The following is a 1,131,464-nucleotide window of genomic DNA, read 5'->3' on the forward strand; positions in this document are numbered from 1 at the left end:
TCGGACAGTTCCAAAGGGAGAAATTTAAATGAACTTTGTAGTATCACAATGGAATTGGAAATATCAGTATAAACTGTTTTTCAACCTTTAGATACTGCAATAAACAGATGTACATGTGTCTATTATGCACATCTCCTGGGTATAACGATATCCCAAAAGGAGCACAAACCACCAACTGCCTTGGTCTTGTAGGACATTCTTCACCAAAAATATAAAGTCTAGGGCACCTTGGAGAAAGCTGATTCTACAATTGGAGATCAGATAAGCCTGGAACAGTTTGTTGTCAAAAGTAAGGAAATGCTTAAAAAAAAACCAAATTGATGGGGACGTGTCAGTAAAAGGGCAATCACTGACTGCGTCTGGGAAAATTTGAATTAAAAAATATAGGACCAACATTGGAAAAATGAGAACCAAGATGGGCCAATACTGCTATAGCTAAATGAATACATTGGAAGATTGATGAAGAATGATGTCTCCACATGGTCTCAAAAAAATGTCCCTAAAAATGAACACTTATTTCCAAGGCAGGAGGCAGGGAGGCAACTACAGGAGAGATGCTCGGCCGACACCTTCATCAGAAACAGGAGAGCCTCATGGAAAGAGGACAACTCAGCAGTGAACAGGAAGTTCAAGAAGAAACTGTAGATGCTTCTGTGACCTTCCTGCACAGGCTATTCACAAGGAAGTAGCAGAAAAACCCCACACTGAGACACATTGAGCAAATATCTGACCTGTGACTCACAGGAGGATCATGGCGTGGAAGTTTGGGAGAGACTAAGGGAAAGGACACGAAACAGACAGAACGCAGCCTGCGACCCTGGGTCTTTATGCAGAAAACACATCGTTGAGATGATCCACGGAAGTGCAATGCTGAGGATTAGATGGTGGGGAGACCGCCAGGCGGGCTCCTTGACTTTGTTGGGTGTGTTGTACCACAGAAGAGTGTCCTTGTGCGCAGGAAATGTTCTCAAAAACAGGGACCCAGGGCTGATCAGGTATTCGTGGCAGCCGTTTATTTTCAGGCCAAAAAAGTGTACCTGCTAAACTTTTTGTAAGTTTGAGGTTGGTTTACAAGTATTAAAAATCACTGGCATAGAATGGAGGGACTGCCCGGCGAGGTTGTCGGTGTAGAAGGGGAGGCCATTCCTTCCCCACTGCAAGACATATGGCAAAGTCAACATTTCCTTAGCACGTACCCCAAAACATCTCCTACTGCAGATGGACAGGGGTGATCAGTGCCTCAAAGTTTCAGCATAACTATAATAATTTTTCTCTTATGGTGGTTTTGCAGCAAGAAAAACTATCTCATCCATAAAAATCTACCACTGGAAGACTTATGGAATGCAATATTGAGGGTCTATATTGCATCAGTTAGTTGCCAAAATTGATGCCAGGAGGACTGAATGAGGTGAGTTGCTGAAGTGGTTTATTAGCTAGAAAAAAATCATTAATGAATTTTGACACTGGCAGTCATGACACAGCAGGGCCAATTGTTCCAGAGATTAATTAGATGAGATCATCTGAATTGATTAACGTAGGTAAGTACAGAATGCAGCAAGCAGTCCAGAGCAAACACCGCTGTCATCATCCTCACGCTCATTAGCATTAACATCGTTGTTCTGAGTGTTGTAACAGCAAACTCTCTCCCTGGCCCATTTTTCTACTGTTCATTGCAGGTGGGTCCACCCCAGGAGCAGGCACGTGTGGCAGGGAATCACCGTGGGACAAGTTAGAAAGATGTGGGTGCCCGAAATTGTTTCCTCCATGCTGGAAACTGGCAGCTGATCAGCCCAGTGACCATTTGTGCTGAAACAGTGAGTTACTCAGGGGTATCTCAGTGCAAGCCTCAACAACCAGGGCCTGCATTAGGTTCACACATGTTGGCCTATAATTGGTTCCAGCCAGAGTCAAAGGCGAAGTAAAGGTCTGTGAAAATAGCAATTCCAAAGTGCTTCTGGCTTATTTCTCCATCTTCAGCTCCTGTAAAACACCAACCTAAGAAATTGAAGCTAGCTTTGTACTGAGGACAAAACAGGTAGAATTTCAAATGGCAGACCCAATAAACTAATTGGTTTGTAACCAGGAAAAGGAAAAAAGGTAACTCAATATCCATTGCCAGCAAAATAACAAACGGGGTACTTTGACCAATTTTCCTGCTGAAAATAACTAAAAATGCTAGCAAGACATTGTTAACACTCTCTAAAGTGCATTGATGAGCTGGCAAGAAAATAGGGAACATTAAGGTAAAAAAAAAAAAAAAAGATATGAACCCAAGTCGGAGGCAGAAAATTGAACAGCTTTCCCCTTGAGGACATTTGCAGAACCAGGTACATTGAACTTAGACTTCCACAGCCTCACAAAGCATCAGAGATAAAGTGCAAGGTCTGCCTGGGAGGAGGGAGCCAAATAAAGACTTTAAGCATCAAGACTGGGACCCCATGAGCAGGTTTTCAATGTAGGGCAAATGAGGAATAATTCCCCTACCTCCTTACAACCAGTAGGACTACTGGAAGCGTTTCCAGCCTTGCATCTTGGAACAGAGGAAGAGCGGAAGCAGCCTGAGAATCAATGCCCATAGGCTGGCCCTTGCCCAAGTTGGCAGCCAGAACTCCTATGACCTGGGAGTCTGAAAATCCTCCAACAACAATTTAAGTGGTCCTAGACTGGCAGTGATCCCGGTCATCCAGCAAATGCTAAATTAAATCTTCTCTGGAGAAACCCATGTTCATCCCACAAATAATTCCCCAGCTCTTGCTGAGCACACAAGGAAAAAAGGGCCCATATGCAAGAAAGGGCAAAAATCAAAAATCAATAACTGACTTCAAATCCTGAAATTATCATAGAAAAAACACAAAATGATTTCTTATAGGAATAAAAGAAAAAATGAATATAAGCAAATATAAGTATTAAAAATGACTAAGAAGACATAGCTGAAATGAGAAATAGTGAAGAAATGATCCAAGAGACAGTCCAGAGATCAGCAAGCTTGGGCGCACAGGAACGGAACATCAAGAAGCAGGGAAGGTAGATGCAAAGCTTTTACACAGCTCTCAGTCATGGCTTCCGGCCAGGGGCAGTCACGTTCCCCAGAGACAGCTGACAATGTCTGGAGGTGTTCTCAATGTTTCAGCTGGTGGGTGCTGGCTATGAGCTGATGGTATCCAGGGGACAGAGCCCAGGGATGCCACGCAACACCCTGCAGGGCACAGGACAGCCCTGCACCATCAAGAATTACGTCACTACGCCAAGGTGGAGACACCCTGGTCTAGCTGGAGCTCCAGAATTACAGTGGGAACGGAACAAAGTAACACCTGAAGCAATGAAAGAGCCAATCCCAATAAATCTCCCCAAAACAGATACAAAAATAAATGCACAACATGAAACTTTAATATACCAAATTAAGGAGTAAATATTTTAAAAGTCAGAGTATTCAGAGATTCATTACACTATGCTGTGTTCCTTGGAATTTTCCATATTAAGAAGTTAAAAAAAAAAAAAAAAGACCAGCAAGAGAAAAAGGACCACGTTCAAAAAGCTAATCATTAAATTCTCAGCAGAAACATGGGAACGAATGGGCAAAGAATGGTCTCCTCAATGTACAGAGAGAAATGTTACTGTCAGCCTAGAATTTTATATCCAGTGGAGATATATTTCAAGAACAGGAAGGTGGTATGTTATGACAAACAAAAATTGAGTTGTTCAACTATAGATTCTCAGTAAAGAGTTTACTTAAGGCAGAAGGAAAGGGGTTCTACATGGAAGTTGTGGGTGAAGAAGGAAAAAAGAAAAACATGTTTAAATTTAACCATTTATTGCCCAAAATGATAGTAGTACCCTGAAAGTTACTTGAATAAAGTTGGTGTATCCAACACTGCCACAGCCATATACGTATTATTTTCAAACACATAAAATGTTTAAAAATTTGATCACATAACTCAACCATAAACAGGTAGCAGGCATTCTGGTTTCTAGGACAGCTCCAGTTCATACTTCTTGCCTTAACAATCCAGTTTAGTATTTATTACAGATAAAATAATCCTGCTTGCACAAATTGTGTGATCATTATAGCCATAAGGCAGGTTTCAACAAATTTCAAATAACTGTCATAGTAAAAAGTATGTTCTCTTCATAAGATGATTAGCTTAGAACTCAACAGCTAGGGCAGCCAGGGTCGGGGGCACCCTCCATCTACCCAGCCCCAAATCCAGGGATGGGGTTCTATTTGGTCAAGGTGCCACTAACAACACTGAAGCCTTGATCATCCCTGTTCTTAAGCCAAGAAAACCTAAGTCTACCCCCTACCCCTACCAAGTGTTCAGCTCCTACAAGTGAGATTGCTACTCAGAGAATCTAACCCTTGTCCCCATCCCAGCTCCATAGATGTATTCAGAGAAATCACCTGAGAGGTATCATGGCCTCAAACCTTCTAATCTTTTTATGAAAACTGACCTCATTTGCAAGAGTGTGGAGAAGTTCAAGCATAAAGGAGCTCTCCAGAATAGTAGAGGTTGTAGTGAAGAATAGATAGATTCATTGGGGAATACTCCTATCAGCCAAGTTGCTGAGAGAACCAGAAGAGACAGCTGGGAAAGTGCCCCCTACGGTCAGAACAAATAAAACAGACTTCAGAATCTACCCCTTGGAAGGAGGGTGTGTGTGTGTGTGTGTGTGTGTGTGTGTTTAAAGATTTATTTGAAAGAGTTACAGAGAGAGAGAGGAGAAGACAGAGAGAGATGGAGACACACATACACACAGAGAGATGTTCCATTCACTGGTTCACTTCCTAGATGGCTACAATAGCCAGGGCTGGGCCAGGCTCAAGCCAGGAGCTTTATCAGGATCTCCTATGTGGGTGATAGGGGCCCAAACACTTGAGCCATCTTCCACTGCTTTTCCCAGGCCATTATAGCAGGGAACTGGATTGGGAGTGGAGCTTCTGAGACATGAAGTGGCACCCATATATGATACTGACATTGCAGGCAACATCTTTGCTTGCTGCACTGAGACACTGGCCCCAGTAGGGTAGGTTTTTTTTTTTTTTTAAGATTTACTTGAAAATCAAAGTTACAGAGAAAGATGGAGTGACAGAGATAGCAAGATCTTTCATCTGCTGGTTCACTCCCCAGGGCTGGGCCAGGCTGAAGCCAGGAGCTTCATTGGTCACACATGTGTGGCAGGGGCCCAAACAATTAGCCCATCTTCCATTGCTTTTCCCAAGCTATTAGTAAGGAACCAGATGCAAAGTGGAGCACCCAGGACAATGTACCCACGCCCACATGGATCCTGGCATTACAGGCAGCAACTTTATAAACTCTATGCCCAGATCCTAATACCAGGAGGGTAGATTTGATTGGAGTAGTCTGTGCATAAATTTATGCCCCTGGGACAAGGTTGACAACAAGGGAGGTATTGATGGCAAGTGGTAGAGTTTAATAGCTAGGAATGGTGGCAGAACAATTAGAAATAACCCTGACAAAGCCACTATCAAACCAAGTGATTGTGGGCATGCCCAAACTGCCCCTCACAAATAACATCAGCAGCTTCACACTGGAGGGAGGAAAAGAAGGAATAGAATTATGAAAATAATCCATCTCATCACTAAACAGATACAGCAGACATAGTAGGCCCCCCTTATCCATGAGAAATACATTTCCAGGCCCCTAGTGAATGCCTGAAAACTCAGATGGTACCAAGTCCTATGTGAACTACGTCTTCTATATATATATATATATACCTGTGATAAAGGTTAATTTATAAACTTGGCACACTCAGATTAACAAGAAAAATAATAAGATAGAAAATTACGATCATATACTGTAATCAGTTGTGTGAATGTGCCTCCTTTGTCTCTCTCCTTCAAGAGACCTTATTGTACTGTAGCAACCTCAGCACATGAATTTTCTTCTTTGCTTATTGAGAACACTTTTACTTAAAGGAAGCACTTTACAGTTCTCTCTGGCATATATGAATGGCCAGCCTCACTCCTCTTTTGGGCTTTGGGGCCGTTATTAAGTAAAATAAGGGTTACTCAAACACAGACACTTCATCGCTATGGCAGTCAGTTTGATGACTAAGATCAATAGAGTTGTGCAATCTGCAGGACAGAGAGAGGAAAGACGAATAAAGTGAACACAGCCTCAGAGAAATATGGGCTCACAGTAAGTTCACCAGCAGCCATGTAATGAGAGGATCAGAAGCAGCTATAGAAATAAGTAAAAAAAAAAAATAAGAATCAGTGTAGAAAATTTCCCAATTTGATGAAAAACATTAATTCATACAAGCAAGAAGCGTATTTACTTCAAGTATGATAAATACTGAGAAATATCATAGATTTATGGTAAAATGCAAATGCATTCTTGAAAACAGAGGGAAAGAAAACAGTTCATTATGTACAAAGGAGCCCCAATAAGATTAACAGCTGATTTCTCAATAGAAGCAATAGAGGTCAGAAGTCTGTGGTACGCCCTATTCAAAGGGCTAAAATTTAACAAAACATGTCAATGCAGGATTTTATGTCTAGCAGAATTATCTTCCAAAAATGCAGGCAAAAATGATGTTACCAGATGGGGAAAACCAACCTGGGGCACCGAATTATAATCTGAATTCATATCAGAAAAATAAAAGAGTGCCATTAAAGGTAATTATGGACATACTTATAAAATACAATATGACTGCATATTTTTTCCTTTCTCCTTTTGACCAATGTAAAATACAATTGTATAGAGCAACATGTAGAATTACATTATTGGGCCTCACTATGTAAGAATATGAAATATTGGACAACATCTTAAAGCAGGTTGGTAGAAACAAAGCTGTTTTGAAATAAGTGACACCAGTCAGTCAAATCCACAGAATAGCCTCTTGAGTGAATGATGCGTGATTTTCAGATAATGTATGCGTAAGTGTAGTAGTAAAGAGTGACATCTAAAGAAATCAAGAGTGATCACTAATGGGAATAGCATTTCTTTGGGAGTGATAAAAATGTTCTACAAGTGATTGTAGTGATAGTTGCACAAGTTCATGAACATACTAAGAAAATCATTGAATTGGGGCCGGCTCTGTGGGATAGTGAATAAAGCCACCCCCTACAATGCCAGCATCCTACATGGGTGCTGGTTCGAGACCTGGCTGCTCAACTTCCAATCCAGTTCTCTGCTATGGCCTGAGAAAGCATAGAAGATGGCCCAAGTCCTTGGGCCCCTGCACCCACGTCAGAGACCCGGAAGAAGCTCCTGGCTTCAGATCGGCACAGCTCCTGCTGTTGCAGCCATTTGGGGAGTGAACCAGTGGACAGAAGACCTCTCCCTCTCTTTCACTCTGCCTCTCTATACCTCTTACTTTCAAATAAGTAAATCAATCTTTAAAGAGAATCATTGAATTTTACACTAGAACTGGGTGAATTTTATGGTATGTGAGTTGCATGTCCAATAAAATTGCTAAAAAATAAGTTTGAAATAACAGAATAAAAAAACAGTGACAGAATGGAGAATGTCCACATCTGATATAACTGACAGGAACAGTATACAGAATCTAGAAAATTCTACAAATAGTTAATGAAAAGAGAATCTGCTAGAAAAATATGGAAAAAAAATTAATAATCAGTGAAATGCTGTTACAACCCATAAGACATGTAAATTCTTATATGTGAAACTCTGATCATATAAAGTCTGGAGAAGAATTTGGTCCACTGGGAATATACACATTAGTGGAGGGAAGGTAGTTATTTTGGACAACAGTTTGGTATTGGTATTTTCTAGTAAAACCAAACATGCCTATACCCTATGACACAGCACTTCTACTTCTATGTATATACTGCAAGTGCTGTTTAATCTGCTAGCCACTGGCAGGACAACTGAGCCACTGAAATACAGCCAGTCTGAAATGAAATGTGCTGTAAGCGTAAGTGACTCATCAGGTTTCAGAGACGTAGTATGTATGGGGCAAAGACAGTGTAAAATTTCTCAGTAAAGTTTTTTATATCGGCTACAGGTTGAAATGATAATATTGTGGATATATTGGGTTCAATGGAATGTCATTAAAATTAACTTCATTTTTATACTCTTTAACGTACCAGAAAATTTAAAATTACACACATTGCTTTCATTTGTGACTCGCTGTGTATTTCTACAGGACGATGCCACCCTAGAGAAACTCACACAGGTATACCAAGGGACACATAAAAGGGTATTCATAGCAGCATTGTTCACAACAGGAAAGCAAAACCAAGCCATAAAAGCTGGGAATGACCCAAATGTCCTTCAACAGAACGAATAAACAAATTGTAGTATCTTTAGGCTACACAGTGGTGAAAATGAATGAGCTACAGCTAAATGCATCACCACAGTGAATATCAAAAACCATTCCAACTGAAAGAAGTGAGTGCTAGAATAAAATGTATACGCTGATTTCATTGAGCCCATGGTTATAAAATTCAAAATAGACATAGGTGATCAAAGTGAAGAGAATGGTTAATGTGAACATCAAGATAGTGGTTTACCTGGAGGTGGGGAGGGAGCGACACACACTGAGACCCAGGTGAGCTTCTGAACTGTAAGGACAGTCTCTAAACTGCCTACACATTCGCATCCTCTCCCAAAAGTACACAATATTTCACAGTAAGCGATAAATGAAAAATGGCCTTTTGTTAACGAAACGGGCCAGTCAGGTGGGAGAACACCCGCGATGCTCACCACAGCTCCTGGGAAGCACCCGAGGCCACGGTTCTCAGTGACCTCTAGGGCCTGGAAACTTTACGTGGGCATTTCCAGAGCTTTTGCTTTTTGACCAGTTACAGGCTAACTGCCAACATTGCTTGGCTCTCACAAACTCTATAGACGTAACTGGACTTTGGATTGAAAGCTTGACCAAGTTTCCCAGGTCTCATTCAGGATCTAGGTCAATCCAAACTTGACAGGGTCACATCAGTTAACAGGCCCCAGAGAGTATTCTCAAGAGCAGATCCAGCAGGTGCCGCAGCTCACTTGGCTAATCCTCCGCCTGGGGCGCCAGCAACCCGGGTTCTAGTCCCGGTCAGGGTGCCGGATTCTGTCCTGCTTGCTCCTCTTCCAATCCAGCTCTCTGCTGTGGCCCAGGAGTGCAGTGGAGGATGGCCCAAGTGCTTGGGCCCTGCACCCGCATGGGAGACCAGGGGGAAGCACCTGGCTCCTGGCTTCGGAGCGGCACAGCGCCGGCCATAGCAGCCATTTGGGGGATGAACCAACGGAAGGAAGACCTTTCTCTGTCTCTCTCACTGTTTAACTGCCTGTTTAAAAATAATAAAATAAAGAGCAGATCCGACCGCCACACTTGGCCTTTCCACGGGGGTTCGTTTCACCCGAGATCTGAGGGAACGAGAGAGATTCTGTAAGCACGTTTGCTTTCATAAAGATTCTTGGGCCCCTGCACCCACTATGAGGAAACAATAAATATTTTGAAATGAGAGAAAGAATAGTTGAGCTCATAATATTTCATGGCAACATAAAATACTGATGACCATAACTTAAAATGATGGTGCTGAGAACCTCCCCACTCCTACTCCCGCCACCTTTGGGTCACTTTGAATTATAAATGCTTTATAAAAAAAATTATCTGAGGGGCGGGTGTTGGCATGGCAGTTTGCCGCCAATTGGGAAGCCTGCATCCCATATCAGAGTAACAGAGTAACAGGCTGACTTCCAGTACTCCGTGATTCCAGTCCAACTTCTTGCTAACAGGTCTGGGAGCCAGCGAATGACGGTCTAGGTAGTTGAGTTCCTGCCACCCAGGGGGGAGACTCAGGTACAGTTCCTGGCTCCTGGTCCAACCCCGACTGTTGCAGGCATTTAGGGAATGAACCAGCATATAGAAGATCAATCTCTCTCTCTCCCCCTCCCTCCCTCCTTCCTCCTCCTCCTCCTTCTTTCTGGATCACTCTTCCTTTCAAATAAACAAATCCTGTTGAAAGTTCTATTTGAAAGGCCGGAAGACAGAGCTCCCATTCACTGGTTCATGCCTCAAATGCCTGCAATGACCCTCAAACTGGAGCTGGGAACTTAATCCAGGTCTCCCACATGGGGTAGGAACCGAATACTTGAGCCATCACTTGCCACCTCCCAGGGTCTGCACTGACAAGCTGGGGTCAGTAGGCAGAGCTGGGAATCACACCCAGGCGCTCTAGTGTGGAACACAGGTATCTTAACCACCAGGACCCATGCCCACCCTAGTTAGCTTTGAATTTTGATGAGATTCTAGTGGCCAGTTCTGATTTTTACTTCCCTTGTTATGACAGATACTTGGCACATTTGTCGCTGTTTTTGTTGTAAATAATCAAGTCCATTTGAAAGTCTCTGTAGAACCAGGTACACGATGATGGGATACAATTTTTCTGGGAAACATGAGAGAGAATCGATCTTAGGTCATCCCTAAGCTGTTAGTAGGTGAGGGCAGGGGCACTTTTCAAATGCTGGAGCTAGCTAAGGAACAGTGCAACAACCCAGGTGAAGCTGCTGAGTTGCTCCTTGTTGGTCTCCTAACCTCCTGACGGGCCCTGGCCCAGCTACAGCTAAGATTAAAATGAGACAGAAGAAGCAGTTCCAACCCATGCTTTAGATTTCTAAGACGGCAGCCAGCAAAGGGAGAATGGTCCCAACAGTTGTCTCCTGTATTTCACAGAAATTTTTCTCACAGGAGGCCCAGCCACAGTAATAATGCAAAGTTCCCCGTCCGCTTGTGCTTCAGATACCCTAAGACAAAATGAGCTGAACCTCCTACCCGTCTCCTGTTGTCCAGGAGAAATGTATGTGGGAGCTCTGGGGAAAGTTTTTTCTTTTCCACGTGGAATTCCTTATAATAAATGCCTGGCAGGTAAGTGGCAAGAAGCTGTGATTATTTTTTATTTTATGTCAGGGCACATTTTAGAAATAAGGGGACAATACATTATGTTCTGTAGAACAAGCATAGCAACTTTGAAGCCAAATAAACTCCTAAGGACAGGTTAGTTATTAGAGAGTAACACTGGTCACAGTAGTACAATCAGAATAAGAAAACTCCATCCCTTCATTCTGTGCCTGATTCCAAAAGCAAGAGCCTATCACTTGTCCTTCCAAAAACCACTCTGGCTTGCCCATCATTCATCCATCTGCCCACCTGTCTGTCCATTGGTCTGTCCATGCATTCATACATCTGCCTGTAAGTCCACCCTGCCACCCAGCCACCCACCCACCGACTCATTCATCCATCTATCCACTCACCCACAAGATATTTATAGAGCTCCTCCTATGCTCATCAAGTTCCAAGCACTGGGAATATAGTGAACAAGATGAACAAGACAAGGTCTTATCGTCTTGGAAACTGATATTCCAGTGGGAGGAAATGGGTAGGGACACAATGGAATAGACATACGGATAAACAAACCAGGAGAAATATGACTGAATGCATGCTATATAGAGTATTAAAATAGGAGGCAGTAATAGATAAAGTAGGGAGTTACTTTCCTTTTTGCCCAATGAGGTGACATCTAAGCCAAGACCTTAGTGGCAATATTTGAAAGAAGAGTGACCTAGTCAGGGAGAACTCGTGCCAGTGCTCAGAGATGGCCCTTGGTGTGTGCAAGGAAGAGAAAGATGAGCAATGCAGCTGGGGCAGGGTGGGTAAAGCTAAGGGTGGGCTACATAAAGCCCTAATTTCCAATCCTTGGCATAGGATTAGCACCAGTTTCAGGGACTGAAGGAAACGACTTGTTTAACCTCCACCTGAGACCCATGTGTGCTTGGCCTGTGGCACATGAGGGAGGTGGTGGCCAGGCCAGAGCAGCACCTGACAGTCTGCAGCCAATGACCAGTCCAAGAGTCATTAGGCTCCTTCTCCTGGCTTCACCTTCACAGGGCGGCATGGAGGGGCTGGCTATATGAGGTACACTTCCAGAGGCCTGTGCCCTTCCTCTAAGAGGAGATCCCATTAGGTTTGTGCCTTGTTCAGTGCATCCATTATTGCGGGTAGTTGGAATAATTGGCAAATGAATTTGAGGATTCCTGGGGAATCCAGCCCTTCTCTAACAACTGCCTAGTGCCTCAACCACAGCTTCCATGGGAGTGCGATGTACCCCAAACTATCCTTAGTGATGTAGAACTACTAACTCATGCAATCCTCAGAGCCACCCTAGGAGCTTGAGCCCAACCTTACCCCATCAACGCCCAAGGAACTCAGGGCCCGAGAGGCGAAACCAATTGCCCACAGCTGAGGAGTGGGAAACACAAGATTTAAAGCCAGAAACTGACTTGAGAGCCCCTGCCTTTATTTCTACACTCTGCCTGAACTATCGCTGCTAGAGAGTGTGCATTTATTGACTAGTGTTCCTTAAAAACCTAGAGACGTTCCTGAAGGGTCACATAGTAAACCGGTACCCATCCAGGTTTTCTTGTTTTCAGTCGAGGACCATGTCACTAGAGGACCAGGCTGACTGTGGACAAGGGAGCCCTGGCATAATAAACGGTGTACTGAGGTGGATAGCTGGAGCGTAAGTATAAAATTCCATCTTTGGGGCCAGGCAGAGATCAGAAGTGCTGTACAGTTCTGAGCAGTGCAGGCCCAGCAAAGGAAGGGGATTTGGAGGGGTAGATTAAGGACTAAAATGCCCCATAGTTTCCACGCCTCCCTGCATGTGTGTCCTGTATAAAGTGACTTTAAAGCTCCTCCATTCAGCAATGGCATTGACTTCCTCCACTGTGACTCAGGGCTGGTCAGTAGAGCACAGTGGGCTCCAAGTTCAGAGCGTAGGGTCCAAGAGGCCTCAGGCACTTCCACACCCTCCTGAGACCTTGCCAACTACCACGTGCATGAGCTCCGCTAGCTCATGGGGGGATACAATGGCACCCAGTTTGTCCCAGTCAAGGTCATCCTCAGCCAGCCAGGTCCAGCTGGTCCATCAGCTGACTGTGTGAGCAAACCCAGCCAAGAGCAGAGAAGCATCTAGAGTGGACCATTCCAAATTTCCAACACCTGTAATAGTGACTCAGAGATGGTAGTAGTTATCAACACGGGGTGTGAAACTGTGTTTGGACTGGTTGGGAGAGGAGCAAGGTGGGAGTGAGGGCCAGACTGAGGCCAAGCAGCACAGGTGGAGGCCCTAGGGGATGCTGGGCACCAGCTGCTGCTGGTGGGGGTGCTGCTGAGGTGTGGAGGAGCATGGGGGGAAAACCAGAGTCTGGAGGGCACCTCTCTGAGTGGATGGACTTCAAGGACCTGACAGCATCTCCGAGGAACACATATTAGCTTTTGTGCAGGCCTGGAACCTTCAGGAAAGAGTAGGCAAGGGAGTGAAGGGGGTGAATTATGAACAAGACACTCAGAGGGAGGTAGAACAGCAAAATCTGAAGCAACTCCTGCTTTCCAGACTCACCAGGGGCAGCCAGCTCAGCCTCGACCCCCCGACTGCAGACTCCTATCAAATAAAACCTGGGTGGAGGGTCTGCTGCGTGTGCCAAGTGGAGGCTGCAGAGGGCCAGGGATGCCACCAGTTACACATTAAGGGCACCTTGTCTCAATTAGTGGAATGGAATTGCGTGCCTCACAATCAGCAGGTCAAAGAGGGAAGTTTGTGTGTTGCAGGTGTTCCTCTGACATGCCATCTGGTGCACTGGCTGTGCTTATCAGGGGTGTAGCATGCCAATGAAGAGGCCTAGAAAGGAATTGGAGTAGAATTGAACTTGCAACAGGTTTGTGATCTAATGCAGGCAAGGGCTGGGTTTGTCAGAGGTGATGGGAAGCCGTGGTGAACAGGTACAGCCCTATGAGCAGACAGAAACACCAGCCAGGTCCTCATTTGTCTCCAGGCAATGGCTGCAGGGATCAGGGGTGGCAGGGTGGGCAGTATCAGCCTTCACTGGTTAACAGCTTTGACTCCCAGCTCGTCCCAGTCCCCCATGGACAGTGGCTACGTGGAGCTTCACTTTTCACTCTTCACTCCAGGTGCCAAGAAAACCCAATCAACCAAATTAACTCATTATCCACCCCTCCTCTACAGTCAGACTGGAATGTGGCTCCCCCAGATACCAGCAGCAGCACCAGACAACTCACATACCTGTTGTCCTTATCAGTCAAATGGATGTGAAGGCGCCAGTCTCCCCGCCCCCCACCCCCCGGGGGGCTGTGATGCGAAGTGAGTGGGTTAATGGAAGCGACACACCTCTCACAGGACCCAGTACAGAGTAAAATCTACTGTCCGTGAGTGCCACTGTCACTGTCATCATTTGAACTCTCAGTGGGCATGGGCTGAGGGCCAAGGGCTGGGGACATGGGGTGGGAGTCGCCTTTCTAGGCCAAAGGCGAAGCTGATCTCCCAGAATTCCTGCTTGCTTTGAGAAGTCAGGCTTTTGCCATCCAGACCTTCAGTGGACTGAATGGATCTCAGCGTCATCATGGTGGGTGAACTTCGTTACTCAAAGTCCACCCCTGTAAATGTTAATCACATCCAAAACCACCTCCGCTGAAATATCTAGAATAATGCTCAAAGTATCTGGATACTCTGGCCCCATCAAGTTGATACATAAAATTAACCCACACAGGGGTGGCCTTGTGGTGCAGTAGTTGGAACTGCCATTGGTGGTGCTGGCATCCCACATAGGCGCTGGTTCCAGTCCTTGCTGCCCCACTTCCAATCCAGCTCCCTGCTAATGGTCTGAGAAAAGCAGCAGAAGATGGCTCCAATGGTGGGGCCCAAATGAAGATTCCGATTCTGGCCTGGCCCAGCATGGGCAGGTGTGGCCATCTAGGGAGTGAACCAGTGGATTGAAGACTATCTCTCGCACTCTACCTCTAATACTTTAAAAAAATAAGTCTTTTAAAAAAATTAACCACCACAGGTCTACCACTTCTTGGACAGCAAAGACAACTCATTATCTACTATGAATTATCCTAGGCATTGGGGAAACCAAAATCAAGACATGGCCCCCACCCTCAGGAAGGTCAGGGCATAAAATCAGGACACTCCCAGTGCCTACTGGGAGATGCTAAGGAATAACTAGGGGAAAAGGCTCATTTGGCAACCAATGCCATGCCGGGTGTCAGCAGGTGCCCAGAGACGCACCTACACATTACAACCCAAGGAACATCAGCACCCCGGGGAATATTTTCCTAGGTGACAAGAACAGTCTTATTTTGAGAGCGATTTCATCCACTAAGCCACTGCCCCAGCCATCCTCTGGTACGGTGTGAGAAACCTTCACCCAAGAGAGATTTACTACCATAAAAAATATGGCCCTGTTGGCCAGGATCGCCGCAGTGCCTGCTGTACCCGTCGGCGGCCAGCGGCCCGCAGCCACACACACCAATCTGAGCAGGATTATTAAAGCATAAATCCCCATCGCCTGTCTCCCTCTCATTGGGCTGAAGCATCACCATGTTCATTAGTGGGAAATGTGAGGTTATATAATCTAATTTTTATAACTCTCCAAGGAGACTGTGGGTCATACATTAGGCTGAGATTTCAACCTTTAAAGATAAGGGGAATGTCATTTTTATTAAAAAGGACCACAAAGCATAATGAGAATTATTACCCCAAATAGGCAAAATAACCACAATCCACAAAAGGAGGGCTTATAATTCTCTCCACCACCGTGCTCTCCGAAGCCAGAGTGCAAATCAAGCAGCTCAAGGGCGTTTGCCAGGACTTCCGGCGGCGCACAGACCAAGGGAGGCGCCGCTAAACCCACGCATGGCTGCACGAGGCTCCCTGTGCAGTCACTGCGTGGGCGGGGACGGCAGAGCCAGGGCGGACCGGCCCCCTGCACCCTGGCCTTTCCACCTGGGCGGGCGTGAAGAGAGGAGCCAGGCCTCTGGGATGGCTTCAGCACTCCCGGAGCTGCCGCAGCAGGAGCGAGCTCCCAGTTCACCGGAGAGCAGACTCCGAGGCACCCACGCAGTCACCGGCACGTGGTCAGTCCGTCTGCAGGGCTAAGGATCCCACAACGGGTTTAAAGGCACATTAGCTGTGTGCAGGACTGGCCATGGGTGCGCAGGACCTACGTAGTTCTAAGAGATTGGAAAAATTACTTTAAAATCCGCTTCCACTTAGTAAGGCAAATAGCTTTCCTGGAAATCCCGGCCTCGCTGGGCCGGTGAGCTGACGGCAGGCCGGTGGAGCTCGGGACCCAAGCATTGCTACCCAGCCTGCTTCCCTCTGGACCCCAGCCCTGCAAACATGGGTGGAGCAACTCCTGAGCTGGTTCTGACAATTCAGCCACCAATGCCACTGTCCTGCCTCTCACAGGCCCCCTGTCTACCTACCATTGGGGTGGCCTCCTCTGTGGATAGAATCTTCTAGAAGCTTCCTGAGCTTCCCTGAAACTCTGCCTGTGGGATGAGTTTGCTGGGCTGCTTCCCTAGAGGATAAGGGTGGGCACTCAATTCCCAGAACTGTGACTTGATTCTATCAGAGAATCCAGCACAGTTGCACAAACAGGAAATAAGGAAATGAACCAAGCTCCTTAAAATTCATCAAGTGATAATGGAGACAGGGACAGCTCATCTACCCTGCAGCTCAGGGAGAAGTTCAAGGCCAAGGAAGGGGTGGGAGCCTGAAGATGCCCAGGCCCAGTGCCCAGGGCAGCCCCAGCCCCTGTGCAGGAAGTTCTGCCCCAGCTCATCTAAATCTTTCTTGTTGCAGTTTAAACCAATTTCCTGGGCAGTGCGATGTACTTTCATCAAGGACACATGGGTGGCAGTTATCTTTGAGAGCGGCTATTATGGGCAGGCTTAGTGGATGACAGCCTTTTACGTTTTCAGAAGTGTGCGTGTCTTTATTCCATGCCATATGGACTTCCTGCTTTGTAGTTCTGCATATTTAAAAACCCATTCTAGCTTATCTATCTGAAATACATTCAACCCATTGAAAAAGGACAGCAGCTCCCGATCGATACTGTGTCCAGGGAGCGCCTGAGCAAAGACCAGATAGACTTCAGCCTCAGTGCAAACCCAAGCAGGCCTCAAGAACATTCTAGACCTTCCCTTCTCTCATTCCCCTGAGATGCTGAACTCCAGACTTCCAATGCAACCCAGAAATAAGTGTTTATAACCAGGTTTTTTTTTTTAACTTTGAAAGCATGGCTTTTAAGACATTTTATCTCAGTTGACAGATGTCCGTAACCGGGTTATCCTCACTGGAGTGGTCTTGCATTGCCCTAGATCACTGTGGGCACTGTTAAATTACATACTGGTAACATGCAATATAAAAATCATCCTAAGAGTGATTCTATCTGGGATTCTGGTGGCACCTTTCCCACAAAGAACTCGAGGTCCTGAACTTAGACTCTGTGGAAATGAATATTAACAGAGATGCTGGTGTTAAGCAAAACCTCACATTATCTCCACAATGAAACTGCACATTAAAAAAGAGAAAAAAGCTGTACTTCAACACGGGTCTGGAAGGAGCACTGACAGTTCATTAGAAAGTATCTGTCACCCCTTTGACACAGGAGATGTGGTTTCTATTCTGGTGGTCTGATTTAGGATGACACCAATTTTTCATTTTGTTTGCCTGTGGGAGTGGCTTCTCTTCCTAATAGTCTTTCATTTCTCATTGATGCTAGGTCTAAATAAAATGCTCAAGGTTTTTTTTTTTTTTTTTTTTTTTTTTTTAGATTTATTTATTTGAAAGAGTTACACAGAGAGAGGAGAGGCAGAGAGAGAGAGATCCTCCATCCGGTGGTTCGCTCCCCAGTTGGCCACAATGGCCGGAGCTGCGCCGATCCGAAGCCAGGAGCTTCTTCCAGGTCTCCCACGTGGGTGCAGGGCCCAGGGACCTGGGCCACCCCCACCGCTCTCCCTGGCCACAGCAGAGAAAATGCTCAAGTTTTAAAACCACCCTGGTGAGCAGGAGGGATAGCTCTTTGCTCATGAGTAACAAACCCATGCATATGGCTCAAAACAGGGAAAGTGTTAAATTTCCAAACAAGTTTTGGGGCTTCGCCAGGGCGGATTTCCGATTTCTAGATGTTGGTCCTCCAAGCTCTCAGGACAAGGTGCTCTCCTGCTAACGGGGGAGCCCCTGCAGGCACGATGGCACTGGTGTCCACCTAGCATTGGGTCAGGTCTTCTTGGGGTCATGGAAGAACGACATGAGTCATCCCAGTGAGGGGAGAGGGTGAGGCATGGCGTCTGAGCCTCAGCTCTGGGACTGTGGGTCACAGAATGTTCCCTGAACAAAGAGCTGGAAACACACTTAACTGGGACTCTGACTGACCTATTCCCCTAATGGTTCTCTGGGGACAAAATACCCACGGAACAGTGGCAGAAAGAAAAGCAGTCCTGGCAGGAAACCATTGAGATGCTCAAAAGGGATGGGAGAAAGAACGGGAATCGGTTATTTTCCTGATGGGGCAAGAAAGAATTTTTTGTGCAGTTCTGATGGAACAAACAGAAATCTTAATTGTTCTAAAAAAAATAAAATCAAAGAATTCACTGGTCTCTTGAGACGCCGTGGCCAAATTTCAGATCTGAACAAACAGGCTTGGTCTCTGTCAGTTCAATGGATACATGCTCAATTTTAGTGACTTTTTTTTAAATACGTAGACTGTCTGGGTTTTCCTTTGACTTTTCACTGCTCTTCCTCCCTTCTGGATGAGTAGCAGATAACAGCTATTAAAGCCAAAATTCACTTGAAATCCCCTCAAAAAACCAAATGCATTTTGTGCCAAGTCTCTAATAACTGAATCTGTTAATACAGATAGAAAAATACTAAAATCAAAATCACTTTATAGTACAATATTCTATTACTTCCTCTCGGCCTCAACCTCCTTGCATTCTGCTTTATTGTCTTTGTTATAATGAAGCACAAGAAGATGTAAGATGTGAAAGCAAGAAATCCCAGCTCCAGAGGCAATTGCATTTCCGAGCAAAAGAATTGATCATCTATTCTGCCTATTCACGCTGTTCAAACCCATATTGGTCTTTCTAATTTTATCAGCAAAAGCCAGCTCAGAAAGAATGATTTTGCGCGTATTTTCACAATATGTTAACAATCCCAACTGTGAGGAGTCAACAGTTGCAGCATGCATCATACTCATTGAGACTGCATTAATAGGAGATAATTATGAATGGAAAACTTATATAGTCTTTGTGTCGAATAGCAGCTGTAGATGAGAGGAGGGCCTTGCTCATGAGAACACATGTTTGATAATGGAGCCCTCATTTTGAAGATTAATTGTTCCATGACAGCTGTCTGAGGCAGTTTCCCGTCACTGATGGAAAACCGGCCCTCTGCGTCTGTCCTTCTGGACATCTTCTGTCCTGGGCCGACAGCAGAGCCAAACCCAGGATCCCAGAGCTGTGGTTTTCTAGGGGTCTTTGGCCATGGTTCTGCTTTGACTAGAACCTCCCTTCCTTAGAAACTCACTCTCCTACCTGACTTAGGACTGTGGCCCTCGCAAAGGGTGCTTTGGGTTCCAACAGTGGCAGGCAAGATCACTTTAGGGGAGACAGATGTGGATTTTAATTACTGTGTAGTTATTTCCTTGTGCATTAATAAAAACACAATTAGCCATCCAGATGTAACGTCAGAGGCAGGATTACTTAGAATGGAGCGAAGTCACAAAAGGCAGTCTGTTCAAGAACATGTGAAGAATGACAACACGTGCAGGTTACAGCACCGGTATTGCTCAGTCATGGAAGCAAACTCAAAGGTGGTTTGATAATGTCGCAGTTTGAAAACCATGTCGAGACCTGTTCACAGACCCTGACGGAGAACGGAAGCCCTGACTCCTTTCACTGGGAGAGGGGGCTGGGCTGTGGGAGGGGCTTCATTTGCATGTGCCCCACACTTGAATTCAGAGATGCCAATTGATGCCAGTGGCCTCCAGTGGGCTTTTGAACAACCCTAGTTAGTGTTCCCAGGCATGTCCGCATGTGGTCCTCAAAATTCCGATCCAGACGCTGGCATTTTGGCACAGAAATGGCCCACAGGAGAGGGCGAGGCAGGGGCTCGACGGTGTGTGTATCTTTGAATTTTAGGTCTTAAAATTCTCCGAAGCTCTGCTTCCAAGAATCCTACTTTCTCAGATCCAGAGACTGGAATCAAGGAAACCAATGGGATCTGCAAAAGTGATGACATCCGAGTTGTTGAGGGCCAGGCCCTTGCCCAGGTTTGAGCCTCCAGCACTCCTGGAGTGGATCCATTTGAGAGATGAAGAAACAGAGATGCAGAGAGCCAACAGCTGGCGTCAGAAGAGGCCGCCCTCTCCACTTCTGTTAACAGTGGCTACAGTGACTCAGTTTCTCTGGTGCTTCCCGTTATCGGGTGCTCTCAGCTGCAGACGCTCCCAATGAGGCCCACGTGCAGTCAGCCTGAGGCAGGAACTCGGAAATTGTTGAGGCTTCCATTTGTCAATCAACTGCTTGCCCCCTCTCCCGACACTAGGACCCTAGAGGATTGGCCTTATTCAAAAAAAGGAAAGAAAAATGAAAGTGCTTCCAATAAAAAGTGAGATGCTTACAAGAGACTGATAGGCGACTGGTTTTCTTTGTATTTACATTTCTGGTAAGAAAGGAATTTACTGCGGGGGGGTAGGGTGGTAGGAAAGCTCCAACCCTCCTGTCTTACTGGGATCAGGGAAATGAAACACCTTCAGCCTTTTTTCCTTCCACAAACTCGAGCTCTCCCGCAGGCTCCGTCCTGTCGAGAGTGGATATGCCTTCTGAGAGAACATGATTGAAGAGCGCCTACACATCATTTCTCAGCTTTCCTTGGGCTTTTCCCAAAGAGAGCGCCTCTTAGGATGCACGGAGGTGATTTTTCAAATCTACTGTCAAATTGCCTGTGAGGACGACTCCTCTTCTCAAGGTCAAATTAGTCTTTGAAGAATATTTGGTATCACTGAAGGAAAATTACTCGTAGGCATCCTAATGATAGGCAGTTGTGAAATCACTGTGGTCCCTTTTCAGTGTTATTATAAGAATTAATCAAAGGCTAAACTCAGATGATGAGAAAAATATGCACTGTGTAGAGAGACACACTTTGTGGAGGGCAGGTGCACAGGCTTTGAGTTGGTTGTGTTTAGGCACTGATACCGGTGAATGCCAAGCTTCTGCTGTGTGGCAGGAAGGCTGCTAGGCCAAAGCCCTGCGTGTGTGTGCTTTCAAGTTATGTTAAACCTTGTGAAGTTGGGTTGCAGGAAACTGGCCTGTGCTTATCACGGGACACAACAGAAAATTGGCCCAGGGAAACACTGGCAGTGTCTGTTTAGACTAGGGGGAGACAAAGGCATGAAAAGAATACCAGACGCTGTTTTGGACGCTTGAGTAGTAATTCTAGCAGTGAACTAAGGAGGCAGGTCTCATCAAGCCAAGGGGCTCATCTCTAGTGAGGGGTGAAAGTCCAACACACAAGTCTCGTGTTAGTGGTTTCTGCTAGAAGAGAATGCTGTTGTGCCATTGGTTAAGCCACCCTGTGGGAGGCTCACATCTCGTATCAGAGTGCCTGGGAATCCTGTCCTGCCTCTGCTTCCAATCTGGCTTCCTGCTAATGCAACTTGGGAGGGATTCGATGATGCCTGAAGTACTTGGGCCTCTGCCACCCACAGGAGAGACTCCGATGAAGCTCCAGGCTCCTGGCTTTGGCCTGGCCTAGTCCTGGCTGTTGTGGCCATTTGGGGAGTGAACCAGCAGATGGAAATGTGTAGGTCTGTCTGTCTCTTTCTGCACCTTTCAAACACACGAATGAGTAAAACTGAAAATACAGAAGGAAGTAGAATTAGAGAGAAGGAGAGGCATCTGAAGAGCTCGGGGAAGTTCTCTGATGCGGGCACTCTGAGTCCTGAAGGCAGTAGGGAAAGGTCATGCGGAGGGCCCAGAGCTGAGTGACCCAGACAGTGGGGACAGTGAGGATGACGCCCCAGTGAGGAGGAGCAGCAGGAGCTCGGAGGAACCTTGGGGAAGGGAGTGTGGGGGCAGAAGAGATGGGACAGAGGGGTTCTGATGACAACTTAACTCCCTCTTACATGGCTGGGCACTTACCCTGAGCTGCGGGCCCCCGAGGAAACACAAAGAAGCAATTCCAGTCTTCAGAAAGGCTCTTCTCAAGATAGAGAAACCTGGGAGAATTCCTTGGAGAACAAGAGGGAATGAGGCAAAAATGAGATGTAAGGAGAACGTGGAGGAGTCAGGAGACTCTCTCAGAGCTCGGAGTGTCTGACAAGGTAGATGAAGTACAAACAGTCCTTGACGTTCAAGGGTGGCAGGATCCAAATAGGTAGAGAGAAGGGGGAAGGTATAGCATACAGCACAGTGCCTGGTGCACACGAGATACTCATGGCCTGTTCTCATAGTTAGTAATCAACGAACTGGGAAGTGGTGGCAGCAAAACTAGAATCTGATTGAAGTCAGACCTTCAAGTTCTAAATACCTGCCCCCCAACACACACATCCTCACACCTTTTCAACTCAACCTTCAGAAGAATTACTGGTATCCTGTATAAATTGCAATCTTAGTTTTTATAATCAGCTACTTTGGAATCCATTGTGCTGATTGCTAAGAGATAAAAAGACATCCAGCACATGAGTTCAAGTGTTTTCTTTCTGACTTTGGCTCAACTGTTATTAATAAGACTGGTCTACCAATGCTTGTGATCTAGTTGTGTTTTTCACAAAGAAATGAGAAGCCAGGTGTGGGGAGCAACTCGGACTAGACTAAGTTACTGGAATTAAGACTTATTCTATGCATCTGCTCTCCCACAATATGGCACTGGGAGAGGAGGAAACAGCTTCCACACAGCTGCCTCTCACCAACTTGACAAGCTGCAGGACCTGCTCCTGATTGGAGGAGAGCAGCGTACTCGGCGTGTGGGTAGCAGAGTTGGGATTGGTGGAAGAGGACTATAAAGGAGGAGAGAGACAACATGCACCAGGAACATCTATCTGAAGGAACACCTGTGCAGCCCCCGAGAGAGCCGGCCGGCGGTGTGCCGCTCCCCTGCGGAAGTGGGGAAAGTGGCCAGGGGGAACCGCCCTTCCACGGAGGTGGAAGGGACGGCAGCCAACCCGGGAAGAACCAGCAGCAAACCCGGGGAGGGCCGAGCAGACGAAAGAACAGCGCAGGGTCCTGTGTCGTTCCTCCACGAAGAGGGGGAGCGACAGCCAGGTAGGGCCCCGGTCTTGGGAAGGATAAACTCAAAAATTCATAGTGAATTGCTCCAGTGACCCTGAATTCCAGCCAACGTGAGGACTGCTGCCAGTGCAGACAAAGTGCTGGTGGGCCTGTGAGGGAGAAATATCTGTCATAATTTAACTCAATCTTATTGTACCAAAGGCCTGGGAGGAAACCAACAAGTGCATCACATTGCTGGAAACATTTTTGTTGTTTGGGAAAAAGTCTCAAGGTAGGTGAGCTATTCCATTGTACCCCTCAAGAACTAGGGTAGCTTGTGAACTTCAGAAATAGACTATCTATATCCCACTGTCGGGAGAATTGATTTTGATGCGAAATTACAATTTGGACTGAAGACCAATATCTTGCATGCCATATTAAATAAAACATCACATAAAGCTTCGACACAGTAGGATAGAAGGAAAGAGGGTTTGTGAAAATTTAGCAGAGTCACAGAGGCCAGCTAAACCCGAGACAGAAGCTAACTTCCCAAGACTCTCTATTATGGCCTACTGCTTCTGAAACTGAATGCATAAAGAACACCCAGAATTAAGCCACCGTAGAGCTAGGAACTATTATAGGAAAAAGTGATTTGTTTATTTGATCAACAGAACTCTCTAACAGCAGCATCTGCACTGCAAGAGGTAATTCACAATCAACATCACTTGGCACTGTTGCTGAGTTTATTAAAATTTAAACATCAACTTTCCCTTTGTCAACTTCTTCTGAGAAAGCAAGGCCAGGGTTCATGATTTCAAGCTTGTAAGCTGGATAGGGCGATAATGAGAGCTCAGAAAAGGGCAAGAGGGGCAGAACAGTAGCTTTCATCTCCCACCGTACTTTGCCTCAGAGTGCATTGACCTCTCTTGCCCCAGAGTTTGCCCTAACCCAAGCCTGTCCTGACAGCTATGTGTACCCCACTCCAAAGGACTCCGAGGTGAGATGGAAGTGAAGCGAGATGTTTTCCAGTCTCTTGATTTCTACCTGCACTTTGACAAGCAGCCAGCCAAGGTGTGGGCACGTCCCAGACCCTGTTCTGTTCCACTCCACTGTGACCATCAGTGGCAAGAGGCTGGCAGGAAGTAAGGCTATACAGCTGACAGCAACTTGGCTTGCCTGGCAAAGATTGAGCAGCTCCTGTGGTTCCAATCACATAAAAGGCTCATCAATGGGTGCCTCCCTGTACCCCTCAGGGCAATGACTCAAGCCCCAAGCCCAGGAGAGACAAGTCTGATGGATTTTTGAGAGATAAGAGCAGAAACTGCTGTGATCGATCCTCCAGAACCACGTGTCATTTGGGATGGGAAGGGGCGTATTTCCTGTGCTCTGATGAGGACTTTATCGTCTCAGGTCCAGGAGGGGGAAGAAAAGCTTGACTGATCTTTCTGATTGACTGCATTATTAAAACTTTCTATCTCCCACCATTCCATTTCTTTCTCATAGTCTAGTGACCTTTTTATTGGATGGTGAAGAGAGCGCCTCGTTGCCTTAAACTTATGATCCATTGCCTCGATTTAGGATTCTATTTACTTAAAAACATATCTATTGCCCAGAACCTCTGGCAATATGTTGGAAATACAGATGGGAAAAATATGACTCTTATCAGGGTAAATGCTTGGTTTAAAAAATAGCCCAAAGCATTATCTAGCAGAAACTATCAGACACCATATACCATGTGTTGTGACCCAGGCAAAGCGGTCAAGAAAGTGGGCAGGTGGCCAGGTTTGGGGCTGCTGTGCTTACCAAGGGCACAGGTAAAGTCCAAGCGCTGAAGACACCAAGTTGAAGGCAAGATCCAGCCATATGCGTAGACCTTCATTTTCTAATTCTTCCCTCCTTGGTGCAGTTGTCCTGTTTACGTACTGGCTTTGATGTATCTGAATGCTACAGAACTGTTTGCAATGTATATTTATAGAAGGCTAATTTATCCATCATACAGTCCCTAGGGAAGGGGACTTGACTGATGGTGTGTGAATCTGAACGTGTGAACAAGAAGCTATTTTTTTTCCGTCTCATAGAAAACAAGAATGCATTTCCAGAACTGACCTGGGGAGTCAGAAGTCTGATAAAGAAACACAACTAGAGAAGTCCAGCTCTACCTAGGAATGCTGTGGGATCTAAAACCTGGGACTGTTTGCTGGTCTGAGCTGTTCCGCTGAACTTCTAGTGACCTCACAGGCAAAGCCCGGGCGCGGTAGGGACCATCCTAACATCCAGGTCTAAGAGAAGGGTGGTTTCCAGGGGCAGCCGTGAGGAAATGAAACCCAAGTATCAGAACTCCTGGAGCTTGTCAAGCCCCTGTGTACCATAAGCCCTGACAAGTGGGTCTCAAGTTCTTAAGGGCCTGTGGTGGGAGGCGCTGTGAAAACAGACCTTTGTGGCTTTTCTCTTTGCCCTCTTGGCGATTACAGCTGTGGAGGAAAACTCGCCGAGGTTTCCACTGGGGTTTTATTTTTCCCTGAAACTAAATCTTGGCAAGTGCTAGAGAAGGGCTTTTTCCAAGACCCCTTTGATCCTAGAAGACAACTTTTGCTTTGCTGACCAATATCCAAATCATGTTTGGATTGAAGAAGCCAACATGAGTCAAAATAAAGGGAACTTGTAGGCAAAAATATAAGAACTTTTCTAGATTCCAGGCAAGTTCATCAGCCCAAGTACAGCTCTATGAGGAATGATCCACATACCAGAAGTTCTAAAAGTGATGGTGGGGAGCTGGATGGGTGCTAGGGCTTATAGCAAACCAGTACTCCACTGAGACTATGGGGACATCAGCACCAGTTTGCAGTGTTGAGCCAGAGACCTCTGTGCACAGCTCTGAAACCTTCCTATAGACACTCCTCCAGCGAGGGTGAGGCCTGGACCAGAGGCCCTTCTGGTCTTCACACTGAGCTGGTCCTCACAAACAGGCAGACAAGTCCTTCCGAGGGAAAGTGCATTTGCTACCAAGCCCACCAAGTCCAGAGCAGGTGCGTGTCTAGTGCTGCACTGAGAAGCAGAGCTCAGTATCCCTCCCCCGAGTGGTCCTGTGACTTAACCTAAAGAAGGCATGAGATGTCCCTGAGCCATTTCTGGGCCTAGCCTGTAAGAGGACTGGCAGCCTTAGATTTCTTCTTCCTAGGAGGTGTGTGGTTTGAGGGGGGCCAAGCCATTAGGTTCATGGTCTAACTCCCCTGCCAGAAGAGCACATGGAGAGGCTGTACAGATAAAAGAGCCCCGGCATTCCACAGAGAGGAGACTGGTCCACACACCCCAGCATCCCAGTTGGCCTGACAACGTCAGCTCCATTGTACTGAGAGACCTACACTAGATCAGCAAAAGAACTTCTTGGTTGAACCCAGCGAAACCACAGCAGTGTGAGATGAAATAAAATGGTTATTGTTTTAAGCTGCTGTATTTTGGGGTCATTTGTTACTCAGTAGTGGGTAACAAAAACACCTGTGCCTTCTGCATGTTCATTATTTTCTTTCATTGAGTCATTCATTTGTCTTTACTGAGCACTTCCGATAAGCCAGGCACTCTACCAGTTCTCCTGGGATCAGCAAGAACTGACATACGGGGTTTCTTCTCCTGTGGAGTCCACAGCTCAGTATTTTAAGTAGCTACGGCCTTCCAGCAGGCAATTGTAACCATGATGGGTGCCACTAAGAGTTAGGGCAGGGAAGCTGTCAAAGAAGAAGATGCCAGTACCAGACAATATATAATGCACAATGGCTAGCATCCAATCACAAATTACCAAGCAGGTAAAGAACCAGAATGAGACAGCTCATAATGAAAAGAGATTAACCATAAAAGCAGAGTAGAATTGACAGAGGATAGAATTAAAAGGCAAAGGCATCAAAAGAGTTACATTCCATGACAGAGAGAGAAGCAGGATATAAATAAAAGGCTCAAACCTAGTTTCTAGAGTTAAAAACTTCAAGATGGAAAACATTATGGGTAGTATGAACAACGTATTAGAGAATGCAGAAGAAAAGATTACTAAACTTGGAGGAAGCAGAATAAAATACCCAAAATGAAGCACTCAGAAGGAAAAAATAAAGACTAAACAGAACAAAACAAGTGATCTGTGGGGATAACATCTGGGAAGGGGAAAGAGATAGATAAAATACTTGAAAAATTACAGCCAATTTCCCCTCAAATGTGAGGCAAAGTGTAGATTCAAACACAAGAGGCTCAAGGCACCTCCAGCCCAGGGAGCCATGGGGGTTAAAAATATACACATAATAACAGGCTTAACACAAGATATAATAAAGGAAAATCTTAAAAGCAGCCAAAGTAAGAATAGATTATGTAGAGAGGAATAAGGATAAGAAATTTGCTGTCGTTTCTATCAGAAGGTCAGTGCATTGCCCGCCACGGACAGTGGGCTGCCATCTTTAGTCTTACTGAGGACTTGGCTCTCGTCCTAAAGCTCTACAGCCAGCAAAATCAGTCAAAAATGAAGATATATCTCATTCTGGCTTCATAATTGTTTTGTTGTCCAGAACTGACAAGCTACTTCTAAGAGTTACATGGAAATGCAAAGAGCCTACAACAGCTAAGACGACTTTGAACAAAAGCAAACTTTGGAGGACCGGGTGGGTGTTGAGCCTCGCTTTTAGGACACCCTTGTCCCACATTGAAGGACCCAGGTTCAATACCCAGCTGTGGCTCCTACCTCCAGCTTCTTGCTACTGAAGACCCTGGGAGGAAGCAGTGATGGCTCAAATAATTGGGCCCCTGCTGCCCCTGTGTGAGACCTGGATTGAGTTCCCAGATTCTGGCTTTGGCCTGACCCATTCCCAGCCATTGTGAACATTTGGATGATGAACCAGCAGTGGGAGCCATCTTTCTCTCTCTACCTATTAAATATTTTAAAGGTTGCAGGACCCATACTAAATTGTTTCAAAACCTGTTATAAAGTTATAATAACAATATGCTTAAAGTGCAAGACAGACACATGAATACTGATCATTTTAATAGGTTGCAGTCCAGTATTAAATCTACTTGGGTTTATCTGATTCTGACAAAGTTGCCAAGACAATTCAATGGAGAAAGTATAATCTTTTAAACAAATGGTGTTGGCATAACTGGAGAGTTAAGTGAAAAAAATAAAAGACCCCCCCTCCCTGAAGCATTGAGATTCACATCTTCTGTTTTATATAATATTTATTTATAAGGCAGAGTTACAGAGAGAAAGAGGGAAGGTGAGGGAGTGACAAAGACAGATTTTCTATCCTCTGGGGCACTCCCCAAACAGCTGCAATGCCTGGGGCTGGGCCAGATTGAAGTAGGGAACTTCTGGGTCTCCCACATGCATGAAGGGGCCCAACCACTTGGGCCATCCTCCGTTGTTTCCCCAGGCACAGCAGCAGGGAACTGGATTGGAAGTACAGCAGCCAGGACCCGAACCAGCACCCATATGGGATGCTGGCAATGCAGGGGAGTGGCTCAACCTGCTATGCCACAACACTGGCCACAAGAAAAAGGTTTTAACACTCCTAATATACACAAAAATCATTTGAATTGGATCAGAGTTGTAAGTGTAGATACTAAAGCTATAAAATTTTTGGAAGAAAAGATGAGAATATAAGTGACCTTGGGTTTTGCAAATTTAAGAGCATATAATGAGTGCAAACTGAAACAGAAATGAAATCAATAAATTAGGTTTTGGCTAACCTTAAATGTTTTTAAGTGATGCTATCATAAAAATAAATATTCAAGCCACAGCATGGAATAAAATAATTGAAAAACATGTATATTAAAAGGGACTTGTATTTGTATATTAATCATGCAAAGAACTCTAACTCGATAAAATGGCAAACAAACCACTTCATTAGAGAAGATACACGGCTGGTAAATACACTCAGGCCAAGGTGCTCGATACCATCAGTCCTTAGGGAAAGGAAAACAAAGCCCTACTGATGGCCACCACCCACCAACTAGAGTCATTGCAGCTACAAACCTAACCATAGCCAGCGGTAGCCAGGACAAGAAGCAACCAGAACGCTCAGATGCTATTGCTAGGCATGGAAAATAATACAACCGCTTTGGAGAACAACTGGGTAATTCATTTAAAATCTAATCATTCGGTGCAGACATTCTACTCCTAAAAATGGAATTGTGTTTATATAAAGATAAATATTTATGAAAGCCTTATTTGTAAAAGCCAAACCTGAAAATAAATCAAATATCTGTCAAATCATGGTATATCTGTACAATGAAATAATATTAGAAATAAAAAAGGAAGTGACTATTGATATACAACATGGATGAATCTCAAAACATTTATGCCCAGCAAAAAGACAAGCAAGAATGCATCCCTTAGGAGTCGACATATGTGAAATTCTAGAGAATACACACTTTGATACAACCTATACAGACCTTTGGAGGGCCGCTTGGCAATATGCATAAAATATTCAAATACACCTATCCACTAACCTCACAGCTCTACAGATAGCAATTTATATGTTTGGGTAAAAACATTAGCACACAATCTAATTAGAAACTTGAGCAAAAAGATTAAATGGTTATCCATAGATGGAGAGATATCCAAATCAACATATGAGAAGATGCTAAACATCACCAATCATCAGTCAGAACCACAAAAAGATAAGATTTCAATCCAATGAGAGGGCAAGGGTTATTGTAAAAAACAAAGTAATAGAAAATGACACGTACTGTTAGTGAAAACATAAGATGATGTACTAACTGTAGAAAACAGTATGACATTTCCCCAAAAAGTTACATATGGAATTAGCTAAAACCTTTACAAGGGGCCAGCGCTGTGGCACAATGGGTTAACACCCTGGCCTGAAGCACTGGCATTCCATATGCGCGCCGGTTCTAGACCCACCCGGCTGCTCCACTTCTGATCCAGCTGCTACGGCCTGGGAAATCAGTAGAAGATGGCCCAAGTGCTTGGGCCCCTGCACCCACATGGGAGACCAGGAAAAAGCTCCTGGCTCCTGGCTCCAGATTGGGGCAGGTCTGGCCACTGCGGGCAATTGGGCAGAGAACCAGCAGATGGAGGACCCCTCTCTCTCTCTGCCTCTCTCTGTGTAACTCTGACTTTCAAATAATAAAATAAATCTTTAAAAAAAACCAAACACCTTTACACAAAGAGCAGAAAGGGGAGGAGTGAGTGCAGACACGCCGAGTTGCACATGCAGGGGTGTTTCTGGAAGAATGCACAAAGGACCGGTGGGGGCTGAGAAATACACTTCTTTATTCAATTTTCCCTATGAGCATGCATTGTTTTTTAATTTAAAAAATTAAAAATTAAAATACCTGGTCAACCCGCACACTAGAAGATTCCATTCTTTCTAAACTTCCAGGGAACGCTGCTCCCCTCCCTCACCTCTCCCCTTTAGTCGTCCCTGAGCTTGCTCCTCCCAGGAGAGTCCCTCCACCCCTGCCACAGCCTCCACACAGGTCTTCAGCCCTGTCTGGGGACCCCCTTTCCCTTCTGCCAGGATTCTGGAAGCAGAGGCAATCCCCGACGCCCTGATGCCCTCCACCCTTCCCCCCTGCCCAGCCGCCCCTCCGCCCCTCCCCCATGCCCATTCCCCCCTGCAGCCTGCCTGCTACCTTCTTGCTCTCCCCTAGTCACTATCGCTGCAGGCCCAGGCCACTGCTGCCTTCTTGCCCAGCCCCTGGCTGTGCTCAGTGGGCTTTTCCTCTGTCGGAACTTTGTTACATTCAGTGTCACGCTGGCCACCCCCTCCTCCCGTATACGGTGTCCCCTCGCGCGGCCGCAGGACAGGGGTTCAAGAGCTGTCTGGTTTGGCTCCTCACCATTCAGCCCTGGGTCTCACCACACCTGAGGCACAGCGGGTGCTCAGCACACACCTGTGTCCTGTTCTCTGCAGGGTCTCCACCTCACCTCTGCGGGGGGTCTTCCTCGCTGACCACACTTTGCCTTTCTGCCCCTTCTAGGGCAGCACTCCTGTGAGCCGTTCCCGCACACGGCCATTGATGTGCTCACCCCAAGTCGCTCCCGCTCCGACTCCCACTTCCAATGCTCTGCAGAAACCATACCTGGATGGCTCGCCGCCAAAACAGCGCCAAAAGCTTGTCTGGACATCTGTTCCCCCAAGCCACTCACTTCTCCACTTTCCAGGAATTTCCGACTACAAATTCTAACCTGCTCCTCTGTGCAGTTCAGAAACCTGATGGCTCTTTCTGGAAACGTTGCTGACCCTTCCTCACCCCCTCACTGCCTCCCTGTAAAAATGCTGCCTCTCCTACATCCTGCAGCCCAGCAGGTGCTGGTCCCAGTAGCCTTCAACTGGCCCTCCTGTCACCCGTCTCTTGTTCCACCTGTGAATCCTTCACACAGCCATCAGGTTAATTTTAAATATGCTTTTTAGCCACAACTAAAGATTAAGCTACTTACTTTAAGATGGCTAATTTCATGTGACATGAATTTCACTTCAATTTAAAAAATCATTTAGTGAGACAGTTGCAACATCTACTGATTTCCTCATTAATTACATACAAATTTAAATGTGTGTTCATAAAAAAAAGTTACCCTCAGGTATCTTGCTTAAATACCATAAATGCTTCCCCAATACTCTCATAAAAAAAAGCTCGTACTCCTGAATTTGGCCTTTAGCCTCCTAATATGTGCATTTAGGACTTTATACCATGACAAATATTCTGTAACTGCCTTGTCCAATAAGGTAGGCATTAGACACGTAGACTATGGAGTATTTGCACAGTGAACAGTATAACCAGGCAACTCAATTATTTAATTCATTAGTCTTAAATGTAAATAACCACATGTGACCACCGACTGCAATATCAGACAGCATTCTTAGAAAATCTAATGAACACCAGGCTCTCTTAGCCATTTCTCTGGCTTGTCTTCAGCATGAACTTTTTTCTCTTTTGAATAGTGTATGTGGCTCAGACTTTAATTCTTAGCTTATTCCATTCCTCCCACTAGCCTCCCTGCTGTCCTCCACCTATCACAGCCTACCCATCACTCCACAGCCAATCCCTAGCCCATCTTCTCCCAGAAGCCTCACTGGAAGTCCCCAGTACTTGCCTTGCCCCTTGCTAGTTCCCAAAGGCCACACTGATGCACAATTAGACTCTGCTCTGGAAGAAGTGGTGTAATCCGAGTTTGTCTTCAACACACTCTCTAGTTTACGAGATCTTGACCAGAGCTCTTTGAATCATCTGGTTCCTTCCATCTCCAGCTTATCCCGTGTTGGATCCATAATCATGCGTGGTTGCAGTGTGGCAGCAAAGTGAAGAGAGGACAACAGGGAGACCATACGCTCCCCTCTCCATTCATGCTGACCACAGCGATGTACAAGGGAGCACACATGTTAATATGAGACTGCCTTGAACCTCTGTATCTAGGAGTGAAACTGTTAGTAGTGTCACACCACCAGGTCTTCATATTTTGTCCACTGCGATATGTTCATTGTAAATCCCAAAAGTTATTTAATGCATCTCATTATCATGGCCTTGGGCAGTAGAAATTAATCAGACCCTCACTCAATACTACTAGTAGTGATATCAAGGGGGAAATGGAGAAAGCCAGTGAGAAGAGGGTGAAGAGGAGGGAGAAGGCGGGAGCAGGATAAGGAAAAGGCTCACGAACAGTAGGTGCAGTGAACAGCACAATTGACTATGTGAAAATGCACACAGTCTGCACTCCACACTGTGGTTTTCGTTGTTCCCAACTAATTTGTTGGCTGTCTTTGTAACGCCTCCAGAGAAAGGACATTCCCACTTGCTGTTACAGATAAGTATCTGAACTGAGCAGGCCCTGCCCGACTTCGCTCTCAAAATTATAGTGCCCCGAGCAGATAAACACAAGGAAGCAGTCAATTCCCCTACAGAATTGTGTCTTAACAAAGCTTAGTTCTCTCTGGGTAAATGTAACTCAAAGGCTTAGAAGTGAGTGGTCCCAGAAGACAATGAACCTCCCGTAGTCAGGGACCGGTGTAATGGACATAACAATACCCACCCTGAGCAATTAGAGAAAATACACGTAACTGCTTGGCTCATGGTAAAAGCTTAATAAATGGTGGCAATGATCATGAAGACAACAGGACTTGACAAAGGAGTGGCCTGGACCATGCAGAAATGGTCCAGCTTTCTTGGCTTTGGAGAGCCACGCCAGGCCGGCCTCAAGCCCTGTGGGAGGGACCACGTTATGGAAAACAGCAGGGGGAGGGAGCGTCTTCTCCGATCCCCCTCCCACCCAGAGGCTGTCTGGAGAAGCTGTCACAGACGGAAACTTGGAAGGAGTCCTTGTGATGCCCTCGCAAGTGAGCAGAAGCTAAGTCAGAGAAATCCAGAAGTGTTAGCAAAGGTGTACGCCCTGGGGCTGGGCTTAGAGACATGAGCGTGCATGCACGCACACGATTATAGCAGGAGGATGTTTGCCAACATCCCTTTCTCTTCCGTAAAGGGACACAGAGAGGACATTTCTCTACTTGGGCATTGATTTTTTGAAGAGGGCAGTGTGACAAAGAGAGGGCCTGATCAGAACTGAGGTGATGAGACATGGGCTCAAGGTGTAAAGCTCTGCGTATGGAAGACTCCTGCCTCAGCTGAACGCACCAGGCAGGGTGTTCCAGGAAGCTGCAGAGCCACCAATGACCTGGCCGCTGCCTCTTCTCACATCATTCAGGACCTGAAGCCCTCTGACCATGAGCAGGAGCAAGCACGTCGTACCTTCTAACGCTGCCCATTAACAGAAAGCAGCCCTGGGCTCCTTTACACAGTTCCCAACAAGACGGAAGAATCGTCTCACATTGGGCGCGGGGCCAGGAGCCAAGGAGATCGGTTCTACTGCTGACCTTGTCTTCTAGACGACTCAAAGCCGCTCAGCTCAAACCATTTGCTCCAAGTCCACGACCCCTAGGTGGCAAAGCCAGGATTCAAACCCAGGATGGCTACAGTTGAAGTCCTGTCTGCCAGCCTAGGACGTCCTGTGAGCAGAGAACGTCACCCAGGGTCATTGTCACACCGGCCAAGTCCTTACCTCACCCTGCATGGAGAGGCTGTCCCAGACCACGTCCTGCACCTGAGGCCTTCTCCAAGCTGCTGGGACACTGGTGTGAGACTTGGGGGACGCACGTATACGGCAGGCAGTGCCTCCTCGGGTCTCTGCCATTGTGGACTCTCAGGCTTCCAGCCCAGCCTATAAATTCCTGTTTTCAGCTACCTCGGGGCATCCCCTATGTCGTGCTTCCTCTGGGAACTCCTCTCGGCAGCTCCAGCCTCCAACCCTGTCCGTGACCCTGTTCATTTCTCCCTAGTCATTCCACATGGGGGCGTGCCAACTCGGCACAAACCTCCTTAAACCAGCTCAGGGCTGTTCCTGAGGGTGGGGCTTGCCACCTTGGACCTGCACTGCCCAATATGGTGGCCAGTCTCTTGTGACTATTGACTGCTTGCAATGTGGCTAGGCTGAGCCAAGATGTGCTGTAAGTACCACTCAATTTTGCAGTCTTAGTATTAAGGAAATAAGGAAAATATTTCATTAAAAATTTATTTTTACTTATTCCACCTTGAAATAATATTGGATATATTGCCTTTTGTGAAATCTATTAATTTTACTTATTTTTATTCATAAAGCTATGAAAAATGACACCATATATGGCTCCTACTAATTTTCAACCGGACAGTTCTGACCTTGGCATCAGTCTTGGCTTCTGGTGTCTGCCAGGTGAGGGTTTGAAGATGTGCCACTGCCAGCCCCTTCGAGAGAGCTCCAGGGCACTGACTGCCCAGGGTGATAGGTGCCCGGGCAGGGGGCTCACCCAGTACACCCTTGAGGGGAAGCCTCCAGCCACACAAAGCCTAGGGTGCGCTGGAAGCTAACTTCTCAGCACACAGAGCCACAGGGGAGCCTGGGGCAGGGCAGCATTGGGTTAAAAACCAGAAGCCTCCACAGGTGCTCTTGGAACTTTGCCTCCAGAGGAGTTCTGAATAATGAACAAGGGAAATAAAAACTCAATTTGCAAAAATCAAAAAAGAGAGAGACAAATTAAACTAAATGGAAAAAAATAACTTCTCGAGGCCTCCAACGCCAGAGGAGAATTTGCGAAAACATATTATTCTGGTTTCAGGGGTTTACCAGATAGATTGATTTGGTGATCAGGGGCTGCGAAAGCTATTCGCTCAGCTCCAGCGGAAGTTAACCACCTCAGAATGCCTGGGTATTTAGCTCTGCAGCTGACAGCAAGCATGTCGGGAAAAGCAAGATAAATGAACGAGCAGACTGGATCAGAGCCCCCAGCAATCTGTCCAGCTCCGTCCCACGTGGCCCTGATTAACACCGAGGCCAGCGAGGAAGTCGCGCATTGTTATTCCGGGAGCAGGACAGCGGCCACAGTTCAGTGACACGGAACCTGTTGGCGGCGGCTCCGCAAGTGGGCAGGAAAGTTTTAATTGGGTTTTTAGCGAGCAGATGAAAGGAGCAGGGGGGATTTTTTTGTTTTTAATTTCCTGTGAGCTCCTGGCAGTCCCCAGGCCCCAGCCCCCAAAACACACACACTCCCGCTTCCGCGCCTTTTTGCTCCAAGAGGAAAAACCAAGTCGGATCGTGTGTTTATGTCCCTTACCATGAGACCTAGCTAACGACACGCGCACAAACACTTGTTCTCGCAGGGACAAAGAATTCTAATTTCTTGGGTGACACTTCTCCAACCCCACTGTTTGGGTATTTCTGAGACGGGCAATAAAAGCTGTCTTCAAAGAATGGGTTGCTCTCGCCGTTCCTGGAAATCGAAGTATCACAGATTCCAGGTGGCAATTTCACTCCTGCTCTGCTCCCCCTGCCTGGCCTCCCTGGATGAGTTACTAATTTCCTGTCCGATCCCAAGCCGCAGATATCTAATAGTGCCCTGGCAGCCACCGGGGAGAGCGGGCAATGGCTTTTATGAAAGGCTGATGAATCGGAGTGACGGGCTGAAAGGTCTTCATGGGACCCGCATCCCTGGCCCTGGTAGTTGGGTCTGCCCAGGATGGCTATTACTGTGACCCCAGTCTGACCTCCACAATGTATCACAGCAAAATGCTCTCTGCTCGCTCCTCCATCACCCAGCACGCTTGTAGGGAGTATCCACTACACGCCCTGCTCTTAGCAGTCGCTGGGCAGGCCGGCCTAGCTCCTGCGGTAGAGGAGAATGCGCAGGCTTCCAGCCTTGGCTGCTCCAAAGCACCAGGAGACCTTTGTGACCTATGATGGCAGTGTGCCAAACATACGCACACCCGTCCCCCATCCGCCCAAGGGTGGGCTCTAATCTCCTATTTAGAAACAAAGCACACTTAGTGAGCCATAAATTTGTGAGACAGAAAAACATGGTGGTCATGTGTAGTGTCTGGAGGGAGACTGATCTGGGGTCAAATGCTTGTTACTGACCATGTACATGACCTTGAGTCATTTCTTCACCTCTTCGAGTTCAATTGTCATCCCGTGTGAAATGAAAATAACAGTACCCATGATTGTCTCTTTTATGCAGTGTTGTCCAAGAGAAATATATAGAAAGCTACAAATGCAAAATCCAAGTATATAATTTTAAGTTTTCTAGTGACATTTTGAAAAGTTTAAAAAAAAGGTGAAATTATATTTTATCCAGCCCAACAGAACCAGAGGAGTAATCTTTCAAATCTGAAACCGAGTGTCCATTTTTAGACTTAGAATATATGTCAACTCATGCCTGCTGTGTGTTCAGTAGCCACATGTAGTTGCTGACTACCATAGTGGATAGCAGGGTGCGGGGGGTTGAATGAGTTAAGTCAATACAAACCCAGACACACAGAGAGTGCTCAATCAATACTGATCACTATGATAGTTATTAACAGACCTGCTTAGAAAAATGTGGCCAAGGGAGTCAAGATTTTCTTCTGCGATTCTGGTTGCATGGAGGCCAATTAAAACCCATTCAGCCACAAGTCACTTAGCCAGGACTCGTGTGGCACTCCTACCATGCCTTGCACCCAGCTAGGTCTAACAGGGTGAGATCTATGCATCCCAAGCAATTCTGTCATTCTTGCCTCCAAAAAACTTGCAGGTCAGCTGATGACAGGAGGTAGAGTCTCCTCGCAAAGTTCTATTGAAGATGAAAAAAGCAAAGCTGGAGAGGGGAAGAAACTCAGGAAGAGAGCAGAGAGAGACCAGTGATGCTTATGTGTGGGACAATCAGCTACCTAAGTGCTCGGCCAAAGGCTCAGGACCATAAGCAGGAAAGCGCAGGGGCACTTAGGGCTAAAACTCCCCCACCCACATCCATGAGAAGGGGGCAGGAGTGTGCCAGGAGAAGCTGCTTGTGAGAGGATCCCTTCTCACCATCTCCCATTTCACCAGAACTCACCTGGCTCCATCCCATGTCCTAGGTAAGTCAGGGTAAAGGGCCAATGCCTTCAGCCACTATCCCAGACATGAAAACATAGCACCACCCTCAGCAGGGTGAGGCCTCTCCACAAACCTAACAGCCCAGTCATTAACTGCAGAGGTCTCCATGTCCTTGTGAGTCTCGGCCCTGGATCAGGTCTGTGGGTGTGTTATGTGGGGAAGGCCCTCCAACCTTGAGCCAGGGTCTGTGATTCGGAGCAGTCCTCACCAGTCACCGGGCAGCATCATGCTCCAAACTTGGCAGCCTGGGCATCCCCTTCCTTCTCTGTGGGGTCCCCAGACCCTTGAAGTTAGACTAATTCTGAGCAGTGCCTGTCCAGCAACCAACTTCAAGAACCAGGCAAACGCCAAGTGCCGAAATCAAGCAAAGGAACCGAGTAAAGCTCCACTCATCAAATAGCAGGGAATGTACGATGCTGCTTGCAATGCCACGATCTGCCAGTCAGTAAATCCTCACACATGCCCCCCCTGCCCCGCCCAGCACGCTGTCATTTGCAAAGGGTTTCATTTGAGCCTCACAAACAACCTGATAATGGAGGAGGTATGATGGATCCCATGCCTTCTGGTTCTCGCTTCCTAACCATAGCTCATAGTTTTTTGTTGTTGAACAACCCATCTTACAAAGGACACTTGTATGTGAATTTTTATGCAAACCCCCATAAAGCATGAAAATGTAATTACATTGAATTCCTCATACACTAAAGTTTATTGAAGAGAGCAAGAAGGGCCTGAACCCAGGACTCTCCTACAATATCCAGGCTGTATGGACACAGCAGTGATGCCACGGAACACGGAATGACCATTTGCCAAGACTCACCTGGCCAGCCAGCTACACCGACTTGGAGTCAGGTAATACCACACCTGGGAATAGGTATTCCCCTAAGCCCAGGTCAAGGAAACCACTGGTAGGGTCTTGAGAGAACCCAGATCTAGGAGAAGGGTCTTCAGAAAACCACCAAAACCACTGCCCCTTTGACCACCTTCTTCTCCTTTCCCTTCTCCATTTTAGAGTCACAGGAAGAGACCAAGTCAGGGGCAGGGCACTCAGGAGAACGAGGCCTCGCTTTGACAAGGTCAACAGCGTAAATAGAACCCAGTCTGTCTGACTAGCTCTGAGCTTAAGGACTGGCCTCCACCACCTCACTTCAGCTCACTCAGCAGCACGGAGGTCGACTTGACCATGGATGATGACCCAGGGTTCCCGAGAGTTCCTTGCCTCTAGTCCAGACAACCTTTGGAGGAGATTTTGTGCTCTGGGTAAAGGCAGGTCCCCATGTGACTGGACATATGGCCTGGGTTAGTTGACTTGAATTTCCTGGCCTGTTTTCCTTACCTTGGGGTGTCTCAGCTTCCAAACAACCATGAATCACTGGTCCTCTAACCATCCCTGACTCCTCCCTTGAACTGATTGTTCAACCGATGAATATTCATTGAACATCAGCTACAAGGGCTCAGGAGCGTGTTCCCCCAGCTTCTGATCTCTGCCTGTCTTTTTCCAGATCAGCATAACGCCATCAAACGGATTTCCTAACACATTTTTTTTGTTTTCCATTCTGAAGCTCAAAAATCCCCCTAAGTTCTACCATAAGAGTTCTTTCAAATTTCAGTATTCTGATTTATTTTTTCTTATATAAACTTATTTATTGAATAGCTATCTGTTGACTACAAAGATCTATTAAGCATTATACTAAAAGCCTGGACAATCAAAATGAAAAGATAATCACTGACCTCAAAAATTATTTTTCTAGAAACAACTAATCACAATTCTACCCAAATGTTTTCAATATAAACAGAACAGTTACCATATCATTGTAGTGCAGGGATTAAATTGGAGAACAAAATCCATTCAAGGCATTTTAACAAAGATAATGACAAGTCAATTTTTCTCATGCCATGTTGATGCAAAAATCATAAGCAAAATAACAGTGTAAACAACGTTAGACCAAGCTTAATGTATCACGACTCTGTAAAGTTGATAACAGAAATATAACGCTTCAAACCAACAAAATCCATCAGAAACAAATGCTGAACAGCAAAGTTTGCTCTCCTCCCTCTTCCTCATAACAACGTCCTTGCTTGCGCTTGAACTCCAACAGAGAGCATCTTCCAAGTCCAGATTTCTCCTAACGGAGTGCTCAAGGTTGTTTATGCCTTCTCAGTCATTGTCCTGAACATTCTATCAGCCTCAGGCCTCTGAATGGTTCAAATCACTCCCATATATTAGGTATCTGCTACAGTAACAACCTCACTTCCTGGTGTGTCTGTATTAGTGTTCCGTTACTGCTTCTGTTAGTCGCTTTTCTCTACTTTAACTGAAAGACCCAACAGACACTTCTTGGGGAAGAAGGGGTTTATTTTAACCTACAGTTTTGAGGTTTGCAGTTCAGGGTCAGGCTGCTCCATTAGTGTGGTGTCTGACGGGCCAGAGGGGAGCAGGCACGGGCAAGAGATCGCATGGTGAGCCAAACAGCTTAAATAACCAGTCCTCTCGCGAGAACTCCCTTCTGAAGGCAAGCACTCAATTACCTAAAGGCCTCCCACCTGTCCCACCACTCAGATGCCCATAATGAAATCAAGTATCCATCCTTAATCCTTACCATAAGACTTCAGCGTTTAAACATCGGCATGAGTTTGGGGAGCCAAATTCTGTTCCATCCATAATACCCCTTGGCAAATTATTGTGTGTATAATGGTTTAAAACAACATATACTTTTGATTTCACTGATTTTGAGAGGCAGGTATCCACACCCAGGCTAGGTGAGCCACCTACTTTGCAAGTGTCAATTGGGTTGTGTTTTGAATTGAAAGTTTTAACTGGCTAAGAGCCCACTTTCCAACTCAATTTCTTCGTGGAATTTATTCCCTTGTTGTCTTTCTTTAAAAAAAATTATGAGCCAAGAACTTCATCTGGGTCTCCTACATGTTTGGCAGGGGCCCAAGTACTTGGGCCATCTCCCATTGCTTTCCCTGGGCACATTAACAGGGAGCTGAATCAGAAGTGGAACAGCCAGGACTCGAACCTGCACTCTGATCACACGCAATGCCAGCATTTCTGGTAGCAAACCTGCTGCACTACAGTGCCTGCCCCTCCATTGTTGATTTCATAACTGGGACTTAGATGTCTCTCTATTCCTGGGGGCCGTGTGGATTTCTGAAGTGGGATCTCTGACTGTCAGACTGGCAGCGAGATTTCTAGTTAGAGTTCACTAGCAAAATAAAGACCTCATGAGGTAACATCACCATGGAAGCGACTTTTCATAATCATTACCGTATTTTGTTGTTGTTGTTAGAAGCCAGTCATAGGTTCTACCATACTCGAGAGGAGAGAACCTCGTGAAAACAGGATACAGGAATCACTGGGGAACTGCTTGTGCTAAGATTGGCACACCTGAATCTAGTTTTCTGAGAATTTTTAATTGGATTGAGTGTGGTGAATTTTGTTAAAGCCTTTTGATATACCTATTTACGGTATTGATCTTTCTTATTTTTTCTTATGATTTTTCTTATTATTAATGTGATGAATTATGTTGATAATTTCTAGATTTTTCTTTTATCTGTAAGGTTATTTTCTCCACTAAAACACATGTAGGAAGTTCTTCATGTTTTCAAGTGTTCCTTCTACCCTATCGTTTTAAAAAACATTTTACTGAACAGAATTCCTTTTGCAAACCACTTTGTGTGGAACCCCAATCTGCAATCCACCAGGCCTTGACTCCCCAGTGCTGTGCTGAGTCCCTGGGAATTTCGCTCAGGAGCTGCTCCTCTCCCATGACTCCTCCACCACCTACAGAGGTAGCCCTGGCCCAATGTCACGTGTCCTGGGGCTGCAGTACCGAGGGCCACAAACTGAGTGGCTGAGTAACAGAAATGCGTTCTCACTCAGTTCTGAGTGTAGAGAGTAGAAATCCAGCTGGCAGTATTCCTGGTCCTGTGTCGTCCCTCTCTAAGGCTCTAGGGAAGTATCTGTCCCAGACCTCCTCCTGACTTCTGCCAACTCCTGGGCTCTTGGCCCCGTGATTCTCATCTCCATAAGAATTCTCCCTCTGGGCTTGTTGGTTCAGGGCCATATTTTCTCTTTTCATCAGGATGCCAGCTACCCTGGATTAGGGTCCAGCCTAACAACCATATCCTAACTCAGTTCCCCCTTTAAGAGCTTATCTCCAAGTTAGGTTTCATTCAGTGGTGATGGAAGTTGGGAATCCAATGTACCTTTGGGGGGAGGAGTTTCAATCCATAACATACACCGGAACATCATTTCTGCAGCCCCCAGCCCCAGCTGTCTCCCACCCCATTATCAAAGCAGGTTTGAACTTCTCAAGCATCGCTAGTTCAGAAAAGGGTTTGTCTTCATATTCTCATAATTATGACCTTTGGGTGTTTTCTCCAAGACAAACACTGAGCCCAAAGGAGTTTTACATCATCTCTTTAAAAAAGTTAGCTTCGGCTTTTTAAAGGCACGTTGAGTTTTCTTGGTTGCTTGTTAAGCTCCAGCTCCAAAAGATTTGAAAATTGTTAAGGTCTGTGTTTCTGCTTAAGTACTCTTCATGTAAATTTATTTCATAAGTTCAAATGATTAAACATTTGTGAATAAAATGAAGTCAGTCAATGAGAATAATGAGGCTGTTTTGATGAACATAAAATTTCAAAATATAGGCTTATGGCAGAAAATGGCAATGTTATATCAGCTTCAGTATGTAATTTATTTCTGCATTTAAGTTGAACAAAATGGAGAAAATCTTGATTCACACCACTAAAGCTGATACTGTTTATAGCTTTATAGCTCACGTTGGGAGCTCAGAATAGTCCTCCATTCAACATCTATGGCCACAGTTTTATCCAGAGAATTGATCTGGTAGCACAAGTTAACCCACTGGAGGTCCACAATGTATTAAAATGTAGTGTAAACTAAATTTTTGTGTGCGTTTGTAATTGTGTTACTGTTCAAAATATGTAATTTGGGAAATTAAATTTAAATTATTTACAGACTCCTATAGCGCCTCTGCTGTATCCTGGGGTTCTCTGGAAGAACATAATTAGAAAATCCCTGAGTTACTCTGCCAGGTCCAAGTTCATCTGCATTTTCACTTCCCCTTCAACTTCAGTGGCCTTGCTGCCCACACAAGCATGTCCAGCTTCGGCGGGCCAACTCCTCAAAGCGCCTGGTTTGAGCTCCCTGTTGAGGCATTTTCCGGAGTCCTATGTCCTGTTCCCCAGCCTGGACTCCCAGCTCTTGGCTTCTGCCCATTTTTCAGCCTCAAGTCACCTACCCATCCGCTCACCCCTGTGCTATCCCTGGCTGGGTACCAAACATCTGCTGGCAGCAGTGCCACCTGGACAGAGGCTGTAACAATAAGCAGACCACAGACCTGTCCTGTGACGTTCCCAGGGGCAGGGGAGACCCCAGTGGGAACAGGACCTTAGAATTTAACGAGCTCACCAACAGAATGGGAAGAGATTTGGCCATGTGCAAGATCACAAAGGAGCAAAGACCTCATTGTGAGGCCTCGGCACACCTGATTTCTGTGATCTCTGGTTGAAAGCCTTTGGTTTCACTTCTCCCCACCCCGCAGGTCCCTCAGTGCCAGGCACAGAAACAGACATGTACGTCTTCAGGAAGGGCTTGTTGGTCAGTGTCGCTGATCAACACGATAAATGAAAGCGTGCGCGTCTGTGGAGTCAGAGAGGGGATCACTGTAGGCAGAAGATGTCGAAAGGGCGTCCGGCAGGCTCTGCAGTGGAGCTCTGAGGTTGGTAGCCTTGCCAGCACGATGTCCCATAGGATACAGTTAGGCTTCCAGTCCCGGCCCCAGTGACGATGGGACCCCATTCTGGCTGCTTTCCTTCTCCATACTCCTCTGAACTCCAAAGTAAGATTCTGCACCTAACACATCATTGCAAAGCCACTGGGATTCTGGTAGGTGATTAACCAAAGCCCTAATCTGTAGCACTTGCCAATTTCTGTGGTGTAAATGCTCCCATCACCTGGTTCATTTCAAGCTACCAAGGTGGCCCTGGTGACCTGGAAGCTTGGAGGGGAGGCACACAGCTAAGCAGTGCGAGCTGGCCCCAGAACTCCAACTGCTTGCAGTTAGCATTTCATGCAAGGGCTTTCATTCAAGGAAGACTCCCATAATCAATTAGGACATTCTGGTTTTGATTAATCTCAATTGCACTGTCAAAAATAGAAGATACAAGAGCTTATTCATAGTACATGACAGAGAGACAGCCTAATGCCTCCCTTCCTTCTAACTGTCTGTTTTGATGAGTAAACAGTGACTGATTGGCTTACAGAAAAGACGGATCAAAACCAAGAACAAGTTGTTATGCTTTGCACGACTCTGAAGGCCCCAGATCCGCAGTGTCTCATTATATTTGTATTTCAGAAACAAAGCCTGTCTTAAGGCCTATGCAAAGCCTGTCTTAAGAGCCTATGCAGTGTTTCTAGAAGGGAGGTCTGCAGACGAGCCTGCGGAGCCGGGAAGATGCCGCCGGCAGCCCCTGTCCAGCTCCGCCTCACACCGCCACCCGGGAAGTCTGTGAGACGCCCCGTTAACAGGCACTGAGGCTTCAGAGCTACTTCTCTGCACGTAGACTGCGGAGACAAAGAAGTAAGACTGCGTAGGCAACAACCCACTGTGGAGGCCAGTCTGTTCTGAGTGCTTGGGGACTGTGACAAACCAGAGCCAGGCCTGTACAGCTGGGTGGGGAGAGGTACATCTAAACCCAGCTGCTTTCTCTGCCTCTCCCCTGCCCCTTCCTCTTCCCAGCAAGCTTCCTGCCCTTATTGAGGGACCCTTCCTCCATGATGACAGCTGGGGCTGCCCCCTAGCACCCAGAGGCCTGGGGTCGCCCAGGGTGCAGCCTGTGGGAGCTGAGACCCCATGCAGGGACCCGAGCAGAGAAAATGCTCAGCCCGCTGCCTGTCCCTCATCCTGCTGGGGGTGCTGGAGAGGACAGGAACTCGAGACGCCTCTTGTCTAGGAATTTTCAGAAATGCAGGCCTTGGAGAGGAGCAGGGCTTTGTCCATGCAATGCACGTCCACTTATCAGGGAGGAGACTTGTCTTGGAAAGACTCCGCCACCCAGGCCCCAATGTCCTCCCTTTTATGAGGTCAGTGACGCCCTTTTATTAGCCTCATCACTTTGCCTCCTCAAGGTCACCGGTTCCCACCCGCTGGGAGCAGTTTAGCGGGCAGAGGGAGTTCATACGGGCTCGGAGGCATGGCGGTCTCTTGGCTACGCTTTAGCACCACGTTTATGAATGCGGCATGTTGGCGACAGTTGTTGCCTTGACTGATGAGCCAGCCTCCAAGAGCAATGAGTTAAAGTGACTTCCAGGAGCTATTTATTCAAACTTGTCTTTCAATCCCCCAGCCATGTTTGGAGCGACTTTGAAATGCAGATGGCAGACGTAATTGTCTCGCATCCAGAAAGTCTCCTTAGAAAGCCTGGTGGATTTGCCTCTCCTGCGGTGGAGGAGGAAGCAATCCTCTGAAGTACGTGCACTCAGAGCCCATCTGTTGGAGCCCTCTGACAGGCATCACGGAGTGGGCCCTCCTCATTTGTCTCTGTCTTCGCCACTGCATGGTCCCACATTCATGAATGGGATTCCTCGCTGGCTTCCTGTAATTAATCTCTGTCTCCTTGGGAGAAAACCCAGCCAACAACAATGCGGTTTGTGTATCTGCAGGCAGCAGACACCACACCTATTAGAGGTGCATGCACCATGTCCATTTTTCCCGTCATTAACTCCCTCGGGTTTCTAAAACCGGACAGCTGGCGATGCAAACAAATGAGCTTGCGGACTGCGAAGGGGTCCCTTGGTGCAGCCCACGGGAGGACACGGGGTCAGTGAGCTTTGGACACGCGGCATCAGGCTGAGGACCGTCTTGTATGCTTGGTCCAGGGAGCGCTTCCTCCCGGACATGGGTCTGCAGCTGAGCGGAGCGGGACAGCGAGCAGCCTTCATTTAGTGGGCGATCATGGCTCCCTTCTGCATGTTAACGGCCTCTCTGTTTTCCTCTGGAGCGACAATTAGCATGCACGCCATCCTGGTTTAAGAGCTGCCATTTTCCTTAAATGGGCTCCATCTGTGAACTTCGCTGAGTTTGGGCACTCTCTGTGGGGGGGCGGGAACAACATCAAGTTTGGCCGTGGGTTTTCTGGTTGGTGATTTCTGCTCTCTCCTATTCTGCAGAACCTCATGTGTTCCAGAAGTTGGTCCTCAGTGGCTTGGACATTTGCTGTCCTAGGCAGTGGGTGCTAATCTCCTAGATGAGGCACTGAACGGAACCTCCTGCTTTGTGGCATCTGTTAAAAGTCGAACAGGTGGGGCACAGGCGGGGTCGAGAAAGGGCTCTTCAAAACATGCCTGTCATGATAGGAGGCCCACGCTTCAGCAAACGTGTTCACCTCTGTAAAATGGCTCTGATCCCAACATGCTCCACGCCATAGGTGCCTATTCCCCTCTCTCTTTCTCTCTCCCACCTTTATCTGACGAGTCTTTTATTACCACCTCTGTAGTATAGCTTGCCTGCTGTGGGTTCCCTCCTAAACACAGGTGAACACTGACTCCCTTTTGTGGTGGTGTAAAAGGCGGGGCCTTTGGGCGGTGATTAGTTTGTGAGGGCTTCCGTCTCACAAATGGGATTAGTGCTCTTACAAAGGGGGTTGAAGGGACCATCCCTGTCCCCTCCCAATGTATGTGGATACAATGAGAAGGCACCACCTTTGAAGCAGAGAGCAAGCGGTAACCAGACACTGGATCTGCTGATCTGCTGGCAGGTGCATCTTGGACTTCCCCACTTTCAGAACTGTGAGCAATAAACGTCTGAGATATTTTGTTATGACGGCCCACACGGACGGAGACACAGCCTCAAACTTCGTGTACAAAAATTGCCCAGTGTTTAAACCAGGGTGGAAGACTGACTTTGCTCCTGGTGCCCCATGTGCCCCGTGAAAACATACAAGGGAATTTCAAAACGTTCATGGAAAATGCATATTATATGCATATTTTTAAAAATGCCTGGAATTCATTTTCTTTTCATACAAAGAAAAATCTTAATTTTCCAAGAACTTTTGAAGTATCTTCTTATAGGCTGAGTCAATCAGTTGTTGTCCATTTATTTTGCCGCCTCCACATGGCTGATCCAAGACGGTCACTCCCAGTCATTCCTCTTGCTACAGACCAGCTCAAGAAGAGGTGTGTGGCCCCATCAGAGTCAACCAAACGATAGGAGAGAAACTTAAAAAAATGCAGTCTCCTCCCTCACTCATCAGAAGCTTCCAAGTCCCCACCCTGGTAAGGCGAGATAGAAACCCTCCTCCCCACCCCTACATCATTGGTCTCCATCTCTCTCCCGGTTCCAGCTCCCTGTATCCGGCTGCCAGGGAAAAGCCCTGGCCTGGCGTTCAGGAGAACAGTTGTCCCCAATCCCTGGGAAGCTGTTGCACATGACTCTTGTGAGATAGGATTCAATTCTTACCACCACGCTGGATTCTCACCTTCTGAGCGCTCAGACCCTGGTCAATGCCGTCACTGTTCTTCCTGTTACCCAGGCTGGAAACCTCATACCCTCAATTCTGCCTTTCCCTTATTCTGTCCTATCAAGCCAGCGATCCCTGCCCTGGCCTGTGGCATCTGCCTCCTTGAATATAATTAAATTATAAGAGCTCCAGATTCCGCGTGTTTAAATAACCTCCTCTCTCAAGTTGGTCTATAATGTGGGTGTCACAGGGTCTCTGAGAGCACCGACGTGACCCCCTTTGTCCTCTGTTCAGAAGCATGAATGGACAGCCCAGTGCCTTCCGAATAGTTTCAAAAACTCTAGAATTAATGGATTTAAATGTTACAGCACTAAATTATATTTCAAGCTGCATCACTTGCTATACTCCCCCCCCCCTTTTTTTTTTTTTTTGGATGCATCCTTTACAGAGCCTGGACTGGGTTAATTAGTGCACAAAAGAGTCGTGTCTACCCAAAACCTCAGAATGTGACCTAATTAGACAGCAGAATCTTTGGAAATATACTTAGTTAAATTAAGAGGAGATCCTCTGGATTACAGTAGGCCCTCAGTGACCAGTGTCCTTAGGAGAAAGTCACATGGGGACACAGACACAGAGGGAAACAGCCACGTGAACCTGGAGGCACAGATCCACTGTGTGCCCACAGGCTGACTGTTGGAAACCACCAGAGCTGGAATAGACCAGAGAGAATTGTTCCCAGTGGACTTCAAGGGGTTCATGACCCTGGCAACATTTTCATTTTGGACTCTGAGTGTCCAAAGCTGTGAGGCTCGCGTTCTAGGTGAAAGTTCAGTTGTTTTGAGCCGGTCAGTCGGGGTGCTCTGTCATGTTGGCAGTAGAAACCGATACAGTCTTCGCACAAATTGCTCGGTGTTGTCCCACCTCCAGGCTTGGGTCTATGGCTCTGAAATGCCCTTCCCACCCCATCAACATTTGGCACCCACGTATTTCGAAGGGAAGAGCCCCACAGTCTACCCAGCCTGCAGGGGTTCTCTACCCCTTCCTCACATGTGCCTTGCATAGTGGTTTCCCCGGTGGTCTCCCCTAGACTGGGAAGCAGAAAACCCTAGGCTGGTGCCCTTTGGGGCTTTGGAGGGCTGCCTAATGGGATGGATGCATGGCCTGTGGCAGGGCCTCGAATAGTAAGGGAAAGACAGGGGAAGGGAGTAACTCTGTCCTGGTTCCTTTTTGTGGGGAAGGGAAAGGCACACAGACAAGGAGGACAACGGTGTGAGAAGGGCTTTGCCCACTGTCGAGCCTGATTCTTCCAGGTGTAATTTAAGATAACTTTTTCAGGGCTGGCACTGTGGCCTAGTGAGCCAAGCCTCAGCCTGTGGTGCCGGCATCCCATTTGGGCCCAGATTCATGTCCTGGCTGCTCCTCTTCTGATCCAGTTCCCTGTTTATGGCCTGGGAAAGCAGTGGAGGACGGTCCAAGTGCTGGGGCTCCTGCCGCCCATGTGGGAGACCTGGAAGACGCTCCTGCTCCTGGCTTTGGATCAGCCCAGCTCCGTCAGTTGCAGCCATTTGGGGAGTGAACCAGTGGATAGAAGCCCTTTCTCTCTTGTCTCTCCCTCTCTCTGTAACTCTGCCTCTAAAAAAAACATTTAAAAAATATAAATTTTTCAAATTCATAAAAATACATATATGGACTTGATACAGATCTTTTTCTTTATATTATTTTTCTTTTTACTGAATGCTCCAAACAGCTTTACTGTTATAACTGGCATGTAATAAACCATACATGCTTAACAATACGAATTGACAATTGATATTTGGCACTTGTATATTCTCAAGAATCAGTAATTGGCTGGCGGCTCACTAGGCTAATCCTCTGCCTGCGGTGCTGGCACACGGGGTTCTAGTCCCGGTTGGGGCGCCGGATTCTGTCCCGGTTGCTCCTCTTCCAGGCCAGCTGTTATGGCCCGGGAGTGCAGTGAAGGATGGCCCAAGTGCTTGGGCCCTGCACCCACATGGGAGACCAGGAGGAAGCACTGGCTCCTGGCTTTGGATCAATGCGGTGCACTGGCCGCAGCGGCCATTGGAAGGTGAACCAACGGCAAAGGAAGACCTTTCTCTCTGTCTCTCTCTCTCACTGTCCACTCTGCCTGTCAAAAAAAAAAGGGGGGGGGATCAGTAACCATAATCAAGATGATAAATGGACTCACTGCTCCCCAAATTTCCTTGTATCTTTTAAAAAAATGTGATAAGGTTTCTATAACGTAAAACTTACTGTTTTAGCCATTTTAAAGGGTGTATTTTGGAAGCATTAAGGACAGTCACATTGCTGTGCAGCTCTCACCACTGTCCACCCGCGGAGTCCGTTTATCTTGCACAGGGGAAGCTTTGGCTCTCCCTGCCTCTTTCTCCCAGGCCTTGGAAACCACCGTTCTTTCTGTTCCATGAGTCTGACGTCTCCGGGTACATACATAAGTGCGGTCACGCAGCAGCTGTCCTTTTGTGACTGGCGTATTTCTCTAAGCGTGATGTCCTCGAGGTTCCTCTACGTTGTAGGCTGTGTCAGGATCTCCTTCCTTTAGTATCTCATTTTCTAATGTTTATCATCACATTTTGTTTATCCACCCCGGTGGTCAGGGGCTCTTGAGTGGCTTCCAGCTTTTGGCTATTGTGAGCAATGCTGCAATGAACAGAGGGGTGCAAATGTGTTGGAGTCACTGTGTCCTAGAAGTGGCCTTGCTGGATCATATGGAAATTCTATGTTCAATGTGTTCAGGGACTGGTTCTTGTGTCCTTTGCAAACCATGCCCTTGGCCATTCACTTCTCATTCCCAGGAAAACACTGATCTATTTTTCCATCAAAATAGGTTACTGTGCATTTTTTTTAAATTTAAATATTTGGAATCAAAGACTATGTTATGTACGTGTTTCGCCTCTCTCTCTCAGCATACTCGGTGGGAGGTGCTGTCGGCTTCATCACTTCCTTTATATGCTGGGTCATTTATGCCATGAGCCTTTGTAGCTCCACCTTTTGAAAGCCGTTTGTGCAGTTTTTAGTTTTTGTGATCACAAATGAAGCCGCTATGAACGTTCATGCACAAGTCTGTACAGACATATGCTTTCAGTTCTCTTGGGCACATAGCGATGATAGCTGTATGTTTGTTTGTTTTTGTTTTGTTTTGTTTTTTTGACAGGCAGAGTGGACAGTGAGAGATAGAGACAGAGAGAAAGGTCTTCCTTTGCCGTTGGTTCACCCTCCAATGATCGCCGCAGCCAGCATGCTGCGGCCGGCGCACCGCGCTGATCCGATGGCAGGATCCAGGTACTTATCCTGGTCTCCCATGCGGGTGCAGGGCCCAAGCACTTGGGCCATCCTCCACTGCACTCCCTGGCCACAGCAGAGAGCTGGCCTGGAAGAGGAGCAACCAGGACAGAATCCAGCACCCCGACCAGGACTAGAACCCGGTGTGCCGGCGCTGCAGGCGGAGGATTAGCCTAGTGAGCCACGGTGCTGGCGATAGCTGCATATTTAACATTTGAAGAAACAGGCTACTTTTAAAGTGACCGTATCAGTTCACATTTTCACATTCAGTGTGTGAGAGGATAAACTGTTCCACATTCTTACCAACACATCAATGGGCAGTCTTTTATTTCAGTCGTTACAATAGGAGCACAGTTAAATCTCACTGGGGTCTAGTTTGCAATTTCCTGAATTCAAATATTGAACAATCTTTATCTGCCCTCTGGATGCCATCTTTGGAGAAGAGTCCCTTAAATATTTTGACCTTCTGATTGAATCATTTGTCTTTTATATTGAGTTTTGACATTTCTTTATATATATATTCCAGATGTAAGGCCTTTATGATACATATAATTGCAAATCTTTCCTACCACTGGGACGCACCTTATCAGCAGCAACTTTTAATTTTTGTGAAGCCCAATTTTCAATTTTTGCTGTTACAACGCATCTTTTCAGTGAGCCACGGAACTCTTTGCCTATCCAAGGTCACAAACATTGGTTTCTATGTTTTATTTCAGAAACTGTGCAGTGTTAGGTTTCATGTTTATTTAAGTCTGAGATTGCACTTGAGCTCATTTTTGTGTATAGTGTGAGGAGGGGATCAAAGCTAATTTTTTTTTTTTGCAGGTGGTTATCAAATTGTTTCCACAGCATTTGGTAGAAAGACTACCCTTTTGCCACGGAATCACCTTTGTATGTTTGTCAGAAAACAACTGACCACTTACGTGTAGGTGTTTCTCTAGACTCTTGTATTTCATTGGTTTGTTTCCCCACTTTGACACCAATACCACATCATCTTGATTGAGTCTTGACGACAGACCAGCCTATGTCTTCTTTGTTCTTTTTCAAGGTTATTTTCTTTTTCTTTTTTTCCTAGCCTAGGTCCTTTGCATTTCCATATGTACTTTAGAATAAGCTTGTTGATTGTATTAGTTTTCTGTTACTGCCATTCAAATTACCACAAACTCAGCAGCTTGCAACAGCATAAGTGTATTATGTCACAGTTCTGTAGAAGTTTGACATGCTCCTTACTCTGCTAAACCTGAAGTGTCAGCAAAGCTCTGTTGCCTACTGCAGGCTCTGGGGAATGATCTGCTTCTAAGATCACTCAGGATTTTGCTTGCAATACCACTGAGGTCCTCATTGCCTTGCTCGCTGCCAGCTAGGGGCTGCCTTTAGCTTCTCCAAGGCTCTCTGCAGTCCTTACACATGTACACCTGTACAGCTGAGACGGAAATGGTGCAGTGAGTCATTCTCACGTTTGGATCTATCTGGCTTCCTCTTTTGCCACACCTCTCTTCTGCTGCTACCACTTTTTTTTTTTTTTGGACAGGCAACGTGGACAGTGAGAGAGACAGAGAGAAAGGTCTTCCTTTTCCAATGGTTCACCCTCCAATGGCCACTGCGCCCGGTGCACCATGCTGATCTGAAGCCAGGAGCCAGGTGCTTCTCCTGGTCTCCCATGTGGGTGCAGGGCCCAAGGACTTGGGCCATCCTCCACTGCACTCCTGGGCCACAGCAGAGAGCTGGACAGGAAGAGGGGCAACCGGGACAGAATCCAGCACCCCGACCAGGACTAGAACCCGGTGTGCCAGTGCCGCAGGTGGAGGATTAGCCTATTGAGCCGCGGCGCCGGCCAATTACTGATTCTTTTAGTCCAAAGTAGTTTTTTGCTTTTAAGAGCACACATAATTAGATTAGTTGGGTCTATCTGGACAATTTGGGGACAATTTCCCTGTTTTAATATCCATTCCCTTGGTTATATGTGCAAACTGCCTATTGTCCTATATATGACATATTCATACAAGGATTGAGCCATGAACATTCCTGGGGAGTTATGTTGCCCACTCAATGTCTTAAAAAAGCCTCTTAAGAATTTTTAAACATTGTATTTATTTACTTGAGAGGTAGAGTTACAGATAGTGAGAGGGAGAGATAGAGAGAAAGGTCTTCTTCTTTCCAGGACTGCAGGCAGTGGCTTTACCCACTATGCCACAGCGCTGGCCCCGGGAATTTGTGAATTCTTTCACAGCATGTGGGTATTAAATATTTCTCGATAATTAGCAAACGTAAGAAATTGACTATGAGTGGGCGAAATGACTGACCCTGACTCAGCAGCAGGACTGCAGAGAGAACCCCGCGCGAAGAAGCTCACTTCCTCTGGTGTCCGCCTTTCCACATGGGATGCCAGCGCCACAGGCAGAGGGTTAACCTACTGCGCCACAGCGCTGGCCCACTCTCAAGATCTTGATTAGGATTGCATTGAATCTATACTTCAATTTGGGAATAAATGACATTTTAACAATATTGATTCTTCTGCTCCCTTAACAGAATACCTTTATCCTTTCATTTAGACTTATTTTTTCTCAATGTTTGAGTTTTCAGTGTCCAGATCTTCCTCATCTTTTTCTCAGATTTGCCCCTATTTCATATTTTGATGCTAATCTAAATGGTTTCTTATGTTATTTTTTATAACCTAAAGATTTATTTATTTATTTGAGAGGCAACGTTTGGAGAGAGAGAGAGAGAGATGGAGAGAGAGAGAGAGTGAGAATGAGCGCACTTCCACTTGCTGGTTCACTCCCCAAATGGCTGCAATGAGGCACTGGGCGAGGCTAGAATCAGGAGCTAGGAGTTTCTTCTAGGTCTCTGGTGTGGGTACAGGGACCCAAGCACTTGAGTCATCCTCCATTGCTTTCTCAGACACATGAGCAGGGAGTTGGATTGGAAGTGGAGCAGGTAGACTTGAACCAGCATTCACAAGGGATGCTAACATCACAGTCAGCAGCTTAGCCTACTTTCCCACAACACCAGCCCCAAGATTTTATTTTTCAGAGCAGCAAAGCAGTCTTAGGTACATTACACAATTGAGAGGAAGGCACAGAAATTAAACACACACATGGTGGGGGGGGATCTTTCATTTACTGGTTCAATCCCCAAATGGCCACAACAGTCAGAGCTGGGCTGGTCCAAAGTCAGGAGTCAGGAGCGTCTTCCAGGTCTCCCACATGATTGCAGGGACCCAGGGACTTGGCTCCGCTGCTTTCCCAGGCTCCTTAGCAGGAAGTTGAATTAGAAGTAGAGCATCAGGACTTGAACTGGCACACATATGGGATGCTAGTGCTGCAATCCACAACTTTAACCCACTCAGCCACAGCACTGGCCCTGTATTTTATGAGAGAGCGAGAGCAAGAGCGAGAGAGAAACAGAGAGAGAAACAGAGACAGAAAGATCTTCCATCCACTGGTTCACTCCCCAAATGGCCACAATAGCCAGAGCTGGGCCATGCTGAAGCTAGCAGCCAGGAACTCCATCTTGGTTTCCTGCATGGGTATGAGGGGTCCAAGTGCTTGGGCCATTATCCACTGCTTTCCCAGGCACATTAGCGGGGAGCTGGATGGGACATGGAGTAGCTAGGACTCAAACTGGCACTCCAACAAAGAATAGCAGCACCACAAGCGGCAGCTTACCCCACTGTACCACTATGCTGGCCTCAGTTTGTTTCTAATATGTAAAAACTAGCTAATTTTTAGGGTGGGCATTGGTGCAGTGGGTAACATACTGCTCAAGGACATCTGCATCCTCTATCAGTGTCTGGTTCAAATCCAGCTCCTCTGCTTCCGGTCCAGCTTCCCTCTAAAGCACACCCAGGAAGGTAGCAGGTGTTGGCTCAAGTACTTGGGTCCCTACCATCCGTATGGGAGACGTGGATTGAGTTCCGGGCTCCTAGTTAGGGCGTGGACCAGCTCTCACCGCTGCAGGCAGTTGGGAAGTGAATCAGCATATGGAAGATCTCTCTGTCTCTCTGATTTTCATATACGGAGTCAAAATAAAATTTTTAAAATCCAGGTAACTTTTATACTGCGTTTGCCTCCAGCAAATTTGCTATACTCACTTTTAGTTCTGGCATATTTTTTGTTTGCTTTTGGTTTTGGCAGATTTCTTATGGAGATAATCACATTGTCTGCTAGTAAAGACAGTTTCACTTCTTCATTTCCAGTATGTATACCTTTTATACTTTGCATGCATTATTGCACTGGCCAGAACTTCCAGTACCATGAGTAATGAGAGCAGACATCTACATGGATCAGATGTTAGGGCAAAGCAAATAGCTTGCTACCATTTAGCATGATATTACCTGTAGCATTTCCATAGATGCCTTCTTAGTTTGCTAACATCATTTATTAGGAATAAATATTGGACTTTGTCTAATGCTTTTTTTGTATCTATTGAGAGGATTATGTAGCTTTATTTTTAGTTTATAAATGTGGCAAATTAAACTGACTGATTTGATTAAAATTTTAATTGAGCAAAGAAATGCTATTCATTTCTTCTGCTTATTCAGTTTAATTTGCTTTTCTTTTCCTAGTTTCTTAAGGTAAGAACTGAGACCATTTACTTTAGATTTTTCTTCTTTTTTATATTAGTGCTTTATGCTATAAATGTCCCTTCAAATATGGCTTTAGCTGCATTCCACAAATTTTGTGTTTTCACTATCACTCAGTTCAAAGTATTTTCTGATTTCATTTTTTATTTCTTCTTTGATGTATATGATATTTAGAAGGATGTTTTTTAATTTCAATATTTGGGGGGATTTTCTAAACATCTTTCTTTAATTGATTTCTAATTTGATGCCATTGTTATCAGAGAAACACTTCGTGTGACATGAATTCTTTTTTATTTACTAGGATTTCTTTTGTTAGCCAGAATATGGTCTATCTTGGCAAACGTTCCATGAATATTTGCAAACAATGTATCTTTTCCTGTTTTGGGTTGAATGTTCTGTAAAAGTCAACCAGGTCACATTGGGGTGACACTGTTGAAATATTGTATAACCTCACTGATTTTCTGTTTCTTCTTCCTCTTCTCTCTCCTCCTGTTTCAATTATTGAGAGGGGAATGAAATCTCTTGACTATAGTTCTGTGTATCTGTTTCTCTTTGCAGTTTTTTTTAAGATTTATTTTATTTGAGAGGCAGAGTAAGAGAGAGAGAGAGGAAAGAGATATCTTCTATCCTCTGGTTCACTTCCCAAATGGCTTCAATGACCAGGGCTGGGCCAGGCCGAAGCAAGGAGCCAGGAGCTTCTTCTGGGTTTCCCATGTGGGTGCAGGGGCTCTGCTGCTTTCCCAGGCACATTAGCAGGGAGCTGGATAGGAAGTGGAGCAGCTGGGACTCAAACTGGTGCCCATATGGGATGTCAGCACTGCAGGCCAGGGCTTTAACTGGCTGAGCCACAGCGCTGGCCTCCTGTTTCCAGTTCTTTGGGGTAGGGGGAATGAGGAAGTTGGGGGCTGAGTGCTGCCCCACCCAGGAGCTGAGAACAAAGCACTGGGGTTCTGCACGGCAGCAGCCAAGGTGTGAGGAGAGCCCGTCGAAGTGGGAGGGTGGAGAGAGAGGATGTCTCTTCTGGGTGGAAAGATGCTCATTGAGGCCACAAGCTTTCCAGTGGTTCTCACATGAAGATGTACAACAGGACCACCCGAGGACTTACTGAAAGGGCCCCACCCTTACAGCTGATGGCCTAGCAGGTCTTCAGTAGGGTCCAAAAGTTGGCAAATTCTCAAGGATCGCTTGAGATGCGGGTCTGGGGTCACCTGGGCAGAAGCAGTGCTCCAATGCTGTGAGACCCCTCCACGTGGGGTCTTGTACCTGCTCTCCCAGTGCCTGGAAACGTCCTCTATCCCTCCAGCCTCCAGCCCTGGTTAACAATCGCTACCCCGAGTCCCCACATCTGGCTTTGTTGCCCCCTCTAAGTGCTCCTGCAGGCCCCGCGCATCTCCTCGGCGCTGTAGGTGATGATAACCTGTTGTCCATCCTCCTGTCCCCCTGCCCTGACCATCAGATCCCTGGCACAGAGCGTCTGTTTGGCCTGTTCACCGTGTGCTCCCAGAGCATAGCCCACACTCAAACATCCCTTGCACGAACACTGTGTAATTCTTGACAGCGTGAATGGTCACACAATGCCTCGAACGAGCTTTCCACGAATTCTGCCAACTGTTTGTTAATTACAGTGCTGACATCGAAAAGATCCGCAAACAGGCCCAGAGTTCCTTGCTACCATTGCTTTACTCTTGGGTGCTGGGCTTTAGCAAGAGATACCCAGAACAGGCCTGGGGGTTTCTGGGGATCTGATGTACACCTGTGTCTTTGGGGTGTCTTCCCTGGACTCCTCCTCCCCAGTCATGGGATGCAAGGCTCCCTCCCAGAGGAGGGGTCATGGGATGCAAGGCTCCCTCCCAGAGGAGCGGCTGCTGTCGCGTCTCAGCCCTCAGGGCAGCATCTGCTTTGTGTCTTCAGCAGCTGCCAGGTCTGAAGATGAACGGCCCGGGTTCCGCCTTGATGGACAGTTGCCCCCAACAAATTGGCACATGATCTGCAGAGCTCTCCTTCAGGAAATGTGACAAACAATGACAGATGAGACAGGTGAGCTGCCCTTCCACAGCCAGATACAGATGCTTCCTGGAACAGACGGAAAGTCGTGGACCACACAAGATCCTGCACGAGATCCAAAGGAGCGAAACAGCCAGTCTAGGAGGGGGATTCCCAACACTGCACAGCTAGGTGATCTTCCGCTTCTCGGGGTGCTTTTGTTTAGCTTTGACGATGACTCCGGGGGCTACGCGGGAGAGCTGACATTGTTCCCATTTGTCTCATTTGCAAACTGAGGCTGGAAGAAGTTCCGTGGAAACTCCAGGGTCACAAAGTGCACCCTGGGCAGACCCAGGGCCGTAGTCCATCCTGATTCCCCATTTAGTGTCCTTTTGGTACCTTAACAGGGCAGCGGGGTGAGAGGGACAGCAGTGTCATTTATTTTACCACTAAGGAGATAAGCAAAAGCTGACTGTGAGAGATGATAGCGTTCGTGTGCTTTTGTCTCACGGCTGCTGCATGGGAGAAAACGGTCATGCAGAGCATTTGCTTGGGGCTGAGGACTGGGAAGAACGGCGGCTCTGCCATCGCAGGGCTCCGACATGCCCCCTGGCCCAGCCAGCCGAGCTGTGGCAGGCGGGGGTCTCTGCTGTGTGCCTTTGATGGGACGAACATCAGGCTTCGCTAACGGAGATGAGGCTCACGGAAGCAGCTCGTCTGCTCTGGGGCTCAGATGCCGCATGCACTGCTTTAGGGGACAAGCTGGGGACTGTGTACCAGCCTCAGGCCAATTAAGCTTAAAACAGATCCTCCGGCTGCTGAAGCAACATTGGCGCTTCAAGTGCCGTGGGCCGCGACCCACTGCCGCAGGACGAGCCCCGGTAATTGGGCTCAGCGTCCCTGGCTTCCCTCGTGACCGGTGGCACTAGCTATTTGTTGAGAAGCATTTAAGAAAGGAACGTGCTAGAAACCCCAGTGAGAGAGCCCCCGAGCCCGCTCCCCGCTACTGAAAGTCCTGTGCGGGACACACACCTGGATTCCTCTGCCGGGGACGAGATGAGAGGTCAGAGGAGCCAGCGTCACAGAAGCAAGGGCTGGAGGAGCCGCCCAGTGTGCAGAGCAGCCTCCAACCAGGTGGGAAAAAGTCATGGATTTTTCATCAAGGAAACACAGAGGGAAACAGTCAGTAACCAAATCCAGGCGCTGGAGATGCACGCCCCCTCATCCCCTTAGGGAGAGTCTCCAAATGGCTAATAGCTTCAGGGTGGGTCCCTTGGGCTGGATTAGCCTTGCGTTATAAGTGGGCTAAGTTCACACAGTACGGACGGAGGTCCTAACATTGTTCGTTCCCCTGCCCCTCCCCCCACTCCCAGTATATTTTCATAAGCAGCAGAAATAAGAAAACAAGACTTAGGAAGGAGCTCACTTTCGCTGTTGGATTCCACACGTGTTTCCTGCGTGCTCACCTCTTGTTGAGGAGGAACTTGTCGAAGCTTCTAGGAGTTTGCCTCTTGGGTAGGAAACACAGACACAGTGTCTGGATGACCCGGCGGGACCCTAACAGATGGTGCTGTCACCACCAGGTCTCTACTAAGGATGCCCATGGAAGTGCTCAGAGTGCCTTCCTCTGAGCTCCCCGAGTCTGGAGCTGGGACCGGGCATGGGTGTTGTAATAAAGCTCCCAGGTGATTCTGCCAGACGCCAGTGTAGTCTGAGTCTCCCACTGTACAGATGAGACAACCGAGGCCCAGACTGCGCTGGGGCCATGACTACAGAGAACCGCTGCAGCCCTGCAGGGAAGTGGCTTTCATGGCTCCCAGCACCCCCACCCACATTTCCTCCTGCATCTTCTAGCATCAGGCAGATGACCCTGTGGAGGTGGGCCCTGGTGTTGCATGGGGCTAACTCCTTCTAGGCAGATCTGGGAGCACTTCGTGGCAGAGGGAGGAGCTGAGCTGGGCCTTGACTCTTGGGCACTGACAATAACAAGGGGATCATTATTGTTATCGCTAACAACACCTGCCCAGGCAGCCCCCAGCCACCACCTGAGTGCCCCCATCAGAGCCCTGCCCTCACCTCTGTTGACGGCAGCCCTCTGCCTCCCTCCTGCTCTGACTGCAGATGGACAAGCTTCGTACCATATAAATACCTTCTGGAAATCAAGAACAAGAGCCAGGGCTCAACTGGAAAATGGGCAAAAGGCATGGCGATCACAGAGGAACTACAGATTGCCTGTACCTCTGGAAGATGCGCAGCCTCATCCCAAGAGAAAGGCTGACGCCATGCCGGGGACACCACTTCTCGCCGGTCAGGCCAGCAGAACTCCCAGACCTTGAGCACCTCTGGGGACCTGCAGCAAAGCGAGCACCCACTGGCAGTTTTTATGCGAGTGCAAATGGGGCGATGTGGCAACATCGATCGCCATTACCAACGTGTTTAGTTTATGATTTGGCGATCCCACTTCTGGGTCTATATCTTTCGGATACCCCTACACAAATGTAAGAATCACAGAAATACAGTGAAGGTTGGTCAACAGAGTGCTGTTTGTAGTCATAAAAGACTGGAGACAGAATAAGATCCATCAATTGAGAATAAGTAAATCACAGTACATCCTACGGAGAATCTACCACATTGCTGACAGAGAATCAACCGTTGCTACCGACAGGGAGAGATCTTCAGGGCGTACGTTAAGGAGAAAAAATAAATCATTCAAGGTGTGAAAGAGTGCATAAGGTATGCTTCATTTTGCATAAAATGGAGGAAAATGAGGCATATTTGTATTTGCTTGTATTTGCATGAGGAAACATTGCAAGAAATCTTAATGAATTCATAAAAGTGAGCATGGGTGTGGCCAGCAAGGTGTGATAGACAAGAATGGATGTGAGCGGAATTTGTCTGTGTTGATTTCCAAACCTTGTGAATACATTGCCTTTCTAATACGTTTCATCTAATTTTGAAAGGTTCTTTTCCATAGTCAATCCCAGTGGACACCTGTGTGCTAGGGTTTATGGCCCTGCTGCAGCTCTGGGGCTAAGCAGAGCACATGTGGACTGATGGAACCCGGGGACAGCTAAAGGCGAGGGAGGCCCTTCCAGCCCACTGGGTGTACCCAGGGGATCAGCACTGTCTATCCTCATTCAACTGCATAATTCTCAGGCTGGCTTGGGCCTGAACACTCATCAGAGCCCCCCCCCCCCCCCCGCACCCTCCCCCCAGGGTTAACACTGATGGAGCCTTCGCTGAGTGTCTGAAGCCACTGAATGCACTCAGACGACCCCCCCATCTCACCTCTGTGCTGTCCTGGGAGATCAGCATGATGTGGATCCCCACTTGGCAGGAGAGGAAGTTGAGGCCAGGAGAGATGAATCACTTGTCCGAGGATCTGCTAGCCATCCCAGGCCTGAGCTGAGCTCCTAAGTGCCCTGCACCGAAATGAATGCCGTATGCAAGACACACACAGGTGTTACCTCCCGTCAGCTTTAGGGAAAACCTGAGCAGCAGGCACTGTCTCCCTGTCCAAAGGTAGAAACTGAGGCTCCCAGAGGACGGAAAGAATCCTGTGGCCACGGGCTGGTGAGAACGGAGCTGGAATTTGAACTTGAGTCTCATTCTACAGCCGCCTGGGCTCTTAACCAGTATAACCCAGAGCCTTCCATCGCAGCGTTCCTGGTTTCTGTTGGTGTCCCAGGCTCACCATGAAGACAATGGGATGGTAGGTCTCTCTCCGTGTCGTACCATGCCACTCGGGGGGCGCCCCACAGCCGCCTGTGGGAATGTCGTGGTCTCTGCCCTCTTAATCATCCCTTTCTTTACTGCCTCCCTGGCAGTCACCTCCAATGCTAGGAGGCAGGAGAGGGAGGGAGAGAAGGAAGAAACAGTCACCCAGCTGCTGGCCATGAACTAGGACGGAGGGAGGGCTGGGCTTAAGAGGCCACGCCCCCTGTGACCCTGGTCTTCCCCGTATGTGTGTCACAGTGATAGGGAGCGGTCTTCATCTTGGGGGACCCTGGGATGGAGTTGGGGCTCTGGATGGCCCACAGCTCTTGACTGCAGTAGAAACTGCTGCTGTTTCATTGCTCCTGACCTGAGAAAGCCTCACAGAGCTCAGGGCTGGGCGGCCCCAGGGCAGGAAGGGCTCTGTTTTTTCTTTCTTTTTTCCTTTATGGTCATTGTTCTAAGTGGTTTAGGACCCTTTAGGATGACCAGGACTGGAAACCAGTAGGGTTGTCCCTTGTCTGCAGGATTGCTACCATTGCTACCTGGGCCTCGTAGCCGACTCCGGGCCCCTGAGAGCAGAAAGACCTGGAGGCAGTGAGCCTCAAGAGGCCACATTCAGGGAAAAGCCTGGAGTCACGTGAGAACTGCATTTGTTAGGTGGACGCATGGGGAAGGGGAAAAAAAAAGACTCCACAGAAATACACTTTTTTTTTATATTAAAACTCGAAATTTGCCAAGTGTGCGGAGCTCAGTGTCTGATTATGGTCCACAGGGAATTCGAAAATCGGGGAAAATAATGCACGGAGGAAAAAACGCTGCATCAGGGAAACTCAGCAGAGATGCAGCCGAGGAGCCGGGCGCTGTCATCACCGATGCAGACGCAGGAAGGCGTCCGGGATCGGAGTATCACCTGGGAAGCTCCAGGGAGGAAGTCAGAGGCGGAGAGAGAGGCTGTGGGAGGAAGTCAGAGGCAGAGAGAGAGGCTGTGGGATCCCACGCGCCTCCTTCCCGCAGCACGGCGGGGGTGCAGCTCAGCTGGCTGAGGGTGTCTGCATTCAGGGAGTGCGCGAAGCTGAGCTCTGTGGTGAAGGCCCTGGCTCTACCCAAGTCACGAGAGCCTGACCTGGGGCGGGCTCCAGGCAGCCTTGCCCCGGGTCTCCCTGAGAGCCCCTCACGACACGAGCTCCTGCTTCCCCCCATCGGTTAGGACTTCCTCTCCAGGCGTCTGCCAGGCAGCTGAAATCCTGGAAGACTTTGGCCCAGCACCTGTGCATTCCTGGAATTCAGGGATCCTCCATTCATTCATTCATCCACCCATCCATTCATTCATTCCTTGGCAATAACACAACCATCTTTACTTCTTCTGGAGCACCCAGGAGCGTGTCTTCCACACAAGTTACAGAGCAGTTTAATTGAATAGCAAACTAACCAGACGGAAATAAACCAAACCCATCCCAAACTCCCAAAACGCAACCAGAAGTCTTAGGCAATAGGTGCCATTGCTTCTAACAACAGGACTCTGCCCAGTTCCATTCTGACTTCAACCTGCTTTTTCATGTGTCTGCAATAAATATCCGTGGGTGATCAGAATAACAAAAGCTTCAGTTTGTAGGGAGCTGGCTGAGCTATGGACCCCCAGGCACTGTAAGTGCTCTCCAGTTACCTGTGGGGAGACAGCATGGCAAGATTTGCTGCCTGCCTCAATTGCTAGGAAGCCCACAGCCCCAGTACAGCTGGTTCATGGATGTTCCACAAACCCACAGGTCTCCTCTGGCTCCTTGCTGTGCTCACATCACACATCCTTAGCAATAGCTGGCTTTCCGACAGATAGTGAAATTGACCACGCCACCGAAGGATCAGAGCCCAGTAAAGTAGCATCTTCAAATCTTCACTCACAGATCATTAAATACTTATTATAGAGCAACTTGGAAGTGATCTAAATGGCTGCTGATCCAGCAGCAATCAGACATTTTTCAGAAAATAAATCCGACATCCTATGACCAAAGACACAAACAAACCTCTCAATCATAAAGATGCAAGACAACAGAAGTTATATTGAGTTGTTTGATTGCAATGTTTGATTGCTAAGATAGGAAGCACAGCCCATGTGGACTGGCTCTGCAGCCCCCCAGCTTTCCTGGGGTGCAAACCCCACAGAGGACAAGGTTGAGCCCCCAGCCTGCCCAGGCTTAAGGAGTCTGCTGCTTTGCTATGAACACCCATTTCCTGAAAGCCAACTTCCAGAAGGGCCTTTTGTAGTCCCCTGAGCTATGATGTGCTCAGAGCCACTTCAGACTTAAGGTTTCTGAATCCCATTTCCCAGCCAGAGGAGTATTTCCAGAACTGGCACCTTTGGGGGCAGCGTGGTGTTCAGCCTGACACGCCTCCCTTTTCATTGAGCAGTCCCCCAAAGCAGGGAAGGGTCTGGCAAACTCCAAAAGGTCTCCTAAGACCCTCTCCTCCACAGCCCCGGCTCCACAGGGGCCTTAGAAAGAACTGGAAGGCCTTCCCATCACACCCCATGGGCTGCCCCAAAGCGTGGAGCCTCTCCTGGTGGGAGTGGAGGGAGCTCCACTCAGAGGGGGCAGAGAACAGCTGGCAGTGACTGTCACCTGCAGAGAAGACGCAGCTGGGAACACAGCACAGGCTGGGACCTCAGGGACCTGTCAGATCCCAGGCCTCCAACTGCCCAGGCAACTGCCCAGGCTAAAAGGAGTGAGAAAGAACCGGAGGCACAAGCCCTGCTGGCAGGCTGGAGACACACAGGGACATGGAGACCCGGACTCCTAAAAGGAAGAAGTGAACGCACAGACTTGGAAAATAAATGGAGCCCACCCACTCGAGAATGAGCGGAGGCAATTTTTGCAGAACTTGGCTGTAGCAAAGGCGTCAGCCACTGCCGTTTGTATTGGCAGAGACTTGAATGCAGGCCGGGGAGTAGACACTTTGTAACTGAGGAAGGCAAAGTTTCAGGTGCACCCTGAGTGGCAGCCATGGGCTCGGGGAAGCTGGAGGAACTGGCAAGGGGGCATCGGCGTGATCCATGAAGGCAGTGTGGTTTCGGCTTCTCTGGTTGGTCCTGAGCTGGAAGCTGTCACTCACAGATCAAGTCTGGACTAAACTGTGTGGCTGATGCAGGGACTTTGGGTCAGAGTTTCTTTGTCAATTCAGTCTCTTGTGGATCCATAGGTAATGATGGGACCATTATGAATTAGAGTGGCTCGTGTACACATAAACCCCAGAAAAACAGTGTCAAGTGCTGGAGAGGACGTCGACCTGCCACAACGCTCATCTATTGCTGGTGGAAAGCAGTTTGCCAGAACCTAGTCATCCACCCCCAGTTGTTTGACCAAGAGAAATGAGAATTGTGGGCAACACACCGCGGTCATGGCTGTGGTGACCTCGGACTGCCCCTCCACCCGGTATCCTCTCCGTGCCCCAGCAGAAAGGGCTCGGCCGTAGTCCCCACTCCTTTCCTGAAGTCGCCCTGCCTTACGCTTTAACGTAGTTTTTAAGTTATTGCTTTCTCAGGAGAGCAGCTTAGGAGTTGGTCCTATGGGCACAGAAGAACACAGCCAAAAACCACAAGCCATGCAACCTGGGCATGTACAGAGGGGAAAAATAATCTACAGAGCCAAAGAGGCCAGAGCAGGATGGGAGCCTGAACACAGGAGCCCTTTCAGAAGTGAGGGTCTGATGACCGGGTAGACCGGGCTGGAGCCCATCTTACTAACCTTTATCTTAAATGGCTTCATTCCAAGTCCCTCCAGTCGGCCCATGCCTCGCCGGTGCTGCCACACACCAGCTTGTCCCACCTAACCCATAACACTTGCCCCAGGCCCTCCACTGGGAGGCAGATTTAAGCCAAACTTCCTGTTTGTTTTGCAGGCCCTCCATGCAAATAAAGCCTATTTCGGCCTGCCTCCACCTCAGCTCAAAGATCCACATCACATACAGATCTCTGTCTGCATCAGGTAGCAAACCCACCCCATTTCATAACAATAGCAGCTTTATTTATATTCACCCCAAACTAGAAACCATTTAAAACTATGGCATATTTGCATAATGAAATACTATGCAACTACAAAGAGGAATGAACTGTTGATACTGAAAGTCAAGTGCATTATTCCTAGTGAAAGACGACAGCCTCAGAACCCCACATACCATATCATTCCATTCATATGACCTTCAGGAAGGCAGAGCTATACGGCCAGAAATGGGATCAGTGTGTGTTCAAGATGGGACAAGCAGGGGCTGATTCAAATGTGCACAAGTGACATTTGTGGGGGTGGGGGTGTGAGGTGCTCACTGTTCACCATTCTGATTGTGGTGGGGGGTGCAGGGTTGTATGTCTTTGTCAGCATTCAGGAACTACACATAAAGGACTGTAGATTTTATGTGGGTTATATAAAAAAATGGGGAAAACACAATGATGGGACACTACAATTGCTGTGAAGACAATTAAAGCGGGAGATGGGGAGAGAAAGAGAAAGATGCAGAGGGTGCATTTGATGTGGTGGTCCAGGCAGAGGTGGGAGCCTGAGGGGGAGGGGGAGGGGGAGGGGGAGGGGGCGGGACCGAGCTGTGAGCTGCAGGAAGGGGTCAGGAACAGCTGGAGCCGCAGGAGGGAGGGTGAGAGGGGACACTGCACTGCAGCAGGTCACGGGGGCGCACGCCCCAGCATGCACTTTTGGTTTTACGGCGGTTGGCGAACTCCAGAGAACTTCCAGTAGGACAGGGCCATGGGGCAACTTACAGCTGCAGAGGCTGGCCCTGGATGAAGTGTGGGGAATGTATGCAGTAGGCAGGAGTGGAGGCAGGGAGGCCATGGCCAGTGTCCTCCAGGGGACAGGGGGTGCTGGCTCCCCCAGGAAGGTGACTATGGAGGGCACCTTGGGAGGTGGAAACAAAATTTGCTGATCGATTCTCTGTGGGGCGTGAGAACATAGGAGACAGAGGGCCAGGTACAGCAAGTAGTGGCACAGTGGAGTGGGAGGGCAGCAGACACAACCATGCAGGTGAGGTGGAGAGCCTGGTATCCCTGCACCCCTGGGTCCCAGCTCCCGGCTGCGCCAGCCTCGCTTCTTTTACAGCCCAGAGGAAGCTGGCTCCCCCCCTCCCCAGCTCTCCCCTTCTGCACAACCCTGCTCTCCCAGGGCACAGCAGGCCATGCTCGGCTCCCAGCCCAGCCCTGTGCCCCCAGCCCCGGCCCCTGCTGCTGCCCTTATGCCCGTCACACCTCTCTGGCCACTTTCTCTCTGGCCTGGCCTCTGCTCTGCTCTGCTCGCCTGCCAGCATTCCACGCCTTCCTTCCACGGCAAATGCCCACCTCTCTGCTGGCTACGAGTGCTGTCCCTTTCTCACAGGCTGCCCTCCATTTCCTTCTGACGATAGGAGGCTCCCTGGCTGCTCAAGTTCAAGGATTTGGAAAGCAGGCTGGCATCCTTCCTGTGTGCCCCTGTCTGAGAAGAGAGCCCCCTCCCACCCTGGATTCTCACCCCGCCCTGCACTCTTCCACTCAACTCCAGGCTGGGTCAGTTGGCTCCTGGGCCTCTCTGGTCTGTCTGAAGTGTGTCTCCGTCCCCTGTCATTCTCACAGCCAGTGCCTGTACCAAGTCCCTATCCCGGACCCTGACCTTGACCTTTTCCTGCATCCCTCTGCCCCATGCTATAGAACTCTCTTCTCCAAAACGTGCACTTGCTCTCAGAGCCTCCCTTGTGAGCTCCACCACTGGCAGCATGAAAGCCCTGCTCTTTATTAAGAAGGACCCCCCCCCCCCCAGGATAAACACAGTCTTTCTGGCCCAGGGTGACCCTGTTGTCTATCATGCACAAGCACAGAGGACACTATCAGGAGTCATTCTGCAAACAAAGGCATCCACTGGGCTGTGGGAGCGCCTTGCTCTCACCTCACCTGCAGCCCGTCTCCCACTTCTAGTCCGGACACGATCTCTACGGGGTCAGGGCCTCAGGAAGACAAATCCCAGACAAGCACTCATGCCTGTGGGCGTGTGTGTCTTCTGTATGAAATGCTTGTCCTTGTCCCCAGCTTAACATGACCCTGCCTCTCCTCCAGACCTGGATCTACCCCACTTATTTGAGAAAGTCTGGAAAAACTGTCAGAGGGTCTCCAAAACCCCTCCTGCTGGCTTTGGCTCCTCACTGGTGAGAGCTCTGGCCCTGGGCTCCTGCAGACAAAGACGAGGCCTTAAGTGATTCCCGAAGATTCTACACCTCAATTTCTACACCTATAAAATGGGTACAGCAGTAGTTACCTTCCTCATCCAGGCTGCCACGGACACTGAAGAAACAATGCATGTGAAATACTCGGTGCTGGGGCTGGTGGGGGGAAGGAGCCCAGTGTTCACAAAGGTCATTTCCTCACGGTACTTCATCACACCGTCCTGTAAACAGCAGTTTCCTCCATTAAATAATAAAAAAGCACAGAGCCCTGGTTTCCTCTTCTGAGTACTGTCTGATTCCTTGGCGGTGCCCCCAAAACATCCAAATAATGGACAACACTAGGAGAGGGGGACCGCGAAGGCGGGCTGCCTGGTTGGTCAGTCTGGAAGCCCCTGAGGGTCAAGCAGGATAATTGGCTGCTCCTTTGCAAGAAGGAACCAGAATCCCAGGGAGGTCTGGGAAGAAGGTGTGGTTTATGAGGGGTGAGCACCGATCCCCCGCTGCCTCCCTTCCAGCCACTGCGGAGGGTGTGCTCTGGGCTCATCAGCAGGATGCTTGTGCGATGGCTTGAACAGTTGAGTACTTCCCCATCTTTTGGCTCTCACACATGTTTAAATCCCACTGGACGCCAGACTTCACTGATTTCAACAACAATTTCCTCAAGCCCATTCTCAACAGAACTCAGGAGCATTTCCTACCCACTTCTGCCACCCACGCCCATGGTACCCTAACAGGTTCCAAGGTGCACAGCGGATTAGGCCAGGTCAGAGGTCAGTTTCTTCACTGTTGCATCACCAGGGACCACACAAATCCCTCAATCCAAAAAAAAAAAAAAAAAAAAAAAAAGGGAAGAAAAGAAAAAGAAAACATGGAGCTTTCAACAGAAGCGAAAGTGACTTATTTCACTAAAGCTGGAACGGGGGGCCTTCTTTCATGATGGATAAAAAGCTAAAAATCAATGACAAGGTTGTATGAAGACTCGAGTTTCGTCTTATTTCATGGGGAAAACAACAGCAACAGCAATCGGCTATTCCAGCCTTTCTCTCGCAGATTCAGTTCAAAGATGGCCCTTGCGCTGGCAGTCAATCGGTACAGGCTGTTTATTTGAAGGATGCTTGATAATCCATTTGTTTATTGATGTAGTTAAGTAGGTATATGCAACCCTGTTTGCTTGGAAGAAAAAGAGGTCTCGTACTCAGTGGAAGAGAAGCGCTGTATGGGTTACAAAGAGTTCTGGGCACACAACAAAGAAAGTTGTAGGAGTGGAGCAACAGCATCCAGTGCTACCTAAACTCCCAGGGCTCTCAGGGGAGCCCGGCGAGTTACGCTGAAATGATGGTCTACAGAGGGGGGACGCCTTCTCCCGAAGTTCACAGGGACGTGAACCAAGCACCTGCGAGTGGAAGAGAGAATGGTCCACGTGTTCCACACGTCTGCCACCTGCAGACAGCGATTCCCAGCTGCAGTGCAGAGAGGGAGCGAGGCTGGGGTGGACTCAACCGTGAGGATGGCTTTCCATCCCCAGGCAAAGCGCAGGAGAGAAGCAGCCTGCTCCGAGAAAATCACGGAGCCCTGGGAAGAGCCAGCCCTTTTAGAAAGCTGTGAATTTTTCCTTGTTATTGCTTAAAAAGCTTTAGGACAACAAGCCGCACGTGGACCGAGGTGTAAACCAATTCCTTTCGCACGAGCGGAGAACCTCAGCGCCGAGCTCCGGCACTGGAGAGCAGCAGCGCCGCAGCGAGGAGCAGGCTCTCTCAAAGAAACCCACTTAAAAGTTTCTCCTCAGCCTCGCTTTATCTTCCTCCACGAGCCAGCAGATCCTTACTGGGGAGCTGTTCTTTGGCCCAAGAGTGGGCCTCGGACATGGAAAGCCCAGAGCCCCCCAAGGCAATGCTGAGAAGGCTTTTCTCTGCGCTGATGAGACACTCCCCCGCTCCTTCATCCCTGGAGGTGCCTGTCCTGCACCCAGGAGCCAGGTGCTGAGCCAACAACGGTCAGAATGACCAAGAGCACTCACCAGGGACCTCTGAAATACACCCAGAACCAAACGCCCTTCACCACCCATGCTGCGTCCATCCTCCACCCAAGTTTGTTCCCTAAGCTTCTCACCCACATCCCTGGGTCCACTCTTGTCCCTGGCCACCTTTGAGTCTGTATGCCACCCCCAAGCAAGAGAAGCTCTCTCAAGACACATGAGAGAACCAGAGCTGTGCCACAGACCCGGTGGAGCTGCTCTGAAAGGTACACACGCACGCCAGCAGCCCCACAGGAGGACACTGGTCGCAGCCCTGTAGAGCTCTCACAGCAGAACGGGGAAACGCACTCTGGTCCTCCACACAGTGACACAGCAGGGAGAGGCAGCCATCCACAACGTCTCTCCCTGGCACAGACAACTCTTACAGACATGATGTGGAGCCAAGAAGTCAGACAGGAGAGAGACTAGATCGTCATCCCTTTGCGTAAAGTTTCCAAGCAGGCCAGAGCAATCCGTGGAGGGGGAAGTCAAGAAGGCATTTACCCTTGGGCGGGGACAGAGCAGTGACAGGAAGCAGTGACAGGAGATGCCCAGAATTTGCTGGAATGCTGTGGCTCCGGATCTTGTTGAAGAGTAAAAGAGTCTCGCTTGCTTGGGAAATCTCATGCTTGCTCCGAAATCTCATTGAGCTGCACCTTATGATTTGCAGGATTTTCTGTATATACAATAAAGTATGCATCCTTTCCGATACTTGCATTAACTAAGATTAAAAATAGACAGCAATAAAAGTCATGAGAACTTCTGTTGTATATGCTATGGGCATAGAATACATTTGGTACAAGTTTAGAGTACTTTGTATCTGCGATATGGAATAAGTATTTTTAAATTAGAGCAGTTCAGGGTTGTAAAAGAAAATTGGTACTGATATTCTAATCTCTATACAATTCCTTTCACTGAATGTTTTTGGTATTAGCGCTCTCCCTAATATTTTTAATGAAACTTTTTGAGGCTGTTTTATTAAGACTGATTCCTTGATATGTTTATCTCAAACATCACAGATACACTGGGGAGCGAGTCAGGTGGTATCACCGCTATGTTTAGCACCATTCAATGGCCACATCTTGCTCAGAAGCACAAAACATCTTCGGAGTTCACCCACAGCTCTGCCTTACCCGGACTTTCCAACTCTCTCCTTATTTACTGGGCTTCCAAGGGACCTGCTGCAAGCCAGGTTAATCCTGCCTCAGGGCCCTTGCATGGGTTGCCACTCCTTCTGGGACATTCTTCCTCTGCATTAAGACAAGCCATGCTTCCTCATCTCCTTTGTTTTTGCTTCACTGTCACCCTTCCTGACCACCAGCCCCTCCCACTATCCTCTGCTTCTCCCTCCACGGCATTTGTCACCTATTGTATAATTCAGTTACTTTTACTAACTATTTCCTTTCATTGGAATGTAAACGACATGAATGCAGGCATTCTTGACTGATTTGTACACTGCTGTCTCCTTAGTGCCTAGAAAAGGACTTAGCACATAGAAAATTAAAGGCATTCAGTGTATGAGTAGATTAATAAATGAATGAAGTGGCTTTGAATTCAATATGGTATGAATCAAAGTAGCCATGTGGCTAACATCCTGGTCCAACAAATAGTAGGAATTCCTCAAGCCCAGCTTCGAGTCAGCCCAGGACCAAGGAAAGGGGAAGGTGCCCTGCTCTCCGTCTCCCAGGGTACTTATTCTGGTTGCTCTAGTTTACTCTTGCATTCACACAAAACAGCATCAGAGTGGTCACTGGGAGCCAGGCTGTGCAGGGCACTGGGTGCCAGGCTGGGTGGGAGGCTGATAGATGAGAACGTCATCCAGGCTCATGCATTACTGGCACAATCTCCTAACCGCATCTCAGAGGAGCCCACCATCTCCTAACTCTGCATCCTCATGTTACAAGGGGGTTCTGTGGGATTAAGGGGCTCTCCCAGTATCTCAGGGCCAGAAAGTCCAGGAACAAGGGCTTGACCCAGTCTGCCCGGTCCCAGGTTTCTTCAGTGAGGCCGAGACTTCAGACAGCTCATCAGGACATGAGAGCAGTAGCACGTTTCAACTCAGTCATGGACACAGACCAAAGCACTGGGATGGCATCAGGAAATGCATGCGGGGCCTTTCGGGGACCTTGAAAGGACAGCAGGGTCTCAGCAGCCAGGGCAGGAGTGGAGTGGAGCCAGAGGGAAAAGGAGCTGAGCGCAGGGACAGCCCCAGGTCGAAGCAACTGGAGCAGCGCGGCTGGACACCTGCCCCGTGGTGCAGCTCCGACATCAGGCTCTTGTCCCAGACTCTGATCCCAGACGTGAAAAGGGTCTGGCGCGTGTTAGGATTTCAGTAAATGTCAGTTATCCCCCTTAGGGCGCCTGGGATGGGGGGAGTCGGTAGAAAGGGCACAGATGTGGAACATGCTACAAGTCTTCCTCCCAAGTAGGCCTGGCCCTGATTCATGCTTTTGCTCACCGATGACATCACAACCTTCTCCTTGCGGGGCCACCCCTTAGCCATAACTAGAGAATCACAGTGTGTTAGAACTAAGGGTGGCCCCAGTTCTCATCTCGTGGAAGGGAACTGGAGATAACTGATCCCTAATCACAGTTACTTGCTCAGAAGTAACTGATCCATGATCACCCAGGAGCTGGGGTACTCCAAGGACCATTCTGGGGCCAGCCCGGGTGTGATGGCCACCAGAGTTTGGTGCAGGTCAGTTGAGGAGACAATAAAAGGCCCTGCTGGAGAGGAAGAGAGAAAAGATGAGGACCTGGCCAGCACCAGGGGCTCAAATAGCACTCAACGGAACTGAGCGCCTGTCCTGAGCACTCACAGAGGGGCGAGGGCTGGCATTCAACCAGGCAATGAAGGGTAGAGGAGTGCGGTGCAGTGTCCCTGGGACAGAGAAACAACAAAGCCCAGTGTGGAGGGGGGAACCAGGCAGCCCTGGATGCGAATCCAGCTCTGCTTTCTAGTGCCTGGCCTTTGGAAGAAACTGAACTCCTTCGGCGTCTCCATTTCCCAGTTCATACAAAGGCCAATGACCCCACAAGTAGAACTGTGCCTGGCACGCAGTGGGAGCTCTGCGGTGTGGACTGCCCATTCCTGCCTGCCTTGTCACGTGGATGAGGCCATCGCCCGCCTCGATTTTAGTCTGGATGTTGGCTACTGTTGCCCAGAAAACAAACTTGGTTCTCTGAAGCCTCTTGAATGTTTATCTCGGGGATCTGTAAGAGCAAATGCGCTCTGGCCGTGCCCCATTTCCAGCGATGTAAAACAAGGACGCATGAGAGGTCCCATTTTATCTGAGACCTTTGTGATGACCGGGCATCCCGCAATCATAAGGAAACTTGGTTGTAAGTTGGACTCTGCACTGGATCCTTAGGGGATATCTCCAGCTGGTGATTATGGTCAGCAGATCCCAGGACCAGCTGGTAACAGCTATAGCCGATATCTTCACAGCACTAGCCACGCGCCTGGCCCGTCCTAAATGCCTCACACACATGCCTCACTTGCTCATCTCCACCATGCCTTCAAGGAGATACGGCTTTCTGTGCCTTGCAGATGCAGAAACTCAGGACAGGGAATGTAAATGACCTTCGCAGGGTCATTTCTCAATCAGAACCCAGGGCACCACTATACCACACTGCCCCCTCCAGTTCCACAAAAGGCACAGGTTAAGTGACCCAGATTGGGCATACTGGCAGGATCTGTACAATGCTCCCAGACTCTTTGGTATCTGGGGACAACCAACAACGCTGGCAAAGTCAGGGGGTGAGCAACCTGGACCCAGTTCTCTGTACTAGAGAGAGCAGTGGCTCAAGGACCGACCTTGTAATCCCTGACCCTCTAGCAGCATCCGCACGCCTGTCCATCACAACTCTTCACTCTGGCTAAAGCAGTTTTAAGGCTGTGCTTTCAGATGGGGGGACAGGCCAAGGGTAAGTGGTGGTCTGAAGTGACATTTGTTCAAAGCTGCCAGTTCTCATTTCCTAAGCTCTCCTAAGGACCTTGCACTCCACTTCCTCATTGTTTGTTTGACAAGACAGTTCAGGGCAAGGTGTACATCCTTGGCTAGGCCACCGAATCTATTTCCTTCTCTGTCAGTAGAGGAGAGCAGTAGTCATGTCTCAGGTGACAGGTGGAGACGGAATGGAAGGACTCACAGCGTAGTCCTGGGACAATGGCACCACAGCAAGCACTTCATAAATGTTTGACGCCTTTGGGTGTCTGTCTATTGGTATCGTGAGGATGTTAGCCACCCATGAACCATATTCAATGAGTCTGCAGGGTGAACGAGACCACTGATAGGAAGCCATTATCCATTCAGATCAGCTCGACGGGGAAGGACAGGGCAGAGAGTAAAAGTGGACGAAATGTCCAATCAAGACTTCTAGCTGAGCTGAACCCCAGAGCGGAAGCTTTCCTGTTCATGGCTGGCTGAATAAAACTGGCACATGGCTGTCACATCGCTCCAGGCAAAGACCCAGGTGTGAAACGCTGCTTGAACCTCTTTGTCATTAAGCTTCATTCCAACTGCAGCAGAATTTCAGCGAGCAGGGCAACACAGCCACTTGGAGGTATCTCTTGGGGTTTTAGTTCTCGCAGGCCCTCTCTTGCATTCTTGGGGGGCAGGGTGATGGGAGAGAGGGCGGCTGTGCCTCCCTGTCAGTGGAAAGACGCCCTGATCCTCGCTAACTTCCGTCCACAGTGGCGTCCCTGGTTCCGGCCACCACCCTGATCATTTTGCTCTGATAAATATCAGCATCTACGGAGACAGCTGGGTCCTTTACTGGCTTTCATAGTTGCTTCCAATAGCCAAGACCCGAAAACCCCCCAGCATGCATGGGTATGCAAACACACACACACACACACACACACACACAAGCATCCCATCAATGTCCCGCCCCTACACTTCCTTAGCAACAGTTTGATGACAAGGCTCAGGGGAGCAGACACTAAAACATCACCCGTCTCTTCCCAAAGGCGCTGAGGACCAGGGCTCTGTGTCGCAGCCCTGGAGGTGGCAAGGACGGCTGTGGAGCGTCGCAGTCACCGGGCCGTCGCCGCCACTTAGAGCAGGGCGACGCCTGGGAGCCGCTCAGGTCTGGAGCGCATTTCTGAGAAGCAGCTGCGCTTGCGAGATTGTGACAGCTTCCCAGCAGTGAAAACAATTATTCTTCACATTAGTCTCCCGCGCTTCAGCCCCTCATCCATCTCCATCCAGGCGGCCCGAGCGGAACACCGGCCAAAGAGCTTCTCTAAAAGCCTGCGTCAGCACAAAGGCGCCCGCGCCGGAGCGGCTCCGGCCCCTCGCGAGGGGACAGGCCATCCCCTTGCCGCACGCGCAGAGCCGCGGCTTCCCCAGCCAGCCCGGGCCACGCGGGCCACAGCCACGGCTTTGCGGGACACCTTCCGCCCCTCAGGGCCAGGGTCACCTGAGTGCCTTCGCCGCTCGAATGGCTACCATTTATTCGTTCCCGTGGCAGGTGCAGTCTCCCCAGAGCCTTGGCTTTGACCTCTCTCCGTGTGTATCGTAGAGGGTTTGGCGTAGAGGGTCCGATTTCCAGGGCTCGCTGGAGATGGGGTCGGGGGGCAGAGTGGGGCCGTTTTCTGACTGTGCTCCTTTTTGCTACCCTGTGAGCACCTGGAGTCCAGGCGAGCTGTGGGAGGGGGCAGGGGCTGGTGGCCTCGAGTCACCACCCTCCCTCTGGTGCTGGGCAACAGGACCCTTGGCCTCTGGACGCTTCCCAGGGGCTAACTCTCCTAACCCAACCCGACTGTATGTTGACAGTGTTTGCGTGCACTTAGGCAGATGCCACCTATAATTCCGTCTGTAAAATACATTGAATAATTAAAGGGCGCCATGGCTGTGTTTAAGGCTGTGGCACGGGGAATTTCAGGGGCTGCAAGATGGGCGTATGAACTCCCTGTGACTGCTGTCAAACTTAGCAGCTTTAAAAACTATTTATTTGAAAGTCAGAGCTACAGTGAGAGAGGGAGAGACAGAGATAGAGAGAGGTTTTCCATCCATTCGTTTACTTCCCAAGTGGCTGCAATGGCCAGGGCTGAGCCAGGCTGAAGTCGGGAGTCAGGAGCTGGATCTGGGTCTCCCATGTGGGTAGCAGGGACCCAAACACTTGGGCTATCTTTGGCTTCTTTTCCCAGGCCATCACCAGGGAGCTGGATTGGAAGTTGAGCAGCTGGGCTGTGAACCAGCACCCATATGGGATGCTGGCGTCACAGGTGGTGGCTTTACCTGCTGTGCCATATCAGCCCCAAACATAGTGACTTAAAACAATAAAAACATGTTCTTTTATGGCTCTGGAGGCCGAAAATCCAAAATGAGTCGCAGGGGGCTAAAATCCAGTTGCTGCCAGTCCCAGCTCCTTCTTGAGACCCTCAACATGGTCCCTGGCCTCTCCCAGCTTCTAGTGGCTGATAGCATGGCGTGGCTTGTGGCGGCATCATTTGCAGGCTTTGCTTTGTTGACGCATTGCTTCCTCCTCGTCTGCAGTCAAATCTCCCTCTGCTCCACTCACAGGGACACTGGGGATTGTTCACCAAATGTCCATAGTAAGGAGCAACTTTAAATTGTGTTTTAAACCCCACCATATGGCTCCTTATCATTGTCTCTATACTGGGTTCCTAGCAGGGGTGGGACCATTTTTTTTTCTACCAAGGGCCATTTGAATCTTTGTAACATCACTCATAGGCCATACAAAATTCTCAAGTTAAAAAATGAGCCTGCTGTAGAATTATTGAAGTTCAAGTCCTGTGTACAATTGCCTTGGCAGGGTCAGACCAAATGATTTTGCAGGCTTTGAACAGCCAGTGATCTGGATATTCCACTTCTAGCTCTCATCTCCGAGTCTGTTACACAGTCTCGAGAATCCTTCAGTCAGGCACAAACTCAAAATCCCCTTCTAGCCTGATGATCCTTGAATTGAGTACATCGCATGTGCAGTAATCGGGATTCTGATGTTCCGCGCTGAACTGAACTGCTCACCCAGGTCTGTCTCACTTCCCCCGCCCCTGCTTTCGAGACGCTCACACGGGCCCTGTTAGTGTGCTCATTTCTGGTTGCTTGCACCATGTATCCTTCATGCACTTTGCAAACCGGAGGGAAGCACCCTCAGCTCTGTGCATCCCGACAACCAGCAGCACAGTCAGTCCTGAAGGTAAGTTAGGCTGCTTTGAGGAAAATCCCAGGCAACAAGACATAAAGTATCTATTTTTCTTGCTGCATTGTTTGTTTGAATTCCCTGCTCGATATCAGATTTAATTATGCAATGTCTTGGAAAAACACAAACATCTGCAATTTTATTTCTGAGCATATTTGAAAGACAGAGATCTCAAGGCCCCGTGTGCTTTCAGGACATGGTGGAGCCTGCTGAGGATGAGAAGGGAAAAAAGAAAGGGGGAAGGGAGAAGAGAACGAGCTCCTTCACTCGGCGGATGCGGCTCTCCGCACATGCCAGGTAACCCATGGGGGAAGACGTTGGTTCATCTCCTAACACAGAGCTTAATTTATGTACTGATTTTTCACTTAAGAACTACATTTTACAGAAGTCAGCCCCTTCTTTGGGACATGGTTGCAGGAGGCCTATAGCACTGATTAGCTACATAACTTTTAATCTCGAAGGTTACTAATTTGTCTGACAACTCCCCTAGCATCGCTTTTCTGAGTCAGCAAACTCACTCTTGGAGAAGTCCGCATCTTGCAGAGCTGTCACTTCTATCAAACACAAGCCTCCCCCCACCCCCGGGCTCATGCTCATCATTAAAGAAAAGAAAAAAAAAAAAAAAAAACTTGTTAGAGTATTAGCCAGGCCCTGCGCAGCCCCATTAGATTAACTTTAGAGATGTATCTAGGTCAACAGCCATCTGCATGTGGCATGCAAACATGTCAGCTAGTTCCCTGGGATCCACATGTTTCAAGACTCTGAGGGCCAGGCATGATGGAGCACTACCGCTCGTTTTGGCCCCAGGTAGAAAAATGGCTGTTTGTCTTCCACGTAACCACGAGGCAATTGTGGTGCTGCTTCTGCAGGTTGGCCACCACAGCGAGATTTGATCATTTTAGAAGACTGTTCTGAGAGGGCATTAACATTCCTGTCTGCTCCCGGGCGGTTCTTTATACAGATTCACTTGGTGCCCAAATAATTTATGAATTCTGTACATCTCATTTTATCTTCTGAGTAGAGAGAATGCATTCCAGAAAGTCCCTTTGGAGGTAGTGATGTTTCCATGATGGCGTCACAACCGGCTGTCCTTTGGGTGGAAGGTGAGCCTCACTGAGAAATGACCTAAGAATCTGGTATTTCAGTGGTGGGGGCACAGGACGCCAACGCTATCTGTTAGAAATGATACAGACTCCGTGGGGAATCCGCAACACGCACCACGTGTGCGAGACCAATCCAGGCTTGACCCCAGCAGTCCAAATTTACAGGATGAACCTTCGGATCCTGTAAATACCACTGCTGGGAAGATCTGGGAGCCACGTTAGGAAGATGCATTAATGTGACGCAGAATTAACCCAACAGCTTCTAGTGCGACCTTCTCAGAGCGGATCTCAAAAGTCTAAGGTACAGCAATACAAGTCGGACGAGGGTACGGTCACCAGGCAAGAATGGGGAGAGGACCCGTCCTGGAAGGGCCTTCACCTGACAGAGGAGAAAACAGGGCTAACAAGTTGAGGTACAAGACAGAGGCAGCTGCCCAGGGAAGCCCTGCAGAGGAGAGCAGGGCGGGGTGCATCCCACGTCCCCGCCGCAAGTAACAACGCACCAGGGAGTCTCTGGAATGAGCCTGGCCACCGGGAACAGGGCGCTTTGTACTGGGCTGAAACCAGACCTCGCGACTACAGTCTAGAGATGCGTGAATCCCAGCCGGGTGCAATGCTGACATTATGATCGCATCAAGATGTAACTTGTAATTGCAAAAGTCACTTTCGATTAGCTCATTAGCACTTTCGTGACCCAGTGATGTGACATGATTAGGTCTGAAGCCAGCCTGTGAGCACACGCGGCGACGCCGGTGTGATTAGCACGGTGGGTCAGGGGCATCTCTAAGTCCTAGACTGCCTGGGGCTGGGGAGAATTAGCGCTCATTTCCTTTACATGGGAGAATCAGGACAATCCCCAAAGATAAGATTGCTCATTAGAAAATGGAAAATATCCCTCCAATTAAAAATGCTTCTGCCATTACGAATTATGATAAGGCAATAATGGTTGGCATAGCCGCCATCGTTTTTCCTGTCATCGTATGAAGGCTGTATGTTAATTAACCACAGCGGGTTTGGAGGAGGCAGCTCTTCATGGTTCATTCTCTTCCCAAACTGCTGCCCGAGAGCTCAGGCAGGCCGGTTCTCTGTCTCCGTAATCTGGGAGTCCAATATTCTTTTTCAGGTTGCAGGAGGATTATGTAGCACAGCGCCTGGCTCACAATAGGTGCCATTAGATATTTGAACTTCAGGGGCCACCGCCTGCAGCTGGCGTCCCATGTGGGCACCTGTTTGGGTCCTGGATGCCCTGCTTCCGATCCAGCTCCCTGCTGGTGTACCTGGGAGGGCAGCGGAGGACGGCCTGAGTGCTTGGGCATCTACACCCATGTAGGAGACCCAGGTGGGGCTCTGGGCTCCTGCTTTCAGCTTGGCCACGCCCTCATTGTTGTAGCCATTTGGGGAGTGAGCCAGCAGATGGAGTTTCTCTCTCCCCTCTCTCTCACTGTAACTCTTTTAAATAAATAAATAAATAAATCTTTTTAAAAAAATATTTGAACTTTCAAGAGATACATTTCACAACAGGGTCATCTTTTGATGCGATTGCCTATCCACTAATTCGTTCCATGTCCATTAATTAACTTCAGGGGCAAATTCAACAATCACTCAGATCTATAGACCAGGACTCCATTCTCCCCTTCTGCCTCATGATAGATGAGTCAGGAGAAGAATCACAGCAAGAATAAAAGCCAGTGAGTCACCGCTGTGTTCACCACACTGACCGTGATGCTCATACAGCCGAGACACGCGGAGCCGACTCATGTCCACTGCGGCAAGTGCACTGCGTGTCCGAGGAGGCCTGGACACAGAGGCTGCACTGGGCCGTGAGCGGGGCACATGCCCCAGACAGAGGCTTTCTGCTGGGCTTCCCTCTGAAGCTTGGGGAAGGCAGTGTTAGCGCCTCTGTGAAGAAAGGTCCCAAGGAAAGAGAACGGGGTCCTTGAGTTCCCCAAACTTGTCAAGAATTAATCAGGGCCCTGATTAAAACCACAGATGCCCCACAGATGCATCCATAGCTTATTAGCAGCAGGGCTGGGGAACGCCAGCCTGGGGTCGTCCTTCAGCAGCTAGGCTGGCTCCTAGGGTTGCCCCTGGGCACAGGTGTACCTGGTCCTCATGTCCATGTCAAAGTTCATTTTCAAATGACTCTGATTCCAGAAAAGCCCTCCAAGGGGATCTCTGTGAATTAACACACAGACACTGCTGCCGTCTACCAGGTATCCCCTGCCCAGCCAGGGCCAGTTCACCCTGCAGGCCGCTGCAGACACACACGCGGTGGGCCTGCTTTCAGGCAGAGAACCAGTGAAAAATAGACTGCAAATGTGTGAGGGAGGCCGCGCCCAGAGCACAGTCGCCTACTGCTTGCTTTGTCCACAACAGGGGTTCGCACACTGGGATCCCGAAGCCCCCGCATACCTGAGAACGTGTCAGGAAGGAACATGCTCGCAGGCCGGCCGCCCAGGCCCAGGGTGGGCCCCGCCCGGGCCCCGCCCCCGGGTTTCAGAACCTCTTCCGCTGATTCTGCTGCGCCTGCAGCTTGGGGAGCCTTTAGCAAACAACAAAGCGCCCTTGGTTTCCTGCTTTTCCGTAGTGCGAGCCAAGGCGGTGTTTTCTCTAGCTAGGCATCTGAAGGGCTTGGAGACTTTTCTATATTCAGTTAGAAGAAGGGGGGAAAGAGCCCACCACTTCCACGTGACTGACATTCCGTAAAGCAGCTTGGATCTGAAAACATCAGATGGAGCCTACACCCGATCATTATGAAGAACAGCAGCCGTGCTGATTTCTCTACCCTGGCCATTTACTTTCACAAGGCAAAATCACCTGTGAGGTCCTTTTTTAATACAAATGGGGGTCTAATCACGCTGTAACGCCTCCCTCAGGTGCAAGTGCTCCACGGCTTAGCAATGTTCCCGTGTCCATAATGCAATTTGATTTTAGCTGCTCAAATTAGGAGCAGTCAGTGACAGCTGTCCAAGGGGTGGGAAGAATGCGTTAAATGCAATGCCCATGTATAATGTATCTCCCACTCTTCTTTTGCTATGTAGATGTACATATCCTCATCTATACATCGCTCGCTTGCACTAGTATACAGAATAAGGGTATCAGATGCATCAATATGTCCTCTATATGGACAGAAAGGATAGAAGTGAGGGTCGCACATAAGGAAGCTTCAGTGAGAGCAACTAGTGGGGTTGTACAAACACCAGGACAGATGCCCAAGGAAGGGAAATGTATACTGTGTAACATGAGATGCTCTGTGTATCCGTCCTCACGTCGGCTTATGAAACTCAACGCAGTTAAACGAACAGGAATTGAAAGCACATAATGGATGTGTCCCTCTAGCATTGAAATCTCTTCCACTTGATTAAAAATTCCTAGTTCCTCTTCACTGAATTGTTTGGAGTTTCTGTGCAGCCTCTGCCCTGATTAAAACAAATTAGCATCAAAGATCCCCTGTTGAATGAGAAATCATTAATTGAGAAACATGCAATGCTCCTTAATTACCTTTAGAACAGTGAGAGAACAAATAATCGCAGGTTCCAGAGGGGGCTGCCTGCTCTGTACTGTGGACTCATTCCGTGCAGCGGCTGGGATCAAACTCAAGTTGCAAACACTACTGGGGAATATCAATGCAGGCTTCAGTAAACACACTGTAGATTGTTTATCTAAAAGAAAAAATATCTGTGTAATGACTAACAAGAATAAAGAAAATGTTTTCGTTTATTATTTTGTGGAGCGCTTGAAAAGCATTTTACATATGCCAATATCGATCAAGAAATGATGGGAACTGTTCTTCCTGATACAAATTTTAATGCTTTGTGTAAAAGACTTCATTTATGTAATTAGCTGGTAAGATTTCAGAAGCTTGTGTACAGAGGAATATTTTTGTTCATTTAACAGTGGCATCTAAAGCACCAAACTGTTAAACGTCATAAAATCCAGCCACAAATGGAAATTCAAATTGTAATCAGGCCATTACTCAGTCGATCCTCCATATACCAATACCATAGTGGGACAGCTTCCCGCAGCCCAGTGAGATATGATGCATCTGTCTAGCATCGGAGTCTGAGAAAAAAATCTACTCAGAACCCATGGGAATGTCATTAGAAAACCAAATGGTCATAGGTGTTTTGCCAATAGAGAGAATGTCGCCCAGTGCCATACACACGGCCAGCTGGAGAGGCACGGACGGCAGCAGGGATGCGGCCTTGGATCCAAGGTTCTGAAGGCTCTAGGACACATCCCACAAGCACCCTTCGAGGAAGCACTGTTCTCATTTTTACTGCAGGGGAGTAAAGTGGGGCGAACCCTGCCTGAGGACAGAGTCTTGGTTTTATTCCAATTTTTCCAGGTCTCTGTTTCAACACCTAGATCACGCTTCCTCAACAGTCTTTGAAAAACTTGGCCAAATTGAGGGGACAGCCTCTATTTCTTCATCCACTTTTGGTTTACTGTATTGTTTATCGTCTGCATCAGATCAAACAAAGCTCAGACCTCCCCAACAATGCTGCTATTTCAGATCTAAATGAGTGTGATTAAGATCTGATTTAGGGAATGTTACATTTAATTGTTGGTGGCCAAAGTGACATGTTTTACAAACTGAAATAAACTACTTGAAAAGTCTGAGTAGACTTCTTTTTTAAAGAAAAGATTTATTTATTTGAAAGTTAGAGTTATTGAGAAATAATGAAAGAGAGAGATCTTTCATCCACTGGTTCACTTTTTATTTATTTATTTATTTTTTTGACAGGCAGAGTGGACAGTGAGAGAGAGAGAGAGAGAGAAAGGTCTTCCTTTGCCGTTGGTTCACCCTCCAATGGCCGCCGCGGCCGGCGCGCTGCGGCCGGCACACCGCGCTGGTCCGATGGCAGGAGCCAGGAGCCAGGTGCTTCTCCTGGTCTCCCATGGGGTGCAGGGCCCAAGCACCTGGGCCATCCTCCACTGCACTCCTGGGCCACAGCAGAGGGCTGGCCTGGAAGAGGGGCAACCGGGACAGAATCCGGCGCCCCGACCGGGACTAGAACCCGGTGTGCCGGCTCCGCAAGGCGGAGGATTAGCCCAGTGAGCCGCGGCGCCGGCCCACTGGTTCACTTTCTAAATGGCCACAATGGTCAGGGCTGGGCCAAACTGAAGCCAGGAGCCAGGAGCTTCATCTGGGTTTCCCACAAGGGTGCAGGGGCCCAAACATTTGCCTATCTTCCATTGCTTTTCCCAGGACATTAGTAGGGAGCTGAATTAGAAGTGGAACAGCCAGGACACAAATTTGCACCCACATGGGATGCTGGCATTGCAGGACTTGCAATATCACAACATTGGCCCCAGAGAGGTTTAGTAGACTTCAAATGTTATTAATTCTTATCCTTGGTCTCACATCCCATGAAGATGATAAACTTGACACTACACAATCTTTGTAAATGTTGCAAATCGACCCTTCTAGCCTCCATTATAAGGGCAATTATCAAAACTCCATTAAGAATATCTACAGAAAATAATTTGCGATATGGGACAGGTGTTGTGATGGAGTGCATTAAGCCCACTTGCAATGCATATCAGCTTGCCAGTTTGAGTCCCGGCTCCTCCGCTTCCAATGCACCATTCCCATTAATGTGCTTAGGAAAACAGCACATGATTGCCACCCACGGGCTTCTGGCTTCGGTCAGGTCTGGTCCAGATGGTTGCAGGCATTTGAAGAGCGAAGCAGCAGATAGAAGCTTCTCTGTCTCTCTGTCTCTCCCCTTTCCCTCCCTCCCTCTCCCCCTCCCCTCCCCTTTTCCTTCTGTTACTTTCAAATAAATAAGTAAATATTTTAAAAATTGCAATAAAAGAGGACTGTTACCTGTATTAATGCAGTATGGAGGATGCTAAACATGGCTGCAATATTTATTTTTATCCTCAATGGGTTTCCATGAAGATGTATCCTTATTTTTTTTTACATACTCCACTTCAGGGAGAAATCTTTTTCAATTCACTCATGCGCAAAACCGAAGTGGTTCATATATATTATCACTTAGGAAAAAGCTAACAAAAAGGCTGCCACATAACGATCTGCTAGACATTGTTTGGAAAAGGAAAATCATGTCACCGAATAGTGCACATGACACAAATACACAAGCGAGACACCCTTGTGTACGTTTTTACAAGCGCTGCAAAGCTCCTCCAAGAAACAATCTGATGCTATTTGTCAGCGGTCCCCTCCAGAAAGGTCGCTTCCTGTAAGGGCCACGCGATTGATTTTTGGCACTGGAGGTAAAATTGAAGCTGTCACTTCAGAAATCACGAAGGAGCGGCCCTTGCACACGCAGAGTGCCTTCCTTCCCCCACTAGCTCGGGGGCACGTGATGTTTGGGGAGACCGCGCCCTGCCATCCTTCCAGGGCAATGCGCCTGCCTCCGATGAACCCCGAAGTCCGACTCTCAGCAGGGAATCGTCTTGATAAGGAGCATATCCTACTTGCCGTTATCTGTTTGTGTTGCAAGGTAATTCATTTCAGGTTGAAATCAAATTGTTTTAAGCTGAGCTAGTGTTTTTATTGGTGTCCCTCCAGCTGGCCTTTCCTTTTAAGTGCCGTCGTATTTCAAACGAGCTGATCTAAAGGAAAAGATTACTGCTGCCAGCGTGCATTGTCACAAGGGAACGAAGATGTGCGAGACCTATTTTATGTTATTTAGGTTTTTGTAAAGCATTGATAGGGGGATGAGTGGGCTAGGCTGCTGCCAGGGAAATGAGCTGTCTCGTTGAAGAGGGGTCAGGGTAGACGTGTGGTGGTAGGAGGGAAAATCTAACACAATCTGGTAGCAGTTGTTGTAAAATTGCCATTTAAAGTTGAGGAAGGCAATATTTGTAATATGTAACAGACATTGTAAAAAAACACAACTCTGAATCACCAGGCAACATTCACCATTGGTTTCCATCGCAATTAAATGTATGCATTTAGTGTTACCCACTGCCCCCCAAAAACATTCAAGGAAAAAATTCAATGCCCATGAATGACCAAGTTTAACCTTGGGCCTTGCATAGTGAAAGAAAACATTCAACTTTAATCTACCTTCCAGTTTAACAACAACAAAACATCGCAAAGTCTGGATGTAGTCGGTGGGCCTGTTTATGCTAGTTTACTTAGAAAGGGCTTAGACAGCTGGCCCAAGGCATTTTTACAAAGTTGGCATTTGAGTTGACATTAAAATTCCAGTGTGTCCCTACACAGGGCCTGTTCTTAGATAACTTGTACATCACTGGAAAGTGCAACATTGTAAATATTTTTGGGCAACAGAGACTACAGAGGCACAAAGAAATGTTATAAGAATTTGCTCGCTAATGCTCTCTGCACGGCGGATTTTCTAGTGCTGAATCTCCTATCTGACCATACACACAGCCGGTTTAAAGAAGCTTATGCTTAAATGACTATCTTGCCTGAGTGAAAATACCGTGCTTGCCAAAAATAGCATTGGCTACGCCGTTTGAAGCTGAGTGGAATACAGTGTGCCTTGAGCGGTGTTGGAGGGGTTTGGGTTCTTGTTCAATTGCTCCACAGCCAGTCCTTGAGCGGGGGAGAATTATTTCCTCAACTGAGTGTGGAAGGGCTGCAAAACAGGTCAGAATGTGTTGTTTATGGAAAAACATTGAAAATCACAGCTAAGGTGCTGCTCGGGCCGCCTGCATCCTATTTGGGAGAGTCTGGGTTTGAGTCCTGGTGCCACTCCCGATTCCAGCTTTCAGCTCATGAGCACACAGGGAGGTACTGGTGATAGCCGATACAGCCGGGTTCCTACTACCATGGTGGGAGAGGCCTGGATGGAATTCTAGCTCCTAGCTGCAGCCTGGGCCAGGTGTTGGGGTTTGAAGAATGAACTAGTGGATCAAAGATCTCTGACTCTTTCTGCCTTTCAACCAAATATTTAAAAAAAAAATTAAAAAGAATTATAACAGTCTCATATTGGGAAAGCAACATAACACTTGCTGTTTTCATTGCAGGGCCGGAGAAAATAAAGGTCAACAGTTGCTTGGCTGCACTGGCTGTGCCAGATACTCTGATTCTGAACACCAGAGGAAGTGCAGCAGAACTGGAAGCGAGGATTGCCTGTTTATCAAAGGGTTGGCGCTCAAGGAATGCTCACCACGCACATCAGCTACCCTCAGGTGATGTCCATGAGAAAATCCCTTTCGGCCAGGGAGAAACCCATGTCGAGCGAAGTCTCGGGATCTCCTAGCCACTGATTAACCACGAACACGTGCAAAGAGGGCGTGTGTGCAACTCGGTGTTGGCAGAGCAGGTGTCGCTCTGGTTGCATGAAAAGGGGCCCCAGTCATCGCTCTGCCCTCTTGGGGCGGCCACCATAAACAGGCCACCCCAAAGGCTTCTCTCTCTTTTGATTGTTTTTTAAAGATTCATTTATTTGAAAGGTAGAGTTACAGAGAGAGAGAGAGAGAATCTTCAATCCACCGTTTCACTCCCCAATGGCCATAACTCTGGCTGAAGTCAGGAGTCTGGAACTCTCTCCGGGTCTCCCCTGAGGGTGGCAGGAGCCCAGGCACTTGGGTCATCTTCCACTGCCTTCCTAGGCGCGTTAGCAGGGAGCTGGACTGGAGGTGGAGCAGCCAGGACTCCAACCAGTGCCTCTATGGGATGGCTGCACCACAAGGCTGGCCCCCTCTCTCTTTCCTGAAGCTCCTGAGAGATGCCAGTGAGGCTGGGAATGTGTCTCAGAGTCCACTGGGCCTTTCAACCACAGCCCAGGCTCTGGTCTGACCTCCACCTGCAGGGGTGTCTGAGGACTTCCTTGGAAGGGGGAGACCCCCACTGTTTCCCCGAGAGCAGAGGCAGGGCCGACCTCGGGGCAGCATCCCGGCTGAGGCCCAGGAGTCGCAGCGCTCGGTCCTTTGTGAGCGGCTGGAGAAGAGAGGGCTCTGGATCCTTCCTGCTGTGGCTCCTTCCCAGTAGCGCCCTCCCCAGGCCTGACACAGCAGTGCCACTGACAAGGGCAGGGCTGGGAAGCAGATGACAGCACAGGTACTAAGCCCCAGACTTGCCAAACAGCATACAGGCTGTGCTCACCAGACTCAGCTCTGCCACGGTGGCACCAGACTGGGGAAGCTGATTTCATGTAAACAAGGACAATTTCTGTAAACACAGACCACATGGCCGGGGACACGGATCCTCAGCTGCAGCCAGCCTCCTGGCTGCTGGGGCTTTCCCGAGTTACAGCTTGCATGCTCAGGACCGTTCACGGTGCCCAGGACGCCATTCCAACAGCACACATGGAAGAGTTCAGTGAGAATGTGCAGTGGAGAAAAAGGTATTTTGAATGTGGAAATTTGAAAACACAAATTTTATAACCAAGTCTTAGATGGGGAGGGTCCTTTTCAGGTTCTCAGGGTATTTTTTTTTCCTGAATGATCTTGGAAGAGTGAACAAACACAACAAAACTGCATTTGGCAGTGGGAGTTGGAAGAGCCAATGTTTTTATTTCAGTAAAGTCCCAATTAGTAGCACATTATCATAAAATGTTGGCTTTTGAAAGCGGATTTGAACTTTTATACAATCTGTTTTTAACACTGGCATGCACACCTGTGTACATATATATTGATAGTGTCTCTGGTTCTATTTCTTGATTTAAAAACTTGATAGAACGAAAATGTTCAATGTACACTATAATGAAAACACTGCTGTTACACTAACCAGATGGCTTGTACTCCTTGGAAAATGATTTAACGCATTTTGAATTAGAGTGATAACTTTGTTATTTAAAGAACTCCCTCCAACTGTAGACAAAGGTCGGTGCGTGTCCCGGATGTGCCTCCTGGGAAGAGTCGCTGGGTCTGAGGCACTCACTGCTCTCCAGTTCCCATCCTGGTGTGTCTGAGCCTGTGGCTGGGAATCTGCTCCCACCCTGGGAATCCCCAGCACCAAGCAGGTGCCAAGCTCACCCTGGTGAAGAGCACATGGGTTTGGAAGTTGAGTTTTAAAAAAAGTGGAGGTGGGTAGAATTGCTTCACTTGATCTGTTCCCCTTTTTAAATATATTTTCCAAATCACAGTCTCCTATTCCCTGAAGAGTGATGTACTGCATGTGACAACATGTTAGCGCTGGCCTCCATCTTGCCTAATCTGTGAGTGAAAGGGGACGACTGATGTGCCTGTTTAAATGTCATCAGCAGTAATTCTGAAAAATACTCTACTGACATGGTACAGGTTTAGTCAAAGTTCCAGTTGACCCAAATGTCAAAGTAGGTTTTCTTTTTCTTTTTTTTTTTTTTCTTACAGGAATTCCCTATATGCTAGAAATACAGGAACTTAAGATCTTCAGGAAGTCTTTTTGTAAATATCTACCTTTTACCTCTGGTGAAAAGATGGATGGAAATCAATAGTTGTTTCCATCTATTAATTAGGAGAGGGGTGGCCTGGTGGCATCCTGATGAGCCCCGGAGGCTGCACCGAGCTCCACCGTGGGAGCCGTGTGGCACCTTCTGGCATCACCACCACTCCACAAGCCGGGCTCCATTACTTCCGTTTCCCGGCAGATGGCTAGGGCTTCAACATGTCCAACACCACCCAGCGCAAAGCTGGTCCCCACATCCTGGCCCCAGCTGTCCATGAGTCTGCACTCCACATGACTCCAGGGTATAGACAACAGCCGTCCGTTCCCTCCACCATAGACTTGAAAGGAAGAAACCGGGAAGTACAGCACTTGTCAGTCACACACAGGAACAGGTCTCAGGCAGGCCTCTGCCCTTGTGGTGAAGACCCTCACACACCCCATCCTGAAGTGCCTGCCTTTGGGGCCCAGCCCTAACCCCCGACTCCAGTCTCCTGCTGGTGAAGACGCTGCAGGACAGAGTGATGGCACCAGTGACTTCGGTTCTGCAACTCACATGGGAGGCCTGAGCTTTGGTCCTGGCCACTGTCGACGTTCCTATTTGAAGCTTTCCTATGGACCACAGCACTACAGTACACAGCACTTGTCTTCCTTCCCTATGTCTCACTAAAATAAATTTCCATTTAAAGCAATTATGAGAATCCCAATTTGCTTTAAATTGATTAAATCAATCTGTAAGCCTGTGCAGATTCTTTATCACAATAATTTTCTAGTTGTCCAAATTGTGTCCCCATGTTAACTTTTAAAACTCCATTCTACTTAACCAAAATTTATTCACACTTGGCTGAAGGAGAAATCCTAAAATCTAGAGAATTTTTCAAAGTCATTCCAAGCTGAAATGTTCAGAAGTTCATTAAAGTCGGTTTTCAAGAGAATCGTTCATTTATCACCTGATCTCTTGGAAAGTATCTGCATAGATGTGTGGTTTGATTTTCCTAAAATGAAAGCATCCAAATTTAATGTGTTTGGGATGCAGGGGAAAAGAAACCAAGACACAGACTCAGAGTGATTATCCTTGATCCTCGATGTCTTTTCAACCCACCTCACCTGAGGGTGAAGAATTTTCTTGCTAGTAAAAACCTTTGATAAGTTATTGCATAATTAGCCATGGAGTTAGAACTATTTGCCCCCAAAAGTTACAGTATGACTTTAACTTAACATTGCATTGTGTCCCATGGTTCTCTAAAATTTGAATTTTCAGGTTTTAAGGACCCGATGGGATTCAAAGTGGAAAAACGTTGATGATTCTTTCACAGTAATACTATTTGCTTAGCCTCTCTAAAAATAGAGATGAAACAGATTTACCATCCATGGCTGTATGTTTTTATACACAAGCTTTCTCTCCTGACAACTGCTGGAGAATTAAACAAATTGGCGATCATTTTATTTTTAAATGATTATATCTTTATAATCACTACTTTAGTCAATTTATTTTCCCACGAGAAAAGTTAACATTTAAAGGGTCCAAAATAAGCTGAAAAGATTACTTGATTGTTTCTAGGAGATATTACAGGCTTAGGTCACTGTTTTTTTTTTTTGTTTTTGTTTTTTTTTTTTTTTTGAGTGAGAAAATACCATAAGAAAATAAAAACAAGTGGTACCCCCTTGACCCACACCCTTCAAATAGAACTCACGGCTATAGATAAAATTAGTAAAATTACTCTAGGAATTCATCTTCTTTTAATGCATGGAAAATAGCAAAATTACCATGCCAACATAAGGAATATATGCTATAATTCATAAATGCTTAATTATTAAAATAATGACACAAACATGGTTAGATGCAACCTAGAAATATCTTATAAGATGCAACTACATAGTGTGTGGTCATTCCTGTTATATATTACATTGAATCTTCATCAAATTAAGCCAACCGTGTATAAATGACATTATGAAATAAACATTTAATATCACAATAGGGTCGTGTTCTGCTACTGTACATCCATGGCATGCAAGTAACTACGCATTAGCTGTAAACAGTAAAGTGTAATTACCTTCCAGAAATCCAAAGAACATGAAAGGTACATATATAGTTCTAAACAACTATATTTAAGTGACTTTCATATTGAACAAAACTATATCATATACAGCAGCTTTGGATATCTTTGTCACTGTTCTTACATATATTCTGTAGTCACACTGAAGGTAGGAAATGCAATACAAACTAGATCTGTTAGTGCTACTGAGTTTCAGTGAACTGTTGTCAACGTTCTTAGGAATCAAATGATTTTATGGCCTAATGTGAAAACTGTTTCGTTTTTCTTTTCTGCCGTCATTCAGAGCTTTGAGTTGTGAAGAATATGCTGAATGTGGGCACCAATGAAGTTATTTTGCAAACTGTAGGCTTTCTCTCATGGCACCAATATGTTCATATTAGAAATAAGAATAATATTGGTGCTTGCCAGCCCACACTTTCCTCTTCTTTTATTCTAAGTGAAAGAGCTGGCAGGAAGGAACTTGGGCCATGTTGTAACTTGGGAGGCGTCACCTCTAAAATACGCTTCATTCCCTTTGGGAAAGGCAAGTAAAATCTAGCAGCTAGGAGAGGAAGGCCAAAAGGAAACGACATGTTCTTGCAAACATGCAAAGAGATCATTCAGGTCTGATCCAATGATTCGTAGGCAATTAAAAAATTATCCTGTTGGAGCAAAAGCTGTACAACAACTATTTCAGCTCTCTTCAGGTTGTGGTATTGGAGGCTGTTTTTGGAAGGAGGGGAAACTGATCGCTGGACAGGCTTTTCCATGCTCCATCAGCTCTGCTAACGAGTGAGGTGGCTGGCATGGCCGACAGGAATGTCCTCTACACTCAGAATTCTAACACACAGCCTGGAAAGTGGCATGGGCTCTCCAACCAGACGACTCCTTCCACTCTGCGTTCTTGCTGGGTAGATGTGGTCACCTTCTCAGACTGAATTCGGAGAGAGCATGGTCATGTGAGACATTTAAACACATCTACGTCCTACTATTGAGTCAAAAATCTTACTTTCACATTGATAATGAGATAAAACAACATTTAAAGCCATTGCAACTTATTCATTTCCTGTTCATAGACAGGAAATAAATTTGCTTATGAGGCAAAAACTGTACAATTCTCATCATTCAGGCATTATAAAATGTCTTTCTTTAAAGTCTTGGGATATAAACAATTGATTTATATGAATTACCTATTTTTCATCAGCACTAAGAAACAGTATACATCTTCTTCCAGATTACTTTAATGCTAACTGTGAGAAGCCTAAGACAGCCGTAAAAACGGACTTCATCACCTGTGACCATCAATGCTATCATTTTTATAAAACTCACAAACATTCTTTGGCCACCTGGGTCACTGCCCACTTGGAGGGAACTGCATTCAGGCCTTGGGTCATACAGAGATCTGCCTCCATAAAACCTGAGGCCATAAAACAGCTTTAACGGAAGCCATTTAGGAAGTAAAACAGTACAGAATATACAGGGGCGACTTCCATTTCTCAGACACAGGTTCCTTGACGTGTGGAGAGATGCTTTCGATTCCGGACTCCCGAAGTCTTGTCTTTACTCTCTGAAGGCTTCTGCTGGGAAATGTCTACTAGAGCACTGGCAATTGCAAGGCCTGCAGGAAAAGGAGAAAGGGATTTACGTGCTGTGGCAACATTTCTGGGATGGTGACAGTGTGGCTCATGGTTCTGCTTTCCACCGTTTTCCATTTAGTGATCAAACATACAGCTGTAACTTCCAATAATTCAGACCTGTTAGCATCACACGTGAACAAGAACAAGGACCCAACAAAGTTAATTTACTCTTACTTTGGACAATCAAATTCAATGTTAGGTTAAAAAAAATCACATTCAGTTGTGGATATGATCCCATGCTGTAGTTCCCACGTCTGAACACATGTTTGTTCCATATATACCAAGAATTTTCAAAATCACTGTTCTGTTTTGTTTTTTAGGAGCAAAGCTCATCAAGATTTTTAAAAATTTAGAGAAGTTTTAACTTTAGAGAAATGTAACTGCTACTGATACATGTTTATCAGCTAAAGTCCATAGTGCACATGGGGTTAAATCGCAGTGTTGTACAGGTCTTTGGGTTTTGACAAATGCATAATGGACAAATGACATTGTTCACAATTATTCTATATTATTTCATTCTTGATAGTGAAGCCATACAGAATAGTTAGTTTCACTGCCCTAAAAAATCCCCTGTGCTTCACCAATTTGTTCCTCTGGGAACCAGGGATCTTCGTAAAATGTCCCTGATTTTGCCTCTTGCAGGACGTCACACAGTCGGAGTCCTGCAGCGTGTGACCTATAAGACTCTTCTCTCACCTGGAAATGTAAACTTCAGCTGCCTCCGTGTCTCCTTTTGGCCTGATAGCTCATTTCGTTTTATTGCTGAATGTGATTCCCCTGTGTGGGTCTACCATGGGCTCCTGCTGCAGGACATCTCGATGGCTCTCGCTTCCAATTTTTAGAAATTATGGTTAAAGCTGTCATAAACAATTGTGTGGAACTTTTTGTGTGGCTTGCAGTTTCCAGTCCTCAGACTCCTAAGAGCACGGTTCCTGGATAACATTATAAGTCGATACTTTGACTTTTTAAGGAATTGCCAAACTGTTTTTCAAAGTGTCTGTAGCTTTTCTTTCCTACCAGCGACAAATGAGCGCTCCTGTTGCTCCACATCGTCACCAACATTTGCTGTGGTCGGTGTTTGGATTTTAACCATTCTAATAGGTAGGGAGCAGTAGCTTACGGTTGTTTTTACGTGCATTTCTCTAATGATGCACAATGCCGTTCATGTGTTGATATATTTATTCGCCATCTGCATACCTTCTCTGGTGAGATGCTGCTCAAATCTTTGGCTCATTTTCTTACTGTTGAGGCTTAAGAGTTCTTTGTAAATTTCGGGTACCAGTTTAACAAATACACATTTGGCAAATATTTATTCATGGTACATGGCTTCTCTCAACCTGTCTTGAAGGACATGTGAGAAAGTCTCCTGGGGGGTCGAGTTGTGCTATTCATAAATGGACATGGAAAAAGACAATTTGTTAAAAAAAATTACTGGTAAGATGTTTTAGGTATATAAAAAGGACCTTGAGTCTTATTGGGAGAACGTGATCCCATATATGAACCTCTAACTACCATAGGTAACCAAATAGGTTATTGTGTTGTTACACTGATTTTTTTTTTTCATTGTTTGTCCCTTTATTGGAAGGAACATGTGAGAAGATGCTCAGGACAGTGCAGACTTTACAAATTTATGCAAATGCTGCTGAACCTAATGCCCTTGGTCTTCATAACTATACATGAGTCATTTTTGTTTCTGTTGGGTCCCATGAAATTCTCAAGTAAAACAAAACGCATCAAATCATAACACTAAACCAAGAGGCCAGACAGCTTGGTTTAGCTCATGTTCCTTTCTCCAAGGTCATGAAGACTTGACTCCGAATTGAGCTGATCTAATGCCCGGATCCTCACGGACATCTTCTCTACACGATGCTCTTGGAGGAAAGCCTCATTTTTGGATCTTGTCCTAGGAAGAGGCTGTTGAATTATTTGATTTCTAAGGCTCAGTTTATTCTAGAAGCTTCCTGGAACAGGGATTGTCAACAGCATGCAATGCCCATGGACAGACGTGAAGGCCATCAGAGGAAGGTAAAGCAGCCCCGTGCAGCATTGCAGAAGCCAAGGGAGGGCAGACCAATGGCATCTCTCACCATGGGACCAGCAGGATAGGGTCTGCTGACGGACGGGCCAGCATCTGGTGATCTTGGAGTCATTCTGCACTCACGAGAATGGACGCCTAGAATGGGGGTGCGAGGAAGTGGGGCCAGCAGACCCAAGTCCTATGTTTAAGATGTTCAGCAATGGAAAGAGAAAAGTAGGCTTATCCACTTGGAGCAGGCAACAGGGTCAGATGAAACATGCGTACATGTGTGTGGCTACATGAGTCTGTGGAGCCTCAAGTACATTTGACAACAGAAAAGAGGGTATTTGTGGAAAAGGATAAATTATGGTGTTAGAAAGGGAAGGGATCACTAAATTACAATAATTACTGGCTAGGCTAATAGTCTTGTACAAATAGATTTACTCATTCTCTCAGGATATCCAATATGACCCCGATACCCTAGAGATAACACAGTATTCAGAGTTTAAATAGAAATTGCTCTCTCGACCCAAAAGTCTTCAAAAAGAGCACATGTTAAGTTCTGAAGTGCACAACAGAGATGCTTTAGCCAATTATTCTTCTGTAGTAAAAAAATTATCTTCTTTTTTCTTTAATCATTGGAGCCCAGAACATTATAATTTTTCTTGAATCACAGACTTAGGCTGTGATAACTAAAGGTCAGGCAGACCTTAAGTTTCCACAGATCTCCTGGCAGGCTTCTGTCAAAATTTACAACTTCCTGCCATCTCATCCTTGGCATCATTGTGTCCAGAGATGGCCAAACATGACAAATAATGTACATCTCCTTTAATGTGCACTGAGACCACTTACACTAATTCCAATGAGCGTAACATCCAACTATGAAATCATGTTCTTCATTAAACCACGGCATGACCAAGTCCAAAGAAACTTAGGAAAATAATACTTTCCCAAGTGTGGCTGCAAATGGTGTTTTCCTTACAGTGCCAGGAGAGAGAGAAGTAAACAGTGTGAACTGCCTACACAAGAAATCCTAGGCTAATTCAAAACTGTCGCTGCATCTTTGACTTTCACGGTAAATGAAGTCCAAAACCTAATTAAAGTAGTATCTCTCACAACATATCCTGCGTTTACTAATGATTCTGAAGCTTAGGAATATGCTCAGTTGAGAAATCATAACCTATAGTTCAGCTCTTAATTGACAACTAAAATGGCAAATTATGCTTACTGTTAATTTGACAGCTCTCTGTCCTTTCCTGTGAAAATATAACAGTCAACCACACTTCCAGATTCTGTGTCCATGCAATCGTGGGTAGGAAACCTCGCAGTCCTCTGGTCATGACCTTTGAGTGTCCACCACGTGCACTCCCACTGGACACTCAGGGTTGCTTGCCCTAGGTCTCCTCTTCTTGCTGGGCGAAATGTTACATTCTTCCAGATTTAAACTTGGGTCCTTCACTGGACCACGCAGTGTGTATTCTATCATGAGCTGTTCTTTATCAACCTTGTAATTTAATTAAGACAAGCACAATAACTATAAGAACTGCATTTGTGTGTGGCATATCTTAAACGTAATGTTAAACAAGCTTTTTATTACTAATTTTACAATTCTTTATGTCTAGTATATGGTAAAGTTTTAACAAAAAACAACCCGGAAATTGCTAGGTCCTCTTTCAACCTACAAGAGGACCCGGATACTAGAGCGAACGGGAGACACATCCCTGTCGCCTGGATCCCGCAGGGTGCAGAGGACTCATTATAGAAAGAGATGAAGTAGTCGCGTTGCTGCCCTTCAGCATGCCTGGTGATGGCAGAGGATCTAATTTTCTTAATTGATAAAAAGAAAAGTCAAGTCAGTAGCACTTTACAAAAGACAATCTTATCTTACCCATCCCCTAAGTGTAACATTTACGTGCTATGGGAGACTGGAAGATAAGAGCCAGATAATGGCCAGGCCATATATAAAATACCACAGAACTCTGATCTGTTCTGCTCAGAAAACAAATCCATTACCTCTGACTGCCAGCCCAGCAAGGCAGCCTGCTGTGTGTCGGACCTACATGTAGGAAGTGGGTCCACTAGCTCTAGTAACAATCTGCTGTACGAGTGCCTCTGATCCCCAGGCCTTGATTCACAGCCCGTGTCTTCCCTAATGTCTGTCTTTTCTTCCAACTCACCACAACCAGAGAAAGCCAAACATGGAGGCTGGCCCAGGCGGAGGATGCCCGCTCGCTTGTCGTTAGCGGCTCCAGCTCCCCAGGACAGCAGCCTCCAGCCCAGGCAGCACTGGGGCTTCCCCTCTTCCCACCAGGAAGCTCTCCTGTTCCTCCACCTGCTTTTGGGTCGATGCCGTGAAGCACACGGTGGTGGCTGACCCCCTTGCTACAGCAGCTTCAGAGTCAACAGCTTCAGCTCGTTTTCATTTGGTTGGTCTTGGTTTATTTCCACACAGGCAATGAAGAGATAAGGATAGCTTGAGATAACTCCAGATTTTTAAAAAGAGATAAATAAAGTAAGTGATGTACAGGCAGGTTCCTTGTGTTGGCCGTTGTGGCACACGTTCTCCTGCCGTAGAGTTCCCCAGACTTCTTTCCCCTGGCTGGTTTTCTGGGAATGACCCTGAACCCTGCACGCCACAGGAGGAAGTGCTTCCTCTTAGTCGGAAGCTGTGCAGTGGCGCGTGCTGCGTGGCCACGAGTTCCATTAAAATCAGGTCACTCCAGAAGATCATTTTTCAAAACGTCACACAAATCATCCTATGAAATCCACTTATTGTGTTCGCTAGGCCTAGCATAGTTCCTTGTTATCAAAGCAATACAATTAACCGGGGGGACAATTCATTATTCTAGACTGGCGGTCTACAGGAATTTCATTTACCATGTCAAGATGATGCACAGACGCTTCGGGCCAGCAGAATTTACATCAAAATATATGGGGGCTTCACTAAGAATGCTGGGGCTCAAGTATTTATTATGCACTTTACCTTTTTGCACTTCTAATTCTTAAACACCAGACACTATGACATTTAGATTATTTAAATATGAAGTATAAACCTCATAAGAAAGAACCATCTTCTGTTTGCCACGCCATTTTCCACGGCCTCTTGGTGCTTCCAGATGGAGCCTGCTGGCCTGGAGCACTCCTAGGAGCTGCTCTGGGTCGCTCAGGGCAGGACAGGTGCAAAAAGGCACAATTCCTCTGGGACCATGGGAGCTTCCTCCCATGAAAATGGACACAATTCAGTGGTTTCTGGGGTAGACACCAAGAATTACCACAGCTCTTCTGTAAATAAGTAGAATGTATGTGAAAAATCAAACCCTTCTTTATCCATAACCTTAGAAAAGACAAACTTTCTTCCTAAAATTTAAGAACTTCGTTTCTCTACCCTAAAGAGGAAACAGTGTAAATGACAAACAGCTAAATATTTAAATGGTAAATATATCTTTTTAGACCACTAAATCTGCAATGAAATCCACCAAGGAGAAACATCAGGAATTTAGTTATTGTTAGTGAAACTCTAGTTTTCCCTAATGAAAGTGAAATGTACTAGTAGACTCGAGCAGTAACAATCCAATCATAAAATTACTGATGTGTGTTTTTTTACAATTATGCAGAACAATTAATAAGTACAGTAATAAAACACTGCACATCAAGTGAAATTGCCCTGGAAAGAACATTCCCAGCTTATATACAAACATAGCACTTCTATTTTACGTTTGTGCAAAAGCCACAGAAAAGTCATTCATTTTGAAATGCTCTCCTCCCAAGTCTGTGTAAAAGAAGGCACTACTATATATTTTAATTTTCCAGGAAAACAGCTTCATTAGGCGTGAAAGGTTAATTGCAGGTTTAAGTGGAGTTCAGGGCACGGTGCGGGGTCTGTAGTGAGCTGCGCAGTCTGCTTCAGGAAGACTGAATGAGTGCAATAAACTGTTTGCCCTGCTGAAATGTTTTACTACCTCATTTACTATCTGTCTTCTTTTACTGCTTGTATTTGTAGTTCTTCTAAACCTTTAATGGCTACAGTTTTATTTCACTGTAATCAGATTTAAATGGAAATACCATGCTGGGATGTTTAAATGTTTTCCTTCTGATTGTATATAGCTACATACTACTGAGCAGAGTCTTGGCTATCCTTCTCATGATTAAGAAAGTGACTTTGGGAAACTTTGTTGCTACATAGACTCAGCTATTGTGCAGACAATTTAACATTCAGGGTGGCCACCCTTGCCAATATGCAAGTAGGGCTGGATGCATAATTAGAAAATATGCATTTCCATTTTAATTTATCTCTTGGAAGGCCAGCACAACTGAAGTCATTATTAGGCAAAATTCCAAAGGTTACATTGTTGAACAAAAATTGAAATACTTCAAATCTTGAAGACACTAGAATGACAAATGGACTAGTCAAAGCTGTCTGAGAGTTTAAAACAATGTTTCCCTTCACCTCCTAAGAGCCAATGACAACTACAAATGCTAATGTTTAAATACAAATGATAATTGCATTCTAGTTATAAATTTTTGTTTGGCCTTTAACATACTGTACTATTTTAAATTTCATTTAAAGATGAGTTACAGAAAATGTAATTTTACTCTAGCACCCCAGATGCCTTATCCAACACTTTCTGCAACATTGCTGAGAACTCCCTAAATTGTACGTGAACTGTCCTCTTACTCGTTAGGATGTGCTGAGCAAACCATGGCCACCTTGTCTCAAATTACTGTTCAGTGCAAATCCGTGTGGTTCTTAGCAAGTGAGGTCTCATCAGTTCTGATTTCAATTACATATGAGGGAGTTTTACTTGGTTCATCTGATATATTCTGACACTTGTTTTTAGAGCACGAACATGTATAAGAATCAGCCTTGCCACATTGGAAGCCATGTGGAACTCACTTGAGAATTCTCCCTTTAATCAACTGGGGAAATATATTCTTCCTTCAATCCAAACAAAAACAAAACACAAAAATATCCCAATTTCAATATATGATACACATTATTTTAAGCACTAGTCATTCTTAATTTTAGTGTTTACTGCTCACTGAAGAAATTGAACTATGACAGAATTATAATAAGGAACATACTTTCATTTTCATTGATGGGCATATTGTATGAATTTACATAAATTTTTAAAATATTTGTTTATTATTTAAGAAGGGAGAGAGTGAGAGTGAGAGTGAGAGTGAGAGTGAGAGAGAGAGAGAGAGAGCGCGCGAGCCATCTTCTAGTTCACTCCCCAAATGCCAACAATGGATTGGCCCAGGCTGAAGCTAGGATCCAGCTCTCTCACACAGTGCCAGCTGCCTAATTACTGGAGCCATCATCATTGCCTCACTGCATGCTCACTGGCAGGAAGCTAGGACTGGGAGGAGAGCAGGGACTTAAACCCAGGCACTCTGATAGGGAACATGGATGTCCCAACTGCTGTGCTAAATGCTTGCCCACACTGTAGTTACTTCAGTTTATCTAGCAGTAAAATGTCACCAGCTGCTTTAAATAAGTTATACATGTGAAAGTATTTTATAAGCCACCAAGTTCATGCAAACTGTTATTAATTTCCATATTAAAACAATCAGTTACTACTAATGATAAGAAATCACAAAGAAAGGACAAATGCTCCCAAAACTCCAAAGTCCTAAAAATTAAAAAAACTTTTTGAAGAGCAAATTATTTCATTCAACAATTATTTCTTGAGTACCCTCTGTGTGCTGGACACTTCCCTAGACACTAAGGAGTTATCAGTAAATAAGAAAGGCAAAAAATAAAAGATTCTGCACCTCATTGAACTTTTGTTATGGTGTGTGGGGAGCAACTGAGACTAAACTAAATTACTGGAACTAGGACTAATTCTATGCATCTGATCTCCCACAATATGGCGCTGAGAGTGAGCAAACAACTTCTACGCAGCTGCCTCACCAATTTGACTAACAAGTGGCAGCAGCTGATCCTGCTCCTGATTGGAGGAGAGCAGCGTACTCAGCGTGTGGGTAGCAGAGTTGGGATTGGTGGAAGAGGACTATAAGGGAGGAGAGAGACAACATGCACCAGGAACACCTGAGGAACCCCTGAGGAACCCCTGAGCAACCCCTGAGAAAGCTGGCCGGCGGTGTGCCGCTCCTCCACGGAAGCAGGGAAAGCGGCGGGGGTGCCACCCCTCCGCAGAGGCGGTGGTAGGGGGGGCGGCAGCTAACCCGGGAACGGCCAGGCAAAAAGAACAGCGCAGGGTCCAGTGTCGTTCCTCCGCGAATGGGGGAGCAACAATGGTGGATCAACCTCATGTATTCTTTTGACCAAATTATTGTAAGGATTAAATGTAAAGGATTTAGAACACCAGGCACATAAATGCTCAGAAATTTCAGCCAAAAACATCCTCCCCCTCATCATCATCCTCATCGTCATCATCATGTGAAAAGCCTGAAGCTAAATAATAAACAATAAACAAAACATGGCACATCCAAAGATTTTGCTTCTATCCATTGGTTGCATTCACGCATTCAAAAACCAGTATAGGGCTGGCATTGTGGCACAGCAGGTTAAGCCACTACCTGCTATGTTGGTATTTGATATCAGAGTTCTGGTTTGAGTCCTGGATGCTCTGCTTATAATCCAGCTTCCTGCTAATGTGCCTAGGAAAGCAGCTGAAGATGGCCCCAGTACTTGGGTCTCTGCCACTGTGGGAGACCCAGATGGAGTTATAGGCTCCTGGCTTTCACTTGGTCCTTTGGGGGGTAAACCTGTGGAAGGAAGAACTTTCTTTCTCTCTGTCTCTGTTTCTCTCTCTCCCTCCCTTTCTCTCTCTCACTCTGCCCTTCAAATAAATAATGAAATAAATCTTTAAAACAAAAAAGTGAGTAAAGCTACTGTGGGTTGCAATGCCAAAGCAAGAAGAAGTCTGCTGGAAAGATGGACTTGAAAGACTTGCAGCATCGATACAGGCATCATCATCATCAATGGGGTGACAATGTTCAGTCCTCAAGGCAGAATCAGTCTGATGCCTAGGATCACAAAACTGAGAATTTGCTCTTGAAGACATATATGATGCATATGTGTTACCTACTCATTGGAGAATCGGAAAATAACTGAAACTTATGCTGAAAAAATAGGGGGATAACAATATTCAACAGAGAAAGCATTGTTTATATTAATATTTGGGCTACTTCTAATACTCAATTACTTTTTATCCATTTTTTTCGGAGTTCAAAATGCTTTTGTTTTTTCTTTTCGAGGTTCCTGAAAACTACTGTGTTGCAGTGATCAGGATGCTATTTCTATATCATTGTTCACAGGCAGCCAAATGGGGCACAGAGTGATTAAGTGGCTGGGTCAGGCTCAGACAGCTGGGTGCGGTGGTGACAGCTGAAGCCCTGACTCCACTCGCCTCACTTTGCAGCCACAAGAAGGAAGCTGCCGCTTCAGGGCAGACGCCTACCGCAGCATTTTAAGCCAAATAGAAAAGAAACACAGAAATTGAGAGAAATACAGAGTCAGTTTTGGTCAAAGGCATTAATTACTGCTGATGGCGATAAAAGCAACAATAACACTATAAAGCCAGTGATTCTGCTACCATTGATTGAATGCTTGCTATAAGCCAGACATTGCCCTTGGAACTTTATATGCATTATTTTATTGATGTATGAGTGGATGACACTCCAGAGCAAACTGGCACACATGTATTGAGGACATACTGCAGGTGGTGGCACTGCAGTGATTCTTCTCAATAAGCATCAATTAGGAAGAGATGCCGGGCTCCTGGCTTTGGCAACAACTGCACAGAGGCAGTTTCTGAAGTGGGCCCAAGCCATGAGGGCAAAGAGAGATAGGAATGAGATCTCTGAAGTGGCTGTGGAGGGCAAAGATTCTTGAGAGAGATGCTCTGTGAGTGAGGTTTGAATGATGGAGAACTCACTGGCGTGAGGGGCAGGCTGAGGACCCACACGCTCAACAGCAGGGAGAGCAGGGGTGTCTGGGAAACCTCAGGGCATTCTCTCTAGATGGCCAATGGGAGAATCATGAGAAAGGAGACAGAGAGACAGGCAGAAAAGGGTCCATAAAACAGCCATAAGTGCCAAACTAGGACACTGCTTTATAATCTGCAACCTGAAAGAGCTGTGGAATGATTTCAAGGACTGGAGAGACATAATCAGGGTTTTATTTCAAAGAGGAACCTCTAGAGGTAGCATGAGACATGAACAGGGGATGAGGCTACTATTATTAAAATCAGATAAAGAAGCAGCAATAAGGAGATAAAAGGGATGAATAGGACAGATATTCTGGAGATTACTATGGGAGATGAAAGTAGGGCAGGGTCTAGAATGACTGTCTTTTTGGGCTTGGCTGACTGGTGCCTGCAAACACTATCTACCAGCACATGGTGGAACAGAAACAGCCAGTGCGTGGGGAGGCAGTGGCTCACTTATTTGGTTCCAGACATCCCAGGCCTGATGACCTGAAAGACATCTTACTGGGGCTCTCTAGTTGGATGTACAGGTAGGGAGCTCAGAGTCAAGTCTATCCCAGAAATGTAGAATCGGGAGTGATACAGGCAGGTAATGCCAGCCATTGCAGTGGTTAAACCTGGAAATCTCAGTGACTTAATGGAGTTGAAAGCTTATTTCTCACGATATTAGGTGTTCCTGGTTGGTGGCAGGGTATGCGGGGAGCAAGGAGGGAACAGTTCTGGTCCACGCAGGTATTCAGGGACTTACACTGATGCCAATTCTGCCATCTTCAATCTGGGGTTTACACGGTTGTCTTGCACACTGGCATCTAGGTGCCAGGTGGGAGATGAGAAAGTGGAAGAGGCAATCCCCTTCTAAACCATTCTGAGCCAGAAAAACTCACAACACTTTTTTTCCAAAGCCAGTGACAAGCAGTGTTTCCTGACAGCTCTCTTTTTTTTTTTTTATTTTTATTTTTTGACGGGCAGAGTGGACAGTGAGAGAGAGACACAGAGAGAGGTCTTCCTTTGCCGTTGGTTCACCCTCCAATGGCCTCCGTGGCCAGCATGCTACGGCCGGAGTACCGCGCTGATCCGATGGCAGGAGCCAGGTACTTATCCGGGTCTCCCATGGGGTGCAGGGCCCAAGGACTTGGGCCATCCTCCACTGCACTCCCTGGCCACAGCAGAGAGCTGGCCTGGAAGAGAGGCAACCGGGACAGAATCCGGTGCCCCGACTGGGACTAGAACCCGGTGTGCTGGCGCTGCAAGGCGGAGGATTAGCCTAGTGAGCCGTGGCGCCGGCCCTGACAGCTCTTTAGTACCGCGCTGAACCAGGGGCCAGGGTGTAATGTTGAGTGGAAAGCCTGCCTCCTTGTCCTTGGAGTGGCTGTGGCTTCCCTGGTAGAAAGAACAGAGGAAGAGGAGGGCTGAGAGTGAAGACAGGCTCACACAGACACGCAGGAGCACCTAGCACTGAGCCCGCCAGACTCCAGGAAGAGTGGACAGCGGCTGCTACCACCTGTGGCTCCTGTTCCTGCCTGCAGCAAGTAGTACCCAATGCCATAGCCACTGCACGTCCTGCACAGCTCAGTGCGTGGCTTCCAATTCAGAATTCAGGATTCAGAAAGTCCCTTGACAGATTTCTCTGGAAGGGAGTTAAGAGCAGGCGGCTGGCAGGGCCCAGACGTCGCTGCTGGCCTCTGCTCATGCATGTGCCCTCGTGTAGCAGAAAGCGGGGCCACTGCATCCCAGTGAAGTTGGGTCTGGCTCAGTTCAAGGGCTTCCTTGCAGGGAATGTGCACTGGGTCTTGCTACGTAAGGGCATGGGAAGGACTGGACGGACTTCTGTGGGAATGACAACCACACTGGTTATGTCAGGTGTGGTTTTTGCACTTACTGTTACATGCGGTTTCTCTGAGGCCAACACTGGGCAAGAAAATTGGATGTTAAGTCTCCGGGGAGGGAACAGACCAGGCTGGGACCTGATGTTGGGTCTGGCAATCTCTGAACAACCTGATGATTTTCTGATGCTTTATATTATACCAAACTTTGTCTTTGTAACTCTGTCTACTTCTCTCAACTAGGAGCACCTGGAAAGCAAAACAATGTTTTTATTCAGCTTTACATCCCAATTGTTACTTTAATGTAAGTGTAAAATAAATATGACCTGAATGCAGATGAAACAGTGTAGCTATGTGCTAAGGAAGAGGCTTCTGATTAGAAGGCTCTGTTTCCCGCCACTCTAAAGGCGCGCTGAAATACAAAGCTGCTTCCTTTGGTTTCTCTAATCCTCATTCTCAGTTGCTGAGGGCAGGGCGGGCGTGATGCAGGTCAGGGGAGGGACCTTGGTGGCATCAACGTGGCCACAGTTAGTCTATTGTTCAGGAGGAGGCCCGGGGGACATGACCTGCCTGGTGCTTCTGTGCTCGCACAGCGCTGAAGCCGGTTCCTAGGGGCTGTGCGTACTAAGCTCACACAGAGAGAGCTACACTAGCCTGCATCTGGCTCAGTCCCTTGGTCACCATTGTCTCTAAACAGGTTTTAATGTCTCTGGCTGTGTGTACAAGATTGACAAAAAATTGAAACAGCTGCCACACTGGCATGGCGTCAAGGCGCTGGCACTCAACTCTCCCCAAATGCCTTTGGAGCGGCCTTCCGTGTTTTAAATCAACTTTGGAAGTCCTTCTAGAAGCTTCCCTCAGTTCTGAAGGAATCACTTCAAAGGGAAAAATCAGTTCACCTTTCATATTCTGATCGCTCTCCTGAGACTGGTGCAGTGTTAGAGGCAACACAATTTTTTGTTGTTGGTAAATTTTTTTTAAGTTCAGATACCTACTTATAAGAAATTAGATTACAATTTTGAATCAAAGTTAAATAGTATGGGTGATGCTGTGTGTTCTTGTTTTCCATAGCATCTGTGTGAAATTAGGCAAATATAGGAGATAGATAAAGGCATAGAATATCACATCACACAGATACACGGCAATAAATATTAAAAGACAGCTATCAACTAAAAATACGGATTTTAGCATTTTTCAAGATGATGGTTCTGCTCCCTTAAGCTCATAGCAGTTAATATTTTTAAAAGATCAACACTAAAATAAATAGAAAATGCACAACTATTTCTGCAAAGTCAAAATATTATTTTCACAAATTTCATTCGAGAATTATTTTTTTTGACAGGCAGAGTGGACAGTGAGAGAGAGAGACAGAGAGAGAGAGAGGTCTTCCTTTGCCATTGGTTCACCCTCCAATGGCCTCTGCAGCCAGTGTGCTGCAGCCGGCGCACCGCGCTGATCCGAAGCCAGGAGCCAGGTGCTTCTCTTGGTCTCCCATGCAGGTGCAGGGCCCAAGCACATGGGCCATCCTCCACTGCACTCCCGGGCCACAGCAGAGAGCTGGCCTGGAAGAGGGGCAACCGGGACAGAATCCGGCGCCCTGACTGGGATTAGAACCCGGTGTGCCGGCGCTGCAGGCGGAGGATTAGCCTAGTGAGCCGCGGCGCCGGCCTCATTGGAGAATTTTTAACCTCTACATAAACTCAGATCATGACAAAAATGGGATGGAAAGAATTGTAGGTAAAATTATGTAAATCCTCAATTCTAACCATTTAGATACAATGCAAGGGAAAATGCTATAGAGGATGGTGATTTTTTTCCATTAATGTTATTATAAATTGCTGAGTCCTCACTGAAAGTTATTATAGATGACTTAAATGCCAAAGACATTTAAAAAAAAAACACAGAGGTGTCTTTAGCCAAATCGATCCTAGATAAATCTCCTTTACTGAAGAAAAAGGCAGGATAGTTGGACAGTATATTTCTCAAAATGGATTTGAAACTGCTCTGTGATATTTGCTAAGTGATCCAGGAGCCTGATAGTACACATTCTCCCCAGTAATTCAAAACAGGGGCTTTTGGGAAGTAGTTTGTTTAAATGACCTCCTTTAATCTATCAGAGGATGGTATGAAAGTAACCTTCGTTCTCTGAAACGATTTGGAGATGCTGTCTGAGGATGTCCCATAAATGCTGACCCTTCGGAGCGAAAAAAGTATCATTTTGCCCCACTTTGCCTTTGGGAGCAATCAAAGTGGCCTCTGAGCTACTATAAATTGAGAAGTGTCACAGAGTCAGCACCAGTGGGAACCTTTCAGACTCCACAGGCAGGTAGGTAAATCACAGAGGGACCCGACTTCAGAGTGATCTGGAGGCTGCTCATGTTGTGGCCGGGGGGATAAACACTGTCCTGCATCCCCTCCTTGGTATCTCAGGACACGAAGAGAATTCTCCTGCACTGGTCCCACAATGCCACGCGACGGTTTCCTGAGTGCTACCTGGAGAAGGGGCACCTAGTTAACCTGAGTTCCTCCTAGGAGGGCAATGAAATGGGTTAAGAGATGAATGGAGAGGTAAATTCTGTTTAGCATGTGTCATTACCGAATGCCCACAAGAAAGAACCGAAATGTTCATTTGTGGAAAGAGATGGAAGGTGTTGACTTCTTTATTTGGCATATTCACTTTGAATGTCATCCACCTACTTTTAGTGAGTGCCTGCGTTGGCATAAAGATGAAAAAATGTACTTCCTGATCAACGGCTGATTAGAGCAAGATCTTCTAAGCAGTGGGCTCCGGTCCACGATCTGTAACGGGTTTTCTAATTAGTCTTGTTCTGCTGTCTCTCCTTTTAGCCCTGTGGTCAATGAGTTGTAATGGGAGGAAAGGTATTTTATTAAATAAAGAAAATAAATTTATAATAGCATTATATTTTAGAGTCATTCATCAAGAAAGTATAGTATTGCAGAATTATGGAACTATCAGATTTTAAAAAGTGTCTGCCTCAGATTGGCTTTCATATTCTCTCGACCCAAATATTCACTTACTAAAGGTGGAAAAAGGCAGATCATAGTTTTTATTTGCAAAGGTATTTATGACTTTCTCTGGCACAAGGTAAAAGGGGATCTTGAAAGGCCAAATAAATGGCTTATTCATCACTGACTGGCTCTTTGAGTACTCCCCCCTGGATTGTTCTTAAAGCACTTTGACAATTTGAGATTGTAATAATCAGAACAAAAGCCAAGTCCCCTATGAATAAAATGAACATTTAATTAATTATACTTTATTCCTCTTTCAATGTCTAGAGATGAAAATAGTAAACCAGTTGTTTTTCTTTGTTCAAGGACTAATTGAGAGAAGAGGATGAAGAAGGAAAAATGCCGATTCCGAGCCAATGGGCCACCACACCTAAGGGCTATCCATTCTTTCTACAGAGCAAGAATTATCTGCAAAGATGGAAAATCCATGCACAAAGAAGCCAGTCCTGATGATCCAGATGCCTAGGTCGGCACTATTCTCAGTTGCATGTCTAAGGGAGTCACAAACAGTGCTACTTATAAAAAATCCTGAGAGCCGTCTGACATGAAATGCGGCCATGTTGCACAGACCTACTTGTGTGAGCATAACTGACTCAGCAGAATATTTTAGCTAAAACAATTATATCCAAAATTGCATTTTAATCCAAGTGAAACCAACAGTTGAACTGTAGGTGACGGAACTGCCTGAGTGCTTGACTGAACTGTTCTTTTTGGCATCCAGTTACTGTGCCCCTTGTAGTATATACGGCTGGATCATGTACTGAGGTTTATGATCCGGCCTGAAGAGTTGTTACACTCTAATTCTGAGCGTGGCCTTTATTTAGATGTGCAATTAAACATTGCAGAGGCAATTTCTGGGGAAGGGAAAAATCCAATAAATCTCTAAAATTACTGTGGGACGAAACAGGTTGTTCAGTAATTTTAACTAATTTTGGAAAAGACCTACTTAGAAGCAGGAAACAAGGAACACAATGTCACATGGAAATAGTTTTTCAACACGTTACAGTGGCATTAAAGTGTGAATTGGACATAGCTAATCGACCATAGCCACTTCCACATCAGGTTCAGGGGAGAGGTTTTCTGAGCTTCTTAAAATGACCCATATTTTAATATGCAGGAATCTCTATCACTTTCTATAGAAGGGCTTCAGGAACTATAGCATTAAACTTAAATACTGCTTCTTTCACAGATTATTCCACCTTTCTTAAACATTTCTATTGGATTGGTATTTGAAAAGTAAGGTAAACTAAAAAATGAAAAAATGTATTTTTCTACATAGAAGCAATCTGTTCGACTTTCCGTCTTTAACATATTGACATACGTTTTGTTTTAGAATTACTCAAAATTAGCTTTGAGATAAAAGTTCATATTAATTATCCCATAATGTAGCCTAATCACTGCTGACATTTTGAAAGAAGATGTTTAGACAGCCAAGATAAAATCTAAAAAGTGGGTATGAAAATATCTTATGTGTTCATCACAGAAAGCCTGTAATACTCTTCCAATAGTTCATTTTCTCTTAAAGCAAAACCTAGCAGTGACCGTGACTGGGGCCAGGATAAACTAATTGGACCCACTGACCTGCTCAAGCCATGAGCTCCTTCTCACGTGACACCTCTCTGGTTTGCAGCAAAATAAGCCAAAAGGATTTTGGATACATTTCAGTTTTAATTTCACTGTTTTTTTTTTTTATTTTTATGACTTTTAGCATGACAGAAAAATGGGACAGAAGCTGTCAGTAGGAGTATCCTTTAGATTTCTTTCTCTCTCAATTTAAAGAGAATTAAGTGGGCACTGAATTCAATCAAAAATTACTTTTTGAATTTAGTGAACACTGAAAATTTTAGTATTTAAAAGGAAGCTTTATTATTATATAAAATTCCTAAATCCAAATAAGAAATAAGTATAAATAAAGGTATCTACATTTTTTTCCTTTTTAAAATTGAGCATAAATTAGTCACTACGGTTTGTTTATTCAGTCAATATAATTAGTTTAAATTCCTTCTTGTTGCAATGAGTGAAAACTAAGCACAAATAAAATTACGATACAAAAAACAAAAGAAGGGACAGGAAGCCCACATCTCACATCAGACTGCTGGAGCTCAAATCCTGGCTCTGCTCTGCTTCTAGCTGCCTGCTAACGTGTAGCCTGGCAGGTAGCAGCCAACAGTTGGAACAGCTGAGTCTCTGCCCCTCACATCGGGGAGCTGGATTGAGTTCCCTGCTCCCTGGCACTTGGGGAGTGAAACCACCGATAGGAGCCCTGTCTGTAACAGACATAACACTCCTTCACACTTTCTAATGAATAAATAAATAAAAAACTTTTAAGGAGATAAAGAACATTCTGGTTTTGATTCTCTCATGTTCTTCAGGATAATATTCAAAATGGGACTTGTGGATAGTTGTATCAAGGAAGAGCATAATTATTCAGTTGGGTTTAGAAATGCCCCTTTTCTTACAATTCCATTGCAATGAATTTAAATAATCTTAAAAGTCAAGTTCATGGGACCTGTTTCTAAAATCATTCCTAAAAAATCCTGTTCTATTAGTAAAGATGGCTTCCAAACACATACATACACATAGAGTATTAGATTAAGGCCTATGAACTAAAAAATTGCAAAGTATCCTGTTAAGCCTATACTGGTACTCTTTATATTATCAATATGAACAGAAGAAAAATACTTCCCTATAAGAAATTTGATTTACTTCTTGATCAGAATATTCAAACAAGGAAATGATAAGATAGTGATGATCAAAAACTAAACGAGGTCTTCAATTTGAGATAATTAATTAATAGACAATTCTCTTTTCCAGGGATACATGGAACCAGACATTTATTAAGGAACTTCTTAGACTTTCATACAAAGTAATTAATATGGCTTCACTATAGAAAATTATATTCTGATGACTTCCTGTTCAGGTTACATGAATTGTATGTAAGGAAAAGTGTATGAAGTCTAAGATTTTCATTCCATCCAAGTATTAAAATTTGTGTTTGAATATAGTTCCTTTCATTAACATTAAATCTGTTAGCCTTAATTTATGAAAAAAGACTGCTAAGCTTTACCACAATAGTTTGCACAGCTTTAATTTGCATTCATGAAAAAACACAATAAATTAATTTGCTACTTGGAAAGAACTTGACAAATGCATTAATCATGCAGAAACTGAATTCAGTTTTCTTTACTCTTTCTCACAAAGATTGATGTAGATAAGGCTACTGATTTAACATTCTGTAAGCAAAATGAGATGTAATGATATAACAGGGATATTCATAGAACCAGAGAATTGTAGCACTGGAAGGAGCTTTAGAAATTCCCTGGATTTTAACAAATAGGGAAACACACAGTCAGTCTCCCAGTTTCAAGGAGAGGAATAGTGCAGAGGGATTGTTTTCATTTTCTTTGTTGGAAACTACCGTAAAAGCTAGAATTAGTCAAGTACTGACTAAGATGGCATTTACATTATATCAGTTACCCTTGAACTTCTCTCCAAGGTTTTGAAAGTAGAGCTCAGAAATGATGCTGAATCATAATATTAAAAATGTACTGCAGAATTTAATTTTTTTTATTTGACAGATGGAGTTAGACAGTGAGAAAGAGAGACAGAGAGAAAGGTCTTCCTTCTGTTGGTTCACCCCCCAAATGGCCATTACAGCAGGAGCTATGCCGATCTGAAGCCAGGAACCAGGTGCTTTTCCTGGTCTCCCACGTGGGTGCAGGGGCCCAAGGACTTGGGCCACAGGAGAGAGCTGGACTGGAAGAGGAGCAACCGGGATCAGAACCCGGCGCCCATATGGGATGAGGCGCTGCAGGTGGAGGATTAACCAAGTAAGCCACGGCACCGGCCCAACAGAATTTAATTTTTAAAAAATAGAATGCAAATAGCACTAAAACTGTTGCCAACACCTACACTGTGCACTGATTCTTTTGACAAGTCAATGAAATATTGTCAAATACATTTACAAGTTTGTATCACTGTGAAAAGGTTTGGATAAGAAATATGCAACAGAAAAATATTGTATTGGAAATATTTATCTTACTTTGCTATTTGTCTTTTTACTTTTTTCTCTGGAACCAAACTTTTGATTTTATAAATAGTTCAAGTCACAGATCATCTTTATGATTCCTGTGTTCATATGCTGCTCAGAAAGGTCTTTCCTATTTTTAGATCACAACAAAGATTTCCCTATGTTATTGTCTATTGCTTTTTAAAATATTTAATTTTCTGGTATTACAAAAAAATGAAAATGAAATTACTGAAACTAACAATAATCACAGTATTCTTAGCAAATGTTCAAACTTTATTAATGATATTCGAATAAAATAGAATTTTTATTTTTAAGCTGGTAACATACCTGTACACATATTATACATGTGTATCTACACGGAATGCACATAGGTACATATATACTCATTATGAGGTTGCTTGAAGATGTTGATATAATAATATAAACCAACAGAACCACCTCACTAGTGCCACTTTGCTATCATTAAAAAACATTTTCATCCTTGAGTAAGGCTTGGACAAAATTAATACTGTGACTGACTACAGAATGATCTTAAAACATTGAGAAGATTTTTGCAATTCACACATGATGATGAATTCCCTTAAGTGGTTCACATTCTCCCTTCATGGTGAAGCAAAGAAACACTAAAATGTTCAGACTAGGAAGAAAATAACTCACTCACTGTGTGGCCATGCCCGGGTATTTCTCCTGTGCTAAACATTCTATGTTCTTACTTCATTGTGTTTTTGTGTCTGTGGAGATAATTTTAATTTTTTTACCTATTAACCAAAATTGACATTATGATCAAAGGCTTATTGGCTCCACTAAATAAAGAGTTCCACAAATAAGAAATGAAAAGGCTGAAAAGACCCTAGTCCAGCAGAAACATAAGCATGGGCTATCCATAAGAATCAAAGGACAAAAATGTTTAACTTCCCTTAGAGAAAGCAAATTTTAAAATGGCCACAAAATTATTAAAACCATAGTAGAATTTAAAAGCAGTTCTCATACTAGCATACATATCAGCTTGAAAAAAATCAGCATCGGGGCTGGCGCTGTGGCTCACTTGGTTAATCCTCCACCTGTGGCGCCTGCATCCCACATGGGTGCCGGGTTCTGGTCCCGGTTGCTCCTCTTCCAGTCCAGCTCTCTGCTGTAGCCCGGGAAGGCAGTGGAGGATGGCCCAGGTGCTTGGGCCCTTGTACCCGCATCAGAGACTGGGAGGAGGCACCTGGTTCCTGGCTTCAGATCAGCGCAGCGCGCTGACCGTGGCGGCCATTTGGGGGGTGAACCAGCAAAGGGAGGACCTTTCTCTCTCTCTGTCTAACTCTCCTGTCAAATAAAAAAAATGTTTAAAAAAATCAACATTGTTGGAGTATTTTTGCTAACGATAATCGTTATTGAAACCTTACTGACTTTTGAGAAAGAAAACTATCCTGTTTTCTTATTTATATATGTAAAAATTTTGCATTATTTTAAAGTATATTTAATTTTGAAGAGCTGTTTATCTTCAGAAAACCCTAATAGTATTAAATTTAGCTAAAATATTAGATACAAGACACTCTTCATCTGTTTTCTTATTAAAACATACAAATCCAAGCTGAGAAATCATTGGTGTTACTATGAGATAAAGATCACAATTAAAATATTTGGCCACTCTCTCTCTCTCACTGTCCACTCTGCCTGTCCAAAAAAAAAAAAAAAAAAAGAAAAGAAAAAAATATTTGGCCAAACTTAGATGATGTCAACCTGTCTATGCATATCTATAGAAGTTCAAACTCCAGCAGATGTTGGTGCTGGAACCCCGTGGTGAGCACGCAGACCGGGTTCAGAAGAGTACCACATCCTGGTCCATCGCCCTCTCAACCGCAGCTTGCGCTAACGAGGCTGGCCGAATCCTCAGCCCGCAGAGCCAGTATCCACCTGAGCACCCGAGGGAAGCCGACGCCCCCTAAGGCGGGGAAGCACATGAATGTGTGGGATGCATTTTTGCTTTCAGGTTTGAAATACAGGAACTTCTGACTGACCCTGAATACCCACAATATTCAGTTAATCTGTTTTTATTGTGTAACAGTTGAAAGTGAAGATTATGAAGGTTATTAAACTTGCAATTATTCTATTAAAAGATGAGGAGATTCACCATTTTACTCTGACCCTTTTTTTAGAAAATCAACTACAGCATGGAGCAGTTTCCTAGCATCTTGTTTCTTCTGAGATTGACGCCAGGTTTACTTGGATGGCACCTGCTACTTGTTCTCGACATCTTTGCTATTTACTTAAGGATCAAACCCCAGTAACAAACAATTGCTGCATCTAGAAGGTAAATGAATGCATTATCGTACTTCAGTAAGTGAAAACTGCAGACACGAAGGTGGGAGGTGTAAAGGAATGTAAGAACTGTAACATTAAAACTCATAATTTAAGGCTCTCCCTTCATTCTTTGAAAATATAAATTTCTAAAATTTTCTTTTTAAAAGCAACAACCTGTTTTATTGAGGCATGATTGACACATAAAAGCTGTACATATTTCTTTTTTTATCCTTTAATACATTTAGTTGCTATATATAAACTTTTAAGGCAAAAAGTGTTACATAACTACAACCTATACCAGTCTCCTTTAAATGATCTAAAATTATGTTTCTCTTCTTTTTGTCTCTTATTCTTCCTCTCTCTCTTTTTGTACCACCTCGTTTACTTCATAGCTTCCTTTATTTTAAGAATCAGGGGGTGTGATGCTGATATTTGACATCTTTGATTAAATAATGGCATTATCCAAACCTCCTTCTATTCTAATGGGACCTCCTTTTGTGAAACTACAAAAATGTCTACTACAATGTCTCTAATTCTATCTCACTCGGTGAGCAACTTAGACTGTCATATCGTTATTTGATATTGTGGAACTTTAAAATTTCAGATGGCTTCAATAACCATTTCTGTTATTATGCTACTCCTAACTTTTCATTTTAATTCACAGATAATTTACATTTGAATGTCTTCTACTTATACAAGAGTTACAGAAATAACTACTGATATTTTAATGCTTCTTAACATTTTCATGTTTCTCTTAAAATTGTTTTCTGCAATTTTAGTACTAATATCTAAACAATATTGAGTTTATATGACTTCTTTTAATGTGTATTGACTAGACTAGTTCCCTTCTTTTATTAATATTTACATCTAATGCTATAAAAGTGATTATTTTAAAAAGCACAGTAGCAATAACCAGATTTTGGTTAAACATGCAAGTTCACACTAAGGGACAGCTCCAATCCATTCTGTGCACTGTAACACTGTAAGGTGCTCTTCCCTTTCTAAGAGTTACCCTCGGGAATCTCTAGCAAATAAGTCTTGTGCCAGATCTGTCTAGGTGTGTTCCTGTGCCCTTCACAGATTCTGGATGTCTGTAATCCAGGTACATTTATGAATATCCCCCAGCAGGGGACAGGCAGTTGAGCGTCTCAGAATTAGAGTCAACGGTATCCCTCTTGCCCACAACTAGCCTTCCGCCATTTCTCTGCAGGGGCTTGTGCAAGCCTTTTTTTTGCCTGAGTTCCATGAGAAGCAACAATGATGGCTGAGGCGAGGCAGAACAGGTTAGCACAACCAAGGGTCTGTGGACAGATTTCAATATCTTCATGGTCAACAAATCCAGGACAGGCTGTCCTTGTTTTGAATAAGAAAGACCTAGAGAATTAATAGAACTTTCACAAAACTAAAAATACCATGAACATGCAGTGGTGGAAAATCGTGTGTGAAGGGTGGTCGTCGCTGAGTCTGTTTTGAGGTGAGTTACAGAGGATGGGGCTGGAGCACAGAGAAGAGAGTACTGGTGGATACAGATGAGCAGACTCCTGAGCCATTTTATATATGGTATAGACTGAACGTGGTCCCCTAATGCATGTGTTGAAGTCCTCACCTCCAATGTGATGACGTCAGTAGGGGGTGCTTTCGGAGATGGTGAGGTCTTCTTGAATGTCTCAGTGCCCTTGTAGAGGGGACCCCAGGGAGCTGCCCTGCCCCTTCACCATGGGACAACGCAGTGAGAAGATGGCAGCTACCAACCAGAAAGCAGTCTCACAGCACAGTAACTGTCAGACCTGCATGTCAGACGCCTCAGAAATAAACATCTGTCACTTAAGCCCGTAATCCAAATGGGCAATGGATAACACACACACACACACACACCCCGTATACATGGTGTGTGTACATAGTGCATATGTATTTACATGTGTGTATATATTTAATATTGGTGTGTATGTACACTTTCAGTATGGTATCTATAGCACAGAATGCCAGAACATTCACGATCATTTTATCTGAAGAAAAACAGACAAAACTCACTATGACTTAAACGTTTGCACGGTTTGATGAAAGACTTAGCAGGAAATAATTAGACATGTGGGAAATTTCCAATATGCCGTCTGCACCTTTCACTGGAGAACTCTGGGCGGAGATCGTAATGAGGAGAGCTGTATCAGAAAGCATTCTCCATTCTGTTGCACTTCCTCCAGGCTGAGTGAACCCACCATTTCTTACTAAGTGTGTTCTGTTTAGCATTTCAGCCAGCTTTCCAATTTAGCTAACATTCAGGTTCTCTTGTTCGCTTGTTTACTTGTGCTCCCAAGTAGGATGTGAACTCCCCATTTTCTGCAGCACAGTCTGTTGGCCCTCATCTTTTGAGGCTCTGCCTGTGCAAACTCAGGCTCTGTCAGCAGCAACTGGAAGGGCGGACACCAGAGGAAGTGAGCTTCTTCACGCGGGGTTCTCTCTGCAGTCCTGCTGCTGAGTCAGGGTCAATCATTTCGCCCACTCATAGTCAATTTCTTACGTTTGCTAATTATCCAGAAATATTTTATACCCACATGCTGTGAAAGAATACATAGATTCCCGGGGCCAGCGCTGTAGCATAGTGGGTAAAGCCACCGCCTGCAGTGCTGGCAACCCATATGGGCACTGATTCGAGTCCTGACTTCTCCACTTCTGATCCAGCTCTCTGCTGTGGCCTGGGAAAGCAGTAGAAGATGGCCCAAGTCCTTGGGCCCCTGCACCTGTGCAGGAGACATGGAGGAAGCTCCTGGCTCCTGGCTTCGGCCTGGCCCAGTCCTCGCTATTGAGGCCATTTGGGAAATGAACCAACAGATGAAAGATCTCTCTCTCTCTCTCTCTCTGTAACTCTGCCTTTCAAATAAAATAAATAAATCTTTTAACAAAAATAAAAAAGAATTCAGATTCCCAGTACAGATCAGAGGTATAAAACACTCCAGAACATGTCTCTTCTGCCTCTCCAAACTCTGTTCCTCTCTCCAGACCCAGATCAGGACCTAATTCTTCAGTAAGCTTCCCTGATTACCAGGGACTTCACTAAGATTTCTCTCCTGAGCTTCTTCAGCACCTGGAGCCTGTAACACACAATTCGACCTCTGGTGGTTTTATTGTTGACTGTTGTTTTATCAGCTATGACTGAAGAGCTAAGACTGTGTGTACTAACTCCCCATATCCCCTTCCACCCTGAAATCCCTAATCACACTACACCTCTGCTACACAAACTCTCATTAGTTAAGTTTAACAATCTAATTATTTCCTAAAAGTTACTGACACAACTGCCTTGAAATTACTTAACCTTTTCCTGAGAATTTCTTAACTTTGTATTCCACAAGGAATGTAGCTACTGCTACTTGTTGATGTTTACAACTACTTGGAGGGCTAAGAAAAGACAGTAGAAAACAGATCGCTGTAAGCTGTGATACATATTACTCATCTCAGATTCTTTACTTTATAAGCAAGGAAAGAAACATTTTGAAAAGGAGTTTAAATATGATATTAACCACTATTTCTGGGACCTATTTACTATTTTAACAATGATTAGAAATAGAATACTACATAAGAAAAGTCAATCAGCCAAAGAATCTTGTTAACAATTATAACGGCAATGATTTTTGTTGCTCTCTTACTTTGCTTCTTGTCTACATGGAGACAGCCGACTGGTAAGCTCTGTGCTAACTGAAACACTAAGACTTAAGCCCAGCCGACACTTTTGCTCATCATCGTAACTATCTGGTGAGCTATTTCACAGGGTCTTTGTTCCACATGAAATGATATTTGATAAAAGAGATTTCTCTTTAAATGTTTACTTATTTTCATTTTATTTGAAAGGCAGAGAGACAGAGAGAGATCTTCCATCCAATGGCCTACTCCCTAAATGCACACAACAGCTGGAGCTGAGCCAGGCCAAAGCCAGGAGCCTGAAACTCAGTTCAGGTCTCCCACATGAGTGGCAGGGATGCAAGTACTTGAGTTTTCACCTGCTGACTCCCAGGGTATGCATTAGCAGGACTACAAGCAGAGGAGCTGGGGCTCAAACCAGGTACCCTGTTATGGGATACACGCCTCCCAGGCAGGGACTTCACCACTGTGCCAAATGCCCATCCTGAGATTTCCATTAAAATATTAACCACATAGGAGGTCTTACTCCATAGGAAGTCTGTAGTGCATTTAAACACTTCCTTACCCCCACTGAAATGACATTTGAGAAAACATAAGGGATAAAAACAAAACAAAAACAACATATTGAGCAGACATTTTTGTATTCATTGTTCTATCTAGTCCACATAATCACTACATAAGGTGGATATTATGGCCCCATTTTACAAATGAAGAAACTCAGAATCCCAGATATTACCTAAGATCCTGTAGCTACTAAACCTGGAGTCCGAATTAGAATCCATCTCAATGTTCTGAGTATCTTACCAACCTGCAAGGTTACAGCATTTGCAATGTCGCCACCTACAGGACGGATTGCACAATTTGTATGGTTTGCACCTGCCAGGAGGCTCCTCTTCATTTGTGGGGAAAACAAGAAAACTTGGAACTCAACTCTTGTGCCACCCCTACACACATTTACAGATGGAGGCCAATCCTGAACCTGGTTCTGTGACGTCCTCTAAATGCCCAAACAGAAGGAGAACGAGGGGTGTTGGCAGCTTGAAGTCAGAGTATCAGGACGTCCTCTGGGTCAGAGACGGAGCTTCCAGAAAAGGGAAGATCCTGACCTCCCAGGGCTGCAGCTAGTACCAACACCCAGAAGTCTATGGCAGACCCACAGTATCTGAGGAGCTGGGGTGTCTGGCAGCCCACATCATCGGGATGTCTTCCCCAAAGAAGTTTTCAAATAAGGCTTTCATGAATTCTAATGAATGTGGGATTACAAAATGGGAGTCAGTACAGAAACCAGGATTTGTTTTACAGAAATGTACCATGCCAGCAAGCACTATATATAGCACAAAGTCCACAAGGGTGAGGGGAGCTGAAACCACAGCACCATCCTCACTGCAAGTTCACCTGCTTTAAATGTTACAACCGTTTCCCCCCTTCCTCTGCATTGGCGCAGGACCAATGGACTGAGACTATTTCAAATAAAAGGTCTTTGAGGGCTGAGGCTCTGTTGACTTGCCCTGCCTGAGGAACAGCAGCCAGAGCCAAACAGGTACAGCAGGAATTTAGAATGTTATTTGGGGCTGGTGATCGTGAGGAGGCACAGACTTAAATCTGAAGCAATTGCAGCCAAGTTGAGGCTAAATTGTGGGTCACTGCCCCTCAGCTGTCACCATCGAGTGACTGGTGAGTATGACACTGAGAATTTAGGGAAGGAGACTGCCCTTCAAAATGGTTCATTTGAACTGGAAAGCCTTCTGAGCACACCAGGAGAAGGCGCTGACTCACTAATGTGCCTGCAAACACTTTAAGACTCTACTTTAAGTGATGCGCTGCTTTGAACAGATAATTGGCCCAATTCTTCCCTTTCTCAGTGTCTGAAACTCCCATTGAAATCAATGAGAATGCATATTCAAAAGGGACGAGAGAACAAAGTTGCAGGTTGAATTAATGGGATAAAGGACTGCAGATCTCTTAAAGCTTGTGCAATTAAATTGTGGCCTCATACAATTCTCTGGGGTCACCAGCGATTTGCTAGCCGAGGAAAGCCAGCTGACTGCACTTTCAGAGGTGTCACAATTTATAGAACGCATTTTGTTAGACATCAACACGTGATCTTTCTCAGCTCAAAATCTACCTCCTCACTAATCTCTTTAGAACCTCATACATTGGAGTCTGGGATTTCACTCACGTACTCATCACCAGCTAAGATCAGCAATCAATCAAGAGGCAAAATCTCCTCTTACAAGTCATGCACAACTAGGCACATATGAATACCTTGTGTTTTATAGAATATTTAATTTATGTGTCATATATATCATACACACTAGTCATCTGTTACCTTTTCTAACTGGACTGGAAGTTCGAACAGGCAATAATTTTGTCTCATCATCACATCCTCAGTATGTTCATCAGTTAAACACCTCGGTGAAGGGTTACACTGATGTGTGACAAAATGGGGATTTGAACCAGATTTCCTGATGCCAATGCTGGTTCTCTTAACCACAGACCTATACTGAGAACTATATCTGGGATCTGGTATGAGTGTGGTCATCAGAAAGTCTCAGGATCCTGGTAGCCGGCAGGCAACTGGAATTATGTTTGAGACACTGATGACAGCTGGGGAGTTGAAGTTCTGTATGGAATGAAAATAGGCATCAGTTAAAATATTATCTTACATGTAGACTACAATTTAGCTTACCAAGTGCCTTTACAGTTTATTATCCATTCCACTAATAACTTCCTTTCTTTCTCTAGTGCCTACGTTCTCCAGTCACATGGCAGCTATCTCAGCTGCTTCTCCACATCACAGTTTAACACACATTGTCTCACATTTCCTTGTTTGGGTAAGGATAGGGGTCCCTGGGGTGGGGGTGTGTAGGGAGCTCTGCGTAGTCCAGTGGCTCTGCCATGGCTATGTGGTGGTAAGTGGCAGCAGCCAGGGCACCTAGTTCTTAGCTCTGTGGTCCTTCTTTGCCTCACATTCCCTGTCAGGTGTGGAGAAGTTCCCTGCTACTCCATCACTGTCAACATGTGAAGAATGATTGCATTCTCTCACGATATTAATGAGTGGTGGTTTGACATTTCCCCATACTCTTAAATATGCTTTGCCTTATTTGCTATGCCACATAGTTATGTGATAACTCTCATAAATGTTTCTTACTGTTGCTTATCTCAGCCTCCAATCTCCATTATTATAAATCATGTTGGCTGGATCATCTCTGCTACTGAGTATTTGGCCAAAGTTCTTATTAGTTCCTTAAGGTAGGTTCCTAAAAATGTAATAACTGATGGGCTGGCATTGTGGTACAATGGGTTAATCCACCACTTGTGATGCTGGAATCCATATCAGAGTGCTGGCTGGGGGCCTGGATACCCTGTTTACAATCCAGCTTCCTGCTAATGTGCTTGGAAATGCAGCAGAAGAGGGCCAATGTACCTGCGCCCCTGCCACCCACATGGGAGACCAGCATGGAGTTCCTGTTTCCTGGCTTTAGCCTGGCACAGATCTGGCTCTTGTGGGCATTTGGGGGAGTAAACCAGTAAGTGGAAGATCTCTGTCTGTTCCACTCTCTCTGCCATTCAAATAAATAAATAGATCTATAATAAAATTAGTGATCTCAAAAGTTTGAACTATTTTGAAATTTGTTTTATTTATATTTTTATCCAGGGTATTTCTCACTCCTTTTAATCCATATCACATGATGATTTTTAAAGATTTGTTTATTTGAGAGGTAGAGTTACAAACAGAGAGAGGGAGAGACAGAGAGAAGTCTTCCATCTGCTGGTTCACTCTGCAAATGGCCACAACAGCCAGAGCTGGGCCAATCTGAAGTCAGGAGGCAGGAGCTTTTTCTGGGTCTCCCACATGGGTGCAGGGGCTCAAGTATTTGGGCCATCTTCTATTGCTTTCCCAGGCCACTAACAGAGAGCTGGATTGGAAGAGGAGCAGTTGGGACCGGAACTGGTGCCCATATGGGATGCAGGCACTGCAGGAGGAGGCTTAGCCTACTACACCACAGTGCCGGCCCCTATTTCGAAATTCTTGATACCCATTCCCAGTTTATATTACAGAAAGGCTTTTTACATTGTGCTTCAACCAGCAGTGCTTAAGACATACCTGCTTCACCACATGTACCTTCCCATATATATATAATACATACATTTTTGCTAATTTCACAGGTGAGGATTATGATTTTGGTATATATTTTGACCACCAAACTATAGGCTTTTAGTAATTTTGTCATTAGTTTATCAATTGGTTTTTTTGACAGGCAGAGTTAGACAGTGAGAGAGAGAGACAGAAAGGTTTTCTTTCTGTTGGTTCACCCCGCAAATGGCTGCTATGGCCAGCGCGTTGCACCGATCCGAAGCCAGGAGCCAGGTGCTTCCTCCTGGTCTCCCATGCGGGTGCAGGGCCCAAGCACTTGGGCCATCCTCCACTGCCTTCCCGGGCTACAGCAGAGAGCTGGACTGGAAGAGGAGCAACCGGGACTAGAACCCGGTGCCCCAACCAGCACTAGAACCCAGGGTGCCGGCGCCACAGGTGGAGGATTAGCCAAGTGAGCCGCGGTGCCAGCGTATCAATTGCTTTTTTTGTGTACTATATTCTATCCTCTATCCCTTCTTGTACTGATATATTAGGTTTCCTAATCGATTTGTGTGAGCTCTCCCTGTGATGAAATCATCAACATGTTATCATGCTTGTTTGTCACGTTGCCCCCTTGCTTTCGCTGCCTGTCGACATCTTCATCATCTAGGACCAGCCTGTGCTGCCTCCTGGAGTTCTTCCAGCCAAATGCTTCCTGTCACCTCAACTGGGGGGAAGCCGTTTAAATCAGAAACGCGAGAAGGAATCAGTTAATAGTCTCGTGTTAGCACATGGTGTGATGGTGAGAAACAGCGCATAAAGGAAGCGCACCATACGGGGCTCTATTAAGGTATGCAGACGCAGGAAATGAATCAGAAACCATGCCTTTCCAGACTTCAGACTTCCCAAGTGAGCATGGAGCGAGTTACTGAAATAACAGGCAGCTCAAATAGGAAGGGAGGGGAGGAACACGGGCTGTGCCTGGGGAAAGCGAGGTGGTCCAGGGTGGACACCGGGCTGTCCCGGTGTCTCGCTCCCACGGTGATCTGTGCCTGCTGAGGGCCTGGCAGCGGCAGAGTGGATGGACAGTCACACTCTCTCCTCCAGTCCCGTGCTGTGTGGCTCCATAAGTCAAGAGCAGGCAGTCGCCTCCGTTGGTAAAGCTGGGCCCCAGTTTCATATCTGGTAACAGGGGCAGGGCTTGGGTTATTGCCAAGATCCAGTGAGAGAATGAATGTGGAAACAACTTGTGTAAGACAACACGGACATGTAAGTCAGGCATTTTAGTAGAGGTTTTGCTGTGTTTGCTGAGGATCTTAAAAGGAAACACTGATGGGCAGGCAGGATGAGAAATTGTGCTTTTTCTCAGATGATTGTTCTGGTCCTTTCTCAATCCCCCCCACCCCCGCCCCTGCACCATGGCATACATTCAGATGCCCCTAAGAGGCGGGCACTGTGGTCACTTTCCTTCATTTCTATGGCGACCAGGGTAACCCACTGAGCAAAATGTTTTGATGAGAAATCTGCAGGGACTTCTGATCGATAGAAACATATACATCCTGTATAGTACATTAAAGGTTACAATACAGTATTAATTAATGACCTTTCCAGGCCGTGTGTCCGGGGTGTGATGGTCATTGGGAAGAGCTTCACAGGCATGCTGCTGAGTACTGACGATGGGCAGGACTTGCCTGATGTGCAAGTGGAAAGGGCAGGATGTGGTTCAGTGACTGGAACAGCACGGACAGAGGGCTGGAGCTGTGATGGGCGTGGCCTGGGTCCTTGAAGTGTCTCTGACAGGGGGAGACAGATGCTGGCAAAACCATCTGCCAAACATTCAGCTACCCGGGACAATTACTAAACGAAAAATTTACAGTTTACTTGAACAACAACAAAGAGGTTCTAGAACTAGGTGGCATTCCAGATAAAGCGAGTTCAGAATACCCTACCCACCATATGTACAGTGTGTATTTACAGCCAGAGAAGAGGAAGTGACACATGGAAACTACCTGATTGTACCTGGCATTTGCCTTATTGGATCACGTTCTGGTTCTGGTTTGCTGGAGATTTAGCTGCTGTGATTTTCTGAGACTCAGTTGCTTGGTTACAAAGTGTATTCTCAGGTTATCGCTTGTTTATCCATCAAGTGAGTGTACAGTTTAATGAGTACAGAGGCTTGGATTAGTCAGTTTTTTATTACAATGAAAAACTGAGGGAGGTTAACTTTCTAAAAAAAAGAGGTTTATTTTAGCCCCCAGTTCTGGAGGTGCAAGATCTAGGGTTTTCATTTGGTGAAGGTCTGCTCCATGACAGAGTCCTGAAGTGATGCACGGCGTCCTATGGCAAGTGACAGGTAGTCCAGGTGGAGGTGTACCTGTGTGTCTTTAGTCACTCTCCCTCAACTTCCAAAGGCATCAGGATTCAATCATGGGGCTCCACCCTAATGACCTCACCTGCTTCTAAGCATTTCCTAAAGGCTCTGTCTCTAACCACTGCAGTGACAATGACTTGCCAACCTCCAGCACCTCTAAATGGGGATACATTTCAACACATTGAAGCCTTGGGGGTCACGCAAGCCATACTGGAACCATAGCAAGCCTGCTTTGGGCCAAGCTCACCATTCAAGTACAGATGCTGGGTGGGCCAAGTTTGTTTCTATTCAACACAATACAGCTTATCTGAATTTAAAGGCATCACGTTCACTTGCTCTCCTTTCCCAACGCAAGATAATTTTCTTTGGATTTCTATAAAAATCCCTCTAGCACTGGTTAACACTGGTTCCCCCTCACCTTCTTTTACTCCACTGCTGCCTTTGATACCATTAACTGACAGGAACATGGTGGGGGTGGGGACTGGGGTGGGATCCAGCACAGGGTGAGAGGGAAAACAAATTGACTATTAGATGTGTATATTACTAATTCACATAAAGTCCCTAAAGCAGTGTAAAATGTGGTTAAAACCCAGAGGTAAAGATGAGAAAGAAAATATCAGTGTGGGTATAGATGTCTCGCTCTCTCTCTCTCTGTTTCACACACACACACATGTAAACCCACATGCACACACACACACAAACCTTACATAAACTGCCCCCACCCACCCTGCCAAGTGTCTATTTTGCAGGGCATTATTATCTAGAGAATTAAAGGAAGATAGTGAATCCTACAACATCCTTATCATTCGGTTTAAGAAAAACTAATAAATAGGAAGCAAGGCACTGGTAACTCTGGAGGCCGATGTAAGATGAATTAGGGAAGCCACAGCAGGCCAACCGCCATGCTTCTGAGAATCACTCAGAGTAGAGCACTTGGCGGTTGCTCAGGTGTCTAAGGAATCTATTCACCCAGTGTTTGCTAAGTGCCTCTGTGAGAAGCAGAATAATGCCCCCCTCTCCCCAAGCACGCCCAAGGACTAATCCCTGGAATGTATCTTAGGTGGCAAAAGGAACCTTACAGATGTGGTTGAAGGAAGGACCTTGAGAGGAAGAGAGAATCTTGGATTATCTGGGTAGGCCCATTACAGTCACAAATATCTTTAAGAGTGGAAGAGGGAGGCTTAGGAGTAGATGGGAGTGATCTGATGGGAGGAATCCCCTGGCAGGCATTCTGGGAGTGCTGGGAAGATGAAGGAAAGGGACTTGGGATCAAGGCAGGCTGGTGGCCTCTAGAAACCCAGGGAGGCTGATTCTTCCCTAGAGCCCCCCAGGGAATGAGACTTTTTTAGAGCTGTTCGAACTTCTGATCTCCTCAACGGGGAGATAAATGTGTGTACTGTCCCAAGCTGCTAGGTGCGGGAGTTTGTTCCAGCAGCTCTGGGACACTTAACACAGCCTCTGTAGACACAGGACCAGTCCAGATGCTGAGAAGGCAACACTGGCTATTCAAAAGAAAGCAAATGAGCTCAGGGCTCTGGGCATAGGTATTCACAGAATCCAGGCTTTCTGCTTCCTGCTGCTGCTTGCAGGAAGTATTTCTCAGAATTGCCAAGTCAGAAATGGAAAGAAGGAACCATTCAGGTATTTACATGGTAATGCATAGGAAAATAGCTATTAGTTTTTTAAAAATTGGTCACTTAAGAAACTCATAAATCAGACAGTGTATGCTTTCTCCTCTGCCTCATTTGGCACGATCACTTGTGTATGGAGAAGTTGGCAGCTTGCTGGGGAGTTTACTGAGGACTGAAATGAAGTAGATCCTAACAAGGCCACTTTTAGAACTTCAGAGGCCCTTTTACATGTTGTATCATGCACAGTAAAATGTACTCATGTTACATATGATTTTGATTATAAACATTTAGAAAGCTTTTTACTCTTCATTTTTAAAATACTTCCTAAAAGTATCCCACACAGTGTGTGGTTGGTTCTGATTACTCAGCGATGATCCTACTTATTGGAGAATTCTAAAAAGTGAGAAAATTAAACCTACAAATTGTTTGCAAGTATACTGAAATGCTTACAAACACATTTAACAATACAGTTAGTATTATATAACTCTTTTTAGATATTTCCTTGTTTAAAGAATTTTATTATTCAAATTTTTTTACTCTTTTAACTAAACATTCATCTAATGAATGAGGTTTATAACCTACCTACAGAAATGAAATTTGTATATGTATTTCTTAATTTCCATTTGGTAGTTTTCTTGTTTTGGAATAAAAACTGCTTCTATGTCAAACATTGTCATGAATTGAGGCCCTTTGCTCATACTGTCTGATGGACAAACGATCAAGAACACCTACTTGTAACCAAGCTAAGCCATGTGAATGCCTTCATAATGTACATAGATCAAGAGGGAAAGTTACAGTTACTATGAAACCATAATCCAAAACCCTAGTGCTGAGTCACTACTAATCCAATCAGCCTGCAACTACACCTCCCTGTTCCATGAAGACAATCCTTTTCACTAATGGAGGCAGTCTAGTGTAAGGGTCAGAAGAATGGACACTGAAGCCAGGCAACTCCAGCACCACAGCTGGCTCTTTCATATGCGCTGTGTTGACTTTGGCCAGGTAACTTAAACTCTCCATGCTACCACTCCTCATCTGTAGAACGGGGATAGAAACTGTCCTTACCTCACAAGGCACTTAAAACATAGACTAACACATTTTAAGTTTTATATATGAGGGTACTTCAAAAAGCTCATGGAAAATGAAATTAAAAGATACATTTATTTTGGTGCAAAATATTTTGAAATCTATGCACAGTTTTTTCACAATGCAAATTTCCATAAACTTTTTGAAGACCTCTCAAACAAAACAGTACTCATTCAGAAATTACTGAGTTCAACTATACGGCCCTCATTGTGAAAATGATGTCTAGAATATAATCCCTGTCCTCAAGGCACTGAAATTCCAGTGGGAGACATGTGCTAGAACCAAAGTATAAATAAAGTAATATGAGAACTCAGAAGAAAGTAGTTAATTCTAATAATGAAAACTGTTTAACCAATTAGAGATAAAATTGCTTAAAATAATCAAAATCTCTCCAAACACTGAAAAAAATAAAATTAATCAAAAGATTTTATTAAGTGCCTATTTTGTTTGCAGGCCTGTGTTACGCACTGTGATTGCTTTATATAAAGGTATTTATTAAGAGGTAGAACACTATAGGGAGAAGCTGCTCTCTGCCAAGGGCTTTTAAGATTTTCTTAGCTACTCGCTTAATCTCACTATAAACTTTGAGGTATGCATAATAACTTCCATTTTACAAGAGTTAATTCAGTCTCCAATATGTTAAGGCAAAGAGAATCTGAATCCATATAAAGTTCTCAGGCTCAAAGCTAATTTTGTTATTGCTGAAAAAGTGGTTTTCAAACTTATCAGCAGACACATAGCTTTACAATGAAATTTTACATTAGCAAATGCATTATTTTATTAGCATCAACATTATTTATGTTTATCACTTTCTAAAACAGTTACAGTTATAACAGTAAAATTTTATTTTTCATAAAGTCAGTCAATAAGAATGTGGCAGGCATGCTGAACATAAAAATTTGAAATGAGGGCACGTATTTGGCCTAGTAGTTGGGAGGCACACTTCTCATTTCAGAGTGCCTAGATTCAAGTCCCTACTCTGCTTTTGATTCCGGTTTCCTACTAATGTGCACCCTAGGAAGCAGCAGGTGACGGCTTAAATATTTGGTCACTGCCACAAATGTGGGAGAGCTGGATTGAATTCCTGGCTATATAACTATAACTATATATATATATAGTTATATATATATATATATATACACACACAGATATACGTGTCACACACACACATCTTCCTTTCAACTAAATAAAACAAATGGAATGTTTTAAAAAGTGAAGTCAAAGGATATGGATGATAGTCACAGCCGTATTGGTCTCAGGGGCTGATTATTTCTATTTTTGTTCTTGTTCCACAGTATTAAAAAAAATCTTGCATCACACAGTTGCAAATAGAAATAGATTTTAAACAGGTTACATTATAAATCATGCTAGTCTTCAACTAATATGATGCAGAAACTTGAAGACATGAGTAAAAACTGAATTTTATTAAATTCTATTTTATTACAATTATTTATTCAGTCCCTTCTAAATGCTAGATGCAGTACTGCATGCCAGGGATTCCATGATGCACATCGCATACGGGGCTCTTGGTGTTAAGCGGAGTGCTTTGTAAGGGGAAACATTATGTCAAGAATATTTAGGGGGCCAGTGTTGTGGTGTAGTGGCTTAAGCTGCTGCCTGAGATGCTGACATCCCACATGGGCACTGTTTCATGTCCCAGCTGTCCCACTTCCCATCTAACTCCCTGCTTACACATCTAGGAAAGCAATGGAAGATGGCTCGAGTGCTTGGGTCCCTGCTGCCCACAAAGGAGACTGGAAGAAGTTCCTGGCTCCTGGCTTTGGCCTGGTCCAGCCCTAGCTGTTGCAGCCATTTGGGAAGTGAACCAGCAGATGGAAAAGTGCTCTCTCTCTCTCTCTCTCTTTCTCTCTCTCATTCTCTTCCTCTCTATCTTTGATTCTGTTTTTCAAATATACAAAAAATTCTTTTAAAAAAAGAATGGAGTTGAAAATATGCATGGATATTCCCCATAGTTAAAAACATTAACTTGTTATGGAGAACTTGTTGTTAGGTGCATGTTGGCTCACAACTTGTATTAGCATTTTTTTTAAACTACAGTGAAATACCTAAGATAAGCTACTTATGAAGGACAGTGCTTTATTTTGGAGCACAGTTTTGGAGGCTCACAGTTCAAGATGGGACAAGCCCATTGGTTCAGCCATCTAATGAGACCAGAGAATGGCAATGAGGGAGCATGTTTAGGGGAAGGTTATGTGGCCACCCAGGAAGCAGAAAGAGCAGGTATCTGGGCCTGACTCATGCTTTTATAGCCAACCCTCTCCCAAGAGCTACCTCCTGAGGGCATGGCCTGAATGCCCTAAAGACCTCACCCTAGGTCCACCTCCTAAACACCACAGTTGAATTACATTTCCACTTTCTTAATACTTATAACTTAATACTTACAACTTAATAATACTTATAACTGCATGAATTTGGAGGCCCAATCTTTTTCAAGTCACAGCATTTTGTCTCTGGCTCCCTGAAACTAATGCCCTTCTTAAACACAACGTACACTCATTATATCCCCAATATTTCTAGATTTCATACAGACCAACATTAATTCCCAAGTCCCAAGTCCAAGTCCAAACTCAAGGCAAACTCCCTTATCTAAGAGCCCCTATAAAATAATAATAATAGTAATAATAATAATAAGTTATATACTTCCAAGAAACCATGGCAGGACAGGCACAGAGTAAATATTTCCGTTCCACAGAGGGCTAATAGACAAATTCAAAAGATTGATTGAGCCAAGGCAAGAGTGAAATCCAGCAGGACAAACATGAAGTTTTGTGTCTCCATGTCCAGCATCTGGTGCACACTGTGGTGGACCAAGTACTCTTGGTGGCTAGGGCAATCCTGCTCCTACTGCTTTGTCAGTCACAGCAACAGGTGTGGGTCTCATAGGTGGGGTGTCATCTTTGCAGTTCCAATAGGCATTGCTCTAGTGGGAATCTATTGAAACTCCAAACCCGCAATTCTGCTTAGCATTGCACCACCTGGCCCCTCTTTAGTGGCTTCACTCCTGTAATAAGTCTCAGTCTGGGCCCCCATAACTCTGCTGGTCTGTACTTACATGGCTACTATCTGAACCTATCCACTGATGTCTGTGACTTTCCCAGGCTTACTTGGCACAATGTCACAGCTCTCCCCATGGGGCATTTCATGTTGCTGGCACCTCTTCCTGTTTGGGGTCTCCATTACAACTTCTCCATAGCACCAACACACATCGCTCTATAGGAGCTCCACGCAAGAGCTCCAACTCTGTAGAACAACTCTGCCTAGACTGCTAGGCTTTCCTTTGAAATCTCAACGAAAGCCACAATAATCCGACAACTCTTGCATTCTACACGCCTGCAAAATCACATGGACTATGCCAGGGTCAGTTGCCAGCATGATCCGAGCCTGGAACCACTTCGGCCACAGCTGCAGCAGCCTAAGAGCACTTTGCTAGTCAGCCAGAATCCAGACTTGGCCCTGGGTGAGCAGGGTGCCCCAGGGCTCTTTCCTGAAAGGATTCTGCCCTGGAAGATCCTTGAAACAAACTTTCACTTCCGATCCTCTGAGCCTACAATGGGAGGAACGGCCCGAAGGATCTTGGAGGCACATTCGTACCTGGAGGTCTCTGATGGGCTTGTGACGGCAGGGGCTGCCTCCGAGCCCTCGGAAATGCTGTCTGTTTCCTCCACTGTCTTCCTGTTAGCGCCCGGACCCTCTTCCCTGTGCTCATCTCTTCAGCCAGAGGCTCCTCCACAGAGCATCGCACTGTTTCCTGACTCCCGTGAATTTTTCAGATCTTTCTGCTGCTCCCTGTTGCTGCTGATTCTCACTGAAAGCTGCGGCCTGAACACCCTGCTGACTGGAATCGCTGCCCAGCTCTCCGGGCCATCACCTCTAAGCGCAGCCTCCCACAAAGTCAGGGACACAGTACCGTCAGGCTCTTGGCTGTGGTGGAAAGTGGTGGCTTTTAGTCTAATTCCCAATGGAATGCTCATTCCCATGGGAAACCTCTTCAGCGTGGCCTTCAGCTTGCACAGGTTCGTCAGCATTCTGTCTTTGCACTCGCCACAGCTTGCTGTAATGTTCTCCTGACACACGGTGTGCTAGGCTGTCTCCAGTCACTCCAAACCTCTCAGCTGTTTCCAGTAACCCGATTCCACACTCTTCAGAAGCAGGAATGGCCCGCTCCCAGTCCCAGTGTTCTGTATTAGTCAGCTTTTGATACTTTAATGAAACACCTAAGACGAGCTACTTAGGAAGATTAAGGTTTATTTTGGATCACAAGTTTGGGGGTTCACAGTCCCAAGCTGGACAGGCCCTGTGGTTAAGCTGTCTGGTGTGGCTAGAGAATGACAATGGCAGAGGGTGTGTAGAGGCAGGGTCACATGGAGAGGCAGGGAGGAGAGAGGGAGAGGGAGAGGGAGAGGGAGAGGGAGAGAGAGAGAGAGAGAGAGAACAGAGTGTGTACAGAGTCCTGACTCAGGCTTATATAACCCACCCTCTGGGGACAGCTCTTTTCAAGCCAAGACCTAAGGACTCCCCAGTGGACTCACCTTCTAGACGCTATAATAGGATTAATTTTTCACCTTTTCAGTACCATTAACTTACAGCTTTGGGATTTAACTAACTTTACATGTTCCGGAACCATATCCCATTCCAATCACAGCCCAGGTCATGGATTCTGGGCATCTAACTGGCTGGAGTCCTTAGAAGACTAAAACCAAGATTTTCTGCACCTGCCCTCCTTGGCTAACTACTGAATTTCTGCTATGGTTTCAGTCACCTTCGGGTGCTGAGATAATTACGTTAGGGGCTACGGGCTAGTTGAAGTAAGTACAAGGCCAGGATTATAATCATTTTGAGGTTCTTACTGAGTTTTTGGAATCTTTCAAAATTTATGAGGCATTGAAGGAACTATATCCATTCTAGTGACAGACACTCCAGGCTGAAGCTACTAAAGAAATCCTAACTCCCTCAAGGTATCAAGAACCCAACTAGCTAGCACCAAGCAATATAAAAAATTGGAGAGAATGAACTTTGGATTTTTCATTTTTAAATTTAGCTCACTGGGACAAGAAAACCTGATTGCAGATTTTATTTTCTTTGGATTTCAATTTGCAAAGTGATTAAATATTTAGACTTAAATTTCTCTCAGGAACTTGAACACAGTAGAGGGTTTATATTCAAAGTTAGAACATCTTCATGCTAGCAGTCTATTATTAAAGTATCTTAATGGCGCTTGATCTCTACAACCTGTGATGTGCCCTTCTGGAAATATGGCTGCATAATTCAAAATGGGGAATGGGAAACAGACTTTTAGCTTTTATGCAGCATAGTCTTGGATCTACTTAAAGTGATATACAGTTCTCACCAATTTCTGAGTGATTTTTGGGGTGTGTGTGTGTGTGTGTGTGTAGCTGGACCTACACTGCCCATCCTGCAATGATTCCCAAAGCAGCAGTAGTTAGCATGTAGTTAGTAGAATGACCAGCAGGATCAAGTCCACCCTGTCCAAATAGGCTGGGGATCCCTTCCAACCATTCCCTCAGTGCAGCTCAGAGGACTTGAACTAACATTGAGGAATTAGAAGAATTTGAAAATGTGCAGTTAAAATAAAATGTGTAAGGCATCCCTCCTTTCCACCACCATCCCTTCTCTTTCCATCCCAAACCTCAGGTTCCTTTGGCTTTGTTTTGTACACCACTTCCTAATATCAACTCTGGGGAAAATGTGGGTTTGCTGTGAGAAGAAAAACAAAGATGATTTGTTAGGGAATTCTGACAAGAGCAGATCAAGGTTGAATTGGATCCTAACACAAAAGAGAGGATAGTAAAGGTGATAAATAGAAGATAGGGACACAGCCACATTTCAAACTAAGAAAAGGAACTCAGGCTAAAGGATTTGAATATCTTTTGGCTACAAAAAGAATCTTGCAGGTAATGCTGTGAAGAGGAGAATATGTCATCATTAAGAAAGAAAGCAATTAAAGCAAGAAAATATCTCTGAAGAATTTTCCAGGTCAGTAAGAATAGCAACAACATTCCAGAGATAGTGCCAACCAGCCACAGGAAGGGAGAGATTGGGGGCACAAAACAATGCTACTCAGCCTGGTTTCTGCAGCTCAGTGAGATGTCCAGGCCAAGGAAGTGGAACACAGACAGAAGGATGCCAGGGAGGGGGTGTTACTCAGAGGACTGCTTGTGTCTTTGAACTACATTTCAAAGGTTAAAATCCAACTTGAACTCAGCTTCTACCACATGCAAAATAAATGTGTCAATATTAAATTTTTAAAAGATTATGATAGCGGCCGGTGCCGCGGCTCAATAGGCTAATCCTCCGCCTGCGGCACCGACACACCGGGTTCTAGTCCTGGTCGGGGCACCAGTTTCTGTCCCGGTTGCCCCTCTTCCAGGCCAGCTCTCTGCTGTGGCCAGGGAGTGCAGTGGAGGATGGCCCAAGTGCTTGGGCCCTGCACCCCATGGGAGACCAGGAGAAGCACCCAGCTCCTGGCTCCTGCCTTCGGATAGGTGCGGTGCGCCAGCTGCAATGCACTGGCTGCGGCAGCCATTGGAGGGTGAACCAACAGCAAAAGGAAGACCTTTCTCTCTGTCTCTCTCTCTCTCTCACTGCCCACTCTGCCTGTAAAAAAAAAAAAAGAAAAAGAAAAAAGAAAAAGAAAAAAAAAGATTATGATAGCATGGTGAGCTAGTCATATTTCCAATAATTCATTCCCAAGTAATTAACTCAGGAATGCCATGATAAAAGAGAAACTACTCTAATTTGTGCTCAATTATGTTAGTCTAAAAATGAAAACTTTCATAGAGTACACAAGAGGGTCAGGGGGCGCACAGATCAGAGGCTACACTGCAAAGTCAGCGGCAGCTTCCAGATTTTGATAGATTTCACGGAAGATGTGTCAAAAGATAAGCTTGACACTGTCAGCGGTCTCCCTTGAAAAGTAAGCTTGTGTGCACAGATTCTTCAGGTAACCAATTTCTACTCTCACCTCTGCCTCCAAGAAGCAGGTCTCACTGGACCCCACTTCAGCACAGACCTGTCAAATCCCCTGGCTGCCTTTCATTTCTGAATTCCTTCTGCACATTGTGTCATTCGTGCTAACACAACAAATGCACATCCAATTGAGTCTGGAGACAGGAACTGCCTCTAAATTATTCACTGATTTTTATTTAATACACAAACAAACAAAGTGTAGGAGGAAAACACACTGGTGAATCGAATTGTTTGCTTTCTGTGTGGCTTCTTGTGAAAAAGGTGACGGTGATTGTTCCAGAATCTGCTGTTTTCACTCTCTGGTGTGTTGGCTCCACTCATCCCAGACAAGTGTTTCCCTCTGTTAATGTTAATGGGAGTCACTCTGGTGTATCAAAAGGAGAATAGACCCCTTTGTCTTTTTAATTGGTCCTATAAAACAATAAATGAATGCACTATGTGAGTTCTATCTAGAAATAAATTGTGGCTGTCTATACTATGGTGCATTTAAAAAAACACAGTTTTTTAAAAAAGATAATATGTAGCTTCCTGGTTGGACACCAGCTAGAAACCAAACCATAAAAAAGTACATCAAGATTAAAGGGATAATAGGTAATTTTGTTCTTTAGGAAGATGATGTTACTAAGTGTGTCTGCAGTGCATGGGGCAGAATACAAAGCACAAAGAGCCTGTTAAGATGAAGCAATTGCAACTGCGATTTAATGGAGGACAAGAAAGCAATTAACAGTGTAAAGTCATTGATGCGAAGGGTAGACCTCGAGATTAGAATCTTATTAAAACAAAGGCTGGCACAACTTGATTATAATGAGTTAAGTTGAAAGACCTCCAAAACAATCTCCGCGTGCAGATGTGGGAAAGAAAACATAATTTACTCTATTATTACACTTTGGGTTCCATAAGGTGCTGGTAGCATTGGGATCCTTCATAGATCAATCTGAAACAAACTTGACAGCAGCCATTTCCAGGACGTCATTCTGCAGGACTGCACTGAGGGGATGACTGGGGCTCTTCTACCACTCCTGCCCAGTGAAAAACGATAGTTCAGGGTTGGGAACTGTGGCACAGCCCGTAAGCCACCACTTGGGATGCCCACGTCCCATATTAGCGTGCCTGACATCAAGTCCCACCTTTGCTCCTTATCCTGCTTCCTGCTAATCATCTGGGAGGCAGCAGATAATGGCCCAAGAGCCCGAGATCCTGCCACCCATTTGAAGGCCTGAATGGAGTTCCTGCCTCCTGATTCCCACCCCTGGCTGTTACAGGCATTTGGGGAGTGAACCAGTGGATAAAAGATCTCTCTCTCTCACTCTCTCTCTGGCTCTACCCCTCTCTTTGTCACCTGTCATTCAAATATATGAAGGAATGAATGAATAAATAAATATAAGAAAAATGATAGTTCAAAGCATGATGGGTTTTTAGTATTGATATTAGGAATCTTTCTAGAACAGCAAGGGATTTACCCCACTAGTTCATTTCCTTTCTCACTAAGCCTCTGCTGGCTAATGTAATGATACAATGTGCTTTGCAATAAAGTGGCTACACACACACACACACACACACACACCCCAAAGTCTAAAAGCCTTCCATCAATTCATAGTTACCATTTTCATATGTCAATCCATCAAAGTCATTATCAAAATTCTTCCTGGGGCAGAAGTTACTGTACAGCAGGTTACGCTGCTGCTTGCAATGCCTGCATCTCATATTGGAATGCCAGGCTGAGTCCCAGCTACTCTGAGTGATTCAACTTCCATTTAATGCATCCTGGGAGATGGCAGATGACAGTTCAAATGCTTGAGCCCTTGCCACCTACATGTGAGACGGGGATGGACATCCAGGCTCCTGGCTTCTGCCAGATCAGCTCTGGCTGTTCTGGGCATTTGGAAAGTGATTCAGTGGATGAAAGATCTCTGTCTGTCTCTTTCTTTCTCTCTCTCACTCTGACTTTCAAGTTGATGAAAAAAATAACTTCTAAAATATCCTTCCTAAATATGCTCTTAAGAAGTTAAATAATTTTTTCACTCAAATATACACTATCTTTTTCATCAAAATAGATTTGAATAAGGCTTAAATTTTCCTTCAATTTTTAAAGACTAATTTTATACTTTACAAGTCATTTAATAAACTCCATGTGCATATTTTATGAATTGAGATATTTTTTTTCTATTTTTAATAGAACCATTTCATGTGTCCATGTGAATAAAAATGTTGTGTTAGATAAAAAGATGTGGCCTAAAGATATGGAATTTTTTTACAAAGAAATTTTAGATAGTAGGACCAGTCTGCCATTTATATTTAACTCTTATGAGAATGATGTTAATGCATATATCAATCTACATTCCTGCCAGAAGTGTAGAGGAGTTCATATCCTTGCCATTGTTTTACAGTTTCAAACTTCCTTGTCATTACAGGTCAAGTGGATACTCAACTGTAGCTCACTGTGGCTCCCATCTGTATTCCCTTAATGACTAGTGAAATTGACTACTCTTCCTATGTTGTACTGACCACTGATAGGCCTTCTTCTGTAAGTGACTGAAATCTTTTGCCCTTTTTTCACTACATTGCATTTCATTGCCTGTTTATTATTGATTCATAGGGATTCTCTATGCATTTTGGATTATCATCATTTGTTTAGTATAGCTGGGGCAATACAGAAGCGATTAGAAAGAAAAGACTTCGGAGCCAGTGTGCCTTGGTTCAAATCAAAGATCTGCTACTGAGTAACTTGAGCAAGTTTCCTAACTGCTCTGTTCCCAGTACTGTCTCTTCCATTTCTTAAAAAGAGATTTATTTATTTATTTAAAAGGCATAGTTACAGAGAAGGAGAGACAGGGAGAGATTTTCCATCTGCTGGTTCACTCCCAAAATGACTGAAACAGCCAGGGTTGGGGCAGGCTGAAGCCGGGAATCTGAAACTCCATCTAGGTCTCCCACATGGGTGGCAGGAGCCCAAGTATTTGGGCCATCCTCGGCTGCTTTCCCGCACCTTAGCAGGGAGCTGGACTGAAAGTGGAGCAGCCTGGACTCCAAGAGGCACACATGTGTGAGGCAGTATCACAGGTGGAGGCTTAATCTGTTGTGCCACAATGCCGGGTACTATTTCTAAAATGGGTATTGCAATGGTACTTGTCTAACAGGACTTTTGGGAAATCAAATGCATTAATAGATGTGAAGTGCTCAGTGTAGGATCCAGCACACAGAGGGAACTCAAAATTCACTAAATCATATTTTCCAGTTACAGGCTTTAAAAATATCATCTCCTGTTTTATAGTTTATCTTTTCATTTTTTAAATGAAGTCTTTTGATGAACAGAAGTTCTCAACTTTAATGTAGTTGAATTAATCAATTTTTCCCATGGTTTGAGATTTATATTAAAGAAACCCTTGCCTTCCTCCAAAGTCATTAAGATCTTTCAGAGACTGTCTTCTAAATGTTTTATGATATTGCCTTTTCATATTTAAAAATTTGAGCCATGCAACATTAATTCTGAGCGATGATGTAAGGTAGGGGCCCGATTTCCATTTTTTTTCTCCATATGGACAACCTGTTTCCCAGGGGCATTTATTGCCAAGTCCATTTCTTTCCCAATTGTGTGCAATGTTGATTTTGTCATGAATCATTTCTTTGTATGTGCAGATTTTCCTTTTTTCTTTTTAGTTATTTCTTTTGTGGATCATATCATATACTTTTATTGTGGAAATACCACATTGTCTCAATTAATATAGCTTTATAAAAATTCTTAAATTTTAAAAGTGTATTTGAAAGGCAGAAAGAGAGAAAAGGAGACATCGCCCATTTTCTAGTTCACTCCCTAAATGACCACAACAATTTGGGGTTAGACCAGACAGAAGCAAGAAGCTGAGAACTCCCAGGTGAGTGGCAGGGACCCAGCTATGTGAGCTATCACTTGCTGCCTCCCAAAGGACGCATTAGCAGGAAGATGTTTCAGAAGCAGAACTGAGACTTGAACACAGACACTTGGAAATGGGATGCCTGGAATCCTGATAAGCAAATCTCTACACTTTGAGCCTTCCCTTCAGGAGTGCCATGGGGAGTCCACAGTCGAGTAGACTACAATCTACTTAGCTCTACAATCAAGTTTTTATGAGAAGATAGATATTTATTTTTTGAGGGGGGAAATCTCTCCTAATGGCATTCATTTATAATATGCCATGTGGCTCTTCAGATTCTTTCAAAATCAATCATGAAAAAATATTATTTTCTTTTTACAAAGATAACTTGTTACAGGAAATCAAGAATACAAGAAAATAGAAAAACAAGGGTAAAAATTACTCCAGATCCCACATCTCAAGATAATCACCATCAAGAATTTTTGCATATTTTTCAGATTTTATTTAGAACATATGACTGTATGGGAGTTCATTAGTATGCAAAATTTCATGTAAAGAGTTTAGCATTATGCATCCTATTTTGTTATTTACTGTTTTTCTCTAAATAATGTATTGCAGACATCTTTTCATGTCAATTAAAATTGACTTTTTTTTCTTTTTCAGGCAGAGTTAGACAATGAGAGAGAGAGAGAGAGAGAGAGAGAGAGAGAGAAAGGTCTTCCTTTTCCATTGGTTCACCCCCCAAATGGCCGCTACAACTGGTGTGCTGCGCCAATCCGAAGCCAGGAGCCAGGTGCTTTCTCCTGGTCTCCTATGTGGGTGCAGGGCCCAAGGACCTGGGCCATCCTCCACTGCACTCCCGGGCCACAGCAGAGAGCTGGACTGGAAGAGGAGCAACCGGGATAGAATCCGGCGCCCCAACTGGGACTAGAACCCAGAGTGCCGGCGCCGCAGGTGGAGGATTAGCCAAGTGAGCTGCGGCGCTGGCCAGAATTGCCATATTTTTAACAGATCTTTTTTAATGAGTCAATTTTGCTGCAGTAACAAACCCAACAGTTCAGTTTCTTATAACCACAAATATTTATTTCTTGTTTAGATTGACATGTCAGGGGTTGAGGTGGGAGGGCACCTTCTCATTCGAGGATTCAGGCAGCTCTTGTTTAGGACAGAAGCAGAGTAGAGTGGAGTGGAGACATGTAATGCCCTTAAAGCTTCTTGGACACACCTCGCGTCACTGTGTTCCACATCTGTTTGGTTAAAAGAAGACACATGGCTGAGCCTGAGATTAATGGGGCGGGGCCATCACTGCTCCATAACAGCACTGCTAGGTAAGCAGTGGAGCACGGGATAGGGAGCCCTCTTTTGGGGACAGGAAGGCAAATCTGGGCAAAGCGAACACTCTACCACAGTGATAGCTAGGAAACCTTCCATTGTGTATGTCAGATGGTGCAAACGTGTTTCATAACTCCAGTTTGGCACATTTATATGCCAGACTGTATTCTCAAGTTCCCATTTCCAGCTTCTCTTCCAGAAAAATTAGAATCCGGCAGCCTAGCTCAGAATTCCCGCCTGGCAACTGGGAGCTGGAGCTGGAACTGACCGTGCCCTTGTGAAGATGCTCTCCAGTTCCCCTAGAGTCCCCATCGCTCCCTACGGTCTCACACCTGACCCATTTCCCTGATTTAACTGGTTCCATGATCCAGTTGTGCATCTAAACTTTCTACATCCACATAGATAAATTGTATCTCAGAATGAACACATGGTATTTGTAATCTTCCATTTTATAAAATCTGTAACTAACAGTCTTGCATAGTTCTTCAATTACCCTTAATTTCTGAGAGACTGCTAGATAAAATGCTTTCCAATTTTGATTTTAAAAAATCGCTGAACTGTCCCTCCAACAATGAATGGGCATGCCCATTTCTTCAAACACTGCATATTATGAGTTTGCCTCTTATCTGCTTATCTAGTAGGTCATAAATGATCATTCATTAGAGTTATAATTTACATTTCTTTAATTATTGTCAATATTACATGTATTTTTATGTTTATGTAGGACATTATTCTTTCTTGCTTTAGTATGTATACATACATATGATTTTGGTGTGTATGTATACTTGTGAATTGTCTATTCATTTCCTTTGCCTTCCTATGGGCACATCTTTTTTAGAGTTAAATAATTAACAGTCATTGTGAAGTAGTTTTATTGTTACAATATTTAAGTAATTACCAGTTTGGTTTAACTTTTCATTGAGGCTTTGGTAACAGCATTAATGTGTCAGTGTTGTTGCTACCCAAGACTTTCTTTGTGAGTTGAACTTATTGAAAGTTTATTAACTTATTGTAAACATATTTACTTATATTTTGATTAAGTTATTTATGTGTGTCATTTTATAATACATTGTTCCATTTGGAACTTAAGTGAATGTCAGTATTAGTGTTTGAATTCATATTTTTTGAATACCATTTAGTCAACTGTCTCCATATTGAAAAGTCATCTTCCCACCATTTATTTTATGTTCTTTGTTTATTATTGCACAAAATTATCATATACACTTGAATCTATTTCTATATTCTTAATTTTACAGACTTGTGAATTTGGTCCAAGCTTTACTTTGTCTTAATCTGTATAATTTTATGGTTTAGTATCTACAATAACTATTATCTTTCCATTAATGTTTTTTCAGGCTTTCATTAGATGTTTTTATAACTTTGTTTTAAATAAACTGTATAGCCATTTTTTCAAAGTATTCTTTTACTGTTCTACCTTTGTCCAATTTTGCATTTTGGTTAAACTTGCTTTGAAAAAAGTGACTTCTTCCTGGAGGCTCTTAACAATATAATTAGTATAGGAATTGTTTATTTCTTGAAGGTTTAAAAGAATTCACCTGTAAAATCATGATGATCTAGCACTTTTTAGGTAGTATCCTTAAAAGAGCTTTCTAAAGTTATTTTGTGGTTATTGGCTATCTTAGGATTTCTACCTCATAAGTCATGAGAATCTTTTTCATTTAAAACTAAAGAATGGGCAGAACCATAAGCAATGAGGACATACATACAACTGTGTTATTACACACCACTAGGGCCATATACAATACGTATATACAATATACAATAGGATTTTTTTTAAATCAAACTGGTGAACATATTGGAGGAATTTTACAAACACAGCTTGAAGATGACGATGACAATGGCAGTTACAATACAGAGAAGCTAACCAGACTCCCTAGGAGCAATCTCTTTTCTCCTTTGACATTTCTTGGATTACGATATCCTCATCCAGTGGCAGACGAAGCTGGCAAACACAAGGCCTTCATGCATGCTCCTTCCTCTGTCTGGCGATATTTCCACTGCCCACTGGACCCCCTGACCAACTCCTCCCATCTTTCCAGACCCAGTTCAAGTTCATTTCCCCTGAGAAGGCTTCTGTGATTCTTTTTCTGCACCTGACTCTTGGATAAAATTAGGTATTTCCTCTTAAACGAAGAATTCTTATAGTTTACTGTCTAAGCTTCTGTCTCCTTCACAGGACAAGGCCTTCAGCTTTATCTCCCTGAAATATAGCAGTGCCTGGTACAGAGTCAAGGCTCAGTATGGATTTGGCTTTCCTGGGAGGAGTGGAAGAGAGGCGACCAGAAAATGTTTCAGATTTTTCAGGTGGATGAATCAGAGGCAAGAGGAAGAAAACTCTTGCTGGTGTGTCTGTGGATCTGGGAATAACGTATTCACATTGCAACAGCAGGATGGGCTCAAATCTGGGTACACACTGCTGCCCGGCTAACCTGGCCACTGCAGAACCCTGAATTATGACAAAGGGCTCCAGGTTACTCAGACATGTCCCCTGTGGGTCACAGGAGAGTTGTTCCTTCAATACATACAACCACTTTGGACTGTGTGCTTCTTGTCTAACTTCAGATCATCCAAAAATCTCTGATCATTTATGCTAAAATTATGAAGGTAAAATCGCTCCTTTCAATTTAATTTCTTTTTCTTTTTTCTTTTTTTTTTTTTTTTTAGAAATCGTCTTTGGCAGAACCAAGATAACATTAACAATATAACAGCATTTTAAAACAACAAGCTTTTGATGACTTTGTTTTAATTATACAGCCCACTTTGGCATACTTTGGCTTGGATCTTGATTCTGTACCTCATGCACATGGCAATTTGAGTTTTACTTAAGAAAACAAATAAACTGGAATTACCACACACAGCTTGTGAATGAAACCATGGTTGCTACTGAGCGATTAGGAGCCATCTAATTGACCTGGAGGTACAGTAATTAACTACTGGGGGATTCACTAAAAGCTCATTTTGTAGACTCCAAGAGTTTCTACACGGATCTCACATGTTATTTCAGTCTGCCAGAAGCAAAAACCATTATGGTCACCTTTGTGTAAGCAAAAGGAGATAGGTATCTGCAGCGGATTTTAAAAGAACTAATGCTGTCACTGTTTCGTCCAGGTGTGTTATTGTTGTAGCATCACAGATACTACATGATTTTCCTGCTAGGTTAAACAAACAGGATAAAGATTTCCTTTATAAGAACACAGTCTGTACCATTAACACAATGTAGCAGTGGTCAATATCTTGGTACCTATTTCAAAAAAAACTAATTTTTCTTGGGCTATTTTACAGATTAACAGCACAAGTATTCTTCAGAACTTATATTACAGCACCAGTATTCTTCAGAACTCTGATAAATGTCTTTCTAATTCTAGAAAAGGAATACAAATTCTCCTGGGTGCTACTCACTTAACACACACTGCACCTGGCTATAGCCAATTTCAAAGCTCTTGGATTTGTGTGGAGGTGAGTCTACAGCATCACTTACTGGATAAATAGTGACAAGGCCAGCAAGTTTCTGAACAAGGCTCAGCGTGCCTTACCAAAAAACAGCAAAATTAGGAAAAGCAATACAACGCCAAAATCCTGCTCTAGTCACTAACTGCATGTCCTACAAAACAACAAAACTAACCAGCATCTCAGTTCGATTCTTCCAACCACTTTGCACAGGGACCACCTTATTTAATTGGCATGACTGACTCAATTTCAATTATGTCCAAAGCCCTAGGATTTATATGTAGCTCAGGCATCAGCTCAGGGCTTCTTTGCACCTGAGGTCTTGTTGAAATTACTCTATACACCCCTTTGCGCCTTCCCTTATCCTACAAAAGTTCAAGGTACTCTGAAAGATTTTTTCCACTTTAGATTTTTGCAATTTTCTTAAATTCTGGCTTCTTCCAGATAACTTCCTTTGTCTTATTGACCCTGGCTTGAAACAAAGGTCCTTACTTGGTTCACATTGAAAGTTCAATTGACATTAGTGACAGAAATTATTTTGGGAGGGGTCCTATGGAAAGAGTCAGATTTCATATCTCGCCCAGCATCTGCCTCGTTTCCTGGCTCTCCACCCCCCACTGCTCTCTGCTGTCCAGCCCTGCCTCCTGAACTGCCTCTGAGAGCAGCCGGATCTCTGCTCTCAGTGCAGAGTAACTCCGCTTTCGCTAGGCCTGCTCCCAAACTGTTCATGCTAATCCATCAGTGTGCACAGCAGAACACGAAGAACCATCCTTAGAAAAAGGGTCAGATACAAAGAGGAAAGAAACATTTTGCAATATAATCATTTATTTTATCCACCCAATAATCTTTTGAGTCATGTATCACTGGCTCAGTTTTACAGAAGGAGGAACAAGTAGGTGCTCATGAGCTTAAACGTGCTGCTCAGAGGCGCGTATCTTACACATTCAAGGTGTTGCTCTTTTCTATGCATCATATTCTTTAAAAGTCTCTTACTATTTTAAAGCCTTTGCCAGCTACAGACTATTAACTCCTCTGTAACTTCTCTCCAGTTCACCTGGCTGTGGAATGATCCACAAAATCACTGTCTCATATCCTCTACCCATCTCCCTTCATCTTGGGCTTATCACCTTGAACTCCAGCTTTTGCTTTCATCCGTATAATGAAGCTCCAAACTGCATGGTCAGCAGGGGCTTCTGCGATGCCAAGTTCATGATCTTTTCATGTTCTTTATCCTCCTCCTGTTCTTGGGGCATTGACGCACATAGCACAGTCTCTTTCTCGATGCCCTCTCTTCCCTAAGTTCTCACAAGATACATGTCCACATAGAATTCAACAGCAATTTTTTAAAAAAACAACTTGTCTAGATTAGGTGTTTCTGAAGTATTAATGTAATGTTAGTGGAAGCAGATTTTGAAGTAAAAATTTTAGTTTATGGAGTATGTAATTCAACCTGTTCATTATACAACAGAACAAAAATAGTTTCTTACAGACATGGGGCATAAACAGGCTTGTGGAACAACTCAATCCCAGTTGTCTGAAATTTTCCATACTAGGGTGAATAGTCCCTGATCATGAATGACGTCAACTACAACTGAAATCTATTGTGTAGCAAGCAGTGTTGTGACCTAATCAGTGAGGGGCTTGCCTTATGTCCTCTTCTCAAGCAGACATGGAGTATAGTTTAAGTGATGTGTTCACTATGCTTGCTCTCAAAGAGCTGACAATCTGATGGTAAGTGCTGTCAGCATGAGACTGCTAGCCTACAACCCACTATTCTTATTATTCAGCTACAAGAAAGGTAGTGTCATGGAAGAGGCTGTAAGAATTATTAGGCACATTGAAGTTACTAGTAGCTAACCAGCACAGCAAGTATATTACTGGTATGTCAACTGAAAAGGGAGATGAACACATATTTTTTACATCACATTTTGGAAACTCTAGAGTCTCTTACCTAAGTTTACCAAACTTCTTTAGCAGGAAGTAGTAACCAACTGCATTTGTACTGTCTAGCAGGCCTCTTAAAACCCACCAAATTTTGCTTTAATGAAAATCATTTTTGCAATGTCAGGAAATTTCAGAAATATCCTTTTAAGAGCAAAATATAAAAGACTTGCAAACTTGGTTTTAGAATACACAGGGTAAACATGGAAGAAAAATGCAAAATCTGTTTGCTAGGACTTCAGCAGATTCAGTAGACTCACGCTGACAGGAATCTTGATTCACTAATACCATGGAGTTGGTTTTGCTTTTCTAACTCTGCATCATTCAGTAAGTAAACATGCGAGCAGATGCACCACACGTTTGTAACAAATTGACAGAATCCTTTTTAATGATAGAATATGCAAGGTTATCTTATTGATGCACCAAAACAGTTTCAGTCTTATTAAGGAAAAACAAACCTTTGCTAGCTTACTTAAGTTAAATGAGGCTCAGCCAGACGATCTCATTGCCAAAACAAAAGCAAACTGAAGTTACTGTTTCTTGTATTACTTTAAAGCTCCTGTACATTTTGGAGAGAAAATTATGTTAAGATATTAAGTATCCCCCTTTTTATTTGCCAAACTCCACATTTGCAGAGAAAGACAAATCCAGCAAAACCAGTCCCAAGTCTGCTCTCAGATGCAGTCCAGAAGCTTCAGTGGTGCAGAGATAACAGGTGGACTTTCCACTTTTCCCGAATACCGTCCTCACATTCTCTGCCTCTGACCTGACATTCTCCTTGCCCTCACTTTCCATCTTCTTCCGGGGATGCGCATGTTTTGAATACAATGATGGATGCTCCTTCACAGATTGCAAGTTATCATTTACCAGCAGAAGAATATGTTTACAATAAGGGAGGTATATGACTTGTTTTTAATTTTTACCTCAGGAAAATGGAACATTTTCCAAAAGAAAATGCTCATTAAGGCTGTAGGTAGGAGATGCCCACACTTGTCCACACACCTGGATTTGTACTTTTAAAGCCAAACAAATGTGTCTTGGGCATTTCATGAATCCCTATCTGGCATCGGCAGTAAAAGACCCCATTTGAGGAAAACCAGACTGACTGCCTCCAAGTTGATGACCATCACCAAGATCTCCAAACTGAATGTTCTTCTCATCAAAAACCTCCCTCAGCACTAATTTGTCACAGAGGCAAACAGGCCTTTGAACGAACCTGTAAACCAAAGGTGTCAGACACTAAAAGGTACCATTAAGCTGATAAAATATCTCTGCATACGAGTAGGCATTATTATGGGGCTATATTTCTTAGTATCTAGAGTTTACTGGCTCATTCTCCAAACCTGACTGTGTCCTTCATGAACTATCAAACATATCATAACAAAAGCTACTAAAGAAAATAGAAAGTGTGTGTTTCTCTAAATAATCTTTTCCTACAGCAAGTAAACTTTGTGCACTAGGAAAAAATAATGTGAAATATCAAGCAGCAGCAATTTTTGAAAGGGAAGAAAAAAATCTTATTTTATAGGCACTGTGAGTCACATAAAGACCATTTATATAGTACCATTACTACAAATTTTAACAAAGATGACAATGAATATAGGTGATGAATGAGAGTGGAAGAGAAAGATTCTTACCAAGTGCTCAATCAAATGTCTTTGTGTTCAATAAATAACTTTAAAAAATTAACCATATTAGAGCTGGTGAAAAATAGGATCCTTCATTTTCTCATTCTGTACTTAATAGATTCAAACTCTTAACATAACCCAGATTGTCACTCTTCCCCATGGGCTTGGAGGGTCTACCTCCCACAGTGGTCTGGCCTCAAAGACAAAAGTAAAAGGGCTTATAAGAACTTCTCTGGCTTTCCTGTGATGAACACCTTCACAATTCAATGTTTTGATTACACATAAAGCTAACTATAAAGCCAAATGCTCAACTTACTTGTGTAAACACAGATGGATATATATATATATATATATATATATATATATATATATATATATATGGAAAGAAGAAAAGACAAAGGATTTTATGGCTACTGTCTCACCTGGAAACAATCCTGGCCCCCAACACACACACATACACACACACACACACACACACAAGAAACACATTATCTGAGGTAGCATTGACCAATTGTGAGATTATCACCTTAGCTTTGGGATATGTAAATTAAATATACATGCATTCTTTGGAATTTAGCTATAGTCTTGGCAAAATTCTGTAAATGTTTCCTTGAAATTTGTTTTCCAAGGCCATGGGGACTACAAAGGGTAGACTACATGTACTTCTCATATGTACTCATTCTCAGAATTGATAAATATCCAAGTATTCAATAAACTATCATGTGGTGATACAGGCAAGTGCACAGGCTCTTAGGATAGACAGATTTGATGCAGACAGTCAGAAGCTGTGTGGCTCAGATGAAAACATACAAGTGCCAAGATAAGAATGCCTATACTGCAGAACTGCTGAAAGGATTACCACATAGCAGTATACGTAAAACACCTTGCATAGCTGTCTGGCATGTGGACATTCTTCTGAAATTATTCAACATCATCACACATAGCAAGCCACCATATTACAAGAAAAACTGACTTGGGTCAAGGGAGGAAGGACCTGTTGATCAGCTTAGTTATCCCCACCTGAAAATGTGTCAGCAGTTGAAATAAACAGCAATGGGTTATAAAGAAATGGTGTCTGTGAGTGCTTCCTGTATCTGACTTATTTTCTCTCTGGTTTTATCTCCCTTTTTGTCTGTGCCTTTTTTTTTTGGACAGGCAGAGTGGACAGTGAGAGAGAGAGAGAGACAGAGAGAAAGGTCTTCCTTTTGCCGTTGGGTCACTCTCCAATGGCCACCGCGGCCGGCGCCCTGCGGCCGGCGCACCGCGCTGATCCAATGGCAGGAGCCAGGAGCCAGGTGCTTTTTCCTGGTCTCCCATGGGGTGCAGGGCCCAAGCACCTGGGCCATCCTCCACTGCACTCCCGGGCCACAGCAGAGAGCTGGCCTGGAAGAGGGGCAACCGGGACAGAATCCGGCGCCCCGACTGGGACTAGAACCTGGTGTGCCGGCGCCGCTAGGCGGAGGATTAGCCTAGTGAGCCGTGGCGCCGGCCTGTCTGTGCCTTCTGAAATCTTCAACCATTCAATGAACCAGTTCTTTGTATTAATTAGCAAACACGAAATGTTGAACAGATCAGTTTTAAAGGTGACCAAGATTTAAATCTTGTCTTTTTTCAAAGGTTTATAACATGGTAGAGATGACTAGGTTTCACTTGTGTCTAGTTCTATGTACTTTCCTGGGTGTACAGGAAGACTATATAGTCCACTGTCTTATTCATTTAGGAGGGGTCAGAGTACTAGTCTCAGCCAGTGAAATGTCAGCACAAGAGACATGCCATTTCTAGGCCAGGACACTTAAGAGCCCTTAATGCATCTCCATGCTCTGTGTCACCTTGCAGGCCACATCCTAGGAAAATAGCTTGACAAGACAAAGGCAGCATAAATCCCCAGGTCACTGGTGCAGGAGTCTTCAGGTAGCTCATGCTGAACTGATTGTGAGTCAAAAGTTTTATCTTTTGTGTTGTGGGAACTAAAGGTTACTTAGACTGATTAAGACACAGAGGAAAAAATGTATAGTATTAATTATTATAGAAGGTGATAATTACCATGTAAGAGAATCTGAAGTGGACTTCAGATGGGAAGACCATATGAAAGAGGTATCATTTTAGTGCCATCTTGAAAGATTGTTCAGTTATGTGACGAGTGAGAAGGGAATGAATTTCACATGGGAGAACCGCACATGAACAGAAATAGAGAAGAAATCTTACGGTACCACCTACCATCTACCAGGTCCTGAACTATTTATCTGTTAGGGGTTATACTGGAAAAAATATGTTGTCCCTTCACTAATTGAGCTTGCAGTCTTATGAGATAGTCAGATATTAATCAAGAAAATCATACACACGAAGTGAATGTTGAGTTACAACTCTGACAACTGCAGGAGAACAAGTGGTATCACATGAGATCACAGACTAAGGGGAATGGATCTAATCAGGATGTGAGGAAAGGTTCCCTACAGAAGAAATGATTGAGCTAGTATTTGAGGAAGACCAGGAGTTAACTAGGCAATTGCTGTGCTCATGAGAGAAGAAAGTGAGATAGGAGAACTCCCTTAGAGAATAACAACAACAAAACCCACAGGTATATCTAGAGAGGCCAGTGGGGCTGGGGGCAGATCTCCCATGACCACATTCCAAATTTTCATCTCTATCCTCAGTACAGTGGAAGGCCATTGGGGTGTTTTTCACAAGATGGTGACAAGATCCAGTATGTGAACTCAAAAGATTACTCTTTCCACAATTTACTCTGGAAATTTGGAGGGGTAAGAAGGAAAGCAGGAGGGTAGTTACTGAAAAATGTCCAGGTATGAAAGATAATGAGAGGTAGACAAGGATGGAGGGGATGGAGAGGGAGGGGAAGAATGTCACAGGGATGTGAGAGTGAACACAGTGATAAATTAGACACTGGGATAAAAGAGAGGAAGGTTCTTGATTTGCATGAGAGTGGATGGCTATGCCACTCATTGAGATATGGAAAAATAACTAGATATGGTAAACAAACAAGCAAATAACCATGTCTATCTTGAATCTTGCTTATGGTCTGAATCTCTGTATCCACCCTCTCTCCCCCCAATTTATATGTTAAAAGCAAATCACCAGTGTGATGGAGTTGGGCCTTTTAAGGTGTGATTAGGTCAGGAAGGCAGAGCCCTTACGGATGGGATGATCGCCTCTATGAAGGGATCCAGACAGCTGCCTTGCTGCACCTACCAGGTGAGATTACAGGGAGCAGAGAGGTCTATGGAGAGCTTCCCCAGCCCCCAGAACGGTGAGATAAATGTTTGTTGTTGACACACCAGTTTGTGTGTGTGTGTGTGTGTATTTTTTTTTTTTTTTTGTAGCAGCCCTGAATGAACAGACTAAAACAAATATGAGATAGCAGTGCCTTTAGATGGGTAAGAGGAAGCACCATGTAGGCAGTCTACCCCTGGATCTGATTCTTTTTTTTTTTTTTTTTTTTTTTTTTTTTGACAGGCAGAGTGGACAGTGAGAGAGACAGAGAGAAAGATCTTCCTTTGCCCTTGGTTCACCCTCCAATGGCCACTGTGGCTGGTGCGCTGCAGCCAGTGCGCCATGCTTGACTGGACCTGATTCTTAAGTGAGTTCATTTCAAATTCAAATAACCTGTATTCAATTAGCCAGAATCTTGTGCAAATGCAGATTCTGATTCTTAGGTCTGGGGTGGGGTCAGCTATACCATATTTTTAAAATTTTCACAGGTGAAGCTAACCCGTAATGCCTACATATAGTGAGCATTCATGAAATGTTTGGCAAACTAAAATGAACAGAAGGCTGTGTAGATATTAAACATGAAGGCTAAACTAAACAGAGAAAAAGTAACTTGAAGAATCTGTACTGAAATTTGACAGAAACATCAAAAGCCACAGACTGTTTATAACATTTGATGGTGATTTTATGTTTAAGAAATTTCCCAAAGGAAATAATTTATTCTAAAGAGGTGCCTAACGATGTAGCTATGAGAACAGTGTAACCTAGATTGAGAAAAATCTACGGATCTATTTTAAAAGGAAAACTTCTCCCAGGCCCCCAGTGTTGACTTAAATTACTTTTACTGTTACTTGGATGTGTGAAAGTATGAAATTACATAGTAACTTAATAATTATGGCTCTTATATAAATATACAAGCCAAACAAATGTAAAACATCTACAAATTAAATATAATATTTACCAAACAAAATTCAAGTCAACAACATTAATTTAGGGTGACTGATGATATTTATGGGAGACGTGATTGCTGCTTGTGTTCTGAATATATTAACCTCTTAGATTTTTGGGGTTGAGTTTGATGTCACTCCGCTACCAAGACGTGATGATTTAATCCCACCACTACTTCTCTTTATTTGAGCTTCCATTTCTCCCATGCACTAAAAAGTCTTTATTTCTCCCATGGACTACAAGGTCTTTTAGGATCACTTGGTGGAATCTTGGTGGAATCAAGTGTGTGATCATCTACTTATTAAGCTGTCTTTTGCCTTTTCTTATGAGTTTACAACTCTAAAAGTGACGGAAGGAAACTCAGGCACTGAAATAGCCATGGAGTAATTCATCAGAATGGATAATATTTACTATGCTTTCATGAAGACACAATCTTTAAAAAAATTTGTACAGAATCCTTACATAGTGAATAGTAAAATAATAATGCTTAATTATGAAATACTGGAAATAAATAACCTAAATTGGGGGGCCGGCGCTGTGGTGCAGTGGGTTAATGCCCTGGCCTGAAGCGCCAGCATTCCATATGGGTGCTGGTTTGAGACCTGGCTGCTCCACTTCCTGTCCAGCTCTCTGCTATGGCCTGGGAAAGCAGTAGAAGATGGCCCAGGTTCTTGGGCCCCTGAACCCTCATGGGCAACCTGGAGGAAGCTTCTGGCTCCTGGCTTTGGATTGGCACAGCTCCGGCTGTTGTGGCAATCTGGGGAGAGAACCATAGGATGGAAGACCTCTCTCTCTTTCTCTGCCTCTCCTCTCTCTTTGTAACTCTGACTTTCAAATAAATAAATAAATCTTTTAAAAAATAACCTAAATGGCTATTAAAAATGGTTAAATAGATGGCAGCACATTCATGGTGCTGTCATCCCATATCAGAGGGCTGGTTTAAAGCCAGCTGTTGCCTGCTAATGTGCCCAGGAAGGCAGCAGATGGCTCAAGGGCTTAGGTTGAACTGCCACCTGCACACGGGAGATGCAGATGGAGTTCCCGGCTCTTGGCGTAAGCCTGGCTGTGGCAGCCATTTGGGGAGTGAACCAGCAGATGGAAGAAACCCTTTATGTCTCCTGGTCACTCTTTCAAATAAATAAATAAATATTTAAAGGAAAACTTAAATGATTTAGGGACTATCAATTTTAAAGAATATAATGGGATCATACTAAATATGATGAAAAATAATAATACTTTATTATAATATTTATAATATACTGATTTTAAAAACAGGTTGATATACAAGGTCATGAAGGGGTCTTCATAAACGTCATGGAAAATGTGTATTATTTTTCATTCTATTTTCCATGAACTTTTTGAAGTACCCATTTGTGTAGCTTCTCTCTCTCTCCCTCTCTCTTGTGTGTGTGTGTGTAGAGATTATCTGGAAGAGAAATGGAAGCATACAAAACAGAAAGTTAACACTCATATAGTATAAGTGATTTCTACTTTGTTTGTTTTCAATATTCCATAAACTTTCCATAATGTACTTATATGATCAGATGAAAATATTATTTTTAGAAAGAATTCTTACCCAAAGCATCTGACATAAAATTACTGAACTTAATAGCTTAGAGGCAGGTCATAGGTAGAAGGTCGGCTTCCAGGTACTTGCTGTTCGATGTATACCGAGAACAAACAGTGAGAACTGGTTGGCACAATGCATCCCTGGCAGTGAGATGAATCACCATGGACCTCTTCCTGACAAGGGGGCACCACTCCAGTCTCCCCACCTCCTGGGAGCTAACAGTGTCATCATCAGTCCTTCACATGCTAGACACCCTCCTTGAGAACAAAGGAATTCCAAATGAGATGTGATTCTTTGAATCTGTTTATTTATTTATTAATTTTGGATCACACACAAATTTTGCATAAGTGCTCTCTACTTATACAGTCACTGTTCATCATTTAATTATATAGCTAATGCCATGGATTACAATAGAGAGTGCACAAAGATGTAATTATGGGATAAGTACCTGGTAATTTCTATTCTCTAAAGTGAAGACTGAATGTTAATTAGCTTTAAGCATATTATGGTAGGTGCAATTATCAGGTAATCTTTGGGAATGTGTACTTTTTGGATCAGCATTTATTAAGGAAATCCCATGTAGTTACTGAGGAATATGATAAAAAGCTAAAGACCTTTGTCAACGGATAAAAAGAAAGAATAATTAGAGAAGTCAATTCCACTGTCACCTTATTGATATTACTATATTCCCATTGTTCCCTTATAATTCTGTTCCCCTGAATGCTCAATTATTTAATATTCTCAGCTACCTGGGAAATCTGGAAATCCTGTACATGTGATGCATATCTAAGTACAAATGCCTGAAAAAGCCAAGTCCATCAAACAGAATCTCTCTTCAGCAGTTTTTGCATTTAAAAATGAAATCATAATGAAGTGTCCAGGTGGCAAAATTTTTTGCTCCAGCAGCTGTAGCACCAACTCAGTAGTTCAAAAGCAGAAGCCCAACAGATTAACGACTCCCCATAATATTATCTCTGTACCATGCAATTTGTTCTCAATGATAATTAGATATTTAGAGAGAGACATAATTAGGAAGAAGCAGCTTAGTGCTTTTTGCTGTTGTTGTTGCTGTTTGTTGAGAATCTCCTGACAGCCAGGTAATGAACTGTGGAAGTGACGGGGTTGTGGTGCGCAGATTTGCAGTAGTCAACTGTGCTGAGACACAGCTCGACAGTCTGTGTGGTGAAACAGAATCACCCCAACTTCAAACCCTTCTGGAGCTAACTGGTTGTTATATCTCCCATCCTTGAAACAGGCCAGGGTTTTGTTTACAAGTGCTTCCTAAGCATGGGTCACTAAGAGGAACCATGAGCCAGATATAAAGATAATGGGATGAAAACACCATTTCACATTCATGTTGGAGCAATGACAGCTGAGACAGCCACGGAAAGGTAAGGTCCAGACGGACACTGCTGCTTGCTTGCTCCTGTCTACGAGCTGGCTGCCTGTTTCGCTGGCCCGTATCTCAGTGCACACTGTTTTCATGGAATTTTATTCCAGGAGTCAGTCACTGCAGAGCGAACACCAAGGTGCTGAAAACGTCCTCTCCACCGTCACCTCAGATGCCCACCGAAGGCTCTGAGTGCACAGTTCAGAAGGAAGGTCTTGCCTCTGAGCCCCACGAGGCCATTTGTGAAAAGCTCAGAGATCCTCAGGCTCACAGGAGGCCCGAGCCTTGGTGCCAACGAACATTCACACCCAGAGGCCCCAGGTCTTTGCACACCAAAACGCTAGATCTCTTCTGCTCTCTCCTCTCTAAATGTAACTACTAAACTGACTCCTAGTACTATTAATTAAAAAGCCATGTTTTTTTTTTTGAAAAAAAAAAGATTTATTTATTTATTGGAAAGGCAGAATTAGAGGCAGAGAGAGAGAGAGACAGAGAGAGAGAATCTTCCATCTCCTGATTCACTCCTCAGATGGCCACAACAGCCGGAGCTGCACTGATCCAAAGCCAGGAGCCAGGAGCTTCCTCCGGGTTGCCCATAAGGGTGCAGGGGCCCAAGAACCTGGGCCATCTTCTACTGCTTTCCCAGGCCATAGCAGAGAGCTGGATTGGAAGCAAAGCATCCAGGACTTGAATGAGCACCCATATGGGGTGCTGGCACTGCAAGAGGCAGCTTCACCCTCTACATCATAGCGCCGACCCCAAGTCATGCTTTTAAAAAAATCTTGATAGAAATGGAACCATCCATTTATATCTTCCATGGCTGCCTTCTTTAGTTCAGCCTTACATATGCAAGAGTCACTTGTACTGTATGTAGCAATAGTTTATATTCCAGTGCTGTATGAATGTAACCACTTTATCTCATTCTATTTTAGATGGCTATTTGGATTGGTCCCAATTTGTATGACAAATTATGCTTCCATGAACATTCTCATACAAGTCCCCTGTATGCACACATACCCATTTGGGGGTGAATACCTGATGACAGAATTGCCCTGCTCACTCCTAACATCTTTAACCCGCTCATGCATATTCATGAGAGTTTCATTTTTCTAATAGAAGAAAAGAAGGTTTCTGAAGGATGGGTCTGAGATGGAGCGAGAAGCAGGCAGGGAAAGAAATGGCATCTATTCTCCACAGGGATTAGGGACCAGATGTCAGTTTCCTGCACAGGTGGGGTAGAAAGGTTCTTGGACAGGTAGGAGGAGAGGCGGCCAGGATCCAGTCCTGCACTGCTGCCATCTGCACAAAGCCCAGCACAGCTCCGGTGCCTTGGACAATAGGAATCTGGGATTGTGGAGGCTGTAGCCTTGGACAGTTGCTGGCATCTGTTACCCTGTTAGGCCACTGCAGCATCTGTAAACACTTGATGGGAACGAGGCAGGGATGAAGGACCGCTGGAACCAGAGTGTTCAAAAAGAGCAGAAGTGATGTGGTAACCATGATTCAAACCTTTGAGACACCTTGAAATACCCACCAGGTCTCTGGGATGTGGAGACTGGTTTGCTATCTGGCAAAGCTGGAGGTACCTATAGACATGAGACTACTTATAACATTAGCCATCATACAACACGGTTAACGCAATAGCGGCAGAAGGGGCAAACACCAAGGAGCCCTGCAGGGAACGATGCCTCTAATTCCCTACCCTGCTTCTCACGTTCCAGCTCAGACCCCTTCCCTGTCTGTCACAAAACCAGAGAACTGCATATGCCTAGAAGGAGTCTGGAAGGCTTCACAGAGGAAGGTGACAAAGATGGGTGACCTGGAGAGTGGTAGGATATTTCTAGGTGACAAAAAGCCTTAGAGGCTGAGGAAATCACATGGGCAAAGGAAGAGAAGTATGAGAATACAGGGCATGGGAAGAAAAGCATGGCTCCTGGGGTGGGGGTGGTGGGGAGCTCTTAAGGCCACTCCTTTGAAGTTGAGTGAAAACCACCCAAGCAGTCCCAGGCAGGCACACCTAGCTCCCTTGTGCTCCCTGAAGATATTGAGAAGCATTGCTTATTTTCAAATAAATAAATACAGCTCTCCATATTTTTCCAAGGCTCTGTGGCTTTCCTCATCCTCCAGGGCCCTTCCCCAGAGACAACACCTGCTTGTGAAAACTGGGTGCTGATCTTCCAACATCTCCCAGTTCCCTCCGGTGCCTGGGTGTATTGGTGTCAGTCTGCAGGTACTGAAGATGGCCCAGAGTGCTAGAGAACATGGCTGGGAAAAGAAGTAAGGGCAACATCCACTATTGTGCCAAAGAGTTTGAGCCTCACCTTGCCAGAAATGGCTAGCCCCCAAAGCCGTTCAAGTGAGAAAAGACTGCAGGCATTCCAGAAGCTCCCGCTAGCACCAGTGTGGAGGGCAGGCCAGTGAGGGGTAAGTGTGAGGCTAGGAAAGCCCTTCAGAGGTGGGACCTGGATCAGATGAGGAGTACAGGGCAGGTGGAAGAAAGGGCGTGGGAAAGCACATCAGACTCAGGTGGATAGCCTGTATTTATCAGCCTTAGGCCAAGAAACCTGAAGTCTCCAAGCCTCAGTTTCCATATTCATAAAATAGATATAATAGATGATGAAGATAACCTCAAATGAGTAAAAGAGCACTGAAGTACCTGGCATACAGCAGGGCTCTCTCTGTCATCTGTCAATGTCAGTGCATTTTTTAAAGCAATATTTATTTATTTTATTTTCATTTATTTGAAAGGCAAAGGGAGATTCCAAGATGATGCAATAGGGAACAAGGTACTGTGCTAGGCTAGGGAAATAAGCCAGTGCCAAAAAGACAAATACCATGTTTTCCCCGATTTGAGGTAACTAACAGAGTACCTAAAATATAATGTATTGGAGTGAAATGAATGTTTTGAGATTCGGTAATTGTTTACAGCTCTTGTCTCTTCTCTTGAGGAACAGTGGTTTTTCCTTCTTACTATTTGTTGAACTCTTATACTTAGTGTAGGGTTAACTCTATGATTATTAAGTAAATTGAAAGCAGATCTTTGTAAAATTTAAGAGTGGGGATGGGAGAGGGAGGAGGAAGAAAGATTAGAGCATGGGTAGGAGGAAGGGTTGGGTGGGAAGTATCACTATTTTCCTAAATCTGTATATATGAAACACATGACACTTGTATAACATAAATAAAATTGAAAAAACAAAACTAGAAAGGCAAGGAGACAGGGACAGACATACAAGGAGAGATCTTCCATCTCCTTGTTCACTCTCCAAATGCTCGGCTACAGCCTGGGCTAGGCCAGGCTGAAGCTGGGAACCCAGAACTCAGTGTGGGTCTCCTACGTGACAGGGACCCAAGGACTTCAGCCTGCTGCCTTCCATGGTGCACAGCAACAGGAAGCCAGAATCAGAAGTGGAGGCAGGACTCAAATCACAAGTCGGCTGCAGGGGTCCTAAGCGCCATCTTTACTGCTGTGCCAAAGCCCGCCCCTCACTTGTTTTTTTGAATTACAGAAATAGTCTTGGCAAGCAAGAAGTGGGAACAACACTAGTGTGCGACTGAATATAAGGCTGCAGGAGGAGTCCGAGATGATACGATTACCCTGGTCAGATAAACCAGAGAGAAAGCAGGAGTCAGCTGGAGGCGGAGACAGCTTTGCAGCAGATGTGTCCCAGTGCCTGCACACTGCCTTCTCCAAGGGAGCGATGTGCAGGGCTGCCGCAGATGCTGTGACAGCTCATCACTGTGCCCGGATGCCTGGCTAAGAGGAAGGTGTCTCTAAGCACAGCTCACACTCTGTGCTGAGCCATGAACGCTGGAGCAGGCCTGCACTTGCTCAAATGCAATGATGCCTAGTGATGGCCCTGTAATACATATTCCCAATTATATTGCCAACTGCAGCTGAGGCGGGAGAAGGGTCAGCCCATCTCCAGAGGCAGTCCTCAGAGATAAGACAGCCCAAGTCTCACATTAACCAGTGTTCAGCATTTCCCTAAGCACAGAACTGAGAGACCTTGGCAGTAGGAGCAAGAAGTCCCTGAAAAAACAGGACAGGAGTTGAGGGCAGAGCAGCTGCACAAAGACATGGGTGGGTGGCCCCTGCTTCTTCACTAATTTTTCTGCTCCAGGGGAATTGGGAACTTCAGAGAATGGAGAATATCAAAGCAGGAAGTGGCCTCACAACCTCGCATATGAAATCACTTCTTTTTGGTTTTCCAAGGAGAAACCACGCGTATCTTGTGATTCACTGTTCCCTGGCTTGCTTTTGGAGGCAGACCTTTCACCCTCATGCACGCCTGTCCATTGCAGCAAGGCAGATCCTTCCGAGCATATAGGGCTTAACTGCACTCACGTGCACACAAGCCTCAGGCTGGAAATGCAGCTCCGATGAGGCAAATGATGGCAGAATAGGCCCTAGGTCTTTTATAGCACCCATCAGTTGCTCTGGGCCCCTCCACAACCCCTCCATTCTATTCATCACTGGTCTCTCTAGCCAGAGCCTGGGATGGCCTCCTTGCTTTTCTCTCATGCATCTGTCAGAGTGACTCCACTGTGGCAAACCCCTGGGTCCGTTCCTGCCTGAACTATAGATCTACTCCTTGGCTGACAGCACCTGCCAATCTAGGCAAAGTGCTCTACTGGATGGCTTAAGCAAGATGACTGGATTCTCTTTCTGGTCCTGTAAGATGCTTCCTGTCTGAGGCAGGCTTTACCTCATTTCCAGAGACTTTTGGCATAAGACCTGCTGTGCTGGCTTTGACCATCTGGGCAATTTTGATTTCCAGCTTCTGAAAGTTTTCCTGGCTCCTAAGCTCAGTGTTTATGGTCTCATCTTGACGCAGGCTTCTACACACTGTTCTTTCAACTTCTTCCCATCCATCATCCACAGCCTCCTCTTGGCTCCTCAGGCTTCCTGGTGCCCGTGAGGGAGTGTAACCTCCATTTCAGAATGAAAATGCTTTCCTTGCAGTCAGTTAGACTATAATTTGGACAGATCTATACTATCTATTCCTTAAAAAACTATGGTGGTTATTATTTTACAATTTATAACATCTATTTCTAAAAGAAAAGAAAGCACTGAATGACTATTATTTTTAGCTTTAATCATCCTAGTCAGGATCTTTCCCAGTTAACCTTTTCCCCTATTCCTTTCAAGGTTCTTAATTACAAACCCCTTTATCCTATTATAATAGCAGATGCTCTGGTCTACACCCACCTCCTGGTTTAAAAGGAATCTGCCCTTATACACAGGCCTGTCTTAGAGTGGTGGCTGCAAAGCCAATAGGGTAAGAGCACTGACTTGACCCCAGCCCTGTCCCTTATTAACTCTGTGTTCTTGGGCAAGGTACTTTACCATTCCCATCTATAAAATTTCAGTAATAAGTTTATTTATTCCATGGGGCTATATAATATTTAAATGAGGATGTGAATATATCCTGTTAATAATACCTGTTAAAGGTATACCTGTTAAAGGTACTTAGAATAAACTATGTTAACAAATTGTGATAGCATTACAATTCTCTTCTTATATTATTTTTGTGCCTAAACTGCTGTCATCTTTTATCATTCATACCATGGGAGTCTTTCAATTCTCCAAAAAAGCAATTAATATTTGAGGGGTTAGGTGGTTAATTATATCTACAAGTACAGGTCATGTTGCCGCTGGTCTAAGACACAGCTTGTAAGCTTCTTTCACTGGGATTAGATGGCACTAATGGCATAAACAAAATACTAAATTATATAGCAGAGAGTCTTGAAGCTACAGGACTTGGATACAATGTCCTGTGAGTTTTTTTTTTTTTTTTACTACAGACCAGGTTGACAAAATGCATAGACTTCTTGGATAAGGAAAAGACAAAAGAAAACTAGTGATAACAACAGAAAATAGAGAAAATATACCCCTACCCCAGATTAACCTACCCAGACTACTGACAGACTCAGCTCGTATTCTCTAAGACTCTGGGTGCTTAGAACCCTTTTCCAGGTCCAGAGTACTCGGCAGGCAAACAAGAATGTGTGTGTGTGTGTGCTGTGTGTGTGTGTACACGTGTGTGTAGTAGGTATTTTGAAGTTTCTTACATATCTGCATTTCTTTCTTTCAGCTGCAGTTTCTCACAGCTTTCCTTTTTCCTGGGGAAAAAGTCTTCCTGTGGCATCCCCTTCTTCCTAAACCATGGTGGCAAGTAAATCCCATCTTTCATTGTAATGTGCAAATTGTGTGGCATTAGGTTGGTTGGAATGAAGGTCAGTGTCTTGATGTGTGACTGCTGTGCCAGGCAGGCCAGCCAGATCTGGAATAGATTTAACCAGGATGGCACCTTGCAAAGCAAAGGTTCTGCCATTGTTCTGCACTTCAGAATCCCATGTGAACTGGTCTTCAGCCTAAACCTGCAGAGCCCGATGGAGTGCTGGTAGGTAGTGGGAAGGCAAGCGCAACTCTCCTAGCCCTGGGTTCCTGCCATCAGAGCTGCTCCACTTGGATTCCTGACAGGGGAGGATGTGGCAGAACCATCTGATTCCTGTCTATCTCCCCACAAGGCTATAAGTGTCCACTTAGTGCAGTAAACCTTGTGCCTATCACCGTGGTTAGGAATTTGCTTATACTCAGAAAATATTTTTTCAGTAAATGAATAAGATGGGTAGGAGAGGTACCCAGCAAGAGGAAAACACTGCCAAATCCCTGGAGAGGTTAAACCAAAATAACATTTATATAGGTACATAGTTGGTTGAAATGTGTGAAGCTAACTGTGTACATTTTTCTTAATGTTCGTATTTACTAGGATTTAAATATCCCAAACACTGCTCCCCCCCCCCCAAAGTCAAAATAATCTTATCCAAATATTATCATGGGAAAATATCTGAAAGCCAGTGTGCTTTAGAAACTTTCACTAACCTAGTCCTGATCCACCTGGTTATGCAGATGTCTGTCTAGGTATTTATAGAGACTCCCTGAATTGGGCCTACCCACTCTCCCATGTTCTGCTGGAAGAGCTGAGGGGAGGTTACGGTAACTCTCACAGACATTCCTCATCTGAGAAAACCTCTATTTTTCCCACTGTGATTTTCAAAACAGGCTCCCAGGATCTGGGCAGACTCTGGGATAGCTAAGACCATTATAGGCGCTAGCCGTGTGTATTGGTTACAGACTTTTTTTTGCAGGCTACATTCTAAAAAGGAGTGATGTCTCTATCCACATTAATAGCTAATAAAATGAATGCCATTCTATCTAAAGTGAAGCACAATGCAAGCAGCATCCTAGCTTTAATCAGATGGATGCCTTCTACTCAATTTTGTTCTCATGCTTCTAAGAAAGCCGGAAACATATTCTATGGTAATAGCAGCTCAAAGCAGAGTCTATTACAATATACCAGTTACTCATTTTAGTTTGCAATTGCTTATAAAGCACAAAAGTTGTATGGTTCTTGGCTTGGATCCATAAGGCAAAAATTTTACTGTACTTTGCTTCTAATTGTGTACTATTCCTTTTAAAGGGAAAATCATTCTAGATAAATTGTTTAGCTGAAATGCAAGAAACATTATAAAGAGCAAAAAATGTTTCCTTTCCTGGAACTGTCAGGACAGTTTTCTAATTAAAACATGGTAGACTTACAGCTAAGAGAACAGTCAGAGAGCAAAAGGGTAAAATTCAGTTTACTAACCACTTAAAAACACAAATTACCAAAAATGCTTTAAAATTATTTTAATGTGCACTATCTCAGTAATTAATTAACTGTAGTTATTGCTGTCAAATCTCTGTAATTGTGCAATAATCATTCATTCATCTCAATTGAGCACACTCTGAAATCTATGTCTAAATGACTAAATTTACATACTGATTCCTCAGCCTCCCCAATCCGGAGAGTTCACTTCAGGGAGCCTCAAATCATGAAACACAATTACATATTGAGCAATAAGTATAAAAGACTCAAGTATTTGAACAGCAAAGAAAATGCCACTTATTAGGCTCATATGTTTTACTAAAAGTTTGTAGATATCTTTATGGTTTTTAGCCGAATAAATATGAACCAAATGGAACAGCAGAAGAATCAGTGTCATGTGAAACAAGAGCATATATTATCTGTTAGGCCCTGGATTAAGTATATCATTGACGTTATCTCAATTGAGCCTTTCAAAATTCTAATAGATAGGTGGTGGTATCCCCATTTCATAGACTGAAAAACTAAAGCTGAGAAAGGCTCTGTCTTCCCTGATAAGACACTCAGGAATGTGTGGTCCACATTCATCCAACGGCAATTCTGACCTTCTGACCATCAAACACACTGCCTTTGCCATTCACCTTATGCCTATAGGTTTTGGGCTGGGTAACATAAGGACAGTTTATACTTCTGCTCCAGTTTCACCCATCCCAGAGCTTAAGCCAAATCCCTAAGACCTACTCCAAGATTTCCAATGTTTGGTTTCCTATTTCACTTTTCCACTGTTCTTATCAGTGAAGCTTGCCCTCTTCAAGCCTCAGTCTTTAATGGTCAGTTTGTACCAGCTCCGGACTGAGGGATGCAGCTCACTACCAGTGAATTCAGATCTCTTGACTACATCCCAGCCCACACTGCCACACCACTGGAATGCCAACAGCTGGCTCACTGGTCCCTGCAAATCCCTGGCCTTGTCTCTGCCCTGAATCTCTTTTGCTCAGTCTTCTCCTGGGTAATACCTGGTGTACTGCAAAGTTTGTGTTGAAATGTCATTTACTCAGGGTGGCCATCTCGGACTGACAAATCTAAGCAGGCAGCCTTGTGACATTCTCTCATACCACTCTGTATTTTCCTTTGCTACAATGATCATGATTTGTAATTAGGCATGCATTTGTGTGATGCCTGTCTCCCACATCGCATGAAAAGCTCCATAAGGGCAGGAACCATGCCTGCTTGGTTCACCCCTTAGCTAACCCCTGCTTAATGCTCAACACACATAAATGAAACAGATGATCTATGCGAAGCCCTCAGCACACAGTGTTCAATATACATTAAAATATTATTATTTCACGAATGAATGAACTCTACTTAGACCCCTGGATCTTTGCCCTCACTTGAAGTTCCATTTTGTCTCTGGAGCTGACACCTTCCTTTCCTGACTGTTCCTAGAAAAAATTGATCCAGAGCTGCTTCTTACGTTTGCTCTTCAAGACAGCCTAACCCCAAAGTGTGATCTGAACCGGCCTGTATCTCTGCCTTTTCAAACTGGGTGTTGACATCAAGTTTCAATAGTCTGAATATTCTATTTAGACAGATTACCCAATTTTTAATGATGCCAGTTCAGCCTTGTTTACTGAGACCTCTAAGATAATTCCAATAGTTCAGCAACTATACTCAATAGGAAAAGAATTCTCAAACCAACTTATATTAAGAACTATTTTATTAGCAGAAAATCACTTTAATGAGTTAACTGTAGAGATGAGTTCACTGGCTGAGAGTCACAAAATAAATGATTTATTGGTTAATTTAATTCAATTTTGTCACCAAGTCCTATCAATTCCTACTTTGCTGTAACTTTCAAATTTATCAGAAGCTATCCTTTTGCTCTGCTGTCAGGATTGTTATCAGTTTGGATTATTGTAATTTTTTTTCTCTAACTGATCTTTAGCTTTTGGTCTTACTCTTTCACAGCTGAGCTTGTGGACTGCAACCAGTTAATTTTTTTTTAAAAACCCTGCATTTTAAGCTCAAATCTCGGCATAAAACCCACAATGGCTTCCCAGTTCCCATCAAATCAAAGTCTAAATGGTTTTGGTGAGAGGACGTTCTTGCCATCCTCTCTCTGCCTTCCCAACCTCTCACTTCCAAAGAGCTCTCACTTCTCAATCTTCTTTGCTCATGGTCATCTTTCTCCACCTATGCTGCCTGCTCAAGTCCCCTTGAAATGTCCAAGTCCTACTGACTTTATTTAACTTTCAGAAAGCATATTTTTAACCTCTCACCCATATTTTTATCTTTTGTAGACACAGACTTTTTCACACATTTATTATCTGCTTGAGGAGATCACAGTTTCTCTCAAAGAAGTTATTATCTAGACTTTCTTCTGTGTTCCTGAAGTTTGTATGTAATTAACATTAGTTTATCAATCTCTGAGTGCCTGGTACTTGAGAAATGGACTCTCAAGAGACATCATTATAGTTAGACAACATCTTCACCATTTTACAAGTCACAGCTGTTGGCAACCTAAAAAAGGCAGGGACCTGACCAGTAGGTGATACTCTCTCGCAATTAGTACTGGCCAGTACTGTAACTGAGGAAGAGGGAAGCATAGAGCTGGAAGTACTCAGCCCAGCAACCACAAGGCTCCTCTGGCTTTGAACTCTGCTTTCTAAAGAAGCCACAGAGGAATATCAAAATGCCAGAGGACGCCACTGGCCGAAAAGGCCATGGCCCTTCTCTCTAGCAGGCTGGTAGACAGTAACTGTATTTGCTATCAAGATATATTTGAAAACTTCCTTAGAGAATTCTCAATTTTTTTTACCTGAACACTAAAATTAGCAGTGATTAAAAATTATTAGGAAATGGTCCATAGGTGTTTGATAATTAGCCTTTGCATAAATGACTGAAAAACTACAAATACATTTTCCCCTGGTATTTTGATGGGAGGTAACAGGTTCACAGAACAGTCAGTGAAGGGGTAGAGCACAAATCAAAGCTCTAGCAAAGCAACATGTCTTCTTATGATGCCAAGGGCCCTCATTCCTCCCTCTCCACAACCAGGAAGTCACTTAGGACAGAGGTCTTACAAGAGGTGAATGTTGAAAAGTTGACAACGCTCCAGTCAAATGAATTGAATGTTAATCATAAAACGTCCACCTTGAACAAGTCAGAGACCGTGTTTCACCAGCTGACTAGGGTGGTGAAGAAAGGCCACATATCTGAAAATCATAAAGTATAGGGCTTCTCCCTCTGAACAGAGTGTGGGTATTTTTCAGTCTTACTCAAATTCAACTTTTGGATGAGTTTAATAGGATATGAAGTACTCCCAACAGGCTCTTCCACCCCACGTTTGCTAGTTCTTGGTCAATGTTGCCTTGGCAATAGCTTTCTCTCCTTGTTGCATCACCAATTACTTACAAAAATGGTATCTGTGCTGACAGTGCAGACAAAAGCTGTATGAAGGTCACAGGCAAGCAAACAGGTAGACAGACAAAAGAATCTTTTTGAAACCAGCCGTCTCCTGTATGTAGATCTCAATTGATTATGCTTAGCCATTGCATGCTTGTTGTCTCCCATTTCAGGGTACTTATCTTACAATGAGGAAAACAAGGAAAGGACACTGTGAAATATGATCGGAAGGAGCTTCTTAAATGGCCAATAAATAGTGTGTATGGCTAGAATTTAAGGAAGAGCAGTAATGCGGTAAGCCTTGAAGATTCCCAGAAAATCTAGGCTTCCCAGAATTCTGGCCTGATTTACATAAACAAATCAAGGAAATGTTTTACTCAGGGGTTCTTCTTTATTTCTCTGACAAATGCTAGAAAAATTGGCAAACTGAAGCATCTGCTTGATTTACAGCTGCTCTTCCTGTGAGGCTCCTGCCGTCAGGATATAACAGTATCTCCAGGAAACTGCAAATATTCACTTTATTTCAATTAGTTTTCTCCACACAGTCCACTGCCTCTTCAGCCAGCTCAGAAAACATGACTTTTAGCATTGCTTAAGCTGCTTGACTCATGAGATAAGCACTGAACTCCTACCTAGTCATTCCCTAGCAAGATTGGATCCTTTGTGTCTTATCGGTTTACCTGCTGGTATTTATTTAACACCATTTGTGATGAGCTCTCATTTTTTTTTTGTCCGTTTGAGTTTTGACTTGATATTAATTTATCTTTATCTTCAGATTAACACAATTCTACCTTTGTGACCTAGAGTCAAATTTTTCTTTGAATAGCTTCGAATAAATACAAACCTTGGAAATGAACAGTACCCACTTTCGAATAAGACTTTTAAGCTGGCACAGTCCCTATTAGGCTTTTGAACTTTTAACAAGAGAAAGCACTGACATCTTTCTGTCAACATTTTCCTGAACCACAAATTGCTCATGCATTAGAAATTCTCTGAGAATGACATAAAAAGGCTATGAAGCAAATGTATTCTTGTAGTGCAGGTCTGCAAGTCAGGGTAATTTCAGAATATACCACATAAGCTGAAAAGATGGCAGATGCAAGAATTGGATTTAACCATAGATGATAACCCAATTTTCTCCATAGCACTGTAACTCAATAAGTCTTTAATGGCTTCTTAGATAAACAGATGGATGTCATCAAAAGGCACAGGATGATAAATCTGATTGGTGTCTGAATAATTTGTACTGCTTTATCCCCAAAACAAGTAGCAAGAGAAAAATGGGAGAACCCACACTTAAGCCCCAGCATGGCAGTTTAAATGATTTGATTAGAAACAACTGTAGCTTGCCAGTGGCATAATAGTGAAAACAATTAGAATGGCAAGGTCCAGTAAGTGCAATATATCTTTTTAATTGGGGTTCTTTTTTGAAGATTTATACCATTGAATTTAGTAATGTTTACTCTAATTTAGTTGACTCAGTTTATTTTCATACAGCTATCCAAATAGTCAATTAAAGCCCCTTGAAAGATGATGACATTCAATTATCCATGATTGCCCAGAGTTTACAGACTCACAAGTCCATGGACCAATTTCTGCTGGTCAAGCAGTTCTTGATTCTTTGAACAGTTCCTTCACTTGGATGCTTGGATGCTATTCATTCAGTTTATTTGTTCATCAGAATTATCATCCAGTGGAATTAGATTCAAATGATTCACTGTCACAAGTCATGCATGTGTGTGAGTATGTGTGTGTGTGTGTGTGTGTGTGTAGGGAGAGAGCAATAATGAGAGTGAGAGAGAATGAATATCTGACCAAGCCTTTCCAGGGCTGGTAGGATCAAATGCTAGACACATACTGACAACTTGAACCTGTCAATGAGATCTGCCCAGATAAATCCAGGAGAAAGGCTATGGTTAAAAGCAAGTTCTGAAAGGATACAAGCCTTTTATTGTCATTGCCACTATTAACTATTATAAATTGGTTGTGAGTTTATGGGGAAATTCTATGGTATTTTAGAGTCAATTTAGAGAATTCCTTACCTTAGACAGAATAAAGGGATATAGTTTTTAAACATCTAATGAAAAAGTATATGACTTTCTTGGAGTGCAGAGGAAGACTGTCAGATGGGATAGTAATAATAATGGTCATTGTCTCCAGTAAAGATACTGCTCTCAAATAGTTCTGAGAATTCAAAAGTTTACTAAGTAGAGTTGTCATAAAAACTTCTCAATGATAGAATCAAAATATTCATAGGAGCCTAATAGAAAAAGTTTTCTTTTTATTCCCAAAGCTCAAGCAATTGCTTTAAAATGTCTTTATTGTCTAATGTTACTTCCTCTGTTGAAGTTAATTTTTAGTGACTTGCGATAATAACAAGATTCTTGTATAGTACTTATTTTGGACTTACTATGGCCTGATACTGTTCCTAGAACTTTACTGAGTTAACTCATTCATTCTTCATGACAACTCCAAAGGAAAGGATTCTTATTAACCTCAATTGATAAGTAAGAAAATAAAGGCACAGACAGACTGAATAACCTGCCTAAGATCACACAGCTATTACAGGGTAGAGAGAGGAATGTAACCTCAGGCAGTCTGGCTCCAGAGTCTGGCTCAGAACCATCTTAATATTTTACTAGTTTTTAAAAAAGCTTGACTGATATACACAGATATCCATGATATTATGGATAATTGGGTCTCCATGGATTAGTTAGGCCACACTGAACTTGACTGAATAATCTCTACTTTGGAATCTAGTTATTAGGTTATATAGGCTGGGGAGCTCAGAGACCAGTCCATAGGGAGCAGCTGAGTCCTAAGTAACCAGCACTCAACTTCAGATGCTTATAGGATACAGGTGTGTGTGTAGGGGTACACAAGAAATAAGCAAACTGCATATTACAAGGGCACTAGATATTTTGGTAAACTTTGCTACTAGCTCTTTCATAGTCTAAATGGTGTCCTTTTCTTAAATTTAAGATGATTTCTATATCCTTCCTCTATTGGTCTCTGTCAGGCTTCCTATACTGCTGAACGCAGAGGCCTGCAGCTGGCCAGATTGTAATCAATTCCCAATAGTGATATCTGACTATCTTCCCCTGTCCCCTGGGCATCTTCAATAAGGAGGAGAAGTGATCACAACTTACCATAGTGGTTTTCATGACATTAAAATTATGTCACTTGGCTGAATAAATAGGTAAAATTTCTCTGAAGAGCAATTTAGCAATCTATATTGAAAACCTAAAGGATGATTTATACCTACCAGTTTCAGAACTAATAATGAATCTGAAAGAAATAATCAGAGATGTGGACTCAAGTTTTAGAGAGACTCCTTATCATAGCATTATTTATAATACAAAAAAGCCTGGGAGCAACATAAATAGCAAGAAGATGGGAATAATTAAGAAGTTTATGATACATTCATAAAATGCAATATTATGCAGTCATTAAAATTATGTTTCTGAAGAATTTTTAATGACATGGAGAAATCCTCATTATATAACATTCTATGAAAAAGCAGAATACAGGACTTCATTAAAAACGATGCCACTTATGTAAAAAATATCTAAATATGTCTACACTATGAAGTCTGGATATAACTTCTGTTGGTTATCTCTGGGTGGTAAGACTTTTATTTCTTTTTGCCAAAGTTATTCAGTGAAAACATATTAATTTTGTAACCAGAAAGCCAACCAATAAAACAAACACCCACGCTCTACAGGGGAAAGAACTGGCAGATGTTTGAGTGTGGAGGGGCTGGTGAGTAGAAGAGGCTGCAGGGGAGACATGACGCCTCCTTTCTGCAAAGAAACACCTCAGCTCCCCTGCATACTCCTGCCCCTCTCCAGCTCTCGCCACCTGTGCACGCAGGTGTGTGCTCCCATGTACACACACAAGTTTACAAACACATGGCCGTCAACGTCACCTCACTCTTTCCTATGGAAATCAGTAATTCTTGGCTACTACAGATGGATACAGGGTCAAATGATCTCACTGCATATTTTCATGTAAATTATTCTGGCTGACGATCCCTTTATGGGGCTTTAAATCTTTTAGGCGAAAGCCAGACTGGACCTTCACAGACTTTGTAGTGCATTATAAGTTATGACATTCATTGTTTCTTCCTCTTATTATTGAATAAAGTTACTACGCACCTTCTAGCTTCCTCTTGGGGGGATAAAATGATACAGGCAAGTGTGAAAGCAGTAGCGCAATCAGTGTTCAGTTCCTTCTTCTTTTGTCTTTACAGGTCAGGTTCTTGATTTAGAAAGAAGATGCACTGAAGTGGGGAGGGCTGGGCATTTGGAGAAGAGGAAGGTCCTTCCTGCAGAGGGGACGTCACAAGCAAAGGCCTAGAGCTGGAAGAGTCTGGCCCAGTCTGAGCAATACCAGATGTGCTGCTCCTGTGGAGTTCCAGCTGTGCGGCTGGTAGTGAAGGTGGCATGAGGCACACCCCAGAGGCTCCTGGCAGCTTTGGGGTAAGTGTAAGTAGCAATGCCACCAATCCAAATTAGTATTCGCTACCATGCATATTCAAGGGACCATAGGCTTTTTAAGCAATTCAGAAGAAGCTAAAACTTCTGAGCCAATCAGTATAGTAGGAAACCAACTGGCCTGGGGGTTAGGAAGCCTGGGTCACAGGTTGCGTCCGCCGACAATCAGCTGTATGACCTTGGACAAATGTCCTGTTTTCTTCAGGGATCCTATTTCTGCAAATGTACAACTTGGGTGCTGGGGAGACAGAGTATATGAATGACCAATTCTTTCATTTTTCTAGGTATTGAGGGTCTGTTGTGGGTGGAGAGGACCCTGTGATGAAGAATGGCGCCTCTCCCCTCCGTGTGACTCACAGCGTAGTTCGGGAGGCAAACATAAATGACTGTAAATGCAATGAGTGGGTTAGAGAAAACAAGAGATCACCAACTGTCTCCATTAAAAGAGATGGGGTCACTGGTAACCTCAGCAGGAGAATTTTAATAGGGAAGTGAGGGAATGGCATAGTGGTTAAGAAGCTGTTTGGGATGCCCTTATCCCATAACTTAGGTGCCTGTGTCTGAGTCCTGGCTCTGTTCCCAGTCCCTGCTGCCTGCTAATGCACAGCATGGGAGGCACCCACTTGAGTTCAAGCTCCTGGCTTTGGCCTAGCCCAATTCCTTCTGTTGCAAGCATTTGAGGAATAAACCCGCAGATGGAAGATTTCTGTCTGTCTCTCTGGTCTCCCTTTCAAATGAAAAAAAGAATTTAACATATAGGAAGGTGGATGCGGAAGCCACATGACAGTGGGATGGGGAGTAAGTGAAGATGATGATAACAGACACTAATCTAAGAAGTCTGGTGGGAAGAGGTTGAAAGGGAAAGACAGGAGCTGGAATGAGCTGCAAGTCCCAGAGATCTGCACATCTCTAGAAAATACTAAGATTCACATCTAACCTTCCAGAGTAATCGCCTTGAAGAGCAACAGCCAATTCAATGTATAAGCTCTAGTATGTTTGTATAAAAATCAATCACACCATGGCCATATTCCAAACACTAAAAGGAAATTAAGGTCTGGAAATTATTACTATGAGAGCCTGTATAGTCTCAGTCTGCAGAGATGTTAAAAATGGGAGATGAAAGCTGGGCAGGACAGAGCCTGAACAAGAGGAACTTTAGTTGTCTGATCCTGTTATGCTAATGACACTGAGACTGAAGGAAGCAAAGGGGACCAGCTCAGTGAGCAAGAAGTATCCCAGGAACCCTAAGCAGCCTAATAGACAGCTGCTTCCAGTAAGGGAGCTTTGACCTTGCCTCTGCCGTTGTCTGGCTGCTACAGGTGGTGACAGTACATGGAAGTTTCCCCTGATCACATGACATGTGGCCTACAGTGGCTGAGCAGTGGGTTTTTTATATTTCCAGATGTGTGATGAAGAGGACATTAAGGCCAACAAGTGACAATACAATTTTTTTACCATTAGGATTTCAGCTAATTCTTACATTATTAGTTTAACTGTAATAATTTTTTTGAAAGAACAAAATTCATTTCAGAAATGAAGAATAAATTGCAAGGTATCCCAAGGAATATAATGATCCAAGTTGCAAATAAGTTCTAAAAATGAAAAGAACCAAGAAAATTAACTCTAATTAAAGCAGAGATAAAATGAAATCAGAGTCAAAGTTATATAGAACCAGGCAAATGATATCCAATGTATGCATTATTTTAAAATGAGGCTATTCAATAAAACTATTGTTTTAAACTTTTTCAGTGTCTTTTTTTTAAACTTTTATTTAATGAATATAAATTTCCAAAGTACAGCTTATGGATTACAATGGCTTCCCCCCCATAATGTCCCTACCACCCACAACCCTCCCCTTTCCCACTCCCTCTCCCCTTCCATTCACATCAAGATTCATTTTCGATTCTCTTTATATACAGAAGATCAGCTTAGCATACATTAAGTAAAGATTTCAACAGTTTGCTCCCACACAGAAACATAAAGTGAAAAATACTGTTTGAGTACTAGTTATAGCATTAGCTCTCAATGTACAGCACACTAAGGACAAAGATCCTACATGAGGAGTAAGTGCACAGTGACTCCTGTTGCTGACTTAACAAATTGACACTCTTGTTTATGGCATCAGTAATCAACCTAGGCTCTTGTCATGAGCTGCGAAGGCTATAGAAGCCCCCTAAGTTCACTGACTCTGATAATTTTTAGACAAGGCCGTGGTCAAAGTGGAAGTTCTCTCCTCCCTTCAGAGAAAGGTACCTCCTTCTTTGATGACCGTTCTTTCCACTGGGATCTCACTCTCACTCGCGGAGATCTTTCATTTAGTCCCCCCCCCACCCCAGAGTGTCTTGGCTTTCCATGCCTGAAATACTCTCATGGGCTTTTCAGCCAGATCCGCATGCCTTAAGGGCTGATTCTGAGGCTAGAGTGCTGTTTAGGACATCTGCCATTCTATGGGTCTGCTGTGCATCTCACCTCCCATGTTGGATCATTCTCTCCCTGTTTTATTCTATCAGCTAGTATTTGCAGACACTAGTCTTGTTTATGTGATCCCTTTGGTTCTTAGTCCTATCATTATGATCAATTGTGAACAGAAATTGATCACTGGGACTAGTGAGATGGCATTGGTACATGCCACCTTGATGGGATTGAATTGGAATCCTCTGGTATGTTTCTAACTCTACCGTTTGAGGTAAGTCAGCATGAGCATGTCCCGAATTGCACATCTCTTCCCTCTTTTATTCCCACTCTTATATTTAACAGTGATCACTTTTCAGTTAAGTTTCAGCACTTAAGAAGAATTGTGTATTGATTACAGTATTCAACCAAAAGTATTAAGTAGAACAAACAAAAAAAATACTAAGAGGAGCCGGCGCCGTGGCTCAATAGGCTAATCCTCCACCTTGCGGCGCCGGCACACCGGGTTCTAGTCCCGGTCGGGGCGCCGGATTCTGTCCCGGTTGCCCCTCTTCCAGGCCAGCTCTCTGCTATGGCCAGGGAGTGCAGTGGAGGATGGCCCAGGTGCTTGGGCCCTGCACCCCATGGGAGACCAGGAAAAGCACCTGGCTCCTGGCTCCTGCCAGGTTCAGCGCGGTGCGCCGGCTGCAGCGGCGGCCATTGGAGGGTGAACCAGCGGCAAAGGAAGACCTTTCTCTCTCTGTCTCTCTCACTGTCCACTCTGCCTGTCAAAAAAAAAAAAAAAAAAAAAAAAAAAAAAAAAAATACTAAGAGGGATAACATATCAAGTTGCTCATCAACAGTCAGGGTAATAATTTTTTAAAAGACAAATAAATTTATTTTCTTAACAGAAAAAAGTTGTTATTCTATGAAATTATAGTGATCTCAGAAAGGCAATTATATTAATCTTTGTGGTTCAGTTTCAGAATTATTAAAGACATGGATTTATTTTCTCATTAGCATTTGATTGACTGGCCCAGTGAGTGTGGATGAGCCTGAATTCTCAGGATTTTCTAAGACTGACATATGTGCCTTTCTTGAGCTGTTGGTGACACACATGCTACAAGTTTATCAAATACAAGACTCCGTGGTGGACACATGGCAGCAGTGAAGCCTTGCGTTAGAATCTGAAGTGCTGGGGACAAAAGACAAAGCCATGTTTGATCTCTGAACCACTCTTAAAAACATTCCTTATAACTTTCCTTTTGGTATTTTTTTTTCTTAAATCATAAAATAAAGCAGATTAAATGAAAGCCTAACAGATCTGATGTAATAGTCTTTTTCCTTCTTGGGCTCCATGCTGTATTGAATATTTCCCTGTCAGGAACACATTAGAATTTAGGGATTAGAGTCAGAAACTCCACAGAAAGTGAAAAGCTGGGTCCCAGTCCTGATTTGGGCCATGAGGAATGCTGTGACTATTGCTAAGTTTCTGAACCTCGATTTTCCTAACTTGTAAAATAGGAGTAGTAGGATCTATCTTAAAGGCTATTACTCGATTCAATAAGAAAATGACTCAGCAAATGACTGATAAATTCTGGAGTTATTGTTATGGTTGCTTTTTTTATTTGCTTTTTGGTTTTATTCTGTGTGGCATCTTTTTCATTTGGAGACTTACATAGATTGCAGGAACATATTTCCTAAACTAAGAAAAAGTCACAATAGAAGTGACATTTGTTGAGGTTCCACCCCTTATAATAGCTTAATATATCATGTCTGTGCCAACATAACTGATGGATGTTTTTAACAGGAATGAGCTTCTTATCTCATATCCTAGTCTTGAAACAATTTTTAAAAATTTCCAAATATTTTAACAAGATATGATAACACACTATAATTCAGCAAATACATATCACCTCGTTTAAGCTTTGAATACCTTTGTTCCTAATGTTGCATTAGGAGTGCTCCATTTTCTGATTTATCTGTCAAATACAATTTTGCAATGTAAGACAAAATAAGAGAAAAAATTTACAAACCATTTAAAAGGCAATATTTTAAGAATAAGGCATTCTCATGAACAAATTAAAGATGAACATTAGTTCAAGTTCAAGGGAAGGATTCAAAAGAATAGCACAAAGACAGTCACAGGATTTGCTCATTTTCAGTGTCTCTAATACATGAACCAGAGTGGCCTGGCAGATGAGGCCTCAGGTACTGAAGCAATAGGCAGGCTTAGCTTACAGGGTGACACAGACCTGGCTCTGAAGTTAGCTCTGCAACTTGCTGGTTCTAAAATCTTAAAATGAAAAATTTGGGGGCCAAATTAAGAAATGTCTCTGCAACTTCATTTCTTCAGCTGTAAAGTAGGGATAGTATCTGCCCTTGGGGACACAGCCACAGTACATTGTTTATGTTCTGGAATACAATGAGACTACTTAATAAATACAGACACATATACACACAAAAATTCTACGTTCAATAAGCTTCTGAGGGCTGGCCCAGGAATTATATCCAAATAAGATTGCTACGAGAAAATACAGCTGTAATCTATAGATTAACCATTGGAATATCACCTACTTGCAAAAGAGGCCTGAGAAAACATTTCTTACTTTTTACTTTTTTTTTTAAAGATTCATTTTATTTATTTGAAATACAGAGTTACAGAGAGAGGTAGAGACAGAGAGAGAGAGATAGAGAGGTCTTCCATTGCTGGTTCACTCCCCAAATGGCTGCAATGGCAAGAGCTGAGCCAATCTGAAGCCAGGAGCCAGGATCTTCTTCAGGTCTCCCACATGGGTGCAGGGGCCCAAAGACTTGGGTCGTCCTCCGCTGCTTTCCCAGGCACATTAGCGGGGAGCTGGATCAGAAGTGGAGCAGCCAGTACTTGAACTGGCTCCCATACAAGATGCTGGTTTTGCAGGCCAGGGCTTTAACCCACTGAGCCACTTTTTATTTTGAAATAATTTTAGACTTTTAGAAAATTTAGGGAAAAGATAGTACATTTTACATAATCCAAGAATAAGGAACAAAACCAAGAAATTAACAGTGATACAGCCATCCCTTGCTATGCCCAGGAAACTGGTTGTAAGATCCTCTTAGAGCCGGCGCCGCGGCTCACTAGGCTAATCCTCCGCCTTGCGGCGCCGGCACACCGGGTTCTAGTCCCAGTCAGGGCGCCGGATTCTGTCCCTGTTGCCCCTCTTCCAGGCCAGCTCTCTGCTGTGGCCAGGGAGTGCAGTGGAGGATGGCCCAAGTGCTTGGGCCCTGTACCCCATGGGAGACCAGGAGAAGCACCTGGCTCCTGCCTTCGGATCAGCGCAGTGTGCAGGCCACAGCGCGCTGGCCGCGGCGGCCATTGGAGGGTGAACCAACGGCAAAGGAAGACCTTTCTCTCTGTCTCTCTCTCTCTCACTGTCCACTCTGCTGTCAAAAAAAAAAAAAAAATAATAAAAAAAAAATAAAAAAAGACCCTCTTAGATACCAAAGTCTATGGGTGTTCAAGTGCCTTATATACGACAGCACAGCATGCATTTGGAGAGTGAAGTAGCAGTTCGGAGCTTGGAGTGTTCTCTGTTACTCTCAAATAGCTAATTAGAATTAAACATAAACTTAAAAAAATAGCATAGTATTTGCATACAACCTATGCATATTTTCCTGTATATTTTAAGTTCTCTCTAGATTACTTATATTACCCCATACAATGTAAATGTAATGGAAATGGTTGTCATACTATATTGTTCAGGGAATAATGACAAGGAAAAGAAGTGTGCAAATGCTCAGTGCAGACACATATTTTTAAAATTTCGACACGAAATCCAAGGATATAGAAGGCTGATTGTAGAACTGTACAATATTATTGAATGATCTACAGACCTTATTTGAATTTCACCAGTTCTCACTAATGTTTTATTTCTGTTTAGGATTTAATTTAGTGTCCCACTACATGTACAAATCATTAGTTTCTAATCTGTGTTGGTTCCTCAGTCTGTTTTTCATGACTTTGGCACTTTTGAAGATTTCTGGTTACTTTGTTTTATAATCTGCCTATAACTTGTATTTGTCTTATCTTTTCTCATGATGACACATTTAAAGAATGCCAAAGATTAACCCCACACGAAGTACAGAGTTCCCCAAATCGTGCAAATAAAACAAACAAAAATTGTTCCTCAACAGTCAAGACAGGGCTGTTATAAAATCAACTGAAAATAGATCTTTGTAAAAAATAAGAATGGGAATGGGAGAGAGAGGGGGAAGAAGGGTGGGAATATGGGCAGAAGAGAGCTAGGGTGGGAAGAATCACCATGTTCCCAAACCTGTATATATAAAAATGCATGAAGTTTGCATTCCTTAAATAAAAATAAATTAAGAAGGAATACCAAAGAGATGATGTTTTGTTCTTAGTGTGAACTGTTAGCCAATATATGATTTCTATATATTTTATCACTAGTTTATATTAACTTTGATCATTTGAATAAGGTCATGTCTGCTAGGTTTCTTGACTATAAATTCACAATATTCCCCTTTGTAATCAATAAATGTCTTATGGGGAGAGGCTTTAATAGTATGCGCATATGTTACCTACATCACATTCTGTCATATTAATTTCAGATTACATCAATGGTTCTTGCCTTTAATAATTACTACTCTGGTATTTGCCTAATGCTGATTTTCTATTTCCTTTGTTTTTTAAATATGCATTACTTGGAAGTCTGCTGTAAGGAAGTGCTGCCCATCTCTCCTATTTCTTTATTTACTCAATTATGTGTCTGCTAGTATGGACTTATGGGTATTTAATTTGTTCTTTGAGTTATAATCCAATACTATACTTATTTATTTTTGGCCATTAGCTTCTCCTTGAAGTTGGTTTCTTTGTCCTTTCAACACGTCCATACAATTTTTTGAGAACTTATTTTCTGGAACCATAAGATATCTCAGGCTCAGTTCGGATTTTCCCTTCTTGGTTCTGCAATCAAAAGCCCTGGCTCCTTTTTTGGAGATCAGTTTTAAGAAACCAAACTCTAGGCACTCAGTATGTTAACTGCTATTGAAGTAGCATTGCTTCTAGCTCTCTTAGTGGGCAGACCTAATAAACATATCCTTGTATACTAACACATATCCACATCTGTATTTCTAGATATATCTCTTGTATGTGAATGAATTCCTACCCAGACCTCCAATTCCAGTTCAATAACAGGGTCCATTCTAACCTTCTATCTTTTTCTCCAACAGTGGGAAATCTAGCTCTCATTATCTACAATATAATTACTTTTTTGTTCAATCTGGCATCAATTTAAAATAGAGTCAGAACTGGTAACCCAGTAGATGATACAAGGTACTAACTATGATACATGTTTTTTTAGATTTTTATTTATTTATTTGACAGGCAGAATTACAGACAGTGAGAGAGAGAGACAGAGAGAAAGGTCCTCTCTCTGGCGGCTCACTCCCCAAATGTCTGCAACGGCCGGAGCTGCGCTGATCTGAAGTCAGGAGCCAGGTGCTTCTTCCTGGTCTCCCATGTGGGTGCAGGAGCCCAAGCACTTGGGCCATCCTCCACTGCCCTCCTGGGCCACAGCAGAGAGCTGGACTGGAAGAGGAGCATCCAGAACTAGAACCTGGCGCTCATATGGGATCCTGGTGCCGCAGGCAGAGGATTAACCAAGTGAGCCACGGCGCCGGCCCCCTATGATACATTTATACTCAGGTTTTATTGGTTGCCTTTATTTGGCCTTACACTGTACAAGTTATTTAGGCTGTTCTTTTTTTCCTTATCTCTTCAGTGTAGTACTTATTCACTTGTAATACATTTAAGTTCATTTAAGTTCATTTTCTTACAGTTTGAATTCCACTTTGAGTTCATGCACATCCTGATTTTATTTATTATGTGAAAAATAACAATGTTTTTAAGAGTCAGAGTTGTACACAAAAGTATTATCATAGAAGTGTCACTCCCTCCTCATCTCTCCCACTCTCTCTTTCACTGCCCCATGTTTATACCCATTTCCACCCTTTTTCCTGTGGGCAACCAGGCTTGTTAGCTTCTGATTTCTTTCTTGTGCATTTTTTGCAAAAAATGAGTAGATACATATAAATTGTCTTATACAAGAGTACCTCAAAAATTAATGTAAATGAAATTAAAGATAAGGTTTTTTTGATGCAAAATACTTTTGAAATGAAAGTGTCTTCAAAAAGTTCACAGAAAATTCATATTATGAAAACCTATGCGGCCGGCGCCACGGCTCACTAGGCTAATCCTCTACCTTGCGGCGCCAGCACACCGGGTTCTAGTCCCAGTCGGGGCGCCGGATTCTGTCCCGGTTGCCCCTCTTCCAGGCCAGCTCTCTGCTGTGGCCAGGGAGTGCAGTGGAGGATGGCCCAAGTGCTTGGGCCCTGTACCCCATGGGAGACCAGGAGAAGCACCTGGCTCCTGCCATTGGATCAGCGCGGTGCTCCAGCCACAGCGCGCTGGCCGCGGCAGCCATTGGAGGGTGAACCAACGGCAAAGGAAGACCTTTCTCTCTGTCTCTCTCACTGTCCACTCTGCCTGTCAAAAAAAAAAAAAAAAAAAAAAAAAAAAAAAAAAAAAAGAGAGCGAGAGAAAACCTATGCATGGATTTCAAATTTTTTGTACCATATAAACTTATTTTTTAATCTCCATTTTTCTATGGATCTTTTGAAGTTCCTTCCTTCCTTCCTTCCTTCCTTTCTTCCTTCCTTCTCTCTCTCTCTCTCTCTCTCTCTCTCTCTCTCTTTCTTTTAGAGATTGATTTATTTATTTGAAAGTCAGAGTTACACAGAGAGAAGGAGAGGCAGAGAGAGAGAGGCAGAGAGAGGGAGAGGTCTTCCATCCACTGGTTCACTCCCCATTTGGCCGCAACGGCCAGAGCTGTGCTGATCCGAAGCCAGGAGCCTCTTCTGGTCTCCCACTTGGGTGCAGGGGCCCAAGGACTTGGACCATCTTATTCTGCTTTCCCAGGCCATAGCAGAGAGGTGGATTGGAAGTAGAGCAGCCGGGACTCAAACTGGCACCCATATAGGATGCTGGCACTGCAGGCAGTGGCTTTACTGGCTACACCACAGTGCTGACCCCTCCCCTCTTTCTTTTATTAAGGACAAAATACTCGAGATATTCATGTACTTTACCCTTATCACTTAATATATTCTGGAAATAATTTCATATCAGTTCATAGATACTTTCCTCATTCTTCCTTACAGGTACATTGTAATCCACACGTGTACGTAGCATAATTCATTTTACTACTTTCCTATATATGATCATTACAGACTTTTCCCCTAACATTTTGTGACTTCAAAAAGTGCTGACAGAAATAAGCAATGTATATGTATTTTCCTATTGCTGAGGCATATTTTAGGGTAGATTCCTAGAAGTGAGAGTACTGGATAAAAAATACCATGTGCAGTTGTGTTAGGTTTTGCCAAATTTCCCTCCAGCAAGGCTCCACCAGTTTGCATTTTATTCAGCAATATGCTGTCATATTGTCTAATTTTCATCAACATGATAGGTTAGAAATGGTGTCTCAGTCAAGTTTTAATTTGCATTTCTGGGGAAGACTGTTAAGGCAGATGGGAAAAGTAGGTTGAGGGGAAGCTCAGATGGGTGTGTACAAACTGCACAAACAGCTAGAACGGGACTTAGGAGTGCCCTAACAAGGCTACAAGTCACTGAAGAAACCCAGCGAGAGACGGTAATTCTGAAGCAGTGGGGAAAGTGAAAAGCAGTAATAGAGGACTAAAGTGATCCACTGGAGGTATAAAGGGAGATGCAACACAACTTGTAATGCAGTAGGCATAGACAGGCTTAAAAAGATTGAATTGTTAAGGGAAAAGCCTGAGAAAATAATGCTTAAAATAGAGAGATTCAGTGTTTGAAAAATCTCAGTGTTAAAGAACAGATGTAATCTAAAAATCTGCAACCAAGGATATGAGAGAGGACTTCAAAAAGTGTGAGGAAAAATGATTTAAAAGATTACTTTGGTGTAAGCACATCTGAAATCCATGCATAGGTTTTTCATATATCCATTTTCCATGAAGTTATTGAGGATCCCCACATAGAAGCCAGGTGGTCAAGCAAGAATCAGAAGAAGCTGTAAATGAGTGGTTCTAGCAGCAGAAGCAAAGCTTGGCGACTCACATCCTGGCCACCAACAAAAGGGGCAGGATTGTGATTCTATTGAAAACACAGAGAATGAGAGAATGAAGAAGAGATCACAGAACATTTGCTTCTAAGAAAAGGAAAAAGGATGGCATTAGAAATGGTCAACAATGGTCTTACCAAAGACCAAACCATAAAAGTGCTATTTTTATATATGGAAAAAATAACAAAAGACCCAAAGAAACCTGTTAAACATAGAAGAAAATTATATTGCAAAAACTAATAAGACTTGTGACAAACAGATCTGTAGATTGGGCTGAGACAAGAGCTCTAATTAGTACTGAGGAATTAAGAGGTTAACCTCAATAAAGATTTTGGTCTATTTTGTAAACCAAATTTTAGGGAAGAAATTAAGGAGGTTTATCACTTTTAAAAGCTGAGAAGTAGATAGAAATAATTTATAACAAAGTACATACATCAAGTACATGACAAAATACAGTAAAACATATGAATTCTCAACATACGGCTTATAAGCCGGATGTTGGGAAGTTAGTGCAAACAGGTGGTAAAAGACAGGAGGAAAGTAATTAAGCAATATGAATATGTTGACCTTCTATGAATTATAATATTTAACAGGAATTGAAATGTGAATTTACTTTAGTGTAAAAAAAAACCCTGAAATCTATTCATAATTTTTTTCATAATATGCATTTCCAGGAACTTTTTAAATAGCCCTCAATGTTACATTATCAGCTCCGCTTAGCCCTATGGATATAATGATAAAGGGAAAATTCCTGTCCTTACTTTGTCGGCAGAAATGAAGACAGTGTAATGAAAAATTTTATAGTAGTAAATGAAATAACAAGCTAGTGGATGATGGATGAGTAGGGATGGCCCCTGAGTTCTAAATTCTCTTGGTAGGAGATGGAAGCTGCATGTGAATGGGGACCAGTGGGACAGACAGTCCAGGCACAGGGATGGATACAATGCAAAGGGATAGAGGGCATGGTGCATATATAACAAATAGTGCTTTAAAATTCACTTTGGAATCCAGTACTGTCAGGCATTTAACATTTCCCTAAAAATCATATTTGCAGACAACATTAAATGGGTCACAGGGTATGAGAGCAGCATTTAGAAGAATAGGACTGAACAATGACCTTGAAACATTAGAGAAACTAACTGATCCCTTTTACTGTGCAAGAAACCTTGGGCATCAATACAGAATGCAGAATGGCAGAAAAGGTCAGGAAGGGACAGAGGAGTCTTATTGAGCAGTAAGTGGGAAAGCAGCCAGCAGGGAAGGGCAGTGAGTTTAAAAAGAGGTTACCCAAGGGAAAGGAACCAGTGCAGTGGCACCAACAGAGTCCTCCAGGCTGGCTCTCAGACAGAGAAGCATGGTAGATGTTGAACTCTGAGGGATCCCCAGTTTCCTCATCAGTAAAGCAAAGAGGGGCAGGCCTTGTGGCATAGCAGGTAAAGCCACGCCTGCGATGCTGGCATCCCATATGGGTGCCGGTTTGAGTCTTAGAAGCTCCACTTTCGATCCAGCTCCCTGTGAATGCTCCTGGGAAAGCAATGGAAGATGGCCCAAGTGCTTGGGCTCCTGCACCGGGAAGAAGTTTCTGCCCTGGCTTTGGACAGGCCCAGCTCTGCCCAAAAGATTGTCCATTGGGGAGTGAACCAGCAGACTGAAAATCTCTCTTCTCGCTCTCTCTCTGTCTCTGTAAATTCTGCCTTCCATATAAATAAATCCTAAAAACAGAGGAAAAGTAAAGGGACAGACTTACCTCTAAAATCCCTTTATATTCTATGCTTCTTGAGCCAACAATACTTGAGAAGGTTAAAGAGCATTCTAAGGGTCACGAGGTGACCTGCACTGTACAAGGCACAGATGGAAGGCCTGGGAGTCCTGTACTGAACCTTAGCTGAAGGCTAGAAGGTGATTTCAAACCTCCTTCTAGCACGTGATGGCTTATTTAGGGAGCACAATCAGCTGTTCTCTATTTCTGGAGAGAGAATAAGATGAGAGAGGACAAAAGAGAATGGGATCAAATTGCACTGAAGTCTGCTAAATAACAGGATGGATTAGTCCGGGAGTTATAAGCATGTCTTTTGAGGACGTCTTTAGAAACAGTCTGTCTGTCCGAGATGATTCCGGACAGGGTCAGCAGCTGTGGCTGCGGGCAGCTGGAGGAGCCAGATGTGCTTCAGTGCCCGTCTCTAGCTCTGGGTTCCTGCAGTTGTATAATGTTATGCATAAATACAGCAATACCAAATTGCCCCATTTATACATTTTATGTATCTATTCATATGGACAACAGCTTCCTTTCCATTTTACCAGTAAAGTTTTGAATACAAATGTAACCCGGCCTTTCCCCATTACAGCTCTGCCTTCAGAGCTAATTGTGTCGCAGAACACTTAAGGAGTCATTTTTCATTATGATGGTGAGCAAGGGGAAGGCAGATGGCACAGTCGTGTTATTGATTTGATGGTCCTTGCCTGGATAAATGGAAATCCTTGTTGGATAAATGGAACTGAATGTATGGTCACTGCATCCAGACTTTCAGGGGCTGCAAGGTTCAAGTCAAACAATATCAGACAGTAAGTTTAGGGGGGCAATAATTCATTTATTCCCCAAAGGCCTGTAAATGATGATCCCAGAGATGGAGAAGGACTCCTCAAATCACCTCTGCAGAGCTCTGAGGGCAGAAGAGTATGAGCTATGCCTTCAGTTATGCCAGTGCCTTCTGGGCATGGCAGCCATGGCCATGGCCATGCTGCCCATCAGTTGGGGGAAGTCTGTTCAATCTGCATGGGCTATGCTCATTTGCAAGTTATAAGGTGGACAAATGGAGATAAATTACTCACTTTTCAGAGGGCCATTTACTTTTCCCATAAAAAGCTCTTAGAGAAAGATAATTGTGACTTGAAAGAGTTAATGTAATTATAGTCAATGTTTACCTTTTGTAGAATTATAATTCTGCTGGCACTTGCTTCTCCATGGGATTTTCATTAAGAATAAAGGAACATTCACACTCAAGAATAGCTTTGGTAGATACTCCCATTATGGCACCATTTTAGAGGTTATGGCTAGACCTGAGATTATACCAGCTGTCAGGATAACAGAATTTTATCAAAACTTGAAGAACTCCCTCTGGTTGTGCTAATGGGACTGCTGGTTCTATGAGGTGGTCTCCAGGAAAGAAGACATGCTTATGTGGGAAGAGGGGATTCACAGCCCTGAATGTTTTCTTAGCATGTTACAGGTTAACAAGAAAGGAGACATACTTTCTCAAGCTACTTGGTTTCTCTTTTCAGACCAAGGCAGCTCCCTGTGTCTGACATTTCTGGATTCTGTGTAGCAAACGTTGGATATGTACTGCCTGCTGGTAAGTGGTGAATTCTCAATTTATTTTGGTAAGATTTTGCAACATAGTATAATAAACAAGAGGAAAGGATAAAGTCTACAGTTGGTTCTTGAACCTGCTCATCTACAAAATCATTGAGTCTAGACAAGTCACTCTCCATCTCAAGTTCTATAGATTGCTGTTTTGCAAAATATGGGGTAGAATGATACCTAAGGCCACTTTCCAACATCCAAAACTTCCAAAATTCTCTGACGTCTTTGTTAAATGTAGAAGGCATCTCCTCTGGACTGAATATCTCTGCCCCCTCTCTGCCCCCACCAAACTCATATTTGGAAGCCCTGATCCCTGATATAATGATATTTAGAGGTGGGGCCTTTGGGGAGGAGTACTTAGATTTATATGAGGTCATGAGGGTGGAGCCCCATGACGGGAATAGTGCCCTTATGACAAGATGCCAGAACCCTTCTCAGGTGAGGCTACAAGGAGAAAGCAACTGCTTGTAAACTAGGGAGAAGGGCCTCATCAGATGCCGATCATGCCAGGCATTCTTGATTTGGAAATCCCAGCTCATAGAACTGTGAGAAATGCGTGCTTATTGTATAAGCCACCCTAAATACAGTATTTTATTATAGAACTCTGAACTAAGATAGCAGTATTCTATTAAATTGCTCCAAATGTAAATAATCCAGGACTGTTTAATTCATGGCCAAATAGAAGTAAATATTCATATTAATTGGCAGTTTTATATATATCATGGTATCAGCTATCTTTAGAAATAATGGGGGGGCCGGTGCCGCGGCTCAATAGACTAATCCTTCGCCTGCAGCGCCGGCACACTGGGTCAGGGCGCCGGATTCTGTCCTGCTTGCTCCTCTTCCACTCCAGCTCTCTGCTGTGGCCCGGGAGTGCAATGGAGGATGGCCCAAGTCCTTGGGCTCTGCACCTGCATGGGAGACCAGGAGAAGCACCTGGCTCCAGGCTTCGGATCAGTGCGGTATGCCAGCCACAGCACGCTGGCCGCAGTGGCCATTGGGGGGTGAACCAATGGGAAAAGGAAGACCTTCCTCTCTGTCTCTCTCTCTCACTGTCCACTCTGCCTGTCAAAAAATTTAAAAAAAAAAAAGAAATAATGGGGACCTGATTTACCTGTTACATTTGATTCATACCTGTGAAAGACTTATTTTGTTGTTTTCTTGTTTTGAAGGCAGTTTGCATACTACAGACAAATCTTGATTTTTTTTCCCTTTTTGGCTTTGTAATATTTCTTTTTGTTGTTGTTGAATTTCACTTTTTCTATTTTTTTCTCTTTGACCATAGTAATTATTTACCAGTCAATTATAGAAATACCAAGAAGGGGTGGCAGGTGAGAAAGAAGAGACAGAAAAGAAAAATGTGTGGGCTATGTTGCCATGCTGTTGGTCTCATTTTTCATGTCATTTATTCTGGCTCTTTATGAGAGTTTCTAAGTGCTCTATCTTGAAAACATTTGAGTTAACTTACAGGGTTAATTCACTTCTGGAACACGTCTAATTAGCTGTGTTCACTATTCTTCAAGTTTTTCATCCTTATATTTTTCTGTTTCCTGTACACATTAATCAAGTTTTCTCAATTACCAGAGGCACAAAAATAAATTTAAAAATCTCAACTAGGAGGATTATGGCCATGTCACTTCACAATAGTCAGTAAAAGAAAAAGCTTGTGCTATTCTCCAAAGAAAATGGCTAATAGTCTTCACTCATAACTGAAAGCAGATTACAATATCAACTACAAAAAGAATTATATAAAAAAAGCAAAACAAAGAGATCTAAAAAGAATCTTTTTTTTTCTTTTTTTTTTGGAGTTTCAAAGAACATTTATTTCACCATTCTTTAAGTGGTTATATACAAGTACAACGGGGCGAATCTTTTGATGTGAGATGTTTCTTGTTTTTAAATTCTGGCTCCATAATTATTTACTGCATGGCTGAAGGCAAGTTACTCAACCTCTAGGAATTCATTTTCCTTATCTGTGAAATGATGGTAATGATATATCCTTATAGAATTACAATAATTCAAAGAAAAGGATGGAGCACAGAATAGACTCATAACAAATGAATATATGTTAATGACAACGTTTACCACAACAATTGATACTTTTCATTTGGCAGATATATTTTATGAGGTTATCTGTCTTGAGTGGAATTTCTATGTGGACATTTATTCCATAAGATTCCAACTAATTTATTTTTCTGGTCATAAAAGTTAGAACCAAGTTGTACACTTTCACACTTAAATAAAATGTTTAAAAGTTGTTATCCAAGGAAGAAATCAAAGTTCAAATCATGAACACCAAATAACCTTGTAATAGGTATAGTTGTACCACACTGGAAATATAAATTACTTTATTGTTTGTGTCATCTTTCACCAATATTCTGATTTTCATTGACCATTAAATCTAACCAACCAAGTTTTTTTTTAATTTTTATTTTTTTGACAGGCAGAGTTAGACAGCGTGCTGCACCAATCTGAAGCCAGGAGCCAGGTGCGTCCTCCTGGTCTCCCATGGGGGTGCAGGGCCCAAGGACCTGGGCCATCCTCTACTGCATTCTGGGGCCACAGCAGAGAGGTGGACTGGAAGAGGAGCAACAGGGACAGAATCCGGCGCCCCAGCCAGGACTAGAACCTGGGGTGCCAGCGCCACAGGCGGAGGATTAGCCTGGTGAGCCAAGGCGCTGGCCTTCCAACCAAGTTTTAATAAACATACTCCATCAGATTCATAGTTTGGGGCTTGATTTCAGTCCCCAAGATATATATTTTGAATCCTTTATGAATCAGAAGCTCATAAAAATCTAATCTGTCAAGATTATGGTCTTCAAGTGAAATTTTACTTGGCAAAGTTTACATTTGTATAGTAAATTATCTTTTGGGAGAAAGGAATTCTATAATATATAAACGTTTATTTCTATTTATTAAATAGTTATTAAAGAACTATTAACTACCACAAATTTGTTAGCAATCAGGTATTCAAAGATAAATAAAATGCAGCCACTGCCCTCAGAGAACTTATTACCTGGGAAGAAAGTCAAGACTCTGATATGTTAGAAAGCAGTAAAGAAGTAAACTAGCAAATCTCAAAGGATTTAGGGTGTGTAAGGTTGTGTGTGTGTGTGTGTGTGTTGGGGGTAGGGGGCTAAAAATTTTCCTGGAAGAGGAAGTAGCATTATATGTAGCTGAGAGGGAGAGGGACAACAGTCCATGGAAAACACACACACACACACACGAACACACGTGTGGGAAGAAAACATATGGCATCATAGGCCTAGCAGCAAACATTAGCAATCCCATCCAGCCATCTCCTTAGCTTACAGTTGAGGAAACAGACGGTCTGACAGGTTAAAACAATTCCCCAAGGGCCTCCACTGAGCCAGTGATGCTGTGCAGGGAGGGATTGGCAAGAGCTGTGTGGGTGCTAAACCTGGGAGATGGAAGAGAGGCCAAGGAGGGCCTTGCATCCCAAAGTAAATGTCTGGACTTCCTATGACAGGCAACGGAAAGTCTGCAAAGGCTTATGAGGCAGGGGGTGATCTGACTAGAGCTGTGCTTTCCTTTGGCAGCAATCCAGGTGAGAGACAACCAGTGCATGAACAGCAGGGAGGGAGTGAGAATGGAAAAAGACTTCTGTTCCAGGGGTAAAGTCTACGGAGCCTGGGGATTGCTTGGATGTAAAAAGGGAGAAACAGAGAAGAAAAACAGACAGAAAGGTTCCAGACTTACTCACTCTGCAACAGGCTTCTCAAGGGGAGGAGAGTGGGTGTGGGTGGCTGGGGAAGGCAGAGTGGCTTTGATCTCACAGGAGGCTGCCCAGGTCAAGATGCTACAGCTCGGCAGGTGTGAGGTGTTGGTTGGAGGTGCACAGAATTGTGAGTTAGCTGCTGAGAAGTTTCCCCAGGGCAGTGGAGAAGGCGTGAGAAGCTGGCTAAGGGTCAAGCCCAGGGAACAGTTCCGGTGCTAAAAGGCAGAGGAAATGCACAATGCACGGAGGGAGGTGCCCTGCAACCACCGCCTCTAAGTAAATTCTCAGTTCATGCCTGATCCTGATCAAGGCACAAACACCAGAGGAGGGGAAAGATTCTAAAGGTTGGGGGGTGATGTGGGGAGTATTTGACAGCCACACACTATAAAGACACAATGGAAAATGTGAAGTGATGAGGGGCTGCTCTAATGACCACACCTGTCTATTCCTAGGGCAGAAAAATGTTCAGCTTAGCAATTGTGCATCTGTTTTATTTTACCTCTCTTATCTTTGTTCATAGCATTTAATACAATTTGTAATTATGGATTTATTCACATGAGTATTTGTTTCATGTTTATCTACACACAAGCTGTAACTTCTTGAGGGGAGGATTTCAAGTTCATTGCTGTATATCCAGTGCTGGCAGGTAGCAGACACACACTTTATTCTTGAAGGAATAAAGGTTTCAAATGAGGATTTATGGCAACCATAGTTTGAGTAGAAGACAAAACGATTTCCTACTGTTGATTTTAAGGTCTTTTTAATACCATGTAGTTTGGCAGAGTGTCCTGTTTATTACTAATATAAGACCTTTGTTCTTATTTCTGTCATTTCCTGGGCTCTCTGCCTAATTTTGTAGTTTATTTTACCACAGAGTACCTACTTTTTCTTTCTTCTTTATGAAGACATGTATATAGGCTGTAAACAATATTTGGACTTGAGGTTAAAAGGTAACTAATACACTAGATTTTTATAATCAAGGTTTGATACAGCTCAGTAGTTCTGCTTCTTGGTCCAGCTGCCTGTCACAGAGAGAATGCTAAGGTTGGATCGACAGCTGTGTTTCCACACATGTGAAGATGTAGGTGCAGAGTAAGAAAATGAGGGATGGCAACTGAAGGGTGGAAACCGCAGAGACTTCAAGAAAATGGAAAGTTGTTTTTTTAAAAAAAACCTCGCTTCCTAGGGAAGAGTGCTACACTGAGGACCAGCAGATCTGTGCTCTGTTTCCAATCCATCTCTCAGATTCTGGAAAACATTCTACCTCTCACGGGTGGCCATGGAATTCCTGGTACTCAATTCTCACATAGGGCCACTATGAACCATCTTCACTTTTCAAACATGCCAAGAAGACCGGGAGGTAGACTTTATTAATACAATTCTTAATTTAGAAAAGGTATTGATTTATTTTCATCTACTTGAAATTCAGGGAGAGACAGAAAGAATCCCAAAATGTTCCACTGGAACTCTGTCCAGGTCTCCCATGTGGGTGGTAGCAATGGAAAATCCCTTTCTCTCTCTCTATCTCTCATTTTGCCTTTAAAGTAAATAAGTCTTTAAAAAAACTCAAAACTTTCAAGCAGAAAATTTCAAAGCCTTAGACTTCCTAGTGGTATTTCTTTTGTTAATGTTGAATCAATCATACATGAGGCAGAATCACAGGAAAAATTCTACTTTTAGTTGAAGCACATAGCTTCTTTTTCTGGTTGTAAATGTTTGGGCCCCTGGGATTTTTAATCCAGTGAGAAATGTTAATCTACTTCTCGTTAGGAAGAATCCATAAACTGTGAAATTCATAGTCCTCCACCACAAAGTGACAGCAATCATTATCATTTTCAATTTATGTTTGTGAAGAGGTCTATTTACTTTGTCCACACTTCATTTTAATGGGATTCTAAAAGGCTTGGGGACACCGTTGACCAGGGTGACAGGAGACACGCTGGTTGTTTAGTGTCATGCAGCAGTTACTTAATGTGTCATGCTTTCCTAGAGATGTCCATCTTCCAGCCACTCTGAGGGCACGAGAAAAGGCAGCCACGCAGTGAGCATTTGCCATCAGCATGCACCCCATGGTCACCCAACAGAGTCTGGCATCGTTGGCCATGGTTGCTCACGGAAAATTTAGAAATTAATCAGCAGGTTGACTCTGTGTGTGTGTGTGTGTGTGTGTGTGTGTGTGTGTGTGATGGGGGTCAGGGAACCTAATTAGTCCAGCTCACAAATCTATTTAATATCTTTTGCTTTACTATTTATGCTAAGACACCTGGAGAGGGTGTTGTTCACAAGCACCTAAATTCATTATATTGCAAAAAGATGAAACAGAAGGTTAGAGTATGAGTAACCAAAAGATGAATGTGAACAGCTTCTCCTTTGACCTTTGATAAAATGAGAGCCAAGGAGAAGGGAGTTCACATACTCCAGATAGATGTGCAAAGGCCATGTCCAATCACTACTTGCTAAATGTGACTGAAACAGTCGTCAGGAGAAAAGAAAGTCATTGCTTTAAAAACCAAAAATTCGGCTGCTAATGAAAAGAGATGGACAAACTAGCACCTGTAGCTCTTGCATATTTCTCAGTTGTTCATTGTTTAATGGTAAAATTCTGTTTCCGAGAAAAAAAAAAAACATTGTGATGGGTGATTTTAGGTGTCAACCTGATGGGATTAAGGACTACCGAAAAACTTGGTAGAACAGTATATTAGGGTCTGTGTGTGAAGGCTTTGGTGTCTGAGTGGACTAGGTAGGAAAGACTCCCTTAATGCTGGCAGACATCACCCAATCTATTGGAGGCATGGAGAGAACAAAAGCAGGGAAAAGGTGAAAGTGTCTATGTCCTAGAAATAGGGTGCACTTTTCTTCTCTCCTTGGACATCACACCTCTAAGCTCTCTGGAGTTTGGATCCCAGGAATTACACTGGCAGCTCCCTGGGTTCTCCAGTCTTTGGTCCCACGCTGAGTTACACCACTGGCATGTCTTGGATTCACCACCGACATCCAAGATGCTCTCATCTGCAGAAGTCCATCATGGGACTCCTCAGGCTCCATAACTTCATGAGCCAACTCCCTTAATAAATCCCCTCTTATATATCTCTGCTTCTATCTCTATCTCCATCTCCATTATCTCCTGTTAGTTCTCTCTGGAGAATCCTTCTTAATATCCCCATACTCATTCTTGGTTAAATGCTTTCATTTGTGCCAATGAAAAGTGCATATGATATTTAGGGAGCAACATTTCAAAAAAGAGCACTGGTTACACCATTTGAGATCGTGTGAAGTGTAAGAGGACATTTAGTTGAATAACATATAATAATTAAATCACTAAATACATTTACTAATATTTGGAGACATAAGGAACCCAAGAACCAAGAGGAGATTCCTAGCACCCTGTCCTTCACACAATGCAGGTTGGGGACAGGAACCTGTCCCTGAAGTTTGACCTCTACTTCCTTCTCAATGCCCCAATCCTCCTACCCTGCACCAATACTTCAGGAGGCTCTCCAGAACACAGGACACCCAGGGGTGGAATCTGGAAAATAATGAATGATTCTAGCCTGATGTTAACTGAGGCTGATAGATGGCAGTGTTCAGTCAAGGTCACATTTCCCAGGTCTCCTATTACCATTCATGAACTGCCTTCTATGCACAGGGAATTTTGATATGGATAGGGATAAATATGGACTCTCTATACAGGTATAAGATAAGCCAGACTTTAGCAATGAGATAATCAATGTCACCATTTCTCTCCCAGGAGCCAGAATGGTTCATAAATAATCTTTGGAATGCGTATATTCTCAAATATTGGATGATACTATGTAAAGTCTTAATTGGCTACACACACAGCAAATATTTCGATGAAGAGTGAAAATTATTCATTTGGCTTATAAATTGGTATGTTTCCTTTATTTATGAAAAAACTTGGATGAAAAGATTTGAAAAATTTTTTCTGCAGATACTACCTTTTTATTTGGTAGCAAAGTTCAAGAGATTTTTATTTTGTTATCATGAACATTTTTACTTAACTTGTTTTATAACATATCTATCTGTCCAGAGTTACCTACTCTTCTTGCTATCCATCCATCAGTACATAACATGTTTTTGAGCATTTCAAAGTAGATGCAGACAGCAGATAACACTGTATTTTGAAGGAGTAGAATCAAAGAATCTTCTTACTTCTATAGAATAACTGGAAAATTTATTACATGTTTTTTAAAACAAGGAACAAACTCATCTTGAATGATCCACACAGAAGATAATCATCATAGTTCAATCTTCAGGTTCTCTAAAAAGTATGGTAAACTATTTCAATGTTTTGTCTACTTATATCAACTCTGTTGATGAATTCTTGGCTTTGCAAAGACATGGGCCATCAATTACAGAGAAATAAGGTCCCTGCTACAGACCATCAGGAAAAGTCACCCAGAATGCTGGCAATCAGTACATCTTGCTCTTAATGCTATTTTGTCTGTTGTCTTCCCCCACCCCAATTATTCACTGCACATAGAAACGCAATGCTTTCTGGCCTTACTCCTCTCATTTATAAAGTCAGTTTTATATTTTCTATCTCCCAGTCTTGTCATGAAGTTCAAATGTGAAAAATAGAGGGACTGTTTACAAAGAGTAAAGCACTGTGCACATTGAAGATAGCGTTGCCATTAGTAGTCATAATGTATCTATAAGAAAACACATCCTAGGTAATGGTCCATGCTGTTACTTGGCTATTTTAAATCAGTCAAAAAGGATTTCAAAGGTTAAAGGGACAGAATATTGGCAGTTGCCTTCAATCTGCTCATCAGCAAATCATCTTGTCAAGGATCTAGAAGAACCTTGGAGTATATCACATAGACTTGTTTTCATTAGTGAAGTGTTTGTTTTGGAAATCATCCCAGCTTTAAAAGAATACTTCCATTAGCTCGGCACAGTACCTATAATTATCCATCTTATCTGACCAGTGCCACGCTCTTGTGCTTCCTGCATCCCATTTACGTTGATGGTGGTGAAAGAAGTTTGAGGCATTCAGTCAATGTATAAGAGAGTGTCCAAAATGTTTATTCCTATGAGTTAACACCTACAAATGAATTTGGATAGAAATTCCTGCAGCAGGGTAGCATTATGTACCATAAATAATGAGTCCATGGTGAGAGAAATCCTCTGCTTCCGTATATGGGAAAAGTTCAGTTACATGAATATCTAAAGTAGTATACTTCCTACTAGTATGCACATATGTGTAGTTGAAAACAAATCAAAAAAGTGAGGAGCAAGATCAAAGCCAACTAGAGGAGCAAGAAAAGATTAAGTAGGAAGGCAATTCAACATCAGTGACTGTTATGGAGAACCTGGAAGATCTCTGATGCTTTATTTTATTCTTAAGGGGAATTGAAAAGATATTTGAAATCACCCTTGCTCTCAAAAAGCATCTATTCCACGGAGTTGGATAGATAAAATAATCATGAGGTAGAAAAATTAGAAATTCTAAATAGATGGAATAGAATATATAAAAGGAGAGAAAAAAATCTGTGATTTGTGATTTAATACAAGGTATACTCAACAGTGAGCATTTTATAGTGTGGATAACACAGCAATGGGGAATTTTCCAAGAGAATGCATATAATTACTCTCAAATTCAAAACATGCTTTTCATGTCAGAAAAGGAGAATCAGAACCATGCTGGCTGGGCTCCTGTCAGGAGATCATTCCCCTGGCCCGTGAACCCCCCTGTCTGGTGCTGGGAAATTATCTCACCCATTGCTGAGGTACATTCCACCATCATTCTCTGATGCCACCATAAACATCCCAGACACACAAATAAGTCCTCTGGTTTGGTCCCATATTCATGAGGCAAACTCTTAAAAATATTTATAATTTGACCTCCTATTGACAGGCATATTGGGAGAAATGAAACTGACTGCTAGGTTCAAGGACTTGTTTGTCCTGTTAGTGAGATTTCTCACTGTATACAACAATCACATGTGTGTGAACATGTATCAGGTGTGCATCACATGCAAATACACATATACAGCATGTGTTTATAAGAAGCATTTGTAAATCTGAATTTATAGTAATGCAGACACCTGTATATTTGGGCAAAAGCTTGTCTTCCAATAACATTTTACCATACTATAAATTAGAACCTTCTAAAGATCCTTTCTGTGCAAGCTGGCAGTACTGTTGAGTTCATCTTTTTAGTCCACAAGCATTGCTTAACTGCTGTTATTCCTTATGCATCCTACCTGACTGCCCAGGGGGAGGGGCACCTGACGATCCTCGTGGCAGACAAAGGAACACGGTTAGAACTGCAGCTCTGTTCCCAGCACACGGTTCCATGGCTATGGGTTTGGGCGCTCCCTGAAAAAGAAAACCCATTTCAAATTTGCATAATTGACACAACATTGTTATTTTACTTCTCATCTTATCTATTCTTCACCCAGCTAGACTGTGTATTCCAGTTGTTGGGGAAATACCATGTGGCATTTTAACACTAACTCCACAGTATAGATGCTCAGTCATCCTATATTTGAATAACCGAATGCATTTCACTGCATTTGATGTGCAGTTTGTAAGTCACAAACTTAATGCAACTTTGCTGCTTTTCCCCAGTTGATTCCTCTCACCTAGGATGTACTACATAGCCCAGTTAATTTAAGTAATCAATTCAAAATATTCTGTTACCATATACATTCTTATTGTTTTGTTTTTCACTTTTGTCTATATTTTAAATATATAACACCTTGTTTTGATATACATTTATACAGTGAAATGGTTGCTATATTCAAGAGAGTTAACATATCTATTGCCTTGTTTTTATGGTAAGAGCACTTAAAATCTACTCTTGGTAAGTTTTCAGTATATAGTACAATATTATTATTTATAGTCTTAATGATCTCTACTCATCCTTAATGACTCTGAGTTCATTTATCCTGACCTACATCTCCCCATTTAAACCTCTCTCTATCCCTGGTGACCATCATTCTACTCTGATTCTACGTATTTGACTTCAGTGAAATCTGTATTTTTTAATCACTCTACAAATATATTTATACAAATAAATAACTTTAGAAATAAAATATAGCAACCGAATATACTGTAATAATAATAGTAATAGCTAGTATTTTATTAAGTACTTATTATGGATTAGGTATTCAAAGTGCTTTGCATATATTAACTTATTTCTTATTACAACCCTATAATATGTGTACACTGAAGTAAGAGTTTAGAAAAGCGTTCTGAAAGTCATATAGCTAGAAAAACTGCAAGGCTAGCATTTAAGTTTGGACTGGCTACTTCCTGAACCCATGTTCCTAACTACACAATGCAGCTTTCTTTATGTGTGCATGTGCAAACAAACATGTACCCACACATGCACACATAAACATATATACAAGTACACACACAATCTACACATACACATACATGTGCACACATACACACAGAATTTGGGTGTAAGTACAATGTGGACTCTGAGAGACTCAGGGTATTATTTTAGCATAGAAATGGTGGTTTTGGCTGTCTTATTCAAAGAACAGTAGGTGAGACATGGTTGATACATCAAAGTCACATCTCTGCATAAAGGCAGAATAAAGCAGAAGAAAATTGTTTAATTATTAGAAAAAATGATTTGTTCAGTTGTTTCACTGATATTTGAACTTTTCAGAAGAAATATAGACATATGTGGTCATTCACCTAGAATATTCTAGAATATGGCTGTTTCCAGAAAGTTTAATGAGGCATTAAAGATAAAATATGTCCCTTTTCATGTAAAACTTGGGCTGAAATTTCTGGTGACAATGGTTTTATGTGGTTATAAAGGATATCTGCTTTACAGCAACATAAATCTCATGTCTTAAATTATCCTCATATAGATACATTTTGGGAGCTTTCAATATAAAGGTGAAAGTGGCTGTGATGGTAGAAGCAAAGGGAATGAAAATGTTCCAGGACAATGCTGTAAGCCATGTTGCAATACCTATATCAAGTTACGTGACCTATGGTTTTATACTTTAAAGCTTACACTTAATGTAACAGACTTATTTTTGATAATGTTAAGTCAAAATCAGCATAAGTACATAGATAATTTCCAACGATGTAAATATTTATAGAATAGGCTTGTCATATTCCAAGGCTGAAAGAAAAATCCTATGAATGTTTCAAACCATATTTCTAGGCTACTAAAATTTATTTTAATTTAAAAAATGCAAAGTATGTGTAAAGGTCAATTGGTTAAAATACACTAAAAGATCATAAAATGAATAAGAGGATTAAATGATAGTGATATATTAGATATACCAAAATCCCTTTCACTGTTCTAAGAAATAATTGATTATTTATACTAATGTGCAAAGTTTTCCTTTGTTGTTTTGTTTTTAAGTTCTCAATGCAATAAAGGGCACTATTCAGAATATCCAAAATCATATTTTTAAAACTTGTTTACCAAAATTAGAACAGGATTTTATGATTACAAAAAAATGAGAAACAGTGGTTACTGCTTTAGAGGATTTAGAAAAATCAATAAATGATTTGGTAATATATCAGTTGACTGTGTTGCCAGGTTACCTGGCTGCTATTTTTAACAGCAGCAGAAAAGCTTTTAAGCATTAAGAGTATCAATTGAGAGAAAAATTAGTTTAAAAAAATAAAAACAATATAATAGCTATACAATTCAGATGGCATATGGTCTAATTATTTAACAGGCTAAACTTCAGAGACAGACAAAGACAGTACAGTAGAATACAGTGACCATGGACTAAGGATCATACCTGTATAAAAATGACTTCTGTAAAACCTTCCTCAAAATAATTCTCACATTCATAATTCTACTGGTGTAGTATACAACACAAAATCTCTTCATATTGATAAACTAAGTAAAAGGAAATTACAATTCTATTTTTAAACCCAACTGGTTTATGGTTTGGTCTATTTTTAGCTCTAGGAATATTCATTAAAAGATATTAGTAAAATATGAATTATTTATTATGTTTTGCAGCTCTTTGACACTTCTGGAAGGAATTAATGTAATTAAAAATTATTTCCAAAGAGTTTGTGGCAAATACCATTTTCAATGCAGAATTTTAAATATGAAAAGAAAAAAAACATTTTATAACACTTGAATTTTACAATAGAAAAGAAGGAAACATTACAAATGATAACATGTCTGATACCCTGAGGTTTGTCAGTTGTTTTATGATAAATACATAACCATGAATCAAAATCATTTCACAATGACATAATCTGTTCACTGAACTGTGCGATTGATCATGCATTTTCCATGGCTGTCTTTGAAAGAGATAAGGCATGGGTTTGTTTGCCCACAACACTCAGCAACTGTGATTTACTTCCAGGCATTTTCATATTTGCTGTACTGCAAGAAACTGGTGTTAGATTTGCCAGAAAACATCACTGACAGTTATGTAATTAGCATCCCTTGTTTATTTAGCATATAGCACTTTTAGAAAAGACTAGTTTTGTTCCCTCTAGTGATTTTGAAACTATTGTACTCTTACTTTCAAGTAGTTTTTTGGGGCAAAAAAATGTGTTAAATTCTTTCCATCTCTCAGCTTTATAGGCAAACAAATTACCAGAGAAGCTTCTGAAATCATAAGGATATTCAAGATTTTAGTTCTTAAAGCCAATAATAATGTGTTCACAAAGTGAGGTGACCATTTGAGCCTAGGATCTATCCTGGGAAGTTGCTGCCAATGAATTTCTGAACATTCAGAACACAACAATGGGCACAGCGAGCTACATGTGGTTTATCCTCTACTGATCCTCTCCAGTGACGAGTGAACAAATGATTTACTTCTAAAAATCCCATTGCCACACATTACTAATGGGAAACCCCATCCCCACAAGTTCAGTATTTAACAAAATTATTCAGTATCTTGGGATTACTCATTACAATGAACTTCAGTGGGGTTTTGTTTAATATTCTAGGAATCAAAAGATTAAAAAAGGTGTTATGTCTTTCCTCAAAAACTTCTAGTAGTTGCAAGGTAGGACTTGCAAACTCAAATATCCTCAAGTCTCAAATGGGTAATGTCATAATAAAAGCTAATATTTGTTAAGTGCTTACAATATACTTGACACTACATTAAATGCTTACATGGGTGAAATCCTATACCACAGAATAGGAACTCTTTCCATTACAGACAATGAAACTGAAGTTGAGAGGGCCAGCACTGTGGAGTAGTGGGTAAAGCCGCCGCCTGCAGTGCCAGCATCTCATATGGATGCCGGTTCGAGTCCCAGATGTTCTACTTCTGATCCAGCACTCTGCTATGGCCTGGGAAAGCAGTAAAAGATGGCCCAAGTCCTTGGGCCCCTGCGCCCACATGGGAGACCTGGAAGAAGCTTCTGGCTCTTTTGGCTTCGGATTGGTGCAGCCATTGCGGCCATCTGGGGAATGAACCATCGGATGGAAGACCAACCTCTCTCTCTCTCTCTCTCTGCCTCTCCTCTCTCTGTGTAACTCTTACTTTCAAATAAATAAATAAATCTTTAAAAAAAAGAAAAGAAACTGAAGTTGAAAGAGTTTAAGAAACATAATTAAGATCGCAGACCTAGTGGGTGACAGGAGAACCAGGATCTGGACCAGTGCAAACTATCTTCTGAGCTTGTAAGAGTAATCCTATGCTATAGTGCTTGCTATAAGGCATGGGGACTGGCTGACTTTCTAGAGTCCAGAAAATAAAAAGTGGAACTAGAAAGCGCATGATTTCTTTAAAGACATTAAATTTTAAATTGATTCTGACCAAAGTAACAGTTCCATGCATCAAAATGGGCTTGAGGGCTGCCACTGTGTAATCTCTGTAATTAGAGCCCAAAATGGCATTCCAGTTTCTCCAGACTCTTGCATTTACTCACTCATCAAATCGCTTTTACTCTGCACCAGCTAAGTGTTTCAGTCCATGTCAGTGCCCACTGTTCAACAACTGTTCCCTAGGGTTCCAGAATGTGCCTTCTTCACTCATAATCTGCCTACTGACAGGAGCTGCTCCCCCTGAGGTCTCTCTTTCCTGGCCATTTGCGTCCCTTAAAGCCAACTCAAAAGTCACCTTATACAAGAAGCCTCTCTTGGTCTGTGGTATTTGGTCTCTTCTTTAGTTCTTGATTTTTACCTGTTATGGCCTCCTTAATGTCTACCTTCAATGACAGTTGGGTAAAGATCCTATCTCCCCCGTAGATCATGAACTCCTTGAGAGAAGGTTCATGTTTTTATTCCACCCTCTAGACCCTGTCCTCACTTTCCGTTTTCAAATGCCCACGCGCAGTGCTACCTTTCCGGGCCTGCCGTCTGCCAATCTCTTTCTACAAGTACTGAGGAACGTACTGTACGTCCCTGCTTCCTCCAGGGCAGGCATCACCGATTCTTCTTTGCCTTTCCCGCTCGCATCTCCAAGTGTGCACTCATTGCACATGCTAAGTGAAACTGCGAACAAATGCATAAATCAAATTGTCATGCAGGTCATCTGGTGAGATAACTAAAAGGTATGGCTCATTTTCTACCTAAATTATGGATATTAAAGGAATAATTAAAACACTGAAAAATAGCCTTAACATTTATTGAGTCTATATTAAGTGCCAAGTGCCATGCTAAGGATTTTACATGCATTACTGTGTGTATTGTGTAATGTACACAACAATTGGGAAGATATTGCTATTTTCCCTTTTATACAAATACAGGAATTGAAATTCAGAGAGGTCATGTGGTATTCCAGGATAATACATACAGCTAGTGAAGGATGAATTCAGGGTTTGCCTCCAGGTAGCTTGAGTCTAGAATCTAGGTTGTTAGCCACGATTTAACATTACTAAAAAATATAGTTTAGAAGGCAATGACTCACTAATCTCCTCATCTTAGCTATAAATAGTAGAAACCAACTTACAATTTCAGTTATAAAAATTATATTCATATTCCTGCCTGATTTTTGGCCTGCGTTTAGACACATGAGTTCTAGTGTTCGTCTGCCCATCACTTTGTCGTGTTATAACTGATAATGGAGGGGAGAATTCCTGGCCAACACACCCAGAGGTTACACTAAGACTAGCTCTATCACTCTCTAATCCTGGGTTTATTACCAAGTCAGTCTCTTCAACTATCAAATGAACTGGTAGGATGGATGACTTTTAAGGTGTCTTTCCCCCTTAACAATCCTTGACTATGATTTATGGATAACCTCCAGAATCTGTGACACACCAACATCTAATACCTTGTCTAAGCATAGTGAAATCTAAACATTCCAATCTGTAGTGGCTTTATTTTCTGCTCAAATACTTTAAGTGGTACATCTAATTTTTAAAGAACATTATTATGCCATATGATGAATATATCACATGAGAGTAAATGGCCACCATTGCATGCCAAAAAAGCAATTAGAAAATTGAATCAAGAAATTAAGGATTAATGTGGAATGTTATACCTGTCAGTAGTAATAAGTGTTTTGACAAGAACAGAATAAAGTCTGACAGTGTGCACAAATACTAATCTGATATATGAGTGAAATATTAAAAATGCAAACAACTGCACATTAATCACTTTAACATTTCCCTACTAAAACACACTTAATGCTATTCTTATCAGAACCATCTATAAATAAAAATGAATTTTTTTCCAACAGCTAGTATTACTGGGTATTTGTTGTTTAATGAGTTTTTATATTAATATGAAATTTAGGTTTTAGTCACATTAGTAAAATGTAATTAATTTACTGAGCATTGAATTAAGTCAGTCTGATGGTTTGGTTCACAGCTAATCAAGTGTGTTGATTCTATGAGATCAACAAACACCAAAACACCTTATCTGAAAAACACTTTCTGATTTCATTGTTTAGACTTGGGAAAAAATGAATGTGAAAAGTAATATTCTTTCCTTATTTACTTTTTGCTTTGTATGAAATGATAAAGAGAAAAATGCATTATCTGGCTTTATACAGTTGGAGAAGAATTCATATTAATAAAAGAAATTAAGTTGATGGACACTCTCAAAAATGGTTCAACTGCACGAGAAGACAATTGAAAGAGAATGAAGGATTATATGTGGGAGCAGGAAAAGGAATAAAACATAATTTTCACAGAATCGCCACACTGCTCCTGTGCTTCCAAAGCACTGGCCCAATGCTCTGCAATTGTAAACCTAATTTCTCTATCAGACCAAATATTATTCCTGTGTTTTGGAATGCCTCTGTGTTCAGGCTCTGTTCAGAATTTCTCACTACCCACAAGCACATGCACACATAGGCATGTGCACACACACATGAATATGCATGTATGTAAGCCTTATAACTGTAGTTTGATATCTAGTTTACTTGAATTTTATGTTATTTTAACTGTGTGGCAGTGGCCAGCTGGTGAGGGAAGAAGCTGATGGTGATAACAATAGTTTTAGCACCTGTCTTTTTCCACATATGTAGGTCCCAGAAAGCAAAATGGGGACATCGCTATCTCTGTTGAAGATATTATATAATCATGGTCTGTCTTGAGTTGGCTAATAAATACGAATATTAACCAGAAGTAGCTCTGAATAGGTTATCTTTAAAATTCAATGCTGGATAGTATTTTTCAAAAAGTTAAAATAGTTTATCTATTAAAATTGCCAAAATTAGACTTTCAACAACCTGTACTTTTTCCACAGCTCAGTGTAAAAAGCAACCTAATCACTCTACTTTGGGTATGAATGTCAAAACTGATAGAACTGCTAAGTGTGGGAGTCAAATGTGCTAGCCAAGTCAAGCTTCTGTCCGGGCTGTTCCATCCACCTCTACTATGTGCCAACATCTGCCAGTCTTTCAAGAGCCTGCCCAAGCCTCTTGACCTGCAAGAAATCATCTCAGGTCATCCTAAGCCACTCCATCACCTCCTAATTCTACTCTTAACGACCAGGAATAAAACATTTTTTCTTTCTGTATCAATCAAGAGGAAGAATAAATGTCGTGGTTAACAGAATAGCTTGGCCTTGATCTCTCAAGACCAAGTGTGAGCTTGGTCCAATAACTTTATCTCTTTGCCCTTCAAATTTCTCATCTGTAAAACTGAGCTAAAAATACCTTACCATACGGTTGTTATGATGGTTAAAGGAATTTACCTATAAAAACTCTGTGCATGTCTGCATATACAGACAGAAGTAGAGCAGCATATACAAGTCTGAGAAGTCAACTGCTAGGATATTCTGCCCAGATCTCACCTCCTTCAGAATGGCTTTCCATTCCAACTGAAGAATACACTCAACTCAAAAGTAACATATTTCAGGGAAGAGACCATATTTTTAAATTATCTATTAATGGTTTGGAATGAATTAGTTAAGCAAGTCAGGCTCCAGGAGAGAATTTTGTTGATGATTTTTAGTAAGGAAAAGCTGATCCCAATGGGAAATTTCCCACACACAACACACTAAAGTTGCTACTAATTGTTTCTTTTCATTTTTATTCCCAGCTGTATCCATGGAAAGTCAGATCTGACAGTGACCTCAAGTGTTGCATAGGGTAGACTTCCCATGAAACCCAAGATGGTGGTGTTCAGTAAACCTTTCATTAATAAATAGGTATCTGGTTTTCTTTTTTTAAGAAAAGATTGATTTATTTATTTGAAAGGTAAAGTGACAAAGGGAGGAGGGAAGAGGGAGAGCAAGTGAGAGAGGTCGTCTTCCACATGGAGGTTCATCCCCAAATGGCATCAATAGGCCAAAGCCAGGAGCCTCAAACTTCATCCAGGTATCCTACATGGGTGGCAGGGGCCCAGGTAATTAATCCATCTTCTTCTGTTTTTGCAGACATATTAGCAGGGAGCTAGATTGGAAGCAGAGCAGCTAGAACTTGAGCCAGTACTCTGAAATGGGATGCTAGCCTTGCAAGCTGTGGCTTAATCCACTGTGCCACAATGCTGGCCTGTTTTATTTTATTTTTTTTTCTTTTCTGAACTGTGTACAAGGTAAATCTCTAAATTTTGTGGCAAAAAGTCATATGCATGATCTCAATGTAGAACAGTGAGCTGTAAACCAGCAGGAAGATCTTGGTTTTACTCCTTAGCCTGGTCCATTCCAAAACGTATTATGCCATTAATGTAAAATGTCACCTTGGGAACATAGCCATAGGTCAGTTCTACCAAAACAAAACAAAACAAAACAAAACAAAACAAAACAAAACAAGTGCTCCTTCCTAGGAGTAGAGTGTTACACCTGGCACAGTCCCACCCTGGCTGACACTGCCTCCACTTGGATCATGGAGCTACACACAGTGTTAGGAGTGAGAGTAGTGGGGAATAGGAGAAGGTGTGGGAAGATCCATAAAAGGACCTTGCCTTGCAGAGGATGAGTGGGAGTTCCCCTATAGAAGGAGGAAGGCGGGAGATTTCTGGAAGAAGGAAGAACAATACAGAGGGAGAAAAGGCAAAAGACCTGTTTGGGAAATTGCTAGATCACAGGTAATAAAGCCTCGGAAGTGCTCATCAGAGAAACATGAGGAAAGACCAGATCAAGGAAGACTGATCCCTCTAAGAAATCCAGGTCCCTTATGAGCCCCTTCACGATCTTCCTGGCCAGAACTGGATTATCACTGCCTGCTTAAATATCATGCCGAGACGCTCAATAAAGGCCGGCAAGCACAGCACATAGTAGGTCTCTGTCTGACCTCTATCAAGACATGGTGCAAATGATCCCACACAAACACTGGTTCCTGATGCTATCAAGAACTCATAGTGCTCTTTTATTAAACTCTTGGCCAAATCTGTTATACTGAGTGAACATTAAATTAAAACATTTATTTCTAAAACTTCAATCATAAAAATAAATCAAGAAACACTATGAAAGCTAACTGTCAGCAGAAAGAACAAAAGTGCAGATTTGGCAATATTCTTAATGAGGATCCAAATGTTAACAGACCCCGCATAATAAATGACTTTCTACTAGGATTATTATACCAGTCACAGCTAAGTGCCAAGAGCATGGACAAAACTGTGAGTGAATCAGCTGATTTCCCTTGTTACAAAGGCACATATGCAATAAGCTCTACTTTAAAGCCCACCTGGATCTCAGGAAATGAGTGGTACTAAAGAACAGAGCTCATGGGAAGAGCTGAACATTAATCCCACAAGGACTAAAACTTTGTTATTTTTAAAAAATTAGTATGAAAATGCTTAAAATAAATATTCATTTCTCTGCTTCTCATAAGGCTATAATTAATTAAACATAATTTGATATTGTCTTGCTATTCCATGGTCAACACTATGAATACTGTTTTCACAGTCGGCTGAAGATACATGGAATTGCAAACATATGCATGCTATGTGTGTGACAGCCATACATCCAGGGGTTGTTTTTCTTCCCTCGCTTTCCTACCGGCCCAGAAACCATCAAAGCCAGCTTGGCTGTTGCCTGTTTGGTTCTTCATGTAAGGGCAAACTAAAGATCTTGTGCCCACGGGCAACGTGGATGCCTTTCTGCAAAATCCTTTGATGATGGGAAGATTGAAACGACCTTCTCAAGGGATCTTCTTCCTTCCCACAATATCTTCTTCCTTGTAGTGACAGATGGGCTGTGAGTTCTCAGCATCACTTAAAGCGCTGCCTAACTTCAGCATCAGCAATCCCACGGACCACAGACTTCCTGGCAGTCTGACACAATCCTCCCAGGTTCCTTGAAGTTTGTGGGCAGAGTAGCCCTTTCAATTTTAAGAATTTTGACAACAGAAATTGGAAATAACCTTTGCAGAAAGAAGAGAAATATGTCATCAAACCCCAACAACTTTACAATATATGAGTAGAGTTGGGTTCAGTCTTATGGGATCTTGGGAAAATTATTTAATTTTTCTGTGCCCCAGCTTCTTTGTGTGGGAAATAGAGATTATAGAGATTACAATATTGATTTTGCAAGCTTACACTGAGGATTATAAAGGATAATATGTGAATAAGACACTTAACATAGTACCTGACAAAAGTAGGTGTTTACATTTTTATATTAGCCAGAATAATTTGCAAATGCAATTTATGTCAGTTAAAAACCAATTGAATATCAAGAATTTAAGTAGTTCAATTCTATCGGTTTGCTTTCCCTCCCTTAACTTTGATTTGGTGATCAATGGTAGGGTGATTTCATTCTCTCAGACTTGGTTCCAAAGTAAGGGACCAGTACTCAAGCAAGTGCACATTAAACTTGGTGCACCAACTTCCAAGTTCAGACATTAGTCTACTGTAGAGAAGATTATAATTGATCAATGCAAGTATTAGAAAATTCAGAGGCAAAAGCCATTTAAGAAGATACATTTTCTACTGAAGTATTTCTGCCTTCACAGCAAAAAGGAAAATACTTTACGGATGGACATGCTTAGAAATGGCTCACAGGGGTGTTCTTGTGTCTCTGTGTGACCTGGGAAGCCTTTCTGCCCACTAGTTCTACTGTCATTATTTACTAAACTAAAATGTCCTTAATTTTACAGTCAAAATAAGAGGAAGTATGTAGTAGCCATGGGTGCTTTCAGCAGGTCTGTGGGGTCCTCTGCAGGCTGCCCAGTCACTCCCAGGCTGTCTAGAATCACAAAACAAGACTTGCTGCCCCTGCCTATGATCTGAGCTATGTCAGCCCTGAATTGGCTTCCAGAAATGACTTGAGTGTGTAATTCAACTATCTCATCAGAGCTTGCTTTAGAAAACAAAGTATCTGAGAGTGAATAAAACATCTCTCTCTAGGACCGTTTCTTCCCAAAGCTCCTTTCTCAGTACGACTAAAAATTAATGGTCAGAGTCTGCGTAATGATCCTTCTCCTGGTTTTACTCAGGCTGCTTTAGCAACTCCCTCTTGGTCCTGCTAATTATCTGATTGATTAAGCCTTGAGGAGCCTTCTGTCACAGGGTGTGGCCCACTGCACACATATGGCTCACAGTGTTGTCCTTAGGAAGGATGGCAGATGAATTACAAGACCCACAGGACAACTGCAGCTATCAAAAAGGCAGCAGATCTTGGTTGTTTCCTTACTTGGTCTCCATAGCATCTCCCAAAAGTTTGTGTCCAACCAGAACCTCGGAATGGGACGTTATTTGGAAATGGGCTCCTTGCAGATGTAATGAGTTAAGATTAGCTAAGATCTCTTGTTGGATTAGGGTAGACCTGATGATGTCCTTTTACAAAGAAGAGAGGCCACAAGGGGTGATACACAGAAGAGAACACAACTTGAAGATGGAGACAGAGACTGGAGTGATGGATCATCAAAGGTTTGCTGGCAACCACCAGGAGCTGGGAGAGAGGTGAAGAATGAATTCTCCTACTGGGTCTCAGAAGGAATCAATCCCGCCAACTTCTGGCCTCCAGAACTGTTGCTGTAAGCTGTCCAGTCTGTCGTAATTTGTTATGGCAGCCCTCAGGAACCAATAGAGTTTCCTCAACCACAAACCAACCTGTAATAGCGTGGCTAGGGAATGCTGATTGCCTGCCATCTTTCCTATTGCCTTGAAAACGATCACGAAGTAGAATACTGAGACTCTGAGCAATCCCAAACCCCCAGAATAGTTCCCCTGTTTTGCAGTAATTCAAGACACTTTCATCTGAGAAATAAGCTGCACATAACACGGCATGGCAAAGCGAGTCCACAGAAATGTCCCAAGGAAATTCACTTAGTTATGGGAATGCTGTGATTTTGCAACTGATGGCATTGATAGAAAATTCCAAGTAGTTATAGTTGCTTCTTAGAATGTAGACATAGCACATGTTGTATTGCCAGGGTCCCTAGAAACAGAGTCTGCGACTCCGAGACACGTGCAGGGGAGATATTGGGAAGGAGAGGAACAGCTGATTCCCCTGTGACACAGAGGCCTTTGCCTGGGTAGGGTGCTCCTTCAGAGCTGTATCAAGTTGAAACAAGGGGCCAGGCCATTGAGCTTCCCCATGGCTGGATGTTGGCCCCAGGCAGCAGACAAAATGGTGGGAGAGTCATCTACTTTCAGCAGACAGTGGTTCCCGGAGGACTCAACTCTGAACAGTGAAAATGAAGATCCAGTGCTGGGGGAAAAGGATGGGGAATGGGAAAGGCATGAAGGAAGCATACCTCAACCCCACTACAGTATCCCTAATTTCAAATAAAAAATCCCTTATTAGCCAAGAAAGTGGCTTTGGCCACACCTAGTACAGTGTGTTGTCCTACAGATATTCACACCTGAGTTTCCCATACGCACTTCCACAGGTTTTGTGAAGCTGCTCTATTGTCACCATCTCTAATCCTCCGGTAAGGGGGCTTGCTCTTCAGGGCTGTAACCTTCCTCTTTAATTCTCCTGCCTTGGCTAGCAACTCTGATGTTGAGTTTTCTCTTCAAAATAGGGCAAAAATTATGATCTCAGTGCTAACTTCATGGAGAGGTCAATAGTCTAAAGAACTGAGTAAGCATTGCTGAATATTTTATCTTTCACACTTGGTATTCAAATGATTCAATGTTGTTAAGTCATGAAGCTTCCAAAGAAAGAGGTCATCTCCATTTTGCATGCAGGTACAGTAGGAAGGGAGATAATTAATCTCACGAAGTTCTGCAAGGTATCAAAAGGAATGGCAGAGGAGATACCAATTTTTCGGTTTGACTACTAAGTGATATTCTCTTTCTGGAAACTGTAACTATCTATTTTTCTCTAATAATTACAGTAATGTCAAATATTATTTACTAGGCATTGATCACTTGTTGAGTACTTACATGGGCAGGTTTTTGAAAACCATACACAGTTTTTTTCAAAATAATCTTTTTCCAAAAACTTTTTGATTTACTAGTATTCATTATAGTGTTCAGTGAATGCTTTTTAGTCTCTATTTTGTACTTTAGAAAGTGAGGATAAGTTTACTTTGCTAAAAAAATGTTGAAAGCCATGCATACAAAGGGTCTTCAAAAGGTTCATGGAAAATCCATATTACGAAAAATCTACCCATGGATTTCAAAATAATCTTATCTTTTTAATCTTATTTTCCATAAACTTTTTGAATTACCTTCACATGTTAATTAAAACAGAACAAAAAGAATACAGAAGGACCACTGTGGCTGCAGAAAGTAGTTTCCAATGGGATGGCACTGGGCAAAGCATGAGCGTACAACCTCAGACTCAGCAGGCCTCCTGGTGGGAGCAGGTCCATGGAGTGGACCAGGGATGTGCAGAACGTAAGGATGTGACAGACGGTTGGGCCTTTCGAGCACAGTGACAGTGACTGAACCGCAGACAGGAAGACAGGCAGTAACAGGTGGCCCATTACGGTATGGGGTGAGGTGCTCTGGTGGTTATTACGCAGACAACTGACATAGGACAGAGATTAAAAACACGGGCTCTGGCATAACAGTCCCTAGATTCAGTGCCGAACTCCATCCTTGCTGTGAGAACACAGGTGTGTTTCCTAACTCCTTGTGTGCAATTCCCTCATCTGTAAACTGACAATAACTATAACACTTTCTTCATTGAGTTGCTGTGAGTATAAAATAAGTGAATACTTACAAAGCATTTAGGATACTGCCTGGAATAGCCAACTAGCTATTATTATTATTATCATTAATATTATTATTTTATTTTGTCATTTTAAATGGTCTGTTTCACCTACCATACTTTTTACTATAAGAATAAACATTCTTTCGACTTAGCCTAAATCTTCTGATTTATGATGGCATAGGCCAGGGGCTTGTACGTGGCTCTGATGCACCATGAGCCTTGAGGAAGCTCTTGTAGAAGGTTCTGGATTCAGCACACCATAGTACTAGCAAAAGCAAAACTGAGAAATTGAGTGTGACCCAAGGCAACTCAACTAGCCTTTAGAGCCTCTGGTCTCTTCAGCTTCAGAAAGAGTACTGATAGTGCCAACAATTACTCAGGACTTTTTTTTTTTTTCAATGAATAAACTGGATCATGCCCCTGAAGCACCTCATATACTGTGTAGTGCAGAGTCATCATTCAGTAAATGCTAGTTATATTATTGTATATATCAGCCCTTTTTCTCCTTAATTAGTGATACCTTTCACATTCCCACCTCTTATAACTGAACAATATAAATTATTAGTTTGCCATTTCAATTTCCTTCTTCCCCTTTTCTTACCTATCTTGAAGGAATGATTTTTTTTTATAAAAACTCACCAACTAAAATGAAATACTGGGGCATGAAAATACCTGTGATGGTCATATTCCATTTAGGAGAAAATTACCTTGCTGCTGAACTGCCTCTCTCTACCACAGATATCTGCTCACTGAACTCTAACTCAAGCTATTGTCAGAGCTGAGGTAGGGCCATCAGCGGTCAGTGCCAGGGTCACTTGCAGAAGCAGAGACACAGCACTCAGAAGGGGTGGCTTTGAAGAAAGCAAGGAGAACAAAATTAAAGAGGGTTAGCAGCCACGTTTAGGTTGGCAGGTCCAATAGGTGAGCATCTAAGCTCCAACTCCTGGGCTCTTCACTACACAGGGTTCGCTTTCACAGCTCACTCCAGCCTTACGCCAAAGTCCCTTCCTTTGGAGGAATTTTCCTCTGAGCTCATATGGACTTTGGACTGTGTCATGTCATGCTCACCCATTTGCAGTCATCTAATGGATCAAGTCAGTTGTGGATTTAGAAGTGATATATGTAATAAGAATGGCCATTTTTTTAAAAAAAGATTCATTCTATTTATTTTAAAGACAGAGTTATACAGAGAGGTAGAGACAGACAGACAGACAGACAGGTCTTCCATCCATTGGTTCACTCCTCAAAGGGTTACAACAGCCAGGGTTGGGCCTATGTGAAGCCAGGAGCTAGAAGGTTCTTCTGAGTCTCTCATGTGGGTATCAGGGGCCCAAGCACTTGGGTCATCCTCCATGCTTTGCTAGGAGCATTAGCAGGGAGCTGGATTGGAAGTGGAGCAACCAGAACTCAAACCAGCACCCATATGGGATGCCGGTGCTGCAGGCTAGGGATTTAACCCACTGTGCCACAGTGCTGGCCCCAAGAATGGCCATTTTTGAGGACTGAATGTTTCCTTTGTCTGAGCAAGGAAAGTGGAAGAATCAGGACTTGAATCCAAGCCTATCGTGGTCCCAACACCCGATTTATCCCCTGCTTTCCATACTGGCATTCAGAAGCAATGTGATGCCATGGGAGACAGACACACAGGTGGCAGTTCAAAGTCTGAGGTTCAGAATCCAGAGGTCTAAGGAATGAAGCAAGAGCAACAAGGAAGAAATGTGGAACCTTGAACAGACAGGGTTTCTGGCCCTCCTTCAGCACTGTCCTCTGGCTCTTGGTGACAGGGGCCAACCTCCCCCTGGGTCAGTGAAGGCTGTGCAGGAGGGAGGAGGTGCCTGGCAGTTCCTGACCACGCAAAGACCCACAGAACATGAGTCACCAGCACCAGCCAGTGGTGAGGGGATCCTGTGTTCTTCCCTGCTTGCCCCTGGATTTCCTATACTTCTCCAACCCAGATCACATTTTTCATTTGAGAAGGACCAGGTCCCTCCACCACAGAACCTAAACAGACTTCAAAGCAAAACTCATTTCTGCAGTTGGAGGAATTACACACCCTCACATTTTCCATGACCTTAGCTTTTTTTCTCTGTTTTTCCCATAAAAGGGAAGCTAGAACCTATTAATCTCTGTAAACAGCTCCATAGTTTCTGAGATCACCTCAGAAGAAGAATATTTGAATGAGATGAAATTACTGTTTGTCAGAGAATTTATTTATATTATTTTCATGGTGTTGATATAAAGTTTCTTAATGCCTTTAGTTAACAGCAGGTAGCTGTGGCAGTTTTAAAGTGTCTCTTTCAGTGAGAACAATCTCAACTGACTTCTAAAAAAATTTTAGCACCTAATACTTGAGAAAGCTCTTTAAAAATCTCACTTGAAAAAAAAATTCCCCTTGATCTTTATAACTAACATGTGAGGTGGTTTGAGCATTATTTGCTGCCCAGACTTGACAAGTGACAACATTGCAGTTCTGAGAGGTAAGAGACTCATCTGAGGACACAAAGCAGCCATGTTAGGTTGGCAGGTGCAATAGGTGAGCATCTAAGCTCCAACTCCTGGGCTCTTCACTACACAGGGTTCGCTTTCACAGCTCACTCCACCCTTACACCAAAGTCCCTTCCTTTGGAGGAATTTTCCTCTGAGCTCATATGGACTCTGGGCTGTGTCATGCCATGCTCACCCACGTGCAGTCATCTAAGAGATGCACATTTCCACTTATTAAAAAATAAAGACAATGATAACCTGTTGGAAAGTTCTTGATCTCCAGTCCTCTCTCCTCTCAGTCATGTGCACTGTTTTAAAAATTAAAGATGTAAGATTGAGGGTTGCAGGAAGCCACATGCAAGGAACAAGGAAGAGAGGTATTTGGAAGGGACGGGGCAGGGTGCAGCATCCTTGTCTTTCACACTCTTCCTCGCCCAGGAGCTGCGGGCTAGTGACATACTGAGGGAACCTCCCAGAAGCTACTGAACCGCAGCAGGGAAAGGGAAGCAAACACGTTAACACCAACAACAAATCAGTCTGGGTGGTTTCTTGATGAAAAGCAGTCAGGTTGCGATATTTGTTCCAGGAAACTTCTTGTTTTTTAACTACGAGATAAGCACAGGGGGAGTCTGTGGAGAACGTGGGAGGAAGAGGGCACAGAGGACAGCACGGCGTGTGCAGCTGGATGTGAGGTGACTCGAAGCCACGGAACAAGGCGGCAGCTCCTGAAGTGTTTTCCAGCTTTCCATCTGCATACTTCCTTTTTTTTATTTTTTATTTTTTTGACAGGCAGAGTGGACAGTGAGAGAGAGAGACAGAGAGAAAGGTCTTCCTTTGCTGTTGGTTCACCCTCCAATGGCTGCCGCACTGCGCTGATCCGATGGCAGGAGCCAGATGCTTCTCCTGGTCTCCCATGGGGTGCAGGGCCCAAGCACTTGGGCCATCCTCCACTGCACTCCCTGGCCACAGCAGAGAGCTGGCCTGGAAGAGGAGCAACCGGGACAGAATCCGGCGCCCCACCCGGGACTAGAACCCGGTGAGCTGGCGCTGCTAGGCGGAGGATTAGTCTGTTGAGCCGCGGCGCCAGCCTCATCTGCATACTTCCTTATGAATTAGAGAAAAGTCACTCAGGCAGAGGGACTGATGGACAGACCTCAGAGGGGCTGTAAGAAGCTATCTTGGCACTACTGGCCCAAAGTTGCCCAGTTTTCCACGGGACACGGCCAGCATGCTTTGGTCAAGGTTTCCCAAGGGGATAAGCCCCCTTGTGGCAGCTTCTTCCATGCAGTTCCAGGTGATCCTGGTTCCATCTGAAGCCATCAGTGCAAAAATCGTCGCAGCCCTGCATCTTTCATGTGAGAAGCAATACACTTCCCGATGCAGCTGCATTTCCTGACAGAGGGTCTGTGGCAATCTCACTTGAATTTTAGGAATTGGGGACACTGGCTCAGTGTGAACTATCATTGTCACAACTCATCCCATTCAAGCAGATGGTCAGATTAAAACCCCTAAAGCTTATTGCTGCAAAGTCTTGGTAACAAGACAGTCATTCAATAAATGTTTATTGAGCATGGCCTATGTGCAAGATGCTGTGGCCACGCCAGATTTCTTATTACTCAGTGTGCTGCTCCACATAATGAGAAGGCTGGGCTTGCTGAATTCCTAATGAAGAGATGCCGCCAATCTTACCTCAATGGCTGCCAACAATGTTCTGTAAAGCAAATGTGGCTTTATTCTGGCTATAATTCTGTCTCTGCATATTCTTAGGTTATGTGGCTAGATGAATTGGTCTTTACTAAAAAGTCCTTTGTTCATTTGTATACCCACACCAAGTTGGCACTGAAATCCTACAATGCACCAGGTACTACACATATACATCTAGATCTGCTCACTTTAGGCAATATTATGGCAGGAGAATTTTGCAGTAACGAAGGATCATCATATCACAGGTCTGTTGATTAAAGTAATAGCAGCTAGGACTGCACTTAGGGTAGAACAGGGTCAGCCCTTCATCGTGTTTTATATTGCAGAGACTAAGATGGAGGCCACGATCATGTAAATAAAATTAGGGCGCACTGGTCATGTAAAACAAGGAAGCGTAAAGGTAGGATCACTGTTTTGGGAAATGCCTAGGGAAGCATTCTAAGGGCGATGTGACGAGAGGCTGAAGTAGTAGGAGTACATCTTCTAGAGCCGTCCAGTGTTGACTTTTTTCTGCTTTAAATTTTAGGGAACTCAAAAATCAAAAAGGAAAAGAAAATGTCCTGGCCCAGCAAGCACTGGAGTGAAATTCCTTGGTGGCATAAGACAGTACTGGAAAAGAATATCGCTATTCCTGGCTTAAAAGAGTATTTCCGCTCAGGAAGAAAAAGGAGTTATACATATATACCAGAGAGCATTGTGCTGCTCAGTTGTTGATGCAAGCAAGAAATATGTGGCTTTCTAAGTATTTTTTGAGAAATAATTTTAAGAAGAAAGTTGACTGAATCTCCTGCAGAAGCACAAAGTGGAAATCAACATAAACTTGACCACAGATGTACAATGCAGCATTGGCCTTCCTGATGGACTCTTTCTCCACCCAGCTCTCCCATCTGCTAAAATCTCTCTTTGCTCTCTTCCCTATTAAAGCCCAGCTGGACCGATGGCTTCCATTCTGCTCCACTAATCCTCTCCTGAAATCTCTGATGACCTCAGCTCATATCGGCCACAACCGTTCCTTTTCCACCCTCAAGTAGGGAAGCTTTTCAGGGATAAAGGACCATCTCGCTATAGATATGGTACTTATTTGCATTTTCTTTTACTCTCCAATGCTATGTAGTGCATCACTCTTTTGCTCAAATATTTTATAAATCATCACTCATAGCTCGTGGCCCCCATATAGTATTTCTACAAGGAAATTCTGAAGCTAGAAAAAAAAAAAAAAAGAAAAGGACAATTATGAAATAATGCCCATTTGTGGAAGTTAGGATTCTTTATCTTTAATCCAAGGCCATGTCCCCTAAAAATCTGTAAAGATATATGATCCTTGAGGTTTTTAATGTTAGAAATTAACAGAGGGTTAATAATGTGAACCCCAAACTGCAGAAATAGTAATAAAATTTAGGGAGGCAAATAGAATAAGATAATGGCTATAATTTGAGTTTGTCTAAAGAATACAGAAATGCAAAACATTTTAATAAAATACTGAGAAATTCAAAAACAACAGCAACAGCATAGAGAACTGGCACCAGAGCGAGAAGCAGACACTGTAAATGCTGCTACTCATCTACTGAAACCCTTCACTGCGATTGAAATGTCCTTAGAGCAAAGTCATTGACAAGCCACGCTGAATCTCAGCTTTCTCTCCATTTTCCACAGCGTCTTTCCACGCAGCCTTAACTGCTGCATGCAGTCTGCTGTTCCAAGCCTGTGCCAGGCTTGATGTTTCTTTATTTCTTTTTTTTTTCTTTTAAAGATTGATTTATTTTTTTGAAAGGCAGAGCTACAGAGAGGCAAAGAGAGAGAGAGAGAGAGGTCTTCCATCTGTTGGTTCACTTCCCAAATGGCCACAGTGGTTGGAGCTGGGCTGATCTGAAGCCAGGAGCCAAGAACTTCCTCCAAGTGCCCTACATGAGTGTAGGAGCCCAAGGACTTGGGCCATCTTCTACTGCTTTCCCAGGCCATAGCAGAGAGCTGGATGGAAGTGTAGCAGCTGGGACTAAAACTGGTGCCCATATGGGACACCGGCACTGCAAGTGGCAGCTTTACCTGCTACACCACAATGCTGGCCCCTTGGTACACTGTGCTAACGTTTCTGCTCTCCACTCTAGTTGGGCTGTTGTGGTTCTCTGTGGTCCACTTGGATGCCAAGCAAGAAACAGCTCTGGAGGACTCCAGAGGCCATGATTTCATTGTAACCACTGCTGAAGGCTAGTCTGATTTTGTGTCTGATCACCTGCATATTCACTGTGTCAGTATTTGACGCCAGTCCTTGTTCTCACGTCATGCCTTACCCATGCCAACACGCAGCACATGGAAGCCCTTCTGTTGACAAGCAGTTCTCACCCCTTTTCCAATTTAACATCTATCCCAGGCAGCAGTCTGGTACAGCTGTTTGGAGGTTGTTAGAATTCTTTTGTCCGTAAGAAGAGAGAAACCCACACCACATTGTGCAATTTGTTCATGATGTGGTCATCCCCTTGGATACTCGTCAACATTAATATGGACCATTACGCTGCCCCTGACCTCAAAGGGCTTCAGACTGATGCAAAAAACATGGGAAATGTAGTCGCTGAGAGGGCCTGAGGCCTGCCAGAATTCTCTGCTAAACTGGTGTGTGTATCCTTGGATAACACATTAATTGTAAGCACCAATTATGCATATCTTAAACTATGAAATTTCAGAGCACAGGCCAATGGTATCACTTTTCTCTTCAGAAACAGCCTGCAGGGGGTGGCCTGTACAAGTGGAAGCCCAAGCTCTGCACTCTGGATCCTGCCTTATGGATTTACTTGTTTAGACTCTTCATAAAACAATGAGTTGGAATCATGCTATCATATTTCCAGACTTTGGGAATCTCTCTATGGTAGGAGCATTGTCTTCAAGAGTTTTGTCTTTGGAGGTGTTAATATTGTAACACAGATGGGGCAAGCATGCTTCTTACTCCTACCCAGTACTGTGAAGGAATCTTTTTTAAGATGTATAAGAATAAGTCAACAAAATGCAAATCAATAGAAGTTAATATCTCATTTCTATATGTACTAATTTCATGCTTATGAATTTCATGCTTATGAATATATATGTACTAATTTCTGCTTATAACACTTATTCAGCAACATCATTTGTGTGTTAGACACCATGTTAGGCACTGAGTTAATCAGGTGGAGTAGTTCCGGTGGGGAAGAGCCCTAAGGAAGTCCAGGGTCATGACGCAACAGATATGGGCTATGCACAAAGTTGCCCAATGGCTACAGCAAGGATCTTCTCAGGGAAGATAGAACTTGGCCCAAGAGTTTGGTTTTAAAGGATCAGCTTTTACTAATGTATGAGAAATCCAGAGAGAGCTTTGGCGTACTGCTCGATACGGATGAAACACACAAGCGATAAACCGAGGAGGGTGAGAGAAAGGTGGAAAGGCAGAGTGTGGCCACATCTCAAAGCGACTTCTATGCCAATACTAGGCTAAGGATTTACAGCTTTCAGTATTTTTCAGGTAATGGGAAGTCACAGTGCAGTGGGGAAAGGAGGGGAGAGTAAGGGTGATTTTAGGGGTACTGTGTTAATCATGTCTACCACACCTGGAAAACTTACAATACACTGAGTACTTTTCTAAGCACACTACATGAATAAACATGTTTAATCTTTACATCTATATATGGGTGATATGCTTTTATCTCTCCATTGTGAATGAGAAAATTCAGGCAGAGAGGTGAGACAGAGGTGACAAAGCTAGGACAGTCTGGCTGCTCTGCCACTCCTCTCAGGTCAGGACCGGGAGGGGAGCTCTAGAGGCCACAGCAATGGACTGAGGCTGAATAGAGAAAGCCCTGCAACCAAAGCCCTTTGCCTCTGTCAGGCAGCAGCAACTGGCCTACCTCCCTTTGTTGAAAAACACACTCAGAGGTCATTGTTAATGTATGAGAATACGAAGTCCTGAAATGTAGTGATCTCCCTCCAAATGGCTTCCATTTCCTTTTTGGGTCCAGATGAAGGAACCACTGGACGCCTTACAGCTCCAGGGCATGCAGGAAATGGAGTTCTCACAGTAAAGCCTGGAGAGCTGGAAACACACACACACCTGCAGGAGCCAGCCAATATATTCTTTTAACTTATGTTTTCTTTTTTCTTTTTTTTTTTTTTTGACAGGCAGAGTGGACAGTGAGAGAGAGACAGACAGAGAGAAAGGTCTTCCTTTGCCATTGGTTCACCCTCCAATGGCCGCCGCGGCCAGCATGCTATGGCCGGCACACCGCGCTGATCCGATGGCAGGATCCAGGTACTTCTCCTGGTCTCCCGTGGGGTGCAGGGCCCAAGCACTTGGGCCATCCTCCACTGCCTTCCTGGGCCACAGCAGAGAGCTGGCCTGGAAGAGGGGCAACCGGACCAGGACTAGAACCCAGTGTGCCAGCGCTGCAGGTGGAGGATTAGCCTATATTGAGCCGTGGCGCTGGCCTTAACTTATGTTTTCTACTTAACTGACACACAGTGATGGCACATATTAATGGGGCACAGTGTGATCATGGAATACACATACATCATGAGTAATGATCAAATCAGGGTGATTCGCATTTTTATCTCATTATTTCTTTGTGTCCAGAGCCTCTGAACTCCTGTCTTCTAGTTCTTAACAGAAGGTTTTATAAACTGTACTCACGCTATTGGCTGTAGAACACTAGAACTTATTCCTCCTATATACCTGTATTTTGGTATCTATTATTCAGTATATACACACACACACACACACACACACACACATTGGGATTTTCAGCCATAAAAAGGAATGAAAACATGTCATTTGCAGCAAAGTGGATAAAACTGAAAGACACTATGTTAAGTGAAATAGCCAGGTATAGGAAGACAAACACCAAACATTCTCACTCACATTTGGGAGCTAAATGTATTGGCCACAATTTAATTTATTGTAACAAAAACTTACTTATCAGAAATAGACTGAATGTGACAGCCGTGAAGATAATATTTACTTACGTGTGACAATGAAATGAGAAAGAGGAAAATGGACATCATGTTCTGATAATTTACGGAATTTTTGTCAGTGTTCATATGACAGTGGTTCTCAGAGTGATGCTCAGAGAAAGATGCTCACTCGTGCTTCAAAAGGAAGTTTATATAAATGATAAGAAAAGGGCAGCCTCACACCAGGTGGTGTTCTGGAGGCTTTACCAGTGCAGGGTTGGCGCTGGGGTAACAGAGCAATGCCAGGGCATTTTCTGGTGTCAACTCCTAACACACAGCCTCACTGCCCCTTTCCCCACCTGGTCCCATTCCTCCTCTTCAACCAGATGTTGCGATTTATAAAAACCTATTTCTGGACATAGAATCCCAGATTACCAATGAAAGTCAGGATAAGAAAAATAAGAGATGCTCATAAGGTAGGGTAATGATTTGTATTCAGTTTGGTATTGAGAGGCCAGGGACAGTGGCTTGGAGTGCAAGAATAACAGACAATCTGCATGGATCAAGCACTTGCATCTGTAGGTAGTTGATAAAACAAAGCATAATTTGGGCACATAAAGTACATAGATGTTGCGTGCTGCTGAGACATAGAGGGGGACCCCAATAGTTGATCAAAAATGATGTTTAAAGGTGTAAAAGAAAGGGCTTGAAGTAGGAGGAATGCTGTAGAGATACTGTGAGAAGAAGGAATTCTGGAGAGATTTCAGTGATACAATATGCAGGGCTAGGGGGTCACTTGAAGCAAGAATATTAGTGGTGAGGGAGACAGAAGACGCAACAAAACTTCTTAATGTACTCAACAGGTTTTTTGAATCCCTACATTTAATAGGAACTAGAGGTACAGACCTGGTTAGAAAAATTCTCTGTCCTCATAGACCTCACTAGTGACAACACTGGAGGGAGCAACTGATGCCTTTAACCAAGATACAGCTTGTAACTAGAGGGCAGGACAGGTCTGAGGACAGATACTGAAGCTTCGGAGTTCGATTTTGAACGTAATGAGTAGGCCGGCACCGCGGCTCACTAGGCTAATCCTCCACCTTGCGGCGCCTGCACACGGGACACGGGTTCTAGTCCCAGTCGGGGCGCCGGATTCTGTCCCGGTTGCCCCTCTTCCAGGCCAGCTCTCTGCTGTGGCCAGGGAGTGCAGTGGAGGATGGCCCAGGTGCTTGGGCCCTGCACTCCATGGGAGACCAGGAAAAGCACCTGGCTCCTGCCATTGGATCAGCGTGGTGCGCTGGCCACAGCGCGCTGGCCACAGCGGCCATTGGAGGGTGAACCAACGGCAAAGGAAGACCTTTCTCTCTGTCTCTCTCTCTCACTGTCCACTCTGCCTGTCAAAAAAAAAAAAAAATAAAAAAGAACGTAATGAGTTTGAGGTGTTTAAGGAACTCTGGGTTGCAGGTGTCCAGCAGGCTGCTGGCTAATGGGTCTGCAGGTCCGGAGAACTGTAGCATAAGCAGGTGCTGAAGGGCAGCGCAGCGGACACCTCTACAGGGAGCTGCCGGTGAGAAACGGGGCCAGGGAAGGAGGGGAGGCAGCCTGAGCAGCAGTAATATTTAACACAGAGCAAGAGCAGGCAGCAAGAGACGTGATGAGAAGTCCAAGAAGGGAGATGAAACGTGGATGGGGTGAAACCATGCCGTGGAAGGGCAAAGGCAGTTTTATTTTCTATAACTCCCTGTTTCCTCTGAATTTGCCACTGGACAGTCAACCATGTGAGGGCAGTGGCCATGGCTTTCCCGTTTGCCTCGTCATCCTGATGACTGAGCATGGCATCTGGAGCAAGGGTACTAAATACAGACTTCTGAGTGACTCAGTGAAGGAGTGAGTGGCAGTACAAGATGCCACAGCCACGTCAAGTGAGATAAGACCCGGAAAGCATCTGCTGGATTTGCCAATTAGGGGATTCCTGGTAGTGTGAGAAAAGAGCAACTTAAGTGACTGGAAGGAAAGAATCGTAATAAATATCACTGGCTTTTAAAATGTTAGAGATGTAAAGAACTGTTAGGGAGGGCATAGCAAATGTAATTTCTAGAAAATAATCTTTCTTCCTGGTAACAGCTTCTTTAAGTAAAAGGGAGCTGCATTATATTAAGGATTTTTTTTTTATTTTTGACAGGCAGAGTGGACAGTGAGAGAGAGAGAGAGACAGAGAGAAAGGTTTTCCTTTAACGTTGGTTCACCCTTCAATGGTCACTGCGGCCAGCCCTGCGCACTGCGCTGATCAGATGGCAGGAGCCAGGTACTTATCCTGGTCTCCCATGGGGTGCAGGGCACAAGCTCTTGGGCCATCCTCCATTGCACTCCCTGGCCACAGCAGAGAGCTGGCCTGGAAGAGGAGCAACCGGGACAGAATCCGGCGCCCCGACCGGGACTAGAACCCGGTGTGCCGGCGCCGCAAGGCGGAGGATTAGCCTAGTGAGCCGCAGTGCCGGCCATATATTAATAAGAATTTTGCTGATTGTTAGACTGATAGGAAAATACTAGAATATAGAACAAAATAGTTATAACATAATAGAAGTATTAACACTTATAAAACTGTGTTCATCCGTTAATATAATGCCAAGTTGTTTTTAAATCCTGAATACAATTAAGAAAATGAGCTCCAGCTGTTATAACCTGAATGTCGTTTAGGATGTAATGGCAAGACTTGCAGTCGGCTTCATGGACCAAAGAGAATTCTGTTCCACAAGCTTCAGCAGCTCTGTTCCTTGTTCTTGTTCACAGACACAAACTAGTGTGTAAAGGACTGGCTGATTTTCAAAGGAAAAAATAAATGAATGAAATCAACCCTGGACAGCAACTTGGACTTAAACAAAAATGTTTCTAAATAAGCACTTAGAAGCCATGGAAAGCAATAAAATGGAAGGCAATTTTCACGGACTAATGGAGCAGCTTAAAGAGAAAAGAGAGGAGAAAGGCACTGTGTGAGGGAGGAAAAGTTCTGCTTCGGAAATTTGCTGCAAAATAAGAGTCTCATAATAAAACCCCGGCTAATAACATCTAAAGCATAAAGCCATGAGAGCTTCACGTTCGTGTGACTGTACACAAAAACAAGAATTCCTTTTTATACTAATAGTTCAGCAAACTTATTGTTCCCCAACCAAGGAGTCAAAGAAAAGCCTTATATTTTTAGTTATTTAAATTAGAGTAGGAGGTGGAGCTTAAATTCTTGGTTTTAAAGATATCTGTATACCCCTAGGGTCCATTATCTGTGGGGCCACATTTGTACAATGAAGCAAGAAGACGGAGGCCTGGGATTCTGAAGGGACCCAAGCTGACACATAGCAAAAATGGACTATGAACTCTTCATTTCCAACCTGGCATATTATTTGTGTTTAGAGAACCTAGTTCCTTGCAAATTATTGGCAATGAAATAGAAAAGGAAAACATAGGTAAAATAGAAGGATTTCTTTTTAAAGACATTTTATTTGAGAGGCAGAGAAACAAAGAGAAGCAAAGGGGCCAACATAGATCTCCCATCTAATGGTTCATACCCCAAAGTTTGCAACAGCAAAGCTTGGGCCAGGAGCATGGAATTCAATCAGGGCCTCCTACATGGGTGGCAGGGATCTAAATGTGCCATCAACTGCTCTGAGTATCTCTGAGTGTGCACATCCATAAGAAGCTGGCAGAAGAGGAGCCATAACATGAATTCAATCACTCCAATATGGGATACCAGTGCATTTACCATGGTGCCAAATCCCTACACCTTAAAGGAGAAGAATTTCCATTTGACTTAATGGGAAAACACGATTTGAAAAATACCTGCTCCTACCTACATGCAACTCTAGACATGATTCTATCCTAATTATTGACAAAACAGTTGAGAGTCATATCATGGATCAGCGTTACTTGCTGTCTTTTGATAGGAAACAGATATAATAGTAAGAAAGACAAGGATATGAAATATTTGCTATTTCAGTAACCCTGGGAAAATTCTACAAGGGAGTTATGCTAATTAAACAGGGAAATATTTAAAATGTCAAAAATAGGAAGAACATGAACACCAAGACCATTCCTTCCTTCCTCACTGTGTGGGTATGTATAATAAATACATATTTATATATTAGTTATAATGTTAAATGCATACAAATTCTTACAATGTTAGAACCAGTGTTCGGCACATGTAGTGCTAAGTATTTGCTCAGTTATGAATGAACAGCTTACAATACATCTATATCTTAAATCAATGCAACGTTTGATTCCATTTGCCATTGGTTAGCACTACCCAAGAACAGCAACAGCCAAAAGAGGTTTTATAATGCAGCCAGGCTTCTCTGGCAGAACAAAGTGGCAGATTATGAGAAAGTGCGGTTGGCAGATCATTCTGGGTGACCACAGACACAAAGAATTCCAGCCACTTGGCAGGTAAAGCTGGATATGAAGTGATTAAAGTCTGTGCTCACTGAATTTTAGTGATAACATGGGTGTTTCTTGCTTTCTACTGTCACATTGGTTGTAGAATTTCCATTATACAGTAATTCTCTGAAGTAGATATTGCTATCCTCTTGTTAAAAAATGAAGAACTGTGGCTCAGAGAGGCTTGATACTCTGCTTCAGATCTTATATGAAGTAGGTAAAACAGCTGGGATTCAAACTCGGGTTCCATGACAAATTTCTGGGCCTTTTCTGACTTAGCTGGATAGTAAGACAGGCAGTATGAAAACGAGAGTGTTTTTGCCAACAACCATACCAATGCTGCTGCCTCCTTGTCTCATCTGAAACCCCTCCTGAATCTTAAGAGTTAGGTTGTGTAGTAACTTCAAGCACATGTTAAATATCACTGCCCACAATCACAGGAAGGAAGAAGACGGTTAAGTCCAGTTAGTAAATATGCTTTTTAGTATGAGGATCTCAATGTGATTGATATCTCATTATCACTATGCCCACATAACTGAGATACTTGCTGTACTTGCAAAAATATTTTTTAAAAAAATAACCTCTATAGTTTGGCTTTTTAAAAAAAGTTATCTTCATTTAATTTGAAATGCAGAGTGTCAGAGAGACACAAATGGACAGAGAGCAAGCTTCCATCTGCTGGTTCACTCTACAAATGTTCACAACAATCAAGGCTGAGCCAGGCCAAAGCCAAAATTCCAAAATTCAATTCAGGCTTCCCATATGGGTGACAGGGATCCAAGTACTTGAACCATAACCTGCTGCCTCCCAGGTTGCATATGACAGGAAGCCAGAAATGCGAATGGAACCAGGACTTGAACCAAGTCACTCCCGCATGGGCTTACCAAATGGTATTATTTTGCTATGCCAAATGCTTACCCTATAATTTGATTCTTAAAAAAGATCTACTGGATAGATTAAAATGATTAAAACAAGCAATAACATTCTTATTTTTAAATGAACCACTGCAACATTCTGGTCATCGGCCAGTGACAATTTCCATTAGAGTAGTTTGGAAATAATTTTTGTAATTTAAAAAATGTATTTGGAGGAGGTAAGTTAGCATTGATGACCATATCAACATGATGATATTTTCACAGCTTTTTTGATGACTCAAGTAGATTTTAAAAAATATTAACTGATTCACTAATTTTATTCTTAGGATGTTTGTTTCTAAATTGAAGTTTATAAGTAATTAGAAGGCTGAACATTAGATCATTCAATTACTTGATGTTACATTTGTGTGATTTCAAAGAGTGGGCTTATTTTTTATTTAATTTATTCATTTTTAACATGATATAATTTGCCCTCTTCCCATAAAACAAAATAAAATGGTAGCTTCCTAGCATTACTATAATTAAAATAAGATGGGTCAATTAAAAAAAATCCTTATACTTATAAGGTTTTCCTTTTTAGAATGTACTTGGTTGTCAAAGAATGTATTTTTGTAGGTACAAGATGTTCTATGAATGTCTGAATAAAGTTAATTGAGGGAAAAATATTATACTTTAAAATGTCTGCTATAATTATGTTTTTATAAAGAGAAAAACTACATTTTTCATCAACATCTGTTATTTTAGTCTGCCTTTAAGGATTTTTAAAAACTACCTATTATTCCTTAGACATCTATCATTTAGTATCATGTTACAATTGCTACTAACTTGATGTATTAAATGTCATAAATTTTGTTGTAGAAATTGAAAAAAATCAATTCAGGAACATTTATTGAAATATTTTGTGATAATCTAACACAAAAAGAATGTTGTTTCACAAGGGTACCACGCACAAGCAGCTATCCTATTACAATAGCATAAAATTAGTTTTTGGTACTCTGCCAGTGATACAATTCAGCCCACTGTTAGTGAAAAACAGCAGCACAGAATTTTCATTAATTAAACTTCAGTTTTCTAAACCTACAGACGTATTTTTTAGTTTGATAAATACAAAAATTAACTGAAAGAGAACCTTCCTTTGAGCCTCACTATCTAAAGGGAAAACAGGAAACAAAAAATGCAACTTTGTAGTTGAACAGACTGTATGTCAAAACCAAAGCCATCTCTGCAGGGGTGTCAGGGGACCCTCTCCTAGGTTTAAATGAGATGACCTCCGCTAGGATGGATAAAAGAACATCACAGAGCCACTTTAAAAGGAGATGCCAATGATGACAGAATGTCACATTGTCATGGAAGCTGGCTGGGGGTTTCTCCTTTTGAAGAACAGGAGATCACTCATTTATTCTCCAGCATACTCCTAAATTAGGGCACAAGAAAAAAAAAATTGGAAAATTTATAGTATGAAAAACCTCCCTATGTATTCCAATTATTTTCACCAAAATAAACTTACTTAAAAAATACTTTCCACAAACTTTTGGAAGAGCCCTCCTAAACAACTTACACTAAGCAACACTAATACAACCAACTCTAGGGTAGGTGAAGCTAACATGTGGAAAGGTATCTATCCTAGACTTGAAATACAAGAAAAGCTTCTCAGAGAAACAGCATCTTTACTGGGATCTGAAAGATGGTCAAGAATTAGATAAGTATGTTTCAGAAGCAGAATACCAGGAAGTTTAAGCTGAGAGAATAGATTGTGGAAATATCAGGAAACTATGAAAATGTGGCCTAATGGAAGAATTAAACTTATTACAGATACACATAGAGTGTATGAGAAAAGAAATGTTGTGAAATATATCTGGGAATGCAAAGGTAGGGCAAAACTCAAGATTTTGTAAATAAATAATAATGGGTTTTAACCCAACCATATAGAAAATACATTAAATATAAATGATCTAAATATATGAACTAAAATACTTTTCAGTAGAGATTTAGTAGATACTGTCATATTAGATAAAAACACAAAAGGAAATTATAACTGTCTATAAGAAATCCATTTTGAAATTAAATACATTAAAAAGGGATGAAACAAATTTCACGCTAACACTGATTTTAAAAACCTAGGTGATCTATAGGAGTGAAATTGACATTGTGAGATTCAACGATTGTCTTGACTGTAGAGGAGCAGTGTTTTTTTTTCTTCATACTATTTTTTGAACCCTTTACTTAGTGTAGGGTTAATCTTATGAGTATAAAGTAAACTGAAAATAGATCTTTGTAAAAATTAAGAACGGTAATGGGAGAGGGAAGAGGAGAAAGGGTGGGTGCATGGGTGGAAGGGAGGGTAGGATGGGAAGTATCACTATGTTCCTGAATCTGTATATAGGAGATTTATGAAATTTGTATACCTTAAACAAAATTAAAAAAAAAAAAACCTGAAGCATTGGATGCACAATAGTATGAATCTATTTAATTACTTTGAATTTAAAGACAGCAAGGTGGCTCATGATGTATGTATTTTATCACAATAAAATAAATAATACAGTTAAATACATATGCACCAAGATGTTACCAGCTATTATTTTTTGGTAGTAAGTTTATGGCTGATCCAATCTTCCAATTTTTGATAATTTGTATTGTCTTATTTTTAAACATATTTTAAATAATTTTGGGTTTATAATAGGCTAAGGAATTTTAAAATAAAACTAATTTAAAAAAAATCATGAGAGGGACACTACACAATAATAAAGTCAATTAGTCAAGAAAAATCAGCAATCTTAAATGTGTATTGGCTTAATAACAGCTTAAAATACATGAAACAAGAGCTGATAGGATTTAAAGAAGAAATAAAGATCACAATTAATTGCAGTTGTAGATTTTAACACCTCTTTGAGGAAAGACTCATTAAGAATATAGAACTTGGAGCCAGTGCTGTGGCATAGTAGGCTAAGCCTCCACCTGTGGTGCTGGCATCTCATAAGGGCACCAGTTGGTGTCCTGGCTGCTCCTCTTCTGATCCAGCTCTCTGCTTATGACCTGGGGAAGCAGTGGAAGATGGCCCAGATGTTTAGGCCCCTGCAACCATTTGGGAGACCAGGAAGAAGCTACTGGTTTCTGGCTTCAGATCAGCTCAGCTATGATCATTGTGGCTATTTGGGGAGTGAACCAGAGGATTGGAAGACCTTTCTCTCTCTCTCTCTCTCTCTCTCTCTGTAACTCTGACTCTCAAATAAACAAATAAAATATTTTAAAAATATATAGAATTAAGGATACAGAACAGGATCAAAGAAATTGATCTATTTTATAATTCTAGAATCACATACAGAAGTAGAATATCCAAGGGAGCTCCAAAAAGTTCATGGAAATATATAATATGAAAAAATGCATGTATTTCAACTTTTTGTACCAAAATAAATTTATCTTTTAATTCAATTTTTCCAAGAAACTTCTGAATTTCCCTTGTATATTCAATTCAATATACTTGGATCATTTACCAATACAGACCACATTCTGAGTTGTAATCAAACTTTAACAAGTTTAAAAAGATGAAACTTTTCAGGAATATTTTTTCCCAGAAAACTTTTACTTAAGGAATACAAACTTCATGCATTTCATAAGTCAACTTTAAGAACAGTGATTTAAGAACAGTGATTCCTCCTACCATCCCCACCCTCCTACCTCCCACCTCTCTTCCTTCTCCCTTTCCTATTCCCATTCTTATTTTTCACTAAGATCTATTTTCAAATAACTTTATACACATATGATTAACTCTATACTAACTTATTTTTTCACTAAAATCTATTTTCAATTAAGTTTATACACACATGACTAACTCTATACAAATAGCATGAAAAAAAAACCTGTTCGACAATTGAGAAAACAGTAATAAACTAAAATAAATAACAGAAAGATACCTGGTGAATTGCCAAATTTTTGGAAATTTAACAATATACTTAGGCCAGCGCCGCGGCTCACTAGGCTAATCCTCTGCCTTGCAGCGCCAGCACACCGGGTTCTAGTCCCAGTCGGGGCGCCGGATTCTGTCCTGGTTGCCCCTCTTCCAGGCCAGCTCTCTGCTGTGGTCCGGGAGTGCAGTGGAGGATGGCCCAAGTGCTTGGGCCCTGCACCCCATGGGAGACCAGGAGAAGCACCTGGCTCCTGCCATTGGATCAGTGCGGTGTGCCGGCTGCAGCGCGCTGGCCGCGGCGGCCATTGGAGGGTGAACAAACGGCAAAGGAAGACCTTTCTCTCTGTCTCTCTCTCTCACTGTCCACTCTGCCAGTCCAAAAAAAAACAAAAACAAAAACAAAAACAAAAAAAAACCACAATATACTTGCAAAAACCAAAGGATCAAAGAAGTTACAAGGAAAGTTGGAAATGTTTTGAACTGAACAAAAATGAAAATACAGCAAATAAAAATATGTACAAACAGCTAGTGGGTGTTCAGAAGGAAATATACAGCAGCAAATTGTTGTACTAGATATGTCTCCAATCAATGATGACCCAAACTTTCTTTTTAAGATGATAAAAAATAAATAGTAAATTTAACTCAAATAGAGAGCAGGGAATATTAACAAAAAATATTGACATATAAAATACAAAAATCTAAAAAAAAAAGCTGTTTCTTAGAAAGTATCAATGAATTTGATCAATAAATTTGATAAATAATCAGAAAAGCAAAAGAATACATATAAAGAATGAAAGGGAAGAAATCACTACAGATTTTATAAACAGTAAAAAAGAAAAAAAGAAAGTATCAGAAAGGAGTGAGAATGGTAATAAATTTGACAATTCAGATAAAATGATAAATTCCTTGGAAAAACACAAAGTACCAAGACCCTTTTAAGAAGAACTAAATAACCTGAATGTCCATTCAATTATAAAAGAAATGTAATTTATTAAATATATAATAAAATATGTTTTTATCACCAATAACTAGCAAGTACTCATTTTTAATTGGAGATCTTTAATAAAAGTTATATCTGTAATTACCATTTTAATATTTTACCGACATTGCTAAATTTACCCTGGCATAAGGTCAGTATGTCATATAAAAGCATCCAAGTTCTCTCCCAGAAACATATATTCTGTAGTGAAAACTGCCTCATAAAAAACTCCAAGGCCTAGATGGCTTTGTTGGATAATTTATGGTATTTGAGGATGATATAACCCTAATTCCATATAAACTCTCCAGAAAATAGATGCAGAGAGATTATGCCCCTTCTCTCAGTGAAAAGTGATGAAAATTACAGACTAAAATAATTTATGAACATACTGAAAAAAATCCTCTGAACAATTGACAAAGTGAGTTTAGCCACATTTAACAAAGATACTTTGTCGTGAAGTTAATTCGAAAACAGTGATGTCAACTTGACATCCGAAAGTCAACTTCATTTACCATGTCAACAACCTAAAAAAAAGTGAAACCATAACAAGATTATCCCAAAAAATACAGAAAATCATTGTAAAAAATCAACATCCATTCTTAACAAAAATTCTCAGCAAACTAAAATATAGAGAATTTCCTAAGCTTTTTAGAGTATTTTTTTAAATATTTATTTGAAGGGCAGAGTGATCGCAAGAGGGAGAAAGAGAGAGAGATGGAAAGATAGAGAAGAGATTGATCTTCCATCAGCTGGCTCACTCCCCGAACGACCACTAATGCTAGGGCTAGTCTAGGGTCAAATCAGGAGTCCAGGAGTCTAGGAGTCCAGAGCTTTATCTGGGTCTCTGCTATGGGAGGCAGAAGCCTAAGTACTGGCATTCCATTCAATATGGAATGCCAACATTGCAGGCAGCAGCTTAGCTTGCTGTGTCAAAATGCCAGCCCCAATAAAGAGTATCTTAGGAAAACCTAAAGTTAACATTATACTTACTGGTGAAAGACTGAATGTGCCCCTGTAAGATCTCAAACAAGGCAAGGATATTGGCTGGAATCATTTCTTTTTTTTTTTTATAAATAAATCTTCTTTTTAATTTTTTAAATTTATTTGACAGGTAGAGTTATAGACAGTGAGAGAGAGAGACAGAGAAAGGTTTCCTTCTGTTGGTTCACTCCCCAAATGGCCACTACAGCCGGCGCTGCGCCGATCTGAAGCCAGGAGCCAGGTGTTTCTTCCTGCTCTCCCATGTGGGTGCAGGGGCCCAAGCACTTGGGCCATCTTCCACTGCCCTCCTGGGCCACAGCAGAGAGCTGGCCTGGAAGAGGAGCGACCAGGACTAGAACCTGGCGCCCATATGGGAATGCCGGTGCCGCAGGCTGAGGATTAACCAAGTGAGCCACGGCACCAGACCTGGCTGGAATCATTTTAATTAAACAGTATACTAGACATCCTAGCAGTGCAATAAGGCAAGTACAGTAAAAGAGATAGTAGGCATATATATGGGAAAGGATGTAGAAAACTGTTATTTGTAGACAAGATGATTGTGCACACAGAAAATCCTAAGAAATCTATTAAAAATTAAGATGAATAGGGCCGGCGCCGTGGCTCACTAGGCTAATCCTCCACCTTGCGGCGCCGGCACACCGGGTTCTAGTCCCGGTCGGGGTGCCGGATTCTGTCCCGGTTGCCCCTCTTCCAGGCCAGCTCTCTGCTGTGGCCAGGGAGTGCAGTGGAGGATGGCCCAGGTGCTTGGGCCCTGCACCCCATGGGAGACCAGGAAAAGCACCTGGATCCTGGCTCCTGCCATCGGATCAGCGCGGTGCGCCGGCTGCAGCGGCGGCCATTGGAGGGTGAACCAACGGCAAAGGAAGACCTTTCTCTCTGTCTCTCTCTCTCACTGTCCACTCTGCCTGTCAAAAATTTAAAAAAAAAAAAAATTAAGATGAATAACTTGAGTTTAGCAAGGTCCCAAGATAAAAGGTTTATAAAAATTAACTGCATTTTAATATTCAATGGCAACATAAAATTGGAAATTGAAATGAAAAAGTGCCATTTATAATAGCATCAAAAGTAAAATAGATTCAAAATTTAACAAAACTATTTCACTGCAAAGCATTAATGAGAGATTAAAACCTAAATAAATTGAGTGGTATCATCACATTTGTGCCAGTTCTCCCCATAGAGATCTCCAGATTACATCTAATTCCAATCATAACCTCAGCAGTTTGCAGGTTTTTTTTTTTTTTTTTGAGAAGCCAAAGAATTGATTCTAAAACTTGCATGGAAATGCAAAATATCTAGAATAAGAAAACAAATTTGACAAACAAGCACAAAATGAAGATATCACACTACTTTAAGACTTACTTCAAAGCTACAATAATGTAACTGTCATGGGACTGGCATTAGGATAGACCTATATAATGATGGACCAGAATGGAGAGGCAAGGTACGTTCTGGAACAATTAGGTATTCACACACACAAACACACAAAACCCCTCAGGCTGTATCTCAGGCTGTATTAACAAAACCTCAAAATACCACACAGACATAAAAACCAGAACAAAGGCAGTTAAATTTGTAAATGGAAACATGAAAATTTCCTGTTACCATGTGTTGGGCAAAAATTTCTCAAATTTGACATCAAAGTATGATTTAGAAAAGGAAAAAAATCAATAAATTGAACATTATGAAATTAAGAAACTTTAATATTGTATCGATGACCAATAAATAAACAAATGAAAAGATGTTCAACATTAGCAGTCACCAGGGAAATATTAAACCACAGGAAGACGTTCAAGATAATGGCTAAAAGTTAAAGTGACAATTCCAAGTGCTGCTGGGACAACTGAAACCTTCTGTTATTTTGGTGGGAATGGATGGTGGTACAGTCTCTGAGAACAGGTGGGTAGTCGCTCATAAAGGTAGACACATACTTATCATACAACCTAACAGTAAAAGAGAAGTAAACCCATACGTCCATACAAAGATGTATATACAAATATTTGTAGATGTCTTATTTATAATAACTCCAAACTGGAAATAAGGCAAAAGCCCAGATGAATGGATAAATTCTCGAATGTCCATACTAAGGACATTGTACTTACTCACAAGAAAAGGAAATTTACTTCACATAGAACATAATTTTCATTCCTATCACTGGTCTAATTGTTCTACAATGAAAAGATATTTGGAAAATGCTGCCGATGTCATTTTCTACACAAAACGAGATCAAATAGGCAATGTTTTCCAAATAATGTCCTTCTCTGTTTCGTCCACTCAGACCATTGCTAGGAAGGGGAAAGTAGATTAATTTGGCAGTGAATGTATTTTAGTAATTGTACTAATATTTGTTTCAGTTACTCATTATTCTTAATGAAATGTAGAGTTGAATAATTCATGCAGCAAGAATAAATCATATAAGATGGGATGATAAAAGGTTCTACTCCTTCAATGCCATCTCTCCACTTTCAGAAAAAAAAATCTCAAAACTAGGGAGCTTGTAAATGGAAATGAAACCTTTAATTAACTTTGAAAATGAAAAGTGACTTTATAAGGCAATCCTAGGAACAAGACATGCTCAGATGAGCACATAAGCACATACAATAAAGAACAAGAAGTGGTTTCAGGGATATCATTGACGAGGCAGCATTTACATGCAGCTAAAACAAAGGCAGAACTAAAATTTGTTAATGCTATTAAGTGAACGATACAGTCAAAGCATAAGAGGCCTTAATTCTACATTGTATTATGTCTTTAATTTGAATTGCAGTATATTTTGATAGCAGAATAAGCATAATAAGAACTCGGAAAAGCCTGCCACCCTTACCAATTCAGGGGATTTATGGATCTAATGTCAGTAATCACCATGTTGTAAAATCTGTCAATTGCTAATATTCTTCCAAATATTTTCTCAAGAACTTATAGGAATTGCAGCAAGGGGAATTCCTTTACTCGGGTGAGGAACTCAGCAGGTGCTTCAAATTTGGTACCCATGATCTGTCTTAAAAGTATGTGATCACAACTGTCTGCACCCTTTGAGTGCCAAGGAAATCTCAGAAAGAGCAGGCAAATTCATGCTGAGTGACTCGGAGAAAGTGGAATTTGCAAATATTTTAAAAACTTAAAAAATTCTCAACCAAAGACTTGGCTTCAGTGGCTGCAGAAAGAAATAGCTGAAACAGATGATTTTTCTAAACTTTTAACAGAGGTAACCACACATATTCGAGACAGTCACTATCTGTAAAGTGCTTTGTCCGTCCTGTACATAGGAAAAACGCCAAGAGCAACCCACTGGAGCCTCGGAGCAGCCCACGAGATCGCTGCTGCTACGAGGTGAGGCATAAGGAGGGACAGAAGGCTAAGCATGACCAGAGCCCCCTGGTCCACAGCACTAGCATCTATTGGTAAGCCATAAACTAGAACAAGTTTAAGTCTTAATTAATTAATGAACTAAGTATTATGTTAAAGTTGATAGTTGACCACTTTTGGATGGCCTTGTTTCTTTGTCAAAATTGCCTAAGGAGTTGAGAAACTTCATAGAATTGAAAGAAAAAAAAAAAGAGCTGTGCAGCTTAATTTATTTTGATGAATTTTAGTGACTTGCAACTCTAGCATGTATTTATTCTTGCTGGCCACCCCACCCCCTTCATTTTATTAATTTCCTACAGGAAATTGCAAGTTAATAGAAAAAGCAGCACTGGAACTGCCTCACATCCTATAGTTATTAATTAAAGCAAAGTCTGGTTCACTAACTTTGGATACTAAAAATATAGAGTTAAACAAAGCTGACTGCCTCCTGAAATGAAATTTCAACTTCAATAGTCTGTCTAAAAATTTATGCATTAAAATCCACATCCTCCTTTAAAGAAATTCTCTACAAAATATTTAGCGAATAAAACGACTCAGTATCTGACTGTTCCTCACTAAGACTTCACAAGTGAGAGGAATCCAAGAAACACCAAAATAAATTACTGAAGTTTAAATAAGTTTCGTTAAAAGGCAGTTAGTCACATCATTCTACTATATTCCCATCTACAGGTTATTACTCACAATCAATAAAGCAAGAAACTGTATAAACTATCTTATTAATTTTATATAATGGTTAGTAAACTTTAAAATACTGTACTATAAAACTTTTAAATGTTCCTGATGGCTTTAGATCACACTGGATAATTTATCGTTTTATGTGGCATAAAGTGTTAGGTAAGTGGAAACCATGCTGGGAAAATGCACATAATTTCTGAATGTGAAAATTCATTCCATTGTACAGTTTTCTTGCATGATATAAGGTTATTGTTGGGATGAATTTTCAAATGTAGCTCGGTAAAAATTCCTAACTGACAAACGGGCCAGGTGTGTCTCCAAGCCCCACAGGCTGCCTGTGAGTTCTTGCATCAGTCACCCTTCCCCCACCCACTCTCCTTCAAGTTACAGTTGCTTTTTAGATGTCATATTATTTAGAGTTAAATTCCCTGATACTCTCTCAATGAACTCTTAGCATAACAGAGCCAAGCAGGCGATGTTGTAATGGGGTGAAACTGGTGGAAAGAAATAGGGAGTTGCAAATGTTTGATCTAATAGAAGTACAAGATAAGTAGTAGGAAGTCCTAATGTTAACCATTGTCTTGCATAGTTGTGAAAACTTACCTTGCAGAGTTACAAATGCTGAATAGGAAGAAAGAATGAACCTGCAGAAATTAATAACTACAGGAAGTAAGGAGAGGAAAAACACAAGGCATTGCTTAGAAAGTGCAGTCTCTTCAAGTGACCCTTCCTGCTTTCCCAAGTGAGTGAAGCATCTGAAACCTCAGAATGTCCTCCTCTAGGATTAGCAAAGCCTCCTTTGATTAAGAGAATAGGCTGGACTGACAGGACTATAGAGGATGTCATGTTGGCTTGTTGGGCTAAATAACAAAAGAATAGCTTTTTCTTCCATTAGTAAGGACATGGGGGAAATCTGGGTGCAAAATGTATACCCCTTGAAAAACACCTTCAAGAATTTTACATATTTTCTAAGAGGCAAATGGTGATGAAACATACATGTAACACATGCATGCAGTTTGGAAATTATTATGGAAACTTAACCTGTACTCTGTTAGACTAACCTATGAACTAATATATAATTAGACTGGCCTTCTTTAAAAAAATTAAGACGTGTTCCAAAGAATTTATAGAGAATAACTTTGTTGAATATTGAAGAATATTTTCATGTTCACTTGGCAGCTCTGTGCATCTTCTAACCAGGATGCTAACTCATTCATGAGGGCCCCACCCTTGTGACCTAATCATCTTTGAGAGTCCCCCAACTCCTAATACCATCATATTGAGGGTTAGGATTTCAATATACCAATTTAAAAAGATGTAATATTTAGGTCATGACAGCATGGATTCAAGTATTTTTAAATCCCAAAATGGTGTTAATCAGATGAATAATAGTCAAATAAGCTTGGAAGACAGTGTCTCAGAACAGGAAACAGCCCTAGTTAGGAAGTGGAAGACATTCTTGGATATCTTTTACTTGCTTTGTGTTTTGGAGCAGCTATTTAACCTCCCTAACCTTAGTTATTGCTCCTTTCTAAACAAATGGTAGCAATGATTTCCTGTTCTTAATTAAAGAGATAACTGTATGACATGCTTACAGTAGTACCTGCACACAGTAGAAGCTGATCAGACATCAGCTGTAGGAGTCTGACACATTAATTTAAAATGCACAACAGGAGTCGATGTGTGGCATAGCAGGGTAAGCTGCTGTTTGGGCTGTTTGTATCCCATCAGGATGCTTGGGTTCTTGTCACCTATGAGGGAGACCTGGCCTGGTTGTTAGAGACTTCTGGGGAGTGAACCATGGGATGGAAGATCGATCTCTCTCTCTCTCTCTCTCTCTCTCTCTTTCTGTCTCTTAATCACTCTCTGTCACTTTGCTTTCCAAATAATAAACTTAAAAAAGTCATAGATAAAATGCACATCAATTGTTAATTATCCAAGAAGTATTTCCTAGTTTATAGACATCTCATGATCTTTAACCTTATTGGCAAGGGCCATAATCCTAAATACAAAAGAGATATCAAGAACTGCAGAAAAATACAAGACTGAAAACTATAATAAGTGAATAGGTATATAACACAGGACACCCATTCTGACACTGCAGTTAGCAGAATCTATTCATGCCTATTATGGATAATATTCACATGAAGGAAAAAAAAGTAGAAAAATCACCTATACTGAGAATTCCACAATCTGTAGTAAATATTTGCTTAATAAGAAAAAAATATATATATACATAATGTTCATTTGTTTAAAATGTAAAAGAAATGGTCCGGCGCCATGGCTCACTTGGCTAATCCTCCGCCTGAGGCACTGGCATCCCATATGGGTGCTGGGTTCTAGTCCCGGCTGCTCCTCTTCCAGTCCAGCTCTCTGCTGTGGCCCGGGAAGGCAGTGGGGGATGGCCCAAGTGATTTGGCGCCTGCACCCGTGTGGGAGACCAGGAGGAGGCACTTGGCTCCTGGCTTTGGATTGGCATAGTTCCGTCTGTAGCGGCCATTGTGGGGTGAACCAACAGAGGGAAGACCTTTCTCTCTGTCTCTCTCTGTCTCTCTCTCACTGTCTAACTCTATCTGTCAAATAAAAAAAAAAATGTAAAAGAAACTAGAACAAAAAATTATACCAGAACAAAATCTCCCACCATATTTGTAGTGAAAACTATATAGCAGGAGAAACCAAGAACAGAATATGATATTTGTTCTCATTAACAGTTTATATAGTGATGTTTCACCTGCAAGGTCACATTAAATCATAAATGTAGTCTATGTAAAAATACAGTTCTTATGCATATCTCAGCGATGAGTTAATTCACCTTCTTCTTTAATGACTGTTGGTAGATTTGTGTCATTGCAATAGATTACATATTTCGGGAGAAAGGATGATGTCCTATCTAAAAATATTAACATATAAATTTTATTGTATGAGGATTAGAACCAGAGTAATCTTGCCAAATTAATTTAGGTGAGTATACTAGATAAATAAATCAGCACCCTTTTAGTTCTGGAAAGCACTCTGAGCAATTTCAAGTCATTAAAAATACTTTCAGCTACAACAGTTCGCCTTTTAGTGTGGTCTTAATGGTTACATGACAGCATTTCTACTGAGTGCTGATAGCAGAAGCATTTTATAAAAACTACAAAGAAAACAAAAATCAGGAGTAATTTTTGGACAAGCCTTCTAAAACTGTTAAATCAAAAACGACATAAGTACTGTGAACTATTATAAATTCAAATTTTATATATTCTTTTCACCATATGTTTAATGGGAGATGAACCCTTTCTAAAAGGACATATAACACAGGTAAAAAAAAAATTGCAGTTGTAAGGAGTCCCTTGACAGTGTTCTGGAAAAGTTTTACCAAGTTATCTGATGTACTGATTTATGAACTAGCCTTATAGGCTTGTGACTTAATTTCTCTTAAGTCTACAAACGTCTCATATAGATGAATGTCATTATGTTTCATATCTATTTAGATTAAAAGCCAAGTCCCACAAGGCAAGAGGCAGTCAATTATTTTCATTTTATACTGTTATTATGAAATATTGCTGTTTTTGAAATGTGCTTCTGGAGAATGAGAATTGTTCACCAACATATTTTAAAGTGAATTTCAGGTGTCTGACTGCCAGAGGGAAAATAATGTAATCTCAAAATATAACTTCAAATGAATTGCATTTATAATGATTTTGTAATTTTTTTCCATTAGGTTTTCTCTGACAAAAATGACTAATCTTTTTTTCCATTTCTGTGCTTACTATGGTAAGTGTTTGACAGTTAGCATACGTTTTGATGAAAAAGACGATGAACATATATGCTGTTAGATATTGCAGAGAATCAGACTTTTATTTTTCATTTTATAAGCTGAAAAGGAAATGTTTCAATCACTTCCATGTTAAATGGTGGCTCCCTTCCCTGCTGCCAATCAACAAAATCTGCTTTTCATGGCCTATTGATAAGACAAAGCCAAGTTATTGCTTATCACCACAAGGGAGAACTTCCTAGACACAGGTTAGTAGTCTCTGAAGATGGAGGGCAGAAATGAGATAGTTAAGAAGACTAGGCATAGGGGCAGGGGAGTAGCACTTCTGGTTTAAAGAAGGTCTTTCAATAGGGGAGGACTTGAAGGGAATTAGTTAAGCTACAACATACGTAATAATTTAAGATTGGTGGACCCGATTTTAGGTGAGGGTTTCAAAGTGAATTCTGGAGAGTAAACAGTCACCTAATGCTATTTATTGCAAAGTTGAATTATATGACATTCCTTTAAGTGGATTTTCAAAAAGTTCCTCAAAGGAGCTATAAAGTTATGTGCAATTTTTATCTTTCTGGGCAAGAGTTTCTTAGAACAGTAAAACCATGTTGATGAAGACAGCAGAATAGTAAAGTCATATTAATGAAGACAGCTAAAAAGTAAAGGCATGTTAATGTAGACACTAAGTTGTGTGGGTGTGGATCATTTGTTTCTTAACCAATATAGTCCAAGAACAATGTCCCTCATCCACAAATTAAATAAAGAGTCTAGAAAGTGAACAATGGTTAACTACATAATTTGCATTTCAAAGATGATAATAACATTCCAATATCTTTATTGCTAATAAAGGGCAGTGTGGTTTATTAAACACAATTGAAAGCAGAGCAATTCATTGAAATTTCAGAATCTCCTGCACTAAAGTTTTATTTTTCTCTTGATTTTCATTCCCTTTTTCTCCTTATTTGTTTTCTCTCTGACAAGTTACCCTACTCTATCTTAATGTTGTAGAGATTGGGAGCCGTGGCTGGGCTTGGAGAGAACTCCAGCTAGACTTATCCAGGTTCTTGTCTTCCTGCCTGTAAAACCACAACTGGAAGACATGGTTAGAGGCAGGCAGAGAAGCAGGACTTACTGACACATCCAGACACAAGTGTGCACAATCTCAGGAGGAGGAATTGCCTCCTCCCAGGCTGTGGTCATCCTTTTCATAGGATGAGGTGTGTTGGTTGGGAAAGGGCCTGCCTGGTTGAACGTTTAAAGGAGGCAGGGTCTGGGGTTGGATGCAGCACACGTGGTGGTCTGCAGGGAGGTGTCATGGCATCTTGCGCATTATGGAAAGAGGTTTTGTTGCATGATGAGGAGTGGGTGTGCCACGTATTCAGTCATGTTGAATCAGCACAGGTGGGGATGGGATTTGGGCAGCGTACATGGCTTTGTTGGTGGTCCTCAACTCCATGTCCCTCACTGACAATCTGCCTACCCATATCATGAAGGTTTTTTCCAAGTTGCCATAAAAAAATTATAGTTCCAGGAGGACTTATAGTTCCTCAAGGTCAAAGCAAGCAATCATCTCAAGTTAGACAAGACAGGGGGTTAACTAGCCTACCATTATCAGAGGTCTGAGCCACTAACTAATGGAAAATACGAAGTCTGTTAAAAGGAAGGGGGGTGGGTGCCCTTAACAGGAATAAGGCTCAGACAGAGGCTACAGATGGTCAGTCCTTGAGTTGAGGTGCAGACAATGACCACAAGGACAAAACCTTCATTGGAAAACAATTATATGAACCTGTCAGTGAAGGCCTTTCATTTGCTTATTTATAGAAAATAAAAAGTCATTGACTTGAGCTGCTATAGCAAAATGCCATAAACTTGATGGCTTAAACAACAGATATATTTTTTTTCCCCTTAGATATTGTAGATTCTAGATAGTGTGAATCTAAAATCAGGTTGCTAGTGTGGTTGGGTTCTAGTGAGGGCCCTCTTCTTGGCTGTAAGATGTCTGCCTTCTTGCTGTATCCTCACATGGGATACAGTGTGCACTTTCATGCCCTCATCTAAACCTCATTACTTCCCAAAGACCTCGCCTCTTAATTCTATTGCTTTGGGAATTAGGACTTCAGTAAGTGAATTTTGAGACACAAACATTCAGTTCATAATGGTCACCCTGGAGATTTCTAGTTTGGAAATAGTTAGGGAAGGGTCAAAGACAACAAACAAAGCTAGAGTCATAGTTCCTGGGCAGAATCAGACTTCTGGAGCTGAGAAAACATAGAAAGCATACTTCATTTACTTTTCTCCTCTTTTTCAACACATCTTTCTCCTTTTCTCTATTTCTTCCCTCCCACTCTTTGTCTCTGCTCTCTTCACTTCCTTTACTTGATCATTAAATTAGAAGTAGAGTAGAACTATGAAAACAGTATGGACATTAAATTCACACTGAATTCATTTCTTAGGTCTGTCACTTACATAGCTGTACAACCTTGGGCAAAGGATTTCTCCTCCCTTAGAATCAGATTCCTTAACAACAGATGAAAAACATCAGTGCCTATTGCCTTACAGTTTACTATGAGCATTAAAATATAGGAACCAAATGGTACACTGGCACAAAAACTCTTTTTTTAAATGAATTTTTATTTATGTATTTTTTTAATTTTTTGACAGGAAGAGTTTAGACAGTGAGAGAGAGAAACAGAGAATTATAGACAGTGTGAGAGAGAGACAGAGAGAAAGGTTTTCCTTCCATTGGTTCACTACCCTAATGGCTGCTACGGCTGGCACTGTGACAATCCGAAGCCAGGAGCCAGGTGCTTCCTCCAGGTCTCCCATGTGGGTGCAGGGCCCAAGCACTTGGGCCATCCTCCACTGCCCTCCTGGGCCACAGTAGAGAGCTGGACTGGAAGAGGAGCAACCGGGACTAGCAGCCAGCGCCCCAAGCAGGACTAGAACCTGGGGTGCCGGCGCCGCAGGCGGAGGATTATCCTAGTGAGCCATGGCACTGGCCTGCAAAAACTCTAAATACAATCAATGGCACTCAAAAAAGTCAGGTGTGTAAAATGCAGGTTGTGTCATTACACGATGAACTAAATGACCAAAGTGAACCTGTATAACTGGCCATCTGGGAATTCTCAGTGGCCATTTAATCCAAATTTCATCTACCCTGGGCTGACATTTAGCGCCACCTAGTGGTATCTTCTCTGGCTTAAAAACTGGATGGAGTTAATTCTGGGACCTGCAATGGGCTAGACTTCCAGGACAGCAGCTGTGGTTCCAAAATTCTCCTGACGAATTCATGCACATTTGTTGGTCTGATACAGAGAAAATGGGCTGGGAGAATTCTGGGGACCCACCTCACCTCCCTGCTTCCTGCTATACGATTGCTTGATTTTCCCCTGTCAGCATCACCCAGCCTCCACGCCCTCCCCTCCTTCCTGAGGAACACCGAGAGAAGGGATCATGTAGTGGGCAGGAGCCATTTGCCAATCTATGATCTTTCTTTGTCTCTCAAATAAATAAAGAAAATTTTAGAAATTATAGTTTGAAAAAATAAACAAATGTCCCAGAAGGATGCGAAAAATTAAAGGTTATTCTTGCAAATAAGAGGAATTAAAAATCATGGCCCTGTAATAAAAAAAAATACCTACATTTTCACCATTCCAACAAGGAATGCTCCATTCCAAACAGCATTTATTTAAATTCTTGTTCAAATTATTATTGATTATTTGATTGGCTATAAGATTACGTTTATAAAGAAGCCAATCCTTAGATTTGTATTATAAAAATAGAGGAGATAAGGCATAATTCTTTCTGATCACTTACCATTTTTGATATTAAGAATAAGAGCCACGAATCTAACACTGCTATTCTTAAATTTATGATTTCAAAATAAATCAAAATATTTGGTCCCCACTGTCAGCAAGTTGTGTAAAGGCTCAGACTATGAAAAATCAGTTAATTTTGCTGTATTCTTTCAGAAATATGTCCTCCTTGCAGGATGACTGGCCAGCTTCTTCTGATTCACTTTCTTCTCCATATTAATGCTTGAAAGATTTTACTGAAATAACTGATAAGAGTTAAAGCCCAGAATTACGTAAATTCTCAGCTTCGACCTACATGAGGTTAATTTTACAAGGATTCATTGAGTTCCTTCCTCTGTGTGTCAGATACTTTGTTAAAAGCCGAGAATAAAATGATGGACTTCAGTGGGTGAGAAAGACAATTTAAGTTGAAATACAATGTGCACTTTCCCCCTTCTTCTCCTTGCCTTTTGCTTCCCTTCATTCTCCCATCTGAGCTATTTCACCAGAGCAAGGTAGGCGTCTAGACCAGGGAGAAAAGAAGTCACAGTGTGGCAGAACAGGGCACCAGATCCCGAGGCGGCATGGGGACGAGCAGTGTTCAGGAACTAGGGCAGACGTGGCTTCCGGACCTTAGTGCCGTCAGCAGGGCACCTGCCTATGGAGTGCTCTGCTGTCCCAGAGGCTGAAGGATGGATGCCTGATGCAGAGTCTCTGAGCCCCAGCAGGGTGGGGAAAGCCTGGCCTACATGGGGATTCAGAGCCTGAGTCCCGTAAGAAGTGTGCTAGCAGCCCGGCAGCCTCACACAGGGATTTGGGGACCAGTACCCTGGCAGAGTGAGGGGGCGCCCATATGTGGCAGGAGTCAGCCTAGCTTGGGTGTCGGATTCTGAGTAGGGTGAGAATGGAATCTGCACTACTGGGAGGAGACAGCTGAGATGGGAGGCTGGTCACATAAAAGCAGACTTTTTATTAAAACAAAAAACACAAATGCATTAAGAATAATGGGAACCAGTCTAATCACTGAGTTTGAAAAAGGGGTTACAAATGTGGAAAGAAAGAGCTGAGTCATGGGTACTGGATTAGAGTCACAACTACAAGTGTAAACCCATGGTTTTTGGTATACAGAGGGAGAAATAAACTTGTTTCTGGTTCCCATCCTCCATGGAGGATGCTCACTGCTCCTGAGGTATTGCTGCTCCCAGCTCTTTGGCTGCACAGCAGCTAGATAACATATGTACACAATAAGCATGCCTAATTCCAATTTTTGCTTCTGAAGACCATCCTCCATTAAATGGAACCAGAACTTCTTGGAAAAATGACTGGGGCAAATAAAGCACAAGATGAGACTGGAAAATCTTGTGCTAGAAAGTAAACAAGTGTTTAAAGATATAAAGATGTGTGCAAAGGACCTAGAAGTCATTTAACTGGACCCCCAATGTTTGGATCTTAATTTGAGAATCAAAATAATAATGGTAGCAGATTATTATTCAGGGAATAAAACAGGAAGTCATATCATATAAATAAATGATGAAGCAAAAGTTTAACAGGAAATGGGGAGTTTACATTGTATCAATGTACCTTTCATAAAATACTTAAGCATGAACAGAAAAAGCGTAAGTTAATAATGAAGAAGCTTTGCATACACAACCTTGCTCAAACGATTTAAGTGAACGTCATTGGTAGTGGACAAATTGCCATTGTGTGCGTCTTGGTAAGATGAGAACCACTCCTGCCAGTGGAAATACTGCTACAAAAGATCGCATTACCTGCATGTAATCATGAGGAAACATCAACCAATACAAGATGTGGGACAATCTAATGTCCCTTTTAAAATAATTCTTTGAAAGTGTCTAACTTGTAAGAAATTGTTCCAGACTGAGGCAAACCAAATGCACTGTACAGCTTAAACTTGATTATGTTGCTGTAACTTTTCTGTAAATGATTAGGACAATTGGTGAGACTTGAACGGGGTCTAAGGATTAGGTTGCAGCAATATATTAGTGTCAATTCCCCCATTTTGATGGCTATATTGTGGTCACACAGTAAAATGTTCTTGTTTTTAGTAAATATAAATAAAAGTATTGGGAGATAAGGGGTGTCTGGTGACAAATTACTTTCAAACTGAGGAAAAAAGTTCTGTGTACTTATAAATTTTATGTACATGTATGATTGTTTTAAAAAAATCACAATGCATCACCTCAAGGCTTGAACCTTTCTGTTCATCTAGAGATGATACTAGTCCCAAATCCAATGGTCCAACTGATTCAGAACTGCCTCCAACTGATGCACACTTACTTATTTTTGTCAACAATGTCTCAAAATCAGCAATATTATAATCAATAGGATTATGATACTGTTGCCTTCCATCAATTAAGCTTTGCTATTCTAGATAGCTTTACTGAGATATGATTCAGAGCCAATGAAAGCTAACTACATAAAGTGCATGTGCAGAATTCATTATTTTTAGTACATTCACAGAATAGTGCAACCATCATTACAATCTAATTATAGAACATTTTTATCACCCCTCGTAAAAATATCACACATCCATTAGAAGCCACTCCTCAGTTCTACTCTCACTATTTTGTTTCTAAAATGTACTTCATTTTCTACTGATTCTGAATGTGGTGGCATCTAAATATAGTGAGTAGTCAATAAATAATTGACGAATGAATGAATTGACAACTGGCTGGTACCACAGCTGTTTGCCTAGCATCTTTATGGTGTTTCCCATCTGCTACTTTCTATGTTTTCATTAACAATAAAGTGGTCCTCAAGCATCTTGCTGCTAAACTAAATGAAGCTTTCAGCTTCTTGAAAATTATTTTATAAAATTCATGGCAATAGTACTACCTTTATTGTGGATTAACAGAAAATGGATGATGAATTTCTATTATATCAATATATTTTTAAAAGTATGGAGGTCACTTGAACAGATAATAATATTCAGCAACATTCTCTCTCTCTCTCTCTCTCTCTCTCTCTCTCTCTCTCTCTCTCTCCTTCCCTCCCTGTCTTTCTCTCTCTCCTTCTCTCTCTCTGGAACTCTACCTTTCAAATAAATAAATATTTTTTGAAGTATGTCCTTACATTTTTTACAGGGATACAATTATTCATATGATTGTAATCTTCCATATACTACTTATTCTAAATGTTTGCCAGTAACAAGTCTCTCAAATAATTGGATTAAATCCTATTGAAAATAGGTACTATCTCTGGAAAGAACTATTTTTTTCTTAAACCGAAAATAGGTACTTTAATTATATTTTTTGAAGTAGAGCGTTTTGCATTTTAGCCTATTTGATTTTAAACTCATTAAGCAAGGGTATAATAATCTCAGCTATCATTTAAAAATACATTCTTTGAACAAAGACTGAAATGCAAAATACTAAAGCTAATAAACAAGAAAACTAAACTTCACAATTACATTTCTTATAAAACTTTCTATATTTTTCACTGATTAAAAAAGCTCCTAGACTACGTAGAGATAATCTATTGCTCCACAACTTTTGTTTCTAGTAAAATGCAGCCAGTGTAGGGAGAAGGCAGAACACTGATAAAATGCTACGAGGGAAGTTAATTTAGATATACGCTGTGACACTGCATACTGCTTTAAATGGGTAAAAATGGCCAATATTCTCAACAGCGACTGAGATGCTACATCTCCTATGTGTTGATAGTGTGGTGATTACTGAATCTAAGAATTCATTTCAGGGGCCAGTGACACAGTGATTGCAGCTATTGTAGAACTCAGATTATAGTTGAATGATACATCTAATTCTAACAACATAAAAAGAAAATGAGTGTGCTTCTCTGGACTTTATGGTGTACAAAAGAAAGGTGGACATTGTTCTGCTAAAAACTCCAAAGAAGAAAATAATAGCTAACTTCAACTAGATGAGGATGAAGGACACTTGCAAATCGGCAGAGGTCCCAACGATGACAAAGTTCCATTTGCATAGCCCCTGATTACTCATTTTGATTGTATATGAAATGATTGAGTACATTATCAAAACAAAATGAGATCATCTGTGAAGCAGTACGATTGCTGGAATCTTTGGAATAAATCTAAATGGAAATTGTGGCTTGCACATGTGATAACCCCGAGCAAAGCAAAGTCACTCTGAGGACTGCTCTGAGAACAAAGAGTGCCACTGTCAGGACTCACCTGAGCTTTCCTGCTACTACCATGGGTAGGACTCTCAGGAAGTCTAGCGCTACTCAAGGTTGGTTCAGGAAGGAAAGAAATTACCAGCTATTTGCTCAATAGTTACTTTGGAAAATGAGGGGTGGATTATTTTCAGCAAAACTGGATTACCTACGGTCAGTTGATTCCTAACCAAGTTGAAAGTGAAGACTGTCCTGTTAAAGGAATGGAGGAAGAATCCGATAATATAGTTAAGGATAAATTCCAGAGGCTGAAATAAATAGCAAGCTAAGGAAGAAAATTTGAGAGGAAGTAGGTTGGGCATGAGATAGAGCTCAGATAGCTGCTGAAGGAAGAGGAAAGTCGGGTAGGCCAGAACAAGATTGAAGGTGCTCAGGAAGGGGTCTAGCTTTTCATTTGTCCAAAGAATGCCAGGTATTTGGCCTGTTGCTTTAACTATAGTAAAGGAATATATTATATATTATTAGCATAGATAAACATAAATTCCTAACAATACGTATATGTAAGATAATGATAAAAAATAGGGGCTACCTGTTTGAAGAACACATGGGGGCTTCTTTTTTCTTAACCTGGGTGATGGTTACCCACGTGCTTGCTCTAAACAGGACAAACATATTTTGTACACTCTCTTATATGCATGATACAAGTCTACTTCACAAATAAGAATGAGAAACACCACAGGGAAGATGATAATAGGTGTTTATGGGGAAAAGTAAGCTGTCAAAGTTGGTGGATAGGAGTGTTAAGCGTGAGGAAGAAGTGAGTAATATTTTAAACAGTCTGACTCAGCCAGGCCCCACTGCAAAGGTGACAACTGAGCAAAGGTTTGAAGCAGTTAAGGAACTCAGCTGTGCGGTTTCTGTGAAAATATTTCCAAACTAAGGAAAGAGGATGTTAAAGGGCTCCTAGAGAGAACCATGTCGTAATATAGTCATTTTAACATTACCATTGTCACTAGTTGTCACCTAACAACATCTCAGTATTTTTTTTCTGCATTCATTTGAGAGATGTTGGAGTAAGAGAAAATGTGTTCAGTTCAAAAACTCCCTAACATTCCTTTCTTTAAGATTAATGAAGCAGGGGCTGGCACTGTGGCATACCGGGTTAAAGCCCTGGCTTGAAGTGCCAGCATCCCATATGGGCTCTGGTTCAAGTCCCGGCTGTTCCACTTCTGATCCAGCTCTCGGGTATGGCATGGGAAAGCAGTAAAAGATGGCCCAAGGACTTGGGCCCCTGCACTCGTGTGGGAGACCCAGAAGAAGCTCCTGGCTCCTGGCTTCAGATCGGTGCAACTTCGGCTATTGCAGCCATCTGGGGAGTAAACCAGTGGATGGAAGACCTCTCTCTCTGTCTCTATCTCTCTCTGTAATTCTTTCAAATAAGTAAAATAAAAAGATTAATGAAGCATTTATACATGTGGAAGGTTGAGAAACTGTGAGTAAAGAAATGAATGTATTAAAATTTTTCTACTTCAAGAAGTATTAAAATAAAGTGGCAGAAGATAGATGACAGAATAAAGCTCGAAAAGCAAATGAAACATTACCTAAGCATGGGATGTCTAAAAACATATTTGGGTCAGATGTTTTGGACACGAATATGGTTAGTTAATGGCGTGGGTATTAATGGGGTGGGTATTGTGATGTAGCAGGTAAGCTCCACCAAGTAGGACACCCACGTTCTATATCTGAGTGCCTGGGATTGAGTTTTGCCCCTACTTCTGATCCAGTTCCTGCTAATGCATCCCGGGAAGCAGCAAACGATGGTTCAAGTACTTAGGTCCCTGCCACCCATGTGGGAGACCCAGAGGAAGTTTTAGGCTCCTGGATTTAGCCTGGCCCACTGCTGGCTGCTGCGGGCATTTCGGGAGTGAACCAGTGGAAGGAAGATTCTCTCTCTCTCTTCTTTCATCCTCTCTTTCTCAGAAAAGAATTTTAAGAAGTCTTTACAAGTTTTATGGCAAGTATTTCATTTTCCCTTCAGCTAAAATTCAATGTTAGATGAAGGTGAGAGAATCTTGGGATTTGTAAGAAAGATTTAGCACAAGAGTCTTTTAGTACATGAGAGGCAGTCATTGCTTCCAGGTCAGAACCTTCCTGTGGTAGCTTTGGAAAATAGAAACAGGGGTGGAAGTTACAATAAGCAAGTCAATTTCAAGTAAGAGGGCTCTTTCAGACAGAAAGAGGTTTTTGTTGTTATTTGCTTTTTTGTTTTCTCTAACAAGACTGCTTTGGAGGCCATTGATTCACCATTGGTTCAGGACTAGATGGCCACTTGTCAGATTGTCCTGCTCTCAGGAGACACAGGTAGATGATGTCTCAGATACTGTTATATGGTCTGCAAAGTGATGTGAGAAATACATAAATACAAACACACACTGAAATTTGGTTTGAAAAAGACGAAAGCATAGGGAAAACGTTCAATGGAATAAAAATATCTCTATTTGTGTGGTTTAACAAGACCCTTCTGCCACATTTTAAGCATGGTTCGCTTATTCTTTATCTGCTGTGTAATTAATGTCTTTTAATCCATATTCTTTACTATCCTTCAATCATCGTTAATTTTGAAAAATAACCGCTTGGCTGTTATTTACGTTTGGTACCCTCTCCCAGATTTTAATCCTCAATTGCGCTGCAGCATTTAAACCGCTCAGCTATAATAGGAGACTTACATTTGTTTTGATCTTTACTTCAAGCCACTTTCCCCTGGCTGATGAAGCAGGAGGTCTTGATTAGAGAAACAACTAAGACTGAGGAGGAGGAATAATGGGAGAATACGGGGAAGGACAAAGATGTGAAAAGAGGAGAAGAACGACAGGCATTTTCCCCAGTTAAACCATGCATTCTTCTGCCATACTCGCTCTATTTTTGGAAACTTTGACCTTATACTCCTAGCTCTTCCAGGAAACCATCAGTGCACAATCTGTGCAGTTGAACCCTTTTAGCTGTAGTGCTTGGTGCTCTGGGAGGAGTGCTAGGTGCTATTTCCACCTGCAGCATCAAGTACACTATAATTTGTGCTGTGTATATTCATTTTGAAATGTGTCAGGAGATACAGTGATTCAGGCTTTTTCATTTTTCTTGACAGCAGATTTAATATTTTCAGGTTTTTAGAGTACCAACTTTCTGAACAAGTTATATTTTATTTTCCTGTTACTTGAGAGCTAAATTGTTAGACTTGCTGACAGATAAAACAAATTTTCCTTTCTATCCATTCTTATTTACAAGGAATAACTAGTTGGCTAGCAAAGAACAAAGAGCACAATCAGAAGCTTAATCAGGCATAAAACCTACAAAGATTTCAACAACAAAATCTGCTTAACACAAGAAGCTTTCTGCTAACGGTGGATTTCCTGAAACTTTAACTGCAATTCTGATAGTTGAAAAGGTGGTCAGGTGTAGCTGAAAAGCAACCCAAAACAAGCTATGTTCTCCGTAGAACCGTCTATTTCACAACTTGAGAAATGGAGTCTGGTAACACAACATCCCAAAATCACCTCTCTAGCATGCATTTCATACTGCATTATTTCCAGGAACTTGAAGGACACTGAAGATCACAGTTCCCCTGCCATGGCTGTAAGTTCCTGTGCAAGTCTTTCGGCAGGGCATTATTGGTGACAGGGAAATTGGCCCAATTACACCTTTTGCCGTAGTTAAAAGGGCTTATGACTGCCCGCTCTTAGAAGGTTGCTTATAGATCCATGTAAGTCTAGTCCTGATTTGTTTTACTACCTGTCATGCTAATATTGCCAGATACATTAAGTCTCCTGGCACTTTCCAGACGCTGGTTTTCTGCCCAGTTCACACTGGTACTATTTTTTAGGTAAAGTTTTCATTCTTGTAATTAGTTGTGGGCACTACTAATTGCTTTTCCAATTACCTGCTTGAGAATGCCAATTATCTCTTTGCCTCCTCAAAAGTATATACAATTGGCTAATTAGATCCGCAAGTAGGCAACTGGAAATATAATTAGCCATTTGAGAGAACAGTTAGTTGTACCATCAATTTTGTACCCATAAAGGATGGAAGCTTTGATTTTTGATCTATAATTTATAATGTAAAATGAAAACTGAGCAGAACTTGAGGCTTTATAAAGTAATAAAAATGTTTACAGAAGGAGGAAAAGGATGTGCCTCTTTAAAAGATAACACTAAAATAACCGAAATAATCTTCCAATTAAAAATCAGTTCTATAAAGAAGTTCTAGAAGGAAGCTAATTTTGCTAGGTTAGGTATTACACCTAAGGTCAAAGGGGAGGGATACTACTCAAAACTCAGTCTTAGCTCAAAGGAGTGCTCACTACACTGAGAAACATAAAAGTTGCATATGAGTCCAGAAAGTTATATTCTTGTGAAGAGTTGAAGTATCTCATATCTTCCAAGTGAAAATGTTACATATTTGTATTAGTTTCCCAAGGCTGCTGTAACAAATCACCCAAACATTGTGATTTAACAAACAGAAACTTATCTTCTTACAGTTATGAAAGCCAGAGCTTTGAAACCAGTTTTATTGTGCTGAAATCAAGGTATCTGTGGGGCTGGCCTCCTCCTAGACTCCAGCGGAGGGTCTGTCCTTGCCCCTTCCAGCATCAGTTATTCCTTGGCTGTTGTCTGCACTGCTCCAGTCCCGGCCTCCATGGTCATATTTCTTTTTCCAATTCTGTCGATTGTCAAATCTTCCCTTACCTGTTTCTCATCTGGATACTGAGACTTTAATTCAGGGTTTATTCAAATAACCCAGGTTAATGCCCTATCGCAGAATCTTTAACATAATCAAGTATATAAAAGCTAACCCCCCTTTTGTGAACAAAAAGAGTTAGGTTTTAGGGGTTAGGATGGGATAGCCTTTTTGGGTATGGAGACTGGGCAGGATTTTTTTAACAAACAAGAACACCCAAATGAAATAGAAGCATCTTTTCATCAAGAACCTCAAGAAATCACACTCCAAAATAGCTTATGGCTAGTATGCAGTGTAATTTCTAAATATGATGTCCTCTGTACAAGCACTGTTGTGGAGGTGAGCCATGTAAACTCTTAGTATATCAGTGAGACAAAGGGGAGGTGCTGCTTTAAAGCAACAACAAAAAAGACTGTTGTTCCACAGGTTTCAAGTGGAAGAATAGACATATTTTCTAAGCGCCATGGGAGTAAAGAACAATGGCGCTAGAATCAGCTGCATCAAGTAAAAATAATTAAAGCTATGAGCATCAGCCTTGGTAGCCTGAATGGGTAAAACCCAGTTATATATTGATGTTGCAAATCTCTATTCTCAAGAGCTTAGGAAGTACAATGAATTCACAATCTCAGATGTCATTCTTTTCTTAAAGAATGACCTTCAGTTACAAACAAGGTCCAATACTATTGAATACAAAGACACTTCCAAAATCACTAGCCGCTTACACATTGACTTTGCCATTGATTGATATGTTAAAGTAACAAATCCCAGACTGGGTAACCATGCAGACCAACTATTAAATATCAATTCAGAGAATCAGCCAAAGAACCCTTGATATTTTCAACTTCAGCAAGTAATTAACTATGAATAAAACAAAGATTATTATTTAACCACAGTTGGTAGCAGGCAGACACATTAATCTGATGAAGTAAAAACAATGTTTTACTGTTTCTGACCTCATCTTGGCAAAATTCCTATCTCCAAATAAACATGATGCTCAGATTTCTCAAGATGTTGCCATCAGTCTGTCAGTTTAAAGTTTAAAATCTGAGAAACACATTTTGAAAAGAAACAGCAGACTAGAATGCAGAGTAGGTCAAATGAATAATTATTACCATAGCAACTTAATATTGGTATTGTCAACCAAAAAAGAGAATGAGAGATAAGCAGAGGCTTGTAAAGTTATGCTGAGTTGAATATGGTCCCTCAAAAATTCATGTCCACTTAGAACCTCAGAATATGACCTTACTTGGAAATAGGGTCTTGGTAGATATGATGATATTATATTGGATTAGAAAGGGCCTCAAGTCCAGTGACTTATGACACACAGAAAGAAAGGCATGCGCTGATGAAGGCAGAGGCAGGAATGATGCATCTTAGCCAAGGAAGGCTGAGATTTGCCAGGAACCACCATAAAGTAGCAGCAGGCAAGGATTCTTCCATAAAGACTTCAGAGAGAGCACAGCCAACACCTTTATTTCAGACTTCTGCCTTTGAATGGGTGAGGACAAAAATTTCTGTTGTTTTAAGCCATTTGTCTGTAGTAATTTGCTACAATATTTCTAGAAAATGGATACACACTTTGGTACCAAGAAAGCAGTACTGCTGCAACCTACAAAGGTGCCAATGGCTTTGGAACTGGAGAGTGGGTGAGGCTGGAAGAATTCTGAGGCACATGATAGAAAAATCCTAGCTGCCATCAATACACTGTTGAAAGAAATGTGGATGTTATTCGTGATTCCACTGAGGACTCAGAAAGCAGTGAGGAGAGCCACAGAGAAAGCTTCTATCATTGTAGAGAGTACATGCTGTCACAAAAAAACATCACTGGAAATATGAACATTAAATGTGCCTCTGATGAGGTTTTAGACGAAAATGAGGAATGCATTATTGGAAACTGGAGGAAAGGCAGTGCTTTGACATTAAGTGGTAGGAGTTTAACTAAATTGTGTTCAACTCAATTTTGTTGGGTGGAAGATAGGAAATGTACAGAATGAACCTGGATAATTAGCTGAGATTTCCAAAGCATGTATGGAACATGAGGACTGTTTTCTTTTCATTGTGTAAAGTAACATGCAAGGAGAAAAAGATAAGTTGAGATACAAACTGCTAAGAAAAAGGACTCAACATCTGACGATTTGGAAATTGTCAGTCTGTTGGGACAGTAAAAGAAGAGAAATCTTGCTCTTCAGAAAACACAGTTGTAGCTAGACAATGTTCTGTTGAAGAGATTAGGCATGCTACTCATGGATTCAAGTGATCAATATCAACAGAAGCCAGCAGCAGACATGAGGCTATCTGGGGAAGATCTGTGGAGGACTCACTTGTATGATGGCACAGATCATTAGGAATTGTACAGAAGGTCAAGGTCTTTCCACCTCAAACTGTCACAAATACTGTCAGTGTGTGCTGAAAGAGACAGAAATGAGAGGAAATGAAGAAGAACGACTCCAAGGGTGGAGCCATGGATACGGAGGCCAGAGAGGGTGGGGATTCCCCTCCAAGGGCCCACAGGATAGAACAGGAAGCCATACAGGATTACTCCGAGGCCTTGAAACCTAATGGAACTTGCTCTACTGATTTTCAGGCTGCTTTGAACCAGTAATCCGATTATCCCTATAATTTTCTCTCTATTGGAATGGGACTATGTATCCTATGATGTCCCACTACTGCATTTTGGAAGCAACTGACTTGCTTTCTAGTTTCACTGATCCACAGATGGAGAGGAATTTTTCTCCAGTATGTATCATACTGAGTTTCACTTACACCTGATTTAGACAACGAGACTTGGGGATTTTTGAGTTTTTGAATGTGATTTTAGATTTAGAGTTAATGCTGGAATAGGTTAAGATTTGGGGAGATGTGGCAATGGTGTAAATACATTTGCATGTAGGATAGACAAGAATTTTGGGGGACAAGAGGCAACTGTTCTGAATTGAATAGTAGCCTCCAAAATGCCTGTCCACCCACAACCCTCAGAATGTGACTTGACATTATTTGGAAAGAGGTCATTAGCAGATACAACGAGTTAATGACATCAGACTGGATCAGGATAGGTCTTATTCAAGACCTATACAAGAAAGCCACACAAAACACACAGGGAGAAAAACTATGTGATCAATGAAAAGACTGAAGTGCATGATTACGTGACAATATGATTACGTTAAGGAATGCCAAGGATTGCCAGCAACCACCAGCAGCTAGGAGAAAGGCATGAACTGATTTCCTCTTCGTGGCCTCCAGAAAGAACGAATCCTGTTGATATCTCTTAATTTGAATTTCTATCTTCCAGAAATTAGAACACATTTCTTTTGTTTTTTACCAACTTTTTGGTAATTTGTAACAGCAGCCATAGGAAACCAATACTGAACTAATCTTGAAGTTGAAACATATTTCACTCGTTGGTCAACTCTCAGTTTAGGACTGTCTCCTCTAAGAAGCCTTTGGATTCTACCACTTTGTGAACCTTGGGCATACCTTCATTATGGGATCTATTATTCTATGTTGACACTATTGCTTGTTTCCCCCACAACTAATCTATAATTTTGAAGGCAGAGTCCAAGCTTTTCTATTTGTATCCATAGCATCTAGAACTACCCCTGGCACAAATGAAAATCTTAATCCTAGCCACCAGTAGGTGCTGTGTGTAGTGATACATCTTCTCCTTTAGTTGTTACAACACTGGGTAAGGTGCTATTATTTCCAGTCTACAGAAAGTGAAATTATCCTTCAGAGAAGTTAATCTCCTGTTTTAGCTAACACAAAATCTAAATGACAAGCGAGGTCATCACACAGTTCTGACTCCAAACTCCTTACTATCTCTTTCTCACTCTTTTTTGAGCTAAGAAATTCCTAGGTACTACGTATACTTAACTGACAAAAATCCGGTAAAGAGTGACTGCTTTATAAGCCTAAACTGAATTGTATTTGAATGTTAAAACCAAAAGGTTATCTTAATAATATATTAAAATTTGTAGTTATTTTGCTATTTGTCCATATTTGAACATTTATTATCATAGCCAATAGTCACAACAAAGTTAGACATTATTGTTCTATTTTTCAAAACGATTCTGCTGAGGCAAATGCAGGTTAAACAATATTTCAGTTATTTAGCTGGTAATTCTAAAGAACTTGAACCTGTATCTCTGTTTCCAAATTATATCACAACTGAATTCTATAATTTTATGGATCATTGTTGCTCTAATTTAGAAGCTCAGAATTGTTTATTTTTATCTTTATTATGTGCCTATCACACACACACACACACCTAAACATGTGTGTGTGTGTGTCTGTTTGCTAGCATACAAGCAGTAGGAACCCATAGCTTCTAATTTTTTGTCCTGTTCATAAACCATTGAGAAGAGTTAGCAGTTTACCATTACCTCTACAGGGCCATTAGATATACATAGTTAAACCATTGTCTGCTTTTCAGAGAAAATAAGTCCATGTTGAATATCAAACTGCTCACCATGCAGGATGATATTCTTATCCTTAAATGGGGTATCCAAAATTTGGATACTTTGGTTATAATAGTGCTTATAACATGTACTGATTAATAAAAATTCCTCTAACAAACATATTTTATCAGTTAATGTGTCAGTACACTCCAGAATCTTACATAACTACCCTATTTTAAATATAACATGTGGCAAAAAGAGTTGCTCAAAGAGTAATATAACTGCTGCTATGTTAAAAGTCACCATTCAAACATTTTATTCATTCTTATGAACCTACAGATTGAAAATCTGAAAGTCCAAGATGTAAAATGATTTTCCTAACAGTCCTGATAGGGTGAGCAATAGAATCAAGAACATGACAGACTCTCAGTTGCAGCTTCTCAGCCCTTTTTTCCCCATGGACTGAGGACATGTGCTGTAGGATCAGCACAATCATTTTTCAGTTGACCCATGATAGCCAGATGAATGGAATCAGTTCCCAAGTGAACGGGCCCAGATGATGTGAGGAGGAGACCCCAACAACCATCAAAATAGGGAATTGTGATTACATCAGAATTTCTTCTTTCCACCATAATTATTTTAACTGGAGCAACAGTGAACACCAGGAATAAAATAATGTTAATTTAATCAAAAGAGTGATCATTTTCCAGTATTTATTTCTTTGATCCCAACCTTAATATGGATACTTCTAAAACATCCTTTGATGTGCCTGCTGTAAGTCTCTGAGGAACTTGATTAAATGAACCATGAAGTGAGGTGGTTAAGACTGGAAGCAGGTGAGATCTACTAAAGATCTCATTGATGAATGCTTACTGACTCAAAAACATCTAAGCTCTGTGGAACATGGCCTTCTTAGCACTTTTGATGTTTGAAACTAGTATGAAAACACGTAGACTCAGAAATCTGAAGCCCTTCCATTTCTAAAAGCAAAGTGATATTAACTCTTTCCTTAACCATTTCTTGGGTTCATGGGTCACTGTTTGGCACAAATATCATAAATTATCTAAACATATGCATGGAAATATAGGAATCACAGAGTAGGATAGAAAATGAAAAGTACTGTGGATAAGAATTGATGGTAGCTAATCATAACGACCCAACCTAGATTTGAGCCAGCAGGGAAAGATTATTACTTCTCTTTTTGGGGGAAGTATGTTTAGAGGGGAGAGCTACTGAAATACAGCTTGCCCATAGAAAACCGTGAAAAATAATTATAAACATACTTCTTGGGGCCAGCACTGTGGTGTAGTGGGTAAAGCTACCGCTGGTTCGAGTCCCAGCTGCTTCACTTCTTATCCAGCTCTCTGCTATGGCCTAGGAAAGCATTAGAAGATGATCCAAGTCCTTGGGCCCCTGTACCCGCATGGAAGACCTGGAAGAAGCTCCTGGATCCTGGCTTTGAATCAACACAGCTCCAGATGCTGTGGTCAACGGGGGAGTGAACCAGTGGATGGAAGACCTCTCTCTCTCTCTCTCTCTCTGCCTCTCCTTCTCTCTGTGTAACTCTTTCAAATAAATAAATAAATCTTTAACAAATGTACATCTTGATAAATTTTAATGAAGTGCACAGATCTATGTAACTATCACGCATATTAAAGGAGAAAAATACAACAAAACATTTCCACCTATTCCCTCATCCATTTTCCTTACTGCCTCAAGGATAAACATCATGTGACTATATTATTATAGATTATTTTGCCTATTATTGAACTTTATATAAACAAGCTACACTTTTAGTGCCTGGTTTCTTTTTCTCAACATCACAGTTTTGAGATTCATCCATGTGATTGCACGTGGTTGTGATGTATTCACTCTGGTATACAATGATGCGAATGCACTACAGTTGTTTTGATTGAATTTTAGCTCTCACACATAGTGCTGCCGGGAACAATCTTGTACATGCTTTTCGTAAGCACTTATGCTCATTTCAGTTGGGCTTATATTGAGGAGAGGAGTTGTTTGGTTACTCTCTCTATATATGTATTTAACATTTAACTTTAGGACATACTTGGATGGCCAAAATAATTCTTACAATGGTTGCAATAACTTATACTCCCAAAATCAATTTAGGAGAGTTTCAGTTGTTTTATATCCTTTCCAAGATTTGGTGATGCCTATCTTTAATTATACTTATATTTGATTCCTGTAGATATGTAATAATGTTGCATTATAATTTTAATTTGATTTTCCCCGATGACTACTGAAATAGAGCCCCTTTATGTGGGCTTACTAGCTGTCTGGATATTCTCTTGTGAAGTGACTCCTCAAGTGTTTTCTCTGTCTATGTATAGATATATTGATGAGGCATGAATCTTTTGTTAGATATTTACATGGTAAATACCTCCTCTCCTTTTTTGTATTTGGATAAAAAATTTATTTAATATGTCAAATTTTCCATTATTGTTACTACCCATTTTTGCATAATTTTTAAGAAATCATGAGCTATTTTCACATCATAATGGTATTCTCCTACATTTTCCTTTAAAATTATTATCAAAAAACAAAGGAAAATACCATTTTATTGCTTTACTGCTTAAACTTTAGTTCTTTAATTCATTTTGATTTTATTTTTGTGTAGTGTGTCAGATGAGGTCACAATAATTTTTTTTTTCCTTTATGGATATTTGATTCACCCATCACCATTCTTTCTCTATTGTAGTGTGATGTCACTTTTGGCATATTTCAGATCACACTATCCACTGTCTATTCAGTTATTCTTGCACACATTCCAGAATTCTTAATTACCACAACTTAACAATAGGTCTTGATATTAGGTAGTATGCTGTATTGTTCTTTTATATTAAAAAATATTTTAGGATCAGTTTCCCCAAAAACTACCTTTAGGATTTGATTTGGACTAGGATTACATTAGACCTATTTTTAGTTATGAAAGAATTGAAATCATTATTATAATTACTAAGTCTTTTGATTTTTGAAAATGGTATTTCACTCTATTTCTTAGCACATTTTTGGTTGTCTTAATAATGTTTTTAGTTGGCAGTATACAGACCTTACAAATTTTTATATTTATTCCTAGATACTTGATGGTTTTTATATTATTATAAATGGTAAAACTTTAAAAGAGTATTGTGTTAGTCCTCTGCCTTCTGCTTCACTTTAACAATCATGGAAAATTGGACTTGATAGGCAGATTGGAAAGGACACCTAGCAAGTAGTAGAAATATACTTTGGATCCATGTTCTAAGGATAGAAACTTAGATGGGCAGATGAAAACATATGCTCTGGGTGTTAGTGAAATCTTTGCTCAGTTTCAAGATTTTGCCACCAGAATGTGTCAGCTCTCAAAACCTTAATTTTCTTCCCTATAATATGGCAATATTGTGGTTACTATTTATAATTATGTAAAGTCCTTAGTACCATTCATGTGTAATAAATGGCAAATGTTGTCATTACTATTATTTAAATTTTGTGGATTACACTTTTAAAAATATACTTGCTTATAAATATAATTCTTCATTTTTGGTTATCATACAATTTAAAGAATACTCTAGCATCACATTTCAACTATTTATTGCTATGTATAATTTATAGCCTGAGGTATTCCTTAAACGTGAACTTGTTTGACATAGTCAACAATAAAATCCAACTACCCCAGAACAATTGAAAATAAAGGCTGAGGGGCTTGCATTGTGGTACAACAGGTTACCTGGCTGTCTACAGCACTGGCATCCTATATCCAGTGCTAGTTCCAGTTTTGACTCCACTTCTGACCCAGCATCCTAATAATATGTGCCTGGGAAGACAGTGGAAGATGGGTCCACTACCTGCACTTCTGCCACTCATGTGGGTGAATAGGATGGAGTTCATGGTCTTGGTTTCGGAAGCCCAGTCCTGGCTCTGTGGCCATTTGGGGGATGAACTAGCAGATTGAAGATCTCTTTCTCTTGCACTTTCTCTCTCTTTCTCTGCCTTTCAAATAAATACATAAATCTTTAAAAAAAAAAAAAGCCCATGAAAGAAGTCTATATCCATATAAAAATGAAGTGGGGTAATCATTAATCATTTCACCAAGATTTTAAGGTTAACAGAGTTAACGTGCTTCATTATTAAATATAGTTAGGAAATTCCTAGCAGCCAAGGTCAGAAGGGATCTTCATTGCTAGACAAAAAGAAGCACAACATTGCTTCAGAAAAGATAACCCTTTTCTAGGATATAACATGTGTGTATAACAATGTGTTTAATTCTAGTTTTACAGGCCATGTTGATACTTTCTATATATTTTGTACTGACTTTGCTGGAATTCTAAGGTAGCACATTACCCTGTAAATCACTAAGAGTGTTTCATTAGGAAGTTAAGTTCCAATATAGTCAATATAAAGTATTTTCTGATATTTAAAATTTCTTCAGGTATGAATAAGTAGTTAAGAGATCATGATAGAATTTAGAAAAAAAAAAAAAAAGAACCAATCATTTTAACTATTCTTTTGGCCTGAGCTGAAGGGAAGCCAATTCAAAACGGGGAATTCTGGCAGGTGCCCCTGGTTGTACATGGGAGTACTGTTGGGTTTAAGACCCTTATGCTGCACAGACCAGATATGTGGGTGGTACTGTAAGACATTCAACTACAAGTAGTGACTCCCTTAAAGCTGGAGCCGTTCCACTAGCTGTGGTTGCCACCTCCAGCAGATGAGACTGCTGCCCTAACATCTCAGCTGAGGTACACTCACCATCACATAGCCAGTGCTTGGTTAGCTTTTGACCAGCTCCTCAGTAACCCTCATCTACGGGAGACTGGGAGGAAGCACCTGGCTCCTGGCTTCAGATCGGCGCAGTACGGCAGCCGTAGCAGCCATTTGGGGGGTGAACCAATGGAAGGAAGACCTTTCTCTCTGTCTCTCTCTCACTGTCTATAACTCTCTCTGTCTCTCTCTCTCTCTCTCTCTCACTAACTCTTCCTGTCAAAACAAAAAACAAAAAACAACAAAAAAAAACACTGAACACATTCTGAAAGTTTTCTCCTTTATATCCCTGACTTTTATTTACATTAAAAGCACCCTCTAGCCCCTGGGCGCTAAGCTTGGATTTGGGAGACTTCGTTCACTGCTTTACTTCTCCGCAGTGGGCACGAGGCAAGGGACAGAGGGAACAATCTGTGCTGCTGTACAGGCACCAAAGGGGGCACTGTTTGTAGGAATTTAAGAATAATAACACAATGGACTAAATTAGCTCTTCTTTCTATTCTCACCAGGTGTTGGCCACCCCACACCATATCAGTCTCCTACTGTACTCCACTTCGGTACACTCTGCTGTACTTTTTTCTTGACATTGAATCAGTCACAAGGTTACCTCCTTTCATCCTCTGAAACATCTCTGTGGATGTCCCTGGTTCAGGCCTGCACTGCCTTGTAAACATCTCGCCTCCACACTTTTCTTCCTTCAATTCATCCTACACAAACTACAGGTGAAAAACAAACAACAAAAAAGTACTGGACATTTCATTCCTTAGCTCATAATCATCTCAATGACATCCTGGTGCCAACAGAATAAAGTTTAAGATACTTATTTGGTATTCAGGACCTCAGTAGTCTGGACCAATCGCCCTTTCAGTCATCCTTATCTCCATATGATCTGCATTACAGCTCAGAAGCAGCACACTCTCTGCTCCATGCATGCGCTTTCCTTGGGTGCTCTGGTTCATTCTGACTCTGGTGACTACTCTTCCACTGCTTCTCTGCACACATTCTACTGCAGACCAAATCAAGGTCCCTCCTGCACTAAAACCTTGCTTTCTATGTCAAACTGCCATACTGTAATTCACCCAGCATTTCATCTGGTCTTCTTTTTAAATGTCATTTGCCATGCTGTATTTTGTATATTATTGATTTTTTTTCTTGCCTCTTCTAATAGACTATAAGCTTCAACTTCCAATCATGCACACAGGTGACATCTAACTTGTATTTCTTGCTACTGTTAGTAGCATTCCTTGAAGTAATTCCTCTGAACCAGCTTCCTAATAATGTGTCTTGGAGGGCACTGAAATATGGCTCAATCAATGAGATTTAGCCCTTAGCACTTCCCAATGTTTTGTATGAACCTGAAACTAGACGAATACTTCCTGTAGTGACGGAAGGCTGCACCAGTCAGCTACAATTCCTAGCTGATTGTTTGTTGCCAAATACTCTGCTCTTATTCTTTCCTCTTGTCCATAATTCTAAAAAAAAAAAAAAAAAAAAAAAAGGCTCTGTCCTGGAACATTACTCTCTGTTCAATTTTGTTTTGCTTTCCACCCAAACCACACATTCTTTCATGTTCCAAGGGGTAAATAGGCATAGAAACCTCATAAATTTTCATCTCAAAATTACAAAGATCTTTTTCCTCTCTGAACTCTCAGCACATATTATCTTTGTGATTCATTTGACTCCTAATCATTTACTACTTTGTTATAGGCTTTATATTTTTAAATCATACATTGTTCTTTTCCCCCAAGGGCTGGATGTTTCTTTCTAACCACACAGAAAGTCTTTTGTGAGTAAGAGCCTTGTGCTAAGTTCCTTTTTCTTCCCCATAGCATCTAGCACAGCGCTATCTTTTGTTGAATTACTGTTTTATAGAAAATAGCATGTTCAGCTGGAATTTTGTACAGGGTATCTATTTTATTGTGATAAATTGGAGTTAAATTTAAATTTGGGAAAGCTAATCTTATATTACAGCAAATGCCATAGAACTTATGTCAATTAATTTTCCTTAGTGCTTTAGAATTGTTACTGAATTTGGAGATCTGTTACCGTAAATACACTTTGCTTAAAAAGAAGAGCCTTACATTTCTTGATATATCAATTAAAGAAATAATTCCTACACTGAAATTAATAGTTACTTTAGAAGAATTTTTATTTACTTATTTTTGTTTTGTTTCTGTTTTTAAAGCTTTTTTAATTTTTGAGATAATGTATTTTAATTTACATTGTAGTCAATGCTTAATGCTCTGTTACATAAACAGTTTAGCAAGTGAAAAGTTAAAAAGTCCATAGTTCAAAGCGTGATATAGACAAGGGCTATAAACAACTGCTAAATAATTTATTAATTTATCGGTAAATATAAAAACTAGTAACAATTTAAAAATAACTTGTACTTACTTTTTGAAAGTTTACTATGTGTCAATCAACTCATATCATTTAATTTTTACCCCTACATTATATGATAGTTATTATTATGGCCCTTTGTAGAAGAAAACATGAGAGTTCAGTGATTTAAATGAACTTGCCCAGCATTGTGCAGATGGTGTGTGGAAGAACAGGGATCCAGTTTTGGTCTATCCAACTGCAATTATTGTGTTAAAGTCTGTGAGTAGACTATCATCTCATCCAGAAAAAGCACAGCCCCCTCTTTCTGCTGATAGATGTTTTCTTAATTAAATGTTTTTATTATGAAAATATTCAAGCATGTTGGAAAGTTGACCACTATACATCTGTCATTTCAAGTCTACAATTCTTAACATTTTGCAATATTTGCTGAATCACAACATGTCACAGATTTGTACATGTGTCCATTATCAATCCCTCTATTTTTGAGACATTTCGAAGAAAGTTACATACATCATCACATTTCATTCTAAAACCTTTGTATACATTATTAATCAATGTTCATGCTTATTTGTTCTGACAGGAATTTTAACTTGATCAGGTGACATTTTTGTTGAGTATATAGACTTTGAAAAGTTCTTTAGAAAAAAAAATCCTGTAGAAACATTTTTTTAAGTATGGCAATTCAGATATTCAAGTGTTCTCTACCATATCTTTCAAAAATGTATTCATGCAATATGGAATACAATATGAAAGAGCTGATACTTCTTTAAATGAGGCAAGATTTCTACAACCCAGGTCAATTTTAAGCTGATAGTCTCTAGTCTGAAAATTACTGTTACTTTGTTATTTTTGTCCAGTTTCTTTGACACACATATATAGGCAAAGAAAGAAAGAAAGAAAAGAAAACAGAAGAAAAGAAAGAAAATAAACCACTGATGTCTTGTCTCCTGTGACAGTTATATACAAGAACCCCCCAAAACAATTCAAACGTCCTAAAGTTTTCCAGTGCCCCTGACAATGATACATATATACAATTACCACTTGGACCCACTCCACACTACCATAGAAACTTATTTGCTTGTTTATATTGCCAGTGATGTCATATTGAAGCTGTGATTGGCCTCCAGAGAGTTGTTTTGGGATTCCTGATAAAATTGAGACAAAAAAATAATCAACATATTCATAAGCCCCCTGCTCAGTGCCAATCATATGGGGAACTGAGTTCTCAGGAGGACCTAACACAATCTTAAACTCCATAACGATTGTGGAGGTAGCTGTGAGAAGCATGTCTTCTGAAATAATGGTGTTGGTTTCATTTATCAGGATTCCCAGATAGCTGACCTGCCTTGGTGTTCCTGCTCCAACAGTAGCTTGCTGGTGTGGGGTATTTCCTAGGTGTTATGCTCACTCAAGGGTTGCAGTTGGCCAACCCTTAAATTACTTTTTCTGTACAATGTGCCACAGAAGGCAGTAGTCACTGAGAGCACAGATTAAAACATATAGAGTCTCATCCATTCTCCATAGCAAAGCTTTCTTTTCCATACTCTTGCTATTTCAATACAAATTGTAAGAAGAAAGTCCGTTACAGGATTAATTCTCAGTGGTTGGGGCCCCATCCATTCGCCCCAACAATGATGCTTGCTGAAATGAAGAAGTCAGGGCCCCACTGAGGATCAGCTAAGTCCAAGTTGCAGAGGGGGCTGGGCCCAAGACTACTCACTTTAGCAAGCATCTCCCTGGTGATTCTGATATGCTAAAATGCCTGACAGCCATGGATTTAAAACAGCAACAGGCTGTCTTCTGCAGGGAATAGACACACATAAAGTTCAGTTACAATGTAATAAAAACCCAACTAACCAAGACTTCCAGTCAAGTCTTACTTGAATAGAATCCAGATGATAGTTATGCTTTTCGAAAATGTTTGAATTTTGCTCTTAACAAATTTCCCAGTTTATAGGAAGTGACCTTAACACTATGACACTATGGAGTACACTCATTGGAGAAATATATATTTTTCAAAACTATTTAATTTCTATAAAATTACTGGATAATAATTTGTATTGAATTGTTTAACATTTTTAGCTTGTTAATTTTTTGGTAGGTGGCTGAGGCATTTCAGCGAACCTTTCTGATCCAAATGATCATGAAATAAAAAGGACTAGAGTCCAGTGAACACCAGTGTCCGCTTGATAGTAAAAGAAAAGGGGTAATGCAATTCGTTTTCATTAGTAATATACATAGAACCTACACTAGTACCTTCACTAAGAGTGGACATTCAATCAGTGAACAAGTTATTAATCATTTGTTTTGTTCAACATACTGCTACCTCCCATGGACAATAAAAGAAAAATGTATTATGGTGTATTTAGAGAGGTGAGACGTAGATGGAAAAGAATATAAAATAAGGAAGTCTATGTGTTCAATGAGTGGTGCAGAGAAGTATGGAAGATGATGAAAGTAATACCAGTTGCAATGAGTAGGAATAGCTCTACAAAAATTTGAATTAAACCTTTAATATTAAGTAGAATTTATAGGCGATTAAGAAAACATTTAAGCTTGAGAGATTAACGGACCATGGCACAAAGGAATGTCCAGGTGTACTATGGTTAAGAACAGAGGTTTAGCCTGGTGTTGCAGATGGAGGGGAGGTTATGTAATGAAAAAGACTGAATGGTGCTTGATTTCAAAGGCCTTTAAAGCCAAGCTAACGAATGTGAACTTTACTAGGTTCTGGTGAGCCCTCTGGGAGGATTAAGGAAAGGATTGAACAGCATCACAAAAATGGCACTTTATATCTTTAGGGAAATGTAATTGCAAGAAAGCAATCTCATTTAAAGAAATTACTCTACCTAGAACAACACAGCAATATTCTAATTACCCTAACTACCCACTGGTTCGCTAGCTCCAATTCAGCAAGTGTTTATTACCTAGCCGTGATGGGCTCAGCACTGCCCTTGCTGTGGGACAAGGCCTGTTTGTAACACTTGGTGAATATGTAAGCACCCACTTGTCATCACCACGGCAAGAGCCAAGGATGGAACATTTCTCCTGTCTTTGCAAAAAAGAATATTATCTTGTGTTCCATAAAAAAGAGTTATTGGGGAAATTTTTAAGCAAAAGAGAAGTCCAGAGATGTAATCTGTCTTCTCAAATTCTCTATTCTCTCATATCTTGACTTCCTACTTCCCATTCGTTCTAATGAGGCACTGCTGCAAATGGCAGCACACAATCCGGATTATCTTAATACAAATCAGTAATTTGAATGGAGCTTCGGAGGAGTGGCTGGCACCTCTGAGGATACAACCAAGACGATGCACTCACACACCTTGCAAGGTGGTGCTGTCTGTCAGCTGTCAGCTGTCAGCTCAAAAAAGACCATCAGCGGAGGTCTTGGATCCTTCCCACATAGGTCTCTTCATACACAGGGACGCATGAGTTTCCTTGCAGCACAGCAGGTATGTTTTAAGAGTGAATGTTCCAGTATACAGGCAAGGAATCTCCCAGGTCTCTTAACACCCGGATTCCCAACCGGGCCTGCTTCTTCACTTCCACTATATACTCAGTCACAGATCCTACCCAGATCCAACAGGAGGAAACCTAGACCTCTCCTCTTCATAGAAGGACTGACAAAGAATTTAAAACCCTATCAGTCTACCAAGAGGTAGATTATTGATATCAGTTACACATTATTATGAAAGCTCCTTTACTTTTCACATCACATTCTTACAGGAAGGCCAAATGGTACTTGTGTAGTGGCATATAATGTTTAGTTCCAGATACTCTGTATGTCAGGATTAACATGTCCTTTCTAAAACAGGAGGGAAAGTTCTTCTTTGGAGTAAAATTTTAGCAACCGATTCTGGTGCTGAATTACTTGCTAGAGAATATACTACAAATCCTTGAACTATATCATTTATTTTAAAGATGTGTATTACATTCATGATTAAGCTTGGTAATTGCCTGACCAGAAATTAATTGGCTATGCTGTCAAGAAAGCGGAGAGCCTGTAACAGTGCTTAAATATTACCTCTAGAATATTCCTTCAGTAAAATAGACTTGACTTTTGTATAGATTCATTTTCTTCCTCTTAAACACTTTGTCTTAAGTTATTATACTGATTTCTTATATATTTTGAAATCCATACAGTACACTAGTCTTTTCAAATTCCAACATAACTTTTAATATCTTGTTGGAGGGTTTTGGTCTCATGTTTACTTTGTTATATCGGATTGTAATTGAAAGGCTATAAAATCTTAAGATGATACAATTCAGAAGAATAATCTAACATCATAAAAAGATAGTTTCTGGGTAAACAATCTCTGATTGTAAAGAAAATACTATTTCCTAAAGTAAAAGTAATCTGTTGAGAATGGAAGACTTTGTAAACAAAAATTGAATTAAAGTTCATTTTACTAGATGTTTTCTTTGAAAATGAATTTAAAAAGTACTATTCTGAAAAATTCAGCCAAACATTGCAAAGTTAATTCAATGCTTTTTAGATGTTTAAACTATTCAACTGACAAGCCAGTAAGCTGACAAGTTAAGGCTGTATTTTGTAGAGTAAACATTTGGAGGTAAACATTTCAAAAGTATGCACTTAAGGGCGGCGCTGTGCGTAACCGGTAAAGCTGCCGCCTGCAGTCCCAGCATCCCATATGGGCATCAGTTCAAGTCCTGGCTGCTCTTCTTCCTATCTGGCTCTCTGCAGTGGCCTGGGAAAGCAGCAGAAGATGGCCCAAGTCCTTGGGTCCCTGCACCCGCGTCGGAAACCAGAAAAAGGACCGAGATCGGCACAGTTCCATTCGTTGGGACCATCTGGGGAGTAAACCAGCAGATGGAAGACCTCCCTCTCTCTCTCTCTCTCTGCCTCTGCTTCTCTGTAACTCTGCCTTTCAAATAAGTAAATAAATCTTTAAAGAAAAGAAGTATGCACTTAGAACTGTACTAGACATAATGTAGCTGGTCAGTATTAACTTCTAGAAATGGATTTTTTAAAGGTCAACTTTGATGAAAAGAAGAATTTATTTTATATGGTAAAATAATATTAAAATTAACAGTCATTCAAAATCTCATTGTTATTCACTTCTTAGCTAATGTCTTATGACTATTAGTCAACAGCATAAAGATACCATTCTTTTTTTTTTTTTAACTTCTGCTGGTACCTGTGGGATAAAGTTGGGAGGAAGAAAAGACAATCTTACAGAAAGAGAATGACCTCATTTACACCAAACATAGTTGAGTAAAAGATCAGATGCAAATGAGGAAAAGATTAGAAAAAAACAGTAGTAAGTGATACCTGATCTTCAAGGAAAGTGAGAAAAAATCTCAGGGCACTCTGTCAGTGGTGGGACTACTGCTATACTAATTATAGCTATGTGTCAACCAAAGATGAAGAGGGAAAAATTAAATTGTATAACTAGACTCCTACTGTTGGACTGCACTGAAGTTGAAATAAATGCTAAACAGGAAATGAATATGTTTGTGTGGCCACCTACTCAAATTTAGAATGGAATGAGAGGCTTCTATCCAGAGATACTGCTCATAGCTTGGGTGATCAAGACTCTTGCACGTTTAATTCCCTACTGTTTGGCCTCTTAGAGCCCCTTGTCCTAAGCCACCTCTAGCTTTTGGATCTACTTCCAGGAGTTTGCTTAGTCATGTATCATTCACATACGTTGGGCTGGTAGTCTGCAGATGAGTAGTGGCTTGGTGAAGTTATATACTAATTATATACTAATTATCTTAGGGGTATGCAACTGGAAGGCTCGCTAGTTAAGGATCCTAACTGAGGAGTTGCTTTTGGACTTCAGGTTTAATGGTGAGGACACTGGAGTTCAAACCTGAAATGATAAGGTGGGAACGCATGAATTCTAAGCATTCCCACACAGAGTGCCAGGCAATTAGGGAAGATAGAAAAAAAAAGTGATTTCTGAAGTCTCAAATTATCCTAAAAGAATTTGAGTTTGAATTTTTTGGTATTTGTGTTGAAAATGCACAAGTCAGTATACTCATATAATCTTCAATGAAATACTTTCATTAATAAATTTAGAATTTACCCTTTTCACTAGTGGAATGAATAAACTAAAAACTGATTTGACGGGCATGTGACTTGTGCTGTTAAACAAACAGAGCCCTGGTATTAGAAGGGTCCTAAGCTTGGCTAAATGCTCTGCTAAAAATTTTAATAAATGTTTAACATGGAGTCTTTTATTTCTATTTTCTGCCATGGATTATATAGTCAGTCCTGAACAAAATCCATGATGACTGGGCTACCCCCTATGTATCAATAGTGACAGGGAAGGAAGAAAACATTAAACAAAAATGGGGTGGTGTGTGGGGTAAGTCATGTAGTAAACACCTTACTTTCATGATACCCAATCATCCTAAAGCAGTCTTGCTGCATTCCCTGTGTATTAAGTCTAGATAGGAAAGTACCTGATGTAGGAAGATTTTACCTCCTGGAACTTTCAATTTGAAAGGTAACTGATCAATAAATCTGATGAAGAAATCTGAAAGGAATGAACAGCTAGTCGTGGTGATTTAAGGAAGATTTTTTTGCTACCAGATTCTCTCCCATCTTTCCTTTCACACACAATATACAGTTGGCTTATTTTTAATGCTTGAGCTGAGGAATATCAAAAAGAGCCATTCATGCTGCAAAGTCCCTCCTTTCCAGCTTCCCCACAATAGTTTTATTAACTATTTCTTAACCATATTCTTTGCCAGCTCTCTATAAAGTAGGTGACAAGAGAACCTGTCTCCACACCAAATACAAATTGAAACTGTCTATTGTCGTGCTGATATTTGCCTCAGTCACCAGCCACAATTTCCAAGACAATTTCCTTTTATGTTCTTTTACACCACCCCCAAATCTCTCCTCTCATAGCATTATGAATCTCAATGCAGCTGAATCATGCAGGTCTGATTTAGCCTGCAAAAATGTCAGTCAAAGCTAGCAAGATGTACTCTTTGGCCTTGAGTGCTCTAAGCTGTTATGAATCACAGGCTTGGTTTTTGCCAAATGGAAAGCAATTTCACTTGCAAAAAAAATCTGTGGGGATACTTAGTTTTCACTCAGAGGGATAATGTTCTGAGATTGGCCAGGGAAAATCATGTTTTATATGTGTATGAACTTCAAAAAGTTCATGGAAAATGAATATTATGAAAATATACATTGATTTCATTTTTTGCAACAAATTAAACTTTTAATTCTGTTTTCCATGAATTTTTGAAGGACTCTCATATTTAATCTTTTATGAAACCATAAAACAGCCAGCACTTACTGCCACTTGCTTTTAGTTCAAATATTTTCATTTCTGAGCTTCAAATAACAGGTGTTAACCGTTAGACTAATAAATTGCTTCTTCAAATGAACCATGTCAATGAATTAAGATACTTAATACAGTTCAAATTTTTGTAAGGGAGCAATTCAGTGAGATTCAGTTAGGGAGAATTTTGTAATTACTTGCCAAAATACTGAACATTATGATATTTTCTATAACTCCCTCTTGTAAGCCCCAGGCACAGCATACAAAAAAAAAAAAACCCTATAAATATTGTAATCAATAACTTTGGAATTTCTGTTGTTAGGAAAGAAGAATTTTACAAAAATTATTAACCTTCTTTTTCACCTTGGTATCCAATCTACAAATTGCAAGCTTTGTTCTGTTAGTACAGCACTTCATCTCTAACCACAGAGCACCTGTAATAGTCAAAGAAGTTTTCATTTCTTATGAGGACTGTCTAACCTGACTTTTAAAGTGCAGCTTAAGACATTCTTCAATATGTTCAGTGTACACTAGCCTTCAGCTAATCCAAGACCGCTCTAAACAACGGTTATCTAGTACAGTGGCAGCCCCATTAGGCTGTCTGAAACATCTCATCTTGTTTTTTTCGAGACTGTTCTTGTTATGAACAATTTTTGTGGTATAGAAAAGAACTGTGAAGGAGTAAGCATTTCAGATAACATTTCAGATTAGGCTATTATAGTAAAATTGAGCATCTCAATCAAGCCACCGAGTTTCTAAACTGATTTACTACATCTATGATCTTTTACGTTTTTAACTATTTGGAAGAGACAGAAAACTGCAACTGATATCTCCCCCAAAAGTATTCTGAAGGAAGGAAAGCATGGAAGAAAATAAAGCTTATATATCAGATACATTGTCTGCTGAAAACATAATAAAAAAGGCATTTTCTAAAAATGCTGAGAGATGATGAGACCTAACAAGACTAAGAGGCAGACAGGAAACAAAACTCCTGTGAATGCTATTTGGCTGCAACAATAACCTTAGAAGAGTTATTTTATCCTGGCTGCTGATATTTGTCTGTAAAATGGGAATGATCATGATTATCACAATGCCAGGGTAACATAACTGAGACTTGACAGTAAACCTTTCCTGTTATTCACTCTGTACTTCCATTTCTTTCAGGTGTGGCTTCTTAAAAATTTAATATCTTCTATATTAGAAGACTGAATTTTTATATGAAACATTTTTCACGTATTTATTTTATATATATATATTTTTTTATTTTTTTTTTTATTTTTTTTTTTTGACAGGCAGAGTGGACAGTGAGAGAGAGAGACAGAGAGAAAGGTCTTCCTTTTGCCGTTGGTTCACCCTCCAATGGCCGCCGCGGCCGGCGCACCGCGCTGATCCGATGGCAGGAGCCAGGAGCCAGGTGCTTTTCCTGGTCTCCCATGGGGTGCAGGGCCCAAGCACCTGGGCCATCCTCCACTGCACTCCCTGGCCACAGCAGAGGGCTGGCCTGGAAGAGGGGCAACCGGGACAGAATCCGGCACCCCGACCGGGACTAGAACCCGGTGTGCCGGCGCCGCTAGGCGGAGGATTAGCCTAGTGAGCCGCGGCGCCGGCCCACGTATTTATTTTAAAGTAGTCCTATACCTAAAAGGGGAGGGCACATATTTTAAAACTTAAGAATATTTATCTGGGGGCCAGCACTGTGGCGTAGCGGATAGAGCTGCTGCCTGCGGTGCTGGCATCTCATATGGGCGCCAGTTCGAGTCCCAGCAGCTCCACTTCTGATCCAGCTCTCTGCTGTGGCCTGGGAAAGCAGTGGTAGATGCCCCAAGTCCTTGGGCCCCTGAACCCATGTGGGAGACCCAGAAGATCCTGGCTCCTGGTTTCGAATCAGTTCAGCTCCAGCCATTGCGGCCATCAGGAAGTGAGCCATCAGATGGAAGACCTCTCTCTCTCTCTCTCTCTGCCTCTGCTTCTCTGTAACTTCTCTGCCTTTCAAATAAATAAATAAATCTTTAAAAACAAAAGAATATTTGTCTGAATATCTTTGCATAATATTTTCATATTTTATATATACCGAACATGCAGGTACAACAAAAATATCTCTCAATACATTTTTTTAACTTTTATTTAATGAATATAAATTTCCAAAGTACAGCTTATGGATTACAATGGCTTTCACCCCGCCATAACTTCCCTCTTTCCCGCTCCCTCTCCCCTTCCGTTCACATCAAGATTAATTTTCAATTCTCTTTATATACAGAAGATCAGTTTAGTATATATTAAGTAAAGATTTCAACAGTTTGCACCCACATAGAAACACAAAGTGAAGTACACTGTTTGAGTACTAGTTACAGCATTAAATCACAATGTACAGCACATTAAGGACAGAGATCCTACATGAGGAGTAAGTGCACAGTGACTCCTGTTGTTGACTTAGCAAATTGACACTCTTGTTTATGGCATCAGTAATCACCCTAGGCTCTTGTCATGAGCTGCCAAGGCTATGGAAGCCTTTTGAGTTCACCAACTCTGATCATATTTAGACAAGGTCATAGTCAAAGTGGAAGTTCTCTCCTCCCTTCAGAGAAAGGTACCTCCTTCTTGATGACCTGTTCTTTCCACTGGGATCTCACTCGCGGAGATCTTTCAGATCTTTCATTTAGGTTTTGTTTTTGTTTTGTTTTGTTTTGTTTTGTTTTGTTTTGTTTTGTTTCCCCCAGAGTGTCTTGGCTTTCCATGCCTGAAATACTCTCATGGGCTTTTCAGCCGGATCAGAATGCCTTAAGGGCTGATTCTGAGGCCAAAGTGCTATTTAGGACATCCACCATTCTATGAGTCTGCTGTGTATCCCGCTTCCCATGTTGGATCATTCTCTCCATAAATTATAAGGTATTTTTAGTGACTTTATTAAGATGTGATTCAAAATAACCAATTGATGTCACCAGAATGACCTCAAAATATTTTTTCTGAAAGTTCTGAAGCTAAGCACTTTAATATGAATATTTTCTATGAACTATAGCTTGTTTCTATAACATTTAGTTTTTAAAATTGATTTCAAGTAGGTAATTTTCTCAGTTTCAATTACTGCATGTGTAATAGACATTTAATTTATAACTTATTGGAAGATCTATGCCTCAGTGTGATTTGAAGAGGACTGACACTTTGAATCAGTTTAATCTGTTAACTTTCTCATTGATCTATTAAAGCTACTTTCCTTTTATTGAAAATCAGAAAATACCAAGTAGAAAATATTAGGTCATTCTGTCTACTGATGACATTTCTTTTGGGTTTTACTTCCATATTCAAGTTACCTCTAATTTTCATTGCCTAAAATGCCATTTTTACTTGGAGCATCAATTTGAAGTTAAATGTAAAACACAGACTTTATGGAACTTGGATCTAAAACAGCAATTTATGTTGTCAATATGCTTACTAGTTGGTATAAATATTTATGTTTCCTTTTAATGAATTTCCCTCGAAATTTTCAGTAAAAAAATAAACCTTCAGAGTAGTACAACTTAGATCCAGATTTTTGTAGAGCCTGAAACTTTTGGAGGACCTCTTTAAAAAAAAGAATATAAAATTAGGGGCTGGCATTGTGGTGCAGTGTGGGGAGCCACTTGCACAGCCATATCCCATACTGGGAGAGCCAGTTTGAGTCCCAGCTTCTCTGCTTCCAATCCAGCTTCCTGCTATTGCACCTGGGAAAGCATCAAGGATGGCCCAAGTACTTGGCCCAAGTACTCCTGGCACTCACATGGGTGACCCAGATGTGTCATAGGCTTTGCAGAAAATGGATAAGAAACATTTTAATATTCAAGTTATCAGTCAACCAGTTATTGAAAATATGTCTTTAATATTTTTATCTGCATGAAACTTATAAATACTTGGATAGGAAGTGAAAAATAAGGTCCTTAAAATATCCATGAGGATAATTAAATCATCTAGTGGCAAAAGTCTAGTGACCAAGCTCCATCCAGAATTAGAATCTCCAATAGTGATTCTGAGATTATATTAAGATAAACAAACAAACAAACAAACAAACTCTTCTCAGGTGATCTGATTTGAACCCAGAGTTGAGATCCACTACGACACATGAAGGGTCACTGGCCAAAAACAATCAAAGATGAGTGATAAATAGATCAGGGGAAGCTGCACTATCAAAAGGAGATCTGAAATACTGGGGATGATTATAGACATTAGGAGATGGGACTGGGTGAAGGTAAGGGAGCATATGAATAAAATTCTAGAGGAGAGAATATCAAGAACAAAAGCATAGATGCAAGGATAAGCCTGGTGCAAAAAAAAAGACATGGAATTAGAATGAATTTGGGAAGGTAATCAGGAGCTCCAGTTTCAGTAACTTGGATCTGACTGGCAGCCAACGGGGTTCTTTTTGCAAATGATCAGAGGGAGGAAGTGGGAAAAGGGTGGAAAGCTAACAAATCTGGTTATGAACACAAGCATGGCAGATAGCTGCATAGCCTACCTTAACCGGAATGATGATGACATTGACAAAAATAGGGCTGCTAGAAGGGAAGGAGAGTTTGGGAGAAGATAATGGTGCTTATTTAACGCACATCAAACTGATGAGTGAATGACAAGGCTATATGGAATTTGCTGTTATGAGAAGAATTGCATTGGAGTGATTGAAGGTCATGGAGTTGAAAAAATGGGAAGGGACCAAAATGCCCGGGTTTAATAAATAAATGAGTGAGAACAGTTGGAGGTGCCTGCAGAAGCACAGAGAAGAGAGAGACCCACGGGACACTAAGAGTCATGAGATAAGCAGTGGGTCATAAAACCTTCATAATAATTATCATAAGCTCCGGCAATTGTGAAAGGCTTTGCAGTCTCAAAAATAATTCTTACAATAACTCAGTGATGTAGAGAGAACAAATGTTATTACCCACGATTTTCAAATGAGTAAATGGTAGCTCAGAGTTTATATGACTTCCCCAAGGTAACACAGCTAGTAATTAAGAGAGCCTGCTTTCAAATCCAAGTATTTTGACTCCCTTTTGTTCATTAATCAAGGCCAATTTGTATAATTCCAGAGAATATTCAGGCCATGAATGCATAATACTCTGAAGATGAGAAAGGACTTATAAAACTTAGATATTTTAACAAAGAAAAATGATAGCAAAGAGCATTTTTCCCAGTTGATTGTGGATTTCATATCTTCACTTTCTTCCTTTCCCCTCTACACTGAAAAACCAAATTTATCTTCAACATTACAACTTGCTGGAGATTTTTTTATAGCAAAGTTCCTACAAAATGAGAATTCATATGCAAATTAAAACTCTAAGATACTACTTTTCACTATCAGATTTCAAAGAAAAAACTTCTAAAACATGATATTGTCAAGGCTATGAGGAAATAGTTATTGTTACATTGCTTGTAGAAGCCTAAGGTAGTATAACATCTATAGCAGTACTTTTAAAAAGTACTTAGCAATATCTGGAGACAATTTTGGTTGTACCAATTTGGAGATATTAGTTGTGTTTGGTGGTTGGAGGCTAGGATGCTGCCAAAGAGCCTGTGATACACATTCATCTACAACAAAGAACATCACACCCACAATGTCTCAGTGTAAAAGCTGATATATTCTTCTCTATAAAGATCAGTCGGGCATTCTGTCAAAATTACAAATGCATACTCCTCTGAACTAGCAAATATATGTGAATGATATTTATCCATACATACACATTTATATATAGGTGTACCTTAGTCCAAAATTAATTCATTCAAAAATATTCATTGAACATTTATATTCTAGGTGGGGTATAAAACAAACAAAAAGCTCTACAGGTAGGAGAGGGTATTGACAATGAAACAAATACGGCAGGGACCAGCACTAGGATACAGCAGGTTAAGCTGCGCCTGCAGTGCCAGCATCCCATATGGGTGCCGGACCATGTCCTGGCTGCTCCACTTCCGATCCACATCCCTGCTAATGCATGTGGGAAGGCAGTGGAAGACGACCCAAGTGCTTGAGGCCTGGCACCCACGTGGGAGACCTGGAACAAGTTCCTGGCTACAGCCTAGCCTCGCCCTGGCCATTGCAACCATTTGGGGAGTGAACCGATGGACGGAAGATCTCTATCCTTCTTTCTGTCCGTAACTTTTCCTTTAAAATAAATAAATAAAATCTCAAAAAAGTAACACAAATACATAGTATATGAAATAATGATAAGACCTTTAGAGAGAAGGGGCAGTGGGCAGTTAATAAGTAGAGTTGGACAATACTACTACTGTGAAACACAGTTCACAAACGCTAAAGATTAGGAAAGGTCTAATTGTGTATCAGTGGGGACTAGTTCAACATAGTATCATAAGCACTATGCAGCCATTAAAAATTAACTCAAAATGTAAGCACAATACTCTAAAAGCCCCAGAAGATAACACTGGAGAAATCCCAGATAATTTTGATTACAGTTGCTGATTTTTAGATACAACATAAAAGGCATGATACATCAAAGAAGCAATTGATAAATTTGACTTCATTAAAGTAAACATTTTCAGCTCTGCAAAGACAATGTTTAGAGAATCAGAAGACAAGTCACAGATTGAGAGAGAATACTTAATTTTTTTTACTGACTATAACTGCACATATTCATGGGCTACAACATAGTATTTCAATGTTTGCAAAAGACATCTGACAAAGGACTACTGTCCAACACATTTGAAAACTCTTGAATAACTCTTACGTCTCAATAAGATAATTGGCCAATGTCCTTAAGAAACACTTCACCCAGAAAACATACAAATGGCAAAGAATCATACAAAAAGATGCTCCATGGAGAGCATCAGGGAAATGCAGATTGAAACCACAGTGAGATGCAACTGCACCTACTAATACAGTCAAAATCCCTGACACTGCCGACACCAAACGATGATGATGATGTGAAGTAACAGGAACTCTCAAGTATTGCTGCTGAGAATGCAAAACAGCACAGCCACTTTGCACGTCAGTTTGGCTGTTTCTTAAAAAGCTAAACTACTTCATGCAGCAATCACACGCAAAGAAGTTGGAAGCTCATGCCAACACACACACATACACAAACTGCACCTGGATGTTTATAGCATCATAATTCATAACTGTTCAACCTTGGAAACAACCAAGATGCCCTTCAGTAGGCCTGGGGATCAATAAAGTGTGATACATTCAGACAACGCATCATTATTTACCACTAAAGTTAAATGAGCTATCAAGTCACAAGAAGACATGGAGGAAAGTTAAAAGTCTATGACCATGTGAAAGAAGTCAGTCAGAAAAAGCTATATACTGTCATAGTAATTGACTAATGTAGGATTCCAACTATACAACATTCTGGAAAGGACAAAACTATGGAGACTGGGGGTGGCACTGTGGCGTAGCAGGTTAAGCTGTGGCCTACAGCACTGGCATCTCAATGGGCACCCGTTGGAGTTCCAGCTGTTACACTTCTAATCCAGCTCCCTGATGATGCACCTGGAAAAGCAGTGGAAGATGGTCCAAGTCCCTGGCCCTGGGGGAGACCAGGAAGAAGCTCCTGGCTTTGGCCTGGCACAGCCTTGGCATTGCTGCCATGTAGGGAGTGAAACAACAGGCAGAAGATCTGTCTGTCCTTCTCTCGCTCTGTAATTCTACCCTTCAAATAAATAAGTAAATCTTTAAGAAACAAAAACAAAAACAAAACCGATGGAGACAGGAAAAGGATTATGGTTGCCAGAGGCTGGTTGGGTGCGGGGGAGTGGGAAAAATAGAGCCTAGAGGATATTTAGAGAAGTGAGAATACTTTGCCTGATATTAGAATGGTAGATATACAATTCCTATGTCCAGAGTCACACACTACACAACACCAGGCTGACCTCCAGGGTAAACTATGGACTTCTGGTGATTAGGATGAGTCAATGTAGGATTTTTGATTGTAGCAAATGAACTATTCTGGTAGGAGATGAGGGTGATTGGTGAGGCTCTGCCTGTGGAGAGACAGGGGTAACAGGAAATTTCTGTGCCTTCATCTCAGTTGTGTAGTGTACTTAATACTGCTCTAAAAAATAAAATCTCGGGGCTGACGTTGTGGCCTAGACAGTTTAAAATGCTGCCTGCAATGCCAGCATCCCTTGTGCATGCTGGTTCACATCCTGGTTGCTTCACTTCCAATCCAGCTTCCTGCTAGTGTGTCTGGGAAAGTAGTGGAGGATGACTCAAGTGCTTGGGTACCCCTGTACCCACATGGGGGACCTGGAAGAAGCTCCTGGCTCCTGGCTTTGGCCTGGCCCAGTTGTGGCCACTGCAGCCATTTGAAAAGTGAACCAGAGAATGGAAGATCTCTCTCTCTCTCCCTCTTTTTCCCTCATTCTGCCTTTCAAATATGTAAATAAACCTAAAAATAACATAAAATCTTTAATTTAAAACAAAATTGATTTAGTTCCATAAGTGCTTACATGGTTTAAGTAAAGAATCTATAAACTAGAGAAAACAAATACTAATATCCGAATAAAAGATCTCTGTAAAGAAAGGCAAAATTCCTGAAAACAGTGGTTATTTCTAGAACGGAAACTAAGGGTATTAAGGTAGAAGATTGGCTTAATTTTCATTTTTGTTGAATCTTCTTCTGTATCTTTTAAACTTTGGACATGAATGCTATGGAACAGGCATCTAGCATCTATTAATTCAGTATTTTTCCATAAGTGCTCATGTTATGAAAGTTTTAAAAATATATATTATTCTTATGTAAATGTGTATATATGAAATGTATATACACACATATATTACCCACCTACATATTAACATATACAACATGCATATACATATTTTCTTAACAATGAAAATATAGCATGACACTACAGTTTAGCTAGAAATTACTCTTGCACTGGATAAACTACTCAGGTAGGGATTGAAAAAGAGTCCCTAAAGTCTTTCTTTCATGCATAGGGGACAGATATCCAGAAGCATAAGAACTGGATCTGTATTTTCAATGCTGACTCTCTAATGCCCAGGATGGTGCCTGACACACAGCTGGAAATCAAATGTGTATTGAATCAAAAAATATTTGAATTAACAATCTGTTTACCACTTTTTTTCATACAACTAATATGTTTCTTTTTCTAACTTCAGTCTTCTAATTTATTCCCTATAATATTTCTAGAAGGTTTTATCCAAAATACAAATTAATTGTTCTTAAAAATCTCCAGTTCCTCACTGCCTACAGGAATTGGGATCTTTGTGACCATCCACAACCCCCTTCCTCATCTCCCATCATTTTTCTCTGGCTCCATGCCATGGTGAGGTCAACCACGCCATGTTCTCTCTTAAATGGAATGGCCTCTGTTCTCTAGAGGAACTTAATCATTTTTTAAAGAGCCTGCTCAAATATCACCCTCCAATTTGATTTAAATAACCACTCTACTTCTACGCATAATCAGTTCTTCTTTCCTTTCTGTTCATGGAAATTACATACATTTCTGTATTATTATGTCATATGGTCAAGTGTCTATGTCTCTTTCTAAATCCAATGTCTCAGAGTCAAGGCATGAATTGTATTTGTCTTTACATATCCAGAATTAGCTAGCGCTGAGCCTAAGAGTCATTCAATAAATATTTTTGAATGATGAGCAAATGAATGAATAAATAGATTAATTCATGGATGAATTCCAACCTCTGATACAAACCACTTATACTAGTAACATTAAAATGTATAAGCAAAGGAAAAAAATGAAACTCTTCAATAAGAATTTAAGTACAATATGTTTCTTGCACAATAATTTTTATAACATGTATACATTTTAAGCTTTTACAATCTATCTGCAATTTTGTCCAATATAATACAAATGTCATAAAAAGAAGTGAAGAGCATATTTTAATATAAAACCTTTGTGTCTTAACTATTAGTGCTTCTAAAGACCTAATTTTCCTTTGAGAGAACATTTCTGTAATTTAAACAAAAGTGGGTAAAGACATTTCAACAGAATTAGAAAAACTACAAGCTTTAATTTCCTAAGTCATTAAAGAAATTCAAAAGTAAAGATTTTAGAGAATGATTATTTTAATACTTGATTACATTTAAAACTTTTCTGTAGTTAGAATCTGTTGATATAAATCATTGCTAGTTACTTCTTCAAGAATTGAGAGGATGGGTGTTTGGTTTAGCAATTAAGACACTGTTTGGGACCCCACATCCCACAGTGAACTACCTGGATTGGAGTCCCAGTTCACTCCCACTTCCACCTTCCTGCTAATGCACACCTTGGGAAGCAGCAAATGATGGATCAAGTAGTTGTGTCCCTGTCACCTACTTGGGATATCCAGATTTAATTCTGGGTTCCTGGCTCCCACCTGGCCTGGGTCCAGATGTTGCATTTGGAGACTAAATCAATGGATGCTCTCTCGTGCGTGCTCTCTCTCTCTCATGTGTGTGTTCTCTCTGCTAAATAAATCAAAATTTAAATAAAGCATTGAGTAAATTATTATGTCTTTAAATATAGTATTTTTTGAGTCTTGCTTTTAGGTAAGATGTAGAAACATCCTCTCTCCTCCCCTCTGTTACAATCAAGCAAGGTAAATGGTAACTTTGAGTTCCCCCAATTTCATCTGTAAGGTAAAAATTTCTAAGTCCTGATTTACTTTATAGATATTGAGTTCTCTCTATATCACTGAGTTGCTCCTTCTCATATTAAGTAACTATCTTATCAGCAAACCCTTAATTTTGAACTTTTCATTGCTGTCCAGGCAGTACTGGACTTTCTGCATTCAATTACTCTGTCTGTCCTGTCTATACTCCATCTACCATGGATGACGTCATATAAATCTCAGCAAGCCTGTCAAACTGATGAGGCGGGTTTTTTTGAAGTCTTCCCTGCAGTCTAAGTCAGGAGAAATAAAATTTCCATGTTTAATGATATTTCAATTAGAAGTTTTCAAAACAGGATGAAGGAATGAAAATCTTCTTAAATTTAAAATTGTATAAATTCCTTTTTCCAAATAGCAAAGGTCCTTCTGTTGGGGCACTTCTCATTCTTCCCACAGTTCACCTGTGAGACATCAAAATCAAAATCAAAATCAAAAGCTTTGGTGAATAAATGAATGTTGTCAATGGCCACTGTCCTCCACACGCAGTCTGGACACTCTTTCATTACTGTGATTTTAGACACCTAACAATGATTCCATTCAAGAAGGTAAAGAGGGCACCCCCCCACCCCAGGCAAGTGTCCTTGAAACCTTCATCTTCTTAGGGGCAGAAAAGCGGAAGAAAGAAATGTTCATTGTTGAGCTCATAACTCTTGTTCCCTGTATCATGCTAAGTATTTTACCTATTTTAGCTCATGGAATCCTGTTTCAGTCCTGAAGGAGCCATGATTGTGCCTGAATTTATTCAAGGAAACATTCAAAGAACTGAATTAACCTACACCTTGAAGAGAAAAAGCTAAGATTTTTATTCAAGGTTATTTGATTCCAGTTTATTCTAACACACTATTTTTTACTTAAACAAATCAAACACCACCAATCCTAGCTTCACAAAAGGTATGTTTTCATGGGCTGGCACTGTGGTGCAGCAGGTTAAAGCCCTGACCTGAAGCACCGGCATCCCATATGGGTGCCGGTTCCAGTCCCAGCTGCTCCTCTTCTGATCCAGCTCTGTTATGGCCTGGGAAAGCAGTGGAAGATGGCCCAAGTCCTTGGGCTCCTGCACCCGTGTGGGAGACCCTGAGGAAGCTCCTGGCTCCTGGCTTCAGATTGGTGCAGCTCCAACTGTTGCAGCCAACTGGGGAGTGAACCAGCAGATGGAAGACCACTCTCTCTGTCTCCACCTCTCTCTGTAACTCTGTCTTTCAAATAAATAAAATAAATATTTTTTTTTAAAAAGGGTATGTTTTCATTTTGTCTGTCCCTTTTATTGTAAGTCATTTCCATTCCTTTTTGGGATTAGACGATTTAATAATAATGAAAAATAACTTCTGATACTGTTAGTAAAAGCACGGTCCTTCAATCTTCCGCTCAAAAGCAGAATTTAATTGTCAGTAATCTTTAACATGGGAAAATTATTTATAGTCTTTGTATATTCTCAACACACATTGATCAATCATGGGAAGTGCAATCAGGTCACACAATACTAATGAATGTTCTAACTTTGTGCTTGTATCACCCAATTCTATGTGTCTTCCCCACCTCTCAGATTGTCCCACTAGGAAACGACAAAGGGTATCTACCAACAGGCAAATGTGCACATGTAATTATCAACTTCTTTAATATGTGTATAACATTACTAGAGGCCAATTCCATTCTCTTCACATAATGTGTTATTATAGTAGAAGAAACGGTTTTCTAATAAAACCAGCCTTTTGCTATCATTTTCAGCTTTCTTTTGATAATGTGAATTGATTTTTTAAAAAAAGCTCCGACAGCCTGCTCTTTGAAACTCTACCTCAAATAGGTCAAAGTCTTACTTCCCTAGCTGTGTTGTACGGCATGAAAGGCAGCCTGTGTTTTCTCATGACTCCACTCCTCGGGGGACCTCCCATGGATCATTTCTCTTAGTAAAAAAGAATCCATTGACTGAGCCTATCCTAAAGCTAACAGACTGAGCTTTCCATGGGGAAACAACGGCAAATTGAGTGCAGTATTGACCAGTCTTCTGTAGTTAAAAATATAACAAACTCCACCTTGTCCAATTTACTCTTGAATTACTAGTCATTTTCACGCTCGGCTGCTAGTACTTACCACTTGATAACCTTTCAGACAGATAGAACAAAAATATTGCCCACTATCTTGCATTGTTTTTGTTGTTATCTAGTGTGGATGCAAGTACACGTATATGTATTCTTTACTCATAGTTAATAAGAAACTGTTCTATATCTAAATACATATAAAATACATGTTTTGTTTAGAAACAAAGGTGTTCCAATTGCTTAATTATACTAATTATAACAACATACTTATCTTTATTTTAATCCGGAAAAGAAGTGCCCTAATAAGTGATGTAATGAAACTACAGACTATTCTGAAGTCTATTTTGAGATGCTAGTGTGAATTACAAAATATTTTCATTTAAAATTTAGTACCAATGAAAAATAAGGAAAATATTTTTCATTCAATATACTTTTTTTGAAGGAAAAAAACATGTCATCAGGTAACACTGAGGTACTATTGGCATGTACTAGAGCAAATATAAAAATGAACTTCTGCCTTCCTAAAATGTAATCAGTATTTATAAAAAAAATTAAAATTGAAAATACAATTTATTAGCACAAGTTTAGTCATTTTTGGAAGGGATCAGGAGAATAATGAGTAGTGTTTTGCGGGAAGCATTAATTGAATGCATCACTATAATAACTTATATGGAAAATATATACACATATAATTTATTTTGACTAAAATTCATTTTTATTTCTGTAAACTTAACCAAATTGCATATGGTACCAATTAGAAAATCAGATTGATTCAAATATTTAGTAACTATGTCACTACAAAGCATCATTTTTTTATTAAAAAGCATATGAAACCGATCCCACCTAATTAAAACATTTCTGTTACAATTTAAAAAACTGGTTTCTACTTTTTCTCACTTTTTTGCTATTCATTTGTTCTCACAAATGTCCCTTGGTTACCTCTAGGGGACGTGTGGCAAGGCTGAAGGAGTCATTTGTGGCCGTCACCACTGAAGCAGGGGTGTTACTGACATCTAGTGGGTAGGGCTAGGGATGGTGCTAAACGTAATTCACAGAATGACTCCCCAGAGCAACCCCCTCAATGTCCATAGTACCAAGCTGAGAAACGGGTTTAAAAATAAAGGTAAATCAAAACATAAAATCATTTTAAAATGTGACACGAGGGAACACATTCAGTGTAACTACTCAGATCTCTTGCATCTGCATAAACGATACAATGTAATGAGTGCAAATTTTCAGAATAGTGTGCTTGAGCTCATTTTGCTCATGAGATGAGGGTGGTATAAATGGCTATATTACAGGGCCGCCAAGATCGAAAGGAACATTTTGAAACTGAAATACAAACTTTTTGTTATTAATACTATAAAATAAGAGATTCTTATAAAATATAATTTATTCTGTTATATGCAATCTAATTAAAGTATGAAAATGAGCAAATAGTGTAACATCTATGGAAAATAATGAGGACTTAAACATAAAAGGGTACAATGAAGGTTAAGAAAATTTACATTTATGTTGTGTCATGATTAATAACAACAGCCAGCACCCGTGCCTCTCACTTCATGTTCATGACATCACTGAGAGCAGGTGTTGTTATCCCTATCTTCTATATGGAGAAACTGAGCTGGATGTGAACGTTGAGTGGTAGAAGGCAGACTCCAGATTCCCCCTTAGTCCTTGACCAACTTGCAGAATGGTCCTGATAAAGGACAAGATAGCTCAATCTATCAGAGTATTTGAAATATTTTGTTTTTATATGATATTTTATTGGCAAAACAAATCAAATGAAAAGGATGACCACACTAAGTGTTATTAAAAAGATAACTTTATTCCCTGAGAAGTCTCCTTATTAGGGTGGCGGTTCTAGAGCTATAAGGAGGAGTCTAGAATCCTACTACACCTCAAGCATTAACTGTAGATTAAATAAATAATATAGCTTACTTATATATGTATTTTCAAATGCATGTACTTACATGAAGCTTCTACAAAAATGTTCATGGGAAATGGAATAAAAAAAGATGTTCATTTTGGTGCAAAGATTCTTTTTAAAGGCTTATTTTTACTTATTTGAAGGACAAAGTTAAGAGAGAGGGAGATACCGAGAGATCTTCCACACTCACTCCTCAGATGGCCTCAACAGCCAGAGCTGGGCCAGGCTAAATCCAGGAGCCAGGAACTTCATTCGGGTCTCCCAAGTGAGTGCAATGGTCCATGCACTTGGGCCATCTTCCATTGGTTTCCCAGGTACACTAGCAGGGAGCTGGATTGGAAGTGGAGGAATCAGGACATGAACTGGCATCCATATGGGATGCAGGAGGCAGCTTAACCCGCTGTACCACAGCACCAGCCCTGAAGGAAATATCTTTGAAGTCTACACAAATTTGGGGGAGGGTGGAGTCTTCAAAAAGATCATAGAAAATGAATATTATTTAAAAAACTATACATAGGTTTAAAAAATAAATTGCACCCAAATCAATTTGTCTTTTCATTCTTTTTTTTTATTAGCTTTTTGAAATACCCTCATTTGGATAAGTAAAGGACAAATTCTTTCTTAAAGGGATTGCTAATGTTATTCTAGTTTTGAGCAACTACATTTCAGCCTTATATCTTCATTTCTCTCTTCTGTTATTCTTGATAAATTAACACTACTAATGTAGTTAGAGTATCTGGAGGAAGAAAAAAATTAATTTTTTCCTTAACAGTAAAAATCTTGAGTTTTAAGACTGAATGGGCCGGCGCCGCGGCTCACTAGGCTAATCCTCCGCCTAGCGGCGCCGACACACCGGGTTCTAGTCCCGGTTGGGGCGCCGGATTCTGTCCCGGTTGCCCCTCTTCCAGGCCAGCTCTCTGCTGTGGCCAGGGAGTGCAGTGGAGGATGGCCCAGGTGCTTGGGCCCTGCACCCCATGGGAGACCAGGAAAAGCACCTGGCTCCTGGCTCCTGTCATCAGATCAGCGCGGTGCGCCAGCCGCAGCGCACTGGCTGCGGTGGCCATTGGAGGGTGAACCAATGGAAAAGGAAGACCTTTCTCTCTGTCTCTCTCTCTCACTGTCCACTCTGCCTGTCAAAAAATAAAAAAAAATAAAAATAAAAAAAGACTGAATGGTACACATGACTAGATAATTATTCATGCATATCACTAACATAATTGCCATTAACACATTTAAAATTTATGACAAATTGTTAAGGTTATAAGATCTATGGTTATAGAGCTAAAGTTATAAGATCTATGATTGAAGTTATTTTTCAGATTACAAGATATAGATGTGTTCTTTGATAACTAGACAAATTGGAATTTATGTAAATGTTTCCTTATCTACAGATAAGCCAAACACAACTTGTTTGTCTCTAACAAAATGCTATCTATTTATAATAACACCAGACATAAACATTTCATAGGCTGGACAGTTCAACTAAGTACAAAATAATTGCTAGCATTTATTTGCATAACTAGATCATTTTCTTATCTATATAGGGAAAATAAACATTCATTGAATACTCCCTGTCTATTTACTGCATAATATAATGCAAGCTTCATAAGGGCTTCTTTAAAAAATATTTATTTATTTGAAAGGCATAGTTAGAGAGAGGCAGAGGCAGGGAGAGAAAGAGGTCTTCCATTCCCTTGCTCACTCCCCAGATGGCCACAATGGCTAAGCTGCACCAATCCAAAGCCAGGAGCCAGGAGTCAGGAGCCTCTTCTGGGTCTCCCATGAGGGTTCAGGTGCCAAAGGACTTGGGCCATCTTCTACTGCTTTGCCAGGCCATAGCAGAGAGCTGGATCATAAGTGGAATAGCGAGGACTTGAACTGGCGCCCATATGGGGTGCCGGCACTGCAGGCAGCAGCTTTACCAGCTACACCACAGGGCCAGCCCCTATAATGGCTTTTTAAGGAGTAGATAGTATCACACCATAGCACTTGGTCATACACAGATCTTTATCCATCTGTGGGAGACCATGAGTGTCCTGGCAATAGAAATGTGCTTGGTGATCATGGTCAACCATGACCTCTACAATACCAAATATAAGGTTCGGTTCTCAGTTTTCACCTTTTTCTATTGTCTGTCACTCTCATTCCCACCAGAAAGCATGTTTTACAAGAGCAGGAGATTGAAACTATTTTAAAAATTGCTGAGCACATAGGGCAGGTTTTGTGGTAATACAAGTTGAAACACCACCTGGGACACCCACATCCATACGGGAGAGCCTTTTGTGTCCAGCTACTCTGTTTCAGATCCAGCTTCTTGTTAATGAGCATGCTGGGAGGTAGCAGGGATAGTGCTTGGGTTCCTGCCACCCCTGTGGAAGACCCAGTGGAGTTCCTGGATCTTGGCTTTGATCTGGCCCAGCCCTGGCTGTTTGAACATTTAGGGAGTGAAACAGTGATGGAAAATATCTCTCTGTCTTTATCAATCTGCATTTCAAATAAATGAAAATAACTAAACAAACATTAAAAAATAACTGGTGAACCCTAGTGCCTACTACAGAGCCTGGTCCATAATGACTGCTCAGTATATATTTGTTGAATATACAAAAAACTGAATGAGAGAGAGATCTAGATCTTCCCTCTTAAGGTTCTATCCCCAAATGCTTCCAACAACCAGGGCTCAGCCAGGCCAAAGCCAGGAACTTAGAGTCCTATCTTCATCTCCTAAATGGATGGCAGGGTCCAAGCATTTGAGCCATCATTTGCTGCCTCCAAGAAGACATTAGTGTTGGAGCCAGGACTCAAACCAGCACCGCAATATAGGATGAGGGTGCTGCAAGTAGCAGCTTAATCTGCAGTGCCACGGCATCTGCCCTCGGCCATGTTCTTTTACATCCACTGAGTCTCCTCTTGAGTGTGAGGCCCGAGTGGGCTTTGAGTGATAAAGGACTGCATTTTTTATGAATTCTGAGAACAGCATTCTATAATTAAAAAACTCTCATAAGAGTCATTCGTTCATGATATGTTAATTTACATAGTGATTTTAACTTTTGCTTATTAGCGTATTGTTGGTCAGATCTACAAAAGAAAGCATAGAGATGTTATCTTCCTTCCCTGTTCCCTTCAGGTCATCATTCTCTGTTCAGCCCTATGGATAACCGCTTTAAAAAAAAAAAAAAAAAAAGGAAAACAAACTTCCTAGTTTATCCTTTATTGTTTTTAAAGTAAACTATGCATGTGATCTGTATTCTTGTTTTTATTCCCTCCCTTCATCAAACAGCTAGTTATTATCCACACTTTTTTCCACATTGCTTTCATGTAACAATTCCACAGCAATACATAAAAGCATTTACTTTTTTTGTAGCTACATAGTATGACATAATACCATACTTCATCCACCCAATATATACTGAAAGAAATTTGGGTTGTAATCACTCTTATTTTTTTTTTTTTCTGTTACAATGTGTTCTAAGAGCCTCGTGCCTACCTTTATGTATTTTTGACAGTGGCAGACATGGGCTCGTGGAATCTACCTAATAATAATTCTCCCCCAAACAGACCATATACTTTTCTCAATAATATTTGAAAAGTCTCTTTTCCTACAACCTTAGAGTACTGTATTAATCATCTTTTGATTTGGTAACAAATTACTACAAAATTAGATTAAAACAACACAAATGTATGATGCTACAGTTGTGAAAGTCAGAACCCCAAAATGAGTTTCCCTGAGTTAAAATCAAGATTTACTGGCAGCTCCGCAGTCCTTCCAGAGGCTCGGAGAGGCCCTCTTTCCCCTGCCTCTTGCAGCTGTGAGAGGCTGCACACATTCCTCAGCACTGGCCCCCTCTGTCTTCAGTGCCACAATCACATCACTCTGCCCTCTGCTTAAATCATCCATCTCCTCTGCCTGACTCTTCTGGGACCCATCCAGGTACCCGGATCTCATAATCCTCGTGTTCCTTTATTTAATCACATCTACAAAGTCTCTTTTGCCAGGTGAGGTTATGCAGACCAGGATATGGACATCACTGGGCACCAGTGTTCTACCTACCACAGTATATTGTTAGTCTTTTTGGAGTTCTGCAGTTCTTACTGACAAACAATCGCAATTTCAATTAACTTTTTTAAAAGATTGATTTATTTATTTGATAGGCAGAGTCACAGAGGGACAGAGGTAGGGAGGGAGGGAGGGAGAGGAAGAGAGAGGGTGAGGGAGAGAGAGAGAGAGAGGTCTTCCATCTGCTTGCTCACTCCCAAAATGGCTGCAACAGCTGGATCTGTGCCTATCAGGAGCCGGGAGCTTCCTCTGGGTCTCCCATATGGCTGCAGGGACGCAAGGACTTGGGCCATCTTCTACTGCTTTCCCAGGACATAGCAGAGAGCTGGATCAGAAGTGGAGCATCCAGGAGGCAAAATGGTGCCCAGATGGGATACTGGCACTGCAGGTGGCAGCTTTACCTGCTACACCACAGTGCTGGCCCCTCAATTAATTTTAATCAGAGTTTTTATTATGAGTAATTTGAACATGTTTTCCTATGGGCCATCTAAAGGTGGCAAATCTTATTTGATCCAACAGGAATTCTGCTTAGAAGTTTTTTTGTAATTGCATTTATATTTAAAAAAAACATTTATTTGAGTGTCAGAGAGAGAGAGAGAGAGAGAAATAGACTCCTCAAATTCCTAGAATGGCCAGCACCAGGTCGGGCCAAGGCCAGGAGCCAGAAACTCAATCCAGGTTTTGCCTTGTGGGTGGCATGAGCTCCATTACTGGAGGCATCAGTGCTGCCTCCCAGGGCCTGTGTTAGCAGCAAGCTGAAGTCAGGAGCTGGAGCCAGGTACTGAACCCAGGGACTCTGACACGTGACTCAGGCATTGTAACTGCTAGGCCAAACGCATACCCAGGAGGTATTTCTTACCTCTACTTTTTAAATGAGAGACTTCCAGCTCAGACATGCTTGCTCAAAATTGTACAAATAAAAAGTAGAACTGGAACTATAGTTAGATCTTCTGACTTAAAACTTAATGTTCTTTATGTTAGAGGTAAGATGACTATATTTCTGACCTTGATTTCATCTTCTTTAAGTATCTCTCTCTCAATTCTAAGAAAACTTGCACCCTAGAAATGTATACTTTTTTGGGGTCTCAACCTGAGTGGTAAGGAGATGAGTCAATTATTCTTTTTTTTTTATTTTTTTATTTTTTTATTTTTATTTTTGACAGGCAGAGTGGACAGTGAGAGAGAGAGAGAGAGAGAGAGAAAGGTCTTCCTTCGCCGTTGGTTCACCCTCCAATGGCCGCCGCTGCAGCCGGCGCACCGCGCTGATCCGATGGCAGGAGCCAGGAGCCAGGTGCTTTTCCTGGTCTCCCATGGGGTGCAGGGCCCAAGCACCTGGGCCATCCTCCACTGCACTCCCTGGCCATAGCAGAGAGCTGGCCTGGAAGAGGGGCAACCGGGACAGAATCCGGCGCCCCGACCGGGACTAGAACCCGGTGTGCCGGCGCCGCAAGGTGGAGGATTAGCCTATTGAGCCACGGCGCCGGCCTCAATTATTCTCTTATAAAAGGAATTCATGAGAGCTGAAATGACATTTATAAAAGATCAGTTTTAAACTATTCTGAAGGTAATATTAATTTCATGTCTTAATGTGAGTTAAGATAATCAAAAACACATGTTGAGGTGTTTGACTAACATCTTGACTGTATATATGTCTTTTACCCATTTCTCCATTTTTTAAAAAGATTAATTTATTTGATAGAGAGTTAGAGAGAGGCAGATGCGGAGAGAGAGAGAAAGGTCTTCTATCCATTGGTTCACTCCCCAAATAGGCAAGGGCCAGGAGCTTCTTCTGGGTCTCCCCTGCTGGTGAAGGGGCCCAAGGACTTGGGTCATCTTCTGCTGCTTTCTCAGGCCATAGCAGAGAGCTGGATCAGAAGTAGAGCAGCTGGGACTCAAACTGGTGCCCATAAAGGATGCTGGCACTGTAGGCAGTAGCTTTACCCACTATGCCACAACAGCGGCCCCGAAATCCACTAAGTTCTTACATTTAGATTTGACAATCACTTGTGACACTGGAATTCCAAATGAGTGCCAGTTCTTGTCCAGACTGCTCCACTTCCAATCCAGCTCTCTGCTAATGGCCTGGAAAAGCAGCAGAGGATGGCTCAAGTGTTTGGACCGTGCCACCCATGCGGGCAGACCTGAATGGAGCTGCTGGTTCCTAGTTTCAGCTGGGCCCAGCCCTGGCCATTGAAGCCATGTGGGTAGTGAACTGGTGGATGGAGGATTTATCTTTCCGTATCTCCTCTCTCTCCCTCTCTTCACAGCTGTGCCTTTCAAATAAATAAATAAACTTTTTAAAAAAGCTGACAACCTAGTTAACAAAGTTGCTCTGATAATACTGTCTTACATTTTAGTTAGCTATACATATATATATTAATTGATTCATGTAAAAATGTTTTGCATTTGAGCTTTGTGGTTCATCCTGAAACATTTACTGTGAGAGTCGTAATTTAAATTAATTTCATTGTGACTGTGTTTAAATTAACAGTAATATCTAATGTAATACCTCATACATTTTAGTGCTACCCTATGGATGCATCATTTAAATAAATATTATATACGTTAAAATACACTGGCATGTAATAAATGAACACTCTGAATCTGGATGAAGTGTATTTCCAGAATTAAAGTTCCTAGGGGAAAAAAGAAAATTGCTGCTTGTGGAAGCTAAACATAATGCTGTATAATCGATTGGTTCACTTAAAGGCATCAGCCATGCTCCCTTTGATGACAGATTAAGTAAACATGAGAGTAGACAGCACAAACACTATGAGTATTATACAGCATACTTAGGGAAGACTATAAAAATTGGTCATGCTCTAGAGCAAGCAAAATGGGTGAAATTGCTTTATGAGATAAGTATTTATAAATAAATTGAGGGATACTGTTTATATTAATTATAAGCAGTGAATAAATGGTGATATATAGGTGAATTAAAATCAAAATGGTTTTCAGGACTTCCTAGGGTAGCAAAGAGTTCCAGATTTTAAAGAGAACCAAAATGATCACATAGGTTTATTTATGAAAAAAAGATCCCTATTTACATGTTCAATGGAAACATCCAAAATACAGAAGAAACTACAATCTCTAGTAATTTACAACACGGAGGCAAAAAAGAAACAGTTGATCTCTAACAGTCATCAAATGAATTATAGATCAGATGAATAAGATGGCCTCTTAGCCTTCCTTGACTGTACAAAACATCCTTGAAGCTTCAGGACAGGTAGAAGTGGCTGCCCTGGGAGTGGTTTTCTTTATAAAATTACCAGGAAAGCAAGGATAACAGTGCTTTTTATGTGACACACAGGCTTCACTATCAAGGCCAACGGGTACAGCTACATAGGAGTGGCTCTACTCTTAAAGGACTACAAATACAGATGCTCTTGGAATGGTCTGAATGTTTGTGCCCCCAAATTCATATGTTGCAACCTAATGCCCAAAGAGTTTGTATTAAGAGGTAGGCGGGCCTTCAGGAGGTGATTAATTAAGAGAGCAGAACCCTCAAGAGTGAAGACTGCCCTCAAAAAGTGGCCAGAGGGAGCTGCTTGGCCCCTTCCATCCCGTGAGGACACAGCGGGGAGGCTCCATTTGTGACCCAAAAGCCGTGCTGTCACGAGACACTAAATGTGCCAGCACCATGACCTCAGACTTCCTGGCTCCAGAACTATTAGAAATACATCTCTACTGTTTATAAGTTACTCAGTTTATAGTATTTTTGTAATAGCAGCCTGGACAGACTAAAGCAGCTCTCAATGGCAGTCTTTTGTTTCTACCTATCTCTATCAGTAATCTTCTCTAGTTCCCCTTCTCCCTGCCACTCGAAATTAAAAAAAATGACATCTTACATGACATGTGTTTGTCATGTTTGTTGCATATTCCTCAGTTAAAATTAGTCCCCTGCCTAAGCACTTGGTGATCTTTCAGGTATTCTGAATCTATTCCTGGTGTTACCACTGAGTTATTGATCCTGTTTTCTTACCTACAAGATGGAGACAACATTTTGATTCTGCTTCTTTCTAAACAAACATGTATTGAAAACAAATAAGAAAGTGTGCTTTCAGCTATTTGGAAGAACGAAGAAACTGAAAATGTTCTCCTTGCAAATGCGGTAACAGGATCATCATCCCAGTCCCAGTCTGGGAGAATGAATAGAAATGGATTTGAACCCAAAGCTGTTATCAGTAGAGGGTGACATGACACAACAGGAAAAGGCTGCAGGCTGTATTCTGTTTTCTTTCTATGATGATTGTGTTCCTTATCAAAGTGAATACCAACTCCTGCTTCTCATTAAGGCTGTCATGTTTTTCAGTTTCCTCTGCCTTATAATTGAAATTCTTATTTTAACAGCATTATCTTAATGTTATTGCTAGCTATGGAATGTCTTGTGAAGAGTGCAGCATTAAAGATAATTTGGCCTTGCATCTTTGGTAATGGATACTGTCTGGGATATAATAAACTATACACTCATACTTGGACTGAAATGTGTCAAGGTTACCTCCCCAATTATTGTAGTTTCTTATAGGCAACCACTAACATGGTTGGTTATCATTTCTCACATCTGAGTAATCTCATAATTCTCATGGTCTTTTTTGTTACAGTGGCAAAAATCAAATTCCTAATGATAAGAGGTTTCTTTTTTTTTTATTCTTAATTAAAACTGGATATGCACTTCAGTTGATCTTCCCAGTGAGAAAAATTAGATCAGCATTGTAATAAGAATTAAGAAAGTACTCCTAGGATTATAGTCAATTGTAATTTAAAAAATATAATAAAGTAAATAAAAAATAGATCAAATGGCCTATATTGTTAACTTAAATGGCAACTTCCATTAAGCAAAACCTCTAGTTCTTATAATTTAATGTCTACACAGTGCTATTAAAGAAACTATATACACAGTATGCTAATAAAGTAAAACAATCTCCCTTAATGAGCTTTGATTCCCATTCAGGTGTGATGATTTCCCACTGCTTATTGAATAAATGCTTGGAATAATACACCTAGCAAATACTTCACATGTAAATAGGTCAAACCAGGAGACTACTAAAACCCAGTGAATACCAGAAATTAATTTTTAAAATTTAAACACTTTAAAGTAATTCTTTTCAATACTAATAAGATAAATCAAGAACTCTGAGAGTCAATTAAAATTTAATCATTTGATGCCTGGGCTTTGCTTCAAAATAATCACTGGTAGGGTTAGGGGGAAGAGAGAATAAAGATGAAACAGGATTATCCAAGAGTCAACATTTGTGGAAGCTGAATGATGTCAAGCATTTCTCTGTTTCTATGTATATTTAACATTTTTATCATAAAATTTAAAAATTAATCTTTGTTATTAATATTTTATTTCTTATACATTTCACTAATGAGTGTCTCATGGGAAGTCAGAAAAGTACAACCATTTATTTTATCAAGATTTTTTTTCCAAAGTTACATTTTTGGATTCTTGTTTTCTAAGTACACATAAGATGCCTTTTCTCTCCCCCACCATTTATTTTAGAGTATTTCTCAGTTAACTTATAAATTGGCAGCCAGGTCCCATACATGTTGGAAAGTGGTGGAGGTCTCCTCAAACCAAATGCAACAATGATGTGGTACTAAACATCCATTAAAATGACCACACAGAATATAAAACTACTTACTGTTTGTTTGGATGTGAAGCATTTGGCACTCTTTACGTTCCTTATAGAAATACAAAATGGTATACCCATTTAAAAATTGTTAAATATATGTTTATCATATGGCCCAGAAATTCTACTGATAGATTTTAACCCAAGAAAAATAGAAACATATTTCCTTAGAAAGACATGAAAGCAAAAGTTAATGACTGCTTTATTTACAATAGCTCCAGAATAAAAACAATACAATCAGATAAATAAATCATGCTGCATCCATACAATGGATAAACTCGGCAACAGAATAAACTACTGATCCATGCAGCAACATGGATCAATTTCACTGAAAACATTATGCTAAAGGAAAGATGCTAGACACCAAAGGCTACAGAATGTATGGTTAAATCTAAATAATTTTCCAAAAAAGGTAAAGCTATAAAGGCATAAGCAGACCATAGGTTGTCAGAGGCAGAGGGACTGGTCTGACTGCAGAGAGACATTAGGGAATTTTATGGTGATAGGAACATTTTACATGCAAACTGTGCAGGTAGTGCTATAAGACTATGCACTTTCTGTAGAACTCATGAAGTATGGATGAGACTTTTTGTTTTCATGACATAATTTTATTTTTTAAAGTTTTTATAATATCAGTTTCTAATTAAAGAAACCAATAAAATTTATAATTAGTAACATGCTATGACCACTACATTGCTTTGACAATTAGTAATATAGGAAAATAATTAGTGTGCCAATTACATTTTCCCTAAGTTCTTCAAAAGGTGTATATGCATTCATGTATGAGTTTGTATCTCAGTAGAAGTATTCAGTTAATCAAAAACAATGGTGGAAGAGTGCTCATATGTAAATCTATCTGTAATAAATACATTACTAACTATACCAAAATTAAACTTTCTTTGATGAATCAAACATATTCTGATTATCTATGGTATCTTCAATTATTATCTCTTGCATCAGGTATGCAAGAGAAAATGTGAAGTAACAGAACAAGGCTGAAGGAAGAAGAAGAAGCTGTAGCAGGAAAGGAATATAATTCAAGAGGTGAAGCAATTAATGGCACACTTAACAGCAAATTCTAAAAAAATTCTAGATACCTGCTGTGTAGTAAGCATCATTGTTCTGTCTGGAATGTCTATTATAGTGCATTGTATATTTTTGTTAGTTTTTTGCCAAATGAATGGAGTCATCAAATTCAATGCAGCTTTAATAAAATGTTATCAGCTTGAAATTAAATTTTTAATGCAAAATTATTTAATTTGCAAGGTTCTTTCTAAAAATTCCCCCAATTCCCCAAAACACAGATGTCATATAAACATACCATTTTAAAGAAAGAGCCCCATGGTGCCAGCGCTGTGGCGCAGTGGGCTAAGCCTCCTCCTGCAGCACCAGTGTCCCATATGGTTGCTGGTTTGAGTCCCAGCTGCTCCTCTTCTGATCCAGCTCTCTGCTATGGCCTGGGAAAGTAGCAGAAGATGGCCCAAGTCCCTGGGCCCCTGCACCCGTGTGGGAGACCTAGAAGAAACTCCTGGCTCCTGACTTCGGATAAGCCCATCTCCATTCATTATGGCCATTTGGAGAGTTAACCAGCTGATGAAAGGCATTTCTCTCTGCCCCCCCCCCTTTGTAACTCTACCTCTCAAATAAATTTAAAAAAAACTTAAAAAATAAAGAAAGCAGCCACATTTAGGAGTACAATATATACTCAAAAATTTTGAGACTGATTCTTCTCATAAGAAGTTATAAGAAAAAATTCAGTTTTAGTGATAGTTAATATTTCCTCAGATTTATTCATGTGGAGTGCCTATTCACTTACACTTACTTTTCCCCTAGAACAAATATGAATGTGTGCATGTGTTCAACTTACCAGCTGAACATTTTTCAATGTGGTTACCTATAATAGATTTTGTATGTTCTTTTAAAATGCCCCTCTTTTCTAAACAAGTTGTTTTTTTCCTGTCCTTTTCTTATTGTAGGACATTTGTGTGCATTTTAATGAATTGAATTTTTAAAAGGTACAAACTTTAATGATTATAATACAGAGCTACTTATTTGAGAATCAATTAACAAGCCAAATTCAGCAAGTCCCAAATATGTTATAAGTGACATCTATTTAAGATATAAACACTGAATTTTCCATTCATTACTAATTGAATTGTTATTTTGAAGGATAGGGATTATGCTCCTAAATTTATTCCTATATTTTCAATGACTGACAAATAGGATGTATACAGTAAATGTTGAATTAGACAGCAAATAATGAAGTAAGTGATTAATCTCAACTATCTATCCCCTGACCTATTCACACTGTCATTTGAAAGTTACATGACAAAGTTATTGTCCCAATATCATATGTTCTCCCTGATCGGTGACAACTGACGGAAAACCAAAAAGGAAACCTGTTGAAGTGAAATGGACACTATGAGAAACAGTGACTTGATCAGCATAGCCCTGACTGTTAATGAACAACTTAATACATTATCCCTCTTAGTATTTTTTTTGTCTGTTCTACTTAATATGACTGGTTTCATTCTGTAATTAATACACAGTTATTCTTAAGTGTTGAAATTTAACTGAAATGTGATCCCTGTTAAACATAAGAGTGGGAATAAGAGAGGGAAGAGATGTACAATTTGAGACATGCTCAAGCTGACTTGCCCCAAATGGTAGAGTTAGAAATATACCAGGGGATTCCAATTCAATCCCATCAAGGTGGCATGTACCAATGCCATCTCACTAGTCCAAGTGATCAATTTCAGTTCACAATTGATCATAATGAAAGAACTAAGAGTCAAAGGGATCACATAAACAAGTCTAGTACCTGCTAATACTAACCAATAGAATAAATAAAGGGGAGAGTGATCCAACATGGGAAGCGAGACACACAGCAGACTCATAGAATGGCAAATGTCCTAAACAGTACTCTGGCCTCAGAATCAGCCCTAAAGGCATACCGATCTGGCTGAAAATATTTCAGGCATGGAAAGCCAAGACACTCTGGCAAAAAAAAAAAAAAAACCAACCAACCAACCAACCAACCTAAATGAAAGATCTCTGTGAGTGAGATCCCAGTGGAAAGAACAGGTCTTCAAAGAAGGAGGTACCTTTCTCTGAAGGGAGGAGAGAACCTCCACTTTGACTATGACCTTGTCTAAACAAGATAAGAGTCAGAGAACTCAAAAGGCTTCCATAGCCTTGGAAACTCATGACTGGAGCCTAGGGAGATTACTGATGCCATAAACAGGCGTGTCAATTTGTAAAGTCAACAACAGGAGTCACTGTGCACTTACTCCTCATGTAGGATCTCTGTCCTTAATGTGCTGTACATTGAGATTTAATGCTATAACGAGTACTCAAACAGTATACTTCACTTTGTGTTTCTATGGGGGTGCAAACTGTTGAAATCTTTACTTAATGTATACTAAACTGATCTTCTGTATATATAGAAAATTGAAAATGAATCTTGATATGAATGGAAGGGGAGAGGGAGTGGATAAGGGGAGGGTTGTGGGTGGGAGGGATGTCATCGGGGGCGGGGGGAGGGGGAAGCCAACGTAGTCCATAAGCTGTACTTTGGAAATCTATATTCATTAAATAAAAGTTAAAAAAAGTAAAAAGAAAAAAAACAAAAAAACAAAGTAATTGTCCCTACTAAAGTTCCTGTTCTCTGAACTCCTTTGGGTTTTTGTTGCTTCTCAGCTTTTTGTTTTTTACCTTAATATAATGTTTCTCATTCATTTTTTCCTCTCCTCATTCATGCTTTAATTTTTTTTTCTTTCAGTCTTGAAGAATTAGTTGTATCCTGCCACATAGGTAAAGTTCTTCTAGGACAAAAATCATAGAAACAAAGAAACAAGTGCAGAGATACTGGTAGGAAGTATGTGTGTGGAGGCTGAAATGGCAATAAATGAATAGAAAAGGAGGTATCTGATCCCTGTAAGGTATGGCACATTATGCAGAGGAATTAGATTTTTTACAATAAGAGAGAGGGATCCACCAGGAAATTTTGAGTAGGGTGATAGGAATATAATTCCATGCTAGAAAGCAATTTGGAAGGGAGATTGTAAGCAATAAGTAGGTGAAGGCAGAGGGAGCAATATAACATACAGGGAAAATACCGTGGGAGCTGGAAATAGAGGAATAGTAGTGGAGATGACATGATGGAGTTGAGATATAGTTAGATTATAGAACAGTCAGGGCTCAATATCTGACAGGAAATGGAGAATAGAGCAGAAGGAGCAATCTTGGATAAGTCCCAGTTTTTGTCTTTACAACAAGTATCTTACACCTTTTCTGTTATTTTTAAGCCTAAATATTACACACTCAACCTACTCTTTGAAGGTGAACTTCTTGTAATACTGCTAATACTTCTAATACTACTAATACTTATAAAAATTATAAGATAATCAAAGGTAAACTCTGGACACACAGAATTACTCAAAATTTTCTTTAATCTTGACCCATTCAAGTCCTGGCTGTTCCTCTTCCAATCCAGCTCTCTGCTATGGACTGGGAAAGCTGTAGAAGATGGCCCAAGTCCTTGGGCCCCTACACCCATGTGGAAGACCTGGAAGAAGCTCCTGGCTCCTGGCTTCAGATCGGCACAGCTCCAGCCATTGCGGCCAGTTGGGGAGTGAACCAGCAGATGGCAGATCTTTTTCTCTCTCTCTGCCTCTCCTTCTCTCTCTGTGTAACCCTTTCAAATAAATAAATAAATCTAAAAAGAAAAAAGAAAAAAACCAAACCCTCTTCAATCTATGCTTTTTCTCTGTGCCTTCTCAGCTGTCATTTTCAAAATCTTTCATTCTTTAGGTATGCCTCTAATATTGTAAAAAATTTCCTACATTCTCTATGATTTTCTTTTTTCCATTCAAGTAGATACGGCTTCAAGTATCGATGAAGAGCTCCCATGATTCTAACCCCATCTCCCTCTTTTCCCCAGATTCTCTCTATATTCCATCAGTATTTAAGTTCTGTAAATTCTACATCTTCACAGTTTTCATTAATATTTGTTCCTTTACATTTTAATAACCATTCGTTCAGATCATAATTTCCCAACATGTTTCTTCACTTCAAATATTCTCCAATCTACTTGATGCTACTATAAAATAATGACAGTGTATTATTTTAAAAATGAATACTAAAACTCTTCTGCTCAAAGCATACTGTGTGGTCTTTGACGTCTTGTTAAAACTGCCTTCCATGGCACGTTCCTACGTTTTCTCCCTTAGCACTCACACCTGTGTCTTCATGTCTTTTCGCTTCTTCACACACACATGACAGTTTTTGGTTCCGATCTTTGCTTATGCTGTTCCGTCAATTTTGCATGATTTCTTATTCACCATAAGCTTCTGGATCTTAGAGACAAAACGTTTTCTGTCGCCACCTCTTGTACTGCTGTGCACAGAGAAAGCTCAACAAATGTTTCTTCAACCAATTCCTTATAGTATGTAGTTTCTTTCTAGGAATTTGCAGTATGAAATATGGAGAAATGCAATTGGGTTATTTTGATTTTTGTTTTCTAAGATGTGTTGGGTATGAGAGAGAAATTAAGAAATAATTATTCCTTCATGAAAAATTACACTTCAGTTTACAAAAGTGTTATTTAGTCTGTGCCTGTTTCATATGCCGTTAATGATTAATCACAGCCTTTCTTCATGAATCAAATTAAAAGAGGTATATACTAAACATGGAAAAATTGGAAGACATAAATATGAACAATGGCCTTTGGTATGAAAAGTATAAGAACTATGAGCTTTGATTTAAAAACAAAATCTTTAAAAATCTTTAAAATCTTTAAAAAAAATCTGTTGAGATTTTTGGCAAATTTTCATGCCCTAAATTTTTATCCCATTGTTATTTTATTTTCTAAGAATGTAAAGTATGAGGATACATGAAAATGTTTACTTAGTTAACGTATAACATTATTGGTTTTTAGATACTAAATATAAAAATTTAGCACTACATTTTTTTTTTTTTTGACAGGCAGAGTGGACAGTGAGAGAGACAGAGAGAAAGGTCTTCCTTTTGCCATTGGTTCACCCTCCAGTGGCCGCCGCGGCCGGCGCGCTGTGGCTGGCGAACCGCGCTGATCCGATGGCAGGAGCCAGGTGCTTCTCCTGGTCTCCCATGGGGTGCAGGGCCCAAGCACTTGGGCCATCCTCCACTGCACTCCCAGGACACAGCAGAGAGCTGGCCTGGAAGAGGAGCAACCGGGACAGAATCCGGTGCCCTGACCGGGACTAGAACCCGGTGTGCCGGCGTTGCAAGGCAGAGGATTAGCCTAGTGAGCCGCGACACTGGCCTGGCCACTACATTTCTAATATCTGCCATTTCACTTCATAAGCTTTATATTTGATTTAGCAGCATTTTATAGCATTCTACAGTCAGTTGTTCCACTGAGAATATAAACCCACTGAAATTATCTACTAATGCATATATAGAAAGAAGGAAATAGAAGTTAAATTAGTAACTGATTTTATAGAAAACATAAGCAAATATATTAAACAAAAACATAAATTTAGTGTAAAAGCACTTGTCATAGGGAATACTAGCATAATGAAATATTTAAACAAAAATCAGAAAATAAGTACTGAAGCACAACAAATGATTGAAGACGATCTTAAAACTTACACAAAAGAACCAAAAATATTATGATTAGCTTGCTTATTGTTGTTACTGGGACATCCAAATTAAGAAATTAGTAGTACTAGTTTTATGTTCATATATAAAATACTAGTAGTTCTTCACATACCTAAGAATGAGTATTAAAAAGATTTGACAGTATCCCAAATTACCCTGCTACATTTCAGATTGTGAAATGTTCTTGGTTGCAACAGATACAACCTACCCATTATATTGAGCACAATTCATTGGGGGGTCCATACCTTTTTTTTTATTATTATTTTATCTATGATGAGGTGGAGGATGGAGGACAGTATTGGCAATCCAATCTTGTTTACCCACAGCTGGACTACTGCCCTTAAGAACTGCTAAAAGATATTTACCACTTTCCAATAAATGATATTAGATCCTGACTTTATATATTCACCTCTTGTTGCAAGGCTGCTGTATAGTGACAGTTTATGCCAGATTGCTCCGTTATTATATGACCATGACATTAAGTAGTGCATTATTCTGCTGAATGGCAGCCAATATGAATGAGGGTGGTGAGGGCTATAAGCCTTCTCTAAGTATCTGCAAGTGCTTACGTTTACCATGCCAGGTACTCTGAGAAGGTGGTTTTTATCTCTTTCTTGATATTGTTCATTGTCATCTTTATTCTTTCCCTTGCCATAATTTATATTCATTTTTTTCTTTTTTTGACAGGCAGAGTGGACAGTGAGAGAGAGAGACAGAGAGAAAGGTCTTCCTTTTGCCGTTGGTTCACCCTCCAATGGCCGCCGCGGCCGGCGTGCTGCAGCCGGCGCACCGCACTGATCTGATGGCAGGAGCCAGGTGCTTCTCCTGGTCTCCCATGCGGGTGCAGGGCCCAAGCACTTGGGCCATCCTCCACTGCACTCCCAGGACACAGCAGAGAGCTGGCCTGGAAGAGGGGCAACCGGGACAGAATCCGGCGCCCCGACTGGGACTAGAACCTGGTGTGCCGGCACCACAAGGTGGAGGATTAGCCTAGTGAGCCGCGGCGCCGGCCCCATAATTTATATTCATTTTAATGATTTAAGACAACCAGAGTTTAAATACCTCAGTGAAAATTCCATTTTAAAAGTATAATTTTGAAAGTACGCAAGAAATATATATTCTTAGCTTTGAAGTCAGTAAATTATGAATGAAAGATATGTGTAGTATTTCACTATAAGTACAGTTAAACCAAGGAATTAATGAAGTTGTTTCTTAAAAATTGTGATTGACTTTTCTAACTGTGAAACTTATTTTCTTAAAAAGTTTTAAATGATACATAAATTGTTCAAGTTTTGATTATATAAATTTAGAAATGCAGTTTCCAATAATTTGAGTAATGTGCTGCATAATACGTTGTCAACAGATTATATTCACAATGTTTTAATTCTGAAGAAGTGATCTAATCTTACTCTACTAATGCATGGAATTCATCAATCTGTTAACATTGCAAATGCTATATTTCCAAAAAGATATTTTGGAAGTATTGTCTGTGAAATGGTCTTTGTGAAGAAATGCCTTTTTTTAGTTTGATAGGAAAGGCAATGAAATTTCAAAATGTAACTCGGAATCCAGATCCTTCCTTATTTCAAGAACAAAAGATTTATCTATAAAATATTCTGTTTATCCTAAATAATTTCCTTAAAGTAAGAAAACCTTATCTTCTAATGCATTTATTATAAAAAATGTGGACAGTGTTACTAACACAGCTTCCTTCTCTTACCTCTCTGCGGCAGAGGGTTCCTGGGACCTGACGGGTCCCAGCTTGGGCTGGGTAGAAGCTCTGGCTCAGGGAATTTGTCTGTAACATTGCCCCCTTTAGACTGAACAAGTTACAGAAACAAAAACCAAGGCCCAGGAGAAGGGTGTCACAAAAGCTAGGCCTAGGGACATCTGTAATTACCAAGAGGAAAGTCAATTAATCCGGAATGTTCTGTTCCCCAAAGGCTAGGAAAAGTAGAATTACTGGCATGATTCTTCTCTGTCTCTTAGCCTCAGTGAACAAGAGGTCCCTGTCAATAACCCATGAAAAGCAATGAAGACCTCCCTCCCTAATCCAGTTGCTTACTACCTTCAAGAGATGGTCAAAACTGAGTCTTAAAAAAGTGACAATGGGGGCCAGCCCTGTGGCACAGCAGGTAAAACCACTACTTGCAGCACTGGCATCCCATATGGACACTGGTTAGAGTCCCTGCTGCTCTACTTCCAATCCATCTCCCTGCTGATGCACCTGGGAAACTGGTGGAAGATGGCCCAAGTAGTTGGCCCCCTGCACTCATGTGGAGGACTCCGAAGCAGCTCCTGGCTCCTGACTTCGGATCAGCTCAGCTCTGGCCATTGTAGCCATTTGGAGAGTGAACCAGAAGATGAAGGCCCTCCTTGCCCCCAGTCTCTCTCTCTCTCTGTAACAATGTCTTTCAAATAAATAAAATACATCTTATAAAAAAAAAACAAAAAGGTGACGATGAACATAACAGGTCAATGCCAGGGAAAGCAGCATTATCCAAACACTGAGAGCCTGTGCCTAGTAAAACAGTGTTGCTAGAGAAGACAAACTTTAGATGGTTTAAGTAGGACTATTTTATGTCAAAATAAACTGAACTGATGCATTGCTAAGATTTACAGTGAGGGGATGCTCCAAGGCAAGCAGGCAAAACTGGAGAAGGGAGCAGCAAGCAAACACAGGAGCCACAGGAGCAGCTGTATTGAGGACAAAAGCTAACTAAGGCAACACACGAGGTAAAAAGGTGGAGCTTGAGACTCCTGCACTATTACAGGGACCTTGAAGAAGTACTTAAAGAAAATGGCAGGCCCTTGGATTCGGTGAGAAGCAGTTCTCTTCGGAGGAAGCAGTTCCCTTTGGAGCAAAGCATTCTTTATTTAGGTCACTAGAAAACCACAGATTCAGATTAAATAGGAGTTCACAAAGATCACCTAACACAAAAGGAAATGGGGCATAATGACTGACAGCCAAGAGGAAAAACAACTAGATTTAGATCAGAGATAAAATTATTGTTTGATTGAATTATGAAGTAATAAACCAGCACAACAGAAGAGATTTTTTTATAAACTGCTAGTAGATTTTTAAAAAAGCAATAGATAAAACTTTCAAAAATGAAAAAAAAAAGTGTTGAAGATACTACTGAACAAAGAATTAGTGAATTGGAACAAGGCTGCGAATAAAAAAAGCCAGAAGAAACACACAAAGTGAAGAAAATAGAAAACACAACAGAGAGTTTGAAGATATGTTGAGATTAGAAGATGCAATATGTATACAATCAGTCTTAGAAGAAAACTGCAGAAAATTCAAAGGGAAAAGTGACTGAAGTTTTAGAAGACATGAATTCCCAAAGATAGGAAGAAAAATATATATGCAAAGCTGATTAAACACAAAAAAATGTTCTGCTTAGGGTGGTCACGATAAGATTGCAGAACACCAAAGACAAAGAGATTTTTGAAAGCCATTGGAGAGAAAAACTAGATTAGCTACAAAGGAATGAAAATTATACTGATTAAAGATTTCTCAGTAGCAATGAGGGGACCCAGAACCAGAAGTCAGAACAATTTTCAAAATAAGTGATTATGGTCTTATAACAGTAAAATAATTAGATACTTGATAAAGTGTATTTTAAATGCATTATTTAGGTTGTAAGCAACAAGGAGATGTTCAAAGGAATTGAGCTGAAATTGGAGAAGGGAACAGTAAAACTAAGAGAGTTTATTATCAAGAGATCAGTGCTAAAGGAATTTCTTAAAGGAACATGGAAACTTATTTCACAAGGAAGGTTTAAATGCAAGGTCGAATTGTGAGCAAGGGAAATAATAAATATGTGAGCAAGGGAAATAAATAAATAATAAAAAATATAAAGACACATTTATGGCATAAAACAAGAGAAACAATGATAATGTTTAATTCAAGGGAAGATAAAACTCACAGAATTTTTAAAAGTTAATGAAAATGTGTAGATGAGACATTAAAATTGCTATTTATTGTTTGAAATACTCATTAGTTTCAGACTTAAATTATGAATGACTTTTGGTTGAATACTGTAATCAATACACAATTCCTCTTAAGTGCTGAAACTTAATTGAAAAGTGATCGCTGTTAAATATAAGAGTTGGAATAAGAGAGGGAAGAGATGTGCAATTCGGGACATACTCAAGCTGACTTACCTCAAACAGTAGAGTTAGAAACATACCAGGGGATTCCAATTCAATCCCATCGAGGTGGCATGTACCAATGCCATCTCACTAGTCCCAGTGATCAATTTCTGTTCACAATTGATCGTAATGATAGGACTAAGAACCAAAGGGATCACATAAACAAGACTAGTGTCTGCCAATACTAGCTGATAGAATAAAAAAGGGAGAGAATGATCCAACATGGGAAGTGAGATACACAGCAGACCCATAGAATGGCAAATGTCCTAACAGCACTCTGGCCTCATAATCAGCCCTTAAGGCATGCAGGTCTGGCTGAAAAGCCCATGAGAGTATTTCAGGCATGGAAAGCCAAGACACTCTGGGGGAAAAAAAAAAAAAAAAAAAAAAAAAAAACAACCTAAATGAAAGATCTCCACGAGTGAGATCCCAGTGGAAAGAATGGGTCATCAAAGAAGGAGGTACCTTTCTCTGAAGGGAGGAGAGAACTTCCACTTTGACCATGGCCTTGTCTAAATATGATCAGAGTCAGTGAACTCAGGGGGCTTCCATAGCCTTGGCAGCTCATGACAAGAGCCTAGGGTGATTACTGATGCCATAAACAAGAGTGTCAATTTGTTAAGTCAACAACAGGAGTCACTGTGCACTTACTCCTCATGTAGGATCTTTGTCCTTAGTGTGCTGTACATTGAGATTTAATGCTATAACGAGTACTCAAACAGTATTTTTCACTTTATGTTTCTGTGTGGGAGCAAACTGTTGAAATCTTTACTTAATGTATGCTAAACTGATCTTCTGTATATAAAGAGAATCGAAAATGAATCTTGATATGAATGGAAGGGGAGAGGGAGTGGATAAGGGGAGGGTTGCGGGTTGGAGGGACGTTATGGGGGGGAAGCCATTGTAATCAATATTCTGTACTTTGGAAATTTATATTCTTTAAATAAAAGTTAAAAAAATGTTAAACATTGAGATTAATCACAAAAAGAAAAGAAATAGAGTGTATAATATGTAAATTATTTGAGGACAAAAGAGAAGATTGATTTATACAAAAGAGAAAACAATAGAAAATTCAGGAGAAATAGAAAGTTGGGGCAGGATCTGAAAAATATTAGCAAAATAGGTAAATAACTTATTTAATTAAAAATAGAGAAGATAGTAACATTTAAAAAGTAACATCCAGAGAAGAAGAGACTTATAGCAGGTAACATATATTTTTAATATACTTGAGTTATAAACTGGAACACAAGGAATGTTCCAATAGAAACATGAAGAAAGATATTGAATAAGCTACTGCATAAATTGCACATTTTCTATATTTAATGTAGTATTTCTCGCTTAGCTGATTTAACACATGGTTAAAGGCAATACAAAAATAATCTATTTCACTAACACTAAGAAACATGGTGAGGCCGGCGCCGCGGCTCACTAGGCTAATCCTCCACCTAGCGGCGCCGGCACACCGGGTTCTAGTCCCGGTCGGGGCGCCGGATTCTGTCCCGGTTGCCCCTCTTCCAGGCCAGCCCTCTGCTGTGGCCAGGGAGTGCAGTGGAGGATGGCCCAGGTGCTTGGGCCCTGCACCCCATGGGAGACCAGGAAAAGCACCTGGCTCCTGGCTCCTGCCATCGGATCAGCGCGGTGCGCTGGCTGCAGCGCGCCGGCCACGGCGGCCATTGGAGGGTGAACCAACGGCAAAGGAAGACCTTTCTCTCTGTCTCTCTCTCTCACTGTCCACTCTGCCTGTCAAAAAAAAAAAAAAAAATTAAAAAAAAAAAGAAACATGGTGAAATAGAAATATTATTTCAAGTATCAAATTAACAAAATTGTTTTAAAAACTTAACAATCATACAGGAAAAGAAGAATTCTCATACTTGGCTAAAGACAGTATGAAAAGAGTAACTTCTAAAAAGCAAATAAACAACATATGTCAAGATCTGTAAAAGGTCATCTTTTTGGAGGTAGCAATTTTTCTTTCTCAAGTTAGAATCAGTATTATATGCAAAATTAATTATAGCTATATTGATAATCATGTGGAATTAGTATGAAGCTATTTGAAAAAATAGGCAAATAAATGAAGTATACTACAAAAAAATTAAAATGACATTTGTAATCAAACACAGAGCTGCAAAGTATTTGTAATACTGAGAAAACTAGAATGTAAAACCACATATACAACAAGCTCAAAAAAAGGGGGGGGGGGCGCCATGGCTCACTTAGTTAATCATCTGCCTACTGTGCCACCATCCCATATGGGCGCTGGGTTCTAGTCCCAGCTGCTCCTCTTCCAGTCCAGCTCCCTGCTGTGGCCCAGGAAGGCAGTGGAGGATGGTCCAGGTGGTAGGGTCCTGCACCTGCATGGGAGACCAGGAGAAAGCACCTGGCTCCTGGCTTCAGATTGGCGCAGCACAGCCTTGGTGGCCATTTGGGGGGTGAACCAACAGAAGGAAGACCTTTCTCTCTGTCTCTCTCTCACTGTATAACTCTGTCAAATAAACAAACAAACAAAAATAACAACATGCTCTCAATTTTGTAAAAAATATAAATATGCAAAAGGAAAACATTATTGGAAAAATAAAAATTTCTGGTAGTGGATATTTTTGGATGGTATGATTATCAAAGGTTTTAATTTTCATTATTTCTGTATTAGTTTTTCTATAACAAAGATGTGTTATTTATCTAATCGAAAAATTAATACATGGCAATGAAATAATCTCTTTAAAATTGAATATGACAAGACAGCTATCCCTCTGAAAAACAGTAAACCTGGGGCAAAGCGAACAAGCTGCCTAAGCTGGTCACCGGAACTACCATGTGTGAAGGTGCTGGCTGTGAGTGCAGAGCCAGTGGCTACGCCTGAGACCAGACCACTGGCTGGTGCTGTTCTGGGAAGGAGGCCAGCAATGCTTTTACCATGAGAGCTGCTTCATGACGTCTGGCTCAGAGTCGAGCAATGTTATCTGTCACATTAGGAAAGAGGATTCTTACATAATGCACTAGGCTGAACTGCACCAATATGCACAGAACTGATTTCAATGCAAATGTGGAAAGTAGCACTGTTAGGACCACAAAACAGAAAGGGGACTTGGATTAGGTTATTTTTTCTAGTCTAATGGGTACTGAATTCAGCTATATTTCTCATATATCCAATGTCTTCAGAAAACACTTCAAAGCTATAGTTTTCTTTTATGTGGTGAAATCAAGACATTGCAAATATGTAAAATGAAAACTCCAGTATAAAGTGGTTACGTATATACATAAAACCTAAGAAAATTACTAGTTTGGTCAAAACTAATCATGCCATACTCATATATATTGCCTTCAAAAATATTAATTAGCCTCTCTACTATAATGACCAAGAAACTCCTCTTTAAATACTTTGTTTCTAAAGCAAGCTACAGAGCTCTAGCATCTCATTAACATCACTAGGCTAATCCTCCACCTAGCGGCGCTGGCACACCGGGTTCTAGTCCCGGTCAGGGCGCCGGATTCTGTCCCAGTTGCTCCTCTTCCAGGCCAGCTCTCTGCTGTGGCCCGGGAGTGCAGTGGAGGATGGCCCAAGTGCTTGGGCCCTGCAACCCATGGGAGACCAGGAAAAGCACCTGGCTCCTGGCTCCTGCCATCGGATCAGCGCGGTGCGCCGGCCGCAGCGCGCCGGCCGCGGCGGCCATTGGAGGGTGAACCAACGGCAAAGGAAGACCTTTCTCTCTGTCTCTCTCTCTCACTGTCCACTCTGCCTTTCAAAAAAAAAAAATAAACCCATATAAACAATAAAGGTTATTTTTATGAAAAATTTTTCTATAAAAACAAGAGAGCTTGGTGTGCCGAGTTCATTGCTGCCGTTTAGTAAAGCACCTGATTTTTTATAGCAGTTTAGATAACAATTAACAACTACTGGAATTCTTTGATATACTAAGACAGCCTTGGCCGGCACCACGGCTCACTAGGCTAATCCTCCACCTGAGGTGCCAGTACCTGGGTTCTAGTCCCGGTCGGGGCGCCGGATTCTGTCCCGGTTGCTCCTCGTACAGTCCAGCTCTCTGCTATGGCCCGGGAGTGCAGTGGAGGATGGCCCAAGTCCCTGGGCCCCGCATCCGCATGGGAGACCAGGAGGAAACACCTGGCTCCTGGCTTCGGATCGGCGCAGCATCCCGCCAGCATGGTATCGGCCGTGGTGGTCATTTGGGAGGTGAACCAACGAAAAAGGAAGACCTTTCTCTCTCTCTCTCTCTCTCTCTCTCTCTCACTGTCTAACTCTGCCTGTCAAAAAACAAAATAAAAAAAAAATAAATAAAAGACAAGCCTGTAACTTTCCAACTGAAAGTTCTTACTTAAGGTTCATAATTATCCATTATTATGGGAGCACCTGGAATCAAAAAATACTATAAGCACTTTAAATAGCCATGTTTGTCAATAGCTTTAGAAGAAAAAATATTCTACAGATTCAGAAGGGTGAAAGATGTGTTCTCAGTTTGCACTAAAATCAATACGTATAAAGAACAATGTGGGAAAGAAACCCTTCAGCTAATCTGAGATTCAAACCCCGGTTCTTGCTCTACCGGTGGCTGAATGTATAACCTCGATTAAAGGTCTTAAGCACTCAGAGCCTCAGTTTCCTCACTAGTAAATAGAAAAAACAAAATTTGCTTTGCTTATTTTACAATATTTACCTAAAGGTCAAACAATATTGAGATAGGGTACATAAACAAATTTTGAAAACCAGTGTCTTAAACTCAATTTAAACATTTCAATTGTTTTCATGACCTAGAACGATGAAATTCAAGCTCCTCACCCTTGACATATGCACCCTCATTTCTAGTGCCTAGAATGCTCTGTCTAATGCATCCCTGATGAATGCCCAAATATTAATCTTCTAGAATACACCCAAAGGTCATCTGTATCTTCAATAATTGTAACATGATAAATTAATCATAGTGGATTAAAACACAACAGAGTTCCCAGATTATGTGCAACACAAATAGAAGATTTTGTCTCTAGTATCAGGAACCTCAGGCTGATTTCCACACCCTCTCAGAGTTAGTAGGTCAGTTTACCTGATCACTTCCAAATGCCAAATCTGGAATTTATTTACTGAGACTTTCTGTGGTTTCCTAGGGAGTACTCCTCAACTAGTGACTGTGTGGGGGTAAAAATACCCAATTCCCCATCCCTGCCGTCAGATGGTCTGGTATGTATTTTACTGTAGTGCTCAGAGTTCCCTCAATGGAATTAAGCTTTCACTGTCCTTAGTGGTGTTGGCAGTCTTCCATTTCCTGTTTCTTGCTCTACTTCCTCTAGGAGTATTTCATCAATCCCAATGAACAAAACATTCTTGTCTTGGTGAATGATTCTCAGGGTAATCTCCCTCAACCCAAAAGGCAGGGTGACCCTTTTAAAATCAAAGTCAGATTCCCTCAATCCTCTTTCAAAACCCTGAAACCGGCTCCCTTCTTCACTCAGAATTGAAAGTTAAAATCTTTCCATTGCTTTACACTGCCCTACATCAGACCACACTCCCATGCTCCAGCCTTTCCCTTAGCCTAGTACTCTCTTCCTGGAAATCTGCTTACCTGATTAACTTTCAGTTTTTCATTTCAAGATTTACTCAAATCTCACCCTCTCAAAGAAGCCATCCTAACTGCCACCCTGTTTGAACAGGATCTAGTTTGACACTAAGAAAGATAACAGTTTGAAACAAGCCCCTATTAGAGACACATGTATTCTGTTAAAATTGACACAATAACAAGCAGTAAATTTATGATACAGCTTGGGTGAGAAGTGTTACAGTAACTTCAAGGGGACAATGCCCCAATAAGTCAGCGATTTATAAATGGGCAACTCATTTTAAAACAGAGGGTAGACCACTCATATCAATTTACAAGGGAAAAATTAATCTTGTTGATGTCCTAATTGAAGAGGATTGACAATGAACAACAAGATATAGCTAACACCATAAATATCTCAATTAGTGCATGTCACTCAATTCTGACTGAAAAACAAAAGTTGAACAAACTTGCCTCTTAATGAATGCCAAAACTATGTCAGCTGCAAACAAGAGCAGGGTTTTGAATGGAAATTTGAAACAAGCAGCGTCAAGATCCTGAAAAATAACGTTATGTAGTTGAAACAGGTGATAAAATATGGATTTACCAGTAGGATCCTGAAGCACAATCCAAGCAATGGCTACTAAGAAGGTAGAAGTTGTCCAGGCAAAAACAAAAGCAGTCAAGAACAACGGTCAATAGTTTCCTGGGAATTTCAAAGCTTTTTGTTTGTTTATTTGTTTGGATGGCCAAAGAATGATAATATTTGCTATTAGTAGAGTAAGCCCAAGAGAAAGTTAGGCAAAGCTTTAGCAGAAAAATCAGGGAAAGCTTCACCAGTGAGTCTTTCTGCATTAGAACAATGCTCCTGCTCATTCCACCCATCCCACAAAGGAAACTGTGTACGAGTTTACGTGGGAAATCCACCTTACAGTCCTGATTTGGCCCTTTCTGACTTCTTTTTGTTCTCTAATTATTGGGTTTGAGCAGGATGAGGCTTCTCAAACTCATGTAAAATGTTTGAACTCTAAGTCATATGTTAAGAATTAATGGATCAAGAGGGGAGACTGAATCTAATTATGCCATCTGAGGGGTGGGCCTGTTGGGAGGTCTTTGGTCATTGGTTGCCCACCTTCAGAAGGTGATTTTCACGGAGGGCTGGGTAACTTTTTAAAATTGTATTTATTTATTATTTGAAAGGCAGAATTACAGAGATAGAAGGAGAGACAGAGTAAGAGATCTTCCATCTGCAAATTCATTCCCCAAATGGCTGGGGATGGGCCAGGCCAAAGCCAGGAGCTTCATCCAGCTTTCCCATGCAGATGCAAGGCCCCAGCACTTGGGCCATCCTTCACTGCTTTCCCAGGTGCCCCAGCAGGGAGCTGGATCAGAAGTGGAGGAGCTGAGACTCAAACCAGTGCCTATATGGGATGCCAGTGTTGCAGGTGGCGGCCCAACCAGCTACACCACAATGCTGAACCCAAGAGGGCTGGTTAATTAAGCTAAGTTCAGCTCTGTCATTGCCAGCCTCCACCAGATGGCAGACTAATGGACATGTCTGATCCTTAATTGTGAACCTCCAAACTGCAAGCTGAAGTAAGTCTTTTCCTTCCAAAGAGGTTCCTCTTGGGTAGCTAACTAATAACACTAATCTTAAAAAAAAAAAACTTTAAATCACTAATTATTCTTCAATTAGTGATATAAAAAGCACATAGACATGTTTAATTCTGATGACCCTCAATTCTTTAGGGATGGATTAAATGGCTGTTACCATTCAGTTAAATATTTTATCTAATTTCATTTTCCATGAACTTTTTGAAGATAAGCTCATATATATTAACTTGGTAGCTTCCAATTAGTAGAAATTATTATAGGAGCCAGCACTGTGGCATAGTGGGCTAAGCCTCTGCCTGCAATGCCAGCATCCCATATGGGCTCTGGTTTGTATCCCAGCTGCTCCTCTTCTGATCCAGCTCTCTGCTATGGCCTGGGAAAGCAGTAGAAGATGGCCCAAGTCCTTGAGCCCCTGCACCCACTTGGAAGGACTGGAAGAAACTCCTGGCTCCTGGCTTAGAATCAGCCCAGCTCTGGTCATTGCAGCCATTGGGGGAGTGAACCAGCAAATGGAAGACCTCTTTCTCTCTCTCTCTCTCTCTCTCTTCTCTCTCTCTGCCTCTGCCTCTCTGTAACTCTGCCTTTCAAATAAAGAAATAAATCTTTAAAAAGATAAGAAAAAAGAAACTATTACAAATTGGATAGCAATGGAAAAATAAAATATATTTTTTAAAGATTTTTACCTCTACTTTCTATATTTTCTAAAGGATGTCAAAGGAAGGAAGGAATTAGTAATTAACTGCTGAGATTTACTTAAATGTTTAATTTTAACAAGAAAAAGGAAATAACTAATTTAAGCTCTACAAAATCTGTGAACAGTTTTTAATCCGAAACATAAAAAATATTCTAAGTTGTTGATTAACTTGAGATCATCAGACACACATGGTCAATGGCAATTTTAAATATCAGAAATCAGGGTCATGTGTTTGTCAAATACTTAAGATGCTAGTTAAGATGTTTACATCCCATATTGGATTGCCCAGGTTCAAGTCCTGGCTTATCTCCCAATTCTAGTTACCTGCTAATGTGTACCCTGAAAGATGTTGGCTTAAATAGTTGGGACACTGCCACCCACGTATGTTCCAGGCCCCTGGCTCTGGCCTAGTCCACCTCCAGCCATTGCAGGCATTTTGGGAGATAACTGGTGGGTAGGAGTTCTCTGTCTCTCAAATAAATAAATATTAATCACAAGATATCAGAATTATTTATGAAGATGAAGAAAATATGGTATTGCATTTAGATTTTAAGCACAGAGAATAAATGTAATTAGCAAAAATCAATTAACCATCTTAATAAAGTGAATATTAACACTATTTTGTGGTTGAACACAATCCAATCAAACTATTAGCAGGTTTCTTTGCTGAAACTGTCAATCTGATCCTAAACTGCAAGGAAATCAAGTAACCCAGAAAGGCCAAAATAATTTCTAAAAAGAACAGAATTAGGGGCCAGCGCTGTGGCTCACTTGGTTAATCCTCCGCCTGCGGCCCTGGCATCCCATATAGGTGCTGGGTTCTAGTCCCAGTTGCTCCTCTTCCAGTCCAGCTCTCTGCTGTTGCCCCAGAGGGCAGCGGAAGATGGTCCAAGTGCTTGGGCCCTGCACCCGTGTGGGAGACCAGGGGGAAGCACCTGGCTCCTGGATTTGGGTCGGCGCAGCGCGCCAACCATGGCAGCCATTTGGGGTGTGAATCAACAGGCCTTTCTCTCTGTCTCTCTGTCTATAACTCTACCTGTCAAATAATAATAAAAAAAAAGTTTAAAAAACCAGAATTAGATGACTCACATATTCCAATTCCAAAACTTACTACAGAGCTATAAGAAGTAATAGAGTGTGGTACTGTCATAAAAACATACATACAGATCAATTAAACAGCCAGATACAAATCCTCACAGGTATGGTCAATTGAGGTTAAACAGGGTCCCTAGAGTATTCGATAAAGAAGGCAACTGTGATTCAATCAAAGACGACTGACTAGGGAGAAGACACACTGATTTTAACTGGGAAGTTACCAGAAAGCAAAGAAAGCTCCATGTTCCCGGGGGACAGTTGGAGAGAAACTTGCAGGAGCAAACCTAAAGAAGAGAGCAGAATCTCCATGGACAACATGCAGCAGCTGGCAGACGCCATCAGCAACTGCTGCAGCCAGCAGTTAGAGGGGAGAGAGACACCACTTCAAAAGAGTGAACTTCATAGAGGTGGCTGCAGCGGCCCACCCGGCATGGCTGACCACGTCGGCAAGAGAACTGCATGGTCCCCACTGACTTTAGTCAGTCCTGGAGATCTGGCTGGGGCCAGGTACCCACTTGGCTCTTTGAAAGGAAGTCATATTGCTTTCGTCCCCTTCCTCCACCAAAGAGCCCAGCTGCCTTGGGGAACGCCGTTTCCCAGAGAGAGGCGGGAGAAGGCTGCAGGGTCTCTGCACCTCTGGTGATTTTGTCTCAGGGAGGACTCCGTGGTGCCCACTGAGTTTGAAACTGTCCTAGAGAGCAGGCGGTGGGCAGGGGGTCCACTTAGTTCCATGAAGGAGGGGATCTTTCTTTTGCCCCCTCTGCCCACCAAAGCACCAGCCTCAGCTTGCTGACCAGAGCTCCAACTGATCTGCTGGTGACTGACCCTGGGAGCCGGGGCAGCCCAAAGGGCAGAGAATGGCTCCCCTGCACCTGTGACCATGAGAGCACTGCACCCTGTGACCGTGGGAACCCTGTGACGGTGTGAGTTCTGCATGAGCCAAAAGCTGAGAAGGGCATGGGCTATGGCTGGATTTTAGGGCACTTGCAGGGTCTGACTCTGGAAACTCAAAACTCCCCAAGTGCTGGGGAGTAATCTCCTAGAGAGCTCGCACTCATACTACAGAGCACAGAGGGGCTATGTGCAGTTCATGCGCCTGAGTGGGTGGGGTGCAGGCACGGTGAGCTTACTCTGAGCAGTGAATCAGCTGATTCTCTTTGGCGCAGAGAAGGGCTGAGGCCAGCCTGATCATCCCCGGCTGCTGCTGTGGGTAATCAGTGGAGGTCTACCACTCCCAACATGGGTGTCACTCTGGACTCTAGTCCCACCCAAAAATGCTGGCCAGAGCTCCCTGCTCCCACCCAGCACACACCTCTGGAAATCTACTTTAAACCCCAAGCAACAGAGGCACATTTCCAAGAACAAAGCTTTCAGAGATCAACAGATTATACAGATACATAAAAATAAATGTAGAAAGACAAGAAACATGAGCGAGGAAGACAATATGACTCTCCAAAAGGAATACAATAATTCATCAATATTAGACTGTGAAGATGAGATTGATAAAATGCCTGAAAAGGAATTCAAAAGAATGATTGTATGATTACTCAAAAGCACACAGAAGGAATTACATGAAATAAAAAAATCCATATGTGACATGGCTGAGAAATTCTTCAGGTAGGCAGAGATATTAAGGAAAAATCAAACTGACATATTAGAAATGAAGAATTCAATATGTCAAATTAAAAATATCGTAGAGGAGCCAATGTTGTGGCATAGCTGATAAAGCCACAGTCTTAAGCATTGGGATCCCATATGGATGCCTGTTTGAATACCAGTTGCTCTACTTCTGATCCCACTCCCCACTAACGCTCCTAGTAAAGCAGTGGAAGATGGTCTAAGTCCTTGGGCCCCTGCACCCACATGGGAGACCCAAAATAAGCTCCTGGCTCCTGGCTTCAGGTTGGCCCAGCTCTGGCCTTTTTTGGTCATTTGGGGAGTAGGCCAGCAGATGGGAGATTCTCTCTCTCTCTCCCACTCCCTCTCTCTTCTCCCCACCTCTGCCTCTCTCTCTTTCTCTGCCTCTCCGTAACTCTGCCTTTCAAATAAGTAAAATAAATCTTAAAAGCAGTATGGTAGAAAGCCTTAACAACATACTTGGTAAGACAGAAGAAAGAGTATTTGAGCTAGAAGACCGACTTCTAAGATATTTCAGTCAGACAACAAAAAAAAAGAAGAAAGAAAAATTTGAAAAATTTAGAAAAACTGAAACAGTGTTTGGGATCTCTGGGATACCATCAAGTGACCACATATATGTGTCTTAGGAGCTCCTGAAAGAATGGAAAAGCAGAATAGCTTATAAAAATTATTTAGTGAATAACAGCAGAAAAATTTCCCAAATAGAGACAGATATTGATATCTAAGTCTAGGAAGCACACAAAATCCTAAATAAGCATGATCAGAAAAGATTTTTACACAACACATTATAGTCAAAGGTTTAAAAATAAAACACAAAGAAAATATCTGAAAATGTGCAAGAGAGAAACACCGGATTATCTATACAGACGCAGAGTGGCTAGTGCGGTGGCATAGCTGGTAAAGCCACTGCCAACAGTGCTGGCATCCCATATGGGCGCCGGTTCGAGTCCCAGCTGCTCCACTTCCAATCCAGCTCTCTGCTATGGACTGGGAAAGCAGTGGAAGATGGCCAAAGTCCTTGGACTCTGCACCCACACAGGAGACCTGGAAGAAGCTCTTGGCTCCTGGCTTTGGATCGGCCCAGCTCCAGTCATTGCGGCCATTTGGGGAGTGAACCAGTGGATGGAAGACCTTTCTCTCTCTCTCTCTCTCTCTCTCTCTCTCTTTCTCTCTGCCTCTCTGTAACTTTCTCTCTCTCTCTCTGCCTCTCTGTAACTCTTTCAAATAAATAAATAGATCTTTAAAAAAACAAATAAATAGATGCAGAGAAAACATTTGATGAAAACCAATATTTTTCATGATAAAACTTCAAAATATTGAGTATAGAAGAAATACAACTCAAGACAATCAATCTAATACATGACAAACTCCTAACAGCATCATATTGAATGGAGAAAAGCTAGAAGCATTGCCACTAAGATCTGGAATCAGGCAAGGATGTCTACTTCTCTACAATACTATTCAAATACTACTCAGCCATAAAAAAAGAATGAAATCCTGTCTTTTGCCCTTTTGCCATATGCTACTGAAATAAGCATACCTCAAAAGACAAATATCACATGTTTTCTTTGATTTGTGGTAACTGATACATAAAGTACAAAAACAATCAAACAAAAACTTAGCATATAAGTGGGGAACTGACATCTTGTGACTTGATTCTTATTTATAGCCGTTGTCCATGTGCCTGTTGAACAGTGGTCTTTTTTTTTTTTTTTAAGACTATTTATTTGAAAGTCAGAGTTACAGAGGCAGAGGGACACACACGCATACAAACATACACATACACACACACAGAATGAATCTTTCATCTGTTGGTTCACTCCTCAGATGTCCCCAATGGACCAAAGCCAGATGCCAGAAGCTTTGTTGAGGTTTCCCATATGGGTGGCAAGGCCCAACCACTTTTGCCATCCTCTGCTGCTTTCCCAGACCATTAGGAGGGAGCTGGATTGGGAGTGGAGAAGCTGGGACAAAAAAAAAAAAAAAAAAAAAAAAAAAAGGTGCCCATATGGTTGGCTGGCATTGCAGGTGGCAGCTTAATCCACTATGCCACAGCACCAGCTCCAAACAATAGCATTTCTACTTTTAACTTGTTGATATCTTTATTTAATGAAATGTAAGCCTATTATTATTAAGTAAATTAAAAATATGCTATTTCAAAAATTAAAAAAGAAAGGAAAGAGGAGGGAGGGAAGTAACACTATAAGAACTATATCTATGAGGTACTTGTAATCTGTTTATTTATATTAATAAAATTTTTTTAAAGAAAACAATGGTTTTCAACAAGTGGTGTGAAGTTATCATGTGTTCCAGTAATTGTACTCTTAGGTTATACCCAAAAGAAATATAAGCCTATAGGGGCCGGCGCTGTGGTACAGCAGGTTAAAACCTTGGCATGTAGCACCAGCATCCCATATGGGTGCCGGTTCGAGTCCCAGCTGCTCCAATTCTGATCCAGCTCTCTGCTAATGGCCTGGGAAAGCAGTAAAAGATGGACCAAGTGCTTGGGCCCCTGTACCCATGTGGAAGGCAGGGAGGAAGCTCCTGGCTCCTGGCTTTGGATTGTCCCAGCTCTGGCCACTGTGGCCATTTGGGGACTGACCAGCAGTTGGAAAGTGTCTCTCTCCTCTCTCTCTCTGCCTCTCTGTAACTCTACCTTCCAAATAAAATAAACAGATACTTAAAAAAAGGGTCTAGACTTTCTCTGAGGAATGATGATACCCTCTTTCATAGATTTTGGTGATGTTTACACAACTCTGTGTACATCCTAAAACACACTGACGTGAATGTTTTCATGGTAAAATATATGGTATAAGAATTATACTTCAGTAAATTATTTCCAAGAAAAAATAATAACATTATATATTAATAACTGGAACTTATTTCCAGACAAAAAGGACTTTCTAAATCAGAGTTTATGGGTGATTATATTTTCTCTTTAACATACTAAATTTTGTTTCTGAAAATAATTGGTACAAAAGAAATAGAGGCATGCTCATTATCCAAAAAACTGAGTAGTATTAAAAGTGAGAAAGATAACAAGAATTCTGCCATTATAATATACAAAGCGTATGTGAACATGGTCCTGCAGCCATCAAAATATCAAACCAGAATGGGTTGCTTGTGTCTGCTCCCCTCTGACTTTAAATAGGACAAATAAGAGATGGGAAGGCTGATGGATCTCCGAGATATACTATGATGAGACATATGAGGGTCATACAAAATGTTATTATGAAAAAATATGGATTTCAAAAAGCTTTGCAACAAAATAAACTCATCTTTAAATTCTATTTTTCCTTGAACTTTTTGAGGTAAACTTGTATGCATGTCACTTTCATTGTTTCTTAAATTTATGGGTTATCCAGTTCTCTGATTATTCCTTATCTTCCTTGACCTAGGTATGAATTAATTATGTTCATTTTTTTCTTAGCAGTATTTGAGAATATTTCAAATATATGGGGAGAAAAATAATTTGGATTCAAATAATCCAGGATTTGTGTTTGTTAAACAGCTTGTACTAAAGTTATCTGAAACGAAGGGCCAAAATGAAATTACAGCTTTCTGTAACTTTCATGCAAGCAATGTAAGACAGACACATACATTCCCTAGTGTTCTCTGCCGCCATGGCAACCTGTAACCTAGAATAGCGAAAAAACATCAAATATACAAAAGCTAAACAACAACAAAAACAAAAACACCCTTTGTATGGCATCCGTGGGTGTGATTTAGTTTTTTTTTTCATAATTACCAAAAATTTTACTGACACAATCTATTATATTTATGCGTAAGTTTTAGAGGTAACTATTTTTATATTTCTTGTTTTCATTGAAGAAAAGCAAAATCTGAAAATGACAACATGGTATTAGTAAAAAGGAAATACTTCAATCCTTCAATTTCTTAATTTTCCTAAATATTATACCATACATAAGACACAAATATAAATATAGAGTAAGTATACAATTATATTTATATGCCTCAAAATGCTTGGATTAGTTGTTAATCACAAGTTGTGCATTTTTCCTCTTTGGGGGTTATTATTTTCAGAAATTAATTCATGTATTATTTCAAGATCCTGATACTATATGTGTTTACACATAATAGCCTTGGTTTCTCCATATTGTATTTCAGCAATTGCAGTAAAGGAATGTAATAATACAGTCAGTAGCCACAAATAAAAATATTCACTGTGTTTTACACTTTCTAACATTCAAAAACAACTATGTAATTAAATTACAACTCATCTCTACCCGCCTTTTATGGCAAACTTTGTGATAGATGTGAATTCTTAACTAGGGGCCACTCGGTACTCCAAGCACCAAATATAGTCACTTTGTTTCTTCCATCAAAACTATATCTTAAATCCCTTCAGCTCCTGTCTGTCAGGGAAAGGCTGCCAGGTGAGCAGTCTGTCACTCTTCCTAGACTAATAGATTCTCCAGTGGCCTTTGTTACAGCTCATGTCATACGATTAAAACTATGTGCCTTGAAAATGGCATAACATATGTAGCTGAATCTTGTCAACTCAGGATAATCAGACTCTATGTGGCTTCACAAGCAGATGCAGATTAGAGAAACAATATAAATATGCAAATCACGGTGGTCCGCTTTCAGCACCACTGTTCCTACCTCTAATGGCCCTCGCAGGAAGTCTGCTTGTTCTGCGCCCACTTCCAGTGCTACATCAACAGAAGCAAAGGGGCGGCTGGCCATCTGCTGTCGTTCTCGAAGCAGTTGCTGGAGGGGAAAAAAATAAAAAAATTAAAAAAAAAACAGTTTGTTTTAAAATAGGTAGAAAAGCAGATTAAATTCAACAATATCTGGTTCCATTTTTGAACAAATGGCACTTAAATTTAGGAATCATTTCATACCCATATCCATGTCTAGAGTACTAAAGACAAAACTCACTTTCTCCCCATGGTCTGGGTCATATTTCCATAGAGGCTTTAAATGTATAGTGGCTATAAATAACTTTTCCCCTGACCTCCATCTCACAGGCCTAATAAAATGTACTCAAAAGTACTTTGAAAACCTCATGTGAGAGGTGCTACTTAAGTAAAAAGTGCTATTATAATGATGGCTATGCCAAGTTTTCCACTGAAAATAACTCAGGCTTTTGTCTTAGTGGAAAGAAAGCAACAGTAAAAATGTTTAAGAAAAGATAATGAAAAGCTGTCAAAATGCACTAATCGAGATTAAAAGAACTTACACCTGCCAAGACTGTTTTGTAACGCATCAGGATTCCCTGTCAGTTGTTACGGAACCAACAGGAATTGTCATTGGCAATGTTTATAACTTCATTCAAAGCCTTGGTGTTCATTATTTAAAATAAGGAAAGATTAGTAAGTTACAGAAATGTTGTGCCAAGACTTCTAAAGAATCCCAGATATCACTTTCTTACTAGGCCTATTCTGGGCTTTACCCAGTTAAAACCAATAAACCAGCAAGCCCCAGCCAACTACCAACCTAATTTATATTTCTGCCTTTCCCTGTAATTACAGTAGTCATTAAGTTATGATAAGAAAAAACTGATGACCTGTACTAGATATTGAAAATCTAATCCATTTAATTCTATATAGCTAATAAAATTATTATTAAATATTTAAAAGGATGATGAATGCAATTAAATACTCCTTCAAAGGAGAAGAAAATCATATCATTGAATAAAGGCAAAATCCTTAAACATAATAAATGGCTTCATTATTTCTAGAAATTTTTGAAGATTCATTGGCATTAATTTAAAATGTGAACTACTGGTCTTTTAATGTAAATGGGTGTAGAAGTCGCACTACGATGCATCTGGATGATGAAGGACTATAAGCCAGCACTTGATGGTTATTATTTAATATTTTTGTTTGACACCTGTTTACACAGTGATGACACTATTTATGAAATGAATGTCAAAAATACAACTTTAGGCTTTGTCTTTTTTATTATTAAAAAGGGAGCACATACATGACAATGTGGAATAGCAATAATACAACTGTTAATGTCTAGTAGTTCAAGTCCTTAAATGATATATTTTTAGAAGTAATGAATTCATACTAAATATATATTCAAGTAAAAAGTTAATGTGATCTAAATTACAAATGATTCACTTTAATAAAAATTCAAAATACTATTATTAAAAATACAGCTGTTGGCAAAGAGAATCTGGGTTGTGCCTCTCTAAGAGTGGCTAATTGCTCTGAATTATGTATCTATGCAAAATGAAGACAATGTTATCTCAAATGGAAGGGAAACCAAGGATAGAAAACATCATGCTCTCTGTGTTTGGTGAAAACATATACACACACCCACATGCATACCCACACACACAATATACAACCTACCATTCCTACAGCAGTGTACACTTAGCTTTCATATTAATAATTTTCTCCATTTGCATTAGTTCTCTTCAGCTTACAAATGGCAAATCATATGACAAGGTGATTTTTTTAAAAAAAGAAAATAGTTTGTTTCCTCATTCTTACACATAAAATCAAAAGGTCTACAAAATACAATGAACACTCAATACCACAGGTTGTAATGTAAATCAATAAATACTACAAATTCAATCTCTTTGATGAATTTTAGAGATCCCTGAGATATATTGTATTATTGTGACACTCAACCTGCCCCTGCCGCCCACTCATAGTAAAGAAAAATCAGTGATGTGTTCTTTTGTTCAATTCTTAAAATCTATTTATAGGATGTGAAAGTATTTTTTAAAGATTCCAGATTGCCTTCTTAGCTATGAATGTCTATTACAGTCCTTTCCATCAAAAGGGAAAAAGATACTGCTCACGCCCAGGTCCTTAACCTATAGTTTATAAAATAAGTTATAATAAAATATAAGTAAACAGGGTACAACATAGTGTATCAGTAAAGCACACAAACAAGGAATTAGACAAATACATTTATTCCAGGTGCATTAGTGAGGGACTAGTTAACAGACTCTTGCCAACACTGCTGCATTTCCGACTTTGGGGAACTAATCTAATGTCCTTATTGTGAGACTTGGGAAGAGTAACCACTTTCTCCTGAAATTTGCTTTCTTTGGTGTGATGGTCCTACAACAATAAAGTGGAATAAAGTGCAATTATCTTTGTTATTAATGTCTGGCTCTCAACCTTATCCTTAACAATTGTCTTCCTTCTTGCCAATTAACACCAGGATGCATTTCTTCCTGAATCATGCCCTTTCCATATAAGAACAAAGGAAATGTAAACAAATGCTTATGACTTAAAATTTTCTTAAAATTTAGTATAAATAATGACCTGTAATATAGTTAGACTCTAGAGTCAGAAGGACATGTGTTTGAACACCAGTTTCTCCACTTCTTTGCTGTTTGAGCTTAACCAAATGTTTTAGCGCTCTCTAAGCCTTAATTCTTCTGATCTGAAAAGTGGGGATAATGATAGTGCCTACACCCTACAGGAGCTGTTCTGAATTCCAACCCCTCTACTCACTAGCTCTGACCACAATCAAATGATGTGGACCCTTCAAACATTTACTGTTTCTCTCTAAAAAATAAGGATAAGAATAACATCAAAAAGTTTGGACTGCAGAGATAATGTACTTGGACTGTTCAAAATGTAGAAGGCTGGCATGTTGTGAGCACTCAGTAACTACTCTGGTACAATTGTTATGTGAAATATCAAGCACTAATTTTATCTTTGAAGATGGCACAGTAATTAGCACAGGCCACAGGCCCATTTTCCTCAGCACTAGTGACACATTTTGCTCTACCAGTCTCCCTTTTAACAAATGTTGCACATTTATGAGACAGTTGGAAAATGTCATTATTGTGGTGAAACTAATTTAGATTTGGAACTGCTTTCTGCAATTTATGACTAAGAATGATGAAAACTCAACCTGAAAATTAGGAGAAAATATATAATACTTTCTCAACAAATTTTGAAGGTTTATTTTCTATGATTGTGTTTTCTATATAAAATGAAATCTAACATTCTGTACATATATATGAAGCCCTATAACAAATGTATCTGTTTTAAATAGTAATCTGATATTGCCAATTATTCAGCAGGACAATAAAACCAAGAGAACAAACTGATCATAATAGAAAAGATAATAATCATGCTGTTATAAACATTGTGAAGAAAAATTTAAAATTAAAGAAATGATGTTGGTATAATATTTGTGACTCACAATAACTGATTTACTATTCAAAATATCTTATAAAACAAATTATAACATTAAAAATAACAGGAAAATTCATTTTTAAATTTGGCAACTAGGTGTATCATTGATTATATTAATTGTCTATATGAATACAGATGTTTTACCTCAATATTATACAATAAAAGACCCAATATTCATACTAGCCACCATCCCAATAACTGCAAGGCATAGGATGATAACTTTCACTACACACATACTCACAAAACAGAATGGTAAGTGTGTCCTCAGTTGTCCTCACATCATCTACCCCATGTCCATTATGTTTAGGTTTCCCATTTATCGTTCTCTACCTCCAAATGTTCTACTACACAACAAGTTTGAAATGATCACCTCTCCTATGAACTATTTATTAAATTAGCCTGGAAATCTTTATATTTCAACGCTTTTCCAAATCTTCTTTATGGCATAAAAAATTTAGTAATTTTTAAAAAATTCTCTATAGCACTTAGTAGTCAACATTATTTGATGAATGAATACATGAATAAAACATTGCATAAAACATTTCATATGAATGTAGGTAAAGGAAAGTTTTGATAAAACTGATTGTAATTATGAATAAACTTTTAAAACTATTATATATCCTTTGAAATTACAGAATGTATATCTTATCTTCCAAAGCACGTAGAATTTTTTTTTTTTAGAATGAGGCAGTTTTGTGGGCCTATATTTCAAATCAATATCAGATTTCATTTTGCCCCTCACCCAATCTATTGCAACACTGCAAAGATTATGGAAAAATATGCTATGAAGTCATCATAATGTAGAAATATTTTAATAGATACTATATTTCTAAGATTTTGGAAAGGTAAGGAGCAAACAAAATAATTTTTGTGACTCCTGATTTTACATAGTAAAGTGAGAAAACATGTGAATTAGGGATTAAGCAACAATTCACTAAATACGGTATTTTTGTTATTAAGACAAACACATTTAACAGAATAATATAAATTAAAAATTTTGTTATTTTGGAGTTATGACTATGTGAAGAAATAGAGAATTGGCAATATCTTAGGAAAGAATGACATTCTGTCACTTCAAATAATTAAATGTGCAAGGTACAATGTTCAAATTCTTATTCAGAATATCAGGAATCTTTTGCTTCCAGTCTTCCAGTTTGAACTTTGCTTGTATGTCAAGGGAGTGACTTGACTGAACATCTTTATTCAGGTTAACCTCAGTTAGTTTTCTCTAATCCTGTACAGTTTGATCTACTGGTGATATGTTTTGCTGGAAATACTGGTTTTTACTTAATAAGAAAGGAAAACCTTCCTGACAGGTATTTACTGAGTTATTGAAAATGTTGACCTCCAATGAGCTTTTTAAAAATTATTTACTTATTTAGACTGCAGAGAGAGAACCAGACACACAAAGAAAGCTCTCATCCATTGGTTCACTACCCAAATGCCTGCAGTGGCCATCAGTTTGGAAGTCAATCCAAGGCTTCCACACACAGTTGGCAGAAAGCTGATCGCTAGAGCCATCACCACTGTCTCCCAGAGTCTACATTAGCAGGAAGCTAGCATCAAAGCTGGAGCTGGGAATTGAACCCACGTCTTACCCAGGTCTTACCCAAATGCCTGCCCTGATGATTTCTTAAAAATTTTTTAAGATTTTATTTATTTATTTGAGAGGTAGAGTTACACAGTGAGAGGGAGAGGAAGAGAGGGAGAGAGGTCTTCCATCCACTGGTTCACTCCCCAAATGGCCACAATAGCTGGAGCTGAGAAGATCTGAAGCCAGGAGCCTGGAGCTTCCTCCAGGTCTCCCATGCAGGTGTAGGGGCCCAAGCGCTTGGGCCATCTTCTACTGCTTTCCCAGGCCATAGCAGAGAGCTGGATAGGAAGTAGAGCAGCCGGGAATAGAACCGGTGCCCGTATGGGATGCCAGTGCCACAGGCGGAGGATTAACCTACTGTGCCACAGCCCCAGCCCCTAAATTTCTATGCCAATTGGTATTTTTGCAGTATTTGTACTAACTTCCAAAATAAACTTCAATGACCACTCAAAAGGGCTTTAATCTTTCAGAAGATTTTACTAAATGCTAAGGTTACAAAATCTTTTTACATTATTTGAAAACAAAATGTCCTCAGTTTTCAAATGGCCTTAGTAGATTTTCCAGATAGGTTGTTAAAAACAAAATCTTTTACTAAAATCAAATTTGTCACCAGACAGAAAAAGGAGAAAGGAAGAATGGAAAATGTTTACAGATCTCCCATTAAAATATAAATTTTATTATATATTCAAAAATGAAAATAGCTTATATCAGCTTATATAATGTAAATATTACACAGACTTGCCAATGTATGTATGAAAGTATAAGAACGCATATGCAAGCAGAATCGTATATATGTATGTATATATTATAATTCAAAGTAAATATACTATAACCCAAATTCAAATTCAAAATAAAACTCATACATAAAAGGTTAAAATCAGAACTAAGTAATGTTACATATGAATCTGTGTTGTCACTTGGACAATACTGATCACACACGCATGTGACCAATGCATAGCCTTCATAGATTTTTAGACCAAGAGGGGACTTCACAGATCACCTAGGCCAGTGATTCCTCAATTGAGATCACAGAACTCTAAAGACAGATGAGCATTAGAAAGTCTATGAATCTGCCAATAATATATGATGCTTTTTTAAAAAAGGTTTATTTATTTATGTGAAATATAGAGTTACAGAGAGGCAGAGACAGGTAGACAGAGAGACACAGAGAGAACAATCTTCCATTCGCTAAAGCCGAGTCTAGGCCAGACCAGAACCAGGAGGCAGGAGCTCCATCCTGATCTTCCACACACGAAGCAGGATCCAAGTACTTGGGCCATCTTCTGCTGCTTTCCCAGGAGTGTTAGGAGGAATCTGAGCTGGAAGCTTAGCAACCAGGACTAGAAAATAACCTACCATGCCACAATGCTAGTTCCCAAAAGCTGTATCTTGAAGCTTCTCACAAGGTTACTTATCAGATCAGCTGAAATTCATATCATTGGATAGTCTTTCATGAGATCCTTTTGTTTGGAAAGATCAAGCTGGTATGTGGTGTAGAGCAAGCAAAGTAAAGTAAAATGTTATCCCTATCAAATTATCTCATTCTCTTCAGGCGTTGCTAGTATCTGCCAACATTTCTTTTCACATTTTAAAGCTAATTAGGAAAGAATAGAAAACTTCATCATTTTTCTTTAGTATAAATGAAATACTAACATGTCCCAGCATGGTCAATGCCTGTTTTTTTTTCAACTATGTGCTTGTTGACATCACTAACAAAGAATTTGAATGTTTTTTCAAAAAACCATCATTTGTATCTTTGTGATAGCTAAGAGTTAATATTCCACTCAAAATTTGACTATGCACTTACATGTGGCAACATAACCTATTTTGTTCACTAATGAGAAAAGAAACTCTATGCATTAGCAATGAGAAAATAATCCTCAGAAAATCTTGACAAATTCTTTGTCAAGAAATTTTATTAACATCTGGAAGTAGATTGCAAAGTTTTTTACTTGGCATTGCAGTGGATGATCTTTCTATTTATTTATTTATTTATTTGACAGGCAGAGTGGACAGTGAGAGAGAGACAGAGAGAAAGGTCTTCCTTTGCCGTTGGTTCACCCTCCAATGGCCGCCGTGGCTGGTGCACCGCGCTGATCTGAAGCCAGGAGCCAGGTGCTTATCCTGGTCTCCCATGGGGTGCAGGGCCCAAGCACTTGGGCCATCTCCACTGCACTCCCGGGCCACAGCAGAGAGCTGGCCTGGAAGAGGGTCAACCAGGACAGAATCCAGCGCCCCGACCGGGACTAGAACCCCATGTGCTGGCACTGCAAGGTGGAGGATTAGCCTATTGAGCCATGGTGCTGGCCACCCAGTGGATGATCTTAAAGAGTTTCAACTCAAATTCTCGGTAAAATTTTCTTCTTTGCATTTTTTTGAAAATAAAAGTATATTATTAGAATAATTTGATAGCTTATTCATATCTGATTTACATGGTGAATAAATTCAGATATCATTGAACAAATTTATAGTGAGATCCTACTGTGTGCCAGATACTTTCTAGGAACTGATATATGAAGTGACTCTTCATTTTATTCAGCAAACACTTCTATGCTATCAGGGAAATATCAGGAACTCTTCTGGGACAACTACTAGGAGACCAGAAGTAAACAGAATAGACAATAATGGAGATAACAGAGGAGATATTTATGAAGCCTGGAAATGAGAGCAACACGGACTTACCTACTATTTTTAAGGGCAAAAAATCTGAATGTATATAAAAATAATGCAGAATTTTTTAAAGGTTACTTCTAGACCATTTTAAAATTAAAATGTGGGTTCTTAATCCTTTCTTTGTTGACACAGATGGCATCATTGATATAGACTTTGCCAAAGATGATCTCACTTCAGGGTAAAAGAAATCATGCAAAATACATTCAGCTCTTCTATCGCTTGATCTGAGTCTATCCTTTCTGGTGAGCAGCAAGGAAGTCAACAGACCTTTGCAAGACAGTACTCTCTCTTGCTCTTTGCACTCATTGACGTTAAAACAAAATGTGCAAAAATGAAGTGCTTATTTCCATTTTTAAAGATTACTCTGGGCATATAAAATCATACTTAACAGCATATAGAAGTCTTGTTTCTTCAACATTAACTTTTATAAATAAATAAGGTGTTATAGAAAACAGTTGAGTTTTATGCAAAATATAAAATGGTAATGGAAAGAGATAGTGGAGAGGGGAAGTGCTTTAGATAGTCCAGTTACAGAGCTTTAATAAGAAATGGCATTGTTCAGAAATCTTGAGTAGTTTGTCAGAACAGGCATGCATCCCCAGAAGCTCAGTAGTTCAACACAGAAAGGTTTATATCTTGCACACACAAAATCTTCTGCAAATCTAGGCAACTCCCCATCTAGTAATTTAGCAATAAACCTGATTCAATCTTGTGCCTCTACATTCCAAATCATGACATTCTGGAGTGTCATGCAGAAAAGAGACTAGCAAATTGTGTAAAAACTGGATAGAAATGACATATTACATTATAGACACAGTCCTAATTACACAGAGGCCAGAAAATGTAGGGGAGCACATAAAATGGTAGGTGAATGAATCAAAGAAATGAATATTTCAGACAGAGAGAACAGCAAATGCCAATTCCCTGACACAAGCCTGGACTTAATGTACTTGAGAAACAGAAAGCAGACAGGATAGTAAAAGCACAATGGAGAGGAGTAGGCCACCAAGGGATGATACTAGCTCCATCAAGGTCAACAGAAATAAAAATGATATCTGTAAATCATCAGATACATGGATTCTACATAAATCAGATTCATTATTTTAAAAAACATAATTTTTCTTTATTTTTTAACTTTTACTTAATAAATATAAATTTCCAATACAGTTTATGGATTACAATGGCTTCCCCCCACCATAACTTCCCTCCCACCCGCAACCCTCCCATCTCCTGCTCCCTCTCCCATTGCATTTGCATCAAGATTCATTTTCAATTCTCTTTATATACAGAAGATCAATTTAGTATATATTAAGTAAAGATTTCAACAGTTTGATTGCTCATGGAGTCCATGCCTATGGTGCTGGACAGAAGTAGTTTGGAACAAAAAAGCACAAGAACTGTGCTTTACCATCCTAAAATACAGTTATTTAATACATAACCCAGGAAAGAGCAGCAGCAGTAAATTTCAAATACAATGAACCTAGCTCTCCAATAAGTATCAAAAGGTCAATTTTGTATGTAACCTTCTTTTATACAAAAGGCCAGGTGGTTGTAATTTATATGAGCAAATCAAAATGAACAAAAGGATGAGTACTGAAAAGGTCATTTAAAAGCTAGATGCCCAGAAAGGATGTTCAATACACATTATTCCTCAAAGAACAAAAATGGGAACTTGAATAATTTCAAATCTTGAAACATGAACTTGAAAAAAAATTATACGTAGCATAGCCACATGTCACAGCACACCATACACTTGCGGTATTTCCGCCAACTTAGAAGTCTGAATTGTAAGTAAAATATTTGTCCTGCTCTCAAGAAAAAGAACAAATCAGGGCCACATCTTTGACGTCCAGCAGGTGCACAATAAGATAAAGGCAACCTTGATGAATGGAAATATAAAAGCTGCTGATTATAACAGAACTGACACACTGACTCCTGCTCATGTGACAATAATTTATAACTACAGGCTCTTGTTACAATAAAGCTCAGATCAATCCTTCAGGCCCCTTTAAGAATTAATTTACTAAAGAAATATTGTTCCCCCTGATTTTTGGAATCAATACAAAGCTCAAAATTCAATTCTGAACCTACAACATGATGGCTTCTATGTTAAGAAATTCTAAATGCAACACAATACAGTTAGCTTTTTCATTTAGTGTATCAGGAGTTTGTATTGAACATTCAAGTCACTTGTAACTATGATTTTGAAATTCTTCAAGAGGTACTTAAATTTTTATGAATACATAAATGATCCAAACCCTGACATTTTACTCTTACTCAATACTCTACAAATATTCTTTCCTCTGAGGAAAATACAATTATTGGTTATTAGCTAATGAAGTCATTTTCAGTTCAATATTGAGAAACTCTAAAAATGTTCTTTTGTAAAATGTGCCCTTGTTAAGTAAGACATTTACTAATTACAGTTTTTAAAGATTATATCGGAAGATACACACACACACACATATGTATTATATTCATTGGCTAATCTGTGTGATGGATGAATATGGATGAATAGTCTTACTTGTTTTCAATGTTCCACAAAAGGAAGCATAATATAAATATTTGTAAAGACTTAATTTCTACTGCAGCATAGACTCTTGACTACTATAGAGTGGCTTTCTTATGTACTTGGAACAGTATATTAAGTCACAAAAATCAGACTGTAAGAAAGTCAGTGATCATAATACACTCATTGGATTGACTCACTCTCCACTGTTGAAGGAATACTAGGGGTCACCTGGTCCAATGTCCCCATTAAAGCAGGGTAAAGCACACCATGACCTTTCTGACAGATACCCATAAAACACTCTCAATTACATCTAGCCAAAAAACGTTTTTTAGCAAGTAGTACAATATTTTTACAAAGTTCATCTCACTGAACAAAAACTTTAAATTCTTAAGTTCTTTTTGGATGACTATGTAGCATGCTCCTAAATGCCTTCAAATACATATTAAATATTTAACATTTTTCTCATCTCTTCAAATTAAACAATTCTTATATCTTAAAGTTTTCGTTTATTATGGAACAAACATTTACAGAACACTCCAGTGTTCTGGGGAGAGGCCCAGGTACTGGCGTTAAGAGATTTTAGACACAGCTACTCTCAAGGAGCTTACATCTACTCTCATGAATATATCAGAACTGTTCTTACTGTAATGTGGTTTTCAACATTTAATTTTTTAATGTCACTCTTGAAATATAAAATGAACACAGTATTCCAAATGTGATCTAAGTTATGTAGAATATAGGAGAACTATTTTATTAATGTATTCTAAGTGAACTTGCATTTCTCTTTTTGTTTTATTTTTAGAACCATTCTATGTTGTTGGACTTAATCAACAATTCCAGGTCTTTCTGACACAGACTTTGATAAAGCCAAGTCTCTCCTACTTAGCATTTCTATCAGTGAATTTTTGAAGCCACATTTAGAACTTTACATTGGTATTTATTAATTTTCATGTTTTATTGTTATGATTATTAATTTATCTCTTCTTTAGCATAGAATGCTCTTTGAACCTCTGACCTTCCAAAGCATCAGTTATCTTTCCCAGTATTTTCGTTCATGCTGACCCCTATTTCACTCCCTTGACCAGGTCAACATCCTTTGTTGGCAAAGAGAACAATCAAGACTGTGAGTTGGTATACTTCCTAGTATTCCAAGGCAAATCGTAAAAGCTACCAACAGAATGAGATTTGCCTTTGTTCGTATTCCAAGGGTCCCTCCATAAGAAGATAGAATAGATATGTTTTCGTCTGTGTTTTTGGAACATTCAGCTTATTCCACAGACTATGTCCACACTGGGAAATAAGAGGTTTATGGTACCTAAGAAGTTCCCTAACTAGCACACTAGGCACATTTGTCTTGTCTTTATTTTCAAAGTTTTTAAATCATCCGCTGTCCGCTACAAAGACTTGTCCTCCTTAGACAACTGTTTGGGTCATTTATTGCTGAGCTCTAATTTTTTTCTTATCGTACACGTAAGGAACAGGTTCCAAACATGAGGGAATTAGGAAATGTGCCTGTATGCTTATCTCAGCCAGTCCCTCAGCAACTGATAACAGATAACAAGAAATCGCATGATCCAATATATAACCGATAAACTCTGCAGTCTCTTCCTCTGTATGTTGTCTGCTTCAACCTCACAATTGATACCTATTCCTATGGGGTTTTCTCGTTGCTGTTGTTAAAGATTTACACACACACACACACACACACACACAGAGAGAGAGAGAGAGAGAGAGAGAGAGAGAGAGACTGAGATTTCATCTGCTGATTCACATCCCAGATGGCCACAACAGTTGGCACAGTGCCAGATGAAGCCAGGATCCAGGAGTTTCTTCCTGGTCTCCCCTGGGGGTGGCAGGGGCCCAAACACTTGGGACATGCTCTGCTGCTTTTCTCAGGCCATTAGCAAGGAGCTAGATGGGAAGTGAATCAGCACTCCAGGCAGCTGCTTTCCCTGCTACACCACAATGTGGACCCTAGTACATGTGTTTTTTTTTTTTCCTGAATTTATTAATTTAGTCATAGCCTTACTAACAAGAACTCATATAACCATATTGTTATATTCCCTTTACCAAATGTATTTTAACTTCTAACCAAATATATTCTATATACTATGCAATTAACTTACAAATTCTCTTTATTCTAATATCGTTCCCTCTTCCTATTTGTCCATAAATCCCCTAAATTTTATAATCTAGCCATTTATTTCTTGGTTAGTGAAAATTTTAAATAGACTAAATAGACTAAGGGAAAGAAATGAGCCCTTTATTATGTCATTAGAGCTCTTTCTCTAGCAATGGACACTTATCTACCAATCAACAGTGAGACTATTGAGCTGTCCAGGTCTCTTGCTTGAGATGCTGAACAAGTTGATAACTAAAATGTGAAGTTAAAGGACATAAAATCATCTTTATTACCAATGCTCTTGATTACACCTAGATTTATAAATCAGGTAAGTCACTCTACTTCTTTGAGGGCAGAACAAGTGATAGGCAAAATAAAAAAAAATAGCAAGATCACTGGGCTTTAGCAAAGGCCAAGGCCTACAGGTGCAATGTGTTATGCAGGTGTAAGCATTCCTAAGCAAGTATAGCTGAAGCAACGATTTAATTATATGGAAAGAAAAGTATTTAGAAATTGTTGAGTGGAACAATATTTTCTGCTAATAAACTGCTACAATGCCAAATTTCACACATATATTACAGAACCTAAATAAGCTTTTAAATGCTCAGTGTTAGCCCTTGTAACCAGGACCAGTTCCTTTGCCTACAATTGCAATTTGTACTTCCTTCCTGACCACCCCATTAAAAATGTCAGTGACTGCCACAGACACACACACATATGCAAACACTGTCACTACCTCCTCTCCTGGTTTCTTTCTCTTTAGTATTCTCTAACATCTGGTGTGCTATATGTTTTGCTTGTTATTTGTTTAAATTCTGTCTCTTTCTTGATGGTACATGAATTTTTATCTACGTCACCTTCTCAGCATCTAGAAAGCATCTGGTACACAGTAGATGCTTGATGATTATGTGTTAAGTCAAATAATCGATTTAGGACCAAGGAGTAATCTACGTCTGAACCTTAGAATCACATAATTTGAATACAGGCTCAAAGTCACTCCCCACCATGTGGTCTTGGGTTGTCTTTAAGCTGACTAATATCACAAGAGAGCGAATTTTTCCAAGGAAATAAAGTCATAAAGACACATAGTGAAACAGCCACTGTAACTTAAAACTGATATGGCTGCAAGTTAGTCATAAGTCAACATTGGTGCTATTTGCCAGATACGGTCACTCTCAATTTAGGGTTCGAATGTAGTGTCTTGGGGGAAAGTGCATCTGGGTAAGTGTTCTTGGACTGATTCCACTACAAATGACTAAATTTTGCATCATGGCAGCCCTTTCTCTCTAAAGATAAGTATATATAAGACTAGAATTAACCATGTGCTTAGGATTTCTCCCACATGGATTTAAATACACAGGTAACAAATTTGGGAAACCTGTAGAGATTGCTGCCATGCCCCTTACCCAGCAAACCGAAAATCAAGGTCTCTCAATCTAGCCTTCTCCCTCTGATAGTATAAGTCTCTGGGATGGTGTTAGGCTGCACTAAGAGCTATGTTTAGGCACATAATTTTGCTTCAGATAACTCCTTTAGAGGCTAGGCACTGGTCTGGTTTCTAAGTTTGGTTGTTTTATTATTGATTTGTAGTTCTTAAAAAGAAGGTCCAGGGAAGGCTTAGAACTGAACTAATATTAAAATACTTCAAAAAGCTTGTGAAAATTTTAATTAAGTGATAAATTTGTTTTGGTGGTACAAAATAATTTTGAAACACATGTATAGTTTTAATAATATGGATTTTCATGGACTTTTTAAGACCCCAGTAGGCATGAATTTTAATTTTTTTTTTGCTATGAAGTAAACTTATCTTTTAATTCCATTTTCCATAAATTTTTTAAAGGCTCTCCTATAAGTGCTGACCTTGAAGGAACTTCATCCATTTTGGTGGAAAATAGATTACCCCAACGCTTCTACAAATGGAGAAAATTTGTGGGTGAGGCTGTATGGAATAAGACATATTAAGGAACGGTTTTTGGAATTTATTTAAAGAATTTAAAACTCACATAGGCAAAATGATTTTACTTGGGACTTATCACTTTAACTTGCAAACTGTTATAATTCTTCAGTAGTTAATAAGTATTCCTTAGGAATTTGATAAAATGAGGGGACTATTTAATTTGGGACATTTCTTTTTTGTTGGATGTATCTACTATTGACACACTAATGTATCTTTATGGTTTATAGTTAGATATAATTGAAGACAGGAAATAGATTTAGTGTACACTTCCAACTTCAGGTACAGACTATTATTGAAGTTCATTTTATATATGTCCTGTTCCAACCTATTTCAGAGCCTTCTGGGTGTAAAATCCAACCTAACCACCATGGGTCCCAGAAGAACTCAAATAATCAAGAACCAGAATTGGCCCTCTGCCTCTTAAAAGGGAGGAACAGTGTGGTTTTGAAACACTCCCCTGGAGTTTGCAACCACTCTCATGGTTGACCACAGGCTTTGCGGTGAAGATCAGTGGGCAAAGATTACATACAGTAGGGCAAAGTTAAAGGGAAAAGCCCTTTATTCTAATTTTCATGAGAATGTATTTTCCATAAACACTCTCCTAGCTTCTTTCCTGTGCTTTAAGCCTTGTGCTTCTAGGAGGTGGAGTAAAAAGTTTTATTGATGAATTGGGGTGTGTTCAACCCAGATCTGCCTCTTCCTCTTAGAAGCTATCAATAACGTGAATTCTACTCTGATTCATCACTTCATAACTTCTCATTCTGGGAAGGCCATCAACAGGGACACCACGCTCCAGCATTATTCATGGCAGGTGACTAGATATGTCTAATTCTAGACTTCAGAATTTGCAAGTTCATTTGGTTCATGGACCCAAAGCCAAGTTCTTATGTGGGACCTTTATCAGTAAAAAAGATGACATATTGACTGGTATTTAATTGTTTAGTTAAGATTTGTATAGCACTGAGAGTAGAGAATGCTAACTATTGCCCCCACGCCCAAGGAAACCACCAACAATTACTGTTAATTATGCATCTACTTCCAGTGAACATATTCTAAATGCCTTGCTGAGGTCTAGATGCCTTGCTGAATGCTAGATGCATCAGATCTGTAGCATATCCCTGCAGCGTTAGTCATGTTATTCTCACAAAGAGAGTTCACTTCGAGCTTTAACGTAGCTTTAGACTTTCTAACACCATTGCTTTTACTGAATAAATTAGTAAGTGACTAATTAGGATATTTAACCTCATTTTACCACCTCTTGCCATGGAATCAGAAATAGTTTTTCTGTAAAAATTCTGAAATCAGTCTTGCTAAAATCTGAGGTATGTTACTTCCCACCTCCAATCTACTACTATCTGCTACTACTATGTATAGTAGTACTATCTACTACTACTGTTACATAATCTCAAATTATATGATCATTTTTCCCAGTCCCATAGCTTCCACATTCCTAACCTGGTTGGCCATCTCTCCGTTTTACTCTGTCCTTAGAAAACTTTGCAAAGCAAATCAAGAATGCAATGGATCACACCATCAGCTTTCAATAGACTGTCCAGACAATTTCTGTGTTCCTACGATTAATCTATCTTGGCTGAATGCCAAATTTGAACCTATCTGTGGTACAAAGTTTATCACAAGTCATGTAATTGTGACTATACATACTTTCAGCTCAAGGGAGATCTCTTAGAATTAACTTAAGTGCAGTACTCATCAGAACTGCCACCTCTAGGACATAAATAAAATGGTATAGGGACAATTTTCCATTCAGTATTTCCTACTATCCACACTACCATGGCTCTCAACATGAATGATCCATGTTAGGACTATCATGTGACCAAAATCTTACTGATGAAATACTTGTTTCAAAGCTTCTATATTTCACCTATGTTTCTGTATGCTTTTGATGTTACCTTATCTTTTTTCTTTAAATATAGTGTGAGTGATTTTAGTGAAAAATGCTATATTTTCTATGCCACCATTAAACAAATGAGATCCCTCTAACAAGATGTTTTGCTAAGGCTGTAGAGACTAATAAGAAATAGGACAGAGTGTTTCTCTTCCAGATTTATATATTCTACCTAGAAAACTGAGATTTAAAGCATGAATTTTTAACTTACAATAGAAGATTCTAATGACAGAAAAAAGATATCCCCATGGATTGAACTGGTACTAAAGGGGTTCCAAAGTTTGTGAGACAAAGCTGACACTTGAAATATATGTGGGACTTGAACAGCCACATTACGACAATTAAATGGTAATTTGGTTCAGAATAACTATTTTATTGCACTATCTTTTAAGTTTTATGAGAACGAATGGAGCTATTTATCCTTCTTCAGGCTACAAATATCTGAACATTGTTCCTTCTCATTTGTCAAACTCTTTGCTTTTTCTTTGCTGTCTTCTTTCTCTTCAGTTCTCTCAAATTTTCACTTCTCTGAATTCTCACAAATCTTTTCCATCCTGTTCTTTTCACTTTTTAGTTACAGTAACCTGACAATAAATGTTCATCATTTGCGCACACTGGAATATGTGTATGATACAAGAGTTTGTAAATATAACTCATCTGCACCAATCATTGATTCGACTTAGCTCATCAAACACTGCAATCTACAGTAGGTGGACATGGAAAGTATCTCAATGTGTGGCATGCCAACAGGCACCATGAACGGTTCCACTGAAAGGGATGATTTAGGCTTTCTAATTACAAACCCACTTTCGACAAATACTCACTGACAATTTTAGCCAGGTTGTTCAAAATTCAAATAATCAAATAAATTATTGGAATGTGAATGAATTTTTATAAATGCTATTAAAGCAGACCTAAAAATTTAACTGGCTTATGCTACCTTTCAACTAGTTCTGTTCTCCATTATAACAACATAACTGAATGTAGTATAGATTACTATTCAAACACTGAATTTCATAGTTGGCAAGAAAGCACACATGTATGTATTTCCTTTTCAGAACTCTAAGTAATCAATTATAAATTATTTTTCCAATTCATTACCTACTTACTTCAAAAAGAGGTGCCTAGCCAAGAAAATTTTATTCTAATTTAAATGTTGTCTGGACCTCAAAACAATTGACCAAAACCATATTTTAATTCAAATTAGAAACCACTGTAAACTCATCAGTCTAAGTGATATCTACCACAGACATTAGCAAGAACATAGACCAGTAAGAATTTAAATGCTACCCTTTAACAATTCAATTCTCCTGCTAGCATTTCAGTTTGAACTTAACTACGACATTCATGATAATTTACTGTATCCTGCTGATTTAAAACATTTAATTGGAAATGATGCAAACATACCTTGATTAGAAAGACCAAGTGTGGTGTCACTGGAAATAATGTACCTTTCCTATAAAATGATCTCTTAGCCCTTCTAAATGAACACCATTAAAAGGGGAGAAAGAGTTTATGAATTCATGTAATATACAACTTATATACTTTTTGTTAAAATAATAATTCCCTTTAGAAAGATTTATCTTTTGAAAGAGATTTCTTGTCACAAAAACCCTGTGAGCTCAGGCTCCAATTTTCCTAGGGAAAAGTGAGTCATAGAACAAATACAGAAGTTGCCAAGAGTGAAAGGGCACAAAACACTCCAGTTAGTACTGCCATTTACTCACTTTGCCTTTTGATCACAGCACTGACAACTCTGTTCTGCTCAGAATAAGAAGGGAGAGAGCCCTAGGCTAATCAGTAAAGCAAACTGTCAGGTCCCTCCTGTAATCCCTGCCACCTTCAGAAGGCACATTTATCCTTTGAATAATTAGATTTCTTCCTCAATATTAGTGCAGTGGGTTGGATGATGATACTTTATATTAACTGTATTATGTGTATAATAATATACACAACTTAAAGAGGATTAAGAGACTGCTACTGGCATTGCCCTTCTAGAAAGCTATTTGGTAACAGATATCAAAAACATGAAATTCTCACACATCCTTTGACCCTCGTAACTTCACTGCCAGGACTTTGTGTTAATGAAATAATGAAAGACACAAGCAAAATTTATAAATCCTATAAAAGAGTTTATAATAATGAAAACTGGAGATAATTTGGTCCACTTTATACATATATGATAATATAGTTATTCCATATATTTTAGTTTTCATAGGATGATATGTATTATATAAATATTTATATGATAGTATGTATTTATATGATAAAAATGTGGTTTGTAGTGATGCATACTTTGAGGTGGGTGCTACAGAGGATGTACTAATATAAAGAAAAAAATCGATATAAAGAATTTCAATTATATATTTATATCTACAATTATACTTATATATTTTCATATCTAGAAAATAGAAGAAAGTTTTATTTTCAGTCTATAGTTGTATCTTTCCCAGCTTTTTTATAAGAGGTAAAGAAGAATATTACTCATTATTTTGATGCTTCTGAATTGTCCACACTTTTACCATAAGAATGGATGATTTATGTTTCAACTTTGTGGTACAGCAGGTTAAACTGCTGCTTGCAAATCAGTATTCCATATGAAGGCCCAGGTGCTCTGCTTGTGATCCAGCTCACTGTTACAGCACCTGGGAAAGCAGCAGAGGGGTCTTGGATGGGTTTGGCCTGTCCAAGCCCCAGCCATTGTGGCCTTTTGGGGAATGAACCAGTAGATGGAAGATCTCTCTCTCTCTCTGCCCTTCAAGTAAATAAATAAATCTTATAAAGGAATTATTTTGGAAAAAAAAACCAATAGAATAATAAGTTAATAACTTTTGTTATCTTAGAAAGATGGACTATTTGTGTCTTTTATTTATATCTTATAATACATGATGCTATAGGATGTAATGGAAAAGATTAGGACTTGCCTGAGATAAAAGTGTTAGTGAAACAACTTCTAGGAGAAATTCTGTATAATTATACCTGAAGTAAATAATTGACTATACACAATGAAATTTAAGAAACATTAGAAGTAACTGGGAAAATAGAGAATATAGAATTGGAAGAAAATTCTGTGAAACAGAAACATACTTAATTGTTGATGTTAGAGCTAGATGTTAGAGTTATCAGTTTCAGAGGCTATTAAGTAAGCTCAAAAGATAATTCTTAAAATCTGTGTGTGGTTGTTCTTATCAGATATGATCTACTATAATAAGAGTTCAGTTGATTCAAAACTGCACAGAACTATAACTGACTTTAAATGGGCATATTTAACTACTTGAACTGTTCAAATTAATTTAGATTACGACTAAGAATACAATGACAAAGTTTGCCATGTGGTGATTGGTGTGACACAAATTGGGTATCTTCGCTTAAACGTTCTCTAAATCAGAGTTTTGATCTAGGTCTAAAAATGTGAAGGAAATATAGGTACCAGACAAATTCATGTGTAAAACGAAAGCCATCGCAACAGAAAGCATATTAAGGGGTTTGGTCAAATAGTAGCTGCTGTAGTAAGCTGAATAACACCCCAAAGGTACCCTAAATGTTGGCACTGAGGAAGACTCCTCATACAGCAAAGTAGCTTGCAGCTGTGATTAAATCACAGAGATGGGGAGATTTTCCTGGAAGATCTGAACAGGCCCTAATTACAGTCACAGCGTCTTTCGAAGATGGAGGCGGGGAGGGTTGACTGCAGAAGGCCGACAAAGGCAATGTGCCCGCTGAATCGAGATGCAACACACCACTCGCTTTGAAGATGTGGAAAAGGACTAGGAAACAAGGAATGCAGCTTCAGGAGCTGGAGAAGGCAAATAAGTGGATTACTTGCTACAGACTCTGGTGAAGCAAAACTAATTTCAGAAATCTGACCTCCAAAACTGTAGGGGGATAAATTGTTTTAAGGCAGTGAGTTTATAGTAATTGTGTTACAGGAGAATACAACAGCTAAGCCTAAGAGGCCCCGAGGGTGGAATGATATAAGAAAACTTAAGAAGAGGTATAAAAAACTAACTCTGTACACTGAGTAGTCCTGAATATCACTTTATCTGTGGATGAACCATGCATTAGTCATCAAATGAATTTGGTTTTGAAGCCTGGAAAAAAGTCATCACAGTTGTTAGGAGGGAACCAGACAGAATACAAACAAACTTCTGCATAAACTCTGTGTTCTGATCAGTTCATGAAATGAAATAGTAAAATTACTTTGTAAACATTTTGGTGCTTTTCCTTAAACAATCATCGTATAGCACATGCATGTTTCACTAATCATTGTAATGTAATATATTTTAAGATGTTAAGTATTAACCAAACCAAGGAGTCAGCCCATGGGGTTGGACAGATGTAGAGTAAGATGAGGCTTGAGACAGAATTCAGTAAGTGTGACAAAGTGAAGAAATGCCCCTGATCGGAGAAGGAATAGCAGATTATTCCTTCTCTTCATTCCTTGTACCAATACCTACACGATTTTAACCAAACATGCTTTCTGGGATGTGAAGAAGAAAATTCCTACATTTAATGCTAAAAAATGTCTATTAATATTTGAATCACTATAGTGGATACTTATGCTTAAAAGACAGAAGCAGGGCCAGTGCTGTAGCACAGAGGGTTAAAGCTGTGGCCCACAGTGCCGGCATCCTAAAAGGGTGTGGATTCAAGTCTTGGTATCTGCTCCACTTCAGATCCAGCTCCCTGCTGGTGCCCCTGGGCCTCTACATCCATGCTGGAGACCCATAAGAAGCTCCAGGCTCCTGGCTTTGATCTGGTCCGTCCCTGACCATTGCAGTCATTTGCGGAGGGAACCAACAGATGGAAGATCTCTCTCTCTCTCTTTCTCTGTCCTGCACCCAATTCTACCTTTCAAATAAATAAATTTTAAAAGTACAGTAAAATACAATAAAAACAAAAGCATACAGTTTAAAAAAATTCTCAGGATCCAGAGGAAATAGGGAATCTGAAAGTCAATATTTTAGATATAAGAGAAACATAAATTACAGATATTTAAGATAACTGGTTAAGTTCAATGAAAATTTACTGAGTACAGACCAGATTCTGGAACTGTGCTAGACACAGAGACTGCCTTCAAATCACAGGAATTAAATGCACAGTGAGAAGATGTCCACGGGCAGCCCGAGCAACAACAGAGAGCCATCGAACCAAGGTCAATGGAAGGCGTCTGGGAAGGCATCTGTGAAACTTAAAGGAAAAGAGGGAACTAAATGGGAGAAGAAGAAAATGAAAGAGAAGAGGGTTAGGGAAGAAGGAAAGAGGAGGAAGACACACAAAGATAGATAAAGATATTACAGGTAGAAAGACTACATAGGAAATGGAAAGACACAGAATTCTAAACCAGCATGAAGTCAGTACTTTGCTTTCCTTGGAAGATAAGGGATGTAGTGGAGATGAAGCCAGACAGGTAGGCAAAACCCCACACCCCTTAACACAAGAAGCATTCTATAGGAAAAGGAGAACCCAGATAGGTTACTTTTTACATTTAAAGTTAAAAAAATCTTTAATTTAAGACACAAAATATTTATTGTTCATAAGCTGTATTTGGCTAAAATTTTATCCTGGCAAATATTTTCCCTAAAAAAAAAATTATGAAATGTATCTTGGAAATGGAACATACAATACATTTACACAATTTGAAGAAAAAATATTGTTATGGGTTGCGTTGTGTCACCCCCAAAACATATGATGAAGTACTAACCCCAGGAATCTCAGAATGTGACCTCCTTGCAAATATATCTGGTTAAGATGCTGCATATTTACCAAGAGAACACAATGTTGAGAGACAGAGACATAAAAGAGAAGCTAAAATAAGGCAGAAGTTGCTGCATTCTTAAGTCAAGAAACGCCAAAGGTTGCAAGCAACACACTGGAGTTTGGGGAGAGGCATATGCAGCCCCCAGGAGCAAACAATTTTGCTATCTTCACCCCAAATCTAGAGCTTCTACTAGTACTATAAGAGAATAATTTTCTTTCTTTTTGTTTTCTTTTTCTCTCTCTCTCTCCCTCCCTCCCTTCCTCTATCTCTCCCTCCCTCCCTTCCTCCCTCCCTTCCTTCATTTCTTTTTAAAACAAAACAAAACAAAACAAAGAAAAAAAACCACCTGGTTTGTAGAACTCTGTTGTGGTAGCCCTGTTAATCTTATGCAATTTTATAGAGATTATCCATGTACTCAAGTATTGGATAAGAAGCAATATCACCAGTATTTTTGAAACTCATTATGTTCCCTTTCCAGACTGTATCTCTCTCCTTCCAGATGAAACATATTTCCTGGGTATTGGGTTAATTGTTATCCTTTCATAGTTTTATTGTATACATATGCATTGCTAAGCATGGTTTAGCTATGGTTGGTTTTATTCTTTGCATTTTAAATAGATACTGACATTTGCTTTTCCTGAACACGATTTTTTTTAAGATTTATTTTTTTTATTTGAAACAGTTACACAGAGAGAGAAGGAGAGGCAGAGGCAGAGGCAGAGGCAAAGGCAGAGAGAGAGAGAGGTTTTCAATCCACTGGTTCACTCCCCACGTGGCCACAACGGCTAGAGCTGCACTGATCCAAAGCCAGGAGGAGCCAGTAGTAACTCCGGATCTCCCACAGCAGAGAGCTGGATTGGACGTGGAGCAGCTCAGACTCGAACCAGTACCCATATGAGATGCCAGCACTGCAGGCAGTGGCTTTTACCCGCTAAGTCACAGCACTGGTGCCATGATTATCTTTTTGAAATTTATTCATGTTGATCCCCATTATGTAGTTAATTCATTTTTAACTCTGATAATGTCCCATATATGAGTACAGCACAATTCATTTAGAAATAGACATGTTACTTTGAGGTTTCTGCTAGCACAAACAGTATTTAACACTATTGAACATTTTTGTACATATTCCTCAGGGTGAACTCAGGAGGATGTTACATATAAATTTGGTGGATAGAACCAGTTTATTTTCCCAGGTAACACCAAGCTGCTTTCCTGCTGCTCTGTGTGGACACTAATATTTGATACTGTTCTGTTTAAAACCTTTTTTTGAATATGGTGTGTATAAAATGATTTCTCAGTGTGGTTTTGACTACATTCTAATGATGATGAATATCTTTTTATTGCTTGTTGGTCTAATATTTTGAGTACTTGTGTTTATACTTCTGTTACTTATGCTTGTTGATGTACTTTGTCTACATTTGCTATTGAATTGTCCTCTACTTGATAAATAATATTTACATATTTTAGATCCTTTGTTGATAATATATCTTACATATTCTCCCAAAATATGGCTAATTTTTCATATTTCTTTCTTCATTAGCAGCTTGTAGTTTTAATGTATTTAAATCTTTCCATCATTTTACATTATTTGATTTTGAATTAGAATTATTCTCTGTCAAAATGCACTCAGACATTATTCTAAATTTTTCAGATATAAAAATTTCGAGGCACTATATAATGATTAAGGGATCAATTCAACAGGAAGATATAACGATTATCAATGTATATGCACCTAATTACAGGGCACCGGTTTATTTAATAGATTTGTTAAGGGACATAAAGGGAGACTTGGACCCCAATACAATAGTACTGGGGGACTTCAATACTCCACTCTCAGAAAGAGACAGATCACCAGGACAGAAGATCAACAAGGAGACAGTAGATTTAAACGACACTATAGCCCAAATGGATCTAACAGATATCTACAGAACTTTTCATCCTACACAGAAAGCATTTACATTCTTCTCAGCAGTACATGGAACCTTCTCTAGGATTGACCACATACAAGGCCATAAAGCAAATCTAGCAAATTCAAAAGAATTAGAATCATACGATGCAGCTTCTCAGACCATAAAGGAATGAAGTTGGAAATTAGAAACTCGGGAATCCCTAGAGCATATGCAAAAACACGGAGATTGAACAACATGCTCCTGAATGAACAATGGGTCATAGAAGAAATCAAATGAGAAACCAAAAATTTTCTGGAAGTAAATGAGGTAACAGCACAACATACCAAAACTTATGGGATACAGCAAAAGCAGTGTTAAAAGGAAAGTTTATATCAATAGGTGCCTACATCAAGAAATTGGAAAGGCACCAAATAGATGAGCTTTCAATGCATCTCAAGGATCTAGAAAATCTGCAGCAAACCAGTAGGAGAAGAGAAATAATTAAAATCAGAGAAGAAATCAACAGGATTGAATCAAGAAAAACATTACAAAAAATCAGCCAAACGAGGAGCTGGTTTTTTGAAAAAATAAACAGAATTGACACCCCATTGGCCCAACTAACTAAAAAAAAAAAAGACCCAAATCAATAAAATCAGAGACAAAAAAGGAAACGTAACAACAGACACCACAGAAATAGAAAGAATCATCAGAAATTACTACAAGGACTTGTATGCCAGGAAACAGGGAAATCTATCAGAAATGGATAGATTCCTGGACACATGCAAGCTACCTGAATCGAACCAGGAAGACATAGAAAACCTAAACAGACCCATAACTGAGACAGAAATTGAAACAGTAATAAAGGCCCTCCCAAAAAAGAAAAGCCCAGGTCCAGTTGGATCCACTGCTGAATTCTACCAGACACTTAAAGAAGAACTACTCCAATTCTTCTCAAACTTTTCAGAACATTCGAAAAAGAGGGAATCCTCCCAAAGTCTTTCTATGAAGCCAGCATCACCTTAATTCCTAAGCCAGAAAAAGATGCAGCATTGAAAGAGGATTACAGACCAATATCCCCGATGAACACAGATGCAAAAATCCTCAATAAAATTCTGGCCAATAGAATGCAACAACACATCAGAAAGATCATCCACCCAGACCAAGTGGGATTGATCCATGGCATGCATGGATGGTTCAATGTGCGCAAAACAATCAACGTGATACAGCACATTAACAGACTGCAGAAGAAAAACCATATGATTATCTCAATGGATGTAGAGAAAGCATTTGATAAAATACAACATGCTTTCATGATGAAAACTGTAAGCAAACTGGGTATGGAAGCAACATTCCTCAATACAATCAAAGCAATTTATGAAAAACCCACGACCAGCATCCTATTGAATGGTGAAAAGTTGGAAGCATTTCCACTGAGATCTGGTACCAGACAGGGATGCCCATTCTCACCACTGCTATTCAATATAGATCTGGATGTTTTAGCCTGAGCTATTAGGCAAGAAAAAGAAATTAAAGGGATACAAATTGGGAAGGAAGAGAGTGAGACAGAATGAAAGGTCTTCCTTTTGCCATTGGTTCACCCTCCAATGGCCGCCACTGCCAGCAAATTACGCTGATCAGAAGGCAGGAGCTAGGTGCTTCTCCTGGTCTCCCATGCGGGTGCAGGGCCTAAGGACTTGGGCCATCCTCCACTGCACTCCCTGGCCATAGCAGAGAGCTGGCCTGGAAGAGGGGCAACCGGGACAGAATCCGGTGCCCCGACCAGGACTAGAACCCGGTGTGTCGGCACCGCAAGGTGGAGGATTAGCCTATTGAGCCACGGCGCCGGCCCCACATTAATGTTTATTGCAGCTCAATTCACATTAGCTAAGACCTGGAACCAACCCAAATTCCCATCAACAGTAGACTGGATAAAGAAGTTATGGGAAATATACTCTATGGAATACTATACAGCAGTCAAAAACAATGAAACCCAGTCATTTGCAACAAGATGGAGGAATCTGGAATACATCATGCTGAGTGAATTAAGCCAGTCCCAAAGGGACAAATATCATATGTTCTCCCTGATCGGCGACAACTAACCGAGCACCAAAGGTGAAATCTGTTGAAGTGAAATGGACACTATGAGAAATGGTGACTTGATCAGCCATTGTCCTGACTGTTGAAATACAATGTAATATTTTATCCCTTTTAGTATTTTGTTTGTTCTAGTAATATTGGTTGAACTCTGTAATTAACACACAATTATTCTTAGGTGTTTAAATTTTAACTGAAAAGTGATCCCTGTTAAATATAAGAGTGGGTATAAGAGAGGGAGGACATGTACAATTTGGGACATGCTCAATCGGACTTGCCCCAAATGGTGGAGTTAGAAACATGCCAGGGGATTCCAATACAATCCCATCAAGGTGCATGTACCAATGACATCTCACTAGTCCATCTCACTGATAGGTCTAAGAGTCAAAGGGATAACACAAACAAGATAGTGTCTACTAATACTAACTTATAGAATAAAAAAGGGAGAGAACGATCCATCATGGGAAGCAGGATACACAGCAGACTCATAGAATGGCAGATGTCCTAAATAGCACTCTGGCCTCAGAATCAGCCCTTAAGGCATTCGGATCTGGCTGAAGAGCCCATGAGAGTATTTTAGGCATGGAAAGCCAAGACACTCTGGAAAAAAAAAAAAAGACCTAAATGAAAGATCTCTACAAGTGAGATCCCAGTGGAAAGAATGGGCCATCAAAGAAGGAGGTACCTTTGTCTGAAGGGAAGAGAGAACTTCCACTTTGACTATGACCCTGTCGGAATAAGATCGAAGTCGGCAAACCCAAAAGGCTTCCATAGCCTTGGCAACTCATGACGAGAGCCTAGGGAGATTACTGACGCCATAAACAAGAGTGTCAAATTGTTAAGTCAACAAGAGGAGTCACTGTGTACTTACTTCTCATGTGGGATCTGTCCTTAATGTGTTGTCCAATGTGAAGTAATGCTATAACTAGTACTGAAACAGTATTTTTACACTTTGTGTTTCTGTGTGGGTGCAAACTGATGAAATCTTTACTTAATATATACTGAATTGATCTTCTGTATATAAAGATAATTGAAAATGAATCTTGATGTGAATGGAATGGAAGAGGGAGTGGGAGATGGGAGGGGTGTGAGTTGGAGGGAAATTATGGGGGGGTGAAGCCGATGTAATCCATAAACTGTACTTTGGAAATTTATATTTACTAAATAAAAAAAGGAAAAAAATTTGATTTTTACTCTAAGTGAAAATTAATTTTTTTTTTTTTTTTTTTTTTTTGCCAGGCAGAGTTAGACAGTGAGAGAGAGACAGAGAGAAAGGTCTTCCTTCCTTTGGTTTAACCCCCAAATGGCCCCTACGGCTGGAGCTACGCCGATCCAAAACCAGGAGCTAGTTGCTTCCTTCTGGTCTTCCATGCAGGTGCAGGAGCCCAAGCACCTGGGCCATCCTCCACTGCCTTCCTGGGCCACAGCAGAGAGCTGGACTGGAAGAGGGGCAACCGGGACTAGAACCCGGCGCTCATATGGGATGCTGGCTCAGCAGTCAGAATATTTATTTTAAAAGAAGTTTTGGGGGTAGGTGTGGAAGTGCAGTGGGTTAATCTGCTTCTTGGCATGCCTATATCCCACACTGTAGTGTCTCTTCCAACCTAGCTTCCTGCTGATGTGCCTGGGAGGGAGCATGTGATGGCCCAAGTACTTGCGTTCCTGCCACCTATATGTGGGAGACCTGGATGGAGTCTGAATCTGGGCTTCAACCTGGCCCACCTTTGGCTGTTGAAGGCATTTGAGAAAGTCAACCAGCAAATGGAAGAAATCTCTCTCTCTTACCCTTTTGAATAAATAAATAAAACTCTATAACTGTTTAGACATATACAAAATACCATGTATGTGTGTGTATGTGTTTATAAACACACAAATATATTATATATAAGTTGATACATATGTTATATATACCCATTATTTTAAAAGCATAAAACAATGAATACCCACAACCCAACCCAAAACTAGAAAGGTACTAAATCTTCTCTCAATTCATGTGTTTCTTCATTATTTTACCTCCCCTCTTCTTCACTCTAGAGTGAAGTACTATTATAAATAGTATTGGTTCCTTTTGATATTTATAAAAATGTTCACTGGCTGTGAATAAAATAATTATATTATCAATATAATAATTATTTATACATTTATATTATAAATATATTTATATTATTATAAATAATTTACTTACATTATTCCATTACTCATAATTTTCTAACATCCATTCATGTTGTTGTGTGGTGCTATAGTGTCTTCATTTTATTTCCAATGACTTGTAGTGAGGTAGTAGTATATTGTTTCCAGTTCTGTCTGTGTTTGCTGTTGGCCACTTTATTCTATCTTCTTAGTCTAATTGTTTATCTATCAAACAATATGTCAATTTCTTCATTACTCTAGTTTTATAATAAACCTTGTGGTCTTGAAAGGCAAGTCACCTAATCTTATACTTCTTTGTCAAGAGTGTCTTGGTATTTTGCTGTTCCAGATACATTTTACAATTTTCTTTCATGTTCTAAAAAAACCTGTCGTAATAGAACTCCATTAAATCTATGAATCAATATGAGTAGAACTGATAACTTTATTATACCTCATCTTCCTATCCATGATGATGTTATATTTCTCTATTTAATTGCATCATTCTTAATGCAAATCAGAAAAGCTTTATAAAACTTTATCTTTTTGTACCTATCATTTTCTACATAAAAATCTCAAACATAAGTTTTATCTTTTATTGTTATGAGAAATTACATTTTCTATTTTCTAATATTGTTTTTTAAATCTCAAATGATGTTGAATTTTCTCAATATACTGAGATGATCATATGATTTTCTATAAATATAATAAATACCAAGATTAAGAAGTGGGGCAGTATATAAATAATAAAACGGATTAATTATAAATGTAGTTGAAGAACCTAAACAGTGGCAGGTATTGGCAGAGTGATTAAGACACTGCTTCAGATGCCAACTGTGGGGAGCAGGGTCTGTCTTCCGCCACGAGTGGGGGAGCGACACCAACATCCCCTATCTTTTAATACTTGGGTTCAAGTCCCAGCTCTGCTCTAAAATCCAGTTTCAAAGTGGTAGGTCAAACAGTTAGGTCCCTTGCTACCCACGTGGGAGAGCTGGGCTGAACTGTCAGCTCCTGGCTTCAGCATGGCCCAGCCATAGCCATTGTAGGCATTTAGAGTGAGTGAACCCATCTCTCTCTCTCTCTTTCTCTCTGTGTGTGTGTGTGTGTGTGTGTTTTGTGTTTCTCTCTTTCTCTCTATCCTCTCCCTCTCCCCTACTCACTCTCTCTTTCAAATAAATAATAAATAATAAAGAACCCAAACACCATGAGGTTAGAGCAGCAAAAAAGAAAGCAAGAGCTTCAAATTCTGAGTTTTCAAATGTGGCATACATACTTTCCTGATTTTCGTCTTTGACCTTTGACAGCCTGTTTGACTCAATCATAGTGCTAGTTCTGCCTTGATATCATCCTTATCTGTGAAGGACAACACTTTTCTTTAAAAAAAAAAAAATTGCACCTGCTTTAATGAGATCATGCACCAGCATTTTTCAACTTTAGTTAGCAACAGGTGTTCATATCTTAAAGCTACATTTACTCAATAATTTCCTTTAACTTTTGTGGCCCCCAACCGCCTTCGACCTCCTGAAAACATAGAAATTTATAAGGAGGTGTGGACTTTTTTCCCAATAATTTTTCACAGATAGGAAACTAAAATTTCAGTAGTTTGTAGGTTACTACTTATCACAGGTGCACTTCCCAGCCTATCAACAGCAGGCACATATTCTGATTCTACGGCATTGATCTTCACCCAAACACAGAAAAGTCAATGACATAAGCCCACTATACTGTGTGGATCGTTTGAACTCAATTGTTTCCCTTTTAGAATTATTTTCATATCTTTTAACTAATTGCATTAGCATTAAATTGGCAGGCTAGTCCTCTCTCAAACATAATATTTCTTATTCTTTTTTAGGTTCCTATTCTGATAGTACATTTAATTCAGGTCTATTTCTCTGATTATTGTACAGCCAAATACACTGAAATTATGAAAGTATCCATAGAGTTAATTTGCTTCTCTGTCACCACAATGGACTTTTCAATATCCATGTGAGACAAAGCATAAGTCAAAATACTCCTTCTGGTATTTTAAGTTTTACTCGGTGTGCTTCAAAAGGGAAAAGTGGCACAATTTAGAGTTCATCAATTATATTACATTAAGTTAGACTCAATCATTGACTTAGCTAGACAGCCTTCATCTATTTTAATTTACAACTCAAAGGACAGCCAAGTACAGGATAGTAGCAATGACACGGTCAAAAGAAGCTCAGTATTCTTATTAAAAAAAGCTTTATGATAAAACTAAGATAAAGAGCTCTAATACAAAGAAACATTCAATATAGAATATAGTACAACATATCTTAGAATATTTACTTTCCTGAAAGTTGATTACAGTAGGATTCTATGTCTAACATTCCAACATTGTTCATACGCAATTTGCTTGCATAATGAATTCCAACTATGATATGGTACTCAGTTAACATGACAGAGCATATCCAGTTCTATTTTCTACTTTCGTCGCAGTTCCTTACATTATTCACCAAGCTATTTCTTCACAGATATATATTTCTAATGTATCAGAAATAATAATTTATCAACATTGTTGGATGGAGGCGGTATATCAGCCAACTCATAACACGAACTAAGAAGACTAAAACCTTTCTAATTTAGTTCACAGGAAGTAAGGCAAATGTAAACGACAACCAAGATATTTTGTGCTGATTTGTCATGCAGGTCTTGCTTTGAAATTGAATCATAAAGGCAGAAACATTAACTGACAATTCCAGAGGCAAAGTAATAGAATGTTTTGTACAGTAAGACATACTCTTATACTTTAGTTAGTAGAAAAGAAGAATAATCAAGGTGAAGATAGGTCCAATCCTAGACAGACTGTAAGAAGATAAGCCTTAGGGCTGGCATTGTAGCATAGCGGATTAGGCCACCACCTGTGACACAGGCATCCATAGGGACACCAGTTCGCATCTTGCTGCCCCACCTCTGATCCAGCACTGGATTAATGGCCTGGAAAAGCAGAGGAGCATGTTCCAAATGTTTGGGCCCCTGCTACTCACATGATAGACCTGGATAAAGCTCGTGGCTCCTGGTTTTGGTGTGGCCCAGTGCTGGCCATTGCAGTCAACTGGGGAGTGACCCAGTGAATGGAAGATTTTTTCTCTCTCTCTAACTCTTTCAAAATAAATAAATCTTTTTTAAAAAATAATAAAGAAGATAAACCTGTGTACATTTAAAAACAGTTTATTTATTTAACAAACAGTTGAACATCCTGTTACATCCCTGATACTGTGATAAATGGTACAATTATAAAACACAGCCCTGTCTTTTAGGAAACTGATAAGCTAGGCAGGAAACCACATAATTAGGAGTAATATGATAAATATAATAGGGTAATATCCCAATCTAGAGTTCCTTACTATACCACTACATTAAGATGTTTAGCAACCAAAATTGGTTATTTTTATGAGAGCCCACTGATTGAAAATATTTAGTAAATATTGCTTTACATGTTAATGTTGGATATCATACAAAATTTCATACATTCCTTTTAAATCCTTCTGATTATTTTATTTTTGAAGCATTTCTTTTCTAAATTTTTGTGTTTCAGAATTTTCACCAATTGACTCAAATCTATACAAAACTGATATAGAATTAATTACATTTTTTAATAGTTGAGTTCTCTTCTCTACAGTAGTTTTTCTCAGAAAGAAAACTACTATAGTAGTCTCCCTTTGTTCATAAGGATACATTCTAAGGCACTCAGGGGAGCCTGAAACTGCAGATGGTAACCAAAAACTGAATCCTACATACACAACGACTTTTCTTATATGTCCTGCAGAGTCGCCACACTGCTCTGGTGCCTCCTTTGACTCATTACTCTGGCACTTTGGGGATATTATTAATTAAAATAAGAATCACTTTAACACAAATACTGTGATACCATGATAGTGGATCTGAGAACTGAAGCAGCTGCTAAATGGATTACAGGGAGGTAGCAAATACAGTATGGATGCACTGGACAGTACAGTGTGGGTACACTGGACAATACAGTATGGATACACTGGACAATACAGTATGGATGTACTGGACAATACAGTGTGGACACACTGGACAATACAGTATGGATACACTGGACAATACAGTATGGATACACTGGACAGGGATATTTCACATCCAGGGCTGCACAGAGCAGGAGGGTGTGCAATGTCATCATGATTCTCACAGTGGCACACAATTTAAAATTTATAAATAGTTTTTTCTGGAATTTTCCACTTAACACTTGTAACCACAGTTGACTTCCAGTGACTGAAAAAACAGAAAGCAAACCATAGCTAAGAGAAATTACTGTATATTAAAATATTCATCCAATTTCTGTTTCTCTAAACCTAAAGACTAATTACCCATCCCTCAACAAACTTAAATATGTAATATTGTGGCCATCCTCTTAATATCATTCTTTTTCCACGGACCTTTATTTTCTTTGTGTGCATCTGATTCTCCTCTTAGTGTAGTCAGCACTCCCATTCTCCATGAATACCTTCCAGGTAACCCATCTTAACTCTGTTCATAACAATCAATACAGAAATGCTAATCCTAAATTTCAAGTTATTTCTTTAGGATGATAAAGACAGCTGGTGTGTACCAGCCCCCTTGGCATCTGCAAAACAAAATGTGGGTGCAAAAGATTTAAACCACTTACAGGTTTCTAACTGAACTCTTCTCTTTGGTGCTTAGCCAGTAGGAAGATAAGACCAAGTAGAAGCCTCAGAAGTCCATGGGGGTCTTAAGTACTGGGTGGAAGAGTCTTGCATCCCTACATCCCTACATTGCTATGTGTTTATTTGTATAATTGACACACCTTGGACTTCGTCTTGTGATAACAGAATTAATTTTGTAAAGCAGATCTAATTACTTAGTCTTATACATTTATTTGGCATTATGATTATTCAGGTGGTAGAGAGTAATTTATTTAGGAAGTAAACATCACAAACTGAACTGGACTTTGAAGTTTAAATACAAATTATAAAACATGAAGATTTTAAAAATATGTTGTGACATTCATTCTTCAATACTATGGTGTTACTATTAGATGGCTAGGAATAATTATACAATTTCTTGTTTTATAATCTTTTTCATTCTTAAGCATTAAGATACAATTTTTATTAATTTTTATTCTATTATATATCAATATAATCATTTATATTGTAGAAAATGATGATTTACTCCTTACATATGGGGTTATCAACATTAAGAATACTCCACTTTAAATGTAGATTAAAATATAATCACATTTATTCATATGTTTTATAATAACATTGTTATATTTAAAATATTGAAAGCTTGGGTTAAATACTAAAAGATTCAAATAATCAATTAAATATTACCAACTTAAACTATCATCCTTTTAAAAAGGAATGCTGAAATATTATTTATAAATACTTCATATTTTTCAAAATAGGACTGTTATAGAAATAATCTATTTTACAACAGTATTGTTTTCTGGGTAGAGTTTACATTCTTGACTTTGATAATGGTCCCTTGGGTTCACATCTGAGTAATGGGCATAGAAAATTATCTTTCCGAGTCTTATTGCTAAAGTCAAATCTCACATATGTCAAGCTGCTGACAACTGTCCCTTCCTAACCTAAGAAAGCAGTGGAAATTTTTCCCTTTTTTATTGTCAGTCGGTTGATTTTTCTTTTTCTTTTTTTTAAGATTTATTTATTTGAAAAGCAGTGTTAAAGATAGAGAGGGAGAGACAGAGAGAGAGGTCTTTCATCTGCTGGTTCACTCCCCAAATGACTGCAAAGACCATAGCAGGACAGATTTGAAGCCCAAGCACTTGGGCCTATGCACTTGGGCCATCCTCTGCTGCTTTGCCTGGCCATCAGTAGGGAACTGGATTGAAGTGGAGCAGCCAAGACACAAATGGGTGGCCATATCAGATGCTGATGCCACAGGTGAATGCTTAACTGACTGCACTACCGCGCCAGCTCTAGTTGATCTTTCTTAATGTATAGTTTTGAAAGCATCTATTTTAATTCCATCAAAACCAGTATGCCTTTGATACCCAGGAAATATAAATTAAATCCAAACTATGTTTCACAAGTTCTTTTATCTCTCAGAAGTCATATAAATGGATGAAGATTTATGATTTTGTATGTGTATGGCATTGTATAACATTTATAATGAACTGAAAAAAACAGAATGCATTCAATCACTTGAAACTGCATTTATCCCAGCTTCCACCATCCTAAAATAAAGCCAGGAAAGCAAATCTATTATTTAGACTAGTCATAACAAATGGCTTGTTCCCATCTGGGGAAATTATTTTTCTAACGCAGGCTCTTTTATATAGTACTTTGTGTTCTCTTTACAACATTGTTAGTTGTGTTGAAAATCAAGTCATATTTAAATAAGCTTTAGTATTACCCCAAAATATCATTTATTTATTATCAAGAATTTAAAAGAAAGAAATGGTATTCCATGTGTAAAAATGGATGTAAGAGTTTCTATTTCTATGGAAATGCTTTTTATATATAATGTATTATATATTATATAAATTTTACAAATATATATAATATATATAAATCCAAAGTTCTTGATTCTGCATGGCTGCTTACATTGGGAAAAGTATCCTTTATTAATAGTGTGACCTTAAGCTTACTTTAAACAAGAACTATATAGTATTTGACTCCTAAAATGTTATTTACATTAGTTCCATAATGCTAAAACTAAATTATTAAATAACTGTATTGATTCAGAACATATTTATATATTAAGTATTAAGTATAAAAGTATTTTTAATCAGTCCTATTGGAGTTAAACAGAACTTAATTCTTGGAATTATGCAACAAAGTATTATTTAAGAATGTAAATATTACGAGGGAATGGCACCTAGATTAATTCATTATACACTACTATCATATCTATCTTTTTAAAGGATGCATTTTTTTCTTTTTTTTATTTAGTAAATATAAATTTCCAAAGTACACTTTATGGATTACATTGGCTTCACCCCCCCATAATTTCCCTCCAACTCACACCCCTCCCATCTCCCACTCCCTCTCCCATTCCATTCACATCAAGATTCATTTTCAATTATCTTTATGTACAGAAGATTGATTCAGTATGTATTAAGTAAAGATTTCATCAGTTTGCACCCACACAGAAACACAAAGTGTAAAAATACTGTTTCAGTACTAGTTATAGCATTACTTCACATTGGACAACACATTAAGGACAGATCCCACATGAGAAGTAAGTACACAGTGACTCCTCTTGTTGACTTAACAATTTGACACTCTTGTTTATGGCGTCAGTAATCTCCCTAGGCTCTCGTCATGAGTTGCCAAGGCTATGGAAGCCTTTTGGGTTTGCCGACTTCGATCTTATTCCGACAGGGTCATAGTCAAAGTGGAAGTTCTCTCCTCCCTTCAGAGAAAGGTACCTCCTTCTTTGATGACCCGTTCTTTCCTCTGGGATTTCACTCACAGAGATCTTAAAGGATGCATTTTAAAAATCAGATCTTTTGAGAAAAAGAGGCCAGCCTGGTGTAGGGTGGATTGACTTCAACAGAAAGCAAAGAGTTGAGAAAGTTGAGTGTACAGGTGTTATCCAGAAAAGAAGCAATGGTTGCATCCACTCAGGGAGAGACCACCAACAGAGGAAAGGGCAGTAATGGATTGAGCATCTTCTTACCCTACTTTAAAATTTATTATTTACTTTCATCTGAACTTTGCCCTCATGGGCCAAAGAAGTTGGCAGTGATCATAAGCAGGATGTGTATGTGTCTCAATGGCTATGGGAGTGGAGGTGGCAGCAGATGAGGAAGTGAGGGATATGAACGTTATATCCAGAAAAGGAATATGACAGATGAAGGCATGCATCAGATATCAGAACTATGACTGGTTTAAATATGATATTGAGGTTAACATATGGATAGTCATTTGGTACTATGACCACATACCTTGTGGATACTCATTCGATTTTCGTATTATATTTTCCATTCAAAGACCATTTCTTAAAAACTGAGGCTTTCTGGTAGAAACATGGAGATGGAAAGATAGGAAGATAAAAGCTGGCATGGCTCTGGCCTCTTATACCCACTCCATCCCTTCCACTATAGCATTTTTTTCTTGTATTTGTTTTACATTTAAGCTTGTGAATAATTTAGTTTGGACAAAGGTTAGTGAAATTAACAAAAAAGTGTGAAAAAAATCAATGGTCAGCCAAAAAAAATGTAAAACAGCCATTGGATAAATAGTTTTATCCAGTTCAATAGCTTTCCTAATTCTCAGCCAGTGTTTACTTCCATGAAATAGTGACACATTTAGAGCTATTAAAGTACTGGTAACTACCTGAATTTAAGTCCAATTTTACTTCTACTCATAACAGGATATTTAAAAATAAATATGTGTAAGAACATTTTTATTGTAAAAACATTTTTAAAAGTAGTTATCCCTCAGCCATTTAAATAGTCACAAAGTATTACTATACATCATTTAAAAAGTTGGAAAAATGCTCTTATTTGAATAAAATTTTCTATTTTTACTCTAATACATACAAATATTCAGTTAATTTAGAGAAGAATTTTGCACAGAAATTGCTCCTCAGTATAAAAATCTATCAAATTTCAATGGTTTTGCTAAGTGCCTTTTTAAGAACATGGCAACTGAGAAGCAATAATAACGACATATGAAGAGGGACTTTGTATTTAAAAGAGGCTGCGAAAAACAGGGACTCTGCTTTACTCACAGATTATATCTGTGGCCAATGATAATGGCCTAATGATAATGTCCTAAGCACCAAGCATACACTTAGCAATAAGCTCAAAGCACTCTGCTATAAAACACCAATCTTTTCTGCAACCACTATTTGATTTTATGACTATTTTCCACATATTATTTATAGTGGATCTCAGTGAATTATAAAATAAATTCTAAATAGATGAATAAAATAGTTTTAAAAATATATTCCACTAAATTCCTATGAAGCTATATGAAGAGTGCTTTAACAAGCTAACAAATGTTGTCAAGCTAAACTTTCTTGACCATCAGAGTGACCTTTGCTGGTAAAATATCTAGAACAACATGTGCGTAGGGCTCATGGTTCTATACTGAACCTCTGTTCAGTGCCAGTATCATGTGCCAGTTTATTCTGCAAGTTCCTGCACTGTCTTTTTTGCTGACAATCATTCCGAACTCCTGTTCACACTGTACAATGCAAGAACAGTTCTTGTTGTAATGGGATCCTTAAATCTATAAATTCCCATAAGGCACCTATCTACTTCACACATTAGTAAGAGTTAAGCTATTTGTTAATAGCCAAAACTTTGCTCTACTATAGTTGAGGGAAACGGTACTTTCTTTAATTGTTCAGGGATTAGGAATTTATATTCCACTGTCATATTATATACTCTCTAGGGAAGATACTCAGAACAAGAAGTAAAAAAAATGCATCACTGCTGAAGATCAAAGTGTTATATTTTTGGCATTGGCAATGATGTCTTATATACAACCCTGAAATCAGAGGCAACAAAAATAAAAATAGACAAGTAGGATTGGAGAGAACTAAAATGATTCTACAAAAAAAAAAAAAAAGAAACAATAAAATGTAAAAGTAACCCACAGAGTTGGAGAGAATATTTGCAAACTACACATCTGAAAAAGAATTAAAACCAGGGGCTGGCGTTGTGGCGCAGTGAGTTAATGCCCTGGCCTGAAGAGCTGGCATCCCCTATGGGTGCAGTTTCGAGTCCCGGCTGCTCCACTTCCAATCCAGCTCTCTGCTATGGCCTGGAAAAGCAGTAGAAGATGACCCAAGTCCTGGGCCCCTGCCCCCACATGGGAGACCTGGAGGAAGCTCCTGGCTCCTGGCTCCTGGCTTCGGATCAGCACAGCTCTGGCCACTGCAGCCAGTTGGGGAGTGAACCAGTGGATGAAAGACCTTTACCTCTCTCCCTCTCCCTCTCCCTCTCCCTCTCCCTTCTCTCTCCCTCTCCCTCTCCCTCCCCCTCCCCCTCTCCCTCTCCCCCTCTCTCTCTGTGTGTAAAACACTGACTTTCAAATAAATAAATAAATCTTTAAAAAAAAAGAGTTAAAATCAAAAATACATGAAATGCTTTACAACTCAAAAGCAAACATAAAAAAATAAATTAATAAGCCAGTTAACAAATGAGCAATGGAACTTAAATAGACATTTCTTAAAAGAAAAGGCACAGATGAGCAATAGGGGCATATAAAAAGGTCCTCAACATCAGCAATCATCAGTTGGTAGCAAATCAATACCACAATGAGATATCATCTAACAGCTGTTAGGATGGCCATTAGAAATAAAAATAAGTGTTGTCAAGGATGTAGAGAAAAAGGAAGTCTTTTACCTGCTTGGGAAAGTAAACTGGAACAGGCTCTAAAAAACAAAAAAAATTAAACAGAGAACTGTCATCTGATTGATCTGTCGATTGATCTATCTATCTCTCTGTCTCCAAAGAATTAAAATCAGTACTTCGAAGAGATATCCACATTCCTGAATTAATTTAACAATAACCAAATCAAGGGAAGTAACCTATATGTCCATCTTTGAATGGGTGGATAAAGAAAATATTGTATCTACATACAATGTTTTGTTACTCAGTCTTAACAAAAGAAATAAACCTTCTATTTGTAAAAACACGAATATACTTAGAGGACATTAGGCTAAGTAAAATGGGTCAGACACAAAAGGACAAGTACAGAATGATAACAATAATATGAGGAACCAAAATGGTCAAATTCATAGAAACAGAGAATAGAATAGTGATTGCTAAGGGTTAGGAGAGGAAGGAAATCAGAAAATATTACTCAAAGGGGACAAAGTTTCATTATGCAATATAAATAAGTCCCAATGATCTACTGGACAACACAATGCCTATAGTTAACAATAACATTGTGTACTGATATTCGCTAAGAGGGTAGAGTTTATATTAAGTGTTATTATCATGGACATAAATATATAGGGTAGACAGCATAAAGAATGGGGAAATATTTGCAAGCTACTTATCCAGCATAGGATTGATACTCAGAATATATCAGCAACTCAGAAAACTCAACAATAAAAAAGAAATTCAGTTAAGAAGGGTAAAATAACTCAGTAGACAGCTCTCAAAAGAACTACAAATGACTAACAAATATATGGAATACTGGTCATTATCACTAGCCATCAGGGAAATGCAAATCAAAACCACAATGAAATACCTCATTCTTGTCAGAATGCCAAAAGCCAATGAGTAACAAATGCTGGAGAGGATGTGGAGAATGGGGAACTTTGGTGGGAATATAAATTAGTGTAGTCACTGTGAAAAACAGTATGGAGATTTCTTAAAAAAAGCTACAAACAGCCCTGCTACATGATACAGGAATTCTACTACTGCCTATATACCCAAAACATGAACACCATGTATCAAAGAGATACTCGCAATACCATGTTTATAGCAGTATTGTTCACAATAGCCAAAATAAGGAATGAACTAAGATATTCATCTTCAGATGAATGGATAAAGAAAATATTGTATATACATACAACAGGATATTGTTCAGCTATGAAAAATAAATTATATCATTTGTGTCATGCATCAAAATGGTTGCAACTATGTATAACAATGAAATGACATCTTATCATTTGATTATTTTTTTAGCCCTTGTCTATAGTCCTGTCGAACAGTCTACTTTTTATTTGTTGAATATTACAGCTAGTGCTGAGTTAAGCCTGTGATTTTAAAACAAATTTAAATTATGTTGTTGCAAAAGCTAAGGAAAAAAAGGAAGGGAGGAAGGATTAAGGGAAGAAGGGAAGAATGACTACCTTCTTAGAACTGTATCTATGAAATACATAAAATCTGTTCACTTTATATTATTTAAAATTTTAAAAATTAAAATGGTTGCAACTGGAATACATCATGTTGAGTGAAATAAGCTAGACACAAAGAGACAAATACCACACGTTCTCCCTTATATATGGTAACTAAAATTTTCCAAAAAAGAAGAAAGAAATGCCTGTTTGAATCAGTTTTCAAGTAAATATAGAGTTTAGTCAAACATTTTTTTTAATTTATGAAACAAATTGTTAAGAATGATATACTAGGCCGGCGCTGTGGCTCACTAGGCTAATCCTCTGCCTGTGGCACCAGCACCCCGGGTTCTAGTCCTGGTTGGGGCGCAGGATTCTGTCCCAGTTGCTCCTCTTCTAGTCCAGCTCTCTGCTGTGGCCCAGGAGTGCAGTGGAGGATGGCCCAAGTGCTTGGGCCCTGCACCTGCATGGCAGACCAGGAGGAAGCACCTGGCTCCTGGCTTTGGATCAGCGCAGTCCACCAGCCACAGCAGCCATTTTGGGGGGTGAACCAATGAAAGGAAGACCTTTCTCTCTGTCTCTCTCTCTCACTGTCTAACTCTGCCTGGAAAAAAAAAAGAATGATATACTACTCTAATCTTTAAAGATCTGTGATTATTTTAAAATACATATAACTAAATAAACAAGGTGGAGAAAACTTACAGAAGTGATAAATAGGTTTATGGCATAGATTGTGATAATGGCTTCATGAGTATATTCTTATCTTCAAACTCATCAAGTGTATACATTAAGTATCCACAGATTTTTTAATATCAATCACACCTTAACACAATGGTTTAACAAAACTTTATAGTCATTGTCCATTAAGATGCTTGGCTAGTGTGTGAACTAAATGCAATAGCCAGGGTTTCTATGAATTCTGTAATTTGGATATCAAGCCTATGAATGTGAAATTTTAAAGTGATTATTTCCAATTAATCACATATTTTGCATGTGCTAGTTTGGTCAGTTGACTGGAAATCTATTCATTTTACAAAAGTTGAATACCTACTACTGTGCCAAGCATCACACTAGATACTAAGGATGAAAAGATAAGTAAGACAGAGTACTTAACTGTCTTAGTCTATTTTGTGCTGTTGTGACAAAGAGTATCAAAGATGGATAGTTATACAGAACAGAGAATTAATTTTTATAGTTCTGCAAATTGGGCAGTCCAAGGTCAGGGAATCTGCATCTGACAAAGGCCTTCTTACTACGTCATGGCAGAAAGCAGAAGGGCAAGACAACAGGACTCTGAGACTCAAATCATTCAAAATTGGCATTAATCCATTCATGAAAGCAGAGTCCTCCTGGCCTAAACATCTCCTATTAGTCCTCACCTCCCTAGTACTGTTATAAATTAACATTGTCATATTAAATTAATCATATAATATATATTTATATAGTTATAATAATATAAATTTAATTATAAACAGTTTAATTCTACTACAGTTCTCAAAACACACTACGGATGGTAAGTCAGTGTGGAAAAAATGTGAAAAACTATACCTCATATTTAGCAATTATTTATTTTTATTTGCAGTAACACCATATAGACCTTTATCATTGTGCCTTTGACATACAGTTGCTTTAAGACATACTGAAAACATATGTGAGGGAAATTTTGATAATTAAATTTAAGTGCTAAACATAATATAAGAATCAATTGTATTTTGGGGCTTAATAAAAATATCAAAAACAAGGCTGAATTTAAAAATATAACAGGCCTTTAAAAATCTCAAAATAAAATATAGATGATGTCCAATATAATATTCAGTCTATTGCAGCAAATATATATATTTTGTATAATACTTTTGCCTTCAATAACAACCTCATATGTCTACAAACACTTTATATTTTTTAGGTATTATATCATCTGTGGCATGAGGATATGCTTTGCTCACTTTAAAAGTGATTTTGGCATAAGATGATTATCTAAGTGGATGATTTCTGCATTTTGAATGTCACAGATGAGAGATGATTATTGTAATTTTAGCTCTTTATGAAATGCTTATTGTTTTCAAGAACTGCTCTATGAGTCTTAGATGTATTTTTAATTTTATCTTAATAACAATTCATGAGGTAGTTACAGTTGGTATTCCTGTTGGACAGATGAGAAAATAATACCATAATGAAGTTAAATAACTTATCCTAAATCACACAGATAATAAATGGCAGAGTTGGCATTTTAAATAAATTTAAGAATAAACTTGGATTAAATAACAGAAAACTTCTAAAGGGATATTTTTAAAAATCACGATGTTTACTATAATTTTATGGAAGACATTTGAATCACAGCACAATTAAAAAGAACAAAATAATTATCTTCAATTAATTTAGCTTTATGAAAAACTTTGTTGGTTATCCTTATTTTTCTCATTGTAGGGTGAAAATGTAGTCACAGACCAGGATGCACCCATGAATTCACAACGGGAAATGGCTGATGTACTCCAAGTAGCTGGTTCTAACTGATGATAGCTACACACTTTCATGTGTTGAGAATTACTGTTAGAAGAAAATTATCTTAGGATATATTCTGTTATGATAGCTAATAATCAATTAAATTAATAGGAAAAATGAGGAATACGAATATTTGTTAACTACTATTACATACTAGTCACTTACCTATGCAATGTCTTATTTGATTTCCTTAACGAGTCTGTAATGAACATAACGTCCTTAGAGTTTTATATAAGAGAAAACTAATACTCAGAGAGGTTAGGTAATTAAGTTTATTGATATGGTACATAGTAGAATTTATCTTGGGAAATTTTACTCAAAAGCCTGTATTTTACCTTAAATTATATTCTACTATGAGCAACTATTTCTATTTGAATAATGGATCAGTAATATTATTTCTTAATTAAAATATCCTAGGCCAAAGATTTTTAAAAAATCTTTAGATATAGAAAACTGGGGGAAAAAGCAAACCAAACTTGTAATTTTTAAAAGTACTTGCCATAACAGCATACATACACAGAAACAACAGCTGTCATTAAAACAAAAAAATCAGAAAAATATTACCTGCTAGGCTTCAGATTCAAGTTGTAGCATACCCTTAAAATGCAATTTAAATTTTCTTAAAAATACTTAATTAAGTTCATAAATTTTATACATAAAATATAATAAGGATACATCATTTTTACAAGAAGCAGGAGGCTTAAAATCTTTATTCAATGGAAATGTATAAATTTTACAGAAATTATCAAGTTTATTAACTTTCAGTTAAACTATGTAATAAAATAATAATAATATTTGGATATGGAAATAGTTATGAGCAGTATACTAGCATTATTCCTAAAAGATCAGGAAAAGAGTAAGCACCACTCACAGACTTAACCCCCTCTTGTAGGGAAGAGATTAGTGCAGTTTATGACATTGTGGTGCAGTGTGTTAAGCCATCACTTACAATGCTGGCATCACATACTGGAGTGTGAGTTCAAGTTCTGGCTGCTCTGCTTCTAACCCACTTTCTAGCTAATGATCCTGGGAAACCAGCAGAGGATGGACCAAGTAGCTAGGCTCTGCTACCCACATGGGAGGCCCAGATGGGTTTCCTGGTTCCTGGCTCTGGCCTGGCCTAAATCCAGCCATTGCAGTCATCTGGGGAGTGAACTAGCAAATGGAAGATCATTTTTTCTCTCTCTTTCCCTCTCTCTGTGCCACTCTCCCTTTCAAATAAATAAAATAAATATATATTTTTAAAGATATAACATTATTACATAAAAATTATAAACCAAATATCTACATTATACTATCAAAATCTAACTTAGCATAGACCTTAGTGGTTAATGGAAAACTTCTTATCCCATCTTTAAACGGGATTGCTTTTTGTTGTTGTTGAGTTTTCTGAGTTCCTTATAGAAAACAGTATGGAAATTTCTTTAAAATTTAGAAATATAATTTCTACATGTTCCAACAACCGCAGTACTGAAGATACATACAAAAGACATGAAAATATTAAAAGAAATACTTGTTAAACTGTTTATATAGCTGCACTAGTCACAATAGCCAAGAAATGGCATCAACTAAGGTTGTCCACCATGAGATGAATGAATAAAGAAAATATCACACACACACACACACACACACACACACAGAGAAATATTTTTCAGCCTTAAAAAGAAAGAAATGCTGTCATGTGCAGCAAAGTGATTGAAACTGGAGGACACCGTGTTAAGTAAATTAAGACAGACACAGAAAGACAAATATCATGTTCTTCAAGTATGGAGCTAAAAGAACTCAATCTGAATAAGAATAATAATTACTCGTGGCTGGGTAGAGTAGGGGAAGATAGAGGGAGTTTGGCTAATGGGTACCAAATCAGAAATAAGGAGTCAGTTCCTCATATTATGCAGTGTAGTAAGATGACTGTAGTTCACAATAGCCTATTAAATATTTCAAGATCAAATAGAAGAATGAAGCTTCACTCATAAACTAAGTTTAAACAAAGGGAAATGTTGGCTATGCTGATTCCAGTAGAAGATGGCCCAAGTGCGTGGGCCCCTGCCCCCTGCCCCCTGGCTCCTGGCTCTGGATCAGCCCAGCGCCGGCTTCTGCAACCTTCTGGGGAGTGAACCAGCAGATGGAAGAGCTTTCTGTCTCTATCTCTCTCTCTCTGTAACTCTGCCTCTCGAATACATAAGTAAATCTTTTTTTTAAAAAAAAAAAATACAAGTTGTACATATTAAATATATACAAAATTTCTTGTGAATTCTATCTCAATAAAGTTGAGAAAAAATTTTTCTTAGGCAAAACCCATTTATATACTACATGCTTATATGTTTTATTAATATTTATGCAACTTGTAGTAAATCTTTTAAAAATACAGATCCTTATACAAATTTCAGCTTAGGAATTTGGCTACAATTCTGCAGTTCTCCATGAGTCATCTGAATTTCAATTATTTTCCCTCTCTGGGTTTCAGATGTAAATTTGGGTTGAGATTTTTCAGTACTACAATGTATTTGTTACATAATCTTAGCTAAGTATTTTTATTGGGAAATTTTCTCCTCAGTAGGGTTGTTGGGAGGTTAAATGAATGAACACATTGGATCTATTTAATATTTAGGCATGCAAAGAAAATGCCCCTGCTGTTTTTCCCACACACACCTTGCTTCCTTGTATGGTCCCTGTAAACACAGAGCACATGTCCATATTAATTGTCTAAGAGGATCTTCACCAAAACTCTGTAGGTACAGATGGTAGAAATGAAAATTTCTTTAAGGATGATGAAATTAACTTTAGAAAAATAAAATAACAATAAATTCAATACTAAAAGAACAGCCATTCTGCCTTGCTGGCTTCTATGACATGTGACACCTTTAATGACAGTTATGACATAGACAATATGGGTCTAGTGCATTCATGGCCTTTAAGATGCAAGTTCCTTTAGGAAGGAGACATGATATGAGATAAACTTTGGTATTTCATGTTAATATTTGTTATTTAAATATTATACTTGTGGGGAGCAATCCGGACTAGACTGAGTTACTGGAATTAAGACTTATTCTATGCATCTGCTCTCCCACAATATGGCGCTGGGAGAGAAGTAAACAGCTTCTGCACAGCTGCCTCCAGTTCAACCAATAAACTGTAGGACTTGCTCCTGATTAGAGGAGAGCAGCGTACTCGGCGTGTGGGCAGCCGAGTTGGGATTGGCGGAGGAGGACTATAAAGGAGGAGAGAGACGGCATGCACCAGGGAACATCTAAGGGGAACATCTGAGGGAACACCTGTGCAGCCCCCGAGAGAGCAGGCCGGCGGTGTGCCGCTCCCCTGCGGAAGTGGGGAATGTGGCCAGGGGGAACTGCCCTTCCACGGAGGTGGAAGGGATAGTAGCCAACCCGGGAAGAACCAGCAGCAAACCCGGGGAGGGCCGAGCAGACGAAAGAACAGCGCAGGGTCCTGTGTTGCTCCTCCACGAAGAGGGGGAGCGACAATACTGTATACATAAGAATGATTATAGGTACTCAAATGATATAAAACACAATTACGACTGTTTTCTAAAAGAGAAGACAGAACTGAGTTTTCCTAATGAGTAGAATGATAATGAAGGAGACGGTAATTATGATTTATTTTTATTCAGAGAATTAACTTATTTTAACATGTTCACGTAATATTCCTTAATTGATAGTAACAAATGTAGGAGAGTTTACTTAATAATTAACTTTATAAAAGACTCACAGTTCATTTCTTAATCTATAGAGATTAATATTTATTGCTCAATGGTGTTTTTATGAAACTCAAATCATGGAAAGGATCCTTAATCTGTGTAAGTGTACAGTAGTGAAACCTATCTGAATATGAAATAGTTTTAGCTTGATGTGCCTGAAAAATTAATGGTATAAAATAATGCTTGGTAAAAGTCAATAAGCTCATTTCCTCTCTTTCTTGAATTATTGTCTTTCATACTCTATCTATTGTTACTTAAATAAGCCAAAGTTGGCTCTTGCGTATTGGTTCCCAGGTTGTTCATTTCTTCAAAGCAGGCTGAGATCTAGTAGTTGAGAAGCTTACCAGCACCAAACCCAATATTTTACACATCCAACTTTAAAACACAGCCTAAAGAAGCACAGTTTTAGCTAATTAAAGCCCATCTGCTTTGCAGACCCCAGGAAATTGGGCCCGATACCTGCTGCCTCGGTATATAATATCCCAACATGCTGAGGCCCTTCAGATTTCTCTGCTCCAGAGACTGTGTACTGCTAAGGGACATCATCCAGATGGAAGCCCCTTTCTTTTGCACTTATTCTCTGGAAGTTTCCTTGCCCTCACCCACTCCTGAATGGGGGTCTCACAAGGTAGTTTCTGGATAGCTTCATGCTATAAAGGAGTTTACTTGCATCTTAGCCTATTAAAGTGTTACCCAGATAAAGCTTATGTGTGCTGCTGCCACCTGGTGGCCATAGCTTTTTCATTGCCCAACCTGGAAAATCTGGATTCCCTTACTCTTTAATTCACACAATTTATCACAGGAGACGAGATATGTATATCAATGCCGTTTATCAATTTTTCCTTTTATTCACTCATGCATTTATTCAACAAGAAGTAACTAAATACCTGCTATAGATAAAATACCAAGCTGGGTACTGAGAAAATGAAGAAGAGCAGAGTAGCAGACAGACAATGAATTCCCATGGAGGCTTATACAGTAGTCTTCCCTAATCTACAGGTTCTTTTTTTTTTTTTTTAAACCTGCAGTTACCTGTGTCAAACACAGTCTGAAAGCATTAAATAGGAAATTCCAGAAATAAAACTCATAAGTTTCAAGTTGCATGCTGTTCTGAGTAGCATGACATCTTTTTTTTTTTTTTTTTTTTTGGACAGGCAGAGTGGACAGTGAGAGAGAGAGACAGAGAGAAAGGTCTTCCTTTTGCCATTAGTTCACCCTCCAATGGCCGCTGCGGCCAGCGCACCGTGCTGATCTGAAGCCAGGAGCCAGGTGCATCTCCTGGTCTCCCATGCGGATGCAGGGCCCAAGGACTTGGGCCATCCTCCACTGCACTCCTGGGCCATAGCAGAGAGCTGAACTGGAAGAGGGACAACTGGGACAGAATCCGGCGCCCCGACCAGGACTAGAACCCGGTGTGCCGGCGCCGCAGGCGGAGGATTACCCTATTGAGCCACGGCGCTGGCCACATAATGCCATCTTACAATGTCCCCTCTGCCCCACTTCATCCCACCTAGGATGTGAATCATCTTTTGTCCAGTGTATTCACACTGTATATACCACCCACCCCTTAGTCACTCAGTAACCACCTTTATTGCTATTGTTGTATCAATGACTCTCAAATACAAGAATAGTGATGTTTGAATTTAATACAGCACAGTTGCAAATGTTCTGTTTTTGCTGATTTTTGTTAATCTTACTATGACTAATTTATAAGTTTAACATAGGTGTGTTATAGATAGGAACAACTGCAATACATAGAGTGTTCAGTATTACTCAGTTTCTGGTATTCAGTGGGGGTCCTGGAACTGATCTCCTTGTTCATGCAGAGAACACTGTGTAGATTAGTAAAGCATCCAGATATATAAACAAGTAATCAGAGGAATAAGTACTGTAAAAAAAAAAAAAAGGTACAGTGGGACATAACAGTTCATTTATCTTTTGTCTCTTACCTTCTTTAACTTAGACACTGTGTTGCAACAGAAAAAAAGACCCAGAAATGAATGCAATATTTACACAAACCTGCTATTGAGATTCCCTGTGAGTACCCCTGTTTGGCACTCGCCATAGTTTGACATCCTCCTCTGCTTTTAACTCTTTTCTTTTTTTCTCTCTCCACTATCTTTTATTCTTTGCCCCTCCTCTACATGACTTCACCCATCCACCCACCATGTTTCCTTCTCTACAGCTTTCTTTGAAAAGTATATATTTGGGGCCAGTGTTGTGGCACAGTGGGTTAACTCCCTGGCCTGAAGCGCTGGCATCCCATATGGGCGTGGGTTCTAGTTCGGGCTGCTCCTCTTCCGATCCAGCTCTCTGCTATGACCTGGGATAGCAGTAGAATATGGCGCAAGTCCTTGGGCCCCTGCACCTATGTGGGATACCGGAAGAATCTCCTGGCTCCTGGCTTCAGATCGGCATGGCTCTGGCCATTGCATTCATGTGGGGAGTGAATCAGCGGATGGAAGACCTACCTCTCTCTCTGTCTCTATCTCTCTCTGTAACTCTGTCTTTTAAATAAATAAAATAAAATCTTAAAAAAATAAAAAAAGAAAAGTATATATTTGACATGGTACACATTAATATATATTTGAAGTCAGGAACTCCAGAGTTTTGTTCTTAACTTCATGTTTACTGATCTGTATGTGTATAGATGCAGATACTGATACAGTTACAAGAACAGATGACACAGATAGATAAAGGACACCCACTCTAAATTCCATGCAATTAACCTGTCATTCATTTCCCATCCACAAAGTAAAGTTACATGAGAATTGAGATTATTTAAGTAACTAAAAATTCTACTTAACTTTAAATATAAGAAATATCACAATTTACTAAATCTAGATATGCCGAAGACTATTTTCTTTAATGGGTTAAACTAGATTCTTTCCCTAACACAATATATATGTTTGTTCCTTATCCATGATTACTTAGAAAAACTGCTTTCCTTAGTTTTATAACTTAAAGTTTTGCACATAATAATATCCATTCCTATGTGTGTGGTGTCACATATAAAGTAAATTTCATCTAAAATTAAGAATTATCCTTAGGAAACTAAAATTAAGTGCACTTTGTTTTTAACTCTTTTATTGGTTAATAGTTACTGAAATGGCTATTAAATTTTTTCCCGAAAGACTGAATTACATTTTTTTTCCTCAAGTGCTTTAGGAACAAGTACTTAGGAGTTAAAACTTGTGCTTTGCTTAGAGTATTGCCAAGGATGCTGGCTGTGCAGACAGACACACTGAATTTGAGTCATTAGCTTACTAGCTTTCTGCTCTTGGGCAAGTTATTTTACATTGCTATGCCAAATGTTCTTCATCTGTAAGTTGAGGATAACAATAACCTATATCACAAGGTTGTTACAAGAATTAAATGGAATAATATATGCAAAGCATACCCACAACTATCTGGTATACAGCAAGGACTCATAATATTACAGTATTATTAATAACATCTAGCCAGCTATGTAACCACATGGGCACAAGACTAGAAGTCCTATGGACTTTTGCATTTTCCCGTTCTTACTTGCTGTTACAAAAATAGCTGTGGTGAATAAAATGAACAATGAGCATTGGAAGTTAATATCTCTAGAGGAACATCTGTTAAAGGGACCTTTATTGCTATGTATTTCCAGGGAAACAAGAACATAAGGTAAGACAGAAGCTCCTTTAAAGTCTGTTTGGCTTAAGCAAATAAATATTATGGTCCAGGACAGAAAATGAGATTTCTTAATTTGAAAGTTATGAACTTTCTATTATATTTGGTTTATACAAAATGTTAATTTCCAAGTTGTATTGGCTTCGGAGCCAGAATAGATCATCTTTGTAGCTAAGTTCAACTTTCTCTATGCTCTACAAAAATCTGTACCCTGAGACAGAATTTGTTGATTTAAAACCATTAACATTAAATCAATAAATATATAATCAAATTTATGCAGCCAGTTTAGACTGATTAACACTATATATTATAGTCTTGTTACATTATTAAAGCATGCTCATATTTCAGGCTTTTTCCATCTTCATTTTGATGGCAGCTTTGATACAGTAGTCTTCCTTTTAAATAATGTCAAGGTACACTAATGGGAAATCCATTTTTAAATATTCATGCTATATCAAATTTTCCTCCTCTACTTTTGAAGTCCTTGATGCTTTCATGAACAAATGATGGAGGTGAAGTTCAACATACCAAGTTCAATTAGGTTGAATTCAATAAATACCACAGAAATGTAAAGGATCATAGGAAACTACTAAGAAAACGTATATGCTAACAAAATGGAAAACCTCAAAGAAATAAATAACTCCTTGGACACACACAACTTACAAAGATTAAATCAAGATGGTAAACAAAATCAAAACAGACTAATAAAAACCAATGAGACTTAAGCAGTAATTAAAGTCTCCCATCAAAGAAAAGTCCAGGACCTGACAGTTTAACAACTTAATTGTACAAAATATTTAAAGACCTAACTTCAATACTTCTCAAACCATTTCAAAAAACTGAAAAGGGTGGAACTCTGACAATTTATTTTCTTTGAGTCCAACATTACTGTGACAACAAAAACCTAACAAAGAAACACAAAAAAGAAAACTGAAGACCCATATCCTTGATGAACACAGACGCAAAAACTCTTGACAAAATATTAGCAAACCCAATTAAACAACATACCAAACAGATCATACAACCATGATCAAGTGAGATTTATCTCAGGGATGGAAGCATGATTCAACATTTTCAAATGAATAAACATGATAAATCAAACCAACTGAATGAACAAATAAAACCATATGATCATCTCAAAAGAGGTTAAAAAAAGGCATCTGGGGGTGGGCACTATGATGTAATGAGCTAAGCTGTCCCTGGTGATCCTGGAATCTCACATCAGAGTGCTAGTTCGAGTCCTGGCTGCTCTGCTTCTGATCTACCTCCCTGCTAATATGCCTAAGAAGGCAGTGAATGATGACTTAAGTACATGGATCCCTGCCATCCTTGAGGGAGACCCAGATAGAGCTGTGGGCTCCTGGCTTCAGCCTGGACCAGCCCTGCCATTGCAGCCATTTGTGGAGTGAACCAACAGATCTTTCTGTCTCTCTCCGTCTCTCTCTCTCTCTCTCTCTCTCTCTCTCTCTCTCTCTCTCTCACATCCTCTCTGCCTCCCTACCTTCCAACATCTCTTCCTCCATCCCTCTCTCAGTCTACATTTCAAATAAATCTTTTAACAAAGATCAAATATTTCTTCATAGAAACAATTTGCAACAAATTAGGTATAGAAAGAACATACTAAAAATAATAAAGGCTATGAACAACAAATCCACAGCCAATGTTACACTGAATGGGGAAAAGCTGAAAGCATTTCCCATAAGATCAAGACAAGGGTGTCCATTTTCACCAACATTATTCAATAGTGTTTTGGCAGTATTAGTAAGAGCAATTATGGAACTGAAGAAATACAGAGAACTTGCAAAGGGGTAAGTCAAAATATAGATTGTACAGATGGCATGGTTTTATACATGAAAAAACCTAAACACTCTACCAAAATTTTGCTGTTTGAATTTAAAAACAAATTCAAGGATACAAAATCAACATACAGAGACTACTAGCATTTTCATACACCGATAACAATTTTGCTGAAAAGGAATTCAAGAAAGCAATCCCATTCACAGTAACTACCAAAAAATATTTAGGAACAAATTTAATCAAATGACTGAAAGATACCTACAATGAAAATTACAAAACACTATCTAGGGACTGGTATTGTGTGGCTTAGTAGGCTGAGCATCTGCCTGCAGTGCTGACAACCCATAAGGGACTGGTTTGAGCCTCAGCTGCTCCACTTCTGATATGGCTCCCTACTGATGGCTTGGGAAACCAGTAGAAGATGGCCCCAGAGCTTTGCCCTCTGTACCCACATGGGAGACCAGAAAGAAGCTCCTAGTTTTGGCTTTGGGTTGGTTAAGCTCTAGCTGTTGTGGCCATTTGGGGAGTGAACTGATGATAGAAGACCTCTCTAAAGTAAATAAATATTTAAAAAACTTTTGAAAGAAATCATAGAGGACACACAAAAAATATAAATAATGGAACATTACTGAATCATATAAAAGAATGAAATTCTGTCATTTATAGCAAATTGCATAGAAATGGAGAACTCTGTGTGATCTTATATGAAATAAGCCAGATAGATTAAAGACTTCATATTCTCCCTCATATTTGGAAGTCTAAAAAGATCAATCTGAACATAAAATAGTAATTATTAGAGTCGAGGAAGGATGGGAGGATAAACATAGGTTGGATAATGAGTACAAAATCAGGATTAAAAGTAATAAGTTCTAGGTGTTACACAGCATAATGTGGCATGTATTACCTGTTTTATGAGCACATTAAAAAAAGGAGCCCCAAGATTCTAATCCTAAAGTAATGTCAAAGACAGTAAAATGCTGATTACCTATATTTGATCAGTACACATTGCATATATGTACTGAAATGTTGAACCATATCCTATAAATAGGTACCTTTGTGGTCAATAAAATTTAAAATAAATGAATACATGTGTGGAAGATTTATTCTAGATGGGATATAGAATACGCATATATATATATATATATATATATATAAAATGCACACACTCCTTCACAAGGAACTTCATATATATATATATATATATATACACACATATATATATAAACACTCCTTCACAAGGAACTCATGGCTGGTTGTGAGGGTATACAAACAGACATACACTGCTTCTCAGGTTTTAGAAGAGGACTGTATCATATTTAGTGAGACAAATGTGGAATATTTCATGAGGGGATGATATCTAAATGGGGTTGGTAAGGGCGAATTGATGAGCAGAAATAATGGTGATCATTTTCGGCCAGGTTACCAGTGTATGAAAATTGCAACAATCTAGAAACACAGGCCATTTTTAAAGAAAAGATTTCTGGTGCTGTTGGACTGAGTTTAAGGACTGCAAGTATTATTAGTGGGATCACATTAGAAAAGCTTTGCATTCTAGGCTGAATCGCTTGGATTTTCAAAAAAGATCTCTTGGAGAAAGTGCTGTGGCATAGTGGGCTAAGCCCCTGCCTGCAGCGCTTGCATCCCATATGGGTGTGGGTTTGTGTCCCGGCTGCTCCTCTTCTGATTCAGCTCTCTGCTAATGGCCTGGGAGCATAGTGGATGACGGCCCAAGTCTTTGGGCCCTGCATCCATGTGGAAGACCAGAAAGATGCTCCTTTATCCTGGCTTTGGATCATCCCAGCTCCAGTCATTGCGGGCATTTGGGAAGTGAGCCAGTGGATGGGAGACCTTTCTCTCTCTCTCTCTCTCTCCCTCTCTCTGTCTGTAACTGTGCCTCTCAAGTAAATACATAAAATCTTTAAAAAGGTTTTTTTTTTTAATTTAAAAAAGATTTCTTCCTGGGGCTGGCAGTGTGGCACAGGTTAAACTGCCAGCAAAGCTGGCATCCCACATCAGAGTGCCAAGTTCAAGTTCCCATTGCTCCACTTTGGATCCGGCTTCCTGGATGGGTCTGGGAAGGCAGGGGGTGATGGCCCAAGAACTTGGGCCCCTGCCACGCATACAAGAGACCAGGATGCAGTTTCTGACTCCTGGCTTCAACTGGCTCAGGTCTGGCTGTTGAGGCCATTTGAGGAGTGAATCAGCAGATAAAGACTTTGTGTCTCTCATTCTCTTTTTCTGTTACTCTTTCAAATGACTAAATCTTTAAAAATATCATCTGGAAAAAGTTTTCAAATGGAACAAATAAACAATTATTTCAAAAAAGTCACCGCAGGGCTGGCATTGTGGCATAATGGGTGAAGCTGCCACCTGCAATGCCAGCACTCCATATGGGTACTGGTTTGTGTCACGCTGCTCTGCTTCCTATACAGCAACCTAATGGCCTAGGAAAGGCAGTGGGATATGGCCCACGTGCTTGAACCAGCAGATGGAAGATACTCTCTCTCTCTCTATGTGTAACTCTTTTAAATAAATAACAAATCTTTACTTAAAATAAAAAGGGAAGAAAAAGTCACCACAAGACTATGACCACTTAAGAACTGAGACCATATCTTATTCATCTTTTTATTCCCTCGATGTAGTTGCCACATTGTAGGAGCTCAGGAAGTGTAATGAGTTAATAATTAAGACAAATGAAGTAAGTAAGAAAGTATATTACTCAGGAATATGCTAGGTAGCTTGCATCACTATATTTATTTCTCATTTACACTACATGTCTAAAACAAGTTAGCAGGGCTATCTACTCCAAATAGTGATTTAAAGATCCAGGCTATCTAAAACTCCATCTGAAATGTCACTGTTTATTCATATCTGACCTTCTCTGCTATGTTCAAGAAGTGACATTTATCATGCTGCTCACAGCCTACTTTTCAGGATTCATTACTTGGCCTCAATTAACTGAAAGAGGTCTAAGAAATGTGGGAGAACAAACAGAATTATGAGCACTGTTATCTCTGCCTCACTACATCATTTCAGTTACTGAAGATCTCTTTCTGTTCTTTGCACATGAAGAATTTCACTCATAGGCCTGAGACCTAGTTTCGGATGACTTGAAGGATGGGCCCATTTGAATATGTCAACTGGAATGCCTGCCTGTGGCCGGAACTTCTGATGTGATTTGGTGATGGCCAATGTGCATGAGGAAGGAACAAAAATGAATCCTTAGTCCCTTAAAGACTTTCAGTTCCTCTGAGAGCCATGAATAAACAAGGGCCTTGGAAAGAGAGGTGAAGGTGGAGCTAGACTCAGAAATGGCAGGTGAAGTAGAGGAAAAGAAAGTTAAGGAAGAACTGGAGAGGAGGAGACTAATAATGTGAAAATGTAGTAACAAATAAGGATATGAGATCCGTTCAAAAATAGCTTATTCTACAAACATATGAGTATCCATCAAGAAAAATTTGCTATTCCTAAAACCAAAAGTTGAGTTGGAAAGAAACAAAAAGAAAAGCATGAGATATGCTAGTACTTCAAAAAGCTCATGGATAAATTGAATGAAAGATAGAAATAAGAATTCAAGCTTTATTTATGAACATAGGCTCCACCAAGTTCAATAGCCACTTACTCCATCCCTAAAGAAATGACTTAGTCATGTCAATGCAAATCTATTTATTATTAACTGAAGAATAATGGATTCCCTTTAAAGATTTTTGAAGATTAGGAAGCAATGGGGCTGGTGCTGTGGCATAGCAAGTAAAGCCAATGCCTGCAGTGCCAGCATCCCATATGGGTGCCAGTTTGAGTCCCGGCTGCTCCACTTCTGATCCAGCTCTCTGCTATGGCCTGGGAAAGCAGCAGAAGATGGCCCAAGTACTTGGGCCCCTGAACCTATGTGGGAGATCTGGAAGAAGACCTTGGCTCTTGGCTTTGGATCAGCATAGCTCTGGCTGTTGCGGCAAACTGGGGAGTGAACCAGCAGATGGAAGACCTTTCTCTTTCTCTGCATCTCCTTCTCTCTAATTCTTTCAAGTAAATAAATGAACAAATCTTTTTTTAAAAAAAAAAGATTAAGAAACAAAAAGTAGTCCTAGTGAACAAAATCAGGATTGTAAGGTGAATGCCTAAAGATTTCCCATTGGAACTCTCGAATGAGAGGTTGGGGCTCCCATATGTGAGGAAGAACAGGCAGTTTGTCTTTCTCTGTCTGTATTATTTCACTTAATATAATGTCCTCCAGTTACATGAATTTTACTGCAGGATTTTATTTTTTATGGATAAATAGTATTCCATTATGGATATATGTGACATTTTCCTTATCAGTTCATCTGACAATAGACATTTTGGATGATTCCGTATCTTGGCTATTGTGAACAGTGTTGCAATAAACATGTAAAGCAGGCATCTCTTTGATACAATGAGTTCATGCCCTCTGAAATGACTTGCTTTACCAAGAATACAAGATTTCAGTATGTATGGCCATTTAAAAAGCTTTATATTTTCTCTTTTTTTCCCTCAAAATGAGATAGGAACATCAGATAAAAAAATAATCTAGGGGGGGCCAATGCTATAGTGTAGCAGGTAAAGCCACCTCCTACAGTGCCTACATCCCATATGGGCGCTAGTTCGAGTCTCAGCTGCTCCTCTTCTCATCTGGCTTTCTGCTGTGGTCTGGGAAAGCAGCAGAGGATGGCCCAGGTCCTTTGGCTGCTGCTCTCCTGGCGCCTGGCTTTGGATCAGCTCAGCTCTGGCCATTGTGGCCATCTGAGGAGTGAGCTAGCAGATGGAAGACCTTTCTCTCTGTCTTGCTCTCCCTCTGCCTCTCTGTAATTATTTCAAATAAAATAAATAAATTTTTAAAAAACTATAATCTAGGAAATATAAAAATTGCCCAATGTAACTTATTCAGTAAGTTGGAGACATTAAAAACAGATGACTAATCTCCCCTACCCTTTTTATCTTACATAATATGAACATTTTCTGCAATAGGAAAGGTTATTACTTTGAAAATCTAAGAAGCTTATATTCTTAACTGCTTAACGTTCAGCTTAAATTTGCCTAAATTAATACTATTGCCTTGGGTAATTTTTATCCTCTTAATCATTTTTCTTTGCACCACTCCAAATATGTTTCACTTTTTATAAACTATATTATAAAATGCTATAATTTGATTCAACTTATGATACTATAAATATAGAATTAATAGGAGATGCTTCTGAGTATCTCCTAAAATAAGTTGTGTTTCTTCCAAAAGAACATAATAAATTGGAAAGAAAACAAAGTTTCGAGTCAACCTCAACTGCAAGTCTTAACTCCGCAACTCTCCAGGCTATGCTATCTGGGGCACATCCATACTCAAGGAGCTCCCCTCCACGCCTTCTCCCATCTTTAAAATGAGGGCTTCACCACTTAATCAGGCTTCAAGTTACTGTTAGGATCAGATGACATAAAATCACACTGAATGATTATAGGCTAGATCCTCATAAATAACATGAATAAATGTTTTTATCATCAACAGCCCAACAGAGAGTATACAATTATGTTTTATTTTACATCTTTCAATTACTGACATATATAGAGGTTGTAACCAATAATATTTACAATTTTATTTAAAATAAATGTTATATAAAAATCTAATGATTATGACCCCATATTTGGTTCATTTCTTTATACATCTATATATGAAATAAATTAGGCTATCTTTTTCTCTCACCTTATAGCCAGTCTCTCATAATATCCTATCCAAAAATAACTCTAAATACTCATAAATCCAACTGAAATACACTGATGCCAAAAATGAAGGTTCCATGATGGTTTCTTTGGGATAGGAAGGAGGAATTACATTACCTACAAACACACTTCGTACACAGTCTTCTTTAAGTCTCTTACCCCAGAGTCCTACTTCCTTTGGAACCTGCCCCATTGTTCCCTCACTCCCTGTTCAGTCAGTGGTCTGTCTTTCCTCTTCTGCAAATTCAATTTCCCATGCTCCCATCTTCATCCTTACCTAGCATCCTGATTAGGAAAACCATGGGCCTCTTTCAGGTAGCATGGGAATGAGGGATATAGATACTTTTATGATATCTGTCTTTCCTCGCATCACTGATAGTCCCAAAATGTGAAGGACAGCACAAATTTATTAAAGTAACAGAAATATTTTCCCTTCTTCATTTTATTTGTAAAGCAGAGAGAACAGAGACAGAAAGATAAAGTGAGATCTTCCATCTGCTCCTTCACTCCCCAAATGCCTGCAGCAGCCAGGGCTGGACGAGTCAGTCCAAAACCAGGAACCTGGAACTCACAGCCAAGCACTTAAACCATAGTCCCTTGCCTTCCATGGTGCACAGGAGCAGAAAGCTGAATTGAAAGCAGAGTAGCCAGGACTTGAACTGGGCACGCCCATATGGCATGTGAGTTTCCCAAGAAGCAACTCAACAGCTGCACCAAACACCCACCCAGATTTCCCTTTTCCTTTTTTTTTTCTAAATTTTATTTGTTATACAAGATTCATATGTTTCACATATAAAGATTTAGGAACATAGTGGCACTTCCTGCCCACACTCCAACCCTTCCTCCTCCTCCCTCTCAAATTCCCACTCCTAATTTTTACAATAATCTATTTTCAGTATACTTAATGATCATATAGTTAACTCTATTCTAAGTAAAATAATTCAACAGATAGTAAAAAGAGAAAACCAAACAAGCAAAAAAACAGCAAAAAAAAAAAAAAAAAAAAAAAGCAAAAAAAAAAAAAAAAATCTCTGCTCCTCAATGGAAAAGACAGGAGCATTAAAAAATCTTTGATTCTCAGGCCGGTGCCGCGGCTCACTAGGCTAATCCTCCGCCTAGCGGCGCCGGCACACCGGGTTCTAGTCCCGGTCGGGGCGCCGGATTCTGTCCTGGTTGCCCCTCTTCCAGGCCAGCCCTCTGCTGTGGCCAGGGAGTGCAGTGGAGGATGGCCCAGGTGCTTGGGCCCTGCACCCCATGGGAGACCAGGAAAAGCACCTGGCTCCTGGCTCCTGCCATCGGATCAGCGCAGTGCGCCGGCCGCGGCGGCCATTGGAGGGTGAACCAACGGCAAAGGAAGACCTTTCTCTCTGTCTCTCTCTCTCACTGTCCACTCTGCCTGTCAAAAACAAAAAAAAAACAAAAAAAAAAAAAACAAAAAACAAAAAAATCTTTGATTCTCAAAATGTCTATTTCACTCCAATACATTACATTTCAGGTACTCTATTAGTTACCTAAGATCAGGGAAAACATGATATCTGTCTTTTGGGGACTGGCTTATTTCACTAACTATAATGTTTCCATTTATGACATTCTTGTTCCAAAACACAGGATTTCATTTTTTTTTTACAGCTGAGTAGTACTCCATACTGTATATGTACCATAATTTCTTTATCCAGTCAAAAGTTGATGGACATGTGGGTTGATTCCGTATCTTAGCTATTGTGAATTGTGCTGCAATGAACATGGAGGTACAGATAATGCTTTCATATGCTAATTTCTTTTGGTTTGGGTAAATTTTCAGGAGTGGGATGGCTGGATCATATGGTAAGTCTATATTCATATTTCTGAGGTATTTCCCTTTTTTATATAGTGCTCAGATAATTTTTAAAAAATTTCATCTACTGTATCCATATTTTTTCTTTCCTTCAGGCTATATTCTGAAGCCATCAGAACCATTAACATCTCCACCATGGAGAATATGGATGAAAAAGAGTTACAACAGAAAGCTATACATTTTATAATTTATTAATAATTCTTTCAAACATATTTGGACAGAATAGGATACTTCTAAATTATCTTTTGGATATCTGACCTCTAGGTTGGATCACTTCTATATTCGCCACTATGCTTTCCACCACACAGTCCAAGTTGCTGTCCCATCATAAGAATTAGCTGGATAGGGGCCAGCGCTGTGGCTTAGTGGGTAAAGCACCCCATATGGGTGCCAGATCCAGATCGGCTGCTGTACTTTCCATCCAGCTCTCTGCTGGTGGTCTGGGAAAGCAGTGGAAGATGGCTCAAGAACTCGGCCTCCTGCACCCACATGGGAGACCTGGAAGAAGCCCCCAGCTCCTCGTTACTGGCTTCAGATCAGCCCAGCTCATGCCACTGCAGCCATCTGGGGAGTGAACCAACAGATGAAAGATTCTCTTTCTCTCTCTCTCTCTCTCTCTCTCTCTCTCTCTCTCTCATTGCCTCTACCTCTCTGTAACAATGCCTTTCAAATAAATAAATAAATCTAAAAAACCCAGAGAATTAGCTGAATATCATCACTGTCCCTTCCCCTAAATATGGACATAAGCATTTTTGGCAGTACCCCCAAAGCCACATCTTCACAATACATATTAAAACCAGTTTTGGGGCCAGCGCTGTGGTGCAGTGGGTTAAAGCCCTTGCATGCCGCACTGGCATCCCATATGGGCACCGTTTCAAATCTCAGTTGCTCCACTTCCAATCCAGCGCTCTGCTATGGCCTGGGAAAGCAGCAGAAGATGGTCCAAGTCCTTGGGCCCCTGCACCCACATGGGAGACCCGGAAGAAGCTCTTGGCTCCTGGCTTCAGATCAGCTTAGCTCCGGTTTTTGTGGCCATTTGGGGAGTGAACAAGTGGATGGAAGACCTCTCTCTATCTCTCTCTCTCTCGTTCACTCTACCTCTCTACATAACTTTCAAATAAATAAAATAAATCTTAAAAATAAAAAATAAAAAACCAGTTTCACCCTAAACCTCTTGTGCAAAGTTAGAGAATATTCCAATAAGAAACTAATAAGAATGATACTTTTCATTTCTATGAAGTTTTCAGTATCTAACATGCTTTTGTATTAATTTTCATATTTGATTTTTACAATAATCACAGAGTTAGCTGATGGAGAAATTGTGAGTCACAAAGATAAGAGAACACAGCCAGGACCAGCGCTCAGGCGCTTCGCCTTTAACGCCGTTGCTCATTAGTATATCTCACTGAAGCACAAGGGCATTCTCACCCTCTGCTTCTTAAAGAAATACATCTTTTACAGCTACAACAAAGTTTTTGTCTCTAGTAAAGGTGAGAAACAGAAAAGTGTCAACTATCACATTCTTAAACATTAACATCTACATGGCTTCCAAAAAATGGTCTGATTTTAGGGAGACTGCTACCCTGGTTAACACAGTGATTTGTTCTGCATGGTTAGACAGGTAAGTCTCTTAGAATACAGACATTACACACATTGGTATTTAATTTCCAGTAAACATTCTATTGTTAAACATTATGAGACACTTGTCATATAAACATAAAATAACTAAATATATATATAAGAATGGCAAAGAGGTCATTTTTCATTTTTCACTCCATTTCCTTTTTAACTACATATAGACCACTTCCTTTTTCTCTGCAGGAAAATAAAAATGAAATCCACTAATAACAAGGGGAACACTTAAATGAGCAAATGTGGTATCATTTTCTTTCAATAGTGATAATGACAAAAAAAATTACTATAGGAATTTCGCTATTTTAAGCACTTTACACATGCTAGATGCTTATCCTCACAACAAATCCATGAGGTATTATGATTTTCATATGTATGGAGTGATTTTTATTTCACATACAAAGAAACTGAGGCATTGTGGGAGTAAGTAACTTGCACACAGTTATGAGATTTAAAACCCACGCTGTCTGGCTCCAGAGTTAGAACTCTTGACCACAATGCTAGTATAATCCTTCTCATAGTATTCTATTTTTTGCATATACCAAATGTGAAAACCTCTAGGAGTATAACACTTTTCTAAATCAAAGGAAAGGAAAATGAGAAGTTATGAAATTGGAGAGCTGTTAAAACATCTCTAAGTAATAACACCTCTTCTTGTTCTCAGTTTTAATGTTCAGCTGGGAATTTAGGTGAAAATATAATAATATAAATATGCAGTTCAGAAACATCATTATATTTGGGAATTACATACCTGAAATTCTACCAAAGTTGTACAAGAAAGGCAACTAATCAGAACCTCCACATCACCCTACCAACTTTACCTGATGAGTCACTGAAATACTTTTGTGCTTTGGTGAACATATAGATGACTTATTGCCTGCCATAATGTCCCTGGCCTATTATTACAAAGTATTGTTTTGCTAGAAAGCTTATGCACTTGCATTATGCCAATAAAAAAGACACTGTAGTCCACAAGGAAGAGATTCTCTCATGAAAAGAAATGACGGGAATATGTCAGGAACACAATGAACCTGAACACAGAAATGCCTGTTACAAAAAGTGAAACATGCAAAGTTAGCATTTACCTTTTGGTTATAATTTTATTACAGCTGCAATGAAATATCAGAGGGATGTGATCTCAACTTGAGAGATCTAGTATCAAGGTACTTTTTGATTCTAGGGTTTAGCATATTAATATGCTTCATCTGCTACCTCCCCTTTTATAATATTATACATCATTCAGAGACGATAAAATTCTACCAGAAACATGTGTTTAAAAAATTCAGATTTCAATAACATGCCATAAATGTGTTCAATTTTTTAGGACCTGAATCCCCTTAAGTCTCAGGGTAATAGTCCACTTTAAGTTTGAGAAGGGTTTGTTTCTCTCTGTTAACTGGAATGAAAAATAAAATTTAAGGGGCCTATGTTGTGGCACCACTGATTAAGCCACTGTAAGTTAAGCCACAGACTGTGAAATGGCATTCCATGTAGGAGCACTGGATGGAGTTCTAGATGATTCACTTCCAATCCAACTCCTTGCTTGTGTGCCTCAGAAAGCATCAGAAAATGGCCCAAGTACCTACATGGGTGCCATGGATGAAGCTCCTGGCTCCTGGCTTCAGCTTGCTCCAGCCCCAGCCATTGTGGACATTTGGGGAATGAACCTGCCATTGGAAGATTCTCTCTCTTTCTTTGTCTAACTCTCCCTATCTGTGTACCTGCCTTTCATATAAATAAATCTTTTAAAAATTTTTTAAAAATACAATGTCACCACTTATTTATCAACAAAGTATTCATTTTAAAATCCATATTTTACATGAATCAAAAGTGGAAAGCTGTCCTCATTTTTTAATAGGAAGTTTTGTTTCTTTTTCTGGGTCTTGTTGTTTTGAACCCTAAAAAAAATTAACACCAAGAAATTAGTATGTCTAGGAGGTAACAACGAAATTTATTTTTGAAAATGCCAAATCCTTAAAAGACTGAGTGACCATATGACAATCTGGTTTAACTTCAATTGTTCAAACAGAAATCAATCAATGAGAATAGGAAAAGGGCATACTGTTGAGGACAGTGAAGGCAGTGAATTCCAATGGACATGAACGATATAAAAATGTAAAGATGAAATTCTTGGTGAAATACTTAAGACACAAAAGCAAAAGACATGTAATCATAGAACTAAGTGGACATTTTAATGTATGGCTGTTGAAACTGAACATAAACTGAGTGATGCAGTTACAAATCATCAATGATTGTTTATAGATGTTATTAAAATGAGAATTTAAAATCTAAAAAATGGTTTATTGATATTAAACTTAATATTCATTCCTAGATAATATTATGCATTGATATATAAAAACATAAAAGTCAAATGCAAAGCATATTAAGAAGAAATTCTTGTACATCATGATTGCTCAAAAGCAAACTAATATAAATAAATTGATGTGAAAGTTGGTAGCATAAAGAAGTATAAATAATTCTTAGTGAATATACTAAAACAGAGTCAAGGAAAAAAAAGGAGCTTTCCCTCTGGATTATTTGAAACTTATTCAAAGGACTATTGATCAAGGGATTTACAGGTATAAAAAAGTCACAAAGGGTCATTCATTGGTTGGTATTGGTAAGAACTGTAGAGTCACGCCACCCCTGGGCTTGGAAGGTTAAAAAGAACCAGTGGTTACCAGGAAATCTGAAGCACAGATAAGCCGCAAAACGTGGGGATGGTTTATTATACAACAGATAACTGATACACCTTGTGTTGTGCATCATAGTTCCCCGAGGAAAGAGAACTGAGGCATAAATATACTGATCTGCTACCCGACACCAAACCTCTCAGAAGAGAGAGAGAGCATGAGAGTCTACTGGCATGGCGCCTTTAGGTCTGCTCCTAGGGAGGGAGCAGTATGGACCAGGAGCAACACACAGAAAAATCCAGCACACTTACCAAAATGCACATGTTCAAATAAAAGTTGTACTGCTCATCTAAACTCACCTATTACTCCTCAATTACATCTATGAGGGACTTCATAAAGTTCTTGGAAAAATTGGAATTTACAAATAAGTTCATTTTGATGCAAATATTTTTGATATTCATGCATTTTCTTCATAATACGGGTTTTCCGTGAATGTTTGCAGGGAGGAGGAACCTAATCGAATAGATTTCAAACAATTTTTGAAGCAAAAGAAGCCAATATTTTAATTCCATTTCTATGAACATTTTATAGTACCCTCTATATCAGATATTTCTCAAAATACTTTAGAACATTGAGTTTTCCTTGAGCCCATGGCAAAAATATTTGACATATTTAGTTTGGTAAGCTCTTTGAATCTTTGAAAGTGGGTGTGAAAATTCCAGAGATAAGTCTTATGAATAAGGTAGATAGTTAATCTAGATGGTGGAAATGCTCTGTATTGACGCTGCTCAATACAGTAACTACAAAATGCTTGTGGCTGCTGAGTTGTTGGTTTGAGCCGAATGTACTGAGTAAATTAACATGACCAGTGGCTACTACATTGGACTACTCATAAACAGATATCTTTTTCGTGACAAAGATGATACACAGCTATAAGGCAGTGAGGTTTTTTTTAATTTTTAGGAAAGCTTATTATCAACTCTGCATCTAATATGCTTTCTACTAAATTTCTTTTCTTTATCTTCCCTTTTTTACATAAAGGGAACAAATCCCATGTATTCCATATAAGCAACTTTAAAGTCTTAATGTTGCTTCACACCTGCTCATCTTCCCTTCCTCTCCTCCTTATTTTCTAATTTTTTTTAATTTTTTTTTTTTTTCTTGACAAGCAGAGTGGACAGTGAGAGAGAGAGAGAGAGAGAAAGGTCTTCCTTTGCCGTTGGTTCACCCTCCAATGGCCACCGCGGAGGCGTGCTGTGGCCGGCGCACCACGCTGATCTGGTGGCAGGAGCCAGGAGCCAGGTGCTTTTCCTGGTCTCCCATGGGGTGCAGGGCCCAAGCACTTGGGCCATCCTCCACTGCACTCCCGGGCCACAGCAGAGAGCTGGCCTGGAAGAGGGGCAACCGGGACAGAATCCGGCGCCGCGACTGGGACTAGAACCCGGTGTGCCGGCGCCGCTAGGCAGAGGATTAGCCTAGTGAGCCGCAGCGCCAGCATCTTTCTTTTAATTTTTATAATGACATACTTTCAATTTATTTTATAATCACAAGCTTAATCCTCCACTAAATAAAGGATTCAACAAGTAGTAAGTAGAAAAGCCACTGTTTCTCAAGAGTATAGTAAGGGTCTATACACAAAAGACAAATATTATATTTTCCTTGATTTGTGGTAACATGTATACAAGCAAAGTTGACATTTTAAAATTTTGAGTTCTAACAAATTATCTCTGAAGGAAGTTCCAAATAATAAGTTCACTATATTTTAATTATAGAATGATAGTCATTGAATTGCAGAAATATTGTTTTCCAAAGCAAGCACTCCAACTCTCATTAAATAAGCCTAATAGGAGTTAAGGAACTCTGTAATTAACACACAATTATTCTTAGGTGTTGAAATTTAACTGAAAAGTGATCCCTGTTAGCAATTTGGAAAACATTATGTGAGTGAAATAAGCCAATCCCAAAGAGACAAATACCACTTGTTCTCCCTGATAGGTGACAACTAACTGAGCACCAAAAAGGAAACCTGTTAAAGTGCAATGAACACTAGGAGAAACGGTGACTTGATCAGCCCTCTCCCTGACTGTTGATGAACAACTTAATATGTTATCCCTCTTAGTATTTTTTTTTGTTTGTTCTACTTAATACTTTTGGTTGAATACTGTAATCAATACACAATTCTTCTTAAGTGCTGAAACTTAACTGAAAAGTGACCGCTGTTAAATATAAGAGTGGGAATAAGAGAGGGAAGAGATGTGCAATTCGGGACATGCTCAAGCTGACTTACCTCAAACGGTAGAGTTAGAAACATACCAGGGGATTCCAATTCAATCCCATCAAGGTGGCATGTACCAATGCCATCTCACTAGTCCCAGTGATCAGTTTCTGTTCACAATTGATCATAATGATAGGACTAAGAACCAAAGGGATCACATAAACAAGACTAGTGTCTGCAAATACTAGCTGATAGAATAAAAAAGGGAGAGAATGATCCAACATGGGAAGTGAGATACACAGCAGACCCATAGAATAGCAGATGTCCTAAACAGCACTCTGGCCTCAGAATCAGCCCTTAAGGCATGCGGATCTGGCTGAAAAGCCCATGAGAGTATTTCAGGCATGGAAAGCCAAGACACTCTGGGGGGAAAAAAAAAACCTAAATGAAAGATCTCCATGAGTGAGATCCCAGTGGAAAGAACGGGTCATCAAAGAAGGAGGTACCTTTCTCTGAAGGGAGGAGAGAACTTCCACTTTGACCATGGCCTTGTCTGAATATGATCAGAGTCAGTGAACTCAGGGGGCTTCCATAGCCTTGGCAGCTCATGACAAGAGCCTAGGGTGATTACTGATGCCATAAACAAGAGTAAGTATCAATTTGTTAAGTCAATAACAGGAGTCACTGTGCACTTACTCCTCATGTACGATCTTTGTCCTTAGTGTGCTGTGCATTGAGATTTAATGCTATAACTAGTACTCAAACAGTATTTTTCACTTTACGTTTCTGTGTGGGAGCAAACTGTTGAAATCTTTACTTAATGTATGCTAAACTGATCTTCTGTATATAAAGAGAATCGAAAATGAATCTTGATGTGAATGGAAGGGGAGAGAGAGTGGGAAAGGGGAGGGTTGCGGGTTGGGGGACGTTATGGGCGGGAAGCCATTGTAATCCATAAGCTGTACTTTGGAAATTTATATTCATTAAATAAAAGTTAAAAAAATAAACACTAAAATAAAAAACCTAAAAGCAACAACAAGTAAAAATATTGTATAAAAATGAACTGAATATAAGCTTTTAAACCTATTCATAACATCCAATATTTAGATAGTACAGATCAGTGCTTTCTAAACTTAGGATATGCAACAGGAATGTTGCTTTAAAACTGTAAATTCCTAGGTCAGAATTCATGAAAATGAGACTTAAGAATGTCTACTCCTGTGAGTCTTTTTACAGCTATCTTTCTACTTTCTCAGTATCCCCTCATTTTCACTGTGACTTAGAACATCAAATCTGGGTTTATATTTACCACAATTAAAGAGATATATCAATATCATTTCATCAATGTTTTCACAATGAAATTCAAGTAAATAAAGCCAAAACATAGACTTAATTTAAGAATCTTTTTCAAAAACTTACTTAATTATTTGAAAGGCAACTGGCAGGTAAGGGAAGTTGGGTGAGGGAAGGAGATTTTTCATTCACTCCACAAATGGCTGCAACATCAAGGTGTGGGCAAGGTCAAAGCCATGACCCAGAAACCCAATTTTCCTGTGCCTACCCGAAGGCAGGAGCCAGGACCTTCTGCCTGGTCTCCCACACGGGTGCAGGGGCCCAGGGACCTGGGCCATCCTCCACTGCTATCCCAGGCCACAGCAGAGAGCTGGACGGGAAGAGGAGCAGCCAGGACTAGAACTGGCGCATATATGGAATGATGGCACAGCAGGAGGAGGATCAACCTGCTGCACCACCACACTGGCCCCAACAGTCATCTTTCAATAATAGGGCTAGAATATTAAGACATATATAATGAACTTAAAACTACATCTGTATCTTACACAAAAATTAATTCAAATGGATTAGAGATCTAAAGATAAAAGATTGAAAATATAAAAACTCTAGCTTCTAGTAAGCCACAGTCAAACATTTCCTGATTCTATCTAACCACTGCAAAATAAGGTAGTTTGATTTTTAAAGATTTTAAATTCTTAAAGCCTCAATCATGGAATTACTGACAGTACCGAATTTGCAGTAGGTTGGGCGCAATATCTTATGTATTACCAGATGTTTGTGAGTATCTTTGTAATCTACTTATTGGGTACCAGTAGCACTAAGCCATCTCAACATAAAGACACTCCAAAACATCTCTTATGTGGGGAGCAACTCGGACTAGACTAAGTTACTGGAATTAAGACTTATTCTATGCATCTGCTCTCCCACAATATGGCGCTGGGAGAGGAGTAAACAACTTCTACACAGCTGCCTCTCACCAATTTGACTGAGCTGCAGGAGCTGATCCTGCTCCTGATTGGAGGAGAGCAGCGTGCTCGGCGTGTGGGTAGCAGAGTTGGGATTGGTGGAAGAGGACTATAAAGGAGGAGAGAGACAACATGCACCAGGAACATCCGGATAACATCTGAGCAGCCCCCGAGAGAGCCGGCCGGCGGTGTGCCGTTCCCCCGCGGAAGTGGGGAAAGTGGCAGGGGGAGCCGCCCTTCCACGGAGGTGGAAGGATCGGCAGCCAACCAGGGAAGGACCAGCAGCAAACCCGGGGAGGGCCGAGCAGACAAAAGAACAGCGCAGGGTCCAGTGTCGTTCCTCCGCGAATGGGGGAGCGACACTCTTAAAAGTCGAATTTACAGTAATGCCCTCACTGAGAACTATATTGATTTAACCAGGCATGATATCATACATAGGTCAAATATTATACACAAAGCAAAGACAAATGTTTTCACAAAGTCCTGATGATCTCACAGTGGTAATGTTCCATGCGGTAAATTACTACCATATAGAGAATAGTTTCCTAGGATTGTCTGAAAAATTATGTTACATACAGAGGATAGCCAACTAGGGGAACAGACTTTGATTCATATTCCCAAATCAAATGTTAAAGTGAGCAATAAAAATGTTGATTCTAAAAATCTTAGTTATTTGTAGTAAGGGTTTATTTATTAATATAAAATTATAAATATATTTTTTATATATTTGAAGTTTAAAAATATAGAATTGACTTGTTTTTTCTCCTCCAAAAATAACAATCTTAAGTTTCTTGCATATATTTTCCCAATTTCATTGCAAATGAAACTATGTGTGTTTCTATTCTTTTAAAGGTCCAGTTAAATTGACCATATGCTAGGCCATAAAGTGAATCTCAGAAAATTCAAAAAAATTGAAACCAAACCATGCATCTTTTCAGAACACAATGTAATGAAGCTGGAAATCAACAACTCTAGAATCTCTACATAATATATAAACACATGGAGAATGAACAACATGTTTCTGAATGAACAGTGGGTCATAGAACAAATCCAAAGAGAAATCAAGAAATTTCTGGAAACAAATGAAGACAACAAAACAACACAACAAAATCTTTGGGATACAGCAAAGCAGATTTCATAGAATATACAAAAAAATGGAAATATCTTGCACGTTCATGGGTTGGAAGAATCAATATCAGCAACATGTCCATTCTTCTGAAAGCAATTTATAGATTCAATGCTATATCAATCAAAATGCCAAAGACATTTTTCTCAGAACTAGAAAAAAATGATGCTGAAATTCATATGGAGGCACAGGAGACCTCAAACAGCTAAAGCAATCTTATACGACAAAAACAAAGCTGGATGCATCACAATACCATATTTCAAGATATACTACAAAGCAATTACACTCAAAACAGCCTGGTACTGATACAAAAATAGATGGATGGATCAATAGGACAGAATAGAAACACCAGAAATCAATCCAAACATCTACAACCAACTTATATTTGACCAAGGAGCTAAAACCAATCCCTGGAGCAAGGACAGTCTCCAACAAATGGTGCTGGGAAAGCTGGATTTCCACATGTAGAAGTAAGTAGCGAGACCCCTACGTTACACCTTACACAAAAGTCCACTCATCATGGATTAAAAATCTAAAAATACGACCCAACACCATTAAAGCAATTGAGAACATTGGGCAATCCCTGTAGGACACTGGCACAGGCAAAGGCTTATTGCAAAAGATTCCAGAAGCACAGGCAGTAAAAGCCAAAATTAAAAAATGAGATTACTTCAAATTGAGAAGCTTCTGTATGGCAAAAGAAAGAGGAAAGTGAAGAGGCAACTAACAGAATGGGAGAAATTATTTGAAAGCTATGCAATTGATAAAGGATTAGTAAACAGAATCTAAAAAGAAATCAAGAAACTCCACAACAACAAAATAAACAACCCAGTTAGTAGATGGGCCAAGGACTTAAAAGATGTTTTTCAAAAGAGGAAATCCAAATGGTCAACAGACACATGAAAAAATGTTCAGGATCACTAGCTGCCAGGGAAATGTAAATCAAAACCACAATGAGGTTTCACCTCATCCCAGTTAGAATGGCTCTCATACAAAAATCAACAAACAAATGCTGGAGAGGATGTGGGGAAAAAGATACCCTAATCCACTCTTGGTGGGAATGTAAACTGGTAAAGCCACTATGGAAGAAAGTATGGAGATACCTCAAAAATCTAAATATATTGGGCCAGCACTGTGACACAGTGGGTTAATCCTCCGCCTGTGGTGCTGGCATCCCATATGGCCGCTGGTTCAAGTCCCGGCTGCTCCTCTTCCAATCCAGCTCTCTACTATGGCCTGGGAAAGCAACAGAAGATGGTCCAAGTCCTTGAGCCTCTGCACTCATGTGGGAGATGTGGAAGAAGCTCCTGGCTCCTGGCTTTGGAACAGCAAAGCTCTGGCTGTTGCAGCCATTTGGGGAGTGAACCAGTGGACAGAAGACCTTTCTGTCTCTCCCTCTCACTGTCTACAAATAAATAAAAAAATCATTTTAAAAAATCTAAATATAGACCTATCATATGGCCCAGCTATCCTACTCCTGAGAATTTACCCAAGGAAATGAAATCAGTCAACAAAAGAGCTATTTGCATCTCCATGATTTTTGCAGTTCAATTCACAATAGCTAAGACATGGAATCAACCTAAATGCCCATCAACTGAAGACTGGATAAAGAAATTATGGGATATGTACACTACGGAATATTACCAGCAGTGAAAAAAACGAAATCCAGTCATTTGCAACAAAATGGAGCAATTTGGAAAACTTCATATTTAGTGAAATAAGCCAGTCCGAAAGGAACAAATACTATATGTTCTCCCTGATCTGTGAGGACTAATAGCACACCTAAAACAAAAGCTGTAGAACTGAAATTGACACTTTGAGAAACAATGACTTGAACAGCCATTACCTTGACTGTTAAAGAACAGTTTTTTATTTTGGATTTTTTTTCTCTTCTTCATACTATATGCTGAACTCTTAACATAGAGTTTATCATATGTATATAAAGTCAATTGAAAATAGATATAAGTAAAAAATAATAGGGGGAATAAGAGAGGGAGGAGGAAGTTTGTAACTGTAAAGCTACATTGTACTGATATATTCCTATGGACTTACTTCTAAGGGTACAGTTTAAAAACTTGTCATGGGAATCCAAATCCCATTTAAATCACTGGTAAAAATGCCATCTTAATTGTTAAAGTGATAATATTAAGTGTTAAAGTGAACATATAGATAGGATTAAGTGTTAAAGAGAGAATACAAATAGCATCAAGTGCCTGGTAATAATAGTAGAATTAAAAAGGAGGGAATGTCCAACATGGGAAGAAGTCCACACAGCAGACTCATAGAATGACAATCGCTTTAAGTAACACTCTGATCTCAGAATCAGCCCTTAAGTCTTTTGGATTGGGCTGAAAAGCCCATGAGAGCAGTTCAGCCATGGAAAGCCAAGACTATGTGGCAGGAAACATCCTACATGAAGGAGTTTTGTGAGACCCTAGTGAGAAAAAGGTGGCATCAAAGAAGGATGTACTTTTCTCTGAAGGGAGGAGAGAACTTCTACTCTGTTTACGGCCTTGTCTAAATACTGATGGAGTTTGTGGTCACAAAAGGCTTCCATAGCCTTGGCAGCTCATGGCAATATCCTAGAGTGATCCCTGAAGTCATAATTAAGAGCGTTAATTTTTAAATTAACAACAAAAGTCACTCTGCACTTAGTGACCATGTAGGACCTCTCTTCCTTAATGAGTTGTACTATAAGAATTAACTGCAAAACTTGTTCTCAAATAGTGCTTTATACATTGTTTGTGTGTGGGGGGGTGCAAACTGTTGAAATCTTTACATAGTATAGAGTTGGTCTTCTGTATATAAAGTTAATTAAAACTGAATCTTAAGAGGAGAAGGAGTAGGAGGTGGGTCAAGAGTACATGGGAGGGTGGGTATAGGGGGAATAACCTCTATATTCCTAAAGTTGTACTTATAAAATTTGCATTTATTAAATAAAATCTTAAAAAAGATCCAGTTAATACTAGCTGAAACACATGAAATAGATTCTTAGTGTTGATTTATTATTAACATCCTGTCTTATATTGGATAGGTCATTTACTTTCTTTGTACATCAGTATCCTTTAGGAAAATGAGTTTGTACTAGAGATCTTTGAATACCATTAGAGTTATAATAACTGATGACTCTGCAATATATTTTTATAAAAAACAGTGCCTCAATCTCTCTTCCCAGCTCCTCCCTCCGACTCCACAGTAGCAATCTTTAGTTTCTTGATAACTTTTATTTTAATGCTGGCCATGGCAACAAACATATTGCCTCTTGTATAGCTGCATTCTCTGGATTAATGAGAAAACATTAGATGTTTTCCCATCTGGTCTTTGGTTTCAGTAGCCAAATGACCAAGTAGTAACAACATTTATGGGATAATATTCCTACAGAGAACCAATTTATCTGTAGCTTTATAATTAAATAAGCAAAAACTCAGAATTTCATATCTAATGACATAGATTTTTTAAATATAGAAACACTTAAGAATTGGAATAGCCTGACATGGGTCAAGGTGACCTTGAGCTGGCAGAATTCACCACTGGATAAAATTACAGTTAGGTAAATTAAAAACTAAGCATTACAAGAAAATATCTATGTTTATATTCTAACCCAAGAAATGAAAAGAAAAATGAAAAAGATTTCTGATTTTTCCCACACTTAAAAAATAAACCTTGAAATGTGAAAAAAACAGTTTTCTATTTTATTATGTAATTTTCATACACTGGAAGGTGATTAGACCTTAATGATATAAATGAACTAACTTGAAAATGTACAACTATTTTATGTCTGAATTTTATCTTATTGTAAAACATTAAATTGTTTCAAAGTGGTATGTTTACTTATATACATTGATGACATGAAATTAATATGCATAAAATGACTCACTGCTTTCAACAAAAATATTTTCCTTCCTTGTACGCATTACTCAAAGCAAATTAGAAATACAAATTATTGAGAACTCACATATATTATCATAAACTATAATCATCCATATCCAACAGCACCCAGCAAGGAGTGGGTGTCGTGGCACAAGGTTATACTACTGCTTGGGATGTCTGCATTGCATTTCGGAGTGTCATCTGGAGTCCCAGCTACAGTTTCTTATGCAGTTCTCAGCTAACATGCCTGTGGAAGCAACAGATTTTTGGCTCAAGTATGTGAGCCCCTGTCACCCATGTGGGAGACCCTAAAGTAGATCCTGGTCCCTGGCTTTGGCCTGGCCAGGCTTGGGTGTCACTGCCATTTGGGTACTGAACCAATGGATGGAAGATCTTTTTTTCTCTGTTTCTCTGCCTTTCAAGTAACTAAACACACATTTGAAAAAGAAATAAAGCATGTGGAACAAAATAACATTTGAGAGTTATAACAGTATCATGATTCATTGACTTTCTTTGCTATCGTTTTGCCACCGCTATTCTTGCAATTAAAATTCAAGAGTTCAGATTACCTGACTCTGCCACGGAGAACACAGCATAACACTGACTATAAGGTTCCCCATAAATTATTTCAGGGAGTCAGCAAGTGCTGGGCAGCTAGCACAAGAGCTGCAATGGATTAAGTTATCTCTTCAATGGAGAGCATTGGTAAAAAGATCAGGAAGGTAGGCTCAATGAGAACAGGGAAGCAGAAATGGATGATAATGGAAGAAGCTTAAGTTTAGGCAAGAATATGAATCAATGAGCCAAGAAGTGTAAACATTCTAAACAAAATTCCTTGGCTACAGTCACAAAGCATACAGATTCACGGAGTCACTGTGTTAAAAGTACCTTCAGAACCAGAAAACCCATGGCCCTATGAGGTTAAGAGAGATCTTATCCTGAAGCTATGGATCTCAGCAGGTCCATTTTGTGATTCCAAATCAATTCAAATATTGCGCTTCCATCTATTCTTGGTCCTCATCCCCTCCAAGAAGCTCTCCTTGATGACATATACCTATCCTCATCTCTTCTTTTTAAACTGTTATACAATACCACTGTCTCAAACATATTTTTTGCATATAATAACATTATGTAAAATATATAGCATACAATTTGGACTTTACTATTCACTAATTATTTTACTCATGTATATCATTCCTTTCTACTAGACTGAATATTCTTTGACAATAGAAAGTGTGTAATACCTTTGTGTAATCCTAATGTCTAGTGTGTTTCTAGGCATAATGGTGAGAAGACATATTCTTAAATATATTTAAAAGATACAATTAAATATAGCTTATTTCACATGCTTGCATAAATAGTACACCTAAAGTGTAAGTCAAAACATTACAAATTATCAAGATTATAACATATAAAATAAGGGTCAATAGCATAGGCTTCCCAGTCAGAAATTACAAGTTTGAATCATTCTTTTGCCTAGTTACTATCTTGTGATCATGTCAGGTTACCTATAATGTCCAAAACCTCTTAACTCATTGTTGAAACGGAAACAATAAAAACTCATAATGGTTATTTTTTTTTGACAGGCAGAGTTAGACAGTGAGAGAGAGAGACAGAGAGAAAGGTCTTCCCTTTCCATTGGTTCACCCCCGAAATGGCCGCTACTGCTGGCACTGCGCCAATCCAAAGCCAGGAGCCAGGTGCTTCCTCCTGGTCTCTCATGCAGGTGCGGGGGCCAAGCACTTGGGCCATCCTCCACTGCACTCCCGGGCCACAGCAGAGAGCTGGACTGGAAGAGGAGCAACCGGGACAGAATCCGGCACCCCAACCTGGACTAGAACCTGGGTTGCCAGTTCCACAGGCGGAGGATTAGCCAAATGAGCCACGGCGCTGGCCCATAATGGTTATTTTGGATACAAAGCACTTAACACAGCCCCTGGAATATTCTACAGGTGTTACAGGAATACAACCAGCTTTAAAACTACATTAAATTTTGATTTATATTATAATAAAAAATTGAATCACTCTTCAGAAGAGATAACGGTATTTATTCACTTCACGTGTTTAAAATTATTTACTTGAAATGTTATCAGTAGATGTCAAGGATGTGTCCTTTGTTTCTTTTTCCCTTAAGTACTCTGAATATATGAATCTTAAGTTAGTATACGATCAGTCACAAAATTAACATGATTTTAAGTGTTATTTTTCTTATCAGAGCATCATTTTTATGACATATAAAAATCAATTTCTCTCCAGTTAATTCTGCCATTAGTATGATCAGGTAGTTGAAATAAGTTTTCCTATTATTTAAAATGAAATATCTTTATGTATTTTGAAGTTTTGGTATGAGGGTTAGTATTTAAATTGTAAATCAAATGCTATCCCAAGTAAGTATTTTACCCAAAATTCTCAAAAGGTAAAATCATTTTAAGAAAATGTGATTATTTGATATGCTTCAGAAAGTATGACAGATATGTTTCATGCAATTGCTCAGAGTATACCTCCCATTCCACCAACATAATTACATGAAATTTCATTTTAATTGATTCATCATAACCAAGCTTCACAGCATATATCATGACTTTTTATTATGAAATCTAGATTACTTATATCATTCATTAAATTTGAAACTTTTATATGCGAGGAAACCATGTGGCTAGTATACAGTTTAATCTAATACAAAGACTTGATTCTCTTGAAATAGGATCAAACAATAAAATAACAACAGGTGAGACACAGGATCATGAAAACAAAAGCTATCTGTACATAATCATCTTGCTCTTACCATTGGAGCCTATATATTGAGGAAGACTTTGTAACATATGTTGATATTACCATAGAAATAATCTAAGGTCTTCAGCTTGTATTTTATTAAATTTAACCATATTAATCAAACTCATTTTTCATGTATCACTCTTTTTGCATTTAGTGCAGAACAAAAAAGCACTGAAATTATACTTAGTTATAATTCAAAATTATTAGTCATTATTTAATGTACAAAACGGATAACTTAAAAACACTTCTATAGATAAAATCCACAAAGGACATATGATTGAGGGTTTTTGAAGCTGAGAAACAATGCAAATATTGGCCAAGAATCTTGAAAGAGTTGTGAGATAAATTAACTCTTAACAGCCTTCTGGTCCTTTTTCCTTCTACTAAAATATAGGATATTCTAGTGTTCCCTAGGTAACATCTTAGGTGCTGAGGATACGAAGGAATGTAAAGCCTCTCCCGTTTTAGAGCTCATGACAGTAGAAAAAAACAATATAAATGGATAATAATGATATTGCTCCTCTCCTATCTCCTCTTGAATCTTGATTGTTTTCCTTTTTCTGAACCTTTAACCCACTCCCTATTGCCTATCAGCATTTAAATCCCCATCATATAATCACATTAACATACATAGATGCACTTGCTTAATTTACATGATGCATAAATGTACTCACACATGTAAATACATGCATAAAATACAATCCATGTCCATGAGCCACCATTATACCTTCACAAATTTTGACCCAATGTTTCTTTCAAAGAAAACTACTTGAGTTATATGTACTCTCTCTACTTTCCTACTCATTCCTTTTCTTTAAAACAAAAAAAGATTAAATTATTTATTTGAAAGGCAGAGTTAGAGAGAGTCAGAGAGAGAGAGAGAGAGAGAGAGAGAGAGAGAGAGGTCTTCTATCCGCTGGTCCACTCCCCAGATGGCCACAATAGCTGGAGTTGCACCAATCCAAAGCCAAGAGCCATGAACAGGGGCCCAAGCATCTGAGACATCTTCTACTTCCTTCCCAGGCCACAGCAGAGAGCCAGTTCAGAAGCAGAGCAGCCAGGACTCGAACCAGCACCCACATGGGATGCCAGCACTGCAGGCAGCAGCTCTACCCCGCTACACCCAGTGCCGCCCCTCCCCCCATTCCTTTTCTAATCTAGGCTTCCATTTCTACCTCTCCACAGGGACTCTTTTAGTGAAGGTTTCTTTGTGAACTTGTTCATTTCTTTATCTGAACCTTTCTTGAACATTATTTTTTGTCATCCCAGAACATTCTTAAAATGTTCTTTTCTTAGCCGAGGGTACAAGCATATTCTTTTTCCTTACCTCTGTAGTTGCCCCATCTTAATTTCCTTTGCTTCCATGGTCACCTTATGTTGAGATGTGCATCTACATACACTCTCTATAATGATATTGTTCTTCTCCTACCCTGTCATTAATCTAAATCTATTGCTTATTTTCCTTTCCCTGAATCTTTAATCCACTTGCTATTGACTATTTCTATCAGCATTTAAACCTCCTAAAACTAATTTTTATATGTGTTCAATATAGTTAGCCAGTTTCACTTTAAGTCACCACATCCAGTGCCATATACATTATTTTTCCTCCAAAATCATTTGAATAACACTGTCAGCCAACTGGTTGGCCATAAACTTGGAGGTTTATCATTATGGTCTCCCATTATCTGTCGGTTTTGAGATCCATATTCCCCAAATTCCAGGAAATCACGTGTTGTACACATTGTCTAAAACTTCTCTGAAATCTGATCACTGTTCTTCTACACTGCACAATATAAGCTGGTTCAGTTCAGCAGCACAGCCATGGAATCCAGTCTCCTTCTCTCCATTCTCTAACATTTAATCAGGTTGATATCTCCAAAGTTAAAACCCATTTATTTTATTCTTGTAGCATCATTGGATCTTCATTAGAGTAAAGGCAGACTTAGCACAACTTTAATGACTTTCACAATCTGCTGTATAGTTATTCTGCAGACTCATCTGTTGACACATCAGTGTTTACCCTAAATGCTCTAGTATGTTGTGATTTCATTTTCAGGTTTTGCGTGTTTCTCTGAGCCTAGAACAATCTCATCTCATATCCAGCACCCTCTGTGGGACCAATTCCTAATCATCTTTCTAGTTTTAGCTTCAATTTTCACATTCTTTGAGAAAATTTCTCCAATGTGTGTAAGTAAGGTAGGAGTCTTTCTTGAGAGCTTCTACAACACTATGAATATCTCTATGAACAGAGCTCATTAAATTAAATAAAAACTGCCCATCTCATAGCATATAACTGCCAGCTAATGCTAGCATAACTTAAGTGGATGTACATGCTATGCAGACCCAGGAGAATTCCTGGCATTTACTGGATACATAATAAACATATATTTAATTGGATAATAAATAATCAAATAGAAAAACTATATGCACAATGTCTTGGGAACACCAAGAAGAGAATTCACTGTGTTTAGAGGGTACATCAATCAGTCTCCTAAGAGGAAACAGATGACACACTCAAATTAGGATAATTTGAGTAAGCTTACAAAAGATTTTTTTACAAATGTGAGAGCAGAATGTGACAAAAGCACACAAGGTTGTGTAGTAAGCTGCAAAGCCCACAGAGAGGGGAGGATGTGGTTATTAGAAATCAAGTGAGTAAGATGTGTAGAGAGCAACCCTGAGAGAAACTCTGCTTTCATGACAAAAGATGGGCCAGTCTGAGGCAACCTTCCAGGGAAGAGGCTGAGGGAATAACTACTCTTAACCTACTAGTGAGTGTGCTTTTTACTCCAAGCTGGTGCCCTGAACGGATGTCCTCCCATCCAGGTGGAGAGAACATTGCCTCAGGGAGGTTTTCAACACTGTAACTAAAATACTTGATACAAGCCAGCTAGAGATACAACTCAGTTACAGTTTGGAGGTTCACAGTCCAAAATTGGTGGCATCTGGTGGAGGCCGGCAATGGCAGAGTGTGCAGAGAAATGATCACATGGTGATCCAGGATGCAGGGATGGAAGCTAGACTGGACTCTACTTAAATAACCATCTGCCTATTAGAACTGTCTTCAGAAGGCACACTCCAATTGACTAGAGATCTCCTATTAGGCCTACCTCCCAGAGGCAATAATCAGATCAAATCTCTACCCTTAATACATTAATGTTAGTCCACTGACCATTAACATAAGACTACAGTGTTGAAACACATGACTTTAAAGTCATGGAAAACCAAATCCTGTTCAGACCGTAACAGGCATTATTCCCACTGGCACTTTCTCATAAGGGAGCAATGAAGCCTATTTGAAACAAACTGTTTTAAAATGATTCAAATTATTCCTATGTAATAAATGGAAACATCCAAGAGTCACAATTACCCATGGAAGAAGAAGGCTAAGAAAAGTCCATTTTTCATGTATCCATTCAGTAAATCTTACAAATACTACATGTATGTGAGGGATCTTCATAAAGTTCTTGCAAAACATCTATTATGAAAAAACTATTACTTTATGAGATTTATGCTCTTGTGTTTATAAAGCTTCATATTACAAATAATTACACATATATAGAAAAACCATAAGAATACAAATTAGAAAGTATACAATATGATAACTAATATTAGCTAAATGGTATAGCATAATATTTACATGTGAAACTTTATGTTTATAGAATATATTAAGATATTTAATAAAGAAGGGATGGAGTGTTTGGCACAGAAGTGAAGTCCCAACTTTAGATGCCAGCATCCCATATCAAGAGTACTAGGTTGGGGCCAGTGTCATGGCATAGGGCATAAAGCCACCACCTGCAATGCTGGCTTCCCATATTGGTGCCAGTTTGTGTCCTGGATGCTCCACATCTGACCCAGCTTCCTGCTAATGTCCTGAGAAAAGCAATAGAAGGTGTCTCAGGTGTTTGGGCTCCTGACACCTATGGGGGACACCTGGATGAAGCTTCTAGCTTCTGTCTTCTGCCTGACCCAGCACTGGCCATCGCAGCCATCTGGGAGGTGAACAAAAAGATGGAAAATCAATCAATCTCTCTCTCTCTCTCTCTCTTTCCTCTCCCTTTCTCTCATTGTAACTTTTTCAAGCAAATAAATTAAATAAAAAAAAAACCAGTACTAAGTTTGAGTCTCAATTCTACTTCCTATCCAGCTGTCTAGTAATGCAAACCCTGGGAGGCAACAGGTGTCGTCTCAAGTATTTGGGTCCCTGCAACCCACAAGGGAGATCCAGTTTGAGTTCCAGCTATTGTGGGCTACTGGGGAATAAACTAGAGGATGGATGGACAATCAATCAATCTCTCTCTCTCTCTCTCTTTCTCTCTCTCTGCTTTACAAAAAGCATTAAAGGATATTTATAATTATGTCATTGCATAACTTGGGTAGTATTTTGCACTATATTTAGCAGCAGAAATTAAATGTGCTAATCCAGGGAATTCAGAGGAAAAAAATGTACTACAAGCAAGATCTGAGATAGAGGGGGGTGGAGCCAAGATGGTGGAATAGTGAGGGCGGGCGCACACCGATAGTCCAGGAAAAGATAGTTTAATAAAAGTGGAGTTACTGTAGCCTCAGGAAAAGGCTCAGGAAAAAATTGCAGAGGAAACTCTTTCGGATCTAGTGGATGTGGCACAGAGGACCTATGGGGTGAGCAAGGTCGCCCACTGCGTGGAAGCCGAGCCACGGGAGCCAAGCCGCAGAGTCTGCGCACCAGCGCTGGAAGGGGAGGTGAGAGAAAAACCCCAGTAACCCCAGACACTGGCGGGGAAAGGCAGAAAGAGCCTACAAAGAACGAGGCCTGAAGCCCCACTGGGGAAAGTTCACCAGGCTGACTGGAGGAGAGAAAAAATCGAATAAATAAGGGGAACTGGCATGGACATTAGCCTCTCTCTCCACTCACCTTACAAAGCCGAGCAAGACAAAGAGCAGACGCCATTTTACGTATGTAAAGCAACGCCTGTCATTAGCCAAGCAGAAAAACCTGACTCTGGAGGGGAGAAATAACAGGAGGTTAACACCTAGTGAAAGTGTGGAGCTAACGAACTGAGACTGGGAAAATCTGGGGGTGGGGGGTGGGGGGGGAGAACTCACCGAGTACATAAACTTGATAACCTGGGCAACCCGGTGAGAGACTGCGGAGACATTGAGACCACACTGAGGGCTGCATAAACTCTTTGTGTGGTCCTAGCAGTAAGCAGACGAATACCCACAGGGGCCAGATTTCATACATCAACAACTCTAAATTCCACTCAGCTGTGTGGAATTACTTCCCAACTGAGTCAAAAAAAAAAAGAGAGAGAGAGAGAGAGAGAGAGAGAGAGAGAGAGCAACAGAACAATCTGGGTGAATCACCTTTGGCACACTCTTCGCCCTGAAGAACCAAACAGAGCTCTCTGGCCACACCCTTCACAGCCTCTAAGGATCCATCAAAAACAGACAGTCCACTTAATCCAGAGTCACAGTATAATGAGAAAAAACACCAAACTGAAGAAATTTCCAATATGCCAAACAACAAACGCTGAAACCGAGGTAACAAGAACAAGGAAGACACTATGATGCCCCCAAATGAAAAAGACACCCCAATTCAAGATTATGAAGATGATGAGATAGAAGAAATGCAAGAAGCAGATCTCAAAAAATTGATAAGAACATTAAGAAGTTCTCAAAAACAAATTCTTGAACTACAGAAATCCTTAATGGACAAGATAGAAAATCTCTCTCGCGAAAATGAAATATTAAGGAGGAATCAAAATGAAGTGAAACAACTAGTAGAACATGAAACTGTGATAGTGACGAGAAATCATAATGAAATGAAGAATTCAATAGATCAAATGACAAACACATTAGAGAGCCTTAAAAACAGAATGGGTGAAGCAGAAGAGAGAATATCGGACTTAGAAGACAGAGAACAGGAAAATATACAATCAAACCAAAGAAAAGAAGAGGAAATTAAAAATCTAAAAAATATTGTCAGGAATCTTCAGGATTCTATTAAAAACCCCAACATTTGGGTTCTAGGAGTTCCTGAAGGCATGGAGAGGAAGAAAGGATTAGAAGGCCTTTTTAGTGAGATATTAGCAGAAAATTTCCCAGGTTTCGAGAAGGACAGAGACATCCTAGTACAGGAAGCTCATAGAACCCCTAATAAAAATGACGAAAAGAGATCCTCAACAGGACACATTGTAATTAAACTTGCCACAGTGAAACATAAATAAAAGATCCTAAAATGTGCAAGAGAGAAATGTCAGATTACTCTCAGAGGATCTCCAATCAGACTCACAGCAGACTTCTCATCAGAAACTCTACAAGCTAGGAGGAAATGGCGAGATATAGCCCAGGGACTAAGAGAGAAAAACTGCCAGCCCAGAATATTATATCCTGCAAAGCTCTCATTTGTGAATGAAGGTGAAATAAAGACCTCTCATAGCAACAGAAATTGAAAGAATTTGTCACCACTCGTCCAGCCCTGCAAAAGATGCTTAAAGATGTGTTACACACAGAAACACAGAAACATAGTCATCAATATGAAAGAAGGTAAATGAATGAAACCTCACACCAAAAGATCACAAGAAGTTCAAAACATATATTAGAAAATATCTTTGGCAAATGGCAGAGCAAAGTTACTACTTATCAATAGTCACATTGAACATTAATAGCCTGAACTGTCCAGTTAAAAGACACCGATTGGCTGATTGGGTTAAGGAACAAAACCCATCTATTTGCTGCTTACAAGAAACACATTTTTCCAACAAAGATGCATACAGACTGAAAGTGAAAGGCTGGAAAAAGATATACCATGCCAACAGAAATGAAAAAAGAGCAGGCGTAGCCATCTCAATATCAGACAACATAAACTTTACCACAAAAACTGTAAGGAGAGACAAAGAGAGACACTATATAATGATTAAGGGATCATTTCAATAGGAAGATATAACGATTATCAATGTTTATGCACCTAATTACAGGGCACCGGTTTATTTAAAAGATTTGTTAAGGGACTTAAAGGGAGACTTAAAGCCCAATACAATAGTACTGGGGGACTTCAATACCACACTCTCAGAAATAGACAGATCAACAGGACAGAAGATCAACAAGGAGACAGTAGATTTAAACGACATTATAGCCCATATGGATCTAACAGATATCTACAGAACTTTTCATCCTACACAGAAAGCATTTACATTCTTCTCAGCAGTACATGGAACCTTCTCTAGGATTGACCACATACTAGGCCATAAAGCAAGTCTCAGCAAATTAAAAAGAATTAGAATCATACAATGCAGCTGCTCAGACCATAAAGGAATGAAGTTGGAAATTAGAAACTCAGGAATCCCTAGAGCATATGCAAACACATGATTAAACAACATGCTCCTGAATGAACAATGGGTCATAGAAGAAATCAAAAGAGAAATCAAAAATTTCCTGGATGTAAATGAGGATAACAGCACAACATACCAAAACTTATGGGATACAGCAAAAGCAGTGTTAAGAGGAAAGTTTATATCAATAGGTGCCTACATCAAGAAATTGGAAAGGTACCAAATAGATGAGCTTTCAATGCATCTCAAGGATCTAGAAAATCTGCAGCAAACCAGACACAAATCTAGTAGGAGAAGAGAAATAATTAAAATTAGAGAAGAAATCCACAGGATTGAATCCAAAAAAAATTACAAAAAATCAGCCAAACGAGGAGCTGGTTTTTTGAAAAAATAAACAAAATTGACACCCCATTGGACCAACTAACTAAAAAAAGAAGAGAAAAGATCCAAATCAATAAAATCAGAGATGAAAAAGGAAACGTAACAACAGACACCACAGAAATAAAAAGGATCATCAGAAATTACTACAAGGACTTGTATGCCAGCAAACAGGGAAATCTATCAGAAATGGATAGATTCCTGGACACATGCAACCTACCTGAATCGAACCAGGAAGACATAGAAAACCTAAACAGACCCATAACTGAGACAGAAATTGAAACAGTAATAAAGGCCCTCCCAACAAAGAAAAGCCCAGGACCAGATGGATTCACTGCTGAATTCTACCAGACATTTAAAGAAGAACTGACTCCAATTCTTCTCAAACTATTCAGAACAATCGAAGAAGAGGGAATCCTCCCAAAGTCTTTCTATGAAGCCAGCATCACCTTAATTCCTAAGCCAGAAAAAGATGCAGCATTGAAAGAGAATTACAGACCAATATCCCTGATGAACACAGATGCAAAAATCCTTAATAAAATTCTGGCCAATAGAATGCAACAACACATCATAAAGATCATCCACCCAGAAAAAGTGGGATTTATCCCTGGCTTGCAGGGATGGTTCAATGTGCGCAAAACAATCAACGTGATACACCACATTAACAGACTGAAGAAGAAAAACCATATGATTACCTCAATAGATGCCGAGAAAGCATTCAATAAAATACAACACCCTTTCATGATGAAAACTCTAAGCAAACTGGGTATGGAAGGAACATTCCTCAATATAATCAAAGCAATTGATGAAAAACCCACGGCCAACATCCTATCGAATGGGGAAAAGTTGGAAGCATTTCCACTGAGATCTGGTACCAGACAGGGATGCCCACTCTCACCACTGCTATTCAATATAGTTCTGGAAGTTTTAGCCAGAGCTATTAGGCAAGAAAAAGAAATTAAAGGGATACAAATTGGGAACTATCCCTCTTTGCAGATGATATGATTCTTTACTTAGGGGACCCAAAGAACTCTACTAAGAGACTATTGGAACTCATAGAAGAGTTTGGCAAAGTAGCAGGATATAAAGTCAGTGCACAAAAATCAACAGCCTTTGTATACACAGGCAATGCCATGGCTGAGAAAGAACTGCTAAGATCAATCCCATTCACAATAGCTACAAAAACAATCAAATACCTTGGAATAAACTTAACCAAGGATGTTAACGATCTCTACGATGAAAATTACCAAACCTTAAAGAAAGAAATAGAAGAGGATACCAAAAAATGGAAAAATCTTCCATGCTCATGGATTGGAAGAATCAATATCATCAAAATGTCCATTCTCCCAAAAGCAATTTATACATTCAATGCAATACCAATCAAGATACCGAAGACCTTCTTCTCAGATCTGGAAAAAAATGATGCTGAAATTCATATGGAGACACAGGAGACCTCGAATAGCTAAAGCAATCTTGTACAACAAAAACAAAGCTGGAGGCATCACAATACCAGATTTCAGGACATACTACAGGGCAGTTTTTATGAAAACAGCATGGTACTGGTACAGAAACAGATGGATAGACCAATGGAACAGAATAGAAACACCAGAAATCAATCCAAACATCTACAGCCAGCTTATATTTGATCAAGGATCCAAAACCAATCCCTGCAGCAAGGACAGTCAATTCAAAAAATGGTGCTGGGAAAATTGGATTTCCACGTGCAGAATCATGAAGCAAGACCCCTACCTTTCACCTTACACAAAAATTCACTCAACGCGGATTAAAGACTTAAATCTATGATCAGACATCATGAAATTATTAGAGAGCATTGGAAAAACCCTGCAAGATATAGGTACCGGCAAAGACTTCTTGGAAAAGACCCCAGAAGCACAGGCAGTCAAAGCCAAAATTAACGTATTGGATTGCATCAGATTGAGAAGTGTCTGTACTTCAAAAGAAGCAGTCAGGAAAGTGAAGAGGCAACCAACAGAATGGGAAAAAATATTTGCAAACTATGCAACAGATAAAGGGTTGATAACCAGAATCTACAAAGAAATCAAGAAACTCCACAACATCAAAACAAACAACCCACTTAAGAGATGGGCCAAGGACCTCCACAGACATTTTTCAAAAGAGGAAATCCAAATGGCCAACAGACACATGAAAAAATGTTCAAGATCACTAGCAATCAGGGAAATGCAAATCAAAACCACAATGAGGTTTCACCTCACCCCAGTTAGAATGGCTCACATACAGAAATCTACCAACAACAGATGCTGGCGAGGATGTGGGGAAAAAGGGACACTAACCCACTGTTAGTGGGAATGCAAACTAGTTAAGCCACTATGGAAGTCAGTCTGGAGATTCCTCAGAAACCTGAATATAACCCTACTATTCAACCCAGCCATACCACTCCTTGGAATTTAACCAAAGGAAATTTAATTGGCAAACAAACAAGCTGTCTGCACATTAATGTTTACTGCAGCTCAATTCACAATAGCTAAGACCTGGAACCAACCCAAATGCCCATCAACAGTAGACTGGATAAAGAAATTATGGGACATGTACTCTATAGAATACTATACAGCAGTCAAAAACAATGAAACCTGGTCATTTGCAACAAGATATAGGAATCTGGAAATCATCATGCTGAGTGAATTAAGCCAGTCCCAAATGGGACAAATATATCATATGTTCTCCCTGATCAGTGACAACTAACTGAGCACCAAAGGGGAAACTTGTTGAAGTGAAGTGTACACTATGAGAAACAGTGACTTGATCAGCTCTTGTCCTGACTGTTGATGTACAATGTAATATTTTATCCATTTTAGTATTTTTTTGTTCTAGTACTATTGGTTGAACTCTGTAATTAACACACAATTATTTTTAGGTGTTGAAATTTTAACTGAAAAGTGATCCCTGTTAGGAATTTGGAAAACATTATGCTGAGTGAAATAAGCCAGTCCCAAAGGGAGAAATATCATATGTTCTCCTTGATTGGTGACAACTAACTGAGCACCAAAAAGGAAAGCTGTTAAAGTGAAATGAACACTATGAGAAACGGTGACTTGATCAGCCCTTGCCCTGACTGTTGATGATCAACTTAACACGTTATCCCTCTTAATATATTTTTGTTTGTTCTACTTAATACTTTTGGTTGAATACTGTAATCAATACACAATTCCTCTTAAGTGCTGAAACTTAATTGAAAAGTGATCACTGTTAAATATAAGAGTGGGAATAAGAGAGAGAACAGATGTGCAATTTGGGACATGCTCAAGCTGACTTGCCCCAAACGGTTGAGTTAGAAACATACCAGGGGATTCCAATTCAATCCCATCAAGGTAGCATCTCACTAGTCCCAGTGATCAATTTCTGTTCACAATTGATCATAATGATAGGACTAAGAACCAAAGGGATCACATAAACAAGACTAGTGTCTGCAAATACTAACTGATAGAATAAAAAAGGGAGAGAACGATCCAACATGGGAAGCGAGATACACAGCAGACCCATAGAATGGCAGATGTCCTAAACAGCACTCTGGCCTCAGAATCAGCCCTTAAGGCATGCGGATCTGGCTGAAAAGCCCATGAGAGTATTTCAGGCATGGAAAGCCAAGACATTCTGGCAAAAAAAAAAAAAAAATGACCTAAATGAAAGATCTCCGCGAGTGAGATACCAGTGGAAAGAACCGGTCATCAGAGAAGGAGGTACCTTTCTCTGAAGGGAGGAGAGAACTTCCACTTTGACTACAACCTTGTCTAAATATGATCAGAGTTGGCAAACTCAAAAGGCTTCCATATCCTTGCCAACTCATGACAAGAGCCTAGGGAGATTACTGATGCCATAAACAAGAGTGTCAATTTGCTAAGTCAACAAGAGTCACTGTGCACTTACTCCTCATGTAGGATCTCTGTCCTTAATGTGCTGTACATTGTGATTTAATGCTATAACAAGTACTCAAACAGTATTTTTCACTTTGTATTTCTATGTGGGTGCAAACTGTTGAAATCTTTACTTAATATATACTAAACTGATCTTCTGTATATAAAGAGAATTGAAAATGAATCTTGATGTGAATGGAATGGGAGAGAGAGCAGGAAAGGGGAGGGTTGCGGGGGTAGGGAAGTTATGGGGGGAGAAGCCATTGTAATCCATAAGCTATACTTTGGAAATTTATATTCATTAAATAAAAGTTAAAAAATAAAGATCTGAGATAGAAACACAAAAGATGCAAAAGAAAAGGGAGAGTGTTTCAAGCAGAGGTTGTTAACTGGAGGACATGCTAGCCTCCCCATGGTGATGTTATGCAAACTTGTCAAGTGTGTGTCAGCAGGTGTGAGGATTGTCACAATGATTGGGGAAATGGCTGGGATGACATTTAATGGGCAGAAGCTAGGAAATTCTAAAGGTTTTGCAATGCCCCAGGCACTTCCCATACCATGTACTGTCCTGATTCCTGCATGACATTCAAATGTCATTCTAGTCACCTGTTTATAAGAATCAAAATCCAAGATCTTACTACACTTCATTCACACTGCCTCATCATTTTAAGTTTATATAAACACCAAGTATGGTTTGCACAGTGGTTAACACTGAAATTTTCAGGATTCCAAGTTCCATGCATTTTAAGAAAAGACCGTCCTTTGCTTTGACCCTAACGTTATTATGAGTCATTCACCCTTTCAGAAAATCACCTCACTGAACTGCAGTGTTGCTCCTGGTGGATAAGTCACCAATACAGCAAACCTGTATCTGTCAGCACCTGTGGCTACTATATTTGCTGATTCTGTGAACAGATGCAAGCATCTGACTACATCATTATGTCTATAGTATAATCATGTAAGCTTTTGGCTATATTTACATACTACATGTATACTTATATTGTATTTATATATTACAAACTGATAAAGTATTATAAATTATTTTCATTGTATATTTCCTTTATATTGAGTAATTTTATTCTTTTTTAAAAATCATATACAGTATAAGTTATATTGGTGATAAATTTCATTCCGTGCTAACTATGAAATATTTATAACGGCGCAGATTTGAGAATTGTGGGTTTAAGTTTGTGAAAGCACAAAATGGATATGGCCAAGAATACTGTTGGAGATCAATTAAGTACAGCGGAATGACACTGAATTCTATCCTCTACTGTTAAAGACCAGTTTGACCATAAAATTCTCAGTGTCATGATCCCTGAGTTATGCTAAAACATCACAAGAAAGAAGATTTGTGCAAACCAAGAGTACTTAGGGGCAGCAGTACAGATGGTCAGGCATGTTGTCCCACTTAGTGTGTGGGGTAAGGAGAAACTTGGGAAGCAATTTTTGCAGTAAACAAAGAATAAAATTACAAAGCAAAGGACCTAGTTATAAATAAAAGAAAATGGATTGAGCCTAACAACTGAAAGTGTTTCTTGGTTCTACCACTGATGTGATCACTGTCAGGGTAAATAAACTGAGTTTTCATTCATATGCCTCATCATCTTAACTTTTAATCATTAATAATATATGGTAATTGCCGGCTCCGTGGCTCACTAGGCTAATCCTCCACCTACAGTGCCAGCAATCCGGGTTCTAGTCCCTGTCGGGGTGCCAGATTCTGTCCCTGTTGCTCCTCTTCCAGGCCAGCTCTCTGCTGTGGCCTGGGAGTGCAGTGGAGGATGGCCCAGGTGCTTGGGCCCTGCACCTGCAAGGGAGACCAGGAGAAACACCTGGCTCCTGGCTATGGATCAGCGCGGTGTGCCTGCCGCAGCACGCCAGCCACAGCGGCCATTGGGGAGTGAACCAACAGAAAAAGGAAGATCTTTCTCTCTGTCTCTCTCTCTCTCTCACTGTCCACTCTGGCTGTCAAAAAAAAAAAAAAAAAAAAAAAAAAAAACAAACTAATATATGGTAACATTCTCAGATTGACTGGCGTTAAAAGCAATTTGCATCAGGCTGTTGCCTTCTTTGTGTTCCCTATTCTTGCCTTCCTAAGTGGGCTGGGCTGGCCCAAAAAGTGTAAAAGTAATTCTAATAAATAACATGCAAACCAAAGAAAGTGTTTACAAAATTCAGAAGAGATGATTATCATAGAAAAAGATGATCATTTTGGATTCCACTTTAGCCACTAAAATTTATTCCTTAGGAGTTGCAAACTTTTTTCTTCATATGAATCTATCGAAAAAAAGAAAGAACTTTGAAGAAATGACCAATTAATAAAAACATGAAAAAGAAGCCTTCATTTCTTTGTTTCTCTTTGTTGGCAACATATGCTCCAAAATATACTAAAGATATAATTCAGGAGCTACTCTAGGCTATATCATGAAAACACTATCGTCATCTTTTTTTTTTTTTTTTTTTTTTTTTTTTTTTTGGATAGGCAGAGTTAGACAGTGAGAGAGAGAAACAGAAAGAAAGGTCTTCCTTCCGTTGGGTTAACCCCTAAATGGCTGTTACAGCCGGCGTGCTGCGCCGATCCAAAGCCAAGAGCCAGGTGCTTCCTCCTGATCTCCCATGCAGGTACTGGGCCCAAGCACTTGGGCCATCTTCCACTGCACTCCCGGGCCACAGCAGAGAGCTGGACTGGAAGAGGAGCAACCGGGACAGAATCCGCCGCCCTGACCGGGACTAGAACTCGGGGTGCCAGCGTCACAGGTGGAGGATTAACCTAGTGAGCCACGGTGCTGGCCTCATCATCTCTTAAAAGTTGTTTAAAAAATACAATAGACTTGAAAATAACATATTTTATACTTAATATTCATGAATTGTTGATTAAACTATGTTAAACTTCTACTATGTATTTGTTCTATCAAAGCATGCTTTGTTCTATTTGGCTGTCTACTGTCGCATCACAAAGTATATTAGTACACAATTCACAACTCTGATTCAGGAATTTTGGAAGAACATGTATAGGTAGTTCATCCTTGATTCATCTTGTGTCAGCTGGGGGATTGGGAATGGAAAATTCAGTTTCAATATGGATTCACATTCTTCATTTATATATCTGGTATCTTGATGTCTGTTGATATCTCTCTCTCCCTGCTTCTTCCTAAATGCCTTGAGCTTCTCACAGTCAGGTGATATCAGGGAAAACAGACTGCAAAACAAGAGAGCTGACTTACCCAGAGCAAATATTCTAAGAGCCAAGAGGTAGATGTTTTCAGTCTCTTAAGGGAACTGGCACAGCCAACTATTGGATAAAACCATCACAGAACCTGCCCCGATTCAAAGGAATGGGACATAAGCATCATCTTTCTTCTGAGTGAACAATGTGAAAGAATTTGTGGTCACCTTAAACTTATTTCTTGTACAGCAATAATGAAAATAACTCTAGTTCCTATCATTATTTAACTAAGCACAAATGTCAACTAAATGTAAAACCAAGAGATTTCTAAAATGTAGGCCCTTCTCTCAAGGAATGTACATTTTCACTCAAAAAATGAAAAATTCAATTATAGGTGGTTAAACAACTCATTTTCCAGAAAAATATTTTAATCAATGATTAAAGGAGAATGATGGGATGAGAAACAGACTTATTAGAAATCTACAGATTTTTTAGTCTATCTACAACAGCAATGCCAAAGTCTGCCATTTGTAAATAACTGGAAAATACTCCTCACATTGACAAAATATGGATAACTAATGTTTCAGGTTGTATATGTTATACTCAGTTCCAAGGATAAAATAGATTTCCTAAACAATTATGCTGGATTATCCACACATCACAGATAACCACAATGATTATTAGTATCCATGACATAGTATCTAAATCCCAAAATCATGCAATGAATAGATGCTGTCATAGACACATTTAAGGTTGCATTTGCTAATTCAAAGAGGCCGTGCTGTGGCAAAGCTGGCTAAGCCTCCTCCTGCAGAGCTGGCATCCAATATGGGCACCATCTGCTCCACTTCCAGTCCAACTAATGGCCTGGGAAAGGAGCGGAGGATGGCCCAAGTGCTTGGGCCCCTGCAGCCATGTGGGAGACTTAGAAGAAGCTTCTGGCTCCTGGCTTTGGCTGGCTGTTGTGACCATTTGGGGAGTGAACTAGTGGATGTAAGATCTTTCTCTTTGTCTCTCCTTCTCAAACTTTGCCTTTCAAATAAAATAAGTATATCTTTAAAAAAATAAAATATTGCCATTTGTAGGTGGACTTTTGTGAATGATGTTGTTAAGGAAATAAACATTTATTGTTTGTTATGTATCAGGTATTGTGCTGCATTGTTTCCCAGATATAAAGTAAGAAAGACAACAACAAAGGAGCTTAGAGTTTGGGAGCTGAAGATGAGTAAAAAGGAAATTCTGTAACAGTATGAGCAGTACTTCCACAAATGTAAACTCAGGTTGCTGGGAAGACACAGGGGACAAACTTAGCCCCAAAGGGCTGATATTCCTGGATAGGCCTGGAGAGTATATTGATAAACTGAAAGATAAGTGTCTACTAGGAGGATACAGTTACTGTTGTTTGAAAATGAAGTTAGTTTTGCTAATAGAAGAATTAGTAAATATTCCACAGAGGGACAAAGATGATGAACAGATTTAGAAGAGACAACTTAGGGTAGGTTTATGGAGAAGCAGTTTGGGGTGAAGGGAACTTCTGAACTCAGAGCCACACTGAGAAATAAGCCTGGGGAAGGTAACTGCGATCACATCACTTGGTGCCTTACAGCTGAAGTGAATGAGTATGGATTTCACACTGAAAGCCAGGAGACAGCACCTCTGAACAAAATAAATGTAAAGGATGATTTTAAATGAATACTTACACATGCACAGCTTCATTTATAAAAACATATTTATAAACAGCAATATAATACTTGAAATGTCACATATCAGAGTTCAAAATTAAAGCACATGGAGGCTTTTGAATTTAATGTCATAAATCTGAGGGGTTTTATTTATGACTCAAATGTGCTTTTATCACTTCCTCACATTTATTAGATTACCTACTTTTATTTACAGTTTTAGTGTTATAATTATTTTATCCATTGACAAGTAAAACTATTTTTTTAAAGTGACTAAATCAAAACCTCCCATTGTAGCTTTCTATAGAACTACAATATTTTAACTGGTAATAGACTTTATCTTCTACTAGATTGAAGAAAAGTCCACATGCACAACAATCTTCTAATCATCTATCTATAATAAATGACAAGTGGTTTAGAAAAATAAAACATAAATAAATAGCAAACATTTCTTGTCTAATAGTGTTCAGCCTTAATAATATTGCCTCTTAAAAACAAAACGTGGCCAGCGCCTCGGCTTACTAGGTAATCCTCCACCTGCGGTGCCGGCACACCGGGTTCTAGTCCCGGTCAGGGCGCCAGATTCTATCCCGGTTGCTCCTCTTCCAGTCTAGCTCTCTGCTGTGGCCCGGGAGTGCAGTGGAGGATGGCCCAAGTGCTTGGGCCCTGCACCCCATGGGAGACCAGAAGAAGCACCTGGCTCCTGCCTTCGGATCAGCGTGGTGCGCCGGCTGCAGCGCACCGGCCTAGGCAGCCATTGGAGGGTGAACCAATGGAAAAGGAAGACCTTTCTCCCTGTCTCTCTCACTGTCCACTCTGCCTGTCAAAACAAAAAACAAAAACAAAACAAAACAAAAATGTCTGCAGGCAGTGTACTCTTGTTCTGACACTGTCAGAAGGAGACATTGAACACACTCTTTCCAAAGTGAAACCTTGAGCATATTCTACTTCTTGACAATCTTTCCCACTAAAACTTAGATTTATTGTCAATTAACAAAAATGGTTACATACATGTTTTTCACTTTAGGCTAGCCCTCCTAAGTATGTTTTTCATTCTGCAATTCATCTGTCCATGTTCACTTGTCAAGGACAGGTATATCTCACAAATAACTAATGGGAAACAGGTATGCTATGGCTAGAGTAGGGACAAATTGTGCACCAGGACCTATTAATATTAGTCAGTAGAGGAAATGTTTTAGTATCTGGCTTTTAGCTTAGGTTGTACTCAGTGAACTACTTTCCAGCAATGAAAAATGATAAATGATTTCATCACTTCAAATATATAATGAGAAAAATTTAAAGTAGAAAAAACTCAACTTTCCTTAGACTATATCTGTCCAAGGGTAAAAAAGAAATAATTTCTGATGGTTTCATTTGGGTAGAGAAATGTTAACAATCATCTTTTTTTTAAAGACTTATTTATTTTAAAGTCAGAGTTACACAGAGGAGAGTCAAGAGAGAAAGACAAAGAGGTCTTCACTCCCCTGTTGGCCACAATGGCCAGAGCGAGCTGCGCCAATCCAAAGCCAGGAACCAGGAGCTCCCCCAGGGTCTTCCACATTGGTGCAGGGGCCCAAGGAATTGGGACATTTCTACTGCTTTCCCAGGCCATAGCAGAGAGCTGGATCAGAAGAGGAGCAGCCAGGACTCGAACAGGCGCCCATATGAGATGCCAGCATTGCAGGCGAAGGCTTAACCCACTACGCCACAGTGCTGGCCCCAACGATCATCTTTATATCAATGAATATATCCAAAATTGTATAAAAGCAAAAACAATAAAGTTAATACTTACTAACAATGGTTTATGATTCTCATTGCAACATCAATTAACTCATCAACTAACTAAAAATCCATAACAGGGGCTGGTGTTGTGGCATAGTGGTAAAGCCACTTGTGATAGCAGCATCCCATACGGGCGCTGGTTCAAATCCCAGATGCTCCATTTCTGATCCAACTCCCTGTAAATTCACCTAGGAAAGCAGTGAAAGATGACCCAGGTGCTTAGCCCCTGCACCCACAAAGGAGACCCAGAAGAAGCTCCTGGCTCCTGGCATTGGACCTGCCTAGCTCCAGTTATCACAGCCATTTAAGGAGTAAACTAGTGGATGGACTCTCTCTCTCTCTCTCTCTAACTCTGTTTTTCAAATAAATAAATCTTTTTAAAAATCCATAACAAACATATGGACACAACGGTCCCTTGGTATATAGAATGAAGGATTCTTTTTTTTGACAGGCAGAGTGGACAGTGAGAGAGAGAGACAGAGAGAGAGAGGTCTTCCTTTGCTGTTGGTTCACCCTCAAGTAGCTGCTGTGGCCGGCGCGCTGCAGCCGGCGCACCGTGCTGATCTGATGGCAGGGGCCAGGTACTTATCCTGGTCTCCCATGGGGTGCAGGGCCCAAGCACTTGGGCCATCCTCCACTGCACTCCCTGGCTACAGCAGAGAGCTGGCCTGAAAGAGGGGCAACCGGGACAGAATCCGGCGCCTCGACCGGGACTAGAACTCAGCGTGCCGGCACCACAAGGCAGAGGATTAGCCTAGTGAGCCTCGGCGCCAGCCCAATGATTCTTACAATCCAGTTTATAAATCCTTTAAATGAGAAAACCACAGTTGCCATAATGACCAAATGGAAGTTAATTAAATAGTTCAAACTAGCCCCTATTTTCTATAGTATTTTTTGGTTGGCAAATTTGCAAACCTTATATGTACTTTTTATATATCTTGGCAATACAGAAGGCTGATACATTCAGTACTAATCGAATGGTAGATAAATGAGAATAGAACTAGAAAACTCTACTTCAAAACATTTAAAGAAAATTGGTCAAAGAGACCTTACCTAATAGAAAAACATTTAATAATTTCCAGCAAGAAAACTCTTCCTGATTTTTCAGCATCTGTATGAACTTAATGAATGTTTTTGTTCATCTATTCAGCACATCCTTTTGTTTATATCATGTCTTCCCTCGGGATACTGACTTCCCTCTTCTAAGCTAGGTGGTGGCCAATAGCTGCAGTAGTGCTGGTGGAGCAAGTCCAGGAGACATTCAAGCTGACTCTCATCCTGCCTGTAGATACTCTTACAGCACATGTGGATACTCTTAAACTGCACGTGTTCCACATGGGTCAGATTAAAATTTGTTCAGGGTATACATTAGGAAACTTATTTCAGTGATTGCAGAGAGCCACTGCCAGGTGAAATTATTCAAGTGGGAATAATCAACTATCCCAAAGGTAGAAATGAGGATAAGTAAAAAAGGGATAGACCAAGTATTATGTTAAGCTATTTCTTGCGAAGCAGCATTCAGTGTTTATCAGATAGTTAACTTAAGCATGTCATTTGATTTGTGCTGATGAAAGAAAGCAAAATGATAGAATAAAAAGGAGATAAAACAATAAATCCAACTTCTTTCCTCTCTAGTTTTAAAGATGTTTAAAAATATGTATGGTCAATTTCCCTATTCAACTAACTATAACATGTGTGTATATTTACCATTCCATTGGGAGTTATTTGCTTTGTTTACCCATTTCAATGAGTAGCAAATTATCATACAGATTTTATGCTTCTGTAATCATTAATAATAAATTCTAAAATATGTTAAATTCAACCAGTAACTGGATTTCAGAAAAAGTATTCTAACATATAAAAATTTTACTTATATATAAATCATGCTAAACAGAGACAAGACAAACAAAGCCCCCATGACTTGAACAAACAGCATACAGACTGAATTACCAGGGTGTTTACAATTACGTTCGATTGCATCAGCTCTACACGTACTAGGGTTTCAAAGTCTTTGAACATATTGGAAAGAAGGTCATTGAACTGATTTATCCTGCATGTGCACAGCTTAAGTACTATAATAATAAAATCATGTTCGCTTGGAAGAAAATTGTCCTGTTAAGTTGCCATTGGCCATATTAAAAAGGCTTTCCACCTAACTTGGCTGAAAGAAACTTCAAAGATCAAATACTATTAATTTGTTTAGTAATTCTAAAACTCACAAGTAAAGAAAGGAGGAGAGATGCTTTCTACAGAAGCATAGATAATTCAGGAGATCTATTGTTGTTCTTCATAACAATAGAGCTTTTAGTTCCATTCTCTAATTTACTGTCACTTTATCACTTTTATCTTCCACTTTAAGTCTGTTTCTTTTATTGGACTATCTATTCAGCTGATAATTCATTTAGACTTTTGAAGTTCCATGACATAAAAATTCCATTTAACTGCTTCCTTAATGGTTGTTAATCTGTACAAATTTTTAAATTTGACCTTAATGGAACAGCTTATTCCTAAAGTTATGAGGACACTGGGAAACAGATCACGTCCTTAAAATGTACAGATTATAAAGGCTTTCTTTTTTATTCACTAAATGAATTTTGCACAGAGATATTTGCAAAGTGCTTCTTCTTACAATAAAATGCAGAGTCATTTTCTCATCTGAATTCCATATACACAGTTCAGAATTTCACTCAAGTGTCCGATGAAGTGTCAAAGTGCTTTGTTAACAAACGTATTTCCCAGATGTGGACAGAACAGGGACAGAAGGCTCAACTGCTCGAACATACCTAACAATTCAATTACAGTTATCTTACAGTGCCATCACATATTTTTCTTCAACAAACAACCTCGGCTGGAAACCTCTAGCAATAACATAAATAAAGGACCATCTGGCTAGAATAATTAAGGAAGGCTAGAAATAAAACATTAATTAGTGCAGTATTTCAAATGACCTTCAAAGGCCTTATTATGAAATTATATCCAAACAGGTAATCGTTTATTTCATGTCGCTATTATATTTAACTAGACATGAATAAAAACAAATACCAAATTTTTACTCTTTCAATGGGGACTATGATTCAAACCAATAACAACATATTTCTTAAGCATAAATAAAGGAAAGTAACAAATGCTTAGGTGAAATAAAAATGTCATTGCAAAATTTTTTAAATTTGCATCACTCAAATACCACACATTTTTAACTTATAAAGCCTTTGGAGATCAACACCTTATATAACCTTCATTTAAGGAGAGGAAACACAGGCTCAGAGACAATGATGATTTTCCCAAGGTCACACATCTAAGCAGTGGTGGAGATTAGAGGTAAACATGGGTCTGATGCTCATTCTAGAAATACTGTTTGTATTAGTGATGAATATTTACACATAAATGTTCTATCACAAAATAGCAAGTAAACAGCACACTACAAAGTATGATGGTTATTTTCTCACTTTATTGAAATAAAAAAGTCCACAAAATCTGCTAATATACTGCATTTCAGAGCCATATGATAAGACAATTCCCAAAGTCATAAACTGCCTTGAAGGGAGTTTGTGCAAGAGATGAGGAGCTGTCCACACGTGAGTCCCTCTGCTTGGGAGGAGTGGGTGTTAGGGAGAAGCTGCCCAGAAAAGATCTGCATATATGAGGCCTTTCGTCACCAGGTGTGACCACGAAATTGCTGTCTCTTGCTAATGAAATGCAGCCAGTGTGGTTATCTATTACTTCAAGGTCACTGTTTTCAAGAAGAAGATTAACTTTCTCACTGTCTGTTTACCATTCCGCTGTCTATAAGGCAGAGAGAATGAGGAAGCCACAGAGCATGGAAAAGGATTCTTTGAGTCTTCATATGGAGAAAAATGGCTTACGTGGCAGGAATCTCCCATAATAATACAGATCAAGAGAAAAATATATTCCTCTAGTTATTAGTTATTATTACTACATTATCTAATAAGTAGTAAAAATCAGACTTGGCAGACATTATAGCAACCAGTATTATAACAGTATCTCAATGGAGAGTTTTAAAGGAATAATAAAAAAAAGCCATATAGAAAACAGTATGAGGACCAGTGCTGTGGCGCTGGGGTTAACGCCCTGGCCTGAAGTGCCGGCATCCCACATGGGCACCGGTTCAAGACCTGGCTGCTCCACTTCAAATCCAGCTCTGTGCTATAACCTGGGAAAGCAATAGAAGATGGCCCAAGTCCTTGGGCTCCTGGTCCTGCGTGGGAGACCCGGAAGAAGCTCCTGGCTCCTGGCTTCAGATTGGTGCAGCTCCAGCTGTCACAGCCAATTGGGGAGTGAACCATCGGATGGAAGACCTCTCTCACTTCTCACTCTCTCTGCCTCTCCTCCCTCTGTGTAACTCTGACTTTCAAATAAGTAAATAAATCTTAAAAAAAATAAAAAGAAAACAGTATGAAGGTTTCTCAAAAACTAAAACCAGAACTATCATATGATTTAGCAATCCTACTACTGATTACATATCTAAGGGAAATTCATTATTAATGTCAAAGAGACATTTGTATCACCATGTTTAATGCAGCACTTTTCACAATGGCCAAGAAATGGAAACAAAATCTAAATGTCCATCCACTGAAATTGATAAAGCAAATGTGGTATATATACACAATGGAATACTACTCAGGAGTAAAAAGGATGAAATTTTATTGTTTGCAACAACATGGATGGAACTGGACGCCATTATGATCAATGAAAAAAGTCAAGCACAGAAAGAAAATTAGCACTTGATGTAATTTATATGTTGAATCATAAAATAAAAAAGTGATCCCATAGAAATTAAAAGCATAATTGTGGTATTACCAGAGGCTGGACAAGGGAATTCAGGAGAGAAAGTTGAAAAGATAGACTAATGGGTAATAAATTACAGTTAGATGTAAGAAGTTCTGGAGTTCTGTTATGCAGTAGCATAAGTACAGATAAAGTTAATGTACTTTATATTTCTATATAAAAGAGAAAAACTAGAAGATAAGATTTTGGATTTTTATGCCATGAAGGAATGATAAATGATGGAGGAGACAGATGTGTTTGCCCTGATTAAACATTACACAATATATACATATATTGAAACATATGGCCGGCGCCGCGGCTCACTAGGCTAATCCTCCGCCTAGCGGCGCCGGCACACCAGGTTCTAGTCCCGGTAGGGGCGCCGGATTCTGTCCCGGTTGCCCCTCTTCCAGGCCAGCCCTCTGCTGTGGCCAGGGAGTGCAGTGGAGGATGGCCCAAGTGCTTGGGCCCTGCACCCCATGGGAGACCAGGAGAAGCACCTGGCTCCTGGCTCCTGCCATCGGATCAGCGCGGTGCGCCGGCCGCAGCGCGCCGGCCACGGCGGCCATTGGAGGGTGAACCAACGGCAAAAGGAAGACCTTTCTCTCTGTCTCTCTCTCTCTCTCTGTCCACTCTGCCTGTCAAAAAAAAAAAAAAAAAAAAAAGAAACATATGGTACCCCATAAATATATTTACTTTTATATATCCTTTAAATTTTTATTACAATTTTTTAAATTGCTATAGAAGATTTTAAAATAAACAAGTACTATAATAAAGTCATGTCTCATTTAAAAATTCAACATAACCTTAATTAAGGCTCTTTCAATAAGGATCATTGGTAACTTCTAATATTCCCTTGGTTTAAACACATGTATAATGCAAGTTTTAAACAAAAAAACATGCAAAAGAGAATGGAATGAGCATGGTAAAAGAATATAGCATCTGAAGGCAGAGATCCAGTTTCAGTATCAATTTGCCTTCAGATTGCAAGGACTAAGCCATGTCTGTTTTCATCTTCACCATTCCCTCTTCAACTTTCTAATTCAAACACAATTGCTTTGTGGTGGCAGGAAATGAATGGGATTTCAAGAACAATTCAATAAAAACTCCAGACTAACTCTACCCTAAATCACAGCCAGAGACAAACAGAAGAAATAAAATCACTAGATAAACATTCAGAATATGTTTCTAATGTCTGCTGTTGTCAAGTCTCCCAGTAGGTATACCAGGAATCCATAGGATTTAACACCGAATCTTTTATCTTGATGTTTGTGCCAAGAACTCAGTTTGGTTAACTGCCAAAATTCTGAGCAAATCATATAGCACTTGGGCATACATTTAAATAGGAGAAATCTCTGGAAGACTACATAGAAAACTAACAATAGTGGGAATCCACTGGGAATGCGATGGGAACTCTGTAGATGAGGAAAGGCGGCAGATTTTCACCATATTCTTTTTATTTTTCTGATAACTTTTTCAAGAGGGATTTTGTATTTATATTAAGAGACTAGATTTAAAAGACAGTAGGTGAATTATATAGGTGTAACTAGGAAAGTGTTCTATAAAGTTTCTCATTTACGTTATAAAATCTCATGTGTGAATGGGTTGTGCATATTGTTGACGTGGAAATGCACAGAAAACAATGGAAATCTTATTAAGTGTATTTCAAAGCCTCTTAGGAGAAAAAAGTATTTTAGCTTGCTCATTAAGCTTGAATGATGAAGCCAAATCTTGATATCTCAGCTATCACTGACTACATATTATCTAAATGTAACTCAGAAATGTCAGCATGATATTTGATTCTGTTGCAAGAAACTGCTTTAGAATTGTGACTGTTATATTTTAGAAAGATATGCAGAATATAAAAATGTGTCTTCTAGAACAAAGGTTTCCTCAAATAATCATGTACAGAAATGCAAGAATATTAATCATAGTTACCATTTGTTTGCTAACAACATTCCAGATATGTTGTTTCTAATTATTCTTACATAGTTTTCTAATGACCACAAACCCCCCAGTAGGTACAAATGAGGAGAGACATAGACCCCATAATAGTTAACATTTATTTAGTGTTAACTTTGGACCAAACTTTATATTGCTCATTTCATTAAACCTCACAGCACTGTGAAATTGGTACTATCCAAATTTCCATTGAACGGCAATCAAATCTTAACAGAACTGAGAGGCTAAACAAGGATATGAATCCAGGTCAGTCTGACTCACCAGCCTGTATAACATAGGAAAAAGTAGACAGGATTTGGAATAAGAACTGAATATGAAACTCTTTTGCTTAGTAACTTTGGGAAGTTTACTTCAACTTTTTGATACATATTATCTTCATCTATAAGAATGACTTAAAACTCTTACACACAATATTGTGGGAATTTTGTAATGTTTGATGTAGTGGGTGGCTTAAAATTGATGTATTAACGTTAGTTGTTGCAAAAAAGGATTTTTTTTCTATATTGCAAAATGATCTTAATTTGAGTGGTTAAGGCTACCAGCCCTGCAATTTATGACCATTCAGAACTCTAGTTTCCCTCCAAGTTATTGTTCTTTCATGTCTTTGAACAATAATTCTGCCTCATTTTGGTCTTCAGACCCTCTTCTAAATACACTGAGTTTCCAGAGAGATTTTATTTAAATGTGAGTTATATCTATAGATTGATACAATCATTCCACAATGTGTACTAAACACGTTCCCTCATTTACAACTTTGCAGCCATGACAGTGCAATATCATACCCATATAACCATTCTGTTATTCCCTTTCAGTATAGTATTCAACCAGCTATATGAGATATTCTTCATTATATAATAGTTTTATATTAGATGACTGTCCCACTGCAGACTAACATCAGTGTTCCAAGCAAATTCAAGGTAGGCTAGTCTAAGCTTTGATTTTTGGCAGGTTAATTGTACTAAATGCATTTTCAATGATAATTTCAATCTATATGGGTTTATCTAGACATAACAGCATTGAAAATCAAGGAACAACTGTACATTATAGCATCATATTATAATTCATAAAGATGTAAAATTATTGTCGATTAAAAAGTCCAAAAGAACTAAAAAATTGAGCCCTTAAAATATTTATTCATTTAAATAACACCAATATATTTTTATGGAGATAATGGTATCTAACACAACAAAAATTTGTGAGAATGGCATTCTTTTACGTTTGGAAATCTCTTTACTGGATAGTTCAAGAAAGAGGACCGCAGTCTCTAATCTGCTTCTATTTTCAATGTATTGTGACTCACTGTTTGGACTGAAGTATGTGGAGAAAATCAAGATGCATACAAATATGCAGTTGGAAAGAAGCTTAAGCACTTTGTTTATGTATCTCATTTCTACTTTCATTAAATGAAAAAATTGGTCAGGTTTCATATTTATTACTTTTAATAATGTGTGCATTTTTTGAATTGTTAACTTACTGAAAACAGTTTTATGAATTTTGAAAATATACAATTTTGTAAACAGTAACACAATTAAAAAACAGAATAGTTGCATCACATTAAAATATTGTCTCCCTTTTCGTCCTTTCTCAAATAATTCTTGCCCCTGCAATGAGCCCCCTTGAATCACAGTCTGTTTCTGTTGCTATAATTTTGACTTTCCCAAAATTTCATATAAATGGATTCAGATGGAATCTTCTGAGTTTTGGAGTGCTGCTTCTTCGACTTAACATAATGCATCTGAGATTCAACCACACCGTTGTATCAGCATTTTTGCTTACTTTTTGTGCCAAGTAGCATTCCTTTATGTGGGCGTACCACATTTTTCATGCATTTACCAGGTGATAGGTATCTGGATTGTCTCATGATTTATGAATAAAGCCTTATAAATGTTGACAACTTTTTTGTGCACATTGGTTCTTACATTTTTGGGATAATACACACACACACACAGACACACACACACACAATTTGCTTAACAATCTTTAAAAAAAACTACCTGTGTTTCCAAAGTGATAGTATCATTGTGCATTCACAATAGCAATTTATAGGAGTTCTAGTCTGCATTCCCATCTGATATTTTAAGGGTTTTCTATGTAGGTTTTAGTATGTGTGTAGCAGTAGTGGTATACTAAAATGGCTTCCATTTGCATTTTTCTGAGACTAATGTGATATTTTGAATATCATAAAATACTTAATGATCATCCACAGATCTTCTTTGTTGAACTGTCTCTTCAAATTTTTGGTCCACTTTAAAAACTGCATCAAATGGCCCAAGTCCTTGGGCCCCTGTACCTGAGTGGGAGACCCAGAAGAAGCTCCTGGCTCCTGGCTTCAGATCGGCACAGCTCTGGCAGTTGCAGCCAAATGGAGAGTGAACTACCGGATGGAAGACCTCTCTCTGTCTGCCTCTCCTCTCTCTGTGTAACTCTTTCAAATAAATAAATCTTTAAAAAAATTAAAAATGCATCATTTGAGTTTTGAGAATTCTAGGAAAATTTTAGATTCAAGTTCTTTGTCAGATACGTGCTCTGAAAATATTTTTTCCAACTTAAGGTTTGTTTAGCTATTTTAAATAAGTCTACTTATTATTTTTTCTTCCACAGATCATGACTTTAATATCATATCAAAAAATTTCCTAGCACAGAAAATTTCCTAGCTCACAAAGTTTTGCTCATATGTTTTACTTAGGAAATTTGTCATTTTAGATTTTTGGAATTTAGGCTTATAATAAATTTTGAGTTAATTTTTACATAAGAATGTAAAGTACAGTTCAGTGTTGTTTTGGGTTATTTCTTTGTTTATGTATGTCCAGTTGTCCCAGTACCATACGTTGAGAAGTCTATCCATTATTCACTGAAATACTTTCACATCTACTTTGAAACCAATTGAACATATATATGTATATAGGCATATTTATCCATTGTTCTATGGATCTAACCTTTAATCAATGCTGCATTGGTTACTGTAAGTTAGGGTAGGGTTTCTCAACCTCATTTTGGGCTAAATAACTCTTTGTTCAGAGTATATAATGTGCATCTGGTTTATCAGCATCCTAGGACTCTATTCACTAAATGTCAGTAGCAGCTTCATTTATAAGTAACAACATGGTCTTAGACATTGCCAAATGTTCTCTGTGTGGGCAAAAGAGCTGAAAAACACTACTTTAGGGTAAGACTTGGAATCAAGCATTCTGTATTTTCCAAGTTTGCTATTTTTCATCAATTTTTATTCTATGTTAGTTCCTCTGCATTGTATATAACTTTTATTATCTCATTAATTTATAAGAAAGTATTCTAGGTTAGTTATATTTTGAATCTATAGATCAACTTGAGAAGGACTAATATTTTAACTGTACTAATACTTCCAATCCATAAAAAACATATTTCTTTTTTAGTTCTCCTTTTTTTGACTTCATCAATATTTATAGTTTTTATCACATTTTGTAAAATTTATATTTAAGTATTTTACATTTTTAGAAGTAGTACAAATTTCCATTTTTTATTGTTAACTGAGATTACGTACAAATACTCTTAAATATATTATCTTTATATCCTCTAATCTTGTTTGAAATCTTTTAGCACTATAGTGTATAATATATTGATAATAAAATTTCAAAGTTCAAATAAAACATAAATATATACTGCTTCATGAAATTATTTTGTAATAGTGTCAGTAAGCCTTTTTACTTAAGTAATCAATCTCATATTTTCCAAAAGGTCCAAATTAACTGTTACATTAAAGTATTAAACAAGCATGTTCTTAGTTGAATTTTGAGTAAAGTTGGATAGCTTACTAAAGAAAGGACATTGTTATTACATTTCATATGCCATTTAATAGAGAAGTAGTAACACATAGGTGTTTGCAATTATGGAGTCAACTGTTGTTCTATCTAGGTAGATCTGCCTCTCAAACAAGCAGGTTTACTTTCTCAAATATCAAATTAAGAACCATATCTACAAAGGTGATTCATTTGGGCACTGAAACAATTATTCATAAACTTAATTATAAAAAACTTGGGACAGGTATGACTTCTCTTTAAGAGCCTTTCCTGTGAAAGTTAATAGAATTAGAGATTCTTACATAAGTAACATGGTAGCTCTATTATATTCCAGCCTGGCCAGCTACAAAGAGAACATACAATAATGAAATGATCAAGATGAGATCAGATTTAGAAAGGATGCTATGATTATTATCCAAGCAAAGAATGACATAGTTTTGTATTAATTTTGTAACTATCTACAGTATGAATTAGTTTATTGTTTCTGCTGACTTTCTTATAGCCAAGTTACACTGGCTCATCTTGCAGAACAGTATACAATAACAACAGTGGATACAAGGATCTCCATTTTGTTTCCACGTTTTAATACTCTCTAATCACTAAGCATAATATTCAACAAGTTAAAAGTAGGAAGACCACAGTTACACAGGCATATAAACAAGGACTAAAAACAACAATCATATCACAATATGTCTGCCTCATTCCTATACATTTTTTGTATTCTATGTTAACTTTCACATATCACAGAAAACAAATGATATTTGCATTTTTGAGACTAGCTTATTTCACTAAGCATAATCATTTCCAGTTTCATCTATTTTGTTGCAAAAGATAAGATTTCATTCTTTTATGGCTGAGTAGTATTCCATAGTGTATATATACCACATTTTCTTTATTCAGTCATCAGCAAATGGACATCTGAGTTTATTCCTTATCTTAGCTATTGTGAATTGAACTGAATAGACATGGAGGTACAGATAACTCTTTAATATGCTGATTTCATTTCATTTGTGTAAATTCCCAAGAGTGGGATATCTGGGTCATATGGTAGATCTATTTTCAGATTTCTGAGGAATCTCCATATTATACTGCATTATGGTTGTACTAGTTTACACTCCCATCAACAGTGTATCTTTTTCTCCACATCCTCTCCAGCATTTATTGTTTTTTTGATTATTGGATGATAACCATTCTAACTGAGGTGAGGTAAAACCTCACTGTGGTTTTTATTTGCATGTTCCCACTTTTCCAAAGTGTAAATTTATCATTTCATTCCTCTCTCTCTCTCCTCTTGTCTCCCTCTGGGAAACATGAACATATTTTAGTAATCTATTTGATTTACTGATATTATTTTGAGTTATAGTTTTGAGTGTTTGTAGTTTTCAAGAAATTCTTCTAGATACGGTTATTTATACTTGTGTTTTAAAACAGAACACTGAAATCAATATGTTATCACCTAAGAGTAGAGGGTGTAAACTCACTTCCAACTTTACCTTCCTCTTTTTCAATTGGGATTCTAGCTGGTATCAAATTGTATTATACTTTTACCTTCAATCATTAAAGTTTGTAAATCTTATGAGGAAAAGAATAGTCTAATGTATGTATGGTATGCTCTAAACTTTCTTTGTTATTTCCTTTCCATTTGAAGAACGTATTACATAATTTTTTTTAATTTTTATTTTTTATTTTTTGACAGGCAGAGTGGACAGTGAGAGAGACAGAGAGAAAGGTCTTCCTTTTGCCGTTGGTTCACCCTCCAATGGCCGCCGCTCTGCGGCCGGCGCACCCTGCTGATCCGATGGCAGGAGCCAGGAGCCAGGTGCTTCTCCTGGTCGCCCATGGGGTGCAGGGCCCAAGCACCTGGGCCATCCTCCACTGCACTCCCTGGCCACAGCAGAGAGCTGGCCTGGAAGAGGGGCAACCAGGACAGAATCCGGCGCCCCGACCGGGACTAGAACCCTTTTGCCCAATTTGAGAAGTTTTCAGCTATCATTTGTTCGTATTCTCATTTAGCTCTACTCTTTTTCTCCACTCCTGAGACTCAAATGATGTGAGTGCTGCCTTTTTGGTTTTTACTGCACAAGTACCCAAGGCTCTAATTAATGATTCATGTCTTAAGAAATCTTTGTCTGATCCAAGTTCATGAGAGGATATCTTAATAAATATTTTCCTTTCACATTTATAATCTCTTTAAAACTGGTCAAATGGGCTTATTTGTTAATCTCTTGAATATAATGTACACTTTTTTTTTTGATAGGCAGATTGGACAGTGAGAGAGAGAGAGACAGAGAGAAAGGTCTTTCTTTCCATTGGTTCACCCCCCAAGTGGCCACTAATGCTGGTGCACTGTGCCAATCCTAAACCAAGATCCAGGTGCTTCCTCCTGGTCTCCCATGCGGGTACAGGGCCCAAGCACTTGGGCCATCCTCCACTGCCTTCCTGGGCCACAGCAGAGAGCTGGACTAGAAGAGGAGCAACCGGGACAGAATTAGCGCCCCAACTGGGACTAGAACCCGGGGTGCCGGCGCTGCAGGCGGAGGATAAGCCTAAAGTAAAAATTTAAATAGTTTAAAATAATTTACACTAGCCTCTTCTCTAAATTTTATTACAATAGTATATTGGATAATATTTACTATCCAATATAAAATTTCACTCAAATTCTTTGGTTTATGTATAATATAACTCCATTAGTCTTAAGGGACTATAAATTATATGAATTTTGACATCTTATTTGCTTACTTTCTGATGGTCAATTAAACTCATTGTTCTAGTTTAGTTTTACTATCCATAAAATATGCTAGTTTTTACCAGAATGTAAGCTATCAGTGTCCAAAAATATGTTTTACTATTCTTAACCATCCTGGAAGTGCTTAATATGGTTGATTGAATTCAACTGCTATTATAGACACTAATGAATTGCTACTGTGTAGCACAAAATGGAAAACCTATTTCATTAGAGTGACTTAGCAAATGGTAAGGACAATTTGTCAAAGATAATAAAACTATATAATAATAATGCTAAACTGCATATATCAAAAGTTGGTTTCAGGCAGCTAGTAGGATGCCACCAATAGTAATTCTCACAGCCAGAGGAGACACCATCTTCTCAGACCAATGAAAGAAGAAACTGCAGCAACCCATGCACTACTGATGATCTCATCTAAGGGAGAACCTTAAGGTCCCCACTGAGTGGCCTGCAGAGCTGCCAGCAGGGCAGGATTCCCACCTGACCCCGAGAAGGGAAGGGACATCAATTTCCTTCCTTCCCCGTAACAAGGCAATGAGAGATCAGTGGGGAGGAAGCACTATCTCCTCAAAATAAAGCAAGGGAATGCTGCTGTGGCCAGCAGCCACTGTTGGATTTTGTCTAATGGAGAAATCTACAGTCCCCACGGATTTTGGGTCTAGCCTGGAAGGCCAGGTGCACACTTGTTTTCTTGAAGAGTGGGCATGTTGTTCACATCCTGTTCCTTCACCTAACCAACCTTTGTATGGCAGGCAGCTGGCTCCAGAACAGGGTGGTTTTCTCTGTGGATGGAGAGGCTTACAGGGCAGAGAATGAATCCCCTGCACCCAATGACTTTGGGATTCCTGTAATTGCACGATAGATCAGGAAATTGAGATGTGGATGGGGTGTGGCTAGGTCTCTGGGAAATTGTTCGGTCTAACTGTAAAAGCTACCTGAGTGACAGGGAGAGTCACTGCAGAGGGCTCTGTGCTCAAACTATGGAGAACACAGATCCTTTGTTTGGTTCATGTGCCTGAGTGGGTGGAGTTTGCCGGCACTGAGGGCATTAACTGGGTAGTAGGCTTACCATGGCAGAGAGGTACTGAGGTTATGAACAAGCCAACCAGTATGATCACACCATTCCCCTGCTGACAATACAGATCTACCATGCCCAGCTCGGGTGTCACTCTGCACTCTGGCACCATCCTTGAGCTCTGGCCCGAGCTCCCTACGCCCACCAAGCACGTATCTCTGGATATTTTCTGAAGAAGCAGGCATTCCACTAAGCCACAGAGACATATTTCAAAGAACAAACCCTTCAGTGGAGAATTCAGCAAGTGTTTACCCAGATGGGTAAAAACAAATGTAAAAACACAAGAAACATGAACAAGGAAGATAATATGATGTCATAAAACAAACACAAACATACTTCAGTATTAGACTCTGAAGATGAGGTTGACAAAATGCCTGAAAAGGAATTCAAAAGAATGATGGTAAGATTACTCAACAATACATAGAAATAAATACAAGTAAGAAAATCCATATGTGAAATGGATGAGAAATTCAGCCAGGAGATATATTAAAGGAAAATCAAACTGAAATATTAGAAATGAATTCAATATGTCAAATAAAGAAAACAGTGGAAAGGCTTAACAACAGACTTGATGAAGCAGAAGAAGGAATATCTAATGAAAAATTTTTGGAAAATCTCAGACAAAGAAAAGAAAAATAGAAAAACCAAAAAGAATGTTCAAGCTATGAGACACCATCAAACAACCAAGCGTACATGTCTGATCAGTTCCTGAAGGTACAGAAAACCAAAATGGCTTATAAGACATATTCAGTGAAATAACAGCAGAAAATTTCCCTAATTTGAAGAAAAAAATATAAAAGTACAGAAAGTTCACAGAACCCTGAGTGGAAATGAACAGAAAATATAATCCACAATATGCATTACAGTCAAGCTCAAAAATAAAGTATAGAAAAAATTCTAAAATATAAAGGAGAGAAATTCCAGATTACCTTTAAATGAACTCAAATTAGATTGACTGCAGAGTTCTCATCAGAAACCCTACAGGCTAGGAAAGAATGGATAGGTATAGACCAAGTCCTAAAAGAAAATAACTGTCAACTTGGAACACCTGTATCAAGCAAAGCTCTCATCCATAAATGAGGGTGAAATGAAGATCTTCCAAAACAAACAGAAATTCAACAAATTTGTCACCTTCCTTGCAGTATTAATTGATACCTAATGGTGTGTTCAACTTGTCAAGGTGGAACAGCAACCAACATCTATGGGTTAGGCAGCTGTTTTCGTTTTTGAGAGGGAGGCTTGTGTGGCTGAGCCTGGGTCTCTGTTCCTTGTAATGGTGAGAGACCTGCACCCTGTGACTGTGGTTCTGCGATAGGGCATGCAGTAGAGTGTGGTTGGGTCTTAGGGCAATGACTGTATATGGCCCCAGAGGTTCAGGGCTCTGTGCTCACACTGACGAGCACACAGAGACTTTGTGAACTTCATGCACCTGTGTACTATGGGCTCACCCTGGGTGACTGGTTCACCTTGGCAGAGAAGGTCTGGTGCTGTGTTCGTGTCAGCTGATGTGATCATATCCTCCTCACTACAGACAATAGAGGAGATCTGCCATGCTCAACTTGGGTGTCACTCTGGACTCTTGCCTCACCCTCAAGCATTGGCCTGGGGCTACCTGGCCCCAACCAGTATATGCCTCCGTGGAAGGATCAGATACTCCACTAAGCCACAGACATACATTTCAAAGATAAAGCCATCAGAGGAGAAAATCAACAAGTATTTCCACAAGTGCCTAAAAATAAAAGAAATACAAGAAACATGAACAAAGAAGATAACATGACTCCCCAAAGGAACACAACACTTCAATATTAGAATGTGAACATGAAGAGATTGGTGAAATGCCTGAAAAGGAATTCAAAAGAATGATCATAAGATTACTAAAACACACAGAGAAGCAAATACATGACATGGATGAAAAATTCTGATGAGATAGATATTGAAGAGAAAACAAATGAAATATTAGAAATGAAGAATTCACTATGTTAAATAAAAATACAGTAGAAAGCCTTAAGGACAGATTTGTTGTGGCAGAAAAAAGAATTTCCAAGCTATTAGACAAATCTTTGGAAATATCTGTCAGACAAGAAAAAAGAAAGAAGGGAAGGGGAAAGGAAGGGGAGAGAGAAGAAAAAATTTAGAAACACCAAAAATAGCATTTGAGATTTATGGGATATTATCAAATGATGAAACATACGTGCCTTAGAGTTCCTGAAGGTGTGAAAAGAGAAAAATGAGACAGAAGATCTATTCAGTGAAATAAAAGCAGAAAAATTCCATAATTTGGAGAATGACAGGGATATCCATGTGCTATAACTGCATAGAACTCCTAACATGTAGAAAAGATCTTCACCATGACGCATTAAACTTTCAAAAGTAAAACATAAATAAAAGATTCAAAAATGTACAGAATAGAAGGATCAGATTACTTTTAAAGAGGATCCACAATAGACACCTGATTCCTCAACAGAAATCCTCCATGATTGAAGAGAAGGGAGAGACATAATCCAAATCCTTACAGAAAATGACTGTCAACAGACAATACTATAACCAGCAAAGCTCCCACTTATAAATGAAGGTGAAATGAAGGCATTCCAAAACAAGCAAACTGAAATAATTTGTCACTACTCGTTCCACCCTTACAAAAGATGCTTAAGGATGTGCTACACAGAGAAACAGAGAAAGATAGAATCTTTAAAGTATGTAAAGTTAGAAAATCCCCTGGTAAAAGTACAAAGGAGATCCAAAAAAACAATAGTAATATCTATGGACCAAGTCATTACTTATCAATAATAACCTTGAATGTAAATGGCCTAAATTCTCCCAAAAAAGACTGGCTGAACACATTAAAAAATAAGGCTTATCTCTTTGCTGCCTACAATAAACACATCTCACCAACAAAAATGCACACAGTCTGAAAGTAAAATTATGGAAAAAGACATTCCACACTAATAGAAAGCAAAAATGAACAGGAGAAGCCTTTTCAATATGAGTCAAAATAGACTTTAATGCAAAAACTGTTAAAAGAGACAAAGACTGGGGGCCGGCACTATGGCGCAGCAGGTTAAAGCCCTGGTCTGAAGCACCAGCATCCCACATGGGCGCCGGTTCAAGACCCAGTTGCTCCACTTCTGATCCAGCTCTCTGTATGGCCTGGGAAAGCAGTAGAAGATGGCCCAAGTCTTTGGGCCCCTGCACCCAAATGCAGACCCGGAGGAAGCTCCTGTCTCCTGGCTTCACATCAGTGCAGCTCTGGCTGTTGCAGCTTTCTGGGGTGTGGACCAGTGGATGGAAGGCCTCTCTGTCTCTGCCTCTCTCTGTAATTCTGTCTTTCCAATAAATAAAAAATAAATATTTAAAAAAGAGAGAGAGAAAGATTGGCATTATGTAATGACTAAAAGATCGATTCAACAGGAATATGTGACTATAGTAAATGTATATTCACCCAATGCCAGGGGGACTGCTATTTAAAACTAATGCTAACAGATCTAAACAAAGACATGGCTCCAGCACCCATATGACCCAGCCATCTCCTGGGATTTTACCCAAATAAAATGAAATGAGCTTATGGTGGACTTCTGTACCCTCATGTTTTTGCAGCTCAATTAACAATAGCTAAGATATGGAATCAACTCAGATGTCCATCTTAATCCATTTATATAGAAAATATATGTACGCTATAGAATATTACTCAGCCATTAAAAAAGATTGCAACCCTGTCTTTTGCAAAAAAATGGATACAACTGGAAATGATTATGCTTAATGGAATAAGCCAGTCCCCAAAAGGAAATCTCATATGTTTTGTCTGATATATGACAGCTAATATAGAATACAAAAATTGTATAGGAATGAAATGGAAAGCTTGTGATTTGATTGTTGGTTTTAGCCCTTGTTTATACCTCTGTGAAACTGTTGTCTATAAGACAGCATCACCTTAATTAAAAACCAGAAAAATTTACAAAAATGAAACAGAACTACAGACCAATACCCATGATGAAATACATGCAAAATCCCCAGGCAAATACTGTCTAACTGAATCCACAACTCATCAAAAAGATCAACTACCCTGAAAAATGTGATTTACCCCTGTGATGCACTGATGATTCAACATATGCAAATCAATAAAGGTGATGCATCATATTAACAAGTGAAAACTACATGATTATCTCAATAGATATGGGGAAAAATGATAAACTATAATATCTTTTCATGATCAAAACCTCAAACAGGGACCAGCACTGTGGCACAGTAGGTTAAGCCCCTAGCTGCAGTTTTGGCATCTCTTTGGGTGCTGGTCGTGTCCTTGCTGCTCCTCTTCTGATCTAGCTTGTTGCTAATGGCCTGGGAAAGCAGTAGAAGATGACCCAAGTGCTTGGGTCCCACCACCTGTGTGAGAGACCTGAAAGAAGGTCCTGGCTTCAGATCAGCCCAGCTCCAGCCATCAAGGCTATATGGGGGAGTGAACTAGCAGATGGAAGACCTCTCTCTCCCTCTCTCTCTCTGTCTCTTCCTCTCTCTGTCTGTAACTCTGCCTCTAAAATAAACAAATAAATTTAAAAAAACTTAAGTAAATGGGGTATAAAAAGAATATACCTAAAAACAATCAAGGCAATATATGGCAAGCCCCCAGCCAGTATGATATTAAATGGAGAAATGTCCAGAGCATTTCCAATAAATCTGGAACCAGAGTAGGATGCCCACTCTCACCATCACTAATCCATATAGTTCTGGAAGCTTTAACCAGAGCCATTAGGCAAGAAAAAGAAATACAACGGATATCAATGGGAAAGGAGGATGTTAAAATACCCTTGTTTGTAGATGATAAGCTCCTGTACATAGGGGAACGATGACTCCTCTAAGAGATTACTGGAACTCTTAAGAAACCTTGGCAAAGTTTCAGAGTATAAAATCAACACACAAAAATGAACAACACTTTTATACACAAAAATACATGGTTGAGAAAGAACTTGTAAAGTCAGTTCAAATCACTATAGTTTAAAAAAATTCTAAATACTTTGGGATAAATTAACTAAGGATGTGAAACGTTTCTATAATGCAAATGATAAAACATTAAGAAAAAAATATAAGATAAAATATTTAGGAAAGAATCAGAAGAAGAAATAAAAAATTTCAAAAAATCTTCCATGTCCATGTATTGAAAGAATTAATATCATCAAAATGTCTGCATTATCCAAAACAATTACAGATCAATGTGATCCCAATCAAAATACTAAGGATATTATTCTCAGATCTAGCACAAAAAAAGCAATGCTAAAATTCATATGGAAATACAAATAGCTAAAGCAACCCTAAACAAAAAAAAACAAAGCAGAGGTATCACTATACCAGATTTCAAGACATATTGCTGGTAAGATATCATCTAATAGCATGGTACTGGCACAAAAATATAGACATATGGGCTAATGGAACAGATTAGAAATCCCAGAAATTAACCTTTACATCTACAACCAACTAATATTTGACAAACAACTAAAATAACTCCCTGTAGAAAAGATAGTCTCAAGAAATTGTGTTGTGAAAATCAGATCTCTGCATTTATAACCATGAAGCAAGACCACTATCTTACACCCCACACCAAAGTCAGCTCACAATGGATCAAGGATCTCATCCTAGGATCTGAAACCATCAAACTACTAGGGTAAAGCAGGGAGAATATTGCAAGACATTAGTCTAAGAAAGACTTCTTGGGTAAGATCCTAGGACACAGGCAATAAAAGCAAAAGCAGACAAACGAGGTTACAGCAAGCTATGAACATTCTGCACAGCAAAAGAAAGACTCAACACAGTGTATATGGACCCAACAGAAAATATTTACAAGCTATACCTCTGATAAAGGATTTATAACCAGAATATAGGAGCTCAAGAAACTCAACAACAACAAAACAAATAATCCAGTTAATAAATGTGCTAAGGATGTGAAGACATTTTTCAAAAATGTTATAGAAATGGCAAACAGACTCATGAAAAGATGTTCAAGGTCACTACACATTAGGCAAATGTAGATAAAAAAACCAAGACATATCATCTAATCCCAGTAAGAATGGGTATCATCCAAAATCAAAAAATAACAAATGCTGGCGAAGATATGGGGAGAAGGTTGCCTTAATACAATTGTGATCTGAATGTAAACTAATACAAATATTATGGAAGACAGTATGGAGATCCCTCAGAAAGCTGAAAATAGGTCTACCATGTGACACAGCCATCCCACTCCTGGATATACCCAAACTAAATGAAACCAACCTAGGAAAGAGTTATCTGTACCCCCATGTTTATAGATGCTCAATTCACAATAGCCAAGATATGGAATAAACTCAGATGCCCATCAACTGATGAATGGAAAATGTAGTATATAGAGATGAATAAAAGGTAGACTACTACTCAGCCAAAAAATAATTAAATCCTATCTTCTGCAACAAAATGGATGCAATTGAAGACCACTATGCTTAGTGAAATCAGTCTCTGATTTGTAGTAACAAATATATGTAGTACAAAAATATTTAATGTATATAAGTGAAATTGGCATCTTGATATTTGTTTTTTATAGCCTTCATATGTACTCCTGAGAAACAGTGGTGTTTGTACTTACTACTTGTTGAATTCTCTATTTAGTAGAGGATGAACTTTGTGATTACAAAGTAATTTGAAAATATATCATTGCAAAAATTAAAAGAAAATAAGGAAGGAAGGAATAGAAAGTGTGGAAGCAAGAGAGGGAGAGTGGAAGAACCATTAGTTTCATAAAACTGTACATATGAGGTACATATAATCAGTTCCCTATATATAAATAATAAAATGCAAATAAAAGAAAAATTGACTTCGGATGTTTTATAGGATAATGTTGTTTTAGCAGACTTTTTGCATGGATAAGAATTTTAATTTAGAAATCTTGCTATCATTAATATTTCATTATCAAAACATTACATATATTATTGCTGTTTGCCTCTTACAAGGATTTTAATGCTTAAATTGTGAGACTCAAGAATTCTCCTTTTCCTATTATAGTACTGAAAACAAATTTGAAACTAATATAAATAAAGGTAAATTTATTTTATAATAAAAAATTTTAGCCACAGATATTATAAAATATGGTACCCTTCCTATGTCTACGGTGGGAAATATGAAATGTCTCACTCTCTACAGAACTATTGGTTTTAAAGCTCTCTAGGTGTTCTATTGATGTAATTTGTGACATTCATTGATTTTCAAATGTTCCACCCTGGTATCTCTGGAATAAATTACACTTGATTGTGATATATGATCTTTATGATGTAGAGTTTAATTCAGTTAGTTAATATTTTATTGAGAAGTTTTGCACCTGTATTCGTCAAGAATGTTTAGCTAGATTGTGCTCTGTATTGTATCTTTGGTTTTCATATCAAAGTGGCACAGCCCTTGTAAGAAGAGTTTGACATCATTTTCAATATTTTGGAATAGCTTGAAAGATACTTGAGTTAGTGCCTCTTTAAATGTGTTGTAGCATACAGTAGCAAAGTCATAAGGCCTTGGATTTTTCTTTGATGGGAGACTTTTAATTACTGCTTTAATCTCATTGCTTGCTATGGGTCTATTTTGATTTTCTATATCTTCTTGATTTGATCATGATAGATTATATGTATTCAGGAATTTATTCAATTCTTTGAGGTTTTCCAATTTGTTAGTTGCTTATATAGGTTTCTTTTTAAAACAAAAAACGATATGTTTATTTATCTATTTATTGGAAAAGCAGAGTTATATATAGAAAGAGAAAGACAGAGAGCAAACAAGAGAGAGAGATTTTCCATCTGCTGATTCACTCCACAAATGGCCACAATGGCCAGGGCTGGTGCCAGGCCACAGTCAGAGCCTAGAACACCATCTGGCTCTCACATGAGGTGAGAGGTCCAGGTGCTTAAGCCATATTCTGTTGCTTTCCCAGGTGCAGAAGGGAGCTGGATGAGAAATGGAGCAGCTGGGACTGAAATTGGCCTTTCTATGAGATAGGGGCTCTTATGGGATACTAGTATTGCAGGGAGTACCTTAACCTGCGTCACCACAACATCAGCACCCATAGTAGATTTTTATGACTCTTTGTATTTATGTGGTATCAGCTGGAATTTCTCCTTTGTCTTCTCTAATTTTATTTATTTTTTCTTTTTTATTACTCTCAATAAATGTTTATTTTATCCTCTCAAAAACAGATTTTCATTTAATGGACCTTTTGTATTGTTATTTAGTTTCATTGATTTTTCTCTGATCTCTATTATTTATCACCTGCTAATTTGAGTTTGGTTTGTGCTTGTTTTTCTAAGTCACTAAGATGCATCATTAGACTGCTTACTTAAGATCATACACTGCTTCATTTCTAGCTACATTTATTGGATCTTTCAACTGCACTATAATTAACCTTATAAGTCTGACAGTATTACCCAGAAAACTGGATTATTTGCCTCCATGGTCTCCTTGCCTCCATCTAATCCCTAAAGTAAATCATTTAACACTGTGAGATTATATAATTACATTATGCACTGTTACCCAGAATTAATTACTATGTTCCTTTTACTAATAAGATGCATTGAATTTAAACATGTACAGGGATGTATAGCTGAAACCCATATTTCTCAGAATTCATTTCATCTAGTATTTAAATTTTAGTCAGTGGAATGCTAACAGACTGATTAATGCACTGAGAGCCAACTTCAGCCATGTAAATAAGAACAATGACCTATGAATGGCAGAGAAAGAAGAAAATGAACTCAGCCTTTGGGTGAGTGGTGAAACAGAATTGCCCGCTACTGCTGAACACTTACCAGGGCAGGGAAATATTGTAGACAAGTATATTTCTATCATGTTGGTTTTAGGACATCTCCACTGTAGCACTAAGTTTATACCCTAAAATATGTTATGTGTATGCTACAACAAGTTAAGCTGTGAAATATTTACTACAACTTTGTTAACGGCTTCCTGACACACCATGCTCATGTTAGTGAGAGCAGTCAACACAGCTCTGGAGAACACTAATGCTTATGTAATAAATATGCACATTTCTGAAGTACTATGTTTTCCAAAAGATCTTTTGTGGGGAGCAACTCGGACTAGACTAAGTTACTGGAATTAAGACTTATTCTATGCATCTGCTCTCCCACGATATGGCGCTGAGAAGGGAGAAACAGCTTCTACACAGCTGCCTCCAGTTCAACCAATAAACTGTAGGACCTGCTCCTGATTGGAGGAGAGCAGCGTACTCGGCGTGTGGGTAGCAGAGTTGGGATTGGTGGAAGAGGACTATAAAGGAGGAGAGAGACAACATGCACCAGGAACATCTATCTGAAGGAACACCTGTGCAGCCCCCGAGAGAGCCGGCCGGCGGTGTGCTGCTCCCCCGCGGAAGTGGGGAAGGTGGCAGGGGGAACTGCCCTTCCACGGAGGTGGAGGGACGGTAGCCAACCCGGGAAGAACCAGCAGCAAACCCGGGGAGGGCCGAGCAGACAAAAGAACAGCGCAGGGTCCTGTGTCGTTCCTCCACGAAGACGGGGAGCGACATCTTTCTGCATAATTTCACAGCAGAATTTGCTCTAGAATGAGAGGTATCCAATAAAGCATGGGGTACAATTTTGAGGAAATATAATGTTTTTAACCACCAGAATCTCTATGGGGAATGTTGAGCTTTACTTGTTTATAAAAATACTACAGCCCAGAGGAGAATTAAAGCAAACAGGACTACAAAATTTTATTTTTTATTATGCAATGATATAATCAAAGGACTATGGAGTAAGACTCCAGGTCTAAAAGCTACTTGCTCTGTGACATTGGGAAAATCACATTCACTCTGAGTCCTCTTCATCGACCAGATGAATAAATCATTTCCTTTGTCATGGTTCAATGGAGGTAAGAGAGTTACATAACCCAAGGACATGGGTTAGTTGCTGAAGCAGATCTTTTTGCAGGTTAACCTCAGCTGTACCAATATAACCGAATCTGGAGTTCAATTGTATAGATCCAGAAAAGCCTTTTTTAAATCCATGTGTCAGGAAGGATCAGGCTCCAGATTAACTAAATACTAATAAAATAGTTATTAGAATACCATTTATTGACTGCTAACAGGACCTAAATCTATGACACAATATCATCAAATTACTAGAGAAAATTGTGGAAACTCTGTAAGACAATGGCATAGGCAAAAGCTTCTTGGAAAAGATCCCAGATGCACAGGCAATCAAAGCCAAAATTGACAGCTGGGATTACATCAAACTGAGAAGCTTCTACACTACAAAAGAAACACCCAGCAAAGTGAAGAGGCAACCAACAGAATGAGAGAAAATATTTGCAAGCTATGAAACTGAAAAAGATTACTATCAGAATATATGGAGAATTCAAGAAATTCAACAACAGCAAAACAAACAATCCAGTTAATAAATGGGCAAAGGACCTGAACAGGCATTTTTTAAGTTAGAAAATTCAAATGGCCAACAGCCATATGAAAAATTGCTTAGGATCACTAATCATCAGGGAAATACAAATCAAAACCAAATATTGTGATTAGGATCTAAAAAAAATGAAATGGATTTCTCTGCTCTAATTATAATAATAAATTGTCAGGAAATTATGAGCTCACATAAAAGGAAGACCAAAGGTATATCAAGATTCAGAGTTGATTAAATCAGTGGATCAATGATACCCTTAGGACCCAGTTTATTTTTTATTTATTTATTTATTTATTTTTATTTTTTTTGACAGGCAGAGTGGACAATGAGAGAGAGAGACAGAGAGAAAGGTCTTCCTTTGCCGTTGGTTCACCCTCCAATGGCCACCGCGGCCAGCGCGCTGCGGCTGGCACACCACGCTGCGGCCAGCGCACTACGCTGATCCGATGGCAGGAGCCAGGTGCTTTTCCTGGTCTCCCATAGGGTGCAGGGCCCAAGCACTTGGGCCATCCTCCACTACACTCCCTGGCCACAGCAGAGAGCTGGCCTGGAAGTGGGGCAACCGGGACAGAATCCGGTGCCCCGACCGGGTCTAGAACCCGGTGTGCCGGCGCCACAAGGCGGCGGATTAGCCTAGTGAGCTACAGTCTCAAGCTGGCTCCATGAATAAAGTACCATCTGGGAAACTTTTCCACATTTAATTATTTAAACATTTCCAATTTTTATTTTTATAGAAATATTTTAGAAAGATAAACATACAGTACTAAACTATCTTCTGTATATATAGAAAATTGAAAATGAATCTTGATATGAATGGAAGGGGAGAGAGAGCGGGAAAGGGGAGGGTTGCGGGTGGGAGAGAAGTCATGGGTTGGGGGAGCCAATGTAGTCCATAAGCTGTACTTTGGAAATCTATATTCATTAAATAAAAGTTAAAAAAAAAAGATAAACATACAGACCAATCATATAGAAATGTGAATGCTGAGATAGACTCATACATCCAAAGCCAATTGATTTTAGACAAGGGAGCCAAAATGAGTCAGCTGAGAAAGACTAGTGCAGGGACAACTGAATAAGCTTATGCTAAAAGAAAAAAAAGAAAAAGAATAGCTGAACCCACCTCAAAATATATAAAAGATTAACACAAAGTGGATCAATGACTTATACAAGAGTTGATGGGGCCAGCGCTGTGGCATACAGGTAAAGCCGGCACCTATGTTGCTAGCATCCCATATAGGTGCCAGTTCGAGTCCCGGCTGCTCTACTTCTGATCCAGCTCTCTGCTATGGCCTGAGACAGAAAAGATGGCCCAAGTCCTTGGGCCCCTGCACCCACGTGGGAAGACCTGAAGGAAGCTCATGGCTCCTGGCTTCCGATAGGCACAGTTCTGGCTGTTGCAGTCAATTGGGAAGTTAACCATCTTTTAAAAGAAGAGTGAGCTCTTTTTTTAAAAAATGAAAAAGAGTTGAGACAAAACTCAGAAAAGAAAATATATAGGTAAATCTTCATCACTCTGGATTTGACAATTAAGTCATAGATATAACAAAAGTTCATAATAAATGAAAAACATAAAATAAACTTTTTGCATATTAAATGCAAAATACAGCATGCAAGAAAATATATATCATATATGCGAATACTTCAAAAATTTTACAGAAAATGGTTTTGAAAGATAATTTTATTTTGGTATAATTTTAAAAATCCATGCATAAACCGTTGAAATCTTTACTTAATATATTCTAAATTGATCTTCTGTATATAAAGATAATAAAAATGAATCTTGATGTGAATGGAATGGGAGAGCGAGCGGGAGATGGGAGGGTTGTGGGAGGAGGGAAGTTATAGGGGGGAAAAAGCCACTGTAATCCAAAAGCTGTACTTTGGAAATTTATATCTATTAAATAAAAGTTAAAAAAAATCCATGCATAAATTTATTACAAAATGCAGTTTTCCATGAACTTTATGAAGTATCCCCTCATATCTGATAAAGTTCTAGTATCCAGAGTGTATAAAGACTTCTGGGGTTGCCACTGTTGTGTAGAAGTTTAAACCTCCACCTGCAGTCCTGTCATCCCATATGGGTGCCGGTAGGAGTCCTGGTTGCTCCACTTCTGATCCAGCTCCCTGCTATTGCACCTAGGAAAGCAGTGGAGGATGGCCCAAGTACTTGGGTCCTTGCATCCATGTGGGAGATCTGGAAAAAGCTCCTGGCTCCTGGCTCCTGGCTCCTGGCTCCTGGCTTCAGCCTGGCCCAGCCCCGGCCTTTGCAGCCATTTGGGGAGTGAATCAGCAGATGGAAGATTCTTTCGCCCTCTCTCTCTATCTCTCCATCTCACTATGTATTTCTGCCTTTCAAATAAGTAAATAAATCTCTTTTTAAAAAAGGCTTCTTATAATACAACAACAAAAAGATATTCCTACTAAGTACTAAGTAATGGTCAAAGGATTTGGATATATGTTTCTCCTAAAAAGCTAAACAAAGGGTCAATAAGCATGTGAAAAGAGGCTTAATGTTATTAGCAATTAGTAAATCAACAATGAGATATCACTCCATACACTAGCATGGTTATTAATTTAAAAATGGTAAATAAGCATTGGAAATAATGCAGAGAAGTCGAAACTCCCATGCATTACTGTTAGAAATATAAAATGGTTCATTTTGGTCTGCGGAAAACATTTTGGTGTTATGTCAAAAATTTAAATATAGAATGACCTTAAAAACCAGTAAACTCACTCTTAAGAACAAAGTAAAAAAGTGAAAACTGGTACTAAAATAAATACATTCATATTCACAGGACTGTTAATGATAGCCAAAAGATAGATAGAGCCCAGATAATCAATGGAGGTGTTGATATGCAAATTAAGGTATATACATATAATGATAGGCTAATACATTTTATAACAAGAATGAATCCTGAAAACCTTATGCTAGGTGGCAGAAACCAAACACAAAAGGTAACACACTGTGTGTTTCTATTTATATGAAAATTTCAGAATATGAACATCCAAAGATACAATTTAGATTGGTGGTTGCCAGAATCTGGTAGAGAGTAAAATGGGGAACAACTATGTAGGGGCCATTTTGTTTCATTGCTTTATTTTGTGGTGATGAAAAAGTTCTGGAACTAGAGAGAAGTAGTAGTTGCCATCACTGTGAATGCAGTGACCCTGAACTGTTTCCTTTAAGTTGGTTAATTTTAGGTTTGTGAATTTTACTTCCTTAAAAAAATTATCTAAAAACTGTCTCATTTATCTACCCAATTATATTTCTATCATCACAGCAAGAAAAATGGAAGCAAAAAACATGTTAAACATCACAGCATGGAAACATACATGTGCTGAGTGGCTAATTAAGAGCATAATATTTACTAGTGATTTCTTAAATACATGCAGATGCTAGATCCCCTCATATTCATATGTAAGCTCAAAAATGTCACAAATTGAGTTATGGCAGATTTATTTTTATATTATAGCCAAATAAATATATCAGTAAAATTTCTTCTTTTTCTGTGATAATTCACCTATTTTTGTTTCAACTTGTACCTAATTTAATTTGTGCAGTCTGAGTAACTGATTTACAAGTTCATTGCTAATATCAAATCAGAATAAGATGAAAAACAGATTTATTAAGAACAACTTAAAATAATTTGCTGCCTATCTGAGGAAACATATTAAATATTATCCAAGGACTACTTAGAAAATCTAAGGTTTTTATTTCATTATTGTAACAGAACCAAATATGCCAAACATGAACCAGAACATATTGAAACATTACAAAAGCTAATTCATGGACAGATGCTTATGTAATATAGGCCAAAAACAAATTATTGAGCCAAATTACTGTTAACTCTAAGTATGATAATTACCAGGACAGCTGATGTTTCAGATGAACCTGTGCAGCTTTGGCGACCCAGCAATTTACAAAGCATAATTATTCCTTACTTCCCCTTTCACCTTCTGAAACAACAGTTGACTCATGAATAAGAAAACAAATAACTCTTCTCACAACAGACAGATTATGTATGCCATCATTTTAATATTTTCACTAATTAAAACCAATATGTTCTTAAGAAAACTAGTTTGTGTGGGGTGGAGCGGAGTATGAAGATGATGAGTGGGCAACTATTTCAGGTGAGTACTCAGTGTGGCTGAGGTTTCAGGTGGCTGGCAGTACTGATACGGAGTACATGTAGATACACCCTCTAGTAGGAGTTACCATTGATAAAATGCTGCAGTGTAAGGCAACATCGAACAAACTTAAGAGGTGAAGGAGAACGCGAAGATGCGTTAAGGGCGCACAGGCAAACACCATCTTTATATTAACAGAGGGGTAAGCTGGAGCTGCCTGGGAGACGTTGATTATGAGGCTTTCAAGTTTCCACTGAAGGGAAGAGGCTGCTAACTGAACTACAAAATGTCAGCATATAGGGTCATTCCTATGCTGGTCAGCATAGTAGCATCCTAATTCTAGGTTCTCCTGTATTAAATGACTCTCAGGCGAAAATGGAGACTTGAAAACTCAGGAACCTAGGTATTTTCCTCCCAGCACAAATACTGGCGCCAGAACTTTAGAAAATATCGTGAGTAATAAGGTAGATGGTGATTACTGCAGTATTGTACAACTCTTATTGAACACTAAATGTATATAATGATATCTGTTATAGAAAGACTAGAAAAATGATTGCTTAAGTAGATCCAATTAGAACAATATATACGCTACATTCTTTCTAAGGTTGTCATGCCGGTTGCCTAAGGCACTTGGCTTGAAAACAAAATATACTATTTCAAATATATTCATATTTTCCTCATTGAATGCAGCATCCCAAAAACTTTAACACAGCAGAGAGGACAACATTTTTAATCCCATGATTTTATAGCATTCCTGTCCAGCATTTGGATAGGTTATATAATTTCTCTTTCTGCCTGGCTACATAGCTGGTTTTCCAATCTCCCTCTGAACAAGTGTTTGGGACTCTGCAACCCATGTGGGAGACCTGGAAAAAGGTCCTGGCTCCTGGTTTCAGCCAGGCCCAGCCCCGGCCACTGTGGGAGTGAACCAGTCGGAGAAGAGCTCTCTATCTCTCCCTTTCTCTCTATAACTCTGACGTTGAAACAAACAAATAAATATTTACCAAAAAAAAAAAAAAAAGGGGGCACTGAGGTTATTGCTATTAAAAGGTTACAGATTCAGATATCACAGCTTTCCAGTTAGGGAAAATAAACTAGCAGTGAAGGTTTTCTATCTTCATCACTTGAAACGCTTTCTGTTGTAAACTGCATTTTACATGATTCTAACACAACCATATTATTTTTTTAATTAGAATTTGCTTAGCATTTTAGTCAGTGTTTCACCAAACAAGATGCACACTGAACCAGGTAATTGCGGTTATTTTATTAAATGTATTTGTTTATTATTATTAAATGTGTTTAACAAAGGATGGGCAAGATGAAGGTAACCCTAACTTTCAGTGATAAATCTAATGGCTAGCAATTTAAGATACAAGGGAAAGAGAAGATATAAGAACCCAGGGATATAGCTATTGAAGGACCTCCTGTAAGATCTCTGGTGGGCTGGCGCCGCGGCTCACTGGGCTAATTCTCTGCCTTGCGGCGCCGGCACACCGGGTTCTAGTCCCAGTTGGGGCACCGGATTCTGTCCCGGTTGCCCCTCTTCCAGGCCAGCTCTCTGCTGTGGCCAGGGAGTGCAGTGGAGGATGGCCCAAGTGCTTGGGCCCTGCACCCCATGGGAGACCAGGAGAAGCACCTGGCTCCTGCCATCAGATCAGCGCGGTGTGCTGGCTGCAGCGCGCTGGCCACGGCAGCCATTGGAGGGTGAACCAACGGCAAAGGAAGACCTTTCTCTCTCTCTCTCTCTCTCTCTCTCTCTCACTGTCCACTCTGCCTGTCAAAAAAAAAAAAAAAAAATCTGTGGTGGCTTGTGGTAGGGGAACACAGCTACTTCCAAGATGTGACCATTCAAGAATGGAGCTGAAAAATAACATCTGGCCTCTCTCTAATCATACAAATTCCTGTAGTTGTTTCCCATGGCTTGAGCCCTTCAAAAGCCAGGGGGCAAGTGTTTGATTGATGTAGTATGTATGGTAGATCAGTCACCAACCATAGCTGACAGCTGAACAAGTGGTGGCTGCAGGAAAGAGAAAGGTTCAAATAATTCTAGAGAGCCAAACTGATCCACCATATCTGGCATAGTGTTTTCCATACTTTCATTTTCATCAGTATCATTTATGTTCTAGTGATGTCCTGGTGAACCAGAGACAAATACACATTTATTACCTAGTCTCCTAATCCATGTATTACCTTGCAAATATTTAAGCTATTTTCACTTATCATGTTTACTGTTACACTTGGATTTACTTTTATTTTCTGTTCCTATCGTTCTACTTTTTTTATTGTTTGAATGTATAGATTCTTCTCTCTTGCCCTTTGCCAATGGTTCTACCTCCCCCTTCCAATGGTTTATCTTCCCTCTAATGGTTTGTTGGAAGAAAATAATACTTTTATTGGTTAAACTAGATACGTTTTATTCATACTTCATGTCAATGGGTATCTTCTGAACTTTGTAAGGACAGAGGAATTCTTTAACAGGATAAATTTCCCTCTTGCCTTCTAGATGATATTCTACAATATTTTAGGTACAACTTTTCTTCCCCTACCATAACTGCTATCTTATTCTTTATCTTTGTATTTGACTTTTTTTTTTTTTTGAGATTCCATATCCATTCATTTGTTGACAAAGTTTTTTTTTTGATGCTTCCATTTTTGGAGATAATGAATAGAGCTGCTGTAAATATCCCTATATAGGTTTTGTATGAATATATGTGTTCTTTGCTCTGGTACATATATGACTGGATCATATGATACACATATGTTGTATATAATTAGTCATTTTTCAGATATATACACATATTACATTTTCCACACATATCAAACCTTTTACCTTCTATCAATTTTCTTTTCCTTAAAGCATATAATCTTTAGAATTTCAATTAGTTGATTATTTAATTTGTTGGTGTCATACTCACGTTAAATTATTGTATTTTTCATCCCTAAAAGTTTTATCTGGTTATATATCAAACTTGATGGGAAGTTTTTTTTTTTTTAGTTTTCTATTACTTCTATATTTTTCTAAACTTTCTTTTATCTCTTTCAACACAGTAAGCATGGTGCTTAGTAATATATAATCTTCCGATATTTTATATCTTCAAGTCTTGTTTTTCTCAGCTGTCATTGCTTCTGGCACTTTATTTCCTATATGCTTGCTAATTGTTGAATTGTGCTGCTTATTTTTCTCAAAAATATATTAGGAGATTTTTTGAAGCTTGGATGAAACAATATTCCTACATAGAGGATTTCCTTTTTCTTCTATAATTAACCACTATAAACTAAACTCATGGGTTAAGATCTTGTTGCATCCTATAGTAAGAAGGTAGAGTCTGTGGCAGGATGGTGGCATTGCAGGCTGACCTCCAACTCACCCTTCCCCTGAGTCTGTGTCCTGGAGACTGCACCTTACTGTGGTGAACATTGTCTATCAGATTCCCAGTGTGAATCAGGGCTTGTGCTTTTACCTGCTCCCTGTTACACTCTTAGGGAAATAAACTAAATGGCAAGTTTGATTTATGGACAAATGTCATCAAGGCCAAGTAACGTCAGTGTTCTTTTCACTTCTTAACTTTCCTTTCCCTGTAGTTTTTTTTTTTTTTTTAAACAATGTTTTATTTAAATAAGGTGAAAATTTTCATGTATTTCACATACAGATTTAGGAGCATCGTGATACTTCCCACCATATCTACCTTGTTGACTTAGCCTGTAGATGCTATTAAGAAATTTTTTAAAATTATAACCAGTATTTTGGGCCGGCGCCGCGGCTCACTAGGCTAATCCTCCGCCTAGCGGCGCCGGCACACCGGGTTCTAGTCCCGGTCGGGGCGCCGGATTCTGTCCCGGTTGCCCCTCTTCCAGGCCAGCCCTCTGCTGTGGCCAGGGAGTGCAGTGGAGGATGGCCCAGGTGCTTGGGCCCTGCACCCCATGGGAGACCAGGAAAAGCACCTGGCTCCTGGCTCCTGCCATCGGATCAGCGCGGTGCGCCGGCCGCAGCGCGCCGGCCGCGGCGGCCATTGGAGGGTGAACCAACGGCAAAGGAAGACCTTTCTCTCTGTCTCTCTCTCTCACTGTCCACTCTGCCTGTCAAAAAAAATAAAAAAAAAAAAATTATAACCAGTATTTTAAAATCTAGTGGAGGGTCTGGTGCCATGGCACTGTAGGTTAATCCTCCGCCTGCAGCGCTGGCATCCCATATGGGCACAGGTTCTAGTCCCAGCTGCTCCTCTTCCAGTCCAGCTCTCTGCTGTGGCCCGGGATGGCAGTGGAGGATGGCCCAGGAGAAGCACCTGGCTCCTGGCTTCTGATCGGTGCAGCTCCCGGCATTGCGGCCATTTGGGGAGTGAACCAACAGATGGAAGACCTTTCTCTCTGTCTCTCTCTCTCTCTCACTGTCTGTAACTCTACCTGTCAAATAAATAAATAAAAATCTTTAAAAAAAAAATCTAGTGGAAAAGTTGATGTGACTAACTCACCCCATGAACAATGTCACTGCACTCCTGGCCCTGATTTTTTTTTTTTTGATAAAAAACATCCTAAATGACAAATGATACATGAAAGAATTTTACCAAATTTACTATTTATGTCTATATGCATTAGATGATAACTGGTTGCTTTTAATGGAATATATCATACCATTTAGCTACTTAAAATTGGCCTTTGACATCAATAAAAATGGATATTACAAAGCCTTCATGAGTTTACTGAACTTAAGATATGTCAAGCTTATTGAATTATATAATCCCAAAAGGATATGCAATAGCCATTTTTATCAATTTTCACTTTCTAATATGTCATCGTTTTTAACATTTTTTAAAAGATTTGTTTTTATTTATTTAAAAGTCAGAGTTACAAAGAGGCAGGAAGGGGAAGTGAGAGTTAAAGAGAGAGTAAAAATGAGAGTGAGAGAGAGAGAAAGAGAGGGAGAGAGAGAGATATCTTCCCTCTGTTAGTTCACTCCCCAGATGACCATAATGGCTTGGGCTGGGCCAGGCCAAAGTCAGGTGTCAGGAAGTTCTTCCAGGTCTCCCGCATGGGTGGCTGAGGCCCAAGTATGTGGGCCATCTTCTGCTTTTCCCAGGCCATTAGCAGGCAGCTGTATTTTTTAGAGGAGCAGCCAGGATTTGAACTGATGCCCACAAGGGATGCAGGAATAATAGCTGGCAGCTTTATCCACTATGCCACAAGCTGGACCCCATTATTTAACTTTAAAGGTTATACTCTGACAAGGTACAATAAATGACATGTGAAATAGAATCTAAACACCTCAGCTAAGTAAAATAAAAATTATCCATCTCTATATATTATACATGTAGCAAGTCTCCAAATACTACTTTTAAAGAATTGCGCATTTTAAATAGAATTATTTTTGAATGTTCTTATTATTTCTGTTCTTTATCTTACTTACATTAATCTGCTTATTTAACAGCTCAATCTCATGGACAATTAAACAATACCCACAGAGATATACAAATGTCCAATCCAATCAGTTCCACTTTATTAAGCTCTTCTTTCACTATTTCACTGTATCAAGATATACAATGTAAAAGAAAAGTCATTTGAAAATTATTATGTTTGATGGGGAGAATCTATATTTTGAAACCCTAAATTTGTGTAATACATCATCTACATATTTCAAGTTATAAAACAAAATGTTACTGTTCATATTTTTTTCTTTTCATGGTAATCTTCAGTAACCCAAAGTGTTACCACAAAAGTAGTGCTCATTCTGTCAGCTTGAATGACACTTAAGTATGTAACTCAAATTGGTAATAATTAGTTGAACTTGATTAAAAATAGAATTAACCTTGGTTACCATAAGTTTATATGCAATACTTTTTAACAATTGCTAAACATTAATTGCATGCCTAGACAACATAAGCACTGTTCTAAGACTGTTACATATAGCAAATTATTTACTGCTCACATAAATTTATAATTTAGGTATTATTATACACCCTAATTCACACATGAGAGAACTAGGCCTAAATACATTCAGGGCTCAATGCCTGAGCTCTGAAATCAGACAATCTGGCTCTAAGCTACCATGCTATTCTAATTCTCTCTATTAAAAATTAACTGTAACCAGCATTAATTCACTTATAAAAACCAAATTATAAATAGCTACAATTAACATTTTGGAGAGTCCCTAGAAATAAGATGAAAAATCTTCATGAATGTTTGGTTCATTACTAAAATTGACAGCCTTCGCCCTTTACCTGTATTCAATCTAGTCAAATGGTTGACTGACATCTACCCCTCTGCCTTGTATTGCTGGTATGAGACAGGGGCTCAAGCCCTTGAGCCTCAGCTGCTGTATCTCGAGATGCATTAGCAGGAAGCTGGATAGGAAGCAGAGGAGCTAGGACTTGGAGTGGCACTGCAATATCGGATATGCCCATCCCAAGCAGTAGCTTAACTTCTGTACCACAATGCCTGTCGCAGGATTGAAACAATTTTGACAGCTGTTATAAAATGGTAATTCACAAAATATTCCATCACTCATTCTTTAAAACTCTAAATAAATAAAATACTCTTCCATTCAGCACACACTATCTCATCTCAGAAATTAAAGAGTCCTAGAGATGCAGTCTCTGGCAGGTGTGAGAAGAGCACCCTTCTTCAGATTTCACTGTGGTTCCCCGCAGAGCTGTCTGCACACATCCTGACTATCTCATCACTAGCTTTCAGTGCGCTTCACATCCTGTCAGCAGGGTGCAGTGAAACAGCAAGCAGTGATATTTGTGGACAAAGCCAGATAAGGTCTAGAGTGAAGATTCTATAGTCCTATTAAAATACATACCTTTTTAAAAAATTCAGAATCTTCACCAATCATTTGAACTTAACATCATATTTTATTTAAAAAACGTACTGAGTCTGAAGTATTTTATATTAGCAATTCACTTATAAGTATATATATATATATACACACACACACACACACAAAATCAATACATTCATGCTATCACAACAATTGAAAAGTCAAAAATAATCCCCAATAAATATTACCATCATAAAAGTAAATCACACAAAACTGGAAGCAATTTTCTTCCAATTTTGTCTAATGGGATTTAAGCTACCAAGGACTTCATTACTTCCAAACAAAAGTTCAAATAATACTCTTTTGGAAGTGAAAGCTGAGGGGAAAAAAAAAAAGCCAAGCTGTGTAGCTTTAGCCTATGGGCATTCTTGCAGAAGCTAATCCTTTTAGGAATTTAAGTTTTAACATCAGCAAAAGATCTTAAAAGTTCTTGCAAAGGAAAATTTTCTATTTAGTTAGAGGAATAATTTTCTTCATATGTTATGCATTTTTACTTTACTTATCTTTAATCAGTAATAAAAATCCCATACTGGAGTGCTAGTTTGAATCTCAGTCATTTCACTTCCTATCCAACTCACGGTTAATGCATCTGGGAAAGCAGTGGAAGGCGGCCCAAGTATCTGAGCCCTTTTAACCCATGCAGAAGACCCAGATGGAGTTCCCGGCTCCTAGCTTCAGCCCAGCCCTGGCCATGTAGGCATCTGGAGAGCAAACAAGTGGATGGAAGATCTCTCTCTCTCTCTCTTCTCTCTCTCTTCTCTCTCTCCCCCTCCCCCTCCCTCCCTCTCTCTCTCCCTCTCTCCCTCCCTCTCTCTCTCTCCCCCTCCCTCACTCCTTTCCTCCCTCTCTCCCTCTCTCTCTCTATTGTCCATGAATCATAACTGAAATGACTGAAAGTATAAAAGCACATTTTGAGTAACAACTGTGAATCCACTGTGATATATTTGGGATACTACAATCCACGGTTATAATGAACTTTTGTTCAAAAGTATCTGAGCATCTATATGGTGTTCCTAATTCTTGATTTTCCATCTACATAGATCTTTAAAATCCAACATTCTGATACAGAACTTCATGATTCAGATATGTGTTTCAAATTACCTCTTAGTACCACTTCCACTGACATAATAATGTTTGAACGTCAGAGTTTAGTTTTCTGAATTGTAAAATTCATTCTTTGGGCCTCTTTGCAGAATGATAGCTCAATGTAATGAAAGTTAATTGATGCATATTATTGCTAATAACTCAGAATTTAAAAGTTCTTCTAACTTTGCTTGAAAGAAGCCATTTGTTATTGTGACTTTCAAAGCAAATTATCAAGCTGTTAAAAAGTCTAAAAATACTACAAGGGGAGATTAAAGATCATTTATGACTTAAAGTTGGTTTTAATTGGAAAGATAGTTGCTATTAAAGCAATAGCATATATTGGTTCCTAATAAACCACTAAAATGAAATTATCCCACACCAACATTTATGAGCAAAATATGCTCTAGTCAGTGAAACTGGATTAACTCTATCTAGTTAATGAAAATCTATGAACAAAGTCTTCTCTTATCTGAGTAAATATTTTTAATGGAAAAAGGTTGTGATTTGCATATATGAAGTAGGAGTAGATTGGCAATAAACCATGAAGTTTTGTGAACAATGAAATTACATCACTAGAGTGGTGATTTAGAAAGACTAATCTAGAAGCTGTGAATATTCAGTTCTACTATTGGTAACGTTACTATTACATTGTAATATTTATAACAGTGATGTGCATTTGTCAGATTGTCAACAAATGTGAAAAAAATAAGAATAGAAGACAAGACAATAGAATTAGAATGAAAAAGTCTAGATATAAGCTTAAGCTGTGTTATCTTAAGATTATAACATCACTGAGTTCAATTTTCTCATCTGCACAATATGAGGATAATAGTTTCTCCCACATAGAATTGTTACCAGTATGAAAACAAATATTGCTTGTGGCAAACTTTAAACTATTATATTAGTAAGAGATTACTATTCAATAAATAACATGAGCAAGTATCATATAATGATTATTTTAACAATAATTTTCATCTCAGAACATAAACAGAATAATTCAAATGGATCAGAGAAATCTAAAGTTATACCTTAAGTTAAATTTACATATATCACAATATAAAGAACTAATAACTAAAAACTGTTTTATTTATTTTAAAAGATGAACTGAAAAAATCATAGCTGATTATTTAAAATACAATTAGGGAAAAATAGGATTTCTTTAAGTGTCAAGATATTTTGCCTCAAAATTTGGAAAGTATCTAATAAACTTAAGGAGCGAGTCTAAGGTGAAAAATACATTGATTAATAAACAAATTGTTGAAAAATACAGATGAAGCTTGTTATTTTGACCTTGAATAAGAAGTCACTGGGAAATATCATCGCTGTATTAATACATTTAGCAGTTGAAGGAAGACAATGTCCCTCACACTTTATCACGCATCACTGAACTGTAACAAACGCTGACAGTTAGAGAGCATACCTCTAAACATTAGGACACTATCTTAGTGACAGCTAAAGAAAAAATTGAGTACAATCATTGTTTCATATTACTAGAACAGGCATGGCTAGAAAATATAAAGTACAAATTTATTTAAAGCATTTAGATAAACATCTTTAATTCTGGCATGGTATAAACAAAAATGGTAATGTATTTGATTAGTTTTTTACCATCAGTAATTTATCTTTAGGTCTTATGAATAATACTGTCAAAGAGAGACTATTTAAAAAGTAATATTCAATAACCTTGCTCCATTACACAGCAATTCATGACAAAGGTCTTTTGCAATAGCAATAATATTTGCATAGTAATTGCAAGCACAAAACAAAAGCTTGAAATGCTGCAGCCATATTCCAAGAGTGTTCTTTTTCACAAATTAAATTTTCCAAAAGAGCACTTAAAAACTGCAGTATTTTTTTTCTGAAATTTCTTACTACATGATTCACTCCTAACAGAATATAACATTTTTTGTACCTTGAAAATGAAAAGCAGATGAAGAACAATCTTCATGGACATTTTTGATCGCATTTATTGAACAGAAAGGGAGATGTTTTCAGCATAGCAACAGCGTAAGCATGCAGCTCCAATAAACAGTTTGGTGGCAGCTGTTTATTTTATCCTGTGAGTACCATGCTGAACATATACATTGCCGGAATCGAACATGCAAAGCCTAATCTGTACAACTCTTATACATTTGCGTCTCCACAGGGCCTACATGAAAAACATTTGTAAAAAAACACGATTGTGCATTTACAAAATGACAACTTAAACCATCTGTTATAAATTCCAATTTTTTCCTTCAGTCAATGACAGGGAATGAATCTTGAATTTTTAACATATAGAGATACAATCAACTCAGAATTTTAAAAAATCCTTAGCTTTTTCCTCTTTTTCCTTCCTCCCACATTTTTATGTTCCTTGAGTATGCAACTTTCTTGTTCATGTTATAAAACTCATGACATTTACATTTTTATTTATTAAAACTAAATAATAAGTCTGTAGGAATTAAGATTAAAATTAAATCAAAATTACAAGGCATAGAAAAAAATTTCATATTTGATAAATGAGATCCAATGATATTTTGCACATGGGCTTCTGTATTTAATTATTCACTGTGCTACAGTAAAAATGTGTTTGAAAGATAAAGATGAGAATAAATTTTGTAATCTATGTGGAGGTATAGCATTTAAATATAATAAATATATGTTAACTGCAGCTACAGAACATTACTATTATTAGTTGCCATGGATGTAGATTCTTCAAGAAGTAAGTCTAATCCACCTTTTTTTTTTTTTTTTTTTTTTTTGGACAGGCAGAGTGGACAGTGAGAGAGAGAGACAGAGAGAAAGGTCTTCCTTTGTCATTGGTTCACCCTCCAATGGCCACCGTGGCCTGCGCACCGCACTGATCCGAGGCCAGGAGCCAGGTGCTTCTCCTGGTCTCCCATGGGGTGCAGAGCCCAAGCACCTGGGCCATCCTCCACTGCACTCCCTGGCCACAGCAGAGAGCTGGCCTGGAAGAGGGGCAACTGGGACAGAATCCGGCGCCCCGACCGGCCCTAGAACCTGGTGTGCCGGCGCCACAAGGCGGAGGATTAGCCTAGTGAGCCACGGCGCCGGCTTAGTCTAATCCATCATTAAGATTTAATATATTATTTGTAAGCAAGGGAAGTTCCTACTACCAAATGGAGAGGAAAATCAACAATCCTTCTCAATTTCTAGGGATAAAGATGATTGATCCTAATGAACAAAACACAGCAGCAATATTGAATCTATGAAACCTTCAGTAAATACTTAACATTGATCTATAGTTATAAAATTATGCAAAACCACACTAAATAAATGAGTAAATAATATCATATTTGGTAAACTGCTAGTTTATACATTTAGCCATTTCCTAAAATTCCTTAATGTTTTTCTTATAAAAATGTTGACACATTAACAAAATGTTGCAATCCAATTAATATTAATATTAACAAATATATATATGTATACAGTGACTATATTTGACTATAATTAAGAACAAATAAAGCAGTGAAAAGCAAGACCCAGAAAATACACCTCAAGCAGGACAAATCACGTGCAGAAAAACAAAGACAAATGACAGATACTCCTTCCCATCAGAAATCAGGCAAAGAAGATAAGGGTAAGATATTTTAAAGGACAGACAGAGGTCAATCTATAATTCTATACACAATGAAAATATTTTTGAAAACTTAGGCAAAATAAAGTTTTTCCAGATGAGGCAAAACAAATTTGTTGTTGGCAAATATGCATTAAAGGAAATGTTAAAGTTGTGCAAGAGTAAGGAAAATGATGTTACTTGTACCCTTGGCTCTAGACAAAGTATTGAGAAACACCAGATACAATTAATATTTGGATAAACACAAAGGGTTTTTCCCCTCAAGGTGACTTATTCCTGTGTATTATGATGTTTATAAAATATATATAATGAAAATGAATGGCACAATCAAATAAGGGATGGGTGAGGAAAAATGGAAATATATTGCTGTTAAGTTACCTACATTGTATGTGAAGTTACATAATTTGAGGGCACGTGAGTGTGACATAAGAATACATTTGGTCTCTGCCCCACTAAGGCCTTTGTGATTTCCTAAGTGACAGGGTTCTAGGAGCATCTTTTGTGTTAAAATTTGGTCTTTTAACTGAAAAGTGATCGCTGTTAGGAATTAGGAAAACATTATGTTGAGTGAAATAAGCCAATCCCAAAGAGACAAATACCACTTGTTCTCCCTGATAGGTGACAACTAACTGAGCACCAAAAAGGAAACCTGTTCAAGTGAAATGAACACTATGAAAAACGGTGACTTGATCAGCCCTCACCTGACTGTTGATGAGCAACTTAATATGTTATCCCTCTTAGTATTTTTTTTGTTTGTTCTACTTAATAATTTTGGTTGAATACTGTAATCAATACACAGTTATTCTTTTTTTTTAAACTTTTATTTAATGCATATAAATTTCCAAAGTACGACTTATGGATTACAATGGTTTCCCCCCCATACCGTCCCTCCCACCCACAACCCTCCCCTTTCCCACTCCCTCTCCCCTTCCATTCACATCAAGATTCATTTTCGATTATCTTAATATACAGAAGATCAGCTTAGTATACATTAAGTATGGATTTCAACAGTTTGCTCCCACACAGAAACATAAAGTGAAAAATAATAGATGATTTTTTTAAATGATGATGAAATCAGAGCAGACCTATTGTCATGTTTAATCCCAGTGAGAGTCAAGTTGGGAATTGATAATTTCTTTTTTTTTTTCTTTTTTTTACAGAGGATCAGTTTAGTATGCATTAAGTAAGGATTTCAACACACAGTTATTCTTAAGTGCTGAAACTTAACTGAAAAGTGATCGATGTTAAATATAAGAGTGGGAATAAGAGAGGGAAGAGATGTGCAATTCGGGACATGCTCAAGCTGACTTACCTCAAACGGTAGAGTTAGAAACATACCAGGGGATTCCAATTCAATCCCATCAAGATGGCATGTACCAATGCCATCTCACTAGTCCCAGTGATCAACTTCTGTTCACAATTGATCATAATGATAGGACTAAGAACCAAAGGGATCACAGAAACAAGACTAGTGTCTGCAAATACTAGCTGATAGAATAAAAAAGGGAGAGAACGATCCAACATGGGAAGTGAGATACACAGCAGACCCATAGAATAGCAGATGTCCTAAACAGCACTCTGGCCTCAGAATCAGCCCTTAAGGCATGTGGATCCAGCTGAAAAGCCCATGAGAGTATTTCAGGCATGGAAAGCCAAGACACTCTGGGGGGAAAAAAAAAACCTAAATGAAAGATCTCCGTGAGTGAGATCCCAGTGGAAAGAACGGGTCATCAAAGAAGGAGGTACCTTTCTCTGAAGGGAGGAGAGAACTTCCACTTTGACCATGGCCTTGTCTAAAAATGATCAGAATCAGTGAACTCAGGGGGCTTCCATAGCCTTGGCAGCTCATGACAAGAGCCTAGCGTGATTACTGAGGCCATAAACAAGAGTGTCAATTTGTTAAGTCAACAACAGGAGTCACTGTGCACTTACTCCTCATGTAGGATCTTTGTCCTTAGTGTGCTGTACATTGAGATCTAATGCTATAACTAGTACTCAAACAGTATTTTTCACTTTACGTTTCTGTGTGGGAGCAAACTGTTGAAATCTTTGCTTAATGTATGCTAAACTGATCTTCTGTATACAAAGAGAATCGAAAATGAATCTTGATGTGAATGGAAAGGGAGAGGGAGTGGGAAAGGGGAGGGTTGCGGGTGGGAGGGACGTTATTGGGGGGAAGCCATTGTAATCCATAAGCTGTACTTTGGAAATTTACATTCATTAAATAAAAGTTAAAAAAAAATTGGTCTTTGAACCAAGCTCATAAAACACAGCTAGTAAAACCCTTGGAGTTTCCTAGAGTTCAGAATACCTTTTTTCATAGTGAAGTGATTCTTGGTAGGCTCTTGAGTGACTTCAGGTTGGGAGCTGGTCACCAAAAGATGAAGACAGGATTAAGAGTATGGGATTTTCAGCATTCCCTATCCCTGCTTTCCACCATCCTCCAGGGAGAGGAGACAGGTTGGAGACTGAATTAAGGAACAGTTATGCCTATGTGATGGAGTCTCTATTCTAATCCCTTAGTACAGAGTTTGGAAAATTTTCAGATTGGTGATGTACAGCCTTAGGAAGTGTTTAGACAAGAAGTGAAATAGAATATTGTGCAGCCCGGGGCGAGTGCTGTGGCTCAGCGGGTTAACACCCTGGCCTGAAGCACCAGCATCCCATATGGACGCCAGTTCGAGTCCTGGCTACTCCTCTTCCAATCCAGCTCTCTGCTATGGTCTGGGATAGCAGTGGAAGATGGCCCAAGTCCTTGGGCACCTGCACCCACGTGGGAGACCCAGAAGAAGCACCCAGCTCCTGGCTTCGGATTGGCACAGCTCTGGCCATTGCAGCCACCTAGGGAGTGAATCAGTGGATGGAAGACCTCTCTCTCTGTCTCTACTTCTCTCTGTAACTTGACCTGTCAAATAAATAAAATAGATATTTAAAAAAAAAAGAATATTGTGCAGCCCATTTAAGTAGAGTGGGCACTATTCACCTCTTGCTAATCTGTTGTTTTAGACTAGGTCTATTGTTCTTATGTTTTACAAGTTTTTCATAGAAGCTAGATATTTGGGTTTTTATGTTGCGTTTATTAAAAATATTGGTTAGGCCGACAAAAGAACTAGAAGACTTAATATAATCAATATACCACTAGTTTGCAAGTTCAGGTATATGAATATACCTCACGCTGCTGCAGAAAATGAATGCCAATTTTTTGAAAATATCTTTGTTTAAAGAACCCACAAAATGACAAGTTTCAAGTCATGGTTTCAAAGTATTTTCTAATATTTTATAACAAATTTTTCAATATAATTAAAGCATTTTTGTATTCAATTGCCATTTTAAAATAATTTTTCAAATTTCATAATACTTTAATTTTCTTTATATATTTTTAAGGTGAACGAATTTCATGCATATCATATATACAGATTTCGCAGCATGATACTTACCACCCTATCTTCTCACCTGCCCACACCCCTACCTTCTCTCCTCCTTCCTTATTTTTCTTTTAATTTTTACAATGACATACTTTTAGTTTATTGTATAATCACAAGCTTAAATTCGCAAAAAAAGAAGTATGAAGTAGTACAGAGTTGCTTATATACTGCACACCCATCTTCCCCTATTATTAACATTTTAAATTAGCATGATGCCAGGCCATCGCTGTGGCACAGTAGGTTGATCCTCTGCCTGCGGAGCCTGCATCCCATATAGGCGCCGGTTCTGGTCCCAGCTGCTCCTCTTCCAATCTAGCTCTCTGCTATGGCCTGAGAAAGCAGTAGAAGATGCCCCAAATGCTTGGTGCCTGCACACACATGGGAGACCAGGAAGAAGCACCTAGCTCCTGGCTTCGGATTGGCACAGCTCTGGCCATTGCAGCCATTTGGAGAGTGAACCAACAGAAGGAAGACCTTTCTCTCTGTCTCTCCATCTCACTGTCTATAACTCTACCTCTCAAATAAATAAATAAAATCTTAAAAAAAATTAGCATGATGCATTTTTCACAAAACAGAAATTCAGTAAATCTAAGAATATAAATCATATATATAGACACATAGACATTATTATATTTGCTTCATATTATTTCTTAAACTTTAAAAAAAACTAAGAATTCTGTAGAGTATTACTATGCTACTATATTAATATTTATCAGTTTTAAAACTTACATATGACCAGTACTTTGTGTTATTTCTTCCATGATTCACTAGAGCTTCAAATCATTTAGGTAACAATGAAACTAAAATCTGATTTCACCTTTCATACTAAGGAAAAATTTTTAAGCAGTAGCTTATATTTAAAATAATTTAATTATTTATTCTCTGGGGTAAATAGAATAAAATGCTTTATCAGATTACTTAAAGTAAGATAAATTAATTTACGGCCAAAGTATTTTGTTAAAAAAGAGTTATAAATATCAAAAGTAGTTACACAGTGAAGAATATAATTTCTTTGTTTTGTTGTTTTTGGTCATATTTGTCAACCAACAATAAAAAATTATAATCAGCACAGAAGAGAAGTATAGTGTTGAAAATCAATTACTAAAAAATAAAAATTAAATTAAAATCAGTTATTGTGTTGAATAATGTAATTTGATTTAGTATATCAATAATGTACTCCTATTTGACATAGAAAGACTGATATCTTTTAGATCTCTAACATTCAAATCAATGGATTAATAATAATTGCATATTATGTTAAAGCTTGACAAAGTGTTTTTTTTCATCTACAATCTTCCCATTGCTCATCATGATGAATTTCCACTCATCTGAAATTCACATGTCTCCAGTAATGTCATAGGTCTACCGTTTACTGAATTCCAACCAAACTGGACTGTAAAAATTGGTCATTTTTAAAAAAAAATTGTAAAAGAATCTGAAAATGCTATCCTATCCTAATAATTCTCTTTTTAATTTTATATAAAGATCTAAAAATTGAAACAAGTCTTCAATTTACTATTTAAGATTTATTTATTTGGGGCCGGCGCTGTGGCATAGTGGGTGAAGCTGCCACCGGCAGTGCTGGCATACCATACGGGCGCTGGTTCGAAGCCTGGCTGCTCCACTTCTGATTCAGCTCTCTGCTGTGGCCTGGGAAAGCAGTAGAAGACAGCCCAAGTCCTTGGGCCCCTGCACCAGCGTGGGAGACCCAGAAGAAGCTCCTTGGCTCCTGGCTTCAGATCAGTGCAGCACCAGCCGTGGCGGCTAGCTGGGGAGTGAACCAACGGATGGAAGACCTCTCTCTCTCTCTCTCTCTCTCTCTCTGTCTCTGTCTCTGTCTCTGTCTCTCCTGTCTGTGTAACTCTTTCAAATAAATAAATAAAAATTTTTAAGAAAAAGATTTACTTATTTGGTTTTTTTTTAAAGTTTTATTTTATCTGAAAAGTAGAGTGACAGAGAGGAAGTGACAGAGATAGACAGAGGTTGGAGGGAAGAGATCTTCCATCTGCTAGTTCACCCCCACAAGGGGCAACAGCAAGAAATGGGCCAGGCCCAAGACAGGACTCTTAAGTTCCATGCAGGTCTCTCACATTGGTGGCAGGGACCCAAATACTTGGGCCATTTTCAATGGCTTCCCAGGTGCATTAGCAGGAAGCTGGATCAATGCAGAGTAGTCAGGACACTACCCTGTACCCCTGTATAGGATGTAGGTGTCCTGGGAGGCAGTTTAACCCAATGAACCACAATGCCAGACCCAAGGTCTTCAATTCAAGTCTAGTAAATCTGCCAATTAATTGAGCATGACTTCTCCTCTAATCCTTTATATTATCCAATTTTACCTACTATAGAATTTTAAATGAGCTTACTAAAACAGGAAAAGTACAAAGAATTTCTTTTCCAATTGTCACTCTTTGTACTTATTCATGAAAATCCAAGAATATCATTGTGTTCAGCATGAGTTGACAATAATTTGGAGTGTAGAGGGGCAGGCATTTAACCCAGCAGTTAAGAAACTAACTAGGATAACCATGTCTCAAATTGGAGTACCTAGGATTGATATCCAGTTTCAGTACTAACTCCAGCTACCTGTTAAAACAGACCACGGGAGACAGTGGTGATGACCCAAGTAATTGGGTTCCTGCCACTTCTGTAGGGGACTTGGATTGAATTCCTGGCTCCTAGCTTTGCCTCTGGAATGGTTCCAGCTTCTGTGGACATTAGGTGAGTGAACCAGTGAAAGGAAATATACTCATTCTCTCTCTCCATATCTCAGTGTCTGTGTGTGTGTATGTGTGTGTGTGTTATTTAAAAAACAGTAGGTGGACAGATATTTAAAGAATAACTTATGCTAAATGACACAAATGAGAATAATGACATAAAGTACAATATTTCCAAATACAAACTATTATCACTGTTACTATTATACCTATTATAATTCATACCTATTTTCTAGTTTATAGACTACAAAAATGAAAAATGAAGCATAACTTAAAGATAGTGTTGTCTTTAGACACTGGCTGAAGTAGTTATGATTGGTGATTGATGTATTAGTTAAATTCTTAGCCTATTCACACAGCTTCACAATAAATATATTGACATTTTGATTTCAAGCCTATTTATCAATCATTAGTGCTACGTTATAATTAATTCTAACCTTTCAAACTGAGAACAAATTGTAATATTTCAAGCAAAGAATCAATGGCTGAGTCATAAATATAAAAATCTGAACTACTGCCATATTGCTATTTCACATTTACAAAGATTCAAAAGAACCAAATGTTATTCTGATAGTCAAATCTTTTTTTTTTTCAAAAAGACTTATTTTATTTACTTGAAAAGCAGAGATACAGAGAAAGCAAGTGAGAGAGAGAATCTTCCATCTACTGGTTCACTCCCCAAGTGGCCACACAACCACCAGGCCTGGGCCAAGCTGAAGCCATGAGTCAGGAGCTTCATCTGGGTCTCCCAAGTGGGTGCAGGTTCCTAAGCACTTGGGCACCTTCCATTGCTTTCCCAGGAGTATTAGCAGGGAGCTGCAACCGAAGTGGTGCAGCCGACTTTAACCAGTGCTCAGATTGAACGTTGGTGTCACAGGCAGTGGCCTAACCTGCTGGGCAACTATGTCAACTCTGATGGTCAAATCTTAAAGGGGAGAAATAATAGTTAGCTCTAGCTACTCAATAAAATAACTGGAAGTACAATATATGGGCATTAAGGAAATCAAAACCTCCTATTTATCTTTTATTTTGCATAAAAATTGAACTCTTAAATATTGACTTAGAAAATGTCCTAAATGTTAACAAAATACTGCTTTGAAATGAATAAATTACTTAACAAAAGGAGCACAGCTTATTTTAACAACTATTATTTAACAACTATTTTTACTGAATAAAACATATTACAAATATAACAGAGGTCTGTATTCAAAGTGGGAATATTATTAATTTATGCTTGATAAAGGTTAAAATTTAAAAATGACAGGAGGAAAGGAGGGAAGACAGAGGGAAGATTTTCTGTTACTCAAAATATCAATAGATGACTTAAAATCTAAGAACAGTAATCATTTCTGAGAGGACTATGCTTGGGAGGAGTCAAGAGGACAGTCTTGTTGTAGTAGGTTCTTTTCCTTCATATTGATGTTTGTGGATTATGATTAACAATAATGTTCACTCTGTGAAAAGGTGTCACGCTATATGCTTCTGATTTGTTTACTGTCCTGTAATGAAATTATAGCTCACTAGAAAGTTTATATAATGAAGGGATTAAAATAAAACAAAAATAAATCAAAGAATTGCTAAGCATCCCTAACTAGAGACTTGAAAATGGAAGCTGGCTCCAGCAGGATGATGTGTACTTTCCAGTGCTCTGCTTTGACTTGGAGCCAAAAAGTCATCTGGTAATCTTATCAGGGATCATGAAAATAGGATTGCTGAAGAATTATTTTCATATTCTAGTTTCTCATGAAGATGTACACATACAGACCCATCAATGTTCTTACTACCTATGATTGCTTAACTCAAATTTGGGGGTTCCTTGAAGTTTACTGAAGCAATGCTCAAATTCTTCCAGAGTAAAAACATATATATATAATAAAATATATATATAATATATATATAAATTAATATAAATATATATAATAAAATCAGCTAAAATTTAGCTTAAAATGAATATATTATATGCTCAATAAGTTAGAAATAATACTTTATAGTACAAAATTCATATGTGATATCATGTACTTGTATTCTTTATAGTACTTAAAATCTTGAGGCATTATTTATCTCAGATACCAAGGAATAGCTAAATGTTTGTTCTTCTAGGAAGAAATACAAATTAGCTATAAACACAAGAAAGTATAGTTTTAGTCCTTCTGAACCAATAAAAGACAAATATTGTCATAGCTGATAAATATAGATCAAATTTATGGAATATCTTACTAACCAAATAGTATCTCTTGGAGTTTATTTCAGAGGAAGGTATGAAAATCCATCTCTTTCAATTCATTGAAATAGATTAAACAAAGAATAAATACGGGAAGGGGAGATGGTAGGTGTTTTTGCCTAGCAGTTAAGATACCTCCATCTCACAAGGGAGTGTTTGGGTCCAATTCCCTGCTGTGGCTCATGATTCCAGCTTCTAGATAGTGTGGACCAGGAAGTCAATGGTGATGGCTCAAGTAATTGTGTTCCTGTGACACACGTGGGCCATGAGAGTATTCATTCCACCCTACTAATTTGGAGCTTGATCACATGATTTGCTTGGTCAATGAAACGGGTGGAGACATGACATATGCCATGTCATGACAATATTTAAATGTAATTGCATGAAATGTCTTGATACCTCTGTTACCACTGCCATCTGCCTTAAAACAGCATATGCTCCCAGATAAATGTTGTTCCTACAATAAAAGTCTTAAGCTAAGAAGACATATACAACCTGCTGAAACAATCTGTCTCCTGGAATAGGGCCACAACTAACTACCCCAGTTATTATATAACAGGACTGGGCTTTTGTTATCTACTGCGATTTGGAGGTTATTATGCAACAAAATTTAGTTAATAAAATAAAGGATGAATACCGCTACAATGAATTAAAATATGAAGTACTGGATTCAGAGCTATTTGGTAGATAAGAGGTCAGGGTTATTAGAGACTGGAAAAAGGTAACACTGTTACACAGTTGGAAAACAGGTGATAAAACCATAATCTGTTCATAATGAGAAAAACATACTGTTTGATGTATAATGAATATGGAGATATGGACAAAAAGGTCACAGGATACAGTATTACTACTGTGACATAGTTATTATTGTTAAAGATGATAAGCTAATATAATAAGAGGTGTGAGCTCAGAACAAAAAAAGGTCTTGTCTTTGGGGACAAATTAAAGAGAAAATAAGTCAGCTATTCAACGACTTAGCCTCATTTTATTAATGCCTGTGGTTGGATTGACTTGCTCCCCCTCCCCACCCATTCAGTTAAACAAAATGTCTTATGGAAGACAGATCAAGGGTATGATACTAAAGAAACCTATTGAGTTCAAAGTACCTGTAATTAGACAGAGAGATAGAATAATTGGTTAAATTGTTCCTCACAAATATAACTTTCCTCTCTCCATGCTTCATGGGAATAATGCATTTTCTTCTTGTATTCACTAACTTATTGGACTTATAACACAAACAATGATATGTACAAGTATAAATGTTATTAAATATCTACCAAAGGAAACCCAAATAGTAAGCAAAAGTTAATACACAAAAAGAAATGAAAATTCTAATGCAAAGAACTTTTAAGATTATGATAAAAAATGGCAACACTGAAGTGCAAGTCTGTTCAACACGGAGAACAAAAGTACAATCCACATGCTTGAATAATTCTACTAATCTTGTTAGAATATGTATTCATGCAAAATTAAAGTCTGCATTTCTGTCTGAAAGAAGCACACAGATCTTTTGAATTTTGTGGCCTATGGCAGTAAATGATTGTAATCAATTAATAATGAGACTCTACTATTCAGATTTATTCTTAAGGTTGATAGTTGATACTTTAACTAGCACAACACTGTGTTCATTTATTTTGGCATGGTATATTCTATACCATGGATTTCATAATACTAGAGTAAGCTGCAATATTAAAACTGACTTAAATAGTCAACACAAAGCCATGTCAAATATAATTTAATTTTATATAGAAAATGACAAACAGCAACAATGAAGACGGCTTGTTTCCAATGGTGGGCTGATAAGACTGCTACTGACTACTGATTTTTTTCCATTGGAAGACTCACAGTCTCTTCTTTCATCAACAGCCAATTTAACATTTTGATCCAAAAGACTTCAAGAAAAATGTGGATAATAGTAACTGTAATTTAAAACAATGACATTTAACATTAAAATCAAAATTAATGAAAGTTGCCTCATCTTCCACTCAAATAATGAAAGAGGGAGAGAAAGTTCATTTGACTTTTTGAAGGCATTCCAAAATCGTGTTTATATAATGAGAATTTAAGACCAGTTGTGTGAGGTCTAGAGCTCTCACACAATTACTGTCAAAGGACCAGATATTAAAATACTGCCCCATGACAATTCAATGTGTTTTCCTCATTACGCAAATGAGAATGCAATGACAAAGCAAGGATATAAATTTTAAACTGTGCATAAATATTATATTACTATACTAATATAAGAAACCCTATTAAAGGTAAGGGCATTTTAACCAAAATTATTGCTCAAAGAGTGAATAATTTTAAACTGATCATTTAAACAGTTCTCTAGTTTCTCATAATAAGCATTACACACAATTCCTCGATATTATTGGCAGAATTTAATTTGTGTTATAGATCACAAGTATGCTAATAATCTTCAAAAATAAAAAATATCTTAATATGCTTTCATCATAGTCTAATTTTATTCTGAATTATTCATCTTGTCTAGAATTCACCATCACAACTAGAAAGACACACTTTTCCTTTTATTTTTTATCTTGCTTGCCATCCACAAGCAAACACTGATCAACCAGCACAGATCAATTTACCATCAGCTATAATAATAGTAATAACATTTTGGTACTCAACATTAATGTTCTAATTATCTTCAAAAAGTGATCTGAATAGATAATGCTACAAATGCAACTAAATCACTTACATTTGTTTAAATCTACCTGAATGTTGCATCAGGAATGGCTGCGGTGGTGATGTCTGCAGGAGGACTGAACATGAGGCCCCGGACTGACCCTCCTCACACGGATATACCGAATAAACACCTAGATTTCAATCAATTACTTTTTAGAAAAAGCCAGAACGTATTTGAGGGATTTCTACATATTAGGAAAATGAGAAAAACATCTATAACAAAAAAGAAGTAAAAGCTAAGACAAACTCACACACACAAACTCCACTAGGGGATAGCAGTTAAAAATTGAGAGAAACAAACAAACAAAAAACTCCTCCCACGTATCCACAAGGAGGTAAGGGTTTAGACTACCACATACAGAACCCAACTTTTATGATTTCTCCAGGAAGGCGTGGCTATTATACGCCCTGGAAGTGACTCTGTGTTCATAGGTCTACCTATATCACAGAGCACAAAGAAGTGGTTTGAAGCGGTACACTTCCAGAAGCTCTCCCCCCTCCGAAGCAGTCATTTCCCACAGAACCCCGACTAGGCTAGTACAGAGCAAGTAGGAAGTAAAGTCCAACTCTTGGCTTATCTCTGAGAATAGAAGAGAAGAGAACACATTTAACATGTTACTTTTCCAGGAGCATATTTAAGGACTGACTTCTATCTTGCCTGTGCTGTCACAATGACAGGACTTAATACCTTGATATCCTGCGGACCATTAAGAAAGTCAGAAGTTTGGACAAGCACAGGTGTTTGAGAGGGATCTACAGTCTATCTGGACTGCCCGACCAGAAGTCAATATGAAAATACAAGCGATAATTGTCTTGTTAATGTACAAAACACAATACAGATACTCAGTGAAAGTGAAGAAATAGGGAACTATGTTCCAAATAAATGGAAAAGATAAATCTCAGGAACCGAGTTTGATAAAAGAGATATGTTATTTACCCAATAAATATGCAAAAGAACAGGAATTAAAGATTCTCATAGGTGGAGAAGGCTCTGAGGCATAGTGGGTAAAGCTTCCACCTGCAGTGCCAGCATCCAATATGGGTGCTGGTTTGAGTCCTGGCTGCTCCACTTCCAATTCAGCTCTAGGTTGTAGCCTGGGAAAGCAGTGCAAGACAGCCAAAAATGCCTGGGCCCTGTACCCACGTGGGAGACCCAGAGGAAGCTCCTAGCTCCTGGCTTTGGAATGGGTGCAGCTCCAGCCGTTGCAGCCATCTGGGGAGTGAACTAGTAGATGGAGGAACTCACCCTCTCTCTCTCTCTCTCTCTCTCTGCCTCTGCTTCTCTATAGCTCTGCCTATAATATAAATAAATAAATATCTTTATAAAAAAAGATATTCATAGGAGGGGGATTCAAGACTTCTTGTAAAGAAGTCAAGTACTTGCCTCCTCCTGCACCAAGATACTCAAGAGTAGCTATGTGTAAAAGACAGTGTCTGAGGAAGAGCACAAGAGACAATAGGGGAGAAGAAGGAAACAGTGGGGCATCTAGTAGAGGCATAGCAGCTTAAAAAGAGGAGGAAGAGGAGCAGTGTGGCGCCAGAGGATTCCCTGTTGTGGCAGAAAACCGTGAACAGGAGAGCATAAGCAGAGTCCATCTGTACAGCCCTTTCACCTGGGCCGTCCTTCCTGGAGAGGAGGAGACAAAAGCATCACCTACAAGCAGCTCAGTGATGAGAGTTCCCTAGGAAACTCAGTGCTCCTGGACTTCAGAGCAGACCTACATGAGCAGAACTGTGTGGGGAGGTGCCATCTTGGGAAAAGAACTACCCCTGGAAGTTGTTGCCTATCTTCTTTCAGGAGCCCTGGAGACATTATTACATTCTAGCAGGGCAAAATGAACCCCATGGGGGTACAACTGGGCCTAACAGGGCAGCATCAGCCCAAGGGTCCAGGCCTCCACAGTACTCTGCACTGTGACAGACATTAGGGGCAGGGCATCTGGGCAGCCCCTGGACTCTGGAGGTAAAAAGCAAACCTCAACAGAATTGACATCTGTCATCTGTTCCACCGTCTCCCCTCCCTGACCACTTAAAAATTTGCAGGTTGTTCTGGGTTTGAAAGCACCCACCAAGTCTGAATTAAAAGATTCAGAGCTCCCACTGTGGATGGATCTCACAGTGAGGCTGGGGGACACAGGTTGGAGTAAGTCAATGTTCTAGGACACTAGGAAGGTGAAGTGTACAGACAGCACGAGCTCACTCTGAGCTCTGAATCTGCTAGTTCACTCTGGCACACAGAGAAGCTGGGACTTCAAATACACTAGTCAGCTCCAACATCTCATTTTTCTGACTAGCCAGAGGTGCTCCACCTCTCCCATCTTGATTGTCAATCCAAATTTTTGCTCCATCCACAAATGGTGACCTGAGCCTCCCAAGTTCATGCAAGGAACACTGTTGGAGCTCTGGTAAAAGACTAATGTGCCCCACTAAACCTCAAAGGCACATTTCCAAACTAAACCCTTCGATCAAAAAGCAAATCCTCCAGAAACGATACAAACAAGAGATCCCCCAGATGCACAAAAATCAAGTTAAAAACACAAGAAACATGAACAAGGCAAGCAATAAGACTCCCCAAAAGGAATACAATAATATTGAACTGTGAAGAAAGGGACACTGACAAAGTGCCTGAAAAATAATTCAAAATAATGATTGTAAGGTTACTGAAAAATAGAGTAACAAGTCAACAAAATTGGGAAATCAATACATTAAATTGATGCAAAATTCAGTAAAGAGATAGAAATACTGAAAAATAACAAAATATAAATATTAGAAATGAAGCATTCAATAAGCCAAATAAAAAACACAGTACAAATCCAAAAAAGACTTGGTAAGGCAGGAGAAAAAATATTCTACCTAGAAGACAGTTCTTTAGAAATCTCTCAGACACAAAACAAAAAAAGGAAGAATAAAAATGTGTGTTAATGATCTATGGGATACCATCAAGTGATCAAATATACAAGTCTTAGAAGTTCTTGAAGGAATGGAAAAAAAAAGAATGGCTTAGAAAATCTATTAAAAGAAATAATAACTGAAAGTTTTCCCAATTTGGAGAAATATATAGACATCCAAACACAAGGAAGCACATAAAACCCCAAATAAGTATGATCACCAAAGAGGCTCACCATAATACACAATAGTCAAACTTTAAAAAGTAAAATGTAAGGAGAATATCCTAAAATTTGTAAGAGAAATGACAAGTCATTTTTATAAGCACTCCCATCACATTGATTGAAGATTTCTCATCAGAAACTCTACAGGCCATGAGAAAATGGAAAAATACCATAGTCAAAGACATAATGGAAATAAAAACTGCCAACCCAGAATATATTACCCAGAGAAGCTCTCAATCATAAATAAAAGTGAAATAAAGACCTTCCAGACAAGCAAAAAGTGAATTTGTCACTACCTAGTCAGGATTATAAATGATACTTAAAGATGAATTACATCCAAAACAGAGAAAGATAATCAGCATCATGAAAGAATGTGAAGGCAGAAAGACTTCTAGTAAAAGAACAAGGAAGGGGCTGGCGCCGCGGCTCACTAGGCTAATCCTCTGCCTTGTGGCGCCAGCACACCGGGTTCTAGTCCCGGTCGGGGCGCCGGATTCTGACCCGGTTGCCACTCTTCCAGGCAAGCTCTCTGCTGTGGCCAGGGAGTGCAGTGGAGGATGGCCCAAGTGCTAGGGCCCTGCACCCCATGGGAGACCAAGAGAAGCACCTGGCTCCTGCCATCGGATCAGCGTGGTACGCCGGCCGCAGCGTGCCAGCCGCGGCGGCCACTGGAGGGTGAACCAACGGCAAAGGAAACACATTTTTTTTTAAATATTTATTTATTTTTTGAAACACAGAGTTACAGAGAGAGATATATAGCCAGAGATCACCCATTCATTGGTTCAGTGTCCAAATGGCTGGGCCAGACTGAATGGGTGCTGGGTCAGAAGCACTAATGCCATCTTCTGCTGCTTTCCCAGGTATATCAGCAGGGAGCTGAACCAGAAGTGAAGCACCCACAATTTGAACCAGCACCCATATACGATGCTGGCATTGCAAGCAGTGGTTTTATCCACTATACTACAACACCAGCACCTGGGACATGATTTTACAAAATAAATGTTAATGGATCTAAAAAGGAACATAAATTTCAATATAGTAATAACAGGGGACTGCAACACCCCACTTTAGTCAATGGCCAGATCAACCAATGAAATAGCAGAACTAGTTAATACTACATATCAAATGGACCTAATAGATATCTACAGAACATACACCTCTCTTTAGAAAATATTTTAATTAAAACATTAATATACATAAAACTTTACATATATTACAGTAAGTATGTGAAGTTTCATTTGTATACAATGTGCAATGTCCAATCAGAGTAAAGTATTTATTCATACTGCATACTTACTTCATTTTCTTTATCGAGTCATGAGCTGATCGACACTTAAGTCATTTCCATTTCCTGAGAACAGTGCTGAAATAAACATGGGAGTGCAGATGCCTCTTCAACAGATTTATTTCATTTCTCTTGGATATACACCCAGAAGTGACAGTGCTGGATTACATGGGAGTTCTATTTTTAGTTTTTGAGAAACCTCCATATTGTTTTTCACAACAGCAGCAGCAATGTACATTCCAAGACATCTTGTGCAGCAGTTCCCTCTTCTCCACACGCTTGCCAACTCTTGTTATCGGTTGCCAGTTTTACACTATCAGTCTTACTGAGTGAAGTGATTATCTCACTGTGGTTTTGATTTGCATTTTCCTGATGATTAGTGATGTTGAGCATTTTTCCATGTACCTGTTGGCTGTTTATATGTATTCCTTTAGGAAATACGCATTTAGATATATTGCTGATTTTAAAATTGGATCTTTTATTTTTGTGATTGAGTTACTGGGTTCTTTATATACTCCAGATATTGGCAGGTATATAGTTTGCAAATATATTTTCCCATCCTGTAAGTTGTCCCTTTGCTCTGGTGATTGTTTCCTATGCTGTTAAAAACCTTTTTTGTTCGATGAAATTTCATTTATCTATTTTTGTTTTTGATTCCTCTGCTTATGGGATATGATCCAGAAAATTCTTGCCCATTCCAATGTCCTAAAGTGTTTTTCCTATATTTTTTTCTAATAGTCTCAAAGTTAAACATTTTTGACCTGATTTTTGTAATAATGAGACATAGAGGGTTCTAATTTGACAATAAAAAAGACATATCACAAAGTTACAGTAATTAAAGCAGCATGGTACTGGTATAAAGACAGATACACAGAACAAAGGATGAGAACAGAGACCCTAAAAATAAACCCACACATCTACAACCAACTGATTTTTAACAAAGGTGCTAAGAACATACATTCGAATTAGTATAGACTTTTAATTAAATGATGCTGGGAAATGTGGACCTCCATACACATTCTTTTCACCAGTGAATGGAACATTCTTTGGATAGACCACATACTTGGCCATAAAATAAATTTCCACAAATTAAAAAAAAATGAAATCATCTCATGTATTTTTTCTGCCAACAATGGTATAAAGCTGGAAATCAACATCAAAAGAAACTCCAGAAAATATATAAGCACATAAAGACTGAACAATATGCTCCTGAATGAACACCGGGGCATAGAACAAATAAAACAATTCTTTGAAATGTATGAAAATGAAAACACAACATATAAAAACTAGTGAGATACAGCAAAAGCAGCATTAAGAAGAAATTTTAAAGGAATAAGTGCCTATATAAAAAATTAGAAAGGTATCAAATAAATAATTCAATAATGCATCTCAAGGACTTAGAAAAGCAACAAAAAACAAATCAAAAATTATTAGAACAGAAATAATAAAATTAGTGAGTGAATGGACAAAATAGAAAAAAAGTATTCAAATGATCAGTGAAATTAAGAGTTTTTTTTTTTTAATTAAACAAAGTTGGTACACCATTGGCCCAGCAAACGAAAAAGGGGAGGAGAGAGAAGACCAAAATAAATAAAATCAGGTTAGAAAAATGAAATATACATTGATGAAACAGAAATACAAACAATGATTAGGAATTATTACATACCATTACATGCCAACAAATTGTAAAATACAGAAGAAATGTATAAAATATACCATAATTTACCAAAAATGAGGTACAGAATCATAGAAAACCCAACTAGAACAATGACCAAGCTTGACACTCAGTAGTAATAAAAAGTCTCCCAAAAAAGCCCAGGAGAGGATGACTTCCCTACTAGTTTTATCAACCTTATAAGGAAGAAAAAATATCAATTCTTCTTAAATTATTCAAAAACAGTTGAATGGAAAGGAACCCTCCCAAACTCATTCTATGAAGCCAGCAACACCTTAAGTCCAAAAACAAAGATACAACAATAAAAAGATAACTATAGACTAATATTCCTGGTAAATACACAAGCAAAAATCCTCAACCAAATACTAGTAAATCAAATCCAACAATAAATCAAAAAGATTATATACTCGATCAAGAAGGATACAAGGATGGTTCAATATATGTTATCGATAAATGTGATAAATCACATCAACAGAATGAATGAAGGATAAAATCTGTATGATTATCTCATTAAATACAAAAAAAGCATTTGATAAAATAAAACATCATTTCATGATAAAAACTTAAAAAAAAAAATTAGAAGGGGCCGGTGCTGTGGCTCAATAGGCTAATCCTCCGCCTTGAGGCACCGGCACACCAGGTTCTAGTCCCGGTCGGGGCGCCAGATTCTGTCCCAGTTGCCCCTCTTCCAGGCCAGCTCTCTGCTATGCCCCGGGAGTGCAGTGGAGGATGGCCCAGGTGCTTGGGCCCTGCACCCACATGGGAGACAAGGAAAAGCACCTGGCTCGTGGCTTCAGATCAGCGCCATGCGCCAGATCAATGAACCAGCTGCAGCAGCCATTGGAGGGTGAACCAACAGCAAAAGGAAGACCTTTCTCTCTCTCTCTCTCTCTCTCTCTCTCACTGTCCACTCTGCCTGTCAAAAAAAAAAATAGAAAAAATAGAAGGAACATACCTCAACAAATTATAGGCGATATATGACAATCCCATAGCCAGCATCATATTGAACAAGGAAAAGTTGGGAGAATTTCCACTAAGATCAGGAACCCAACAAGGATGCACACTCCCACCACTATTATTCCGTATAGTTCTGGAAGTTCTACCCAGAGTTATTAGGCAATAAAAAGAAATCAAAGCAAAATAAATTGGAAAAGAGAAAGTGAAATTATCCTTGCTTGTAGATGACATGATCTTTTATATAAGGGAACCAAAAGACTCCAATTAAGACTATTAGAACTCAGAGAATTTGGCAAAGTTGCGGGATATAAAATCAACACATGAAAATCAATAGCATTCTTACCAACAATGTTCTGGCTAAGAAATAAAAATATAGGACCAGTCTCATCCACAATGGTTACTAAAAATTTAAATACTTTGGGTAAACTTAACCAAGGATGTGTAAGATCTCCAAAATGGAACTCCTAAGACATTAATGAAAAAAAATAAAAAATATAAAAAAGGAAAAATTTTCCATGTTCATGGTTTCAAATAATTAACATCGTCAAAATGCCCATATACCCAAAACAATTTACAGATTCAATATAATTTCAACCAAAATTCCAAGAAAATTCTTCACAGAACTAGAAAAGTCAATCCTAAAATGCATATAAACACACACACACACACACACACACAAAGCAAAACACAAAAGACCCAGACTAGCCAAAGAAATCTTAGACAATACAAACTCAAAGGCAATTCAATACCAGATTTCATGATGCAGTTTAGGTCTGTTAGAATCAAAACAGCCTGGTACTGGCACCAAAATTGACGTGTAGACCAACAGAACAGAATAGAAACTCCAGAAATTAATCCACACATCTAACCTTTGTCAAATGAACTCAAAGCATAACCTGGAAAAAGGACAGTCTCTTCAACAAATGGTTTTGGAAAACTGGATTTCCATATGCAAAATTTTGAAACAAGAACCCTACCTTACACTATACAAAAATCAACTCATAGTAGATCAAGAAACTAAACATAATACTTGAAGCCATAAAATTACTACAGGAAAACAGAAAAAATGCTGCAAGACATTGCCCTAAACAAAGACTTCTTGTATAAGATTTCAAGTACAGGCAATACAAGCAAAAAGTAAACAAATGGGATTACATCAAGCCAAGGAGCTTCTGCACAGCAAAGAAAGAGGGAAACTGCATAATGAGGGAAACAATTGCAAACTATGCATCCAACAAAGGATTCATATTCGTAACACATAAGGAGCTCAGGAAACTCAACAATAAAACAATCTGGTTAAGAAATGGGCAAAGACTATGAACCGGCATTTAGCATGAAATACAGATGGCCAACAAAAACATGAAAACATGTTCAGGGTCACTATCCATCAGAGAAATGCAAATAAAAGCCACAATAGGGTATCCTCCCACTCTAGTTATTACCTCAAAATAAATAACAAACATTGGAATTTTAGAGAAAAAGAACCTAATACACTGTTGGCAGGAATAGAAGTTGGTACAATCGTTAAGGAAGACAGTATGGAGATTCTCAGAAAACAAAATAGATCTACTATATGATACAGCAATCTCACTGCTGGGAATATATTCAAAAGAAATGAAATCAACATTTGAAAGAGATACTTACATCTCCATGTTACAGTAGTTCAATTCACAATAACAAATACATGCAATCAACCTAGATGTCTATCAACTGCTGAGTAGGTTTTAAATATGTAGTGTAAATCCATGATGAAACATTAATCAGACAAATAAAAGAATGAAATCCTGACATTTGCAACCAAATAGATAGAATTAGAGGTCATTATGCAAAGTGAAATAAGCAAGACCCAGAAAGATAAATACTATATTTTCTCTTATTTTAGAAGTTAATATCATTTCATATCATTTCATATTTAGTTATAAAAATCGTTGCACTGAATAATATCATATAAATTACAGCACATTCTTCTTTCCCCACATTATGGTCCTTGTCATGAATTGTATCCTCTGTTGTTTATTACCAGTTTTCAAGAAAAAGTAATAGATATGTGTGTGTCTGTGTATAAATATATATAAAAATATATATACAGTGTCTACATTAGATGTAAATGCAGAAAAAAGTTTTAAAAATTGTAAAAGAAAAAACAAACTCATCAATTAAAAAAATCATTAAGAGAAAATTTCAATAGATATAAAACATAAAAATTACAACAACTGAAGTAAAAAATTCAACAGAGGAGTTCAAGTAGATAAAGTTGAAGGAAAGTAATACAGAAGATATTTTGTCAAATTTTTGCCCTGAAATAAACATCTGTGAATTTTCTGAAGTATACTTATGTGTATATATATGTGGATATTGATAGATGGAGAGAAAAGGAGAGAGGGAAGGAGGAAAGGGGCAGGAGAGACAGAGAGGGAGAGAAATATTTAGTCTTAAGAAAGGAATTACTGTCATTTGTGGTCACATGGATGAACAAGCTGGACATTATGCTACATGAAATAAACCAAACACAGAAAGAAATTTACTACATGATCTCACTTACACATAAATCTACAAAAAGTCAAATACATAAAAGTAGAATGGTAGTGACTAAAGAAAGGAGGGGGTAGAAATTAAAAGATGTAGATCAAAGGGTACAAATTCACAGTTAAGAGACACAAGTCTAAAGATCTCTACAGCAGGAGGCTACACTTAATAATACTGAACTGCATATATAAAATATGCATTATAAGTGTTCTTATAACAAAAAAGGAAACAACTGTGGAAGAAAATGAATGGATATGTCAATGTACTTACCTGTAATAATTCAATTTATAAATACAAGGAATATATATTATAATAAAATATTACACAAGATATATGTATATAAAACATATTACATGCCTTAAATATATACGATAAAAAATTTTAAATCACACACACATGTGAATTTAAACATATATTTGCAAAATGTAGTTGTGGCAAGTTGGTGTCATTAGCATGCAAAACAAGAAAGGTTTCTAACACTTGAAAAACATTAACCAGAATGGCAAATGGCTATGTGATAAACAATGAAAAGAGAGTAAAACACATTATAAAACAAATTGGAAAATATTCCAGATGTTAACAACACTAAAACTTCAGAAATTCAGATAATAATAAATGAAACAACGTACAAAGAGTTTGTTTTTCAACTCAATCCTAGTTAGGACGGAATTCTGACACTATTTGCTGCTTCATTGCAAATGAACATGAACATTCTTTAATTCAATGCATTCTGTTTTAAAGGTTTTACTACCCACATAATTGCTCAGATCTGTTTCAGCTTAGTAAACAAAATGTCATGAAAGAGAATAGTTCATTAACTGTATATATTTTCTAAAACTCAAGATTAAGTGGAAAAAAGATAAATATTTATTATATGCTGTACCTAACTCACTTTTCAAAACCATATATTTTAAAATAGAATATTTTATAAATTTTTGAGATAAAGAGAATTTAAACAATTAAGTAAAGCAATGAGATTAATACATTCATGAAAAAAACCAGCATATTTACCTAAATTCTACTTTTAAATTATATCAGTGAGTTATGTTGTATTATTTTCATCAAGCCAGGCCTAAAATCCTACATACTACTTTGAAATATCATCTCAACAAATTTCCACAAGTCACAGCCCTTTCATAATTACTTACATCTGTTTACTATCGATTTTATTTAATTAAATATTGCTTCTAGTTATTGACAAAAAAAATAGGTTATGTATAATATGAACAAGCAAAGAGGTAAAGAAATGGAAAGTCATGTCCCAGAATCTCATTTTTAGAAAAACTGGCTGTCAAGAGCAGGTTTGAACAAGTTTTATCTGCCTTTATTCCAACAATAGACACAGAATTTCCAAGAACACTGAAATCTACATGCAGAAATCAACTTGGAGCATCTGGTGACTAAGCAACATAGGATTTAAATATGATTGATACTGAAGAAAATGGTGATGCATTCAGCAATGAATTTCCGCTAAATATTTAGCATAGGTTGCAGAAATACATAAAAGTTGGAGATTAGAGGTTTGATATTAAATATCCTTGATAGCTAATGATATACCAGTCACTATTTTGATTTAAGTTCATAAAAACAGGGTACATTTGAATAAACTTATTTCTGTGGATGTAGTAGCAACAATAATTTATTTATCCGTGCTCCTCATTTCTACAAGTTTTTGTACTAACGGACACAGAAGTATTTTTCTCAGCTTCATCTTTCAACTCCTTCTTAACCACATATCTACATTTATTTTTCAGTATTTTGAAAACAATGGGTACTGTCACATCTGCCAGTGTTTTCCAGTGGCATTCTCTGTCTCCATACTGACATTTACTAGTATCCTGACCAGTTTCTCCATCAAGTATTACTTCTTGATTGTGCTTTTTTCCAAATCTTCCTATTTGGTGAGTTCTAGTCTAAACACCAGCCTCCACCTGTTTGTAGAATTCAGCACAGTTTGTATGTAACCACTTTTGCTCACTAATTTGGGAGCTCCCCAAAGACACTATAACCTCTGCTTTGATGAGAAAACAAAAGCAAAAAACAAAAACAGGCAAATAACATTTACATTCACCCAGTCTTAGGCCTTAAATGTTTTTATGTAATCAATATTCAAATGAAGATATTCATCCCAGAGTACTCTCTGGGAATCCAGACTGTAAGTCCAACTGATTTTAATTCCAACAGCCTTTATGAATCTTCTCTACTTAAATATCTTTGAGGAATTTCAACTCAAGACCAAATAGTCTCTAACTCTTCTCACATTTCTTTTTTCTCTTCCAGTTTTCATCATTTCAGGTTATGGTACTACCACATACCCAGTTGTTTTAAGCAAAACCATAGGTCTCAGGATGAAAATCAGTCTTTCTTCCTCACCTATTACATCCATTACAATGACTATATATTCTACTTCTAAAACAAAATTTAAATTTGCCTCTATCGCTCCAACTCCGCTAGTCTACCACCTAGTCCAAACCACTATCATTTCTTTTTTTTTTTTTTAAGATTTTATTTATTTATTTGACAGAGTTTATTTATTTGGTGGAGTTACAGACAGTGAGAGAGAGAAAGACAGAAAGGTCTTCTGTCTGTTGGTTCACTCCACAAATGGCCACAAAGGCCAGAGCTGCGCCGATCCAAAACCAGGAGCCAGGTGTTTCTTCCTGGTCTCCCACGCGGGTACAGCGGTCCAAGCACTTGGGCCATCTTCTACTGCTTTCCCAGGCCACAGCAGTGAGCTGGATTGGAATAGGAGCAGCTGAGACTAGAACCGGAGCCCATATGGGATGCCGGTGCTGCAGGCAGAGGATTAACCAAGTGAGCCACAGCCCTGGCCCCCACTATCATTTCTTTTATGGATTGATAGTCTCACCTCCAGATTGGTCCCCCTACTTCTTCTCTGATTCCCCTAAGATCTCTTTCCCACATTCTGGCTAGAAATACCTGATTTTCTTTCATAATAATACTTCTACTGTAATGTAATATACACACACATACACACACACTATAAAATTCACCATTCTATCTAATACAATGAATTTTTATAGACCTGTGCAACCATCATCAAACTAATTTTATAATATTTCCATCACTCCAGAAAGCAATGTCTTGTCCATGTATTGCCATTTTTCAATCTAACATCCACCCCATTTTATATACAGTATTTACCTTTTCATATCTATATATAGGTCTTGTGTGTGGCTTCATTTACTAACCCTATCGTGTTTATTTCTTATCTAGTAGATGGATATCTGGATTGATTCCAAGTTTTTGGCCACTGTGAAGAATGCTGCTATAAATATTTACAGACACATCTTTGTGTGGAGAAGTGTTTTCATTTCCCTTGGGTGGATAAACAGGAATGGAATTGCTGGATCACATGGTAACTCTATATTTACCGTATCAAAAACTGACAAACTATTTTTCAAATGGCTGCACCATTTTATATTTCATTAACAATGTATGAGTCTCCAATTTGTTCTCAACCCATTATTGTCTTCCTTTTTAACTGCAGCCTTCCTACTGGGTAGAAAGTGATATTTCATTTTATGTGTTTAAAAATTTTATTGTTCTAAAATATATATAATTTTCAATTTTAGTTATTTTAAACATATAATTCAGAAGCAATAATTACATTCATAATGTTAGATAACCATCATTGCTATTTCCAATATTTTTATCACCCTGAACAGAAAGTCTATACTTAGTTTGCAATTGGTTCCTGTGCCCCAGTCTCCTTGTGATTTGAATATGCATTTCCTTAATCTTACTGGTATGGTACATCTTTCCATAGGCTTATTGGACGTTCATATACATTCTCTGGAGAAATGTCAGTCAAATCATTTGCTTTATTATTGAGTTGTTAAAGTTCTTGACATATTCTAGACACTAACTTCTTTTTCCTTGTTACAACACATTTCATGTTTTTTGTTTGTTTGTTTGTTTGTTTTTTTGTGACAGGCAGAGTGGACAGTGAGAGAGAGACAGAGAAGAGAGAAAGGTCTTCCTTTGCCGTTGGTTCACCCTCCAATGGCCGCCGCACTGCGGCCGGTGCACCGCGCTGATCCGATGGCAGGAGCCAGGTACTTATCCTGGTCTCCCATGGGGTGCAAGGCCCAAGTACTTGGGCCATCCTCCACTGCACTCCCTGGCCACAGCAGAGAGCTGGCCTGGAAGAGGAGCAACTGGGACAGAATCCGGTGTCCCGACCAGGACTAGAACCCGGTGTGCCGGCACCGCAAGGCGGAGGATTAGCCTAGTGAGCCACAGCACCGGCCCATGTATTTCATATATACAGATTTAGGAGCAAAGTGATACTTCCCACCCTACTGATTACTTATTTTCATTTTTGAAAGACACACACACATACACACAGAGAAAGGGAGGGAGGAATAGAAAGAGAGTGGAGAGAGGAAGAGAGGGATAAAGACATAGAGGGAGAGAGGAAATGAAAGGGGGGGGGGGAGATATCCCTTTCACCCAGTGTTTCACTCACTAAATGCCTGTATCAGCCAGAGCTAGACTAGATTGATGCCAGGAGTGTGGAACTCAATTCAGTTTTCCCACATGGATGTCAGCAGTCCAAGAACTTGAGCCACGATCTACAGCAACCCAAGGTATGCATTAGCAAGAATGTGGATTGGAAGCAAAGAAGTTGGGGCTCAAACCAAGTACAGTGACTTACCAGGTACTTAAATACTCACACTTGCATATTAATTTCTTATCAGACATATGATTTGCAAGTATTTTCTCCCACTCTATATGTTGCCTTTCATTTTATTAATAATGTATCCTGAAGAGCAAAACTTAACTTTATTAATGTCCAAATTATCGTTTTATTCTTGAATCACCTCTTTTTTTTGTGATAAGAAAGCATTACCTTACCAAAGATAATGAAGATTTATGCCCATGCTATTTTCAATAATTTTTATACTTGTAGTCTTAGATTTATAGCCTTGATCCATTGCAAATGAAACTTTATTTATAATGTCAGGTATGGATCCAAATTCATCATTTTGCATCTGGATATCCAGCTTTTCCAAAACAATTGGTTGAAGACTTTTTAATTTTTTATTTTAATTTTAATTAACTGATTTAATATGATTTGTAGATACAAGTCCAAGAATATAATGATATTTTCTTCTTCTTTCCCATCTTCCTTATTTTTTTAGTTTTTGAGATAATATATTTTAAATATCACAGTAAAGCACTTTAATATTTCACTGAATAAGAAGTTTAACAAATAAAAAACAAAAAGACCCTAGTTTAGTAGGAATATGGACAATGGCTACAAACAATGAAAATTCATTTATCCCATAAAATTCTGTTGATATTTTTGTCAGAAATCAATTACCCTTAAATGGAGGGGTTTACTAGTCAATTCTTTTTTTAAAATATTTTTCATTTATTTATTTGACAGGTAGAGTTACAGACAGTGAGAGAGAGACAAAGAGAAAGACCTGTCTTCTGTTGGTTCACCCCCCCAAATGGCCACCAGGGCCGGCGCTGTGCTGATCTGAAGCCAGGAGCCAGGAGCTTCCTCCTGGTTTCCCATGCAGGTGCAGGGCCCAAGCACTGGGGCCATCCTCCACTGTCTTCCCGGGCCACAGCAGAGAGCTGGACTGGAAGAGGAGCAACCGGGACTAGAACCCAGTGCCCATATAGGATGCTGGCGCTACAGGTGGAGGATTAGCCAAGTGACCCAGGGTGCCAGGCCCCCTACTAGTCAATTCTAAAAACTAGTCCATTGACTATGTCTATCATTATGCTTGTACCACACTATTTTTTTTTTTTGAATCAAAAATATATGTTCTTCATTTTTTCTAGATAGTTTTGGCTTTTCTGGATCCTTCTATCTCCACATGATTTAGTATCAACTTTCCATTTCTTCACAAAGTCAGCTTCTGATATGGATTGCTCTGACTCTGTACATCAATGTGTGGAGTACAGAACTGGCTTTAAAATGGAATGTTTATGAATGCAATTGACATCTTGTAATTTGATTATTATTTATAGCCCTTGTCTGTAATCCTGCTGAACGGTGGTCTTTCTACTTTTTCTTGTTGAATTCTTTATTTAGTGGAGAATTAAATCTATGATTATAAAGTAAATTGAAAATGTTCTTAAAAAATTAAAAAAGAAAAAATAAAGGAAGGAAGGAAGGAAGGAAGGAAGGAAGGAAGGAAGGAAGGAAGGAAGGAAGGGGGATGGTAGGAGTAAAATGTCATTACAATCAGAATTTTATCTATGAAATACATTTGTTCTCTTTAATAAAAATAAAAAGCATAAATAATATCATGTAATGTTCTTGCAAAAGCCTACTATCTCCCTACTTTACTTTAAATGATTTACAAGTTTAATGAATAAATGAATTCAAACGGGGCGGGGTGGGGGGGGGATTCATGTGGCAAAGTGTCTTAAGTCTTTATTAAAGTAGGGACATTGGAATGGGGACTGAATGATAAATAGGCTATTTACAGATGAAAGGAGAAGAAATGCAACTAACATTAGCTCTCCAAGAGAACAGCAGGTATGAAGACCTTAAGCCCTGCCTGAAAGTCATCCTTGGGGTTCATAGTTTCATCATAGAACTTTGGGTTCACCTTTTATTGTCACTTACTTTCTATTTAATTAATTAGTGCCCCTTTGTTCATTAGTTTATTTCTATCCATTTTATTCGACTTTAATTTTGTTCTTTCCCTGACTTTTGACATGGATACTAATTCCACTGATTTAAAGTCTTTTTTTGATGTAAATATTTGAAACTATAAATTTCTTGCTAAATAGTGTTTTATCTACTTGCCACAGAATTTTAATGTGCTGTATTCTATTTGTCATTCCATAAACACTGTCCTTACAATCATTTTGTGATATAATCTTGAACTCAGGGATTATTTAGAATAGAGTTTTAACCTACAAATACATAGAAATTTCTATTTAAACTCCTGTTTTTTAGCACTAACTTAACTTTGACTAATAAATTATTGTTTTATGAGTTTGTATCTATTTAACATACTATGCAAATAATTAAAATTATTCGAATAGTTCTCACAAAAAGAGTCTAACAATTTCCACAGAAGAAAAAAAATATATCAAAACTGACTGCCAAAAGCAACAGTTCAAACATTTTGACAGAGTAATTCTACTAAATCTTTAAATAACAGCAATTGCAATGATATGTAGACTATTCCAGAGTGGAAAATGAGAAGGAATGTTTCCAAATGTCATTTGTGAAATGAGTGTTAATATTAAAACTAAAGGCTGAAAAAAGAATACACAGAATGTGAAAATCCCAGACCAATCATAAACTTTGATGCAAAATTTAAATTTAAAAGGCAAGAGGAAACAAGTAACACAGTTAAAAAATAATTTACCAGGACTTTAAGGATTTATCACAAGGGAGGTTAGATATTAGAAAATATATTATTATCATGTAACATATTATTTGATGTAAAAAAAATGACATGTTTCCACAGATACTGAAAAGATATTTGATCAAATACAATATAAATTATCAGTAAAATCACTTAATAAAAATTAGCAATAGAATATAATACTATTTTGAAGAAAAATACATTATTCAATCAACTCAAAAAGCTCAAAACATCTAACTTAATGTGGAAGGATTGGAGACATTTCCATGAAAATCAGGAACAAAGCATGGATATCTATAATCACCACTATTATTTCAATTATACTAGATATTATCCCAGTACAATTAGACAAAGAAAGAAATCTGAGGTATAAGCATTAGCAAGGAATAGGTAATCCTATTTTAATTAGTATGATTGTATGCTTAGAAAACCCATAGGATGAGCTAAAAAACCCATTACAAACAATAAAAATTTCACAAAAAACTATAAAGTTAACATTTGACATATTAAATAAATATAAATAATAACCTTTCTATTTATGTTTGTATTTGTAAACTTGAAAGAGAATGTGCAAAATCTATTTCAGGGAAACTTAAAACAATTCCTTAACAACACAAAAATAGAACAGATGTTAACACAAAGAACGGTGCCTCATAAGGGACAGTGTTGTGGCATAGTGGGTAAAGCTGCTGCTTACAATATCGACACACTCTATGGGCACCAGCTTGTGTCCCAACTGCTCCATTTTTGGTCTGGCTCCCTGCTCATGGCCTGAGAAAAGCAGCAAAAGATGGCTCAAGTGTTTGGGCCCCTAGTGAAGTAGGCAGGCATACAGGCTAAAATTGATTAGGCTTGTGAGCTGGAAGACCACGCCTTCGCCACGCCCCTGTGTGACCTTACACCCTACCTGATACCCCCACCATGCCCCCATGTGACATCAGGTTCTACCTGAGCATACCTGAGCGCCTACCTGCCCACAAGCCACTCCCTTGTGGAAAATATATAAAAAGGCAAGGAGGGTCCCAAAATTCTCTCTGCCTCTGCTTTGCTGACCATGATAAGTGGTGGATAGCAGCTCAAGGCGCTTGCTGCACTTTGGCCTGCTCTTTGAGTGGTATGGACGCTACCCTAGTTTCCAGACTTTCCCCTTTCCCCTACCTGAACTAAAGCCTCACTTTCCTAGATACCTCTTGCACTAAATAAAAGCCTAAAATGTACCATGCTGCCTCATTTATCTGTGCCAGTATTTAAAATTATACTCTAAATATTAGGCAAGAACCCTTTGGGCTTATTAATATTGGGGATTTATTAGTAAGCATATGGTGAAATCGTATGGCACCCCAAATCTGGTAGCATATGTGGCACCCCAGATAGCACTTCTGGGGAACTTTAAAGGGCCACACTTTTGTATATATTTTCGGGGGCCATGTCTGATTTCACTAGCATCCACGTGGGAGTCCAGGATGAAGCTCCTGGCTTTAGCCTAGCCAAGTGCTGGCAGTTGTAACCATTTGGGAGTAAACCAGGGGATGGAAGCTCTCTCTCTCTCTCTAATTCTTTCTGTCTTTCAAGTAAATACATAAATCTTAAAAAAAACTGTCATATAAAATAGAATTTTATAATTTTATAAATAATATAATTTTATAACAATAAGCATATATTTTATAATTAAGATTATATATAGGAAATATATGAATAGAACACTCAAAATCATAAAGATAACAGTTCCACAAAAATTATTTATAATCTTAATTGTATGAATAAATATATCAATAATCTATTTTTTCCATAAACTGAATATAAAATCAATTCAGAAAAATAATTATATCATAATGAGTAATACTATAAACACAGGAGAATGAGAAGTAATTAGCTTACTAGACAGAAAATATATTGTGAAGTCTCAATATTTCCAACAAGATGATAGTGGCATATGGCCAAATGGAGCAGTAGAGCCTATTAGAAAGCCCAGGGAGATACAGGAATTCAGAATGTGCTGGTAAGAGCATCTCAAAATATTAGGTGCCAAGAATTTGTTAATGAATTGTTTTAAAGGGAGTAACAAATGCTGGTGAGGATGCGGACAAAGGGAAACATTTATACATTGTTGGTGGGAATGTAAATTAGTGTAGCCACTGTGAAAAACAGTTTTTCTTAAAAAACTAGAAATAGACTTGCCATATGTTCTGGCAATTCCACTATGGGTATATACCCAAAAAACTTGAACACAACGCATCCAGGAGATACCTGTACCACCATGTTCACAGCAGCACTGTTCATAATAGCCAAAATTTAGAATCAACCAAAGTGTCCTTCATAAGATACATGCATAAAGAAAATGTGGTGTACATATATACAAAAGAATATTATTCAACTACGAAAAATGAAATTCAACCATCTGCAAAAAATGGATGCAACTGTAGTACATCACGTTGAGTGAAATAAGGCAGACCCAGAAAGACAAATACTGCATGTTGTCCCTTATGTAAGGGAGCTAAAATTAAAAAAAAAAAGAGAGAGAGAGAAAAAATAAAGAAATGTTGTATATATCAGTATTGCTGCAAATATAGTTTTTTGTTTTATACGTTTGTGAAACCAATGGTTAAGAATGTTATACTATTATAGTTTTAATGATCTGTGATTGCTTTGAAATTCATGGTATATGGGTGAAATGGTCATTTCTCCATTCAACTACTGTTTATTGCCACTGTATATATCCCCAGTAAACTAGGGTCTTTTTTTTTTGTTTTTTTTTTTTGTTTTTGTTTTTGTTTTTTTTTTTTTGACAGGCAGAGTGGACAGTGAGAGAGAGAGAGAGAGAGAAAGGTCTTCCTTTGCCGTTGGTTCACCCTCCAATGGCCGCCGCGGCCGGCGCGCTGCGGCCGGCACACCGCACCGATCCGATGGCAGGAGCCAGGAGCCAGGTGCTTTTCCTGGTCTCCCATGGGGTGCAGGGCCCAAGCACCTGGGCCATCCTCCACTGCACTCCCGGGCCACAGCAGAGGGCTGGCCTGGAAGAGGGGCAACCGGGACAGAATCCGGCGCCCCGACCGGGACTAGAACCCGGTGTGCCGGCGCCGCTAGGCGGAGGATTAGCCTAGTGAGCCGCGGCGCGGCCCTAGGGTCTTTTTGTTTACTTGTTAAACTTCTTACTTGGTGAAGTCTTAAGCCTTTGTACTGTAATGTACACTTAAAATGTTATCTCAAAAACTAAAAAAAAAAAAAAAAAAAGGACAAGGAAAAAGCGTGGGAGATAGGGAAAAAGGAAATACCACTATATTCTTAGAACTGTATAAACTAAGCACACTGAATCTTTAAAAACTAATTAGAAATTAAAATCGAATAAATTAATTGTGTTAAAAACAAACTGATAGCCACCTGGAAAAAAGCTGAATCTAACATTTAAGCATTAAAGAGTAAACAACTATGCAACCCTGTTTCCATGAAGAGGTAGCACAACTGGATTTGCTACACCTTTGAATTTGAGCTGGTCCAATACTACTTTTTCCTATACAATACAGTGCGGATGATTGTATGACAATCACAGGCTCAGCTTTGAGAGGATTAGCATCTATCACTTCTCTCATCTTAAAACTCAGCTGTCGTGCTGTAAGAAAAATTAGCAGTCATGTGTCTAGGCTGGTGAGGAGGAAAACTGAAGCCAACAGCCCCACCTAACCCCTTAGCCATAACCAGTCCACAGGTGAGGCTTCCTTGTAAAAGACTGTCCAGCCCCAGTGAAGCTGTGTCAGCCTATGCCATTTGAGACAGAGATGAGGTATCTCTGCTAAAGGTTGCCCCAAATTAACAGCAAATAAATGATTTTTTATATAGTTTAAGTTACTGTGTGAAATAACTTAGTGGCTTAAAGTAGCATGGAATTCCCTCCAAAAATTCATTATGTTAACTAGGAAGTTCTGCCTCCCTTGGTGTCGGCTTGGGTGCTGGGTTGGCTCTAACCAGCTAGAAGCTCAAGTAAGAACTCCCTGGGACTGGAAGGCCCCACACACCTCATACCCTGTGTCATCAGGAGGCCCAACTATATCAGAGAGAATCATTGTCTAGCAGTGTTGTTTCTCCCTGATTCAGGTCTCTTCCCTGAGACGACCAAACTGTAAGGTGGCTGGGTGCCAAGAAGGGACAATTAGGAAGCTCCCAATAAGGAATAAAAAGCATTCCAAAGAAATTTAAGGAAACATCCAATTCCTTTATATATGAATGTATATGCTTTATGATTAATATTAACTGAAAATATTGCCACCAAACTGATGGTGCTGGTATTTAAAATCTTTAATAAACAAAATACTAGAACATAGCTTTCATAATTGGACATCTTATCTTGAAATGAAACATTTTTAGCACTCCTTTATTCAGATTATTAAGTTTACTTTCAATATTAAATTTTTGTTATAAAAAGATGAAGTCAATTACAATTTATTCTGTTTCTTGTGAACTTCAATATTGAGAAAGGTCTTACAATATCCTCTTTTTCCTCTAGCTGAAAAAACACATATTACTACAATTTAATAGCCTGCACAAAGTATGCTGGCCAATTACTATGTATGACAATAACCTCTGCCAGACATGATTCTATGTACTCACATTTATAAGAAGTTATGCCACTGTTATCATCAACCGCCAGCTTTCGATATCAAAGTCACCTTCATTTGAAATCCAACAAACATTTATCTTAAGAAAAATAAAAAGTAATTCTATGCACAGTAATGAGGCATATTAAGTAGAGTAACAACTAGATAAAGGATGATAATACTCAAGCTGCCACCAACCATTTCACTCATCAGGTAGCAAGACTATAAAGGTTAAACAAAAAGAGATCACAGACATTCTGATTGTAACTTATAATGCATTATTCTCCTTGCTAGCATTTTCTGGAGAATTTAATTGGTTTTCACTATCTTAATTAAACCAAGTGTTATTATAATTACCTCCAAGTTGTTCTGTAATGAGCAGGCAATTTGCTAATTAGGACACAGAAAAAATGAGTAAATGCTAATAAAATAAAGAAAAAAATATATTTCTCAATTGGTCAAAAAGTATACCTCTATATCGAATTTGAATCAGTATGTGATGAAAGTTTTAGTTTAAAAATAGTGAAAACTATTAACAAATACAGAAACAGTGAAACGAATCTTAATAATTCTTGTCTTTTAATAGTTTGTTGACATGCATGACATCCATGACAACATTATTTGATATATATTTTTAATTAATATAAGTTTTTCTTGATTTAATAGAATCAGAAAATTAAATGGAAAACAAATTTCACTAGGCAAACTCTAATTTTGAGTTAAATTCCAGGAACAAATGAAATATGTTTTCATCTGGAAAAAAATTATCCCAATATACCTCAAGTAATAACTGAAACACAGCAGTTCATTTTATCACACATATTAAAGAAAAAAAAGTAGTCTAAAAAGCATTAGCCTTAATTTATTAAATATAAAGACTACTAAACTGTGACCTGAGATATTAATATTCTGGATAATAACACCTAGCAAATAAGTTTCCAATCACCACAAGATTCTACAATTTTATATTCCTAAAAAAAAAAAACTCTGAAATTGTCAGTTTTAAAACTAAAAGCAATAAAGTTGTTTACCCAATATTGAATAGCTGCTAAAAAATATAGTTTTTTTTTTTTTTTTTTTTTTTTTTTTTTTTTTTTTTGACAGGCAGAGTGGACAGTGAGAGAGAGAGAGAGCAAGAAAGGTCTTCCTTTTTGCCGTTGGTTCACCCTCCAATGGCTGCCACGGCCGGCACGCCACGGCCGGCACGCTACGGCCGGCGCACCGCGCTGATCCAATGGCAGGAGCCAGGTACTTATCCTGGTCTCCCATGGGGTGCAGGGCCCAAGCACTTGGGCCATCCTCCACTGCACTCCCGGGCCACAGCAGAGAGCTGGCCTGGAAGAGGGGCAACTGGGACAGAATCCGGCGCCCCGACCAGGACTAGAACCCAGTGTGCCGGCACCGCAAGGCGGAGGATTAGCCTAGTGAGCCGGGGCGCCTGCCAAATAGAAGGTTTTTGACAAATACTTTTTGTATTACCTGGCTGGGCATTTACCATATCTTCTATCAAACAGGATTTCAGTTGCTGGGAACCAGTGTATGATTAACCAATGAAAGTACCATTAATTGGACATAAATGTGTTGAAGCCCAGAATTCTTGGGCAGCCTTGTGGGGTCTGTGTTGGGCAGAATACCTACAGACACAATCATCCACACTTACTAACCTTAGTGTATCTTACGAACTTATTGGACTAATGCATACATTAACTTAAAGTAGTTAAATGACATAATATAATAACAATAGCCTTGTTCCTAAATATAGTAAATATAAGAAAAAAAAACCACTCTAAGTACTTTGACAGTTTCCTTTGTTTCTACTGATTGATATAATAACCCAGAATATTCCAGAGATTTTTATTTAGCTTCCTTACATACTCCATTCAAACTCCCCAACTGTTCAATAGCATTAGTAGTAATCATTAAGCACTACTTTCCTAAAATAATAGTTCATTTTCATCAGATTTCACATTTCAAAACACTTTTTATATAGGAAACAATTTTCTGTAACATATCAATACTAAGATAAAATTACCAAAATTATATATAAATCATTAATTATCTAAAGGAAGCAATATTGATTTACAGCTTAATTTATGTTAGCTCATCTGCTAGTCAAATAACTACTCTGAAAGCAGTAACAAGTTCTATACATCTATTTGACAAATGCTTCATATGAAACATTAATGTTGGGTCGGCGCTGTAGTACAGCAGGTTAAAGCCCTGGCCTGAAGCACCACATCTCATATAGTCACCGGTTCTAGTCCTGGCTGCTCCTCTTCCAATCCAGCTCTCTGCTATGGCCTGGGAAAGCAGCAGAAGATGGCCCAGGTCCTTGGGCCCCTGCACCCGTGTGGGAGACTCAGAAGAACCTCCTGGTTCCTGGCTTTGGATGGGCGCAGCTCCGGCCGTCGCGGGCACCTGGGGACTGAACCAGCGGATGGAAGACCTCTCTGTCTCTACCTCTTCTGTAACTCTTTCAAATAAATAAATAAATCTTTAAAATAATGTAATTTGTAATACAAAGCCAGCTTATAAGAATAATATATTTTTCTAACTTTGATTAGAAAACCATAGGCTTATATGAAATTTTTTAAACAATTATGTATGGGTTTTGAAAGTCAAAGATAATGTTTCAGTTACAGTCTTCACTGGAGTCCACAATATCAGTACTTTAAGATGAACTTAGAGAGAAACAAGCTAAAACTTTCACTAAAGTACTTTGAAAGAATCAGACCAAGCAGGATCTTGCTAACTTGTATGCCTACGGAAGTTAATGCTAGCTTATAGTGATGACTTGAAAAATAGTTATACCAGTAGAAAATTTGACAGCTATAATTAAAATTAATATAATCAAAATAGAAATTCTTAAAACATATGATTTTGTTTTAGGCCTTTAATAACAATTTTACATATTTTGCTTGATAATATCATCCATATGCAAATGAGCTATGACTATTTCAAAAGTATGTATTTTAAATTTATCATAATCAATTTCCAAAGCATGAAATCAGGGTCAAAGTTGTAAATACTATGTATTCTTAAGGATCAGGTGGAAGACCAGTACTTGAGTGCCATAAGTAGCATCATTTTTAACAGAATAATATGGTAAAAGCTATAATTGGATAATACAATCACCATACAATAATATATACTTTCTACACTAACATAAAAGTAGTTGTTAACATACACACATGTACTTCAAAACACCTGTGGAAAAGTGGATTAAATAAAAAGTTTATTTTGATACAAAGAGTATTGGGAATTCATGTATATGGGGGGGTATCTTCAAAAAGTTTGTGACAAATACATATTATACAGGGTCTTCACTGTGACACAGCAGGTCCAGTGCTCTCTGCAACATGGAAATCCAATATCAGAGCACCGGTTCCAGTCCTAGCTGCTCAGCTTCCAATTCAGCTTCCTTCTACTTCACCTGGGAAAGCAATGGAAGATAGTCCAAGTACCTGAGCCCCTGCCAGGCACATCAGAGACCCAGATGGAGTTCTGGCTCCTGGTTTAGGCCTCTTGCAGATCCTGCCATTGCAGCCATGGGTAGTGAACCAGTGGAAGGAACGTCTCTTTCAGCCTCTCCCTTTTTCTCTTTCACTCTTTCAAATACATAAATAAATATTTTTAAAATATGTGTTATGCAGAAATAAAAAGAATCATCAGAAATTACTACAAGGACCTGTACGCCAGCAAACAGGAAAACCTATCAGAAATGGATAGATTCCTGGACACATGCAACCTACCTAAATTGAACCATGAAGACATCGAAAACCTAAATAGACCCATAACTGAAACAGAAATTGAAACAGTAATAAAGGCCCTCCCAACAAAGAAAAGCCCAGGACCAGATGGATTCACCGCTGAATTCTACCAGACATTTAAAGAAGAACTAATCCCATTTCTTCTCAAACTATTCAGAACAATCGAAAAAGAGGGAATCCTCCCAAATTCTTTCTATGAAGCCAGCATCACCTTAATCCCTAAGCCAGAGAAAGATGCAGCACTGAAAGAAAATTACAGACCAATATCCCTGATGAACATAGACGCAAAAATCCTCAATAAAATTCTGGCCAATAGAATACAACAACCCATCAGGAAAATCATCCACCCAGACCAAGTGGGATTCATCCCTGGTATGCAGGGATGGTTCAACATTCGCAAATCAATCAATGTGATTCACCACATTAACAGACTGCAGAAGAAAAACCATATGATTATCTCAATTGATGCAGAGAAAGCATTTGATAAAATTCAACACCCTTTCATGATGAAAACTCTAAGCAAATTGGGTATAGAAGGAACATTCCTCAATATAATCAAAGCAATTTATAAAAAACCCACAGCCAGCATCCTATTGAATGGGGAAAAGTTGGAAGCATTTCCACTGAAATCTGGCACCAGGCAGGGATGCCCACTCTCACCACTGCTATTTAACATAGTTCTGGAAGTTTTAGCCAGAGCCATCAGACAAGAAAAAGAAATCAAAGGAATACAAATCAAGAAGGAAGAAGTCAAACTATCCCTCTTTGCAGACGATATGATTCTGTACTTAGAGGATCCAAAGAACTCTACTAAGAGACTATTGGAACTCATAGAGGAGTTTGGCAAAGTGGCAGGATATAAAATCAATGCACAAAAATCAACAGCCTTTGTATACACAAGCAATGCCATGACTGAGAAAGAGCTGCTAAGGTCAATCCCATTCACAATAGCTACAAAAACAATCAAATACCTTGGAATAAACTTAACCAAGGACGTTAAAGATCTCTACGATGAAAATTACAAAACCTTAAAGAAAGAAATAGAAGAGGATACCAAAAAATGGAAAAATCTTCCATGCTCATGGATTGGAAGAATCAACATCATCAAAATGTCCATTCTCCCAAAAGCAATTTATAGATTCAATGCAATCCCAATCAAGATACCAAAGACATTCTTCGCAGATCTAGAAAAAATGATGCTGAAATTCATATGGAGGCACAAGAGACCTCGAATAGCTAAAGCAATCTTGTACAACAAAAACAAAGCCGGAGGCATCACAATACCAGACTTCAGGACATACTACAGGGCAGTTGTAATCAAAACAGCATGGTACTGGTACAGAAACAGATGGATAGACCAATGGAACAGAATTGAAACACCAGAAATCAACCCAAACATCTACAGCCAACTTATATTTGATCAAGGATCTAAAACTAATTCCTGGAGCAAGGACAGTCTATTCAATAAATGGTGCTGGGAAAACTGGATTTCCACGTGCAGAATCATGAAGCAAGACCCCTACCTTACACCTTACACAAAAATCCACTCAACGTGGATTAAAGACCTAAATCTTCGTCCTGACACCATTAAGTTATTAGAGAACATTGGAGAAACCCTTCAAGATATTGGCACAGGCAAAGAATTTCTGGAAAAGACCCGGGAGGCACAGACAGTCAAAGCCAAAATCAACTATTGGGATTGCATCAAATTGAGAAGTTTCTGTACTGCAAAAGAAACAGTCAGGAGAGTGAAGAGACAACCGACAGAATGGGAAAAAATATTTGCAAACTATGCAACAGATAAAGGGTTAATAACCAGAATCTACAAAGAGATCAAGAAACTCCACAAAAACAAAACCAACAACCCACTTAAGAGATGGGCCAAGGACTTCAATAGACATTTTTCAAAAGAGGAAATCCAAATGGCCAACAGGCACATGAAAAAATGTTCAAGGTCACTAGCAATCAGGGAAATGCAAATCAAAACCACAATGAGGTTTCACCTCACCCCGGTTAGAATGGCTCACATACAGAAATCTACCAACAACAGATGCTGGCGAGGATGTGGGGAAAAAGGGACACTAACCCACTGTTGGTGGGAATGCAAACTGGTCAAGCCACTATGGAAATCAGTCTGGAGATTCCTCAGAAACCTGAATATAACCCTACCATTCGACCCAGCCATCCCACTCCTTGGAATTTACCCAAAGGAGTTTAAATTGATAAACAAAAAAGCGGTCTGCACCCTAATGTTTATTGCAGCACAATTCACAATAGCCAAGACCTGGAACCAACCTAAATGCCCATCAACGGTAGACTGGATAAAGAAATTATGGGATATGTATTCTTTAGAGTACTATACCGCAGTAAGAAACAACGAAATCCAGTCATTTGCAACAAAATGGAGGAATCTGGAACACATCATGCTGAGTGAAGTAAGCCAGTCCCAAAGGGACAAATACCATATGTTCTCCCTGATCGGTGACAACTGACTCAACACCAAAAAAGGAAACCTCCTGAAGTGAAATGGACACTATGAGAAATGGTGACTTGATCAGCATAGCTCTGACTGCTAATGGACAACTTAATACATTATCCCTCATAGTATTTTTTTTTTGTCTGTTCTACTTAATATGACTGGTTTAATTCTGTAATTATCACACAGTTATTCTTAAGTGTTGAAAATTAACTGAAATGTGATCCCTGTTAAACATAAGAGTGGGAATAAGAGAGGGAAGAGATGTATAATTTGGGACATGCTCGGGCTGACTTGCCCCAATTGGTAGAGTTGGAAACATACCAGGGGATTCCAATTCAATCCCATCAAGGTGGCATGTGCCAATGCCATCTCACTAGTCCAAGTGATCAATTTCAGTTCACAATTGATCATAATGAAAGGACTAAGAGTCAAAGGGAGCACATAAACAAGTCTAGTATCTGCTAACACCAACCGATAGAATAAATAAAGGGGAGAGTGATCCAACATGGGAAGTGAGATACTCAGCAGACTCATAGAATGGCGGATGTCCTAAATAGCACTCTGGCCTCAGAATCAGCCCTAAAGGCACTCGGATCTGGCTGAAAAGCCCATGAGAGTATTTCAGGCATGGAAAGCCAAGACACTCTGGCAAAAAGATCTCTGTGAGTGAGATCCCAGTGGAAAGAACAGGTCTTCAAAGAGGGAGGTGCCTTTCTCTGAAGGGAGGAGAGAACCTCCACTTTGACTATGACCGTGTCTAAACAAGATAAGAGTCGGAGAACTCAAGGGGCTTCCATAGCCTTGGAAACTCATAACTGGTGCATAGGGAGATTACTGATGCCATAAACAGGAGTGTCAATTGGTAAAGTCAACAACAGGAGTCACTGTGCACTTACTCCTCATGTAGGATCTCGGTCCTTAACGTGCTGTACACTGAGGCTTAATGCTATAACAAGTACTCAAACAGTATATTTCACTTTGTGTTTCTATGGGGGTGCAAACGACTGAAATCTTTACTTAATGTACACTAAACTGATCTTCTGTAAAAAAAAAAAAAAAAAAAAAAAAAAGAAAGAAAGAAAGAAATTTTCAATTCCCAACTTGACTCTCACTGGGATTAAACATGACAATAGGTCTGATCTGATTTCATCATCATTTAAAAAAAATCATCTATTATTTTTCACTTTATGTTTCTGTGTGGGAGCAAACTGTTGAAATACTTAAGGTATACTAAGCTGATCTTCTGTATATTAAGATAATCGAAAATGAATCTTGATGTGAATGGAAGGGGAGAGGGAGTGGGAAAGGGGAGGGTTGTTGGTGGGAGGGACGGTATGGGAGGGGAAGCCATTGTAACCCATGAGTCGTACTTTGGAAATTTATATTCATTAAATAAAAGATTAAAAAAAATATGTGTTATGAAAACTGCATGAATTTTATTTTTTCTATTACTTCTTTTATTTTTTATGACTTATTTATTTATTTATTGTAAAGTCAGAATTACAGAGAGAAAGAGACCTTTAATACTCTGGACCAGGCTGAAGCCAGGAGCCAGGAGGTCCTTCCTGGTCTCCCATATGGATGGCAGGGGCCCAAGCACTTGAGCCACCCTTCATTGCTTTTCCGAGACCATTAACAGGGAGCTGGATAGGAAGAGAAGCAGCCAAGATGAACCGGTACTCCAAATGGGATGCCAGCGTCACAGGAGCAGCTTCACCCACTATGCCACAACACAGGCCCTATGAATTTCTTTTTGTACCAAAATAAACTGAACTTTTACTATTTTTCCACAACTGCTGAAGTCCCATCTAGTGTGTACAAATGTGCATTTCATTTAAATGAAAGGAAAAGTAACCGAAGCCAATTTTTATTATTGTCCTCCCTTTATTTTCATATTTCAAAGAATTCACAGTAAAATCTTAGCAGTTTGCCACCTTTTAATTTAACCCTCTGAGACCACAATTTAGCTTTCTGCATGCTGCATTTCTTATTGAAATACCCAGGTATTTTCTTTTTATTACTAATATAAACTTGATTAACAGCCATGAGAGGTACTCCACTGATGTACTATTTTAAAAACCATTTCTCAGAATTACATAGCTGGATGGGGAGTTGGAATTCTGCAAAGTTCTCTCTAAAAGAATATCCCAAGTGCATTATTCCAATGAATACAAAATGGTAAGGACAAATAAGGATATAAAATGGTCAAAATGTGATGTATCATGGTATTGGTTCATACATTTTTGACTTCTGAACAATGGTTGTGAAATAATTTAAGATGGTTAAAATGTCCATCTTTAAAATACTGTTAAGATATTAGAGTTCTAAACAATATAGAATGATCAATTATCAGAATTTTAGTAAAATGCAAAAATCTGTAAATAGGTTATAATAATTTAGAAAAGGAATATATGTTAATATTGATTATGTATGCACAAAGAAAAACATGGCTAAAAAAAAGAAATGTAAGAAAAAAATCATCTTCATCTCTCGCTACTCAAGGAACAAGAACTAATTGTCCATACAAAATGAGTTCGCATGGGTTGTGGGAATAAAGAATTGAGCTTTAATTGACTGCCCTTCTTCAAAATACACAAATACTTGATATTGGTTACAACAACAATGGATTTTATATTCCAATAGTTAGTGTACTATAGTAGTAAATATTTTCAATATCAGATTAGTAAGTGAATCTAATTCTATGCTCATTCAATATACTATAATAATGGTTTGCCTAAATATCACAATTAAAATGTACAAATCAGGCACAGCCATTTGTCCTAGCAGTTAAGATCTCTGTTAGAATGCCAAAGTCCCATATTAGAGTACCTTGATTCAACTCCTGGTTCCAGTTCCTAACTCTAAATTCCTGTTGATTGCAGAACCTGGAATCAGTGGTAATGGTTCCAGTAATTGGGTGCTTCCCACCCATGTAGGAGATCTAGACTGAGTTCTCAGCTCCTGGATTTCAGCCCAGTCCAGATCATTGTAGGCAGTGGAGGAGTGAACCAAAGGATGGGAGTTCCTCTTTCTCAATAGCCCCATATCTATCTCTATTTCTCTGTCTCTAAAATGAATAAACATTTTAATGCACAATTATTCCAATGAATGACAATAAAATTATACCATGATTATACCAGCATCAAAAGAATTTAAAAATAAATATACAACACAGCAGAAATACAGGCACCTTCTAGATAAGAACAGTACATGCCAAATACCAGTTTAGCATGATTTCCAATAGTGTTCTGATTCTTGGAGCTGAGAAGCAAAGTAGAACTGCATTTCTAAAGAGGATAACCAAATCAAACAGAGTAAACCTTTTTCCTAATTATACTATTTGAAATACCCTCTTTGGTTGAATGTTACTGTTAAATGGAACTATCATGAATTATGGAATGTACACACATCTGCAATTCTGGCTCCCAGCTTCAACTTCAGCCCAGCCTTGACCACTGCAGGCATTTGGTGAGTGAATCAGCAGATGGGAGTTTTACCTGTAAGTTTCTTTGTCTCTCTCCTTTTTAACGGCTTTCTTGACTTAAAGTTTACATACTATATAATTAATGCTTTTGGAGTATTCAGTTTGGTATTTAGTTTATTCATAAAGCTGTACAACTATCATCATAGTATTAAGTTTTTAACATCATCTGCTGCCTTCCAGGATGTGCACCAGAAGGAAGTTAGATGGAAGTGGAAAAGCCAGGATTCAAACTAGGAACTTAGGCATGATATGTTGGTGTCGCAGGCTGTGGTTACCACGCTGCACAACAATCCTCACCCAAATTTACTTATTTTTAAAAAACTTCATTTCATATTATATTGTTTGCTTAAAATTTACATTATATTCAGCCCACATTTAAAGAATGGAAAGTATTGCCCCACTTTATTGAGAGTGAGGTAGTTATATAAATTAGCTGGAATTCTTCTACATGAAATAATGTCATTGTATTATACTTATTTATTTCATTTAGTCACTTGTTTATGTTAGTATGAACTCATGGATATTATTTTATACTCTGGCTTATAATATAATATCACATTATTTTATTGCTCAAATTCCCCAGTTTTGTTCATTGAGAGCTCTTTCCAATAGCTCCTTTGTCTCTTCAACATACTCCCCTTGTTATTGCTGTTGGTATGTGTGTCTACATGCTTATATTTTGGTTCAAGAAACTCCAGACTTGGGGCTGGCTCTGTGGCATAGTGGGTAAAGCCATGGCCTGCAGTGCCAGTATCCTATATGGGCACCAGTTCAAGTTCCAGCTGCTCCACATCTGATCCAGCTCCCTGCTAATGTACCTGAGAAAGCAGTGTAAGATAGTTCAAGTTCTTGGACCCCTGCACCCACGTGGGAGACCAGGAAGAAGCTCCAGGCTTCAGATCAGCCCAGTTCCTGCCATTGTGGCCATTTGGGGAGTGAACCAGTGGATGGAAGACTGGGGTGTGTGTGTGTGTGTGTGTGTGTGTGTGTGTGTCTATCTCTCTCTCTCTGCCTCTGCCTCTCTGTAACTCTGCCTTTCGAACAAATAAACCTTTAAAAAAATAGAAACTCCAGATTCATCTTGTATATTTCCTTCCTCAGTCCTAGAATTAACTGTTTCTCTGAGCAGTCTTGTTTCCTTTTTTTAGAGAATGATAGTAGAAAGTAAGACCAGTCACTAGACATGCCTACTGTAAAATGAGATACTGATGTACACAGTGGAAACGCAAAAATCATATATGCAATCTTTTTGCTTGTCATTGGTCAAGTTTTACATCTCTTCTTGAGTAAAGTTTGGAAGTTGGTACCAACTCCAGAGATGACGGTAGAGACACCAGCAGCCTTGAGATGACTGATAACTCCATCCATTTTCATGCAGTGTCCTTCTTCAGTTTCCAGGAGCTCACAATCACTTAGTTTTTCTCGATTTCAATGACAGCCACCTTCCACTATTCATGGCTAATTTCTTTCTTTTTTTTTCTTTCTTGCATGAAGACAAGGACCCTTTGCTTCTCTGGTAACATTTATATATATAATTTTTTGAAAAACAAATAAATATATATAAATGCTCTGGGCTGAGCCTCACGTACATAAAGTCTGATTCCATAGGCCCTTGGGTGACTGGAAGGCAGGGTGACAGGAAAGGATATGTGCACATGAGTGAGTGTAACTTGTTTAAACATCCATAGATGACTCTAAGGGCTCTCTAGATTGAGGACCACTTAGAGTAGATATCGATGAGAAGAGTACTCCAAGGACTTGCTATTAGTAATATTAATGTAGGACACAATGCTAATCATCAACGAAATCAACAACCATAGCATCTACATTTATTGAAGCCTCATAAGTAATAGGCAGTGGGTGAACAGTTAACATTCAGTAACTCTATGCTAAGAACCTTATAAAGTAGACCCTACCATATTTTACTGATTCTATGCGAGACACTGGCATAGGCAATAACTTCTTTTTTTTTATTTTTTATTTTTTGACAGGCAGAGTTAGACACAGAGAGAGAGACAGAGAGAGAAAGAGAGAGACAGAGAGAAGGGTCTTCCTTTTTCTGTTGGTTCACCCCCCAAGTGGCCGTTACAGCTGGAGCATTGCGGCCGGCACACTGTGCCAATCCAAAGACAGGAGTCAGATGCTTCTTCCTGGTCTCCTATGCAGTTGCAGGGCCCAAGGACCTGGGCCATCCTCTACTGCACTCCTGGGCCACAGCAGAAAGCTGGACTGGAAGAGGAGCAACCGGGAGAGAACTGGTGCCCCAACCGGGACTAGAACCCAGGATGCCACTGCCGCAGGTGGAGGATTAGCCTAGTGAGCCATGGCGCCGGCCCGGGGAATAACTTCTTGAAAAGGACCCCAGAAGCACAGGCAATCACAGCAGAAATAGATAAATGGGATTTCATGAATCTAAGAAGCTTCTGATACTGCAAAGCAAACACTCAACAAAATGCAACTGACAGAATGGGATAAAATATTTTTCAAACTATGCAATTGATAAAGGATTAATATGCAGGATCTATAAAGAGCTCAGAAAACTCAACAATAACAAAATAAATAATCCAGTAAAGAAATGGGCAGCTGGCGCTGTGGCTCACTAGGCTAATCCTCCGCCTTGCAGCGCTGGCACACCGGGTTCTAGTCCCGGTCGGGGCACCGGATTCTGTCCCGGTTGCCCCTCTTCCAGGCCAGCTCTCTGCTGTGGCCAGGGAGTGCAGTGGAGGATGGCCCAAGTGCTTGGGCCCTGCACCCCATGGGAGACCAGGATAAGTACCTGGCTCCTGCCATCGGATCAGCGCGGTGCGCCGGCCGCAGTGGGCCGGCCACGGCTGCCATTGGAGGGTGAACCAACGGCAAAAGGAAGACCTTTCTCTCTGTCTCTCTTTCTCTCTCACTGTCCCCTCTGCCTGTCAAAAAAAAATTAATTAATTAAAAAAAAAAAAAAGAAATGGGCAAAGGACATGAAAAGACATTTTTTCCAAGGGATGAAATTTCAAATGGCCAACAATTACATAAAAAATGCTCAGGAACACTAGCAATGAGGGAAACAAGTCAAAACCACAATGAGGTTTACCTCACCATAGTTAGAATGGCTATCATTCAAAAATCAAAAAAACAATAAATGCTGGAGAGGATGTGGAGAAGAGATACCCTAATACACTGGTGGTGGGAATCTACTAAAACCATCAGGGAAGACAGAATGGATATTCCTCAGGAATCTGAAAATTGATGTATCATAAGACCCAGCCATCCCACTCCTAGGAATTTAACCAAACAAAATGAAATTGGCATATGAAAGAGTTATCTGTATCCCCCAAGTTTATTGTGGCTCAGTTCACAATAGCTAAGATATGGAATCATCCCAGATATCCATCAACTGATGACTAGATAAAGAAAATACGGTATATATACACCATGGAATACTACTCAGACATAAAATGAATGAAATCTTGTCTTTTGCAACAAATTGGATGCAAATGGAAATCAATATGCTTAGTGAAATAAGCCAACGAAAAATATCATGTTTTCTCTGATATATGTCAGTTAATATAGAATACAAAAAAATGTATAGGAATTAAGCAGATATCCTGTGATATGATTATTGTCTTTAGCCCTTGCTTATATTCCTGTGGAACTGTGGTCTTCCTTCTTTTAACTTGTTGAATATTATGGTGTTGAATTAAGCCAGTGATTATAGAGTGGATTGAAAGCATGTCTTTGCCAAAATGAAAAGACAAAAAAGAAAGCTGGGAAGCAGGAAGATTGAGGGAAGAAGTGGGAAAGAGGTAAGCCTGGTTATCTTCTTAGCATGGTGCCTATGATATAAATTAATCTCTTCTGTTTATGTTAACAAAATTTTTCAAAAGACATTTGAGTTTAATCTATAGTAATGATTTTTTATAATCATGAATATGAAACAGATTTAGTAGTACTAAGAAATTCTACAAAAAGCCACATGTAGTATATATTCAATTAGTTTTCATTTCTCAAGCCCAAATAACATTTTTCATTACTATCTTCACCCTGCACCCACTCCTTCTCAATAAATAAGTTGAGTGTCTAAACGAGATTGAGTAGCTCAATTTGTAAAACACGGCTGCACTGCATTAATAACATTTAGATGAGAACCCACTTGCCAGAAATTTAGCACCTCTGAGAATATTATATCATAAATTATTTACTCATGAAATAGTATTAATACAGTATAATTTAATGATATTATTATTTCTTGTCTACCTTTAAGGCCATAAAATAATTATGTATATAAAGAAAGAACTAACTAATGTATTTGCCTCTAGAAAGCAATTTGTTACTCAAAGCTACTATAATGCTCCTTAAGGAGTAATAGCTTTAATATTTTAAATTCAAACTGTATGTTGAAATCATAAGTTCAAAACTAGGTTTTATACTTTTTGATTATGAAATGTTTAGGGAAGTAGCATATCAAGAACACAACTTTAATCATTTTATGCTAGGTAATTTTATACTGATTTTTAAGCATAAGGATAATATACTAAAAGAGATTAAAATATGATAATGTTCTATGTTAATACATTTTGAAAATTTTAAAGAACTGTAAGTTTAAAAGAAGAATTGAAGAAAGAAAAATGGCAGGCATAAATAATGTAGTGATTATTCAAATACACATACTCACTAGTAATACAAGGTTGATGTAAAAATAATCCTACCTTTTCCAATAGCCCTATTTGTCTATGGACTTTTCAGTCAGATTTTAATTGAGACAAATTACAGTTAAATAACTCAAAAAGTGTGGGAAAAACATAACTTCTTTTAGTTATTAACATTTCATGATATTTTCACTCTTCTAATCAAAATATGATTAACATTCATTTCTAGGCATAATATAATACCTTGATAAACATTAAAATTCCAGTTTAATAAAAAATTAAGCATGAAATATTTCAAGAGATTCCTTTAACATATTTGCTCCCATTAAACATTTTGGTGCCATGAAAACTAACTAAAATTGAATGTGCCATTGAAGGTAAATGTTTTCAATACCTCTGTGAAAAGAATAAGCTATATAAATGAATTCATCCCTCTAGTGTACCATAATATTTTCACTGATCAATATCCACTTATCGTTTCCATTCATTAGCACATCTCAAAGCAAAACTTTCATCTTCTTAACAGATTTACCATAGAAATAAATTTGGGGTTCCTATATAAAGCTGTAATGGCAAAATTGAAATTCATTGTGGTTTCATTCTTTTTGTTCTGCTTTTAAGAGACTCTGCATTCTCAGTTGTATTATTTAAAAAGCATAACATCAATAATAAGCCTTTGATATTAATATTATACCACACCAATATATGTGTTTGTGAGAAACCAAGGTTTCAAATATTTAAAAAGCAATATACCTGGCTAAATTAATGCCATATATTTTTAAGTGTTCAAAGATTATTTTAATTTTAAACAGTTCTTATATATCAAAAACATGTAGTATGATTGTAACAAAATTAAAGAGATTGTAAGGAAGAAGCCTTTAAATAATTTTCATTAACTATACAGATAAATTGTCATTCTACATATCTGCCTTCTGAGGTTCATGGTAGCTGATATCTTAATGTTTTGGAGAGAGAAAACATGTTCCACATACCATCTTTACTTTGAACATCAAATATAGGAATGGTTTCTAAAACATTTAGGATTTTGCATTTAAAGGAAATTAGTAAAATTAAATTTGAAGAAAGCACTCAAAATATTTTTAATATATTTATATAACATGAACTCTCAATAAGATTTGTTTTTATTCTAGTAGTGGTAGCAAGTTAATATTAACTTTATTAACTCCTTTAAGGAATGAACCAGCACTTAAATGAGCTTTAGAAAGAGCATCCTAAGATGAATAGTATATTCAGGGAATATTCTGAGAACATAGTACTATTTACAAACACAGATTACAATTGGCCAGTGGCCCCTACCCTAATTCTCCTTGGTTAGTTCTTCCTTTTCTACAACAGATATTTTGAAAATTTTTGACTTCCACTTAAAAGATAAGTTCATACTCAATATATTTAAATTACAATCACCTTTCAGAGCATCTGAATATGTAACAAATAGCATTACTATTACTACAATATTAATAAATATCAATTTGTCATTTTGGGGAAAGTGAACATATTATAAGTAAATAAACAGTCTTATTAGGTTTTCATACAGTGAATACCTGCATTATTTGTTCACTGTAGCTAGCATATGTAAACATTTTCAGGGCTCTCAAGACCACCATTGGGATATTATGAACTTTCTTTTTAGAGGTAAGAAAATTCAACTAGGCCATTTAATTGTATTCAGATGCTAGTTGAAGGCAGATTTATATATTGATTTTTTCACTATATTTATTAAAGTTAGATTCATAAATTTTGTAGATACTATACTTTTTTTTATAGTGCATACTATAATGCATTTGGAAAATTCATTCCTTGTTAGATTCTGATTTCTTCAATGGTTTGCTACATAGTCACGTGCCCCATTGTGTTATTGCAGACCTACATAAAGCTTGTCATAATTTTGGGTTTTCTTCCTTCCTCAATCTTGAATTTTGCTCTAATAGATCGCCTAACACATTTAGAAGTTTGTTTACCTTCATACAAAATTCACTTTTTGCCAAATATTTACATATTTATATTTAATAAGCATTTTTTCAATGAGTTTCCCCCGTCATGGGGAAATTTTCATTGATGTTGCACTGATCAATATAGAAAATGAGAGAGGTAAAGAAGATTTTGATGAGTGATTTATTGGAGGGGCTCAAGTTTACAAAAATAGTTACTCAGCTTTGATAGATGTTTAAAGACAGTATAAATAAGAAAAGCATGCCATTCACTGATTCTGCAGCCTTGAATACACTGAATTATTTTTAGATATTTTAAGTATGATCTTTATCATATGAAAAATTATACAAGCAGAAATATACTGGTCAATGCAACAGAAAAATAAAATACTTACAATAATAATACTAATAGAATATTAATAAAAACAGAAACTTGTTTTTTCCTTACTTGAGGTATAGAATAATAAATCTACTGGATGTTTTGCTATTAAGATGATTGTGTTTCTTTATTCCTTTTAGTTACTAATACATACAAAATTAAGAAACTGCTTACTAATATAATGCTGTCATCAGTTGGTGTTTTATAAGAATAATACTGTTTATCAATTTTAGGATTATAAGGTACTTACATGATTAATTCTGTTATGGAAATGTATCAAATTGATGTGTTCTTTAAACATATTTATCAATCAAATAATCATCAGATATCAATAAATGGAAATGGTCTGATTACCAAAAAAGAATATTACAGTAAATTTCTAGGGGTTAAACTTTTTCTAAAAATAAAAATTATTAATGTTTACTACTTTGAATTTTCTTTTAAACTGCAACATATAAATTTACAAAAAAGTTTCAGAACATAACTAAATACTGAAAATAAAGATTATTACATCAAATTTAACTGAGAATATTTGAATTCACTATACATTCTAAAACTACTAAAATAAAAACTTTGCAACTAATCAAAGCTCCTATAGGTACTGAATTAAAATGACAATAGTAAAGGTTGCTCTAAAACATTAAAGAAAAAAAACTAGATAGATGTGTTCAATATTACTATGTAAAGTTTATTATAAAATATGCATTTAAAAAAAGCTTGTTAATTAACCAAAGAAAGACCCAAGTTTGCTTAAAGATTAAATAATATCACCAATACCTCTCGGCGTCGAGAAGCCCAACAAGTTTGTTTAATCTTCCATACCACAGCAGCCACAAGTAACAAGGATAAAAAACAACTGGAAAATAAATACAAATAAATTTTATACAACATATTTGAAATATGTACTGAGATTTTAAAAGCACATGGAAGACTAAAAACTATACAGATGTAATCATTCTGTCTCAGTAACTAATTTGAACAAATAGAACACATTTATAGTTTTTATGATATTTTCTCAACTAAAATCAAAGTTTACAGTTACAAAAAATTATATTTCTTGATACACAGTATGGTTTATTTCCAAGATTTCCTGTCAGAAAGAATATAAATTTATAATTTCATTAGTCTTGTGAAGCAACTAAAATCTATTTAAAATGCTATTATGAGTCCTAAAACATGACAATTTTATAAACTGTTCCTTCATTTGTTATTATTAAATATTTGTTTTGAGCATATTCCAATGGTTCTCAACCAAAACTGATTTTTGCCTTCTGTTCCTAGGGGTCATTTGTCAACATCTACAGACAATTTTGATTGTTGTGACTGGGAGTGGAGTGTAACTCACCCCACGTGGGCAAGGCCAGGGATGCTGCTGAACATCCTACAATGGACAGAACACCGCCAAACACAAAGACTTACCACTCCAAAAAGTCAATATTACTGAGGTCGAGAACCCAATATATACTAGTGTTTCAAAAAAAAAAAAAAAAAAAAGGAAACAATTCAGTTAAAATATGGCCTAATATTTTAAGTATCATAGGCAATATGTTATGGTAATACATACTATTTTGTTAGCACCAATTTGAGACTGACAAATCTCACAATAACAGACTTAAGTAAATCTGATTAATCAGTCCCAACCTTATATCACTGTTTATTTTATCTCCTATTGTGCTACAGTCACAGATTGTGCTATGAGGAGACCTGAAGATGAGTAGACCCCACACTATACAAATTTACTGGTCATTAGCCATTACAAAGAAAATCCCTGGTTTTCATCCTTAATCGATAACACAATATATGTCAATTGATTCACTACTATGCAGTGGCAATTTCTGATACTTTCCATTCTTTTTAAAAGTAAGTCCTCAAAAGTTTTTTCCATTACCCCTGCCTCACTTGAATCAGAAGACCTTAAACTTCAGTGATAATTATTCTAATATTTATGCATTGAGTGTTGAGCACATTTCAGATGCTGTACTAGAACTTTCACACTGATGATTTAATTTGTTTTATAAAAATACTTCCAGATAGAATATATACACTCATTTTCAAAAAAAAAAAAAAAAAAAAAAGAGGGGCTGGCGCTGGGGCGTAGCAGGTAAAACCATGGCCTGCAGTGCCAGTATCCCATATGGGTGCTGGTTCTAGTTCTGGCTGCTCCACTTCTGATCCAGCTCTCTGCTATGCCATAGGAAAGCAGTAGAAGATGGCCCAAGTCCTTGGGCCCCTGCACCTGCGTGGGAGACCTGGAGGAAGTGGCACAGCTCCAGCTATTGCAGCCATCTGTGGCGTGAACCAGCAGACGGAAGACCTCTCTCTCTTTCTCTCTCTCTCTCTCTCTCTCTCTCTCTGCCTCTCTCTAACTCTGCCTTTCCAATAAATAAATAAATCTTAAAAAAAAATATGGATTTGGGGAATTGGTTTGTTCTCTGGCAGGCCACTATCAATGTTGGTAGGCAGAGTAGAGACAGTTCCTGACAAGAGGCTTAAAGTGCTAAAGATTTCACCAGTGGTGACCAGAGAAAATGTCCTTAAGGAGCAGACACTTTAGTGGGTACAGTGATTTAAGCATTCAAATGACGGGAGAAAATACTTTCAGAATAGTGGAGTTGGCTGATTACTGATACCTGCACAGGAATAGTGAGAGACTGATGGCCATCAAGAAGCAGCACTGGCTAAGTACAAGACCCCGAGGTCTATTTTCTAGCTTTCCGGGAAGCCCTGAAATATAGGACAGGAATATGTAGATGGGTGTTTCTAATGATGTTGCTTCCACAGCTCCCTTCGCTTGTAATAACTACACTCCTGCCATGCAAAAACACACTGAATAATTGTCTTCCCTCTGAGGCAACAGGTGTAAATATCAAACCTACCACTACTTCATCTGCTAGTGGCCAGACTGATAAGTAGGGTTAAATCCCAGGCTAACCCATGTGGGTTTTATAAGAGAATAGACTGCAAACTTGACACAGCAGCGAGAATTAGCCATAATATACTGAGTGGGTAGGACACATGGGATTATGAATATATTTGGATTTTGGTGATATTTGATCAAGGGAGATGAAACATAAGACTGGATAAATAAAACTTAATATTTTGATGTATAATTTCAATACCTTAAGAGATGTAATATCCTTTTTTTTATTTTTTTTCTTTTATTTACTAAATATAAATTTCCAAAATACAGCTTATGGATTATAATGGCTCCCCGCCCCCCATAACTTCCCTCCCACCCGCAACCCTCCCCTCTCCTACCGCCTCTCCCATTCCATTCACATCAAGATTATCAAGATTCTTTTTTTTTTTTTTTTTTTTTTTTTGGACAGGCAGAGTTAGACAGAGAGAGAGACAGAGAGAAAGGTCTTCTTTTTTCCATTGGTTCACCCCGCAAATGGCCGCCACAGCTGGTGCGCTGTGCTGATCCAAAGCCAGGAGCCAAGTGCTTCCTCCTGGTCTCCCATGCAGGTGCAGGGTCCAAGCACTTGGGCCATCCTCCACTGCCTTCCTGGGCCACAGCAGAGAGCTAGACTGGAAGAGGAGCAATCGGGACAGAACCGGTGCCCAACCGGGACCAGAATCTGGGGTGCCAGCACCGCAGGCAGAGGATTAGCCAAGTTAGCCGCAGTGCCGGCCAAGATTCATTTTCAATTATCTTCATATACAGAAGATCAATTTAGCATATATTAACTAAAGATTTCAACAGTTTGCACCCACACAGAAACACAAAATGTAAAATACTGTTTGAGTACTAGTTATAGCATTAATTCACAATGTACAACACATTAAGGACAGAGATCCTACATGAGGAGTAAGTGCGCAGTGACTCCTGTTGTTGACTTAACAAATTGACACTCTTGTTTATGGCATCAGTAATCACCCTAGGCTCTTGTCATGAGTTGCCATAGCTATGGAAGCCTTTTGAGTTTGCTGACTCTGATCTTATTTAGACAAGGTCATAGTCAAAGTGCAAGTTCTCTCCTCCCTTCAGAGAAAGGTACCTGCTTCTTAGGTTTTCAATACAATTCTAAATAAATTGGTAAAATATTTATTGCATGGGCCAGTCTTGTGGCGTAGTAGGTTAAACAGAAGAGATGTAATATCCTTTTGAGGACTCCAGGAGATTGGGCAAACTTGCTGGAATGACTCTCAGAAGCCAGGAAAAAGCACTAGTCAAAACAAAATGAATGGGGCCAGCACCATGGCTCACTTGGTTAATCCTCCACTTATGGTGCCAGCATCCCATATCGGCTCTGGGTTCTAGCCCCGGTTGCTCCTCTTCCAGTTCAGCTCTCTGCTGTGGCCTGGGAAGACAGTGGAGGATAGCCCAAGTGCTTGGGCACCTACACCCACTTGGGAGACCAGGAGTAAGCATCTGGCTCCTGGCTTTGGATCGGCACAGCGCACCAGCTGTAGCAGCCATTTGGGGGGTAAACCAATGAAAGGAAGACCTTTCTCTGTCTCTCTCTCTCTCTCACTGTCTAACTCTATCTGTCAAATAAATTAAAAAAAAAATGAACTAGTAACACTTGAAATGCCCTCAGAGAGGAAAGGAACACAAAGCTGAAGAGGGGAATATGCTGGAATGGATATATTGTATAAGGCCAGAAGAACTACCAGATGCTTATATTCCATGGGAGGGTCCAAGGTACACACCATTTGACAATCCCATTAAGAATACAGAATCATAAAGACACTTAGTGTTGGCTCTCTTCTGGTACCAGAGCTGAAAAATAGGAGGGGAAAGGCAGTCAGAGAACTGCCATGAAATGATGGGGGCCCCAAGTAATAGAGACCAGGTGTCAGTGCTTCCCTGCCAAAACCAGGAGCCACAATTACCATTACCTTGGTAAAAAAGGCTAGAGAAGTTGCCAGGGGCGTTGGACCAAAAAGAGTTACTGAGGGGCCGGCGCCGCGGCTCACTAGGCTAATCCTCTGCATTGCGGCGCTGGCACACCGGGTTCTAGTCCTGGTCGGGGCACCAGATTCTGTCCTGGTTGCCCCTCTTCCAGGCCAGCTCTCTGCTGTGGCCCGGGAGTGCAGTGGAGGATGGCCCAAGTGCTTGGGCCCTGCACCCCATGGGAGACCAGGAGAAGCACCTGGCTCCTGCCATCGGATCAGCGCAGTGCGCCGGCCGCGGCGGCCATTGGAGGGTGAACCAACGGCAAAAGGAAGACCTTTCTCTCTGTCTCTCTCTCTCTCACTGTCTACTCTGCCTGTCAAAAAAAAAAAAAAAGTTACTGAGGATGATTAATAAGGCACTGTGTCCTATTTAACATTTGGTTTTATTTTAAGTATGCACAGAGGAATAAGAGGCTAAGGTTGTTGCCTCAGTAGAAAGTTCTGCTCAGTTCCCAGACTTGAGCTATTTTCAAATCCAGCTCCCATTGCCTAAATAAGTGGCCATGTCTACAGAAGAAAGGACTCGACATATCTTCAAAAGTGTATAAAATGATCAATAAAGTGATTTATACCATATACTTCAAGATATTCAGTTAGGGGCTGGTGGTGTGGCGTAACAGGTAAAGCCGCCACCTGCCTGCAGTGCCAGCATCCCATATGGTCGCTGGTTTGTGTCCCGGCTGCTCCACTTCCGATCCAGCTCTCTGCTATGGCCTGGGAAAACATTAGAAGATGTCCCAAGTCCTTGGGCCGCTGCACCTACGTGGGAGACCTGGAAGAAGCTCCTGGCTCCTGGCTTCATATTGGCACAGCTCCAGCCATTGTGGCCATCTGGGGAGTGAAGCCGCAGATGGAAGACCTCTCTCTCTCTTTCTCTCTCTCTCTCTCTGCCTCTCCTTCTCTCTGTGTGTAACTCTAATTTCAAGTAAATAAATAAATTACAAAAAAAATACAGTTATAATGGGGATACTCACTGAGCAAGGTCAATGAAAAGACATTGTGAGTACTATTGAAAACAAGGATAGAAGGGACAAAAAGAGGTGACACAGATTTCCCAACAGTTCAAATGTTGTTGTGGCTCCTTATTAGAATTGGGACACTGTGGGTAGGGGACACAGAAAACAAATTCTGGCTAATTTCTGGTTTATAGTGTGCTAACTGTTTTTATGGACCCATCCACTAGTGATTTCCCTTGGCTTTGATATTAAACTTTAAATGACATCTAACGAAGCTAAAGTAACCCCCACACTGTATCCTTGGCCTATAGTGTAAGATCAATTATAGTGGAAAAAAACAAGTGGCAATGTCTGAAACTGCACCCACTAGTCAAGATAGTAAATATGCTCAGTGCTTTAGTGACCATTAATGCCACCATGGAAAATCTAAAAGATGAAAGGTGGTTGTCCCTACCATACTTCCATACCATTATTCCTGTTAAACAAATAATTCAGAAATTTCAGAGTTAGCCATATTTACTTATCCATTTTACACAACAGAAAAGTATTTGTTGAAAAAAAAATTCCTTTCAGTTCTCTAATCATTTACTATGTTATAATGTTGTAATACTGTTACAATACACACAGATACTGCCACCAAAACTCTTTAATTTTATATATGAAAGAACTGAAATTTAGAGAAGCTAGATTATCTACTTAGGCAGACTAGATGTATAGTGATTTCTGAATATTGGATCAATTATATTTAACACCAGAACTATGTACAATATAGAGGTTTAAAAAAAAAAAAAACAAACCTGCCAGAGGTTGAGAATGGTCCCCTTAGAACTATGGCCAAAATAAAAACTCATACATTCACTTCTGCTACTCAAGTAACTGGTTGGAAATGGGGATGACAGCAATAATTGCCTGACTGGTGTGTCTCTAAATGCTAACCTGTTTAAAACTCTTTAAAATTTAGAACTGGCCTTATAAAATAATTAGTAAACTTCAAAATATTCTGTCCATTTTTTTTCTTAACAATGAGGTGATTTTAAAATGATCTAATTTACATTTCAGTACTGGGAGGAATTTAAATGACAAAAAAACCATCAAATATATTTTATCTCACCTACTGACTACAATATTTTATTTCACTTTGTCCATGATGACAACCTAATAAATAAGATCATCTCCAAGACATGGTACATATTAACACTAATTTTATCTTACATAATACAAGAACTATTGAATTTAAATATGCACACAAATTCAAAAAGTTAAAACCCCATTTAATTATTTACATATATATGCAGCTTTGTGAATTTCTACACATAACCAAAATTATAGTACATTTTCATCCACACTATTGTGCATCAAAATATTTTAATGCATTAAGTAGTGCTCAATTATAATTTCTAGTCCTTTATAAAAACATATTGTGACCTTGTTAATAGCCTAAAAATTCATTTATATTAAGAAGCATAGTCATAAAAGATTAAATATATTTAAGATGCCTCTTCAAATTTAATTTTGTAAAGGACACATTTAAAGTATGAGTTCTCTTTCTATACCTATTTGTGATAAATATGCTTATAGAACTAAATTCTAGAAAGCATAATTTTTAAGGGACATAGACAAACATGATTGTTTTCAAAGCTAAGTGACCAACATGGCAAGGTCCTGACAAGAGAAATGAATAAATGAACAGGGAATATGCAAATTGGAGAAAGAAGTTTAAAAATGTAAAGGGCTATAAATGCAGATGAGAGTTTAAATTTGTTATATATGGGTCCATATGGATGAATTAGAGGAGATATTAAAGAGAGACAGATTTCAGATCAATTATAAAGAACAATTAGTTATCTGATGATAGAAAATGCTATCTCAGGAGATGGCGAATTTCCTGTCATTAAAGGCATTCAGGCATAAGCCTGATCGGGGTTCGGCAAATTATGTCCACAGGCTGAATTCGGCCCACCAGATGTTTTTATAATAAAGTTTTATTGGAATATAGCCACTCTAATTTGTTTCCATATTGGCAATGGATGCTTTAACACTACAGCAGCAGAGTTGCATAGATGCACCAGGGACTCTATGGCCCACAAATTTAGAAATAATTACTACCTAGTCCTAAAAGAAGACTTTTTCAGATCCCTGTGGAGAAAGTATTAGACTTAGGTATACTGTGGGTATCTGCACAAGACAACCAATAAGTTAATGATTACTTGTTGCCTAGGAGAGTGCCTGACAAACCATGTGTGTCACAGGTTGAATTCTGCAGGTTCTTTACTGGATAAGTTAGCCTCACCAAGTTGGTAAGTGGTGGTCAAAATCTGCAGTGCACTGTTTTCAAAGTTGCATGCCATGATGTAGGGCTATGTCTGCCAGGAGAAGGAGTCCCATCTATGTCATTTGCACAAAAGCAGCCAAGGAACCAGCACAAATCCATAATAACATTAACAACAATAACAAGAAGTTCAGAGGTTCTAAGATGCTGCAAAAGATATTCTTTTACTGAAACTCAAATTCTTCTCCTGTCCTAGAATTTATTTACATCCCATGGAAATAAAAATAAGTTGTTCCCTGAAGGAGAGTTTTTATGTTTTGACAAATTATTTAAACTCTACCCTCTCTTTCAGAAAAACATATTAGAAATTAGCATATTAAAAACTCGGAAGAGTTATGTAAGTTACAATAAAAGAGCCCTATTTAACTTCAGTATACCCAGCATTTTCCAAAGTTGTTTAATTATGGAACCTTTGCTTTGTGAACCTACAATTAATGTCTCACATAAGTAGTGTTCTAGGGATTGATGCCCTCTATTCAAAGCTGTAATAGTACTTCCAGATTACAAGCTTCACGAGAGAAAATACATACTTTTTCTCATTTATTACAGACTTTGGCATGCTGCTAAGCACATATGATAATTAGCTAAGAAATAATTGAACTGATTTAATTCTAGTAGAAGTAGATATTACTAATCCATGTGGTGCATGTACTGTTAATTAACAAAAATAGGCTTTAATTATTTAGGTGAGAGAGGGAGAGTTACCTCTTTCCACAGAATCTATTAGCTATTAATTTATAGAACAATAAAATAATCACACATTGGGCTAGTGTTGTGGCAGAGCAAATACAGGTGCCTCCTGGGATGCCAGCATCCCATGAGGGCACGGATTTGTATCCTCGCTGCTCCACTCGTGATCCATCTCCCTGCTAATGCTTGGGTATTTGGGCCCCTGACACCAACATGGGAGACCTAGAAGAAGCTCCAGGCTCTTGGCGCCACCCTTCCTCAACCCTGACTGTTGTTACCATCTGTTGATGAACCAGCAGATGGAAGCTCTCTCTATGACTCTGCCTCTCTCTCTGTTACTCTGATTTTTAAATAAATCAATCTAAAAAAATACAAAAGCAATAAAAATTAAAAAAAACTCATACAAGTATATTTCAAATATGTTCCTGGCGCTCTTAGTATATATTAAAGCATATAAAACTATTCAAGACATGTTATATAGTTTAAGGTTAAGTGATTAATAAATTTCATTGATTGACAAAACATATATCAGAATATAGGTTTAACATGGTCAAAATCAGTAAAAGGAAATTACCTGAAGAAGGTGACAAAAAACTGCACCAGATCCATGATTGTATTGTGTTGTGAGAACGCAATCTGAAAAATCAAAATGAAAGTTTGAAACTCAGTAAGTTCTTCTCCAAAAACTGTGATATTTCATAGCATTTGTAAGAACACTATTTCTAAATCATCAAGACATTTGGGATCATCCTATTATAAATCAAATCTATGTTAGCATTAAAACTTCATATAGAATATATACTGCATTCAACTAATGATGATCTTCACATATGCTAACATAAAATAATTTTAAAAAAACATTATGAAATTACTTCAAGAATAGAGGCAAAAAGTTTCACATGAAATGTTATGACAGATTAAATGTTCCTACCTATCAAATGCAAGTTAGTTTCTTCATTTAGTAATGATCTCATTTCCAATTAATACAACTGATAATAACTTGTCAAATAAAAAATAAATTTGAATTATATTACAAAAACTGGGGGTGGGGTGGGGTTTGTTTTTCCTATACATCCATGTCTAAGCAAGCTGTACACACACACAGAAATATTGTGTTAGAAACCATCTGAAGAATAAAAGATGTCAAATCTTTTAAAATATCACATTCATGAAAAATAAATTTTACTAATAAGCTAAAATTGTTTTCCATTTACATTAACATTTATACATACCATACTATGACATTTACTTGAGGTAGTATTATATAATATCATATTAGGCAATGTAACGTTTCCTCTGAATAGAAAATAAATGATTTTGAAATACAACTTTGCACTCATTAACAGTGTGTCTTTTGGAAAAGTACATGGTCTACTTGAAGCTAAGTTTTCCCATACATAAATGGTAATATTAAAATTATCCACTTCATAATATTAGAGAGAAAATTAATTGAATTCATAGGAATTTAATGTTTACAATAATATCTGAAGTAATAGCTATTATATAATAGACATTATTAAACCTTTCATCATTTAAATGAGACGGTCAATAAATGTGAATTTCTCTACTAGCTGAAACTAAACCATTAGGTTTGGAAATCCTATGTATAATATTTTATAAATAGCTTTCAAAAACATATCATAGGATTTCCACTTCTATTCAAAATGTTTCAACAAAGATGAATTTTCTGTGTTAAAGAACTATAGAAGGGGACAAAATATTTAAAACAAACATTTTTGACACTGTACAAATGGCAGAGGAGGACTATTATTCTTGAGTGAAGAAAAACAAAGGAGAAAAGATCTACAACTGTCCCAGATTTCAATGCAAAGAGGAACACTAAGGAATCTAAATGTACTGCAAAAAAAAAATTTATCTTACAGAATATAAAAAATATAGTCTGTTGAGAAGATAGTTAATTCTTTGGTATACACATACAGTTTAAATATAGTAACATTCATTTCCAACAAGCTTCTCAGCATTTGAAGATTTATAAAGCATTTATATGAAGACTAAAGAAAGATAATTGCTACACAAGATTGGATATAATCAAAATTATCTTACAAGTTTAAAGAAAATGTATCTCTTAAAGTGAAAAAAGGGAGATTGTCCATAAGAATGTTGTAGAAATAGAAGTTATCAAAGAAAATTGTTAACAATAACTTAAATCCATGATAGAATTCTGTATACAGCAGCTAACTAACTGATTTTGTTTAAAAGGATAATTATTTGGAGGCCAAAACTGTGGTACAGTGGGTTAACACACTGATTGCAAAGCTAGCATTCCATATGAGCACCAATTTCAATCCCAGCTGCTCTACTTCTCATCCAATTCCTTGCTAACACATCTGGGAAGGCAGCAATGGTTGGTCCACATGCTCGGGCCACTGCACCTACGTGGGAGATCCAGATAGAGTTCATGACATCTGGCTTTGTTGTGGTCATTTGTGAAGTGAACCAGTAGACAAAAGATTATCTATCTATCTATCTATCTAATCTATCTATCTAATCTATCTTTGTATCTGTATCACCTTCTTTCCTCCTGTAACTCTTTTAAATGAGTACATCTTTTTTTAAAAAAAAAAAGGGATAATTATTTTGAAATAATAAAGAAAATTGGTTTTATTAAGGTAAATTGGGATATGAAGTTAACTTTAGACACTGCTGAGAAATATACAAATGAAAGGGAGGGGAAAAGAATTTGGACAAAGACTTAAATAAATTGCCAAAACATTGAAAAGCGAACAAGGGAAATAACAAATAAAGTGCAAATAGAGCATAAAACTCAAATAATAAGATACAGTATATAAGATATTTTACTACATGTGAACAGACTGAATCCCCATTGAAAGAGATTTTCAGAGTAGATTAAAAGGCATAATTCAGCTTTATGTTTATAATGGAAAACATATTTAGGACAGTGACACATTTTTGCCAAAACAAAGTATTATAAAATGTCATAAGGGACTTTAAAAATAACTACAATAAAAATATAGAGGCTAATATTAATAACAAAGTAGAATTTAAAGTCAAAATCTGGTCAAAAAAACAGAGGCACAAAATGATGTAACAATAATAAACTTTATGCACTAAAAGCACAGGCCGAAAAAGTAAAAACACAATGCCTGGACACACAAGAAGAATCTGAGGATAAAAAAATTATGGGAAATAATCACTAAACTGCTTATTTTTCAGAACTTATCAGATAACAAATTAATTTATTCAGTAATTTAAATAATGAAAGAATATGCAAAGAAATACTGGGTAAGCAAGCCCTGTTCTAGATGACACCATCATAAATATAATAAAGTCCCTATTCTTTTGCAACTTTCTTTCTAATATCAGGGGACAGAAAATAACCAAGTAAGCTCAATGAATATCATAATTTTCAACAGTGGTAAGTGTTCCAAAAAAAAAGATACGTGATACGATGAAGAAGAAGGATGTGTATTTAATTAGATTAGGGAGTTGGAGGAACTGGTCTCACTACAAGGTAATTTATGAGCTGACACTTAAATAACTAGCTTAAAATGATATAAATACCTGTTGAAGAAATTTCCCAAGTTAAACAGGACACTTGCATGAGAAGTTTGAATAACTAATGGGAAGTTACAAGAACTGGAGAGCATAAGACAAGATAGTTGAAAATAAATCTAGATGAGCAAACAGGAATTAAGTCTACCAGGTCCTTATCAATGACAAAAATTCTAGAATATTTGATAAAGGTAATGGAAGGTTTTGAACTATGAATGATATGATTTGTTAAGAAAAATCCATTCTAGCTGCTGGGTGAAGGAAGGATATATGGTAAGGAAAAGCAAGAAAATAAGAGAGGAGGACATTAGATTTTTCTAGGCATGAAGTGATGGTAGCCTGCACACGAGTAGTAGCCAGGAAAGCAATGTAAGAAGATGGAAACATAATTCAGAATTAGAGAGGGAAGATATGCTAAAAGGTTGGGTATAACAGGTAAATAAAAGAATAATCAAGGTTGCCTGTGTGAGTTTGCTGTGGAAAACATGGTAGATGATATTTCTATGAGGGTACTTTAAAAAGTTAATGGAATAATGTAACTAAAATGGAAGTTTATTTAGGCACAAAAGAATTGGAATCCATGCATGGTTTTAATAAAATTTTAACTTTGTCAATTTCTAAGAATTTCTTTCATATTGTGAATTAGATCAGACTATAATATTTTAGTCTAAATTTGTAGGCATTGCTTGAAACATTACTTTTTTTTTTTTTTTTGAAGATTTTATTTTTATTGGAGAGGTAGAGTTACAGAGAGAGGGAGAGACAAGAGCAAGGTTTTCCATCGACTGGTTCACGTTCCAAATGGCACCAACAGCTATAATTGGGCTGATCTGAAGTCAGGAGCCAGGAGTTTCCTCCAGATCTCCCACACAGGTGCAGGGGCCCAAGCACTCTGGTCACCTACTACTTTCCCAGGCCATAGCAGAGAATTGGATCAAAAGAGAAGCACCTGGCTCACATATGGGATGCCTGAGCTGCAAGCAGATGCTTAGCCTACTATGCCACAGTGCCAGCCCTGAAATATTACTTTTTAACATGTGAAAAAAAATTGAGATTTCTATAAATGAATGATTATTTGATACTTAACATTTTTAAAATACTAACATAAATAAAAAAATCAATAAAAGCATGCTAAATTTATAGTTCCCCTTAGATATTATCTCTCCAGGAGAGCAATATTTCTTTTTTTAAGTTTTATTTTTATTGATTTATTGATTTGAAAGGCAGATTGGGAGATGGAGTGGGGAGACAGAGAAGCTCCACTCCTTGGTTCACTCCCCCAAAAGGCCACAACAGCCAGGTCTGGTCCAGGCCAAAGCCAAGTACCGGAAACTCCATCCTGGTTTCCCACATGAGTGACAAGGACCCAAGTACTTGAGCCAATACCTGCTGCCTTCCAGGGTGTGCATGACAGGAAACTAGATAAGAAGTGGGAGACAGCACTCAAAGCAGATACTCTCAATGGGATATGGGCATCCCAAGCAGCAGCTTAACTGTTGCGTCAAATGCCACAATTGATGGAATGTTTCTACTGTAACATTATAATTAACAAGTTAGAAAGATTTTTACTAGCTGATATAGTGGCTAGTCTATGACCTTTTACATTTGGATTCTTTGCTCTTTCCCATGAAAATTTTGACATGTTTAAACATATCACTCTGAAAATTGTTTTCAAAACTTCAGCCAGTATAAACACAACTTTGAAATTCCCTCTTCTGTAATGACTTCAATCAGATTATCCAGTGAGTATCCAAAGAAAGATAATCAAACCCAAAAAACCAAAAAACAGAATTGCATGATATATTAATTTCCTCTATCTGTTGAAACAGCCACTCAAGTAATTGATAAGGCTATGAGTTATAAACTAGCTAAAGATATAAGTGGTAATATATTTGGTTCACAGTTAAATGCAAATTAATACTACAAACATATCCAAAATTTAAAACTTAAATTTAATATATGCTAAATTTTCATGAATGAATAACAATGTCCAATATTTTGAAATTTCTGACTCTATGAAAAAACTTAGATTAAATGCATTTGGATGAAGTACATTGATAGTTTGATATTTAAGACCAAATGTCAGAATTTGTAAAGAGAAAAAAGTTCTTATTTTATGAAGCCCAAAGTGATAGATTTATGTAAAATGTCAACTTCCCATACACAATAAACTCAGATAATATTTGAGATGCTTAAAAATGAAAATATAACATAAGGAGATTTCCTAAATTACCAAGTTAATCTAACAAACTGAAAGTATTAAAGAATTTCTTTCAAACCAATAGAAGTTAGTCAACTAATCATACCTGAAACTTAATTAGGCTCTATTTCAAGAAAACAACTTGAAATCTCAATGTTATATTTTTATTTATTGTTTCTAAAAAAGAAACAAAAGCAAAGGAACTAAATTAGCTACTACTAGCTAAGATCAAGTATGATCATTTATTCTAGATAAATAAAATTTCTATGGTTATTAACACACTATTTATTGATATAAATATGTGTAAAATCCATGATAAAATAATACTTCAAAAATCTAAGTTTTGGTGCCGGCGCCGTGGCTCACTTGGTTAATCCTCTACCTGCAGCGCTGGCATCCTATATGGGCGCCAGGTTCTAGTCCCAGTTGCTCCTCTTCCAGTAAAGCTCTCTGCTGTGGCCCAGGAGGGCAGTGGAGGATGGCCCAAGTGCTTGGGCGCCTGCACCCGCATGGGAGACCAGGAAGAAGCACCTGGCTCCCAGCTTCGGATTGGCACAGCATGGGCCATGGCGCCCATTTGGGGAGTGAACCAATGGAAGGAAGACCTTTCTGTCTGTCTCTCTCTCTCACTAACTCTATCTGTCAAATAAATAAATTTAAAAAATCAAAGCTTTAACTGAAAATTGATGGTTTTTCAAAGACAGAATAAAACATTTTTCTGGATTAAAACATGAGGAATAAACATTCCAATAATTCTCCACCATCTATTCTTATTATAAATCCCTTAATATTTGTATGTACAGATTTAATTGTTTAAATTCTTTCTAGAAGAAATAAAAGCCTTAATGATGGCACCCTAACCACCCTAACTGCCCTCCTGGTCTAATTCATAAACAGAACCAGTCGCCCTGCATTCAGTCTCAGAACACTCCAGCTGTTGTTCACCAGCTAACACAATACTCTAACCCTGAAGGACTTCTGTAACCCCTCTCCTAGCACTCTTTTGTTCCTTGGCTTAAATTTCCTCAGTGTTTCTTCATCACTTTTAGTTTGGAGTCCATCCCCCTTAACCCAGCATATAACAATCTTCAAAAACTGGATCTTGCCTCTTTCTCTACATTGACACTACAACTGATCAGATAATCCTACGGCAGTTTCCAAATATTTGACATAAATTGTCAAACCTCTGTATCTCCTTTGATATCAATTATTCTCTCCTGCCTTTACATGCTCATCTCCTAGATACCTTTTTTTTCTTGGTATGGCAATGAGTATTTTTCTTATCAATTCTCATATTAATGTGATATAAATACAAAGAGAACAGATTGGATGTAGTTCATAGAGACAATTCTGAGGATATAATAATGCTTTCTCCCTCCTACTTCCACCATTCTCTCTCTTTCTTTTGGATGGCATAATTTATTTTATTTTTTTTTAACTTTTATTTAATAAATTTAAATTTCCAAAGTACAAGTTTTGAATTATAGCAGCTTTTTCCCCCATAACCTCCCGCCCACCTGCAACCATCCCATCTCCCACACCCTCTCCCACCCCATTCACAACAAGATTCATTTTCAATTATATTTATACACAGAAAAAGATCAATTTAGTATATATTAAGTAAAGATTTCAACAGTTTGCACCCACACAGAAACACAAAGGATAAAGTACTATTTGAGTACTAGTTATACCATTAATTCATATAGTACAACACATTAAGGACAGAGATCCTACATGGGGAGTAAGTGCACAGTGACTCCTGCTGTTGATTTCACAATTGACACTCCTATTTATGATGTCAGTAATCACCCGAGGCTCTTGTCATGAGCTGCCAAGGCTATAGAAGCCTCTTGAGTTGGCCAACTCCGATCATATTTAGACAAGGCTATAGTCAAAGTGGAAGTTCTTTCCTCCCTTCAGAGAAAAAGAAAGGGACCTCCTTCTTTGATGGCCCGTTCTTTCTGCCGGGATCTTTCATTTTGGTGTGTTTTTTTTTTTTTTCACAGTGTCTTGGCTTTCCATGCCTAAAATACTCTCATGGGTTTTTTTAGCCAGATCTGAATGTCTTAAGGGCTGATTCTGAGGCCAGAGTGCTGTTTAGGACATCTGCCATTCTATGAGTCTGCTGTGTATCCCACTTCCCATGTTGGATTGTTCTCTCCTTTTTAATTTTATCAGTTAGTATTAGCAGACACTAGTCTTGTTTATGGGATCCCTTTGACTTTTTTTTTTTTTTTTTTTTTTTGACAGGCAGAGTGGACAGTGAGAGAGAGAGACAGAGAGAAAGGTCTTCCTTTGCCATTGGTTCACCCTCCAATGGCCGCCACTGCTGGTGCGCTGCGGCCGGCACATTGTGCTGATCGGAAGGCAGGAGCCAGGTGCTTCTCCTGGTCTCCCATGGGGTGCAGGGCCCAAGCACTTGGGCCATCCTCCACTGCACTCCCAGGCCATGGCAGAGAGCTGGCCTGGAAGAGGGGCAACCAGGACAGAATCCGGCACCTCAACCAGGACTAGAACCCGGTGTGCCAGCGCCGCAATGCAGAGGATTAGCCTATTGAGCCGAGGCACCGGCCCCCTTTGACTCTTAATCCTATCATTATGATCAATTATGAATTGAAACTGATCACCTGGACTAGTGAGATGGCATTGGTACATGCCACCTTGATGGGATTGAATTGGAATCCCCTGGCACATTTCTAACTCTCCCATTAGGGGTAGTCCGATTGAGCATGTGCTGAACTGTATATCTCTTCCCTCTCTTTCTGTGTATTGTTTAACTAAGATTCACATCCCATCAGTTATGGATCCTGTCCAATTGGTAGTCTTCATCTTACTCCTGTTTTCTCTACTACATACTTATAACAGAAGAGTTGACACATATAAAGTGTTTACTCTTGCTCAGGTATAATTGTGCCAAGTGCTTTACACACATTATTTCATTGACATTCAGAATAATCTCATAAAGTAATATCAAAGCTGTTTTATAAATGGAGAAACAAAGTCTTAGAAGGTTACATAGGCAATAAGCAATGGAGCTAAAATGGAAACAAGTACATTCTGACTAGCCCTTAACTTCTACACTTTCCCAACTCCAATTAATCATAATATATTGTTATTATTACCTTCCTGTATTTTTCTCCACTTGACCTGAAAATATTTGAAATTAATTATTATGATGTTTAGCCGTATAGGCCTACAAACTACTAAAAAACCTAGTATTTTTACTTACATGAGTTTACTGAATGGATTGCAATAACTGATAGAATTGAACATCACAGTGTTCTAAATAGGAATTCTAAACACAGATTCATTTTAGCTAAAGGTCAAGCTGTATAAGAAGACAAAAATTACTTTTATATCAAGATGACACCAGTTAAAATACATAGAACTTTATATCTACATTGCAATCACACCTAATATCTTGAGTTAAATACTTGAAAAGTACAATTTCTTGTAGAGTTTTCTTTTCAAAAAAGTATTTTTTAAAGATTTACTTTATTTATTTTGAAAGGCAGAGTTAGAGAGGCAGAGGCAGAGGCAGAGGCAGAGGCAGAGGCAGAGGCGAGGAGAGGAGAGAGGAGAGGAGAGGAGAGGAAGATCTTTAGTGCTCTGGTTCACTCTCCAAATGACTGCAAAAGCCAGGGCTGGAGTGGACTGAAGACAGGAGCTTCTTTCAGGTCTCCCACATGGATGCAGGGACCCCAGCACTTGGGCCATCTTCCACTGCTTTCTCAGGCACATTAGCAGGGAGTTGGATAGGAAGTGGAGTAGCCAGGAATTGAACTGGCACCCATATCGGTTGCTGGTGCCGCAGGTGGCAGCTTCACCTACTATGCCAGTGTCAGTCCCGGGTATTTTTATTTTTAAAAAAGAAACAGAACTCTAAAGTGACAAGAAGAGGAGGATAGGAAGATGGCAGTATAGCAGCGGGAGGTTCCAAGTCGTGCAGGGAAAAATGATAATTAGTTAGCAGAGGAGATACAAGCCAGTGGCAGAATCAGGAGTTTGTGCAGAGTGGCCCAGGAGACCACCAGAAACTGCTCAGGTCCATGCTGGGGAGCAAAGAGGAGGGAGAGGTGGTGAATGTGCATCAAAGGAGCAACACAGGGACAGAGCGAGGAGATGGGCGCCACTCCCAGTGACCCAGTGAGAGGAAGCAAGTCTGCTGAGCTTCAAACTGTGGCGGGCGGAGAAACTTGGCGAACTGCACTACGTTTTAAACTCCAAGCAGGAAGAAGGAGAAATTGTAAGGGAATGGGCAGAGAGGTTGGGCATGTTACAGTCCTTCTGTGTCTCACCCGTCGCCCCAACCAGACCTACAGCCATTGGGGAGAAGTCATATTGATTGTTTACATTTTCAAGTGTAAGAAGAGTATCACTGTCTCTACCTCCCGCTCACACACCCATCAAGTGTGGGGGCCACCTCTCAACACGCCCAACCAGGGAACACAAACAGAACATTTCAGAGATTTCCTTCCACCACACAAGCTGTACAACAAGGAGTAGTCTTAAAAAGTGAAAACCTGAACTTGTCTCACCCACCAGCGAGAAGTGTACCCAGCCCCAGTAGGCAGGGCTTCTTGCACCAAAGCCCTGGTACCAGCCTCCATCACCATCCAGAAGTAAAAAGAGCTCCAGGGGGCAGGGCTGCATGATTCCACTTGCATCACACAGACACATACCAGCTCATAGCAGAGGGAAATCAATTTAAAAATAAAATCAACCAGAAATGATGAAAAAAGGAAAAACCTGAATAAGAATAAGGACTTTATTAATTCGTCAGAGGACCAGTACAATTCCTCAATAATGGAGGCTGAAGAAGGGATAGAGGACATGTCAAAAAAGGAATTCGGAGAATTAATAGATTACTTAGAAGCAATCATAAAGAAATTCACCATCTAAATGAAAAGCACTCCCAAGAAATTGAGATTTTAAAGGGTATCCAGAATGAAATACTGGAAATGAAGAATTCCATATACTAAATAAAAAATACAGTAGAATCTCTTACCAATAGAATGTATTAAACAGAAGAAAGAATATCAGAACTAGAAGACAAACTTCTGGCCAGCGCCATGGCTCAATAGGCTAATCCTCCGCCTTGCGGCACCGGCACATTGGGTTCTAGTCCGGGTCGGGGTGCCGGATTCTGTCCCGGTTGCCCCTCTTCCAGGCCAGCTCTCTGCTGTGGCCAGGGAGTGCAGTGGAGGATGGCCCAAGTGCTTGGGCCCTGCACCCCATGGGAGACCAGGAGAAGCACCTGGCTCCTGCCTTTGGATTAGCGCGGTGTGCCGGCCGCAGTGCGCTGGCCACAGCAGCCGTTGGAGGGTGAACCAACGGCATAAGGAAGACCTTTCTCTCTCTCTCTCTCTCACTGTCCGCTCTGCCTTTCAAAAAAAAAAAAAGAACTAGAAGACAAACTTCTAGAAATAATATAGTCAGACCAAATACAAGAAGAAATTAGAAAATTAAAAATCATGGTTGGAGAATTACAAGATTCTATCAAATGACCAAACTTATGAATCCTAGGAATTCCAGAAGGTGAGGAAAGAGAGAAAGGATTATAAGACCTTCTTAACAAAATAATAAAGGAGAATTTCCACAGTTTGGAGAATGAGAAATCCAATTACAAGAAATACACAGAACTCCCAACAGACAGGACCAGAAAAGAACTTCACCATGACACATTATAGCAAAATTCAGCTCAGTGAAACACAAAAAACAGTTCTTAAAATGTGCACCAGAGCAACAACAAATCACATTCAGAGGAAGCCCAATCAGACTCTCCCTGGACTTCTCATTGCAAACCCTACAGGCAAGGAAACAATGGCGAGACATATTCCAAATCCTAAGAGAAAAAAATCCTCAACCCAGAATACTGTACCCTGCAAAAAACTCAAATCCTAAGAGAAAAAAATCCTCAACCCAGAATACTGTACCCTGCAAAAAACTCTCATTTATGAACAAAGGAGAAATAAATATCTTCCACAACAAGGAACAATTGAAAGAATTTGTAACCGCTTGCCGAGCCCTACATAAAATGCTCAAGGATGTGCTACACACAGAAACAGGAACATCACTATAATAGAAGAGGAATGCAGAAAAGAACCCAGCAAAAGTACAAATGAAATCCAAAATACGTAAACATTTAAGGAAACATGGCAGGGCAAAGAGGGTATTTAACAATACTCACACTGAATGTAAATGGTCTCAACTCCCCAGTAAAAAGACACCTTAAAAAAGTAAACCCATCTATTCTATTTGCTGCCTCCAAGAAACACACCTTAACAACAAAGACGTAAACAGACTGAAAGTGAAACTATGGAAAAAATAACCTATGCTAACAGAAACCAAAAAAGAGCTGGTGTGGCCATCCTAATATAAAACAAAACAGACTTTAACAGAAAAACTATTTCTTTTTGACAGGCAGAGTTAGACAGTGAGAGAGACAGAGAGAAAAGTCTTCCTTTCGTTGGTTCACCCCCTAAATGGCCACTACAGCTGGTGCGCTGTCCTGATCCAAAGCCAGGAGCCAGGTGCTTCCTCATGGTCTCCCACGCTGGTGCAGGGCCCAAGCTTTTGGGACATCCTCCACTGCCTTCCTGGGCCACAGCAGAGAGCAGGACTGGAAGAGGAGCAACCGGGACAGAATCCAGCGCCCCAACCAGGACTAGAACCCAGGGTACCAGTGCCACAGGTGGAGGATTAGCCACGTGAGCCACAGCACTGGCTAACAGAAAAACTATTAAGAGAGACAACGAATGACACTATATAATGATAAAAGAATCAATTCAACAGGAAGATGTGACTATTATAAATGCATATGCACCTAATAACAGGGCACCTAGCTATTTAAAAGAATTGCTAAGGTATTTAAAGGGAGATATAGACTCAAATACAACAGTAATTGGGGACTTCAATACCACACTTTCAGAAATGCACAGATCAACCAGACAGAAAATCAACAAGGAAACAACAGAGCTAGTTGACACTGTAGACCAAATAGACCTAGCAGATATCTACCGAGCCTTCACCCTCCAGCCACAGAGTACACATTTTTTCTCCAGTGCATGGATCTTTCTCTAGGACTGACCATATGCTAGGCCATAACGTGAGTCTCAAAAAATTCAAAAAAATTGAAATCATACCATTGCATCTTCTCAGACCACAATGCATTGAAGAAGGAAGTTAATAACGCAAGAATCTCTTCATCATATGCAAACACATGGAGAATGAACGAAATGTTTCTGAATGAACAATGGATCATAGATGAAATCAAAAGAGAAAACAAAAAATTTCTGTAAACAAATGAAGATGGCAATAAAACATAGCAAAATTTGTGGGATGAGGCCGGCACTGTGGCTCACTTGGTTAATCCTCTGCCTACGGCACCAGCATCCCATAAGGGCTCTGGGTTCTAGTCTCGGTTGCCCCTCTTCCAGTCCAGCTCTCTGCTGTGGCCTGGGAAGGTAGTGCAGGATGGCCCAAGTGCTTGGGCCCTGCACCAGCGTGGGAGACCAGTAGGAAGCACCTGGCTCCTGGCTTTGGATCAGTGCATTGCACCGGCCATAGCAGCCATTTGGGGGGTAAACCAATGAAAGGAAGACCTTTCTGTCTCTCTCTCACACTGTCTAAATATGCATGTCTAATATAAAAATGTGGGATACAGCAGAAGTAGTGTTAAGAGGATAGTTTATAGCAACTGGTGCCTACATCAAGAAACTAGAAAGGCACCAAATAAATTAACTATCTATGTACCTCAAGGATCTAAAAAACAACAGCAAACCAAACCCTAAAGTAGTAGAAGAAAAAAATAATTAAAATTAGAGAAGAAATCAAAATAGAAACAAAAATATTCAAAAGATCAGCAATACAAAGAGATGGTTTTTAAAAAAAAAATAAACAAAATTGACAAGCCAGTGGCCCAACTAACCAAAGATAGGAGAGAGAAGATCCAAATCAATAAAATGAGAGGTAAAAAAGGAAATATAACAACAAACACCACATAAAAAATAAAATCATGAGAAACCACTGCAAAAAGCTGTAGGTCCAACAAACTGGGAAACCTTGAAGAAATGGATAGATTCCTGGATACTACCTAAGTTCAGCTGTGAAGATACAGAAAACCTAAAAAGCCCCATAACCAAGATAGGAATAGAATCAGTATTAAAGACCCTCCCAACAAAGAAAAGCCCAGAAAAAATGGCTTCACTGGTGAATTCTACCAGACATTTAAAAAAAACTAACTCCAATTCCTCTCAAATTATTCAAAACAATTGAAAGAGAGGGAATCCTCCGAAATTCTTTCTATGATGCTAGCATTTCCTTCCTAAACCCGGAAAAGATGCAACAGAGAAAGAAAACTACAGACCTATTTCCCTGATTAACATAGACGTAAAAATTCTCAACAAAATTCTGGCCAATAAAATCCAACAACACATCAGAAAACTCATTCACTGGGACCAAGTTGGATTTATCCCTAGTATGCAGGGATGGTTCAACATTCCCAAATAAATCAATGGGATACTTCATATTAACAAACTAAACAAAAACTATATGATTACCTCAATAGATGCAGACATAAAATAGTCATCAGAAATTACTACAAAGAGTTGTATGCCAACAACAGGGAAAACTATCAGAAATGGATAGATTCCTAGATACATACAACCTATATAAGTTGAACCATGAAGACATAGAAAACCTAAACAGACTCATAACCAAGATAGAAATTGAATCAGCAATAAAGGCTCTCCCAACAAAGAAAAGCCCAGGCAGGACCAGATAGATTCACTGCTGAATTCTATCAGACATTTAAAGAACTAAATCCAATTCTTCTCAAGATATTCAAAACAAATGAAAGATCTCTGTGAGTGAGTTCTTGGTAGAAAGAAGAGACCATCAAAGAAGGAGGTGCCTTTCTCTGAAGGGAGAAGAGAATTTTCACTTTGATTATGGCCTTGTCTAAATAATGTCAGAGTTCATGAACTCAAGAGGCTTCCATAGCCTTGGCAGCTCATGACAAGAGCCTCAGGTGATCATAGATGTCATAAATAAGAGTGTCAACTGGGGCTGACACTGTGGCGTAGCTGGTAAAGATGCTGTCTTCAGTGCCAGCATCTTAAATGGGTGCCTGTTTGAGTCCCAGCTGCTTCACTTTTAATCCAGCTCTCTGCTATCACCCGACAAAGTAGTAGAAGATGGCCCAAGTCCTTGGTCCCCTACACCCATGTGAGAAGACCTGGAGGAAGCTCCTGGCTCCTGGCTTTGGATTGGCTCAGCTCCGGTTGTTGCAGCCAACTGGAAAGCAAAGCAGCAGATTTAAGACCAACCTCCCATCTTCCCTCCCTCCCTCGTTCTCTCTCTGTGTAACTCTTTCAAATAAATAAACAAATCCTTAAAAAAATAAGAGAGTCAATTGTTAAATCAACGACAGGAGTCACTGTGCACTTGCTCCCCATGTTAGACCTCTGTCTTTAATGCGTTGTACTACAAGAATTAATAGTAAAACTAGTATTCAAACAGTACGGTATACTTTGTGTGTCTGTGTGGGTGCAAACTGTTGAAATATTTACTTAGTATAGAGTTGATAGTCTGTATATAATTAAAAATGGATCTTAATGAAGAGTAGAATGGGAGAAAGAGTAGGAGATGCAATGGTTTGGGGGTGGGAGGGTAGGTATGGGAATAACTGCTATAATCCAAAAGTTGTACTTACAAAATTTATATTTATTAAATATAAGCTTTCTATTAAAAATAGACAAAATTAAAAATGGAGTGTCCAACATGGGAAGCAGTCCACACAGCAGACTCATAGAATGACAACCTCTTTAAATAACACTCTGACCTCAGAATCAGCCCTTAAGGCATTTGGATGAGGCTAAAAAGCCCATGAGTGTCTCAAAGACATGGAAAGCCAGGACACTGTGGTAAGAATATCCTGCATGAATTATCTCTGTGAATGAGAGCCCAGAGGAAAGAAGGGGCCATCAAAGAAGGATATACTTTTCTCTGAAGGGAGGAGAGAACTTCCACTTTGCTTATGGCCTTGTCTAAACACTGATGGAGTTTGTGGTCACAAAAGGCTTCCACAGCCTTGGCAGCTTATGGCAAAATCCTAGGGTGATCCCTGAAGTCATAATTAAGAGTGTTATTTTTTAAATTAACAACAAAAGTCACTGTGCACTTAGTGCCCATGTAGGACCTCCGTTCCTTAATGAGTTATACTATGAGAATTAACTGCAAAACTTGTTCTTAAATAGTACTTTATACATTGGGGGGGGGTGCAAACTGTTTAAATCTTTACTTAGTATAGAGTTAATCTTCTATATATAAAGTTCAATTAAAAATGAATCTTAATGAAGAATGAGATGGGAGAGGGAGTAGGAAGTGGGATAGGAGTGGCGGTGGGAGGGTGGGTATGGGGGAAGAACCTCTATATTCCTAAAGTTGTACCTATGAAAATTGTAATCATTAAATAAAAGCTTTAAGAAAAATATAGTGACAAGAAGACAAAATTTATATTTGTAATGTTACCTCTTCTTAATTATAATATTTACATATTTATGAAGATACTTGAAGACCCTAAGGTTTTAATTCACAAATCAAATATTTATAATAGCAAGGATAATGGCTAATATTTAACTGTATGGGAAATTTATGCTTTTAATACCATTCTGTAGATATCACAATTTTTTTATAACCTGTCCTTTCCTCTATAAATTGTTAAGTGGTCAAAATGAAGCTTCTTTTTATAGAGTTAAAGGCACTAATTCAACTTCAGCTTTCATTTCTATCTCTAAAACTTTAGAAATCAGGCTTATGTCAAAATGATTAAATGCGCAAGTATAACCAACAGTCTTAGGGTAACATATGTTCTACTATATAAACAGCAAGTTATTTTGCATATAAGTATTTCTATTAAACAAAACAATTTATAAAGTATGTTCTACCATATAAACAGTAAGTTTTTTTGCATATAAGTATTCCTATTAAAGAAAACTATTTGATATATAATACAGTAATACTAAATTTTTAAAAATTTGAATGCTCATATATATGTGTATATAAATGTTTTTATTTATATATTATTAACTTTAACATAATGAAATAATAAAACATTTAAAAGTATTATAATCAGTATATATACAAAGTATATATTTATATATAATATTTAGCTTTTTAAAGTTAATTCCCTATTACTCTCTGTTTGTTAGACTAATGAATAATGCAGTGAGTGATGTGCTTTCAAGAAGAAAGAGCTTACAAAGATGATTTTGTAGTTTCCCACAATTCTCCTGATGTTTTTGTCCCTATACAGATAGATTTCCATTTCTAAGTTACAAGTAAAACAATGGCATCCTAGAGTTTAGATTTCATTATAATCAGTAATGATAAATTTTTAAAGCCTAAGTTGAGAGACTATAACTTGTCAATAAAACCCACCTAATGTTATCCAATGCAGCTGAAACTTACATGATGCTATAAATTATTTATGAAACATAAGTTTTGCAATGTTTTTATTTTTAAAGATTTATTTATTTAAAAGATAAAATAAGAGGGGTGGCTGGGAGACAGACAGATTGATCTTCCACCCATTGGTTAACTCCCCAACTGGCTGCAACAACCAGAGCTGGGCCAGGCAAAGCTAGGAGCCTAGAACTCTACTCAGGGATTTCCATGGGGATGGCAGAAGCCCAACTACTTGGGTCATTCTTTGCTGCTTTCCTAGACTCATTAGCATGGAGCTTGATTGAAAATGGAGCACCTAGGAGTCAAACCAATGCTCACATGGGCTACTAGCATTGCAGGCAGCAGCTTAAACCACCACACCATAGCACCAACCCTTATATTTTTATATTTTAATTAATTCATAAAATTGATTTTAAAATTCTAATAATTTTGATCGATTTATTAACAAAAGAACTACAGAAGCTCAAAAGAAATATATGCTAAAATATATTTGATAAATTCCTCAAGCTTCTAAAAATTTAAGAAGATAACCAATTTCCAATGGGTTATTTAAGAAAAATTCTATTAAGGCTTTGTTATTTATTTATTGTTTTAGATTTTTATTTTATTTATTTGAAAGACAGAGTTGCAGAGAGACGCACAGAGAGAGAGAGAGAGAGGTCTTCCATCTGCTGGTTCACCCCCAGATGGCCACGATGGCCAGTGCTGTGCCGATCTGAAGCCAGGAGCCAGGAGCCTCTTCCAGATCTCCCACGTGGGTGCAGGGGCCTAAGGAGTTGGGCCATCTTCTACTGCTATCCCAGGCCATAGCAGAGAGCTGGATTGGAAGAGGAGCAGCCGGGACTAGAACTGGCGCCCATATGGGATGCCAGCATCTCAGGCCAGGGCTTTAACCCGCTGCACCACAGCACCGGCCCCTTAGGCTTTGTTATTATAAGTACATTGTATTTTAACCTTTACTTTTCACATCATAGGCATAAAATAAAAATGTCTCATTGCTTCAATACCTACTTAAGCCATAATTTTTAAGTTTATTTTGTTTAAAAGTTTAAATTTGTTTAATTTGCTTAAATTTTCAGTTTATTTGAATTAAATTAAATGACCCATCCTCTATATTCAAAATGTTAATATATTTGTAATAAAAACATATAGACATCTACATTAGGATTCAGTTATTTTTCTCGCAAGGAGATATCACCTAGTCTAGAATGAAAATTAGAATTGCAAATTGAAAAATGACTCTTAGCATCATTCACATAAGTAAAATCAAATCTAATTTATTACATGAGTTTAGAGATTGACTTAATAGTGAATTACCAGATTCCATTTACTCAGAAACAGGTAATTTAGATTCAAACTAATTTAATTTAATTTAATTTTACCTGTGGTATATAAATGTTGATGAGCAGCACTACTGTCAAAGACTACAAAATTCTTAAGCTCAATATACTGTCAACTCTTGATTTCTAGCATTGCAGCTATAGTGGTAACATTTTTTTCTCTTTTCTTATTATCAAGATTCAAATGCATGGCAATATAAGTCACAAAGAGTATTACCAAAAGTGGCCAGCATTGTGGTTTAGCAGGTGAAGCCGCCTCCTGAGATGCCAGCATCCCATATGGGCACTGATTCCAGTCCCAGCTGCTCTACTTCCCATTGAGCTCTGCTAAAGTGTCTGCGAAAGAAACAGGATGGCCCAAGTGTTTGGGCCAACGCTCCAACATGGCAGACCTGGAAGAAGCTCCTGGCTCCTGTCTTTTGCCTGGCCCAGCCCTGGCTGTTGCAGCAAACTAGGGAGTGAAGCAGCAGATGGAAGGTCTCTCTCTCTCTCCATCTCTCTCTCTGTAATTGATTTTCATATAAATAAATAAATCTTTTTAAAAATTAAAAAATAAAAAAATTCATGCTAATCAACTCAGTAATATGATTGGTAGCATTCCAAAAGAATAATTTTCCTATTTAACTACCAGGTTATTGACATATTTTTCATGTAACACTTCTATGTGTTATACAGTCTCAATGAGAACTCTTTGATGATATTAGAATCCTAAATGAATTGGCAACCTAAAACAAAGTATTCTGTAGAGAAAAATGAATAAAACTATCTTAAAATTAGAATGATTTACATTAAATTGAAACAGCTTTCCAAAATATACAAATTGGCCAAATAATATAATAAAATGACAAAGGCACTCAATGGCTAAATTAAAGATAGATTCAATATGTACAAACAGCCACCTACCTAAAATTGCCTACTCTGGTAGGTATATTATATATTTGACACAAAAGTACATCATTATTATTTTATTTCCAGACTTTCATTAATAACTATAAAACTTATAGTGCTAAAAGAATGAAACTTTTATACCACATAAAACTAAAGAACAAGGAAATAAAAGAAAATTCTTAGTATAAAAATTTGGTATAGTATTACAAAAAAGTAAAATAGTACCTGACCCAAGTTGTTTTTTATTCAAACATCTTAAAAACACTGAAAAAAAAAGAGTGAAGGATTTTGTCAACAACAATGGCAGAAAAATGAGAAGGAAAATTTGCCTCTAATTTATCAGTTACTATCACAACCTTTACCCACCTGAGTTCTTTAAACCATAATAACTACTTTTTTGAGAGGTAATCTACACTAAAATGTTTTACAGAATAATTAAAATTTATTAATTAAAAAGATTTTTGAGAGAAGGAACAAAAGGTAGATAAGAAATTAACAATGTAATAATATAAAGTGATAAAACCTTTTATTGGAAAAATAAATTATTTTAATTAAGTTGTAATAGAATATTTCAGTCAAGATCATTACTGTATGATCAAACTAATTTAAAAAAATTTCCATTTATTTTTATATTTACTCTCATTCTAAAGATGAAGATACATACATTTATATCAGTATTATATATGTAACATCAAATATTCATTGGTATACATATATACTTATAATATATAGTACTCTAGTTTCCAAAAAAATTTGAAATAATTTTCTTTTACTATGAAGAACATTTAAAATATATTTCATTAGCCATGACTTTCCTAGAAAATTTCTGCATACCTAAAACAAAGTAAGAAAGTGACAGAAGTTCTAAAGTCTCTAATGAAAAGCTTTATAACTCAAACACATGTTCAATTACTACAAGAATTTAATAATTAGCATATATACTTTTGAATATAATAAAGCCTTTACTCACTATTACACAGTGGAAAGCTCACTATTAAAACTGACAAGCTGGGGGGCGGTGCTGTGGCATTGTGGGTAAAGCTGCTGCTTGCAGTGTAGGGATCCCATATGGGCACAGGTTCGAGACCCGGCTGCTCCACTTCCGATCCAGCTCTCTGCTATGACCTGGGAAAGCAGTGGAAGATGGCCCAAGTCCTTGGGCCCCTACACCCACATGCAAAAAAGCTCTTGGCTTCGGAATGGTGCAACTCCAGCTGTCGCGGCCAATTGGGGAGTGAACCAATAGGTGGAAGACCTCTCGCTGCCTCTCCTTCTCTGTGTAACTGTGACTTTCAAAATAAATATATTTATATAAATATAAAAAAAATAAAAATATAAAAAAACTGACAAGCCATTCTTTTGGACAACTCCACTCACTAGAAATTTTGCCTTAAGTTGCAGTATGAGTCTATCTCCTTATAGCATCTATTGACTGATTTAAAGTCCAGTATCTACAGATACACAGAAATAGTAATACTCTATCATAAATAAAAGTTCCAATCTATTCAACCTTCAAACTACAGATGCAGTTTAATTTTTCTGGATGCAATTTAGTTTGTCGATGTCCCTGTGAATATGTGGGAACTCATGCTGAACAGCTTCTATGTGCTTACAATGCAAAAGAATAAAGCAGGTTTTTGAGAAAAGATAATGGACTAGATTTGGGAACATTTTTGTAATGGCTATTACACATTCAGGGGAACAAGAAGGTAGCTCAGTATATAAGTCTACTCTTTCAAAAAAGGCTCTGGTTAAACTATAGTATGTAATTACAAATGTCATAGAACTTTCTATCTGAGAAATGTTCAGTATCCCTCCTAACTCCTGAATTACTAGGTCTTAAACAGTTGGGGCCTGGTTCTCCTTTTAATGCAATACTTTTCAGAGTAGCTAGTATCCCTGAGATTTCAAATTTATCTCTCAGAATTTCAAATTATCCCTAAGTTTATTAAGTGACACAATGGAAAATATATGGGGGATTGGAATTAAAGAATAATTAAAAATGAAGAAGACAATGAGTAGAATAAACCTATATGTGAATAAAACAAAACATAATTGAAGACCAGATTGAAAAGGAAAAAGAAGAAAAAAATATAACAGAAGAGCTAAGAAATATGGAGGATATAAACAGAAGTGTGGGGGCCAGTGCTGTAGCATAGTAGGTTAAGTCTCCGCTTGCAGCACCAGCATCGCATATGAGTGCCGGTTTGAGCCCGCTAATGGTGTGGGAGAGCAGTGAAAGATGGCCCAAGTGCTTAGGTTCTAGAAGAAGCTTAGGATCCTGGCTTAGGATCAGCCCTGCTCTGGCCGCTGTGGCCATTTGGGCAATGAACCAGCAGATGGCAGACTTCTCTGTCTCTCCCTCTGTAACTGCCTCTCAAATAAACAAGTAAATCTTAAAAAAAGAAATAGGAGTGTGATAAGAGACATAATAACAGAAAGTCAAATAAAAATATATTGGGGCCGGTGCCGCGGCTCAATAGGTTAATCCTCTACCTAGCGGCGCCAGCACACCGGGTTCTAGTCCTGGTCGGGGCACCGGATTCTGTCCCGGTCGCCCCTCTTCCAGGCCAGCTCTCTGCTGTGGCCAGGGAGTGCAGTGGAGGATGGCCCAAGTGCTTGGGCCCTGCACCCACATGGGAGACCAGGAGAAGCACCTGGCTCCTGCCATCGGATCAGCGCAGTGCGCTGGCCGCAGCGTGCCAGCCGCGGCGGCCATTGGAGGGTGAACCAACGGCAAAAGGAAGACCTTTCTCTCTCTCTCTCTCACTGTACACTCTGCCTGTAAATATTTATATATATATACATATATATATTGGAAGATGTATTTGAAGTCATACTGAAGACATTTTGTAGAAATTAAAAAAAAAAACAATGATGAATGATTGAAAAACCCACAGCTAGACACTTTGGAGTAATATTAAAGAATATCAACATATTTTTAGTTCTCAGGGAAAATAAAGTTTCAGAAAAAGTGTATCTCACAATAAGCAAAAGAATGTCATGTTAATTTCAATATTTAAATATGAATTGACATCTTATTAATAGAACACATTTCAGTCTATAATCTAGCTAGATATTACTTTATAATTTGTCCACATTTGAAGATTTCAGTTTCAGAATGATATACTACTATAGTTTTAATTACCAATATTTTAAAATTTATTGTATATGATTGACATAGATGACAACTTTATAAAGTAAAAATTTCTGCATTCACAAAATAATCATAGGGCCTGGCAATGTAGCACAGCAGGTTAAGTCATAACCTGTGACATCAACATCCCATATGGACACCTCCACTTCCAATCCAGTTTCCTGCTAATGTGCCTGGGAAAGCAATGGAAGATGGCCAAGTGCTTGGACCCCTGCACCCATACTGGAGACCTGGTTGAAGGTCCTGGCTCCCAGCTTTGGCTTGGCCCATACCTTACTTTCAGCCATTTGGGGAGTGAAGCAACAGATAGAAGATATCTTGCTCTATTTATCTCTCTCTCTCTGCACTGTGCCTTTCAAATAAATAAATACATCTTTAAGAATAAATAATTGTAGGTAAAGTTAACCATTCAGTATGCATTCTGTTTATATGTATTATCTTCTCAACCTGCAAAACTACTCCAAGGTAGGTGGAATTACTAGAGGGCCTCCTCGTGTATACAACCCGTATAATTCCTATCTCCTTAGTGTGGGTGGGATTTGTGGAAATGGTGGCAGTCATTCCCTTTATTAGGCTAGATTACCCATATGCAGCAAGTGTGAAAGAATAGTTACCCACATAATTTTATAGTGTATCAGATTCCACTTTAACAGACCAGAGAGAGATTTAAAGCAAAATAGATCCCACACTGGCCTTGAAGACACACAATGCCATAAAATGGAGACAGGATTGGTGGCCCTAGCTGACAGCAAGAAAGCAAGGGCCTCATTCCTACAACCTTAAAGAACCAAACTCTACCAACAGTCCGTGAGCTTGGAAGAAATCCTCCTGCCTCAGCAAAGTCTGCTGGCCCACCGACACCATAACTTCAGCCCCATGAAATCCTGAATAAAGAACCTATACAACCTGTGCCCAGATTCCTGACCCACAGAAACCATGAAATAATAAATGGGTGTTATGTGTTATTTTAAGCTGTTAAATCCATTTCATTACTCAGAGAACTAATGGTAGGCACTATTATCATTTCAAATTTTACAATGGAAAAAAAATTGAAGTACTGAAACTTCAAAAAAGTTCCTGGCAATCAGATAACTAGTAAACTTGTAGGCTGATTTAGGACCCATCTTCTTATTACCTACTCTTTACTGACACTGAGTCACCTGGAGATCAAGGTAAGAATATCCACAATAGGCTTGCATTGATGACAATATTACATATAATTTACCTTGGAACAGATTAAATATGCATTTTAAAAATGTTAAATAAAGCTTCATTCTCACATTAATGGAAATTACATTATTTCCCAACTAGATCTACAATATTTTCCAAAATAAGTAAATAATAATTACAGAAAGATATTTTTAAATAGTTTTGGAAAAAATTTTAATATATACTTATGTATTTATTTGAAAGAGAGACATAAACAGATCATTTATCTGCTGGTTCACTACCCTAATGCCCACAACAGCCAAGGCTGAGCCAGGCCAAAGCCAGGATCCATGAACTCAAGCTGGGTTTCTCAAGTGAGTGCCAGCGACAAGTGACTGAGACAGCAACTTTTGCCTCCCAGGATATGCATTAGCAGAAAGTTGGAATTGGAACTCAAGCACTCTGACATGAGAGGCAGGCCTCTTAAGCAAAGACTTAACCAATGTTCAAAACATCCACCCCTAGAAAACTGGTCTTTTATCAAGCCTGATCTAACAAGGAATTACTTTCTTTTTTTAATACTATTAATATTGGCGTAGTGAATCCAAGTCCCGTATCTCTTAGTACAGGAACAAACAAATTCCTTTCTAGGAGACCTCTTTTCCTTCTCACTATTCTGATGCAGCCAGGTGTCCTAAATTTGCCTGTTTTACTCATTCACCTCAGATTATGGATCATGATTCAGTAACTACATGCTTGTTGAAGAACCCATGAGACTTCATTCACTACAGTAGTCATTTCCAGTTAAGAATGTTAAACAACTCATATAACTGAAAACTGCTAGAACTAACAGTCTTCTGCATATTGCAAACATGGTGATTTATTCTGCCCTTTCATGTTGTTAAAAGTATCTTATTCTAATAATTTTTTATTCTGTGTGTTAGTTATACATGGTTGCTGTTCCTTACAAAGACTCAAGTAATAAAACAATTTACTATAAAATTTCATTTTGGGAGAAGAAAGAACCTGGGTTTTTGTTTTACAGAATCCCGTGTGATTATTTATAATATATTTAAAATTTTTATAAATATGAGGAATAAATCCTTGACTGCACTAACAAGCTGTCTATCTTATGTACTAAAACTTTTAATAGACTATGAGAAAGCAAATATTGGGGCAGGTCTTGTGGCATAATAAATTAAGCCATAGCCTTCAATGCCAACATCTCAAATGGGTGCCAGTTCAAGTTCCTGCTGCTCCACTTCCAATCCAGCTTCCCTGCTAACCTGCCTGGGAAAAGCAGCAGTAGATGGTCCAAGTACTTGGACCCCAACTACTGACATGGGAGACCCAGATGGAGTTCTGGGCTCCTGGCTTTGGCCTGGCTCAGCCCAGGTATTGAAGCCCTTTGGGGACCGAACCAATGGATGGAAAATCTCTCTCTTTCTGGCTCTCCCTCTCTCTCTCTGTGTAACTCTGCCTTTCAAATAAATAATCTTTAAAAAAATTTAAAAATAAAGTATATATTATCCATATATTTCTCCATCAAGAGAAAGGCATTACTCATCTCTTAACAACTATTCACTAAGTTACTTAAAGCACTAAGGATTTAGAAATTAAATATTTTCTACTGTAAACAAGTTTAAGAGCTAAAGATGGGATGAATAATCAAATCAATAATTAAATTGTGATAAACCACAGTGTAACAGTTACGAGAGTAACTTGAAGTAATTATATATACGAGTTTTTTTTTTTCTTTTAAGATTTATTTATTTGAAAGGCAGAGTTACAGAAAGGCAGAGGCAGAAAGACAGAGGTCTTCCATCCACTAGTTCACTCCTCAGTGGCCACAATGGCTAGAGCTGGGCTAATCTGAAGCCAGGAGCCAGAAGCCAGAAGCCAGGAGCTTCTTCCAGGTCTCCCATGCAAGTGCAGGAGCCCAAGGACTTGGGCCATCTTCTACTGCTTTCCCAGGCCTTAGCAGAGAGCTGGATCCAAATGGAGCAGCAGGGACTTGAACCTGCACCTATAAGGGATGCAGGCACTACAGGTGGCAGCTTCACTCGCTATGCCACAGCACTGGCCCCAAGAGGAGGTTATTATTATTCCAATAATGCAGGGAAATATGAGTCAACATAAATGTATATATGCAACTAGTACAACTCCAAAAAAAAGAGAGAGAAAATATAGCATAAAAGCAATGAAGAACACATTAAGTATAGTTGAAAATTTCCAGAATATTCTCAGTAATGGACAGCAAAAGCAGATATGAAACAATGAACAACACATTAACTGAATATCCAACTGAGATCTGAAGAATAACAAGCAAGAGCAGAATACACTTGTGTTTTCAAGTACATGAATTTTCAGTAAAATAAACTATACAGTAGGCTAAAAAGAGGCCTCAACAAATTTAAAGTATATAGTTTTTCTGTGACCACAGAGAAAAAAAATAGAAATTAACAGAAAGACAAAATGTGGAAATTTTACAAGTATTTGAGAATTGAAAAATGCCTTTCTAATGATGCATGTATCAAAAAAAGTCACTCTGGGAAGTGAACCAGCAGATGAAGTATATCTTCCCTCTCTAAGAACTCTGACTTTCAAGTAAATAAAATAAATTTTAGAATCATTTTTTCACTTATTGAACTTTGTGTTTATTGGAGCATTAGCCTTTGACTATAATGTAATTAAAAATGTTCTCAAAAGTTAAAAAAGTGGGGGGAGAAGGAAGGAAGAGAGGAAGGGAGGAAGAGAGGAAGGGAAGAAGGGGAGGGGAAGGAAGGGAGAGGGAGAGGGAGAGAGGGGAATATCATTATATCCTTTGAACTGTATCTATGAACTACATGGAATCTGTTCTCTTTGTATTAATATTACATTGACATGACAATTGATGAGAACTGTGTTGAAGTAATTATCTATTTTCTGTGAACCTGAGAATCTAATATATTAATAAATTCCTATAAAATTTTTAGAAGGGGGCTGGCATTGTGGTGCAGCAGGTAAAACCACCCATGCCATATGAGTGCTAATTTGTGTCCAGTTGCTCCAGTTCCAATCTAGCTCCATGCTCAAGCCTGAGAAAAGCAGCGGAAGATGGCCCAAGTGTTTGGGCCTCGGCTACCCTTGTGGGAGACTGGGAAAAAGCTCCTGGCTTTGGACTGGCCCAGTGTTTCTCCCTCTCTCTCTGTAATTGACTTTCAAAATGAATGAATCAATATTAAAAAAAAAAGAAAAAAAAAACACTAAAAAAGAGAAAAGGTTAGCATTGTGGTGTAGCCAGTTAAGTCACCACCTGTAATGTCAGTATCCTGTATGGGTACCATTTGAGTCCTAGTTGCTTCATTTCCAATCCAGCTGCCTGCTAATTTACCTTGGAAAGCAGCAGAAGATGGTCCAAGTGCTTGGATCCCTACATGAGAGACCCAGATGGAATTCTGGGCTCCTGGCTTCAGTCCAGCCCAGCTCTGGCTGTTGCAGTCATTTTGGGAATGAACCAGTGGATGGAAGATCTCTCTTTTTGCCTCTCCCTGTCTCTATAACTCTGATAAGTCAATCAATCTTTTTAAAAAATTAAAGAGCAAAATAAATATTTTAAGATATATAAAAATTGTACATATTTATTGGGATACCAAGTGATCTTTCAATACATATATACATTACATAGTGTCTGTACACAATATATGACATCCAATAAGGATAAATAAATCTCCTCAACATTTAAAATTTCTTCATGGTGAAAACATTCAAATTCCTATCTGTAGTTCATCAGCTCCTTTTTAAAGAAGAAATACAGAGTACAATACCATTATAGTCACTCTGCTGTGCAACAGAATCCCAGAACCTCTTACTCCTGTATCTATAAATTGCTGGCTGTTAATCAATCTTCCCTCATCATTCCAATACCATTCCTTCCTCAGTCTCTGGTAAGCACAATTACACTTCTTCCTTCCAGGAGACCATCTTTTTTTCATATCCCACATACAAGTTAGATCACGTAAAATTTGTCTTTCTGGCTTGTCTTATTTCATTAAATGTATACTAATATCATCCATGTTTTTCTGAATTACAAGATTTCATATTTTTATTATTTATATGATCCAATTTCCTTTTTCCATTTATCATTGGATAGACAGATTGTTTTGATTACTAGGCTACTGTAAATAATGTCCAGAAATAGGATTACACAAAAATCTTCAACAGCCCAATTTCCCTTTACTTATACCCAGTAGTGGGATTACAAAATCATAAGGTAGTCTTGTTTTTAGTTCTTTGAGGAACCTCCATACCTCCATAATGGATGTACTAATTTACATTCCCAGCAACAGAGTACAAAGAAGGGTTCTCTTTTCTCACATCTAAGGCAGTTTTTGCTATCTTTTGCCTTTTTGGTAATAGTGAATGTACTAGAAAGAGTTGATATCTCCTTCTGTTTTGTTTACATTTTTGTGAAGATTAGTGATGTTGAGTATTTTTAAATATACCTACAGGCTTTTTGTACGTCCTCCTCTGAGAAATGTCTGTTCAAATCTACTGCCCTTTTTTATCTGCAGTATTGGTGGTGTTTTGATATTGAGTTCCTTATATATTCTGGTTATGAACCCCTTGCAAATATTTTCTCATTCTGTAGTTGTCTCTGCACCCTGCTGATTGTTTCCTTAGTTGTGCAGAAGCTCTTTAGTTTGATGAAATTCCATTTTCTACTTTAGTGCTTTTTAATTTCAAAAAATATATATATATTTTAATTTGAGATGCAGACAGAAAGAGAAGAGTGAGAGACAAAGAGCTCATTTGCTGGTTCACTCCCCAAAAGCACACAAACCAGGGTCTAGGCTGGGCTGAAGCCAGGAACTGGGAACTCAATTTAGATCTCCCATGTGGGTGGCAGGGACTCAATCATTTGAGCATCACCAGTGCCTTGCAGGGTCTGCACTAGCATGAAATTTGAGTCAAGATGTACAGCTGGGTATCAAACCCAGGTATTCTCATATGGGAAAAATCAGCATCTTAACTAAACCAAGCCAAATGCTCACCTTAGTTTGCTTTTGTCTCCAGTGCTTTTAGGGTCTGATCCCAAAAATCCTTGCCTATTTGAACATCTGAATCATTTCCTCTGTTTTCTTCTGGTTGTTTCAGTTTCAGGTCTTCTTACATTTAGGGCTTTAATTCATTTTGGGTTGATTTTTTGTACATGGTGAGAGATAGTGGTCTACTTAGAATCTTCTGTATTTGGATATCCAGTTTTCCCAACACCATTTACTTCCAATGCACATTCTTAGCACTTGTGTCAAATCAGTTGACTACTAAGGTTTCTATGCTATTTCAATTAATGTAGCTTTGCAATATATTCTAAAGTCAGGTAATGTAATGCCTCCTACCTTTATATTTATACTCAATTTTTCTTTGACTACTCAAGGTCTTTTGGGATTCCAAGATTTTAGTATTTTTTCGAGTTCTGTGAAAAATATCATTGGTATTTTGATAGTCATTCCCTTGAATGTGTAAACCACTTAATGTTGTATGCCATCTTAATAATACTGGTTCTTCTAACCCATGAACATGGGATATCTTTCCATTACTTTGTGTCTCCTTGAATTTCTATCAATGATTTATAGTTTTCAATGTGGAGACTGTTCACCTCTTAGATTAAATTCCTAGGTAGTTTGTTTTTTTATAGCTACTGGAAATAGAATTGCTCTCTTTTTCAGATAATTTTCTGTTGGTGTAACAGTGCTACTGAGTTTTGCATTTTGATTTTAATCCTGCAACTTTGTTGAACTTATTACAGTCTAATGGCCTTGTGATGTAGTTTTTTGGTTTTCTATATACAAGATCATGTAATCTGCAGTGACAATTTGTCTTCCTCATTTCCAATTTGATAGTACTTTATTTCCTTCTCTTGCCTGACTGTTCTGGATAGGCCTCTCAGTATTATTTAAACAAAAATGGTGAAACTTGGCATCTTGTCTTATTCCAGATCTCAGAAAGACTTCAGCTTTTCATCATTTGATCTGACAGCTGTTAGCTTGTTATATATAGCCTTTACTATGTTGAGATACATACTTTATATCAAACTTGTTACAAGTTTTCATCACAAATTTTGTCAAAGGCCTTCCCTGTATCCAGTGAGATCATATGAATTTGTATAAACATTTTTAAAAGATTTATTTATGGAAGGCAGAGTTACAGAGGGGGAGGGGGAGAGAGAGGGGGAGGGGGAGAGAGAGGAGGAGGGGGAGGGAGAGGGAGAGGGAGAGGAACTATATCAAGGTCTCCTACATCAGTGCAAGGGCCCAAGGACTTGGGTCATCTTTCTCTGGTTTCTCAGGTATGTTAATGGGGAGCTGGATAGGAAGCAAATGAGGCAGGACTACAACGCACCCGTAAGAGTTGCCAGCAATGCAGGCCGCAGTTTATCCTGCTGTGCAGCACCATAGCCCCAGATCACATGACTTTTATCCTCCATCCTGCTGATTTGTTATATCATGTCTATTGATTTGTGCATGCTGAGCTATCCTTGCATTGCTGGGATGAATCCAACTTTCTTAGTGAATAATCTTTTTAATGTTCTGTTGGATTTAATTTTCTGGTATTTTGTTGAGGCTTTTTGCATCTTTGTTAATAACAGATATTGTCCTATAGCTTTCTTTTTTATTGTGTCTTTATCTAACTAATGTTGACCTAATAGGAGTTTGGAAGAATTACCTCCTTTTTCACTTTTTTGAAATAGTCTAAGACAGATTGGTGATAATTTTTTAAATGATGGGTATCCAGCAGTGAAGCCTTCTTCCTGCTTTGATGGCTGATTACTGTTTCAATTTGGGTTCCCATTATTGTTTCATTTAGGTATTCTATTTCTTCAAGATTCAGTCTTAGTAAAGTCTGCACTCTAGAAATTTGTACATTTTTTCACAGTGATCAAATTTGTTGCTACACAATTGCTCACTGTAATCTCCAAAAATCCCTTGAATTCCTGTGATATCTATGTCATATGTCCCTTTCCATCTCTGCTTTTATATATTTGAATCTTTTTACTTAGTCTATAAATTATTTTGTTTGTCTTTCATAGAACCACTCTTTATTTCATAGATTTTTATATTCTTTTCTAGTTTCTATGTCATTTATTTGTGCTCTGAATTTCCTTTAAGTCATGTATCAAGATTCTGGCTATAAGGAATAGAGCTGCCATGAACACTCTTCGGCAAACCTGTGGGCACCCAAGTGTGTATGTGTGTGTGTGTGTGTGTATCTTTTGAAAAGAACATGTCCCTAAGATAGTATAGTCATAATATATATTTTTATTCACCTTTCTTAGACACTGCTAAACATTTTTATTCATTTGGAATTTGAAAAGCAGTGAGTGTTTCAGAATTCCAGTCACTTATCATAAGCATCTGGAATTTTCAGCACTTCTAACTTAAGCCATTATGATGAGAATATACAGTGAAGTATCATTTTGGACTTAACTCAGTGCTCCTATTCAATGAGATGTTGACTATTTAAAGATACTCTTTCATGAAATGTTGAAAGCATTTTATCAGATCTTAATTTACGAGAATCATTTACATGCCCTATGTATGAGCTTTTTGTTAAACAAACACATAGCAAATATTACCTCCCATCTGTGGCTTGTTTTTCACTTCAACCAGTATCTTCTGATAAATATATTAAAATGTTAATGTAATTTAATTTATACAACTTTTTCTTTATGAGTAGCTATCTTTCTATTCTGTAAAACACAAATTGCCATTCTAAAGTCATGAGGATATTATCCTATATTTTCTCCTAGAATTTTTTTGTTTAGTATTTACATCTATAATTTATGTGAATTTTACTATTGTCCCTTTTATGATACATAAGGTGCTGTACTAATGTCATATGTCTTCACTTTCTATTCAAGTGGTCAGTAGTTCTATCCTTGCACCATTTATACAGTTTTTTTGTTTTTTTTTTTTTTTTTTTTTTAGACAGGCAGAGTGGACAGTGGTGAGAGAGAGAGACAGAGAGAAAGGTCTTCCTTTACTGTTGGTTCACCCTCCAATGGCTGCTGCGGCCAGCGTACCACGCTGATCCATAGCCAGGAGCCAGGTGTTTCTCCTGGTCTCCCTTGCAGGTGCAGGGCCCAAGCACTTGGGCCATCCTCCACTGCACTCCCAGGCCATAGCAGAGAGCTGGACTGGAGGAGGAGCAACCAGACAGAATCCAGCGCCCCGACCGGGACTTGAACCTGGGGTGCTGGCACCGCAGGTGGAGGATTAGCCTATTGAGCAGTGGTGCCGGCCATTTATACAGTTTTAATATCCTTAATTGAGAATGTTTTCATTCTCTCCATTTCTAATGGATTCTTTAGATAAATGCAGAAGTCTCAATTTATGTTATTTTATTTAAGCAATTTTAAAACATTATACTATTTCCTTCTAGTCTCCAAGGTTTCTGATTTAAAATACACAGTAATTCCTCTACAGGTAATGTGTTGCTTTTCTTTGACTACTTCAACGTGTTGTGCTTTTTTTTTTGTTTTGTTTTCTGTTTGTTTGGTTTTGGTTTTTTTACTGCTTTTGCTTTAGCATTTAATAGTAATATGTGTCTGAGCATGGATATCTATGGGTTTATGTTATTTGAAACTCAATGTGTTTCTTGGCTATGTAGGTTTATGCCTACCTCCAAACATTATTTCTTAAAATAGTTTTCCATTTAACACCTCTCCCTCCGTCATTCTGAGACTCCAATGACCTGAATTTAAGCCTTTCATTCTTGATTCAGATTCATACACCTTTGTTTATTTTTTTCAATATGTGTTCTGTTGCTCAGAGGGGATAATTTCTATTGATGTGAAGGTTCTTCAATTAGCTCATAGAAAATTAATATAATAAAAATGCATGAACTTCAAAATATTTTTGCACCAAAATAAACTTACCTTTAAATTCCATTTTCCACAAGCTCTTTGAGTAACCCTTATATCTTTTTTTTTTTTTTTTTGGACAGGCAGAGTGGACAGTGAGAGAGAGAGAGAGACAGAGAAAGGTCTTCCTTTTGCTGTTGGTTCACCCTCCAATGGCCGCCACGGCCAGCACGCTGCGGCCGGTGCATCACGCTGATCTGATGGCAGGAGCCAGGTGCTTCTCCTGGTTTCCCATGGGGTGCAGGGCCCAAGCACTTGGGCCATCCTCCACTGCACTCCCTGGCCACAGCAGAGAGCTGGCCTGGAAGAGGGGCAACCAGGACAGAATCCTGCTTCCTGGCTCCAGGTTTTAGAGATTAAGTTGTAGAAACTTTCATGGGGTCATATGTTGCCAAACAAAATGAATACATTATAAAATAGTCTTGATAAATTTAAAATTATTCAATTCATTCACGATATGTTCTATGATCACATTAGGCTTAAATTAGAAACACATGACAGAAAGATCACTAGAATTGCTCAAAAACATAGAAATGAAATATCCCACTATTTGAATAATCCATTCTAAATAACCTATTTATCAAACAGGAAATTAGAAAAAAATCAGAAATCATTTTGAACCAAATGAAACATAACCTATCAAAATGATATTCAAAGGAGTAATACAAGACAGTATTCAAAATTAAATAAATGGCGCTAAAGTTCCTGAATTAAAAAAGATTTCAAATCAATGACCTTACATCTTATAATAAGAAGTAGAAAAGAGTGCAAATTAACATTGAAGTAAGCAAAAGAAAATAAAGAAGATATTAATGAAATAAAGTTACTGAAAAAACAGAGAATATCATGTTTCTTTAAAAAAATCAATGAAACATAAACCTCTAGCCACACTGATGAAGAAAACAAAACAGAAGAGAAACAAATTATCAATACCAAGAATAAGAGATGATATTATTATGGATAATATATAGATATTTCAATTTTGCCAATAAAGTCTACATATTAGATTAAATGAGGATACACTGAAAGACACTGGTAGAACTCAATCAAGAAGAAGCAGGTAACCAGAAAATCTCTAAATCCATGTAAAATTTAAATTTTTAGTTAAAACTTTCCCAGAAAGAAAATCCTCACATCCAAATATATTCAGTATTGCATTCTACTACAAACAGAAAATAATATTTATAATAAAAATATTCAGAATATTAAAAAGAATACTTCCTCTTCATTTTAGAAGGAAGGCAGTACCATGATACAAAGATGAAAAAGATTACAAGAATAAAAAATACAGAATATTATTCCTCATAAACATTGGTACAAAAAGTCTTAATAGGGTTTTAATCATTCCTATCCAATAACACATAAATGAAAAAATACATCATTAAACTCCAAATATGAGTTAAACATTCAAATATTAATCAGTTTTATTATACCTTGTCGCTCCCCCTCTTCGTGGAGGAACGACACAGGACCCTGCGCTGTTCTTTTGTCTGCTCGGCCCTCCCCGGGTTTGCTGCTGGTTCTTCCCAGGTTGGCTACCGACCCTTCCACCTCCGTGGAAGGGCAGTTCCCCCTGTCACTTTCCCCACTTCCGTGGGGGAGCGGCACACCGCCGGTCGGCTCTCTCGGGGGCTGCTCAGATGTTCCTCAGGTGATCCCCTTAGATGTTCCTGGTGCATGTTGTCTCTCTCCTCCTTTATAGTCCTCTTCCACCAGTCCCAACTCTGCTACCCACACGCCGAGTATGCTGCTCTCCTCCAATCAGGAGTAGGTCCTGCTGTTTATTGGTTGAACTGGAGGCAGCTGTGTAGAAGCTGTTTCTCCCTTCTCAGCGCCATATTGTGGGAGAGCAGATGCATAGAATAAGTCTTAATTCCAGTAACTTAGTCTAATCCGAGTTGCTCCCCACAGATCCCCCTTTCTTTTTATTTTTGGCGTTGATACGCGCCTGTCTTCGGTGCCCCGCGGCACACACTCTGCTCTGCTTCCTAGAGTTGCCCACAGGTGCTTACAAGTCCTATCAATCAGGCAAACCGAATCCGGGTCCTCTCTTCGCCATGTTGTGAGGAGGTTTTTAGGCGCTGATGCGTGCCTTGTTCGGTGCCCCGCAGCGCATGCTCTGCTCTGCTAGAACTGCCTGCAGGTGCTTATCGCCTAATCAGGCAGACCGAATCCAAGCCTTCTCATTGCGGTATTGTGGGGAGACTTATTGATGTTAATTCGTGCCTGTCTTCGGTGACCTGCGGCGCATAAGCTGCTAGCCGCCCGCAGGTGCTCACCACCTCCCTAATCAGGCAGACCGAATCCAAGCTCTCTCATTGCCGTGCGTGTTGTGGGGAGGCCTTATTTTTCTCTATTTCTCTATCTCCGGGCATTCCTATTTCTCCTATTTTACTTCTATCTACCAGCATTCCTATTTCTCTCATTTTACTTCTAAACTTCTGTTTCTCTTATCCCTGTGGCTTCCCGGCGCCCGCCCCGAGGCTGCTTCTAGGCGGCTTCCCGGCTCTGAGCCGCTTCAGCCAGCGCTTCTCTCATCTGCGCGGCTTCCCGCACGCACTCCGCGGTCTCCGTGCCCCTTCGCGCCCACACCACGGCCTCACGCTAGCCCCACGTTCCCTATCTATTCACGCCCCGTGCTCTCTCTGCACGCGGCGGCTTCCGCGAGTCACACAGCGTAGCTTACGTTTCCGCCACCACCGGTATTCAATCTAAGTTCCCCGGGCTAACCTGGCGAATTCAACCTAGCTTACGCGTCTCCGCCTTATGGTTTGGCTTCTCGTCTTTTGCTCCCCGGGCTAATCTGACGGATTCCAACCAGGCTTACGCGTCTAGCTTCTCGCCTTTTGTTCCCCGGGCTGACTTGAAGAATCCCAAGCTGGCTTACGTTTCCGCCTCGGCCTGCCCCCGCAGCTTCAATTTCCCTAACATTTTTCTCTACCCGGTATGTTTCCCTAACTTTTCTTCCAACAATATTCCTCCCTCATTTCTCCTGGCTTCTCCTCACAGTCCGTATCCGAGTCTGTTTGTTCTAGCTTTCACTTTCGCTTTCAACCTTAGAGATTTCTCCCAGCTTCCCCCCGTAGTCCATATCCGAGTCTATGCCTAGGCTTTCAATAGCTTCTTCCGGCACCTTTTCGTCCGGCTTTTCCCTAGGCTCTTTGCTAGTCTCTCTCTCCGGTATTTTCCCACTTCTTCCCGTTTCTTCCCTCCTAAGTTTCCTATCCGAGTCACGGCACTATTATGTCGCTCCCCGTCTTCATGGAGGAACGACTCAGGACCCTGCGCTGTTCTTTCGTCTGCTCGGCCCTCCCCGGGTTTGCTGCTGGTTCTTCCCGGGTTGGCTACCGACCCTTCCACCTCCGTGGAAGGGCAGTTCCCCCTGTCACATTCCCCACTTCCGTGGGGGAGCGGCACACCGCCGGTCGGCTCTCTCGGGGGCTGCTCAGATGTTCCTCAGGTGTTCCCCTTAGATGTTCCTGGTGCATGTTGTCTCTCTCCTCCTTTATAGTCCTCTTCCACCAATCCCAACTCTGCTACCCACACGCCGAGCGTGCCGCTCTCCTCCAATCAGGAGCGGCTCTTGCAGCTTGTCAAGTTGGTGAGAGGCAGCTGGGTAGAAGCTGTACGCTCCTCTCCCAGCACCACATTGTGGGAGAGCAGATGCATAGAATAAGTCTTAATTCCAGTAACAGTATAGTCTAGTCCAAGTTGCTCCCCACAATACCTCATCACATTGTACCACACAAATACACAAACTTATGTCAATTTAAAAATACATTAAAAAGATAAATTTTAATAGAAAAATAATCAATTTAATTCAATTTTGTTAACAAACTTAGAAGTCAAAAGTTTTATGACCACATCACAAAACGCAAAAAAAGGTCACATTCATCATCATCATGAAAAAACACCTCTCAACAAAACTTGAATAAAACATTCTCAACCTATTAAATGTATTTATAAAAATCCTATAGCTAGCATGATACTTATATGTATATGAAAACACCACACTGTTCACCTTAAATGTATATAGTTCTTAAAATTTTTCTGTTATATCTCCAAAAAGCTGATAAAAATCTAAAATAAATCAACTGAAATACACCCTAACTCACTGGCATCAGAGAAGGGATGGCACAGCTAAACATTTTTGAAGGAAATTTAGGAGAATTATAACATTTTATTTCATCAGTAATAGTATCAAATTAGACTAAAGAAAATAAAATGAAAACAAAATTAGAACACAATATGATGTATGCAATAAACTATAGCTAGCTGTTTATATTCTAAAAATGTAAAATACTAACACTCTATAAAAAATAACTAGAAAGGATACAAACAATAAATTCACAGAAAGAATAATAATTCTTTTACAATTAAAAACCAGTTGGTAATCCTAGAAATAATAATGAAACTTCAAATACTATTTATAAAATAAAATATTGATACATTGACTTCATTGAAATACCGAACTTATGGGGCTAGCGCTGTGGCACAGCAGGTTAACGCCCTGGCCTGAGGCACTGCCATCCCATGTGGGCACAGGTTTGAGACCAGCTACTCCACTTCCAGTCTGGCTCTCCGCTATGGCCTGAGAAAGCAGTGGAAGATGGCCCAAGTCCTTGGGCCTCTCCGCCACATGTGAGATCCAGAAGAAGCTCCTGGCTCCTGGCTTTGGATCAGCACAGCTCCGGCTTTTGCAGCCAGTTGGGGAGTGAACCATCAGATGGAAGATCTCTCTCTCTTTCTCTCCTCTCTATGTGTAACCCTGACTTTCATATAAATAAATAAATCTTAAAAAAATATTGAACTTATTTTATACTCATACATGAGTGAAAAAGCACACCACATATCACAAGATATTTACAACACATATCTGACAAAAGATTGATAGCTACAATATAAGTAGAATTTAATAAGAAAAAGGCAATCCTCTAAGAATCAAAAGTCTTGAACAATAATTCATTAAAATTGATCCAAATTGTGGCCATCTGGGAATGAACCAGCAGGTTGAAAATCTCTTTCAACTAAATAATTTTTTTTCAAAAAATTGATTAAAATAGCCAAAGAGTAATAATTCATCACAGCAATGAAAATTAAAACTTCAGAATATATTATACCATACCTCTAACAAATGAGTAAAATGAACAACATAGATAATACTAAATGTTGAGTGAAAATGTTTGAAACAAATATAATTGTCAACAATTGGGTTATTTTAAATTGGAAAAGCCACTGTTGCAAAATTCGGCAATTTCTACTTGTTGCTGTGGATTCGTTCTGAGAGGAGAAGCACGGTGGGGGCAAGAGGTGCTAAGTCACAACACAGACACCAGAAGTTGGGTGAAAGTGGGCTGGAAATGAGCAGCTCACAGACTCGTTTATTTCAGTTGGTGCAACAGCTTATATAGCTAAGGCAGCCAATCTGGCCAAGGGGTGGTTTATGCCATAACCAATCACTGTCTGTTGCTAGGCAGGCAGGCTCCTTTGCCAGGTGGGTTCCAAAGCCACTTCCTGAGTAACTGATGCTAGCTCACCAGAGCCATCTTGGCACAGCCTTCTCATTTCACCACATCTACTCGATTTAAATATATGCTTACTCCACAGTTATACTCCTCATTTGTCAAAGAGAAATGGGTGCATTTTTCCACTAAAATATATGTACAGTGTAAGAATTTTTATATCAACTTTATCCAATACAAGGCAAAAACTGAAAACAATGCAAATATTCAAAATTGATCACAAAACTACATGCATATGTTATAGTTTATTGTATAGAATTTTTAAGTATAGAAATTCCATTACACAAATAAAATAAGTGAAATGTGATCAATATTTCTGGGTGATTCTTATAAAATAAAATTATACCACACAGTATTAAAATTTTTACATTGTATGGAAATATTTCTAATATTTTTAAAAGATTTATTTATTTATTTGAAAGGCAGAGTTACAGAAAGGCTGAGACAAAGAGAAAGAGAGAGAGAGGTCTTCCATTCACTGATTCACTCCCCAAATGGCAACAACGGCCGGAACTGGGCCAATTCAAAGCAAAAAGCCAGGAGCTTTTTCTGGGTCTCCCATACAGGTGCAGGGGTCCAAGGATTTGAACCATTTTCCATTGCTTTCCCAGCCTATAGCAGAGAGCTGAATTGGAAGAAGAGTAGCCAGGACTCAAACTGGTGCCCATATGGGATGCAGGCATTGTAGGTGGTTTTAACCACTAAGCCACAGTGCTATTTCTTATCGTATTAGCATCTAAATTAATTTTTATACAATGGAAAAACAGTTTTCTCAAATTAATTTCCAAACTAAGTTTACTCTGAGTAATTTGTACTAATTTTTCTTGATCAATTGAGTAATTATATTAAATTAGGTGTCAAATAAACCTTACAAACAAGACAAAATATTTTCCCAGTAAACATAGATGATTTTAAAAATTACTTACTCCTTCCACCAGTGATTATATAGAAATTAAAGTAAGCACAATTTGCAAATATTTCTAGTCACACAGCATATGCTATCATTTATTAATATAAAAAGGGAATGAATGATACAAATCTTTAAAAGATTATAAAACATAGCATACTAGAACAGGAGTTGGCATATATAAGCTATGCATACTCTAATGTGAATTCAATATAATCAATCACTTATAAGGGAATGAATAAGGATTCCAACAGTATAACACAGACTTTTCTTTTCATGACAGCCTAAATTAAAAACACAAACCTTGACTACTGCAAATCAGAAAGAACATACCAAATATTTCCTAGAAATAAATCTGAAGCCTTCAGCAGATTACCACTACTGACAACAGAAATGAGACATTCAATACAGATCTGCACAGATTAAGAAATCAGGGATGAAAGGTACTGAATCTGCAAGGAAGTAACTGTTAATCATCACTAATCCTAAATCATTAACAAAAGATTAAATTATGTTCACCACATATTAAACATGAGATTACACAGCAAATAATTCAAGTGCTATTTGTAATGAAAGGTAATCTGCCCTCAGTTAGAACACAAAAATTAATCAGAAAACCCAAGTATCCTAGTTACTTCAAATTTCTGCATTTTTAAAGATAAATTCAGTACATTCTTTGATTGGTTCAAAATTAGTTGTATGAGGGATTTTACAGAGGCACTCACTTTCATACACATCCATAAACCATTTTGTAATCAAGGGAAAGTACATGATTCAGTATTATTCAAGTCAAGGAATGTAAATATGTACCACTGTTTTGAACAAAAACAGCATTCCTTTTGAAATGAAAATACTCAATGGTGATTAGAAGCAAATATCCTTAACACTTACCTGTATCTTAATAGGCCAGGAAAAGTTGCTGACGTACACATAGAATGTGATGTTAGGATTGCTTCTAAAGTTAAATTTCTCATAGGAAAAACTGTCTCTGTATTCCTTTATATTAGCCTTGGAAACTATTGGAGTTTCCTCCCCAGATATTGTTCCAGCTAAAATGTAAATAATAGAAACAAATTTAAATAATCCATATTAGCAAAGAGGGATGTTTATGAACTTAAAAACGTGCATTAGGGGCCGATGTTCTGGCTTAGCATGTTAAGCCTCCAGCTTACAAGACAGTATCCCATATTAGGGCACCTCTTTTGAGCTCTGGATGCTCCACTTTGAATCCAGCTCCCTACTAATGCAGTTAGGAAAACCGCAGATGATGGCCCAAATACTGGGGCCGCTCCTACCCAGGTGGAGACGAGAACAGAGCTCCTGGCTCCTGGTTTCCGCTTGGAACAGCCCTGCATGTTGCAGCCATTGAGGAGTGAACTGCCAGATACAGGATATCGATCTCTCTGACACTCTTTCAAATAAATAAATATTTTTTAAAATCATATGTTTTCTTTTTTTGTTTGTTTGTTTTTGTTCTTCATATTTTTTTTCTTTCAAACTTTTATTTAATGAATATAAATTTCCAAGGTACAGCTTATGGATTACAATGGCTTTCCTCCCAAACCGTCCCTCCCACCTGCAACCCTACCCTTTCCCACTCCCTCTCCCCTTCCATTCACATCAAGATTCATTTTCAATTCTCTTTATATACAGAAGATCAGTTTAGCATACATTAAGCAAAGAGTTCAACAGTTTGCTCCCACACAGAAACACAAAGTGAAAAATACTGTTTGAGTACTAGTTACAGCATTAAATCACAAAGTACAGCACACTAAGGACAAAGATCCTACATGAGGAGTAAGTGCACAGTGACTCCTGTTGTTGACTTAACAAATTGACACTCTTGTTTATGGCCTCAGTAATCACGCTAGGCTCTTGTCATGAACTGCCAAGGCTATGGAAGCCCCCTGAGTTCACTGACTCTGATCATATTTAGACAAGGCCATGGTCAAAGTGGAAGTTCTCTCCTCCCTTCAGAGAAAGGTACCTCCTTCTTTGATGACCCATTCTTTCCACTGGGATCTCACTCGTGGAGATCTTTCATTTAGGTGTTTTTTTTTTTTTTTTTTCCCCAGAGTGTCTTGGCTTTCTATGCCTGAAATACTCTCATGGGCTTTTCAGCCAGATCCGCATGCTGCATGCCTTAAGGGCTGATTCTGAGGCCAGAGTGCTGTTTAGGACATCTGCTATTCTATGGGTCTGCTGTGTATCTCACTTCCCATGTTGGATCGTTCTCTCCCTTTTTTATTCTATCAGCTAGTATTTGCAGACACTAGTCTTGTTTCTGTGATCCCTTTGGTTCTTAGTCCTATCATTACGATCAATTGTGAACAGAAATTGATCAGTGGGACTAGTGAGATGGCATTGGTACATGCCACCTTGATGGGATTGAATTGGAATCCCCTGGTATGTTTCTAACTCTACCGTTTGAGGTAAGTCAGCTTGAGCATGTCCCGAATTGCACATCTCTTCCCTCTCTTATTCCCACTCTTACATTTAACAGCAATCACTTTTCAGTTAAGTTTCAGCACTTAATAAGAATTGTGTATTGATTACAGTATTCAACCAAAAGTATTAAGTAGAACAAACAAAAAAAATACTAAGAGGGATAACATATCAAGCTGCTCATCAACAGTCAGGGTGAGGGCTGATCAAGTCACCGTTTCTCCTAGTGTTCATTGCACTTTAACAGGTTTCCTTTTTGGTGCTCAGTTAGTTGTCACCTATGAAGGAGAACAAGTGGTATTTGTCCCTTTGAGATTGGCTTATTACACTCAGCATAATTTTTTTATTAATACAAAGAGAACAGTTTTCATGTAGTTCAAAAATAATTTTCTCCTTCTCCCCTTTCTTTTTTAATTTTTGCAATAAGATATTTTTAATTTACTTCATAACCACAGCCTTAATGCTGCATTAAATAGAGAGTTCCACAAGTAGAAAGCAGAAAGAGCACTGTTCCACAGGAATACAGACAAGGGCTAAAAACAATAATCAAATCCCAAGATGTCAATTTCACTCCTATATATTAAAGCTTTTTTTTTCTGTACTCTATACATTGGCTACCACAAATCAGGGAAAACATAATATTTATCTTTTCTTTAAAAATTACATTTAATTTTTATAATTGCTCTTATAAAAACAATTATCATAATAGACTCATTCTTGTTATTTTGAATGACAAGGGAGAAAATAAGTTTGACAAAACTATATTAGATACAGTATTTTTTTTTTTTGACAGACAGAGTGGACAGTGAGAGAGAGAGACAGAGAGAAAGGTCTTCCTTTGCCGTTGGTTCACCCTCCAATGGCCGCCGCGGCCGGCGCACCGCGCTGATCCGATGGCAGGAGCCAGGTGCTTCTCCTGGTCTCCCATGGGGTGCAGGGCCCAAGCACTTGGGCCATCCTCCACTGCACTCCCTGGCCACAGCAGAGAGCTGGCCTGGAAGAGGGGCAACCGGGACAGAATCCAGCACCCCGACCAGGACTAGAACCCGGTGTGCCAGCGCCGCAAGGCGGAGGATTAGCCTATTGAGCTGCGGCGCCAGCCTTAGATACAGTATTAAAAATGTTTAAATACTACCAATGATAAAGTGAAGTGTACTATGCACTGGTACATCATTTTTTCTAACAATTCTATCCCAGATGCATTGTCATGTTCATTGTTGAAATAGAAACTTATGTATCAGGATGACTACAACATTTGTCCCAAGTTTATAGCTACTACTAGTAAACTCTCCTTTTGAACACAGATATGCACAGCTCGATAAATTCTACTTACTTCTCCACAGACCTTTTCAAAACAAGTAAGCCAGGCCAGGTTTTCACATGTCTCAATCCAATTATAAAACAGAAAAGAAATCAATTTATTTGTCTTACCACAAATTGAATCATTACGAGTTTAAATAAGTAGGGAGGAGACCATAATTTAAAACATGAGCTAAACACTCAATTAGTTAAACACATATTGGGCACTCAATAAATATTTACAGAAGTTAACCAAATGAAACAAGCATTTCCAACAACCTAACAAGATCTCTACCTTAATGAGCAGTAAAAATACTGAGAATTAGTATTCTGGGTAATTGAATTAACTTCCAACTGAACTCCTATTGCAAAATTACCTTGTTTGCTCTTTTAAAAAGAAGATTCCATAACCTCATCTCCCAATTTGATATATTAAAATTTCTGACATTTGATTCTGCAAATCTGAAAGTTCAAATGATTTCTTGCATGCTAAAATGACTGTCTGAAAGTAATTAGTGGTGTTTTATAAATTATTATAAAAACATTTTTAAACATATTCTTTTTATGGTCACAAATAAATTTCAAATTAACATGAAAATCTGTTATGAATTTTAGTAGACATAGTGCCTAGATTTTACAATATGTTTTGGACTACTATAGAACTTTTAATTTTTCATATGTAATAAAGTTTCTAGATTTGCAAAAAATCCCTTCACTTCTGAATGCTGTGTATTTATAATTCTACATATTAAAAGAGTATACTAAAATAATTTTTATAAATCAAAAATGGGTTTCTAAGAATCCACAAATTTTCCATACAAAAAATAGACAATTATCAGTATATCAAGGCAACAGGATGCCTCTGAAAGCAATAGAATTTCCTAAGATAGAAATATAAAAGAGTAAGCATACATTTTCATAATTCAAATTATAGATTTAAACTTCATAGTCACATTTTAAAAAACTCAGTAATTAAAATTTATAAACTTTATTGCATATGTCATTTTTTGTGTAGCTTCTTTTTTTTTTTTTTTTTTTTTTTTTTTTGACAGGCAGAGTGGACAGTGAGAGAGAGAGACAGAGAGAAAGGTCTTCCTTTTGCCGTTGGATCACCCTCCAATGGCCGCCGCGGCCGGCGCACCGCGCTGATCCGATGGCAGGAGCCAGGAGCCAGGTGCTTCTCCTGGTCTCCCATAGGGTGCAGGGCCCAAGCACCTGGGCATCCTCCACTGCACCCCCTGGCCACAGCAGAGAGCTGGCCTGGAAGAGGGGCAACCGGGACAGAATCCGGCGCCCTGACCGGGACTAGAACCCGGTGTGCCGGCGCCGCTAGGCGGAGGATTAGCCTAGTGAGCCGCGGCGCCGGCCCTTGTGTAGCTTCTTTAAACTCCTTAACATTTAAAGTTACAGGAAGGTGTATATTTCTAAGTTTCAAAATAATAGATAAGTTGTTACTTGATATAAGCATGCCAGAACAATGTCATTGTTTTATATAAATATTAAAGTTAATAATTTGTGTGTAGCTTCAACAATGACTCAAATAATTAAAATCTCAGTCTCTTTAGTAATTTAGAAATTAATCTATCTTAATTAAAATCATTTCATAACACTGCAATCAAAACAATTTAGTGTATAATATTGTATCATATAATTTTAATTGAATACAGAAGAAAGTTATAACAGTTTGTTCATACTGGTGCCCATTTTTTAAAAAAATGTCTATTTGAATGGCTAAAAGAAATAGAGATAAGAGAGAGACAAAGACAGAGAACTCCCATCTGCTAGTTCACTCCCCAAATGCCTGCATTTCTCAGGGCTAGGCAGAGATTGAAGCTAGGAGCTGCGAATTCAACCCTTGTCTCCTATCGGGTGGCAAGAACCTGGACTACCTGAGTCATCCCCACCACCTCCCAGGACCCGCATTAACAGGAAGCTGGAGCCAGAAGCAGGAGCAAAGATTCAACCAGAAGTACTCCAATGAGGGACACTGACATCCTAACAAGTGACTTAACTGCTAAGTCAAACACCTACCCTCTACTCATTATTTTTTTTTAATCAGTAGTAGTACAATCACAGTATTTTTTAAATTGCATTTACTTAAAATAACAGTACAGGTTATAAGAGATGTGACATCAAAATTCTTTTACCTGTTGAACCAACTGACCATGTGATGTTCAGATTAAAGTTGTTTGATGCATTTATCGAAATATCCAAATTTTTGTTTGACTACCAAAAAAAGAAAATATTAAGGTTAACAAATTCAAATTATACTAAATAGGCATGATTAAGTTTACTGATTTAAAGATGTCCATGTTAACATTTCTCAGACTCTACACATTCTGTAAACATTCAACTGAAGAAGTATAGATGCCATTTATACTTTTTAATGAAAACACATAATACAATCAAAGGTAGATTTAAAGTCTCTCATTTATCTCTCCTATTAAAATTTGATCTTTTGTATGTAAGCCAGAGGCTGCTAGAATTTAGTATTTGTATTTGATTCTCTTTTCTTATATGTATTTTATATTTAAATGATACAGTTTTAGATTAGTTCAAAGTAATTTTACAGCAATATAAGATTGTTTTGTTGATAGACTTCTTGTTAGGTACATAATTTGCTATTATTATTACACATTCAGAAAAATGTATAGAAAAACACTTAAAGTACATAAACTAAAAATTTCAGGTAAAAATGATGAGCTTACTCTGGAAAAATAGCAGATCACATCATTTAAATAGCATAGAGGAGAACATTGAAGAATTTATCAGCTAACCTGCTTCTCATTTATTAGCAAATTACAGGCTCTTGCCATTTAGTTTTAAGGAAAACAAAGTCTAAAAGATTGCTTTAAATGTTATTTATGATTTCAATTCAAGAAGTAGGGACCTACTTAGTCCTGGGGAAAGACATAGAATGGCAGTCATTTTGAATAGGTTGTGTTTCAGATACTGAGTGAATTTTACTTTTTACTTTTTTTTTAAATACACAAAGATGTGTAGAAAAACCCATATCACTATGTTAGACCTGGCAAGTGAAGACACAGAGATTGACAGAATAATAATTTCTTAATATTACTTTTTTTCAAAATATAATAAAGCAAGTAAACCAACAGCAAAGAAATCTGCCAGTTTTTGAGTGGCACTTAAGAGAAAAATGTATCTAAAGCAACTATGTCCCGCATTTCCCATAGAGCAGTCTTGGAGGGAAACCGACTGAAGGAAAGGACCACCCACTCCAGGATAGGATAGAAGGAAGGAGCCTGTAAAAGGTCAGGCTGCTGCGTGGCCGTCTCATTTAGATGACACCTTCAGTCACAATCTTTTTTTTACCATTTTTAGAACTCTTTTTTTTTTTTATTTGACAGGTAGAGTTATAGACAGTGAGAGAGAGAGAGAGAAAGGTCTTCCTTCCATTGGTTCACTCCCCAAATGGACGCTACAGCTGGCGCTGCGCTGATCCGAAGCCAGGAGCCAGGTGCTTCTTCCTGGTCTCCCATGCGGGTGCAGGGGCCCAGGCACTTGGGTCATCTTCTACTGCCTTCCCAGGCCACAGCAGAGAGCTGGAGTGGAAAAGGAGCAGCTGGGACTAGAACCTGGCACCCACATGGGATGCCGGTGCCGAAGGCGGAGGATTAACCAAGTGAGCCACGGCACTGGCCCTTCAGTCAAAATCTTATACCTTCAAATCACCACTCTTAATGATTGTCCTACATATAGGAACAACCTCTACAGTGCAATATGAATCATGTTCCAAATCCATCAAATTATCATTATTTTTAGTCTCCATACACTTTGGAGAAATATCATTCCCTCTCAAATTCTTAACTCATTTACATGAAATTTCTTAGATTCTCAAAAAGCTCCACAGGTTTGGAAGTACAATTAAGCAATAAAGAAGTCAATGGATTCAACAACAGGGATAGAAATATATATATATTTATATACACACACACAAATGCATGTTTAATATGGCATTTTCATTTTAAATAAGTAAATTTTAGTTTCAAAAACACTAAAATTCTACCCCAATAAAATACATGATTGATTTTTCATTTCTTAGATAAGTTTATTTTTATTTATATTTAATTTGTATGTATCTCATAAATACATTATGTACATAGTAATTCTTCCCACCATACCCACCCTCCCTGCTCCCTCTCCTGTTTTATTCTAGAAAGAAAAAGAAAACAAAAAGAACAAATGAAGTAAAGGAAACTAAGAAAAGTGTCCTCAACCATCTATACAAGGGCTGATCTGTTTGTGCTTCTCGAAGGTGATTTCACTTTTCCCCCCTTCCTCTTTTCCCTTCCTTCCTCCTTCATCTTTCCTTTTAGCAACTTAATTGTCTTCGAATAAGAATCCAAGGATGATAAATCTTTTTTGAGCTCTTGGACATAACTATTACTTATGAGACATACTACTACCCTCCTTTGAATATACTAAGGCAAGTGATTCTTGAGAAGAAGTTTTACTATTAAGTTTCATAGTACAACTCTTTGAGGACAAAACTCCTGCGTGGGAAGTTAGTGCACAGTGACTTTTGTTTATTTAACAAATTTCACTCTTATATATGACATCAGTAATCATCCAAGGCTCTTGACATGATCTGCCTCAGCTATGGAAGCCTTTTGTATCCACTAGGTTGACAGGGCCATAAGCAAAGTGGAAATTCTCTCCTCCCTTCAGAGAAAAGTAGATGTTTTAATTTTATAAAGTCTAAGGTGGAAAACAGTAAATTCTCTTCCTGAATTGATGTGTTGATATTAAAATTCAGTTAATTTTTTTTAAATTTTAAACTTCATAAACTTGTAAAGTCATATCATTACTACAATAAAGAAGCCATCATTCATATAACCCAGAGAAGCCAGTATATTTAGAAACTAAACAATGAAAACTGACTACTATGGAATGGTATAAAAGAAAATATGTTTAATATACCATGTTTGGAATTCATTGGTTTTATTTTCAAATAATACTACTCAGAATGTGAAGGCATAATTAATGATAAGCATAAAATCTACTGGAAGAATACAGAGCTCATAGTTTACATGACATAACTATTGGTAAAATCGAAAACAAATTCTCTGAATTACAAGGATCACTGTCTTATGAAAAGAAAAAAATTAACAAGATTCTTTTTCACAAAAGCCATTAGGTGTGATAATTCTGAGGTAAAATCAAAATGAAAGATCACAAAATGAAATTCATATGACAAAATTAGAAAAGATAATGATCTTTCCTTACCTGCTCTGGGTTTGCTATGAAGTTTATGGCAGTATGATGGCGATCATCCTCCTGTAGTAAGCTGAAGGTAAACTGATAGTCAATCAAAAGGCTATCTGTGGGGAGAAAAAAGTAGAATTCAGATAAGCAATTTTAAAAATTGTACCAAAAACAAGTTATGTGAAAATATATATATATTTCATACTAGTGGCCCACGTAAGACTAACAAAAACTAAATTTTTGTCATCAAAAGCAACAAAAAGCAAAACACAGACCTGGAAGAAGTCCAAATTCCTTAAACATTATATCTATTATTTTCGTTGTTAGTATAAAAGTACTACATAAACACTATAATCATTCTGGAAACTAAACAAATGTAATAAAATAAAATTCATCCATAATGTTACAAATGTAAAGAAATAGTTAACATTTGGTGCATTTTATTCCAGTTAAAAATATGTACAGAAAATACAGCCATTTCAAAATCTTTGAAAGCATGACCATTGGCCGGTGTCGCAGCTCACTAGGCTAATCCTCTGCCTTGCGGCGCCGACACACCAGGCTCTAGTCCCGGTCGGGGCACCGGATTCTGTCCCGGTTGCCCCTCTTCCAGGCCAGCTCTCTGCTGTGGCCAGGGAATGCAGTGGAGGATGGCCCAAGTACTTGGGCCCTGCACCCCATGGGAGACCAGGAGAAGCACCTGGTTCCTGCCTTCGGGTCAGCGTGGTGCACGGGCCGCAGCGCGCCAGCCGCGGCAGCCATTGGAGGGTGAACTAACGGTAAAAGGAAGACCTTTCTCTCTGTCTCTCTTTCACTGTCCACTCTGCCTGCCAAAAAAAAAAAAAGTATGACCATTAATGATAAATAACATTTACTATAATGTCTTTATATGTTTGTCTCCTACTAAGGGTCAGAGAGAGACAGAGAACTCCCATCAGCTGGTCAATTCCCCAGACTCCCATAATTGGTGCTGTGGCTGGGCCAGTCCAAAGCCAGGAAAATAATTAAAATAATGCCTCTCCCATGTGTGTGGCAGAGACCCAACTACTTCAGTCATTACAAGCTTTCTCCCAGATTGTCCATTAGCAGTAAGCGGGGATTTAGAGCTAGAGCCAGGACTTAAAGCCAGGTACTCCCAAATGAGATGCAGGTATTCCAAACAGCAATTTAAACACAAACATTCACCATAATATCCACTCTGTATTTCTAAGACTTTTTCAGTATCATTTAATCTTTATATCTGATGATGAATACTATGCAAAAGATCATATTTCCAATTTTAATCTCCCAAAAATGCAGAAAAATTCAATAAACCCATGTTACTCTAGACACTGGAGTATAAGCATTTAAAATAGTATATCAGACGGCCTCGTATTTTAAAGGATAATAAACTATTGAAGAAGAACTTTGCTATCAAGGTAGGAGCAAACTTGCAATTTTGAGAAAGAATATTTAAAAATCAAAGATAGTATGAGAATAAACCATGGCGTTCACTAGAAAAAAATGTATTCCAGGCAGAAGGAAATGGTACAAAAGTCCTAAAGCAAGCAAAGCTATAATTGTGATTCTTATAGAGACCACTCCACTAAAGCAGGTACGAGGTGATGGTGCAAGAGTAATAGCATCGGAGTTCATGAGAAGGAGACACAGGAAAAGTGTTTGCAAGGCACAGCTAACAATTAGCTGAATATGAATGTAGCCTTGGAAAGAAATAAAGAAAGTTATTTATGATTTCTTTGCATTTTCTGAGGTGGGTAAGAATAATAATTTCTAATGTAGTGGTAGTCAGGGAAATAGGAGCTTAGTTTTAAAGGTACTACTTATTCAGTGAAATACTTATCGAATATCTAGATAGTATGTTGAGTCAAGCTCAGGAGCTCATTTTTTAGAAAACAATTTATCAATCATCGCATTTAAATGAGACTTAAGGACGTGCAGGCAGTAAGTCACCTAGTAGATACAGAGGTCCAGGGATGAGTTCTGAAGAACTGTGTTGAATGAGATCCTAAGGAGAAATCAGCAACAGAGACCAAGTAGGGAGGACAAGGGAGATAGGAAGACACTCAGAAGTTATGTTATGAAAGCCAAATAAATACGGTGCTTCAGAAAGAGAGTAATGATAACCTTGGTCAAACACGGGTCACAGGAGTCCAAAACTAGGGCTGCAAACTTGCAGTAGATACTACCTAATCATAACTTTTTAAAAAGGAAGCACTTCAAAAACTATTTTCATGAATTTCAAAAATTATACTTATTTTGTTGCATGATTAGAGCTAAGCACTAAGCAGTAATTATTGGATGATCACCAGAGGATGCAGTGGGGAGACGGGGCATTTGAGCAGCCCTGGGCAGACAGGCTGCAGGGTCCCAGGCCTAGGGGCATTTTTTGCTTTTGTGTTGTACACTCCAGCCTCTGCCACAAATACGCCCCCCACCCAATTCTTGGACAGCCACTTAAGCTTGATGTTTTTCTTCTTATTTATTCAGATTTTTTTAGAATTCAAAGAACCAGATTAGTACAACATACGGTAATGATCAATGCTGATGTTAGGCTTGAAAAAAAATTCTAGAACAAAATTAATAGGAATATTGCTCAATTGTTAACTTGTTGAATTCTTTATTTGGTGGAGGGTTAAACTTGTGATTATAAAGTCAAGTGAGAGATGTGCTGACTTAGAACAGCCCTTGCCTTGACTGTGGAGGAAGAATATTTGTTTGCTTGTTTGTTTTTTCTTCACTACAATCAGTGAACTCTCTGCTTGGTGTAGGGTTATTTTTATGAGTATAAAAATTAACTGAATGTGGCCAGTGCTGTGGAGTAGCAGGTAGAGCCACCACCACCTGTAGTGCTGGCATCCCATATGGGCACCCGTTCGGGTCCCAGCTGCTCCACTTCCGATCCAGCTCTCTGCTGTGGCCTGGGAAGGCAGTGGAGGATAGCACAAGTCCTTGGGCGTCTGCACCCGTGAGGGAGACCTGGAGGAGACTCCTGGCTCCTGGCTTCAGATTGGCTCAGCTCTGGCTGTTGTGGCCAATTGAGGAGTAGACCAGCGGATGGAAGAGCTCTCTCTCTCTCTCTGCCTCTCCTTCTCTCTCTGTGTAACTCTCAAATAAATAAATAAATATCAGAAAAAACTAACTGAAAAATTGATAAATTGATCTCTGTAGAGGATGGGAATGGGAGGGGAAGAGGGGGAAGGGTGGGAGCGTTGGTGGGAGGGAAGTAGGGGGGAAGAATCATCATGTTCCCAAATATGTATGTATTAAATGCATGAATTTGCATTCCTTAAACAAAATAAAATAATAATAATGAAGTAAACTGAAAGTATGTCATTGTAAAAATTAAAAGAAAAATAAGAAGGAAAAGGATGATCGGGTGGGAGGGAGCAGCAGGTGGGTAGTATCATTATGCTCTTAAAACTGTATATATGATGGCCGGCGCCGCAGCTCACTAGGCTAATCCTCCGCCTGCGGCACCGGCACACCGGGTTCTAGATCCGGTCAGGGTGCCAGATTCTGTCCCGGTTGCCCCTCTTCCAGTCTGGCTCTCTGCTATGGCCCAGGAGTGCAGTGGAGGATGGCCCAAGTCCTTGGGCCCTGCACCCGCATGGGAGACCAGGAGAGGCACCTGGCTCATGGCTTCGGATCAGCACGGTGTGCCGGCCGCAGCACACCAACCACAGCGGCCACTGGAGGGTAAACCAACAGTAAAGGAAGACCTTTCTCTCTGTCTCTCTCTCTCTCTCACTGTCTACTCTGTCAAAACAAACAAACAAACAAACAAAAAAAACTGTATATATGAAATACATGAAATGTGTTTTCTTTATATAAATAAAAAAGTTAAAAAAGTGACTAATATTTGGTCAATATGAACTGTGACAAATTAAGTATAGACTTAGCTGCTTAGAGGGAGCTGACATTTGGTGCAGAATAATACTGCTTTGGAAGCCTGCATTCCATATGGGAGTAGCTGGGTTTACTAAGTCCTGGCTGGGCTTTCAATTCCAGCTTCCTATTCATGTGCACCTGGGAAGACAGCAGGTGATGGCTCAGGTAGTTGAGAACATATCATCCATGTAAGAGACCTCAGATAGAGTTTCAGGCTGTCAGCCTTGGCCTGACCCAGCCCTGACTGTTACAGGCATTTAGAGTAAACCCGCAGGAGGAAGATCCTGCATGTATGCTCGCTCACTCGCTCTTTCTCTCTTTCCTTTCAAATAATAGCAAAATAAATTAAATATTTTAAAAGCTGCTTAGAATGAAACTCTCCCAGAAGCCAACTGCACAACTGTCTAAATAAGGAAATTACATATTTTCTCCTCATTCGTGTTGGTGTATTTAAGTACCTGGCACGTAAAACATGAAATATGCTCTGAACTTAAGTAAGGTAAATGACATAAAACATTACAATTTAAAATAGGACTTGAGTTTATGCAAATGTACATAATTTAAAATAAGTCATTTTTAAATGTATTTATTTGAGAGTCAGAGACACCAACAGAGAAAAGAGTAGGAGACAGACCAGAGAGTTCCTTTCAGTGGTTCCTCCCCAAATGCCCACAACAGCTGGGGTCACAGCTGGGAGCCAGAACTAAATCCATGTCTCCCAAGTAGGAGGCAGGAACCCAATTAGGTAAGCCATATCAGCTCCCTCCAAGTGTCTACATTAGCAGGAAACTGAAGTCAGCAAAGTTGGGAACTGAACCCAGATACTGCAATAAGTGATGCAGGTTTCTTAAGTACTAGGCTAAATCCACACTTCCAAAATACTCTTTTATGCATCATTAATAAACTGCTCTATTATTGTATTTAAAAAGAAGTAATGATAGACAGCAAATAAATTCAAATAATCTATGTATGATTGAAAAACACACAGAAATTACAAAGTAGCAGGATAAAATCTGTATGGCCAAAGCAGGTGAGAGGTGTCATTTTTAACTTGGGAGAAACATCATGTGTTTATGATAATTGGGGGAAAATGTGATAGGAATAGAAAACTTATGAGATAGGAGAGAGGTGCCAAATTTCAAGGTAATAGTCTCATGTAGGTAAAAGGTGATGAGATCTATTGCAAAAAATATAAAGACTAGGAATGCTAAGATAGCAGAGAGTAAATCGTATTGTACATGTAGGAGAACATATAAAAGTTATCTTTTCATGCTTCTATTTTCTCATTAAAATCTGGAAGGCCATCAGCTACGAATTAGAATGGGGTGAAATGTTGGGGGATGGGAGGAGGAAAGATATAAAATAATCATAAAAAACAGAATGAAACAGACTAGGGTAATATAACAGGATAGGTAGGTTATATTTCAAACATGCTTGAAATTAGTGAACGTGAACCAGAAGTGAGACTGGTTAACATAATTCTGTTTTTAAAACTGAATGTTTAGAACAAGCTGAGAATACAACTTATCTTGTATGAGAGTTTTATTAAATACAGATAATTAGGTAAAAGAAGGGTAATGGAGTTGAGGACAAAAGCAAAAAAAAAAAGTACTATCTATAAAAATAGTCCAAAATTGATTCTTTTTATATATTATTACATATTTTGTGAGGTACAGCATGATACTTCAATACATGTATATAATGTATCATGATTAAATGAGGATAGTTAGCATTTTCATTCTCTTGAATTTTTTAATTTATAATACCTAATAATTATAACTCATTAACAGATCTTACACACTTCCAAATCAAGAGCTCTATAATTCACATTCACCTATATTTTAAACATACTGTTGTATAAATTTAATAATACCATATTCATTTGTTTATTAAATAAACATTGACTGTGTTCCAACTACCAGAAAGTAGGTACTGGGAAGGCAAAAATAATAAAATGTACCTTCTTAGATTTTTAAAAAAATAAGTGATTAAAAAAACAGAACAAGTGATTTTTAAAAGTCAATAACACTATATGTTACATTAATTAGCACAGCAATACAAGGAGATGAAAAGAATGTGAGAGAGTACAAGTTAGCTAAGGACATGGAAGTCTCACCAAAGGAAAAGCCCTTTTAAAAGGTGAGTTTGAAACTTGAGGAATTATGCAAACAAAGATAAGGAAGACAAGTAAAGTTGGAAGAGAAAACAAGTCCAAAGGAATAAACTAAATTAAGAACGTGATGTGGTGGAAGTATTCTACTTGACCCCATTTTTGGTACACAGGATACAAAGACTTCCAGTTCTAGATAAGATGGAGTAAGTCCATTCCACTCTGATTCCTACTCATTGTAATTAAAACATCAGGATAAAACATAAAAATCTAGCAGAAGACTCTAATGGTAGAAAAAATAAGGTTGGCCTGGGGGGTGGTGAATATCAGGAGTCAAAGGGCTATCCAATGGTGAGGTCCCTGGGGAAGAAGCTTGTTTCAATTCTTTGCCTTTGCTTCCTGTAAATCCCCACTTGAATGTTAGAGAACCTGTGACCCACAAACACCAACAAATTCAGACAGACACACAGAAAGCCTGAAAGAAAGAAAGCAAGAAAGCAAGCAAGCAAGAAAGAAAAATCTTACAAAATCTAGCTGCTGGGCCAGCGCTGTGGTATAGCAGGTAAAGCTGCCACCTGTACCACCAGCATCCCATGTGAGCACCAGTTCAAGATCCAGTTGTTCCACTTCCAACCCAGCTCCCCACTAATGATCTGGGAAAGCAGCAGCAGATGGCCCAAGTGCTTGAGCCCCTGCACCCATGTGGGAGACCAGGATGAAGCTCCTGGCTCCTGGCTCCTGGCTCCTGGCTCCTGGCTCTTGGCTCTGAACTGTTCTAGCCCAGGCCGTTGCAGCCATTTGGGGAGTGAACCAGCAGACAGAAGATTCTTTCTCCCTCTCTCCCCTTCTCCCTCTCCCCTCTCCCCGTAACTCTGTTTTTCAAATTAATAAAATAAATCTTAAAAAAAAAAAAAAAAGGTAATGCTGGAGCTCCCATATTGCTGCAGGAGGGTGAGGGTAAAAGTGATCTCAGTTCTTGTCTCACATGTAAGAAAATTTCCTTGAGGACAGGGACAGTGAGAAAAGCAAGATTTATTAAAAGCAATAAACCTCTGCCACAGCAATCAGGAGAGGGGCTCCAAGGGAAGAGCTGCCAAAGAGCTTGGCCGGGTTGGTCCTTTTTATGCATGAAGTGGCTCTCTCTGATTGGCCCTGTTCTGAAAATCAAACCTAGATTTAACAATCAGGGGAGGAGCAAAATTAACAGCTAATAAATTACAATCCTTTCTAGCTTTAGTAAAACTAAAACTAAGATTCCTGCTAATGCACCCAGGAAAGTAGTAGAAGATGACCCAAGTGCTTGGACCCCTGCACCCATGAGGGAGACCCAGATGGAGTTCCAGGGTCCTGGCTTTGATCTGGCACAGCCCTCGCCATTGTGACCATTTAGGGAGTGAACCAGCAGATGGAAGATCTCTCCCTCTCCTCTTTCTTTCTCTCTCTCTCTCTCTCTCTCTCTCTCTCTCTATCTCCCCCATTCACTATTTCTGCCTTTCAAAATAAAGAAATCTTTTTTTAAAAAAATCATGAAATTATACACTAGTAATAAGATTCCAGCAATGAAAAAAAAAAAAAAAACTATGATTTCTCATTCTCAGCATAGTGCTTATTCAGAAAAAATTAGTTTGTCAGTAATTTTATTATAATAATGCACTAAACGAAGAAAAGAAAGGAAAATTATTGTCATCTTAATAGATGTAAACTAAGCATTAACAAAATACAATCATCATGAGGCTCGCTTAGCATAGATACAAGGGAATGCACTTAAATGTGAGAAAGGGTATATTGCAAATGAATATGGCCAATATTATACCTCAAGTTCAATTATCTAAAATAGTCTCATTAAAATTAGGAACAAGACTTAGATGACCCTCATCATCCTTTATTGGTCACTATTGGTGTTTTAGAGTTTGTACACAAGATAAAGAAAAATAAAAGCATAATTAAGAATGAAAATAGAACTGTCCTATTTAGATACATGCTTGTTTACCAAGAAAATCTAAGTAAAATCTTAAAACTAGTAACTTACCAAAATTCTGGATACTAGAAAAACATTCAAAAGTCAATAATCTTCTAAGGAATATTATTGACATACTTAAAACATTTGAAAAAAGGTATAAATCATGCTCATAACTGGACTTAATACAGAAAACAACCATTGGATCAAAGATAAAGTCAAAAGAAAAGTTTAAATATCAGTAGAAAAACAAAAATTAAAACATGACATTTCAAAATTTATGAGATGCAGCAAAAACAGAACTAAAGGAAGCTTATTGTGATACACTGAAAAGAAAAATTTCAAATAAACAATCTCCATTTATACCTCAAAAAATGCAGAAAAAGAAGAAAAATATTCAGGCCAAAATTAGCAAAAATGTAATAACATACATTACAACAGAAAATTAAATGAAAAGAGAATTGAAAAAAGAATTTAATATATAAAATCAGAAAATGAAGGAAGACACATTACAATTTATACCACAGTGATGTAAAGGATTATAATGGATGATTATGAGCATTTATATACCAACAACTTTGAAAAACTAACAGAACTACAAAACTCTTGAGAAAAAACACACAACCTACCAAGCCTGAATCAAGAACTAGAAAGCCTGACCAAAGCAAGAATAAGACAGAATCAATTATCAAAAACTCGAAGAAAAAAAAATCCAAAGACCTGATAGCTTTATGTGTGAATTCTACCAAATATTTAAAGAATTTATATCAATCCTTCTCAAATCCTTCTTAAAAAAATAAGAGGAAACATTTACAAAGTCATTCTATGAAACCAGCAATATCTGATACCTAAGCCAGATAAATACAGCACCAGAAAAGAAAATTTTAGGTCAATATCCATGATGAGCAGTCATAAAAATTCTCAACAACATAATAGCAAGACAAACTCAACAGCATTTTCAAGCTATCATACACCAAGACCAAACAGGCTTTATCTCTGAGATACAAGGATGGTTCCATACACATGATTCAATAAATGTAACACAACACATTAACAATGAAGAATAAAAATCATATTATCATCTCAACATATTATCATCTAACAAAATTCAACACACTTTCATGGTACAAAAAAAAGAAATACTTAACAATTACATATAGAAAGAATGAGTCTCAACACAAAATAAGTCTCTTATGAAAAGCCTAAGCTAGGGCTGGGGCCGGGGCTCAACAGGCTAATCCTCCGCCTGCAGCGACGTCACACCGGGTTCTAGTCCAGGTCAGGGCGCTGGATTCTGTCCCAGTTGCCCCCCTTCCAGGCCAACTCTCTGCTATGGCCCAGGAGTGCAGTGCAGGATGGCCCAGGTCCTTGGGCCCTGCACCTGCATGGGAGACCAGGAAAGGCACCTGGTTCCTGCCTTCGGATCAGCGGGGTACGCCGGCAAGCCGGCAGTGGTGGCCATTGGAGGGTGAACCAATGGTAAAGGAAGACCTTTCTCTCTCTCTCTCTCTCTCTCTCTCTCACTCTTCACTCTGCCTGTCAAAAAAAAAAAAAAAAAAAAAAAAAAAAAAACAAAAAAAAAACTGGCCGGCGCCGCGGCTCACTAGGCTAATCCTCCGCCTAGCGGCGCCGGCACACCGGGTTCTAGTCCCGGTCGGGGCGCCGGATTCTGTCCCGGTTGCCCCTCTTCCAGGCCAGCCCTCTGCTGTGGCCAGGGAGTGCAGTGGAGGATGGCCCAGGTGCTTGGGCCCTGCACCCCATGGGAGACCAGGAAAAGCACCTGGCTCCTGGCTCCTGCCATCGGATCAGCGCGGTGCGCCGGCTGCAGCGGCGGCCATTGGAGGGTGAACCAACGGCAAAGGAAGACCTTTCTCTCTGTCTCTCTCACTGTCCACTCTGCCTGTCAAAAAAAAAAAAAAAAAGAAAAGAAAAGAAAAGCCCAAGCTAACATCACAACATTCAGCGGTAATAATCTTCCCCTCTATGATCAACAGCAAGGAAATGATACCCATTGTCATCATTTGCATTAAACACAGTACTGGAAGTCCTAGCTGGAACCATTAGGCAAGGAAAAAAAAAAATAAAAGACACATAAATTGGAAAGAAGAGAGTAAAATTATCTCTGCTATGAATTGCTCTTGAAAATCCTAAAGACGCCACATACACTTACAAATAAGTGAATAAAGGAAGCTGCAGATATGCAATCAACATACAAAGCCGGCTATATTTTTAAAAACTAACAATGAACTACAGTAAAAATAAATTAAGAAGAGAATCTCTTGAGAAGAGAATAAATTGGGAATAAAGTTAGCCAAAAAGCTGAAAGACCTAAACACTGAAAACTGAAACACTGATAAAAGAAATTAAAATAGACACAAGGAAGTGAGAAGACATCCTGTGTTCACGAAAAGGAACTCATACTACCAAACATGAGCTACAGTTTCACTGTAATTCCTACCACAATCCCAGTGATAATTTTTTTCAGAAATGTAAAAAAAATTATAAAATTCATGTAGAACTACAAAAAGCCCCAGATAGTCAAATAATTTTAAGCAAAACTGAAAGAGTTGGAGGTATCACATCCCCTGATTTAAAAATATGTTACAGGGAACAGTGTTGTGACACAGCAGATTAAGCCACTGTTTCCAACACCAGCATCCAATACCAGAGTTCCAGTTTGATTCCTGTCTACTCCATCTTCCTGCTAATTCACCTGGGAATGCAGCAGAATACAGTCTAAGTACCTGGGTCCCTGTTACCCATGTGGGCAGATGAGGATTGAGTTCCTGGCTTCTGGCTTTACCCTGGCCCAGATCTGGCTGTTGCAGCCATTTGGGGGGTGAATCAGCTGATAGAATCTATTTCTCTGTGTCTCCCCACCTTTCTGTCACTTTGCCTTTCAACCAAACACAAATAAATGCATCTTTTAAAAAATGCTACAAGTTGATACCAGTGCTGTGGCTTAACAGGTAAAGCTGCCACCTGCAGTGCCGGCATCCTATATGGCTCCAGTTCGAGTCCTGAATACTCCTCTTCTGATCCAGCTCTCTGCTATGACCTAGGAAAACAGTAGAAGACAGCCCAAGTCCTTGGGCCCCTGCACCCATGTGGGAGGGCTGGAAGAGGCTCCAAGCTCCTGGCTTCAGACTGGCCCAGTTCCAGCCGCTGCAGCCATTTGAAGAGTGAACCAGTGGATGGAAGACCTCTCTCTCTCTTGCTCTCTTCTCTCTCTCTCTCTCTCTCTCTGCCTCTCAGTAACTCTGCTTTTCAAATAAATAAATAAATCTTTTAAAAAGAAGGGACAAATTAAACTTATAAAACAATTATAAACTTATTGTATAGAGCCATCAAACTTCCATTTACAATTCACCCACTCTGTGACTAAGACCCATTGCAAACAAATAAAGCAATAACTAGCAAAATAAAGATAAAACACAGCCTGATGTCTACCTCTAAAACAAATACACAAGAAATTTCAACTCTATCTGCAGTGTTTATTTTCTTTAAAAAATAATTAAATGCACACGTAAAATATTAAGCTTTATTAATGTGTGGTAGTAAGTACATAATTTTTAATTACATATACTATAAAAGTTTACATATGATACCTCTCAAAACTTCTTAAATTTTCATAACTTAAAAATTATAAACTGTATTCTCATGTTTAAAAGTAAGACTATGCATGGACATTTGGCATAACGGTTAAGAAACTACTTGGACTGGCCACATCCCATTTCAAAGTGTTGCGTTCCAGTCTGAGCCCCATTCCTGATTCCAGATTCCTGTTGATGAGCACTGTGGGAGGATAACAGGTGATGGATCAAGTAGTTAGATCTCTGTCACCTTCAGGGTAGACCCAGAATGAATTCCTGACTCCTGCTATCAGCCTAGCCCAGTCCTGGCTGTTATGAGCACTTGGGGAGTGAACCAATGAATAAAAGATTCTCTCTCTCTCTCTCGTTCTTATTCTCCTTTTCAAACAAAAATTTTTTCTAAAAATGCATGATTGAGTAAAAACAATTACTTGAAATTTTTTCAATAGAAAATATGCCAAAAAGCTACATTTAGTGGCTTACCTAGAAACCACAAAGGAATCAATCCTTTGATTTCACAGACTAAGCCCAGATGTTAAAACAATTACAGGCTGGCACTGCGGCTCACTTGGCTAAAACTCCGCCTGCGGCGCTGGCACCCCAGGTTCTAGTCCCAGTTGGGGCACCGGATTCTGTCCTGGTTGCTCCTCTTCCAGTCCAGCTCTCCCTACTGTGGCCTGGGAAGGTAGTGGAAGATGGCCCAAGTGCTTGGGCCCTGCACCCACATGGGAGACCAGGAGGAAGTACTTGGCTCCTGGCTTCGGATCGGTGCAGTGCACCAGCCGCAACGCGCCGGCTGTAACAGCCACTTGGGGGTGAACCAACGGAAAAAGGAAGACTTTTCTCTCTGTCTCTCTCTCTCTCACTGTCTAACTCTTCCTGTCGAAAAGAAAAAGAAAAAAGAAAGAAAGAAAGCCTATAAAAATAGGTAAAATGGATACAAAGAAGAACCTATCTTCTTTACTATTTGCTCTCTATTTTTAAAAGCCTATTTGGCCTTATGATGCCTATGAATCTAATATATATGGGGCTCCAAATTCCAATTCTATAGATTGAAAAAAGCATGAAAATAAATAGATTAAAAAATTGACACTTTTTTTTAGTTTGACTTGCATGGAGTAAAAAGGAGCCAAAATCTCATTTTGTCAATAAGAGTAAACAGACACAGTAATTTAATATAGATGAAGTGCTTGTTTTGTCATTTCAATTATATACAGGGTATATGCATCACATATATTGCGGGCAGCCATTTGTCTGACCAAGCCCTGGATATTACAGTCATTTGAGGAGTAGGCAGCAGATGGAAGACCTCTGTATATTTGTCTCTCTTTCTCTGTCCCTCTGCTTTTCAAATAAAGAAAGGTAAATAAAAAGATTTAACAATAGATGATGAATAGATTGCTACATGACATTCTAAATTCCAATAAATATATGTACATACATATACACTGTCATCAAGATTATTCTTTTAAATTAATAGACTCCAATCAGTTATCCATTCAGAATTATATATACACACATGGAATTGATAAATGAAGAAGCCAAATAAAGTCCTTTGCCAATGGACTTTTAATTCTATGTGAGGAAGAGAAATGCAGAAATAAATAAATAAGAAAAACACTTTGAGAGAATGACACATGTTATGAAGCTAGTTAGCAAATTAATGCTTTGGAATAAGTGTTAGAAATTACTGCCTATAGGCCAAGTCCAAGTTTACAAGAACACAGCCCACACTCAATCATTTACACATTTCTGTGACTGCTTTAGGCTATGCTGGCAGAGCTGCCTAGGTCTGACAGAGACCATCTGATGTGTCATGTCAAAATATCTACAATTTGGCCTTTTACAGCAAAAGCTTATTAATCCCTGTCACAGGTTGAAGGAGGGGCTGCTTCAGATAAGGCACACAAAATAACATATAAGCTGATAAATGAAAAATGATAAAAATCCAGTCATGTAAACAAAAATGAGAAAAAGCCTGTCACTTAAACAATCAGTGGAAAAATAAAAGCAAGTATAATGATAAAGATGAGGTTGCCCTGGAAAAGAAAAAATATCCATTGTCTTTAAAATAATTTTGAATAGTGGTAAGGTAGGAATTTGTATTTAAAAACAGAGAGAGAGAGATGCAGAGAAAGAGAGCTTCATCTACTGGTTGACTCCCCAGATGCATGCAACAGCAGGGGCTGGGCCGGGCCAAGAGTCAGGAACTCAATCTGGGTCTCTTAGGTGGGTGGCAGGAGCCCAACTACTCAAGCTACTGCCTGCTACTATCTAGGCTATTCATTAGCATAAAGCTGGAATCAGCAGCAGAGCAAAAACTCAAAACCCAGGCACTCTGACAGGAGACACAGGTGTCCCAAGGGGAATATTTACTGCTGTGCCAAACGGCTGCCCCTGATTTATACTTCTTTATAACATCACTCTGGTGTCACAGAGGAGAATAGTCTAAAGGGGTTCAAAACAGAAAATGAGAAAACTACTTACAAGCTTCCAAAATGGGCCAGATTACAAATGATAGTCCCTTAGATAGGGTAGCAAGAATAGATGGAGAGAATCTTTATCTTTGGAATATATTTTGTAGGTAAAGCCAACAGGACTACTAATGTCTCTAGAAGAGAGGTATCGTGGAGAAAAGGCACCAGGGAAGGGTAGGAATTTTGGAAGAGACTCGGTTTTTTCACACAAGCATACATAATTTTTGATACATTTACTGAAATGAAAAAGCCTGAATGATGAATTGGACGTTGAAAAGCAAGAAAGAACCAAAAGTTCTGTTTTGAATATATTAACTCCAATTTCCTAATGAAATATCTAATTTTAGCATTAAACAGAAGGTCAGAAAAGGCACTTTGCAGCTCAGAAAGTGACCAAAACTAGAGATCTTGGAACATCAGGATATAAACAGTGCTCAAAACAGTGAAAAATGATGGGATGGGGAGAGCATACAAAAAGGCCCAGCATAGTACCCTAGAAAATTACAGTATTTAAAGGTCAAGGAGAAAGGAAAATAAAGGATACTAAAAAGATGCAGCTGGTGATATAGTAGGAAAAACGAGAAAAGTTTGATATGGAAATCAAGGAAAAAATAGTGTAACTGTTAACATGCAGAAAGTTTCTTTACAAAGCAGTCTACAGAGCTGTGCTGACTAAAGAGCCAAAGGGTGACAAGAATAGTAGCAAATTTAGGTAACTCTTCTGAGAAGTTTCGCTTTGAAATAAAACAGAAAAAGTACAATAATTAGAGAAGTACAGGCTATTGTCTTTAATGTCGGTGACACTGGCAGATTTTGTGTGTGTGTGTGTGTGTGTGTATACTGAGTGAAATGACCTAGCTGAGTCTGAAAAATTGTTGGTAAAAGAGATAATGTGAGAGCAATGATTTTTATATAGTGAAAGGAATGGGATTTAGAGCAAAACAAATTGAAGAATTCCCTTTTGTTAGGAACAGAACCATTCTTTTCTTGATAAGAGACCAAAAGCAAGCCGGCCCCGCGGCTCACTAGGCTAATCCTCCGCCTTGCGGCGCCAGTACACCCGGTTCTAGTCCCGGTCGGGGCTCCGGATTCTGACCCGGTTGCCCCTCTTCCAGGCCAGCTCTCTGCTGTGGCCTCGGAGTGCAGTGGAGGATGGCCCAAGTGCTTGGGCCCTGCACCTGCAAGGGAGACCAGGAGAAGCACCTGGCTCCTGCCATCGGATCAGCGCAGTGTGCTGGCTGCGGGGGCCATTGGAGGGTGAACCAACGGCAAAGGAAGACCTTTCTCTCTGTCTCTCTCTCTCACTGTCCACTCTGTCAGAAAAAAAAAAAAAAGACACCAAAAGCAGAGAAAACAGAGATCAATGCAAGAAACTTTACTGGTTATAGTGAGAAACTGAGGATATTCCCATTTCTTTACTTCTATTTTCTCAATGAAGTATGAGGTAAAATAATCAGCTAAAGAAGATGAACGTTTGAGAATCAAGATAAAAGACAACACTTGTTCTTGTACTTCACTGACTTCTTGGGGAAAGGCTAACACAGGAAAGATTCTGTCTCTCTCTCTCTCTAGTCTGAAAACTAAGGAACCCTCAGGCTCAAGGTCAGCATGCAGCCGCAGGTTTGTCATGGCTGTTCTTCACTACAAAGAATCAAGAACAGATTATATACTGATTATATTACTGAGGAGTAAAACACACTGCATGATAAAAGGAGTTTAAGTAAAATTTCAATAAAAAAAGACTTTTAACCTCTACACAATGTTTAAAGTTATCAGCTAGTCCACCAAATTAATGATTAATAGAAATGTAATAACAAAATTTTAATTATAGAAAATTACTGAAAGACAACTTGAACTGTGAAGAAAATTTGTGAAAACATCCTATATTTGGCATGATGAATAGCAAATAATAAATTTTTGAAATTTGTCTTATTATTTCAAAAAAAGATATTTGAAATAATATATTTTTTTTTGACAGGGAGAGTGGACAGTGAGAGAGAGAGACAGAGAGAAAGGTCTTCCTTTGCCGTTGGTTCACCCTCCAATGGCTGCCGCGGCCGGCATGCTGCAGCCAGTGCACCACGCTGATCCGAAGCCAGGAGCAAGGTACTTATCCTGGTCTCCCATGGGGTGCAGGGCCCTAGCACTTGGGCCATCCTCCACTGCCTTCCCTGGCCACAGCAGAGATCTGGCCTGGAAGAGGGGCAACTGGGACAGAATCCGGTGCCCTGACTGGGACTAGAACCGGGTGTGACGGCGCCACAAGGCAGAGGATTAGCCTAGTGAGCCGCGGCGCCAGCCAGAAGTAATATATTTCAAAAATACAAGTAGTAACCGTTGATAAAGATCATCAAGGTGCTGTTAAAAATATCTGTAATATCTCTGAGATCCAAGAAGGCAGGCATGCAAGTATCACAAATTAGTATCTTTATTTGTGTATGCTATTACATTGGCACTGTTTATGTTAATTTCAGCTCTTTTTGGAACCAGAATTATTTTAGAGAAATTCTGAATTGGTCAAGAAATTTAGAAATTTGAATTCTTACAGAAATAGTGGCCTAATATTTTGCTTTTGCATCAAATTAATATTTAATATTCCACTTTTAATTTAAGGAGATTTTGGTTATAATTTCTCATATACCAACTAGGTTACACTATGGAAGTTAATTAGCCCCAGTGAGAGTCAAGGGTTCACTAAGAATAAAAACTGCCTATCTCAGGATAGGTTTATGATTTTAATATGACTGTATCAGTGTGTATTTGGCTTAGGAAAAACTGTCTTATAAAATAAGGACATTTAATAAATGGTACAAATTCATGAGCATATAATTAGAGATCCTGCAGAGTCTGAAAAGGACATACATAGACTTTGACAGCGGTATCAAGAGTTCAAATATACTTTAAACCCTGGAATGTTTATAAAATCAGTATCTGCCTACTTAGACAATTGGTTAGTAGTTGATAAAACTCATGTGGAGAAAATACATTCATAGTCTCAATATGTCATTGTAATAGTTAACATGTAATTCAAGGATGATTCCTCAAAAATGAACTAAAAATGGTCTCTTTCACCCTCTCCTGGCCCCACCACGTTGATTTACAAACCATAAGTAGAATTTAAGATGCCAGCACTGCAGGCAGAGGCATAACCTTCTATGCCACAGTGCCATCCCTACTCTACTCTTAATACCATTCATGGCTATTTATTTTATGATGATCAAATCTGTTTTTAAAATTCATTTATTTATTTGAAAGTCAGAATTACAAAGAGAGAAGGGGAGAAAAAAAGAGGGAGAGAGACAGATAGACAGAGATACCTTCCATCTGCTGGTTCACTTAACCAAACCTTACATGTGAAATAAAACACTGTATTATCTGCACTGTGCAGAGATCTCAGAGACCCCATCTCTTGACTGTCTGCCTGATTCCGTATGTTTCAGGTCCTGGCTTTCTTTAGGTAACTCAAATAAGGCATGCTCTTTCTATCCACAAACCATGGCACGTGCAGTCCTTCTGATACTGCTCCTCACACCATCACTACCCCTCATCCTTCTCATCGAAGCTCATTAATTCTCTTACATCACCTATTTCCTGTTTCATAAATTAGGTCAGGTCCTCTTGCAATACATTCCCAAAGCATCTGTAATTCTCATTCAGAGTCTCATGATGATTATACCTAGGTAATTGTGTAACTGACTTAATATCTGTGTTCTCTAATAGTTTATAAGCTTCAACGGAGCAGAACCTGTTTTGTTCACCGTGATATCCCCAGAGCCTAACAAAGTAGGTAGTCAATAAATAGATGCAGAATGAATAAACAAAAGTAAGTAAATTCCAATAACTGACACTCTCTCCAAGCTCTAAAAGAACAAACTCTTCAAACATAAACTAAGGAGGAAAAATATATCACCCAAGTGAGTATTAAATAAAATAATTTACACATTGCTTTCTACATAAATATTCAATAAATACTAGTTTGGGGCTTGTTTGCTGAACAGGACTATCCATGCTTACAACTATTAACGATTTCTATTGGGCTTGGAACAGTTAGAGTAATTCCAAAGCAAAATCTGTTGCAGAAATTTTGCAAACTCAGTATTTGCTAGATTTATCATAGATAAAGTACAGAGTGATTATACAAACGTTGAAAATAAATGACTGCATGACCAGGATATACACTTAAAGACAGTGGTCTTAACTCTTTTCACTAATCAATAAACCAGGACAGATGATGAGCACCAAAGACTAAAATTAAAGAGTTTTCAAATAATATGCCAAGGGGCCGCTGCTGTGGCGTAGCAAGTAAAGCCACCACCTACAGTGCCAGCATCCCATATGGGCGCCGCTTCAAGTTGCGGCTGTTTCACTTTCGATCCAGCTCTCTGCTATGCCCTGGGAAAGCAGTAGAAGAGGGCCCAAGTGCTTGGGCTCCTGTACCCATGTGGGAAACCTGGAAGAAGCTCCTGGCTCCTGGCTTGGGATCAGCATAGCTGCAGCCGTTGCAGCCATTTGGGGAGTGAACTAGTGGATGGAAGATCTCTCTCTCTCTCTCTCTCTCTCTCTCCCTCTCCCTCTCCCTCTCCCTCTCCCTCTCCCTCTCCCTCTCCTTCTCTCCATGTGTAACTCTTTCAAATAAATAAATAAATCTTTAAATAATAATAATAATATGCCAAACTTCCTCAGAAGGTACCTCCATTGTTCACGGCATCGCCAAATAGCTACACTTTGAATTACTCTGCAAGTCCATATGGAAAATTGCTAAATGTATTTGAAACAAGAGTTCTGTAGGCTACATTTCTTTAAAGCTTGAAATTAATTTTTCTTTAAAGAGATAATTGATGTTTAAAGTTTTTCAATTACATAAGAGTATTACCTGACAGCCATAATAAACTTCTACTTGCTAACCTATAATATGATCGCCATACATTTTCACTTAAGCAATCATTCAATAAAAAAGCTAATACATATAGCAACAAAACATATATTCAGGGCTATTATTGTGGCACAGTGTGTTAAGCCACAGCCTGAGATGCTGGCATCCCATATGACAATACTGGTTTGAGTCCTGGGTGCTCCACTTCTGATTCAGCTATTAATGGGCTTGGGAAAGCAGCAGAAGATGGCCTAAATATTGGACTGCTGCCATCCACATGGAAGATATGATTCGAGTTTCTGACTCCAGGCATAGGCGTGGGCCAGCCCTGAAACAGCAGATGGAAGACCTCTCTCTCTGGGTCTCCCTCTCTGTGTTATGTTGTGTTTCTGAATCGGAAGTGGAGCAGCCAGGACCTGAATCGGCACTTACGGGATATCAGAATCGCAGGTAGCAGCAGCTTAACCACATTATATTTGGACAGCCCTCAAAATAAATAAATCTTTAGAAAAAAACATATATTCATTCATTTATTAACTAAGTACCAAGGGCCTGTCATATTAATACACATTTCTAAGTATAGGGATACAACAGGACAAGGTCTTGTTCATAGAACTTTATTCTTATAAAATCTTATTTTACTTGAAAACTCAGATTCACAGAAACAAATAAATGAGATAATTTTATACCATAAAAGGGTAAATATGGAAATAAAAGGTTTATGATATCCCAGAGAAGACTCTTTTGGTACAGTTGGAATGTTATATAGGAATACAGTAACTCAAGGAAAAAAGTATTAACATAAAAGACATGACGTAAGGTAAATGTCAGTATTTAAGAACAAGCAATCATAAATTAAATGAATTATCCCATGTATTAATCCTTTTATACCATTATGACAGAGTACCTTTAGGCTGGACAATTTAGGATGACCAGGCATTTTGTGGCTCACAGTTCTGGAATGTGGGAAGTCCAAGATGAAGGAGCTGGAATTGGCAAGGGCTCTTTGTGACCTCCCATGGCAAAAGGCAGAAGGGCAAGAGGCAGCAAAAGAGACTTTTAGAAGGGAACCAGTCCCACCTATGAACTAAGGGTCCCATTTGTTTATATTCTTACAATGGAAATAGAATTTCAACATGAGTCTTAGAGTAGACAGTCTTATGACAGAACTATATAAATTCCCAAATGTTCAGCAATCTAATCCTATATTTGATTTTGTTTACTGATTTATTGTATTCCAGTGCCAGTCTTTATAGGGCTGCAGTTTGTCTAGATATTAATCAAGATGAGAATTTATTATTTTTTCCTTTTTATAATTTTACTAAATTGTCTAAAAGTATATTACTTAAAATGAATTTAAGGTAATTCATTCTAATGCATGCATTTCTAGAAACCTCACTGAAATTCTTACCAGGGCTACATAAACTTTCTTACTCAATTTTAAGAAATATGATACTCTGAGTATTTCTCATTTGAGAAATGATATGGTTTTATAATTCTTCAGATCCTCACTTTCTTCAACATGATGTTTTTATTTTATTAATGCAAAAATAATTCTTTGATTTAAGAGACTGCTAATTCCTGTTTCTCCAGTGTTTTTTTTTAATCACTGTGGTTGAGTGGTCTATAACCCATACTACCCAGGGTTTACTATTTCTTTGCTGTATACTTTTACACAAATTAATTGAACGTCCTCTACCTCAGTCTGCTTATATATAAAGAAAGGGAATAATAAGTCTCCCCTTCTCATCTGAAGATTAAATGAGCTAATACATACAAAAGGCTTACAATAGTCTGGTATAACATGGCCTCAATAAAGGCTAACCAGTCTTATCATTATTTTAAAATCAGGGAGTTAAGGGGCCGGCGCTGTGGCACAGCAGATTAATGCCCTGGCCTGAAGCGCCAGCATCCCATATGGGTGCCGGTTCAAGTCCCAGCTGCTCCACTTCCTATCCAGCTCTCTGCTATGGCCTGGGAAAGCAGTAGAAGAAGGCCCAAGTCCTTGGGCCCCTGCACCCATGTGGGAGACCAAGAAGAAGCTCCTGGCTCCTGGCTTCGGATGGTCACAGCTACGGCCATTGTGGCCAATTGGGGAGTGAACCAGCAGATGGAAGACCTCTCTCTCTCTGCTTCTCCTCTTTCTGTGTAATTTTCAAATAAATAAATAAATCTTAAAAAAAAATCAGGGAGTTATTACAGTTTGTAGAAAAACCTATCTTGTACTTAATATACAATGTTAAATGATAAATTATATTTCTATAAGGAAAAATTTTCACAATAAGAATACTGTACAAGTTAAGATCTCTATTATGGTAGCCAGCACTGTGTGTAGCAGGTAAAGCCACCGCCTGCAGTGTTGGCCTCCCATATGGGCCCTGGTCTGGTCCTGGCTGCTCCACTTCTGCTCCAGCTCTCTGCTATGGCCTGTAGTCCTTGGGAAAGCAGTAGAAGATGGCCCAAGTCCTTGGGCCCCTGCACCCACATGGGAGACCAGGAAGAAGCTCCTGGCTCCTGGCTTCAGATTGGCATAGCTCCAGCTGTTGCAGCCAGTTGGGGAGTGAACCAGCAGATGGAAGACTTTTCTCTCGCTCTCTCTCTTTTTCTCTCTTTCTCTCTTTCTTTCTCTCTCTCTCTATCTCTCTCTGCCTCTCCTTCTCTCTGTGTGTAACACTGACTTTCAGATAAATATACAAATCTTAAAAAAAAGCTATTATGTAAAACTTATTGTCAGGACATAATAATGAGAATTATTTAGAAAGGTAGGCAATACCTCCATTAGCCATTTCAGCATTTTATATACTTAAGGAACTTTACACCTTGCTCAAGAAATAAACAACCCTTAGTAGAACACATGGCATTCATGAGAAAAGCTAGGTACATGAAACCAGCTTCCCTCTGTATGAACTGAATAATTTAACTCGGGAGATCTGGCGGGAGTTCTCAGAGATTATTTTCATCCTTAGATTTTTACATGTTTTTTTTTATTTTTCATTTTTTAAAGATTTATTTATTTATTTGAAAATCAGAGTTATACAGAGAGAGGAGGAGAGGGAGAGGGGAGAGGGGAGAGGGGAGAGGGGAGAGGGGAGAGGGGAGAGGGAGAGAGGTCTACCATCCGCTGGTTCACTCCCCTGATGGCTGCAACAGCCAGAGCTGTGCCGATCCGTAGCCAGGAGCCAGGAACTTTCTTCTGGGTCTCCCATGCAGGTGCAGGGGCCCAAATGATTGGGCCATCTTCTACTGCTTTCCCAGGCCATAGCAGAGAGTTGGATTGGAAGAGGAGCAACCAGGCGCCCATACGGGATGCTGGAGCTTCAGGTCATGGCTTTAACCCGCTGAACCACAGTGCCGGCCCCTATTTGATTATTTTTATAAAGAGCCTATTTCCCATATAAGCAAAATATCACTTATAGCATAAAATACACAGATCACATAAATTTTTCATCTGTTTTCTAGACTAACTCAATAGCAATTTTTTCCCTCTCAGCTATTTAAAATGCTCTTATAATTAAGTCATTTTGGACTATGCTAAAATACTAAATCATTCTGATATAAACACCCCAAAATAATGGGATATAAGCTTCAAGAAACTTAATAAAACACTTATGAACCAAAAAACAAGGTTAAAATGACAAAGGTGTGACTCATTTATGTTTTGTCAGATAATGTTCGATGCGTCATGTCTTCAATCTGTTAAGTACAAGAATTTAGATTCTCAGTATTCATTAAGGTCATGTCTACTCCATTTGCTGATGAGGCAGCCAGATCTCATTTAAATAGCAATTATAAGTCATAAAACAAAATCACTGACACAATATATTTAGCTTAAAACAGGAAAAATATTTCTCTACATTTTAGAACTGAATAATTAAAGGTTAGTTCAAAATTTAATTAATTTCATTTTTTTCAAATTTCATTTAAGCCCTACAAATTTCATGTATTTCATATATACAGATTCAGGAACACATTGATACTTTCCACCCTACCTTTCCTATCATCCTTGTTCATACCCTTCTTCCTCCTCCCTCTCCCATTCCCATTCTTATTTTTTACAAAGATCTATTTCTGTTAACTTTATGCTCATAAGATTAACCCTACACTAAGTAAAGAATTCAACAAATAGTATGAAGAAAAAAAATGACATGGTAAATTGAGGTGATATCTGCCTTTTAATTTGGAGTTATAATATTTGTTAGAAATATCTCATTTATTAAAGAAAAACATCACATTTAATAAATAATATTCTGCTTAAGACATAAACAGGGCCGGCGCCGCGGCTCACTAGGCTAATCCTCCGCCTAGCGGCGCCGGCACACCGGGTTCTAGTCCCGTTCGGGGCGCCGGATTCTGTCCCAGTTGCCCCTCTTCCAGGCCAGCCCTCTGCTGTGGCCCGGGAGTGCAGTGTAGGATGGCCCAGGTGCTTGGGCCCTGCACCCCATGGGAGACCAGGAAAAAGCACCTGGCTCCTGGCTCCTGCCACCGGGTCGGCGCAGTGCGCCGGCCGCAGCACGCCGGCCGCGGCGGCCATTGGAGGGTGAACCAACGGCAAAGGAAGACCTTTCTCTCTGTCTCGCTCTCTCACTGTCCACTCTGTCAAAAAAAAAAAAAAAAAAAGACATAAACAGTAGTTAGAAAAATCAATAATGATGAAAGAATTAACAGAGACGTAAAATCATAGTTTGATTTTTCAGTATTATAAACTGATTTGGTGATTTGTTCCAGAAATGAGAATTATAAAAGAAGTAATTAAGTTTCTTAGTTGCAAAATAGGTAGCATGCTGTCAGCACAAAATCCTACTCTGAACTTTAAATAGCAACAAAAACCACAGAAAACAAAACAGCCAATTTTGAAGAGTGAAATGTGAAATAAATCAAAATATGTGAAATTACTTGGCAATATATTAAAACACTACAATAAGCAGTGTATATCATACACATACTTAAAGAATTAATGCAACTATGGCCTAAAACAGATGAGTACAGAAAGGGACTACCGGTCTGTACTCTAACTCTACTCTTTGAAAAATATCATTTATATAACATTTTTATGGTCTGATCTTTCATTTTGTATTTAAAGTTTTATTTATTAAAACTGTTATTTTAATTAAGACATGCAATTCAGAAAAAACATACTAATATACTTTTATATTTACTGAGCATAAATTGAACAATTCGACATTTACAAGAGCTCAACAGTTATCACTGAAAGAAGTTTTTTTTTTTTTCTATGTGAAGCATGGCAGTTTTCTAGTTTAGCTTTTAAAATAAAGCTTGAACTACAAAAATGAATATAGTTACAGATTACTGACATACAACTTTCAATTAAGTTAACATTACATTACACTCAACTGCTTCAAGGTGCAGTATGGATCTGGTTCCTAAATTTCAATGTAATCTTTAAGTTAGAAGAGTTTCCAGTAATACCATTAAAAGAGCTACTGTCCTTTTCTTTTTAAAATACTTTCTTTCAAAAATTCTTAATCTTTGAGGTCTCATAAAAATGGTAAGACTGCCATCTAGTGCTTTATGACTATTCCTTTGACATTTGTACAACAGTGAATGTCTTATATGATCTAGAGATGTGTTGTCAGATAGGTAGCGACTAATCACATGTAACTATTGGATAGTTGAAATGTGACCAGTTAGAATTAAGATGTGCTGTAAGTACAAAATGTAAACTTCTTTTCTATTACTAACCATAAAATTTGAACATAACACCTCATTGAAGATTTAATTTTTATGCTATTACATGTCAAAATGAAAATAGCTTAGATGTGTTGAGTCAGATAAAATGTTTTGTAAAATTAATTTATTTTCATTTTAAATACAGCTATTAAAAATTTAAAATTACATATGTAACTCACATTACATTTAAATTGGACAGCCTTGATAAGAAAAATTATCTTAGTATTCAACATAAAGGCTTAAAGTTAATATACTTAATATAGTTAAAATTTATAAAATTTGAATATGTTACATAATATATTCAAAATTGCAAATAGTTACCCCTTTGGCACACAGTAAGAACTAATGACTCAAAAAAGTCAAAGGATTATTTATATTGTAGTGCAGCAGGTTGAGCTGTCACTTGATACACCAGCCTCCCATTTTGGCATGCCAGTTCAAGTCCCAGCTACTCCACTTCCAATATGGCTTCCTGCTAATACACCTGGGAAAGCAGCAGATGATGGCCTGGGTGTTTATGTCCTTGCACCCATGTGGGAGATCCAGAAAGATATCCTGGCTCCTGGCTTTAGCCTAGCCCAGCCATGGCTATTGCAGGCATTTGAGGAGAGGATCAATGGATGGATGCACCCCCTCCCCCTCCCCCTCCCCCTCTCCACCTTCCAAATAAACCGTCTTTTTTTAAAAAGTCAAACGGGAATGTTTAATTTTTAAAGTCAGATAAAAAATTGTGTTCCCATAAAATAAATCCAGGTTTCTTGAAAGAAGAAAAGCAGAAAAAAATTTAGAAAATTAGAGAATAAGGTTAATTTAATTGATACAGATTAGAGAATCTGGGCCCAGCATTGTGGTAGAGTCAGTAGAGCCGCTGCCTGCAATGCTGGCATTCCATACGGGTGCCAGTTCATGCCCCAGCTACTCCACTTCTGATCCAGCTCCCTTCGAATGGCCTGAGAAAAGCAGCAAAGGATGGCCCAAATGTTTGGGTCACCCCCATGGGAGAGCCATATGAATCTCCTGCTCCTAGCTTCAGCCTGGAACAGCCCTGGCCATTGTGGCCATCTGGGAAGTGAACTATAGGATGGAAGATCTCTCTCTCTCTCTCTCTCTCTCTCTCTCTCTCTTTCTCCCTTTCCCCTCTCCCTCTAATTCGACCTTTGAATAAATAAACAAACTTTAAAAAAAGAAAAGATATTGGAGAAGTTGAAGATCAGTAACAACAGTAACTGTGCATGGACTGAAACATGTCATGCTCAGAGGGGTCTTCAAAAAGTTCACAGAAGATGCAAATTATTAAAAACATACATAGGCTTCAAAATTTTTTTACATCAAAATGAACTTCTCTCTTAATTCCATTTTTCATGAGCTTTTCTGAAGCCCTCACATGAATGAATCTGTAAACTTGATAATTCACAAAAAAAATACTACTTGTCACCTTTAAAAAATACTGAGCAAAAATCATGGTTTTTTTTTTTTTTTTTTTTTTGCTTGTTGTTTTTTGTTTGTTTGTTTGTTTGTTTGTTTTTTGACAGGCAGAGTGGACAGTGAGAGAGAAAGACAGAGAGAAAGGTCTTCCTTTGCCGTTGGTTCACCCTCCAATGGCCGCCGTGGCCAGCGCGCTGCGGCCGGCGCACCGCGCTGATCCGATGGCAGGAGTCAGGTGCCAGGTGCTTTTCCTGGTCTCCCATGGGGTGCAGGGCCCAAGCACCTGGGCCATCCTCCACTGCACTCCCAGGCGACAGCAGCGAGCTGGCCTGGAAGAGGGGCAACCAGGACAGAATCCGGCGCCCCGACCGGGACTAGAACCCGGTGTGCCAGCGCCGCAAGGCGGAGGATTAGCCTAGTGAGCCGCAGCGCCGGCCAAAAATCATGTTTTAAATAAATATAATAAATATAAATTAATAAGTGAATAAATTAGAAAGGTAAGTGCTTTGACAGTTATTATGTCTTTGTTATGCAAATTTCACAGTAAGTAAGCAAACAGCTGACAGGCACAGACTCCTGCAGGCTGTGGCTGTGGCAGTGCTAGGCAAGCTGGGAAGGCTGCAGGTACAGCTGGGTTCCTGTGCCCCCGCCCAGCTCCCTGCACACTGGGGAGACCTCACAGTGAGGTCAGAAGACACACGTTAGTGTAAGTTGGTGCTCTGGATGGTGTGCATGCCAGGGTGGGCAAGCTGCACTGGCACTCATGGGCTCACTCTGGGCTATGATTCTGCTAGTTCACCCTGGCACAGAGAAAGGCAGGGAATTTGGGGACACCAGTTAGCTCCAACATCCCCTCCCACAACTGATTGTAGCCAAAGGTGCTCTACCACACTAATCTTAGGGATCATTATTGGAGCTTTCCCCACCCACAAATAGTTCCCTGCACACAAATGTGTAACTAAAGTATAAGTTTTAGGCACTGAGCCCCAGAAGCATATCTCCAGGAATAAAGCCTTCAATCAACAACAACAAAAACATTCTCTAGAAAAGACAGAAAAAAAGAGATTCCCCCAGTAGTGCAAAAATCAATGTAGAAGGGACCTGCACTATGGTAAAAAAAAGGTAAAAAGTTAAGCATGCCATATGGGTACCTGTTCAAGTCCCAGCTGCTCCACTTCTGATCCAGCTCCCTGCTAATGCACATGGGAAAGCAGCAGAAGACAGCCCAAGTACTTGGCCCTGCACCCACGTGGGAGACCAGGAAAAAGCTCCTGACTCCTGGCTTTGGCCTGGCCCAGCCCCAGCCATTGTGGCCATTTAGGGAGTGAACCTGTGTACAGAAGATCTCTCTCTCTCTCTCTCTGTCTCTCCTTCTCTCTATCTCTGCCTTTCAAGAAAATATAAATAATTCTTTAGAAAAATCAATTTAGAAACACCAGGAACATGAATAAGGAAGGAAATATGATTCCTCAAAAGGAACACAAAAATGAATATTGGACTGTGAAGAGAGACTGACAAGTTATCTGAAAAGAAATTCTAAAGAATAATTATAAGGTTACTCAAAAATACAAAGAAACAGTTAAATTAAATCAGAATATCAGTACACGATACAGATGCAAAAGAGACAGATATTGAAAAAGAACCAAACAAAACTATTAGAAATGAAGTATTCAATAAATCAAATTAAGACATAGTAGAAGCCGGTGCCGCGGTTCAATAGGCTAATCCTCCACCTAGCGGCGCCAGCACACAGGGTTCTAGTCCCGGTCAGGGCGCCGGAATCTCTCCCGGTTGGTTGCCCCTCTTCCAGGCCAGCTCTCTGCTGTGGCCCGGGAGGGCAGTGGAGGATGGCCCAAGTGCTTGGGCCTTGCACCCCATGGGAGACCAGGAGAAGCACCTGGCTCCTGGCTTCGGATCAGCGCGGTGCGCCGGCCGCAGCGTGCCAGCTGTGGCGGCCATTGGAGGGTGAACCAACAGCAAAAAGGAAGACCTTTCTCTCTCTCTCTCTCTCATTATCCACTCTTCCTGTCAAAAAAAAAAAAAAAAAGAAAGAAAGAAAGACAGACAGACAGACATAGTAGAGGCTGGCGCCACGGCTCAATAGGCAAATCCTCCGCCTAGCGGCGCTGGCACACTGGGTTCTAGTCCCGGTCGGGGCACTGGATTCTGTCCGGTTGCCCCTCTTCCAGGCCAGCTCTCTGCTGTGGCCAGGGAGTGTAGTGGAGGATGGCCCAAGTGCTTGGGCCCTGCACCCCATGGGAGACCAGGAGAAGCACCTGGCTCCTGCCATCAGATCAGCGCGGTGCGCCGGCAGCAGCGCGCCAGCCGCGGCGGCCATTGGAGGGTGAACCAACGGCAAAGGAAGACCTTTCTCTCTGTCTCTCTCTCTCACTGTCCACTCTGCCTGTCAAAAAAAAGAAAAAGAAAAAAAGACATAAAGACATAGTAGAAAGGATTAACAACAGACTTGATAAGGCAGAAGAAACACCACTGATCCAGAAGACAAGATTTTCAAATATCTCATGCCAAAAAAAAAAAAAAGAGAAATAGAAAAAACGAGTTTGAGGTATCTATGGATACTATCAAACACCAAATTTATGAGTCTTAGGAGTTATTGAAGAAAATAGAAGAAAAGAAAGGCTTAAAAAATCTATCCAAAGAAGTACTAGCAGAAAATGTCCCCAGTTTGGAGAAAAATATAGACAACCAAATACTGGAAGTACATAGAACACAAAATAGGCATGATCAGGAAAAATCCTCATCATGACATACTATAGTCAAAATAACCAGTGGAAAACATAAAGAGAAAATGCTAAAATATGCAAGAGAGAAATGTCAGGTCATTTTAAAAGGAACTGTCATCAGATTCTCAGATTGACAGCATATTTCTTAAGAGAAACCCTGCAGACCAGAACAGAATGGATAAACATATAAGTTCTAAAAGGAAAGAACTGACAACCCAGAATACCTAACCCAGCAAAGCTCTCATTCATAAATGAAAGTGAAATAAAGACCTTCAAAGACAAGCAAAAATAAAGTTAAGGATTTACTGCATACAGAAAGAGAAAGACAATCATCATAATGAGAGAATGTTAGGCAGAAAACCTTCTAGTAAAAGTACAAATGAGATTCAAAATAAACAATAAGAATATAGATGAAAAAATGGCAGGTCCAAGTCAGCACTCAACAATAATAACCTTGAAAGTATGAATGGATTAAATTCTGCAATAAAAAATACAGATTGACTGAATGGATTTTTTAAAAGACCCATCTAGATACTGCTTACATTAAACACACTGACCAATAAACATACACACACACTGAAATTGAAAGGATGGGAAAAGACATTCCATGCTAATGGAAATCAAAGGCAGGCAGGTATAGCCATCCTAATATCAGACAAAATAAACTTTAAGACAAAACTGTTAAAAGAGAAAAAGAAGGCCATTATCTAATGATTAAGGTATCAATTAGCAAGATGTGACTATAGTAAATGTACATATACCCATTTCTAAGGCAAACTGTTTTATAAAACACATGCTGATGGATCTAAATGGAGACATAATCTCCGGGACAATAATAATGGGGGGCTGCAACACCCCACTTTCATCAATGGCCAGATCAACAGACAAATATAAACAAGGACACAACAGAGTTAATCTGCACCATAAACCAAATAGAACTCTCTCTCTCTCTCTACCCCCCCAATATATATATGACATTTCGTCCCACAGCTACAGAATACACATTCTTTTTATTATTGCATGGAACATTCTCTAGGATAAATAATATACGAGGCCACAAAACAATTCAACAAATTCCAGTAATTGAAATCATTATCATGTATCTTCTGAGCACAATGGAATAAATCTGGAAATCAACATCAAAAGAAACTTTAGAAAATACACAAACACCTGTAGACTGAACAACATGCTCCTGAATAAACAATAGGTCACAGAAGAAATCAAAAGGGAAATTTAAAAATTCCTTGAGGTGGTCAGGCTGTGGCATAGTGGGTGGAGCCACCGCCTGCAGTGCCAGCATCCCATATGGGTGCTGGTTCAAGTCCCAGCTGCTCCACTTTCAATCTGACTCTCTGCTATGGCCTGGGAAAGTACCCACATATGGCCCACATGCACCCATGTGGGAGACCCAGAAGAAGCTCCTGGCTCCTGGCTTCAGATCAGCAATGCTCCAGCCATTGTGGCTGTCTGGAGAGTGAACCAGCAAATCGAAGACCTCTCCCTCTCTCTCTCTGACTCTGCCTCTCTGTAACTCTGCCTTCAAACAATTAAATAAATATTTTTTAAAAATTCCTTGAAACAAATGAAAATGAAAACAAAATGTATGAAAATTTATGGGATACAGCAAAAGCACTGCTAAGAAGAAAGTTCTTAGAAATAAGTGCCTAAATAAAAAAAATGGAAAGGTATCAAATAAATATTTAACACTGCATATCAAGGACCTAGAAAAAGAACAAATCCAACTAAAAATTAGTAAAAGCAAAGAAATAATAAAAATTATGGAAGAAACAGACAAAATAGAAAACATAAAAAGCACTCAAAAGATCAGTGAAATGAAGAACTGGTTTACTGGAAAAAATAAACAAATTGATAAGTCATTGCCCATTTAATCATAAAAAGCAAGAAAACACAAATTACTAAATCAGAGATAAAAAGGGAGATACTACAATTGATGCCATACAAATACAAAGAATCATTAGGAATTATTACAAACAACTGCACACCAATAAATTGAAAAATCTAGAAGAAATGGATAGAAATTGACAAAATAATTTACCAAAATTATGGTATGGAAACAGAGAAAGCCTGAATAGATCAATAACCAAAGATGAGGCTGACCAGTAACAAAGAGCCTCACAGCAAAGAAAAGTCCAGGACCAGAAGACTTTGCTGAATTCTACCAAATTTTTAAGGAAGATAACAGAAATCTTCTTACACTATTCAAAACAACTGAAAGAGGGGGAACTCTTCCAAATTCATCTGGTGAGTGCTTAATTACCTTAATTCTAAAACCAGAGAATGCTTTAACAACAAGGAAGTACCAATAGACCAATATCTCTGGATGAACATAGATCCAAAAATCCCAACAAAATATTAGCAAATTGAATCCAACAGCACATCAGAAAGATAGTCCACTCTGATCAAGTAGGATTTATTAATCAACAACAGAGACATATCACATCAACAAAATAAAGAATAAAAACCAATAGGTGCAGAGAAAGCATTTGGTAAAATACAACATCTATTCCTGATTTAAAAAATAAAACCTTTGAAAACTGGGTACAGACGGGACATAGCTCAACATAATAAAGGCAATATATGACAAACCCACAGCCAGCATCATACTGAATGGGGAAAAAGTTGGAAACCTTTCCACTGAGATCTAGAACGAGATAAGAATGCCCACTCTCACTATTATTATTCAACATGGTTCTGGAAGTTTTAGCTAGAGCCATTAGGCAAGAACATGAAATCAAGGGACATGAATTGGAAAGGAAGAAGTCAAATTATCCCTGTTTACAGATCACACGATCCTTTATACAGGAGAACTAAGACTCCACTAAGAGGTTATAAGAACTCCTAAGAGAATTCAACAAAGTTGCAGGGTATAAAATCAACACACTAAAATTAATAAGATTCTTACACACCAACTATACTGTGGTTGAGAAAGAACTTGTTCAATCAGTCCCATTCACAATAGCTACAAAAAATTAAATATCTTAGAATAAGTTTAACTAAGATGTGAAAGATCTCTACAATGGAAATTATAAAACATTACTATGAAGGAAATAGAAGAGACAAAAAATGAAAAAAATCTTTCTTGTACATAGTGCTTCCAACACTGGAATCAACAGAATTTCCATACTACCCAAAGCAATTTATAGTGTCAATGTGATCCAACCAAAATTCCAAGGACTTTCTTCATAGAACTAAAAAAAAAACCAATCCTATACTTCATATGGAAACAGAGAACACCCTAAATAGCCAAAGTAATCTTAAACAATAAAAAAATCTGAGGCATCACAAAACCAGATTTTTAGACATACTACAAGGTTATTATAATCAAAATAGCCAGATATCGGTATAATAGAATAGACATGTAAACCAATGGAATGGAACAGAAATCCCCAGGAATGCATTCACTTATGCACGGCCAACTAATCTCTCAAATGAACAAAAATGATTCCCTGGAGAAAGGACAGCCTATTCAACAAATGGTGTTTCAAAACTGGAACTCCGCATGCAGAAGTTTAAAGTAAGACTCTTACCATACACCCTATACAAACGACTCACAATGGATTAAGGATCTAAACTTAAGATTTGAAATAAAATTTCTACAGGAAAACACTGCATAACATTGGTCTAGGCAAAGACTTCTTGGATAAGATCCCAGAAGCACAAGCAATAAAAGCAAAAATAGACAAATGGGATTACATCAAGCTAAGAAACATGTGCACATCAAAGCAAGCAAAGGAGAAATTTTTTGCAAACTATGTACCCTATAAAGGATTAACATCTAAAATACATACATAGAGTTCAAGAAACTCAACAGCAACCAGTTAAGAAATGGGCAAAGGCCGGCGCCATGGCTCACTAGGCTAATCCTCTGCCTTGCGGCGCTGGCACACCGGGTTCTAGTCCCGGTCGGGGCGCCGGATTCTGTCCTGGTTGCCCCTCTTCCAGGCCAGCCCTCTGCTGTGGCCCGGGAGTGCAGTGGAGGATGGCCCAGGTGCTTGGGCCCTGCACCCCATGGGAGACCAGGAAAAGCACCTGGCTCCTGGCTCCTGCCATCGGATCAGCACGGTGCGCCGGCCGCAGTGCACCGGCCGCGGCGGCCATTGGAGGGTGAACCAACGGCAAAGGAAGACCTTTCTCTCTGTCTCTCTCTCTCACTGTCCACTCTGCCTGTCAAAAAAATAAATAAATAAATAAATAAATAAAAATTAAAAAAAAGAAATGGGCAAAGAATATGAACATTTTTCAAAGGATGAAATACAAATGGACAATAGACACATGAAAAAATGCTCAAGATCAATAGACACTAGGGAAATGCAAATAAAATCCACAATGAAGTATTACCTCATTGTAATTAAAATGTCTATTATCCAAAAATTAAAAAAAAATAACAAATGCTAATGAGGTTGTAGAGGAAAAAGGTACTCTAATACATTTATGGTGGGAAGGCAAATTGGCACAGCCATTATGGAAAACATTATAGAGAATCTTCAGAAAACTAAAACTAGATCTGCCATATAACACAGCTATCCCACTCTTGGAAATACATCCAAAGGCAATGATATCAGCATACGAAAGAGATACCTGCACTCTCATGTTTACAGCAGCTAAATTCACAATAGCAAACAAGTGGAATCAATTTAGAAATCCATAAACTAATGACTGGATAAAGATAATGTGTTGTATGTACATTATAGAATATTATTTAGCCATAAAAAGTATTAAATCTTGACATTTTCAAGAAAATAGATGTGACTTAAGATCACTGTACTAAGTGAAAAAAGCAAAACCCAGAAACACAAATATCACATGTTTTCTCTTATTTGTAGAAGTTAATATACATAGAGAGCATAAAAATTATCTGGAGAGCATATCATTGAGTATTTAGATATAAACACTTTCTCACTGAATTACATCCTATAAATGACAATACACCCTCATATAAATGACAATATACTTTTTCTCCATTGTCATGAATCCCTCAATCTGTGTTTTTTGTATCTGTATTCAAGGGAAAAAAACTGATATATATGTATATGTATATACTGTCTATATCTGAAGTCAATGTGACAAAATGTTAAATAATTATAAAATAAAGATATACTATGTTTACGAGTCAAATGATTCACCATCTTTAAAATTTCAACTGATCCCAACCGTATTTCCTAATTCAGCACAATCCAAATCCAAATCCTAAAATGTTTTTGCAAAAATTTAAAAATAGATTCCTAAATCAATATATAAATGTAGATAAAATGGAATAGCCTTCAGTTTGAAAAGGAAAAACAAAGTTGGAGGATAAGTACTACTTGATTTCAAGACATAAATTCATGTTAATGTTAAAAATGCAATGTTGGCACCTGGCTCCTGGCTTCGGATCGGCGCAGCGCACCGGCCATAGTAGCCATTTGCAGGGTGAACCAACGGAAAGGAAGACCTTTCTCTCTGTCTCTCTCTCTCTCTCTCACTGTCTAACTCTGCCTGTCAAAAAAAAAAAAAAAGAGTAAAAAATAGATTAATGTAACAGAATAAAGAATCCAAAGTTAGATCTCACAGAAACAGAAAATTTACATTCTACATAGGTGCACAAATAATTCAAGCCTACCCAAAGATAATCGAATTGTGTTTGTATTTGAACATTGGATATCTATATGTAGAAAGAAAAATTTCCATCTATTATTAATAATGTATATAAATAATAACTCAGAATGGACCATCTACTTACCCAGAAATTCTAGAATTATTAAACTTCTATGGAAAATTTGGGGAAAATCTTTATGATTCTTGTTTAGGCTAAGATTTTTCAAAAGAACAAAATCAGTAAGTTGAATCTCATCTAATTTAAAACTGACTTTTAAAAAAAATAGTGCTAATAGGATGAAAAGAAAAGCTATAAATAAAGAATATTTTCAAATCATCTATCAGGTAAAGGACTTCTATCTAAGGTATCCTGAAAACTCAATAATATAAAAACAAATAATCCAGTAAAATATGTGCAGTGGACCTAAACAGATATTTCATCTAATACTATTTAGATATGGTAAATATTCACATAGAAAGATAATTAACATCATTAGTCATTAGGGAAATGCAAAAAATGAGAATTAAAGACCATTACACACATATTAGCCTGGTTAAAATTTAAAAGACAACTGAACACAGGGTTGAAAAGTATAGAAAAAGTGAAGCTCCATACATCTTTGGTGGAAATGTAAAATGGTACACAATTTGGGAAACAGGTGAGCTGTTTCTTAAAAAGTTAAACAGAGGGCCCAGTACTGTGGCAAACTAGGCTGAGACTCTGCCTGCAGTGCCGGCATCCCATATGGGTACCATTTCATATCCTGGCTGCTCCTCTTCTGATCCAGCTCTCTGCTGGCTAATTCCAGGATCCTGGAACTCCATCCTGGAGGAGGCTCCTGGCTCCTGGCTTCAGATTGGCCCAGCTCCAGCCACGGCCATCTGGGGAGTGAACCAATGGATGGAAGGCCTTTCTCTCTGTCTCTCCTTCTCTCTGTCTGTAACTCTGTCTCTCAAATAAATACAATCTTTTTTTAAAAAAACAGATATGCACCATATGTCACTACCCAATGGAAGTATCTGTTAATACAAAATCACTGTAACTTTTTTGTAATGTCCAAAATTATAGCCTAGAAAAAATATATCACAAGTTTATATTTGTTCAAAAATTAATCATAATGGAAAAGAATGCATTGTAACCAACTAAGTGCACTCAAGTTCTATATTTTGTTCCATGTTCAGGTTAAGAATAGAAAAAATGTTAATAGAAAAAATGCACCAAATATAATTAATGTAGCAAAAATGACATTGTCTTTCTTAGCAATATATAGCTTGATTATAAATTTAAATAATTATAAGATATTAATGACAGTTTAGTTATTCAAGATGACTTTTATAATCTGAAACTAATAAACCAATTATTTAAATATTTAAAAATTCAAATACTTACAATAACATGTGCCTCTAAGTGGATTACCAACATAACGATTTTCAGAGTCACATCTGCAGAAACACAAAAACTCATTTACTCTTAAAAATGTAACTCAAAATTTGCTACTTCACAAAAAAAGTACACTCTACATTAAACAACTTAAAAACTGTATCATTGATTGAAATTTTAAAACTAAGTCGTTAAGGGGGAACAGCATGTGGTGCAGCAGGTTAAGCAACTGCCTCTGATGCTGGCATCCCATTTGAGTGCCGGTTCTAGTCCTGACTGCTCCACTTCTGATCCAGCTCTCTGTTAACACACCTGGGAAAGCAGCGGAAGACGGCTCAAGTTCCTTGGGGCTCTGTCACCCACATGAGAGACTTGGATGAAGTTCCAGGATCCTGGCATTAGCCTGCCCAAGCCCTTGCTATTGTGGCCATTTGGTAAGTGAACCAGTGGATGGAAGATCTATGTGTGTGTGTGTGTGTGTCTGACTGTCTCTGTGTCTCTGTCTCTCCTCTCTCAATAACTCTGGCTTTTGAGTGAATAAATCTTAAAAACAAACAAATAAACAAAAAACCAACCAAGGCTTCAAAAAGGAATGAATTGTAGAAACCCTGTATCTGAACATGAGTAAGAGAAGAAATAAATGGAAGGGCTGGCACTGTGGCCTAGTAGGTTATGCATCTACCTGCAGTGCAGGCATCCTATATGGGCACCAGTTCAGGCCCCAGCTTTCCAGTTCCTATCCAGCTCCCCGCTGATAACTTGGGAAAGCAGTAGAAGATGGCCCAAGTGCCTGGTCCAGTGCACCCACTTGGCTCCCAGCTTCAGACTGGCACAGCTCTGGCCAGTGTAGCCATCTGGGGAGTGAACAGGCACATAGAAGATCTCTCTATCTCTCCCTCTCTCTGACTGTAACAATGCCTATCAAGTAAATAAACTTTTTTTAAAAAAAGAAGAAATAAGTGAAAAGGAAAAAACAAAGATACACAGATGAATATAAGGCACATCAAAGGCAGACAGGATCGATTTATGAGCTTTGATATATTTATCTTTCCTTAATAATATGAGAAGTTGAAAGTATAATAGAGATGTACAGATATTATTAAGTAGAAAAAAAAATAGAGCCGGTGCCACAGCTCACTAGGCTAATCCTCCGGGTTCTAGTCCCGGTCGGGGCACCAGATTCTGTCCCAGTTGCCCCTCTTCCAGGCCAGCTCTCTGCTGTGGCCAGGGAGTGCAGTGGAGGATGGCCCAAGTGCTTGGGCCCTGCACCCCATGGGAGACCAGGAGAAGCACCTGGCTCCTGCCATCGGATCAGCGTGGTGCGCCGGTTGCAGCACGTCGGCCGCGGCGGCCATTGGAGGGTGAACCCACGGCAAAGGAAGACCTTTCTCTCTGTCTCTCTCTCTCACTGTCCACTCTGCCAGTCAAAAAAAAAAAAAAAAAAAGTAGAAAAAAATAAAGAATTCACAATCCACATCATGTTCTTTTTGTTTGATTTGAAATTAATATATTTCCCCCCCAGTTACTATACCAATTAATCTGTTTTAAAGAGATCTCTTTAGTTGTAAAATGCAAAAAAGTTTTAGTTTTCTCTGTATCAACCATGCCAAATAAAATAGACTAATATAGACTAACTTTAGGAGATCAAACTTTTAATTCATGTGGGTAGATTATTTTAAAAATGGGATAAAATATGAGCATTCAAGCTAATGAGTTCAAAGGTAAGTATATACAAATGTTTATTGCAATGAGATAAAATCATGTTATTCCTTGGAAATACTCCAAAATAATATATATACTTCAAGATAATGGAATAAGGTGATTTAATATTTAAATTACATGTAAAAATTTACAGAGTTAAGAGAGATCTTCTGAAATCTCTTTAGTTGTAGTAGAGTTCATTAGTAAAGAAGAATACTTTAATATACATTATATCTTAACTAATATATATGTTAGCTAATGGTGAGTCAAATAGTGGAGAATAATGGGATAAATAATCAGACTAAATTTTCATTGTTAGTTTTTGTATTCAGGCAATAAAAAGAGTAAATTTTGTTCCAGACTAACTACTAAATTAAATTAGAAAAATGATAGTCCTTTATACAACCAAGTCTGCAAAAAAAAGAAAAGAAAGAGAAAAAAAGAAAAGCAATCTGATTGTTGGGTTTTGTGTGACTTCTCCAAACACTTATTTTAAAATTCATGACATACAGTTTTCTGCCCTCATAAAACATATTCATTACGGCCAGGTTAAGCACTTCAGAATCTACACTGTTATAATACTATTGTTCCTTCCTTTAGACACACCTCCTTAAATCCTGTTCCTTCATATCAAGTATATACACACATTGAAAGACTATTTACATTTGACATTCAAATAATTCTGCTGCAAAAAAATAAACTTAATTTGTCATGAGTGTCTCAACACTCCCATTAGCATAGAAAAATACTCAAGATAATATTCATGGTATTTTTTTGTATAAAATTCTCTGCATATCTTTCTTATTCAAATATATGATTTCAAAGTCCAAAAGCAAACAAAAACTACTGATTTTTACAAATGACAAGGAGTTTCGAGTATGTTTTAATTGATTACATTGACTTAAAGAGTTCCAAATTTTTTTTAAAAAGTTTCAAGATAAATTCCATTTATCTTATCAGAAATCATAAGGTTTCCTTTCATCCTAATAATTCTTAATTTATTAAAATTACATAATATATTAGGTAGAAAATTTTTGTATTTGTGATTATCTTCAACACTTGGTTCTACAAAACAATTGCTAAAATTTTACTTTCTCCAAACCACAAGTTTTCTCAGAGATATGAAATTACATGATCTTATTTAGTGAGTAACTTGCTATTTTTCATTAGTCAGGCTCAGCAATTTTAATAGAAAAACATGATCAGCCCCATATTGTTAAGAATTCCACTGAGAAGTTTTACAAAAGTGTTCAGTATAAGAATTATGTTCTCTATTAAATTGTTATAATTCAAAAAAATAAATTAGAACATATACTCTTTAAAGTACTTTCAAAATACACAATTATGAATTGAATGTAAATATCAATTATTGGTAGTTTTAATTTCGGGTATTATTTAAAGAATCACAAGCACCTGCAACCAGCTAATGAGATAGTTACGAAGTTAGATAGTTATGGAGAAAACATAACAATGAGATTTCAGTCTAAAACGGCCCGGAAAGCCCAAAATTAGATATAATGTTAATTTCCAAGGTAATCTTTAATTTTATGAAACAAATACTGCATTAAGTTTCTTACAAGAACTAAAAATGTTGATCTCAATTTCCACATGCAAAAGTAAATGTACAAGAACAGCTGAGAAAACACTGAAAAGAAAGATTTTTGGAGAGAGCTAAAAAAGAAAGACATTAAAATATGCTGAGTCTTCATAATTTAATAACAAAATACAAGCACATCAATACAAAGACCAAAGATATGCTAAAGAAATTCTAGGAATAGGCTTAGCTATCATGTAGTAAAAGTTTAGTATATAATAAAATTAATGCCTTAAATGATTATGTTAAGACAGTCTTTTAATGAATGGTATTATGACAACCAAATAGCCATATATAAAAATACAAAATCAGATCTAATATACTATAAATAAAACCTTAAGTGAATCAAAATTTAAATGCAAAAAATACTTTAAGTATATTAGAGGAAACGATAAGTTACTTGCACTATAACTTAAGTATAATTAAATGCTTCTTAACTATAAACAAAATCCTAAATGCAACTTCATGAAGATGAATCCAACGTTAAAAAAAAAAAAAAACTTTCACATTAAAGACTCCTAATGGCAAAGTAAGACCATTAATAAAGTCAAAAGATATATAACAAATTGGGAGTAAATATTTGTAATAGATTACAGAAAAAGGACTAAAGTCCATGACTTATTGAGAACTCTTTAAAAATATGGGAAAGAAGACTAGTAATTCTACAAAAAAAACTGTCAAAGGCATGAACAAACAATTCAAAAAATATAAAAATGACTCTTAATCATTCAAAGAGACGTTCAGTTTCACTCATAATAAGGGAAATGTGTGTTAAAATTACACCACGATATCAATCCTTCCCTATCAGACTGGCAAACTTTAAAAAAACATTCTGGCCCATCTGGTAAGCTGCCACTCAGGATGCCTGTACCCCACATCAGACTACCTGGTTAGAACCCAGGCTCCTCAGCTCTTCCTGTCCAGCTTCCTGCTCATGTGTGTGGGTGGCAGCAGATGATATCTTAAGTGATTCAGTCCCTGCTCCCACTGTGAGAGACCCAGATGGAATTCCTGATTCCTGACTTTGGCCTGGCACAGCCCAGGCTGCATTCATTCATTCATTCATTCATTTTCTCTCTCTGCCCCCTCCCACTCTGACTTTCAAATAAATCTTTTGGAAATAATACCAATTTGCTCAGCTTATGAACCTATGGCTAATCCGGCCCTCCAATACTTTTGGTTGGTGGGAATAGAAAATGAGAAAATCACTATGGAGGGGAATTCTTTACAAAGTTTACAAGAGTTAATCCTCCAAAGTTGCAGATACACATACACACACACACACACACACACACACACACACATACCCAACACATACCCAACATAAATGGGCATTTCTGAGTCACAAGTCTATTTAAGACTTCTCATAAAATATTTGTGGTAATATTAACACAACAAACTGCACGGCCTGCATAGTGGTGTACTGGGTAAAGCCATTGCCTGAGACACTGGCATCCCGTATAGGTGCCAGTTAAAGTCCTGGCTGTTCCACTTCCAATCCAGCTCCCTGTTAGAGTGCCTGGGAATGGAGCAGAGGATGACCCAAGCCCTAGGGCCCTGCACCCACGTGAGAGACTCAAATAAAGCTCCTGGCTCTTGGTTTCCGAAAGGCCCAGTTCTGGCAATTGTGGCCATTTGGGGAGTGAACCAATGGATGAAAGAACGATGAAATAGGCATTCAAATAAACAAATAAATATTTTTAAAAAGCTGGAATTACTGGGGCTGGCACTGTGGCTCACTTGGCTAATCCTCCACCTGCGGCACTGGCATCCCAGGTTCTAGTCCCAGTTGCTCCTCTTCCAGTCCAGCTCTCTGCTGTAGCCCAGGCAGGCAGTGGAGGATGGCCCAGGTGCTTGGGCCCCTGTACCCACATGGGAGACTAGGAAGAAGCACCTGGCTCCCGGCTTTGGGTCGGCACAGCGCCGGCCATAGCGGCCATTTTGGGGGTGAACCAATGGAAGGAAGACCTTTCTCTGTCTGTCTCTCACTGTCTATCTCTATTTGTCAAAAAAAAAAAAAAAAAAAAAAAAAGCTGGAACTACTAAATAAGAGAAAAGGAGGATGAATGAATAAAGTGCTTTACCATCATAGAATGAAATACTCTACAACAAAGAAAATGATCAGATTACAGTTACCTTGATGCAGGAACCTGAATCTAAAAACATGATATTGAGAAAAAGACAACAGACACAAAAGAATGAAGTCTATTTTGCTCTTTTAATGGATCTTTTATGCACATAAAACAGACTAGAGGATTTAAGGTCATAAATATAATGAGTTCATCTATGTGGCTGCACATTACATATTGCAACTCAACTATCATTTATAAAACTGTGCCAATTTGGGGGAAAATATCGAAGAAAAACAGTCACAATCCTATGAAAAAGAGCTGTAAAAAATTCCTTCATTTTGCACCATAATCAGTATGAGACCAGATTTGTTTATATATTTCAACTAAAACAATGTATCAAACAGATTGAATACAAAATCATTATAAGAATCCAACTATCAGGGCCAGTGCTGTGGCGCAGCGGGTTAATGCCCTGGCCTGAAGCGCCAGCATCCCATATGGGTGCCGGTTGGAGACCCGGCTGCTCCACTTCCAATCCAGCTCTCTGCTGTGGCCTGGGAAACAGTAGAAGGTGGCCCAAGTCCTTAGGCCCCTGCATCCGCATGGGAGACCCTGAAGAAGCTCCTGGCTCCTGGCTTCGGACTGGCACAGCTCTGGCCATTGCGGCCAACTGGAGAGTGAACCATCGGATGGAAGCCCTCTCTCTTTCTCTCTCTATCTCTCTCTCTCTGACTCTCCTCTCTATGTGTAACTGACTTTCAAATAAAAATAAATATTTAAAAAAAGAATCCAACTATCTTCCATCAATCCAGATGTTAAAGAAAGCTGTAAAAATGCAATACAAAACTACCCTTCTTGCTATATTTTTTTATTTTGGAAAGTAGTTATTTTTCATTAAAATGTGTTATTTAGCAGGTACTTACTTATAAATATTACAAATAATCAAATATTTTAAATATCTCATTTAAATTTTCTAATATAGTACATATTAATTATTGTAACACGTACACAATGATTTTTAAGTGTACAAATGGACATCAGGATCAAAAAGTTTTAGAAATACTGACTTACAGGTTTCATTCAGCTGAGACAAATCCATAAACTGATTGGTCAGTTTGAGACCCCCTTCACTATGTGGATAGTAGAAATTCAAATTTTACACCAGTATGCGACTATGGCTTGGTCCTTCAATTCTCCTAAGAGAATTTTTTCCTACACAGAGACAAGTTCTCGAGTTGATTCCTCAGGATTATATTTCTACTCTTTCTTACATTAATGGAATAATCAATCAAGAGTTTTGAGTCTACACTTCCAGATTTGAACTTCACTGAGCTGCAAAACCATATTCCCTGTAAGCCACCACAGAATCACAGCAAAAGTTACTCACTCTGGCTTTTGCTCTGTTTATAATGTCATAAGACATTTCTTCATCTCAAGATCTGCTATATATTTAACTTTTGAAAGTCAACTCTGGCTTAAGTCTGGTTTTAATTATTTCTGGCAATTTTTGAAGTAGACAAGGTTTCATATTAGCTACATTTTTGATGCTGCCATTTAACTGACTTTCAATTTTTGAACACACACTCACACACATAGAATGAGAATGTTGTAACTTAGTGAAAAAATACAGATGTTAATGCAAACAAGATAGTGATAAATAATCATTTACCACACATTTATTTCCAAAATGTATAAATAATATACTCCAGACTCTATGACTTCAATGCATAATACTACTAAAATAATTATTTTAATACATCTGAAATTAAGAATAATTTAAATGATAATTAGTTACTGGGTCAAATATAAACCCAAGTTAAAAGTACTGATACTTTAGAGAATATTTTATATAAAAAACTGAATAATGATTAGTCTGAATTTGGCATAATTTAAATAGAAATATCGGAAGAATCAAGTCCATGTTGTTTAATTCTTCCCCTAGGGATAACACTATAACACATTTTTGCTATAGTAAATAAGTTTAATTTGAATTAAATAGTAAATACTTTATATTAACATCTGAGAATAATATATAGTTCACAAAGAATACACACAAGTTTTCAAAACATTTATACATTGTGGAAATTGTCTCAATTGTCGTTTGTCATATATCTTTAATAAGGAAATAATGAGTATAAAAAGGACTGACATTTTAGTCAAAGAAACCTAGGTGGAAGAACTATTCCAACACTAACTAGAATGTGGCTTTCACACTAAAATGAGGATAATAATACCACCTACTGCAGAATAAACATAATTAAAGTGCTTAGCCCAAATGCAGGTATATTTAGTATGTCTCAATATAAGTTAACTACAACTGTAAGTATGGTTGAACAAAGACAAAGAGAGAATATAATAATAAAGAGAAGAAATATCTACATCTGCCAAATGACAAAACAAAAAAGACAATTATTTTAGAAAGAGATTACAGAGACATATTCTCAGCTACTTATCACATTTCCTTAGACTCAAGAGAATTAAACTTTGCAACTTACCCAGTGCTTTGAGTCCCTCAGAAATTAATCACATTGGCATGCTAGTGAATAGCAGTAATTCATTTTATAATACACATGTATTTAAAATGAGTCTATATGATGATAAACATTATATACAATAGATACATTTTCCACATTAAGATGTTGAAACTTACTATAATTTATTTCTTCCCAGAAGGCTAACTTAGAATATACAGGAGCTATTTATTTTACCTTCTGATATTTCAAGATAACTTTGACTAATAAATGTAAAAAACTGACTAAAATAAAATTTTAAAGTGTATTCTCTTCCTTTGGCATATAAATGTGTTTCTTTTTGTAATTGTTTTCAACTTGTAATTAGGATATCTTGTACCTTTAGTGTTTTGTTCCTTATTTAGAACCTCTTTTTTTACTAAGCTCAACAATTCTATATGTATTAGGATATATGCTGACTATCTAGAGTTAAAACCAGTTAAATTTGCTAAACCAGGTATCAATGCAAAATCAAGCTGGATATCATGGACTATGCTAGCTTCCCAAAAAAACAGACTTCACTGGGGCTGGCATTGTCGCACACGGGTTGAACGACAACCTGTAATACCAGCATGCAATATAGGCACAAGTTCAAGTCCTGAATGCTCTGTTTCCAATCCAGCTCCCTGGTAACGTGCCTGGGAAAGCAACAGAAAATGGCTAAAGCCCTTGGGCCCCTGCACATAAGTGGGAGAGCTGGATGAAGCTCCTGGCTTCTGGCTTCAGCCTGGTCCACCCCTGGCCAATGGGGCCATTTGGGGAGTGAACCAGTGGATGGAGGATCCCTTTCTCTCTCTCTCCCTCTATCTCTCCCTCTCTCCCCCTTTCTCTCCCTCTCTCTCTCCTTCTCTCTCCTCTCCCTCCCCCCTCTCCTTTTCTCTTTCTCACTTTCTTTGTCTGGCCAAGTAATTGAAACATTTTTAAAAAGCCATTTTAGTTCTCTAACAAAAGACGCCCTGTGCTTCTCTGGGACTCTGCAGAAAGAGTCCACAAGCAAGAAGACCTTCACTAGATGTAAGCCCTCGGCTTTAGACCTTCCAGCTTCCAGACTTTGACTCTTTACTGTAATTACCCAGTCTGTGGTATTCACTTATAGCAGCAGAAAATGGCCTACTACAATGGGCTGTTTGGTATTATATAATATATGCAAGTAAATACATTCAACTTCCTGAGCTTTCTGACTCCAATGCTCAAAACTTCCACCAAGACAGTTCCAGCATCTCCCCACCTCAAATACCATCACCATATCCACAATTTAATGACTCCAGGTACCTTCACTAAGATATAAAATCATAAAATCACAAAAAAGTGATTCCATATGATTTTATACCAATAAATTCATTTTCCTGTCATATTCATATCCCTTGATAGAATAACACCTTCACAATCTACTCTCACATGTTTACTCCTCATTCCTGCCTGTGCTTATTTGCCAGGCCCTGCAATACTCCCAGTGGGTAAGCTATTTCTTATGTAGAACAGACTTTGTTTTCTCACTCACACTATGCTGAGATCTGACACTTCTTCTCGATATGCAGACAGTAAGTAGAGATGGGATTCTCTGGAGGAATTAAACCATTTTTTAATGAAGCAAAAATCTCAGGTGAAATCTCTGCATAGTCCCTATGGAAAGGGAAGATTTTTCTATTCTATCTAAATACAGAGGACTTTTCTTTCAAGAAGGAGTATTCAGAGCAATCTGGGATTCAAGGTTTTAATAACATATTCGTAAGTATTCCCATTGCGGATTTGAAAGTTCTCACCCATTCCCCTCTGACGGTGACTCTGGCCTGGAAGAGCAGTTTTGTCTGAGGCTTCAGTTTCATTTACTGTCAGGCAACCTTATGACTAAAGTCTGCAATGATTTTCAACATACTTTGCCCTCTGGCTGCAGAAGATGAAGATCTTTAAATGCTCTCATGAAGGCTTTCTGATGTTCACAGCATGCCTTGAGTTGATGAAAGGCTCTTTCTTCAAGGCTTTATGGCAGTTAACAAAAGCCAGTCAAGTTCATAACCCTTATAATTACTATCTCTCATACTTTTCAAGAGGTAATGTTGCTGCATAAATACCAGTGTTTCTCCTTCAAGCTATACTTTATCTCAATCAACCACAGTTAAGATTCTCAACAGTTATTATACTATAACACATCAGGATAATCACTATCCTACATGCCATCAGCTTCATATTGCTTACTGCCATCTGATATGGAAACCGATTATGAAATTTCATGTTGATGATCTGTTGTCTAGAGTCACTTGCAGTAGCAACAGACTCAGCTGGATTACTTCAAAAGCAGATACTCAGATATGGAATGAATGCATATACTTTCCATGAGCAGTGAGCTCAGGAACCATTGGTGGCCAAGTGGGAGGTGCAGGACAAACTTCCACTCCTCATTGCTTGAGGATTACCCCCACTGGTATTAACTATCTTACTCTTTCTATTGCACATGTGCAGAAATGACTAGCTTTGAAATTAACAGGAACAAAGAGATTCATGCTTAATGCAGCACAGTGACACGCCAGAAAGTACCTTTTATAACTTAGTGAGATCACGTGAGCTGAAAAAGCAGTTGGCAAGATGCATCACAGGCATCCACCACATTTGATCACCACATCTTTTACCTATTTTCATTCTATGCCCCATTTAATTCCCATTATGGTACATTTACTTCTATCACAAATATTGTTAGAAGACTAAAGGAAGAAAAAATAAACAGTTCTGAGCTTCTTTAAACTATTGCATTAAAATGAAGTTAATGGAGTCAGAGACGTACTGTACAGAATGCAAATATGTGTTGATTTGACATTATAAAATTCAGAAATTTTACAAAAATATGCAATTTTCTTAGGAAGTACCACTTCAGGGACAGGTGTTTAGCCTAATAGTTAACATGCAAGTTAAGACAAATATTGGAGTGCCCAGTTAGGTTGCCAGCTCTGGCTTCTGACACCAGCTAATGCAGATCCCCAGAAGTCAGAAGTTATGTTTCAAGTAATTAGGTTTCTACCACCAACAGGAAAGATCTGAACTGAATTCTCAGTTTTTAGCTTCAGCCTGACCCAGCCCCAGTCATTGTGGGCATTGGGAAAGTGAACCAGTGGATGGAAGACACATTCATTCATATTCATTCATTCTCATTCTCATTCATTCTCTCTCTCTCTGTCTCTCTCTCTCTCTCTCTCACTTTCTTACACACTCACACATACAAACACACACACAATCTCCTCCTCTGTTTCTCAAATAAATTGATTTAATTTAAAAATACTTTACCCATTCTATATATGATAGTTTATATTTGCATTAAATTCACTTTTTAACTTACTGTTTGCATCTCAGACCAAGGCCTAACTGAGAACTGTCGTTACCCTGGCAAGATGAATAATTTGGCATCCTTTTAAGTGACGTTTTAATTGCTTTACTGATGCTCTGCTCGATGTGACTGTAGTTGGCTTCTGGCAGTATACCACACAAGGAATGTTTTCTTAAAATTTTCTCCAACTTTTTCCATGAGCAACTGTATGTTTTATGTACTAAAAAGGGTATAGACTCTAGCAATTCCTGTGGCATCCAAGGACTTCACACTATTGACACACATTTAACCTCTGCCAATTTGACAACTACCCAAACTCTTCTTATAGTTCCTAGATGGCCTCTGGAGTAGGTCATGTCTCATCTTTCCCTGAAGACGCTTTTGTCTCTCTTAAGATGTTTTGTCATTTGGTTACTCTGTAATCTGAGATTGCCAATGATTTTGTGAAAACATGAATTTACAGTTCAGTCAGCTTTTCTTTGTTTTATCACATAGGTGGGAGCAAGGATCTTTTCACCTCTCTATTTTCTTAAACAAAAACTGGAAATGCTGTAACCATGTTCATTTTTACTTCTTTGCTTTTACTGATGGTTTTTACCCTTCTGTTTACTATCTTCTTTGCCAGAAAAAATTTTAATTCTCCTTCAAGTTTAAATTCATATTTCCTCTGCATAAACTTTCCTTATCCTTCCAGGATGAATGAATCACTCTACTTTCAAATATACTGTACTCTGTCTATATTTGCTTCATTCCATTAAAATAAATAATGTTATTCAACACTTACATTGAGATACTGATACAATGATTCCCCAATAATGGCATAAACAAATCCATAGGTAATTTAAGAAATGAATCAGCATACAAGAAAGAAAGGAGTTTCAATTTGGGAAGGTTATAAATGATGTACATAGTTAAAACCAAATAGATGTTATCCTGAGAAGAGAGAGGGTTTCAGAGCATATCAAATCACTAATCTTAGAAATTAGTGCATTGTATTTTGGCTAGCGTCTCCATACTATCTGAAAGATACTCAAGGCAAAGGCCATGTGTTAGTCGTCTTCATTATTAGCATCTAATAGATAGTTAATAATTGCTTACTAACTCAAATGACTAGTTCTATTTCCTAATAAGAACATTTTTTCAACATAAGCACATATTAGCAAACAATTACTTTAGTAACCAGGGCCCTATTATTTATTACTCTACATTTAAAAGTTAAGTACCAAAACTAATGAGTGGCCGGCGCTGCAGCTCACTAGGCTAATCCTCCACCCGCGGCGCCAGCACCCTGAATTCTAGTCCCAGACAGGGTGCCAGATTCTGTCCCCATCATTCCTCTTCCAGTCCAGCTGTCTGCTGTGGCCTGGGAAGGCAGTGCAGGATGGTCCAAGTACTTGGGCCCTACACCCGCATGGGAGATCAGGAGGAAGCACCTGGCTCCTGGCTTCAGATCAGCGCAGTACGCCGGCTGTAACGGCCATTTGGGGGGTGAACCAACAGAAGGAAGACCTTTCTCTCTGTCTCTCTCTCTCACTGTCTAACTCTGCCTGTCAAAAAAACAAACAAACAAACAAACAAAACTTATGACTGAAATTCTATATACAAATACTATCTAAAAACACTACAAATTAGTATTCCATTTTTCCCCTACTACAAAATAAATAAATATAAGGAAAAAAGGTAGTGTCATCATTCAGAATTATATACTTTTCTAGTTTCATATTATCTAATTATAAGCTTGAAAATTCAATTAATTAAAATATCACTCTCTCTTCTCTGGAAAAAATATGTTACTGAATTGATGTATTATATAAGAGGTAATTATTAGAGATGCTTATTTGGTTATATCATTTATGCAAACCTGTAATAAATTCTCAATGTTTATAATCATGATAGAATCACTTATTTTGTCTTTAAACTGCTACTATGATCCATAGAAAATACTTTCATTGCTGCTGTTATCCAACCAACACAGAATTTAACCAAAGGAAACATTGCTTATGACCAGACCCTGATACATAATTTAAGGATATAGGAAAAATAGCAAAATGTAAATAGAGGGTTCTTGTTTAAAAATATTTAATTATTTCAAAATAGCAGCAGCAGAGAATTAAACCAAATATAATGCTCTTCTAAGTATGAGATCCTGTAAAAATTCATGGGCTACATAATGGACCTAAATTACAACCAAGCTTTAGTGCTCCAAGTATCAGAGGCCTATTCCATTTGGAATGATAGGACTCTGATTTAATTCCACTGCCTACATAACAACATGGTCTTCCTTGATAGAAATTTTCCTCATATCTTCTGCTTTGATCTTATATTTATGGAAAAGGAACAAAAACTTGTTGTTGATCACTTTCTCTGAACTTGAAAAAAATGTGATATACTCATGAAGCTCATCAAAGATGTGATCACCTAATTGGAAATGTTTAGGATAATTCTATAGCAAACAAATTTGTTTTACCAAAAAATTACAAAAGTTAATTTTCCACAATTAAGTGGCTTCTTTAGATATAATTTTTAGAGTTATAGTTTTGAATATGTTTTATTAAATTTCTCACCTAATTCTATAATTATTATAGTTCAAATTTATCATTTGCATCAAATACATACCAAGCATAAACACATAACTGCACATATATGATTTAAAGCCAAAAAAGTAGATTTTACTGACATAAGGTAAATGAATAAAACAATTAAATAACCTGAAACAACTGTTTTTTAAAGTCAATTTTGGGGGAGAGATTAAGAGAATAACAAGTAAATGATAAAAAAAATTACTCATAAAAGTACTGAAGGTAGAACAACAATAGTGAGTTCTTATGCAAAGATTAAATAAAAAAGAGGAAGATGACAGGGCTGACTCTGTGGCATAGCGGGTAAATGAAACTACTACCTGCAGTGCCAGCATCCCTTATGGGTGCCCGTTCAGGTCCTGGCTGCTCTACTTCTGATCTAGCTCCTTGCTATGGCCTGGGAAAGCAGTGGGAGATGGCCCAAGCCCTTGAGCCCCTACACCTGCATGGGGGATCTGGAGGAGGCTCTTGGCTCCTTCAAACAGGCCCAGCTCCGGCCAGTATTCGAGGAGTGAACCACAGGATGGAAGACATCTCTCTCTGTCTCTCTGCCTGTCTCTCTGTCTCTCTGCCTCTGCCTCTTCCTCTCTGTAACTCTGACTTTCAAGTAAAATAAATAAATCTTTTTTTTAAAAAACGGGCAATATGAACATAAGGAATCATGCTGAAAGAGTTAAAAGAGTAGAATTATCAGCATAATTCATGAAAAATGAAAAACAGAGGCATTGATTTCATATGATATGGAGGAAAATTGTAAAGACAATAAATACATATAAGATATGATTTCCAAGAAAATTGAAAATGTCTCTATTTTTAGAAATACAAAATGCAATAAATTCTATGTGTTCTGTTTTAAACCCTCCACACAATTTTCATTTTGAAAGACTCTTTCAAGAGAACTGATAAGGTACAACTAAAAATACCTTACAGTTTCAAATGCCTAACAATTACAGCACTAAACTTGAAAAATAAAATTCATAAAAATTAGTTTCATAACATAAGTTCCAATCCACAAAATCCGAAAAAGTCGATTTTACTTACAATTGGCACTGATCACCTTTTATTCCTTTAGTTGTACAGAAACATTTTCCTGTGTGTAGATGACAAATATTTGCATGTCCACTGCATGTACAAGCTGTAAATGAAAACCAATATAATACTGAGTTTTCTACATTTAAACACACACATCATATTTCACTGAAGGTGTTGTTATCTCCTCTTTTGAATATCATGTTATTTCCTCTTGCTATACCAAAACCACAGTTACTACATATTATCGATTATTTTTAAGAAAGACTTATTTATTCATTTGAAAACAGAGAGACAAGAGACAGATCTTCCATCTATTGGCGCACTCCAGGAATGGCAGCAGTAGCCAGCAGTGGACAAGAGTGAAGCTCAAAGGCAGCAACTTTCGTCATCTCCCACATGTGTGGGAGGGGCTCAAGCACTTGGGTCATCTTACACAGCCTCCCCAGGCAGATTAGCAGGAAGCTAGATCAGAAGAAGAGCAGCCAAGACTTAGCCTGCTATACCTCAACACTAGGTCCTATAAATTAAAAATTTTTAAAGATTTATTTATTATTTATTTGAAAGGCAGAATTATGGAGAGAAGGGAGAAAGACAAAGAAACAAAGACATTTTTCATTCACTGTTTCACTTCCTAAATGAACACCATGGTCAGGGCTGGGCCAGGCCCAAGCCAGTAAACAGGAACTCTATCCATGCCTGCAACATAGATGGCAGGGGTCCAAATTCTTGGTCCATTTTCTGCTGCTTTCCCAGACCCATTAGCAGGAAGCTGAATTGGAAGCAGATCTGGTCCCTATAAATTACTTTTAGGGGAAAGTAAATTAATTTATTTGCAAATTTTGTGAAACTCTTTAAAGTGTTCAGGAGTATCCTGAAGCCTACTAGGGATACAAATATTTCTCTTAGTCTTCTTTCAGCCTCTTTTCATTTTTAGTTTGATACATCTACTTGATGAAATGAGTTTTATTAAAGCAAAAACTTGGGAGTCAAACAGCTTAGCTTCAAAATATACACACACAATCAGTAACTATATGAGTTTAGAAAATTTACTTAATCTCTGTAGGCTTAATTTCATCTGCAAGAGGAGAATAATAATACTTGGCTCTCAAATTGATATGGTAATTAAATTATATAATGGAATTGAAAATACTTAACACAGGCCGGCGCCGTGGCTCACTAGGCTAATCCTCCGCCTAGCGGCGCCGGCACACCGGGTTCTAGTCCCGGTTGGGGCGCCGGATTCTGTCCCGGTTGCCCCTCTTCCAGGCCAGCTCTCTGCTGTGGCCAGGGAGTGCAGTGGAGGATGGCCCAGGTGCTTGGGCCCTGCACCCCATGGGAGACCAGGAAAAGCACCTGGCTCCTGGCTCCTGCCATCGGATCAGCGCGGTGTGCCGGCCACAGCGTGCTGGCCGCGGCGGCCATTGGAGGGTGAACCAACGGCAAAGGAAGACCTTTCTCTCTGTCTCTCTCTCTCACTGTCCACTCTGCCTGTCAAAAAATAAAAAAAAATATAAAAAAAAAAAAAAGAAAATACTTAACACATATCATACACTTAATACATCCAGCTATTACTTACACTATTACTCTTGATAACAACAAAAATGAAGCCACATATAATGTATTAAAAAGGATATGTTTTATTGCCCTAAAATCATCCTGATAAACTTCTAACATCATTCTCACTTTTATTGTTTCATATTAGCAAATGAAACATTCCATCATCTAACAATTACACATGATAAAATTGAACTCAAACTTAAGTTCTTATTATGCACTCCTTTTCTTAAAGTACAATTCCTTTTTTTTTAACTTTTATTTAATGAATATAAATTTCCAAAGTACAGCTTATGGATTACAATGGCTTCCCCCCCATAACGTCCCTCCCACCCGCAACCCTCCCCTCTCCCACTCCCTCTCCCCTTCTATTCACATCAAGATTCATTTTCGATTCTCTTTATCTACAGAAGATCAGTTTAGCATACATTAAGTAAAGATTTCAACAGTTTGCTCCCACACAGAAACATAAAGTGAAAAATGATAGATGATTTTTTAAATGATGATGAAATCAGATCAGACCTATTGTCATGTTTAATCCCAGTGAGAGTCAAGTTGGGAATTGATAATTTCTTCTTCTTTTTTTTTTTTTTTTTTTTTTTACAGAAGATCACTTTAGTATACATTAAGTAAAGCTTTCAACAGTTTGCACCCCCATAGAAACACAAAGTGAAATATACTGTTTGAGTACTCGTTATAGCATTAAGTCTCAATGTACAGCACGCTAAGGACAGAGATCCTACATGAGGAGCGAGTGCACAGTGACTCCTGTTGTTGACTTAAAGTACAATTCCAATTATGTAGGACACAAATCTCACATTTCATATCCAAATTCTACTCCATTAGTATATTCTAATTTCTACATGCACAAACTCTTTTGTATCTGATCCTTCTTTTTTTCATTCCAATAGCCACCATTCAAGTACTGTCAGCTACTTTTCCTATTAAGACTAACATGACCCACATGCCATAAGTCTTCACCTTCAGTATTTCTAGGTTTCAATTTATATTCCAGTGAAGTGACATATTTTTTAAAAGCAAGGCTGATCATGTCATTATCCCTTCTGAAAAACATTGCACATCATCTTCTGGCTAAACCATTCCATTGATAAAAATGAAATAATTAAAACAGTTGTAGAGGACCCAGTATGGCTGAACAGGGAGAAGTCTGACTGACCTCAGCCACAGAAAGACAGCAGAAAGACAAAGGAACTACCATGTGCTCAGGGGGTTGACTGAGAGAAATTTCCAATAGAGAAGGAACAGAACAGAATAGAGCAGAGATTGGGAGGGGCGGCGGGAGCAAGGAGAGATAACAGACACACTGCTGCCTGCTGCGCTGCTAGGCATTCCTGCATCTGCACAGCGGACTGCCAGAAAGGAAGCACTATCATTCCAGAGAAAGCCGAGAGGAGGCGTCACAGTGTCCATCAATGGCAGCTCTGAGGGAGAGTTCCTCTGTCACCAATGGCTTTGACTCCAGCCTGGGGAGATGGTGAGGGTGTGGTAAACTATCTTGCTCCATGATGGATGGCCACGTTGACTCCATCCCCTCCCCCAAAAAAAGCACCCGACTCAGTTTGCAGTGCTAGAGACGGAGCTGAACTCTTTCCTGATTCCAGGAACAAGTGGGCAGCCCCCCTACTGCTAGATGTGAGCTGGCTCTAGGCCATGAATCAGCTAGCTCATTTCACACAAAGGCAAGCTGGTCTGCTGAACACTCTAGCTGGGCCCAACATCCTGCTCCCCAACTGACTGTAGCCAGAGGCCTGATACCACCTCAATCTTACATACCATTCTGGACTTTTAAGAATCCAATCTACAAACTGTGCCCAGAGCTCCCTGAGGGCACAGCACATACACTCCTTGAACTCATGTTTACGTAAGCCTTAGGCACTATGCTAAGCCAAAGAGGCACATATCCAAGAATAAAATATTCATGAAAAAAAACAAAAATTAAAAAAAAACTTCCAAAGGATATAAAAATGAGAAATTTTTTTTAATTTAGTAAATACAAATTTCCAAAGTACAGTTTATGGATTACAATGGCTTCCCCCCCCCCATAATTTCCCTCCCACTCGCACCCCTCCCATCTCCCGCACCCTCTCCCATTCCATTCACAGCAAGATTCATTTTCAATTATCTTTATATACAGAAGATCGATTCAGTATATATTAAGTAACGATTTCATCAGTTTGCACCCACACAGAAACACAAAGTGTAAAATACTGTTTCAGTACTAGTTATAGCATTACTTCACATTGGAAAACACATTAAGGACAGATCCCACATGAGAAGTAAGTACACAGTGACTCCTGTTGTTGACTTAACAATTTAACACTCTTGTTTATGGCGTCAGTAATCTCCCTAGGCTCTACTCATGAGTTGCCAAGGCTATGGAAGCCTTTTGAGTTCGCCGACTTCGATCTTATTCCAACAGGGTCATAGTCAAAGTGGAAGTTCTCCCCTCCCTTCAGAGAAAGGTACCTCCTTCTTTGATGGCCCCGTTCTTTCCACTGGGATCTCACTAGCAGAGATCTTTCATTTAGGTCTTCTTCTTCTTTTTTTTTTTCCAGAGTATCTTGGCTTTCCATGTCTAAAATACTCTCATGGGCTCTTCAGCCATATCCACATGCCTTAAGGGCTGATTCTGAGGCCAGAGTGCTATTTGAGATGTGCAAAGCTCAAAGTAGAAAAACAAAAAGCATGACCAATGAAAGCAATATGACTCCCCAAAAGGAACACAATAGTACATTAATATTGGACTGCAAAGAGGGGGAAATTGACAAAATGCCTGAAACATAAATCAAAAGAATGATTGTAAAGTTACACTAAAACATGGAGAAACAGTTAGATGAAATAAGGAATTCAGAACATGACACGAAAGAGAAATGCTTCAAAGACATAGAGACAATGAAGAAAAAACAGAAATATTACAAAAGAAGTATTCAATAACTCAAATAAAAATACATAGTCGAAAGCTATAACATTAGACTCCGTGAAGCAGAAGGAATATCTGATCTAAAAAACTAATCTTCTGAAACATCAGACAAAAAATAAAAATAAAAAAAGAAATGCCAAACACAGTGTTGGGGATTTATGGGATACCACTGAACCACCAAATATACAAGTCTCAGAAGTTCCAAAAGTATGGAAAAAAAGACTGGTTAAGAAAACATATTCAGTGAAATAGTAGCAGAAAATTTCCCCAATTTGGAGAAAGAGAGATCCAAATACTGGAAGTGTTCCAAAAAAGTATGATCAGAAATTATGCCTAACATAAATTTCAAAAATAAATTTAAAGAGAATATCCTAAAAGTTGTAAGAAATTCCAAACCTACTTTAAAGGAATTACCATACAAATGACCACAGATTTCTCAAAAGAAACCCTATAGGCCTGGAGAAAATGGAGAGATATAGTCCAAATCCTAAAGGAAGAGAATTGCCAACCCAGAATAAAATATTCTCCAAAATTCTTGTTCATAAATGGATGAACAGGTAAAAATTGAAAGAATTTTCACCACTTGGCCAGGCCTTACAAATGATGCTTAAGGATGTACTACATATAGACATAGAGAAAGACAATTGACATCAAGAAAGCATGTGAAGTCAGAAAAACTCTTGGTGGGACCAGTACTATGGCTTAGGGGGTAAAGGCACCACCTACAGTGCTGGCATCCCATATGGGTGCCGGTTCAAGTCCTGGCTGCTCAACTCTGATCCAGCTCTCTGCTATGGCCTTGGAAAGCAGTAAAAGATGGCCCATGTCCTTGGGCACCTACACCTCCTGGGAGACCTGGAAAAAGCTCCAGTCTCCTAGATTAAGATCAGCTAAACTCTGGGCATTGTGGCCAATTGGGGATTAACCAACAGATGGAAGACCTCACTCTCTCTCTCTGCCTCTTGGTAAAAAAGAAAATCTCTTGATAAAGGAACAAAGGAGATTCAAACCAAACAGGTATATTTGTAGAAAAATGGAACATCCAATTCATTACTTATCAATAGCCTTGAATGTAAATGAACCAAATTCCCCAATTAAAAGAAACAGAATGGGGCTGGCACTGTGGCATAGCAGGTAAAGCCACTTCCTAGAGTGCCAGCATCCCATCTGGGCACTGGTTCAAGTTCCAGCTGTTCCACTTCTGATATAGCTCTCTGCTATGGCCTGGGAAAGCAGTAGAAGATGGCCTAAGTCCTTAGACCCCTGCACCCAAGTGGCAGACCTGGAAGAAGCTCTTGGCTCCTGGCTTCAGATCTGTTCAGCTCTGGCTGATGCAGCCATCTGGGGAGTGAACCAGCAGATGGAAGCTTGCTTGTGCGCGTGCTCTCTCTCTCTCTCTCTCTACCTCTGCCTCTGCCTCGCTGAAACTCTGCCCTTCAAATAAACAAATACATCTTTAAAAGAAAGAAATAGACTGGCTGAATGGATTAAAAAACAAGACCCATCTAGATGCTACCTACACAAAACACACTTCACAAATAAAGACACACACATACTGAAAGTGAAAGTGAAAGGATGGAAAAAGATAATCCATGCAAATGGAAATCTAAAGTAAGCAGCAGTTGCTACACTCATATCAGAAATAATAAACATTAAGACAAAAACTGTTAGAAGTTACAAAGAAGGTAATTCTGTAATGATTAAGAGGCCAATTCCACATGAAGATGTGACTACAGTAAATATATATGCACCCAAAAATAGGGCACACATCCAGTTTTCTAAAACAAATAGTATGTATCTATAGGGAGACATAAGCTCCAACACAATAATAACGAGATACTTCAAATAACAGGTTCATCAGTAGACAGATCAACCACAATAAAAATCAGTAAGGAAACAGAGCATATCAACACTACAGACCAAATGGACCTAATAGATATCTATAGTACATTTCATCCCACTGTTGCAGAATAAAGATTCTTTTCATAAGTACATGGAAAAATCTCTAGGATAGATCACATACTAGACTATAAAAAAAGTCTCAACAAATTCAAAAAATTGAAATAATATCTGTATCTTTTCTGACAATAATGGAATGATGCTGGCAATTAGCAATAAAAATTTGTGTTGGAGCTTAAACATGTTGGAAAAAAATCATTCATTTTGGTCAAAACATCAGGCTTCTTACTAATTGCTTATTATTACCATCTTTGGAAAAAAAACATATGCTTATAGGGATGAATATTTAGCCTCGGGGTTAAGAAGCCTATATCTCACATCAGAACATCTGGGCTGAATTACTTTTACTCCAGCTTCTTGACACTGCATTTACTGGGAGGCAGTGGTGATGGATCAAGTAATTGTGTTCCTAGGTCATCAAAGAAGGAGGTACCTTTCTCTGAAGGGAGGAGAGAACTTCCACTTTGATTATGACCTAGTCTAAATATGATCAGAGTTGGTGAACTCAGGGGGATTCCATAGCCTTGGCAACTCATGACAAGAGCCTAGGGTGATTACTGAGGCCATAAACAAGAGTGTCAATTTGTTAAGTCAACAACAGGAATCACTGTGCACTTACTCCTCATGTAGGATCTCTGTCCTTAATGTGCTGTACATTGTGATTTAATGCTATAACTAGTACTCAAACAGTATTTTTCACTTTGAGTGGGTTCAAACTGTTGAAATCTTTACTTAATATATACTAAATCAATCTTCTGTATATAAAGAGAATTGAAAATGTATCTTGATGTGAATGGAAGGGGAAAGGGAGCGGGAAAGGGGAGGGTTGCGGGTGGGAGGGAAGTTATGAGGGGGGGAAGCCATTGTAATCCATAAGCTGTACTTTGGAAATTTATATTCATTAAATAAAAGTTAAAAAAGAAAGTAATTGTGTTCCTGCAACCCGCACAGGAGACCAGGATTGAGTTCCCAGTTCCCAATTTCAGCTCAGCATCAGCCTGCTATTGCAGACATTCAGGGAATAAACCATCAAATAGGCATTCTCTCTTTCTCTATCTTTCTGCCTCTTAGATAAATAAATGATAAAAAGTAAATATATACATACCTGCATCACAATAACATCAATGACCTGGTATTTTACCAGAAGAGATTTCTACATAAAATCATGGTTTTTTTTGTCATAAGAGGTATTTAAATAAATCTGCATAATATGGCTTTGAGTTTATAGAACTACGTATGGAACACAAGGTAAAAGAATTACAGAAATGAACACAAGGTATACAACTGTAACAAATAAAGGAAACTATTATCAAGCAATAAAAGGATACCAAGCTATATTGGTAGTATGTAACTTCATAAATAATAAATGAATACATCATGACATATTTTAATATTAATCTTCAGAGTTTCATATTAATACTTTCTTGTATTCAGAACTTCACTAAAATGATACCTATTAATATTTTAAAACTTGGATAAACCCTTTATTTATCCTTTATGGCAAGACTGAGTAACAGTTACGCTTGCAGAGTTTCTTAAAATAATTATCATTGTATAGTAACTTTAATAATTTCTGAGATGAAAAACGTGTTAAAATACTTTTCATGTGAGTTCATTTTGTGAGAAATCCCCTGTGGCACCGTACTTCAGGGTAAAATAGCACAAGTACACTTTAAATTCATTTGTTTAAAATTTATATTTCATGACAGTTTTGAAATTATTCTATTGTTGTCAGCATTTAAAGCTATCTTTTTATGCTGAATAAGCAGCTGTAAAATCATCATACAGTGGCCTTCTGTTTTGAAAATTTTATAAGATGATGATTTTATAACTTAGATATACACTGGAGGGACATAATATGGTCACATGAAGGTGACCCTAAAATATAAAGTTGTAATATTAAATTATAAGCAAAACTGAATAAGGATTTTAAAAGATGTTATAAAGGTTATTAAAACAAGTTGTATACAAAGAATGCACGTTAGGAACATGAAACCAAAAAGCAGTCATTGACAGTGCTAGTTTCAGAGTCAGTTTGTATCCCTGTATCCTTTCATTGCTACATTGTTTTCTGTCCTATACATAAAGCAACAACTTCTGGAGATTAGGAGATTGAATCAATTTCCTTTGTATTCTCCTAGCATAATTACATTTAATGATACTTAATAGATACATTATAAGTTATATTACAAATAGAGTAACCTTTCTGGCAAAGATAAAAGTGCAAATAGCAATGTGATTTAAAAATGTATTCTTCAGAACTGGGAGACTCACTCACCTGTGCAGCTGTGGGACAGCAGATTTGGGAAAGCCCTGACTCAGCTCCAGCCCCTCTCTGCTGTAGTCTGAGAACAGATCCCTGCACAAAGTAACCACTGCAAGAGTCACCCAATCTGCTACCACAAAAGGCTTGCAGATTCAGTCCCAGGGCAGATCCTGAGACATCCCTGGATCTTGATTCTGGACCCTCTCAGTGGCAGGTGAGACACAGTTCTTCCCAGCCAAGGACCCACAATGAGATAAGCCCTTTGAGTGCCCAGGACAAGCTTATCAACTTCAACCTCACAGATGACTCTTAAAGAAGTCTAGATCTCAGCCCCAGGCACGCTCAGCTATGGTCAAGGAGTAGTGCTGTCCTTCTGGGGGCCTACGGAGAGGCACACCTATCACTGTCCCCCTGAATGCTGACCTGCTGTCTTGGTGCCACTGTGGATCTTGAAACGGTCCCATAAATCAGCTTCAGTCTCACTCAACTGAGGTCTCAGAACAGATTTTCATGCTCATGAAGCCATCAGGAAACACACACATCTAGTACCCTAGACAAAGGCCTGAGGACATCGTACTTGGCTGTGGGCCCTGAAACAGTCCGGTGAGTCAGTTCCACCCCTTCTCAGACATGAATCAAGGTCATGCAGGCTGCCCCAGAACCCAGTAAGAAGGGCAGTGTTGCAGATTTGAGAAGTCAGATAGCAACAATTCATTCTCTTCAAAGAAAAACTAGAAACTGAGGAAACTTAAATAAATTATAGTATTTTATCCTTATTTAAACTTTAAATAACTTCTATCAAAATTGTTCATTGAAAAATTTATGTACTAAATATTGGATTATTGCTCAGTAAGAGTTATGAGTTCAGAGTAAAAAAATCATTTATAATTATTAAAACCAATCCTCATTCAGAGGAAATATAATACACACACTGAAACCAATATTGCTTCACTACTGGCTCTGTTACTGAGAAATAAAGAAAGCAGAAAAGTCAAAACTAAAAAGAGTAGGGCACTTTTTACCTTGTTTTCTAAAGGGAAAATATTGGTTAATTTTGCTAGAAAACTTTCTAGCTAGTTCAGAAATATTTTTCTGTTAGGTAATATTAAAATGACCAAAACAGATGAAATAAATATTACATTTCCTTAGTAGCATTAATAAAGCAAAGTGCTAACTATGTACTAAGTACAATGTTACTGCCCATCTAAGATAAATTTTTCTCTTAAGAAATTCACATCCTATTTAGATAGTAAGACAGGTAAATTATCACTTAGCAAGAACAATGGTATATACTTTATAAAATGCTTAGAATTAAATGTAAAATTTTTAGGAAAATTTTTCAGCATGTACTTAGCATAAAGTGCAAATAATTATTAGCTATATTACAATGTAATACTTGGAGGCCAGCACCGCGGCTCAATAGGCTAATCTTCCGCCTGCGGTGCCGGCACACTGGGTTCTAGTCCCAGTCGGGGCACCGGATTCTGTCCTGGTTGCCCCTCTTCCAGGCCAGCTCTCTGCTGTGGCCCGGGAGTGCAGTGGAGGATGGCCCAAGTGCTTGGGCCCTGCACCCACATGGGAGACCAGGAGAAGCACCTGGCTCCTGCCTTCGGATCAGCACAATGCACCAGCCGCAGAGCGCCAGCCGTGGCGGCCATTGGAAGGTGAACCAACGACAAAGAAAGACTTTTTTCTCTGTCTCTCTCACTGTCCACTCTGCCTGTCCAAAAAAAAAAAAAAAAAAAAAAAAGTAATACTTGGAGCTTGTCATTAATTAAAATATGAAATAAAAAAAGGTTTTAAAAATAAAGTTGTGGTGGAATATGAAAAGCATGGTAGGATATTAACCTAGAAAAATTATTTGGGAGTCAGAGAACAAAGGAGTTTGTTATTTATTTCACAGACAATTTGCAGGTAATGCAATTACAAATATAATAATGAAATAATTTGAATGGTTTTAGAAAAAGAAGTTATCTCTTTATTTATTTTCTCATAAAGGAAGCATGATATAAGAAGGGCATTCATGCATTAATTCAACAAATATTTAATGAGAACCAAAACCACTTCAAGTATTCTTTTAATACACAATAGCAACAGAAGAAAAGAGGAGTCACAAAGACATTAACTGATAAGAACAACGGGAACAGAAGGGAACAGAAGTCACAGTGTCCAGCCAGAGTAAGACTGGGAGGGAAGGTAAGGGTTGAGGATAAGAAAAGAATCAAAAGTTTCACTGAAATTAAATCTAAAAGAGAAGTATTTTTAAGCAATAATTTCACTGAATTATCTTCTTAAAATAATTATAGTAGTAGTGGACCTTGTATGAAAATTTTCAACACAAAGTTGGAAAGAAGATGTGAATTTCATAATAAGACAAGCTATATTGTTACTTAAATATAGAACTGAGTGTTTGAAAATCATAGTGTCTGATAAATCATAGATCAATATATTGGACTGCAAGAAAAAGCAAGATAAAAGGTATAGATAACATTATGTGACTAAGAAAAAAGCAACTGTCTGCATTCATGTCCTATAGTATATAAAAATGGACCTGAAAAATAAAAGGCATTTATTCTTAAATAATATATTAAGGAGGATTTTAATATGTTTGTGAAATATTTACAGAGACTATTTATGTTGATGCTTTCCTACACCTGCTCAAGGCAATTCTAATACATAATTAACTTCTCCACCATTACTAATTAGTTTTTGTACACTGTTTGAGCAATGCAAAAGTGTGCATCCAAACTGGTATTTAGCTTGATTTTCAATGTTTAAAACTCTATAAATATTAGAAAAAAATAAATACATGCTTAGAGTTTATTAATAACTTCTAGTCATTGGCAGTAAACTAAGCTGATATATATTTTATAATATGAGTAAAAATATGCTCTACTTTCAACTTACCTTTTCTTTTTCATTCTAGGCATATAATTCCAAGCAAGTAGTAATTCTACAATATTTTTAGATCATGATAAAAGACAATTTTATTGTTAAGTAAATTTACAATATATTATAGCATATTTTAAGAACCAAATAGTATCAGATTGTTGTATAACACAAACCCTGAAACATTACAAGATAAATGAGCTGTTTCACATCAAATAAAATAAGAAATGTTGAATTCTTAAACAAATTAAGTTTCTATCTGTTCCCAAATAAATAAGCATTCTATTTCTAAATCTAAAACCACTGAATGGTCTTCAAAATTCCATAAGAAATATATCAATAAATATGTATAGAAATAAAGCATGTAAGTGACATACTTCATTGTCAGAAACTTTTAAAACAAAAGGTCCTCTATTATGAAACTACTATAACAGATCTAAAAATATGAATATATGGAATATTATGGAAATACTCCATAACATCCAATCTGAAGAGCTAAAAACAGTATAGAAATGTCAAAAGCAGTAGCATAAGTTTCTTCAGAGTTGTGGGAGCTGGAATACAGAACCTTGTGCAAATTAAAATTAGGAAGAGGAGACTTAAAGAAAGCAGTAGGTTTGATAAAGGTATCAAAGCTCCCCACCCCTCAAAGTTTAGTGACAACTTACTCTAACAAGTTTATGGGAATCAGCCCATGAAAATCTTTTAAAAGGCATATAAAAGGAAAAAACAGTAAGATGCATCTTCTAATAACCCACAAATTATTTAAAATATGACAGTATCAGAGCCAAATATGAGAAGTATATCCCATTTTCAGTTTTCATACAGATTTCATAGACTAAATCCTCCTCATCCTTGATTTTCTTTTTGTGAAAACAAAAAGAATGAAGAGCTTTTAAAGGTTAATCACTTTGAAAAACAACCCAACAAACAGGGTTTCTGAGCATCTTAAGCTAGAGGGACAGTTCTATCAAGGAAAACAAAGAGTTTGAAATATTAGTACGGTGAGAAGACACACTAGCTGGATACAAGACATCTCCACAAGCTCATGGAAATGCATATTATGAGCAAACTAAACCTGGATTTCAAAAGTAATTTTGTACCAAAATAAAATTACCTTTTAACTCCATGTTTCCACATACTTTCTGAAGCCTCCACATCTTATAGAAGCTATTCAATGTATATTTTTTAATCATTTGATTAAAAACTAGCAACTATGGCTTGCATTTTAAAAAGATTTTTTGGTTTACTTAATATGTTGACTTTGAATTAAAATGTCATTCTGAAAAGACTGACCAAAATATAATTTCATTCTTATATACTAAATATTTGTTTTTATTATTTAAATATTCACTTAATGGCCTGTGCTTGGAATATTTAAAATAGCAAGTTGGCTTTCCTCTGCCACACAGAAATATAACATGCACTCAGAAAATATGAATCTTTAAATTTGTTATATCACAACAGTAATAGAACATAGACCTCCATGTCAAGTTATTTTCATTTATCTGCCATTTTTGGTTATCCAGGTCAATGCTCACAACTTGAGAGAATTAAAGTTCATACATTTATTTTAAGAAATGCTCAAGTTCATTTGGTCATAAACTTTCTGCTCCCATGAACAATGTGTGAGAAGGGTTTAAAGTGAAAAAGCTCTCATCTGAATAGAGAGAAAAATATTAATTCATCTATCTTTTACTACTCTCAAGTCTCAGAGAATATTTGTGTCATATCCTAGTATACATATTAAATGGTTTAAACTTGGAGGACATTTGATGAAGCATTTAAAATGCCACTTGGGATAGCCAGGTCCCATATCAGAATGCCTGGGTTCAAGTCCTGTTCCATTTCTAAGTTTGGCTTCCTACTAATACACACCCTGTGGAGTGGCAAGTGATGGTTTAAGAAGTGGATCCTTGAAACTCACATGAGCAATCTGGATTGAGTTCCCAGCTGTTGGCTATGGCCTAGCCCATTCCTGGCTGTTGCAGATATTTGGAAAAGTGAACCAGTAGACGGAGGATCTTTCTCTTACGCATACATGTGTGCGCGCTCTCTCTCTCTCTCTCTCTCTCTCTGCTAGTCAGATAAATTTAAAAAAATAATTTTAAACTCTATAAACCTGCTATAAATCAATATTCATAGCATGTCAAAAAGAAAAGCATAAGTTTTACTGATAACAAGTGAAAGTAAAAAACAGAACTTTAACCATGTTGAAAGAACTCTTTTCACTCTTGTAAAAAAGCAAAAAATATTGAAATTTTTAAAATAAGATAACATGAATTTTTGTTTGTTTGTTTTGACAGGCAAAGTGGACAGTGAGAGAGAGAGACAGAGAGAAAGGTCTTCCTTTGCCGTTGGTTCACCCTCCAATGGCCGCCACGGCTGGCGCGCTGCGACCAGCGCACTGCGCTGATCAATGGCAGGAGCCAGGTGCTTTTCCTGGTCTCCCATGGGGTGCAGGGCCCAAGCACTTGGGCCATCCTCCACTGCACTCCCTGGCCACAGTAGAGAGCTGGCCTGGAAGAGGGGCAACCAGGACAGAATCCGGCGCCCCAACCGGCACTAGAACCCGGTGTGCCAGCGCCGCAAGGCCGAGGATTAGCCTAGTGAGCCGCGGCGCCGGCCAATAACATGATGTTTTAAAATCTAGGCTAGCAATTACTAGACATGGGGGGATGGAAGGAAGTTCGATAACTATACCAAAATACAAAATACAGTTGATGCAGGAATAAATTTTAGTGCTCTATAGATCAATGGGCTGACTACAGTCACAATAACCCGCCATATATTTTATGAATGGCTGGAAGAGAAGAGCTAGAATAAGGTGCTATCACATATTTTATGTATAGCTGGAAGGGAAATGCTGAACATGAGGTGGTGATGAGGAGATGAAAATGTTACCCTGATTTGATCAATACACATAGAATTCGCATAATTGAGTACAATGTGGCAGTGCTGCATGTTTATAATTTTAAAAACTTAGAAAAAGAACAAAAAGATAAATAAATGTAAACTGTACTAAAAAATTTTCAATGCAGTGTTAAAGGAAAAATATCCATAGCACCAACAAAAAAAATCACACACCTTATAATAAATCAAGCAAGAGTAAAACCTAGATAAAGAAAATTATTACACATAAGAACCTACAATTTTTAAAATGTCTGTACAGTTCATTATATGAAAAAGTCTCTTTATTATAGTATATATTTTCTTAAATAATTGGATAAAACAAATACACATATAAGTATATTAATACATTTTATGATTAAATAGTGTAACTTGTTTTATATTAAATGTACATTATAATGGAAAACATGCCATTAATAATAACTATGCAAAAACAATGCTCATAAATTTCCTTCGACTATAAAGGGTCTACTGAATTAAATCTTCTATGAGAGCTTCCCAGGTCCTTCAGTCATAACTAATTTCTTTATCCCTCATTCTATCATTCAATTATTTTTAGCGCTATTATAGCGTCCCACAAATGTATTTAAATTAAGTCCTAATATAGTACCTTGCATTTAGTAATCTTTCATTCATTGTATTTTTCAAGAATAATCCTTCATTGAAAGCCACCATAATTAAGCTTGTATTGAGCCACTTTATTCTAGAAACTTTAATGATTTTCATTTACTATTATTTATAATTAAGATTAGAGACAATAAAAAAGTAATACCACCCAAAAAAAGACTGAATCATACATTTTTATAACTACAGTTACTCCTTCTGATATTGTTAATAGTAACAATAATAGGCTCACAATAACAGCACTGGAAAGTTAAAGACACATATTATTAGTTCATGTATAAAGGAAGTCATTTAAGATTCATTGTAACACTGAAAATTAAATAACCTGCATTTTGTATATAAGAAACTCAGAAACTGAAATTTTAATTCACCCAAGTGACAATGGCATTGCCAGGATATGTACCCAAGTAGTATGATTCCAAAGCCCAAGCTCTTAACACAAAATGTATTCTCTCATAGCTACAGACATTTTATATATATATATATATATATATATATATATATATATATTAGTTTCAGAGAAAGTTTGTATCAGAGAATTTTCTTGAATGCTAATGAGAAAATAATTTTAATATTCCACATATTTAATAATTACTTATAACAGACTACCACAAATACTAAACTAATCATTAATAATAATAAACTTAACAAGTAAAAATGACTTTTATATATCACGTGACCATATAAAAATAACATATGGAAAACCATTATCTTGTCAACTTTAGGAACCATGGAAAATAACAGAAATTATTTAAAGCTTCATAAACTACCAGAGAACACACAACAGAGAATAATATAGGCACACATCTCATTGTATTTAATTTTCCACTGCATTGTGCCTCAGCTTGCCACATGTGTAATGTTAGCCACAAAAATTAATGTGGAATAGCTAAACTAGTCTGTTTTTTTTTTTAAGATTTACTTATTTATTTATTTGAAATTCAGTTACACAGAAAGAAGAGAGGCAGAAAGAGAGAGAGTCTTCCATCCGATTGTTCATTCCCCAATTGGCCGCAATAGCTGGAGCTGCGCCCTTCCGAAGCCAGGAGCCAGGAGCCAGGAGCTTCTTCTGGGTCTCCCAGGTGGGTGCAGGGGCCCAAGGACTTGGGCCTTCTTCTACTGCTTTCCCAGGCTATAGCAGAGAGCTAGATCGGAGGTGGAGCAACCAGGACTAGAACCAGCGCCCATATGGGATGCTGGTGCTTCAGGCCAGGGCCACAGTGCCGGCCCCACTAAAGTAGTCTTAAACCTAGTAGATAAGTACCATCACCAAAGGGGAACATATTTCTAAAAGCTCTCTGCCTGTCAGAATGATAAAAACCTACTATACTAATTTAAAACATTTTGTAGCAAACACAACCATTGAAATAGTCCCATCGACTATTTTGGCAAGAAATAATTTTTTCTTTTTCTTTTTATTTTTTTTTTTATTTTATTTTTTTTTGACAGGCAGAGTTAGACAGTGAGAGAGAAAGATGGAGAGAAAGGTCTTCCTTCCATTGGTTCACCCCTCAAATGGCCGCTACAGCCAGCGCACTGCACCAATCCGAAGCCAGGAGCCAGGTGCCTCCTCCTGGTCTCCCATGGGGTGCAGGGCCCAAGCACTTGGGCCATCCTCCACTGCACTCCTGGGCCACAGCAGAGAGCTGGCCTGGAAGAGGGGCAACTGGGACAGAATCCGGCACCCCAACCGGGACTAGAACCCGGTGTGCCAGCACCGCAGGTGGAAGATTAGCCAAGTGAGCCAAGGCGTCGGCCAAGAAATAATTTTCATAACATTACAGTTGGCAAAGCATCCTTACATACGATACCAAAAGTACAAGTAATAAAAGAAAAAGCGGATAAATTGGACTTCATCAAAATTTAAAACTTGTACTTAAAAGGACATAAAAATGCAACTAATTCCTATTAGTTTCCATATTTTCTAAAAAACAGCCAGCAAAAAAAGAAAAAATATTTTGAAATCAAGTGTCTTGGGCTGGCACTGTGGCGCAGTGGGTGAGTAAAGCCATCTCCTGCAGTGTCAACATTCCCATATGGGTGCCAGTTTGAGTCCCAGCTGCTCCATTTCCAATCTAGCTCTCAGCTATGGCCTGGGAAGGCAGTGGAAGATGGTCCAGGGTCCTTGGGCCCCTGGCCCCTTGTGGGAGACCTGAGAAAAGCTCCTGGCTCCTGGCTTCAGATCTGCCCAGCTCTGGCTGTTGCAACCATTTGGGGAGTGAACCAGTGGATGGAAGACCTTTCTCTCTCTCTGCCTCTGCTTCTCTGTAACTCTGCCTTTCAAATAAATAAATAAATCTTGAAAAAAAAATCATGTGTCTTATAAGGGTCTAGTATTTAGAACACTACAACTGAATAGCCAAAAATAAATAAATGAAAACAACTAAATTTAAAAAATGGGCAAAAGATTTAAATAGATACTTCTCCAAAAAGATAGACAAATGGCCAATAAGCAGATGAAAAATGGAGACATTTGATCAGACATTTGCACTGGCATACTCACAACAGCATTATTCATGATAGCCATGTGGTAAAAGCAATTCATGTCTATCTACAGTACAGGTGAATGAATAAATAAAAAGTGTATATAAATACAAAGGAATATTATTTGGCCTTAAAAACTAAAAGTATTCTGACACATGCTAAACATGAATGAACCCTGAAAGCATAATTTCACTCACATAAAATCCTTACTGTAGTCAAATTCACAGAGATGGAAAGAAGAATGGTGGTTGCCATGGGCTGGGAGAAACGGTGGCAAATGTGGATACAGGGCTTCAGTTTTGCAAATGAAAAAGATTTTGGAGAGGGTTGGTGATGACAGTTACACAACAACGTGAAGGTACTTAATGTCATTAAACTATATTTTTAGATGTTAAAAACAGTAAATTTTATGTGATATCTATAATATCACAATGTTAAAAATAATTTTAATAGACAAATGATTTGAATAGACATTTCTCCTGAGACAATATATAATAGTAAGAATACACATGAAATGCTACTCAGCATGATTTAATTATTATGGAAATGCAAATCAAAATTGAATGATACTATAAACTCATACCCCCTAGGATGGCTAAAATTAAACAAAACGAAAAATAAGTGCTGGAAATGAAATGGAGAAACTGGAATCCTCTAGATTGCTGCTAAGAATGTAAAATGGCACAGCCACTATAGAAAACAACTTGGCAATGCTTCAAAAAGTTAAACATGGAATAACCACATAATTCATCCATTCCATTCATAAGTATATATAAAAAAACTGAAAAGCATTGAAAAACTTGCATAGCAATATTATAGAGGTCCAAAGCATCCAAATTTCATCAATGAAAAAATAGTGCTTTAGATACATGACAGAACACTATTCAGTCATAAAAATTAATGAAGTACTCATACATAGTACACTGAGAATGAACATCAAAACCATTATGCTAAGGGAAAGAAGCCAGTCACAGCAGGTCACATATTATATGATTCTATTCATTTGAAATATTCAGAAATAGTAACTTCATAAAGACATAAAACAGATTACTAATAGCCAGGGGCTGCAAGCTACTGCTTAATGAGTATGTTATTTCCTTTTTAGGTGACAAAAATGTTTAGGAATTAGATATAGGTAATGGTTGCATAATATTTTGAATATGCTAGATGCCACTAAGTTAAGTTTTATCACATGTATTTCTTCATAAATAAAAAATAATACCCTATAACTGAGGTATGGTTAGAGGAATTATATAAACATCAACAGAAATATATTAGATTGCAGAACAAAAACATGGTGAACTATTAAATATTGGTATCTAATTAAGTCAAAAAGTATGTATGAAACTATTTCATGAAAATAAAAAAATATGTAATTATATATTAAAGACATGAGTTTACAGAGACATGCAAATGGTAAAGTGAATAAAACACCTCAGTGTTATACTATCCCTAAAATTATAGAAATAATACATTAAAAATACAAATAAACTATATGAAATATATTTTTTCTCCAAATATATTTTTGGCTACAGAAAATTCAGTAGCAAAACACTTCAAAAAGCAGGATGACTACAAAACTTTGACATTTTATTCAATAAAAAATACACAATCTGATTCCAATAGGTGAGTCTAAATACCCATAACTACTCCAATACCCATAACTACTGTACTTTGCATAATGACTGACCTTAGCACTAAGCTAAAACCTTGGTCTAACAACTACTAGGTCTTCCCAATCCATACTAACATAAATTCCGCATGAACAGTTCAGAGCAAGGCCTAACAATCATTTTCTTCCCTTACTTCTTGTACTACCTTGGGTATTTTATTTCACTCTTGTACATTTGTGTTCATTTGTAAACTGGAGATAAAAGTAATATCCGTAACACAACAGTTGTGAAGTTAATGTGAGGTAATAAATAGAAAGCTGATTAGTACTATACCTAAAACACACAAAATACTAAATTTGAGACCATTCATCTGTATTACAGCTTTAAACAAAACACTCCATATCACAAAATTTTATTCAGAGTCCTCAGATAGCAACAAACCTACTATTGCCTAAGTAATTCTTTGACACAAAGATTGAATGTGTTCATAACTACCTATGGACCTCACCACTAAGTGCACAGTAGAGTCACCTTGAAAACTTTAAAAAGAATCAACTTCAAGATTTACCCTAAAACTCCAACTCATATGAAGATTTGTTTCAGGGAGTGGCTTAGACATTCATATTTTCTTAAAAGTTTTCAGAAGAGTCTAATATACAGCTACTGTTTCAAAGCAAACTATGCATCTGATAAAGGATTAAAAACCAAAATCTAAAAAGAGCTCAAGAAACTCAAGAACAACAAAATGAAAAATACAGTTAAGAAATGAGCAGAAGACTTGAACAGCATTTTTCAAAGGTTGAAATTCAAATGGCCAACAGACATATGAAAAAATGTTCAGGATCACTAGCTATCAGGTAAATGCAAGTAAAAACTAAAATGAGGTTTTACCTCACCCCAGTTAGAATGGCTATCATCGAAAACAAATTAAAAAGAAAACAATAAATGCTGGTGAACATGTAGGGAAAAAGGTACCCTAATATACTTTTTATGGGAATACAAACTAGTGCAACCATAATGGAAAACAGTATCGAGATTCCTCAGAAATCTGAAAATGGATCTACCATATGACTCAGTCATCCCACACCTGGACATTTCCCAAACAAAATGAAATCAGCAAATGAAAGAGTTATCTGTATCCCCATATTTATTATAGCTCAATGCACAATAACTAAGATATGGAATTAACTCAAGTGTCCATCAACTGATAACTGGATAAAGAAAATGTGGTATATATACACTATGGAATATTACTCAACTGTTAAAAAGAATGATATCCTGTCTATTGCAACAAAATGGATACAAATGGAAACTACTATGCTTAATGAAATAAGCTAGTCCCAAACAAATATCATGTTTTCCCTGATTTGACACAACTAATATATGGAGTACAAAAATGTAATGTACATGAGCAAAACTGACATTTTTAGATTTGATTATTATTACAGCACTTGTCTATACACTTGTGGACAGTGGTTTTTCTATTTACTCTTTGTTGAATCTTTTATTTGGTAGAGGGTTAAGCTTGTGATTATAAAATAAACAGAAGATTTGTCATTATAAAAATTAAAAGAAATAAACAAGAGAGGAAGGAAGAATGAAGGTGGAAGCACGGGCAGGAGGGAGGGCAGGGTAAGAAGTACCTTTGTGCTCTTAAGTCTGTATATGAGAAATACATGGGCCGGCGCCGCGGCTCACTAGGCTAATCCTCTGCCTTGCAGCGCCGGCACACCGGGTTCTAGTCCCAGTCGGGGCACCGGATTCTGTCCCGGTTGCCCCTCTTCCAGGCCAGCTCGCTGCTGTGGCCAGGGAGTGCAGTGGAGGATGGCCCAAGTGCTTGGGCCCTGCACCCCATGGGAGACCAGGAGAAGCACCTGGCTCCTGCCATTGGATCAGCGAGGTGCGCCAGCCGCAGCGCGCTGGCCAAAGCAGCCACTGGAGGGTAAACCAACGGCAAAGGAAGACCTTTCTCTCTGTCTCTCTCTCTCACTGTCCACTCTGCCTGTCAAAAAAATAAAAATAAAAAAAAATAGAAATACATGAAGTTTGTTCACATTATAAAAATAAAAAATAAATATCTAAGAACCAACACCCCCCCCCCCCAAAAAAAAAGCACATCTAGGCCAGGCTCAGGCTCCACTCCCTCTGTAGTGATTCCTTATCTTCTCATAGTCAACTAGCCAATTACTCAAGTTTTAATGTGGGTGCTATAGAGTCAATCTCCATTTAGAGAAAGTAGATTAAAAATATGAAGCAGAATGTAGGATTTAGTGAATGAAAAGTGTGATGGCTATAGTTAGTAATTATAATACTTTTTATGTGCTTCATTTCTGAAGGTCTATCTTATATATGCTCTCATTTGATCTTTACAACAACCCAATGAGATATTTTAATTCTAAGGAAAATAAGGCTCTAAGAAGCTAGGTGAACTAGCCAAGATCATACATTCAAAAAGTGACAGAGTTGGTATTTCAGTTCAGGAATGATTACAAATCAATTATCTTAAACATTATGTCATATCACCACACTATACAAAAATAAATCTCACCTGATATAAAGTATACAGTTTTCATGAAAATTATTTCTTATTTCTAAAGTCAAACTGACAACCTACTATTAAACTCAGCAATGATTACTCTGAATGAGATTATAGGTAACTGTTCTTTTCATGTATCTGCATTTGCTAAATTTTGAAACAAAACATCTTTTTAAATACAAATATATCACATACACAGAGTCCCTAACAAACATATCTTACATTCCAAAACATTGAAACTGAATGGGAAAAAAAAAAGTTCTGTAGTGATATATGTTTCTCAGAACAAGCAGACCTTTCTCAATTTTATTTTTCTTAGTGAAAAGACACTGAAGCAAAATACAATTGCTCACCTGTGCACTGTCCTCCATTGGTTGGGTCTCCATAATAACCTGGCATGCAGTCTTGACACTGTTTTCCTGTGGTCAGATTTTTACACTGTTCACACACGTTGTTATTGATGCAAGTGCTATGTCCATTACACTGGCAAGCTAAAGAAAACAGGAAAAAGGATTACAAATATTTAGGTAATAGTATCAGATATTATAGCTATCAAGACAAAGAATTAATTTTAAAAATCTGGATTGGAGCCTGTGTTGTGGCATAGTGGGTTAATGCCACTGACTATAGCACCAGCATCTCATATGGGTGCCAGTTCATGTCCCAGCTGACCCACTTTTGATCCAGCTCCCTGCTAATGCACCTGGGAAAGCAGCGGAAAATGTCACAAGTGCTTGGTCCCCTGCACCTACATATGAGACCCAGAAGTAGCTCCTGGCTTCAGCCTGCCTGGTCCAGCCTGTTCGTTGTGGCCATTTGGGGAGTGAATCAGTGGAGGAAGGAAATTGATCTCTCTCTCTCTCCCTCTCTCTCTTTCTCTCTCTGTCCTCTCCTATTTTCTATAACTCTGCCTTTCAAATAAATATAATAAATCTTTTAAAAAATAAAAGAAAACAAAAATCTGGATTATAGCGAAGTCCAGAGGATATTTCCAATTTTTTAACACATAGGACATGTGGCTCTGCAAAACAATATACATAATTCATTGTTATTTTGAAATTTTAGTTTACCTCTTATAAAATATAGCACATAGATATTAAAGTGAAACCTACAAGTTTTAGCTACTGAGAGCACAGTTTTTAACATACTGATTAAAGATTCATGTGAATGAGGCTGACAATTGTGGCATAGCAGGTAAGGCCTCCACATGTGGTCATCCCACATGGGTGCTGGTTTGTGTCCTGGTTCGTTTCCCATTAGCTCTCTGCTATTGGCCTAGGGAAAACAGTAGAAGATGGCCTGATTGGAGTTGGCGGCAAGATGGCAGAATAGGAAGGGAGCACACTGATAGTCCAGGGAGAGACAGTTTAATAAAAGTGGAGATACTGCAGGTTCAAGGAAGAGTAGGGGAAGAAACAGCAGAGGAAACTCTTCTGGAACTAGTGATTCACAGTGGACCTGTGTGGAGAGCATGGGAGCCCACAGTTTGGGACACCAGCGGCAGACTCAACACACCAGCGCTGGAACGCGAGGTGAGCCAAACCTCAATAGCCCGAGACACCAGCAGGCAAGCGGAAAGAGGAGCCTAGAGGGAATGACCCCATGGGGGAAAAGTTCACCAGGCTAACTAGAAGAGAGAGACAGAAAAAAAAAAGTGACCGATACGGACACAAGTTTCTCTCTCTCCGCTCACTTCTCAAAGGCGAGCAAGACAAAGAGCAGGCGCCATCTTGGACATACGTCATAAGCAGGGCAACCTCAGGTCTGCACCAGCCCTGAGCCTAGCAGAAAAACCTGACTCTGGGGACAGGAGGGTGAATTAACAGGAGATTAGGACCTAGTGAATGTGTGGTGCTACTGAACTGAGACTGTGAAAAAAAGAGACGGTGCGGGAGAGAACTCACGGAATTCAGGTGAGTACTCTCCAGAGATTCTACAATTCGGTAACCTTGGCAACCCAGTGGGAGACTGCAGGAGAATTTGAGCCCACACTGAGGGCAGGACAGATTCCCTGTGTGGTCCTTGGGAAAGAGCTTCCGATCTCTGGCTCCTGTGGGTATATCATTTTCCTGCTCACTACCTCCAATTCTGTTCAGCTGTGTGGAATTACTTCCCTTTTGAAAAAGAAAGAAAAAGAAAAAGAAAAAGAAAAAGGGCCGGCGCCATGGCTCACTAGGCTAATCCTCCGCCTAGCGGCGCCGGCACACCGGGTTCTAGTCCCGGTCGGGGCGCCGGATTCTGTCCCGGTTGCCCCTCTTCCAGGCCAGCTCTCTGCTGTGGCCAGGGAGTGCAGTGGAGGATGGCCCAGGTGCTTGGGCCCTGCACCCCATGGGAGACCAGGAGAAGCACCTGGCTCCTGGCTCCTGCCATCGGATCAGCGCGGTGCGCCGGCCACAGCGCGCCGGCCGCGGTGGCCATTGGAGGGTGAACCAACGGCAAAGGAAGACCTTTCTCTTTGTCTCTCTCTCTCACTGTCCACTCTGCCTGTAAAAAAAAAAAAAAAAGGAAAAAAAAAGAAAAAAGGAAGGAAGGGAAGGGGGAGGGAAAGGGGAGGGGGAGGGAAAGGGGAAGGGGAAGGGGAAGGGGAAGGGGAAGGAAGGGGAAGGAAGGGGAAGGGGAAGGGAAAGGAAAGGAAAGGAAAGGAAGGGAGGGGAAAGGGAAGGAAGGGAACGGAAAGGAAAGGGAAGGGAAAGAAAGAGAGGAAAGAAGGGAAGGGACGAGAAGGGAAGGGAGGGGAGGGGAGGGAAGGGAAGGGAGGGGAGAGGAGGGAAGGAAAGGAAGAGATTTACCACGCCTAACCTGGGAGTGTCACCTTTAGCACACCCTTAACCCTAAGGAATCAGAGCTCTCAGGCCACACCCATCTCAAGTCTCTAAGGCTCCATCAAAAACAGACAGTCCACTTAATCTAGAGTCATAGTATAACAAGAAAAAACACCACAGTGAAGAAACCAAAGAATATCTCCAATATGCTAAACAACAAATTCAAAAAACAAGGTAATAAGAACAAGGAAGACACTATGAAAAAGACACCCCAATTCAAGATTATGAAGATGATGAGATAGAAGAAATGCAAGAAGCAGATCTCAAAAAATTGATAAGAACATTAAGAAGTTCTCAAAAACAAATTCTTGAACTACAGAAATCCTTAATGGACAAGATAGAAAATCTCTCTCATGAAAATGAAATATTAAGGAGGAATCAAAATGAAACGAAACAACTAGTACAACAGGAAACTGTGATAGTGACGAGAAATCATAATGAAATGAAGAATTCAATAGATCAAATGACAAACACATTAGAGAGCCTTAAAAACAGAATGTGTGAAGCAAAAGAGAGAATATTGGACATAGAAGACAGAGAACAGGAAAGGATACAGTCAAACCAAAGAAAAGAAGAGGAAATTAGAAATCTAAAACATATTGTGCGGAATCTAGAGGATACTATTAAAAAACCCAACATTCAGATTCTAGGAGTTCCTGAAGGCATGGAGAGGGAGAAAGGATTAGAAGGCCTTTTTAGTGAGATATTAGCAGAAAATTTCCCAGGTTTGGAGAAGGACAGAGACATCCTAGTACAGGAAGCTCATAGAACCCCTAATAAACAAGACCAAAAGAGATCCTCACCACGACACGTGGTAATTAAACTCTCCACAGTGAAACATAAAGAAAAGATCCTAAAATGTGCAAGAGAGAAACGTCAGATTACTCTCAGAGGATCTCCAATTAGACTCACAGCAGACTTCCCATCAGAAACCCTACAAGCTAGAAGGGAATGGCGAGACATAGCCCAGGGACTAAGAGAGAAAAACTGCCAGCCCAGAATATTATATCCTGCAAAGCTCTCATTTGTGAATGAAGGTGAAATAAAGACCTTTCATAGCAAACAGAAATTGAAAGAATTTGTCGCCACTCGTCCAGCCCTGCAAAAGATGCTTAAAGATGTGTTACACACAGAAACACAGAAACACGGTCATCAATATGAAAGAAGGTAAAGGAAGGAAACCTCACAGCAAAAGATCACAGGGAATTCAAAGCATATATTAGAAAATATCTTTGGCAAATGGCAGGGCAAAGTTACCACTTATCAATAGTCACATTGAATGTTAATGGCCTGAACTGTAAGTTAAAAGACACCGATTGGCTGACTGGCTTAAGGAACAAAACCCATCTATTTGCTGCTTACAAGAAACACATCTTTCCAACAAATATGCATACAGACTGAAAGTGAAAGGCTGGAAAAAGATATACCATGCCAACAGAAATGAAAAAAGAGCGGGCGTAGCCATCTTAATATCGGACAACATAAACTGTACCACAAAAACTGTTAGGAAAGACAAAGAGGGACACTATATAATGACTAAGGGATCAATTCAACAGGAAGATATAACGATTATCAATGTATATGCACCTAATTACAGGGCACCAGTTTATCTAAAAGATTTATTAACGGACTTAAAGGGAGACTTAGACCCCAATACAATAGTACTGGGGACTTCAATACTCCACTCTCAGAAAGAGACAGATCAATAGGACAGAAGATCAACAAGGATACAGTAGATTAAATGACACTATAGCCCAAATGGATCTAACAGATATCTACAGAACTTTTCATCCTACATCTAAAGATTTTACATTCTTCTCAGCAGTACATGGAACCTTCTCTAGGATTGACCACATACTAGGCCATAAAGCAAGTCTCAGCAAATTCAAAAGAATTAGAATCATACCATGCAGCTTCTCAGACCATAAAGGAATGAAGTTGGAAATTAGCAACTCAGGAATCCCTAGAGCATACACAAACACATGGAGATTGAACAACATGCTCCTGAATGAACAATGGGTCATAGAAGAAATCAAAAGAGAAATCAAAAACTTTCTGGAAGTAAATGAGGATAACAGCACAACATACCAAAACTTATGGGATACAGCAAAAGCAGTGTTAAGAGGAAAGTTTGTATCAATAGGTTTCTATATCAAGAAATTGGAAAGGCACCAAATAGATGAGCTTTCAATTCACCTCAAGGATCTAGAAAACCTACAGCAAACCAGACCCAAATCTAGTAGGAGAAGAGAAATAATTAAAATCAGAGAAGAAATCAACAGGATTGAATCAAGAAAAACATTACAAAAAATCAGCCAAACGAGGAGCTGGTTTTTTGAAAAAATAAACAGAATTGAAACCCCATTGGACCAACTAACGAAAAAAAGAAAAGACCCAAATCAATAAAATCAGAGATGAAAAAGGAAATGTAACAACAGACACCATAGAAATAAAAAGAATCATCAGAAATTACTACAAGGACTTGTATGCCAGCAAACAGGGAAACCTATCAGAAATGGATAGATTCCTGGACACATGCAACCTGCCTAAATTGAACCAGGAAGACATCGAAAACCTAAACAGACCCATAACTGAGACAGAAATTGAAACAGTAATAAAGGCCTCCCAACAAAGAAAAGCCCAGGACCAGATGGATTCACTGCTGAATTCTACCAGACGTTTAAAGAAGAACTAACTCCAATTCTTCTCAAACTATTCAGAACAATCGAAAAAGAGGGAATCCTCCCAAAGTCTTTCTTTGAAGCCAGCATAACCTTAATTCCTAAGCCGGAAAAAGATGCAGCATTGTAAGAGGATTACAGACCAATATCCCTGATGAACATAGATGCAAAAATCCTCAATAAAATTCTCGCCAATAGAATGCAACACATCAGAAAGATCATCCACCCAGACCAAGTGAGATTTATCCCTGGTATGCAGGGATGGTTCAATGTGCACAAAACAATCAACGTGATACACCACATTAACAGACTGCAGAAGAAAAACCATATGATTATCTCAATGGATTCAGAGAAAGCATTTGATAAAATACAACACCCGTTCATGATAAAAACTCTAAGCAAACTGTGTTTGGAAGGAACATTCCTCAATACAATGAAAGCAATTTATGTGAAACCCACGGCCAACATCCTATTGAATGGGGAAAAGTTGGAAGCATTTCCACTGAGATCTGGTACCAGACAGGGATGCCCACTCTCACCACTGCTATTCAATATAGTTCTGGAATTTTTAGCCAGAGCTATTAGGCAAGAAAAAGAAATTAAAGGGATACAAATTGGGAAGGAAGAACTCAAACTATCCCTCTTGGCAGACGATATGATTCTTTATTTAGGGGACTCAAAGAACTCTACTAAGAGGCTATTGGAACTCATAGAAGAGTTTGGCAAAGTAGCAGGATATAAAATCAATGCACAAAAATCAACAGCCTTTGTATACACAGGCAATGCCACAGCTGAGGAAGAACTGCTAAGATCAATCCCATTCACAATAGCTACAAAAACAATCAAATACCTTGGAATAAACTTAACCAAGGATGTTAACAATCTCTACATTGAGAATTACAAAACCTTAAAGAAAGAAATAGAAGAGGATACCAAAAATGGAAAAATCTTCCATGCTCATGGATTGGAAGAATCAACATCATCAAAATGTCCATTCTCCCAAAAGCAATTTATACATTCAATGCAATACCAACCAAGATACCGAAGACCTTCTTCTCAGATCTGGAAAAAATGATGCTGAAATTCATATGGACACAGGAGACCTCGAATAGCCAAAGCAATCTTGTACAACAAAAACAAAGCTGGAGGCATCACAATCCCAGATTTCAGGACATAACAGGGCAGTTGTAATCAAAACAGCATGGTACTGGTACAGAAACAATGGATAGACCAATGGAATAGAATTGAAACACCAGAAATCAATCCAAACATCTACAGCCAACTCATATTTGATCCAGGATCCAAAACCAATCCCTGGAGTAAGGACAGTCTATTCAATAAATGGTCCTGGGAAAATTGGATTTCCACGTGCAGAAGCATGAAGCAAGACCCCTACCTTACACCTTATACAAAAATTCACTCAACATGGATTAAAGACTTAAATCTATGACCCGACACCATCAAATTATTAGAGAGCATTGGAGAAACCCTTCAAGATATTGGCACAGGCAAAGAATTTCTGGAAAAGACCCGGGAGGCACAGGCAGTCAAAGCCAAAATCAACTATTGGGATTGCATCAAACTGAGAAGTTTCTGTACTTCAAAAGTAACAGTCAGGAAAGTGAAGAGGCAACCAACAGAATGGGAAAAAATATTTGCAAACTATGCAACAGATAAAGGGTTGATAACCAGAATCTACAAAGAAATGAAGAAACCCCACAACATCAAAACAAACAACCCACTTAAGAGATGGGCCGAGGACCTCAACAGACATTTTTCAAAAGAGGAAATCCAAATGGCCAACAGACACATGAAAAAATGTTCAAGATCACTAGCAATCAGGGAAATGCAAATCAAAACCACAATGAGGTTTCACCTCACCCCGGTTAGAATGGCTCACATTCAGAAATCTACCAACAATAGATGCTGGCGAGGATGTGGGGAAAAAGGGACACTAACCCACTGTTGGTGGGAATGCAAACTGGTCAAGCCACTATGGAAGTCAGTCTGGAGATTCCTCAGAAACCTGAAGATAACCCTACCATTCAACCCAGCCATACCACTCCTTGGAATTTACTCAAAGGAAATTAAATTGGCAAACAAACAAGCTGACTGCACATTAATGTTTATTGCAGCTCAGTTCACAATAGCTAAGACCTGGAACCAACCCAAATGCCCATCAACAGTAGACTGGATAAAGAAATTATGGGATATGTACTCTATAGAATACTATAAAGCAGTCAAAAACAACGAAATCCAGTCATTTGGAACAAGATGGAGGAATCTGGAAAACATTATGCTGAGTGAATGAAGCCAGTCTCAAAGGGACAAATATCATATGTTCTCCCTGATTGGCGACAACTAACTGAGCACCAAAGGGGAAACCTGTTGAAGTGAAATGGACACTATGAGAAACAGTGACTTGATCAGCTCTTGTCCTGACTGTTGATGTACAATGTAATACTTTATCCATTTTAGTATTTTCTCTTTGTTTTGTTCTAGTACTATCGGTTGAACTCTGTGATTAACAATTATAATAATAATTATTATATATAGAATAATAATTAACAATTATTCTTAGGTGTTTAAATTGTAACTGAAAAGTGATCCCTGTTAAATATTAGAGTGGGAATAAGAGAGGAAGGAGAAGTACAATTTGGGACATGCTCAATCAGACTTGCCCCAAATGGTGGAGTTAGAATCATGCCAGGGGATCCCAATACAATCCCATCAAGGTGGCATGTACCAATGCCATCTCACTAGTCCAAGTGATCAATTTCAATCCACAATTGATCACACTGATAGGTCTAAGAGTCAAAGGGATCACACAAACAAGACTAGTGTCTGCTAATACTAGCTGATAGAAAATAAAAAAGGGAGAGAACGATCCATCATGGGAAGCGGGATACACAGTAGACTCATAGATTGGCAGATGTCCTAAATAGCACTCTGGCCTCAGAATCAGTCTTTAAGGCATGCAGATCTGGCTGAAAAGCCCATGAGAGTATTTAAGCATGTAAAGCCAAGACACCCTGGAAAAAAAAGAAGAAGAAGAAGACCTAAATGGAAGATCTCTGCGAGTGAGATCCCAGTGGAAAGAATGGGCCATCAAAGAAGGAGGTACCTTTCTCTGAAGGGAGGGGAGAACTTCCACTTTGACTATGACCCTGTCGGAATAAGATCGAAGTCGGCGAACTCAAAAGGCTTCCATAGCCTTGGCAACTCATGAGTAGAGCCTAGGGAGATTACTGACGCCATAAACAAGAGTGTCAAGTTGTTAATTCAACAAACAGTATTTTACATTTGTGTTTCTGTGTGGGTGCAAACTGATGAAATCTTTACTTAATATATACTGAATTGATCTTCTGTATATAAAGATAATTGAAAAATGAATCTTGATGTGAATGGAATGGGAGAGGGAGCGGGAGATGGGAGGGATGTGAGTGGGAGGGAAATTATGGGGGGGGGGAGCCATTGTAATCTATTAACTGTACTTTGAAAATATATATTTACTAAATAAAAAATAAATAAATAAATAAAAAGATGGCCTGATTTTTGGGCCCCTTCTACCCATGTGAGAGACTGGGATGAAGTTCCTCTCTCCTGGCTTTGGCCTGTTCCCCTATCCCTGCCCCAGCCTTTGCAGCCATTTGAAGAATAAACCAGTGGGTAGAAGATCTGCCTGTCTCTCCCTCTCTTGGTAACTGATTTTTAAATGAATAAATAATCTTTTTTAAGAAGAGCCATGTGAATGTTATGGGTACTCTTTCAATAAGCCCAAGACTAAAGGAGTTAGCTTTCATGAAGAATGACACAATGTATCTTGATTATATTTATTTACTATAGAGAACTGTATAGCAATCGATCTTTAGTTCAAGAAAATCAGTTCATAGTAAAATTAACAAAACTATCTTAAATTAATTTGCATAAATGTGCATTTCTTAAGCAAGAAAAGCTCAAGGCTTAAAATTCTACTTAAATTTGAACTAAACAATAACATTCAAAGCCTGAGGTCTCTTCTATGAAGACAAATCTTAATATGTTTTGATATTAACAATCCAGCAGAACCTAAAAATTTCACATTGGGTATAAAATTCTTATATAAAAGCACCTACCCTTAGTGTTTATCAGGAATCAAATACTAACTTAATTTGGTAATTGCTTCTCTAAATATCATTATTACCTTTATAAACATTTTCATCATTATTGGAACTAAACACCTAGCTTTTAATTGAGCTTTCTATATAACCAGGAAAGCTAATAAGCCAACGATAGTGTGTTTGTGGCTAGCATCTATTCTAACTGGCCTCTGTACATACCACATCAGTTTTTAAACAGTATAAATACAACTCTATGACCAGATGTGGTACCAAGAAGTACACATGACTTACAATTTCTAATATCAAAACACTGTTGTGTGGAAGTTACTATTTCTAGAATCATTTCTAAAATAAGGAAGCCTGGAGGCCAGCACTGTGGCACAGTGGGTGAAGCCACCACCTGCAGTGCTGGCCTCTTATATGATTGCCAGTTCAGGTCCAGCTGTCCACTTCCAATACAGCTCCCTGCTAATGCAACTGGGAAAGCCTTAGAGGGTAGCCCAAGTGCTTGGGCCCCTGCAACTACCTGGGAGATCCAGAGGAGGTTCCAGGCTCCTGGCTTCAGTCTAGCCCAGCTCTGGCAGTTGTAGCCATTTGAGAATGGAAGATACATCTTCCAGAGGAATGGAAGATATATTTGCCCCTCCACTTCCCTCTCTCTTTCTCTCCCTCTCTCCGTAACTCTGCCCTTTGAATAAAATAAATAAATCTTTAAATGAATAAATAAAATGAGGAAGCCTGAGTTCCACAACTATCCAAAGTCACACAGCTAATATATACTAGAAACAAACACATATCTTAAACCCGAGTGAAAAAACCTAAATATTAAATCCTATATGAAACTGCTTTGTATGCATTAAATTCAACAATAATAAGTCTTTCAAAAGGCTAAGATAGGGTCATCAACTTGAATTAACATCAACAGAGAAATAAATGGGCAAAAAGTTAAAAAAAAAAAAACCTATACATTGCAGTAATTTTCCAAGGCATAAATCTATTTTAACATAGTGTAGAAATGACATGGTGTCATCGTAGAACACTGGGAAATAATCACCTTTTTCACAAACTTGAGAAATAATTATTTTCAAACTCTACTACATTATGAAATAATTAGGAGACAATAACAGGAAAAAGTGATAAATGAAGTGGAATGGGGATATAAAAACACTTCAAATGCTCAATTTTGTTTTAAAATATACAATATGGCTATGGAAAAGTTAGTGATGCTTATCTTAGTCTAGTAAAATTTTTCTGCATTATCAATTTTCTATAATAAATCCATATTACTTTTATACTAAGAAACAATAATGTAAATAACTTTAATTTTTAAATATTATAAGATTATTCTTTCATAGAAAAATTATTATGTGATACCACCCAGCTAAAAATAAAATTTATTAAGTGGTCACTACATGTAAAACATTATCTGATTTTCAAAATAATAGATGGATTAGTGTAAATACTTTATCAAGTTTATGGATACATGGAAGAATAATGGCGAAAAACAAAAATACTTTAACTTCCAGATAAGATGTATCAATTTAGCGTTTATTTAACATCCTCCTTACCTGGTACCACTGAAATAAAAAGGAAATTTTCCATCAACAACAGGAATTTGGGTACACTACACTAACAAAAGTAGGGAATAGTAACCTAAAATATCTCTTGAAATTAAAAGAGAACCACTGGAAAAATACCAAACACCTCCCTTCTTGAATGACAGAAATTCTGAAGAAGAGTTGACCAGGGGCAGTCAAGAAGCACATTACTGGAAGACCTTTGTGCGATGGCTGAAAGTGTGATGCAAGAAAAGTATCATGTAGTAGTGGATAAACCAAGCACAATACTGGAATAACTGAGACACAACTGCAAAAAAAATTTTAGTAAAAAAAAAAAAAAAAAAGGCTGCTGAGCATTGTCAGAGATTATAATTAATAAGATACCAACGGCAAGGAGAAAGCATGCCAAAAGAAGCAAAACCTGGAAACAATGGTTGTATCAAGCACAGACAATAAAAGGGTATTCTGATAAGTCTATCATTGTTTTATTTCCCATTATTAGCAGACTGTTGGATTACCAGGTAATATAAGCTTGCATCTAATAGTTCTCCCATGACAGATTGTTACTTGAAAGGTTTTAATTTCAACCTAGCTGTGTAACATGATAAAAACTAAAGAGAATACATCCATTCAGTTTTGTCTAAATTTTAAAACCAGCCCAGATGGCTCCTCATTTATGGAGACACAAACAGAAAACAAAAAAAGAGTCAAAATAAACCATAATGACAAATTCAGCATTCGATATGCAAATAAAGTACAAAGTTTGAAAAATATGTGCTCTCTAAAACAGATGTGCAACATTTTAAAATATCTTCTTGACATTCTCAATAAATTTCAAAAATATATACAAGGAAATTCAGGGCAAAACATATAAAGCAGTTTTTCAATACATAGCCTACCTAAGAAGAAAAGAGAATTATCAGACTGCAGAAATGAATCATGGATTCAAAACAAGAATGGTAAGGCAAGTTTGAACTAGTAGCACAACTTTACTATGTATAGGATAGAAAAGCAAAGGTAACAATCACGGGTTTCAAAATCCAGCACACAGGTCACTGGCACCTGAAGGAAGGAAGCTAAATGGAATCACGTTCAAAGTGCACTTATCACTCTCTAGTTATGTACTTTTCTACTTAAGTACTTATCATAAATAGCTCCTATGTGTGAAAAATGTATAAAACACACAAGCCCCAAATCAGCAGGAAAGATTCTTAAGTCCAATGAGTTGTGTGTATAATAGAAAAATGTCACTTGTGAAAACTTAAAGACTTAGCCAGGCTATGTGTTGGGCTGATATGCACATTGTCCATATAGGTATTATTTTTACCATTAGAAAACATTCAATTAATGTAAAAAATAAAGAAATGAAGAGCAGAGGAACATGAGGTATGTGGGGGGGGGGATAAAATGACAAACAAAATCCTATTATATTCAATAAACATTAAAATGGAATGAAATAAACAGTTCAATGAAAAAACAAAATCCACCAAACTCAAGAAAAAGTGAAAACTTAACTTTGTGCTATTTACAACAGACACATTCTAGGTTCAAGTCACACAGACTGAAAGCAAACAGATGAAAATAAATCATACAAACAGCAAGTATAACAATGTCACAATGGCTATAGAAAGAACAACTAAATATACTTTTAAAAAGTATCACTAGAGGGCCGGCCAGTATCACTAGAGGGCCGGTGCCGTGGCTCACTTGGCTAATCCTCCGCCTGCGGTGCCGGCATCCTGGGTTCTAGTCCTAGTTGGGGCACCAGATTCTGTCCCAGTCGCTCCTCTTCCAGTCCAGCTCTCTGCTGTGGCCCGGGAAGGCAGTGGAGGATGGCCCAAGTGCTTGGGCCCTGCACCCGCATGGGAGACCGGGAGGAAGCACCTGGCTCCTGGCTTCGGATCGGCACAGCACCCTGGCCATAGCAGCCATTTGGGGGGTGAACCAACGGAAGGAAGACCTCTCTCTCTGTCTCTCTCTCTCTCTCACTGTCTAACTCTGCCTGTCAAAAAAAAAAAAAAAGTATCACTAGAGATAAGCAAGGCATTTTATAATGATAATGAGTGGCAATCCATCAAGAATAAATAAAAAATGTATGTAAAAATATACCCAAAACCTTAGCTCCTTACATGGAGTAAGCACTAAGAGGAATGAAAGGAGAAATATACAATTCAACAGTAAGTTAGAGACTTGAATACCTTCTTTTCAATAATGGATGGAAAAACTAGAACGAAAATCTGAACGAGAAAAAAGGCTAGGGCAATATAACCCAAATGAAACAAATAGACATAAGTTGAAAAGTCCACTCAACAGTGGCAGACTATGTATATTTTTCTAAAATATACTTGAAACATTCTCCAGAATATGCCATATTCTAAAACACAAACAAGCTTCAACAAATTGGAAGGACTTAAGTCATATGAAGTATGTTCTCTAAACACAATAGAATGAAATTAAAATCAGTAACAGGGGCTAGCGTTGTGGCATAGTGGGTTAAGTCACAGCCCGCAATGCCGGCATCCCATTTGGGCAGCAGGTTCTCCCTCTCCCTCCATCCCTCTAACTCTGCCTTTCCAGTAAATAAATGTTTTCTTTAAAATTGGTAATGGGTAAAATTTAGGAAAGTCACAGATACATGGAAATACAAACACACTCCTGAAATACACCAATGGGTCAAAGAAGGAATCACACAGAAATTAAAAAACACCTTGAGTTCAATGCAAATAAAAACATAATATACCTAATATACCAGGACCTATGAGACAGAGTGAAATCACCTCTCAGAAAATATTTACATCCATAAAAGTTTACATTAAAAAAAAGGAAAGGAAAACTTACATTAAAAAAGAAAGTCATCCAAATATTCTACTTTAAGAAACTAAAAACTGAAGAACAAATTAAATCCCATGTGGAAAAAAGACCTATTCCACCTAAAAATTCTACACCAACAAACTAGCTCAAACCAGCCAAGTAAGTTTAGCTTTCCAAGACCATCCAGAAGCCCTCAATCTGCTGATTAACTGTAGCTGCAGAAGAAAGAAAAGAAAAAAAAAAAAAGCAGGAGAAATTGGAGAAGGATCTAACTGAATGCAATACAAATAGGTGAAACAGAGAATCATAAATTAAACTATGTTACACAGTAGGCATCAAGTGCTATTTTAAATACTTACAAATAACTGAAAAATAGGTTTACGAATTAGAAACATATAAATAAATAGTGAACTGAAATACAGTTTAAAGGAGATGTAAGGACAAAAAAAAATACATATCTGACAGCAAGAAAATTTGGCGGCACATTTATCCTAGCAGTTATGATGCCAGTTAAGATGCCTCCCTCCGGGCAAGTGTGTAGAGCAGTGGTTAAGGTAACTCCTGGGCGGGCGGCGCTGTGGCATAGCGGGTAAAGCCGCTGCCTGTAGTGCCAGTATCCCATATGGGTGCCAGTTCGAGACCCAGCTGCTCCACTTCCAATCCAGCTCTCCGCTATGGCCTGGGAAAGCAGTAGAAAACTGTACAAGTCCTTGGGCCTCTGCACCTTGATGGGAGACCTGGAAGAAGCTCCTGGCTCCTGGCTTCAGATTGGTGCAGCTCCAGACATTGTGTGTGTGTAACTCTGATTTTCAAGTAAATAAATAAATCTTTTAAAAAAAGATAACTCCTGGGACGCACACATCTCATACCTAAATGTCTGAATCCTGGCTCTGCTCTAAATTCTAACATTCCTGCTGATGTATTGTTAGATGAGAGAAGGGAGCAGCTAATGATTCAAATAGTTATTTTTTCTTATAATGATTTTCTTCATAAGAAAATTATTTAAACCAAAAATAGGGACCAGCATTGTGGTACAACGGGTTAAGCCACTACTTGCAATGCCAAAGTCCCCATATGAGTGCTGGTTTAAGTCCTGTTTGCTCCACTTCCAATCCAGCTCCCTGCTAGTGTGCCTGGGAAAGCAGCAAAAGATGGTCCAAATACTTGGGCCCCTGCCACCCATGGCAGAGGACTGGATGGAGTCCCAGTTTCCTGTCTATGACCTGGTCCAGCCCTGGCTGTTGCAGCCATTTCAGGAGTGAACCAGAAGTCATTCTGTGTGTGTGTGTGTGTGTGTGTGTGTGTGTGTGTATCTACACTTTAAATAAATAAATCGTTTTCAAGAAAGCAGAAATTATATATTATATAGTGATTATAACAGGTGAAAGTAAATGTGACAATAGTTGCACAAAGGAAAGTAAAGAAACAAGTTGAAGTATACTATTGTAATAGTCTTTCCTCACACATGGAATAGTATAAGACTGATTCAGAGTAGACTGCAATAAGATAAAGATGACTATTACAATCACTGTAGTAGACACACACACACACAAAATATAGTTAGCTATCCAATAAAGGTGATGAAAATTGACTTAAAAATATTCAGTAAACCAAAAATAGTAAAAAGAGGAACAGCCAAGAAAAAAGAAAATTTTAAAAAGTAACACAATGGTAGTTTAAACTCAAAAATAGCAACATTGTATTAAATGTAAATTAATAAAATGCCCTGATAAAAGACAAAAATTATCAGACAAAATTTAAAAACAAAAAAGACCTATATGCTGTGTACAGAGATTCATTATACATGAAAACACAGATTGACAACTTCCACTTCTCTCTGTAAAGCCCTCTGATTATCTGATCTCTAGTCAATAAACAACAAGAAATTGAACAAAACATATTAAACATCTACTTTCAAATATAACAGGCTGCAAAGAAGCTGAGACTTATAACTTCCCTGGCTCACTGCCTAGAGACAGATGCAGTAAGGGGAAAAAAAATCAAACAGGGACCAGTTTTCATTTAGTTAAAGAAACAAAGATCAACATTCAGGGAGGCTGCGGTATACAGGAATTGTAAGCCAGAATACTAGAAAAGTAAAGGCTGCACACAGCAATCTGGTGACGCTGGAAAAAGAACCTCTGGAAAACAATAATCAAACAATGCCAGAGTTCAAACCAGGCTGGGAATAGTTTATATTCCCATTTGCCAGATTACAGAGACCTTCTAATACAAAGGGCATCACATAGAGATGCTAGAAAAACATTGCCTTAGTCAAGGGAAGAAGTTAGCACTAGACTTACACATGTTATGTGCACATACTAAAGGACCTTAAAAGCATATTTTTAAATCATAGAGATCCTAAGTAACATAACATCACGCCAAAGTCCAAACTCTAAAACAAATGGAACAAAATCAAACACTAAACTAACATTTCACAAAGTCCAGAACACCATCCAAAAAAGTCTACCAGCAAACTGGGAAAACTCATAATAGTTGGCATCATAATAATAGTTGACTCATAATAATAGCAGGTAAAGCCACCACATGCAGTGCTGGCATCCCATATGGGTGCCAGTTTGAGATCCAGCTGCTCCAGCTTCTGATTCAGCTCTCTGCTATGGCCTAGGAAAGCAGTAGAAGATGGCCCAAGTCCTTGGGACCCTGCACCTGCATGGGAGACCTAGAGGAAGCTCCTGGCTCCTGGCTTCGGATCGGCTCAGCTCCAACCACAGTGGCCATTTGGGGATTGAACCAGCAGACAGAAGACCTCTCTCTCTCTCTTTTCTCTCTCTTCCTCTGCCTCTCTGTAACTTTGCCTTTCAGGTAAATAAATATTTGAAAAAAAAAATTAAAAACAAAATGTATAAACAGAAACAGACCAAAAAGTGACATTCAAGATGGAATTAGCAGAGAAAGATTTTAAAACAACTATTATATGCTCAAGAATACAGAGTATGGGACAGCGCTGTGACATACGGGCTGAGCCTCCCCCTGCGGCACTGGAATCCCATATGGGCACTAGTTCTAGTCCAGCTGCTGCTCTTCCAATCCAGATCTGTGCTATGGCCTAGGAAAGTAGTAGATGATGGCCCAAGTCCTTGGACCCCTTATCCTGCGTGGGAGGCCTAGAGGAAGTTCCTGGCTCCTGGCTTTGGCTCAGTTCAGTTCCATCATTGCAACCATTTGGGGAGTGAACCAGAGGATGGAAGACTTTTCTCTCTGTCTCTCCCTCTCTTTGTATGTAATTCTACCTTTTAAATAAACAAAATCTTTAAAATAAAAAAGAATATAGAGTAAAATATGAGCATAAGAAGGATAGAAATAGAAAGTATAAAAATGGGGCTGGCATTGTGATGTAACAGGTAAAGCCAACACCTGCTTCGCCAGCATCCCATATGGGCAATGGTTTATATCTCAGCTGCTGCTCCACTTCGGATCCAGCTTCCTGCTAATGGCCTGGGAAGGCCCAAGTACTTGGGACCCTGCACCTATGTGAGAGACCAGGAGGAATCTCTGGTCCTGGCTTTAGCCTGGCCCAGCCCTGGCCATTGTGGCCATTTAGGGAGTGAATCAGCAGATGGAAGATATTCTCTCTTTCTCTCTCTCTCTCTCTCTCTTCCCCCCCCCATCTCCGTCACTTTTTCAGAATCAATCAACCAACCAATCGATCAATCAATCTTTTGAAAAAAGAAAGTTTAACAATGAACAATTAAAGTTTCTAATGATAAAATATAAAGCGTGAAAAATTCGGTTAACAAATGCAATGTCTTTGGTGCTGGGACAACTGGGTATCCATACGCAAAAGAATTATGTTGGCCATCTACCTTATACCAATTAAAACTATACAAAAGAAGATCAGAGGTTAAGCCTCTGTCTTTTGTGACAACATCCCATATGTGCACTGGTTCATGTCCCAGCGGCTCTCTTCTTATCGAGCTCTCTGCTATGGCCTGGGAAAGAAGTAGAAGATGGCCCAAGTGCTTGGACTCCTGCATCCACATGGGAGACAAAGAAGGAGCTCCTGGCTCCCAGCTTCACCTTGGCTCAGGGCTGTTGCAGCCATTTGGGCAATGTATCAGCTGATGGAAGACCATTCTCTCTGTTTCTCCCCCTCTCTGTCTATAACTATACCTCTCAAATAAATAAATACAATTCTTAAAAAAACAAGATCAGTGACTTTGGGAAAATCTTAGCTATTATTTCTTCTAATTTTCCCAGTCCTGTTGTCTCTCAGTTCCTTCAGGATATACAATTCCAAAATATTATGCAATTTAGGGGATGGTATCTTGGCATAGTGGGTAAAGCCACCACTTGCAATGCTGGTATCCCATATGGATGCTCAATTGAGTCCTGGCTGATCCACTTCCAACCCATTTCTCTGCTAATGTGCCTGGGAAAGCAAAGGAAGATGATCCAACTCCTTGGGCCCCTGCACCCACATGGGAGACCTGGAAGAAATTCCTGGCTCCTGGCTTTGGATAGGCCCAGCTTTGGCAGTTGCAGCCATTTGGGCAGTGAAACAGCAGATGGAAGACCTCTCTCTCCCTTTATGTCCTTCTCTGTGTCTGTAAACTCTGCCTTTCAAATAAATAATAAATAAACTTTTTAAAATTATGTAACATAAATTTGAACCACTTCTCATTGATGTTCTGCTCATTTTGTTTCATTATTTTGTCAGAGCTTTCTGTTGGCTAACCCCTATGACTTTTCTTTGTGTATATAAATATTTACTTTTACAATATCTAATCTAATATTAATCCCATTCATTTTTCATCTTAGATATATTTTTATATCTAGTAAGTTCTACTTTAGTATTTTCTATATTTCCTAAGACTCAACACATTCAATAGTTCACCTAGTAAAATAGTTCATCAGATAAAATAATTGCTACAATGTACTAATATCCTTGTCTATTTCTAACATATATTTCATTTCCATGGTGTTTTCAATCATTGAGGTTTTTTTCACCATAGTTCTTATATTCCTGCTTCTTTACATGCATACTAATCTTTGATTGAATATCAGACATTGTGAATTTTAAAATATTACCTTTTCAGTGCTAGATATTTTTATATTGTTATAAATATTTGTTAGCTTTGTTCTAGAATTTAGTTAGCTTAATTGAAAACAGTTTGCTCTTACTGGTTTTGTTTGAATCTTTGTTACATGAGATAGTGTACCATTTAGGTTATTGCTCATATTTCCACAGAAGTGAACCAAAACTCTTTTTAGTACTCTTCCTGATGCTCAGTGAATGAGGTATTCCACTGTAGCTCTTCAGAGAAGTCAATTCCAACCCCTACATATTATTTGGTGATTTTCCTTTTATTCTTTTTGAGGGCTTCTTTCTATAGATTGAAGTAGTTTCATATTAACTAGTGTGTTCCATTCTCAGCTTTTGAGGTAGAAATGGTTAAACTGAGTCACTCTAGAGCAAACAAACAACATCCTTTGTTTATCCTGGACTAACCTTGTTTTATTTTTTTTACTGTCAATACCACCAAATCATTTTATTTTTGTCACTGACATGTACAACACTACAATTGTATTATAATTTTGCTCAGTTTCCAAAATATTAAGTATGCATTAAGAATATATTTATATTTAAGAAATGTGACACATTACAGAAGTCTTCTGTAAACATAATACCTCAATACATTTTCCTAATATTGTTTCACACATAAATAACTAAATAAAACTATTATTTCAGCCAGGAAATATATACAAAATTTTGAGTAGGACAAAAGTGTTCTCTTTGTTTTTTTTAAATAATAATATGCTGCTATTTGCAATGTTTGCTATCAATCAAATAATTTGTCACAAGTTCTTACTGTCTCCCAAATTGCTCTGTAAATGACAGACCATCCAGTATAACTGATAAAGATGCTATGCCTTTAAAAAGTTAATATAGTCAAATGCCTATATTAAAAAAACAGAAGAGAAAGTTACTATTTAAATACTAAGTCTTATTAAATCCATTTCAGCTTGTCTGAACAACAGAAAATGCTATTAAAGAGTTATGCTTGTACTATCATTTAAATGGTATCTAACAAAATATAAAATTTTGGAAATAATAAAATCAGATTCAATCCATATTAATCTTGCAAAAAAAACTTCCACTGGGATTGTGTTACAGAAACACAACCATATCTTTGTTTTAGTACTGAAAGTCCAGCATCTCAGAAAACCCCTCAGTCCTGAGGATACAAGGTTAGTCAGTCACCCTCATCACTGTTACTACATATTTGCTTAATGATAAGGCTTCTTTTTATTTTTCATATATATTTAAAAGATAATTAAGCATTTAAAGCAAAAGTAATAGAAGTGTACTATGGTGGTTATAGCATATTTTAAACTAATACATATTTAATAAGTAATGCATATTAAATAAGTAATACATATTTAATAAGTCAGATACTATATGAAGTACAGTAACACTTAAATACAGTGGCAAGTTATAGATGAATGCCATAAAAACTACAAGTGTAAAAAGAAGATAATCTAATAAATAAAAATAAATAAATGAAATCATAGAATATATTCAGTTTAAATAAAGGGAGGGGAAAAGTACACAGGAACAAAAACAGATGGGGAATTTAGAAAACAAATAACCACAGGGTTGAGGTAAACCAAACCATATTGATAATTATATCTAATATACAATGCCCACTCTAATTTAATGGTAGGGACCATTATATTAGTAGAAAGACCTGAAAACCTACTGTTTGTAGGATCACATTTTAAATGACACAAACTTAAAACATAGAAACATGAATCATTAAAATACAAATCAAAAGCAGAAGAAAATTTATATCACTAGATGCTTGTATTTCAAAACATTAATCAAAACAATCATCTAAGATATACCATACGTAACTAGATTTTTAAGAACAAATTAAATGGTAAATAAGCAAAAAGAATATACAAAATGGACAAAAGAGAAAAAACAATGAAACAAAAAGTTGTTTATAGAATCACTGAAAATTGACAAGCCTGTTGCCAAATTACTCAGGAGGAAAAAACACAAATACTCCAGATTTAGAAGAGTGAATATCACTAAAGATTATAAAGATCTTTCTGTCAGTGACATCTTAGATGAAATACCATAGTCACAGAAATGCACCCAACTCACTGTATGATTCTGTGTTGGGCAAGGTCTCACTAGGACGAACCATGGAGAAGAGAGAAGAGGTGAGCCAGCTTCCAATTTAAAGGTGATACAGTACTCCACTTCTACAAATAATGTCTATCCTAAGTACAAAACTACTACACCAGCTTCCCTGTAGATGAGAGCATCAGCCATTATGAGACTGAACAGTAGGCAAAATTTGAAACAGCCTTGGATATAAGGAGAGGAAAAGGCACAAATTTAAAAAGATAGATGCTTTTTGACAACTGTGTTGCTCAGGGATAAAGAAATGAAGTGAGCAGAATAAAGCCAATTCTTGGAAGACAAAAAGTGGAGAAAGAAAACTCTGAATTCAGAAGGCACAAGATCTTTGCCTCTACTGGCAAATTTTTGCTATTTTGACAGAAGGGAACACCATCCATAAAATCAGGAGTCTTATAAAACATGTTAATTTCACCAAAATGAAGGAAAAATGATTCTGCATATTTATTATTTTAAAAACCAGAAAGCCAGATACAAATTTCCCTTAAATAATGAAAATTCCCCTAGAAAATATAACCATGAGGCAGAAGTTTTTAAGACCATTCTCCAAATGTAACACAGACAAAAGAGCATTTGGGGTGTTTAAGAAACCACCCTACGTTATGACAAAATACTAAAAATATAACAACATAAAAGAAGAAGAAACAAAAGGAGAGTTGACTAAGCTCAGGGAAGAAAAATGATTTTTTTTTCCAGAAATGGATAGTAAATTATAGAATGCCCAGTGAAGAATATGCTCCACTCAAAATGTAATGATGAATTAAAGAAAGGCAGGAACAAACCCAAGAAAGTGAAAAGCTTATAAGAAAAAAAAATTAAAGAGGGTTAGAAATGCAAAATCCCCAATATTTAAAACTATAATGCAAGAAAACTTAGAAATAACAAAAAAAAAAAAATCCCAGGGCTGGCACCATGGCGCACTAGGTTAATCCTCCTCCTGCAGCGCTGGCATCCCATATGGCCACAGGTTTCTAGTCCCAGCTGCTCCTCTTCCAGTCCAGCTCTCTGCTGTGGCCTGGGAGAGCAGAGGAGGATGGCCCATGTGCTTGAGTCCCTGCACCCGCATGGGAGACCAGGAAGAAACACCTGGTTCCTGGCTTCCTATCGGTGTAGCGCCAGCCGTTGCGGCCATTTGGAGAGTGAACCAATGGAAGGAAGACCTTTCTCTGTCTCTCTCTCACTGTCTATAACTCTACCTGTCAGATAAATAAATAAAAAATCTTAAAAAAAAATCCCTTGGTGATTCATTCCAGTTACTAGCCTGTCTTATAAAAGTAACCATTATACTGAGCCTTAATATCATGAAACTTTTCTGTTTCTGAACATAAGGTAAATTGAATAACAGATTTATATCCTATTTTATGCCTCGTTTCTATGCACACTGTATTGATCAGAGTCATTCATACTGCTGCATGAGATTGCAATCTAGTCACACTTTTTGTTTAGTATCCCATTACATGGCATATCATTTCTTTATTTATCTGTTAAAAAACATTTTGATGATTTCCAGATTGGAGTTATTAAAATAGTACTATGAACATTCTTATGCAAATATTCTATACAACCAAAGTATGGTCTCTCTTTGGTATTAACCTAAATTAGGATTCAGCAAACATTTTCTATAACAGACCAGAAAGCAAATAATTCAGACAGTGTGAGACACATGAGGATAAAGTAAAAAATCCTTTCCTTCCTTCCTCCATTCTTTCATCCCTCTCTACCCTCCTTTTCCTTTCCTTCCTTGCTTCTTTGCTGTGTGTTTTTCTTCCTTCCTAGCATCCCTCCTCATTCCCCTTCCATTTAAAAATGTGAAATAATTCATGTTCAGTGGCAACACAGAAATAAAAACTCCAGGCTAGTTTTCAATTGTGCTGACTGGCTCTCTCTTACTGATTAGTATTAAGTCTTAATTTTATTTTCTTTTTATTTTTTATTTTACTCAAGGTATACTAATTTCATGTATTTAATATATCCATATTTAGGAATGTAAGTGATACCCCCATCCTCCCCACCCGCCTGCCCACATTCCCACCCTTCCTCTCATTTCCTTAATTTTTACAACAATCTACTTTGTTTAACCTCATGATTAACCCTACACTAAGCAAAGCATTAAACAAATAGTAAGAAGAAAAAAAACACTGTCCCTGAACAATAGAGACAAGGGCTGTAAACAACCAGTGAATTTTAAAATGCCTGTTTCACTCCTGTATGTTACATTTTTGGCAATCTATTAATTACCCCTGACCAGGAAAAACATATGGTATCTGTATTTTTGAGACTGGTGTATTTCACTAAGTATAATAGTTTCCAGGCCGGTGCCGCAGCTCACTAGGCTAATCCTCCGCCTTGCGGCGCCAGCACACCGGGTTCTAATCCCGGTCGGGGCGCCAGATTCTGTCCCGGTTGCCCCTCTTCCAGGCCAGCTCTCTGCTGTGGCCCGGGAAGGCAGTGGAGGATGGACCAAGTACTTGGGCCCTGCACCCCATGGGAGACCAGGAGAAGCACCTGGCTCCTGCCATCGGATCAGCGCGGTGCGCCAGCCACAGCATGCCGTACACAGCGGCCATTGGCGGGTGAACCAACAGCAAAGGAAGACCTTTCTCTCTGTCTCTCTCTCTCACTGTCCACTCTGCCTGTCAAAAAAAAAAAAAAGTTTCCAGTTGCATCCATTTTATTGCAAATGACAGAATTTCATTCCTTTTTATGGCTTAGAAGTATTCCACAGTGTATATATACCATGATTCCTTTATCCAGTCATCAGTTGATGGATATCTGGGTTGATTCTGTATCTTGGCTATTGTGTTTGAGCTGCAATAAACATGGGGTTACACATAACTCTTTCATTGGTTGATTTCATTTCTCTTGGGAAAATTTCCAGGAGTAGGATTGCTGGGTCATGTTATATCTATTTTCAGCTTTCTGGGATATCTCCACAGTCTTCCACAATGGTAGTAGTAGTTTACATTCCCACCAATAGTGGATTAAGAAACATTTTTCCCTACATCCTCACCAGCATTTATTGTTTGTAGATTTTTGTATGACAGCCATTCTAACTGGGGTGAGGTTAAACCTGACTGTGGTTTTATGTGCATTGCCCTAATGGCTAGTGATCCTAGGCATTTTTTCACAGGTCTGTTGGCCATTTGAATTTCTTCTCTTGAAAAATGCCTGTTCAAGTCTGCCCATTTCTTAATTAGTTTGTTTTGTTGGTGGTGTTTATTGATCTCTTTATAAATTCTGGATATTAATCCTTCATCATTACATGTTTTGCAATATTTCCTCCCATTCTATCAGTTGCCTCTCCAGTTTCCTGAGTGTTTCACAGTGCAGAAGCTTCTGAGCTTGATGTAATCACATTGTCTTTTTTGCTTTTGATTGCTTGTGTTTGTGGCTTTTTCCCTAGAAGTCTTTGCCTATGTCAATATCTTGCAGTTTCCCTAATGTTCTTCTATAGTACTTTGATGGCATCAGGTTGTAGATTTACATTCTTGATCCACTTTTGAGTTGATTTCAGTATAAGCTGTGAAGTTGGGGTCCTGTTTCATACTTCCATATTTGGAGATCCACTTTTCCCAGACCATTTGTTGAAGAGACTGTCCTTGCCCCAGGGATTGATTTCAGTTGTTTTATCAAAGATTAATTGGGTGTAGATAGAGTTTCCACTCTGTCCCACTAGTCCACATATCTATTTGTGTGCCAATAACAAGCTGTTTTGATTATAACTTCCTTGTAGTATGACTAGAAAAATGGTATTGTGATGTCTCTGACAATGTTTTTGTTGTTTTAGATTGTTTTAGCTATTTGGGGTCTCTTGTTTTTCCATATGAATTTCAGCATCATTTTTTTCTAGATCTGAGAAGAATGTCCTTGGTATTTTTCTGGGATCACATTGAATCTGTAAACTGCTGGGAGCCAAGATGGCGGAATAGTGAGGGCGCGCACCGATAGTCCGGGAAAATTTAGTTTAATAAAAGGGGAGTTACGGTAGCCTCGGAAAAAAGAACCAGGAAAATATTGCAGAGGAAACTCTTCTGGATCGAGTGGCTGTGAATCGGAGGACCTACTGGGAGAACAAGGTCGCCCACCGCGCGGAAGGCGAGCCGCGGGAGCTGCGGGTGCCGCGGAAGCCACAGGATCTGCGCGCCAGTGCAGGAAGGGGAGTGCATGTCACACAGACAACAGCAGGGAGAGTTGCAACGTCCAGGGCTCCGAGTCCACACATCGGCGCTGGAAGGGGAGGTGAGCTCAATAACCCGAGACATTGGCGGGGAAACAGGGGTCAGAATCTAGAGGAGGGCCGGAAAGTGCAGCAAACTCACTACCGGAAAGAAGGAAAAAAAAAAGCTTGGGGGTTTCTCTTTCCCCCAACCTTGCAAAGGTTGCAAGGCTGCAAGGCTTGAAGAATTCGCAAGAGACAAAGAGCAGGCCCCCTCTCTGGATTTACATACCAACAGGGGAGAGCTAAGGAACTGAGTCACTACAATGCAGTAGCCTAGGCAACCCAGTGGGAGTCCAGAGGAGCCTACACAGACTCTTTGGGTAGAAGCCAGAGACTGGAAGCTAAATACCATCAATTCTGCACAGCCCTGCCATGCAGTATTACTTACCCCCTAAATAAATAAAATAAATAAATAAATAAATAAATAAAAAGAGAGAGATTTACCACGCATAACCTGAGGGTGTCACCTTTGCACACCCTGAACCAGGAAGAACCAAGCAGAGCTCTCAGGCCGCACCCATCTCAAGCCTCCAAGGCTCCTCCAACAGCGGGCAGTCCACTTAACACGGACATAGTATAAAATAAAAAAGTTAAAAAAAAAATGCACAGTGACGAAAGAAGAATTAACTATGCCAAGCAACAAACACAGAAATAGAGGGAACAAGATCAACGATGACACTATGATGCCTCCAAACAAACAAAACATCCCAAACCAAGATTATGAAGATGATGAGATAGAAGAAATGCAAGATACGGATTTCAAAAAATTTATGATAAGAACATTTAGAAGTTTTCATAAGCAAATCCTTGAACTACAGAAATCCTTATTGGACAGGATTGAAAATCTCTCTCATGAAAATGAAATTTTAAGGAAGAATCAAAATGAAACTCAGAAACTAGTAGAACAGGAAAATGTGATAGTGAAGAGAAATCAAAATGAAATGAAGAGCTCAATAGATCAAATGACAAACACATTAGAGAGCCTTAAAAACAGAATGGGTGAAGCAGAAGAGAGAATATTGGACTTAGAAGATAGAGCACAGGAAAACATACAGTCAAACCAAAGAAAAGAAGAGGAAATTAGAAATCTAAAAAATATTGTGGGGAATCTGCAGGATACTATTAAAAAAAACCAACATTCGGGTTCTAGGAGTTCCTGAAGGCATGGAGAGAGAGAAAGGATTAGAAGGCCTTTTTAGTGAGATACTAGCAGAGAACTTTCCAGGTTTGGAGAAGGACAGAGACATCCTAGTACAGGAAGCTCATAAAACCCCCAATAAACATGACCAAAAGAGATCCTCACCACGACACGTGGTAATTAAACTTACCACAGTGAAACATAAAGAAAAGATGCTAAAATGTGCAAGAGAGAAACGTCAGATTACTCTCAGAGGATCTCCAATCAGACTCACAGCTGACTTCTCATCAGAAACACTACAGCCTAGGAGGGAATGGCGAGATATAGCCCAGGTACTAAGAGAGAAAAATTGCCAGCCCAGAATATTATATCCTGCCAAGCTCTCATTTGTGAATGAAGGTGAAATAAAGACCTTTCATAGCAAACAGAAATTGAAAGACTTTGTGGCCACTCGTCTGGCCCTGCAAAAGATGCTTAAAGATGTGCTACACTCAGAAACACAGAAACACGGCCATCAATATGAAAGAATGGAAAGGAAGAACACCTACCAGTAAAACAGCATGGGAAGCTCAAAGCATATACTAGAAAATATTTCCGGGAAAATGGCAGGGCAAAGTCACTACGTATCAATAGTCACATTGAACATTAATGGTCTGAATTCTTCAGTTAAAAGACACCGTTTGGCTGACTGGCTCAAAGAACACAACCCAACTATTTGTTGCCTACAAGAAACACATCTCTCTAACAAAGAGGCATGCAGACTGAAAGTGAAAGGTTGGAAAAAGATATTCCATGCCAACAGAAACCAAAAAAAAAGCAGGTGTAGCCATATTAATATCAGACAAAATAAACTTTAATACAAAAACTGTTAAGAGAGACAAAGAGGGACACTATGTAATGATTAAGGGCTCAAGTCAACAGGAAGATGTAACTATTATAAATGTATATGCACCTAATTACAGGGCACCGGTCTATTTAAAAGATATGTTAAGGGACTTGAAGGGAGATTTAGATTCCAATACAATAGTACTGGGGGACTTCAATACTCCACTCTCAGAAATAGATAGATCATCCGGACAGAAGATCAACAAGGAAACAGAAGATTTAATTGACACTATTGCCCAAATGGATCTAACAGATATATACAGAACTTTCAACCCTACATCTACAGACTTCACATTCTTCTCAGCAGTGCATGGAACCTTCTCTAGGATTGATCACATACTAGGCCATAAAGCAAGTCTCAGCAAATTTAAAAGAATTAGAATCATACCATGCAGCTTCTCAGACCACAGCGGAATGAAGCTGGAAATTAGCAACTCAGGAAACCCCAGAAAGTATGCAAACACATGGAGACTGAACAACATGCTCCTGAATGAACAATGGGTCATAGAAGAAATCAAAAGAGAAATCAAAAACTTTCTTGAAGTAAATGAAGACAACAACACAACATATCAAACTTATGGGATATAGCAAAAGCAGTATTGAGAGGCAAATTAATAGCAATAGGTGCCTATATCAAGAAATTGGAAAGATACCAAATAAATGAGCTTTCAGCACATCTCAAGGACCTAGAAAAACTGCAGCAAACCAAACCCAAATCTAGTAGAAGAGAAATAATTAAAACCAGAGAAGAGGAGGAGGCAAGATAACGGAATAGGAAGGGAGCACACTGATAGTTCGGGGAGAGATAGTTTAATAAAAGTGGAGATACTGCAGGTTCAAGGAAGAGTAGGGGAAGAAACAGCAGAGGAAACTCTTCCGGAACGCGTGATTCACAGCGGACCTGCGTGGAGAGCGTGGGAGCCCACAGTTCAGGACACCAGCGGCAGACTCAACACACCAGCGCTAGAATGAGAGGTGAGCCGAATCTCAATAGCCCGAGACACGGGCAGGCAAGCGGAGAGAGGAGACTAGAGGGAATGACCCCCGGGGGGGGGGGGGAAGTTCACCAGGCTAACTGGAAGAGAGAGAGAGATAGAAAAAAAAAAAGGTAACTGGTACGGACACAGGTTTCTCTCTCTCCGCTCACCTCTCAAGGGCGAGCAAGACAAAGAGCAGGCGCCATCTTGGACATACGTCATAAGCAGAGTGACCTCAGGTCTGCACCGGCCCTGAGCCTAGCAGAAAAACCTGACTCTGGGTGGGGCGAATTAACAGGAGATTAGGACCTAGTAAATTTGTGGTGCTACTGAACTGAGACTGTGAAAAAAGAGACGGTGCGGGAGAGAACTCACGGAATTCACGTGAGCACTCTCCAGAGACGCTACAATTCCGTAACTTTGGCAACCCAGTGGGAGGCTGAAGGAGAATTTGAGCCCACTCTGAGGGCCGAACAGATTCCCTGTGTGGTCCTTGGGAAAGAGCTTCCTATCTATGGCTCCTGTGGGTATATCATTTGCCTGCTAACTACCTCCAACTTCGTTCAGCTGTGCGGAATTACTTCCCTTTTGAATCAAAAAAAAAAAAAAAAGAAAGAGAGAGAGAGAGATTTACCACGCCTAACCTGGGAGTGTCACCTTTGGCACACCAAACAGAGCTCTCAGGCCACACCCATCTCAAGTCTCTAAGGCTCCATCAAAAACAGACAGTCCACTTAATCTAGAGTCATAGTATAACAAGAAAAAGCACCACAGTGAAGAAACCAAATATCTCCAATATGCCAAATAACAAACGCAAAAACCGAGGCGTCACCATGACGCCCTCAAATGAAAAAGACACCCCAATTCAAGATTATGAAGATGATGAGATAGAAGAAATGCAAGAAGCAGATCTCAAAAAATTGATAAGAACATTAAGAAGTTCTCAAAAACAAATTCTTGAACTACAGAAATCCTTAATGGACAAGATAGAAAATCTCTCTCGTAAAAATGAAATATTAAGGAGGAATCAAAATGAAACGAAACAACTAGTACAACAGGAAACTGTGATAGTGATTGAAGTGAAGAATTCAATAGATCAAATGAAAAACACAATAGAGAGCCTTACAAACAGAATGGGTGAGGCAGAAGAGAGAATATCGGACTTAGAAGACAGAGAACAGGAAAGGATACAGTCAAACCAAAGAAAAGAAGAGGAAATTAGAAATCTAAAACATATTGTCAGGAATCTGCAGGATACTATTAAAAACCGCAACATTCGGGTTCTAGGAGTTCCTGAAGGCATGGAGAGAGAGAAAGGATTAGAAGGCCTTTTTAGTGAGATATTAGCAGAAAATTTCCCAGGTTTGGAGAAGAACAGAGACATCCTAGTACAGGAAGCTCATAAAACCCCCAATAAACATGACCAAAAGAGATCCTCACCACGACACGTGGTAATTAAACTTACCACAGTGAAACATAAAGAAAAGATGCTAAAATGTGCAAGAGAGAAACGTCAGATTACTCTCAGAGGATCTCCAATCAGACTCACAGCTGACTTCTCATCAGAAACTCTACAAGCTAGGAGGGAATGGCGAGATATAGCCCAGGTACTAAGAGAGAAAAATTGCCAGCCCAGAATATTATATCCTGCAAAGCTATCATTTGTGAATGAAGGTGAAATAAAGACTTTTCATAGCAAACAGAAATTGAAAGAATTTGTTGCCACTCGTCCAGCCCTGCAAAAGATGCTTAAAGATGTGTTACACACAGAAACACAGAAACAACGGTCATCAATATGAAAGAAGGTAAAGGAAGGAAACCTCACAGCAAAAGATCACAGGGAATTCAAAGCATATATTAGAACTTATCTTTGGCAAATGGCAGGGCAAAGTTACCACTTATCATTAGTCACATTGAACGTGAATGGCCTGAACTGTCCAGTTAAAAGACACCGATTGGCTGATTGGGTTAAGGAACAAAACCCATCTATTTGCTGCTTACAAGAAACACATCTTTCCAACAAAGATCCATACAGACTGAAAGTGAAAGGCTGGAAAAAGATATACCATGCCAACAGAAATGAAAAAAGAGCGGGCGTAGCCATCTTAATATCGGACAACATAAACTTTACCCCAAAAACTGTTAAGAGAGACAAAGAGGGACACTATATCATGATTAAGGGATCAATACAACAAGAAGATATAACAATTATCAATGTATATGCACCTAACTACAGGGCACCGGTTTACCTAAAAGATTTATTAACGGACTTAAAGGGAGACTTAGACCCCAATACAATAGTACTGGGGAACTTCAAAACTCCACTCTCAGAAATAGACAGATCAATAGGACAGAAGATCAACAAGGATACAGTAGATTTAAACGACACTATAGCCCAAATGGATCTAACAGATATATACAGAACTTTCAATCCTACAGCTAAAGATTTTACATTCTTCTCAGCAGTACATGGAACCTTCTCTAGGATTGACCACATACTAGGCCATAAAGCAAGTCTCAGCAAATTCAAAAGAATTAGAATCATACCATGCAGCTTCTCAGACCATAAAGGAATGAAGTTGGAAATTAGCAACTCAGGAATCCCTAGAGCATACACAAACACATGGAGATTGAACAACATGCTCCTGAATGAACAATGGGTCATAGAAGAAATCAAAAGAGAAATCAAAAACTTTCTGGAAGTAAATGAGGATAACAGCACAACATACCAAAACTTATGGGACGCAGCAAAAGCAGTGTTAAGAGGAAAGTTTGTATCAATAGGTTTCTATATCAAGAAATTGGAAAGGCACCAAATAGATGAGCTTTCAATTCACCTCAAGGATCTAGAAAACCTACAGCAAACCAGACCCAAATCTAGTAGGAGAAGAGAAATAATTAAAATCAGAGAAGAAATCAACAGGATTGAATCAAGAAAAACATTACAAAAAATCAGCCAAACGAGGAGCTGGTTTTTTGAAAAAATAAACAGAATTGAAACCCCATTGGACCAACTAACGCTAAAAAGAAGAGAAAAGACCCAAATCAATAAAATCAGAGATGAAAAAGGAAATGTAACAACAGACACCACAGAAATAAAAAGAATCATCAGAAATTATTACAAGGACTTGTATGCCAGCAAACAGGGAAACCTATCAGAAATGGATAGATTCCTGGACACATGCAACCTGCCTAAATTGAACCAGGAAGACATCGAAAACCTAAACAGACCCATAACTGAGACAGAAATTGAAACAGTAATAAAGGCCCTCCCAACAAAGAAAAGCCCAGGACCAGATGGATTCACTGCTGAATTCTACCAGACATTTAAAGAAGAACTAACTCCAATTCTTCTCAAACTATTCAGAACAATCGAAAAAGAGGGAATCCTCCCAAAGTCTTTCTTTGAAGCCAGCATAACCTTAATTCCTAAGCCGGAAAAAGATGCAGCATTGTAAGAGGATTACAGACCAATATCCCTGATGAACATAGATGCAAAAATCCTCAATAAAATTCTCGCCAATAGAATGCAACACATCAGAAAGATCATCCACCCAGACCAAGTGAGATTTATCCCTGGTATGCAGGGATGGTTCAATGTGCACAAAACAATCAACGTGATACACCACATTAACAGACTGCAGAAGAAAAACCATATGATTATCTCAATGGATTCAGAGAAAGCATTTGATAAAATACAACACCCGTTCATGATGAAAACTCTAAGCAAACTGGGTATGGAAGGAGCATTCCTCAATACAATCAAAGCAATCTATGAAAAACCCACAGCCAACATCCTATTGAATGGGGAAAAGTTGGAAGCATTTCCACTGAGATCTGGTACCAGACAGGGATGCCCACTCTCACCACTGCTATTTAACATAGTTCTGGAAGTTTTAGCCAGAGCCATCAGACAAGAAAAAGAAATCAAAGGGATACAAATTGAGAAGGAAGAAGTCAAACTATCCCTCTTGGCAGACGATATGATTCTTTACTTAGAGGATCCAAAGAACTCTACTAAGAGACTCTTGGAACTCATAGAGGAGTTTGGCAAAGTGGCAGGATATAAAATCAATGCACAAAAATCAACAGCCTTTGTATACACAGGCAATGCCACAGCTGAGGAAGAACTGCTAAGATCAATCCCATTCACAATAGCTACAAAAACAATAAAGTACCTTGGAATAAACTTAACCAAGGACGTTAAAGATCTCTACGATGAGAATTACAAAATCTTAAAGAAAGAAATAGAAGAGGATACCAAAAAATGGAAAAATCTTCCATGCTCATGGATTGGAAGAATCAACATCATCAAAATGTCCATTCTCCCAAAAGCAATTTATACATTCAATGCAATACCAATCAAGATACCAAAGACATTCTTCTCAGATCTAGAAAAAATGATGCTGAAATTCATATGGAAGCACAAGAGACCTCAAATAGCTAAAGCAATCTTGTACAACAAAAACAAAGCCGGAGGCATCACAATACCAGATTTCAGGACATAACAGGGCAGTTGTTATCAAAAGAGCATGGTACTGGTACAGAAACAGATGGATAGACCAATGGAACAGAATTAAAACACCAGAAATCAACCCAAACATCTACAGCCAACTTATATTTGATCAAGGACCAATTCCTGGAGCAAGGACAGTCTATTCAATAAATGGTGCTGGGAAAATTGGATTTCCACGTGCAGAAGCATGAAGCAAGACCCCTACCTTACACCTTATACAAAAATTCACTCAACGTGGATTAAAGACCTAAATCTACGTCCTGACACCATCAAGTTATTAGAGAACATTGGAGAAACCCTTCAAGATATTGGCACAGGCAAAGAATTTCTGGAAAAGACCCGGGAGGCACAGGCAGTCAAAGCCAAAATCAACTATTGGGATTGCATCGAATTGAGAAGTTTCTGTACTGCAAAAGAAACAGTCAGGAGAGTGAAGAGACAACCGACAGAATGGGAAAAAATATTTGCAAACTATGCAACAGATAAAGGGTTAATAACCAGAATCTACAAAGAGATCAAGAAACTCCACAAAAACAAAACCAACAACCCACTTAAGAGATGGGCCAAGGACCTCAATAGACATTTTTCAAAAGAGGAAATCCAAATGGCCAACAGGCACATGAAAAAATGTTCAAGGTCACTAGCAATCAGGGAAATGCAAATCAAAACCACAATGAGGTTTCACCTCACCCCCGTTAGAATGGCTCACATAGAGAAATCTACCAACAACAGATGCTGGCGAGGATGTGGGGAAAAAGGGACACTAACCCACTGTTGGTGGGAATGCAAACTGGTCAAGCCACTATGGAAGTCAGTCTGGAGATTCCGCAGAAACCTGAAGATAACCCTACCGTTCGACACAGCCATCCCACTCCTTGGAATTTACCCAAAGGAGTTTAAATTGGCAAACAAAAAGCGTTCTGCACCCTAATGTTTATTGCAGCACAATTCACAATAGCCAAGACCTGGAACCAACCTAAATGCCCATCAACGGTAGACTGGATAAAGAAATTATGGGATATGTACTCTTTAGAATACTATACCGCAGTAAGAAACAACGAAATCCAGTCATTTGCAACAAAATGGAGGAATCTGGAACACATCATGCTGAGTGAAGTAAGCCAGTCCCAAAGGGACAAATACCATATGTTCTCCCTGATCGGTGACAACTGACTGAACACCAAAAAGGAAACCTCCTGAAGTGAAATGGACACTATGAGAAACGGTGACTTGATCAGCATAGCCCAGACTGTTAATGAACAACTTAATACATTATCCCTCTTAGTTTTTTTTGTCTGTTCTACTTAATATGACTGATTTAATTCTGTAATTATCACACAGTTATTCTTAAGTGTTGAAATTTAACTGAAATGCGATCCCTGTTAAACATAAGAGTGGGAATAAGAGAGGGAAGGGATTTACAATTTGAGACATGCTCAGGCTGACTTGCCCCAAATGGTAGAGTTAGAAACATACCAGGGGACTCCAATTCAATCCCATCAAGGTGGCATGTACCAATGCCATCTCACTAGTCCAAGTGATCAATTTCAGTTCACAATTGATCATAATGAAAGGACTAAGAGTCAAAGGGAACACATAAACAAGTCTAGTACCTGCTAACACTAACCAATAGAATAAATAAAGGGGAGAGTGATCCAACATGGGAAGTGAGATACTCAGCAGACTCATAGAATGGCAGATGTCCTAAATAGCACTCTGGCCTCAGAATCAGCCCTAAAGGCATTCGGATCTGGCTGAAAAGCCCATGAGAGTATTTCAGGCATGGAAAGCCAAGACACTCTGGCAAAAAGATCTCTGTGAGTGAGATCCCAGTGGAAAGAACAGGTCTTCAAAGAAGGAGGTACCTTTCTCTGAAGGGAGGAGAGAACCTCCACTTTGACTATGACCTTGTCTAAACAAGATAAGAATCGGAGAAATCAGAGGGCTTCCATAGGCTTGGAAACTCATGACTGGAGCATAGGGAGATTACTGATGCCATAGACAGGAGTGTCAATTGGTAAAGTCAACAACAGGAGTCACTGTGCACTTACTCCTCATGTAGGATCTCTGTCCTTAATGTGCTGTACATTGAGATTTAATGCTATAACAAGTACTCAAACAATATATGTCACTTTGTGTTTCTATGGGGGTGCAAACTGTTGAAACCTTTACTTAATGCATACTAAACTGATCTTCTGTAAAAGAAAAAAAGAAGAAATTATCAATTCCCAACTTGACTCTCACTGGGATTAAACATGACAATAGGTCTGATCTGATTTCATCATCATTTAAAAAAATTATCTATTATTTTTCACTTTATGTTTCTGTGTGGGAGCAAACTGTTGAAATCCTTACTTAATGTATACTAAGCTTATCTTCTGTATATCAAGATAATTGAAAATTAATCTTGATGTGAATGGAAGGGGAGAGGGAGTGGGAAAGGGGAGGGTTGTGGGTGGGAGGGACAGTATGGGGGGGAAGCCATTGTAATCCATAAGTCGTACTTTGGAAATTTATATTCATTAAATAAAAGTTAAAAAAAAAAGAATCTGTAAACTGCTTTGAGTAGTATGGACATTTTGATGATATTAATCTTTCCAATCCATGAACATATAAGATTTTTCCATGTTTTTGCTTCTGTTTCCTTAATGTTTTATAATTTTCTCCATAGAGATCTTTCATCTCCTTGGTTATATTTATTCCAAGATATTTTAATTTTTTCAATAGCTATTATGAATGAGATTGATCTTAGAAGTTTTTCTCAGCAATGGCATTGTCTGTGTTTACAAAAGCTATTGATTTTTATGTTAACTTTATATCCTGTCACTTTTCTAAACTCTTATATAAGTTCCAATAGTCTCAGTCTGAGTCTTTTGGTTACCCTAAATATGGAATCACATCATCTGTAAATAGGGATAATTGACTCCCTCCTTTCCAATTTCTATCTCTTTAATTTCTTTCTATTGCCTAATGGCTCTATCTATAATTTCCGGGACTATGTTGAATAGCAATGGTAAAAGTGGGCATCCTTGTCTGGGTCTAGTTCTTAATGGGAATGCTTCCAGCTTTTCCCATTTAATAAAATGCTGGCTGTGGACCTGTCAAAAATTGCCTTGAATCATCGAGGACTGTTACTTACCTTCTATACCAATTTGCTTAACGTTTTCATCATAAAGGGATATTGTTTTATCAAATGCTTTCTCTCCATCTGTTGAGATAATCATTTGGTTTTTATTGTTCAGTTTGTTATGTGATTTATCACATTGATTAATCTGCAAAATTGAACCATCCCTGCATACCAGGGATAAATTCCCACTTGTCTCAGATGAACAGTCTTTCATATGTGTTGTTGCATTCTACTAGCTAGTATTTTGTTGAGGATTTTTGTATCTATGTTCATCAAGGATATTGGTCTCTAGTTCTCTTTCTCTGTTGTATCTTTTTCTGTGTTAGAAATTAAGGTGATGCTACCTTCATAGGATTTTGGAAGGACTCTCCCTTTCAATTGTTTTGAATAGCTTGAGAAGATTTGGAATAAGTTCTTCTTTAAATGTCTCGTAGAATTCAGCAGTGAAGCCATCCAGTACTGGGCTTCTCTTTATTGGAAGGGTCCTTATTACTAATTTCAATCTCCATTCCATCTTGATTAATGGTCTGTTTAGGTTTTCTGCATCTTCCTGATTCAATTTTGGTACACTGTATGTGTCCAGGAATCTATCCATTTCTTCTGGATTTTCAAATTTATTGTCATATACCTCTTTTAGTAATTCCTGATACTCTTTTTATCTCTGTGGTAAATGTTGCTAATTTCTTTTTTCATCTCTTATTTTATTGATCTGGATTTTTTTTTTTGGTTACTTTAGCTAATGGTGTATCAATTTTTTTCCAAAAATTCACTTCTTTGTTTCACTGATCTTTTGTATTTTTTGTTCCAATTTTGTTTATTTCTTCCCTAATTTTAATTATTTCTTTCCTCTTGCTAATTTAGGATTTGGATTTTTGCTGTTTTCTAGGTCCCTGAGATGCATTGATAGCTCATTTGGTGCCTTTAAATTGATGTAGATACAAAGTGCTATAAAATTGCTTTTAACACTACTTTTGTTGTGATATGTTTTATTATCATTTTCATTTCTTTCTAGAAGTTTTTTGATTGCCCTTTTGATTTCTTCTGTGATCCACTGTTCATTCCAGAGCATGTTGTTCACTCTCTATGTTTTTGAACATTTTCAAGAGATAATTGAGTTGTTAATTACTAGCTACATTCCATTGTGGTCAGAAAAGATACATGATATGATTTCAATAATTTTGAATTTGCTGAGTGCCTAGCATATGGCCTAGCCTAGAGAAAATTTCCATGAACTGATGAAAAGAATGTGTATTATGCAACTATGCAATGAAATGTTCTGTAGATATCAGGTTCATTTGGTCTAGGTGCAGATTAACTCTATTGTTCGTTAATTTTCTGTCTAGTTGATCTGTAAATTGATCAATGTGGGGTGTTGAAGCCGCTCATTACTACTCTCTTGGAGTCTAAGGTTTCCTTTAGATTCACTAATATTTGTTTTAAATAGCCAAGCACCCTGGTATTGAGTGCATATTTATATACAGTCACATCTTCCTGATGAATTAAGCATTACATAGTGCCCTTCTTTGTCTCTTTTAACAGTTTTTGTGTTAAAGGCCATTTTGTTTGACATTAGAATGGCTACAACTTCTTGGTTTTGCTTCTGATAGCATGGTATTATTGTTTTCTATCCTTTCACTTTCAGTCTGTGTGTATCTTTGTTGTTGAGGTATGTTTATTGTAGGCAGCAAATAGATGGGTTTTGTTGTTTAATTCATTCAGCGAGTCTGTAACTTTCAAATGGAGAATTTATTTACATTCAATGTTACTATTGAGAAGTCATGACTTGACCCTTTTTTCTTTAAATATTCTATTGTCTGCTTTGGATTTCCTTTGTACTTTTAGTGGAAAATTTTCCACCTTCACATTCTTTCATAATGATGACTATCTTTCTGTGTTTTACTGTGTAGCACATCCTTAAGCATCCTTTTTAAGGCTGAATGAGTGGTGAAAAATTCTTTCGATTTCTGTTACAGAAGGTCTTTATTTCATCTTCATTTATTTATTTTTTTTTTTTGACAGGCAGAGTGGACAGTGAGAGAGAGAGACAGAGAGAAAGGTCTTCCTTTGCCGTTGGTTCACCCTCCAATGGCTGCCGCGGCCGGCGCGCTGCGGCCGGCGCACCGCGCTGATCCGATGGCAGGAGCCAGGAGCCAGGTGCTTTTCCTGGTCTCCCATGGGGTGCAGGGCCCAAGCACCTGGGCCATCCTCCACTGCACTCCCTGGCCACAGCAGAGGGCTGGCCTGGAAGAGGGGCAACCGGGACAGAATCCGGCGCCCCAACCGGGACTAGAACCCGGTGTGCCGGCGCCGCTAGGCGGAGGATTAGCCTATTGAGCCGCGGCGCCAGCCTCATCTTCATTTATAAATGAGAGCTTTGGAGGGTATAATATTCCAGGTTGACATTTTTTTCTTTTCAAGACATGACTATGTCTCTCTATTCTCTCCTAGCCTGTAGGGTTTCTGATGAGAAATTAGCTGTGAGTCTAATTGGAGGTCCTCTGAAGGTAATCTGGCATTTCTCTCATGCACATTTTATGATCTTTTATGTTTTATTGTTGAATGGGTGGTGAAGATCTTTTTGGGTCATATCTATTATTAGTCCTATGTACTTCCTGATTTGGATGCCCCTGTCTTTCTCTAAATTAGGGAGATTTTGTTATTATTTCACTAATAGGCCTTCTAATCCATTATCGCTTTCTACAACTTCAGAAACTCCTAAGTTATTTGATAGTATCCCATAAATCTCCAATATTGTTTTTAACTAATTTTCTAATTTCTTCTTCTATTTTTGTCTTAAACATTTCCAAATATTTTTCTCCTCAGATATTCTTTCTTCTCTCTCGTTGTCAGTCTTTAAGGTTTTCCTCTGTACTTTTTGACACATTTAATTCTTCATTTTTAATATTTCAGTTTGATTTCTCTTCAAAATCTCAACTTCATGGAAAAAATTTTCATCCATGTTATGTATGGATTTCATTAATTCATGAATTTGCTTCTCATTGCTTCTGAGTAATCCTATATTTAATCTTTTGGATTAATTTTCAGGCATTTTATCAATCTCTTCATCTTCATATTCTAATACTGAAAATGTTGTTGTGTTTCTTTGGGAAGAGTTATGCTGTCCTTCGTATCCTTGTTTCTTGAATTTCCGCATTTAATTTTAGGTATTTGTGGAAACACTTGGTTTTCTCCTCTGATGGCTTTTCTCTTTGAACTAAGCCTCCGTGGCTTTGGTGGAGTATCTGCTCTTTCAGTGACTACCCAGAGGCATGTGGTAGGTGTGGCAAGTATCCAGGGTGACACCCAAGTTGGGCATGGTAGATCTCCTTATCATCAGCTGGGAAAGAGGGTATGATCACCTCTGTTGGTGTAATCACATCCTCAATTCCTCTCTTCCAAGGTGATCAACACCCAGGGGTAAGCCCTCAGTGGGTGTAACACTCACCTGAGCTGCTGTATGAACAGTACAAAGGATCTCTGCAGTCCTCAGATTAGCACAAACACTTCTACAATGACCCACCCCAGGCAATCCAGGATCTCTCAGCCTCTGGCGCCACATAAAGTGAATGCCCTGAGAATTAGCTACATCATTCAGTCACGTTTCCCACAGCCTGAGCACACAAGGCTCACTTACAGGGTGCAAAGGACCCACTCTAGCCCACTAGCCTGTCCCGTCCATGGAGAAGCAGAGACATTCCCAGAGCCAGCTGCCTGTGGGTGCTCTGTCTTGATGGTTTGAGCCCCAGAGTCTGTGATGTGTTGACAGGCTGGAGGCATCTCAGTCCTATATGGGTGCCCAGCCCGTCTATCCTCTGAGCCAGACTCCAAGTAAGTGGAGAACATGCATTTTCCCTCTGGTAAAATCCCTGGATCACATGCATGCTCAAGAACCACCATAGCTGTGACTCATGTCAAAATGGCGCCTTCTCCCCACTGTACGCCACGCATGCACTCAAGAGCTGCCACAGCCACTACCGTTGTAAGAATGGCACCTTCTCCACTCAAGTTGCTGGGTGCACATAGGAGCCACTGCAATTACTGGTGTAAAGACTGTGCCCTCTCCCAGGCAATTGCCAGGCACCATTGTTGGGGAACGGGGAGAGAGAAATATGTCCTTTTTTCACTGGGTTACCTGTGTGGACCTTGTACCCCTTTTGACTCCAGGCCAGACTCAAAGACTGTGTAGTCTTCCAGGCTCTTCCTCCAGCAAAGTCACCAGTGACGTGGAATGCTGTAGTCTGTTCTCATCTCACTCTCCAAAGCTTGTGCTTCCTCCAAACCTTGGCTACGGGGATCGAGTGTTATGTCTGTGCTCACTGCTACATATCCTCAGCTTCCAGGCTAATCCACAGCATCCCTCTTCCTTCTGCAGAATTTCCACTGCAGATTTCTCTCCAACTCTCCCCGGGAATGCACTTTCTCCACATTTTTGCTATTATTTTCCCCTAGCATAAAACAGTATGTCCTTTCCCTATTCTGCCATCTTGGAATCTCTTATGTCTTAATTTTGCATTACAGTTTTTTATTATATACATATATATATGGTATTTTCTTTTTAATTTATTTGACAGGTAGAGATATAAATAGTGAGAGAGAAAGACAGAGAGAAAGGTCTTCCTTCCGTTGGTTCACCCCTCAAATGGCCGCTACAGCCAGAGCTGCACCAATCAGAAGCCAGGATCCAGGTACTTCTTTCTGGTTTCCCATGCGGGTGCAGGGCCCAAGCACTTGGGCCATCCTCCACTGCACTCCCGGGCCACAGCAGAGAGCTGGACTGGAAGAGGGGCAACCAGAACAGAATCCGGTGCCCATTGGGATGCTGGCACCACAAGTGGAGGATTAACCAAGTGAGCCACGGTGCCACCACTATATATGGTATTTTCTTTGATAGTGGAGCTTACTCTTTGCACTCTCTTGATGCACTTTTTTCATGAATAGAATTTCTTAATGTTTTAATATACAACAATTTTTCTATATATTAACTTTGTATCCTCTTGTTACTTAAGTCATACTTCAAATTCCATGAAAATATTATTAATACTCTACCAGAAGCTATAGTCTTAGTTTGTATTTTGATCCATAGACTCTGAGATTTTTTTCCATAATTTTTCAGATATACAATTCACCCAGTATCTCTCATTGAAAAAAATCACTTTCTCCTATGATAGCAGAGTTCTATCTTTGTCATAAATCAGGTAACCATACATATTTGGGTCTTTTCTATAATCTCAGTTCTGCTTTATTAATTTGTCCATTCTTGTACTGATTCTACACTGTCTTACCATACATCCTTGGTAAGTGTTGATTGCATGTAACCATAAAAACTGTTTATCCTGTTTTTCTTTTTGATTTTTGAATGCTCAATGGAAATTAGGATGATACAAACCCCAGAACCCAGAGAATATATTTAATTAAAAATTTTTGTTATCCAGGAAGCATTCATTCCTCTTATCATATAGATGTTCCCTGCCTCATTCCTTTAAAAAAATTGGAGAATTTTGTTTTAGTGCTGAAATGCTGATGCATGCAAGTCTGCTATGCTTGACCAAAACATAACTTTACTGGTATATTAAGAGTTTAGAAAATCTTATGCAGTCTTCTAACACTCTGATTATATAAGATATTCCTAGCAAACCATTTATGTATGTAGCAGATGGCAATAACTGTGTGTGTGAATTTACTTTTGACAATTTGCTGTTGCTACCACAAAATACTTGAGACTGAGCAATTTATAAAGAATAAAAATTTATTTGGCTCATGGTTCTGGAGGTTAGAAAGTCCAAGAAGCAAGTGCAGCTTCTCCTTGCATCTTGTGAGGGCCTCCTTGCTTCATCATAACACAGTGAAGAACATCACGCGTCATGACAGAGAAAGTGTGCTAGCTGGATCCTCTCTCCTTCTTCTTTTAAAACAACTAAATGCCACAGGGGGATCCCACTATGACTCCATTAATCATAATCACCTCCCAATGGCTCTACTTTCCTTTTTAAAAGCTTTATTTATTTATTTGACAGGCAGAGTAATACACACACACACACACACACACACACACTCTTCCATTCCCTGGTTCACTCTTCGAATGGCCAAAAAAGCCAGGCTGGGCCAGACCAAAGACAGGAGTCTGGATATCTTTCCCGGTCTCCAACATGATAGATATGGGCCCAAGTACTTAGGCCATCTTCTGCTGTATTAGCAAGGAGCTGCATCAGAAGTGGAGAAGCCAGGACTCAAATGGAACTCAGATATGGGTTGTTGACATTGCAAGGGTCAACTTATCCCTCTGCACACAATGCTGTTCCATACCCCAACACTGACCCAGAAAGGCTCCACTTTTAAATCCCATTAACATAGAATTGGGAATTAAGTTTTCAACAGATGAAATTTTGGGGCACATACTCAAACCTTAACAGGCATCCATATCTCCACTGCATTACAGTGTTTTTAAATATTTTTTCTTCCTTTTTCCCATTTTCTCTACCTGAAACTCAATGAGGAATATTTGAGACATCTGAATCTCTACTTGTGATTTTTTAATCACCTTCGCATATTTTGTATCGCTTATCTTTTTAGCCTGTAATCTTTCTGTTTATTCCTATTTTTCTTCTAGTTTATTAATGATCTCTTCAACTGCATTTAATTGGTTATTAAACTCATGCATTTGAATTCTAGTTTCAGTGACTATATCATTGCTAGATGCTTCTTTTAACTTTTTTCTAAACTGCTATGTCTTTTAAAGAACTTAATATTTTGAAATAACCTTAGATTTACTGAAGAACTGCAAAAACAGTACGAAGCATTCTTGTAAACCTTTCACCTAATTTCCCCAAAAGTTAGTATCCTCTATTACCTATTTATCAAAAATTAGGAAATCAACATTGGTACAATGCTAGTAGCTAAACTATAGATTTCATTTGGATTTTACTTAGTTTGCCACAAAGGAATTTTGTCTATCTCACTATCCAATCCACTGTACCACACAGATTTTAGATATGTCTTTTTGAGTTCCTGCAACCTTCACTCTTTGTCTCATAACTTGTCTCTTTTGAAGAGTTATAATCAAGAATTTTTTAGAATGTCCTACAGTTTGGAGTTGTCTGATGTTTTCTCATGCTTAGAGCGTGGTTATAGGTTTGGGTGAAAAAAGCCATACAAATGAAGCATATTTATTGAATAATCAAAGAGGACATGATAACAACATGGCTTATCCTTATTTTGTTGATATTGATCACTTGGTTAAGGTGACGTTTACCCACTTCTTCACTGTAAAGTGACAATCCATATCCAAGACAAGAAGAATTAAACCCATCTCCTAATGGAAGGAATGTCAAAGTCTGTGGACACTGTGTTAAAACCACCATAGTCCTTAATATGGAAATTTTTTTTTGACGGGCAGAGTTAGACAGTGAGAGAGAGACAGAGAAAGGTCTTCCTTCCGTTGGTTCACCCCCCAAATGGCTGCCACGGCTGGCGCACTGCACTGATCCAAAGCCAGGGGACAGGTGCTACCTCCTGGTCTCCCATGTGGGTGCAGGGCCCAAGGACTTGGGCCATCCTCCACTGCTTTTCAGGGCCACAGCAGATAGCTGGACTGGAAGAAGAGAAACTGGGATAGAACCCAGCGCCCCAACTGGGGCTAGAACCTGAGGTGCCAGTGCCACAGGCGGAGGATTAGCAAGCGAGCCACAGGCCCGGCCAATATGGAAATTTTGAGAAGGATACTTTGAAGCAATGCAAATATTATGTCTGTCTTTAAAGATTCTCCCAATAGGGGCTGGCACTGTGGTCACTGCTTACAACATCAACATCCCATATCAGAGCGATCGTTTAAGTTTCAGCTACACTGATTCAACCCCAACTCCCTGCTAACATGCCTAGGGAAAGCAGTGGATGATGGTCTGGGTCATGTGTCTCTGCCCTCCATGTGGGAGACCCGAATGTTTTTCCTCTCTCCTTCTGTAAACAATAAAAAAATCACCAAATAAATTTTACATTTTTAATAGGATTATTCCTACAGCAATGATTAAAATGGAATTCTAATGGTGACACTTTTATACTCCTCATTCCTTCAAAATTTTTCTTTTGAATGTTTTGTAGATTTGCCCATGGGGGCCTGTGTTGTGGCATAGTGGGTAAAGCCAATGTCTGTAACACCAGCATCCCATATGGGCACCACTTCCAAGTCCCAGCTGCTCCACTTCCAATCCAGCTCCCTGCTAATGTGCCTGGGAAAGCAATGGAAGATGACCCAAGTGCTTGTACCCCTGTAGCCCTGTGGGAAACTTGGAAGAAACTCCTGGCTCCTGGCTTCAACCTAACATAGCCCTAACTGTTGTGGCTATTTGGAAAGTGAACCAGCAGATGGAAGATCACCTTCTCTCTGCTTCTTTCTCTCTCTGCTTCTCTCTCTCTCTCTCTCTCTCTCTATCTCTATCTCTATCTCTATCTCTCTCACACACACACACACACACACTCACACACACACTCACATACACACTTCAATGCAGTTTTGTTATGCTATTAACTAAGAAAAGTGGGTAATCTTCACTATTTTTTAAAGTAAAAGAAGTGAGAATCAGTCAAATTGGGACCGCAATGTGGGTACTTGATGATCTGATGGCAATCAGCTAGGAACATCGTTGTGGTGAAGGATCTTGGTGGAGCTTTTCTAGGCACTTTTCTACCTAAGCTCTGACTAGTAATCTCAAACATTCTCATAATAAGAAGGTGTTATTGGGGCTGGTGCCATGGTTCACTTGGTTAATCCTTTGCCTGCCACAGCGGCATCCCATATGGGCGCCAGGTTCTAGTCATGGTTGCTCCTCTTCCAGTCCAGCTCTCTGCTGTAGCCCAGGAAGGCAGTGGAGGATGGCCCAAGTGCTTGGGCCCCTGTACCCGTATAGTAGACCAGGAAAAAGCACCTGGCTTCTGGCTTCGGATTGGCACAGCGCCAGCCGTTGTGGCCATTTGGGGAGTGAAGCAACGGAAGGAAGACCTTTCTTTCTGTCTCTCTCTCTCACTATCTATAACTCTACCTGTCAAATAAAAATAAAATAAAATAAATAAATAAAGTGTTATTATTCTTTGGCTCTCCAGAAAGTCAACAACAAAATGTGTTGAACATCCCAAAAAACTAATGCCATGAGAGCTTTGCTACTGATTGCCTGCTTTTGTTTTAACTAGATAACTTCCTATTCTTCATAAGCATCATTTTGATCAGGCTTGTGTTTAAGTCATACTAATAAAGCCATGTTTCAACTCCTGTTAAAATTCTTCAAAGAAATGATTCAGGATCTTGATCCACTTGTTTCAAATTTCCATTCAAAGTTCTCCTGAATGGAGCTGATCTGGGTACAATAATTCTGTACCCCTCAAGCAGAAAGTTTGCTCCAATATCTTTCAGTCAGAACTGTGTAAGCTAAACCAACTGACGTTATCTATGGTGTTGGGTATCCATGCATCACCAGTTCTCCCCATTTAGGGTACCAACAAGAGTAATTTCTTCTTCATAAATGGAGGTAAATGGTGTGCCTCTGTTGGCTCCATCTTCAACATCATCTCATCTCTTCTTTTTTTTTTTTTTTTTTTTTTTTGACAGGCAGAGTGGACAGTGAGAGAGAGAGACAGAGAGAGAAAGGTCTTCCTTTTTGCCGTTGGTTCACCCTCCAATGGCCGCCGCTGCAGCCGGCGCACCGCGCTGATCCTGGCAGGAGCCAGGAGCCAGGTGCTTTTCCTGGTCTCCCATGGGGTGCAGGGCCCAAGCACCTGGGCCATCCTCCACTGCACTCCCTGGCCATAGCAGAGAGCTGGCCTGGAAGAGGGGCAACCGGGACAGAATCCGGCGCCCCAACCGGGACTCGAACCCGGTGTGCCGGCGCCGCAAGGTGGAGGATTAGCCTATTGAGCCACGGCGCCGGCTCCTCATCTCTTCTTACAATGAGCTTTCCCTTTTATAAGTTGCCTAAATCTTTAGAGAATTATCCCCATAAATTTTCTTAAAGCATCAATGATTTCCCCAAAGTCCCACCCAAGACTACAATAAACTGGATGTTTGTTCTTGCTTCAGTTTTTGTTGAATTAATATTGCTTTGATACAGGCTGTTTTCAAACTGATAGCTTATTCTTCCAAGTACTTCAAACTAGAACCTCTTCAGACATAACTAGGTAGTATGAACTTATTTATTTAAGTGTAAAAAATCTGCAATCCTTAGATAGTTTTCATAATATACATTTTCCACAAACTTCTGGAAGAACCCCTTTTGTCCTCCCTGAAATTCCTAGAATCAATCATTTCTTCAGAAAGTCCTTATTCCTTTCACTTGGAAAATGTATTTAGAAAACAAGATCTGTACTCAGGATGTCCTTATTGCTAATGGAATGTTGTGGCTTCTAGTCCCTTTCAGCCAACATAGCTAGGAAATATGAGGGTACTTCAAAAACATATAGAAAATTTGAAATAAAAGTCAAATCTATTGTACTTCAAAATAATTCTGAATTATTTTTCATAACACCCTATTTTCCATGAAGCATTTGAATACACACTCATTTATATATGTATACACATCTACCTATGTTAACCTCTCTGTACATATATTAAAATAAACATGAATTCACACAGATCGCAGAGGGATCACTGCAGCCTTCACCTCTTGCATATTTTCAATTTCTTTCCCTGACAGTAAGTAACCTTGTTCTTATTAAATACAATTTATTTACATACTAAAATCTAGTCTATATACTAAATATTGCTAGAATTGTTAACCTATGAGAAACAAATTTACTAATCAGAATACAGTGTTGATATGCAGAGATTTTTTTTCTTTTTAGTGTTCAGTCAAAACACTGTTTTTCAAAACTACTTACATCAGCACATTTTGGTGTGTGAAAGAGAGAGACAGACACAGAATACAGACACAGAGAGATATTATGGCATTTGTAATACACTTATATTCATTTGTCACATTTTGCATTCCATCCTGAGACACCCCCTCCCCAACATTCTGGATGACTTGCTTTTAATTCTGCATAAAGTTAATTCTTTGTGGTATGGGGTATTGATTTTAATAACCTCATAAAGCTATACAACAACTCTACATGTCTATACAGAACAGTTCCATATCAAAAACATCCCACTGTGATGCCCCCTAGTTTCAGATTATCTTACAAATGCATGTAGCCTTTGGTTCTGGCTTTGTCCACTAAGTAAAATGCATGTAAGATTCTGCGATGTTTTTGCATGAATCAATAGTTTGACCCCTTGTGTATGCATATATGCATATACATATATATATTTCATAATCTTTGTAGCAGATATTGTTGCACCTTGTGCCACATTTCCTTAGTTCATCATGTTCAGTGCTGCACATTTACATCCAAAGGATGTTCTGTAGGTATCTCTAGTTTTCTACTTCAGATTTTTAGTGGTGCCAGATAAAAGCTATTTATTAGACATGCTGATACAGCACAGAAGCACTAAGAAGTTAACACTATCAGGGGCATCATTCAGTCAACAGGGATGACAGTCAATAGATAAATACCCAGCCTATCAGATACTTAGAGGAATAACTTTGAGAAGCATTCAACATGGTTCTTCGCAGGTCCCCAATGAGTCTAAGTCCCAATTTCCCAGAGTGGTAGCCAGTTTAATAATGGACTTAAATTTGGTTTCCAACTGTGTTTGAAATCTCCATTCTCACTTTTGCCTCCCAGTATCATCTCCCATATAAACCACCTCACCCAAAACTTTGTGACAGGCTTTTATATCCTCTGAAACACTGTCAACTCAGTTATCCCCATGATTTATTCCCTTCCATTTCAAGCACTCACTCACTGCTACTTCTCAGTGAAGTCTTCTTCTATCACTCTATTTTAAATAATAAACCTTATCTTCTTTCCTTCCTTTGTTTACTTAATGGCACTTATCACCATGTAACTAATTTGTATATTTTTTTAAATTTCAGTTTGAATACAAGCTTTGCAAATGCAGCGATTTTAATCTAATTTGTTCATTGTGTCTCCTACACTTAAAAAATTCCTTGGCATATAGTAGGCACTCAATATATAATAAACAAATTAATTTTTCAAGAACGTTGCTCCTGTTCCATATAAGCACATTAAAAAATTAAGTAATCTTAAAAACTGAATGGTAAATGAATACCAATCTCAGATTTCAAAATGAGACCAGGTAGCTCTGAATTATAGATGTTATATAGAACATTCCCATATTTAGCAATAATTTTGACTGGATATTCTGAATCACCTGAAAATTTGAATAATTACATGACACTATGAAAAATAAAAGACCATAGTATTTGCTGTAAGGTGGAAAATTGGTATGAAGTCAAAATTTTTTCTTCTTAATAATTCTTATGAAACTAAATATAATAATCATATTACATGAATGTGATTAACCTACGTAATTATTCTAAACAAAATACCACATATACAACAGAGATGAATATAATCTAAGAAAGCTTTTTTTATATTTGAGTCTAATTTTCATTTTTTTCCCTAAGTCTTCAGTATAATAAAAGAAAAATTTTTCTTGCAGATACAAGAACTGTGTTCATCATATTTTTATTACCTGGACACTGGATAAAGGACCATTCATAGTTCTTTTCTTTGGGACAAAGATTAGTGTCAAGAACCATCTCATTGGTGTGCATCCCAACAAACTTCATTGGTCCTCGTGAAGATCCTTCAATGCAGTGGCCTCTTCCCGTATTACTAGGATCATTGCACCAGCCACATCCAGGCTGTTCCAAACACTGCCCACATGTTCTCAATCCAGAACAATTTTGAGCTACATGAAAAAAAAAATCAATAAATAGATTATGTGACTGTATAATTATAGGCCAAAAAAAAAACCCAATCATTTTAAAAGACAGCAAAATGTCACCTATTGGTAAAGTAAACATTTCTGTAATAATATCTTAGAAAGAACAATTTTTAAAGCAAATAAAACATACATTAGGAACAAAACTTAGATAAATGAACTAACATGGAAATGAAAAAAGATATGGTAACATCGACATGAGAAAAATGAACTCAGTACTCAAAAAAATTCCTGAGAACTTTGCCAGTTCTAGGACTTTTGGAGAACTGGCCCTACAGACCACTTCTACCACTGTCTGTGGCGTACAGCCATTTAGCCATCCTCCTTCTGCATTCTGATGGTGGGCATCCAGTGTAAGTGATGCAAACCCCTTCCCTGAGACCACTGAGCTTCATCTGGACTACTGTTCAAGGAAAACACTCTTCCTTATGTTCCAAGATACTAGTAGCTGGCTATTATGTGATAAGTAAACTAAATCGTACCCACATAGCCAAGCTGAGTGGGAACACAGTCAAGCAAGCAACAGTACATACTCTTTAACTTTCAAGAGTGCAGAGTATTATGCAAAACTCCTTTGTTGGGGTTATTTTTAAAAAAAAAAATGACATATGAGACTAGACAAAGTCTATAAATCCTATGTTGTTACCAAGGATGAACAAATATTAATCTGATACAATGTTCGTCGTTGTTACTTTGTGATATTCACAATTTTTAACTCACATTCAGAGTATTATGTATTATATGTTGGCCTGAGATGTTTGTAATTACTTTTACTATACTAGAAATAGTACTTTATGTCTTCAGAATTGTTTCTCCAGAGAAGGTAACAATAGACATACAAGGCACCATCAATGATATCTTTTCCACATATGAAAAAAATTCCAGAGAGGGGAAAATCGCAGATTTCGGCGCTGTTGCAGTGTGAATAACTTAGCTGCTACTCATTATTTTAATACTAACAGAAAAAATATTTTCCGCAGATTACCAAAAACAAGAATAATGTAAATTTTTGGTAGACATCAGGAATTCAATATAGTGGGCTATGCAGAAACAACAGAATACTTAATAAAAGAATCTATCAACCATAATATTTATTGCTATAAATTATTTTATTAGATACAAGAAAGCAAAAAGTATCACACCCAATGTTTCCTTAACAAAAAAACAAAAAAGGAAGACGACTCTTTGAGTCATGGAATGCAAGTTGCTAATTTTAACTCTGTAGACAAAAAATATATTGACATGAAGTATCAACCCTTGGAAGTTTACATTTTCAAGAATACACAGTGGTAAATGACAGCTTAGCTAAAAAGATGCCTATTGAGTGGGCATTTGGTACAGTAGTTAAGATGCTGCTTGGAATGCCCATATCCCATATCAGAGAGACAAGAGCAAGTCCAGCTTCTTCTGTGTATGACCCAGATTCCTAATGATGTACATCCTGGATGAAGCAGATGAGGTTCAAATACTTGGGTCCCTGCCGAGCACACTGGAGACCAGGAATGAGATGCAAGCCACTGGCTTCAGTCAGGCCCAGCCCCCAACTATTGCAGGCATTTAGGGGAGTAAGCCAGTAGATAGAAGATCTCTGTCCCTCTGTCTCTTTCTCTATCTCTCCCCCTTTTAAATAAAATGAAAATAAATATTTTAAATATTAATTTATTTATTTGAAAGGAAGAGTTACAGAGGCAGAGGCATAGAGAGAGAGAGGGAGGTCTTCCATCCACTGGTTCACTCCCCAGTTGCCACAACATCTGGAGCTGTGCCAATCTGAAGCCAAGAGCCAGGAGCTTTCTCTGGGTCTCTCATGCAGGTGCAGGGGTCCAAGGACTTGTGCCACCTTCTACTGCTTTCCCAGGCCATAGCAGAAAATGGGATTGGAAGTGGAGCAGCCAGGACTCAAACGGATGTCCATATGGGATGCTGGCACTGCAGGCAGCGGCTTTATCCCCTATGTCACAGTGTCAGCCCAGAAAATAAATATTTTTAAAAAAATAAAACTCAAAAGGTCTGTGGACAACTTAATATTTCATATATTACTATTTGTTTTCTTGGTTTCAAATTTCTCTCTTGTATTTGTGATTATAACTAGCCTACATTATTGTTGACTTGATTATTCTAACTGTCCTCAAACTATACTGAGTTGCTATGCAATCAATGTGAAATATCAAATTTCATATTATAAGTAAATCTTTACTGGGAATCACCCAGGATAAATATAGTTTTCTATTATACGTACGGTCTTTGGGTATTTTCTAGGAAAAGAGATGTTATTTTAGAACTATTTTTAAAGGAAAGACAATCATTAAAATGTCTTTAAGATGCATTAGAAATTAAATCTGAACTATTCCAAGATATTCCTGTTAATATTGCTCAAAACAGCTTGAGAAATCTAAGGTTAAAGATTCTGGGTTTCTTGCAGTGACTGGATGACAAACCATTAATCTTCTAGTTCTATATCTAAAAAGATGTTAGGCTTTAATAATTTTACAAAATAGCATTGTGTTCAGAACAACAATGTATTCTCTTGGATTTAATTTTAGATATAAAACTATTCAGTAAGATAATGTTGGCTTTGTTTTTGCTCTATAGTAATAAGCAAGATGCACTAATGAAAAATTAACAGAAAATTCATTCTTAGTACTTAATGGTGACTCAAAAACTGACAGATTCATATTTTTGTCTTTTTCTTTAAAAAAAAAAAAGCAGTATTACAGAAAAGCTTATGAAGTCACGGTATTGTTCCTAAAGTTATGGGTGGGAGAGAGACTATTTCTGAACTACAATTATTAATCTTCATATTTACTTTTCATTTATTGAACTTCAATTTGTAAAATATTCAATATAGTTGTTTAAATGCATAATAATTTGAAAAAATCTGTAATAAAGTATCATGAAATTTAAAAAATGATTACCTTCCTTAATTGTCAAGAATAGTGTTTAAATTGAGCATGTACATACACCTAAAGAAATGGTAAAAGAAATACAAATCTGTGAGAAACTATATACTCAAGCTTCTTTTACTATATCAATTTAATTATATTTTCACTTGATCTTTAGTATATTATGAATTAAATTCTTTATCATTGCTAAAGGTCTTCAAACTCACTGCCACCAACAGAATAACTACTTCAAATATATGATTTATTAATAAAGCCAGTTATTAACAAATATTTCTTAGAAGCCATTAGCTAAAAATTATCTTAAAATACATATCTTCTCTTAAATTTGTAAATTTTAAACATTGGTTCTACAACATTACAACTGAAAAATACTAAGGAATATTACAATATCATATTAGTTTCTCATTTCAAAGAAAAGTTCCCCTTAATTTTCATTTACCATAAGCCTTAAATGATCGAGACAACTTTCTAAAGCAACAAAAAAAATTTTTTCAGCCCATTTCTAAGTTTCATTTATAGGGGCTGGAATTATGGTGTAGGGGGTTAAACTGCCGCCTGCAGGGCCAGCATCTCATATGGGTGCCAGTTCGAGTCTCAGGCTGCTCAACTTCCATCCAACTGCAGGTGGAATCTCTACTCTGTAATGCAACATTGCTTTGTCTCAATATTTCAAGCAATGGTAGCGCCCAATATGGAACTAATATTGGTTTGCCTATATAACCAGGAGAGGGAGACATTCTCCCTGTCAGTATGGAAGGCCTGGAAAATCCAATGGGTCTCTACTTGCTTTGGTTTATTGAGTGAGGGATCACATTGCCTGGGGACTATTGGATCCCAGGAGCAAGAAGGACACTGACTGCCTTAAAACAGTAGATTCATCACCAAAAAGGATCTTAGAGTTATGAAGTTGCTTATTTCTAACTACAATAGCCTGCCTCTAGAAGAAAATCAGGAAAGTTTGGGGAGAGGAGAGAAAGAGGAATGGATGGGCGGACAAGGTGAGCTGAAGCTGGGTTAGTTGTCTGTAGACACACAGTCAGGTAGTCAGCGGCTGTTCTTTCGAAGAGAATGTAAGAAAGCTAATGGCCAGTAAGTCCTGAAGATAGTCAGGAAAGTTAGACGAACAAGCTGCATTAAGGCCCACACTCCCAGGGAACTTCCAGGAGGCTTTTTCTCAGTAGGAGAGAGGAACAGAAGTAAGCCCCTAGAAAGGACCTGTAAGAGTCGCAAAGATGAAAGCAGAAGATAACTTAAACCTCAGCTTAGGAGGCAGATATTAGAATTAGGATAAAGATCGTCCCAGAGAGGATTCCTTTAAGGAACCTGAAACTGCTCCTTCCGCTAGTCCACTGAATAACTCTCAACCACAACACAAACATGAGTTTCAGGACACTGAATTCCAAGTAGCTGATATTTTGTCTCTTTTGACCGAACTACAACTTAGTTATTTTGAGGAATGGCACAAACACACCACAATATTAAATGAATTCATTTAGTTCAAACCATGCTAACTGCAGGTTAAAGAATTGGGAGGGAAAAAAGATTTTAAGTAAGGACTCCTGGTCCCTTTGTCTTGCTGAGCTTTTGTGATACTCAGGAGTTGAGAAATGGGGAACTGAAGAACAACAAAACACTCCTCCCATTTTATTTGTGTCTATTAGCAAGTTTTGCTTTGTACAAAACAAAGGGTCTTGGATAGATACAAGTGGACATTAACTGCATCTCAGATGATTCTGAAGCTAACTAGGCTGGTAAAACAGTAAACTCTTGGGATCCTGCAAGCCTTATTATGCAAGAAATGTCTAGTTCAGTCCCCAATGAGTGGAACATAAATGAAAGGATTTTACACTGAAAAGCCAGTGGTAGGAGCAGCAAGAGTAAATAACTCTACTTTCTTGTTACAAATCTGAACAAATTAATTCATGTCCAGGGCAAAAGACATATTTTTATGGCCTCAGTATCAGAGGGTAGATTGTAGAAGATAAATCACATTTTCTGCTAACAACAAGCTAGCTGAGACCAGCACCTTCTTATTCTCCCAAGCAGAAGCAGTACCACATGGTCTCAATCTCCTAAAGGTTAGCAAGTGCTATCAGTAGTATTACTCAATTCCCTTGGCAACATCATCCTCATATAAATTGTCTTTGCAAACAAGGCCACACTCACAACCACTTGGTATTTGGTACAAAAATTCAGTCAGATGGATTCTCATTCTAAAATCCTTCCAAAACATGAGAGCAGTAAGAAGCAGGATGTCCTCCTGAAATACAACTTACGACAAGTCCAGCACTGCCCTGTTAATGACTCTCCATGTGAGGTCAAGACCATGCATCCTGCACTGTAGCAAATACATCATGCTAATAAAATACTCTGTACCCTACCCCCCCAAAATGCTTACCTGATCTAATCATGAAAAACAATTAGAAATATCCAAATTTAGAAACCTGCAAAACACCTGTTGTAAATTCTTCAAAAATATCAAAGCCATGTGAAAAAAAAGTCGGGAATTTTACAGACGGAAGGACACTAAAGCAGCATGGTAAAGCAATATGTGATCCTTAGGGAGAGTACAGCTCTGCAGCGCTATGCTGCCTGCAACATTCTCTGAGTGTGCAGTACACAAATGTGGTAAATCATATACAGCAGATAAGTACTGGAATTCAAAATCATGATACAATATACATTAGAGGTTAAATGCACTAATCGGTTTCAAAACTAGCTATGGATGTATTTTTCTCATTTTCTGAAACCTCCTTGTCGCTCCCCCTCTTCGTGGAGGAACAACACAGGACCCTGCGCTGTTCTTTCGTCTGCTCGGCCCTCCCCGAGTTTGCTGCTGGTTCTTCCCGGGTTGGCTACTGTCCCTTCCACCTCCGTGGAAGGGCGGTTCCCCCTGCCACGTTCCCCACTTCCGCGGGGGAGCGGCACACCGCCAGCCGGCTCTCTCGGGGGCTGCACAGGTGTTATTCAGATAGATGTTCCCCTTAGATGTTCCTGGTGCATGTTGTCTCTCTCCTCCTTTATAGTCCTTTTCCACCAATCCCAACTCTGCTACCCACACGCCGAGTACGCTGCTCTCCTCCAATCAGGAGCAGGTCCTACAGTTTATTGGTTGAACTGGAGGCAGCTGTGTAGAAGCTGTTTCTCCCTTCTCAGCGCCATATTGTGGGAGAGCAGATGCATAGAATAAGTCTTAATTCCAGTAACTTAGTCTAGTCCGAGTTGCTCCCCACACTCCTCAAATGTTTAATTTCTCTTCTGATAACAGAAAAGTGATTTATGCTGCTATTAAATGAAAAAATCACTCTAGATAAATACTTACGAGAGCAGGTGGCAGTTTGCCACTCTAGACACTGTCCATATGGAAAAGAGATTATATAAGCATTAGAGTCGACACATCGCTTCGTACTGCTGCACCACATACATTCCATGCCATTACTTGTACAGTTGGAACATGATGTCCTTAGAGAGCATGGCTTCTTGCATGGTCTCGCATTTTGATTTGGACTAACTGGAATAAATCAACAGATATAATTATTTTATTTATAACTACATTTTAACACAAGTGTATGGGTTTTATTTGCTTTGCTATTTAGGGACTGTTTCAATTAAGTAAAGAATTCAATTATAATATAATGAAGTAAATGAAAACAAAGATGATAGGTCAATATACCTCAAATTTATTATTATATATTTGAAAACATAATTTCTTTACTTTGTAATATTCTAAAGAGGAAAATATAATTTAAAAACTTATAAATAGCAAGAAATCAGTAACCTAGTTTTTCTAGTAGCTGATAGTGTGTACACTATTTACTTTCCCAGCCACATTTTTTTCCATAAACATTCCACACCTTATTAAAGCAAATGTCTATAAGTGAAAATGTCTCTCATATAAACAAATAATAAAAATACAACTTACTATAATAACTCCATGTAATATAGACTATTTATTACACCCATTACAGTTTTTCCCTGACCATTTAGGGGGTAAAAAAAAAGAAAGAAAATACAAATGTTGGTAAGGATGGAGAGAAACTGAGACCTCTGTACATTACTGATGGAAATGCAAAATGATACAGCCTTTGTGGGAAACAATATGGCGATTCACCAAAAAATAAACATAATGATCTAGCAATCTCAGTTCTATCAATATATTCCAAAGAAATGAAAGCAAGAATTCAAACAGATATTTGTATATCCATATTTATAGTGGCACAATTAATAATCAAAAGGTGGAAGCATCCTAAGTGTCCATCAATAAACAAATGGTGATATATACATATAATGGAATATTATTCAACATTAAATAAGAACACATTCCAATACATACTACAACATGCGTGAACCTTCAAGACATTACAATTATACAGCATAAGCTAGTAACAAAAGGACATACATTGTGTGATGAAATTCATTTGAGGTACTTAGTGTAGTCAATTTCATCGAGACAAAAAGTAGAATGGTGTGGGCTGGCATTGTGGTGTAATGCGTAAATTTGCCTCCTGAGAAGCCAGCATCCTATATGGGCACCAGTTTGAGTCCCAGCTACCCCACTTCTGATTCAGCTCCCTGCTAATGTGCCTGGGAAAGCAGAGGGGAATGGCCCAAGTGCCTGCACCCCCACACCTCTGTGGGAGACCAAGATGAAACTCCTGGCTCCTGGTTTTGGATCGGGCACAGCTCTGGCCACTGTGGCCATTTGAAAGGTGAACCCGTGGATGAAGACCTCTCTCTCTTTCTCTCTGTTTCTCCCTCTCTCTCTAACTCTGCCTTTCAAACAATAAATAAATCTTTTTTAAAAAGACATGGTTAAAAATAAAATTTATATAAATATCAAGGAATTAACATCACAAAAAGATGGTGTAAATTACTCCATACTATACCCTGAAAGGAGGTCACAGAAAACAGGGATTAAAACAGATTTTCAAAGAAATGGCTACTGACAAGACTACTTACCGACAGGCTTTTCACAAACAAGTCCATCTGCCATAGATGTACAAGGATTAGCTTTTAAACCTGCCACTGCAGCCCTTTCAAGATATGCACAGAATCCAGAATCATTTGGTTCACCAGGAAGCCACTGTAGTGTTGTGTTTGTAAAAGGAGACATGTCTTCCCATCCCCAGTAGGATATATTAATCTTGCGCAAGCCTACCCAAGGTGATACTTTCTGTAAGCAATAGGAAAAAGAAGTTACATATAAAAATACTGCACCATATATCCCCTAGCAAAGAGTTCATTAGCATTAAAAATTACACTTGAAAGTACACAGAAGTGTCTTTATAGTTACTTTTTGTACCAACGATAACGAACAATTCCAGCATACTTTAGAGAATTCTACAGAACAGTATTTTTAAAGCCCAGGTTTTGTGTATAGCAATACGACTGGAATCATTAGCCCTATGAACCTCTACTATAAAAGGTAGATATAAAGACCTGGCATTAACATCTGCCTGTCTCCTAGCTCAGAACTCCTCTGCTGCATTTGGACTTTTGTAAAAGTTTAAATAAGTAATATTTAATAAATTAGTAAAGTATTCAAGAATATTGATGAAATATGATTGTTGTAACCAAATTTTAAGAGGTTGACATTGACTATTCTTAAAGTTCTCATTAGTATTTTTATTTTTTTTTTTTGGCCAGGCAGAGGGAGAGGGAGAGGGAGAGGGAGAGGGAGAGGGAGAGGGAGAGGGAGAGAGGGAGAGAGGGAGAGAGGGAGAGAGGGAGAGAGGGAGAGAGGGAGAGAGAGAGAGAGAGAGAGAGAAAGGTCTTCCTTTTGTTGGTTCACTCCCCTAATGGCCACCATGGCCGGCGCTGAGCCGATCCAAAGCCAGGAGCTGGGTACTTCCTCCTGGTCTTCCATGCAGGTGCAGGGACCCATCCTCCACTGCCTTCCTGGCCCACAGCAGAGAGCTGGACTGGAAGAGGAGCAACTGGGACAGAATCCGGCACCCCAACAGGGACTAGAACCCGGGGTGCCAGCACTGCAGCAGAGGATTAGCCAAGTGAGCCATGGTGCCAGCCTCTCATTAGTATTTTAAAATTAGCTTTAAATCAAAATCTATTTTATATTTATGTACCTTAAACATTATTTCATTTTAAAATGCTACTCTTGATAGTAGTCATGATTGAAAACTACATGTGGCAAGCTAAAGTCAGCACTGTCAGCAGATTTTTGTTGTTACTGTTACATTATTTTCTTGCATCTATGGAATAGTTGTAATAAAAAAATATTTAAATAGCTATTTTTGATGTCATTAAAAAATCATACTCTGGCCTTCTTTTCCTCCCCTTACCATTGTTACCCAGATCTTTTAGAATTCTATCCCATGTCCAGAAAATACTAATTATAAAGATTGCTGATCAAGCAAAGTTTTGCATCAAAATGTCACCTCATTGCTCTGCCAAAGACTGACTCTTCTGGTTGTTAACTCTTCTCTGCAAAGCATTTCCCAACCTCCTTTCTGAAAGAAGACCCAAGGCCGAGTGGCCTATGCCTTCTGTTTCCTACTGATGAATAGACTACTTGGAGAAAAGGGGAGTTTAAATGTGAACAGAACGTTTAGGATGGCAAGGTTTGATAGGCATTTTTTTCTCCTGGCTTTGGATTGGTTCAGCCCCGGCCATTGAAGCCACTTGGGGAGTGAACGAGCGGATGGAAGACCTTTCTCTGTCTCTCCTTATCACTGTCTGTAGTTCTGCTTCTCAAGTAAATAAAGTCTTAAAAAAAATCTCTTCCACCTACTTGTTCACTCCCCAAATGGTTCCAACAGTCAAGGCTGGGCCAGGCCAAGGCCAGGAGCCAGGAGCCAGGAGCCAGGAACTCCATCCAGGTCCCCCGTATGAGTAGCAAGTGTCCAAGTATGTGGGCCATCTTTTTCTGCCTTCCCAGGCACATTAGCAGTGAGATGGATTGGAAACAGAACATCTGGGACTCAAGCTGGTGCTCTGATATGGGATCTGCATTGCAGGTGGTAGCTTAAGCTGTGCCTCAATGCTGGCCCCAATAGACAGGTGTTTTTTTTTTTAACTTTTATTTAATGAATATAAATTTCCAAAGTACAGCTTATAGATTACAATGGCTCCCCCCCACATAACTTTCCTCCCACCTGCAACCCTCCCCCTTTCCTGCTCCCTCTTCCCTTCCATTCACATCAAGATTCATTTTCAATTCTCTTTATATACAGAAGATCAGTTTAGCATATATTAAGTAAAGATTTCAACAGTTTACACCCACTCAGAGTGAAAAATACTGTTTGAGTACTAGTTATAGCATTAAATCACAATGTACAGCACATTAAGGACAGAGATCCTACATGAGGAGTAAGTACACAGTAACTCCTGTTGTTGACTTAACAATTTGACACTCTTGTTTATGGCATCAGTAATCACCCTAGGCTCTTGTCATGAGTTGCCAAGGCTATGGAAGCCTTTTGAGTTCACCGACTCTGATCATATTTAGACAAGGTTGTAGTCAAAGTGGAAATTCTCTCCTCCCTTCAGAGAAAGGTACCTCCTTCTTTGATGACCTGTTCTTTCCACTGGGATCTCACTCGCGGAGATCTTTCATTTAGGTTTTGTTTTGTTTTGTTTTGTTTTTTTGCCACAGCGTCTTGGCTTTCCATGCCTAAAATACTCTCATGGGCTTTTCAGCCAGATCCGCATGCCTTAAGGGCTGATTCTCAGGCCAGAGTGCTGTTTAGGACATCCGCCATTCTATAAGTCTGCTATGTATCTCGCTTCCCATGTTGGATCGTTCTCTCCCTTTTTTATTCTATCGGTTAGTATTTGCAGACACTAGTCTTGTACCCACCCGCCACAATCCTGCCCCGATGGGCATTTTCAATACTGTATTTAAGAAAAAAAAATAGCACAGCTAGGAGTTTCTGACACTGTCTCATGTTTTATGTGGTCTGTCCATAAAATTCCCTTTTTTTTTTTTTTTTTGGTTTATAAGAAGGTTTATCTAACAGAAAAAAAAAAGTGCTGTAAATATTTATAACACATTTTTTAAGCCAGGCCAAAAAAGGAGAAAGAGATTTTTGGGAACAAGTTAACATTTAAAGTGGTTTTATATAAAATATCAATTGTCTTGTTTTTTGATAAGCATCAGTACCAGCTTTCATTTGTAACAGTTTGTGGCATTGGAAGAAAAGTATTCTGTGACCACTGAATTGAATTGTTACATATGCAAAGAGATGATAAAATATTAAAAAACATTTTCTAAGTGAAAAAAATAAAATAAAATGTTACTCTTAGAATATCTCCCAAGATAATGATATATTCTTGATCTGAGTTATCTTTACAAAATCTATTAGATTATAAACACTTCTAATTTAATATATGACCATATATTCATTATCTAAGATACTAAGCTACAAATATTTTTTACAATGTGAATTGATTTCAAAAATTTTACAACTTTTTTTTTTACATTATGGATAGCCAGGTAAAGAAAAATATGTCTCTGGACTGGCGCTGTGGTATAGTGAGTAAAGCCGCCATCTGCAATGCTAGCATCCCATATGGGCACTGATTCAAGTCCTGGCTACTCCTTTTCCCATCTATCTGGCTCCCTGCAAATGAGCCTGGGAAAGCACTGGAGGATGGCTCAAGTCCTTGGGCATCTGCATCCATCTGGGGGACCCAGAAGGAACTCCTGGCTCCTGGCTTCCGCTCAGCCCAGTTCTGGCTGTTGTAGCCATTTGGGGAGTGAACCAGCAGATGGAAAATTTCTCATCACCACTCCCTCTAAGTCTTTCAAATAAGTAAATAAATCTTTTTTAAAAAAAGAAAAATGTGTCTCTCCATTTTAGCCTTTAACAACATATGAATAAGGTATTTATACCAAAATTTATCCTAGTTATGTTGTACAAATCGTCCCAGAGAGGATAAATAGATGACCAAAGACCTAGAAATTTGTAAAATGTACAAATTCAATCAATTTCATATAGTAACTCTCAAGAAATATTCATGGATAAAATTAAACTATTTTACAAATTTCTGTTAAGATCATAAGTCCTATATTTCCTAGTGGAATACTACACACATAACAGATAATCAATAAATTTTAGTAACAAGTTCATTATAATAAAGATATTTATGTCTAACATTCAATAGAATGCCTAAGACTAAGATGGTAACTGATAAATAATGTCTCTAATTATAAAAATACACATGCTACTTAACATTGTGATCATCATATATTTCATAAATTATGAATATGAATTTTTGATAACAAAAAGCTACAACATTTTTACAGTTCTTGATAATAATAACAGTAGTCAATCCAACATAGATATTTCAGATTAATAATTATATTTCACATTACAGCAATACTGCCTATATTCCCAAACTATCTATAATAAAGACAAGTCATTTAAAATGAAATATTACTCCCTAACTCATCATGATAAGAATCAGAGAGGAAAAGAAGAGAAACAAAAAAAAAATGAAGCAGCTTACAGAACATTCAAAATAACTGTAACTCAGTAAATGAACTGGACAGGCAGTTGAAAATGAAAGATAAATTACTATGTTATGAAAATTTACTGCAGCACACCATAAATCATTGTAACATTTCATTACCCATTTCCGATAAGTAAATGACCATTTGACCCAAGATATCTCTTTAAAGTGCATGAATTTGTCGATCTTTATTTGCCAAAGAAGGGTTATCTTAAGTTTATACAACTGCAGTGACTCAGAATATTAGTCATTTTATTAAAGATATACTTAATGGAATGTCACCTTGCAGAAGTTCCCTTCCACCTTTGGAATCCTGCTAAAACTGAGCTTTGTGATAAAAATAAAATATTCTTCATTTACAGGATATGCCTTTCAGCAAACTAACAAGTGTAAGTTCTTCATAGTCCAAAATAATGTTAATCCAATATGTATGATTTATAATCGGCAATAAAAATGAACAACCAAAAATAGGATACTTGAAATATGCAATTTCTAAGATAGCACATTTCAAGGTTATCTTGTGAAAACTTAAATAATACAATTCTAAACAAAGAATAAAGCAATGCAGTTCTAATGCCAAATACTAGTACTTTCTAAAACTCACAAAGACTAGATTGGTCAATAAACTCTTCATAAGTGATGAGTATTCTATAAAATTAATTTTCACATATTGACTGGTAATTGTCCATTTTTATACTTAAAGAAATTAAGTTCCTAGCATCACAAAATATAAACATATTAATTCATGTTCCATATTATTAAAAATAAAACTTTACAAATATCCCTTCTTACAGTTTTCTAAAACATTATGAAAATCTATAGATATCTCCTAAATACTACCACATATATCTTATTCTCCAGTCATTAAGCTAATAGTTCTCAAATAAGACAAAAGGAAAAAATGCAGGTATTTTTATGAGCTCCTTAAATTATCTTCAAGTGCTGGCCAATTCTAATTCCTGTTATTATGCTTTGGGTATTCCTACAGGAAACTCTCCTAAGTCCACATTACTGGTAAGAGGTCTGATCTTAATCATAATTTATTTCCCTAGGTGTATATATCATTGCAATTATCACACTTCAGTTTAAATTTGCCTCTCTAAACTCTTTGAGAACCAGGATTGCTTTTGGTTCTGTATTCTCAGCAAACAATAAGTAGCTATGTACACTGAAGGTACACAATAAGTGTGTACCAAGTGAATAAATACTGGTCCATCTTCACAGAAAAAAATAGCTACAATTCACACAGAAAATGCTTTTACCAATAAACTGTTTGTATAAAGTTAATTAGTACAGTTTTACATTATCTTATTAGCCTCAGGCTAAAAAAAAAAAGAGATAACCATTATAAGGAGAACATTCCAATGTGATATCATTTCAAAATATTTGAATATTTACAAAGTCAGGGTTGTTAATTAATATGCCAATATTATCCATGAGGCAAAGGGTGTTGGCCCTACAGATAGAAATGAAATTATAAATTAGGTTATTCATTATTGATACTTACAAGAAATAAATACAGTGATGCCACCATAAGAATTAGAGTAGGCATAACGGTAAACTCAATATCCATAAGAAAATGTCAATTGGCATGACCGGCATTGTGGCGTAGCAGGTACAGCCAAAGCAAGCAGGCATCCCATATTGGTTGCTGCTCTACTTTGATCCAGCTCCCTGCTAATTCGCCTGGGAAAGCAGCAGAAGACGGCTCAAGTCTTTGGACCCCTGCACCCATGTGGGAGACTCAGAAGAACCTCCTGGTTCCTAGCTTTGGTCTAACCCAGTCCTGGCCATTGCAGCTATTTGGGGAGAGAACCAGCAGATTGAAGACGGATCCATCTCTCTCCCTTTCTCTCTCCCTCTCCCTCTCTCTATTCTCTCCTTTCCTCTCCTCTCCTTCTTTCTCTCTCTCTAACTATGCCTTTCAAATAAATAAAGTAAATATTAAAAAAAAAAAAAATACTTCAATTGCTTACCATGAAAATATTCATCTGGAGCAGGTATTTTTCCACAATCAATGTTGACATTAATTATCCATCAAATAAATTAATTTAGTTACCTAAAAATTCATTCTCCAAATAAAGCTTCCTAGAAATAGTAGTAATAGCAGTCGTAGGAACAAAGATACAAAATAATAACCCATAAAACAGAAATAGGAAGCAGGTATTTAACTTAATGGTAAAGATACCCATGTCCCACATCAGAGTGTCTGGGTCTGATGGCCAGTTCTGGCTCCTGACTCCACCTTCCTGCCAGCGCAGACCCTGGGAGACAGTGGTGATAGCTCAACTATTAGAGTTTCTATCCCATGTACTAGCCATGGATTGTGTTCCAGCACCTGGACATCAGCCCTGGCCCAGTCCCAGCCACTGCAGGCATTTGAGGGGTAAACCAGTGAAATGGAGCTCTCTCTCTCCCTTTTGGTCCATATGTCTCCGTCTCTCTTTCACTCTCTCTCTCTAATTCACTACCTCTCTGCCTTTCAAATACATTTTTTAAAAAACGGAATAATAATCATGGTAAACATTCAAAAATAAAATGCATCTATAGTCTTTAAATGCTATATCTTATTTATACCAAGGAAGCATTTATTAAGCATTTCCTATACCAAATAATTGATAATATTTGCTCTGGAAAATTTCCAAGACAAGATTATCTGCATCACACTATATAGGAAAGAGTTACCTGTTGTGTATACTTCTGTATTTCATCCAGAACGAATTCTACTTCTTTTGAAGTTGTTAATGAAGCAAGATTTCCACTAAGATTATAGCAATAAAGTTTTGCATTGTCATAGCTTTCTCTACTGGAATTGATTCTAAGACAAGCATCCCCAACGTGATTCCATCCTTCTCCACAAAGATGAGCTGGTAAAAATATAAATAATTTATATAAATATACATTTATCATTTTTTCAGATTGCAAAAATGCATGTGTGCTTTTTCATTTCAGAATTCTAAACAGAACTTCCATAATTGTTTAAATTACTTTTTAAAATAAAACATTTTAAGTATCTCAGTAATGTCACAAAGAAAATTTTTCTAATTCTTTGGTAGAGAATGAAAACAAAATATTAATGTTCTCTTCAATTTGTAAACAAAAGCTATAGCCCTATGACATCTGTGAAAATGTATCGATTACCAGGTTTTCTGTGTAAAATCTAGTGTATTTTCATATGGTATTTCAGTAAGCAAAATTACTACTGCATGTGTCCCAAGGTCCAGTTTACATAAGATCACTTTAATAGAAAAGCAATCTGTGTATAACAAAAAGTAATTTCAAAGTTATTCCTATAGGTGAGCTGATCCACCTTCCAATCTAATTTTTCTAACCCAGGTATACTGTTTTAATGTAAGGTAGGTTCTTTGATTCTTTAATTATTAGTATAGATAGAAGCATCTCATTTGACTTATGTTTAATAAGAAATATTATTTTTACATTTAATGTTTACTTTTACAAAAATTATTCAGGTCTTTCTAAAGTTTGAACACACTATTCAGTAATGGATTATTCATAGTGTCCAACTTGAACGGTTTTCTAGAGTGGCTAATAAAGGCATTTTAAAGCTATGCTGTAGTGTGCACTAATTAACAATGCAGTGTTTTATTAACATGCTGACTCATAAAGTAACCTGCATCTTAGTTCCTCCCTCACATTAAATATATAGTGCTACCTCCTGACCTATATTGAGAGCCTTAGATCTTTCGAACCGTAGTGATATTGTTCTAAAGCAGCAGTTTTGGTCTTTAATTCTTAAACATTATTGACAGCCTTATAAATCTTCACTGTATGCATGTTATATCTTACTGATTTTGGCCATATTAAAATTAAAACATCAGTTTTAATATCAATAGATATATCAGTAGATATATTAATCTACTTATTCTTTTTTTTTTTTTTTGACAGGCAGGGTGGACAGTGAGAGAGAGACAGAGAAAGGTCTTCCTTTTCCATTGGTTCACCCCCCAGTTGCCACTGCGGCCGGCACACTGCGGCTGGCGCACCACGCTGATCTGAAGCCAGGAGCCAGGTGCTTCTCCTGGTCTCCCATGGGGTGCAGGGCCCAAGCACTTGGGCCATCCTCCACTGCACTCCCGGGCCACAGCAGAAAGCTGGCCTGAAAGAGGGGCAACCGGGACAGAATCCGGTGCCCCGACCGGGACTAGAACCTGGGGTGCCAGCGCTGCAGGCAGAGGATTAGCCTATTTTGCCGGGACACCGGGCTCTACTTAATCTTTTTTTCTTAAACTTTTATTTAGTAAATATATATTTCCAAAGTACAGTTTATGGATTACAATGGCTTTTCCCCCCCATAATTTCCCTCCCACCTGCAACCCTCCCCTCTCCTGCTCCCTCTCCCATTCCATTCACATCAAGATTCATTTTCAATTCTCTTTATATACAGAAGATCGATTTAGTATATATAAAGATTTCAACAGTTTGCACCCACACAGAACATAAAGTGTAAAATATTGTTTGAGTACTAGTTATAGCATTAATTCACATTGGACAACACATTAAGCACAGAGATCCCACATAAGGAGTAAGTACACAGTGACTCCTGTTGTTGACTTAACAATTTGACACTCTTGTTTATGGCATCAGAAATCTCCCTAGGCTCTAGTCATGAGCTGCCAAGGCTATGGAAGCCTCTTGAGTTCGCTGACTTCGATCTTATTTAGACAAGGTCATAGTCAAAGTGGAAGTTCTCTCCTCCCTTCAGAGAAAGGTACCTCCTTCTTTGATGGCCCATTCTTTCTACTGGGATCTCACTCGCAGAGACCTTTCATTTAGGTTTGTTTTTTTGTTTGTTTGTTTGTTTTTTTGCCACAGAGTCTTGGCTTTCCATGCCTAAAATACTCTCATGGGCTCTTCAGCCAGATCCGAGTGCCTTAAGGGCTGATTCTCAGGCCAGAGTGCTGTTTAGGACATCCGCCATTCTACGAGTCTGCTGTGTATCCCACTTCCCATGTTGGATTGTTCTCTCCCTTTTTTATTCTATCGGTTAGTATTCGCAGACACTAGTCTTAGTCTTGTTTGTGTGATCCCTTTGACTCTTAGACCTATCAGTGTGATCAATTGTGAACTAAAATTGATCACTTGGACTAGTGAGATGGCTTTGGTACATGCAATCTTGATGGGATTGTATTGGAATCCCCTGGCACGTTTCTAACTCCACCATTTGGGGCAAGTCCGATTGAGCATGTCCCAAATTGTACATCTCCTCCCTCTCTTATTCCCACTCATATTTAACAGGGATCACTTTTCAGTTAAATTTCAACTCCTAAGAATAAAAGTGTGTTGATTACAGAGTTCAACCAATAGTATTAACTAGAACAAAAAAAAATACTAAAAGGGATAAAGTATTAAATTGTACATCAACATACTTATTCTTTAAAGTAACAATTTAAAATTCCATTACAAAAGCACTTTTCCAGCTGCTAGGATGTCTTGCACCTTTATGCTATATTAACAGGCCTGAGGGAGACATATTCCCACATTCCCTGCTCAAGAGAAAGCAGCTGACAGTTCCTAATAGGTGATTGCCATCAAAACATTAAGATGGATTAGTGAATGAACAGCAGGTGATAGAAACATTGGGGATAAAGCATATAGTGTGCATTATAATTACAGAATCTAGGCTTGAATGCTGGCTGTCCTCATTATAATGTTTTTCATTTTTCTGTATCTTTGAAATTGTTCATAATATAATGTCAGGGGTAAATACTACAACTTAGCATAAATAGCATATTTTATTTTCAAAAACTTAGAGCCTCGGGGCCTGCGCTGTGGCATAGCAGGTAAAGGCACCACCTGCAGTGCCGGCATCCCATATGGGCACCGGTTCGAGTCCCGGCTACTCCACTTCCGATCCAGCTCTCTGCTGTGGACTGGGAAAGCAGTAGAAGATGGCCCAAGTCCTTGGGCCCTGCACCTCTGTGGAGACCTGGAAGCTCCTGGCTTCAGATCAGCTCAGTTCTGGCCATTGCAGTCATCTGGGGAGAGAACTAGCGGATGGAAGACCTCTCTCTCTCTCTCTCTCTCTCTCTCTCTATCTCTCTCTCTCTCTCTCTCTCTGGCTCTATCTCTCTGTAACTTTCTTTCAAATAAATAAAATAAATCTTAAAAAAAAACTTAGAGTCTCTAAATAAAAATTAAGTAGTAAGGCAGTGTTTTACATTTTTGCATATCTCTTTAATGCCTAGTTTAATATGACAATTGTATTCTCATATGTGCTTCTACATTCAATCTATTGGTATAACACATATCAGAGGTAGCCTCTGGAAAACTCCATGGTAAACTCATAACATAATGAGAGTTTAAAAAGCAAACAATATCTTAGTATTATTAGTTTTTACCTCATTGATACCCTGTAAGAGTCTTGTGATTCCTGTTCTTTGATAGCTATTCTTCTAAGGATTAAATGGATACCATGAATAACGTACAGTGTTTTAATATAGTAATCTTTCAGTAAACTGTAATTATCATTTAATAAAACTGTTTAGGATACATTTTGATGCCACATATGTAGCCATCTTCCTAGGTCCTCTGGAATCCAAGGCATCAAATCATTCTTCTTTACAGTATAAAATTTTGCTAAACTAGGAAGTTTTTTTTTTCACTTTACTAGATGAAGGACTTAAATTATTTCACCCTGTCTCATTTTTTTTCAATGACACCCAAAACAACTGATTGACAAATTACACAAATAAGAATAAATGCAGCCGGCTCCGCGGCTCACTAGGCTAATCCTCCGCCTTGCGGCGCCGGCACACCGGGTTCTAGTCCCGGTCGGTGCACTGGATTCTGTCTCGGTTGCCCCTCTTCCAGGCCAGCTCTCTGCTGTGGCCAGGGAGTGCAGTGGAGGATGGCCCAGGTGCTTGGGCCCTGCACCCCATGGGAGACCAGGAAAAAGCACCTGGCTCCTGGCTCCTGCCATCGGATCAGCGCGGTGCACCGGCCGCAGCGCGCCGGCCGCGGCGGCCATTGGAGGGTGAACCAACGGCAAAGGAAGACCTTTCTCTCTGTCTCTCTCTCTCACTCTCCACTCTGCCTGTCAAAAAAAAAAAAAAGAGAGAGAGAATAAATTCATAGGCCTTTGAGTGGTAAATTAAATTTTACCACTAAACCAAATATTTTGATATTTTAGACTTTTGAGGTATTGAACATCAACTCAAGTTAAAAGGAAAGTAGTTAGCAGTTTTTAATGTATTTAATGAGATGAATTCAATTGCCAAGTTTGTAAGAGATCAACATTAAAAAAAAAAAAAAAAAAGAAGGCAATTCACCAGCTTTCACAGAAAGTCAAACTGCTCTATAGATCAGACCCACTGTTCTGAGAATTCACTTCCTTGAGACAAGCTGAATGAAAATCAAACTACAGGGGCCGGCGCCATGGCTCACTTGCTTAATCCTCCACCTGCAGCACCAGCATCCCATATGGGCGCCCAGTTCTAGTCCCAGTTGCTCCTCTTCTAGTCCAGTTCTCTGCTGTGGCCCAGGAGGGCAGTGGAGGATGGCCCAAGTGCTTGGGCTCTGCACCTGCATGGGAGACCGGGAAGAAGCACCTGGCTCCTGGCCATTTTGGGGAGTGAACCAATGGAAGAAAGACCTTTCTCTCTCTCTGTCTACAACACTACCTGTTAAATAAATAAATTTTTTAAAAATTTTAAAAAGAAGAAAATCAAACTACATATACCACTTGTCTGCTTAGTAAATACAAATGCAGGAAAGTGAATTGGTGAATAATTTAATATTTTATAGTGTCTCCAGATAATAGCCTAGTCAAGTGGAGTTCTTAAGTCAAAACAAAGTTTCCTGGGGAATGAGTAGATAGATACTATCAAAGATAACTTCACTATCATTTACCCAAACTGAATTCCTTTCTTATGAAGCATTCTTACTTTAAACATATACATTGCCTCAGGCAAATTTTATTTTGGGTCAGGAAGTATTTTGTCTTTTTAAGTAGGCTCTTTTATTAATCATCACTACCTACTTGATGATTTTGTAGTTTAACTCTTAGAGATGAGTTTTACTGTCGTGATGTCATCTCATTGTTACTTCTCGACTTTGCATATTGAATTAATATTCTCTAATTTTCTCGGGCTGAACACCCACGCACATATCACTTTTATCAGTATATAAACAAAATTCAAAATCTGAATAAAAATTCCCAAACCTTCAAGGTATTTTTAAAGGCAGACTACTTTGTATTTTATTACATGAATTTGTAACAAAGATTCACTCTCACTTTTTTACTTTTTAATTTACATTTTTATCAGTACAAAGAGAACAATGTAGCTCAGTGATACAATTCTAAGATTTTTTTTTCATACAGAATCCTTTATTAAAAATATGAATATTGGGGCTGGCGCTGTGGCGCAGTAGGTCAACCCTCCACATGCAGTGCTGGCATCCCAGATGGGTGCCAGTTCTAGTCCCGGCTGCTCCTCTTCCAATCCAGCTCTCCGCCGTGGCCCGGAAAAGCAGCAGAAGATGGTCCAAGCCTGTCTCTACCTCTCACCCTCTCACAGTCACTAATTCTACTTCTTAAATAAATAATAAAATCTTAAAAAAATTTAAAATATGAATATTAATGCTAGGAAAAAAAAGAATGTCCTCATGGATTTGAAAACTGGGATTATGTTCCTTTTCCAAATTGTCACTAGTAACCTGTGGAACTTCTCTTGCTTAAGTCAGTTCCTTTCTTTCTTCTTCTTCTTCTTCTTTTTTTTTTTTTTTAACAGGCAGAATTACACAGAAAGGTCTTCCTTCCGTTGGTTCACCCCTAAAATGGCCACTACAGCTGGTGCGCTGCGCTGATCCGAAGCCAGGAGCCAGGTGCTTCTTCCTGGTCTCCCATGGGGTGCAGGGCCCAAGCACTTGGGCCATGCTCCACTGCCTTCCCGGGCCACAGCAGAGAGCTGGACTGGAAGAGGAGCAACCGTGACAGAATCCAGCGCCCCAACCAGGACTAGAACCCGGTGTGCCAGCTCTGCAGGCGGAGGATCAACCAAGTGAGCCACCGCGCTGGCCAAGTCAATTTCTTTCTCTACTTTAGTGGATGCAGGTCACAGTCCAGACTTGATCCTCAGGCCCTTGACTGTGGCTACCTCCTTGGTCATTCTAAAAGAATCCCAGACATCATGGCCCCACAGAGGATGGAACATTTCCGCAGTAATTTTGGATGCAAACTTGTTTTCTGTGTCTACCGGGTGGACATGGACATGGCCTTTAGCATCTTCTGCCCCTTGAGTGTCTTGCAGGCCATCATAATCATCCCTAGGGATTCCAGGTGGTCTGAGCTTAAAGTAGAAGTTCTCAAACACATGAGCATTTCCACTGTCTTCTGCTGGATCCTGTACTTGCTGATAACTATCATTTTGTTTGTGAACCTGACTACAAATGGAAAATCCCGAATATCACAAAGTGAAGAGACATTGGATTCTGTTCTCCAGTGCTTAAGAAAGTTACTCAGTCTCTGCAGCATTGATCTCTCTCTCTAACGTCCTGTTTGGGGCTCATGCTGTGGTCCAGTGGTTCCATGTTTTTCATCCAGTACAGACACAAACAGCAGGTCAACACATCCATAGGACACACATCTCCCCCACATCCTCCACTAAGTCCAGAGCTGCCCACAGCATCCTTGCCCTGGTGAGCATGTGAGTGTTTTGATGTTTTCTCCTTCATCAGTGAAGCGTGTCTGTCTGTTTTTCATACTCCCAGATCCTTGCTCTTCACTGACAGTGGCATAGTTGCTGCATGTTTACCAACTCCCTCTCTCGTGCTCTTGAGGGGTGAACACAGCGCATCTGCAGTCTCCTGTGCAAAATCTTACAAATAAAAGATTACTGGGTGATCAATTGGAGCTTATACTGGGAATGTCACGGTTTTTTGTTAGAAAATTCATTAAATAATCTTGTTCAAAAGTTAAGGGGAAAAAAACATGATCATGTTGACCGATGAAGAGATTTGGCAGTTGCCCGCGCGCGGGCACGGACGCCGGGCTTCTCACGTCTGGGGCGACTTCTCAGAGCCCACGGAGGAAAGAACGGAGGCCTGAGGGAGGCAGGGGAAGCAGCAAAGCTGCCCCAAGGCATGTCGGTGCCACCTCAGCTCTGCGCTCTGGGCCTCAGGGTCTGTGAGAAACTCCAATTCTAAGACTATAATGATACTTTTCTTCCCTTCCGCCAGCCCTCACCCCTTCTTCCCTCCCTCCTTCCTATCCTCCTTCCTTCCTTCTTTTTTTTATTCCTTTGAAAGACTCACTTTTTATTAAATTATTTGTTTTTATTGACAACATTTACTGTACATATTTTGGGGTACAATGTAATATTTTGATACATGCACACATTTTAATGATCAAATTAAGATATTTAGCATCCATTACTTCATATATTAAAGATTTCCTTGTAGTGTGAACATTCAAAAGTGAAAGACTCACTTTTAAACTAAATTTTCTGATGGAGCTTTCTAATAATTTCTGGAATTATATAGGTTAAGAAATTTTTCTATGGAAAAAAAATAAAATTTATTTGGATAGGGAGAGCCCCCAAAAATAAAATAGTCAGTCACAAGTTACAACTCTGACATGTAGAAGCCATACAGTCTTGAGCAGTTTACTGAGAATTTTAAATATAAAAAACAAAATGAAATTATTTTTTAAATGAGCGTTACTGGAGTTATGCAATTTAAAGTCTTATAAAAGTAGGAAATATTTTTATAAATATTACCATATAATTTCAAAAGCAGTCAGCAGAAAATATCCACTGAACTGTTAAAATAAGGGGCATTTAAAATACATCAAATATAACACAATGTTAATATTTTCTAAAACTGGATATTAAGAGTCATTATTATTTTCAACCTTTTTAAGATATAACTTTCAATCAATGATCAAAGCAATAGTATAGAAAACACAAGAAATCAAGTACATCTGAAAAGAATTATAAGCAAATGCAACATAACTATTATGTAGAAATAATGCTATTATTACTTCTAAATTATGGTTTGATACTTGCTCTTGTTTTAATTTTAGAAAATTTAACATTCTTACTAAAGGTACTTTACTACAATGATATTCATGTGTAAACTATAAAACTAATTGGCCAATTAGTTTAAAATCATTACCTGGTAGAGCCTGGCATTCCTGTTGCCGTTGATCCCATTGGCAGTTTAAGTTCAGTGAGCAGCTTTTACAGCTGGTAAGTTTGTTACAAATCTGCTCATTTCTCACATGACATTTGGTGTAGTTTTTGACAGACTAGAAAATTAAAAGATAAACTGTATTATTTTTCACCACTTTATAAGCAATAATTCAACTTCCGAATATTTTTAAAATCCCTAGTTTTTTGTTGTTGTTGTTTTTTTTTTTTTTTTTTTTTGACAGGCAGAGTGTACAGTGAGAGAGAGAGACAGAGAAAGGTCTGCCTTTGCCGTTGGTTCACCCTCCAATGGCCGCCGCGGCTGGCGCGCAGCAGCCGGCACACCACGCTGATCCGATGGCAGGAGCCAGGTACTTCTCCTGGTCTCCCGTGGGGTGCAGGGCCCAAGCACTTGGGCCATCCTCCACTGCACTCCCTGACCACAGCAGAGAGCTGGCCTGGAAGAGGGGCAACCAGGAAAGAATCCGGTGCCCCGACCGGGACTAGAACCCGGTGTGCCAGCGCCGCAAGGCGGAGGATTAGCCTAGTGAGCTGCGGCACCAGCCTAAAATCCCTAGTTTTAAAACAGATTCTAATTCCAAATACAATTCTACTGAATCAAAATATACCTTATTTCATCAGTTTGTTAAATTAAATCAAATTTGGTCTAAAGCCTCTACACATAGTGAACTACAATAGACTTACAATGGAATCAAGCCACAACTGAAGTATTTGAAAGATAGCGGATTCTTAGCCGTTATAGCAGCCAAACTGCCAGTTGATCACACCATGCATAAATAAGGCAAATCATAAACTGTAGCCAATCAAGCTATTTGTCACTTATGTTTCCTCTGTATAAACAGAAAATATTTATAAAATTCTGTGCCTGACCACAAATTTTCTGTTAACTTCTACTGGTGCAGGGTGCTGCCTGATTCATGAATCATTCTTTGCTCAAGTAAACACTGCTAAACTTAAATTGTCTACAGTTTTTTTAACAAGCTTATTTTTCTCAGAATTAGAATGAGTGTTTACTGAAAAACATGTACAAATTACACAATCTGAAACAGAAATCACCAAACAAAAACCTTTCTAGTAAATCTGAAAACAGTCTTGGGATTCAATAAAGTCAATGTGCAAAGGCATTTTTCCTTAGTGACAAAATGAAAATATTCTAGTCACAGTGTCACTACATTGAAAATTTATGGGAATAAAGGAGAAATGAGTATCTAGTAAAAGCTAAAGAGATGCTTTATAAAAAATCTAGTACACTATTAAATGATAAATTACTGTCATGCAGTTCAAACTAACTTTACTTCCACAGACACTAAATAATTTTGGCTAATTCTCTTATATACTTTTGTCACATTTCCTTCACTAAGGTTACAAAGACCTTGAAAATGCTACATCTTTTCTATCTTACTACATAATGTATAATCATATTGCAACTAATTCTGGCACTGGCTGAAAGACTAAAGGTTAAAGGTCAAGAGAGAAAAAAGCCCTGAAGGAATTTTGGTAGTAGTGGTAGTTCCTTACATATACCCAGGTTCACATCATGATATTATTAATATCTATGACAAAATTTACCTCGTGAAAATAAAATACTAAAGCTTTTGACCTAGCTCTTCATGTGACTATCGATGGAAAAAAAATTTTAAAAAGTAACGCTGTACTCTGAGCCCCATTCCAATTTTTTGTTATGTGTATAAATTCTTCTCATGTAAAGGAGCTATTCCATTCTAAAAGCCTAAAAGTTACAATTAATTTATAATTACCTCACATATAAAAACTACTAAGGCAATTTTTATACTCTTAAATACTTGAAATGTCACCCACCAAATATTCATTTATAAAGTACTATACTATTCTTCATGAAATACTTCAGCATTAATTTCTCTAAATCAAATTATACTTACTAATAATTAACAGATATAAAGCACCCAGAAATGCTTACCATTATTCCTCAAAAAAGAAGAAAATACAGTTTCATATGCAATATACATTGTGACTATTATTCAACCACCACATATTCTTTGGAAATATATAAACTTCCTAATTGTTATTTTCTGTGATTTATATCTTTCTATTTACATACAGAATATAAATCTTGGCATTATTCCATATACTCACTAAAGTATAGTTCCAAATATCTGTCAGTTAACTGAAAAGAAATTTACTAGGGCTATTGGATAAATAAAGCAACATATAAAGCTGACAAGAGAATGGTTAAACATTGAAATATTAGAATAGTTTAATGTCAGCCTTCAGGATATCAATGGTAACATTAGAGTCCTTCCAAATAATTCTACTGCTTTTCATTCAATACAATAGAGCCATTTATTGGTATTGAGCAAGTCTAATAGATGAAATGACACTTCAGTCATACAAAGGGCCAAGTTAATCAATGATGGAAGGCAGATGACTGATTCTGAAACACGGCTGGCATGTTGGGCTAATGCATCAGATGTATATTAGTAAACAGACTATCAAGAGTATCTATTAATCTATTCATTTTAATTCTTATATATTGAAGTGTAAATTTTAAATAAAAATCCTTGAGAAGCAGGTTATTTGACCTATTAGAACATAAAATATGCAACTTAAAGTAAATACAACTAAAAATGAAATAAGATATCAATACACATAATTTAAACTAAAATCACAAAGAATTTTCTACATTCATTAGCATTTGGTTTAGCTTAATCACCAGACATTCTGATAAACTGTTTAAAAGACACAGTACATCAAATTCTAAATTACAAGTGAGTACCATCTGCTCACTTATACTATTGTACTCAAAGCTTTCCTTGTTAACATATCATCAAAAACAAAACACAAAGCAAAAAGGATACTCTTTGTAATGAATACTTGATACAATTTACATAATGCAATTTATAAGATGTGTATTTTCATCTATATACGTGAATTTTCATATGTGTAAGTGTCTGCTATGGACAGAATGTGCCCACCACAACATTTCTATGTTGAAATCTAATCCCTAAAGACAATTCCTAAACACAACAAAAGCTAAAATAAAATCTCTTCCTAAATTTTAACTAAAATAATGTTCCCCATTTTTGTCCTGTATGGTTCATCTTATGTATTCAAATAACCAGGACACAAGGGTACCCAGCCATTTGGTGAAATAATATTTCTAAGTATGTGAGAATATTTCTCTTTGAGATCAGCAAATAAACAGAGTAAAGTAGAATGCTCTGGCCAGTGTGGGTGACTATCATCCTATCCCTTGAGGGCCTAAATAAAACAAAAGGTCCAAGGAAGGAAAAAAATATTCTTTTTTCCTGACTGCTGAGCTGAGGGGCATTGGGTTTTTGCCCTCGCCACCAGTGCTCCTGACTCAGGTCTCCAGACTCAGACTGGAATCTACTGGTTTTCCTGGGTCATCAAAGTGCAGACATGGAATTTCACAGTTCCATAACTGTGTAAGCCAATTCCTTTAATAAATCTCAGGATGGATAGATGGATACACAAACAATAGATAGATAGATAGATAGATAGATCTATTGATTCTGTTTCTCTGGAGAACCCTGACTCATACAGATTTGGGGATCAGAAATGGTTCTAGAAAAACAGAATTTCTGGGGCTAACCTGATTAGATTCAATTATGTTAATGACTAGCAGAAAGAAAGCATTGACAGTTCACAATGAGAAGGAAGTGCCTGTAAAAATCTTCTGCAAGGCATTCCAAGAGGAACACCTACTGAGACTTACCTGAGGAGTAGAAGATGAGTAATCGATTTTATCTATCAAGTTAATTTGACTTGAGTGATGTGTACAAAGGTCCTATTTGTCTTAACCATCTATAACAACCTTGAATAATCCTTTGCTTTGTTTTTTGTTTTGAAAGGCATGTGGTGGGAGGACAGAGAGAGAGAGAGAATCTTCCATCCACTCATTCACTCCTCAAATGCCTGCAACAGACAGGGCTGGGTGGGCCAGGTTGAAGCTAGCAGCCAAGAGCTCCAGCCGGATCTATCACGTGTATGGTGGGGACCCAAGTACTGTAGCCACCATCTTCAGTCTCACAGAAAGCCCCTTAGAAGAAAGCTGGTTTGTAAACAGAGGCAAGACTGGAGCCTAGGCATTGCACCACAACACTTGTCCTCTCTGTTTTTTTCTATACATTCCTCATCCTTTCCCAGAAATGCCTTCATTAAAATTAATCAGTTGCCACCTTTTCAGCAACTTCTTTTCAGACCCTTGCTGTCTCTAAAGCAATTTTTAGCCGATCGTATTACCTAAAGTACACCTTTTTCAGCCAAGACAATGTGTTTACAGTGTAAGACATAAATTCTGACAATACTTTGATCACTTTGGAACACCTTCCACTATTCATTGAAATTCATTGGACTTGTGTCTCCAGGGGTTAGGTCACTCAAATTCTGCCCTAAATAAATCTTTTTGCAGATCCTGTTTATTTCCATCAAGAACAGCATTAGCTATTTCTAAGCTGTTAACCTAGAAAACCTAAGGAATATGTGGGGAAATGGATAATAAGAATGGGGGATAATGGTGGAAATAACATAAAGTTGGGTAAAGCCAAATTTATTTAAATTGTCTCACAAAGCAGAAATTCTGCCAGTAGTGTTTTAGCTTGGAGGGTTCGAAAGGACTCCAGGTTGGCGCCGTGGCTCACTTGACTAAGCATCCACCTGCAGCTTCGGCACCCCGGGTTCTAGTCCCGGTTGGGCGCTGGATTCTGTACCAGTTGCTCCTCTTCCAGTCCAGCTCTCTGTTGTGGCCCAGGAAAGCAGTGGGGGATGGCCCAAGTGCTTGGGCCCTGCACCCGCATGGGAGACCAGGAGGAAGCACCTGGCTCCTGGCTTCGGATTGGCGCAGCACACCGGCCACAGGGCGCCGGCCGTAGTGGCCATTTGGGGGGTGAACCAACAGAAAAAGGAAGACCTTTCTCTCTGTCTCTCTCTCTCTCTGTCTAGCTCTGCCTGTCCAACAACAACAACAACAACAAAAAAAAAAAAAAAAAAAAAAAAAAAAAAAAAAAAAGGACTCCACGAGTTTGGCTGGCTGAAATGTAGATCAAAAGGTGGCCTACACTGAGTAAATGAAAATGCCAGACCCACACCAGTTGAATAAAAAGTATGGTTTTAAAGGTTAGTAATGTTAGGGATATTGGACCATTAGAGTGGGTTTGTCATTTAACAACTCCTTATCCACAATGAGAGTGTCCAAAAGACATACTTTTTACTACTACTATGAGAAATAAATTGGGGGGGGGGGGCTAAAAATTCTTGAAAAGTCCTATGATTGCTCTCTGCAGGCCAAGACTTATGGTGGGAAATAGAGTCACTGAATTGGAAAACTTAAATGCAATGAGAAGAACTGGAACCCAAGGAGGCAAGGGCCAAGTGACAGCACATAATGCCATAGGAAAGGTGGATGTGGTTGCAACGATGGACAGGAGAGGCAAAGCAGTATTCAGAATAGCCTGACTTGCTTAGACCTATGACACTGGGTAGCACATCACAGTGTTGGTAAAAGTGAAACACAAAGAAGCCTACTAAATGCTTAATTGATCTGTATAAGGAGAAAACTTCTAGGTCAAGTGAAGAAAAGCCTGACTTGAATCATAAAAAGAGTCATAGTCAAAGTGGAGGTTCTCTCCTCCCTTCAGAGAAAGGTACCTCCTTCTTTGATGACCTGTTCTTTCCACTGGGATCTCACTCACAGAGATCTTTTTGCCAGAGTGTCTTGGCTTTCCATGCCTGAAATACTCTCATGGGCTTTTCAGCCAGATCCGAGTGCCTTCAGGGCTGATTCTGAGGCCAGAGTGCTATTTAGGACATCCGCCATTCTATGAGTCTGCTGAGCATCTCACTTCCCATGCTGGACCACTCTCCCCTTTATCCATTCTATCGGTTGGTGTCAGCAGATACTAGACTTGCCCATGTGCTCTCCTTGACTCTCAGTCCTTTCATTATGATCAATTGTGAACTGAAATTGATCACCTGGAATAGCGAGATGGCATTGGCACATGCCACCTTGATGGGATTGAATTGGAATCCCCTGGTATGTTTCCAACTCTACCAATTGGGGCAAGTCAGCCCGAGCATGCCCCAAATTACACATCTCTTCTGGAAACTCATAACTGGTGCATAGGGAGATTACTGATGCCATAAACAGGAGTGTCAATTTGTGAAGTCAACGGCAGGAGTCACTGTGCACTTACTCCTCATGTAGGATCTCTGTCCTTAACGTGCTGTACACTGAGGCTTAATGCTATAACGAGTACTCAAACAGTATATTTCACTTTGTGTTTCTATGGGGGTGCAAACGATTGAAATCTTTACTTAATGTACACTAAACTGATCTTCTGTAAAAAAAAAAAAAAATTATCAATTCCCAACTTGACTCTCACTGGGATTAAACATGACAATAGGTCTGATCTGATTTCATCATCATTTAAAAAAAATCATCTATTATTTTTCACTTTATGTTTCTGTGTGGGAGCAAACTGTTGAAATACTTACTTAAGGTATGCTAGGCTGATCTTCTGTATATTAAGATAATCGAAAATGAATCTTGACGTGAATGGAGGGGGAGAGGGAGTGGGAAGTGGGGGGGTTGTGGGTGGGAGGGACGGTATGGGGGGGGGAAGCCATTGTAACACATGAGTCATACTTTGGAAATTTATATTCATTAAATAAAAGTTAAAAAAAAAGTATGTATGAATTTCAACAAATTTTTGTATTCAAAAAAAAAAATAAAAAAAAATAAAAAGAGTCATAGCGTCTCAAGTAATTCCAAAGATTGAGCCATTTTTCAGACACAAAACTTCTAAATGAAGGGGAGACTAGGTCCTCTTGAGGAAGGAGATCAGTATACTACAAAATAATTTACACTTTTCCTCTATCATAACCCATCCTCAAAGGAATCTATGGTCCTTTTCAGGTTAACTATACATGGGGAAAAATAAAATTTATCAATACTGAATACTGGCTCTGAAGTGACACTAATTCCAGGAGACTCAAAACTTCACTGTGGTCCACCAGTCAAGCTTACGGCAGTCAAGTATGGAGCTTTAGCTTTCACAATAGGCCATCTGGGCCCCAAACACATCCTGTGGTCAATTCCCCAGTACAGAATGAATAGGCAGAACTTAAGTACTTATCAGCTGAAGAACCCTCACACCAGTTCCTTAACCTGTAGAAAGAGGGCTATTGTGAGGGAAAAGCCAAGTGGAAGCCACCAGAACTGCCTCTATCTAGGAAAACAGTAAACCAAAATCAATATCGCATTCCAGGAGGGAATGCAAAGATCAATCTCGGATCAAAGACTTGAAGGATGCAAAAGTATTGATTTCCAACACATCCCCATTCAACTCACCTGTTTGGCCTGTAGAGCAAGCAGATGGGTCTTAGAGAATAATACTGTATTACCACAAGCTTCACCAGGTGGTGATTCCAACTGGAGCTCCTCTGCCAGACTGGTTTCATTGTTTGAAAAAAATAATATACCCCTGATAGCTGGTAAAGCAGCTATTGATCTAGCAAATGCTTGACATCTGTCAGTACAGACCACCAAAAGCAGTCTCCTTTCAGCTGGAAATGCCAGCAATACATCTTCACTGTTCTACTTTCAGGATTTATCAACTCTCTTGCCCTACGTCATACTTTAGTTCATAAGGATCTTGATTCCCTCCCCTTCTGGAAGATATCACAGTGTGCCATCACACTGATGATAATAATACCCATTGGACCTAGTGGGCAAACGGTAGTAACAACTCTAGATTTAATGGCAAGACATTTGGGTGTCAATGGGTAAAAAAAAAAAAATCTGACTGAAATTCAAGGGCCCTAATTGTGGTGAAATTTCTAACGATCTACTGATGAGGATGCCAAAATGTCCTTTCTAAGATAAGGATAAGATGTTGCCGCTGCTCCCTCCCACATAAACAAAAAAGAGGCACAACACTTACGTTCCATTGCCTTGTTACTTTTTTTTTACAAAGTATTTTTCATTGCTACTTTGCCCATCTACTGAGTGACGCTGGAGCCCAGAATAAAAGAAGCCCCCATAAAAAGTCCAGAATGTTGTGTACTCTGCTCTGCCACTTGAGGCATGTGAACCAGCGGATTCAATGGTGCCTCCAGTATTAGTGGCAGATAGGGATGAAGTCTGGAACCCTTTACAGGCCTGTACAGGCAAACTACAGTGCAGGATCTTGGGATTTTCTAGCAAAGCCCCATCATCCCCTGTAAATAGCTATTCTTTTTGAGAAACAGCATGTATCCTGCTAGTGGGCCTTAGTAGATACTGAATTATGAGTGCCACGCGGCACCAAATTACTATGATTTACGACCTCCCCATCATGCACTGGATGAAGTTATCTGACCCAGCAAGTCCTAGAGCTGGGCATGTGCAGCAGCACTCCATCATCAACTGGAAATGCTATCTATGCAATTAGGTTCCAGCAGGTCCTGCAGGTACAAGTAAGTTACATGAAAAAGTAGCCAAATGTCTACAGTTCTCACTCCTGCCATACAGCATTTCACCCTCCCAGTTTCATGGAGAATTCTTTATGATCACTTTACAAAGGAAAAGATGACTCTATGGACATAGGCTTGGCCTATTAGTTCAGACACCATTTGGGAAGCTCATGTCCCTTATTAGAGTGACTGAGTTCAAGTCCTGGTTCTGCTCCTGATTCTGGCTTCCTGCTAATACAATACACACCTTGGGAAGCAGCAGGTAATAGCTCAAATACTTGGGTCACCACCACACGTGTGGAGATACAGACTAAATTCCTGGCTCCTAGCTTCAGCCTGGCCCAGGCCCAGCCACCAAAGTTAATTTGGGGAATGAACTAGTGGATGGGAGATTCTCATTCATTCTCTCTCTCTCTCTCTCTCCCCTTCTCTTTCTCTCCGCCCCTCCCCCCTGTCTCTCCCCACCTCTCTTTCAAATAAATTAAATAAGTACATAAAAGTTTTTTAAACAGAAAAAAAGCCTGATTTATAGTCTGTTCTGTACCATATGCAGGCCTCACCACAAATGGGTAGCTAATAACACTATTAGGCTATCCTTAGGACAGTGGTGAGAGAAATCCTCCAGTGGGCAGAAGTTTGATTAGTATACCTGGTTGTTCACTTTTCTTGGAAGGAGAAATGATCACATGTGCAATTAGATACAAATTCATGGGCAGAGTCCAAAGGTTTGGCTGGACAGGCAGGGACTTGTATGAACCATGACTGGAAAATTGGTGATTAGGAAATAGGGGGAAGAACTATGTGGAGAAACCTCTCTGAATTGGCAAAAAAAAAAAAAAAAAAAAAAAAAAAAGTGAAGATATTTGTGTCCTATGCTCACCAAAAGAAGGCATCAGCGATAGAGGAATTTTAATAATCAAGTATGCCCAATTCTGTAGATACCTGTCAACTTCTCTCCCCAATCTACCATGGGCTCATGGTCAAAGCAGCCATGGTGCCAGGAATGGAGTTATACATAGGCTCAGCAAGACTGACTTGCACTCACTAAAGTTAACCTGACTATGGCCAATGCTGAGTAACCATTCTGCTAGCAGAAGAAATCAGCACCAAACTCCCAATACAGCACAATTCTCCTGGATTATCTGACACCTACCTGATAGCAGGTTGATTACACTGGACAGCTTCCATCATGGAAGAGTAGCATTTTGTTCTTATGGCAGACACACTTACTCTAGCTCCAGATTCTCTTTCCCTAGATGCAGCACTTCTACTATCAGCAGACCTACAAAATGCCTTATCCACCATCTGACCAAAAAACACACTTCAACCAAATGAAGGCTGGCAGTAGATCATGCCCACAGTTTACTGTTCCTATCATGTTCCCCACAATCCTAAAGCAGGCAGGTTGACAAAACAGTGGAATGATCTTGTGAAGATTCAGTTACAGTATCAGTTCTGGCAAAGTTTTCTAGAAGGTTATCTATGGTTCGAATCCATATCCAATAGAGATGATCCTCAACTTACAATAAAGTTATATCCCCCAAAAAAAGTCTTGAGTTCAAAACATCATTAAGTCAAAAATGTGCTTAATGTACCAAAAATGCTGAACATCATAGTTTAGCATCAGAGTACACTTCAGAGTATTAGTTGTTCACCCTCATAATCATGTGTTGGACTGGGACCTGTGATTCACTGCTACTCCCTAGCAACTCAAAAGAGTATCCTATCTCAGCACTAGGCCAGGGAAAGATCAAAATCAAATACGTAAAGTACATTTTCTACTGAATGCATATTACTTTGGAATTGTTTTAAAGTGAAAAAATTGCAAGTCAAACCATCCTAAGTCTGGGACCAACTGTATATGATATCATTCTATCATAGCCAGGATTGATGGATTTAGAAATCAAGGAGCAGAAATAGGAGTGGCATCAGTTGCTAAAAACTCTAGTGATCCACTAGAAAACTTTGTCTTCCTGTTACTGTGACATGCTCTGCTGGCCTAGATTCTTAGCTCTAGAAGGAAGACTGCTTCTCTACCAGAAAACACAACAATGATTCTCCTGAACTGGATATTAAGACTTCCACTTCGGCTGGTGGCATAGTGGGTAAAGTCGCCACCTGCAGTGCTGGCATCCCATATGGGCACCAGTTCGAGTCCCAGATGCTCCACTTCCAATCCAGCTCTCTGCTATGGCCTGGGAAAGCAGTAGAAGATGGCCCAAGTCCTTGGGCGCCTGCACCCCTGTGGGAGACCCGGAAGAGTCCTGGATCCTGGCTTCAGATCGGCGCAGCTTCATTGCGGCCATTTGGGGAATGAACCAGCAGATAGAAGATCTCTCTCTCTCTCCCTCCCTTCCTCCTCTCTCCCTCCCTCCCTCTCCTTCTCTTTTTGTGTAACTCTGACTTCCAAATAAATAAATAAATACATCTTTTAAAAATAAAAAAAAAAAGACTGCCACTTGGCCATTTGAGCTACTCATGCCTGTAAATCAACAAGCAAAGAAGGGAGTTATTGTGATATCTGGAGTGACTAATCCCGACTCTCAAGGGAAAAGCGGACTGCTACTGTGTAACAGACATAAAAAACAGACATGTTTGAAATACAGGAGATCACTTTGGGCATCTCCTGCTATTATCATGCCCAGTGATTAACATAAACAGAAACTACAACAGCCCAATCCAGCCAGGACTACTACTGCCCCCAGATCTTTCAGAATAAAGGTACAAACCACCCCAGTAGATAAAGAACCACAAGCAACTAAAGTGCTCACTGAAGGCAGAGGGAACACAGTAAAGACCAGCTACGGGGCTAGCATTGTGTTGCAGCAGGTAAGCCGTGGCCTGCAACACCAGCAACCCATATGAGTACAAGTTGAACTACCAGCTGCTCCACTTCTGATCCACATGCCTGCTAAGGTGACTGGAAAGGCAGAGGAAATTGGCCCAAGTATTTTAGCCCCTGACACTCAAGTGGGAGACCTGGACGGAAGTCAGGCTCTTAGTTTTGGCCTGGCCCAGCCTTGGCTATTGCATGAGCATCTGTGGAGTAAACCAGCAGATGGAAGACCCCTCTCTCTCTGTGTCTGTGTCTCCCTCTCTCTCGGGAACTATGCCTTTCAAATAAATAAATCATAAAAAGACTGGTTTGAATCATATGGCCAGTTACATGTGTGGGTCATACATCTTTGTTTACTACCCTTTTTCTTTCTTATAACTTTATCATGTATCATAAGATGAACGGATTTTATATCAGGTTTAAAGTATTATTATCTTCACATCATAGTACTTAAGTTATAAGATATTAAGGACAGGAGTAAGCAACCCATCTCAAGGACTTTTCCTTCTTTGGTGGAGAAGGGGTTAGTGTGTTCTCAGTGGCACACAGGATAGCTGTGTCACATTAGGTGGAATTATAATCCTGTTATTATTTTTACTTGGTGATTAAGTATGGTTTACAGAGATGGGTATAGGTGATAAGTTGGCAAGAGGTGGGCTTGTGATGACCAATTTTATGTGTTGATTCGATTAGGACATCACGTACCCAGATATGTAGCTAGGCATTATTTCTGGATGTGTTTTTAAGGATAAGATTAGCTATGAATCAATAGACTGACTAAAGCAGAATGCCCTCTCCAATATGGGTAGGCACATCTAACCCTTTAAGGGTTTAAAAGATTAAAAAGATAAGGAAAGGAAGAATTTTCTCTCTACCTAACTGCTGACCTGAAACACTGACCTCTTCCATCAATGTTGCTGGCTCTCAGGCCTCCACACTCGGACTAGGATTTAGAACACCAGCTTTCCTGGATGTTTAATTCACAGATGGAAGATCACAAGACTTCTCAGCCACCGTAATCATGTGAGGCAATTCCTGTGATAAGTCTCTTTACACACACATGCATATATACACATATGCACACATTCATGCACACATATTTCCTGTTGATTCTGTTTCACTAATACGTCCCTATTCTCCTGCCTTATATTATTTAATTTCTATTTCTACTAGATGAATATTGATGCAAGTCTAAAATATAGTTTAGATTTTCAAAGTATACTCATGTCATAGGAATAAAATAAATAAGACAAAATGTAAGTACACTTTATTATTAAAACAACTAATTAAATTATTATTAAAACAACTAATTCTATTGATATAGAAACTATATGCCTGCAGAATATGTACGAAAGCAAAATTGTTAATATAATGAATTAACAAAAAATTTTCTTACATTTTAGGTTTTGAATATCATTTTAGAATAGAATCATAAAATTTAAGTATTTTGAAAAAATTATTTGTAACTAGAGATAATTTTAGGTGATAAAAACTTTTTACTTAGTTTCAAATTGCCTTGTCATAACCTCTGCCTACTATTCTAAAAAACAAGTAGATACTTTTGTTAATTACTAGATATTTGGAAGAAAAAAATTTATACAATACTTAGTTAAAAGTCTGTGTGTTTACTATATAGTTTCATTTAAGATATATTTCAATAACAGAATCTTTAATCCTATAAATTACTATTTTTAAAAACTTGCTTCAATTCGTTCTTCTAAAGAACATAGGATGTTTTGATGCTATCCATTTAGAAGCTTGAATTTCCTGCTCTTAATTCATTTTCATCTATCTTAAATATTAACTGTATGATTTTTAACAGTCTTCCTTCAACTGAAGTAGAGCTGCAGCACTACTGACATTTTGAGTCAGATAATTACTTGCTCTGGAAAGGCTGTTCTAGCATTGTAGGATGTAAAGCAGCATCCCCGGCTTATACCTCCTAGAGGCCAGTGGCCACCTCGAAGTTACGAGAATTAAACATGTTTCCATACATTCCAAAGGATCCTTGCTAGACAAAATTGCCTCCAGTCTAAAGGCAAACAAAAAGGAAATTACCAGCATCAACACGTCAGGTTAAATTTAAACACAAAGTATGTAAACAAAACACTAGGATTAACGCATGTCTGACAGGAATCCCATGGAAATAATTTTAATACCTATCTATAGAATCCTATTTACACTGGTATGCAAAACCACATTTAGGTTATAGTCTTTTTTTTAAAATCACTTTTGAAAAGCTTTTCCCAGGCTCAATGAAAAGAAATTGCTAGATCCAAAATAGAATTAGGTGCCAAGAAGTAAATGATTCTCCACATATTTTCTAAAAGTATTAATGTATATAATGCTTTTTGTGCAATACTATTAAATAGTAAGATAATATTTGTAAAGCAGCAGTGTTAACTTTATCAACATTCACCAATAAATACTGACCATACTGCAGTTGCTGTTTGTTGAAATGCACTTTTTGTCATCACACCACTGGCACCCATTTGTATTGGCTGTACAGCTGGCACAATCTGCATATCTGTAACATCTGTCATCAGAAGCAGCTGTAACGCACATGGGAAACAGAACACATCAAGACAAAAAAGAAAAGGGCACACTTCTTAATCAACACATATGTAGCATCTATTTAGGGGCCACTAAGACAGTTTTTAACTAAAGGAATGACCTTTAATATCAAAATAAGTTCTCCAGCCTGAACTCAACCTTGTAGTTTAATTCTATCTACAAGACTTAGATGCCTTCTACCCTCATCTTACATATTCCGTTCACTAGGATCCTATAGCATTTTAAATTTGCATATTTTGCAAGGGAAAAAAACTTACAGGTACATCATCTAACAAAGTGCATTATTACATAAACAAAAGAAATCATAACAAATACTATCGCTTATCACTTGTATAATAGACACATATGAGCTAATATAAACCAACAAAATTTGCAAATACATTTGCGAATTCTATCACCAAAAATGAGTAAAAGTGCTTACCCATTTAAAGAAAACTGAAAATTTTTGATACAAACAATAACACTAATAATTTTTCTTAAGTCTAATTTACTTATTCACTATTTTATAAACCAATTATCATATGTTTTCCCTGATCTGTGGTAACTAACAGAGTATAAAAATGTAACATATATATGAGCAAAAATGACATTTTGAGATTTGATTTTTGTTTACAGCCCTTGTCTCCACTGTTGAGGAACAATGTGTTTTTTCCTCTTGCTATTTGCTGAATTCTTTACTTAGTGGAGGGTTAAGCTCATGATTGTAAAAATAAACTGAAAGTGTGTCATTGTAAAAATTAAGAGAAATGAAAGGAAGGCAGAGGGAGTGTAGGAACATGGGTGGGAGGGATATTAAGGAGGGAAGTATCACTATGCTCCTAAATCTGTATATATGAAATACAGGAAATGTGCTCACCTTATATAAATAAAAAATATAAATTAGAACAATGGTGATCAAATTCTAAAAAAAGTTTGAATTTTATGGTATAGCTTGGCAATAATTCAGGAAGAAAAATACCAAATGCAGAATAAATTACTTCATTTTTTTTGAAGCATATAGAATTTCTTAGGAATAATATATTTGAAAGTATTTTTAACTTATACTACAAAATAATCCATATATTTATATATATATCCATGCTGCATATAAAATGGTGTTATGCAACGCATAGAAATTTCAAAAACAAAACATCTAATAGAGATTAAATTATTAATCATTAAATTCAAACATTAGAATTCTTAATAGGAGAGTTATGAACTGTTCATTTCTAAAAGCTACCAAGGTAATTCTAACAAGCAGAATGCATTAATACTTCCAGCCAAATAAACAAACTTTTGCCAAAAAAAGGAAAAAAGAAAAACGAATTACCTATTTTAGGAGGGCATTTTGCTCTAAGAATATTATTAGCATTTCCAGATTCCCAAGATTCACAATGATTTTTATTCCAAACACATTTTATTCCTGGACCAGCATTTTTACAAAGTTCTTCATCTCTGAAAGCCTTGCAATTTGGAGGCTTGTAAACAAGGATATCGCTAAGGAGTACACTAGAAAATCCCCCAAATACATACATGGACCTATTAAAAACAGAACACAATCGTGAAGAAACAATATTAAAAGTCTTTCTAATGAATTAACTTTAAAAACTAAACAGAGATTTAAGTATATACTTAACATCATTTTTAAATACTTCTGTCAGCATTGTTCTTCAAAGTTCTATTTCTAACATACAATATGATATGATAACACCAGATGAATGACTATGCCAAAATTTCTAGAAATATTTGGCATGTATAAAGGAAAATTTAAGTCTCCAAAACATTTGTTAATTGTTAATGCAATAAAAAAGATACAAGGATTACATACATTACTTTGATCATGAAGAAAACCAAAGTTTAAATAAGGTAGGAAGTCATTTTTAAAGAAATAGATTACAGCTATGAATGGACACGATATACTTTAGAATATCTGGAATTATAAATTTTGAATACAGATTAAGAATTTAGAAGTTAAACAAAAGGTTCTTCTCATATTTTTTTTTTCAAAATTTCTAATTGGAAAGAGAAGCCTAGACAATACCTACAATACTAACCAATGTCAAAACAGCTTAACATGGCCTCAATAACAGCATAATTTTTTCTACTCATTTGTTAATACAATAAAGGGAAATATCTGAAAATGCTTTATGAATATGTTTTATTATTTAACAAGCAAAAAAATCAACTAACACAATTTTCAATGGAAGGCTACTTTTTATATTTCACACTGAATTTCATTTACTTTTGAAATTGATTTATTTTGAAAGCCAATTGATCAGTTACACATTTTCACTATAGTTAACACATCATTTTGTGGGAACACTGAAGAATTTTTACATAATCAGGATGAGGTAGTAATAATATAAATTTATAAATCATTCTGCAGTACAAATTTTAAGCTAATGAATGAACTCACATATTTGTTACCTTTGCCTGAGTCCAAATTAACAAATTTTTGCTATAGAAACAGAAATATTATATCAACTTAAAGAAGGATGGTAACTTAATGATCACTGGGTTCAATATACCAGTGAAAATAAAAACATTAAAGTCCAGAGAGCTAAAGAGACTTGTCAAAAATTATATTTACTTAATGACAGAACTAAAATAATAATCTAATTCTTCTCACTTTCTTTGTTCTCCTTGAGAGAAACATGACATTAGACTATCTATGGTTATCCTTCAGTCTTTTTAAAGGAAGAATCATCCCTTATCTGATCTCTAAAATGTACAGAATTCAATAGGATCTGAAATTTTACTTTAGCACCTTTCCTTTGACTACTCTCTTACTCCTTAAATATATTTAAATAAACAAACACAAAAAATAAAAGGAAGGATATGGTTAACAAACCAAAACCAGGTAGACTAAGGATATATGAAACCCAATTCCACTAAGTATCAATGGAAGTTTTCAAAACAAATAACAGAATATGTGAATGTGCCAAGGACTGATATCCTTCACTCTCTAAAAATTCAAAATGTGTTTATTTTACCCATTAATGACTACTGCAGAATGTCCAAATCTGTTGACATCTCTATGAAGATTTGGTTTCGGTAATATTTTCCATTCATCACAAGCTAGAAAACAGAAAAATAAATAAAATAAAATAATAAATTGAGACAAATAAAATGAAAAAAGCAATGGCCAAAGTAAAGATATAACACATAAAATGACAAAGAAAAATAGCCTTTCATTAATTTTCCCACTACCTACAATTTAGTGTCATTAATCAATTACACTGTACCTTAAGTAAAAATATTTTTGCTTAAAATTCCCACAAATAATTTTAAGCATTTATGAGAATAAAGGAAATGAGAGGAATACAATTAAGTGTACTTTATACTGGAAGATAATTTCAATGATATAGCTTCAGGTAAACAAACCAAGGTTCACATAGTAAAACTCATGAATATCAATAAAGGGCATACCTATATAAAAGCTAAATATTAAATCAAATACTGCATGTATGCATACAAAAGTAAATTGTATTATAATAATTACTGAAAGAAAGAACAGTTGAAATTGTAAGAATAAAACATTGGAGTCACTTTTAAATTTTGTTATTTCAAAAGAATAGCATTTATTTTAGGTAAAGGGGAATCATTTTGAGACAAACCTAGATAAAACGTAAAAAACATGAATAATCCATGAACTATATAAAGAAGAATGGTTAATAAAAATGTATATCACCTCAATATAACCTCAAAATTGATATGTATACTAACTTAAATTTTCAATTTTCAAATAGTTCAGAATTTAGTAGCTAGGGAATCTCAGGACAGTATCTGATATTTTATTACTTTAGATTTGCCATATCGTAATAAATGTCTTGGTACTTAATAAAATCAGATAGGTTGAAAAAGTTGTGGGTTTTTTTTTTTTTTAAAGAATTATTTATCTATTTGAAAGGCAGAGTTACAGAGGGTGGAAGAGAGACAGAGAGATCTTCCATCCACCGGTTCACTCCCCAGATGGCCAAAATGGCTATAGTTGGCTAGGCCAAAGTTAGGAGCTAGAAGCTACATCTGGGGCTCCCTCCTTGGTGGCAGGAGCCCAAATACTTGGGCCTTATAACACTGCTTTAGGCAGGCTGTTAGCAGAGAACTGGACTGGAAGTGGAGCAGCCAGGGCATGAACCAGAGCCCATACAGGATGCCAGTGATGCAGGCGGCAGCTTTACCCACTATATCATAATGCCGGCCAATAAAAAGCTTTCTAAAGATAAATTTTAAGGTAGTAGAGATTGCTTTGTAAAACAATAAAACCTACAAGAAAGGATTTTGGAATGTTTTCAGCATAAATAAAGGATAAATGATTGAAGAGTTAGATATATTCACCCTAATTTCAACATTATACAATGTATACATGTATCAAAATATTACATGATTCCATATAAATATAAATTATATATATTTATCAGTTAAATTTTAAAGATTAAAAAAGAGAATCTAAAATGATATTGTAAAAAAATATATAATGAATTACTCATTTTCTTATTGAAGCAAAATATAAAACACTAACACTGAAAGAAATTGGGTTTTACTTAATAATCTTACTAGTTAAGATAGAAGGAATTGCATAAATCAAATTTAAAGTTTAAAAAATGAAGCTGGAAGTTTGAGAATAATAAAATACTTCTTGAGTCATATTTCTCAAACTGTACTCCAAAGACATATATTCTACCCCCCAATTATATTCCTTAATTTACATAATCTCTCTCTTTAGTTCATAAATGAGTATAAAGATACAGAAATCCAACACATTTATTTAACCCAGGGTCACTCAATGTTCTGTCTATAGAAGCTTTTTCATATAACATCTATTAATATTCCTAAAAATCAATGTTCTGAAGTTCCCATTTTAGGAAATATTATCATTTGGGCCAACAGATGAAGGTGGTCTGCCAATTTTACATGTCAGAGTTAATTTAAGACATGTAGCACAATAAACATTCCAAAATATTTTTGTCTACATTTGTTACATGGCTTTTGTAACAATCCAGTTAAGTAGGGTGAGTGTTTGTCCTAGGGGTCAAGATGCTTGTCAAAACTACAGCATCCTATATGGGAATACCTGGATTCAAGTCCTAGCTCTGCTCCCAATACCAGCATTCTCAGGAGGCAGCCACTTATGGCTCAAGTGGCTAAGTTACTGCCACTCATCTGGGAAACCCACATTGTGTTCCCAGCTCCTAGCTTTGGCTTGGTCAAATCCCTGCCACTGCAGGCAACTGAGGAGTGAACCAGTGGAAGAAAGTTCTCTATTAATAGAAAAATTATTAATATAAAATTTTATTAGTTTTATTAATATATAAATTAATAAAATTTTATTAATATAAAAACAGATTTCATGTATTTCAGAGGTACAATTTTTTTTTTTTGACAGGCAGAGTTAGACAGTGAGAGTAAGAGAGAGAGAGAGAGAGGTCTTCCTTACGTTGGTTCACCCCACAAATGGCCGCTACATCCGGCGCTCTGCGCCGATCCGAAGCCAGGAGCCAGGTGCTTCCTCCTGGTCTCCTATGCGGGTGCAGGGCCCGAGCACTTGGGCCATCCTCCACTGCCTTCCCGGGCCACAGCACAGAGCTAGACTGGAAGAGGAGCGACCAGGACAGAATCCAGCACCCTGACCGGGACTAGAACCCAGGGTGCCGGCACCGCAAGTGCAGGATTAGCCTAGCGAGCCTCCGCGCCAGTCAGAGGTACAATTCTAAGATAATCATACTTCCCTCCCCTGTCAATCCCCCTCGTTTCCTTTCTTTTTTAAATTTTAACAAAAACATAATTTCAATCCACTCTATAATCATAGGCTTAATGCACCAGCAACCACAATATTCAACAAGTAAAAAGTCTCTGCCTCTTATATAAATTAAGTGAAACTCATTCAAAAACAAACAAAAAGAAAAAACAAGAAACAAGCCTATTTGAGCAGTATTACCGTATATTAGATATGAAGACTTATACCTAAAAGAAGTTAAGCAACCTGTGTAATGGCCTCTTCATTACCTTTATTTTTCCATAACTTGGGTTTATAAAAGTTTGATGACATAGAAGTATCATAACAGGATTTTGAAAGATTAGTCCTATTTAGGAACAGGAGGAGACTTAGAAAGAACATAGGCTCTTAAAGTGAAGAAGGGTAAATGGTAGGATCTCCTTTTGACCCAGCATGCAACAGTGAGCCTGGGAAAGCAGCAGCAGATGATCTGTGCACTTAGGTCCCTGCCACCTAAACGGGAGACCGAGATGGAGCTCCTAGCTCCGGGCTTTGGCCTGGCCCAAATCTGGCTGTGACAATCAATTGGAGAGTGAGCCAGCAGATGGAAGATCTCTTTATTTTACCCTCTTTCTAAGGCACTGTCTTTCAAACAAATAAATAATTTTTAAAAAGCAAGGAGAAAGAAAAGAAAATGAAAGGTATGGAAATGTTTAAAAAGTCAGCTAATGAATTAAGGTAATTAAATTTCAATTATTCCACCCAAGCCCAATACTCCCTCCCCACCCTCGCTCTCTCCGTGGCTACTGACTGTGCATTAATTATAATTATTCCAATAAAAGAATTACATATACCATGCTTTAAGTAAATTCAAAAATAAGTCAGATAAGAGTAGAACTTCCCTCTTTCTGTATCTGTTCTTCTCCCTCTGTAACTCTGACTTAAATTGTTTTGCTAAAAAAGGCTAGTATTGGGACACAACAGATTAAGCTTCTACCTGGGATGCCTGCATCCTACACAAGCACTGGTTCGAGTCTTAGGTGCTCTGCTTCCCATCCAGCCCCTGGTTAATGTGCCTCTGAAGACAGTGGGAGATGCCCCATGTGCTTGGCTCCTGCCACCCACAGCAGAGACCCAGATGGAGTCCTGGGCTCCTAGCGTCATCCTGGCCCAATTCTAGCTGTTGTGGCCATTTGAGGAATAAACCAATGGACGGAAGATTTGCACTCTCCTCTCCTCTCTTCTCCTCTTACCTCACCTTCCCTCCTCTCTAATCTTCTCTTTCTCTCCCTCCTTTCCACCCACCTTCCTTCCCTCTCCCTCTCCCTAGCACTGCCTTTCAAATAAATAAATAAATATGCAAAAAAAAGAAAGAAAAATAATAATAATGAAAGAGTAGAACTTCCAGAAAGCAATTTTTTACCTAAAGTCTCCAAAGGTCTCCTTAAGGTCATTTTGAAACTGTCTGGAGTGCAAAAAAAGACAGTAACCCAGCAACGCAAGACTACATAGAGCTAAAAAATAACTTGGACAAGCATCCAATACAAGCCAGGCAAAAGGAGGGAAGGAAAGCCGGTGAAAAATGCAAGGTAAAAGAATCTAAGTGTTTGTGGTGGAATGAGGACACATCAAGATGGCGCTGGTGAGCTGCCTCGGCTATATAAGCACAGGTACTTCCTGAAATAAGTGAGTCTCTGGGCCGCTCGCCCCTAGCCTGCTTTCACCTGACTCCCGGTGTTGTCTATGTCATGACTCCTCGCCGTCTTACCCCCAACCACCACAGGAGAACCCAAACGATACAACAAGAGTTAATACAGGGAAAGAAACTAAGAGAATAAAAAATAAGCATTAACTAAAACTTGGGCCTTTTGAAGACCTCTTCCAACTCTATAAGCCACACTATCTCTTTAGATGAATGATAAATTATCTAAAGAATGGCATTATAAATGTGTGTGTGTGTGTATCACTAGCCAGAAGTTTTAATATTTTACCTTTTATTCCTTTTGTGTGAATGCAGTCAACATTTATTTATTTACTATTTAAAAGGATGTTGGGGGTGAAAGCGGAGGGGAAGTGAGAATCTTCCATCTGCTGGTTCACTTCCCACATGCCAGCAAGAGTCAAGTCTGGGCCAGGCTGAAGCCAGGAGTCAGGAAAGCAATCTATGAATCCCATGTGGGTAGCAAGGACCCAGGTACCCAAGCCATCACTTGCTGCCCACTAGGTGGACACCAGCAGGAAGCTGGGATCAAGAAAGGAGACAGGACTCAAATCCAAGCACTTTGATATGGGATGTAGAAATCCTAAGCAGCATTTTCACCACTATATCAAATGCCCACTCCAGAGGCATTTTTTCTAAAAAGCAGATCTTATACTGTCACTCTCTTGACTGAAATTCTTTAAGAGCTCCCTGTAATTCTCAGTGTTTCACTCCTACTTCTTTATGTCTCTTTCTGTGGATTTTTTAAAAGAACTTTTACAGATATAACAAAAATTCCCAGTGCACTCCCACCTAACAATTCAAGTTTCATTTCTTCCTTTCTTCTTTGGAAGCAACCACTATCCCATATTTGCTCATGACTGTTCCTATATTGATGATATATACATGTTTATAAGTTGCAGCATTTTATTCTATAAGTGGTGTGATACCATATGGGACATTCTGCGACTAGTTTATTTTGTGCTACACACTGAGTGTTTTTATTTTTTTAATATTTTTTTTTTATTTTTTTGACAGGCAGGGTAGACAGTGAGAGAGAGAGAGACAGAGAGAAAGGTCTTCCTTTGCCGTTGGTTCACCCTCCAATGGCCGCCGTGGCCGGCACGCTGTGGCCGGCGCACCGCGCTGATCTGATGGCAGGAGCCAGGTACTTATCCTGGTCTCCCATGGGGTGCAGGGCCCAAGCACTTGGGCCATCCTCCACTGCACTCCCTAGCCACAGCAGAGAGCTGGCCTGGAAGAGGGGCAACTGGGACAGAATCCAGCGCCCTGACTGGGACTAGAACCCGGTGTGCCGGCGCCGCAAGGCGGAGGATTAGCCTAGTGAGCTGTGGTGCTGGCCTTATTTTTTTAATATTTTAACCCATTAAATACAGATGCTCCTCAACTTATAAACTTAAAATATCATTAGTAAAAACACATTTACCCTTCTGAACATTATAGCTTAGCAACACTGTATACCGTGTATGTTGGCTGCCTAACCTTGGGGTTGTATAGTTGATTGGGAGCCACAGCTCACTCCCACTGTCAAGCACTATGAGAGCATGTGCTACCCGTACCACTAGTTCAAGAAAAGACACATTTGACATTTGAAATACGAGTTATACTTTGGCATTATAAGAAGCTGAAAGCCTGTAAGTAGAACCATTTTGAGTTGGGGATTATTTGCATATAGTTCAGTGACACATTCATCTTATGTGACCATAATCACCATCATCCACCTCTAAAACAGTCTTTATCTTGCAAAGTTAAAGTTCTGTGCCAATTAAAGAATAAATTCCCATTCTCCCTTCCCCCAGTCCCCAGCAACCATCACTCAATTTTCTGTCTCTATCATTTCAATTTCTCTGAGTACCACCTCTGAATATAATCATATAGTATTTGCCCTTTTGTGACTCACTGACTTCCCTTAGCATGTCTTCAAGGTTCACAAGGCCTATTCATGGTGTGGCATGTGTCAGAATATCCTTCTTTTCATGTTAACTATATACATACATACACACACACACACACACACACACACAGAGAGAGAGAGAGAGAGAGAGACTCATACATATACTATATGTACTTAGAAAATTTGTGGGAAGGAAAATGAAATTAAAAGATTATTTCAATGCAGAAGTTTTGAAATCATATAAATGAGGGATATTCAAAGAGTTTAAGGGAAATGAATATTATGAAAGCATGATACACGGATTCAAAGTATTTTTGTACCAAAATAAACTTTTAATTCCATTCTTCCAAATGTATTGAAGTCCACTTATACATATCACATTCTGTTTATATATTCATGTGGGTGATCCCATGAGACTGCCTGCACTGCCCATGCAGGAGCTTGAGATGGCATGGTGCACTATGCCTCCCAGTAGGGACCCCGCAGCTTGGCTGCTGGCAGGCGGCAGAAGCCCTGGGCACATTTCCCCCAACCCCTGACAATCTGGTAAACTGCCTCTGGGTGTGGCCCAGGCCTACCTGGAAAGCTACTAGCTACGTGACCTTCAAGCTGATTGGAGAAGCACAGCAATGCCAACATCAGCTCTATCCTATAGAATTAGTGTTGCCCTGCCTGCCTTTTGCCACTTTGCTTGCCCTTTAAAAGATGTGCGTGGTGGTTAATAAAGCGAACATGTTCACCGAAACTTGCATCTGGTGCTTCTTGTCAAAGAGCGCCATCGCCCCTCCCATGCTGACAGCGCAGGGGCCTCAAGATGAGCCCGCATATTCACCCATTGAGAAACATCTGGGTGGATGTCTGCTTCTATCATTTGGCTATTTTGAATAATGCTTTTATGTACATGAGTGGACAAATATATCTCCATGTCCCTGCTTTCAGTTCATTTGTGTATATGCAGACGCTAAACTGCTAGGTCATATGTTTAATTTTTTAAGGAATTTTCATACTGTTTTTCTATAGTAGCTGTATCATTTTACATTCCCACCAGCAGTGCAGAAGGATTCCAATTTCTCTATAATTTTATTAATTTTTTTTTGCTAAACAGTCATCCTAATGGGTGTGAAATAGTACCATGTGGTTTCAATTTGCATTTCCCTAATGACTAATAATATTGAGCATCATTTGATATTCTTATTGTATATTTGTATTATCATGTTGGAAAATGTTAGTTTAACAACTTTTTAGATTTTTATATATGTACTAATATGTGTTCACTTTAACTATATCACAACATTCAATTTCATAACTACATCAAATATTTATCAACTAAACTGCTAATGAACAACAGAAACTGCTAATGAACTACAAAACACTATGCTAAGTAAAAGAAGCCAGAAACAAATAAAATATATTGCATGATTTCAGAAACTTCCAGAAATGGTAAATCTTTAGAGAGAAGAGCACCTCAGTGGCTGTCAGGGGTTGAAAAGGAGGAGGAATAGGGAGTGACTACTTTATGTGTATGAGGTATCCTTGTGGGGTGATGAAAATATTCTGGAACTGGATAATAGTATTGGTTGTAAAACATTATGAATATACTAAATGCCATTAAATTATTCACCATAAAATGGCTGGTTTTATGTTTTGTGAATTTTACATCATTTTAAAAAAAGAAAGTTAAATAATTCAAACTAAACCTCTTATAGAAAAGGGGGGAAAAATCTTGTCCAACACTATGAAATAGTCTGTGAGATTTAACTGGTCAGATCACTCATCTGCTGCTTATATCACAAAGCTAACGAGAATGAGCAAGGCTCAACTCGAAATCCTTTGTTTTGAGGATCTTCTTCATTTAGCGCATTTCTTCCTATTAAAGTCATAAAGTACACAAATCCCTGCAGATGAGAAATAGCACAGCACAGTAATAAAATTTAATTATATATGAGAACAATAAATTTAAACAAATTATTATATACAGTTACATTTCTAGAAATTGTCTTTTTACAAATGTACTGGAAAGAAATGAAGGCTTTTTTTAATAGGTCCAAGAAATACCTTCAATTACACTAAAAGTTTAAAAAGAATAACAACCAATATTTATGGTAGATATTGGTGCTATTCAATAAATATTCCACTTCTCTTCCTTAGGCAGGGGACAAATTGCATTCCCACACTCCCTATAACTTGAAGTTGCCAACAAAATGCAAATAAATTTGATCCTTGTATTTCTGAATAGAAACATTTACCCATGAAAGACAACACAGAATTCCATATCCCCTGTGAGTATGAATGCCTAAGTGATGACAATGGGCAAATCTGTCCCAACAACCAACACTAGATATAGAGTAAGAAATAAAATTGTATTTGGTACACACTGGGACTACTAAGGAAAAAGAGTATTTTCCAAAGGATCTGTAAGATCTACACAGCATAAATTTAAAGGAGTTTGAGGAGAACAGATGGTACATATTCCAAAAGCATTATAATCAACAGGGCTGGAACCTTATAATCCGATTAGCAAGAGTTTATTGATTTGAAACTACTCTCCCAAGATACAGGCTTTACCTTTTGACAGAATGCCAAGAGATAGTATGAACTTACTATTAGGAGGACTCCTAGAAACATGGAAAACAGAAAACTACAGTCCATGCTAAGTAAAGACAAAGTTACAGGTTGCTATAACAAACAGTAATGTCAGGGATTAAAAGTCCAGGAATATGAGCATGATGGAATGAATATGCCATGGAATACCAGAAAACCTAGCAGATAGTGTTATCTATGGAAAAAGCAGAGTGTATGACATTTACAAAAACCATGAAGAATGTGATGACGGGTAAGGTACTAGCATCACTAAGAATCAGGCCAAAGCTGACGGTAATAGAAACTAGAACAGCACCAAGCTCAATGGTGGAGACAACAGGAAAATAGAGGACAGCTGGTGACACTGGCCCAACAGAATCCAATCCTAGAGGAGGACAATTATTTCAACAAGCAGCATGATCAAAAAACATCAGTCAAGGGGACTGACTTGTGGAAAATTAAAGAGATGTCTGACACAACAACCCATTCCCTAGAAGCAAAATAGATGGCAAACCAACAAGTGGATTACCCAAATTTACTTGTATTATCAGAAGAAAACAAAGTTGTATGATCAGCATACTGGTGGTAGATACTTCAATAAAAAGTCACAATTCATTGCTCAATTTCTGGACATGGGCCATTTCTTAATTTAGATATCCAGAGCTGCTAAATTTAAAATTTGGGGTCTAGGAAGAAGGACCCTGCAGTAACTCCACAAGTGTCTGTGATCTTATTTCCCCAGTTCTTCCTCAAATGTAAACATAGTAATTTCACTGGGAAACAAGTCTAGGGGAAAGGGGAACATAAATATTTCAAGTACTGTCCAACAAAGGTCTGAGTTAACACTAGCAGCTGGAGACATTAAGTATTGTCATTGCCCTTCTGGGTAGCAGGAATATATGGCACAAGGAAATAAATGGCATCCTAGACAAGGTCAAGATCAAAATGAGTCCTCTGGGTAGGAACTGGAGGACATTATGTAAGTGAAATAAGTTAGGCACAGAACAATAAACACAGCATGTTCTCACTTATATATAGAAACAAAAAAGTTGATCTCCAACAATTAGAGAATAAAATAGTGGTTTCCAGAGCCTGGATAGGGTGTAGGAGAGGGAGAAACAGTTAAGTGATGGTTAATGGACACAGGGGTATAGTTGGATAGGAGTAGTAACTTCTAATGTTCTGTAGCACAGAATAACTACGGTTGACAACAATTGAGTATTTCCAAATAAATAGTTGATTTTGAATGTTCCCAGCACAAAGAAATGATTAAGTTTTGAGATAACAGATATGTTAATAACCCCACCTGATCATTACACATTGTACTGTAATTGAAATAATTACATACGTATCGAAATGTCACATCATACTCCATACATATACAATTACTATACACCAATTAAAAATAATTTTTAATTTTTCACTGGGTAACAGACCCACTCAGTGATCATTTCAGATGTATAACTGAATAAACATACTTAGCAAACAGCACAACCTCAACCATACTTGGTCTCTGGTTATCACAGTGGAAGCCTCTAGAACTGCTGAACCCCTCCTCCCCAGACAATATTATAAAATGTAAAATAACATTCCACTCCAGAGAGAATGGGTGGCAAAAATTAATATCACCTTACATGACATAAAGGATGCCATAATAATAGACCCATTTAAATTAACAGCCTTTGCAAACTAAACAAAGCCTGAAGTGTCACCATCAAACAGTGGTCCAAATTGCAGGCACCATACAAGTTATGTATCTTTGTTAGACAAGGCTAACAAGGACACTGATTGGCAAATATGTTCTTTGCTAACCCTATTGAAAAACAGGATCAAAACTAGTATGAATTCAAACAAAATGGCAAATAGTATACTTTCATAATTTTGCTTCCACCATGTAAATGAATCAGGCCAAATAAACAGGGAATCCTAATGTGATGGAGACCTTGTTTAGACACAATCCCATAATTCAAAGGTAGAAGATAAAACCTACAAAGAGTCAGAGACCTTCATACTTGTATAATATTTAGGGGTCCAGTAGGCAGTAGCATTCTAGACATCTTAGCGGAATTAAAATTACTAATTACTGCATCTTGCAACTCTCATTAAAAGAAAGCAAACCATTTAGCAAGCCTCTTTTTGGTTCAGAAAGCAGCATATATCTTTGTTAGGAAGTTGACCCAGGCTAAATACTGAAAGACAAAAGGCTGCCAACTTTAACTCGATGCCAGAGCAAAAAATGACTCTGCTATAGATACAGTATACACCACAAGTAGCCTGCAGCTAGGCCACATAATCCAGTAGATACTATCTGCTATATTGGTGGTATCTCTGTTGGGAAACAGGCCTTGTGGAATTTATGGTGAGCCCCAATGAATGAATCACAATGCAGTCTCCAAACACACATCAAAGGTCATGCCATCTGTAGTAGGAAACTATATACCTCTATCCTCATCATGCTGCTGGGCCCTACGAAAGACAGAGCATATATCCATGGGTAATAAAATGACCATATGTTCAGAGTTTTCTGTGAGTTCACTCTGTCACCAATAAGAACTAAGACAGACACAAGAATAAGCATGAACAAGACCACAGGGTACAAGCAATGTGCACAATCAGGTAATCCAGACATATCCTCCCCCAATGTTGCACCAACACCCTCTTCCTCATATTACAGCTATGACCATTTGGGGAATCGTATGCCCAGATAGCAATAGGAGGAAAGTATAAATATAACTTGATATTTGGGTACATATCAAATGTCTTAAAGCTCAATACTAAATCAATATAATTTTTGTGCATGTAGTCAGTTATTCTCACATTATAGTCTCTTATATTATTAAACTGTGTGACTGCAATCTATAATGATATCTCTTGCCAAGAAGAAAATATATTTCAGGAGTGCTCAAGACACTAAAAACGGTTCATAAGCAGTTCAAGGACAAATTAAATGAAATTCCACGCAGTTACTGACATCATGAAAATTGACAAAAAGTCCATGCCATACCCACAGAAAAGGCACACAAGAAAAAAGACTCAAGTAAAAGATACTCTCCACAATAAAAATTTTTAAATTCTTTTAAAAGGTCTTCAATACTAATGTACAATATCAGCTCAAGAAATTAGAGTTACTATTCTCTCAAATCCAAATTTCAGGAAACAATACTGGGCTGCCACTAGTATTTATTCATGAGGGGCCAAATAGTATACTTTATTAAGAACTTAAGCTAAATTCAAAGACTAGGTTTTTTTTTTTTAATCAGTGATACATAAAATAATGGAAATAGCAAATGTACTGGCATTAGTTAACTTTTCTGCAAATTCTCATGTTTTTCTATGAAAACAGCACCCATGATACTTTTAGGATGCACTTTAAAAACTCCCTTAATATTCCACTTGAAATGTCAGTTCATGAGTCAGTCTTAATCACACAGTTGAAATAAGATAGAAAGAATACATATATTGCATGTAATGCTCACATCAAGACGGATTTAAGGAAAAGCTTATATGAACCTTTTAAAATTCTTTAAGTAAAAAGTCAAATTTCTGGATGCTGTCAAAAGACATTTTTCATCTACCCTAAAATAATGGTGTTTCACAAGTGTTTTGTTTCCCACCACCCACCCTAATTCGAATTTTCTTTTACTATTCTAAAATGTGCACACGTTCCCATTGGTTATCTCAATCATAGCCACAGCTTCTTTTAGGAATTTGTTCCCTGGAATTTATTCAATAAATATTTAATTCTTACTCTCTGCCAGGCAAACTAGGCATCACTATTTCATTTTAAATCTTATTTCAATGATGTTTTAACATGATTTCCTGCTGGCTTCAGGAAATGGTCTTTACATAATAACTTCTATTTTAAAATTTCCTGGTAATTAATTAATGACAGTTGTTGAATGCCTAGAATAAGTCTTAACCAATCATACTTAATTGTACTTTTAAAACATTGTTGCATTATATTTTCTTATGTTGTACTTGAAATTTTTTCATTCTACATTACCCAGCCTTTTCCCCTCTTCTCAACACCTTTCAAGTTTTATTCTTTCAGTGTATATTTTCTTCCAAGACTCTCTATTTCAACAGTTTTGCAATCAAAGCAATCTCTCAAAATGCTTGTAAATTTGTTAAGAAAATCAGAGGTTCATTGTTCATTACTCATTTCTTTCTCATTGATTTTTATATTGAGTCACTGTTTTCTGATCAATTTGTGAGAAGATGGGCACAAAAAAATTCAAATATACACTAAAAATCTGATTAAATTTACTGATAAAAATATTTCTTGAGTATCTTATCACATTAACAAACATATTCTCACTTCCCAACTCAAAGATCATTCAAGGGATATATGTTTGATGCAATGGTCAAAATGCTGCTTGGGACGCCCACATCCCATATCAGACAGAGTACCTGGGTTTGAGTCTCAATTCTGGTTATGATTCTAACTTCCTGCTAATACAAATCCTGGAGGCAGAAGGTTATAGCCCAAGTATGTGGGTTATTGCCACCCACGTGCGAGATTGAGTTCCACGCTCCTGGCTTCATCCTGGCCCAGTTCCAACTGCTGTGGGCATTTAGGGGAGTAAATCAGCTGATGGAAGATTCTCTCTCTCTCTCTCTCTCACTCTCTCGCTCTCTCTTTCTCTCCATGTCTCCCTTTAAATGACATGAAAATAAACTAATTTTAAAAAAATAACTCTGGCCGGCGCCACGACTCACTTGGCTAACCCTCTGCCTGCAGCACCGGCACCCCGGGTTCTAGCCCCAGTTGGGGCGCTGGATTCTGTTCCGGTTGCTCCTCTTCCAGTCCAGCTCTCTGCTGTGGCCCGGGAAGGCAGTGGAGGATGGCCCAAGTGCTTGGGCCCTGCACCCATATGGGAGACCAGGAGGAAGCACCTGGATCCTGGCTTCAGACTTGCACAGCATGGCGGCTGTGGCGGCCATTTTGGGGGTGAATCAATGAAAGAAGACCTTTCTCTCTCTGTCCCTCTCTCTCTCACTAACTCTGCCTGGCGCGCGCACGCACACACACACACACACACACACACACAAAACCTCTGGGGACCACTGCTGTGATGTAGCAGGTAAAGCCAACAACTGCAGTGCCAGTATCCCATATGGGTGCCAGTTTGAGTCCTGGCTGCTCCACTTCAGATCCAGCTCTCTGCTATGGCCTGGGAAAGCAGTAGAAGACAGGCCGAGTCCTTGGGCCCCTATACCCACGTGGGAGACCTGGAAGAAGCTCCTGACTCCTGGCTTCAGATTGTCCTACCTCCAACAATTACAGCCATTTAGGGAGTGAAACAGTAGATGGAAGACCTGTCTCTATCTGCCTCTGCCTCTCTGTAACTCTGCCTTTCAAATAAATAAATCAATCTTAAAAGAAAAAAAGAGATAACTCTGGACTTAGATTTGACTTTAAATTCTAAATACCCAATCTTACAATCTATGTGAGTCTGGGTTGAAAAATGGTAAATCAGTGTCTTCCTCTGTAAATGGAATATAACACACACTACATGGATGTTACAAGAATTACATTATAACACATGTGTAAAGCCCCAAGCACTACAAGAAACATTAGACAAATGTTACTGCTCCCTTTTCTCAAAACAAAGGTCATTTTTTCTTTTACTCATTGACCTGATTTTTAAGACATAATAAGATACTATTTCTTATATATAATTCCAAAGAAAGAAAAAATACATCTTGAGCAAAGGCCACAACAAAGTTCAAAATAATAATGGTAAATTCATTGGAGAAAAAAAAGCATAAATGATCTTAAGGGTTTCCTGATTAACAATGAAACAAACTAGTTCTTTCCAGTGGCCAAACAAGTGGTATTGCTTTCATGATAAATGAACCATAAGAACTTAATGAAAAGCATAGAAAATTATTGATTGACAGATGGAGGAACCAAAAAATATCCAGAAAATGAAAACAGTTATAAAACTGAAGAGCAAGATGGAATTTTCATAATGTTGCTCAAGTTCCAAAAAATTAAATTGCTTATTTAAATTTGAATTTCATTTTGTATGAAATGATATGCTTTGTATCCATTTCATAGATACATAGTGAGATGTGTCACCCCACATAGCATGTATGAAATGCTTCATAAACTACTTGTGATAAGGCTATTCCAAACTATTCAACTGTATTTTAAAACACAAATAATCAAACATTAGCAATAAAATGTTACTTCTTCAAATATGGGATTGCTTCTCAGTTTTTACTGATTTTATTTCTAAATAATTACCTAACAAGGGATTCAGAAAAGCTTATTGATGAGTACCAAGTCATAGATAGATTGCAGAAAGTCATTTTGGTATTCTATTGTACAGTAGGGAATTATAGAAAATTATAATGTTTTCCAGATGTTTCTAAAGCTAGAAGGGTTTGGAATGTTTTCACCAACAGGAAATGATAAATGAAGAGACAGATATGTCTGCCCTTATTTGAACACTATATATTGTAAATATTTACTGAAACATCACATAGCACACATAAATACAAATTTTTACATATCAGTAAAATTTTTAAAAGAATTTTATTAAATTTTTATAAATTTTAATTAAAATTTTTTAAATTTTTTTTTATTTTTTAAGTAAAAAAAAAAACCACCACCTACAAAAAAATTTAATGGCACAAGTAAACAATCACATTTAGGGAATTTTTTTAAAAATCTATTATTGAGGCTGGTGCCATGGCATAGTAGGCTAAGCCTCCACCTGCAGTGCTGGCCTCCCATATGGGCACTGGTTCAAGTCCTGGCTGCTCCACTTCCCATCTAATTCTCTGCTGTGGCCTGGGAAGCCAGTGGAAGATGGCCCAAGCACTTGGGCCCCTGCACTCACATGGAGACCCAGAAGAAGCTCCTGGCTCCTGGCCTCGGATCAGCTCAGATCCAGCAGTTGCAGCTATTAAGGGAGCGAATGAGCAGATGGAAGACCTTTCTGTCTCGCCTACTCTCTGTTTGTAACTCTACCTCTCAAAATAAATAACTAAAATCTTAAAAAAAGAGACAACTATTATTAGTTCAATCTGATTTGAAGTTTCAGTTGTTCAGCTTTCTACATACAACAACTATTTCTTATACAAATCCTACTCCATGCTAAAATAATCCATCAGGATATTATTTTTTCATGTTTCTATTACATTCCATTATCTTTGTGAAGAAAAAATATGATAATAAACTGATTTTTCATCTTGTTTAGGATTCTAATAGAAGGCTATTTTTGGTAGAAAGATCCTTTAAATCTTGAATAAGGTATTATGGTAACTTTCTGAAAGCAATAATATGACTAAATAATAACCAAAAAAAGTAAAATTTTCAAATTTTAAAAGCTGACTTCAAGTTGGACTTACAAACAAGAATAGTAAGTAATGTGTCGTGCTATATGTTACAGTCAATCCAGACTGATACACCAGCTTTGTCCCTATTCTCAATTCCACTTCATTCATTTTTTGAGAATATAAATGATCAGTGACTAATCTCAAAGTCTCTGAGCCTATAGGTCTGCTTTCCGCCCACAACAACCTTCAAAAAGGGAATGCCAAGGTACAGCCATGATCTATCATGCATAATATAATGAGAACTCTGAAGGCAAGATCATAGTCTGAAAGATTAATGATGTCTCTATATAAAATTTACTATGGCAGTAATGTTGAAATAGAATATTTTACAACAATGAAAAATGAGAATTGGCACAAAAATTCCTATTGGTGTAAACATTATATAACAGAAAGCAAGCAGCTAAGTCTTTAGGTGCATTGCAGTTAAATGCACACAAAAAAATCCTATTATACATACTTAAAGAGAAAAAAAAGCAACATGACTTTTTTTTTTTAAAAAAGAGCTATTTCCTAGGTAGCTTATTATGCAATGCTTATATATATTACCACAATATCATACTCTATTAGGAAAATAACTATTTTGAAAAGCACTTGATGGAGTATGAAAATAATATGAAACACTTTTTCCTAGAAAATTATTCCAACATTTAATGCTACAAAATCAAGAGGATAAATACAGGTTATATTGGGAAAATGTTATTGGGAACTACACAAATAATTAAGTGAAATGAAACATAATACTTTCATTCTACATTGAATTAAATGGTTGCCTTTATGTTTTTGTTGGTGATGTTAGAGGAAAAAATCTACATTAAAATACAAAACTATTTAAAATACAATATTCTTCCCATTTGGAACAATTCACTTGCGCTAATCCTTATGGTGTACTCAGGTAGAAAGACTACACTGAGTTTTAGGTGTTAAAAAAGCTATATCTATCAATTACTACCTGAATGACTTTGAACAAGTTCCTGTAATTCTTGTTTATTTAATCTTCCAAAAATGATGATGATAACACTTGATTCAAGGTGATTATAGAGATTACAGATTTTGTGTACAATCTCTTCATAAAGCATCTAGCAATCAAAGGAACTTAATAAATAGCAGTAATTAGAATAATGATAAATCTAACACTTCTATCACCCTTCTGCGACAAAAACCCATTTTTTCATTAGCAATTTATCACACATGAAACTCGAATTATCATAATCACCAACAGTATGAAATAAACATATATTCCAAATACGTCAGCTACAAAATAGTTCAATCTTAAATGCATCAAAGCACAAATATTCTGTGGAAACTCTTCAAAAAATCTTTATCAAAAGTTCAAAAATCTCACTTTTTAATAATGACTATAAAATTCTGCACATTTCCTAGGATTTTTCTCAGAAGACAAATAAACAAAACTTCCATCTGTTTACAGAAAAATAAGCTATCTCATTACAATAAGCAAAATGTTGATAGCGCCAGCCTGGTAATGACAGATTCTAGGAAGGTCAATGACAGCCTAGATCCACTTCCTCATTGAACCCATTTTTCTGAATCTCAGACATTGATTTACGAGCCTTCCAAAAGCTGACAAAATTCTATATTCATCATGAGCTATTATTTCAAATTATTATTTCAGAAAGGTAAGCTTTGATCATTTAGGATCTTAAAAATTAATTATAGACTGAGTTAAAAAAATCATTACTGTGAATTTTATTTCAAATAAACTTGATAATTTTCTCTATTCAGCCACTTGAAATAATTTTCCAAATCAGACTTTGTGTCTATGTGATGTTTAAGAGGAAAAGTATACTTCTATTATATCTTCATTCTTTGGTCTCCTTTATTTTTGTCAAATAACTTTGTACCACAAAAATTTTAAATGTCAGATTTTCACTATAGTTATGATGGATTGCTAAATATAGCATTTCAATAAATAAATTCATTTAAATCAACCAGACTATAGATACTATAATTAAAATTAACAAATTATATAAATGCACTATACTTCTGGTTATCTGGAAAGTTTCTTGCTGTTTAGTTGCTTCTGGGTTTCCATTTTGTCTCACAAACTTATTTCTCTAGTTCTAATTTTTCTATACTCCTTTCTCTAGTTGTATACGATTACTATTTTTACTAAATTTATCAGGTGTGTTTACTATAAGTTCATTTTTGTTCTTCTATACTAAACCTAAATGGTTGCATTCCTGATACTTGGAATTGACACAATTTGAGAGTGCTACTAAAAAGCTACTATAAAACCAAACATAATAGAGCGATACAAAACTCACACAGGGATACAATATACAAGAGTTTTCAAAAACCTAGACTTCTATATTTCCATCTTCACTCCTAACTCACACTGGCAGATTTGTTCCCAAATCTGATACTATTTTGCTGAAATGGGAGAAACTCTCATTTATAATCTATCATTGAATTTATTTCAAAAATGACATTTACACATGCTGTCAATTTATGTATTTTAGAATTTCTATGTGGAAAATCTGATTACTTCCTACTTTGTAGAATCCTAACAGATACATACCTATGTCATATGCCAGGAAATCGGCAGAAAAACATTTTGCACCGTTACTCAAGGAAGTGTCATTATGGGTATTTCCTCCAAAAATAAGCATAGCTCCATTGATAAGAACAGCTGAATGAAGGTATCTGGCAAACCCACTTTCTCTCAAAATAGTCCTACAGAATAAAATTTAAAAATGTATTACAAAAGATAAAAAGATCTTCCTGATTTAGTTATATTATATAAAGAACCTAATGTGCAAACAGAATTTTCCTTAGATTTGTTGGGGGGAAAATTTTTTAACATCTTAGAAATGATCTCAAAACTTCACATTTTAAAAAATATCTTAAGATTCCCAGTATTTTAAAATTCTTTGAGGAAACATAACAAACAGGTTTGTTAATACTCATAATAATGTTATTAACATTTCCATTTTATAAAATAAGGAAACAAATCTCAAAGTTGGAGGATAAAAACATCACCATTTTAAACACTAAAATAAGAAAAAGTTAAAGTAAATTTACTGTAAACTGTCTTTGGTTAAAAAAAACTATATAACTTATATAGGATCCTTAAATATGTTTTCTAAACTTTTTAAAGTATGACTTAACATGCACAAAAGTGCATGTAAATCTAAAACTCAATGATTTTCACAAGAAAAACACAACTAACACAACTAAGCAACCAACTCCCAGTTCGAAAACAAAAGAAGAAAAATTACTACTATTGTGCTTCTGACAATACAGACTTACTTTGCTACTTCTGTAGCTTACATAAATAGAATCATATAGATCACATTCATTTGTGTGCAGATTACTTTGCTCAAAATTGTTGACACATCTGTATTTTTGTGTATTTAAGTTATAATCAATGTATTTTTGAGAACACAAATGTTCTTTTAATTAAGATATAATTCTGAGAAAAAGTATTATAAATAGATGCTCATAATTATAATTGACATTAATGAATGAATATATAATAAAGGAACATGACAATATGCATCAACACTTCACAGTTACTCTATATAAAATCCTGGTACAAAGCATTAAAATGTAAACAGTTAGTATACATGTTATAGTTAATATGCCATATAAAGTATCTCCAAAACCATGTATTATAATACCAATTAATAGATAAAAAATATGAGGTTAACTTCTAGAGTGGGAAAATGGGGAGTTCCACACCCTCCCTTGGAAAGAATTATAGTTAGTTAATAAATAATAATAATAACAATGACATACAACAACAATCATTTATAATCTCAGAAAAGTTTACTATGAGCAAAAACAAAAAAATTTTTACTCAAGAATATCTATTAAATTTCAGTAAGAATAGTAATAATCTATGGTATCAGATAACAATATTTACTCCACTCCTTCCCCTCATACCTTGCCCACAAACACACAACGAGTTCAACCTGACAGAAGTCCCACCTCAGGTGGTTCCAGGCAAGTACACAAAGATCCTTTCTCTCTCAGCTCCCAGTCCAGGTGAGTGCAGTCTCACTAGGAGTGGCAGACTGCCAGCCAGTCATTCTCATGCTCCCAGCTCTGGGTTACAGCTCTACTCCATGAAAAAACATGAGAGGCTGGGTGCTCTTCCTCTACCCAGCCCCTCCTCAAGAGTTTTAACTGAATATGAGGCCCAGAAGGCTGAAAATACTGGAGTCCAATAATGTTTTCCTCACCTCACCCATAACGCAGAGGTTCCTTGCCAGAAGAGGCAAGCTGAGAAGACCAGAGATTACCATTCACATCCAATACTCTGCAATTAAGGCAGTGGTATGATTCCACAAGAAAGAAGCCACTAAGCCTAACCATATACAACTCTAAAACAGGGGCACAAAGATTGTCCCTACACTGCAGGGGATGCTTTCATCCCTTATCTAGCTACCTTCTTTATCTGATTAAGCATCCTGCTAATGAATTCTGGAAGGCAAAACACAGTTCAAGTGCTTGTGCCCCTATACCCACGTGGGAGACCTGGATGGAATTCTAGGTTCCTGGTGTAAGTAAGTAAGGGGCGGGGGGGAGGAGAGGGGAGAGAGGAGAGAGGAGGAGAGGAGAGAGGAGATAGGAGAGAGGGGAGAGAGGGGAGAAAGGGGGGAGAGAGGAGAGAGAGGGGAGAGGAGTGAGAGAGGGGGGAGAGGAGAGAGGGTAGAGAGGAGAGAGGGGAGAGAGGAGAGAGGAGAGAGAGGAGAGAGGGGAGAGAGGGCAGAGGATAGAGAGGAGAGAGGGTAGAGAGGAGAGAGGGGAGAGAGGGGAGAGAGGGGAGAGAGGAGAGAGGGGAGAGGAGAGAGAGAGGGGGGAGAGGAGAGAGGAGAGAGAAGGGAGAGGAGAGAGGGGAGAGAGGGGAGAGGAGAGAGGGGAGAGAGGGGAGAGGGGAGAGAGGGGAGAGAGGGGAGAGGAGAGAGGGTAGAGAGGGGAGAGGAGAGAGGGGAGAGAGGGGAGAGGAGAGAGGGGAGAGAGGGGAGAGGGGAGAGAGGGGAGAGAGGGGAGGGGAGAGAGGAGAGAGGGGAGAAGAGAGAGAGGAGAGAGAGGAGAGAGAGGGGAGAGAGGGGAGAGAGGGGAGAGGAGAGAGAGAGAGAGAGAGGGGAGAGGGGAGAGGAGAGAGGGGAGAGGAGAGAGGGGAGAGAGAGGAGAGAGGAGAGAGGGTAGAGAGGGTAGAGAGGGGAGAGGAGAGAGGGGAGAGAGGAGAGAGGGGAGAGGAGAGAGGGGAGAGGAGAGAGGGGAGAGGAGAGAGGGGAGAGGAGAGAGGAGAGAGGGGAGAGAGGAGAAAGGATAGAGAGGAGAGAGGAGAGGGGAGAGAGGAGAGAGGGGAGAAGAGAGAGAGGAGAGAGAGGAGAGAGGGGAGAGAGGGGAGAGAGGGGAGAGGAGAGAGAGAGAGAGAGAGGGGAGAGGAGAGAGGGGAGAGGAGAGAGGGGAGAGAGGGCAGAGGGTAGAGAGGAGAGAGAGGAGAGAGGGTAGAGAGGGGAGAGAGGGGAGAGAGGGGAGAGGAGAGAGGGGAGAGAGGGGAGAGAGGAGAGAGGGGAGAGGAGAGAGGGGAGAGGAGAGAGAGGGGAGAGGAGAGAGGAGAGAGGAGAGAGGGGAGAGGAGAGAGAGGGGAGAGGAGAGAGGGGAGAGAGGAGAGAGGATAGAGAGGAGAGAGGAGAAGGGAGAGAGGAGAGGGGAGAGAGGAGAGAGGGGAGAGGAGAGAGGAGAGAGAGGGGAGAGGAGACAGGGGAGAGAGGAGAGAGGGGAGAGAGGGGAGAGGAAGGGGAGAGAGGGGAGAGGAGAGAGAGGAGAGAGGGGAGAGAGGAGAGAGGATAGAGAGGAGAGAGGGGAGAGGGTAGAGAGAGGAGAGAGGGTAGAGAGAGGAGAGAGGGGAGAGGAGAGAGGGTAGAGAAGGGAGAGGATAGAGAGGAGAGAGGGGAGAGAGGAGAGAGGGGAGAGGGGAGAGAGGGGAGAGGAGAGAGGGGAGAGAGGAGAGAGGAGAGAGAGGAGAGAGGAGAGGGGAGAGAGGAGAGAGGGGAGAGGGTAGAGAGAGGAGAGAGAGGAGAGAGAGTAGAGAGAGGAGAGAGGGGAGAGGAGAGAGGGGAGAGGATAGAGAGGAGAGGGGAGAGGGGAGAGAGGGGAGAGGATAGAGAGGAGAGAGGGGAGAGGATAGAGGGGAGAGAGGAGAGGGGAGAGAGGGGAGAGGATAGAGAAGAGAGAGGGGAGAGGAGAGAGCGGAGAGGATAGAGAGGAGAGAGGAGAGGGGGGAGAGGAGAGAGGGGAGAGGAGAGAGAGAGGAGAGGATAGAGAGGAGAGAGGGGAGAGAGGAGAGAGGGGAGAGGAGAGGGGAGAGAGGGGAGAGGATAGAGAAGAGAGAGGGGAGAGGAGAGAGGGGAGAGGGGAGAGGGGGAGAGAGGGGAGAGGATAGAGAGGAGAGAGGAGAGGGGAGAGGGGAGAGAGGGGAGAGGATAGAGAAGAGAGAGGGGAGAGGAGAGAGCGGAGAGGATAGAGAGGAGAGAGGAGAGGGGAGGGGGGGAGAGGAGAGAGGGGAGAGGAGAGAGAAGGGAGAGGATAGAGAGGAGAGAGGGGAGAGAGGAGAGAGGAGAGAGGGGAGGGAGAGGAGAGAGGGGAGAGGATAGAGAGGAGAGAGGGGAGAGGGGAGAGAGGGGAGAGGATAGAGAGGAGAGAGGGGAGAGAGGAGAAAGGGGAGAGGGGAGAGAGGGGAGAGGGGAGAGGAGAGAGGAGAGAGGGGAGAGGATAGAGAGGGGAGAGGATAGAGAGGGGAGAGGAGAGAGGGGAGAAGGGAGGGGAGAGGAGAGGGGAGAGAGGGGAGAAGGGAAAGGGGATAGGGGAGAGAGGAGAGAGAAAAGAAAGGAAAGAAGAAAGAAAAAAGGAAAAGTAAAGGAAAGTTGCATCTCTCATCCAGCCTGTAGTGATGGGATCACCTGTAGTTATGGGATCATCCAGAACAGAAGCCAAAAGAACAAGTCAAATGATAACCCCGTATTCCAGCTAAACCATAAACTCTTTTTCAATAAGACCTACTCTATAAAGAAGGAACAACTGCACAAGATCGATAAATGTCAACAGAGGGACATAGGAAACATAAAGAAACAGGGTAGTATGATATCTCCAAAAGAACACAATAATTGTTCCAGAATTAGATCCTGAACTGAAGGAAATCTATGAAATGACAGATATACAATCCAAAATAATGGTTGTAAGGAAACTCAAAAAGATACAAGAGAACACAGATAGAAAGATTAAATAAATAAGGAAATCAATGAGTGACATGAATAAAAATATTACTAAGGAGATAGAATTTGTTAAGGACCAAATAGAAATTTTGGAGATTAAATCTTCAATCAGTGAAATAAAAAATGATTATGAGTTCTTTTTTTAAAAAATTATTTTATTTTAAAGGCAGAGTTACAGAGAGGCAGAGGAAGAGAGAGAGAAAAAAATGTCTTCCATCCGCTGGTTCACTCCCCAAATGTCTGCAGCAGCCGGAGCTGGACCACTTCGAAGCCAGGAACCAAGAGCTTCTGCTGGGTCTCCCACGTGGGTGCAGGGGTCCAAGGACTTGGACCATCTTCTACTGCTTTCTCAGGCCATACCAGAGAGCTGGGTGGGAAGTAGAGCAGCCGGAACTAGAACCAGAGCCCATATGGGATGCCAGTACTGGAGACAAGGATTCTACTGCTAAACCACAGCACCAGCCCCATTATGAGCATTAATAACAGAATAGACCAAATGGAAGAAAGAATTTTGACCTCAAGAACAAGAATGCTCGGCCGGCGCCGCGGCTCAATAGGCTAATCCTCCACCTAGCGGCACTGGCACACCAGGTTCTAGTCCTGGTCGGGGCGCCGGATTCTTTCCCGGTTGCCCCTCTTCCAGGCCAGCTCTCTGCTGTGGCCCAGGAAGGCAGTGGAGGATGGCCCAAGTGCTTGGGCCCTGCACCCCATGGGAGACCAGGAGAAGCACCTGGCTCCTGCCTTCGGATCAGCACGGTGCGCCAGCTGCAGCATGCTGCCCATGGTGGCCAACAGCAAAAAGGAAGACCTTTCTCTCTGTCTCTCTCTCACACTATCCACTCTGCCTGTCAAAAAAAAAAAAAAAAAAAAAAAAAAAAAAAAAAAAGAACAAGAATGCTGAAACAGAAGAGAATTAAAAACAATAAAGTCTACATGAAATACAGGATATTATTAAAAGATCAAATATTTATATTATAGGTATTCCTGAAGGAGAAGAAAAAGAAAAAGGCACTGAGAACCTGCTAAATGAAATGATAGTTGAAAATTTCCCAGGTCTTGGTAGACATGAACACCCAGATACAAGATAAAAAGAACCCAAGCAGGCTCAACCAAAACCAATCATCTCCAAGGCATATCATAGTCAAATTGTGAAAAGTTAAAGGAGAGAATCCTAAAGACAGTAAGAGGAAAGCACCAAGTCACATATGAAGGAAAACCAATTAGATTAACATCAGACTTCTCAGCAGAAACCTTACAGGCCAAAAGAGAGAAGGATGATATATTCAAGGTCTTAAAAGAAAAAAAAAAAAAACTTTCAGGGCCAGTGTTATGGCATAAAAGGTAAAGCCATCACCTGCAACATCGACATTCTATATGAGCACCAGTTTGAGTCTCAGGTGCTCCACTTCTAATCCAGCTATCTGCTCAGCTGTGGAAGATGGCCCAAGTCCTTGGGCACCTGACACATGCATGTGAGATGTGGAAAACGCTCCTGGTTACTGGCTTCACCCTGGCACAGCCCTGACAATTTGGCCATTTGAAGACTGAACAAATGGATGGAAGATTTCTCTCTGTCTCTCCCTCTCTCCCTATGATTTTAATTTAAAATAAATAAAAATAAATCTTTTAAAAAAACAGGGGTTGGCATTGTGGCATAGTGTGTAAAGTTGCCACCTGCAACACCAACATCCCACATGGGTGCCAGCTGGAGTCCCAGTTGCTCTACTTCTTATCTAGATCCCTGCTAATGCACCTCTGAAAGTGATAAAAGATGGCCCAGGTTCTTGGGCCCCTGCACCCACACGAGAGATGCAGATGAAACTCCTGAATCCTGGCTTCAGCCTGGCTCAGCTCCAGCTGTTGCAGACACTTGGGGAGTGTTGCAGCCGTTTGGGCAGTGAAGCAGTGGATGGAAGATCTTTCTGTCTTTCCCTCTCTCTCTGTAATTCTACCTGTCTAATAAATCTTAGAAAAGAAAAAACAACTTCCAATGAAAATATTACTTCCAGTGAAGCTATCCTTTAAAAGTGAAAGAGAAATAATTCATTTCCCAGATAAGCAAAAACACCACAACCAGGCCAAGCTTACAAGAAATCCTTAAGGGCCTCCTGCATTAGAAATAAATATAAAAACACATTACAGAAAAAAAATCACTAACAGAATAGGCAGAATTATTATTCAAACAACAAAATGACAGCTCTTAAGTTTTTATCTATCAGTAGTAACCTTGAATATAGATTAAATTCACCAACCAAAAGACTTAGGTTAGCTGAACAGATAAAAAACTATGGCCCCACTATATGCTACCTACAAAAAACTCAATTCACACACAAAGATAAACACAGACTAAAAATGGAGGACTAAAAAAAAAATACACCAGGCAAATGGAAACCAAAAACTAACAGGAGTAGCTATCCTGATATCATTGCAAAGCTGACAGTAAATCAAAAATTGAGCAGGATGGCAGAATAGGGAATGGCGTACTGTGCTAGGCAAGGGTTAAGTAGTAAAATACACACACACAAAGAAGTACATCCTCAGGGGAGAGTTAGAGAGAAAATCATAGTGGAAATTCTACAGAAGGAAGAGGAATGCCGTGGATCTGCGTGCAAGGTGTGGACATGCAGCACGAACACAGATACAACACAGGACTCCAGAAGATGCGTTCCCGAGAACTCGCCAGCTTTGGTGACTGAGGTGAGATCAAACTGCAGCAACCCGTGCCACTGCTGATATGGCAGAGGGAGAGGGTGGTGTGAGTACAGCCTGGAGCCCTAAGGGGGATATTACAAGATATTTCATACAACAGCTACAGAACACACACTCTTCTCATCAGCTCACAGAACATTTTCTAGGATAAACCACATATTAGGCTACAAACCAAGTGTCAGCAAATTTAAAAGGACTGAAATTACACCACATTTCTTCTCAGATCATAAAGTAATAAAGCTAGAAATCAACAGCAAGAAGAACAATATAATACTCATAAATTCTTGCAAATTAAACAGCATGCTATGAATATCAATGGGTCACTAAGGAAATCAAACACTTTCTTGAAATAAATGAAAATGAAAAAACAACATATCAAAATCTGTGGGATACAGAAAAAGCAGTATTAATTGGGTAGTTTATGCTATTACCATGCTGTTTTAATTAATATAGCTTTGTAGTATGCTTTGAAGTCAGGTATTGAGAGGCTTCCACATGCTCCACTTTCCATCCAGCTCCCTGCTGATGGCCTGGGAAAGCAGCAGAGGATGGTCCAACTCCTTGGGGCCCTGAACCCACATAGGAGCTCCAGAAGAAGCTCCTGGCTCCTGGCTTTGGATGGGCTCAGCTCTGGCCATTGTGGCCATTTGGGGAGGAAATCAGCAAATGGAAGACCTCTGTCTCTATCTCTCTCTGTAACTCTTTTTTATTTTATTTTTTTAGATTTGTTTATTTACTTGAAAGAGGTACACAGAGAGAGAAGCATAGGGAGAGAGAGAGAGAGAGAGAGGGGTCTTCCATCCCCTGATTCACTCCCCAGTTGGCCGCAACAGCTGGAACTGCACCATTCCGAAGCCAGAAGCCAGGAGCTTCTTCCGGGTCTCCAACGAGGGCAGCCAGGATTCTATCCGGTGCCCATATGGGATGCAAGTGCTCCTGGTGGTGGCTTTACCTGCTATGCCACAGCACCAGCCCCCGTCAGATGGAGGACCTCTCTCTCTCTCCCTCTCTCTCTCTCTCTGTGTACCTCTGACTTTCAAATAAATAAATAAACCTTTAAAAAAAAACTGCTGCTAGAAAATTTAAGCCTACATATGTGGTGGATATTATAGTTCTATTATACTACATGGGTCAACAACATAGCAGACATTGTCTTTGATCTTAGCAAAAAATAAATAAATAAATAAATAAAAACTGAGAAGGGTAGATGCTAGGAGGGATAGAGAGAGGTTACATAACAGTCACAAAATAAAGAAAGATAAGCATTAGCTTATATATCTTTCAGATATATTTCAAAATAACAAGAAGAGTCTGAAGGTTCCCAACACACAGCAAAGATAAATGTCTGAGGCAATGGAAATTCCTATTAATTACTCTGCTCATACACACTGCATTGAACTATTATACTGTACTCAAATGTACAATTATGTGATAATTAAAAAGTAAAAACATAAATATAAACATAAAAAACAAGATCAATATTTTAGGATCCTAAAAACAAATTCAGTAACAAAACTAACCTAACAAAGCCTGTAAGTATACACTTGTTCTCCTTTCAAACCCTAGCTTCTTAGAAAGACATAAAATTGGGCCATGGCTCACTAGGCTAATCCTCCGCCTTGCGGCGCCGGCACACCGGGTTCTAGTCCCAGTCAGGGCGCCGGATTCTGTCCCGGTTGCCCCTCTTCCAGGCCAGCTCTCTGCTGTGGCCAGGGAGTGCAGTGGAAGATGGCCCAAGTGCTAGGGCCCTGCACCCCATGGGAGACCAGGATAAGTACCTGGCTCCTGCCATCGGATCAGCACGGTGCACCACCCGCGGCGGCCATTAGAGGGTGAACCAACGGCAAAGGAAGACCTTTCTCTCTGTCTCTCTCTCTCTCACTGTCCACTCTGCCTGTCAAAAAAAAAAAAAAAAAAAAAAGACATAAAATTGGTCTGGCATTGTGGCGTCATGGGATAAGCCACTGCCTGCAGCACCAGCATCCCAATTCAACCCCAGTACAATTCCTAGCTGCTCCACTTCCCATCCTGCTAATGAGCCTGGGAAAGCAGGGGGAACAGCCCACATCCCTGGGTTTCTCCTCTCAATTGAGAGACCCGGATAAAGCCCCTGGCTCCTGGCATTGGCCTGGCCCAGCCTCAACCACTGCAGCCATTTTGAGGGGTGCACCAGAGGATGTAGGAGCTCTATGTCTCCTACTTTCTAACTCTGACTTACTCTTTCAAAAAAATAAACAAATTTTTAAGAAAATAAAGAATAAGACAGCAGAAATAAATTCAACTATATAAAAATAACATTAAATTGATAGTATTAAACATCCACATAAACAGCAGAGATTGTGAGAGAGAATTTAAAAAACAGGTTCTAAATATATACTCTCTAAATGTTATACACTTCAGCCTAAAAAAATACAAGTAGATTAGAAACAAAAAGATAAGAAATCAGTCTGACAATAAATATAAGAAAGCTGGAGTCACCATAATTATATCAAACAAAATAAACATTAAAACAAAAAAAGTCCTTAGAAATCAATAAGGACATTTATAATGATAAAAGTGTCTCTCCTTTAGGAAGATATAGCAACTATAAACATATATCCTAATCATAGAGCCCCAAAATCATGAAGCAAGTGACAAAAGAATAGAACAAATAGATCAATAACAGTATCAAGCTTTAATACCCCACATTCAAAAATGAATAAAACTATAAGATAAACAAGGAAATAGAATACTTGATTAATACCATAAATCAACTTTACCTAACATATGGAACACTGCACCCAACACCACCAAAATACACGTTCTCTTTAAATATGCATGGAACAGTCTGTAAAATAGACTATGGTAGTTCATTAAACAAACATCAACAAATTTGAAAAGCCTGACTTAATACAAAGTATATTACCTGATCACAATAGAAGAAAATTAGAAATCAGTAACAGAGAATTACTTGAGAAATTCACAAATATGAGAAAATGAAACAGCACATTCCAAAGTAAGCAAAGTAGAAGTGAAGAAGTCATAAGGATTTAAGAAAATACTTTGAAATGAATGAAAGACAAGACATAATAAAAAATATTAAAAACAGTACATGGAAGGAAACTTGTAGTTGTACACAAACACACATTTAAAGAGGAGAAAGATTCAAACCAATAACCTAAACTTCCAATTTAAAGACACTAGGGTGAAAAAGCAAACCAAAGCTATAATAAGCAGTAAAGGAAATAATAAAGATTATAAGAGAAGTTAATGAAAATAGAGAACAGAAAATCTAAGAAAATCAAAACCAAAATTTTTCTATGAAAAGATTTTAAAAATGACAAACCCTTACTAAATGGAAATGAAAAAGAAAGAAAACTGCAATTACTAAAATCAGGAATAAAACAAGAGACATAACCAACACTGTTACAGAAATAAATACATATGACAGAGACTCTGAATAACTGCAAGCCTTTATAAAATGCAAAAATAATACATTCCCAGAGACAAACAACTAAAAACTCCTGCATGAAAACAGAAAATTTAAATAAACCTTGAAGAGATTTAATTAGGAATTTTAAAACTTGCCATTAATAAAAGTGAGATACTGTTCCTTTCCACATAGAAATGGCTTCATTGATAAATTCTACCAAATATTTTACAAACTCTTCAAAAATATAGAGTAGGAGGGTTCATTTTTCAACTCAATATATGAAGTCAATATTATCTCAATAACAAAACCATTCAAAGATACCATGAAAGAAAAGAAAAGAAAGGAAAAGAAAGGGGAGAAGGAAGGAAGGAAACTACAAGAGAACTACAGACTAACATCTTATAAACATGGACACAAAAATCCTCAAGAAAATACTGACAAATCAAGCAAAATTATATATAAAATGACTTTTATACCATTGTGTATATTCATGGTTGGTTTAATATCTTAAAATAGATCAATGTAATAAATTTATGCATTGATATAAAGGACAAAAACCAAATGATCATCTCAACAGATGCAGAAATTTTTGACAAAATTCAATTCACAACAAAACAGAGACAAAAAGGAACTTCCTCAGCCTGAAAGGCTAAACATTGCCTCACTTGAAACAATATATTTATATTCTAATCCTCAGTTATGAATGCTATCTTTAAATCTGTCTTTGCAGATATAACTAAGAGTCTTGAGAAGATCATCTTAAATAATCTAGAGGGCCTAAATCTAATCACAAGTAACTTCATAAAAGACACAGAGACAGAGAGGACACAATGTGCCATTATATTTATGTTGTAGATGAGTACATTTCTGTTGTTTTAATTTGGTAATTTATTGTGGCTGCCAAAGACAACTAACACCACGACATCCATGAAAAAAAAAAAGCAAAATTTCATTGGGAATATTATAAGATTACCACCAAATCAGCAATACAAAGAAATCTGTTATTGCTACTTCGATTCCACATTGAACTGGAAGTTATAGCTGGGAAATAAGTAAGAAAACAATGGGGCCAACACTGTGGCACAGAGGGTTGACACCCTGGCCTGAAGCAACAGCGTCCCAAATGGGCACCGGTTCTAGTCCTGACTGCTCCTCTTCCGATCCAGCTCTCTGCTGTGGCCTGGGATAGCAGTGGAAGATGGTCCAAGTCTTTGGGCCCCTGCACCCATGTGGGAGAACCAAAGGAACCTCCTGGCTCCTGGCTTCGGATCTGCGCAACTCTGGCCATTGTGGCCATCTGGGGAGTGAACCTGTGAATAGAAGACTTCTCTCTCAGTCTCTCCCTCTCTCTGTAACTCTGTCTTTCAAATAAATAAATCTTAAAAAAGAAAACAAAACAAAAGTCACCCAGATTATTAGGATAGAAGTAAAACTATTGCTACTTAAAGACGACATTATCTTGAACAGAGAAACTGTAAAAAATCCAGTAAAGAGGGAGTGGCTCCAAGATGGTGGAATAGGGAGGGAGCTCACTGATAGTCCAGGAAAAGATAGTTTAATAAAAGTGGAGATGGTGAAGTATCAGGGAAGAGTTAGGGAATAAACTGCAGAGGGAACTCTTTGGGAATTAGAGGGACACAGTTGATCTACGTGGAGGACACGGGTGCCCACAGCTCCAGAGCCCAGCTGCCAAGAATCTTCTCCTCCACACCAGCACTGGAAACAGAGGTGAGGTGAAACCACAGGCAGTAAAGTGGCAGGGAGAGCCTAGAGGGAATGAGGCTAGAAGCCCTGTGGAGGAAAGTACAGCATAAACAGAGGAGAGAAAAAAACAAAAGGGACTGTATTGACATGATCCTCTCTCTCCACACACCTTACAAAGGCATGCGAGACAAAGAGCAGGTGCCATTTTGGACATATGTAACAGCTATGCCAGCTCGGGGCTATGCCCACCCTCAGCCAAGCAGAAAAACCTGACTCTGGTTGGGAGTAATAACAGGAGACTAAGACCTAGTGAATGGGTGGAGCTTATGAACCAGGACTGCGATCAAAAAAAAAAAAAAAAAATTAAGGGTGTGTGGGAGAACTCATGGTGTGGCTGAGACGTGAGTAGTCTCAGTGGGAGATGTCACAAACTCGTAACCTTGGCAACCCAGTAAAAGACACTGCAGGGGAATCTGAGCTTACACTGAGGACTGCACAGATCCTTTGTGTGGTCCTTGGGACAGAGCAGACGAATATTATACCCACTGGGGCTAGCCTCAGGCACTGACTGCCATCAAGAAGAGCTCAGCTGAGTGGAATTACTTCCCTTCTGAATAAAAAAAAAAAAAAAAAAAAAAAAAAAAAAAGAGGGAGAGAGGAGAGATTTACCATGTCAAACCTGGGTGTGTCACCTTTGGCACACCCTTAACCCTGAAGAACTGAACAGAGCTCTCTGGCCACACCCATCATAAGCATCTAGAGATTCACCAAAAGCAGACAGTCCACTTAATCTACAGTCATAGTATAATGAGAAAAGCCACCACAGTGAGGAAAAAAAAAAAAAAAGAAGAAGAAACCAAAGAATATCTCCACAATGCCAAACAACAAAAGGAAAAACCGAGGAAACAATAACAACGAAGACATCATGAAGCTCCCAAATGAACATGACACTCCAATTCAAGATTATGAAGATTATGAGATAGAAGAAATGCAAGATACAGATTTCAAAAAATTTATGATAAGAACATTTAGAAGTTATCAAAAACAAATGCGTGAACTACAGAAATCCATAAAGGACAGGACAGAAAATATCTCTTGTGAAAATGAAATATTAAGGAGAAATCAAATTGAAATGAGGAATTTAGTAGAACATGAATTTGAGATACTGAAGAGAAACCAAAAAGAAATGAGGAATTCAGTAGAACAAATGAAAAACACATTTGAGAGCCTTAAAAACAGAATCAGTGCTATAGAAGAGAGAATATTGGACTTAGAAGACAGAACACAGCAGAGTATACAGTCAAAACAAAGAAAAGAAGAGGAAATTAGAAATCTAAAAAATATTGTTGGGAATCTACAGGATACTATTAAAAAATACCAACATTCAGATTCTAGGAGTTCCTGAAGGCATAGAGAAAGAGAAAGGATTAGAAGATACTAGCAGGAAACTTTCTGGGTTTGGAGAAGGAAAGAGACATCCAAGTACAGGAAGCACCTAGAACCCCCAATAAATGTGATCAAAAGAGATCCTCACACAACACATTGTAATCAAACTCACCACAGTGAAACATAAAGAAAAGATTCTAAAATATGCAAGAGAGAAACGTCAGATTATTCTCAGAGGATCTCCAATTAGACTCACAGCAGACTTCTCATCAGAAACCTATAGGCTAGGAGGGAATGGTGAGATATAGCCCACGTACTAAGAGAAAAAAAACTGCCATCCCAGAATATTATATCCAGAATTTTATTGAGGATTTTTGCGTCTATGTTCATCAGGGAAATTGGTCTGTAATTCTCTTTCTCTGCTGCATCTTTTTCAGGTTTAGGAATTAAGGTTATGCTGGCTTCATAGAAAGAATTTGGGAGGATTCCCTCTTTTTCAATTGTTCTGAATAGTTTGAGAAGAATTGGAGTTAGTTCTTCTTTAAATGCCTGGTGGAATTCAGCAGTGAATCTATCCGGTCCTGGGCTTTTCTTTGTTGGGAGGGCTTTTATTACTGATTCAATTTCTGTCTTGGTTATGGGTGTGTTTAGGTTTTCTATGTCTTCATGGTTCAATTTAGGTAGGTTGTATGTGTCTAGGAATCTATCTATTTCTGATAGATTTCCCTGTTTGCTGGCATACAACTCTTATTTCTGATGACTCTTTATTTCTGTTGTGTCTGTTGTTACATTCCATTTTTCATCTCTGATTTTATGGATTTTGGTCTTTTCTTTTTTTAGTTAGTAGGTCCAATGGGGTGTCAATTCTGTTTATTTTTTCAAAAAACAGCTCTTAGTTTTGCTGATCTTTTGTAATATTTTTGGATTCAATTCTGTTGATTTCTTCTCTAATTTTAATTATTTCCTGTGGGGAGCAACTCAGACTAGACTAAGTTACTGTAATTAAGACTTATTCTATGCATCTGCTCTCCTACAATATGGCGCTGGGAGAGGAGTAAATAACTTCTACACAGCTGCCTCTCTTTGGAGGAGAGCAGTGTGCTCGGCGTGTGGGTAGCAGAGTTGGGATTGGTGGAAGAGGACTATAAAGGAGGAGAGAGACAACATGCACCAGGAACATCTAAGGGGAACACCTGAGGAACATCTGAGCAGCCCCCGAGAGAGCCGGCCGGCGGTGTGCTGCTCCCCCGCGGAAGTGGGGAAAGTGGCAGGGGGAGCTGCCCTTCCACGGAGGTGGAAGGACAGCAGCCAACCCGGGAAGAACCAGCAGCAAACCCGGGAAGGGCCGAACAGACAAAAGAACAGCGCAGGGTCTAGTGTCGTTCCTCCGTGAAGAGGGGGAGCAACAATTTCCCTTATCCTACTATTTTTGGGTCTGGTTTGCTGCAGTTTTTCTAGATCCTTGAGATGCATTGAAAGCTCATCTATTTGGTGCCTTTCCAATTTCTTGATAGACACCTCTTGCTATAAACTTTCCTCTTAACACTGTTTTTGCTGTATCCTATAAGTTTTGATATGTTGTGTTGTTATCCTCATTTACTTCCAGAAAGTTTTTGATTTCTCTTTGATTTCTTCTATGACCCACTGTTCATTCAACAGCATGTTGTTCAGTCTCCATGTGTTTGCATTTGCTCTAGGGATTCCTGAGTTGTTAATTTCCAGCTTCATTCCACTGTGGTCTGAGAAGATGCATGGTATGATTTCAATTCTTTTGAATTTGCCAATACCTGCTTTGTGGCCTAGTATGTGGTCAATCCTAGAGTAGGTTCCATGTACTGCTGAGAAGAATGTGTATTCTTCAAGCGTAGGATGAAAAGTTCTGTAGATATCTGTTAGATCCATTTGGGCTATAGTGTCGATTAAATCTGTTTCCTTGTTGATCTGTCCGGTTGATCTGACCATTTCTGAAAGTGGAGTATTGAAGTCCCCCAATACTATTGTATTCAAGTCTAAGTCTCCCTTTAAGTTCCTTAACATATCTTTTAAATAAGTGCCCTGTAATTAGGTGCATATATGTTTATAATAATTACATCTTCCTATTGGATTGATCCCTTAATCATTATATAGTGCCCCTATTTGTCTCTCTTAACAGATTTTATGTTAAAGTTTATTTTGTCTGATACTAAGTGGCTACACCAGCTCTTTTTTGGTTTATGTTGGCATGGAATAAGTGAAGAGGCAACCAACATAATGGGAAAAAATATTTGCAAACTATGTGTCCAATAAAGGATTAATAATCAGAATCCACAGAGATCAAGAAACTCCACAACTACAAAACAAACAGCCCTCTTAAGAGATGGGCCAAGGACCTCAATTGACATTTTTCAAAGAGGAAATCCAAATGGCCAACAGACACATGAAAAAATGTTCAGGGAAATGCTAGCCATCAGGGAAATGCAAATCAAAACCACAGTGAGGTTTCACCTCACCCCGGTTAGAATGGCTCACATACAGAAATCTACTAACAGATGCTGGCGAGGATGTAGAGAAAAAGGAACACTAACCCACTGTTGGTGGGAATGCAAACTGGTAAAGCCACTATGGAAGTCAGTCTGGAGATTCTTCCTCTTAAGCTTCATCATAAATTAGATGCTTGTTCTTGCTTCTATTTTAACAGAACAGGTCTTGCTTTCATAGGAGCTCTCTTTAAAGCAATATCTTTTCCTTCTTAGTCCTTCGAACTAGATTCTGTTCAAACCTGCTGTAATGAGTTAATGCAACTTCATTTTACTGCCACCCCCAAAGAAACTGAAACCTGTAGTTCTTTGAAATTCAAATCTTTGAACTATGAGGATGGCCTCACTCCTCGTGAGAGACTCTCATGCAGGTCCAAGAGATGGCTGAATAGGGAAAAGATGTGCTGCTTCTGATCACAGGAAAGTAGCAGAAAAGTGGAGGAAGTGCATTCCCAGGGCAGAGTAGGAGAGAAGTCTACAGGGGAAATTCTACAGAAGGAAGAGGGACGCCATGGAGTAGCAGTGAAGGTACAGATGCACACCAGTGAGCAGGGACAGCACACATGACTCCAGAGGAGACGCCAGCATCTGAGATGGGGTGAGAGCAGACAGCAGCAGCCCTTGCCACTGGTTATACCGCATGAGCGATAATCTTGCGGACTACACTGACTGTGAGTCCGGCATGGAGCCCTAGCAGGGTCAATGTACCCACCTAATCAAACAAAGGAAAATCATGTTTCTTTCTCCCTATCCCCAACAAGGGCGCTGGGCAATCAGCAGGGAGAAGATGCCATCTTGACACCAGTAGAAGCTGCAGCGGCTCTCAAGTGAGCTTTTAACTAGGGGATTTTCCAGAGGGAAGCACAGGTGTACCCACTGACTTTGAGTCTGGCTGGGAGGAGGGACGTGGCTGGGTACCCACATGCGAACATAAGGTGGCCCCATCCTCTCAATATATCCCACGCTCCAGAGCTCAAACTAACCAAGGAGGAGCACCCACAGGCAGCTGGTTCTGGGAACATCTCTGCTCTCTCCGGGGATGTGGTGGGTTCACAGGGCTGAGCAGATCCTTTGCATCCCATGACTGTGGGAGCTTTGCACACTGTGACTGTGGGAAGTATGCGACTGCATGATAGAGTGCAGGACGCAGCTGGGACTCAGTAATAATTGTGTATCTGGTGTCAGAGGCTCAGAGCTCCCAGACTACTTGGAATGGGTCACTGCAGAGGTTTCCTTGCTCACAATGAGGAACACACACATCCTCTCTGCAGTTCAGGCACCAGCGTGCATGGGAACTGCACCTACTGAAGCATAACCCCAGTCACTGATCACCTTGGAAGAGGGGAGGTGAGGCAGTGATTAAGGCAACAGGTATGATCATACCCCCTCCCCTGCTGAGAGTAGAGATCTTCCAAGCCCAACTTCGGTGTCACCCTGGATTCCCACCTCACCCTGGAGGACTGACCAGAGTTCCCTAGCCCCACCCAGCACACATCTCTGGGTATTCACTGAAGGAGCCAAGAGCCCACTGAGCCACAGAGGCATAGTTCAAAGATAAAATCCATCAGAGAAGATAACCAACGATTACTTCTACAAATGCCTAAAAATAAATTCAGAAATACAAGAAATAAGAACCAGGAAACAATATGACTCCATCAAAGGAACACAACAGCACTTCAGTATTATAATATGAAGATGAAGAGACTGATGAAATGCCTGAAAAGAAATTTTTTTAAAAAAAGAATGATTATAGGATTACTGAGAAGCCATGAGAAGCAAATTCATGGGTTTAATATCCATACATGACATGAAAGAAAACTTTCCTATGAGATAGATTTTGAAGAGAAATCAAATATTAGAAATGGAGAATTTGATATGTCAAATAAAATAATACAGTGGAAAGCTTCAACAGACTTGTTGAGGCAGAAGAAAGAATATCCGAGTAAGAAGACAGATCTTTGAAAATATCTCAGACTAAAAGAAAAAAAAGAAGAAGAAATTAGAAAAATTTAAAACAGTGTTGCAGATTGATGGGATACTATCAAATGGCCATACATACAGGACTTAGGAGCTTCTGAAGGTGTGGAAAGAGATAATGGATTAGAAGGCCTATTCAGTGAAATAATTACAGAAAACTTCTCCAATTTGGAGAAATACAGGGACATCCAAACATAGGAAGTACATAGAATTCCTAATAAACATGACTAGAAAAGATCTTCACCATGATACACTGTACTCAAACTTTCAACAGTAAAACATAAAGAAAAGATTCTAAAACATGCAAGAGAGAAACACCAGATTACCTTCAGAGGATATCCAATTAGAATCCAGCTGTTTCTCATCAGAAACCATATAGGCTAAAAGAAAATGGAGAGACATAATCCAAGTCTTTAAAAAAAAAAAAAAAAAACTGTCAACTCAGAATACAGTACCCTGCAAAGCTCTCATATAAATGAAGTTGAAATAAAGACCTTCTACAACCAATAGAAATTGAAAGAATTTGTCACCACTCATCCAGCCTTACAAACGATGTTTAGGGATATGCTACACAGAAACAAAGAAAGACGGTCATAAATAATGATAAATGTGAAGGCATAATATCTCTCAGTAAAAGTACAAAGGAAAACCAAAACAGACAATAGGGATATTTACAGGAAAATGGCAGAGCCAAGTTATTACTTATCAATAGTAAACTTTAATGAAAATGGCCCAAATTTTTCAACTTAAACAGACTGGCTAAATGGATTAAAAAACAAGACCCATCAGGGCCGGCCCTGTGGCGTAGCAGGTAAAGCCATCACCTGCAGTGCCAGCATCCCATACAGGCACCAGTCGAATTTCACTGCTCCACTCAAAAGCTGGGAAAGTAGTAGAAGATGACCCAAGGTCTTGGGCCCCTGTACCCAAAGAGGAGACCCAGGAGAATATCCAGGCTCCTGATTTCAGATCAGAGCAGCTCCAGCCATTGCAGTCATTTGTGGACTGGGCAAGTGGATGGAAAAACCTCTCTTTCTTTCTCCCGCTCTCTCTGCTCTGCCTCTGCCTTACAAATAAATAAACAGGGGCTGGCCCTGTGGCAGAGCAGCTAAAGCCATCAACTGCAGTGCTGGCACCCCATATGGCCACCAGCTTGAATCCCAGCTGTTCCACTTCCAATCTAGCTCTATGTTATGGCCTGGGAAAGCAGTGGAAGATGTCCCAAGTCCTTGGGACCATGCACCTACGTAGGAGACCCAGAAGAAGCTCCTGGCACCAGCTTTGTATTGGTGCAGCTCTGGTCATTGTGGCCAGTTGGGGAGTGAACCAGCAGATGGAAGATATCTCTCTCTCTCTCTCTCTCTCTCTCTCTCTGTAACTCTTTCAAATATATAAATAAATATTTTTAAAAATAAACAAATCGTTTTTAAAATATTTTATTTATTATTTAGGTAGAGTTACAGACAGTGAGAGGAAGAGGGAGAAGGAGAGGGAGAGAGAGAGAGAGAGAGAGAGAAAGGTCTTCAATCCACTGGTTCACTCCCCAGTTGACCGCAACAGCCAGAGCTGTGTCGATCCAAAGCCCGGAGCCAGGAGCTTCCTCCGGGTCTCCCATACAGGTGCAGGGGCCCAAGGACTTGGGCTATCCACTATTGCTATCCCAGGCCATAGCAGAGAGCTGGATCAGAAGTGGAGCAGCCAGGACTAGAACCTGCCCCCATATGGGATGCTGTCACTGTAGACAGAGGATTAACCTACTATGCCACAGCAGCGGCCCCCAAATCTTTTTTTTTAACTTTTATTTAATGAATATAGATTTTCAAAGTACAGCTTATGGATTACATTGGCTCCCCCCCACAATGACTTCCCTCCCACCCACAACCCTCCCCTTTCCCGCTCTCTCTCCCCTTCCATTCTTATCAAGGTTCATTTTCAATTTTCTTTATATACAGAAGATCAGTTTAGTATACATTAAGTAAAGATTTCAACAGTTTGCACCCCCATAGAAACACAAAGTGAAAAATACTGTTTGAGTACTAGTTATAGCATTAAATCACAATGTACAGCACATTAAGGACAGAGATCCTACATGAGGAGTAAGTGCACAGTGACTCCTGTTGTTGACTTTACAAATTGACACTCCTGTTTATGGCATCAGTAATCTCCCTATGCTCCAGTCATGACTTTCCAAGGCTATGGAAGCCTTTTGAGTTCACCAACTCTTATCTTATTTAGACAAGGTCATAGTCAAAGTGGAAGTTCTCTCCTCCCTTCAGAGAAAGGTATGTCCTTCTTTGAAGACCTGTTCTTTCCACTGGGATCTCACTCACAGAGATCTTTCATTTAGGTTTTTTTTTTTTTTTTCCCAGAGTGTCTTGGCTTTCCATGCCTGAAATACTCTCATGGGCGGCCCCCAAATCTTAAAAAAAAATACAAGACCCATCTATTTGCACACAAGAAACACAACCCAATAACAAAGATAACATGCAAACTGAAAGTAAAAGGATAGAAAAGATATTTCATGCTAATTAAAAGCAAAAAAGAGCAGGTGTATCCATCCTAATATCAGACAGAATAGACTTTAAGACAAAAATTATTAAAAGAGAAAAAGGATGGCATTGTGTAATGATTAAGGGATCAATTTAACAGGAATGTCTGATTATAATAAATGCAGATGCAACCAATGTCAGGGTGTGTCACTATTCTAAACATACATTAAAGGATCTGAAGGCAGACAGACACTCCCATATAATAGTACTGTGTGATTATAATATCCCACTTTAATGAATGGACAGATCACCATACAGAAAATAAACAACAAATCAACAGAGCTAATCTACACTATGGTCCAAACTGATAGCTATAAAACTTTTCATCCCACTGCTGAAGAATACACATTCTTTTCATCACTGTATGGAACTTTCTCTAGGATAGACCACATGCTAAGTTATAAAGCAAGTTTCAACAAATTAAAATAAAAAATGAAATCATACCATGCATCTTCTCTGACCACAATGGAATGAAACTAGAAATCAAGAACTCAAGAATCTCTAGAAGTTATAAAAACACATTGAGACTGAACAACATGCTCCTGAATGAACAGTGGGTCATAGAGAAATCAAAAGATAAATCAGAATTTTTCTGGGGAGACGGCGCTGTGGTGAAGTGGGTTAAAGCCCTGGCTTGAAGCACCAGCATCCCATATGGGTGCCAGTTCAAGACCTGGCTGCTCCACTTCTGATATAGCTCTCTACTATGGCCTGGAAAAGGAGTAGAAGATGATCCAAGTCTTTGGGACCCTGCACCCGTGTGGGAAACCCAGAAGAAGCTTCTGGATCCTGGCTTCAGATTGGCACAGCTCCAGCCGTTATGGCCAATTGAGGAATGAACCATCGGATGGAAGACCTCTCTCTCTCTCTCTGCCTCTCCTCTCTCTGTGTAACTCTGACTTCCAAATAAATAAATAAATATTTAAAAATTTCTGGAAATGAATGAATATAACAACACAATATTTCTTTTTATTTTATTTATTTATTTTTTTTTTTTTTGACAGGCAGAGTGGACAGTGAGAGAGAGTGACAGAGAGAAAGGTCTTCCTTTACCGTTGGTTCACCCTCCAATGGCCACTGTGGCCAGCATGCTGCGGCCAGTGCACTGTGCTGATCCAAAGCTAGGAGCCAGGTGCTTCTCCTGGTCTCCTATGCCAGTGCAGGGCCCAAGCACTTGGGCCATCCTCCATTGCACTCCCGGGCCACAGCAGAGAGCTGGCCTGGAAGAGGGGCAACCAGGACAGAATCCAGCGCCCCGACCAGGACTAGAACCTGGTGTGCCAGCGCCACAGGTGGAGGATTAGCCTACTGAGCCACGGCACCAGCCAACAACACAATATTTCAAAACTTATGGACACAGCTTGGGGGACCAATGCTGTGGCGCAGTGAGTTAAAGCCCTGGCCTGAAGTGCTGGCATCACATATGGTCTCCGGTTTGACTGCTCCACTTCTGATCCAGCCCTCTGCTATGGCCTGGGAAAGCAGTAGAAAATGGCCCAACTACTTGGGCCCCTGCACCTGCATGGGAGACACAGAAGAAGCTCCTGACTCCTGGCTTCAGATCGGCACAGCTCCAGCAATGCCGCCATCTGGGGAGCAAGCCATCAGAGGGAAGACCTCTTCCTCTCTCTCTCTGCCTCTCCTCTCTTTCTGTAACTCAGACTTTCAAATAAATAAATCTTTAAAAAAAAAAACTTATGGATACAGCAAAAGCAGTGTTAAAGAGCAGGTTATAGCAATTGGGGTCTACATCAAGAAATTCGAGAGTTACTAATTAAATGAGTTATCAATGCATCTCAAGAACCTAGAAAAACAACAAACAAAACCCAAAATTAGTATGAGGAAAGACATAATTAAAATTAGAGAATAAATAAACAAAATTCAAACCAAAAAATACAAAAGATCAGTGAAATAGATATGGTTTTTTGGGGAAAAAATTGGTATACCATTTGCCCAACTTACCAAAACAAAGATGGAGAAGACCCAAATCAATAAAATCAGAAATTAAAAAGGAAATATAGGGGTTGGCACTGTGGCATAGCACATAAAGCCACTGCCTGCAGTGCCAGCATCTCATATGGGCACCAGTTTATATCCTGGCTGCTCCACTTCAGATCCAGCTCTCATAGCAATGACCTGGGAAAGCAGTGGAAGATGGCCCAAGTGCTTTGGCCCCTGCACCCATGTGGGAGACCCGGAAGAAGCTCCTGGCTCCTGGCTTTGGATTGGTGCAGCTCTGGCCATTGTGATCAACTGGGGAGTGAACCAGCGGAATGAGACCTCTCCCTCTCTCTGCCTCTCCTTCTCTCTGTGTGTAACTCTGACTTTCAAATAAATAAATAAATCTTTTTAAAAAAGAAAATATAACAACAGATACACAGAACTAAAGAGGATCATCAAGAATTAATATAAACAGCTATATGCCACCATATTGGAAAATCTAAAAGAAATGGATAGATTCCTGAACACATACTATCTACTAAAACCAAGCTATGAGGACATAGAATGCCTGAACAGAACAATAACCAAGACAGAGATTGAATCAGAAATAAAAACCCTCCCAAGAAAGAAAAGCAAAGGATTGGATGGTTTCACTGCTGAATTCTACCAGATTTTTACAGAACTATTTCCAATACTTCTCAAGGTATTCTAAACAATTAAAGGGGAAGGAATCCTCCCATACACCTTCTACGAGGCCAGCATCTAAGCACCTTAATGCTTAGATCAGAAAAAGATACAACAAAGTAAGGGAATTTTAGACCAATATCACTGATAAATTTAGATGCAAAAATAGTAAGTAGATACTAGCTTATTGAATCCAGCAACACATAAGAAATATCATTCAACTGGACCAAGTGGGATGCAGGGATGTTTCACAAATCAATTAATATGATACATTACATTAACAAACTGAAGAACAAAAACCATATGATTAATTCAATAGATGTAGAGAAAGCATTTGATAAAATACAACATCTTTTCAAAATAAAAAAAAAAAGCTTTAAATAAATTGGGTATAGAAGGAACATTCCTCTATACAATCAAGGCAGAATATGACAAACCCACAGCCAGCATCATATTGAATGAGGAAAATTTAGAATCATTTCCACTGAGAAACAGAGCCAGACAAGGATGCTCACTCTCACCATTACTATTCAATATAGCCCTGGAAGTTTTAGCCAGAGCCATTAGGCAAGAAAAAGAAATCAAAGGTATATAAATTGGAAAAGAAGAAGTAAACTATCCCTAATTGCAGATGACAATATTCTATAGATAGGGGGAACCAAAATACTCTAATAAGAGACTACTGGAACTCATAAAAGATTTTGGTAAAGTGGCAGGATATAAGTTTATCACACAAAAATCAACAGCCTTTGAATACACAGAAAATACCATGGCGAGAAAGAACTTCTAAGATAAATTCTATTCACAAACTGCAAAAAAAATTAAATATCTTAGTATAAATTTAACCAAGGAGGTAAAAGAGCTCTCTGATGAAAACTAGAAAACATTAAAGAAAGAAAAAGAATAAATAAATAAAAGCATGTAAAAATCTTGCACGTTTGTGGATTTGAAGAATTAATATCTTTAGAATGTCCAAATTACCAAAAGCAACTTACAGATTCAATGTGATCCCAATCAAAACCCCAATGACATCCTTCTCAGATCTAGAAAAAAATGACACTAAAATGCATATGGAAACATGAGAGACCCCAAATATCTAAAGCAATCTTAAACAACAAAACAAAGCCAGAGGCATCACAATATCAGATTTCAGGATATACTACAGGGAAGTTATAATCTAAACAACCCGGCACTTGCATAAGAATAGACATGCAGACCAACAGAACAGAATAAAAACTCCAGAAATCAATCCACACATCTATAACCAACTTATCTTTGACAAAGGAGCTAAAATCAATCTCTGGAAAAAAGGACAGTCTCTTCAACAAATGGTGCTGGGAAAACTAGATCTCCACTTGCAAAAGTATGAAACAAGATACCTACCTTATATCTTATACCTTACACAAAAATCAACTGAAAGTGGATCAAAGATCTAAATCTATGACCTGATACCATCAAAGTACAAGAGGGGAATATTGGTAAATCCTGAAAGACATTGGCATAGGCAAAGTCTTCTTGAAAAAGACTCCAGAAGCACAGGTAATACAAGCAAAGGCAGGTAGAACTGTATCAAGCTAAGAAGCTTCTGAACTGCAAAGGAAACACTCTGCAAAGTGTATAGGCAATCAACTGAATGGGTGAAAAGATTTGCAAACTATGAAACTGATAGAGGATTAATATTCTGAATCTATAAGAGTTTAACTCAACAACAAAAACACAGTTAAGAAATGTGCAAAGGATTTGTATAGACATTTTAAAGAGGAAATTCAAATATCCAACAGACACCTGAAAAAATGCTCAGTATCAGTAGCCATCAAGGAAATGCTAATCAAAACTGCAAGGAGGTTTCTCCTCACCTCAGCTAGAATGGCTCTCATACAGAAATCAAAAAAACAATTAATGCTGGTGAGGATGTGGAGGAAAAGGTACCCTAGTCCACTGCTCATGGGAATGTAAACTGGTGCAGTCACTGTCAAAGACAGTATGGAAATACCTTAGAAATCTGAATATAGTCCCACCATATGACCCAGCAAACTCATTCCTGGGAATTTACCCAGGAAAATGAAATCAGAATATAAAAGAGTGATCTATACCCCCATGTTTAATAGCAGCTCAATATCAGTAGCTAAGATATGAAGTGAAGTCAATCCAGATGTCTATCAACCAATCACTGAAGAAGGAAAGTGGCATAAATACAATATGGAATATTCCTCAGCAGTAAAAAAGAATGAACTACTGTCGTTTGCAACAAAATGAATGCAACTGGAAACCATTATACTTACTGAAATAAGCCAGTCCCAAAAACACAAACATCATATGCTTTCCCTGGTCTATGGTAATTAATAGAGAATAAAAAAGTAATGTATATGAGTGAAATTGATATTTTTGAGATTCAATGACTGTTTACAGTCTTTGCTTCCACAGTTGAGAAACAATGTTTTATTCTTGTTACTTTTTTAAATTTTTTACTTACTGTAGGGTTTTCTTATGAGACTGAAACAATGTCATTGACAAATTAAAAGAAAAAACAAGAAAGGAAAGAAGTATAGGTGGGAAAGAGAGAAAGGTGAGACGAATTACTATGCCTCTAAATCCGCATAAATGAAATACATGAATTTGTTCAAAAAGAATACATAAAAATAAAATAAATATGTACCTTTTTCATAAAGTAGATTTCCATGAAATTCCTGAAACCCCAATAGATACATACATATATATGAATAAATGTAATATTTAAAAAATAATTCAGGCCAGCACCATGGCACCCTTGGCTAATCCTCTGCCTGCGGCACGGCACCAGCACCCTGGGTTCTAGTCCCAGTTGGGGCACTGGGTACTAGTCCCAGTTGCTCTCTTCCAGTCCAGCTCTCTGCTGTGGCCTGGAAGGGCAGTGGAGGATGGCCCAAGGGCTTGGGTCCCTGCACCTGCATGGGAGACCAGAAGGAAGTACCCGGCTCCTGGCTTTGGATCAGTGCAGCGCCAGCCGTAGCAGCCATTAGGGGAATGAACCAACGGAAGGAAGACCTTTCTCTCTCTCCATGCCTAACTCTCTCTCTGTCTCTCTCACTGTCTAACTCTGCCTGGCAGATAATAATAATAATAATTCAAAGAGAACTACATTGCTCCCCATATTAAAAGATTCTAATGGGGCCAGCACTGTGGCATAGCAGGTAAAGCACCCACCTGCTGTGTTGGCATCTCATATGGGCACCAGTTCAAATGCTGGCTGCTCCACTTCCAATCCAGCTCTCTGCTATGGCTTGGGGAAGCAGAAGATGCTCCAAGTCCTTGGGCCCATGCACCCGCATGGGAGACCCGAAAGATGCTCCTGGCTCCTGGTTTAGGATCAACTCAGCTCCAGCTACTGCAGCTAATTGGGGAGTGAACCAGCAGATAGAAGACCTCTCTCTCTCTCTGCCTCTCCTGTGTAACTCTGACTTTCAAAAAAATAATAAATATTCTTTTTAAAAAGATTCTAATATATAATATTATATATTATGTATATTATATGTAATATATAATTATATATTATCTAAGATAATATTTTTATAATAACTTAGCTGAAGACATCAATTTCATACACAAATTCCTTAAAAAATATTTTAACAAAACTGACTTAAGAACAACAGAACATCTGAATGCCCTTATAAATATATTGAATTTCACAGTAAAATTTTACATGTAAAGAAAATGATAGACTTGGTTAACTTAAAATTTACTATTACTATACTCAGAAAAAAATAATTCCAATCTTATATACTCAGTTGGATTAATGACTAAAAGTAAAGGCAAAACACTTTTGGAGGGAAATACAGAAAACACTGAAGTAGGAAAATATTACTTAGGCAAACACAAATCACAAATCATAAAAGACTGGTCACTTTTATTTCAAAATTAATAAGTTGTATTAATCAAACAATATCATACAAAGAACAGAAAATCTATAATCTGAAAAAGAAAATGTCTTCAAAATACTTCAAAATACAAACCAAAGATTAATACTGCAAAGAAGTGTACACAAACAACTAAATATTATAAAATGTATAGAATACTTGAGCAAAATTTTAAAGAAAAGCTATATAGTCATTAACATGAAAAGATATTCATGATTAGTAATCAAAGTAATGCAAATTAAAACCAAAATGAGACATCATCTTCCATCATATTGACAAAAATCATTTTAAAATGAAACAATATCAAATATTATATTACAGAGGAATTGAAATTCTTGTTCACCATTGGTGGGAGTGAAAATTAGTAAAATAATGCCAGATAGTTGGGAGAAATTGAGCACAACATTCCCCACCACTAAGCACTTATATAACTAACAGCTTAGAGGAACTTTTATATGAAACAATAGAGAATAAATAAGAATATTTATATTACTAGGTAGGTAGCTTAGAAAAACATGTATATAAAATGGACTAAATAATAACATTTATACTATAATTGTTCCTTATAGCAAAAAATTGGCAACAATCCAAATATCCATCCACAGAATAGAAAATATAAAAGGATCTATGCTTGAACGTTGAGGGTTTCTCATATGGGGTAATTTTGCCAACAATCCTATCACATTTCTCTTATGTATTTATTTTTTCTTCTTCCTAAATGATCATTTTATACTTCATCTTTTCAAACTTCTAACCTCAGTATCTCCTTCCCTTACAACTCAACTCCTGGAAAGTTGTCAGCACATTTCCCCAATTCCTTTTCTCCCATCTTTACTTGAAACCACACCCACCAGAATTTCATTCCCCCACCCCACTAAAACTTCTCTTATCAAGATCAGCAAAAAAATACCAAACATGATATCTCAATTCTCATACAGGTTGAATATCCCTTATCTAAATGCTTGGGTTGAGAAGTGCTTGGAATTCATAATTTTGTCAGATTATGGGACTATTTCCATATACATATTGAGATAATTTGAGTATGAGAGAGAAGTCAACATACTTTATATACAACTTAAACATAGAGCCCAAAGACAATACAATATTTTTAGTACAGCTGCATTATGATTATAACAGATCACAGAGATCAGCTGTGGAATGTTTCACTTGTAGCATCAGTTGACAGAAAGTTTTACATTTTTGAGCATTTGAATTTTGGATATTCAGATTATGGAAGGTTAACCTGTCTTATGTATCTATCAGCAGCTCTGACAAATTCTCCTTTGAAATATCTGCTTGGCCTCTAAACCAACACACACTCCTGGTTTTCCTGTCTAAATGCTTTTTCTAGGTCTCTGTTTCTAGTTGTTTCTTTTTATCTCTACGACAATAAATATGTACAGATTCTGAAAGCACTGCATACAACTATCTAACATATCCACCAGGAAGCGTAATATGTATCTCAAATAAGTTTAAAACTGTGATTCTAATCCTCCCCCACATAAAACCTGCTTCTCCCATGAAGTTCATCATCTCAACATATCCAAACTTCATGGTGTCAGATCCTCAGGTTAAAAGCCTGATTCAACTTTTCATTTGTCTCTCTCATCCACTCTGAATCAATCACAGTTTATCCAATCTTAGTTGTTTCTTGAAAATATATTCAGAATCCAATCAATTCTCATCACTTCACATTGTCTCCATGGTCCCAAATTACACTGCCCCTTTCCTAGGTTATTATAATACCCTTTAGAAATGGGTTTCCTGCTTCTGCCTTTACATCATAATCACAGCACAGCAGGCAAAGTGCTCCTGTGAAAACCTGAATGAGAGCACATATGCTTGCTCAACATTCTCAATGTAAGGTAAGCTTTATAAGGACCTCTAAGACCACACATGATAGGATTCCCTATTACCTCTCTAAGATCATTTCTTACCATATCCCCAAGCCCGCTCGACACTACTCAAGCTTTCTGACCCACTTAACTCTTCCAAACGGCAGGCTTGTTCCCATCTCAAGGCTGTTGCACAAGCCACTCCCTTTTGTCTTCCTCAGCCACTCTTTTTGACAGTAACTACCTTAAACTCCCTCTCCTCTTTCCATGCTTTTTTTCCTTCAAACCATTGCTTGCCATTTAAATATACCTGCTTATTTCCATTTTTATTGTCTTACTTTCCCCATTAAAATATATCTCTAAAATATCAGTGATTTTTTAAAGATTTATTTATTTATTTATTTGACAGGCAGTTAGACAGTGAGAGAGACAGAAAGAAAGGTCCTCCTTTTCTGTTGGTTCACCCCCCAAATGACCGCCACAGCCAGCGTGCTGCGCCAATCCAAAGCCAGGTGCCAGGTGCCTCCTCCCAGTCTCCCATGCGGGTGCAGGGCCCAAGCACCCGGGCCATCCTCCACTGCCTTCCCGGGCCACAGCAGAGAGCTGGACTGGAAGAGGAGCAACCGGGACAGAATCCAGCGCCCCAACTGGGACTAGAACCTGGGGTGCCGGCACCGCAGGCAGAGGATTAGCCTAGTGAGCCACGGCATTGGCCTATTTATTTTAAAGTCGGAGTGAAAGAGAGGAGGAGAAATGGAATGATCTTCCATTCATTGGTTCACTACCCAAGTGGCCACAATGGCTAAGCCTGAGCCAGATGGAAGCCAGGACACAGGAGTTTCATCCAGGTCTCTGACATAGGTGACAGGAGCCCAAACACCTGTGCCATTCCCTGCTACTTTTCCCAGGCCATTAGTAGGGGAGCTGGATCAGAAGCGGAGCAGCTAGGGCACAAACCAGCACGCATATGGGATGCCAGCATTGTAGGCCACAGCTTTACTGGCTATACCACAATGCCAGCCCCAAATAGTTGATTTTTAAAAAGGGCTCTGGAGAGGCCAAACTCAGGATCTGACAAGATGATCAGGCTGCTCCACAGGATCATCAAGGAAACCAAGCATTCACTGGGAGAACCAGATGAGAGCAAGGCCTGCTATTTTCATGCAGTCACTGCTGGCCCCTCCGTTTCCCCACTACAGGGAGGGACTTTTAAACTGGAACTATTCCTACCAGAAGAATAGCCGATGGCAGCACCTAAGGCATGTTTCAAGACCAAAATTTATCACTCTAATGTAGACAAGTTTGGAAGAATATGTTTAGATATTTTAAAAGGTAAGTGATCCCCAGCACAGCAGATCTGCACAGCTCTGCTATTGCCAGGCTTTGTGAATTGCTCCCATTCCAGGTGATCCAATAGCAAATGATGTAGTGGAGCAGTGGGAAATCAACGAAGCCCAAGCCATTGAAACAGCTGGAGCACAGACTAGGCTTATAGCTACGGATAATATTTAAATCAATGTAATCATCAAGTATGCTTCACTTCTCCTGGCTGCCAAGACTTACTCCTTTTTTGTTTGCATTTAATGAACATAGTCCTATGAACATTACAGAATAAAAGCCCAGATATCAACAATCCTTTGGTGATTAAATGAACATTAGCAAATGTATGTCTCGTCCCAATTCACTGTTGTAAAGCACGAGCAGAGGCTAGAAACATCATCGGGATTGTTGTGAAACATTTAAAAGCAGTGGCCCCTCTGCCTTTACTCATTTCCCCATGAGGGTTTAAGTATAAAGCACTGTGAATGCCGGTAGTTTTCAGGGTTAGCTGCAGTGGTGCAGCTGGGTTTGTTTTTTTTATTTATTTATTTATTTATTTATAGAAGGCAGGGAAGTTTTGTTTCAATTTTATGGATTCTTTTACCCCCCTTTTTATGGTGATCTAATTGCACTGGTTAAAAGCAGCTAACCAGTTCTTTAATATATACTCTCTAGCCAAGTCTAACATTATTTAGACTCTGTACATGGACAAGCTTGTTGTTTGAACCAAAACAGGAACATGAAAAACTATCACAACCCTCACAAATAGCACTGTGGCTTTGCTATCAAGTGCAGATTTCCTCCTTCAAAAAACACTTGTGACCATTTGTATGGCTTCTCTGGAAACTTCTGTAAGTCTCATGTTTTAATAAAATATTTTTGTTATTCCAAAAAAAATGAAAAATAAAAAGGGCTCTGAAGAAGGCATACAAGGTTAAATAATCCAAGTCAAATTTAAAAACAGAAAAACTAAATGGCTTGCCTGCAAATATATTTATGAATGGGAGAAAATCTATAAAAATTGCAGACAAATAATTTACACAGCACTGAAAACAATGATTACCCCCTTTGGATCTAGTGGAGGGTTGTCATTATGGAGGGACACAGGGCTTCTGGGATAGTGTCCTCTTTCTTGGATCAAGTGGGCAGGTTTTCATTTTATTATTGTTCTGAAACTCTATGTGTATGCTTTCATATACCCTTTTTTTAAACTATAGGTTTTTTTAAAGATTTATTTATTTGAAAGAGAGAGTTACAGAGAAAGAAAGGGAGACAGAGACAGAGATCTTCCAACTGTTGGTTCACTCCACCAGATGGCCACAACAGCTGGAACTGGGCCAATCTAAATCCAGGAGCCAGGAGCTTCTTCTGGATCTTCCACATGGGTGCAGGGGCCCGAGCACTCGGGCCACCTTCTACCACCCTTTTAAGCCATAGCAGAGAGCTGGATCGGAAGTGGAGCAGCCAGGACTCGAACCAGCATCCAAATGGGATGCCAGCATACAGGCAGTGGCTTTACCTGCTATGTCACAGCACCAGCCCCTACCTTTTTTTCTATAAGCAATATTCCTCAACTTATAAAGCTAGGAAAACACTAAGTACTATGCTTTTTAATTATCTTTAAAAAATCTATACTGATAGGAATTTCTTTAAATTATCAATATTTAATTTTAACCAGACATTCCAAAACTCCAAAACTCACTAGCTACTATGATTGTTTCTAGTCTTTCTTGACCATATAAAGATTTCATGTCAATTTTAATAGAGAAATTATTTACTATACATATATGTATATGTACATATTTCTACTATTTCCCACATAAGTGTGTACCATAAATTTTTAAATTATAAATTTCCCTTACTGAGGGGCTGGAGCTTTGGCATAGCAGGTAAAACCACCCATCTGCAGTGCCGGCATCCATATGGGTGCTGGTTCGAGTCCTAACTGTTCCACTTCCAATCCAGCTCTCTGCTATGGCCTAGGAAAACAGTAGAAGATGGCCCAACTCCTTGGGCCCCTGCACCTATGTGGGAGACCTGGGAGAAGCTCCTGGCTCCTGGCTTCAGATCGGCGCAGCTCCGGCTGTTGCAGCCATCTGAGGAGTGAACCAGATGAAAGACCTCTCTCTCTCTCTTTCTGCCTCTCCTCCTTTCTCTGTGTAACTCTGACTTTCAAGTAAATAAATACTTAAAAATAACTTAAAAAATAAAATAAATAAATAAATTTCCCTTACTGAGAACTTCTTATGTTTTTCCTAATGCAGGATTTTTTTTTTTTTTTTTTGACAGGCAGAGTGGACAGTGAGAGAGAGTGACAGAGAGAAAGGTCTTCCTTTGCCGTTGGTTCACCCTCCAATGGCCACCGCGGCCGGCGTGCTGCGGCCGGTGCACCGCGCTGATCTGATGGCAGGAGCCAGGTGCTTTTCCTGGTCTCCCATGGGGTGCAGGGCCCAAGCACCTGGGCCATCCTCCACTGCACTCCCTGGCCACAGCAGAGGGCTGGCCTGGAAGAGGGGCAACCGGGACAGAATCCAGCGCCCCAACCGGGACTAGAACCCGGTGTGCCGGCGCCACTAGGCAGAGGATTAGCCTAGTGAGCCGCGGCGCCGGCCGGTTCAATAAAATTTTGTTAAAAAGATTTCAGACACTCACAGTACAAAGATATAAGGGAGGATGAAGAGGATGTTCATCAGTATCACTGAAACATGATTTAACTAATAACATACATGTGAAGTATCCTGGATAACTTTCTAAAATCTCTGACAGTTAAATTTTCAGAGAAATCACAAAAATTAACACTAAATTCATAAATTATATTTGAATATCTTAATGTAAAATAATTCCTATATCAAATTGAAGCCAAAAGAAATGAGTTCACGTAATTATGTAAATCCTCATTGAATACATTTTTAGATATATGGGATTTCAAAGACTTTTTAAAAATACTAATATACCAGAAGTTTTTTCATTAATTTACTATTTACCCTCTTAATATCTTTACAAATATAATTGACATATTTTATCTTCATTTGAAAAGTAAATGGTAAAAATACCAAGCTGATAATTAGAACTGCAAGTTATAACTGATTATGTGTAATATATTTCTGAGGTGTTAACACTGTGCATTTTCAAAGGCTAAAGAAACAGAACAATAACAGAAAAGATATGAACAATAAGCCAACATAATCCGAGATCTCTATTATCATAGAAAAGCCTGGACATATAACAGTGAGCATGTAGGCTCCGATTGTATGATCTGCAAACACACGTATGCCAAAAACACACAAGATGACTCATCTAGCAAGACTAAGAAATAAAGATCACATTTACTTTGATTCTCAAAATCATTAAAGTTCAAGTTCCTTGGCAAAGAAATGTATCAATTAGTAAAACATAATAATGTAAAAAGGATCATTTTTGAGAAGTGGGATCACTTGTGTATCAAGAATGTTTATTTTCTCTATTCTTTTAATGTACAAAAACCAGATCTCAGTGCTAAAGTAGTGAAGTAGCATCAATGACTTTGGGTGACCTTTACTATGCCAAATTTTCATAAACCATTAGCATATAACATTAAACTTAAAAAGTAAAATCAAACATGTATTTCTATTTTTAATAATATTAGGAAGTATGACATATTAACTGAAAAGCACAAAAAATTTAAATGTATAGTTCAATGAGTTATCTCAAAATAAACATATGAGTTAGCATTCTAGATGCCCCCTGTTGACCATTCAAATCAGTATTCAATTCTTCCTAGCCAAAAGCAATCCCCATTATAACTTGTGAGACCAAAGATTACTTTTTCTAGGTGTTAAATTTTATAGAAATAGAATCATGGCTGGCGCTGTGGCTCAATAGGCTAATCCTCCACCTAGTGGCACCGCCACACTAGATTCTAGTCCCGGTCGGAGTGCCGGATTCTTTCCCGGTTGCCCCTCTTCCAGGCCAGCGCTCTGCTGTGGCCTGGGAAGGCAGTGGAGGATGGCCCAAGTGCTAGGGCCCTGCACCCCATGGGAGACCATGAGAAGCACCTGGCTCCTGCCTTCGGATCAGCACAGTGTGCCAGCCGCAGCACGCCCGCCGTGGCAGCCATTGGAGGGTGAACCAATGGTAAAAGGAAGACCTTTCTCTCTGTCTCTCTCTCACTATCCACTCTGCCTGTCAAAAAAAAAAAAAAAAGAAATAGAATCATATACTGTATATTATTTTGTTCAGTATTACTTTGATGAGATACAACTGGGTGGATTTGTGCAGACAATTCTTCCATTCTTATTGTTGTACAGCACTGCACAGTTTGAATACAATTAATTTACCTATTTGAACTGTTAATGGACACTTCATTTGTTCCCAATTACTGATTACTACAAACAAAACTGGATATGTATATTCTTCTACATTATGATAGTACATACATGTATGCATTTGTTAGGTATATAACTTGATGCACAATTACTAGTATATAGTATACATGAATTAGAAATGTATGTATGTTCAAATTTAGCAAATTCTGTCAAAATATTTTTCTGAGTAACTCCACCACTTTATACACATTTGCCATTGACAGTATTTTTATTTAAGATTTATTTACTCAGGACCGGCACTGTGGTGTAGCAAGAAAAGCCGCCAGCATCCCACATGGGCGCTGGTTCCAGTTCCAGCTGCTCCACTTCCAATCCAGTTCTCTTCTATGGTCTGGGAAAGCAGTAGAAGATGGCCCAAGTCCTTGGGTTCCTGCACCCACATGGGAGACCTGGAAGAAGTTCCTGGATCCTGGCTTTAGATTTGCCCAGCTCCAGCTATTGCAGCCAACTGGGGAGTGAACCATCAGATGGAAGACCTCTCTCTCTCTCTCTCTCTCTGTGTGTGTGTGTGTGTGTGTGTGTAATTCTGACTTTCAAATAAATAAATCTTTTTAAAAAATTATTTATTTGAAAAGCAAAGTGATAGAGAGAGATCTCATCCATCCACTGGTTCACTCCTCAAATGACCTTAACAGCCAGGACTAGACCAGGAAACACTCAGGAGCCAGCAACTCCATCCAGGGTTCCCACATGGTGGCAGGGACACAAGTACTTGAGCCATCCTCCACTGCCCTCCCAGGCATATTAACAAAGAGCTGGATCAGAAGCACAAAGTAGCCAACACTCTAATGAGGAACTCCAGGCACTCCAATATGGGAAACAGGTGTCCCAAGCATCAGGCTAACTTGCTGCACCACAACACCTACCCCTATAGGATTTTAAATTTTACCAATTTAGATGGATGCGCAGTGCTATCTCAACATGGTTTTATTTTAAAATGCTCTGATGACTGGGGCTGATGCTGTGGAGTAGCAGGCTAAGCTTCGCCTGTGGTACCTGCATCCCATAGGGCACTGGTTCCTGTCCCGGCTGCTCCTCTTTTGATTCAGGTCTCTGCTGATGGCCTGGGAAAGTAGTACAGGATGGCCCAAGTGTGTCAGCCCCTGCATCTGTGTAGGAGACCCAGAAGGAGCTCCTGGCTCCTGGCTTCAGATCAGCCCAGCTCCAGCCATTGCAGCCATTTGCTGAGTGAACCAGTAGATGAAAGACCTTTCTGTCTTGCCCTCTCTGTCTGTAACTCTCCCTGTCGATAGATAAATAAAATCCTTAGAAATGCTGATGATTAATAAGGCAAAACATATTTTAGTATTTGACTATCTGAATATCTTTCTTTGTAGAGTACCTGTCATAGTCACTTGTCTATTTCTTTATTGAATCACTGTCGCTCCCCCTCTTCGTGGAGGAACGACACAGGACCCTGCGCTGTTCTTTCGTCTGCTCGGCCCTCCCCGGGTTTGCTGCTGGTTCTTCCCGGGTTGGCTACCGTCCCTTCCACCTCCGTGGAAGGGCGGTTCCCCCTGGCCACTTTCCCCACTTCCGCGGGGGAGCGGCACACCGCTGGCCGGCTCTCTCGGGGGCTGCACAGGTGTTCCCTCAGATGTTCCTGGTACATGTTGTCTCTCTCCTCCTTTATAGTCCTCTTCCACCAATCCCAACTCTGCTACCCATACGCCGAGTACGCTGCTCTCCTCCAATCAGGAGCAGGTCCTACAGTTTATTGGTTGAACTGGAGGCAGCTGAGTAGACGCTGTTTCTCCCTTCTCAGCGTCATATTGTGGGAGAGCAGATGCATAGAATAAGTCTTAATTCCAGTAACTTAGTCTAGTCCGAGTTGCTCCCCACAAATCACTTTTTTTTTTTTTTTTTGACAGGCAGAGTGGATAGTGAGAGAGAGAGACAGAGAGAAAGGTCTTCCTTTTGCCATCGGTTCACCCTCCAATGGCCGCCACCGCTGGCGCGCTGCAGCCGGTGCACCGTGCTGATCCAAAGGCAGGAGCCAGGTGCTTCTCATGGTCTCCCATGGGGTGCAGGGCCCTAGCACTTGGGCCATCCTCCACTGCCTTCCCGAGCCACAGCAGAGCACTGGCCTGGAAGAGGGGCAACCGGGAAAGAATCCAGCACCCCGACCGGGACTAGAATCCAGTGTGCCAGCGCCGCTAGGTGGAGAATTAGCCTATTGAGCTGTGGCGCCAACCGACATACTACTTCTACTTCCAGAATGAATCTCTTTGGTTTGTTTTCTGCATTGCAAATATCACCCAACCAGCAGCTAGCCTGTTCACCATCTTATACTTTTGTAATATTTTTTAAAGATTTTATTTATTTGAGAGGTAGAGTTACAGAGAGAGAAAGAGAGGGAGGGAGACACAGAGAGAAAGGTCTTCCATCTGCTGGTTCACTCACCAAATGGCTGCAAAGCATAGCTGGCTGATCTGAAGCCAGGGGCCAGAAGCTCCTTCTGGGTCTCCCATGCAGGTGCAGGGGCCCAAGCATTTGGGCCATCCTCCACTGCTTTCCCAGGCCAGAAGCAGAAGGCTGGAACAGAAGAGGAGCAGCCAGGACCCAAACTGGTGGCCATGTGGGATGCCGGCGCTGCAATCAGAGGCTTAGGCTAATTTGCTACAGCACCAGCCCTCATTTTACATTTTTGAACACACAGTCTATCACTTTTCTTTATTAATAATACTATATAGTCTATATAAATCAGTCCATCAATTTTCCCTTATTAATAATATTACTTGTTTCTTTTTGTTGCTGTTGTTGACAGGCAGAGTTAGACAGAGAGAGAGAGAGAGAGAGAGAGAGAGAGAGAGAGAGAGAGAGGCAGAGAGAAAGGTCTTCCTTCCGTTGGTTCACCCCTCTAATGGCCGCTACGGCCAGCACACTGCACCAATCCGAAGCCGGGAGCCAGGTGCTTCCTCCTGGTCTCCCATGGGGTGCAGGGCCCAAGCACTTGGGCCATCCTCCACTGCACTCCTGGGCCACAGCAGAGAGCTGGACTGGAAGAGGAGCAACCGGGACAGAATCCAGCACCCCAACCGGGACTAGAACCTGGGGTGCAGCGCTGCAGGCAGAGGATTAGCCTAGTGAGCGGCGGCGCCAGCCGTTATTACTTATTTCTATTTAAGAAATTGTTCTTTACCCATGGATATCGATATTTGCCTCTGTTATCTTCTAAGATATTTCTTAGTTTATCTTCCACATTTAGAATTTAGATACACAATTGATCTGAAGGGTGTGATATGGGGTTCAATATTCACTTTTTCCAGTTCTACAACCAACTGGCCCAGAACAATTTGCTGAAAAAATTGCTTTATGGAACCAACTCTGTCATAGATTAAATGTCCCTAAATGTGTAGTTTTGCCTGGAGTTCCTCTTGGCTGCATTAATCTATTTCCCTATGTTTGCAAAATCACTTAATCATTGTAGCTTCATAAGTAGAGAAGTTCTCCAACTTTGTTCTTACAACAAATCTGTTTTAGCTATGGTTGACTGTTTGCCTTTTCCTATAAATTTTAGAAAAAGCAATGTTGATTTCCTGAAGAAAATTACCTACAATTTAGTTTGAGATTACATTAAATCCATAAATCCATTTGGAAAGAAAATCTACAATACTGAGTTTTTCAAACAATTATCAAATGTGGTCTCCATTTATTTAGGTCTCTTTTAACTTCACACAAAGAGGTCTTATAGTTTTTCTGTGTAAAGATCCTGCACATTTTAAATTATTTTCAGATTGTTGATACTCTGGCGATAACATAAATTATGTTGCCTTGAAACTGTCATTTTTAATTGCTCCTGGCAAATTCAAAATTAAATTTGAGGTTTTACACTGACCTTAAATACAGTAACCTATTTTCCATATCCCATTGAATTATAATATATTATATTACATCATATTATATTTTACTTTGTCTTATTCTCTGGCCAGAAACAAAAATACAACGCTAAATAGAAATAAGAGTGATCACCTTTAGCTCATTTTGATTTTAGAGCAAAAGCTTTCAACATTTCACTATAATGTTTGCAACAAAGCTTTGAGGTTTGTTTGTACCTTCTACCAATTCAATAATCTGCTTCTATTCCCAGCTCACTATAGTTTTAATCATCAATATATATTAGTTTTTATCTAAACATTTCTCTGCATCTTTTTGGAAGTATAAAGCTTTACTTCTCTATTATCTTAATTTTTTACTCAAATTTTACACATTTTTACTAAATTTATATTCTTTTTTTTTTTTTTTTTTGACAGGCAGAGTGGACAGTGAGAGAGAGAGACAGAGAGAAAGGTCTTCCTTTGCCGTTGGTTCACCCTCCAATGGCCACTGTGGCTGGCGCGCTGCGGCCAGCGCACCGCGCTGATCCGATGGCAGGAGCCAGGTACTTATCCTGGTCTCCCATGGGGTGCAGGGCCCAAGCACTTGGGCCATCCTCCACTGCACTTCTGGGCCACAGCAGAGAGCTGGCCTGGAAGAGGGGCAACCGGGACAGAATCCGGCGCCCCGACCGGGACTAGAACCTGGTGTGCCGGCGCCGCAAGGTGGAGGATTAGCCTAGTGAGCCGCGGCGCCGGCCTAAATTTATATTCTTAATATGACCCCAAATGGACTTCTCCCATTAACTGCTGCAGTCACGTGATTGTTTTCATCTATATTCATGAAAAATATAATACTATAATTTTCCTTACCTGTAATACATTTTTCATATTTTTGTATCAAGATTGTGCTAACCTGGGGCCAGAGCTGTGGTACAGCAGGTTAAGCTGCTCCCTGCAATGCCAGCATCCCATGTGAGCACCATTTTGGATCAGGTTCTGACTGCTCCACTTCCAACTCAGCTCACTGCTAATGCACCTAGGAAAGCAGGCCCAAGTTCTTTGGCCCCTGCCACCCATGTGGGAGACCCAGATGAAGTTCCTGGCTTTACCTGGCCCAGACCTCACCATTGTGACAACTGGGGAGTGAACCAGAGTATAGAAGATCTCTCTCTCTCTCTGCCTCTCAGAGGTGGGTTCATCTTCACTATTAGAATACAGAACTTCAAGGACTGCACTACTTCCTTAAGAGCCCACCAAGCCTCATCTCCCTTGGCACATAGGAAAATCCAATATTGGTCTTCCAGAGTTGATAAAAGCACTGCTCACTTTCCTAGGTAGTTTTCAGGATTCATAACTGTCTCAAGGACAAAAGGTACAAGAAATGCTAATCCCTCCTTCCTCGACAAAATCCTTCCTCTTAAATTGACAGTCTCGCTGCCTTTCACTGACGCTTTAAGCAGATATCACTCCTCATTTTCCCCGAATTAACAGAAACATATACATATATAATTTCACCATTGAAAAAGAATTCCTCCAAACATGCATCACCTATGATCTCGAAAAACAGCATATCTGTTTAATTATATGTACAAAAACTGAAATCAGTTCTGAGATGGTAAAAATAAAGATTAATTTATACAATGGCCATATAATGGTGATCTTTTAAAATTACATAAAATATGATAAAACATCCTTACAAATAGCATAATCTATATATAATAGTGACCTTGACAAACAAGAAAACAAAAAGCATCAGAACTTTAAGAATTTTACAAACTTTAAAGATAACAGATAAATCAATTTTACCTCTCGCTAATTTGTTTTTAAAAAATTTAGGATCCATTAGAATATCAAAGCAGCAAATATAACTGCAACATATTTATAATAATGTGTTTAAATCACAATATAGATTGTTTTAGCAAATTCTCTAATAGGACAAGTATCTAATGATGTCTGTGCACATACAGAAATCATCATGATTGCTAATTACATTCTTCGATGCAAAAGTTCACCATGGAAATTTTCTAGGAAGGGAAATATGAAATCTGAGAAAATTCTATTTAACTGATGAGCAAAAAATTAAATGCCTCATTTTGAATTTATTCAAATAATACCCAGTTCTGCTCTCTCAATCATTCACTTCTATTAAATATGCTCCTTCCCCGAGCATCGCTATACCTATTATTATTGTTGTTGTAAATTATGGTGCTTCCTTCACACAGGCGTTATCCTTTCCCTTCTGGTAAGAGACAATACAATGTGCACAACACTATGTTAGGCTGATTGATTGTGCTTTAGTAACTATACAGGTTGAGTGTTCCTTATCCAAAAAGCTTGGAACTAGAAATCTTCCAGATTTCAGACACTTTTGGATTTGCTATAGACCATGCTATTTGAGCATTCCTAACCCAAAATACTTCAAAATCCCAAGATTTCATAATTTCAGATTATAGATACTTAAAATGTACCACAATTCCTCTTGCGAGCATAGCAAAAAGTCAAAGAGAAAAAGTGAGACATATTACATAGGAAATATGATTCCATGTCAAACTTAGATAAAAAAAACTGATTTATCATTTTGATACTTTTGAAATATAAAGACTAATACTGTATCATATTAGAATAAAGATAAGAAAAGGAAAATTTCCAAAAGGGACTTTTATAATTCTTTTTTTTTTAAATAAAAGTAGAAATTAGGGTAAATATTCAAAGTGAAAGGGGCAGAACAAGCTGCAATTTAGTAGAAAACTGCATTTCATTTAAACACATACTAACTTCATCCTGGAAGTTTAGAGAAGTGTAATAGAGTCATAAAATAAAAAGGAGTCATTTTCCAGATTTCACAAAAGGAAATGAGTACAATTAAAACTTACTTACCCAGAGAATCAATAAACAAAGAAATAATTAATATTTCAAGCACAGAGAGATTATTATGGATATGAGCAAGAAATTTCTTAAAAAAAAGTGGCAAATGAACACATAAAAAGATGCTTATCCAAAGCAGTAATCAGAGAAATTCATATTGAAACATCAGTAAGCTACCATTCACAACCATCACATTAGCGGAAGTGAAAGTTTTGTTATCAACTATTGGTGAAAACACAAAGAAACAGGGACACTCATCCTCCCCTGCTGGTGGGAGTACAAGTTACCACACTGCCTTGAAAAGCAACTTGCAACATGTAATAAAGCTGAGGATGTGAATACACTCAGAGACAGCAATTTCACTTTTAAGTATATACCTTACAGAAAAGAAGGCACATGTGCGTAAGATCAGTACAAGATGTGTAACACAGCATTGCTTATAATAGAAAAATCTCCCTAACTGCCACAAACTTTGTATTTCAGAAAGCTAGATGATCAAACTAGAAAAACTTTTATTAATGTACAAATGACAATAAAATCTGAGTGCAAACAACAGGTTCCAGATTCGATGATATCAAAGATCAAAATTATTCTAGTACATGAATTTGCTAATGTGCAATAAATATGGTATCAGCACTTATAAGTAATGCATACAGAATAAGTATCTCTATGGGATCAAAAACCATTTTAAAGTGAATCATTTATATTAATGATGGCTACACATCATTTATTAACTAGTCTATATCAATGCAACATGACTGCACATCATTAGTTGAAACAAAGATTGAAAAATCCAAGAATTTCTCCATGAAAGTACTTAATAAGGATCACTATTATGCAAATATAAAATACAACCAATGCCAAATTTTCTTTGTTATACTTCTACTCTACTCACCAAGTCTTAGTGTTAACTTCATACTTATAAAGATCATCCACCAATCCATATTTATTGCCTGGTAATGCTTTATAGCCTCCGTGAACATATATAGACTTTGTTATTTCATCATACACACTGGTGTGGCCATATCCACCTTGGACAATTGCTCCTTTAGTTTCTGGAACAAGCCAAGTGTTTGATGCTGTAACAGAAAGAAAATAAATCATGAACTTTAGGTAGTATTAAAAAATTTAACTAGTATATCAATAAAACCATCAACTTGATAACTTTAAAGATACATTTTTATGAATATACTATACCTAACATTCATTTAATCAAGAAACAACACCTATTAAATATGTGCCAGGTAGCATGTTAGGTACTAGGGCTAAAACTGAGTAATAAAATTTCCAAAAATGAAAGTAAGTTCCAAAATCCAAATTTTTGCATATGCAAGAAAAAGGAGAAACCTTATTCTTGTATATTCATATACTTTTATATTCATAAATAATTCTGAACAATATTTTTATGAAAGGCTACTATGTGAAAGACAGTGAGTTAGTTACCGATATTACAAAGAAAAAAATGATATGATCATTTGACCCTAACAAATCTAAGATCAGCTGAACAAATTCTTCACTGTGCTAGAACTTATCTCTTTTTTAAGAGTCCCACTTTCCCTTTTTTAAAGTGCTGAGGATGAAAACTTTAAAAAAAAATTCCAAGGCTCTATTGAAAACCAGGTTAATGTTAGGTTTCACCAACTGGAGCACTGGTAAGATATTAAAAGCAGAAAGGAAGAAATACTCTGCTTTTGTCCCTAGCAGCAGTAACAGCAAGTGACTACAGCCGGGAAATAGAATGGTGGCTTTCTAACACTAAGCCAGGCTGGCTCCTGTTCAGTAGCGGAAGCAGCACCTCCAGTAACTCCCAGGGGCAAATGTGACCACAGATGCCTGTGTGGGTTTGCAATAGCTTCCAGATTTCTGGGTTATCCCTTCTCTTTAGTATTTCTAGTTGTCCTGACACGTCTGTTATCAATTCCTTGTACTCAATTCCATTCTGCTACCTGTATCTAGAAGAGACTTGCATTTCCTACTTCAGATTCAGTGATAGAAGTACCAGTCATATGCAAGATATTATTTACAACAAGTCCTTGTGCCCCTGTATCTGCTTGGGAGGCCTAGAAGAAGCCTCTGGCTTTTGATCAGCCCAGCTTCAGCCGTTGCAGTCATTTGGGGAGTGGACCAGTGGATGGAAGACCTTTCTCCTTCTCTGCCTCTGCCTCTCTAACTCTACCTTTCAAATAAATAAATAAATCTCTAAAATAAAAAGGAAAATTATGGCCGGCGCTGCAGCTCACTAGGCTAATCCTCCACCTTGCGGCGCCGGCACACCAGGTTCTAGTCCCGGTAGGGGTGCCGGATTCTGTCCCGGTTGCCCCTCTTCCAGGCCAGCTCTCCGCTGTGGCCAGGGAGTGCAGTGGAGGATGGCCCAAGTGCTTGGGCCCTGCACCCCATGGGAGACCAGGATAAGTACCTGGCTCCTGCCATCGGATCAGCGCGGTGCGCTGGCCGCAGCGCGCCAGCCACAGTGGCCATTGGAGGGTGAACCAACGGCAAAGGAAGACCTTTCTCTCTGTCTCTCTCTCTCACTGTCCACTCTGCCTGTAAAAAAAATAAAAAAAGGGAAAATTTAAAAAAATTTAAAATATACAAACACCTAAGTGAAAACCTGTATTTGTTTTAAAAAATAGAAGCCATAAGGCCGGCGCTGCGGCTCACTAGGCTAATCCTCCGCCTGCAGCGCCAGCACACTGGGTTCTAGTCCCGGTTGGGGCACTGGATTCTGTCCTGGTTGCTCCTCTTCCAGTCTAGCTCTCTGCTGTGGCCCGGGAGTGCAGTGGAGGATGGCCCAGGTCCTCGGGCCCTGCACCCGCATGGGAGACCAGGAGGAAGCACCTGGCTCCTGGCTTCGGATCGACACAGCGCACCGGCTGCAGCGCACCAGCTATAGTGGCCACTTGTGGGGTGAACCAATGGAAAAAAGGAAGACCTTTCTCTCTGTCTCTCTCACTGTCTAACTCTTCCTGTCAAAAACATTAAAAAAAAATAGAAGCCATAATAATGAATAAAACTAACTAGATAGATCAAGACTACAGTGGAAATAATAAAGGAAAGAAATTGAAAGGGGCAAGCATTGGGGCACAGTGAGTAAAGCCTCCCCCAGTGACACCAGCATCCCATATGGGCACAAGTTCTAGTATGGTGGCTCTACTTCTGATCCAGCTTCCTGCTGATAGCCTAAGGAAAGCAGCAGCAGATGGCCCAAATGTTTGGGCCTCTGCCACCCATGTGGGAGACCCAATAAAGCTCCTGGCTCCTGGCTTCCGTCTGGCCCATCCCTTGCAGTTGGAGCCATCTGGGGTATGAATCAGCAGATGGAGTATCTCTCTCTCTCTCTCTCTCTTGCTCTCTCTCAAATAAATAAATCTTTTTAAAAAAATGGTAAACATAAGGATAAATCAGTAAAAGCAATCCAACCTGGGGGGGGGGGGGGGGAACAGAGGAAATAGGCTGGAAAAAAAACTGAACAGAGATCCAGGAACTATGGAAAAATAACAATCTAACATTCATATTATCAGAATCCTAGAAATAGGGTAAAAAGAGAAAGTGCACTTAAAGAAACTATTACCAAAAGTTTCAAAATTTTGTAAAAGACATAAAACTATAGATTCAAGAAACTGGGCAAATATCAAATGAGATAACTCTAAAAATACCCATGCCAAGACTTATCAGAATTAAAGTTCTAAAAGCTTACAGCAGAGAATAATCTTGAACGTAGCCAGAGAGAAATGACGTATTACTCAGTAGATTTCTCATGTGAAGCCCAAAGGAAGCAACACATTTTTCAAAGGGTGGGGGGCAGTGCAAAATAAAAGAACTGACAAGTATACATTCTACCTCAGGTGAAACCATCCTTCAGAAATTAAGAGAAAAAATTCTTAGGTAAAGAAAACCTAAAAGAATCTGTCATTAACAACCTTGCCTCCCCTTTTGACTAAAAGAAAATTTTCAAGTAGAAATCAAATGATAAAATAAGGAAACTTGAAGCACCAAGAAAGAGGAACAACAAATAAAACAGAAATACAAGTGAACACATTTTTCTTGAGGTTTATAAATCATATTTGATGATGGAAACAAAAATGATGACACCATCTGATACTAAAGACAATGATATTAAGAAGTGAAGAAGATGGGGCCAGCATTGTGGTATAGTGGGTTAAACTGTGGCCTACAATGCTGAAATCCCATACCAGAGTGCTGGCTCGAGTTCCAGCGGCTCCTCTTCTGAGCCAACATCCTGCTAATACATCTGGGAAGGCAGCAAAAAATGGCCCAAGTACTTGGGCCACTACCATCCTGTGGGAGATCAGGATGGAGCTCCAGATTCCAGACCTGGCTGTTGTCACCATTTGGGGAGTGAACCAGCAGATGGAAGCTTGGTTTCATTTGCTTTCACTCTCTCTCACTCTTTCAAATAAATGAATAAAGCCTTTTCTAAATAAATAAATAAGATTGGAGAAGGCAAAGGGGTGTAAGTAAAACCAAAGTTTCTACAGTTCATGTGAGGCTGTAAACTATATAAAAAGACATTCTATAAGTAAATCAAGATGGAATCCTCAGTTATTCATGTAACCCACAGGAAGCAAGTAAAGAGAAACAAAGGCACAAGAGGAAACACATAAAAATAATTAATATAATATAAGACTTACGTACTAATACATAAATATTGTCTTAAATATAAATAGCCCATTTATATAACATTCTTGAAATGACAAAGTTATAGAAATGAAGAAAAAACTGGCAGTTGTCAGGAGTTGCAGTAGAAGGAAGCTGGTGTGATCTGAATGGACAATGTTAAAAAATCTTTGGGACGATGATATTACTTTCTATCATGACAGTAATGAGCAACTATTCTGTGTTGTGACTATGGTGACAGATACAGAATAGTAAAACAATGCTCAATAACCCAAAAGACATGAAAGGGGAAACAGGAAACACACAGAAAACAAATAATAAAGGAATAGACTTAAATTTAAACATATCACCAATTATGTGAAAGAACTTAATAATGGAGAAAAATGAAATCACATGAAACATACAATCAAAAAGGCAGTAAAAGAAAAAGAGAAATGGATAGGATAATCAGGGAGCAACAAAAATGCATGTTTAAAGACTGGGAACAGGAGAGGGAAGTAGAAGGCTAGGAATGTGGGTAGAAGGTCAGAGCCCTGGCACAGGTTAATCCTCTGCCTGCGGTGCCGGCATCCCATATGGGCGCCAATTCTAGTCCACTGCTCCTCTTCCAATCCAGCTCTCTGCTATGGCCTGGGAAAGCAGTGGAAGACAGCTCAAGTCTTGGGACCCTGCATCCACACGGGAGACCAGAAGGAAGCACCTGGCTCCTGGCTTCGGATCGACGCAGCTCTGGCCATTGCGGCCATTTGGGGAGAGAACCAACGGAAGGAAGACCTTTCTCTTTGTCTCTGCCTCTCACTGTCTGTAACTCTACCTCTCAAAAAAGGAATGTGGGTGGAATGGCAGATACAGTGGGAAAAATTACTATGCTCTTAAAGTTGTATTTATGAAGTGCGTGCAAATAAATAAAAAATAAAGTTACAATAGAATGGTAGGTTCAGAAAAAAAAGCATGTTAAAAAGCATATTGACAATTACAATGACCGTGAACTGTCTAAAAACACTATCCATCACATTGGGGAAAAAAGTAAAACCCACCTATATGCTATCAAAAAATGAAAACATATGACAGTGTAAACTCACTGGTAAAAGTAAGTACACAGTCAAATTTAAAATACTCTTAATACTATAATGGTGATAATATAAGCCACTTATTTTATTATTATGGTTATTATGGGTAAAAGACAAAACTGAAATATAATTGCTACAATAATCAGGAAGGGATATACAACATAAAATATAAATTGTGACATTGGAAACAAAATACGGGAGGTGGAGTAAAATTATTATTTCATATAATAAATGTTGAGTTGTCAGTGGTTTAAAGTAACCTGATAAAACTACAAAACACTTATAGAAGCTTCATAATAACCACAAAGTAAAAATCTATAGTACATACATAAAGACAAAAAGAATCAAAACATATCAATGCAGAAAATTATCTAAAAACAAAGAAAGGGGCCGGCGCTGTGGCACAGTGGGTTAATGCCCTGGCCTGAAGCGCCGGCATCCCATATGGGCACCAGTTCGAGACCCAGCTGCTTCACTTCTGAGCCAGCTCTCTGCTGTGGCCTGAGAAAGCAGTAGAAGATGGCCCAAGTCCTTGGGCCCCTACACCCATGTGGGAGACCCAGAAGAAGCCCCTGGCTCCGGATCGGCACAGCTCCAGCTGTTGCGGCCATTTGGGGAGTAAAAATTGGATGGAAGACCTTTCTCTCTCTGCCTATCCTTTCTCTGTGTAAATCTGACTTTCAAATAAATAAATAAATAAATCTTGAAAGGAAGAAAGGGAGGGAGGGAGGGAAGGAGGGAGGAGGCAAGCAACAAGGAATAAAGGAACAAAGTTTCCATAAATCAAGACAACAATTAAACTTGCAATACTAAATCTTTATCTACCAGTAATTACTTTCAATGTAAATACATAAAATTTGCAAACCAAAAACACAGAGTATCTGAATGATAAAAAATTATTTTTAAAGACTCAACTAAATGCTACCTACCATATACTCAATTTATCTTTCAGGATACACATAGGTTGAAAGTGAAATAATATAACAAGATACTTCATGAAAATGAAAATAGTACCTTCTGATTCCATTTTACATGAACTTTCTGAAGTTCCATTGTATATGTGTTCTGATTTTTTATCTAGGTTCAAAAATTCATTTTGTAGTGGTACAATTAGTGGTTCCTTTAAAATATTTTAAAATACCTAATTGATTAAAATTTCTAATGTTAAAGATAAATAAATATATTGATTGCAAAAGAAAAGAAAATGGAAAATAAAAGCAAGTAAGGATAAGTACACTTAGAAAAAACAGAATTAAGGCCACAAATTGTAAAATGAGACAAAAGTCATCGTACAATGATAAAAAGATTGATTCATCAAGAACATACAGCAATTCTACTTACACATGGGTCCAACATTGGAGCACTTATAGAAAACAAGTAGTAACAGATATTAAGGGACACAGAGACTGCAAACAATGAGAACAGAGGATTTCAATATACCACTTTCAACAATGGAAATCATCCAAATTATCATAAAACCATATTGGACTTGAACTACAATTTTTTTAAGATTTTATTTATTTGAGAGGCAGAGTTTCAAACAGTGAGAGGGAGAGATAGAGAGAAAAAGGTCTTCCATCCACTAGTTGACTCCCCGAATGGCCACAACAACCAGAACTGCACCAACCCGAAGCCAGGAGCAAGGAGCTTCTTCCAGTTCTCCCACATGGGTGCTAGGGCCCAAGCACTTGCGCCATCTTCCACTGCTTTCCCAGGCCATAGCAGAGAGCTGGATCAGAAGAGCAGCAGCTGAGACTAGAACTGGCACCCATATGGAATACCAGCGCCAGAGGCGGAGGATTAACCTATCACACCACAGCATCAGCCCCAAACTACATTTTTTAACTTAATATTTAATTGACTATTTTTTGTGATAACATGTTTTTGATTCACATTATAGTCAAAGGCTTAATGTCTCTATTAAATAAAAAGTTCAACAAATAAAAATAAAAGATCACAGTCCAGCAGGAAATTAGGCAAGGGCTATTTACAGTAATCAATGAAAAGATGTTCAACTTCAGTCATATAAAGTAAATTTTAAAATACTCCAAAAATCATTAAAACTACTGTAGCATATAATTCCTATAAACTGTTTGATAAAGATTTAAAACAACAGGCATTTACTGAACAGTCCATCCAATAGCAAAGGAATGAATACACACCTTCTCAACCACACAGGGAACATTCTCCAAGACAAGGTCATATCTTAGACCACAAAATAAATCTTAACAAATTTAAGAAAACCAAATTAATAACATCAAATATCTTTTCCACACAGGGGGAATTCATAAGATCAAAAAATATGTAAAAATTAAGTAACATGCTCTTTAAACAACCAAAGAAGAAAATAAGAAAATTAAATCACAAGACAAATGAAAATGTAAATACAATGTACCATAATTTATAAGATGCAGCAAAAAGATCTAAGAGGGAATTTTATATCTATAAATGTCCACATCAAAAAGGAAAAAGATCTCCAATAAACTAAAGTTATACTTCAAGGAAGTTAAAAAAAAAAAAGGAAGAAAGGAAGAAGCTAAACAAATACTTAAAATGAATAACAGAATAAATGAAATAGAGACTAGAAAAAAACAAGATCAACAAGAAAAGATAATGAAACTAACAGTTGGTTTTTAGAAAAAATAAAATCAACAAATCCTCAGTAAAACTGTTTAGAAAAAAGAGAAAACTCAAATAAAATCAGAAATAAAATGAGACATTATAACTGATAGCAGAGAAATACAAAGGATCGTACGAGACTACTATGAACAATTATATGCCAACAGATTGAATAACCTAAAAAAAAAAGAAGGATGAATTACCAGATACATACACTCTAACAAGTCTGAATCAAGAAGATAAGGAAGACAGCACTGTGGAGAAGTAGGCTAGGCTTCCACCTGCAGTGCCCACATCCCATATGGCCACTGGTTCGTGTCCCGGCTGCTCCTCTTCCCAGCCGGCTTTCTGTTTATGGCTTGGGAAAGTAGTGGAAGATGGCCCAGTTGCTTGGGCCCCTGCCTCTCAAGTATATAAATAAATCTTAAAAAAAAAAAAAAGTGAAGAAACCTGAACAGACTAATTATAAGGATAATGAATAAGCAATCAAAAAGTTCCCAAAAAATAAAAGCCAAAGACCACATGGCTTCAATGGTTGAATTCTCTCAAATATTTAAAGAAATAATGACAATTTTTCTTTTAAATATTGAAGAAAATAGACTCCTCTTCCACAAATTATTTTCTAAGGCTAACACTAACCTGATAAGGCACTACAAAGAAAGAAAAAGTACAGGACAATATTCATGATGAACACAAATACAAATATCCTCAACAAAATGGCAGCAAACTGAATCCAACAGAATAATAAAAAGATAATTCACCATGATGAAATCCAATTCACCACAGGAATGTAAGGATGGCTCAACATATGCATGTCAATAAATGCAATATACCCCAACAAGAAAATAAAGGACAAAAATATATGATATCTCAACAGACATACAAAAGGTATTCATAAAATTCAACATCCCCTAATAATAAAAAAGGACAAAAACTGTTTATCTTCACCAGATATATAAATCTCAGCCACTGAAATAAAATTATGTCTGATATAATTAATCATTAGGGAAGTGCAGATAGTAAGATATCACTATCAGTAAGATAGTGCATAGTAAGATATCACTAAAACACCTATCATTTAAAAACTAACAATGCCAAGTATTGGTGAGGATGTTAATAGGAACTCTCATATGCTGCAAGTAGGTTGCAAAGAATATTATCACTTGGTAAACAGTATGGCAGTTTCATATAGTTAAATACCACACAATCCAGCAATCCCACTCTCCAATACTTACACAACAAAAACATATGCCCTGCTCCCCACGTAGGATCTCTGTCCTTAATGTGTTTTACTATGAAACTTAAAGACAACACTACTAATCGAACAATACCCTATACCTTATGCGGTTGTGTGAGGGCAGCCTGTTGAAATCCTTGCTTAGTGTATACTAAGTTGATCTTCTCTATATGAAGGTAATTGAAAATGAAACTCGATGAAGGGCAGGTTGGGAGAGGGAATGGGAGAGGGGAAGGCCGCAGGAGGGAGGGAGGTGGGGGGGAGCCACAACAATACAAAAGTTGCACTTTGTAAATTCACATTTATTAAATAAAAAATATATGTCCACATAAAGACTTGTATGCAAATAGTCATAACAGATTTTTTCAAAAGATATCAAAACTGTACCCAAATGTCCACTAACAGGTAAATGTGTAAACAAATTGAGTTTCATCCAAAGACACAAAAAGGAGCCAACTGCTGATACAGGAAAAAAATATGGATGTCATGGATGCCGTTTTGTGTCCCGGCTGCTCCACATCCAATCCAGCTCCCTGCTAATGGACTGGGGAAAGCAGCAGAAAATGGCCCAAGTATTTGGGCCCCTGCCACTGCAGCCATCTGCGGAGTGAACTAGCAGATAGAAGATCTCTCTCTTCTCTGTCTCTCCCTCTCTTTCAAAACAAATCTTTAAGAAAATGTGGATATTATCATGCTAAGTTGTAGAAATCATATAAGATCACCTTCTATAGGATTCCCCTATACAAAATTCAAAGTGAGGCAAAATTACAGTGACATAGCAAACTGGATTGGAGAATCATAAGACAGTGACTCAACAGTGGCATTAGTAAACTTCTCAAGGTGATAGAAATGTGTCTGTCTTAACTGATGTGGTACTTACGGAACTATTCACATTTGCCAAAGCTAATCAAGTTACACTCTTAAAATCCAAGTTATTATACATACATATGTATTTGCTGGTGATAACTAAATCTGCCTCTCAGTGCTCCCCATCTTAGCATGCTGCATTTCCATTTTTCTAGTTACTAAATCAGTATCTTAGAGCTATCCTTGACTCTTCTCTCTTACATTCTAATTTGTTCTCTCAGCCAATTCTGTTGTTTACACTTTCAAAACAAATAAAAAACCCAAATCCATTCAAGTGACTCCTCTGCTAATACACCATTCTAGGACAATTTCCTTATCCATCTAAATTACTGATCTCTAAAAATGCACAATGCAGGAGAAAAGATTTTTATTTAGTTAATTGTTATACTGACTGCTGACACAGACTGATAATGATATATTGAGATCCTAATAAACCACCAACTATTTATATTGTTCTGTGTGGTGCCAAAGAGATGTTTAAGCTACGTTTAAGATCCAGCCTGCATGCACACAGCAATCCTCCATCCACCCCTACTCATAATCAAAGCCACACTGTTTTCTTGTCCCATTTTCCCAAGCCCTTTTTATACCCATTAGGGAGCCTCTTTTAGCTCTCCTCAGAAAATCTCATTTCATGAATAAAAAACCTCATACTCTTCTCAGTGTTATATGTAACACAGTCCTTCTCAACATCTAGACCATATTTAGTGAGGTAGAAGATCCATTTTGTCTTTGTGGGATGACCATAATACACCAGATCACTATAGCCTTTAGGGCAAAAACATTACTAAATATTTATCATTATAAATTGCTTTAAAGTCAATATTCTAGAAGAGTAACATAACTTCAAAATATATACACCAAAAGTTGAAAAAATATATAAAATCGACATCATCATAGAAAATTTGATGTACATTTCCCAGTAATTGACAGCATTAGTCAAACTACCATTAGAGATCTAAAAGATTTTAGCATAAACAATGTACTAAATTTAGTGAAATACTGACATTTGCAGCAAAGTGGTTGGACCTAAGTATCACTGATTTGAATGAAATGAGCCAGACACAATACAAACATGACATTCTCTCCCTCATATATGGAGGTTTAAAAAAAAAGTCAAAATGAACTTAGAAGAGTGATTAGTAGAGGTTGAGTAACTATAGTTCACAATAATGTATTATACACTGTATAAAAAACTAGAAGAGAGGAGCTGGTAGGCTTCAAGCACAAAGAGAGGAAAAAGGGAAGACTAGTAGCATGGTTTTATCAGTTTACAGTGTGTATATGTGTTGAAATAGTGCACTGTACCCCATAAAATTGTACAAGTATCATATGTTTAAAATTTTTGATAGTATTTTTAAAATAAACAGGAGTGAGCATTTGGCCTAAGTTCCAGTCCTAGCTCAGCTTCCTGCTAAAATGCACCTTGGTGGGGGCGGGGTGGGGGGGGATGGGAGGGGAGGAAGGGTGTTAGGCAGGTGATGGCTTAAATACCTGCTTCCCTGCCACCCACATGAGGGACCTGGATTGACTGGATTGATTCAAAGCTCCCGGCTTTCACACGGCCCACCCCTGGTTATTGGGTGTATTTAGGGGAAGAACTAGCAGGTGGAAGTTCTTTCTCTGTTTGCCTCTTTCTCTTTCAAACAGTGAAAATAAATAAATTAAAAGTATTAAAAAGGAAGCAAACAAATGTATTATGCCATTTTGGAATAAAGTTCTGGCACTTTTCTTAAAAAGTTTAAGATACATGTTGTGGGGAGCAGCTTGGACTAGACTAAGTTACTGGAATTAAGACTTATTCTATGCATCTGCTCTCCTGTGGGGAGCAGCTCGGACTAGACTAAGTTACTGGAATTAAGACTTATTCTATGCATCTGCTCTCCTACAATATGGCGCTGGGAGAGGAGAAAACAGCTTCTACCCAGCTGCCTCCAGTTCAACCAATAAACTGTAGGACTTGCTCCTGATTGGAGAGCAGCGTACTCGGCGTGTGGGCAGCCGAGTTGGGATTGGCAGAGGAGGACTATAAGGGAGGAGAGAGACGGCATGCACCAGGAACATCTATGGGGAACATCTAAGGGAACCCGTGCAGCCCCCGAGAAAGCCGGCCGGCGGTGTGCCGCTCCCCTGCGGAAGTGGGGAATGTGGCCAGGGGGAACTGCCCTTCCATGGAGGTGGAAGGGACAGTAGCCAACCCGGGAAGAACCAGCAGCAAACCCGGGGAGGGCCGAGCAGACGAAAGAACAGCGCAGGGTCCTGTGTCGTTCCTCCACGAAGAGGGGGAGCGACATAATGGTGCCGTGACTCGGATATGAAGCCTAGGCAGGGTTTAGTGTCGTTCCCCCATGAAGACGGGGAGCGACACATGTTCCTTCTGATATAGCATTAGACAAGAGAAACAAAAACATGTCCATAAGTAGTAGACTTATACAGGAATGTTCATGGCAGTAATATTCACATTAGTCCAGAATTATAAACAGCCCAGGTGTCCATCAATAGGAGAAACCATAAACAAATACATTAATACACTGGAATAATACTCAACAAAAAGGAACAAATTACGAATGCATACATGTCTGAATCTTAACATGGAAGTGAAAGAAGTCTTACACAAAAAGTATGCATAATATATATGAAATTCTAGGCAAAACTACTTCATGGAGGGAAAAGAAATCAGGTATTGGGGAGAATATGGTCTAGGAAGAGTCATTAGAGAACTTTCTCAGGTGACAGTAAATGTTCCATTATCTTGGTAAGAATTTGGGTTTGGAGGCTGGTATTGTGGTATAGCAGATAAAGCTGCAGCCTGAGGCACTAGCAGCCCATATGGGTACTGGTTCAAGTTCCACCTGCTCCACTTCTGACCCAGCTCCCTGCTAATATTTCTGGGAAAGTAGTGGAGAAAAACCCAAGTCCATGGGCCCAAGTGCAGGAGCACCCACATGAGAGACCAAGAAGCTCCTGGCTCCTGGCTCTGAACCAGCTCAGCTCCGGTCATGGTGGCCATTTGGGGAGTAAACCAGCAGAAGGAAGAGCGTTCTCTCTCTCTGGCTTATGCTAGCTTACTTGCTCTCTCTCTCTCTCGCTCTCTCGCTCTCTCCTTGCCTTTCAAATAAATATTTTTTAAAAAGAATTTGGGCTTCACAGACACATATATTTACCAACAGTCATATGGTACACTAAAGATACATGCACTCCCCTGCATGCAACTTTTAGGTTTTACTATGAATAAAAAACTCTAGTTAACAGTAGGCATGCTATTGTCTTTACAGGTCAAGTGATGTTTTCAACTTTCTTTAAAATGCACAAAATAATAAGGCCAGCGGCATGGTATAGCAGGTAAAGCTGCCGCCTGTGGTGCCATATGGGCAACGGTTTGAGTCCTGGCTACTCCATTTCCGATCTAACTCCCTGCTAATGCACCTTTGCAAGCAGTGGAAATTGGCGCAGGCACTTGGGACCCTGCACCCACAAGGGAGACCTGGAAGAGGCTCCTGGCACCGGGCTTCAGATCGGCCCAGCTCCAGCTGTTACAATCATTTGGGAAGTGAACCAGCAGATGAAATATCTCTCTCTCTCTCTCTGCCTCTCCTCTGTAACTCTTTCAAATAAATAAATTTTTTAAAAATGCCCAAAAAAGATTGTTAGAGAGAGAGCTACAGTATATGAAAAAGTAAAAAGTTAACATAAAATTGATTTTTTAACAATTTGGCCTGATTTTAATGTTTTTCAAGTATTATTTTGACATAGAACCTAGGTTTAAGTTATGAACATTTGACAGTGTTCATTTATCTAACCACGCCTGAGGTTACTAAGGACTTAACCATTTCTTTTTAAAGATTGTATTTGTTTATTTGAAAGGTGGAGTTACAGAGAGGAGGGGGGGAAGAGACAGAAAGGTCTTTATCCAGTAGCTCACTTCCCAAATGGCCACAGGGGCCAGAGCTGAGCCAATCTGAAGCCAGGAGCCAGGAGCTTCTTCCAGATCTCCCACACGGGTGCAGGAGCCCAAGTACTTAGGCCATCTTCTACTGCTTTCTGAGGCCACAGCAAGGAGCTGGATCAGAAGAGGAGCAGCCGGGACACAAACTGATGCCCATATGGGATGTTGAAGCTGGAGGCGGCAGCTTCACCCACTTTGCCATGGAGCTTGCCCTGACTTAACCATTTTATAATACTACAAAATCACAAAATTTAAGTAGTAGATACATAAGAATTTATAATCCGATTATATCTATTTTAAGTACTTTTAATTATCTGTAATAATTTAGATGGGCAGAGGACTGTCAAATATGTTCTCTCACCATAATCAAGTAAGCCAGAAATCAAAAACAAATGAAATTTTTAAATCCCATGATTAAAATTTTAAACCATACTTCTTCTTATGCTGATTTGTGTCCAAGAAGAAATTACTATGTAAGTATTATAAATTTGAACACCAACAATTAAAATACTACATACCAAATTATATAGGATACTGTGGCCATGTTTATATGTATAGTCATTTACTCATTTATTTATTCTAGAGACAGAGAGAGAGAGAGATGGAGAGAGACCACTCCTCAAATGTCTATGACAGCCAGGACTAGGCAGAGGTTTAAAGAGCAAATCGGGAACTGAATCCAGGTTTCCCAAGAGTCACTAGCTTGATCCATCACTGCTGTCTCTCAGGGCCTGCAGTAGGAGGAAGTTGGAGATTTGAGCCAGAGGCAGGTATTGAACCCAGGTACTCTGAAATGGGATGTGGGTATCTCAACCAGCATCTAAACTGTTAAGCCAAACACTTGTCCCATGCTATAGCTTTAAATGCATACATAACAGTATTTCAAAATGTTGGTAGAAAATGGACTTAAAAGATAATTTTATTTGGTGCAAAAATATTTGAAATCCATGCATATAAGAGAGGGGTCTTAAAAGTTCATGTAAAATGTGTACTATGAAAAACAGTACATACAAATTTCAAATTTTTTTGCTCCTAAATAAACTTAATTCCATTTTTCCTCAAACATGCTAAAGTCCTCTCATATATAAAGAACATTCAAAAGAAGAATGCATGAAAGATGATGAATGAAGCATCAAAATAAAAAGCAGGGAAAAGCATACCACAGCAAAAAATGCACACTAAAAGGAGTTCATAATAAAAAAATCAACTAATAAAACAGACAAATGAATTTCAAAAACAAATAATTCACTAACCCCAAAAGTTGGGGCTTTGAAAAGCATAAAGATGGGGCCAGCTTTGTGGCATAACAAGTTAAGCCATCACATGCAACACTGGAACCCCTAAATGGGCACTGGTTCTGGGTGCTCTGCTTCCGATTCACATGCCTGTTAATGCCCTGGAAAATCAGTGGAAGATGCCATAAGTCCTTCATCCCCTGCACCCACGTGAGAGACCTAAATGAAGCTCCTGGCTCCTGGCTTCGTCCTGGCCCATCCCCAGTCATAGAAGCCACTTGGAAAGTGAACCAGCAGGGTAGAAGATATCTCTCTCTCTCTCTCTCTCTCTCTCTCTCTCTCTCTCTCTCTGTAACTCAGCCTTTCAAACAAATAAAATAAATCTTTTTTTAAAAGAAAAGTATAAAGATTTATAGTCTCCTGTATAATCTAATCACAAAAGTAAAAAAGTCCAAGCTGCCAATATTAGGAATATGAAAGAGAACATGGCTGCAGAATACTTCTAAATTCACTAAAAGAGAACACTTTTGGTTAATGCACTTGAAACTTTACATAATTAAACTATGAAAACATTAGATCATCAAGTCTCACAAGAAGAGAGAAAAAACTTTAGCAGTCCTATAACTATAAATAAATTGAATCTGATTTGAAAACATTGCCACAATGAAGTCTCCAGACTCAGATGCCTTCATCAACAACTTGTACCAGACATTTTTGAAAAAAGCAGTGATGACAACGTCTGTCAAATACTGGAAAGAAGAATGAAATTTAGAAAATAGGCAGCAGAGCTAGCAAAACAGAAATTGTCTGGAAGAAGTCATGGTTTTTATTTTTTTTTATTTTTATTTTTTTTTATTTTTTTGACAGGCAGAGTGGACAGTGAGAGAGAGAGAGACAGAGAGAAAGGTCTTCCTTTGCCGTGGGTTCACCCTCCAATGGCCGCCGCGGCCGGTGCGCTGCGGCTGGCGCACCACGCTGATCCGATGGCAGGAGCCAGGAGCTTATCCTGGTCTCCCATGGGGTGCAGGGCCCAAGCACTTGGGCCATCCTCCACTGCACTCCCGGGCCACAGCAGAGAGCTGGCCTGGAAGAGGGACAACTGGGACAGAATCCGGCACCCCGACCGGGACTAGAACCCGGTGTGCCGGCACCGCAGGTGGAGGATTAGCCTAGTGAGCTGCGGCGCCGGCCAGAAGTCATGGTTTTATCCCAATATCCTAAAGGCATGCAAGGGCAATATTCAAAAATTAACAATAATTATTTAACATCTGAAAGTATATAGTCAGTATTCAAATTTGTAATAATTTTATAAACTTATTTTTATAGATGTATTTATTTATCTGAAATACAGAGTGAGTGAGAGTGAGAGAAAGGGAAGCAGGGAGGGAGAGAGGAAAGGTAAAGGGGGGGGGGGGGAATGAATGAATCTTCCATCTACTGATTCAATCTCCCAAATGCCTACCACAGCAGGGGATGGCCAGGCCTAAGCCAGAACTCCATACAGTCTCCCACATGAGTGGGAGAGACCCAAGTACTGAGGTCATCATCCACTGCCCTCCCAGGTACATTAACAGAACTAGATTGAAAGCAGAGTAGCCCCTACTCAAACTAACACTGTAATGTGGGATGCAGATGTAAGCAGCAAGACACCCAAACTTTTATTAAGTTTGTTGGAATCAGGATCTAAATGTAACCCACACGTTGCAGTTGTCCAAGAAGTTATCTCCAAGTCTTTTAAATCTATAGGTTCTCCATCTTTTTTATTGCGAATATTTTGCTCAACAGTATTTACCAATTTCTAGAATAAAGGCTAATGATCATTGACCCAAAAAAGGAAGAAACTAAATCTTTAGACAGCAGACTTAGGAATCAAAAGCAAAAATGGGCTGAACTTATCTTAATGATAAATGTCAAATACTTCACTGAGAGTCCAACATTAATCACACAAGTACAGGATACAGTAATCTTATTTCACAGCAGTTACATAAAAAACTAGTGAACTAAGACAAATTTTTTGTTTATAAGTGAACAGAATAATATTAGTATAAAATACAAATTTAGGTTACATTAATAAAGTTAACAAAATATCTTGTCTAGAAGAAGGTAAAATAATGATTTCACATGAGGTAGCATGCTTTGTTAAAATGTTAGGTATGAATGGGTCATTACAAAGTATAGTTTTTCCAGGGAGAGTGGTAAAGATTACAAAAAGACAACAAAGATAATGTTTATCTTATACAATCCTGATTTGCAATTATCTACCAAGGTGATCATTGGCCAGTTCTACACAACATCTGTGCCTCAGCTTCCTTATCTGTAAATTGGAGTAAAAAACAGCATGTATTATTGCTTGAGGGTTAAATAAAATTACAAGGGGCTGGCGCTATGGCATAGCAGGTAAAACTGCCACCTGCGGTGCCGGCATCCCACGTGGGTGCCTGTTCAAGACCTGGCTGCTCCACTTCGAATCCAGCTCTCTGCTATGACCAGGGAAAGCAGTGGAAGATGGCCCAAATCCTTGGGCCCCTGCACCAACATGGGAGACCCTAAAGAAGTCCTGGCTCCTGGCTGCGGATCAGCGCAGCTCCCGGCATTGCGGCCAATTAGGGAGTGAACCAACGGATGGAAGACCTCCCTCCCTCCCTTTCTCTCTCTCTCTCTGCCTCTCCTCTCTCTGTGTAACTGTGACTTTCAAGTAAAATAAATAAATAAATAAATCTTTAAATAATAAAATTACAATACCTTGTAAGAATTAAGCCCTTAATAAATATTAGCTATTGCCATTATTATTGGAAAATATTCTTTAAATCATTCAGTGTTAATATAAGGTATTATCAAAAAAGATTTGGAATGGAAACCACGTCACATAAAGACTGAAGGAAACAGGATGCTTGCCTAAAAAACTAAAGCTGTTAAAACAAGATATTCCTGAAGAATATTTGAAAGGTCAATATGTGGAAGAGTGATTAAATTGCCAGGATACAGTTCTGTATAATCATGAAAAAAACAAGAAATACAAATTCCAAGCATGCATATTTCTTCTAAATAAAATTTTAAAGTTTATCAAATATAATGTCTGCCTTTTAAGTCATGATTTATCTACCAGTGAAAGAATGCTAACCAGAGACAGAAAATATCAAAATTTTCTGGATATGAATGCACCTCTCCTGAAATTTTTTAATACAGTCAATGCATAGATTTAAATATATGTATAATAAACATATAAATTTTAAATAATTTTAAAGGATATGGTTTAAAATTTTCACTTACCAAAACTATAGCCTTTTAATATATTATTTTCTGAAACAATAAATATAAAAATATAAAATTTTAACAGTAGCTTTTGACACAATTTATTAAAATGATATTTTACTCATTATATTGAAACTCTTTCATATTTCTTAATTAGTTCTGAGAAGTTCTAAATGAAACTTGACCACAAATGCTAAGACTAATATAAGCTCACAACAAAATTTTGCTTTTGATGATGCCTATGATTAAATTACTTTTAAACTGGAGATTTTTCCTACTAAAAATTCCTATCCTGACCTAGCAGTTAAGATTCCAGTTAAGAAGACTACAATTCCAGTATTTTGCAATACAGACCCTGGGAGGTGGCTGGTGATGGCTTTAGTAGCTGGATCCCTGCCATCCATGTGGGATACCAAGGTTAACTTCCCCACTCCAAGCTCTGGCCCTGACCAAGCTCTGGTCATTGTGGGCATCTGGGGAGTAAACCAGTAGGTGGGAGCTCTCTCTTTCTCTCTGCGTCTCAATAAAAAAAGAACTATTATAAAAGTTCCTAATTGCCATTACCTAACACATTTATATTATAATCTATATTTTTAGATGTTTTCCAAAAATCAATGTACAATTTATACTTAACATTATAGAATTTTGAAAAATTACATGATGCTCAAAGCAGAAGAAAAAGTCACATTGCATCACTACATTTTAAAAAAAGAAATAATTATCCTTCTCTGTATAACATGTCAAAAATAAAACTTTAATTTTTAATCAAAAAGAAGAAATTAAGAGAAAATGACATGAATAACGGCTTCTCAACTACACCTCCCAAAGGCATGAAACATACTAAAGAAAACATTACTATTATACTCACCTTGAGACTCACATTGAGATTCTTAGAAAGTTTATGAGGTATTGCTAACTCAAAGTGAAATAAATTTCCCTCAGGACTAACCCAGAAGAGCTTTATGGTCCAAGTTAGTAAAACCATCCACATAATTCCCCTCTGAGATTTATAGATTCCCTAAAGTCATAATTCTAAGTATAACAAAAAAGGACAAACTGACGTTTCCTTCACTGCCACTGAAAATTCACAGGAATTCTTACTACATTCAGTTAAATATATACTTTAAACCAAATACGAAAAACAAATACACTTCTTCAATTTCCACCATTTTTGCAAATTTAATTTCAATGGTGTGACCAAGCTGCACTAACAAAGGAAATTTAACACTTGTTACTTAGAATCACTGTTAAAACAATTTGTTCCATTAATCAGAAGTGCACTCTCCCTCCCTCTCTCTCATACACACACTGTATAACCATTCCCGTTGTCCTTATATATTTAAGTGCATATTTCTTAACAAAAAGCACCCTTTACACAACCACATCAGTTATCAGCTTAAGAAATCTGACATTTGGAATGCCTGTTCCCCTGCCAAGTAATATTAGTCCCTTTAACTGTCAGCTTGGCACACCCACCTTCCCAGGATGCACCAGTCTCACCCAGGACCAGGATGCATGCTAAGACCCAAGCCCATTTGTATATCTGATTAAGGTACCACCCCCTGTATCACAAAAAGAGGTGGAGAGTGAAGGAGAGGTCTCTTTTCACCTTGGACCAAGCTTCAAGGTACTGCTCTCATTTTCTGTCTCTCTTTCACAGGCAAACCTCTGGCCTACTCATCATGAGTATTTCTCCTTCACAACATATTTTTATCCAGCATAAAATCTAGTGTGTGATCACCAATTGTCATACATATGTGTATGACATACATGTGTATGACATAATATGTATGACTACATTGTATAGCTATGTCAACATTCAGTTGTCATGTTTCTTTTGACTCCTTAAATCCTACACAATTTTTCAACCTTTGTCTACTAAAACATTGATCTTTTTTTTTTAAAGATTTATTTCTTTGAAAGGTAGAGTTACAAAGGAGAGACAGGGGTGGGGGGTGGGGAGAGATTCCATCTGCTGGTTCACTCCCCCAAATGGCTGCAATGGCCAGGGTGGACCAAACTCAAATCAGGAGGAAAGAGCTTCATCCAGGTCTCCCACATGGGTCCAGGGGCCCAGTGATATGGGTCATCTTCTGCTGCTCTCCAAGGGCCATTAGCAGGGAGTTGGATTGGAAGTGGAGCATCCAGAACTCAAACCAGCACCCACATGGAATGCCCACTTCACAGGTGGCAGCTTAACTAGCTATGACACAATGTCGCTACCCAGCACAGACGTTCTTAAAGAATAAGGGTCTCCCCTTTTTAAAACAGAATGTCCCTCATTTGAAATTTGTCTGGTATTGCATAATGATTAGACTCAGGTTATACATTCCCAGTCAGAATACTCTAAGTTATGAATAAACAACCTATGTCCTGTGTTAGTATATGCTCATTTTTTAAAGATTTGTGTATTTGAAAGGCAGAGTAACAGAATGTGAAACAGAGACAGGCAGACAATGAATCTTTTCTACCCACTGGTTCACTCACAAAATGACTTATAACAGCTGGAGTTGGGCTAAGCTGAAGCAAAGAGCCAGGAACACCATCTGGGTCTCCCACATGGGTAGCAGGAACTCAAGTTATTGAGCCATCATCCAACTGCATCCCAGGCACATGAGCAGGAAGCTAGATGGGAAAGGAGCTTCCAGAACTTGAACTGGCACTCCAAAACGGGACGCAGGGGTCAGAAGCAGAGGCTTAACCAGCTGAACCACAATGCCCACCCCTAGTCTATGCTCATTTTCATTAAAAAAAAAAAAAGAATTATTCCCACCAATAGTGTTAAAGGGTTATCTTTTCTTCACATTCTTGCCAACACTTATCTTTTTGCCTTTTTAATAACATCCACTGTAATAAGTGTGAGGTTTTAACTTGCATTCCCTGATGATGCTAGGCATGTTTTCATATATCTAATTGCCCTTTTTGTCTTCTTGAGAGAAATGTCTTAAAGCCTCTTGCTCATTTTTTAATCAGTTTGTTTTCTTGTTATTCAGTTGTCTCCATCGTTCTTGTCTTTTGGATATTAACCCCTTTTCAGCTGTATGATTTACATGTACTTCCCCTTTTCTGTAGGTCATTGTTTCACTCTGTCAACACAGTCATGTTCATTTAACTGCATTTTACCTACACTACAATGGCAAATTGAGTAGCTAAAACAGTGACTATAGTCTGCAAGCTTAAAATATTAACTATCTGACCTAAAGTAAGTTTGTGGAAACCTGCTGCTATACATGATGTTTCTTAATGATGCCCACAATTCCCAACTTTACATAGTTTCTGATTTAAATTCTGATCATACAAACAAGATAGTAACAAGTTTTCCTGCTATTTTATTTTTTCCTTTATTAACAATCTATATGGGGACCAGAACTGTGGCAAAGTGGGTAAAGCCGTTGCCTGCAATGCCGGCATCCCATATGGGTGCCAGTTCAAGTCCTGGCTGCTCCACTTAGATCCAGCTCCCTGCTGATGAGCCTGGGAAAGCAGCAACAGATGTCCCATGTACTTGGGCCCCTGGACCCACATGGGAGACCTGGAAGAAGTTTCTGGCTCCTGGCTTCGGCCTGGTCCAGCCCCAGCCATTGCAGCCATTTGGGGAGTGAACCAGCAGATGGAAGATCTTTTTCCCTCTCTCCTTCTGTGTTTCCCCCTACCCCTGCACGTGTATGTATGTGTGTGTATGTCTATATCCCTCTCAATCTGTAACTCTGCCTTTCAATTAAATTAATCTTAAAAAAAAAATCTGGACAGAAGACACTAAATACCATGTACACGTTGTCAAAAGTTCATCTCCACAGGGGCATGCATTTGGCACAGTGGTTAAGCCACAACTTGGATACCCACACCCCAAACTGGAGCCTGGATTCAAGTCCAGACTTGGCTTCCGATTCCAGCTTCCTGCAAATACACACCCTGGGCAGCAGGTGATGGCTCAAGTACTTGGGTCTGAGTCACTCATGTGGGAGACCCAGACAGAGTTCTGGGCTAACAGCTTCAGCCTGGTCCAAGCCCTGCTGTTGCAAGCAGTTGGGTAACTCTCTCTGTCCAACTCTCTCTACATTTCAAATAAATAAAAATGCTTATTGTACCCACTCCATAGACTTAGCATCCATTGACGAGTCTTCAAAAATTTCTAACTGTTGCAAAATGATTTTTCAACTCCAGCAATGCCAGTCAACTTTCTATGTAAAACACAAGCTTCCCTTCTCTATTAGTATCTATTATCAGTGTAAGCTTAAGATCTTCAATTTTTTCCAACAGTTTACAATTACTATCCTAAATTATTTTGATGCTCAAATTATTCCAGATTTCACCAATGACTCCAAGCTGACAGGACCTTTATTTCCTTAAGCATTTCCTTAATCTGAAGTTTCATCTTTACTTTCCCTGTACACTGTCTTAGAAGCAGCAATTTCTCCAAACAGCCTGCCTCCTTTTCATGAGGAATATTACAATCTAAAAGGAGAATATGGGTTACTGGAGTGGTCACAACTACTGCACTGTCTTCAAGGTGCTTTCAGAAGAATCTGTATCAGTATATCCATTTATGCATCTATCTATATAATTATGAACTCCTACTGATACCTTCAATTCCAACCCATCCAGTGCAGGAGTATTCCTTGCCTTCTAGATTTCATATTTACATCTCTCTCTCATCTTCCACACTGAGAACCATGGTTCTCAACATCAGCACATTTTTTTTTACTCTAATAACATATCCTAAATCATTTCACAACTGCCTCACCAAAGCTTCAAAACACAAACCTCTGAGTGTGTTGGAAATCCTTCCTCATGTGTAGGCCTAGACCATGGATGCAAGTTGCTAGGATTAGTTTTCTCTCAGCCAGTATGATTCTATTAGTCACTTGGAACAGTTGGATTTGTTTCTGTTTGCATTGTTTTAGGGTTTTTTTCTTCTTTCCTTTTTTTTAATATTTAACTGATCAATATGCTTCCAAAAATGTTTCTAAAAATCAAAAAAAGCATAAACTCAGGGAAAGACATTTTCATTTTCTGTCCTTTCCACATGATTCTCTATCACCTCTCTAAAAAAGGAGTACTACTGTCTTCTGGTTTATCCTTGTTTTTCTGCTATAATAATAAGGTATAAGCATATTCTACAAAAAGTAGTACACTATTTATTTTTCACTTGAAATACTGGGAATACACATTTTGATCTTGACATTAATAAAAATGGTTTCCCCATTAAGCATAAGATGCTAGCTTTGGGAATGAAATATAGAAATATATTGTGTTCAGAAAGTAGTCAATCATTTATATTTATAATCAAGAGTTTATATCAGGAATGGTATTTTTAGCTCTTATGGAGATACTCAAGTAATTTTTCTATTTCAATTTACTATTACAGTGAATTTTGTTAACATATGCCACAGTAACCATTGGATTCCAGTTATATATCTTACTTGATCATGATGTACTCTTTCCTATGTGTGTTGGACTATTCATTTTCTTTTACTTACAATTCTGTGAAATATTTAGTGGGAAAGTTTTTTATTTAATTCATCTTAATCATGGAGTTCCATAATTTTCTATTTCTGTGCCAATTATATGAAGTGGTAATGTTATTACTGCGGTATAAACTAGCGAATAGAAGATCTTTCTTCGTGTGTCCACATGTCTCTCTCTGCCTCTAACACTCACATTCAAATACATCTTTAAAAAAAAAAAAACAAATTTAGAAGTTTTCCTTCATTTTTTAATTCTCTAAATCAATTCACATAGCAGTGGGTCTGTTTTATTAAAAGTTTTGCTAAATTTACCCTTAACATCATCTAAGCCTAGGGTTTTCTCTACTTTTTCAATGGAAATTACTCTATATAAATTTCCTATCACTATTGGGCTCATTTCTGGAAAAATCATTACTCTTTAAGAGGTGATCCATTTCTTCTACAATTTCAAATGTTTGATGGGTTGCACAAGGTAGTCTTTGTTTTTTAAATGCCCCATCAATATTATTTGCTCTTTGCATTTCTTATTTTGTGTTTTACCCCTTAATTCTGGTTTAAATGATCTACTGACTTGTGTATTGTCAGTTTTTTTGAAAAAACAGAAATCTATTAAATTGATGTCTTTCTATTTCCTTTCTATTTATTTCACTTGTTTGCTTAATGTATTATTCTTTTTCTAGATATTTAAAGTTAGGAATGTAGAGCATTTATTTTTAATTGTATTAATATAGTCATTTAGTTTTCTAACTGCTTTAAATGTATCCCATAAATTCTTTCTTTCTACTTTCATTACTTTTCAGAAATTCTATAATTTTGGCTTGTCTTTCCCCTTTCACTCAATAGAATTATTTTATTAATAGTCACATGTTTGTTTTTACTATTTCCACTGTTGGAAACTACTGATTTTTTTTGCACAGTGACACATGGGATTTTTATCAGTTTTCCAGGTGTACTTCACAAGATATGTTCTCTATAACTGGAGTGTATTATTCAATATATATCCTCCACATCATCTTTGATTATGTTGTTTAGAGTTTCCATATCTTATTTTTTGTCCTGTCAGATATTGATAGTGATGCTTTTTTTCTTTCCTTTTCATCACCTATAGTTTCTGTTTTACGTAGATGGTTTCTGAGTTACCTGGTGTATATTCATTCATTACATATTTAATCATTATAGTAAATTGTGAAAAGTTTTCTTAATCACATTTGTTTTAGTGACCTAAATTCTACTTTCTCTGGTATCAGAGTCACAACTTTGTTGTCTAATTGTAGCCATATTCCTAATAAGTCTGTCTCCATTCTCCAATTTTTATCCTTTCTCAAACTGCTTTAGCTGTCCTTCTACATTCAGTGTAGAGATGGATATTGTTTTTCTTTTTTTAAAGACTTATTTATTTATTGGAAAGTCAGAGTTACAAAGAGAGAGGGAGAGACAGAGAGAGAAATATCTTTCATCTGCTGGTTTACTCCTCAAATGGCCACAACAGCCAAGGCTGGGCCAGGCTGAAATCAGGAGCCAGGAGCTTTATCTGAGCCTCCCACATGGGTGCTGGGCCCAGGCACTTGAGCTATCTTCTGCTGCTTTCCCAGGCACATTAGCAGGTAGCTGGATTGGAGGTGGAGCAGCCAGGTCACAAACCGGTACCCATTTGGGATACTAGTGTCATGGCAGGTGGCAGCTTTACCCACTACACCACAATACTAGCCCCATGAATATTGCTCTACACATCAATTTGAAAATGTTTTAGTAAACAAATTAACTCCATCAATGTGCACTAATATGGGGGTAGGCATTTGACAACGCAGTGAAGATGCTGCTTGGGAATGCCAGAATCCCGTATTGGAGCGTCTGTCTGCTCATTAAAGTCCCAGCTCTGCTTCCAAGTCCAGCTTCCTGTTCACAGAAGCAGCAGGTGATGACTCAAGTAGGTGGGTCCCCACCACCAAGTGGGAGACCCAGATTGAAGCTTCTGTATTCAGCCTGGCCCAGCCCCAGCTATTGCAAGCATTTGGGAAATCAACCAGCAAACAGCACAGGAAAGATAACTCTATCTCTTGGCCTTTGAAATACACAACATTTTTTTTACAAAAAGATGGACTGATATTACCTTCATCCTCAATTCTGTTATGTGTTATGATATATTTTTCTGAGTTTTTTAATATGCTTTCTTTTATTTAGTATTTAAGAAAATTTACATATTTGTTCCAGTGGTTTCCTTTTTCTTTATAGTTTTCATGGTGCCTGTAATTCCCTTTTTTCTCACTTAACTTTATTATCTGGTCTGTCAGTTTTAATCCTCAGTATACCAGGAACAACAGTAATCAGCATTTACCATGGCTCAATGGTTCCTTTTAGTTGCTTTACATTATCAAGTCATGTTATAAATAATTTATAGAAGAAAAAAGTGTCAATGAAAAACTATGTTTTCAACTTCCAGTAAGAATTTAAATGTAACAAATCTTTTTATCAAATTAATGCTGAGGCACAAATGTCATAAAAGATAAAAACATGTTGTTCACTCATTGAGTTTGAAAAATATCATTTAGAAAAATCATTTTTCTAAAGATTCATAATCTGAGATGTAACTTAAATGACTGATTCCACTATCATTAAAGTTGAGAATGTTGCTATCTCTTTGCATTCATCTCTGCATTCATCTTCTCATTTGTCTAATAATTGTGAAAAAATTCATCCTCAATTTCTGTTTTCTTTGATGGACAAAAAATGACAAATTCTAAACTGTGCTCAAAAAGCCAAAAGCAGGCTGGAGTGGTAACACCTCCAGTCTTCTATTTTATGGTTTCTTTTAAAATGACAAAATACCTTGGACATTGTAATAAGAAAAGTGAAGGATAACAATTTATTTCACTATGGCATTATCTTTCTAAGAAATCTGTTTCCTTATTCATTTTAGCATTACTGAGAATAGTCATGACGCATAATGAGTTAACTTCCAAGATGATGAGATTTTAAAATGCTCCGAAACACAGGAAAAATTACAACACTAGGATCCAATAGTGCATCTTAGATCTATAAGAGAACACAACTGACCCACTTGGTAATTCCAGACTTAATACTTTACTTATTACTTTTTTAAGTAAGTAAGTATCCTGGGGCCATCACTGTGGTACAATGACCTAAACTGCCACCTGCAATGCCAGCATCCCCTGTTGGGTACCAGTTTGAGTTCACTCCATTTCTGCTCCAGCTCCCTGCTTCATCTATTGCAGCCATTTCAAGAGCACACAAGAGGATGAAGATCTCTCTCTAACCATGCCCATCACTCTCTCTTTCAAATAAACAAGTAAATCCACCCCTCCCTTTTTTTTTTTTTTTTTTTTTTTTTTTTTTTTTTTTTTTTTTGACGATGTATCTGAAAGTCAGAGTTACAAAGAGAGGAGGGGAGAGAGAGAGAGATCTTCTAACCAATGGTTCATTCCCCAGATTACCACAATAGCCTGGAGCTGGACCAAGCTGAAGCCATTAACCAAGAGCTTCATCCAGGTCTCCCACGTGGATGGCAGAGGCTCAAACACTTGGACCATCTTCCACTGCTTTTGCCAGGCAGGGAGCTGGATTGGAAGTGGAGCAGCACAGACAGAAACCAGCACTCATATGGGATGCCAGACGCACAGACGGCAGTTTTACTCACTACACCACAATGCGTGCCCCCAAATAAATCATTTAAAAATAAATAAGTGTTCTTTGTTCTTTGGGAGACATCACAGAAAGAATAAAAGTTATGAAATAATCATATTCAAAAATAGTTAGACCTGCTCAGAAAAGATATTGACATATTAACACTTGATTCCACAAACCCTATGGTATACTAAGAGTTAAATGGCATATTTTTACTCCTATCTACTACCTAGGCAGTAGTGTGTGTATGTGTGTGTGTGTGTGCATGCACGCGCACGCACGAGCTCTCCCCGGGCTCTCTCCCATTTTCATAGCTGCATTCTTCCTTCTTGGACAGAATATGTAACTTTTGCATTCTAGTAATCTACCCACATGCCTACAACAGGTTTTTAGTTTTAGCTCTGAAATTAAATATATGACATGTTCTCCACTTGTTTTTAACCTGAAGTGTTTCCAGTCATCTCTTCATTGGATGAAGCTCATGCTCTAGGACAGGAGCTGGCAAATTACAGGACAAATCTAGCTCATCAATTCTTTTTGTAAATCAAGTTTTACTAAAACACAGTCACATTTATTTAAATATTTTTATAGCTGCTTGTACAGTTTTTGTTTTGTTTTTTTTTTTTTTGTTTTTTTTTTTTTGTTTTTTTTTTTTGACAGGCAGAGTGGACAGTGAGAGAGAGAGAGACAGAGAGAAAGGTCTTCCTTTGCCATTGGTTTACCCTCCAATGGCCGCCACGGCTGGTGCGCTGCGGCCCGCGCACCACGCGGATCCGAAGCCTGGAGCCAGGAACAAATCCTGATCTCCCATGGGGTGCAGGGCCCAAGCACTTGGGCCATCCTCCACTGTACTCCCGGGCCACAGCAGAGAGCTGGCCTGGAAGAGGGGCAACCGGGACAGAATCCGGTGCCCCGACAGGGACTAGAACCCGGTGTGCCGGCACCGCAAGGCGGAGGATTAGCCTAGTGAGCCGCAGCGCCGGCCTGTACAGTTTCAATAGCAGAGGTGAGTAGTGATAACAGAATCAACAGAATTAAGTGAACTGCAAACCTAAATTATTCAGTTTTTGATTCTTTTTTTTATTATTTTTTTATTTTTTGACAGGCAGAGTGGACAGTGAGAGAGACACGGAGAAAGGTCTTCCTTTGCCGTTGGTTCACCCTCCAATGGCCGCCGCGGCCGGCGCACTGCGGCCGGCGCACCGCGCTGATCCGATGGCAGGAGCCAGGAGCCAGCTGCTTTTCCTGGTCTCCCATGGGGTGCAGGGCCCAAGCACCTGGGCCAACCTCCACTGCACTCCCTGGCCACAGCAGAGAGCTGGCCTGGAAGAGGGGCAACCGGGACAGAATCCGGCGCCCCGACAGGGACTAGAACGCGGAGTGCCGGCGCCGCTAGGCGGAGGATTAGCCTAGTGAGGCGAGGCGCCGGCCCCAGTTTTTGATTCTTTACAGTGAAGTCTACACACCTATATCCTAGCAGCTTTCTCTTCTAGGGATATACATATAATATTATTTGATTTTTCTCATATTCAGAATTGTTTTTCCTTTTTATTTATTTTTTATTTAGTAAATATAAATTTTCAAAGTACAGTTAATGGATTACAATGGCTTCCCCCCCCATAATTTCCCTCCCACTCACACCCCTCCCATCTCCTGCTCCCTCTCCCATTCCATTCGCATCAAGATTCATTTTCAATTATCTTTATATACAGAAGATCAATTCAGTATATATTAAGTAAAGATTTCATCAGTTTGTACCCACACAGAAACACAAAGTGTAAAATACTGTTTCAGTACAAGTTATAGCATTACTTCACATTGGACAACACACTATACTGATGCCATAAACAAGAGTGTCAAATTGTTAAGTCAACAACAGGAGTCACTGTGTACTTACTTCTCATGTGGGGTCTGTCCTTAGTGTGTTGTCCAGAATTGTTTTTCTACAGCATTGACATATGAAGTACTTTGGTAAGATAGAAAACTCTTAGCCTATACTATCTTTAGCTTCTTTGAAAAATTGTTCCATGGTTGCCTTGATTTCTATGTTCTCTTAGAAATCTGAAACTAGTCCAAATCTCTTTTCTTTGTAAAATATTTCTTTTTTTTAAAGATGTATATAAGTATTTGAAAGAGTGACAAAGAGTGAAAGGGAGAAAAACAGAGACAAATCTTCCATCCACTGGTTCACTGCCCAAATGGCCACAATGGCCAGGGTTATTCCAGGCCAAATCCAGGAGCCCATAACTCCATCTAGGTCTTCCACACAAGTGGCAGGGATCCAAGTACCTGGGCCATCTTCCATTGCCTTCCTAGGCACATTAGGAGGGAGCTGGATGGGAAGCAGAGCAGCAGGTGCTCAGACTAGCACTCCAGTGTGGGACGCTGGCATTCTAAGCAGAAGCCTTAACCTGTTGTGCCATGAAGCCTAAGATATATCATGAAGATATATCATTTTTTAGCTGGATATCTTAAAGATCTTTTCTTTACTTCTTAAAATACAATAGTTTTATCAATATATGTCTCAAAATTGTTATTATTGGTAAAATTTAACAAGAACCAAATCCAAAAGCTCACAAACAGGAAAATTCATGAGTTGTGACAGTCACACAACTGATGAAATACAGTATTGCAAAGGAGTTAACTGCAGCAACAAATAATTATTTGAATGAATCTTGATAATACACTGGCAAATGAGAGAAAGCCTCAGAAAATGGCATTAAGTGACTTCCTTTTCAGATCAAAAACAAGTGAACCAAACCAGTATGTACATGCATATGTGATAAAGCTATTTTTAAAAACAAATATATAAAAAGAATTTCTGATTTTCCGAATAGTGGTTAGGCAATAAAATATTTTAATTCAATAATTTTTATATGAATATCATTTTTAAAAGAAAGCTTAAATGTACAATTTGGGACATGCTCAAGCTGACTTGCCCCAAATGGTAGAGTTAGAAATGTGCCAGGGGATTCCAATTCAATCCCATCAAGGTGGCATGTACCAATGCCATCTCACTAGTCCAAGTGATCAATTTCTGTTCATAATTGATCATAATGATAGGTCTAAGAGTCAAAGAGATCACATAAACAAGAATACTGTCTGCTAATACTAACTGATAGAATTAAGAATGAGAAAAAAATCCAACATGGGAAGTGGGATACACAGCAGACTCATAGAATGGCAGATGTCCTAAACAGCACTCTGGCCTCAGAATTAGCCCTTAAAGCATTCAGATCTGGCTGAAGAGCCCATGAGAGTTTCACAGGCATGGAAAGCCAAGACACTGTGGCAAAAGAAAAAAAAAATCTATATGAAAGATCTCTGCAAGTGAGATCCCAGTGGAAAGAATGGGTCATCAAAGAAGGAGGTACCTTTCTTTGAAGGGAGGAGAGAACTTCCACTTTGACTATGACCTTGTCTAAACAAGATCTGGAGAGAACTTCCACTTTGACTATGCCCTTGTCTAAATAAGATTGGAGTCGATGAACTCAAGAGGCTTCCATATCCTTGGCAACTCACGACAAGAGCCTAGGGAGATTACTGACGCCATAAACAAGAGTGTCAACTGTTTTTTTGTTGTTTTGTTTTGTTTTTTACAGGCAGAGTGGACAGTGAGAGAGAGAGAGAGAGAGGTCTTCCTTTTGCAGTTGGTTCACCCTCCAATGGTCGCCACGGTCGGCGCACTGCGGCCGGCGCACCGCGCCTATCCGAAGGCAGGAGCCAGGAGCCAGGTGCTTCTCCTGGTCTCCCATGGGGTGCAGGGCCCAAGCACTTAGGCCATCCTCCACTGCACTCCCGGGCCACAGCAGAGAGCTAGCCTGGAAGAGGGGCAACCGGGACAGAATCCGGTGCCCCGACAGGGACTAGAACCTGGTGTGCCGGCGCCACTAGGCGGAGGATTAGCCTATTGAGCCGCGGCACTGGGTTAAGAGTGTCAATTGTTAAGTCAACACAGGAGGCACTGTGTACTTACTCCTCATGTAGGATCTCTGTCCTTAATGTGTTGTCTAATGTGAATTAATGCTATAACTAGTACTCAAACAGTATTTTACACTTTGTGTTTTGGTGTGGGTGCAAACTGTTGAAATCTTTACTTAATAAATACTAAATCGATCTTCTGTATATAAAGATAATTGAAAATGAATCTTGATGCGAATGGAATGGGAGAGGGAGTGGGAGATGGGAGGGCTGCAGGTGGGTGGAAAGTTATGGGGGGGGAAGCCATTGTAACCCATAAACTGTACTTTGGAAATTTATATTTATTAAATAAAAGTTAAAAAAAGATCAAATGGAAGAACTATGTTCCTAAATTGGGCAAATTGATTTTTATGATAGTTTATACAAATGTAAAATCAAGTGATTAAAATTAGATTTTACTGTAGCTTTATCTATGGGACTATATAAATTCATTTGCAAAGACACTCTTAATAATAAACAGTGACATAAATCATAAAAAAGAAAGCTTAAATGAATACAACAAAAGGTTGTAAATATCCTCCCATCAGACACTTTTGAGCATGTTTTTCTAGGCAGACGTGATTACTTCTATGTTGATAACATAATAACCAAATAGTTAGAATACACATAATCATAAAAACAGAGTTAGAATATCCAACTAATGGTTATTTAATAAATACATAAGCAAATGAAAGTGCTGCTTATAAAAAATTTAGAATAGCTAATAATCTTGAAAGATATTAAGCAAATATATCAATCTTTAACATCAAGAGAAAATACAAGGCTAAAGATGACCACATAGTATTAACATTTAAAAGTTCAAGAATTAGGGCAGTAGAAATTGCCTAAAGGACCCAGCTCCATGCTGTTCCAAAGTGTACTTCTGTCAATATTTTTCTCCATTAATAAAGTGTTAATTTCTCTCACAAGACATCTCTTCCTTTCAACTTGCAGAGCAAGTACACATGAAGAAGTATCTGGGTAAAAAGTTGTATTTGAATCTTTAGAGTCAGAAGGAGATGCATCAGCTAAAGAATTAAGAGAAATAGATGATATAATTAAAAGCTAAGTTTAAAGAGTCTAATGAAAAAGGCAAAAAAGGTATGGTTGCAGCAATATCCTGAGACTATCACAGCAGAAAACCTTTACAACATTTCTAGACCTTAAAAAATCAAGAGAAAATGGCATGAGCATTGGATTAACTCCCCACATCCCACACTGCAGTGCCTGGTCCAAGTCCCTGCTCCTCCACTGTGGGGAGCAATCCGGACTGGACTAAGTTACTGGAATTAAGACTTATTCTGTGCATCTGCTCTCCCACAATATGGCGCTGGGAGAGAAGTAAACAGCTTCCGCACAGCTGCCTCCAGTTCAACTAATAAACTGTAGGACTTGCTCCTGATTGGAGGAGAGCAGCGTGCTCGGCGTGTGGGCAGCCGAGTTAGGATTGGCGGAGGAGGACTATAAAGGAGGAGAGAGATGGCATGCACCAGGAACATCTATGGGGAACATCTAAGGGGAACATCTAGCTGAAGGAACACCCGTGCAGCCCCCGAGAAAGCCGGCCGGCAGTGTGCCGCTCCCCTGCGGAAGTGGGGAATGCGGCCAGGGGGAACTGCCCTTCCACGGAGGTGGAAGGGATAGTAGCCAACCCGGGAAGAACCAGCAGCAAACCCGGGGAGGGCCGAGCAGACGAAAGAACAGCGCAGGGTTCTGTGTTGCTCCTCCGCGAAGAGGGGGAGCGACATAATGGTGCCGTGACTCGGATAGGAAACCTAGGAAGGAAGAAGCAGGAAAATACCGGAGAGAGAGACTAGCAAAGAGCCTAGGTGCCAGAAGAAGCTATTGAAAGCCTAGGCAGAGACTCGGATATGGACTGTGGGAAAGAAGTTAGGATTGAAAGCGAAAGTGAAAGCTTTCATAGACTCGGATGCGGACTATGGCGGGGAAGCTAGGAGACTGAAAGCGAAAGTGAAACCTGGAGGAGGCTTGGACTCGGATACGGACTGTGGGGAGAAGCCAGGAGAAATGAGAGGAATATTGTTGGAAGAAAACTTAAGGAAACATACCGGGTAGAGAAAAATGTTAGGGAGGATGAAGCCGCGAGTGCAGGCCGAGGCGGAGATATAAGCCACCTTGGAATTCTTCAAGTCACCCCGGGGAGCAAGAGGCGAAGATCTGGAACCAGAGGCAGAGACGTGGGCCGCCAGGTTGGAATTCGCCAGGTTAGTCCGGGGAACTTGGACTGAATGCCGGTGGTGGCGGAAACATTCGCGGAAGCCGCCGCGTGCAGAGAGAGCACGGGGCGTGAATAGATGGGGAACGCCGGGGCTGGCGCGAGGCCGTGGTGCGGGCGCGAAGTGCGTGGAGACCGCGGAGCGTGCGCGCAGAGCCGGGAACCCGCCGGCGGGGCGAGGCGCCGGGAAGCCGCGCAGAGCCATGAAGCTGCCGCGGGGCGAGGCGCCGGGAAGCCGCGCAAAGCCGGGAAGCCGCGCAGATCGGAGAAGCGCGGGCTGAAGCGGCTCAGAGCCGGGAAGCCGCCGAGAAGCAGTCTCGGGGCGGGCGCCGGAAAGCTGCAGGGATAAGAGAAACAGAAGTTTAGAAGTAAAATGAGAGAAATAGGAATGTTGGCAGACAGAAGTAAAATGGGAGAGATAGGAATGCCCGGAGATAGAGAAATAGAGAAAGAGAAAGGCCTCCCCACAACACAGCAATGTGAGAGCTTGGATTCGGTCTGCCTGATTAAGTGAGGCGATGAGCACCTGCGGCGGCTAGCAGCTTATGCGCCGCAGGTCACCGAAGACAGGCACGAATTAACATCAGTAAGGCTTCCCCACAATACAACAATTAGGAGGCTTGGATTCGGTCTGCCTGATTAAGGTGGTAAGCACCAGCAAGCGGCTCGACCAGAGTGTGAGCCGCAGGTCACCGAACACAGGCACGCATCAGCGCCTAAAAACCTCCTCACAACATGGCGAAGAGAGGACCCGGATTCAGTTTGCCTGATTGATAGGACTTGTAAGAACCTGTGGCAACTCTAGCAAGTAGAGCAGAGTGTGTGCCGCGGGACACCGAAGACAGGCGCGTATCAACGCCAAAAATAAAAAGAAAGGGGGATCTGTGGGGAGCAATCCGGACTGGACTAAGTTACTGGAATTAAGACTTATTCTGTGCATCTGCTCTCCCACAATATGGCGCTGGGAGAGAAGTAAACAGCTTCCGCACAGCTGCCTCCAGTTCAACTAATAAACTGTAGGACTTGCTTCTGATTGGAGGAGAGCAGCGTGCTCGGCGTGTGGGCAGCCGAGTTAGGATTGGTGGAGGAGGACTATAAAGGAGGAGAGAGACGGCATACACCAGGAACATCTATGGGGAACATCTAAGGGGAACATCTAGCTGAAGGAACACCCGTGCAGCCCCCGAGAAAGCCGGCCGGCGGTGTGCCGCTCCCCTGCGGAAGTGGGGAATGCGGCCAGGGGGAACTGCCCTTCCACGGAGGTGGAAGGGATAGTAGCCAACCCGGGAAGAACCAGCAGCAAACCCGGGGAGGGCCGAGCAGACGAAAGAACAGCGCAGGGTTCTGTGTTGCTCCTCCGCGAAGAGGGGGAGCGACACTCCACTTCCATTTTCGCTTCCTGCATATGCACAACTTGGGAAGCAGGTGCAGTGGCTCAAGTACTTGGATCTTTGCCACTCACATGGAAGACTCAAACTGAGTTTTGGGTTCCTGACTTCAGTTTGGCTCAATCCTGGCAGTTGCAGGCATTTTGGGAGTGAGTCAGTGGATGAAGATCTATTTTTCTATCTCTCTGCCTTTCAGATAAAAAAAAGAAAATAAATTAAAAATCTTTAAAAAAAAAAAGAGGAAAGAATAGTTTCCAGAACTCACAGAAAATAGCTGTATCAAGCATAGAAAATTGCTGTATGCTCCAGCTTACACTGGAGCAAACAAGGTGATTCAACAGTGAGGGAGTTGCAGGAATTAAATACTTCAACCTCACTCATCTCCCACCCTCAGATATCTTATTGGTGCTGACCACTAGATGAGTCCAACTGGAAAGGAGAAGACACAGAAACAGGACGGAAAAGACTGACACAGGGGTCTAGAAAGACATGGAAAATATCAAACACAGTATTTATGAGTCACCACTAGAAAGAGAAAGATATATACAGCACACAGTTTAAATAATTTGTCATATATTGTAAATAACCATCAAGAAGCATACAGATCTACTTTTAAGGAATAGGTATTGAAAACCCTATTCATCTACAAATATATGTCAAGTATTTAATGTATATTACTTACTCAAAAGTACACATACAAAGAGGTATACTGTAAGATTCCTGAACCGAAATTAACTTCTTAGAAAAGGAATAAAGGTACAAAAACAACATCTATTTAAAAAAAAAAGTGCTATATATGTTGTTTTGGTCCTTCTGTGCTGCCATAACAAAATATCAGGGACCACATAATTTGTAGACAATAGAAATTTATTTCATATAGTTCTAGAGGCTAGCAAGTCTCAGATGAAAGCACTGGTAGATCTAGTGTCTAATGAGGGCTGCTCTCTCTCCTTCAAGATGTCGCCTTATTTGCTGTCTTCCAGAGGAGACAAAAACTATCCTCACAAGACAGAAGGGATAGAAGGAACAGAGGGGCCAAAAAGACCTAAGCTAGTTCTTTCCATCCCTGATTTTATAAAGCATTAATCCCTTTATGAGGATAGAGCCACCATGACTTAATCAATGGGGATTAAGTTTCAGCATGAATTTTGGAGGGGACACCATCAAACAATGGTATATGTCGTATTTATTTATAATCCGAGACCAGAAAGAAGAAAATGAAGCTACTTCAGAAATACGAGAAAAAGAATGAAAATAGCTATGGATTAATAAGAGTCTTTTCATCATCATACAGTTAGGAAGGGTAACTTAAACAAAAATTTATAGAGTCGTAAAGAGTCTTTACTGTATGCTGGTCCCTTCATTACACATTGTCCTGATTCTCCCCAACAACAATTTCATACAGGAAGCTACTGGTTGCAGTTACTGCTAAGTACTTCAAATATTACTTTTAGAAGTTATACTCTAGGGTGCTTTCATGAAGTTTCCCTGCCAGATCTATTACTGTGTGCTTTTTTTAAGTATCTAGTTATTGTACATCCATACACATTCTCATATAAAGCCACACTGATTGAAACATCTTCAGATGAAGATGACAGAATTAGAGAACAGAGTCCACAGATTTGGAGGACATAGTCTTTGGAACCATCAACTAACTCAAAGTTTAACAATTAAGAAGCAAATTTCAAAGATCATGTGTTGAAGAAAGCCCAAGTTATTGAGTTCTGTCACCACTATGGATTTATTAAAGGATCCTTCATAGGCTGCCTTCTCATTTCTGCATTACTTCTCAGCATTCCTAACAGTATTAGCCATACTTTCCAAATAAAATCATTTCACTTGAATCCTTGCCTCATAGTCTATTTCTGTGAAAACTCAAACTCAAACTCACCTGTCATCTTCTGAACACTTCTTACTTCCCTTTGCAAACAAATGTCATTAAAAGTGTCAGCCCTGGGGCCAGCACTGTGGCACAACAGGTGAAGCTGCCACCTGCAACACCAGCATCCCATTTGGGTGCTGGTTCAAATCCCCGCTGCTCTGACTTCTGATCCAGTTCCCTGCTAATGCACCTGGGAAAACAGAAGTTGGCCCAAGTGCCTGAGTCTTGCACCCACGTCGGAGACCTAGAAGAAGCCTCTGGCTCCTGCCTTCAGACTGGCAAGCCCCTGCCACTGTGGCCATTTGAGGGGTGAACCATAAGAAAGCAGTAGAGGATGGCCCAATTCCTTGGGCCCCTGCACCTATGTTAGGGACCCAAAGGAAGCTCCTGGCTCCTGCCTTAGGATCAACATAGCTCCAGCTATCTGGGGGGTGAACCAGCAGATCAAAGACCTCTCTCCCTCTCTCTGCCTCTGCCTCTCTGTAGCTCTGCCTTTCAAATAAATAAATCTTTAAAAAAAATCAGATCTACTCATTATTTTCAACTCAACTCTCCTCATTCCTTCTTAAATCCAGTTCTGTCAAACTTTCATCCCAGATGCATCTGTCATGATCACCCATGACTGCACAGGGCTAAATTCAACAGTCAATCCTCAGTATTCAGTACACTTGACACATCAGCAGAATTTGGAACAATTAATTACTTTCCTGTTTAATATTTTTTCTTCACTTGGCTTGCAGTTTACCACCCTCTTCCTTAATGCCTTTTTTAACATTTCCTTTGTTTCTACATCCATTTCTTTAGTGATCTGACCAAGTCTCATGGCCTTAAATGTCATCTATCCTACAAGTATTTCCAAACCTACATCTCCAGCCCAAATCTGTCTCTCTCAAGACCTGCAGAACCTTATATTCCACTGCTTTTTTGACATCTTCATGTGGATGTCTGGTAGACAACTCATATATAACATATCCCAGCTGAACTTCTAACCCTCAGCTTTCTTCACCTCAACTCCACTTAAGAATCCTCTAGGCCGGCGCCACGACTCACTAGGCTAATCCTCTGCCTTGCAGCACCGGCACACCGGGTTCTAGTCCCAGTCGGGGTGCCGGATTCTGTCCCGGTTGCTCCTCTTCCAGGCCAGCTCTCTGCTGTGGCCAGGGAGTGCAGTGGAGGATGGCCCAAGTCCTTGGGCCCTGCACCCGCATGGGAGACCAGGAGAAGCACCTGGCTCCTGGCTTCGGATCAGCGCGATGCGCCAGCCATTGGAGGGTGAACCAACGGCAAAAAGGAAGACCTTTCTCTCTGTCTCTCTCTCTCTCTCACTGTCCACTCTGCCTGTCAAAAAAAAAAAAAAAGAATCCTCTACATGTCAGTTGATGGCAACTTCATGTTTCCAGTTGTTCAAGTCAAAAGCCTTGGAGTCATCCGCAATTCGTCTATCTCACAATTTAAATCAAAATCTTCAGCAAATACCACTAGTTCTACTTTAAGAATAAATAAAACAAATCAACTAATTCTCACCATCTCCAATACTACTAGTGTGGTCTAAATCATTATCATTTGGGGCCCAAAAAAGCTACCTAACTGGTCTGCTTCTCTCTGCTCATTCCTCCATAAAGTTAATTTGCAATATAACAGCCAAAGTGATTTCTTTAAAAATAGTTGCTTTGCCCAAAATCTCACCCCATTTCAATCAGATAAAAGACAAACATCACATAAAAACCTGGTGATGTGGCTCCTTATTACTTCTCTAATCTCATTCCTTACCTAGATATCCACATACAAAATTCCTTCACTTCCTTCAATTCTTAGCTCAAAATTCACTTTCTCATTTTGGCTTATCTTGCCTTCCTAATTACCTCCCATTCTCAGTACTTTCAATCTCCTACAAGAGATTAAAAAAAAACAGCTAAATGTCATTTCATATAGCTTTCATATAGCTTTCATTTAGCTTTTTTTATTACCTGTGTACCTCTGCTAGAAATAAGTCCCTTAAAGAAAAATGCCTGATACATCAATTACTAATATGCATTATTGCATATATCTGGAATCAAGTGGAACCAAAAATGTGATCCTGTAAACTACAAAGTCAAATCTAATGTTTGGAGCTATGCCTTAGTTCAATAAACACTCCAAAACTTATGAAACAGTGATGACAATAGCCCTAGACAGGTATACACAGCTATGGTCCTAACACAGATAAAAATTATTCTCTGGTATATTAGAATATTTATAAATGTTGATGTGTACTCTCACATTATGTACAAACTAATCAAATGGTTTCTTTGTTCTGAATCAGATTATGACTCCCAAAAAAAAAAAAAAAAACTCAAAGATTCACAGTATTGGCAATAGAAGAAGCAAACTCCAGAATTATTAACAGTATTATTAAGAGTTGAATAAATGATCATTTAGGGATATAATAACTGCAAGTTTATCTCTCTTTAAAATTTCTATGTAACAATGAGATCAATATCCTCCTAACCAGACTATATTACACCCTCCTTAACCAGAGAATATTTCAGAGCAAATTTGTCTCTAGTAAATACCCATTAATCACCCTGCTATAATTTCAGCTTTCTTTTCAGTTACCTTCACCTCAATACTGGTTAAAGAAATAACCCTTTCTTTAATACAAAAACTTTATATTCTGTTCTCTAGAAACTGCCCACAAATAAATATACTCAAAGTAGAAAATGCAATCTACATTTGAATAGTTGATACTATTAAAATCAGCCAGAAAAAAAAAAAGCTTAAACTATTATCATTCTAGTAGTTACCATTAAGAAAGGAAAAGGCAAAAAACTTAAGAAAGGAAAAGGCAAAAAACTTCTCAGTGAAGACAATACATTTTTTTTTTTTGACAGGCAGAGTGGACAGTAAGAGAGAGACCGAGAGAAAGGTCTTCCTTTTTTCCATTGGTTCACCCTCTAAAGGCCGCTGATCCAAAGCCAGGAGCCAGGTGCTTCTCCTGGTCTCCCATGGGGTGCAGGGCCCAAGCACTTGGGCCATCCTCCACTGCACTCCCAGGCCACAGCAGAAAGCTGGACAGGAAGAGGAGCAACCGGGACAGAACCAGCGCCCCAACCGGGACTAGAACCCAGGTGCCAGCGCCGCAGGCGGAGGATTAGCCTAGTGAGCTGCGGCGCCAGCAACAATATACTTTTACCTTGTAACTCAGGTGATAAATTATCCCATTACTTATATTCAAAGCTGCACTCCTTAATATAGCACCATTCCCTAAAATAGCACTTTTCTATAGTATAGTGAACTTAATTACTCTGACATCTTCTAACTACATTTACCCGTTGTTTTGTGCTCATTTCCTTATAAATACTTTACAAAATGAAAGTACTTATAGATTATTTTTTGATACAACATATTTTCAAAATTTAAGCAACAAATGCAAAATGTCCTAGGAATAAAGTAATGAATTGATTTGCTATGAAGATATAATTCTACAGAAATTAGTGAGTTTTAGTTTGTACTAAATGATCCACAGAATTTTAAAACCGTTCATAATTTACCTATTATTCTCATAAAACTTTTCAGGATATATTCTTCCCATTTCCATCTTATACTACATTCTTACATATGCCTGACCAATAGCATAATTAGTAAGACAAAAATCATACAAAAATACTCCGTTGATAATTAACAAATAGTATTTTGGTTATAAAGAAAGCCAAGACAGTCAATATCTTTAGATGTACCAAAACTACAATTAGTCTGCAATCAGATTATTCCAAAATGAAAACAAGCCTAATAGTCAATGAATTCATCAGCTAGCAACTGTATCAACACTTCCTATTCATAGCAGATTTAAGTAAATCTGTTGTTCTTTACTGGCTACCCAAGGAAAGCACAATGACCACCTATGCCTCATGGACCAATGAGGCTATCATTAAAGGGACAAATGAAAAGCATGAAATACATGCTGTGAAGTGTAAATGAAGGCATATGTTAATTAGGTAGCATAGAGATTCAGTTTTAATGACCAGCATTGAAGGAGGACTCATGTGGATACTAATCAGAAAACTTCTCCATAAATTCAGACTCCTTGAAGTTTACCTTCAATGAAAAAGTGAGGGTTTTTTGTTAAATCTACTCTGCAGAAGGAAACAGAATCATTCATCTGTTTCAGTCTTGGCTCCACATGGAGGAAAAAACTGCTACCCTTGGGAACTTTTGGCCATACAGTATTATGCCACTCTGGGGCATGAATTCTCCTTAAATACAATATCCAGAAAAACCACATGTCAAATTAAACTGCATATCAAATTTTAACAAAAATTGGGAGAGGGTTTCTAGGGCCCCCAAAGCACACAGCCTCTCTCTGGAATAAGGGCAGGCAAAGACCCAAAGGCTAAATCTGGCTCACCACTTGTTTTTATAAATAAAGTTGTACTGGAAGACAGCCATGCCCATTTGTGTATACACTGTCAATGGCTGCTTTCATACTACAATAGCAGAGCGAATTAGCAATGACCCACAAATTCAGGTGGTCATTTATAGACAACTTTGCTGACCCCTCATTTAAAATAATACTAATATAATTTGTATTTAAAATAAAATTAGTAAAACCAGTAACTGGTAAATAAAACTTCAAAAGTCAAAGCCTACATTGCCAGTATGATAAACATGATAACAGTTTAGTTCTGAATCTTCCTATTCCTCTTGGGAAAGATAAACTAAAAAAAGAAAGAGAAAATGGGAGAAAATAGGAAGCAAAGAAAAAAGGAATCATACACAATCCAGATTAGTTATAAATGTACAAAAAAGAAATGAAACCAAAAGCTAAAAAGAAGAAGCCATAGAAGTACAGAAAGACAGACAACAGGCAATGAACATGGAGAAATGGTGACAGATACCAAAATTACCACACCATTCACACACACACACACACACACACACACACACACATACACACACACATCTAAGCATAAGAACTGCAAAAAGAAAAAGACAACAGAGTGTAAAAAACACAAAATATGTACAGGACATGTACAAAACTCAGGTGGGAACCCTAAGCAAAATCTGATTCTATACTCTACAGAAGAGATAGATTTTGAAACAGTAAATGGCAATAATAATGAATGGGCAGGCCGGCGCCGCGGATCACTAAGCTAATCCTCCGCCTAGCGGCGCCGGCACACCAGGTTCTAGTCCCGGTTGGGGCACCGGGTTCTAGTCCCGGTTGGGGCACCGGATTCTGTCCCGGTTGCCCCTCTTCCAGGCCAGCTCTCTGCTGTGGCCCGGGAGTGCAGTGGAGGATGGCCCAGGTGCTTGGGCCCTGCACCCCATGGGAGACCAGGAAAAGCACCTGGCTCCTGGCTCTCCTGCCATCGGATCAGCGCGGTGCGCCGGCTGCAGCGCGCCAGCTGTGGCGGCCATTGGAGGGTGAACCAACGGCAAAGGAAGACCTTTCTCTCTGTCTCTCTCTCTCTCTCACTGTCCACTCTGCCTGTCACAAAAAAAAAAAAAAAAAAAAAAAAAAAAAGAATGGGCAAAGGTATACCAGGAAAAGACTGACAGAAAGGAAAAAAAAAAACTAGGGGCCATAATATTAATAATCATACCACCTAGCATTCAGATCAAAGAATAAAGAAATAAATGATTTTATAGCATTAAAGAATTCAATCACAATAAATACATTAGTTATTAATATCCATAAAAGCAATTCCCATAAAGCACAAATTCCAAAATATACAAGGAGCAATGGCAGAAATAAACATTTTAAGACTTCAACTTTCAGAAAAAGATATGTCAAGTACAAAAACATAACTTATGAAGCCCTGAATTTAACCAATAAAGTAGATCTGATAGATGTAAATAATGAACTCTATCTTAATGTTATTAATCTGTTTTTTTATGTAGCCACAGAATATTTATGAAAACAGGGCCACAATGAAACTTTCAATGAGTTACAAAAAGTACAAAGAATATCTACAATTCTCTCAACACTGTAATGAACCCAAAAATAAATTACAAAAATCTGGAAACATAAACAATCCTTCTACATAAAGATTGCATTACTATTGCTTAAACAACTCCTGGGCCCATAGGAAAAACCAGCCACATTTACTTCACTGTTATAATTAGTTTGTTATGACAATATGTATGGACATTTATTCAGTGTAGCACTGCTTATTAACCATTACAGCTCAACAAGTTCCCACCAAAAGTTCTCTTGTAATTACTTATATTTTCTCAGTAAAATAAGAAGTCAAGTCATCAGCTGAAAATGATGACAAAGAATAAAGTGATAGAAATTTAAGGAGAGAGGAAAATATATGAAACAGTCATCCAGGAGATCTGGGAAAAGATCAAACTAAACTGACAGGAATTCCAGACATCATCAAGCGCTAATCAGAGATTAATGAGTATGAAAGCTGAGTATGTTCCAGACATCATTAAGGGCTATCTTGAGACCAGTGGTTATGAACTTAAAGCTAAATATGGTTAGAAGCACAGGCTTGACAGAATGAGAGAGTGGGGAAACGGACATTTAGCCCAATGGACTAAAGGCTCTGATAGGGTCAGACTGTTAAACTAAAGTGTGAGTACTAGGAGTGCAGGTGTGCAGTGTGTGGTACAGGGGTTAAGCAGGCACTTGTAACAATGTCATCCACATTAGGTGCTCCTCTTAGTCCTGGTTTCTCTGCTTCTCATCCTGCTTCTTGCTAAAGCACTTGGGAAAAGCAGTAGAGGATGATTCAAGTACTTCAGGCCCTGCCACCCACATGGGAGACCCAAATGCAGTCCCTGGACCCTGGCTGTAACCTGGCCCAGCCCCAACCATCTGTGGAGTAAGCCAGAATATAGAAGATCTGTCTGTCTGTCCTCTCAGTCTGTCATTTTGCCTTTTAAATAAATAAATCAGTTATTCAAAGAAAGAATAAATCAATGAATGAGCTACAAAGATCAGTGGTACTTGAAGAATAAGATAAATTGAAATAGAAATTATAGGACCCACCATAGGTACTAGAATGACAAGGTAAAGAGTACAGCAATGGGAGAGATTAGCTCAAGTAGAATGGAAAATAAGATCTTCGGTAGAGACATCAAAAATTAAGAGGTCACATATTGAAAGAAGTATTAAGGTAAATAATAAAGTCATAAAAATTTTTTATTGGAACAGGTGTCTGGCTAGGGGTTAAGATGCCCATGTCCTGTAGTGGAGTGCCTGGGTCTGAGGCCTGGCTCCAGCTTTTCACTAATTCAGACCCTTGGAAGCAGTGGTAATTGTTGAAGTACTTGGGTTCTTAGCTCCTGGAACCAGTCTTAGCCCAGTCCCAGCCATTGCAGGAATTTGGGGACAGATGCTAGCACTTTCTCTCTCCTTCTCAGTCTCTCCCTCCTCTCCCTGCTCTCCTCCCTCCTCCCTTCTGCTCTTTCTCCTTCTCCCTCTCTCCTTCCCTTCTTTCACCCATCCACACCTTCCTCCCTCCCTCCCTGTCTGTCTCTCTGCCTATCAAACTGAAAAGTAAACAAAGCTGATAAATATTTGCTGGGCAGAGTGACAGTAAATCAGATGCTAAATTCTCCAAGAAATAAAGCAACCTGAGAAACAAAATGATAGGTGGTGTAGTCTGGAGATAAGTCTCAAAGGCAGATTTAGAGGAGGAAGGATTAAGACAGGAAATGGCAGAAACCAGAACACATGTATCCATTTCAGTCCAGACATTGTAAGGACATAGAAATGAAAACAGCTTCACTAGAGGTGCATATGGGAAACAGCGAAGGACTTACAAAGGCAGTCTTCCTCTGAGCACACAAATACTCTCTTACTGTTGCTAACAGTGGTCTGCAAATGAATTTTCTTATTAGGACTGCATGCTCATTTACAGTCCTTGTCTCTACTGTTGAGGAACAGTGTTCTTCTTTTTCGTACTATTTGTTGAACTCAGTGTACAGTTAATTTTATGAGTATAAAGTAAACTGAAAACAGATCTTTGTAAAGATTAAGAGTGGGAATAGGAGAGGGAGAAGGAAGACAGGTGGGAAGGTGGGAGGGTGGGAAGTGTCACTATGTTCCTAAACCTGTGTATATGAAATACATGAAATTTGTATACCTTAAATAAAAACTTAAAAAGACAAAAAACTGCATGCTCTAAATAGTTGTCTATAAAGTTGTCTACACATAAATGAGCCCAGAACTTAAGTTTATAATACTGGCCAGAGCCAGAAATGGAGTGTGTTCTTGAATCTAAATAGTAACCACAAAGTATTTATTTGTAGGCAAGTTTAAAACAGTTTTTTTAAGTCACCAACTTTTGAAAATGTCATAAAGAATTTTTAAAAAAAAAGCACTAGAAAAACAAACCAAAAAAAAGGAAGAATATAGTACAGAAAGTCTGTGTAGATTGCCCTAGTCACCTTCACACACCAGATAATAATCTCTTATAAAAGCTGACAGGAAGTTTACTTTAAAGCAGTAATATATACATAAAAATACAGCAATAACATCAGGAATAGAAAACTGAAAAACAAAAAAACCTCAAAATCATGGAATGCATAGTAAAGAGACTGTATTAGTTTCAGCTCCTGGTTCATAGGTAAAATCCAAGGAAATAGCACCATCTATTGGAATTTCTCATATTTAAAAATATTCTCAAATCCTGGGAAATAAGATTAGTCTATAATATTTTCCCTCATTTGGCTAAGAAAATAAACTTACGTATTAATAAATAAGATCTAAATTAATCAAAAAAACCTTATGTTAAAATTATTAATTATTGGCTTAAAATTCTGATCTCAAATAACTTATCACTTTGACTAAATTCATATGGAGATTTTATTAAAGATAAAAATATTCTCAAAGAATGAAGAAATTACATATGTAAAGAAACTCACAGATATGGTATTCCTGTATGCTGCTTGTGTAACCATATATTGCAGAATATCCAAATATTATGATCATGACAACATCTCTACTATCCAACTCCATAATATGTGCTGAATGTCCCTCCACAGCATACTGCTGACCATGTCCAAGAACAGTAGGAGTTTTTGTACTCCATGACTGACTATTTATGTTAAAAACCCATAATTCATCTGTGACATTGCCATCATTTGTTTCAATTCTGCCTCCATACATAAAGATGTTTTCCTGTAAATTAAAATACATGTATTAATAGACAAAATAGTTGTTTCTTAGCAATACGTATTAATTTAAAATAAGTGATATATTTCAACATATAATTTTGGTCAATGTTCACAACATGCATAAGGCATAGTTCTTATTTGTAAAAGATCAGGAAATACAAGAATAATGAAAACTAAATTTATATACTAAAAAGAGGGGAAATACCTATGCTTTCAAATTTTACTTGAAAACATTTTATTCAAAGTGGCTACATTATACAATCACCCATATTTTTAATTATCCTATAGGAAGATAATAATGAACCACTATTATGAGAATAGAATATGCAGTATTATAATCAAAAACTTAAAAATTTAAGTGTGCAGTAGTTCTATAACAAATAATTTCCTTCTCCATATAACAGAAAAAAATTACAAACTAGGTTGTTGATTAATCACTCATAACAATCTTTTCAATATTTGAACAATCTGAGTCTCTAGTTGTTATGTTTGCATTCCACCATCCTAACTTGTACTACTTTGTGCTATTCACATCATTTACTGTTTTTGTCAAGCACTATTCACCAAAAAGGCAGATGATATTCATGCAGCATGTACATTTTTAATTTTAATTTCTCTTGGTTATAGGAAAACACTACAAACATTAATTCATCTTTGGTAAATCTTAATAGCACTTATAAATTATACAAATAATCTTAATCCCATAGGATTATAATAAATTGACATAAATCATCACTATTTCAGAAATCAAGGAATAGAGGGGAACTTCTCCAATGTGCTAAAGGATGCTTTCCCCTAAGGTCAGGAATGATATAAGGATGCTCATTTCTGCCACTTCTACTCAACATAATACTGAAGGCTGTAGCTAGAGAAAACAGGCAAAAACTAATACAGGCTTTGAAAAGGATGACTGGAATTGGATAGGTACAAGAAAACTGACCCTCCTGGCAGATAACACAATTTTGTGCAGAGAATATACTAAGTAGTCCCAAAAAAGTCAATTACATCTAATCAATTCAGCAATATTGCAGGATATAAGATCTACTTAAATAAATTAAATTATATTTCTGTACACTTAAGAATGAACAACCCAAAAAAGTTAAAGGTATAAATAAATGCAGAAATATTCCATGTGTATGGGTCAGAAAACAATATTAAGATTATAATACTCTCCACATCTAGAGATTCAACACAATCCCTATCAGAATCCCAACTGGCTTCCTTGTAAAAAGTAACAAGTTTATTCCAAAATTATATGGAACTGCAAGGCAGATAGAATATCAGAACAATCTTGTCAACAAACAACATCAGGATAAAATCACAAAGCCCAAAAATGGAGGAATCACATTTCCGGAAAACTTACTCCTAACAAAACTAATCAAGATGGTACACTACTGACAAAACCAATAGAATAGAACTGGAAGTCAAGAATAAAGCCATTCGTCAACTGATTTTTGACAAGTGCCAAGACATTCAATAGGGAAAAGCAATCCCTACAACAAGAGTGTACAAAAAATTTAATAACCACTTGCAAAAGAATAAAGTTGAACCTTTACTGTATACTATACACAAAGCTCAAAATAGATGGAAGAATTAAATGTAAGAACCAAAACTATAAAGCTCTCAAATGAAAAAAAAGAGGAGGGGGGTAAATTCTATGATCCGGGATTTGGCAATCTATTGTTAGATATGACACCAAAATCACAAGCAGTGAAAAAAATTTAAAAATATAAACCTCATTAAAATTAAAAAAAAAACCTTCAACACTTCAAAATATACTATTAATAAAGTGAAACAGCACACAAAATGGTATAAAATATTTGCAGGATACATATCTGCTAAGAGTCAACTATTTAGAATATATAAAGAACTCTTACAATTCAGCCATTAAGACAAATAACCTTATTTTGGAATGGGCAGGACTTGAACAGAAATTTCTACAAAAACTACATTAAAAAGTGCTCAACAGTATCAGTAAACAGAAAAATAAAAACCAAAACCATAGTGAGATACCGTTTCATACCACTAAAATAACTACCATAAAAAAGATACTAATAAGTGTTGACAAGGATGTACAGAAGTAGTAGTCTTCATAGATTTGGTGGGAATGTAAATGATATAACCACTTTGGAAAACAATCTTGTATATATTCAGAAAATTTACACAGCATTGCCATTTGACCAAGCAATTCGACTCCTAAGTATATAACTAAGAAAAAAAAAAAAGTGCCCTCACAAAAGCTTTATAAAAATGTTCATATTGGCCAAAAGGTGTAAAGGTTCCAAATATCTATTAACTGATAAATAACCAAAATGCAGAATATCTATATGATGGCATCCAATGAGAGTTATTCAGCCATGAAATACTAATACACGTTATACCTTAAAACAGTATGCTAAGTGAAATATGCCAATCCCAAGTCAATAGTGTATGATTTTCAGTCATATAAAATACTCAGAAAAGACATATCTATAGAGACAAAAAACAGATTTGTGATTGCTTAAGACTGAGAGGAGGCTTGGAGCAACAGTTAAAGAATACAAAGTTGCTTTATAAATGACGAAATTAAATTGATCACACAACTCTGAGATCTTACAAAAATCTACAATAGTTATATACTACTGAACATACTAAAAATCTCTGAATTATATTCCTTAAATTAGTGAATTGTAAAGTATACCAATTATATCTCAATACAGCTTTACAAAAAAGAAATATAAAACACTAAAATTAAACTAAAATATAAAACTAAAATAAGTCTAAGAAACATATGCATATTTGTATGTATATATATGCACACATACACAAGTATATAAGAGATTACTATTTGATTTTAAAGCATATACATGCATAAAAAGACTGGAAGTTTGTTCTTTATACTGTTCCTGTATTTTCCAAACTGTTTTACATAAGCACAGAAAATTCATAAATTGTGATTTGAAAGGCCTAGCCACAGATCAAAAAATACATGAATCATGGTTCATTCAAAATAAAAACCAGTGAAATGGCCTGTAATTTTAATTATGCTAAATTCAAGAGTCCCAGGAGTATATAAAAATGACTGATACAAATGTAATTCCTTTCAAAATCTCAACAAAACTTTTCAGAAAAAGAAAACTCAAACCTAAAGTTTACCTGGTATTACCTGGTATTTCTCTCTCTCTCTCTCTCTCTCTCTCTCTCTCTCTCTCTCTCTCTCTCTGCCTCTCCATCTATGTGTGTAATTCAGACTTTCAAAGAAATAAATAAAATCTTAAACAGAAACAAAACAATACAAAAAAAAAAAGACGCTATCAACAGACTAAAACTGATAGACGACAGGACCAGAAATGCAAAGGTGGGTCAATATTCGCAATTCAATAAATATCATAAATCACATCAATAGAATAATTGGTCATCTAAATGGAAGCAGAGAAAGCATTTGATAAGATTCAACACCCATTTCATGTTAAAAACCTTCCACAAATTAGATATAGAAGGAACACTCCTCAAAATTATAAAGGCTATATATCACAAAACAATAGACAATTTCACACTGAATGGGAGAAAGCTGAAAGCATTTCCCCTCAGATCTGGAACAAGACAAGGATGTCCACTTTCGCCACTCTTATTCAATACAGAATTAGAAGTTTTAGCAAGAGCCAGTTAAGGAGGAGAAAGAAAGAAAGCGTATCAAAATTGGAAAAGAGGAAGTCAAATTATCCATGTTTGCAGATGACTTATGTTGTACATGGAAAAACCTAAACACTTCACCAAAAAGCTGTTAGAATCAATAAGCCAATTCAGTAAAATTGCAAGTCACAAAACAAACATACAAACAATAGCAGCTTTTGTGTATGCTAATGATGAACTCATAGAAAGAGAAATCAAGAAATTGTAATCACAACAGCCATCAAAAAAATCAAATATTTATGAACAAATTTAACCAAAGAAGTGAAAGATCTCTACAATGAAAATTATTGAACATTGATGAAAGAAATCATAAAGGACACAAAAAATGGAAAGATAGTCCTTGCTCATGAATTGGAAGAATCAATATCATTAAAATGTCTACACTACCAAAAGCAATCTACAGATTCAATGCAACCCCTAAAAAAAATACCAATGATATTCCCTACAGAATTAGAAAAAGCAATCCTAAATTTCACATGGAATTACAAAAGACCCAAAATAGCCAAAGTGATCCTGAGCAAGAAAAAATCAAGATGGAGGCCTCACAATACCTGACTTCAAAGCATACTACAAAGCTATTGTAAGCTATTGTAATCAAAATGGCATGGCACTGACACAAAAACAGCTACAGAGGTAAAAAAAAAAAAAAAAAAAAAAAAAAAAAAAAAAAAACCATAGGAGAAAATACTAGCAAACCATGTATTTGATAGAGGAATAATGTTATAATATATAAAAAATTCCTTCCACTCAACAACAAAAACATAACCCAATTCAAAAATGGCAAAAGATTTGAATAGACATTTCTCCAAGAATACACAAATAGTTGATAAGTCTTGAAAAAACAAGCAATATTGATTACCATGAGAGAAATGCAAATCAAAGAGATACATTTCATCTCATTAAGTTGTCAATAATCAAAAAAACTGCCGGCGCCGCGGTTCACTTGGTTAATCCTCTGCCTGCGGCGCCGGCATCCCATATGGATGCCGGGTTCTAGTCCCAGTTGCTCCTCTTCCAGTCCAGCTCTCTGCTGTGGCCCAGGAAGGCAGTGGAGGATAGCCCAGGTGCTTGGGGCCCTGCACCTGCATGGGAGACAAGGAGGAGGCACCTTGCTCCTGGCTTCAGATAGGCACAGCACCGGCCATAGCGGCCATTTGGGGGCTGAACCAATGGAAGGAAGCCCTTTTCTGTCTCTCTCTTTCTCTCTCACTGTCTAATTCTGCCTGTCAAATAATAAAAAAATAAAAATTAAAAAAAAATAACAAGGGTTGGCAAGGCAATGGACTAAAGAATCCATGTGCCCTAGCAGGGATGTAAAATGATGCATTCACTGTAGAAAGCATTATGGCACTTATGTTTTATTAAACATAAATATATATATACTGACTAGGACATTTATTACTCACATTAATTTATCTATTGCCTTTAATAATCTCAATCAATTCCTTGACCTAAACAATAGTGAGCTGTTGTGTATTTTTATATATATATATAAATACATATATATATATAAAAATATATATATATATAGCTTTTCTTTTTGGAAATAAATGAAAATTCATTTCATTCTACATTAGTACTTGACTTTAGGTATTCATTTACACACACTTGGCTTAGCATTACATAAATTAACTAAGCATATATTTCATATCTATAAATAAAGTTTATTTACTGGTATTTTATATATATGTTTATAAAACGTAGACCCAGAAATTCCACTTGTGGGTATACACCCAGAAGAACTGAAAGCAGAAACTTAAACACACTTGTTGGACACATATTGATGTAAACATTATTCATAATAAACAAAAGGTAGAAGCAATCTAAGTGTCTATCAAGGAGCAATGGATAGTAGTACAATCATATAATTGATATCATTCAGCCTTAAAATGAAGGATAGGGCAGGCATTTGGCATAGTGATGAAGACACCACTTGAGATATCTGCATCCCACACCAGAGTACCTGGGTTCGAGCCCCAATTCTGCTGCTATTCCAGCTACTTCCTAATACATACCCTGGGAGATAGCAGGTTTTGGCTCAAGCACCTGGGTCCCTGCCACCTACATGGGAGCCCCCACATTGAGTTCCTGGCTTTGGCATGGCCCAGCCCTGGCCGTTGTAGGAATTTGTGGAATGAATCAATGACCAATAGATTGGGAAAGGTCTACTCAGTGTCTATCTCTCACTCTTGCTCTCGCTCTCGCTCTCGCTCTCTCTCTCTCAAAAATAAATTACATAATTTTTTTAAAACCTGGGAGGATATTCCATACATGCTGCAACATGGATGAACCTTGAAGACATTATGCTCATGGAAATAAGTCACAAAATGACAAATATTATATGATTCCACTTATATAAGTAATGACCACTTATAAGTAGTCAAATTCACAAAGACAGAAAGTAGACTGGTGGTTTGCAGGGGCTGGCTAGAAGAGTGATGAGAGTAATTACTTTAGTTTTACAAGATAAAAAAAAGTTCTGGAGATAATCATGGCAATGGTTATACCACAATGTGAGAGTACTTTTATCATTGAACTCTACATATAAAAATAGTTAAAATACTAAATTTTACCTTGTGTCCTTTATTATAATTTTAAAAAGTGACTGACCTGATGACTAGGTAAAAAGCCATGGACACAAATCCCAACACTCATCTTTTTTTATGTCTTTTATTGAGCAATTATTCTAAAATCCACTATTTTACTAAAAACTATGAGTCTATGATATATGAAGTTACTGTGATCCCTATGATACATTGTTCTCATAAGTGTTTGAAATAAATCTGAGATTTGGTACCTTTCCTCCTAAGGTAAACTCTTAAAAAAAGATTAAAATTTAAAAGTCAAGAGCCATACCTGATATAAAGCAAGAGAATGTCCATATCTCTGGAGAGGCCCCCTTGACAGAGTTCCTACATTCCATATACTGCTTTCTAAATTGTAACTAAAAGCAAGAAAAGATAATAACTTCATAAGCTAAGATTCATTTCAATTTTTTGATTTCCATATGCTTTCCTCCACTTGCAGTTAAATATTCATTAAATTCAGTAAGAATTATAAATCAACGCTTAACTTCATGTATCATATTGGAAACTTTTAATAAAGACTCACTGAAGACATACCCACTATAAGATCTAATCAATAAAATGTATAATGTATATTAACTTGACTAGGACATTTATTATATTAATGTTATCTATTGCCTTTAATAATTTCAATTAATTTCTTGACCTAAACAATAGCAAGCTGTTCTATACTTTTTAAAAAAGCTAGCTTTTCTTTTAGGAAATAAATGAAAATTCATTTCATCCTATAAGTCATATACTTTAGGTATTCATTTTTATTCTTCACACACACTTGACTTAGCATCACATAAATTAACAAAGTATATATTTCTTATCTAAAACTAAAGTTTATTTACTGGTAATTTTGTTTTAATTGTGCAAAATAAACTCACTAGCATAGAAACTTCTATTACAATACATTACGTTCAATACATAAGGAAATAAAAGTTCAAAACTATGAATCTCAAATATTTAACAAAAAGAATTCTTGCTGGTTTTCACTATACTCTACACTCAAACTTTAATTTGCCAAAATACTCAAAAGAATGATCCCAGTCCAAAAATAGGGTAGTATTTTAAGTTAAGACTCTGACTATCAATTATTATCTCTCTACTTCTCTCTTCCTCTGACTCAACAGGAAAGGCAAAAAGTTTCCTTTCACAAGAAAGATAAGGGTAACCAAAATTGTTCTCAGCATTATTTCCTGGCTTGGAGTTATAAGATGTATATGTATAATACAAATGAGGAAAGATAATCAATGAGGACATAACTTCCACAGATTTGCACCTCTAAATCTACCCACCTACCAGTATCTGCAGCCAACACATTGCTTTCCACCAAATTATCATAAATTAGGGCTCAGCAAAGTATTTCTGTAAAGGGCCAGACAGTAAACATTTTAGGTATGTGGGCCACACTGATCTCACATCTTTTTTTTTTAGCCTAATGAAAATTAAATAAACCATTCTCAGCCCCCAGGCATTGGGCCTAACCTCTATAGTCTGCTGATCTCTGCTACAAATGAGTTGCTTATGTTCCTTACACATTAGATCCCATACTACCCCAGCAGTTCTCCCACGTTTTCTATATTATATGTCTTACCAGAATTTTCATCAGCATAAATACTTTTATTTCTTTCATTTATTAAAAGAAAGAAAACTTCCCTTGACTTCACTCCCCCTTCAAGTTACCACCCCATTTCCTTACTGCCCCACATCTTTATGGTCCCACCCCGACCAATCCTTCCATTCTCTCTGAAACTAACTCTACTTGGGCTTTTAACCCCACCAACCCAGAAAAACTGTCTGTCAAGGTTAGCTTCCTCATACTAAACCCATGGCCACTTTTCAGTCTTCATTTCTCTTGACTTAGTTAATCATCAGCACTTGACATTGTTAATCATGACTTAATCCTCGTATATTGTTTTCCTTGCCTTCAAAGTCACTGTACTCTTTTGGTTCTATCTCACTGGCCACTACTTTCCTGTCTCTTTTACTGATTTCTTCACTTCTCTCCAATATCTCAGAGATGGGATACCTCAGACTCAGTTCTTCTTTTCAGACTAGAAGTCATTCCCTTGATAATCTCATCCTAACTCAATTCTGTTCCTACTCTTCCTCCCAATCCCTAGAATGCTCTTAATAGAGTACCTCATTTGTCAAAACACGCTAAAAACCCTTCCATGAGTTCCAACAAATCTACAACACTCTTCATCAACTATATACCTCCTCCATTAGCCCTCCAATTTCATACTTCCTTATTACACATTCCATGCAATTCATATGGGCCTACTCATTGCTCCCCAAATATTTCAAGCAGCCCCTCCCTTAAGGCTTTTGTCTGACTCTCCTCTGTGGCTACAGAAAACTGTAGTGCCGACACCCTGACCTCCTCCTAGACTTTGCTCAGCTTTCATTTTTCTCATGAAACCTACCTTGGCCATTACATTTGTAATTGCAACTTCCTACTTTTTGGCACTCCTGATTTGCTTACCTCTTCTCTCTTTTTCTTTTCTCTGCATATATATGTGTGTATGTGTATACTTATGTGTGTATAGATATATCATGAATATGTAATGTGTGTATATACATATATAACAGCTCCAGCTGTTGCAGCCATATTGGGAGTTAACCAGCAGATAGAAGATCTGTCTGTCTCTTCCCCCCTCTCCTCTCTGTAACTCTGCCTTTCAAATAAATAAATCTTTAAAAAAAGTTTAATATCTACACATCAATTAAATTCTGCTATAGAACATAAATCATTATAACTGACACTATCACTTCTAAAAGCTATTTAAATATCCTTATCTACATTTGAACTACATTCAGAATGATGAAAAATATTCTCCAACCTGTGAAAACAAGGTTAATTCTAATCTGATACCTCTTGGCTTTTATCTATATAAGCCTATAAATCTGCATAACATAGAAACCAAAGGAACCAGGTTTCACACAAAAAAAGTTAAACTATTTGGTTCAAATAGAAAATATGTAAGTTTAAGAGAGTACTGAATAATATTCATCACTTAATTTCAAATATGCTATTCAATTTTCCCAAAACACAAACTTTTAAGATTTTCACTTGATAATTTGGCTTTACTTTCACAATGCAGCTTTGGAAAGATCACAGTTTAATTCAAGTTCAACTCTGTTTTCACAGGTTTCTTCATTTTCTTTAATCACAGTTAATTCTTTCTAGTTTCCACATTAAAATCTCATTATTTCTTCAGGTTCTTGTCATATCTTAATTCACTTTAACCCTATCAACTCTCTTTCAATTCTTTCTACTATATTTTAGTCATCATATATTATGTTACAAAATTGTAATTTTTCACTTAAATATTTACCTAAAACTCTTCTCTTTCAAGAATTTTATTTTGCAGTTTAAATCTAGTCATTTCAGTCATAATTTTAAAGAAATTTCCTCTTATATTTAGTATTTCTTAGAGTTTCAAAATTAATAGGGTTAATATATTCAACACATAAAATTGCCTGATAAAACAGAGAATTCCCAGTGAAATCTAAATTTCAGATAAACAAGAACATTTTTAATGTCAGTATGACCTATGCAATATTTGGAACAAAACAAAAAATATAAATACTGCACTTTTTCTCATATGAAAAATTTGTTATTTACCTGAAATTTGATTTTAACTATGTCCATTATATTTATCTGCTTATCTGATCATTCTATAGGATACACACCATAACAGTATTCTGTCTGGAACCAGTTCTGACTGGCTGATGACTGATTTGCACTAGTTATTAGAAATATTATAACTATAAACAACATTATTCATCAAAATATTCATCCTAATTCCCCTTTTCCGTTATTGAATAGTTCATAAAATACAAGTGCAATCATCAACTGAATAAGAAATCAGATAAAACATTCATCCTTTTGGCTCCCCTTAGTACCCAATCATACAGAGAACAATCTCTATTGAGGCAACAGTAAAAGAATGATAGGTTTTATAATAGGTACTATTCTGCAAAAAACTGCTTGTAAATTACATATCAAGTTAAAGTTCATATAAATTAAAATGTACAGAAGAAACTGAAAGTATTTTTATGTATACGATTATACTTCATTTTGAGACACTAAAATGTGGCAGTGTTTATTATGCCCAGAACAGTCATAGCCTACCTTTATTTGAAGTTAATATTTCTCATTGATAAATTTATTAAAAACACAAAACAAACCTGTATGTACAATGATATAATTAACTATGGACGTATTGAGTTATTCCCAAATCAGTCCCATTTAACAAATTGATGTCACAAAATTAAACATATATTCAAACATCAAAACAGTCCAGCTTAATATATTGTAAAAATCTGAAAATACTTACTTCAAGACCATTTGAAAAGAACCGTAGTTAAAAGTATATCCACCAATCACCCACATAAATTTCCCATGTAAAACTGCTTTATGTGAAGCCCGACCTACAGAAGGATTGAAGGGTTTCACGTTTGGGAGAATCCAATAAGATTCAGTAGAAGGAACATTCAAAGAACAATCAGGACCTATTAAAATAAAAATCAAACAACACACTGGATTAAAAAAATCTTATATTATAAAAAGATTACATAGGGATTAAGAGAATTTAAGAATACAATGCTTCTTATATTAACAAATGAAATAGAAATAACAATATGGAAATAATTTATAAGAAAAATACTAACAGCAAATGTAATGCCTAAAAGGGAAAAAAATTCACATACTCAGAGTTGGATATGTTCAAATAAATATCAAAATCTAAAAGAATAAATAACATAAAACTGCAAATTTACTTTAGTATGTTTAGAATATTATAATGGAAAACAATATACTCAAATCTCAGTTTTTGCCCTAACTAGCAGTGTGACCTTGGGTAAATCTGTTTACCAGTTCCATCATCAAACTTTCATCTATAAAATGGAAATAATCTATCCCAAGTGTTATACTATAAATATTTAATATAAAATCAAGATAAACAAAGCATTTGTAAATTATAAACTGTGCAACAATTATTAAAATAAAGATTATGTTTTCCTTGGCATCATTATTAGAACAACCAGAATTGGCGTTGGTAGGGAGCTTCATATCCTCAAAGAAAAAAAGCTATTACGTATAATAAGATAAAAACTATTAATTAGTACAGAATAATTTCAAATACAATAAGGATAAAAACACAGCCTCTGGGGCTGGCAGTGTGGTGTAGCGGGTAAAGCTGCCGCCTGCAGTGCCAGCATCCCATATGGGCACCGGTTCAACTCCTGGCTGCTCCATTTCTGATCCAGCTCTCTGCTATGGCCTGGGAAAGCAGAAGATGGCCAAGTCCTTGGGCCTCTGCACCTGCATGAGAGAATGGGAAGAGGCTCCTGGCTTTGGATCAGCAAAGCTCCAGCCATTATGGCCATCTGGAGAGTGAACCAACGGATGGAAGACTCCTCTCTCTCTCTCTCTTTCTCTCTGCCTCTGCCTCTCTGTGACTCTGCCTTTCAAATAAATAAATAAACATTTAAAAACACACACACACACAAAAAAAAAAACACAGCCTTTTCCTATTCATATGCCTGGTATTACTCATGAGTCTTGGTAAACTGTAAAATGTAGGCGACTAGACTCCAATTGTAAAATACAGGAGACTAGCCTAGATCAGTGTTTTTCCAACTTATGTAATGGAAGAAATGCTCCTAAAGGAAATATCAAACTCTGGGGCTCACAAATTATTTTCATTTTGGAGAAACAAAATATGTTGAAATACTACACATAAAGTCTTTAGAACTTGTTGTATAAGTATAACTGATGGAGTAAATAAAGGGGAGAGTGATCCAACATGGGAAGTGAGAATCTCAGCAGACTCATAGAATGGCAGATGTCCTAAATAGCACTCTGGCCTCAGAATCAGCCCTAAAGGCATTCGGAGCTGGCTGAAAAGCTCATGAGAGTATTTCAGGCATGGAAAGCCAAGACACTCTGGCAAAAGATCTCTGCGAGTGAGATCCCAGTGGAAAGAACAGGCCATCAAAGAAGGAGGTACCTTTCTCTGAAGGGAGGAGAGAACCTCCACTTTGACTATGAGCTTGTCTAAACAAGATAAAATCGGAGAACTCAGAGGGCTTCCATAGCCTTGGAAACTCATGACTGGAGCATAGGGAGATTACTGATGCCATAGACAGGAGTGTCAATTGGTAAAGTCAACAACAGGAGTCACTGTGCACTTACTCCTCATGTAGGATCTCTATCCTTAATGTGCTGTACATTGAGATTTAATGCTATAACGAGTACTCAAACAATATATTTCACTTTGTGTTTCTATGGGGGTGCAAACTGTTGAAATCCTTACTTAATGCATACTAAACTGATCCTCTGTAAAAAAAAAAAAAAAAAAAGAAAAGAAAAGAAATTATCAATTCCCAACTTGACTCTCACTGGGATTAAACATGACAATAGGTCTGCTCTGATTTCATCATCATTTTAAAAAATCATCTATTATTTTTCACTTTATGTTTCTGTGTGAGAGCAAACTGTTGAAATCCATACTTAATGTATACTAAGCTGATCTTCTGTATATTAAGATAATCGAAAATGAATCTTGATGTGAATGGAAGGGGAGAGGGAGTGGGAAAGGGGAGGGTTGTGGGTGGGAGGGACGGTATGGGGGGAAAGCCATTGTAATCCATAAGTCGTACTTTGGAAATTTATATGCATTAAATAAAAGTTTAAAAAAAAAAAAAGAAAAAAAAAAGTATAAACAATTTCATAAAATTAAACACATTTATAAAACAAAATTAACATTTAAAGGTGTGTCTCCTTTTATTGCACATCAATCTATTGTACTTTGTAGATACTGTATTTTTACAAATTAAAAATTTGTGGCAATTCTGTACTCTGCAAGTCTACTGCACCAGGAATATGTGTTCACTTCATTTCTGCGTGTCTCAATATGGTAATGCAATATTGCAAAAGTTTTTATTAGTATATGTGCTGTGGCAATCTGTGATCAGTGATCTTTGGGAGTATTATGAACCACAGCTATACAAGACAGGAAAGTTAACTAATAAATGTTCACATGTTCTACCTGCACTACTGATCAGTCAATCCCTGCCTCTCTCCTCTTCATGCCTCCGTATTCCCTGAGATGCAATATTGAAATCAGGCCAAATATTAACCTTAAAACATCCTCCAAGTATTCAAGAGAAAAGAGGTGTCTTACATCTCTCACTGTATATCAAAATCTATAAATGACTAAATTTAGTGAGGAAGACATGTCAATAGACATGACAGGCCAAAACCTAGGTCTTTTATGCCAAAGAGTCAAATGCTGATGTGGAAGACAACACCAAATTATCCAGAAGATCTAGCTAACAAAATTGAAAAAGATGGGTTCATCAAACTACAGATTTTCAATGTAGCAAAAAAAACCTGTATCACAAGATAATAAAAGGGGCCAACACTGTGGCACAGTAGGTTAACCTCCACCTGCAGCGCCAGCATCCCATATGGGGTCAGTTCTAGTCCCGGCTGTTCCTCTTCTGAACTAGCTCTCTGCTGTGGCCTGTAAAAGTAGTAGAAGATGACCCAAGCGCTTGGGCCCCTGCACCATGTGGCAGACCCAGAAGAATCTCCTGGCACCTGACTTTGCATTGGCTCAGCTCCAGCCATTGTGGCCATTTGCAAAGTGAACCAGCAGATGGAAAACCTTTCTCTATCTGTAACTCTACCTCTCAAACAAATAAATAAAATCTTTAAAAAACAAAAAAAGATAATGACACTGAAGACTTTCATAGCTATAAAGTAGAAGTGAATACCTAGCTTCAAAGTAACAAAGGACAAGCTTACTTTTTTAATTTTTTATTTATTTATTATATAACATGAACAAATTTCATGTAGTTCATATATACAGACTTAAGAACATAGTGATACATCTCCTCCTACCTTCCCTCCCACTGACCCTCCAGCTTCCTTCCTTTCTTATTCTTTAATTTTTACAATAACATACTTTCAGTTTATTTTATAATCATAAGATTGATGCTCCACTAAGTAAAGAATTCAACAAATAGTAAAAAGCAAAAAAAAAAAAAAAAAAAAAAAAAACCTGTTCCTCAACAGTAGAGACAAGGCTGGCACTGTGGCACAGCGCGTTAACACCCTCGCCTGAAGCCGGCATCCCATATGGGTACCAGTTCGAGACCCAGCTGCTCCACTTCCCATCCAGCTCTCTGTTATGGCCTGGGAAAGCAGTAGAAGATGGCCCAAGTCCTTGGGCCCCTGCACCCACATGGGAGACCTGGAAGAAGTTCCTGGCTTCTGGCTTCAGATTGACGCAGCTCTGACCATTGCAGCCAATTGGGGACTGAACCATCGGATGCAAGACCTCTCTCTCTCTCTCTCTCTCTCTCTGCCTCTCCTCTCTCTGTGTAATTCTGTGTAATTCTGACTTTCAAATAAATAAACAAATCTTTAAAAAAAAATAGACAAGATCTGTAAACAATCAATTCTCAAAATGTCAATTTTGTTCATATATATTACATTTTTTGTACTTTATTAGTTACCATATATCAGGGAAAAATGTTATTTGTCTTTTGAGGACTGGCTTATTTCACTAAGTATCATGATTTGCAGTTGTATATATTTTGTAGCAAAAGACAGGATTTCAAAGCTTACTCTCATTTTAAGGGTTAATGATTTTAATTTGAAACCAATGCAAATTTTTCTGGAAATCCTGAGACCTCAAGAATTACACTATATATATTCTATGTTCTATAAATGGAACAGTGGCTGGATAATAGCACATCTGTTTACAACATGGTTTATTATTTTAAGCCCACTGTTGAGACTACTGCTCAGAAAATGTTTCCTTTCAAAATATTACTGTTCATTGATAATGTACCTGGGCACCCAAGAGCTCTGAAGCATGATAAATAACGATTTCTACATTACATTGTTTTCATGTCTGCAAATACAACATCGATTCTGCAGTCCATATATCAAGATTAACATCAGGGGCTGGTGGGTTAAGCAACCACCTGCAATGCCAGCATTCCACATGGGTGTGTGTTCGAGTCCCAGCTGCTCCACGTCAGATCCAGCTCCCTGCTGATGTGCCTGAGAAAGAAGTGGAGGTGCCAGGGCTCCTGCACCCATGTGGGAGACCTGGAAGAAGTTCCTGACTTCTGGTTTCAGGCTGGCCTAGCCCCAGCTATTGTGGCCATTTGGAAAATAAAAGAGCAGATGGAAGATCGATCGAGCTCTCTCTCCCTCTAACTTTGCCTTTAAAATAAATAAATCTATTTTTAAAATTCAACTTTCAAATCTTATTATATCACCATCAGGCATTTGATCCTATTTATATGGTCTCTTTAACACTTAATCTTATCTATATGTTCATTTTAACACTTAATATGATCACTTTATCAATTAAGATGACATTTTTACCACCAAGTTTAATAATAGAATTAAAAAGGAAGGAATGTCCAACATGAGAAACAGTCCACACAGCAGACTCACAGAATGAATTCTGCTTTAAGTAACATTCTGACCTCAGAATCAGCCCTTAAAGCTTCCTGGAATGGCTGAAAAGTCCATGAGAGCATTTCATGAATGGAAAGTGAAGACATTGCAGCCAAAAATGTTCTACATGAAGGATCTCTGTGAGAGAGACCACAGTGGAAAGAACTGGCCATCAAAGAAGGATGTACTTTTCTCTAAATGGAGGAGAGAACTTCCATTTTACTATGGCCTTGTCCAAATACTGATGGAGTTTGTGGACTTAAAAGGCTTCCATAGCCTAGGTAGCTCATTTCAAGAGCCTCAGGTGGTCACTGACTTCATACATAAGAGTGTTAATTGTAAAATTAAAAACAGGAGTCACTGTGCACTAACCCTCCATGCAAGACCTCTGTCTTCAATGGGTTGTATGGCGAGTTAACTGTAAAGCCAGTTCTCAAATAGTTTTTGTGTACTTTGTGTGTGTGTGTGCAAATTGTTAAAATCTTTATTGAGTATAGAGTTGGCCTTCTGTGTACAAAGTTAACTGAAAATGAGTCTTAATGGTGAATGGGACTGGCAAGGGGAGAGGGAGGAGGAAGAGGGGTGGGAATGTGGGTGGGAGGGCTGATACGGTGGGAAGTTCCTAAAGTTCTACTAATGAAATTTGTATTCCTTAAAAAGTGAATTAAAAAATTTTTTTAATATTACTATTTAAGAAATTATTCATAAGGCTAAGCTGCCATAGATAGAAATTCCTCTAATGGATCTAGGAAAAGTAAATTGAAAATCTTTTGTAAATGAGTCACCATTCTATATGCCATTAAGAACAGCTGGGATTCCATCTCATCAACAAAGAAACAGGCAGACTGAAAGTAGAAGAATGGAAAAAGATACTGCAGGCTCACTAGGCTAATCCTCCACCTGCGGCACCAGCACCGCAGGTTCTAGTCCTGGTCAGGGTGCCAGATTCTGTCCCGGTTGCTCCTCTTCCAGTCCAGCTCTCTGCTGTGGCCCGGGAAGGCAGTGGAGGATGGCCCAAGTCCTTGGACCCTGCACCCGCATGGGAGACCAGGAAGAAGCACCTGGCTCCTGGCTTCAGATCAGCACAGTGCGCCAGCCACAGCAGCCATTGGGGGGTGAACCAACGGAAGGAAGACCTTTCTCTCTGTCTCTCTCTCTAATTCTGCCTGTTAAAAAAAAAGATATCACATGCTAACAGAAAGCAAAAAAGAGTTGGTGTGGCCATCCTAATATCAGACAAAATAGACTTTAACAACAATACTGTTAAAAGAGACAAAGAAGGGCACTATGTAATGATAAAGGGATCAATTCAACAGGAAGATGTGACTATAATAAATGTATATGCGCCCAATTACAGGGTACCTGGCTATTTTAAAAAAATGTTAATAGACCTAAAGGGAGACATAGACTCCAATACAATAGTAATGGAGGACTTCAGTACCCCACTTTCAGCACTGGACAGATCAACCAGGCAGAAAACCAGCAAGGAAACAACAGAGTTAATCAACACTATAGACCAAATGGATCTAACAGATATCTACAGAACTTTTCACCCCATAGTGGCAGAATACACATTATTCTCATCAGTGCATAGAACTTTCTCTAGAACAGACCATATGCTAGGTCATACGGCAAGTATCTGCAAATTAAAAAAAAATCAAAATCATACTATGCATCTTCTCTAACCACAATGGAATGAAACTGGAAATCAGCAACTCAGGAATCCCTAAAGCATATGCAAACACATGGAGACTGAACAACATGCTCCTGAATGAACAGTGGGTCACAGAAGAAATCAAAAGAGAAATCAAAATATTTCTAGAAATAAATGAAGATGACAATACATCATATCAAAAGGTATGTGGTACAACAAAAGCAGTGTTAAGAGAGAAGTTTATAGCAATCAGTGCCTACATGAAAAGATTGGAAAGGTACCAAATAAATGAGCTATGACTGCATCTCAAGGACCTAAAAAATAAAACAACAAACCAAACCCCAAATTAGTAGAAGGAAAGAAATAATTCAAATTAGAGAAGAAATAAATGAAATTGAAACCAAGAAATAATACAAAAAAATTAATGAAATGAAGGGCTGGTTTTTGACAAAAATAAATGAAATTGACACACCACTGACCCAACTAACCATAAAAAAGAGAGGGGGGGGGAAAGACGCAAATCAATAAAATAATGATAAAAAAGGAAATGTAACAACATATACCACAGAAATAAAAAGAATCATCAGAAATTACTACAAAGAGCTGTATGCCAACAAATTGGGAAACCTAGAAGAAATGTACAGATTCCTAGAAACATACAATCTACCAAAATTGAGTCATGAAGATACAGAAAACCTAAACAGACCAACAACCAAGATGGAAAGTGAATCAGTATTAAAGACCCTTCCAACAAAGAAAAGCCCAGGACTGGATGGCTTCATTGCTGACTTCTGCAGACATTTAAAAAAGAATTAATTCCAATTCTTCTCAAGCTATTCAAAACAATTGAAAGGGAGAGAATCCTCCCAAATTCCTTCTATTAAGCCAGCATCACCTTAATTCCTAAGCCTAAAAAAGATAAAACATAATGAGAACAACAGACCAATTTCTCTGATGAACACAGATGCAAAAATCCTCAACAAAAAACACATCAAAAGCATCATTCACCCACATAAAATGGGATTTATCCCCAGTAGGCAGGGATGGTTCAACATTCGCAAATCTTTCAACGTGATATATCACATGAACAAACTGAAGAACAAAAACCATATAGTTATCTCAATAGATGCAGAGAAAGCATTTAATAAAATACAATATTCTTTCATGATGAAAACCTTAAGCAAACTGGGTATAGAAGGAACATTCCTCAACACAATCAAGGCAATATATATGACAAACCCACGGCCAACATTCTATTGGATGAGGAAAAACTGGAATAATTTCCCACTAAGATCCAGACCCAGACAAGGATGCCCACTCTCAACACTGCTATTTAATATAGTCCTGGAAGTTTTAGCCAGAGCCATTAGGCAAGAAAAAGAAATCAAAAGGATCAAATTGGAAAGGAGGAAATCAAACTACCCCTATTCGCAGATGACATGATCTTATACATAGGGGATCCAGAAGACTCCACTGAGAGACTATTGGAACTCATAAAAAGAGTTTGGTAAAGTGGCAGGATATAAAATCAGCACACCTTTGTATACACAAGACAATGTCATGGCTGAGAAAGAACTTTCAAGATCAGTCTCATTCACAATAGCTCCAAAAAGAATCAAATACATTGGAAAAATGTAACCAAGGATATCAAAGATCTACACAATGGAAACTATGAAGCAATAAAAAAATGAAAAGTAAATTAAAAAATGGTAAAATCTTCCATGTTCATGGATTGAAAGAATCAGCATCATCAAAATGTCCATACTACCAAAAGCAATTTACAGATTCAATGCAATCCCAATCAAAACAACAATGACATTCCTCACAGATCTAGGGAAAAAATGTTAAAATTCATATGCAAACACAAGAGACCCCCAGTAGTTAAAGCAATCTTATACAGCAAAATCAAAGCCAGATGCATCACAATATCAGATATCAAGACATACTACAGGGCAGTTATAATCTAAACAGCCTACTACTGGCACGAAAACAAACACGGAGATCAATGGAACAGAACAGAAATTCCAGAAATGAATCCATGCATCTACAACCAATTTATCTTTGATAAAGGATCTAAAATCAATCCCTGGAGCAAAGACAATCTCTTTAACAAATAATGCTTTGGAAACTAGATCTCTATGTGCCAAGGTATGAAACTAGACCCCTGCCCTACACCTTACAAAAAAATCCACCCAAAATGGATCAAAGACCTAAATCTATGACCAGATACTATCAAATCATTAGAGAACATTGGGGAAACTCTGCAAGATATTGACATAAGCAAAGACTTCTTGGAAAAGACTCCAGAAACACAAGGAATCAAAGTCAAAATTGACAGTTCAGATTACATCAAGCTGAGAAGCTTCTGTATTGTAAAAGAAACACTCAGCAAAGTTAAGAGGCAACCAACAGAATGAGAGAAAATATTTTCAAACTACACAACTGATTAAGGGCTAATATCCAGAATGTACAAAAAGATCAAGAAATTCAATAACAACAACAAAAAACAATCCAGTTAATAAATGGGTTAAAGACTTGAACAGGAATTTTTCAAGAGAGAAAATTCAAATCACCAACAAACATTGTAGAAAATGATCAGGCTCACTAGCCATGAGGGAAATCAAATAAAAAATACAATAAGGTCTCACCTAACTCCAGTTAGAATGGCTCTCATACAGAAATCAACAAACAACAAACGCTGGCAAGGATGTGGGGAAAAGGGTACCTTGGTCCACTGTTGATAGGAATCTAAACTGGTGCAACTATTATGGAAGACAGTATGGAGATACCTCAGAAAACTGAATATAGATCTACCAAATGATCGAGCCATCCCACAGGGGGATTTACCCAAACCAAAAGAAATTAATATATGAAAGAGTCATCTATACCTCCATAAGTCACAATAGTTAAGATATGGAATCAACCCAGATGTCTATCAATTGCTGACTGGATAAAGAAATTATGGTATATATACACTATGGAGTACTACTCTGATGTAAAAAAAAAAATTAATTCCTGTCTTTTGCAACAAGATGGTCACAACTGCAAATCATTATACGTAGTAAAATAAGGCAGTCCCAAAAGGACAGACATCATATATTTTCCCTGATCTGAGGTAACTATTAGAGTACCTGAAATGTAGGGTATTGGAGTGAAATGGGCATTTTGAGAATCAATGATTACTTATAGCCCTTGTCTCTTCCACTGAGGAACAGTGTCTTGTTTTCATTCTCTTCATACTATTTATTGAACTCTCTTACTTACAGTAGGGTTAACTGTACTATCATTAAGTATACTGAAAATAAATCATTATAAAAATTAAGAGTGGGAATCCGAGAGGGAGGGGGAGAAAGGATTGGAGCATGGGTGAGAGGGGGGTGGAAATGCCACTATTTTACTAAATCTGTATATATAATATACATGAAACTTGTATAACTTAAATAAATTTTTTAAAAAAAGAACAATTATGATTCATGAGAAGAGGTCAAAATATCAACATTAAGAGGGGTTTGGAAGAAGCCAAATCCAACCATCATGTATAACTCTAAGGAGTTCATGACTTCAGTGGAGGAAATAACTGCAGATGTTTTGGAAACAGGAAAAAAAAAAAAACTAGTAAGTGGGGCCTGAAGACTGAATGAATTGCTGAGAATTCATGATGAAACTTTAACAAATGAGGAGTTGCTTCTAATGGATGAGCAAAGAAAGTAGCCTCTTGAGATTGAACCTACTCTTGGTGACGATGTTGTGAACATTGTTGAAATTACAAAAAATTTAGAATAACATATAAACTTGGGCAGTAAAGCAGCAGCAGGGTTTGAGAAGACTGACTCCAGTTCTGAAAGAAGTTCTACTGTAGGTAAAATGCTGTAAAATATCATCTCATGCTATAGAGATTTTTTTCAGGAAAGGAAGAGTCCATCAATGCAGCAACTTTCATTGTTGTATTAGTTTAAGAAAGGAGAGGGTATTGTAGTGCAGCAGGTCAAACCATCACTTGGAAAGACTGCTAATGCTCACCCTGGAAAGCAGTAGATGATGGCCAGGCCCTTGGGTCCCTGCCACCCACAGGGATTGAGTTCTGGGTTCCTGGCCTCAGCCTGGCCCAACCCCAGCTTTTGTGCCCATCTAGGGGATGAACCAGCAGATGGAAGATCTCTCTATCTCTCTCTGTCACTGTGTCTTTCAAATAAATGAAGAAGAAAGAAAATAGAATAAGACACTGCCACAGTCACTTCAATCTTCAGCAATCAACACCGTAATGATTAATCAGCAGCCTTCAACATGAGGCAAGATTCAACCAGAAAAAAGATTACAACATTACCAAAAGCTCAAATGATAGCATTTTATAGTAATAAAGTATCCTTAACATATTATAATTTTTTAGACAAAATGCTATTATACACTTAGCAGACTACAGTACAGTATAAACATAATTTTTATGTACAATGGGAAATACAAAATTTATGACTCACTTTCTTGCAGTATTAATTTTATTGAGATGGCCTGGAATAAAATGCACACTATCTCCAAGATGTACCTGTACTTAATATAATGAATGATTGTTTTGCTCAAACTAAATAACTGGTCCCAAGTTGTAAATGATACTAATTCTTACAGTGCCTTTTTTAATATAATGTTAATATACCTATATTATTTTTACAACTCAATTCTCCCACAATTTTTCTTTCCTCAACTTTTGACAAAATTTCTTAATTCATATAATGTAGTATATCATCATTCATCCTTCACTTGTCACAAAAGTATTAGTACATTTCAGTTATAGTCTTTTTTACTCATGTATATTCATTTTATTTGAAAGTGAAAAAGAGAAAGAGAGATCTGCCATCTGCTAGTTCCCTTCCTAAAATCCCACAACAGCCAGGGTTAGGTCAAGACCAAGGCCAGAATCTTAGAACTCAGTCCATGTCTCCCACATGGTGGCAGGAACCCAAATACCTAGACCACCACCTGCTACCTGCTATGGTGCACATTAACAGGAAACTAGATTAGAAGTGAAATAGCTGGGACTCAAACCAGGCATTCCAATATAGGATACTGCCATTCTAAACAGAAACTTAATCAAGGCACCAAATGCCCCACGACTACCACCACCGCTGTTCTTTTGAGCCTACAATACTACTTGGTCCCAACTGAATACAAATGCTGGCATTACAATCAAGCAGCATTACTCAGTTTAAGTATAGATATTTAATTTTAAATTTGCTTATACCAAAGTATTCTAAATTATAATTCAATCATAAAATTTATAAACTTCCAAGTAGATTGTGATTTCAGAAATATTAGCCCACACTGACTTCATTCATTCACCATGTACTCATTAATTCATCTTGAAGATCCCCTTCAATGCTTATTATCTATGAGGGAAAATACTGTAAACTATTCCTTGGTAATAAAAGAAATAAAAGGAATTTTGTTCTTTTTTTAAAAAATCTTAACTATAATTCTAATCCACTTAGAAATCATTTAAATCCAAATCCAGTCCTCTATTTGCTTTGGCATACTCATTCAGTTAACTACTGTCTATGGCTACTTTTACACAAAAATAGCAGAGTGGAGTAGCTGTAACACATACCATATGGAGCCTGCAGAGTCAAAGATACTATCTAGCCTTTTATAAAAAAGTTTGCCAGCCTCTAATTTTTTTTTTTTTTTTTTTTTTTTTGACAGGCAGAGTGGACAGAGAGAGAGACAGAGAGAGAAAGGTCTTCCTTTGCCGTTGGTTCACCCTCCAATGGCCGCCGCTGCAGCCGGCGCACCGCGCTGATCCGATGGCAGGAGCCAGGAGCCAGGTGCTTTTCCTGGTCTCCCATGGGGTGCAGGGCCCAAGCACCTGGGCCATCCTCCACTGCACTCCCTGGCCATAGCAGAGAGCTGGCCTGGAAGAGGGGCAACCGGGACAGAATCCGGCGCCCCGACCGGGACTAGAACCCGGTGTGCCGGCGCCGCAAGGTGGAGGATTAGCCTATTGAGCCACGGCGCCGGCCGCCAGCCTCTAATTTAACTGAGAAGAAACTAATCATATGGACATTATATATAAGCCATACATTTACTGGTAAAAATGTTGTATCCTTTTTACTTAAGAAGAAAATGTAAAATTAGTTTAAATCATATAAGTCAGGAACAATAAAGCAAACAGAGTAAAATGTTAACAATATGTGAATCTGGGTAACAGGCATTTTGATAATCTTTGTACTATTCTTATTCTTGTAATATTTCTGTAAGTTTTAAAATTATTTGTTAAATAAAATGTTAAAAACAGACTATGATTCAAAAGCCCAGAGTTGGAAGCAGTCAAGTAATATCTGGGTAGAACTGAGAATAATGGTATGAAAAAGCACTGACAGGAATATATTTCCATCACCAGTATATTTATCACATCTGCATTAAAGTAAAATACTGCAGAGAGTTTGGATTAGGCTAAATAACATCCCCCCAAAATATACAAATCTTATTCACCTGGGCTAGTAAATGTTATCTTACACAGCAAGAGGGACTCTGCTAGTATGATTAAAAATTTTTAAATGAGAGGTTTATCATATACTATCCAACTGAGCTCTAAATATAATCACAGGTGTCCTTTTAAGAGAAGGAGTTTTCACTACAGAAGAAAGTCTTATGAACACTGAAACACGATGCTACACTACTGGAACTGAAGATAGAAGAAGAGTTAAGGAATGCAACTCCAGAAGCAATATAATTAATTTAAATAAAATATTATCATTTAGTGTATAAAAATGAGTCTAAATTTAAAGTTCCATTTTGAATTTTGAAATACCCAGTTTTCTACACAAAAGAAAATATAAATCAAAATTCTCCCTGTCTTTGTTATAATCCATTTTATGTAACTTCTATCAATTACAGTATTAGATGGAATTATCTACACTTGATCTTAGTCAAAAGGCAGAGAGGCAATAGATGGAATTATCAATAGCCAAACTCTAATGATTACTTTAATGTTAACACACAGAATAAGATTTATAAATATAACTTAAACAATTAAGAAAAATTAATCTTAATTTGTAGCTTTCAGCATTCTATAGCCAAAATATATAAAATGTAAATAAACTAAATATTAATTTATGAAAATAGCTTTTAAGATTACTTTATATATACAAAGGCGTCCCTCTTTATAAAGATACATCCAGGAAAGTCTTCTGGCATGTCATAATCTGGCCCCTCATATAACATCTCTGCTTAACTCTCCCCTGCATAATTCTCTCAGTCAACAGGAGCTTTTTCAAGATAGTAGATCGAAGCTGTTTTGAAAAGAATATAATAAACTAATTATACTACAGTGTATTTTCATGAAGATTTAATATACTACCTTCTCCACAGGTTATATATTGTCGCTCCCCCTCTTCGTGGAGGAACGACACAGGACCCTGCGCTGTTCTTTGGTCTGCTCGGCCCTCCCCGGGTTTGCTGCTGGTTCTTCCCGGGTTGGCTACTATCCCTTCCACCTCCGTGGAAGGGCAGTTCCCCCTGGCCACATTCCCCACTTCCGCAGGGGAGCGGCACACCGCCGGCCGGCTCTTCTCGGGGGGCTGCACAGGTTCCCTTAGATGTTCCCCATAGATGTTCCTGGTGCATGCCGTCTCTCTCCTCCTTTATAGTCCTCCTCCGCCAATCCCAACTCGGCTGCCCACACGCCGAGTACGCTGCTCTCCAATCAGGAGCAAGTCCTACAGTTAATTGGTTGAACTGGAGGCAGCTGCGCGGAAGCTGTTTACTTCTCTCCCAGCGCCATATTGTGGGAGAGCAGATGCATAGAATAAGTCTTAATTCCAGTAACTTAGTCCAGTCCGGATTGCTCCCCACAGATCCCCCTTTCTTTTTATTTTTGGCGTTGATACGCGCCTGTCTTCGGTGTCCCGCGGCACACACTCTGCTCTACTTGCTAGAGTTGCCACAGGCTCTTACAAGTCCTATCAATCAGGCAAACCGAATCCGGGTCCTCTCTTCGCCATGTTGTGAGGAGGTTTTTAGGCGCTGATGCGTGCCTGTGTTCGGTGCCCTGCAGCGCATGCTCTGGTCGAGCCTGCAGGGGCTTACAAGCCCTATCAGGCAAACCGAATCCAAGCCTTCTCATTGCCTTTTTGTGGGGAGGCCTTACTGATGTTAATTCGTGCCTGTCTTCGGTGACCTGCGGCGCATAAGCTGCTAGCCGCCCAGGTGCTCATCGCCTCACTAATCGGGCAGACCGAATCCAAGCTCTCACATTGCAGTGTTGTAGGGAGGCCTTTCTATTTCTCTATTTCTCTATCTCCGGGCATTCCTATTTCTCCCATTTTACTTCTATCTTCCAGCATTCCTATTTCTCTCACTTTACTTCTAAACTTCTGTTTCTCTTATCCCCGCAGCTTCCCGGCACCTCGCCGCTTCAGCCCGCGCGCCTCTCTCATCTGCGCAGCTTCCCGGCTTTGCGCGGCTCGGTTTCGCGCGCTCCGCGGGCTCCACGCTTAACCCTTTCGCGTCTGAACCACGGCCTACGCCAGCGTTCCCTATCTATTCACGCCCCGTGCTCTCTCTGCACGCGGCGGCTTCCGCGAGTAACACAGCGTAGCTTGCGTCTCCACCACTAGCATTCAATCCAAGTTCCCCGGGCTAGCCTGGCGAATAAAACCCAGCGTACGTCTCCGCCCCACGGTTTGGCTTCCCGTCCTTTGCTCCCCGGGCTAATCAGACGGATCCCAACCTGGCTTGCGTCTCAGCTTCTAGTTTCAACTTTTCGCCCCCTATTCCCGGGCTAACTTGAGAATCCCAAAGTGGCTTTCGTATCCGCCTCGGCCTGCCCCCCGCGGCTTCAATTTCCCTAACATTTTTCTCTACCCGGTATGTTTCCCCAAACTTTCCTCCAACGATATTCCTCCCTCATTTCTCCTGGCCTCTCCCCACAGTCCGCGTCCGAGTCTGTTTGTTCTAGCTTTCACTTTCGCTTTCGACCTTAAAGATTTCTCCCAGCTTCCCCCCGTAGTCCGTATCCGAGTCTATGCCTAGGCTTTCAACAGCTTCTTCCGGCACCCTTTTCGTCCGGCTTTTCCCTAGGCTGTTTGCTAGTCTCTCTCTCCGATAATTTCCCTAGGCTCTTTGCTAGTTTCTCTCTCCGATATTTTCCCAGTTCTTCCCTCCTAGGTTTGCTATCCGTCCTAAGTTTCCTATCCGAGTCACGGCACCATTATGTCGCTCCCCCTCTTCATGGAGGAACGACACTAAGCCCTGCCTAGGCTTCATATCCGAGTCACGGCACCATTATGTCGCTCCCCCTCTTCGTGGAGGAACGACACAGGACCCTGCGCTGTTCTTTGGTCTGCTCGGCCCTCCCCGGGTTTGCTGCTGGTTCTTCCCGGGTTGGCTACTATCCCTTCCACCTCCGTGGAAGGGCAGTTCCCCCTGGCCACATTCCCCACTTCCGCAGGGGAGCGGCACACCGCCGGCCGGCTCTTCTCGGGGGGCTGCACAGGTTCCCTTAGATGTTCCCCATAGATGTTCCTGGTGCATGCCGTCTCTCTCCTCCTTTATAGTCCTCCTCCGCCAATCCCAACTCGGCTGCCCACACGCCGAGTACGCTGCTCTCCAATCAGGAGCAAGTCCTACAGTTAATTGGTTGAACTGGAGGCAGCTGCGCGGAAGCTGTTTACTTCTCTCCCAGCGCCATATTGTGGGAGAGCAGATGCATAGAATAAGTCTTAATTCCAGTAACTTAGTCCAGTCCGGATTGCTCCCCACAATATATAGTTTAATAATCTACAGGTTATGTATAGTTTAATAATACAAAGAGCATAAATGAATTTCCAATGCTTTTTAACTTCAGGCATTAGTGACAGGCTGCTGAGTCCATTTTTGAAGGAAAAAAAAGGCTACTCAATGATCTTAGGCATGAATTATACACTGATCCCTCTCAAATTTATAATCTTTAGCACCACAATCTCTCATTAATCTGAGCTACTACCTGACATTTTCACTTGCCTGTTGAACAATCTTCTCAACACATCCGAAACTAAATTCTTGATTATTACCTTCTACCTCTTTCACTAGTGTGTATCATCACAGCTTATCACTTATCCAGCTGCTAAAAGGCAAAGTCCTTGTCATTTTTAAGTTCTTTCTCTCACACTCCACATCTAGTCCACCAACCAATTTGAGATTCATTAGGATGTAGGTATTAAGCCTTTCCAGATGTTAAAAGAGAAATGCTTCCATGATTGTTGGTAAGTGCAGTCATCCTGCAATATACGCAGGTGACTAGTTCCAAGACCCTCAGCATACACCAAAATCAGTGGATGTTCAAGTTCCTTATCTAAGATGATCTAGTATGCACATACAGAACTTTTTTTTTTTTTTTTTTTGATAGGCAGAGTGGACAGTGAGAGAGAGAGACAGAGAGAAAGGTCTTCCTTTGCCATTGGTTCACCCTCCAATGGCCACCACGGCTGGCGCGCTGCGACCAGCGCACCGCGCTGATCCGATGGCAGGAGCCAGGTGCTTATCCCGGTCTCCCATGGGGTGCAGGGCCCAAGCACTTGGGCCATCCTCCACTGCACTCCCTGGCCACAGCAGAGAGCTGGCCTGGAAGAGGGGCAACCGGGACAGAATCCGGCGCCCCGTCCGGGACTAGAACCCGGTGTGCCGGCGCTGCAGGCGGAGGATTAGAACTTTTTTTTTTTTTGACAGGCAGAGTGGACAGTGAGAGAGAGAGAGAGACAGAGAGAAAGGTCTTCCTTTTTCTGTTGGTTCACCCCCCAAATGGCTGCTGTAGCTGGCGCACTGCACTGATCCGAAACCAGGAGCCAGGTGCCTCTCCTGGTCTCCCACGTGGGTGCAGGGCCCAAGCTCTTGGGCCATCCTCCACTGCACTCCTGGGCCACAGCAGAGAGCTGGACTGGAAGAGGAGCAACCAGGACAGATTCCGGCACCCCAACTGAGATTAGAACCATGGTGCCGGCGCCACAGGCGGAGGATTAGCCTATTGAGCTGCAGAGCCTCCCGCACATACAGAACTTTAAATCATCTATAGATCCCTTATAATACCTAACAAAGTGCAAATGCTATGTCAATAGTTGCTATCTCTCTGTATCTCCCTCCCTGTCTGGAATTCTGCCTCTCAAGTAAATCTTTTTAAAAAATAATAATATTGGAATAGTGATGCACACTATAAAAACAAATCAAAACAGAAAAGAAACATTAAAATGCTAAGCACAGATTTAAGACTTGGTTCTAACTAGTTGGAAAAACTAAATTCGCTAGAGAGAAAGATTGTTTATTTTTCAACATTCCACAAAAGCTAGAGGTCACAGAATCCTACAAATCCAGAGGCAATAGCAGTTACAAATATTTCAGCATTTAGCAAGGAATATAAATGCCTAGCACAGAATACTCTGAATTGTTTGGTGAACCACAGTTCAGTCCCTGTTTCTATTCTTTGTCTACACTTACCTCCTTGGAAATCTCATTCAATCAGATGGCTTTAACTATCATCAACTATTTCCAATTTAATATCATTAAGCAAACCACTCTGGAATTTATATCTACAGTACAGACCACTCTCCATCAAATCCTAGAGCCATATATCAAACTGCCTCCTCAATCTTCCTTTTTGGAAGTCTAAAAGACTTCTCAGAATTCATTTAAGAAAACTAAAGGGATCTTTCCCTTAAAATCTTCTTTGTATCAGTTAATAACAACACGTTTTCCATTTGCTCAAGCCAAAAACCTTAAAGTTATCTTTGACTCTTTCTCTCATCCCCAACATCCAATCCATCAGCAAATCCTACTAACCCTATTTTAAAATTAAATTCCATATTCAAGCATTATCATCTCCACTATTACCAACCTGTCCATGCTACCATCACCCTGCACCTAGACTATAATTATAGTGGTAGCCTCTTAAGTGGTACACTGCACCCATAATCTGTTCTCTAGGAACAGGCTGAACAGGGTTGGAATTTTTGGCCCAGCATTTGGTCATGGAAATCCTGGGTGCTGCCTCTCCTTGCCCTATAGCTCCAATTCTCTTACTGCTTCTCTTTATTCCATGCACCTAAGGCTTTAATTTTGTCTCTAACAGAATAAAAGCCATCTAGCTCCAGAGAGTAATGAGGCAGGGCTTCCAGCCTATCCTTCAGACAATGGGATGAGCCCTCTTGATCACACAAGACAATCTTTTCCAAGCTCACCCTCAAACACCACAGCACAAACCACGAGAAAAGAATACCCATAACCAGCTGTACACCTATATGACATCTTGAAGAAAATACAGCAGGTGGACTTCCACCCATCCTACCCTCATAAGTTTATGGTTATTTCTCTTGAGGGAGAAATATAAGAGAGCTAGGTAGACATTAGTTTGTGTGTGTACAAAAATAGGTAGGTATATGCTAGCCTGTGTGTCTTCAGGAGCTGAAAAAATGGGATTTTTTTTTTAAGATTTATTGGTTCATTTGAAAGGCAGAGTTAGAAAGCAAGAGGCAGAAAGAGAGGTCTTCTATCCACTGGTTCACTCCCCAGTTGGTTGCAACAGCCTGAGCTCTGCTGATCCAAAGCCAGAAGCTAGGATGTTCTTCCGGGTCTCCCATGCAGGTACAGGGGCCCAAGGACTTGGGCCATCTTTTACTGCTTTCCCAGGCCATAGCAGAGAGCTGGATTGGAAGTGGAACAGCCAAGACTCGAACTGGGGAGTGAACCAGCAGATGGAAGACTTTCTCTCTGTCTCTGCATCTCTCTGGCTCTAACTCTACCTCTCAAATAAATAAACAAAATCTTAAAAAAAAAATAGGAATGTTTATGTGGTTGAATGAGGGCAATAAATGTAGAAGCAAGCCTTGAGAGCAGACTAGCCTTCACATACTAAAGTCTTGCCTCTATTTCATAACCTTGTCAGATAGGTCCTAACCATCTGGGTGGGCAGGGGAGTGAGGGTGGAATGGACTTTCAGGTCCATTATGAAGTTCTGGGGGGATTTTTGAGAATTCTACATCCAGGAAGTCCACCACCCAGCAATATCTCAGAAAAGAGGGGTGAGGGGGAGGAGAAACAAACAACCCATAACCAAATGCATTTAAAACACCAGTCTAAATGTGGACTGCACTCTCCATCATTTACTGAGATGCCCACCTGGTCTGTCAGGTACATTTCCTTCATTAAATTTGGCTAGCATGCTTGTTTACAGTTAAAAACAAATAAGTGAATGAATGAATTTATGAAAACAGGGTGTGATGAAAAAATTCTCATTACTACTTTCCTTTTTAAATAGTCAACTTTTCAAGTATGTTAGGAATAAAACTTTATTTTATTGCTCTTACAAAAAAACCTGGTTTTTCTAGGTATGAAGAACTTAATCAAGTACACTACCAGTATCTTATTTCTCCACAAATTTAAAATAGGGCGATTATTCACTTTTCATTTTTATTTTTATTAAATCTCTAAAGGAAAATGTAAGGTATCTGTAAATTTCTTCAAGACAACCTATGATTTTATCACTACCTTATATTACCCTAAAGTAACTAATTACGCACTTGTATTTTTGACAATTCTGAAAAAAATACTTTAGGCTAAAATATACATGAGTTTGACCTAAAAGACTACATTTTCTAAATCAATCACCAAGCTTTTACAGCTTAAATTATTCCATGGAGCTTAAATGCTTTTTCTTGTAGTAAATACTGCCACCCAGTGGCATATCTTAAAATCTAAAACCAATGGTTGAAATATATGAAAAGCTAAAAATTCAAGAACAAAATTTTGTTCAGAAATAGGACCTATTCCCACTACATATAAAAGAAAGGTTAAATTCACTATTTCTACATTTCTAGACAGCCAAGATATGGACAAGAAATCAGATATCAAGCCATGAAATAACATGGAGGAAACTTAAATGTATATTGCTAAGTAAAAGGAATCAATCAGAAAAAAACTTAGATATTGCATGATTCCAGCTATAATCACACACAACAAGGATAACATAACTGCAATCTCATATGATTATATCATCTAGTGACACTGAAGCCTTCTCTGTTAAATGTGCTCTAGCACGTTCACACAACAACAAAATCACCTAATGATCCATTTCTCAGAATGTATGCCATCACTAAGCAATGAGCTACTGTATATGACATTTGGGAAATGGTAAAACTATGCAGACAGTAAAAAGATTAGCAGGTGCCAGTGGTTGGGAGAGAGAATAAAGAGTAGGAAGAGAATAGGGGGTTTTTACATTAGAGAACTATTCTGTACAATACTATAATACTGGATACATTTCATAACACATTTGACCAAATCCATAAAATACCCAACACCAAAAGTGTTTGGGTGATAATGGTGTGTCATACACACTTGCATCAATAGCTCCAAATGTACCACTCTAGTAGGATATCTGGAGAGGGTGAAGGTAGAGGGTAGGTGTGAAATTTCTGTACCTGCTGCTCCATTTTGTTGTGAACCTAAACCTGCTCTTAAAATGAAATCTATTTTTTATTACATTTATTTATTTTGTTTGTTTGTTTGAAAAGCATAGAGACAGAGATCTCCCATCTACTGGTTCACTCCCCCAAATCCCCACAACAAACAGGGCAGTGCCAGGCCAAAGCCAGAAGCCTGTCTCTCATATGGGTGATAGGTACCCAGGCATTCAAGCCATCACTGCTGTTCCCCAGAATGCGTATTAGCAGGAAGCTGGATTCAGAGCAGAACCAGGACTTGAAATCTCATTTAGGATGTAGGAGTCTCAAACAGCCTCCTAATCACTGTTCCAAGTACCCGCCTTTAAGTCTATTTTTTAAAATTAACTTTAAAATTAACTTCACATGAATACTCGAGTCTCTATACTTTTATTAATCTATTTAATATGTATTTATCATTTGACAACCTAAATTATGACAAAATTAAACATTACACACTAAATTTGATGCTTCTCAAAGTGCTCCATTCAGCACTTTCTATATTCTTTACGATTTCAACTTTTAGTTTTTTGTTTTCTTCTTTTCAGAGTCAGAAAGAGAGAGCTCCCATCTGCCAGCTCAGTGCCTACATGCCTTCAACAGCTGGGACTTGGCTAGATATGGAGCCAGGAGCCAAGAACACAATTCCGGTCTCCCACGTGGGTAACAGAAACTCAATTACTTGGGCCATTACCACTGCCTCACAGAGCGACTACCCAAAGGAAACTGGAGTCAGGAGCTAGAGCTGGACATCAAACCCAGGCACTCCTACATGGAACATGAGTACCTTAAGCAGCATCTTAACTAACTTAACTGATCCACTCCTAGCTTTTGGTCTTTGAGAGCTTTCTACAGGAAAAGGGGGATGACTTTAAAGGTACCATTTATCCTTTAGATATACTGCTATGTAATCTGAAAGTGTCTCAAAGAGTAATAAGTAGAAGAAAAGATTAGGAAATAATTAGATGAGAAAGTTAAAAAGGGAGAAACATCAATGGCTGACCAGAAGCCCTAAAAGTTCTATATAGAAAAACTAAAGCAAAGAAGAAGTAGGATCAGCAAGGGGAAAATCTTAGGAACAGGATCCAAGACTATATAAATTTAGGCTTTCCCTCTGTGTTCTCTTAAGAAAATTTTAGCTTCTAAAGGTAACATTATTTTAAAAATATTTACCTGCATAGAGCCAAACAAAAGTCAACCAATATCAAAGAATAAAATATAGTAGAGGTAACAACAATCTGTTTTTCTAACATAAAGAATCCAGTTCCAGAAGCTGACACTGTGGTGTGGGGGGTAAAGCCACCACCTGCAGTACCCACATCCCGTATGAATGCTGGTTCAAGTCCCGGCTGCTCCACTTCAGATCCAGCTCCCTGCTAATGCACCTGAGAAAGCATCAAAGAATGGCCCAAGTGCCTGAACCCCTGCCATCCATGCAGGAAGACCCAGAAGAAGTCCCTGGCTTCAGTATGGCCCAGCTCTGGTTGTTATGGCCACCTGAGGAATAAACCAGGGGATGAAGATCAATAGATCTCCCTCCCTCCCTCCCTCCCTCCCTCCCTCTCTCTCTCTCTCTCTCTAATTCTGCCTTTCAACTAAATAAATAAGTCTTCTTAAAAATCCAATAAAATGAAATCATCTTTTAAAAAAAAACTGAATTCCAGTAACATCTTATATACAACTTCCAGATTTGCATCTGCAGCCTTCATAGTCAAACGTCTCTAGTTCTTTGATCATTTCCCACTCATTTGCAAATCTCTCTCCTCTCTTGCTCTCTCCTTATATCTCTGAGCCTCTTCATTCTATACATGTGAAATAAAAGTACAATTTCCTCCTAATTATTGTGGTCATAATTCCACCTACTTTTGGCTATGCTTCCTTAAATATAGAATCCTGTATTCATAGTGAATGTTGTACAAATGTATTGCTCTTTTGTTTTCAAAACTACTGAAATGAGATGAAAGCTAAAAACAACTGTAGGATCAGTTTAATGGAAAAAACTGTGTATATGAACTATATTTCTACTTCTCCCTTTAAGAAACCTGATTTGGCATACTAGTGATGAGAATAATAGAATGTGAAAAGGTCAATAGGCGAGAGCCAGAAAAACCAAAGGTAGTATTTTGAATCAGATCTGTATTATAAGACCCCAAGGCTACTAAAATGAAATGGAGACTAATGTAATCAAAGACAAAAAAATACTGTGTATATAAATTTAGACTTCAATTTTTCCCTTAATTTAAATGTAATACCATTACATTTAATGTACCATTCTCCCTATAGAAAAGGACATTATTTCAGCTTCAAGACTGAAAAGAAAAAAACAATTATTATCTGGAGGCACTTGGTGAGGATGAGTCACAAATGATTAAAATACTCACTTAAACACATGTTCCTACAAAATATTTTAAATAATCAAAGAACACTTAGAAATTTGTATAGGCCATACACGTAATAGGTAACCAAATTTAATGTAGTTGGCATCCTTAATATTAACTAGTAAGATAATGTAGGCTTAACATAGGCATAATTTGGTGCCAACATTGTGGTGTACAGGTAAAGTAGCCGCCTGTGATGCTGGCATCCCATATGTGCACCAGTTCAAGTCCCAGCTGCTCTACTTCCAATCCAGCTCCCTGCTAATGCATCTGGGAAAGCAGCAGAGAATGGCCCAAGCACTTGGGCCCCTCTATCCATGTGGGAGACCTGAAATAAACTCCTGGCTTCAGCCCGGCCCAGTCCCAGCTGTTGTAGCTATTTGCAGAATGAACCGGTGAATGGAAGAGCTCTGTTTATCCCCCTCCCCTCTAACTCTTCCTTTCAAATAAAATAAATCTTGGGGGGGGGGGGGGGAAGGCATAATTCATACAAAGCCCAGGGGCCAGCGTTGTGGCACACTGGATTAAGCAGCCACCCACAATGCTGGCATACAATATAGGCACTGGTTCAAGTCCTGGCTGTTCCACTTTCCATCCAGCTTCCTGGTAATGCACCTAGGAAAGCAGTGGAAGATGGTCCATATCCTTGGGTCCCTGCAACCACTTGGGAGACCCAGATGGAGCTCTAGGCTCCAGGCTTTGGCCTGCCCCAGTCTCAGCCATTGTGGCCATTTGGAGAGTGAACCAGAGGATGCAAGATCTCTCTCTGTCTCTCCCTTTCTCTGTCTCTCCCTCTTGCAGTAACTGCCTCTCAAATAAATAAGTCTAAAAAAATGTAAAGCCTAAAATAATTCCTGTAAGTAAGTAGTTAGCATATTTAGTAGCATTTTCTTCAGCGACATTTTTTAGATACAATCACACAAAGGGCACATTTCCTCTAGCTATTACTTAAGTCTGATTACTGACATTACTGATTATTATTTAAGAACTATTGGTACCATAGCTATACTGTATTATAACACAGATGGATACTACAGTTTTTGGATTATGTAAATACTGAGTCAAAGTTACCACTTTAAACAAATTTAATATGTACTCCCAAAAGAAGCTCTCAAAATGTAAATACAATTAGAACGAAGTACCCTCTGGGAGGGTAAATAAATGGGTAACTAGACATATTTCTCAAATTAATTCCCCAATTACAAAATTTATAATTTTATACCTAAATACTTAAGTAAACCAAAACTCTTCAGTGTAAGTGTAAAATTAATCTTTGATGACAGATACTTATGACAATTATTTAGAAATTGTTTTCTGAGGAAGCTTATTTTTAATAAAATGCTCTTTCAAAAACAGCCACAAGAGGTCAGTCTTTCCTTAAGAAATGTTTAATATCCTGCCGTACCTTGGAATATAAGCATTTATTTTTCCAATATACAATTTGTTATCCAGTATAAATAAAATTCGAATACAATGTGAGTTAAATTCAGTGACATCATTAATTTTGGGGGCAATTCAACAAAAAATTACAAAATATCATAATGATAATATAACCACAATTTAAAATAAGCTTCATATATAATTTCATGCAAACCTTAAAACAGCATGTAGGCAAAATCTCCACCAATTCTATTTATGAAGAAGCAGATTATTAGAAATTTGACTGCTAATTTCTAATTTGAACAGTCTAAAAGTAGAAATGGGCCAGCTCTGTGGTACAGCGGGTAAAGCTGCCACCTGCAGGGCCAACATCCCATATGGGTGCCAGTTCAAGTCCTGGCTACTCCACTTGTGATCCAGATCTCTGCAATGGCCTGAGAAAGCAGTAGAAGGTGGCCCAAATCCTTGGGCCCCTGCAGCAGTGTTGGAGACCTGGAAGAAGCTCCTAGCTCCTGGCCTTGGATCTGCCCAGCTCCAGTCATTGTGGCCATTTAGGGAGTGATCCAGAGGACTGGAAGATTCTCTCTCTCTCTGCCTCTGCCTCTGCCTCTGCCTCTCTGTAACTCTGCCTTTCAAATAAATAAATAAATATTTAAAATAAAAGTAGAAACAAATATATGTGACTCAGATGTACAAACTACAGGAAAACGAACATAGAAATTGTATTAATGTTAATGACTCAATATTTTAAAAACCATTATACCACATGTGCTTACCTTGCCAACTATCATTGCAGACACACAATTTTTCTCCAGTTAAGTCACAGTAACCGTGATCTGGACTGCCACAATTGGCCTTACAGTAAGGAATATCACAAGCTTCACCCTTCCAGTATTTATCACATTCACAATATACTTGACTTGGAACAGAGATACTCGTTGTACACTTCCCATGACCAGAGCAATTGTTAGGACAAGAATTGATTCTGTAAAATATAATTCACATATACTCAAGCTCAAGATAACTCAAAAAGAATCTGGGTTAGTAATTTTTCTGTTGCATTTTATCTGCTTATTAACACATCTCACAATGCAGTTTTGATTTTTCACTTTGTTCACTTTTATCTGAAAGAATTCAGTTAGTATTCATTTGCAATTGGCCTTAGTTCATTGAGTTTATTTTACTACCAAGACTAGGACTGCACACTCTATCTGCAGGATCTGTATGGTTCCAATCACAATGTTTTATAAGGACTTAGCATCTCAAATGTTTTAAATATATATTTCAAAGAAAAATAAATTCATGAATAGCTGAAACTATATGAGAAGCCAAGATACAACTTGGTTCAATATTTAAAAAGCATGCTATTACCTATACCCTCTTATGAAAGAAAAGGGACATTTATCACACTATATTTTATGATCCTTTAACTGATTATATTCTACTATAATGGGTCTTCAAAAAGTTCACAGAAAATGAATATTATGAGAAAAGTATGCATGGACTTAATTTTTTGCATCAAAATAAGTTATTCTTCAATTCCACCTCTGCACACACATTCTGCAGGACCCTTATATATATCTAATCTACCTGTATATACACTTGGATACATCATAAGGTAAAGAAATATTAAGTTGCTGGTTCAAGGTTATTTAGAATTTTTCTCAATAAAAAATTCTCTAGTTATCAATTTCTACATTCATGAAAAAAGAGAATAAGTAATACAGAGTTCCTCTATGGTCATTCATGCAAAAGCATCTGAAAGCATCTCTGGCTGCTTCACTTCACCCCTGAATCTCTAGGTACAAAAAAATTATACAAAATGTCAGACACATAATAGATTCTCAGTCAATATTGTTATTCTTACTGTAGAGGAGAAACCGAAATAGCCACTTATTTATCTCCTAAGCTTTACTTTTCTTATGTGTGAAATGGAAAAAACAGCCACCTGAGAGAATTTGCCCGATGGCAATTAAACAACGTAATGAAAGCAGATCATACAGGAGAGTCTCCAGAAGAGGAAAGGGCTATGAAAACGGGGCTCCTAGGCTCCTCTGCAAGTTCAAAGTCAAATACTTTACAGCACAGAAAGGCAGTTCAGGACTCTCTGAAACTCCACACCTCTGTTGCTACCAGTAAAGTAACACAGGTTTGTAATTGTTCACTTTATCATTGGCCAACAAGAAATTTTTAATTTTTTAATTAATTTTCAACGAAACAACTTGCTAGTACAATCTCTTCAGACTCAGAAATTATCCTGATATAGGCTTAGAATTTTGCAGCTTCGTAAGATTTCATGTCACTGTATAATTTGATGTTTAACTGTATAATTTGACATTTAATCTGCTCCTGATACATAAGACATTTATATAAACAAAAAACAAACTCTCAAGGAAAATTATAAGAATCTACTACAAGAGGAATTTTTTTAAAAAAATACTCACGAATAAAAAATGTTGAAACCAGTCAAATTGTATGCAGCATCACTAAAAAAATGTAACAGTGCATAGCCAGATGTTGTAACAACTTCAGGCACAGTTTCATTTCCCCTTACTTCAGGGACTATCAAACCACTAAAAGAAAGAAAATTGAATATTGTATATATCAATGTAATATGACTTTAACTACATAAAATTTATTCAAAAATATTCTTACCAGTATCATTAAGCATGTATATTAGAATGGACACCTAAAAAGAGAATAAATCTAAAATGAGTCCCTATCCATAACACAATTAGTTCTACAACTATTTTCAATAAATTGACTTCTACCTTCATGCTACAAACTACCCTCATGCTACCAAAAAGGGGACTGCAATGCCCCCTGTTGTCCTGCTGTCCATCCTATCAGACTACTGAAGTGTGATCTTCTATTTAACTCATAGGAAAAAGTTCACTTACAGCCACCTTGCTACTCTGACAAGTGACCTTATAGCTTTACTTTTTCCTACTGGCTGCAAATTCTCATAAAGCTAGAACACCAGCTGATTATAATGATGGAATTAAAGTTGTACACTTCCAACACACTAACTTAGGTCTATTGAGCAATTTTAAAATATATGCTTTTGGTGTTTCCTTTTTATATATATAGAATATTCTTAGTATATTTTTGAAATTTTTGACTTTACATGTATTTATTCAAAGGGCAGGGAAACAGAGAGGAACAGACAACAAATAGAGAGATCTTGGGGCTGGCACTATGGCATAGCAGGTAAAGGTGCCACCTGCAGAGCCGGCATCCCATATGGGCACTGGTTCAAGACCCGGCTGCTCCACTTCGGATCCAGCTCTCTGCTATGGCCTGAGAAATCAGTAAAAGATGACCCAGATCCTTGGGACTCTACAACTGTGTGGGAGACCAGGAGGAGGCTCCTGGCTACTGGCTTCAGATCAGTGCAGCTCCAGCCACTGAGGCCAACTGGTGAGTGAACCAGCGGAGGGATGATCGATCAATCTCTCTCTATCTCTATCTCTCTCTGTGTGTGTGTGTGTAACTCTGACTTTCAAATAAATAAATATTTTTTTTAATCTTCATCCACTGCCCCACATCTGAAATGCACACAATAGCCAGGGCTGGGCAGGTGGAAACCAAGGTCTGGAACTCCCTCTGTTTCTCCCACACAGGTGGCTGGAACCCAATACTCAAGCTATCACCTGCTGCACCCAGGGTGTGCATCAGCAGGAAGCTTTATTGGAAGCAGAGCGAGGACTGGAACTCAGACACAACACGGTATGTAGGCAGCCCAAACAGCACCTTAACCAGTGTGCCAAACGCCCACCCCTTGCCTTTTGTTTTTTTAAACTTTTTCATATTTGTGCAAAGTACATGGATATATAACCATTCCACTTAAATCCATATGCACACAAAAGAAAATTAACTATACAGGAGAACATAAAAATGGCCAAAGGCAAGAGTTCTAAGTTAGGAACTGTACTTTTCAAACTTCTTTATGCTTGAGGGAAAATTACATATCTTCTTTCAGTTATACCATAATGCCCTCTCTACATCTGTGAAAACATGCACTAACAGAAAGAAAAGAAGCTCCTAACAAACAAAATACACAACTCAAAATAATCCTATCCTTTAGACAAAGTGAAATTTAAGTTTAGGAACCACTAGGCACTGAATTCCCACATTCAAATCATACTTGACACAAATGAAATCTTAGTCAAATAGTTTATTTTGCAAACACATACTCAAATTCAAACAAGTTAAAAAGTAATCAACACTTGATTTACTGCCTTAGTAATTATTATATCTTGGTTATGTTTGTAAGGAAACAAAAGAATTTAAAAGGAAACAGTCAATAGAATTCAAATTCTAAAATACCAGCCTTAGTTACACATTCATATTTTTCATTGTAATGAGATTACATCAAAATAAGTACTTTTTTAAAAATAACAGTCCCAGGATTTACAACAAATCTAACTAGCTTGTCTCTAAAACAAACAAGAAATATTTGCTTGTTTAAGTGTTTTAAAACCAATAAACAAAAGGAAATTTCTGCTTATAACACACCAGACAATCTGGACCAACAGAATTCAATGTGTAAACTGGAAAATCAGAAAAATTACATAAAAACAAAAAAAATCACCTTTAAGCTATTACAGAACTAACCAGTTGAGTCCAGGTGTGAAGTCACCGTGTCTATAAGCATTTGCTGATTTCAAAGTTGATGGTAAGGCGCAGGTATTTAGCTTAGAGATTAAGACACCTATATCCCACATCAGAGTGCCTGGGTTTGAGTCCTAACTCTGCTCCTGATTATATCTTCCCGCTGATGTGCACCACAGGAGGCAACAGGTGATGGCTCTAATTCCTGGGTCTCTGACACTGAGTTTCTGGCTCCCAGATTCAGACTGGTCCAGTCCAACTCCTCTGGACATTTAAGCAGAGATGAGTAGAAGGGAGCTCCATTTGGCACATGCACATACACACTTGCACACTCCCTCTCTCTCCCTCTCCCTCTCAAATCAGTGCGTATGAAAGTCGGAGGTGAGATCTGAAGGGCAGGCATTGTGGCCCAGAAGGTTAACCTGACACCTGGGACACCTACACCCCTTATTAGAATGCTGGTGCAGGTACCAGCTACTCAACTTCCAATTAGGGTTCCTGCTACTGCATTCTGGGAAGAGCAGATGACAGATCAAGTGCTTCTACATTTGGAAAACAAGGATGGAGTTCTGGGATCTTGGCTTTGGCCTGTCCCAGTTCTGGCTATTGCAGGGACTTGGAAGTGAATCAGCAGATAAAGGAGTTAGATATCTCTCCCTCTCCCCACCTCCTCCTCTCCCTCTCTCTCTCCCCCACTCCCCCTCCCCCTCCCCCTCTCCACCTCTCCCTCTCCCTCCCCCCCCCTTAAATAAGTTTCAAAACAAACACTGGGGTTGGTGTTGTGGTGTAGCAGGTAAAATCACCACCTGCAATGCCAGCATCCCATAAGGACACCAGTTCAAATCCCAGCTGTTCTACTTCCAATCCAGCTCCTTACTAATAGCCTGGGAAAAGCAGTGCAAGATGGCCCAAGTCTTGGGATCCTGCCACCTACATGAGACCCCTGGATAAAGCTCCTGGCTTTGGCCTGGCTCAGTTCTAGCCATTGTGTCCACCTGGAGAGTGAACAACTGGATAGAAGACCTCTCTGTCTCTCCCTCTCTATATATAACTTCCAAATAATAATTACATATTTAAAAATTTTTTAAATATAAAAAAGAAACTGGGTGATAATTTCAAGGGTTTTACAGAGCTAGGAAAACACAAAGAGGAATCTAGGACTCTTTGAACTGGGACCCCAGCAACTAGATAAGATAAAGAAGGAAACTATTATAAAGTCAAGACTTCCAAAGGATTACCCTGCAGTTTAGGTATGAATCACCACAACCTGAATTTGGATTAAGTTGAATGTCACTTACTAGCATCCCCAGGAACTCTGCAGGAATATAGAATCTAAACTCAAATTATTATTACCTATGAGTTTCCAAACACAACATTCAGCCTACAATTGGGTAACACACATGAGAAGTAACACTTCTTCATTTCAATCCATTCTCCACATTACAACAAATTTTGCCTACATGAGAAAGTCCAATTTATTCTTTTTAAAGGTTTATTTATTTACTTATTTGAGAGGCAGAGTTACAGACAGAGAGAGGGAGACACAGAGATGAAGGTCTTCCACCCACTTGTTCACTCTTCAAATCACTGCAACAGCCAGAGCTGTGGAGCCCCAAAGCCAGGAGCCAGGAGTTTTCTTCCAGGTTTCCCACACGGGTAGAGGGGCCCAAGCACTTGCATCAACTTTCGCTGCTTTCCCAGGCCATTAGCCGAGAGCTGGATTGGAAGTAGAGCAGCAGGACTCAACTTGCATCCATATGGGATGCTGGTTCCACAGGCAAAGGTTTAGCCTACTACACTAAAGCTCCAGCCCCCAATAAAGTCCAATTTCTTCAGTGTGGCATGCAGGGAAGCAACACTATAGTGATTGAAGGATTAAGCCTAGAATTATATAACCTAGACTTTCATTTTATCAGTTCCCAACTAGGCAACTCTGAGCCACCCATAAATCTCTGTGTGCCTCAACCTTCCATTCATAAAGTTACGATTAATAATACTTACCTAAAGGATTCTTGTGAAGATTAAATTAATGCACATAGAGAACTCTTACACATTGGCTAACACAAAATGACCATTCAGTAGATGTTACTAATTACTTTATTGTGTTATCTAGCCATATGTATCCCTTAACATCCCCTACAATCAAGTTACTCAAAACTATTTATCATTTTTCTAAAATATGTCCTTTAGTGTGTGTATACCTTTGGACACATTCTTTATCTAGAATGTCCTATCTGTCCCTCATATTTTGACTATCATTCTTCTACTCAATATTAAACTCACTATGGATTAGTTACTTCTGAAATAATATACACTCTTCTATAACCAGATTATAACGTTTATTTTGTGTGAAAAATCTGCTTACCTATCCTAACACATGACTGCACTGAAGAATTTGGCTGACTTTTGTCCCCAGTTCTTGGGATACAGCATTTAAATCCTTGTAATTTCTCCTGCGGCAGAAATGCCACTGTTATTCATGGTGAGCCCTGACAGTTTATGTCAACAAAGGTGCCTCAAGGTGGACCCCCAGATAATTTTAAAGATACAATTCAAGATCAGGAATGGCCACACAGAAAGATCAATGATGAGATTAAAGGGTATCAGCCTGACTTTGGGAGAGTTGATGGGGTCTAGAGATGTGAGCCCAACACTGTGGCAAATGATTCCATCAATCATACATGCATAATGAAACCCAAATAAGAACTATAGACACCTGAAGCTCAAGTGAGTCTCCTAGTTGGAAACACATACTGCTTTGTGGAGTGGGAAATGTGAGAAAATAAAGCTTTGCATTTGTGATCCTCCATAGCTCACTTCATGATTCTATTTTTTCTTAAAGATTTATTTATTTGTTTGTTTGTTTGAAAGGCAGAGTTACAGAGAGGCAGAGAGGGGGAGGGGTCTTCCAACTGCTGGTTTACTCCCCAGATGGCTGCAATGACCAGAACCATGCCAATCCGAAGCCAGGAGCCAGGAGTTTCTTCTGAGTCTCCCACATGGGTGCAGGGGCCCAAGGACTTGGCCTATCTTCTACTGCTTTCCCTGGCCATAGCAGAGAGCTGGATCAGAAGAGGAGCAGCTGGGACTCAAACTGGTGCCCATCTGGGATGCCGGCACTGCACGTGGCTGCTTTCCCCTCTACCCCACAGCACTGGCCCCTCATGACTCGGTTTGGCTAGCTCTAATTTCCATCTTTTCTAATAAAACCATAGTCCAAAATACAGCACACTTTGAGTTTTGTCAGTTATTTTAGCAAAATGTCAAACTTGAGGGCATAATTTGAAACCAAACAACCAAATTTGAAATCAGAAATACAGGTAGCAACTCCCCAAATTGGCAACTACTTTCTGAAGTAAGGGCAGTCTTGTCGATTACTGTGCTCTTAACCTAGGAAGCTCAGCCTAATTCCAAGTAGTTCATGTCAGAAACCACTGCAGTGGCCTATGTCTTATTCCTTATTATATCCTCAAGGCTAGGGATAGTCTCTGGAATTGAGAAGGCTGTCAAAAAGTTTGAGTAATAAACACTTATGAAACAGAAATAATTCAGACATAATTAAATTTGATTCTTAGCAAGGTGGAGCACAGAAAAATATAGTCCCTTAAAATCAGGATGTTAAGGTTCAGGTCCTAATCCTGCTTCTACCATCTGTTAGAAAGTAAATTCTTTGGGGTCACTGTTTTGGTGTAGTGGGTAAAGCCATCACCTGTGACACTGACATTCCATATGGGCACAGATTCAAGTCCTGGTTGCTCTACTTCCAATCCAGCTCCCTGCTAATGCGCATGAGAAAGCAGCAGAAGATGGCCCAAGTGACTGGGCCCCTGTCCTACATGAGACCCAACTCCTGGCTCTGGTCTGGGACAGCCCTGGTCATTGCAGCTATTTGGAGAGTGAACCAACAGACAGAAGATCTACCTTTCTCTCTCTCTCTCTTTCTCTCTCTCTCTCTCTCTCTCTCTTTCTTTCTCTCTTTCTCTTTCTCCCTCCTATCCATCTCCCCCTCTCTTTCTGTAACTCCACCTTTCAAGTAAATAAAATAAAAAATTTAAAAAGTAAGTAAATTCTCTGAATCTTGATTTTCTCAATTGTGAGATGTTGATAATGGGACTTTTTTCCATAAAATATTCTTGAGGATTAGATGACATTTAAACCACCTAGCACAGGGCTTAGCATCAAGTGGATATTCAATAAACAGGAGTTTCCCATATCCCTCAGGATATGTTAGCAAGAATAATTGCTGGGGCCGGCACTGTGGCGCAGCATGTTAAAGCCCTGGACTGAAGCACTGGCATCCCATATGGGCGCCGATTCTAGTCCCAGCTGCTCCTCTTCCGATCCAGCTCTCTGCTATGGCCTGGGATAGCAGTAGAAGATGGCCCAAGTCCTTGGGCCCCTGCACCCATGTGGGAAACCCGGATGAAGCTCCTGGCTTCGGACCGGCGCAGCTCCGGCTGTTGCGGCCATCTAGGGAGTGAACCAGCGGATGGAAGACCTCTCTCTCTGTCTCTACCTCACTCTGTAACTCTGTCTTGAATAAAAAAAAATAAAAAAAAAAGATAGTAAGAAAATAAGAAATCTCTCTCTTTCCCTCTGCCTTTCAAATTGCAAAAAAAAAAAAAAAAATTGCTAATGAAAAGTCACTAATTCAGGGTCACCGGATTCTGTCCCGGTTGCCCCTCTTCCAGGCCAGCTCTCTGCTGTGGCCTGGGTAGGCAGTGGAGGATGGCCCAAGTGCTTGGGCCCTGTACCCACATGGGAGACCAGGAGAAGCACCTGGCTCCTAGCTTCGGATAGGCGCAGTGCGCCGGCTGTAGCAGCCATTTGGGGGATGAACCAACAGACAGAAGACCTTTCTCTGTCTCTCTCTCACTAACTGCCTGTCAAAAAAAAAAAAAAAAAAAAAAAAAAAAAAGAACTTTAAAAAAAAGTCACTAATTCTACTTACAGCCATATACTAAACTCCATCTTGTTAATTATATTACTAAAGAGTCCTTTAATAACAGAAAATAATTGGTAAGAATGTTAAATGGATCATTGTTAATATACATTAGAACTACTAGAAAAACAAAAGGTAAACATCTAGAGGATGATCAATTAAAAGGGCCATAAATATATAGAGTAATGACAGCAAGAAGATGCTTAAATTGCTAAAAATGAATATATGAACCTGAGATCTTACCAAATCGTCATGAGTTATTTTACAACAAAATTGTTCAAGAGGCTCTATTCTATTTTCTATCTTCTAAATATCCAGAGATACAGGGCTAGATAGAGGGCATCATTTTTATAAAGATCAGACATCTCAAAAATGAAGTTCTAAAAATATTTTAACCTGGCCGGCGCCACGGCTCAATAGGCTAATCCTCCACCTAGCGGTGCTGGCACACCGGGTTCTAGTCCCAGTCGGGGCACCAGATTCTGTATCAGTTGCCCCTCTTCCAGGCCAGCTCTCTGCTGTGGCCCGGGAAGGCAGTGGAGGATGGCCCAAGTGCTTGGGCCCTGCACCCGCATGGGAGACCAGGGTAAGTACCTGGCTCCTACCATCAGATCAGCACAGTGCGCCGGCCGCAGTACACCGGCCGCAGCGGCCATTGGAGGGTGAACCAACGGCAAAAAGGAAGACCTTTCTCTCTGTCTCTCTCTCTCACTATCCACTCTGCCTGTCAAAAAATATATATATATTTTAACCAATAGCAATATCACAGAATAAGTGCCTAAACCCCTCAGGGTTCACTCTAAAGTAGATAGCAGGAAATACAAGTCTTACATGATTGTCAAAAATAATAATAGTTAATTCCTGATAAAACAGGATATTTGCAATATGAATAGTAAAAAGGAAAACCAAAATTTAAAAATTAGATGATAAAAATACGCTTTTATCGTTAATTTCCGACAATGACAGAACACATAAGAGATACTACATAAATAACAAAAGTAAATAATGTAATAAATAGCCAAAAATCATGTTAGTAAGGTGTACACAAAAGCTACACATGTTCAAAATTATTTCTATGTCCAAAATTTTTTCTCCCAATCATAAAATTTTTATAATCTCTATATACATAAACATTTTAATTAACATTTTAAGTTATATAATTTTAAAATAAATCTTATTACTTTACTACTACTAAAATATTTTGAAGCATCTAAAATTTCCATATTTTGAGAACAGAAACACCTTCTCTACCTCACCATCACACAAAGCAGAACTTAACTCTTTGTGTTGAATTTTAAAAACTCATTTTATTGAAATAGATAACTATAAAAATATCAGTATATACATCTGCCTACTTGTCAGCTAGAATTCACCCTAATCTATCCAAATAGGTATTTCTGAAAACATATTCAAACCACTTTGAGAATAAACACATTGAGAATAAAGAATATTTATAAAGTAATCTCTGTTTCCAATAAGCTGAACTACTTGCTTATTTCTGCTATATCAGTGTTTATATTATGGCATCTATCCTTGACAGTCACGGTGCAACAGTACACAACAGAGTATTACAATCACCTTTGAAATTTAACCATCAATATCTACACTAAATTTATTCTGAAGTATACATCAATTTTTAAGGATTATTTATTTTCACCTACTTGAAAGACACAGTGAGAGAGAGGGAGAGTGAGAGAGATTTGCAATCTTCCATCACTGGGTCACCCCCAGGTGACCCAATGGTCACATCCAGGACTGGGCCAGGCCGAAGCCAGGAGCCCAGAACTCCATCAGTGTCTCCCACATGGGTGGCAGGGTCCCAAACACTTGAGCCATCATCTGCTGCTTCCCAGAATGCACTAGCAGGAAGCCAGATCAGAAGCTGAGTATCCGGGATTCAAATTGGCATTCCAATATGGGATGCAGTGGCTTCACCCACTGCATGACAACACTTATCTCTGTATTTAAAATGAATAAATCACATACAGGGGGCCAGCATTGTAGTGCAGCAGGTGAAGCTGCTGCCTGTGACACCAGCATCCTATTTGAGTACTAGCCGCTCTTCTTCCAACCCAACACCCTGCTTATGCGCCTAGGAAAGCAGAAGATGCCCAAGTGCTTGGGTCCCTGCCATCCATGTGAGATACCTGGATGGAGTTCTAGTCTCCTGGTTTTGGCCCAACTCAGCCCAGCCATTGCAGCCATCTGGAAAGTAAATCAGCAGATGGAAGATTCCCTGTATCCATATAACTCTGCTTTTCAAACAAATACATAAATCCTTTTTAAAAATCGTGTAAAGGGGCTAGCATTGTGGCACAATGGGTAAAGCTGTCACCTGATATTGACATCCCATATGGGCACTGATTTGTATCCTGGCTGCTCCTCTTCCAATCCAGCCCCCTGCTAAAGATCTGGAAAAATCAACAGAAGATGGGCCAAGTATTTGGGGCCCCACCACCCATGTTAAGCCACTGCCTGCAGTGCCAGCTATTCCATTTCTGATTCAGCTGATAATGATTATTCCAGATAATGCCCCTAGGAAAGCACCAGAAGATAACCCAAGCATTGGGACCCCTGTCACCCTCATAGGAGACCTGGAAGAAGCTCTTAGCCCCTGGCTTCATCCTGGTCCAACACCAGCCATTACAGCCATCTGGGGAGTGAATCAGCAGATGGAAAATCTCTCATTCTCTCTGTGTGTCTCTCCCTTTATCTCTATTTCTGACTTTCATATAAATAAATATATATTTTTTTAAAATTATATGTAGTTGGCCGGCGCTGTGGTACAGCGGGTTAAAGCCCGCTACAGTGCCGGCATCCCATATGGGCACCAGTTTGAGTCCCAGCTGCTTCACTTCCAATCCAGCTCTCTGCCATGGCCTGGAAAAGCAGTAGAAGATGGCCCAAGCCTTGGGCCTTTGTACCCACGTGGGAGACCCAGAAGTCGTCCCTGGCTCCAATCAGCTGACTTTGGATCAGCTCAGTTCTGGTAGTTGTGGTCATTTGGGGAATGAGCCAGCAGATAGAAAACCTCTGTCTCTCTCTCTGGAGCCACCTCTCTCTGTAACTCTGTCTTTCAAATAAATAAAATAAATCTTAAAAAATAAATAAATAGATAAAAATAAAAAAATAAAATTATATGTAGTTACTTTTCTACAACTGGCTAACAATTCATCAACTAAAACAGTTACTCACCTAAGTACAGCTATTAAAGGTGCATATATTGAATCTCCATCATAAACATACATATGATCCCAGCTACATTCTGTAGCAAAATGATTGAATCTTAATCTTAACACAGCATTTGGACTGAAAAAAATTAAAATATTTTAAAATTAATATATAATGTACAAAGCACAGATTGAAGAAATTTAAAATAGAATATTTTATTAAAAACCTATTATAGATAATTTACTATATGTATACTTAAATCAATAGAATAAAAGATTAATAAGACATCACATATAATTTTAAAAATAAGATGTAACTTTCAAAATATTTTAACAGGTTATATTATGCATATTTTCTAAAAATTTTGCCAACAGGTAATAGTCCATTCTATTGATTAAGGGAGAAGTTACAAAGATTTGTATATATTATTGAAAGCTTATTTAGCTAAACACTTAAAATGAATACATTTTCAATGAATAGAAATTGTTTTTAAATAAAGCTGCCTTTAAAAATTCACTACACAATAAGCTATTATTCTCATTTCTACAATTCAGTGAAACATTAATAACTTCTTCAAATTGTAATCAAAAGTCTCAATATTTTTAACAAATAAACAGACTACACATATACAGCAAAGAAATGACAGCTTTTAACTTTTAAAAAATTTTAAATAACAAAAAACATGGGTTCCCAAATATACTCAAAAATTCATAAAATTCTTCTAAAAGAATTCGAGTCAATTCACATATCATCTACTCATATGTTAAAACATAGCCCAGGCCGGCGCCGCGGCTCACTAGGCTAATCCTCCAGCTTGCGGCGCTGGCACACCGGGTTCTAGTCCCGGTCGGGGCACCAGATTCTGTACCGGTTGCCCCTCTTCCAGGCCAACTCTCCGCTGTGGCCCGGGAGTGCAGTGGATGGCCCAGGTCCTTGGGCCCTGCACCCCATGGGAGACCAGGAGAAGTACCTGGCTCCTACCATCAGATCAGCGCAGTGCGCCGGCCGCAGCGCGCCGGCCGCGGCAGCCATTGGAGGGTGAACCAATGGCAAAGGAAGACCTTTCTCTCTGTCTCTCTCTCACTGTCCACTCTGCCTGTCAAAAAATAAAATAAATAAATAAATAAAAAATAAAAAAACATAGCCCTAATTACTGAAAAATACTCTGAAATAGATAAGTAACTCTCCAACAAAATGTCCTTTTAAAAATATTCTTAGATCTAAAATAGTGAATAGTATGAACTAATGGTATAATTTCAGCATGGAATATTTTTATACTTCATATGGAGTATTCAAATTTTATAAGATGTTTAAAACAAGCTAAAACTTTCCAATTTAATGTCAAAGAAATATAACTCAAAAATGAGATACATATAAAACTAATCTATTATCATAAGTGAAAGTGTGCTACACTTTTTACATTAAACATGATGCCTCTAAGATGTAAATTCCATGAAAAAACACTTCTAATAATAAGTAATTAAACTATTCAACTATAAAGGCATTAACCTTAAAGTGTTAGCATTAATATGACACCACCTTTATCATTTCAGAATAAAATAAATTAACCTAAATTGCATACTTACTAGCCTTCAATTAGCCATGTACATTTAGTTTTATACTTATAGTTAATTGGGCCATCTGTTAAATATCCAGAAGGTTCTGTTAACCTAAAAGAGAAAACAAAATCATGAAAACAATTACCTTAAAGTAACGTTAAGACATGCAGTAATGTTTGAACATTTGAAAGTCATTAATCCAAAGAATGGGACATGGCAATTTCCCAAAATGGAGGATTTACATACAACTTAGGGAAATATGCAAATTGCTATATTTCTCTCTAAATCTCAAAGGAAATTCATTTTGGTTCTTTTCAAACCTTGATACATCATGAACATTTTAATTCACATAATAGAAAAAGACAATTGGGGCCGGTGCTGTGGCACAGTGGGTTAACACCCTGGCCTGAAGCACCAGCATCCCATATGGGCGCCGGTTCGAGACCCGGCTGTTCCACTTCGAATCCAGCTCTCTGCTATGGCCTGGGATAGCAGCAGAGGATGGTACAGGTCCTTGGGCCCCAACACCCACGTGGGAGATCAGAAGGAAGCTGCTGGCTCCTGGCTTCGGATCCGCACAGCTCTGGCTCTTGCAGCCAATTGAGGAGTGAACCAGTGGATAGAAGACCTCTCTCTCTCTCTCTCTCTCTCCCTCCCTCCCTCCCTCCCTCCTTCTCCTCTCTGTGTAACTCTGACTTTCAAATAAATAAATCTTAAAAAAAAAAGAAAAAGACAATTGAAAGATTAAACATTATAACGCTCATGCAAAACAGATTAAGTTAAATTTCACCTGTACAAAAATTCAGTTGAGGCAAAAAAAAAAAAAAGGAAAATCAATTGCACTTTGAAAGATGCAGATTCACAGCAAAGAGAAACAGCATATAGACATCTCACTTAGGAGACTTACATGGTTAGCTCTATTTACTTTCCATGTACCATGATTTCTAAGGTGGCTGTCTACAGATCTTATAGAGTTCTATCACCTATTTTTATGATCATTTTCTCTTATCTACTTTACATCTAGTCCAAGTATTCAGTCAATTTTATAAATAGACTAAATCAAAAGGTTTTATATCTTTATTTCATACACAGAAAGACAGTTGGGAAAATCTCAGATTTTCAGAATTTAAAGAGATTTAAAACATGGGGCCGGCGCCATGGCACACTAGGTTAATCCTCTGCCTGTGGCACTGGCATCCTATATGGGCGCCGGGTTCTAGTCCCGGTTGCTCCTCTTCCAGTCTAGCTCTCTGCTGTGGCCTGGGATACCAGAAGATGGCCCAAGTACTTGGTCCCCTGCACCCGCATGGGAGACCAGGAGGAAGCACCTGGCTCCTGGCTTTGGATTGGCGCAGCTCCAGCAGTTGCGGCCATTTGGAGAGTGAACCAAAGGAAGGAAGACCTTTCTCTCTGTATCTCTCTCTCTCACTGTAACTCTGTCAAATAAATAAACAAAATCTTTAAAAAAAATTTACAACAAAAGATCTCAAATCTATTTCATTTTGTTCTTACTTCCAGCCCAATTATCAACAAAAAACCATACTTTAAATAACTATAATATCTTCTCACTTAACATTTATATGTATTATGTATGTAAGTATATATACACTCACGGATCACAGATAATGGGTGATTATGTACTCACAAAAAGAACCACATATATACACACCAATATTAGGGTCACTATCTACTTTTAGATTAAATTAATTTTCCTTACAGAGACTTAAAAAACATCAGGGGGAAATTTTCATTTTCCTATATCAGAGTTGACAGAAAATATTAATATCATTTGTACATATTTCATAATCTCTGCTAACTACTTGGGTTTTATAATAAAGGGTTTATTTCATGCTTGGAAAATTTCTGAAGAATAGGCAAACTCCTATGTTCTTAAATTAGTGTTAATAAAGCTTTTTTTTTTTTGACAGAGTGGACAGTGAGAGAGAGAGAGACAGAGAGAAAGGTCTTCCTTTGCTGTTGGTTCACCCCTCAAGTGGCAAAGGCGCTGCGCCTATCTGAAGCCAGGAGCCAGGTGCTTCCTCCTGGTCTCCCATGAGGGTGCAGGGCCCAAGGACTTGGGCCATCCTCCACTGCTCTCCAGGGCCACAGCAGAGAGCTGGACTGGAAGAGCAGCAACTGGGACAGAATCCGGCACCCCGACCGGGACTAGAACTTGGGGTGTCGGCACCGCAGGCGGAGGATTAGCCTAGTGAGCCGCGGCACCAGCCTAAAATGAGCATTTTCTAAGTGCCTGCCGCTACTGTGAGTACATATAATATGTTACCTAATTAAAAAAATCTCAAAAACCCTGTGAGATAGTGAGTAATTAGTAATCTTATATCACAGATAACAAAACTGAAGCACAGGGTAATTAATTTGCCCTGATTATTCACTTCCAATAATACTGGACAAGGTAATTTAGAAAAACTCCCCACTGAAGACAACTTGATAGGCTGAGGAACAATTTTTTAAATTTTAAACACATCTTATAAATAATAAAATGATAAAAGCTGAAATCCAGAAGTGACAAATTCTTTAAGAGAAGCAAGGCATTCAAAGCTGCTTTGCTCTGCTGAGACAGACGCCTATCAGGCTTTTCCAATTGGGTGGGATGTGTTTGGAAGCCTCAGAATAGAAGAGGGACAAAGTCAGAGTTAATGGCCCACAAAAGGTGTGGAAACAAACGGCATGGCAGTTTGACTTGGAACACCTTAACTTTATTAAGGTAAGGATGTACAGAAATAAACCAGCCCTTAGCTAGACTGCAGTAGTCTTGCTACAAGTCATCTGGGTAGCAGAAAATTCCAAGCCTTAAAATCAGCCTCAGCAGCCTGCAACTGCTCATCTGCCAAGGCTCCTAATAGAAGATCCATGCTCTATAAAGAAAGATAATACCAATACAGCCCTCAAACTACTTCAATGAATAATTTTTCAAATAAAATATCTAGCACAATGATAATTATGCATGACAAAATGCAAAAAATAAGACACTGTAACTGACAATAGGAACAGACTCAAAGATACTCCAATTATTGATATTATTAGATATACTCTATAAAACAAATATGCTTATTAAGTTAAAAAAGAAGATTTAAAATGTTGGCAGTTAATTCAAACTATGAAAAGTAATAGCATATTTGAAAGAAATGATAGAAATTCTTGTATTAAAAGCAATAATCAAAACTGAGGATTCAACAAACAAGTTTAACCACAAATTAAACATAGTTGAAAAAAGTATGAAAGACCTAGAAGATAGGTCCATAGAAGATAACCAAACTACAGCAGAATATTTAAGAAATCAATCCTTCACGATAAAATTCCAAAAGCCGAGATTCTAGCTTCAGAGCAGGGGAAATAGGGAATAGGTAGAAGGTTAAAACCACAAATTATCAATTATGGTTTTATAAAAACAAGGATTACAATAGCTTTGCATACTCTCAGTTTGCTTATTAAATGTATATTCTTTCACTTTTTTCTTTTGTATACAAGCTGTTGGAAGTTAACTTTATAATTTAGTGTTCAGGCAACAGAATTTTCAGTGTGACTGGATGAATATGAGTTATTAAAAAATGATGAAAACAATGACTTTGGAGACTGAGTTTTTCTTCAGAGAAAAGACAAGAACTTCACATGCAGGAAGTCTATCTTCTCAGGTAGACACAGTGTTGTTTGGTTGTTGTTGGAGCATTCAAATATGTTTAAAAAGTTGCTTATGGAAGCTGAATCATTAAAGAGAACAAAGGGCCAGTTATCCATCTATTACCTCTCAACTCCAATTTCCCCTATTTGCCTACTCTGAAAAAAGATCTGAGCCCTTCAAATACTTTTCCTTTGCTAGATCCAAGACATTAAAGCAGCATGCTTTGTCAACAGCTCTTGAAGTCTGTGTGGCTTCTCTTACACAGACTCTTACATGGGACCCACCAGCACCCAGCACCCAGCCACTTCCACCAACACTGTCCCTCAGGAAAATTCACAGAAAAGTGCCCACAGGAGACACACTGACAGCTTTCCCTGGGCATCCTATATAGTGGTTTTAGGCAAAGTTCCAGTACGCAGATACTGAGCAAGTACTACCAACAACAACCCCAAAGAAAACTTCTCTGCCATTCATAAACCTACAGCCAGTCATGTCCTCCAAGAGATGTATAGATATCTGGCTAGAAGCAGGAAGTGGCCTTCACTTAGGCATTGTATCTCAGTCATAAAAGCAGTAGTGGATGCTCTTTATACCTAATATTTCTATACTCTTCAGCGTTCTCTTCAGTTCTCACTAACTAATCTCTCATTATTCCCAATTGCTAACACAGTTAACACCTCTTTACATTAAAATTTTCCTGTTAAAATCAAGAGTCTTTTTTTTCCTAACTTGACTTAGATCAATACACTAATAATTAAGGATGTATAAAATAAAATCACAATAACCACCACTTTGCACCTAACATAACAAATAAAATTAAAATTATTTGAAGGCGGAACAAAATAATGACTGAGTAAGAGACTCCAAGGATCTCCCACAGAGACACCAATTTGAGCAGCTAGTCACACAACAAATCACCTTCATAAGAGCCAAGGAATCCAAGTAACAGACCACAGTGCCTAGTTTTAGTATAATAATAATAAAAGATGCATTGAAGAAGGCAGAAGGAAACAGGTACCATATCACCCCGACCCCAACTCTTGGTAGCAAAACATGGAGAGAGACACTTTCCTCTTGAGTAGTGAGAGAGAATAAAGACCAGACCTTAGACCTGAAACCCAACGCCAGGCCTGCTATGGTGAAACCTAAAGTTGGACAGGACCTTCATGGCCTCTGACCCTTAGCTAGTACCTGCCTATGGAAATTCTGGAAAAGGGTCCACTTTTGCCACCCTTCCTCCAGCAGATAGTGGAGCAAGACTCCAGCAACTGGGTAGCAGGGTGGGGAAGTGAACTTAGGGCTTTGTCTGGAAGCCCAGAGTTGGGCCTTCTGCAGTGAGTCCCAATGCCAGGCAAAGCCCAAAGGCCTCTATCTTCAGTCCAGGGCTCACAGACACAACCCCGTCATCAGTCAGGGACCTGTGCCTTTGTGGTACAAATCACAGTTTCAGCCTGCATAACCCCCAGCAACTTATGGACATAGTGTGCCTCTGCAAGACAACGGATGTAGATATAAGATTCAAGTGCAATCCAGCTTATTGTCAAGCCTGGGCAGCCAACAAACTGCCTTTACCACCCCTCTCCCAAATGCACAAACAGTAAGGAGCAAGACTCCAGTCACTTAGGAGTAGGGCACCAAAGCCAACACAGGACTGTGTCTTAGATCAAATAAGGTTATCACTGGGCAGATACTAACAGTGAGTGTGCACTGGATAAAGCCCCTGGACTTGCCCCAGTCCTAAGTAGGAACTTGGCGTTCCCAGCTCATTAGATGTATATTCTAGCCAGCATCACCTGTGGTTGGCTGCAGTGGACTTGGGTTGCCAGTCAACCTCATCACAAAAAGCCATCAAAAAATGGACGTTGGCCCACCCCTGTACTATAGTGTTCTTGGCAGGGGAGGCGGGTGTTGTGAGTTATGGGTGTGATCTATCATTGCAGTATAGGTAGCCACAAAATTGCGTACTCCATTCCCCTCACAACCCCAAGCAGCATATAATAGAGACAGTAATTGTCTGCTTGGAAAAAGAAAAGGTAGGTGGATGCCAAGCCTGTCCAGAGAAACCTAGAGCTGATACTGCAGGGATTCACACACTCTAGCCAGACTCTAGGCTGATGCTATTACAACCTCAACCACGCCCTTGCCATCACAGGTACCCAAGAGACACCTCCAGGACTCTAGGCTGATGCTCTCACAACCCCACATCCTGTCCCATGGGCTGCTACTGAGACCCGTGCTCCCCTGTGGCTTATGAGGAACACCTCACAACTCCTCTGTCTCTGCCACCAACTGCAGTGGAAGAGGATACAGGGAGACTAGACTAGAACACCCAACTAGAAATAAAGCCAAAATAGCCTACCAGATACCTGTAGCCATGTCTTCATGAAGAAGCCTTTTATCATGAAAACCACTTGTTAAGAAACAACTAATCCAGGGCCAGCACAGCGGCTCAATAGGCTAATCCTCCGCCTGTGGCGCCGGCACACCGGGTTCTAGTCCCAGTCGGGGCGCCAGATTCTGTCCCGGTTGCCCCTCTTCCAGGCCAGCTCTCTGCTGTGGCCCAGGAAGGCGGTGAAGGATGCCCAAGTCCTTGGGCCCTACACCCCATGGGAGACCAGGAGAAGCACCTGGCTCCTGCCATTGGATCAGCGCAGTGCGCCGGCCGCAGCGCGCCAGCCGTGGCAGCCATTGGAGGGTGAACCAACGGCAAAGGAAGACCTTTCTCTCTCTCTCTCTCTCTCTCTCACTGTCCACTCTGCCTGTCAAAAAAAAAAAGAAAGAAAGAAAGAAAGAAAGAAAGAAAGAAAGAAAGAAAGAGAGAGAGAGAGAGAGAGAGATACAACATGCAAACAGAAAACAAAAGTACACAGGAGTAGCTATACTAGTATCAGACAAGTAGACTCAAGACAAAAACCATAACAGACAAAGAAGATTACAATACAATGATCAAGGGATCAATTCAACAAGAACAGTCCATTCAACAACTGCAGAATATACATTCTTCACATCTGCACATGGAACACTGTCTGGGAAACACCACATATTAGGCCACAAAACAAGTCTCAAAAATTTCAAAAAACCAAAATTATGTATTTTTTTTCTGACCATAATGGGAAAAAATCAACAAAAGGGTTTCTAGGAATTATACAAATACATAAAGACTGAAAACTATGCTCCTCAGTGAACAACAGATCACTAAAAAAAATCAAAAGAGACAGTTAAAAATTCCTTCAAGCTGACATCACAACATACAAAAATTTATGGAACACAGCAAAACAGTGGTAAGAGGAATGTTTATAATAAGTACCCACAACAACAAAAAAATAGAAATATAGCAAGTAACCTAACAATGCATTTCAAGAGCCTAGAAAAACAAGAACAAACCAAACCCTAAGTTAGCAGAAGGAAAGAAATAATGAGAAATAAATGAAATAGAAATTTTAAAAATACAGAAGATAAACAAAATCAATACACCTTTAAACTAAAAAAAATGAATATTCACATATATAAAATCAGAGATGACAAATGAGCTTTTAGGACTGATGCCACAGAAAAATTAAAAATATCAATAATACCAAATATTGGTAAGGATGTGGAAAAAATTTTTACAGGAATAAATCAGTATAACTACTTTAGAAAATAACAAGTATGACCTTGCATAATTGAAAAGAGATTTCTTATTGTAGGAGTCAAAGATGTTGGAGACATGGGAAGCAGGACACACAGCCAACTCATAGAATCACAAATGCCCTAAACAGCACTCTGGCCTCAGAATCAGCCCTTAAGGCATTCAGATCTGGCTAAAAAGCCCATGAGAGTTTCGAAGGCATGGAAAGCCAAGACACTCCTTAAATGAAAGATCTCTGCAAGTGAAATCCCAGTGGAAAGAACAGGCCATCAAAGAAGGAGGTAGCTTTCTTGAAGGGAGGAGAGAACTTCCACTTTGATTATGGTCTTGTCTAAATAAGGTTGTAGTTTGTGAACTCAAGAGGCTTCCATAACCTTGGCAGCTCATGACAAGAGCCTCAGGTGATTACTGACATCATAAATAAGAGTGTGAATTGTTAAATCAACAACAGGAGTCACTGGGAACTTGCTCCCCATGTAGGACCTCTGTTCTTAATGTGTTGTACTAGGAGAATGAACGGTAAAACTAGTCTTCAAACAGTACTTTACACTTTGTGAGTCTGTGTGGGTGCAAACTGTTGAAATCTTTTAGTTAGTATAGAGCTGATCTCTTGAATATAAAGATAGTTAAAAATGAATCTTAATGAAGAATGGGATGGGAGAGGGAATAGGAGATGAGATGGTCTGCGGGTGGGAGGGTGGTTATGGGGGGAAGAACCGCTATAATCCAAAAATTGTACATTCAAAATTTATATTTATAAATAAAAGTTTTCTTTAAAAAAAAAAAGATGTTGAGGAAACCCTCAGTTTCCTTACCTCTTTGCTCCCCTCTCTTCTATGTATCAGTCTTCTGCCTGCACCTCCCAAATATACTACTACATGTGTTTAGTTCTTGTCTCAGCATCTGCTAAACAGTGACAGAGGGAAGGGTGACCAACTAACACAGTTCATACTAGAAAGTATAACTTCAGGATCAGACTCTCAGGCTGAGTCAATTACTAACCAAGTGGTAACAGGGCCACCTTCATGGTAGACACTGTGGAAATAGCCCACAGCATGCTAGCATATCACAATTTCTAAGGTTTTTCACTTGTAGTGAATTGAGATGGGCTATGAGTAGAGGGTGAAGCACTCACTAAGAGTTGGCTTATGCAATATCCTTCCTAATATTTAACAAATATAATAGCAATGATAATTGTAAGAACTGTAAAATCAGTTGGTTGATGTTAAAAGCCACTAATGGGCTAAAGGAAGAAAATTATGGACTCTGTAATTTTAGGGGCAGTGTCAAAGCCAGAAGCTTCTCTAATATTTAGAAATTCTAATCTCCTGCAGCCACAGGGTAAATCAAGCTTAAAAACAGGCCAAGAACCAGAAATAAAAGGAGCAGAATAACACAAAAAGTATAATGCAGTCCTGGTAAAACTCCAGTGCTAAAGACTGTGCACCAGGGGCTGGCGCTGTGGCACAGCGGGTTAATGCCCTGGCCTGAAGCACCAGCATCCCATATGGGCACCAGTTCAAGACCTGGCTGCTCCACTTCCCATCCAGCTCTCTGCTATGGCCTGGGATAGCAGTGGAAGATGGCTCAAGTCCTTGGGCCCCGGCACCTGCGTAGGAGACCCAGAGGAACCTCCTGGCACCTGGCTTCAGATAGCGCAGTTCCAGCCATTACGGCCAATTAGGGAGTGAACCATCAGATGGAAGACCTCTCTCTCTCTCTCTCTCTGCCTCTCTCTGTATAACTCTTTCAAGTAAAAATAAATAAATCTTTAAAAAAAAAAAAAAAAAAAGACAATGCACCAAAACCAAAATGGAATCCTGATACTTAGAGAAGGGTGCTATGTGGTTATAGACCTTAAAGTCTCAGATTTCTTGGACTCTCTTGGTCTGCAAATGTCTTTCAAAAGCAAGGGTTGACAACACAAATAAATTCATATGCTATTTAAATGACTACTTATTCTTTTGCCATAGTAATAAGTAACATCAGAACTGAATTAGAGTGGCCAGCACTGTGCTGTAGCAAGCAAAGCCAATGCCTGCAATGTTGGCATCCCATATGGGCGCTGGTTTAAGTTCCAGCTGCTCCACTTCCAATCCAGCTCTCTGCTATGGCCTGGGAAAGCAGTAGAAGATGGCCCAAGTGCTTGCGCCCCTGCACCCACATGGGAGACCCGGAAGGCGCTCCTGGCTTTGGATCAATGCAGCTCCGGCTTTGCGGCCATCTGGATAGTGAACCAGCGAATGGAAGAACTCTCTCTCTCTCTCTCTCTTCTCTCTCCTCTCTTCTCTCTTCTCTCTCTGCCTCTCTGTAACACTGCCTTTCAAATAAAATGAATATTTTTTAAATGCACCAAAAATGATACAATCCCAGACAAAATCCTCCAAATATTTAAATAGGAAATAATATCAATATTTGCAATCTCTTTCAGGAACTAAAGAAAAAAGGAATATACCCAACTGTTTTAAAACCTCAAGATAATACTCTAATCAAGAAACCAAAACCTAACAAAAAATATCTTAAGAAATAAAAATTACAAATACTCCTCACACAAAAATACAAAACAAAATGTTATCAAATTTATGATCAATTGTGAACTAAAACTGATCTTGTTTATGTGATCCTTTTGACTCTTAGTCCTATCATTATGATCAATTGTGAACAGAAATTGATCACTTGGACTAGTGAGATGGCATTGGTACATGCCACCTTGATGGGATTGAATTGGAATCCCCTGGCACGTATCTAACTCTGCCATTAGGGGCAAGTCCGATTGAGCATGTCCCAAACTATACATCTCCTCCTCTCTTACTCCCACTCTTATATTTAACAGAGATCACTTTTCAGTTAAATTTCAACACCTAAGAATAATTGTGTGTTAATTGCACAGCTCAACCAATGGTATTAAATAGAACAAACAAAAATACTAAAAGGGATAAAGTATTAAGTTGTTCATCAACAGTAAGGACAAGGGCTGATCAGGTCACTGTTTCTCATAGTGTCCATTTCACTTCAACAGGTTTCCTTTTGGTGCTCAGTTAGTTGTCACCGATCAGGGAGAACATATGATATTTGTCCCTTTGGAAATGGCTTATTTCATTCAGCATGATATTTTCCAGATTCCTCCATTTTGTTGCAAATGACTGGATTTCATTTTTTACTGCTATATAGTATTCTATAGAGTATATATCCCATAATTTCTTTATCCAGTCTACTGTTGATGGGCATTTAGGTTGATTCCAGGTCTTAGCTATTGTGAATTGAGCTGCAATAAACATTAAGGTGCAGATAGCTTTTTTATTTGCCAATTTAATTTCCTTTGGGTAAATTCCAAGGAGTGAGATGGCTGGGTTGTATGGGAGGGTTATATTCAGGTTTCTGAGGAATCTCCAAACTGACTTCCATAGTGGCTTTACCAGTTTGCATTCCCACCAACATTGATCATAATGAAAGGATTAAGAGTTAAAGGGATCACATAAACAAGACTAGTGTCTGCTAATACTAACTGATAGAATTAAAAAAGAGAATGACCCAACATGGGAAGTGGGATACACAGCAGACTCATAGAATCACAAATGCCCTAAACAGCACTCTGGCCTCAGAATCAGCCCTTAAGGCATTCAGATCTGGCTGAAGAGCCCATGAGAGTTTCACAGGCATGGAAAACCAAGACACTCTGGAAAATACACACACACACACACACACACACACCCCTAAATGAAAGATCTCTGTGAGTGAGATCCCAGTGGAAAGAAGGGGCCATCAAAGAAGGAGGTACCTTTCTCTGAAGGGAGGAGAGAACTTCCACTTTGATTATGGTCTTGTCTAAATAAGGTTGTAGTTTGTGAACTCAAGAGGCTTCCATAGCCTTGGCAACTCATGACAAGAGCCTAGGGTGATTACTGACATCATAAACAAGAGTGTCAATTGTAAGTCAACAACAGGAGTCACTATGCACTTACTCCCCATGTAGGGTCTCTGTCCTTAATGTGTTGTACAATGTAAATTAATGCTATAACTAGTACTCAAACAGTACTTTACATTTTGTGTTTCTGTGTGGGTGCAAACTGTTGAAATCTTTACTTAATAGATACTAAATCGATCTTCTGTATATAAAGATAATTGAAAATGAATCTTGATGTGAATGGAACGGGAGAGGGAGCGGGAGATAGGAGGGTTGCAGGTGGGAGGGAAGTTATGGGGTGGGGGGGAGCCACTGTAATCCAAAAGCTATACTTTGGAAATTTATATTTATTAAAAATTTTTAAAAATTATCAGATTTAATCCAGCAATATATAAAAAGAATGACACATAACAGTATTCCATGCAGAGAACTGTGTGAAGATTCGGAGGCTAATGAAAGAGCTTACTATGTTTAGAGAATTCCAAAAAATTTAATGGAGCAATGGGGAATAGTAGAGATGAGACTATATAGAGTAACCCAGATGACAATGCTCATAAGAATGGAGAGGATATATGTAACAGTTATTCAGGCTGGTTCCAGGAGGAGCCCATAAATTTAATTATACTAATCCCTTGAGCAATTGAAAATCACCTCATATTTTTCATATTTAATTCACAAATTCATCTGCTGATTCAAATTCCCATGCCTAATGTGAAACCCCTTCAGAGCAGAGAAGTAGCTGTGCAGAAGGCACAGCTTCCTCAAAAACAATGAAAGACAAATAAACAGCCCACTGCTACCTGAGCAAAACATACAACTGAAGTCAACAAAAGATACGCCAAAGCCTGGGAGGAAAAGCTGAGGAGATTCTTTGGGGAATTAGGGCATTGAAAAGCCTCTGCCTAGCCGTATGGATACATGCAGGGGAATTTAGGGAACCACACACAGGATCAAAGAGGAATGCATGTGCAGAAAAGACCTGAGGAGACAAATCTTTCAGTTCAGGCTAATCTTTAGGTCCAGAACAACCAAGGAGTGGAGGCTAAGGCAGAGCTGTAAACAACAGGACTAAGCACTGAAGGAGTGCCCCACACACAGCCAATCTCCAAAGACGGAGGAGCTTTTCATTTTTCCTATGCTCCAGACATTCAAGGAAATCTGCCAAAATATTAGCTGACCATAAACTAAAGAGATAGTGATTTCAGGGACTTAACACAAGAAAAAATACTGTCTTTCCAAATAGTTTAGAAAACACACTAAAGAAATAACTACAACCCCCAGAAGCAGCAAAAACAAACCCTGAGGAGGATTAAAAAAAAAAAAAAAAAAAAAAACACCTCCTAACTTATCACATTCTAATAGCCAAATGTCCAATTTCCAACAACAAAATTAGAAAGCATGAAAAGAAATAAGAAGCATAGCCCAGGCCGGTGCTGCGGCTTACTTGGCTAATCCTCCGCCTACAGCGCCGGCACCCCAGGTTCTAGTCCCGGTTGGGGCGCTGGATTCTGTCCTGGTTGCACCTCTTCCAGTCCAGCTCTCTGCTGTGGCCCAGAAGTGCAGTGGAGGGGCCCCACACCCGCATGGGAGATCAAGAGGAAGTACTTGGCTGCTGGCTTCGGATCAGCGCAGAGCGCCGGCCACAATGCACTGGCCGTAGTGGCCACTTGGTGGTGGGTGAACCAACAGAAAAGGGAAGACCTTTCTCTCTGTCTCTCTCTCACTGTCTAACTCTGCCTGTCAAAAAAAAAAAAAAAAAAATAGCCCAATCGTAGGAGAAATTAAGAGACACTGCTCCTAAGGAAACATAGGCACTGGTCTTGCTAAACAGACATCAAATAATCATCTTAAATACGCTTAAATAGATTTAGGAAATCATGGATGAAAGCTAAAGTAAATCAGGAAAATGATGTCGCAGAAAATGAAAAATATTAATAAAATCTAAAAGTCTCATTATCACAACTCGAAAGTCATATTATCTCCATTCTTGGCAAACCACAAGGTAATAGAAGGGGAAATTCTGTCTAAAAATTTACTTAGTTGAGTCCAATAAGAAATTGAGCTTCTCCCCAGTTCGGAACTTGCAGTTGTAACAAACCATCAAAATCAAAATACTACTGAAATTTAAATAGTAAAAATTTCCAAAATCAATGCTGAATCTGTTACAATGTAAGGCTTAAAGTACAAACACAAATTTAGCTAATGTGAAAATAGTTTAGCTCCCTAAGGACATAATTTGAAAGAAAATATTTATTTGTTTTATCACCCTACATCCTTCTATTTCAGTTTCTTCTATATAGAATAGAATTAGGGGCAGGCACTGTGGCATAGCTGGTAAAGCCTACGCCTATGGTGCCAGGACCCCATATGGGTGCCAGTTCAAGGTCCAGCTGCTCCATTTCCAATCTAGCTCTCTGCTATGGCCTGAGAAAGCAGTGGAAGATGGCCCAAGTCCTTGGGCCCCTACACCCACGTGGGAGACCAGAAGAAGTTCCTGGCTCCTAGCTTCAGATTGGTCCAGCTCCAGCTGTTGGAGCCATTTGGGGAGTGAACCAGTGGATAGAAGACCTCTCTCTCTGCCTCTGCTTCTCTGTAACTCTGCCTTTCAAATAAATATTTTTAAAAAAGAATTATAGCATTCATGGAGTACCTTAACACATAGTCAAAAAAATGCCTCTTTTCATAAGGAAACAAAATCAGTAATTTCATTTAATTCAAGCAGCCTGCCCAGCTTTCCAAATATCACCTAGAATATAATGTACCATCTTCTTAGTTGGGACTATCCCTCCCAAACTGCATTTGAAAAATCAGTTCTTTCTACTGCCACTGACCGTTCCTTTCCCAAAAATCCTTCCTATAGCATCATAGTGTTAAACAAACATCATGCCCCTAATCCATCTTCTGAAAACATTTCTGGTGTTGAGTCTGTTTTTCTACACACCACCTCCTCCAACTGACCCAGTTTTATTCTATGTTCCCCAACTCCTTATCCTTTTACTTAAAATATTTTTCCAAGGCCAGTGCCGCGGCTCAATAGGCTAATCCTCTGCCTGCGGCACCAGCACCCAGGGTTCTAGTCCCGATCGGGGCATCAGATTCTGTCCCGGTTGCTCCTCTTCCAGTCCACCTCTCTGCTGTGACCTGGGAGTGCAGTGCAGGATGGCCCAAGTGCTTGGGCCCTGCACCCGCATGGGAGACCAGGATAAGTACCTGGCTCCTGGCTTCGGATCAGCGCAGTGCGCCAGCCACAGCGGCCATTGGGGCGTGAACTAACGGAAAAGGAAGACCTTTCTCTCTGTCTCTCTCACTGTCCGCTCTGCCTGTCAAAAAAAAAAATTTTTCCTCGCCTCTAAGAAACATATATTCTAGGAAGCTGCCACAACAACCCTTATCTCCCCCATGTAAGAAATTATATAAAGGAATTGTCGTCTTGTGAGCTATAAAATAGGAGTATCAGAAAACTACACACCTTATCCCATTCTATTCAATTCAATGGCATAACTGCACAGACTTAAGAGAAAACTCTCCTAATAGCACCTGAATTCCTTCCTTCTCTTCATCCCTCACCCCTGGCATTAAAGATTCTACCAGAAGCCTATCTTTTCCTTCACTTACTCCTCTTTACCAATTTCAAGTCTACTGGAAGCATGGGAGGTTGCCTCCAATCAAAGAAAGATGAATGGAAAATCCCTTCTCACCACCAAGATATAGGAGGAACAGGAAGAAGAGAGAAAAGCCCGTGCTACTTCATAACCTGTAAAAAACAATTTTCCCAGGCCGGCGCCATGGCTCACTAGGCTAATCCTCCACCTTGCAGCGCCGGCACACCGGGTTCTAGTCCCAGTCAGGGCGCCGGTTCTGTCCCGGTTGCCCCTCTTCCAGGCCAGCTCTCTGCTGTGGCCTGGGAGTGCAGTGCAGGATGGCCCAAGTCCTTGGGCCCTGCACCCCATGGGAGACCAGGATAAGTACCCTGGCTCCTGGCTTCGGATCAGTGCGGCGCACCGGCCACAGCGGCCATTGGAGGGTGAACCAACGGCAAAAGGATGACCTTTCTCTCTGTCTCTCTCACTGTCCACTCTGCCTGTCAAAAAAAAAAAAGAAAAAAGAAAAGAAAAGAAAAAAGAAAAAACAATTTTCCCTTTATAGTTTCCTGGCTTCTTCTTAAATTCCAAGAAGTTTTACCTCCATGCCATTTGAGCAAAGCATTCTCATTCCATACTCTGGATCACTTCAAATCTAGAACTCTTCTAAAATTCAGATATCTTACTATCTAAGGTCAAGCTGTGACCACAAATACCTAGTTTCCAATTTATTCACTGACTTCTTACCCCTAACGCTCTTACATTTCAACAGAGTGAAGTTCCCCAAAAAGTAGGCAGTACGTAGTTCAACTACCTAAGTAGGAAAGTAGGTTTCAGTATATACATATTCAATAATGTTTCTACAATGCATTCTAAGTTTCAATTAACTTTTTTTAAAAAAGATGTATTTATTTATTTAATTGAAAGGCAGAGAGACAGAGTGACCTTCCATCTACTTTTTTTTAAAGATTTATTTACTGGGGGCCAGCACCATGGCTCACTTGGTTAGTCTTCTGGCTGCGGCACCGGCATCCCATATGAGCGCCGGGTTCTAGTCCCGGCTACTCCTCTTCCAGTCCAGCTCTCTGCTGTGGCCCAGGAAGGCAGTGAAGGATTGAAATCGGAAAAGACCCCCTAAAATTTACCCTGAGATGTGGCCCCTTAAAGTTCCCTAGAAATGCTATCCGGGGTGCCACATGCACTACCGGAATTTGGGGTGCCTTACGATTTCACCACGGGCTTATTACTAAATCCCCAATATTAATAAGCCCGAGAGGGTTCTTGCCGAGTATTTAAAGAATTCTAAATACCGGCACAGATAAACAAGGCAGCATGGTACATTTTAAGCTTTTATTTAGTAAGAAAGGTGCATAAGAGAGTGAGAGCTTTATTTAGGAGAGAGAGGTGAATAGGGGTTCATACCAAGCACCAGGAACCAGCCACGTGGATGAGCATCTAGGCCAGGAAGCCTAGAGCACATGGCCCAAAGGCCATGCGCCCTGGAGGCGCAGGGCTACAGCAAGCCCTGTCCTGGCAAGAGGCCAGGGGAGAAGAGCAGGGCAGAGCCTCGAGCACACTGTGCCCTAGGTTTTTAACCCACTCCAAAGGGGAGTGGTTAATTAACCTGATTGGCTGGTGGGCACCCCGGTGTGGCCAGGTAGGGCAATGAGGCCACACAGGGGCGTGGCAAAGGCATCAGGTAGGAGCATGAGGTCACACAGGGGCGTGGTCTTCCAGTTCACAAATCTGATCAATTTTAGCCTGTATGCCTGCCTACTTCAGGATGACCCAAGTGCTTGGGCCCCTGCGCCCGCACGGGACACCACGAGGAAGCACCTGGCTCCTGGCTTCGGACTGGCACAGCACGCCGGCCGTAGCAGCCATTTGGGAGGTGAACCTTTAGGAGTTGGAGTCTTCTGTACTCTGGCTGCTTGCTCTCCTGCTATGCTCCCCTGGAATTTATGACCTCCTGCCCCCCACCAGCTCCCCTGGGATTTATGGCCTGATGTTTCCCGCCAGTTCTTCCCCATGCCATCTCCTTAGTGTGGCCTTCCTGCCACATAACGTATATAGTCTTTACATTTAAATGAACCAATGAACATGTTAGATTCCAATACCTTGCCATAAAGAGAATAAGAAGGTAACCTACGACCTGCACCTTTGTAAGTGTGAGGCTATAAAAACCTCTCTTATGCAAACGAGAGGGCCTTTTGCCTATGCACTGCTAAAGGGCTGTGTGCGGGTAGGGGGTCCCAGCCAGCTGGTAACAAATAAACCTCTGTTTTTGCATCTGCGACTGTGCCTTGTGCATTGATTGGGAAATTCGGACACAACAAACCAACAGAAGAAAGACCTTTCTCTCTGTGTGTGTGTCTCTCTCTCACTGACGAACTTTATCTGTCAAATAAATAAAAAAAAAAATTTAAAGATTTATTTATTTACACAGAGAGGAAAGAGGGAGAGAAGAAGAGAGGGAGAGAGAGAGGGAGGTGTTTCATCTGCTGGTTCACTCCCTAGATGGCCACAACAGCTGGAGCTGCGCCGATCTGAAACCAGGAGCCAGGAGCTTCTTCCGGGTCTCCCACTTGGGTGCAAGGGCCCAAGGACTTGGGCCATCTGCTACTGCTTTCTCAGACCATAGCAGAGAGCTGGATAGGAAGTGGAGCAGCCCGGACACAAACCAGCACCCAGCACCCATATGGGATGCTGGCACTGCAGGCAGCAGGCTTTACCTACTACGCCACAGAACTGGCCCCACTTCCATCTACTTCTACCTTTCATCACTCCCCTAAAAGGCAACAATGGTCAAGGCTGATCCAGGCCAAAGCCAGGATCCCTGGAACTCCACCCAGGTCTCCCATGTGGGTGGAAGGGGCCCAAGCACCTGGGCCATCATCCACTGCTTTCTCATGCACATTAGCAGAGAGCAGGACTGGAATCGGAGTAGTCAGTTCTCCAAACGGTGCTCCAATATGGGATGTTGGTGTAGCAAGCAGTGGTTTAACACAGAACACAGAACGCTAGCTCCAACTTACTTTTCAATTGTCACACTCCTGTTCCTGAACTAACAACTACATTGACATGTTAATTTAGATCAGTGCTCCTAACTGCTGGCCTACAGTCTGTTTGTGTAAATGCAGCATTATTGGAACACAACTAGACCCATTTGCTTACATATTGTCGAAGACTGCTAACATGCAATAAGCACAGAGTTGAGTAGTAGCAACAGAGACCATCTGGCCACAAAGCCTAAAATATCTGGCCCTTCACAGAAATATTCCTAGTCTGCCAATCCTGTGTCTACATGCCTGCCACACGTCCATATGCCTTGCTAATGTCTCATTCTAGCTGAAACTGCCCAGTACAGAGATCTTAATTAAATAAGCATGCTGACCTGTTTATAACATAGGGGTGGCCACTACTAAATGCAAAAAAAAATAAAATAAAAAAAGCACTAACATCAAAAAGAACTAAAACCGATCAGGATGCTCTTCCTTATCCTGGTTATTAAAAAGAAAGTGTGATTCATGCATTATTAAAGAAAACGCAATGTTTTCATTTTTTTAAAGCACAAAGAACAACACAGACATAGATAGACAAAGCTTCCATGCACTGGTACACTACACAAATGACCACAATCCCCCAGGTTAAACCAACCCCAAGCTGGAAGCCAGGATGACAATCCACATCTCTCCTTGGATGGCAGGGATGCAATTACCTGAGCCATCATTTGCTGTCTCCCACTGTCTACATTAGGAGGAAGACAGAATTGGGAGCAGGGCCAGGACTTCAACCCAGGCCTCTGATTGGGATGTAGGTATCCCAACTAGCAGCTTATCACTAGGTCAAACACCCATTCCAATGCAAAAGTTCTAATTTTATAAAGTTCCTGAAAGAATAAATCCTATTTATCAAAGAGTATGGGTTCAGTGCTAGCATAACTATTCTTCAAGGAACAGTCAGATGTAATCAGGTACAGTCTTTACTCATAGTAACCTCTGTAAGTTACTCTCACATGGAAGTCTTTACAACAGATTTTCTAGTTAAAATATTAATTCCTTTTTCATTTTACTTTTATTAAAAAATAACAACCTGTACATACTTATAGGATACACAAATAATCTAAATATATTTATAGGATATGAGCTAATGTTTTGATACATGTATATACTGTGAATTGAATAAAAACAGGCTAATTAATATATCTATCACTTCACATACTTAGCATTTCTTCATGGTGAGAACATTTAAAATTTGCCCTTTCATAGTTTTGAAATATCTGCTACATTATTTTTTAAATATTTATTGATTTATTTTAAAGTTACAGAGAGGCAGAGACAGAGGCAGAGAGAGAAGTCTTCCATCCATTGGTTCACTCCCCCAAATGGCCACAATGGTGGGAGCTGCACTGATCCAAAGCCAGGAGCCCGGAACATCCTCCGGGTCTCCAACATGGGTGCAGGAGCCCAAGGACTTGGACCATCCTCCACTGCTTTCCCAGGCCATAGCAGAGAGCTGGATTGGAAGCGGAGCAGCTGAGATTTGAATCACTGGCCATATAGGATAACCGCACTGCAGGTAGTGGCTTGATCCTCCACACTACAGCGCCAGCCAGCCCTGCTACATTATTAACTATAGTTCCCTTACTGCTGCTGCACAACAGAATATCAGAACCCACCCCACAAGCTGAATTGAAACTTTGTACACTTAGACCTTCCCCTGTCCATTCCCAACTCCCATTTTATTGAGTTCAAATTTTATATTCAACATATAAACCAATTAGGCGATATCTGTCTATGGCTGGTTTATTTCAATTAGCATAATATCCTCCAGGTTACTGTATGTTATCACAACCAGCAGAATTCCATTCTGTCTGTTTTAAGGCTAAATAGTATTCTACTGTGTAAATATGCCACTTTTTTATTCCACTCATTTGTTGATGATCACTTAGGTTATTTTCAAATCTGCTTTATTGTGAATAATGATGCTGTAAACACAGGAGCAAAGACATCTCTTCAACATACTGATTTCAAGTCCCTTGGGTATAGCGGGAGGGGCAGTGTCTTCAGAAAGTTCATGGAAAATATATACTAGGGAAAACAGCATTAATTTCAATTGTTTTGATACCAAAATTATATTATCTTTTAATTCCATTTTGATGAACTTTGCTGGATCACATTATAATTCTATTTTCAGTTTTTCAAAATGGCTATATTGTTATATTCCCCAATGTACAAGGTTTCCCTTTTTTCCACATCCTTATAAACACTAATCTTTGATCTTGATAACAGCCATTTTCATAGGTATGATGTGATCTCTCAATATGCTTTCAGTTTACATTTCCCTGATGATTTAGTGATATTGAGCATTTTTTCACATATTTATGAGCTTTTTTATGTCCATTCAGATCCTTTGCATGTTTAAAGAAAACTTTTATTTATAAATATAAATTTTGAATGTACAATTTTTGGATTATAGCACCTCCCACCCTCCCACCCGCAGACCATCTCATCTCCTATTCCCTCTCCCATCCCATTCTTCATTAAGATTCATTTTTAATTATCTTTATAATCAAGAGATCAACTCTATGCTAACTAAAAGATTTCAACAGTTAGCACCCACACAGACTCACAAAGTGTAAAGTACTGTTTGAAGACTAGTTTTACCATTCATTCTCCTAGTACAACACATTAAGGACAGAAGTCCTACATGGGGAGCAAGTTCCCAGTGACTCCTGTTGTTGATTTAACAATTTACACTCTTATTTATGATGTCAGTAATCACCCGAGGCTCTTGTCATGAGTTGCCAAGGCTATGGAAGCCTCTTGAGTTCACAAACTACAACCTTATTTAGACAAGACCATAATCAAAGTGGAAGTTCTCTCCTCCCTTCAGAGAAAGGTACCTCCTTCTTTGATGGCCCCTTCTTTCCACTGGGATCTCACTCACAGAGATCTTTCATTTAGGTAATTTTTGTTGTTGTTGTTTTGCCAGAGTGTCTTGGCTTTCCATGCCTTCGAAACTCTCATGGGCTTTTTAGCCAGATCTGAATGCCTTAAGGGCTGATTCTGAGGCCAGAGTGCTGTTTAGGGCATTTGTGATTCTATGAGTCGGCTGTGTATCTCACTTCCCATGTTGGGTCATTCTCTCTTTTTTAATTCTATCAATTATTATTAGCAGACACTGGTCTTATTTATGTGATCCTTTTGACACTTAATCCTATCTTTATGATCTGTTATGAACAAAGAGTCCAGAAATTAATCTACGTACGTACCACTGACAGATTTTTCACAAACGTGCCAAGAACATATGTTGGATAAAGGACAGACTTTTCAATAAATGGCACTGGCAAAACTGATGTAGATGATACACTGAAGAACAAAATTAGATCCCTAACTTTTACCATATACAAAAAACAACTCAAGATGGATCAAAGACCTAAATATAAGATCTGAAACTATGAAACTGTTAGGGGAAAATATGAGAAACATTTCAAAATATTGGTGTAGTCAATGACTTTTTGGATAAGACCCCTAAGGTACAGGTAACAAAAATAAACTAGACAAATGAGAATATGTTACACTCAAAAGCTTCTGTGCAGCAAGGAAATAATAAGCAGCAAAAAATTGTTCTTTCATAATCCTATGCTTTTTGGAAAAATAAATTTAAAACACTACTTTGAGGATAATTCCATGTGTTGAAAAAAGGATTTTTTAATTGTACATAGTGACCATTAATTGGGTTTCTTTCTTATAGAAAAATGACTATTTTGAGATATGAAATAACTGCAAATTCTGTAAAAGCTACCCCTCCCCCACCTAGAAAAAAATCATGTAAGCAATATTTTGCAAATAAATGATGATTCATTCACAGCCCATCTGTGAACCTGATATTTTAAACTTCTACTATAATATGTATTAAAATAGCCAATAAACTTATAGATAGTATATATATTACAGTCAGAGAGTTAGATACATATAACTGCATCATAAATTCAGAAGTCTATACATTACTTTGTTATCTTTGCGCACTGAAAAACACACCCATTCATATTAACTTGCAAAGGACATTTAAGAACTTTGTAGAACAATATTATCTTTTACTAAAAAAAATGAAAAAGATATAACTGAAAAAAAAGAAACAAAGAGCAACAAGAATCTCAGCTTGGTGGCTTAGTGGGTGTGTTACTCAACCTCCCAAAGTCCCAGTTTCCTTGTGTGTAAAACAGTGGCAGTAATAGTACTCATTTCATAAGGCTGCATTAAAAATATAAAGAGATAACATGTATAAAGCTTTCAATAAAGCATCAAAGCAAATAAATGCAATATGGCTCTTGGCATTTTGACAAAAATATATCTGAAACATGCATCAATTTCACACCACAACTCATGCTCCTAAGTAACCCCTTTGCTCTTTAAAAATCAAGATTATGAGTTTAAGGAGAAACTTCTCATTGAAGAGTAAAAGATAGGTTAGTATGGAAAAAAAGCCACACAAACCTGTTTGGGCAATGAATCTGTCATGTAGTAGCTATTAGACTTTGCATAAATAATTTTTAATTGTTTCATACTCTATCTCCACTGTAAAATGAGAACAATATGTGCCTCAAAGCATTTTCATCAGCACTAAAAAAGGCAACATATGTAAAATGTATTTCAATCGCATCATCTCTTCTCTAAACTCATAATTTGTTTTGAAATAGTACTATACTACTCTTACATGAAATAGCTACAATAATAAATTCTATTTTCTAGCAAAAATTCTCATTATTAGTATAATTATACCATCAAAAAAAGTATTAACAAAGCCTAGCATTGAAATTAATACATTGGGGGCCAGTGTTGTGGTGTAGCAAGTAAAGCTGCCAAGTGTAGCATGGATGCCTGGGCACTGGTTCAAGTTCCAGCTGCTCCACTTCCTATCCAGCTCCCTGCTAATGTGCCTGAAAAGGCTGCAGAAGCCCCTGCAACCCCCCTGGGAGACCTGGATGAAGTTCATGGCTCCTGGCTTCAGACTGATCTAACCCTGGTAGTTGTGGCCATTTGGGGAGTGAACTAGCAGATGAACATTTTCTCTGTCTCTCCTTCTCTCTGTAACTCTAATTTTCAAATAAATAAATAAATAAATTTTAAAAATAATAATTAATACATCAAGGGGGCTGGCATTGTGGCACAGCAGGTTAAGCTGCTGCCTGCAATACTAATATTCCATATGTGCATCAGTTGGAGTCCCAGCTGCTCCATTTCTGATCCAGCTCCCTGCTAATGTACCTGGGAAGTCAGCAGAAGATGGCACAACTGCTTTGGTCCCTGCCACCCATGTAGGAGATGAGGCTGAGTTTCTGGCTGCTGGTTTGGGCCTGGCTGTTGTGGCCATCTGGTCAGTGAAACAGTAAATGAAGATCTCTCCCTCTGTCTTCCTCTGCCTTTCAAGTAAGTAAATCTATTTTAAAAAGAATTTAAAACGTGTACATAGAAGTTTATTGCAGCACTATTTGCAGTAGTTACAAGGTGGAAATAACTTAAATGTCCAACAATTGTTAAATGGAATAACAAAATGTGGTATTATCCTAATAACAGAATATTACTCAGCAATGAAAAACAATGAGGTACTGATATATGCTACAACATGAATGAAACATGAAAACACGATTGAAAGAGGTCAGTGAACAAAGACCACTTATTGAATGGTTCTATAATAATATGAAATTCCACTATTGGCAAACTCTGAAACAGAAAGTAAATCAGTCATTTGGCTAGATTACCCGGGTTGGTGGATGAGGAGCATGGAGAATAATTGCTAACAACTCAAAAAAGCCGTAATTTTTTTTTTCAGTTTGGTAAGGAGCAAATAACTGACTGCTTGATTAGAATGCCTGGGTTCCAGTCCTGGCTCCACTCCCAATTCCAGCTTCCTGCTACCCATAGAGGCAATAAGTAATGGCTCAAGCAGTTGGGTCCCTGTCACCCATGTGGGAAACCCAGACTGAACTCCCAACTTTTGGCTTCAGCTTGGCCCAACCCACTTTTTTGGGCATTTTGGGAGTATACTAGTGAATGGCAGATGTCTCTTTGTGTTTCTGCCTCTGAAATAAATAAAACAAATGAAAAAAAAAAGGTAAGTGGGCTAGGTCATATATACTAAAACAAGATGAACTGAATTCCTTCTCGGACATAATCTATAAATAGGAACCAGAGTCTCGGGCACAACCTGAACGTGTCCCCCAAAGCATGTATTGGAAACTTAAATCTCCAAACCAACAGCATTGGGAGTTGGGACCTATTAGACATGATTATGCCATGTGAGTTCAGCCCTCAAGAAGGGATTAATGCCCTTACTGAGGGAGTGAGTTTCTCATAAAACTGAGCGCAGCATGACAATGCCCCCTACTTTGTCCTCCCACCAATGAATCAAAGTACTTGCCAGATGCCAGCCTTTCAATCCTGGACTTCCCAATCTCCAGAATCATCAACAAATAAACTTCTGCTCATTAAAAATAAGCTAGTCTCAGGTATTCTATTATAGCAATACAAAAAGTCTAAGATAGTCTCATACAAAATAGTCAAAATAACAAGTATACAATCCAAAATTACTTGTCATACCAAGAAACAATAAAATCAATTCGCTTAAGATAAACGTCAGATAACATCACTGAAGTGAATCTGACAATATTCTTAAAGCAGCTATCAGAAAAAATGTCCAGGAGCAATTGCTGTGGCAAAAAGAATGTCTCAGTGAAAATTAGGAAGTGAGTGAATGAATGAAAATGAAAACACACTATCAAAATATAAGACGCAGCTAAACCAGTGCTTAAAAGAACATGTACAGTATTAAAATGGTTTTATTGGGGGCCGGCGCTGTGGCATAGTGGGTAAAGCCACCGCCTGCAGTGCCAGCATCCTATATGGATGCCGGTTCAAGTCCCGGCTACACCACTTCCAATCCAGCTCTCTGCTATGGCCTGGGAAAGCAGTAGAAGATGGCCCAAGTCCTTGGGTCCTTGCACCCACGTGGGAGTCCAGGAAGAAGCTCCTGGCTTTGGATCGGCTCAGCTCTGGCCATTGCAGCCATTTTGAGATTGAACCAGAGGACGGAAGACCTCTCTCTCCCTCTCTCTCTATACCTCTTAATTCTTTCAAATACATAAAATCAATTAAACAATATTTTTAAATCTAATCAATATAGAAAAAGGAAAACATCATTTCAGATATGGTTTATCTCAGAAATGTAAGGTTGATTTAACATTCAAAACTCTAGTAGCTATTTATTACATTATCACAATAATATCAAAACTAAAAAGAAAAATTATATATAATGCTAACTCTATTCAATATCCATCACTGATAAAACCACTTATCAAACTAGATGCAGAAGGGGATTTTCTCAATGTAATTAAAAGCAGTTACAAAAACTTACAGATAACATCCTACCTGATGATTAAAGACTGAATATTTTCCTCCTAAATCAACAACAAAACATTGACTACTCTTATTAACTCTACTCATCAGTTTAATGGATAGTCTAACAAACAAAATAAGACATAAGAGGTATTCAAATTAAAAAGAAGGGAGTAAAGTTATTTTATTTGCAGAAATGATTATCTACATAGAAAATCTTAAGAAATCTATAACATCTATAACTAATAGGTAAAGTTGGCAAGATTGCAGGACAGTTTTAGGTCTACATAACAGCAATAATACAAAATCGAAACTTAAAAACTATCACTTACAATAACATCAGAAAGTACTAAGTACTTAGGAAAAATATGACAAGATCTGCCCATTGAAAATTTTAAAATACTGCTGAGAGATTAAATAAGATGTAAATAAACGGTAAGATATACCATGTCTTTGATATATGAGGAAACTCAATACTGATAGAGTGTTAATTTTTCGTAAATTAATCCATAGATTAAACACATCCTAAACAAACTTCCAATAGGACATTTATGGAAACTGACATGCTGATTCCAAAATTCATATGGAATTACAAAAGACCTAGATTAGTCAAAATGTTTGAAGGAAAAAATTGAAGGATTTAACATTCATTGAATTCAAATTGTATAAAGCTGTAATAATCAAGACACTGTTGCACAGATACAAATAGACAAAAGAGATCAGAAAATCAAAATAAAGTACAGGAATAGGCATGAAAATAAGTAAGTGTTTTCAGCCAAATTTAAAAAACCACTTTAGCATATAAAGGACAGTCTTTTCAACAATAGAGCTGGAAAAATTCAATATTGATAAGCAAAAGAAAAAAAAAGAAGATAGATTCCAGACCCCTTTCCATATATGAAAATTAACTCAAAATGGACCCTAAACCTAAATGTAAAATGTAAAAATACAAAACTTCTAGAGAAAGAAGTTCTTCATCAACTTGGTTTAGGCAAATATTTCTTAGAGACTACCCATAAAGAAAAATCTATAAAAGAAAAAGGGGTCGGCATCATGGTATAGCAGGTGGAAACTGGTTCAAGTCCTGGTTGGAGTCCTGGCTGTTCCACTTCCAATCCAGCTCCCTGCTAATGGACCTGGGAAAACAGCGGAAGATGGTCCAACTCCCTGGGCTCCTGCCACCCATGTGGGAGACCCAGAAGAAATCTCCTGACTCTTGGCTTCAGCTTGGCCCTGCTCTAGCTGTTGTGGCCACTTGAGGAGTTAACCTGCAGATGGAAGATTTCCCTGGGTCTCTCCCTCCCTCTGTAAGGGTGCCTTTCAAATAAGTAAAAATAAATCTTTTTAAAAAGATACATTGTGATTCAACAAATTTAAAACTTTTGTTGTTTGAAAAACACTGTTAGAGAGAATGAAATGTTAAGCCCCAGTGTGGTGGAAAATACTTCTGCCGGTGCCCTGGCTCACTTGGCTAATCCTCTGCCTGCGGCACCGGCACCCCGGGTTCTAGTCCCGGTTGCTCCTCTTGCTGTGGCCGGGGAAGGCAATGGAGGATGGCCCAAGTGCATGGGCCCTGCACCTGCATGGGAGACCAGGAGGAGGCACCTGGCTCCCGGCTTCAGATCAGCACAGCACCCCAGCCATAGCAACCATTTGTGGGGTGAACCACCGGAAAGGAAGATCTTTCTCTCTCTCTCTCTCTCTCACTGTCTAAATCTGCCAGTCAAAAAAAATTATGTTTCTGGTTAGAAACCAGCATTCAGAAAATGGTTTAAACACACACACACACACACACACACACAAAAACCGGGGAAGGCACCTGGCTCCTGGCTTCGGATCAGCGCAGCGCACCCGCCATAGTGGCCATTTGGGGAGTGAACCAATGGAAAGGAAGACCTTTCTCTCTGTCTCTCTCTCGCTCACTGTCTAACTCTGCCTGTCAAAAAAAAAAAAATCACAAAAACCAACAACACAAAAATGTTTTAATGTGCAAAATCTCTGAACAGATCTCACTAAAGAAGATATACAGATGGCAAGCAAGCACGTGGTAAGATGCTCAACATCATTAAGTTATTATGGAAACGCAAATTAAAGCTCAAAGACATTTTATTCACTTATTAGAATCATTAAAAGTTTAAAAGACTAACCATGTCAAGTACTGGTGAGGATATGAATTAACTAGAACATTCACACATTTGCTGGTAGGAACATAAAGATACAATTAGTTTGAAAAAGTTTGTCAATTTCTTTAAAAAGTCAAACAAGTATCTATCATGTAAGTCAGCCAATTGCCCTCTATGTCCACACTAAGACTTCTACATAAAAGTTCACAGGAGCTTTATAAAGAAGAGCCAAAACTGGTAAACAATCCAAATGTCCACTGGATAAACAAATTGTGGTGTACCCACATAATGGGCTACTATTCAGAAATAAAAAGTTATGATACACCATTAATGAATCTCAAAATAAATATGCTGTGTGAAAGAAGCCAGACAACAAGTTGTATAGAATGTATGACTGCACTTACATAAAAACTGTAGAAAATACCAGCAAATCTACAGTGAAAAGAAAGCTGATCAGTAGCTGCCCAGGGACAGAGAGAAGCAGCCAGAAGGAAAGAGAATAATTAAAAACTTTCATATGTAATTAATATTTTTATGATCTTGATTGTAGTGATACTTTCAGAGGTCTATACCAAAGATAAAACATATCACACTGTAATTTGCAATAAATAAATTATACCTTTTAAATTGCATAGTTCATTGTATGTCAATTACACCTGAATAATGCTCTTTAAAATAAACGGGAAAAAAATCTCAATTAAATACTTCATCCCAAAAGTTCTAAGAAGGAAAAATGTGCTGTAACAGTATCCAATAGGGGAGTTGCTACTGCAGCATAGTGGGTAAAGCTGCTGTCTGTGGCGCCAGCAGCCCATATGGGTACTCATTCGAGTCCTAACTGCTCCACTTCTGATCCAGCTCCCTGCTAATGTGCCTGGGAAAGCAGCAGAGAATGGCCCAAGTGCTTGGGCTACTGCACCCATGCGGGAGACCTGTTAGAAGCTCCTAGCTTCAGCCTGGCTCAGCTTCAGCTGTTGTGGCCATCTGGAGAGTGAACCAGTGGATGGAAGCTCTCTCTCTCTCTGGCTGGATCTCCCTTTCTTTATAACTTTCTTTAAAATAAGTAAATAAATCTTAAAAAAAAAAAGAGTATAAAATACAGTCAGTAAGGGGTAAGTTAGACTGAGTTATCAGAAAAGCCTCCTTTAAGATGGGAGAGGGAATGGGAGGTGAAAGGAGAGCGGGGTGGGGCACATGGGGGAAAGACCCACAGTAAAGTTGTATCTATGTAAAAATGCATTCATTAAATAAAAATTTAATTAATTAATTAATTAAAAAAAAGAAAAGCCTCCTTTAGAAACCAGTATTTAAGCTTAGAAGGATGATCAGAAATTATCCCAGCAAAGACCAGATAGGAGAGAGGACTAATAAAAGAGGCAAAATATCCTGACGCCAAAAGGAATATATGTGTCACTTTCAAGAATTTTAAAAGTCCAACTTATTTTTTTATTTGAGAGGTAGAGTTACAGACAGTCAGAGAGAGAGACTCCCCAAATGGCCACAATGGGTGAAGCTGAGCCGATCTGAAGCCAAGGAGCCAGGAGCTTCCTCCAGGCCTCCCACCCGGTTCAGCAGCCCAAGCGCTTGGGTCATATACTGCTTTCCCAGGCCATAACAGAGAGCCAGATTGGAAGTAGAACAGCAGGGACTAGAACTGGGGCCCATATGGGATGCCAGCACTACAAGCGCCACAGCACCAGCCCAGAAACATCTATTCTTAAAAAACATGGTACTGGGACCAGGGTGTGGCACAGCAGGCATCCCGTATGGTACCAGTTTGAGTCCCTACTACTCCACTTCCCATCCAGCTTCCTGCTGAAGCACCTGGGAAAGCAGTAGAAGATGGCCCAAGTCCTTGTGGCACTGCACACACTTTGGAGACCTGGAAGAAGCTCCTGGCTCCTGGCTTCAGATCAGCCCAGCTCTGGCCATCATAGCCACTTGGGGAGTGAATCAGCAGATGGAAGATTCTCTCTCTCCCTCTGCCTCTCTGTAACTCTGCCTTTCAAATAAATAAATAAATCTTTAAAAAAAAAGTCATGTTACTAAAATTAGCCTACTTTATCAATGTAGGATCTTAGAAACAGTCATTCTAAATTGCTGTGAATTCCTACCATATGAGTATGTATCTTAATAATGAAAAAAGAATCCATGGCTATAAGTTATTCATTACATTGCAATATTTGAAATAAAGAAGACTTACGGACAAAGAGCATTCAATTTAACTTTACAGTTTGATAGTTTCCCTGCAACTAATGATAAGAATTCTAAATACATACATATATATGTGCGTAAGTTTCTAAAAAAGTAGCTTAAGAAAAATATTTACACAATCCTGCAACTTTTTATTTATAACAGCAACCTAATTCCTGAAATTATATCTTCATTTTGTTGTAACTAGAGTACTTCCATGACAAATGCATGAAATTCAGTACCCACATTCAACTAACCTAAAAGGTTATCCATATACACTGAATATAAGTCAACTGACGAATTTTGGAAAAGATTCAAAAACAAATCTACATTTACAAATAATTCACAATATAGTAAGATATTTCACAACCTTAGGGCATTAATTCAGGTTATGTCTCCCTAAGAGAAATCAGAAGTCAAAGGTTCAAAGTCATAGTAACAAGAAACCATTCAAGTCTGAACATTAAAAAAAAAAAAAGTACATACACACAAACCAGTTACTCTACGTAAATAGTTCTTAAGAACTAGCTTCCAGAAGAGAATGTCATTCATTCAAATAGATTATAGCAAAACATTCTCTATTCTAACACTGTATTAAACTATCCAAAATAAATACAATTTGAATTAGTCTATTATAACCTTGATTATTATATTTGGAGTTGGCACTGTCCTCTCTGATTCTCAGTCCCGAGTCCTTTAGTCTAGCTTGAGCTGAAGATCAATGTATGGTTTGTTTTACCTGTATGAGGAACAGCTTGTAATTCTGAGTGTTTTATTCTTTTCAAATGGAAACAGAAGACTGGAATCAATGCTAAGAGAACTGAAGTACACTTCTGATACCATATTTGCTTATGCAGTTCTTCCCCCACCATCAATCTTCCATTCTAAAGAGGCATTTGAAGAATACTTTTATTCCCTAGTGGAACCCCTATAGTAGAAAAAAGCTAAGTTACCATGGAACCAACCAATTAATTTTGACACCTGCTTACCAAGATTGATCAATCATTTTTGATGTCTGTTTGTAAGACTGCTATCCTGCAGTTTGGTAAAAGATTTTCAAGATAATTAGTGAAGTGAGAATTTCTAAAGTCTCTCCTACTGTGTTATTACTTCTAACTCACAGTAAAACAAGCCACCATCTTCAAATAAACCTTTCACAGCTTAGCATGCACTTTACCAGTAAGAATTCTTTCCTTCTAAATATGATTCTTTTTATTATTAAATACCACGGTGCCCCTAAAAATATAGCAAAACATATATAGTGTACCAGCTATATATATATATGTGTGTGTGTATATATTTACTCTAATTAATAGTCTGTATTCCACAGAGAATTGAAAAAGCATTTACCAAAAGAGTGTAATGAATCATAGGAAATAACAACTCCCAAGGAAATTAATACCCAATGATGATTAGTTCAGGATTTATTATTAAACTATGTCTACATTAAAACCTAGTCTTTAACTCACTAATGTGTTTTGTTTATGAACACCATTGCTCATTGTTATTTAAGCTACTTTTAACTTGATCTGTGGTCTTTCTTACTAATTGGGACAACATCTGCTAGTGAGGTCACAGGCTGCTGATGCAGCTGATCAAGAAGCTCCACTACTACAAAGTGTAGATGGTCCACAAGCTTCCCAGGAGTGCAGCAGTTTCGTCTGTTTTAGACAAATGAAGCAAATCCACCCACACAAAAGTCAATATCCCTAAATTTTGCATGAATCATGCAATCTTCCTATTTATGTATATAATGATGTGAAACACGCATGTAGCTTTTTTCACTGATGGCTGCCACTTCATATGTTTTAAGTTTCTTGCTAGGTTAAGAGGCCAGAGAGTACTCTCGCAGCAAAAGTTTAAAAACATTTATGTTAAAAAAAAAAGGGGGGGGGACCCTAACAAGCACAATCCAATTAAGATCTCTTTTCTTGCCTTAAAACACTTTTTAAACATTAATTAGCATCTCTTCAAATTTAAAAAAAAATTTTTTTTAAACTTCAGAACTAGTTAAAGCATGAACTCTGGAACTATTTCAACCTATTGCTACAAATAAGTTTCAATAAAAGTAGAGATTATACTTCCAAAAACCTGCTATGAATCAAACAATACAATTTACCTAAAATTTTAAAGTTCCATTTTACAGATATATTTTTACATTGAGTTTTACCAGCACTGTTGTAACCAGAAGGAGTAAAACAAAAAAAAAAGTTTTAAAAGAATTATACTGTGTAAAATTCCAAGAAAATTGTCCTAGAATATACTGGTAAGGTAAACCATATTCTCACCTTGCCTTAAAGTCCAAGAGACATCGCGCTTAGATTTTGCTATCATCCTGACAATGACCTGGTGCAACTTCTGAACCACAAACCCGCCAGCAAACTTGATATGGAGAATCTAGAGGACTGAGAAGCTAACTTTCTTAAGGACTTGTCTGCAAGTTGTCAGAAAGCAACAACTTCCTACTGGCCTCAACCATCTTATCTGCTGTTCCGGATGCACACCCATTTTTTTTATATCAGGTTGGAATCTAACAAACATCAACCACCAGGGAGAAAAGTATCTTCACTTGGTCCAGCAAATCCCTTAGCACCTCCAGCATCAGAAAAACCCAAGTAACACTTCCACACAATAGCTAATTGTTAGAAACATCCATTGTCTTCCCCACATAAGACAGTCCAGGCATGTCATCCTTTTCATCTAACCCATGGTCATCCAGTCCAGTCCCAATTTAATATTGCCCTAGCAAGTGCAACATAACATAGTCACTAAAAGTACAGCCTTTGGCGTAAAGCTGGCTGATCTGGAATCCCACAGCCGTCCCTACTGGGTAACTCTGGACGTTACTCCAATGCTTCGCCTCAATTTCCCTCTGTAAATCCCACAGGATAATTCTAGTAAGTCTCAGAGTTGTTCTGAGGAACAAATGCGATAATCCAGGTAAAGCGCTTAGAACAGCGTCTGGCACAGAGCAAGACGATCATAAACGCTACGTACTACGATCACTGTGCTTACAAACGTACCAGATTCTTAGCTAGCACTGGTCACCTCTGGGAGTAGGATGGGGAAGAGGGAGGTGCTAACTTCCAGCCTTGACACCTCCGCATCTGAACTGTTCCCCGTGCGCATGTATTTTTTGAGCTGTCCGCAAGATTTCTGATTCTAATACAAGGTCCTAACGAAACGGTGCCCGGCGCTGTAACTGAGTGGGAAAACGCCGCGGCCGAGCAGGGAATCGGAAGTGGCTGCGGACATCTAGGACGCTAGCCAAAGGCTTCGCTCCAAGTCGCTCAGCGACGGACCGGCGCGGTCCGAGGGGCGCAGCGCAGACCCCCACCCCGCGGTGCACTCCCCCTCCCGGGGACCCGAGGCCACGACCCAGACGGGACAGGGCTGCCGTGCAAGGTCCGGCGAAGGCACTTACTTGAACCTGCCCTGGCAGTGCTGGCACTGGTCCCCCACCCAGCCTGGGTCGCAGAGGCAGGTGGCGTTGACACAGCGGCCCGAGAAGCAGGAGCCGGTCCTCTCGCACGGCTTGGACTGGGACACCTGCGCGTAGAGCGCCAGGTAGAGGAAGCCATAGCAGAGCAGCCAGCTGTTCCCGTCCAGCAGCCAGGAGGAGGCGCCCCCGCCGCCGCTGCCGCCGCCGCCCCCGCCGCCCGCCGGCCGAGCCCTCCACAGCCCCGGGGCCGCCGGCTGCGAGGGGCCAGCGCGGGCCCGGACCCCCGGCTCCATCTTCCCCAGCGCCCCCGCCGCTGCCTGGGATGCTGAGGGGGGATTCCGGCCGGAGAAGAGCTCGCCGCCGCCGCCGCCGCCGCCGCCGCTCCTCACCGGCGCCTGCCCCAGTCCCGCTCCCCGGTCAGCAGGGACAGATCCCAAGCGCCGTCGCCTCCGCTCGGCTGCCCCCGGTCGCACTCAGGCATCGCCGCCCGCCCGGTCTCCTGACCTTGTCCTCGGCAGGCTCACCTCACAGCCGAGGCGCCCCTGAGGCGGCCCGAGGCGGGGAGCGAGAGGCGCAGCCTGCGCCCCGGCGCTCGCTCGGGAGAGGACCTGACGGGGAGGGGGACGGGGAGGGGGAGGAGGCCCGCGCGCGGCCCCGCCTCGCCCGCGGCCCGCGCCAACTGCCTCGGCCCCGAGCGAGCGAGCGCCGTGCGGGAGCCCCCGAGCTGGGCGCGCCCAACGCGGGCCGCGGGGGACGTGGAGCGGCGGTCAGCCTCGCGCTGCGTGCCAGGCGGCCAGCGGCACCCCAACATCCATCTTCCCTCCTGCGCCGCTCAGCTGCACCGGAGCTGCGGCGGGTGGTGCGCTGGGCCGGCACCCCAACACTCGCTTCCCCCCCCACACCTCAGCCCCGTGGTCTCGCCCCGCCCCTGACAGGGACCGGGGACTCCCCCCACCGCGCGCGCGCGCCCACTCGCGCTGAGGGGAGCCTGGCCCCCCAGGTGCGGCCCGCGTGTCCGTGTCCGCCGTGCCCTTCCCCAGGCGCGCGGGGCGCCCCGCCCCACTCGCTCCGCTGGCCTCGGGAGCCCCCCACGAACAGGGTAGAGACGCGGAAAGAAGCCCTTCCCGTCCGCTGTCTGCAGCTGCAAAAGTGCAGCGCTTTTAGCCCAGCGCTTCCCCAACCCCCTTCCTCCTGCCTATTTTTTTTTTTTCTTAAAAGAGAAAAACTCCAACTACACACAAAGAGCTGAGCATGTGCAGCAAGCAAAAGTCTTAAAGGCACCGCAGTCCAACCGCGCTGTGGGTCCGCAAGGACAGGGAGGGGCGCGGAGCCGTTTCCGACCAGGGACCCCTCGGAGGGGGTGTCATTTCGTCCACCGAAAAAGGACCCTCGCCCCCAACAAAGAACTGTGGGGTCCTGAGTGACCCACACTTCGCCCGCTGCTGACACGGCCTCGGAACCCCGCGTCTGCCCTTTTCTGCATGTCAGGGTTTCCTCCTCCATCTGGGACAATATTCTGCCTTGAAAAATATTGCAACATCGGGCTTTTTTTTTTTTTTCCAGAAAAGCAGAAATGATGCCCAGAAAAAGCTGTTTTCCTTCCTCAGCGGCAGTCCTTCCTTTAGATGATTTTCCAAGATTTGATGGCATATGCTGAAATTTTTGCTTTGTACTTTTGTGCCTTCTCTAAACAGGCGTCGTAAGTGAACCCTTGAGAAAGGAAACCGAACCCAAATTGCAGCCATGTATCCCCGAGATACCGCAGCGTTGCTGGAGCCCCACCAACGAAGAGCAGGCAGTGGGGAAAAGAATTTGGAATCTACCGAAGGCATTTCTGACAGCAAGAGAAAAGTTTTAGTTGTAACCACACAGCCGTGATATTCTTGTGAAATGCAATTCCTGTTTATTTGGGGGTATGATGTGCTCACATCATCTCTTTTAATCTCTGTTATCCCCACTTTGCAGATGAAATCCTCCATTAACCCCATTTCGCAGATGAGGAAAGAGATTTAAAACACTGGTCGATGGCAGCTTAGGAGTAAGTGAGGAACAGAGATTAAACACAAGAGCTCTGACACCCATGCCCTTTCCACTGTTTATCAGGCTGCATCCATTAGTGGGTGCTTTGTTTTCCTTCAGTGCGTAAAACCTAAGTGTTGGCTTGGTTTGCAAATACTTGAGCAGTGACTTAAAGAGGAAAGCAAGAGAGGTCCAAAGAAGATGGCTCCTTCACAAAGTACAAAAAGAAAACGGGAAACCGTGATTCTCACTGATTTAACGAATCATAATTTCCACCTGATATCAGTACCAGCAGTGTCATCATCAAACCTGACATTAGGACTGCCTGCTTCTTCCTCTCACACATTTTCCACGTCCAGGTGCCCCTTAGAGACTCCTTGAGATGGAGCTGTCCGCAAAAACCAGTCCAACGGAAGATACTATTCCGGATCACGCCTCTTCATTCCCTTGGCTATGAAATCAAGAATTCTTTTTAATATCAGCCATCCATGAACAAACTCTGCTGCTTCTCCATTCTTCTTCCACCAGCCGAAGGTTAGAGCCAGGCACATCTTTCTCACATCTAATGCTGAGTTGCTTTCAGACATGTGGAAAGCGGCCAAGCTCCGAAAACCAGCAGTGAGTGTGAAGGTGATTCAGAGTGCTCTAGAGTCCCTTCAACGAGAGAGATCATAGCTCAGACACAGACTGGCTGTAGCCGATACTTGAGCAAAGGGTTTGCTCATTAAAAATACCTATCTTTTAATCATCTAACCACTATAATCAGCTGAACACTTTTACCTTACAGGGAAGAACTTGCAGCCCTAGAGTCTCCTCTCAACACTGCCTTTAGAATCAAGCTGCATATATTAAATTTATATCAAATTATTTAAGGATCTCACAGAATTTCCACTTCTTCTATATTGTATTTTTTTCAAACTTTTTCCGTCAACATTTACTATGTAATTATTAAGAACTTAAGCAAGAGAAAACAGATGAATAAGGCCTGATTTCTATTCCTGGTAAGTTCACCTTCTGTCAGACTCAATAAATTGCGAGTTCCTTATACAGTTGAGTGTCATATAATATAGATACAGAAAACTCCAATGATTGAAGATGGATGCACAAAAGTCAGTGACAAAACTTGGCTAGAATTTTGACTGATGTTTTAGTATCTTCTGTGATCAAGAAATTTTAAAACTCCAACATGATGTTATCTTTTTTTCCTAAAGAAGTAGAGTCAGCATCTTAGCAGTGCTATTCGACACTAAAATAATTCATGGTATTGGTAATTGCAGTCATAAATCTAGCAGAAAGGTGAAAAATTACTCCAACGTAGTAGTAGGGGGAAAGGCAGTTTTATGAAAGTAGGATGAAACTGTAGAGAAACATCTATTAAAATCTCTCCAAGGGGAAACATAAGAAAAGTATATATGTTTTTTCCAAAGTTAGCCTTGTATCAAAACCTTCCATTATTTTGGGGTGTGTGTTTCATTTCAGTTCACACCTCTTAACAGTGGTATTAAAACATGATGGACAAAAATTCACATTACCAAATTGAAGGAAATTCACTTAATTTTTTTAAAGGATAGGATCTTTTGATTGCTGCTCATAAAGTAAAAGAGCCTATTTGGACTAATGAACCAAAGCAGACCCTTCTAGTTGCTTGATTGAAAAATGATCTCTGCTCTGGTTATTGTTCACCATTTGGTTCCCATGAGGCTTCTGAGAGCAGGCCAGATAATGAGAGCGCAGAGAGCCCAGCCCCAAGAGCCAGAAATGCATTTATTCAAAGGGACCCACAGTGCCAATGGGACAGTGTTTTAAGACACTAATAGGACACAAATGTTCTGTGAGGTTATACAGTAAAGAAAAAAATGAAGTTTAAGTCTGCAAAAAGAAATGATATTAAAAATGTTGACATGGCTATGACCTGAAACCCTACCCCTTCCCCAACCAAAATCTAATATTCTGCTTTCTTTTGGATTCATTCTTTTCTTCTATCAGTTTCTCTTGCTGTCACACTTGTAAACACACATAAACTCTGTGCCTTTTGCCAATTTTTAACACATTTCAAACATATTGTTATAAGTAAATCCAAGGAAATTAATCCAAAATTCTGGATTCACTATGCTGGGCTAATACATATTTTAATGGAAAATAAAATGAGCATCCTTAAACGTTTCATCCTAAAAATTCAAAATTGTTACCAAAGACTATTGATTACTAGCAGTCAATTGCAGAAATTTGTCCTTTGTGAAATTTAATTCAATAAAAATATGAGCTGGATCTTCCTATTTAAAATACTGGATTGAATTTGCACATGTGCCTCTGCTCTCTCTACAAACTCTGCCTACCTGGGGGGAGGTTGTCGGGGGTTTTTCATATGTAACTTTTTAGAAGTATAAATCCACAATAACAAAACCAGAAAAGAATGAACTCATAGAGGAGAGGTGAGCATGCATTGGGAACTGTCCATGAAAGAGGACAGCAAATGGAGAAGGGAAACACACCTGCCTATAGGGCTGAGACAGCAAAGGAGAATCCTGCTTCTGCTGAAGGGCCTAGGAAAGCCTTGAGATCAGAAGTAAGGGTTACTGTGGAAAGCTCAGATGGGGCTCTAGGACAAAAACAAGGGGGATAGCTGAAGGCTGAGTAAGGCTCTCGCATCCCCTGCCTCACCCCCAGCAGCTAAAGACATCCCAAACCCACCCATCAGGAGGTTTAACCTCTTGTGAAATGGAACCAGAGGCTCCTGACTTAGGACATCAGGCATAATAATAGAGGAGGGAAGGAAGTACACAGCTGAAAATGGATTAAGTACAAATCTATATACTGAATAACAAAATATCCCTGCTCACTTTTCCTACACCCACAACCAACTGAATAATCCCCATGCAGAAAACTGAAGGACACTTACTTACAGAGTTGAAAGTCTCCAAGACAAAGAAGGCTGTAATTTGAAATCACGCATCCAGATGACATGCCAGCCTCAATCATCCTGAAGCCTGCTAGCCAATAAGATTTCCTGGGGGCCAGCACTGTGGCATAGTCAGTAAAGCTACCACCCACAACACTGGCATCCCCTATGAGCGCCAGTTTCTGTCTTGGCTGCTCCACTTCTGATCCAGCTCCCTTCTAATGGCCTGGGAAAATCCTCTTAAATATGGACAATAAAGTTTCACTGGACATAAAAGATAGTAACAAAAATAAACAGAGAAAAGGAAATTAGAGGAAACAAATTCAAGTGATATTAAAAGAATTTGCAATTGTAAAACAAGAACTGGATATTCTTTTTAAAACATAAAGGGATAAACAGAGAATACAAAAATAGAATAACCAAAATTTCTGCCTGTCAAAAAAAATGATAAGGTCTAGAAAAATGTCTTTGAAATTGGAATTAAAATGTAAAGGAAATTTCCCCCCTTAAACTTGAGGATTTGTTAATTATTACATACAATAGACATTAAATGTGTTTTAAACTTAGCATTTATAATGGAATGTGCATTATATGATAATGCACTATCATATAATGCACTAACACACAACTTATATAGGAGCAGGCAAAATGTATGTATATCAATTCATCAAAGTATTAACATTAAAAAAATTTCACAAACTAATTGGAGCCTCCAGGCGAAAGATCTGCCACAGCCTAAAACACTGAGGAAAAGGAGACTCATAAATGGAAGGAAAAAAAGGCAAATGTAATGATTTGCAAGTAAGAATAGTGTTAAAATTCTCAACAGCAAACTTGGATGCCAGCAGTAAGTAGAGATGTAAGGGAAACTTATTTTCAATCTAGAATTCTGTACCCAGTCAAGCTACTGATGAAGTATGAGGATAAAGATGTTTTCAGACACGCAGCATTCATAAAATGTATGACCCCTTTTTTTAAGGAAACTGTAATAATAGAAGAAGAGACCGAACATAAGAGAACCGTGCTGGTACATACAGCTACATCCCAGGTCAACTGAGTAATCAGGCCAACCTAGAACCAAGAAGCTAATGAATATGAGTGCTTGGAAAAAAAATATTAACAATATGTGACACATCTTGGAGTATTTGGGAAGAAATAAAATAAATATAAAAACCAAAGTAAAAGAACAAAACAAGGGCCGGCGCCGCAGCTCACTAGGCTAATCCTCCGCCTAGCGGCGCCGGCACACCAGGTTCTAGTCCCGGTTGGGGCGCCGGATTCTGTCCCAGTTGCCCCTCTTCCAGGCCAGCTCTCTGCTGTGGCCAGGGAGTGCAGTGGAGGATGACCCAGGTGCTTGGGCCCTGCACCCCATGGGAGACCAGGAAAAGCACCTGGCTCCTGGCTCCTGCCACCGGATCAGCGCGGTGCGCCGGCCGCGGCGGCCATTGGAGGGTGAACCAACGGCAAAGGAAGACCTTTCTCTCTGTCTCTCTCTCTCACTGTCCACTCTGCCTGTCAAAAAATAAAAAAATAATAAAATAAAAAAACAAATTATAAAAAAAATAAATAAATTATAAAAAAAAGAACAAAACAAGGCAATTATTGACTAGATAAAACATGAAAACCTGTACTAGATGGCTTAGCAGGGACCAATAGTACATGGTTGTAATAATGCAAACAATGACCACTGATTAAACCCAAAAAAAAGTTTATTTTTAAAACATGGAAATGGTAAATGGAGTGCTAAATCCTTAATTCTTTCATAAGAAGTAATTACATATCCAAAATTGATAAATACAGAAATAGTAGTATAATCACACTACACTGAAGAAAGATTTTAAAGCTGCTTTCTCTGGCCAATAGAGAAGAGAGGCAGGAGATGCAATGGTTTATTATTTAAGGCTTTTAGTGTATTTTAGCTTGATGGAAAATGAAAAATTAATTTTAAGAGAGATAAAGTAATAAAACTAAAAAAAAAACAAAGACAGTGGCATGGAGCATAAGACTCATAAAAAGTTGACTTTGATTTCTAATTCTTTCACTTATATGCTAGCTACCCTTGAGTGAAGTATTAACTTCTGTGCCTTAGTTTCCCAAGATAGAAGATGAGAGTAGTCAAATCTGTCAGTGTCCATTTTAGGGCTAATGAGGGTCCAACAGGATAATATATGAAAGCACCTAGTAAATGATGAAACACTAGACAGACTTTGATATTTAATGTTCAAAGGTAATTCTTGGGAATAGGATTAATTCTATCATGTGAGGAAATGGTTTACTGAAGAGAATTTGGGTCAGTTCAAAAGCAAACAAAATGGGCAAAGATACAAGAATATCAGATAATTTTAAAGATGGACCTCTGCAAGCTCTTCATTTCACAAATGAAATGCAGGGACCCAGTAAAGTGAAATGTCTTAACCAATCAGAGTTGAGGCTAGACCCCCAGTTCTCTTGAAATCAGTCCCATTTTCTCTGTCCTATACATTATAAATGAGACTAATTGGAGAAATTTTCAGGTTAGTCATCTGCCTAATCCCAAAAAGCCCTTCCAAGTCTCAAAGTTAAGTGGCTTACCCAAGCTCACATAAGACAGTGATAGCAGCGGCAAAACTAAACCAGGGACAGCCAGAGAATGAACTTGGAACCAAAGAGTGAAGGCATAAACTGAAAGGTGAGCTCAGGGCTTGTCACAGAGCAGATCAGCACTTATTACCAATTGCCTTGTTGCCTAAATATCCTGCCTGAGTATGGAGAGAAAAGCCAGAAAAAACTTAGGCATGAGTTTAAAAATAAATTAAAAAAAAAAAAAAAGACAATTAAACAAGCATAGTCAGCAACAGAATTCCTCCTTGAAAATGGAGATATAAAAAATGGGTCTTACTAAACCAGATGAGGGTGTGAGAAGCAGGCTCACAAATGTAGCAGAAGGAGTGCGTAAATGTGGGAGTCTCCAAGATGCTATTGCAGGACTTCTTGAAGTTTCCTTACTCTGTCCTCCTTCGGATAATATTGAAAGGAATGAGGACACAGAAGGATGAAAGAGACCTTTTCTCCATTCCATACAGAAAATCATTCACTGGCACGTTCCTTCATGAAAAGGGAAATAAGACTCTTTTTAAAATATAATTCTGGGTCGGCGCCATGGTTCACTTGGTTAATCCTCAACCTGTGGCGCCGGCATCCCATATGAGCACCAGGTTCTAGTCCCGGTTGTTCCTCTTGCAGTCCAGCTCTCTGCTGTAGCCTGGGAAGGCAGTGGAGGATGGCCCAAGTGCTTGGGTCCCTGCACCCGCATGGGAGACAAAGAGGAAGCACCTGGCTAATGGCTTCGGATTGGCGCAGCGCCGGCCATAGTGGCCATTTGGGGGGTGAACCAACGGAAGGAAGACCTTTCTCTCTGTCCCTCTCTCTCTCTCTCACTGTCTAACTCTATCTGTCAAGTAAAATATATATATATATATAATATAATTCTGGGGGCTAGCATTGCACTGACATCTCATGTGAGCACCAATTCATGTCCCAGCTGCTCCACTTCTGTTCAAACTCCCTGCTAATGCGCTTGGGAAAGCAGCAGAGGATGGCCCAAGTGCTTGAGCCCCTGCATCCATGTGGAAAACCCAGATGAGGCTCCTGGCTCTAACCACTGGATGGAAGATCTCTCTCACCCTCTCTCTCTTTCAAATAAATAAATCTAAAATTTGTATATATATAATTCTGTCAACAAAAATGAACAAAAGTTCAATTTGAATCAGGTAACCCAAAAAAAGGGGGGGGGGAACTATCACAGTATCATACTATTTACAGAAATCATAATTTCCCCTCAGAGATAATTCTAATTTCTCAAAATGTTTCTATCTGGGAATCACTGCACGGTTTTGCATCTCTCTTAAATCCGAATAATCCAACATTAAAAGTGTCACATGCTGAAAAATAGTGTCACTGAACACAAAGACAGAAGTACTTATGGTTTTGAGAAATAGAAAGGATTCAGCAACTGCTCAAGTCAAACATAAGACCCACATATTGATAAAACAGGTAAAAATTTCTGTGACTCTCACATAAGTTGAGGTTTGTTTCTAGTTCCCTCTGTTTAAAGAAGAGGACAGTCATGGTAAGAAAAACAGGAAGTACTTAAAAAACAAAAGCTCCCAAGGAAAATAAACAATTCATAAGAACAATAACATACTAGCATTTGGAAAGCAGCTTGGGGTCCTGACACAGGAAAATATGTTTATGTTTACAAGGCAAGGAACATGGAAGAATTATGGACCCTCTCAGGAGAGACAAAGACACCAGACAGAGAGGTTTCCTCCAACACCAGCGCTCAGAAACAGAAGCAACCATAGAAAAGCACACATTAAAAAAAGAAAGAAAGAAAAATATCTGACAAATGATAGTCAGGCCCCACAAATCCTGATAACATGACATCCTACTTATTAAAAACATCAGTCTTGGAAGACTCCAGGCACAGTAATTTTGAAAATGAACACAAGTAAATTAAAACCAGGCTTATGATTCTTCCTATTGTAAGTCCCTCACCCATCTCCCTCTGCAAAGCTGATGAGAAATTTTAAATCAAGCAAACAAACCAGTCAACCTTAACTTAGCTGATTTTCCATTTTTTAATTGGAACGTAGTCTGAAAGTCTTTCTGCACATGCGGAGGAGACATACTTTTCTAGGAAAATTAGTTCCGGGGCAAACAGAGATCATGTTAAATCTACAAGTAGCAGCATGTATTAAAGTTTTTTAAATTAATCTATCTGGACCACAGAGTAGCAGACACTTTAAGATGTGTTTTGTGGCCGTGTTCTTTATCACTGGATGTAGCTCTTTAGTTTATGGAGGAAGCAAAAGGTAGTTCAAGAAAACTAGATAAAGAGCCAGCAGACCTAATCTCCACAACGGAACAGTTCCTACCTCTTTCATCTTGAGTTCCTTCATTTTATTTTCTTTAAAAGATTTATTTATTTATTTATTTATTTATTTAAAAGAGTTACACAGAGAGAGAGGAGAGGCGCAGAGAGAGAGAGACAGAGAGAGAGAGATTGAGGTCTTCCATCCGCTGGTTCACTCCCCAATTGGCTGCACCTGCCGGAGCTGCGCCAATCCGAAGTCAGGAACCTGGAGCTTCTTCCCCGTCTCCCACGAGGGTGGGACTTGGGCCATCTTCCACTGCTTTCCCAAGCCATAGCAGAGAGCTGGATTGGAAGTGAAGCAGCCAGGCCTTGAACCCATATGGGATGCCAGCGCTTCAGGCCAGGGCATTAACCCGCTGTCCCACAGCGCCGCCCCCACCCCTTTTTTTAAGATTTTATTTATTTATTTGTTTGTTGCATTACAAAGTGAGAAGGAAAAACAGAGAGATCTTCCATCTACTGCTTCACTCCCAGATGGCCATAATAGCCAGGGCTGGGCCAGGCCTAAGCCAGGAGCCAGGAGCTTCATCCAGGTCTCTCATGTGAGGTACAGGGGCCCAAACACTGGGCTATCTTCTGCTCCTTTTCCCAGGCCATTAACAAGGAGCTGGACTGGAAGTGGAGCTGCCAGGTTATTAACCAGCACCCATATGGGATGCCGGCATTGCAGGCAGTGGCTTAACCTACTATGCTACAACACTGGCCCCATTGCTTCATTTCCTAAAACAGCAAACACACTGGCTCTCCTTGAACATCCTGGGGGAATCAAAATTCCAAGTAAAATAAAACATAAAAGTTATTTTGGTAACTGTGAAGTCCCATTTAGCTGTGCCAGTTTTCGTTCCTTCCTTGAAAATGCTACCTGAGGACTCAGTGGAGCCAGGTGACACTACAGGGCCACAGTAAAAGCTCAGTAATTCCTCTGATCCAGATCTGGTATTGCCTATCACTTGGGTAGCAATAATTTCATAGCCCATTGCTTTAGAAGCCTAAGCAAAGTAAGTGACCACACAGGGGTGAGGAAACCACACAACCACTGGAAGGCTCCAGAGAACAAAACACAGTGCTCCTTTACTCTCATTAAAACTTGAAACTCCAGCAAGAGATTTTGTCCTTGTAGTAGTTTTTATACAGAATGTACAGAAGATATAAAGGTGTATCACTTCTGTTGTCCCTCTCTTCTCTCTCTCTCTCTCTCTCTCACACACATCATGAACGTTCTTTACTGAGAAGTCACTAACATCCTTTATCAATTTAGTATAATATTATGCCCATTGAAGGAATGTTTGTATTTTTCAAAAAGACCAGAAGAGAATGACCACAAAGGAGTTAAACACTACTGATAGGATTTGAGAAAGAGTGGCTCCTGCATTAAAGATTTGATCTGTACCTTGGGCCAGTCACGATAGGTAGCTGCTTATTCCCCCTAAGTGGAGATGAGACACAGCAGTGGAATTTTGGCATCTCTGACTACACAATGAATGAATCTAGGCGGGGAATTAAAATGCAGGCTTGGGTCTCCACTGGGGAACACCCTCCCCAAACTCAAGTCTGGCAGATATCATCAGCAACAGCCCTGACTATTTTTAATGGCTAAGGGGATGCTTAAGGAAATGTCAATCTCTAAGAGTATCCCAAGTCTCCTCTGCATAAATAATAACATCATTACCGACAGATTCTTGGCTCAACTGATCTTCTTTAAAACATGCAGACTAGTCAAAACGAAATACTTATTAGAGGAAGATTGGAAAGGGTGAAACTGGAAATGATCACTCAAAATAAGAAAAAAAAATAAGCCTCATTAAAAGAGGGGAAAATATGGGCATTCTGAGCTAGCCAGACACCAAAACTATGTACGAATAAACAGCAAAGCAGCAGTGCTGTGTCGGTATGATGGCCTTTGAAGGTGCAGTGACTCCAAGGAAACCACCAAAGGAGCCGGAGCCAAACCCACACACACGCTCAAAGGCTCGTACTTGTCCAACAGTCCCATGGGCCATCAGAACTGTAGCAGGGGAACATTTCCTCTGGCTTATGATTAGTGTGTGCCCTAAAGCCTCAGGACTTCCTAGTGCTCATTATTTTTATTCCAACTCTGTTGCTGCTAAGGCTACCCTCATTTACACTGATGTCTAATCTTTCTGTATTGTTCTAAGCTGTGTGTAACAATCATCCCATGATTAAATCTCTCAAGTTAATTGTTTTCAGGAAAACTTTTTGATTTTTCTGCCTTTTCATTTTATCGAGTATGTTTTTATTCCTTCACTACTAGAAAATATAAATAGAAACATCCAATAATCCTTCCCTTTAACATTTATTACTTTATAGCTCTTATCAGATGCCTCAGCCAACAAGCGCTAATCAATCACCTCTGCACACTACTAGCCAGCTACACTACTTGCTTTAGCTGACCTTAGATTATTTCTTGTCCAGCTCAGTCATTTGAGAAGAAGAAGATGAAATGGAACAGCCTAAATTAAGATATGTACTTTGTAAAAGTTAACATAAATTTATCACATTCTTTTCCACAACCATTTTTTTTTAATTTACTTATCTGAAAGGCAGAATTACGAAGGCAGAGCCGGGGGTGGGGGTGGGGACACTTCCATCCACTGGTTCACTCCCCAAATGGCTGCAAAGCCTGGAGCTGGGCAGATCCAAAGCCAGGAGCCCAGAGCTTCCTCCGAGTCTTAGTCTGTTTTTTTTTTGTTGTTGTTGTTGTTGTTGTTGTTGTTTTTGCTGCTATAACACAATGTCACAGAGTGGGCAAATTGTAAACAATGGAAGTTTAACTGATGGCTCTATATACTGTTTATAATTTTTTTAATAAGATGAATTTGTCTCTTTTTAAAGATTTATTTATTTATTTATTTATTTATTTGAAAGGCAGAGTTATAGAGAAGCAGAGGCAGAGAGAGAAAGAGAGAGAGAGAGAGAGAGGTCTTCCATCACTGGTTCACTCCTCAAATGGCCGCAATGGCTGGAGCTGGGCCATTCTGTAGCCAAGGGCATGGAGCCTCTTTCAGGCCTCCCATGTGGGTGCAGGGGCCCAAGGACTGTGCCATCCTCTGCTGCTTTCCCAGGCCATAGCAGAGAACTGTGGAAGCGGAGCAGTTGGATCTGGAACAGGAACCCATATGGATGCCAACATGGCAGGTGGCGGCTTTACCTGCTAAGCCACAGTGTTGGCCCCTTCCACAACTATTTTTAACCAGGATAGTTTCTTATTTACCTGATTGCTACTGCTATTTAAGAAGATATATTATTTGAGCAGTCAATAATGATTTCCATATGCTTTTTCAGAAAGGTTAGAAATAACAGCATTTATGAAGATATTACTTAAATTATTTCCTTTTGAGATGCATTAAAATCATGGACTCTCAAGGTAGATTTCTGTCTTTGGTGTGTTCATCAAGTGTCCACACACTCCCACCTCAGAGTTTTAGCACTTGCTATCTTTTTTTTTTAAATATAGATGTTATTTATTTATTTGAGAGGTAGCGTTACAAACAGTAAGAAGGAAAGACAGAGAAACGTCTTCCATCCACTGGTTCACTTCCCAAATGGCCGAAATGGCTGGAGCTGAGCCAATCAGAAGCCAGGAGCCAGGGCTTCATCTGGGTCTCCCATGCAGGTGTAGGGGCGCAAGAGCTTGGGCCATCTTCTACTGATTTCCCAGGCCATATCAGAGAGCTGTATTGGAAGTGTAGCAGGGGCCGGCGCAGTAGGTTAATCCTCCGCCTGCACCATCGGCATCCCACATGGGAGCCGGTTCTAATCCTAGCTGCTCCTCTTCCAATCCAGCTCTCTGCTATGGCCTGGGAAAGCAGTAGAAGATAGCCCAAGTCCTTGGGCCCCTGCACCCATATGGGAGACCGGGAAGAAGCACCTGGCTCCTGGCTTCGGATTGGCGCAGCTCTAGCAGTTGCAGCCATTTGGGGAGTGAACCAACGGACAGAAGACCTTTCTCTCTGTTTCTCCCTCTCACTGTCTGTAACTCTACCTCTCAAATAAATAAATAAAATCTTTAAAAAAAAAAAAAAAAAGGAAGTGTAGCAGCCAGGTCTCAAACTGGCACCCATATGGGATACCGGCACTTCAGGTAGAGGATTAACCTACTGTACCACAGCAACAGCCCCAGCATTTGCATCTTTTTAAGTAGGACCCTCTTCTGGTTGTTTCACACACTTCACAACACCTTTTCAAATTTTAGGAATTATAACCTGATTGGTCAGATTCCAGGATGCTTATCTGGTTATCTATATTAAGGTTCAAAAATCTCGTGTTTAAATCTTACATATGTGGATGTCACAGTCTTCCCCCTGTTTCCGATATCGAGAAGCTACAACAAGAGGAGGGCCACTTCCTCATGAGAAGGAAAGAGAAAAGTCATCATCTCTCTTTCCTCTTTGATCAAACGATCAAATGGGCTTAAAGTCTATTATCATCTTTTTATCTCTGTCATGGAGTGGGTAGACAATTTGGGTTTAGGCTCAGAAGTAAAGATTTCCCTCTTGAACTCCTATTTCATCCCTTGAGCCTTGTCCCTAACCCTGAAATAAGTCTGTTTTACCAGCATGCTTTGCATTAGACCACAGCCTAGATAATAATAAAGCAGTACTTCGATTTCCTATTTTCTATGAGCCTTGTACATATACCTGCCTAACCTGGGCTACCTCAAGCAGGAAGACTGTAGACTAATGTAGAATTTTGGCATTTGTAGGCCTCAGATCTTATCATGAAACTAGTATTAACTGCTATCAGTTAGAACTTGATAAACTTTTCTTTTCTCTAAACATGCCAATGATTCCTATTAGAGAGATACTAACCCAGACATAAAACGGAGGTTAATACATAGAAAGTGCGACAGGGTCAGCATTGTGACGCAGCAGATTTAGATATTATCAATGCCGGCATCCCATTCTGGAGCACTTGTTCAAGTCCTGCTGCTTCTCTTCTGATCCAACTCCCTGCTAATGCAGCAAGGGAAGCAGTGGACAATGGCCCAAGAACTTGGGCTCCTGCCACCTATGTAGGAGGCCTAGATGGACTTCCTGGCTTCTGGCTTTGATCTGGCCCAGTCCCAGCTGTTGTTGCCATTTGGGGAATGGACCAGTGGATAGATATCTTTCTCTGTTTCTCTCTTCCCCCTGCCCTCTGTTACCCTAGCTTTCAAACAAAAAAATAAACAAAATAGAAGACTGGCTATTCCTTTATTTCCTCATCATGTCACAATGCCATTCCCAACTTGCCTCTAAGGTCAGACACCAGTGTTGGCAGGGAAAGAGCATAAAGAGGCACAGGGGAAGAAATTTTAGGAAAATAGGGTAATGAATAAATGCAAGTCTTCTAGTTTTTTGATAATGCATTTCTAGCTACTTGTACATACAAATATGACCAAACCTGAAAAGAGCTGCAAGAATAATGGAAGAAAGCGTATAAGGAAGACTCTGGGGTACCACTTTGGAAAAATCTTTTACATTGGGCTGTGTTGGAGCAGGCATTGGCAGCCAGCAAAGAGCAAGCAGATTCCACGGCTCCTGCCCAGCTACCGCCAGGGTACCTACCATGCTGAATCCCAGGAGAGCTCTCTGCCTAGTGAGATCGTGCCACCACACTCTGACATGTCTGCATTTTTTTTTTTTTTTTTTTGACAGGCAGAGTGGACAGTGAGAGAGAGAGAGACAGAGAGAAAGGTCTTCCTTTGCCGTTGGTTCACCCTCCAATGCCCGCCGCAGCCGGCGCACCGCGCTGATCCGATGGCAGGAGCCAGGTGCTTCTCCTGGTCTCCCATGGGGTGCAGGGCCCAAGTACTTGGGCCATCCTCCACTGCACTCCCTGGCCACAGCAGAGAGCTGGCCTGGAAGAGGGGCAACCGGGACAGAATCCGGCGCCCCGACCGGGACTAGAACCCGGTGTGCCAGCGCCGCTAGGCGGAGGATTCGCCTAGTGAGCCACGGCACCCGCCGTCTGCATTCTTTGCAAGCAGGGTACACCAAGGTCTGGATCATGGTGCCCAGCCTTGCTGTAGAACTATCTGGCAACTTTCAGCCCTGGTTTACTTGTCTGTTCTAGAGTCACTCAGTCTGTTTCATCTTCAGTGGCCACCAGAAAAGTACAATATTTTAATATGGTTTACCAACATGTCCTAATGTGGAGCAGCTCCAGTGGCCTTCATTCATGGAATGCACTCATCCCTTCCATAGTCCCACACCTCAATCTTCTTCCCCAACTCCCTACTCAGAGACTCAGCCCAGACCCAGGTGCTGAAAGGAAGACACTGAACAGCCCCCCAGTCTTTCCACCTAGGGAAATTGAGTTCATTCAGGAAGCGGTTTCCCCACAGTGATCCCCAGGTTCCCACACTGTGCCCGAAATTCATGCTGCGCTGAATCCTACTCAAATCCAGCCAGCTTATCCCAAGATACAGTGAAACGATGGGTGGAGTAACTGCTGTGTCCTTTTCACAGAACATTTGTACTTAAAGTCCAGTTTCCAAGCCACGTGTGGCTGAGCCTGCTGAGAGGCGACCTCCCACTCTGAAATCCTTCAAATTCCAACATCTTGGGTAGGTTCCACCAATGTAACCACCTAGAAGTTGTGACCAAGGTTTTTCTGTCAAAATAAGAGATGACATATTTGCTCTTGAGCTTAGAACAAAGAAAGAACACATCTTTGGCTTGAACTTTGTATCTTAAATAGGTGAAGAGTCAGTCATTAAAATGTCCTTTTAAATGAGTTCCATCTCGTATTTCTGTCTTCTGATATCTTAATTAAAACATCTTTGACAAAAATGCATAGCTTAGGGGCTGGTGCTGTGGCGCAGCAGGTTAAAGCCCTGGCCTGAAGTGCCAGCATCCCATATGGGCGCCGGTTCAAGACCTGGCTGCTATATTACCAATCCGTCTCTCTGCTATGGCCTGAGAAAGCAGTAGAAGATGGCCCAGGTCCTTGGGCTCCTGCACCCACATGGGAGACCCGCAAGAAGCTTCTGGCTCCTGGCTTCAGATCGGTGCAGCTCTGGCCATTGCAGCCAATGAGGAGTCAACTAGCAGATGGAAGACCTCTCTCTCTCTGCCTCTCCTCTCTCTGTGTAACTCTGACATTCAAATAAATAAATCTTTAAAAAATGCATAGCTTCAGTGGCAATATTAAAATGAAACTTAAATTCATCTATTTGAAGAGAATTGGTAAACACACTGTGCTTCTTAGAGATTTTTTAATTTGTTATTGTAACTGTCAAATCTCTGCTTCTGGGTCAATCCTATGGTGAAGGGCGTCAGACATATTTGCAAACAGTATTTACAAGTGTTCAGCTTGATGGATGCCCTTAAGATCTAAGCTCTCTGCATCTTTGTCAACACAGAAAATAATTCCCAGCCATGTAGGAATTGTGTCTGGACTTGGCTGAATGTAGTGTTCTAGATCAAATTCAACAAACAAGGAGAATCCTTTTGTTATGCTAAACCTATAGATAACTGGAACTTTTCCAAAAAAAGTTTAAAAAAAAATCAACATGTAAACTTGATTTCTTAGTTTTAAGGGATTTAATTTGTTTTGTTTGTTTTATTGCAGAAACAAATTTCCCCTGGCAATCAGGATTGATATTTTCTTAAACTAATTTTTCTTAATTTTTCCTGTGAAGGGAGAACTATTTTAATTGACATTTATCACCAGACAGAATAAGAATAATTTCAGTTCTGAAATTTTGGAAGAAACATTTCCCATCTGCTTCAATAACCCAACTGGCTAATTACTTTGCCAAGAATAATTTGTCACAAACAGAAAGACCATTCTTTGGGGGGAAAGTCTTGCTCTCTATCTTACATCACAAACTGACTGACGAGCAATTATAGAAGGCTTATGAAACTAACTTATGCCATGGATTTATTCAATGAATTAGATTCCAAAAGAAATCACAGGATGCTGATTAATAATTTAAATCACTTTAAACAGGCAGTATGGGGGCCAGTGCTGTGGCATAGTAGGCTAAGTCTCTGCCTGCAACACCTGCATATCATATGGCCGCTTGATCCTGGCTGCTCCTCTTCTGATCCAGCTCTCTGCTACAGCCTGGGAAAGCAGTAGAAAATGGCCCAGGTCCTTGGGCCCCTGCACCCACATGGGAGACCCAGAAGTAGCTCCTGGCTCCTGGCTTCAGATTGGCTCAGCTCCGGCCATTGTGGCCATTTGGAGGGTGAACCAGCAGATGGAAGACCTCTCTCCCCATCTGTCTGTCAAATAACTAATCTCTCAAATAACTATCTCTCAAATAACTAAAATCTTTTTATAAATAAATAAATAGAGGGTATGTACCCTCTTAGTTATTTTATGTCATGGAAGTTGCAAATATTAGCTATATCTTACTCTTAAAGTGGAAGCCATTGGAGTATGAATGACTCAACCTATTAAGAAGAGATAATGTAAGCAGAGTGTCTGCAATGTCATCATCACTCTGATTTCAACCTTGCAGGTGGGTGGTACAGTGTGGGCCCTGATGTCTTTGCCAAATTATGTAAATTTTGGTACTTTGAATTACTCATCTGTGAAATGTGTAATAATAAGACTATCTCATGGGGTTGTTTTTGAGAAGTGAATTAACTTACACATTTAAAACTCAATTACAGCTACCTATAATATTAATAATCTTATGATTGTCATTTTTATTATTATACATCTTTGTGTGCTAACAGCTTTCTTATCTTCTAGATGCCCAGAAAAAAAGAAAACTCTCCTTGGAAGGTATTAAAACACTCCTTGAGCTTTTGTTATCACTATGACTCTCAACTCTGGATGTGCACTGGAATCACCTGGAAAGCTTACAGGAAAAAGCAAAAACAAACAAACAAACAAAAAAAGCAATGCCCAAGATCTACCAGGAAAAATTCCCAATTTGACAAGTCTCAGATAGGACCCCAGGCACCAAAATATTTTTTTTTTAAGTAAACATACAGTCAGGGATCTTACCAAGGATGGCTGAAAATCAGCTGGCAGCAAACTTTAGGAACAAGCACAGTGGGAAACCACACAGGAAGGAAGGGCTAAAGACCGAAAATAAGAGAAATCATGGTGAAACTCCCTCAATTCTGTCCAGGGATTGCTATTATCTTAAGTTTCACAGTGGCCTAATTATTTATTTTTAAAAGATTTATTTATTTATTACTTATTTATTTATAAAGCAGAGTCACAGAGAGGTAGAGGCAGAGGCAGAGGCAGAGGCAGAGGCAGAGGCAGAGAGATTCCCCCATCTGCTTCTTCACTCCCCAAATGGCCACAATGGCCAGAGCTGGGCAGATCGAAAGCCAAGAGCCAGGAGCTTCCTCTGGGTCTCCCACGCAGGGGCAGGGACTGGGGCCAAGCATTTGGGCCATCCGCCACTGATTTCCCAGGCCATAGCAGAGAGCTGGATAGGAAGTGGAGTAACCAGGTCTCGAACAGGCACCCATATAGGATGCTGGCACTGCACGCAGCAGCTTTACCTACTACACCACAGTGCCAGCCCCACCTAATTATTTCTTGATGTGGGCCCTCAGATTAGGCCTAACAACCAGATTTCCTGGTGACCTCTGCTGTTTCCTCTGTCTCCAACCACACAGTCTCACTTTACCCTCCGGTGCCCCCATTTAAAGAGCACCAGAATCTCCTTTGGATATTCAGTTTGTCAGTTCCAACAAGGAACCCTATTTCCTTAGTGACAACTTATACCTCCGGCAGATCAAATGCAGTTACTGAGATGAATGGCTTCAACTCAAGGGAGTCCTAACCACTAAATAGATGTATTTGTTCTTTTGAAAGAATAAGAGGCTCCAAACCATGAGGATGAACTGGGTTGTTGTTCTTGTTTTATTACAGCTTCAAAAGCTCACTTTACGCTTAACTAAAAGAGAGAGTGACAGGAGGAAGATAAGGATAATATCATACCCACACTCAAAGAGTCAGAGAAATGGGCCATGAAGAGGAAACAGAAAAAAGCCTTACATTTCTTCTGCTTTATAAAAACCTGAAATTCTGAGTGATCTTATCCTTTCACTTCTATCTTCTCCTCACCCAGGCATTGCAGGACATTTTTGAAAAAGTAACTTAAAGTAGAAAAGGGAAGTTAAAAGTAACTCATAATCCCAATGCATTTTTCCTCCCGTTATTTTTAGTATATAAAGTAAAAAGTGGAAATGTACCTTCCTCCACCTCTCCAAAGGTAAAGTAGTCCAAGAGTGTTTTATACTTACCTCTACCCAAACAGCTTAGCCTTATCTTACGCTTGTTATTGTGCTAAGCACTTTGTGCAAATTATATCATTTAATTCCCACAATAACCCTTGGAGAAAGATTCTCTCAATACCTCTCCTTGCACTAGAGGTGAAGAAACAGAGCCTAACAGAGACTACCTCACCCAAGCTATTCTAATCACAATGCTTACGTGGTTGTTCTCCATTCAAACACTTCTGACTGTTCTGAGATGAAGACATTGGAGAAGCAGCAGGTACAGGAAGAGTTCTCAGACTTCCCCTTTCTACCTAAAAGCAGCTCAAAAAATTCTCCATGAGAAATGTGCCCACCTTGCACCAGGAAGAGAAGAAGATTCCTATCACCAGAAACTGAGAGTCATGACCAAAATGGACCTGCAAAGACTAAACTCCAAAAATATCCCTGTTTCCACTGGTTTCCCTGATTTATGTCCTAGTTGTGTTCCATGATTGACTGTTCCTAGCCCAAGCTGCTTTGCCTTGTCATATCTCTATAACTTAGCTATTCTTTGTGTTTAAAACAAAAAAGGGGGCAGGGCACTGTGTTGTGGTGGGCTAAGCTTCCGCCTGCAGTGCCAGCATCCCATATGGGTGACGGTTTGAGTCTCGGCTGTTCCTTTTCCGATGCAGCTCTCTGCTATGGCCTGGGAAAGCAGTGGAGGATGGCCTAAGTGGTTGGGCCCCTGCATCCACGTGGGAGAGCTGGAAAAAGAAGCTCTTGGCTCTTGGCTTCAGATCAGCTTCAGCCCCGGCCATTGCAACCATTTGGGGAGTAAACCAGCAAGTGGAAGACCTTTCTTTCTGTCTCTTCCTCTCTCTCTCTGTAACTCTCTCAAATAAATAAATTCTTAAAAAAAAAAAAAAGTATATAAGCTTTGGAGCCCAACAGCTTCTTTGGGTCTTCATTTCCTTCTGAAGATTCCCATGTACACATAAGAATGTTAAATAAATATGTATGCTTTTCTCCTGTTAACCTATGTCAGTTTTTTTCATACCCAGAAACCCACATATCTCATTCTACAACTCCTTAAAACCTTTGCTCAAATGCTACCTTTTCAATGAAAAGGCCTTCACTGACCACCATATTTATAACCACAATATCTCCTCCACCCCATGCTTCTCTACCTTTTTATTTTTTTATATTCACTATATAATTTGTTTTACTTATTTTATATCTTTAGAATGTAAACTGTATATGAGCAGCCATTTTTCCTGTTCCAATCACTACTTTTGGCAGAATGGCTATCCTGCTCCATGTAACACCTATGTATTTAACAAACACTTAGCACATAATATATGCTAACATACTAGTACATACCACTGTTCTAAGAAAATCAGCTCTTTCATGTTCTTCCACAACCATCAACTCAATGTTCACAGTGTCTCTAGTAGATACGTATTATTATAACTGTCCCTATTTTGAAGTTGAAGAATCAGAGGCACTCAAGGGTAAGGGTAAGGACGCAAAGAGAGAAGCAACAGGGCTAGAATTTTAACCTGCAAACTGGCTACAGGGTCCAAGCTGTTATCTACTCTTTATGCTTCCTGAACTTCAAATCCATACTCTCTTGTAAGCACCAGGGCAATCAAAGTTCTGGAGACTAGGACTATTCTCCTCATTGCTTTAATGACCACATCCTCTGAACCCAAAATGTGAATTACCAAGTTCATTCTGTTCACTAAGGGCAAATAAGGGAGAAAATTTTAATGAAGGTAGTAACTTTACTTTGCCTTCTCTAAAGAATGCAATAAATAAAACACTGCAGATCTTTTCCTATGTTTGCAGAGTCTAAGGGATTCCCTCTTTTATCTACACCTCTTACTTCTAAGCAAAGAAAACTTGGGTTCAGAGCTGTAAATATGTATGCTTCATTTCCAGAGTAAAAAAGACAGCATTAGGCCCAATAGTTGACTCCAGCGAAGATGAAAGTACTGTGTAACAATACAGGGCAGGAACAGAAGATTAAATTTAATGCCCAGAAACCAAATGAAGCGTCTCAATGATGGTACAGATTGTCCCAAGAACTTTTTGTTTAAACAACACGACACTGTGTAAGGCGTGCAAATTGGATATTTTACTTTCCATATTTTGGATAAGCCAAAGTTAATGAGCAGCTTTAGGTCCATGAACTCTGAAGTCCTTTAGCTCTGGTACTTATTTTGTTTTCTTTTCAATCATGGACATTAAGTTGCTGCTTCTGACAAAAATGCATTTAATAAATACACTGTGGGGCCAGCGCTGTGGATTAGCAGGTAAAGCCGCTGCCTACAGTGCCGGCATCCCATATGGGCACCGGTTTGAGTCCCAGCTGCTCCACTTCCGATCCACGCCTCTGCTATGGCCTGGGAAAGCAGAAGATGGCGCAACTCTTTGAGCCCCTGCACCCGTATGGGAGACCAGGAAGAAGCTCCTGGCTCCTGGCTTCAGATCAGCACAGCTCTGGCCGTTGTGGCAAATTAGGGAGTGAACCAGCAGACGGAAGACACCCCCCCACACTCTCTCTTTCTGCCTCTCCTTCTCGCTCTGTGTAACTCTTTCAAATAAATAAATAAATCGCGGCTCACTAGGCTAATCCTCTGCCTTGCGGCGCCGGCACACCGGGTTCTAGTCCCGGTCGGGGTGCCGGATTCTGTCCCGGTTGCCTCTCTTCCAGGCCAGCCCTCTGCTGTGGCCAGGGAGTGCAGTGGAGGATGGCCCAAGACCTTGGGCCCTTCACCCCATGGGAGACCAGGATAAGTACCTGGCTCCTGCCATCGGATCAGCGCGGTGCGCCGGCCACAGTGCACTGGCCGCAGCGGCCATTGGAGGGTGAACCAACGGCAAAGGAAGACCTTTCTCCCTGTCTCTCTCTCTCTCACTATCCACTCTGCCTGTCAGAAAAAAAAAAAAAAAAAAAAGAAAGAAATACACTGTAAGTTTGCAGAACGAGGCAACTTTTATTTCCAGCTTTTATTTCAAATGTTTATTTGCCATAGTAGGTATATCAACATACATTGAAATAAAGTTTTTAAAGAAAAAAAATACCACTTGTAACCCTGATAATCAAAGCACAATCATTCTTATTTATCTCTGTAGTGTTTTTTGTTTGTTTGTTTTTTGTTAAAGCAAAAAGTCTCTGATAAAAGGAAGATGGTAGGGGAGGAAAGAGCATTTAACCTGGTGGTTAAGACGCTGGTTAGGACACTCGCATCCCACATCAGAGTACTGGGTTGATATCCTGCTTCATCTCGCACTACTATAGCCCCTGGAGGCAGTGTGATGGCTCAAGTAGTTATATTTCTGCTACTCCTGGGAGGGACTTGGATTGAGTTCCCAGCTCTGGCCTCCCAGCTATAATAGGCATTTGGGGAGTGAGCTAGCAAATAGGAGCTTGCTCGCTCATTCGTATACACACTCTCTCTCCCTCTCAAATAGAAAAAAAAATTAAGGAAGAATTGGGTCATTACTATAGCTGAGTTACTGCCATTCTTTCTAGGAACCCTGCTAAATATAGTTTATATCTAATGGGCTGAAATCATTGCATGGTGGAGCTGTAAGAGACATTAGGATGATCTGATTCAACCCCTGCATTTTGGCAATTGCTGTTTCTTCAGTTTTAGAAGTAGTGAGAACAGCTGCAGCCATTTTTTCATACCAGGAACATCTGCTGGACACTCTATCAGTTTTTTTTAAAATCCATTTTATATATTTGAAAGAGTGAGAGAGAGAAGAGGAGAGAGACAGACAGGCAGGCAGAGATCTTCCATCCCCACACGGCCACACAGTCAGGACTGGGCCAGACTGAAGCCAGGACCTCTTCCTGGTCTCCCACATGGATGCAAGAGCCCAGGCACTTGGGCCTCTTCCACTGCTCTCCCAAGTGCATTAGCAGGCAGCTGAATTGGAAGTAGAGCAGCTGGGACAGGAACCTCATAGGATGCCAGCATCCCAGGCAACAGCTTTACCGGCTATGCCACAATGCCAACCCCCATGCATCACCTCAAATGTTCCAGGAAATTATACAAAGAGTAAGTGAGTAGCAGTGATGTGGGCTTGAGTTCTATGCATGGGAAAAGCAATGGGATTGACCCCCTAGAGTTATCAGGAAGATCCAATGAGGTAAAATATGTGAATTACTTGGTATGGAGTCTAGCTATTTTTACTACCACCCATTTTTCCAATGAGGCTCAGAAAGATTAAGTAACTTGGTCACAGGTGCTTTACTTTCTCACAGAAACTTGGTTAGGGGACAATGTGTGACAAGTACACTCAAGTGGCCCACATGCCTCACAACCACATGGGCTGCGCGATAAAAGGTCAGTTTCCTGAGCCCCTCCCCAAGCTGATTCGATCGGATCCTCTGGAAGCACAGGGTGGGGGTGTGCGTTTTAGAAGACCACCAGGTGCTTCTGTGCACTAAACTTCAGCACCAGCGATGCTCAGCTTTCCAAACCCACCAGCCGAGTTGGAGCTCCAGCCTAAAGGGCCCCCTCTGTGACACGGGACTAACATGTCTGCCCACGCAGCTGGTTGGGAGGATCGAAATAGTACATTACACAGGAAAGTGCTTGTGAACTGTAAAAGACTGAGTGTTTCTCTCCATTTAAATTAAGTCCCTGTCAAACAGGGAAGAACAGTCAGAGTCCTCACATGAATGGCACCACCACAGTCACAGCCCTACCCACCCGGTAGCCAGTAAGTTATAGCACAGGTTGTAGTCTAAAAATACAAAGTCCAAACTGCTCCAAAATCCAAAACTTTTTAGGCACCAACAAGTAGAAAATTCCATACCAGACCTCAAGTGACAGGTCATGGTCAAAACACAGGCACACAAAAAATACTGTATAAAATTACCTTTGAGCTATATGTATAAGGCATATATGTACATGAAACATAAATGAACTTTGTGCTTAGTCTTGGGTCCCATTCCAAAAATACCTTGATATGCATATGAAAATATACCAATAGCAGATCCAAAATCTGAAGCAATTCTTGTCCCAAACATTTCAGATAATGGATATTCAACCTGTATTGCATTTGTTCTAATTATTTAACTCTTAACCCTAAACACACAGATAGTGTGCTGAAGACTTGATGTCATCCCCTGTATGGTCTTCCTGCACAAAACTAGAAATGGCCACAATTGATACTGAATACGATTCTTTAATGTGTCCTTTCCTTGCCTGCTCTGGTAGAATCACAGTTCCATTTGTCTGTGGGTGACTAGAAAGCCCACAGTTTGCTAAGAGCTATTAAAGTGTGTCTGACATTTTCTTTTCCAGGTATATGATTATGAGTTAAATCAGCACATAATCAAACCAGCCCACTTGGCTAATCTCCCTCCCTCTTTACAGAATCTCTTTTAAGGAAGGGAAAATGAGCACCATGAAAAGAAAAAAAGCCCAGAAGCCACAGAGCGGGGAGTAATGTGTGAGCCGTGGGCAGGACTGGCCTAAAGCAGCAGGAAGGATGCGTCCTGGTGAGAAATGGCGTGAGCTGTTTTCTTCCCACTCTCTCCCACCAAGCCAGCCTCTCCATGGAAACTCGTCATAAAGAAAATGGAAAATATTTAGTCAGAAGAACGTGGGTTTTCATCCACCTGAAGGGAAATTTTCAGGCCCCCTAGGCTCTGCAAGCCTGGTTTCCTAGAGCCACACACCATAAGTCAGTGGGAACTACAGCTTTCTGCTGGACTACTTCCCCCTTGGCTCCATTTTTGTGAGTCCTGTGGAGCTACCAAGCTTCCTTCTGAACGCCTCCTTTCCCAGTGATTTCTCCATTGCTGGACACACAGCTCAGGCCTAGCCAGTGTGTGTTTTGCCCTGGGATGCTTTGTGACTTTTGAAGCTGGAGAGGCGGTGTTGAACGTCGGGTCACAGAGGTGGAGAGATGAGGCTGAAGGGCTGCTGGCTGTCATTGTCACCGTGGAGAGGAAATTTGTTTGCAGAAAGAGCTGAGGATGAGAGGAGAGATCCTGCTCTCTGTTCCCTGCAGTTACCCAGAATCCTAATAAAACCTCTTACGGCTTACACCAGTCTACATTGGTCTTCTGTCCCTTGCAAACCACAGTTGCACTCATTGTGACTGTGTCCTGCCTCTGTTCTCCTCACACAGCTCTGGATACGTGGTGCTTCTCATTTCCAGACGCGAAATCTATAACAAATCATCTTTACATGTTCCTCACCTTGATAAATTGTACTTTTAGGAAACAACTAGAAAAGGCTGGCAAAATGATTCTGGCTTAATGCTTTACTTCTTCCAGGATATTATGTACTTTAATACTACTCTTACTGTGAGTTAGTAACAGCAGCAACAATAATAATAGCTGTTATTTACTGAGTGGAACATTATATAATGTAACTACTTTGATCCTTATAACAATTTTTATTCCCACTTTTTAGGTAAGGGATTTAACATGTAGAGGGAGAGAACCTGTAACTCAAAGAAATAATTCCCAATAGTATGATTTTAGGAACTACAGCTAGGTGTTATCTACCCAGCCATGCTTAAAACTAAGTCACTCCCATATTCTATAGCTCTGTGTGCATGGCCAGTCAGGAGTGCAGGGGGGCAGTGTTGCTCACAGAGCCCCATATGTTGCTTTTTATCTGAAAACTTAATGGTTAAGAGAGGCCGAAGTTCAGCATTTGCCAGACAGCAAGGAAGGTCACGTACTAGCCACTCAAAACAAGCAAGGAGCGGGCTAGAAGCCAAGGAACCCTGGCCAAGAGAGACTGGGGCAGAGAATATGCATCATCAACTATCATGCATCCAGTGAACACATGGTTGAATCACTCCCCAGAGGAAAGGGATAGATGACATAGGGAACATGGTTCAGAAAGATGTGCCAATGTTTTCTGGTCAAGCCCTTAGCAAGACTGATCCTTGCCAATCTTAGGAGTGGGACAGGCTCCACCATGAAGTTTCTTGTCTTCTATCTCTCTCTCTCTCCCTCCTTTCTTTCTCCAGCAGATACTTAGTGAACTTCTATGATATATTGAGGTAAGATTCCTGCCTTTGGGGAGGTTGTTATTCACAGAAAAAATAGGCAAGAAAGCCAATAATGGCCAGTGCCGCGGCTCAATAGGCTAATCCTCCGCCTTGCAGCACCGGCACACCAGGTTCTAGTCCCATTCGGGGCGCTGGATTCTGTCTCGGTTGCCTCTCTTCCAGGCCAGCTCTCTGCTGTGACTCAGGAGTGCAGTGGAGGATGGCCCAAGTCCTTGGGCCCTGCACCTGCATGGGAGACCAGGAGAAGCACCTGGCTCCCAGCTTCAGATCAGTGCGGTGCGCCGGCCGCAGTGTCCACTGGAGGGTGAACCAACGGTAAAGGAAGACCTTTCTCTCTGTCTCTCTCTCACTGTCCACTCTGCCTGTCAAAAAAAATTTTTAAAAACATAAAAGAAAGCCAATAACAATAATAGAGTATAGAATGTGGAGAGTACAGAAAAAGCATAAAGTATAGGAGTTGAACAGATCTCACTCAGAATCATGACTCTTTGTCTTATTAATAGATATAACCCTGGACAACTCATTTAACTTTGTGTGCCTGTTTCCTCATCTATAAAATGAGGATGATAAGCATATGTATTTAATAGAGTTGTTCAGATGATTAAATGAGGCATATAATCCTTTTTTTTTTTTTTTTTTTTTTTGACAGGCAGAGTGAACAGTGAGAGAGAGAGAGAGAGAAAGGTCTTCCTTTTGCCGTTGGTTCACTCTCCAATGGCCGCCGCGGCTGGCGTGCTGCGGCCGTCGCACCGCACTGATCTGATGGCAGGAGCCAGGTACTTATCCTGGTCTCCCATGCGGGTGCAGGGCCCAAGTACTTGGGCCGTCCTCCACTGCACTCCCTGGCCACAGCAGAGGGCTGGCCTGGAAGAGGGCAACCGGGACAGAATCCAGCGCCCCGACCGGGACTAGAACCCGGTGTGCCGGCGCCGCAAGGCGGAGGATTAGCCTAGTGAGCCGCGGCGCCGGCGGCATATAATCCTTATTAAAAAAAATCTTGATGTAAAATGAGGCAAATACTAAATATTCAACAACAGCTTCCATTCCTTCTCCACAAAATTTGTCCTGAAGAGGAAATCTGCGAAACCAGCCCTTCCTCATTTCAACAAGCACCATAAAGAGCCTACCAAGAACACAATATCCAGGAAAATAAAAAATCAGGCCCTGTCCCTGCAGCAAACAACTTATAAACAAGCAAAGGAAAAGTATAGATGGATAGGAAACTGTATTTAAATGTTAAGATGTAGGGTTCAAATACTAAGTGTTCCCAATGACTAGAGCAGTCAGAAATGCTTCATGGACTTGATGGACCTTAAGCTGGGCTTTGAAAGAGGGAGGACAACAGGATGCGATGAAAGGAGTCCGTGGCAGGGAAACAGCTTGAACAAGGACTTCTGGGATGAAGTACACCAGCCTGGCTGGGGTTTGCTCCCTAAAGACAATCAGTAGATCAGAAGGTTGGGAAGGTCTCTTGGGTCTCATGTGACAAGCTAGGGACTATGAACTTGATCCTGAATTCAGCAGGTAGCAATGAAGATTGTATGTTGGAGAACAGCACCATTTTAATACTATTTTAGGAATATTAATTGCTCTGTTCTTGCAGGGTAAACTGCTAGGGACCAGCTTCCAAGGAAGTAGAAATGGGGAGAACAGTTTGGTGACAAGTGTCTGTATATAGGGCATTGGGGACCTGAACAGGGCTATAGTATTGAGGAAATAGAGGAAGCTGACTGTGACAGACATTTTAGGCAATGCAGTGCCGGCATCCCATTTGGGCACTGGTTCAGATCCCCACTGCTCCACTTCCAACCCAGCTCTCTGCTATGGCCTGGGAAAGCAGAAGATGGCCCAAGTGCTTGGGCCCCTGCACTCACATGGAAAGACCCGGAGGAAGCTCCTGGCTCCTGCTTCTTATTGGCACAGCTCTGGCCATTGCAGCTAGTTGGGGAATGAACCAGAGGAAGATACATCTCTCTCTCTCTCTCTCTCTACCTCTCTACCTCTCTCTCCTTCTCCTTCTCCTTCTCTCTGTGTAACTCTTTCAAATAAATAAATCTTTTTAAAAAATTGTGGTCAAATACACACGGCATAGTTTACCACTGTAATCGCTGGGATGCACACGGTCCAGTAGTGTTAAGTGTGTTCACACTGTGCTGCCACCAAACTCCACCTTTTTGCCTCACAAAACTGAAACCACAACCAATAAACAACAACTCCACATTTCCCTTTTCCCTGGCAACCATCATATTATTTTCTGCATAACAAACATTTTATATAATTTAGAATGCTTTTGGTTTCAAGAGCAAAAAACAAGCTACCATACAATGGGGAATGGGGATGGGAAGGGATTTATTATAGATTTACAGAAGAGGGTCATCATGCTCCCAGACAGCAATGCTTCTGGGCCCCTGAACCACATGGAAGCTGACCAGAAAGGCGTCAGACCTCTTGGAGTCTGCATCTGCTTCTCTCTCGGAGCTGCCTCCTACTCTCTGTGCAGACTGGCTTCCCCTGCTTCTGTCTCTGTTGGGAGCATATTGCATTCCTACAGCTCCGAGTTCATATGTTACAGTTCTGGCCCCATGCACAGACAAAATAGCTGTTTCTGCATCTTAATTTGAAATTTCAGAGGCAGTGGAGGAGGAGGAATTTGATGGCCCAGCTTGTGGCAATTGTCTATCACTGTTCCAATCAGCTATGCCTTAAAAAAAAAAAGTCATATGGTGTATAAATATATATACACACACACACACACACACACACACACACAATCTATGGTTGCTGGGACAGATTCAAGGGGGAGAGCAGTGGCCTTTGTGAACTGGACAGATACCCTAGAAGCTCTCTGGTACATTTTTCAGAAAAAAAATTAAGATGGCTTTAGTAACTGAGGGTGGGAATTGGGGGCAGAGGAGAAGCCAAGATTAGAGGAGTAAAAGATCCTCTTGCAGCCTGCAAGGCACTCACAGCCTCCACAGGAAGACAAGTTAAACGAGAAGCAACTCAATTGACTTCAAAGAACTCACCCATTTTTAATGGAGCTATTGTTGCTGTCCCTTTTGCAGTTACTTCTACAATCTTGTAAATGTAACAAGATATCAGGACCAATGCTGTGGGCGTAGCAGGTTAAGCTGCCGCCTACAACACCAGTATCCCATATGGGCACCAGTCCCATATGGTCCCAGCTTTTCTGGACTCAACTCCCTGCTAATGCACCTGGGAAAGCAGTGGAAGATGGCTCAAGTGGGACCCACAAGGGAGACCTGGATAAAGCTCCAGGCTCCTGGCTTTGGACCAGTCCAACTCTGGCCATTGCAGCCGTTTTGGAGAGTGAACCAGCAGGTGGATGATCTCAGTCTTTCCCTCTCTCTCTCTAACTCTGCCTTTTAAATAAAATATAAATACCTCTTTTTTTAAAAAGTAACAAAATATTGCTGGAGTGAGAAAGAAGGTAAAATAATCATTTGCTTTCTTTCAAGAGAAACGGAAGAGAGAGTACCTTTACTGCTAGGCTCATCGCATGAAAGCAAGGGGACGCGTCTGCAGTTACGGCTAAAGGCTCAGAGTGGCTCGCCCTGGCTCATGAAGCTGCCTCTGAGGTCAGGGTACTCTCAGCGACCTGAGATGTCTGCGAAGTCACAGTTTGTTCTTATTTTTAAGGAAAACAAAAAGACAAAAATAAGAGGGGGGAATTCAGAGAGGACCAAAGTTAAAAATAAAACTGAAATCTAATCAGTCTCTGATACATCCTGAGAACCTCCCACAAACCATTCCAGACTGTGTTATCAGCAGATCAGTGACTCCAGCTGCACTTAAAATGCAATAAGCATAATTAAATACAGGATTCAAAAGGATAAAAACAGACATAGTCACAAGGCTACTGGAGGTTTCCTTTCTTCAAAATATTTAAGCCTTAGCTTCTTTAAATTTAATTTTACCTGCACATTTCCAAGAGACAGGTTGAATTCTTTGCCATTACATATTCTGTTTTAGATGAAAACTGAGGAATTCAGTGAATTGTATTTCAAGTCATTTCTCTGGACATCAGTTACCAGAAACCCTTTTAATGAAAGCTTTGAGGACTCTCTGTCCATTATGCTGCTAAGGAGCCTGAGTCAGCATGCCCATTCAGATTTAAAAATTTAACTGGACCTCATCCAAACGTTAATCAAAAGCTAATGCACTTTTCGTTTGCATTCGCCATCCAGGGAGAGTGCTGGATAAAATATTCTAGGGGAACAGCTGGTTCCGTGCACCAACTGCCATCACAGTGATGTTGTGTGTGTGCATATATGCATTTTTTCTTGAAAGGTCCCCACAGCCATCAAGCATTAATGATCCTTTGTAAGGATAGATGCTGCAAATGCCTCCTCTCCTGCTCCAGATATGGAGCAGGGTTTAAGCATTTACAATTGAATATGTGCTATGGTTTGGATATTAGTTTGGATGTCCCCCAAAGGCTTGGCCCCCGAAGTCTAATGTTAATCATGATAAGAGGGTAGAAACTTAATCCACTTACACTGCTTAGAGATGGGGCCTTTGGGAAGTAATTGTATTGGATTAAGTTGTTAGGGTGGAGATCACATGATCAAATCAAGGTGGCTTCATGAGGAGAGACAGATACACATGAACTTCTTCCTGCCGTGTGAACTCTGTGCTACCTCCAGATTCCACTAGCAATAAAACTATGACCATGGGGCAGGCACTGTGGTGCAGCAGGTTAACGCCCTGGCCTGAAGCACCAGCATCCCATATGGGCGCCAGTGTTAGTCCCGCCTGCTCCTCTTCTGATCCAGCTCTCTGCTATGGCCTGGGAAAGCAGTAGAAGATGGCCCAAGTCCTAATAAAGTAGGCAGGCATATAGGTTAAAATCTATTAGGTTTGTGAGCTGGAAGACCACGCCTTCACCACGCCCCTGTGTGACCTCATCCCGCTACCTTGGCAGACCTGGGTGCCAACCAGCCAATCAGGTTAATTAACCACTCTCCTTTGGAAGTGGGTTAAAAGCCTGGGGCACAGTGTGTCTGGCCCCACTCTTCTCTGGCCTCTTGTCAGGAGAGGGCCTGCTGTAGCCCCGCGCCTCCAGGGCACATGGCCTTAGGGCCGTGTGCTCTAGGCTTCCTGATGCAGGCCTAGATGCTCTTCCACGTGGCTGGTTCCTGGTGCTCGGTATGAACCCCTATTCACCTCTCTTTTAAATTAAGCTCTCACTCTCCTATGCATCTTTCTCACTAAATAAAAGCCTAAAATGTACCGTGCTGCCTCGTTTTTCTGTGCCGGTATTTAGAATTCTTCTCTAAGTATTAGGCAAGAACCCTCTTGGGCTTATTAATATCAGGGATTTAGTAATAAGCCCGTGGTGAAATAGTAAGGCACCCCAAATTCCGGTAGTACCTGTGGCACCCCAGATAGCATTTCTAGGGAACTTTAAGGGGCCACATTTTAGTGTAAATTTTAGGGGGTCTTTTCCAATTTCACTTGGGCCCCTGCATCCACGTGGGAGACCCAGAGGAACCTGGCTTTAATGGGTGCTGTTCCGGCCATTGTGGCCATCTAGGGAGTGAGCCATCGGATGGAAGACCTCTCTCTCTGTAACTCTGTCTTTCAAATAAATAAAGTGAATCTTAAAAAAAAAAAAAAAAAAAAAAAAAAAAAACAAAACTATGACCAGAGTGACCAGAGGTTCAACTGATGGAACTCAGCTGATCTTGCACTGTGAACAGCCAGAACCCTGAACTGAAATATACCTCTTTCCTTCCTAAGCAGCTTGTCTCAGCTATTCTAGTGTTGTGACAAGAAGTCAACTGACAAACAAGTTTGGGTGAGGGCAGGAAGGTTCTCCAAAAACTCTGAGTTCCTCCCCTAGAAGAGATTTGTGAGAAGGCTGAATATACCCTGGAAGACAAGAAGTTGAACATTTAATTCCCTATAGTTAATCTATTCACAGATCAGAAAAAACAACAACCAGAGTTGGGCCTTGGACAATATTTAATGAATTGAGATAGGTAACTACGAGATACAACCCAAGCAGAGGGATTTCTCCAGGGATGGAGGGATTTGTTTATTCCCTATGGTTCACTAAAAGACTAACACACAATCCAGAGCACTTCTAAGAGCAAGTCCAGGCATTTCTCTCACTACCTGTGCTGTGTGAGAATTAATGGTGAAACCACTTTCCTACATAGGTACAAAAGGCCAACAAGGTCATCACTACTCACTCAGGTCAAGACGCTTCTTACCGTAATAGAATTTCAATGATCTCATGAAAGATATTTTTAATTTTCCACTGTTTCTTTTGTCTTGTTTTATATTGGCAAAGCCAGTCTGTTCTTCTGATTGCATGGATTGTATTTTTGTTCCTTGGTTAATGACTTTTTTGTTATAAGTGGGCACAGAAATGGATAGATCCAGTGAATTCCTTACACTTGGAAATTATAAGGAAAAGATTTCTGTATCATATTGTTCAATAGCCTTTTATGTGTAGGCCAGGAGCTTTAACGAATAAAAACATGTACTCTTGAGAAGCACAGTCCTCATTAATAGATATGTATTAGCAATGTCTAGTCTTGCATGATAGGAAATTATGTATGAATGACTTACAGGAAAATTGTACAAATTATCACTGGATTCAAAATAATTATGCAGTGAAATTAGGGGCTTGTAAAAAAAAAAAAGGCAAGGTTTATCTGCAGAGCTCAGCTTTCTCATTTCCCTCTCTGATCTATCACAGGCCTTGGGGAGCCTGCAGTGGATGTTTCCTGGGATTCCCAGGGGTATGCATCACTCAGGAGAGGGCGTTAGGATACAAGTACTGATCCTCCTGTGGAGAGTCAGCAGAAAACCCAGCTGACTCCCGGAGGAAGGAGGGCTGGACACACGGGAGAAATCGGATGCACTTCGGAAGCTGCATTGTGTGTGTCAGTCTGTTTTCTGATGCTATCACAGAATACTGGAGGCTGGGTAACTTGCAAAGGAAAGATGTTTGCTTAGCTCATCCAGGAGCACATCACCGGCATGTGGCGAGGGCCTCAAGCTGCTTCATTTCTTGGCGGAAAAGCAAAAGGGCCACTGAGCATGTGCAAATCAGAAAAATCACGAGGGGTGGATAACCTACTCCTGAGATAACTTACTAGCCAGGGAATGGCATGAATCTATTCATGAAGGATCCACCCTCACGGTCCAAACACTGTCATCACCAGGACGGGAATCAGATTTTGACAGTTTCAGAGGGGACAAGCCATTTTCAAACCACAGCTGCATGCAATGAACTCCACGGACCTGCTGGACCTTGAGCTGTTAATGTCAGTGCTGTATCCAAAGCAAACATTTGGAAAATGTGTTACATGCCCACATTACAGCCATCTAGCACATCCAGTATTTAGGAGGCTTCCCTCCATTCCAGGAGCAGCTTGCTTGGTACTAGGCTCAGTAGGGGAACGGTTTAGCTCCAGAATGTGAATGAAGTTTACAGCATGTCAAAAACATCTACTGATGGGATGTCTGGTTTGAACTAGACCTGTTCTTTTCCAGGTGTTTCTGACCTAGGTGAAGATGCGGAGCTCTGGGAGTGTAGCCTAGATGAAGGAGGGGGAGCCTGGCCCAGGGGTTACAGTGTATTTGATCAGGGACAATCTGTTTTGTCTTCCGCGACTAGGCAATCCATTTAAGCCACCAGTCCCAGAGGTCAGGAAGGGAAGATCACTAGAGTGAGGTAAGAGGGAAGGGACAGATCAACAGGAGGAGCCCAGCCTGAGAGCTACTCCATAGAACAATTTATAGGGCACCTACAGTCTCAGGCTCAAGCAGTGAATGAGCCATCAAAGGCAAGCAGCAGCCTCAAGATACAAGCACCCACTAGAACAGGTATGGTGTTCTGTTTCACAGTGTGCTACTTTGTCAGAAACATTTACACAATGTGGAAAGCCATCAGAGGAAATCATTTTTAGCACAGTATAGTGGCTCTTGCCTTTATCTGCTTAGTCCTGTTCCCACCCCAACACACACCACTCTCTCTGATAAGACCCCACCATCACTGTCACCGTCACCACCTCAGGGACAGGTGACTCACATTGGATTCATCACAGGGTCTCATTCAGTCATTCTTGAAGCTCCCTGCACCCTGACCTCTCTGTGGGAAGCTTACAAAAGCCAAGATATTTTCCTTTTTGACTTAGGTTGTTTTGAATTGCGTTTATCACTTAACAACCCAAGAATAAGAAACATGGTCATCTAGTTTTCACTCTCCTTTTATCTCATAACAAATAAAGATGTGTTTATCATAAACACATGCTCAGTATTCATATTGTCATGATTAAATAATGATTTTTCTCAACATCCAATCCCCTCGCTATAGGGACTTAGTCCTCATGGAAGCCTAGAATAAGTCCATAGGGCTGGGGGAGGGGATGACCAAACAATGGCCCACACAAGCTATGGATCATCAGAAGACTGAGAGCTTAATGCCAGGACAGATTTAAATTTGCCTCCCTGGGTCCTCTTTTAGTTGCTATGGGGATACAATCATAACTGGTAAAGCTCCATGGTACCTCCATGGAGATGCTTAAAATGGTAGGGAGAAGGTTGAGGATGAAGAAGGAGAAAATGGAATAATTGATCCCTAAATATCTATTGAGTAATTCCTTTGACATTGCTAGGTGTTGTATAATATCTACAGATGGATAGAACATGGTCCAGCACTCTTTAAAGAACTATACTCTGTCTGGGTAGACAAGACATGCACACAGACAATTTCTCAAAAAGAAACAAATACTAAAGATTAGTGGGTGGACTAGACAGACGATGCTTCATACATTCAAAAGCAACATAGATCCTTGCAAGTTGGTGTTTTATTAGTTCTTTGTGTGCAGGGAGACTCTGGCCAACTTCAGCCAAAAGAGGAACTTGTTGAAAAGGCAATCCCCAGGATTGAAGAAAGAATTGAACAGTACTTAGGACATTAAGAACCAAGGTAGCCTCACAAGACCTCCTCTGTGATCATCATAATTATATAGGCATGAAAAAACAGGGCCTGGACTTAACAAAGAGGAAGTCAGAAGGAAAAGTGAGCAAGGCATGTAAAAATTCTCCTGTCCTCTAAACCTGTCCTTATCATTATTGGAAACTGAAAAAAGACAGTCGATCAGATACGCTGACTCAGGATTCTAAGAGACTGGGGAGAGGTTTGTGTGTATTGAGGGTAACGATATCATAGCAGAATCTCAGCCATCACTAAGAATTTTCCAGACTCAGATTAAAGAGCAGCTGGAATTTTAACTACGTAGGAACTAAGACTAATACTCTAAAATTGACTGCCTAGAAAGTCCTTCCACACTCAGAAGTCTGACTCAGCAATCAGTATGCAGCAGGGATAGCTTGGCCTTCTGGCTTTATTGAGCACTATTGACAGGCCCAGGCAACCATGACAGCTAATCACAAAGCTCCAATTAGCTCTTGTCTCCTAGTGCCCTTCCACAGGGCATCTGCTGCCCAAATAACTGGGCACACACTTTAGCCTTCAGTGGACCCACAGGGAGACCGAGAGCAAGCAGCCCCAACATTGTGGAAGGTTGCATCAGTGAGCAAGCAATGCAAGATTCTGACACTGAACTGTATTTTATGGGAAAAGAAACACTTTTTCCTTTTTAAAAGGAGTCTATGGCCACATGGTGGGGCATGAAGGAGTGGGTGTGGAATTACAACACTGACAATATCAGCTGCCACAGCCACAGATGGCTCCCTTCAACTCAGCCAAGTAGGAGGCAGGAGTTGAGGAAGGACACCCATGACCCTTGTGAGCTTTTTCCTATTACTAATAGAATGTTTTGTCACTGGTAAGAAAGAAACCTTATTCTCCCAAACATCACATTCTCTTTCAGAATTGCAGGAGGAGGGGATGGCACTGTGGTGTAGTGGGTTAAGCTGCTGTCTGCAGTGCTTGCATCCTGTATGGGCGGTGGTTCGAGTCCTGGCCGCTCCACTTCTGATCCAGCTCCCTGCTAATGTGCCTGGAAAAGCAGCAGAGGATGACCCAAGTGCTTGGGCCCCTATACCCACACGGGGGACCCATATGAAGTTCCTGGCTTTGGCCTGGCCCAACTCTGGCCATTGAGGCCATTTGGGAAATGAACCAGTGAATGGAAGATTTCTCTTTCTCTGTCTCTCCCTCTCTAATTCTATTTTCAAATAAATAAATAAATAAGAATTGCAAATGGGTAAAGCTTAGGAGGCGACCCTGCTCCCACCCTTTCTGCACACCACTTCGCTAGCATTGTGCAGAATGACAACTGTCACTACTTAGGAAGGAGGATCTGACCAGCTGTGGCTGATGACTTTTGTGCTCTGCCTTGCAGAGTACCCTGTCCTCAATTGACTTCCTCCCCCACCATTATGCAGTAAGAGGTTGCCCTATGAGAGACACAAAGTTTCCATCTCTGCCAGTGACTGGTGGGTCAGTCTGTCCCCTCATTCGGTCATGAAGTATTAGGAAGCCCATTGTGTCTACTAACTTAATTCACATTGGCCACTCCAGCTGGTATTTGCGTCTTTGTCCATTAGGGTTATTTGTTTTTATTATTGGTACCATTATCTTGGTTTTATAGAAAATGATAATTTAGAGAATTTCCCAAGGTTGTCCATTACTAAGTGGTGAAATCAGTTCTTTTTTTGACCACAAGCCCAGTCAGGGCAGATGGTTGAGATGCAATTTTAAGAGTCACTTGGAATTGGATTTTAGCCCTAGCACAGCCATTGGAAATGTTATTCCTTTCCTTACCTATAAAATAAGGATAATAGTAGTGTCATTTATGGATTTAATAGAAAAAAAAACAAATCCATAGCTAAGTGTTTATTAAAAATTCAGTTAGTGTCAGGGTTGTTAAAAAATTATTATTATGGATTTAAGCCAGTTAAAGAAGTAATTTGTTTAGCCACCAAGGCTTGGTACAGATCAATCTATAAATGTATGTTGGTTATAACTCTGTAAGATCCCATAAACACCCCAATGAAATTATTTTAAAGTTAAACTGAATGTACTTTATGTTCTTATTTCAAGTACTAAAGACATATCATCTATTGTAAGGTGCTCCTGAATGGAGGGGCAAGGTTTTACATTATTTTCAGTAGTTCTCTGTAGCACACAATACAAAATGTAAATTGGTATAATCCTCTTAGAAAGCAACTGGGCAATTTATATTAGGAATCAGAAAAATGTACATATCTTTTGACTAAGCAATTCCACTTCTGGGGGATAACGTAAAGTATATAAAAAGCCATATCTATACACACATGTATACACAATGATGTTTATCACAGAGGTATTTAGGATAATAAAAGTAACCAACTAGAAATCAATCTACCACTTAGAGTTCCTTGGTTGCAAAGAACACAAAACATCTCTGACTATCATCAACAGAAGAAAATGTGAGAGAGACTGGGTAGTTCCTTAAGTGAATGACATCAGGAAGAATGGGAACCATGGGATCCCCAGGAGTCTTATGGAGGGGCAGGTGATTAGCCTGACAGTTAAGACACAAATGTCACACATCAGAGTAGCTGGCTTTGATATTTGGTTCTGGCTCCTGGCTTCAGCTCCCAACCCCAGCTTCCTGCTAATACAGACCATGGGAAGCAACATGATAGCTCAAGCGGTTGGGTCCCTGCCACCCACATAGTAGACCTAGATTGAGTTATCAGTTTCTGGCACTGGCATTGGTCAGAATATTGCAAGTACTTCAGGAATGAACCAGCAGATGGGAGCCGTCTTTGGCAAACAAAAAAAATTTTAAAGATTTATTTATTTATTTGAAAGTCAAGGTTACACAGAGAGAGGAGAGGCAGAGGGAGAGAGGGAGAAAGGAGAGGCAGAGGGAGAGAGGGAGAGAGAGAGAGATGAGTCTTCCATCTGCTGGTTCACTTCCCAATTGGCCACAACAGCTGGAGCTGTGCTGATCCAAAGTCAGGAGTCAGGAGCTTCTTCTGAGTCTCCCACGTGGGTGCAGGGGCCCAAGGACTTGAGCCATCTTCTACTACTTTCCGAGGCCATAGCAGAGAGCTGGATCAGAAGTGGCGCAGTAGGGTCTCAAACCAGGGCCCATATGGGATGCCGGCGCTTCAGGCCAGGGCGTTAACCTGTTGCACCACAGCCCCGGCCCGAACAAAAAATTTTTAACAAAAATCTCTCATGGACAGTTTTTATTGGGGGTCCAGCTATTAGAATGATCCAGCTTCAATCTCCTTCTGTTCATCTCCTACCACACCTTGACTCGGGAAATACTTTGGTCAAGACCCTAGTTATCTGGAGATGGCGTCTAACTGGCCTGGCTTGGGTCCTCCAATTACTTCTTGGTGAGACCAAACAGGGAGTGAAAACACTGTGAACAGCAATTTCACCCAGATCTTATACAAAAGGGCAATAGTGTTTCCCTAAAGAAAAGAGGGGTGCTGGGTAGGCAGTATAGCAGGTGTCTACTGCTAGGGCAGAATCGGTCACAATTATTTGGAGAATATTTTGCAGAATCGGTTACTATTATTTGGAGAATATTTTGTTGTCTTAAACTTGACAATTCTAGAGACTATATAGAATGGATACTATGTCATTTTAAATAAATAGGCATGGCATTCAAATATGAATGGATGCATGGGTTATTACTATTAAGGAAAAAATGTAATAGAGAAAACACTAGAAGGAAATTCACCCAAATCTTTATGAATGGCTGTGTTTCTACCTGATCTCAACTTGCCCTGTAGGTGCACCTGCTTCATGGACCAAAAACCAGAGTGAGGTCTGGGGCTTGGAGCTTGTTTAGAGTTTTGTCTCCAGTCATCATAAGAGGCTGTAGACAGAGGGTGAGAGAATCTGGAAGGAAGGCAGGCTATTAACCTGCTAGCTTAGTATGTCAGACCAGGTGCCAGGACTTGCACAGAAACAGGAGTGGGTGTGTTAGCGGTTTTGATCAGATCAGGACTGGGGAACCCAGACTCCCCGGGCTATGAGTGTTATGGTAAGCAGGGGCTTTGGTCAGAGGAAAAGGCAAGGGAATTGGGGCGATTTTCTTCCCTATTCTAAGTGTATGTGATAACTTAAAAAATCTTCTGCGAATAAGGAGGCTGAATAAAAAACACATTATAGCTGTAAGTTAATTCATTCTATTTTCTTCCGAAATGCCCGCTGCTGCAGTACCTCTATTAGCACAGTGAAGGCAGCTTTAAATTTAGACGGTGCCAAGTCTACCAAACTCAACTGCTGTCAATATTCCTGAATTGTGAACTTTACTTGCTTAACTTATGAGTTACCTAGCTTTGTCTGAATCTCAAAATACAATCTTTCTACTCCTCTATAACTTAATGACCCAGAGGAAATTTTACTTATGCTTAAATGTAAGGACTTCACTATTGGTTATCTGGGAGTTTCAGTAATGTGTTTGTTTTTATAATTCCCCAACGTTTTAGGGATGAATTGCCTAGAGCCTTCTTTAAAATTTCTGCAATTTTCCCCTTGATAATAAGAGGCCAGGGGAAACTATGAATAACAAATTACCTTACCCAAAGAGAAGGGCCAATTTGCAAAACAAAGTCAAATACAGAGCTTCAGGATTTCAGATGTCTGGCTGGGGATATGGCGCTCCCCTTTCATCTTTCCATAACAGAAAAAAGACATTGGTCCTGGTGCCACGCTAAGGAAGTTCAAAGTTTTGAGAGGAAAAGCAGGAAATAATCGGTGGAGAAAAATAGTGATGATGAAGTACTGGTTTCTAAGAAGCTTGAAAAAAGAAGTCAAAAAAAATACTATTTCCTGATTGCCAGTTTTCACATTATGAAACTATACTTTAAGTCAGGAGGGAAAAAAGGTTGTCTTTTAGCAAGACTGCCAACCTTACTCTACAGAGCTATTAACACTTCCACAAAGAAAAGATGTGTCGTAAGCCAAACGAACTTCTAAAATCATATTACGAACTTCCTTTGATATAAAATGGTATTCTCTATTCTTTGACATGTCCTTCAACGACAGAAGAATTTTTTCTTTAAAAAAAATTACAGAATATAAAGAGCATCAAGAAATACAGGTTATGTGATAGAAGGAATCCAAGATATGCCTTGAATCCTTTGCAGGACTGAGAACATCTTGAGAGGAACCACACACTTTAATCTTCAGTGCTGTCAGCTTTTTGTGATGAAAGCTTCAAATCTTAAAATGCAAACCAGAAGGTTCCAGGGAAAATTAATTTGTTAAATTAGAAAGAAAAAAAAAAGAAAACCCCAGCTTGTCATTTGAAATAATGAATACCATAATTCAATGCTTACACGATAGGTCCTAGTCTTGAATATGCAAATACACCTATTGGGTTTTGAATTCAACTTTTATACTAGCTGACCTTTATTCTCAAAGACATGAATGGGAAAAATACCACAATCTCTTTTTTTCTCCTCTCATTGCAAGCTACGTCTACATTTCTGTATAGGCAACCAGTACATCTCTCAAACTGTTGGTGAAGGCTTTCTGTGCCTTTTCCATCCATCTGCTCTGGGAGCTCATTCTGCCCTTGCCCTGGGATGCACACTCAAGAAGATCCCCCTTATTTTTAAATTTCCTTATCATATCAAGCTTCAAAACATTTTTTTTAATTTTAACTTTTTTGCTTTTTAAAATTTTCTCATCTATTTATTTGAGAGGCAGAGAGAGAGAAAGAGGCCCAGTAGCTGATCCACTTCCCAAATACTCATATGGCTAGGAAGGGGTGGGGCAAAGCAGGGAACCAAGAACACATTCCAGTTCTCACACATGGGTGGCAAGAACCCAACCCCTTGAGCCATCTCCATCACTTCCCAGAGAACACACCAGCAGGAAACTGGGATCAGGAAGTGGACCTGGGACTTAAACCAAGATACTATGAAGTGGGATGCCCCAACCAGCCTGCTAACCAATAGGTCAAATGCCCACTCTATGATGTTGATTTAATAAGTAAAATATTTAATCTCAGTGTAGTCAAAATTTTAAATGCTTTTGAATTAAATACTAAATTTTAAAGAGGAATGCTTTTTAAAAAAATTATTTTCATTTTAAATGAAAGGTTAAGAGATAGGGAGAGAAAGAGCATGAGATCTTCTGTCCACAGGTTCACTCCCCAAATGCCTGCAAAAGCCACAGCTGGACCAGGCCAGAGTCAGGAGCCTGGAACTCAATCTGGATATCCCAGATGGGTGGCGGGGACCCAGGTACTTGAGCCATCATCTGGTGCCTCCCAGCATGCATGTTAGCAGGAAACTGGGTCAGAAGCAGAGTTGCTGGGACTCCAACCAGGTACTCTGATATGGTATGTGGGTATCCCAAGCAACATATTTACCACTGTACCAAATGCCAATCACTAAAAGGAATACCTCTTCCCTTCCCCCAGCTCAGGCCTGTGGCAAGGGAGAGTCCTGCCACTGAGGAAGGAGAAAAAGCTGTTGCTCTTTTTTCCTGCCTAGGGCTTTGCCCCTGCTTGTCCCAGCTTGCTCAGCCTAGGGTTGGAGGACCAAGAGGAAGGAGAGAGGAGGGGAGTGGGAAAGTTCTTACTCACCAGGTCCCCTGGGGATTGCTAAATACTGAGTTTTCTAAGCTGAACAGTTGGGTGTATGGGAGAGGTTTATTTTTTATTTTTTTGGAGGGGGAGTAATTATTAGACACACCTCCACCCCATCAGTGGGGATCTTATATCATTATCTTCACTGGAGAAAAAAATCTAGGAGCCAATCAATTGTTGACCATTCCTCTCTGTGGTTATGTGTTTGTTCCTCCAGGGGAACTCATAGACAAAATCTAAGTCAACACCCATGAGAATGTCTTTGCAGGCCATCTTTGGATTCATCCATCAAAGCAATAGTCAACTTGTCTCTCCTCTGTAACTACCAGTCAGAAACTAGACCATGGTTCAGTCTTCACACATTAGACTCTTCATGTGGTCTTGTCAAGGTCCATGTCTACAATAAGTCCCTTGAAGAGAAGGACAAGCTTCTGCTACCCTATCTCCATGGGGACACCATGGAATTCACTCTTGCATACCAACATATCTCTCCAAAAATATCCTTCACCTGATGTCCAGCTTCTACCCTAAAATACTCTCATCAAGGATGAAATACTTAAAGAGTTGTAAAACTCATCTTCCCTCACCTCTTCAGATCTCATACATTTTTAAAAAAATCTTGTAGAGTGGTCTGGTTTTAATTTTGGAATATGCATTTTTATTGTCTTCATCTTCATCCAAGTTTTCGTCTTAATGTTTTAAATCAATGTTCATAAGAATGACCCCTTTAGCCCCAAGAGTTCAGAGAATGCAGATGTATTCCAATGTCAGGTATTGATGCTCCAGTTTTGTTCATAAAAGTTCTGGATCCTCAATATAAGCCTCAGGTAATAGAAATATAGGTGATAGTAAATTCCATGATATAAAATAGAAGAAAAGCAATGCTTACAAGCTACTATGGTACTGTTATTGTCATATTAAGAAGTTAACACTAAAGAAAATATATTGAGAATGTATTAGCTGCAGAAATTATTTACTTTTATCCAGTAGCATTGTTCTCATTTTCTTAACACTATATTTGCTGCTTCCTAGAAACTGCCTGCTCAATTATATGGTCTTTCTTTCACACTTACATCAAGGCCAGGAGTGAAATGTTCCAAGTACAATACAGCAGCCTGTTTCTTTTGAAGCAAATAAAATAGGGCCATCATTTGCAATTTTTTTTTTTTTTTGCCTGAAAAGTGACAGAATAAGAATTAGGCTAAAGAGAGAAGCATGAAGAAACATTTCCTTCCAGAAGGCTGAGCAGCACTATATTAACAATACAATTCCTGATGGGTAAGCAGCTACTTCTTTTGTTTACTAAAATACCTCAATCAATTTTTCTTTGAATGACTTTCATCACCACTACCTACAGAGTACTGAAGGACATTTCAGTCCTGAACCTTATCTTCCCTCATGTTCTTTATTGTTCGGAACAAGCACACACCATGGTCATGTGATGCTCCTTGTTAGCTGTAACTGAAGCTTAACGGATATAATTAATGGATTCTTCCAACCCTCTCTTTAGTTCCTCAGCTCCTTTTATTCTTAAAGAGGTGAATTCTAATAGGGGCTTTATCAGATTCTAAATACAGTGGAGACATATTAGAAGAATGAGATGCCCCTTATGACCTGCCATGTGGTTTACTGTAATAATAAAATAAATGTCCATCCAGTGGGCCACTACTAGATGTTAGCAGTTCCCCCTTGACCCTTCACTGGAGACTGGCAATCTGGTTTCAGTATCTTCAGTATCCTCCCAAGCCCCTTGCTAGCAGTGTGAGACTGACAAGTCACTTAACCTTTTACTTATGTCATCTGCAAATTACCCCAGCAAGGCAATGTCTAGCTAGATAATTTCTTAAGTCAACTATGCTTCTCTGCACCTTAGCCTCTATGCTACACTGTATTCTTAGCACTGAACCAAGACTTATTTCTGCAGAATTAAAAAAAGTCAATGTGTAGTACAATCATAAATAATTCATATTTTATTCCCTTACTGTTTTCTAAGATTTCTACGATGGGTATGAATTAGTTACAGTAAAAAAGTTATTCAAAAAAAAAATAAAAATAAAAACCGGGGGCCAGGGCTGTGGTGTAGTGGGTTAAGCCACCATCTGCAGCACCAGCAGCATCTTATACGGGCACCAATTGAGTCCCAGTGGCTCCACTTCTGATCCAGCTCTCTGCTAATGTTCCTGGGAAAGTAGTAGGAGATGGCCCAAGTGCTTGAGCCCCTGCACCAACACGGGAGACCTGGAAGAAGCTCCTAGCTCCTGGCTTTGGCTTGATCAGCTCCAGCCATTGCAGCCATTTGGGGAGTGAACCAGCAGATAGAAGATCTCTTTTTCTTTCTGTGTGTGTCTCTCCCTCTTACACTCCCTCTCTGGAACTCTGCTTTTTAAATAAATATATAAATATTCATAAAAAGCAACAAAAATACATTTGAGATCTTATACATCCCCAAATCTCATCCACTGTCAAAATTCAAAACAATTTGGTGTGTAAATATAACCGTGATACATTCAAGAAATCTAACTGCAAGAGTCAAAGGTAACACTATTTATAGAATATCTGTATGTGGAAAAAAACTCTTGAGAAAAAAAAAAAAAAACTTCTATGCCATCTTGGTTCCTAGTAAGTTGACAATTTGAAAGTGTACCAGACTGTGGTCAGAAAACCTAGGTTCAATTCAGTTTTGCTCAACCAAGATTTATTGAGTTCAAGGCATTTGAGATTGAAGATGAATGAGAAGATTATGGTTCAATGGAAAGGACAGATATTTAATCTAGTCCAAAACTTGGCAGACAGGCAAACACACTAACAGTCAGAAATAGCACCTTAGAAAATACTAGTTCTTTCTTACAGAGGAGATCAAAGGTCTAGGATGCTGCACTAAGGAGCTTGAATTCTAAGGCTCTGTATTCTTGAACAAGAGTACAGGACCTGTCTTGTCAACTGCTTTTGCATCTAAAATATCAGCTATAATTTACCAAGAGATAATGACTTTATGTAAAGACAATGATCAGGATCCTTTATCTGGTGCTCTGTCACTTTTTTTTTTAATTAAGGTGTCAGTTGGAGCTGTGTGTTTTGTTTTGTTTTGTTTTGTTTTAAGATTTATTTATTTATTTATTTAAAGGCAGAGTTAGAGAGAGAGAGAGGTCTTCCATCTGCTGGTTCACTCCCCAAATTGCTGCAATGGCCGGAGCTGGGCCAATCCAAAGCCAGGAGCTTCTTCTGGGTCTCCCACGTGGGTACAAGGGCCCAAGGCTTGGGCCATCTTCTACTGCTTTCCCAGGCCATTAACAGGGAGCTGGATCAGAAGTAGAGCAGCCCAGACTCACAGCAGAACCTATATGGGATGCTGGCACCTCAAGCAGAGGCTTAACCTACTAAGCCACAGCAAAGCCAGCCCTCTTGAGGCCAGCATTGTGGTGTAGCTGGTTGGGCCATCATCTGCAACACTGACATCCCATACAGGTACTGGTGCAAGTCTCAGCTCCTCCACTTCTGATCCAGCTCCCTGCTGGGGTACCTGGGAAAGCAGTAGAAGATGGCCCAAGGGCTAGGGCCCCGGTATCTACATGAGAGAGCTGGATGAAGCTCCTGGCTTTGGCCTGGCCCATCCCTAGCCATTTGGGGAGTGAATAAGCAGATGGAAGATCTCTCACTCTCTGTCTCTCCTACCTATATAATTCTGCCTTTCAAATAAATAATTATTTTAAAAATTTAGCCAGCCCTCCATGAAAATCACCTGAGGGTGGGCAACCGATAACCAAAGCCCTCCCAACAGGCCCACCTCTCAGATGCCATAATTATTAGTTCAAGTCTCTCTCCTTAATCCATCAGTCCTTATCATACAACTTCAGAGTTTAAACATTTTGCATGAGTTTGCGAAGCCAAGTCCTGCTTAATCTTAATCATTAGAGAACAAAAATAAGTCAGAAAGAGCCAAATCAGGACTGTAAGGTGGATAACTAATGATTGCCCACGTGAGATGCTGGCACTGTAGACGGCAGCTTTACCTATTATGCCACAGCACCGGCCTCTGTTCACTCCTTTGCCCATTCTCCTTGATCACTCATTATTTTCACTTTGCAGTCAAATCAAGTCTGAGTTTATTCCTATCTCTTTGTAGTGATTAAACTCTGGACGCACCCAATTTACAGATAGAAAACTTGGCATGGAACTTGGATATGTGTAATAAAGTGTGGTTCTCCTTTGTTATTTCTCTGTAGAGATTATTGATTAAATGTTGGTTGGAGCAGGAAGCAAATATGAAAACCTGTTAAGTTAGCTGTTTTTATAATTAACTGGCTTTGGCTGTCATTCTCATTTAAAGGTATATAGGGAGTTTATACATTTTTTAGTCATAGTGATTTTTCAAGTTTCTGTAAATCTTACACATTAACCTTGAAGTCATATGCTTTTATGACATTCTTTGAATTCTTTAAATAGATCATGGGGGGCTGGAGTCAGGGCTGGCTTTTATTAGCATTACATTCTCGGCAAATAATACCCACTTTCCTTTCTTTGTTAAACAGCATTATCAGTGGATCCATTCAAAGGGAAAAGCATGAATCTGTACTTGATGACCCCTTCAAGACAGAGAACATGTTTTTATATATATATATATATATATATATATATCTCCAAACACACATATATGGCCATCTTCCCATAATTTATTAAAACACATGTGAAATTAATGTTTAAACTATTCACCTTTTAATTAAAAATGTTTTATTGAGCTCTTGCTATATGAAAGGCAAAGCATCATTAAGTACATTAAGTACCTTTCACATGAATTCATTCTTTTCTTGTGACATTAAAATGATTCAGCCTTTTAAAAAATTTTTCACAAAGTGCTGGGGGCAAGAGACTGCTGGATGAATCTAAATGCTGAAAGAACTGACTAGAATAGAAAAGGGAAAAGGAAGCAGGAACAATATTTGGCAATATTGACCTCTGGAGCCAGAGAATTCTTTGTTGCAGGGTACTGTGACTTGTAGGCTAACAGCATCCCTGGTTTCCAGTACCACTCCAGCCACCCCCACCTCTGGTTGTAATAAAAATATCTACAGACATTGACAACTGTTACCTAGAGTCAAGTTCACTCCTGGTTAAGATCCACTGAGCTGGAATGATTCTCTCTGACACTGTGCCAGTCTCAAAAGTTTATTCCTTTTGCTTCAGAGAGCTAACACCAAACCCATGCACTTCAGTGTGTGCGATGAGACTGCACATACTGCAAACTCCATTTCTGTGCCTCGGGTACGTCTGTCATCAAGGATAATGACAATGGGTAGTTCTGTTCGTGAGATCGCCCTTCAAGTCTGTGCTCATTGGGCCGTTCTATCTAGCACATTCTTAACTCAAGCTGCTGTAACAAGTTCTGTAAGCTGGGTAGCTCATAAACAACAGCAATGTCTGATCTCACGGTGCTGGAGGCCCAAGTCTGAGCTGAGGAGCCAGCAAGCTTGGCTTTGGTGAGGGCCCTCTTCCTGAATGCACACTGCCAGCCTCTCATTGCATCCTCGTGTGATGGAAAGACAGCAAGAGCTCTCCCAGGTCCCTTGATGAGGGCACTAATCCCACTTATGAGGGCTCTACTCATGGCCCAATTACCTCCTAAAGGCCCAATCTCCTATCATCATACTGGGGGCTAAGACGTCAATACATGTATTCTAGGGGGACAAAAATATTCAGCATGGAACGCCCCTTATGACTGAAGTGAGTGGTATAGGGGGACTACGATGTGGTGCTCCCAGGAACTTACAAATACAAGTGCTTTGGGAGTTAAATTCAGAAATCAGTATTTTTTCTATTGGGTAAAGATGGGCAAAGAAACCTTCAGGCTGTGGTCCTCACACTGTATGGTATATAGAAATCACCAAGTAACTTGTTCAAATGCAGATTTCTGGGCCCCACCAGCAGAGATTCCAATTTAGTAGATGTGGGGAAGGCATAAGCATCTGCGTTTTTTAAGGCACACCCAAGGATCCTGGTGTAAACAGTCTGTGAACCTCTGTATGAGAAGATATTGCCTGGAAGATGAAGAGTAACCACCAGACCTTGACTAAAACCCGATTAGAGGCACTGCTAAGCGTCAAGGAAGGACAAGTCCATTAGGAGGGTGGAAGGGCACAGTCAGCCACAGTCATGCCAAGAAAGAGTCTCCAAGCAAGACAGGCAGTGGCCATCAAAGGGTCAAGGGAGAGTGTGGCCCTGCCCAGTAGGTTGCCTGTGCCTTCCTTAATGCAGTTGGCATCACAGTTGTGAAAAGAGATATTTTGTGCCTTCGCTTAACATCAATAAACACTCAAAACGCATACCTAGCTCCTTTCACCTTCCCTTGAGGAATGCCCTGGGCCAGTTCTCCTCACTGTAAATTAGTAAATTGGTATTCTGATTGTATATATCAGACTGTGAGGTTGGGTAAGGTGAACCTTCCTAGGAAAATGACTCTATTCTCAGCAAAAAATCAGATTTCTAAGTCTAGAGTCAGAGCCTGAACTTGATGTGGTACCTTAACAATGGTAACACCAGTGGTGTGTTGGTAAATTCTTAATAGACAGCTCTTCAGGAGGAAAAAAAATGAACCCTGGATTTGTAGCATCGCCTAGTCTTCATGGTGCAAATAGTTACACTCTCACTGTGGCCAATTTCCAACCCAAATACACTTCCACTGTGGCCAAATACCAACCCAAGGTGAGGCCACAGGGAGTTCAGAAGTATGCCTTTGTGCAGCCGGCGCTGTGGTGTAGCAGGTAAAGCTGCCACCTGCAGTGTCAGCATCCCATATGGGTGCCAGTTCCAGTCCCAGCTGCTCTACTTCTTATCCAGCTCTCTGCTACGGCCTAGGAAAGCAGTAGAGGATGGCCCAAGTTCTTGTGCCCCTGCACCTATGTGGGAGACCCAGAAGCAGCTCCTGACTCTTGGCTTCAGATCAGCACAGCTCCAGCTGTTGCAGCCATCTGGGGAGTGAACCAGTGGATGGAAGACCTCTCTCTACCTCTGCCTCTCTGTAACTCTTTTTTTTTTTTTTAATTTATTTGACAGGTAGAGTTATCGACAGTGAGAGACAGACAGACAGAGAGAGAGGTCTTCCTTCTGTTGGTTCACTCTCCAAATGGCCACCACGGCCGGCGCTGCACCGATCTGAAGCCAGGAGCCAGGTGCCTCTTCCCGGTCTTTCATGTGATTGCAGGGGCCCAAGCACCTGGGCCATCCTCCACTGCCTTCCCAGGCCACAGCAGAGAACTGGACTGGAAGAGGAGCAACTGGGACTAGAACCTGGCACCCATATGGGATGCTGGTGCTCCAGGCCAGGGCATTAACCCACTGCACCACAGCGCCGGCCCCTAAATAATTCAATTTTAAATGATTTTTTTTTTTTGACAGGCAGAGTGGACAGTGAGAGAGAGAGACAGAGAGAAAGGTCTTCCTTTGCCGTTGGTTCACCCTCCAATGGCCGCCGCGGCCGGCGCGCTGCGGCCGGCGCACCGCGCTGATCCGATGGCAGGAGCCAGGAGCCAGGTGCTTTTCCTGGTCTCCCATGCGGGTGCAGGGCCCAAGCACCTGGCCCAGATCAGCTCACAAAATTCCTGAAAATAACTATTGGACCTCGTGAGCTGGTACAGCTGGCTCCAACACATCGTCGGAGAACCAATCTTAAGAACTGGGTTGGGTAAGCAGATCACCTCCGCCACATGATGCTTGTTTCAGACGTGCATATTCCTTAGAGTTTCCATGTGGAAACAGAAGAGTCAGTCTTACTACTTTCTCCCTGGTTAAACCCATCATCCCGGGCTCAATTCCTTACATGTGTATAGTCCTCATAGAGTGTCTAAAACTTTCATACAGATAATTTCAACTAATTTTTTATGACCAACTCTTAGATGGAGTATAATGAATATTTTCCTCATTTTACAGGTGAATCAACTAAACTAACCAGCTAATGCAGCAGAGCAGAAGAACAGGCAAGTTTCTTACTGAATGTCAGTTGCCACCAGGAGACAGTGACATCTTGTCTGATCCTCAAATCCTGTGAAGTAGACATTGTGGGCTCCTATGTTAAAAAGGAGAAAACGACTCAGCGAGACTCAGTGACCCAAGATTACAGCCCCAGTTAGTCTGTCTAAGCAAGGATCAGCTGCACCATGCTTCTCCAACTCCAATGCACAGGAGAGTCTGTGAAAATACACGTTTCAGGGCCTCGCACTCTGATGTGGTGGGACTAGAGTTGGATTGGAAATGGAGCAACCAGGACTTGAACCAACACCCAAATGGAATTCTAGGTGTCTCAGATGTGGCTTAACCTGTTACGCCACAACACCAGCCACAAAAATAAGTTTTTTATTTTAATTTAGAGACCACTTATTGGGATTTTTTTTAAAAAATTAAAGTTCTAGTCACCCCTAGAAATAAGCATTTTGAGTTAAATTTTATTGTCAATATTCCATGTAAGAAAAAAATATGTGTTGTGGAATCATACATTGCAAAGTAAGCTCCCCAAACTTGAATTTTTCAAATTTCAATTTTGCCTCAGGGAAAACTGACTTCCCAGTCAGCTGATATTTATACTTGGAAGAGCTGCATTGAAGCAATGCTTAATGATCACATTAATTATAATATTTATAAGACATCTTTCCATGAAGCTCTCAGATCATGGCAGTCATGTAATCTTTTTCTCAGTGTGGGCTCCAGGCGGAGATGGAAATATCAACTCTGTCTTGGAGCTGGCAAACCCACTGTTCCGCACAGACCTTAGGTGTCTTTCTGAAGGTCATTGACAGCCTCAGCCATAGTAAGAGGCAAGAGAATCAGACCCAGGCCTCGGAACCGGAGCTCACAACAGCCCTGACACTCAACCCCTCTTGAACAAGTGCCAAATCTCAAACCGAGGATCAGGGAAACCGAGGGTGCGAACAGGAGCCTCAGGTCAGAGTGTTCGTTTGGTACCGGTTTATGTAAAATGATAGGCGAGAGAAGGGAGCAGAACTGTTGGCTAAAATTAAATTATTGGTGGGAATTGCTCAACTCTGTTTCCCAGTACCTTGGAAAAAATGTGGGTTGGCATTGCTTCTTTATGGCTTATCAAACCTGACCAGGGAGAACCTACCATAGTTCTGAAAACGATGTTTTATTAAAATAGCTGAAGTTTAAGGTGACATGTGCACACTTATACATAGAAGGCAATTCATTTTCAGATTGCTCATCGTTAACCAGCTACTATGCCGCAGAGCAGAAAAGCAGGGCAGATACGATTTACTGAATGTCAGCTACCACCAAGAAACAGTGACATCTTGTCTGATCCTCAGGGAAATCCTAGGAAGTAGACGTCGGCTCCCGTGTTTGAAAGGAGAGGCTGAACTCGGCAAGATCACATGACCCAAGATTACATCCTCCGTTAGTTCCGCTAAGTGAGGATCAAATTACAAGGGCCTCATGAATGCTTACTCAATTAAAATGATTTGTCTTCCATTGCCAGATAAGAGCGGGAGAATTCTGTAAAAAGGCTTTGCCCCACTCCCACTACTCCCTCCGCCATCCTTTTTAAATACCGTGTACTCCGAGTGAGTAGTCGTTTCCCCCTGTTCAAGGGTGGGACATGGACTCACTGTGTCTCCCCAGGCGCCCATGTCACGGATGGCTGAAACCGGCAACGCTCATCGTGGCTCAGGTGCCCTGCCCCGTCCAAATGATGAGCGACGTCGAGAGTTGAGGAACTTACAGCTTTTCTTACTGTTCAAATCTCCACAGTGACCAGAGAGTCCGGAACGCTCCAGAAGTCCCAGAGTCCGGGCTGAATCGCTGCTGGAAAGCCCCATCTCTGCACTTACGAGGTGCCCAGGCCTGACCCTGAAAGCCCAGCGAGAGCTTGTGGCAGGGCCGTCTGTGCAGCCTTGGGCTTGAATCAGAAGGAGGCGGACTTGTTGGCTTTGGTGAAAATCTCCTTTCAGTCTGGCCTCTCTCTCTATCCACAAACACAGACGCATCCAGGTTTCTGTGCATTTGCTGCACGCCGTGTGCCTACTGCGTTCCCTGCCCCGTCATAAGCCCCCAGGTGTTTGTCAGCTGTACTGTTCTGCAGTCTTTAAGAACGTCCGTGTTCTCCCACTTCCAGTGACGCTTCCTCTGCTCTGACCCAGACACCCGCAGGTTGCTGCCCGGCTCACCACCTTCAGGGGCTCTGTTCTTCCCACCAGCGTGTCCCACAGTGCATCAGAATCACTTGGGTTGCTTTTTCTACAGGTGCGTGAAGTCCTCGAGGAACTGGGCCCGAATGTGGCCTAAGCTCTACAGGTGATTCTTACGCTCTTAAATATTTGAGACCCATATGTATGGTAGTATTCATATACATTTACATGGTATTTATTACCCCCCTAAAATCTGACCCCAACCATCTTTCCAGTCTTGCTTCCTGCCAGACAGACACTCCCTTATCAGGAAAAATTGTGAAAGACTTTGAAATGAGGAAAAAATAAAAGAAAAATTCATGTCTACCACACCCTCTGGCTTATCTCTGCCTTTCATTGTCTGAGTTCTTTTACAACTGTTACTTGTAGAGAATTGATGATGATGAAAATAATTACTGTCTACAGAACGCAACTGAATCCTGTTCTGTAAAATGCAATTGATCATGGCTGTGTGGATAAATCAGTTTTGCATCTCTTTACAAATTCATCTCAGCATTCTCCCTCACCTGTGTCTATGCAGGTCTCTGGGTTCTCCTTTGAAGCACAGTACTGCTTCCCTTATGAAGTGATAAGTAAGATCTTTGGCATGTATGCATTTCATGTACTGCATGTGGTTTTAACTTTACGTTGTCCTTTATCATGCTGAACCTGCTATCTTCAGATCTGCTGTAGCGTGGCTCCCTTGCCTCCTTCCTTCCCCTGCCCCCTCTCCCTCTGCCCCCAGATTCTCTCGTGAAGTCTCTGTCACACTTTAAGGCCCCGCAAAAGTCATGAAGCATCAGCTTCTCAGCCAATCTGTCCCTTCGCACAGCCCATTCCTCCAGCCACCCCCAGCTGCCCAGCTCACCCTCTGGGCCTCTTGGCCCCTTGCTCTCACCTTACCAGAGGACAGCTAGAATCAGATTCCTGTAGGGATTGCTTCCAGAACTGAAGGTGCAAATGTGGCCCCTTCTCGACTTACTCTCTCTGTATTTTCATTTCCTTATTTACAAAATGGGGATGATAGCAGTACTGACTTCGCAGGACCATTGCTGGACTCAATTGGGTAAAGAGTATTCTTGATATTTTTCTAACTGCTTGAAAGCTCACGTGTCTAAGGTGGCAGAGCCCACTATTATCCATAGACAATCCTGCTGGGATTGCATTTCTCCACCTCCTTTCCAGCTGGAAATGATCTGAAGTGGTCTCTGCGTATCCCAAGTCTGGCCTAGAAAAATTCCCATGAGCTCCCTTCAAACTCTTCTCTTTCAATGACTGGAGTAACAATGGAAACTGTTTAAAAATGCAGATTCCCTGTCATCCTGGGACCCGAATGACCACCTGAATCAGGCACTGCCCCTCCCTTTCCCCTACATCTCAGAGAGTACAACATATTCCTTGGAAGGCTGCCTCCTCCCAGGAAAGATGTTTTATGTGTCGTTGAGCACAAAGTCCATCTTCTCCCAGTACCAAATGGAAATGTAGACTCGTTGGGCCACCATTTCTACAAAATGTCACAGCCCTTGCCTGATGACTTTTCTGGTCTGAGCTGGCCTTTTCCAGCCTGGATGAGGGCCCACATGCAAGGTTCTCTACAGGAGGAGGCCCTCTCTCTTGGGGCTCACTTTACCAAGGATGGTTGCACATGTTCCCGCGGTTCCAGCTGCTCATCATTATCGCTTGTGGCTCTTGCAGTTGGAGGCATCTGAGTTCCATGTGTGGGTCTTATTTTGGCGATTTGCCACCTTCAGAACCAGAGGCACTGGCTTCCTTTACCTGGACAGCCTTCACCCAGAGTGAGGCAGCTTTTGAATCCTGGAAAACATAACGGTCGCTACATTTTTTCTTGATGCCTTCTCATCCAACATTTCTGTAACAGAGGCCGAGCATTTATCTGGCTTTCCTTGAGACAGATGGTTTGTTCAGTGGCTGGCAGTCTTCACCCCAAGGTGGTGGAGCAGTTGGGCTTTCCCATCCAGCCTGCAGTGAGCTGACCACTGTCTTTACTAGCGCCTGGGACATGATTATTCCTTTCTGTGTCTGCATTCTACAGTGACAACCTTGGGAACAGGTAGGATTTGTAGCTATTTGTAGCATTTGGAAAAGAGCACACGTTGCTCTGTCTGTAGGGACATAAGGCGGGCAGCTAGCCTAGTATCTCCTCACTGTTTATTGCTTCATGTCCACTCCTTCTAACAACCCTGACTACAGAGAAGCCCTTTGGCACACAGAAACACATGTTTCCACTATAATTCCAGGACAATAGCCAGGACCTGTGAACCCTTGCTTCACAGTTGACAAGAGCAAGAAAGTGGACCAATATGGTGATGGCACATTTTCATGTGTTGGTGCAGGAATCAAAGTCTCAACCTTAGAAATCTCCTCCTCTACCTGCCACACGTCCCTTTGAACCTTCTGCCAACTTATCATTTCCAAAGAGTCACCAAAGGACGGAGCAGCTACTAGAGGTGTAGATCCTTTATCACAGTCAGTGCAGCCCGCACAGCCTCCACGTACAGTTCTCCATGCGTCTTCCTTTCGGTGGCTCTGTCCTCAGTTGCCCATCACCCAACCTCTGGAAGACAGCTCCCTCCTTCCCGCTTTCTCTCTCAGAAGCTGAGAGTGGGGGGAGGGGACGGAAGCCTGCAGCTCTGCCAACCCTTGGCAGGAACCTTTCTATCTTATTTCCTTTAGAGGGCTGCTTCCACCAGGCCTCTCAGCTGTGCACAGATAAAGGCACAGAGCATTGTCTCCATGATTAAGAGCAAGGTTCGCCAGCACGGTTTCCATCAGAATGAGGTTTCTTTCCAAGAGGTGGAGAAGCAACTCTATTACTGCTTGCACTGAATGGGGATGGGGAGCAGGGGAGAGAGAGAAGAACAAAGAGAAACAGACAGATGGGAACGGGAAAGGATGGAATAAGTGAGTGTTTGCTGCAATACATATGTAAAGTTTAAACTCCTTGCACAATCCACACCCAAACGCTGCATTCTGGAAAGCCCGACTGTCTGTGTCTTTTTCCTCCACGAGCCCTTCATACCCTTCGTCGGCTCAGCAGTTTCTTGAAGAGTATTTTCCAAAGAGGATGATGCCGCACAGTAAGTGGCCCAAGGGACTGCTCTGTTCAAACCTAAATCAAAAATCATTAACACCGTCTGATGGCTGCCTGCAGTCCATGTGGAAGGAGTTCACAGTAGCAGCTCCACACCCCACCCGGCTCCCCACTGCTCTGACCAACTGACCAAGTAAGGATGTAACTGGCTACTTAGGTGCCATTAGCATTAAAGGTAAACCCTAAGCCATGGTGCCAGCCCCACAAAGACACAGCTTCAGAGACCAACGATCTGAACAGGACTTGTGGCCAGATGTACCCAAGCTAGGCATGTGGGCCAGAGAGTTGGATATTTGGGACTGTAAGATGGCCTAGCCCATGTACATATTTAGCCCCTGAATATTTACCTTGACTCATTCATATACATCAGTAAGTAAGAAAAGGTGAACAAATGTGTTTACTTTTTTCATGCCATAATACAGTGGTCAATGCTATGTTTATCAACTCAGGATGGACCAACAATTATTTATGCGATTATCCAGAGAAATTATGTTCAATAAAAATTAACTGAGTTGAAATTACTAGCTTATAAATGCATACAGTGAACAAGGATGGCATGGAGAGATAGTCATGATCAAACCACTGCTACAACTAACACACAAAAATCAATATAAATCAAGGCAAGTGCTATGGAGACATTAACAGGGTGCGAAGAGTGAGTGTAACTGGGCGAGGTCGTGTGAGGCACGGAGGAGAAGCATGTGAGCCCTGCGGGAAGAGAAGCCAGCTCTGTGCCCAGGTAGGCGTGTTTCTCAGAAAGGGAGATAGTCGTAGGGCTGGGAGGCAGAAAGCCATGGTCTGTTAGAAAGGCCAAAGAGAAGGTCAGTGTGGCTAGAATGTGGTGGGAAGGAAGACAGCGAGCGGGAGAGGCAGTGAGCCCAGCACACAGGTGCCCCCTGCCCCGCCTACGGCAGGGATGGATTCCATGGCAGACCACGGCAGGTACACGAAGGCCACATGGAAAACCCTCTAGCAGTGTGAGCCATCCGATGGAATGGGCGGGCAGAGAAGTTCCCATCAACCCAAGCTCACTCTGCTGCAAAACGATGATGCCAAAGCCTTCGGGCCTAGAGTTTGGCTTCACAATTATCCTGGTCATATTTCATCTTTATTGTGCTGTTCGATGAGGCTCTCCTTCCAGCCCGAGGAGCTCTGTGCAGAAATGCATGCCACCGATGTCATCACCTGAGGCCCGTGGAGACAAGTGTTGACAAGCACGGAGCACCCCCCGGCCAGCTGCTAGCCCAGCCGCATGGCAGAGGCTGGAGGCTATGCTCAGAAATATATCACGGGGGACACGGGCCTCGGGTGGGGGCAGGAGATGGCCTTCCAGTCTCTGCTGTTCCTGAGAGCTGTTCAGATCCATGTGAACACTTTGCAGAGTTCAGAGTACACATTACGGTGTCAGTGGCTAAGTGGGGGAACTTGTCTTCATAAAGATTCAGGATGTAGATCTGGGGCAACCAAATTCATTTCTCAGCTGTATTAGAGTGGAACAATTGTTATTACAAATGACCAGTATTTCTTATGCCAAAGAAACTCTTCTGCCAATGTCCAGAAGGCATGCCTCTTTCCTGCAGTTGCTCTAGCATTCAAACCCTAGGAGATGCTGTGGAATACACAAGGCCACCTCTCCCCTCATCACCTAAAGAGAACAGTGATAAGCATTGTGTGCTGGGTCCCTCTTAAACTCAGAAGCAGTTTTCATTTTTGCTACTGTTAGAATGTTCCTACAGGGGCCAGTGTTGTGGAGTAGTGCAAGATTTTCTCTCTCTCTCTCTGAAACTGAGTTTCAAATAAATAAATAAAGTAAATAAATAAATCTTTTTTTTAAAAAATAATCTTCCTACAAAAGGAAACAACACACAAAAAAGCTAGCATCTGAAGACTGACTTCCGTTAAGCATTGAAGCATAGCAGGTGGAACCAATTCTTTTTGGAAAACACAGGATATCCGGCAACAGATCAGTATATTTTGCACCGGAGCCAAGGTCCAGCTCCATTTCTATCGCTGTGAATCACCTGGAGCTGGAACCATTCAGCTTTGGCATCGTTTCCTTAAACACAGATACTGATTTCTTCTTCTTTTTTGTAGAATTAAGAAAAATGGGATTCATCTCATAATTAAAATGTTCATTTTTAGGAAAAAAATCATTCTCCTGAAATACGAGGGAGTTCCGTGTCCCAGAGAGCCACACGTGACCATGGCTGCAGAGGCAGCCCTGCTCTGGAGGACACTGGGGCCTGCAGGGAGGGTCCTCCCTGCAGAGCAGCAGAAATGAGCAGCAAACCAGCCAAAGACCTTCAGCGAAAGACCTTCGGATCTCCTTCTTCTTGGCGTTGGATCTGCCACGGGAGACCCGAATGCAGTCCGCCACCTCCATGGCATTCTGTTTGCCAGGGGCGGCCCTTGGTTTACCTGCATCAGCACCATCTGGGCTGGAAAGCAGGAAGCTTCTGTAAGACAAAGACCCCTGGGCTGGGATTTTGGTCCAACATAGCGACAAGAATCACCGGCGATGATTCTTACTTTTTTAGTAAGTTACCCATGTGATTTTTTTAAAAAAATATTTATTTATTTGTTACACAGAGAGAGAAGGAGAGGCAGAGAGAGAGGTCTTCCATCTGCTGGTTCACACCCCAGTTGACTACAACGGCCGGAGCTGCGCTGATCCGAAGCCAGGAGCCAGGAGCCCCCCTCTGGGTCTTCCATGCAGGTGCAGGGGCCCAAGGACTTGGGCCATCTTCCACTGCTTTCCCAGGCCATAGCAGAGAGCTGGATCAGAAGTGGAACAGCTGGGACTCGAACCAGCACCCATATGGGATGCCTGCACTGCAGGCGGCAGCTTTACCTACTATGCCACAGCGCCGGCCCCACCCATATGATTTTCTGAAAGATATGCTAAATTGTGAGAACCACTCATATTGCTGTTCTTGGTTTAACTTTTTTTGTGTATTTCAGTCAATAACAATAATGGGAAACAATTATCCAATGTTTATTCTGTACTTGTCATCATCCCAAACAGTTTTACGTATGCCTAGTAATTTGATTCTTATATAACAACAGATAAAGCCCAATAGATGCACAGATCTATAGTATGATCTCATTTTATAGAAGCGTGAACAAAAGCACAGAGAGGTTAAGCAACTGGCCCAAATCACACAGCCAGGATATAAACCCAGGCACTGACTGGTTTCAGAGTCTACTTAATCCTGCCCTAGGCTATTCTATACCTTGGCCCCAAGCCCTTTCTCTGATTCATCTAACAAACAGGCCCTCATCTTCCAACACCAGCTCAGCACTTCTGCATCTGAGGCCTTTCCTCACTCTCAGATGCAGAGGCCCCTTCCAGTGGACGTGAGAGAGAGAGATGGAGACACAGGCGGCGGTGAATCTAGAGCGGTGGTAAAAGCCGGATCGCACAGGCAAATCAAAGCAAGAAGTCTCCCTGGGAGCTGTGTGCTTCCAGCTACAGACGGTGAGGCCGCAGCAATCTGCAGCAATCCTGCCCCTCACTCACCTGACACTGTGACGCCTGTCGCCTGTTCATGTTGCCATGGAAACACAGGTCTGAGGGACAGCTTGGGACAGCTGTGAAGACACTCAGCTCCATTCCTGATCCCGTTTCCTGCTAGTGCAGACCTTAGGAGGCAGAAGATGCCGGCTGAAGCACTTGGGCCCTTGCCAACCATGACGTAGACCTCGACTGAGTTCCCGGATGCTGGCCTTGGCCCATGCCAGCCCTGGCTGTCATGACCATTTGTGGAGTGAACCCGTGGATAGAAGATTTCTCTCTCTCTCTCCCTCCCTTTAAAAAGTAAAACAGAAAGTAGCCCACAAGATTCATGATTCATTGCTGCTGAATTTGTTTTAAAGATGTATTTTATTTGAAAATCAGAGTTGCAGAGAGAGAGAGAGAGAGCGCGAGCAAGAGAGACCTTCTATCTGCTGCTTTACTCCCCAGATGGCTGCAACCCAGTCCAAAGCCAGGAGTCCAGAACCCCATCTGGTTCTTGAACCATCTTCTGCTGCTTTCCTTGGTGCGTTAGCAGGGAGCTGGATCAGAAGCTGAGCAGGTAGGACTCAAACTCCAGAACCCTGGTATGGGATACTGGCCTAAATTGTGGCTTGACCCGTTGCACCCCAAGGTCAGTTCCCATCACTGAATTTCCCCGGCAATCAAACATGAAAATCCATGTTGGGTGTCCTATTTGTGAGGTGACACATCCCTCATTTCCTAACCAGAGCCTGAGTAAAAGGTAGGTCAGCGGCAGGGTCAAGCTTGTCACTGCATTTCTCATGCCAGGACAGCGCAAGGGCTAATAGCTGTTTGTTGAGTGAATGAAGTCTATATGATCAGACATCATTTGCTGGTGTCTCATGATAGAGGCCTCAGCGCTAGGGCCGCGAGCCTCCTGTCCTTATCAAACCCCCCTCCCTCCAGGCCAGAGGTCCTTTGCCATGGAGAGTCGTTGCTTTCCTTCACCACTGGAAATGGGCCTCACATTTATGTAACGCTTTTACCCAAAGGATACTGTGAATCCTCTCGAATTGTTCGATGCATCCAGCAGCACTGGGAATTGGGCATTGTTATCATCCTCATTGTATATGCAGACCCAGTAGACCTGAAGGAAGGTTAAGGACCTGCCCAAGGTCACGGCGTGTGAGCGCCGCCCAGGCTTCTGCACGCACAGGCTGGCCTGCTCCATCCTGCAGCCCTTCCTGCCCTTTTTTGCCTCCCGATGCCATTTGCTGTGGTGCACATCTGCGAGCTGTGCTCACGTACGTGTTTCCTGGTATCTGATACTCTTTCGCTCCCCACCAAGCACATTTCCAGTGTGACAATTACTCCATCAGCCACTCCAAGCAGGAGGATTTGAAAAGAGGGCCGCTATTTTCCACGAGTGCAATTATTTATGTGCACAAATAATTGTACACATAATTGGCTAATGGAGAGTGCAATCGGCCACATGTGGGCATAATTAGCCACTTGCCCCTCATTGGGAGGGTATAATTATCAAAGCAAGCAATTTTATATCTGCAGATAATTGTACATGCAGGAGAGAACGACGGCCAGGAAATCCGGTCCTTAATTACATTCCATGTCCTTATTTCCAGAAAAGCGTTTTACGGTAAAGGTAAACTTTCTGTTTGCAGTTGCCAGCTTGGATCAACCTCAGATCTAGTCATGGAGAGGAGCCTGGCAAAGAGTGAGCCAGGATCTCTGGGATGAAGCTGCGGTCTGGATCCTTCCTGCCAGGAAAACCCCAGCAACCAATTACCCTGGACGCTGCACCGAGGCCCACCTAGCGGTCCGCCATCTGCCCAGGCAGACAATGAGGCCCAATTTTCCCCCTTCTCCACTATTGTGCATCACTTCTCCTTTAGCAGTTTTAACATTGTTCCCACTTTGTGGTTTTATAATCTCAGAAATGCCAGTTGGCCTAGCACAGTGAGAGATTTTGCTCGCTGTTGGAACGGGGTCATTGACAATGCTGTAACAATACCTTTAACTAGTCATTCATCTGCGGATGTACCTTGAATAATACATTGAGAACACATCTCTTTGTGGTTTTTCCAAGACCTTAGATGGCAGAGACTTTACAGGCACTGCTGTGCCCCCTGCATTCTGGTTTAAACAGCTCTGCAAAACTTTTCCCACTTTCCCACTCAATCACACAAAAATACACTTGCTAACAGCAGATCCTAAAAATACATGTCACATGGAAGCACAAGGGAAAAAATTTAACATGAATTGACTCTTTAGGAATATGCAGGCTGAATAATTTTTAAAAAGAAACTAAATCTCAACAATCCTTTGGCTCCATCAGAGTACTATTTTTCTAGGGGAGGCAGTGCAGTACAGTGGTCGGGACAGGCTCTTTGGCATTAGAGACACCGCTGTTCTAGGCGTGGCTCTGCCTCTGGCCAGTTGTGTGACCTTGTTCAGTTATTTGGATTTCCTGACTCTGCTGCTTCCTGTGAAAGGGATCCTTCTGAAGATGAAATGGCAAGCAGGCGAAGTGCTTAGCACAATGCTAGGCACATTGTAAGGACTCAAAAAAGTGGTATCGCACACGACGAGCCTCAGTGCTCAGTGGGTCAAGCGGCTGCTGCCAATGCTGGCATCCCACGCGGGCACCAGTTTTTGAAGTTTTCAATCCAGCTCTCTGCTAATGGCCTGGGAGAGCAGCAGAAGATGGTCCATGTTCTTGGGCCCCTGCACCCACGTGGGAGACCTGAATGAAGCTCCTGGCTCCTGGCTTTGGCTTGGCCCAGCCCTGGCCAGTGTGTCCATCTGGGGAATGAATGAGGGGATGGAATGTCTCTCTCTCGCTCTCTCTCTCTCTGACTTTCAAATAAATAAAGCTTTTGTAAAAGTGCCTCATTCTTTAATCCCTGGCTCATGTCAGCCATGGCCCTGCATGGCACTCTGGGAGCCAGCCCTCTGTCCTCTGCTAAAGGGACAGGTATGGTGTCTGATATTTCTTGAGAACCCACACCATAGCCGGCCCACAGAATTGCTTCACGCGACACGCCGCTCTGACACGCGCTGAACTTGAGCACAACCTCACCCTGGCTTCTCCGGCTTCCGAACCCGAGTTCTAGCCTCCACCCTCTCCCCTGCAACCACCCCTCAGGTTTAAGGAGGCCTTTTGTTTTCTCTCTTTCACTTCTTTAGCTTCATGACCTCTGCAGTCACGTGAATTCAGCCACCTCTGCAGACTTCACCATCTCTCAGACCTGAGGCATCTCAAGACCTTGAGCTTTCTTTTTAAAAAATATTTATTTATTTGAAAGGCAGAATGACACAGAGTTGGGGGGAGGGTGAGACAGATCTGCTGGTCACTCCCCAGATACCCACAACTGCCAGGGTTGGGCCGGGCAAGGCCAAGAGCTCCATCCAGGTGGAAGGGATCCGGGCCCTGGGGCCACCATCCGCTGCTTTCCAGGCACGTTAGCAGGCAGCTGAGGTAGGACTCGATCCCAGCACTCCAATATGGGATGTGGGTAGCCCAAGCAACAGCTTAATTCCCCGCATAATACCCACTCCAAGACCTTGAGTTGTGTTTGATCTTGTTGATTTTTTTACTTGCCTGACCTTTTTTTTTTTTTTTTTTTTTTTGACAGGCAGAGTGGACAGTGTGAGAGAAAGGTCTTCCTTTTCCATTGGTTCACCCCCCCAATGGCTGCTGTGGCCGGCGCACCGCGCTGATCTGAAGCCTGGAGCCAGGTGCTTCTCCTGGTCTCCCATGCGGGTGCAGGGCCCAAGGACCTGGGCCATCCTCCACTGCACTCTCTCGCCACAGCAGAGAGCTGGCCTGGAAGAGGAGCAACTGGGACAGAATCCGACGCCCCGACTGGGACTAGAACCCGGGGTGCCGGCGCCGCAGGCGGAGGATTAGCCTAGTGAGCCGCAGCGCTGGCCACCTTACCTTCTACCTTGCTGAGAACCACCTGTGCACACCTGTTTCCAACCCCGTGTTTAATGACTTCAGCACTGACTGCCTGTGGTTGTGGTAGGAACATTCATACCACAGAAGCAAGCAAATGCTGTAATCAGGACTTGCCCTTGTCCCCAGGAGAGCCCATTGTTAGCCACTTTCTAGCATAACACTGCATGTTTCTCTAACTTCTAATCCTTTTATATCTATTTTCATCATCTCCTATTGATCTAATTTACCTTCCTATTTTGTACCCCAAAGTCAGCCCTAACAATAATCCATCGTTCCCGTCTGTTTTGTGCTGCCACACAGAATAGCTTACGGCTCTGGAGGGTGGGAAATCCAAGGCTGAGGAGCCCACGTGTGGTCAGGTCCTGCTTCCGTGTAAGCCCAAGGCAGAAGCAGAGGGCAAGAGGATGCATGCGTGTGGGTGGGTGCCAAATGCATCCTTTATCAGGAACCCCCTCCTGAGGACAGCTAAGGCACCTGTTTGATAATGGAATTATTCCACCCATCATTACCTGTTACAGGTACTACCTCTCAGCACTGTTGCTTTGGGACTATATTTCAACACACGAGCACTGGGGGCCACACTGAAACCATACCGGACATAATATTGCCTCCCCTACCCTTTTGACAGTCCGCTGATTCTGCCTTTCTAGTCTCTACTTGTGAGTAACCCCCACGGCCTCTTCCTTGGGTCCCATCCACTCCTCCTGCTACCAATCTCTCATCGACTCCTAGTGCGCTTCCCACAGATGATAGTCTTAACTTTCGGCCCTGGGTTTCTGTACACTAGGCAGTGTTTCAAAGACAATGGACTTCTCTCGGTATTTATAGTCAGATATTCACATTATTACTTAAAAAGACAAAGAGGGAGAGAGAAAGAAGGAAAGTGAGAGAGCGCTCAATCACAGGTATTTTCATGGCTGGCCCATTTCGTCCCTTTTAAAATCAGTTTTAACACTAATGTAACCCTTGGGGCGGTGACTTTCATGCTTCCTCCACTCTCTCCGAAATGGAATTTTTCACTGTGCAACGCTGCACAATTCTGTTAATGCATCTCAGCCTTGAAGTGTTTACTAAAACCGATACAGCTCTTTCCTGAAAGACGCAAATCACAAACATTGCGTCGTTGAAAATTAAAAATCTTCAGTGAAGTGCTTAGCACCGGAGGGCTGTATCTCAAGGTTGTGTGTAATGCACCAGCAACTGACACTCAGGCTTCCGCTCTCCTGAACGTTCACTGAACCCAGGCTGGGGTCAGAGGGCGGCTGGGGAAGAAGGTTAGCGGGGCCGGCAGGAGAAAAGCAGAAGATGATACGAAACGAAAAAGGGTTCTTAGGAAAAGGACGCTGCACACTCGCCCGACTGCCTGGCAGACTCCCCTGGGGAGAGTTGACTTGTGCAGTCCTTTTTGGAAATTTGAAAGATTTTTACATAAACATGTAGATTTCTGGCTTTTCCTGAGAAATCTGCAGCACTGGCCACACTGGGCCTGCATTTTTACATCAGGATGCGATTGGCTGGAAATGAGCAGCAGCTGCCCCTCTGCAACAGGCCTGCCTCCTCCAGCTGGAAGCGACCCCCATCCTCCCAGCAGTAATTGTTTCAATGCCAGCCAGGATCGCTCCTTTACGTTGTCAGCTGGGCCTCTGCAGGCATCCAGGTTTGTGATCTCCAGCCTGAAGGAAGGCCCGGGGCTAACCCACACTGAAAACCTTTCCCAGCGTGGGTGTGTACAGGAATCAGTGGTCATCTCTGACTTCCCTGGTGCCTTAAACAAAGTAGGCGCTCAGTCAGCTCCTGACTCACGCGGATTAAGCCTCTGAGCAGGTGCAGAGCCAGGTGACCGCGCTGCCGGGAGTCGGGGCGGGGGCAGGACGTCACAGCACCGTGGGCTTCACTGTCGGTGGAAGCAGTGGAGGCGAATCCCCTCGAGATGTGCGCGTGGGACTGGGGCCCCTTGAAGAACAGGACTTAGAACTGGGATGTTAGGGAGGCTCCTTTTGTGTTGGACAAATTTCCTACTGGTTCAAGATAACCGCATTTAGTCAAATGCCCAGAACATCGACTAAGCGGTTTAACCCCGGTTAGGGTAGTTAACCTGCATATGCCTCAGTCCCCTCACTAGAAAAGCAAGGGTATTCTTGGGACAGTGAACGTTCTACAGGACCCCTGGCCTCCTCCAGAACAGGGCTTGTAAATGAGTCATCCCAGCACCTTCACAGTGACTTCATCATTAAGCTCATCGTTGAAAAACTCCAACCAAAACGACCGACTTCCTATGTGTGTGGAGAAGGGGGTGGGAGAATTTGAGCACTGTACGTTCTCTCTGGCCTGACTTGATGTCACCTGGCTTAGGCTGGTTTGGGCTCGGGGAGGCTTCGTCTTCCGAGTGGTTGCCTTCAGCCTGTGCATAGAGGAGTGCAGTCCTGCCAAGGTTAACTAAGACCCGTGTTGCACCACCTTCAAAGCCAGAGCCTGCTCGCAGGGTCCCACACCAGCTCTCATACTAATCAGACTGCAACAAAATATGTGCCTTGCCTTTTTGGTAGGAAATTAAAACCCAGAAACTGTTTCTCTGTCTTTTGATGCGACCTGACACCACTGTGCATAGGAAGCATTGCCCGTATTGAAGTGAAGAATAAAGAAAACACCAAGGTGCTAATTGAATTCATATCTCCTCCTCTCCCAGAAGCCAGGAAAACAGAACTAACAAAGTGGTTTCAGTTCTTAGAATCTAAATAACTCGGATAGACCCCTTCTCAAATGAAAATCTTTTTTAAACAACCGAAACTGTTGCCAATCCAATTTGATGCTTAATATTGCAGTGTATAAATTGTTTCTAGGGAAGCAGTTTCAGAAAAAGGAAGCAAGAATATTATTTTAGCAAATAATTTGCTTATTCAGTGACAGAAATTCAGTGAGGACTTAATTAAAAACTGCCAAAAGCTCTTGTATCAAGTCAAAATAAATGAACAAGGTTGAATTTCTTAGCTGAAGATAGGTACAAACACGTTTAGATTGCTTCAAATCTCTTTATTAAAAACATTTAAGTTTATTAATTTTTAATTTGTTAAATTGTAATAAAAACTGCTTAAATAAATCTTCCAACAGCAGTACTGCTTGTTGATTATCCCACATTGGACAATATATCCTTGACACTTTTCATAACTTTATTTCTCATTGGAAATCATCATTATTCCATTGTACATAGGCAGAAAGAGAGACTGAGAGCTTAAGCCATTGCAGGCCAATCAGTACATGGCAGCCTGGGGATCGAAAGCTAGGTCTGACTAATCCTAAAGCCATGCTGTCCCTCTGAATAATAAAACATTCAAGATTATGAATTTGACAATAAGTACAGCTTTGACTGACACTATCGTTGGGAAGGTGAAATGTATCAAGTTACCATGCTTTTGTGCCCTCTTATCTCTGTCTCTATGGTAACTGATGTCATGGTAATCAGTAGGTCCACGTGTTAGGCTAGCTGCCCACAACTCTGTTGTGTATCTGTTTGGCAATGAGCCACTTTTGTCTCATGTAAGCAACTGGGGGGGGGGGGGTATGGTTAGATGTGGCTATTGGCAGTCATGCAGATGAGTGGACGTGTGCTGATGTCTATGTGTGTGCGTCTGTGTCCCTGCCACCATGGACACAAAGGCAGATGCCTCTTGTGGCCCCACTGCTGTCAGCACTTCTCACCGCCGCTGTGTAAAGGAATTATAATCCTACAAATGGCTCCAAATTGTTCTCTGATCTGTCAGACTCTGAATCCGCTTGTCTCTGGCATACACTATAAACTGAAAACTTCACTGTTCTTGTTATTTTAGGATTATAGTTGTCATTTCTTCTTTTTTCAGCATATCCTTTGAGATCTTAATTTTTTAATGTAAGCGTGGAAGTTATTACAGTGCAACTTACTAGTTTTTTGTTGTTCTTGCTTATCATACATATCTTGACTATTTCCTTCCATTTCTGAACACTGTCTGCAAAAAATCTGCTCTCCCTAGATACACATTCTGCCATTTTTGTTTTATCCTGGATGGGAGAGTTAGCAGATGGGAATAAATAACTAAGAGATAATGGGGTGGGTATTGTGGCAATGGGTTAAGCTGCCTTGGGAGTCAAACATCCTACATCAGAGTGTTGGTTTGTGTCTTTGCTGTTCTCTCTCTGATCCAGCTTCCTGCCAATGTAATTGGGTAGCAGCAGGTGATGGTTCACATACTTTGGTCCCTACCACCCATGCCTTTGAGGGCATTTTGGGGGGTGAACAAGAAGATGGGAACTCCCCCACCAACAAATCCTTCTTTTTAGAAAAAGAGAGAGAGAGAGACGGGGAGAGAGAGAGAGAGAGAGAGAGAGAGAGAGAGAGAGAATTCCCCTAGATTCGCCAGTTAGATGGGAGGGCACTGGTAATCTTTGCCGTGTTGTTTAACAGATGGAAAAAAAAATGGAAACAGAGGGTATAAAGAACTGTTTAAAACCGTTAGTGCATACAAAAAGGAGAAAACAGGATGTTAGATAGCAGGGAAGCCAAGGTCAAGGAAGACTGAGCTTTCTGTTTTTGTTTAAAACGCTTGGTAAAATCCAGAGCAGAAGAGAGAACCCCTCCCCCTCAGAGCTCACATTTAAAGGAGCCCCTAATGATTTAAAAGGTGATTTGAAGTCAGCCATGACGCAGCCTTCAAAGATTACAAGAAATCAGAGGGAGAAGCAAAGGCATTTGAGAATGTGACTCTACAAGTAAATGTCATTTTGACAGCTTTTTTCTTGGAGGTAGATTTAAGATTATTTGAGTTGTCATTTTCTCCGGGAAGACTTCATTTTAATTACACAAATATTGAATATTTTTCAGGATAAAAATGGTGAAGAATCTGCTTTGAAGTCTTTAGGCTTCAAACACTATTATGTGAAACCCTCATTGGAAAAACCAGAGAAGAATATGGAAATCAGAGTGACTGGGCCTCATAAATGAGGAGCTGTGAATGTTAATGGTGCAGTTTTACCATGAACCTTTTGAAGGGCCAACAGAAGGGTTTTGTTATTTCAAATATCACGGACCTGAAGGTTCCCTAAGGGAAATAATGACAAATATTGGTAAAATGCAAGGCAAAAAGAAGCCAAAAGCTTGAGTTGGCCATTTAAAAAGCTGCCTAACCTTTCATTTAATTGCCTTTTTTGCTACAAACCAGAAATAAAATCTAAACGCCAAGTGTGCTGGTAACCCCTGAACATGCTCTGAAATATCTGCCATAAGGGGATCTAAAGTGCACTTGTTTTGCTCTCAGCGTGAGTGCAGCCAGCTGGGGAAAAACTGGATTTTGGTGAGCTAGTGGAGAGTGCAGTGTGCGTGTCTCTGCGGGCGTGGGGGGGGGGGGTGCGAGTTCTCAGAGGTGCAGGTGTCTGATGAGCATCCCAGGAAAGGGGAAAGGTCAAGACTGGATTTCAGTCCTGGCCCTTGCGTTTTGCACCCAAGGGATCCTGCCTGAGGTACCAAGCCTTCCCGAGCCTCATTCCCCTGGTGGATAAAATGGTGCTGATGCGGGCCTGGGCATATTCGTTTTTACTCCAGGTTCTTATCTTAACAAAGATACAAATTCTAAGTGGAGATAAAGTTGTGTACATAGGTAGAAACAGAATGTAGCAGGAGACAAAGAAAACATACACTTAGGAGTGAGTGTGGGCTGTGAAATAGCGGTCATGAATGGGCTAGAGGACTGCCCCGAGGAGGGGGAGGAACCGTGGTCTGCAGTGAAAACAGGGCTCCCGCCCATTTTCAGCCTCCTTTATGAGGAAGGGGTTGGTGCTGTAGCATGTTTATGACACCTCCATAAACTGCACAGGGGGCTTCATATCCACGTATCATCATGGCATCTCCCCTTTCTTGGACCCAGATGAGACTGGGGCATCTTGGGACGGCAAGCATCTTTGATTGACAGATAAAGAGATAACTGGCAGAGGCTATGAGGATTCCAGCTCAGTCAGACCTTTCTAGATGCCTGCTTCTCCACACCACATCAGTTATCTTTAGGGTACTTCAAAAGGTTCATGCAAAAAAGGAATTAAAAAAGTTTATCTGATGCAAAAAAAGTTTGAAATCGATGCGTGTTTCTTTTATTGTACACATTTTTCCGTGAACCCTTTGAAAATCCTTGTATAGTTAGGATTAAAGGCATTCATTCATTCAACAAGTATTGAATGCCACCACCTTCCAGGTTCTGTGCAAGGTTCTGGGGACAGAGCAATCAACAAAACAGGCCAACATTTTAGTGCAGAAGACAGAAGACGGAAAACACCCAAGTCAGTGGCACATGTGAGCAGCTGATGAGGGCTCCGGAGAAAGTAAAGGTTGGCTGCTGTTTTTCACAGCTGCTCACGATAGCTCCCATCCCTCAGGCTCTTGCTACACTGTGATGTAGACCTTTCTCCAATTGAGAAGTGGGAGCCATGTTCCCACTTCTTGAAACGGGGTGGGCTTTGTGACTTTTCAGCCAATAGAAAGCATGGAAATAATGCTATGTGCATCCCAAGGCTGTTTCATGAGACAATACAACTCCCGCCTTGCTGGCTGGAACACCCACCTGTGAAGCCTTCAACTGCCCTGGGGCTACCACACTGTGAGAAATTTCAAACTAGCCCACAGAGAGCACATGGGAGGCCCTAACACTGTGTAACAAGACACACACCAGCCCCCCTGCTGCTGGAAAGATGCTGTTTCGGTTGTAGCCACCGACCGACTGCAAGCACCCAAGAAATCCTAGGGCCAGAACCTCCTAGCTGAGCCCTCCCCGAATTCCTCACCCTCGGAGACCGTGAGAAATAAAACGACTGTTGCCACTTTAATCCTATAGGCTCTCGGAGTGATTTTGACACCACAGTAGTTAACTGGAACAGTAGGGAAGGGGAGTAGAGTGTATGATTTTCTGTTGAGAGAGAGAGATGGCCTTCTGCAGTGGGATAGTTGATTAATGAATGGAGGGAGGTGAGGAGGTGAGCTAGGGTATCAGGGACAAAGCGCTCCAGGCAGAGAGAGTATGCCTGGGCGTTCAGGGAACTGGCTGGAGCAGAGGAAGGCAGCGACAACAGCTGAGGTCAGAGAGCGGATCACGCTGGGCCGCGCAGGCCACTGTAAAGATGGGTTTTTACTCTGAGTTGGAAAGCTGCAGGATGGTTTTGAGCAGAGTGAGGGCAGGATGCAATTTATGGTTTAATAGGAACACTCTGGATGCTCTGCCATGACTGGTACCTTGATTATTACTTTTATTGCAGAATCTCTATAAAAAGCAGAGTGCAGTTCTGCAAGGGTAGGTAATTTATCCCGAGCCGCTGAGTTACAAATGGCAGAGATGGGGTGCTGACCCACATTGTCTCTTTCAAGCTCTAAGAAAGTGAGTTTTAGAGAAACTTCGCCTCCGGCCTTCAGATTGTGCCTGGGAGCTGCCATCACCCCAGCTCTTCTTGTAACTCCTTGTGTCGGAAGAAGCAGGCAGAGCAGTCACCAGGTTGAACTTGGAGCCAGACTGAGTTCAAGCCCTGGCTCCATCATCGTGAGCTATGGCACGGTAGGCAAGTCATTTAGCCTCTCTTCCTCACCTGTGAAGGGAGAATAACAACCGTCCTGCCTCACAGGGACCTTATGAGACTTCTCAGGTACTTAGCCCAGTGCCTGGAATAAAGTGATGTACGCGCCCCACGTTCCACCTCACTCAGCTCTGCATCAGCAAAGTCATCATCTTACCCCCAAAGCCTTATTCGCTGCCAGCCCCACCCACATCTCTCCTTCCTTTTTGGCTCAACAGTGCTTTTCCCCATACTACCCTAAGTGGACTCCTCACGTCAGCTTCTGTGTTCTGAAGAATTCCACTCTGAATCCCATGGTGATGTCTAACTCCTCTCTGTGACTTTTGTCAAAACCCCCTCAAGAGAGCAGGACGTCTTACAAGACCTGGCTTTTATATCACAGGCATGACTGCGCCAAGGTGCTCATGGCTTCTCACAGCTGCGTCGCCTTCTGGGTCTATGGCGTGGAAGAGCTCCATCCTAAGAATCCCAAGCCTTGCCACTGCTGCCAGCGGACTGGGCGACTGAACAAGTCACTCTCCCTCTCTGAGCCTTAGTTACTCTTAGGAGGCAGGACAACTCAGTGGCAAGAACATTGATCTGGGAGTTTTATTCTGTTTATCTATGTGACCTTGAGTAAGCCATGCAAGATTTCTGGGCTGTGTTTATTTATTTGTAGATTGCAGCATTTAGAGGAGAATGGTTTTTGATTGGTTCCTACAAGCATGAAAAGTTAGTTCTCTAATTAAAATTCTAGTTTAAAAATTACTGTATTTACTTGAAAGGCAGAGAGACAGAGCAATGTCCCATTTGTTGATTTACTCCCCCAATGAGTGCAACAGGTGGGGCTGGGCCAGGACAAAATCAGGAACTTGGAACTCACCTGGGTCTCACGCATGGGTGGCAGGGACCCAGCCAACTACCTGAGCCATCACCTGCTGCCTCCTGGAGTGCATGTTGGCAGGAAGCTGGAATCAGAAGAGGAGCTGTGGCCTGAACCTAGACTCTGATACGGCTGTGGGCATCCCGAGGAGCATCTTAACACTGTGCCAAAAATCTACCCTCAAAATTCTACTTTTGATCCCCTCTCCTCCTTCCTGGTCTTTCACTTCCTGACTCTGACTGGAACAGTTGTTTTCCTCATGGTCCACAGTCTATCTCTGGCCCTTCTACCCTCTGTCCATCCCCTATGAGACCTTTGACGAACTGCTACTTAGTGGCTGGCGAAAACTCAGCACACCACAGTGGGTGTGTGTGCCATTGGGAACTGTGCTGTAGGATTTGCAGTCTAAAGAAAGACCACATTTAGACTTTCTGTACCCTCATTTCAAAAGGCACATACTGGCTTTGGATCGGCACAGCGCCAGCCGTGGCAGCCATTTGGGGAGTGAACCAACAGAGGGAGGACCTTTCTCTCTGTCTCTTTCACTGTCTATAACTCTGTCAAATAAAAAAATAAAAGGCACACTTTCAATGGGACATCTCCTGTAGAATACCTCCCAGGACTTTGTGCTTCCTCTCTCTCTCTCCCATACTGCATCCACCTTCCCTCCCCGCCCTGGCCCCTTTGTGTTCCCTATTTTAAAAGAAGCATTGTCTTCTGGAAATTTCAATCTTGGAACCATCTTTGACCTCCGCCAATGTCCTTGTCTTATTCTACACTTCCTCTTTCCTGCACTTTCCTAATGGGCCTCCCTGATTCTCCTCAATCACCCCTTGAATACATTTTATAGATAAATCTTCTGTCATTCTTTTAAAAAAAGTCTTCCCTGCCTTCCTAATAGAATCTAAGTTCTTCAGTTCTCATTCAAGCCTTTAATGACGTCATCTGAACTTCATTTTCTTGGATCAATGGTGTGGAGAAGGCCAAGAACATGGTCTTCCAATGTGGGGAACTTTGTTCGGTCAAGTCTTAAAAGATGGGTGGGAATCAGCTTGGTCTGCTGATCAGAGCCAAGAGGATGCAAAGGTTCAGAATCACAACTTTGTCACTTACGATCTGACAGCCACTTCTCTGAATCTTGGTTTTCTTAATTGAAAACAAGAGTCCCGACAATTTTCCTATATTCTAAATGGGCAAGGGTGCATTTGAAATGGGGTCACAGGGTTATTGCTTTCATGTACCTAATAATTTCTTTGGATGATTCTAAAGAAAATCTAATATGTACTGTGACAGCGTGCAATTCATTTTATTTTCTCCCAAGAAAGTTCTCTGTCTTAATAGCAACAGAACATCTCCTTGGAGAAGGCTTTCTTTGTTTTGATAATGAGTTTCTTGGTGGTTCTCTGGCTTCCAAAAAGCGGAGCAAGTAGGACCTATTTTCTATGTAACAAAGTATTTTTTTGCCTCTTTGTATAAGATTTCCTCCATCTATGTATTTAGAAAAAAGGGAAGTATATTTAATAAAAGAGGGGCTATGATGGGTTGACTTGTGTCCCCCAAAGAAGATATGTAGAAGTCCTAACTCCCAGTGTCTTGCTCAGAGTGTGAACTTACTGGGAAATAAGGACATTGAAGACATAATAAGCTAGGTCGAGGTCGTACTGGAGGAGGGTGGACCCTTAATCCAATATATCTGGTTTCTTTATATGAAGTAGAGGAGAGACCCAGAGACCCAGACACACGTGGGGAGAATACCATGAGAGGATGGAGGCTGCACCGGAAGTGCAGCAAACCACCAGAAGCCAGGAAGAGACAAGGAGGGATTCTCCCCTAGATTTCGGAGGGAGCTTGGCCTGCCGACATCTTCATTTTGGATTTCCAGCCTTCAGCTGTCTATTGTTTTAAGTCACCCAGTCTGTGCTACTATGTGGCAGCCCCAGGATACCAACACAGGGGCTTCTGGAAGCGAAGGAACCCCAACCGGCCCCCTAGGACTCTGACAAAAGTCAAAGCACCCCCTGAAACAAGATACTTTGAATAAAGAGAGTGTCTAGAATGGTGACACAGTTCTCCCACAGCCCTGGGAGAAAGCGGCTCAGTGCAGTATGTGGTCCAGGCTGGCGGCTCCTGTGGATCCAGCCTCTTCATCACAGCAGGAATTACTCGAGGAAAGGCACTGACCATGGGCGTAGGGACTAGTAACCAACACATATTCTATACATTTCTACCAGTTGTTTATGGCTGTGGTTCATTCTGATTGTTCAATGTCCATGTGACATCAATACTGAAATATCCTGAACACCGTGCTGGCTGTAACTTATAGACATAGGGCACAGCTGTAGCCCAAGCAGGAACCTGATCCCGCAAAAGGAGCCCAACACAGTGGGCAAGTGCACAAAGTGCATGTTTACGTCCCTCAAAAGTCATGTTGAAATCTGAACTCTCAAGATGGTGGCATGGAGGGGAGGGGTGACTTTGGGAGGTGATTTGGTCATGAGGGCATTTTGCAGATGACAACGGCTCCAGATCTTTCTTTCCTTGAAGTTTAGAAATAGGACACCTTACAGCAAGTAGTTCTCAGAAACAGTCCGGGATTCCTGCCGCTGAGGAAAAGTGGGAATCCAAGCAATTAATTAGAAAAATAGAAGAGATTTTGTTCTATTTGTATCCCAAGTTGAAAAGGCAGGTCAAGGAGCCGGTGCTGTGGCAAAGTGGGTAAAGCCGCCACCTGCAGTGCCAGCATCCCATATGGGTGCCGCTTCGAACTCCAGCTGCTCCACTTCTGATCCAGCTCTCTGCTATGGCCTTGGAAAGTAGTAGAAGATGGCCCAAGTCCTTGGGCCCCTGTACCCATGTGGGAGACCCAAAAGAAGCTCCTGGCTCCTGGCTTCGGATCGGCGCAGCTCCAGCCATTGCAGCCAACTGGGGAGTGAAACATGGGATGGAAGACTTCTCTCTGTCTCTCTCTCTGCCTCTCTGTAACTCTGCCTTTCAAATAAATAATAAATAAATCTTTAAAAAAATAAAAAGCAGATCAAAACGGCAGAGAGCAAACAGAGTGAACAACAAAACTGTCTGCATGCTTGATTGTGAAGGATGACGTGTCCCAGGAGTCGTAGAAGAGGAAACCTATTATTGGAAGGTTCAAAAGAGATTTTCTGAAAACTACAGTCCAGTTTGTTGAGCCAAACCTGTGAATTTACTTCAAATAAAATCTCCTTTCTACAGAAGTGAAGCTATTACTCAAAATCAACCGAGAGCAAAAGAGCCGTATAATGGCAAAGGAAATTGTTCAGCTGTTTCCATGCAGAACTGAATTCAGAGCGATACCCATTTTCTCAGCAACAGCTTGTCATCAGCTATAAGTTCTGCTTGGAAAAGGCCAAGGGATGCTTCAGAGTCCCATTACATAGATATAACATGGATGCAACAACCACTCCTCCAAGTGCAAAGCAGAGAAGCCAGCAAAAAATACGATGAAAGGAATCATTTGCATCCCCTGCGTGCTCAAGATTGGCATGGCAGTGCTTAGCTATTTGCGCCACCTGCTTCAGATGGGTTCTTGGCCAGGATCTGTGGATTTTCTGTGTTGAAGTGGGTGCAGTGTGTGTATAGAACGCCATGCACTCGGTAAGAGCCCCAAGAACCACTACTGTTGATATTACTGAATATGCAGGGGGGACTTTAAAGGGAGTTGTTATAATTCCAAGGAGAGCTGGGATACAATTGTAACTTTAGGGAGAGGGACACAAGATGAAGAGTCACAAACCAGGAATCTGAACCCTCTGAGCAGCTCCTGGCAGTCTATGCTCTATTTCTCTGCCATGTGTCCTTGTTGAGGTCATTAATGCTCTGAAGTTGCCCATCTATATAATAGCATAGCAGCCCTTCTGGATGCCTTGACGAGCGCATGCCTTCTGCGCGACTGATCAGATGAAGATGCAGAAAGTGGGCTAAGGACAAAGCGAAGGATTCTTACGATTCACCTTTCTGCCTTCTTGGATACTATTGAATAAAAAGCATGCGCTTTTTTTTTTTTTGTTACCTTTCATTCTTACTTTCCCCTTCTTTTCATGAGCTCCCTTGTTCTTTCCTCTTGATCTCTTTTACCTAAATACATGCAAAAGCTGACTGTATGATTTCTTTTCTCTTTTCACAGAAAGTCATGCAAATCCTCTAGGACAGGGCAGATTTGGTTTTTCCAGTTAAAAGCCTATGCATTGCTTTCTACAGCTAAGGTACTATGTCAACTACTATGGAATACAAATAACAAAATCAAGCGAGTATGCGCCAAGTACCAAGAACATTTATGGAACTCAATTCACAGATTTTCAGAAAAAGGAAAACTCTTCTCAAAATTGAATGGAGGTGATGGAATTTGAGGGTTTTTTTTAATTATTTATTTTTATCTACTTGAAAGGCAGAATGAGAGGATTCCATCCACTTGTTCGTGCTCCAAATACCTGCCACAGCCAGGGCTAGGCCAGGCCAAAGTCAGGAGCCTGGATCTCTACCTGATCTTCCAGGTGTGCGGCAGAGGCCCAAGGACCGGAGCCACCTTCTGTTGTCTCCAGGATGCATCAGCAGGAAGGGGGATCAGAAGCAGAGCAGCTGGAACACAAACCAGCATCTCAGGTGGCGCCTTAAGCAGGTGCACCCCAGTGCCCACTCCTGAGAAAGCTTTCTAAAGTTGGCTGTAGACTTGAACGTGGGAAGACAAGTGCAGGTCACTTCAGGAAAAGGTAATGGTGAGAGCAAAGGCACGGCAGAGTTTTCAAAGAAAAAATTATGAAACGAGAGTGCAGCTGCTCTGGCCAAAGTACTTCCTCCCACGACGCTCGCAGATGAGGATGCTTCAAAAACTTCATGAAGAAAAGTGGGATTTAAAAGCGAAGTTTATTTTGATGCAAAATAACTTTGAACTACATGCATATTTTTTTTACACTGCCCCTTTTCCATGAACTTTTTGAAGACCCCTTGTATGTTGGTGTCTTTAAGGAGCCCAGTGGAGCACTTAGTGAGGTGGGCAGGGAGCCAACTCCTGTACTGCAGCCCTGCCCACCCCCTGCCACTCAGACTGCAGCTGCCAGGGTTTCACACTGGCTAAAAATGTCCAGAACAATACAGCTGCTTGCTGTGTCCCCTCGAAGACCTTTAGTTTATTATAATATCATTATAATGAAATTATCATGGCCAACATTCCCCCTCCCCTCCTGAACTTTACCAAAAACGCCAAGGAAATGGGTGGTGCTGAAGCTCCAGCTCAAATCAATCCTGTTTGAATAGTCAATCAAGCCTCCCTGGAGACGCTACACCGTATGGCCCCAGAGCAAATCAAAGGCAGGCTGAACTCCGTGAACTGTGACTCTCTCCCAGGCTTGCCCACACTCATTCCTCAGTGTGTGCTTCTGCTTTAGATAAATCTTGCTCCTCTTCTCATTAGAGACAAGAACACGGACCAAGCCTAGCCAAGGAGCTAACCCTACAAGATTATGACTCTCCAGAGTACTTTGCTAAGAAATGCATTTTGCAGTTCACCATTAAATATAAGCACAGGATGACGGAATTAGAATACACTATTCTGACGGTACACCTGGTAGCACTGTTGAGTGAATTGGCAGGGGACAGAGTAGAGACAGAAAACAGGTGAAACAAATGCAGTGGCCAGATGTTTGGCATGTAGTAAGCATTCTGCAAATACTTGCTGAATGAATGATAACAGCGCGGAGAGAAATGTAGAAAGGTGTTGTCAAGGAATAATTGATAACACTTGCGACTGATTGACTGTGGGGGACAAGGTAGAGGTTACAGTGAAGTCTAGGCTGCTGGGAGATGTGTCTGAGCACTAACAGGAAATAAAATTTAAGAGGAACTGATTTGGTGGGAAAGATGATGTGCTGGCTGTTGATCAGGTTAAATTCAATGGGGAGATAGTCCAATGTAAATATGTAGGTGCATTTGGAAGTGGGAGACTGTACCTTAATAGAAAGATAGAAAGCCTAGAGTTATTAACATAGATTAACAACACAAAGAAGACATGTGTGGATGAGAAATAGAAGTCAGAGACCAGGCAGATTCTGGGAAGCAAGGACTTTTAGAGGGAGGGGAGGAATACAGGAAGGGAAGCTAAAAAATGATGGAATGTTTGCAGGAGAAAAAGAAAAACCACGATTATTGCGTGTAATGAAAACCAAGTGAGGGGTGGGTATTTGGTCAAGCAGCTAAGACTCCTACATCCCACATCAGTGTCTGGCTTTGAGCTTGATTCCGGCTCCTGACTTCGGTTTCCCACCAATGCAGCTCTGGAAGGCTGTGGTGACAGCTCGGGCAGCTGGGTTCCTGCCACCCACATCGGAGACTTGGATGGTGTTCTTGGCTCTGGGCTTTAGCGCTGTTCAAGCCCAGTTATTGGAGGCATGTGGGTTGTGAAGTAGCACATGAGAGCTCTCTCTCTACCTCTCAAATAAATAATTTTAAAAAGTGAGAAATATTTTAAAGGAGGGAGCAACCAACATAGTCAATTGCTCCAAGGGCCTAAGAAGGAAGAGAAACAAGAAAAGGTCATGCTGTTTGGGACTTACCAGCTGCCTTTAAAAGAAGTTGTTGTTTTTTTAATCTTAATATTTATTTTATTTATTTGAAAGGCACAGTGTCAGAGAGAGGGAGAGACAAATCTTTCATCTGCTGGTTCACTCCCCAAATGACGGGAAGAGCTGAGGCTGGGACAAGTTGAAGCCAGGAACCTGGAGCTCCACTTGGGTTTCCCATGAGGGTGGCAGGGAGGGCCTTGAAGTACCCGCACCATCTTCTGCTACCCTCCCAAGAACACCAGCAGGGAGCTGGACAGGAAGCAGAGCAGCCAGGACTCAAATCGACACTCAGATATGGGATGCTGGCATCGCAGGCTGTGCCACAATGCCCACCCCAAGAGAGTGGTTTTCAGTAGAAACCCAAGAGGTCTGATTATACTGGATTAAGGAATAAAAGGATGGGGAAGAAATGGAAATGATACAGTACAGGCCAGGCTTTCAAGAATCCCAGCAATGAATGGAACTAAGGAATCAGCCTAGATCGCAAGAAGCCTTTTCTTTCACTTTTTAAAGCATGAGAGAATCTGAGAATGTTTATAGGCAAAGAGGTAAAGGTAAAAGAGGGAAACTGATGGTGAAAAAAATTACAGAAAGGTTAAATTTTCTGAGTGACTAGAGCCATACTTTTTGAAACTGGATACAGTCAGTGAAAATAGCCTGTCTGAAAGTTGAACAGAGTCTTGTAATTGCCCGATTATTGCATATAAGCTGCAGCTTAAGAAATCCCATGAAATATGCGGTACCTGGAACACTGCTCATGTGTACCCAATTAGTCATCTGGCAGGCGGCTAAGCAACAGTTCCTTCAGTCCGCACAGAAAAACAGAGACATTTATTACCTTGAAACACTGTTACGAGCCATCATAATATTAGGCTGTTTGCACAAGTACTTGAAAATATTGAGCTGCAGTTTCAAAGAAACTATGCTAAAGCCCTCAGGCTCTGTATAAGGTTTATTACAATTCAGTCCTAGCCAAGAGGAGCCAGAGGAGACACAAAAACTAAATGTATGTGGTTTCCTGGATGGGAAACAGAAAAGTACCATTAGGTACAAAGTAAGGAAATCTGAATAATGCATGGGCTTTAGTAATAATAACATATTAGGGGCTGGCACTGTGGCGTAGCGGGTTAAAGCCATGGCCCGCAGAGCTAGCATCCCATATGGTCGCTGGTTCAAGTCCCAGCTGCTCCTCTTATAATCCAGCTCCCTGCTATGGCCTGGAAAGCAGTGGAAGATGGCCAAGTGCTTGGGCCCCTGCATCTGCCTGGGAGATCTGGAAGAAGCTCTTGGCTCCTGGCTTCAGGTCAGCTCAGCTCTGGCTGATGCAGTCATTTGAGGGGTAAACCAGTAGATGGAAGACCTCTCTCTCCCTCTCTCTCTCTCTCACTCCACCTCTCTCTCTCTCTTTCAAATAAATAAACCAAATCTTAAACAAAAACATATTAACATTGGCTCATTAATTGTAACAAATGTCCTATGCTAATATAAGGTGTTAATAATTAAGATGTTAATAATTGCAGAAATTGGGTGTGGGGTATATAGGAAATCTCTGTACTGTCTTTTCAACTCTCTGTAAACCCAAAAATGTTCCCAAAAAATTAAATCTATTCAAAACAAAAAAAAGTCAGACTCAGCCCTGATGTCAGTGTCCCCAAACCACACTTGAATTCCAGCCACTTTCATTCTGTAAGCTATTAGAGCATAAATGCATGGGGCCATGTGGAAACAAGGTGAGATTTTTAGAACATGCAGATACACACTACTAAGCTGTGTTCACCACGACACTGCTTTTCTCTGCCTTGGGGTTCACTCACTGAAGTGAATTAAAGTTTGATCACATTCTCTCTTCCCACGCAGAGTTGGCCACAGTGAGAGTGCACATATTCACCTCGTACTGGCTGCACGGGCTCTGCAGCCAACAGAGCCTGACATCCTGGGGCCACCACAGGTCAGCTGTGCGATCAGGCCAGCTGCTCAGCCCCTCTGGTTCTGTCCCTCATCTGTAAGACGGAGATGATAGTAGTACCTGCCTCAGTGGGTTCCTGTGAGGATTTAATGACCTAACCCGCCCATCCATGGGAGACTCCTTCCAGGATCAAAATCTACAGCTGTTCAAGTCCCTTCTATAAAATTGCATAGCATTTTCATAGAAGCTACTCACATTCTCCTGTATACTTTAATTCATTTCTGGATTATTGATAACACAACCTAAATGCTACCTACTTAGTTACTACACTGTATTATCTAGGAAGTGATGACACAAAGAAAAGTCTTTACCTGTTTAGTACAGACACAACTTTTGGGAGATTTATTTATTTATTTGAAAGACAGAATTACGGAGAAAGAGGGAGAGACAGAAAAGAAAAATCTTCCTTCTACTGGTTCTCTCCCTAAATGGCCATAACTTCCAGGATTTGCATAAGCTGGAGCCAGGAGCCTGGAACTCCATACAATTTTCCACATGGGTGGCAGGGGCCTGAACACTTGGATCATCTTCCTCTGCTTTTCCAGGTTCTTTAGCAGGGAACTGGATCTAAAGTGGAGTAGCAAGGACTCCAACTGGCTCCTGTATGGGATGCCAGTGTTGGCAAGCAGTGTTTTAACCCACTACACCACAGCACAGGTCTCCAGACACAATCTTTAAAAAAATACTTTTTGGTCTGTGGTTGACTGAATTCATCAATGTAGAATGCACAGACAGGAGGAATAGCTAAGTCTAGAAAGCATTTAGCAGGGGTTAAGATGGTGGAGTCGGGAGGGAACGTGTTACTCGAGTCTAGAAGATAGTTTTTAAAAAGTGGAAAGAGTGCAGTCTCAGGGAAGAGTTGGGGAGAAAACGGCAGAGGAAACTCCAAGTAAATTGGAGGAACACAGTAGACCTACGTGGAGGGCGAACACGTGCGCAACTTAGGACCTCACCGGCCAAAGACCTCCTCACCCGTGCTGGAGAGCAAGGTGAGACCAGACTGCAGCAGCCTAAGCCACTGATAAAAATAAAAAGCTGCAGGAAAAGCCTGGAGGGCATCTGGCTTGGAGCCTGTGGGGGATAGTGTACCCACCAAACTAGAGGAGAAAAACAAAGCGGGGGCACATTTTATCTCTCCCCAGTCATCCTGCAAAAGTGTCCCGTAGCAAGCTGACAGAGAGCAGGTGCCATTTTGTACACACATAACTGCTGCTCCAGCTCCTACCCACACCCAGCAACCAGCCAAGAGGAGACTTCTGAGTCTGGTAGGGAGAATAGACAGGAGGCTGGGTGCTTGTGACTGTGGGAGGCTTGTGTGCTGGGACTATGAAAAAACTGAGCCTTTGTGGGAGGACTCAGGGTGTGGCTGGGACATTGGGCAGTCACTGTGGGAGGCTCCACATGATCAGGGCTCCCTAGTTACCTGGTGAGGGACATTTCTGGGAAATCTGACCTTATACTGAGGACTGCACAGATCCTTTGTGTGGTCCCTGTGTTAGAGTGGATGAATAATATAATCACTGGGGCTAGCACCAGGCACTGGTATCCTTTGAGAGGAGAGGAGCTCAGCTAAGTCTATACCAACAGATAAGAAGAAACCTCCCCTCTGATTAAAAAAAGCAAAGAAAAGAGATTTACCACACCAAACCTGGGTGTGTCACCTCGGACCTGCCCTTCACCCTGGAACAATGAAAAGAGCTCCTTGGCCACTCCCACCCACACGCCTCTAGTTATTCTCTGAAAGCAGACACTGCACTAATCCACTCAGACACAGTCCAAAGATAAAAGCTGCCACAGCAAAAAAATCAAAGAAGAAACCAACGAGTATCCCCAAAATGCCAAGTAACAAATGCGCCTATCTAAGAAACAAGAACAAGGAAGATAACATTAAACCCCAAAAGAACACAACACCTCAATACTAGATTGTGAAGATGATGAGACTGAAGAAATGCCAGGAATGGAATTCAAAACACTGATCATAGGATTACTTAGAAGTAATCAGAGGGGGCCAGCACCGCGGCTCACTATGCTAATCCTCCACCTTGTGGCGCCAGCACACCAGGTTCTAGTCCCAGTCGGGGTGCTCTGGATTCTGTCCCGGTTGCCCCTCTTCCAGGCCAGCTCTCTGCTGTGTCCCGGGAAGGCAGTGGAGAATGGCCCAAGTGCTTGGGCCCTGCACCCCATGGGAGACCAGGATAAGTACCTGGCTCCTGCCATCGGATCAGCGCGGTGCGCTGGCCGCAGTGCAGCGGCTGCAGAGGCCATTGGAGGGTGAACCAACGGCAAAAAAAAGGAAGACCTTGTCTCTCTCTGTCTACTCTGCCTGTCAAAAAAAAAAAAGAAGTAATCAGAGGGGCCAGCACTGTGGCACAATGGGATAAAGCCCTGGCCTGAAGCATCGGCATCCCATATGGGTGCCAGTTTAGTCCCGGCTGCTCTTCTTCTGATCCAGCTCTCTGCTATGGCCTGGGAAAGCAGTGGAAGATGGTGCAAATGCTTGGGCCCATGCACCCACCTGGGAGACCCAAAGGAAGCTCCTGGCTCCTGGCTTCAGATTGGCGCAGCTCTGGCCATTGCGGTCATCTGGGGAGTGAACCATCAGATAGAAGACTTCTCTCTCTGTCTCTATTTCTCTCTGTAACTCTGTCTTTCAAATACATAAAATAAATATTTTTTAAAAAAAGAAGCAATCAGGAGCAAAGTATGAACTAATGAAATCCATATGTCATGAAATAAAATTTCTCCCACAAAATTGAGATCTTAAAGAGATATCAAAATGAAATCTTGGAAATGAAGAATTCAATAGAACAAATAAAAAATACAGTGGAAAGCCTTAACAACAGGAATCAGTGAAGCAGAGGAAAGAATATCCAACTTAGAATACAAAGCACAGGAAATTATACAATCAGACCAAACACAAGAAGAAGAAATTAGAAAACTAAAAAACACTGTTGGGAATCTACAGGATACTATCAAACAACCCAACATACGGGTTCTAGGAGTTCCTGAAAGCGTGGAAAGAGAGAAAGGATTAGAAGGCCTTTTTAGTGAAATAATAACAGAAGATTTCCCCAATTTGGAGAAAGAAAGGGGCATCCAAGTACAGGAAGCACATAGAACTCCCAATACAGACATGACCAGAAAAAGATCTTCACCACGACACACTGTAGTCAAATTCCTCACAGTAAAACATAAAGAAAAGATTCTAACATGTGCACAAGAGAAATCCCAGATTATTTTCAGAGGATCTCCAATTAGACTCACAGTGGACTTCCCATCAAAAACTGTACGGGGCTAGGCGAGAATGGTGAGATATAGTCCAAATCCTAAGAGAAAAAAATGTCAACCCAGAATAATATGCCCTGCAAAGATCTCATTTATGAACGAAGGTGAAACAAAGACCTTCCATGAAAACAGAAACTGGAAGAATTTGTCACACCTGTCCAGCACTTCAGACTATTCTTAAAGAAGTGCTGCACACTGAAACAGAAACATGGTCATTGCTATGGAAGAAGGTAAAGGAAGGAAAGCTCCCAGTGAAAGTACAAAGGAAATCCAAAGTAACCAATAGGAATATTGGGGCCACCTTTTGCTTAGAGGCCCGCGGGCAGCAAGCTGACACAGGCCGACAGCCGGGCCTGGCACTCCAGCCTGCCTGGAGAGCTAGAGGCACAGAGATGTGAGGTGGCTTTTCCATGCAAATGGGTTGGAGCATGCATTCCCAGAATCCTCGGGTTGCTGGGATCTGCTAACTTGCTGTGCCTCGGCTCCCTCTCTCTGGGTCTGGCACCCAAAACACATACCTGCTTCAGGCCCCCCCGTTATCCTGGCCCTCAGTGGCACACCAACCAAATGGCAGCCACATCCTCCCCTTCTGGATCTTGGCGGGGATGGCCCATGGACGACTTGTCATGTTCAGGCAAAATGCCAAACCATAGGCCTGTCCAACATATCAGACATATCCCGGGACCGGGAACTCTAGCCATGGCTTAGCTCCCACACACAGAGACTGGCTGGTGCTCCAGCAGGCTAAGATGCTGAAAGATTCATGCCTGGGGCAATAAAAAAGACAATAGGAATATTAATGGAAAAATAGCAGGGCCAAGTCCTTATCAATATTCACCTTGAATGTAAATGGCCTTAACTCTCCATATAAAAGACACAGACTGGCTGAATGAATTAAAAACAACACCCACCTATTTGCTGCCTACAAGAAACACATCTCACCAACAAAGATGTACTCAGACTGAAAGTGAAAGGATAGAAAGATATTCCATGCCAACAGAAACCAAAGAAGAGCTGGTGTAGCCATCCTAATATTGGACAAAATAGACTTTAACACAAAAACTGCTAAAAGAGACAAAGAAGGACAATACGTAATGATTAAGGGATCAATTCAACAAGAAGATGTGACTATTATAAATGTATATGCAACTAATGACAGGGCACCTGGCTATTTAAAAGAAATGCTAAGGGATCTTAAGGGAGATATATACTCAAATACAATAGTAATGGGGGATTTCAACATCCCACTTTCAGAAATGGACAGATCAACCAGACAGAAAATCAGCAAGGAAATAGCAGAGTTAATCAACACTATAGACCAAATGGACCTAACAGATATCTATAGAACTTTTCAACCTACAGTTGAAGAATACACATTCTTTTCACCTGTGCATAGAACCCTCTCTAGGGCTGGCGCCGCGGCTCAGTAGGCTAATCCTCCACCTTGCGGCGCCAGCACACCAGGTTCTAGTCCTAGTCAGGGCACTGGATTCTGTCCCGGTTGCCCCTCTTCCAGGCCAGCTCTCTGCTGTGGCCCCGGAGTGCAGTTGAGGATGGCCCAAGTGCTTGGGCCCTACACCCCATGGGAGACCAGGAGAAGCACCTGGCTCCTGTCTTCGGATAGGCGTGGTGTACCAACTGCAGCGCGCCGGCTGCGGCAGCCATTGGAGGGTGAACCAACGGCAAAGGAAGACCTTTCTCTCTGTCTCTCTCTTTCACTGTCCACTCTGCCTGTCAAAAAAAAAAAAAAAAAAAAAAACCCTCTCTAGGACTGACCACATACAAGGCCATAAAACAAGTTTCAGCAAATTCAAATAAATTGAAATCATACAATGCATCTTAATCAGCAACTCAGGAATCTCAAGAACATATGCAAACACATGGAGACTGAACAACATGCTCTTGAATGAACAGTGGGTCATAGAAGAAATCAAAGCAGAAATCAAAAAATTTCTGGAAACAAATGAAGACAACACAACATGTCAAAACTTATGGGATACAGCAAAAGCAGTGTTAAGAGGAAAGTTTAGAGTAATTGGTGGCTACATCAAGAAATTGGAAAGGCACCAAATAAATGAGCCATCAATGCATCTCAAGGATGTAGAAAAACAATAGCAAAACCAAATCCAAAACTAGCAGGGAAAAGAAATAATTAAAATTAGAGAAGAAATCAACAAAATTGAAACTATAAAAACAATACAAAAAGTCAGCAAAATGAAGAGCTAATTTTTTGAAAAAATAAACAAAATTGACAAACCATTGGCCCAATTAATCAAAAAAAGGACAAGACCCAAAGCAGTAAAATCAGAGACGAAACAGGAAATGTAACAACAGACAGCATAGAAATAAAAAGAATCATCAGAAATTACTAAAAAGAGCTATATGCCAACAAACTGGGAAACCTAGAAGAAATGGATAGATTCCTGGACACATACAACCTACCTAAATTGAGCCATAAAGACATAGAAAACATTAATAGACCAACAACAAAGACAGAAACTGTATCAATAATAAAGACCCTCCCAACAAAGAAAAGCCCAGGACAAGAAGGCTTCACTGCTGAATTCTACCAGACATTTAAAGAACTGAATCCACTTTTTCTCAAGTTATTCAAAACAATTGAAAGGGAGGGAATCCTACCAAATTCTTTCTATGAAGCCAGTATCACTTTAATTCCTAAACCTGAAAAAGATACAACAGAAAAAGAGAACCACAGATCAATTTCCCTGATGAACACAGATGCAAAAATCCGCAACAAAATTCTGGTCAATAGAAGCCAACAATACAGCAGAAAGATCATTCATAGGGACCAAGTGGGATTTAGCCTTGGTATGAAAGGTTGGTTCAACATTCTCAAATCACATTACATCACATTAATACAAATTGCTGAATTATATGATTCATATGATTATCTCAATAGATACAAGAAAAAGCATTTGATAAAATTCAACACCCTTTTATGATGAAAACTCTAAGCAAATTGAGTATATAAGGAACATTCCTCAACACAATCAAGACAATTTATGACAAACCCATGGCCAGTGTCCTATTGAATGGGGAAAAGTTGAGATCCAGACCCACTCTTGCCATTGCTATTCAATATAGTCCTGGAGGTTTTAGTCAGAGCCATTAGGCAAGAAAAAGAAATTGAAGGGATTCAAATTGGGAAAGAGGAAGTCAAACTATCCTTATTTGCAGATGACATGATTCTATATATAGGGGATCCAAAGACTCCACCAAGAGACTACTGGAACTCATATAAGAGTTTGGTAAAGTAACAGAATATAAAATCAATACACAAAAATCAAAAGCCATTGTATACACAGGCAATGCCATGGCTGAAGAAAAATAACTTATAAGATCAATCTCATTCACAATAGTTACAAAAAAAATTAAACACCTTTTAATAAATTTAACCAAGGATGTCAAAGGTCTCTATGATGATAATTACAAAACATTAAAGAAAGACACAGAAGATACAAAAATTGGAAAAATCTTTCATGTTCATGGATTGGAAGATCAATATCATCAAAATGTCCATTCTTCTGAAAGCAATACACAGATTCAATGATATACCAATCAAAATACCAAAGACATTCTTCTCAGAACTAGAAAAAAATCATGCTGAAAATCATGCATTTAAAAAAAAAATCTACCTATTGACAATAATAGTTAACCTCATCAGAATGTATTATTTTGTTGGACTAAGCCAAGACCATTTTGATATGCTAAAAAATTCCCATACAAATCATATTTGTTAGTTTAATAAACAAGTTTAATCATAAAAGTCCCCATGCAGGTATATCTACTCATTTTGCTCAGTGTTAATGGATGTCAGAATTAGTTCAATTTTAACTTTAGCCCCTGTGCAGAGAACTACAAATCTCCTGGTGCTACAGATATAAGGCTTAGTCTTTCCAGGACCAAAAGGATTGGGTCTTTTTGGTGTTTTTTTGTTTGTTCTTTTTTTTTTTTTTTTAATAGAAGAATCCCTACATTGAGCTGGGGAGATTTAGCCCATCATTTAATAGGACAAGTCTGTTATGAATGCTCTTTCTAGGGAGTGAATCAATGCAAAATTTGTTTAAAAAATAATTTGAAAAATTGAGTTTACTCATAGCTCTGCATCTTCATTTGATTGATAGTATGGTTGGTACTAGTAAGTATTCTAAAAGAATTTCAAAAATGCATTTGGCACACACAAAAATCTTTTATCTATCTCTAATTTATTTGCTATCATAAATGAGGTAGGAAATAAGCTTACTTCTTCCCCAATAAATTGGTATTTTCTCAATATCAATTATTGCATTATCAGCCCCACTCCCCCTCTGGCTCACCATGCCAACTTTATTTTATATTAAATTATTTTATGCATTTTCAAGTCCATGTTCCTGGATTTGGTATCTGTCTCAATGATCATTAGGTGCATTCCTGCTCAAGTTCTGATGTAATTACTGTCATTTCAGAACACATTTTTTTCTTTTTTCTTTTTTTTTGCTTGAAAGGCAGAGAAACAGAGAAACAGATCTTTCCATCAGCTGGTTCATTTCCCAGATGCCTACAACAGCCAGGGTTGGGCCTGGCCAAAGCCAGGAGCGCAGAACATAACCTCATGGGTGGTAGGAACCCAAGTACTTGAGTCATTACTTGCTGCCTCTCAGAGTGAACAAACATTAACAGGAAGCTGAACTGGAGGTGGAGCCAGAACTTGAACCCAGGCACTCCAGTATGGGATACAGGCATCCCAAGCAGTATCTTAGCTGATGGGCCAACACCTGTCCTCAGTGATACATATTAGTCTTTCATATTTTCTATCAATGAATTTAACCTTTCCTATGATTGGGATACTCCAATCAGGAGTACATTTTAAATCTCTGATTGTACCAAGCTTCTCTTTCAACAGAGCAACTATTTTCTTTTCATCTAAGACAGTTGTGATCTTGCAGAGTGAACGGTAAGAAATCCTGAGCGTTCTGCCAGGGGATGCCTGCTCTCTTTCTGTCTTCCTGTCTTAATTGTATTAAAGTTGAGCCTTAAACATTGCATTGTTTGGAAGAGATGGGCAAGTGTTCCAGAAGGCACGGCACCTGCTATAGTGCTGCATTTATTTAAAACTCCCTTTCCTTTCACTTACAGCTCTCTTCACGCGGAATGGTTCAGATCAGATCTCTCTCTAGATTTTACTCTGTAGATACATACATGAATAAAAAATACTATTTTGTCTAATGTTGTTTTTTCTAACAAATAGGTCATTTAGGTTTTTATTCTTTCTTTGCCCTCTTTTTTCATTTTTCTCCCTGTTAAGAGTTACATATCTTTTCATTACTCTTTGTATACTGCCTAATTTATGCTCACTTTTATTATCAATTTCAGTTCTACTAATTTTTCATTCAGTAAAGGATACGTGGCTTCCATTTCCAATAGAGAACAGGGTGAGGCAGACAGCCTAGGATGATCAAATATGCTTGAAATGGAAAGGAAAGGAAGGGATGGGAAGGGAGGGGGAAGGAGGGGAGGGGAAGGCAGGAGGGACAGGGAGGGAGAGGCATTTGTGCATTCCCTGTTGGAATGGCTGCCAGACCGCAAGAAGACAGGCCTGCCATCTGCTCACCTTTCTTCCATCTCATCATGCAAGGAGGGATGGTCTTCCAACATATCCGGGTGTGCCAAACTCTGACTCTGAAAGCGTAGGAGCAAATGAGACCTGGCAAAGACGCAACCTTCCTGAGGGAGAGGCCCTTCTTGGGAATGCTGCCAGGATGGACCAAGTGGTCTGTGGGTCCCTCTAGGGAGCCAGTCTCTAAGAAGGGCCTGGTCCCATGTTCTGTGACTGCTCCACAGAGAAGAGGCCCTGGCAGATTCGTGAGCCCCTGTAGGTGGTCAACTCCAATGCTAACAAATGGATGTGGGAAAAGGGGGAGCCAGAGAGTTTTTGTAGTTTCCTCATTAGCTGGCAGCTCAGAGGCTGCTTCTTCCAGGAAGCCCTCCCTGGCTCCTGCTCTGGGTAGGGCACTCCGAGTTTCTACAGCTGGGTGCAGGCTCCTCCACTCCGTGTGGATCAATCTCATCAGGCAGGTCTCTTCCACCCTTCCTCTGCTTCCTGGGTGTGGACCGTATCTGTTTCACCTCCTCAACCTGGACCCCTCAGGCTAGTGACACTGTTGTCACCCACTGCTGAGGCCCAGAGGCCCTCCTTCCGTCTCATTTTGCCAGGCATCTGTGACCATGTAGGTGCATGTGATGTTACCACACTGTCGCTCCCCGTCTTCGTGGGGGAACGACACAGGACCCTGCGCTGTTCTTTCGTCTGCTCGGCCCTCCCCGGGTTTGCTGCTGGTTCTTCCCGGGTTGGCTACTATCCCTTCCACCTCCGTGGAAGGGCAGTTCCCCCTGGCCACATTCCCCACTTCCGCAGGGGAGCGGCACACCGCCGGCCGGCTCTTCTCGGGGGCTGCACAGGTGTTCCTTCAGCTAGATGTTCCCCATAGATGTTCCTGGTGCATGCCATCTCTCTCCTCCTTTATAGTCCTCCTCCGCCAATCCCAACTCGGCTGCCCACACGCCGAGTACGCTGCTCTCCAATCAGGAGCAAGTCCTACAGTTTATTGGTTGAACTGGAGGCAGCTGGGTAGAAGCTGTTTTCTCCTCTCCCAGTGCCATATTGTAGGAGAGCAGATGCATAGAATAAGTCTTAATTCCAGTAACTTAGTCTAGTCCGAGCTGCTCCCCACAGAGGAGAGCAGATGCATAGAATAAGTCCTAATTCGAGTAACTTAGTCTAGTCCGGATTGCTCCCCACAGATCCCCCTTTCTTTTTATTTTTTAGCGTTGATACGCGCCTGTCTTCGGTGTCCCGCGGCACACACTCTGCTCTACTTGCTAGAGTTGCCACAGGCTCTTACAAGTCCTATCAGGCAAACCGAATCCAGGTCCTCTCTTCGCCATGTTGTGAGGAGGTTTTTAGGCGCTGATGCGTGCCTGTGTTCGGTGCCCTGCAGCGCATGCTCTGCTCTGCTAGAACTGCCTGCAGGTGCTTACAAAACCTATCAGGCAAACCGAATCCAAGCCTTCTCATTGCCTTTTTGTGGGGAGGCCTTACTGATGTTAATTCGTGCCTGTCTTCGGTGACCTGCGGCTCATACTCTGGTCGAGCTTTGCTGGCGCTTACCGCCTTAAATCAGGCAGACCGAATCCAAACCTCCTAATTGTTGCATTGTGGGGAAGCTTTACTGATGTTAATTCGTGCCTGTCTTCGGTGACCTGCGGCTCATACTCTGGTCGAGCTTTGCTGGCGCTTACCGCCTTAAATCAGGCAGACCGAATCCAAACCTCCTAATTGTTGCATTGTGGGGAAGCTTTACTGATGTTAATTCGTGCCTGTCTTCGGTGACCTGCGGCTAGCCGCCCAGGTGCTCATCGCCTCACTAATCGGGCAGACCGAATCCAAGCCTTCTAATTGGCATGTTGAGGGGAGGCCTTATTTTTCTCTATTTCTCTATCTCCGGGCATTCCTATCTCTCCCATTCCACTTCTATCTTCCAGCATTCCTATTTCTCTCACTTTACTTCTAAAACTTCTGTTTCTCTTATCCCTGCGGCTTCCTGCTCTCATTCTTATCCCCGCGGCTTCCCGGCTGCGCCCGCCCCGAGGCTGCTTCTCGGCAGCTTTCCGGCTGAGCCACTTCAGCCCGCGCTTCTCTGATCTGCGCGGCTTCCCGGCTTTGCGCGGCTTCCCGGCGCCTCGCCCCGCGGCAGCTTCACGGCTCTGCGCGGCTTCCCGGCGCCTCGCCCCGCCGGCGGGTTCCCGGCTCTGCGCGCACGCTCCGCGGTCTCCACGCACTTCGCGCCCGCACCACGGCCTTGCGCCAACGCCCCGTGCTCTCTCTGCACGCGGCGGCTTCCGCGAATGTTTCCGCCACCACCGGCATTCAGTCCAAGTTCCCCGGACTAACCTGGCGAATCCTGGTGGCCCACGTCTCTGCCTCTGGTTCCAGATCTTCGCCTCTTGCTCCCCGGGCTGACTTGAAGAATTCCAAGATGGCTTGGCCTGCACTCGCGGCTTCATCCTCCCTAACATTTTTTTCTCTACCCGGTATGTTTCCCTAAGTTTTCTTCCAACAATATTCCTCCCTCATTTCTCCTGGCCTCTCCCCACAGTCCGTATCCAAGTCTAAGTTTCTTATAGGTTTCACTTTCACTTTCAACCTGCAGTCCGTATCTGAGTCTAAGTTTCTTCTTGCTTTCACTTTAAATCCTAACTTCTTTCCCACAGTCCGTATCCGAGTCCAAGCCTCCTCCAGGTTTCACTTTCGCTTTCAATCTCCTAGCTTCCCCGCCATAGTCCGCATCCGAGTCTATGAAAGCTTTCACTTTCGCTTTCAATCCTAACTTCTTTCCCACAGTCCATATCCGAGTCTATGCCTAGGCTTTCAATAGCTTCTTCCGGCACCTAGGCTCTTTGCTAGTCTCTCTCTCTGGTATTTTCCTGCTTCTTCCCGTTTCTTCCCTCCTAAGTTTGCTATCCGTCCTAAGTTTCCTATCCGAGTCACGGCACCATTATGTCGCTCCCCGTCTTCGTGGGGGAACGACACAGGACCCTGCGCTGTTCTTTCGTCTGCTCGGCCCTCCCCGGGTTTGCTGCTGGTTCTTCCCGGGTTGGCTACTATCCCTTCCACCTCCGTGGAAGGGCAGTTCCCCCTGGCCACATTCCCCACTTCCGCAGGGGAGCGGCACACCGCCGGCCGGCTCTTCTCGGGGGCTGCACAGGTGTTCCTTCAGCTAGATGTTCCCCATAGATGTTCCTGGTGCATGCCATCTCTCTCCTCCTTTATAGTCCTCCTCCGCCAATCCCAACTCGGCTGCCCACACGCCGAGTACGCTGCTCTCCAATCAGGAGCAAGTCCTACAGTTTATTGGTTGAACTGGAGGCAGCTGGGTAGAAGCTGTTTTCTCCTCTCCCAGCGCCATATTGTAGGAGAGCAGATGCATAGAATAAGTCTTAATTCCAGTAACTTAGTCTAGTCCGAGCTGCTCCCCACAGAGGAGAGCAGATGCATAGAATAAGTCCTAATTCGAGTAACTTAGTCTAGTCCGGATTGCTCCCCACACCACACCGTACTTGGGCACTGCTTTCCGGAAGCCAGAAGGAGTCTATGAAGAATCCAGTTAGCTGTTTGTCACTGGCATGCATTCAACAGTTAAGAAACACTGGACCAGGAATCTGTTAGAAACTCTTGATTAGAGTGGGCAATTACACCTATGTGGTGAGAAGGGAGCAGAGCTCAGTGACGAGAAATGAAGACCAGTCAGTAAAAATTGGACATAAGCGTTCGATCCCGAGTTAAGAGAAGTGACACATTTGAAAAAACATAAAATCAGCTTTTTTTTTTTTTTTTTTTTTTTTTTGACAGGCAGAGTGGACAGTGAGAGAGAGAGAGAGTCAGAGAGAAAGGTCTTCCTTTGCCGTTGGTTCACATTCCAATGGCCGCCGCGGCCGGCGCACTGCGCCTATCCAAAGGCAGGAGCCAGGTACTTCTCCTGGTCTCCCATGGGGTGCAGGGCCCAAGCACTTGGGCCATCCTCCACTGTACTCCCTGGCCACAGCAGAGAGCTGGCCTGGAAGAGGGGCAACCGGGACAGAATCCGGCGCCCCGACCGGGACTAGAACCCGGTGTGCCGGCACTGCAAGGCGGAGGATTAGCCTAGTGAGCCGTGGCGCCAGCCAAAATCAGCTATATTGAATGTGAGTTTCTTCTTTTTTTCAGAAATAAGAAAGGAATCAGAGAATTTTCTAAAGATATTCAGTTGTTGAAAATCTTTCTCAAATGTATTATTTCCATATCAAATGACTGATAAGGTAAAAAGGAAGACCTGAAAAGCAAAATATATGACCTGAGAAAACATAATCAAGTACTTCTCTGAATAACTTAAACATTAACATGCGCTCTCCTTTGTCACCTGTGGCTGTACTGGGTTTTGATACATTTCCATGGAGTATGATCTGGGAGTTACTGTAAAAAGCATTGTAAGTGCAAAACTGTTGATAATTTTTTTAAAAAAGGAGAATAGAGACATAAGGCCAGGCAAGGGTTCCTATTCAGCACAAAGGATATTAACTTTTACATGTTCAGATCCACAGTCAGCTTCTAACCTGTTTAGTCTGGTTATGCAGTGCTCAGTGACACATCCTGGTATCTGCCCTGTAACCTCTCCACAGGTGCTCACTGACATCACTGGCAATTCTCTCTCTCTCTCTCTTTTTTTTTTTTTTTTTTCTGACAGGCAGAGTGTGGACAGTGAGAGAGAGACAGAGAGAAAGGTCTTCCTTTGCCATTGGTTCACCCTCCAATGGCCGCCGTGGCCGGCGCGCTGCGGCTGGCGTACCACGCTGATCCGAAGGCAGGAGCCAGGTGCTTCTCCTGGTCTCCCATGGGGTGCAGGGCCCAAGCTCTTGGGCCATCCTCCACTGCACTCCTGGGCCACAGCAGAGAGCTGGACTGGAAGAGGGGCAACCGGAAAAGAATCCGGCGCCCTGACCAGGACTAGAACCCGGTGTGCCGGCGCCGCAAGGCGGAGGATTAGCCTAGTGAGCGGCGGCGCTGGCCAGTGATTGTCTCTTTATCCAACGGGTTGAGCCACTGAATATGTGGACTTCGCTCTGGAGCTCAGCCGTCCTCTAATTTTGTCACGGACATGGGAGGCTCGTGCCTTGGCTGAGCACACAACTTAAAGAGGCACTACAGCCACACTGGACTTCCCTAACTTTGTTCTTCCAAGAGAATGGACACAGATGCCCAACAACTTGGCATTGCAGCTCCTCTGTCCTTGGGTTCCAGATGAGTCACTCCTCTGTGCTGTTTGACTCACAGAAGCAGGACTGGCAGAGGGAGGAAAGGCAGCCGAGCTGAACTCAGCAGTATTGAAAGGCCAGGACAAGAACTGAAGCAATATGCAGCTGCGAGAGCAGCAGCCCTGAGTATGCTGAGAAAATACTGCCTGGCCATTGGCACATCTGTGTCTCATTCTCTTGAATCTCCTAATATAATTCTGACTTATTTCATTTTGTTTTGGGATTACTGTCAAAATAATAGTCCACCACTTCTGGGTTATCGTGATGACAAAAAGAAATAATGCATCTGAAATGCTTAGCCATCGCCCTGGCATAGAGTAAGAACCCAACAAAGAGACAAGAGACATGGAGGACCTGCAATCAATAGGGCAGACAGACTCACGGCACCAAGGGTGGATCTTAATTATCTCTTGAGGAGGTGTTGTAGTGCAACTGGTTAAGCCATGGCTTTGGATGCCTGCATCCCATATCACAGGCTTGGTCTCGGCTAATCCATCTCCAATCCATCTTCCTGCTAATGCATTCGGGGAGGCAGCAGATGATGGTTTAAGTGCTTGTGCCCCTGCTACCCATGTGGGAGACTCAGATGGAGTTCCAGGCTCCTGGCTTCAGCCTGGCCCAGCACTGGCTGTTGTGAGGATTTGGGGGGGAATGAACCAGCAGATAGAAGACTCTCTCTCACTCTCTCTCTCTCTCTCTCTCTCTAAGTACATGGGAAAAAAAGCATTTAAAAAAATCTCCTAAAGAAAGGGAAACATATAACACAGTACCATTAGATAAATTAACTATACAGGCTTATGCAATTTGTAAGAACACATTCAAATAAACTGCACATTAAATCCATCAGAACTACTACCTATGGGATACTGGGAGGGGGGTTGGCAGAGCACGATCAACGAGCAGAAATGGGGAATACACACATGAAACAGGAGCATCCCTGGGAGAGACAACAAGGAAGACACGCCATGAATTGAGTATTACTAACTCAACTCCTTGCATCTGTGGATAAAAATAAAAAGACAGGAATAGTTATCGTTATTATTCCCAAACCTTCCACTTGCTTTCAACTTTTGAATATAACAATAGCTTTCAGCGGGCACCACCTTGCACCTGCTCAGCGGGGGGAGCCTTTTCCTAAGTCTGCCAGGTGAGTTAACACAACAGGGAAGACGCACATCAAAAGGCCTGGTGCTCCCTGCTGCAGCCTTTCTGAACTTCAGAGCCAAAGTGTAGTCAGCTCTGCACAAGTGATTTCATCTATGAAATGAGGGCAAGGCAGGAAACTGACATGGGAAAAAAAGTGATTTATTACACCGTTAGCATCCCTTACAAGAGGAGGGTCAGCTGCTGCTTTTTGTCATGAGTCGATGGCAGAAAAACAGAACGTGGCTGCGATCGCATCTCAACAAGCACGCGACAACCTCCCATGCGGGAGCTGTGTGCAACCCCATCCACCCAGGCACCGGCGCAGTGAGTGTCGTGGCGCCTCCACGGCACAAACTCACGCAGCTCAATCAGCGCTGGCGCAGCAGAAAGGAAGGGATCGAAGACCGTTTGGATTTCAAAGGAAACAGAAAGGAGTGGGAACAAGTGCTGGCTAAGCCAGAGCGCTTCGGCGGAGGCTAATGCAGCCTCGTGTTTTCCCACTGACAGCTGAAAGAAGCCTGGCTTAGGTGGAGCCTGAGTCCTTCCTCAAGGTCACCTGCAATTCTAATGATCAGTTCTCTCCAGAGAGCAAGAGAATGGATTTTGGAGCTCAGGATTGTTGTCTGTTATCCATCAGAGAATTGATCGTATGCCCCCTTCCCCTAGCACACACCAAATTTTCTGCTTGTAACAATAGTCACCTCCAGCCACTACCACATATGCGCAAGTATTATCACTCGGGTCCCAAGGAACCACCAGCCTGTGGACCAGCACCTCCCCTCCTGGGCTTCACTGACAACCGCCTGGCCCTCTGTCTGTCTCGGGGGACACCTCCGTGACCCTGGGTGAGTCTAGGCGGATACAGATCAGAATCTGGAGCTGAAGAGTTTAGAAACCAAGCAGCACTTTGTCCCGTGGCTGAGACTGCAGTCCTAACATTTACTGTGATTTGTACAACCAAGACCATCAGGGGATGAGACTGTCATGGGGGATGTGGGAAAGCCTGACACCCGGCTCTGGCTGTGGGTATTTTCCGGGGTTTCCCGTCCAGCCAGCTACCTGCCCCCTGTCTCTGCTGTTGTTGCTGGTCGTTCTCCCTTCTTGCCCCCAGGTCCCCACTTTCTCTCCCCGAAGATCTCACTGTTACAGCTTTACTTTTCACTTCTGGGTAAACAACTCCTAATCTAGCTCAAACGCTCCTTATTAATATTACTATGTATGGGTTTTGGTGAGTCATGGTCTTCTGTGACCACCAGTCCAGTAGTTAAAAGCATGGTGTTCCTGGGTCAGACTGCCTCGGTTCAAGTCCTAGCTCTGCCCTAATTTTGCTGGTGAAACCTTAGGCAAACCACTGTACCTCAGTGTCCTTATCTGTCACATGGGGCTGATGCTACTTTCTACAGCTGCTGTGGGAATCACTTGGGGGCAACACAGAGCTAGGCATGCAGGACTGGCTCAGTGGCCATTATTTTTCTCTTGGCCTGGAATAATACCCACGCCAAACAAATCCTGCAAATAGTTTCAAGTGGCTTTTAGCAGTGCCCTCTCCGAGGCTGCCAAGGAATGCAAGTTCTCCAGGCGGAATGACTGCTGTTCTGTTCTCATCTTCCGCCTTCCCTCAGCAGGCCTGGCCGGTCCTTCCTGCTTGGAACACGTTATCCCTCGATTTGCACTACTCTCTTCTCTCCAGCCTTCCTATGCTCTCCCTAGAACAACAAGTTTCCCTTATCCCTCTGTCTAAACCCCAGCCACACACTGATAAATCCCAGATCATCAGCACTGATCTCTCCCTGGAGCCTCACTCACCTCACTCACTGCCAACTCTTGGACGTCTGAGACTCCTCACAGCCCTCATGTGCACCACAGCTTGAACTTCCTCTGGACTCCAAACCCGCCTCTCTCCCAGTCTCCTCTACATTTGCCAGTTGTAGAGCACAGTGTCCTGCTAGGAGAGAAAGGACCCCACCCCAGGAGTCCCACTGAGAGGTGCCTGGGCTGATCTGTGGCAATGGAAAGGGTGGACAGTGGTCTGACATCAGGTTTGTTGGACATGGGATGGGGTGAGGGGGAAGGCAGGGAGCCAGCTGCCAGAACTCACTGGACAGGAGACAGGCGGGGTTAGGAAGGACAGAGTGAACTTCATGCAGCAGGCTGCTAAGGGCTAACAGCAAGGAATGCGCTGGGGCCCCCAAGAATGTGTATCTTGCTGCCTCTCTTGAATAAGCGGGGAAAAGCAGAGTCTTCTCAGGAGAGTGTTCAGGAAAGCCAAGCTAAACGCTACAGGAAGTTGCCCAAAGGCTGGATGAAGCCATTACAGACCCCTGCTAACCCTTAGTCCTCTAAATTCTGGCTGTTACATATATATATATATATATACACACACATATATATATATATACACATATATATATCCTTCTTTATTTTAAAAAATTAAGATATTTCAAATATACCAAAAATTATAGACTGTTTTAGATACCTTATACCTACCACCTGGCTTTAATGGATGTGCCTTTCTAACTGGACTTCCCATGTAAGTATTGCATTACTGTATTAGGATTTCCTCCTCCTGTATTGCAGAGAAGTGCCTTGAGGGCAGGGGCTCCTTGCCTGCACACGCACGTTGCCCCCAGTAGTCGCTGAATGGAAATGAGTGCCTTCCTGTAAGACCTCAGAGACTTCCAGGTAGAGGCAAGGACAGAGCAGCTGGTACTATTTTTACAAATCGGAGAAGCTGCAGCTATTTTTGAGGTATATTAATTCTGAAGGAGTTACTGTAAGTGAAAATAGGGCAGTGGCCACAGCTTGCGGAATAGAACATTGAAAACTCAACTTCGTTTACTGGCATCCTTGGCTAATACTTCTGATTCAAGAGCCAAAGCCGGGGCAACCCTGTAGGCTATCCATTTCTAACCTCTATTCCAGAAGCAGAATTTATTTATTAAGATATTTAGTCAATCACAAAAATTTACCATCAGATTTATTAATGTTTATGCCTTACATGGAGTCCCAATTTCTTTCATCTTGTGCCTGCATATGCTTTTTTTAAAAAAAGATTTATTTATTTATTCGAAAGGCAGAGTTACAAAGAGGCAGAGGCAGAAGCAAAGAAAGAGAGAGGTTGAGGACTGGTTGTCGAGTTTTGAATTCAAGTGAAAGCCAGCATGATTTCAAACCCAACAACAACAATCCAGGATGGCGTTTTATTATAGATTCGATTGAATCTTTCCCTGTTCCTTCATTTGTATCAGCATCCCCCTGACACACACACAAAAGAGAGAGAAAATAATACATTAGAATAAAGTGCAGTTTTAACTATATTTTCAGCCCAGCAATTTCAGCCCAATTTTCAGCAGCAATGTTTTGTTGGAATCAAACATTTCCTAGATGACTTAAAAACACAATAAAAATCCGGCACTTTGAGAGCTTATGTGAATACAGCTTTAACTTCTTATTTTCAAAGAAAAAATGAGATTTAACATTAAAAAAAACTAAAGCAATACCCCCAAAGGTTCTTTAAAAAAAAAAAGAAGAAACACAACCCGCTGTACACATTAAATAATTCAAATCAATGATCCTTTTAAGCCCTTAGCAATGCATGAACCAATGGGGGAAAGCAATCTAATACTTCATGCATTTAGGGGATTGCATTAGAAAGACTTTTAGTCTGCTTCTGCTTTTATAAATGCAAATGTATGCAGAGCAGACAGATTGGGATCTGTACAATTTAGCAATGATCGAAACTTGTAATTTTTGAAAATGGGACAGATGTCCGGGCTAGTTATATTAAGATGCTTCTTATTGAAGAAGAAACCCAACCAAACAAACAATCCAATTTCACCTCCTCCTTTAAAGAAACAAATAAACAAAGCCCCCACAAATTAGAATGAGTTTATATCATCATGTTTCTATCATAAATTCTTAGAATTGAGAGGCAGCTCAGAGTAGTGGAATAAACATTCCTAGTGTTATCTCAGCGCACTCCTCAGCTTCCGGTCCTTTAGACAGAAACGGGAGGAAATGTGTGTCCATCCCAGACCAGGGGTGGCTACATTCTAACTGGTTCTGTTTAGTAGTCTCTCCTTGAACCACAGACAGAAAAGCAGCCTTGAGCTGAGTAAACATCCACCAACACGTGCCAAAAGAAGGCTGTCAAACTCCACTCGCCCCCTTAAATTTGTTGAGTGCTCTCGCCCTTCCCACATTTGTAACATCATGGCTCCCAAGGTTTATTTCACGATGTTGATTGCCAAGAATGTGCCAGGCAGTGAAGAAACAAAGATGAAAACAGTGTATTTGTTCTCAAAGATCCCACAGTCTGCCGGGGAAGCCAGACAAGTAAATGGATGATTAAAATGGGGTGCTAACTATGGTAATGAGCAGATGTATGAGATGCCGCAGCAACCGAGCTGAGGATGGATCAGTTCTGACTAGGCCTTCACAGAACTCTTCATTGCTATGAACTCTGAGTCTTGAAAAATCATCAGGTAGACAAGGGGAAGATTCCACTTTCTGGGCAGAGGTTCAGTTGGTAGAGAGAGAAGCAACTGGAAGAAGGGGGGGCACCGAGATGGCAGGTGTTCAATCAGGTCTCCACTGAACAACGTCTACATGGTAGGCCTGGTGTCAAGCACCAGGGATACAGTCAAGAAGACCTGGTTCTGGTCACGCTTATCCAGCAGGCGCTCGGAATTGGAGGAGATTGACCCCTCCGTTGTGTTTCAGAACAATTACTCAAGAGGCAAGGCAGGGATGATGGTGGCTGGAAAAGCCTAGAGCCCAGGGAGCTTAACCACAGCACAGGCAGGAGGAGATACAGGCTTGCCCCAGAAGTGAATGCAGATGGAGAAGGAATATCTGTGGACAACACAAACTCAACCAAGCCCTTCCACTACCCAGCCTCACCTTCATGTTCAGTCAGCACCAACACTTAGAGACCTTATCCTTGCACCGAGCGAGAATACACATCACTCTGCTGCCGTTCGCTGGCCTACTTGTGCATTCCAAAGAAATTCAGACATGACAGCTCCTCAGATACCAGGTTTGCGTTCACGGCTGATTGCTATCAGCAAAATTCAAATAAAATATTTATATTCCTCTAGCAAAAAATCAAGCTTAAGTCTAACTTGTTATTCCAAAAGTTGCCAAAATCTGCCCTGAACATTGAAAGCAAGGTGGTAAACTTAGGTTCTTCCTAAGAAGACTAAAAGAAAGAAGACAGTTTAAAAATTCCTGCTTTAAAGGGCTGGGGGCTAGAATGCTGGCTGGGTTGTCCCACTTCAGAGGAAATAGGCTTGAGTTTCAGCTCCAGCTCCTGATTTCAGATTCCTGCTAATGCAGACCTTGGGAGGCAATGGTGATGGCTACAGTAATTGGGTTTCTGCCAATTATGCCAATGTGGGAGACTGAGAATGACTTCCTAGCTCTTGGCTTTGGCCTTGACCCAGCCTCAGCCATTGCCAGCATTAGGCTGATGAGCCAGCAAGTGAGAGTTCCCCCTCTTTGTCTCTCAAAACAAAGTTTACAATAAAATTCTCCACTGAAAAACAAACAGCAAACTTAAGTGTCATTGATGTTTGTTGGGTTTTAAAAACTTTCACTTTATTTCCTGCATGACCAATCTTGCTTCCAAAAATCAACAGGTTAAGGGAAAGCATTTTTCCTTTCAGGAGAATAGTTTCGTCATTCCAAAGACACCTATACCTCCACTCAAGGGCCAGTATTTTCCATGAACATGGGACAGGAGACTAGGGAAGCTCTGCTGATAATGTTTCAACAACCCTGCCCTCCACTGTTTCACCTTAGAAGTCCCACCTCCTGGAGCTACCACGAGAGGCCTACAACTCCAAGAATTCTCTTTGATATTTATCTATAGCTTTAAAAAGAGCCTTCAGCCCTGCCTCATAGACACCACCAGAGTGAATGGTGAACCATCAAGAACCCTGTCAAGGTTTTCTTCTTTCCCTCCCTTTCTTTTCTTCCACTTCCCCTCTTTGCCTTGTTAAGTTTTTTTGTTTTTTTTTTTTTTGAACAGGCAGAGTTAGACAGTGAGAGAGACAGAGAAAGGTCTTCCTTCCGTTAGTTCACCCCCCAAATGGCTGCCATGGCCTGTGCGCTGCGCTGATCTGAAGCCAGGAGCCAGGTACTTCCTCCTGGTCTCCCATGCGGGTGCAGGGCCCAAGCACTTGGGCCATCCTCCACTGCACTCTCGGGCCACAGCAGAGAGCTGGACTGCAAGAGGGGCAACCAGGACAGAATCTGGCGTCCCAACCGGGACTAGAACCCAGGGTGCCAGCGCCACAGGCAGAGGATTAGCCTAGTGAGCTGCGGCACCGGCCAGCCTTGTTATAGGCTTTTCAAGGAAACCTCTTACTTTATGTTATTCTATGCTTGTATTTCAGAGTATGTAACTTAAAAAATTACATCTTCCTTATAACCACTGTACTATTACCACACTCAACCAAATGAATAAGCCTCTAACATCATCTAATATTTAATTCCCCCAAAAGTTTCAAAAATCCTAAGGCTTGAATTTTTTATTGCTTCTCTAGGGAAAGACTACACAACAGATAGCTTTCGTAGATCCATTATCAGGATATTTCCTATAAACTAAGCTTAAATTTTCATCCTATTGCTGCATTTTGTGCCTCCGTGGATCATGTTAAATAATTAATTTCCCTTCTTATGTCTACACATTGCAGATGCTTGCATGCATTTGGCAGCTCTTCACTTAGTCTTTGCTTAGCTGCGCTGTAACACTTCTTTTGTTCGTTCCTTGTAAATCAACCCAGCAGCCCCTTGATCATTCTGAAGCTGCGCTTTGAACCTCGCCCAGCTGGTTCCTGTAAGCTTGGTAATGAGTAGCCCAGAAGCAGATGCAGAATTCCAAGAGAATTCTCACCCAAACTAAATCACTTCCCTTTTCTCCAAATGCTCAATCCCAAAGCACAGAGCCTTATTCTCTGTCACACTGTAACAGAAACAAATGTCTTGGTTTTTGCCTTTATTCCCAGTTATTTTTTGGCATTACAGCATGCATTTCATCCTTCCCAATAAACATCTGTGCCTCAGAGTATGTGTCTCCAGATGTGATGTAAACAGCATTTTCAAGTCAAACAAGTACAGAGATCACTCTGGCTGGGTGACCCTTGGCAAGTTCTCTACTCCTCAGCACTACATCAAACTCTTCACCTAAATAATGGATAAAGACAGAACCTTCTTCCTTCAGGGGACTGCCAGAGGGATGAATCAGAGGAGCAAATGAAAGGCGTTTTCAGTACCCCTCCCCATATATTAGAACCCCACAGTGAATGCCTGCAACTGCAAATGATACTAAACCCTGTACAGTATGTATTATGTTTTTCTGTATATTCTTCAAAAAGTTCATGGAAAATCTATTATGAAAAAGCTATGCAGGGCTTTGCACCAAAATAAACTTTTCAATTCATTTTTCCATGAGCTTTTTGAAGTACCCCAGTACATGCCTATGATAAAATTTAACATATATTTCTAAGCATGGTAAGAGGTTAACAACAAAAACTAATGATAGGGGCCGGTGCTGTGGGGCAGTAGGCTAATCCACTGCCTGAGGCGCCAGCATCCCATAATGGGGGCTGGTTCCTGTCCTGGCTGCTCCTCTTTCAATCCAACTCTCTGCTATGGCCTGGGAAAGCAGTAAATGGCCCAAGCGTTTGGGTCCCTGCTCCCTCGTAGCGAACCCAGAAGAAGCTCCTGGCTCCTGGCTTCAGATTTGCGCAGATCTGGCTGTTGTGGCCATTTGGGGCGTGAACCAGCAGATGGAAGACCTCTCTCTCTCTCTGGCTCTCCCTCACACTGTCTGTAACTCTACTTCTTAAATAAATCTTTAAAAAAAAAAAACTAATGATATAATAGAATTATAATAATATACTGTAATACATGTTGCTTAAGACTTACACATTGTTTATTTCTGGGATTCCCATTTCATATTTTCAGATTGTGGAGAGTGAAACCAAGGCTAAGGGATGACAGCTGTGCTAACTTTAATGCTATGCATGTGCGTGTGCATGTGTGTGTCTACTGACTGCACTGTAGCACACTTAATATGCACAAAGTGAACTCGGCACTCTCTAAAGACTTTCTTCTTGTACCAACAGCCTATGTCACCATTGAGCAATCTTTATTATCAGATGCAGTTCACTTCTTCCTTTTAACACAGTATCTTAGAAAGCATCTTTGAAACATCTAACTTGAACACCTAAAGAATGGAAATCCGGAGGCATTCTTACCTCTTCACAGGTGGCATTTGCTTCTGTTTACTGTTTACTAAGAATCATGCTAAACACTTTACCTGAGAGATAAACTTAGGCTTCAAAATTTTGTGAAGCAGACATCATTAAATTAGGACACATGGCCTTAGAAATATTAAATGAAGGCCGGCGCCGTGGCTCAATAGGCTAATCCTCCACCTTGCGGCGCCGGCACACCGGGTTCTAGTCCCGGTCGGGGCGCCGGATTCTGTCCCAGTTGCCCCTCTTCCAGGCCAGCTCTCTGCTATGGCCAGGGAGTGCAGTGGAGGATGGCCCAGGTGCTTGGGCCCTGCACCCCATGGGAGACCAGGAAAAGCACCTGGCTCCTGGCTCCTGCCATCGGATCAGCGCGGTGCGCCGGCTGCAGCGGCGGCCATTGGAGGGTGAACCAACGGCAAAAGGAAGACCTTTCTCTCTCTGTCTCTCTCTCTCACTGTCCACTCTGCCTGTCAAAAAAAAAAAAAAAAAAAAAAAGAAATATTAAATGAATTGCCTAAGGTAAATGGCTGATGACAAACACTAGAGCTGGAGGAATTCTACAACATCAGGGCCCATGATCTCAACCGCTGGTGTGATTAAATATTTTAAATAGTAATTGGAATCCCTAACAATGGACTGACTTCACCAAACCTCCTAAAGACCAGGAGTTCAGGAAAGAAGAGGAAAAGCAGGATCCTTTCCACGAGGCTCATTGTTTGGTCAGGGAGGAACTCACAACAGTTCAGAGGAACACACGTAGTTGTAGATAGTATCACAGGCAATTGTTCCGTTTTACCAACACTAGGCAAATGCTATTCTGATACAAAAAGTCAGATTCATTCTAAGAAAAACTAAGTGATGACTACTGGTAATCAGTTTTCCTCCAATTCCATAGCCCTCAATTACCTAATATATCACTGAATAACATTAATTTTCTTTTAAACTGCCCATTCAAACATCCATTATCTGATGACATCCTGGTTTGGAGATTATGACATCAATCTTGCATTACAGTTACAGACTCAGATCTAATTGGGCTCTCCGTCTCCTGTTTCTACTGATTGAGTTTTTGCCACATATCACTGCCAGATTAATCTCCTTAAATAAAGCTTCCATATGAACCAGTCCCTGTTCTGAAAGATTACTCAATCTTGGCTTTTGCAGCTCCAAATGATGTAATCCCAAATGATGCAAACCCTTCTCTCCATCCAAACCAGTCTCCTATTAATAACCAATAAGCTCTGTACCCTGCCAAGTTTGCTGGACTATTCTCCCCTCAATTGCTCTCCTTCTTAACTCATTGGATATTATATATTATTCAAGGTCAACTCAAGGTCTTTCTCTTCTGTACTGCTATCCTGACCACTACAAGTCCTGTATGCTCCCTGCTGCTCTTGGTAGGAGCCCAACAGATGTTTGCAAAATGAATTATTGCTTCATTAAACATCAATAGTACTTTCTGGCAATACCACTCACTGATAATTATGAAGTTTTGTACTGCTACTTATTTTTTAATATATATCTTTCTTGAGTTTCCATATGAAGTGAAAACTTCATTTTTTTAAAAAAGAGATTTATGTATTTATTTGAAAGAGTTACAGAGAGAGAGGGAGAGACAAAGAGAGATCTTCCACCTGCTAATTCACTCCTAAATGGTCAGAATGGCCAGGGTTGAGCAGGGCTGAAGTGAGGAGCCAGGAGCTTCATCTGGATCTCCCACAGTAGGTGATAGGGGCCCAAGTAGTTGGGTCATCTTCTGCTGCTTTTCCCAGGCCATTAGCAGGGACTGAACTACATCTTGGCATGCCATACATTGTTTTCCTTCCTATAGGCATCTGTATTTGACAACTGATTTGTTTAAAATGTACAGAATAAAGGGCTGGCGCTGTGGCATACTGAGTAAAGTTGCCACAGCCCCTGCAGTGCCGGCATCCCATATAGGCACCGGTTCAAGTTCCGGCTGCTCCACTTCTGATCCAGCTCTCTGCTATGGCCTGGGAAGGCAGTGGAAGATGGCTTGGGTCCCTGCACCCACATGGGAGACCTGGAAGAAGCTCCTGGCTCCTGGCTTTGGATTGGCCCAGCTCCAGCCGTTGTGGCCATTTGGGGAGTGAACCAGCCGATGGAAGACTTTCTTTCTTTCTTTCTTTTTCTCTCTCTCCCTCTCTGCCTCTGCCTCTCTGTAACTCTGCCCTTCAAATAAATAAATAAATCTTTAAAAACTAAAAATAAAATGTATAGAATAAAATTACCTACCCATCAGCTTTAGATTATACTGCCAATTCTGTGAGCCCAAAAACTAAATATTGTCCTTACTAATGCAATAATTCAGAGTTGGGAATTGTTTTCTTTTCCATGCCCCAATGTTCTCACCTATAATGGAAGAATTAAACATTCAAATAATTTTGAAGCACACATGAATACAATAATTCTAATTTATTATTCTTCCATTAGACAATGGCTTCACAGACTACTTTCTGAAGTAGAGTTGTAGACAGTGAGAGAGAGAGAGAGAGAGAGACAGAGAGAAAGGTCTTCCTTCCTTTGGTTCACCCCCCCAAATGACCACTACAGCCGGTTCTGCGCTGATCCAAAGCCAGGAGCCAGGAGCTTCTTCCAGGTCTCCCATGCTGGTGCAGGAGCCCAAGTACTTGGGCCATCCTCCACTGCCCTCCAGAGCCACAGCAGAGAGCTAGACTGGAAGAGGAGCAACCAGGACTAGAACTTGGCACCTATATGGGATGCCGGCGCCGCAGGTGGAGGATTAACCAAGTGAGCCACGGTGCCAGCCCCATAAAGGATATAAAATTAAATACAACATTACAGTGCTGCATTTAGTAAATATGTCTTAGCCATTTTTTAAAGAAGAGATTGATTGATTGATTTGAAAGGCAGCGTTACAGAGAAAGAGGGAGAGACGAGACATCTTCCATCAGCTGATTCATTCCCCAAATGGCCACAACAGCCTAGGATGAGCCAGGCCAAAGCCAGAGGTCAGGAGCTTCATCAGGGTCTCTCAAGTGGGTGTCAAGGGCCCAAGTACTTGAGCCATCTTCTAGTGCTTTCCCAGGTGCCTTAGCAGGGAGCTGAACACAAACTCATGCCTATATGAGATGCAGGCATTACAGACAGTGGCTTAACCTGCTACATCACAATCCCAGCCCCATTAACTACTCTCCAAATATGAAGAATCACATAAAATAAATAACCTCAGAAACTCCTGCAACTATAAATGCTTGGGAAAATAAAAGCACTGAACTTCCACTTAGGTGCAGAAAGCTTCAAGAGAACATTCATTCCATCCTACACAAGGGAAAACCTGAATGACTCCTTGAGCCCATCAGAGTCGAGGCTGCAAGGTCAACTAAATGCAAAGGTATCGGCTCATGGGGTTGTGGTCATCCCACAATCCGCGGTGTGATTTGAAGGCCTGTGAGCCAGAAAGCCAATGGCACAGCTTCTAAGCGGGTATGAAGGCCTGAGAACCAGGAATGCCAAAGGCAGGATACAAATTTCTCCACTCAGATAGTCGGGCAGAGGCCTGGCAAATCCAGCCTTCCTCTGACTTCTGTTCTATTCAGGTCCTCAACAAACTGGATGATGCCTACTACGAGGGCTACCTGCTTTACTCAGTTCACCAATTCCAGCGCTCATCTCTTCTAAGCTGCTCTTACAGATGCGCCCACGAATTATGCTTAATCAAATATGTGGGCACTGAACAGGTTAAAAATAAGACAACTGAAAATGCAATGAATTCTTACAAAGAGTGACAGTGCAGGAACAAAGAAATCAATAGATACAATAGAAGTCTGCGCTCACTTCCTGGTCATCAGTCTCTTCCAGGTGCTCATCATGACTTCGGGGGCAGGGCAGGAGAACTGAGACAGATCCTGTGGGCAGCAGAGGCGCTGAATACCCTGGCACAGGCACCCTCCCTTAATAGGAAGCAAAAGCCGTAATTACTGGGGGCATGCAAAGATTCACAATGCTTTTGGAGGAAGGTTGAAAACAAACTGTTTGCCACTGGAGAAAGAAAGAAAGAATCCTATACCGATACAAACCAGAGATCTGCCTTTACTGGGGAAGGGCCAGGATTTCTGAGAAATCCCCTCTCTGAAGTCCAGGAGATGGAAGCTGGAACGAGGGAACCAAAAATACCCACTTACCCCACACTAAGCTACAACAATAGTTATGATTTTAAGGAAAAATTAAAGAGGTATAAGAGACAACAGTCTTTCACTAGGAGAGTTCAAAACAGCACTGGTCAGCTTCCTCCTGTGGCTTAGATGAGGAGACTTGCTGAAATCTGAGCGTGGGGAGAGACACTCAGAAAAACCCCTCTGCTAGCCAGGCCCCATGCTAAGCACCAAGTAACAGCAGCCCACTCCCATAGCAATCTGAAGTCAGATACAATAAACTGAGACCTAGTTCAACTACTGACCAGACTTCCCCAAACCCCAAACTAATGACTACACAGAAGAAATGTGCCTATCTCTGAATATCATTTATCTACTATCCTCAATACTGGGCATCTAATCACAAAATACAAAACATGCTCACTCATAAAAGGAAAAGCAAGACCATTTTATGACAAAGCAATTAATAGACTTAGACTTGGGTATAGCTTGAATGTTAGAAATATCAGACAAGAACTTTTTAATAATTATTATTAATATATTAAATGATTTATGGAAAAGGTAGGCAACATCCATCAGCATAGGGAATTCCAGTGGATAAGTGAAATCCAGAAGAAAGAATTAAATGAAAATGCTAGAATTAAAAAGCAGTATATCAGATGAAGAATTTCTTCAACGGGTGTATGTACATACTCAATATGGTTGAGGAAATTATCAGTGAACTTTAAGATAGGTGAATAAGGGCCGGCGCCGCGGCTCACTAGGCTAATCCTCCGTCTTGCAGCGCCGGCACACCGGGTTCTAGTCCCGGTCGGGGCACCGGATTCTGTCCCGGTTGCCCCTCTTCCAGGCCAGCTCTCTGCTGTGGCCAGGGAGTGCAGTGGAGGATGGCCCATGTGCTTGGGCCCTGCACCCCATGGGAGACCAGGAGAAGCACCTGGCTCCTGCCTTCGGATAGGCGTGGTGTACCAACTGCAGCGCGCTGGCTGCAGCGGCCATTGGAGGGTGAACCAATGGCAAAGGAAGACCTTTCTCTTTGTCTCTCTCTCTCACTGTCCACTCTGTCAAAAAAAAAAAAAAAAAAAAAAGATAGGTGAATAAAAGTTATCTAAACTGAAATTCAAATAATAAAAAAAGAGCAGAGCATCCAAGAGTTGGGCAGTAATAAAATCATCAAACATACCTGTAATTTAAGTTTCAGAAGGAAGGGAGACAAAGAGAAAGAATATCCACCACTGTGGCGTAGAACGCTAAGCCTTCGCCTGCGGCACTGGAATCCCACATGGGTGCCAGTTTGAGTCCTGGCTGCTCCACTTCTGATCCAGCTCCCTGCTGATGGCTTGGGAAAGCAGTGGAGACAGCCCAAGTACGTGGGCTCCACGTGGGAGACCTGGAAGAAGCTCCTGGCTCCTAGCTTCAGATCAGCCCAGCTCTTTGTGGCCATTTGGGGAGTGAGCCAGTGGATGGAAGACCTCTCTGTCTCTCCCTCTCTTTCTCTATAACTCTTCCTCTCAAATAAATAAATAAATCTCTAAAAAATATATGGAGAATAAATATTTAAAGTAACAATGCTTGAGAATTTCCAAAAATTTATTTTAAAAAATTGAAAGAATGAAATTAAGCGACCCACAAAAGGATAATTAAAAAATCATATACAGATACATCAAACTGCAAAAAATTAAAGAGAGACAGAAAAATCTTGAAGGCAGCAAGAGAAACTACATAAACCAAAAGATAATTAGGAGGGACTGGCACTGTGGCGTAGCAGGTAAAGCCACTGCCTGCAGTGCTGGCATCCCATATGGGCACCAGTTCAAGTCTTCTTCAAGAAGAGATAACTACTTTAAATATAAATGCACCTAACATAAAAATTCCAAATACAGATAGCAAAATTGATGAAATGAAAGAGGAAATACGCAAGTTTGCCTTAGAATTGGAGACTTAGGCTTTTCTCTCATTGCAGTTGACAAAGTAGGCAAAGCAAAAACCAAACCAAAAACAAAACAGAAGATAAACAGCAAATCAAACTCCAGTAAGACTTACATTTAACACTAGTAACCAACTTGACCAAATGGACATTTATAGAATGATCCACCTAATAGTGGAAACATATTCTTATTGTGCATGGAACATATTCCAAGATATACCAGTACATTTACAAAACTGAAATCATACATTTTATGTTCATGTATTTTAAGGTCTCTGACCATAATGAAATTAGACAAGAAACCAATTAGAAAATTCTATGTGGAAAATCCTTTAATAGCTGGAAATTAATTGACAAACTTCTAAATAACTAATGGGTGAAGGGAGATATTATAACAGAAATTATTTTAATTGAATCAACTTATCATTAATGAGATGCAGCTAAAGCAGTGACTAAAGAAAAAAATGACAGCATTAAATGCTTATGTTTGAAAAATTAAAGTGACCTAAGACTCCACCTAAAAATTAGAGGAAGAATAAGCTAAGCTCAAAGACAGCAGAGAAATTAATATAATCAAGATAACAGCAAAAACACAAAGTTGGAAAAAATCAGAAAAATAATAGTGAAGTTCAAAAAGACAAAAACATTGTTTTTTAAAGATCACTGAAATAAAACAGAGATGACACAAATTACCAACATCAGGAATGAAAGAGGGGACATTCATAAGGGAATATTGTAACATTAACCTTATATAAAAATCATACTATTACAAGAAAACTACTGTCAGTATCTTTCATGTACACAGAAACAGAGCTCCTCAACCAAAAATTAGAATCCCAATGAAAGTAACATGACTACACAGAGTCCAAACTGGAATGAAAGGTTAGCTCAAGGTTCAAGTCAATTCATCATATCAAGATACTATAAAAAATACTTTTCTAGATATGTCAGCTCAACATGTGTAGAAAAAGCATTTGATAATAATCTATTACTGATTACCAAAAACTCTTAGCAAGTTAGGAAAGGAAAGAATTGATGGAAAATTCTTCAACCACATAGAAGCCATCAACAAAAACTCCTATGATACTAAATTTCCTCAAACTAATAAAGACTATCGAAAGACCTATATCAGCAACATACTTTAAAAAAAAAAAAAAAGTACTCTCCACAAAGATCAGAATAAGGAAAGGTTATCTGCCCTTACCATTTCTATTCAACATCATATCGGAGACAGTATCCATCACTATATGGCAAGAAGAAAAAAAAAAGACATAGTTTGGAAAATAAGAAACAAAATTGCCTTTACTGCAAGATGATGTGACTGAGGCAGTCATGTGGCTCAGTGGTTGACACAACTTGGTGAACCCACCCATCACCCCAAACAGAGTGCCTGGAACTAAGTCCTCCTCTGCTCTTCATTCTAGCTTCCTGCTAACAAGCTCACCCTGGGGAGCAGAAGGTGATGGCTCAAGTAGTTGGGTCCCTGTCACCCACATGGGAAACTTGGACTGGCTTCTCAGATCCCAGCTTCAGCCTGGCCCAGCCCTGGCTGTTGTGGGCATTTGGAGAGTGAATCAGCAGATGGGAGCTCTCTGTCTCTCTCTCTACCTCTCAATAAATAAAACTAAAAATAATCTTAAAAATATGATGTGATTAACTATGCAGAAAACCCCAAAGCATTTACCAGAAAGCTATTAGAAGAAAGGTTAGCAATGTTGCGAGACGTAAGGACAATACATTTCAGTTATATTCCTATATGCTAGCAACAAAATGACTAGAAATTAAAATTAATATCTTTACAATATCAAGATATATAAAATATTTAAGGATAACTCTTACAAAATACATGTAAGACTTATACACCAAAATCTAAGAAAACATTGCTGAGAAAAATAAAAGATAATCTAATGAATCAAGCGATAAACGATCACTATGTTCACGGACTGCATGGTTCAGTTTTGTTCTTATGTTAATTCTCCCCAAATTAACCTATAAATTCAACACAGTACTACTAAAACCACAGAAGACTTTTTTTGGTAGAAAATGACAGGCTGATTCTAAATTTCATATGAAAATGTAAAGGATCCATATAGACTATCTTTAAAACTGAAAAAAGAATTAAATTGGATAATGACCCTCCTGATTTCAAGTCTTACTATAAAGTTACAGTGATAAAGACAGTGAAATTAATTTATGGGTATAAATATAAATCAATGGGGCAAATAGATGCAAATGAATATGATAAATTAATTTTCAACAAAGATGCCAAGATAATTTAATGGGAAAAGGAGAGTGCTTTCAATAAACAGCATTGGCATGGTTGGGATTTATATGCCAACTCAATTTTTAAAATGCACAATTTTTAAACATTTTAAAAATGTTAATTAAGTAAGGTAGATGAATGGTGAATAGGCACGTAAAAAGATGTTCAGAATCATTACTCAGTAACCAAATTCAAATCACATGAGCTACTATTACACATATTCTCAAACAGGTAACATTAAAAAGTTTTACAACTCCAGGTGCTGACAAGGATGTGGAACTAGAAATCTCCAACATCACTCAAGGAAATGTTACTGCCATTCTGGAAAAGATTTTGGCAGTTTCCTAAAAAGTTAAACGTATACTTCCCACATGACATAGCAACCCACTCCCAAGCGGAGAAAACACGCCCAAGCAGACATGCTTATAATGTTTAGGGAAGTTTTGTTCAAACAGCCCCAAACTGGAAGCACTAAATGGCCATCAAGTAGTAAATAAATAGTATTCTATCCATACAGTGATTACACTAAATGATTACAATGATGAGTACCTCCAACAGCATATTTCGACTTTACAGTAAGTGAAAGAAGCCCAATAGTATAGGGACAGAAATCCGATTAATAGCTGCCAGGGACCGGAAGTGAGGGAAGAAAACTGTTTACAAAAGGGCAACAGGGAATCCGCGGACAATGGAAATGCTCTATTCATTGTGATGATGATGATTGTTACAAAACTATGTATACTCATTAAAACTCATGGAACCATACATTTAAAAACTGTGAACTTGTGTGTGTGTGTGTGTGTGTGTGTGTGAGAGAGAGAGAGAGAGAGAGAGAGAGAGAGAACGTGACCTTTAAAACATTCCATTAAGTAAGTGAATTCAAAATAAATGTTACCAGGACTCCAGAATAGAGTAATCTGAAAACCAGCATGGTAAACACATTTGTTGATGCTACAGTAATCCAGGTAGTTTACTCCTGTCTGTAAACAAGGTTTTGGATTCTAAATGGGGACAGAGATGAAAGCTTGGGTCTTGAGAGGGGGCTTTAGAACTGCAACATCCCCAAATACAGAATAAAACTGGCATCCTCAAAGTAACACGTATTTAGTAAAATGCTAGAGAGAAAGCAACGTACCACAAACAGGCCAAAACCAAGGCAGCTTTTTCTACTCTGGCTTAAGCTGTAAATGAAACAAAATGCAGTGCAACAACACCGGGAACATCTTCAATCCTGTATGACGAACAGTCTGGAACAGCCTGGAACAGTCTGGAACAGTCTGGAACAGTGCTGTATCTGTGCCTAGAAGAAATAATCTGCAAACCTCTTTGCAAGGACACTCTCCACCCAAGGGCACAGATTCCCCCAAATACTCAGCGTGTTAACCCATAGTCCTAATCTGTAACACAAAGGACACAATCCACCTTGGCTGAGAATCAAGAGATTCAGCCAGCATCAGCACATACTTCCTAAGAATTTCACGTAACTAAACCGAGATTATTACACTAAATAGACAATAAGACTAAAAAGCACTTAAAGGAAATCCAAATCCTAACAACTCATAAAAAAGTTTATTAAAATCACATTTAGGTAATGAACACCTCAATGAAAATAGAAAATATTTAGTGCTGATGAGGGCATGGAACACACAGAATTCTCACACACTGCTGTTACAGTAGTGTTAAAAACTGCTTCCAATATCTACTAAAGCTTTACACAGGTGTATAACAAACCATGGCCATCAAAGACCCTCCTTAGCAATTAGCTTCCCTTAGCTGCCTATCATACTAACAGCCCAGAATAGTAAGCTGCCTGCCTACTGCATAGGAATTTGCTACCCCATAATAACTGTCTTGTTAAAAATCTGCTAATTTGCTTTTTTCCCAAGGTTCCTGATAAAGCAGGACAGAACGGCTACAGACAACATTGTAACTGGAGCTTGTACAGATCAGACGGCCTGACCAGTTATCTTTATAATTTATGTTAATGACACACCTCCTGTGCCACTTCAGCAGCCTTCTTTGAACATGCAATGTGTGTACAGTAATGATTTCTTAAGGCATATGCCCCAAGAACTTTCCCCACCCCTTTCCTCTGCACCTATCATTTTTTGTCACTTAATTTCACCCAGTTACGCCCCATTTACCCGAACTCCACCAAACCCCTTTCTGAACAGAAAGATTGATTTGGGTTTTGATATTTGTCCCACCTCTTTGCAGGCCTGCAATAATAATACCCTTTCTTAAAAGATGGATTCAGCATTTTTATAATAATAGTTCACGTGCGAGTAGGCAGGCCGACTGTACAACATATACTCTGTGACCTACATTCCACTACTAGCATTCTCTAACAGATTGTGTGCAGATGTGAGCAGGAGACAAGTCCTAGATTGCTCAGAGTCATTATTCAAAATAGGCAAAACAGAAAGCAATGCAAGTGCCCATCAAGCAGTAAAATGGACAAACAGTGGTAACATTGAACAACAATGAGAATGGACACCAACTCTCACAAGCTAAATGCTTATGTCCCTGGAAAATTCATGTGAGAATGTCAGTTTAGGAGGTGGGGTCTTCAGGTCATAATGTTTGAGCCCCCACAAAAAGATCAGTCCTCCTGAAGAAGGCACACACCAGAGCTTCCTCTCTTCATCACAGGTCGCAGGGAGAAGGTAGCCATCTGCGCACCAGGGAGAGAGCCCTCACCTTGAACCTGACCATGCTGCCGGCTCATCTTGGACTTCTCAGCCTCCAGAACTCTGAGAAATAAACGTCTACTGTTTAAGCCTCCCAGCCCATGGCATTTTGTTCCAAGGACCCAGGAGAACTAAGATAGCCACAACACGGAAGAACCACACAAACACAACTTCGAGCAAAAGAAGCTGGACATAAAACAGTAATATACTGTGTCCTCCATTTATATAAAGCACAAAACAGACACAATTTATTATGTATAATGGTACAGGCAGTTACTCCTGGCAGTGGGGCTGGAAATAGGTGGCTGGTGACCAGAAGAGAGTTTCTATTGGGTTTTGGGGGCTAGTAATGGTCTGTTTCTTAATTAGGTTGCTGGTTACACACATTTGGTTTGTGAAAATTCATCAAGTATGCAATTATAAGTGTACATATCATATCCTGTATGTACATTAAAAATCAATGAAAAGTAGATATATATTTGGTAACATCTTAATGAAAGAATAACACACAGAAAAAGAGGCAGACTTTAGATAAAAAAAAGTTGATGCTCTAGAAATAAAACAAAACACAATGGCCATAAATAAATATTATGATTACTAAAAAGTTAATAAAAACAGCAGAAGGAATTCATTACCTGCGGGGGAAAAAGATACAAGGGAATTCCCTGGGATATAGCACCACAGGATAAAGAGATAAAAACATGAAAAAGTAATTAGACAAAAAGAACAAAAGGAGAAGACAAGACATATAGGACTCCCGACAGAAGAGAGGCAGTAGTCAAAGAAAAAAGGATGGGGATTTTCCAGAATCTGTTAATAATACAATAATTCAGGTTCATGCGGAATGAGTTCTTGAGCAGAATAAATATCTAAACTTGGAAACCTAATATTTTAGTGTTGGAGAGGTTCTTACATATAATCTATCTCCTCTGTTTTGAAGATGAGAAAACTGAGGCTCAAAAAGATTATGATTTGCCAAGAATCAAAAAGCTATTGAATGGGAAGGGCAGAAATAATATGAATATGTTGTATTTTAAGGGTTACAGGTAAGTAGAACAAACTAAATAAACTTCAAGTTTCCTACTGGATTACCATTCGTAACAGCAATCTGAAGATATTCCTATACCTCGGATTGAACTCACAAGTAGACAAGTGCAGCCCTTACTGATTCAAGTGCCATGCAATAGGTGTTTAACAAATGGTATTTAATGAACAATCAAGGAAGGCCAGAGCTGCTCACACATACCTTAAAGAAAGAGTTTCAAGACAATCTTTCTATTTAAATTTTAACTACAATGCCATTATAATCTTTTCAATGAATACACTTCCTAGCTATTATCTTCCACTACTTAAATGTTTCAACAGTTCAGAGTGCTTCTGAGTATTTTTTTGCTATTATATACATCTAGATTTAATGGAAATTACTTTTTCCCTCTGAAACAGAACAATTTTCCATCTAATAGAAACTCGAAATGCCCACTGTAAGCCTGACACAAATTTCAGATTGGTCAGAGGGGCATAAAATGTACTGAAGACCTGATATAAAGCATTTTTTTTCTTATACAATGACTCATTTCTGCTGATGAGACAATAGTTGTTATTAATTCCAGTACTTAAGAAGAAAAGATGTAGTCAGTATAGGGAAGTGTGAGTTTAGCTCTTGTTCACTTTTTTTTTTTTTGGACAGGTAGAGTTATAGACAGTGAGAGAGAGAGAGAGAGAGAGAGAGAGAGAGGTTTTCCTTCTGTTGGTTCACTCCCCAAATGGCCGCCACGGACGGTGCTGCACCGATCCAAAGCCAGGAGCCAGGTGCTTCTTCCTGGTCTCCCATGCGGGTGCAGGGGCCCAAGCATTTGGGCCATCTTCCACTGTCCTCCCAGGCCACAGCAGAGAGCTGGACTGGAAGAGGAGCAACCGGGACTAGAACCCGGCGCCCATATGGGATGCCAGCGCCGCAGCTGGAGGATTAGCAAGTGAGCTACAGCACCGGCCCCCCAGCTCTTGTTCACTTTTCATAATTTTGAATTCATGGAGAGCAAATTTCTATTGTTTTAGTGCTCATGAGCTTTCAGTGTATAAATAAACCCTTCTATAGCCACTTCTGACAACTTTAAGACAAAAATATTTTTCAGAATATAAACAAACTCAAGGTTTTTTTTTTTTTTTTTTGGACAGGCAGAGTGGATAGTGAGAGAGAGAGACAGAGAGAAAGGTCTTCCTTTGCAGTTGGTTCACCCTCCAGTGGCCACCGTGGCTGGTGCACTGTGGCCGGCGCACCGCGCTGATCCTAAGGCAAGAGCCAGGTGCTTCTCCTGGTCTCCCATGGGGTGCAGGGCCCAAGCACGTCTCCTGTGTGGGTACAGGGCTCTTCTACTGCACTCCCTGGCCACAGCAGAGAGCTGGCCTGGAAGAGGGGCAACCGGGACAGAATCCGGCGCCCCGACTGGGACTAGAACCTGGGGTGGCAGTGCCGCAGGCGGAGGATTAGCCCATTGAGCCGAGGCGCCAGCCAACAGTTTACTTTTTATTTATAAGGAAAACAATATTAGTGTGTCATAAAGCTTTAGGCCTAAAACAGATAGGGTACACATAGTTCTTTAATATCTTAATTAAGATGCAAAAAATAGTATTTAAATACAAGACTCTTAGAGAAAATCAATTTGCTTTATGGGTAAATCTTGACCCTCTCAGAGCATCTCTCTTATTTTCAGCTGCTTGTCAGAGACAGGAGTGTTTGTAAGGTTTCAGTAAAATTTAACTATTCATATTTATAAATTTGACAATGATAAAAGGGGCAGAATAATTAAAATTGGCAAATTTAGTTAGTAAAAATGAAGACAAAAACTAAAAATACAGCTGGCCATCAGAAATACTTCCATCATTTGCTGCGTAAACAACTCATGTACATGTATAAAGAAACCATTAAGACATTTATTTATATAAATGAACAAAGTACACAGATAAATCACACAAAAGCAAATAAGAGCAAATTTGATCTCTCTCTTATACTTAGCAAATTAGCAACAACATATAAAACCCCCACGCAAAAGGTGACACTGTAAAATATTACAACTTTGGGGAATGCAGTAAGGAAAACATAAACCATAAAACTATTCATATTATATCAATCTCATTTCCTAGGAATTTATCCTAATAAAACTGAAAACAACTTAAATATTTAGCAATAAGAAATGCTTTCAAAATAGGTGATATCAAATTAAAACTAGCCCATTAGAAAGCACAGATGCTTTAAAAGCGCAGTTATGAAAACAAAAACAGAGCAAAAAGCAATACAAAAATTAAAATTCTGAAATTACTGCATTAGGATGGTGGGGACTGGGTAACTTCCATTTGAAAAACACTTTCTTCAATGCTTTCAATATAAAAGAAAAGGTCTGGCTATCATTTACTTTGGAAATAATTTCAACTCATCTCCATTAGTAAAGTATACATGTCAATTTTTTAAAAAAAGATTGACTTATTTATTTGAAATGCAGAGTTACAAGGAGAGAGAAGCAGACACAGAGAGACCTTCCATCTGCTGGTTTACTCCCCAAATGGCTGCAATAGCTAGAAGCCAGGAGCTTCTTCCAGGTCCCCCAATGCTGGTGCAGGGGCCCAGGCACTTGGACCATCTTCTGCTGCTTTCCCAAGTGCATTAGCAGGGAGCTGGATCAGAAGTGGAGCAGCCGAGACTTGAACCAGCGCCCATCTGGGATGCTGGTACCACAGGCGCTGGCTTTACCCACTGTACCATAACACTGGTCCCCACATGTCAGTTTTAAAGCTGAGAAATACAACAGCACTTTCACCTGTGTTATTAAAACTAAATATTCTTCTCTGTAGACTTAAACTGGGAAAGAGTGCTGTAACCTGTGCCATTCCAAAAGGCAGCAGCCACTTCCACTGCAGGTCACCAGAAATGAACTAGTACGGGCAGGCGTTTGGCAGTGTATAAGACATTGGTTGGGACGTCACCATCTCATTTTGGATTGCCTGAGTTCGAATCCTGACTCCACTCCCGACTTCAGCGTTTCTGCCAGTGAGCACTCTGGAAAGCAGCAGGTGATGGCTCAAGTAGTTGGGCCCCTGCCCACCTACATGGGAGACCTGACCTGAGTTCCTGCCCTGGCCCTGCCCTGGCCCAACCCTGGCCCAACCCTGGCCCAACCTTGGCCCAGCCCTGGCTATTACAGCATTTGGGAAGTGAACCAGTGGCTAGGATTCCACTATTTCTCTCTGTCTCTGTTTCTTTCTCTGCCTTTAAAATAAAAAACAAAAATAAATACTTTCTAAAAAAGAAGTGAATAAGTAAAATTGTAAACTTTAAACTTATAACTTTGTGTATTTGGTATTTTATGTTAATACATCATGATGTCAATTCTGGTTTCCTTTTCTGTCTCAGAATTAGTTTCAATACTGTCACTCAAGGTACGTTGCCAACATGCTAAAAATGTTCTACTAAAGGATATAAATTCTTATATTGAGTTTATTTTAGGCTAACCACAAATAAAATCACCTCAGTTTGCAAATTTAAAATGTTTGTGTTTGAGGTTGCAAGCAACCAATCACCTTTAAAAAGAAAGACAATCCATAAAAATCTAAAAACTTTTATTTTATGAAATGCTTGCTAAGTCTTCCTATTGAAACTACATTTGAGTAAATGAAGAGAGATTAGAATGTTTCTGTAGACTGGCCACATAATACACTGCTTTCCAACAACAAAAATACAAAGCACTCACCTATACATGAAATTTACCACTCTGTAATGTGATTGCATTTCAAAGTTATGGTAAAGAGAGATAAGACCTAGGCCGGCGCCGTGGCTCAATAGGCTAATCCTCCACCTTGCGGCGCCGGCACACCGGGTTCTAGTCCCGGTCGGGGCGCCGGATTCTGTCCCGGTTGCCCCTCTTCCAGGCCAGCTCTCTGCTATGGCCAGGGAGTGCAGTGGAGGATGGCCCAGGTGCTTGGGCCCTGCACCCCATGGGAGACCAGGAAAAGCACCTGGATCCTGGCTCCTGCCATCGGATCAGCACGGTGCACCGGCTGCAGCGGCGGCCATTGGAGGGTGAACCAACGGCAAAGGAAGACCTTTCTCTCTCTGTCTCTCTCTCTCACTGTCCACTCTGCCTGTCAAAAAAAAAAAAAAAAAAAAAAAAGAGAGAGATAAGACCTTTTAGAAAGCTATTGAAGGAAAATGTTTGAGAATATGTGTTTTTTAAAATATTTAGAGCAGAAGAGATTAGCTGCAGATGTAGGGCAGCTTTCCCAGTGTGTCTAAATGTCACAGGGGTTAATACCCAATAACGAGATATAAATAAATGCTAAAGAATGGAAAAAGAATTTGTTCATTGAAGATACAGTCTTTAAATTTTTTTAATTATGTTATTTAGTAATATGGTACAAAGTGATCAAATGTTGATGAAATGACTAGGAAAATATATCTCACAGCTCCCCAAATACAAACTACAGGAGCTGTCTGCTCTACTGCTAGAGGTGAATTTAATTAAATATTAGTCTTCTATTTATATATAGTTAGTGGTAACAGCAAAAATCTGGTTCATTTACAAATACTTATTATAACAGGTTGTTTCCAAGATCTAAACCAACATCTCTAGGACTAAATGGATGCAGCTTCATCAAGGAAACGTTTTTAATGATAGACAATGCTCCAAGACATAAGACAGATTGCAGTAATGGCTATTCTAAACACAGTTAGAGAACTGCAACACAATGGAGTACCAGAAAGCCTAAATAAAATAACAAAACCATACTGTGAAACTCAAGAAACATTGGTTCATGTCTTTTTTCCTTGATTAGGAAACCTGTTCAACTTTTTATAAGAAAAGACTCAAGAAAGATCAAATTCAGAAAGTTTTCTTGAATCCAATCACATTCATAGTTTAACAACTTAAGAACACCCCAAAAAGAATATTCCATAGTACAGTGGAGAACTGAACAACTGCAAGGCAATTCATAATCTGTCACAAACGAAATACATGCTACGGACACTGTGAATGAAGGACATGTTGTTCATGTGAAAAAGAGAGTTGAGAAGAGTTGGCTGTCTCCTGCAGGCAGCCTGTCACGCTGCATGTGCACGCAGAATTCAAATGTCGACTGAGAAACCATGATACGCTCGGGCCAGTGTCAAAATGTTTTAATTATCTCATCATTTCCTGTGGTCTCATTTAAAGTTACAGATTTACAGCTCAAAACCTGTTCACTAGACTCCTCAGGTTTTGTTTTTTTAAGGGTCAGCTCTGCCGGGAGAAGAGATGAGCAATGCTCAAGGGACTGCGCAATGTCATCAATGGTCCACCTGTCTTCGGCAAGGGCGTGCTCTTCCAGTGTGAATGGGCCCTGTTTGGTTCGGGTCAGCTCTAGTACGTTGGCACAGGAAGAGAGTTCTATAGCAACAAAAGGTTTAAAGAAATCCAGAAGATAAATGATTAAGTTTTTCATGATTTATAATTTTTTCAAATGACAGAAGAATTCAATTCAAACCTCTCAAAATTACCCCCAAAAGTAAAATTGTAAGAACCAACAGCTTTGAGATAAACAAATGATTAATTAGCAAAATAATATTCAGTAACAACCTTGTAAACCACTGAAAGTCTACAAAGAACTTGCAGACACTTTTCTCATTTAACTCATGAAGCCACCACATGGAAAATATTACCCTCACTTTGCACGTGAGAAAATAGGACTTGTTCGTGTCACAGGGGCCTGTAATGGCAGTGCCAGAACCACAACTTCTCAGCTGCTTGCCAGACCATGGCTTGCAGTTTTAAAAAATGTAGTTTATTTTAAAGAAAGAAACTTTCAGAGAGGCAAATCTTTTTTCTTTCTGATCCCTACATTGGGTTAAAATGTTTTATACTTGACAAAATGTGCGCCCATATGCACACTATTCCTGTCTTCATTTTCTGTGCCTTTCTTCTTTCCCATTATTAAGCACTGCACTGCAGATGCCAAGACAAATAACTGCATGCCATCAACCTACAATGCTTCCAAAGTCGAAGGCAGCAAGAGTTCAGTTCCTAAGGCCAGTACTCAAAAACGTGGAAACTAGAAAAATTCTCTTTCCATCAAAAAGGAGTATTACTCTCTAAATTATAATTCATAATTCATTTTTATGCTTACCTTTGCCAATGTCACTGACCAAGCTTCTGACATAAAAACCTCCTCCACATTCAACATCTGGAATGTTAACAGTGACATGGTAAATTGCTAACCTCCTATGAAAGCCACTTTACATAGAAATGATGCCCCTAAACAAATGTAAAAATGCACTATGCAAACAATCGAGTGATAAAATATTTATGTGCTGAAACATAAATTATTCATGCCGTAGCATATGTGTTTGTGAGATTGAAAAGTCAGAGTATGCCGAAAGCAAACAGCAGAAACTCATGAACACATTTTAAATTAACTGGCAAGTCATACCACGTTAATACTTCAGCCTTGTTCATTTAATAGCTTTTAAATAGTTAGAAATCTCAGCTTTGCTGTAGATTTTGAAAATATTTTCAGATATGTATATTCAAAAACTATAACCAATAAACCAACCAAAAACCTCTTTCCATAGTGACAAGAATCCTATGTTTGGGGCACTAAACAATACACTGAGAGTTCAACTTATTTAAATGTTCTCTTGGAAATATGTCTGAAAAATTTATGAACTAAAATTACAAATAAATAACTTAAAAAGTACAAATAAAAATATCTTAAAAATCTACAGCTCATGATAGCAAAGCTGAGATTTCTAGCTATCTCAGTGTTTTACCACAGTACAACACACGTGCATTGGTCAAGAGAAAGCTCTACATTATTTGTATTCATCAACAAGACATTCTGAAAAATGCTCTGCTTTTCCTCACAAAAGGACGTCTCACATTAGAGCTCTCTCCAGTCTTATTGTACAAATAAAGCCATCAGGGTGAATTAATCAAAATTCACCACCTGGGAATTTCAACTCTTTCTTTTTTTATCAGCTTAAGTTAGGGGCCACTGATAAGACAATAAATGAGCACTGGCATCCAATGTAGATATGCTAACATTTTTTCATTGTACTTGAGGAAAAGAGAGCTCTGCTGGTCCTTTTATGCTCTCTAGACAAAAAATGACTTAGATGCAATGAAAATATTCAAGTTTTTCTTAGTTTCATAGATAATATCTGTTCTGCCAAACCAGCTCCTACACGTTCACTCAAAGGAGAAAAGCATTTCTCAGTGTGCTTTTTTTTTTTCATTATCTGTCAAACAGAATCAGGAAACTTAAGCATTTCTTAATTGCATAAAACCATATTCTGGGGCCGGCGCCGCGGCTCAATAGGCAAATCCTCCGCCTAGCGGCGCCGGCACACCAGGTTCTAGTCCCGGTCGGGGCGCCGGATTCTGTCCCGGTTGCCCCTCTTCCAGGCCAGCCCTCTGCTGTGGCCAGGGAGTGCAGTGGAGGATGGCCCAGGTGCTTGGGCCCTGCACCCCATGGGAGACCAGGAAAAGCACCTGGCTCCTGGCTCCTGCCATCGGATCAGCGCGGTGCGCCGGCCGCAGCGCGCCGGCCGCGGCGGCCATTGGAGGGTGAACCAACGGCAAAGGAAGACCTTTCTCTCTGTCTCTCTCTCTCACTGTCCACTCTGCCTGTCAAAAAAAAAAAAAAAAAAACAAACCATATTCTGCAGGAACTTAATATTCATTGAAAAATCATGCCAATGAGGGGAAAACAAGAAACCTTAGGAAAAAAAGGTTTGGGAAAATTATTTCTTTTTTAAAAATATTTTTTACTTATTTATTATTTGAAAAGCAGGGAGACACAGGGAGAGACAGAGACAGAGTTTCTACCCACTGGTTTACTCTCCAAATGGCTGCAATGGCTAGGGCTGGGCCAGGCTGAAGCCAGGAGCCAAGAGCCAGGAACTCCATCTGGGTCTCCCATGTGGGTTTGAGGGGTCCAAACACTTGGACCATCTTCCGCTGTTTTCCCAGACCATTAGCAGGGAGCTCGATTGGAAGTGGAGTGTCCAGGACTGGAACCAGCACTCATATGGGATGCCAGCATCACAGAAGGCAATTTAACCTACTGTGCCACAGTGCCAGCCCCAAGGGAAATTATCTTTAAAGGGTGTTCTATTCAGTATGTACCATGAAATTAGGAGGATCAAACCAGCTCTCTGCTATGGCCTGGGAAAGCAGTAGAAGATGGCCCAAGTCCTTAGGCTCCTGCACCCATGTGGGAGACCTGGAGGAAGCTCCTGGCTCTGGATTGGCTCAGCTCTGGCTGTTGTGGCCATATGCAGAGTGAACTAGCAATGGAACAATGGAAGATTCTCTCTCATTCTCTCTCTCTCATTCTCTCTCTCTCTCTCTCTCTCTCTCTCTCTCTCTCTCCTCTGCCTCTCTGTAACTCTGCCTTTCAAATAAATAAAAATAATAAAAAAAAAAAGAGGATCAAATTAAGGTTTCTCAGCGTTAAGAAGAAATACAATTTTTGAGTCTTCACAACTGCAAATGTTCCAGGCTTCAGCTACAACCTTCTGCAGTCAGCAGGACCAAAACATTACAAACAACAGAGCAAATTTGGAGGTTCTTAAATTTATTTCAAATGTGGATTACATGGCCAGCGCCGCGGCTCACTAGGCTAAGACTCCACCTTGCGGCGCTGGCACACCAGGTTCTAGTCCCGGTTGGGGTGCCGGATTCTGTCCCGGTTGCCCTTCTTCCAGGCCAGCCCTCTGCTGGGGCCCGGGAGTGCAGTGGAGGATGGCCCAAGTGCTTGGACCCTGCACCCCATGGGAGACCAGGATAAGTACCTGGCTCCTGCCATCGGATCAGTGCGGTGCGCGGCTGCAGCACGCCGCCGCGGCAGCCATTGGAGGGTGAACCAACGGCAAAAGGAAGACCTTTCTCTCTGTCTCTCTCTCTCACTGTCCACTCTGCCTGTCAAAAAAAAAAAAAAAAAAAATGTGGATTACGAATTCAAATTGATAAGTTAAATGTGACCATGAGGTGTCGGCGTCATGTTCTAGTCCCAGTTGCTCCTCTTCCAGTCCAGCTCTCTGCTGTGGCCCGGGAAGGCAGTGGAGGATGGCCCAAGTGCTTGGGCCCCTGCACCCACATGGGAAACCAAGAGGAAGCACCTGGCTCCTGGCTTTGGATCGGCGCAGCTCGCCGGCCGTACTAGCCATTTGGGGGTGAACCAACGGAAGGAAGACCTTTCTCTCTGTTTTTCTCTCTCATTGTCTAACTCTATCTGTCAAATAAATTTTTTTAAAAATGTGATCATGAGTCTAAGAATACATTTCTGCCTTACCCCAAGTTTTCCATATTTTCAAGACCTTTAGTAGTAACTTGCAGATGACAAAGAATGGTCCAGTCTTAAGAATTTATTGTCCAAAAACTAAAAATGTTTTGTTTTCAAAGGACAAATTAATGTCAATTTTTAAAAAGATCTTAATTATCTGAGATGTACAGTTACAGAGAGAGGGAGAGAAAGAGAGAAAGGTCTTCTATCTGTTGGTTCACTCTTCAATTGGCCACAACTGTCAGAGCTGGGCTAATCTGAAGTCAGGAGCCAGGAGACTTTTCTGGATCTCCTATGCAGGTACAGGGGTCCAAGCACTCGGGCCATCTTCTACTACTTTCCCAGGCCATAAAAAGAAAACTGGATCAGAAGAGGAGCAGCCAGGACTAGCAACAGCACCCATATGGGATACTGACGCCACAGGCGGGGGCTTAGCCCACTATAGCACTGCAGCTGTGCCAATTAATGTTAATTCTAAAACTAATATACCAAGTACTAGCAAAACAGGAGGAAAAGCATCTTTAAGATAAAATATAAAACCTTGAAAATATGTGTTCCTTACCTATTCTTCTCAACAGAGATCTAAGCATGTGACTTCCAACTTTATAGGAAGATAACATAATATGACAAAATCAGCCTAGTTAAAAAGGCATTTCTGAACCTCTAGACAGCTGTAGATATCTCATTAAGTGCATTATCAAACCCAAACCTTCCTTAAATTCAAATTCTTAAAAAATCTCCAATAACCTAAGTATGCACAGAAATCACACAAAAGTAGCCAAAATAAAACCAAGGCTATTACATAGGAAGACAAACGATTTCAAACTTCTCCATCTTACCTAATGTGAAAAATGGTGGCTGGAATTTTTGAAGGGAGATGCTGTACACAGTAACTGGCCTGGCAGGCTTTGCTTCTACTACTTCACCTCTCTTCATCAAAGTTGAAAGTCTTTGTCCATCTTTCTTTAATGCAGAATAGCTTGTAAGAGAGTGAGAAAAAGGGGAAAAGAGAAAGGTAGAATCGAGAGATTGAGAAATAATAATTCCAGATTACGGCATGGAAAGAATGACAAGCAGCCCTTTAGTGGAAACTCCTTCTAAGAATGAACTAGTTTCTCTTCCAATCAATTCCATGATGTAGAGAGGCACAGAATTCCTAAACATCCTGGAAGCTAATACAAGCTCATTCTTGCACTCAGTGAGCAATGCTGTCAATTTTAACCTTCCTGGAGATTGTCTATTTATATCTTGCCTTCACTAATTCTCATTCTGTGTTAAGCACACAAGGAACTCACTATCTTCTGGTCATAATAACCTCTGCTGTAATTTTTTGAAACAATTTAATTTTACAATAATAATTTTTCTATAAAATGATCATAATGCTTCTTAAAAGCTAGTAAGTAAATAATCTACTTAACACATCTTAGCTTTATGTGAAAAAAATTTATTAGATCACAAAATCCTTGAGAGGATCACAGAAAAAGATAATCCTAAAACCGTTCTTATGAATAAGTTTATTTTATTTTTTAATGTTTATTTATTTGAAAGGTAGAGTTACAGAAAGGAAAAAGCAGAGGCAGAGAGTGAGAAGTCTTCCATCTGCTGGTTCACTTCTCAGATGGCCACAACGGCCAGGGCTGGGCCAGACTGAAGCCAGGAGCCAGGAGCTTTATCCAGGTCTCCTACGTGGGTACAGGAGCCCAAGCACTTGAGCCATCTTCCGCTGCTTCCCTAGGCACATAAGCAGTGAGCTGGATGGAAGTAGAGCAGCCAGGACTTGAATTGCTGCCCATATGGGATGCCAGCACTGTAGGTGGCAGCTTAACCCACTATGCCACAGTGACAGCTCCAAACAGGCTTATTTTTTTAAATGATCTAATATATGTTTATGCAGGCCTTGCTAAAAATTTTAAATCTTTACATTTGACATCAATGATATATTTCCTCATTGATATTTCAATGTTTTTGTAAAAAATCAAGATTTTAAAATAGAAAGTAATTTCCCAAAGAATTTTCAGTAACTAATCCTGACACATTCTGTTGCCATTCAGCTATTTGTTAAAAACAAGCAATCTGCTTGAAATAAGAATGTGCACAAAAATATGGCAAAGTGGTGCCAGGGTCTGCATGTTGGTATCTCCGTCAAAATTCATGTGGTGCAGGAGCTGATGCTGTGGCACAGTGGGTTAAAGCCCTGGTCTGAAGTGCTGGCATCTCATACGGGCACCCGTTCTAGTCTCAGCTGCTCCTCTTCTGATCTAGCTCTCTGCTACGGCCTGGGAAAGCAGTGGAAGATGGCCCAAGTCCTTTGGCCCCTGTACCTGCATGGGAGACCCAGAAGAGGCTCCTGGCTCCTGGCTTCTGGCTTCGGACTGGCACAGCTCCGGCCATTGTGGCCATCTGGCAGTGAACCAGCAGATGGAAGACCTCTCTCTCTGTCTCTACCTCTCTCTGTAACTCTTTCAATTAAATCTTTTTCTTTGGGGGGTGATCAGGTCATTGGAAGAGCCCTCAGGAAAGGAATCTATGAGGACTAAGGGGGCTTTTTCACCTTTCTCCCTTCCACCACATGGGTACCTCTAATAGGCAGTGGGCCCTCACCAGACACCAGATCTGCCAGTACTGATCTTGGACTCAGCCTCCAGAATTGTGAGAAATAAATTGCTGTTGCTCATAAGTCAACCCATTTACGGTGTTTTGTTATAGCAGCCCAAACAAAATAAAGCAAGTGGTAAAGAAATACAATTTTATATATATTTATATATAATATATATGTATGCATCTATATATACACATATATATATATATATATTTTAATTTATTTATTTGAGAGGTAGAGTTAGACAGTGAAAGGGAGAGACAGAAAGAAAGGTCTTCCATCTACTGGTTCACTCCCCAAATGGCTACAATGGCTGCAGCTGGGCCAATCCAAAGCCAAGAGCCAGGAGCTTCTTCTGGGTCTCCCACAAGGGTGCAGGGCCCCCCAAGGTCTTGGGTGATCTTCCACTGCTTTCCCAGGCCATAGCAGAGAGCTGGATCAGAAGAAGAGTAGCTGGGACTAGCACCAGCACCCATATGGGATGCTGGCGCCACAGGCAGAAGATTAACCTACTGCACCATAGCACCTGCCCCACAATTATATTTTTAGTAAGTTACAACTCTCATCTGTTTCATTTGCTGCTGAGAATAGCAAAACAAAAAATTCTCAGCCAGAATTGCTTGAAAGGCAGGGCACATTGGTCTGTAAATCAAACTCCGATCCCTTTATCAGACTGGACTGGTCCTGTCATAGCAATTCTAGGAAGAGTGGCATCTCTGAGCTCCAGAACTGTCCTGATGTCTATAAACAGAATCAGAAAAGCTAATGCACTATGGGTTTGCACAGATGTCGGACTGTGGCAACAGCTGAGGACAGAGAAGACCACATCCTGCTACCTTTCAGAGTGTAAGAAGCTCCATAAGCCTGTCTAAATTGGGCTCACCAGGGTGGGCACTGTGACGCAAAGGGTTAAGCTGCTACTTGGGATGCCTGCATCCCATATCAGGGTTCTGATTCAAGTCCAGGCCACTCTGCTTCCAATCCAACTTCCTGTGAACGCACAGCTTGAAGAGTAGCAGATGATGGCTCAGACGCTTGGGCCCCTGCTACACACATGGGAGACCCAGATGAAGCTCTGAACTCCTGACTTGGGCCTGGTCCAGCCTTTTAAGCAGATGAAAATACATAAACATTTAAGAGAAATAAATGAGGCTCATCTTTACTTGATCATTTGTTATGATGATGATATGTTCTGATTGTTATGATGAAAACCTGCCTCATCATATCGTAAAGGGAAGCCCATTTATTTGAGCGATGTTACTAGCCACTGGAAAAGAAAATATTTATCCAGATTCAATAATTGAACTTACAGGGGGGGTACTTGCATTATGTTCCCAGTAAACTTTTGTAGAATGCTTTCAATATCTTCTTGTGTTATTTTATCTGCCAAAGTGAACAACAAAAAAGGTGACAACAAAACAATCACAGAAGTATACATGCTATTTTTATAGCACTAACAGCTCCAAAAATTCATTTAAAAATTCTTCCAGGGTGGGTATGTTTGCATTTGAGTGCCTTGGGTTCAAGTCTTGACTTCACTCCCAGTTCCAGCATCCTGCTAATATGTACCCTGGGAGGCAACAGGTGATGGCTTAGGCAGTGTGATAACCACTAGGCTGAATGTCCATCCCTCTTCTTGTAAATGAATACTCTCAGTCAGCACTGAAAACAAGCCAACATGAAGAAAGAATATACACAACAAAGATTTTAGCATGCTTACAACAGATTTTTTAAACAATGATTTTGGGAAATTTGCATGAATAAAGATTTTAATATCTGTCACTTATTTATATTTTTTACTTCTGTTTGGTTCTCTTTCAAATGAAATGATGCAATATTAAAGTACTGTTCTATAATTTTAAAAACAAAACTAGGACACATTGAAATTTAGTATTTGGGCTTTTCATATTTACAGATTAGCACTCACATATAATAAAAATCTACATCAGAAACATTCTGAAAGTTGTTTAGGTCAAAGTCAATGGGAAGAAATCACAGGGCATTGACCATTTTCTAGGGAATTTACTTAAATTCTTTATTCTGAAATATATATGTCTGATCTTACTTGAACAATATTAAACAAAGAATCATTAGTGTGCTTTGAGTTACTGTTCTAACACCGTAATACCTACTAAGAGACAGTATCGACTACTGTGCTCAGATTTCACTGTCAACACAGACAATTTTAACTTCAATGTGATTGTGACCCTTAGAAAGTAAACAAAAAGAAAAGACTAGAACCTATTAAACCCAATCAGAGAAAAGCTATAAAACACAAGACTGTTTTCAAAACCTAGCAGAGCTCCAAAAACACAGATCTGGGGGTGGCTCTTCTGTTCATACTGTTCCTCAAACAGATGTAGCTCATGACATGGATGAGGATTTTTCCATGAAAAATGCTTAGTTCAACCTATAATCGTTGGTGGTGCCTTAATTATGCAAGTCTAAGATTTCCAAATCTACACAGACATTGCTTCCACCACACTGGCTCTTGCTCAAAGAAATGCCATTGCTGATAAAAATGCAATAGTTCATATTTTAGCCACATTTTAAAAACAAGAACAAACAGCTTTCAACTTTTACTAGGCCAGTCTCTTTACTGGCATTCCTGCAAATATGTGCTGTTTTGTCCTTCTTCCAAGGCTCACTTTTACTGATAGCTCCATAGCCTCACACAATACACATACACACAGGATGACAAGATGTATTCTTTCTCATTCTACTTCTGCCATGTTGACTCTGACCTCACATCTCAGGCACTGATGCATATTGTTCACTCTGCAATTAACCATATATAATTTTTAATTAATGTGTGTGTATGTGTGTATGTGTGTTGATATTATCTCACCAATGGAATTCTGAGCTCCACAAAGGCAAAGACAGTTTTTCTTCTTCTATAACATACACTGTTAAGACGGCACTCAAGTCATTCTTGCTGAATCTAATTTGCTGAGGAATAATGGGATCTCAAGGTTGAAGGGGATTTAGAAGTCACCTAGGCCAATCATTCATCTGATGTTTGAACCACCAGACAAAAAGCCTACATAGCAAGTTATTTTACAGTGAAAGCAAAGCTTGTGGTGCGTGAGAAGCTAGTGCAGAATGCTGGCATATCTGAAACACTGTATTATTCCAATCCAAATAATAATAATTGTCCCTAAGATATATGAATAAAGACTTTATCCCCAAAGGATTTTAAAAGACATGGAGAATAAAATCACTACAACAAGTATATCCAGAGGCTAGCCAAAAGTATAGGTAGTAAAACAAGATAGGTATGAAACAAGTGTCATAGGATTTGGGTAATTATTCTTTGTTTAGTAAATTAATAAACAATCAATGTGCCGGCATTCATTGCAATATCTTTAAGATCACTATTTGCTTAAGTTTTATTGATTTTTCCAGTGAACATACAACATGGTAATTGGTACTTAACTAAAGAGTGAAAACCAATATGAAATAGTTAAAAGCAATACTTGACTATAATACAGTAACATTACTCAACAAGTTCTACCACAACAGGCAGCTATTAAGCTGGATCAAATATATTAAGCAACTGTTTTTAGATATTAGACAACAGGCAGCAAGGACTATAATCCCTGGAGAAGGGAAATACACAGGTAAGCCCTATAACATGTGCCTTCGCCTGGAGGGGCTCTCTTGACTGCAGGGCAGAGAGGGGGAATCCCAAACAAAGCACAGTGAAATTACTGAGCACAGATCAGCATTTGGAGAGCAGTGGCAGCGGGAATTCAAGGAAATTACACAAAGAAAGAGCTTCATGAGTCCCCTGAGACTGAATAAATTCTAAGTCATACATTTATACAGTGAGTTTCCACAAAATTAACCAAGGAATAACTACCAAAGCTCTTACATGGCTGGGAGATGTTTGAATTTCAACCACTCAGAATGAAGAAACTCCGCTGAACCCCTGGGACATTCAATAGAGACCTCAGAAAAGCCAGCAAAGAAAGCTAGCCAAGAAAACCAATCCACAATGAAAAATCTTTCTACCAAGGAAAACTTCACAACATGCACCTACCAGTAAAGGCCACCAAACATTAGAAAAAGAAATAATGTCAACCAGACAGAAATTCTGCCAGAGCATAGAAAAAACTGGTAATATCCCCACCTCAACGTATGAGTTCAGCAGAATCTTGGTATCAAAACCACTCAGGGACATTGAGAGAAAGAAAATAATAAAGAGTAGTTTCACCCACAAACACAGATGCAAAAGTCCTCAACTCAGTATTAGTAAACCAAATACAACAATTTATCACAACCAAGTTGGATTTAATCCAAAAATGTTAGTTTGATATTTGCATAAGGAAAAAAAATCAATAGGCTCCAAAAAATTTGCTAGAATTCAATATCTGCTCATAATTAAAAACAAAACAAAACAAAACACAGCAAATTATAAATAGAAGTCAACTTCATTGTTTTCATTAGAAAGCTAAGGACAAAAAAGGTAGAAAGTACAATTCTTGAAAGAAAGCAAGCTGTGCTTCTAGATATCAAGACTCAGAGAGACCAAGATGGCAGAACAGGGAGGGAGCTTACTGCTCTAGTCTAGGGGAAGATAGTTTTTAAAAAAAAATGTGAAGAGAGTACAATTTCAGGGAAGAGTTAGGGAAAAAACAGCACAGGAAATTCCATGTACATTAGAGGAACACTGTGGATCTACGTAGAGGGTGTGGACACACACAACTCCAGACCTTAGCAGCCAAGAGCCTCAGCACCAGCTTGGAGAGAGAGGTGAGGCCAGACTGCAGCAGCCCAAGCCACTGGCAATAAAGCTGCGGGAAGAGCATGGCATGAGTCTGGCTTGGAGCCCTGGTGGAGGACAATATACCTGCCAACCTAGATGGAAAAAAATGGGGGCCATGTTTCTGTCAACTCGACCACCTGGCACTGGCATCCTGTAACTAGCTGACAAGGGGCGGGTGCCATTTTGTACATACGTAACAGCTGTCCCCCCTGGTTTCCACATGCCCAGTAACCAGCCAAGAGGAGATGCCTAAGTCTGGCTGGAGGAACTGACAGGGACTGGATGCTTGTGACTGTGCGAGCCTTGTGTGCTGGGACTGTGAAAACACTGTGGCTGTGTGGGAGGACAAAGGGTGTGGCTGGGTCTTCGGGCAGTCACTGTGGGTGGCTCCACACATTCAGGGCTCTCTAATTGCCTGGGGAGGATCATTGCTGCAGCACCTGTGTTCACACTGAGTACTACACAGATCCTATTTGTGGTACTTGTGGCAGCATGAATGAATATTATACCCACTGGGGTTGGGGACCAGGCATTGGTCTCCTTGGAGGAGGGGAGGTGAGCGTGAGAATACACCAACACATGAGAACAAACCTCCCATCTGATTTAAAAGAGAGAGAGAGAGATTTACCAAGCCCAACTTGGGTATCATCTTGGGCAACTCCCCACACCCTGGAGCACTGAACAGAGCTCCCTGACCCCACCCTGCACACGCCTCTGGGTATTCACTGAAAGAGCAGACACTCCACTAATCCGCAGAGGCAGATTCCAAAGATAAAAGCCATCACAAGGAAAAACTAAAAAACAACATGTATTATCACAAATACCTAATAATAAATGCAGCAACTCAAGAAACAAGAGCAAGGAAGACGGTATGATGTCCCCAAAAGAACACAACACATCAATACTAGAATGTGAGGATGAATCAACTGATGAAAGGCCAGAAACAGAATTCAAAAATTGATCACAGGATTACTTAGAAGTAATCAGAACCAAATTCATGAACTAAAGAAATCTGTACATGACATAAATGAAAATGTTTCCCATGAAACTGAGATTTCAAAGAGAAATCAAAACCAAATACTTGAAATGAATAACTCAATAGAATAAATAAAAAATACGGTAGAAAGCAGTGGATCACAGAAGAAATCAAAAGAGAAATCATGAAACTGTTGAAGAACAGGGGTTTTTTTTTTATACTATTTGCTGAACTTTTTACTTAGTATAGAGTTAATCTTCTGTTTATGAAGTTAATTGAAAATAGACTTTAGTAAAAAATAAGAATGAGAATAGGAGAGGAAAGAAGAAAGGTGGGAGAGCAGGTGGGAGGGTGGTTATGGTGGGAAGAATCACTATGTTCCTAAAGTCATATTTATGAAATGCATGAAGTTTGTACACCTTAAATAAAAGGTTCCTGGGGAGAAAAATGACTCAGTCTTAAACTACAGCCATTAAGACAGTTTGGTGCTAACATAATGATAGACAAACTGACCAATATAACAAAACAAATTCCAAAAAACCTATATCTAAATGGTGTTTGATTTGTGGCAAAGCAAGCAACGTAGATTATTGGAGGAAAATGCTAAGAAAATGGAATATCCCTGTAGGAAAAAATGGAGGATTGCACATGCAATCTGTCTGTCTGTTTCTCCCTCTCTCTCTCTATCTCTCTCTTTCATCTCTTTTCTCTCTTGACAAAAAAAAAAGGGGGGGGGGGCCAGTGTTGTGGTATAGTAGGCTAAGCTAATGCTTGTGGCGCCAGCATGCATATCAGAGTGCTGATCCAAGTTTCAGGTGCTCTGCTTCCATTTAGATTCCTGCGAATGTGCCTGGGAAAGCAGTGAATGATAGTCCAAATACGTGGGTCCCTGCTAGCATGTGGGAGACCCAGATGGAGTCCTGAGCTCCTGGCTTCAGCCTCTACCAGCCTCAGCCATTACAACCATTTGGGGAGTGAACCAGCAAATGGAAGACCTCATTCTCTCTGTCTCTCTCTTCTCCCTTCCCCTATCCTCACCCCCAACACCCTACTTGTCAAATAAATAAATAAATAAATCTTTTTAAAAATAAAAGCTTCTAAAATATAGGAAAATATCTTCATGCTATGGGCAGTTATCCAAAACAGGATATCAAAAGTACTAATGATAAAAGAAAAGACTTGATAAACTGTCTATATTTCAAAGACACAATTAGGAGAGGAAAAAAGGCAACCAATGCACACAACCAAAGAGGCACACACATCATCTCATAAAGAGATCAAACAAATCAACAACAAAAAAAAGCAACTCAATAGGGAAAGAAAAAAAATAAAAGTGGGCAAGACACCTGGTCAGAACACAAAAGACGGCTAATGAGTCAGAAAACATGATAAAGTGCTGAATTTCATTAGTAATCAAATTAAAACCACAAGTACTACTGCACTACTCATCAGAATGGCCAAAATGAAAAGCACTCTTAATTTGATGTGCAGCTCAAGATGCGGAACATGTGGAACTCACACATTGCTGGTGGAAACATAAAGTTACACAACCGCTTCAGAAAACTTATGATTTCCAGCACAGTTAAATATACACCTACTCAATGGCCCAGTAATTCTTCTTGAATATACACCCAAGAAAGATGAATACAGGTGTCTATCAAAAGACAGGTACAAAATATACTTTGCAGCTTTATTCATAAAGCACCAAACTAGGTACAACCCAGATGTCTATCAATAGAACAGTACGTGTGCATGTATATTTATGCATGTGTGCATGTATGTGTGTATTCACACTGGCACACTACATAGTAATAAAACATTCAAAGAACTAATACATGGAACAACATGGATGAACACAAATACAAGTGGGAGAATCCACAGACAAAAGGACACATACTGTTTAATATCTTTACATTAACTACAAAAATACTCAGTTATACCACAGAGTGAGAACTGACATGGTTGAAGTTAGACTAAGTTATCTTTGGAGAAGAGCAGAGTAGGGTCCAGGATGGGGCAGAAGAAGGATTTCTAGGAATCTGCCATTTCTTGACAAGGTACCGGTAGCTCTGTGATGTCTGCTCTGTGACAACCCATTGAACTGTACAAATATTTTCTGTTGACTTTTATTTATGAAATACTTTATAATAAGAAAAGTTCAAACACAAAAACCAGCACTATAAGAAGATTGCAAATTTATGCAAATCACAATCTGAGACCCAATTCACCTCTTTAGCTCTCTCCAGGATGAGCCTCTGAAGCAATGGCAGGCAAACCACACACAGTCCAAGAGGAGCCACTCCTGGCATATAGACCAGGTTCATGCATTTGAGAAAATCTTGGTGACATCCTGGCATTCTCCAAACTAAAAGGTGGTGCTGTTTAGAACAGAGAATTCACAGGAGAAACCTCTTCCCTTTCACATTTCTTGTCTCAGGAAGGACAGAGGAGCAGTCAGGCCTTCCCAAAAGCTTGGCCTACATGTAGCTGGGAGAGGTACAGCCTGAGTGTCCTAAGCTCAGTGGAGAACAGAAGAGCACACGAAAGCCGCTGTCATCAGAGACCAGTACCCAATGGTACTGGACACTCAGTGCTCAGGCTCAGGCGAGAAAGGAGCAGAAGGGGCAAAGACTCTGTCTTCCCTAGGACCCACCTGAAAAGACCTGTGCTCCAGTCTGACCTACTCACACTCTAACTGCCCTATTCTATATGCCACATGTTCCATCCAGGTCACAGGGAGGTAGGGTCACAGCCCTTTAGCTTAAGAGACTGAGACGCTAACGCACATTTGCACACAGTGAAGAACATTGCTCAGGAGTAACACGGAGCCGCGACAGAGAGCAAAGGGAAGCGTCCTGCAAATCCCCACTGTGAGACGAAGCCAGAGACACGTTCTCTTACTCCTCAAAGCTGCTTCAGCCGTTTGGAACAACAGCTAAAAATAGCATTTCAAGACAGGACAAGATGACCTAAGAGCCTCCAGCAGACACAGGCTGAAAGTTGCCTTAGTTATCCAGTGTCAGAGGCTCGCAAAGGGTCAATTAAGAACTACATTCTGGGTTGTTTCAGTGACTGGGTGGGGTGGCAGTTCCTGTGGCCTTCAGTGGGTGGGGACCAAGGATGGCTGACGTCCTGCTCTGTGCAGAATCAGGGGACACAATGGGGAATCGTCCTGTGTGCTGCCTGGCTTCTGGATGCATGGCAGATATTCAAGGAGGTGAAAGGCCTGCTTATAATTACCCAGGGCTAGACTCTGATTCCATTCTACATTTAAACGTGAACTATTTTATCCCATTTTAGAATTGTCAAGTAATGAATCATTAATACCATACAACATTGCAGTCTGCATTTCTACTAACAGCTTTCAAAGCAATTTATGGATAAGTATAAAAAGACTATTTTATGAAGACTTTTAGTATAGTAATATCTGTAAATCCAAATATCAATGTATCTTTTTATTAAAAATTAATTTTATATCTTTTTTATATTTCATTATTGCAGTATTTTTAGTTTTAAAAATACATGTCAGTGGGGCTGGTACTGTGGCGTAGGGGGTAAAGCAGCCGCCTGCAGTGCCAGCATCCCATATGGGCACCGGTTCGTGTCCTGGCTGCTCCACTTCTGTTCTAGCTCTCTCCTATGGCCTGGGAAAGCAGTAGAAGATGGCTCAAGGCCTTGGGCCCCTGCACCTGCGTGGGAGACCTGGAAGAAGCTCCTGGCTCCTGGCTTCGAATAGGTGCAGCTCCAGCCATTGTGGCCAATTGGCAAGCAAACCAGAAGATGAAAGACACTCCTCCCTCCCTCCCTCTCTCCCTCTCTCCCTCCCTCCCTCCCTTTCCCTCTCTCTCTCTCTCTGCCTTTCCTTCTCTTTCTGTGTAAGTCTGACTTTCAAATAAATAAATAAATCTTAAAAAAATACATGTGAGCAGGTGAGAGATCCCTGAATTTTACTGTGGGAAAGTAGAGGTGGAATATTAGATACTGGTCATAGGAAAGATGTTTGCTGTGGCACTTTAGAAGATACTTGGGATGCCTGTATTACACAGCAGGGCGCCTGGCCTGAATCCTACCTTCCAATTATGCTTTCCTAACTATGCACACCTTGGGAAGCAGCAGGAGATGATTTAATAATTTGGGTCGCTGCCTCCCACATGGAAGAACCACACTCAGTTCCAGGCTCCTGACTTTGGCCCGGCCCAGTCCTGGCTGTTCGGAGCATTTGGGAAATGAACCAGCAAATGGCAGATCTTCTGACTCTCTGTCTTTCAAATAAAATAAACAGATAAATATATTTTAAAAGCCTTCTAGTTATATTTGGGTTTCAATTAAGTGAGGGTCCATTATTATTTACTAATAATAACTTCAAGGATAATTCAACATCTGTATTTTAAAGGAATTGAAATAAATCAGTGCTTTTTCTTTTTACTATGTTGCTTGATTAATCAAGCAAGATACTAAGCTACATATAAACAGAAGAAGTTAATAGGAGAAGTGAAGCTATTATTAACAAGGAAAAGATTGGTTTTACTATTGGGGCAATGTGTAATACATAATGACAATCAACACGAAAACACAGGGAGGCCAGAAACTCGACTACCTACAGCTAAATTACAAAAGATGACATTAAGCATGGGGGAAAACCAGAAAGCCTACAAATAATTCACAACTGGTGACAAAATAATGCAGGTGAACTGACTTACAAAACTGCAACTGCTACATTATAAATAGCATAAGCTCTGTCAGAGTTGCTAGGAGACCATTTCATTCCTCCATCCTTTCCCAAAGTAGTGAATGGTAAAAAATGAAGGTGGGCCCCAGTGACTTCCGCTTTACTTCCAGAGAAACAGCTTTTTTTACCCCAAAAGCATGAGACCATCATGAGTTTTAAGCAATAACTAAACCTGGCACATTTACTTCAACAGCTGAAAAGTAATTGTTTAAAAACAAAACTGGGCCAGCACTGTGGCACAGCAGGTTAAGCTGTCATTTGCAATGCAGTCTTCCCATGTCAGCCAGAGTCCCAGGGGCTCTGCTCCTGACCCAGCTCCCTGCTAACGCACCAAGGAAGGCAGAAAAAAACAGCCCAAGTACTTGGGCCGCTGCTACCCACATGAGACCGGGATAGAATTCTTGGCTCTTGACTTTGGCCTGGCCCAGATCTGACTGTTTCAGCCATTTGGGGAGTAAAGCAGCAGATGGATGATCTGTTTCTTCCCCTCTCTTTCAAATAAATAAATAAACCTTTAAAAAATTTAAAAATGGCAAGAAACAGGCAAAATCTAACTAGTGCTGCTTTGTCTCATTTTCTAGGGAAAATATCCTAAATATTGGTTACAAAAGAACAATTCTTAACATTAAAGAAACTTATTCTAAGAAAAGAAACAATCATAAATCTTTATTCATAAACTCATACCAAGTAAGCAACACTGTGATAAACAAGTTGCAGTCTTCTTAAAGAAATTACTTAGAAATAAAATCAGTGATACTGTCAGGCAAGAATTTGGTTTTAAAATTTTGCATTCACAGAAGCTTTCTTTAAATGTTAAAAAAGAAAGACTATGTTAAACGAACTTCTTACCGTAAGGTTTTACTTCTGTTATTTTCCCTGTAGAATCTAAGGTGTCAGTGGCTCTCCCCAGTTCTCCAACAGCAACATACCTCTACAAGAAGAGAAACAGGGGACAAAAATGGGCCACGAGGTAAAGAAAAACAGTCACGCTTGTTTATACAGATCTTTACAAGTTGATATAAAATTTTATGACCACCCTGACACAAAATGAAGGTGAACATATCAGTTTGTTAGTTTCTGATATGTGGGAAGCACTTGTGTAAATGGAAAAACATGCACAAACTTCTCACACCAGCCAACATGAGAAAGAAAAATCTGATTTTGTTGGTAATTATGGTTTATAAACATACTGCTATTGGAAACAAATTCCTAAAACCACTTTTATGATATCTCATTTTTAAGAAAAATTTTCAGATATACTCAAGAGTACTGAGAATAGTACCATAAACTCTGATAACATTCAGTAATTTTACCACACACACAATTAAAATCAATTTTAAATAAGACAATCTTTTACTTTTTATATGAAATACTAAGACAAATCTTAGTAACTAGATCACAAATTTAAACAAGAGCTTATATGAGAAAATGAGTTAAACTCATATAGCAGAAGTAATGCACTTGACAATTAAATATATTTTCTTAATAAAGAGAAATTGATATTTAAGTTCTCTGAAAGGAAAGAAGTCCCTTCAAAGAATCGACCATTAGTCATTCTGGTTCTCATGTGGTAGGGCACACTTGTAGGTCATATTCTTCACTCTCTTAGCCAAATTCAAATTTTATTTGGTGCATCCCATGTAGCAAGAAAAGTGCAAGGACTATTATTCCCACTAAAAATAATCTGGATTTACCTGAACATTTTTTATTAAAATTTTTCATTTTTTATTTACTTGAAATGCAGAGTTACAGAGAGAACAGAGACACACAGAGAGAGAAATCTTCCATCAGCTGGTTCACCCCTAAAATGGCTATAATGGCTGGGGCTGAACCAGGCCAAAGCCAGGAGTGCAGAGCTTCTTCCAGATCTCCCATATGGGTGCAGGGGCCTAAGCACTTGTGCCATCTCCCTGGATCAGAAGTGGAACAGTCGGGTCATGAACCGGCGCCCAATGGGATGCCAGTGTCACAGATGGAGGCTTAACCTGCTATGCCACAATGCTGGCCAAATCTGAGCATCTTTAAAAAGAAGGCGCAAAGCATTTTGCAGAAATATAAGCTTATTAACAAAAAATATTATGCTAGTGAAGGGGCTTGAGACAGAATGTCAAAAGATATTAAAACTCCAAAATCCCATAAATGTGCTGATTTTATAGCAGCTTAAGGCACTTTGTTGAAATAATCTTCATATTATATAGCTTATTTATTTTTTTAATTTGAAAAGCAGTGTTAATGAGAGAAGGAGAAACCGAGAGAGTAAGCTTTTCCACCTGCTGGTTCAGTCCCCAAACGGCCACAACAGCCGGGGCTGGGCTAGGCTGAAGCCAGGAGCCAGGAGTTTCATCCGGGTCTCCCATGTGGGTGGCAGAGGCTCAAGCATGTGAGCCATCTTCTGCTGCCTTCCCAGACACCTCAGCAGGGACACATCAGAAGTAGAGAAGCCATGGCCGGCGCTGCAGCTCACTAGGCTAATCCTCTGCCTGCAGCGCCGGCACACGGGGTTCTAGTCCCGGTTAGAGCACCGGATTCTGTCCCGGTTGCCCCTCTTCCAGTCCAGCTCTCTGCTGTGGCCTGGGAAGGCAGTGGAGGATGGCCCAAGTTCTTGGACCCACATGGGAGACCATGAGGAAGCACCTGGCTCCTGGCTTCGGATCGGCACAGCGTGCCGGCCGTAGCAACCATTTGGGGGGTGAACCAATGGAAGGAAGACCTTTCTCTCTGTCTCACTCTCTCACTGTCTAACTCTGCCTGTCAAAAAAAAAAAAAAAAAAAAAAAAAAAAGTAGAGCAGCCAGGACTCAAACCAGCACCTATATGGGATGCCGGCACTGGAGGAGGTGGTTTAACCTGTTGCATCACAATGCCAGCTCCAGTGCCAGCCCCAGGATATTAGCTTTTTTCTTTCTACAAATGCAGTATGGGAGGATATGTTCCAATGCATTTAAATTAATTTTTAAAATCTCATTAGTGTTGACAAAATTTAGTATAACTCAATATGCAGTCTTATTACCTCAGATGCCCTACTCAAGCTCCTATATTTTGAACAATCAAACTAGAGCAAGCTGCCCATGGGGAGAAATACATAGCACAAAGGGTAAGAACCCAGGCTCAAAATCAAACTGACTGAGTTTGAAGTCTGACTCCATCACAGTTGGTTAAATAAACTGAGTTAGTTTTTCCCACTCAAGCATCATTTCCTTCTCTGAAAATAAGGAAAATAAAAGTACCATATGAGAAGAAGCAAAGAATTTAGAACAATATCTGATCCTACTAAAGGGCAGCTAATACTACTACTGCACCATTATTAGTATTATTACTCTTAGAAGAAGATGACACAGACTGATTCACAGCAGTAGTGGTCAGAGTGACCCATCCGGATACAGTGAGTTCCCATAAGAAATCGTAAAGCAACAAAATGCTGATTTTTGCAGTAAGAGTCTGTCTAGTTGCCTAAGAAAACAATACAACCTTGTATATTATGCCTTGAATTTCTTTGCACCATTCTGCTATGTAACAATATTGAACTAGGAGGCTCACGGGCTTGCCAAGTACAGGATGCTCATTCTGGTCTCCAGATGACGGCTGTTCTGTACCTTGGCACAAGCATGTTCCCTAGCCTGAGCTCCCTCTCTTCCTTCAGGACCAGACCTCAGTCATCTTTCAAAGCCACCCAGCTACTATCACCCACCCTTCCAGCATGGCTCAATATACATTTCCTACATAGAAAGAATGAAGCCTACATCAAATCCACAAATTCAATCATTTTTCTATGAGTGTACAAAGTATCCTCCTAGGTGTTTATGAGATAAGCAGTAGAGTGCTAGGTCTCTGAGAGGTAAGGAGGTAAGACATCAATAAAGCCAACGACCACGGAGGGTAATGATGAGAATGGCAATAACAGACGATAATGGCTGCTCCCAATGGTTAACCTTAATCATCTCTAACACCAAACTGTTTCGTACACAATCATCTATAGATTATAGATGATCATGATTTTTCCAAGTATATTTAATCTTTGATCCTTACCTTTCCAAATGATAAACTCTGTTAGTGAGGATTTTGCATTGTCCCCTTACTGGATGGAAACACAGTAGCAGCTTAATAAAGAGTTACTGATAGGATTATACACATGAAGAGGCAGTTCCCGCACATGCAATTCTTTGTATTTCACCATGCTTACGGACATCTAGATTATACCTGCCAATACTCAAATCTTCACATTTACACTGCATCTGGCTACATGCTGGATTCTTTTTTGGGAGGGTAAGAGCTAAACCAGCAGTTCTCAAACATTTTGGTTCCAGAACACCTAGAGACAGAAAACGTATTATGAAACTCTGTCTATCTGTTCACATTTATTGTATTAGGAATTAAAACTAAGGAGCTGGCACTGTGGCACAGCAGGTTGAGACCCCGCCTGCTGTGCCAGCATCCCATATGGACACTGGTTAGAGTTGCCTGCTCCACTTCTGATCTAGCTCCCTGCTAAAACACCTGGGAAAGCAGCAGAAGATGGCCCAAGTGCTTGGACCCCTGCACCCACTTTAAGAAGCTCCTGGCTCCTGGTTTTGGCCTGGCTCAGTCCTGGCTGTTGCACCCATTTGGAGGATGAAACAACAGATCAAAGATTCTCTCTCTCTCTCCACCCCTACCCTCCCCCCATGTGTGTGTGTGTGTGTGTGCGTGCACCATTGCTTCTGCCTCTCAAATACATAACTCTTTTTTTAAAAAAAGAAGTTTTAACTGAAAATTGTCTGAACACACTAATACCCATGCACACATTCCATTAGCACTAAGAGCAATAATACTGACCATCTGGTAGCTGTTGAAAAACTCCCCTGAATAGATGTCAGATTGCAGGTAAAAAAGGCAAAACTGAAAATAATTTTGGCTTTTATTTTCCAAGATATCGGCTAGGGAGGGAGCTTACTGCTCTAGCCTAGAAAATAGCTAAAAAAAAATGTGGAGAGACTGCAATCACAGGGAAGGGTCAGGGAGAAAATGGCAGAGGAAACTGCACACAAATTGGGGGGACACTGTGGACCTAGATGGAGGGTGTAGACGCCCCCAGTTCAGGACCCCAGCAGCCATGAGCCTCAGCATCAGCCCCTCAGTGAGGAGAGACCAGAATGCAGCAGCCCAGACCACTGACGACGAAGCTGAGGGAAGAGCCTGGCCCGGATTGGAGCCTTGTGGGGGACAATATATCTGCGACCCTAAAGAAAAAAACAGGACACATTTCTCTCTCCCCACCCACCCAGCACCAGCATCCTGTAATGAGCTGAGAGAGGGCAGGGGCCATTTTGGACCTAAGTAACAGTTGTACCAGCTCCTGTCTGTGCACCAAGCAACCAGCTGAGTGGAGATGTCTGAGTGGCTGGGAGAACTGACAGGGATCTGGGTGCTCATGCCTGTGGGAGCCTTGTGTGCTGGGACTGTGAAAACGCTGTGGCTGCAGGGAAGGGCACAGGGTGTGGCTGGGTCTTTAGGCAGTCACTGTGGGCAGCTCCACATTTTCTGGGCTCCATGATTTCCTTGTGAGGGTCACTGCTACAGAATCTGTGTTCAGATCAAGAACTGGATGGATCCTTTGTGTGGTTCTCATGGCAGCATGGATGAAAACTGTACCCACTGGGGACAGCACCCAGGCATTGGTCTCCTTGGAGGAGAAGAGGTGAGCGTGAGAATACACCAACAGAGCAGAACAAACCTCTCTTCTGATTAAAAAAAAACGATGTACCAAGCCCAACTTCGGTGTCATCTTGGGCAACTCCCCACACCCTGGAGCACTGAACAGAACTCCCTGACCCCACTCAGCACATGCCTCTGGGTATTCACTGAAAGAGCAGACACCCCACTAATCCACAGAGGCAGATTCCAAAGATCAAAGCCATCACAAGGAGAAATAAAAAAAAAAAAAACATGTATCATCCCAAATACCTAATAGTAAATGCAGCAATTCAAGAAACAAGAACAAGGAAGACAACATGATGCCCCCAAAAGAACACAACTCATCAATACTAGAATGTGAGGATGAAGAGACTGACAAAAATGCCAGAAACAGAATTCAAAAAATTGATCATAGGATTACTTAGAAGCAATAAGAAGCGAATTCATGAACTAAAGAAATCTGTACATGACATGAAGGAAAATGTTTCCCATGAAATTGAGATTTCAAAGAGAAATCAAAACCAAATATTAGAAATGAATAATTCAATAGAACAAATAAAAAATATGGTAGAAAGCTTTAATTACAGACTCAAGGAGGAGGATGGGGAGAAGAGGGAGAGGGAGAAGGAGAAGAAGGAAAAGGAGAGGAGAAGAAGAAGGATAAAGAAGAAAGAGGAGAAAGAAGAAAGAGGAGAAAGAAGAAAGAGGAGAAAGAAGAAAGAGGAGAAAGAAGAAAGAGGAAGGAGGAGATGAAAGGAGGAGGAAGGTGGAAGAAGATGAGGAAGAGGAGGAGGAGGAAGAAGATTAGAAAACTAAAAAACAGTGTTGGAGATTTATGGGATACTATCAAATGACCCGACATACAGGTCTGAAGAGTTCCTGAAGGCGTGAAAAGGCAAAATGGATTAGAAGGCCTTTTAAGTTAAATAATTACACAAAACTTCCATAATTTGGAAAAAGAAAGGGACATCCAAGTACAGGAGGCACACAGAATTCCTAATAGACATGACCAGAGAAGATCCTCACCATGACACAGTGTAGTCAAACTCTCCACAGTAAAACATGAAGAAAAGATACTAAAATGTGAATGAGACAAACGCCAGATTACTTTCAGAGGATCTTCAATTAGACTCACAGCTGACTTCTCATCAGAAACCCTACAGGCTAGAAAAGATGGTGAGATATATTCCAAGTCTTGAGAGAAAAAAAAAAAACTATCAACTCAGAATACTATATCCTGCAAAGCTCTCATTTATGTATAAAGGTGAAATAAAGACCTTCCATAACAAGCAGAAATTGAAAGAATTTGTCACCACTCATCCAGCCTTACCAAAGATGCTTAAGGATGTGCTACACACAGAAACATGGTCATCACTATGAAAGAAGGTGAAAGCAGAAAGTCTCCCAGTAAAAGTACAAAGGAAATCCAAAGTAAACAATAGGAATATTAATGGAAAAATAGCAGGGCCAAGTCCCTACTTACCAGTAGGCACCTTGAATGCAAATGGCCTCAACTCTCCAGTTAAAAAATACAAACTGGGGGTGGGGGTCCCAAGTTGGTGGTAAAGCAATGAAGATCCAAGACATGCAGGGCAAAATAGATAGTTAAAAAGGAGAGATGATACATGCTGGAGATAGAGCCAAGGGAAATTTGTGATGGGAAGACCAGGAGACCAACAGAGACTGGGCAGGTCCATACCGAAAAAGCAAATAAGAAAGGGAAGTGGTGGAGACTCGGACCTGGAAGGTTGGCACCAGTCCCCAGTGAACCACGTGAGACGGAAATCGTGGGTCCACAGAGCTGCAAATAGCAGTGGGAGGGAGAGTTTGGTGAACTGCTTTTGAAGTTCCAGGCGGGGAAAAAAGAGAAGGTACAGAGGAACAGAGAGGTCCGGCATCCCCTCCCACCTCCTTTCCCCCTTCCCTCCCAGACCTGCAGCAGGCTGTGAGAAGCCATTTTGTTGGTTTACATATTTGAACCTAAGCAGGGGACTGCTGTCTTTCCCTCCTGTGCACACAGCCATCAATTGCCAGAGCCAACTGAACAGAACCCCCACTCAGGAATGAGGACCACAACATTTCAGAAGAATTTCTTCCCCACTGTGGGGAGCAACTGGGAGCAACTCGGACTAGACTAAGTTACTGGAATTAAGACTTATTCTATGCATCTGCTTTCCCACAATATGGCGCTGAGAAGGGAAACAGCTTCTACACAGCTGCCTCCAGTTCAACCAATAAACTGTGGGACCTGCTCCTGATTGGAGGAGAGCAGCGTACTTGGCGTGTGGGTAGCAGAGTTGGGATTGGTGGAAGAGGACTATAAAGGAGGAGAGAGATGGCATGCACAAGGAACATCTAAGGGGAACATCTAGCTGAAGGAACACCTGTGCAGCCCCCGAGAAAGCCGGCCGGCGGTGTGCCGCTCCCCTGCGGAAGTGGGGAATGTGGCCAGGGGGAACTGCCCTTCCACGGAGGTGGAAGGGATAGTAGCCAACCCAGGAAGAACCAGCAGCAAACCCAGGGAGGGCCGAGCAGACGAAAGAGCAGCGCAGGGTCTTGTGTCGTTCCCCCACGAAGACGGGGAGCGACATAATGGTGCCGTGACTCGGATATGAAGCCTAGGCAGGGCTTAGTGTCGTTCCTCCACGAAGGGGGGAGCGACATAATGGTGCCGTGACTCGGATATGAAGCCTAGGCAGGGCTTAGTGTCGTTCCTCCACGAAGAGGGGGAGCGACATAATGGTGCCGTGACTCGGATATGAAGCCTAGGCAGGGTTTAGTGTCGTTCCTCCACGAAGAGGGGGAGCGACACCCACCACGCAAGCTGTACAAGAAGTCCTGAATATTAAAAACTTGAGCCTGCTACATCCACCATTGAGAAGTGAGCCAGGCTCCAGTAGGCAGGGCTCCATTCCTCTACTTGAAAAGCACAGACACATAGAATCTCCTAACAGAAGGAAACCTCACCACAAGAAACACTCCACAGATTAGACGTGCAGTTCATTAAGCAGGGTGATACAACCCTGAACACATCAGAGAATAACACCGGGGCATCCCACAACTGTGAGGAAACTGTGGGTCACACCAACAAAAGGAAAGAAGCTCCTCTGACCAAAAAACTAGAGGAAAGCTATAAAGCCCCATGGGGGCCTGACATTGGATACCTCCTCCACCCTGAAATACTGAACAGAGCACCCAGGCCACATCCAGCATGCATTTCTTGGAACTCACTAAAAGTATAGATGTCCCACAAGACACAAATTAAAGAGAAAAGCAACCAGACAAAAAAAAAGAAAAAGAAAAAATACACAAATGTCAAAAAACAAAGGAAAAACCCTAAATAAGAATAAGGAAGACATTATGAGCCCCCCAAAGGAACACTACAACTTTATAATAATAGAAGGTGAAGGCCGGCGCCGCGGCTCACTAGGCTAATCCTCCGCCTTGCGGCGCCAGCACACCGGGTTCTAGTCCTGGTCGGGGTGCCGGATTCTGTCCCGGTTGCCCCTCTTCCAGGCCAGCTCTCTGCTGTGGCCAGGGAGTGCAGTGGAGGATGGCCCAAGTGCTTGGGCCCTGCACCCCATGGGAGACCAGGAGAAGCACCTGGCTCCTGCCATTGGATCAGCGCAGTGCGCTGGCCACAGTGCGGCGGCCGCGGTGGCCATTGGCAGGTGAACCAACGGCAAAAGGAAGACCTTTCTCTCTGTCTCTCTCTCTCACTGTCCACTCTGCCTGTCAAAACAAAAAACAAAAAACAAAACAAAAAAAACAACAACAACAAAAAAAAAGGTGAAGATGAAGAGATCAAGGATATGCCAGAAACAGAATTCAGAAAATTATCAGATTACTTAGAAGTAAGCAGAAGAAAATCCACGATGTAAATAGAATGTTCACCCAAGAAATTGAGATACTAAATAGAAGTCAGAATGAAATACTAGAAATTAAGAATTCAATAGATCAAATTTAAAAATGCAGTGGAAAGCCTTAACAACAGAACAGGTGAGACGGAAGAAAGAATATCAGAACTAGAAAACAAATTTCTGGAAATATTATAGTCAGACCAAAAAAAGAAGACATTAGAAAATTAAAAAACACAGTTGGAGAACTACAAGATACTATCAAATGACCCAACATATGGATCCTAGGAGTTCTGGAAGGCATAGAAAGACAGGAAGGATTAGAAAGCTTTGTTAATGAAATAATAACAGAAAACTTTGCCAATCAGGAGAAAGAGACAGCCAAGTACAGGAAGTACACAGAAGTCCCAACAGACACGACCAGAAAAGATCTTCACCGTGATGCACTGCAGTAAAACTCTCCACAGCAAAACATAAAGAAAAGATCTTAAAATGTGCATGTGAGAAATGCCAAATCACATTCAGAGGAACTTCAATTAGACTCACCGAAGAATTCCTACCAGAAATCTTACAGGAAAGGAGAGAATGGCAAGATATATTCTAAGTCCTAAGAGAAAAAAACAGTAAACCAAAAATACTGTGTGGTGGAATGAGAAGGCCATGCCAAGATAGCCGCTGGCAATGGAAACTGCCTGCCAACAGGCTGTGATTGGATGGCTTTGGAAACCACATGACAATGGGGCCTGACTTCCAATCCAGCTCTCTGCTGTGACATGGGAAGCAGGAGAAGATGGCCCAAGTCCTGGAGACCCTGCACTCACTTTGGGAACCGCGAAGAAGCACTTGGCTTCTGGCTTCAGATCAGCGCCATTTGGGAAGTGAACCAATGGAAGGAAGACCTTTCTCTGTCTCTTCCTCTGTCAGTAACTCTACCTCTCAAATAAATATATTAAATCTTTAAATGCATATGTATTTAAAAAAAAGACAAGGACTGGCTGAATGGATTAAAAAAGAAAACCCATCTATTTGATGCCTACATGAAACACATCTTACCAACAAAGATGCACATAAACTGAAAGTGAAAGGATAGGAAAAGACAATCCATGCTAAAAAAACACACACACAAAAAAGCTGGTGTAGCCATCCTAATATCAGACAAAATAGACTTCAACACAAAAACTGTTAAAAGAGACAAAGAAGGACATTATATAATGATTAAGGATTCAATTCAACAGGAAGCTGTTTTGTGACCAATACAAATATATATAAACCTAATTACAGAGCACATGACTATCTAAAAGAATGTTTTTTTTTTTTTTAATTTGACAGAGTTACAGACAGAAAGAGAGAGACAGAGAGAAAGGTCTTCATTCCATTGGTTCACTCCCCATATGGCCGCTACCGCCGGAGCTACGCCAGTCAAAAGCCAGGAGCAAGGTGCTTCCTCCTGGGTCTCCCACGTGGATGCAGAGGCCCAAGATCCTGGGCCATCCTCCACTGCCCTCCCAGGCCCACAGCAGAGAGCTGGATTGGAAGAGGGGCAGCCGGGACTAGAACCGGCGCCCACATGGGACGCCGGTGCCCCAGGCGGGGGATTAACCCAGGGATTTAAAGGGAGATATAGACTGAAATACAGCAATAATGGGGTCTTCAAAACCCCACTTTCAGCAATGGACACATCAGCCAGAAAGAAAATGAACAAGGAAACAACAGACTTAATTAACACTATAAATCAAATGGACAGAACAGATAGCCACAGAGCCTTCCACCCTAAGGCCAAAGAATACACATTTTTCTCACAAGTGCATGGAACTTTCTCTAGGATTGACCACCTGCTAGGACATAAAGCAAGCCTCAGCAAATTCAAAAAAATTGAAATCATACCATGCATCTTCTCGGACCACAATGCAATGAAGCTTAATCAGCAGCTCAGGAATCTCCAGAACATATGCAAATACATGGAAACTGAACAACATGTGCCTGTATGAACAGTGGGTCATAGAAGAAATCAAAAGAGAAATAAAAAATTTCTGGAAACAAATGAAGATAACAACACAACATATCAAAACATAAGGAACACAGCAAAAGCAGCGTTCAGTGTTAAGAGGAAAGTTTATAGCAATTTGTGTCCACATCAAGAAATTGGAAAGGCACCAAATAAATGAGCTATCAATGGATCTCAAAGATCTAGAAAAACAACAGCAAACTAAACCCAAAACTAATAAGAGGAAAGAAATAATTAAAATTAGAGAAGAAATCAACAAAATTGAATAAAAAATACAAAAGATCAGCAAAACAAAGAGCTGTTTTTTGAAAAATAAACAAAATAGACACACCAATGACCCAACTAACCAAAAAAAGGAGAAAGAAGACCTAGATCAATAAAAATATAGGTGAAAAAGGAAATATAACAATAGACACCACCGAAATAAAAAGAACCATCAGAATTTAATACAAAGAGCTGTATCCACAAATCCTGAAAAAGATGCAACAGAGAAAGAAAATTATAGACCAATTTCCCTGATGAACACAGATGCAAAAATCCTTAAAAAAATTCTAGTCAATCAAACCCAAAAACATATCAGAAAGATCATTCACCCAGACCAAGTGGGACTTGTCCCTGATATGCAGGGATGGTTCAACATTTACAAATCAAGCAGTGTGACACATCACACTGACAAATTAAAGAACAAAAGCTGTATGATTATCTCAATAGATGCAGAGAAAGCATTTGTTAAAATATAATACCCTTTTATGATGATGAAAACTCTAAGCAAATTGGGTATAGAAGGAACATTTCTCAACACAATCAAGGCAATTTATGATGAACCCAAGGCCAGCATCCTATTGCATGAGAAAAAGTTGAAAACATTCCCACTGAGATCCAGAACCAGACATGCATGCTCACTCTCACTATCACTATTTAATATAGTCCTGGAAGTTTTAGCCAAAGCCATTAGGTAAGAAAAAGAAATCAAAGGGATACAAATTGGAATGAAGACTATCCCTGTTAGCAGATGATGTGATTCTATATATAGGGGATCCAAAAGACTCCACTAAGAGACTATTGGAACTCATAGAAGAGTTTGGTCAAGTGGCAGGATATAAAATCAACAAACAAAAGTAAAAAGCCTTTGTATATATAGACAATGCCATGGCTGAGAAAGGACTTCTAAGATCAATCCCATTCACAATAGCTACAAAAAAAAAAAAAAAATCAAATACCTTGGAATAAAATTAACCAAGGATGTCAAAGATCTCTATGATGAGAATCACAAAACATTAAAGAAAGAAATAGAAGAAGACACACAGAAATATTTAAAAATCTATGTTCATGGGTTGGAAGAATCAATATCATCAAAATGTCCATTTTACTGAAAGCAATTTACAGATTCAGTGAGATACCAATCAAAATACCAAGGATATCTTATCAGATATTGAAAAAAATGACACTGAAATTCATATGGAAATACAGGAGACCCTGAATAGCTAAAGCAAACTTGTACACAAAAACAAAGCTGGAGGTATCACAATACCAGATTTCAAGATATACAACAAGGCACAGTTATAATCAAAACCACCTGGTACTGGTACAAAAACAGATGGATAAACCAAAGGACAGAATAGAAATGCCAGAACCAACCAACTTAACTTTTACAAAGGAGCTAAAATAAATCTCTGGAGCAAGGACAGTCTCTTCAACAAATGGTGCTGGGAAAACTGGATCTCCACATGCAGAAGTATAAAGCAAGACCCCTACCTTACACCTTACACAAAAGTACACTCAAAATGGATTAAAGACCTAGATCTATGACCCCATACCATCAAATTATTGAAGTACATTGGGGAAACCCTGGAAGACATTGGCACAGGCAAAGAGATCTTGGAAAAGACCCCAGAGGCACAAGCAATCAAAGCCAAAATGGACAAATGGGATTTAATCAAATTGAGAAGCTTCTGCACTGCAAAAGAAACACTCAAAAAGTGAAGAGGCAACCAACAGAATGGGAGAAATTATTTGCAACTGATAAAGAATAACTAGATTATATAAAGAGATCAAGAAACTCAATAACAACAATAAAACAAATAACCTAGTTAAGAAATGGGGAAAGGACTTAAACAGGCATTTTTCAAAAGAAGAAATCCAAATGGCCAAGAGACACATGAAAAAATATTTAGGATCACCAGCTGTCAGGGAAATGCAAATCAAAACCACACTATGGTTTCACCTCACCCCAGTAAGAATGGCTTTCATACAAAAATCAACAAACAACAAATGCTGGAAAGAAGGTTGGGAGTGTGGGTAGGAGGGTAGATATGGTGGGAATAATCACTATATTCCTAAAGTTGTATTTATTAAATGCATGAAGTTTGCATTTCTTAAATAAAATGTTTCTGGGAAAAAAAAAAGAAAATTGTTTTGACTCCAACATACCCTCTAAAAGAACCTCATCTTGTGAACTGACAATGGACATCTTGGGAACTGACAACCTAAATCACAGCTGGCATATAGCTTTCTCTTGTCCTAGAATCAAATAATAATTGCCCGTCAATTCTACTCAAATGGGGCTGGCCCTGTGGCGCAGTAGGTTAATTCTCTGCCTGCAGTGCCTGCATCCCATATGGGCGCCAGTTCTAGTCCCGGTTGCTCTACTTCCAATCTAGCTCTCTGCTATGGCCTGGGAAAGCAGTAAAAGATGGCCCAAATCCTTGGGCCCCTGCACCCAGATAGAAGGCTTGGAAGAAGCACCTGGCTCCTGGCTTCGTATCGGCGCAGCTCCAGCCATTGCAGCCATTTGGGGAGTGAACCAACAGGAGGAGAACTTTCTGTCTCTCCCTCTCACTGTCTGTAACTCTACCTCTCAAGTAAAATAAATAAAATCTTTAAAAAAAAAATTCTATTCAAGTATCCACAAACCACTTGGGAAAACCCACCTGGACAATGAAGCCACCAGCTGAAACAAGGCCTCACCACCAAAAAGATATGGGATAGAAGGAAAAAAAGACAAGAATTATACATACAACTCTACCATTTAGTCCTATTTGATCTAAACTACTACATTTCATTGGCCTAAATTCAACACAGAGGCTTGGTTTTAGAGTCATTTATTCTTCCAGTCATGGACCTGTGAATTGTGGGGACTTTATTACTGTATTCATGACAATATAATTCCCCTGCAACAGAACAAATGGAGGTCCTGTAGAATTTTCCATTGAACTGTGTGCTCCTTGGGACTCAAGTTTTCTCACAGATTCTCTTCTACAGTCAAGCTCCCTGAACCCCACAGCAGGTATTAGCCAGACATCTCTAGAAGCAAATCAGCCTCTAGATGCTTAAGAAGAAAGGAAAACATTTGTTTTACAGAAAATGTACATAAGCATATCCTTCTCAACTAAGTAATTGGTTTTTTTTAATTTATTTTAATTTTTTTTAATTAGAGAGAGACAGAGAGAGGTCTTCCATCTGCTGGTTCACTCCCCAGCAATGGCTGGAGCTACACCAATCTGAAGCCAGGAGCCAGGAGCTTGCTACAGGTTTCCCACGCAGGTGCAGGGGCCCAAGGACTTGGGCCATCCTCCACTGCTTTCCCAAGCCATAGCAGACAGCTGGCTCAGAAGTGGAGCAGCTAGGTTTCGAACTGGTACCCATATGGGATGTCGGTACTGCAGGCAGTGGTTTTACCTACTATGCTACAGGCCAGCCAGCAATTGCTTTTTTAAAGTTTGATATTTTTTAATGAATGTCTGACATGTTTTTAGAATTATTTATTTATTTATTTATTTTCACTATATTTGAAAGGCAGAAATAGGGAGAGATCCTCCATCTTCTGATTCCCTTCCCCTACTGCCCACAACAGCCAGGGCTGGGCCAGACCAAAGCCAGGAACCTGGAACTCCATCTTGGTTTCTCATGGGAGGCAGGGACCCAAGTACTTAAGTCACCAACTGCTGCCTTTCAGGATGTACATTAGCAGGAAGGTGGACCTGAAGCAAAATAGCCAAGACTCAAACCAGGCAATTGGAAATGGAACATGGTGTCCCAGGATATGATTTAAACTGCTGCTGAAATCCATCCCTTCAAGGTTTGATTCTAAGATCTTGTGATTAAGTTTCACAAACAAAAAATGTGATATTATTTAGGGTATAGAAAATATACTTTAAAAACCTACCAAACTAAAAATGTATGTCTTTGGATGTCTTCATTAAGAAGGAACAGCTATTCATGGTTGGTAAGTGTAAAGCCTTCAAAATTTTCAATATAGTATTTACAAAATATATCAATATTAACAGAGCATATAAAAAAGGTACAGATTAGATGAGTCCCTGGGAAAGATATATTAGAAATGCTGAAATCCTAAAGAGCTGGCTAAGTTTCATAGGCGCATCATTCACACACTCACTTCACAGTTCTCATGACCTTAAAAATGCTTTCTTGTAGAAAGTTATTTTCACCACATTGAGGGTTGGAAACTGTATATTCCAATGATAACACTTGTTGGAGGAGGTACAAAGTTGCTGTCTGATGAAATGCTGGCTTTGTCTGCAGGTACCACTATGGTTAACCTCCACATAACTATGGGAGTAAATATTTGGATGATGCCAGTTAAGACTTTTTCTTTTTTTTTTTTTAACTTTTATTTAATAAATAGATCCACTCCCATATGTGTTGTAAAACTATTTTTAAGAACTACTATCTGTCTTTCAGTATCACTTAATGTAAGAAATCTCATTTTGTTTGACTTTAAGCTCAAAAAAATTCTCCCTTAAAGAAATGGCATTCTTTCTCTTTCTGATGAGCATCAGATTTTGCCTAGACCACAAGAAATCACAGATAGGAATAAAAAAATTATTAGCTGCATTCAAGATTTCTAACAGAGAGTAAAATTAATTTCAGGTTCATACAGGTTTGTTGTTAGGTCTGACAGACCTGGAACTCAGGAGAGAAAGAGATTTTGGGATTGGTGAAATACTTGGGAATAGTAATAACTGCTTACTGAGCTGCACACAAGGTACTTGACAGAACTTAGATGCTTTTTATACTCATATACATAATCCAAGAGTATGCAGTGAATAAATTTATTCAAGAAAAACATAATTATTGTCAGAACAAAGCTTATCATAAGACAGGAAATGGGTTCTTGTTTTGAAAATTTATTTATTTGAGAGAGAGACTCTCATTTGCTGGTTAATCCCCAAATACTTGCAATAAGCCCCAGACAAGGCTGAAACCCAGACCCTGAACTCAATCCAGGTCTCCACATGAGTGCCTGGAACCCAGTTACTTGATCTATCATTGTTGCCTTCCAGGGTCTGCCTTAGAAGGAAGCTGGAACTGGGGGAACAGATTTGGGAGTCAAACCCAGATGTGGGCATCCAGACTGGTGTCTTGAGCCTTAACCCCTAGTCCAAATGCTTGCCCTGCAATGGAAGGGAAGCCAGAAAAGAGTTGAGTGCTCGGAATGGTCTCTGGTCTACACAGATGAACGCAAAATAATCTGATGGCCTAAGGATTTTATTAAAAAGGCTAGTGGTTGGGGCCGGCACTGTGATGCAGCGGGTTAAAGCCCCAGCCAGCAGCGCCAGCATCCCATATGGGCACTGGTTCAAGTCCTAGCTGCTCCACTTCCAATCCAGCTCTCTGCTATGGCCTGGGAAAGCAGTAGGAGATGGCCCAAGTCCTTGGGCCCCTGCATCCACAAGCTCCTGGCTAATGGCTTCAGATCAGCTTAGCTCTGGCCATTGCAGCCATTTGGGAAGTGAACCAGCAGATGGAAGACCTCTCTCTGGCTCTAGGGCTCTCTGTAACTCTGTCTTTCAAATAAATAAAAAAATTTTTAAAAAAAGCTAGTGGTTGTGGTTTATGGAGTGACACTATGTTGAAAAAGATTCCAAAGATTATTTTTGATTCAGCAGGAAAAATGTTTTAAAACATGTTCAATTAGCAGTGTCTCTAGTTAGAACTGACTGGCAAGGGAAGGGTTGTATGGTAATATGACTACAATTTGAACAATGATTATGCCATCCTAGAATTAGCTATTTCTTCTGTTCTTAAAGAAACTCTACCCCACACAGACTACAAATAAAAAATCATCTGTAATAGAAAAGAAGAGAAAGAATAAACATTAGGTCAAACATTAGGTATGGGTTGAGTTAGGAGGCTGTAGCCACCAATATTTTCCTAATGAAATAGAAGGGGAAAATATTAAGAGTATATCATACGTGAGGCTGAAGTTGTTTTATGACATTTCTGCTTTTTGTTAGTCATATTTAGGCATTCACAGGGTCATGATACAAAATACATTCCACTGGGTAAGTTATCTATAAGGTCTCTAAAATCCCTTTTCATGCTTGAAAAAAAGTCTGTCAAAAAATATATATTAGCAGCTTTTCACTACTTTTGATAAAAATGCAATCTAGGGGCTGGCAGTGTGGTACAATGGGTTAAACCACCACCTGCAGTGCTAGCATCCCATATGGGGGCTGGTTTGAGTCCTGGCTGCTTGAATTACAATCCAGTTTCCTGCTAATGTGCCTGGGAAAGCAACAGAGGATGGCCCAAGTGCTTGGGCTCCTGCACCCACACGGGAGACCCAGAAGAAGCTCCAGCCTCCTGGCTTTGGCTTGGCCCAGTTCTAGCCATTGTGGCCATTTTGGGAGTGAACCAGTGGATCAAAGACCTCTCTCTCTGTCTCTTCCTCTTTCTCTCTCTGTCTCTCCCTCTCCCTCCCTCTGTAACTCTGCCTTTTAAATAAACAAAATAAATCTTTTTTAAAAATGCAATCTTCAATATACTTAAAGGTAAAATTTAAATGATTTAATTATTTCAACAAATGAATAATACCAAATTAAAAGCCTAAGAAATACAAATAGCTAATAAGACAACGATGTCTATTTTTGAAATATGAGGCACCCAAGAACTAGGTTTCTGTAACAAGATACACCTGGGATATTCTATTTACATCATAGTCACCTGAGGATCAGTATTTCAATGCATGACACTGAGTTCTCAGAGCTGAATAAAAATGGGTTGTGACAAATAAAATGTAATCCAGAGCCAATGGCATATTTACATTTTCAGTCATCCTGCTTTTGAAGATATTCCTGGAATTTCCAATAAAGCCCATCAGTAATACACGATGTGTTATATGTGTTTGAGGGGTATGAGCGAATAATGAATATTTCAATGAATTCAACCAATTCCTTGCAGTAAACATTTCTTTTGTTATTAGTATAAAGTGACTTGTTTAGTATAGAGATTTTAGGAAACAATGTGAAAAAAGCAAATTAAAATAATTCATAAACTGGTATGAAATAATCAGTTTGTACTTTAGAATTAAGAAACAAACATTAAGCAACTGGCAAAGAGCTGCATCAGACAGATTCTAACCCATGCATCAGAATTTAAGTACAATATACAAATTTACTAGGAAAGGGTCCAATGCCTTCATTCGCATAGTTTGCATTCTGTGATTTTTCAACACCAATATTTTGAAGACTGCAAAGCAAGCTATACTGAATCTTTTTATGTATCTAATGCACTAAGGTCCCTTCCAACTGAAAGATACAGTCTTTTATATCACGGGCAACTAAAAGGTGTACGTTCTCCAGAGCTTTTCATTTCAAGGAAAGTTTACTTAGACTGCTGCCACTCAAAGTGGAACCTACAGGGGCTGGCCCCGTGGCTCACTTGGTTAATGCTCTGCCTGCAGTGCCGACATCCCATATGGGCGCAGGTTCTAGTCCCAGTTGCTCCTCTTCCAGTCCAGCTCTCTGCTGTGGCCCAGGAAGGCAGTGGAGGATGGTCCAGGTGCTTGGGTCCCTGCACCCACATGGGAGACCAGGAAGAAGCACCTTGCTCCTGGCTTCAGATCAGCACAGCGCCGGCTGTAGTGGCCATTTTGGGAGTGAACCAATGGAAGGAAGACCTTTCTCTCTGTCTCTCTCACTGTTTAACTCTATCTATCAAATGAATAAAAATAAATAAATTTTTAAAAAGTGGAACCTACAGGCCAATATAAAGAATGAGAAACATTCAGAAAATGAAGGTATTTAAAAAACATATTTAACAACTTAATATTGCCATAGCATTTTAAATATGTTTTACAAAAGTCATCAATCAGCCTACAACGGACTGGAAAAAGTTTGTAAGTTTAAACACAGATTTTTTTTTTAAAGAAACAATGTAGATTGGGGCCAGTGCTGTAGCACAGCAGGTTAAAGTACCAGCCTGCAGCACCCACATTCCATATGGTTTGAGTCCTGGCTGCTCTACTTATAATCCCACTCCCTGCTGACACACCTGGGAAAGCAGTGAAGGATGGCCCAACTGCTTGGGCCCCTGCACACATTGGGGACCTGGAAGAAGCTCCTAGCTCCTGGCTTCAGATTTGCTCAACTCTGGCCGTTGCAGCCACTTGGGGAGTCAACCAGCAGATGGAAGATCTCTCTGTAACTCTTTCAAATAAATAAAATAAATCTTAAAAAAAAAAAAAAAGAATGTAGGCAAAAATCACTTTACCAACTACTTTTATTGTATTTAGAGCAAGAGGTTTAAAACAAACACAGTAGTCTAAACAAAAACAGTAGTCTAGGAATTTGTTGAAATTCTTCTCTACCTATTGACATATCTATCTTCCTCCCACAGGCATTTTCACAGGCTCTTAGCCCTATCATAACCAGTGCCAACTGCTAATAAGAATACAGAAAGGAGACTGGCATTGTGACACAGTGGGTCAAACCACCTGTGATACCAGCAGCCCTCTGCCTTTGACCCAGCTCCCTGCTAATGGTAAGGCAGCAGAGGATGGCTCAAGTACTTGGACCCCTGCTACCCAGGTGGAAGACCCTAAGGGAGTTTCAGGCTCCTGGTTTCCGCCCGGCCTAGGCCCAGCCATTATGACCATTTGGGAAGTGAACCAGCATATGGAAGATCTCTCTCTCTCTCTCTCTCTCTGTCACTCCACCTTTCAAATAATAATAATAATAAAGTCTTTTTAAAAACTACAGATATCATTCTCTCTTTTGGAGCTGAAATAGACCCTCATGGCTTTTATAAGGAAAGCTGAGAAGCCAGGGAGGGTAGTCACGCTGACATCTGACTTCTGCTTTAACGCTGCTCCCACCATGCTGGATACCTGAAGCAGTCCCCAGGCTTCCAGCTTCTCCAGCCTCCAAATAATGCCTCTTCTCTCTCTTACCAAGTGCCTGAAAAAGTGCCTTTGGGCTGAGTTAAGGCTTCTTTCACGGCTGAATAACATAATTTATCATGTTAAAATGCCTTCCAACTCATCTGTTTCTTTAAAAAACATTTTGTGACCATTGAACAAAGTGTTTTTGTTGACAAGTACACAGTTTTATTTCTATAAAAATTCCAAGGTTTAAAAAATGTGCTAATAGAGGGCCGGCGCCGCGGCTCACTAGGCTAATCCTCCGCCTAGCGCCGCCGGCACACCGGGTTCTAGTCCCGGTTGGGGCGCCGGATTCTGTCCCGGTTGCCCCTCTTCCAGGCCAGCTCTCTGCTGTGGCCAGGGAGTGCAGTGGAGGATGGCCCAGGTGCTTGGGCCCTGCACCCCATGGGAGACCAGGAAAAGCACCTGGCTCCTGGCTCCTGCCATCGGATCAGCGCGGTGCGCCGGCCACAGTGCGCTGGCCGCGGCGGCCATTGGAGGGTGAACCAACGGCAAAAGGAAGACCTTTCTCTCTGTCTCTCTCTCTCACTGTCCACTCTGCCTGTCAAAAAAAAAAAAAAAAAATGTGCTAATAGAATTTATGATCTGTAAGTTCCCTTTCGCCTAAGAAATATTAAGAAATCTAATTTTTTAAAAGTATAAGTACCAGAATTATTGCTTAAGTCTCATTTGTTTTCCAGTGAAGAATTTCCAACTTAAAATCCAATATTCTGAATCCTGACATCATGTGTGTAGACACTGTGATTAATACTCAGGGATGACATTCATTCATGCAACTTACAGTTTATTTCATAATTAATAAAATTCAACACATAGGTCACTAAGAAAAACATTAAAGAAAAATAGAACTATTTCAATATTCTTACCTTGGACTCTGTCAACATACTGGTCAACATTTTTGTTCCCCTTCCAATTCCAACCACTACAAATCAAAGAAAGAAAGATTATGACATTCTATTCTGAAAACTAGAGTGGGTATTTAGCCACATCCCACATTGGAGTGTCTTAGTTCAGTGGCCCCAGCTCCTGACCCCAGCTTCCTACCAATGCAGACCCTAGATGAAAGGAATGATGGCTCAAGTAACTGGGTTCCTGTCACCCAGGTAGGAGACATGGATTGAGCTGCCAACTCCTGGCTCTGACCCCAGTCCTGCCCAAGCTGTGCAGGCATCTGGAGAGTGAACCAGCAGAAGGGAGCATTCATTCTCTCCCTGTCCTCAGCTCCCTCTTGAATAAAAATGAAATAAAATATTTACATATTTTGGTCATCCTTTCCTGGCCCCTATAATGTGAAGTTAGAAAAAGCATGTATTTACTATAACTTCAGGAAATCCTATTACTCTAATCAATTGAACTTCACAAAAAACTAAGAAATCTGGAAGAAATTCTCAAAGTATGAAACACAATAAAAATCTCACACCAGTCAATTAGATAATAAAGTTTTAGAACAATCTCAAAAGACTCACTGGAATTTTATATGGGCATCAGTGAAAAATACATGGTACAATTAACAATGTTCAAGTGGTATGATGAAGTCTTGACAGAATTCATTACTAAGCAAAGCAAAAGCCATCATCATAGCTAATGAACCATTTAAAGATGATTAGTGCTCCGCAGAATACAATTAAGAAAAGAGAAACAGAACAAATCAACCTAACACAAAGAAGAACACAGGGTAAAATGAGGGCCTGGAGAATTTATTTTAACTTGGGCCAAATATAAGCACAATAATGGCCCCCTTTCTCTTCAGTTTCAACTATTATTTATCCTTAAAACAACACATTCCCCCAGGTGAGGCTGAGAGGATTTCTTCAATTAAGAGCTGACAAATTTTTATAAGAATTGAAGCATTTATCATCATCACATACAGTGGTGTATAAGATCACAATGTAACAACCACAATTCAGAATTATAGGAGGAGACTAGAAGAAATAACTGGAAAATGAAAAATTAACAATAATATATGACATAGCAGATATTCAGTGAGCTTAACATGTATGAGATTCTAATCAAAATGCTTTCCATTCTTTATCTCATTTAATCCTTCTAACAATCCCAAAAGGTAATTACTCAAAAAGTAATCCCAATTTTATAGATGAGGAAACGCAGGCACACAGAAGTTCAGAATTTTTCCCAGCATCTCCCAACTACTAGTACATGACAGAGTTAAAATTCAAATTAAATTGTGTAGCATCAGACTCCTTTCCTTTTCATTCTCCCTGCCACCTTACTCATGGAGGCTCTCTTCCCATGGCCACCAGCCCAAGTCACTGCAAAACTGACCGTTCTACATCTCATCTCTTCCTCTTCTAATTCATAACATTCTTTTTAAATATTCATTTATTTCTTTGAAAGGCAGATTACGGAGAGAGAGGGAGAGACAGAGAGGAATCTTCCATCTGCTGGTTCACTTCCCAGATGGCTGCAATGGCCAGGGCTGGGTCAAGCCAGAAACCTGGAACTCCAAGTATGGCCATCTTCTGCTGCCTTCCCAGGTGCACTAACTAGCAGGGAGCTGGATAGGAAGTGGAGCAGTCAGGACTCAAACTGGCACTCATGGGATGCATGTGAAGCAGATGGCAACGAAGCAGGTGGCAGCTTAACCCACTGTACCACAATGCCAGCCCCTGATTCATACCATTTCTTGAGACCCCATTTTGCAGACTAGAATGCCCCCCAACAAATCTTAGTAGGAGCCAAAAGCTTCCAATAGTACCAACTCCTTAGTATTCAAAATTCATCTTTCAAAGTCTAGCTTAAGTCTCCTCTCATTCATTAAGTCTCCTCCCAACCACCTCTAACTTCTATGACACACACTCCCACTGCTCCTTTTTCTCTCAGTATTCAGACCAGTTGAATGACAAAGATCAAAACTGTCTGCCTCAGTATCCTCTAAAGGGCACAAGACTCTTCAGATGACAAGACCTATTGATACTGATCAGACAAAAACCTTGAATGATAATAAAGATTCAATGGAATTTGGCTCCATTCAACTGAATCCCCAATCAGTATTTTTTGAACAGCCACCATGCAAACAGTCCCAAGAGGAATACTTCTTGCAAAAAAAAAAAAGAAAGAAAGAAAGAAAGAAAACCAACTTTATTTTTTTTTTTTCAAAGAGCAATATTTCTACTAGGACCACAAAGAAATCTGAAAGACATTTCCTTATTTTGAAAGAGCTTATAGGCTCGGTGGGAAAATCAAATATAGAAAATCACGATGCTCAAAATTGCTGCCTGAGTTAATGAGTGACTAATGCCAAACAACACGATGCTAGTGTATGATCAAACGTCAAAATGAAGAGAAGTGGAGGGCACTGTAGGGAGGCCAAAGAATGCATCATTCAAGCATTTCCACCAGTCCCAGGTAGGTCTTGAAGGATGTATGGAACGTGAACACAGAATGGAAGCATGTTCTAAAGAAGGAAGAAACTGCACGAATTCTCAGATATAAGGATGAGCACAAGGGGTTTCCAACCAACGTTTAGGGTGTCTTAAAAGCAGATGACAAGCTTGACTGTATCATGGTAGATAAGCTGAACTGATGATGGCTCCTAAGCTAGCGAACTGATCCAGAATGATAAAATTTAAAAGATCATATCATACCCAGGGTGACTCTCTCATTTTATATCTAAGAAAAATCAAGGCCCACTGAAATTAACAGTGCAGGCAGAATTTTGGAAGAGTAATTCAGCAGTGATATGCAGAAAAATTATCTGCATTTGGGACCCAGTCAACCACAGCTTTTCAATTGAGGATATGAATACAAATTCCAGGGACAGTGTCATGAACAGAATTTTTACTTAGCTTTTTTCTCCAAAACACTCAAAATTTTATTATTTATTGTGTAAGTACTTACTGTACTTAATCTACCTGAATGTTAACAAAAACTACAGAGAATGAAGGAAGTTTTACATTAGGAGCATAAAAGAGCAAGTGTACAGGCTTCATTGCGGGAGACAGAATTTCACCTGAACCCACAAAGGTCAGCAAAATTTCTACAACTAAAGGTGACAACAGAGATGAGCAGCTTAGATGAAGAAAAAAAAAAACAAAAAACAAAAAACAAAAAAGTGGGAGAAAAACGCGTGTTCTGGTAAAGTGTGGACGACTTACAGAACAGAGTCTTCTAGGCACTATGTCATGATTACTAACTTTTTGCTAGCTCCCAAATTTCCTGTGCTCGCTCAATTGTCTTCTGTGTAAAAAATCTGGTATCTCCAAAACCTATCCAGTGTTCTACTATTCCATTCTCAAATCAGAAAGACAGAATTTGCTTATGAGAAGAGCTACTTCAAGAGAAGCAAGAGTACTATATACTTTTATTGCCAAACTTTTCTACAGTTGGAGTTCCTACTGCCATTATTACGGTTCTAACATGCTTTTGATCATCTTAGAAGATTTGTAGGTTTACAATTCTAGGAATCTATTTTAATCCAAGACAATGTTCTATTCATAAAGGTGTTCTTCACAAAATCAGTTCTAACAAAATTCTAGTTATAACATCAATGGTCTCAAATACAGAAATAAATGAATTGTTCTTTACCTACACTGACAGCATACTATTAAGTTGTTAAAAATGCTAACAGTATGAAATCTTTACTTAATGTATGCTAAACTGATCTTCTGTATATAAAGAGAATAGAAAATGAATCTTGATGTGAATGGAAGGGGAGAGGGAGTGGATAAGGAGAGGGTTGCGGGTTGGAGGGACGTTATGGGGGGAAGCCATTGTAATCCATATTCTGTACTTTGGATATTTATTCATTAAATAAATTTATTCATTAAATAAAAGTTAAAAAAATGCTAACAGTAGTTTGTAACTAACAAAAAATGCTTATAAGGCTTAAAGGACATATAAGTACACACAGTAGAGATCAACATTTTTTTTTAGAGATGAGTGCCAGCATCTCATATGGGCACCGGTTCGAGTCCCAGCTGTTCCACTTCCAGTCCAGCTCTCTGCTATGAGCTGGGAAAGCAGTAGGAGATGGCCCAAGTTTTGGGCCCCTGCACCCACGTGGGAGACACGGAGGAAGCTCCTGGCTCCTGGCTTCGGATCAGCGCAGCTTTGGCGCAGCTCTGGCCATTGTGGCCAGTTGGGGAGTGAACCAGCAGATGGAAGACCTCTCTATTTCTCTGCCTCTCCTTTTCTCTGTGTAACTCTAACTTTCAAACAAATAAATAAATCTTTAAAAAAATTGTATAGACAAAAAGCTAGAAGAGAACATAGCAAAATGTTAGCAGTGATTATTGCTAGAGGATGGAAAATGAGTAAGTCTTTTTACTTTTCAACCTTTTTGGGTGTTTTTTTAAATTTGTCCACTACTTTTTTAAGTTCTTTAGAACTTTAAAAACAATTTTAAAGTAGCATAGAGAAATTTAGTTTCCATTTTAAGTGATTCATGATGAATGGGTATACAAAGGGACTTCAAAAAAGTATGTGGGAAATTAAGATAATCTGGGGGCCAGAATTGTGGAGTGCTGGGTTAAGCCACTGGCTGCAACACCAGCATTCCATACAGGCACTGGTTCCTGTCCCAGCTGATTCACTTCCGAACCAGCTCCCTGTTAATGGCCTGGGAAAAGCAGCTGAGGATGGCCCAAGTGTTGGCCCCAGGCCATTCACATGGGAGACCCAGATGAAGCTCCTGGCTCCAGGCTTCAGCCCAGCTCAGCCCTGGCCATTGCAGCCACCTGAGGAGTGAACCAGAGGATGGAAGATCAATCTCTCTTTGTCTCTCCTTCTCTCAATGTAGCTCTGATTTTCAAATAAATAAATAAACCTCGGTGGTGTCCAGTGTGGGTGGGTGGTGGTCGGCAGGTGGGCATGGAGGAGACTCGTGCCACTAAGTTGTGGGCAGCCTTTTCTGGGAATTGTAAATAGGGGCTTGAGGCTGGGGAAGATTTGGTGGAGACAAACGGTCACTCGCTGTTGTCACCTGCAAAGCCCTGTGCAGAGGCCCTTTGGGACTAGTGGTCATTTAAGTCCTGTTTAGGTGTGCGGGGCTGATCTGACTGGCGCTCAGAGTGACTGCTCCCCTCCCTGTGACTGCTTTGACAGGGTTTACTCTGCAGGAGCAGTCCGGACAACAACCTGGATGTGGACATTTTAGCACAACTGAAATATGCTGGGTGTGTCATTAAGGAGACCCTTCGAGTGAACCCTCCTAGAACTGGAGGGTGGCTCTAAAGACCTTTGAACTCAACGTTATGTTAAGGATTCTCTCTTTGCCCCTCCTCCTCTCTTGCTGAGGCTTAAAAACCTGCCTCTGCTTCCCTGCTACTCACCGGTAGGTGTCTGGCACAGCGGTTGAGACTCCACACGGGATGCCTACATCCTATATTGGAGTTCATAAGTTTGAGTCCCGGGTCTGCTTCTGATTCTAGACTCCTGCTAATGCACGAACCCTGAGTGTTAACAGGTAATGGTGCAAGCACCTGGGTCCCTGCCACCCACATGGAGAGACAGATCGAGTTCTAAGCTCCTGACTTCACTCCCCAAATGTATGCAGCGCCAAGCACAGGGAAACCAGCACAGGGAAGGGTGACTCTCTCTTTAAATAAATAAAAATAAATAAATAAAAGTAATTTCTCATAAATTCACAAAACTGCTTTTTTTTTTTTTTTTTTTTTGACAGGGAGTGGACAGTGAGAGATAGAGAGAAAAGTCTTCCTTTTCTGTTGGTTCACCCCTCAATGGCCACTGCAACTGGCACACCACGATGATCCAAAGCCAGGAGCCAGGTGCTTCTCCTGGTCTCCCATGCGGGTGCAGGGCCCAAGCACTTGGGCCATCCTCCACTGCACTCCCTGGCCACAGCAGAGACTGGACTGGAAGGGGGGCAACCGGGACAGAATCCGGTGCCCCGACTGGGACTAGAACCAGGTGTGCCGGCGCCGCAGGCGGAGGATTAGCCTAGTGAGCCGCGGCGCCAGTCCTCAAAACTGCCACTTAACACAATAAATATCTCTTATTCTGTGACTAAATACATACAATTTTTAAAATTTTTATTTTTCATTAGAAACCATAAGTATTAGACAAAGAATTAATAAATTTGACACATAAACATACTATATCATCATAGAAGTGTCACCAAATATAAATTAAGCCCTCAAATGGAGGCCACAGTCAAAACACAGATGCACTAAAAATATTGTACAAAATTACCTTCAGGCCATGTGTGTAAGGTGTAAATGAAACATAAATGAATATCATGTTTAGACTTGGGTCTCCTCCCCAAGGTGTCTCATCACATATACACAAATATTTTAAAGTCTGAAAAAAATCAAAAGTGCTTCTAGTACCAAGCATGTCATATAAGAGATATTCAAACCATAATAATACTTACCTTAAAGGTTACACCAAGGATTAAAGCACAAACTTTATGAATGCCCTAAATCAAGGACCTCATACACAGTAAGTGTTCAATGAATACTTGCTATCATTGATTTTTTAGATGAGTCTGAAACTTTAAATTGTCAGAATTTGCCTATTCAAGTGTTCTAATTCAGGAAAGTGTATTTTCTACTGATTTTTGCTACACCGCAATTAACAATATTTTTGCCAACATGAACTAAAATCTATAGTCTAATTTTCTTGGAAAAAAATCATTTCCTTCATCAATTTTATCCTTTTCTTTTAAATAAACATGCATTTCCATTTGATAGCTCTGATAAGGTTTTGGTTTGTTTTTATCTAATTTTAGCTCTAATAAAATGGACTGGATAGGGGCTGGCGCTGTGGCACAGCGGGTTAATGCCCTGGCCTGAAGCGCTGGCATCCCATATGGGCATCGGTTCTAGTCCCAGCTGCTCCTCTTCTGATCCAGCTCTCTGCTGTGGCCTGGGAAAGCAGTGGACGATGGCCCAAGTCCTTGGGCCCCTGCACCTATGTAGGGGACCCAGAAGAAGCTCCTGGCTCCTGGCTTTGGATCGGCTCAGCTCCAGCAGTTGTGGCAAACTGGGGAGTGAACCAGTGGATGGAAGAACTCTCTCTCTCTGTCTCTCCTCTCTCTGTAACTCTTTCAAATAAATAAATAAATCTTAAAAAAAAAAAAATGGATTGGATATTATAGCACAGTATTCTAGAAAATGTAAGTCAAAACACATTAGTGTATCATGAAATCAACTTAATGGGTTCCAGATCAACATTTGTATCTTTTTTGTTGTTGTTAAATTTTTATTTATGTGGGAGAGAAAGAGACAGATTGCTCCTATCCATTGGTTCACTCCCCAAATGCATACAAACTGAGTTGAAGCTGAAAGCCAGAAATGCCATCCAGGTCTCCCGCATGAGTGGCAGGAACTCAACTGCTTGAGCCACCACTACTGGAGACAACCATTGTAAATGTGCTTCTGCTTTTCTCACTGTTGGAGAGAGGAGCATAATCAAGTGTCCCAGCCTCACAGGAGGGACAGAATGAGGAAGCAGGTTCATGGTTTCTCTGATGTCTCTTCCCTTGATGATCCAGCTGTGTATTCGTGCTATAGGACTGTCGTCAAGCTTAGCCACAAGTGTCTGCCTTAGCAGGAAGCTGAAGTCACTGGAGCCGGAGCCAGGAATCAGACCCAGGCACTCTGATGTGGGCATCTTAACCACTGGGCTCAATGCCAACCTCCAGATCAATATTTTCAAAAAATGAAATTATGTGAAATACAGAATAGCAGAGCACATGAAAGGGTAAGTAATGGTCCATAAAAGTCTGTTTCTAGCATGTGGGGAAGGAGGCAAAGGTAGTGGTGACGGGAGATAATGCCAATGTATGTATTTCTGTGACTATGGATTCAGCTACAGAAAAAGCTTCGAAAATATATCCTAGCATGTGGCGACACACTCTAGCCATCCATAAACAGAAACTTCTGAGCCTCTACCAGATGTGAAACAGAGAATAAATGATTTTTCTCCCCTCAGTCAACTGTACCAATTTTTCCTCCATAGGCATTGAGTGGCCCACTAATACATCTCTAGGAGAAAAGACTTCCTGTCAAGCACTATACGGTCGGGGCTGATGTTATGGCATAGCCAGTTAAGCTGCTGCCTGTGATGCCAGCTTCCCTTATGGGTGCAGTGCAAGTTCCAGCTGCTCCACTTCCAATCCAGCTCCTGCTAATGCGCTTGGGAAGGCAGTGGATGATGGCCCAAGTCCTTGGCCCCCTGCCACCCACATGGGAGACCCAGATGGAATTCCAGGCTCCAGGCTTCAGCCTGGCCCAGCCCCAGCTGACCATTTTGGGGAGTGAGCCAGCAGATGGAGGATATCTCTGTCTCTCTGAAACTATGCCTTTCAAATAAATAAATAAATCTTAAAAAAAAAAAAAAAAAAAAGAATGAACTATATGGTTCACTTTCTCAAGACAGCTGGACTCAGAAATGAGTTTAGACCGATGCAGAACAGATGCAAGCAATCCCCAAGATCAGTCCTTGTTCAAAGAATCACATGTGGCTAAGCTTGACGACAGTCCTATAGCACGAATACACAGCTGGATCATCAAGGGAAGAGACATCAGAGAAACCATGAACCTGCTTCCTCATTCTGTCCCTCCTGTGAGGCTGGGACACTTGAATATGCTCCTCTCTCCAACAGTGAGAAAAGCAGAAGCACATTTACAATGGTTATCTCCAGGAAGCTCATCTAAAACTCAGTGTTCAGGTTTTTAATTGGTGGGTTGAAGGAATGGTCACCCTGGTACCTTCTGCCTGGTGTAATACAACAAAATTCCAGGTTCCTAGAAGAAAAGCAGGTGTTCACACAGCCAAGACACAGCAAACAATCCTCATCAGAAGGAAAAGGTGGGAGCACTCCCCAAGTTCCCAGAGGCTAGCCGAGGGGTAGGTCTTTCTAAAGACAGCAATTTCAGGCATGCTCTGTTAACTTCAGGGCTTCTTTAAAAGATGACATCTCTTAAAAATCCAGCCAATCTGAAACATTCCAAAGTAAACTGATAGTAACGCCTTAATCATGGCTCTCAACCGACACTTTATTTCTGATATTAAATGAGTTATATTAAACTTCTTGTTCTGCTTCTTACCTAGTACTCCTCCGGCTGCACTGTCTAGAGTCCCTCCGTGCCCAATCTTCAAAGTCTGTTTTTTCCTTTTGGTCCATTCTTTATGAGGCATTCCAGCTTCTATGAGAGTAGTTGGGATGAAAAAAGATAATTACTAAAGTAAAAGAAGTAGGCTCTCCATAAATACGGGGGGGGGGGGGGGGGAGGGAAGAGGTGCAATTGTATTCAAAACAAAAAGTGTTATACAAACTTGATGTATTAGGAATATTAGGAATATGACCACATTACCAGCAAGGAACAGATTTCAAAATGTACAAATACTCCCTAAATTACAAAGAAATGGTATTCCAAAATTAATAACCTTGAAACTAAAATTCACTTCCTAAAGAAAAATTCATTTTTAAAAATGTCTGTAAATACATAAGCTAACCTGGGGTCAGCATTGTAGCACCGCGGGTAAAGCTGCCACTTCTGACACCTGCATCCCATATGGGAACTGGCTGCTCTGTTTCCAATTCTGCTCCCCTGCTAATGGCCTGGGAAAAGCAGTGAAAGATGGCCCAAGTGCTTGGGCTTCTGCACCCATGTGGGAGCCCCAGAAGAAGCTCCTGGCTCCACTGCAGCCACTTGGGGAGTGAATCAGGGGATGAAAGATCTCTGTCTCTGCCTCTTTCTGTAACTCTTTCAAATAAATAGAGAGAGAAATGCTAACCTGCAAAACAAATAAACAAACAAACAAAATCAGTAAATCCCTGATAGGAGTGGGCTGTCAGAAGTTAAGTTTGATAGGGACAGCTAGCTTCAAAAGTCTTCACTTTCCACCTCTAAGTCGTTTCCATTCCATGGTGTTCTAACGAGACTGCCACAGCCACCTCCATGCACATTCATGCAGGGCTACATCTAGGTACGCTGTGTTCCCCAACTACCTGGACTCATTGTCCCATTTCCTAATCAAAACTCAGTTCATTCAAGAAGATAAGCCCAACAAAAGGTTATATGGGAAGTAGATGGCATTTTGAAACATTTAGATTTCTAAAAAAGAGGACGCCAAACCTGGCTTATCTCATATTACTACTGTAAAGATAAAAATGAAATAATGTTATCTGAAAATGCAATGGGAACTACAAACACAGTGAGGTCAACAAGACCATGACTACACACAACAAGGGACTGGGAACACTGGCTACTAGACTTTGAATGATGAAGGAGAAAGGAGCAGGAACAGCTGGACTGATCAAGATCCCCAATCCCATCAAATCTTATCAGCACTGGCACTGAGAAGATAGAAAACAGGGTGAAAGGACATGAAAAGGAGGACGGGGGAAGCAAAGCAACAGAAGTAAAGAAGTCAGATTAAATGGCCAACAGGATGGCTGGGCTGCTGAGCCTACAGTGTAACTGTCAGAAGCCTGGTAACTGAAACAGTCCTGGTGTCACTCTGACCATGACATCATCCTGCTCGGGAAGGCATGACTGTCTGCTTTGACGGAAACCTCTAAGACCAGGCCCAGACTTCCCATGCTTCCCCTTCCACTGTAACCCACTGGGGATCCTCACCCATGAGTTTATAGAAACCTTCTGGGGAACTCTGTATCTGCAACTTGACGAGGCTTTATACATTCCCTGTCTTCCTTGTGCCCAATTTTATCTCTAACTTGCACACATATACCACTACAATATCAGAATTTGGTTTACTCCACTGAACCAAGTATTCATGGATGAATGATCATTAATTCAGGCCCTGAAGGATTGAGAGAAGGTGGGGATTGTAGTACAACAGGAATCAAATTTAAGGAAAGGCAAGGAAAGTTACTGGAGGCCACAACCACTGGCTATGGCCTAAATATGTGGTTGTCAAATCTGGCTCCATCAGACTGTGGCTATCTTTTAAGAACCTGTCCAGGGAATTCTATGTAGCGAGAATGGCATTTGGAAAGCCCCAGCCCAGCTAACACAAATATAGAATAGATCAATCACAAGCAATAAGAAATACAGAATAATGAGAATGTCTACATCTGAATGAGTAGCTTCCAGAAAATGGCATAGCAACAGCCTTGAAACAATCAGTTTTGACCTAGTTTCAACAAGAAATTTTAAGTAAAAGGCCAGGTTATGGCTTTGATTCTGCCAGAAACTTGTCTGAGAGAATAGTAATCATTACCCTGAGGATCAAAAGCGCTGTAGTTCAGCTAACAAATTGGGCCAATGAAAGCAGCAATTCTTTAAAGGGGAAAAACGACGACAGCACCACAATGCTCACCCTTGAAGTACTTCCTGGCTTCAACACCATGCTTTATGAATCATGCTTACAGGCAATAGAGTATAAGGAAAGCTTAACAAAAGAATGAGTAGGAATCACAGGGAAATTAAACACCCCTAAGAGTATATCTACACATTTAAACCTGTATTGTGCCAGTTATAATAAACAAATTCCTATCAGAATAATTTGCTCTTGCATTTTAAAAACATGTAGTTTGACAGCCATCCTGTAAAAGTTTGGGGCCGGTGCTGTGGCATAGCAGGTAAAGTCACCACCTGCAGTGCCAGCATCCCATATGGGCACCGGATTGAGTCCCAACTGCTCCACTTCCAATCCAGCTCTCGGCTATGGCCTGGGAAAGCAGCAGAAAATGGCCCACTTGGGCAACTGCACCCACGTGGGAGACCTGGAAGAAGCTCCTGGCTCCTGGCTTCAGAGTGGCCCAGCTCTGGTCATTGCAGCCATTTGGGGAGTGAACCAGCAGATGGAGGACCGACCTCTCTCTCTCTCTCTCTCTCTCTCTCTCCCTCCCTCTCTCTCTCTCCCTCTCCTCTCTCTCTGTAACTCTGCCTTTTAAATAAATAAATAGATCTTAAAAAAAAATTGTAAAAGTTCTTGTACTGATTTAATGGCAAGACAGGCTAGGGCCAAATTCCAGAGGGCCTTAACCCAGCTCGTTCTATCACCAAAGGCTGGAGAAATTACTAGGCTATGAGCTCAGTTAAAGGAAGAGACCACATCTTTCACCTTCCTGTTTCTACAGGACACTGTAGCTCTGGCTGAGTGTAGGCGACCAATAAACCTGATTCTTTGAAGCCACTCTCTGAGATGAACTCTGTCCTGATGAACTGTGTGATCCTTCGGGTTTTCCTAATACTTCTCCGGTGTATATGAATAAACAAACGCAAAAAGAACACTCTGAGAAAAGTGACCAAGTTCTATTTAGTGGTCCTCAAAAACGTGGCACAGACTTACGCCAGAATCTCTTGCGTAAAAACGAATTTCCTAAAAATAACCTAGATCTTCATAACCACAATTTCTAGGACAGGGATTAGCATCTGCAACTTTAGGAAATGTTTATGCTTACTAAAATGTGGAAACCAGTGCAGTAAGTCTTGGCCAAGATGCAGTTTTGGGGGTACAGAGCCAGTGCTTCCTTTGGCTGGGCCTCATCCACAGGAACCAACAAAAGCCTCTTGAGAGATCGGAACATGAAAGTCGGTCCGCACGTCCAATGGCAGAGGCTTATGGGTTATACTTGGGGATTGCTCAGTTTTCTTTCCCCCCTTAAGAACGACTGCCCACCAGGCTACAGGAGATCACAGCTGGGCAAGGCCAGGCCCCAGATGCCTCACACTTCGGTCCAGAGTTCAATCAGTTGCCATTCTCCCTTTCTTTTATCTCTTTATCCACGGGCGTCGCAAAAAGCCCGGTGTGCTTCCCCTCTCGCGGCGACCGCCTCAGCCCGGGCCCCACCCGGGCTGCAGTACCTGCCAACAGCTTCTGCTTCAACCGATTCAGCAGCTCGGCTGAAGTGGGCCCTTTGGGCTTGCGCACGGCGAACACGCCGCTCAGGGACAGCAGCTTGGTAGCCAAAGCGGCCTTGGAGGCCGTGGCTTCGGTTCCGGTCCTGGCCGCTGCCGCAACTATCGCGGCAGCAGCCGTCGCTGGCGAGGTTGTGGCCGTGCCTGCTGCTGTTTCTGCCGTTTCAGGCACTGGGGCTCTTTCCACAGCCGGCCCGATCTCTACCTCGGTAGCTGCCATGCTTTTCTAACCCAGGCGGGCTTTTTATCCTGGAGGCGCATGCGGATGACGCACCAAAGCGCGCCCGACACCCTTCTCTTTCCCAGACTTCGAAGCTGGGAAGGCAGGAGGGGAATCGCAAGGGCTTGTGGGAAGTGTAGTCCACGGCTTTCGTTACTGGCCTCTGCGGGCTTGATGAAGTCATTTCTTTCCACTGCTTCTGTCCTCTTCGTGGGGTTAGTTACGCAGGGGTAATTCGGAGCTGCAGTCCCGAGCTGCTTACCCAAACGCCAAAGCAGTGTTTCAAGCAAGGACTCTCACTTCCTGCTGCCACCCCGCCTCCAGAACTAAGAGAACCCAACATCCAAGAATAGCAGACTTGAAATTCGGCCTTTGCTCGCGGCGTCCTCGCCTCAGCGCGTCATTCGTTGGGTTGTGTTCTTGGAATCACCGCTCAGAATTAAAATACACCTCACAATGTAAACTGTATTGGCGCAAGGAAGCCACGGGCCCTGTGCCCTGAGTATCCCAAGTGCCTCATGTAGTCAGCGCTTACATAAATATTCGGGAATGAATAAATGAACACAAGATATTCATTTTCCCAAACTTCTAGGCCAAACCAATAGCACCTTACTTTGTCTTATTTTGATTACCCTTGGGCACCCCTATGCACCTCCAAGAGCCCTCTGCCCCACTGTGGTTTCTTCATAAGTCTAAGATTTTTAACAGTAACTGGGGTTGCATTCCTAAACAAACGTCAGTTAGATGTGAAAAGGTATTATTGCAATTCATAAATCACTTTCTATTAGAGACCTTCTCTTTAAAAGTTATTCACTCCGGAACTGGCACTGTGGCATAGCGGATAAGGCCGCCCTCCGCAGTGCGAACATCCCATATGGACACTGGTTCAAGACCCAGCTACTCCTCTTCCAATCCAGCTCTCTGCAATGGCCTGAGAAAGCAATAGAAGATGGCCCAAGTCCTTGGGCTCCTGCATCCGCATGGGAGACATGGAAGAAGTTCCTGACCCGTGGCTTCTGATCCGCTCAACTCTGGCCGTTGTGGCCAATTGGGGGGTGAACCAGCAGATGGAAGACCTCTCTCTCTCTCTCTCTCTCTCTCTCTCTCTCTCTTTCTCTCTGCCTCTCCTTCTCTCTGTGTGTCACTCTTTCAAATAAATAAATAAATCTTTTTTTTTTAAAGTTATTCACTCCCCCCCAACAAAATTCAGGAATATTGTTTTAGTTCTAGTACACAATAGAGTGGAGGACAATTTCTCATGTCACATCTGCTCCAGACACAGTAAATGGTATTGTGAGCACTGTGTGAGAGTTTGTATTCACTGTTTTCCTACATCCACCCTTTCTTCTCATCATCCTCTTAGGCATTAATATCTAATATCTAATGATTCCTCCTAGGTACTCAGAATCACCCAATGGGGGACCCCATTTTAATGTGCTCCCATTCATGCAACAAATGCATGAAAAACAGTAGCTTAAATACAATACTCAGGGTGGGTGTTTGGTGACAGTGAAGACATCACTTGGACTATCCGCATCCCATTTGGACTGTCTGGGTTTAAGTCCTGGCTCTGCTCCTGGTTCCAGCTTCCTGCTGATGTGCATTCTGGGAGGCAGCAGGTAATCAATGGCTCAGTTACCTGGGTCCGTCCCTGCATGGAGACCCAGAAAGCTGGATTGAGTTTCTGGCTCCTGGCTTTGGTTTTGCCCAAGACTTGGTTCTTTGAGCATTTGGAGAGTGAGCTAGTGGTTGCAACCTCTTTCAAACAAATAAATAAGCAATAATAAATATAATATTTATTTCTGCCTATATTTTTATTAGGATCATTTGTTTCTTTGAAAGGCAGAGTTAGAGAGAGAGAGAGAAGGAGAGACACAGAGAGAGAGATATAGAGAGATCTTCCACTCACTGGTTCATTCCCCAAATAGTCTGGACTAGGCCAGGTCAAAGCTGGGAGCCAGGATCCAGGAGCTGCATGCAGGTCTCCCACATGGGTGGCAGGGGCCCAAGCACTTGGGCTATCATCTGCTACCTTCCCAGGTGCACCAGCAGGAAAATGGGTCTGAAGTGGATCAGCTGGGACACGAACCAGTTCCCATATGGGATGCCAGCACTGCAAGTGGCACCTTAACCTGCTGTGCCATGGCACTGGCCCCTCTGCCTATATTTTCACCCCTCCCGCATTTCAATTAGATCACTAGACTCTAATGAAACCTTGGGGTACAAACCAGTGTGAAATACTTAATGCCACAGAACTATACACTTAAAATTGTGAAAGCAGGGTTATTATTACATATATATATAATATATGTGTATGTTATTACACATATATATGTGTGTTGTTACTTATATGTTATCGATAGATAGATAGACAGACAGACAAATAGAGGGAGATCCTGGGAGACTGTCTGCCTAGCCCATACAGTTAGCTTGACTGCCGGCAGGCGGCAGGAGCCCCAGGCACATTTCCCTCGACCCCCGTCTTCTGCCAATCAGCTGATTGGAGAAGCATAGTGGCACCAATATCAGTTCTATCCTATAGAATTAATATTGCCCTGAATTAGTTACACCCCTTCTGCCTGCCCTTTAAAAGTGTGCGTGGTCATTAATAAAGCGGACACTCACTGAAACTTGTCTCCGGCGCTTCTTGTAGAACACCGTCACCCCACCATCCCAGCAATGTGCAAGCCTCACGGGTCGAGTCCGTGTATAAATACCACAATATTTGGAACTGTAAAAAGGGTCTGGGAAGTGATGAAACCTTTAGAAGGAAGGCACTGGGCTATTATAAAAGCCTAGGCTAACTGAAAAGATTATGCAGGAGAGTGTCTTGGAGGCCAGAAGAGAAGAGAATTATTGTGAGAATAAGGAGAGGGAAACTGAAATATTGGCATTAAGCCTGCTTCAAGATTTTCCCCTTTCCAAAAAAGTGGCAACACTTCAGAAGGGATGGCTGCACCCTAGGGTGTAAGGCATCCTTCAGCCTCATAAAAACATTTCTATTTTCTCCTCTTAGCACAGAACTGAGAGCCAGGGACTTTAAGGAAAGGTTGCAGGCTTGAACAACAGAGACTTGGAGAGTAGACTCTTTCCTGGTTGTGTAGAGAGCAGTAAGTTTCTCTAACTCCCTGTGACTCTAGGGTGGGAAAGGCCAAGGAAGGGCAGAGTCAAGAGTGACAAATAATGCTTACCTTCGGATTCTTCCCCAACCCAGTGGAAAATCAGAGATAACCTGATTTAAAGAAAACAACGAAATAGACAGTTATCACACACTTGGTTTCTGGGATGCTAGGACACAGCAAAAGCCATTCTACTCTGCTTCAAACCTGAATTCTTGGCATCAGAAATGCCAAGCTCTCATCTTCTGAGGCAACCAACATCTCCCACAGTGGGAAACTGCGAATTCACAGGTGAACTTACTCTTCACAAATGAGTCGGGTCTCTGGTTAGAAGCAACAGAAAACAGCTTGGGCAGGGGAGGGGAGGGAATAAAAGGATTTATCTGAGCTACTCATCAGAACCGAGGAAGTTCTCTCCATCTCTGTCTCCCCTTCTCTCTGTCTCTTTCTCTGGCTATACATCCTTCTTTTACCTTCTTCTCTCTTGCTTCTAACAGGCCTTTTCCCCCACTCCTTATTCCACACCCTCAATTTAAACCATCCTGTGTTGACCCAATTCTAAAAGTCCTCTGGTTGAAGTCACTCCTGACTATCTGTAAAACACAGCACCTTGCCCATTCTATCCCTACCACAGCACTTTCCTGCCTCACTTTCCTGCCTTATTTTTCTCTAGCACCTGTCTCATCTGGCAAACTACATATTCATTTTGCTTAATGTGTAAGTCTCTCTACCAGAACCTGAGCTGTGTGAGGACGGAGATGTTTTACTCATTGCGGTACCTCCAGATCCTAGAATGTGTCACATGCAGCCCCTGGTAAATTTTGTTGAATAAAAGCGTGAATGAACATGGTAGCTCCAGTAGAAGCCTCCATAAAAGGGCGTTAGTGCCAGTTCCTTTAAAGTGGAGTCCTGAACACACAAAATAATAGGTAGTATTTCAAAGGCAGCTTACCCACCTGCCTTCAAATGCCATGGTCCCATATATGTATATCTATGGACTATATGGTCTCATATGTGTGTGTGTGTGTGTATATATATATATATATATATATATAATAGAGACAAAGAGAATACAGTCACCCAATGCTGTCTAATAAGATTCCAGCTTTCTAAACCAGTTTCCATGTTGTCCTCAACTACTGATGTCCCCCACGAGTTGGTAAGAAGGTTCAACAATCAGCTGGATTCTAAATCTGCCTCTGACTCTCTCAAGGCTGATTCTTGGGACACATCTGTGATCCCTAACTTCCGAAAATGTTGTCTACCTGTGTGGCTTCCTATTGATGGTGGAATCAAAAAGGAGTGCGTGATGCATATGAAAATCTATATGGATCTCAAAAAATTGTGCACCCAAATAAACTTCCCTTTTAATTCCATTTCCCAGAAACTCTTTGAAGAGTAGTTCAAATCCTTCCTTTTAAAAGCTGAGCCATAAAAACTGATAATAAGTAGGAGAAAGCTGAAGGAAGTCAAACCTAGATAGAAGAAATGGGAGGGGCCTGCACTGTGGCACAGAGGGTTAAACTGTCATCTGTGACACCGGCAACCCATACGGGTGCCAGTTCAAGTCCCAGTTGCTCTACTTCCGATCCAGCTCCCTGCCAATGCACCTGGGAAAGTAGCGGAAAATGGCCCAAGTGCTTAAGCCCCTGCACCCATGTGGGAGACCTGGATGAAGCAGCCTGGCCCAGCCCTGACCATTGCAGCCATTTGGGGAGTGAACCAGCAGATGGAAGACCTCTCTCTCTCTCTCTCTCTCTCTCAAGAGAGGAGACACAAGAAAGGTATTGTTTACAAAAGTTCAGAGAACAGATGGAAGCACCTTTCCATAATTTCCATCATGAAATTTGACATTTAGTCTATGCCACTGAAAATTATCCTAACAGAGAAGAAAATGGTTGGTTGCATGAGGAACTCTGCTGTGAGCTGAGAAGTCTAAAGGAAATAGATTGTGATATCTTTAAAGATAGACTTGGAGAAAGTGTTCTTTTCTATTATATAAATATTTAGAATGTTTTAATTCTTTTCATATATTCCTTTTGTAATTAGTTAAAATAGTGACAGTAAAATAAATCTTAAGATTAAGCAAAGGAAGTATCTTTATTAAAAGAAAGAGTAGATAATACAAGAATATTATACAAATCATCATAAATATGTGGGAATAAGTCCAGAAAAGCTAACAGCCAAAGAATCTTGAAATAGGAAAAAATTCCACAGATGTTAAAAAGAAAACAAAAAGGAATCTGAAGAAAGATCAAAAAGAGAAAGATTTACTGCTTCCAATGAAGAAAACAAAAGTGATGGATCACACAAGCCAAGCAAAGCTTCCCAGTCTGTCTGACTTCTTTGGATGATTTGGGAGTGGAAGCAGGAAGAGCAAACATTTGACAACAGGAGAATGATGTCTATGAGGTGAAGGGCTGCAAGAGAACAACTCCGCGTACTAAGTGGGGCAGACTTACTGGTCCAGACAATCACAGCCTGGGGTGGGGGAAGGGGAATATGGAACTTTTGCTTAAAAGAACAAACTTTTGTTGAATATATGCTATGTGCTGACACTTAACTTTTTCCTGGAATTTCTATAGCAACACTCAATTATACTTGTGAAGAAAATTATATATAGACTTGATGCTGAAACATCACCACAAGGTGAATATTCTTATTATCTATTTTACAGGAAAGGAAACAGAAGCAAAATGAGGTTAGCTAATTTGATCAAGTGCACATAGCTAGCATAGAGTCAATGGGTACATTGTGGTGCGCAAGACCAACTTCAGGCTAGATTCTCTAGAAAGACTCAAGGATCTGAAAAAGCCATAATTTTAGTTTATTATTTCTGTTTTGATTATTGAAAGCGTATTTGTTAAAATCAGCACAAGGTATGAAGTCCAGGAGAAACCAAGCAGAAGCGTCCAGTTATCCTCTCTGATGAGAGCGCACAGACAGTGCTTAGCTCTCCTAGCACTGAACGTGACAACATGTGTGAAGTGTCACCAATCAGGGAAGCTCAGCTGAGCCTTAGTGTCCAGGGTTTTTATTGGAGCTCAGTCACGGAGACACACTGCCTCCATGGCTGGCCTTAGCTACTCAGTCTTCAGCCCCACAGAGGTCCAACTGATCCGGTGGTGGCCCAAGACCTCACACATTCAAAAACAGTCTTGTCAGCTGGGATATCTAAGGGCTCAAAGGTTGTCTCCCAGGATTCAGCAAAGGGCCAGTCTTGTCTTTGGAATGTACAAGGTTTGAATAGCCCTTTGTTGCGTAGTACATATGCTGGCAAAAGAACCCAACTTCACTCCAAATCTTCCAAAGCCTACAATGTCTACTGCCACAGATCTTAGAGGGACAATGGGGAACTATTTCTTGGCATAATTCCAGGAGATGCAATCTAGGTAAATATTATTTCAATTTTCAAATGAAATTAAAGAAAGATTTGACAAACTACCAAATAATAAACCTGGGTGAGATTCTAGAATAGGTTCCTACAAAAACAGTTGTATAAATAGGAAGTGGTGATCATTAAAAATAAAGAATGGGTATTTAAAAATTTAGATTTATTTATTTGAAAAGCAAAGTGACAGAAAGTGAGAGAAAGAAAGAGATCCTCCATCCACTAGGTTACTCCTCAGATGCTGACAACAGCCAGATCTGGGCTAGGTGGAAGCTAGGAACTAGGCACTCCATCCTGCTGCTACATGGGTACCAGAGGCCCAAGCACTTGGGCCATCATCCACTGCTTTCCCAGGCACATTAGCAGGAAACCAGATCGGAAACAGAGTAGCAAGTACACAAACCAGGCACTCCAATATGGTAGGCAGCCCTCTCAAGGAGTGGCTTAACCCTCTAAGCCACAATGCCCACTACAGAATGGGTTGGTTTAATTCAACAAACATTTATCAGGAAGATAAATGAAGAGTTAGTAGCAAACAAACAATCCCCATCTCTCCTTTCCTGGAGTTTGGAACTCAGCAAATATGTATCAAGTTTCTTCTATCTGCCAGTTGCTGGAAGGCAAAGTTTCCACCATCAGAAGTCCTTTTAAACCAGTCATGTTAGACTAATTCAGTCCCTTCTTTGATATGATTACTGGACTGGTAAGAGAAGGAAATCAGTAGCCATAGTTTATCTGTACTTAATTAACCTGTTTGATAAAAGTTATCACAATATTTTTAAGAACAAAAAGCAGAAATGTAGGCATCGTAAGAAAAAGTTACATGGTGGGGCCGGTGCCCTGGCTCACTTGGTTAATCCTCCGCCTGCAACACAGGCATCCCATTTGGGTGCCGGGTTCTAGTCCTGGTTGCTCCTCTTCCAGTCCAGCTTTCTGCTGTGGCCCAGGAGGGCAATGGAGGATGGCCCAGGTGCTTGGGCCCCTGCACCTGCATGGGAGACAAGGAAGAAGCACCTGGCTCCTGGCTTCGGATCCGTGCAGCACCAGCTGTGGCAGCCATTTGGGGAGTGAACCAATGGAAGGAAGACCTTTCTCTCTGTCTCGCTCTCTCTCACTGTCTAACTCTGTTAAAAAAGAAAAAAAAAAAAAAAGAAAAGAAAAAGTCACATGGAATGCCTTTTGGAGAAGGATCATGTTTAATGGATCTCCCAAAGAGAGAATTGTAATGTTGTGTCACAAAACATCTGGGCCCCCTCCTGATCAAACATGTAAGTATCATTGTGTTGGACGGAGATACAGAAGAAATGTATGCATCATTTACCACTGACAAGAAGCTGAGAAAAGAGTGCAGATACATTTGAGAATAGATGCAGCTTCCAAACTGATAAATTCTGAGTACTTACTATGTGCCAGGCATGGTGATTAGCACAGTAATTCACTCAACCCCTTGCAACTCATCTAACTACACTGAGAAGTATTATTACAACATAAAGACAAGGAAATTGAGGCTCAAAAAGATTAAGCAGCTCACTGAAGATCCAACAACTGATACATGGCAGTTCAATGTAGTAGATCACATTCCCCTGAACCCAAAGTCCATAATCCTAACCAACACCCACACAGAGAGGTCAGAGACCTAGCCTGGACTTAACATTCTTACAGAGATGACCATTAGCGCCTAGAGTGTGAATGCTAAAAACTAATTCTTAAAACAAATCATATAAAACAGTTTGGAATGAACTCAAGTGAAAAAGTTTTGGGGATTTAAGTCTAGAATGAGCCTTATGTGAGTGCAATATGAGCTCTTTGTGAATCTAAAAAGGCCACTAGAATAGCTAATGTAATCTTGGAAGCAGTAGCAAAATTATCACGTCTGGAATGAAGGAGTTTCCACGTGGTTAACTCTAGCCAGCACTTCATATTCTGGGTCTTTCCTTGTCCTTGATCTCCTCAATGTGATAAGAACATAATATGACGAACTGTCCCCAGGAAAGGATTTTGTTAAGCCATCAAACCTGTTGCTTTTTTTAAAATAAGGGCAGAATACTTGAATATCAGTGATTTCAATCTGTTATTAACACCTGCTGATAGTTTGATGTCACTCTTCTAGGGACGTTCACATTTTAGCAGAAGAATGCAACACACAATGGTCCAGATTTGTACCGAGAGATACCGTGACCATGGACACTCTCTGATGCTTGCCAAATCACACTACGCCCAACCTACATTTCCTTGACGGTTTGTTCCATTAAGCTATACCAATACCTCTTTATGGCACTGTCAACCCATGTCCATTCAAATAAATTAGTGTTGCTCTCTTGGCTGGCTCATCTGGTGGTAAAAGCTAGTTCCCCTGCCAGTGCTGGCTCACTCAACCTCTCTATCAAAAAACGTGCAGCACCTTTCTATAATAATAAGCAAAAGGAAGCAGTATGCCCTGCCTCCCTAACCCAAGACTCCAGAATAAAACAAATGTAAAAAATGTAAAGGGAAAAGAGGTAGAAAACAGGGGATGCTATGCAAAAAGTCCTAGGATGAGAAAAGTATTTTACAATGTATAAGAGTATTTGAATTTTTTGGCTTTGAGGTTCATAAAGAAATCCCTGTAATTACTTTTTCCGTGTGTGTATGTGTGTGTGTGTGTGTGTGTGTGTGTGTGTATTTGAAAGACAGAGAGGCAGAGACAGACAGAAAGATACCTTCCCTTCCCTTCCCTTCACTGATTCACTCCCCAACTGCCAAGGCTGGGCCAGACCAAAGGCAGGAGCCCAGAACTCAATCCAGGTCTCCCACATGGGTGGCAGGGACCCAAATACCTGAGCCATCATCTGCTGCCTCCTGGGTATGCAAAATAGGAAGCTGGATCTGAAGTGGAGGAGCTGGAACTCAAACCAGACACTGTGATATGGAAGTGGGTGTCCCCCAGCAGGACAACTTAGTAGCTGTGCCACTTACCCATCCACCCCATTGTAATTATTCTTGGTCTCTCAGAACATTCATTCAAAGGGCATAATTGATTCCCTACATGCACACAATGCTGTCTAGGACATTTACTAAAGTCTCCAATGAAACAGACTTACACAATGAGAAAGGCTGAAATATTATTAAACTGAATTAGGAATATAAAAATATAGACTTTAAATTACATATAAGTGATTGTATATGATAGGTAGATTACAAATACAATATAATAGACTATTCTGAGATTGCTAGAATGTTTTTAATGCTGTCAAAGGAACACTATATCTGATGTTTTTATGTTATTAGCATTCATTTGTATAACAAACATTTATTATGTACTTGCTTGGGGATAGACACATAAAATAACTCTCATATTGACCCCTACTGCAAATAGAGTCATTTTTATAAACAGCTTGACACAAGTGCTATCAGATCTGTTTTTAAGTAGGCTCTGAGGATTTGGAATGGACTATTTAAAACCATTCTCTAGTTACATTCCAAAGATAATGTATAAATTGTCTTCATTGATTAATCTACATGATCATAGGCTGGGGAAATGTCTTTCGGAGACTTCAGTTTTCTTTAAACGTTTAATAATGTTCTCCACTTGAGGACGGCTTTAAGGCCAGCCTCCGAGACAGAGGTGATAGATGCTGCTCATTACCAGGTTGAATGAAAAGCCTCTTATTTAGCAGGATTGTGCCTAGAGGCTAAGTGCCCTCTGTCATTTATCTCAAACCTCCTGAAGGCTTTACCCTTACCTATTATTACTCAATTGAATTTAGAAAATCCTGATCTTCCTTTTTAATGTTTTAATTGTTTGTAGATATATGATTCATTATGGGGTAAGGAAGAAGGTTTGGATAGTTTCCTCTTAATCTTTGATTTGCTATCTAGTCTACAACTTCAAAAAAAATCTGAATGTTTTGGCCAATTTGGAAAACAAAAAAATGTTCCCATTTTTAGAGCCAAGACATATCTTCTTAAGTTTCTAGATTCTTGTGGTTAGCCTTTAGTATGGGAAAACATTTCCAAACAAATAAAGCTGGAATACGAATCCTACAATTACTCTTGTACTATTTAACACTGAATTTCATGTAGTATATTATATACTTATTACAGTATGGACTTTATAATAGAAACTTCAAGAATAACCTCTGACTCACCCTCATGTCATATATCTGCAATAAATATTATTCTTCCCCTTTTTTCTATGCCATTGTCCTACTTTGAACATGAACTATTTGCCATGAACACCTGGTCCTTCTCCCTGAAATGAAACTTATTTGACTTTGACCTCACAGAGTTTCAGAAGAGAAAAAAAAAAAGAACATTTTCTTAATCTGTTTAAGATCACCACCAAACTCAGTGTCACTGGGCTTTGATCTGCTTCTCTATCTCTAACATGGGAATTTAAGGTTTGCATCTATCTGGTTTGCAAATTGGCTATGACACCTCAGTCAGTGGCTGAACTGACTTATTGTAGCCTATTTTGCTAAAGATGATAGCCAACCTAACAAATTGTTCATGGATAATGAACATTTATTTCAGGGGTCACAACTCTGTGTGTGTGTGTGCTCTTTTTTAGAATATTAGAAACCTGCTGTCTATATTTCAAAGCAAATATTCCATATTTTATCAGAGAGTTGGGGTCCCTATGGTATTTACAAAACTGGCAATCTGTCCAATCCATCAAACACAGGACAAGATCATATGTGTATGAAGCTTTATCCTTGATCCATTTCAGAGTTTATAGCCAGCTTACTTGATTAAACATGCATACCTAATGTCTACATGTTTCATGTGCATAAATTCTATCTGCTGATTACATTTAGTTCCCATTCCAGCATATAATAGAGAGGGATGCCAACAAGAATTTTCAGTCCTGGTGTCACTTTCTTGAGAGATTTTTTTTCCTGATAAATGGCTTTGAAAGCAACCACATAGCCTTCCTCTTTCCTCACCTCCTCCACCTTGTAGTTTTGTCAGGGGACCTTTATAACCTGCCTGAAGAGAGTTATAATCTGCAGTCTGACTTCGCCGGCCATTAATCTTCCTCCCATTTTCGGGGTTTGCAAGAAGCAATCTCTAGAGCTTATTCTGCCCTGGCCCTGAGTCATCCTGCAAGCTTCTTCAGGCACAGATAAAAGAGCAGTCTTGAGCTTGTTGCTGTTCTCGGTGGGCAGGGCCAGCCACACAACTACTGTCCTCAGAATTGTCTGCGAAGAAGTCATGCTTGTCACCAACCAGCAGAAAATGAACTCTATCAGCTCCAGTTAAGGTGTCACTAGAAGCGGCAGATGTTTTCACTGCCGGGACACAGCTCTGAAAATAAGAAAATGGCACATACAATTGAAATCTTAAATATATTATCGTTCGGGGTTCAGGGGAAGAATTCTTTTGGAAGCGTTCATAAAATAGCATTTTCTGCCAGCAGCCGCATTTTATCACCAGCAGCAATAACTGACTCCTTAAATGCATGACTTCCCTTAGAAGTCATGAATAAGCCAATTCTGATTCCTGGCTACATAAATTGTCCAGGATGTTTCTTCCAAGTATCAAATTATGTGTCTATATCCTGCCCAGAGAGCGGCCTGAGAGAATCCTATTGTCTTGTATGAGTCCCTGGGATAGTCCTCCGTGGTCAGGGACAGGGCATATCTCTTAATTGTTGTAGTATGCAAATGACGCCCTGTGAAAGTGTCAGTGTCCATCACTACATCCTGTGATCAGAAGTACTGGAAGGTTCACCAATGGTGTCCATGCTAATTTCTTTTTCCCTGAGAAATACAGGAAGTGAGTGCTGGGCCTCACCAGTTAAGACGATCCTATCCCACACTGGAATGCCTGGGATTCAATTCCTGGCTCCAGTTCCTGGCTTCAGTTTCTCTGCCATGAAGACTCTGGGCGGCAGGAGTGATGGCACAAGTAATTGGCTTTCTGCCAACCACATGGATTGAGTTCCCAATTCTGTGCTTTAGCCAAGCCTATCCCTGACCTTTGAAATGTACCACTGGATGGGAGTGTTCATTTTCTCTCTCTCTCTCTCTCTCTCTCTCTCTCTCTCTGCCTCTCAAATAAATTTTAAAATTTTTAATTAAAAAAAAAAAATACTTGGCAACATTTTTACCTCATGTGTCTCTGGTAACTGGCTCATTCAACATTCATCAAACAAGCCCTGGAAACGGAGCATTTGTTCCAGGTTCCACACACAAGGAATTCTGGGGCATGGGCCCCTTCTTGAGTGACCCAGTACTGGCAAGTGCAGATATTCCTTGACTTACGGTAGAGTGATGCCCACACAAGCCCACATATCGTAAGTCGAAAATTCATTGAATGCACCCAACCCACCGAACACCACAGCTCATCCATGCAGTATGGCCTAGTGTGCGGGCTGCTTCCCTTCACGGTGAGTGTGGCCAGGAGCTGCCGCGAGCCGCCGCACCCAGCATCGCGAGAGGATTGTACATCCTGTCCGCAGCCAGGGAAAAGATCCAAATTCAAGACTTGAAACACAGTTTCTACTGAATGTGCATTACTTTCACATTATTAATCATAAAGCTAAAAAGTTCTAAGACAGCCCGTGGTAAGGCAGGGACCCTCTGTATATTGGTAACAGGCCAGGTGAAAGAAACGGTCTGTTCTGGAAACCTTAGTGGTATAACTGGAGCTCATTTTGGTACTTTTTAAACCTGATTTCAATATTTCATATTTCTATTCAGAATGACCAAAACCAATGCTTCTCACACTGCCTGCGGTGAAGAGCCAGGTTTTTAAAAGTTCAGTGCATAGCAGATGGATACCTTTGTAAAATACAGTAAAAATGAACCGCTAGAAAAATGCCATTTACAAAGGCCCAAATACAATGTGCAATTATTATGCACTATAAAATCGCTATTAAATTTCCTAAATGCGTATTCTGTTCCTGTAATCGTCTCGTCACATGCAACATACTTCACTACTGGCTTCAGTCTTCTGATCAGGCTTTCAGCAGCACTGACCCAAACCATTTCCTCTGTGCATCGTCGTATTGCCTTATGGGCTTCAAGTGTGCACCCTTATACATTGCAATCACACGAGACGCCCTGCACCAGGGAAATCTTCCCTGGGAGAAGGATCCCTCGCTAATGCAGTGGTCAACAAACGTCTCCTCCTGCGGAGGTCTTCTTCCCCTTTCTAGGCAAGGAATATTACTGTGGAATAAACACAGATTTTGGAACAGGGCCTGAATATGAATCCCAATCTGTCAATTTTCTAGCTGTGTAGTTTTGACAAGTTGCTTAACCACTCTGTGCTTTTTTCCTTAATCTGTACAATAGGCTGGTCATAATGACTTCCTCATAAAATTGTAGAGATTAAAGGCAATACATTAGATAATACTCAAAATCTATTAAGTTATACATTAAAGTGCATCTGAAATGAGGTGAATATGCAATCAATGGCAATATCATTATTGCAAATGGCAGCTCAGTAAAATAGGGGCTTGTTAGAGGCAGGTTGTTGGAGGGACATGTATGTGTGTGTGTGCGCGCGCACACGCATGCCCCAGCTTCTAGCTTAGTGTGCAACAATAAAGGCTGATGGGTGTGAAGAGGAAAGAAAAGGAAGGGAGGAGAGTACAAAAGAAGGAAGGAAAACAAAAGAAAGAGAAAAAAGGCGAAGCAAGCAGTGGGAAATTGGAGGTCTTCGAAGCTCTGGTTAATGAATTTCATAAAGTGCTTCATCAGAACTTGCAGAAGTTGGAATGGATGCGATGTGAATTCTCTGGTCAGCTGCCAAGGAGGGATCAACGCAGGGTCACTCTCTTTCATTTGGCATCAGACACCGCACTGCAGATATTGGACAATCAGTCGGTCAGTGGATGCTCATTAAACCATATTCTCAGCACTGGGCTCTGCAGCCGAAGTATGAAGGAGTGTGGCTTTGGGACACACCAATTTAACGGGGGAGTGAACAAAAGATGACAAGACTTGATATCATCTTGAAAAATAGAAACTGTAGCCTCAAAAAGAGACAGACTTAGGGGTTTTTGTAGAAATAAATAAGGAGTGTCAGTGATTTCTAATGCGTGCAAAAGTCTGGTATCATGGTTCAAAAGGTCGGCCTTCTGAATACTGTTTGCTTTGCCGACAGAAGTGGCAGTGTAGACTAAGCGAGGTTATTTATAACCTGCCACCGTGCAGGAGTGCAGATGGAGCCCGCAGAGCACGCTTGCTTTTAGCAGATGACGCCAGCAATCTGGGGACGCGGTTGGTTCTGGTGGTTGCTAACTGGCCGCAGATGTGATAGGAGACGATATTGGTCTTTGGCGATTACAGGTATTAGTGTTCAATGATTCATTTTAAGACTACAACCTTTGTAGGGAAGAATTGCCATTGGAGAAATTACATTTTGTGCTCTTCCAGGGAACGAACCATGGTTGATCATTTTTAATATCTCCTAGAAGTATGTTACACATTGCTCTTTTTCTTGCAAGTACAAAAAAAGCATTTCTGTAATCCCTTTTTTTTAAGTACCTGGTACTTCAGTAAGTGAAAGATTTTTAGTTTATACTGAGGCTGACACAAAATATTCACCTAACAGTAATGCTGTAGTGCTCTACGCTGTGAAAATACTTAGTATGATAATTGCTTTTCTGGATAGCATTGATAATAATGACTTTTCTCTGAAATAATTCTATTTCCAGGGATGAGTAAAGGAAAATATGTAGAATTACCAGGACATCAAGGGATCAGTTTCCATTCCTACAGGGAATTCTAATTTTCATCATGTTGAATTTAGGAAACTCTTTGGCATCCTTTAATAATTTTTCAAAAATTAGGATTTCAGTTGGATAAATCTTTCTAAACAAAATTTACAAGGATCTTAAATACCAGAAGTTGATAAACTCAAAGATGTGTAATAATGTCTTTTCCCTTCAATACCTTAAACATTTGCAGGCATCCAGGTTCTGTGTGTATAATCAGTGATGCACAATGTAACACTGCATCTTGCATAGCTGCATAGTTCAGCCCATTATGACAAGAGAGCAGGCAGAGTCTGACATTAGAAGAATCAGACCGCCCAGGGGAAAATGAATGAGGTACGTTTTACAGTCCTTTGATTTCCTTCTAACTCAGCGGGGCTTTAATTTCTGGCTTAAATGTATAAGATTTATTATCACCCCTCATGCAATAAAAATGTGCTCATTTTTCAAGTAGTAATACTCTAATTAAGATTTGAGGAAGAAATTACTGGGACACATTGGAATGCAGAGCTTTAAGAGGTTTCAAAAATCACCCGTGTAAACAACTGGCTAGCTAGGGCAGATGCCGATCTTCCTTTGTTCTCGCCGTGTCAGAGAGGAAGACGATTCCTACGGCCATGCCCCTTTGTCGTGATACACTAAGACAGATCACGACCTCCTCTGACACAGGCACACGGCATTCGTGTTGAGTCAGCTATGAAACCCCGAAGAGTGCGGAGTTTGGCTCTGTATTTAAACTGTGATGAGCCCCAGATGTGTCCCTTCAATTCCTTAAAAGAAGCAGTATCCTACGTGTAACACTGCCTCTCAATTTTTAAGTGATTTGTGGAGACACCCAGATCACTCCCTCTGGGTGGGTCTCCAGCGACCTTCTCGTGACCTTTGGTGCTGATTTAAGCCTTCAAAAATGAGATACATTCGAGATGATTTCAGATTGCTCCCTAGAAGATCCAAACTAACTTTTCTCTCTCTTCACTGCGTTCTACCTCTCTGAAACTGAGGCTGAGCTGTGCCACTAGGAGGGTGGGTTTTCACACATTTTGTTTCTTTAGAATCTGCAGGCAAGGCCCTGGGAGAATGCTGATGCTCCAGGCTAGTGTGCGTCTCCCAGAGCTGACCGTAAGTGCTGCTGTTCCTCCCTTCCCTTCACCTCAGCAAACTTGGGAGGCTCATTTACACTGACTGAGGCCAAACACCTGGTTAACCTGCAGCACTGGTTCTCAACCCAGCGTGCACACTACAATCACATGGGGAGGCAAGTTCATGTGATCTGGTCCCAGGCCAAACCTAATGAATCCTCGCTGGGAGCGGGAAGCAGGAATTTTGATTTTTATAAAGCTCATGAGCTTTCCTGATTAAGAATTACTGACCTTCCACTGGAATCTGCATTTTAATAGGTTTAAAGCTACTATGATCAAGTGAAGAATTTTAAGCAGCTATGGGAGAGATATGTGGAGAGCTGAGAATTCCCAGGACACACTGGGTGGAGGGCTTTGGCTCCAAATTCCTTGCCTGTGACTACATTTTTTTTAACAACAATAAAATTTTATAAAGTTGCTTTTAACTAAGAATTACATGTTCTTTATTGGAAAATATGAAAAAATAAAAACAAGAGAATAGTAAGATACAGAACTCAACAATTTTACTTATCTCCTTCCAGTTTTTAGGCAATTATTTTGTATTTTTAATTTTTTTATAAAATCATCCATACCGTTTTCATGTCATTTTCTGCCAATTAATATTCATTTTGTGCTAGAATGTAGGGTTATATCCTCTTTCTCCTCTCTTTCTCTCTCTCTGTCTCAAACACACACACACACACACACACAGTAACATCTTGTAACATCTTATGTGCTCAATAAATCAATGGAGGCTGAATGAATGCAGTGACCCTTTGGGTCATTCATAGAAACTTAATAACAAATATAATCATTTCTATTCCTCGTTTTCTTAATCAATTTCATGAGATAATTTTTAAGTAATTATGGAAAATATGAAATAGAATTATTAAATGCAGTTGGAGCAGTTCTCTTTCAAAATAACTAAATGACAATTTTTGTATTAAACATCTGTCTTCTAATAAATAAGACTTTTGCTTCCATATTAATTCCTTCCAGAAAGGATCACTTTAAATGCCATTCACCAGCTGAGACAGTCAGAATTAGGTGTGGCTGCTGTATATCTGTAAATCAAACAAGAGTGGTTTAAACAAGAAGAAGCGCAACGACAGGCAGTACGGTGCTGCTGCAGGGATTCTGTGGTCAACCAGAGGCTCAAGCTCCCTTCCTTCTGCTCCACCCTCTTTTGTGTGCAGTTGCCATCTTTAAAGTTCCTCACGGACAAATATGAGTGCTAGGGTGCCACCCTTCTCATCCAGATTGCAGGCAGGAAGAAGGAGAGAAGGAGGGGCCAGAGACAGCATCCCGGCTGAGCTGGTGCCCTGAAGGAGCAATTCCAGAGCCCACATCTTACCCACTCCCGTTTACACCTCAGTGGAACCCTAGTCCCAGGGGAGAAATGTGTACGAAATGTGGTCTGTGACTTCCTAGACTATGAATAAAAAAAAAAGAAGACAGTCTCTTCTTCCATAGCAAATTATTGTATCTCAATTTAGGCGCCTGGGGCTGTAAATTACAGACCGTCTAAAAAGAAATGACTTACACAGTGCATTTTATTCTACAAACTCAGGGTGGCTCAGGGTCACTCCAGCAGCTCAAGGATATCGTTAAAGTCCAGGTGCCTTCCTTCTATCGTGCTGGAATGCCATTCTTAACAACAATGCCTTTCTTTATGATCAAAAGAAAGTCCACACTGACTGCAGCATGTGCTCCCATTACAACATCCGCGCACTGGAAGGCACACATTCTCATTTGTGTCCCTTCTGGGAAAAACCCTGAAGTCCTCCCAGCCGTCATGGGGCATCTCATGACCACGCTTACACCAATCATGAGCAAGAGCAATGGAATTACCTCCAGTCTTGCTGCAAGGATGGCCAAAATTAATTTTTAAAAAGCAGACTCATGCCCTCTGCCCTTGGGTGAGGGGGATACAGAAGGGGCTCCCAGATGCCCCCTTGTGATCCAAGGGTTTGTATTTTTTTAAGTTTGTTCATTTTGTATGTACATATCTATTTAAAGCCAGGAGAGTATCTTTCTATAAATATGTAACTGGCAACCTGTATCTTCCCTCTCTTCTTTGCCCATATAGCTGGAGCCCTTTTCTCACTTGAGAATCCTTTCCCTACCGAATAAGCTGAGAGTGAAGGGCACCTCCTACTGGATCAAAGGAGAGGGGATACATTTTACTTAAAGTTCTGTACATTCAGTCAGTATTTCATCTTTCCTCCCCAGCCTTAGAGGGTATTTCCCTTCCTTTCTGCTGATCAAATTGCAGCCATAGCTGAAAAAATTTACCTTTATTGTAAGGAAAATACACAACAAAACAGGCCTGGAAGGTAGCAGGGGTGAAAAAAAAAAAAAAGAGCAATGGAATTAAAGTACTTCCTTTAAAAATTTTGTCTGTTTGTTTGAAAGAGTGACATGGAGAGAAATAGGGAGGGGCAGAGAGAGAGAGAGAGGGAAAGGGAGAGGCAGAGAGATTTTTGATCTATTCTCTGGTTCATTTCTCAAATGGCCACAACAGCCAGGGCTGTGCCAGGACAAACCAGGAGCCAGAAACTCCATCAAGGCCTCCCACAAGGGTTGCTGGGGCCCAAATGCTTAGGTCATCTTCCACTGCCTTCCCAGGCTCGTTACCAGGGAGCTGGATAGGAGGCCGAGCAGCTGGGACTCAAACCCGAGCTCTGATATGGACAAAGGCTTCTCAAGTGCTGGCCTTAACCTGCTGGGCCACAACACAGGACCCAAGGGAAGGTAAATACTCGAACAAGGGTGGAACTCAGCTATCTAGAAAGGAGGCAGTGTGGGAGTACAGACAAATGGCTAGTGGATAGATGTCTAGTGACTGTTTGCCACACACATTCTGTTTCACAATACACTGTGATTTACAACTGTTTTCTTGAGCAGTCCATGCTTGGGAAATTCCATATCTTACTCATTATGTACTTTTTTTCTAAAGGGAAAACTTAAGCCTGAGAACAATGAATCATTAGCACAGGTAAAATTTTCTATTGTTATAGTTGTAGAAAAATAAAAGGAGTTACCTCCTGACAAACAGTATCAGCACTCATTATTACACTTTTAGCATCACAATGCATTGGGGAAAATGAGCAAAAAGGCCCAATTATTTTAAAATTAAAATAATTTGCATTTCTTACACACAGATGCAAACACAATTTTACTGGATGTTCTGCTAAAACTACTGAACTTGAACCAGACAATATAAAATGATCCCTTTTTACTCCAATAATAGAATTATTTGTGTGCCTTATCATATGGACCCTTATTTCTTGCTCCAAATAAAGCAACTCAGACTTGTATGGTAAGGTTTGAATGTCCTTAGCTCCAAGAAGACCCTACTAGAACTGAATTCTCAAAACCTAGACCCTTCAGATTTAGATGATCCTTGGTGGGGGAAGTGTTTCTGGGGGGGTTGAGGACCATGAGTAAAACCACCCAGAAGAGTTAAAGTCTTCAGGACTGTTTAGGGGCGTGGCGCACAGTGGCAAGTGGTGCAGAGTGGGAGGTCCTTTCCCACGCAGCACTCTTGTGACAGGCCAGCCTCAATGCCTTTGTGGGGATCGGACCCCTAGCACTGTGGCCGATGGAAATGTCTGCAACAGCACTTTTGGAGCCCACCCGAAGCACTGGCGCCAGCAACAGGACACTGCTTGCAGAAGCATCAAGACAGAAGGCAGTGATTATGTGATCAAGTATATTCTTGGATTCTTAGGATCCAATGCAGATGGAGGCGAGGATTTCAAACAGCAAAAACTAAAGCCTGTCCAATATTCACTTTTTCTTACAAACAGAAGTACCATATTATTGCAGGCAACTGTATCTTGAAAACTGCATTTCCCAGCCTTGCTCCCGCATGTGGTCAGTAAGACTGAAGTAGGCAGGTGTACTCTAGTAGGCCAGATCTATGAGATGAGCCCCTGGAAAATCTAGATGCCGAATGGTTTACTGATGGCAGCAGCTATATGAAGGAAGGAGTTAGAAAGGCAGGCTATGCCGTGGTGGATCTTACTCAGACAATAGAAGCCCAAGCACTACACACAACACTTCAGCCCAAAAGGTGGGGCTTATTGCATTGACCAGGGCTTCACAACTGGGAAAAGGCCAGTAAGTTAATATATATACGGATTCCAGATATGCCTTCCTTGTGTTACATGCACACACAGCAATCTGGAAAGAGAGGGGCTTGCTGACTGCAAAGAATTCCCCTGTTAAATATGGAAAAGAGATACTGGCTCTACTTCAGGCAGTACTGGAGCCTTTAGAAGTGGCTGTCATCCACTGCAAGGGACATCAGAAGGGAGATAATTATGTTAACCAGGGAAATGCGTTAGCAGATACAGCAGCAAAAAGAACAGCTACACAGGAGAGTTTGGAAATGGCCCTTATACCTCAATCTGTGGAAGTGGCTAAGGAACCTCACTAAACAGAGCCTGAGAATGAATGGGCCCAACAGCAAGGCTATACTAAAAATGCAAATGGATGGTGGGTGCTAAATCATAGAATTATGCTCCCAATGGCCACTCAATGGAAAATTATTAAGGAGATACACAACTCTACCCACTTGGGAACAGATGCCTTAGTACAACTGGTCTCCTGGGCTTTTAGAGGAAAGCTACTAAATACGGTCATAAAGGAAGTGACTCGCTCTTGCCCACTATGTTTACAGAATAACCCTGGCCATGTAAGGCCACCTCCCCTGTTGACTCCTGTGCAGAGGAGGGGAACATGTCCAGGTGAAGATTGGCAGGTTGATTTTACCAATATGCTCCCAACAAGCAATTATAGGCAGTGACTTCCTGACCGAGAACAGGCAGGGCCTGCGCCCCTAATCAGCAGGAAGCAGCTACAGAAGATGGTGACTCGACGCCTATCAACATCCCCTTAAGATTAAGGTCTGGAATCTCTGAGGGGGGAATGAAGTAGGCAGGCATACAAGCTAAAATTGATTAGATTTGTGAGCTGGAAGACCACGCCTTTGCCATGCCCCTATGTGACTTCACGCCCTACCTTAGCCACGCCCCTGTGTGACCTTACATCCTACCTGATACCCCCACCACGCCCCCATGTGACATCAGGCTCTACCTGACCATACCTGATCACACACCTGCCCACAAGCCACTCCCTTGTGGAAAATATATAAAAAGGCAAGGAGGGTCCCAAAACTCTCTGCCTCTGCTTTGCTGCCCATGATGAGCGGTGGATAGCGGGTCAAGGCACTTGCTGCACGTGGCTTTGGCCTTCTCTCTGAGTGGTATGGGCACTACCCTAGTTTCCAGACTTTCCCCTCTCTCCAACCTGAACTAAAGCCCTCACTTTCCTAGATACCTCTCGCACTAAATAAAAGCTTAAAACGTACCATGCTGCCTCATTTATCTGTGCCGGTATTGAGAATTCTCTAAATATTAGGCAAGAACCCTCTCGGGCTTATTAATATTGGGGATTAATTAATAAGCTCATGGTGAAATCATACGGCACCCCAAATTCCTGTAACACATGTGGCATCCCAGATAGCATTTCTGGGGAACTTTAAGGGGCCTCATTTTTGGTATAAATTTTAGGGGGTCATGTCTGATTTCAAGATGAAGAAGTCGTCTTCAGGAAGCTTCTGAAAAATCTCCATGCTCCTTGGACTTTCCCTTCTTCCCTACAGGAGTTAGGAAATCAGGCCTGCAAGTTCAATAGCACTGGTTCATGTCCCAGCCGCTTTGCTTCCAGTCCAGCTTCCTGCTAATGCACCTGGGAAGGCAGCAGATGATGACCCAAATGCTTGGGTCCCTGCCATCCAGGTGGGAGACCCAGATGGTGTTCTGGGCTCCTGACTTTGGCCTGGCCCAGCCTCCACATTTGCAGGCATTTGGAGAGTTGAAGGTCTCTCTCTGTCTTTGCCTTTCTAACAAATAAATCTGAAAAATATCGCACAGCAGAAACATGAGAAGGCTCCTGGTTTTGATGACTTCCTAGAACTGCCACACCAGCTCTGCCTCTGTCTAGAATTTCAGCAGGGATCTTTCTTAGCATTACAATTGGGTCTCTGTTATTGACAAAAGCATTAACATCCTAACCAGTTCACAGAATTCTCACAACAAGCTATTATGCCTGATCCCATTTATTTCACATGATGAGGGACAGAAAAATCTTAGAATCAGAATCCAAGCACACTTTTATCTGGCTCTGAAGCACATACTTTTAATCTCTAAGCTATTAGTAAGTCAGGATGGGGCAGACACATTTAGACAACAGGCAGAAGGGATGTTGACACCAGGGCAAGAACCAGGCAACCAGAAACCAGTGGGAGTGGGGTGCGTGTGTTCACGCTAACAAGGCCCCCAAAATGCAATCATGCTGGTGAGCCCACTCCATCTGTTCTTTTACCCAGTTCATTGCACTTGAGGTATTTCTGAGCTTAAAACCTCAAGTCAAAATTTAAAATATGCCTAGCAGTTAGTCCACTAATTGAGTTAATTTAGATGCCAATCCTGATAAGTCAAATCCCAGAGAAGAAATTTTGATCTGAATTAACTAGTTTAATTGTCTGCGAAGCCCAAATTGACCAAGTAATTGCGAGTTAATTCTTTCATTTAACGCTATATACAACCTCCCACTCGATTGGGATGGGCTAATCATAGTCTTGGCATTCTCTGCTTCTACGTAACAGGTATCACTCCTTTCAGCTGTGTGGGGTATAAATGTCAGGGGACATTCGGGAATTTATGCAGACATTCTGGATTTTCACCACTGGGCATTGTCACTGCCATCCAGTGGGAGAGGACAGGGAGGCTGCTGAAGATGCCACACGCACGGCTTCTTGCAGCAGAGAATTACCCGTGCCAACGTGCCGCTAGTGTTCCTGTGCTCCAGCCAAACAGTGCTTAGGCAGAGCTGGGCACTTGAACCTGCTAATGACGGTCCAATCAGTTACTGCAGGCTCCACAGTAATGCCTAAGCCTGGCCTGTTGATTCATCAGATTAAGCAGGTAATTGATCGTACTCTCTACTTCACTCTTCTACGGTAGATGCAGCCAAAGTGTGTAACTGATAGGTTTCTAAAATCCTTCATCCTTTCTGTTCAAGTCTTTGTGTTTACTGGAAGGTCATTAAGTGGCTTTGCTTTTGAGGTCCATTTGTTACTTCCAGATCTACTGCAGTCTATTTAGTCTTTCTTAATGCTCTCTAGTGAAACATTAATGAGATGCTCACACATACTCATAGAATTTGTCTGATCACCTCATTAATTTTTAATGAGCTTGCTGCTTACACTTCAGGATCGTGTAGCAGAAATTGGATAATGTAATTCTTTCTGGGTGGAGTGCCCCTAAATTTGACTCTAAATTATTAATCATGTAGGAGGGGAACATTAAAAAGACTTCAGCCCATAAATTTACCTAAATTTTTGACTACATAATTTCTATCACTGTATTATCTTCCCAGAAATGTCCTTCAATTTTTGTGCCTGAAAACATCCAATTTTCTTCGGAATACAGTCCTCAGAATTCAAAACCTGAGAAATTGAATTTCATTAGAAGATGCAGATCTGAGTCTATAATATTATAATCATGTCAGTTCCTTAAGAAAAATGAGTTATTATTTTAAATGTTAATTTGTGAAGGCTAGAATTAAGGTATTATCTTTAATTCAATATATTTATGTAACCAGATCATCTAATTTTATTGCATATTATTTCAAAATTGTCATCTTATGGATTCAGGGCACGAGCCTTCCTGAATATTTTACTAGTTTTCCGCTATTGACTAACCCAAGTCCCAAGGTAGCAACGATTATAGCATTACTCGACTAGTCACAGTTTCTTTTATAGTTTGAAACACCTCAGTACAAAAAAAGGTTAAATGAGTTGTTCTAGTCAATAAACACGGAACTTCTGCATTTCAGCCCTTTTCTGTCAATGACAGCAACCATTTATTTCCAATAAAGCAAGAATAATAGTGAAAATCAAATTGTAAAATTTTATGGCAATTCCTCCATAATCCTGACTCTACCCATCCTAACTGCCCTGTGCCAAAACAGCAGCAAGCTAATTTCTATCAGTTCATGGGAACTATAACTCAGTTCGAGCTGTGTTCCTGTTTAGCCCAGAATCATTAGAAAGCATTACAACAGAAGCATTGTACGGACTTAATCAGCCTCCACCCATCAACACAGGCACACAATCAGGATGACCAATTCTTCCCAGTCGCTGCTAATCCAGTCGTCATTTCTCTCAGCCAAAACCAATTGGTTTGACAGAAAGCCAGGGTGATAAAGTTGCAGTGAGTGCTTCGCCATACCACCTTGCAGCGTGAATCTAGTGGAAACAGAAGAAAGACAGTCAAGCTGGTTTTTTCGGCCATGTAGGTCAAATTGTTCAAGGGAACGCATTAGTCACCCCTTTGGTTGAGTCGGTTGAGAGATAGGACCATAAGTCAAGTGGAAGTCAGAATATTGGATTAGTAGGTAGTGAACTGGACCAGAATAAGCTGCTGGAACCAATGACAAAGTTAGGCTTCCTGTGATCTTTCCTGAGTCACAGGGTAGGGCTGGCTCTTGCACTTGCCACCTCAAGAAGTGAAGAACAGGTGCAGCCAGTGCACAGCCTAGCTGAAAAAAGGTTTCTTCTAGAAATACTTCCAGTGGGAGGAGCAAGAAAAAGGACAAAAACACAAAGTTCCTAACCAGGAACTCCTAGAATCTGAAAGTTCCTAATTTTTGAGCCAAAAGCAGAAAGCAGAAAAATGATCCCTCCCCACCCAAAGATCTCATTGTTTTGCAAAACAAGGAACTTACATTAACTTTTTGGCTTTGAGTATTCAGTCTTTAAGGACAGAAAGAGAAAATAGTCTTTATCCTTAAAACAGACTTAAAAATTTATTGGAGAGGCAGAAAGGAGGGGAGAAAGAGAAGAGAAAGATACAAACAGCTCTCAAATACTGGTTCACTCACCAAATACCTGCAAAAGCCACGGGTTGGCTGGAGCTGGAGCCAGGAACTCAATCTAGAGCAGGTGCACAGGTAGCAGGGCCCCAACTACTCGAGCCATCACCTGCTCCTGCATTAGCAGGAAGCTGGAATAGGGAGCCACACCCTGAAATTGAATCTAGGTGTCCAATATGGTACATGGGCATCTTAACCAGCTTCTCATCCACTAGGTCAAATGCCTTCCTTAAGGCTTTGTAAGATCATTCAAAATGCACCAGTAAATTGATGGTTCAGGCAGAGCTGTATTAAGGATTTAGCTTCATCAAGCAGCATTTCTTTTGGTGGGGATGATTAGATTATTGTAATCGGAATTATTTAGTGAATCTAGTGTCTTTCACCTTTGACAACTAGAAATATAAATAAGAGAATGGCTAAGAAAGTTTGGAGCCAGTGCTGTGGCTCATTTGGCTAATCCTCCGCCCGCGGTGCTGGCATCCCATGTGGGTGCCGGGTTCTAGTCCCAGTTGCTCCTCTTCCAGTCCAGCTCTCTGCTATGGCCTGGGAAGGCGGTGGAGGATGGCCCAAGTCCTTGGACCCTGCACCCGCATGGGAGACCAAGAGGAAGCACCTGGCTCCTGGCTTCGGATCGGCACAGTGTGCCGGCCTTAGCGGCCATTTTGGGGGTGAACCAATGGAAGGAAGACCTTTCTCTGTCTCTCTCTCACTGTCTAACTCTACCTGTCAAATTAAAAAAAAAAAAAAGAAAGCTTGTAAATATTTTCAAACAGTAGTTCTCGATTCTGATAATACTACATTAGAATCACGTGTAATGCCTTTAAATAAATAAATACTAAGGGCAGGCATTTGGCCTACTTGCCAAGATGCTGCTTGGTCTGCCCACATCCCGTATCTGAGCGCCTGGTTTGAGTCTTGGCTCTTTTATTTATTTATTTATTTTGACAGGCAGAGTTAGACTGAGAGAGACAAATCTTCCTTTTTCTGTTGGTTCACCCCCCAAGTGGCCACTGCAGCCGGCACTGTGCTGATCCGAAGCCAGAAGCCAGGTGCTTCCTCCTGGTCTCCCATGTGGGTGCAGGGCCCAAGGACTTGGGCCATCCTCCACTGCCTTCCTGGGCCACAGCAGAGAGCTGGACTGGAAAAGGAGTAATTGGGACAGAATCCGGTGCCCCGACTGGGACTAGAACTCAGGGTGCCGGCGCTGCAGGCGGAGGATTAGCCTAGTGAGCCGCGGTACCAGCCCAATTTCATCTTCCTTCTAAAGCATGTCCTGGGGGCAGCAAGAGATGCATCAGATACCTGGGCCCCTGTCATCCACATGAGAGACCTGCATTGAGTTCCTGGCTCCTGACTTCAGCCTGATCCAGCCCTAACTCTTGTAGGCATCTGGGGAATGAACCCGCAGATGAAAGATCTCTCTCTGCTCTTCAAATAAAAATGAATAATGTTTTAAAAAAACATTTAGAAGTAAAAAATAAATTACTCATTTACCTAAGCAGTATATTTCGGGGTAGTACATTTTTTAACTCCTTCAGTACAAAACCGCACCAATATTCATAGTAGCCCTCCCCCACACATGCGCTGTGGCCCTACTGCAGAGATGTGGAAAGAAAAGCCCAGAGATGTTGCCAGAGCCTGGCACAGAAAGAGAACCGAGCTGAGGAAGTTCACGAAGTCCTGAATTACACAGACCTGGGAGCTCCTCCGTGCTCTGAAGCCTCAGGAACCTTGGCTCCTTGGGTCTCTGTCCTCTCATTTGTTAATGAGCCTAATGACAGTGCACTGAGGCTCCGTTTTAGATCTTGGGGAACTCCAGAGCGGGCTGTTCAATCTGATCCAAGTACAGCTGTGAATAGTTGATTAGTCTGGGTTAAAAACTAGTTTTCTGGGGTGGGCGTTTGGCACAGCTAAGACATCGCTTAACACCCTCATCCCACATCAGAGTGCCTGGGTTCAAGTCCCGGGTCTACTCCTGATTCCTGCTAATGTTCACCACAGAAGGCAGCATGTGGTCGCCCAGGTACTTGAGTCCCCGCTACCCACACGGGAGACCTGGGTGAGTTCCAGGCTCCTGGCTTCAGCCTGGCCCAGCTGTGGGTGTTAGAGGCATTTAGGGAGTGAAGAAGTGGATGGGAGATCTCTGTCCTTCCGTCTCTCTTTCTCCACTTTTCAAATAAATAATAAAAAGCAAATACTTAAAAATTAAACCAAACCCCACAGAAACTAGCTCACTTGTCCCAGAGGAGGTGCTAAAGAGAAAGCAGCTCTCTTTGCTCTCTGAATAATGGCCCTTCCCACTCAGAGGTGAGAAGGAAGAGGAGGCGCTCTGCCGGAAGAGGGGGGCTTTAGGGGCACAGCATCTCATGGCCCCTGGCACCACTTGAGCCCTGCTCACACAGGAGAGTGTGTGGCACTGTCTGCATACCAGGGATGCACAGAGAAACTGGCTCCTTCCTTGCTGGTCCAGGGTGGGAACAGAGCTTCCTTCCTCGGGCAGATCTCAGTAAACCTGGAGCTGGTAATCAGCCCATTGCTTTACCCAGTGCTTCTCGGGTTTCCGAGTGCCTGAGACTCAGAGGGAGCCTTCCAACCTGATTGCTCCCAGAGTCTGTGACTCAGCAGGTCTGGATGAGCGCCTGAGAATTTGGCTTTTTTTTTTTTTTTAAGATTTATTTTATTTATTTGAAAGTCAAAGTTATAGAGAGGTAGAGACAGAGAGAGAGGTCTTCCATCTGCTGGTTCACTCCCCAGATGGCCACAACGGCCGGAGCTTTGTAGATCTGAAACCAGGAGCCAGGAGCTTCTTCTAGGTCTCCCACGTGGGCGCAGGGGCCCAAGGACTTGGGCCATCTTCCACTGCTTTCCCAGGCTATAGCAGAGAGCTGGATTGGAAGAGGAGCATCTGGGATAAGAACTGGCGCCCATGTGGGATGCCAGCGCTTCAGGCCAGGGCTTTAACCTGTTGTGCCACAGAGCTGGCCCCAAGAATTTGGTTTCTGCTGGTCTGCAGACCACACTTTGAAAGCCTCCACTTTATCAAGAGCCACCTAGATTTTCTGTCTTGGAAGGTGGTTGCAATGCCCTTAGGATACTCATAGCCTTCTGAAAACTTCTGAATCCACCTGCATTCTTTGTGAAAGAAATATGCACTCTTTAAGTGTCTTTGGGATTAATGAATAATATTACCGGTAACCAAAGGTAAATGTATTTTTTTTTTGACAGGCAGAGTGGACAGTGAGAGAGAGAGACAGAGAGAAAGGTCTTCCTTTGCCGTTGGTTCACCCTCCAATGGCCGCCACGGCTGGTGCACTGCGGCCGGCGCACCGCGCTGATCCGATGACAGGAGCCAGGTACTTCTCCTGGTCTCCCATGGGGTGCAGGGCCCAAGCACTTGGGCCACCCTCCACTGCACTCCCTGGCCACAGCAGAGAGCTGGCCTGGAAGAGGGGCAACCGGGACAGAATCTGGCGCCCCGACCGGGACTAGAACCCGGTGTGCCGGCGCCGCAAGGTGGAGGATTAGCCTAGTGAGCTGCGGCACCGGCCAAATTTATCATTCTATTAAGGCACAAATACAAAAAAGAAAGAGAGAAAAGAAAAGCAACAAGCTTACACATGGAAAATCACTTGACCTTTTATTTGGCAGATGGATATTACAGATAAAGACAGCAATTTGCTTCTACATAGCTTTTTTTTGATAGTTTTAAAGTTCTATAGGGTGAATATTAGTGTCTTCACAAATACATCTTTTTCTCTATTAGTGAAGAGACTGTTTTTACTATTATAAATAATGCTTCAATAGACATATTTAGGTGTATTAATACTTTTTTCAGCATTTTGGACTGCAAACACAGCTACTGTCACACTGAATGAAATTATCCTTCATGCAATTTTAGAAAATTCACTGTCCAGAAAATCATTCTGTCTTCTTTCTCATGCTACACCTGTTAGCGAAACCGGTGCCATTTTATCTGAGGCGCCATCTTAAGCCCCGGGCACCATCTTAGGTTCTGGCCCAGTCGCCATCTTGTACAGTAAGTTTCAGCCTCTCCAAAATCCAGCCTGGCTTACTAGAAGGCAGGTGACCAAATGACCCAACCACAAGCGACAACTCCACCTTTACCCTAACGGGATTTGCTGCTCCCACTTCCTTATCCCTGCAAGGCTATGAGACCTGCTTTCCCACACAGGCCCTCTTTTCACTGTCTCCCTCCAGCCTGTCGACCCCCGGCCCCTGAAGATAAGCCTTTCCTTTAACTCCAGTGTTTGGTGTGTTTTGTGGTGGCCTTTCAACACCATCTCCACCTTCCATTCCTGGGGTCTCATTCAACTGTGATTACACTGAGCGTTTGTTCATTCAAACGATATGACTGAGTGTTTATTGTGGTTCTGTGCTAGATGGTGGGGATACAGTGATGGACAAGATAATCATAGTTCCTGTTTTCAGGAAACATACATATTGAGAGACAAGTTAAAGAGATAGAGAAAGAGAAAGAAAGAGAAAGGTCAAGTAATTGCGAGTTATGGTACTTACTCTACAGAAACAAATGAGCTGTTGGGATAAAGATTCATAGATGTGAGTGCTTACCAAGGAAGACCTGTTGGAGGTGACATGCAAGCTGAAACTGAATAGCTGGTTATGTGACTGGCTGTTACATTCCTGATCAAAGAAACCACATGTGCAAAGGCCTCATGGTGGGAAAGAGTTCTAGACAGAGAAACTGAAAAAACTGTACAAGCACAACTGAAGAGACAGTGGAGAGAAAGGCAGGGTTGAATAGTGAAATGACTTGTCAGCCATGGTAGAAAGTTGGCATATTAATTCTCAGTGAATCAGATTGTTTTTAAGTTTATTTATTTTATTAGAAAAGCAGAGCAACCAAGTCAGATGGAGAGAAAGAGAGAAGGAAATCTTCCACCTGCTGATTCATTTCTCAAATGGCTGCAATGGCCAGGGCAGGGGCAGTGTCAAGCCGAAACAAGGGTCCTGGAATTCCATGCAGGTCTTGCATGTGAGTGACAGGGGCCCAGGCACTTGGGCCATCAACTGTTGCCTTCCCAGGCGCATTAGCTGGGAGCTGGATCAGAAGCAGAGCAGCCAGGACTCCACTCTAAAGGGATGCCGACGTTGCAGGCAGTGGCTTCACCCCCTGCACCACTATGCCAGCCCCAGCAAATGGACAGTTTTAAACAGGGGAGTTAGGATCACATTTTTATTTTAAGATGACTTTTGCTATTGAATGAAGAAGGGATAAGGAGGAGAAGTGGAAGTGGGGAGACCAATTAGATGGTTGGTGGTGGTCTTTGGGAGAATGATGGTGCAAAACTGGACTGAAGTGGGATTGTCATAGGGAGAGCTCAGGAAATGTGTAGAGCAGTGAATTCTACAGGATTTCCCAGTCTGTGGGAGGAGAGGGTGAAGGGAAGGGAAGAACTGAAGATGACGCCTCAATTTCTGACTTGAATACTCGAGGGAATACTTACTTGTGGACATGATGAAGACTGGGGAAATGATGATGAAGACTGGGGAAATGATGAAAAGCTTGTTTGTGAGACAAAGGAATTGGTGACTCCTGAGCGATTTTCCAGCATGCCCTCCAAGGAAGCTGGCCAGGGGACACTGTGGGGCCACCACACCGTTTTTCCTTCCTTTCCCCAGGTTTCTCTCCTTTGGGACTCTTTCCCCCAAGACTGGATGACACGGTGCCGTTACCCAACTCTTGAAACCCCTGTCTCAGGTTGGTCTTGGTGGAAATTGAGGGTGCAAAATGTTTGCTTGCCCCCAAATTTATCTTAAGCATGATCAAGGTGGCCAAATCCTACTGCATGGTTCTCCCAAAAAGCTGCTTTTAGCAAAACAAATGTGCCTGCCCCATTTCTTGGGAGCTTCTAATCTTACTATGAGAATAGCAACAGATCCACCCTTCCATGGCTCTCTCATTTTATCAGGAGCAAACCAGACAGGGCAAATAAGATTACAAATCAGGTCTATTGATGGACTTTCTCCCCCTCCTTGTAGCTGGGTGTTAGTTGAATGTCAGGTTTTTTTTGTTTTTTTTTTGTTTTTTTTTTTTTCCTAAAAATTGTGCTTAAATACCCCACTACCACCAGCCTCTTCCAGTTTTGCCTCTTTTGGAGCAAGAGTCTCTGACTTAAATAAATCTTGCATTTCTCTCTGCCTTGTCCTCTTGGAAAGTCTTCTTCCATGTGAGAAAAAGAACAGGGGTAATCTTTTCACCAATAACAATGTTACTCTTAAGGATTTCACTGCTAACTACAAAGAGAAAACAGTGATTCCAAAAACGGTGAAGTTCTGTTTCTGGCTCCCTACTTCCGTTCGGTCATGAACAGGTGTCGAACGGGTTCCAGGCCTTGAGGTTTTATTACCAAGAGGAGACTTCCTATGGTCTGAATGCATGTGTGCCTTCAAGATTCATGCGTTGAAACCTACCTTACCTTGAAGGTGATGCTATTAACAAGTGGGGCCTTTGGGTTGACTAGATCATGGCTGCAGAGCCCAAACAGATGGGTTTAGTGTGCTTATGAAAGGGGCGGTAGGGATCCTGTTTGCACTTCCATCACACGGGGACACAGAGAAGGCACCATCTATGAAGCAGAGAGCATGCATCAGACACCACCAGGGCCTGATCTTGGATTTCACAGGCATTTTGTTACAATCGCCCAAGCACTGTAGTACAGGACTGTAGCGGCTTTCCAGCTCCGACACTCTTCTCCTCAACCTTCCCCTTGGGACCCAGCCCTAACTCACAGACTGCTTCCTCCTGGGACACTCTTCACACTGTGCGCTTGTGATGCCCTTGGGTAGTTGCTATGTGGCCATAGCAACCTACCACAAGCTGGGCGGCTTTACGGTTTTACACAACAGAAATTTGTTCTGAGGTTGAAAGCCCAAAGTCAAAGTGTTGAAAGGACCATAATCCCTCTGTGGTCTCTAGGGAAGGATCCATCATTGCATCTTCCAGCTTCTGGTAGCTCCAGGTTATCTTTGACTTGTGACAGCGTCACTGCAATTTTGCTTCCCTCCCTACATGTCAGTCGTCTTTCTGTGACTCTGTCCGAATTCTCCTCTTCTTATAAGGACATCAGACATCCTGGACAAAAGGCCCATCCTATTTCCATATTACCCTCATTTTAACTTAACTAATGACTTCTGCAATGACCCTATGTGCAAATATTTTTGAGATACTGGAGGCAGGAGGTACAGATTCAACATCTCTTGGGAGTACGTTGGTAAACCCATAACCATGTGCAATTTGCATTTCTTTTGATTACAGACAATGTGACATTGACTTCCACAATTTCTCTACTCATCACCAACAGTGATCCACAGTGGACTTGTCCCTTTAAGATACACCTTCATACCAGCCTGTTGCCCTCAGAAACTTCATGAGACTCCAGAGGTGCTGATGCCGTATAGCTTACCCCACACTATCAGGTAAGCAGGGGACCTGCTGATAAATTTTCAGCATGGAAAGTAATTACCAGATACACAGAATGTGTTGGCCTGATCAGTGCATATTTTTCATGCAAGTGAGCTGCATAGGAAGTCAAAACATCCACTGTTGCTTGGAGAAAGTGGAAAAAAATGGAGATGTGGGTGTGGCAGATGGAATTTTTACAAGTTGGGACTTTGGTTGGCATCTACCCAGACTACACTGGAAACACAGCCAGGAGGGCCTCTATCTTTGGTCAGTTTAGATTGACACTGCTTGTCTTGTCCCTGGCAAGTGATTGCTCCCTCATTGGCTGACCAAACCTTGCCCACCCACCATTCGTTAGATACATATTAATATCTTCAATCTGGTTAATGTCCATTTGTACTGCCTGGGGACTCATATGACCACTTTAAGGCACTTGCTAATTTCTACTGATCCATTAAAAATTCATTTAGAGTTTAACTCTCAAGGGGCAACTTCATTTCTAAGGCTGGAGGGCCACTGTGACAGCCACATTAAACAACTGAAAAACTTCCCTGCCTGCAAAGGAGCAGAGAGCCTATTCTGATGGAATAGAGGAAAGGAAGGTAGAGACCAGCTGTGGTCTTGTGACATGGTTTGTTCCCCAAGTGTTCACCTGCTGGGGAGTTGATCCTCAGTGTGGAAAGGGTGGGAGGTGGGACTTTCAAGAGTTGGAGCCTAATGGGAGTCCTCGAGTCAGTAGGTGGCATGCCTTGGAAAGAAGTGTGGAACCCCAACCTCTCTCTGGCTCCCTGTTGGGTGATGTGATTTCTTCCTCCCACACTTGCTCGCAACATGGCTATCCATCGTCACAGGTGCATCCAAGATGGCCGACATCAGAGCTGAGCCAAAGCAGGCGTTGTGCCCTTGAACCACTGGAAATGTGAGCTAAATAAACCCATTTTCTTTATAAAGTAGCCTGACTCCGGTATTTTGTTAGAGTAATGAAAACAGACTAATATAAGGTCCCAGCAAAGGGGGTTGCCTTATTGGGATGGTACGCAACAAACCCTGAGGATCATGAGGGAACATCAGTGAGACCCTGAAGAAACAGACTCAGAGTGAAAGAAACAAGAGTGACAAATGGAGAAAAAGAAGAGGGAAAGTTGACCTTGACTTTGCGATTTTCCCCAGGGCGATTCTGGCAGCATCTGCCAGCCCCTTCACCAAGAGGCCAGTGACACCTGAGATGACAACAGTGTTTTTTTCCTCATAAAGCTGGGCTCAATTTAAGACAGAATATTAATGGAAAAGAGCTTATTATCTCATTACCAACCCCCATGGGCATATGGTCCCCAGAAAAGATAAATATTTGAATAGTTGATGATAATATGTATAATAATTTATAGTCAGCATTTCATGTGCATTTTCATTTAATCTTTTATTTTAAGCCAGTGTTTCAGAGCAAGATTTATACTTATATATATGCATATGTATATGTATGTGTGTGTATATATATATATATATATATTGTTTCAATTCTGAACTCAGGGTTTCAGGATCATTAAGCCCATATGCACCTTTGAAAAAGAGCATCTTCCTTATTGATTTACCCAGGACAAGTAACACAATGTCTAGATTTTTCCCCTTTATCTTTTCGTTCATTGAGTGAAAATAGATTGGGATTTATTCAGCTTTCTCAAACTTCTATCTGTAGGTGAACTTGAGGTCACCTTATTGGCTATAAGAAACACTTCTGATTGCCAAGCTTGGAAACTTTCCCCAATTCTCCAGTTGAAATTCTGTCTTTGGGGGAACTTTAACCTCTGTCTGACTTCTAATTAGCTTTTCTTCAATGACAATAGTTCAGTCAAAAGTGCTAAGAGTTGGACAGCTTTAAGGCAGGCGGCACATGGGCTGCAAAAGTAATAGGACTTCTTGAGGTGATTCTAGGGAATAATACCATTGTCTTTAAAGCACCCTTTGGAATCAAGCTTCCCAAAGAAGGTATGGATGAGTACAAGCAGACACATCCCAGATGGGCCGTTGGTTGATTTATGCTGATCCATGCACCTACACTCTCACAGATTTGTCCTCCATGACAACTTCTACCAGATGAGTCATTCTACACGGACTCTTCTTGGCCAGCCCATTATAGATCCTCCTAAATCCCTGCAGGCACAGCATTCTAGAGTCAAGTACTTTTCCATTAGGTGGGGAAATGTTTTTCAAGTGGAAAAGGAATCTTTTATTCATTTGGACGTGGGGTAAGAGTGACTGGCAGAAGATGCATTGTCTCCAAAGGCTCAATTCCAAAAGAAGTTCTTTGCTTTGTTTGCACATTGCTAAAGGATTCAGGGACTTTTTTTTTAATTAAGGAGCCATCTGTTCTCAAAGATAAATTCATCCTTTGCTTTATTTAACAAATATTAAATAGTATCTACTGTGTGTCCAGAAAAGACTTATGGCTTAAAGTATAACTTTAACTCTCACAGAACTTAAATTTTAAGGAGAGAGATGGATAATAAGAAAGCAAAGACATAAGGAACCCAATAGCTTTCAGCAATGATAAGGTCTGTTTTTAAAAAAGAAATTTGGTGCTGTGGCATAGCGGGTAAGGTCATCACCTGCAGTGCCGGCATCCCATTTGGGCACTGGTTCGAGTCCTGGCTACTCCACTTTTGATCCAGCTCTCCGCCTTTGTGGCTATCTGGGGAGTGAACCAGCAGATGGAAGAACTGTCTCTCTCTCTCTGCCTCTCTGTAACTCTGCTTTTCAGATAAAATAAATCTTTAAAAAAAAGAAATTAATAGAATAACTGGAGGTGACTGAGGAAAGAAATTTTATATAGGGTGATCATGGAAGGCCACCTGGAGGCAGTGATGTTTGAGCTGGCACCTGAAAGGTGGGAAGAATGTCATGAGAAGTGAAGGAAGTCTTCCAGGCAGAGAGACCACCAGGAGCAGTGATTGTGAAGCCAGAAAGGGCAGAGATGGACATTTTAGAACATAAAAGAGCCAGATTACCTGACCGCAGTGAGATGAGTATAGAGAAGTAGGGAGAGCTCACTGTGGCCCCAGCATGCTATGGTCGGAAGTTTAGCTTTTTTGAAGGGAAGCAAGGAGACATGGAGGGATTCAGTGATGTAAGTGAGAGGGTCTGACCAAAGGTGATCTGCTTAATAAGCTAACCTTTGGCCAAGACCTTTATTTTTAATGACTTAAAAGTTTAGAGCTACATATACTGGGTTTTATCTGCTCAGTTTGGAAGTTTCTCAAATTGGATGTGATAGTTTTTCTAACTTGAAGATTACTGTGGAGTGTTTGGCGACTGGTTCTGATTTTGTCTCCATAGTAGTATACTAAGGAATAGTCAGATAGTCAATAACTATGGATTATAGAGTTGTGAACATATTTCATATAAAAAATCAACTAAAACCGACACCTTAGCATTTTGGTGAGGAATTTTTATGTTATTTTGAAGTATAATTTTCCATTTTTCTTATATTTTAGCACTTTGAAGCTGCTTTCTCTATTTCATTTCCAAGTCACAAACCCACATTTGTTATTTTTGCTATGCACAGTCCTTGTTCATTATCTGAATGATTGTTCTTGTCACTTCCTGGTTCACTTCTTGACTTAGCCTTTGTAGGACTTTTAATCCTTTTTATTTTTCCTCTACAGTTTATGCCTGCAATTGCTCAAGTCTGAACTATTAATCAAACAGTCTCTTATGCTAAACTCTTTCTGGTGTTCTTGCCACTACATTGAATTGTTCTCCTTTTTTACATCAAGTCTTTCTTCAAATTGCTACTGAGTCTGTGTGCACAATTTTTCTTGGTTAGAAATAGAAATTTTAGCATTTAATACATGGCAGGGTTGTATGAACTACTTCTTGTTGATTTGTAATACTCTTCAATGTTAATTTAATATTTGAAAAGTAAGAAATATCATTGAGATAAAATTCTTAAAGTTTTTTGATAAATCAGTGAATTGAATTTAATAAATGCAGACATGTATATCTGGTAAATTTTCATTGAGTAGATTAAATTTCTTTTTTAAAAAGATGTATTTATTTATTTATTTGATAGATTTACACCGAGAGAGGAAGAGACAGAGAAAAGGAGAGAGATTTTCGATTCTCTGGTTCACCCCCAAATGGCCACAATGGCCAGGAGCCAGGAGCTTCTAGGTCTCCCATGCGGGTGCAGCACTTGGGCCATCTTCTACTGCTTTCCCAGGCACATCAGCAGGGAGCCGGATTGAAAGTAGAGCAGCCATGTCTCTAACCGGCGCCCATATGGGATGCCAGCACTGCAGGCAGTGGCTTTACCCACTACACCACAACACAGGCCCCAACTGGATTAAATTTTTAGGTTGGCATTTGACAAGCTGATTTTCATACAATTCACCCAGAAATGATCCAGTTTCCATCAACAAGAAAGTGCACTAACATAAATGTGGAAAATGTACATTGAATTCAAATTTCTACCTTTTGAGGAAAACATAAGCTACTTACAGCTTTTGACACCATTTTCGGGTTCCAATCATCGAAGTTGCAGAAAATCTCAGACTCCACACTCAGCGAGGCATCTCTTTATATACAGCTTTATTAAACTTCTAAAATATTCTATTTTTATCACACTTGCAGGAAGACTTCTAATTTTTTAAAAATTTTTTATAAATGCTCACCTCTCCCAAGGAATCTTTTTCCAGTATGAAAGCTGAATTATGAAAGAGGGCCATGAGTCCCAGAGCTTTCATTAAATGTCTTCCTGGACTTTCTTCTCCAACAAAGTTCCTGGTAGACTACTGGCTGACTACCCAAAATGCTGCTACAACGGTGGGATTTTATGATTTCAGAGTAATTTAAAAATCACTTCCCTCTGTCCTTTACTCTGAGAGACACTTACTTGCTTTGTGTTGTTTTGAGATGCGGTCAGTTGGAAGGCATTTCTCTAGCTTTCATCATCCTCCAATTCAGAGGTTAAACGCTCCTCTCTCTCACGGTCCATTTTATGAGAATGGCAAATATTTTTGGTACGTCTTTGCATTTCATCGTTTTGTCTTCCCTTTGTGAAACAATGCTAACAATTGCTGTGGAAGTTGTGCCCCCCTTATACTCTACATCTTCCTGAAATATTTCTGTCTTTTCCTGTCCCTGTCTTTTCTGCACGAATACAAATTAAAATGGGTATATTTCAAGAAAAGCAGGAGCAGAACCACCTCTGAAAAGGAAGTAAATATGCTTGAAATTCCAGTGTCTTCTCTCATGCTGACCAAAGAACTGGCAAACTATTTGAGTTACACACTTTTACTTTGAAGACAAACACTTCCTTTAAATGGGTGACTTCAGATGTTTTTTAAGATTGCTATTACAATATGCTTTGGACGGTTAAAGATGTTTTTAAAATGAGTACATGAGAGAGGAGGTAGGCTTAATAATGCTCCACTCACCCCCACCAAGTCCACCTCCTCATCCCTGGGAACAGTGGGCTTATTTTACATGGCAAAGGAACTTTGCAATGTGGCTAAATTCAGGAGCTGGAGATGGAGGATTACCCTGGGGTAAGTGGGTTGGCCCAGTGTAATCACAACGGTCCTACAAGAGGGGAGAAGGAAGTCAAGGTCAGAAGAGAAGTCCTGATGATGAAAGCAGAGGTTGGAGTGATGCCGCTGCTGGCAGGCGGCCACGAGCCAAGGAATGTGCGCAGCGTCCAGGAGCTGGAAAAACAAGCAAGAAGATTCTCCCCCAGGGGCCTCCAGAAGAAACAGAGCCCTGCAACCCGTGGTCACTTCTGACCTCCAGAACTGCGCAGTAATAAATTCGTGTCGTCTCAAGTCACTGTTTGTTGTCATTTGTTTATAGCGGTAGTAGGAAACTCATAGAACTGAAATGTAATAGGGACCTTCAAATTGGAGTCCTTTTTTTTGAATAAGATCTCTTCAAAGAAATACTTGAATACTTTTTCAGGATACTTGAAAAAATCAACTCCTCCACAGCCATTTCTCTTATGTTCTCTTCTCTTTGGGAATTTTAGCTCCCAAGAGAAATAGGGCAACCTCAGGGCAGCTGAGCAAAGTTAGGCAGCCTCTAACAAGTTTCCCAAGTTTGAAGCACTGGTCCAGGGGTCAAGCAATTACAAAGGACTGAAGCTGAGATCTCAAATTATGTCACTAGGCTGCTTTCCTGTTCTGAGCTCTCAAACAAGCTCTCTTCCCTGTGTCAGAAATGCAATACACATTTAATTAAGCTAAGAACCCCTTGAGGAAAGACGAGGTAGGATAGAAAGGTCTTTCTTGCCTAAGAAGGATCTCAGGAGGCTCTAATTGGTCTAGCTTGGATCACATGACCAAGCTGGATCCATCACTCAATCAGAGAGATGACATACTCTGATTGGCTAGTCTAGAAGATGGTATATTCTGATTGGCTCTTCTGGGAGACATGCCTACTTCTATGGCAGAAGGTTGGGTCAGCCTCAATCAAACTGGCTCCCCACAGAGACGTGAAAGTTAACATGGTGAAAAACAGAGATTGAAAGGCCACGTAATTGTGGAAGGGGAGAGAAAAAAGGCAAAAGCAAAAGCAAAGGTTGCTCATGACTTTCTAGTTCTTTGATATCGTTCTTCATGAGAACTAGCCACATTGCCTGGGGCCACAGGAGTATCCTGTATGATTCCAATAAACTCTTCCACCTCAAGTCAGGTGTATTTATATTCTATTATCCAAATGATTCCTGACCAAAGAAGACTAACATAATGTTTCTTTAACAAGCTGAAGTATGAGATAACGTGATATTGGTAGCAGTATTTTTCCTTTCTCCCAGTCATAATCCTTTGATTTTCTTTGAGACAACACTCTCCCATTTGTGTGTGTTGGGGGGAAAGGGAGGGTGGTGGGGGGCGGTTACTGAGCCTGGAACCAAAGTTCCAAGAGTGGAACATGTGACTGAGACTTGTCAACCAGCATATCCCATTCCTTGGACCACAGTGATTGGCACAGGACAGGCAGAAAATCCAAGACCTGAGAGTTTTATGTAAGCTGTAGAGAGAGAAACTTGCTGCTGAACTTGCAGCAGCTAGGATGCAAGAACTGTTGGAATCCATCTCATCTGCATGAAGAAAAGGCCAGCCTGAGGATGAAGGAAAGTAGATCAAGAAACCCAGAAGGGAAGACTGTGGAACCTTAATGATGGGTTTGAGATATGGGTCTAGCTGTGTTTTACCAATTCCTTGATATTTTAGCTATGCAAACCAATAAGTACCCTTTTTTTTGGCTAACAGTAGTTCAAGTTATATTTCAGTCACCATAGAAAAGGTTTTATACCTATATTTTAACATTTTAGTTATTGTCTCAGTTATATTTGCACAAGTAATTTATTAATATGCAGCAGATGACCCCTAAACTTAGAGTCTTAAAACAATGATTTTTAAAAACATTTCCCAGATTCTGTGGGTCAAATGGATGAGCCTTCTGTTGGCCTTGCATCGGCTCCCCCCCTGCAGCTGCACTCCACTGATGCACCCGGTGAGCCCGGGCTTAGCTCTCTGTGTGGTTGTCCGTCCCCAAGGAGACTAGACCATGCTTCTTCACATGGAAGCCTCAAGGCAGATTTCAAGAGCAAGGCCCAATATAGGAACACTTGTCAAGCTTCTGCTTATCTCACTTGTATAGATGTCCCATTGGCCCAAGTAAATCTTATGACCAAGTCTAGAGTCAGCACATAAAGTGAGTCAAATAGCCTGGATATCAGAAGGACGATCCATGAAGAAGCCATTAAAGCAGTAATTTACCAAACTCTTAAAAATTTTCTAAGCACATTAGCTTATTTAAGCATCAGTATAACTTTATGAAATATTCAACATTGGGATCACAATTGTATCTGTCAGGATCCAGTGAGAAGATAGACGTGGTCTCCCGTTTTGAGAGCTGGTTAGGAGGGGGTTCTGTGCTCACCCTCAAAGAACCAAACAGCACACAAAACACCAAGGGGCCTACTTCCCTGAAATCAAGGGAGGACCTCACCAAGTCTGTCACACTGTCTCTCTCAGCCACGTTGGGCAACAGATGTTGCTGTGGATTCATTCTGAGAGGAGAAGCATGGTGGGGGCAAGAGGCGCGGAGTCACCACACAGACCCTGGGAGTCGGGTGAAAGCCGGCCAGACGCAAGCAGCTCACAGACTTGTTTATTTCAGTTAGTGCAGCAGCTTATATAGCCGAGGCAGCCAATCCGGTCAAGGGATGATTTATGCTGTAACCAATCATTGCCTGTTGCTAGGCAGGCTCCTTTGCCAGGTGAGTTCTGCTGCCATATCCTGAGTAACTGACGCTCACTCGCCAGTGCCATCTTGGCACAGCCTTCTCATTCCACCACAGATAGAAACATCACTGGGACTTTGAACAGGAAAATGTAGCAGGAATCATTGTTGAGGTGGGTATTTAGCCCAGTGGTTAAGGCCTTATTTAGAAATGCCTGCATCCTACATCAGAGTGCCTGGGTTCAGATCCCAGCTATAGTTCCTGATTCCAACTTCCTGCTAATGCAGACTCTGGGAGTCCCTATTGATGGCTCAGGTAATTGGGTTCCTGCCACCCATGTGGGAGGCCTGAGTATTGTTCCCGGCTCCTGGCTCCAACCTCAACACTGGCCCAGCCCCAGATATTGTGGGTACCTGGGGAGTGACTCAGTGGATGGGAGATCTCTCTCTGTCCTCTCTACCTCTCAAAAAAACGAAAATTTTAAAAATAAGTGTTTGCTTCTGATAGGGAATTAGGGAACTAGGAAGAAATAAGAGAGAATTCTGATGAATAATATAGGGGTCAGGAAGATTAACCAAGAAAAGAACAAACTTGGAAGGCTGAAACCCAGACCTATTGAGGATGGGAAGAATATGCCTGTGACCTGTTGGATGATGGATGGTGGAGAATTTTTTAAAAATTATTTGAGAGGAAGGGAGAAGGTGAGGGAAAGGGAAAGGGGGAAGGAGAGGGAGAGAGAGAAAACAAAAATTGCCCAGTCCCCAATCATTATTACACCTATTGCTGGCAATATTAATAACTTTCAAGTTCAGTCTCAGTCCGAGTGAATATTTTGTAACCTGTAGACTAAATTATAAAGTTAACATCAAACAACTGATAGAGAAAATAATAGTGGGAAGGAGAGAGAAGAGCGTGCTCAGAATATACAAATATAAACACTCATAACCTGGAAGCAAAGAGAAAATATGGAAAACTACTACAACCCTCTTTGTTGGACTGAGGCTATAGTTGATGACCTGACTCCCTTCTTCCACCATCCATTCTGTATCAACCTCAGATGATCCGTGTGCTTTCACTGGATAAATGACCCAAACTTTCATTCTCTGATGATCTGAGTCCTCAGTTACGCTGCTCTTGATTGCTTGTTCCTGCAGTTCCCCACTGACCTTTAATGTTGAGTATACAAGCACCAAGAGGCGCTCTAGGGAATTCTTCATTTCCAGACGTAGTCCTTCTTGCCCCCACTGTATAGGAGCAGCTCAGTTTCCCCTTAGTAATTGGGATCAGTCATCCAGCCAGAAGAGTAACATCTTTTTCTGCTTATTGACTCAACAACACAAGTCACCCAAAATGGCCAGGTGAGAGTCAGATCTTCCAGTAACAGGGCAATGAGCGTAGAGCTGGGGTAGAGAGGAAACACATTGCTCACTGGCACGGTTGTCTGTTTTTCAGATGGGAGAACTATGATTCAGAGAAGTTAGTCGACATGCCTCATGCCTCCTGACTATGAGCAGTGTCCTGAGTGTCCTAGACCCCAAGACTTCAGATCTGAATATTCCTTTTCCCTCCTTTAAGGAGGATAGTTTACGTCGACTGAATTAAAACAGGACACTGAAGCTATGAGACCTGGGTCTGGGCTCTACCCCTTTCCTCACTGTGAGACCTTGGGCAACTCACCCAAGGATCCTGTGCCTCAGTTCTCTCAGCCAGGACACCAGTCCCCCGTTGACAGGACTGAACCGAGAACAGAATGAGTTCAAGGTCTATGAGAGCACTATGTAAACTCTTGCAGATTACCCAAAGCTATGATTAAGGACTGTACGGACCCTCGATTTACTGCTTACCCATAGAAAATTCTGATGAATTTCATGAACCTCATAGTTCATGAAAAATGGCCTCTATTAAGGGAAGTTGCTGCCACCCAGGCAGCAAAGGGGGTGAATTCTGAGCTCAGCAGGAAATGTAGAGCAAGTGTGCGTGGTTCAGGGTGGTAGGAATTAATGGAGTTCTTTGTATCAGTAATCTCTGAATCTCAATTATTTTTGCCAAATAGTTCTTTCAAGTCATTTTGGGAAATGGCTCACTGCCTTTTTCTATTTTATTAAATCTAAGAACCTCATTAAGTCAAACTATCAGTGATGCATTGTCAGCAGAAAGAAAATGGGGAGAATCCTCTTTCAGTGTTTGATCATGAAAATCTCTTTAACAAACCCAAGACAAACACATTTCACTCCTACTGCCTATTCAAACGAGATTAACTATTGTGCCTGTTCACAATATTCAATCATCATTTCTTCTCCGTTTAAGAGATGTTTGCATGAATTAGGAAACCGAGAACAGCAGGCTCCAGTGCATCTTTTCACATTCTCAGCACTAGAAATATGGCTTAATTAAAAGCAATTAGGACACTGACACTATTTTTATTAAGGAAAGAAGCTAAATCTCTCCCTCTCCAAAATAAATGCAAGGATAGTAGGAGCATTTAGTTGCTTTTCCACTCTGTGATACCCAGTCCAGTCTGCTCTCAGTTTTTGATGCTGCCTAACAGAACACCTAGACTTCATTTCTCACCTTCACTTGACTTGACTTTGGTGGGAACATGTTTGAAGGAAAGAATACAATTTCATCCACTCAGCGCGGTTTATGAAAATTTCCATTTCCACATCATTTCCAGGAATGTGTTCCATATTTAAATGGGACTTCTCTCTTGGTACCTGACTGACTAATTTGGTATCTGGCACATAGGAACACAGTAAATATCTGCTGAATTCATATCATGGTCTTTTATCAATGAAAGAATCTTACAAAAAGGACTTACAAGGGAGTCCTAAGTTTCAGATGGCATTTTAAGTTACTGGTTTAGTGCTATAGTGCTAAACCAAGATTTTCTAAATAAAGTGTTTTCTTCATTATAAAAAAAGTGATTAATTGGTTGGTGGAGCTTTTATAGAAAATATAAAAAAAATAAGTAAGATAAAAATCACCCAGAGGAGTCTCACAATCCAGATAATAGTTTTAACATGTCTGTGTATTCTTCCCCCAACTTTCTCTCATTAGGATCACACAATGCACAATTCTGCATTCAGCTTCATCACATAATATATTTTGAACCCTTTTTCTTGCCATCATATGGCCTTGGAAAACAAAGTATTTATGAATGCATGGTATTCCATGAAATGCTTGTGGATGCCTGTGTGTTTCCTCAGTGTCCGTACACACACACACACACACACACAACACAAAAACACAGCTGAATTTATTGCTTGCTACAATAAAAGACACACAAACAAAACATTACATATCACAAAGCTGAATTTATTGCTTACAGTAGTCAGGGGTCTCCCTTACTATGCTAGCCAGGCACAGTCCTATGGTTTTGTATAGGATTTTTGGGAAATGTGAATTTCAGGGATTGGGACACTTTCAAGAACATAAGTAGAGTGATGTCAACTTCAGAAACGTAGTTACTCCTTCTGGACTGATGTTGACTGGGTGGCATTCTGAAGCGTGTTTATGGGACCAACTCTATTTGTGATTGGCTGACCTTCTAAGAAACTGTTACTGATAGGTTGGTTGACCAAAACATATTTACCAAAGCAATTGATAGAAAAAGTTTAAATCCCAGTTATAGCAGTGGTCGTTACCATGGCTATAACTTTAAAAAAAAAAAAAAGGAACATGGGAAACATTTTATTCTTGATATCATAATTTATGCAATCATCCTCTCATTACAGGATAATTGGATTATTTTCAGTTTTTCCACTATTATAAATAATGCTTTGGTGCCTTTCCAACATAGTTTTGAGCACATTTCTTATGGTTTTCTTTGCAAAGATTCTTAGATGTGAACTGGTGATTCAAAAGCTGATTATTTTTAATTTTATAAAAGTAGCACAGGTCTGTACAGAACATTTCAGAAATACAGGTATATAAAAAGCAGAAAATTCAAATCATCCATAAGACTCCTCCCTTCATGCCATATAACCTCTATTTAATGCTTATTGTTTCAGCCCATTTTGGGGATATGTTTTTACAGAGCTATGCAAATTAAAATGAATGAGAGGGAGCCGACATGGTGGCACAGCGGGTAAAGCTGCCACCTGCAGTGCCAGCATGTCATATGGGCGCTGGGCGCTGGTTCAAGTCCCGGCTGCTCCACTTCCTATCCAGCTCTCTGCTATGGCCTGGGAAAGCAGTAGATGATGGCCCAAGTCCTTGGGCCCCTGCACCCTCATGGAAGACCCAGAGGAGGCTCCTGGCTCCTTGCTTTGGATTGGCGCAGCTCCGGCCGTTGCAGCCAACTGGGGAGTGAACCAGCAGACGGAAGACCCCTCTCTCACTCTCTGCCTCTCCTTCTCTCTCTGTGTAACTGACTTTCAAGTAAATAAATAAATCTTTAAAAAAAATGAATGAGAAATTCTGGTAGTACTCTTTTCCAGTTTTCTTTCTTTCTTTCTTTCTTTCTTTCTTTCTTTCTTTCTTTCTTTCTTTCTTCTTTCTTTCTTTCTTTCTTTTGACAGGTAGAGTTATAGACAGTGAGAGAGAGACAGAGAGAAAGGTCTTCGTTCTGTTGGTTCACTCCCCAAATGGCCGCTACGGCCAGAGCTACGCCAATCCAAAGCCAGGAGCCAGGTGCTTCTTCCTGGTCTCTCGTGTGGGTACAGGGGCCCAAGCACTTGGGCCATCCTCCACTGCCCTCCCTGGCCACAGCAGAGAGCTGGACTGGAAGAGGAGCAACCAGGACTAGAACCAGCGCTCATATGGGATGCCGGTGCCACAGGCGGAGGATTAACCCAGTGAGCCATGGTGCAGGCCCCCAGTTTGCTTTCTTAACATAATTAACTATCATGGATATCAATCTGTTCCTTTTTCTTTTGCTCATTCCTGCTTTTGTAGAAATTTTATTATGATTAGTATATTACTCAAGTTTGTTGTTACTATAAACAATGACTTATTACACATATTTGTACACAAATGTTGCACTTATCTGTGTTTACTGTCTTGGATAAATTCACAGAAATTGGATTTTAGGTCAAGTAGTAGGACAAAATTTTAAGATTGACAAATACATTACAAAAATGGTCTCCAGAAATATAAATAAATTTAGACTGTCCACTTAGGATATCCATTTTTTTTTACCTTCTGAAGCATATTGTTGTATTATTTTTCTTCTGCTCTTTGCCAGTTTTATAGACAGAAATAATATCATATTGCTATACTAAGTTGTAATTCATTGAAGGGGAAGTTGAAAAATAATTTCTAATTTTGTTGTTGAAAACTGCTTCTTCTACAAAGTTTTTGTTCATGAAAAAAATTCATGGTGAGGCTTATACTTTCATACATGATTATTTTAATATGTGTATAAAACATATTCACCCTGTGTCATTTTGGGTTATTATGTGCTTTAAATTTAATTTTTAGTGTTGTAAAAGTCTCTTTATTATAGAAAACATCAAGTTTTTAAAAGTATTACAGGGGCCAGTGTTGCGGCACACTGGATAAAGCCACTGGCTGCAGTGCTGGCATCCCATATGGGCACCAGTTAAAATCTTTTTTCAAAGTATTATATATTCTATATACAACAGTAGAGAGTGTGACAAAACTCCAAGAACACGCTGGCCAGATTCAATGGCTATCATGGTTCATCTTATGTTTTCTATAGCCCCGGTCTTGCTCTCACACTCTACATCATTATTATTAAGATTGATGTATTTATTGGAAAGGCAGAGTTACAGAGAGAGAGAGAGATGGAGAGACAGAGAGATCTTCCATCTGCTGGTTCACTCCCCAAATGGCTGAAACAACTGGGGATGGGCCAGGCCAAAGCCAGGAGCCAGGAGCTTCTTCCGGGTCTCCCACAAGGGTTCAAGGGTCCAAGGACTTGGGTCATCCTCGGCTGCTTTTCCAAGCACATTCGCAGGGAGCTGGATCAGTAGTGGAGCAGCTGGGACTGGAACCCGCGCCCTTATGCATCAGTGCAGGTGGAGGCTTAACCTGCTGCGCCACAATGCTGGGCCCTATTAATATCTTTAAAGATTCATTTATCTAATTGAAAGGCAGATGGACAGACTTTTACTGACTCTCCATCTCCAAACTATGTCCTACAAAACCTCTGTAGGCCTCATCCATTCTGCACCTCCACGGCCACACAAGGGCCTCAAGATTTCAAAATCAGAGAGCAATCGCACTACTATTGCAAAATCCCCTCCACCCCGCGCTCTTCTTGAGGCCGGACTCAGCTCTTCACTTCTCTCAGCTTTCCCGAAATCCCACTCTGGATCTTCTGATAAGCATAGATCATATGAAATGTGTCCTGGGGAAACCTAGGGACTATCACATGACCAGTAGCTCAGCAAGCGTCATCGGCTTCCGAATCTTCATGTTTACGAGAGGTGCTTCACGCTCCCCACCTGGAACTGTGCCTTATAGTCACCTGCAGCTCCTGGAAGTTCCTGAGGTCCAGGTTTCTTAGCCTTTCTCTGAACGGTTCCTCTTCCTAGAATATTCTTCCTGCCTCCACTTCTCCAGACTTGATCAGACCTCACTGATCCACTTCCTTGGAGAGCTCTCCTTTCTCCTCCAAGTCGAGATGAGCTGCCCTTCCTGATCAGTCTCCTCTGCTGACTTCTACCAGGCAGGTGGCCCTGCAGGAAACAGGGATGCCCCAAAGGGATGACGGAGCATGTGAGGACCAGAAAACCTGAGAAGCCACTCCTACCCCTGAGGCTGAAGGAGCAAAGGAGAGCCGGGGCCATGGAAAAGGAGTTGCCCAACAGAAGTCACAACCAGGGAGCCTCATGAGTGCTGCCAGGGCTGAGGCAGGGCGGGAGGCTAGGGAATAAATCTTCCTCTCTCCTGCCGATACCCACCCATAGCCTGCACCTAATCACAAGTCAGAGGGCAAGAAAGCCTGGCTCACTCTCCAGGGGCATCAGGTTTTGCAGGGAGGCATAGCAAACAGATGCTAAAGTGGAGCGTAGCCACCACATTCTCATCGCAGCCTCCATCACAAGGTGTTGTATTTGCAACTCGGCTTATTTTAGCTCCATGAACACAGGTGCTGCATTCCCAGGGCCTCATGCAATGCCTTGTATATGTAAATGCTCAATAAGTAAATATTTAGGTCCTTCAATACACGAATCCGATGACACAATACCCATGATGAATTTCCTATTAATCCTCATCACCTAATGTAGGGAGAGAGGAGTGAAATTAACATGACTCAGATAATTAATTAACGAGAAGCAGTGTTGGGCCTGGCTGAGAGTTCAGACTTTGTAGCCACCCTGCCTTGGTTCCGGTCTGGCTCTACCACTTCCTAGCTGGTTTACTGTGGGCTAGAAGTGTTGGTCCTCGGTCTCCCAATCTAAAAATGGGTGCAATAATAGACCTACCTCATCGGGTTTGTGTGAGGATTAAACGAGTGAATACATGTGAAATGCTGGGAACAGTGACAGACACAGTGCCATGAGAACGTAAGGTGCTTATTTTCAACAAAAGTGTTTTGTAAACTCTAAGGGGTTGTAGTTACGGGTATTGTTTATGGCTACAATTGGGGTACCTCTCAGTGAGGAACTGCTTTTCTAGCACCGAGGTGAAGCTGGGTCTAGGGTGGTGTTCTCACAGTTCAGTAGCAGTGGCAACGTGCACGTTTATAATAGTACCTACTTAACCTGGAAAATACATCGTAAAAGGTAAAAAATGTGTGGAAATCGAGGCCATGATTCCAGCTCGGGGGTGGAGCTGGCAGCTGCAGAAATCACGTGGACTGATGTCCTGTGGGGCAGACGGACACTGGATGTCCACGTTCCATCCCAGTGTCCGGCTCATCTTAAGAAATTCTTTGCTTCTCCCATCTTCCGTGTCTTCAACTGTAACAGGAGAGACAATTGCATCTGCTGTGCAGGGTTATTAAAAAGTCAAAAGTCAATCAAGTTTAAAATTTTTTTTTTCTTTCAGAGGAAACTTTAAAGGTCACTTCACAGGAAGAATTGAAACAAGAAATAAAATAAATTAGTCAATAAGCATTTACCGAATTTACTCTTCAACCATTGACTACAGAGTGTGCTGCCACTGTCGGAGCCGAGGTGGTCACACAATACTTTACCTCTTTGTGCTTCAGTTTCCTCACCTGAAAACCGAGGATAATCACCGTCATCATCATCGTCGTCGTCATCATCGTTGTCGTCATCTCATAGAGTTGTCTTGAAGGTTAAATAATTCATAATTTGCGAAGTCTTAGAATAATGCCCACCACCTGTCAACACTGGGTGTTTGCAGTAGGTGTCAGCTCCTCCTGTTCCTCTTGTTGCTATTTGATCAAGGCACTAACCACTAAAAGAGATATCAAGATACCTCCAGCAGGGCCACTGCCATCACGAAGACTGTGACCTTGGACGTGAGAGGCCCCATCAGTGGAACCACATCCATGCCATCCTGCTATGTTGCTAGGAAGGTTTTCCTTGATGACCAGTAATGACAGGCAAACCTTCGGAAGAAACAAAGCTCTGAGTTTCCTACAGCACCAGGGTCACCACGTCGACTGCTCTCCCTGCACGCCCTTTGCCACAGGTTAAACTTGGGCCCTAGCTGAGAGCAAGAGATTGGGTCTTCCCTTCCCCACTGTCACAGGCAAAAATAATGAGGGAGCGTCAGAAGCTGCATCCGTACAACCAGTGTAAATGCAACACAGCTGGACTCATCTGTGGGATGAAGACCACGGGAGAGATGCACAAAGTAGGCGGTGACTACACCTGAGACGGGAACGCAGCGGTGCAGCCGAATTCTACCTTGGCTTTGTTGGCATAAAAGCTTTTAGCGCTAAAGAGCTGGCACACCAACACCACCATCCGTAATGAATGTTGGCTAAGTGCTCAAAGTCTGTTGTGCACTGCACAAAAGCAATGCCTAGCATTAAAATGAAAATAGGATAGGGGGGGGAAAGCCATCATCATCATTTTTTCTTATTTATTTCCCCCAAGAAGGTGGACAGTATGTGAAGCCATTGGACTTAGGGGCATTCTTATTTAGCGTAGTGAAATGGAAGCAATCATCAAAATGAGGATAATCCCAGCTGACCTCTCCTGAACTCTGAGCGTGAATCAGATGCTCTCCTGGTGCTGTACATGTTTTGGGTCATTTCGTGCAGGTAGTATGCTGTTGTTGCACAAGAAGCATGAATTGACCTGTGGTATATGTAGTGCAGTCTATGCTTTATCATGTTATGCTGGGATGGATAATGTATTTATTTTAATCCAGTGCAGACCAATTTTTTTTCAGCTGAAGAAAAAAAGAGGTTCAAAGAGTTTAAGTTATTGACTAAGGTCTTAACACCAGTAAGTGCAAGATCAGTAGTTCAAAATCTGTTTTTCTTGACCTTGAAAAGTCTCTCTCTCACCCCACTGTGTTCTGCTGATAACATGATAGACACAAGTCTCAAAGTTTACAAAGCAGATACCTATAGTTTACATTGGTTCTTTGTCCAGAAAATGTCTCCTTTCTCCTGGAAAGTGTTCATTCTAAGCATGGGCACAACCTGTATACAGCTCCCACCTCTCTGGACCTCTCCATTATTCCAAAGTCCTTCCAAAAATTAGATTTCTTCTTTAGCCAATTCAAGCTGAGTTTCTGACTCTTACAACTTTGTGTCTAGCAGTTCAATCCCTACTACAATTTCAGTGAGGAGGCAGGGCATCAATTCATTTTTGATGTAATAAATACAGAGCAAGACAGATGGATTACTCTGTATATAATATGGCTACAATCAAATGGATTTTCTTAAATTTTATTTATTTATTTGAGCTGGAGAGAGAGAGAAAGAGAGAGAAGGAGAGGGAGGGGGGAAGAGGGAGAGAGAGAGAGAGAGAGAGAGAGAGAGAGAGAAAGAAAAGGCTTTCCTATCTGCTAGTTGACTCTCTAAATGCCAATGACTGGACTGGGCTAGGACCAAACCAGGATCCAGGAACTCAGTCCAGGTCTCCCACTTGCATGTTAGTGATGCAACTGCTTGAGCCATCACTGCCACCTCCAAGGGTTTGCATTAGCGGGAAGCTGGAGTCAGGAGCTGGAGCTGTGTCAAACCCAGGCATCGGATGTGGGCCCTGGGCATTTTAACCTGTGTCTTAACTGCTGGGCCAAACACAGGCCTGGATCACAAGGACCTGTGTGCTGAGAGGATGAAACCCAGCCTCATTAGCATCTGGTCACACCTTGTCTCAGGGGAGTGTGATTCGACCGATTTTACAAGAGAATCTACCGTTTATTGTGTTAAACTTCAAGGGAATATTGCATTTATGTTAATCCAATAGAGACCAATGAGATGCTTTATTTTTTTTAAACCTCCCCTCCATCAAAAATTATTTACTTGAATAGTAAATAGCGTGTATTAGGGAAAGGATGTCTGAGAAACACAGTGTTTTTGAATTTAACGAATTTACGGTGTGGACAGGAAGATAAAGAGTCACAGAAGCGTGAAGACGAGACCCGGCACAGTTGGGAAAGCCACATCATGTGAGCCGGCTGGCTGTGTTCCAAAGGGTCCTTGGGGAGGAGATGTATGAAACTTGGAACATTTCCCCATCGGAAGAATGTACCATAAGGGCTGTCTGTCCAGGTTTCACCTACACATACTAATTCAGGTTGTAATACTGCAACACAGTCCAAATCCTCAGCCTCCAGGCCCTTCCCGGTGGGCTCCTGCCCTCTCCGATCATTCCACCTCACCCTTTCTTTGTCTACCAACTCCGTCATGCTGCTCTAAGTGCCCCAGTGTCCAGCCCTGCCAAGAGCTTTCATCCACCCTCGTGTCCCCATCGTGGACTGCACGGTCCTGCCCACCCTACGTCACCGCTTCACCAACCCCGAGTCATCCTTCTGGGTCCACCTTAAATCTGCTTTGCTCAGGAGGTGTTTTCCAGCTCCTAGACCAAATCTGGAAGCCCAACACCGCTCTGGCACTGGTTGGCGCATCCTTGGTGGTCCTCACGCACAGG

General features: G+C 40.1%; 2 protein-coding genes, 2 long non-coding RNA genes and 1 pseudogene across 21 annotated transcripts; 1 reads left to right on the plus strand and 4 right to left on the minus strand.

Moving 5' to 3' along the window:
- Nucleotides 1-61,262: 61,262 nt before the first annotated feature.
- LOC149121910 (uncharacterized) lies at nucleotides 61,263-79,793 on the minus strand. The gene is made up of 3 exons (XR_016221078.1): nucleotides 79,446-79,793; nucleotides 66,839-66,967; nucleotides 61,263-61,514 (listed from the first exon to the last, which is right to left on the minus strand). It is a non-coding gene; the product is annotated as an uncharacterized LOC149121910 (long non-coding RNA).
- A 9,257-nt stretch (nucleotides 79,794-89,050) lies between these two features.
- Nucleotides 89,051-907,362, minus strand: ATRNL1 (attractin like 1). 7 transcript variants are annotated; one of them, XR_011382205.2, is made up of 30 exons: nucleotides 906,452-906,915; nucleotides 873,589-873,672; nucleotides 872,027-872,140; nucleotides 861,720-861,848; nucleotides 860,052-860,260; nucleotides 834,261-834,435; nucleotides 830,201-830,288; nucleotides 823,421-823,676; nucleotides 778,017-778,200; nucleotides 735,441-735,595; nucleotides 716,638-716,722; nucleotides 714,975-715,183; nucleotides 713,525-713,643; nucleotides 699,770-699,902; nucleotides 691,322-691,503; nucleotides 684,125-684,338; nucleotides 682,488-682,676; nucleotides 676,011-676,229; nucleotides 627,775-627,912; nucleotides 605,655-605,748; nucleotides 590,851-590,903; nucleotides 555,132-555,226; nucleotides 552,032-552,110; nucleotides 547,032-547,189; nucleotides 526,729-526,767; nucleotides 507,647-507,708; nucleotides 498,973-499,051; nucleotides 314,688-314,795; nucleotides 190,744-190,858; nucleotides 89,051-90,996 (listed from the first exon to the last, which is right to left on the minus strand). XR_011382205.2 is itself a non-coding variant. In XM_089314254.1 (29 exons), exons 1-29 carry the CDS (start codon nucleotides 907,278-907,280, stop codon nucleotides 90,875-90,877), a joined length of 4,134 nt encoding a protein of 1,377 aa, XP_089170380.1. In that variant the 5' UTR covers nucleotides 907,281-907,362; the 3' UTR covers nucleotides 89,051-90,874. The 7 variants fall into 7 exon arrangements, 6 of the variants coding, with proteins under 6 accessions (XP_089170380.1, XP_069913270.1, XP_089170383.1 ...); XM_089314254.1 differs by lacking the exons at nucleotides 526,729-526,767; nucleotides 906,452-906,915 and adding an exon at nucleotides 906,994-907,362; XM_070057169.2 differs by lacking the exon at nucleotides 526,729-526,767 and having other exon boundaries at nucleotides 906,452-906,942.
- ORYCUNV1R-PS1548 (vomeronasal 1 receptor oryCunV1R-ps1548 pseudogene) lies at nucleotides 697,597-698,483 on the plus strand (annotated as a pseudogene).
- Nucleotides 907,363-993,597: 86,235 nt separating the features above from the next.
- Nucleotides 993,598-1,082,924, minus strand: TRUB1 (TruB pseudouridine synthase family member 1). 11 transcript variants are annotated; one of them, XM_089314260.1, is made up of 10 exons: nucleotides 1,082,839-1,082,924; nucleotides 1,082,704-1,082,744; nucleotides 1,075,510-1,075,608; nucleotides 1,066,345-1,066,400; nucleotides 1,059,225-1,059,256; nucleotides 1,045,613-1,045,694; nucleotides 1,035,601-1,035,673; nucleotides 1,032,531-1,032,670; nucleotides 1,028,533-1,028,589; nucleotides 1,023,963-1,027,796 (listed from the first exon to the last, which is right to left on the minus strand). In XM_089314260.1, exons 3-10 carry the CDS (start codon nucleotides 1,075,584-1,075,586, stop codon nucleotides 1,027,537-1,027,539), a joined length of 777 nt encoding a protein of 258 aa, XP_089170386.1. In that variant the 5' UTR covers nucleotides 1,075,587-1,075,608; nucleotides 1,082,704-1,082,744; nucleotides 1,082,839-1,082,924; the 3' UTR covers nucleotides 1,023,963-1,027,536. The 11 variants fall into 11 exon arrangements, 8 of the variants coding, with proteins under 8 accessions (XP_089170389.1, XP_089170386.1, XP_089170388.1 ...); XM_089314262.1 differs by lacking the exon at nucleotides 1,059,225-1,059,256; XM_089314258.1 differs by lacking the exons at nucleotides 1,082,704-1,082,744; nucleotides 1,082,839-1,082,924 and adding an exon at nucleotides 1,079,239-1,079,578.
- A 20,831-nt stretch (nucleotides 1,082,925-1,103,755) lies between these two features.
- Nucleotides 1,103,756-1,107,435, minus strand: LOC149121911 (uncharacterized). Of its 2 annotated transcripts, none has more exons than XR_016221086.1 (3): nucleotides 1,107,029-1,107,128; nucleotides 1,106,489-1,106,642; nucleotides 1,103,756-1,104,167 (listed from the first exon to the last, which is right to left on the minus strand). It is a non-coding gene; the product is annotated as an uncharacterized LOC149121911 (long non-coding RNA). The 2 variants fall into 2 exon arrangements; XR_016221085.1 differs by lacking the exon at nucleotides 1,107,029-1,107,128 and adding an exon at nucleotides 1,107,222-1,107,435 and having other exon boundaries at nucleotides 1,103,761-1,104,167.
- Between the last annotated feature and the right edge of the window lie 24,029 nt (nucleotides 1,107,436-1,131,464).

Source organism: Oryctolagus cuniculus, chromosome 15 (genome assembly GCF_051225735.1).
Source record: "Oryctolagus cuniculus isolate XC-2025 breed Fujian yellow rabbit chromosome 15, ASM5122573v1, whole genome shotgun sequence".
Taxonomy (NCBI): Eukaryota; Metazoa; Chordata; class Mammalia; order Lagomorpha; family Leporidae; genus Oryctolagus; species Oryctolagus cuniculus.

Bases quoted from the DNA above. Each gene is read 5' to 3' on its own strand.
- TRUB1 (XM_002718725.6), bottom strand. From the start codon at position 1,079,512: ATGGCAGCTACCGAGGTAGAGATCGGGCCGGCTGTGGAAAGAGCCCCA. The intron at 1,075,609-1,079,238 runs GTACTGCAGCCC...CTACTCTCATAG, and splicing joins GAAGCAGAAGCTGTTGGCAG to AAGCTGGAATGCCTCATAAA. The intron at 1,028,590-1,032,530 runs GTAAGATGGAGA...TTAACATTCCAG, and splicing joins GCCACCATTTTTCACATTAG to ATGTTGAATGTGGAGGAGGT.
- ATRNL1 (XM_070057169.2), bottom strand. From the start codon at position 906,762: ATGGAGCCGGGGGTCCGGGCCCGCGCTGGCCCCTCGCAGCCGGCGGCC. The intron at 861,849-872,026 runs GTGAGTAACTGT...TCTTTCTTTTAG, and splicing joins CCTTTAATAGCTGTACTTAG to TGGTTTGATAGTCCCTGAAG. The intron at 547,190-552,031 runs GTAAAAGAATTT...TTTACATTTTAG, and splicing joins ATGGTCAGTTGGTTCAACAG to CTGGAACAATATCTGGGGAG.